We start from the raw sequence: 1,153,433 nt of genomic DNA, 5'->3' as shown, positions 1-1,153,433 counted from the left end.
TTAAGTATTTAAAATGGATTGCATACACTGATGGCCAAAAGTTTGGAATAATGTACAGATTTTGCTCTTATGGAAAGAATTTGGTACTTTTATTCACCAAAGTGGCATTCAGCTGATCACAATGTATAATCAGGACATTAATAACATGAAAAATTACTATTACTATTAGAAAAAAATTAAACTATTAAAAAGAGTTCTCATCAAAAAATCCTCCATGTGCAGCAATGACAGCTTTGCAGATCCTTGGCATTCTAGCAATCAGTTTGTCCAGATACTCAGGTGACATTTCACCCCACACTGCCTGTAGCACTTGCCATAGATGTGGCTCTCTTTTTGGGCACTTCTCACTCACCTTACAATCTATCTGATCCCACAAAAGCTCAATGGGGTTAAAATCCATAACACTTTTCCAATTATCTGTTGTCCAGTGTCTGTGTTTCTTTGCCCACTCTAACCTTTTCTTTTTGTTTTTCTGTTTCAAAAGTGTCTTTTTCTTTGCAATTCTTCCCATAAGGCCTGCACCTCTGAGTCTTCTCTTTACTGTTGTACATGAAACTGGTGTTAAGCGGGTAGAATTCAATGAAGCTGTCAGCTGAGGACATGTGAGGTGTCTATTTCTCAAACTAGAGATTCTGATGTGCTTATCCTCTTGTTTAGTTGTACATCAGGCCTTCCACATCTCTTTCTGTCCTTGTTAGAGCCAGTTGTCCTTTGTCTTTAAAGACTGTAGTGTACACCTTTGTATGAAATCTTCAGTTTTTTGGCAATTTCAAGCATTGTATATCCTTCTTTCCTCAAAACAATAATTGACTGATGAGTTTCTAGAGAAAGCTGTTTCTTTTTTGCCATTTTTTGCCTAATATTGACATGCCAGTCTATTGCATACTGTGGCAACTCAAAAACAAACACAAAGACAATGTTAAGCTTCATTTAACGAACCAAATAGCTTTCAGCTGTGTTTCATATAATGGCAAGTGATTTTCTAGTACCAGATTAGCAATTTAGCATGATTACTCAAGGATAAGGTGTTGGAGTGATGGCTGCTGGAAATGGGGCCTGTCTTGATTTGATCAAAAATGACTTTTTTCAAATAGTGATGGTGCTGTTTTTTACATCAGTAATGTCCTGACTATACTTTGTGATCAGTTGAATGCCACTTTGGTGAATTAAAGTACCAATTTCCTTCCGAAACAGCAAATCTGTACATTATTCCAAACTTTTGTTTTTCTGAAGGTTTCCTACTTTTAGAATAGTCGACTGCAAAATTTCCACTTAAACATCAGTGAAATTTGTTGTTGCGCACATCCATAGTTTGGAATGACAAAAGGGTAAATACATTATGACAAATTTTATATTTTGGTGAACTATTCCTTTAAATTGAATCAGTAGATCTCTATGGTCCAAAACCCATTACTAGATATGATGAAATATATCAAATGTTAGAAATTTTTTTGTCCCTGTCATTTTAAATCTCTGGGGCATTTTTGTCACATTCAGTGTCATTGTTGCCTAGAGCCCTGGCTAATTTTCAAATAAACTATACGATCCACAAAAAGTTACATCTCAGTCCAATTATTTGTCGACATAATCCAGCTCTAGTGCACAGAACCCTTAAAAGGAATAGGTCTGCTCTCCAAATAGGGCTGTAGCTACTGAGAGTCAGTTAGAAGGCCCCCTGCCGTAGATGACACGGGGTCACATACATCAGGCTCCAGGGAGCAGTTTCCCTCTGTGCTCCCTGTTGCTTCAATGTTGCCAGCAGACAGGCTTAGTCCTCTACAAATCACAGCTCATACCTCATCCTGCTCGAACATGTTTCTGCAAGAGCCTGTTTCCTCTTAACCCCTCACAACACCACTTAACTTCAATTGCATTTCAACTTAACACGATATTAATACCACATTGAAAAAAAAAAAACATGTTGGTTTTTCCGTCACTATGCTGTTACATTTACAAATGCTATTTAGAGCAGAAAAGCACACGGCAGAAGAAGGTGTTGAGATGGTAGAGATTTTGGTCTCTGCGTTTGGTTAGCACTTTTTTGGGTTTGTGGGTCATTAGTGTCATGTTCTCATGGCCAGTTCTCTGAATGCTTGTGTGCATGTCGTCTGCAGCAGCTTTTATGTAGCGTTTTTTTATCATTGATAAATAGTGTCTGTCTAACAACCTCATAGCAGCAGAGCAGTTACTATTGGTCAGATGGCCCATTTATTCTATAGAAACTATGTACATTTTGTCAGCACAATCCCAAAAAAGAAAAGCAGGTTTCAATTTTAGTGATGAGTAGACACAAACTTTCATGAATTTGCTTCTTTTATTCATACTTAGTTTTGGTTTTCTTCATAGGCACATTTCAATTACTTGAAATGTTAAAAAGATACATTATGTGTCATATTTATTTTACAAATTAAACTTTTTTATTTTATTTGTAAAGCATGTATAACTTGGAGTGCTCACACTCGCTTTGCCGTTTGAAGTCCTACAAATATAAATTCACTCATCATAACTAGTGCTCAGCGTTGCCTAATTTCTGACCACAGTGTGAAAGATGAGCCTAACTCACTAAGCAGTAACCACAGCATGCATTACAGCCTCTTTACACTTGCTTGTGTCAGGCCCAAGGTTTTAAAGGGTTTCAAGTGACCCTGTTTAAAATGCCTGACTTCCTTTCACAATCTGCATTCTCGTAAAGAGCTTTAGTAACCTAAAGCTTGCTCAGATCACCCCGTAAGCTATGCCTCTGGATGGGTTAGATCCCCACCCACGACCTTTTTTGACAGAAATTGAGGAAAAACATTTAATTGGAATAGGTCAAGTCTATCACTGATAACACTGCATGTGCTGTTTGTATGGTCTTATATAAGTTCAAGGAAATAAGGTGGCTATGCATACATGCAGGTCAATAATACAGTTTAATAATCATTCTTGTGCAATGAGCCTTTGTTTTCTATAAATTACTGATGGATATTCCATTGGTCTGAATTTATTCTTCAGTTTGATTAGCCTATGTTATGACAGGCTGAATATACACACGGAAAGCCCTTATTTCTAAATAACTGGCATGACACTTGAATGTGTGTTGTGCCATAAAGATTTCTCAAAATTTACATTGAAATGCAGAACATTAATTGTAATCACATTTCTTTAGATTAGAAAAAAGAACTAAATTCTGTATCCAATAGGTAGAACTGCTTACCCACAGTGCTTCGGCTCTGAGACACCCCTCAAATCCAGAAGCTTGGCATTTGACCGGCCAATAGGAAAGTCTCTAGAGACCTCACTGCTCTCCATTCTCTGAGAAGTTGCATCACAGTGGGTCGATGCAATATCCTCCAAGTCTTAAAAGACAACCTGTCTCCAGCTGCCTGTGAGGAAACTCAGTTAAATGATTTGACTGACAAGCAGGGAGCCCCTAAATTGAGGCAGATAATACAACTTGTTTGACCTTTGTTTGCTTACACTGTTGGTATACGTTTCTGGGAGGAAATGAAGCAATTAGCCATAACTCGCATCTTGATTAACATTAGCCATATTACTTAATGATTAGGGTAGATGTAAACAAGTTGGCAAGATAAGATCCTAAATTACTGAGCAAACCAAGGAGATCTTCTGTGCACTCGACATGTTGCTACCGATGTTCCGGCAGCCTGACATGACCCCATTCTGCCGAATTACTGACAAATGTCATCTCCCATCAGACATCTTTGTATCCATTCATATGTGCTTACTATTTCCTGTGCCACTACACTACTACAGCAGCCTCAGAGACTCAGGTTCTGGGCCCATGGAAACCAGGAAGTAATTGTGTTCACATAATCAATGATGAATGTGATTCTGAAGTTGCATTTTCCCTCTTAGATAATATTTTACTCCACTGACGGTTAGGTTTAGCATTGAAGTTTGGGTTAGGGTGTATAGTTAATAATATATGCATTCCTGTTGACTATTATTATTATTATTATTATTCTTTATTGGTCTCCATAGAGAAATTTGCCATGGGCATCAAGGTTGCTATTATATATAAACACAGTAAAAATACTCAAAACATATTCACGTCTTCCTGTTACATATGTACACGCACACACACACACACACACACACACACAAAACACATATACCTCCAGTACCTTTACATCACAACACAGTGTACTAAACATTAATCAACATATACATTCAGTGCCTTATCCCTTCAGTATCTACTTCTACCTTTCTTTATTCATCAGCTTTGTCGATAATGGCACCATAGAGAACTTGTACCTGTTTTTCTTATAATGTGGTAGACAATACCTTCTACCTAGAAGCATTAGGTCATACTCTTTATGCAAGACATGATCTAAATCAGACAATTTTCTTACCCTGTCGAATAACCTCTTCCTCAAACATTTCCTACAAAGAAGTAGGGAGTGAGGTGCCTATAACCTTCCCTACTCTTTTAATTAATCATAGAATGTGGGACTTTAATTTTACTGATAAATTTCCATACCACATCGACATCCCAACATTTGCTCAATAGAATATCAACATGATACTAGTAGGGTTGCAGCGGTATACCGGTTTCACAGTATACCACGGTATGAAAATAGATGGTTATCATACTATGTACATTTGCTTATCTACGGTATTGAGAAAAAAAATGCAACCGGACGGAGAATCTCACCTGTGCGTGCTCATCTCCTTTCACACACACACACACACACACACACACATGCAGTGGAGAAAATGTCAGAGAGAAGCGAGTCTGACATAAGTTAGTGTGTGTGTAAGTTAAAGCAGTGTTTCTCAACTGGTGGGTCGCAGGTCTATTCGGACTTGTTCGTGGACAGCAGGGAAAGAACAATGCCATGGTTCTCCCATTGAAGATATTTCGGCGGCCGCCCAAGTGATAGTCTATTTAGGACTACCGAGGCAGATTTAATGATAATCTCACTATCTCTGTGGAGTGCCGACTTCAAAACTTATGTGACCAATTTCAATTCTAGTGAGACTTTTCTAGTTTAAAGCATTACGGAGGAAGTCAAGTCAAACCCATCAAACAGTAGGTAGACCTGACATGCCAAACAGCACTGAGGAGAAGAGCAACACTGTGCTATACATCATCACCTTTAAAAAATTGTTTCACGATTTTACATGAGTAAAAGTAACTGTTATATTTTGACAAAATGTTATAGTTTAATATGAAATGATATAAAGGTAGAATCTATTAGACCTCATTTTATATCAACAGTGGCAGTTGTAGTTAAAGTTTCAAGATGTGTTTCAGCTAGTTTATTTTTTTCATAAGTACTATCATTTTTTATTATTATTACTATTATTAAGACTAGCTACACTGACCTAACCATGGTAATGAGGAGCCTTTCCTCCTGTGTAATATGTATGTTCTGTTTGAATGATATTTGAAATTAGGAAACAAACGGGATAATAATGGGCTCACATAAGTAAATATGCTCTTCAGTTTTTAAAAGGGGGAGAGAAAACTTCCTGTCACTTTTGTTGACGACGTCAACAACAAAAATAATGTCACTTGATGCATGTCTTTGTACTGAAAACCATGAACAAAACTATGCAACATAAAAGGAAATGCGACCCAGGATACATTAAATACAGGTTACGTTGTTACTATGGTGGGTCGCCACTTGATTTCCACTGAGTTAAAGGTATAGACAGGTGCAGTCTGGCTGCACTGTCGTCCACCTACAGTATATGTTAATTTCAATGTTCATAATCATAGGACATTACTTTAAAAGCTCACAGCTGATGTTATTTTTTTATTTAGTTGTTCATTTAACATGCTATGCTAAAATGTAAACTAACATGCTTTAGTTATATAACATGTTATAGTTACATGCTATTTTTTTATCATGTTTATAATTTGGTTTATTATAATTCTGTTAGCTTTCTTATTTTCAAAAGGGAGACTTTTTTTACACATACTTCAATTTAAAAAAATGGTTTCAAGTTTAAATTATAATAAAGCATTGTTCAACCCAAAAAAAAAAAAAAAATCGTTTCACTCCTTTAAGGGTCATTGTAACTGATAATAATAATTGTGTAATACCGTATACCATGATACCATGAAACTGTGATATTTTCTGAGACGGTTATCGTACCATGAAAATCTTGTACCGTTGCAGCCCTAGATACTAGTACAGTGAACATATATGTTCAACCTGACTGGTCCATTTCATGCTAGTCCTAAATATTTATACAGTGTTACCTGTTCTATGTCTCTTCCATCAATTACAACTGGTTTATGATCACCAATAGATTTTGGGTCCCATATCATTTCTTTAGTCTTATCTATATTCAGTTATATTCATTACATCATTTGGGTCAATGACGTGGTGAAAATTATTTGTCCACATTTATTACATTTTTAAAAATACATTACCAATGCAATTTACACAAAACAATTACTTGAATACACCTCTGCTATGATATACATGTTTTCAATTACTGTGTTCAAAGTCATTTTGATATTTTTTGGGGGGCTTAAAGTAAAACATGTCATGTGGTGTAACTGCCGGAGAGTCTCATAAAAAGTTGAAATTCCTGGAATAAGAAATGTTGGCATGAGTAGCGCTGAATAATATTATATTTTTATTTCTTAAAATATATATTTTAAAATATGATTAATATTTGAAAAACTTTTGTCTACCAAATGAAAGTAATTTTTTTTTGTCGTAAAAAAAAAAAAAAAAAAAGTAAAATAGAGAGGACCCTTTAGACCCTCAAGACTGTTTGTGAAGTTGTTGTATAATGAAATATGAATTTTTAGACATTTTTATGAAAAGGGACATTTTGTTAAGGTCATTTAGTAAACCTTGAGAAAGCTTCTTGATATTCTTGACTCAAAAATTCATGATATTTATAAAAAATATATTTTTTTCAACTTGGGGGGAAAAAAAGGTTTGAAAACTTTTTTGAAATTAATGATTAAGTATTCAAGGTACAAGAAAATATTTTATTACCTTTTACTTCTTGGTTACACCACATTAAAGTTTTAATGTCATTAAAAAAAATTGTTTTTTGAAGAAATGTAGAAAAGTTCGATAAATGTTTTTCAAACATTTGTGAAACCAACATCTCAAGGATTAGTCTACTTTTCTGTGAACTTGACATATGTTTTTTAAACTAGATTTTTAAAAGATATTATTTCTAATTTTTACCATCTCAGAAAACCTTAATGACCTATTTACAACTAAAAACAACTTGATATACATCTCAGTTTTGGCACCACTCTGTGGACATTTCACCTGGAAACTGGAGCTCACATTTGCCAATATGTTTAACAACACTTCCAACTTCAGCCACTATGGGCAATGGTTTGAATTTCTATAAGCACTGACCTATTTCAGCTAAAGAACCTTTGACCTACTGGTGCCAAATTTCCTGTGAGATCATTGTGGCATTTTAGAAGATACGACAATTTCCGTGCAGTTCAATTTTGTGTTTAGATTTGTTTATACTGTTTTAAAGCTGAAGTATGTAATTTCTGCGACACTATCGCCACAGAATGGAATTGCAAAAATTACACAATGTTCTCCAAACAGCTTTCTAAATACGCCCATCGTCTGCCATTGTTCAAACAGTCAGATCATCCAAAGTCTAAATGGGTTTCTCAAAACAAACACACACATTTTTAATGCGCCACAGTGTTTACAGTTTCGAGAAAATGAACCTGTGAATGGTTTACGTATAGTTGTCTCTGCATATTAAGCTGGGATAGAAGAAATAATTTTAAGACTGAAAAAGTTACATACTTTAACTTTAATGTGCTGTAAGCAATACTACGTGACTACATCACTGAAATCGGTGTCTTTAGAAAATCACACCTGTCCCTGTGACAGCCCTAGGCTTCGTAAACTTAAAAAAAAGAGTAGAGGAAACAGCCTGCCTTTTTAGTTAATTCTAAAACTTAGCCAATCAGAGATAAAAAAAAAAATGTAAAGCCTAAATTTAATATATAATTTGAATATATAAACATTGATATATTTTATATTTTTTATAAATAATTGTACAACTTTTTATTATTGCTGGTAAATGTTTTGCTTTTTATCTGTTACTGTTGAGAATGTTATCTCTGATCTCCCATTGTGCTTCATGCCTATTTGATTATAATTAGCCTGGTCCATGCGCCCCTCATCTTCCTCAAACAAACAAATATATCACAGTAATTAAAGCCTTCTGCAGCCCTCTTGAGTTTAGTTAGCAGTATTGTTTATTTATTTTTTAATTGATGGAAAGAACGTATGAGTCACCAGATCTCTTTGTTGGAATGAAAACTAACATTGGTGTCCACAGCCATTTTAATTTCCCACTTCTCGCAGTGCAGCAGTAATTTCCGTTATTTCGGTTTTATTACAGAATGCTTTAGTGTTGTTTTCACAGGAGAAAATTGTGCAAAGCAGGAATTGATGTCTGTTCAATGTAGCACATTGTTTCAGTTCCTGAGCTGAGCAAAGCAATGCATTGTGTCTCCGAGATATCGGCCACTGATGAACACATCACTCACACTGACTTTTCTGTACCCAGCACATCTCAGCACCCAGTGCCTGTGTGTTTGTGTGCATTGGTTGGTTTTAAGTCACATGCATAATTATGATTATTGCTAACGCTGTGAACTATTTATTTCTGACTGGTAGTAAGTGGAGTTTTTTGGGCTTTGGGGTCGTTGTATTGTAATCAGCCAGGCCATTTAATTGGCTGATATTTGGCCATTTTGAGATTATCGGCATTGGCCGATAACCATGGCCACTTGTCAATGGATAATGCACATTATTTGTTTTTAAAAATGTATGTGTGTGTGTGTGTGTGTGTGTGTGTGTGTGCATGTGTGTTTGTAATATACTGTGGGGTCCAAATGTCTGATGCCACACTGAAAACTTGCGATTCAAAATCTAATTTAAACCTGGAAATAAATAAGGTTTTAGGATTTTTAAAATTTTGAGACAAAGAAACGTTATGATGCAAAAAGAAATAGGCTGTTTAAGATTCTGCTCTATTCCAGGTCCAACCTAGTTTTATTGAATGAACATTACTATGAAAAGCCTACACTTGTGCAAACTGACTTTCTACATTTAATCGCAATTTCCTGGTGAAATTAACACTAGAGGTGCTACAACTGTGCGTTTTATTCATGTTCACATAAATCATGACTGCACCGGCTGATTATCACTTTATTAACACTTATTTTTCACACTACTACTCACACTGCCATGTTATGATATCAAAACACTTTTACTATAACGCATTATTCGAAAAAACACTACATTTTAATGCTTGTGTTCAGGGCTGGGTGATATGGCTAATTAAATTATATCTCAATATTTTTCAGCCTATTGATGATATTCTATATTCTAGACACATCACTGTTACACCTGGTCATCTCTTTTGTCCACTTGTGTTCTGATTTTGAGGGGAAATTCTTTGATTTCAAGTGAACGAATCTCAAAACATTTTGGACCACGTTACAACTGTCTTTAGCGTCGTCCTGTTTCAAACAGATTGCCCAAAACACATCTTAAAATAACAATAAAGAAATTCATTCACAGATTCACACAGTTTATTTGTGATAACGTCAACAAACATGAAAGAACAGCTTTTGATTATTTTTGCGCTTATTTGCAAAGGAAAAAAATAAGAAAAACGGCTGAAAATAGGCTAATAAAGACAGTGGGTAGGGATATGTGAGTTAAGTTTTATTTTATTTTATTCTTTTTTGTTTTCTTTTTTTGTCTCCTGCTTCCCAATTCCTTGCTCTCCTCTTGCGCTCTCTTTATATTTCTTTATATGGCTGTGGCCTATTGTCAGTCTCTCACTCATCGGGACAATGAACACACCTGACAACAAGACGTCTAGATATCAAGGTGGTTTGAAATCTGTCGTACATCTGCGACCTGTTCGGGCTTGTCGCAGGAGTGTGCACACTACAAGATCATTTGTCGTGAGATCTGAGACTTCGCCGACTCAAAACATCAAAGGAGACGAGCTTGAGTTGTGTAGTGTACACTGTGCTTTAGGTTTAGGCATTGGTTTTGGGTAAGGATGTCTGTTTTGTGTCTACCTCCCATTTAATTTTAGATCACTATGGGTTAGGTTTAGGTTAAAGTTTTAGGTTAGGGAGGTAAGTTTTACTCATTAAAACCTCCATCTAATATTCATCTTAAAAATTTTGTCTGATTACGATACCATTTTACTTGCCTTTGGCGCCTCCCACTGGACATTTCATTGGAAAACTGCAGCCAAACATGTAATAAAGCACGTAATTTAGTTTACAAAAATGTTGCCATGGTCACGTAATGTTCATGAGACCAGACTGTCTAGGTCACTAATCAAACATTGACCATGTAAAGCTCCCAGATTTTCTTGCATCCATTGTCCATTGAAGATGCTCTTTGGAACATTTGCAAATCATGCTGGGATAACATAGACCATCAGGTTTTGCACAAACTTGTGGAGTTTGTGTCAGTTTTTAAAGTTTGCATTAAAATAGAAGAATTTTCAAACTTTTGCCTCAAACTTTTGGACTCCACTGTAAATCTGCATTATATTGGCAATCATAAACCCTACTATTTAGATAATACCCTCCCCATTTGACTGATTTTCAAAAACCTAAACCCTGAACAAGTTGCCTATAGCTAAATCTCTCTCTCTCCCTCTCCCTCTCCCTCTCTCCCTCTCTCTATAGATAAACGAGTTGAGCCATGTTCAGATTCCCATCATGCTTATGCCAGATGACTTCAAGGCCTACTCTAAGATCAAGGTGGACAACCACCTTTTCAACAAGTGAGTTCCTCTGACACTCCTCGCCTCTTTCTCAGCCTCACTGTTTTGACAATGCCTTATTGTCTTTCACCATCATCTTTGTAATCCAACAGATTTTAATCTTTTAATCTTGTTATTACAAAAGCCTACAGATGTTGCTTATGTGAACTGACTTTAATCCCTTGGTTGCTTTGCTTTTCAGAGAGAATATGCCAAGCCATTTTAAGTTCAAGGAGTATTGCCCTCTTGTTTTCCGTAATTTGAGAGAGAGGTTCAGCATTGATGACCAGGACTTCCAGGTAGGCTCTGTGAAGAGAGAAATGATCAGAGTTATTATGTTCAGTCAGATCACTGAAGTTCTGAAAACCACAGAACCATACTGCAGATAAACCACATAAAACACCAGTATACTCACTCCTAAACAATGCAGAATAGATTCAAGTCTGGGTGAGGAAAACCCATGATTAACAAGAGGTAGTTTAGTCATTAACCACTCAATTTGCTGTCATAATAAAGACCATTATTCCCCTTAATAACACTGTAATGTCATAGCTGTCCTTTGGTTCCTCAGGCTCCCACGTACAAACATTCTTAATTGGCCTCATATTGCTTTCCTTATATCCCTTTCATGGAAGAAAATGCCTTTTTTTAGGAAGTATAGTTGCAATCAATGTGCATTAGGCAAAAAGGCTTTTCTCAACATTTCTCATTTCAGCTAAAGAGGAAGATATGCTTTCACTGTTCTCTGTAATCAGTCATAGTCTTGGTTAGAGCTCCCTGCCTGCTTGTGTGGGTTTAAAAGGCCTTATATTAACATAGCTGTAACCCTGACACATACACAAAAAACAGCAGTTTCCCAGAATGCACATCTTATTTTAAAGTCCTTTTTAGTCCTGATGTTCTTTTCCAGTCTAAGTGGGTGGTTCTTTTCCAGAATAAGCTGCAATGTGGACCAGACTTTACACAAGTCAAAAGTCTGTCTCTTTGAGATATCTGCCTAATAACAGTGCTGTTTTATAAAACAGATCTAATGTAATCTCACTATGACTCAGTTTTAATGTTCAGCATTGTGGTTTTTCAGTCTACCCTGTGTTCCCTGACAGCTGCCTGCCTCATCATCACTATTTTCAGCCCATCCGTGTACACACTTCCCTGCGGAATGACCAGTCAGCTGAACACCTACGTGCCCTCACTCGCATGACATAGTCTGGGAAGACCTTTAGCTTTCAAAATCTCATATCCTGCTTTTTTGTGTTTGATGAGTGTACTGTGATGATTTGAGGATGTGTGTGTCTGAGTTTCCGCTAAGAACATTTGGTGCTAGTCAATGTGTTTGGGAATGATAAAGTTTGCCGGACAAATGGGAAACAATCTGGTCATCTTTATTCAGTTTATTAAGCGCTGTCAAATAAATGACAAGTGTTTATTCATTATAATTGCTTTTCCACACCATAAAAAAAAGTCATGACATGTGATAAGTAAAGTACAGTATCTTTTCATTTTTAAAGAACTATAACAATAGCTAAAATTATTTTAATAGTTTAAGCTAGGTCCTATATTATTATTAAATTCATTATTTTTAAAAAATAGATTTTTTCATGGCATATGGCCGATATGAAGTCAAATTTGTCCAGTGTCTCAACAACTTGAAAAGCGCATAAGCTCAAAGATGTTTTCCTCCTGAAGGGGCTACACAAGGCTGTTTTTAACACAATTCTATACAGAAGTCAGAAGCAACTCTCTGCAGGCACACTAGAGATGGGAGTGACGCAAGCTACTTTTGCAGGTGGAGCCCACTCGGGATATAACTCACTGTAGTCGTGGATTAGGACTTTGCACTTCATCACTGGGATGGGACTGGCTTTGTGTGTTTTTTGTTTTTTTTACCACACATTGTGTCCGACGTTGTTTGAAGTTGTCAGAAATGTGGACGTTTTAACAGTCTAAAAACAGTATTTACTGATTAATGGAAACCCTAATGTGTGTAAGTTGTGGTTGGAGGAAGCAGACCTTGGGAATGTACAGTTGTGCTCAAAAGTTTGCACACCCTGGCAGAAATTGTGAAATTTTGGCATTGATTTTGAAAATATGACTGACCATGCAAAAAAAAAAAAAAAAAGGATTTTATTTTTTTATTTAAGGATAGTGATCATATGAAGCCATTTATTATCACATAGTTGTTTGGTTCCTTTTTAAATCATAATGATAACAGAAATCACCCAAATGGCCCTGATCAAATGTTTACATGCCCTTGAATGTTTGGCCTTGTTACAGACACACAAGGTTAATTTCCCACACCTGTGGCTTTTTTAATTGCAATTAGTGTCTGTATAAATAGTCAATGAGTTTGTTAGCTCTCACGTGGATGCACTGAGCAGGCTAGATACTGAGCCATGGGGAGCAGAAAAGAACTGTCAAAAGACCTGCGTAACAAGGAAATGGAACTTTATAAAGATGGAAAAGGATATAAAAAGATATCCAAAGCCTTGAAAATCCCAGTCAGTACTGTTCAGTCACTTATTAAGAAGTGTAAAATTCGGGGATCTCTTGATACCAAGCCAAGGTCAGGTAGACCTAGAAAGATTTCAGCCACAACTGCCAGAAGAATTGTTTAGGATACAAAGAAAAACCCACAGGTAACCTCAGGAGAAATACAGGCTGCTCTGGAAAAAGATGGTGTGGTTGTTTCAAGGAGCACAAAAGACAATACTTGAACAAAAATGAGCTGCGTGGTCGAGTTGCCAGAAAGAAGCCTTTACTGCGCCAATGCCACAAAAAAGCCTGGTTACAATATGCCTGACAACACCTTGACACGCCTCACAGCTTCTGGCACACTGTAATTTGGAGTGACAAGACCAAAATAGAGCTTTATGGTCACAACCATAAGCGCTATGTTTGGAGAGGGGTCAACATGGCCTATAGTGAAAAGAATACCATCCCCACTGTGAAGCATGGTGGTGGCTCACTGATGTTGTGTGAGCCCTAAAGGCATGGGGAATCTTGTGAAAATTGATGGCAAGATGAATGCAGCATGTTATCAGAAAATACTGGCAGACAATTTGCATTCTTCTGCACGAAAGCAGCGCATGGGATGCTCTTGGACTTTCCAGCACGACAATGACCCTAAGCACAAGGCCAAGTTGACCCTCCAGTGGTTACAGCAGAAAAAGTTGAAGGTTCTGGAGTGGCCATCACAGTCTCCTGACCTTAATATCATCGAGCCACTCTGGAAAGATCTCAAACGTGCGGTTCATGCAAGACGACCAAAGACTTTGCATGACCTGGAGGCATTTTCCAAGACGAATGGACAGCTATACCACCTGCAAGAATTTGGGGCCTCATAGACAACTATTATAAAAGACTGCATGCTGTCATTGATGCTAAAGGGGGCAATACACAGTATTAAGAACTAAGGGTATGCAGACTTTTGAACAGGGATCATCTAATTTTTTCTTTGTTGCCATGTTTTGTTTTATGATTGTGCCATTCTGTTATAACCTACAGTTGAGTATGAATCCCATAAGAAATAAAAGAAATGTGTTTTGCCTGCTCACTCATGTTTTCTTTAAAAATGGTACATATATTACCAAATCTCCAAGGGTATGCAAACTTTTGCGGACAACTGTACATAGAGTGGTCTGAGCTACTGGCTGTATGCAGCTGTAACTGTCAATCACCTTTACTAAGCAGAGACAGCAACCCTCCAGTCTTTTCAAGTGTATTACGTGTCCATTGCTAGCTTTTTTCTGAAAGTGGGACAGACGCAAGGGCAGACCACTTCATTGCTGTATAGAAAACTGTCAGAAATTCTTCTGTGCCTGCTTCTAAGTGGTCAAGTGTCTATGGGGAGGGCAGTTACATTGAGGCTGTTTTCACACTTGGTTCAAAACCAAATTAGATTCCACCTCCCTCCCCCTGCTCCCCGTGGGTCTCTTTTCACAATGTATTATTTAGTTCTAAATCGTGATGAATGTGAGTGCCATTTCCGCAAGTTAATCTAGATTGCTTACCAATTGCGAACTGTACTGGAGTCTACGTGATCCATACCCCAGACCACAGTTTCAATAGTATGGATCAGTGTGGTTCTAGTAGTATAAATACCATTCATTTTTTCCATAGGGAAACTTATAAACCTGTAAGACAGACCTACCATGAACTCTGAGGTTGATAATCAATGGTACATGCTTTCGTTGTAGCCATCAGTCCGCTTCATTTCATCTTTATTTAAAAAAGTAGTGTTATATACTGGAATTCATGGTAAAGAACTATACTACCCATGATCCTGAAGGGAAACTATCGACCAATCAGAGAATCTCAGCATACACTGCCGCAAAGGAGCTCTGCAGCAGCTGTTCACTTCCATGACACACTGCGAATGACACAACTGAGTCGGTTTCCCTACACAACTCAAACTACTTGTATTTATTTGCAAATATCTCAGTGTTTTGCAATAAAAACTAAATATATCGTTTGTTTTATACTTATAATCTGCAACTTCATATTTTTAAATTTTCCATAATTTTTAATTTGATTACATCATTCGCAGTGCTTGTAGTTCATGCCCTTGTGAAAGACTTTTAAGTAAACATACTTATACCTTTGTCTTGTCCAATTTTCAAATACTTTTTACCTCAAATCAAAGTTTATAATAGTGCAATTCGACTTGGAGCTTGATTGGTTTGGTTCATGGCTTAGGACTCTTTGGTGAAGGATTTTATGAAATCACTTTGGAAAAAATTAATTGGAAATATACTTCAGGAACCAAGATGACTAAAAAAGTGGTTGCACTGTTGCGCTCTATTTGAATTGTGTGTGGTGGCTGGTTCGCAAGTTTGGAAAATTGTCCAAAAACCATCAAAGTGAACTGAACTGTGCACTAAAAGTGTTAAAGTGGCCTCAGTGTTTTGGTATCACACTAAATTTTGGTATCAGCGGCCATATTACTTAGTCTTAGTCTTAAGTTTAGATCTGACAAGTTCAAGCTTCCTAAATGAAATGTTATTCCTAAATTAAACAGATAAGATAGAATTTGATGGAAAGCGTTAGGATGTTTCTGTAATGAGCGTTTCAGACGAGTTTCATGGCACTAATCAATTGCTTTTAAACGTTGGTGGTGTATTAAATTGAACTACAAGAAAAAAGGCAGCTGTTTCTTTTAACTGTATTGCTTTAAATGACCATTTACTTCAAATTCAGTGTGATTAAGATGTAGAGAAATCGCCTCTATGTTATTAACCCTTTCTGCCTGTATAGGAAGGTGTCAATAATTTGTTCCTATGTATGTCTGAGAATGTGAAGGTTCTTTGTGTGTGTGTATTATATGTATTAAGACATCTTCCTCTTTCTCATGTGTGTTGGCAGAACTCTTTGACCCGCAGTGCGCCCCTCGTCAGTGAAGCTCAGGGCCGCAGTGGTGCTCGCTTTCACACCTCCTACGACAAGAGGTATGTCATCAAGACCATCAGCAGTGAGGACGTGGCCGAGATGCACAACATCCTCAAAAAGTATCACCAGGTGTGTACACATGCACGCACATTTTTTTCCATCTACACAAACTGCCACACCTTGATAATAAAAAAGTGGTATACACCTCAAATAATTTAACAATTTATTATCAATTTGTACATAAGGGGTTTGACAGTTATAGGTGTTATATCCACTACAATCATATGCCTTAAATGAAAATGTTGCCACAAATCTTAATTTGTATAAGACAATATTAAATATTGGTAAAAAATAAAACAAATATGTGTAATAACATTTACATTGAGGTTTCAACAGCCACATGGTTATAAGGTCTTTTTCTCACCACAGTATATCGTGGAATGTCATGGTACCACACTGCTTCCACAGTTCCTTGGCATGTACCGCCTCACTGTAGATGGAGACGAGACATATATGATAGTCACGCGCAACGTGTTCAGTCACCGGTTGTCTGTGTATAAGAAATATGACCTGAAGGTAAGGATTAGTGCCCGACCGATGTATCGGCCGGCCGATATTAGACTTTCACCGATATATCGGTATCGGCGTATATGTTTACGCCGATACCATTATATGTTTTTTCAGAACATATAATGCAGAAAACAATGCTTTAGAATTGGTGTCATAGCGTAGTTTGTCCAGCAGAGCGTGCTCCGACTCCATTGTTTACAGAGCTGAACTGACGGTGGCTCTGCAGACAGGGGGGAGTTGAGCTGTGTCTCTTCATGGTAAGTTGTTAACTAGTTTGTGAAATACATACTGGAAAGTTAATAAACTGTGACCCCATCATTTTCCCTTTTCAGTATTACTAATATAACTTTAACCCTGTCCCTGACAACCATGTCACTCATGTTTATCTTTGCTATAGTTTGTCAGTGCAGTCAGTAATGTAGCAGATTGAAAGGTAAACATCAGAGCATATTTTTGCAGCTCAGCATACAATGGTGCGGTGGTGGATTGTGTCTGTTGAGTGTTGATTTCATGCTGTATTATAATACTGTACTGTGTGTATAACATAATACTGATGTTTATTTAGCTATTTGTTTTATTTTTATTTATTCTTTATTTTTAATGGTCAGCATTTGACTGATATTAAACAGTACTGATGTTTATTTAGCTAGTTATTTTATTTTTATTTATTCTTTATTTTAATGGTCAGCATTTGACTGATACTAAACAGTACTGATGTTTATTTAGCTATTTATTTTATTTTTATTTATTCTTTATTTTAATGGTCAGCATTTGACTGATACTAAACAGTACTGATGTTTATTTAGCTATTTATTTTATTGTTATTTATTCTTTATTTTAATGGTCAGCATTTGACTGATACTAAACAGTACTGATGTTTATTTAGCTGTTTGTTTTATTTTTATTTATTCTTTATTTTAATGGTCAGCATTTGACTGATACTAAACAGTACTGATGTTTATTTAGCTATTTATTTTATTTTTATTTATTCTTTACTTAAATGGTCAGCATTTGACTGATACTAAACAGTACTGATGTTTATTTAGCTGTTTGTTTTATTTTATTTATTCTTTATTTTAATGGTCAGCATTTGACTGATACTAAACAGTACTGATGTTTATTAAGCTATTTATTGTATTTTTATTTATTCTTTATTTTCTCAGTGTTCATTTCTAGAATTTGTTGTCAATGTATAATAATAATGTCAAATATTCTTTGATAAAAATATTTGTTTAAGAAAGCAGCCTTCTGAGTACCTTTGCATAGTCATATCGGTGAAAAATCCACATAGAAAAGGTCTGTTTTCATTCCAGCTCAAAAATTAACTGTATTGGCCACCAATCGGGGAATTTTCCCTCTCTAAAATCGGTATCGGTCTCAAAAATCCGATATCGGTCGGGCTCTAGTAAGGATTATGAAAAATGGCTGCCAAAGTCACACAGATTCAAATATGTGAATACCAGATGATGATTATGATATGGTTTGACATGTTTTATTTTTTTCTCTATAGGGATCTACCGTTGCCAGAGAGGCAAGTGACAAAGAAAAGGTCAGTTTCACCCTCAAGCACAATCTCTCGAGCAAAATTCCAATGGGAGTTTGCAGAAAAAGCAATAGGTTTCATACTTTCACTAATATTGCTTTTCTTATGACATCTCGTTTTTTAATCAGTCATGAGCACCGAGTAGTTTTCTGTGTTCAGAATTTTTCACGTCAACTCACCATGCTTCTGTGTTTGCTAAAGATGGTTCATTTTGCAGTAGCTAATCATTTGTCACTTCGAGCACCTTAATTTACTCAGAAGAAGAGTGTAAGTATGAGAGTGTGGCATGCTGATTTTAGACCGTCTGTGTGATTATCGGGTGCACAGATGTAGATCTATCCTATACTTAGTGTGTCAAGGTGAAGCTGAGAGTCCATGGTAATTTTTTAAGCTGTGGAGGTTAAACAAAAAGGCTGTAAGCCTCAGTAGGATCAACACTGGGGCTGTAAATAAAAAGGCTGATTTATTGACAATGATTAGGCAGTATTTCTATCATTTTATATTATATAATTTATATATTTGTCTGGTATGCACTCTACATGCATAGTAAGTTTTTGTTGATATGTCCTTACCCATACAAATGGGAAACATGGGACGTTTCCTATGATTTTGATCACATGGTTTGCAATCATATGCAAAGATTGAAAGAAAAAAGATATTCTTCTCATTTATGTAAGCTTTCTGTATGTAAATAAAAACATGGCATTTTTTTGTGTGTATATATATATATATATATATATATATATATATATATATATATATATATATATATATATATTCTATTGCAAAGGAGTAGTGGCATTAGATCTTCATTTATTTTCCCAGGCCAAGTTACAAGTTCTCTATGTAAGTCCAGGCCCAGAGGCCTGTGGATTGAACAACAGATGGTCCACTGGTGGTCAGAGATGGCATGAGGTTACATGACTACTATTTTAATCCTTTTATTCTGTCACAGGGCCATTGCCGTTTTGGAGGGAGATTAAAGGAGACAAGCATCCCCACTTATTTTCCTTCATTCACAGTTGCACACAGGTTAACACGTATCAGTCTCAGTGTTAAGTGCAGTCCTTTTCACTGATACTTTCTGTCCAGTACCAGCTAGTCACAGAAGATTTTACTCTGTTTTTATGATTTATTCTTGACTCCCCTATGTCGAAGTTTTATTACAGGGCAAAGGCAGCTTTACACTTGCCTGCTGATAAAACTGTGCCAGTTTAAGGTAACTGCTTAACAGGGATACTGACAGTCACCATCAGCCTGTGTCCCACATATCTAGGATAAGGATTCATCCCCTTGAAAAGGCAAATGCTTGTTGCCTGTACAGGTCATAATGAAGATTAGAAAGGGGTCTTTATCTGAGTAGCCTTTTTGTTTAAAATTTGTACTTGTACATGTCTGTGCAAATGTGGACTTTGAAGCTTCTTTCTCAGAAATATGCTATACAAATGGTTGTGCTCTTTTTTGCTTTGTGTTTTTATGATTCATACATTGACTCGCATCATGGAGATACTTCTTAGAAGTTTATAGGCCATAAAAATTTTTTATTTTTTTTTTATACTTGAAAGACTCTTGTGAAACAGACTAGGACTGTTTCTCCCTAATCACACCTCAGATTATCCTCTCTCTTGGGTTTAGAGTTTTCATCTCAAGCCATGATGTGCTGGCATGAACCGTGTGAATCAATCCTCCAGCTGATTCAAATTGTCTCCTTTACCTTTCTGCCTGCCTGCATTTAACCTCTGCCATGATCAAATATAATTCTGGCCTTATTACAATGTATAGATTATCCTGTTCTTGGCGGCTTACACTCTTTTGCTTCACTATGATCAAGGACTGAATCCATCAATAGATTAAAGACTCCTCCCAATATTATATCATGAGGGGTGCCAGTGGCTTGCAACATCCCTTCAAGATCTATATAAAAGCCCTGATCATCAGCGTTAGGTGCGTAAATATTAGCCAAAATCAACCTTTGCCCCTGAATTTCTGCTAAAACAATTATGACTCTTCCTAATTTATCTTTAATCTGTTTAAGACGTTTGAAATGTAGATGTTTACTTATCAATGTAACAACTCCCCTGCTCTTACTTGAGCCAGCACTAAAGAAAACATGTCCACCCCATATCTTCCCAAATTTTTCAGCTTCCTGCGGGGAAAGATGCGTTTCTTGAAGAAACACTATGTCATATTTCCTTAGTTTAAGAAAAGAAATAACCTTCCTTCTTTTTATGGGGTGCCCCAACCCATTCACATTCCACGTGGAGAGAGACAATCCACTCATATTAACATTTGGCATTTTGACATATGAGTAAAAATAGATTGTGTGTCAAAAATAAAATTATAAAGACCACATTCCACATTGGTGCAACAATCAACCCCCGAACTTTCCCCAGAACAAAACAAACAGAAAAAAGAAAAACGTGCGCATTAACCCCACGCACGACAGCACCAACCGGCATCTGTCCCTCATAACTCAAACAGTCCATGTATGCCTACAAGAGCCCCCGTGACAACTTTGCCGTTAAATTGCTCAAGTCTGGTGTTTCTATACAAAAATTTGTAAAACAGAATTACACAACAGAAGATGATATATAAAACAAACTCCAGCCAATAGGCGGAATAAACATACACAAAAAACATGTAGATTCATCCACTTAACTGTCTCGAAGGTGTGTGCCTCCACAAAACAAGCTCCAGCCGCTAGCGGCCAGCAGCGAGCCCCTCCTCCCCTCGTAGACGCCGGCCGTTCCTCCGCATCCAGGCGGTAGGCAGCAACTCCTCCGTCCCCCGGCGGATGGCCGTGGCTACTCCTTTGGGTGGATGGCAGTGGTGAGGACTCCACGACAGTGCATCCCTCCTCCTTCCCGGGCTTCGGCACCAATGTAGGTTCAGTGGAAAGTAGGGGGCGGGAACCGGATGTAAATAATGTTTAACAAAAAGACACAAACATAAACACACAAACACACACACGGCAGCTGCGTATGGCTCTCTCTCTCCTGAACTTATCCCGCTCCTTGGCTGATTAGCCTGATTGGTGGCCGGGTGTGCGTAGTCCACCCTCCTCCTCGTCACAGCGTTCCAAATCTCCCTTGGTCTCTAGCGGGTTAGCAGCTAATTCTTCCTCTCCGATGACTCCAGATAATCGATCCGTTTCTCGATGTCCGACAATCTTGTAACCAACTCAGAGAATTTTGTCTCCATGGAGCAAGAGCCTCCAAGTCTGCAACGACCTTCGTCACCATTACTGACACATTCATCATTTCACGCCGGATTTCTTTCAGTTCACCGTCCGAATTGAGTCCGGGACTTTCGGCCTGCCGCTGCGGGGAATCAGCTTGAGCACGCAAGTGTCTTTTAATGTCTCCAGAGCCCAAGGATTTAGAATTTTTTGACATATCATCTTCCTAGAACAGTTAAGAATCAGGGTGTATCGAATCTCACCGGTTTATGACATAAATAGTATTAAAACTAGCAAAGTGCGCAGAGCTCGCCGTTCACATGTCCGCTCCTCGCATGGCATCACGTTCATCACAAGATTCAGTCCACAGGCACAGTTTGATCTGCACAATCACCTTTTCTGCACTTTTAAGATCTTTATAGGGGTTTTGTCATGAGAAATCAAATTTTCCTTGGTCTTTTTAAAAAAAAAAGTTTGATGTTCTATGAAAATGGACTAAAAAAATGGAAACTCCAAATGGAGCATTTACTGAAACTAAGCTGCACAAACGGCTTGTTCTGAAAATCTTTTTCCTAACTTCAGAAAGCCTGAAAACATATGGCCACCCATATTTACACGTCAATGAACTATTTGGTGTTCAGGAACTTGCAACCTGGTTTCATAGAATCACTGTACCAAACCTAATTTTTTCGTAAAATGATTTTTACGTGACTTGTTGTACATATCACAGCAGTATTCTGCTGAAATGAACACAAGAAGTGCTACAACAATGACTTTTTTTCAATGAATCAGTTCATAAACACTTTCACCCTGTTCCTCACACAATGCTATCTGACATCAAAACACTTTTATTATAGCGCATGACTTGTAAGGCGATACACTGTAACGTTTGCATTACATAATTAAAGGTGCTGTAAGTGATTTTGTTCATGGAAAGTTATGCAAAAATGTTCCTACTCCCTGAGATATATTATTGAAATAAGTGTTGTAAGATATCACACCAGTCTCTGTGACAGCTCTAGACTCTGTAAACAGCAAACAAAAATGTATGATGCTTTCAACCTGTCAATAATTTTGCACGTTCTCATAGTGTTGTAGTTGCAGCGAATTATTGAGACTTACTGCTATTTTTAAGCCATGTTGTTCATAACAGTTGTCAGTTGAGGGCGCTTTTTTGCTGTTGTTGTTTTTAACAACCATTTCTGCATGAATTCTGTCTCAATCAAACTCATTTGGAGTATCTTTGGAGTGCGGTATTTTGGAAAGAGGGGGCGTGGCTAATCCAATGGCTCAGTCTCATGGAAGTAGAACAGCTAAAATCGCTTACAGAACTTTTAAATACATTTACAGGCTAGTTCGAGCTAAATTAAATTAGGCAGTAGCTGAACTGAGAGAGCGTTGCATTTGTGATGGAAAGGGCCGGGGCATGAGTCCTGCAGAGCCATGCAAGTTGACACCTGAGCCAAAAGTGTCCTAGAAGTACCACAAAATGACGTGGTTGCTCCAGTAATTGCATTTTTCGTGTCCCATTTGCTTTTTATGACACTGTCGGTTTCTAAATGACTGCAGTTCAGCCATGTAACTATTATGTGGCGCAAGCTGATAGGTTCTTTGAGTTTGTTATCTGTTAGCCAGATGGCTCGCTTGCATGTAAGCATCAGTATGATGCCAACTGACTGACCACTGTGAAACTTGCTGACTTCCTGTTCCGGTTGCTGCTGGCATGCTGCACGAGTCTGTGTTTGTAGCTTGCTAGCGTGCTTAGCATTGCTTATTCTTGCTTATTCACGTTCATCGTTTTATCCTTTGCCATTTTACCACGTGCTTCGGGTTTTTCCACTTTTCTACTGTTTCAACTGCGTGTATTTTACCATGCCCCACCCGTTTCTCTCAGTTTTTTTTTTGTTTTTTTTCTGCTTGTCTACATCTCGTGTCTCGATTGCATTCGTTTTCTCCACTGTGTTTTACAAGGATTATTGCATCAATCTAAAACATCTGCTGATTAGGAACCACATCGAACCACCTCGATCTCAAACCCTCGCCACTCAAGGACAACCATAACAACAACAACAAACAATTGCAGTAAGTCATGGCATCCGCTCATGTTATTTCTTCCTGCATTGCATGCAACATGTTTATGATAGCTTCTTCCATCAGCAGTGAGGGATTTACATGTGATAAATGTAAGGAGTTAGTCAGACTGACGGAAAAGGTTAATGAGTTAGTGACTTGCATCCAAACGCTAGTGGAGGTCAGTGAGAAAAAGAAGACGGTAAATACTGTTTGGGATGCGGATAGTACAGCGAGCAACACACACACACTATGGTTCCGGCTGTAGAGCCCCCACAGCAGGACGTTTGGGTGACATCTCGGCTGCATACTCACTCAGCAAATCGACACCACTTTCCCGTTCCTGTTAGGGTTTTAAATCGATTCTCCCCACTCAGTGATGCACCCACTGAGAAAGAGCCTGAAAGATGTTGAAAGAGCCTTAATATTTGGTGATTCTGTTGTAAGGAACGTGGAAATAGAGACTCCAGCCACTATTGTTAAATGCATTTCGGGGGCTCGGGTGTCTGACATCAAATCAAATTTACAAGTGCTGGCTAATGCTAAATGTAGATTTTCTAAAATTGTTATTCATGTCGGCACTAATGATGTCTGGCTTTGCCAGTCGGAGATCACTAAAGATAATGTTAAAGAGGTGTGTGAACTTGCCAAAACGACACTGTAATATGCTCTGGCCCCCTCCCTGCTCGTCATGGTGACGAGGTTTATAGTAGATTAGTGTCACTGAATGGCTGGATGTCTGAGTGGTGTCCGGAGAATAGCATAGGATTTATAGACAATTGGAAGAGTTTTTGTGTTAGACTTGACCTGCTAAAGAGAGACGGACTCCATCCTTCCAGGGAAGGTGCCGCTCTCCTCTCTAGTAATTTGGCTCGTAGTCTTAATAGTGACAGTATTTGACTAACTGGGGCCCAGGTCAGGAAGCAGACAAACTGGTTAATCTGAACGGCTGCTTGCTGCCTTGAGACGTCACACAGGTCACATAAACAACAACACATAGAGAACCTAGGTATTTTGTAACTTTAACACCTAGATATCAAATAGAGACTGGTGACTGTTCCCCGAACTAGCAAACACAAACTCCTCACTAAATAATTTAGAAAAAATGTGATTAAGGTCAAACTTGAAAAAGAAAATCAAAAAAAAAAAAAAAACATTCAAAAAAAAAATCAAATTGAAGGTAAATATCATATAAAGTTAGGGCTACTAAACATTAGATCTCTTTCTACCAAAGCACTAATTGTAAATGAAATTATTACAGATCATAGTTTGGATGCACTCTGTTTGACTGAAACCTGGCTTAAACCGGATGAATATATTAGTTTAAATGAATCTACTCCCCCAGGTTATTGTTATAAACATGAGCCTCATCTGAAGGGTCGAAGATTAATGCTTAAAGTGACACCGTCATATATAAATAAAAAAATCTCTGTTGTCTTTGAGTGGTCTAGCTCCATAGAATTTAAGTGACCTTCTGACATGCTATATTCCATCACGTTCATTATGATCACAAAATTCTGGCATGTTAATAATTCCAATAATATATAAATCCACAAAAAAAGAGGTAAATCCTTTTCATATTTGGCTCCTAAACTATGGAATAGTCTCCCTAACACTGTTCAGGATGCAGACACACTCACTCAGTTTAAGTCTAGACTAAAGACTCATCTATTTAGACAGGCATACACATAATTATCCATCAACTCACAGTTAGACTGCTTTAGTTAAGTCTGCTGGAACCAGAAACATCTATCATGATCTAAAACTCTGCATAAAATTGAATGGCATCTGCACTAATATTATTCTATTTGTTTCTCTGGATTCATATCCCGAGGTTACCAGAGCTGGCCAGATCCAGCTGCTACGTGCCACTGAGTGATGACAACAAACTACAGCCAGTGCTAGCCAGACATCACTTCAGTCTTTTGACTTCAGAGGATGAACCGATGCCAACTCCAACTGTAAGACATCGGATACTTCATATGCCACTGTCTGGACCTTGGATTTAGGATGAACCCCACCGAACCTCACCGAAATGACCTGCCAGTTGAACTGTGATGCACCTCATTGATCTCTGCCTGCATCACCTTTGTCTATTGATGGACTTCACTCTTGAAATGGAATACTCAGACTATCATTTAATTGCCAACAAAAGCCTTCATCAGCCAACTAACAAAGGACAATGCATCTATGTGAACTTCTGCAGTTAATCCAGGATGAACTTCAAAGACATTAGTCATTAATCTTTAAGTTCATAAAAAATCTTTTTTTATTTAAACACTGGACTTTAACGCTTCATTTACAAATTTTAAACCATGACTTGCACTGCACACAAATAACTAATATTGCCATTATATTCATGTTGTTTAGCCAGAGGGGAACTGGCCCCCACAGTGAGCCTGGTTTCTCCCAAGGTTATTTATCTCCATTAACCAACATCTTATGGAGTTTTGTGTTCCTTGCCACAGTCGCCTTAGCTTGCTCACAGGGGTTCTAAATACAATTATTATTTAATTATTTAATTTTTATACACAATTTACAATCATATTTAATCAAACTACACAATGATCATCCTAAGACTTTATAGATATTACAGTTTCATTTTTTATTTTTTTGTTTTGTTTTTTAAATGCTTGATTTCCTGTAAAGCTGCTTTGAAACGATGTGTGTTGTGAAAAGTACTATGCAAATAAAAATGACTTGACTTGTGACATGTTAAGCCAATCAGCTCGCATGGAGTATGCTGATTGGTCCTTTGACATGTAATCAGGAAGCCAATCAACTTGTGTCTCTCTTTTTGTCTAACATTTAAATAGCTCAGTTTTACAGATAAGCCAGTTTCACTGCCGAGTACAGTGAGTGTTTTTCTCCAAAAATGCTTAGGTGGTTGCAGGGGCTTTTCTTCTATCAGCTTGCACGGTAATGTCTGCTTTGGCCATGACTCATAGAAGTGCATCTTAAGCAAGTTAAGCCTTAGCCAAATTTGGTCTATCACACATTGCTATCTTAGCAATGGTCATTAGTTTAAATAAATCCACACATCTAGGCTAAGTCACTAGTTAAATAAGCTCTGGGCCTTCCAGGTGCAGGTACACACTATGAGTCAGGTCACAACCTGGCACACATAAAAATTTAGTTCATTAGCATTACGCCATTTGGCACACCTAGCTACATACACTTGGTGCACATGGCTCTTCGGAGCAGCAGCAGTACACAAGTCTTGCCGATAGATCTGCTTGGTTGTGCAGCTTCCCTGCGTTGTTGGGGGATTGTATGTATGTCTAATTGTGCAGCAGCATGTCCATATGCTTAACTCAGTTTGTCCGTGTATGTTCTTGCAGTAGCAAGTCTCCGTACTTGCTCTGCTGCAGCAGCGTAGCAGATCTAGTCTGCCAGGACCAATATCCTATCAATATGTCATACCCACATTAACTTGCTCAATCTTTCAGAGAGTTTACATGACTGAACTAAGTTAAGGTTTAGAGTAGGGATGTAGGTTTTGTTGATTAAAAACCTGATTGAGCATTAACCTTAAAAACCTATTTTGCTATGGAGAACATTTTAATTGATTTAAGCGCCACTCAGTGGACATTTCAACCTAGAAATGCAGCAGCATCTGTAAGAAACCTTGTAAAAATAATTTTGCAAAAATGTCACCACAGTCACGTAATTTTCTTTCCTCTGTCAGACCCTTTCCTGATGGAGTCCAGCTCCTCTGCCCATCAGCAGGGTATACCTCAGCTATCAATGACCTAGATTTCATAATAATCTGATAGGTGTATATTTGCTTTTGAATGTTGGGAAATCTGTGAATGCTAAAGACTGTAAAAGTCAATTTATAAGGTTTTTACTGGAGTCTTATCTAGAGGCTACCCAAATTAACTAATTTAAAAAAAAAAAGTCTATTGTGCCCTCATTTTGGTGGTTTAAATGACCCTGGAGAAAATGTTGATGCCTGCTTTCATTTTCTTCAGTTTGAACAAACTATAAGTTATTACTTTGTTATTAAGAAATAGTAAGTGGGTAATATCTTGCAGCTGAGAGCATTTCTATGTAGAGTCACATTGGATTGTAGCTGATTTTTGTGTCGGCTTGTCTAGGTCAGTGGTTCCCAACCTTTTTACCTTGAAGCCCCTCCTTTTTACAAATAAGAATAGATAGATAGATAGTTTCAGTTGTATTGGATTCTGAATCCCACACACTCATCTCCCTTAACAAATCTAGATCAGCTAAATCAGCCACACTTTTAGTCTGTTGCCTTGTTTGTTCATGTAAGTGCTGCTTGACACAGCAGGCACTGAACTCAGAGCACAACCTCTTTCTTATGAGTCTAGGGCACCCCCTGGTGTGATATACATAATATTTCATGATGGGTGTTTAGCGTGTCAGGACCAGTGTTGGGTGTAATCAGATTTCAGAGTAATTAGTTATTGTAATCTAATTACTTTTTTGGCACAAAACAAAGTGCAATGCATTACATTTTACATTCTTGTAATGAAATTACAGTAACTGATTTTCAATTTATTTAATTACTTTTAAGCACATTACTAGGGTTACATGTATGTCTAAAATAAGATTATTTATGTATTATATATTGAAAACATGAATTATGTCCCTATAATGAGTAATGATCCTCATTCATGAAACCTTTGTAAATATACGAGTAAATTGGGAGTAATTTACACATAAAATGGACCTTCCCGAAAACGTTCCTCCGGATTCACAAATGCTGCGTACACAAATTTGTTTGTTAAATGTATGTTAGTGAATTCCAAACATTCGTAAATAGCACGTTCATTCACAATTATCATAATCCGCGCCTATGAAAACGCAATATAAGGAAGGCACCTGACTCACTAATAAATGATTTTCACATCTAAGTGGAACAGTAATTAAATCAATTTTATGAATGAAGTGCATTCACATCGTAAAATTTTGATTCAGCAAACACAAGAGTGTCTCAAAGAAAGAGAGGAACTTACTGTCATCACATGTTTTTGCTGTCATTGGAGGCTCTTTTGTGCATCAAACAGTCCAAGAGATCAATTAAAATGGTTTGACATGAAGCTTTAGTGTAAATAATGTTCAGTTCCTGCCGGCCAGAGGATGTCCACCACCATTAACATTCTCCAGTTCAGTTGAGCACACTGCCAACATCATTGGTGAAACTTCTCGTGTAAATCGTGATGTAACAGTGGTATACTTCCCTTGCAACTGGAAAAATCTTTAGAGAAATTAAAAGAATTAGAAGACAAAATGTAGTCAAGGTAGTTTGCCTGAAAGAACACAGAACGTTCAGATGTCTTGGACACGATTTACACATGGTCGGGAGCAAGTGTAAATTTTGATCGTACCAACTAACATTTTGAAAATACGTAAACCTCAGAGAATTTACGTCAGAACACCTTTACGAATGATTTATACAAAATAATTCTGCTTGTGTTTCATGAATGAGGCCCAGTGTGAGGAAGAAGTATGAGGTGATGTTTCACTTGTGTGAACAAGGAGGAAATATAGAAATTATTTTGAATTCGTTGAGCGGAAAATATTTTATATAGTAACTAAACAGTACAGTAATTAGTAATGTGATTACATTTCCAATGAAGTAGTTAGTAAAGCAATCAGATTACAATTCTGATTAAAATGAGTGGAATACGATTTTTTAAGAAACTCACCCAACACTGGTCAAGACCTACATTTAATGTTACTGATGAACTTGTACCTGTCGTAAAGTCCAAGTACAAGTGTATGTGAGCATTCTTCATGATTCCTATGCACATTAAATCCTATGTACCTCTCTTGCTCTTTTCCACTAGGCTAAAGAACTCCCCACGTACAAAGACAATGACTTCATCAATGATGGCCAGAAAATATACATCGATGAGGAGAGTAAGAAAACCTTCCTTGATAAGCTTCGAAAGGATGTGGAGGTAAAAGATTTGAATGAATTTTTGCTTTTTCATGCTGCATGCCCGATAAAAAAGAAGAAAAAAAATGCTCATTTTTCTTTGTCTCTTTCTCTGTCCCTGTTCTATCCATCTGTTGTTTTTTCGTTGTCTCTTAATCTCCCTTATTTCTCTGTAGTTCCTTGCCTTGCTTAAGTTGATGGACTACAGTCTTCTGGTTGGGATCCATGATGTGGAGAGGGCAGAACAAGAGGAGGTAGAGAGTGAGGATAATGAGGGAGATGAGGAAGGAGAGAGTGATGGAGGGATTGTTGGCACTCCTCCTGACAGTCCCAGTAACACTCTGGACAGCACTAAACCCCTCTCACCAGGAGACTTCGACCCCAGTATTGACGTCTATGCCATCAAAAGCCATGACAGTGAGTGGAGTAGGAAGTACCAACTTATGTGCTGTGCAAATTTTCCACTATCTCTGATTTGCCCCTGGAGATGTTTCTTTATGATGTGATGATTTTACTGATGAATTCTAGGACCTTAAGGTCTGTGAATCTTTTCTCCCAGATTCCCCCAGAAAGGAGGTCTATTTTATGGCTGTTATTGACATCCTGCAGCATTATGATGCCAAGAAAAAAGCAGCTCATGCAGCCAAGACGGTCAAGCATGGGGTGAGTGCTTTCAACAGAACATAAACATCCTTATTTTAAAAATCTATTTAATAGATCTACCTATTTAATATTCTGTTTTCTCAATTTTACTTTACAGTAAACTTGGCAACACTGTGTATGGTTTGTTTACAGTGCTCTGCGCATGCATCAAGTGCATGGAAGTGTGTGTTGAACATACTGTAGATGTCAAGATTTATAGTGAATAAGGACATACATTTTGGTCTGTTTCTCACTCAAAGTGATCGTATCACTTCAGAAGACAAGAATCATATAAATTACTTTTATGCTGCCTTTTATTTCCTTTTTGGAGCTTGAAAGTTTGAGGTGAACTGTCCCTTTAAAAGTTACATTTTAGTGTTCACAAGCATTAAAAATTAGTGGCTTAAAAGTTTTGGATAATTGTTGAGCTAAAGTACAATGCAAAGGATATTTCTCCTGATGTTCTCTTGTATCATTTATGCTCTAATGTTTATGCATGAAAGCTTTTAAAGAGACATCAGACATGCTGGTTTTCTGTTCTGTCTTAGGCTGGAGCGGAGATTTCCACCGTGAACCCAGAGCAGTACTCAAAAAGATTCTATGACTTCATCACTACCATTCTGCCTTAGACACAGGCAGTTGAGCTGAGTCCACGGGGATAAAGAGGGACGCCAGCAGAGCGGTGTAGAACACTCACTCACCTGCTCTGCCACAGGGGGGCACCCTTACAGCAGCTACAACCACCATTCGTTTACATTTTTATTTTCATTTGTTAGTTCTTTGTTTTTGTGGGACCATGCGAGTGATGAAAAAAGGACGACCTTTTTGCAGGGGAATAGGGCTTTTTACTGCTTTCTAATGCATGTCCCTTATTCTTGTTTGTTCCATTTGTTATTTTTCCTGCCTTTTAAAGTAGAGGAGGAGATGGAGAGATAAAGAGCGCTCATTTCATGCTCAGTTAGTGGAATTAGGTCTCTTGAAAAAGGAGGCCACATAAGTATAGGCAGGGAACAGACAGCTTGATGAGAACTGTAATGCGGTCTTTCACAGAATCATTTATCACTCGCCTGGTCATCAAATCCCTGCCCAAACACACATCACCTACTCTGCTTTTTGTCCACCAACATCAACAGCTTCCTTTAATCACAGCAGAGACTGGGAGACACCTGAAGCACTTGACACCACAGCAACCTGCTTGCTATAACTCTCCTTACTCACACAGTCCTCTTCCTGCTCTGGACAGAGACTAACCAGAAATGCTCTCTGAGCCATTTACAAAAGGAGGACCCATTTCCCCCACTTGCATTGTGTGGACAAACAGCCTAATCTGACTGTTTTGCATGTTCCTTCAGTGTTCTGAGGCAAATGCGTGGAGTTACTTGGAGGCAAAGGTTTTTGTAGTTTATTTCTTACAATTTACAGCGACTTGACAGAAGGGAGAATGAAGACACTGAAGCAGCAGGATCAGCGGTTCCTCTTCAGTCATCAGTGAATTCTGTTACATTAGTGATTCAGTTGCCATCAGCACCTTAAACTGTTGCACTTTTTATTAGGATCACTCAGTCTGTTACAAGCTGCAACGATAGCACTATGAGGCACTGTTTAATGCAGCCTTGTCATTTTATGTGTTCTCACGCATATGCTTGTTCTCAGCAGACAAAACATAGTTTACCTCTTGCATCGTACCAGGACACACCCTTTTGTGTTGTGTTTCAGTGTTCCGTGGAGGTTTGGGGAAGGGGTGCTTTATGTATTTTTTGGTTTCTTCTTTTAAAAACATTGATTTTCTTTGAAATAGTGTATATGCCTCATAAGTTTTGTTCTAAAATTCTGAACGTTCAAATTGGCAGCAAAGTAGATAAAATGTTGTATATTTTGCACATGATTAATGGAACCAAAATGTTGTTCACATAATCCTGTTGGTTCAGCAGTGGTATTTACAAGGGAAACAAAATACCTGTAAAAGATAATACTTTTGTACATGTCATTGGATTAGAAACAGGTAATATGATTTAGAGATTAACATTGTTTCTAGATTTTTCTATTTCAAAGGACAAGGCCTCCTCATATTTGTTGTTTTAGACTTCTTGATCACTTGCACATATTTTTACATTGCATTTTAATCCAGACATTTAAATGTCAGACTTTTAAAGCACCACTCCCTGATTCGGTGAATGTGTTCTGATAAATGAAGAATGTTACTGTTTTAAATTGTACAACACATAAGTACTGTCTAAAAAAGAAAGGAAAAAAAAAAAAGAAAAAGATGCATGTTGCATTATTATTATTATTATTATTATTGTTTATTTTTTTTTTTTTTTGTGTTCAGTCTGGTTTACTCCAGAGTGTATATTCCTTGCTTGGTCATATATATATATATATATTAATCTTTTCCCTGCCCTTTATTTTTAAGATGGCCCATACGTGCTTTATACTGTGTTTTCAATGTATACACTGTGCAAGAGTCGTGCCTTTTACTCCAAATTATTTAATTCTGTATTTTTTAATCGTTTTTTTTTTCTTTTTTTCTTAAACAGAAGTGAAATGTTATTTTCTAATATTAGGGTGGTTGTTGGAAAAAATATTCATTCATTTTTCAGTGGTTTTTGTTTTGTGTGTGTGTGTGTGTGTGTGTGTGTGTGTGGATGTTTCAAAATGTTCTATTGCTTTAAAACGGATACAGTATATTACATTTTGTTCACAACAACACAATGAAAAGGTCACCATTTCTCCTTGACCCGCTAATTCTATGTGCAAGCCTTTTGATCAAGAGTGTGCATTGTGAATTTGTTGATATGAGTAGGTGTGGCTCTTGTTATAGTGTTAATTGTAAATTGTGTTCCGGCTTTCTCAAAGCATTTTTATCTGGAGGTATTACCCGGCATCTATATTACAGCGTCCTTGGTTAGTGTTTCATTTTCTAAATAAACTGAGCGCTGCTTGTGCACTTGGGAAACCACTGAGCAATGGGAAAAGAAGCATTTTGATTGTGCCGTTGAGGGGGAAGGGGACCCCTGGTCTTCTTGGATGTAATATTCACGGAAAACAACGTGGGCATGAAGAAAGAGGCTGGGTTTTAACTGCAGACTTGATTGTGTCAACCGAGCATCGCTTCAAATATACTGTAGTCGATGTGAATTTCACTAAATGTGAAAAGTGCTAAGATACAGCTTCACTCCAAGCCTTCTTAAGCTCTCCACCATGTTCTGCATTTTGCCAAAAGCATTATTGCTCAATGTGCTCATTTATGGATAATTCACCACAACAGCTTTGAAAAAATTGTAATGTACCTTTTAGCGATTGGAGTTTTATTTTCAAAACATTTTTGAATGCCGCAAACAGATGCGTTTAATTTGAATATGCAGGTTTACAAAGTTTTTGAAATAAAGAGAACCCCGTCGTTTGTGACTGTTTATGTCGTTTTCTAATCTAGATAGTGAAGGAAATAACAATGATGGGGATTCGCTCGTATCTGCACCACACAAAGATACGAGTCCAAACGCTATTTTTGAGAGTAACCAAAGGGGGAGACATGTCATGTGTTACGATGTAAACCAATATAATACACTCCATTCCATAAGCATTGCTCAAACAATAAAGCACTTTGTCTGCAATTTACGGTGCAACGTCTCATCCTGTATTGTGCTCATTTTGGTTGCTTTTAAGGAACGGTGGGGAATCGTTTCTTGAATCATAGAGAATGGGGGAAAGTTGATTACTCTTAAAGAACTCTATGAGAAAACATGCCAATTTAAAGTTTATTTAATAATCCATTCATAAACATGTATTGCCTACTGTGTAATTAAGTTCAAATGATTTGCACTGTAAGCTAATACTATTCTCAGTAGGGCCTACTTTTCGGCGTATATCGCTCAATAGCCGTTTTATCTAAAACGCACTAATCAAAAAGATGAGTTCTGAAAATAGATTGTCTAATAAAGAATGACCAGCATACTACTTTAATGTAGAAATCTGGACCGGTAATATCTACCTCAGCGAATACGAGAAGCAGGCAGACAGCAGATTATATTCTCTACAACGGGTCTGCTGAAACATTAAAAATTGCATCCATAAACACCCTACTGGTCACAAACGAGTGGCGTGTATGAACGCAAGAGCATGTGCGTAGTCTCAGTCTGGATAACAGAATTTGTTCGTGTTTTTGCAACAAATTCAGCACCTGATCAACAACTGTCAACATCTCAGAAATGTAGACGGGAAAATTGCTACACCAATTTGAATACAGTTTTGAAACGTTAAATAAGTCAGTAATACTACCTCTGATAGCACACGTACACTATCCAGACGTCTATTTGATGTATGTGTTTACATCTGGAAGACGTATTTCTTTTTACGTTGTTTGCTCATTTGCAATACGTTTATAAAATAATAATTATGTTTGGGGTGTCAGTAAGACATTCATTAGATGTCTTTGTGACGTTTATTAGAATGTTTGTTAATCTGATTTTAAGACGTTTATCAGATGTTAATACGATTGTGATGCTTTCCAGATGAAAAGATCTAAAATAGACATCTCGAAGATCTATGTAGGCCTATGCTATCTGGGACAGCATATAGGCTGTTTTAAGGTTATTAAGGCCCTGGATTAAAAGTCTCACAATTTTACTCGTTTCTTTTACGATTTAATATATTCTGCTCACTATTCCACTATGTTTGTTCAGGACCTTTGCCTGAAAAATAGCAGGTGCCCTTTACCTTTGTGGCCTGTTTCCCATTATCCCCGTTATCTGCTTGGGAAAGTTAAACATTTAATAAATTAAGACTGGTACAACTGTAACTTGACACTCTGATGTATTTTCCCTCTACTCAATTCAGTACAAAAATGCATACATAATACATTTATAAATCGATATATATATATATATATATATATATATATATATATATATATATATATATATATATATATATATATATATATATATATATATACTAGTACACATATATGAAATTAACATTTAGCCTAAAAGGTTTGATACATGTTGAGATGAAGGCCACATTTAATGCATGTTGCCGATGCAAAGTGATTAGCCAACAGATTCAACCTTACTTTAAAAAATACTCATTGAACTAACTGATAGTTGATTGCTGAAGGGATCACTGGAAATACATGTTACACACTTTCTGATTGCCCAGTTCTAGTATACGCCTAAATGTTTTTGCGCAGTCATATACTTGGCTTTGTAGAATGAATGTTGGGCTACGCCAAACAAATGTAAATCATTTGCTTTATATGTATGAGTGACAGTATTTTAAAAAAAGAACGTAAGCATAATAGTCTTAATTTGAGCCTGGCCGAATACAGTAATGCTTACTGTAGCCACTCAAATCAAATACCCTCTGACATGGGCAAATAGTGCTACATGAAGTGTGATTGATGGCTACAGAAATGATGCACGTCGACATTTACTTAATAATGTTTTCTATTGTTTTTATATGTGTGTGTGTGTGTGTGTGTGTGTGTGTGTGTGTGTGTGTGTGTGTTTATTGTGGACCAAATGTACCCACAAGGATAGTAAAACCTTACCTGAGATCACCTACCTTGTGGGGCCCAACCAGTGGTCCCCACGAAGGAAATGGCTTATTAAACATAGTAAACGATGTTTTTTTGAAAATGTAAAAATGCAAAAATGTTTCTGTGAGGGTTAGGTTTAGGGGATAGAAATTCCCCTAATAGAAAATCCATCAAATGCATGGAAGTCTATGGAGATCCCCACAATGATATAAAAACAAGTGTGTGTTTGTGTGTGTGTGTATGTGTGTGTGTGTGATACTGTTTCAATCAGTATTTTGGTTCTCTTCTTGATCAGGTAAAAGGTTAGAGAGACTTTTGAACAGGCTTGTTAAAAAATACTTCAGTTTCTGTTAGCTCATGCAGTTCCTTGTAGGAGTTGTTGTAGCATTTCCTTCCTCTTCGTTATTTACAGCTAGAGTGAGAGACACCAGGCATCATTATACACAGAAAAAAGAAACCTCAGTTTACACATGCAAAACACTTTTCATTATTCCCCCCCAAGAGAAAATAACTATTTCCTCATTTTCTTTGTATGCATACCCTGTCCTTTACAGTCTGACATTTACAGTGAACTAGAGATACATCATCATAACATTTTTTTAATCATATTTTATCTGGTTATATTTTATAGTGATTAAATTAACTTGACAAAGAAAATACCCTGCCTTAACGATTATCTCAAGAGCATGATGGGCAACGTTTTTGAAGAACTGGGCCCTGCTCCCTTTTATAATCCCAACATTCATCATCATTAAAATGAAACTAATCTGTCTCTGGAGAAACAAGCAATTTTATAGTTATTATTTAAATAATGACTGTTCATCGGGGGGGTAAGATCGCTTGGTATAATTTACTCATTCCACCTTAAATCTCCCCGTCCTCCCCTTTAAGAGAAAAATCCCCAAACGGATCCGTCCGAGCGGGGGCGCCAATAGCACGTGTAATGACGATCCGTTTGAGCTGTCACTTCTGCTTCTGTTCTTTCTCAAACGGATCAAGATATTGCCAGTGTTCTGTCATTTAGGTCCACGCATCTTTTGTTACACACGCTGTGTAGTTGCTAAATGTTTTAGTTTGATAAGTTTTATCTTTATTTGCACATTTCTACCTCCACCTAGACTCACCATTTCGTCATTGTCTCAGTATCGGCTTTTTCCTCAACTGGCCGCATGCTTACCTGTTTACTCAATAACTGCAGCCTACTTTAGTCGACCTTTATATTGACAAAGGTAACCACAGCTAAGATTATCTTGAAGAATATTAAAAGTCCGTTTATGTTTAGCCTAACACACCGTCTACTGCCACAAATTCCTCCGCGAGAGAGAAAAAAAAAAATACAAGCCTTCGAATTTTTCGTTCTTTAATACTCTCGCGTAATTCAAAGACACGATGTAAATGTTTTTTTAAAATAGCTAGCAGTTTAAGAAATCGCCTTTAAAAGAATAATAATGATAAAAATAGCTAAATGAGTATCGTAGCCTATAAAAATAATAACGCGCATCGCCATGTTTACCGCAAAGTCGAAAGCCCTTACAACAGGAAGAATCAGAAGTCTGCAAGAACAGGTTTATCACACTTTGAATATTAGCCCATTGATAGCCTACATCTAGTCCAAAAGAAAAGATAGGAATATAATATTCAGCTGTATAACCTACTCTGCGGGAAACGATTTGCCCTTGCCAATTAATGCAGACTTTAAGTAGTTAATTACGGCTTGTAGCCTACTACTTGTTTTATTGACAAGCAAGTTCTGACAATACAAATACACCTGCACCGAACGTTATAAAGAGCCAGCTTAAATGCGATGGTTTCATTCTGCATTGCATACAGTGGACATGGGGCTTGAAATGAGAACTGTAACCTAATTGTTTGCTGTCGTTGCATGTTTTCTATAAGTTCATCTTTATTTTAAATAACTGTAGACCCCGGAACAGGCTAAATCCCCTTAGCACTCTACTGTGATTGGTTAAATAAAGCACAACATCTCAGTCAAAATGATTGTTTTAACAGATCTGGCAGGTTTCCGTAAATTCATATGGGAGATTACTGCTGTTTATGTAAATGTACATTGTATGTATGTTGGTATACGAGGTTAAACTGCTTCTAAATTGTGGCCTGCTTAGAATGGCATTGATTGTTTGCCAGGCAGCAGAATATATAGGTTATTACTGACTTCTCAAATGTTCATCTTTATGACATACGTAGGCTGTCATCTTATCCTTTAATTTGAGCTTGTTGTTTAGGATCCGGGACTAATTTGGTAATTATTTCAGTAATATCACGAATTATTTCGACACGTGAATTAATAGGACAATTTAGACTACATAGTTAGAATTTCCTTTGTCCAATGTAGCAAAGTTGCAGAGCTTTAAAGGCAAGAAATAAACCAAACAAACAACAGTTTAGCAACCAGGATTTTGTTTAGGTTTGTTTGTTACATGTCAATTGATTTATCGATTTGATTTACGTTCTTACGACCTTTTCTGAATGAACGTCATGACAAACATTTGCAGTGAATTTGTATTTATGTGACCTAATAGATTATTTTGAAGGACATGTTAGGTATCTGAAAAAAGACTATCACTTTGGTCTTGATGAAAAAAATTGTAGCCTACCTTGTGAAGACTGAACCTGAAGATGCCATCATCGATATAGCTATCATTTCATTTGCAACTTGAAATTTGGCGGCAAACTATAACCTATTACTGATTAACAAAAACGAATAAAAAATCAGGGTTCAAAACAAGCCTACTTTAAAACAAACTTTACTTTCACTCACACGTGCTGTTCTCCGTTTCTATTTGGTAATTTGCGTGAGGGTTGAAGTTTCTTTATTTCGAGTTGTTTGGTTCCCTTCTGTGTATGAACCCTTCAAGTACTTTTTTTGCACAAATAAGGAAAATGGAGGATCTAGAAAAAATAAAAATTCCAAAGGCTCCGAATGAAAGAAATATTTGACTAATGGTCTGGGGGATACACAGCACAGGTCAGAAGGTCAATGTGCATTGGGTAGAAAATGAATGGAAGAATCTCTTTAGATTTTTATTTATTTAATTTGTATCAGTTGCATTCAATAGATGCTGGCAAAATTCATGACACGGTTAAAAACAAAAAGAAACGTGACCAAAATAGAAAAGACAGCCCATGTTGCGTCAGTACTGTCTGTAACCATGATGTGTGACATCTCTGAATTTGGAGAGTAATGATTAAGCCAAGCAAAGTGTAGAACGAAGCCCTAATTGCGTAATCAAATATGCTGTCTTACAAGGTATGTTTTGTTATTGTCCGAGGTAGAGACACCCTACCTTCCTCTTTTGGATTGTGTGGGGGGGTGTGTCCTTCCAGCCAGGATACGCGGTCAGTTAATGCAGATAACCGAAGAATGCTTTGCCACGAGGTCGAGAATGACATTCAGAATAAACTGATACAGATATGTCATTGTTTGGATGACTCCCTCTCCCCTGTCCTCCTTATACTTACGCTGATAGCTGGTTTAGTGCTACACTATTCGCGCTATTAATCCTAGAGATCTCAGACATAATTTTAGACAAATCTGAGCTCTTACGTAAATGTTATTGCATCATGCTGGTATCAACCTGAGAACCCAATAAACGGTCTAGTTTGTCTGATTTGTGTTCTCACAAAAATCTAGCAATCAACATCTCCTTCAAGTTTCTGAATTAACTAATAATTACAATTTAAACCTATTATTTCACTGGCTATGAGAATTACTTAAGAATACAGACAGGCCTAATAACACATGATTTTTCTTTAGGCCTACTTACATTTGAGAGAAAAACACAATATGAATTGAGATTTTTCAGACAGTTCTAAATTTGATAGGTCCTTTTGCTATGTCAAAAGTATTCAATTATTTTTAATAGGCTTAATTATTACTTTTAACTATTGAATTTCATACAAATCATCAAATAATAATAATAATGATAATAATTATTATTGTATTATGATGAAACTCGTAAAGGCCTACATCATATTCTGGTTTTCATGTTTTAATGATGCTCTCAACAGTAACTTAAGCGGAGTAAAACTAATTTGAAAAATCGACAGGTGATGGTGTTGTTTTGTAGGTTTAACATCACAGTAATGAGTTTTTGCCGGTCACCTAACAGCATTATTTTCCTCCCCCGTCCTGATCCCATTACAAAAGAATCTTTCAAAAGGCCACTTATCCTGTTGGTTGGACCACGTGTCTAAATATGAGGCCAACGGTTCTTATCAGTCAGTAAATGGGGAGGTTTCAGTGCTAACTGAATATAACTCATTAAGTTTATGTGCTAAACTTTTGGATAAGGAGGATTGCTTAAGCAATCCGGTGAGGTTTTACTGTCTGAGTTAAGGCTAAACTTTCTGTTGTCAAATTAATTCAGCATTAGCCGTTGTTCAAGATTCAATATTTCTATATTTATAAAACCGCTTAGCGCAACCCAGTCATGAAAATACGTACATATTTTATGAGTTGGCTATTTCCTATGATTTCGTAGGAGTTCGTTTATATAAATTTGTAGGACTTCTTCACATGCAAATGTTTGATGCGGAAGTAAGTGCGAGTTTCCGGCACCAGGCCTTAAGGACATACTTATTAATATTATGCCCTTACCCAAACCCCTTACCTAAATATAACCAATAAGTAGAGTGTGTAAACATTATAGGAAGCTGTTGTGTGTGGCAGAAGCAAGTAACTGTCGTCTATTAGATGGAAACCATGTCCAGCGACATCATTGGCTGTAGTCGTAGGATATCATACGAATTAGCCAAATTAAGAAAAATGGTTTGAATCCTTCCGATTTCGCCGTGAGAGTGCTTAGCGGCTTATTTCTCCACAAGTTAGTCCTTTGCTAGAGAATAGATCAAGGACATGTTGGGTTTTTTTCTTCCATACAAAACATCCAAAAGGTGGTGAGTTGTGTGAATGAAGTAAGTCAGAACTCGAAATTAAGCAGCCAGTATGTTCTGATGTGAAAGACTCTCCCTGTTCGTTGTGCTATAATTTGTCAATTACTATTTCCAGTCCCTAGGATTTACCTTAAACCCTTTCTTAAAATGCCCATCGTGTTACGACTGGTTGTGTTCGTATAATGCATTCGTCTTGGTAGGCAGAACATGAAACCCCTAGCTGTGCTTTGTTACCTGTAGATACTCTCCCAAAACATATTTTTGATTTGGACCATCCCAAGTCACGTCTGTCCGTGGCCTTGTGTTTTAATATGGCCATGTAATGTAATGTTTTCCCAAAATGATTTTATCAATATTATTACTGTTGTGTCTCACGAACATTTTATACATATATCTCAAAACTACTAAAAGCTTCAGTCTTGTTGTACCGCTACTGTATATTTGCATGCTGTGGCAGATTTATTGCTTTTAAGTGTTTACAGTGGGGGCTGATGTATTTTTGCTTGTAGACGAAATAGCGTATCAGAATCAGAATGATTCTGAGCAAACAATACCAGTCATTATACTTAATGAAATATATAACCTATTTTTAAATTTGTAATATGCCTATTCAATATTTTAATTATATATATATATACACACACATACATATACATATATACATACATACATACATATACATATATATATATATATGTATGTATGTATATATGTGTATATATATATATATATATATATATATATATATATATAAAATATTGTATTGTTACTATAATTGCTACATTTTCTATTTTATTTTTGAGATGTCAAAATTGGTCTTTTTAGCCCAAAATCCTCAAGACTCATGCAGTCGTTTTTGAACAATGATGATTCTACACACAACCGTTTTTAATAGATCTGATGTAGACGCGGGGACGATATAAATGGCTATGGTTATGCACTTAATCAGTTATGCTTACAAGAGTTAAATCAGGTGAATTTATTAGTAGGCTTACAAAGCCTATCAATAGAAAATTATTTGTAATTTAGAAGAACCCCGACCCTTTCCAAACCCCCTCTCGCCATTTTGACCAAACTCTGCAGGCAACAACGGCACTTGATTTGGTATGCACAAAAAACAAAGTTAACTTTTTAATTCGTCCCCTTTTGTCTGTATTGTTTATGAGTAACTCTAGAGCTACGATGCTTTTTATGATCTGGCCAACTGCACGGCGATTATGGTAGTCGCATATATATATATATATATATATATATATATATATATATATATATATATATATTGTCCTTCTCTTTCCTCCTCTTAATTGTATCTTCCTCTTCTTGAAGCAAGGAAGAATAGCTGCCTGCATACAAACTATATGAGACATTATGCTGCTTCGTCTCTCTCTCTCTCACTCTTTTGCTCTCTCTTACACACTTACTGATTAGACCATGGTAAAAGCTAAAACATATGAAAACACGGAAGTGTAACCAGATCGTGTCTTTACAACTCCACACTTGGAAATGTGCTGTGTTTCTAGTAATGTAGACGTACTCGCTTTTCCCTAATTAGAGTATAGCCCAAGCTAGCTCATGTGTATAGGCTTATAAATGGGGTGCTCGAGTGCTTGTATTGTATAGCAGGGAACAAGGCCATCAGTTTCCAAACTCCTCCCCCACATCAACGCTTTTTTCTTTTTTTTCTTCAAATAAACAACTTATACTGGGGTTTTATCTCACACTTGCTGGAACCCCATATTACTTTAAGGCTATTCGTAGTGGCCTTTTCAGGAATGGACCAAAAATGGTCGAATATAATAATAACAATACATATTAAGGAGTTAAAAGCTAAAAATGAACGATCACCTCATATCACACACTCAGATGTATTTAATGAACAGTTTAACCAGAAAAGAAAAAGAAAGTGCTTCAAATCCACCATTCAAGTTTTCATTTCGAGTGCATTTATCCTACACAACAATGGTATAAAAAACAGGAAAATCACAAAATAAATATGCATTTTTATAAACAACCAGTGACTTCAGATTAAAAAGTTCATGTCATAAAATCTGACCTCAAGTATTGTAGCAAAAGCAGAAGAATAAAAAACCGAGTCCACATTGACCAGATATATAAGCTACCATGTTTACAGTGCGTCACCGCCCATTTTCCATTTTCTGTTCATCGTGGAGATCGTGAAATTCTTTAACTTAATGGAAGTTGTGTTGTGTGAGCTACATTCAGTTTTATTTGGCTAGTTTTGAATTCTTCTGATGTTAGGACGACTTAGCTATTCTGTCAGTCCGCAGTGCACTTTGAACCCGCAGAACAAAAAGTTCATTTTACAGGCTCGAGAGAGCGGACTTTAAATAATGGCATTACAAAAATATAGGACTACTTTAATCATTCACCTGTCTGAATTTCACACTCTATCAGATTTTGGAACATTCACAAATCGATTTATTTTCACTTCATAGGCTACATAGTGTATATCCCCACTTACACATTTAATACACAATACACGCAATGGGCCAATGTATTAATACGACACCGTTAAAGTCTATTACGTGTTTTCTCAGAATGATGTGAACTCCGTAGCCTCGCTTTAGCCAAATCTGCATAGTCTTTTGTGCAGGAAATTAAGATGCAGTTGAGTCTGATTCACAAAAACAGTCGGCTATCTGCTTTTCGGTCCTTGGCAAAATAATCCGAAAATTCTTAATTTCTTGACTTTACTCATTGGGGGATCCAATCACAGAAACAATTCACTTTAAATGCCTGTTTTAGAGACAGTCTGCTTTTGCTTAATTAAACAAATATGGTACGTCACCGTACATGCATCACAAGGCATTGGCAGGGTGCTGGAGTGGAACACCAATTGTTTTTTTTTAATATATTTTAGGAAACGCTTTTAGTGCCAAGGCATTCCATGTGCTCATTAGGCTTAGTGAAGGAAAATATAACCAAGACACCATACGAAAATGACAAAGCTCTTGAGTCAATGAGAAATAAACAGTAAGTACAGTTAGTAAATATACCCTGGCCAGAATGTGTATATATTCTGCGAAGCACCTTGATGTTGTCACGTATGCAATTACATATGTGTTTAAATCTCAAACATTTCAAAATAAGAACGACTAACAAACCTTCCTCTCAAAGGAAAACGGACAGTAAAAGGAAATAGCACCAAGTTTACAGATTTAAAAAGTTTTTTTTTTTTTTTTTTTTTTTTGGGATAACTTGCGATGGCTCTTTTTCTTGAGAAAATCTAAAATAGAAAGAAACAACCAATTCACCTTAATGGGCATTAGCAAAGTGCAATGCATGGCAAATTTGTGCTTGAGCTGGTCTATACCATAAGTTATGAGTGTGCAAGAAGGACTTCGATTTGGCGTTTTTCCTTCGATTGCTTCGTGCAAATCAAACAGCTCTTGATTGTCAGTTGAATCTAAAGGGCCATTGTTGGGCCTACTGTGAGAGTTATGGTGTGCTGCGTATGAGTGAACACAGCCAAGCTACAACAATTGGGAAACACCCTTAAAATGAATAAATAAGAATGGTGTAGCCCATAGGCTTACAGTAATTCTGAAAGACAGTATAGTGGGGTTGTCAATAGATCAAATAAAAAGGGAAAATACAAAAGATTGGCCCAAAATATGCCAATATCAGGTGTCTTAATGACAAAATCTACCATTTATTTGACACAAACCTGACAATCACTGTAATGCCATCATATGAGATAGTTAACCCTGCCTGCAAAATGAGCCAACATTTTCTAAATGAGAGTCTAGTCCAGCCGGTCAACTTTGACAATGTAAATAATGACATTTTGAAAACGACTTTTTCTTGCTAGATCAGCTTATTATAAATACCTCTGTATATTCCAGAGTCGTAAACATCGATGGATATATCAGCCTGTGCTTTACGACGATGATATCTGCACCGTAACAACAGGCCGACGTATTCGTTCAAAACAACACTGGAAACATCATCAAACAACTAACGGTTATCAGTGCTTGTCACAGTTTTAAGTAATTTCCCTCGAGCTCAAAAGAACAATTCAAGGGATAACAGAGGCTTTCCTGAATTTGTGGCTTGGAGGGGGAGGAACAACGGAATGACCGAGCTGCCATCCCCACACTGGGTTGGAACGATGAGGCAGCTGGTTACTTCTAAAAGAGTTCAAAGAGTAAGCGGGACTCAAATCGCCATCGCTGCCAATAATAAGTGACGGTGGAGAGGGAAAATTCGCCATGAAGCTGAAGGGCTTTTTCAGAGATGCTACATTGGTGCTCGCTCGTTTGCGCTTGCTCGCCCCAGCACAGTCTTCGTTTGACCCCTCACTGCTCGCACATTTTCCTGCAGAACGGGGGCTCTTGTCAACTTTTGCATTTGATTTAGCTGATGTCTTGACACTTTCGGGTTTTTTACCCAGAAGCATTGCCCTGTAGTTTTTTCGGACCCTTGTAGCATTTTTGCATTCTCCTTCCTCGGAACAAGGAGTGTTTAAAGTGCTTCTTGGTTCTTGTTTTTGAACAGAGCTCACTGAGGCTTTAATGGTTTCTTTGCAGTGGTCAGTTTCCTTAAAAGGATTACTGATGGCCAAGTCATCGGCATCGTTATCCTTACATTGATATTCCAGGGGCGGATTTGCATATTCATATTCGTCAAAGCTATCCTCGACTTTAATTTTCACATTATTTAGAAAAAACGGTGGCGTTTTCACAGCCCCGATGCCCTCGTCGTTGAAGCCTGAAGTAGAGATGGGCTCCTCGGCCTCTGTTTTGATAGGTTTCAGAGGTGATGGCAGTTTGAGAGAAGTTTTTGCTTCCCTCTTGAAATTTGCTGCTAATGAAAGACTGCTGTCAGAGGACTTACAAAGCGTTATCTCTTTGTCTGGAACACAGTGTGTGATCAAGCCTTGTGAGCATTTGCATGTAGATCCTGGTATTCTTTGTTGAGGAAACGCCTTGGTTCCATTTGCAATAGGTGTAAGGCCAATTTCTGTAATGTATGTTGTCTTTGGATCATTTGAAAATTCAAGGCGTGACACTGATTCAGAGCCCTCATTTTCTCTTACATCTGGAAAACAGCCCCCCACCGTGCAGAAGTTTAGCACGTTTGCGGCATCACCATCCTTGCGTCCATCCCTGCACTGTGTAAAGTCCGATTTCTGTGTTTTGACCGTTCTTTCACAGTTCAAAGTAGTCGTTCCTCCTTGGTTAGTGTGTATGTTTAGCAGATTAGGCCTGTAGTGAAAAGTAGGCTGTAAGACCAAAGGTGCTTTTGTGTTGAGACTTGAGAAGCGTGCACGCCTGAATCGAATACTCTGCACTGAGACTTGACTGGACACAGAGCTGGAGTCAGACTGAGAGGAGCTTTCTTCATCGGTGCTGACATCTGAAGAATCCGAGAGGGAGTCATCCTCCTCCTCATCTGAAGTTGCGGAGTTGCTGGTGGTTGAGAAACTCGATACAAAATCCGAATCGTTGTTCACCCGTTCTGAGATGGAACTAGATTCCGTGTCGCTGCTGCAGCTTTCCTGAAAATGCCCAGTGTGCCGTGGGTCGACATACAATCCATGCTCGAGGTTATGAAACTGACTTAAAGATCCGTTGGGTTTACAGCACTTCGGGACGACCAGAACCGGATGGCCGCGTCTGCTCCTTGACCAAAACTGCCTCGCGCTGCTCTCGCGCTTCCTCTTCCTTTTGTAAAGTAGGTCTGCGTTGCCTTGGTGCTTTGGCTGCGCTGCAATGGCGGACTGATAGAGGAGCGGCTGTCGGTTCACAACGCTCCGAATAAATGCATGTTTCTGATTAAAAGCCACACAGTTGTGAGGAATTTGAGCTGTTTCATAGTTTTTAAAGGGTGTAGATGCCGACTTCGTGACCGGTTGAAAGTCACGGGCAAAGGATTTACTGTAAATTTGAGGTAGATTTGAGTGAGTGCGAGGGGCTGTGTCCTGTCGAACAGCTTTAGTTTTGAATGAGAAAGTCTGTGGAACGCTATGCAAACTTAACCAAACTTTCTCTCTCCAAATGTCACTTCTGGCAGCTGTGCGATTTTTGTCTTCGCATACTTTTTCAGTTGAGTTTCTTGTCTTTTCCCTTTTTTTGTTTGATTTCAATACGCGTTCAGTTTTACATGAGAAATACAGAGCCTCAACGTCCTCTCTTGAAATCAGGGTACATTTAGCTGCGTGGAAAGCTATAGAATTTATTGCTTTGAGCTTTCGTAATTCCTCCAAATCACAGTGATGCTTCTTCACGTTTAAATGGTCCATGCGTTTGTGCACAGTAGTCCGCGGGATATTTTTCAAGAGGTCGGTGAAGACTTGAGAAAGGGCAAACATTTGTTTGCCTTTGATAACCAAATAGCCAAGCCTTACACCCTGCATTTCTTCAAAACCGGATTCCAAGTCCCCCATTTTCTTCATTGCATTAATTCCAACATTTAGCGCCACGGATGTCCTTAAAGTAGCTTCTTTATTTCAAGACATGAGGCTGATCAGTCCAGCATGGACTATGCAATGTCCACACTGCGGCATGAACAACAACAACAAAAAAGTTTTAAATAGAAAAATAAAATGGTCTGTTTGAATTAAAATAATCAATCCATTGACCTGAGCACTGCATGATCGATGGAATGTTTGTGATGTTGCCGACAGGCTGGCTGCTGCCTGTCTGAGCTCCTGTATACCTGCGCTCCCTCAACTCCCTTCCCATTTGGCCATGAGGAAAAGAGGAAGGTGAACAGCACTGCCAGTGAGAAGGATAAAAGAGAGTAGGGAAGGGAGAAAGAGAGAGAGAGAGTGAGCGACAGAGAGAGAGAGAGAGAGAGAGAGAGAGAGAGAAATTACAGACCAAAATGCAGCTGCTATTCCCGCTCCTGGTTTAGTCACAAATAAATGACAGTGGGACGTGAGCAAGGCCGGAGACACCTTCATCAATTAATGCCCTCAAAGTCGACGCTGATTGGACGTTACTGACAGGTGATGCAATAAAAATGGATATTCCACCCATGGCCACCCCCAACCCCATAGTTAATTACCATACTGTTGTAATCCCACCTCTCTTGAATAGAGCAAATAATTCGCTGGTGACAAGTTCATGATTAGATATTAATATTCAACACATAGGAATTCGCCAAATCGTAAAATATGTACGAATTTTCGTGAGATCGGGTTGAAGACATTTTGCATGAGTTTTTTGTAACAACTTTGTGCTTTGGTTGTTGTTTTAAAAAAATATTGACGCTGACAGATGGGCATGTTTGACTGCATTTGATGTTGAGCAGCCTAAAATTAAACCATGCATTTAACAAATTTAACATGATCGTGTTATCACATCATCAGGTCTTATTTAAATTTTTCGTGTATATGGAATTTTTTTATACCTTGCAAAATTGAATGCATTTATTATTTTGTGATTTACCTCATTTCCGCGATTTACTGCTACTCAAACAAAGATTAAACCTGACATTTGAAGAAAACATTAAAGAGTTACGTTGTAAGTTTAAAGCAAATGGAAAATATATATAATTGCATTTGACTAATCTTAAAGCTCTTTTGAATTGAATTATTATTATTATTTCTTTGATTTTATTCTACATGTGTCATCACAATATACATTATCTTAGATTTTTGTTGTTATTTTTTGTGCCTTTTTTGCCATTTTGAGTAAATGTGTAGCCTATGCATGTCTATGAGTTTGTGTATGCACGCCATGATACCAGTGTGTGTGTGTAGATGTACACACATAGCTCATTATACAGATATACCGGTGTGTAGAATAACTTGAATAACATAAGAAATCTTCAGAGCTATTTATTCTATCTTTTTACAGTTGCAAATCGATGCATATCTTGATGTTTGGAAATCAGAACTGATGAATAAAGATATAATAATGTGAAGGGAATAAAACACGTGTGTACAAAAATTAAACAACAAAACAAACATACGTACAAGTGAAACGGCATGTTTAAGGTTTAGTGTAATCTTGCCAGTTGTGGTTTGGTCGTCAATGGAGATTTGAAGTGATGGTTAAAATGTATGTTTTAATTATATCGATCTGGAAAGGAACAAGGAGAATTGTATTTGTTTGATTCTGCCCTAGATCTGTACTTCAAAGTGTGTGAGTGTGTGTAAGTTAGAGTGCTAGTAGCTTATTCATACTTTTTGCAGCTGAACATGCGGTCCATTTTTCACTTCCTACCAACGTAAAAGAGAAAATAACGTGTCTTCACGAGCAAAGACTTCCCCCTCCCCCTGTGTCAATGTACAGACATATGCCGTTTTTTTTGCAATGGCGAGGAAAGAGAATGAACCAAAAATGAAAAGTGATATCAAGGCAATAAATACAATTCAGCTTTTATCATGTGTTTACATTGTTAGTCAGGCACTTGACGACAACCGTGTGACAATCTTAAATAGGCATACACATTTGCCATTCTTTCAAAAAACTTACTGACAGATGGGTGTAAAACACTACACACTTTTGATACAGCATTCAAATATGCATGGTGTACGCTTTTAAAAAACAAAAGTGCTCTTGTGGCTGCTTCTTATCCCATGCAGTGAAATAACCGGCGGGCGCACGTGAGGCCTTGCTTTTCAGTCGGTTTATTAAGACCAAAAAAGAAAGCGATCGATACTTTGCAGAGTTTATGGCCGTTCAGTACAATGAAAGTAAATTGTTCATTCATTTACGCATGCAATGTCAACCAATCCGAACAACTGAATGCAGATGACCAGACCTGCCCCTGCCATATCCTATATATCTTCTGCCACCTTATATAAAAGGGAAAGCTAACGATTCAGGTTGAGCAGTCCAGTGCTGTGTCGTGATTTGAACCACGGTGTTCTCCATTTTTATTGGCTTTTCAGTTTTATTTGATATTTGTCATTATTTTACTATATAATACGAGTCACAATGGGGGAATAGGCCTATTGGATACACAATAACATGATATGAGAATTAAGAGAATGTAAACCATTAAGCTGTATGTTGTCTTGACATTATTGTTATTTATATTGATTGAAAGACCTTTAATGGCGCTCACCTACAAGGTTTAAGATCAGTTAAACCCACTGCGCCGCCATTGCAAGTTGCTGATATTTATAATGAATTTTTAAATGCGATTGCATCACGGTGGGTGTTTATCAGATGATGGTGTTCACAGAAACCTAAATATACGTGGTGGAACTGGTTCGTGTTAATCACCACAGCCAACTGGGATTTCTTTGAATGTACGTGTTCCCATCTCACTCGACACGCAGGGTATGGCAACATTAATATACTAGCCCTAATTCATAAAGATTTGGACTCGGTCTTGTGTTAATCCTTCAGCGTCGATTCCTATAGTGCAACTCCTTATTACCGTGAATCATGCTACTTCGAATGTTTATGACTGCAAATATTGAAAAAACACCCCCCTTCTGCATGTTTTAAAAGCCTAAATAGTTTATAACTGATCAATCACATACGTGTTTTAAATGTATAAATGACAATAGAATTGCTAACCGATCCATAACAGAATTGTATTTATGCCATCTGTAGCATTAGCCTATTCTCTATTTCGGACGTTGACATTTGATATTTATTTTATCCCAAAGCGTAAATAGCAGCAGTATTCATGTAGTTGTTCTACCATACAGCAACCAAATGTCTATATTGATTTCCATCACATTGTTTTTATTACCTGTGTTAATTAACAACATGTATCAACATTGTCCCCTCCCCATATACACTCGTATTTAAATGTTCTACTTTGCAGAATACTGTTAGTCAATTTTAATCCAACCTTTGTTGTAGTCTAAAACTTTTATCCAAGGGGCACATATAATTTGAAAGACAATATGCAGGTCCTGGTCCTTTGATTCTGAAACCTCACAGCTTGAACAGCCCTCAATTGTGACATGAGTGATAATGATTGATCTTCTACCCAGTATGCGTCGTCATGGGTGAAGAGTTGAGGGTTTTGCCTCCAGAAATTGTTGTCGTCCTGCTTGAAGACGTTTTCAGAGTTGAGCACTTTTGGAACATCAAGTTGAAAACTAAGAAATGCATTTGCCTATTGATTAAGGCACGTGCACAATGTTGGGTTTTTATTACTTCAGAAGCATTTTATTATTATTATTATTATTAATAAACCGTGTTTACTGCGCACTGGAGGTATATGTATTCTTCTTTTGTGGTCTCGACTCGCAACTATATTTCTTCTTTTCTTATATAGGCTGATGTTGGCAAGTATTTTTATATAGGGCATGGACCTAAATGCAATAAAATACTCCTTATAACTTTCATACAGTTACTGAGTTTATTGTCTGACAATACACACAATACTTTGATCTCGACGACTAGATAAATGCCAGTGCCAATGTCATTTAATATTTATATAAGGCTCTTACTCTGCACGGTTGTAAAATTGTAGGCTTATCCTTTCATTTTTGAACGAACTGACAGGTATCAACCCATGTGTTCTGTTAACACGTGTGATTTCTTTCTCTAATTACGAAGATCATTTAAACGTTCATGACATGATCGTTTCTATCTTATTGGGACCGTTTTGAGTTGGAGTCATTTCTTGTCGGCTAGTAAAAGCAGGATGGCCCCTGCACCATCAGACGTGACGGACTCACCAAGCAGGGGTCAGCGTGGGCTACCTCACAACAACGTGCGGGCAGTCTCAAACAGCATGGGAAACACGCCCGGTGACAAATGAAAAAGCGCAATGCACTCAATTTATCATTAAATTAGGAAGATTGTTAAATGTGGGCATACCTTTGACAAAGGATCGCCAGCTCTAACTTTGACGAAGATTCTCACATTAGAAAGCGTGTGAGGTAAGAGGACGTTTGTTCGTCGCGCTTTACAAAACAATAGAACAATGCATACGTTTATTTGAGATTGACGTTGTCCACAAATGTAAAGAGGGCAGTGTAAGTTTTTCTCAGCTTGTGATTTTGAGGTTTTTCCATTATCTTAACTGATAGATGTACCAACTGATTTTGGAAAATGTTTTCTTTGTATTCACGATAAATAGGTTCCATACGGTCACGTAGTAGAGCTATACATCTCGTTAAAGCACAATCAAAACGTGCGTGACTGCTCCACTAAGTTGTCGAAAAGTTATTTCAAGATGATGCAGGCAAATAAATGTTAAGCGACGTTACTTAACACCACAAGAGAAAATCTCGTGGGACGAATACATTCTAAACCTACGGTATATGCCAAGGCAATGTAGGTTTCAATATCTTTGTCTTTGACACACAAGAGAACACCCCCCCCCCCCCCCCCCCCCCCCCCCCATATGACTGTAATCACAATGGCTCTGGTTTGCCCATTCATATCATGATGCACACTCAAAACGCAACTTGTTCCCTTGTTCAGCATGTTCAAAAAGACTCAATTACAAAAGCTTCGGAAGCTAATATGTTATTTACGCCAACAATTTGAAAAGTCGGTTCCTTCCTTAAAAAAAAAAAAAAAAAAATGTATTTAAGACACCACGGGTTCAGGTTGCATTGGTACATGCAACGTGCATTTACGGAGTACACGGGTTAGGGGTGGGCTGAAATAACCTTTCACCCTGCCATGTCATATCTGTCTGTGTGTGTGTGTGTGTGTGTGTGTGTGCCCCTGGTTTACCCACAAGTCTTTGCGCAGAAGAGAACCTCTGCTAAAGCAAACACTTTCCATTGCTTATTGGTCCGAATCCCTGGTTCTAAATCTGGAGCATCTTAGCACCTGACAGTAAAAAACACATCGTACATATCACCCTCTTCTTTTAAGACTAATAACCCATGATTAACACCCTTAAAAAAGAAAATTTTATCTTAAAACATGTGTGGCCCTATTTCATATGAAAACATGTCACCATCACCGTTACTTAAATATAGGCCTATTTAAAATGTGCAATTTGAATATAGTCTCATATTAAATTAAATGATTTTATTAGGTTTGAAAAGTTATAGGTTATATTGACTTCCTAGGTAAAGTCATTAGACACACTGGTCACCAGAAAGTTTTCAAATAAACAATACGTATGAAAAGGCAAGAACTTTATTAGTCGAAACAAGTTGTTGGATGTGTGGCCTTATGTGAATTCCAAGCAATAGGCTACGTATAACTAGACCTTGAGGAACATACTTTATATTGGAAACATAAAAATTTCTTGCAGCTGTGCATCTAGCCTATTTTCTAGAAATCTATGGCAAATGTAGGATATGCGATAATGTATTAAAACAAAAAAAAATTACAAAAAATTAACGTCGCCACATAGGCTATGTTTAGCCTATAGGAACGTTAATAAAGACCTCATGAAAAAATAATTACAATTTCATAATTCAATATGATTTAAGCATTTTGCTCAGTATTAACTAATCAAGCTTCGTTATTTATTCTAAGGAAATTTTTACTGGCTCATGATGGGTTTGAATGCTCAGAATATCATAACAGTATGCGCGATGATGTTACATTAATAATGCAAAAAAAAAAAAAAAAAAAAAAAAGCACTTTTCGGGCATAGCTGTCAGCATCTGGTGACCGATTTATTCGCTGAACTATCGTGGGGTTGTAAAATGGCCCCAAATCAACATTGCCCCCACCAAAAGAAATTGCTCCGACAGCGAGTCAGTCTCTGATCACGCAAACATTTGAAAGTGAAAAAGGGCTGAGGCAGGGAAAAAAGTGATGTCCATACTGTGCCAAACACCATGGGACCACAGTGAACATATTCTATGAGTGAAGGTTATAAATTCTATTTAACAACCTAAAATGTCCTGAAAATAAATTTAGGACAAAAAGTTAATAATCTAGTCTATGCGTTTTAGAACATTTAATAGCTTACAAAAAAACATTTGTACGTGTATTTTTCTAAGCATTGAACTGCTTCACGTTCTAGCTATGTGTAAAATCAAGCCCAACACCTTCAGGCACACAAATTAATAAATGTTTTCAAACATTTTAGGTATAACCGTGACATGCTGGCAGGCCAGTTTATGTTGTTTATTTATGACAGGTAGTCCTTTATTCACCAATCAGAAAAATACTGATCTTTGCAGGTCAAAATGTATTGTACCCCATTCAAGCCGTCTGCCACCTAAAAGTTAAAATAAAGAAACAGTTCAAATGTATCTACTGTACATGATCAGGGCTCCAGACTTAAAAAATGACAGGCCTAAACTGAAACATTAAGGACCCAAATGTCTGTTTTTAGTTGCCTAGCTGATAACCCATTATTCAGAGGTTTAATAAACAGTATATATAGTTGAGAAGTTTGCATTCACTTTTGTCTCATACATTTTCATACCCTTTATGAGAGTTAAATTAAAACTATGAGAGATAAAATATTTTTATATTAAGTACTGCCCTTCAGAATCTACATTACAGATAATTACATATAGTACACATATAGTAGTGTGTTGTCTTCTTGAGGGTCAATGAATGTTTGCATAGTTGTGTACAAGTCCCTCAACTGTCCTAAGTGTCAAAAGCTTGATCTCATCTCTCTCTCTCTCTCTCTCTCTCTCTCTCTCTATGTAAATTGTTTAAAAATATTGCTTTAGTCTTTCTTTACTGTTACCGGATGGCCCAGACACAGAGACTACAAGAGTGCAAATTGAATAAAATTCCAGATTCAGTTTGTGCTACTCCAATCCCAATCAATAATTACCAGATGAAAAAAGCTGGTACACAATATGGGACTTTTAATTATAAAGCCCGAAATACACTTGGGACTCTTATTTTGAAATGTCTGCACTCCCAGTTGTGAGCTCACTTGGCTGATAAGCTAAGAAAGTGAATCTGATTCAATCTGCTAGCCTTAGCTCCTGAGTTCAAACCCTGGCTGTGTCTGCTTTGGAAGGATGCGCCCTACGTCATCGAGGCTGTCTCGTTTCAGAAAAGCGAGTAGGACACTTCGAATGCAGCCTTCGAATGCGACCTTCTTTCATGGGAATTCGGAGGATGCATGAGGTGTATCCTCCGTGGGCACTCACAACCCACAATTCTTTGCTTCAACGGAAATGTCTAAAAAAAAAATAACGGCAATTTGCCCGTAAATATGATGTTCAAACGCAAGTAATGTTAATTCCCAAGTTGAAGTACCTCAGTTGATGGGTGCAGATAATATGTATAATTATATTAATATATAATTAAAATAAAGTATTAGACTAAAAGTACACCTGTAAAATCTATTTTCTCTTCTCTTTACATCTTTATAACTCTCCTAAAATTTACCTCTTACATTCGCTTCCAGAGGGACTTTGTTCCCTTCTCACTCAAAGTGCTTGCGCTTGTTAAAGAGTGGCATGCTGTCATAGCAACCATGTTACGTTCCGTTTGTCCTATGAAGGCCGTCTCGTTTAAACGAGATCTGTTTAAAGCAGGACACTCAGTATACTGCAGCCTTCAAAGGACGCATCCTACCTAGCACGCAGCCTTCGAAACGAGACACAGCCCCACAGTTCTTTACGGGTGATTCATGAAAAAGATCCTGTTCAAAAGAGTCATTTCTTCCCGACTCTCTCGCACTGAGTTTGTTGTTGCGTGCGGTGCAGCAAGCGAACTCGTCAAAAACAGAACAGGTGAAAAGCATCGCGAGACACACTGGTGCGTGCTAAAGATGTATTCAATAATTCACAAGATGATATCTAACGAAACCGCATATGAACGCACACAACCAGACTGTCGCCAATGGCGACTAGATTTTAAATTATTGTCGCAATCAATTATTTTTGGTCGCATTTGCGATCATTTAGTCGCAGTCTGGAGCCCTGCATGATTCAACACATAAGCTAATATAAATATTACATATTATAATGATCATCATAATTGAAGAGTGTTGGCTAAAATAAGTGTCTTTACGCACAGTGAGTCCATATTTGCAGAAGACGCAACGCGACGCCACACGACCTATAAAAAAAATTATGAAACTAAACTTTTTCTCATCTTAAAGGAATGTTCCGGGTTCAATACAAGTTAAGCTTAATCGACAAAATTTGCGACATAATATTGATTACCACTCGTCCCTCCCTAGTGAGGCACTTGCAATGAAAGTGAATGGGGCCAATTTTTTAACATTAAAATACTCACTATTTCAAAAGTATAGCAACAAGACATAAAGGATATGCATGTAAAAGTGATTTTAGTGTGATAAAATCACTTACAAACCTTTTCTGTGTAAAGTTATAGCCAATTTTACAACTTCGTTACCATGACGATGTAATGTCAACAAACCCTAAACAGAGACTATTTAGCAGAGACCGGCCACTTCTTTTTAAATGAATGGGAGAAATTGGAACGCCCAAACAAGATGCTCTGGCATCCAACGGTCACACTCTTTTGCCTTACAGGTAAAAGAGACAATCATCTTTTAGATACAGACATCGCCTGTCAATCAACTCGCTAATGCACATGCGCATTAGCTATACAAGCCGGGAAAATTGTGTTTTAGTGTAATATGAGGTAAAGAAGCACAGTTTATGATTCCAATATTATCAAATGTTATTGCTGATTTGAAATATGTTCTTTGATTGTAATCTTGACCAACCGTTTTTGAGATTTTGGTGTTCCCCTATTCAAGTAGATTGGAGCTGCATTGGCATGACTGGAAATAGCCTCCTGAGAGTGTTCCAAAGATGGCCTACAGTGAACTGACTTGCTAGAAAGACTTTGCCCTAAATCCCTAAAACAACTGTAAAAATGTCAACTTAACACAGCTCAAATAATGCACAAGTTTTAACAAAATAATTAATACAAGTGCTTTTATAAAATTATAAGGTTCACATTTCTGTGTTTAATCCCTCAAAAAATAGGCAACATTCACTTTCATTGACCCCATTCACTTCCACTGTAAGTGCCTCACTGAAACCCCAATTTTTGCTTTTTTTTTTTTTAAAGGAGTCGAAATTAATTTTTATGGTAAGCAACATTATGCCACAAATGCTGTCAATGAAGCTTAACTTGTATTGAACCCAGAACATTCCTTTAATGCAAGCATGTGAAGCATTGCAACTGCGGAATTTACTTACTGCAAAACATTTGATGGTGCACAAAACATATAGTCTATTGTAATATATATATATATATATATATATACACACACACACACACTGATCAGCCACAACATTAAAACCACATGCCTAATATTCTGTAGGTTCCCCTCGTGCCGCCAAAACAGTGCCAACCCACATCTCAGAATAGCATTCTGAGATGTTATTCTTCTCACCACAATTGTACAGAGCAGTTATCTGAGTTACCATAGACTTTGTGAGTTCGAACCAGTCTTGCCATTCTCCGTTGACCTCTCTCATCAACAAGGCATTTCCATCCACATAACTGCCCCTCACTTTTTTATTTCTGGCACCATTTGGAATAAATTCTAGAGACTGTTGTGTGTGAATATACCAGGAGCATCAACAATCATGCCACGGTCCAAATCACTGAGATCAAATTTTTTCCACATTCTGATAGCTGATGTGAACATTAACTGAAGCTCCTGACCCGTATCTGAATGATTTTATACACTGCATTGCTGCCACACGATTGGCTGATTAGATAATCGCATGGATGATTGTTGGTGCCAGACTGATATCCTGGGACTTTCACACACAACAGTCTCTAGAATTTACTCGGAATGGTGCCAAAAACAAAAAACATCCAGTGAGCAGCAGTTCTGTGGATGGAAATGCCTTGTTGATAAGTGACCAGACTGGTTCGAACTGACAAAGTCTACGGTAACTCAGATAACCGCTCTGTACAATTGTGGTGAGAAGAATATCATCTCAGAATGCTATTCTGAGATGTGGGTTTGTGCTGTTTTGGAGGCACGAGTGGGACCTACACAATATTAGGCAGGTGGTTTTAATGTTGTGGCTTATCGGTGATATATATATATATATATATATATATCAGTCAAATCATGGTCAACTCAAACTGACCAGTTCCAAACCGCAAGGGTTTATTCGTGTCTCTATCAGATGGGATCTTATGGCAAAATATTTTCATAACTAATATTTATTTTGTTAAGTGGCCAGACAAAACATCTGATGCATAAGAGAGGGAGACAATTAAATCTGACAATAAATTTCAGCCTTAATGTAGAAACAAAAACATGTGGGCTTATTTATTAAAATGAGCGAGTCTAGCTTTCACAACATTAAAAGCGAGTGATTTGAACTGTTGTATTACAGTTCTGTGGCATGGCGCTATGGGAATTGGTTGGGTCAAAGTCTGTTTCAAGATTTGTTTTAAAGGTTTTTATGTGAGTTTATTTGCACGTTTGCGAACTTAGTTTAAAAAAAGCGTCAGACCATTTTTTTTTTGTATTTTTCATGGCCCCACAGGTGATGTCATGCATGTGCCCTATCAAGTAACCTCTAGGCCTATATTTAGTGCTATAAAAATATATGAACAGTTTATCTTGGGTAAAGTTGACATCAGCCTCTAAACCTTTCTAGAAGTGACTCTTGCATTTACAGTGAATATCATTGCTCTCTTTGGGGCACTGGTATGGACTTTATCTTCAGTGGTGGTTAAACTGATAACACTGTGTAAAAATTGTTTTTGTTTTTTTTGGTTCCTGGGTAGTAAGTGTTATTTCCTAATTGCTTATGCTTCAAAAGTATAGAAAATGGCTATTATTCCCCACAAACTTTGCTTTTGTGACCAGGACAGTGATATTTTGAAATGTACCTATTTTCCAGAACATTCCAGATAGATTCAGTGCTGAGTAAACTTGGAGTAACTTCTAGAACTTTCCACTTTCTAGGGCCTTAAGCCCACAAGTTCAGTTTAGTTCCAGCTGGATACATATCTGCATTTTTCTGAGATGGCTTCAAGAGGCTGCAAGCATCCAGCAGACGCATTTTGCTATGTCTGCGGCCAATTTATCTAGACAAGAGTGAAAAAGTACTCCATGGAAGCATCTGCTAAGATGTGTGAGGCTAACAAGGCTATTTCGGCATTCCTGTTGGGGATCAAGACAAACCCTGGGCACCTCATTTCACCTGCGAGCACTGCAAAAAAACTCTGGAAGGTAAGATGGACAATTGTTGCTTGGAATTTTATGTTATAAAAATTTTTTATTTTTAAAATTGTAAATGTTTTTAATTTTAAAATGTTTTACAATTTTCAATGTTATTGAAAAAATATATCATATATGAAAATTTTTGCTGGAATCTCTTACACATTAGTCATGGTTGAAATAAATGTATTTTTGTAGGATGGTACAGAGGGGAAAAGACAGCCATGAAGTTTGCTATCCCAAGAATTTGGCGGGAACCCAATGACCACTCAAGCAACTACTACTTCTGCATGGTGGACCCTTCCAAACATCGGACTGGCAAGAATGCACCTGCTATCACGTATCCGGATGTTCCTTCATCCATCGCCCCGGTGCCACACTGCCATGAGCTCCCCGTACCCACTCCCCCGGAGAGAGAGCAGCCGTCTTTAGAAGAGAGTAGCAAGTCAGAGAGCGAGGAAGACGTTGTAGATCCAGATGACAATTTCAGAGGTGGAGCTGAGGAGAGAAACCCATACTACCCCAACCAAAAAGACCTCAATGACTTGATTAGAGATCTTGGTCTCACCGAGTGCAATGCCGAACTTTTGATGTCTGGGCTCAAACAGTGGAACTTGTTGGATAAAAGTGTGCAAGTTGCAGATCAGAGGAAGCGTCACCAACCTTTTTCCAGCTTCACCTGTCAAGATAGGCTCTGCTTCTGCCACAATGTGACCAGTCTGTTCGAGACAATTGGAATCGCCTGTAATTCATTGACAGCTCATCCAGGAGCCTCAAAGCCATGCTGCTCCATAATGGTAACAAGTACCCGTCTCTTCCCCTGGCTCACACGGTGCACCACAAAGAGGATTACAACAGCATCAAAACCTTGCTGGATGCCTTGAATTATGATGAGTACATTGGGGGCTGATTTGTGAAAGTGATTCACAGTATAATTGTAAATCTCAAAAAACTACTCACTTCTAAATCTTTTGTAGTCATTTTTGTATTAGTTTAGTACAAATACATGTTAATTTGGATTCATATTTTGTTGTTTTTTCTGACTTCATGTGAACGAAAAGACACAAATTCTCCCATTTTCTCATTGGAAATAGGTAAATTTCAAAATATCACTGTCCTGGTCACAAAAGCAAAGTTTGTGGGGAATAATAGCCATTTTCTATACTTTTGAGGCATAAGCAATTAGGAAATAACACGTACTACCCAGGAATAAAAACTGTGATACATAGTGTAATGAATTTGGAAACAGTTTTTTTGCACGTGTAATCGGAATCTGATTAATACACTGCTGTGTAACTTACGTTCAACATCATACGTTGGCATTGCAGTGCACAACAAAAAACCCAAATCGTGCCTAGCGCAAGACGTTCAGTGCACCGTAGCCCGTCCACCGCTAGCGGAAAATTCAATGGCGCTTGGCGCTTGCATCAAACAGCCCCGCGAGACCTCTTTCAGTCCAACGACTCCCCCGTTCTACCTTTTCCGCGCATGCGCACACGCGCCTCCACATCCCGAGAGTCTTCAGTTCGGGGTTTGTGTGTTGAGCGCAAAAAAAAAAAAAAAAAAAAAAAAATTTTTTTTTAATATATATATATATATATATATATATATATATATATACCCCTTTAAACACCAACGTAACTGAAATATGGCTGTTCATCGAAATGGGACATGAAATACGGCTTACAGGGGAGATAGGGATTCGTAAGACAAACGCCCGACCGCATTTTTGTTGGTCATTGTGTGGTGGTGGTGGTGGTAGATGGTATCCAGCGAGCTGTATCTGGCAGAGGAAGACGACGACTTGGCGAGTAATATGAAGGAGATGATCGGAGGCTGCTGTGTTTGCTCGGATGAGAGAGGCTGGGCCGAAAACCCTCTAGTCTACTGCGACGGTCACGGCTGTAACGTTGCCGTCCACCAAGGTAAACAAAAATGCAGCCTTAATAACCCTAGTGTTGATAAGTGAGTAGTTTTCCTTGCGGGGAGGGTATTTGATGCGGATGTTTTGAAATGTCCCCTGCTGTTGAGGCGAGAGGATTAGCTTAGCATAGCTTTGCCAACCATTATAAATACTTTAACGTGTCGCCCAACCACTGGTGCTTATTTCTGTTATTGCGATGTTCTGAAGACATTTTTGTTATTTAAATGGTTAGTTCGCGGTATTTTGTATGTGTACCAATACTTGTGTACCAACGGTTTCACTAAGGCCCGTCTGTGTGCTGGTGTTATGTGTTTAGCACGAGCGCTACACGGCTAACAGCATGTCGCTCGTGGCTGTTCATTATCTACACAGTCTTAGGACCAACAACGTGCCAGTCATAGCAGTGGAAACAGAGATGAGTCAGACAAGCTCTCTAGGTCATTACAGTTAACATTTTAATTACATTTATGACCAGTCAGCAAAGCTGTCAACCACTGGTATTTAGCTGACTCTTGTCAGGGTCATGATTATTTTTCCCACGTGCAGCCAACTGGCTTTCATGTTGTCTGATTTTATGTCATTTAGTTTGTATAATGCGTCAGATGACATAGTTAAGTAAATATCTTGATTTCAGAAAATCGCCCTTTTGGTCCTTCATTGATACAGTCATGTGTGGAAGAGCAAAAGTAAGTAAGTAAGTGTATGTTCACACATACAGCATTTTTTCAGAGAATTACCTACAATTTCCTGTTTAGAGGTCATGTGTGACCACGACCCTTTTGAAAATACTGGTAAATTTTGCTCTGGCAATTTTCCTTATTGCAAAGTTTTATCATTACCTATCAATTTAATTATTGATGATATGTGTGAACAGTACATTTGGTACATTTACCAGTATAGGCAACCCAACAGTTTTCCTGTAATTTACCTGGTTGCACGTGTGAATGGGGCTGACAGACATTTAAGCCTAAAGCATTAATTCCTAAAAAGTTTTTGTTCTTATACAGTGGATAATTGGACATCACTTTACTATTTACTTGTGGAACAGGTTTGATAATTAGGTTCTCACCGACAGACTGAAATATTTTTTTTGTTCTAACAAATCTTAGCTTTGTGTTTAGAGCTGTGCTTTCTTCCACATTTGTTTTGTAGGTCCTGTTCAAATGGTTAAAATAGTTAATCTAGACCCATAGTCAGCTGCTAATGTTACTGTTTGGGTTATAACTTCTTTTGTTTTGGTTAGGTTTGAATATACAGTTATATGTTCTAGTTTTATTATATGATTGTGTTCTTATAGCTATAGATTGACTATATCATGGCTATTCCAGTTGTATTAATGTTTGATGTTTGGAAGTAGCAAACTGTGCTCTTCTTGCCTTGGATTGCAAATTTTCTTGCCTTCCAGTTTAGGATTACAAAATCATATTGTTGCCCTAACCTTCTCCCCAACACATTACTTGAAAACAACACTTGCATGGTACTCTTCAGTACTGACAGGTCAAGTTGTCAGATACAGTATATGGAAGCAAGTCTCTTCAACTCGTGTGTCCTTCATTCCTGTTGTTTCAGCCTGCTATGGAATTGTCCAGGTCCCCACAGGCCCCTGGTTCTGCAGGAAATGTGAATCACAGGAACGAGCTGCCAGGGTGGTGAGTTTCCTCATCTTCATACAAATCTTTCAGACTGTCTTGTTTTGCTGAAATTCAGACCTCCTTCCTCTTTTTGTATATTGTGGGTTTGTTTGCAGTTTCCATTTAACAGATAATATTTAATATTTATATGTTAAACTGGTAATTAACCTGTCTTGCAGTTTTCAAGTCACTAATGCAGCCTAAAACGTTTAGTAGCTGGAGTGAGGGACATAATAAACATAATTTATGGCCAGGCATAGGGTGTTTAGCTGTTGAGTCTAATCCTCTGTGATCAGACAGTTTTATATATTAAAAAAAAAAAAACTGCTTTATTATTTTCCTCGAGGTTCACTTATAATGTTAGTAAAGGTCATAAAATTGTATTAAAGGTGCATTCAGTAATTTTTAGATGTTGTCTTGGACTTACACTGACACCAAGGGTCATGGATGCAGCATCGTCCAAACGCAATAGTTTTCAGTTGCAGGTGACATTGTAGAAATTCACTTTTATCAGTGAGCCGTAATTAATGTAATTCATGAGTGAAAGTGTTCAATAACAAGGCGGTTACTTCCTTGGAAGTCCATGGACTCTCTTCCATGTAGATTTAAACAGCTTTTGTAAGGTTACTGATATGACTGGGTTCTTCATCTCATGTGAGAGCTCATGATTTTATACATACATTTCAAAATTACAGTTAATTTCTTAAGGAGTACAACTTTTTTTAAAGGGGAAAGAATTATTGAGTGAACCTTTAAATGACCCTTTTCCACCCTGTTTTTGGCCCTCTGTCTGAAACACTGTTTTTTCCAAGAATAAAAGAATGAAAACGATTTACAAAATCCCCTGAAAGCGCTTGTATTATTAGGCGTACAAGATATGGTGATAGAATAATGCTATATAAAGCTGAGAACTGTGAAAATATTCATTCACCTAACACAAGCTGTGAATGTGAAGGGTTAATAAATCTGTATCCAGCTTTAATGGATGGTCGGCCCGGGTGTTCACCTCTGTAGTCTGGCCTCTTCAATTCACATTATGTCTTATGGGAAATATTAGATGTTCACCAGTCGACTGGGTTGGGGGGATTGCCCTTGACTTTTTCGCTGCTTAAATATGGGATAATGGGCGTCCTGATGCATTCATTTCGGCCAAAATACGTGACTTCATGGCTAATACAAGACAGATGAGACTGCAGCCACTAGCTTGTAGTACACCGATGTCTTTTGTTGAACTCTGCGCTACATGTTTTTCTTACATAATAAAATTATTTAATCTCACATCAATATTTCATGAACAATCATGTAATTCTTTGATAAGTAACTGTGTAATAATCACAACCGCTCAGTGTTGGTTTATTTTGCGATTTTTAAAATACCGTCTGACCGTACACTCTCTGAGCACTTTATCAGGAACACAATGGTCCTAATAAAGAGCCAAATGTGGTCTTCTGCTGTTGTAGCCCATCTGCCTCAAGATTCGACGTGTTGTGCATTCTACATTATGACGATATATATCATGGAGATGATATAAAGTGTCAGTCGATAGAGGTTTTGCTATATCGTGTATATCACGATATCCATGTTCGCAGCGTGGTCTTATCTATCAGTGGGCAGGGCTTCACGTGAGACTGCGAATTTAAGAAACATAGACATGGTTTTCATGGCATTAAAATATTTTCAGCAGGCGCCCAAGCAAATTCAATGACGTTCATCTTATGTTAGGCGCTTTTGACACACAAATGTGTTTCATGTGTGTGTCGTGCCCACTATCTCTGGAGCACGAAAAGCACGTGAATTCAGCAGGCTTCCCGGTATTTACGTGAGAGCGCATAGTGGAATTACTGGAGCTAATAAATCATTTTTGACCCAGTAAAAACCATGATAAACATCTCCACAGAACGGGACAACTCCCAAACAAGTCAAGAAAGTGAAGAGGAGCTTGCTATTAAAACAGGCGCGACATCTGTGGTATATGTTCACAAAAGCCAACACAGAACAGAAAAATGTAATCTGTAAACTGTGTCGCATGAGACCTCCTAATACAAGCTATTTGTTTTACCTCAAGTGAAGCATGCAAAATAATATTAGTAAAGCCAAAAGACTGCATTAATTCGGTCATATTTGTTTTTTCCATTTTTTTTTGTTTTTGTTTTTTTGTGTGTGTGTGTTTATTTTTACTGAATATTTATTCTGCAAGAAGTGTTTACATAATTTTGGATATTTTATGCCAGAAATTTATGTTTTCATTTTCATTTATTTTTTTTTATTTTTTTTACTTATGTGTTATTTTCTTTGTTGCTTTGCTTTGGGAAGATCTTGGGTTTCTTGAGGAAAGTTTATAATAATAATAATATTAGTCAACAACATATCAGACTGAATTTGAAATGTAGCATGATGGTTTGAATGATTTCAATTTGTTATTTTTATTTTTTTTTTCTCCCCAATTTGGAATTCCCAACGCGCTCTAAGTCCTCGTGGTGGCGTAGTGACTCACCTCAATCCGGGTGGCGGAGGACGAATCTCAGTTGCCTCCGCGTCTGAGACAGTCAGTCCGCACATCTTATCACATGGCTTGTTGAGTGCGTTACCGCGGAGGCTTCACGCTATTCTCTGCAGCATCCAGCACAACTCGCCACGTGCCCCACCGAGAGCGAGAACCACACATTATAGCGACCATGAGGAGGTTACCCCATGTGACTCTACCCTCCCTAGCAACCGGGCCAATTTGGTTGCTTGGGAGACCTGGCTGGAGTCACTCAGCACGCCCTGGATTCGAACTCGTGACTCCAGGGGTGGTAGTCAGCATCTTTACTCGCTGAGCTACCCAGGCCCCAGTGTTTTTTTGTTTTGTTTGTTTTTTTTTACTTGGACATGTCAAGTTTCAAATAAAGAGAAAATTATATGAGAGGAAGTATTTAATTAACTGATTGAATTATACAAAAATAGGCAGTACAATGTAGTTATTTAATAAATGAACAAATTTTTATTGATTTATAAAAAATGCATTATACTATATCGTGATATATCGTTATTGTGATATAAAATTACTCGTATCATGATATAAGATTTTGGTCATGATATTCTGATGCTGTTCTGCTCACTACAATTGTACAGATTGATTATCTGAGTTACTGTAGCCTTTCTGTCCACTCAAACCAGTCTGGCCAATCTCCGTTGACCTCTCTCATCAACAAGGTGTTTCTCTCTGCAGAACTGCCGTTCACTGGATGTTTTTTGTTTTTGTAAACTCTAGAGACTGTTGTGTGTGTAAAAATCCCAGCAGATCAGCAGTTACAGAAATACTCAAACCAGCCTGTCTGGCACCAACAATCATGCCACGGTGGAAATCACTGAGATCAAATTTTTTACCCATTCTGATGGTTGATGTGAACATTAACTGACGCTCCTGACCTGTATCTGGCTGATTTTATGCATTGCACTACTGCCACATGATTGGCTGATTAGATATTCGCATGAATAAGTAGGTGTACAGGTGTTTCTAATAAAGTAATCTGTGAGTATATAATTCCGTACATATCAAACAAAGACAGACAGAAACGGTAGTATTAAATTTGTTACTCACCGGCAATACTGTCCTGTCCAATATAGTTGGCATGGCTCCATCTATTAATATCAGTTTCTTTACAAAGTCTGAGTCATAATAGTTCTCAAAAGTATCCTTAGAGAAATGTCCCAGACAAAACATATAGTCCCAAATTGACGTGTTCTGGAACTTTGTTTAAATAAGCCACTTATTCCTAATGTTGGTATCCTTTAGAAGGTTATGCAGAGATGCAGTTTTTCCACAACCAGGAATACAACAACGTCTAGGGAGTACAGTATGGGCAGTAATTTACTAGCTTGTAGTTTTAACACCTTGTTCAACATGAGATCTTCTGTTTAATGTAATTTTAAATATTTTCTTTTAAAATTTATATCTAAGCAGTCGCAACAGTAATTTTTTGTATTTTTTTGAGTCCAAATCGGTCAGTCCTGTAATATATATATAAAAAATCACATATGACAGAATAATCCTGACATAATCGGGATTACAGTGTTGAGCAAAATAAGCATGATTATCATTTTAAACATTATCGTGCAGCACTGGTTTGTCCCAAACAATTGCAGATGACAGAAGGAATGTTTTGGAAACAATGGCTTAGTCTAAATTTGTGCACTGTCAGTTTGTACTGCCTTTGAAGAACATACTTCTTGACCATTAATGAAGTATGTTCTTTAGGTATGCTGGGGAGTAGTATGAATGCATTCTCGGACATACGTAACACAGGAATATTGGCATTGTCCCATGACCTGACTATAAGATGTTGTAACAGCAACCGCAAAATTAATGTACTTATATATAAGAAGTGCAGTTAAACCATTAGGAACAACTTTCTTAGTATAGCACGAAAATGGCCACCATTTATTTCTCCCAGGTATTTCTTGCCTACTGTTTTATGAATACTGAGGATTCGGACATACTACTCATTTGACATGCTGTTTTTGGCATACTATGTAGTAGCGAAGTATGCATATTTAGAGGCAGGGTGTCTTTTTCCATATGGTGCATCTAATTGCAGAAATTACACACCTCATTGAACAAATATAAAAATGATTAGTGTTATCAAATGTACCAGTATTTCGGTACCAAGTCGATACTAAAATAAAAAAAGATGTAACAATACCAGTGTTTCTGCAGTACTGGTAGTACCGAGCACCGACTCAATCCGGTACCAGCACGCAGTATGACTGACACACGACTGTTTAAAATGCTCATTTTGAGCACGTGCTCTGTTACTCCTTACACTGAAATGGACAATAAATCAAATTAAAATTGTGACATGTCCTTGTGTGATTTATTAAACCACTAAAGGCTGCAGTCTTAGTGTGGAAGAGATGCGTACTTTGAATGTATAAATCCGACCGTTCATACACTGGAAACTCCACACCATCATTCACGACATGTTGTGTCAGATGACAGAGCAGAGCACTAATCTACTGTAAACCACACAACACATGTAAACTATATATTTATATAATTAAATTACAGCATTCACACTTTAATCTCAACTCAACTTTATTTATATAGCATTTAAAACAACAGAGTTGTCCAAAGTGCTTCACAGTAATACAATTTAAAACATAACATTTAAGAATTACCACATACACAAACATCAGTAAACTAAAGCACAAAATACAAACATTCCAAAACTGTGTCCTAAATTTCATTTGTCAGACTCAAAGGCCAGTGTAAAGAGATGAGATTTCAGATGTGACTTAAAAGTCTCTGTATCGCAAACTGTTTATATGGAAAATGAAGATTCAGGCAAAAAAATACACGTCATAATAAAAGCATGTTTCAAAATATAAGCTAGAGCCCTGAAATTGAAGAAATTGTGACAGAAATATATAACAACTGTATAGTAAAATGTAATATTGACTGTAATTATAATAATAATATTAATAATTAAGGAATATATCACAAGCAAGACTGCTGTTGAATAAAAGTTTGGCAAAAAATGCAATGACATGTTGAAAAGTTATATTTTAAGAATTGATTAGACACTATTTTGATGATGAAATTAAATGAAACTCTAAAACATGGAGTTCTGGAAAATAATAACAAAAAGGAAAACATGATTTGGTAAAGAATAAAACAGATTTCAGCAGGGCGCTACTTAAAACACTTAAGCAATGCATCCTTGATTGAGAAACACTAAGGAAACATGCATTTTTTAAAATTTATTATTGACATTGAAATGTAACTTTTTATATAGGCTAAATGGGTATGTTTAACAGCATATTGTCATATTAGCATTTATGCTGTGGTACCGAAATTGGTATCGAGAACCGTGAAATTTCATTGGTATCGGTACCGACTACTGAAATTTTGGTACTGTGACAACACTAAAAATTATAATTTTTAGCTCTTATTATTATAACTCTATTTACTCTATTATACTCTAGTTATTAACTATAGATTTTTTTTTTTTATTATTATTTTTTTTTTTTAAGTTTATGAAACAATTAGCTGATTAGTACGGAGCCCCGTAAATGACATAAATAATAATATATTGTGGCCACGAATTAAGAATTTGTTCACACGACTTAATACATGAGCACATTTTATTAATTAGTTCCCTCATTTTAGTTAAATAGTGGCCACGTTTTACTGATTCGTTCCCTCGTTTTAGTTAAATGTGACCAGTTCGTTCATTGATTTATTACTCTTGCTTCCCCCTTGTAAAACAGGCGACTTCACTGTTACAGCCAACTCCCCTTGAAGCCATTGCCATATGCTCTTGACTGGTAAATTAATTAAGCTCTATCAGTTTGCTAAACAGATTTAGTGCTGAATGAAACTTGATTGAATTCATAACAGCAGCCATAGATGTCTCTTCACTACTCACAGTAAAATGGTTGATGGTTTCATCAAATTGTGGGCACGAATTGGTAAAACGGCCACGATTTAACTAAAACGTGGGAACGAATTGGTTAAACGTGGCCATGATTTAACTAAAACGTGGGAGCGAATTGGTAAAACGTAGCCACGATTTAACTGAAATGTAGGAACTAATTCTTAATTCGTGGCCACAATATCTTATTTTTTCCCCGCATGTCATGAGCATGACTCCGTAGATTAGTTTTGTATGTTTTAAACTGTATATTTTCTATTGACAGATGGTTTGCTTTTTATATTATTCTTGTTTATTTTGCGGCTTTCACTTTGTTGATTGGACACATTTGAGCTTAATCTCTTGTGTTGGAGATCTCATTGACATCACCAGTTTAGTTTTTCATGTAAACATTTGTTACTGAATCAAAAAAGATACAATGAAATGTTTCCTGGCATATTTTTCTTTGTTTTGCATACAGTATATTTTTGTGCATTAATGACAGTGTCCTGAATAAAGACTTCTCAAAACCTGTTTAAAATAAATACCATTCAGGTATCTCTAAACATGGTGGTTGAGTTAAAGGAAACATGAATGGTTTGGGTTGGCACAGTTTTGTTGGCAGTTAAGTTGTTTCCTTTGAGAGCTCAGTGGCCATCAGACCAGAGCTGTATATGTGACTTGTATGAGCTGTCAGGTAGGCATAGTAAGTAAGCCTGTTACGCAACCAATTATGTGGGCATTTGTGTTGAAAGATCTGGATTTATGCCAAAACATGGTGTCTCACATCACTCCTTTTATAGATTAGAGATGGGATTCAATGCCACCTGCACTGGTTCTATAAAGAAACAGGTTTTTCTCCCCTACTTTTTATTCACAGGAGTGTCTCACTAATATTTTTGTTGCCTTTTTAGCTTGCACTACCAGAAAGGTCTCTTACTGGAGCATTTTTCTATATATTTCTATATATAGTTTTTGAAACTTATTAAGGCTGGAGGCTGTTTTTGTTATTGCCAAAGCAATCATTAATATGAAACCTAATTTCTGCACTTGTCCAGATTCCTCCACTTACTAAAAATAAGCCAATTCTTCCCACTTGTGCCCTGCTTTGCCACTTTATTCCCCAAGATTAAAGGGTGGAGGGGGAGAAAGCCGAGCTGGCAGACCCCTGAAGGAGGAGGACTGTCCACCACCTGTAACAAAGAGGAGGAGGACAGCAGACTGAGCAGAAGTTTAAAAACATTGAACGTAGTGGTATGTGGCACATAATGGCATGGTTCGAAGCATAATGTTTTGCCCCAATATCTAACCCTGTTCAAGGATTTTTTAGGTACTTACTATTGGGTATTTATTTACCAGAATAGATTAGTAAAATGTCATTATGTTTATGCATGATATGCTGTGTTATACAGTAGGCCATGTGTCAGTGCCCATTTCTTTACGACTCTTGACAATTTCTTTTGTTTTTGTTGTTTTGCCTTCAGCAGGGGTAGTAGCTGACTTTATTCAATTATTCTGGAAGATCATTCAACAACTTATTTAAATGGTTTCATCTTCTTGTCCCGTTATTTGTCTCAGAAAATGTTAGCAGAGCAGGTCTAATTTTTTTTGTTTGTTTGTTTGTTTTGTTTTTTTTTACATATTTTGTAGAAGGAGCTCTTCTGGGTTGCTGCAGTGGTTGTTTTCCAGCTCCAGTCAACTATCAAAGGCTCTTGTCTACCATTTTATTGATCACTTTTTCCGGGATGCTCTGTTCTCTAGTTTCCAGGAAGAAAATTATGTCTTACCCTCAAACTTTGCTTTAGTTTGATGGCCATGTCAGAGGTAGAGATCCTGAAAGCCTTCAGAGCTGTGTCTAGCCTGCAGATGGTTAAATGGAGTGTGGATTCATGTTATGTCTCTTCTACTTTCAGAGATGTGAGCTGTGTCCCCACAAAGATGGAGCCCTGAAGCGAACAGACAATGGAGGTAACACCTCTTACTTCACTAGCTTTTACAAATTCTGATTGTTTTTTTGTTTTATACTATGCACTTAATGATGAAAAAACATCACCAGCATAACTTGAATGGTTGGTGTCAAATAGACTGCAGTAGCTTGGTAGCTAAATATAGGCCAATAGCACAGAGGATGCCTGAAATAGGAGCCTTTGGTAATGTATTTATGGAACTGTGCAAATTTTTTTTTACTGCTCTATATTTTGTAAAGTGTTTTTGATTGTAGAGTGGATCTAACAGACAAACCTTTGCAGAAATAAGGCAATTGTTGGGTTAGGCTAACAATTAAGATGGATTATATATATTTGTCATTTAAAATTTGGAGAATATTTGTTGTTTGTTGTTTTATATATGCAAAGAGTCAGCACTGTTTAAAGGGGTCATCGTATGCCCTTTTACGAAGTGTATATTTTTTGGGGTGGGTCTACTACAATAGGTATTCATGCTTTTTTTTTTCTTCAAAAAACAAATTTTTCACATATTATACATTTCTGTATTACCTCTCTTCCCAGTCTGTCTGAAATGCTTCTGTTTAGTTATGGTTTCTATGAAACCCCTCCTTCCGAAAAGAGCAATGTGCTCTGATTGGTCGGGTGGACCAGTGTGTTGTGATTGGTCGACCACTTTGAGGGTGTTTCCGATATGTCACGGCCCTTACCATAACCGCGAGATTCAGCTTCTCAGATGTAAACATTAACAATGATGTCAATTTTGCCTTACCAATTCGAGCCCGAATTGTAAAAGCACAAGCAAATCGACCAGAACCACATTTACAAGCAAGACTTGAACAGGACGTTTCACAATGGTATGTTTTTATTTTGTAATTCTCTTATACATCTCAGATGCAATGTTATAAATTTTTCAAAAGTAACTGCAGTTTCTGTATACACAATATCCATGTATTACACAATAGCTTTCAAAGAGGACAATAAGCCGGGCGCATTTCTTCGGGCGAAGGTGGCTCACGGGCCGAGGAGTCTAACGCGCGCGAGTCAGAGGGTGTTCTCAAGGCCCCACGGCGCTAAAGAATGTAATGCACATTTAATTATCTTTTCATAGAACGGGTGTAGCCGAATCTTTGTCGCAAAACACAAAAGTGAAAAAAGTGGGACCGCAGCTAAAAAATATATCAACACAATTTAGGTGGCAGAGCCAAACAGCTTTGCACTTAGTCTACATCGTAGCTACAACACAATACTTTGAATTAGAACTGTCAGTAAGAGAAACATTAACAAATAATAAAACATACATACAGGTTGTGGTCCGGAAACGCAGCATTGTCCCGACAAAGTAGGAACTGCTTCATCTTTCAGGCTTTTGAGAGAAGCCGGCATTGTATTCCCCGAAGTTATGGAAGCTGTCCTCCGTAAAATGTGCAGCACACAGATACATTTTCGGGTTGTAATGTTCAGGAACAGTGTTAAAAATAAATTTTAACCACTGTTCTCTACATTCTTTGTCCTTAGGAAGGCCAAAATAAGGGGGTTTGGAACCGGGGTTGAAAAAACAGCGTCTCTTCGACATGTTGACAACACACTGGCGCTTTTCCACTGCACGGTACAGCTCGGCACGGCTCGTTTTTTTTTTTTACTACAGCAATTCAACCAGGCCTCACCCCCTTTATTTTTTGAACATGCCTTGGGCGGGAATTATTTAAATTAGTGATGTTGATGGATGCTGTGACGTAGATGGATCCCGGAAAAAAACTGGATTCCGGAGTTCAGAAACAGTGTTAAACAAATATAGACAATAACTCGCTTTGGAGTGGACTTTGTGCTTTGTAACTTTACAGAAATTTTTTATGCTCAAACAACAACATTACACACTAAAAGAAGTTGAAAATGTAAAAAAGCATACAATGACCCCTTTAAGAGGTGTTAAACTGTGAAACCTGTGCTGAAAATAACACGGTTTAATTTTTACACCTCTAATCAAAAACATGCATTGATTTAATTTTCTGTACTATGGAGTTTTTCTGCTACCTGCTATTGATGTTTAATACAGTATCAAACAGAATGTTGCATAAGGTATCATTAATAATCTGTTGATCAGTCAAAAATACACTCACCGAGCTCTTTATTAGGAACACTATGGTCCAAATAAAATGCCCGAGGTGGTCTACTGCTGTTGTAGTCCATCCATCTCAAAGTTCTATGTGTTGTGCATTCTGAGATGCTATTCTGTTCACTACAGTTGTACAGAGGGGTTATCTGAGTTACTGTAGCCTTCCTGTCAGCTCGAACCAATCTGGCCATTTTCCGTTGACCTCTCTCATCAACAAGGTGTTTCTGTCTGCAGAACTGGACTGGATTGGATGTTTTTTGTTTTTGGCACCATTCTGAGTAAACTCTAGAGACTGTTATGCGTGAAAATCCCAGGAGATCAGCAGTTACAGAAATACTCAAACCAGCCTGTCTGGCACCAACAATCATGCCACGGTTGAAATCACTGAGATCACATTTTTTCCCATTCTGATGTTTGATGTGAACATTAACTGAAGCTCCTGACCTGTATCTGCATGATTTTATGCATTGCACTGCTGCCACATGATTGGCTGATTAGATAATCACATGAATAAGTAGGTGTACAGGTGTTCCTAATGAAGTGCTCTGTGAGTGTATCTTTATGTCTTTCCTCAGCATAATTTAATTTGCATTTCAGGGAGATATAACGGTGAATAAATGCTTTCAAAATCTGGTATTTTTAGGCCACTTCCTCCACTTAAAATATAATCTAAAATGCTTTTGAATCAATCAGGTGTTTTTGACCTGATCTTGTATTTTTCATCATAAGCTTTGCTGATTTCATCTGCATACATTTCTATATAATTGAGAAAGGGGGTTTGGAAGTGTGTGTATATCTCTCTCACCTTGTTTTTATGAGTGGGTGGTCTCAGTAGGGTCATTGTGATGCTGAGAGGGGACTCCTCTTCTTCATGCTCTGGGTTCACGGTGAGGGCAGCTCACAGACTGTAAACATGGCATGGGACACAGCTGCAGGACCATGCCCCATCTTTAGGGGTGGTGAGCTGTTTAACGGCCATGAGGGAAACATCATCGCCCCAGGCTTATGGTTTAGCTAGTTCAGACCATGTAATGTTTTTTTAGCTCATTTGTAAAGCCTTTTAAAAATTATTTGAGAAAAATATTCCACATTTTGACGTTTATTTACGAGTGGGAATAGTAATGATTGACGTAAATCATTAATTTATTAATGATCAATTGAAAGGGCTTGTTTGAGCTAGTAATGTCCACACAAGTGACATTTTCTGAAGATGGCGGTATGCACAGTTTAAGGTTTTTTTTTTTTCTTTTCAATTCGACGACTGAAGAATGAAACTCTGTTACTGTACCAGACCAGAAGTGACCCATGTCCTCCCAGGTCAGTACATGGGTAGGTTTTTACAGGTTTTGCTGCTGTTAAATTATGCAAACAAGAATAATCCCAAATGAAAACTCTGGAATAATAACCTGGCCTAATAACGTGCTGAAACATGCAAGGAAAAGGAAGACTGAATAAAGACAGCAATGTTCATAGACCAGTTGGCATGCTGCTAGACCCTTTCTGTTTTTGTTGTTGCATAAGTCACAAAGATTTTTGGAGTATTTGTATATTTTGCTAAATGATTTGGCAAATCATTCTTTTCAAGAGTTCCACCATTCTGAAGAGGGGGTTGGAAGTTCTTTAGGGTGTGCTTGTTTTTTTTATTGCCTGGTTTTATAGGCATCTGCTGGATTCTTGGAGGGACTTCAAAACAACGAAACCCACCTCCTTGTCCCTTTAGGCTGGGGTCAAAGACAGTTCATAGGTTCGCCTTTAAGTTTAGGGCTGTTAATTTGCCCTTTCACTTGATAAACAGATAGCTAGTCATTTGCTCATTTCTTGATTAATTTCAACTTCAGTTCAGTTGCACCCACTCTCCTCCCACTCACACAGACATTGCAGAATGAAGTCCTTAAATCTTAATCATCTCAGTCTAGTGGTTTTGTGGTTAAAAGACAGCTGATATGGGGAAAAGTTGTGATGGTGGTAGCCTGTAATTAGAATATAATATATATAGTGTGCTTGTGGTTGACACCCTATGGTTCCACACTTGGTCTAGACGGTAGGCAGAAGAGAATATGCCTTCTGCCGCTTCCAGTGCTGGTTGTTCCATCTTTATGTTGTCACACTCAGCCCACATGATTTAATAAGTGTTATTCACACTGTAGAGGAAGCCAGGCGTGCCCCATAGGCGTGACTATAAGCAAACAAATGACCATGGTCTCTAATAAATTGACTTATTTTTGGAAGATGGAAAGAAAGGAAAGGTTCATGTTACAATCAGCAGACACGCATATTCAATGAAAGTGCTTCCTCTATGACATCATACATATGGCTCTCTTTTGAACCATTAATTTTATTAAAATAATTTCTAAACTGTTTCCAATGGTAATATTGATTTGAAAAATTTAACCTTATATGGTTTAGGTTATCATCTCACTGTGTTGTTAGTACTATATTGGTAATTTTAAATGGCCCCCAAGTTTACTGTATCAGTACGTTTACATGCAATTTTAGAAGTTTAATTTCCAACGGATTAAAACAATAATTCATATTTTTAAAATGTCATGTAAACGTTTTATTTGGACTGAAATCGTACCAGTCCAATATTTGTGAATTCAAGCTAAAATACCTAGATAAGGTGATTGTTGCTCAGCTTTGTCCAGCATGTATACATGTAAATCAGACCACAATTGGCCTCGGAGTTGTGCTTGTTTCCCTTCACTCTCTTTTCCCATTTTAGTTTTGTAAAAACATTCATATCTAGGCACAGTTTAAATTTGTCTACAAAACTAATGTCAAGCATTTAAGCCTAAAGGCCAAATATACTTCAGTTGTCCGCATTGCTGATCGTTCCACGCACAGTGGAACCCGGATTTTCTTGACCCGTGGACTGTCCTTGTCTGTGCACATCGTTGGCTGCTTTTCTTTATTATTTGGTCCAAGTCATCAATTTCAAAAACTTTTTTTTTATTTAAATTTTAGTTTATAATGAAATAAATTAATATGGTGGCACAATTATATTTTTGTCTACAAAACTAATTTCAAACTTTTAAGCATATGCCTTGAGATCAAAATATTTTTAAGATCATGAGAAACATTTCAGTCAAGTGTTTCAAAAAGTTTTGACCGGTAGTGTGTATATATATATATACACTGCCGTTCAAAAGTTTGGGGTCACTTGACTGAAATGTTTCTCATGATCTTAAAAACCTTTTGATTTAAAGGCGTATGCTTAAATGTTTGAGTACATTTCTGCAAATTCTGTGCAAAGGGTGGCTACTGTGAAGACAACTGTTGTGCATGAAAATCCCAGGAGATCAGTAGGTTCAGAAATACTCAAACCAGCCTGTCTGGCACCAACAATCATGCCACGGTCAATCGCTGAGATCACATTTTTTTCCCCCATTCTTATGGTTGATGTGAACATTAACTGAAGCCCCTGACCTCTATCTGGATGATTTTATGCAATGCACTGCTGCCACACAATTGGCTGATTAGAAAATCATGTGAATGAGTAGGTGTACATGTGTTCCTAATAAAGTGCTCAGTGAGTGTATATATTTATTTCTCTGTTGTTAAATCCAGTTCCATCTTCACAGCAACATCTATAAATACACAGGGAATTTTTTCTACATATCTATGAGACATTCATTGAAAAGCTGATCATATATTGTGTTTCTTGTTAAGGTTGGGCCCATGTGGTTTGTGCACTTTACATCCCAGAGGTGGAGTTCGCCAATGTATCCACCATGGAGCCCATTGTGCTTCAGTCTGTCCCCCATGAACGTTATAACAAGGTAAGTTCTGTAATATCAGAATGACCACTTTACAAGACGGGAACCATTGCGGTACATGTGTTGCTATTGCATTGAGTTATTGATGACCTGGGTATCAATTGGAAAGCGATGACTCAACATAAGTCAGCGCAACAATGTAAACACAATGTGAGTAAGGAGTTTAGGTCTTTGCTGTGAGCATGTTTTTTTTTTTTTTTTTTTTGTAAGGGACCAAGTGCTGCATTAATCAATTTTGCATAAACAGAATGTTGCCATTTATTCTACTCCAAGACTCAATGGATTGAAACTGCGATCTATGTTACTTCGAATATGCACACATGGTCTTATACTTCTGATTGAATCTTTTTGTTACTGTAGTGTTATGATAACTGCACAAATGTATAATTGTATGTATGCTGATAATCTCTGTCCTGAGTCCGGGATCTTTGCAGATGTATGTTTTAATTACTGCAGATTAGGGTTGAGCGGTATACCGGTACTAACGAAATATCGCAATACCAAAACATTTAAAATGGTACGACATCATCTTGTTATTAATTTCGGTACCATATTAAAGTATGCTGCCATTAGTAAAATGTAATGTAATTTGAGAGTTTTGAGATGAAATCAAGACCATTTGAAAATAATAATAAAAAGCCTCTATATGGCCAAGTGTGATCATTAAGCAACAGAAGGATGTCATTTAATGAATTAATATAGTCACATACGTTGCGCCCCACAGTATGAATAAAAGGCGCCTCTCTGCCCTGTCATCTTTTTCAGGCACGCACACGAACACACAGTCACACACTAACACAAACGAAACATGCACTACTAATGCTTAACATTTCCAAAAAATGTTGTTAAGCCTTTTGGCAGTTAGCCAATTAGCATCTGATAGGCTAATTGGAGTCAATTGGAGGTGTACGTGTGGTTGTGTTTAAAGGCCTACCTTCAAACTCTGTGCCTCTTTGCTTGACATAATGGGGAAATCAAAAGAAATCAGCCAAGACCTCCACATGTCTGGTTCATCCTTGGGAGCAATTTCCAAACACTTGAAGGTACTACGTTCATCTGTACAAACAATATTACGCAAGTATAAACACCATGTGACCAAGCAGCCATCATACCATTCAGGAAGGAGATGCATTCTGTCTCCTAGAGATGAACGTAGTTTGGTGTGAAATGTGCAAATCAATCCCAGAACAGCAGCAAAGGACCTTGTGAAGACGCTGGAGGAAACAGGTAGACAAGTATCTATATCCACAATAAAACGAGTCCTATATCGACATAACCTGAAAGGCTGCTCAGCAAGGAAGAAGCCAATACACAGAAGCCGCCATAAAAAAGCCAGAATATAGTTTGCAAGTGCACATGGGGACAATGATCTTACTTTTTGGAGAAATGTCCTCTGGTCTGATGAAACAAAATGGCCATAATGACCATCGTTATGTTTGGAGGAAAAAAGGAGAGGCTTGCATGCTGAAGAGCACCATCCCAACCATGAAGAATGGGGGTGGCAGCATCATGTTGTGGGGGTGCTTTGCTGCAGGAGGGAATGGTGCACTTCACAAAATAGATGGCATCATGAGCAAGGAAAGTTATGTGGATATATTGAAGCAACATCTCAAGACATCAGCCAGGAAGTTAAAGCTCGGTCGCAAATGGGTCTTCCAAATGTACAATGACCCCAAGCATACTTCCAAAGTTGTGGCAAAATGGCTTAAGGAATGGCTTGACCAAAGTCAAGGTATTGGAGTGACCATCACAAAGCCCTGACCTCAATCCGATAGAAAATTTGTGGGCAGAACTGAAAAAGCATGTGCAAGCAAGGAGGCCTACAAACCTGACTCAGTTACACCAGTTCTGTCTGGAGGAATGGGCCAAATTTCCAGCAACTTATTGTGAGAAGCTTGTGGAAGGCTACCCAAAATATTTGACCCAAGTCAAACAATTTAAAAGCAATGCTACTAAATACTAACAAAGTGTATGTAAACTTCTGACCCACTGGGAATGTGATGAAAGAAATAAAAGCTGAAATAAATAATTCTCTCTACTATTGTTCTGACATTTCACATTCTTGAAATAAAGTAGTGATCTAACTGACCTAAGACAGGGAAAGATTTCTACTATTAAATGTCAGGAATTATGAAAAACTGAGTTTAAATGTATTTGGTTAAGGTTTATGCAAACTTCTGACTTCAACTGTATATATATTGTTAAAGTATTATTTTTCATTTGATTAAAGCTGTACATTATTGGATTAAATGCAGTTTGATCATAACATTTAATTAAACATTTAACATGGAATCCAGAAAAATTTAAATTAAACAATAATTTGTGCCTATAAGACTTTATGCAGTTCTTTTAGACAAGTAATTTTCTGTGTAATTTCATCAAAAATCTGAGGCTTTTTAATTTGTTGCCTTAGTATCGAGTTAGTATTGACACTGTGGTACCAGGGCTGGTATCGTACCGAAGCCAAAAGTTTGGTATCGGAGCAACCCTACTGCTGATTAAAAAGTGACATTAGTGATGTCACTGCAACTTGAGAAGAATTCGAAAAGTCCAAATGTTTAGACATTGGCTTAACTGTTTTACTCAACCATGAGGATAAGTAAAACAATGTTAGCTTGAGAACTAATCAGATATGCTATTAAGACACTACTTTCATATTTAATTGGAAAACATAATTACGTTATGTTTTCTGTAGATGCACTTCAATGCAGTAGAAAACTAAAATACAATAAGTGTTATATGGTTTGGATTCAATACTGTGTCTTATGATGTGCAGGACTAAGGAGCTCAGTTTAATCTCATGCTTGAAATAGTAGATTTAATGTCTGGGATAAAATAGATTCAGCTCTGTTGGTAATTGAGTCTTCACTGTGAGCCAATTTAAAATGGCATGGTTATCACTTGTCTAATAATCGAGGTGCTGGGAAGAGCGGTTTCTGAGAGACTTGTTAAATCGGTAGAGCCTTCATGCTAAACAAGCTGTGGGTCATGCAGCAGTGCATTATATACCATAATAACGGCTTTCAAGAGCTGGAGATTTCTGTGTGTGAGGAATCACTTTGGTGCCTTTTTTTCCTTGTAGACGTGCTACATCTGTGAGGAACAAGGCCGAGAGAGTAAAGCTGCGAGTGGAGCCTGCATGACATGCAACAAACATGGCTGCCGACAGGCATTTCATGTCACATGGTGAGTCAAAGAATCCTGATCTTATCATTTTGCTAAACATCCTCTTAGGGGCTGATCACACCGAATGCATTGACTGCTTGAAGAGTATCACAGAGCTGTTAGGGAACCACGAGCCCATACGGAACGCATCTGTATGGGCTTGTGGTCAAAAAGCCTTTTAGTTAGTTAAGGTGCACGACTGTGCGCGAGATGGAATGACACAAGGAAAAAGCAAAGTATACACTAACTTTTAGGCATGCTTATTTCCTTAATTATTCCAAATGTGAAAATATTTGGAATGACAATGTTATATCCCACAATTTATGCCCCGTAATCAAATGAAATCTCTTTAACTGGGTAAAAAATATATAATAAATATTTTCGCATAACTATCACTTTATGTTATTGCCATTGTGTACAGTTTTGTTAAAACTGCTCTTTTTTTTTTTTCTGAATATAGCGCTCAGCTTGCTGGGTTGCTGTGTGAAGAACAGGGTTCAGATGCTGATAATGTGAAATACTGTGGATACTGCAAGTACCATTACAGCAAACTGGTAAGATCCATTTTTTATCTACTATAACATATCCTGGCATAAGACACAGCTGCTGGTGCTCCCACCGAATTTATGCTGTTCATCACAAAAATTGTCATTTAAATGTAAAGAGATTGGATTGTGAGTTTGGGCTCATTCTTGTCCAGGCTGAGGAGGAAAACCAGCAGTGAACCTGAAATGGACATAACGCCTGTGTTTTTCAAAAACATTAGGCTGTACAGATGCAAGTAGATATGATTTTGCCCATAAATTACATGTGTTTTACTAGTTAATTTGTATTTGTGATGGTCATGTTTTGCGTTTCTTTCAGCAGTGCTACATATAGGTTTACATAATGGATCTCATTCATTTTAGAGCACTCAAGCTACCATCTGTTTTCCTGAGTTTTATGTTTCGGCTATACGCAAATCATGTTGAGCACATAGTGACTATGTCATCATCATTTAAGTTGTTATTGCCCATCCAGAATAGCATGTGAATGCACCATGCTTTTGAAAGACACTCCCTCATCTGGAATAGCTCTCATTTCTTGAATGTCTACCACTCCTGGTCCAATTACAGCTGCTGAAAGCTGAGCTGTGGTGTAATCCCCACCCCCCCTCCACCCCCACCTCGATCTCCCTCAAACCCTTTAACCCCTTAATCTCGCTGACAATCAACAGCAACTCACTGGACCTTTGTCTGTGGCTCTCCTTCCCATCACCCCCCCTTTCCTGCATTTCCTCCTCCACTCTGTTTTAATACCCCTCTCAGAAAAAGAGGGCTAGGGTTTCAGATAGAAACGGGGACAGCCCAGTGGCAGCTCTCAGTGACAGCATAACGGCCTGTGGTTTTCCGTCCAGCTTTGCGCGGTCCTTCGTGTGCGCGTGGGCTCGGGTGTTTATGTGCGTGCGTGTGTGTGGTGAGGGGGTTTACTCACTAAAACCCTAGAGCTACACTGAGCTTTGGAGCCGATGCCCCCTGCTGCTTCTCAGATTTGTACTGTGTGTGTGTGTGTGTGTCTCCAACCCAACAAAGGCTTCTCACAAACCGCTAGTCCTCTACAGGTCTACTGAGTGATGGGCTAGAGGCGGAGCCAGTGCTTTGTGATGTTCTTGTAGGGGATTGTAATGAGTGAGGATGGAGAGATAGTGATTTTATTATGTGTGCATCATTTTATTTTATTTAAGCACTAATAACCTTTTTGATTTGCTGGCAGATAGTCCAAAGTCTGAGTATTCCAAATGTTTTTTAATTGCTTTTTGGCTTCCTTTTTAGATTTTTATGTATTCATATTTTAGACAAGTTTCTTGGTTTTGGTTAAGAAATTTAGTCATTTTTGTCAGATTAAAGTGACAATCTGTTGTCTGATTTGTTTGTTGTCATCCATTGTGTTTTTATCACTATTGTATAAAAAGGCTAGATATTTCTGTTGGATGTACCATGTCTCCATGTTGCCATGTTAATGGATTAACAGCAGCAGCACAGTCTTTTAAACTGATAGTTCAATAGCTGGCTACTAACCTCTGACTTTTCCATGTAGGCCTTTGTTTTAGTGGGCTGCTGGTAAACAAAGACCATTTAGTGTGGCCTTTTTTTTTTTATTATTTTTTTTTTTAAGTGGCAGTTGTTAACAACAGCAGCTTTTGAGACCATTGACTTAAAAAAAAAAAATAATATATATATATATATATATATATATATATATATATATATATATATATATATATATTATTATTTTTTTTTTTTGTAAATAAATGCTCTAAAATTGGAGAAAATTACCATTTTAAATTGTGGGTTGCGAGAAATAACCATTGAATGTCAAGTTCATGTATCATGTAGGGTTGGGCGATGTTTAGAATATTCACTATATAATCATGATTTTGCTGACGATATACTGTCAATTTAAGCAATATCGTGAATATCGCAATGATTTTAGTGTGCTTTTTATTTGGCCAATAAGTTTAATAAAGAGTGCATCAGCAGACTTATTTCACGTTCCTTCAGGGCTGCACAGTCAAAATAATCTCAATGTTGATATGGTCATATTTGATTATTAAACTGCAAAAGTCTGCGATTAAATACAAATAAACATGGTCTGTGTGCATGCTTTAGAATAGTCGGCTGACACGCTGATCTGTGTATTCAGTATTGTATTATAATACAAAAGTTGATTTGATTCCTACAGTGACAATTAGTATTATGCAATATACAGCTGGGTTCCGAAAAAAAAAAAGGGAAGTGATTTTTGCACAGAAGGTAAAGAATGCTTTTTATTAAGCTACTGTGTATTATTGTGTATAAAATATTAATATAAAAGTGCATATCATTGAAAATTATTACATTTTCATTCTCCCTTGTGATCATTTAGTGGAAAAACTGTAGGAAACATGCAAATGTTTAAATGGATTTTCATTCAGTGCCTTTTAAAAATATTAAATCTACATGGCTACAATGGCTGTTTGGATGAAATAAAGATCCCTCTGATTTAAAAAAAAAAACAAACCAAAAACTTTTGAGCCATTTCAGTGCATAAACATAATTATAAAGAAATATACCGAATATCATCAATAGAATGAAACTATCGAGATATTATTTTTGTAGCCACATTGCCCAGCCCTAGCATCAAGGTAAATTTTTCAGTAAATAGGCCTGTAAAATTAGCAGTTGCTGTCAGTACAAAGAGAATCTTGTTGATATGCAGTGGTTTCATTGAGAAAAACAAATAAATATAGCTAGCAAATTAAGGGTAAACTTTTGCCTTTTCAGAGATACTTTCCCTTAAGTTGACTTGTTCAATTCATGCAAGTTGCATTTGATAGTGTAGTATCTCAAAATATAAAAAAATCATGATTGGTTGTCATGACAATATGTCTCTTCTTTTTTCCGTAATTGTCTTCTATTTGTTTCCTTTGTCTCAGTAAGGGCTATTTTCTTTGTTACAAAAAGAGAGAGAAGTGAGTAGTTGGGGAAAAAAGGTAATTGGACAGACTTTAAATGGTAACTCGAAGTTCCTCTTTCACCTTTTAGAGAAGGAGCAAAGGCCGTGGTAGTAGGGCTCAAAGCTTAAGTGATTCTTCCACTCACTCTTTGGATAAGCACCATGACAAGGAAAAGAAGGTAAGGCAGCCTCTAGATCTACCTCACTTCCTGCCATGTGCGATTGATGCCCCCTCCTCACAGCTTCAGACTATGAGGTAAACGCATAAAATCCAAACTCTTGTTTGTCAGAAATATGCACCGCTGTGATTAGTTTTGTTTAAATTACATGAGCCTCTGTCACCTTGAGCTGCCGCCCCCCACAAGCACACTTTTCACATCCCACAAAGCTTTTAGAGCAACGGGAGGGAGAAGAGTGCCTTTTATCACTCAAAGTAATTAGTATTTTGGTGCTGCCACAAATTATCAACATAAAGAGTGCTGTATTCATAGAAAAGCATTCGTCATGGCCATTAGTTCCACTGAGTATGTTAAATCAGTATTGATAGGTAGTGTAGTCATTTGTTCCACTAATTTTCTATGAGATTTGCAATACGCAGCCATACAAAATGAAACCTGTAGCATTATTAGCCCTGCTTACTTTCCCATCTAATTCAATTAAGCTTAGGCTATGTAACATAGCCTCGTATCAATAAATGCGTACGCAACAGCAGTAGATGATCCGCAGTGCATGTAAAAATCGAATCAAAACTTTACTTTGAATGTGTCTCTGTCTGTATCTTTCTCTACTAACTTACTGTAATGATGGTGGTAGATAAAATACTAATCCAGCACTAGTGCCAGACCTCATGGTGTGAAATGTGTTGAGGAGCGCATCACATCTATCCATCGTCATTGATAATTTTCTGCCTGTCCCTAGCAGCTCCCACAAGACCACATATTTTAAGCAGCCATCTTAATCAGTGATCATTGCCTGATTTGTCCTGTTCACATCGATCATTAAAATGGCTTTCAGTGTTGATTTGTTTTTTATTAAAATGTTTCCTTTTTATTATTTTTTTTATTTAGTTTGTAGAAAGGACATTTAGTATTTGTTTTGTCCTTTTTTTATAGTCTGTATTTAAAAAAAAAAAAAGTCTTAAATACTTGGTTAAAAATTTGTTTTTCTAACTTTGATCATATTTAAATAAATCTAATATTTTTTTCTAGGCATCTCGTTAAAGTTTATCCCTAGAAATTTTGTCACAATCCTATATTACTTTAAATGCTGCTGAGAATGTGAGAATTTTGCAGATTTATTTATATATTTTTTTGCCTTTTTGAGAGTGACTGCATATTTTAGTCACAATTTAATTATAAAATGTAAAAGAGTGCAATTTTTCTACTCATTTTTTAATTGCTTTGGTATTACATCAATCATCATTCAATCTTGAAACATTTCCATTCATTGTTTCGATCATTCTATATAATTTGACGAATAATGTGAAGAAAGTACTTGGTTTACAATTAAGGAGTTGTATTCCACTAATGCATTTGATGGAACATGCATTGAAAGTTACAAATATGGATGCTGACAATCATCAGATCAGCACTTACAGCAGGGAGTGGAGGTCAGACATTGAGGCTGTTGGTTATTTGACACAAATTCACTAATTATTTGTATTTGTTTGAATGAGTTTGCATTGATTATGCATACCAAAATGGACTGGATGGTGCTCTGTTTAGCCACTCAAATACAGGCTGTGCAACCTGTGTAATCTAGGTCAACAAAAGATTACATTTGAGATGCCATTTAAAGCAGTTTCTGCCAGAATTATTCTGAAATTTAACTTTAACTTATTCTTCATTGAGAGGGGTTGACATGAACAATAATTCAGGTTGGAGCCATATTCTTGAAGATCTTGTTGTGAAGTGCTCTGTGCTCCGCCATGGCTGCAACGCCTCATTTTCATTAGCAAAGGGGGCCCATCCCCCCTACTCCACATTCCCAGGTCAAAGGTTGGGGGCTCAGATGTATACCTAGCTAATTCCAAACCCCAGTGCCAAACAACAATAGAGGCTAAAAGCCTCTCAATTTGCAGCTAGTTTAGATGTGCTCTGAGACGTCCATCGAGAGTGGCATGTGGGACTACAATGTTTTCAATATCTCTTCCTCCTGCCTCACATCTTAAAATAAATTTGGGCATTTTGCTTTGTTTTCTGGGCAATTTGTCTTGTTTTTTCCTCTTGTATTTGTAACTTTTTTTAAATTTTTTTTTTTTAGTTACTATATTTGGTCTATTTCGTAGTTGAATTTTAATATTTAACCTGAAGCCTTTGTTTCGTCCTGAAAGAGAAATGCTACATTCACTGAGCTGCTGAAGGCATTGATGAATTATGATAAATGCTTTGGCTTTTTTCGCTCTTTCTTTTGCAGTCAGTTCTGCCTTAGCTATTCATCTTTGGATAATTAAGCTAGCTTTCATCTTATATCAAACTCTTGCAAGGTGTTCATGTCAGAATATTCATTAAACAAATAAATATAATTGTTTAAGATAATACCTGCTTTTTTGCCATAAAGTGTTTAAATATCCAGACTGTAATTTCAATAAATTGCTGGAATTAAGATGAATTACAGAGCCTACTTTTTCATTTGTTAATTCATGTGTGTTTTTAAATGAGAAACAAAGCCAAGTAATGACATGATTTTTCTCACAACATCGCTTGCCTTGTCAACACCTTTAGGCACAACATTAATTAAGACTGAGATTTTTCACTTTGCTTCCTTTTAAAATTGTCAGTTTCCTTGGGGATCAAAGGTGTATCTGGCTTTGCAATCTTTGGAAATGTTGTAAATACTGTTATATTTTATGTTAGATCTTGTAGCTTTAGATAAAAAATTGTGTGACGTTTTGCTGGATTTAAATGTGATTTATTTTATGATCTGTATGATGTAAACATTTTTAAATGTAATAGGAAAAAGTCACTTTGTCTAGATGTGTAGGATGCAGATGAAAACCAATACATTAAGTATTCAATACAAATACAGTCCTGTCCATGCTTTTATGTACAAAATTCCCAGGGTGCTTATTCAAAACCTTCATTTCAAGTACATATGAATTTCCTATTCAAAGAAAATGGCATTTAAAATTGTATGTGCAGTGAAAATGGTAAATGGAAGAGAGGAAGTAGTAGCTTATTTTAATTTTCATTGAAAAACTTGGGCCTGAGTTGAGCCAGAGGGCTTCTGGAATTGTCACTGCTTCTTGCACAGGAAAGTAGCGTAAACCGTTATCATGTTTAAATAATTGTCAATTCTAACAGAGACAAAGACTAGAAGATGACAGAAAGGGGGGGAGAGACTGGGTCAGGATTAGTGCATATTTTTACAGCCCCGTCCTTAAGAACAGAAACGTAGAGGTTGGAGGTGTTCGATTGGCGTACGAGGTGTAAATTTGTTCACGCTTCCGTTTCTCGGGCGCAGATAGAGCTGTGTGGAGTGCCGCACTACATCAGGGTGTAAATTAAGCTGCGGTAAGCTATGGTCTGGCCTGCAATGTGAAGCCTTTCACATGCAGAGGAAAACACTTTCTTTTGAGTCTTTATTGGAAGATGTTCATATGGAGCACAAGTGGCCATCCTTCGTCGGGCTTGAATGCATGAAAAGGCTTGACGTGTTCCAGAAATGGCAGCGTAGGCTAAGTCCTTCTCAAGCTGTACTGGCGCAGTCAAGACCTTTTACTATACCCTCTTTTTTTAACTCTTTATTTTTTATTGTTTCATCACAGAAACATAAAGAGAGAGATCGGCATAAACCAAAGCACAAAAAGCCTTTGGAAATCTCACCCTCACTGGTACCAGCACTGATGGTGACCTCCGAGAAGGTGAGTCCTCATTAAACTTTGTTAGACCCTCTAGAGATTAATTCAATATCATTAACGCTTGTTTTGGCTTCATGTCATTTATAAAGCATGTTTGAGTCATTAATGATACAGGAAATAGTTTTATCGCTCAATGTAAGCCTGCAAGGACAGGGAGGGAGGGAAGATGTCAGTCACACTTGAAAATTCTTTGGAAGTTCTCCAAGATTTCTCAGCAGCCTCTTATGAATGTTACACTGTAGTAAATTATAACTCAAGTGCACTCCAAGCCTTTTAATCCCAAGTTTGCATTTTCCACCGTTCCACAGAGCTACAACAGCAGCAGTGGAGGAAGTGTCTCCTCCTCTCAGAAGCGGCTGGATGACAGCGGAGGCCGCTTCACCAATGCTAACTTCCAGGAAGTTCCGTCTCACTCCAGTTCCAGTTCCAAGGATGGCGGCTCCTCGGATGGCAAGAGCTCTGAGGGCAAGATCAAGAAGTCCAGCAGTCACAGCACCAGCTCAAGCTCTGGGTCAAGGGGCCGCAAGTCCACAATGGGCAAACCCCATGGCCCTGTGGTTACCACGGCGACTTCATCCACGGCCCCCTCCTCATCCAGTCCGTTTCAGCAAGGTAGGGCTCTTAAATACGGCAACTTCACTTTGCACTATATCGTCAATGAACTGAATTGGTAAACACACTCTGTACTCTTCATGTTTCTAAGTTGAAACAAACGGCGAGATAGGAGTCTCATGTCGACTTCCTGTGTGTGACATAAGAGTGAGTGTGTTGTGACAGGGCTGGATGGAAGCCAGAAGCAGTAAGCATGGTGTGTGTGTGATAAGGCTGTCGTCTGGCTGGCTGCCGCTGATGCTGTAATGTGGAGCGGCGAGTCTTTCTGAGCTGGCTGTGCTGTGAGTGGCATCTCCTGTGCATGTGTGTGAGAGTATTTGTGTGTGGTTGTGTGAGGGAGGCTTGGGAGTCAGAGCAGAAGCATGTTCCCTACCCTTCTGCTATCAAGCTGTGATGGAGGGATTGAAGCAGAGGTCACGTCTGGAAAATTCAGACTAATCATTAATGTGTCAAAGTGCGGTGGGGGTTTCTATGCTGGAGTTACATGAAAACTTTGAGGAACCCCCCCAAAGAAGAAACAAAGCAGTGTTTACTTAGCGGAGTGAAAAGAGATCAAAAGATGTTGGACATTAACTGTGGGCTGTAATCTGCAGGCTCGAAGTATGTCATATCACCAGACCTGTTTTGACAACACTTAACTCTGACCCAGTCATGAGAAGCAAATGAGAAATGTTTTATTAAATTGAACGTTTTGTGTTTGACCATAAGAGCTGTGATAATATTTAATATTATGTATATGTGAGGTCACGTGACGCCATGCGAGGAGCAGACGTGTGAGCGACGAGCTCTGTGCACTTTGCTAATTTTTAAATTATTTTCATGTTAGAATCCAGTGAGATTCGATACACCTAGTTCAGAAGAAGTCAAAATCCTCGGGCTCTGGAGACATTAAAAGACACTTACGTGCTCAAGCTGAAACCTCTGACAGGCCTGCAGACCGGGGACTCGATTTGGATGGCGCGGCGGGAGAAGAAATCCAGCATCAACTGTCCAACATGTTTGTGATGCTGACGAAGGTTGTTGCTGTCTTGGAAGATCTCGCTGTAATATGTCGATCGATTACGGTGATGGAAACAAAATTCTCTGAGTTGGTTACAAGAGTGGCAGATGTTGAGAAATGGATCAATTATCTGGAGTCATCAGAAAGGGAATTATATGCTAATCTGCTTGTGACCAAAATAGAAGTGGGAAACATTTAGGAAAAATTGGAAAATCTCGAAAATAGAAGCTGAAGGTATAATGTACAGATTGGTGGAATTCCTGAGCATGAAGAAGGCAGAGATATGATGAAATTCCTAGACGAGCTCTTCCCGAGTCTGCTGGACATAACAGGCCATAAGCTGTAAATCGAGCTAGCTCGCAGATCGGCTGAGGGAAACAGGCCCCGATCAATTCTGGCCACATTTTTTAGATAATCCGAAAAAGATCTCATGTTACGTGAGGAGAGGAGCAAAGGAAAGCTTTCTTGGAAGAATCACAATATTTTCTTGTTCCTTGATTTTGCGAATTTGACGAGAGAAACGCGATCGATTCAAGGAGTATAAAAACTCTTGCATCAACGGAAGATCGCTTTTGCACTGATGTTTCCGGCCAAACTGAGAATAGATACGAAGGATGGCCGCAAAGTATTTACGTGTCTCAAACAAGCACTGTCCTTCATAAATACATTGGAATGAGTAAGCCATTTGGTGTTTCTTATGTGAGTGGATTGACTCGCTGAACATGCACTCAATTGTCTGAGGAAGCTGGGTGCCATTTTTATTTCTGTTTATGTTGGTACCGCCTAGCGGCTGAAGTTTGTTTTGTGGAATAACACTTCTCCTTCAAGAAACTTTTGCATTGACGGAGGATTGCTTTTGCACGGGGCTCCCAGCCAGATTGAGAGTGGATGCTGGGGATGGCCGCAAAATATCTACATGCCCACACAAAGGATGTGTTTTATAGAGTTGACGGACTGAGTAAGTCATGGTGTTTTTTTTTCATGCGGCCTCTGAGTGAATTTGACTCTTGACCATCCGAGGAACCGGGACGCCTGATTTGTTTCATTTTGTGCTGGTTCCGCCTAGCGGCTGGAGTTTGTTTTGTGGAATAACACTGCTTCGGGACAGTTGTGGATGAATCTGTTCGTTACTTATGCCTCCTGTTGGCTGGAGTTTGTTTTGTGGAGTATTCTTGCATGACATTGGAATGATTATGTCATCTGCTGCTCAAACAGCCGGCTCACTGAACACTTGTTTGTCTGTCCGAGGAAACCGAACAGCTTTATATCGGCTATAATTTGTTTTGTGGAGAAACACACCTTTGAGACAGTTCTGTGAATGAATCTATACGTTCTTTGTGTTTATTCTGCCTGCTGGCTGGGGTTTGTTTTACAAAGTATTTTCTGTTATGTAATTTTGCCTCACAAAATTTGCAATCCGATTGCAAAGTTGTTGCGGAGGCTTTCGTAGGTGTACATGGACCTTTTGAGTTTAGAGGGATTGACACCGGTTGGCACTGTCGTGCACGAGGTTAATGTGCACATTTTTCTTTGTTTGTTTGGTTGGGGGGGGGGGTTTCAGGGTTTGATTGTTGCACTAATGTGGTCTGTATAATCTTGTTTTTGACAATTTATTTTTTCTATTATATCAAAATGTCAAATGTTAATATGAGTGAATTGTCTCTCTCCACATGGAATGTGAATGGGTTGGGGCACCCCATAAAAAGAAGGAAGGTTATTTCTTTTCTTAAACGTAAGAAATATGATATAGTGTTTCTTCAAGAAACTCATCTTTCCCCGCAATAAGCTGAAAAAGTAGGTAAGATATGGGGTGGACATGTTTTCTTTAGTGCTGGCTCAAGTAAGAGCAGGGGAGTCATTCCGTTGATAAATAAACATCTACAATTCAAATTTCTCAAACAGATTAATGATAAATTAGGAAGAGTCATTATTGTTTTAGCTGAAATTCAGGGGCAAAGGTTGGTTTTGGCTAATATTTACGCACCTAATGCTGATGATCAGGGCTTTTTTATAGATCTTTAAGGGATTTTGCAAGCTGTTGGCACCCCTCTTGATATAATATTGGGAGGAGACTTTAATCTATTGATGGACTCAGTCCTTGATCATAGTGAAGCAAAAGTGTGTAAGACCCCTAGAGCAACATTGACACTTCACAGGATGTGTAAAAATCTTGGTCTTACAGATATTTGGAGACATTTGAACCCATCTGGTAGGGACTATACATTCTTTTCATCAGTCCATAAGATTTATTCTAGAATAGATTTTTTTTAAATTATATATACAGTGTATATATATAGATATATATAAGTCCCTCATTTCATCTGTTGTGGATTTCTCAATTGGAAACATCTTAGTCTCAGATCACGCCCTGGTGAGTTTAGAGGTGTTGTCATATATGGAGAAAAAGAAATCATATAGTTGCCGCTTTAATGTATCCCTTTTGCAAAATCCTGATTTCCAACAAATGTTAAAGACTGAAATCAGTGTCTATATGGAGACCAACTGGTCCTCAGTATCCTCTGTGGGTGTGGCTTGGGAGGCACTTAAGGTGGTTCTTAGGGGTCGGATCATACAGTATGCCTCATTCCTCAAAAAATCCAAAGCACGAGAACTCGTGGAGTTGGAAGGAAATATTAATAGTGCCAAGGCAGAGCTGAAGCGAGGAATGTCATCTGATGGCCTCAGAGAATTGACCCGATTGAAATACAGATATAATACTATTTTCATACAGGAAGGTGGAGTTTTGGTTATTCAGGGCAAGACAGTCATACTTTGAGTTGGCAGACAAAGCAGGAAAACTTTTGGCTAGATATATAAGACAGAGAGAGTCTTTTTCTACTATTCCCTCAGTGAAATCTGATGGTGAAGTATTTACCTCGGCCAGTGATATTAATAATGCTTTTAAAGAATTCTATCTTGATCTTTATAGTTCCACGTCTTCGTCTACTGATGAAGATATTAGAAACTTTGTAGAACCATTAGAACTCCCTAAATTGATGACTGAGCAAAAAAATTATCTTGATTCTGAGATGAGCTTGGAGGAGCTTGACGAGGTAATTAAGGCCCTGCCTACTGGCAAGGCTCTGGGGCCAGATGGCTTTGCCGCAGAATTTTTTTAGATCTTATGCTACAGAACTGGCTCCACTTTTGTTAGAAGTTTATACAGAATCATTAAAGAATGGAAAGCTTCCCCCAGCCATGACACAAGCCCGGATCAGTCTGGTTCTTAAAAAGGACAAAGATCCAAGCGAGTGTAAAAGTTACCATCCAATCTCCCTGATCCAGCTAGATGTAAAAATGTTGTCAGACATTTTGGCTAACCAATTATGACATCTCTTATACATATAGATCAGGTGGGGTTTATTCAGGGCCTTATCTCTTCTGATAACATTAGACTTTTCATCAATATCATGTGGTCAGTAGCGAATGATCAGTCTCCGGTTGCTGCCATCTCACTTGACGCCGAAAAAGCATTTGATATGGTAGAATGGGATTATCTTTTTAAGATTTTGGAAATACTTTTTAAGGTTTGGGAATACTTTCATTGGGTGGATTAAGTTACTTTATAGACACCCTGTAGCAGCGATACAAACAAATGTATTAATTTCAGATTATTTTACTCTGGATAGGGGCACTCGGCAGGGTTGCCCTCTTTCCCCATTGTTGTTTTGTCTTGCCCTGGAACCATTAGCAGCCGCGATAAGAAAGGAGGATGATTTTTCAGGGGTGGTGGCGGGAGGTGTGGCGCATAAGCTTCTGCTTTACACACATTATATTTTATTGTTCGTCTCTGACCCTACTAGATCTTTGCCTTGCCTCCACAGAATTATTAATTCCTTTTCCAAGTTCTCAGGATACAAATTCAATTGGTCTAAATCCGAAGCTTTGACTCTGACAGCGTACCGTCCAGTAACGCCCTTCCAGCCGGGCGCCTACCAGTGGCCCAAACAGGGCATTAAGTATTTGGGTATTTTATTCCCAGCAAATTTGTCTGATTTACTTAGTTAATTTTGACCCTTTAATAAAAAGGTTTTCGAGCGATGTGGACAGGTTCATTACATTTATCAATGATTGGGAAGGTTAATGTTATTAAAATGAACTGTATTCCAAAATTCAACTACCTGCTACAGTCACTCCCTATGGATGTCCTCTTATTTCAAGCAATTTGATAGCATGGTAAATGTCCCAGACTACATTTCAACAAATTACATAGGCCGATTGACAAAGGTGGGCTAGGCCTACCCAAGATTGTGTTCGGTCTCAGGCTTTTGGCTCATTGGTCTCTTCCACCTGAAAGAGCCCCTCCTTGGTTTTCTATTGAACAAGAAGCCCCTATTTCACCATTGCAAAGCCTTTCTATCAAACTAACCGGAGAAGTTAAGTCACACCCCGTTATTTCACATTTGCACATGATTTGGACAAGAGTGGCCAAAGTGTTTAATTCGGACATTTATTTAAAAATTGCCTCAGGCATATGGCTGAACCCCAAATTATGTGTCAACAAGTCCCCTTTTTGTTGGTCAGAGTGGATTGTTACTACACTCGGCATCCTGTATGAGAGTGGAGTGTTGAGATCTTTTGAGAATTTGGGTCATCATTTTGGGATTCTCAGTTTTATAGGTATTTACAAATGCGCCACATGATCTGTACTGTTTTTGGGAGTAGCACACACCCCCCTAAAGCGGCAGTTGCTTTGGGAGAGGTGAGTAGTGGGTGTTAAAAGTTGATTTTGTGTATTTATGTTTTGTTTTTCTGTGTTTTAATAATAAAAAAAAAAAAAAGTTAATCATACATTTTTTTTTTTTCAATTATGTATATGTGAGTTGTCTTGTTGTTAATGTAACAAAGGTGGATAAAAAGTAGGAATCTTTGAAGTTGGACCTTCTGCACATTATACATTGGACATACTTTTCAAGTCACTTGCTTAAACTAAGCTCTCTTTCCAGTTAGGGTTTTGGCTTGTTTTTAGGGAGACATGGCAGTAAACGGATAGCAGTACCCTAGTATCGGCTCTTGAGCCATTTTAAACTTGTGACTTATTGATATGATATAGCAGAAACTTCCTGGAAGTGTGTTGGAAACAACAAAAAACCCAACTAGTTCATTTTTAGCCAGGGCACCCATTTTTGCTACATTGTTTTATCTTTGAGACATGTACAGGAATTAGTTCTCCCAAAAATGAAAATTCTGTCATTTACTCACCTTCATGTCATTCCAAACTCCGAATTTTCTTTCTTCTATAGAAAAACGTTAGAAAATATTTTGCAGCTTTTTTGAGTGTGGAAACAACCAGATTTTAAGGGGGCTTTCACACTGGGCACGTTTGCTGCGGTCCGATTCCGAGTGCAATTGTTCCCGGTGCCCCCCGCAGCGTTGGTCTGGTTTCGCACTCACTTGATTCAATTTGCATTCATCTTACGTCATCACAAACACACATGGAGAACACAACGCGACTCATTATACTTTTTGTTTTTTTGTTATTTTGGTGCCATTATGCACAGTAAAGTGAATGACAACTGCGTATATGTGCGTCTCATGGCGTAACTCATCAGATGTCCAGGGGAAGGCGGCTTGCTGCTGCTCGCAAACAGCGTTTTTTGAGGAGACAGCTGATTGCAAGGAATTAATTTGCATCTTTGTTTACACTGCATGCTTACGCTCGTGTCCAAGGTGAAGTTATAGCCACTGTCATCTATTATACCCTATATTTATAACCTATAATAGTATTTATATATAGTATTTATAAGGTGGATAGATAGATAGATAGATGTTGTCATCAGCTAAAATGCATGCACAGGTTACTTTACATCCTGAACGAGTGCGCACCCGAGTCCGAGTTGCTTTCACATTCACGCGAATCGCGCTACAGTTCCATTGCAACCGAACTCAGACCACCTCCTACAGGTAGTCTCGGGTTCAGTACCATGGTGCGCTCCCTGATCCGCATGACAGCTTTTTCATTACCAATTTTTCATGCGAACCGTGCTCTGTTTCGAACTAAACTGCCAGTGTGAAAGCACCTATTTTAAGTAATTATTACCGATACCTCTCATGTCTCATTTGAATTTTAAACGTAGTGTGTCGGTGCAAGGTTCAAGACATAAACGCACAATAAAATTGGAAAGCAAATCCTCAGCCACTTTGCCATGGCTATAAAAACATGCATGTAGGAGCTGTTACTCTGGTTAAAGGACGAGTCCTTGCTTGAGGGGAGGGCCTGCATGAACACCTAGATCTGGGTCACCCTTCTTGCCTGCCTACATAGCTGATTTTTTTGGCTGCCTGCAAATCCGACAGGCCCAGCTAGAAGTGTGAGATGGAAGAGATGCATTGCATTGCCTGATATCAGGTCAAGTAAAATAAAAAAAAATAAAAATAACTTAACCCCCACGTTCAGAGGTCTTCATTGGCCTGTTTCTTTTTCCAGAGTTTCATTCTTACATATTCCAAAATTAAGAGAGGATTTTTGGTTTACATTTTGACTAAATCATAAATTTGTACACTCGAAGAGGTACCCAACCGCTATGGATATACTTGAAATTGGTGTACATACAATATGGCAAAAGTTGCTGAACAAACCTTTACAGACTTGATCATTTGTTTGCATTAAATGACTGCATGTCTGGCTCTTTAGGTTCAATAAAAATGATACATAGCTGTTGAATCTTAGCTATTGTCCAATTCGGTGCTCCAGCTGTGTAAGTGTGCCTTGAAAACAGTCTTTAGGTTTTATGACCACTTACCACCTCCCTATTGTGCTATCTGTCTCTCTTAACATTATTGTGATACTACTGGGCACACTTCATCTTTATCTCTCTCTCTCTCTCGTTTCAGGTCTTTTATTAGGTAGCAGCAGCAGTAAATCTGCCACTAGTGGATCTGTAGTCCAGCCCACCTCCGATTTCCTCAGCTTCTCTGAGTCCAGTCTGAGGGCTGGTGACTCGTACACACCTCCTTCCTTTGGCCGCTGCCACATGAAGGGTGGTGCAGAGGGTGGAGCCTCTGAGGGCATGGTGGCTCTCAACACCTTCAGCATGATGTCTCTCCCACAAAGCTCCAGCTCCATTAAGCATTACGAAAACTGTCACTCGTCCGGAAAGCTTTGCAGCCTGGCCTCGGCCAGCTACAAACGCCCCCAGCCCTCCTCATCCTCTTCCTCCGCAACATCATCTTCCTCTACTGGTGAAGATGGAGTAAAGAAAAAAAAGCGAGGAAACTGGAGGAATCGGTATGGACCGTGCTTCAGCTCCCAGGACAGTAAGACCACAGAGGCGGGAGACAACGGAGCCACACTGCCCTCCTCCACCTCCCCCTCACCATCCTCCATGAGCACTATAGCCTGCCGTGCGAGCACCGTCAGCAGTACTGGAGGTGTCGGAGCTATTAGCACCAGTCTGGGGATTCAAAAGTCCCCATCTCTCCTCAGGAATGGAAGCTTACAGAATATGACTGTCAGCTCCCCACCTGCTGGACCAGGTGAGCAGAGAGAGATATGCTCTACAATCAACAATAGACCTTAGTCAGAGTGGAAGCCATATTTAATTGGTCAGGAATGAGAGAGGCTGTGAGGGATATAGTGTCCAAATATAGTTTACTGTCTTTAAGTCAACATGACATGAAATGTATAGATGTATTGTGAACAATTTATTGATGCACCTTATTCTATAGGAAACAAATGGTGGTGTGTTTTTTTTTTTTTTTTTTGGATTTTTCCCCTTTTTCACCCAATTTGGAGGGCCAAATTCCCAGTAAGCTTTCCCAAAGTCCTCGTGGTTGCATAGTGATTCGCCTCAATCCGGGTGGCGGAGGACGAATCCCAGCTGCCTCTGCGTCTGAGACCGCCAACCCGCGCATCTTATCACGTGGCTTGAGCGCGTTGCCACGGAGACATAGCGCGTGTGGAGGCTTCACGCCATCCACCGCGGCATCCACGCTCAACTCACCACGCGCCCCACCGAGAACAAACCACATTATAGCAACCACGAGGAGGTTATCCCATGTGACTCTACCCTCCCTAGCAACCGGGCCAATTTAGTTGCTTAGGAGACCTGGCTGGAGTCACTCAGCACGACCTGGGATTCGAACTAGCGAACTCCAGGGGTGATAGCCAGCCTCTTTTACCACTGAGCTACCCAGGCCCCTGGAAACAAATGTTTCTAAACATTCATCGAAATATATCATCTTGCTGTCTCTGAAATGACTTCCCTTTTTGCCAGATGTCACCAAGTCGACTTATTTTTCAGCCCCTCCCCTCCAACCTTCAACCACTTGTCATACAGAGACCACTTTTTATAATCCAATCAATTTCCAATGGATAAAATCAAGCCCCAACCTACTTTCTGCAATTTATTAGTTGACTGTTAAAAAAAAAAAATGCATTATCCATTATTTTGTATTTTTTATTTTCACACTTTAAAAAAGTCCACTGGAAAACGCTAGAAGATTTTGCAAACTTTTAATTACAGCATGTCCACTGATTTTATGGCACGTAAACTTGTATCAGAGATTTATACCTGTAAAAATGTGTCTAACTATAGTTAATTCAGCTGGAATTTTGGCCCATTCCTCCAGACAGAACTGGTGTAACTGAGTCAGGTCTGTAGGCCTCCTTGCTCTCACACATTTTTTCAGTTCTGCCCACAAATTTTCTAACAGATTGAGGTCAGGGCTTTGTGATGGCCACTCCGATACCTTGACTTTGTTGTCTTTAAGCCATTTTGCCACAACTTTGGAGGTATGCTTGGGGTCATTTGGAAGACCCATTTGTGACTGAGCTTTCTTCATGGCTGATGTCTTGATGTTGCTTCAATATATCCACATAATTTTCCTTCCGCATAATGCCATCTATTTTGTGAAGAGCACCAATCCCTCCTACAGCAAAGCACCCCCACAACATGATGCTGCCACCCCCATGCTTCACGGTTGGGATGGTGTTCTTCGGCTTGCAAGCCTCTCCCTTTTTCCCCCAAACATAACGATGGTCATTATGACCAAAAAGTTCCATTTTTATTTAATCAGACCAGAGGGCATTTCTCCAAAAGTAAAATCTTTGTCCCCATGTGCACTTGCAAACTGTAGCCTGGCTTTTTTATGGTGGTTTCTGAGTTTTGGCTTCTTCCTTGCTGAGCAGCCTTTCAGGTTATGTCGATTAAAGGACTCGTTTACTGTGGATATAGATACTTGTCTACCTGTTTCCTCCAGCATCTTCACAAGGTCCTTTGCTGTTGCTCTGGGATTCATTTGCACTTTTCACACCAAACTACATTCATCTCTAGGAGACAGAATGCGTCTCTTTCCTGAGAGGTATGATGGCTGCATGATCACATGGTGTTTATACTTGCGTACTATTGTTTGTACAGATGAAGGTGGTACCTTCGGGCATTTGGAAATTGCTCCCAAGGATGAACCAGACTTGTGGAGGTCCACAGTTACTTTTTTCTGGGGTCTTGGCTGATTTCTTTTGTTTTTCCCATGATGTCAAGCAAAGAGGCACTGAGTTTGAAGGTAGGCCTTAAAATACATCCACAGGTACACCTCCTATCAGAAGCTAATTGGCTAATTATCTGAAGGCTTGACATTATTTTATGGAATGCATTTATCAAGCTGCTTAAAGGCAGAGTTAACTTAGTGTATGTAAACTTCTGACCCAATGGAATTGTGATATAGTCAATTAAAAGTGAAACAATCTGTCTGTAAACAATTGTTGGAAAAATTACTCGTGTCATGCACAAAGTAGATGTCATAAACGACTTGCCAAAACTGGAGTGGTTAAAAAACGAGTTTTAATGACTTCAACCTAAGTGTATGTAAACATCTGAATTCAACTGTATATACACACACATACACTCACTTTATAAGGAACACTATGCACTTTATTTGGAACACTGTGGTCTTAATAAAGTGCCCGACATGGTCTAAAGCTGTTGTTGCCCATCCACCTCAAGGTTCGCCATGTTGTGCATTCTGAGATGCTATTCTGCTCTTGTACAGAGGGGTTATCTGAGTTACCGTAGCCTTTCTGTCAGCTGGAACCAGTCTGGCTATTCTCCGTTAACCTTTCTAATCAACAAGGCGTTTCTGTCCGCAGAACTGCCATTCACAGAATGTGGCACTATTCTTAGTTTACTCTAGGGACTGATTTGCATGAAAATCCCAGGATATCAGCAGTCACAGAAATACTCAAACCAGCCTGTCTGGCACCAACAATTATGCCACAGTTGAAATCACTGAGATCACATTTTAACCTGAGCTCCTGACCCGTATCTGCGTGATTTTATGCATTTCACTGCTGCCACACGATTGGCTGATTAGAGAATCAAGTGAAAAAGTAGGTGTACATGTGTTCCTTATAAAGTGTTCAGTGAGTGTATTGATATTTGTCAGGATATTTGAGAGAATAATTTATTTATTTATTTATTTTTTGGGTCAGATATCCTGTTTCACTCTGAAGTATGTCACATTATGAAAGAAATTAAATGCTTTTAATATTGGTCTTGTCTAATTCCCCAGCCCATGCTTACTGGAAATTTGTACTGAAGAACTTCTCCCTCAGCCTCATTATTGTTTGTATCAAATTCAATTTGGTGTTCACCTTGACTAAGGTCTGTAAAATTTACTCTGTATTTCTTACCATTTCACTCTCTTATAAGCACTGGTATGCTCCCAATCTTTGCTCGCTCTTTCTACAGTATCTCACTTTTTTCTAATTCACACACACACATTCTTTATAATTGACACTCGCACATAAATACAAAACACACAAAACAAAAATGTCTAGTATGTTTTGGTAGATCTGAGATTTTATTTTTCCTCTAACAATCAGTGGAAACACTCAAGATTAGCCAAATGTCCCAATTCGTAAATCAGAAAGAAACAGAAATTACTGATGGAGGGTTTTTTCAGTATCCCATTTCTATTTATTATAAAAAAAAGAATAAATTCTCAGCGTGATGTTGTTTTGGTCTTTTATGAAGCTTATTAGGCTGAAAGTGTATGGAGGTGCTCTCTAAAGTGCTTCCTCATTCCTACCTGATTGAGAGCTCAGAGTGGCCCGCTGAATTTCCATAGAGATGCACATTAACCTTTTGAGCCCAAGGTAGCTGGAGGAGGGAAGAAGGCCATAACAGGCAGTTAGTTAAAATTGTATTTGTTTCTCCCTGTCACTCTGGATTTGGAGTGAGCTAACTTCACTAGCACCTTAAGATAGTGTGTAGAAATGCCCTGACCTCTACTGGTGTTCCCGGTCACTGAGCTGGAGCCAGGGCAACTAAACCTGTGCGCTCATTGCTGATTATGTCTCTTGCACACAAACTCGTGTGTAGGTCACTTCGTTCTTTCTCACTCATTTGCAGGCACTCTCTTACCTTATAAAACTCTCCATTGACATAAGTGCTCCACATACGCAGGCTAGCTTTAAGGGCCTGATCCGTGGCACTGCCCTGTTGCTTGGCAACCATTTGACTGTTTTGGAGTTTCCTTTTTGATTAGAACTAAGAAACGCCAGTGTGTGTGTTTGCTCTCTGTCACTCCCTAGTGTGTTTTCTCTTTCACACTATCTCTCTGTCCCCTCTCTCAAGGCCATCTGGCCTTTTTGTGCTTGTTTGGGGCTTGGTGTCCCACCACTCCCTGCCCTCACCTGGTCCTGGCCTTTGGCTGGACTGTAAATATTTAGCCACAGCTAATGCAGGGCTAGAACGGAGTGCTCTGCCTCATCTATCTGTCTCACCCTCCCTGAATGGCTCCCAGCCCTTTTTTTTTTTTTTTTTTGATGGATGATGGGTTTATCAGGGGGAGCAGTGAGGGCTATTATTAAATGCAAACATCTATTTCGGCCCCAGCCTGGTTTAGAACTTTATGGGGTGCCATTTGGAGAGGGTGGGGAAAGATTCTGGTTAGTAAAACAGCATTTGTCTGAAATGAGAAGAGGGAAAAAGCTGGGCAAGACAGACAAGCACAGTGTACATTATACAGTTACAATATACACTTGCACAATCCCAAGGCTGGATTTATTACACAGTGATGAAACTATGCAGCCATCCTGTCCATTAATTTAAACACTCGTAAGCAATGCATGCATTTGCTGCATTAACTACAGCCATGCACTGTAACTTATCCTCGCTTTCAGTCAGCACGCATTTGAAACATCAAGCTGACTCTGCCAAAGCATGTTTGCATGTGATAGAACAGTTAGCATATCTTAAAGCTAGCAGCCCAACTCAAAACACTTCAAGACATTGATCACTGCTCACGATACCACATTTAAATTAAAAACATCTGCCACGTCAAAGGCCTAAATCTGTTCTACAGGCCTGCAACAATACTATGAATCAGTCCCTCCTTTCTTTTCGTCTAGAGCAGTCTGTAGGGAAAGTGCAGAGGATCCTTATCAGGTCCTGAGCCTTGTCATTAACCTCCTTCTGAACTCGCATGGATTTTCTGCTGAGAGAAGAGACCGGGGTTTGACTTGAAATGCTGGCTAATCTAATTTGAAATTTCCCCTCTCTCCCCTGAGTTGATAAGGGGGGTTTCAGGAGGAGAGATGTTAAATCCTGATCGATTGGCCTGTTCGATTATTACCAGATAACAGGATCTTTGTCCTTGCTTTCTTTGGCTGCTTATGTCTTGTAGCCTGTAATCAAATGCTCTGTTGGTTCACCTTTTTTTAAATGTTAATTATTAACCAGATTAACATGATTATTTAAAGATTAATTTAATCATTAATGTGTTGAGTAAGCAATTGGTATTCAGGAATCTCCCAAAGGTAAGATGTCAAATTAAAATAGAAAACCATGACACAGACCTTGGACATACTGAGGTCTAATATTTAATAATCTGGTTTGCTTTCTCTGTTGGATGCGTCCTATGTGGAGTTTGGAGCTTGGTACTGTACACAGTTCACGTGGTACCTCTCCGCCTAACAATGTTTCTTTGTTTCACCACTGAATGTGGACTGCTGCAAGCCATTCATTCCTTTGTGTGCCAAGGGGGCCTCTTTCATTCTTGCAAGGGTCAGCTTTGGCCATTAGCTGGGTTTATTTGAGATGGTAGCTGGGGATGGAGAGAGAAGAGGGAAAAAAATCAATAAAACAACAGCAGCAGCAAACAGCAAGCATGTCATGAACCGGCACATAAATATGAATGGGATGTACTCCTCCAGAGCATCCCAGCCCTGCCTTAAAGCCCTAATTTTTACTGAAGATATAGTGAGTCATCAGATTCTGAGAACTGTTTTCTGGGTCACCGGGAGGCTGGTGCAGAGTGCATGTTGAGAGGACTCAGAAATGCTTTGTGCTCTTTCTCGATGTCTGCTGTGATGAAGGCCTGGTCAGACAGACCATTCAAAGTCCACAAAGTTCATCTTAGGGGCAGAGACTAAGACAGAGACAAGTGAGATAGATGGATAACCAGTGAAGGTATATTGGAGGACAGAGGTTGCCCTTTACAACTATTAATATTTTGCTTTTACCACTAGATCACAGGTTATACCCTGCATTGATTTGTTTCAGATTCCCTGGTTGCTGTGCCAGATCTACTACTGGTAAACAAGACAATGAGTGTGCTAATATTATTTATGACATACTGTAACTCGCTGGAAATCAGAAGATATCCTTGGGCTTGAGAGAGGATTTTTCGGAGAGCCATTGAAAATTTACTGTGTAACGTAAATTATTTACTGTAACTCCTTTATTTTTCCTCTCCTGTCCATGCAGTCTCGTACCCCAGCAGTAGCGATGTAGCCTGCCCGTTGCCCAGTGTGGTTCTTGGAGGGTCTCTGTCTGGATCCAACTCTGAGTTCCCCGCTCATCAGTCAGTGGTCACTTCCATGCCCAACCTCACCTCACTGCCCCCAACGGCCCCTTTCACCAGCACCTCATCCACACATGTGAGTATTTGAACCTGGTGTGTACACATTTTTTGCTTGATTTTAGTTCTAAAATATGGGTGGAATAAATATAAGAAAGAAAGGTGTAGAGGAGCATAAAAATGTGACTTGGCATCACCAGACTAAATTAAAGCTTTTTAAGGTGTTTTTGTTTTGTTTAAAACATAACTGTTTTCATTAAGAGTTTGGTGCTATTGTTTGTCAGGTTGTAATTAGTCTTACACTGTTGATTTGGAAATGGGAAACTATGAATCTTTTTTTAAGTAGTGAAACTAATACTGATTTAGGAACTGAAAAAATCCACGAATGGATGTTATTCAAAAAAAGACTATAAGCCACAAACAAAAAGAGGGTGTCTGCGAAGCAAAGTAATGCTGCTAATTGCACTCACACATATCCTTAAAGCACAAAATTAACCAACTAAATCGAATTATACTCATTTTCTTTGTACCGTGTGATAATTTGATTCATTTTTATCAAGATGATGCTGTTCGAGCACGTTTATGGCACAAGTAAAAGGCACGGATGTAAACGTTAGGTTCAGCTATTTATGTATTAAATAACTCAAATTTTTCTTGGTGATATGAATAACATTTTTTCTGCAGAATAAGTTAATTTGGTTAACAAATGTTTTGGTTTGTGCTATGCAATATTTATGTAATAGAAGCTGTATATTAACAGTATGAGGGAAGCTGGCTTAGGTGTTCTTTACTACATAACATGTCAGTGTGAGAACTACAGTTTGTGTCATTTCAGACCTCATGTTTCAGTTAATGGAGACAGTGTTTTGAGTCATTTAGGGTATTTATGACTAGGCTGCTTATGTATATGGTCTTAGCGGATGAACGTCCTTGTATATGTGACTGTTTGCATTAGGTAGTCAAAGCCATACAGCATATGGATGTGTGGTCAGATAAACAGAATGACATTCGTGAGAAAATGGCTATAGTTGTCTCTATTGAGAGAATGAAGAATTAACTGATTTCTAGTCTATTGTCAGAGATTAACAGTAAAAAAAAAAAACAACTGGTCCCATCCCATCAAAAAAATTAATAAAATAAAATTTAAGAAAAGGAGGGAAAAAATAATAATAATAATAATATATATATATATATATATATATATATATATATATATATATATATATATATATATATATATATATATATATATTTTTTTTTTTTTTTTTTAAACCGAGCATTATTTATATTTTTCATTAAAAGCGTTTTCTTTACAAAAAAAATACTACGTTTTAATTTGCACTAATAGCTGGAAATTGTACAGCTATAATCTAACTCCAAGACACCTAATTCATAAATGTGCTTTTGTTCTGATTGGTTTATTTTCAACCCATTCTTACTTATACTTACAGGACTATGTCATGTCATTCACAATTTCAACAAAACCTTATCTGTGTTAGCCACCTACATCATTTTAGCTTAATAACAAGTTTAAATTAGCACAATTCACACCAATGTTCAATACATTACAGAAATTTGTTTTTTTTTTAATTTGCATTAAAAGCATAAAAAACATTTATACAATTTATAATTTAAAAAATGTATTGTAATGTAGTGACAACAGCACTGACTTAATAGGGCAAGTGAGCTTTGTCAACTGGCCTGAAATTCTTTCATCCTTATTGTTAAGCCTAGAATGTATAGATCAGATTTTAGTTTTTGACTTCATGAATCCATGACATTAGGATTACTTTCACCCAAGGTTTGACTACACCATATGTTTAGATCACAATAAGAAAGAAGAGACACTCTTTTGGGACCCTAGCAATGTTCCAAATGGGCCCTTTGAAAGGCTGTAGAGGCTGAGCACTGTCTCTGTTGCTCTCCTGAGCATCTTGTCTTGACTTGTGCTGCTGTAGCAACCAGTCATCTCCAGGCAACAGGGCTTTGTTTGTGCAGAGCTGCCCTTTCTACAGGCAGGGTGGCCTTACATGAGGAGATGAAGTAGACCCACTGATGGCCTTAATGCTGCAGAGCTCTCTGCGGTCCGGGTCCTCCTAACACTTTCTTGCAAATATCCCCCATTAGTCCTAAGCTTTATTTCCAGGTGGGTTTCCTGTTAAGTAAACAGGTGATGTTTTTGAAGCTATTTTCTAGGGTAATGGATATAATTCCAGGGTTTGTGTGGGTCCTTAAAGTCTTACATTTTCTAAAAATGCAGTTTTCTAAAATTTAAGGTCATAAAAAGCCTTAAATATCTGAATTGGTATAACAAAAGTCTTCATTTTCATTTAAAGAGGTCTTAACATTTTGGGACAGAAAGGCAGGAATTGCGATATGACCTAAGGTGATTATTAAACTTCAAAAGGTTGCGATCCAATTTAATCAATACATAGTCTGCGTGTTCTTCATGCTTCAAAGTGAGAACGCGGCACTGTTGCACATTCACGTGAGCGACAAATGATTCAGTGTTTCCAGTGGTTTCACAGTGGGTCGCAGTCAATGAGTACCGTACATTTGCCACTTGATTAATAACTGCTCATATTTGGTATATGACTATGTTTACTTTATATTATAAAACACTGTAGGTGACTAAGAGTGCATATTTTATTTCTTTTATCTGTTTGAGTGAGCATCTGGGAGCACAGACATTTCAAAATAAGAGTCCCCGATGTATTTCAGGCTTGTTTATAGTTAAAAGTCTGGCGTTATGCACCAAATCTTTTTTTCTTTTATTTTTTGGTTGTTATAGGTGTTTTGGTTGTACAATGAACTTCATCTGGGATTTCATTCAATTTGGACTCTTGTAGCCTCTGTCTGGGTTGCCCAATCACATTTTTTAACACATTCAATATATTGATTTAAACTATAGGCAGATTAATCGGTTATCGCCTTTCAACATGTTATCGTATCAGCAAAATCCTATATCGGTCAACTTCTAATTCATATGTATTGATATATTGGTACTTAAACAAATTTTAATGTGATATGTAATTAAATATCATTTTTTAATAAACTCAGTTAGTGAAAGTTGTAAGTGAAAGAGTCTTGAGTATTCAAACTTGCAGATATCCTGTTTTATGAGATCTGCAGCCTCGCAGCACCAGCAGTTTCAGGACAGACACTCCGGGGCAGCAGTCTCTGGGTGGAAATGAGGGCGGAGCTATTACATGTTATTTTCACTAATTTATTTGTTTACTATATAAAACACATTTTACTAAGCTTTGTGCTTTATCATCAACTCTTTTGTACATCATGTAACATGATTATTTAGTGTTTAATCCACCACATACTAATGTTAAAAAGCTGTCTTCGGGCAGGTTGTACCCATAAAAATTGCCTAAATTTAAGAGGTGAGACGCATGATCCATGTACTATGGCTGCCGTCGCATCATCCAGGTGGAGGTGGTGGTTGAGGAGAGTCCCCTGTTCAGTGTGTAAAGCGCTTTAAGTGTAGTGTCAGAAAAGTGCTGTATAAATGTAACGTTCATTCATTCATGATATGGCTGATGAGTTTAATGGAAGAACTTTAAATATTTTTATGACATTTTTCAGCCTCATCTAACCATTTAAGTAAATATTGGTAAAATAGCAGGCTACAATAAAATTGTAAAGTAAAAACACAAAGAATGAGAATTCAGTAATGATGAGGATGCAATATACTTAAACACAAAATAATATGCAGTGATAATTACAATAATCCAAGTCATTTCTCCTTAAGTGTAGTTTGGAATTGAAGACATAATGGAAAAAATGCCAACAGCTCTGACTACATTTAAAAAAACAGGCTAAACAGGTAAATCTATATATTAGTGAAATACTGTGCTGCAAATATAAATCAGTACTGACAAACAGCTTGAAATGAGCTGTCCTTAAGCAAGGCACTTAACTCCAGGTTGCTCCAGGGGGATTGTCCCTGTAATAAGGGCACTGTAAGTCGCTTTGGATAAAAGCGTCTGCCAAATGCATAAATGTAAATGTAAATATTTCCAGTATCATATAAACACACTATCTGAGCAAAAATATGGCAATTGCTGTGACTGGGTTAATGAATGGTAATTCTGAATCGTTATATATAGGGTATTTTAAAAGAAATACTCATGAGTAATTGTAAACTTGTGATACGTTTACTGCCAAACCTCTTTATTAAACTCTTTACCAATCGAAAATCATAAACACAACATAACCAAGGAATGTTCGATTAAAGCATGACAAATAGAACCATCTACAAGACTGACAGAAAACATCCAAGTAAACAACTTTACCAAAGAAGCAGATAACTTCTGCCATGTAAACATTTGTCCTCGAATACTGCTGGTCAGAAACTTACTGCACTGATGAAATACTTAAGCTCCGCCCCAGCTGGATACTTTTGTGTTTTGCTGATAAGCAGCCTTGTTTAATGTGTGCCCCAGCTTAAGTAAAAGAATTTGTGATATATGATTTATTTTGAGATTGTGTAGATCTGTACATCACATTAATTTAATTTGTTCAGGTCTGAAAAAAAGGTCTTAAAGTGTTTTTTAAAAAAAACACCTCTGCAGCAACCCTGAATTCATTCAAGTCAGTATTTACATGTAATCATTTAGTACCCAAAGAGACTTATAAATTCGGAACATCACATGCAATTTGTCATACAAGAGCCAATAATATATCCAGCATTGCACTGCCAAGTTTCTAGAGTGAGTTAAAATAGGATAGAAGCTGTAATATAGAGAATAGTATAGAAGCCATATATTCTGTGCAAACAATCATCCTTTTTTCCATAAGCATGACTGTCTTGGAGATATTTGCAATTTTGTTTTTCTCTCTCCTTCCTCTCTATTCCTATCCCCTTTGTGGATTGAAGAATGAGGGGAGAAAAAGAAATTCAGTGGTTGCAAGCAGGAAATTGGTGACCTTTGACCCCAGTACACACCCCCTAGGCCCATCTCTGTCCCACTCTTCGTTAACCTCCACAATAGTGCTCAGAGCCCTAAGCCTCAAACAATCCGGCTGTCCCTCTTTTCCCTGTGCGTGCGCATTGAGCTCCGATCGCTGATGGGATGGGAGCTGACAGGTTGGACAGAGAGCTGTGTAGAGGGATGAGGGCTTTTCTTCATACTGGTCATGCTCCCACCTCTCTCCACACGGCCTGAAAGAGGAGTCTGAGGAGTGGGGGGCCATGAGGGGCCTGTAGAATGCAGCATAATACTTTGTTTTTTATATACCTATTAAAAAAAGAGAGAGAGAGGAAAGACTTCAGACAGAATTGTGAGAGCCATGATTGCCAGTAATATAAAATGTTTTTTATATATATATATATATATATATATATATTTACTGAATATGATTTGTACAGTTGTTTTTCAAATGTTTCATTTCTTATTTAAATTAATATTTAAGAAGTTATTTTTTTTTATAAAACATTTTTTTTTATTATTTTTTTTTACATTTTTTAAATATGCAAATGCTTTGAAAGGTATAAATGCTTTGAATGTGTGAGGCAGGTTTATTGCCATTCACATTTCATAGCAATGGAGAGCACATACAATATACAAAGAATATAGAGCACAATAAATTTAAAACAATAATGCCATAAGAATTGAGTAAATTTAGTGAACTGAGGAAAACAAACCACCATATATATATTGTCATTTTAGTACTTGGATAAAGGCCTTTGCAGTGTAGCTGACTTAGCTCCATGTGTTAGGACTGTAAAGGCCATTTTTTAACTATATCCTGCAGTTGTTAGTAGAAGATCCATAATAGAAACCTATGTTCAAGATTTGTTAAAACCGTGGCATATTCATTTTGTAGATATGTTTTGATGAAAAATACATTATTCTACAATACAGCAAGGAATCCAACACATTGTAATTTTGGCTAGCTTTATTTCCTGTCTGCTTAAAGTATCTAATAAGTATATAATGGGACGTCAGGAAAAGGAAATATTGATTGTATGAAAATAAGTGCTGAGAACAAGGACAGAATAAATGGGATGCTTAGTCAGAGAAGATCACAGACATTTTACAAAGTGCTTCATTTTAATAATTGTGCCTTTTTTTCCAAAGTAAATAGGCTAGTCTTTGTCTGGAAATTGTAATAAATTTGAGTTATTATAAAACTGTTTTGTTTGACATTACAATGCATTGTTGTATAACAAAAATATTATACTAAATACAAAATAATTATTTAAAGATGTCTGTGGTTTCCACAATGCTGTTGAAGTTGTTCTGGTGCACATATGCTACTACCTCAGAAGCGGCATGGCAACCAATCCCAACACTTATTAGGGAAATGGCTTAATTGGATTAAATAATTTGCTGCAGAAGCACATGATCTGTGTGGTGGATATGCTGTTGTGTGCTCAGACAATTCTCCTGGCTCATAGGAAATACAGCTGACATGGTGTTTGTCATCCAGCTCTTTGGCCAACATTTACACACACAAACACACTGCATACTTGCAGGGACATGCACCCACAATACTAGGAGCTTGATGGTTTTTACATCTTAAGTCTGAATAGCTTTCTTATGTATGTTTCATTCTTAGTCAAACTCACTACCGGGAAACTTTAACCTGGCACCATCCCATATGTTTGGAAACCGGCTGAACCCAAATTCGGCCATGGCTGCCCTGATCGCCCAGTCTGAGAGCTGCCCAGCAGGTGAGAGACACACACACAGATGCTTTGCAACAGAGGGGGAAGCACACTGATCTTTAGCCGGTACCTCCCACCAGCACAGGATTCCCTTCGCAAATCCCTTCTTCCTGCGCTCTGCTCGGCCGTTTCTCCTCATGCTTCCCATTTTTCCCTGCTCCCCTATGCTTGTGGAATGTGTGGTGAGCTGTATCCCTCCTTTTGCCTCTTCAGGTCGCAGAGAGACAGAGACATGCAGAACAAAACTCCCCAGGACAGAGAGTTGAAAGTGTGCATACCTGTTAAATGAAGCATGCCTCCACTCAAGCGTTTCATTAATCTGCACAAAGACTGCAGTGATGACTCTGAGGGGATTGCCCAGGGTTTAGGAGGCAGGCATACCTTACACTCAGCCTCTCCCTCTCTTCCTCTATCCCGGTCCACTAAACACTTTCCCTGGACCCTGCCCAAACCCTGGGGGTCCAGGTACTGAGCGAATTGGCTTGCAGGACCCAGTCATGGGGTAGAGGGGGGAGTTGGGACTGGTTGAAAGAGAGAGAGGGAAAGAAGAGGGCAGGAAAGGAAAAAGAGGAACACAGCCTTTGAGAAATAATGGATCAGTCATGCCCTCCTCCTCAAACAGAGGTCAGGGGGTCACTCGACTAACAATGGGACAAAGAACACCCTTCCTTAAAGAGACCACCGCTCGAGACTGGAACGCTTGTGTGCTCTTAGCACATGCCCAGCACTTGCCTGGTGCTTATTCTCTATGCAGCATGTCTAAAGCTTTAGCGTCGTATCTGTGAGGCTGTGACAAAAGACTTGTTTACCATGGCAAGGTGCTTGTGCTTTCCTCTCAGTGCTGATCACCTGTTGATTGCAGGTTTCCACCAAGTTCCATTGCCTTTTCTTTCTTTTGTTCTTTTCTTTGTTTGATCTCTTTTTTTTTCTTTCCTTGCCTGTGTCTTATTTTCTTCTTTTTCGCATTTTAAAAATTGGAAAGTGATACCCAGTTATTTTGGATCCAATCTGCACTGCAGCCCTGGGGCTGATCCAGGGTCAGGCAAAGGGTCAGTGCCATAATAAGTCAGACCAGACCTTGGGCGGGTCATGCTGATGGGTCCGCACCCCCACTGGAGTCAGGCTGCCGCAGCTTGTGCTCAAGGTGGTAGTGGGCTGGAAAGTGTTAAGAAGAAGAGGGGAAAACGGAAAGTACGGAGGGGAAGGAAGCAGGGAGGAAGAGATAAATGGGATTGGCTGACTGTAACTGGAGGGGGGGTGGCGAAAATAGAAAGAGAGAGAGAGCAGGGAGGAGGGGGTTGTGCCTGGTGAGGCGCATATGTGATTCATTACTTTCACTGCAGAAAATGAAAAGCAGTGTCTGGCATGGGGCCTGCAGGTAGGGTGATGGGAGCCTCCACAGGGAAGAAAGAGCTGTGGTGAGGGGAAGAAAGGACCATTAACGAAAGAGGGAGGGGGAAAGAGAGAGTGTGTGTATGAGAGAGATAGAAAGCGATGTGACTCGGTGACAAACTCAGTGGTGTCAGTGTGCAAGCTGAGCAGCAAGAGAGACAACTCTTCAGCCCATAGATGGATTTCTGTGAGGGAGATCTGACAGCTGCCAGGCTCCGTGTGGATGGACATCTGCACACTGGCTCCTTATCGACTGCTTTCTATTTACCTTTCAGATCAGGAGCTGGGAGACGGAGCTCTCGGTTTCTCCAGAAGAGGAAACTCACCAAAGGCAAACCTCTCCCCTCGGTAAGTCCTATTTACATTCCTGAGCTAGAGTTCCCCTCCTCCAGGCTCAGATATTTCACTCTTCCTTCCTCCCCCCACCCCCTTTGCCAGCCCACACTAATTCACTCAGTCCGTTCCTTCCTTGCACACTCACCTTCTGAAAAATTTTAACACTCAGCTGTTGCCCATATTGCAGTTACAAACCAGTTTCATAGTTTTACATTGAAGGAATCCCTCCAAAAAAAAAGCATTGTGTTCATTGTCTGTAACTTGAAAATTTTATTTTTGGCTTGCTAGCCCCATGACTGAAGATATAAAATGGATTTATAATAATGCAAATGCTCCGTGTGATTTGCATACTCTTTGTCAAAATGCCTCCGGGATGTAGTAATTTATATTTAAGAGGTATGTTGTTGTTCTCCACTATACTTTTTATTACATTAGTTTCTTAAGAATAGTTTGATATTTTTCTGTCATTGCTGCTACAGCATATTTAATAGATTGGATGGTTATTTAGCTCTATCACTTTTAATTCATAGCTTGTCAGTTTGTGTGTTGGTTGATTTGCGCTGTGGCATTTACGGTGCCTGGACAGAAATTGCAAAAGTGTCTGCGTGCGCATGTCCACAAATCTCGTTCAGGTTATGTGGGAATGACAGGAATTTAGCAGTGTTTTGCAGCATGTTCAGATGAACCATGAAAATCTTTGTGTTATTTCTGTGATCCACACCAGAACTGCCATGCAGGGTGTTATGGCTTCTTAGTGCTATAATGGTGGTTGCGGAGATTTATTGCCTTGTGGCGCCGATCTCAGCCCAGCCATGATTACCACAAAGATAGATTCACGTTCGCAAGGGAGCCCCTGATGTAGAGCCCAGAGCTGGATGCATTCATAATAACACAGATCGCTGTCTGTCCAAACAAGAGCACCCTGAGATTTATGGTGTCAGAGACCCGCACAGGCCTATTTCGCAAGAGCTGTGAACTCTGTTTGGCTTTATTGAGCAGCAGCCTCTGAGGGCATAATGCCAGAGCAGGAGTTAAAAAAACTGTGTTGTTAGAACCGCAGTCTAGCGAGTGTTTGTAGGTGAGTACGGACTATTTACAACTTTTAAAAAACTGTTTGTGATGCTCAGCTGAACATTGAAATGCTTTGTCTTTTAAAGGTGTCGTTTCTGCAGCAGTAGCGTCATCAAACGGAATTGCGAAAATAATTATATTTTATGTATACATTTTTGTATATATTTTGTGTGTGTGTGTGTGTGTATATATATTTGTAAGGCAAACTTTGTTGATTTGACAAAGCCTTGTTTGAAAGTTTAAACAGTTTTAAAAGTTTGATGGTTATACAGACATTACGGACAGACGGATAGATAGACGGACGGATGGATAGAATTAAAAGTTTTGCTTTGTTTACATAAAAAAAAATTGACAGTTTTAATTTACGATTATTCCGTTGGGTCCATTTAAATATTCCCTCAATATAAACCTATGGGATTTTTCTGCAATTTGTTCTTCTGCTGCAGGGCTCCAGACTGCGACTAAAATTGTCGCAAATGTGACCAAAAGTAATTGATTGCGACAAAAATGTAAAATCTAGTCGCCATTGGCGACAGTCGGGTTGTGTGCGTTCATATACGGTTTCGTTAGATGATATCTTGAGTTATTGAATACATCTTTAGTACGCACCAGTGTGTCTCGCAATGCTTTTCACCCTTTCTGTTTCTGATGAGCTCGCTGCACCGCATGTAACAACAAACCCAGCGCGAGAGAGTCGTGAACCACCCGAAAAGAACTGAGGGTTTGAACTCAGCAGCTCAGGTTAGCAGTTTGAATCGGATTCACTTTCTAAGTGAATCAGCTGTCAGTGTCCTCACATCTGGGTGTGCAGACATTTCAAAATAAGAGTCACAAGTGTATTTCTGGCTTCTTTATAATTAAAAGTCCCATATTGTGTACCACTTTTTTTCTTCTGTTAATTATTGATTGGGATAGCGCAAACTGCATCTGGAATTTCTTTCAATTTGCACTCTTGTAGTCTCTGTGGCTGGACCATCTGATTTCTTTAATCTGTAAAGAAAGACTTAGGCAATATTTATTTTTATTTTTTAAATTATATATATTTATATTATATAATTTAAATAAAATATATATATATATATATATATATATATATATATATATATATGAGATCAAGCTTTTGACACTTAGGGCAATTGAGGGACTTGTACATAACTATTACACAAGGTGCAAACATTCATTGATACTCAAGAAGACAACACACTACTATATGCATACTATACTTGATGTAATTATCTAATGTAGATTCTGAAGGGCAGTACAAAATAAAAAAATAAAAAACTAGATAAAATCTTTCTCTTATATTTGTATAAATTATGAATGGGGTGTGAACATTTGAGACAAAAGGGAATGCAAAGTTATCTTCTCAACAATATATTCTGTTTGTTAAACCTCTGATTAATGGGGGGCCTGGGTAGCTCAGCGAGTAAAGACACTGACTACCACACCTGGAGTTGCGAGTTCGAATCCAGGGCATGCTGAGTGACTCCAGCCAGGTTTCGTAAGCAACCAAATTGGCCCAGTTGCTAGGGAGGGTAGAGTCACATGGGGTAACCTCCTCATGGTCACTATAAAGTGGTTCTTGCTCTCAGTGGGGCATGTGGTGAGTTGTGTGTGGATGCCGCAGAGAATAGCGTGAAGCCTCCACATGCACTATGTCTCAGCGGTAACGCGGTTAAGCCACAGATGCGGAGGCAACTGTGATTCATCCTCCGCCACCCGGATTGAGGCGAGTCACTATGCCACCACGAGGACTTAGAGTGCATTGGGAATTGGGCACTCCAAATTGGGAAAAAAAAAAAAAACGAATTAATGGGTTATCAGCTGTCTTCCTTTTCTTCAGCTTTCTATTATGTTTCTGAACAGCAATCTAATTCGAGCAATTCTGTGATTTGGCAACTAAAAACAGCCATTTGGCCCCTTAATGTTTCAGTTTATGAGCCAATGGCTCCTACATAATTTTTTGAGTCTGGAGCCCTGCACTGTGCAGAAAGTGTCATTCCAATCAGTTGAAAAAGTCATAGCAACCTGAATCAGAACAGTCTATAGGTCTGTGTGGAGTTTGGTGGATGTAGCTTGGAAGGTCTAGGAGGAGTTGTAATTGATCATTTTGGTCTTGGTTTTTGGGAAGACACTAAACCAAGGCCCTGTCCCAGTACCCCCACTTGCGGTTTTGGACTTGCCTATTTACCCACTTGTCTCATGTATTTCCGGTGTTTGGCCACATTGTGCAAGTAGACTTGAGGACCGAGACGTTTGATTGCACATTGGGACACTCATAGACTTAATTATGTTGGTCCCATTTGTGACTGCTGTAGTTGCCCTCAGGAGACTGATTGTTGTTGGTAGTGGTGATTTTATAGCCTACTTACAGTGGTGGTAGTTAATAAAATTTCAAAACAATGTTTACTTAATCGTATACTGTATGCCACACTGGCTGATAAATTACCAAAATCACCAGTAGTATTAGACGAGAACAAACAAAAGGTGTTTATTGGGCAAGAAGGATAACAAAGAGAAGAATAAATACAGAATACATGATGCTGCTATGAAGTCATCCCAACTAGTTGTGAACATTATATTGTGCTTTATGTTGGATATAGAAGAAGAATAACATATGCTTCACTTACATTTTACTAACCAATTATAATAAGTAACTTATATTGAAAAGCTTTCCTTGATGTCATCAAAATATGATGATTGCACAAGTAGGCATGGTGTGGACTCCTGAACTGATGAACACTGGGATACACTTAGCCTGAAAGACTGCTCCAAAGCAGTATTCGGCTAGTGTGGATTTAGTGTAGGGGTTAAGTGCACTGAGTTTTGGCATGTTTCAAACATGGGACAATCTTGCCACGTGCACGCACACTTCAGTATCAAGACTGTAAGTGTGGGTATTGGGACAGGGAGCAAGTCTGTAGAATAACAGTATGTCAAGCCAACATACTGACTGTTTTCAAATAGGTTTCCCAAAATAATTCCCCTGTATGCCATTGTATGTAAAAACAGATAGTCCCACTCCAAAGCTGTTGGGCTGCTTGGGGTTGTTCAAATACACAGAGCTTATTTTGCTTATTATTTGCATATTAAGTTAGGATAGGAGAAAGTATTTGAACATCCCAAAAAAATTACCCACATCTTTTTCTTCTGTGTCTTAATAACAAGTTATATCATTTCCTCAATGCAAATCTTGTCCAGTCTCACTTGTTGTCTGTTAATGACCTTAGGTCCCCATTAAGTGGGCTGCACATCCAATATGACTCGTCAGGACCGTTGGTTCCGGGGCTGGGCTCTGGTACGGATACGCTGCCCCCTGTGGCCACCAGCATCGACCAGCTGCTAGAAAGACAATGGAACGAAGGACAGCAGTTCCTCCTCCAACAGGGTTCACAGGGAGATGGTGAGAAGTGTTTCTCTTTTGCAAACATAATCATGCATATTGCTTATACACCGATCAGCCACAACATTAAAACCACCAGCCTGACACCAAAACCATGCAACCCGCATCTCAGACAATTGTACAGAGCGGTTATCTGAGTTACCGTAGACTTTGTCAGTTTGAACCAGTCTGGCCATTCTCTGTTGACCTCTCGCATCAACAAGGCATTTCCGTCCATAGAACTGCTGCTCACTGGATGTTTTTTGTTTTTGGCACCATTCAGAGTAAATTCTATTGACTGTTGTGGGTGAAAATCCCAGGAGATCAGCAGTTACAGAAATAATCAAACCAGCCCATCTGGCACCAATAATCATGCCACAGTCCAAATCACTATCGCATCACATTTTTTCCCCATTCTGATGGTTGATGTGAACAGTAACTGAAGCATCTGACCCATATCTGCATGATTTTATGTACTGCACTGCTGCCACATGATTGGCTGATTAGATAAGCGCATGGATGATTGTTGGTACCAGATGGGCTGGTTTGAGTATTTCTGTAACTGCTGATTTCCTGGTCTCTAGAATTTACTCCGAATGGTGCCAAAAACAAAAAACATCCAGTGAGCGACAGTTCTGTGGACAGAAACGCCTTGTTGTTGATAAAGTGCACTGCACTTTATTACCCTTACTCTTATATCTCACACCGGACTGTCATAAATTATATTATTATTATTATATTATGTTCTCTCTTAACAACTGACTATCAACCGACAGCCTGAATGTCAGTACAGTACAATACTGTACATTCTATATATATATATATATACTTTTTTATATATTTTTATTTTTATTGAATAATGTGTATCTATATAGTGCGTATTGTATACTGTACAGTGTATGTTATTATTTGTATACTGTTGAGTGTAATTATGTGTATAACAGATGTTTAAATTGTGTTGCGTTAATTTGATGTTATTGTAAATTGGTACTGTCTCATCACTGTCACGACTGCTATGTTGATCGGAACTGCACCCAAGAATTTCACACACCATTGCACTTGTGTATATGGCTGTGTGACAATAAAGTGATGTGATTTGATTTGATTTGATTTGAGATGTCAACAGAGAATGGCCAGACTGGGTCGGACTGACAAAGTCTACGGTAACTCAGATAACCGCTCTGTACAATTGTGGTGAGAAGAAAAGCATCTCAGAATGCTATTCTGAGATGCAGGTTTGCGCTGTTTTGGCGGACCTACACAATATTAGGCAGGTGGTTGTAATGTTGTGGCTGAACGGTGTATATGCAATATTAATCCTCAACACTCAAACACGGAGGAGATTAGCCCTCTCTGGTTGTCGTGTCTATCTTGCTGTGGTTGCAGCCATCAGGTCAGTGCTCTTCAACACTAAGAGAGCAGCTTAAATTTTTAATAATGGCTAAAGCTACTACTGTGTTTCTGATCAAAAGCTTGCACAGGATTGTTGTGTCATTGGGATAAAATGCCTTTATCACCATATAATAGTTGTAGTGGTTGTGTTATTAATTGTGCTTGCTAACACCCTAGACAGAACACCCTTGCAAAGTGGTGGCAAGTTTTGCATGGCCAAGCAGCCTTTTCTTTTTGTTTAAATAAGGACAACTCTGGTTCTTGTATTAATAATTGTATTGTGTGTCTGACCATGTTAATCCACTGGGTTAAATGCTAAAAAAGTGAAATGGAAAAAGCTTTGATCCAGTATGGTCATTTTATTGAATGTTGGCTCATCTCTTGTAAATGGTTGCAGTTTATTCAGTATATTTGATCTCCTCACAGGGGACACGAGGACAACCTTGGATCTATTGCTGTCTCTCTAAATATTTTATCGAAAGAAATAATAATTACAACATATAAAATTACACTATTAAACTGCATGAAATAAAATGTATTTAAATTGAGATTAAATTATATACAGAAAGCGAGCAAAACGTGCTCCATTTATAATCACTGAAACTTTCAATCACTTCAGTTAAACACAAGCTCACTGAGTTCTGCACTCTCCCCAAAACTCTCATTATAATCAATAAAGCTGTTGTAATTGCACAATAAATTTCTTATTTACATCATTTTTACTCCTTGCTTGAGAGGGTGGCAGTAAGCACGTACAGAACTCAGTCTGTGAGCAAATGTGAGCCAGTGACTTAAATGCCTCTGATTGGTCATTGCATATTTATGCGCTCAGCTGACATGTCTGTAAAAAATAAACAGTATTATTTTGTTAGAATAATAATGCATATGAAACACATTTCTCAATTAACCATGCTTTTGGGAAGTCAGACTAATTTCAATTAATCAGTTCTTTCAAAATGTGATTTTCAATTATTGTGAATATTTCACATCAGCATTTTTTCTTGCTTTGTTTCTTCACTGTTATTTTCAGTGCATAACTTTATGCATAATTCATTCAAACAATAGTTTAATAGTATACATAATTATTAATAGTGTACATGCAGTGAAAATCAGACTAATGCTATGCAGACTTAAATTGTTGTGCACTAGCCAATTCAAGTCACTTCACTTCAGTATTATTTTATATATATTTGGATTATGAAGGCATCTCGTAAAACTGGACTGTTTTCTCTATATAGCAATCTGGAAAATGTCAGAGCCTGCAGTGGTAAAATTTGCATTAGAAAATTTTGAAGAAGATTCTGAAAATAAGAATGGAAAGCAACCTGCAAAATATGTCACACATTAATAAGTGAAGCACGTGGTATAACATCATTCAATAGGTAAGTTAGTCACATTGTCTTTGACATGTTTTATATATATATATATATATATATATATATATATATATATATATATATATATATATATATATTTCCCATTTGCTAGACTGCTAACTTTCTTAAAATGAGAATTTTAACATATAACAATATTAGAGCCCAACCGATATGGGATTTTTGAGACCGATACTGATTTTAGAGAGGGAAAATTCACCGATTACCGATATGGTGGCCAATATATTTAATTTTTGAGCTGGAATGAAAACAGACCTTTTCTATGTGGATTTTTCACCGATTTTGCACTGATATGACTATGCAAATGTACTCAGAAGGCTGCTTTCTTAAATATTTTTATCAATGAATATTTTACATTATTACTATAAATTGTCAACAAATTCTAGAAATGAACACTGAGAAAATAAAAATACAATAAATAGCTTAATAAACATCAGTACTGTTTATTATCAGTCAAATGCTGACCATTAAAATAAAGAATAAATAAAATAAAATATATAGCTAAATAAACATCAGTACTGTATGTTTAGTATCAGTCAAATGCTGACCATTAAAATAAAGAATAAATAAAAATACAATAAATAACTAAATAACCATCAGTACTGTATGGTTAGTATTAGTCAATTGCTGACCATTAAAATAAATAAAAATACAGTAAATAGCTAAATAAACATCAGTACTGTATGGTTAGTATCAGTAAAATGCTGACCATTAAAATAAAAAATAAAATAAATAGTTAAATAAACACCAGTATTACTGTTTAGTATCAGTCAAATGCCGACTATATTCATACTGCCGAGTCAAGATAAACAGCGGCAGCTGTGTTGCACTGTATTCTGCTTTACAAGTTCAGGGGAAACTTTCAACGGTGGAAAACCAGACTTTTAAATATTACATTTTATAAATGACACGACTGGAATTGTTCAGTTGAAGGGGTGTACCAAACTGTGAATCCTAAACAAAACAGTTTGAATACATGTTTACTCATTAGCTTCCAATCAGCTGACAACAATGAAAGTAGCTACGTGATTAGCTAGTTAGCTATAAGCTCGTTGTCACGGAGAGTAAAAGACGGACATTGTTTATTTTACTTTTCAGCATTGTGTCTCAACAACTAGGTAATAACATAGCGTGAAATCAACACTCAACAGACACAATCCACCACCGCACCGTTGTCCGCTGAGCTGCAAAAAGATGCTTTGATGTTTACCTTTCAATCTGCTACATTACTGATGACACTGACAAACTATAGCTGGCTAACAGCAAACAGACATGAGTGACATGGTTGTCAGGGACAAGGTTAACGTTATATTAGTTATATTGAAAAGGGAAAATGATGGGGTCACTGTTTATTACATTTCCAGTATGTATTTAACAAACTAGTTAACAGCTTACCATGATGACACCACTGAACTCCGCCCTGTCTGCAGAACCACCATCAGTTCAGCTCTGTAAACAATGGAGTTGGAGCACGCTCTGCTGGACAAACTACACTATGACACCAATTCTAACGCATTGTTTACTGCATTATATGTTCTGAAAAAAGTTTTCATATCAGCGCTTATCGGTAAAATATATGCCAATACCGATATATCGGTGAAAGGCTAATATCGGCTGACCGATATATCGGTTGGGCACTAAACAATATTAAAATACATAACCATGCCTACCAATCTGCAAACTCTTTAAAATGAAAATTATTAAGATATTTGATTTCATACTAGTGATGACTATCATTGCAAGACAATTTAGGCCAGCCATGTTTTCAATGAAAATGACAATTCTTATCATATTACAATATTTTGATTTGTTAATGAACGGGTATTTTCCAGAGGTGGGGTCATGATCTTGTGGTCTTGGTCTCAAGACGTCTCAAGACCATATAAACGTGGTCTTGGAGGGTCTAGTCTTGGTCTTGTCTTGGTCTCAAGGGGTCTGGGTCTTGGAGGGTCTGGTCTTGACTACACCTCTGCAGGATTGTGTGAATGAGATGCAGCTGTTTCTGTTATGATAGAAGCTCTTGTAGCAGCAGGAGGAAGTCTGACCAACACATGGAGAGGTCTGAACAGGAAGTGGTCAGGCGGTTGTTTTCTACTGGTGTGGAAAGAGGTTTCTGTTTACCACTGATAGGAGACCAGTTTTGCGGTTTTGCTGACATTGCATCTGGTTTGCATTTTGACAGGGGTTGCTGGCCCCCAATCAGTGTTTAAAGAGGTCTACTAAATTGACATGGCTCTGTGATCCTCAGAGAGGACCAAATTCTGTAGATGTATTTCCTTCTGGAGGTCTTAATCTGACTGTGTGCAGACCTGCAGATGTAGATGTAGTTTTTGCTCTTGTGGTATTGGGTTCACTGTGGCTAAAAGACCATAAAGAGCATTGAAACTGCATGTAAGTTCATTTTAACCAGTTTTATGTAGATACTAAATCTTATAAATATGTGAGAATTTTACATTTGAGAAATCCAGGCATCAAAAAGTAATGGAAATTAGTAAAATCCTAAAGTCATGGAAATTTCTACCATTACAATACTTTTGTTTTCTAGTTCTGCTCTGCTCTTAAATATTTCATTGGCGAGTAGGGATGTGCACGAGTAGTCAAATACTCGAGTATTCGTTCTGAAATAATTATTCGAAAAGTAAAAATACTATTCGAATTTTGCAAAGTTTTGCTTTGCTGGCCATATATACAGTGAGATGCATGTTAAATCCTGAACACACAAACTAAAACTGGCAGTTATAACAGAATGCACTGGGTGGCCTGTTGAGTCTGGACACAAGTTAATCACATTTGATGAGCAAATCGTTCTCTCAGTACCTTTAGATGGATACCAAAAAAGCGGGTTATTGTGAGAATGTGGCTTACTGTGGGAAAGCTGGGTTCCTGTTTAAATGTACTGTGTAAGCGGTGTACACTTTACTCCCGTATATGTGCAGCTCGTCAGAAAGCAGCGTCCCCGTAGCAACGTAATCCCCACGACACTTCTGTAAACAACAAACATGGCATCCGAGAAAGACTTTGCTAGCGGAGGTAAGGGACATTCCATCATTTAAACTGGTGTCTAATAAAAGAGTTTTGTTTACTGAGCGTGTGGATATGCTTGTTTTTCTCAACAAAAACATGAGATACAATATAAACATAACTATTATATGTCAAGTGTTTATATTCGTCCTGTACGTTAACTGCGTCAGTCTACTTCATTAGCAGTTTCTTTTTCTTCGCTTTGTGTGATCTTAAATGCTTTCATTCTATACTTTTTGGTTTTCACGCATTGCTTGTTTAAATATTTTCAACAAATAAACACAGGACATATTATAAGCTTGTTTTGGATATAATTAGAAGCTTGTTTTTTTTAATGGTGATGCAACCTTTATGACTAAAAAAATATTTTACAACGTCTCTTTCTCATTAATTACCTTCATTTAAATAATAGAATATTCGAATATTTGTTTTTTATTAGCTTAAATATTAAAATACCAAATTATTGATGAATGCCCATCCCTATTGGCGAGTGCTTGTGTAGAGTACAACTTGCTCACAGGCCAGCATGATAATCAGTCTGTTATAAATGTCCATTGAGTGTCTAATTAGAGATAAGTATAAAGAATTGAAATCTTTTATTGCAAAAGATTGCTATCTTTCATAAAAATAGAAATCTGCCCAGCAATCTCTGTAATAGGGTGAATCTCTCGAAACCTGTCAAAATATCCTGGCCATATTTAACCCTAAATCAATACAAAACAAATATAAAAGTTTTCTACATAAATAGAATTAAGCCTTCATTTATGTAGTTATTTTTAATTTTTTGTACAGTGATTTCTTTTTAATTAAAATTAGTGAAAATGAAAAGACAGTACCGAGGCATTCCTACTATAATGTATGAATACTTTAAAATTGAAATAATATCTAATTCTTTTACATTGTAGTAATTAGGGCTGAGTATTGATACAGATTTCCCAATTCGATTCTGATTCAAATGGGTACATTTCTGTTACAATGTTAATTTTGCTTACATATAAAATAAATTCTCTCTCAGCTAATGCTCCTAATTATAAAGGAACCTTCTATGCAACCCTTCTCGGTACAATTAGAAAATATTAATTTTACAAATTATATTTTAGCATTAGTTTCTCATCAAATTGGTCACATTTTAGCTTTTGAAAAATGTTCAAATTCAGTCTATTCCATCAATTAATGACATGAAATGGCAAATTATGTTGCATATATATTTTTGGTACATCTTTGCATGATTTGTCCTTTTTACAAGTATTTACATTGCCATGTAGAACATGTGCTTAATCTCTTCAAGACTAGCTGCATCAACCAGTAAGCGCATCCATGTGTGATTAGTATTAAATGTTTCTTTTTTTCTTTCTTTTTTAATCAACAACTGACTGTAAAAAAAACAAAGCGTATTAAGAGCTATTATTCAATGACATGGATCCGTGGATCTCTTCTTTGGACACACAGAACGAGATAAACCAAACTTTTACTCTCAACATGCAGTGAAAGTACCTCTATGCTAATAATTTCTTCTCCACTATACTGCTCAATCACTGTAGAGTGAAATGTGAACATTTACTAGCCAGTGGCTAATCATAGACATTTTTAGTCAAATAGCACGAAATTTGTTTGCACATGCGAGTGATTTACTTGCATTATAGACTAGGGGGTTGCCAAATAAATTGAAAAATCAATCTTGGGATTTAAGAATCTGTATTGAATTTGTTCAAACGGAGATCGTGATGCATCGTAAATTTTTTAGTAAATCCTTCCTATAATCATGAAAGACTAAAAAGGCAATGGAAAAGTTATGGAAATTAATTGGCCAAAGTGTTGGAACCCTGACATATGTTTGTATGCTGTCTGTTTTTGTGTTCAGTGCTGGGAATGCTGAAATCCCTGCATCAGCTCCAGGTGGAGAACCGGCGTCTTGAAGAGCATATCCGAACTCTCACCATGAAAAAGGAACGCCTGCAGCTCTTGAGCGCTCAGCTCTCTGTGCCTTTCACCCCCACAAGCACCCCCGCCACCACTGCCTCTTCTCCTATGTACCCCAGCAACACTCACACAGGTTAGACACATACTTGTCTCTGCTAGCTTCTGTCTTTTTGTCTACCCATACAGTTTTGACACCCACAAAGCTCAGTAATGCACACACGTGCTCACCATCTCCATCTGGAACGTCACTGTCTAATCCCAACTCTAAACACCCCCGATCTACTTATTGACACATACCCATTAGCCCACCTCTCACCTTACACACACACACACACACACACACACACACACCCGTCCAACCCCCTCCTTCCCTCTATTCTGCTCACAGAGCCTCCTCTCCCAGCTCAACTCTAGCTAATCTGGTCTCCACATTCATGTCAAGTTGCAAAATCTCTCTCTCCTCCAGACATGCTGCACAGCAAGAGCAATCAGCTAGGCAGCAGTGTTTTAACAGAGTCCTCTCAACCCTTGCCCACTCAGGTAACTTCCTCTACCCCTGCTCTGCAGATGCCATCTGCTGGGACTGAGAACCTCTTTAGTTGAGTCAAGTGTTATATTATGTATATCTGTTCATAGTTGTGTGTTCAGTGAATGTGTATTAGTGATGTGTTATCGTGTAGTGCATAGTTGTAGTGTTATAATGACATAGTTAATGTTGTGTAATGTTAAGTGATTTGCTGCCTCCTGTAATGGACTCATTTAAAAATTGTACTTGTGTGATGTAATATTTACTTTGGTTGGACAGGTAAAGGAGTCCTCTTCCTCACGTGATCTTTTTTCCTCTCTCTCTCCCTTTCTTTTGTTCCTTTGTTCTTTCTTTCTCTGTCTCTCTCTCATGCTCTTGTGCTTTCTCTCTCTTTCTCTCTCTTTCTTGCAGGATCCCCTGTCTGGTGGCCATAGTAGTGGAAGTAGCACCTCCTCTCTCTCCACCCCTCCTTCTGCAGCTCACAGTCCCCCTCAGCAGCAGGTAAATGGAGTCGGCATGGCCGGGGTGCCCATCCAACCTGGCAATGCCAACTCGTGCCTGCCTGGCTTCGCTGGGGTGACAGGTCTGATGGGTGCTCTGCACGGGAACCACCTGGCCATGAGTGGTATTGTGGGTACCCTGAATGGAGTGATCCAGACCTCCCCCAGCCTGGCCCAGAACAGCAGCCCTCTGCCCCATCCCTCTGCAGTTACCAGCAGTTCTCTGCCCATGTCCAACAGCCTCAATAGCAGGTATAACTACAAATACATCTTAGACTTTGCACTAAAAGTTTTCAGTCCTTTTTTCTATATTTGAGGATCAAAATTCCATAGTCTGGATTTTTGGTGAACAAGCAGTTAATGGTGATGCAGATGTGGATTTGTATTAAATGTCACAAAACCTGTTAAGAGCATGCCCAGGCCATATTTCACCCTATAAATCAATAGAAAAAACAAGGTTTCCATGCATCCTGGAAAAACTGGAAAGTGTATGACTCATTTTCCATTACTGGAAAACACCTGGAAAATTAAAGAAAATGTAAAATATCCTGGAAATCTTGTGTTGTCCTGGAAATTATTTTTTTCCCCTCTTTGCCGAGAACGAACACCACCAGCCCCCAAAATCATGTCTTTGACTTGTGATCTATTATAATGTGGAAATGCAGTGGAAGCCCCACTGCAATTGAACGCACCTCAGGTTATGTTTCTCGGTGGTGCATGCAGCAGCTAGATCATTTTATGCTCGAATATTTGCAGGGATTGTTAACTGGTAAACAGCAAGCTAGCCTTGTTAATTTGTAATTAATTTGGTAACACGTTTGCTAGGTATAAACACTTTTGGATCAGTTTCTGGTCATGTTGAAACATAGTTATTAGGGGTATAAAATGCATTGCAATGCGTCAATCTGACAATTACATTTTGATGCATCAATTATGGAATTTAACTATCAATTTTTCCTTTACAAATACCCAACGTCATACAGAGACCTTCTCAGATTACATGAGCACTCTCTCAACAGATGCGGAGCACGGGAGATTGAGGGGGGGAAAGTGCATTTTAAACAAAGTTCATGTTGCTGAGTTCAGCTTTCATTATTGTCTTTATTCACAACTCTGTGCATCTATGTGAGCAAAGCAAGGTAATTACATTTACATTTTACATTTCATGCATTTGGCAGACTTTTATCCAAAGCGACTTACAGTGCATTAAAGGTATACATTGTTTCAGTTTGTGTGTTTCCTGGGAATTAGCTTCAGTAACCTGCATTTGTATCTCGAAATCGCTGCTGCTGCATCTCTCTTCACTAAATTCATTGATGCGTTGTTATAAAGAAACAGTTTGGTCTGCTGGCCAAAAGTTATCAAAAGCTTTTTGATAGTGCAAAAATGTATCATTTACTGTAATTGAAACAAAATGGTGTACTATTTAAATTGTACTTAAAACATACATTATGATAGAATTGGTTGTCCTGCTTTTAATTTATGCTAGCTTAAATAATTTTGTATTTCTAATATTAGTATCACAGTAATAAGAATCTAATGAGAATGAATATATATATTCTCATTAGATTCTCTTTACTGTAATACTAGTATTAGAAATACATATTTTATTGTACTTGTACAATAGTATGCAGCAGCGCGACCACTGCAAAAACCAGGTGATGATTTGTCCTTTGTCCTTGTATGTTTATACGTCAGTCTCTGAAACAACTTGTTTTGTAGTCTTAATTGAGTGGATGAAATTTTCCATATGAGTTCCTGTTGCAAGTTGGTCATGAAACTAGCGTTTGACCGATATCAATTAGTAAAGGTGGTGGAAAAATCTGATAACTAAATGATAATCAGCAGATGGATTTATAGAATGTTAAAAACATTTCTTAGTCTTTTCTTACTATGACGGGCACAGACATAGAGTCCAAAATGAATAAAATCCCTGATGCAGTTTATTGTGCAACCAAAGTCCCAATACTAAAAAGAAAAAAGTTACATTTGGTGCATAACAAACTTTTAACTATAAACAAGCCCGAAATACACTGTGGACAGAGACTTGGCTCTGTTACAATGCGTTTATGCAAGTATTTACCAAATTAAGCTTTTTTTAATACCCTATATATTCACCGGATGAATGGGTTTGAAAAAAAATATATATATATTAAGTTGGAGACAATGTGTATGTGCTGACGGAGCAGATTTCCATATACGTTTCGCATTTTTCTTTGCATGCCTTCAATTTAGAGCACTTGATTATCTGTCTATCAAAATAACAAAATATGCATTGAAGTAAGGATAAAAATATGGGTAAATATTGTCAATGATGAAAGATTTATATTTAGCGAATTCCCATGAGGTTTCAGTGATTGTTTTTATTTCACCTTTAGAGGCAACTTTTTAAAAAGTAGAACCAAGATGTTCTTTCTGACTTTAGAATCCTCCAGCGCCGTCAGAGAGGAATACGGAGGAATTATAAGTAACAAAAAGCTATTGGCATAGATATTTTTCTGATAACCGATTGTTCCAAAAAGCAACTATCAGCACCCATTAATCGGTAAAACCAATATATCGGTCTACCTCTACATAAAAAACCTCAATTAGGAGGATGACCATGATTCTGTAGTTTTCATTAAGGTATCCCTACTTCAGTATAACCTTTTATTATTATTATTATTATTATTATTTGAACTGGACAGTTTGTTTTTTTGTTGTTGTTTTTTTAACACCAGTCAAAAGGAAAATAAAAGGACAATTTTTCCATAAGTAATGATGTGAGCAATTTGTTGAACATGTTTGGCTCATTTTGTGTGCGAGCAAATTTTTTATTTCATTTTTATTTATTTTTTTACTTATTTTTTACCTTTTTTTAATGCAATTTTGTGTACCGGTGCTACTTAATGTATTTGTTCCATGGGAAATGGGTCATCAGTGCAAGACGTTTTTGAAATGATGTTGTAAATGTAGTTTGCTTATGAGGGCTTATGTGTATGTGTTTGCAGTGCAGCAAGGCTTCTCACTGAACAACACAGACAGATCCTCCTCCATCAGCATCAACTACAGCAGCTTTTCAACTCCCAGCATCCCACATTGGTAAGAGGAGCACCTACCACACTCTCCATCACACATCCCGAGACTCAAGGCAGTATGAGCATTCACATTGTGTCATGTTTTTACTTAGTCTTGCAGAAAGTTCATTATAACTGTTTTCAGTCCTTGATATGTTTGACATCTCATAGTCTTGTATAACCACACTATAAACAAAGTCTTGTCGATACTGCAGCTTATTCTGACCAGTTATCTGCCTTGTTTGGAAGAGACCATCTCACCGAAATATAATGTGACCAACCATAATGGTTTTTTTTTTGTTTGTTTGTTTTTTTCATGACTTTTAGGAGCGGTTAAATCTGAAATCAAAGAAAAATAAACAGGTGTGTTCAAGGATACCTCATTTACTTGCTACTTAATGTATCAAATAAAACCATTGAATAGCTTTCGAAGATATAATGCCATTAACCTTGCAAACTTTACAACTAGTTCTTCCTCAGAACATTTTAGGAGCTTGGGAGATTGTAAACACGATTTTGTTTACCAGCAGATGATGTGTTGAAACAGCCAAGCAATCTTCAGTTTGGAGCTTGCGATTTTGCGAAATCTCTTGCCATCTTTGTGTGCAATATTCATTAGACATTCCGTGGACAGTCTGTGGGCATGCCGTCTGAGTCTAGGCATCTCATCACACTGTGTGTTTGTCTGTCTGTGTGCAGGAACAGCAGCAAGTTCTGCTCTATCAGTTAATGCAGCAGCAACAACAACAACAGAATGACATACAACTGCAACAGCTGCCCATCAACAGCCTCTTGCCCAGCAACCAACCAGCCATCTCCACCAACCCCTTCCTCGCCATGCACAATGACAATAGTGCTCCCAAAACTGGAGTTAGTACTGTACATATTACACTAACTCATAGAGCCCTGTTGCAAAGCTTTTTAGTATTGATAAAGAGCTAGTTCACCCAAAAATGAAAATAAAAATTGTCATAATTTACTGGCTGTCATGTTGTTCCAAACCCATTTACCTTACCTTTCTTCCGTGGTACACAAAAGCACCTGTTAGGCAGAATGTTAGCCTCAATCACTATTCACTTTCATTGCATCTTTTTACCATACATTGAAAGTGAATGGGGATTGTGGCTATCAGTACCTAACGTTCTTTTTAACGTCTTTGTATTCCACAAAAGAAAGAAAATGATACAGGTTTGGATCAACATGAGGGTGAGTAAAAGATGACCGAATTTTCATTTTTGACACTACTATTGCTTCAACACTTAATATATTGATACTCTATTGTTATCCAGGATATGTTTTAATGAAAGTGTGTATCTGTGATTATTCAGAGGCTGGGGGAGAAGGCTGTGTCTGTCACAGGACATGAGAAGACTTGATGCAGAAAACAAGAATTTGGAGGAGTTCTGCCTTATGGAGTCTCTCATATTTACCCACCCCTAGAGGCTGACTGTCTGCGCATCAAAACCAGAATATTCCCCCACTGTACGAAACCCTCACCAGCACCAGCCTTGATATGTAAACACACACACTTGCCAGTTTGATGCCCATCTGGCAAAAAAACATGTTGCACTGATTTTGAGTAAATCGCTTGCTGTAAACTTCAGGGTCCCATGGGGGCCAAAAGACAGGCTTACACAGACACACGTATATGCGCGCACACAGTTTCTTTCACCCTGCCAGTGCTGAAAATGACACACTGGTGCAAGTCGCTATGAGAGGATGGTGTAGACTGAGGTCTTGGATGGGGACTGAAACTTCTCATGCTCGTCACTGTTACCTCTCTGTACCCCTTTAACAGAAACGTGTAACAATAATCTCAATAAAACCCTGTCGTATTTGTTTGTGTATATAAAGGCATCAAATGTTTCAAAGCTGAAGTGATCAGATATTTGTGCACCATGAAGGCCTTCTCTGCATCCTGATCTTGAGCTTCCCCAGTGAGGAGGCGTTCCAAAGGTCCACGGACTATCTCGCTGACCCTGCTGCACTCTTCGAAGAACAACTACCTCTCAAGCCAAGACAAATAGACCAGGCCCTGAACCCAAGTGCCTGGCTCCATTCTCCAAGCTCTCAGCGGGGGCAGTGCTGGAGATGCTGCCTGTCTCTCCCTTTTGTCTTTTTTTTTTTTTCCTCCAATTGATCCGTTTTGTCAAATGAATTCGTAATACCAATCAGCGTCGCTCAGGCAATACCTAGTTCAGAGTTACATGGAGCTCTGCCTGTACAGTGACTACACTGAAAACTGATTTCTGATATTGAATGTTTGTGCTGCATTGATGATTTTTGAAGCCAACTTTATACTCTTTTATTTTTTATTTTTTTATTTATTTGCATTCATTGCATGTTGGGTGCAAGGTAATATATTTTAACACCCAACTCATGAAATGTTTTTATACTACTGTACAAAATTCTCAGCTCTTAAGTCTTGTAAACATTTTAATGAACATGTCTGGTTTTTGAAGTTATAAAAAAGAAAAAAGCCTACTTCACCATGAAGTTTCATGGTCCTGTAAATATGCCTGTTTTTTCCTTTGTCGTTATGTAAAGCAGATGCATATTGGATTAAGAATAAGCTGTCAGAATAAATAAGATTTAGTTAGCACAGTTTTACCTCTTTTTGTTGTTGTTGTAAATAAATATTTGTGATTCACTTAGTGGTGTGAAGGACTGTTTTAAAGCACTGTCATTGTGTTCAGATCTTTTCCAAAAGGCTTTCCACAAGACTGGTGACTGGATAAAGTGTATTAATTTATTTTTGTATGTGCAGGGACTTTTTTTTATTTTTATTTTTTTCATTTTATTAATGTGGTTTTATACTCCATTATAGATGTGGTACGTCCACGTTCTCATGTATCTGTACAGTCAGAAATTATGCAAAATATCTAAAGTTTGTATTTAAAACAAAAGTGAAACCACACAAATCCTGCTTCTGAACACTGAGATTGTAGTGTTGCGCTTTTTTCAGTGATAAATTAAAATTGGTTTATAACAAAGATTACAGTGTCTGTAATTTTTCTTATGTTGTTTGTATCAAAACTTTTCAGCAATTTAGGTTAATTTTAGCATACTTTTAATTCTTTGCAAATAATTTATTTCCCTCTTTACCTTAGAACCTCCATATTTCTGCACTCTGTCCTCATGTTTGCTGTTTGGTGAGTGGAGCACATTTCTCAGCATGACCCCTGGGGACCTGCCCAGCTCAGAGTGCTGCTGCTGTGGGAACAGCAGGCCCCTCTCTCCCCTCAGCTTCAACAAGCTGTCCACACTAGTGACCACCCACTGAACCCTGACCCAACCCCCCAGCCTGATAGACTCAGAGCGGCACACACACAATGGGGCCAGTGTGACAGCATTCACACATTGAAAAATCTTTGCTTTATTTTAATCAGATGAAAGCACTGCTAAATTTGTAAATGTCACATTCTGTGGGACACCACTTTGCTTTTCCCATGATTAAATAAGGAATTTTTTTTTTTTTTTAATAAAGTTAACACTGAGCTCTTTGATAAACCTCTGAGTTCGAATATTTTTACACTATGGTGATAAATCAAATATTTATTTATTTTAGGTCCCTCTCCAACGTGATGCCTTTGTGTTAATGTCCTCTCAGTGTTGTGCACAGAGAGCAGATGTGGTAATAGGAGGCCGGGGACAGAGAGCTGCTAAAGCCCCTGTGTCCCTCTCCACCAGGTGCACTGGTGGGGGTTGATCCAGAAAAAAAAAAAACCCTGAAGACCCTTAGGGACGATTCATTTTCACCCCTGCTGCCTGTAAGGAATGGATTCATCTTACAGGTAGGTAACAAAAGCTGCTAACTGACAGAGCTGGAGGGGAGGTGACTGATTTATGGTCCCTCTCTTTCTCATTCTCACTGGAACTGTAAAGCCGTATGGTCATATCAAACTGAAATTTAGGAATATTATTAGACCACAATGAAAATGTGAGTTTTGATGTTAAACCATTGAAGCTGCAGCCTGCAACTGTGTTGAGCCACTGAAAGTGCCATGTCTTTGGTATGTAGGGAAAGCAGAGACAGACTTCTTACTGATGGCTGTGAGATTAATTCACTGATAATTGCTCGGGGGTGTTACCTCCGAACAGAAATCTTCCTTCTTTTTTTTCCTAGTCATCCTATTCCTGTAGGTTACAATGAGGCCAAAGGCCCTCTGGGGTAAAAGGCACTTTTAATTTTATTTTCAACCAAAACACTAGGCAACAAAAACTATCCTTAACACCTGTTTGTCACTATACACAGGCAAAAATACTTATTTGTCATTTTCAGTTATGTTCAAGGTCAGGGGCGGACTGGCCATGGGGAGCACCGAGCATTTTCCTAGTGGACCGCTGGGTATTTTGGTATTTTTGCTGGAATGGGTGTAGCCAAACTTTTGTCGCCAGAGCTATGAATGGAGAACAGAGGCTTAATCCCGGTTGGACATTACCGGGGGGTATTGGAGTGAGCAAGTTAACCATGGACTACCATGGATAGCGACCATAACATTACAGCTTGTAATTGTATAATTATATAAGACTCTTGAGATCGATCATTTTGTTACACAGTTTTAGGTAAAAGCCAGCCCACAGCTGAACAGTAAACCCTTACCAAAACAATAACGTTACATAGCAAGTTAGCCGAGCGCTACTGTGGATTGCAGATGTAAAATTACCATTTGTAAAAATAAATCAATCCCCACACTTGATCACTATTCATGATAGTAAGAATGACAAACATTTAATTGTAGATTAAAGTGGGCCCGCAGCTGATTAGCAAATCTATTTCAACACAATAACATTTGCTAGCAGGTTAGCAGAGGCCTACAGCTGTGCACTAGGTGTACACCATAACTACAACACAAAACTCCATATTCGAACTCTCAGTAGCAGATAAATCCACAAATAATCAAACATACATACAGGTTGTGATTCTGAAGCGCCAGATTGTCCCAACAAAGTGGAAACTGCACCATCTTTCAGGAGTAGCCATCTTGAAAATCTGGCATTGGTTGTGGTTGTACTGCTGAGGAATAGTGTTAAAAATAAATTTTAACCACTGATTCTTCAATATGTCTGCCTTTGGAAGTCCAAACAAAGAGGTTTTGCTTTCGCAGTGAAGAAAACAGTGTCTTCTTGACATGGCGACATCACTAACCCAACTTATCCTGGCCTCAGCTATAACTACCTTGTATGAGGGTGGGCCAAAGTAGCCCTTAGGCGGGCATTATGCAAATGTGTTACATAGTGACGTAGATACTTTACGGAAGAAATGGCTGGACTACAAACCAGGCATTTCGTGGAGTTCAGGAGCAGTGTTGTCTGTGGGAGAGAATAACTCCCTTTTGCGTGGACTTTGTGCTTTATAACTTTGCAGACCTTTTACATGCACAAACAGATATATTACACATTAAAGGAAAAGTAAAATCCCAAAAAGCATAATAGGTTCTCTTTAATAAACTCTGCAAGACAAGCCAATACAATGGCTTATATTTTGAAATAATGTAATAGCTGGCTTTTATTTTGAAATTACTTACACATCAGAGCGAATATCCATATATATGCATCAATGCCATACCTCCTGTGGACGTCATTATTTGACATACAAATCACAATAATGGTGACAAAAACAACATATTAAGTATAAGATGAGCTCTGAATAATCACTAAATGACAAATAACTGCAAGTTATAACAAATACAATAACAGCAGCGTATATCAAATCTGCAAACACTAAAGCTAAGCATTTCTGGGAGCTGAAGTGCGGCTTGCTGAATAATGTTCATCCCTATAAATGTAGAAAATAAGCCATGAAAAATATTACTTTGTGGCTATTTGAGTCTTTGAGGCTTACTTTGTTTAAAGGATAGTAAAAAACAGCGCTTGTCAAAGCATAGAGCTTTTCACTTTTTCTCAAGAATAATCTGGGGAAGGAATTAAAACACTGCAGGTATAAAGACACAAACTCGCATAGAGGGAAAAATATGAGCAATTAATCTGCAAAATATCTACACTTTTAAGAGATATGTTTGTTTTGTTTTTTTTTTACATATATTTATATTTGTATATTTATGTACATATTCTGGCCAAATTTGTTTTCACTGATATTTTAAAATAAACATTTACACATATTTATGTGTGTATTTAACGTGAATTTTTAAGCACTGTCATCAGTGTCCTTTAACTATTTTAAATCACATTTCATGATCTTGTATAGGTATAAATACATATATTATTATTGTACTTGTTTCCACAACCTCATATTAACTAAGACAATAGTTTATTTGCACTTCTAGAAAAAAGTTGAAAGGTGATTTAGATCTTTAAAAACTTTGAAGAAATGCTGACTTGTCACAGCACCTAAAATACACACTTTCCTTTGTAATTCATGTACATTTTAACCTAATCAGTATGTTGGGATTTTTTTTATTTATTTATTTTTATTTTTTTACATGTTATTTGTTTGATCTATAAAGTACATCTTTTTAGTGCTTTCTCTAAAAAATCTGTGGTTTTATGTTTAAAAAATTATGACAATTTTTGCACTGGTGGGGCCCGTTGTCAGCAGTCAACAGAAATGTCTTCTTTTTTTTTTTTTTTTTTCCAACACAAATTTGAAACTGAGCCAGAGAATTAAATCAATCAGCTGGTGTGTTATGGTGTGGTGTGTTGCGGGCCGCTCTGGGTCAGAAAGTCCAGGGCCACTTTTTAGTCCCATGTCCGCCCCTGTTTAAGGTGATTAAAGGGTCTCCTCATGGGGGCTGCCATGATAGAATCACATGACCAGCCAAATACTAATGGCTTAATCCCAGTAACCGCCTTGATATTGGACACTTTCACTCTTGGATTAAATTAATCATGGCTTACTGTGTATAGTGAATTTCTACAATGGCATCTGTAACTAAAAACTATTTATTTTGAATGATGCTGCATCCAAGCCGCTAGGTGTCAGTGTATATCACAAACGCAAAGGTTTCTGAGTGCACTGTTAAATGAGGTGAATAGATTTGTTCTGAAAAATGTTCAAAGTGGGCTCAATTTGACTGATCCAATCAAAATAGAGATTAATTTGTTTATAGAATACTTGAGATAAAATGTGATTGAAATTAACTGGAAATAGTGCACCTTTTTTTTTGAAGTAGTTATTTTGAGTAAGCATTATCTTAATTTGTTACTCAAAAAAGCATCTTGCTGTCTCAGAAGTATTTGCCTAAGATGACAAATTTTTGCCCTATAAATATCGATTACATGATATCACTTTAACCCCAACTTAATTTTAATCAAAACAACCTTCTGTTATTATTTCTTCTCACAAAAAGTATGTTGCTCCATCAGTATTCAATAAAAAGTCATGCATTTTTCAACCTTGATACACATTGTGACCAGAAAAAAAGCACATTTTCCTTTAGGTGTGTCTTTAGACCCGTTGTACCCTACTCAACTGTCAACTCTACTATACAAGCTCATCCTCTTTTCCTCTCATCTACATTCCTGCTTTTGATCCTCTGTCAAAATAGTTCTCGCTTAAAGAGGGGTTTAAAGCACAATTAAATATCTTCAATCTTCCAGAGTGGTCTGAACCACTGAAGACAGTGAGAATCTGGTCTTTCTTTCTTTCTTTCTTTCTCCCCGCCCATCTTCATTTCTCCTCCCTTTTTCGCTCATGCTGATGATTTCCAGCTGCTCAGGCACCATTCTGTTACATCTGCTTCTGCTTTAGTAATTAATAGCTCACTTTCCTCTCCCAGTCAGACTGAGAGACTGATCCCCCCCCCCATTCACCCTCTCACCCTCTCACATATACTGCTCTCTCCTGCCTTATCAGACCTGTCAATCATGCCCTGGCTATTTAAACATGCCACTGTCACCCCCCTCTTGCTTGCTTTCTCACTTGCTCTCTATTTTTCTCCACTGCTTGCTTTCTAACTCTCGCTCTCTCTTTTGTTTCTCTGTCTTTCTCTCTTGCTTGTTCTATCCTCTGTCTTTTTCCAATTCTCAGCTGCACCCCTCCTCCTCTGGATTTATTCATTCACATATTGGGAGTTTGGACACACCCCCTCTTCAGTCCCATCCCCCTTGTTTCCAGCCGAACTCCTGTCCAACATCAACGGTTTCAATCAGTCTGCAGAGGCCTACGGGGACATCAGCCCTGGCAATCCTGGGTAGCCAATAAAGGAACACTTCTGTCCGTTTGCATGCCTGGACAATTTTTTTTTTTTTTTTTAATTATTATTATTTCATTACCTTTTTATATAGTAGCTAGTGACTGATGTAAGGAGTATATATATATATAAAACTTGACAAACGTGTTAAATGTTCGTTAGACTTCACTGAATGTTTCGTTGGATGGTCCAATAAACATGCATCAGAAATTATTTTGTTGGATTAATAGTATATTAGTTCGTTTGCTTAGCATATTTATTTATTTATTTTATTAATTTGTTGTTTATTATCGAGTAGACATCATCGCTCTACATGCTGTCTTGAAACAGTGTGATTCACTAAATCATATTTAAAAACAATATTGATCAAATGCATGATTTGTAAATTATTTAAAAATAATGTAGCATTATTTCCCGCTGGTAATTTCCAGTAAATCGCCTTTTTGACCTTATTCGGAGTAGCGCTAGCTATATTTAGGCTATTGTTTGGCATGAAAGAAAACAAGGCTGTGAGGGGTAGACTTAGTCTCTTAATGGGTTATAGGCTACTGTTGTTTAAATAGGTATTCATTGTTTAGCTGATGAAACATTGTAAATACAACTTGACAAAAAATAAATAAAATAAGCAGATAAAGACTCCAGAAAACATGATAGGCTACGTGACAATTAGCCTAGACCTTTTGGGTACAAATGGGCTAAACCCCCTTTGCTTTTCTCCCAAACAAAGATATAGCCCTAAATAGCAAGGACAACTACCACAGCACTTTCCTAAACACTTGTTTGTCACGTTGCACTGCAAATGTTCCTGATCCACGTGTTCATCGCATTATATGTCTAAAGGTTGATTTTGAGTTAATTTGATCCAACGTTTAATAACTTTAAAAATGTTGCACATTTTTGTAGCTAATGAGAATCCCTGAAATTGCCGCATTTATTTTGAGACAAAATAATTCTGTCCTTTTTTGTGAGTGGTGATTAAATCAAAAGTGTTTCAACTGTCCAATAATTTACAGGATAGTATGCTATATGGGGTAAAACCCCACTCGCCCCTTTTTTTTCTTTTTCTTTTTTTTTTTTTTTTGGATGAATTTTAATCAAAACAATCTTCCGTTATCGTTTCTTTTCATACAAATAATGCGACCAGAACTAAAGCACGTTTTCTTTGTGTGGTGCCTTAAGCCCCGTTGTACCCTACACCGTAACCTATGTCTATCCCTCGTTATAGTATGGCGCTACTCTGAATAAGTTCTATAATTGCCCAGGGCCCTGCTTCATGAATTCCTCCTGTACAGTCGTGTTTCGCCGTGATCCTGTGAGTTTAGAGCTGTTCTGCTGGCCCGAGGGGCCCCATCTTACACTCTCCACCTCCTCTCTGTCTTTACTGTATATGTCCTTCCCCGCTATTGAAGGAGATTAGCGGGGCTGGGGTACAGGGACTACAGTCCTGATCCTCCCCCAAACTCATCACTGCCTCCCTCCTACAGCTCCGGCGATGGACCCCCACAGGTTTCACTCCTGTTGGATAAAGGTCCCAGTGTGGCTTTGGGACTCAGACACATCATTCTTCATATGTAGACAAGCGTATTCTTCTACTAAATTAACGCCACCCCTACTCCTAAACCCCGAAAAGCTTACGGGACCATGAAATGTACATACGCTATCAAGTTTAGCGCAATGTTTGCTGAGAATCAATCAATGCTTACTTTTATCGGCGGTGATAAGGCCTTGATGTGACAAGAGAAAGAAAAAACAGTGGTTGAGGGGACACTTACTGGTGTGTTATATATAGGCTATGTGTCTAAATTAGTATTTAAAGCATTTACATCAAACCAATGTTTCAAATGTACAGCAGTAGGCTCGTTATTGGCAATAACATTATATGTCTGCAAGCTTAGTGACACTAATATAATATAATAAAAGGCTATAATAATCACAAAATTAACATCTAAAGTTAAAAATAGCCAAATGTTACAGGGGAGATCAGAGATGGATCATTTTATCCATGCTGTAAAATTGCACATGGGACCATTTGAAGCTCCCCAGTGGTTTAGTTCCAGGCGGTTGGAGGCACAGTGAGAGCGGATGGAACTGACCTCTGCATGGGAGAGAGAGGGGGAGCCTCTGCGTGACGTTAATCTATCCTGTCTCTCTGTCTCTGGGCTCCCAATCGCTCGCCAGCAAAGAAGCATACGGCACAGGAAGCATGTCCTCACTGGAAGTAAATCGCTCTAATCAATACTGTCAAATACATGCTTTTACATTTACAAAAAAAATAAAAAAATAAAAAAAGCTAACATAAACATGTGCTTCATGTGGTAACAACTAAATTAACGTGGTTTTATTCAAGTCAGAAATATTATTTAACATCACTGAATCAACTTGAATATATTAGGTTACACCAACAACACAAATTTTAGGTTAGATCAGATAGAAACATCTCCTTAAAGGAATATTCCTAGTTCAAGACAAGTTAAGCTCAATCGACAGCATTTGTGGCATAATGTAGATTGCCACAAAAAATTATTTCGACACGTCCCTCTTTTTCTTTATAAAAAAAAAGAAAAAAAGAAGAAGAAGCCAAAATCAAGGTTACAGTGAGGCACTTACAATGGAAGTGAATGGGGCCAATTTTTTGAAGGTTTAAAGACAGAAAAGCGCTTATGTGAATTCTTCTGTTAAAACTCATGTATAATTTGAGCAGTAATATTGTTTATATCTTTGTTTTTATGGTCGTTTTAGAGTTAGCTATGTCGTCATGGCAACGAAGTTGTAAAATTAGACATAACTTTACACAGATATGGTTAGTAAGCAATTATAACACAATAAAATCATGTTAACATGCATATTGTTTACGTCTTGTGGCTATACGTTTGAAATAGTGAGTATTTTAATGTTTACGGATTGGCCCCATTCACTTCCATTGTAAGTGCCTCACTGTAACCCAGATGTGTACCTATTTTTTAAAAAGAAAACAAAGGACGTGTCAAAATTAATTTGTGTGGCAATGAGCATTATGGCACAAATGCTGTCGATTGCGCTTAACTTGCATTAAAACCGGAATATTCCTTTAAGGTAACACTTTTCCAGTCTTTCTCGGTACCTAAACAAAAACAGGGCCAACTCTCGCGCAAATCACCGCGCGCTCAAATTTTCTCTAAAATCCTCTAAATGGCACCGGTTTACACAGTTACATCGTGGAATACACACCCTCTCTATTCGTACACACACACACACAGAAACACACACACACACACACACACACACAGAAACACACACACACACACACACACACTCACACACACACACACAGAAACACACACACACACACACTCACATGTTGGTGCAGCTATCATTATGAGGACTCTCCATAGACATAATGATTTTTATACTGTATGAACTATGGATTCTCCCCACTAACCCTACCCCTAAACCTAACCCTCACAAAAAACTTTCTGCATTTTACATTTTGAAAAAAATAATAAAAATAAATAAATAAATCGTTTAGTATGTTTTTTAAGTGATTTGAATTATGGGGACACTAGAAATGTCCTCATAAACCACATTTATAGCATAATACCCTTGTAACTACCAGTTTGTAACCTAAAAATAATTTCTCGTAAACCGTCCACACACACACACGCACACACACACACACGCACACACTTTTTCTCTCTGCTCCGTCCCTGCTTTACAATAACAGTGGGCCTCTCAGCGGTGTGAGCTGATTTTCCCTGCCGTCGCCTGAACAGAGTTGAACAGCAGCGAGGAACAGGAGCTCAGCAACAGCGCTGCAAACCCTCCAACCGCATACTGACAGTGACAATTATCAATAAATGTGGAAAATAATTACAAGCTATACGCCAAGATGGTGAGATATGTTAATTAATATATACGTGCACTTTTTGTAAATAGTAAATGCGATTTAAATCATTAGGCTATCATGACTGTATTTACCATATATATATATATATATATATATATATATATATATATATATATATATAAATTGTCGCAGTACAGAATTAAACAAATTCCACTGTTGTATCTCTAATACAATATTGTAACTATTTTCTCATATTAAAAAATAAGCTACATTTATTTAAAATAAATATAGGCCTATTTTAGTTATGCATGTAGCCCATTGTGTATTTTGTAAAATTCAAAATTGAAATGGTGTAGTTAACTCAAGGGACCATCCTCCTCAGCACAGAGACATTATAATTTCATGAAACATGATAAATGTGGCAGGATATAGTGTTGAAACATTATATGTAATAATCGGGTAAAAATAGAAATCAGTTCATTATCTGAGCAGTCTCCATAATAATTAATAAAATAGTCAGGCGGGTTTACTTTAAATTATTCTTATTCTCTATAATGTCCCAGAGAAGGAGTAAATTCCATAGAATTTCTTGATACAAGAAGAGCTATTCATTTTGTTCTGGGTCAGGAGAGACATGCAGTGATAGGCTCACCTGCCGCAAGCTTGTTAATTATGGAAATGTGAGTTAGAATCAGCTGTCACCATTATGCAGTGGTGCCACTATCATGAGGGAGGGGTGTGTGTGTGGGTGTGTGTGTGTGTGTGTGTGTACGTACGCAGGTCCTTTCATTTTAAGCAGTGAACATGCATGTCATGGACAGGGGCTGCTTTGGACCACTGCACATCTCAGGAGACATTCATTATTCAACCCTTTAACTCCCAGAGAGACATACCCGCTCGCTATGTGGCCGGTAACCCCCGCTGAAGACCATGACAGGGTACCCGAGTATGCAGCATGGAGATGGTGCGTTGCTATGAAACCAGCGCCACGAAGATTCGAAGCATTTTTTAATAACAACAATATTGACAGGATGGGCGCGAATTTAGGGGGAACGCTGAGAGAAGTAGTTATATTTGGATATGTGGAAGGGTGCAGATCAGCTGGGTGTTAGGCCTATAAGGGGCGAATGAGGAACGAGGATGGTATTTTGATGAATCGGCTCTAAACGAAGGGGTTTAAGTATAAAGTGGCATAAGCAGTGACAAGACAGCTGACTGCACAGAAAGTTAAAACGCGCCAATATAGTTTTTACCATTTTGAAGGACAGATGCGAACCAACGATAGGCCAAATGAAAATAAGGTCAAAATATATTTAAAGTAAATTTGTTAGCTAAATTAAACGGTTCACGTTGTACTATTTAGAAATTAGTGGCCTAAAATCACTAAAACAGACCCTGCAAAACTAGTAGCATAGGTAAGTGACCTGGTGTTGAGCTGTAGCCTATAGAGTCTGCCCTCACCACCGTGTGTGTGTGTGTGTGTGTGTGTGTGTGTGTGTTAAGAATGGGGCCGAACAAACGCCTTCAATGTGAATTTCTAATGCCTTTAAACAATAGCCAACCGTGTATTTTGAGAATGTAATTTTACTGACACTTTTACCAGAAACATGTGTGATAAATATGCTTTAGCATATACTATTAACACACAAAGTCTGGGGAACTTAACTCTCTAATATTTACATTTTACATTTACATTTTATGCATGTGGCAGACACTTTTATCCAAAGCGACTTACAGTGCATTCAAGGCATACATTTTAACAGTTTGTGTGTTCCCTGGAAATCGAACCAATGATCTTAGCGTTGCAAGTGTGCCATTCTCTACCAGTTAAGCTTCAGGAGCTCTCATAATATTGCATTGGCCTACTATTTTAATCTTTGCACCTGAATTACAGACAAAATGAATATAAACAAGAGAAACCTGTTTGAAGTATTCGAGTCAAATTGCAGATATATTTACCTTGCTGTCATTTTAGGAGTGGGATCAGTGAGTGGTGCCACAAACTTTCCACATCAAATATACAGTGTTGGGTAGATTACTTCTGAAATGTAATCTGGTACTGATAACAAATTACATGACTCAGATGGTTACCAGTAATGCAATATTTTTTGTACACTTTAGGTAATCTAATCTGATTACTTTTTTGATTACGTTTGGATTACTTACAGCATGTTTTAATAAAATGTTCTCATAATTAATTAAAACAATTATGAAGTACCATTAACATTCCTTTCATTAAACATTAGAGAACATAAAATCACACAGCAGTTTGCTATATTCATCATTCACTGAGTAAAAGAGAAATGCTGAAAGGGTCATGGAAAAACTAACACTACGGTGCCCAAGTTCACCAAAAAAGGCAATGATAACATTCATGTTTTTTTCATTTGAAGATAATTTTTCTAAAGCAAAGATTGCATTGTTCAGGTATTTTTCACAGTGTATCTTTGAATGTAAAATCATTTCTGGATGTGGTTGTAATCATGCAATCGTGCAATCCATAAAAGTAACTGTAATATGATTACACATGTACACACAAATTAAAAATGTGATGTAATCTAATGACAAGTACTTGATTTGTGTAATCCGATTACATAATCCAGATGACATATAATCTGTTACTTCCCAACATGCAAATATAGCAATTTGAGAAAGGGCACTATTTACAGTGTAGAGAAAAATAATGGGGTACTAAGTCTCAGTACTCATATATATCTGAAAAGGGAATGTACTTGTATGAAAACTGTTATCCCTGTAAATTCCACAGCATTTTCCATTTTAAACTTGGTCAACCTAAGGATGAGGTCATCGAATGCCAGGTGTGCATTTATCAATGTAATCTATGAGTGCAGAGACCTCCCACAAACTCTAACAGCACAGCCACTTTAAAGAAGCACAGAAATCTAGATCATACCAGACTAAGCAGAGCACGACTACAGTACAACATAAATAAAAATAAAAACATGTCAGAGAATCAGAGACAAATCCCTTGGACCTCTAGAGACCAATTTGTCTTTTCTCAGTCACTGCCTTATCTATGATAAAAAGGGAGTCTGGTGAATTGTGTTTCCTTTTAGTTCTTTGGCAATAGACTTATGACGAGTCACATGCCAGTATTTTTTCAAAGTGGAAGACACTTGTTTTGAAGGATTAGCTGACTAAGAAGTTATCTGTGTCTTCCCTGACTCACCATGTTTCACTGATATTGGTTTTGGGCATGAAAAGAAGTTTGTAACTACAGGTGTTTGACACATGACAGACATGAAGCAAATCAATTCCATGTTGCCCAAGAAAACAACATGTGATTTTGTGTGTGTATGTTTACCTTCTTCAGAGTATCAAATGTTTTATTGCCGAGGTCTGCTTGGAGAGAAACTGTGCTCTTCCCAGGTTAAGGGAGAGGGGCTGTACGAACACTGGCAGCTACACAACACCCACAATTAGTGGTGTTTGCTGTGCTTTGTCTACACCAAGCTGCAGCACAGGACACATAATGGCCACTGTCAGGCTGGGGAGAGGGATCGAGAGAAAGAAATGCTGCTTTTCAGATCAGAAACAATGAGGCCCAGACTGAATTTGGCTTTCCCCACCAAATGTGAAAGACCTATCTTGGATGTTATTGCATAACTTGTTATATATAGAAAATGACTTGAAGAAATACACAGGCCAAATTCTTGTCTTTAATGAACTAGGTTCAGTGAGTTGGTTTTGAAACTACTGCAATTAACTGGTTACTGTCATGTTAGGACAATTATTTATTTATTTGTAATTTTACATGGATTAGACTGCACTGAAGTTAATTTTAAATAACTGCTTTACAATGACTCATCTTGGAGATGGTAATGGCTGTTTTGATTAGATCATTTCCAAAGCTCTGCATCTCAAACAAAATAACCAGTGTATCACTCATTCTATTAGACAATTTCTCAACATTTGATTTTCTTCAAAAATGCAACAAGCAATATCCAAAAAGAAAATGTAGCATGCAGCCAGTAAAAGACAATAATAGTTTGGGCGATGTTGCTGACGATGGTATAGTCAAACAACTTTTGTCAGTTTTCTATTTAAATGTTAAGCTGATCTGTATTCAACTTATATATAGTGGATGTGAATGGGGCCAATCCATCAACATTAAAATACTTTCTGTTTCAAAAGTATAGCCACGAGACATAAACAATATGCATGATAACATGATTTTTAGTGTGATAAAATCGCTAACTAGCCATTTCAGTGTAAAGTTATAGCCAACTTCTTCGCCATGATGACGTAATGTCAACAAACCCTAAAACCCTATATAACTGTAAAAATGATACAGCTCAAATAATACATGAGTTTTAACAGAAGAATTAATGTAAGTGCTTTTATAAAATCATAAGCTTCATATTTCTGCCTCTAAACCCTCCAAAAATTAGCCCCAATTCACTTCCATTGTAAGTGCCTCACTGTAATCTCGATTTTTGCTTTTAATCATTATGCCACAAATGCTGTTGATTGAGCTTAGCTTGTATTGAACCTGGAATATTCCTTTAAGCCAATCATAAGACAGAACACACTAAGAGGTACCTTTAAATACCAGACAGGTAAAAGCTCAAATATATTCTTCTTTGTGACTGAACTGATTGCCAATAATGTGCAGTCATTTTTTTAAATTATTATTATTATTTTCTCCAAATTAACTATTTGTGGTGCATTTGTAGTAAGGGGTTAGTGCAGAATCAAAACTCTCCCTAGATTCTGGATGTCTTTGTGGTCACTGAAGAGGGAGGGCCCTCTTTGTTCTGTCAAGGACTTTTCACAATCAGAATGTACAGTGTGTCAGGCACACACAGGCATATATCAACTTCAATCTCTTTTTAATGAGAAATTCTGCCCTCTTTAATATGTGCAAATTAACCTTCCCCCCTCCTCTTCTGAAAACCTCTGTATATGCACACCTTCTCTCTATCTGTCTCCCTCTTTTTCTTTCTCTCTTTTACCCTCTCCATCTCCCTCCCTGCTTTCCCCCTAGGGGCAGAACCCTACGATGGACGGGCTGAACAGAGCAAGAGAAGCTTTGACTATGAAGCCAACACTATTCAAACCCATACCAGTTGCCTGCCTGACCCTCATATTATTACTATCATTATTCTTACTGTTATCCATTTCATATTCTAGCCATGTTGATTATAATTTTTGAATTACAGCTAATAAGACATTTTTAAAAACAGAGAGTGGCTCCAAGCCTGGCACTGTGGTGTGCCATAATTGAATAGATTTCCTGGTAAGGAATCCATTTCCCTACAGTGTCCCAGTGTGAGGTCCAGGAAGCTGCCAGCATCCTACTATTTTTTTTCCCTTGTAACTCTTTTAACTAAATAGAAGGGTAATGTTGTTTCACTGTTTTTGTAAAATAGCAAAATCTCCCAAAAAAAAAAAAAAAAAAAAGAAAAGTTGTGGCTCTTGTTATGTTAATATCAACAATTGAGCGAAAGCTAGGTTATTTTGTTGTTGTTGATCTTTTCAGTGTGAAAGTGGTTCGTAATGGAATCTAAGGTGATAAATGTTTTTTATTTTTTTTATTTTTTATTTATTTATTTATTTATTTATATTGAACAGCTTTCAAGAAGACTTTAGTGAATATTTTTCTTCTATGTAACGATTTGGTAGCACTTTAAAGTAAGACTGTATTTTTTTTTAACATTAACATGAACAATGAACAATACTTTTTCAGCACTTATAAATCTTAATTAATGTTAATTTAAATACTGTGTATACTATTACATTTTTAAAAGTAAAAGTTGTATATGTAAACATTAGTTAATGCGTCATGAACTAACAATAAACAATAATATCTTTATGCTAAAATTAATAGATTAATAAATGTTGTAAAAAGATATTGTTCATTGTTAATTCAAACCTAATGTATTTCCTAATGTAAACAAATAGATCCTTATTTTACAGTGTCACCAGTGATTGAATCCAGTTTTAATAAATAACAATAACAATGTTTGGTCAGTCCCTTTGAAATCTGTTCTGAGCATCTACAAATAAAATCTTACCCTGGTTTCATAAAACATGGACAAGAGTATGTTTTTACAAAATCTGCTTTTTTCCCTTTCTTGTCCTTTCTGTAATTCCCAATTCTGTCCATTCTTAGTATGGACAAAAACCTTTTCTCACATCAAAGAATCTCTATATTTATTTTATGCTTGTGGAAAATGTACATGCAAATTGAAACCATCAACAGCCAGTGACAAAGTGAGAGTACATATCGCAAACAGTGTGTGCCGTTGCTATGGTACCCATTTTCACTTCAGAAGTGGGGAGGGAGAGAGTATGCAGCCGAGAGGCTGTCCATGCGTCGCCATAGCGATCAAGATGCCATGCAATCCTGCTATTCTCCACAGCAACTTCTGTGTTCCCAAATGCACGGACAAAGAAACTTTCATGCATGAATATATATATATATATATATATATATATATATATATATATATATATATATATATATATATATATATATATATATATATACAGTTGTGCTCAAAAGTTTGCATACCCTTGGAGAATTGGTAATATATGTATCATTTTTAAAGAAAACATGAGTGAGCAGGCAAAACACATTTCTTTTATTTCTTATGGGATTCATATTCAACTGTAGGTTATAACAGATGGCACAATCATTAAACAAAACATGGCAACAAAGAAAAAAATGAAATGACCCCTGTTCAAAAGTCTGCATACCCTTAGTTTTTAATACTGTGTATTGCCCCCTTTAGCATCAATGACAGCATGCAGTCTTTTGTAATAGTTGTCTATGAGGCCCCAAATTCTTGCAGGTGGTATAGCTGCCCATTTGTCTTGGCAAAATGCCTCAAGGTCATGCAAAGTCTTTGGTCATCTTGCATGAACCGCACGTTTGAGATCTCCCCAGAGTGGCTCGATGATATTAAGGTCAGGAGACTGTGATGGCCACTCCAGAACCTTCACCTTTTTCTGCTGTAACCACTGGAGGGTCAACTTGTCCTTGTGCTTAGGGTCATTGTCGTGCTGGAATGTCCAAGAGCATCCCATGCACAGCTTTCGTGCAGAAGAATGCAAACTGTCTGCCAATATTTTCTGATAACATGCTGCATTCATCTTGCCATCAATTTTCACAAGATTCCCCATGCCTTTAGAGCTCACACACCCCCAAAACATCAGTGAGCCACCACCATGCTTCACAGTGGGGATGGTATTCTTTTCACTTTAGGCCTTGTTGACCCCTCTCCAAACATAGCGCTTATGGTTGTGACCATAAAGCTCTTTTTTGGTCTCGTCACTCCAAATTACAGTGTGCCAGAAGCTGTCAGGCATATCAAGGTGTTGTCAGGCATATTGTAACCGGGCTTTTTCGTGGCACTGGCACATTAAAGGCTTCTTTCTGGCAGCTTGACCATGCAGCTCATTTTTGTTCAAGTATTGTGCTCCTTGAAACAACCACACTGTCTTTTTCCAGAGCAGCCTGTACTTCTCTGTGGGTTTTTCTTTGTATCCTGAACAATTTTTCTGGCAGTTGTGGCTGAAATCTTTCTTGGTCTACCTGACCTTGGCTTGGTATCAAGAGATCCCCGAATTTTCCACTCTTAATAAGTGATGACTGGCATTTTCAAGGCTTTGGATATCTTTTTATGTCCTTTTCCATCTTTATAAAGTTCCATTACCTTGTTACGCAGGTCTTTTGACAGTAATTTTCTGCTCCCCATGGCTCAGTACCTAGCCTGCTCAGTGCATCCACGTGAGAGCTAACAAACTCATTGACTATTTATACACAGACACTAATTGCAATTTAAAAAGCCACAGGTGTGGGAAATTAACCTTTAATTGCCATTTAAACCTGTGTGTGTCACCTTGTGTGTCTGTAACAAGGCCAAACATTCAAGGGTATGTAAACTTTTGATCAGGGCCATTTGGGTGATTTCTGTTATCATTATAATTTAAAAAAGGAGCCAGACAACTATGTGATGATAAATGGCTTCATATGATCACTATCTTTAAATAAAAGACAGTTTTTTTTTTTGCATGATCAGTCATATTTTCAAAATCAATGCCAAAATTTCACAATTTCTGCCAGGGTATGCAAACTTTTGAGCACAACTGTATATATATATATATATATACATTCTGAGATGCTATTCTTCTCACCACAATTGTACAGAGCTTTTATCTGAGTTACCGTAGACTTTGTCAGTTCGAACCAGTCTGGCCATTCTCTGTTGACCTCTCTCACCAACAAGGCGTTTCCATCCATAGAACTGCTGCTCACTGGATGTTTTTTGGTTTTGGCAGCTAGAACGCCAAGGATCTACAAAGCTGTCATTGCTACACCTGGAGGATTTTTTGATGAGAACTCTTTGATGTAGTTTAAGAAGTTCTGAATTGTTTTTTTAATTGTAATAGTAATTTTTCATGTTATTAATATCCTGACTATACATTGTGAGCAGCTGAATGCCACTTTGGTGAATAAAAGTACCTATTTCTTTCCATAAGAGCAAAATCTGTACATTATTCCAAACTTTTGGCTGCCAGTGTATATATTTTAAATGTGAAAACATATGGAACTCTTATGTAAAAGTGACAAAATGCCCCCCAAAAATAAATAAATGTATAACTGTTTAGTAATTAAATGATATAATTGTAAAAAATAATAATATTATTGAAATATGAACTAAAGTCAGCTTTCAATTTTCAAGTCATGGATTGTGCTTTGTTAAGTTGTGTAAGAAATAGTCAATAAATACAAATTGTTATGCAATAAATTTTTCTACAAAACCCAATTTTGTTATAACACAGAACTGAATTAAAGATTATATTCCACCAATTAAGTGAAATGGTCTGTTGACCCAGTAGTGTAAGGACTGACCTGAACGTTCAGGGAACAGGCAATTAGGAGAAAAATTTAAACATCTCCAGATCATCATTAGGTGATTCAGCCTCAGTGGAAATGTATTTTTTCCTTTTGAGAATTCCTCCTTTCAAACTCCATTTAAAGCCTTTCTTCATTCCAATCTATAGGGCCTCTGAACACTGCCACCAGGACAGAATTTTCTGGGACAGACAGAAACCAATAGCCATCTGAACAAGTCTCTTTATCTCTCTTGTTCCTTCTTAGTCCCTCTCTTTCTTATGCTAGTTTTCCTTTATTTTCGCTTGCACACTATTCACTTATTGCTGTATTCCTGATAACTCTCATGTCCCCTATTCTTTTTTTTAAATTCCCTCTTTCTTTCACTTCCATTTCTCTTTCTCTCACTCTCTCTCTCTCTCTCTCTCTCTCTCTCTCTGCACACTGGACTGATGATCAATGCTACATTGATTTTCCTATCAATGGACATTATCATAGATCAGGCATCTGCTAGCACTGGCCTCAATCCACGTGCCGCCTGTTGCCACGGGGACAGAGAGATTTCATCAGTCCTCATTCTCTGACAGACAGACAGAGGGGGAGACAGACAGTGAGAGATGGCTGAAAAGCAAGGGATGGCAGGGAAATGCATGCACACACGCAGGGTAGAGGATCAATACCTGAAGTGCAGAGGATATAGAGTCAGGGGGGCAGTTGGATGTGACTTCAAGAAAAAAAAAAGTGTGGCTTTTGTTTCTGAGCAAGGGAGCAGAGAGCAGGCTTCTACCAAGACACTAAATAATCCTACTAAATACACTAACACCCTCTTAGAGTTGTTGCACATACAATACACATAGCCCCCCTTACACAAAAATATTGAATACCAGCATTGACTATCTGAGAGTCCAGAAGATTGAAGCTGTAGATCGGTCCTCTGAGACGAATACTGATAGTAAACAGAGACTCAAGGAAAATAATGATCAAATACAAGTGATTCAGTCTGTATTGGCAAAACATGGAACGCTTTTCTGCAAACCAGTTTGAAATCAACGTTGGTTAGAGAAGTTAATTGCCTCATATGTGTATATGTGAATGTTTGAATTCTTCTGTCCCCAGTGGAAGCTGTGAAGCATGAGGCCTAATTACCACTTCAGAGCTCTCCCTCGCTTAAACATGACATCCACTTTCCTCTGTCTCACTCCCTCTGGATCTTAGATTTGTGCAATGTGACACATAGAAGTACAAGTGACACCTTATTGATTGTGTGGACTGAGATCAAGCAAACAGAGAGAGCTGGACACCTGAGGCAGGTAGCCCCATGGAGGGAATGGCAGGTATTAGTCCAAGCACAGGCAGAAAGGGTAGGGAACAGAGAAATGTTCCCCCCACAATTTATACACAAATTAATACACACACAATTCATCTAATGCATGGTTAAGAGTTTGCTTCATATACCTGCACAAACACAAACACTTTTTTAGGAACACTTGTACACCTACTTATTCATGCAATTATCTAATCAGCCAATCGTGTGGAAGCAGTGCAATGCATAAAATCACGCAGATACGGTCAGGAGCTTCACTTTTTGTTCACATCAGCCATCAGAATGGGGAAAATGTGATCTCAGTGATTTGGACCGTGGCATGATTGTTGGTGCCAGATGGGCTGGTTTGAGTATTTCTATAACTGCTGATCTCCTGGGATTTTCATGCACAACAGTCTCTAGAGTTACTCAGAATGGGGCCAAAGATAAAACATTTGTTCAAGTCTCCCTCCTTTCCTGGAGAACTGTTCATATGTATAATATTTAGAAGATTGTAAGTAAATAAAAGGTACCATGTTTATGAATAATTATTTATACCACTGGTACTTTTGATACTTAAATACATGTTATATTAGTTACTTAAATACTATTTTTCTCATGAGCTACTTTAACTTTACTTGAGTCAATTTCCATAAAGTTATCTTTACTTTTACGTACCCATAACTACTAGGTACTTTATATAACACTGTACTGGTGTGTGTTATGTTAAAGTAAATAACCCAAGTTCAAAACAAGTTAAACTCAGTTGACAGCATTTGTGGCATAAAGTTGATTACCTCAAAACATTATTTCAACTCATTCCTCCTTTTCTTGAAAAAAGCAAAAATAGAAGTTCATGGCACTTACAATGGAAGTGAATGGGGCCAATTTTTGGAGGGTTTAAAGGCAGAAATGTGTAGCTTATAATTTTATAAAAGCACTTAAATTAATTCTTCTGTTGAAACTCATGCTTGAGCTGTAAAGTTGTTTAAATCATCATGTTTATAGTCATTTTAGGGTTTGTTGACATTACAGAGGAAGTTGTAAAATTGGCTATAACTTTACACAGAAAAGGTAAGTGATTTTATAACACTAAAATCATGTAAACACACATATTGTTTATGTACTTTTGAAACAGTGAGTATTTTAACATTTACAGATTGGCCCCATTTACTTCCATTGTAAGTGCCTCACTGGAACCCAGATTTTTGCTTTTTTTAGAGAAAAGGAGTTGAAATTATTTTTTGTGGTAATCAACATTATGCCACAAATGCTGTCAATTGAGCTTAGCTTGTATTAAACCCAGAATACTATACTAAACATGATTCTATAACTGGACATTTCTAAATACTCTTCTTTTTACTAGACATGTTCAAAACATTTTTATCATATCAGGACAAAATAGCACACATACAACCTCACAAATTAAATATAAAATTAAACTTAAAACAATAATTTAATTATTTAAAGCTTTTTTATATCTGAGATAACCATAAAAAACAAAAGAGAAACGAAAGCTGGGGTATAATGTGTTATGGATAGCTTGTTCATTCTTGTTTTGTTTAACAGGAGTTTGTCAGGTCAGGGGCATGCTTGCAGTGGCCCATCTGTCTGTTTGCAACAGAGTACTTCTAAAGGTGTGGAGAAACACAAAGCATGGCCTGTCAATCAGAGCACCCCAGTCCCCTGCTGTAGCACCAGAGAGGCCTACTGAGAGAAGGGGAAAGAGGGCAGCAGCACCACTTTCTCTCCGGTAAAATGGGGTTTCAATGATATCTGCATTGTAGAGAGAAATCATAGCCAACATATAGATAGTGGCTATGATTTCTCTCTATAATGTACATACATTTCTATTTGTGCATGTTAATTGTGTAACACAATGGTCACAGATTCTACATATGAAAGTCAACTGTTTCCAATATATACAGCAACAACAACAAACAATTATACAGTGTAAATGTAATATTTTAGGCTTGTATATAAAAATACATTTTATATATTTTTAAATATGGCCTACACACGCACACGTGTGCATATTTGTGCATATGTATGTTTGTGTTATATGTACACACACACGCGCGCGTACGCACGTGCATAGGCTACGTAGTATGAATAGGGGCTTATGACTGTGTATGTCTATAAACACACCAAACATTTTACGGTTTTCCAGAGGTTCACGCACAGATATTTGTTTCAAGCTGAACGGCAAAGGAGTAAAAAGGTCGAGAAAGGAGTAGAGAAGAGGGGAACAAAGAGAACGCTTTGCGTTAAAGCGCGTATATGAAATCTGATCCCTCTCAGGCAGAAAAGTTCGGACCTCCTGCATTAGGAATTTGAGAGCTCGTGGTCCGCGTGAGCTTGATTGTAAAATGCTTTCATTTGTGCCGCATTAGCAGGCAAGAGGAGAATAACACTGCAACCGCCATCAGAGTATCAACAGAAAATGAGACTGCTATTTTCTGAAAAACAGACAACCAATTTTTTGTGTTGAATTTGTTGAGTAAATGCACGCGCTCATTTACAGCATCCGACCATTCAAGTGAACGGTAGGCCTATAAACCCTGTATTTTGCAAAGGCCGTTCAAAACAACCCAAAGGCACGAGAAAGAAATTCATAATTTAATAATCTAGTTAAGTGTAATAACTATCATGATACTACAACGATAGGTGTAGCACAATTATTTCCAATACGAATGAGTTTTGCAGGCCTGCCCTGTTTTAGTGTAACACAGACTACGTCAAAGATGCCAGGATTTAAAATGAGTGTCCTAAATTTAATCCCACTCTCCTTTCTTTAAAAGGAAGAAAAGATTACGTAATTATTAACTTATTTAAAACTTTTCCTCCTACACTGGGGGAGCCGTTACAATAGCATATATGTTAGCCCTGACCTCTTCACTGAAGCATTGAAAAACGGGACACACTACTGGTTCTCCAAAGTTTTAAGGAGGCCGAGGTGTCTCCTCAGTTCTATAGGCCTAGTAGTCTGACATTTATTAAGCAAACCATGTTGTGTCACGTTTGGAAGGCTGCGTGCTAGGTAGGACGCGTCCTTTGAAGGCTGCAGTATACCGAGTGTCCTGCTTTAAACAAGTCTCGTTTAAACGAGAAGGCCTTAGTCGGACAAACGGAAACGGAACGTAACATGGTTGCTATGACAGCACGCCAATCTTTAACAAGCGCAAGCGCTTTGAGTGAGAAGGGAACAAATTCTCTTTAGAAGGGAATTTATGAGGTACATTTTAGGAGAGTTATAATGATGTAAAGAGAAGAGAAAATAGATTTTACAGGTGTACTTTTAGTCTAATGCTTTATTTTAATTATATATTAATATAATTATACATATGATATATACTCTGCACCCATCTACTGAGGTACTTCAACTTGGGAATTAACATTACTTGCGTTTGAACATCATATTTACGGGCAAATTGGCGTCATTTTTTTTTATAGACATTTCCGTTGAAGCAAAGAATTGTGGGTTGTGAGTGCCCACGAAGGATACACCTCATACATCCTCCGAATTCCTATGAAAGAAGGTCGCATTCGAAGTGTCCTACTCACTTTTCTGAAACGAGACAGCCTCGATGACGTATGCGGCCGACAAATGCGACCTCCGGAGGACGCATCCTTCCAAACGAGACACAGCCTGTGTCTGTGAAATAACGTTGTTTTGCAGAGATTTATGACCATTTGCGTAGCCTATAATATGTTTGTTTGCATATGGGCTAATAACATAATTTGTTACAGGTTTAGACAAGTCCTACTGATGTCAGCTAAATTGATTCATTAGCGATGTGTGGTCATATTAGTTTGTATTTTTGTGAAATTCTTTACATGTTATGCTTATTAGCCTATAAGCTTTTCGTGCCGATGTAATTCAATTCAACTGACCTCAACAAAATGGCTTCTGCAGACGAAACGCATTACGTCTGCTAGGCGTCTAAAGACATGATTCATACTAAATCAGAAAATAAATAAACAGACTTTAATGCACTGTAGCCTACTACATGTACATGGTGCTACAGCAATTGCAACGGCTTGCCGCTCAAGATTTACTATAGGGAACACTGCACGAGAGAATAACACAGGCCGTAAAATAAGCAAACTTAAATGAACGTTGAACATGTTAAAATGTCAGTTTCTGGTTGAATGAAATGATGAAAGAACAGGAACAAATTTAAACGAGTCAAAATGGGAATAAATGGCGCCCGAAGCTCGTAGCTACTCGAACGGCTGCTTTTCCCTCTTGCACTCCCAGGAAAATCGCTGTAGCGACCTTGTGAAAACGGGCTTGGAAGATACGCAACAGGATCAGATTGGGAAGATTTTATTGTAGCTGTGAAAGGCTGTACATAGGCTATTTGAAATATGCGACAGAATTAGGCGTATGGATCTGGCTCGTGTCTTTTTATATCGTTAAGTTTAGGCTGCACAAAAAGAATAGGCCTACACAATAGCCTACAGTGCAGGATTTATTGTAGGCTACATTCTTATATTCATACTGACTTGATAAGTATATATATATATATATATATATATATATATATATATATATATATATATATATATATATATATATATATATACACGCCAAAATTACAAATATTTATACACGTTTTAAACAATTAGAATATTTATATTATGCATTATGCGTCTTCTTATTTCATTCAAAGTTGTAGGCTTTTATATGAGCATACTCAAAAACTTGATATATTTAATACATAATTTAATAACTCTTCTTTTCAACTAGCCTACGTTTGCTTTATGTAACATATAAGTGAATTGATTAATCAACCGGCATAGCATGCTACAAAGTATTATTAATTAAGCAGTTTAACTACAGGCAAGCTGTAAATGCAGCGTATAAAACGATTTTAGAATGCAGTTAAATTGTGCAGTAGTGCTGTTTGCGAATTTTAGGCATATGCGCTGCCCAAATAACAGCTTCAAACTCCAATCTTTGTTCCTCACTACTTACTGACTTGGTATGGCCATTCCGGTAAAAATCCCGAGGTGTTTTCTGACTCAACGCTCTCACTCATACCCCACCACTGCCATCCAGCGGCCACCGGTGCGCCCCAGCCTATTCTCTCATGTAGTCTACGTTTGTGCCTATTGTATGTGTGGCCTACGTGTGTCAATGTATCCATGAAAAAGTGGATTTTTTTTTTTTTTTTCGGCTTGCTTTGTTCTTATTGTAACAAGTTATGCAACCCTTAAACAGGCTGTATTTAAAGATGATGGTGATTCTGTAAAAAAGGTCTGAATAGCTTACATTTCCTTATAATAGGCCTTTATATTTAATAAGGTATGTGCCATTTGTTAATGTGATGTTAGAGCTTTTCAGTGGGATATTTTGAAAAATGTTTGAAGCTGTCTGCGATGTTGGCAAATATTTCACTCATTTTTTTGTATATTATTGAGTGACAATTCTCAAATAAATTGTAATTCAAAGACATTCAAGACATTTAATTGTATTAATGAACTAAGTCAATGTCATTGTTTCCACGTAGCGTCATTTTTGCTCATCCGCTGCCACTGTAAATTCTGAAACATTGGTTTAATTTTAATGTAACATTTTTTGCGCATCTTTGCCATAGCATATATGGTTCAATTAAAGAGGCTATGAAAAAGTTCGATTGCCCTAGTAAAATGCAACCTTAGTTCATAATTATGAACAAATCTGTGGAAACAGATATAAAAACGTGTAACTAAATGAGAGCCTCGGATCACTCGTAATGGATCACTCGTCTATTACGTTCAACTTAGATCTCCGCTTGATTCCACAATTACTCGCAGATATAAATAAATAAACGCGATTAATGCATTATGATTATTGAAAAGATACAACATATTCTGAGAGTATGTTCAATTGCAAAAATCGCCTTTACAACGATCGTCTATTCATATCACGTGATAGGCCTAAAAGATGAGCCTACACGACAGACATAGGGTATAACTTTATGTAGACCTATTTCGATAAGCATAACTGAGTGCAAAAGAGGGATATAATAATGATAATTTTACAAGAAATATAACCCTGCAGCCGTTTTACAAATAAATAAATGTTAAAACATGAGACTTGAATGACCATGTTTCACTTCAAATTAAGTGTCGTAACTGCAGAACCCCTTATAATAATCCACATCGTGTGTAATTACAAGCCATTTTATCTTGCATGGGCTGTCATTCATTGATCCACGTGTAGTGGGGCATTAGCATTTCTAAAACTCTAGTTGTGTTTCCAAAAGCACTAAGTAGAATGTTAGTAGCACGTAAGTAGTAAATCTCTAAGTAGGCTACCGTGAGTTTCCCAAGAGCATCTTTATCTGTAGCACGTAAAATAACGAGAACCTCGGACCACTCCTAAATCCATTACGTGCAATTTAAACGAATCTTTTTCGCATATTTCACAGTTTATAAGAGACAAATTGATATATACGTATAATGTATTTTGGTAATTGGAAAGACATTGTACTTTATTTCCGAGGATAAATATGTGCTGGAAAAAAATAAATAAAAAAATCGCATTTGAAACAATAGGCAGTCTCCAAGTCCGTAGTGTTCACATGCAACGTGATGGGCCTAAATTTACATCACTAATAATACGATATATGTATGTTGGCCTTCATTGATAAACATAACTTAAATGGCATTAGAGAGATGATTTGTTCTCATTAATCATATATATTTTACAGTAATTAATGTGTGATCCCGCAGTTTAAAACTGAAATAAATATGTCTAAATAAATAAGAAAATAAAATAGTTAACAGAGGAGATTAGAGTGAGATTAATACATTATGTAATGAGCGATTCTATCTCTCTCTCTTCCTCCTACTCATCTTCCTCTTCTTTCTTCTTTCAATGGCTGGTTTAAATCTGCTCCAGGACCCTGTTTACATGCAGCCACAAACTGCATGTTGCATTATAGCAGTAAGTTCACAAGTGCACAGTGCAGACCTCGACCAAGTGTCTCTCTTTCTGTACATGAGTAGTTCAATACTGATGCTATTCTACTGGTGTTGATGTCATTTTAATCTGTTCTGTGTGCATCTGTTAACTTTCCATCCAAAGGAACAAATCTATTGGCTAAGTGAAAGCCCCTTATAGCCTAATAATCGCGTGCAATCACATTATATGCATTTTTAATGGTCACTTTTATTAATCTGTTAAATCTCTATGAAGTTACTCATTATTATACTCACATTAAGATATAATTATCTTAAATGACCATGTACTTATTGATCAGTAGCCCATCAATCATACAGTCTTTAACTCCCGCCACATTGGTGAAAGTTGTAGCTGCCTGTCTTGAATTTGGCGCAAAACATAAAGAAGGAGCCTGAGCCTACAAGGGGCACAGTCACTCTGTAACCACATCCAGATACACAGAAACACCCACAGAGAGTGAAGCTGTTTCAACCATGTCGTAGGCCTAGCACTTTTTTCGACATCCTGAGTATTGCTTCATGGCCTCTCAAGCAATCAAAAGGCAGCTTCTTGGGATTAAAGTACATTTCAGAAATCACAAGATGCCAACCTTATTATAAAGAGGTTTTGAAAAGCAACACTGACTTGTACAATTTCGGTGACTAATCAAAATGTGACATCACTGGCTAAATACTGAGCTATAAAGCAACAAGTCTCCCCCAGCTCTTGATATGTTTACTCGTTAACAAATAATCTACAGGACTAGAGTAGAGAGGGTGGAGACTCAAAGCACTAACTTTTGGCACTGTCCCCTCCCTGAATGAGATCGAGCAAGAGGTTGGCACGATAAACCATTAGGGTTTCCCAAACCTTACTAATAAATTGCCCACAGTTCACAGGATGAAGCAACACAGCGGCTTGTAAAATGGAGGGGGCAAGTCATTTTACTATCGGTGGAAGTGAGCAAACGTGTATTTGATTATACATCCAGTCACTTTGCAAGCAATGGACGAATAGTCCTAACGAGCCACGAGCAAAGTTGAACTCTTTTCCAAAAGCAAGCAGGATTATTGTGGGTTGAGGCAAAAGACAATTAGCCTACAGTATTGCGGTAAAACACTAACAAAATATTTTAGCCTATTTTTTTTAATTTGTATTAATTTTTTATTTTTTTTAAACATTTACGCATTTTAATTTATATTTTGTTATGAGTTTGAAATGCGTAAAGCTTAAAAATAGGCTAAAATGTTTTTTAAGTGCATGTCTTTGCAGATTTAATGTTGTAAAACTTCGGAGCTGATCATGGAATGTTATTACAGTTCTGTTTTTCGACTATAACACGACAAGTTAACAAAATGACACATTTAAATAAGCAATCTGTGAAGCACAAATTAAATCAACGTTCGCCCGCTACGAAATACCACTATTTATATAATCTTTACAAATGTACAAAAAAGAAAACGTTTAAAGCAGTTTTAAACACATGTTAAAAGTCTCGAATATAAAACGTTATACTGATCGACGTACAAGGCAGGTGGTTTATGATAATGACAAAAAAATTCAATTTTCTGTGTACTTCATTTAGGCCGATGCCTATCATGATGTTATGTTTAATGATTATGGTCACACATAACTAACATGATTACCTTAATAAAATTAAAAAAAATAAAAATAAAATAAAAAAATCGATACCTTCAAGACCAAAACAAAAAAACGACACTTCCATCTGGTAGCCTATGACTTAAAGACATACACTGAAAAAAATGTTAACCTAAAAATGCGATTAACCTAAAAATGCCACCTTCTTTCTGTTGATGATGAGCAATCCTCTTTGCTTTTAGGCTGCTCAAGTTGATCGACTCTTTTGGTATCACCAGAGATGTCCTAATTTAACATAATTAAAAACAATAGATTTAAGATGAAATTAAACAACATACCAAACAAATGCGTCTTGTCCTAAAAATGCAGATTAATTTATGTGAATTAATTGGGTGGAAAAATTAATTTATGTTCTGGGTTTCATCAAACACACATTTATTAGAATATCTTTTCTCCTGTCTGACGTCTAATCCAAAGATTAATTGTGCCTTCAATTCCGCCTTTCTCTTCCTAGTTCTCTTTTTGCTTAGGTATTCTTTTTTCTTAGTCATCTTTTTCTTATTTCATCCTTTTCTTCCGACTCCTTTCACTTCATATACTTCATTAGTTCAAGTTATGTATTTTATTATTATTATTATTAAAATAAAAATACATCGTGTTTAATTTGTTAGGTTTAATTTATTCACAATAACAAATCATTAATAAAATGTACGTGTTAATATCAAATGATATTCAAACAGAACTATAGGTGGCACCACACTCTGTTCACTGTTTGATTTATTTGTCATGTGTCCCTATTAATGAATTATCTTAATATATTGTAATATATGATTAAATCTGTGCCGGTAGCTATACGTTTTTTAATGTAAGCTTTGATACTATTAGTGTTACTGAAGTTAATTACATAATGTCACAAGCCTTCCTCTGAATGAACCTGTAATCTTAAAAATATAATAAAATAAAAAATATATTTGGGTAATTATTAAATATAGTTGGCTGGATGGACGGTAATGTTACCTTGAACGATTTAATTAATTGAATGAATTTAAACTCAAATTTGAATATTTGGTGTACTGAGATTTGTTCAGATTGCAGCTGATGGGACACTTTATTGCACATAGCTTATGAGATTCTAAAATATGAAACAATGAAAAAACGCAGGACTGTATGCTACTTCAAACAAAGAAGACAAGTGGCTTATTTGTTTGCTTAAAAAAAGAAAGAAAGAAAGAAAGGAGACTAGCAAATTCTCGTATATTTTATTATTCATTTTTACATTGAGAATGTCATCACTATAGTCCCAATTTTATCTTAATTACTTTAAATCTTAGGCAACTGTTTTGTCCCCAGAGCTGCTGCTGTAAAGATAATTACGTAATTAGTTACGTAATTAGTAATTACGTTGTTGTTTAACTAAATAGCACCATGACAATATGCCAGTGGCTTTTAAAAATCTCCTCCCCCTAATAAAAAGCTCAAGTGGCGCAATTTCAACCTATTTTCTATTAGCACGCACTTTTTGTTTAACATTTGCTGCTGGATCATGTAAATCATAGTTAACAGCTGGTTGTTTGGTCTCGGAAAGTTTTCAGTGAAACAACTGATGATGAGTAAGTACATGTCACATCCATTTTGTTGTACATCCTCTTGTCTGGGGCATTACTCAAGATGGCCGCTGTTTGAGGGTCCATCAAAATATGCACTCAAATGCCTATCATGATGTTGATTGGTGTTATTGAAATTATTCTAACAACACTTCTTCAGGTCTTTTGTGGTCATCACACTCTTCTCTTAAAAACGACTGTATAAGCATTTTATTGTAATGTAGTTGTGAGTAGCCTACACTTTCTTAGAAATGACAAGGTCAACAGTGATGTTCTAATGACAGCAGTTGAAGTTTAAGACATTATGAGTATAAGTTTGTTCTAATCTTTTACACCAGGTTCTTGAAAACTCCTACGATAGGCTATGCCAGAGTAAGGACGTTAATAAAAAGTTTTCTTTCTCATCTGCACATTTGGTGTGGTTCTTACCAAAACAAACTAGTAAACATGGGTGACCATGAATATTCTATAGCCTATGCAACATACCATTTGACTTAGGGGTGATAACACAAATAACCAAATGACTAACTCGTGTGCGTATATATCATAAAATTGATGGGAATGCTTTCCATCTTTTATTTTTTTATTTTTATTGGTTAATAAAGTACCTTGCAAAGGAACTGGAAGGCTTTCCAATTAACAATGTTTTAACTAATTACATGTGAATACCTGCATGTAGCATTTGTATAAAAGCTACACTAATGTATCAAAGTGTTCAAAGTCCACTCCACATTTATTAAAATTTAGAAAATCACTCTGGACTCCACTCACCCTGCCCACTACCTTTCTGAACTGTTGCCTTCTGGCCGACGCTTCAGAGCTCTGAGCACCAGAACAGTCAGACACAGGAACAGTTTTTTCCCTAAGGCTATCCATCTCATGAACAGTTAAAACTGCCCCATTGAGCAATAACTATGTGCAATACACAATTTAGTCTTTTTTATATTTATCCAACACATCCAACCTCTTCTGCCATTTCATTCCTCTGAAAAAAAAAAAAAAAAAAAAAAAAAAACATTTGCAATGTAAATAACAGATTTGTATTAGATTTCCACTACCCATGTGTATGTGTGTATGTATGTATATGTGTGTCTGTACGTATGTGTATAATTAGTTTTATTTTTTATTTTTTATTATTATCTATTTCTTGCTGCTGTTTTTGTATTGTTTTTGTATTGTACACTGGAAGCTTCTGTCACCAAGACAAATTCCTTGTATGTGTAAGCATACTTGGCAATAAAGCTGATTCTGATTCTGATTTAAAATAAATAAATAAAAATGTTACGCTCAGGAAAAATAGAAACAATCATTTTTTAAAGAGATTGCTGAGTCGATTTGTTTTTTTATTATTTGTTTTAATGTTACCCATAATACTGCTATTAATTGCCATAACCTATTAACATCGCGTGCTAAGTCTGGGGAAATGACTGAACAAGCATACAATAACAATTAAAACAGCATGCGATTTTTTTCTTTCTTCTCTTCTCTTTTCTTTCTTTCTTTCTTTTATTTATTTTTTATTTTTTGATGTGTGTGTTTGTGTGTGTGTAGGCTAACATTAATAATTCGGTGATATTGTGAATAGATGTAGCACTTTGTTAAACAACACTAAACGTGAACCATAGCCTAAATATTGGCCAGGGACGTAAATATAGGCTAAATAGATAGCCTAATAACAGTAAGAATTAAATTAATGAATTAATCAACGAATAAATAAATAAATGCATTCGAATACAAATATTTAAATATTTTTGCAGTAGCCTATCTTCTGAGGAGCTCACAAACTTCGTTGTTACTATGCAATAAATAAATAAACAGACTAAGTTGACTTATTAATTAATTAAACAATTTATTTCAGTGACCATTGCAATGACCTCCTGAGGCTGAAAGGTGAGGTACAGCCAGGGTAATGAGCCCTGAACCTGAGTGCAGGGGCACACAGAAAGGCTTCATTGATATTCCATTATATTATCATTATATATATATATATATATATATATATATATATATATATATATATATATATATATATATATATATATATATATACACACACACACACACACACACACACACACACAGTATATATACAGTAAATATATAGTAATAACATACTATTGGTTGGAATAAAATATTGCAAGACTCTGAGCACACGTCATGATGTCATTTGCTAATAAAATAAAAAGGAAATATTCACCAGGTAGTTGGTAACATTATTACTACATCATTATATGATTTTCATTAAACAGTGAACAACAATCAGATGCTTAATAAAGTGACGTGCACAATTCAAATCAAACTGTCAACATCAGCCTCATTAATATACTGTATAAACATATTTTACTTCAGTGCAAAATTCACCATCAGATGTTTATTTATGATGCCTAAATGTTATTTTTATTTTCAAAACTCCATGAGATATATGTGAAAATTTCCTCAACTAAGCCACCAAAATATGACGAATATATGACGAACAAAATCACCTGTTGTTGCGCTGAGATTCCATTATATATTTAAAGAGACAGTACCGATTTAGCATGTGTTCTGAGTATCAATGTAAATCATTGTAAATAGAACAATTTATGCATGTAAATTATAAACATGCAACAAATATATATGCAAAATAGTAAATTATATTTTAAAGACATTTATTGATGGAATATAATGAATTTTACAATTATTCAAAAGCTAAAATGCAACAAATATGATGAAAAACTGACAAAAGTATAATTTGTAAAATTAATATTTTCATATTGTATCTAGAAGGGTTGCCTAGAAGTTTAGAATGTCCCTTCATAATTATCAGCATGAGCTAAGAAATATTTTATTTTATAGTTAAGTTAAATGGACATTGTAACCAAAATATTCCTGTTATATCAGTTAGCAAGTTAAGACTTTCTAAAACTACCTGAGAGCTGAACAACCTGGCACTCTTCTCATTTCAGAAATGTTATGGTGACTTTGCCTACAAGAAAACTCATAAATGTATAATTTATTTTGTTATAGGCTTAGTATATTTTTTAATAATGTATTGCTTAATCCAAATAATATTTGCATTTGAACATTAAAAAATTATGAATTAGCATTGTTAAATATCCATCTAAAATGTTTATACTGGATATTATCCCCACCACAAACCCAAATTGGTCAGGGGGCCCTAAAATAGTTCTTTGCCTGGGGCCCAAAATGTGGTGCTATGCCCCAGGACAACAGTCTGACAATCCAACATCATCAGCATATAAATTATAGGCTACCACTGAAAACCAACACAGTGGAACAAAGATAATCATCAAACTCCTCAAATCATGTGTAAAGCCACAGAAGTGCGAATTTTAAGATACGTTTTACTGAAATCACATTCAGTACACTAATCTGTTAAAATTATATAAATTACATTAGCCTACTATTCTTTACATTCACAGATTAGCCTACTTTCTGCAGAACATTTATGTAGATTTTAGTCTAAACTGAAGAGCTTTATAATTAGGAGGGATTGGTTTCGAAAACAATCCATTTTTGTCCTCAATGCATTCAGAGCGCAAGGCTGCTTTTATTCTTGATGTATTAAATGACCATTGCTTGACAGTATTTGTCCACCACGATGATCCATTTTTTATTTTTATTTTTTTATTTTTTATTATTATTTAATGCACTGGGTGACTCTTCTCTTGTATCATTAACACCCTAAGTAGACAGTGGCTGTGTCTCGTTTCAAAGGCAGCGTCCTCCGGAGGTCGCATATGTCGGCCACATACGTCAGAGACTGTCTCGTTTCAGAAAAGCGAGTAGGACACTTCGAATGCGACCTTCTTTCATAGGAATTCGGAGGATGCATGAGGTGTATCCTTCGTGGGCACTCACAACCCACAATTCTTTGCTTCAATGGAAATGTCTAAAAAAAATAGCAACGCCAATTTGCCCGTAAATATGATGTTCAAACGCAAGTAATGTTAATTCCCAAGTTGAAGTACCTCAGTAGATGGGTGCAGAGTATATCATATGTATAATTATATTAATATATAATTAAAATAAAGTATTACACTAAAAGTACACCTGTAAAATCTATTTTCTCTTCTCTTTACATCATTATAACTCTCCTAAAATGTACCTCATAAATTCCCTTCTAAAGAGAATTTGTTCCCTTCTCACTCAAAGCGCTCGCGCTTGTTAAAGATTGGCGTGCTGTCATAGCAACCATGTTACGTTTCGTTTCCGTTTGTCCTACGAAGGCCGTCTCGTTTAAACGAGACTTGTTTAAAGCAGGACACTCGGTATACTGCAGCCTTCAAAGGACGCGTCCTACCTAGCACGCAGCCTTCGAAACGAGACACAGCTTATAAATTAAATTTAGTAGCTGAAGGACCTGTTTATGTAAATAGAATAAAGTGTTAAATCTATTTTAAATGGGTTTGATGAAGGCTTTGCCTGGTCAGTAATAATCCCTATAAGGAAAAATCACACCTTGGTAATAAACCAATCTGTAAAAACCTAGCTACGTACAGTATATAGCTACTAGCAGGCCTATATGATTTGCCGACCAATGTATTTTTAAAAGGATTTGCAATCTTAAATCTTAAAGTCCACACCTGACAAAATGTTGATTTAAAGGGTCAGATTTTGCGCGAGGGCGTTTTGCATGACACACATTTTTACAGCTACTGAAAGTGTAAACTATTTTGAAGCATGTTGTCTTTTGGAAATTATAGATGACATAGATTTTTCATATTTACCTTGATGATTAAAAACAAGAGGTGTAAAACGTAGCAGACTAATAAAAGAGATGTTGATGTTCATGATTTAAAGCAAGGTTTAGTTTCCAGTTGTAGGCTAGCTAATTTCGCTGTGACTTTGCCGTGCCCGTGACTCATCAAAAAGACAAATTTATCAATTTGACAATTCAGACGTTAATATGACATTAAACAAATAATAAGGCCGTGTAACAGGTTATAATGTAAAGCCCACATTTCAGTTGTTGAATAGGAAGAATTCGTGGTAAGTAGGCTAGTGACTTGGGCGTCAAGCTTATTGGGATGATTCTACTAAAGTAACATTGTTAGCTTTTTAACTGAACTTATGACAGGTTATATGCATCAGTGGTTATTCGGTGCATGTGTCGTCAGTTATGAGTTGTTGAGTAAACATTTTAATCTGGGTATTAAACACACACACACACACACACACACACACACACACACACACACACACACACACACACACACACACACACACACATATAATAAGCGGTGGATCAGTATACCGTGTCGGTGTATATACTGACAAGCCTTGAGATCAGCTGACGCGCTCATGTGACTGAGGCTAAAGCGTCTGCTCAAAATGGAGTTGTCGGAGACTGTGATGAAAGGGCTTCAAACCCTTGCTGATCCAAATCTGTTCGACCTGAAATCATTTACGGTATTCACCGAGGTCGCATTCGACAGTCTCGCCTCCTCTCGAGGCGAAACAGTTCTAGGTAAGATGGTAGTTTTTTCTTTGTGCTGCATTACTTCCGGTGCTTTCTATAAAAAAAGGAAGTCGCACAGGCTAAGCGGTGGCCGTTGCTGCTGTAATTTTTTTTATCTAAAACTCGGCAGATTATGTCGTCTAGCCTTAAAATAATGCACGGGCTGACTAAAAGTGTCGTCTTTGTTTTGTGATGTGCCGAATGACATATACGAAAACATATAAGGGCATATCAATGAACCTTCTGTTTAGCCATTCTGGCTAAGCTAGGCTGCTATAACATAGACCAACACTGCAGCCTTTCCCCTAAGATCTGAATGAATTACAATGAACTACTCTGAGTATTTATCTGACTTGTCAACAGTATTGCAGTTAATGCATTTTTATTCATCTAGGTAGATAAGCAATGAAGTTCGCTTTTTAGAAAGCTCACCTGCTAGTTATCCGCTAAGCACCATCATCATTCTCTCTCTCTCTCTCTCTCTCTCTCTCCCTAACACACACACACACACACACACACACACACACACACACGCACACGCGCGCGCGCGCGCGCGCACGCACGAGAGTTGTGTCTCTTGAGAGCAATGTTTTCATCTATTGCAGGTCACCCAGTATTGAAGCACATCGATCAGACTGTCCTGAAACACTGTCATACCGCGGCAACGACCTTCATTCTGGAAGGAATTAAGCAAAATGCAGATAAATCAACAATTAGGTAACATGTTCAAAGATGATCTTATCCAGAAGATGGCTCTTGACCTTAATCCTAAATCTATTACTGTTCATCACTTTGCTTGTCCATTCTTAAAATCTCGTGTGCCCTTGTAGCTCGTGTCTTGAGGACGTCAAGTTCCCTAGTGAAAGAGTGGACATATTTTATATCTCTTACCAGGTGATGTCTTATGCCCAGTGCTCATTAACCTCTGAATGCAATTAAAGTTCAAAAACTAAAGTAGTTTTTAAAATCTCTCTCTCTCTCTCTCTCTCTCTCTCTCTCTCTCTTTAGAAAAACAAAAGAAATTTGGAATCTTTGTTGTCAAGGTGAGACATTTTATTATGTATTTCAATTTAATATCAAATCCGTGCATACAGTCCGTTTATCCCTTACCATTTATTTAACGAATACTAATTTGTTTAGCACATGAATTAGTACAATTTTCATTAAATAAATGACACGTTATGTCTTCCTAATAAATATTCTATTCATATTATATGATTGGAGCAAAGAACTATAGGTGGTGTTAATTTAATTATTTTCTTAAATATCTGTGTTGTCTCTCAGCATTGACACATGTCCTCCTCATATAACTGATGCTTCATGGCGCCTTGAGTATTGCATAAAGGTACTCAATTGTCTTATTTTAATGTTAGTCAGCGTTACTAATGCTTTATTAATATGGTCTCAGTGGTCTCAACTATTGTTTCTCTCGCCAGAATAGCCATGTACATAAAGTCAATCAACCATCTTACCTGATTTCCTTGAACACTGAGGTATGCCATGTGTCCAAAGTATATGCAACAGTTGTTCTCTTATTTTTTCCCACTTTGACTAAACACTGTTTACTTTTGCAGAGGGATGGCGCTTCTTCGGAAATAAATTTTAGTTGCACCATGGAGCAACTTCAGGTATTTATTTTGAACTATATGTGGGAACCCTGCTTTATCCACAGTTAAGTGATCAATTGTAAAAGGCATGTTACAGGATTAGCTAAAAGATGCAGGAAATGCGTTTACTTCAGCATATATCCGTTGATTAAAATGTTTTGGAAAATTCTGCATAAAATGTGCGCTTTTGTTTGCTTACGCGAGCTATGCATGTTATTTGTATAATCTCATAAGCAATATGAAGATAGCCTTTGAATCTCGCTTAGAAGTTACTCGCCTGCAATGTTACATTTAGGCCTTCCTATTTTTATTTATTTTTTAAATAAAAAAATGTCTAAACAAATCTCGATCTCCACAAACACTGTAAGCACAATTGGGATGCGCAGAACTAAATGTTAAATTCCTCCTATACATTCCTCAGTTAATTGATATAGCCTACCTGAATCTTTCTACATAATAATTGTTGGGTTTCTGTTTTTGGAAAAGCCTACTCCGCTATTTTATTATCTTAGTCATTACACAGATGCCTGTGTTTGTCGTAGGGGTGAAACAAAGGTGAATTGTCCGAAAGATCAAGTCATAAAATTCACGTGCACTCAATCATCGTCACATCACATCCCTTTAAAAAATATCCTTATAGCTTGAATTGACCCACAAGTTTAGCATAATGAAATCAAAAAAGCTTGGCAAAGTAAAAAATTAAGAGTAAAGATTAAATTATAATATTAATAAAACAAATGCATCTGCATTATAGCAGGTTTTTTTTTTTTTTTTTTAAGGGACCCACACTAATTTCAGACACAATTTAGCGACGGAGAACTTTAGCAGTGTTATTGGATGGGTTTGGCAAATAAATAAAATAAAAAGAGAGAGAAAAAAGTTCTGTCGTATCACCAACCCATTAATTTTTAATCTGTGACCACGGTAAATTAATTAACTGATTTGTATGCTGTGAAAGATCGGCTTCAACATTTTGTTTTCCAGGCAAACGTTTGATGTCATGTGTTTAAGGGTCAGAACTAGTCTGTTTTTTGTTTGAGAAAAATCCACACGTCCACCCCTATTTTAATGCATTAATCGTCTATTTTTAAGTTGATTTATAAGGTTTATCTTCAGCGCACCAAGATATTGTTAGGTTTAGCCAGGTGAAATAGTTAAATGAAAAACTGTTTTGGCACCTTTAAATGACAGCATCATACTTTGGATATGACTTTTTAAACCGTGTTGCAGTACACATATGTTTAGCCCAGATAAAGTTTGGAACTAACATGTCTTCTTTGATGGTGGATATATACTGGGTTGTTTGTACTCTGTTTAGGATTTGGTTGGGAAAATGAAGGACGCAGCAAAAAGTCTCGAGAGGGCAACTCAGTCTTGATTCCTGCATCTGAGGTTTAACGTGGAAACGTGCAATTTCTCCAGCCCACCAGAAACAATGCACCACCAATTTCTTTGTTTTGTATTATTAGTGTTCTTTTTACATGTTGACTAATGTGCTGTCACTTTACCCCTTTAAGATTCACAATAAAAATCCAATTTGATTAAAAAAAAAAAAACTTGCCTTTTTTGTAATTATGACGTTTCAGTGTTAGATTTCTTTGTAGCAAATTCATTGTTTTATGCTTACTAGATATCAGAATATATAGATACAGATATAGAATTTGTACTATCAGTAGGCTAATGTCTGACCTCTGGGTCGTGTTACTCGATACAAACAACGCATTGTATACAGACTATTTTACAAAGGTTAACAAAAACGTTAAGGCCAGCCCAGGAATAGTAATACAAGTTCATTATTATAATGAGGAATGATGCTGGACGGTATTATAACTGAGTCTGTTTGTAGAAGGAAACGGCACTGCTTATTAGAGGGGACACACATGAGTGGAACGTGCGCAGACTTCATATTATGTTGTGCTGCCTCTCGGCATTACATTCTCCACCCTGTATGAATAAATTCAGAAACGTATCTGGCATACCATGTCTGAGCATGTGATTGGTTGACACTTGAATTTCTTCCTAAATGTATACGCGCTATTTAGTTTAATATAACCCCTGGCTATGGAAAGAAGATTCACGGTTCAAAGCTGACCGATAGGAAATTAGCCTGTTGTGAAAACCGTAGGAACTGGACCACGGTCAAAGGGATTTTGGAACGTAATTCTTTGTTATTTGCAGTCAGTGAGCAGAGTTGAATACACCGACACATATTCCCAGGCCACCCTTAAGGAATTAGATCACGTGATGAACGGGGCGGTCTAACTACAAGCCATTTTGGGGACGGTGTCAGTTTCCACTGAACCATCAGCGCAGCATTTTTCAAAGACCCGACTGAAGGAGCTAGCCTAGAGAACACGCTCATCAGCCTGGTCGTTTTACTAGCGCGAGGTAAAAAGACAAGACCTCTCACAAATCTGCAACTGAGCAAGGCACGCACATCGAGAACCGGACGTTTTTCTTTTTTCTTATTGAAATGCGCTCTGCTCCGCCGTTCTCTTGTTGCAATTGACAGCGTCTGCAGCCCTTTTCAAGATGGCCGCTTGGCTCGTATTCATTTTCTGCTGATCGACTTACAACTTTCATCGTCTAACCACCTCTAGACTCGACTATTCACCCCAGCTCTGTAAGGTATGTGTTCTTCGATATCGTGGCTTACCAAACTCTAATTTCAAACCCAGTACTGTTTATGTATTTGTGAGCTTAAAATGGAGACGCGTTCGAATGGATGCGGGAACTGACAGGCTCGCGCACGTAACATTGTCTTCGTCTCCACGGCGTGCTTACAGATTTCAGTTATTTTATCTAAGAATATTTCGTAGTGCTGCGCGAATGCTTCGTGTTTAGTTTTAGGATATTCGATTATTGACATCATCATGTTTGCTTGTTGGTACAGGTTTAATAAAACGGTTTAGTTATTAATGAATCCTGATGTGCACGCAAAATCGCAGACGAGATGGGTCAACTGTTCATGTGAGGTTGTTTCCAAAGGATTTTCTGTTTGTTCTATCATTGAGCAGTTATCTAATTTTATAGATATGCGCTCCGTACGATGTTTACGATCCGATAAAGTCACTGTTGAACTGAATGGATCCTATTTGTATGTTTTCTTAACTTAAATTTACATGGTAACTCAGCATTGTCCTGTTGTCGGATGTACACGGCTAAGCGTTCAGTGGTTGACAGCAGACATTCAATATACGGACGATGTGTGCTTGATAAAACAACACAAGTTTTTAAACTCGGGTAGGCTACTTATTTAAACTTATTTAAAATATTTTTTTGTGATTTCTGCGATTCATCCAACTGACCTGAAAAATCCTGATATAGCCTAGAAATAACTGGCATAAGGTTTTTTGTGAACATTATGGCAGTTTGGACTTCGACAAACATAGGCTACGCATTGCTTCATGTTCTCGACCTTTTAAGTTAAATAATATTTTAAACTCCAGAATTAGGCTATTATCACATATTTAGATATGTCTTGTTCTGACACATGGCTGTGCTTTGTGTTGGTAGCCTACATGACGAGTAGAAAAATATATTTTAATATTTGACTTTTACTGTGGGTTGTTTTCTTAATTGTTATATAATTAAAATGATTGGCTCAGGTCTCAATTGCTTGATTTAGAAAGAGCAGCCTTTCCTCATAGGGTCCGGTGAATAATTTTGCCTGTTTTGGTATCATTTTCCTGACACATTGAAGTATGTCAAGGCGAAATCTGTAGCCTAGTGACGTGTTATGGAATAGTGACGACTTTGATTCTGTCTTTCATCATTTCTGAGATATGTTTAGCCTGTTGGAAGTTCAGCATGACACCAGATTTAATCAAAATACGCCGCATAAAGAAGATAGTGCTGTGGCTTTGTTATTGCTTTTTAGTTGTTCAATTTCTCGGACTCTTTCCCCCTTTTTACATAGGCCTATTTATATTGCATGTGTATATTATGCATGTGTATTTATTTGATTTAACAAGAATGCCATTTGTCTTGACAGTTCAAAAAGTGATTTGGTTTTATAACTGAAAAGAAACGCAGGTTGCAATAGTAGGAACAAACAATGCAGTATTACATTTTGTCAGTGTTATGCTGTCCACACAGTTAGACAACATGTTCATAGTGGGCAAAATGATACGTCATGACTTACTATATGATTGTTGGAATACAGGTAAAGTGGGACACTAAAGCTTAATAATCTATTAATGTGTATATTCATCAATAACAAAAAAAAAAAAAAAAAATTGCTTTAAGAAATTCCGATACTGGTATGACATTGATGTAGCCATATTAATCATATTTCAAAAACTACGCCAGTGACAAATGATCAGAAAGTGTCCCATTTTCACCTTAATCACCCTAATAACGCGTAGAAATCTTATATAGCCGCCTGCACGTCATTTAGTCTATATTTAGCTGATAAGGGTGCACAAGCTGACGGGTTTTTTTCCCTCCAAGATTGATGTTGGTTTGAAAGGTGCCCCACTGACGTGCCTATTCTTGACGTTATACGTGTGGGTGGATCTGTTGTGCGTGTGGATGGATCTTGATACTCAACACGGTGCCAGGCTCTTAAAATTTTCTCACCCGTTCTTAAAAATCGGTTGTGTGCTGTCAGATGGCTTCATTTCTAACTGCAATGCCTTATTGCAGCACCTTTAAATGCATAATTTTCTGAAACAGCAAGCAACAAAGTTACTTTAAAAAAAACCATTTTAGAACTTTTACAACTTCAGTTTATACTGTGTGCAAGGCATTAAAAGGTTTTGCGTTTTTTCCGCAGTTAGGTCTATCAGCACTTCATAGCACTTACTTTCCCGACAAAAGGTTGTTTTAGAAAATGGATTTGTGAACAAAGGAAATATGTCAAACGGGTATCGTTTTAATGCAAGGAGCGTTCATGGGAAATGAACTATTGCAACACTAACGGTCCAGGAAGGAGAGACTGTTAGAACAAAGCAGACATCACATCACCGACATGGTCTTTCGCCGTCTGTACTTTTGAATTTATTGAAAGATTTATGTTTTATATCAAAATTTGTGCGTTCAGTGCTTGGCTCTGCCATGTTATGCGGCTTGAGTTGCTATAGAAACCGTAAAACGTGTTCGCCAAGTACAGTGTACTCTCCTTATCACGGAATTATGCATTTGATTGTGTTATGGGATTTTGTGCCATGTTGGCGAATCTATTGCATATATGATCGCTCGATAAAGCAATTGTGCGATTGCACAACACCTAACCTGCGTTGAAGAGGTGACCTAAAATTCTTATTGTCGTTGTCTGTTTATTAAATTGGACGAAATACCGTTATTATTCTCATCCCCCACAATAACTTGACTTGATTCTTCTGTTGTTGAAGGCTCAAAAAAGGTTGAGCCAAAAAGTCATTATTGTTTTCCTTCTGGCAGTTGCTATTATTGGCAAGTAGCCTACATTTGTTCACCTTTTCTTGATACTCCTGCAGGGTCTTTTCTATCCCATGACGATGCATCGTACAACAAGGATCAAGATTACAGAGCTCAATCCCCACTTGATGTGTGTCTTATGTGGTGGATATTTCATAGATGCAACGACAATCATAGAGTGCTTGCACTCATGTGAGTATACAGAGGTTGGCTGCACACTTTTCTGTTATTATGGCTAAAATTTGTATATCATGTAACATCAAGATAACGTGTCTTTTATTTTGTGACATTTTTCTGATCCTCAGTTTGTAAAATGTGCATTGTCCGCTACCTGGAAACCAGTAAATACTGTCCCGTATGTGATGTGCAGGTCCACAAAACAAAGCCACTTCTCAATATTCGGTATACAATCACTGTCTGTTCCATATTTTCATTGTTTACAAATAGATATGCAGTGACTGATTTGCAAGCATACATCTGCCATTTTGTAATTTAAGAAAAATTTAAGTTGTTTACAACAGGATAGTCAAAATTGCATAGTTATTGCAAAAATTGTTTACCTGACAATCATCCAAAAATTGACCCCCCAGGTCTGACAAAACTCTACAGGACATTGTATACAAATTGGTTCCTGGCCTTTTCAAAAGTAAGTTAATCACTGAAATGGAAATCCATGTTATTGTGTTAGTAATTAATTGTGCATATTGGAGTGTGCCCTGATGTAAACATTTATTTTTCTGTGCAGATGAGATGAAGCGTAGGAGAGATTTTTATGCTGAACATCCTTCAGTGGATGGTAAGTCTTTTTCAACAATATTTGTTACATTGTTAGGGTAATTATTTGAACAAACTGTTGCGCAACTGTTTGGTCTGATATGTTTTATCGAAGCCTAATTCATTATGTATTTTGTATGATTTTTTTTTTTTCAAAGTTGCAAATGGATCCAATGAAGATCGAGGGGAAGTCGCTGATGAAGACAAGAGAATCATCACAGATGATGAGATTATCAGTTTGTCAATTGAGTTTTTTGATCACAGGTATATGCTTGCAAATGTTTTTGTAAGTGACTTGACACTGTTGTCAAGTGTATTCTTCTGTGCAGTTTAACTTTTGCAACCCCTTATAACAAAAATATTCTGGAAAAATGTCAATTTAAAGTGACAGATTCTGTTGTGTGTAGTGTAGTATTAATGATACAGATATTGTATTTAAAAACCTAAATTGTTATGATTTAATTATGCTTATTTTACAAACTTATTGTTCAGGGCCCAACTGCAAGGCAGCACAGATGAGAGGCAAAAAGACGAGGTAATTGAGATCTGGAATCTGGATTTGTTTACTGTTGCTAAGTGTATTTTGTCTTTGTGATTATGGGGAATAATGTGAAAATTTGAGTGACGTATTTGTGTGTGCAAACCATTGTGCAGCCTAGTTTCATCATTTAAGTTGCAGCATTGCTAGTGTCTTTGCTGTGCTGTCTTTAAAAAACTAAAAAACTAAAAAGTTGTTTTGCCTGCACAGGTTAATAATAAAAGATACTTGCAGTGCCCTGCTGCCATGACTGTGATGCACTTGAGGAAATTTCTGAGAAGTAAAATGGATATACCTCCTACATTCCAGGTAATGTGTATGTAGTGTAAATGCAGATGACATATATTCTTTTTTTTTTTTTCAAGTTATTTCAGTAATACAGTTTAGTAGTTCAGTGTTTCATCAAATAGATTTTTTCAGGAATTTTTATTTATTTTTGACTGATCTTGCAAAACAGTGTGACATTGATTGGGTGCTTGTTTTAATATTATTGTTAATTGTTCTAATAGATTGAAGTTATGTATGAGGATGAGCCTTTGAAGGATTACTACACATTAATGGACATTGCCTACATCTACACATGGAGAAGAGTAAGCGCTCAAATTAAGCCATTACTTGAAGTTTTATGGTGTTAAATGCAGTATTAAATGTAACTTTACAAACTGAATAATAATAAAAAAAAATGTTAAAGAATTTTTTTTATCCAAGCAGGTAGACTATACTTTTCTTGCTTTGGAATTTCAAAGCATCATTTTTTATAGGGGCTGATAATTCGTTTTTTATTTGGATTTAGAATTTTGGTATCAGAGTTAAAAGATAACGTACCCTTTGTTATTTTCTCACATTACATAGAATGGACCACTGCCTCTGAAATACCGAGTGCGGCCCAGCTGCAAAAAAATTAAGATTACTCACCCGCAAGTTGGCGTGAACACAAACCGCTCTGAAAGCGACTCAGCCAGCGATAAAGCCAGCAGTCCCGCTGGAGTTCCATCCACCTCCACACCACTACCGAGTCCAAGCACACCGGTTCAGCCTTCACAACCTCATTTCACCCATATTTCCAATCCTATTAATGGCATCACAATGACAAGTCCAAATCGACAGTTCAGCTTTGGAAACAGAGTGCGAAAGACAACGCTGAATGGATCTTCCACATCGTCGGGATGAAAAGGGACAACATGTTAAAGCCAACGCCAGATATAATCCAGCTATTTACATGCCAACGTAGTGTCATTTAGATCCCCTTCTTTTTGTTGTTATTAACAATATATTACATGCAACTTTAACGTAGTTACGCATTTCATTCGTTGTATTGCTGGAATTGTTAAGTTTGTGTGAGAACGACATATTTGGCATTAAGGACATTTAACGACATTAAGTGGAGCACAGAGCATTTTGAACGGTTGTGGCATTTTCCGAACAGCCACGGAACAGTTTGCAGAACTGACTGAATTATAATCTTTTTATATATATATTTTTACTTTCAGAAACACATTCAGACATTATGTGTTGCTTGTATTTTACGTGTGTATTATAATGTTCTTCAAAAGCATGATAAAAAACATTTACTTTGATTTTAGTTTGTCTTTCTGGGGTAGTTCCTTAACATTCCTGGTATATTCAGCTAACTTTTGAGAATGTATCAAAGAAAAAATATATATAGTTCAAATTTAAAGGACAAAAACGCATATTAGGCCTGTGTGTTCAAAGGAAGAAAGAAAGCTAATTTTACGCTCTTGCCAACGTACGGATTTTTATTATTCGTATTTCTTCAAGTTTGTGCAGTTATTTTGCGATTTACTCCACTGTGTCGCTTCGGGTAGATTTACCCGTTTACAACGAAACAGATGCTCTGGAGGTCATGCTCCAGGCCTGTAGCATGCACATACGTTTAAGATGGCTTTTTTAGGCTAATACATACAAGAATTTGTACGAAGAAGTCAAACAGTAATTGTTAATACGATCCACTGCTCATTCTAGACAACAGTTTGATGTCTTCAGTGTTCATTTGTCTTATTGATCGATTGTAGACTTTTGACAGCTATTGTATTGTGACTGTTGCACAGAATAAAACATTTTACACTTTCACATCGTCTTTTACGTTTTAACACTGCATAAAACCTGAAAAAGGAGTATTTGAAACATCTACATAGGTTAAAAGTTTCCCTAAATAACCGAATGTATTTATATGGAAGGCTATTTTTTAATTTATTATTATTATTATTATTATTATTATTATTATTATTATTTATTGGCTCATACGGTTAAAGTTTACATTTTGGTACAAATAATTTAGTGGGACTATTTTTATTTTTAGTAATAGCTCCGAACAGGCAATAAAGAAATGATCATAAAATTGCTTACAATGACAACGTTATAATGGTTGTGATGGAGTTTTTATTTAGAGATTGATGGCAGCACGCACCACAGCCGTTTTTGAAGACAATGCCACAAAAGATGGAGATGTCACTCAACTTTAAGTTAACTATTCGATTAACCTGTGGGAATGTCAAATTGACCTCATGTCAAAACTGGATATCGTCGGTTGGTTGGAAGGTATTTTTTGACGCATCTGCCACAAATATACGAATTGTGACTGGTTTATCATCTTTATTTACCACATCATTGTCTTTCTGCATTATTCTGAGTACAAGTTACCTGTCACTGGAGTTCTGAATACTTTGGTTGAGTCCGCTAATCGGTGTAGAGGGCGAATATTGAATGAATAATAATAATAATAATAATAAATGCTTATATAGCCTGCGCAATGTATCTCGTTGTTCTTTAGGAACGGGAACATTTCTCCATGAATATCTGTGAATGTGTAAAGCACAAATAATCAGTCCCCGCATTTGACTCCGCAAAAAGTTGCATTTCGCATTGATTGCGACATATATGGTTACACTGAGGTAATGACAGCAACCAACTAGGTAAGTAATAAACCTGTTTTGGACATGTAGTTTAATTGACAGTCTCCTCATTAATTGGATGTTGTCGATTTGGTTTTAAAATACTTTCAACAGACAAATTTTTCATCTGAATTTTTAATAAATAAGTAGACACACTGGCTTCTTTAATAAACCTCAGTCGGCAACGTCACTGCGGCTAGTCTAAATAGTCTTTTATTCAAGGTGGTTGGACGTTTTACTCTGTCTTCATTTGGATCAGTGCAAGTGGCCGTGTTACAGAGGCAATAGTAGCCTATAAATTCACTTTGACCTAACAAAACTGTTTGACAGTTAGGGTAACCTATCATTTAAACAGATCTTAGGGGAATTTAGAGGTGAAAATGAGAAAAAGCTAACACACTGGTCAGGCTAGTTACATTAATTTTGGGAAATTCCGAATAATCTGCCATGGCTAAAGAACAATTTGGGGATTTTTATTGTATTTTTTTTTTTTTTTTTTTCTCATTTGTGATCATTCAGTGGAACGAGATCTTGTAAGGGCTGGTGTCATGATGAACCTGACGAATAAACATCTTTGTTCTAAATCTATAAACAGCATTTACACACGAATTTGTTGAACTGCTTGCTTGTTTTTTTATTTGTTAGCTTGATCATAAACTCCTCAGACAAGCTGGAGTTTGAAGGCCCGTTAAAGGAATATCCCGGGTTCAATATAAATTCAGCTCCATCAGCCGCATTTGTAGCATTATATTTACTACCACAAAAAATAAGTTTGACTCGTCCCTCCTTTTCTTTACAAAAAGCAAAAGTCGAGGTTAGTGAGGCACTTATAATGGAAGTGAATGGGGCCAATCTTTGGAGGGTTTAAAGGAAAAATGGGAGCTTATTATTTTATAAAAACATATACATTAATTAATAATTAAAACGTGTGTATTATTTGAGCTGTAAAGTTGTTTAAATCGTAATTTTACAGTCGTTTTAGGGTTTGTTGAATTTACATCTTCATGGCAATGAAGTTGTAAAATTGGCCATAACTTTATGCAGAAAAGGTTAGTAAGTGATTTTATCACACTAAAATCATGTAAACACACATATTGTTTATGTCTTGTGGCTATACTTTTGAAATAGTGAGTATTTTAATTTGTATGGATTGGCCCCATTCACTTCCATTGTAAGTGCCTCACTGAAACCACAAGTTTTGCTTTTTTTTTTTTTTTTTTTTAAGAAAAGGAGCAAGTCAAAATAATTTTTTGCGGTAATCAATATCATGCCACAAATGCTGTTGATTGAGTTGAAATTGTATTAAACCCGGAATATTCCTTTAAATAAATAAATAATAATAATAATAAAAAATAAATAAAAAAAAGAATACTCCAATAATGGACCAGATTAAATAAAGAACTTGAACCATAGATTTGACTGTTTTAGACCTATGCGCAACATAGTTACACAATAGTAAAAACTAGCACAGTACACAAAGTGTTTTCAGTGCTTGGCCAGAAGTGTTGGCTATTTTTAGAGGGTTAATATTAGTGTCGCCAACAAGGACAGAGAATGTGTGAGCTGCAACAAATATGCCTATAAATACGACCAGCAAATATGCAAGGCATTAGGCATTATGCATTGATAATCCTCTTGGCACCAGCTTAAAATATCGAATAATTAATGTTGGAAAAATAATTCAAAAATAGTAGATCAGAGCTTTTTTAAGTGAGCAAGAATGTAGGTTACTGAAAGTCTTCTGCTCATTGTAAGATGAAATGCTGATAATTACCTACACACTAGCAAGTATTGTTTCTTTTCTGTTCTCAAACTTCTTTAACGACAATTAATTACTAAATCCTACTGATGCTCTGCCTGCATTTGTCTCTGCTGTAACCCTGTAGGACCCCTTGTAGAGGCAGCTGTTCGACCTCGCCGCTGCTTTTACCAAAAATCCTACGTTCAATCGACAGTTGTTGCATCCCGTTAAATATCACAAGCTAATGTAGGATTATTTCGCCTTTGTTCGGCGTTGATACCGCTTTGAACAGAAGTACATGATAGCCAGCTCACTGAACGAACGCGGTGCCTATCACTTCCGGTTTGTTGCCAAGACAACCGTTGCACGCCTCCGCCAAACTCAAAGTCACAACAAACGCTGTTTCCTAACGGGAGTTTAAACGTGTGCGTGTTTTTGTCGCACTTATACTGCTTTTTGTCTTTTTTGTTCCTATTGGGTATACTGATAACTATGAGTCAGCGACAGGTTTTGCAAGGTGAGAAAGTTAGGGGATGTTATGACATTATTAAAAACATTAGAAATACGTAATGACAAATTCGTACTAGTGGTTGTTTACTGTTGCAGTCAGTTGAATAGTTGGTAAGAACATAATTGTTAGCATAGATTTGTTTCATTTGTATAGCTATCCTGGGCTAGGTTTTAACTTAAGCAATGCACGAAAAGTATGCACTATCAGACAATCCTAAATCTGTAAAATGCGAATATCATTCCTTTGCAGTGTTTGAGACGTACCAAAAAGCAAGAACGCAATTTGTGCAAACTGTAGCAGAGCTTGCAACAAGACCACAAAACATTGAAACACTTCAAAATGCTGGTAAGTATGTATTGTGAGGAAAATTAAGTGAGTAGAAGTAGGCTACTTCATGAAGTATGCACTGAAAATAAAGGACTAGTAAGAGATACTGCAAGTTTTTGCACACAGTTTTTCTAAATAAATTTGAATGGTGTAAAATTGAGTTAAATCTACTTAACTTCATAATATTGATTAAAGTGAGTACATTTAACTTAAACATTTCAGTTAACACAGTAACATTTACTTACACATATAATGTACATGGTAATTAGATAAACTTAGTCAAAATTACATGATCATTTTATTAGAACATTTCACATTTTCAACTTTCCTTGTAAATACATGTTTAATCATGTACCACATTAAATACGGAAGCCTTCCACAGGGAAGCTCAGTGCATGCCATGTAATCTATAGACAGTGTTGGGGAGTAACAGAATACATGTAATGGGATTACGTATTTAAAATACAAAATATAAGTAACTGTATTCCACTACAGTTACAGTTTAAATCATTGGTAATTAGAATACAGTTACATTCAAAAAGTATTTTGATTACTGAAGAGATTACTTTGCATTTTATTGTCATTTGTTTCATTTAATATTTAGTCCTTTCAGATGGAAAACATTTATACATATAAATGATGTGATCCAAAGTGCATTTGAACAGCGGTAAAACACTTTCTTATGATGTGTTACATTCATACGAGCAGACAGATAAGTAAGTCTGAAGTAAATCTGGAGCAGAAGAAATAGAAATAAACCTTGTGTAAATGGTCAGTTTTACACTAAGCTAAAATGCTATTTCTAGCCATTTTACATGCACATGTTACCAGGCACGGTCATATTTTTTTTTATCAAGAAAATTCACGTTGGATCATAATTTCTTTTATTCTAGTAAGAACTTTGATATTAGGGCAAAAATCTTATTCTTGATAATAATTTTTGTATTGTTTTCCTGTAAAAATATCTAAAAATCCTTAAAACAACATCAGTTTGATTTATCTTGTTTTAGAAACAACACTGCATAAGATATTTAGGTTTTTCAGAGAATGTATTTTTAACATGTGTATTTTGTCTTACTGTACTGGCAGAGTTTTTATAGTCAAAACAAGTGAAAAAATCTACCAGTGCTGAAGAAGTAATCCAAAGTATTTAGAATATGTTACTGACCTTGAGTAATCTAACGAAATACGTTACAAATTACATTTTCCAGCATGTATTCTGTAATCTGTAGTGGAATACATTTCAAAAGTAACCCTCCCAACCCTGTCTATAGACAGCATCACCTGATAGGAGCAAGGTACAGAGCTGAGCATGCAGACCTCAACACTTGGTGATGACAGTAACAATGAACAGATAATTTTTTTTATCATGAACGGGTAGTTTTGAGTAGAAAATGAACTTCAGACTTCATAAAAAAGTTAGCAAACATGACAATAAAATAACAATAAAAACAGTGTAAATCAACTTGCAAACAGTGAAACCATGCAAGCTCATTAATTATTCAAGCCCGCTGCATGCTGGGAACACCAGCTCAAAAAAGTTCAGTAATATGTACTTATTTTTTTTAACCTGTGAAATGTACTCAAATTAGCAAATAAATATAACAAGGTTTTCTACTTTAGGAATGATACATGATGACACGTAAAGATAATAAACACACACATAATATTTACTTATAATCTAGAGCATTCATTTTTACATGTTTGAATCTAGAACAAATGTAGAATTTACTTAATATTTTAAAGTTCGTGCTTTAACTTATTCATTGTGGGAAGTAATTTTTTTCTGCTGTATTTTTCGGTGTAGCAACAATTTTAGAATGTTTTCTCACAGAACAGGAAAAGGAAGTGTCCATTTGTTGTGGATAATGTAATAACAAATAAGCATTGTATTCCAGTGCATGTCTAATGGACAGTCCATTGCAATTTAAGGTACAGATTTAAGGTGATTGAAGGTGAAAACAACTTTGCTTAGTTTAGTCTGTTTTGAATTCTATCATATGATTTGAAAGATTTGAATCAAGTATATCCTCTTCTCATCTGCTCAAGTGTATTTCCACTCCTGTTTTTTTTTTACCTGCACAATTGTGCTCACTCTCTTTGGCTAGGTGTAATGTCCCTTTTGAGGCCTCTCCTTTTGGATGCGGTCCCAACTATTCAGCAGACAGCAGCTCTGGCTCTCGGAAGGCTTGCCAACTATAACGATGACCTGGCTGAGGCTGTAGTAAAGGGAGACATTCTTCCTCAGCTTGTGTATTCCCTGGCTGAGCAAAACGTAAGAGTCTCTTCAGCTTAACCTTTTAGCTTTAATTTGAATAAAATGGGTTTGGCTAAAGGTGTCAAATTATCATAAGCTACATTTTTTAAAACACAGTTAGCTCAACAAACTTTGCGACTTTATTATTTGTAAATAATAATTAAAGATTTTTTTTTTTAAAGAGGTCTGTTTGTCTACATATATTTAACATTTAGATGTTAAATGTGTAATATTGAAATCTTTTGGCTAATGTAGCCTATGTCTTTTGGATACATACATTTGATTTTGAAGCACGGCTTTAAATATGTTATGTATCACTGTTTAACTCCTGGCAACATAACTGAGCACTGTCCTGAATACATTTAACCCAGCAAAAAAAATTCAGCTGTTATTCATTTAGCAGAGGCTTTGCCTTAAAAACTCATTGTTAGATTTGTGTTACACTGTCAGAGAGGTCTCATCAGAAATGTTGAACACTTTCCAATGAAGATATTTTGTTGTAATTGAATTATACTAAATGTGGTAATAGGGCTCATGTTCATTAAAGGGATTTTTGCTCCGTTTCTTTTTATTTCTTTTGTTTGGCAACTGAGAAACACAGCGATTCTATAAGAAAGCTGCTGCGTTTGTTCTTCGAGCTGTTGCTAAACACTCCCCTGAGCTGGCCCAGGCTGTGGTGGACTGTGGTGCACTGGATGCTCTTGTTATCTCCCTGGAGGAGTTTGACCCTGGGGTCAAAGAGGCAGCTGCTTGGGCACTGGGGAACATTGCCAGACATAATGGACGTAAGTAATCAAAAAGGTTTCTCATTGTTTAAACTTGTTTTTTTCCAGTTTTTACAATAAATTATTTCTTTTTTAATCCTTGTGCTTATTCTTCATCGCCCCACCTGATGTACAGAACTGTCCCAAGCAGTTGTAGATGCAGGAGTTGTGCCTCTACTCGTATTATGTATCCAGGAGCCTGAGATAGCCCTGAAGAGGGTTGCTGCTTCTACTCTGAGTGACATAGCCAAGCACTCCCCAGAGCTAGCGCAAACAGTAGTGGACACCGGAGCCATCGCCCACCTAGCACAGATGATCCTAAACCCGGACGCCAAATTGAAGGTTGGTAACACACAGATATTGTAATTTATTTTGACCATACACAATAAATTGTACATCCCCAAAACTTGACTCTGCACTTTACAGAGGCAGGTTTTTTCAGCTCTCAGCCAAATCGCAAAGCATTCCGTGGATGTAGCAGAGATGGTGGTGGAGGCTGAGATATTCCCTGCCGCACTAGCTTGTCTAAAGGACCCAGATGAATATGTTCGGAAAAATGTCACTACTCTTATTCGGGAAATCACAAAACATACCCCTGAGGTACCTACCACATACACAACATACCCACTAAATGATTTCAAGATGCTTGGGTTACACTGGAATCTCCACTTTGTCAGCTCTTTGACACCCTCTGTTTAAATAACATGGTGTGAGGCAGCTAGTCTGTAAACCATGGAGAATGCGGGTCTGTTATTTATCACGAGTGCAGCACAGGAAACAGACAACTGGAAACCACATAGTCATTGCATCACTCTTTTTTTTTACTTGCTTCTCTGGTCTGCCTTCCTAAACTCTCTGCCTTATTATATGACATTATGTCACACTAGTGTGTGTCTTTGCTTGTGTGCATGTTTGTTTCCTACTCAGCTGTCCCAGATAATAGTGAATGTTGGGGGTGTTGCAGCTGTGGTTGACTACCTCGGGGACTCCAAGGGGAATGCACGCCTGCCGGGGATCATGATGCTGGGCTACGTGGCTGCACACTCCGAAAACCTTGCCATGGCTGTGATTGTGTCTAAAGTCAGTTAACACATATCTTTATAAGCTCATATTTAAAACTTGAATTTGACGACATATTTATAGTTTCAGTCTAGAATATTGACAGTAGATCTTCTTTCCTTCCCTGTCATCTCCGCCACTCTCCTCAACTGTTCATACTTGATTCTCCACTCCTGCAGGGAGTGCCACAGTTGGCTATTTGCTTAGAGGAAGAGCAAGAAGATCATATCAAGGCAGCTACAGCTTGGGCATTTGGGCAGATTGGGCGACACACGCCTGAGCATGCACGAGCTGTTGCTGTGGCCAATGTGCTCCCCAAACTTCTCAATATCTATTTGGACTCTGAAAGCTTAGAGGACCTGCAGGTCAAGGTGAGCAGCTTCACTATGAGTGAAGTGACAATTGATAAACGTATTGTTTTCAGTTGTTGTTGTTTTTGTTTTTTTTCTGGTGTAATTTAGTTAATTTTGTAACTCCTCTTTGCTTTGTTGACTTACTTAAAACAGGCAAAAAAGGCCTTGAAAAGCATCCTTCAGAAGTGCACATATCTACCAGCATTAGAGCCTCTTCTCTATGAAGCTCCCAGTAACATTGTTAAACATGTCGTCTGCCAGTTCAGTAAGGTAGAGGGTCTTGCTTTTATCAACACATTTTAAGAAAGCTGCGCTTATTAAGCTCAATGAAAATTGTGGCTCAGCTTATCTGTTTTCTCCCCATCTTTCACGACTAAAGGTTCTTCCTCATGATAGTAAGGCACGGCGCTTGTTTGTTACCAGTGGGGGTCTGAAGAAAGTACAGGAAATCAAAGCAGAACCTGGTTCTGCCATTCAGGAATACATTAATGCAATCAACAGCTGCTACCCTGAAGAGATTGTCAGGTTCATGCACATGTTTATGCACTGAGCAATAAACAGCACCATACAAAAATATAATTAAAGGAATATTCCGGGTTCAAAACAAGTTAAGCTGAATCAACAGCATTTGTTACATAGTGCTGATTGCCAAAAAAATAATTTTGACTCGCCCCTTGCTTATGAATAAAAATCGGTTACAGTAAGACACTTACAATGCAAATGAATGGGGCCAGTCTATAAACGCTAAAATACACATTGTTTCAAAAGTATAGCCACAAGATGTAAACATTATATATGCTAACATGATTTTAGTGTGAAAAAAATTACTTGCCTTATTTGTGTAAAGTTATGTCCAAAACCAGGATAACAAGGTTTCATTGACAACAAAGATGTAATATTGGATATGACTTTACACGGATAAGGTTATTTAGTGATTTTTTTGAAACAGTGTATATTTGAACGTTTATGGATTGGCCCCATTCATTTCCATTAAGTGCCTCTTATTTCTATAAATAAAGGAGGGAGGAGTCCAATGTATTTTTGGTGGAAATCAACATTATGCCACAAATGCTGTTCATTGAGCTTAACTTCTATTGAACCCGGAATATTCCTTTAAAGACAAACAGAAACTTTTATAATGCTTAGATTTAGATTTTAAATTAATAGTTTATGTTTTTGTTGTTAAACAGTTCCACTGATCGGTTCTTCTTTAACAGGTACTATTCCCCTGGTTACTCTGATGCCTTGCTGGAAAGGATTGAAAACTATCAGCCAGTTTGATCCAGTGCAACACTGCCTTTTCTGAAACACTATGGAACTTATCCCTTTTCTTAATGAGAACTCTGATGAAAGCAATTATCAAATCTGAAATAGCTGATTTTGCTAAATCTATTCCATTAAAAATGCTTGTGTATCATAGAGGTCTTGTACAGTTTAGTGGTGGTAAAGCATCATTATCAATTCTGATTTCTGCTGTTTTAGCTCAGACATGAGTCAGCTGAGCCGTCATATATTTTGAAAGACCTGCTCTTTAATACACTTTTTTGCTGCATAAAAAAACCTTTGTGTATCCGGTTTACTGTTTTTCAGCTGTGGTAAGAATATACACTTACATTGAAATAATTGCTACAAATATTTATTTAAAATGACTTTGCTGCCTCCATTATGCATTTCTATTGGTTTATTATAAATTTAAGCTTACCCAGTTAAATTTCTCAGACTATTAAGACAGTTAGGCCTAATGTAAAATAAATAAAAATAGGTTTGATTTAATTCACTCTTTATCGCCCCCTGCAGTCTGATGTTTGCATGAACGTACAGAACATACGAACAGCTGTTAAACATATGGCTGCCCGTTCTTTGTTTATTTGTTTTCTCTTCTGGTGTCAATCAAATTACTTTTTCAATTGAAACTGTTTTGTTAAGCATTATCTCCCCCCACAGCTTTGTCCAAATGGCATCCTTGACGATCAACCCAGAAGGCCGGAATACTTCGAAATTATAAAAAGAAAGAATTTTATATATATATATATATATATATATATATATATATATATATATATATATATATATATATATATATATATATATATATATTTTTTTATTTTTTTTTCCTGAAGAACTTTTAAATATCATAGAGGAGATTAATATATTCGTATATTATATAAGGTGACGGATGGTTTGTCACAGTTATTTTCTCATGGTTATGCATCATGTCAGACTCGCCTGCATGACCGCGAGGTTTGAACAAAGGTTTATCCGTTGTGGCATCGCGCTTTCAACTATTGCCATGCACAAGAAACGGAAGAAGCCTTGAAATAATTAAGCCATATGCTTGAGGCTAGTAAATGAGAAGGCTGCTCACAAAGTTTGTGGGTAAGCCACACTGTAAGCTTTCTTCACAGATTCAATGACTCAAGTTATAGCGACAACTTTAATTTGTCTTTATGGACGTTTTTTTTTTTTTTTAGAACAATCTGGCTATGATATAGATGCCGTCAGATTAATTTCTACTTTCTTTTTTATACTGTTCATCAATAAATATCTCGAAATGCAGAATATTAACTCTTTGTAACTTTTCAGCATATTACCTCTTCTATTAGGCCTTCTTGGGCCGCATAAGAAACGTTGATTAAACGACCGTAGCGAACATTTACATCCGAAAAACAGTGGATTTTTGTCAAAGGAATAGTGTGTCAGATGGTGATCTGTAACATCCAGACGCTATAATGTCAACTAATTCAATTGTTCAATTTAAAGAAATATTTTAATGTTTACATGCTTCAACACCAGCTCGCTCGCTCGCTCGCTCGCTCTCTCTCTCTCTCTCTCTCTCTCTCTCTCTCTCTCTCTCTCTCTCTCTCTCTCTCTCTCTCTCTCTCTCTCATAATGTTTTGTGTGTGTGTGTGTGTGTGTGTGTGTGTGTGTGTGTGTGTGTTTATACTATATTGTATTATACTACAAATAAATGTAAAACCTGAGATCACCTACATTGTGGGGCCAGCCAGTGGTCCCCACGAGGGAAATGGCTTATGAAACATACTAAACGATGTTTTTTTGAAAATGTAAAAATGCAAAAAGGTTTCTGTGAGGATTAGGTTTAGGGGTAGGGTTAGGGGATAGAGATTATCGTTAGATCTGTATAAAATCCATAAAATGCATGGAAGTCTATATATGAAGAGTCCCACAATGATATAAAAACAAGTTTGTGAGTGTGTATGTGTGTGTGTAGTTATCACATGGATAATTAGAAATCATCTCTATGATCTATTAGCCTACCATGCATCAAACAAATGTTTAGTTTGGATTTTGGAATTGGGGTTGTTAGGCTACTGACCTCAAAAAACAAAACAATGACGTTAACAAGAAATGTGCTTGACATTGGCGATTTGTTCGTTTGCTGTGCAAAATTTCGGTAACTAAGCAAACACGAGAGGTCGCAGTCCCGTAGACCACATCGTGGACGCGCATTTTCTGGCACCCCACAAGTCTAAGAAGAAACCCCAAAATTACATTCCATTTTCCATCAGTTAGCATGCTATCTAAGAAGTGAGCAGGATTTTGCTCTTCATCTAATGAACTCTCTCAGTAGAGAGCTATTTGCACTTCCGTTTTCCCATTTTGTTTTTCATTTTGCCCTTGGGCGTCTATGACCCTGGCCGTCAATTGTCCACTTCAGCTCTCATTCATCACTGTTGAACATGGAATCCGCCCCCATACACACACCACCAGCTCTACACACAGCGCGGATGTTTGAAGTTGCTGGTTCTGCTTTCTCAAGGGAATGTAGTCATTGGATGGGTCAGCACTTGTCATCTTGGTGTGGGTCACCAACAATGTGTTCATGCCTCACCTATAAATGTCTACATCTCACTAATCTTGACATGGTCCACATCTGACAAGCCTTTGAAGCCAGCAGAGGATCCTGATACAAAAACAGCACTTGCATGTGATCACTCAGACTTTGTCAGCTGGCTTTACACATGGACTTCCATGCTTAGCCGAAACATTCTCACTTCCTCTGTCTTAAATAGAACAAAAACTCTTTTTAATCCGAAACAGACATCAACAATAGCTTTTTTGCCAATTTGTTTCGCATTATGCAGATTTGAGCAAAAACGGTTTCCAAATATTTTAGCAATTACTATGTTGGAATGATAAGAGCAGGTTGCACTGTCATGTAGAATTTAATATAGAGCATGGATTTGTTTTTGTCACTTACTTCTGGCTTTCCATTTTTTTCCATTTTTGTCTTGACAGATGTTTTCCTGTGTTAAATTGAAAATTTTAATTTGTATCAAATTGTTTTAAGAGAAGCATAACATTTTAGGCTATCTATGAAGAGATGAGTGTCTTTTGGTTAAATTGCTATGAAAAAACCCCATTGCTGACTATAGGATTAACATGAACGTTTTGGAGTGTTTTAAATTATTTAGAGAGGGGCATTTTTCTCATTCTGTTTAGGTTCCTGTATTGAATATTCAGAGCGTATGCCATATAAGTGTTATTTATCCTGTGTGAAATCTGGAGCCATTGTTCTTTAGAACTTGTTAAAGAACCTGATTTGCAATCTGAAGGTGCAAAGTGGCTGCGATAAACCTTTCACCTGTCTTCTAGAGCTTATAGAGAAGCAAAAGCATAAACAAATAAACCTATGGTCAGCTGCCACAAGCTCAGGATTTCTTTTTTGAATATTTGTTAATTTTTTTTTTTTTTTATGAAGATGTGGTTCCAGCTATCATAAAGTTTTTTATTTTGATTTTTTTTTAAAAATTTTTATTGCATTTTCAGCTTTATAGATAAACGTCTAATTCTCCCTTATTAAGTGCTGATTAGAATATGAGCTTGGCCTATATGTTAGAAATTCAGAACAGCGATATTGTAATAAATATAGGCTATACATAGATAAATGCAAGAGCAAACGCAAAGTGCTATACTCATAATGTGATTACAAATAAATAAAATCGCGTTTGTTATTATAATGATCCCGTGACTTAACACACAATAATTCAATCGCCTCCATCCCTAAATGCAATTGTCATTCAACACATATCACGCCCCTTTTTCACCTGTTCACAGCGAAATAAAAAGAACGCAAAGTAAAAGTTCGCAATAACGACGAGAGAGGTCAAAATTGATACAATGTTGCTGTTGACCCGACAGTTTAAATTGTGTTTCATTTTGCCAATCATTTTTGGTCTCAAGCTTGTCGGGGTAAACCTGGGATATGGTATGTACGAACTCTGATAGTATATTAGGTTAGGTTAAATTAAATAATTTAAGGTTAAATTCTTCTTAAGGAATGCTTTCAATGCTGTTTACAGCAACTCAGTGGTACCTTGGATTCAGCAACTATAGCTCATTGGATTCATCTCAGTGTCAAGAAACTGACCCTCCACTATGTTCCAAGCTGTGTTTGAATGAAGGGTAGGAACACTATATATTTGTTTTAATTTTATTTAGGCTATTTTATGTTTAATACAATTATTATTATTATTATTATTTATGCAGTATATACCTGTACTTTTATTTTAATTTAGGCAATATAAATGCTGAACAAGTGAAGTTGAAGGTTACTTAATTTTAAATGTGGATAACTGAAGCATGGACAAGTGTAGATTTTATGGATGGCATAAGTGAGCACTGAATGTTGTGGTCAATCTCTCTCTCTCTCTCTCTATATATAGATAGATAGATAGATTATCATTTTGTTAACATTGTTTTGTCATATGTATGTATGTATATGTGTATATATATATATATATATATATATATATATATATATATATATATATATATATATATATATATATACTAACTCTAACTAAAACATCTACAATGTTAATGTGCTTTAAAATGCAAAAACATTATCAGATTAATTTTGAATATAAAAATGTAATGTTTTAATGGATATTAAATTTGGCCAGCCTCAGTTTCAGCCCCAATGTTACAGAATAATTGCACTGTGATCAAGTAAACTGGAATGTCCACCAGCTTATGTTGCACTATAAACTCTAATTAGCTGAAATTTCTTAGATTTTTTTAGAAGGCAATCAGTTTGCATGCTTTTTTTATTTTTTTTAAATAAACATGCTTATTTGGTTCAAGTGAACTGAGTTATAGCACATCTTTGACATGCTATAAATTGAGTTATAGAAATTATGACTGGAATCTCAGTTAGCCATATGGCACCTTGGATTCTCCTCAGTACTTCTTAGTACACGAAAAAGCTGCACTTTTGTAAAATACTATTGAGTATAGTAGAATGGCTTAAATTTAACAGGCTCCAAGTTTACAAGAGGTAACACTAATCACCCTAATGCTGACTTCACACAAATCGCAACTAACAACCAGCTACAACAAAACAACGACAATAGTCATACGAATAAAAACTATATACATTTTTAAATAATAATAATTAGTTTTCTACACAAGTTCCCTTGTTTTAAAGAATGTATATGAGCTATGATTCCAAAATGTGACATTTTAAATACTGTTTAATTAGGACCACTTAATGTTTTTACTGATGACAAGGTGATGGTAATTTAATTAAAACTACTAAGAATAGTAAAAAAAAAAATAAGCTTAAGTGGAGTAAACAATGATTATAATGTTTTTTGTGTGTGTGTGTGTGTGTGTGTGTGTGTGTGTGTGTGTGTTTTTTGTTTTTGCAATTTGAGAAAACTATTAGTATTTACAGTGTGTAGTCTTTTAAGATGCTTCTTGCTAAATTATTTAAGTAGCTGTGGAGATAAGAATACAGCATTTCTGGGCGAAGAACTTTCAAACAACAATGAAACAACGTGCAGAGAATCAGAAACTATAAAAAGACAAAACTATACTTAGAAGTGATCAATCTTTGTAATGCTTTATTGTTTCACTGTGTATTCTACTATTTACTGTATAATGCATTCAGAAAGTATTCAGACCCCTTAATTTTTTTCCACATTTTATTATGTTGCAGCCTTATGCTAAAATACTTTAAAAAAAAAAAAAAAAATCACATCAATCTACACTCCATACCCCATAATGACAAAAACCAGATTTATTAAAATGCAAATTTATTAAAAAGAAAAAACTGAAATATCACATTGATATAAGTATTCAGACCCTTAACTCAGTACTTAATTGAAGCACCTTTGACAGCGATTACAGCCTCAAGTCTATCTGGGTGTGATGCGACAAGCTTTGCACACCTGGATTTGGGAATTTTCTGCCATTCTTCTCTGCAGATCCTCTCAAGCTCTATCAGGTTGGATGGAGATCATTGGTGGACAGCCATTTTCAGGTCTCTAAAGAGATGTTCGATTGGGTTCAAGTCTGGGCCACTCAAGGACATTCACAAAGTTGTCTTTAAGCCACTCTTACGTTGTCTTGGCTGTGTGCTTAGGGTCATTGTCCTGTTGGGAGGTGAACCTTCAGCCCAGCCTGAGGTCCTGAGCACTCTGGACCAGGTTTTCATTAAGAATATCTCTGTATTTTGCTGCATTCAGCTTTCCTTCAACCCTGACCAGTCCCCCAGTCCCTGCCACTGAAAAGCACCCCCACAGCATTATGCTACCACCACCATGATTCACCGTTGGGATGGTATTGCGCAGGTGATGAGCGGTGCCTGGTTTCTTCCAGACATGATGCTTGGAATTGAGGCCAAACAGTTAAATCTTCATTTCATCTGAGAATCTTGTTTCTCACAGTGTGAGAGTCCTTTAGGTGCTTTTTTATGTGTCTTGCACTGAGGAGAGGCTTCTGTCTGGCCACTCTGAGTGTTGCAGTGATGGCCGTCCTCCTGCAAGTTTCTATAATCTCCACACATGATCTCTGGAGCTCAACCAGAGTGACCATCGGGTTCTTGGTAACCTCTCTTACCAAGGCTCTTCTCCCCCAATTGCTCAGTTTGGCTGGGCGGCCAGCTCTAGGAAGAGTCTTGGTTGTTCCAAACTTCTTCCATTTATAAATTATGGAGGCTACTGTGCTCTTGGGAACCTTCAGTGCAGCCAGTATTTTTTTGTAGCTTCCCCAGATCTGTGCCTCGACACAATCCTGTCTCTGAGCTCTGCAGGCAGTTCCTTTGACCTCATGGATTGGTTTTTGCTCTGATATGCATTTTCAGGTGTGAGACCTTATATAGACTGGAGTGTACCTTTCCAGATCATGTCCAATCAATTGAATTTGCCACAAGTGGACTCCAGTCAAAGTGCAGAAACATCTCAAAGATGATCCAGAGAAATGGGATGCACCTGAGCTAAATTTCAAGTGTCATAGCAAAGGGTCTGAATACTTATGTCAATGTGATATTTCAGTTTTTTTCTTTGTAATACATTTTCAAAGTTATCAAAAATCTTCTTTTTTTTTTTTTTGCTTTGTCATTATGGGGTATGGAGTGTAGATTGATGTAATTTTTTTTTAAAGCATTTTAGCATAAGGCTGCAATATCACAAAATGTGAAAAAATGAAGGGGTATGAATACTTTCTAAATGCATTGTATACCACTAGATTCTTGAAAAAAATATCACAGATAATTTTAACTTTCACAGTTTCTTATCTGGTCCAGACCATCCAAGGAAAATGTATCCTGTGAATTATATATTCTGCAGTGCACATCAGCATCTGTGCATAAACAGATTTTAAAGGTTTAAAGGATTGTTTCACTGCTCATTAATTATTACAATAGTTGCAGATAGGTATATGTTGTTGGGCTTAGTATTTTGTATTGAGAAGAAGTCTGGTTTTTATATGCCTACAGATGCTCTTGTTCTGTGTATGTCCCTTATGGGAATGAGATGGGTTGGCTGGCAGTGTACAACAGAAGAGGGCCTTCTGTTTATGAAAGCACAGTAGCTGATCTGACTGACAGGTTAAAGATTGGAATGCCCCTCCTCCTGGAAGTCTCAGGTTATTCAGCTGCCTTGCCATTGCAATCAACTAGATGGTTGATTTTACTTGCTTTTAATTAAATTGCACTTTTAATTTAATTTGATTTCTTTGATTGCAGTTTTAATAAAGATAACACATATCCGGTATTCTTATTATTAAAGCACTGCAATGTAATATATATTTTATTATTCCAGGCATGTGGAATCAGAGCAAAGAAAACTTTTCTATAGTTTTCATCAAATTTAGTGGGAACTCTGGCCCTCAGTGTCTGCATAATATGTCTGTTATGGCCATTGGATACTTAACCTTCTTAATGGAGGCAGTATTACCTGCTGCTGGATTGTATCGTTTAGGTACGTTCACTACTGTACCAGTTACAATATATATATATACACACACACACACACAAAATCAATGTATGGGCAGAACAAAACATTACCTCTTGTGACTACTAATGTCTTTGTATTTTTAGATGTGAATGTGATCAACAGTATTTACACTCAATCTACCATCTGGTGGATCAGAGCATGTCCCTCTGGGGCTGAGTACTTGAATCTCATGTTGTCCAAGAGAGATCAGGATATCCCTTCCTGTGCCCCTCTGTCCACAGAAATAGAGGATAGGCAGCAGGAAAAAGCTTCCACCAAATTCATCCACAATCACAAGCGAGGTGTGAAATCCCATCCACTCATAAAGCAAAGCAACACAGTTAAACAAACCTTTTACTGCTATTTATATTTTCTGTTCTGAATGTGTGATTCGCTATTCAGGTGTTTGGATCTATTCTGACAAACAGGCCTATGCAACGGAGGCAGACGTTACATTTGTGGCAGTAACAGAATTGCCAGATCCACTATATTTTCACTGGCGGTTTGGGGATGGACCAGAAATACAAACAACATCAAGAACCTTCACAAAGAGATATCATGTCCCAGACAAGTGATTTTTGTTTAATTGTTTCTTTTATTGCTTATCTAATTTCATTTTCATTATTTCAATATTTTTGTTACAAAAATATATTTCATAAAGAAAAAAATAAATACAAATTTACTGAATCAATACTTTACATTTATGTACTCCATTTGTAATATTTGTATTTTTGCAGGTACAATGTCACTGTCCATGTGTCTGTTGGTCTTACTTCTGTCAGCTCAGATATTTATCCTGTCATGATTCAGAGAGCAGTGCTGCCCAACAGACTTCTGTTCAGTCCCTCAGTGTTATTAAACAGCTCTGTGAGCTTCACGTGCAGGATCAGCTCAGGAACTGACGTCTTCTATCTCTGGAAGTTTGGAGATGGCACAGAGCGAGATGGATCAAACACTGAGCATCATGTTTTTAACAGGTAAAAATGAATGTCATGTGTTGTTTCATTTTACACAGGAGACCAAATATGTAGATATCCAACTCACACTAAAATCATTATCCTGTGATTGGAAAAGCTGTAATGTGAATAATTTTTTTTTTATTCCATTTGTAACCATTACTACTAACAAAAACTTATCCACAGTTGTTATTGTTGGCCAGTTATGCCACTGTTTGTTTTTTTTTTTCTTTTTTTTTTTTTTCTATAGAACTGGAGAGTACATAGTAGAGGTAATTATGTTCAACCTGGTGAGCTCAGCCTCTATGACAGGGCAAATCTTTGTTGTTGAAGAATCATGCCAGCCTCCTCCCGTGAAAAATATGGGCCCAAACAAAATACAGGTAAAAGTTTTTTATGCCAATGTACATAATTACTAGTCAAGCAGAGCATAAAAACTGCATATGTGAATTAAAACTCATTTTCACTGCACGTGTCATGTATCAAGCATGTTCTTGTAGTTATAGGGGACATTAACATGAAAAAGTGTACCCTGTAAATAACATTGTATGTCAATTTGCTAATATTTCTGTTTATCAAAGTAACGTGGTATTACCATCTAATACTACAAATGTACACTAGTGCCACAGTACATTTTTATTAAGCATATATCCTAGATAATTTTTCACTTCAATACTTATCAGGTGTGGCGTTATCAGAGTGTGCGTCTTGCGGTGACCTTTGAGACACAAATTCAGTGCAATGTCTCCAGGAGTCTCTTGTATAAATGGACTGTATATGACTCAAGTGGACAGCAATTGCTTCTTCCACACACAGAAACAGAAAGGCAATATATTGAACTGCCAAAGTATATCCTTCATTATGGAACATATAAAGCTATAGCAAAGGTAATGTCCTTTTGTTCACTTTTCTTTTTGTTTGGGACTCATATACTTTAGTGTATATACATCGATCAGCCACAACATTAAAACCACCTGTCTAATATTGTGTAGGTCCCCCTCGTACCACCAAAACAGTGCCAACATGCATCTCAGAATAGCATTCTGAGATGCTTTTCTTCTCACCACAACTGTACAGAGAGGTTATCCGAGTTACCATAGACTTTGTCAGTTTGACCCAGTCTGGTCATTCGCCATTGACCTCTCGCATCAACAAGGCATTTCCATCCACAGAACTGTCGCTCACTGGATGTTTTTTGTTTTTGGCACCATTCGGAGTAAATTGTAGAGACTGTTGTGCGTGAAAATCCCAGGAGATCAGCAGTTAGAGAAATACTCAAACCAGCCCGTCTGGCACCAACAATCAGCTAATCATGTGGCAGCAGTGCAGTGCAGTGCATAAAATCATGGTCACATCAACCATCAGAATGGAGAAAAAATGTGATGTGATAGTGATTTGGACCGTGGCATGATTGTTGGTGCCAGACGGGCTGGTTTGAGTATTTCTCTAACTGCTGATCTCCTGGGATTTCCACGCACAACATTAGGCAGGTAGTTTTAATGTTGTGACTGATCGGTGTATGTATATATACACATGGGAAATACTAACAACATTTGTTGTCACTTCAAAGGTCCAGGTGGCTGGTAATGTGGTGTACAGTAACTACAGTGTTTTAATTGAGGTGATCCTCAGCCATCCTGTCAGTGTCATCAGCGAAGCCACAAATATTTTCATCAATCGTCAGAATGACACCATCGTTACTCTGGATGGACGAAAATCACATGACCCAGATTACCCTAATAATACAATAAGGTACTTAAGAATCTAAATGTAATTACACGAATAGATTAATATAATTAATGCTTTGCCAGACAGTGTTTGTTTATTAATTGCATTTTCTGTCACTGATAGTGTGATTTTATAATGAATTATACACACCATGCAATATCTGACTTTAAAAATTAAACAAAAATCTCAATTGTGCTTAGTTACAGTTGGTCATGCAGGCCAGTAAACACAGAAGAGAGCAGCTGCTTCAACAGGAACATACTGACCACTTCAGCAGTACTTACATTTCCTGCTCATGTCTTAAAGCCTGGCTTTGACCTGTTTAAAGTTACTCTCACTGTGTACAGTGGGCATCGATCCTCCTCATCTGAGATGTTCATCAGTATAACATCAAAAGTATCCCGGTAAACTGTAAACCATTTCAACCCACTTTAATTGAAAACTTAAGTGCTGCCTAAAAATTATCGGTAAAATCAAATTGGTTAAGTTAGGACGTTTTTAACCACTATGAATTTGCTTACAGTACTGATTTAGAAAACCAAGAGAATTAATAAATAAGCTAATTAAATTAAAAAGGAATGGCAGATATTATTGTGACAAGTTAAATGGATGAAAGCAATTATATTACTTTAACATAAAACATGAAAAAATACAGTACATGGTATCTCTGGATAAATACATAATTGTAAAAAAATGTGATTAGCAATAATAATTAAGTACTTTTTATTAGTACTGTAGGACATTATTATAGTACTATAGTGTATTATTAAGTACTATATATTAATCATACTTATTTAAAGAATCTTGGTTGTTCTTGTCACTTTGTCCTCTCCAGCAACATTCATCTGTCTTGTAAACCGTGTCAAGAAAATGCATTCAACTGGAATGAGCAGTTTTCTGTCTCTGCTCTCTGTGAAAATTGTGGTTATGATTCAAAAAATGTCACCCATTACTGGAAACTGTACCTGGTTAATGCCTCAAGCAAAGTTGTTACAGAAGGTAAGAAATGCAGTCATTTAATATCTGCCAAGACAATTGTTCTGTTGGTGCTTTGTGATAAATATCCAGTTGATCACTCTTTCTGTCTCTTCTATCTCTCCCAGTCCCATTCTGCAGCATTATGGATCTAGATTTTCCCTCTAAAATGGAGGATATCTTTCATCCATCCCAAAACCCTGTTGTGACACCTTACACTCCAGCCCATCTTTCTGAGCTCTCTGTTCCAGTGTCTCTGGCTCCCTCTCTTTTATCTAATGCCATTGACCCCACTGCTTCAGTTACACAAGATGCACTGACTCCAGTGATACATACAAAACCTAATGTACACTTTCTAACTGCAAGTCCCACAACAAACACATTCAAGCACGCAGCACTTTTGACCACCACACCGTCGCACCCTCTGTCCTTCCTTACAGATGCAGAGTCTTCCGGGTTTCAGTGGGAGTACCAGGGGTCTCTACCACCCGCATATGGAGTGTCATCAACTGATGTGATCTCTGGTATGGTATTACCACAAAAACTGTGGTGCGAGTGACAGTGAAAGTAAACCATGTCTTGAAGCCAGAGTTATGTAAAAAGCAGAATAATGATTTAAGAGAATACTGAGGGTTTTTGTTGTTGTTGTTGTTGTTGTTTTTTTTTTTAAATGTCGAAAACTTTTGCTGTTAAACCATGGCATTTTATACAGTAATGATATATTGTTTTTATTGAGATGAGAATAGACGCCCCCTGGTGGTAGATTTCTAAGAACCTGGTTCCTTTTGCTAGAATCAGTTAACCATAATCCATAATACCATTTACAGCAATCCAACTACTGACTAAGTGAACTTCAGACACTAAAAATGAGATGTTTTTCATTTTCGGTTCGTTCTGAGCAGAAACAGTATTTTTTTTCCCGTTCCGGATCCAGCGTTCGCAGTCTCTTTTCCAGAACTAAATAAAAGAATGGTTAATAACATTCTTTTCAAAATGACAATACTCTGTGCTAAAGGTGGGTGATATACCAGTTGCAGTGTTGCCAGATCTTGCAAGACAAACAAGCGACCTAGTCTGGAAAAACTAGCTTAAAATAAGGGACTTGCCTCACCCAAAATAAGGAAATATTTAAGCAGTAAATATTTTTCCCACGTGGTGGAATTATCAGCATAAAAATAATAACAAACAATGTATACAGTAGCCTATATAAAATAACGTCTTTTCAATAAATGTATTCTTTATATTAAATATATTTAAATATTTCAAACATCTGGCCTTCTAAAATTAATGAATGGACCATTTTTACGGACCTGTTATGACGCGTTTCCGCATTCTTTAACAACGTAAATGTAGCAAACTTCTCAATTTAAAAAATATTTATTGTAAATTTATAACATTGTACTTTGTATTATATTACCCTGGAATAAGTTAAAAAAAAAATCAGTTACCATAGCTACGATGAGGCTTGTTTCTCTCTTCTTACTGCCGTTATCCATCGCTGCTTATTTTTATCTTCTTTTGTAAAGCTGTGAAAGCATAATCGTTTATTTATTTTTTTCTTTTGCTGTTGGAGCAAACGGGTAAGCAAAAATTTAATTGGCTGTGGTCCCCCATTCAAAGCCATTCAAGTTTAGCCAACTATGACGACTTCCGCTTCGCGGCACGCGGACGTGTGAAAAGGGTCCATAGACTAAACTGTATGCGAAAACGTAGACAGCTGCCTAATCAGTTAATGGCTTAACTGACAGCTGTTTTGAATTAATGGCAATCTTAAGGAAACTGGTCTCTGAACAGTTTGAAAAGCTCCGTATTTTCAACCTACCTCCGAAGGCAGCATTTTCCTGGTTTCAGACGCAGCCTGAATCTCTCTCTCTCTCTCTCTCTCTCTCTCTCTCTCTCCTGAATATGCATACACTGCGTGGGCACGTTTGGACTAAACGTCATCTTTAATTATTTAATAATTGTTTAATTATTTTATTTTATTTTAATTATTTGTTTTAATTACAGATCTGCTTCTCAGTCAAAACCCGGCAGTATCAAATCTGTTAATGCATCATATCTAATAAAAATTAAGTGAAGACTTGGGAAATGTACTTTAAAAAAAAAAATAAATAAAATAAAAAAAAAAAAAAAAAAAAAAATATATATATATATATATATATATATATATATATATATATATATATATATATATATATATATATATATTTTACCTTGATACTTTTCTATATTTTTCTTGCATCTGGATTAATCGTGCATGTATATGTAGTAGTTATTTTTAGTTGTCAAAAAGGTCTTCAGCATGTCATGGAAGGCTACATTTTCAACGTGAAGTTAGGCAGAGAAATGTGTGATGCAGCGGTTTCCTTCAGGATCAAAGCAACTGCTTATTATGTTCTACTAAACAGTGAAGCCCCATTTTTTGGGCAACAGGAGGTGGTGTAGTTACGAAAATTTACTGTGGAAAAACCCTTTAGTCTTTGGTTTCATTACAAAATTATCCGGTATTAACCGTTTACCAGCATTTAAAAATAAAGTTTCACACCCGAACAACTGAAAGGGACTTTGATCTTGTTTTCGGTTACGTTCTGGAAAAAAATTAGTTCGGTTTTCATTTCATTTCTTGAACCATTTTTATGTCCTGGCGAATTTTATGGCAGATTTTCCTACAGAGGAAAATACAGTAGTTAAAGGAATATTCTGGGTTCAATACAAGTTCAGCTCAATCGACAGCATTTGTGGCATAATGTTGATTACCACAAAAAATTATTTCGACTCATCCCTCCTTTTCTGAAAAAAAAAAAAGAAAAAAGCAAAAGTAGAGGTTACAGTGAGGCACTTAAAATGGAAGTGAATGGGGCCAATTTTTTGAGGGTTTAAAGACAGAAATGTGAAGCTTTTAATTTTATAAAAGCACACATTAAATCTTCTGTTAAAACTCATGTATTATTTGAGCTGTAAAGTTGTTTAAATCGTTGTTTTTACAGTCATTTAAGGGTTTGTAGTCATTACATTGTCATGGCAACAAAGTCGTGAAATTGGCAGTAATTTTACACAGAAAAGGTTAGTAAGTGATTTTATCACACTAAAATCATGTTAACAATTATTGTTTATGTCTTGTGACTAATCTTTTGAAATCTTGAGTATTTTAAATACTCCGATTGGCCCCATTCACTTCCAAGTACCTCACTGAAACCCAGATTTTTGTTTTTAAAGAAAAGGAGATGCAAGTCAAAAGTAATTTTTGTGGTAATCATCATTATGCCACAAATGCTGTCGATTGAGCTTAACTTGTTTTGAACCCAGATTGTTCCTTTAAATCTCAAGTAAGCACACCTCTGTACTTTACATGGTGAAATAATAGATTTTATCTAAATTAATAGTCCTTAATTAACATGGTTAGAATGATGCTCACATAAGATATGCTGTTTTCTAGAATATGATTACTATAATTATGGAATTGAAGAGGCTGATCCTGGTGTCCCAATCGGCAGACCAACAGGTACACATTGTTTCTCTTCTGACTAATACATAGTAGCCTAATTATAATCTGATTGCTAGTATTTAAATGCCATAGAAACTCCATAAAGTGTTTGAATTTGTATGTCAGAAGTTGATTCAGTGGGTTTTAGTTGGAATGAAGATTCATTCCCTCACTCTCATGACCATGAGGGTGATAACCTGGTGGACCCCAGCCTGCTTGACCATGCAGTATATGAGAAAACCCTGTTGGATCTGCACAGACAGCCAATCCATCCAGCTGTGTTTGAGTCTTACACTCTCACAGGTATGTAGACTTACTCAAATGGACTTTTGCTATTCACTTGCCTTTTTTGAAAATGTTTTGATGTTTTATTCTTCTTTACATAGATGTAAACAGATACTTAATTGGGTTGCCTTTCCCTTATTACTTCTAGGATTATCCTCCTGGGTTGTCACATTTAAACCTTTCATGCTGAAACCAAAGAGTCTCTATATGCTTGAGGTGTTTGCAAGTGAGTGTTAAGTTTGAGGGCATATTGCATATGTTTGAATTAGTTTTTGGTTTTATTTTGGCCAAATGCTATTTGCATTTTTTCTTGTTAGGTTCTGGGGAGTGGCTGTGGGGGAAAAGTCAGCTGTTCTTCCACACACAAGCTGTTCCTGAGGGAATGAGCTGCCAAGTGCAGCCCAGCACTGGCTTTGAAATCCACACTCATTTCAGTATCTTCTGCTCCTCTGGAAAAGAGGTCTACATTTTCTCTTACATTCCTTTGCATTTCAACACTTTCTTGTGTTTCATTTGATTGATACTTTTTTAATTTACCAGAAAGGTGTAACATTTACACAAGCTTTTCCCCTGATTTTTTCTGATCTTGATGTAGCTGTGTTTCTGTAATCAGGATCTCCTGTATGAGTACAGTTTCAGTGTGGGAAACAGTCAGAGGAGAGTTCTTTACGAAGGTCGAGATTTCCAACACTACTTTAGACTACCTAGTGGAGATCCTAAAGATGATCACAAAGGTAAATATATATATATATATATATATATATATATATATATATATATATATATATATATATATATATATATTTGTGGTGAATAAGTGCTCATATTGCCTTTAAGGTATTCATGCATATTTAAGGTAAATATGTATATTTTTTTCATTCCCAAATATCTTCTATTTTACAGTTACAATCTATATAAAAATAAAGAATAGATTTGGAGCACCTACCAAACCATGCCCTGTGACAGTTACTGTCCTGCCAAGCTTTCAGAGAAACTCATCCTCTCAGCTCAACCCTGATCAAGAACTGTAAAAAAAAAAAAAAATCAAATTCAAAAGAATTCTATAATTTGTATTCAATGTATTAGGACTTTAATGACTTTTAAACATTTATTCTTTCTCCCAGGTATATATATGGAATTGGTAACTTAACTAGTCTAAGTATCATCAGGAGCAACAGAGACATCCTCAGCTTCATTTCTCTTCTGAGCACAGTGCTGAACCGCCTGAGTTTGGACCAAGAGTCCTCTGTTGAGCTTCTGACGCTCACACGCACCGCCCTCATTTCAGCTGTCTGTGAGCTGACCATCACTGACCAGGTTATTATTTTTACTGGACATTGTGCTCTTTCCTTTACAACCATGTGGAAGAGTCACATTCTTGTTGTTTATACCATGAGTGTGGATGTGTTATGACCACATAATTTTGTTTCAGTTCCCTAACTGAGATTTTCAAACAAATCAATATATCATGTGACCTGTAATTATATATTCTTCTTTTCTTAGGGAGTTTTATTTGAAATAATTTCCAGGCTAACTGATTTGATACAAATATCTAGTCAAGTAAGTATCCCCCGATCTTAAATAATTTTATGGAGAACTTCGGTATTTAATAACAAGTTTGTTTATGTCTGATTTAGGTGACTTTGGACAGTGCAAAACAAGTAACCCAGCATGTTCAAGGCATCTTATCCCTATTTCATGAGTCTAAACTTCCAGCAGGCAATATAGTGGACATTGGGATGGTAAATGCTCTGGTAACTCTCCTGTCTGGTGTCTTGGAAGCTTCAGTGCTTTCTTCCAGACCAGGACCCCAACTGATCCACAATGCTCTGAACACCATCTCTGATTTAGTGCTGGTAAGAAAAGCACTGGTAATTCAAACTGTGCTGTGACGGTGTACAATATGACACATAAACTATGAAATTATGAAATGTTGTGTTTAGATATGGTGCAAGTACTAGTCTTTTCTGACTGAACAGATATACAGATAGCAGTTAAAACATCTAGATCATAATTTATCTGGTTTATCTTTCATGGGATCAGTCCCTTAATGATTGTTACAGCTCTATGTGTTTGAAACTGCACTGTCTTATTGCTTAATGTGACCTTACCCCAAACAGACTCTAATATAAAGCGGCAGAATGTGGAATGAAAAGATGCCGCTGTAGTCTGTGTAATATTAACCTATGTGTTCTTTGGATTACAGAGAAATATGCTGTCTAGCAACGTCACACAGTACAGTGTGAGCACCAGTTTTATGGAATTGTTAGCCTGGAAGGACGACCAATCTTATGCTATGGTGAAAACATTTGGCCTCACCACGTTCCACCTCACTGATTTTCTGGAGATGCAATTTCACCAATGGAGCAGAAATGACCAACACAAACCTTGTGTTATTACTTGGCTCACAGTGTACAAGCAGAGCCCATACCGCTGGACTAGAGCCTCCATGCAGGTATGCTCTAAGTGCATGGCTGAACTTGAGAATACATGTACTTTGCCCTGTGAAACAGATTCATTCTAAAGTTATGTGATGTCATAGCTCAGTGGGGAAACAGCAGATATTCGGCTCTACAACTGCACCTCTCGGAAGGAAATCAAAGTGCGACACCTGTCCACACCAGTCACCATTGAATTTGAGAGGAAAGAGGAGATAAAAGTAGATATTTTCCACTGCTTGATCACAATTTAGGGCAAATAATTTTCTTCTCCTATATGGTTACTCTGATTTGTGTTTATCTTTTCCCCAGCAGAGTAGACATACAGAGTTCACTCTTCTGCATAGTCAGGTGAACACTCATCAGTTCAACGTCACACCACAGATCCTCCAGAGGGCCCTTCAGATCACTGTGCGATTCAACAGGCCAGCTGAACGTCCTTTCCCCATCCTGCTACTTCTCAGGTTGGAGGACATCTGGATTTCAATCATATATTTATTCACAGGGTTCCCATGGTCATGGAAAACATGGGAATATCAGGGAATTTTAAAATGTTGTTTTCTAGGCCTGGATAAGTCAGTTAAATTAATGAAATCCTTAAAGTGCTGGAAACATCTACAATGTATATACACTTTTGTAATTATATGACTAGATATTGCTGTTGAGCACACTGAATTCTTATTTTATTTTAATGAGCTAGTTCTACTTGATCCAGCCCATAAAAATGTCATTATCATGTTGATCAAGTCAGATTAAATAACATTTTTTAAATTAATTAATAGATATTACCACACGAAGCAAAGTTTTAGGTTGAAAATCATTTTATTTTTTGTATGGTTCTTTCCAGTGAATTGGCTGAACTGGTTCACAAATTGGTCTAAACTAAAAATACTTTTAAGTATCGTTTTCTATGATCACAAATTACTGGAAATTTTATGGAAAAGTCATGGAAATTCATTGGTCAAAAAGTGTGGGTACCCTATATTCAGTCTTGGTTTGTAGTAAACATGAAGTTTGTTCACAGGTTGTATGATCAGCCAACACCTAATCTGTACAACAAACAGAAAGTATATTCCTGGAAAGGACAGACTGCACACATCTTCCTCCATTCATCTTCTTTGCATGGTTTGATTAAACATTATTTTATTGATCACACTTTCTTTGACACAAAACAGACTAGCAACTTTTAAAGATTGAAATGTGTATTTAATAGAAAATAAATGTATTATTATAAAAGCTAAACATGATTTTTTTATTGGCAGCTGCTGGCTCCGTCTACCTGATGCTGCTCAGTGCAGATTATAACAAAAGCCCAAGTAACAAATACATTGCCAATGCAGTGAACTACACACTAGACATTGAGTCTGTGGAGTGTTTGTCCTGGGACAGTGTGAGAGAGTGGAAACCAAGTGGATGTTTTCCTCATGGTGGGGTTTCCCCAAAGAGGATCCTCTGCAGGTAAAAAACATAACTGAAGTCAATAACTGCTCTACCTAGTGGTAAGCAAAAAAAGAAAAAAAAAAGCTATCTCAAATTTCAATTATATCTTCAAATGTCTTACAAATAAGTCTAAATATTAATTCTTAATATAGTAGTCCTGAACCTTTATTGTTGGCAATGTAAACCAATGTTGTCTGGGAACCTGCACTCATAACCCTAATTAAAGGGATAATTCAACCAATAATTAAACTTCTCTCATAATTTACTTACTCTTATGCCATCCCAGATGTGTGTGACTTTATTTCTTCTGAAGAACACAAATTAAGATTTTAAGGAGAATATTTCAGCTCTGTAGGTCCATACAATTCAAGTGAATGGTGGCCAGAACTTTGAAGATCCAAAAAGCATATAAAGGCAGCATAAAATAAATCAACATCTTCAGAAGAAATATGATAGGTGTGAGTTTGAAACAGATCAATATTAAAGTCCTTTTTTATTTTAAATTGTCCTCCTTGCTCAGAAGGTGGCGATATGCACAAACAAATGTGAATCACCAAAAACAAAAGAAGAATGTGAATGTGGGGATTGATCGTAAAAAAGGAATTAAATATTTATTTGTTTCTCACTCACACATATCATATCTGAAGACATGGATTAAACCTCTGGAGTCTGATGGATTACTTTTATGCTGCCTTTATGTGCTTTTTGGACTTTCAAAGATCTGACCACCATTCACTTGCATTGTATGGACCTACAGAGCTGAGATATTCTTCTAAAAATCTTAATTTGTGTTCAGCAGAAGAAAGAAAGTCATACACATCTGGGATGGCATGAAGGTGAGTAAATTATGAGAGAATTTTCATTTTTGGGTGAAATATACCTTTAACTGCAAAAGTATTGTGACAGACTGTAACTTTCTTTTTTTTCAGCTGCAACCACCTGGCATCACTTGCTGTATCACATCAGAGAATAATTAACAGCTACAAGTCTGCAGATGTTTCACAGTTCATCCAGTAAGCCTGCAACTTCCCTTTCTTAATTTAACATATTTGATATATTATGGTTGTTTTTTGTAACAACCCCGTACTTACAGTTATTTACATCCTGTTTTACAGCTCCAATACCAACTACACACTGATAATTGTGTCAGTAATATTCCTGGTTCTCTATATGGTGATGCTGGTTATCTGTAGAAAAGCTGATGCTTCTAAACAGAACCCTACTGGCTCATTCCTGCTACCAGAAAACAATCCATCTGACCAGTTCCTCTATGCTGTCACCATAGATACAGGGTTTAGATCCAGGATCAGGATGACAGCAAAGGTATTAATCAGTCTTCCAAGTAATGTGAGAATGAATTTGAAATTTAATCAGATAAAATCAGCATATGTTGCATAAATGTATTTATATTTTCAAACTGGACAATGCTGTCAGGTTCACATTGTTCTATATGGAGAAGAAAGTGTCTCTCAAACAAGGGAGCTCAGCAGCCCTGACTTAAAAGTTTTTACCTGCAACTCCAGGAGCACTTTTATTTTCAGGTACCCACCTCATACATTTTCATAGAAAATACTGTGCTCTTACCATTGGCTAAAACTCAGCTTTGCCAGATGGGGGATTATTTGATATCCATATTTTTTCAATCATACTCTTCTAATTTAATGGACTCCTTGATCATAACTATGATCTCTGACATCCCGTTACATTTATTCACGATTTCTAATGCACCATGGATCAGCACTCCGGAGAGTCTGGGTCGAGTTTGGAAGGTGCACCTTTGGCATGATAATGGAGGTTCTTCTCCCAACTGGTACTTGAGTCATGTGGTTGTAAGAGACCTGGTCAAGGGTTCCTGCTGGTTCTTCCTGGGCCAGTGTTGGCTGGCAGTGGATGAGGGAGATGGAAAAGTTGAGAGAAGTCTCACTGGATCTGAATGCGGCCTGACATTTAAACAGGTGAGCCCTAGTGTGGTTAGTGATACCTGTATGGTTAAATATGGATGTTTATTACATTTCTTGTGTTTGTATACACTCTAGGTCTATATGCACAAAATATTTCTGGCAGAAGTAGGATTTTAATTATTATTATTTTTTTTTTAAATTAGTATGATTTAAATGTGCTTAACTTTGCTAAGTATAAAAAACTCAGAAATTTAAATGTACAGTAGTTACTTTGCCATTTACCAAACTGTATTGTTCAAAATGTAGAAGAATTTTAAAAGTTCATACTCCTCATTTATTTTAATTAAATACTTCATGTTTATTCTGTGTTCATAATATGTACACCATTTACAATTTGTACTCAATTTGATATGATGGTAATTTATCAACACAATTTGAGTGAGAAGGCCTATTTGTTTGTTAAGAGTTTAAAATGTTTTAAGAGTAGGATATGCTGGTAAAAATGTTTAATTGGACATAGTACTTTTTTAAATGTATTGCATTCCAAACATAATACAAACCCCAAAAAAATGAATGAATGATGCAATGTCTTTCATCTAATTAAAATGCTTATGTTGGTATTTTTTTAAAATGTGTTTGTGATATATATTCTAATACATTAATCTTGTGTCTTTTCACTTACATATTTCTATTTATTTGGAGAAGTTTCTATATTTGAAACTCACAGAGTACCTGGAGGACTTTCATCCATGGCTTTCTGTCTACAGTCGCCCGTCTTACAGCACGTATACACACGCTCAGCGTTCAAGTGTGTGTATGCTGCTTCTGCAGGGCTACATGTTTGTCAGCGCGGTGCTCGTATATCTTTGGGAGGAACAGGTGTTTAGCTCAGAAATTCAATACAATCCTTCTATGTCAAGATGTGCGTGTTTGCGCTCATATTATTTTCATTATTCCAAATTGAGACATGTCTTTTATGTTTTCTACTGTGCACAAATTGGAAGCACTTCTTAGAGATGGGCCTTATTGATGTTTCGCCAGTCTCCATGGTAACAGGCCTGTGCAGTAGTCTCGCTGTGATGCCGGTAGGGTGTCTGGTGTCCCTGGTGTTCCGTGTCAGCAAGGTCAGAATTCCCAGGCTGCCTGAAATTATCCCTCAGTTTCTTCTTGCCACACAGTCACACATTTTATATTTGATCTATTGAATGCATGCACATGTTAAATTCAGGGTATTCAGCTTCTTCATGCTATTGATCTATTTTGTAGACAAGCAGATCCAAAGGTGTGTCTGAAGAGCAATATAAAATCAAAGTGCCTCAAATCTACTCTGTAGAAGGTACGTTTTTACGTACTTTTATGTATAATTTTTCAGTCTTCTCATTATTCAAGTTAGTTTTATGCAAAAAACTCTGTATTTGCTTGTCTGTTTCATAGATCACCATGATGCACTGATGAATGATTGTGCATTTGAGTCTTATATGTCCAGGAATACAGTCTCCCATGGGACTCAGGGCTCATGGACAAAGGAAAATAAGGTATAATGTAGCTCTCATGAGCTATACGTTAATTTGCTGGTGTTAAAGGGATAGTTCACTCAAAAATGAAAATTCTCTCATCATTTACTCACCTTCATGCCATCCCAGATGGGTATGACTTTTTTTCATCTGCAGAACACAAACAAAGAACATCTCAGATCTGTAGGTCCATACAATGCAAGTGATTGGGGACCAGAATTTTGAAGCTCCAAAAGCAAATAAAGGCACCATAAAAGTAATCCATAAGGCTCCAATGGTTAAAAAGTGTGGATGAATATTTAAGTCCTTTTTTTCTATCAGTCTCCACTTTCACTTTCTTCTTCTTTTGTTTTTTGGCAATTTGCATTCTTCATGCATTTCACCACCTACTGGGCAGGGAAGAGAATTTATAGTAAAAAGGACTTACATATTGATCTGTTTCTCACCTACACCTATCATATAGTTTCTGTAGACATGGATTAAACCACTGGAGTTGTATGGATTACATTTATGCTGCCTTTATGTGCTTTTGGAGTGTGAGGAGCTACATAGCTGAGATATTCTTCCAAAAATGTTGTTTGTTTTCAGCAGAAGAAACAAAAAGTCATACACATCAGGGATGGCATGAGGGTGAGTAAATGATGAGAGAATTTTAATTTCTGAGTGAACTATCCTTTTAAACTTTATATGCTTCAAATTATTTTAGTGTAGTAACATTAATAAAGATAATAGAAATGGTATGTCCTGTAGTATGGTACTCCGAATCGGAAAACATCTGATTCAGTGTCTGCATCAAAACTGCAAGGGGACTCTGACTCCATCTTTGAGATTGTAGAAGATTCATTGCCTGATGTCAACAACAGATCACATGACAAAAGCAAATGGAATCAGTCTGATCTCAGACCATGCACCTCTGCAGGTTTTTACACTCATACAATAAATCAGAAATGATTTTCAATGATATTATTATAAAATGATGATAATAATTTATCATAATTCTCTTCTCTTTTATTCTTCTATTATATTCTACTTACATTCATGCTTTTTTTTTTGTACAGAAAATCAGCAGGTTTGTGGTGGCCAAATTAGAAGTCTTCGATCCTGGTGTTATTATGTGGGCTGGACCCTCTGCCTGTCCATCTCTCTTGCATGTATCATCCTCACTGGAACTCTTGGAAAAAAGTGTGTGAACTCATGTTTGTGCTAAATTATGTGTAATACTACTTTAAAAAGTGTGTTTGTGCACAAAATTTGTTTCCCAAACATATGAAAATTAGGATGTAAATTTGTTACCCTACAGGTTCAGCAAGACAAAGAGTCTTATGTGGGTTCATTCTGTGTTCTTTTCTTTTGTCTGCTGTGGCTTTGTATTGCATCCAGCAATGGTAAATCATCTTGTTCCCCCATATGTTGTGCAGAGTAACTGTAATGTATATGGTACCAATTTAATACTTGGCCCAGGTTTTAACAGTTCTGTTCACTGGAGCTTAAATAAAAGTAAAAGTGAATCTATACAAATTAAAACCTAAAATAAGCCATTTTTATTTCCTGATACAGATACTTATAATAGCAATCATAGTGTCTCTGATGCATCGGAAAAAAACAGATTGGTTCCAGAGTCTGAGTGTTAGAGAAACTGTCACTGAGTTATTATGGCACAAGGGCCAAAAAATGGACAATGTCTCATTCAGCCAATACCAACATTGCCACGGGAGGATAACACATTTTGAAAAGGTAAAATCAGCCAGAAGTTGAACTATCCACAAACATGTTCCTTCTTAATGAGAAATGACAAGATTGAATAACGACGCCTGGTTATTAATTTAAATAAAATATGCAACTACACTGCATTATGTTGATGGGCAGGTACTTGCAGCCCGTCAGAGAGCCAGGTACTTGCGTCTAGTGAGGCCCCCAAATTCAAGAGAGCTAAAGTGTGTCAGAGACCGGATCAAGAGAAGGACTCTTCTTCGCAAAACTGCAAGGTCTTAATTTTGATTCTCTTCCATTTTTCCTGTTTGACCTTTGACCTCTCAAAATTACTGTTTTTCTCACACAGGGATTTGATGTTACACCTCATTATGCTGTCACTGATTCTCTTTGTGACATATGGAAAGTGTGACCGTGACTACAAATACCACCTAAATCGGGCTATCAAAACTCACTTCACAAAGTACATGCCATGTTTCAAGATATATATCTTAAAGGGATAGTTCACAAAAAAATGAAAATTCTCTCACCATTTACTCACCCTCATACCATACCAGATGTGTATGACTTTCTTTATTCTGCTGAACACAAATGAAGATTTTTACAAGAATATTTCAGCTCTGTAGGTCCATACAATGCAAGTGAATGGTGACCAAACCTTTGAAGGTCCAAAAATCATATAAAAGCAGCATAAAAGTTTTCCATAAGACTCCAGTGGTTAAATCCATATCTTCAGAAACAAAATAAGTGTGGGTGAGAAACAGATTAATATTTAAGTCCTTTTTTTTTTACTATCAATCTTCACTTTCACATTCTTCTTCTTTTGTTTTTGGTGATTGGCATTCTTCATGCTTATCGCCACCTACTGGGCAAGGAGGAGAATTTAAAGTAAACAATCACTTAAATATTGATCTTTTTCTCACTCACACCTATCATATTGCTTCTGAAGACATGGATTTAACCACTGGAGTCTTATGGATTACTTTTATGCTGTCTTTATGTGCTTTTTGGAACTTCAAAGATTTGGTCACCATTCACTTGCATTGTATGGACCTACAGAGCTGAAATATTCTTATCAAAATCTTAATTTGTGTTCTGCAGAAGAAAAAAGTCATAAACATCTGGTATGCATGAGGGTGAGTAAATGATGAGGGAAGTTTTATTTTTGGGTGAACTATCCCTTTTATAATATTAATATATTACTAGTCATATAAAGTGATAACGATAAACAATAATGTCATATTAATAGGAGTCCGCAAAATTCATTTCATTCTATCCAAAATCACAAAGACTGGTGGAACTGGACAACAACCACATTCCTGGAGAGACTGTGCCACAAAGGCAATTGCACTAAAGGGGTAGATAATAATGTACTTTTTATGATTATTAGTTTTTGTATTTGATATGTTTTCACAAAGTTCAACTGTGATTTAAATGTTTTTAAAGATATATTGAATACGTTCTGTTGTTTTAATGCTTACAGACAGGAGCTCTCAGTGGCGCTTACTCTCTAATTGGAAGTCCAGTCATTAGAAAGATTGAGAGCTCATATAACTCATCATGCCAGGTAAACCACCAATGCTTACTAAGGACTAATGCTGAGAAAATTGAAGTACTGATGACTAATGAGCACAGTAAAAAAAGACTCTCGTAAAGACACCTCTCTCTTGTATAAAGAAACAAAAAAGTTGTGAAAAAAAAAAGCTGTGATGCAAAAGTTAGTGTATTTGCTCATGATATGCCAGAGCTGGGACACTCTATATCATTCATTCTATACTGTCCTGTCTAACATTAGATTTAACAGGTTACTCTTTCTTTACCCTATACACAGATTTTAAACTTGATGGACAAGAACAACAATAGATGCTCTATAGTACACTCTGTGGGTGCAGATTTGAACTCCAGCTCTCACAACCAATCTGTCTCAAATGCGCACTTCCTTTGTGGAAAATTTAGGTGTTACGACAAGGGAAAAATAGTGAGCATCAACTTGGAAAAGACAAGGTCAGAGACACTATTGATTAATTAATAATCCTATCACTTATTAGTTCTTTTTCTTGGTGTAAGTAAATTTAAATAATCTGTCATTGTGTTTGTAAATCTTGCACTGTTAAAATAGGTCCAAAATGGTGAAGTTGATTAAAAACCTTCAGGCAACTGGCTGGATGACTCCATTCACCCATATTGTAATGATCCAGTTAATCTTATACAATGCACCCAGTAACCTCTTCACATCAACCACCATTCTATTAGAGCAAACCCCAATAGGAGCCCTAATACCTTCAGTCAGCGTACAGTCCACCAGACTGTACCATTTCCCTGCTGTACTTGACTACTGTGTTATGACCTGTGAGGTGAGTAACTTATCACAGTCAAGTCACTTGATGTATGATAGCGCAGTAGCTAAATTTTGGAGCTTAAATTAGATATCACTTTTGATTGTGAGCATACTGTAATGACACAATCCTAGACAACTGATATCATGATAACCTCAAGCAATGTTAAACTTTATAATCTGAATCACAGATAAGGAATAATTCCTATTGGAATAAACAGTGTGCTGGACCGCAACAGTAAAGTTTATGATTTAATCTCTGTCTTGTTACCTCTAGCTTCTCTTCCTGTTATTCATTCTGCTTAATATGTATTGGCAAATATATGTTATGACTCAAAGAGGATGGCTTTACTGGCAAAAACTTCGGAGCTGGCTAGAGGTGACATTTTATTTTCTTTAAAATTTTTGGAGTGACTACTATAGTGACTTTACTGTGCTTTACTGTATTTTACAATCACTAAATTATTATTATTATTATTATTTTATTTTTTTACACAGGTGACAGTGATCATCTGCAGTCTTTTTCATTATATCTGCTCTGTGTACCTTTTTGTGCTAAAAACAGAGATGATACATTTTCTGCAGAGAGGAGATTTTAAATCATATGTTGATTTAAGTCCCATCTTCTTGTGTGAGCAGGTAGGATAATGTAATTTTATCTAACCCTCCTGTTATGTTTGGGTCATTTTTGACCTGTTTAAGAGTTAAAAACAGTGAAAATTTAATCTTAATCTTACATTTGGTCAAAATGCCTTTTGGTTATCCTCAACATTGACTAAATGAATATGTTTAAAAATATTTTTTTATAATATTTGTTTATATTTATGGGATGTCAATTTTTGTCTCCACCTTTTATGTTCGGGACACACACACACACACAGAGTTATTTGTAGTTGTTCAACTGCACAATGTTGACTTGGCAATGTATTTGTTGTACAATAATATATAGTCTCTTCTGCAATATTCCTATGGTGGTAATGTTGCAGGATATAAACCACAATTCTGTTTTTCTTTCAAACAAATACAATTTCTAAGTAATCTAAGTATCAGCTTATTATAAGGATCTACTGTACTTTAAATGATTTACTGTATATCTACTGTGCACCAGGAGAACCACAACTGACATACAGGTGGCGCTCTTTCCATTTAAAATGCTACTATATACTACCAACCCTGGAGTCCTGAGTTTGAATCCAGGGTGTGCTAAGTGACTCCAGCCAGGTCTCCTAAGCAACCAAATTGGCCCGATTGCTAGGGAGGGTAGAGTTACATGGGGTAACCTCCTCGTGGTCGCTATAATGTGGTTCTCGCTCATGGTGGGGTGCGTGGTGAGATGTGCGTGGATGCTGCAGAGAATAGCGTGAAGCCTCCACATGCACTATGTCTCCGCGGTAACGCGCTCAACAAGCCACATAATAAGATGCGTGGATTGACGGTCTCAGACGCGGAGGCAACTGAGATTCGTCCTCCGCCACCCGGACTGAGGTGAGTCACTACACCACCACGAGGACTTATGGCACTTTTCCACTGCACTTTACGGTTCGACTCGAATTGACTCTGCTCGCTTTTTTGAACTTGTTTTTCCACTGCAGTTTAGTGCCACCTCAATGTGGGTGGGATTATAGGCTGATCGTCATAGTTGCGCCGCCTCTGCTGCTGTGACATCATCTTAAACGCGACACAAACATTACTGACCATAAACAATAACACGACCTCTAGCTGTTAGCTACTAGCTCATTGTGCTGCATAAAGCAGTTGTTGCATGGTGATTTTGCCTTGTTGTTTTAGAAGCAAGCTTTCCAGTAGCTGGTCAACTAAATAAAGTGAAACATTCAAGCAGAATATAGTTAAAGTAACAAAACGTACCATCCTCCATCGTGGACTCCAACAACGCAGAGTCCAGGGCACTCTCCCTCCCATTGCTCACCGGTCTATTGCCATAGATAGCGTCCATTTGGTCGAACCACTTCCACTTTCTTCTGTTTGAACCACTCCAGCTGTTGTGGTCCTTGATGGTTCTGTAGTCACTTTTACATTTTTTTTTTACTTTTCCCTACACTGTTGGTAGGTCCGGTGGTAGACGTGTGCGGCCAACAGCTGAGACACTTCCTGAAAGACTTTTTCGTTTCGCGTCATTTCATTCGTCGCTAAGGAGAGGAAAGTCTGCACCTCGTTTATTGACCACGGCGTGGTTTTGCGCACAGCCATTTCTTTTTATAATTCGAAAGTCGCATGAACAAATGATATTGCTGTCAATGTTGCTAACTTTAAAACTAGCGGGATGATGTCCCATGTCGCAAATCCAGTGACGCTGGTAGTGACGATTCTCTCTGACCAATCAGTGATCTGCAGGATTTTGATGTCACATTTAGTATCGGCTCGGCTCGCTTGGAACCTCGACCGAGGTGGTACTAAAAAAAGGTACCAGGTACTATCTACACAGTGGAAAACCCCCAAAAAGCGAGCAGAGTTGAGTCGAGTCTAGCTGTACCATGCAGTGGAAAAGCCCCATTAGAGCACACTGGGAATCTGGCATTCCAAATTGGGGAGAAAATAAATGCTACTATATAAGCCTGTGTTCATTGTGACAACATTTAGGCAAGCCTATGGCAATTTTCATGTTCATAATTAATAGATAAGAGTGTTGTAAATGTACTGAAAATCTATTGAACTCTATATGGGTCATTTTTGACCCAAGCATCACAGTTGTCATTATTTTTAAACATAACAGAAGGGTTGATTAGATTGATCTTGTATTATACAATGAGAAGATACCGTGATGTGTGCGGATTACAGATTGCAGTTTTGGGCAGTGAAAAATTCATTTTTTTCCCTACCTCCTGTCATGCTGCTCTGTTTATTTGCAACCAGTATTTTGTGATTAGGAACATGTTTTTACAGTAATAGGCATAGAATTTGTTCTGAATATTAACACACACCATATGTCTTTATAATTCACAGCTTTCTCAATCACTCCTTGGTATTGTTGTGGGCTTTCTACTCCTGAAATGTGTGCTCTTTCTACGGCTAAACAAAGCAGTGGCAGCAGCTGTGTCTACTTTGAAGCAGATCTTCTCCAACCTGCTTTGTTTACTGGTATTTAATGATTTACATAACACAAGTTAAAATCAGTTCACCCCATTAACCTAGCCAAAGGCTGCTTCAATTAAATTACTTTTCTTTATTTCTGTTTAGGTATCTGGTGTTATAGTTGCAGTGGCCTTCTCCTGTTTGTGGACCCTGATCTTTCATTCATTCCCATCTACTCTCAGCAGCTTCATGAGATCTGTTTATTTAGTCTACACTCGCTCCTTTAGCATGAGCCGCTTCAGTGAAATTGATCACCAAACAAAAGTTCCTCTGACACTTTACTTTGGAGTTTTATTTTGCACGATGATTCCACTGAAAGCCATGGTATGTAGAGGAGTTTCATAACACAACTGATGATGCGCTGTGTGTTTGAGTCATATTGTTTCAATAATTCCTCCAATGGTTGATATGATTTTGTTTTTATGTTGCCCTTCAATTTATCAGGTAATTAGCACCCTTACCATTTTTGCGAAACAAACAAAGAGGACTAAAATGATAAAGCATCTAACCACTATCTATGAGTTGATCTCTTATGTCAAAGATATGGCTTTACTTCTCATTGGCAAAGGAAATCACAAGACTGCAGACCATCCTGTCCACACAACGGTAAGCACTCCATCTTCTCATTATAACAATTTCATGTTGTTTTTGGTGATACTTTTTCTTAAACTCCTCATTGTAACTATTGTTAAAAATATGGGCTTAAAAGTTTAATGAATGGACTGAACCTGCCTTCATTTTCACAGAGCTTATATTTGGCAGAGTTTGAGGATCTCATGGATGAACTGTTGTTTCATCTCAGTGCCATGTCAGACAGTCTCCACAACACCCTCCCAGTCAAAGAAAATTTGTTTGAAACCCAGAGCAATTTCTCTTTCCTAATTTCTCAGCATGGCCATAGCTCAGACTATGAGGTGATTATGTTAGTTCAAGAAGGCACTCAGCTCACTCATGCTGTACTTGAGTAAATACAGTAAGTAGTATTATATTAAATGGCATTAATTGTATTTTTTTTATAGAGTGCAGATTTTGATGTGAACTGTTTGAGCAGCCAGAAGATGAAACACAGACGACACATGGACATGAGTTGTGTCTCATAATTATCATATGAGGAAAACACATTAAGGTAGTATTGTTGTTCATTAAAGGAATAGTTCACCCAAAAATTAAAATTCTCTCATCATTTACTTACGCTCATGCCATACCAGATATGTATGACTTTCTTTCTTCAGCAGAACACAAATGAAGATTTTTACAAGAATATTTCAGCTCTGTAGGTACATACAATGCAAGTGAATTTTGGCCAGAACTTTGAAGGTCTAAAAAGCATATATAGGCAGCATAAAAGTAATCCATATGACTCCAGAGGTTAAATCCATATCTTCAGAAGCGGTATGATATGTGTTTGCAGAGGAACAGATCAATATAAATGTTTTTTAATTTTTAATTTTTAATTTTTTTAACTAAAATCTCAACCTTCACTTTCACATTCTTCGTCCTTTGTTTTTGACGATTTGCATTCTTTGCATTCGCCACCTACTGGGCACGAAGGAGAAATTATAGTAAAAAAGGACTTAAATATTAATCTGTTTCTCACCCACACCTATCATATCGCTTCTAAAGATATGGATTTAACCACTGGAGTCTTATGGATTGCTTTTATGCTATCTTTATTTACTTTTCGGACCTTCAAAGTTATGGTCACCATTCACTTGCATTGTATGGACCAACAGAGCTCAAACATTCTTCTAAAAATCTGTGTTCAGCAGAAGAAAGAAAGTCATACACATCTGGGATGGCATGAAGTTGAGTAAATGATGAGAGTATTTTCTTTTTTGGCGAACTATCCCTTTAACCAAAATGCAGAGGAGATACAATGTGCATAAATGTCAAAGTAAACACAAACATTGTTAATTTTCTCATTTCAAGGTCATCACTTGATTGCAGAATGCCACAAATCCAAGGAAAAACGCAGGTGTGGAGCCTTTCAAGAGGGACAACAGATTTCAAAAACCACGTCAAAGAACCTCTCAGAGAGTCTGAAAAATCCATCGCTTCTTCAAGCAAGAAGACCCATTGTGCCTCAGATGAGTGGAAGGGCATTGTGTGTTCTAAAAAGATACCTGACCCAGTCAGGATGGGAGATACCATGGCAATGTTCCCAGAGGTCAAGGCCCCACACAAATTAAAAGGCACACTGTTCTAAACACTCAGCCTTCCAAAGTGATTATGGGTCAGGCAGCCCAAGGCAATGCAACGGGACAGTCATATGTGTTTAATGTATTGCCCATTGAGGGAATGGACAATTATACTATGGAAGAACAAACAATTATTCCAGGGTACATTGAACACTGTATGTAATGCAATATAAGAAAATGTCATTATTATTATTTACAAATTAAATTTTTTTTTTTTTTTTTTTTTTTTGCCAACTTTCAAAAGAAAAAAAATTAGTAAATAAAATCTTAACCTATTTTTGTCTAATTTACTTATTTCACCTGGCTGGTGTAGTTCAGGCACATGTGAATTTTAGGAAATGCATGACTTCTTTGCAGTTTTTTAAGTACTGAATAGTACTACATCGCTCCAGTCAATACAATAAAAGTGCATACTTACTGCAAGCCATGGTAACAGTTCCTATATATCGTCCCGCCCTTTTCAATAACCATCCCACTGCAGAACACCCAATTGCGGTTCTGAACGTGCATGAGCTACGGGCTTGAGTGGCGATTAATGATTGGCTAAGTCCTTTCTCCGCCATCCAATCAGAACATGGCAAGTCAGACAAGTTCAAGTATAGGAGCGAGGAAGCCAAGTCAGAAAAATGCGTTTAGATAGAAAGCAGAATCTGTAATCACCTGAGCCAAATCAATTAATGAAAACGTTATCATAAATATCACTGTATTTAAATAGCTTTGACAGCAGGTAGCAGTGCATGCATCTGGTTTAATTCACTAATCTAACGAAAAGAGGCGTGAAAATAATGAAGAAGGTAACGCTTCTTTTGATTGTGCTGCTCGGAGTGACACACTTCATATTGCCCAGCCGATGCGAAGAGGATTCCAAGGGTGGTAAGATTTCCCTTTGCATGTTGCTGACATTTTATGAGTGTTTTGGGACATTCAGATCCGTTCAATAAAGTCTCGCACGGTGGTATGCTGTTGCTAACTATCTTGATGAATTGTTTGCACTGATGCATGCTAGAATGTGTTGTATTGTTTCATAGCCACTAAAATATTAATATAAAACAAGAAATCGGTGTACATAATTGTGTGTATAATAATTTAAAATGCGTCTACTAATTATGAAATATTTATAATAATTGTACAAACAGTATTGATCTAGCTAGATGCATTTCCCTTTTGTGATCTTTAATTGTGAAACCCAACATTTCAGATTCCACAGAAGATCTTGGTGAAGAAGATGAAGACGACGATGATGATGATGATGATGATGCAGATGACACTGAAGTAAAAGAGGAGAATGGGGTGCTCATACTGACCGATACAAATTTTGACACCTTCATGCAGGACAAAGACACTGTGCTGGTGGAGTTCTATGCACCATGGTAAATTTACACCCTTCCACGTCAATAGGAGACACTTCACAGCCAACTGTCAAAGAGCTTGATCATGCAAACTTTACACTTTTTCAGGTGCGGGCACTGCAAGCAGTTTGCTCCTGAGTATGAGAAAATCGCTCAGACGCTCAAAGAGAATGACCCACCAATTCCAGTGGCAAAGGTTGATGCCACGAAGGCTACTGCTGTTGGCAGTAGATTTGAAGTGTCTGGATATCCCACCATCAAAATTTTCAAAAAAGGAGAGCCAGTGGACTATGATGGGGACCGAAGTGAGCGTGGTGAGTGCACTGAAGCCAATATGTTCTATTTATTGGAATTATTGTTTTCATGAAGTGTTTGAGGTTGCTGTGAGTTGTAATAAATTGCTCATTATTTTCAATTGACGCTTTGATGGTCAGTGTGGTTATGACTTTTGTTTTGCAGCCATTGTGGAACGAGTTAAAGAAGTTGCCCAACCAGACTGGAAACCTCCCCCAGAGGCTACCCTAGTCCTGACTAAGGATAACTTTGATGACGTGGTGAACAATGCAGACATCATCTTGGTTGAGTTCTACGCACCCTGGTTTGTATCCTTTTTTTTTTTTTTAGGGTGATGTGCTTGTATATGTTTGTGCAAATACACTCACTTTGCACTTTATTAGGAACACTATGGTGCTAATTAAGTGCCCTACATGGTCTTCTGTTGTTGTGACCCTTCTGCTTCTAGTTTTGATGTGTTGTGCATTCTGAGATGCTATTCAGCTCACTACAATTGTGTTAGTGGTTATGAGTTACCGTAGCCTTTCTGTCAGCTGGAGCCAGTCTGGCCATTCTCCGTTGACCTCCTCAACAAGGTGTTTCCGTCCACAGAACTGTCGCTCACTGGATGTTTTTTGTTTTTGGCACCATTGTGAGTAAACTCTCTAAAGACTGTTGTGTGAAAATCCCAGGAGATCACCAGTTACAGAAATACTCAAAGCCAGCTCATCTGGCACCAACAATCATGCCACGGTCTAAATAACTGAGATCAATTTTATTTTATTTTTTTCTCCATTCTTATGATTGATGTGAACATTAACTGAAGCTCCTGACCCGTATATGCATGATTTTATGCACTGCTGCCACATGATTGGCTGATTAGATATTGCATGAATAAATAGGTGTACAGGTGTTCCTAAAATAAAGTTCTATGTGAGTAGTTTGTCATGTATTCTCTTTACACAAAGCTCTCTTCCATTTGAGCAGTGAGTCTGTAGCACTGAGAATACAGTGTGCTTTAAATTCAAACAGGTGTGGCCACTGTAAAAAACTTGCACCCGAGTATGAGAAGGCTGCTAAGGAGCTCAGCAATCACACCCCTCCTATTCCACTGGCTAAAGTTGATGCCACTGCAGAGGCTGAATTAGCTTCTAGGTTTGATGTTACTGGCTATCCAACACTTAAAATCTTCAGAAAGGGCAAGGCATTTGACTACAATGGACCCCGGGAGAAGTTTGGTAAGTAGTTAGAAGCTTTGAAAATGTAAGGCATAAAATATATAAGATTTCCAGACCATAGGTATTTGGTGCTGTTGGAAACCAGACAACTACAATCTCTTCATCCTTTTGGTGTAGGTATTGTTGATTACATGACAGACCAGGCAGGTTCTCCATCAAAGCAAGTGCAGACACTGAAACAAGTTCAGGAGCTCCTAAGAGATGGAGATGATGCTGTGATTGTTGGAGTTTTCTCCAGTGAAGAAGATTCTGCATATGAGCTTTATCAAGAAGCATGTGAGTAGTATAATCATGTCTTATAATGTCCTTTTCTTCAAATGCATGAGCATGAAATGTTATCTGTAAATTCTAGAATTGTGGCTATCTAAAGCTTTGTTCACAATGCATACATTAATGATGCACAATTGTTTTCCAAATCTGGCCTTTAGGACTGATTATCCACACTGTCATTTAGCAAGTGGTTAAATCAGATCTTTTTTACCAGGGGTTGGCAACAGCGAGAGATTAGTAGGCTATTTTATTTATTTGAAGTCCCTTGCACCTGCATGCCAGTTTACCTCTTGATGTAGGGAGTTTTTTTTTTTTTTTTTCTTTCTACAATTAAGAGTAGCAGTTGGTGTGGAAAGGGAGGACTTGAAACTTGAACTTTTTTGCCTCCACTAGTGTTCATGATATCTAAGTTCTGAGATGATATATGCGACAATGGTATTGCTGTATTTTACACACACACATTATATATATATATATGTGTGTGTGTGTGTGTGTATATATGTGTGTGTGTGTATAATATATATATATATATGTATATATATATATGTATATATAATATATGTATATATATGTGTATGTATGTATGTAGTTTCAGACACTACTCATTTGTTTACTATTTACTATGTATAATTCACCATATGGGGTAAGAGTCAGCGACAGTTACTACAGTCAAACAATGCTGTAGACGCTACTGTGCATTGTGTAGGATGTTTCATACACATTTCATCCCAGACGACAAAACATTAACTTAATCTTCAAGTTAGTTAAAGCTGAAGTATGTAATTTCTGTGACACTAGTGCCACTGAACGGAATTGTAAAAAATAAACAAGGTTTTCAAAACCACTTTCTGAATATGCCCCTCATCTGCAGTTGTTTAAACAGTCAGATCATCCTGCACCCACCCCCAAGTTGTTGGGGTATAAGCGGTTCGCTCAAAACAAACAGTTTTAAATTTATTTATTTTATTTTTTAGAAACTTAATCAATGAATAGCTTAAAGTTGTCTCTGCATATTAAACTGAGATGGAATAAAGCATTTTAACACTGAAAGAGACACAGACTTTGGCTTTGAGCTTTTAACAAGTTACAATCTTTTTGCCAACTAAGTTGCCAACAATCTTTTCTCTCTTTCTGTAGGTAACTCCCTGCGAGAAGACTACAAATTTATGCATACGTTCAATAATGAAGTTGCAAAGTTCCTCAAGGCTTCCCCTGGACAAATTGTCATGTTCCAGCCTGAGAAGTTTAGGTCTAAATATGAACCAGCATCTCATTCACTAACGATAAAGGTATGTTTTATGCAAGATCCTTGGAGACCAAGAAGCACACCATTGTTTGTAAGTTTGCTGAAGGATTTTTTTTCTTTCTAAAAGGATTCCACACTTGCTTCAGAAGTGCAAGATTTCTTGAAGAAATACATTCTTCCTTTGGTTGGACACAGAAAACAGAGCAATGATGCAAAGAGATACACCAAACGACCTCTTGTGGTTGTGTATTATGGAGTAGACTTCAGTTTTGACTACAGAGTTGGTATGCATTATATCGTTGTCTTTGACTGTACCTTACTCTGTGAAAAGAATCAAGAAAATAGGTGTACCTCACTATGCAAACTATTTTATTCTTATTTGTGCACTATTTACTCCATTTTGTTACCTTTTCTGAACAGCCACACAGTTTTGGAGGAGCAAAGTGCTTGAAGTAGCAAAGGACTTCCCCGAGTACACCTTTGCCATTGCGGATGAGGAAGACTATGCTGATGAACTCAAGAGCCTTGGACTGAGCGAAAGTGGCGAGGAGGTGAATGTGGGCATCCTTGGTGAGGGAGGAAAGAAATATGCCATGGAGCCTGAGGAGTTTGACTCTGATGTGCTCCGGAGCTTTATCGTGGCCTTCAAAAAAGGTACTTTTATTGGTTTTGTTACCTATTCTGTATGAAAATGAAATGTATCATATTTCCATAAATTAACTTTATTAAATTCTGATATATCAAATTCAGAATATGCACAAGTAGTAGTTATGGTTGCACATCTTACAGCCTCAGATTGTTTTGCTTTCTTAAAGATTTAATAAAATTCCATTGCGCAGTAGATTATTTTAAGCCTGTATGGTGTATCAAGTAGCTTTGGTTAGAAAAATTGTGCCAAGAATGTAAATTTAGTATAGAAGTACCAGCCTTGCATTGGCATGGGGAGTGCATTGGTTTTTGTCACTACAAAGTTAAGATCAATGACTACACTTTTTTTTTTTTTTTTTTATTCTGACAGGCAAGCTGAAACCTGTTATAAAGTCTCAGCCTATTCCCAAGAGCAACAAAGGACCAGTGAAGGTTGTGGTGGGCAAAACTTTTGATGACATTGTCATGGATCCAAAGAAAGATGTACTTATTGAGTTCTATGCACCATGGTGTGGCCACTGCAAAAAGCTGGAGCCCGATTACACTGCCCTCGGAAAGAAATACAAGAATGAGAAGAATATTGTCATTGCCAAAATGGATGCCACTGCTAATGATGTGCCTCATGATGGCTACAAAGCAGAGGGTTTCCCCACAATCTACTTTGCTCCCAGCAACAACAAGCAGAGTCCAGTCAAATTTGTTGGTGGTAAAAGAGATGTCGAGGAACTGAGCAAATTTGTGGAACAACACGCCACAAAATTATCACACAAAAAAGATGAGCTCTAAGAGATTAAGAGAAACAATGAACTATATACAAATGCAGTTCCCTAAGAATGGAAGGTTGCTGGAGGGGTCGGTGACCTTTTAGAAGGAAAAGGATAGTTTTTGATTATTTTTTTTTGTGCTATCTTTTGTTTCTGGGATCAAAACATTCAATATTTTCATTCCAAATCAAGCACTGTTTGAGGTTTCTTCCCCAATTCTTTTAAATAAAATAATGTAAAAATGTTAATTGAGTGAGTGTCATTAATAAGCGTTACTCATGCTTGAAGACCAGTTTGCTTTATCTCATTGACTTGAAATCACACTGTTTGCTCTGTATGGAAGCCCATTTCTGCCACATACAAAAACATAATCGTGCTTTGATAAATCAATTATGAGATGCAACGTTATAATTTTATGAAACATAATTGAGATTAAAAGCTCAAAAATGAGAAGTCATAATTATGAGAGAGTCATCATTTTGAGAAGTTATGTCATAATTATGATATACTAAATCATAATTAGATGACTATCTCAATTTTGACTTAAGCATAACGTTTTTTCTTCTGTGTGGCAGATATGGGTTTCCATAGGTTCTGAATGTTGAGAGAATAAACATCGTATCTTGCCAATGCAATTGTTTGTTTTTATTATTATATGGAGATGTTGTTTTTCAGTTTATTTTTATTATATTTAATTGGGAAATCTACAAACATTATAAATATACATTTCAATAGCATTCCACAGAAATCTACAACTGAGACACCTACAGTGATTAGCTTCTGCTCTAATTTCAGATATGAAACATTCATGTTAAATAATCACATATTCACGGGCCATTGAGTGTGTTTAATTATGTCTAATATTTCTAGTTTTAGGATACGTAAACATTATGCTTGGATTCTCTTGGAGTGGGCGGTATTTACGAACCGGTTGACCCAAGTCCAAACAGTCCACAGGAAGTGGCACAGTTCAATGCTAAAATACAATTTGTTTACTGTATCGACTTACTAGCCATATAGTACTGTTTACTCCCAATAGTTGCTACAACGCTGAGCCCGCTTTTCTTCTAATGTATTAGAAGAAACAGAAACCTAATTAATCGCATTATACTGTACTTAAATAATGGCTAAACCCGTAACAATTGGCTGACACGATTCGTGGCCGTTATAAAAATCCGAGAATTTATTGTCATATCGCGCGCCGGTTTTTCAGATTTACAAAATGAATTCGTTCAAAAGCAAGAACAAAGAGAACTTCCTCACATGGCCCCCACTCCTGGGCCCCCACTGCAGTCACGCATCCGATTAGCCGAGTCCCCGAAAGGACCTGACCAATCGGATACCGTAACATTGAGCAACTCGAACATGGCTCGTTATGATTGGATCATCTGTTTGGCGCTCGTTGATTCTGCAGTGCGCGAGGTGGGCGGCGAATTCTGATTATAAACGACAGACTGAGCGGGTTTGAACACTTGAAGAAACGGAAATATTCAGTATTTATATACATTTCGAATTTAATTCAAATTCGGTTGCAGTCTGCCGCCGACAAGAGAGAAAGACGCCTGACAAAACTAATTATTAAAGATACAGAGGCGAAAGAAGCGCTTGTCTTTTGTTTATCGAGACTCGCCGGTATTGGGAACGCGGACGTGCGGAGGGGAAAGGACCCTCTCCCGCGAGCTAGCTGAGTTAGCCAGCCGAGTTAACCGATCATCTTTACCTGGTGACGGCGCTCACAAACTGACGAAAAAAGACACTTGATTGAATGTGGACTGGTCTCCTCTTGCAGGTAGGAAGACAGTGATGAGACTGTTGTCTCAGTGATATGTTCTGAAACTACAAGTCTCTTGTTGAGACAACCCAGCTAACCAGTTACCGTAACTTCAAATTGAAACATTGGCAAGACGCCAATCATGTGAAGTCAGATTATAGACCGTTTAGAAGTAATGTGATAAATGTAGTTTTTGGCTGAGAGATCATGAGGAAGTTAATATAGTGTGACGAAGTCACGATAAGTGCTTTATCTAGTTATTTTACTCGGATACCATGCACATAACGAGCACTTCTTTATAGTTTGATTGTCCTTAAGTGGGTTAGTAAAGTAACCCAACTGCAGTAGCTGTAAAAATGACTAATATGATTAGTAAACATTCCAATTTAGAACGTTAATCGGTTACATTTCAGTGTTGCAGCAAAGCGAATTGACACGTGGGTATATTGCGCATTTGCTGTTTCTTTTAAAGTTTGTAGTAGCCTTTCATTTTGAATGTTACCGAAACTGAGATACGCATATAAATTCACGCAATAAAGTGACACTAATATATGCATATAGGTTCTCTATACGTTTATTATTCCTGTTATTTTTTATTTAATTAGTTCACCAGTGTTGTCTTTTTTTTTTCCAGCAAATTGTTCGCAAATATATTGTCATTATTGCTTGACTTACTACTTTAGTTCGGTTAGTGTGAATAAACTGTTCAAACATGTTTTGTTTCAAGTTGAAGTCGCTGCAGTGTGTTGCACTACACCAGTAGGGGCGCCAATGAGTTCATACACCTGTCATATCAACACCAGTGATAACACCAGCTATAATAAAATAAATAAATAAATAAATGTAATTGCAAAACTTTTAATTTGGATTACAGGAAATGTATTCAAGGATAAAGAAAGACATTCGGTTGCACTAATTTGAAAATCAGAATTTGTTACTATATGTAGAGTAACTAGATGATTTGGAAGTGATGGTGAGCAGACATTGGGGAAAATTGCTGTGGGAGGGGAAACCTGTGAACTTACAAGTCACTTTATCACTGTCTAGCATGCCACCTCCTGACTCAGCTGCTCAGTTACATATTCAGCCCACATATCCACAGAATGTTAGATAATCGTGACAACAACAGTTGCCTTTTACATTCTATAGAATCATTCATTCGATTGGTTGTTCTATTAAATGTCTACAAATCATATGGTGAGTGAATGAATCTCCCACATACACTGGCGGCCAAAAGTTTGGAATAATTTACAGATTTGCTCTTATGGAAAGAAATTGGTTCTTTTATTCACCAAAGTGTCATTCAACTGATCACAGTGTATAGTCACAACATGAAAATTACTATTTTAATAATAATAAAAAAAAAATGTTCAGAACTTCTTAAACTACTTCAAATAGTTTTCATCAAAAAATCCTCCACATGCAGCAATGACAGCTTTGCAGATCCTTGGCATTCTAGCTGTCAGTTTGTCCAGATACTCAGGTGACATTTCACCCCACGCTTCCTGTAGTACTTGCCATAGATGTGGCTCTCTTTTTGGGCACTTCTCACGCACCTTACAATCTAGCTGATCCCACAAAATCTCAATGGGGTTAAAATCCATAACACTTTTCCAATTATCTGTTGTCCAACGTCTGTGTTTCTTTGCCCACTCTAACATTTTCTAAGTGGCTTTTTCTTTGCAATTCTTTCCATAAGGCCTGCACCTCTGAGTCTTCTCTTTACTGTTGTACATGAAACTGGTGTTGAGCGGGTAGAATTCAATGAAGCTGTCAGCTGAGGACATGTGAGGTGTCTATTTCTTATACTAGATACTCTGTGTTAAGTTGTACATCTGGCCTTCCACATCTCTTTCTGTCCTTGTTAGAGCCAGTTGTCCTTTGTCTTTGAAGACTGTAGTGTACACCTTTGTATGAAATCTTCAGTTTTTTGGCAATTTCAAGCACTGTGCATTCATTCATCAAAACAATAATTGACTGAGTTTCTAGAGAAAGCTGTTTCTTTTTTTGCCATATTTGACCTAATATAGACCTTAAAACATGCCAGTCTATTGCATACTGTGGCAACTCAAAAACAAACACAAAGACAATGTTAAACTTCATTTAACGAACCAAATAGCTTTCAGCTGTGTTTCATATAATGGCAAGTGATTTTCTAGTACCAGATTAGCAATTTAGCATGATTACTCAAGGATAAGGTGTTGGAGTGATGGCTGCTGGAAATGGGGCCTGTCTAGATTTGATCAAAAATGACTTTTTTCAAATAGCGATGGTGCTGTTTTTTACATCAGTAATGTCCTGACTATACTTTGTGATCAGTTGAATGCCACTTTGGTGAATTAAAGTACCAATTTCCTTCCGAAGCAGCAAAATCTGTACATTATTCCAAACTTTTGGCCACCAGTGTATGTAAACCATGTCAGCTCCCTTTTATATGTCTGTCTGTGTGATTTAAATGTATGCATTTACTGTACTTTATTACTATATTAGGACAAGAGTGTAAACACTGTCTGCACCTCCATGTGTAACAAAGTTGAATGTTTCTATATGTGTCTAGAATGAAATATAACACTGTACTGTATATGTCTATAGGGAAACCATGGGATTGACTGGGAGGAAATCAGAGAAGGGTCCGGTTTGCTGGAGGAGGCGAGTGAAGTCTGAGTACATGCGACTGCGGCAGCTCAAACGTTTTAGGAGGGCAGATGAGGTCAAGGTGATCCATGGGCTAACACAGCAGAGATAAAGCTGCCCATACCAAGTTGTTATAATTTGACTTTGTTTTAATGCATATCACTCAGTGGAGGATATTAAGTGCCTTTGATAACTTTGGAAACAACCCTGTTGCCTACCTGTCTCGAAGATGTTTTCAGATTAAAATTTATTTTCTTGTTCTACAGAGTATGTTCAGCTCCAACAGAGAGAAAATCTTAGAACGCACTGATATATTGAACCAAGAATGGAAACTAAGACGGATACAACCTGTTCACATTATGACACCTGTAAGCTCCCTGCGAGGTACCAGAGAGGTTAGAACGCATCTTCTAATTCAGATTCTCCCAGAATGCATTAGTGTATTTGTTTAATGACATCAGTCTTTTGTCATTCTTTAAAGTAATCTTTTTTCTCATTAAAAAAGTTTAACTTCTAAAGACATGAGTTGTAATTTTGCAATATAAGTAGGTAATCATGACCACTCACATTAAAATGAAGTAACCTTATAAAAGCTGTTTTATTCTACACAGAGAGGGTCTGCACATGGGGGCTGCCATTTTATAATCACATGACCAGCTGAATACTACTCGCTTAATCTCAGTAAAATTCCTGTTATTTGACACTTTCACTCATTGATGAAATCATGGCTGACTGTGAATACTACATTTCTAAAATGGCATCTGAAACTGAAAATTATTGATTTTAAATGAAGCATCCAAGCCGCTAGGTATCAGTATAAGTCAAAGATGACACAGACAATGAGTTACTGAGTGCACCTTTAATATTATTTTCCCCCTTTTTTTTTAATTTTTAATGAGAATCTCTATTTGTGTTCATAAAATCCTATTTGTTTCCTTGTGCCCAGATTTATGGGCTATATTTGTGGGTCATTATCCTTCATGATATGTTTTCTTGAATTAGTAATGTAACCTCTCCAAAAAAAATTGGTACATCATGTGCCTTTTTTTTTTTTCTATTATGGGATGCCAACTCTTGAAATCTAACACAACTCGATCATTTTGCAGTGCACCGTTGACAGTGGCTTCTCTGAGTTCTCCAGACAAGTCATTCCTCTCAAAACACTGAATGCTGTGGCCTCTGTGCCTGTCATGTATTCATGGTCTCCACTCCAGCAAAACTTTATGGTAAAACAAAATTCTGTTTATGTATTGTTGGGGAAATCCAAGTTCTAAAAGCAAAGCATTTTTAAATCTTTGATTCTTTTTTAGGTTGAAGATGAGACGGTATTGCACAACATCCCTTACATGGGTGATGAAATCCTTGATCAAGACGGCACCTTCATTGAAGAGCTTATCAAAAACTATGATGGAAAAGTCCATGGAGATAGAGGTCAGGGATTAGAATTTAATTAGATTCTTCCTTCATAGACTCTAAAAGCAAATTAAAAACTTTAAGCAATTGTCCCTATAAGCAGATCTAACATTTGTTCAATTACTTTATTGATTGGGTGTTTTCTTGAAATGGGACATTGATTTCCTATTTTCTATTCTGTGGGCAGAGTGTGGCTTTATAAATGATGAGATCTTTGTGGAGCTTGTGAGTGCGCTCGATCAGTACAGTGACAACGAGGAAGATGACGAAGAGGTTGATCAGTACGATTGCAAATTGGAGAAGATGGAACTCAGTGATGGAAAAGATGACACTAAAGATGCTCACAAGGACCAGCTTAATTCTGAGAGTAAGAGAGATTTAAATTGAGCCTGAGCAAAGTCTTGGTGTGAATGTACTAATTATAAAAAAAAATTGAGATGTATTTTGTTTGAAATAAATGTGCATTCCTTGTTTTGATACAGATAATACTGTATCAAATAAAAAATGTATTAAAGGAATATTCCGGGTTCAATATAAGTTAAGCTCAGTTGACAACATTTGTGGCATAATGCTGATTACCACAAAAAAACAATTTCCCTCCTTTTTAAAAAAAAAAGTAACCCAAAAATCTGGGTTCCAGTGTGGCACTTATAATGGAAGTGAATGGGGCCAATCCGTAAACGTTAAAATACTCACCATTTTAAAGGGTTAGCTACAAGATTAGGGTTGCAACAACTAATCAATAAAATCGATTATTATCGATAATGGAAATCATTGACAACGAATTTCATTGTTGATTAGTTGTGTATATATGCCGCGAGCACGGAGAAGCTCCGTCAGTGACGTCACTTTACAGCCCAGTGAAAATGTTTAATTATGAAACTCATTTGAAAACGGAGACAAGCTGAAGTGGAAAAAAACACGGCCAATCAAGGGCACTTTATAAACACTTCAAAGAAGATCATAATAAGCATACAGTTTAATGTGGAGCGGTTGCTGCATCAGGTGCATTGAAAGAATGATTGTGTCGTTTGATGCGCTTAAGAGTTGTTTTCTCTCCAGCACATCACTTACATTTCACAGCTATTTTCTGTTTTGTAATGTATACATGTTATGAATTCGAAATCATGCACGTATTTCCGCGTATTTTGCAAAACTGCTTGTTTTTACCACATGCGAGTCTCTGTTAAACTTCACTGAGCAAGCTAGCATGCGCATCCACATCAATTAAACCGATTGCAATGGAGAAAGGGAGCGCAGTGACTTTGATTAAACTCATGCAACGTCATACCACGCTTTCGGTTTCAATGTAATCAATTGTGCAGCTTTCATTGATGTCACGCTGATGTCTCCGAGGTCAAAGTGTGTGGTTTAAAGTGTTTTAGATCGTTTCTCATAATACAGTGAGCACCGGGATAAGACTTTTCAGCGCGAGAGAGAATCTGCACTGCGTTTACAGATGATTGTACTATATTAAACTGTATATAATGCTGAATTTGATATACAGTAATGTTAAGGGTCCTGATATTTGATAGTCCTGATAATGCCAAATGTAATGTCTGATTTCACCAGTAAATTTATACCATGGCAAACATTATTTTACTGGATAAACATACACATTTTTTTAAAAGTTTAGTTTAGAAAAATTTAATCAGTGACAATACCATTTTAAAACCTACAATATTAATTTAAAATACTTAAAGTATGTAATCAGTGACCATGTACAAGCACATGTATCTAACATATAGTAATTATGAATTTTTCAGCAGGGCAGAATTATTAATACTTCTATTCTGTCACCATTGCCCTCTGCTGGACTGATTTTGTCCCACTCCATCCATGATGGATCATTTTACTCTAATGAACAGTAAAACCTTGTAGAACAAAAAGTACAAGTAATGAAAAGAACTGTTTTGCATATGTACAGAAAGTAATAATAAGAATAAATTCAAATATTTCATGATTCAGGCTTTGTTCAAATTTTTGTTAGAGTATAGAATCATGAATTCAGTAATGTAAATAGAACCAAATCCTTACACCCTTTTATAATTTGTTTATAAAAAAATCATATTTTAATAAAATACAGGAAATAAAATGTCTTTTTTTTTTTAATCAATTGAAGAAATAATCAGATAAAATAATCATTAGTTGCAGCCCTACACAAGATGTAAACAATGTGTTAACATGATTTTAGTGTGAAAATCGCTTACTAACATTTTCTGTGTAAAGTTGTAAAATTGGCTATAACTTTGTTGCCATGATGACATAATTCAGCATACCTTAAAATGACTAAAAGTGATGATTTAGACAACTTTACAGCTCAAATAATACATGAGTTTCAACAGAAGAATAAATGTAAGTGCTTTTACAAAATTACAAGCTTCACATTTCTGCCTTTAAACCCTCCAAAAATTGGCCACATTCACATCCATTTTAAGTGCCTCACTGTAACCTTTACTTTTTTTGCTTTTTTTTTTTTTTTAAGAAAAGAAGAGACGTCAATTATTTTTTGATAATCAACATTTATGTCACAAATGCTGTCGATTGAGCTTAACTTGTAGGGAACCCGGAATATTACTTTAAGATCACAGAATAAACACGTTTTTTTTTTTAAAGCTCTGAAAGATTTCCAGTGGCTTCCTCAACATTATGGAATATTTTAGGAAGTAGCCGTTCAAACAAATCTGACACGTTATTTAATGCTGACTACAAACAGGCATTTTATTACATACAACAGCATATATGCAATGTCTTGTTTTATTGTATAAACTGTCCTTTGATTTAAAAAAAAAAAAAAAAAGATTGTTTTTCTGTCCAACAGGTCATAACAGTGACGGATCTAAAAAATTCCCCTCTGAAAAAATCTTTGAAGCCATTTCTTCCATGTTTCCTGATAAAGGTTCACCTGAAGAACTCAAAGAAAAGTATGTCAGATGTGTCTGTAAAACACTTCCATGAGCAGATATTTCCCATGAATACAATAAAATGATTTGTGATTGTGTTGTGGTCATCTCGACACTCCCTCGTTCTTCAGGTACAAAGAGCTCACTGAGCAGCAGCTTCCAGGTGCTCTTCCACCTGAATGCACCCCCAACATCGATGGACCAAATGCTAAATCAGTGCAGAGAGAGCAGAGTCTGCACTCCTTCCACACACTCTTCTGCAGGCGTTGCTTCAAATATGACTGTTTCCTCCACCGTAAGCAATGGTTGCACAAAATCCTTTAAACTTAATCACTTTCACTTCATCTTTCACTTTTTTTATTTTTTATAAATTCCTTTTTTATTTGCAGCTTTCCATGCAACTCCAAACACATACAAGCGTAAGAACATGGAGAATTTGGTGGACAGCAAACCATGTGGCATTTATTGCTACATGTATATGATTCAGGCAAGTGCATTTCTTCACCAATCAGAATTGAAAGATATTATCAACCCTAAAGAAAATTATCAAACTTGATAAAGCAATTACACTTTACAATAAGGTTGTATACATTAACATTAACACTTTAGTTAACATGAACCAAGTAAAGTAAATGAACAATAAGTAAACAGGGTTTATTAATCTTACTTGATGTTAATTTCAACATATAAAAAAGCTTTTATTTTTTTTATTTTTTTTAAACAATAGTATATTTGTAAATGATCCAAGATTTTCCAAGGACAAGGATTATTCAAAGGCATTGTCTGTTTTAATTAGCAAATCTGTTTCAAGTGTTGCATATATCTAGTTCTGGTCTTGTTTACTTTATACTGAGTCAGAGCATCTGTCTCTCCGCAGGATGGCATGGTTAGGGAGTACCCAGCAGGTGTGGTTGCAGAGCGTGTCAAGACCCCGTCTAAGCGCACAGTGGGCAGACGCAGAGGGAGACTCCCGAACAGCAATAGCAGACCCAGCACCCCAACAGTCAACAATGAGACTAAAGACACAGACAGTGACCGAGAAGGAGGGGCAGATGGGAATGACTGTAATGATAAAGACGATGATGACAAAAAGGATGAGACCACCAGCTCCTCGGGTAAAGATTGAGGGGCTGTAAAATATAACACTGGGTGCTTTTAACAATGCATCTCTGAAGATTTATATTAGTAACATTTAAGATGTTCAGTCAATACTGAATGTACAGATGTTAATCCAACTCTGGACACTAAAATAAATAGAAATCATTTATGTAATGCTTTGCAGATTAGTAGTTCATGTCTGTTTAATACATATGGATGTGAAAGAATGCGAATATATTTCTAACTTGATCTGTTAAGCAATGTATCATGTAAAGATGTTTGTCAATGTTAATATTGAAAGTTATGAAGTCTTGGCTAAAATTGTTTGTTGGTAGTTGTGTAAGATGTAGTAACTTTGTTGTACAGAGGCAAACTCTCGGTGTCAGACTCCAGTGAAGTTGAAGTTGAGCTCAGAGCCTCCTGAGAACGTGGACTGGAGTGGAGCTGAGGCATCTCTATTCCGAGTGCTCATTGGCACTTACTATGACAACTTTTGTGCAATCGCCAGACTAATCGGCACAAAGACCTGCAGACAGGTAAACGCGTCTTAAAGATGGTTTATGATCAAAGATAATTTTATATTATCGTTTGTGTTACTTTAGAGAATGTGTTAACGACATGCCTTAATGGAATTTGTTTAAACACAGGCACTGTAAAATTAAGTGTCACTGTTTATGCTAATACTTGAAATGAAATTCTTAAATGACATGCAGGAAAAAGAACTGATCCCTAGTTGATATCAGTGAATTCATGTTTTAAGAGCGTTTTTTTTTTTTTTTTTTTTGTTTTGGGATCTATTAGGTTTATGAATTCAGGGTAAAAGAATCCAGCATCATTGCACGTGCACCTGCAGTGGATGAAAACACTCCTCAAAGGAAGAAGAAGAGGAAACACAGGTATATCAATAAAGAGTGATGTGTTAGAGTCTGATACTCTTTGTTTCACTTTCAACACGTGCAGTTTAAATGGAGTGTGTTAGTCATGACTTACCTGTTGTGCCACCTTGGGTTCTTGTTCTAGGTTGTGGGCCACTCATTGTCGAAAAATTCAACTAAAGAAAGGTTTGTATCTTATGAAATTATAAAAGTTGGCGGAATGATCGCAAACCTTAAGCACCAACTATAAACTTGATTTAAAATAAAATACGCTTTTTTATGGGCTGGGTAAAAATATCGATTTTCCTATGCATCACGATCTTCATTTGAACGATCTCAATATCAGTTCTTAAATCCCAAGAACGATCTTTCACTTCATGTGGCAACCCTCTATTATGCAAGTAAATCACTCACATGTGCAACCAAATCTCACGCTATATGACAAAATGTCTATGATTAGCCACTGGCTAGTAAATGTTCACATTTCACTCTACAGTGGTTGAGCAGTATAGTGGAGAATAAGTTATTAGCACAGAGGTCCTTTCACTGCGTGTTGAGAGTAAAAGTTTGGTTAAACTCGTTCTGTGTGTCCAAAGACGAGATCCACGGATCCATATAATACTCTTTCTGTTTTTTATGTCAGTTGTTGATTTTAAAAACGACAAAAAAGAAATATTTAATTCTAATCACATATGGATGCGCTAAAGAAACCATTCACATCTTCTCTTATGTGCTTACTGGCCGATGCCGCTAGTCTTAAAGAGACTGTACCGATTAAGCATGTGCCCTGCATATCAATGTAAACACCAGTAAATAGTGCAAATTACACAAGTTAACAATAAAAATGTAACAAATATTTCTGTAACGTATGCAATTTCATGTCATTAATTGATGGAATAAACTGAATCTGAACAGTTCTGTGACCAATTTGATGAAAAACTAAATGATAAAATTCAATTTTCAAATTGTACCTAGAAGGGTTGCATAGGCTCCTTTTTATAATTAAGAGCATTAGCTGAGAGAGAATTTAGTTAATATTTAAGAAAATTGAACACTGTAACAGAAATGTACCTATTTGAATTGATATCGAATCGAGAAATCTGTATCAATACCCAGCCCTGCTCTTAATTTTGAAGGTCAAGTAAGAATGCAAAAGTGTGCAGTACTCACATTAACTTTCTGCTCACAGATGGCTCCTCCAATCATGTGTACAACTATCAACCATGTGACCACCCACGCCAGCCATGTGACAGTTCTTGCCCCTGTGTGACTGCCCAAAACTTCTGTGAGAAATTCTGCCAGTGCAGTTCGGAATGTGAGTACACAGACCCCACACCAGTCAGGCAGCTCAAGCATGCAACCTTAGTGACATCCAGCTTGCAGAAAATCACTGGAAATAATTTAGTTTTATGTAGAATTTAGGTTGCTTAAAGCTGATTTATGCTTCATGTAGTGACCAACACCATGGTTTGCATTTATTATTGCTACGTTGTGTTGCTTTGTTCTGTGATTACACAGCTGAAATGCTAATGTATTGAGAGAAAATGTGTTCATTTCTGAAATGATTAAAAAAAGCCATCTCATTGCTGGATTCAAAAGTTTCTTAAATTATTGTAGCATTAAAAACGAGTTTATCAAAGTATGTTGGATTAAGTTACATAAACATGTTTCCTGCTATGCAGATCGAAAATAAATCAGTCATATACTTTATGCTTGCTCTTGAGTCACTTGAATAATAAATAAATCAATATTTTGGCATTCTTTGATGCTCTATATTCCCATCAAATGAAGAAATAACTACTCGCTTGATGGGTGTCATTTTAAAGTTTATAAGCTGGATTTACAATGCATATAAGCAACTCTTAACAGGTGCTTTTATTTACTGTCAAATTAGAAGCGAACCGTTTTCATAACTCATGAGATATAATTATTTGACTGTCAAACATACAGTCAAAACCTCACAGATTGAATGATCTTGAGTAGAATACAACAAATATGTATAGCGTAAAAGCCCAGGGAAAAATGCTCAGAGTTTAACAGATGTCTTTTTGTTGCATTTCTGCTTGTAACTTTGACACACAAACAGAATATAAAAAACAGCAGATGCACCCAAAAAATTAAATGAGTCCATATACAAGGTGACACTATCACTAATCAGTTGATTTGATCAATAGATCTTAAAATAATCCTGGAGAAAATTTGCAGCTACTTCATCTTTTTTTCACCCTGGCAGACGGTCTCTGGTTCTCCGCTGTTGAGGTCTGTGTTAACACAATGTGTTGTTAAATTTTTGGAAAGGTGCATATCAGGCTACGACATAGGCTAGGTTTGATGCAGAAGTATAACCAGCCTTACTCTAACATGGAGTGTTTAGAAGATATATTGCCCACAATGCTCCTGGATTTGGATGATTCGTACCTGGTTTAGTGTGTGATAGACTTCTGTGACCTACAATGAAAATTCAAACATTAAAATGTAAACATCATGAATGTAGCAAAGTTAATAAATGACCTTTTATAATTTAGCTGAAGTATTAGCCTTAAAGGAAAGACTTCATGCATAACAGCAGCGTTTCATTTGAAATGGTCATCATGTCTGGAAACAGGAGTTTTAACTGGATTGTTCTGCATGTTCAGGTCAGAACCGGTTTCCAGGTTGCCGCTGTAAGGCTCAGTGTAACACCAAGCAGTGCCCCTGTTACCTGGCCGTACGGGAATGTGATCCTGACCTGTGCCTCACCTGTGGGGCGGCTGAGCACTGGGACAGTAAAAATGTCTCCTGCAAGAACTGCAGCATCCAGAGAGGAGCGAAGAAGGTAAATTTATTCTGTCATGTCTCCTCATTAAGATGCTTTTGTCCGTTTTGTGAACATTAGCCACAGAAAAAAAAATATATATTTCCCATGACATCAGCTTTTTCTATAGTGAATAGATTTGAGTTTTTCTCATCTTTGAAATACTTCATCGGCCTAAATATTGCTCTTGTTGAGAGTAAAACCTGCTGGCAAACCATGGTGATTTAATGACTTATGAGTTAATTTTTCAGTCAAACTGGATCACAAATTGGTCTGAATGATTCATTAGCAGATCAATGTCATTTCAAAAATGCTTTTAAAAATCCCTTTTCCAGTAATCACAAAGGAAAGTCATGGAAATTCAAGGAACCATGTTGGAACCCAGATGATTAATATGTATTAATATTTGAATTGTGATTTTCCCCCTCCTTTCTTGGATATTTATGCCATTTTCCTCTTTCTGTTTTTGTAGCACTTGCTACTGGCTCCATCTGATGTGGCTGGGTGGGGCATCTTCATCAAAGAGCCTGTTCAGAAAAATGAGTTTATCTCCGAGTACTGTGGGGAGGTGAGAAGACGACTTTGTGTATTTTAACACGTCAGAGTTCATCATGAGTGATGTTTTTCTTCTAATGAGACTAATTTCTATTTTTACCTGATAGATCATCTCCCAGGATGAGGCAGATCGCAGAGGCAAGGTCTATGACAAATACATGTGCAGCTTCCTGTTCAACCTAAATAATGGTAACTTGCCTCTTTCTCACAAACTCTTGTTTTACTGCACAGAACAAATGCTCTCACTGGCTGACAATCTCTCAACTTTCACCCACAGACTTTGTTGTTGATGCAACTAGGAAAGGAAACAAGATCAGGTTTGCCAACCACTCTGTGAACCCCAACTGCTATGCAAAAGGTAAATCATTTAGAAAGGTGTAGTTTACCCAAAAATGAAAGTTTTGACTTACTCCCTCACACTCATGTTCCAAACCTGTATGACTTTATTTTTTGGAACACAAAAGGAGATGTTCGGCAGAATTTTAACTTCAGTCACCATTCTCTTTCATTGGATAAGGATTTATTTTTGGATAAGAGAGTGTATAAAATTTAAACTTATGATCTGGTCTTCTCTGCCCCCACAGTCATGATGGTTAATGGGGATCACAGAATTGGCATATTTGCCAAAAGAGCCATACAGACGGGAGAGGAACTCTTCTTTGACTACAGGTAGAAAATGCTATATTTTCTTTTATGTTCTACAAATTACTTAAATCAGAATTGTGGCATATAAAATGGATTTAACTCATTTATTTGTCCGTAAAAGGCTGTTTTGCTTTAGTTATTAGGTGATATTTTCTGAGTTGCTTATAAACTTAACTATATTTTCATATCCCTTTCAGATACAGTCAAGCCGATGCTCTAAAATATGTGGGCATTGAACGTGAAATGGAAATTCCATAAAGCCATCTACCTCCTTGAACAATTGCCTTACACACTTCAGGAATTCTCTTTCCTCATGCATCTCCAAAACAGTTTAGATACCAGGTTTTATAGGACAAGGGAATCTATTTGAAAACTTTTTTTTTTTTTTTTTACAGTGATATTTTGAATTTCTTTTTCTGTTTTTTTTTTTTTTACTCGACCAACAGGCTTACTCTGGGATTCACTTTTTGATAGTAACTTGAACATTCTGTCATGTTTACAGCTGAAGCAATCCATTTAAAAATGGCCCATTGTTTTGACAATTTAATCTTTACACCTATGGACCAAATTTTTACTGGCTGTATGTTTAACGCATGTTATCACACACAACCCCAGTTTCTTTTCAAAATTTTGTTCTTTGTGTAAACCAAAGCCACTTTCACTGCTTTGCATGTAATCTCTCAAGAAACTTGGTGCAGAGGTATTTAATGCATTTTCTTGAGTGCCAATGCACAGTTGCTGTAAACACACAATGGTGAATTATGAGAGGGTGTGGACTCAGTATCATACTATTGTGGTGCCTTGAAATGTTAAAAGAACACTGAATAGTTTCTTGAAATAGATTTCCTATAATGTTGTTGATCAGTGTACTCAAATTGTATGCATGAACAAAGGATTTAAATGGAATTGGAATCAGGTCCAATGTTCATTCCTCAACATTATTCTGTATTGTTTCAAAGTCTATAGAGACAGTTGCAGCTGTGAGCTAAACATCACTAAATGTAGGGAGATTGGATTAAGGTGCTCCTGTTCCATGTCAAGTGAAAAAAAAAAGTCATTCTTTTTCTGAACATGGGATGTTATAAGAATCAAAGCAATAATACCATGCTTGACTCGAGAACAGCTTATGGTCCCTATTTATTTGATCAGTGTAAACCTGTTTTATTAATATAATTTATTGATGCTATCCTTTGCTGTGATTTGTCTAGGGAATATTAAGGTTAGTAAAGTTACATTTTAGGAGCTAGTTCATTCATTGTTTTGCTCCATTTAATTCACATTTTTCCATTGAACCTGTTGATCATTCTTGTTTATACAAATTTTCCTTTCTCTCTGGGTTTTTGACCACTCCATCTTTCTGATTACAAGGTGCTGTTGAATTGTTTACAGGGACTTGAGGGGAAAAAATAAACATTGAAAATACCACAAAATTTAGCTCAGTTATGTAAACAAAGAGAAAAACTAATCACGGAGAAAGCTTAAAGAAAAATTAAGTTTATTCATTACATTTATAAAATAAATGGCACTATAGAAATGTCATTTTCGTGGCAGGTAACAATGCAAGTAATGACTCTAAACAGCAAATCAGCCACAATTATACTCCAAGTGTGGTTGAAAAGTATCCTCTTATTTTATGTCAGGTATTTTCATCTGCAAACGAAAGCCTTTTTGAAAACCTCTGTTTTCCAAAAGTCACTTTAATTTATATAATTTAATCAGTATTTTGTCTTTTCATAATAGGTAACAGCATGCAACCCTGACTCCAGGTCCCACTATGAGTATAGTTCAATGTCCAGTATTTACACATTAAAAAGTAAATGGCAATCCTGAGCAGCTGAAGGGCTTAAAGACTGGCCACTTTTGCAGTCTGGGTTTAAAGGGAAAAGTCCAGTGTCACATCCAACTTGTCAGCAATGACTTGAGATCTTCAGAAAGTCTGCGTCACTGTGTAGATATTCCTTGAAACATTGGCAAAATGTCTAAGGAGTAACGTTTAGAAGCCGAACTTTAGAGAACATTGCTAAGCCAAGTAGCTGTAGGTGTCTTTTTCCCCATCCACACGTTCCAGATATTCCTTCTCTATTAAAATGTCGATGCATTTCTGAAAGAAATAAACATTCAAAATCTTAAATGCCTTTTCTGAACCGATTTAAAAGTTAGAATTGCCTGGTGCTGCTGTTCTTTTACCTTGATGACAGGGACACGAGGTTTGAAACGTGATGAAAGTTGGTTAAGCACTTCTGCCAAAAGCTGTTGGTGCTTTAAGACTTTCCTCATCTTCATGATTCTCACAATAGCAGCCTGCACACAAAAAATAAACATACAATCGAATGTCTGTACTTGCATATAAACTTTTGGGTTTAACAAAGGGATAGTTCAGCAAATCATTTGACTCGGTTGAGCAAAAAAGATGCAAGGCAGAATGTTAGCCTGAATCTCATTTAGCTTTCAATGCATCTTTTTCTATACAAAAAGTAAATAGTGACAATTTAATATTGTCTAACATCTCCCTTTGTGTTCCATAGACAAGTGTCATATGGGGAAGAAAATGACAATGTTTATTTGAGTGAACTTTTGTGATCACTGTAAGGAACTGGGACCGGATTCACGAAATGTTCTTAAAAAGAAATTTCTTCTTAACTACCACTTTCTTCTTAATTTGTATCTTAAGAAAAAGTTAATATTTTGTATTTCGGACAGCTACCGGCTGTCTATAAAATAACTTGATCCATCCAATAAAAGTATTTCCAAACCCATATATTTCCAAAATCTTAAAAAGATAATCCCATTCTTCCATATCAAATGCCTTTTCGGTGTCAAGTGAGATGGCAGCGACTGGAGTCTGATCATTCGCTACTGACCACATGATATTGATGAAAAGTCTAATGTTATCAGAAGAGCTGCGGCCCCGAATAAACCCCACCTGATCTATATGTATAAGAGATATCATAACTTAAATCGGTTAGCCAGAATTTTTGACAACATTTTTAATCTAGCTGGATCAGGGAAATTGGACGATAACTTTTACACTCGCTTGGATCTTTGTCCTTTTTAAGAATCAGACCTATCCGGGCTTGTGTCATGGTTGGCAGACGCTTTCCATTCTTTAATGATTCCGTATAAACTTCTAACAAAAGTGGAGCCAATTCCGTAGCATAAGATCTAAAAAATTCAGCGGCAAAGCCATATGGCTCTGGAGCCTTGCCAGTAGGCAGGGCCTTTATTACCTCGTCAAGCTCCTCCAAGGTTATCTCAGAATCAAGATAATTTTTTTGCTCAGTCTTCAGTTTAGGAAGATCTAATGGTTCCACAAAGTTTCTAATATCTTCATCAGGAGACGAAGACGTGAAACTATAAAGATCAAGATAGAATTCTTTAAAAGCATTATTAATATCATTGGCCAAGGTAAATATTTCACCACCAGGAGATTTCACTGAGGGAATGGTAGAAAAAGACTCTCTGCTTTATATATCTAGCCAAAAGTTTTCCTGCTTTGTCACCCGACTCAAAATATGACCGACTTGCCCTGAATAACCAAAACTCCACCTTCCGTGACAAAATAGTATTATATCTGTATTTCAATTGGGTCAATTCTCTGAGGCCATCAGACGACATTCGGTGCTTCAGCTCTGCCTCGGCACTTTTAATATTACCTTCCAACTCCACGAGTTCTCTTGCTTTGGATTTTTTTGGTGAATGCGGCATACTGTACGATCCGACCCCTAAGAACCGCCTTAAGTGCCTCCCAAGCCACGCCCACAGAGGCTACTGAGGACCAGTTGGTCTCCATATTGACACTGATTTCAGTCTTTAACATTTGTTGGAAATCAGGATTTTGCAAAAGGGATACATTAAAGCACCAACTATATGATTTCTTTTTCTCCATATGTGGCAACATCTCTAAACTCACCAGGGCATGATCTGAGACTAAAATGTTTCCAATTGAGCAATCCACAACAGATGAAACGAGGGATTTAGATATTTAAAAAAAAAAATCTATTCTAGAATAAATCTTTGATGAAAAAAATTGTAGTCTCTACCAGATGAGTTTAAAAGTCTCCAAATATCTGTAAGACCAAGATTTTTACACATCCTGTGAAGCGTCAAATGTTGCTCTAGGGGGCTTACATACTTTTGCTTCACTATGATCAAGGACTGAGTCCATCAAAAGATTAAAGTCTCCTCCCAATATTATATCATGAGGGGTGCCTGCGGCTTGCAACATCCCTTCAAGATCTATTAAGAAGCCCTGATTATCAGTGTTAGGTGTGTAAATATTAGCCAAAATCAACCTTTGCCCCTGTATTTCAGCTAAAACAATAATGACTCTTCCTAAATTATCATTAATCGGTTTATTTGAAGGAATTTGAATTGTAGATGTTTACTTATCAATATAATGACTCCTCTGCTTTTACTTGAGCCAGCACTAAATAAAACATGTCCACCCCATATCTTCCCAAATTTTTCACCTTCCTGTGGGGAAAGATGAGTTTCTTGAAGAAACACTATATCATATTTCTTACGTTTAAGAAAAGAAATAACCTTCCTTCTTTTTATGGGGTGCCCCAACCCATTCACATTCCATGTGGAGAGAGACAATTCACTCATATTAACATTTGACATTCCGACATAATAGAAAAAATAAATTGTGTCAAAAACAAGATTATAAAGACCACGTTTCAGCATTAGTGCAACAATTAAACCCCGAACTTACCCCCAAAAAAACAAACAAAAAAAAGAAAAACGTGCGCATTAACCCCGCACACGACAGCGCCAACCTGCGTCAATCCCTCTAAACTCAAAAAGTCCATGTACAGTTGTGCTCAAAAGTTTGCATACCCTTGGAGAATTGGTAATATATGTACCATTTTTAAAGAAAACATGAGTGAGCAGGCAAAACACATTTCTTTTATTTCTTATGGGATTCATATTCAACTGTAGGTTAAAACAGAATGGCACAATCATAAAACAAAACATGGCAACAAAGAAAAAAATGAAATGACCCCTGTTTAAAAGTCTGCATATCCTTAGTTCTTAATACTGTGTATTGCCCCCTTTAGCATCAATGACAGCATGCAGTCTTTTGTAATAGTTGTCTATGAGGCCCCAAATTCTTGCAGGTGGTATAGCTGCCCATTCGTCTTGGCAAAATGCCTCGAGGTCATGCAAAGTCTTTGGTCGTCTTGCATGAACCGCACGTTTGAGATCTCCCCAGAGTGGCTCGATGATATTAAGGTCAGAAAACTGTGATGGCCACTCCAGAACCTTCACCTTTTTCTGCTGTAACCACTGGAGGGTCAACTTGGCCTTGTGCTTAGGGTCATTGTCGTGCTGGAAAGTCCAAGAACGTCCCATGCGCAGCTTTCGTGCAGAAGAATGCAAACTGTCTGCCAGTATTTTCTGATAACATGCTGCATTCATCTTGCCATACATTTTCACAAGATTCCCCGTGCCTTTAGAGCTCACACACTCCCAAAACATCAGTGAGCCACCACCATGCTTCACAGTGGGGATGGTATTCTTTTCACTATAGGCCTTGTTGACCCCTCTCCAACTATAGCGCTTATGGTTGTGACCATAAAGCTCCATTTTGGTCTCGTCACTCCAAATTACAGTGTGCCAGAAGCTGTGAGGTGTGTCAAGGTGTTGTCGGGCATATTGTAACTGGGCGTTTTTGTGGCATTGGCGCAGTAAAGGCTTCTTTCTGGCAACTCGACCATGCAGCTCATTTCTGTTCAAGTATCATCACATTGTGCTCCTTGAAACAACCACACCGTCTTTTTCCAGAGCAGCCTGTATTTCTTCTGAGGTTACCTTTTGTATCCCAAACAATTCTTCTGGCAGTTGTGGCTGAAATCTTTCTTGGTCTACCTGACCTTGGCTTGGTATCAAGAGATCCCCGAATTTTCCACTTCTTAATAAGTGATTGAAGGGTACTGACTGGCATTTTCAAGGCTTTGGATATCTTTTTATATCCTTTTCCATCTTTATAAAGTTCCATTACCTTGATACGCAGGTCTTTTGACAGTTATTTTCTGCTCCCCGTGGCTCAGTATCTAGCCTGCTCAGTGCATCCACATGAGAGCTAACAAAGTCACTGACTATTTATACACAGACACTAATTGCAATTTAAAAAGCAACATTTTGAACACAACTGTATGCCTACGAGAGCCCCCGCGACAACTTTGCCATCAGATTGCTGAAGTCCGGTGCATTTATAAAAATTTTGTGAGGCAAAATTACATAGCAGAAAATACTTTGTAAAACAAACTCCAGGCAATAGAAGGCATAAGCACAAAGAACAAGCAGATTCATCCACAGCTGTCTCGAAGGTGACTGTCTGAACAAACTCCAGCCGCTAGGTGGAACCAGCACAAAAAGAAACAAAACAGGCGTCCTGGTTTCTCGGACGGTCAAGTGTATATTTAACGAGTCGAGTTGACTCAGATGCCACATAAGAAACACACCATGATTTCCTCAGTCCATCAACTCTATAAAAGACATCACTTGTAGGCATGAAGATATTTTGCGGTCATCCATATCACCGGCCGGGAACTTCAGTGTAAAAGCGATCTTCTGTCAATGCAAAAGTTTCTTGAAGGAGTGTCACGCCACAAAACAAACTCCAGCCGCTAGGCGGAACCAACACAAAAAGAAACAAAAATGGTGCCCAGTTTCCTCAGACAGCCAGAGTAAGAACAGCGAGTCAAACCACTCACATGAGAACCATCAAATGACGTACTCCAATGTTTTTATAAAGGACAGTGCTTGCTTGGGGCATAAAAATACTTTGCAGCCATCCTTCGTTTCTATTCTCAGTTTGGCTGGGAACATAAGTGCAAAAGCGATCTTCTGTTGATGTAAGAGTTTCTTGCATTCCTTAAATTGATCACATTTCTCTCGTTGAATTCACCAAGTCTGGGAACAAGAAAATGTTGTGATTCTTCCAAGAAAGCTTTCCTTTGCTCCTCGCCTCGTGTAACACAAGGTCTTTATCGGATGATCTCAGAAATTTGGCCAGAATTGATCTGGGCCTGTCTCCCCCAACCGATCTGCGAGCCGGGACTCTGTGAGCTCGCTCGATTTCCAGTTTATGGCCTGTTATGTCGAGCAGACTCGGGAAGAGCTCGTCTAGGAATTTCACCATACCTCTGCCCTCCTCATGCTCAGGAATTCCAACAATTCGGATGTTATTCCTGCGGCTCCTATTCTCAAGATTTTCAAGTTTTTCAAGAATGTGTTCACCAGCGGATTATCAGATAATTCCCTCTCTGATGACTCCAGATAATCCATTTCTCAACATCTGCCACTCTTGTAACCAACTCAGAGAATTTTGTTTCCATCGCCGTAATCGATCGACGTATTACAACGAGATCTTCTAGGTCAGCAACAACTTTCGTCAGCATCACAAACATGTTGAACAGTTGACTCTGAATTTCTCCCGCTGCACCCCGGTCTGCAGGACCAGAGGTTTCAGCTTAAGCATGTAAGTGTCTTTTAATATCTCCAGAGCCCGATGATTTTGAATTTGACATATTGACTTCAAAAAGCAAATATGTAGCAGGGTGTATCAAATCTCACCGGATTATAACACAAAAATAACTAAAAACTAGCAAAGTGTGCAGAGCTCATCGCTCACACGTCTGCTTCTAGCATGGCGTCACGTGGGACTCGACCAAAAAACATTTTTGACTGTTTTGTGTTTAATTATATTTTTAATTTCAGCTTGTAATCCATGTAAATGTTATCACCAAATTCAAACAATAAATGTTGTTTTGAAGCTTTTTAAATGTGACCAATCATGCTAATTCAAACGGATGCGCTACATATAGCGATCTCTCTCCGCGATCTTTAGAGATCATAGAAACATTATAATTATAACATTAGAAAGCTGAGACTTTCTTTATCACCCTCATCCACATCCCTATCGGAGTTGGGCACAACGGAGACAGCCTCCACCACCTTTTCCCATTTAACCGCCTCTTACTTTTCAACGTGATATTATTATCAAGCTTCTCAAAGAGAACTTTTTCCTTGCATTAATTTCCACAACAAGAACATCCAGCTCGTCTACTTTAGTTTTTGTTTCCTTTCTTTTCCTCCATGTCAAATTAAAAGTTATCAAATGGTTAGCAGCAAGTAAATTCTCCTTTGACGGTTAATGTCGTTAAACTAACATATCTCATGCACTTTACATTCAAAAAAATTATCGCGAGGTGCTTGTTACTTAAAAAAAAAAGGTTAGTAGATAAATTTATTGTTACAATTTACCAGTGTTGAAGTACTGAATTTGTTGTAGGCTATTAGACAAGGCATCTCAATTAACAGGCTGATCAGACAATGTCAAAGCCTGTCTTTTTATTCTTAAGAAAAATTAAAGATGTTCTTAAAATATATGAGAACTTCAAAAATTTTTAAGAATTGCACTAAGGAACATTATTACAAACTTACAATTTATCCTAAGAACATTTTTGTGAATTCGGCCTCAGATACTGTTGATTTGTTTTTTTAAATACCTGGATGAGGAGTTTTCTGTCTTCCTCAATGTTCTTATGTGTTGTTTCTTGCTCTTGTTTTTGCTCTGTCTTCATTGGCACATTGATATTGACCCGCAACTTCTTACTGCAAGAATAAACACAACAGCGCAGAGATCCGAATGCCAAAGATGCTACATAACATGCACGTATTTTACACAGTTTTAAAATACTAGGCAAAGTGAATTAACATTAGTTTATAATGCGCAGGTCAAATATTAATCTGTAGTGAAGCAATTACTTCTTATAGCCCAAGAAAAGTCTGATTAATGTATCAGGCCTGAAATCCATTTCATCTATGTTTGCATTCTCATCCTCCAACACCTGCAAAGAAGAAAAAAAGAAATGGAGTATGTATTTGTACGTTAAATTAATCTTGGCTAATTTAAACACATAAGGTGTATATAAAAACCATAAAAACTATTCATACTTCTCTATGGGAAACATACCACAGATAAAAAAGTGACATAAGATGATTACAGAATCCTATATGCAACCAGTCCTTGACACTTACCAGCAACTTTGATTTCAATAGGATTTGCAAAACCTGAACCAAAATATCCTGTGAAATGAATGGAGAGAGAAAAAAAAAAAATGAAGACGACAAAAATGTAATAAAAAAGAAAGTGAAAGCCAAACTGATTTATAATTTGCTTAGGATTTAAAAGCCCACTTTCAGGAATATTCCAGGTTCAACACAAGTTAAGCTCAATTGACAGCATTTGTGGCATTAATGTTGATTGCCACAGAAATTATTTCGACATGTCCCTCCTTAAAAAAAAGGAACAAAAGATGTTACAGTGAGGCACTTAAATTGGAAGTTAATGGGGTAAATTTTTGGAGGGTTTAAAAGGCAGAAATGTGAAGCTTATACATTTTATAAATTAATTTACATTAATTTAATAAATTCTTCTTTTCAAACTTGTGTTTTAGAGCTGTCAAGCTGGTTTAGGGTTTACAGCGTTATGTCTTCATGGCAACTTTGTAAGCGATTTCATCACACTAAAATCATCTTAACACACATATTGTTTATGTCTTGTGACTATACGGTTTTGCCCTATTCACTTCCATTGTAAGTTCCTCTCAGATTTGTGCTTTTTTTTTTTTTTTTTTTTTAAGAAAAGGAGTGATAAGTATAAACACATTTTTGTGGTAATCCACATTATGCCACAAATAATGTCAACTGAGATCAACTTGTATTAAACCGGGAATATATCTTTAACATTTCAAAAGTAATTTTAAACTGATGTAATTTACAAATATCATGTAAGTCAGTTTATTATTAACATCTCTGAACCTCCCATGATAAGAATTCACAAAAATCTACAATCATTGTCATATTATTATTTTTAAACTACTGCATTTTCATAGGCAGTATACATGTGAATTTAATGTGTGATAGAGTTCACAGTTTATTTAATATTATTATGTTTTGTCAAGTCAGAAAGCATATGAGAGACAGCTTTGTTTTACTATGGGGATTTCAACCAATGACACTTGCACTCACTGTTTTGATCTGTGTGCTGTCAGCCAGTTGCTGGACAGTGTAGTTGTTCTCTGTGTTGAACTGGAGCAGAATGGCCATCTGGAAGGTGGAGGCCTGCGGGAAGATAACCACATAAACACATTCTGACAATTGCACCAGCTGAGTCCTACAACATTTTCAGTGAGTCCTGCAGGTCCCATTGTAAAATACTGTTGCATAACACGAATCTATATACATTAACACAAACCTGCAGGGTATATCTGTTTTTGAAGCAGTTGGTGACCAGCTCCCCTTTGGATAGGTGGTAAAGCCATGTCAACTTGCGTCCACTGTGCCTACTTCCATAAAAAGCTGTAAATCTTTGGTAACTCCGCTCCAACTGTGAAAACAAAACCATTCAAAAACTACTATCAACTCCAACTATGAAGATGTGTAATCGCACATTATTCTCAGCTCTTCCGAAGGTGTGAAAGGCTTTTAAATTACAGGGTTAAGTATCCGAGCGACTCACCTCAGATGGTAAAGCAAATGTGCAAGACTGCTGGAACGGCCATGAGCCAGAGCTCAGAACCTGGATACTGAAATCCACTGTGTGACAGATGGAGCCGGTGTGAGACCCAAACAAAAAAAACAAAAATATTTTTTCCCTTCTTTTTCTAAAGGCTTAGTTTAGAATATAATGAAAATTCTGTCACCATTTACACTCCCTCATGTCATTTCAAACCCATATGATTTTTGTTCTTCCATGGTAAACAAAAAAGGAAGTTCAGCAGAATGACAACCACAGTCACCATTCACTTTCACTGTATGGTGAATGGTGATTGAGGCTAACATTCTTCCGGTAACTGGGGCTAACATTTTGCCCCACATCTTTTTTGTTCCATGAAAGAAGAAAGTCATACATGAGTTTGAGTAAATAATCAGTAATGACCACATCATGTATATTATAATAAACAGAAACAAACAGGAATCAATGTAAAGTTTTGCAAACGTACAGTCCAATGGCTCAGAGTTGGAAAGGTGCTTTTTGAATTGCTCATTCAAGTCTTTGCTGACACCAATGTCCTGGAACATGCGCTGTAGTTTTGAGGTGTATTCAAACCCACACGCTTGCTGATGGTGGACAGAACACAACAAAACAGCATTAAAAATCCATTAGAAATAAAGAGGGGACAGCACTGATTGAATAAGCAATCCTCACTAAAAGAGCACATACCTTCAGTTTGGAGATCATACTGGCCTCGGCGTCATCACTGGCACTGTTCTGATGCACCAGTCTTTTGGCCAGCATCTTGGCATAGAATTTCTGAAACACATCTTTGTCTTCAATATACTTGAAAACCACCATCTGAAAAAAGGATGTTTGAGAATTGTGTCACTCACACATTAACAGGACAAAGATTTGCTTTCAATAATTTGTACATTGGCAAAGTTCGGAATGGCATACTACCATACTGCATGCTATTCTCTTACAGTATGCAGTATATACACTACACACTGTGCAGAGCATGTAAATTCATTGTGCTTCACGTAACCTTCCATTTCCAGTGTGGTGAATGAAACAATATCAACCATGATTTTTAAAGACATAGAAAATTTTATTTATCTTTGAAGACTAGCATATGAATACTAGCATATGCTAGTTTATTCCTTAAAGTTGACTAAATTAAGTTTGAGCAGACATTCACATTTTAAACATATTTCTCTTCCAGAAAAATGACCAAAATATTCATGACTTATCTTGCACTATACACTTTGTCCAATCAAATGCTCTCAAAAATGAGAAGAACTCTGAGCATTAAGGATCCAGATTAGAGACCCCTCATGCATTACAGTTATGGTTATTAGATCTTTTAATAGATTGAAACAATATGCATATACAATCTACTGTATATACAATATAAATGTGAATGACACTTTAATTTTAACAGCTTTAATAATTTTGAAAAATCCATTCATGTGGGACTCACCACTTGGTTGAGAGTATCTTCCAGCTCAGCCTCCTCAGGATTCTTTGAACTAAATAAAAGACACACCCAGTTAAAAGATCAGTGGTATGTACACACCTGCGAGTTCTGAATCCTGGTTTGTTGTTGCCTGTGTTCCTGGACTGTTTAATCTCAAAATGACATACTGACAGGCAATATAGCTCTTAATTGTGTATCAGAATTCAAAAACTTTCACTAAAGTCTACAAAACAATGGCAGCAAAACAGAGCTGCACTGGATTTTATTGTGAATATATGAATTGCTTGTCAGAAATAACCCAAATTCCAGGAAGCAAATTATATTACCAGAAGGGATCAGAAATTACCATCACTTTTTACCAGATCTATACACATGACAAATACATGACTACACAAGTATCAGCTTCATGCATTCACATCTAATCTGATATGCTCTAGTCTGTGTTCAATGCCTGTGAGTGAGGATGGGACTTTGGATGAGAAATTAACCTCTTCTTCAGTAAGGAGTCACAGTATCTGGCCAAAAGCTCAGGGGATTTGCTGGAGGACTGCGCCATCCTTGTTACTGCATTATTGTTAATGAATCTTCCACAGGCCTGAAGAGAAGCACAGATCATAGAGTGAAAGTTACACCACAGCTATAAATAAACAAGCACTATAGCTCAAAATTGGTCTTTAATATAGACCACAAACCTTATCGAGAGCTGCCACGAAACCAGCATCATTATTGAACGCAGTCATGACGAGAGCGTTGTATTTCTTGTGCACATCCAAGATTGTTTGCACATACATTTTGGGGTCCTGGAAAACAAGTGGTGCTTGTTCAAATAGTGTAATTAAGATTAAATTATTACTGGAAGTGATATAAGTGAAAGGAAAAAGTTACCAGGAAAACACACACACAAACACAATTTACAATTTGCCCAACAGAAGACCACTCTTTGGAACAATGCAAAAATTTAAAAACAAGTGAAAAATGAAGCATATCTATATGGTTAAGAGTCTATAGTTTACCAAAGCAATAAGTAAGAACTTTTGAGAGGCAGGCTTTTATAATTAAAAGCAGGCACAGCTCCATTCCATTCAATCATTTCCGAAATGGAAAGCAAAACAAAGTATACTTCAGCAGGGCTTGAATGTTTGTCAAATTAAACAATGTCAGTTCAACAACATGTTCAATTCACAGAAAGCTAAAATATTAGACAAATCAGACTGTAAAACAAATATTGATTAAAATGTACAACACTGTAAATACCTATTGATTCAATATTACTGCTAAAAAAAATAAAACAATGTTAATCAAATTATCGAATTATTATATTTTACACTCACAACACAAATACACACTAGACTGTGATTTTGCCTGTAACGTCAGTCATATTTTCTAATTACGCTGCTGTGTGAAATTACCTTGTGAGCAAATAATACTGCCTTAATTTTTCCATAATAATTTAATGGTAAACTGAGCAAAAACATGTCTGATTCTGAGGATCTGCCACAGCATGATGAACAAAAACTAAACACAACAATCCCAGGACAGAATAAATGTCCCTCAAGGAACCATGTGTCAGCAGCTTGTTCTTCTGTAGTGAAGGTTACACACAAGCATAAATTTAGATTTAGAGAGGTGAACCTGTGATTTCTCTGCGGTTTGTGATCAAGCAAATATATTATGTGATCTAGATCAGGTGTTGACCAAGTAACAAAATCATAAGCAACAATGCTGAACAAATGAATGCAGTCTGACTTGACTAGTGATCAACACAATGACACATCCCCACGTCAAAGAGCTTGAGCATAGATTAAGTCATGTCTCTGAAATACAAATACATCTATATTATTAAATGAAAGAGAATTTGGTCAAAGGCCCAGTTAGATAAATAACTATATTGTTGAGGTCATATATTTAAGAAAAATAGAATAGACCAGTTATGCATTAATATAATGGAGTGAGGTCACAAGTTCAGGAAATTCTGGTTCAGCTATGGTAACAGTAGTGAATCTTCTGTCTAACCTGATTCATCCAATGGGTTCGGCACAATTTCAAACACTGTCAAATCAATTAAATTCTGAATTGTTCTTTTATAGGTATAGGTAAAGACCTTAAGTACTGTGTACACAGTCACTATGGCTTTGTGCTTCAAGATCAGGACTTACATTGAGTGCTGAATCTCCACATTTTTCAATGGCAGCCAGCCCTTGATTATGAATGTGAGTCTCTAAGAGTTTCTTGAGCTCTCCCAATCCGTCTGTGATCCGGGAAACAAGGTTGTACATCCGACCAAGATCTGCCATGACAAAGGATGTGTAAAATTCACTATTTTACCCTGATTTTTGATAAAGAATATAAAATTTTGTGTTGCTCAAGTGTTGCTTCTGAATTAACATGGCATTGCTGCACCTTCATTCTTATCGGCGTCTAGAAGATTCTGGAACTCCGTGTGGAAGATCTCCAGGTGTTTCTCAATGAGGACCTGCTCACACTTGCGAGCCAGCTCGTCTTGTGTGCTCTCATGGAGATACACCTGCACTCGGCGCTGTTCCTCCAGTAACCGAGCCTCTGCCTGAACACACAAACAAATAAAATGCTTATCAATAACACTCAAATACCTCCTCATCAACACCAAACAAAAAATGTGTTCCTTTTAACTCGTACTATACTATATATATATATATATATATATATATATATATATATATATATATATATATATATATATATATTAGAATGATCATTCTTATTATTAAAAAATATTGTGGGTGAAAAACAAACTCACATATACTCTGCTATGAGCATCATTAACCAAAAATGTATAAAACTTTGCAATTTGCATACACATTTTATTTCTTAAAAAAGAAACTAAAGAAATCATAAGATTAATCTCAACTAGTTATTTAATCTATTTAAAGGCATTATATTTTTAAGTCTTAATTTCTGTTATATACAGTTGAAGTCAGAAGTTTACATACACCTTAGCCAAATACATTTAAACTCCTGAACTGGGGCAGGGTGGAGAACTAAATTAATTCCTGACATTTAATCATAAAAAAACATTCCCTGTCATAGGTCAGTTAGGATCACTACTTTATTTTAAGAATGTGAAATGTCAGAATAACAGTAGAGAGAATTATTTCAGCTTTTATTTCTTTCATCACATTCCCAGTGTGTCAGAACTTTACATACACTTGGTTAGTATTTGGTAGCATTGCCTTTATATTGTTTAACTTGGGTCAAACATTTTGGGTAGCTTTCCATAAGCTTCTCACAGTAAGTTGCTGGAATTCTGGCCCATTCCTCCAGACAGAACTGGTGTAACTGAGGTCAGATTTGTAGGCCTCCTTGCTCGCACACGCTTTTTCAGTTCTGCCCAAAAATTTTCTATCGGATTGAGGTCAGGGCTTTGTGATGGCCACTCCAATACCTTGACTTTGTTGTCCTTAAGCCATTTTGCTACAACTTTGGAGGTATGCTTGCGGTCATTGTCCATTTGGAAGATCCATTTGCGACCGAGCTTTAACTTCCTGGCTGATGTCTTAAAATTTTTCTTCAATATATCCACATAATTTTCCTTCTTCATGATGCCATCTATTTTGTGAAGTGCACCAGTCCCTCCTGCAGCAAAGCACCCCCACAACGTGATGCTGCCACCCCCATACTTCACGGTTGGGATGGTGTTCTTCGGGTTGCAAACCTCACCCTTTTTCCTCCAAACATAACGATGGTCATTATGGCCAAACAGTTCCATTTTTGTTTCATCAGACCAGAGGACATTTCTCCAAAAAGTAAGCTCTTTGTCCCCATGTGCACTTGCAAACTGTAGTCTGGCTTTTTTTATGGGGGGTTTTGGAGCAGTAGCTTCTTCCCTGCTGAGCGGCCTTTCAGGTTATGTCAATATAGGACTCGTTTTACTGTGGATATAGATACTTGTCTACCTGTTTCCTCCAGCATCTTCACAAGGTCCTTTGCTGTTGTTCTAGGATTTATTTGCACTTTTTGCACCTTCCTGAGCGGTATGATGGCCGTGTGGTCCCATAGTGTTTATACTTGCATACTATTGTTTGTACAGATGAACACGGTACCTTGAGGCGTTTGGAAATTGCTCCCATGGATGAACCAGAATCCTGGACATCCGCAATTTTTTTCTGAGGTCTTGGCTGATTTCTTTTGATTTTCCCATGATGTCAAGCAAAGAGGCACTGAGTTTGAAGGTAGGCCTTAAAACACATCCACAGGTACACCCTCTAATTGACTCCAATTAACTTATCAGAAGCTAATTGCCTAAAGGCTTGACATCATTTTCTGGAATTTTCCAAGCTGCTTAAAGGCACATTTAACTTAGTGTATGTAAATTTCTGACCCACTGGAATTGTGATATAGTCAATTAAAAGTTAAACAATCTGTCTGTAATCAATTGTTGGAATAATTACTCACGTCATTTACAAAGTAAAAAGTTTAATCTTTATCAATTTCCCCTGAAAGGTGCTTAAAGGAATAGTTTCTTTCTTCATCAACACAGAATTTAAGACTTTTAGGATTTCATTTCCTAAAAACAATGCAAGTGAATGTACTCCATTTTTTTTTATGGTCCAAAATGCATATTTAGTGTGCATCAAAATAATCCACACGACTCCAGTCGACAAATAAAGTTCTTCTGAACCCAAACGATTGATTATTTTTAGAAACTTAAAGTCTTAAATTCTGTTTTGATGTAGAAAGAAACTCAGATACATCTTGGATGGCCTGAGGGTGAGTAAATTATCAGGAAATTTTCATTTTTGGGTGAACTATTCCTTTAAGTTGGGAATCACTTACATAGTTTAGAGCTATAATAACTATCTGTTTTATAATGTCTGATTTATTTTTAAAAGTTTAACAGAAAAAATGTAATGGTTCTTAAATCTGGATTCAGTCACATGAGTACAGCTTACCTTTTTCATGTATTCAGTAACAGGGTTTTGCTGGAGGAACTCTGTGCTTTCCCTTGTATAGAAGCGCTCAGTGTCTGCCAAAAACTGTGCCTCAAAGTACTCCTTGTATACTGATAGTGTTGGCCCCTTCACAAACGCATCATCCTCATTCAAACCCAACTCAACTGGAAAAGACAAACCAAAGCACAACACAACGAGCACTGTGTTTATTCCACCAAGCATTAAGATAAAAAAAAAAAAAAAAAAAACACCTGGCTCATATGGCACTAAGAAAATTTTTAGTAAGAGAAACAAGAAAGATTGATGTCATGCAGCCATACTCACCATAGGACTGAACCACTCCGCTGATGAGTCTAGTGTTAATAGTCTCCCCATTTCTCTCCTTCTCAATGAGTTTTAACACAGCATTTGTCACCTATTCAAAGGAAACAAATAGCATTTAAAAGAAAGTCTAAATTCTGGGTTAAAACTTCTGGGAATATTTAAGAAAAGTACATTTCAGGTGAGGCACGTGATGCCATGTGAGGATCAGATGTATGAACGGCAAGCTCTGCGCACTTTGCTAGTTTTAATACTTTTAATGACATAAACCGGTGAGATTCGATAAACTCTATTGATATTAATAATGCTTTTAAAGAATTCTATCTTGATCTTTGTAGTTCCACATCTTCGTCTACTGAAGAGGATTTTAAAAACTTTGTGGAACCATTAGAACTTCCTAAACTGTCAGCTGAGCAAACAAATTCTCTTGATTCTGAGATAACCTTGGAGGAGCTTAGAGAGGTAATTAAGGCCTTGCCTACAGGCAAGGCTCCGGGGCCAGACGGCTTTGCCGCTGAATTTTTTAGATCTTATGCTACAGAACTGGCTCCACTTTTGCTAGAAGTTTATACAAAATCATTAAAGAATTGGAAGCTTCCGGCAACCACGACACAAGCCCGGATAAGTCTGATTCTTAAAAAGGACAAAGATCCAAGCAAGTTTAAGAGTTACCGTCCAATTTCCCTGATCCAGCTAGATGTTAAAATACTGTCAAAAATTCTGGCTAAACGATTAAGTTATGACATCTCTTATACATATAGATCAGGTGGGGTTTATTCGGGGCCATAACTCTTCTGATAACATTAGGCGTTACATTAATGTCATGTGGGCAGTGGCGAACGATCAGATTCCGGTCGCTGCCATCTCACTTGACGCCAAAAAAGCGTTCGATATGGTAGATCAGGATTATCTTTTTAAGATTTTGGAAATGTACGGGTTCAGGCATACTTTTATTGGGTGGATTAAGTTACTTTACAGACACCCGGTAGTGGCGGTTCAAACGAATGGATACATTTCAGATTATTTTACTCCGAATGGGGCACCTGGCAGGGTTGCCCTCTTTCCCCCTAATTGTTCTGTCTTGCCCTGGAACCATTAGCGGCCGCAATAAGAAAGGAGGATGATTTTCCAGGGGTGGTGGAGGAAGGTGTAGTGCATAAGCTTTTGCTTTACGCAGATGATATTTTATTATTTGTCTCCGACCCTACTAGATCTATGCCTTGCCTCCACAAAATTATTCATTCCTTTTCTAAATTCTCAGGATACAGAGTGTATTGGTCTAAATCCGAAGCTTTGGTTCCGACAGCGTACTGCCCAGTAACGGCTTTTCAGCCGGGCACCTTCCAGTGGCCCAAACAGGGCATTAAGTAAGTGGGTATTCTATTCCCAGCAAATTTGTGTGATTTAGTCACAGTTAATTTTGACCCTTTAATAAAGAAGTTTGAGCGATGTGGGCAGGTGGGCTTCATTACATTTTTCTATGACTGGGAAGGTTAATGTTATTAAAATGATTTGTATTCCAAAATTCAACTACCTGCTACAATCTCTCCCTATAGATGTCCCCATCTCTTATTTCAAGCAATTTGATAGCACAGCAAAGTCCTTCATTTGGAATGGTAAACGTCCCAGATTACACTTCAGTAAATTACATAGGCTGATTGACATAGGTGGGCTAGGCCTACCCTAGATTTAGTTTTACTATTATGCATTCAGTCTCAGACATTTGGCTCATTGGTCTCTTCCATCTGAGAGCCCCTCCCAGGTTTTGTATTGAACAGGAAGTTCTTGCCCTTATTTCGCCATTGCAAAGCCTTTCTATCAAACTAACCAAAGTTAAGTTACACCCCGTTCTCTCGCATTTGCATGCGGTATGGACAAAAGTGTCCAAAATGTTTAATTCAGACATTTATTTAAATGTTGTTTTGAGCATACGGCTGAAGCCAAATTTTTTTTATTAATAAGTCCCGTTTCTACTGGACAGAGTGGATTGTGAGGGAGATTAATACGCTCGGTGACCTATATGAGAGTGGAGTGTTGAGATCCTTTGAAAATATGGTTCAACATTTTGGGATTCCCTGGTCACAATTCTTTAGGTATTTACAACTGCGCCACCTGCTCTGTACTATTTTTGGAAGTAGCATACACCGCCCTAAAGGGGCAGATACTCTGGAAGTGGTGATTACTGCTTTTGGAAAAAGTCTTGAGGTATCAGTGTATTACTCCTGCTGATTCAGAGTCTGGGGGACGGAGCTTCAACTTCTCTCAAGAGATTATGGGAGAAAGATTAAAACTTGGTACTGGAGGAGGGAGTGTGGGCTAGGATTCTAAAAAAGTCAAGTCTGCATCTAGAGATGCAAGGGTGTGCCTTATGCAATTTAAGATTTTACATCGATTCTATTGGACCCCCTCTAGACTGTATAGGCTTGGTCTTAAAGACACACCCACCTGCCAATCAGAAGATGGGATCACAACTCATGTTATTTGGTGGTGTGTTAATATCCAAGAATTTTGGTTGAGGGTTCAGAGTTTTATGTGTGACGTATTGGGCACTCAAATTTCATTTTGCCCCAGACTCTGTATTTTAGGCGATGGGGCGGTCATTAATATAGGGGATAAATACATATGAAATTGAGTCCTAGCCAGTGTTATGATCGGTAGACAGATCATTCTGAGGGGATGGAAGTCGGCTGGTGCGCCCTCATTTCGGGAATGGTGCACGGAGATGAGCAGGGTGGTGGCATTTGAGCAGATGTCAGATAGAAGGCTAGACAACCTGGAGGTGTTTAATAAGAAATGGGGCAGCTATTTAACCTTTCTGGAAGGCTCTCGGGGAGGGGCAGTGGAGAGAGATTTATAAACGTATACATTTATAAATGTGTGCGATTATAATAATTTATATATTTTTTGTTTTTTGTTTTTGTTTTTTTTTGTGTGTAATTTGGCTTTGACCACAGGCATGTTTGCTGGGGGTCAGGGTGGGGTTGGGAATAATGGGGGTTAAAAGTTGCTTCATATATGTTTTGCTTTTCTGTTTAATTTGTTGGAATCAATAAAAAGTGTTAATTGGAAAAAGAAATGTACATTTCATTATTATTAATTGCCAATAAATTATGGAAAAAATATATAAACAGATGACTGACCTGCTTGTTTAGTGGTCTGAATAAACACTCTCTCCAGGTGACCAAAGCAAGCTGTGAAGGAAACACTTTATTAGATTACTGTTCCCCACAGATAATATAGTTCATTATAGTTTAATGTTTTGTAGCAACTTTTAGCATTAACATATAACTCAACCGATGTCCAGTTACAGGTGTGCATATATCATCTATTTTACAACAGCTTTCAATGTGGCTAATCCAATTCAATTTTTTTTTTTTTAAATAAACATCAAATATAGCTAAACTAAACAAAAAAAGAATAGTCAATTATCAGAGTCTTATGAACATAACATGGGGAAATGCAGAACAGGGACCCTTGACTCGGGTGAGTGCGGTCTCTCTTACGGAGTATATTTCATAAATTCCTTTTCGTCCTTCATCACACTCTCGGCGCACCCAATGTCTGTTGAGATAAGCACAGATCCCGTTTAACACTTTACTGGAGAAGCGATAGTCCTCCCACTGCTGCGTGTAGAACTTCAAAACGCTCTCATCCATCAGGTCCTCTCCATCCTGCCAGACACAGACAGGTGGAAGAGAGAAAGAGGAGAAGAGAACTCACACTGCTGATCATTATAGTGTGGCAAGAACAACTCCAAATCAAGCCACCTCACACACAACTACGAACAACTCAAATCTGTAATTATTTTTATATTATAAATATATACCACCTGCTCAAATCTATACCATTTGTCTGTCGTTTAAAAAAAAAGGACAATCTAGAATTGTACATGCTTAAAGTGAAATTAGGCATCAAAACCTTAGTGTTTTTAAAGATATTTAATTGAAAATCAAGCACTTTTCCAGCACAGTATGGCCATAAATATACTGCGCATTCTTTTTTCTTTTTCTTTTCTTTTTTTGGATTTTTCCCCTTTTTCTCCCAATTTGGAATGCCCAATTCCCAATGTACTTTTTTTTTTTTTTTTAAGTCCTCGTGGTCACGTAGTGATTCACCTCAGTCTGGGTGGCGGAGGATGAATCTCAGTTGCCTCCGCATCTGAGATAGTCAACCCACGCATCTTATCACGTGGCTTGTTGAGCGCGTTGCCACGGAGACATAGCGCATGTGGAGGCTTCACGCCATCCACCGCTGCAACCACGCTCAACTCACCACGCGCCCCACTGAGAACGAACCACATTATAGCGATCACGAGGAGGTTACCCCATGTGACTCCACCCTCCCTTGCAACCGAGCCAATTTGGTTGCTTAGGAGACCTAGCTGGAGTCATTCAGCACGCCCTGGGATTCGAACTAGTGAACTCCAGGAGAGGTAGCCAGCGTCTTTACCACTGAGCTACCCAGGCCCCCTATATTGTGCATTCTTAAAGCACCCTAACTGTAGGCCATTACCTTGAGAAGGTTCGTCAGGTAGTTCCTCAGAAATTCCTTCAGTCTTTTGTAAAGTTCTAGTCCAACAAACTGAGCCCCCCCAGCTGTGGCAGTTTTTTTGGAGGGTTTGGAAGGGGGGATGCCAGCACCCCTGGCCTGGTTAGACTGGTGTACACTTGTACAGTAGTTATACACATGTCTGAACGGTAGGTTAAAGTTGTAAAATAGTAAATAAGTAAATAATAAAAGACATTTCACAAAAGAGATAGTTACAACAATTTCCATCTTATGAAGTGTTCCATAATGATGATGTTTAGAATTTCAGATGCTAAACTGCTTTATCTTTGATTCTGTATCTAAATACACACCTGAATAAACAGAGCTCAAAAAGAGCTCCATTGGAAAAATCTAGTTTTTGACCAGTGAAAAAAACATGGTTCTGATGGTTTACATGGTGGAAAAAAAAAAAAAAAAAAAAAAAAGTAAAAAAAACACTTCTAAACAAACGTGTAGCATATCCAATTAGACCTAAAACAGCCAATTCCAGAGCAAATAGTCAACTTTGCTTGCAATATTAAACTAGACCCATTCACGAGACAGTACCTTCAAGCTTTATGAGCAGTCAAAACATGTTTCTCAGTGCACAAGCATATTAGAAAACGTCTCAGTTACGTACGTAACTTCAGTTCCCTGAGATGAAGGAAATGAGACATTGCGTTTATTAACGCATATGGGGATTGCCTTCCACACGACCTAGTTGAAACCTCTCCACAATAATGCCAATATTCTAATATTGAGAGCACGATTTGGCACGAAGATGTCTGCTATAAAAACAGGTGTACAAACACCATTTCCTCAGAATTTCTGACTGAGAACAAGGAGCGCATCGCTCGTACCTCAAGTCTTGTAGCGCAGCTAGCGTTCGCAATGTCTCGTTACCTTTGTCTCAGGGAATCAAGGTTACGTACGTAACAGAGACATTCCCTTACGACTCTTGTACACTTGACATTGCGCTTATTTATGCATATGGGGAACAGAATCCCATCACGGCGCACTACACAACATAACCTCCCAGATAGGAAGCATGATGCTGCAGTCTCGTGGGAGCACTCAGGACGAATATATGAACTACAGTCATATAGTATGAATTAACTCCTTCACGAACCCAGTCTGGAAGGGAGTTTATTTATAATTTAAGTGCTTGTGACTTATGGTAAATTACATCGGCCTAATGCTGGCGGTTGTGTAAAAGATGGGGAGCTTATCCTAAAAGGGAGGAGCAATGGATAGCAAGAGCTCTAAACAGAGAGAGACGTTATGTCTAGGTTGTAAAACCTTGCGAATGTGTTTTGAGAGGACCATCCTGCTGCAAAACATATGTCTTGTAAGGACACACCATTCATCCATGCCCATGATGAGGCCATGTCACTAGTTGAGTGTGCTTTAACACCGATTGGGCAAGTCTTACCCTGTGACTCATAAGCCAGGGCAATTGCATCGACAATCCAGTGAGAGTCTTTGTTTGGCGACGGACATTTCTTTTGTGCATCCTCCATAGCACACAAAGTGTTGATCAGACAGTCTGAACTGGCGTGTATGCTCAATGTATGCATGTATTGCCCGCACAGGGCATAACAAATGCAATGATTGTTCCTCATCCAAATTAAATGGAGGAGGGAAAAGGTCCTGAAGGTGAACCACCTGCGCTCTGAAGGACGTGGTTAGGACCTTAGGCACATATCCTTTTCTGGGTTTGACAGTGGCTCCTGAAAGACTGGGGCCAAACTCCAGAAATGAACTGTTGATTGATAGTGCATGTAAGCCACGACCCGTTTTATTGAGGCCAGAGCCAGCAGTAGTGCGGCCTTAACGGAGAGCATGCACAAATCAACGGAGTCCAAAGGTTTGAAGGAAGGCCCTGCGAGAGCTTTTAGGACTAAAGTTAAGTCCCAAGTCGGGACTGCAGCCGGCTGAAGTGGGTTTAATCGTCTTGCACTTTAAGGAATTTATGATTAAATCATGCCTGCCTATAGAGGTGCCAGCTTCATGTGCGTGATATGCAGATATAGTTGCCACATACACTTTGAGTGTTGATGGAGTGAGTCCTGCGTCTAATCGCTCGAAGAAATATGAGAATTTCATGTATGGGGCAGTTTACTGGGTCTTTGCCATGGGAGAGACACCAATCAGTGAACACCTTCCATTTTAGCATGTTTGTGTACCAGAGGGGACAGTGGTTATTCCCCACTGAGGCAAACTCGATTTCTGCTTTGCCAAATATTTCCCAAATCTTAAAACAGTTTGAGGATGAAGTCTCCATTCGCCCGGTATCACCCCTTGGCGTGATGGTAGGTCCGTGCCGTAATTCAGGTGGCCTGGGACGTATGTCGCTCTCAGGGAGATGAGATGATGCTCGCTCCATAGGAGGCGCCGTCGCGTCAGTCTCAACAGCGGTGGTGAATGAATTCCACCTTGGCAGTTTATATATGCCACAACTGTCATGTTGTCTGAGCGAACCAGGACATGACTGTTTACTATTTCAGACTGAAAAGCCTTTAAGGCTAGAAATACAGCCGATAGCTCTAGGCAGTTGATGTGCCACGCTTTCTTCGCCCCTATCCAGGTGCCGAAAGTCGGGCATCCATCGCATACCGCCCCCCAACCTGTGTTGGAAGCATCCGTAGTCACCACTTTCCCCCTGACAACCTGCCCCAGTGCGACACCTTGCTGGTAAAATGCAAGAGCTGTCTATGGTGCTAAAGCAGCTATACAGGAGCGGGATATAGTGATGCGCATGCACCCTTGGCGCAAAGCATGTCGTGGCACACGGCGCTTCAGCCAGCACTGAAGAGGTCTAATGTGTAAGAGACCTAATGGAATGACGGCTGATGCCGTAGCCATAAATCCCAATGCTTTCTGAAACAGCTTCAGTGGAAGTGTTTGAGACAGCTTCAGTGGAAGTGTTGAACTGAGACAGACACTGTAGAATGGCCTGAACGCACTCGTTCGTGAGGTGCGCGCCCACTCGTGGAGTCGAGGTGGACCCCCAAAAAGGAGATTTGTTGACTAGGGGAGAGCGTCCTCTTCGCCCAGTTCACATTGAGGCCAAAGCTGTTTAGATGCTGAAACAGTAAGTCTCTGTGATGGCATAACAGAGCCTATGATTGTGCCAGTAACAGCCAATCGTTCAAGATGCGCATGCCGCTCAGTCTCAGATGCATTTTGTGAATGTACGAGGAGCCAGAGACAGTCCAAAGGGCAGGACTTTGAATTGATACTCTGTTCCCTCGAACGCGAATCTCAAAAACATCCTGTGATGTCATACAATTTGGATATGAATGTACGCATCCTTCAGATATATCGACACAAAGCAATTGTGTGGACATACATGCGATAAGATCCGTTTCGGAGTAATTATTTTGAACGGGTGATTCGTGAGTGTGAGATTTAAATGTCCCAGATCCAGGATCGGCCGAAGACCACTGTCTTTCTTTGGGACAAGAAAATAACTGCTGTAAAACCCTTTTTGGGCTTTACAATTTGGCACAATCTCTATCGCACTTTTCATGAGGAGACTGTGTATTTCGGCTTGTAATACTGGCGTGTCTTCGGACGAAACCATGGTAGACAGAATGCCGTTGAAACGGGGTGGCTGGCGTGCAAATTGGATCGTATAACCATTTATTTAGGATAATTTTTCGCACCCATTCTGAAATACCCGTTAGGGCTTGCCACGCCTCGGCGTAATGGGACAGAGGGCAATTTGGTTTGTTTACAGTATGATATAATGCATTGCTCACTACAGGGATGAGCATAATGTGTGTGCTTTAAAGAGGAAAAGGGCTCTTTGAGAATGTGTGAGCATCTCGTACATTTGCAACAAATGCTGTATCTTTTTTGCCCTCATTGCATTTTTTATTGCATATATTTGAGTGCAAGACATAGAAACAACATTTTGAACAATACTGTGAACAACAATATTCCTTTCCCGACAAACAGTAGTGGGGAGATGGGGAACAGTGTTTTGTGTCTCCAATCAAGCCTTTTTTGGAGCAGACACGGAGGGAACCGCAGGCTCTGCTTTCCGCTTCAAAGGGTTGTGCCCATCAGGAGCACTTTTGCTGCGAGTGCTGATATGCAGGTGCCGGTGAGGCAGCAGGTATGGGGCTTTTCATCGGGTGCTGGCTCGAAACAGAGCGAGGGCGAACCGGTTGTGATGTACTCCGTTAGGGCATAGAGGCCTTGTTCAGACTGCCACTAAAAATCAGATATTTTGCATATCCAGATTGTATCCAGATGAGTTTTTGATAGTCTGGACAGCAAAAATCACATGAAATCTGATTTTTCTGAATCTGATTCAAACCACATCGGGAGGTGGTTTCAAATGCGATTGAAATCTGATTTTTTCAGATGCGTCTCAGTCCGGACGCTCTGGCTGCTCAAATCGGATTTCAAATGGTCTTTTGCATCACTCTTAACACGACACACAATGACGACGTCAAAAATCGGTGACTGCAGCACGGAACATCACAATCGCTGTGTCTCGTTCGGAAGGATGCATCCTCCGGAGGTCGCATATGTCGGCCACATACGTCATCGAGGCTGTCTCGTTTCAGAAAAGCGAGTAGGACACTTTGAATACAGCCTTCGAATACGACCTTCTTTCACGGGAATTCGGAGGATGCATGAGGTGTATCCTTCGTGGGCACTCATAACCCACAATTCTTTGCTTCAATGGAAATGTCTAAAAAAATAACGCCAATTTGCCCGTAAATATGATGTTCAAATGCAAGGAATTATGTTCCTTGTTAATTCCCAAGTTGAAGTACCTCAGTAGATAGGTGCAGAGTATATAATATGTATAATTATATTAATATATAATTAAAATAAAGTATTACACTAAAAGTACACCTGTAAAATCCATTTTCTTTTCTCTTTACATCAATATAACGCTCCTAAAATGTACCTCATACATTCCCTTCCAGAGGGACTTTGTTCCCTTCTCACTCAAAGCGCTGCGCTTGTTAAAAAAGTGGCGTGCTGTCATAGCATACATGTTACGTTCTGTTTCTGTTTGTCCTACGAAGGCCATCTCGTTTAAATGAGGCCTGTTTAAAGGAGGACACTCGGTATACTGCAGCCTTCAAAGGACGCGTCCTACCTAGCATGCAGCCTTCCAAACGAGAGACAGCCTATATTTACCAGTTCTGCACCGTGACTGGACAGGGCACTTATTTGGAGAGCGAGATGATGCACCTCCATTTTTCCCGCATCTGTTTTGAAAGCATCGTCACGTGGGTATGCCTACGTCGTCACCAAAGCAACCCATGCAGATAGGTTGGTTATGTCTGAACGCGCAAATCTGATTTGATCACTTGCAATTAATAGTGTGGACAGTTTTGGACAGATCTGATTTGAGAAAAAATCCGATTTGCCTGCAGTCTGAACATAGCCAAAGTGTCTCATAGCCTGTGACTGCTGCCGAGTCCTGGCGTAACATTCAGCAAACTTATTCACACCAAAGAGGCTGGCTGGAGACACTGGAGCATCCAACAGAGTGGCTTTTTCCTTATCACTCATTTCTGTGAGGATCAGCCATATATATCGATCCAGAACTGCCAGGTTGCCCATGGACTTGCCGATGGCCTGCGCAGTGACTTTTGTGGCAAGCAGCGCTAAGTCTGTAGCGGTGCGGAGTTCTTTGAATGTCTCTGGATTGAAGCCATGCTCGTCCATTTGCTTGAGGAGCTTGGCTTGAAATACCTGAAGCACCACCATTGCGTGGAGTGCTGATCCAGCTTGTCCTGCAGCTGCGTAAGTTTTTCCCACCAGTGCGGATGTTTGTTGACATGGTTTGGAAGGATGTATGGGGTGTGATTTCCACGGCCTGTTAGTTGCTGGGCAGTGGTGTGCCGCTACCGCCACCTCCACAGCGGGTAGTTGGGCATAACTATTTTCTTCCCCGTGATCCACATTAGAGAGGATGGCATCACTGTGCGAGCGTGCCGAGAAGGATGCATGCCAGGACTAAAGACAGTTCGTTATGAACTTCGGGGAAGAATGGGTCAGATTTGTGGGACGATGCCGTATGACGGCGTCCAGACTGCAGGAACCATTCATCGAGGCGAGACTGTTCACGTTCCTCTGGGGGAGACCACTCAAGGTGAAGCTCTTCGACCACCCTTGTAAGGATGAGGAGCATCTCCGTCAGTGGCGCGTGCACCTCCCTCGCTTGGGGGAGGGGCGGCAGCATCATCCACTGAGCACTCGCCTAACACAGCGAGACATGACATCGTCATTATTATCCCCAGCGTCAGAACCGCTGAACAAGACAAGGCCGCCCGCTCTTTCAGAAGGCCGGAGCTCGTCTCGTACATAGCGTATCGGAAAACATGTGCTTCGTAGAGATTGAGGGGCTCGCGGGGCGTGCTGCCATGAGGACCACCTCAAAGTCATCCTGCTCGACCTCGCGGCCCCGCCGTGACTCCTCGTACGAATCCTCGGGTATCACAGAAGAGGCGGGTGGGAGGGTACATGAGGCTGAATCGTCCCTCAGAACAAGGGCGATTCACGAGGGAAGCGTCTTCAGACTCATGCCCTCACAGTGAGGACAGTCTGTCTCCATGAGAGCCGTCTCTGTGTGGGTGTGGTCCAGACAATAAATGCAGCTCATGCTGATCTGACGGCGGGATGCGCCTCTCGCACAAGAAACACTTACGGAATGACATCTATAAAAAGACGTGAACACGTAAGTGACTCTTTTAGATATATAAATATATAAATAAATTTATATCACACAATATACATACAATTGCTTTGTAAGGATACACAAACCCTGCCGAAGCACTGCGGGGAATCAGGATGCTGAGGCCCGTTCACCAGCGAAGTGTCAAGCGGTGAGGCGGTGTGATGTTCGCCGGAGCACTGCAGGGGAGCAGAAAGTCTTCCCGTGAAGATTTCGCTCGCTGACTCGTGTATATCGACGGCAAAGGTAGAGGGTTTCTAGACAAAAAATTATCGCTGTCTTGGAAGGAAGAAATTGAGGAAATTGTGTTTGTGCACCTGCTTTTACAGCAGACAGCTTCGGGCCAAAATGGGCGGGGCTCAAACACCATAGCCACTATTAGAATACTGCCGTTATTGTAGAGAGGTTTCAACTAGGTCGTGTAGAAGGCACTCCCCATATGTGTTAATAAACGCAATGTCAAATGTACTGAGTCGTTAGGGTACTACGGTTTGTCAGATTAAACTACACCGAAATGTAAGAAGCCAAGATACATAACTTAAAGAGCACAAGATAGTGAATTTACTGTGTGATCGGTTTGAAATCAGTGATCTTACAATGCCAAAAGTCCTCTAGATAGGTGTGAATTTTGCGTTACTTTTCAGTGCAGGTCAGGAGCCTAAAGACCAATCATGTCATCAGTGATTACCAGACTATATCTATTAGTGGATTTTTTCGGAGCGCCAGGTATCCCACCAACTACCATTATAACACTACTGTGGGCTCAACTTTGTGCAATGGCAACACTCTGGCACTACAATCTACATGCTGAGACTTTCAGTTATCTAACCTGCAGAAACAGTAAGTTCTATGGGTGTATACAGAGCCATGCAAAGACAAATAAAACCCATTACTGGGGATGTAGAGCAGAATGACTGTGGGCAGCAGATGAAACTCAGAACAATTTGGGCACTCAATCTAATGTGGTACTAGTAAGTAAAATGCAAAACTGCAATTTTTAGGACAAAGGCCTTTGTAAGTTTTCATTTTCTAAACACAAAATGAAGAGCTTTATTGTGGAATAATCATAAAATGGGATACTCCTGGCCTTACACCAGGGCCAAATAAAATTACAATAACAGAGTGCACTTTGATTTTGTGATTCCATTTAGAGCACAGTTTTCTTGAAAAACATGACTTCATAAACCAATATCTAAACTGAATGTAATGGATTTAATGGTGATTTAAATTTTTTTTTTAATTAGAATTACTGTATATAGCCAGCTAATACACTCACTGAGAACTTTTTTTAGGAACACTATGGTCCTAATAAAGTGCCAGACGTGGTCTTTTGCTGTTGTAGCCCATCTGCCTCAATGTTTGACGTTGCGCATTCTGAGATGCTATTCTGCTCACTACAATTGTACAGAGTGGTTATATGATTTACTGAAGCCTTTCCTTCAGCTCGAACCAGTCTGGCCATTCTCCGTTGACCTCTCTCATCAACAAGGCGTTTCCACCCGCAGAACTGCTGCTTACTGAATGTTTTTTGCTTTTGGCACCATTCTAGAGACTGCTGAATGTGAAAATCACAGGAGATCAGCAGTTACGGAAATACTCAAACCAGCTCGTCTGCCACCAACAATCAATGCCACAGTCGAAATCACTGAGATCAAATTTTTTTTCCCCATTCTGATTGTTGATGTGAACCTTAACTGAAGTTCCTGACCAGTATCTGCATGATTTTAAGCACTGCACTACTGCCACACGATTGGTTGATTAGATAATCGCAGGTATAAGTAGGTGAACAGGTCTTCCTTATAAAGTGCTCAGTGAGCGTATATTCTACAATCTAAAAACTATTCAAAATAGCTACAAAGCTAATATGAAATGGTGTATGCTATACTTAATGACCTCATGTTCACTAATGTCAAGATTAATTAGCATAAAGATGACCAATTAAATCCTTTAGCCCACTGACCTATCATCTGGTAGGGTAAACTCTAAAAGCCTGAGAAAAATCTCAGCTTTAGAACTTACCCAATGGGTGAGAAAAGTTTGTGTTCTTTTACACTGCAATTTACTACCACTGATTCAGAGCAATTTGTTAAAAAAAAGCACTACAAGAATTAGGTCTCCAGCAGCAACCACATTTCAATAGGTTTGTCTGATAAGCTTAGGTCTTGTTCGTGAAGGTAGAAAAAGCTCAGACAAATGGTGCCACACCTAACAATACAAACTTTCACAGTGCTGCCCACAGCTGCCACCCCCCTTAATCCCCATTCATCCTGCTGTGCTTGTTAAGATACGTGTAGAGTTCCATGTAGCGTGACTTGGCCATGCTCTGGCGTGTATAGACCTGCTGTATTCCTGCTCTCAGGTCATCCCAGATTTGGTCCAGCCCAATCTGTTTGAGCCCATGGGTGTTCTGGCCCCTGTTGGATGACATGTCTCTATGCTGGTCTGCTTGTGTCAGATAAATCCTCTCTTCTCCCTGTTCGGCTCCAGAACACTGCTGTTTCACATGTAGTCAACCATGCTGGAGGGCTTTCAGAGAGGATCAGTTTAGGAATTAGTACCGCTCCACTTCACAGATGGTGCTGCAGGCGGATCTAGGGTTACTGCAGCGTCAAACCCCGTCAGCAAGGTATCTGTGAGAGAGCAAACAGACCCATATTTAAATGGAACACCATAAAACGTCCAGAAATGGCAAATAATGAAACAGGGAATATTGTTTTAATTGCGATGGGTAAAAATACAACAAGCTATTCTTGGCCGAGTGATGTGCCATGACATACAGTATTAAAAACAGAATTTACAGGTGGGAAATAATAGGTCAGAACTATTCATTAGCCTGTAGGGTCAAACAGGGCAAGAGCCAGGAACAGATTAATCCAGTTCTTCTAAATAATAAGAGTAGGGCTTTAGTAATAGGACTTTCAAGTATTTTTGAGCGAGTCACATGTGAAGTGACAAGCACTGAGTCAGGGTAACATTTAGTGCAGCGTGTTGTGGTGCAGAGGATATGATTTTACGGTCACTGATTACATGTTGTGACGTTCGAGAATCCACATGTCAGACGCAAGAGTGACCGAGGTCTGGGGCATTGGGGCATGTGACCAACGGGATTAGGTTTAGCTGGACTATTAATAGCATTTCCCACATTTGTCTTTCTAGGGCTTCTTGTTTACAGAGAGCAGGCTCTAAAAGCAATAAAGGGAATAACCAACTCTGGTGAATAAATGGCATTTGTAAATTATACAGATCCTTCACAGGACCAGACTAGTGGTTGACCAATAGCGTTGGAGCAGATAAATTGGATGATATTTTGAATTTTAAAACTGTCGGCATCGGCCGAGAAACTTTCCCGTTTGGCCAATTAGTTTAGCAAGCCACATTGGCACAGAGAATTACCTGTTTGCATGTGAAATCACAGTTTGTTTTGTTGTTATGTGCTAGCGTTATTACTACAATAATAGACCGCCATGCAACACCATTTTAGGAGACACGCACAAGCTTGTGATGTTAAGTGCTCATGCTTTCATTCTCCCTGTCTCCTAAACAGGTCACTATAACTGCCTTAACTGTCTTGTCCAATGATAAAAGGCAAATAGTCCTAAAACTTATATCATATAGCCTACTGTCTGCAAATATGCTGATTAAATATCTTTTAAAGGCTTAACTCATGAACCTTACACAACTTAAACAAATCCAGCGATTTCTTCATGTGAAGTGCATAATCCTGTGGAGCACTCATAAATCTTCCTCTGAAACTCATTAAATCATCCAGGATCAAAATTGTTCAGGACTCACGAATTCTGCACAATGGTCAGTCTCTGACAAAAGCAGATGGTGATCTGGGCCGTGTAAACTGTATGCCGTAAAGGCCCGGGTATATTTATTTTTTTTGCGTTCCGGATCGGAACGCGCCCGGTCGACCGCGTTGCCTTTCAAAGTATACACTTTTGACCACGAGCAAATACGAATGCGTTCGACACATGCACACTACAACTGCTTTGTGATACTCTTAAGTACAATCAACAGCTGGCGTATGTGCCGACGATGTCGACAGACGAGGACACTGATGAGAAAATCTTGAGTTGAGAAAATCTGGGCAATGTGGAAATCAACAATGTGGAGAACTGAGACTTTGGAATTCAGTTGCTTTCGTTGGACCCGCAAGAGAGCAATTATCAAACTGAAGGGCTGCGATTTAATTAAATGAATGGTCTGTACGTGCTGCTGACTGCTCTTACAGTGTATGTGTGCAGCTCTGATCTTTGTAGTGCATTACACATACTCTGATAATGCAGTTCTGTGCTTAAAAACATACAAATTCCCTCTTGTGGTAAATTAACAGATGTGCTCAAGTTCAGTTTGGTATGCCAACATGCATCCAACGCATTATAAAATCAGTGCTCTGGATTTCACTAATTGGACATTTGCGTAGTTCCAAATATGCTTGGCTGCTAAAAGTTAGGCTACAATCCAAATCTAAAGTAACCCCACAACACCAGGTTTTTGTAGATAGAAGAATGAATGAGAGCATTTCACTGCATTAAAGAGGCCCTATTATGCTTTTTGGGATTTTACCTTTCCTTTAATGTGTAATATATCTGTTTGTGCATGTAAAATGTCTGCAAAGTTACAAAGTCCACGCAAAAGGGAGTTATTCTCTCCCACAGACAACACTGCTCCTGAACTCCACGAAATGCCTGGTTTGTAGTCCAGCCATTTCTTCCGTAAAGTATCTACGTCACTATGTAACACATTTGCATAATGCCCGCCTAAGGGCTACTTTGGCTCACCCTCATACAAGGTAGTTATAGCTGAGGCCAGGATGAGTTGGGTTAGTGATGTCGCCATGTCAAGAAGACACTGTTTTCTTCACTGCGAAAGTAAAACCTCTTTGTTTGGACTTCCAAAGGCAGACGTATTGAAGAATCAGTGGTTAAAATTTATTTTTAACACTATTCCTCAGCAGTACATCCACAACCAATACCGGATTTTCAAGACAGTTACTCCTGAAATATGGTGCAGTTCCCACATTGTTGGGACAATCTGGCGCTTCAGGATCACAACCTGTAAGTATGTTTGTTTATTTGTTGATTATTATTTTATTTATCTGCTACCGAGAGTTCAAAAGCGGAGTTTTGTGTTGTAGCTACGGTGTACACCCAGTGAACTGCTGTAGGCCTCTGCTAACCTGCTAGCTAATGTTATTGTGTTGAAATAGATTTGCTAATCAGCTGCGGGCCCACTTTAATCTACAATTAAATGTTTGTCATTCTTAATATCATGAATAGTGATCAAGTGCGGGGACAGATTTATTTTTACAAATGGTAATTTTACATCTGCAATCCACAGTAGCGCTCGGCTAACTTGCTATGTAACGTTATTGTTTTGGTAAGGGTTTACTGTTCAGCTGTGGGCTGGCTTTTGCCTAAAACTGCATAACAAAATGGTCGATCTCAAGAGTCTTATATAATTATACAATTACAAGCTGTAATGTTACGGTCGCTATCCACGGTAGTCCACGGCTAACTTGCTCACTAACTCTCTAATACCCCTGGTAATGTCCAACCGGGATTAAGCCTCTGTTCTCCATTCATAACTTGGGCGAAAAAAGTTCGGCTATGCCCATTCCAGCAAAAGATGACTAAATTAGATGCACTACATGTCTTAAAGCTTTGTTAGGGTCACAAAAATCAAAAGTGTATTTGTAAGAAAGCTACAAAATTAAAACTTACCACTGTGAAACGTCCTGCTCAAGTCGTGTTTGCAAAGGTGGTTCAGGCCGATCAGTTTGTTCTTCCAAACTTTCATTATCGGACTCGGGCTCGAACTGGTATGGCAAAAACCAACGCCACTGTTACCGTAGTTACAATAGTGTTTACAGCTGCTCAGGAAGCCTGAAACTCGGCTGTGGTAAGGGTGTTACATTTCCGACACACGCTCTAAGCGGTTGGCCAATCACAACTGACTGAATCAGAGCAGCCTGAGCTTTTCGGAAAGGGGGCCTTTAAAGAGACAGGAGCTACAACAGAGCATTTCAGCTAGAGGGTGAAAAGAGGGGCTGAAGCAATGTACAGTATGAGAAAAACATGTTTTTTGAACATTAAAGCATGTAAACCTATTCTAGTAGACCCCCAAAATAAAATTATGAACCTGTAAATTAGCATAATATGGGCTCTTTAAAACACCTTTGTCAACAAAGCTACAAACAGAAACTCAAAATAGGCCTACTTCCTTCAGTTTTCTGCCAAAATAAAAGCTTGAGGGTTTAACTGGACTGCATTAAAATGCCACATGCAAGTTAAGAAATTATTACAGAAATATGGAACTATTGTGTAATAATAATAATAATAATCATTATTATTATTAGCTATTATCATTTATCATTATTGTATTATGTCTTTTTGTGAGAAAATGCTATTGGTAATGCACACAGTCTGGTTACTGGATTACATGCACTGTTGTTATTTACTTCTTCCTTTTATTATTACGTTTTAAAAATGTCTTTATGTATGACTAAACAGAAACCAGGAGAATCTGCTATTTGAAACAAAAAAAAATCTTTTTTTTTTTTTTTTTTTTACAGATAACAGATACAGAGGTTTTTTGTGAAACTGAGTAAATATTAGGCCTATGCTAAATAAAAGTTGATTTTTAGCAATTTCATGTTCATGTCACTATGTGTGATATATATACACTCACTGAGCACTTTATTAGGAACACTATGGTCTTTTGCTGTTGTAGCCCATCCGCCTCAAGGTTTGACGTGTTGTGCATTTTGAGATGCTATTCTGCTATTCACTACAATTGTACAGAGAGGTTATCTGAGTTACCATAGCCTTTCTGTCAGCTCAAACCAGTTTGGCCATTCTCCGTTTACCTCTCTCATCAACAAGGCGTTTCCTTCCGCAGAACTGCTGCTCACTGAATTTTTTTTTTTGGCACCATTCTGAGTAAACTAGAGACTGTTGAGTGTGAAAATTCCAGGAGATCAGCAGTTCCAGAAATACTCAAACCAGCCCATCTGGCACCAACAATCATGCCACGGGCTAAATCACGGAGATCACATTTTTCACCATTCTGATGGTGGATGTGAACATTAAGTGAAGCTTCTGACCCGTATCTGCATGATTTTATGCATTGCAGCCACATGATTGGCTGATTACATAATCACATAAATAAGTAGGTGTACAGGTGTTCCTAATAAAGTGCTCAATAAGTGTATATCTGCATAATATCTGCCTATCAGCCAACATGCTTTCTAGAAATTGGCATCTGCAATTAAAAAAATCCATATCGGTCTATTACTAGACACCTCTGATTGGAGAAAATTTACATTTAGTTTAACTGAGTTGACAGGCACATCATAAAGCACATTATAAAGTCAAGATCTGAAGTATCTACTACATCAAAAGTTGAGATAAAAAAAAAAAAAAAAAAGTCTGTGTAACTCCTGCATATCAAGCCATGCAGGAAAAATCAAAGTCCGGCTAAATCACTAAGAGCTCAGAGCACAAGACGTTTTACAGCAGTGGAAATAAACAAGATGGAGTGGAGTCAAACCATCAGGATCTGTCCAGCTCACAGTGACGCATATAAAAAATGCTGTTTGCTGAAGAGAACGCTGACTTGCAATGCTTACGCGTTTAACCCTATACACACATACACAAACAAACACAGCAGTGATCTATGTCACTCTATATCCTGAAGTAAAGGAACAGCCTGAACTCTTTAATTGGGACAGCTCTTAATAGCAATAATGGTCATGCATTACCCTTAATCTCTCAGTAGTTTTAAAGTATTTTAAAGTACATTAAATGTACAGTAAGTGCCTTGTTTGATCATTGTGGGAAAACCAATTGTAAAAGTCAAACTGCTTGAGCCTAGCTGGTCACATTTAATCTTTTTAGCTCAGCAAAAGCAGGGCTAGACTCTCTGGCCCACTAGCCCACTTTCATTAGCATATTTCCATTAAATGAACCTTGTGGATGTGTGGTCAAAATTCCCAAACAATTAGTATCAGTTTACAGCCACTGTCTTGTCGCAATGTCACTACTTCTTTTCAAAGATTTTAAATGGCATTTCTATGATGTTTGGCTTGGTATGCTCCAATATCTTGAGTCTGTCACCTCATTTTGCTGTTTGCAAAGATATTCCTATCAAAGCATCAGGCAAACCTCATTATGTTTCAAACATAGCCAAGACAAGGAAAGAGGTCACTTAAAAAAAGGGCTGGTAAAAGCACTCTTGACCCCATTCACCCAGAACACTTCCTCTTCAAACTGTTTCCCTCTGGCCGGCGCTACAGAGCACTGAGCACCAGAACAGCCAGGCACAGGAACAGTTTTTTCCCTCAGGCCATCCACCTCATGAACATTTAAAACTGCCCCCAAATACTTTCCTTTGGTCAATACAACCATGTGCAATTTTCAATCCATCCATTCCTACTTATATCCATATTTCATTTATATTCTTTAACATATCCTACCTCTTCTTCAATACATCACCTGCAAATAACTGTATATCTGTATATAAAATATTCTAACAACATTATTGTGCTATTATATATTTCTCTTTTTTTTAATCTGTTATATATTATTTTTTTATGTCACTATATGTTTGTATGTATGTATATTTGTTGCATTCTCTTGCACTGGAAGCTTTTGTCACCATGACAAATTCCTTGTGTGTGTAAACATACTTGGCAATAAAGCTCATTCTGATTCTGATATGATAAAGGTGAATAAGATTTCTCTACTTTTGCATTCAATGGGATATAACTGTAGGCTGGATCAAACAATTCAATGACATATTCAAAACAAATGCTAGTGAACCCATTTGTCTCAAAAAGATGTCAAGCGATCCTTGAAATGCACAATTAACATTCTTTTACCAGTCTGATGGATACATTTAAACCTTATTTTACAGCACAAGCTATATATGTGACAAACAAAAACAGTTAATTGTTTGTGGAGCAGTTTAGGCAAATGTAGCGATTCAGCATCAGTTTTAATAAGGTAATTCAACAAGGCAAAGTGACTGCAAAAGCAACAACCCTCAAAACTATAATGCCATGTTAACCAGCACTTTTTACGAATTATAAAACATATATATATATATAAAACATGCAGATGATAGCATGATTCATAGACCGTCCTCTAGGACATCCTTTTGTAGGTTTTGATTTCAGAATTAAACTTACCACATGGTTATAATGAAGGGAAACTGGCATGTGAGGGTTTAGTAAACTTCTAAATAAAACCAAATCTGAGTCACTTTTCGCTGTGGCTCCAAAACTAACGGGCTGCCTACATAGACAGTATTTTTAGGCATACTAGATGTCTAGGTAGGTTGCTCACTAGGTTTTGAGACACCGCTGAATTCATGTTTATGTATATGTCTGTAAATGAAATATAAGGGCCACTTCATCCTGACTGTTCACTCTTCAATCTGCCTCAACATTTATCTACAGTTTTGCTTCTATTTTAAGTCTCTATACCACGAATGGCATGTTATCACATTTAAAAAGTACATACTATCTAGTGCGTGTTAATTTGAGGCCAATTATGAGATAATATAACCGAATCAAAACATTAGCAATGCCAGTTAGCAACTGGCTAGCTTCAGGTGCCATGGTAAATATAGAGGATACATATTATTGGAAAAATAAACAACTGAAAAGGAAAGGTCTACAAAAGATTAAGGCCAATAACATACTATTCACTCACTCATTTGGTGTGGCGAGGCTTTTGAGGTATTCATGTAAAATGGCCACCTTTTCATTAAGTCGTTTGTAATAGCACAAAAACGTCTGTCTTCCCTAAATGAACAAATATCTCTCTCTAGTTAAATGCCCTACCAAACTGGAGTGACTGACATATATATAAATGTGTTTATTCTTACCTGTGTCGGTTTTTGACGTCGAGCAGTAAGATGTTGTGGCCCTATGCTGTGTCGGTAGCTGACTGGACTGGAGAGGAAATTGGGAATTCCGTATTACAGCGACTGAAGCGTCATACGTCACAACTCTGAGACAAACAGCGACCTCTGGTGTTCACAAAACACACTGTATCAATCAAGACTAGTACACACTAGAATATACAGGTGCATCTCAATAAATTAGAATGTCGTGGAAAAGTTCATTTATTTCAGTAATTCAACTCAAATTGTGAAACTCGTGTATTAAATAAATTCAATGCACACAGACTGAAGTAGTTTAAGTCTTTGGTTCTTTTAATTGTGATGATTTTGGCTCACATTTAACAAAAACCCACCAATTCACTGTCTCAAAAAATTAGAATATGGTGACATGCCAATCAGCTAATCAACTCAAAACACCTGCAAAGGTTTCCTGAGCCTTCAAAATGGTCTCTCAGTTTGGTTCACTAGGCTACACAATCATGGGGAGGACTGCTGATCTGACAGTTGTCCAGAAGACAATCACTGACACCCTTCACAAGGAGGGTAAGCCACAAACATTCACTGCCAAAGAAGCTGGCTGTTCATAGAGTGCTGTATCCAAGCATGTTAACAGAAAGTTGAGTGGAAGGAAAAAGTGTGGAAGAAAAAGATGCACAACCAACCGAGAGAACCGCAGCCTTATGATTGTCAAGCAAAATCGATTCAAGAATTTGGGTGAACTTCACAAGGAATGGACTGAGGCTGGGGTCAAGGCATCAAGAGCCACCACACACAGACATGTCAAGGAATTTGGCTACAGTTGTCGTACTCCTCCTGTTAAGCCACTTCTGAACCACAGACAACGTCAGAGGCGTCTTACCTGGGCTAAGAAGAAGAACTGGACTGTTGCCCAGTGGTCCAAAGTCCTCTTTTCAGATGAGAGCAAGTTTTGTATTTCATTTGGAAACCAAGGTCCTAGAGTCTGGAGGAAGGGTGGAGAAGCTCATAGCCCAAGTTGCTTGAAGTCCAGTGTTAAGTTTCCACAGTCTGTGATGATTTGGGGTGCAATGTCATCTGCTGGTGTTGGTCCATTGTGTTTTTTGAAAACCAAAGTCACTGCACCCGTTTACCAAGACATTTTGGAGCACTTCATGCTTCCTTCTGCTGACCAGCTTTTTAAAGATGCTGATTTCATTTTCCAGCAGGATTTGGCACCTGCCCACACTGCCAAAAGCACCAAAAGTTGGTTAAATGACCATGGTGTTGGTGTGCTTGACTGGCCAGCAAACTCCCCAGACCTGAACCCCATAGAGAATCTATGGGGTATTGTCAAGAGGAAAATGAGAAACAAGAGACCAAAAAATGCAGATGAGCTGAAGGCCACTGTCAAAGAAACCTGGGCTTCTATACCACCTCAGCAGTGCCACAAACTGATCACCTCCATGCCATGCCGAATTGAGGCAGTAATTAAAGCAAAAGGAGCCCCTACCAAGTACTGAGTACATATACAGTAAATGAACATACTTTCCAGAAGGCCAACAATTCACTAAAAATGTTTTTTTTTTAATTGGTCTTCTGATGTATTCTAATTTGTTGAGATAGTGAATTGGTGGGTTTTTGTTAAATGTGAGACAAAATCATCACAATTAAAAGAACCAAAGACTTAAACTACTTCAGTCTGTGTGCATTGAATTTATTTAATACACGAGTTTCACAATTTGAGTTGAATTACTGAAATAAATGAACTTTTCCACGACATTCTAATTTATTGAGATGCACCTGTATGTGCATATAACACCGCAATGCTGAGATTGATTCCTTCAAAATGTCTTTTCATATAGATATTCAATATTGCCACTCTGTGGTAAATAGTTGCAACAACATGCAAGAAGCCCACTGTTTCTAATATTTATTTTTCGTTGTATTAATCTGAGAATTACACAATGTATCATGCAATTATAAACAACACCATGCTCTGTCCTTTCTGTGTCACAATATTTCCTAAAGTAATGGAGGAAGAGTATATAGAGTTTGTAGAGAGGTTGTATTTGTTAGACTTTAAAAATAAGCATTTGAAGTATGAAGAGAATAAAAAACTATTTAAAAAATTGATAAAAGGTAAAAAGTAATAAACTCGAAAAGAGAAAATAGTAGTTTTTGCTGGTCGTAAACAGCCTGTACTTTACATTATACCTCATGAAAATCCATCTAAAATCCAGCCAATGAGTCAGAGTGCAGGAACCTGGTGGAGTATTTTGTCTTGTGCAGGAAAGAAAAAAAAGAAAAAGAAAAAAACCTACAGTTGAACACCAGCAATACAGAGGAGATGGTGGTAAATCTTACAGTGGCAAGAAAAAGTAAGTGAACCCTTTGGAATTAGCTAGTTTTCTGCATTAATTGGTCATAAAATGTGATTTCATCTTCATCGAAGTCACAAGTATAGACAAACACAAAGTTCTTAAGCTTACAACACACAAACAATTATAATCTTTCATGTCTTTATTGAACACATCCTATTAAACATTCACAGTGTTGTGAAAAAAGTAAGTGAACCTTTGGATTTAATAACTGGTCGATCCTCCTTGGGCAGCAATAACCAATGTTCAGAAGGATTTTTGGACCATTCTTCCTTTCAGAACTGCTTCAGCTTAGCCATATTCTTAGGATGTCTGGTGTGAATGGCTCTCTTGAAGACATTCCACAGCATCTCTATTGGGTTAAGGTCTGGGCCACTCCAAAATGTGGATTTTCTTTTTTTGAAGCCATTCTGTAGTGGATTTACTTTGATGTTTAGGATCACCCAACTTCTACTGAGCTTCAGTTGGTGCACAGCCACCCAGACATTATCCTGTAAGATATCTTTATAAACTTAAGAGTACATTTTTCCTTCAATGATGGCAAGCGGTCCAGGCCCCGAAACAACAAAGCAGCCCCAAATCATGATGCTCCCTCCACCGTACTTCACCGTTGGGATGATGTTTTCATGTTGGTATATGGTGACCTTTTTACACCATACATAGTACTGTATGTTCTTCCCAAACAATTCAGCTTTAGTTTCATCAGTCCACAAAACATTTTCCTGCCATGGACACCATGCTTGTTTAATGTTTTTTTGAAAAGTAGACTCATGAACAGAGGTGTTATCCCACTCCAATGTTTCCTTCAAGTCTTTAGCTGTCACTAAGGTTCTTTTTTTTTTTTTTACCTCATTGAGCATTCTGCTATGTGCCCTTTGAGTCATCTTGGCTGGACGGCCACTTCTAGGGAGAGAAGCCACAGTACTAAATTGTCTCCATTTATAGACAATTTGTGTAACTGTGGACAGATGAATATCTAAGCGCTTTAACATTTGCAAGGCATGGTCCACGTCAGCAGGTGCTTCTTGTGAATTGCAAACTCAAAATGTTTGAGTGCTTTTTATAAGTCAAAGTAGCTCTAACCCACACCTCCAATTTAGTTTTATTAATTGGATGCCAGGTTTGCCAACCCCTTCAGGCTGATTTATACTTTTGTGTTGAAGCTACGGCGACTACGGCTTAGCCTACCCAGACATGCACCACTTACTTTTTTTTTAATGCAGGCTGCCTGGACAGAGACGCAACAGCTGTGATTGGTGCACTTTTTAACCAGAGACCGCCCCCAGGATGATAACAACGATATTTGAGGTAGTCACATTTTGCTTAGATTATTTTAATATCTATGCATCATATGACATAGTGTTTGGACATGGGACCATTAAGCAATCGGGAGCATCTGCTGTATTTTTATTCTGTTTGTGTTTCATGAAGTTACAACCGAAATGCGACAAAAGATATTTGTTTACAGCTTATAAACTCAAAGCTTTTTTTTTTTTTTTTTCCTCAGGGCTTTTACTTGAAATTAATTTGATATGTGAGGGAAATAATATGTGTTGTATTCTACTCACAAACTTTCCGATCTGCACACTGATTTGACTATGTTTGACATTATTGAGCACAGTAAATAATCATTTAATAAGTTATGGAATTGGAACTAATTTGTCAGCAAGTTAAAAAGCACCTGATAAAAGTTAATGCATATAGGTAATATAACTAAGTCTTTAAAAAATAAGTATTTATTATTAAGCGACTCAAGAGCAAGCATACAGTATTATTCTCATTTATTTCCTCCCTGCAATACAAGCAACATTTATAATAAATAATATGTACCTACATTTCAACGTTCACATATTTTGAACTCGTTTTTAATGCTACAACAATTTAATAAATACTTTGAATCCACGAATTACAATGCTTTTGTTTATTTAAGAATTAATAATTAGCATTGACACCAACGCGTTAGCCACTACGCGGAACCTACGCAGTTGGTTTAACGTAGAAGCATAAATCAGCCTTTACTCTAATTAGCTTTTGTTGACATCATTAGCCTAGGGGTTCACCTACTAAACTACACTATGAATGTTTGAATGATGTGTTAAATATGACAACATAATTTGTGTTATTAGTTCAAACTTATGGTTTGTTCATTATTGTAACTTAGATGTAGATCAAACCAGATTAAGACAAATTTATGTATAAATGCAAGTAATTCCAAAGGGTTCACACACTTTTTCTTTCCACTCTATATCTACCATCTTATTTAATTAGCAGCAGATCTAGCTAATCTATGCCTTTATGTAAATTATATTTGCAATCTACTATGTAATGTTTCCACTGGACACTACAACTTGTAGATGGCCTCATTGAAAATACTGAAACAACAAAAAGCACATTTATGCAACTTCTCTTTTTACACTTTTCCCCCAGATGAGCCAATATTTCAGGTCCTGAAATAAACTACACAACAAACATTTGATACACAGATTTTATTTTGCACTCAGGCCTCACCAAATAAGATCAATGAAAAGATAACTGTGAATATTTATTTACATTTAGTATTGTACTATTCATGCCTGACACAGCATAAGGTTATATATATATATATATATATATACACATACATACATATGCAGCCAGAAGTAAATAAGAGTATGAAATACTGAAGACGTATGTGTGTGTGTGTGTGTGTGTGTGTGTGTGTGTATATATATATATATATTTATGCCATTCAAGAGTTAGGCATCAGATGTCTGAGTCTTGGCAAGGCATTTTCAGTGTGATATTTTTTACACTTGCTTAATGGGACAGGTGTCTTCAAAGAGTTCCACTTTTGACTCTTCTGTCTTTATCACATCATCCTGATGGGAATCATCCTGTAGCTTCTTCTCAAACAAGAGACAAGCATTTATTTTCTTCTTTTTCTGTAGTGGTTTTCGCCTCTGTGCTTTCCCACGATGCTTAATTTTGCTCAGCCTCTTTCTGATTGTGGATTCATGAACATAGACCTCAGCTGAGGAAAGAGAAGCCTGAATTTCTTTAGACGTTATTCCAGGTTTCTTTGCGACTTCTTGGATAATTTTCCGTTCCACTCGTGGGGATATTTTGGATGGTCGACCACTCCTTGGAAGTGTCATCACTGTTCCAAGTGTTTTCCATTTGGAGATTAAAGATCTGACTGTGGATCGGTGAAGTCCCAATATCTTTGAAATGGCTTTGTAACCTCTACCAGCCTGATGGTAATAAACAACTCTTTCTTTGATATCTTCAGGAATTTCATATGACCGTGGCATTATGCCTTTTCTAAATCGTTTTGCTGTCAACTTTGTGTTGATTTGTGTTAAATGCGCTTGCTGTCTTCACATATGGTGCTGCAGGCTTATTTGCAGTGTCCAGCAATATTCACAAGGTCTCTGTGAGAAAGAAAACAAATCAGGTTTTAAAAATATCCCCATTTTTGAAGGTATACAATAAAATGGCTAGGAAACGGCTTATAAAGGAAACAGGGAATATAGTTTCCATTATGATGGGTACAGTAGCAACAGGATATGTATGGACTGATTGACATGCCATGACATACAGTATTCAAAATAGTACAGTGCTGTGAAAATATTTGTAATCCTGTAGTATCCTGATTTCTTCTATTTTTGTGTATTTTTCATACTAAATTGTTTTAGATCTTTAAACGAGATATAACATAAAACAAATGCAACCTGAGTAAACACAAAATAGTTTTCAAATATATATATATTTTTTATTGAAGTAAAAAAGTTATCCAACACCTATATCACCCATTTGAAAAACTTAACTGCCCCTTTAAACTTAATCACTGGTTGTGCCACATTTAGCAGCAACAACTGCAACACTTCCGATAACTGGAGATCAGTCTTTCACAATGTTGTGGTGGAATTTTCACTCTTCTTTGCAGAACTGCTTTAGTTAAGCCACATTGGAGGGTTTTCGAGCATTAACTTCCCATTTAAGGTCCTGCCACAGCATCTCAATCGAGTTAAAGGTCAGGACTTTGACCAGGCCACTCCAAAACTTGAATTTAGCTTCTTTTGGGCCATTCAGAGGTGGACATACTCCTATGTTTTGGATCACTGTCTTGCTGCATAATCTAGTCGCATTTGAGCTTCAACTCATGGACTGATGACCGTACGCTCTCCTTTAGGATTTTCTGGTAGAGAGCAGAATTCATGTTTCCCTCAATTATTGCAAGTCGCTCTGGCCCTGAAGCAGCAAAGCATCCCCACACCATCACACTACCACCACCATGCTTGGCCGTAGGCAGAGTTGGGAGGGTTATTTTTTAAACGTATTCCACTACAGATTACGGAATGCATGCTGTAAAATGTCATTTGTAACGTATTACGTTAGATTTCTCAAGGTCAGTAACGTATTCTAAATACTTTGGATTACTTCAGCACTGGTAGATTTTTTTTCACTTGTTTTGACTATAAAAACTCTGCCAGTACAGTGAGACAAAATACACATGTTAAAAATACATTCTCTGAAAAACCTAAATATCTTATGCAGTGTTGTTTCTAAAACAAGATAAATCAAACTGATGTTGTTTTAAGGATTTTTAGATATTTTTACAGGAAAACAATACAAACATTATTAAGAATACGAATTTTGCCCTAATTTCAAAGGTCTTACTAGAAAAAAAGAAATTATGATCCAACGTGAATTTTCTTGATAAAAAAAATATGATTGTGCCTGGTAATGTGCATGTAAAATGGCTAGAAATAGCATTTTAGCTTAGCATAAATCTGACAATTTACACAAGGTTTATTTCTATTTCTTCGCTCCAAACTTACTTCTCTGTCTGCTGAATGTAACACATCATAAGAAAGTGTTTCACCACTGTTCAAATGCACTTTGAATCACATCATTTATATGTATAAATGTTTTCCATCTGAAAGGACTAAATATTAAATGAAACAAATGACAATAAAATGCAAAGTAATCTCTTCAGTAATCAAAATACTTTTAGAATGTAACTGTATTCTAATTACCAATGATTTAAATTGGAACTGTAGTGGAATAGTTACTTATATTTTGTATTTTAAATATGTATTCCGTTACTCCCCAACACTGACCATAGGTATGATGGTCTTTTTGCGGAATTCTGTGTTTGATTTACGCCAGATGAAACAGGACCCCAAATCTTCCAAACAGTTCCACTTTCGACTCGTCAGCCCACAGAACACTCCCCTAAAAGGTTTAAGGATTATCAATCCTTCTGGGTTAGCAGTGGTTTTCGTCTCGCCACTCTTCCATGGATGGCATTTTTGGCCAGTGTCTTTCTGATAGTGGATTCATGAACAGTGACCTTTATTGATGCGAGAGAGGCCTGCAGTTCCTTGGATGTTGTCCTTGGTTTAGTTGTGACTTCCTGGATGAGTCGTCGTTGTGCTCTTGGAGGAATTTTCGAAGGTTGGCCACTTCTGGGAAGGTTCACTACTGTTCCAAGTTTTCTCCATTTGGAGATAATGGCTCTCACTGTGGTTCTTTGGAGTTACAGAGCCTTTGAAATAGCTTTGTAACCCTTCCCAGACTGATGTATTTCAATCACCTTTTTCCTCATTTCTGGAATTTCTTTTGACCTTGGCATAATGTGCTACTGGGTGAGACCTTTTAGCCAACTTCATGCTGCTGAAAAAGTTCTATTTAGGTGTTGATTTTATTGAACACGGCTGGCAGTAATCAGGCCTAGGTGTGTCTAGTCCAGCTGAACCCCATTATGAATGCAATTTCATAGATTTGGGGATTTAGTAACTAAGGGGGCAAATACTTTTTCCACACAGGCCCAGTTGGTATTGCATAACTTTTTTGTGCTCAATAAATAACATTATCATTTATATCATGTGTTTATTTAGATTGCCTTTGTTTTATGTTAGATTTTGTTTTAATTTTTGAAACAATTTAGTACGAGATATACACAAAAACAGAAGAAATCAGGCAAAAACTTTTTCACAGCACTGTATGTGGTGAAATAATAGACAAAAACTAGTAATTAGCCTTTAGGAACAATCATGGGAAGAGCCAACAACCCATTAATCCAGGTCTAAATAATAAGGTCTTTCAAGTATTTTTGAATGAGTCACATTTATGAGAAAATGTGAGCCCAAGACAGGGTATCTGTAGATTGAAAGGAATTACATTAAGACTTAAGACTTTTTAAACGTGCTTACTAACAATAACGAGGACAAAATCATCTTTTAAAAATACCTCTAAATGACATTCATTGAATTAAAGGGAAAAAAAATAATTTTTATTAAGTTTAATTCAGTAAAGAAATTCACTCCAAAAAATCCTATTGTTATCAAATGTTTTTGTCTTGTTTTCCATTTAAAATGGTCTAAAAATAAACAAGATACATTTACTTGAGAAGCAACATAAGATATTTAGACTTGCTTTAAGAGAATGTATCTTAAATATAAGTGTATTTTGTATACAATTTTTTTCACTTGGTTATACTTCTGCGAGTGCAGTAAAGACAAAATATACTTATATTCAAGATCTGTTCCCTAAAATCAAGTCTAAATATCTTATATGCTGCTTCTCAGGTGAATGCATCTTTTTTTTTTTTATGATATGTAGATATTTTAAAATATTTGTACTTTTATATTATATTCAACATTCTCATATAACAAATTTTTCTTTTGCAGTATAGCTGCTAAAGAAAATGTACGTTGTTTTTAAGGAGTTTTAGATATTTATATCGGAAAACAAGCCAAAACAAATCAAAAACGTATTTTGTTGCAGTGTATAATGGGGTGAAGACTACCCTCTCTCACCTTTCTGTTCACTTCAATCCATCTTTAACTCTCTCGTATTAATAAAGCTGCGTATTGCCAATTTTCTTCACGATAAGAAACACACAGTGACACGTATATTATGATTCAATAAGTCACAAGCCATCACGTTATAATCTAGCTGCAGCAAGCGCACGTTCGGGGAATGAGCGTCCCTGCGACAGAGTGTGCATCTGCCAGGTGCAGTTTCAGTCTCTCCCCCTTAGATCGGGACACTTCGTGCAACTCATAGAAGATGTGCTGAATGCACAGAGAAATGCCAGTTTCAGAGTTTGTAGTTATTTACATGATCTGCTTCTGTATCATTCGAACTTTAATAAAGCTATAACGCATTAAATATAACTGCATTTAAGATGTAACGCCGGGGGGTTTCCTTTAAAGAGCTCCAGCTCCGCTTATTCCATAACGAGAGTGCTTCTACATTTACTTATTTGGTATTTTTGTATAATTCCCTCATACTTTGTGATCTTCATCACCTGAAACTGTGAAAGTTTAGAGTGCATCTGGACTGTGAGCTGTGTAATTCTTCCTCTCCTCAGTCAGGCGCGAGCTGCAGTGCTGCTCTCACGCTTTCATCATTAAAGTTTAATGTGATCTCATGTTACGTTAAATGAGATCAAATGACTATTCGACAAAGAACATTTTTGCAGACTATTTTTTATTGTCGATGTTGTCGATAATGTTGACTAATTGCTATAGCCCTACTGTTTCAAATAAGCCCATTGAGCAAATTAACCCATTGAACCTCATATTAAAAAATTGGTAACTGAATTCATTGTCAACTCTTCATACTGAATTTATTTTCATTGCAGGGAGAAATGAATAGGCAGATAAAATATCTGAATAGTCAAAATTTGATTAAAGCTTGCTGGATTCATGTTGGAGGTCTAAATCTAAAAAATGAAACAAAATGTAGGTTTATTTAGTAAAATGTGAAGCATAGTGGGCTTATTAAGAACACATGTTCCTTATCAGCCAACTCCAGCCATAACACAAGTATTTAGATGAGAGATTCATCTTTGATTTAATACTCACTCTATTGGAAGGCAGTTAACATTTCTATTAGAAAACATGTCAAATTTACATTTGGGTGGGCTTAACTGGGTCACTTCACCGAAGTGCCTTGATTGATCATTGTGGGAAAACCGATTATGAATGTTAAACTGCATGAGCCTGCTCACATTTAATCTTATTAACTCAGCTAAAGCAGGGCTAGACTCTCTGGGCCACTAGATCACTTTCATTAGCGTGATGTTTCCATTAAATGAACCATGTGGAGGATGTGTTGTCAACATTCCATAACAATTAATCAGAATACAGCCATTTGTGTCATTACTGGATAACCTAAAAGAGGGGGAACACAATAACAGAGCGTACAGTTGCCAACTCTTCAATGCAATTGCACAGCAATGTAAAGGAAATATAATTTTGTCTCTACTTCAAAAAGCAGCATATATTTTAACTATCATTAGCAGGTTTTGTGAAGCAATATAGGCAAATGCTGTAGTGATAAGACATCTGTTTTAACAGGACATTGACAGCAAAAGTAACAAACAATTATTATTATAATTTTTTTTATATTTGATTCACTTGCCGAAAATAGCATAGCTAATACAAAGGAACTTACCACATGGTTATAATGAAGGGAAACTGGCATGTGAGGGTTTAGTAAACTTCTAAATAAAACCAAACCTGAGTCACTTTTCGCTGTGGCTCCAAAACTAACGGGCTGCCTACATAGACAGTATTTTTAGGCATACTAGATGTCTAGGTAGGTTGCTCACTAGGTTTTGAGACACCGCTGAATTCATGTTTATGTATATGTCTGTAAATGAAATATAAGGGCCACTTCATCCTGACTGTTCACTCTTCAATCTGCCTCAACATTTATCTACAGTTTTGCTTCTACTTTAAGTCTCTATACCACGAATGGCATGTTATCACATTTAAAAAGTACATACTATCTAGTGCGTGTTAATTTGAGGCCAATTATGAGATAATATAACCGAATCAAAACATTAGCAATGCCAGTTAGCAACTGGCTAGCTTCAGGTGCCTTGGTAAACTGACGCTGAGGATAAATATGAAGACAAATTATTGCAAAATAAACTACTGACATGGAAAGGTAAACAAAAGATTAAGGCAAATAACATACTATTCACTCACTCATTTGGTGTGGCGAGGCTTTTGAGGTATTCATGTAAAATGGCCACCTTTTCATTAAATCGTTTGTAATAGCACAAAAACGTCTGTCTTCCCTAAATGGACAAATATCTCTCTCTAGTTAAATGTCCTACCAAACTGGAGTGACTGACATGCTTATAAATGAGTTGTTTATTACCTGTTTTGGTTTTTGATGTCGATCTGTAAGCGGTTGTGGTCCTATATCGTCTCGTTAGCTGACTGGACTGAGCAAGCATAGGTTTCTGCGGAACATTAATGGGTGTTTTCAAATCTATGGGTGTTTTCAAAACGGGATGGGCGTTTCTAAACTATCCAATGACAGCGACTGAAGCGTCAGAGAAACAGCGTCATCTAGTGTTCACACAACACACTGTATCAACCAAGACTAGTTATAGCTCAAACACCTTGGTGTATACGCTATAATATATATGCTTATTACTAAGTATTATCTCTTTACGAGATACATTTTGAAATAGTTATTCTCTTCATACTTAAAATGCTTATTTTTAAAGTCTAACCCATGCAACCTCTTTACAAACTCTACATAAGCTTCATTACTTTAGAAAATCTTGTGACAGAAAAGACAGAGCAAAATGCTTTTTATAATTGCATGACACATTATGTAATTCTTAGATGAATATAACGAAAATATGTAATAATTCTCAGAAACCGTGGGCTTCTTGCATGTTGTTGCAACTATTTATCAATTACATTTTGAAGGAATCAATCTCAACCTTGCACTGAATTTGCTGGCAGTAAACGGCCTGTACTTTACATTATACTTCAACTTGTGCATGAATTAAAACCTGCAGTCGAACACAAGCAAGACAGAAGAGATGGTGGTGGATCTTATATCTATCCTCTCATTTAATTACATTAACATTTTGATACACAGGTTTTATTTTGCAGTCAGGCCTTACCAAATAGAAAAGGTAACTATGTGAATATTTATTTATATTTAGTATTGTACTATTCATGACTGCAGCCAGAAGCAAATAAAAGTATGAAATACAGAAGGCACACACACACACACACACACACACACACACACACACACACACACACACACACACACACACACACACACACACATATATATATATATATATATATATATATATATATGCCACTCAAAAGTTCAAGAGGATCACAAGTTTGAATCTTGGTAAGGCATTTTCAGTGTGAAATGTCTTTTATATTATTTAATTTTTTGCACTTGCTTAATGGGACAGGTGTCATTCAAAGAGTTCCACTTTTAACTCTTCTGTCTTTATCAAATCATCCTGATGGGAATCATCCTGTAGCATCTCCTCAAACAAGGGACAAGCATTTATTTTCTTCTTTTTCTGTAGTGGATTTCATCTCTATGCTTTCCCACAATGCTTAATTTTGCCCAGCCTCTTTCTGATTGTGGATTCATGAACATAGACCTCAGCTGAGGAAAGAGAAGCCTGAATTTCTTTAGACATTATTCCAGGTTTCTTTGCCACTTCCTGGATGATTTTACGTTCCGCACGTGGGGAGATTTTGGATGGTCGACCACTCCTTGGAAGTATCATCACTGTTCCAAGTGTTTTCCATTTGGAAATTAAGGATCTGATCTACATGTACCCATTTTTGATGGTAGGGCCTTGAATAGGAGAGTTTCAAGATACTAAAACAGAGCTATGAAACACGCAGTGCAGCCCGTGTTGTGATCTTCTCATCAAAAAATATTTAACAGTAGCCTATGAAAAGTATATGAATTGTGAGGTGTGCATTTTCAAGAGTATTTATGGTAGTTCTCTGTATTGCTGAATCACAGTAGTTAGAGAAGAGAATAAACTGCAAAAGGATGCAACAAATAAAAACTGTCATTCGAACATGTGCACTCTCACTTGAGAGTCAATCATCAGCACAAATCTGTGTCAAACCCATCTGAATAGCTCAATGGAGATAATAATTAATAATAATTTTCTTTATTTATCACACATTATACATTTGCACATATACAGTGAAATTCTTCTCTTTCACATATCCCAGCTAGGCTGGGGTCAGAGTGCAGGGTCAGCCATGCAGTGCCCCTGGAGCAGACAGGGTCAAGGGCCTTGCTCAGGGGCCCAACGGTGGTATCTTGGTGGTGCTGGGGCTTGAACCCCTGACCTTCTGATCAGTAACCCAGAGCCTTAACTGCTGAGCTACCACTGCCCCCCCAATGGCTCATTGAGATAAATGCTCATTGTAATGATAACAGTCATAACAGGAAAAATAAGAGTTCATCCCGCAATAACAGTGTTGAGACGCCTTCACGTAAATGCTTTAGTGAACTGCGTCACTTCACTGAAAACTCTAAAGAGGGTGAATAAATGTTCATGCCTTCTTACAGGAGCAGGTTTGGAGTTAATATTGGATAGTATTTAGGTTTATTATTAGCGAGTGTGATGTACATTCATGGTGTTTATTAGCTGACATTGTCTTTGACAGTGACAACAGAACTGAACATATCTGTTTGATATATTGCAATAAATGTGGCAGAAAATGGCTCTTTGAAAAAATGTAAACCAAACCATGAGAAAATGTAACTGTTACACCCCTAATTTATAGGCTCTATGCAATGTATAAAATAATTATTATAAAATAATAATTCTTACTATAAAAGTTTTACTACAAGGGTACAATGAGTCTAAAGGCACACCTTAAGGAAAATGTGCTTTTTGTCTGGTCACAAAGTGTATCAAGATTGAAAAAATACATTTATTTTTATTGAATATTGATGGAGCAACATAATTTGAAAAGAAATAACAGAAGGTTGTTTTGATTAAAATTCATTTTATTTAAAAAAAATAAAAATAAAAAATAAAAAAAAATAAAAAAATGTAGTGAGGGAGCCTTTTACTCCATATTTGGGGTGAAAGGCTCCTATTGGGTAAAAGGCCCAATTTTTCAACTAAGGCAAATACTTTTGGGACAGCAAGATGCTTTTTTGCGTAACGAATCAAGATAATGACTACTCAAAATAACCACTTCAGAAAAGGGTCAACTCTATACTGTAATTTGAATCACATTTGGCATTTTATAACATCTCAAGTATTCTATTAACATATTAATCTCTATTGTAATTGGATCAATCAATGTGAGCCCACTTTGAACATTTTTCATAACAAATCTATTCGCCCCACTTATGAAATACAATGTGTTTATGGGGGCCTTTAGCCCCTGCAACGGGGGCTTTTTACCCCAAATAATACACTTTCACTTATTGGACAGCAGTGGCGATTTTAGGGGGTGGCCTGTGGTGGCCTGGACCACCCCTGAAATCTCATTGGCCACCCTGTGGCCACCCCAGAACTGATTGGTAGTTCATCATGTTCATCAACACAAGAACGAAGAACCAATAGAAACGCCTGTCAATCAAAGATGACATCTCAGATCATTTGTTGATTTAGAGCCACACTGACCCAGGGTCAGTTTTATATTTCTGACCATTATAGTAGTGGTGGAACTGAAGCTGTGTGAGCTGATCTTTGATCAGTGGGGGGAGGGGCAGGCCGCGGGTGGCCAGGCAGGTGCCGCAGGTCGCGGGCGCAGCGGGCACCAGGTCTGGAGTATAATGGTCGTTCAGAAGCACGAAGCTGACACGAGCTAGCATCTACCTCCAACTTCCAATGAGTTGACGACGTCGATTTGTGGTCAAAAAGAAAGCTGTTATTTGAGAGGTATGTTCATCTAATCTAACGTTTAATTTATTCCGAATTTCCATGTGAAAACATTTTTTCATTGTTACAGTAGCTAGGTTAAGGAGTAAGCTAGACCCTACACCACATTCAGCATTTTATCTTTATATTGACATGAAATATGAAATGCCATGTTTTCTGATTTAATGATGGAGGTGTGTAAAGCGTTTTACAGATGTATATGTTCAATAGCTAAAGTTATATATGGCTAACCTGTGTGTGAAATGGAAGGGTTTGTGCTGTGACTGTACTTTAAATCTTTACATGAGTTATTTATGAGCTCTTTATGTGTATTATTGGTCAGTCAGACCAATAAAATCTTCAACGTTTTTATTATTTGACATTTTAAATATGCAGAGGCAGGGCAAATTGCACTTAAATGCCGCAAATGATTTGACTAACTATTTTATTTGGTAATATTCAAAGTAATTGACGCTATCAGAACATGTGGAAAATAAACCTGAGTAGACACCGTAAATAGAGTTTTGTTTTTTACTGTATTCAGAGCTCAATCAGCAATTTTGGGTTTCCAGACAGACACCTATAAGCCCTCGTAGCCAATTTCACACACTGATTTGTACCCAATTTAACAATATTTCTGCTGGACAGTGCAGTTATAGCTAATAAACGAATGAATAATTGATTGAATGATTGACTGAATTGCACCTCAATCAGTTATCACCTGTACTTGTATCTTTTTATGATTATACATTATATCTGATGTTATACGCAGATTAATTCTCTACAATGAGAATAGCTCTTAAAAATGTGTAACTGACTTTTCCTAAACAATTACTGATTTAAAAATGGATGTTATGTTAAAATAACCAGAGATTCCCAGAAACTGTAATAGGTTGAAATAGAACAGGAATAGAAAACTGTCAAATGTCAAAACAACAGTCTGATATTGAATACAAACAATTCAGTGAATGCTAACATGAGTTCAAGAATACATTTATTCTACATGTGTAGATGTTGAAGCAAAGCAATGTGATATTTACACATTTTCATCATGTGCCATTCATAAAGGTTCTCCCGGTATCGCCACCCCACACTAGGTCTGTGCCCCATCTTGGCCACCCCAGTAAAAATGTCCTGGATACACCACTGTTGGACAGTTATTAAAAAATGTTTTATTTAATTATTAAACAAAACTGAAAATTATAATTACGTATGTTTTCTAAAAATAAATGTGATAATTTCAGGGATTCTCATTAGCAACATTCATTAGCAACATTTAAAACAATTATATAAAATTACATTAAAATCAAACTTTAGACACTGCACACAATGATCTCATGGTTCAGCAATATTTTGCAGTGTATAGTGTCAAACAGGTGTTAAGGAAAGTACAAGTACTATGGTAGTTTTTGTTGCTTTTTAGTGTTTTGGGATATAATAAAATCAAATGTGTCTTTTACCCCAGGGGCCTTTAGCCCCATTGTACCCTAATAATTAATAAATATACACAGATCAGTCACAACATTAAAACCACCTGCTTAATACTGTGTAGGTCCCTCTCATGCCACCAAAACAGCGCCAACCTGCATTTCAGAATAGCATTCTGAGATGATATTCTTCTCACTACAATTGTACAGAGCGGTTACCTGAGTTACCGTAGACTTTGTCAGTTCGAACCAGTCTGTCCATTCTCCGTTGACCTCTTTCATCAACAAGGCATTTCCGTCCACAGAACAGCCGCTCACTGGACGTTTTTTGTTTTTGGCACCATTCTGAGTAAATTCTAGAGACTCTTGTGAAATGAAAATGAAAATCCTAGTACATCAGCAGTTACAGAAATACTCAAACCAGCCCATCTGGCACCAACAATCATCCATGCGATTATCTAATCAGCCAATCGTGTGGCAGCAGTGCCTAAAAGTGTATCTACAATCATGCAGATACAGGTCAGGAGCTTCAGTTAATGTTCACATCAACCATCAGAATGGGGAAAAAATGTGATCTCAGTGATTTTGACCATGGCATGATTGTTGGTGCCAGATGGGCTGGTTTGAGTGTATAAGAAATACTATAAAATTAAGAGTGCAGCCTTCAAGGCTACTGGGATCCAGCTTTGTGGCCCCTGAACTTTCCGAAAACATAATACATAAATGCAATACCCTTGTTCAAATTGGTGTATTCTTGTTGGCAGTTTTTTAATTAGCATATTATTTAAATAATTGTAAACACACACACACACACACACACACACACATACATACATTAAACATACGTTTAAACAAGGCAAACAAAATGAATATTTGTTTTGTCAGCATTTGTCTCTTGCTGAGCTAATACATTCACTGACATTTACTATATAGGGAATAATGAATAAGTGAATCAATGAACGAGTGAGCGATGCAGCATAGGTTTCGAACGACATGAGCATAAGTAAATTATGACAGAATTTTCTTTTTGTGGTGAACTATTTCTTTAATTCAGTCAAGCAGTGACCATCTTTGTATACACATACATTGCTGCAGGCATACACTGTGACTGTGTAGTACCTGTATTTCATTTTTGTAAACAATGTAATCAACTGATGTTTGTTTTATAAATACACGGAGAGTGTTCATTATTTTCCATAAAATTGAGTGTCCCTTAGCCTACTTTCCTCTGCTGAAGATGGCAACATTAGCAGCTGGCTAGCTTCAGGTTCGCTTGTATACTAACATACTGGAGGGAAATATTAAGACATATTATTGCAAACTAAACGACTTGCACTGAAAAATAAACACATCGTTCACCTACTCCAGTTTGACGAAGCTTTTGAGTTTTTCATGTAAAATGGCCACCTAATAATTTAGTCGTCTGTAATAGCACACAAACAGTTGCCTTCCTTTCTAAATGCACATATATCTCCGTCTCATTATATGTCCTCCCAAACCGAAGTGACTGACAGGTATCTTACCAGCGGTTGTCTTTTTCTGAAGTCGTGTTGTTAGAAGTCCTGTGCTTTCTCGGTTATAGAGAGTGAAGCGCCACATACCCCTTTCTAGAGGTACTGCGGCCTCTAGTGTTCACGAACGGACTAAGCAGTGTTTATTAACTACTGTATAAGCATATAGGCTACCTGGCCAAAAAAAAAATTAAAATAAAATAATTAATTTTAAATAAGCAGATACTTATGAGCCTATGACTGGATCATTATTGCAGTGATTAGTATGTTTCAGCTGGCAACAATTATTTTAACCCTAACTGATGCAGTGTGTAGCTTCAGAAGACGTATCCCGTGGTTGTGGAAAAGATGTTACTGTGTTTCAGAAGGGGCAAATTATTGGCCTGTATCAAGCAAAGAAAACAACTAAGTATAATTATTAATTGTTTATCTTACCATACTTCAATGCAGTAGTAATTTAGTATTCAATTTAACACACTACATCAGGAGTCTGGTTGAATAGTAAAATAAAATATTTGGAAATTATACATTCTAAAGGCTTATTTTAATGTTGGACGCAAAGTGGACACATTTGTTTTATTCTCAGAACATTACCAACCTGTTTACACGCTCATGGGTCATGAAGTGAGTCTCGTCAATGGTTTGTTTGGCATCCCATTCAGCACACAGCTGAATAAAACAGACTGCATGACACTGATAAATGATTACTGCCAGAGTAACATTCATATACAGGTGTGAGGGACTTATTTGCACAAAGAAGTGACAATTAACCATGACACAATAATTTGACACATTCAATAATGATTAAATTTTGTATTGTATCATAACTGTTGTTTAATTATTAAATTTGTGCTATTACAGTTTGCTAAAATAAGATATTTTTTTCTTCAGAAGAATATAGTGCTTTACTCATGTCATGTGTAAGGTCATGCTTTGACGATGGGGAAATAATAATATGCAAAAATCAGTATTGTTTTATGTTGGCTGTTCTCAGTGATGTTTGGTCGCTCTGCAGATGGCGCTAAAGCTTCAGCTGATCAACAGACTGATCTGTTGGCGTTTGAGCTCTCTTTTAACATCAATCGGTTGTATGGTTGTATTCCTCACTTGTAAATGTGCTGCACTTATTGATTTCACTGAATCATTTTGCTTTTGTCTTTCTTTCATTTTAATTATTCTATTTTATTCTTTTTATTTTATTTTTATATAACTTTTTCTCAATGTGTTCATTACTTTTTATTCTTATTTCATGTTCTTAATTGTTTAAAAAATAAAATAAAATTATGTATCTTGTATTTTCTTTAAAATTTATATGAAAAGCACTTTGAATTGCCATTGTGTATGAAATGTGCTATATAAATAAACTTGCCTTGCCTTGCCTATTTAAATGTGACAAAGTGTCATACAACAGGACACAGTAATACTGAAACCATCCAACTTAAAGCCAAAGGTTTTGAAATCTATTTGCTATTCCTAGAACGTTATTCTTTAATATTATACACTAAAACATTAAGTTTATTACAGTTAATAATATATATAATAAAATGAGTTGTGACTGATATTTAATCAAAATATGACCGCAAGAGTTCGCTACTACCACAGTTTCCTATCAGAGAACACTATACCGGAAGTTCAGATAGCCGCTGAGATTTTACCGGAAATACGTAGGCTATTCACCGTGCATAGAGTCAAGTGCTAGTACTAGTATTGCTAAATTGTTTGTTATTTTGGTTGCTAGGAGATATCTCTGTTAACAATCGAACTGAGCAAACAAGAGAATTGCAGTTTCCTTACAACTCAGTACACTCGACATCCGTAGTAATGCATATGGGGAGTGCCTTACACGACCTAGTTGAAACCTCTCTACAATAACGCCAATATTCTAATATTGGCTATGGTGTTTGAGCCCAGCCTGTTTTGGTGCGAAACTGTCCGCTATAAATACAGGTGCACAAACACCATTTCCTCAGAATTTCTGACTGAGAACAAGGAGCGCATCACTCATGCCTCAAGAACTCTGAGTCTTGTAGTGCGGCTAGCATTCGCAATGTCTCGTTCCCTTCATCTCAGGGAACCAAGGTAACGTATGTAACCGAGATGTTCCTTTACGACTCAGTAGACTCGACATTGCGTAGTAACGCATATGGGGAACAGAATCCCATCACGTCGCATACGTGACATACTTCCCAGAGAGGAAACATAGCGCCACAGTCTTGTGGGACGGCGACCGACATGAATATGCCGCAGTGAGTGACCCACGTGTTGGCCAGGAGGGGAGCACTCATAACCAATATATGAACTATAGTCATATAGTATGAATTAACGCCTAATGAACCCAGTCGGGAAGGGAATTTATTTATAATGAAAGTGCTTGTGACTTTATAGTAGATTATAACAGCCTGAATGCAAGTGGTTGTGTAAATGATGGGGAGCCCGTACTTAAAGGGAAGGGCATAAGTATATTTATTTGGCTAATGAATAGCAAGTGCTCTAAACATAGAGGACTTGTGAAGAAAGAGACTTTACATCTAGGTTGTAAAACCTTGCAAATGTGTTTTGAGAGGACCATCCTGCTGCAAAACATATGTCATGTAAGGACATGCCATTTGTCTATGCCCATGAGGAGGACTTGCCTCTATTTGAGTGTGCTTTAACACCAATTGGGCAAGTCTTAATTCAAATCAATTGTCGCAATTGCATTGACAATCCAGTGAGAGAGCCTTTGCTTGGAGACAGACATTCCTTTTGTGCGTTCTCCATAGCATATAAAGAGCTGATCAGACAGTCTGAACTGGCAAGTATGCTCAACGTATGCATGTAGTGCCCACATAGGGCATAACAAATGCAATGAGTGTCCCTCATCTGAATTAAATGGAGGAGGGAAGAAGGCCTGAAGGTGAACCACCTGCGTTTAGAAGGGCGTGGTTAGGACCTTGGGTACATAGCCTTTCCTGGGTTTGACAGTGGCTCTTGAAAGACCGGGGCCAAACTCCAGAAATGAATTGTCGACTGATAGTGTATGCAGATCACCTACCCGTATTACTGAGGCCAGAGCCAGCAGTAATGCAATCTTAATGGAGAGCATGCACAAATCAAAAGAGTCCAAAGGCTCCAATGGCTTGAAGGGGGGCCCTTTGAGAGCTTTTAGGACTAAAGTTAAGTCACAAGTCAGGACTGTATCCGGCCGAGGTGGGTTTAACTGCCTTGCTCCCTTAAGGAACTTATGATTAAATCATGCTTTCCTGGCCTGGGTAGCTCAGTGAGTAAAGACGCTGACTACCACCCCTGGAGTTCACGTGTTCGAATCCCAGGGCGTGCTGAGTGCCTCCAGCCAGTTCTCCTAAGCAACCAAATTGGCCTGGTTACTAGGGAGGGTAGAGTCACATAGGGTAACCTACTCGTGGTTGCTATAATGTGGTTCGCTCTCGGTGGGCCGCATGGTGAGTTGTGCGTGGAAGCGCGGTGGATGGTGTGAAGCCATGTCTCCGCAGTAACGCTCAACAAGCCACGTGATAAGATGCGTGAATTGATCGTCTCAGACGCGGAGGCAACTGAGATTCGTCCTCCGCCACCCGGATTGAGGCGAGTTACTACGCCACCACGAGGACTTAGAGCGCATTGGGAATTGGGCATTCCAAATTAAGGAGAAAAAGGGGAGAAAAAAAAATTTCCTGCCCTTCGGACTATCTCTGGATTCTCGCACATTCATGAAGTGCATCGATGCGGTTCTCGCCCCTCTGAGACTGAATGGTGTACGCATCTTGAACTACCTCGATGATTGGCTTTTACTGGCACAATCAGAGGCTCTGTTATGCCAGCACAGAGACTTACTGCTTCAGCATCTAAACAGCTTGGGCCTCAATATAAACTGGGTGAAGAGCACGCTCTCCCCCAGCCAACAAATCTCCTTTTTGGGAGTTTGCCTCGACTCCATGAGCGGGCACGTGTACCTCACGAGCGTGCATGTTCAGGCCATTCTACAGTGTCTGTCTCAGTTCAAACTGGGGAGAACACTTCCGCTGAAGCTGTTTCAGAAAGCATTGAGATTTATGGTGGCGGCATCCTCCGTCATCCCATTAGGACTCTTACACATGAGACCTCTTCAGTGCTGGCTAAAATGCTGCATGCCACAACATGCTTGGAGCCAAGGGTGCATATGCATTACTATATCCCGCCACTGTATAGCTGCTTTAGTATCATGGACAGCTCCTGCATTTTACCAGTGAGGTGTCACGCTGGGGCAAGTTGTCAGGTGGAATGTGGTGACCACGGATGCTTCCAACACAGGTTGGGGGGTGATGTGCGATGGACGCCCGACTTTCGACACCTGAACAGGTGCGATGAGGGCGTGGCACATCAACTGCCTAGAGCTATCAGCTGTATTTCTAGCCTTAAAGGCTTTTCAGTCAGAAATAGCGAGCTGTCATGTCCTGGTTCACTCAGACAACATGACAGTTGTGGCATATATAAACCACCAAGGTGGAATTCATTCACCACCACTGTTGTGACTGATGTGTCGCCTCCTATGGAGCGAGCATCATCTCCTCTCCCTGAGAGCGACATATGTCCTAGGCTGCCTGAATTAAGGTGCGGACCTACTGTCAGACCAAGGGGTGATGCTGGGCAAATGGAGACTTCATTCTCAAACTGTATTGAGGATTTGGGAAATATTCAGCAAAGCAGAAATCAATCTGTTTGCCTGAGTGGAGAATGCCCACTGTCCCCTCTGGTACTCGAAATCCCAAGCCCCGCTGGGAATGGACGCAATGGCACACGAATGGCCAGCGAAACACAAATATGCATTTCCCCCAGTATGCCTTATTCACTCTGTCATATGCAAAGTCCGAGAGGACAAGGAAATGGTTCTATTAGTTGCGCCCAACCAACCGTGGTTTCCGGTAATGACGGCGATGCTGTACAGCTCGCCATGGGTAATACCACTGAGGAGGGATCTCCTCTCTCAGGTGCAAGGCACAATCTGGCATCCCCAGCCCCAGCTGTGGGACCTGCATGTGTGGCCCCAGAACGGGGCACACTACACGTGCCAGAACTGATGCGTTCAGTCATGAACACCATTTTACAGGCCAGAGCGCCACCAAGATACGCCTCTATGTGCTAAAATGGAAGGTGTTCACTGATTGGTGTCTCTTACATGGCAAGGACCTAGTAAACTGCCCCATACATGAAATTCTAATATTTCTTCAAGAGCGATTAGATGCAGGACTCACCCCGTTGATGCTCAAAATGTAGGTGGCAACTATATCTGCGTATCACGCATATGAAGCCAGCACCTCTATAGGCAAGCATGATTTAATCACAAGTTCCTTAATTGAGCAAGGCGATTAAACCCACCTTGGCTGGCTACAGTCCCAACTTGGGAATTAACTTTAGTCCTAAAAGCTCTCACAGGGCCCCCCTTCGAGCCTTTGGACTCTTTTGATTTGCGCATGCTCTCCATTAAGACCGCATTACTGCTGGCTCTGGCCTCAGTAATATGGGTAGGTGATCTGCATGCACTATCAGTCGATAATTAATGTCTGGAGTTTAGCCCCAGTCTTTCAAGAGCCACTGTCAAACCCAGGAAAGGCTATGTACCCAAGGTCCTAACCATGCCCTTCAAAGCGCAGGTGGTTCACCTTCAGGCCTTCTTCCCTCCTCCATTTAATTCAGATGAGGAACAATAATTTCATTTGTTATTGGACTTGCCAGTTCAGACTGTCTGATCAGATATGCTATGGAGAATGCACAAAAGGAATGTCCGTCTCCAAGCAAAGGCTCTCTCACTGGATTGTCAATGCATTTGCCCTGGCTTATGAGTTGCAGGTTAAGACTTGCCCAACTGGTGTTAAAGCACACTCAAATAGAGGCATGTCCTCCTCATGGGCATGGACAAATGGCGTGTCCTTACAAGACATATGTTTTACAGCAGGATGGTCCTCTCAAAACACATTTGCAAGGTTTTACAACCTAGACATAACATCTCTTTCTTCACAAGTCCTCTATGTTTAGAGCACTTGCTATTCATTGGCGAAATATATATACTTATGCCCTTCCCTTTAAGTACGGGCTCCCCATCATTTACACAACCGCCTGCATTCAGGCCGTTATAATTTACCATAAAGTCACAAGCACTTTCATTATAAATAAACTCCCTTCCTGACTGGGTTCATAAGGAGTTAATTCATACTATATGACTATAGTTCATATATTGGTTATGAGTGCTCCCCTCCTGGCCAACATGAGGGTCACTCACTGCTGCATACTCATGTCGGTCGCCATCCCACAAGACTGTGGCGCCATGTTTCCTCTCTGGGAAGTTATGTTGTGTAGTGCGGCATGATGGGATTCTGTTCCCCATATGCATTACCGAGAGTACTGAGTCATAAGGGAATGTCTCAGTTACGTACGTAACCCCGGTTCCCTCACTCCCCATATGCGTTACTACGCAATGTACGTTCCCTTCGTCTCAGGGAACCGAGGTTACGTACGTAACTGAGATATTTTGTTTGTAATACGAATTTTTTTTAATTCATACATTATACAGAAATATATTTAAAGAAAGGCAGTTTTAAATTTAAAAACATTTTAGTAACACAAACTGCTTGCCTTCCAGCACGGTGTGTGGAAGGCCTTAGAAACATCAGCTAGCTCCAGTAAGAAGGTATGTATAATAATTCCTGTTTGTTTGGGTAATGACGTGTTATTTTAGATTGTTAAACATATTGACAGCCATGTGATGATAATAATTGGTTATTTCATTAATTGTAATTGGAGGCAGCATCATATTAGTTTTTGAATAGGCCTATAAATGTAGTGAGCAAGCTTGGAGCAGGTGCTAGAACAACCTAGCTCATTTGTGAAGTTCACAAGTTATTTGTGTAACTGACAAACTTGATTTTTTATTTTTCTCCCCTTTTCTCCCCAATTTGGAATGCCCAATTCCCAATGCACACTAAGTTCTCGTGGTGGTGTAGTAACTCGCGTAGTGACTCGGCGGAGGACGAATCTCAGTTGCCTCCGCGTCTGACCGACTGGTCTGAATATTTGATATTGAATATTAGGAGATTTTATAGTGTCAGCGCAAAAATGTTCACCTGCAAAATGTGCTCACAAAATTGTTCTACAATCCAGGCATATGTAAGGCACATGCGAATACAAGGACATGTCTCTAATGCATCTTTTAAGTGCGTGTTACCTAATTTTAACAAAATTTTGTAAAGTTTGAAACTTTCAAAGCTCACACTTATCGACACAAAGATGGCAAATCAGATGTGAGGCAAGTGTTGTTTGCCACATTTGATTTCACATTCCATATTAATTTGTGCAGTGTCAAATGTGAGATTTTGAAGAACTTAATCTGTTATCCCAAAACACACATCAGAGAGGGGAAATTCGTTCCTTGTCCATTTCGACAATGTGATAAATCCTTTACAGTTTTGTCCACATTCACATCTCAAATATCTAGGAAACACAGAGATTCTTCTGAGGGAAATCTGGTTCTGTCCATTGTAAATCCTGCCTGTTATTCTGGGTATACAGAACTGCAGTTTGATACACAGCTGTTAGCTCAAAGCAACACTGAAAGTACTGAGGAATATATTTTACCAGAAATTGTTGATGAAGCCTAGTTTTGAGAAGTGTTGCCCTGTTTTAATTGAAATTGCAAAGCAAATTGCTGCTTCCGTCATCTGTCATGCAAACAATTTTAGAATATTTTCAAGAGCTTCATGAGATAAGCCAGTCACAATTACTTTTCAAGATGAAAGAAAAATTGATTACACTTAGAGTTCAGGAAGAAGACATAAATGCAGTCATTGATGTCTTGAAAAGTGAAGATCTTTTTTATGCTTGCAATTCTCATATGCTTAAAACTGACCAAAGAAGGAAAACAGTTTTCAAGAGTATGTTTAATTACATTGATCCAGTACCAATTTGTCTAGGGCAGAATGATGCTGGTAAAGAGTGCTTTGTGCAGTATGTGCCAATTAAACAAACAATCAAATCTCTTTTTCATATGAGGTCTGTTGTGGAACAGCACAAAGAAGTTCAAATGTTCTTTGAGATGTGTGGGATAGCAAGATGGCTGAAAATGTGTTTTTCAAAGAACAGATCTCACCATTTGGCTTGATCTTGTATCAGGATGCTTTAGAAGTAGCAAACCCTTTGGGTTCTGGGAAGAAGCACAAGATACTTTCTGTATATGCCATGCTTGCAGATATTGCACCACACAATAGATCAATCACTGACCAAATGCAACTTTGCTAATGCTTTGCAGAGAGCAGGATTTAAAGTATTTTGGACAAAATTCAGTGCTGGGTCCCTTGGTCCAAGACCTTAAAGATCTTGAGGTAAGTGGTGTGACTTTGTCAGATGGACAGGTGTGCAAGGGAACATTATGTGCCATTGCCGGAGAGAACCTGGGATCTCATAATACTGGAGACTTTGTTGAACATTTTAGTAAGAGTATGCACTTCTGCAGATATTGTGAGATTGAGCGGGCAACATTTCAAGTAGATCCTCTTGCCAAAGGCTGTATTAGAACAGTGCAATCATACAGTGATTTTGCACAGGCTCAGAGTTGTGGTCGATCATCATATGGCCATGTAGGTGTCAAATTTAACTCCATATTTAATGAGCTCACATATTTTCATGTGTGTCAGCCTGGGTTACCTCCATGTGTTGGCCATGATCTTTCAATTTCATCATCTCCTGAGGTGGATTGTATAGGCCCAATAACTCTATCTTCTTTCACTGTGTCTAAATCATGGCCCGAGACATTTCAGTTCCCTTTGGAAAAAATCCATTCAGCAGTTTCTGCTGGGAAGAGGCCTTAGCCTCCAGAGAGGCACCACATGGTAAGAATCCTAGTGGATGCGATGCGCAAATATGACCATAACCCTTCATGATCACAATGTGTAATAATCTGCAAAAACATCATCAGGCAGTACACCAACAGCTTTGCTGATATATTCCCTGATGGCACCTTAATGGCTGGAGGTTATTGTTCTCTCTTCAATCAGGTGAAAACTCGGCTTGAGAATGTAAACCATGAAAGCACATTCACCCACCATAGGGTTTCATCACATTCTGCACACAAGTGACATATGGATGTGTAAGATTTCAGCCTCAGATCCCACCTGAAGAAACTGAACAGACATTGGAAAATAAGCAACTGAGACTAGAGGACATTTACAAAAAGGAGGGCATGGGTGGAGTGGAGAGAGCAGAGGTGATGAATACAATGGAGACTACAAACTGCTGTCAATGACAGTACATTAATGCATCACCATCCCCCTCCACTGAAGAAGTCAGGAGCCACTGGCCTTATCAAGTTCATCTTTATTCATTTTCAATTCCTAACTGACAGAAATGTTCTGCGTTCCCTGGAGCTTTCCATGGATCAAAGTGGAAGATCAATCATTGAATACTTTAACAAATCAAATGATAAAAATGTCAAAGCTGTGTTCTCACAGTCTCATGCTGAGGATTTTGAGGTGGGACTCCGTGTTGTGAAGTTACTGATTGCACACTTTAAACACAGAATGACTACTATTTTTTGCTGATGTAAGTAATCTGTTCTTTTCTGTACAACTCCAAATGTTCTTTTTAAATTGAATGTTTATTGGTTTTCAAAGGTATTATACATACAAATTGACACAAGTTAAGAGTAATGGAGAAATTGTAACACCTCCAGTTGTTATTCTAACATGTATTTTATTACATACAGGTATCTGCCAGTGGAGTAGACATTGAGAGGACCCTTAGTTTACCTCGTCTCATACTGCATGGTATGTGCACTTCTATTAAGTAATTAGGGAAGTAAAAACAGAGTGACTGAACCAGACTGACCACATGATTTATTCCTGCACAATGTGTTGCCTATTCAACGGTATTCAGAAGGGTAATTCACTTAGGTTACCACAAAATTATGTTTTTTAAGATATATTGTTAAAAGTTTCAGGTAGACCAGATCAGTTCTGCATTGAGAGTTGGATGATCAGCTTTGAGGGGCAGGTAATTTGTGAGAGCATCCAACCTACATTTTTGACAGGCCTTGCTGCTGTGTTTTCAGTGTACTACATTTTCAATGTACAGTAACAGGAAGAGGCATGCTGTACACTGGAATTCATTCAGAGGTAAGAAATTTCCTATTCACCTCCACTTCAACTTTCATTTGGCACTCAAGCACATATCATTCAAAAATGAATTAAAGCTGAAGTTTATAATATCTGCAACACTAGTGTTACCAAACAAAATTGCAAAAATTATGTATTTTAACATCCAAAAATGACACACATCAGCTTTAACCATTATTTTGCTTAAACTCTAATCTAACAATAATGTTTTTACAATACAGGCATTTTGGTATTGGTATAAACCCAGAAAGGGGGTCTAAAACCAGCTGGGCCAAAGTGGTCTGAAAGAGGACTGGGAAAATGGTCCTAAAGAAGACTGTCACAGTCAATCCCCATGTCTCCACCCTACTGAAGAAACTCATAGACTTTGAATGGATTTTCATTTAGAGAGTCAGCAATAGGTTCACAGTATCTCTCTCACTCACACACACACACACACACACACACACACATGCACACACACACACACACTTACATTGTCACCTATCCACCTTTTTCACAGGCAGTGAAATTACCCATTATGCTAAGTGTGTTCTTCCAATGCGGATGCTACAGACTTCCGCTTTGCAGCTTATTCCCATTACCAAGCACTGAAATATCATTAACAACAGTCAAAAACGAGTGAACACTCTGTGTTACTTAACGTAAATCCCCTTCTCACTAAAGGCCGCGTGTGGATATTCAGTTTCTTTGGCAATCCCTGAATAGATAAGTACACAATCACACACATTTACATGGTAAAGTTACTGGGCTCTAGCACTCTCTGCACACATCCTGTATGTGTGTGTGTGTGAATGAGAGAGAGAGACAGACATACAGCAAGCAGAGAGAGAGATAATTCACGTATATGATGCGCTAGATTTAATTACGTTTTTTGTTGAGCAGTTCAATATGAAAACAGCCAAATCGCGGACATTTAGGGAATCTAGAAATCCCTACTGGTCGCTTTTTAAGGTTCGAAAAAATAGGAAACCTCCGTGAAAAGATGAAGTATGGTCATAATAAAATCGTCAGATTTGAGGCACATACCTTTGCATTATTTCTGCATTAACAAGTACTGCCTTCTCATGCACTCTGCCGAGAACAACTTGTTCTCTCTTTCGCATACACTCAGCGCGACATGAGATATGAACCTTGTAAAGATGATTAATAAAACAAAGGCTTGGTTTAAATGTTTTTCATCTTTGTTATCTTCCAAAATGATGGACAGTTTTTGGAATTATCTGTCAGTGTTTTTTTTAAAAAAGGCAAGTGACGGAGAATTAGTTTAATGCAACCTCTGATTATTACATCTGGTTCAACTCGGAATGTTTCAGCACTGGCAGCTTTTGGGGGGCTTATCGTTGTGACATTCATTTTCCAGTAGTCTTTAAGCCAACTGTAGTTGTTATAACACCCTATAACTGCACATAATTATCCAGACCCTTATCTGCTCGCCATCACCAGTAACGTTAGTCTAGCTGATAACAATAACTAAGCGGAAGTGTGGAGCATCTGAGAGGAAGTCTCTCGCCACAATGGAGAAGTCAGGAAAAAGATGGATAGTCAAACATGTAGTTGAATGTAATATGGCAAAACTCTGTTTAGACTATTGAAGACTATTTGTTGACAACCAAGTTTTCTCAAATATGTGAAATAAATAAAAGAATGTTTTAAATAAAAATGTATTCAAGTCAATTCAAACTGTGTCATGTCATGTTAATAGTAATTTTTAATCTGGGGTGTGTTTTTTTTGTTGTTGTAAAATCTGTGAAAATTATAGTATTTTACTGTATTTTAAAATCACAGTAAGAATACGTAAACAAAAAACAGTATTGATACTTCATAAAACCAGTAAACAGCTCTATACTGTATTTTTAACATTTACAGTTGTTCAAGGGTCCTTGAATAGGGACTTTTATTCTGAAACCGTAGCCATGGTAACAGTCCTACTGTGAGCAGTGTAGTTAGTTGAGCTGCTGCTATCGGCTGTGTCTGTGTGAGCTGCGCGAGCTGTTAGCTGAAAAGATTGTTTAACGAGTGATGATTCATTCTTTGTTAAGATGCAGCTCAGTGTTACAAGTTATTAATGATGTCTTGATGATATGATGTTAAGCTGTTATCACACAAACGAGTGATTAGCGTCATGTTTGTTTGAATGCTTTTCATATTAGCCACGATGCTATCCTTATATGGGCATTGTATGTTATGAACGGCCAGTGATCGCTTATGGCTTATGTTATCGTGTAAAATACCTTGTTTCTGTTTATTGAACTGTATGTTTAGTACAGAAATGTCACTGATGTGAATTAGGAATATTTCGGTTTTCTTATGTAACAATGAATGCCTGTTATTGTGTATATATATTCCGTTTATTCATTACCTTTATTGTATTTCTTATTTTTCAGACTACAAAACTCTATCTCTATCTCACTCTCTCTATATATACATATATCTGTACATCACTGGATCTACATCTGTGGTCCATTCATCTACCATCAATACACAGTGATTAAGTTGAATATCTGTCTCCTCATCATTTGTGCTCTGACAGGCACCCAGTGGGGTTTACTCATCCATTAGTTAATCAGAACCTAACAGTTCAAAAGCCTCTACAACAAAATTGGTCCTTTGAGCCAGATTGAGCATTCCCTTCTGACATTATAGACTCTGATGAGGAGATTAGTGGAAGAGCTCATGCTAAGCGACGTACTCGTCCTCCTTACCTACAGCAGTATGAGGTACAATACACACGAGGCAGACCTGTCACTTAGCCTGATGTTCCATGAATCTGGGAGGCACCTGTCCACCGAACTCCTCCCACATCCTTTCAGCCTTACTTCACCCCCCTGGTGGTGTCCTGGTATGTTCCGATGGCTCACAGACTATGTCCCCGAGTTATAAGCCTCCACAGCATGCTGCATTCCCACAGCCATCCTTCTCTTTGCCTCAAGCGACTGAATATATTACCTCTGAGCACAACAGTGAGCTACTGCATCTGTGCCATGAGCATGCACAACTAAGGCAGACCTATCAAGCTTTCAAGGCAGACTTGAGAGAGCTGAGGGAAGTTCGTGCAGAAGTCAGAGAATTAGTTCAAGTTGCTCAGTCCCTTAGAGCCAACCTCAGTCAACCTATAGGTCAGAACCTCTCACCAGCACAGCCGTCAGCGTCGCAGTTATCCAGTACCCCTGTGAGGCCGTAAAAGTCCACAACCCTGGAGGAGGAAGTTAACCTCACTGAGCTTCCCTTACCTCCATGGCCTGAGCCTAACTATAACCAGAGTACACAGGTGGGTGCCCTTGCCCTGTCTGATACGGGTTCCACTATTTACCAACCTGTAATGCCAGAGACTAGAAAAGATCCCTTTGTTTCCGTAGCGGCTCAGTCATGCCCTCCTCAGCCTTATGCTTCTGATGCTTATGGACTTCCTCCCCCTCCTACCCCTAAAGAGCTTTAGGAGTTACTAATACCTAAGGTCATGCCCTTACCTGTCAACAGTATGATAGTGCCTATTCCCTCACGATTCAGTTCAGTGCCTGCTTATTTGAGTCCTCCAGCCTTAGCACCAAAGTCAGATCCCAACCTACGACCTGTAGCACCTTATTCTGGGTCTGAACATGTGTATAGAGGACCTACCCCTATGATCCTTAAGTTCAGTCGGCCTGATCCAGGAGAGTTTGCTCAACTCAGGATAGCTTTGGGGAAACTGCTTCCCCCAGATGGGACTGAACTTTTTAAATACCAGATCTTAGTGGATCATCTTAAGCTTGAGGAGGCTAGAATGATAGCAGATGCTTATCTGAACTCACCTACCCCATTCACTGATACAGTGGCTGCGCTCCATGAGAAAATCGGCCAACCGCTTCAACTAGCCTTAACTTAAGGAGAATCGCTATTGTCCTTGAGAGTCCTGACATAAAGCGAGGTGATATCTCTGCCTTCCAGAGGTTTACTCTCCAGGTACAGTCTCTAGTGGGCCTACTGAGAACTCTGGGATGTGACAGTGAACTGGAGTTGAGTTGTGGGTCCCATGAAGCATCTGCTGAGTAAGCTCCCCCCTGAGCAGCGTGCTGAGTTTCGCCGTCATATGTTCCGCCAACATGGTACTACCCCTAATCTGGTTGACCTTTCGAACTGGCTCCATTATGAAACCTGGTGCCACAGCTACGATGCCGAGCCGATGTCTAAGGGCTTGCTCGCTAAGTCAGACTCTGGGAAGAGAGCTGTGACCATCCTGCATGGTGTTGGAGAATCCCAGGGTGAGACTCCTGTCCATCAGAAAGGTTACGTTTCACAAACCAAGCCTGCTAAAGTGAGACGTTGTTGTCCTTTCTGTGATAAGACTGATCATTACCTGAGCCAGTGTGCATCCTTTGCTAAGCTTACCTCCGACCAGGTCAGGACATGGATTCGTAGCAACAACCGTTGTTGGCGTTGCACCAGAGCACAGCATGCCGCTCAATGTGACCTTAAAAAGCCCTGCAACCTCTGCCAAGGCACCCATCTCTGCCCTCTCCATGAGGTTAATGATAGTCCATCCCAGAAGGTGGATTCAGCTAATGTGGAGAAGAGCTGCCTGACAAATTCCTCTCCAGATGGGTTCTTTCTGGATAAACCTTCTGTCGGAGGTCGAGTTATGCTCAAAGTAGTTCCTGTAAATCTGCATTATGAAGGTCGCTCCTTGGACACCTTCGCTCTTCTTGATGACGGCTCAGAGCAGACTATTCTACTCTCCACTGCAGTTAAAGCCTTGTGCATCCAAGGCGTCCCTGAAGATCTTCCATTGCGGACAGTGAGAGATGATATTCAAGTTCTTCATGGTTCCTCCATATCCTTTCAGATCTCTTCCCTCTGTAAACCCCAAACCAGATATGAGATCAATCATGCCTTTACTTCAGATCGTCTTAACCTGTCAGGCCAGTCTTACCCTGTAGAACAGCTACAGTGGAAGTACAGACAACTAAGGGGTCTTCCTATCAGTACATTCACTGAAGTCCAGCCCCATCTCATAACTCCAACCGTGCCTGTTCAATTAGGCGGCCCAAGTGTGCCAGCTGCAGTCCATACACACCTGGGATGGACACTCCAGGGCCCCATACCTTCAATGGGGTGGCCTCATGTTGCACGACAATGTCTGCTAACCTCCTTGGCTCCAATCCAGGATGAACTCCTACAGAATGTCCAATGACTATGGCAGTTGGATACGATTCCGCATTGGGAGGGCAAAGAGGTAACCCGGTCTAAACAGGATCAGGAGGCTCTCCAGCTGCTTGAAATGAAGACTCTCACCATGGAATTGGAGGGAATCAATTGGTTGGCTACGCCCTTACTGCGGCGAAAGGACATGCCTTTGTTGAATGCACCTAATGAGTCAGTCCTGCCTACCCTTCACATTGTAGAAAGGTTTCTGCTGAAGGACCCTGTAAAAGCTGAGGTCTATAAAGAGGAAATGAGGAAACTTATTGAGACTGGAGCTGTTCGGGAAGTGACTGATCCTGTATCTGATTCGGCTGAATGCTGGTACATCCCTCACCACATTGTTAGCCACAATGGAAAGTTCTGCATCATCTTTAACTGCTTCTATCAGTACCAAGGACAAAGTCTTAATCAGTATCTGTTGCCAGGGCCTACCCTCGGGGCCTCTCTGTTAGGCGTCCTTATCTGCTTCAGAGAACATCCTGTGGCAGTGAGTGGGGATATCAGGGCGATGTTCCACCAGGTCTGTCTTCTACCTGAGGACCGTCCTCTACTCTTTTTCCTCTGGCGAGACCTGAAGATGGATGAGGCACCCAAGACTCTCGAGTGGCAGGTATTGCCCTTCGGTACGACCTCCAGTCCATGCTGTGCTACCTGCACACTACAACGCCATGTACGGCAACACCCCCAGACGGATGAGGCAATTCGCTTTTCGGTAGAGAGATGTTTCTATGTTGATAAATGCCTGCAGAGCCTGCCTACTGCTGATGCAGCTCGAAGCTTTATAGATCAACTGCGAAATATCCTTTCTGGAGCTGGATTTGACATTCGTCAGTGGGCCTGCAATGATCATAGTGTGCTGAGTCACCTACCGACCAATGCCCGAGCTGCGAGTGTGGAACCGTGGTTGATGCAGGAGAAGTCAGATATCCCTGAGTCGACGCTGGGTCTGAGCTGGAATTGGCAGACAGACACCTTGTCCTACAAACACCGACTTGTGGTATATAAGACTCCTAACTTGAGGAACATTTATAAGGTCCTAGCTACCCAGTACAACCCTCTAGGATGGATTCTACCTTACACAACTCGAGCGCAGATCATCATTAAACAATTGTGGAACAAACAGAGAGAGTGGGACGACCCTAACCTGCCACCTGAGCTCCTCCAGTCCTGGAATGCGTGGGAGGAGGAACTCCGATACCTTCCTTGTATCACCTTTCCCCGACCTTATATCCCTCCTGAAGTTGGGATGGCTGGAGCTACCCATGAGGTACATATCTTCTTGGAGGCCTCTGAGCAGGCTTTTGGAGTGGTGGCTTACCTCTGAACTACCGACCAGGAAGGTCAGACCTACCTGTCCTCCATTATGTCACGCTCCCGTGTCACTCCTAAAATAGCTCACTCCATTCCAAGACTAGAACTCTGTGGAAGTCTAGTCGCAGCATAGTTGGCTAAGTTACTTGAGAACGAGTTGACCCTAAGTATTAAGTCTATTTCCCTGTGGACAGACTCTACCACTGTCCTCCAGTGGTTGAATTTGGAGTCCTGTCGCTACCGAGTCTTTGTGAGGAACAGAATCGCTGAGATCCAGGAGCTGATGGATAAGTGTTTTTGGCATTATGTAAGCTCTGCAGCCAACCCCGCAGACGACCTCATGAAAGGGAAGCCTCTCCTATACCTTGTTGCTCTGAACCGATGGTCTCAAGGACCCTCTTTCCTCCTCCAGGATCCCAAGGAATGGCCAGTAATATCTAAAACTGAGACCATGGAGGGCAAAGTTGAACTGCAGAAATCTGCCTTCTGTGGAATCAATACCTTACCTTCATCTGCTGACACCACTGATGGATGGAACTACAACACCTGGCAGGAACTATTGGATGTTACTGCCTAAGAACTTCGAGGAGGTAGTTTGAGGAGAGTTGCAGGCATAGAAGATGCCGTGTTACATCCTGTGATCTTGGATCCTAATCACCAAGTTACACCATTCTGGATCGGAACGGACATTACTGGATCCTACGTGGCCGCGAAGCGGTTCGACGGTTCCAACATAATTGCCCAGAAGGTCAAAGGTGGAGAGCCTAGCTGACAACCCCTAAGATGGTGGATCTGCCATCTGCACACCTTCGGCTTTACAAACCTGCCTTCCAATCATGTGGAGTGGACTGCTTTGGACCCCTGGTGGTCAAATCGGAAGACGCACAGAGAAGCGTTGGGGTATTCTCTTTAAATGTCTGACCACGAGAGCAGTCCATCTAGACTTACTCCCTAGCATGAGTACAGACTCATTCCTCATGGCTCTTAGAAGGTTTGTCTCGAAGAGAATGACACCAGCAGAGTTATGGTCGGATCGAGGTACTAACTTCCGCGGAGGTGAAAGGGAGTTACGGGAAGCTTATGCCGCATTAGTTCCTGACATACAGCGTCAGCTTGCCCGCCAAAGGATAAACTTCTACTTTAATCCCCTATCGGCACCTCACTTTGGTGAAGTTTGGGAGAGGGAGGTGAGATCTGTTAAATTGGCCTTGTACACAGTCTTGGGTGCACAGTCAGTTCCCGAGGAAGTCTTAATGACAGTCTTGCTGTAAGTGGAGGCCATCCTGAATTAAAAATCCTGGGGTATGTGTCGTCAGACGTGGCAGATGCTGACCCGGTGACGCCAAGTAGTCTCCTCATGGGGCGGCCAGATGGATCTCTGCCTCAAGTCATTTACCCGGAGTCAGAGATGTTAAGTCGCAGACACTGGAGACATTCCCAGGTCCTAGCAGACCGATTTTGGTCCAGGTTCATCTTCCTGGCCTCCAAACTCGGCAGAAATGGCAAGACTTTCCTCCCAACTTGAAGGAGAAAACCTTTGTTGTCATAATAGACCCTCAATTACCTCGGAGCTTATGGCCTGTAGGACAAGTAATTAAGACCCACCTAAGCCCGGATGGTCATATCCGGTCAGCCGATGTAGAAATAAAGGGCCAAGTTTATACCAGACCAGTAGCCCGTCTGGTCATTCTGCCGGCCTTACCAAAGGATGGACTTAATGCCCCTAACCCTGACTAGTTGAGTCGCCTTTCATGGAAGCAAAGATGCTACACATCTTTGGGGGTGGCTGTTCTAAAGGCTCCTTGAATAGGGACTTTTATTCTGAAACCGTAGCCATGGTAACAGTCCTGCAGTGAGCAGTATAGTTAGTTGAGCTGCTGCTATCGGCTGTGTCTGTGTGAGCTGCGTGAGCTGTTAGTTGAAAAGATGTTTATTCCTGTTTGTTCATGATGATTGATGCAGATGTAACATCCAGATGTTAGTCATTGACCTCAAAGTAAGCCTATTTGATTATATTTGTGTTAACAGTGATCTGAATATTGTTATATGATTTCGCGTCATATGTACATGCCCGGACATGCCCTGAAGCGATCATTCTGTGTTAGTCAGATCGCTAATATTGTTTAACGAGTGATGATTCATTCTTTGTTAAGATGCAGATCAGTGTTACAAGTTATTAATGATGTCTTGATGATACGATGTTAAGCTGTTATCACACCAAACGAGAGATTAGCATCATGTTTATTGATGCTATCCTTATATGGGCATTGTATGTTATTAACGGCCAATGATCGCTTATGGCTTATGTTAGCCTGTAAAATACTTTGTTTCTGTTTATTGAACTGTATGTTTAGTACAGAAATGTCACTGATGTGAATTAGGAATATTTTGGTTTTCTTATGTAACAATGAATGCATGTTATTGTATATATACTCAGTTTATTCATTACCTTTATTGTATTTCTTATTTTTCAGACTACAAAACTCTCTCTCTCTATATATATATATATACTGTACATATATCTGTACATCACTGAATCTACATCTGTGGTCCATTCATCTACCATCAATACACAGTGATTAAGTTGAATATCTGTCTCCTCATCATTTGTGCCAGAGGTCCATCATCTTAAGGAGACAGTGGTATGAAAAGTGCCATATTACAAAGTTCACTAGCATCAGAATAGTATTCAAAACAGATTAATGTGCAACAAGAATTGTTTTTTAATGACTGGTTAAGTGCTCATGGAAAAGATGTGTTTTTAGTAGTTTTTTGAAGACAGAGAGTGAGTCAGCTTCATGGATGGAGTTGGGAAGGTCATTCCACCAACGTGGTACGATGAAGCTGAAAGTCCGGGAAAGTGTTTTGGTGCCTCTTTGTGTTGGTACAACAAGACGATGTTCCTTAGCCGACCGCAGGCTTCTAGTGGGCGCGTAGCTCTGCATAAATGATTTTAGGTATGCTGGAGCAGACCCAGTGACTGTTCTGTATGCCAGCATCAGAGCCTTGAATTTGATACGTGCATCAACCGGCAGCCAGTGGAGAGAGATGAGGAGTGGTGTAACATGCAATCTCGTTGGTTCATTAAAGACCAGACGTTATGTTAGTTGTCCCGGGCCTTCTTTTGTTTTCTCAGGGAGATGTGCCCCCTGGGTCCAGACTTTTGGGCACGGTTGCCTTACACCTTTAACAGCCAATAAATTGACTGTAGTTCATGGCCAAATTATAATATAAAGTACTTGTCGATTAAGTACTCTCCTCTTTTGAAAGCTGTCACAGAACAGTTGCATGGAGCAAAATGACACATCCAGTAAGAGCTGAAACGTTTTACATTTAACATATCAAAGTTTATAACTTGAGAGATGGGGTTTGTTCAAGTCACAATTGTAAAACCAGCAGCAATGCAAACTGAGAAAGCATGGATAAGATATACTTCATTGTCCCTTTAGCGAAATTCTCCATGGACTCATTTAACATAGCTGCAGTAACATACACGGCACACTATAACAGCTAAAAAATAAAATTTCTTCTAGTTTGCATGGCCCAAGCTGAAAGGTTCTTTGACATGTAATCGGTTAAACGAAATGGTTTCAAATCAAATCAAATCAAATCACTTTATTGTCACACAGCCATATACACAAGTGCAATGGTGTGTGAAATTCTTGGGTGCAGTTCCAATCAACATAGCAGTCGTGACAGTGATGAGACATATACCAATTTACAATAACATCAAATTAACACAACACAATTTAAACATCTAATATACACATAATTACACACAACAATATACAAATAATAACATACACTGTACAGTATACAATACGCTGTTTTTGTTTTTTGTTTTTTTTGTTTTTTACTATATAGATACACATTATTCAATAAAAATTAAAAATTAAAATATATAAAAAAAAGTATATATATATATATATAGAATGTACAGTATTGTACTGTATTGACATTCAGGCTGTCGGTTGATAGTCAGTTGTTAAGAGAGACATAATATAATAATAATAATATAATTTATGACAGTCCGGTGTGAGATATAAGAGTAAGAGTAATAAAGTGCAGTGCTGATGTATATTGATCATGAGAGATCAAGAGTTCAGAAGTCTGATTGCTTGGGGGAAGAAGCTATCATGGAGTCGGCTGGTGCGGGTCCTGATGCTGCGATACCGCCTACCTGATGGTAGCAGTGAGAACAGCCCATGGCTCGGGTGGCTGGAGTCTCTGATGATCCTCCGAGCTTTTTTCACACACCGCCTTGTATATATTTCCTGGAGGGAGGGAAGCTCACCTCCGATGATGTGTTTGGCAGTTCGCACCACCCTTTGCAGTGCTTTGCGGTTGTGGGCGGTACTATTGCCGTACCAGGCGGAGATACAGCCAGTCAGGATGCTCTCTACAATGCAGGTGTAGAACCGTGTGAGGATGTGGCGGTTCATTCCAAACTTCCTCAGCCGTCTCAGGAAGAAGAGGCGCTGATGAGCCTTCTTCACAACGACTTCAGTGTGGATGGACCATGTGAGTTCCTCAGTGATGTGGACACCCAGGAACTTGAAGCTGCTGACTCTCTCCACTGGTGCTCCATTGATGGTGATGGGACTGTGTTCTCTGTCTTTTCTTCTGAAGTCCACCACAAGCTCCTTTGTCTTACTGACATTGAGGGAGAGGTTGTGCTCCTGACACCAGTGTGTCAGAGTGTGCACCTCCTCTCTGTAGGCTGTTTCATCATTGTCAGTGATCAGACCTACCACCGTCGTGTCATCAGCAAACTTAATGATGGCATTGGAGCTATGTGTTGCCACACAGTCATGTGTGTACAAGGAATACAGTAGTGGGCTGAGAACACAGCCCTGTGGGGCTCCAGTGTTGAGGATCAGTGATGAGGAGATGTTGCTGCCTATTCTAACCACCTGGCGTCTGCTTGACAGGAAGTCCAGGATCCAGCTGCACAGCGAGCTGTTTAAGCCCAGAGCCCGGAGTTTAGCTTGGAGGGCACTATGGTGTTGAATGCTGAGCTGTAGTCTACAAACAGCATTCTCACATAAGTGTTCTTTTTTTCCAGGTGGGAGAGAGCAGTGTGTATTGTAGATGCAATGGCATCATCAGTGGAGCGGTTGATGCGGTAAGCAAACTGCAGCGGGTCAAGATTGAGTGGCAAGACAGAGCAGATGTAATCTCTGATTAGTCTCTCAAAACATTTGCTGATGATGGGGGTCAGAGCAACAGGACGCCAGTCATTTAAACAAGTTATTTTTGATTGTTTTGGAACAGGCACAATGGTGGATGTTTTAAAGCATGTGGGGACCACAGACAAAGAGAGGGAAAGGTTGAAAATGTCCGTAAAAACACCAGCCAGCTGGTTCGCGCACGCTCTGATGACGCGGCCCGGAATGCCGTCTGGACCCGCGGCTTTGCGGATATTCACCCGTCGGAAGGATCGGGTTACATCCGCTACAGAGACGGAGAGTGAACTAACCTCTGTAGCTTCAGCCGCGAGAGCTCTCTCCGCGAGGGCGGTGTTATTTCCCTCGAAACGAGCATAAAAAGTATTTAGCTCATCCGGTAGAGAGGCAGCGGTGTTCATGGTGGAGTTTTTATTCCCTTTAAAGTCCGTGATGATGTTAATTCCCTGCCACATGCTTCTAGAGTTGGTGGTGTTAAACTGTCCTTCAATCTTGCTCCTGTACTGGCGTTTTGCTGTTTTGCTGTTTTTCGGAGGGCATAACTGGCTTGTTTATGCTCCTCCGCGTTCCCGGAATTAAAAGCAGAGGTCCGCACATTAAGTGCCGCGCGAACATCGCTATTGATCCACGGCTTCTGATTCGGATAGATTCGCACAGTTCTGGTCGGAATGACTTCCTCTACGCACGTTCTGATGAAACACATTACGCTATCAGCGTAAAGCTCGATGTCGTCATCAGAGGCGGACCGGAACATCTCCCAGTCCGTGTGATCAAAACAGTCCTGTAGCGTAGAGTCTGATTGGTCTGACCAGCACTGGATCGTTCTGAGGGTGGGTGCTTCCTGTTTCAATTTCTGCCTGTAAGCGGGCAGAAGCAGAATGGAAGAGTGGTCCGATTTGCCAAATGGTGGGCGGGGGAGGGATTTGTAGCCATCTCGGAACGGAGAGTAGCAATGATCCAAAACCCGGTCCCCTCGTGTGTTGAAACTAATGTGCTGGTGATATTTTGGTGCGACTGATTTTAAACTGGCTTTATTAAAGTCCCCGGTCACAATGAACGCGGCCTCAGGGTGCGCGGTTTCCTGCTCCCTTATACTCCCATACAGTTCCTTGAGTGCCCGGTCTGTGTCGGCTTGTGGCGGGATGTACACAGCAGTGATAATGATCGCTGTGAATTCCCTCGGTAGCCAGAATGGTCGACACAGAAGCATAAGAAATTCCAGATCAGGAGAACAGAAAGACTTGATGGAATGTACGTTCCTCTGATCACACCAGGATTTGTTGATCATAAAACATACACCACCTCCTCTAGTTTTACCTGAGAGGTCTTTCGCTCTGTCCGCTCGGTGCATGGAGAACCCCACGGGTTCAATGGCTGAGGCTGGAATCTCCGCAGACATCCAAGTTTCTGTTAGGCAGATAATGCAGCAGTCCCTCGTCTCTCGTTGGAAAGAGATCCGCGCTTTCAGCTCGCAGAGCTTGTTATCCAGAGACTGAACATTTGCCAGTAGAATAGTGGGTAGCGGGGGTCGATTTGCGCGGCGTCTTACTCTGATGAGAACGCCGGCTCTGTTTTCCCTTTTTCTCTTGCGTTTCCGCGGCCGTGCTGCCCAGACAAAGGGCTCCGCTTGCGTGTTTGTAAACAGCGGGTCGGCATTGAGGAATGTGAAGTCCGGTTTTCGGTGTGAGATCGCTGAACCAATGTCCAAAAGTGTTTGTCTGTTGTAGACAATGAGGCAGACAACATCCAAGACAAAAAACATAAGAATTGTAAACAAAACAAACAAAACATTGCTATGTTGTGTCGGAGCTCGCAACGCAGCAGCCATACTCGGCGCCATCTTGAGTACCACAAGAGGTGCGTGCATACTCCATGGCCAAATATGATAAGTCCTTTTACATGTAATCTGTTAATCATCAACTTGATGACTCGCTCTTTATCTAACATTTAAATGGCTCATTTGTTTGCAAAGAAGCTAGTTTCTTTACAGCTTGCTACAATAGTTTTCTTTGAAACTTTGCTCCTCCCTAGCACCTATCCCTACCTGTATAGATCTGTTTTAAGGGGATTGTGTGTCTAATTGTGCAGCATCAGCATGTCTTACAAGCTCAAAACATCATGTCTATGTATGTTCTAGCAGTAGCAGGTCTTTGTATTTGCTCTAGCAGTTTAGCAGATCTGGTCTGTCAAAGAACAAACCTACTTACATTTCATGTCCATTAAAACACCTTAAATTTATTCAGAGAGTTATCATGTCTAAACTGAATACAAAGACAACTTTCCCAGCTTATCAGGTGCTGAGGGCAGGGACTTTGAAGAGACCCACACATTCAGAAGTGATCATCCATGTTACCTATTCACTTTGAAGACACCTACACCCTCCACCAAGAGCTTCAGAGGGCTAGATAGTTGTTGGGCTAAAAAAAAAAAGGTTATCGGGCACTCACTATGTAATTTTTATTGGAAATTTTGTTTGGCAAGAACCAACAGTGACCCCTTGATTGTTCTACCTTTTAGTGCCCTGTGAATGGATCATTTATGCTGTTTAGAATGCAGGCATAGTTTTTATTTTGTTGACGATGACAGGTCTTTGCTATAGGTACATCACAATTTTGTGCCCCTGACACTGACTTGGCAGCAACAGTGATTGTAATACACTGAAGTCGACGCAAATGTTGATATAGGAAATCCTCAAAGTATCCACAAATCGCGCAATGATGTGCACTGAATGACTTATAACTTAAGGTTATCTTTTGTTTTCCTTCAGAAAGAGTGAGTTTACAAAACAAAAAGTTAACAAAACTTTGTCTTGAGGAGAGAAACCAAGGAAATAGACTGACAAATGTTCTTTGGAATTAATTGCAACCTCTTGGCTAGGTGCACCAGCTTTCTGCCACTACTTGTTATTGGTCTATACTCGAGTAATCATATCTTTTATCGAGTGTAATTTTATCGCATCGTGTTGACTGGTTGGATGTTAAGGAGTTGAGGGAGAAAAACATTTTGGGGGAAACAGATTCAGCTAAGGGAGCCAGACCTCCTTTAATATTAAAATAAATGTATATAGTATATGCTAACATATTAATAAGTTGAATATTTTGTTCAGTAAGTTAATAAGGCAATGCTTAAACAGTAAGAATAAAGAGTTAACTATGGTGATAATGACTATATGTTTGAAGCTTATTGAAGATTGACCGGAGAAACGCAGGCAGTGGTCTGTGAAAAATCGTTTGCATTAATGTTTCATATAAAAGCAGCAGATGTTTCATTTGCATCCACTTCATCCAAAACTATATTTTGACCCCTCCCAAAAATACTCTTGTCTACTTTTAAGGCGAGGCACTTGACATCTCAAATGAGTGTAGAGAGACTACTTTGAGAGAGGAGAAAGAATACTTTGACCTGTTTTTCTAACTGAGGTAAGTGTCTGATCTCTTCATCTAGAATTAGGTCTGGATATCCTCATTTAGATTTTGTTCCTTCAACAATTTGCTATCTATCAAAATCTAAAAGTTGTAACATTAAATGTGGTACTTTGACAAAATGTTTACAATTTCATCTTAAATAATCAGTAACACTTTACATTAACATTCCCTTTGTAAAGGGTTTATAAAGGGGTTCATGAATGATTAATAACTCATCTACAAATGCATTATAAATTATTTATGTGCAGTTATAACAACATGAATAAAAAGGGTGACTTTCATGCAATACTTGCCAAATAGTGAGCCAATTGTACCTCATGTTATAAATGCTTAATTAAGGTACTTGTTCATATTTGAATCAAAAACATGAAATGTCATAATTCATCATTTATGTTATGATCCAGCAAAAATAGACTAGTACAGAGATTAAAAGGTGTTGTGTCTATATTCGTTATTGTAATGTCTATGACTATGACAGTTTCCTTGTAATGTTAATGTAAAAAGAATGATGTTACTCCGAGTTGTGTCTTACACAGTCCACTGCAGGTCTTCATGCTCACACACAGCATTGTTTGACAATTCTAATTAATTTATTGTTTATAAAAGGATTGTTCATGAATCTTTAATTTTATTGGCTATTTATGAACTAACTTTAATCATACCTAATAAAGCTTTAAGATGAATATATCAAACTTGTAACCTCAGAAAGGGTACAGTACCTTAATGTAGAATGGACACCTATGTTGTTTATTCATGAGTTAATCATGAACTATTTATTACCAACATTATTAACTTATGAAAATCTACTTTATATGTTAATAAGGTACCAACATTAGTAAGCTGAAAGTAGTGTTGTCTAAAAGTAGCGGTACTTCGGTACCAAGTCAATACTAAAATAAAAAAAAGACGTAAGGGTACCAGTGTTTCTGCAGTACTGGTAGTACCGAGCACCGACTCAATCCGGTACCAGCGCGCAGTATAACTGACACATGACTGCTTTAAAATGCTCATTTTGAGCACGTGCTCTGTTACTCCTTACACTGAAATGGACAATAAATCAAATTAAAATTGTGACATGTCCTAGTGTGATTTATTAAACCACTAAAGGCTGCAATCTTAGTGTGGAAGAGATGCATACTTCGAATGAACGTATAAATCCGACCGTTCATACACTGGAAACTCCACACCATCATTCACGACATGTTGTGTCAGATGACAGAGCAGAGCACTAATCTACTGTAAACCACACAACACATGTAAACTATATATTTATATAATTAAATTACAGCATTCACACTTTAATCTCAACTCAACTTTATTTATATAGCATTTAAAACAACAGAGTTGTCCAAAGTGCTTCACAGTAATACAATTTAAAACATAACATTTAAGAATTACCACATGCACAAACATCAGTAAACTAAAGCACAAAATACAAACATTCCAAAACTGTGTCCTAAATTTCATTTGTCAGACTCAAAGGCCAGTGTAAAGAGATGAGATTTCAGATGTGACTTAAAAGTCTGTGGCAAACTATTTATCTGGAAAAGTGAAGCATCCTGCAAAAAAACACGTCATAATAAAAGCACCATTCAGAATAAAATCTAGATGCCTGAAATTGAAGAAATTGAATAAAAATATATTACAACTGTATAGTAAAATTTCATTTTCACTGTAATAATAATAATAATAATAATGAATAAAAATATCACAAGCAAAACAAGCAGTAAAATTTGGGCAAAAAAAAAAAAGATTTTCTTTAAAAGTTAAAGGTTTTAAGAATTAATTGATTAGACACCATTTTGATGAACTTAAATTAAAGTTATTTTTGAACTTAAATTAAACTTAAATTATTAAACTATAATTAGTAAAATAATTAGTAAATAATTAAAAATAACTAAACTGGTTTGTTCAATAGCACATTATCATATTAGCGTATTTTTGCTGTGGTATCGAAATTGGTATCGAGAACCGCAAAATTTCACTGGTATTGGTACCAACTACTGAAATTTTGGCACCATGACAACACTAGCTGAAAGTGTACCTTAATGTAAGTTGAACACCTGTGAACCATTTATTAATGAGTTACAAACATTAGTAAATGAAAATATGTACCATAATGTAAAGTGAACACCTGTGAACCATTTATTAATGAGTTACAAATGTTAATAAATTAAAATGTGTACCATAATGTAAAGTGACCACCTGTGAGCCATTTATTAATGAGTTACAAACATTAGTAAATGAAAATGTGTAGTTTAATGTTAAGTGGACACCTGTGAGCCATTATTAATGAGTTACAAACGTTAGTATATGAAAATGTGTACCATAATGTAAATTGAACACCTGTGAGCCATTATTAATGAGTTACAAATGTTAGTATATGAAAATGTGTACCATAATATAAAGTGACCACCTGTGAGCCATTTATTAATGAGTTACAAACATTAGTAAATGAAAATGTGTAGTTTAATGTTAAGTGGACACCTGTGAGCCATTTATTAATGAGTTACAAATGTTAGTATATGAAAATGTGTACCATAATGTAAAGTAAACACCTGTAAACCATTTATTAATGAGTTACAAACGTTTGTAAATGAAAATGTGTACCATAATATAAAGTGACCACCTGTGAGCCATTTATTAATGAGTTACAAACATTAGTAAATGAAAATGTGTAGTTTAATGTTAAGTGGACACCTGTGAGCCATTTATTAATGAGTTACAAATGTTAGTATATGAAAATGTGTACCATAATGTAAAGTGAACACCTGTAAAATATTTATTAATGAGTTACAAACGTTAGTAAATGAAAATGTGTACCATAATGAAAGTGACCATCTGTGAGCCATTTATTAATAAGTTACAAATGTTAGTAAATGAAAATGTGTACTTGAATGTAAAATGAACACCTGTAAACCATTTATTAATGAGTTACAAACATTAGTAAAAGAAAATGTGTAGTTTAATGTAAAGTGAACACCTGTGAGCCATTTTTAATGACTTTCCAACATTAGTAAACTCTGAGAGTATATCTTATTGTAAAGTGCACAATAAAGAAACCTTTATTAGTTTCTAACTCATGCACTCCATTTATAAATGAGCAACCTTTAATGCTTCAAAATTACATAATTTATCATACATATTATTCCATTTATAAATGAACAAACATCATGCATTATAGTATTATGAATATTATGCCATTCTGAACTTTACATAAAGCAAATAAACAGACATTTATTAACATTAACACTCAACATAGAAAAATAGACAAACTGTCATTAGAAAAAAATAAACACATGCAGACATTAGCCTAGCTTATATGTACTATAAATAGTACACTATTATAAGCACAAAAAATAAATAAATAAATAAATACATTTATGAATAAAGTTCGGAACACATTTCATTCAGGTCATTGTTTATCTAGAACATAATTAACAAACACAGTTTGGCAACTTTTACAGAATGCATTAAGTTTAATTAAATAAATATACATTCCATGTTGTTTCCAATTACCTGCACTCCTCCATAAGAGAGACAAGTTGCCTTTCTTTACTGTAGCATAAGCATTGATCTTTCCAGCAGAGCAGTTACCTTTGCACACATTATTGCATTTTTAGTCTCTTTCACAATCTAACCACTTCCATATTAAAATAAACAGTCCGCAAAGTATTATATTTCACTTAGATCATTCATGCATACCATATGTCTTTTCACAATTTTTCACAATTAGAGGTTTAGTTTGATTTTAAAAAGCATCTTAAAGTAAAACATTCTGTGTCGAATTCAAAAGGTTCCAAATGCTTAGATGATGATAAAATGCAATCAAGAAATTATGTTATATAGAAAATTAATTGCAATTATGTAATAAACCAACTTCGAGCATGTGAAGACCATATACCTGTATGTCAGCAACCACCAAAGCCAATTTTTGACCCAGGAAAAACCCATCATTATAAGACGCTATTTTAGTTGCTTACTGTCACCTGGTTGGAATCAGAAGTAACGATGCTCGATTCGCAAATTAATCGCTCTTTTGAGTCGGTAATTTTCAATAAATTGCTCAAATGGGTTGGCAAAACGGTCTGAATTGGCTTGTAAAACAACAACGTGATACTTTAGAACACAAAGAAGAAGATCTTCAGTATGTTTAACATCTGCTTGTAAAACTTGCGAATGGCGCTGTATTTTAGGTGAAGACATTTTCAAACCAAAAGAGTTTCAAAACACAATGCATGAAGTACCAAAAAGTACCATCATTGGCTATTTTTTTTTATTTTTTTTGGTTATGTACCTTAAAGCAGGGGTTTTCAAACTGGGGTCTGTCATTTAAAATCTTGGGATCTAATAAATGATGTTATACACCACCATCTCACTCTCTTATTTCAGAATCATGAGTTTCAATTATCTGTTCAAGGGCAGTGAGCTCAGAAAGGGCTACTCTCCATCTACTCTTATCTACTCTCCAACAACAAAGAGTTCAAAGCGATATTTCAGGTGAGACAATATTGTCCCTCTCACTCTTTCTCTCTCAAGCTCCACCCTCCTCTGAACTGCAATACCATTCAATCTATCTGTTGTTTTTTCTCTGTAGGAGGATGGGAACTTTGTAATCTATGGCTGGAAGCCCACTTGGGCTTCAGATACAGCTGGGATACAGGATGTCATTGCGTCTATGCATGCAGGATGACTGTAACCTGGTCATATATAAGCGTGTTGAGAAACCAGTATGGCACACAGACACACACACAAACAGCACTCATGCATGCCGTCTCCAACTGCGCAATGATGGAAACCTGGTGATTGAGAGAGACGGAAATGAGGTCTGGTCCTGAAGTTGACAACTTAAGAGAAGCTGTTACAACTTACACGATCAATGAAAACTAAGGGTTCATGAAGCTTTTACACATTTGGAGAAAATGGTTGTGTTAAAACTGTGTTTTTCCCATTTTATTCATGACCACATCACTGGGAAGGATTCTACAGAAATGCCATGCTCTTCAAACAAGTCATTTGTCATACGGGTTGCGTTAGAAAACGATCTTTATCACTCTGACGGACAGAGTTTTAAAATTTCCATTATGGTCTATTTTTATTCATCATACTTGCATTTGTTTGAGTTCTAGGGCTTCATTTAGGGGGGTAAAGCAACTGTTATAATTGTATATGCACACGATAGATAGATGTGTGATAGATTTTTGTAACTCCCCAAGCGTGTGTCTTCTAGGTTGAAAGTTCTACCTGTCAATCAACCGCAGCACTAAAACAAGATTTTTCAACTTTGCAGTGTGCGGCTTTAAAGTGCATTTACATGGACAAGACCTCACGGATCTTCTTCAGAATGTCTGCTATAAACATGCAGTGACACAGATGAGAAGGACGTAGCCTATAAAGCTGAATAATACAGAAAGCCTATACTCCACTAAAATAACTCTGAATTCTGCACTAAACGTCATGTTTGCACTTAAATTAAATCTTAAGTATAACCGACAGAAACAGTGCATACATTTTCTGCACTTTCTTTTTAATCTTGTACATTTTGTACACTTTATTATCATGCAGTACCTGGCAGCAGCAACACACTGACGTCATGATTGATGTATGCAGTCATAAAATCACACAAACTCACTTCGAAATCTGAATCTGTCAAATGCTGGATAGCATTTGTAATAATTATCCATATTTATTATTTCTTTATTTTTTAAATCTGCAGATTAATTTCCAGTTAATGCAGCCCCTGGCCATGCCAGTGTCCTTTTTTATTTCTAAATCGCAAGCTACAAAGAAGCAATGTCCTCCTCTGGCTTTCTGTCTTATAATTATAAATTGTGCGAAAATTCATGCGATTGCTCTGGAATTTGCCAGGTCGTAAAGTTGTGTCGTGTACGATTGCACCTGTATGATTATCAGATAAACTGACTCCTAACGTGTGCAGGGGCTCACGACCTCCCGAGTGTCAGAACTCGCACACTGTACACCCCGCTTAATGTTTGTATTGTACTACATATCTCCCAAGAAGTGAAACTCGTGATATGGCTGATATGAATTCAATTGAAGACACTTTATTTTCATATTACAATCAGTGTTGGATGTAATTGGGTTACAAAGTAATTATTTACTGTAATCTGATGACTTTAAGGCACAAAAAGTAGTGTAACAAATTACATTTTTGTAATCAGATTACAGTTACTGACTTTCAATAAAAGTAATTACTTTTAAGTACATTACTAGGGTTACAATTTTTTTTTAATATATATTATTGTGTAATACAATTAAAATATGAAAATGTACATCAGTTTGCGTTTTTGTGACAGCTAAAGGCTGTGCAACGATAAACAAGGAGAAAATAGACATTATTTAGAATTTGTTGAGCAATCTGATTATAATTTTAGAGAAGTTAGTAATTTGTAGTGGATTTGTAATTTACCCAAAACTGATTACAATGTACAGCCTTAGTGGATCAATGCAAGTAAACCGAAATACTACAATAGTTCAGGTAGAGCATACTACAATAGGGTTCAGTTAATGATGAGGATGAAATATAATTTATTAAATGTAAATAATATGCAGAAATATGCAATAAAACATTAACAATAATAACTAATTCCTTTATCATTCCTTTGGCAGTAAAGTCATATTAGAGAGATGGTTACACACTAAACCAATTAATAAGTACATTACTGTGCTATGAAATCAATACATTGTAAATAACTTAAGATTAGTATAATAATACTAATAATGGTGTTTAAACTAACTATCTGCTGAAAGGGCAATGGAAAAAGACATCAGCTTGTGCACTTTTGCGAATGGGGTAAAAGAAACAAGAAAACAAAAGCGTGCACACACACTTCGGGACACACACACTTAGTGAACCTCAAAACTGCAGCAATGTTATAAAATACACAGATGTAATGAATATTAGTATACATGTTACAGTAACTTTACCGGAAATTATAGCTTATTTAAGGGATAGTTCACCCAAAAATGAAAATTCTCTCATCATTTATTCACCCTCATGCCATCCCAGATGTGTATGATTTTCTTTCTTCTGCTGAAGACAAACAAAGATTTTTAGCAAGTGAGTGGTGGCCAGAACTTTGAAGGTATAAAAAGCATAAAAAGGCAGCATAAAAGTAATCCATATGACTCATAGATCCATATGACAAAGAATGTGAATCGCCAAAAACAAAAGAAGAAGAATGTGAAAAAAGGACTTAAATATTGATCTGTTTCTCACCCACACCTATCATATTGCTCAATACTAAATACTTGCTAAATAATAAAAAATCCAAATCTTATGTAGCACAGCTCTAAGAAATAATTAAAAACACATAGAATAGGATATGTAAAATATGCTTAAAAATATAAATAAGTTAGGGATAGTGTCAGCCCAGGGATGGCCTGTGGCATAGGCGACATAGGCAGTTATCCAGGGCTCAAAATGACAGGGGGCACCGTATGAGAGGATCTCTTTTTTTGTCAGAAGTCTACCCTCTCATAATGACTGTGCACCCCTCTAACCCTGTGTTGAGCAAAATGTGCCACATCCTTTCAGTACTGATAAATGATTACAATAACGTCATCAACGAAAAAGCCTTTCAATGACAATAAACATGCTGTGCACCCTTACCATACAGTAACAAGTTCACAACATGTTGGAATAAACACTGCCTGCTATCATGAAGAGACACATTGTTTGTTTATGCCACTACATTACACACTATCCTCATATGTAGAGTCACTGCAAGCCTATAAGTTCCACCATCATGAGTAAAAAAATAAAAAAAATTATCAGGTGTGCAAGGCAAGGAGCGGCACAAAGAGGAAAAAACCAATAGAGGTAAGTATCACGACATCACTGGTTTCTTTACTATTTGAGGAGTTATTTTTAACCACTCAACTGGCACTTTTTTTGTTTTTTATTGTATTTTTCATTTACTGGACTATATCACCTTCTAAGTTCTAAGTTTCTAGTTTCAATATATGATCACTGTTTTGACCACCATGTTAGAGATACGGCGTAAGAAAACTGATTTCAGATCAGGTTTCAAAACACATAGTCACCCTACACCAATCTAAAATCTTGCCTTGGGCGCCAACAGAGTCTGGGCAGGCCCTGTGTCAGCAAGTCATTTGCAAAATAAACAGAGTTGACAGAGTGATCAGGACCTGGAAGCAAATCGGAAGGATCTTGTATTGTATCAACCTGAAAGAGTTTATGTTGTAATAATGACTGGCTGACTGTAAAACGAAAAATGTGAAAAAAGTAAATGTCTCACAGGCTCAATTATATTATGATGTATTATAAAGTATATTCTGAATTATGAACCGAAGCAATCAGTTCATGCATTATTAATGCTTTCTACTGTCGCTATTTCACAGCTATTTAAAGTCCTGCATGGATTCTTAGTTCAGCATATTCTGTGGCTTACAGTATGTAGCCTACAATAACAAAATAATTTAGATCATTAGTTTTTTAAACTGAAAAAGTAAATTGCACCTTATATCAGTGTTTAGAAGCACATTTAGGCTTATTTCAGTTCAGAGCTTGTTCTCTATTATCCTTAAGAAAAATGCACCGCACTTGTGAAATGCAGAGTTGCTGTGCACGCGTGCTTTATAACACGTATCACTGTATGCTCGCGCTGCAGTAATCAAGCAAGCGATAAGCAGTGCAAAAGGCATTTACACATAATGCGGATGTATACATGGTTTTATATGCACCAATGTATTGCAGCACTGATATAAGAAAATGTATACCTGAAAACTAAGGTCAGTAGAGACTGTAGTTACAGGTCACCCTGAAACTGACCATTACCATAACAAAAAGCCTGCGTTTTCATTATTAGCACAACCCTTTGGCACGAATAATGACTTCAAAACAAATTCTAATTAATAGAAAAATGATTAGTTAGTCCGATTATCCATCAACAAGCACAAGGATAAAACGATATTTTAAATAAGCATTAATACAATTACAACACAATGGTAAGTCTATAAAGCCAATATGACTAAAGTGTAAACTTTAAGAATGAAAATGCACATGGTGTGATTCCAAGTTCAAATCAAAAGGCAAAGATCACATCTAAGTTTGATGTCATGACGGTATTGCGGTTGATTTCAAATAATCTACATAACAAACTTTTGATAGGTACTTTTATTTATTCCCTTCCCATAAGAATAGCCACATTGATGAGGAATTCTCTTGTTTGCAATCAGGCCTCACACAATAATGAGTTACAAATATCTTACGTTAAACAGCTAGTCAAGAACTGAGTTGCTCTAAATATAATAGGTATTGTCCTGTTCATTCCTGACTTGTCGACATCATAACAAAAGGTAAAAAATATGTCTCCAGGAGTAAATACAATTGTGATATTGCACAATAGTTTAAAGTACAGTATGTACAATTTCACATATATTGGTCATGCTGCCATTGAAACAATAAGTTTAATACACAACCAGAATGCAATTATGAGATACTGATGAGTAAACATGTTATATTGTTTACAATTTCACTCTTATATTTACTCAAATAATAAAAATGTCAAAACTTTCTTGAATTGTTGTGGTCAAAAAAATCTTCTGTATTTCCATTTAATAAAAGGCCTATACATGTGACATATGAGAGAGAGGCAGCAGAACTGATCTCTGTAAAAAAAAAAAAAAAAAGAAAAACATTTAAAAACACCTCTTGTCATGAAAAGAAAACAAAGAAATACATCACTACCTCCACAAAACAAAATATTTCAAAATACCGAAAAAGGTTTGGAAAGGGGTAATAGTATGACAGTTTCTCTCTCCACTTCAAGACACACTTAAGTACAACTTGCTTTCTTTACACATCCTTAAAACATTTGAAAAATATTCAGGCCTCCCCTAATACACAGATGATACATCATGAAAGGCTAGGTCATCTACAAAATATCATCATAAAAATATATCCATAGATTTTATTTATTGTGAATGTTAACTGACCAATCTTACAATTATACAAAACAATGTTTAAACTGATGTAAATGAGGGGTGAAGAATTTGTTATTAGAATCTAAAAAGAGTCTAAGGTCCAACCATTGAAACTTCAACATTCTCATGAATCTGCAATTACTCATTATCCCCTCTCCAAAAATAGTCTGTGATGTGATTGCTAACACAAGAGACCCTTCCCCTTCCTCCAAGCTTATAACATTATACTTAAAACTTTAGTTACAAAGAATAACAATGCAATATTCATCTGGACTAAGAAGATGCATATCCACGTTGCAAACAAATTTAGGTCTGATAAACTCATTCAAAACCACATAAGTAAAATTACAATTCTTAAACTTGCTTGACATCTCTATGAGAGAATTATAATGAACTGTTCTGTGTCAGAGACAGAAGCACTCAGAATTACCCCAATACATGGCAGATGTGTCATGACAGAGAAAGTTGAGATATTGAACGTATATATTTTTCACATTAAATGTATCACATATAAATCTGATGGTGAGCATTAAGAGTTTGCTAAAATCGATCTGAAAACCAGTATCTGAGAGAATGAATAATTAATTTTATTTGACATTTTATTTTTAAAAGTGAATAATATTATACAAAAAGACAATGAAAAATATTTTGACAACATGTCAACAATAATTTGACAAAATGCACGCCTTTAACGTGAAAACAAATGAACACTTGCAATAAATGATTGAAATATTGTAACATGTTCCAGTAAGGACATTTGAATAACACTGCTGCTCCAAAAACTTCTAAACTCATGAGTCTAATTATTGTATACCAAATAAACAGGCCATTTAGTTTGTTGGGATTTCTCCTTTTACTTGTATAACTGGATAAAGTAACTACACAAACAGAAAGCCAACTGTCTGAATCCCAAAGGCAACTTGAATTAAGTCATTAATTTAGTGTCAGTAGTCCAACCCTCTTCATCTGCAGTGATAGTCATTGATGACATTTGTTTGGGTATTAATCTGCCAGATATCACAATGCCAATGCTTTGACCACAGCCTGCTTAAATTAATCAGTCAGATAAAAAATAATAATAATAATAATAATAATAAAATAATCATCTTTATGCCATGATACAAGCCTTCAGCAAAACAAATGCTTAAGACCAAGAGGTGTTTGGTAAAGTACAATAAACTTAAATAAAAAGGCTTTCACAAGAAATAAATCAGCATCATTGATTTGACAGAATTCCTGGTGCATGCCTCAATTTTCTCCCTTCACTGAAATACAGATGATATACATTCTAATGTCATTTTTAAATTAAATCTCTGTCAATTGTGCAATGAGTTAAATGAAAATATTCAAATAGAGCATTTAGCATTTACAGTCATTCTAAAACATTTTACACAATAATTGCATGTAAGAGTAAACAAAAGAACACACAAAAGATAATATTATGTTACTTTAAACTTTCCATAAATGAAAGGATTTTGACCAACAATTTTATTTTTATTTTTATTTTTTACAAAAGAATGCAGGGTGAAATGATGTATTAACATGTGACAACCAGATATATTAAACTTAAAAGATTTTTTAAGAACACAATAGAAAGAGTGAAGCCAGTTACTATGTACAGAACAGTTTCTAAAACTGGAGATGAGCTTGATCCCAAAATGTTAGTTCTGATACTTAAAAAAAAAAAAAAAAGATTCTGAAACAGTTTATACACCCCCAGCCCTCAGCTCTGGTCAGAGCTGCTGCATTAGATGAACCATTCCTTCTTGCTTTCATCGATGGTCTCTGTGAAATTGGTGTCAGTGCTGATAATGGCCGCATCAGCTGATCCAGAGGATTCACCCCCCTTGGCCTCGTTGGTATGGTAGGTGCCTTTATGGCGGAACATGTACCGGATTAGAAACACCAGAGTGCACAGAATAGTGAAGATCACCACTGCGATGATGCCTGCGAGATAAGGAGCATACATTCACCATGTTTAATACACATGCTAATATTGTTTTGACTAAATCCACTGGCCATAAGAGAAAAAATGGAAATAATGAAAAATGGATATGAATATATACAGTATACATTCTTTTTGTAAGAAAAGTAAATGCTCAAAGCATCTTACCTCCTATTATAGCTGAGTTCCTATTAACCCCATCTGGTATTACTCTTTCCTCATTGAAGGGGAAATCAACACCTACATGAGATATTTTTTATCAGGTAATTCCATAAAACTTGAAAATTCACAAGGTAAATAAACTGCAACTTTCATAAATAAATTATTGCAGGTTTGCAGAACATGCACTGCAAAGATTCTCCATATTCAATCATGGATTGGTTCAAACAAATGTCACATTGTCCGAGTACATAATTGTCAATAAGTTAAAAAGATGAATAAGCTTAACCCTTCCGTGGTATTGCGAGTTATTTTGACATGTTTTTAAAATGGTTCTAAATGGGTCTGAAAGATCAGCCAGATTAAGGAAGTTAATAAATACAGAACAGACTGATTTATGCAATTCTGGGTGGCGATTGAAATACAAATTTGAGTTTTGTGGTTTTAGTCTATCCCTGTTAGCTCTAAAGCAATCTATTTATGCTGTTAAACTTCTAAAACCAAATTTTTAGCAGATACATTTTAAATTGAAAGTTTCTCTCTTATGAGAAAACAGACCAATGACTCATCTTTTACAGATAAACATATACAAATTTGTTTCCAATAATTTTACAGCTAAGTGAAGCATATCAGCCTTTACAGAAGCCATTTTTGTTGACAACTGGCCATTGACTATTTTATAGAATGGAAGGGTCACAATAATGTGCACTCTGTACCACATGAAGGAAAAGATTTGTATTAGATTTGCGCTATGTATGTGTATGTGTGTATGTATGTATGTGTGTGTGTGTCCGTGTGTGTATGTGTATAATTATTTATTATTTTTTCTTGCTGCTGTTTTTGTATTGTTTTTGTATTGTTGTACACTGGAAGCTCCTGTCACCAAGACAAATTCCTTGTATGCGTAAGCATACTTGGCAATAAAGATCATTCTGATTCTGATTCTCTGATTCTGAAAAGGGGAGATCAGTTTACAGTCATGTTTGTGGTGACTGCTCTAAGTGTAATACACCAGTAGAACGTAAAAAAGTGCTGTACTACACTTTCGCTGAGTATTTGTGTCGCATGTTTCAGTCAGACTGAACGCAATCCAATAACTATGGCAGTTAAGAGGCACATTTTTGGGTTTTTCTATAAAGAGATTTACAGGGGACAGATCTCTTTAGTCAGGTCAATGCTTTACTGTAGAGTTTAAAAAAGGTGCCATGATCAGTAAGCTATTATTGAAAATGAATGCAGTTTTACTGCTCTACAGAGAAATACTGCAGTGCTGAGATGCTTCTGTATAGGGCTCTGAGAAATACATCTGCAATAGCAACAATACATAGAGTTCCAATGTGCTCAATACAGCACAGAAACACACTTGATAGGGTGATGCAGGGTACTCAAACAAATATTTTCATTAATTCCCTTAAGTTACCTCTACAATAGATTGATCTTAAAGGGGTAGTTCACCCACAAATGATAATTCTATCATTATTTACCCTAATGTCGTTCTAAACCCATATGACTCCCTTTCTTCCATTGGAAAAAAAGGTGAATTTTTGAAGAACATCCTCTTCTTTTTATCTCTTTTCCATATAATGAAAGTGAATGACAACGGGGGCTGTGAAGCTCCAAAGTGGCAAAAAAGCACCATAAAAGTTTCTTGAAGCCAAGCAACAGCCTTAGGTGAGGAACAGGCCAAATAGCCTTTTTTTTCAATCACTTTCATTATATGGACAAGAGTGGCCAGAATAATCTTCAAAATGAAACTTTTGTGCTATACAGAAAAAAAAGAAAGTCATATGGGTTTGGAGCAACACAAAGGTGAGTAAATGATGATAAATTTTTCGGTGAACTACTCCTTTAACTGACCTAAGTCTATTAAGATTCCTTGTTTATTATGGTGGATTAAACATGCTCACCTGCATCTAGGTGCCATGGGTCAGTTGCAGCAGACATGGGTGGGATTGTGAGGGGTGACGCTCCGCAGTTCGATTCCACCAGTTTACCCTGGTGTGAAACGGGCCAGACAGAACCACGGGACCTGAGTGCGGCCTTCAGGGGAGCGATGTTGTTGAAATGCACTCTGGACAGACAGCCCACAAACCCGGGGGTATTGTATTTTTCTATAAGTACTGGGTCGATGTGGCCAGTTTCTGCAGGAAGAAGAGAGACCGATAGGCACTGAAGATTAGATTCAGTGTACAAGATGAATCTGTATCTCAATGCTTGAAATGCAATATAGCCCAAAAAAGAAAAAACTAATCCAAGCCTTGTTTCAGGAAATGTATTCAATTTCATTGCATTAAGAGGACAAAATCAATTCATGCTCATGTATAATGTAAATACAAAAGAGATCTGCATTACAATGGTGTTGTAAAGAAAACCTTGAGGGGATAAAAGTGTCTAAGCAAAGTATGTAAAATTGCATTACAAACATGCTGATAATCAAGTCTTCTCTTAATGTAAGTAATGCTCTGGATATTTTACAAATTCACCACTGGATTTTAAATGCAAATATTATTATTATTTTTTTTTTTACAGATAGCTTTACTGAATAAAAAAATCGTTGATTGGTGCTCAGCAGTCCACACTGATCCTAATGCCTAATGTTGGGGGCTGCCATGTTAGAGTCACATAACCAGCTGAATATTTCTCACTTAATCTCAGTAACTGTCCTGTTATTTGACACTTTCACTCATTGATTTGAAAACTATTGATTTTAAATGATGCTGCATCCAAGCCGCTAGGTGTCAGTGTAAGTCAAAGATGACACAAAGACAAAAGTTACTGATAAAAACCCTGTCTTCAGGCATTTTCATAAAATACTCTTAATTTCAGCTCTTCTCCTTTTTCTCTCCAGGCACAGTGAGATATTGTGATACCTTCAAAGTGCAGCAGAGGTTTGCCTGCTGTACGCTTTTTGCTGAACACAGACAAAAGAGTGAGTCTGACTGCTGCTCAGCCTCTTCAAACCTGTGTTATATATACAGCCTCTTCAAAGCAGCTGCGGTGTGCTCTGTGCATGCAGCTAACTGAAGCATTCTATCACCACAGCTTGGGGTAAAGTACACACTTTTGTCTCTACAGTAAAACACTTAAGATAAGTCTTAAGTCTTAAGATACTACACATGGAAAACAAACTGAGAACAGCAGATAAATAAGCAAGCTGACTGTGGTGTACATCAAGTACGTCTCATAGGAATGTTGATTTTTTGAGTTCTCCGATCTAAAATCTTTTGCTACAGAAAACAGTTTTTAGAGCATTGAGAATGATATCTCTGCGTAATGCAAAATCCTGGCAAATCTCACATATCAACAGTCCCTTTTCTCCAAACGTAGAATGTGCATGAAGTGACACAATTGCACTCAATAGAATTGATTCTGATAAACTGATGATTAGAGCTGATTTAAGCAATAAGGCATGAGAAGAGAGGCCATGCTATATTGTGAATATAGTCACAGCTGAAGGGTGTTGTTAGGCACAAAGTGGAACTTCCGTGAAGAGGTCAGAGCTGTGCTTTATCATGAAGAAAGCATGGCTGTTGACCAATCAGCATCCAGGACCAGAACTATTCGTTTAATAAATATTGAATAATCAAGACATACACTCACTGAGCACTTTATTAGGAAAACTATGGTCCTAATAAAGGTCACGACATGGGCTTCTGCTGTTGTAGCCCAAACACCTCAAGGTTCGATGAGTTGTGCATTCTGAGATGCTATTCTGCTCACTACAATTGTAGAGAGCAGTTATCTCGGTTACCGTAGCCTTTCTGTCAGCTCGAACCAGTCTGGCCATTCTCCGTTGACCTCTCTCATTAACAAGGCGTGTTCCTCTGCAGAACTGCCTCTCACTAGATGTTTTCTGGCACCATTCTGAGTAAACTCTGGAGACTGTTGTGCATGAAAATCCCAGGAGATCAGCAGTTACAGAAATACTCAAACCAGCCTGTCTGGCACCAACAACCATGCCACGATCGAAATCACTCTGATAACATTTTTTTCCCCATTCTGATAGTTGATGTGAACATTAACTGAAGCTCCTGACCCGTATCTGCTTTATTTTATGCATTGCACTGCTGCTATATGATTGGCTGATTAGATAATAGCATGAATAAGTAGGTGTACAGGTGTTATTAATAAAGTGCTCAGTGAGTGTATTTGTGATAATTTGCTGCCAATATTGGAAAATTAGCAACATTGTGAATATTACTGTAAATTACTGTACTTTTTTATTTAGCCTTACTTTTCCTAAAGACATTATATTTAGGGTCTGTTTAGACCAAATGTGTTCTTGTGCAAAAAATGTGCAAAGAATAGAACAGAATGCAGGCATCTTGAGATGTTTGTTTAATTGTTCTTTAAACTTGACTTGGTATCTAAAAACTGTTGCTCGCACTCCTGTGCGAAAAAAACAGTGACACAAAAATAATTTAAAAACAGCACAAAGGGAGGCAAAATGTGTTTAGTGTGAACATTTAAATGTTTTAGTGAACATTTGTAAGTCAATATTTCTGTTTATTACCATGTATTGTTATATTGGTGAATATAAATGAAAATTATTAAACATAATTCATCAATTTAGTGCGGAAAACATGATATATTATTTTTAACTAGATTTTTACTGCGTAACAAAAGGCTACAGATTATCGAGATAATTCTATAGCTACATCATCCAGCCCTATTCAAGATACATCAGTGCTTGTTTGGGTGATCCATTGTTGCCTTCATCGGGCTAGACTGCTGACAAGCCAGTGGTTTGTGCTGTCATTGAGTTAATAATATCAAACATGAGATGGACACAGTCCGTGACCTGGTAGCAAACTGTTTAATACAGTACCAAGCTCAATCTCAAGAAATGCATTGCAGCTCAAACCACAATGTTATTTTTCCCTTGGGCTACTATCGTGTTGAGAGGCATATTTAGTCTCTGCAGTTAACAAACAGTCACTAAATCCAGAAAAAAAAAAATCAGTAATGGGTCACAAACACAACTGTTCCACATGCTGATCCCTGACAGTCCCAAAATGGTATTTTTCACCCTTTGCAGCCAAAAAAAAAAAAAAAGAAAAAAAGAAAGGTCTTAACACACAACTACAGTACATGTCGCTGCTTAGTGGAAAGCAAGGAAATGTGATAACATCCTCATGAATACTAATCTACATCTCAGGTGTCGCAGACACGCCGCCAGACAGAACACTTGTTCATTCTTTGGAAGACGCCTATACCAATACATAAAATATTATCTGCCTTGAGGGTTTCAGCGACCTGTTTTTCATTGTGAAGCAACTGGGGAAATACGGAGCAACAGAGCTACATCTCTGAAGTTAATTATCTCACTAAATTATTCTGGTAGTGCCTTTCTTTTGAATTACTAGAAAATGAAATTAGAGATTCATTGGAGTGCCTCAGTTTTGTGATCAGTTGTCTGAAAAAATAACATAGAGCCGAGGCAAATTAAATGATTTTCATTCTTGGCACATTTACATCTAAAAAAAAATTTCCATAGTGGAATTATTTTTGATGACTGGAAAAAAACAGTTACTGCAGAGCACCCGATTGGCAAAGCACAAGCCTTTGATAATTCAAGTGTTTTGTATGAAATACTGTATAACACATTCTGCAGTTCAACACAGCCAAGAAACGTAGCTGGAATATTTATGAGAATTGACTGATTGTTGCTGCTGCAAATTCAGGTGGAAAGCTCTTGAGATTCCCCTCCTCGGTCTCTTCATGATGCGCTGATTACCTGCTTTAAGATTAACACTACATAACCCCTTGTTTCGAGCAAACAGCACTCTCCTTACAAGGTTTAGCCCCCTTACACCTAACAAGGATTTACCCCTCTACCTCCTCTTCTTCAATACATTACATCACCTGCACATAACTGTATATCTATATATAAAATATTCGAACAACATTATTGCTCTATTGTATCTTATTTTTTATTTTTATGTCACTATATATATATATATGTTTATATGTTTGTATGTATGTATGTATATATGCTTGTATTCTCTTTGTACTGGAAGCTTCTGTCACCATGATAAATTCCTTTTGTGTGTAAGCATTCTTGGCAATAAAGCTCATTCTGATTCTGATTCTTGATGATAATTTTATATCAAAGGCAGATGGATCAAATCAGCCAATCATGCAGTTCTAGAGCCGCCCATGCAGGCGACATTAGTGGGGAGGAGGGAGCACTGCAGATTTCTTTGTTTCTCATCACTGCATACTGATGACTTTACCCTGAGTCTTACTTACAAGAATAAACAAACATTGATTTTTCCAATTTGGACTGACAGTTCATCATAGCCTGCTTGCTTTTTGTCTTCTTGTGACTGTTTAGATCAGCAAGAAAGCTAAGAAAGCATCTAAATCACTGCTTTGTATAGAGTCTTATGGTAGCATTGATCAATGCAAAAGATAATATCTGTCTGTCTATGTCCTGTTGATCTCAGAGGGTACATGGTTCTTTAGTATGGTGCAGGGCACTAAGATTCAGCGTAATATGATTCAAGGTCAAGATCTGCCTGATATGAAGAAAGGATGGGGTGGACTGACCTACTGGTGGTGGACCATATGTCTCCCCCTACCTAGCTCTTTACTCAAGCACCACCAGACTACATTTAGTTTGTGTGTGTGCGTGTGTGTGAAAGATAAGACAAGCCTGTAAAGAAAACAAAGGCATCCACACCCCACAACAAAGCAGTATAGACAAGGTGCAAGTTTACAGCTTTACATATAAAATAATTGCAAAGGTATAATTTACTTTTTTATATATATAATTTTGAACTCTGGAATTGAAAGGTTGATGTCATTTGAGCCTGCAAAGTTTTCTATCTCAATTAGCATATAGTATGTAAAAAGTTGTATAGTATAGGCTACTAGTACACTGCAAATATAATTTTCTTAATTAGTATATTTGTCTTGTTTTTCAGTAAAAATGTCTAGATATTCTTAAAACAATATATATTTAATTGACAAGCATAATGGCATAAGATATTAAGTCTTGTTTTCATAGAAATCTGACAAAATCTAGTCAACTTTATGCTTAAAACAAGAAGAAGAAGAAAAAAAAATTCTGGGGTCCTGGGTAGCTCAGCTGGAATATGCTAAAATACGCTGCCTACCACCCCTGAAGATCGCTAGTTTGCTAGTTTGAATCCCAGGGCATGCTGAGTGACTCCAGCCAGGTCTCCTAAGCAACCAAATTGGCCTCGTTGCTAGGGAGGGTAGAGTCACATGGGGTAACCTCCTCGTGGTCTATATAATGTGGTTTGTTCTCGGTGGGGTGCATGGTGGGTGGTGTGAAGCCTCCACACGCGCTATGTCATTCAACAAGCCACGTGATAAGATGCGTGGGTTGACAATCTCAGACACAGAGGCAACTGGGATTCGTCCTCCATCACCCAGACTGAGGCGAATCACTACATGACCACGAGGACTTAAAAGCACACTGGGAATTGGAAATTCCAAATTGGGAGAAAAAGGGGAAAAATAAAAATAAAAATAAATAAATACAATTCTGCCAATGGGGTAAGAAAAATTAACTTATTTTCCCTTTGAATTAAGTTTATTTTTTCTTACCGTAGTTTTCTTTCTTCTTTTAAGCATGAACCTCACTAAATTTAGTTTAGTTTAACTGTCTTATGCCATTTTGCTTGTCAAGTAAATTTATCTTGTTTTAAGAATGTTTAGATATTTTTTTACTAGAAAACAAGACAAAAATACTAATTAAGAAAAACAATATATATATATATATATATATATATATATATATATATATATATATATATATATTTTTTTTTTTTTTTTTTGTAGTGTATATATTGTATCAAACTTTGTTTTTTGACTCCCTTAAACTGATTCTCTTTTAACAAGACCAGCATGATGCTGCAATGCTCCGACACCTGTAGCCACCCGCTGTAAGTGCTTGCTCCTAATTTATAACCTGGTTAGGTGCAGAAAACCAGGCAATGGGCTTTATTCAAGAAACACGAGCAATACACATTTCTGTGAAAACTGTTCAAAAAGTAATGAATTTGTGGCACTAAATCGAATGCAACGATTTATGCAAGGCTGGTTTTACTTATGATTTACACAGAAATTTGTTCTACTCATGTTTTTATTAATAAGGCTTAAAGAATTTTAGCTTCAAATGTGGACAAAGTTGGTCACATACTGAACCATACTGTAAAGCTAAACAGAAATAATTCTTTACTATATGCCTGTATTCACATGGCAGGTTCCTTTATTAATTATCAGCAACATGGAAAAAAGTAAAACAACATTTTATAGTGTAACTTACGTGATCTGTAGAATTGTGCAGCACAAGTAAAAACGTGATGAAAAACGTGATGCATTATTCATAATCATTAAGGTAAACACTGCTATCCTCATAGAGGCCATTACTGTGGGGGAGAGATTTAGAGGAGACAGGGAAAGAGGGGGCAATTGAGGGATTGAAGACTTTAGATGGACGCTTTGGGAGATGGATTGAAGGGCTGGGATGGAAAGGGTTTCCATGGTAACAAATGGAAGCTGATGTAGCAGGAGTGTGAGAGAGAGGGAGGTGGGAGATACTGGACAAGAAGAGAAAGTGATAATGTGAATTACAGTGAAACACCAGCTACCACAAACACCTAGAAGAGGATGGCTGCAGTAGCAAACCTCTCTTTCTCCATGTTCCCTCTGTCTTTCCCTCTTGAGACAATCTGAGAGGCCTTTTGTATAATCTATTCTTTATTCACCTATGGTTCTATCGCTTTCTCTCTTAAGGTTGTATTTGCCTTATTGCTGTGGTATGTTGCAGAACGGGTGAGATAAACAGGAGGGGCCAATCTTTAGATCTCTGCTGAATGATGCCCCATGTGCTAACAGATTTAGACAGAGCAACACCTGTCGGCCTGCACATGACAACAGGATCTAAGAGCAACCTCTGAAACGCCTGCATCAAAGGCACATGGTCCAACCACACCTCAGGAAACAGCCAGAAAGAAAAAGAGACATGGATAGAAAAAAAGGGCAAAGGTAAAGTTGAGAGAGTATACAGTAGAACTATTCAGTTTTTACCCTATAAAGTGAAAATGCAGTTACTGCACCAACACTAAAACTGGCTTCAGAGTTTTGGGGTTTTAGTGTGGATTTTGTAGTCACTGTAATATTCACATTCTGCTGTCTCCGAATCTGAGCATAGTTTGCACTCTTCTGTAATTCTTCTGTAACAGGACAGATCATAGTCTATGACACCCAATTTCAGTCATAACTAAATTTGGTAACACTTTATTTTGATGGTCCCAAATAGATATTTAATTAACTATAAGTGACTTCAACTGGCTTGCTATATCTAGTAAACAGTGTTTCAACAAACATTCAGTAGACTTTCAGTAGCCTGTATATAGATCTTTATTAATGACCTTTTAATGAACTGATGTTCTCAACAATAATGTAAGTAGGTCATTAATAGAGATCTATATACAGGCTACTGAAAGTCTACTGAATGTTTGTTGAAACACTGTTTACTAGCTATAGCACATCAGCTGATAAATGTAAGTAGATCATTAATAAAGATCTATATACAGGCTACTGAAAGTCTACTGAATGTTTGTTGAAACACTGTTTACTAGCTATAGCAAGCCAGTTGAGAAGCCACTTATAGTCAGTTAAATATCTATTTGGGACCATCAAAATAAAGTGTTACCCTACATTTTGACAAAACGTGTAGTAACTGCGTTTTGCTTTGGTATAGCAGTGTACATTTTCCCTCTCTCTGTGTTTCTAATTGTTTTTCCATTAAGCACCCTCAGTAGGGGCAAACACTACCTTCACTACCTGCAAAACACACACAGTTCCGGCAATGCAGAGAATCTGCCCAGCAATTATAGGCGAACCAATCAACACCCCATGATTACACTAATATTTACACAATGCATCAAGGACTACTGTGTGTGATGGAGGTGATTATCAGAAAATATAAACACATTTAACACACAAACACATGTATAGCGTCCTTCATCCTGGAAACAGAAATGTCATTCAACCTCATTCATTGCCCTCAAAGCAACAGTACGCAAAAAAAAAAAAAAAAAAAAAAAAAATTATTACCTGCACTGTCTGCTCTCAGGTATATCTCACTCCCTTCAAAATGCTTGCCCTCTTCTCTCACAATTTATGCTCCTCGTCCACGCCGCAGATGCTCCTGCGTTCTGATTGCGTGAGTGTGTGTGTGTGTATACGTCTGCAAATGCACTGGGTGTTCGCAGACTGCATCCCCTCTCCTGTTCTGCACTCATTCATATGCTTACCGAACACCTGGAAACTGGATTTCACAGTGGTCTGGATCTGGACTGCTGTGCTGGCGATGATACTGGTGATGTCAGTTTACCACAATGCAGCCACACTGGATGATGACTGTGCTCAGAGCTTTGTCATGTTCACAGAATAGCCAATGACATCATCCATCTGTCAAACAAGGCTTCGATGGAGACCAGGCGGACTACATCAACATGTCATACAGAGCAGCTAAGCAAGTCTGTCTGCAATTACCATTACTTAGTACCATTAGCTCATGCCATGTCAAACATTGTCCAGATGACTATTCTGCTTTACATTCAGGTGGGCTTTGTATGAATGGAAACATTTGGTTCTTATTTTACAATATTTCATGCAAATTCTAATCATTTTATACCAGTGATTCTTAAATGGTGGGTCACATCTACCAAAAAACATTTGGGTCCAGGACAGCAGGTGAAGAAACAATGGTAAATGCAAATAATAAAATGCAACTAACCATATAATTGTGCAAGATAAAAAAAAGGCTTTTTAACTTTTAATAGGGAGGAGAAAACACTTCCCATATCTTTTATTCTTTAAGTCAAAGGTTGTGCTCCCTTTTAAGCTCTATAGTATTTTGGACAATTTTCTTGTCACTCTGTAATATTGCTATTACTAAAATAGTATTTAGCCCAGTGTTTGTTCCTTGTGTAAGGCTGGTAAAACACACTTCTACTGTTGTTTATGTGTACTAAATATTCATTCTTTTCTATTCAGCCTATATAATGTTAATAGTTTTGCATATTGTTGGAACTATGCAATTTATGGTAATTTTAATTAATTTTTATGTTTTATTTTAAAATACATTTTTGTTTACTTTTGTACGATAACAGAATTTGGTACTGTGTTGTGTCGCTTGAGTCCTGAAGCAAACTGCTATTTTATGCAGCCTACCATTAACCCTGGTGTTGTGTTCATTTGTGCTAACACCTTTTGTGTTGCAGGTCAAAAATTACTGGCCCACAAAGATTGTTAATAAACCTCTCATATTGCACATATTATCCCAAGATATTGCATTAGATTTATTTTATTTTTTTTTACTTCTTTTATGAAAGGTTTTGTACTTCTTTTTTGAACACATTTAATATATATATATATATATATATATATATATATATATATATATATATATTATTGATAGAAGGATTCATTGAACTGAGCATATACAGAGCTAGTGGGGCACTCTTTGCAGAAAAAAATACCCTAAAAATAGGTGTCTTTTTAAAAGCTTAAATCCTACCAATTTTTAAATAATGCTTTTTAAATTGCTGGCAAATTAGAACTGTTTGGTTCTCATAATTTGCCAATTTGTTATTACAACAGTATATTCAGACAAGATAGACATGTGTTATATATAGTTGGAAAGGTCTGAATTAGTGAAATGCAATGGGCTAATTTGTTTCACTCAGAGGTCAAACTGCAGTATGTATTAGTGTATGAAATTCCCACTGACACACATAAATATAATAAACAGGAAGGTCTTTTTGTCATGTTTTTCCTTAGTACTTCCTGAAACAAACATATAACATAGACAATGACATATCTTAACTACAGCAGACTATCCTGATTCAAACAAGCCCAGACACAACATAATATGATAAGTAGATCTTTAAATATTCCTCAAAGATATATGGAAAGACGATGCACAAAAGCGTGCCCAACACACGTTGTGTGTGTGTTTGTGTGTGCGCACATGTCCGAGGAATTTGTGTGTGCAAACACACATCCACATCTGTGCTCATCTAAAGGATTGAGATGCTCCTGAACACTTAATATTTCTGTAATTTGTAGTCTAATCCAATCATTTCCAATGACCGGTCACTTTAGACCAGGAACACCACAGGTGTAACAAAGTAAAATAAAACCAATACAATTTTATGAAAATTGTGTGAACAAAGGCATGGAATTTTATTCCAACTGGATGAAATAAACTAGTTTTCAAAAAAAAAACAAAAAAACAATAATAATAATAATAATAATAAAATAATAATAATAATAATAATTACAATATAAGGGTTAAGTGAAAACCTTTACTCTTGACTCAGACTGTACATTTCCTTTACAGTTTTAACGTGTAAACCAGAATGTAAATCTAATATAATTCTATAATGAACAAATGATTCCCTTGAGTCTGTTTTGACACAACATCATTAAGATCCAATTATGAGAAGCCTCTTTAAACAGTAAAGATTAAAAGCGGAGATAATATACAGATTTATAGCCAACTATGCCCTCGAGGGACTGATTTACATAAGAAAGGCACACTAATGAATTCACTCCGATGAGTGATAGTCTCATAATCTTCCCCGGAGATTAAACACAATTCAGTCAATCTCTTCCATGTGTTTACTGTGTTTTTACCACACCACAGTGTTTATTCATGTACTGCCTGCAACGCTTCCATTGTAAATTTAATTGCTGTAAACACATTTACTTACTTAGACAAAAAGCTACATTGAAAATAACCCAGAAAATTCCTTTTAACAGTTATGCAGAATTCAAACAACGACAGTTACATGCATAACAAACGGTTTCTGATCAGAGGTTTTTAATGCATGGAGAGGGGGCTTTTGAATAGAAACAGAGAATGATAACAGGCACACTTGGTCATCCCTTACTGAAGGACATGTCTACAGACCAAAGATGAATAATCTGCTCATATGAATCATGACAGGTGTTCTGTTAATGGCAGATTGGACCCTGTGTTTCTGATCAGGGACAGAGAGCTGTCAAATTTAGACCCTGCCGTAAGGGTGGCATAAATCTGCATACGGACTTGGACTCGTGAATAGGATATCTATTGCAGTAGTTTAATTTGGAATTAAATTTCCTCACTGAGTCTGTTTCAGGGGTGCTTCAGGAAAGAATGCTGCAGAGGTGAGAGGTGACAATCTGCTTTAATGATTTTAAACTACTGAACAGACAGAAAAAGATGAGAGAAGCAGGAAAAATTGCTGAAAACTAGAAAAATTACCTGTGTAAATGTTGTTGCATATTGCATGGATAATAACCATCTAATCAAATAATGTTTTAAAATGATAAATAATCTGCTAGAGATCCGATTAAATGTTTGGAAAGTATTTATATCTGCCGATTTGCAGAATACAAAAAGCACTGGAAAACTGCCACAAGAAAAATAACAGAAATTGATTCTGTCGTATTCGGGAGACAGCTAAGGATGAAAGCATGTAGCCTTCAGATGCTGGTTGACAAAAGGATTTCAGACATATCTGGTTTCTTTGAGAAAGATAAGGGGAGTCTAAAGGCCCCACTATACTTCTATAGAAGTTCTCATTTGTTCTTCTTTCGGGGGTAAAAGAAGTTCTAATCAGCCGAGCAACGGCATACTGTTTGCAAACATTCAGACACCTGCCACATTGCTGTGGGAGGCATTTAGAGGAGCATTTAAATATGAGGACACTACATGTAAAATCTAAACTAATATGACATTAAAATGTGTTATGAATGAATTTATGCCTCATTCTATGAGTACAATTCACATGAGATCAGTAAAAGAAGTTGTTTTAACCACTCAGTGATGATTTAAAGTAATATATATGCAGTAGAAAAGTTTTAATTTGTCTCGTTTACATTATTCATTCATGATGCTAATGCGTTAACATGCTATACGCGGCCATAATATGCGCCGATTACACTGTTATTATAATTTATAATGACACTGATACTACTGCAAAGATGAGTGTATAAAAGTGTTAATGTGCAGAATGATTCCTTTTGTAGACTAATTAAACAAAACAAAAAATTTAAATTTCTCTATATGAGTACAGATCGTACAGATGTACTGTAAGTAAATTTGCACCAGCTTGCTAATATCTGCACGCCGGTGTGTTCTTGTTAACTAATTTTTACTGACTGAAAAATAAAGAAAATGAGCTGTTGGTGTCAAGGTAATTGGAGCTTCAGGTCACACCTACCAATGACATGGACCAATGGCAGTAAGAAGGTGTTAAGCAGTCAGTTAGAAGTTCGCCCAGGTGAGCGGTTACGAACCACTGAAACAAACACAAAAACGCCATATTTTTGGCCAGATTTTGTTCTAAATGACGTCACACCCGTTCGATCTTCGATTTTGTATGGAGTACATTTGGGCCTTAACTCCCACCTGCAATATTAATTTTGAAAACAACCAGCACAAACCTTTAACACCTGCTGAATCATTGCAAACTTACTGAATGTAAATAATTCAGATACTATTTGGTTTCAGTGATGTTATTTATTTTTATTTGTTTTTCTCCCCAATTTGGAATGTCCAATTCCCAATGCACTCTAAGTCCTCGTGCTGGTGTAGTGCCTCAATCCGGGTGACGGAGGACGAATCTCAGTTGCCTCCGCATCTAAGACCGTCAATCCACGCATCTTATCACGTGGCTTGTTGAGCGCATTACTGCAGAGACCTAGCATGTGTGGAGGCTTCACGCCATTCTCCACGGCATCCACACACAACTCACCACGCGCCCTGAACTTGCAACTCCAGGTGTAGTAGTCAGCATCTTTACTTGCTGAGCTACCCAGGCTCCCGGTTTCAGTGATTATTTAAAGATTTTGTCCAATACAATATCATGGTTAATCTATGAGCAAAACCATGGAGTGTCAAACCAAATTCTGGGTAATTTATATTATTACTGGGGTGCGAGACAGGGTGCAGATGAGTTGTGTGAGGTGCATGATGAAAACTTGCCAGATGCAATTTATTATATTTGGAGCTTTCTTCTCCTCCTTAAACTCATTGTGCTTCATTATCCTGCAGTGGGATCCTGTCAGAACTGTGGAATAAACTTCAAAGGCGTCCTACATTCCCTCTAAAAATGGTGTTCTTTGTTTTCCTCTGAATCTTTCTTTTTTGAATCAAAATTTATTGAACCATTTTGATCTAACTTTGGTCCTATTTAGTATAACAGTACTGGGTTGCTACACTGCTTGTATGACTCTGCTTGCCTGTATCCGCAGCATTCCAGACAAGCTGTCAGTCATGCGTTGCTCTGTGACACAACACACAACACACACAAACACACATATACACTATATTGCCAAAAGTATTCACTCATCTGCCTTTAGACGCATATGAATTTAAGTGACATCCCATTCTTAATCCATAGGGTTTAATATGACGTCGGCCCACCCTTTGCAGCTATAACAGCTTCAACTCTTCTGGGAAGGCTTTCCACAAGGTTTAGGAGTGTGTTTATGGGAATTTTTGACCATTCTTCCAGAAGCGCATTTGTGAGGTCAGACACTGATGTTGGACGAGAAGGCCTGACTCGCAGTCTTCGCTCTAATTCATCCCAAAGGTGCTCTATCGGGTTGAGGTCAGGACTCTGTGCAGGCCAGTCAAGTTCTTCCACACCAAACTCACTCATCCATGTCTTTATGGACCTTGCTTTGTGCACTGGTGTGCAGTCATGTTGGAACAGGAAGGGGCCATCCCCAAACTGTTCCCACAAAGTTGGGAGCATGGAATTGTCCAAAATCTCTTGGTATGCTGAAGCATTCAGAGTTCCTTTCACTGGAACTAAGGGGCCAAGCCCAGCTCCTGAAAAACAACCCCACACCATAATCCCCCCTCCACCAAATTTCACAGTTGGCACAATGCAGTCAGACAAGTACCGTTCTCCTGGCAACAGCCAAACCCAGACTCGTCCATCAGATTGCCAGATGGAGAAGCGTGATTCGTCACTCCAGAGAACGTGTCTCCACTGCTCTAGAGTCCAGTGGTGGCATGCTTTACACCACTGCATCCGACACTTTGCATTGCACTTGGTGATGTATGGCTTGGATGCAGCTGCTCGGCCACGGAAACCCATTCCATGAAGCTCTCTACGCACTGTTCTTGAGCTAATCTGAAGGCCACATGAACTTTGGAGGTCTGTAGTGATTGATTCTGCAGAAAGTTGGTGACCTCTGCGCACTATGCGCCTCAGCATCCGCTGACCCCGCTCTGTCATTTTACGTGGCCTACCACTTCGTGGCTGAGTTGCTGTCATTCCCAATCACTTCCACTTTGTTATAATACCACTGACAGTTGACTGTGGAATATTTAGTAGCGAGGAAATTTCACAACTGGACTTGTTGCACAGGTGGCATCCTATCACAGTACCACGCTGGAATTCACTCAGCTCCTGAGAGCGGCACATTCTTTCACAAATGTTTGTAGAAGCAGTCTGCATGCCTAGGTGCTTCATTTTATACACCTGTGGCCATGGAATTGATTGGAACACCTGAATTCAATTATTTGGTTGGGTGAGCGAATACTTTTGGCAATATAGTGTATGTTGGTGTGGCTATCCTTATGAGGACTCTCCATAGACATAATGGGGGTAGCGGCCACTGCTTGGGTGCCCAACACCCTGTTGCCAGTTTGTGGTTTGTCCCTCCTGGTACCACTGTTGGTAGGTACTCACCACTGCTGACCAGGAGCACCCCACAAGCCTTGCTGTTTCAGAGATGCTCTAACTCTGTCATCTGGACATAACAATTAGGCCCTTGTCGAGGTCTTATATACACTACTGGTCAAAAGTTTTGAAACACTTACTCATTCTTTATTATAATTTTTTTTTTTCACATTTTAGAATAATAGTAAAGTCATCAAAACTATGGAATAACATTAATGGAACTATGGAAATTATGTTGTGACTAAACAAAATCCTAAATAAATCAAAACTGTTATATTTTAGCATCTTCATAGTAGTTACCCTTTGCCTAGAATTTGCAGACATGTACTTTTGACATTTTCTCAACCAACTTCTTGAGGTATCACACTGGGATGCTTTTTAAACAATATTGAAGGAGTTCCCATCTACGTTGGGCACTTATTGGCTGCTTTTCTTTATTATTTGGTCCAAGTCATCAATTTCAAAAACTTTTTTTTTTTAATTAAATTTTAATAATTTCAATCAAGTGTTTCAAAACTTTTGACCGGTAGTGTATATACAGTATATACATATATATATATATATATATATATATATATATATATATATATATATATATATATATATATTGCATATAACAGATTTATAAACAGCCCCTTGCTATCCGATCTTCTTTGTGTTCTTCCAAACTCAGGGCTTCTGAAAGACAATGGCGCAAATCTAAATACTCAGCTGTTTAGACAATTTATATTTGGGCCTCAGGAGACCAGTATGAAGCGTTATATAGAAAAGACCACCTTGTAAGCATGACCTTGTGGTGTTGTTTGTATGAACTTCCATGAACTCTGCTTGGACAGCTATTTTTACACAAAGAAAATAGGTATTTGACCAAAATTCCATTATCTTCAGCAAGCTGACCAACACTACACTACAGATGAGGACTAGAGTTAAACAGATATACTGTAGCTTTACTGTTCATCTCTGCTTGGAAGTCATGACAGATGCAGGTCACAAGCTCTCTCTCTCTCGTTCAAACACACACATACATCCTTGTTTCTCCAGTATTTTGTTTAAAATAGCCCAAGTGTTTAAAATAGCCAAAATAGTGAATTAGTAATGGAGGCTTGGGCGCATCTTTTGAACTAGAAATGGCAGATCTTGATCCATGGCGAAAGAAAGTAGTGCCATGCACAAGTGCGTTTTTTTGTGTGACAGTACTTAGTTTTTCATCATTACTTTTATTTACTTGTTAGCTGAACTGCTGTATAGAAGCAATATCACACTTACAATCGTGCTGTATGGTCATAAATCAGATCAGCTGATACAGGGCCATACAGCACTCTTGCTCATGTGATATTTATTAATCTTCATTAATGTTTAAGGTATAGTTCACCCAAAAATGAAAATTCGGTTTCAATTTATTTACATTTGTTTACTAACAATGACAAATTTTAATTTATAAATTTACATTAACTGAGATTAAAGGAATATTCCGGGTTCAGTTTAAGTTAAGCTCAATCGACAGCATTTGTGTAGTAATGCTGATTACTTTTTGTAGTAATGCTGTAGAAAATTTTTCTTTAAATAAAAGCAAAAATCAATCTTTAGAGTGAGGCTCTTGGAAGTAAATGTGACAATTTTGTGGGGTATTAAGGCAGAAATATATATAATTGTAAGTGCCTCACTGTAACCCAAAGAGGGACAAATTAAAATAAATTTCTTTGGTAATTAACATTATGCCACAAATGTTGTCGATTGAGCTTAAAGGAATAGTTCACCCAAAAATGAAAATTATCTCATTATTCACTTACCCTGATGCCATCCCAGATGTGTATGACTGTCTTTATTCTGCAGAACACAAATGAAGATTTTTAGAAGAAGATAGAACTCTGTCAGGTCCTTATAATAGAAGTACACGGGTGCCAGCACTTTGATGGTCCAAAAGTCACATTTAGGCAGCATAAAAGTAATCCATGTGACTCCACTCGATCAATGAATGTCTTCTGAAGTGAATCGATACATTTATGTAAGAAACAAGTCAATAATTAAAACGTTTTTAACTTTAAATCTGCACTTTTTTCAGTGTACTGTAAACAGCTCTGTGGAGTCTGTGGTGGTATGTAGAATACCAATCTGCAAGTCTGATGCAGTCCCCGGGGACCATAAAGCATATGGCCATTTAATTAGCTTTATCTCCTCACCAATTACTGCAAATTCATAGTTTAGTGTGTGTTGAACAATGAGTGACTGCCGCTGCCCATGGTACTTTTGGTTTTTTAATGTGCTTATTGAGGCTTAGTCAATGTCTATAATGATGTGATTGCTGTCACTCGCAGTGTGTGCGATGTTCACAAGCTCAAATACAAAATGATCCAGAAAATATGAATAGGATGCAATTTATTGTTCTATGGATCCTGGACCTAGGTAACAGGCAACTTTAAAAAGTTCTGGGTGGTTACTAGGGCATTGCTAGGTGAATGTTAGGGTGTTCTGGATGTTTGCTTACTGGTCCAAGTCAAAAGAGCCCAGCCCCGAGTCTCTATGATATTCTGGTCTCTAGATATGGCTTGGGTCCCTTATTCAGTTCAACAGTTAATTAATTAATTAATTTATTTATTTATTTTATCAGACCAGGGGACATTTCTTCAAAAAGTAAAATCTTTGTCCCCATGTGCACTTGCAAACTGTAGTCTGGCTTTTGTATGGCAGTTTTGGAGCAGTGGCTCCTTCCTTGCTGAGCAGCTTTCAGGTTATGTCGATATAGGACTCGTTTTACTGTGGATATAGATACTTGTCTACCTGTTTCCTCCAGCATCTTCACAAGGTCCTTTGCTGTTGTTCTGGGATTGATTTGCTCTTTTCACACAAAACTATGTTCATCTCTAGGAGACAGAATGTGTCTACTTACTGAGTGGTATGATGGCTGCATGGTCTCATGGGGCTTATACTTGCATACTATTGTTTGTACAGATGCACGTGGTACCTTCAGGTTCTTGGAAATTGCTCCCAAGGATGAAACAGACTTGTGGAGGTACACACTGAAATCAGCCAGGTCTTGGCTGATTTCATTTGATTTTCCCATGATGTCAAACAAAGAGAAACAAAGAGTGTGAATGTAGGCCTATACATACAATATACATACATCACAGGTACACCTCCAATTCAGTACACCTTCTATCAGAAGCTAATTGGCTAATTGTCTAAAGGCTTGAAATCATTTTCTGGAATTTTCCAAGCAGCATAAAGGCACAGTTAACTTAGTGTATGTAAACTTCTGACCCACTGGAATTATGAAATAGTCAATTAAAAGTGAAACAATCTGTCTTTAAACAATTGTTGGAAAAATTACTCATGTCATGCACAAAGTAGATGTCCTAAACGACTTGCCAAAACTATAATTTGCTAAAGTTAAATCAATGGAGTGGTTAAAACATTTGTTTTAATGACTTCAACCTAAGTGCAAGTAAACTTCTGACTTCAACTGTATATATATATATATATATATATATATATATATATATATATATATATATATATATATATATATATATATATATATATATATATATATATATATATATATATATATATATATATAGAATTCTTTACCTGCTCAGAATGATTTGGTTCTCTTGCAGATAACCTTGATTTAGAAAGCATAAGCTTTAGCATTGATCAGGGCAGCGTTTCCTAAAAGAATTGTATGCCTAAGTAGATCGTAGAGACCGTTGGCGCCAATGGTCTCTACGATCAACTTAAGCTTGCAATGCTTTTGGGAAACTCAGCCCAGATCAGTCAAGAAAACTTCCATTGATAAGACAGACTCTTGGATCCAGAAAAAAGGAGGGATGGAGAGACAGAGACTGCATGTGATTTCTCGACTGCTCATACTGCAGAATCATCAGTTTTTCTGCCAACAGCCAATATCAAATGACCACAGTACTGCATACTGCCCACTTTCTTTGACACACTGCCTGACTTGACTGCATTTGCATTATTATCACACGAGAAAGGGAGCTGCTGTAGGTAACTTATTTCAGTCACAGACACAATTGCGAATTGGATATTGCTTTTATACAACAGTTCCATAAAAAAGAAGCTAATAGTTAAAATATGGTCAGTTATTTTGTTTATTTTTCCTCTACTAAAGAAAATAGTTCCAAATGAGGATGTTAAAAATGTACAGTAGGTGTATGTTAGGGTGTTAAGGATGTTTGCTTACTGGTCCCAGTCAAAAGAGCCAAGTCTCCATAGAGACACAAGTCTCTATGATGTTACATATCAGCATTTTTGAAAATGGTACTTGTCCAAACAGATTAGAGGCTTAGAAATAACTGTTGAATAATACAGGTATGCTCTCAGGTACTATCCACCTGACAGAAATGCTTTGTTCACTTTTAACTACTTTTCTTTTAAATGAGAGACAATTGTTCCCATTTTCCACTCCACAGAAGTGTAATATCACAGAATGAGCATATGCTAAAATATGAGCGCTCCGAGGCAGCACAGTCTTAATGTTGCTCTAAAATGCAATTACGGCCCTCAGACACAGAGAGCAGACTTGGCTCAATGTCCAATTAGCCTGATTTCTGAATACTGCACATGCTCTGAAAGAAACTTAAATTTGGATGTCAAACGAGCCTCTGTGTCACTAACAAATCCCTGCAGTGGTATCCTGCTTCAGTCAACAGAGGAAACAATCACCTGAACAACTGAGGATGTCAGCAGCCAATGTTTCCTGTCACAGCGTTCATAGAGTTCATACACAAACTTTCATTTTTCCCCAGGTCTCCTTGTCATTTAAGAGCTCTTATTTTGTATAATAGGCTGCCTTGATTCATTTTACGTGTGTAGGCATGACATATTGAGGTTGCCAGAAACACCCACATGCCCTACATAGGACAAACATTTAATTTATAGTGTTTTGAATAATCTAAATTCATCTTGTGACTGATGTGCAATGATGGAAAATTCAGTTTCAGATCTCCAAGAAAAGCACCTGTACAATGTCTGATGGACTGTCAGGGAAAGAAAGAGAGACAGGGAGAGATGACAGCGTAGGCACATCAGACTGAAGTGTGATCAGAACATCTGCTGTAAGGCTTATTTGAAACCACACGATAACAGAAAGACTGACAGGTGATAAGAGGGAATTAATATACTGTTAATATATTGAAGTATATATGTAAGCATTATTACATGAGTAATTACCAAATAAATAATTAAATGGATATGAAATATAGACTTGAGTTGAAATTATGTTATTACATAAGAAGACAAAGAATGTGGAGTCCACAACAGCTGAATTCTACGTCCGGATTGCATCTGTTCGTGTTTATATTGCAAAAATGACTTTTTGACTGCTCATTATCCCACTTTGGCTATTATAAGACTACTTGCCAAATAAATAAATAAATGGACATGAAATATTGATAAGATGAAATTATTTTATTAGCTTACTTGTAAAGATTGCAAAGTGATCCGAGAAGTACAGTAAAGAATATTCGCATTACCTGGATGACCGATATCACTTATCATCGGATGGGTGGTCATTATTCAGAAATATCTGACTGCTGGCATGATTGAACAAACAGAATTGAGTATTCCAGAGAGGAGGTGATGAAATATTATGCATTTATTTTGATATTGCCCTTCTTCTTTTTTTTTTTTTTTTTGGCTTTTTTTAGGTCCAGTATATTGAATTGGCTTGCCACATTTGATATTAAATTACCATTTAATCCATATATGATAATTTGGGGTGATGACACAATATTTTTTATTAAATTGTAGTATTATTTTGTATAGAAAAGTATATCTTTTCAAAACCATTGATAGTAAAGGTTTCAGTCTCCCTGCATTTGTTTTTGTCATTCCTGCAAGTGTTTTTGAAGTACTTTAAAGCGTTAGATCAAACGACAAGAGTTCAAACTGGTAGAGAAGACATGTTTTTGAGAAAATGGGCAAAATTATTGAGCTTTTATGAAGATGAATTGAAATTAAGGTTTTTCATTCCACTGTAATATATTCAAATGACTTTTTACATATATACTGCAGTTTAAGTTGTAAGCGTCAGTGCGAAAATGTAAATGTTGTGACTTTATGCTACAGCTTAAAGTGTATTGTATTTATTTGTTTATTTTTATTAAAAAAAAATTTGTAGAGAATGTATGGATAGTAGTCAAATAATGATACAGAATAAGTATCATTTTTTACTATTGTTGTTGTTTATTTGTATGTTATTGTAATTGTTCTTATTTTTTTCTTTTCATATTATAATTTTTTGTAATATTGTTTGTGATTTATTTCTTTTTTGTTGTATATGCAATGTGATCTAATAATAAATAAAAAAAGAAGTAAAAATGTACAGTCCATCCTCTTTGTTCCAAACAAACTGTAAAAAATGAGAGTTGATTTTAAAATTAGAAATCTTTTAATTACTTTCAACTGAGTTGACTAGGTGGCTAGCTTGCTAAAGTAATTGTTAAAAGACGATGAGAAGAAATTTTCAAATTATTAATAAATTGTAAAACGTAATTTAGATACCACATGACAACACTTTATGTATAGTTAAAGAACTAATAAAGGGTTTAATTGCTGCATTGAATTCATTTTAACCAATGTCATGACCATTTGTTAGGATGCAGTTTGTGTGTGACTTGGTTGTCATGGAAACATGACAAGTTTGTGTACAATGTTGAGATCGACCATTGAGTTTCAATATGCACTTTCATTCACATACAAATTTGCCTGATAAACAAGAGTGTTTGCAGCCCTGTAGTGCAGCCCTGACTACAAAACCTGGACTAACATGATCCCATCATTGACAAATGCCTTTTTATTATTTTCCGACACTGCCACACAGACTTAGACTTCATAACTTGCTTCATGTAACTGGCATGATTGGAACATGGTCATACCTCCCGCATGCAATATGGTAAATATTCAATGACAAATAGCTAATGCGTGCAGCAGGTCAACTGTGTCAGCAGTGCCTTGCCAATGAGCACATGCTGAAAGAGTCTGCGATATTCATGTGTCAGTAGTCTCCAACCATAAATCATTGATGTGGCAGGTAGGGCAGTGAGCAGACACAGCTCACTTTTTCAGCATTCAATGTGTTCTTTTGGGCATGACTGGTTCTGGAGATTATGGGTCTGCACTGCAGATAGAAAGAAGTTCTGAAGTTCTCTGATGGACCAGTCCACTAAATTCAGCTCTCAGGAGGTATTCACTAACAATGAACTGTGCCCACTAATAGTGCTGTTTTTTGCATGTAAAGTCTGACCTGATTCACTAAAGGAATAAGATAATGGTGCAAAAACACCCCAAAAAATCATCTTGCAGTAGGTCAGTTTTGAGTGCTAGGTTGTGGAGGATAAAGCAGACTTTATCATAAACACAATATGCCATATTTAACTGGGACTGTAGAGCATCACTACACAACTGTGATCCAGAAAGAGGTGTAAAACATACACAGAAATAATACTTAAGTGAAAGTATGGATACTGACTGAAAATTTTACACAATTAAAAGTCCAAGTATCTAGCCAAAAACATACTTAAGAGAAAGTAAAAAATATTCACATTAAATTGTACCTAAGTATTAAAAAATTAAAAAGTAACTTTTTTCCAAGCTATAATGAAATCAAGAGAGGAGACTGTATGAGACAGGATGTTGTTAAATTTTATTATTTTAAGTTGCCTTTTTACTGTCTCTGATGACTCTGATGTCATATTTCTCCCCCAGTGGCATTTGCAACCTGGTCATAGAATCATCTTACAATAACAACATTTTTACAAAATGATTTTTATGTGGCCTGTTGTACGTAACATGGCAATTTCCTTATGAAATGAACACTAGAGGCTCTAAAACAACAATGACTTTTATTCCCTTTTTTCTCAATTCATGAGTAAAACAGCAGATTATCAATATACTATACAGTATATTGTTTATTTTTTATTACGAATATGAAATAATCAAAACAAGCAAGTACAACTCCCCCAATATTTATACCATGATCATTGGAAACATGTAAATGATTCACGCTGCAACCCCCCAATGTTCCAGCCAAATCTACGCCCTTGAGCACCACTAAATGAGGATATTGTGTTCCCTATCTGTCACTCACTCGACGTTGTGTCAATGTAGTGACACTAGGGGTCACTCTTGAGAGCCCCAAACCTCTCTGATGTTTTAAGAGAAGGCCAATGAAAATGCCACTTCCCCGGACATACGGGTATAAAAGGAGCTGGTGTGCAACCACTCATTCAGATTTTTTCTTCGGAGCCGAGCGGTGTTGATGTATTCCACTGCCAATCCATTCACCTCTACAAGAGAAAGCAAAGAGCGATCTCCGCGGCTGCTGGATTTTACGGCGCATCACAGCGGTTTCTCCCCCTCTCGCACAGATAAGTGCGGAGAACGCCCCGGGCGCTTCAGCAGCGTGTGGAGCACTAATAGAGTATATTTCTCCTTAAAAAGAGTATATATTCCCTAAAAGAGTGGGCACTGATGGAAAGCGTCTTTTTAAAGATTCCTTTCCTGTTATGTGCACTTCCTGGTTGCGGTCGTTATCTCTCCGCATCTGACGGTCACGATCGCTGCCTTACAGCGTTCGTGGATGGTTCATGCCCGCACTGTGAGAGCATGACCACGGCCATGTTGCGATCTTAGCTTTCCTTCCTTAGAGGGAAAGCCACTCCAGCCACTCCCTGCCCCGGTTCTTCTGCCAGAGGGCAAAAGACCGCGATGGTTAGTGCTGGGGGCGATTTGGGGACTTCAATGGAAGTAACTCCGCTGGGTGAATCCCCACAGACCTCCCATTCCCCAGCACGCTCCTGCCACAACACTGTTGACAACACTGGCTTCAGACTTGAGTCCTGAGATGGGCATGACACCGCGGCACGTTTCGCGTGGCTATCACGCCGATCTGCCGCCGCTTGTTCAGCCCTTGGATGGACCTGGCATTTCTATGGGCAGGGGTTCTCCTAGAGTAGGTCTCCAGGCGAGTCGTCATCGTCACGACAGACACCTTCAAGTCGGGCTGGGGCACCATTTGCAATGGTCACGCAGCCGCAGGTTCCTGGACAGGCCCTCATCTGCGTTGGCACATCAACTGCCTTGAGTTGCTCGCGTTACTACTTGCCCTGCAGAGGCTTCGACCATTGATCCAGGGCAAGCATGTGTTGGTCCGGATGGATAACACGGCGACGTTAGCGTATATAAACCGGCAAGGCGGTTTGCGCTCGCCCCGCATGTCGCAACTTGCCCGACCATACTTGTGTCCCTCCTGCCACAACACTAAACTACCCGCTGTAATGGCCGGGACTCTCTTTTGGCTCCTCAGCACAAACCTGAATGAGTGGTTGCACACCAGCTCCTTTTATACCCATATTTCCGGGGGAGTGGCATGCAAATTTCACTCGCCAATTTTCATTGGCCTTTTCTTAAAACATCAGAGGTGTTTGGGGCTCCCAAGAGTGACAACATCTCATTCCCTCCATCAGGGAACAGGGGTTACGACAGTAACCTAACGTTTTTCATCTCACTTTTGCTTTTTATGACACTATTGGTAAGGTTTAGGTTTAAGGTTTAGGGTAGAAAAGTCAGTTTTGTTGATTTAAAATATTTTAGCACCACAGAATAGACATTTCACTTCTGAACTGCCCTGAGACATGTAATGAACAACATAATTTTATACTGCGAAAACATTGCCACAGTCATGCAATGTTCGTTGCATGGGAGAAGGCACTCATGGATTATGATATCAGAGCATCCAGCCCCTTGAGACATTGAGAAAGTTTAAAAAAAATCAAAATAAGCTTTGAAGAAAGCTAGTAATGTTGTTGGTTTTATGAACTGTTTTCTGAGGTTTGCTACCAAACCTTGCTGTTGAGCAAATGGATGAACTTAATAAAATTAATAATTAATACTTACTCAGATTCCATTATTTTTATTATCATTATTATCATCATTATCATTGCTGGTTTTTAGGGGTGTGCGATGCCATTAACTGTATTTGTAAAGTCTGGCCGCTTAACGGTTAAGGCTCTGGGTTACTGACAAGAATGACGGGGGTTCAAGCCCCAGCACCACAAAGATGCCACTCTTGGGCCCTTGAGCAAGGCCCTTGACCCTATCTGCTCCAGGGGCGCTGTATCATGGCTGTTCCGAATTAGGATTTGAATTGCTGGATCAGTATGAACTGACCGCCACAGTGTTCCTATTAGAAGACTCTGAGTCACTGATAGATGATATATTCCTTTAATGATCGCTCTAATGTTGACATATGAAGATGTACATGCAACACTATGGCGCTACGCTCATTCACTGACTACTCAATTTCCATATCATCGCGAGTAGCGTATATCTTAGCTCTGCCTAGCGCTTATTCTGTGCGCCTCTCCATTATAAGAACAAACATAGAGAATTCTGTACAGCCGTCCCCACATTTGAGTAACAAATGTGTAGATTAATAGAATTCTTATGGTAGTGAATTCTCGGTATTATCTGGGAGTCCTGGAAGTGGGATAAGGCAGGCTACAGGCCGGGTGTAGACTTTATCCTTCACTTGAACCTCAGCAGCTCATATGCACTTATCTCTACTTGGCATGAGCTTCACCACTCGACCTACAGGCTATTGGGTTCATGGTAGGTTAGGATCAAGTATCATTACTACTGTATCCAGCGTAAGGGACCCTGCCGGTTGCTGCCATTTGCAGCAGGACTGAAGTGTTGGCAGGTAATCTCATAGGTAACGAATCCAGAACTGATCTATCAAGTACTGACAATGTTGCCATCGATGACATCCTATAGTCTCAGGAGCATAAATGGATTGAGGCAAGGAAGTCTCCCGCCGCCCCATGAGAAGCATATTAGGAGTGATAGGGTCAGGATTAGCTATGTCAGCTGAAACATATCCTAGTGGCTTGGAACTGAAAATACCTTCCATCTCAACTAGGATGGTGAGAAGTACGTCCTCTGATAACGATCGAGTTCCCGCTGCAACTTGGAGGGCATTCTGAAACTAACAAATCTCCCGCTCCCATGCTCCTCCGAAATGCGGCGCATTAGGGGGATTGAATTTGAACTCAATTTGATAGCTTGCCAGTTGCTGTTGAAGCTGCGGTTCCCTTTGCTCAAAAGCTGTTCGGAGCTCTCTGTCAGCACATCTGAAGTTTGTACCTCGATCTGAAATGATCTCTGCTGGTTTGCCTCGCCGAGAAATGAATCTGCGAAGGGCTAGTAAGAAGGCTGCACGTGTCGTTAAGCACTTAAAAATCATCCCCCTCCCAACGTTTCTCATTACGCCTGCCAATCTTAACAACGAATGGCCCAAAACAGTCAACGCCTATTGAGAAGAAAGGTGGGCAGAAGATACGGAGGCGAGCTGATGGCAAATCTGCCATTTGAGGAATTTTTGGCTGTGCTCTCCATCTTTGACACTCTGGGCAGTGAAATTGGTACTTTTTAATGGGCTGACGACCCCTCAAGATCCAATACTGTCTCCTGATTTCTGCAAATAGACTCTCAGAGCCAGGATGTAACAGACGTTCGTCATAGTCTTTGATTAGAAAGTACTGTAGCAGGGTGACAAGAGTCGGGTACAATGGGGTGAATCTCAAAGCTATTAATCTGCTGCAACTGCCGTAGCCTTCCACCTACTCTAGCTCTGGAGCTAGATCCCTAATTATACTACTGACATGAACTGACTGACCTGCCCTAAGAGAAGCGAGCTCTTCTGGGAAGCTCTGTGCTTGGCAAGCTCTACAGAGAGTAGCTTCGGCTTCACAGCAACTGTTAGTCAACTGAGTCCGATTTGGCTCTGCCACCCCGTGACGATGCTGACGTACAGCTTCGACTAGCTCTTTCCATGAAGCAAACTGATTTGCATCTGGAATATCATTCTGTGGCGACACAGATGCTAAACTACAGAATGTCAGACTTTTAAGCTCATTGGATTTAGGTGGCTGAGCAGTGTGTGGTCTCTTAGGCCACTTATCTGAACCTTGTGAAAGGAAGGATGGACCTTTACTACATCTGCTGGGTCTAGTAAGCTCTAGAAGCTTCTTACCAAATGTCAAATCATCAGCCGGGTTTGTTTAGTGAGTCGACATGTCACCATGATCGCAGATCTGTTAGCTCCTGTATTTCTGATACACGAGTGCCGACAAATACCTTAACCCTCTGGGGTCTGAGGGTGTTTTGGGCCCTGGAGAAGTTTTGACATGCCTTGACATTTGTGCATTTTTCAGTTGCTTAAAAACATATTAATGGCTAAAGTCTGATAACACTGTATTCAGCACAAACTGGGCTACAATAATATGTGAGCAACATGTATGTACATGTTTGTATTTTTGAGAAAATAACGTTTATGCATGGTTTTTGAAAAAAACAAAATTTTTAAGTCACTGAAATAAGGCCATATAACACATACTAAACATTTGTTCACAAGACTTTTGAGAACTGGATCTTATAGCCTAGAGTTTTTGCAACAAAATGATGTGAAAACCATCCTGATCACTCATTCATACAAAACAATGTAGTCATTTAACTTTTGTAAGACACTTTTATTTTTAGAAAGGCCGTATGTAAGGAGGCGTGGATGATCATGAATATTGATGTGATTCACACCTGAGGAGACAAAGACCCCTCTCCTGGGCCTATCAATGAGGAATGTGACTGAGAGAGAATTAATGTGAGGAGACTTAATGATTGAATGTATTGTTTGTAGCTTATGCACAAAATCAAAATTTAAGTTAAAAGAAGTAATCTGACTATACATTTTCTTTACATAAAGATTTACTTAAAAACTTTAGACCTACACTACTGTTTAAAAGTTTATTTGATCCAAAATACAGCAAAAACAGTGATATTGTGAAATATTTTTACAATTTAAAATAACTGTTTTCTATTTGAATATATTGTAAAATACAATTTATAGTCCAACTAGTAAAATATGTACATGTTTATATAAAATAGCATGTCAAATAATGTAAGTAAAGACTTATGGTGCGTTCAGACCAGAGGCATCGAGAGCGTCAAATCGACCAGAAGTCATTCATTTTCTATGGCAGCCAGCGTCTCTCGGCAGCGAGAAGCAGCACGTCCGGCACATCTTGGGCATTGTGGGCATCAGAGGAAAGTTCAAGTGTGGGCAACATTATGGTAATGAGCTTTGACGTGGTTCGGAGGCAACCTATTGGAATATAGAAGTGCTCCGCTCTAGCGAAGTCTAGAGAACACAACAGTGTAAACTTTGGTTCCCACCAAACAATAGTTCCAAAGACAAAATTGAGGAGAAACTAATTATTGCCGTGGCGGGTTTTCCCGTAATATATGATCTGTCCCTGTTTGCTTACAGGGATATACATTTTAAAAAATGATGCGTGGACAAAGGTGTCTGAAATTGTTGGTGTGCCAGGTGAGTTGATGAAATGGATATTATGGTTTATATAATATTATATATAATATATTGCATGCTAATTTTGGCACCATAGCATGCAAAACCGTGCTGCCTGATCAATCGGTAACACATTTATACCATCAGTGTTTGTCTTTTTATATTTAATTACTTTCTGCCATCGATCGATTTCTTACTTTCAAATTTAAAAGATTTCATGAGGATATACGTTACTTGTGATAGGTCGGCAAAAAGATACCGGTCGACATGTCTGGATGTTTTGCGGCCCCTTTAAATATAGTTCACAAAACCAAGCACTCCGAACGAACGTTGCCGCCTATTTCAACTATGTCAGAGCGTCCACGAATCTTTGATAGCGTTGTTGGCAGGGCAGCCAGAGCGAATTTTGACACCCTTGCCTCCTCTGGTCTGAACGCAAGGTTACTCATCCGAAATTGTATCCTCGGCTGGATCAAGTCGCTCTTCAAAATGCAAATGTTCATCGTCGGAGTCCCGCTCTTCTTCTGTGGAAAATGTGAACTCTTCGTCACTATCCAGGACCATCTGCAAAGCTTCCTCACCTGTGTAGCATGCCATCTTCCAAATGCGCAGGAAAGTGAATGAACTTGATGCTTTTTAAGGCACTGTTGGGGGCGTTTACCATTTGCATTGATCGCCTCAGCACATTACTGCATGAATAGTGCCCTCTGCGCGTGGGTGGGATCACATTAGCGATAATTAGCTGAGCCAAGAGAAACTGTATATCTCTTTAGTTTCATACAGATTGCATTGCAGGAGAATATTTGTTTTAATGTTTGTCTGATAAGTATTCGCTGAGTTTCAGTTCATTTTTGTGACGTGTTTCAGAAAGATGCTCATGTAGACAGAGAAGGCTGAAAGCGCACCCTGTTTATTTTCTTTATTTTACAAAAGCGCAAGGTTTTGTTGTTATTGTGAGTGTACACAAATAAAAGTAGACCCTTTATAGTCTCTAATGATGTCTTACACTTATCTGTATGCCCAAAAATGACGGAGTATTTTAAGTTGTTTCCACTGTTATGAGGAAAAAATCCAGCAGGATGCGCCGGGGGACCCCTGAGGGTTAAACCGGCATGACTCCGACTGTAACCATCCTACAACAGTTGTAGAATCTGTCCATAGTGTGGTCTGTTGTAAGAAAGATGACAATTCTGTCTGGATCAATCTCGCCAGCTGTGCTCCAGCTAGCGCTGCACTCAACTCCAAGCGTGGCATGGTCTGTTGACATTTAGGGGCCAGTTTCGATCTGGCCATGATGAATGAAACATTAGCGACACTCCCGTGAGTTGTAGAGAGGTATGCTACTGCTCCATACGCCCTCTCTGACGCATCACAGAAAACATGAAGGTGATGTTCAATCCCTGATTTATCCATCACTTCAGGGACATTGCAACGTGGGATCTATACGCACTGAGGTGAGGTAATTCACTTTCCCATTTGTTCCAAGACTCACGCAGATCTGCAATGAGATCTGAATCGTCCCAGTCTCTTCTCTTAGACCATAACTGCTGTATGAGAATCTTGGCCCTAGTCGTGTAAGGCATGATAAAAACCAAAGGGTCATACTGACTCGCAAGTACTCTATAAACTGCACGCATTGTCAGTGTTGAATGCTTGATAGGTCGATATCTGTAACCTAGAGTATCTGTCCCACAATTCCAACAAAGTCCTAGTGTGGGTTCTCGAGGGTCACCCCAATTGTCTTCTAACCATAGTTCCATGTCCTGGGATCTAGCATCAGGTGGTAAGTGAGCCACTACTGATGAGCGATTGCTAGTCTATTGTCTAATTTCAAATCCATTGTCCGCCAGAAGTGCACGCAAGTCATCCATTTTAGTCTTAGCCGCTGCAGCTGTAGGGAGACTCTCTAGACAATTATCAACATAGAAATTGGATTCGACTGCCTGGATGAGATCAGGAGTACTGCGTGGATGCTCTTTGATGTGCTTCTGTAATGCATAAATGGCACAGCAAGGGCTACTGGTTGTTCTGAATAGCAGCACCTGCCATTTGTATATTTTCGGTGGGATCTCTCATTGCAAATCCTGCCAAAGAAATCTCAATAAAGTTATGTCTTCAGGTAACAGGCGAACCTAATGAAACATACCTCTGATGTCTCCACTGACTGCAACTTGGTGCCTTCGAAATCGCAAAAGGACCCCAAGGAGGGACGGTCCAAGGTTTGGTCCTGACAAGAGCTGCTCATTGAGGGAAGTACCCTTGTATACGAAGGAACAATTGAACACTATACTTGCCTTCTCGTTATGGTAGATGAGATGATGCGGTAGATACCAAGATTCATCTGATTCATTAGCAGCTTCAGCTGAGATCTCTCTCACATTTCCTGCTTGAATGAGTTTAACTATCTCCCCTTGATAGGTGGCTGCCCTCTGTGGCTGATCTATGAGTCTCTTTTCCATACTATGGAGATTAGCTACCACTGACTCCTGAGGAGCTCTCAGTTTGGGGGAATCTGTAGAATGTAAGAGGGGTGGCATAAAGATGAACTCCATCAACTAACACCCTATAGGTTTTGCTCTCTAGGATCTTAATAGACTCTTGGTCCTGTCTAGAATGAGTCAACAGCTTTTCACTGTGGTAAGGTAGGAAATCTAGCTGCCACAATCGCTCCACATCTCAATAGAGAGTATCATACGCTGCTGATGCAGTAATGAAATAACTATGATGAGTGGAGGTTGTTCAATTTGGAAGACCTTCAGGACCTTGAAGAGCCCATCCCAGTTTTGTACAAACTGCGACTGGTCCTACATGATTACCTACTTGGACTTTTTCCACCGCAGTGATCAGCAGGCTATTATCTGAGCCAAGCAGTAACAGGGGCAGAACATTCTTGAATGACTGCAACGGAATACCCCTTAAGTGGGCATATCTGCGTAGAAGAGCTTGGACTGAGTAGCTCTGTTCTGCTAGATTTAAACCATCAGCAGTGAAGGCATTCTGGATTCTGTATCTGACTCTTGGAATGATCTTAGAGGACACCTCGAAAGTAACAACTGAGCCAGCAAGGAACGTGACATCAGGACGGATAGTACGTAAGGCTAGAGTTTCTTCTTTATCTTTTAGCTGAAGCTGTCGAGCAGCAGCAGGTAACAGCATGGTACGCTCTGCGCCATCATCCAATATTGCAAAGGTCTCCATTTTTATGTCTTTATTGTGCAGAAGCACAGGTACAACTTTCAATAACACTCGACTTGAGGGAACTGAAGGTGTAAGATAAATCCGAGTATTCAATGCATTGGTTGGTTTCACTTTTTCTCACTGTTCAGTGACTCCATGGAGGACTTGAAGATGTATCTCTCCACAGATTCCACATAGTTTCTTTAGAGTACAGTCCTCTGGACAGTGGGAACAGCCGCATTTCCAGCATCATTCTCCCTCTGCTATCCATTGCATGAGGCAATCATCCAATATTGCAAAGGTCTCCATTGTTATGTCTTTATTGTGCAGGAGCACAGGTACAGCTTTCAATAACACTCGACTTGAGGGAACTGAAGGTGTAAGATAGATCCGACTATTCAATGCATTGGTTGGTTTCACTTTGTCTCACTGTTCAGTGACTCCATGGAGGACTTGAAGATGTATCTCTCCACAGATTCCACATAGTTTCTTTAGAGTACAGTCCTCTGGACAGTGGGAACAGCCGCATTTCCAGCATCGTTCTCCCTCTGCTATCCATTGCATGAGGCTGTCTGTAGATTGATATTTCATTTCTTTGCACTGTGTTATGTAATGCTCTTTGCTGCGGCAGAACAAACAATGCACTTTGGATTTTCTCCATTGAGAAGACTGAGGTCTTTGTTTGGGCACTTTAGCATTCTGGGGTTCTACGCCATGATAGACTGAAGTACTTTGTCCTTTAGGTCAAGTTGGAGCCTTCCCATAAATGGGGTAGGAAGATCTCTCCTTCTGATAACGTTCAACTAGTCTATGGAATAGATGCTGTTGTTGCGCTTTACCTTGCAGCCAACCAGAAAAGTCTTGAAGGTTATACGGGTTGAGGCTGGAGACATCCAACTTGCCTTGCAGCTGTAAGAACTCAATGAAGTTATCTCTGAGATACTTCAGGAGTTTGCTAAGTAGCCTGTCTATGTGTGAACAACAATTGAGCAGCATGTGGTGCTTGTATTTCTCTGACAGCTCAGAATGAGGTTCAAGTAGATTATCCAAAGCTAGTTTCAGATTGGCAAAATCTCTTTCACTGTCTACAGCGAAGTCTGATATAGAGGGTTTCGGGTCCCCCCACAAGCTAATGGGCGGTGCATGAGCTGACTGATAATTGACATACTGTGGCCAGGTTACTTGTGGTGCTGAGTACTGATGGCCATGTGCATCAGGATAACTATGCTCTGCTGAGTAGGCAGTCCACCAAGATAACTGGGCTGACAGTCGATATAAACTGGAGCTACCGAGTGTTGCATCGTACATGCTGCAGTTGGATGATTGGTGACCCATTGTTGCAGGGTCGAATGAGCAGCATTCTCTGGTCCTAAGGACCTTCTAAGCTTAGGAGGTGAATTATGTTCATATAGTATTCGTGGGAGTAGCCCTCCCTGTGGCGCAGCATCAGGTGCTGTATAGGGAATGCACAGTATGATGGAGGAATTGAGTGGACTGAACTCATATTGTGCGGCGAAATAATTCGCTGTGCTGCTTGAGATTTCATAGCACTATGGGCTACGTTCAGTAGGAATGCATTAATGCGCTTTAACATATCCGGACGACGCTGCCGCCTGTTCTCATAAAGAGACAGTCTGCTCGTAAACTGTGCAATCTCAGTGGATGATTCCTCCTCAGCTGCAAAGATATTCTCCATCAATTTTCTCAGGGACATTATATCCTTTTACTGGACTGGCTCTGCTTCATGTGCTGAAGGAGACATACTAGTTGGAGAAGATACTGTGCTGTCTACAGCTCTGTTCACTACAGAAGTCACTGACTGTGTATTTAGTGAGCATGATGGGAGACTAGTTGATTTTGTAATATTACTATCCATAACATAGACCTCCAAATGCTTAGGAAGCTTACTTTGTCTCACTGGCCTCCCAAATGGAAGATATGAACAGGAGGGATTATCATCATGCAATGACATATCTGTGGTAGTCCGCATCTGGCTCGAAGGACCATGTTCCGAATTAGGATTTGAATTGCTGGATCGGTATGCACTGACCACCACAGTGTTCCTATTAGAAGACTCTGAGTCACTGATAGATGATATATTCCTTTAATGATTGCTCTGATGTTGACATATGAAGATGTACATGTAAGGAGGACATGTGTAAGGAGGACATATGTAAGGTTTCTAGAACAATAGAGAATAGACAAGTAGCAAAGTATTACTGAAGTGTCATCAGTTACACACATTGAATGTAAATAACATCACTCAGTGTTCTAGAGCATTATATTCTCATGTACAATCTACAATGATCGCTATATTACGTTAATAACTCCTCAGAGAATCAACATTGTGTATTACATCACATAACTCAAGCGCGATAAACAGATCACGCTGATATAAATGAACTGAACATACAAACAGTATCTCTAGTGTATACTCAGACAATATTTAACATAACAAAGTAAATAACAGTGATCTTACTTCTTCTGTTACTCATACAATGTCCCTAAAACACAAGCAATCCAGAGAATCTTCCAGTCAGAATGGCTGATGCAACACTATGGACCTACGCTCATTCACTGACTACTCAATTTCCGTATCAATGTGAGTAGCATATATCTTAGCTTTGCCAAGCGCTATTATAAGAACAAACATAGAGAATTCTGTACAATGGCTGACCATGCGCTCTGAACCCAGCTTAGCAGGGATATGCGAAAAAAAATAATTTCACTGTATATGTGCAAATGTATAATGTGTGACAAAAATAAAGGCTTCTTCTTCTTGTATCTGTATCTGTTGATATGACAAAATTATCTGTATCTGTCTCTGTATTTGGATAGAATGGGGTGTGGGTGGGGCTTAAACCGGAAGTGCATCAAAACTAAATGAAACGCCCATTTTTAAGTGTTACTCTTACATTTATAGTTTCTGTTAATAAAATGCCGTGTATATGCATTTTCATAATAATAGCCTAATAATAATAATAATAATAATAATAGTATTACTAATACAATATACAATTATTATTTAAAAAAAATATTATTTTATTCTTTCTTTCCTTCTTACCACATGAATTTGTATGCTACATTAACTGTGGAATATGTTGTTAACTGTGATTTCTCCTGGTATTTCTGATATTAATATCTACATGAAACAGAATTTTTATTTGTCTGTGCATGTATAACAACATTATTCTGGAGGCAGGAGGTGCCAAGCAAAATGTGAAATGTCAAGCACACATTTTGCAGTCAATAATAATGTAAGGCTTTACTGGTTGTTTAGATCAGTGTTACTATCAGAAATAATTAATAATTATTTCTTTAGTTATTAATTAATATTTAAAATAATTAATTGAATCTAACTCATTAAAACCTCATATGGGGCTCCAGTAAATGTAGTGTGCTACATTTAGGAGCGGGTTTGGTTATCAGCAATAATTAATAATTATCAAAGATAATTATTAATTATTAAAATCAATAGAACATTGATGAGAATCAATGTTAGCTTTTCCTAATCCTTTAAATCAACAATTGTCAAAGATAATCATTAATTGTTAACATCGATGAAACATGAATTAAAATTAACAGTAGCTTATTGATCATTCAAATTCAACAATCATCAAAGATAATTATCAATTATCAAAAATCAATAGAATATTAATAAGGATTAACATTGACGGGGCACCACCCTGGAATCAGGGACTAATAACCAGATAGTATAACAGTCTCAATATTAGATTGTTTTCTTAGGAAAATCGACATCCGAAGAATATCGATTTTCAGGAAAAAAACAATGAACCAAGGCTTGAATCCGAGCACTGACATCCCGTCAGCATGATACAGGTGTATGCAAAACAAACCAAAACACTTCTCTTTGTAATATAACAAAGTTTATTTATGCAGTAATATCAATTAATAATTAATACAATGCAGTCAATAAACTACCGACTTACAACTACAAACTAAACAGTGATGAGATTAGATATAGAAATCAAAATAATCCTATAACACATGAGGGTGTGTGTGTGTGTGAGAGCGAGTGTGTGTGTGTGTAAGGAGGGACGTGCACAAAAATGGTGGACGTGACTCTAGTGGAGAGTATGTCACGCGAGACTTCCGGCCAGAGAATGTGGCCGCAAATGTGTGCGGAGAGAAACCAGTCAATGGCGTCTACCAGTTACCGCGTGTATCCGCTTGTACGATAGCTTAGAGACAAAGCTGAGCTTTATCACAAAGCTATCTACTAGCCAAAAATGTGTCCGAGAATGTTTGTGAGGGATCGCACATGTGTGTGTGGTTAGTACGAGAGAGAGAGAGAGAGAATGAAGTGACGACCCCAAAGCCGGTTTCGTGATCGTGGGAGAGGAAGCAGCTGTTAGTTTATCACTCAGAGATGCGGTGGATGGCTCGTAAACTGTACCGGTCTTTGATTCTTTAATGGATAAACTCAGTTTGCCGGTCTCACCCGCGATGGCTGAAATGCACAACAGTCCAATGTGGTTGGACCACAATACAGCAAATCAAATTTGTGATAATTAATACCCTGAGTATTAATAATGAGCGGACATGGCGGTCCGTAAACTGTACAAGCTATAACCTTGGTACACAAGAATAACACACTATAATATTCTATCTCTGCCCAGACGTAAACCTCTTACTTGAATCGCATGAGGATGCAGAATGTGTGTTCATCCGTCCTTTAACTCAGACTCGGTTCCTCGAGGCTCGGGTGATGACGGGAGGCCGTTTCCTCGCTCTGTCGGCAGGCGGAACGGCTGCTGATTCTCGGCGGGCCGGCGGAGAAATCAGCGACGTTGACTTGATTGAAGAGGGAAGAGAAATCTTTTCTCTTCACTTCTGCAGGCAAACGGATGAAGATGCGGATTGCTCGGCGGTCTCCTTCGGATCCGTTAGAGTGTTCGGTGGAACACAGAGTAATCTCAACTCATCCAGCGAGATGGAGATTGTATGGCCACAGTTTCAAGTCGGACGTTACTTCCTTGTGCCACGAGGCTGCACCTGAGAGCAGCGATGAGCTGCATCTACACACGGCGAGCAAAGTTGCTGGAAGCAAATCCCGGAAGCATTTCAGAGGTATTTCTACTCCTGATGATGTCATGGTTGAGGTGCGTTCTGTCGTGTGCCTCATCCAATAGGAGTTGAGAGTTCGATCCTTTAGTGAGCAAGGCTTCATGGGATTTGTAGTCTGTTTTGGACCCCCTTTGTTTGATTTTACATTTTACATAAGGAGGAATATTCCTAATAGATGAATACTCTATGGAGCATTTAAACCTTTATGGAGCATTTTAACTTTTTTTTTTGTTGTTAATTACCTTAATCGCTGATGTAAATATAAATGCGGTCCACTTTAAGAGATGGAAAGACGAATCACTTAAATCACTTCAGGTCAGGAATTTAACATTGTGCTCAGGCTTAGGCTATAAATAAATACATGGGAATCATGTGTGAATTGTGTGATACATTAACATAGACATTTCAAGAAGTGGAAAGTGTATATGATGTCATATCTTAATGTTACACTTGACAAGCTCCAGATGCACACAATTAACAGAGGCCGCAAACGAAGTCGAGACCGTGGCCATCCGATCTGAAATCACAGTGTGTGCATTTTCATTCATAAGGTTTACACTTTAGAAATATTGGCTGCACAGATTCATAAATTCATTGTAATTTTGGATATGTTTATTTAAAATGTCACTTTTTGGATAATCAGTCATACAAATATTTGTATATATTATTTGGATAAATCCGTTATTCATTTTGAAGTCATTATTCGTGCCTTTCTGAATAAGGTATTCGGCTTCGGGCACATCCCAACTGGTTATATAGTTATTATTATAATGAATAGTTGCCTAACAACAACAACAACAACAACAACAACAACAACAACAACAACAACAACAACAATACAATTTCAGCAAAAAGGGAGTAGAAATTAATAGATATGATTTAAATATGAAGGCAAGAGTAGAAATGAATGGCATGAACACATTTAATTACAAAAGCCTTTTGTTCTTATAAATATACAGTATATTTGCAATGTGAATGATAATTTTTTACTTGATAACTGTCTAATCTGTAGCAGTAGCAGGCGTTTAGAATAGTTTAGGACAAAACCTGCCAGTGTTTCTCACTTCGTGCTTATAGTTTATAATTAATACATCACATTCAGTCAGGCAGTCACATACGGTCTAGTGGCACAAATATTTCAACGTATCCGAAGCTCAAATCAGATCCAAAATTCTACCTCTGCAGATGGTCAGAACTCCACACAACTGCCGTGCGGCACTCCATTTGAAATAACTGACCTCTGGTCTGTCATCTGTCTTTTGTCAGATGCAGTGAAAAGGCGGCTTCAGTCCAGTAAGACAAAAGAAAATGATCTGCAAAAATGTAGTGAGTACTTTTCAAGTTTAAATAAAATTGTAAGGAGTAAAAAGTACTATTTTTTCTTTGGAAATGTAATTAAGTAAAAGTACAATTATTCTGTTTAAATTGCATTCGAAAGTACAAATCCCAAAAAATAATACTTAAGTATAATTCTTACGTATTTTTACTTAATTACTTTACACCCCTGGATCCAAGTACCTAAATCTACTCTTTAAAATGCAGAAAGTGTGCTCGTCTGCATCATGCGTCTGAATATATAGGTGGTTAAAACCCTCTTTTCTATAATTTGATCAGCATAAACTACTGCAGTCATGATCAATTTAAAATGTACACAAACAACTCTATTTAAAAAAACAAAATCTAAATATTAATGCTTCATAACATGTACATTGCAATTCATAAAACAGAGAAGTACAGTTTCTTTTTCTTTGCCCTGGTATCATACTCTCCACTGCTCAAAGTGTGACTTAAAGGCTTCTATTATTTTCAACAAAAAGGCTGAATACATTTCCCCCATTTCATTAGCATGCAGGATATGCAGTGAACTGGGTGGACAGTCCTGCCAGGCTTTGGGAATAAAGTGAATGAATGCAGGTGCTTGTTTGACAGGTGTAATTACCAGACTGAGCTGTCTGCTGCTATTGGAAACATCAGAGGGTCACATTGTTGTTTTTGGCATGTCAGCATGTCATGCCTCTGGGTAAGAGACTCTCAAGTGTCTCAAAGCCACTGACATCTTTTAAGGACATTCAAGGACTCTTAGACACTTTGAGAGCAAATGTGGACTGCTAAAAGACAATTATAGGCCTGCATTTCCATGTCCTTTGGGTGACTACATCCTACCTATGACTGTAAACCTGCACTCAATTTTGTTTTGGAATAAGATGGAAATAAATAATACTTTTCATAATTCTCTGAAATCACCTATTGGTGGAATAACAGTTTGAATATTTATGTGCATTTTCTAACTATGCAGCTTATAATAAAATGTAATGCATTTCTTCCACCAGTATAAAATAATTAAATGTGACATCAAAAAACTGCACCATTAGCACCACCCAGTGGCTGCTTCAAGGCAATACAGAAACTCTTTATTAATTTCAGCCAGCCTGCACCTACTTTTCACAATAGCAAATTTCCTTGAAACTGAACTTGGTTTTTTTAAGGGTTTGATTTTATGAAATGTTATTAAAACTTAAAATTAACAGACAACAATAGATAGGTAGGTAGAAAATATTCTATGGAATATTTTAAAAACTAAAACCTATAAAGAATACCTAACTCGCAAACACGCTCATACAAGCTGAATCTCCAAGAAGAATGTTACTTGTTCAAATATTATTTATAAATTCAAACAAAAAAGCTTTGTTGCCAGTAAAACTTCCAGCTCATCCAGAATTTGAGGTTCAGGGTTAATCCAAGCCTGGGGAAAAGTTTGCAAAGGAGCAGAAAGCACTTACCAAACACTTTACCCAGAAAGAGTGACTTCACCAGATTGAACTGTGTGTCTGAGGCTTCAGGCAGGGTGTAGCTGACTGGAGGATAATGATCTAGCTGCAAGAAAGACACAATTATTAAAAACAGTAAAAGACTTCTATATGCAAATGTTTCTCTCTGGTGGTCATGGTGGAAATGTACATGAACTTGATATTTTCTTATTACTGGCTGTAGTGCCATCTACTTACCAAATATACAATAAACACAACTGAACATACAGTTACCGAAACACCACACCTGTAGCTGACTTACAGTTCACTATATTATATTTTACAACAGTTAGTTCTGGTCCTCGAATCTGATTGGACGAGAGGCGTTCAAAGAGAGCTGATAGCTCAGACCATCAGCACTGGGAAGCTTTACTGTATGTATCACTCCGCTTGTGTTTGTTGTGTTCCAAACTAAAGTGCAAGAGCAGTGCAGATATGTAAGAGAAACTAGGTGTTTGAATTTTCATTCATCCTTGTGACATTAAAGAGCCAGCAGGTGACAACAAAAGACCGTCTTATGTGTGCTATGAGTGAGCTGAGCTGACGTTGACAAACTGTGTTGTCAGTAAGTGTGCAAGTTTCTTTGAAGTCAGCCTGAATTGTGCCTCACTTAATGATCGCTCGGATTACTACACTATAGCTGAGAAATATAGTTAATAGCTTCAACATTACTGCCGATAACAGCTGAGAGTTCAAACATGCTCCAGGGCGCCTATCTGATACAAGTTATGAGTTGAGAAAAGACGTAAACTATCAACATGATGGAGGAGAGAACGCTTTCTATGTCTGTGTCAAAATAAGAATTCTCCAAGAAATATACAAGAATGAAACTGGCATCCTCCATTTTTTCTCTGCGACAACAAAACACCTGGACGTAAGTGAAATACTTGTATGACAATTCTGATACCATGTATGTCAGCATCAATCGAATCGGAGTGGATTGCTACCACGCTACAACTGATGAATAGAGTTAAACTAACAGCTAAACCATGTTCATCATTGCAACAGATGCAGGTAATCGCACACTCAATCTCTCGCTCTCTCTCTCTCTCGCTCATATACCCACACACTTCCTTGTTTTTCCAATAACTTGTTAGAAACAGCCCAAGCTGTCGCTACTAGTTCTTAAGTTTGTTTTTTAAATTAGTAACAGAGGCTTGTGTGCATCTTTCGAATTAGGAACGGCCAATTCTGAATCCATGATGTAAGAAAGTAGTTCCACACACAGTCCTTAGTTTTTCCATACTTATTTATTTACTTGTTTGTTGAACTGTTGTATAAAAGCAATATCACACTCACAATTGTGCTGTATAATACATTTATAAGAATGGGTGTGATTACCTGTGGCCTTGTGCCTATGGCCAAATCACAGCCGTGCAGTTAGATGGACATACATCACTCTTGCGCAAGTGATATTGCTTTAATAATTGTTACCTCTTATAATAAAATAGTTTTGGAAGCAAATATTGATAATATATATGAATAACAGTACTATTAACTATATTACATGTACATTATATTGCAACACTTTACAATAAGGTTCAATTTGTTAACATTAGCAAATGCATTAGATATCATGAACTAACAACGAACTATATATTTTTACAGCATTTATTAATCTTGGTTAATGTTAATTTATAAAAATATGTTGTAATTAACATTAATTAACATTAAAAGTCATGAAAAAATTTTGTTCATTGTTAGTTCTGGTTAACTAATTTGGTTAACTTACCTTAAATAGATGTATTTTAAAAAAAATCATATAATATAATATAGACTAGAGTATATAAGTAATATTATTTTTATACGTATATATTATCCACATACACTGGCGGCCAAAAGTTTGGAATAATGTACAGATTTTGCTCTTATGGAAAGAAATTGGTACTTTTACTCACCAAAGTGGCATTTAACTGATCACAAAGTATAGTCAGGACTTTAATAATGTGAAAAATTACTATTACAATTAAAAAAAAAAAAAAAAAAAAAAAAATTTCAGAACTTCTTAAACTACTTCAAAGAGTTCTCATCAAAAAATCCTCCATGTGCAGCAATGACAGCTTTGCAGATCCTTGGCATTCTAGCTGTCAGTTTGTCCAGATACTCAGGTAACATTTCACCCCACGCTTCCTGTAGCACTTGCCATAGATGTGGCTGTCTTGTTGGGCACTTCTCACGCACCTTACAATCTAGCTGATCCCACAAAATCTCAATGGGGTTAAGATCCATAACACTTTTCCAATTATCTGTTGTCCAGTGTCTGTGTTTCTTTGCCAAATCTAACCTTTCTTTTTGTTTTTCTGTTTCAAAAGTGACTTTTTCTTTGCAATTCTTTCCATAAGGCCTGCACCCCTGAGTCTTCTCTTTACTGTTGTACATGAAACGTGTTGAGCAGGTAGAATTCAATGAAGCTGTCAGCTGAGGTCATGTGAGTTGTCTATTTCTCAAACTAGAGATTCTGATGTACTTATCCTCTTGTTTAGTTGTACATCTGTCCTTCCACATCTCTTTCTGTCCTTGTTAGAGCCAGTTGTCCTTTGTCTTTGAAGACTGTAGTTTACACCTTTGTATGAAATCTTCAGTTTTTTGGCAATTTCAAGCATTGTATAGCCTTCATTCTCAAAACAATTATTGACTGACGAGTTTCTAGAGAAAGCTGTTTCTTTTTTTGCCATTTTTGACCTAATATTGACCTTAAGACATGCCAGTCTATTGCATACTGTGGCAACTCAAAAACAAACACACAGACAATGTTAAGCTTCATTTAACAAACCAAATAGCTTTCAACTGTGTTTGATATAATGGCAAGTGATTTTCTACTACCAGATTAGCAATTTAGCATGATTACTCAAAGATAAGGTGTTGGAGTGATGGCTGCTGGAAATGGGGCCTGTCTAGATTTGATCAAAAATGACTTTTTTCAAATAGCGATGGTGCTGTTTTTTACATCAGTAATGTCCTGACTATACTTTGTGATCAGTTGAATGCCAGTTTGGTGAATTAAAGTACCAATTTCCTTCCAAAACAGCAAAATCTGTACATTATTCCAAACTTTTGGCCGCCAGTGTATGCTTTCATATACCACGGGGCTGATGTTTAACTGCTAACCAAACTGATAACTACAATTGATGTCCGATCAGTACGAAGTGTGGTAATAAGTTTCTGTCTGAGGACAGAGGATGGAGCCGTATAAAAAACAACTACAGAAGGATCAGGGATTGTGCAAACCAAATCAATAGTTTTCTGTCCAGCCATAACTATAAGTTGTAATTATGTATATTTATATTTTGGATTGGTTGCCTATTTTATACAAGCAGCCACTTTCATAAAATGCATTTGTAAAATACTGTGAACTGCAAATATATTTTAAACAATGATGCTTGATTTGATTTTAAAAACAAAAACAATGCTGAAATGCATTAAGGCTGCAACTGTTTACGTGAATGTAATCACACACACACACGCACGCACGCACACACGCACACACACACACAATGACAGCTTTAATTGCCCTGTTACTGCTGATTTACTGGCACTCCTAATTAGTATGAGGCATCTCAGTCTTGGTATTATAAAACGCATTATTTCTGCTAAATTACTTTTTTTTTTTTTTTTGTGCTTTGGCTACCCTCTCAGTGGCCTTTGTATTGTGAAAGAGGCTCCCTTATCACCACACAGAGCTGTGAATATAATTAGGCCAACAGAAAGAAATGGCGAATCCAACACAATACTGTTTGTCCAACATATTTCAGCTCTAATTTGTTCCAATGATGTGACGGACTGATAAATGAAGGCATGTTTATTCAAATGCCTCCCAGGTGCACTTGGGCTGGGTAAATAGTTTAGAGTAACCCCTCTAGACCTTATCCAATTGCATTTCAGAATCTCACAAGACCTGGTGTGCTTGTGTTTTTGCTGCTACTTACGGAGGAGGGTGTGTTGCCGTTTGTCGATGGGATAATGTGACCAAATTAAATTGCTTTCAGCCTGTTTACCTTTATCTTGGGAAACTAATGGGCAGCTGGGATGGAGGGATGACTCTGAAAGAGAGAGAGGTTGTCCGCTGTGGGGCTGTGCCCCCATTCTGATGCGGCTAGCACTAATGAGCCATGCTGTAAGCCTGTAATTAATCTTCATCTAACACGCTACCTATCTGACAGACCAACCTCCAGCACCGCGGCCACACAGAGAGGGACACTTTTCCTGGGAGGCAATAGCCAGAGCCCTCCTGGGGCGTCCACTGCTGTGACAGCCCAACCTAAGTTATAGCCTCAACCCCACTGAGAGAATTATTCAAAGAGAAGTTGAGGTAACAAATACAGAAGATAAAAGAGGGAGACGATGAGAGAGGAATTAAGGCAAGACAGCGATATTGTGGGTGTGTGAGTGTACAGGGGTTTCAATTAGATACCCTCAAATTACACAAAAGCTCTGTTTGTTCAGCCTCTGCAATACAGGTTGAGGTGATGAACTATAAGACCTTCCAGATCCATCATAACTCAATCTCCACTTTCACTTTCACATTCTTCTTTTTGTGTTTTTGGCGTTTCACATTCTTTGTGCATATCGCCACCTACTGGGCAGGAAGGAGAATAAATAGTAATAAGTACTTAAATATTGATCTGTTTCTCACCCACACCTATCATATTGCTTATGAAGATATGGATTAAACCACTAGAGTTGTAGAGTTGAGATTACCTTTATGCTGCCTTTATGTGCTTTTTGGAGCTTCAAAATGTTGGTACCCATTCATTTACAGAGGACCTCCAGAGCAGAAATATTATTCTAAAAATATTTATTTGTGTTCAGCAGAAGAAAGAAATTCATACACATCTGGGATGGCATGAGGGTGAGAAAATGATGAGAGAATATAAATGTTTTGGGGAACTATCCCTTTAGGATCATAAAAACAACATTTATACTTTGAATTACATGATAACGTTGACATAATTTGTTTTAGCAAAAACATTTGACTCAAAAAAAAGTTTTAGACCAAAATGCATGTTTTTTCAATAACAGCCCGTTGTGACATATGACTCATTTTTATGGAGTGCATGCATGTGTGTTCACGCCCCGCTTTCAAATTCTCCATGCCCCCCAGTTTGACAGATGCTGCATTAAATGAATAATGCATCCTTAAACTAAGGAGTGCTCTGTCGTTTGCCTTAGTGTTTAAAAAAATTTCTTCAAAAAATTTTGAAATATTAAAGGCTCTATTTTTGTGAGTTTGCAAAGAGTAGCGCTACACACTACAACCGTGTGCCATGTCTTATCCAGTCTCTTATCTTATCTAATTCTAATTGCAATTTTCATGCCAGTGCAAAAGTGCAAGTGGGAGTGTTTGCGCTATCTGTGTGTGTAAGCTTGCAAACTGTGGGAGTACTGTATGTTAATGAAGTGGCGCAAAGCGCAATTTGCTTCTTTCCAGAGAAATAGGTCATTGCGCTAAGACGTTTCAAAAGCACATCTGTTTTCAGCACCAAGTCTAAACTCAGTTCCTGCATTTGCAGTTTGGAGATTCCACCAGCAGGTGGTAATAAAGTCGATGTCCAAATGCTGAAAATACAGTGGAACATCAAATTATGTCCACGACGATCACTGCTGTAGTTGTTTTATGAAACAAATATTTATTTGTGTTAAACTATCTTTAGATCATGGATTATTTTTCAATTATTTTTATTATGTTTATATTTACAGTATTTATGATTTAATTTGCATTGGTATTTTTTCACCTGTTGTACTAGAGTGATTTTTAAGTCACTTAGGCCGGTGGAAGAAGTTGGAGAGAGTAAAATGTTTGGATTTGCAACGATTATATTTTCGCTTCATTTGAAGTGTAATTTGAATTTAGAAATACTTTTGGTTTAATTTTTTCGTGTTTCAACAAATGAATTTATTTTTTCAAAATTAAAATCGACCAGTAGAAGTGAAGTGCATTCCGATACAATCACTGTTAATACTAGCCATGATTTGTGTGTCAGTAGATGAAAATGATTAATAATACTTACATTCTCTATAATTTAACTGAGCGTAAATCCAAATCCTGACGAGAACCACATCTTCCATGCGTATAAGGGAACATGTCACTGTCATAAAAATATGCCTGACATTCAATTATTGCACAAAAGAATGTAAGTCCATCTTTCTATTCTTCTTGTTAATTGCATACAGTCAATTTACACTACAAACTTCTTATGGATGTACTGTCTTTGTTTATATCACAGGTGCTTGGCAGGGAATGGACTATATAATTGGATGCAGACAGTGCAGGAGAAGAACCTCTGAATTAAATTACACTTGACCCAGCCATTTAGTGCTTTGCGTGTGCAATTTCGGCAAACCCACTTGTGCCTAGACTTAGCGCATGCTTGCACGAAAATAACAAAACATATTGGCCATGCCCATCGACTTTGTGTGTATTACTTAAGGCATATAGCTCTCTTAAAATAGGGCCCAAAGTACAACTCTGATAGCTTTGCCCGCATAGTTGTTCTCTTAGTTAAGTTTTGACCTTTCAATGTCTTCAAAGAGGGTATGATATTTCATTCAAAAGAAATATCACTGGCGTGGGTGTTGGTAAAGGCCAACTGTACTGTTGTTACTCTCTCGCCAATTCCTTTTGAAGCAACCTCTATTTTATCTTGGAAAATTCTTACAACCTTAGTAAGCGTTACAAATTAGAAATTTAAAATGCATATGATCCGAATCTGATACGTCAAGATATAGTATTTGTATATCATATACATTGGTCTATATGTGAAAAAGTATTTGACATGAAATGTAAATTTTGAATGAACATGGAATGTACTGTAAATGTCCTATAATAATCTCATAATAATTCCATTATTCCAGAATGAAAAAAAAAAAAAAAAAAAAAAGCAAGCAAAGCAAAACAGTAACTGCTTTATAAATTTATTATCCAATGTCAACAAAAGTTATTTTAGATTTACCTGACTTTTGGGATAAATTTTGTCCTCAAACTATGGCTACAGGGCAAGTAGACACAAACACACACACACACACACACACACACACACACACACACACACACACACACACACACACACACACACACACGAAAATCCCCCTACATACATATGTCTGAGCAGGAAAGATGGCTTTAGGTTTCAATTTGCTGCTATGGTTCCCAGGGTCCATAAAGAAAGGGCAAAAGGGCTATAGTCCTCTTTTTCTCCTTTTTTAATTTTCCCCATGCCAGACTTCTGGTGCTGGTCTGCAGGATCTCAGACCTTGCAGAGCTGTGTTACGAGAAGTGAAATAAGGCTGAATAAAATAGAGCTACAGCCCTTCTTTAAGCTTTATGCCCATAGGCTTATCTCTTATCCTGCTCAACCTCATCCATCCAAATGGCAGGAATTTGATTAATTGATTTAAGAGCACAGAGGAGGGGCCACACAATAGCATTGAAAGTCCAGAGGGAGATATAGAGAGAAAGGAAAACAAAGCCTTCACTTGCTGACAAGGTCACAAGTATTTGAACCTGTCATTCTGGATTGTTCTCTTGCCACATGTCAGGATGAACGTATGAGGAGGGCAGAGGCATTGACATGGCAGTCTTGTGTTGTCAGACCTTTGACTAAATGGCAAAAGGTCTGGTCTACATTACAGTTTATTCTGGCCAAAATCCTCCCACAAAGACAGGAAGAGACCATCTGACCAACATTTAAAGCAACCAACCAAAGTTTGTTTCATTTTTACGTGCTGTTTAGGGGTGGGTTTCGCTGATATAGATTCTATCCGCATCAAAGCCCAGTGTGGAAAAAAAAAACATTTCAATAATAGTGCACCAGTCTCCGTGAATGGTTGGACAGAAAACTATTGATTTGGTTTGCACAATTCCTGATCCTTCTGTAGTTGGTTTTTATACAGCTCCATCCTCTGTCCTCAGACACAACTACTTATTACAACACTTCCTACTGATCAGACATCAAGTCTTGACATGGAGGAGTGGTGGAGCTCATGCTTCCTGTGATCTTGATTACTTCTTTATCATTCCATCTCATGGACTGCCCTGCTTATCGATCACACAGGCTGCTGCATGTCCTGCCAATTAGGAAATAATAAAAATCTAAAGTGCACACTGACTCTCAGTTCAGGGATCAATTAGGGCTTTCAATTGTCCTTCTTCTGTACAGCATTTGGGCCTGTGAGACCAGTGTAGTGTACTACACACCTACTCACATAGCTGCATGTCATAAACATATGTATAGAAACTCTTTTCTATTATTGTGAATAAACTGAAAGAATAGTTTCCTTTGGCACAAGCCCTGTCCAGCAGTTCAGCACTGAGATTCTCGCTCGAATCATCAGATCTTGCCGGAAGACGATGATGGCAGGGGAGAGAAGCTTACCCCTTAAGGCGCGGACACACATATCCTTTGCATGACAAAATTCTGTGGGCGAAGATGGCATGGGCAGATGCTGAGCACGTGTTAAATCACCAAAAAAATAACTGCCAAGTAGCCTCTTTTTAATGCTGCACTTCATATTCTGGCACAGTGAAGTTGAAAAGAAGCTCGCTGCTTAAATGATATCCTTGTCAATTGTTAATATTTTGTGTAGCTGTTTACGAAGAACTGCTCACTCAGAGGTCAATGCCAAACCAAGCAACTTCCTATTAGTCAATGCAGCAAAAGTTCGCCGTAAAGTTCACCAAACTTGAACTCCATGCAAAATCCATGAGGGGAAATTCTTCGCCACTAGAAGCCCATTGCGCCAAATTCACGATCACGCGGATTCCCATTGAGATGACTGTATTTTGCCCCAGGAAATTTTGCCATGCAAAGGTATGTGTGACCGTGCCTTTAGAGAAGGACGGGAAATAAACTGGTGGTGGGGGGTGAAAACAAACGGCAGCATAATGAAGTGATAATGGACAGTTGTGCGGATCTAATAAAGCATAGGCTGGATTATGATTGGATTTGATGCCTGAATTGAATGAACGATGTAATGCTTACTATGCGTCTTCCTGATAGAACTATCGCTTAGGCTTCCATTTTCAAAATCTACTTTAGTAAGCTGGCTTATTGTCTTCTACCTACATATGCAATTGCCTTCAAAGGCAGCATTACAAGCATCATAGAACCTAAGTAACTGATTTGGAATGCCCTACATAGGCAAAAATGCTGTGCCTCACTTACATAGCACTTTGTATAGCAATGCACTTTAATGTATTTCAATGGTACTGATGTATACCATTGTGAATGTCTCTCACCTGTATCTCTATGTCTCTTTCCACTCGGGAGATGTTGACGGTGTGAGGCTGCCCATTTACCAGGTTCCTCTGGTCAATATCAATGGTGAAGGGTTCTCTGAGACCACCCAAGCTGTACCGCAGCTGCAGGGTACCTGAGTGGGACAGAGAGTATGAGAAAGAGTGGGAGAGAGGGAGGATCAGATGTTTATCCATAACTCGATATGACCTGCAGTCTTCTGAATAAAGATGGATGTAGAATGCTTGAGTGAGAGAGAGCATTAAAAATCAGTGTTCTGCATCAGTAATTCTGCCTACACCATGTCATCTCTCAGCCCTACTGTACACACTAGGGCCCTACAGGCTGCAGAAAAGAACTTAACCTCATTTAGGTTAGAGCACAGACCAGCAAGATAAATTTGCTCACAGGCAACATATAAATTAAATGTGGGTTTAGGCAGCTTAAACCACAGAATAAAGTATCACCAGTCTTGTGTGTCCACTTCGGTTTTTATGGACTGGTATATATTGAAAACATTACTCTACGAATAAAAATATTTGAGTAATGTGAAATTGTGTTCCTGAAGAGAATAAAGGTCTTTCCTTTAAAAACCAAAAGCATTTAACTTTCAAACCCCCAAAAATGGATCACAGTGTTGTGCCTTTGTCAACTAATACAGATGTATTTGCCTGCACTCTGTCATTTGTCTTATTGTCTTGTGGTACAATCACACGAGTGCACACACATACACTTGTTAATGAACTTTGATATGAACAGATTACATAACAGGTTGTGTTTCCATATCTTACCATTGTGACGGAGCACCACGGCCATGTAGTCTTGGGTCTTCGAGCTAATGTAGACCAGTATACTAGGAGAAGTGGATGTACTGAAACTGAAGGTTAGATCTTCTCGTGTCAGGTTGGTCTCTATCGGAAGGCTCGGGATTTTGCTCTTCTCATCCAGGCTGGAGGCCTCAGCCACCACTTCTGGTATGAGGTTATACCTGACCAGTGTGCCTGCCTCAAAAAACCCTCCAACATCTGAAAAAAGAGAGAGCTTACTGTGATTTTACTAATTAGAACAGGTTTCTGGATCAACATCCTTATTGGTCCTCCTGAGACAACATTCCTATCAACCAATCAGATTTTAGGGTTAGGTTTAGGTTGATGCCAAGCAATACAAGCTCTTCTGTACAAATTAGATTTTTCCCCCATGGGAAATTTGATTTTTCGGTGGTGTTGCACTAGGTAGCCCCACCCAACAAAAAATCTGATTGGCTGTTATCGCGTTACGTTGCACAGCAGCTTCACATTCAGTGTGTACAGATAAATATGCTTCTAAACTGAAACTTGTTGCATCACACCTGGTTAGGACACATGCTCTGTGTGCGACACTACATACTGTCACAGTATGTGCTGTATTTGATGAAGGACAAACTTTTAGGCTGGTAAAACAGTACGTTCTTTTAGGTATGCTTGCGAGCAGTATGAATAGATTTTGGATATACTTCATAGGTGGGCTTTGTCTGGGGGCCCCAAAATATGACATTAGAACAACAACTGCGAAAATAATTGACCCTGGATTTGTTACACAAGCACAATTTAAGCACAATGAACAACTTCGTATATATACAGGGTGGCCCAAAAAACAGGGCCACTATGTTTGATGGCTCATATCTTAAAAATGCATAAAGGCATTTGCACGATTTTTGGCATACTTCTTCAACTTCAACACAAAACAAAAAACAGGGCCACATGACAAAAGAGAAGCACCTAAGTTTGCTGCCATTTATTTATTTATTTGTAGCATGTTGTTGCTCACGATGACGCACACAGTGCTGTCATTTTGTTTACAAAAAGTCGTAGAAGTATGCCAAAAATCATGCAAACGCCTTTATGCATTTTTAAGATATGAGCAATCAAACATAGTGGCCCCGATTGTTTGGGTCACCCTGTACAGTATATCGCTTACAGTTTAAAACAGCCATCCGACTTGCAGTTCTCCATCATTCTTGTAAATTCAGCATTTTGAATGTGATGTTGCCTCAGCTCCCAAGGCATTATGCGATAGTTAAGAGTTCAGTTGGTCTGCACTTCAGAATCTCCCTGAAAATAGTAAGCAATCCGAGTATTTCTGGCTTACTGTTTTATGAATACTATTCCATTGGCACACTGTTTTTGGCATACTATATAGTAGGGATATTTGGAAGCAGCGAGGGTTTAGCCAAAAATATGATTCAGTTGTCTGTTTGTCACTACGCCTTGCACACAGTGCGCGTGATGTAAATTTTGTCATGATCAGGGTCCACGTGAACTACGTGCATACAGACCGATTTTTGTAATCTCACGCAACTGTGCGTGATGTCCGAACATATGCCTGAAGTTAACAGCACAACCCTACGCTTTAGGCTTGAGGTTTGGGATAGTGTTAAGACTAGGTTTCTTTGACCAGAAGGTTGTTCTGAGACCAACATAGATGTTAAACCAGGAACATGTCATAACTGCCAAAATTACAGTCACCATTCAATAAATAGTGCGCAGGAAATGTAAAAGTGATTTCTGGCTTAGTCATCAGCAGTAGAAGGGCAAGAGAACTGACATGTTTTATATTCATGAGCGGCTTCTCCAAAAGCTTTAAAACAGAGAGGACACTTTCTTATTACCTTTTTTACTTGAGGGCAGAACAAAGGTCTTTACACGGATCGTTTAACATGACTGCTAGGATGTGTGTGTGTGTATTTGTCTTACAGGAGAAGTATAAACACAAGATTTGTTGCATATGAGGTGGAACAGGGAGAACCATGGGAAATCAAGATGGGTAATGAAGTAAACACACACCAGGGAAAAAAGGGAAAAAAAAGTGAATGAACATGACACCATGAAACCGCATTGAATATTTCAGTACACAGAGAGAGTTTGGGTTTATCTGCTATTCATGGCATTCTCTTATTCAGCCATGTTACCCATGGGATGAGCAAGTACAAATGAGCTTTGTACAAATGCTGCATCGGGATAAAAAAGGAAATCAGTGCAGAGACTATAGATTGGATTAATTATTTGCAGCAAGGCCCTTGAGGAGTATTTACTTTTTTACGAGGTTGCACTGTGGGGTTCGTGGGCAATAGAGACAGAGCTACCATGTACCAGTACCATTACTGCAACTGTCCCTTGTCACAGTGAGAGCATGAAATGTAAGGATAGTACAGCTAATGAGCAAAGGCCTTGTTCACACTGCAAACAAATCTGATTTGGATTATAAATCCAATCTTTTGAACAGACTATCTGCACTGTAATTTTGCAAGTGATGAATATACAGTGTATCTACATAGGTTGCTAAAACATATGTATTGTCACAATGCCAAGAAACTGGAAATTTTGTCTCTGTTCATGTCTATTATGATATCTTAACGACGTGCTGAACTCAAAAGGTACATGAGACAAAAATCAGACTGAGACTGAAAAAAAAGGGTTTTGAACAGATTTCAAACCCCATATGGATGTGGTTTAAAACGGGTTGTAAACATCAGATTTCTACAACAAATCTATACAGATTTAAATCTGTTTTTTTGCTCCCTGTTTGAACAAAGTCAACTTTTGCGATGTGTTTCTTCCAATAACTTGCCGGATTCTGGAGTAAATCATTTATCTATTGTTGCACCACTACTAATTTAAGATTTCAAGCTATCCAACACACACTTTTACTGTCTAGAGTAGACTGATAGTGTATAGTTGTGTTTCTTTTATACTGTGCATTCACTTCTGACTTACACAGGATTGGAGTTTGACCCCAGAGTTGCCACTTCTCCTAATCCTCCACATTTAGACAAACATAATGGTTTTGCAATACTCATGAAGATATGAATAGAATCTAAACACTTCAATTCTAAATCATTAAAGTGTGAACACAAGATAACCAAAGTATGACTAAACTAGTGGAAACTTTTTCTCACACCAAACCTTATGGAATTGCTGAGCAAAAAGAATTTAAATGGAAAGCAATTGCTGACAAAATGGAGATGTGTGCAATATAGTATATTTTTAGTATGCTTGACTAGTACCATTTTATTACAACAGCTGTACTCTGTATTGTCAGATAAGTTGTATTTTGCATTGAAGTGATGGAAATTTATGTTAACAGATGGGTTGTATTTTGAATTAAAGCACAAAGAATGACCTTTTTTGTTTCACTGTTGGTGTGACTAGATCTTTCATCTGCCATTCGTCTTGCTTTTTTTTTTTTTTTTTTTTGGTGTGAACAGGCCTTCAGTCTTAATTTTACTGGTCCCAACCAGATGCGACACATGATAAAAGCTAGATCGTTCAATTAAGTTTTTGTCCAACTGTGACCATGACAAGCAACAAGCGACAGGACATTGATTTCTATTTCTACAGTGTCATGCTGGGTATCCCCACCCATTGTGAAATCTATATGGTCCAAAATCCCGCTCCACATAATTAAACATCAAATATCTTTTGATTGGCCATTTGTGTCTTGTCACGCAGCAGTTTTGCATTTAGTGCAGCTACACAAATTGCTTGTTGCTGGAAAACAGGTTAGGACTTGTGCTAAGACTGTCCCAAATCTGGAAAATAAGTGATATAAGTAGTGGAAAATTTTAGTACATAGAAAATAAGAAGTAATTAAGTTTTGTCAACACAAAACCGTTATATTGCAAATATCTTATATCCCGATGACTCCACATTTATTGAAAATGAAAAATTTACTAAATAACATATAGATATGAGCAGCAGTAAATCACATCCATGACTGCGGCACCAAAAAGAGGCAGCACTGAGAAGAGATTCTCACTTCTGAAATGAAGGTGATGTGTACTATTGAGTCACTGATGTAAGGTGGCCCATGGGAGCAATTGCACTGACCCAGAGGCACAGAATCAGAGAGAATTCATTACTGACTGCAAAACCCAAGACGGCACAAGTAAATATGTGTAAAATGGAAATGTGAGCTAAAACCTCGCAATTACGAGGCTGTTCATGCATATTTCAAGTGCAAGGAGTAGGTGAAAGCTGAGGGCAAATGATGGAGACTCTAGCTCGTACGAAATCGCCATCTTTAAACTTGATAGAGGTCTTGACAGAGAGCTTGAGATACACAAGAGATCTTTTCATGTCATTGCTGTTATTACCATATTCAAATGAGGGGGTCGGGAAAGACTGGCTGTCAGAAATCCGTACCACATCTAGCACACACACATTTTCATTATGACTCTGTAATTTACCAGTCTAAAGATTAGGGAAGTATTGGTACTGGCACCGAAATACACTTCAGCTTTAGGCAAAAACTACTACTTTGCATGATGCTGGATTCATGCCACTAGATGTCAGTATCAGTACAAGATGACTGCCATATTGGCTAGTGCAACATAAAATGAGTAAAAAAGTTTACTGAATGCACCTTTAAAAGTGTTACTAAATTGCATTCTGTACATGGCTTTTAAAGGTATGCTGTAGTTCAGTGAACTGCATCAATTAATAAGGCTTGAGGCACTGGTTGGATACTGACCTTTAGAACAGAAAGGTCCGTCATAAGCTGTGGTAGTGCAGTCACAAGAATAGCCATTGTATTTTTCCACACACTTGCCCCCATTGCGGCAATACATCCCAAAACTGGTGCAGTGACCCGAACAACCGGGCTTTACGCCAGGAGTGACTTTTGCCCTCTCTTCCAAATCAAGGGTCACCCCATTCATCTTCAAAGATCGGATGCATCCGAGAAACCCTCTCTGACCTCCAGCTGCACCTAGATGAGATATTGAGACAGTGAGGTCAATATTTTGCTCTGCAATGGTCATAATAAAAACATAATTACAAAGTTCTCTGTGTATGAGACACAACAAAATTACTTGATCATTAATTTTTTGTACAGGTCTGTGGCAGGGAGGAGGGCGGGGCCGGGTCGTGATGCTGCACACCTGGCCCCTAATCAGGCTAATCAAGCCCTCGAGAGGGATAAAGGTGACCGGAGGGGGCAGTTCGAGAGAGAGAGAGAGTTACGGGCAGCTGCCCTGCATGTGTTTATGTTTGTGTATTTTTGTTTTATTAAAAGATTATTTATATTGTCATGCCGGTTCTCACCTCCTCCTTTCCAGGTTTCGGCACCAGTGTAACAAAGTTCAATGGAAAGGAGGAGGCGAGAACCGGCTTGACAATATAAATAATCTTTTAATAAAACAAAAAGACACAAGCATAAACACATGCAGGGCAGCTGCCCATAACTCTCTCTTGAACTGCTGCCTCTGGTCGCCTTTATCCCTCTTTGGGGCTGGATTAGCCTGATTAGGGGCCAGGTGTGCAGCATCACGACCCGGCCCCGCCCTCCTCCCTGCCACAAGGTCCAACAAGAAGGTTAAATGAGAACAATTAGTCCCAGCCTATAGCAGAACACCTGCTGGTGTGTCTCATTCATAATGGTGTGTAACATTCAATAAAATAGACCATAGAGAAATTAAATGGACAAAGCACCATTAGAGTTTTACTTCAGTGAGAAAATAATCATTACACAACGATTCAATGACATATTTTCATTACAGGAATCTGTCCACTTAAAAATAAAATGTACAATCATTTGCCAGACTACAACTAGATTATTAGTGAATGTCCTCGCAGGATGCATTAATCCTTTCCTAATGGTAAATAATAAAACTCACAAAGAGAAACCTACAACAATTTATCAAGCTGTCAAATGAGGAAAGTTCCTTCAATTGCTTCAGAGAAATGATATGGAATAGAATATATATAGTTTACATGGCAGTCTGACACTGCAGAACAAGGAAAGTGAATTTGGGGAACATGTAAAGCTCTCAAAGTTTTCTTAACTCAATTAACAGTGGAATTTTAAAATGAGCTGGTGATCTGAATGGGTATTAAAAGCTAATACATTAACTCAGTGAATCCTTTGCTAATAAAGCTGAGCTCTTTTCATCAGCTTTAAATAAACTATTAAGGTATAACACTTACACATACAGTAAAGTCTAATTAATATAATGTCTATTTATTCCTCATCGCATAACTGTTCCAATTTGATTCATATCACTTTGCAGTTGCTATCTTCTGACCTTGTTTGTTACCGAAGAACTGCTGTTTGCAACTTTTTCCTCCAGGACTGTTTTCACAAACACAAGATGTGTATGAAACTTTTGAAAGTAGTGCAGGGTGAATAAACTAAGGCTGCTAAAACCCACCTAAAGTTCACTGTCTCCATCTCTGATGTGCCCAGAATTGGAAATTATTTTCTAATGAAACAGCACATTACATGTATTATACCATCCTGCCCAGTGGAGTAATTTATCCTGCTTTAACCCCTGCAGTGCACAGGCTGATTTAAGCTTTACATTGCAGCAATAAATTACCTGCACAAAAAATTCCTGCAGTCCAGTCAAAAAGACAGTGATATAACAAACTATATAACTAGCTAAAAAGACAAAAATAGATAGATGGATTGATGGATGGATGGGTGGATGGATGGATGGATGGATGGATGGATAGATAGATAGATAGATAGATAGATAGATAGATAGATAGATAGATAGATATTCTCAGTCACATAGAGACTGATTGTGCTGGGGTATATTTTACAAAAGTTACCTACTGTCCTGACAGGCCCATGATGCTGGCTTCCCTGTGGAGAACCAATAGCGCCCAGACATGCAAGCAAGACAGCAATGACACAAAGAAAATCAACACAAACAAGAAAATAAATAAATAAATAAATAAATAAATAACAGAATAAGAAAGAACACATGCAGTGATCAGAATATGTAATAGTGCATAACAAAGAGCAAGCTCCAAATAGAAGAAAGCAAAACTTAATGATGGACAGTGGAAAACATAAAAATAATGCAAACAGAGAATATAGTCATATGCAAACCTGCTGTTGTGGGGATAGTTGCTCTTACATCAAAAGGTCATCTTATTATTTGATATGAAGAGAAATGAGCAAGCATTTAATCTTTCATCAAATAAAGAGTGACCGCTATAAATACAAAGCAAATAGACACAAGCATCATTGGGTGAAAAAAATCAAAGGCAATCTGGATTATCAATAAATGATAGCATGGAACTAAATGGTGCTGACAAAAACTGAGTGCTCCATGCAGTAATTCACATGTAGAGGACAGGAAAAAGGGCTCAGACTTAACAGGCCTGAACATCTCCACCCCTGCCTGCTCAGCTGATACAAACCAATCAGCCTCCCCACTGAGGATCAGAGACTTAGAGATTTGCTCTCCACGGAATGTCACGGCAAGATTTCTTCTGAAAGAACTGACAGGGATTACACCACCTTTAACATTAGATTGGACTGCAAAACTAGCCAATTTTTAGACCATTTAAAAACCAAAGTGTGCTTAATAATTAAATTGATATGCAAGTCCGACACTCTCCAGATCTAAGCCAAGAATAAGAATGACATTTTTAGCAGTTCCACAGACAACATGCAAATGAGACTTAGACCTAAACACCTAATCAAAGCTGCAGGATGTTCTCTGACGGACCCTAACCCCATTCACATTCCTAAGTTGGTGAACATTGCTTTTGAGGATTGGTTCTTAACTGGTGGGTCACGACCCAAAAATGAGTCACAGATCTGTTCTGATAAGAGTCGTGGACAGCAGGGAAAACATGGATAAATGCTAAATAATTAATTCAAGTTTTAAAAGTAAGGAGAAGACGATTCCCATGTTTTGTTGTTGATGCCAAAGGCTGTATATTAATTCAATTGATAGTAACTATGTAGAAGCAAAACAAAATAGGCAGATGGCAACATTCATGAAAGGTTGTGTAACAAAACCATTGACAAAGTCAAAGAAAATACAACTCTGAAAATACTACACTGTCCTACAAAGCGAAATGCAGAAAGATTCAACTTTAACAATTTTCCAACTTTGTTAATGATGATGTAATGTCAACAAACCCTAAATGACTGTAAAAGTTATGATTTTACAACTTTACAGCTCAAACAATACATGAGTTTTAACAGACGAATTGATGTAAGTGCTTTAATAAAACAACAAGCTTCACTTTTCTGCCTTTAAATCCCCCATTCACACCTTTATAAGTGCCTCACTGTAACGTTGATTTTTGCTTTTTGAAAGAAAAGGATTTATTTTTTGTGGTAATCAACATTATGCCACAAATGCTGTCGATTGAGCTTAACTTGTATTGAACCCGGAATATTCCTTTAATGTGGATTTTAAAATAGTCTCTGAATCTGAGCATAGTTGAGCCAATCCCATCTGTCATAGGACAGATCATACAGTCTAAGGAACCCGATCCGGGTTTAACAATTTTTTTTAAAAAAAGTGAAATTACTGCATTTTGCCTTTGTTGTGATGTACATTTGATACATGTGTTACGGGTCTGGTGCTGTGTTGGGTTGCCATTTGAAGTCCAACGTAAAATCTGGGTAAAACCCTGTTGAGAACAATGTTGTTATCAATGGAAAAATGGTCTTAAAATGCTCATTCCTTGAAATCGATTTTCTTGAAATCTAGTTTTAGCACAAGCTAGACTTCCTAAAAGCTCTCATGATAAGAGAGTCGTGGTAGAGCAGAATCTCCCAATTTTGTAATGAGTGTCAAAGTCATTTGTTGAAAAGAATAAGTTAAAGCAGCACAAAAGAGCACTAAGGAAGTCCAAAGCCATTCTGTTCCAGAGATAATTGCCTCATGAGTGACACAACTTCCACACTTCCAAAAGCATTAAAATACTCCTGGCTAATGTTAGCATAGCACACATGACATCATTATTTAGTCACATTCCCTGATAATTTGCTGATCATTTTTTCAACCATATTCAGTCAAAACCATTTCCCATTTCGTTTTCTGTGTGTTTTTCACACTTTTAGGTGAATGGTGAGATCCCCAGGGTTCCATGCCATTATGTAGAGGTTTTAATAGCTACACCTGCATTTAGGCTGCAAACTATAAATACACTTTTACACTCAAAAACATAGATCACTGTGCTCAAGAACTCTGAGAAACTGCAGCAGGAGATACAAAAAGAGTGAGAAAGCACAAGCGAAAGAGTAATCATAAATACAGTAGACTCAAAAGAACAGATAGAGAAGGGAAAGGATGAAAGGAATGTGAAAGGACTTTTTTTTATGATAATGAGGACAGATCCTCCATCGTCCTTGAGGTTCTACTATATAAAATACATGAAGATCTGTCTCATTAAGTTCCTGAAAATATGTGTGCATGCATTTGCATGTCTGGTTAGATGAGTGTAAACATATGTAGCTACATGCTGACACATGTTAAACAACTATAGTGCTGGCTGGAAGTTGTGTCAATGTGTGTTTTATGTGTGTGTACTGACATGTGTGTCTATATGTGCAATTATATGTAATTGAAAGCTTCAGTCGGAATGTAATTACATCAGATAACAATTTATCAAAACAAGTGGAATTTATTTAAAAGAAAGATAGCACAAGGACACTATTCGAGCTATTATAATTAATGAAAAAGGAGTTTGGTGTTTTTTGAATATTAAAAATATATGCTGTTCAAAATAAAGACAAAAGGCATTTGGACACTTGGCTGTCAAACATTAGTGGATCATGTCCATAGTTAATGTGATGAACTACACCTGTGGTTACTCTCCTAGTGCACCTGTATGAACTTGAGAGGGATTGACTTCATACATCCTTTAAAAATCACCTTTAGAACAGCTGGTTAAAAGTAATTGCAAAATGGCTAAAAGTCTACATCATTTGCTTGCAGATGACACTTGGTTATTTAATCTGCTGCAACGTGATCTCATGAGAACCCGTATGTACTCTTATGTAAAGTTTGGTTCTAGCAAATGTACATTCTCTTACGTTTGCATAGACAATGAAACGTACAATATTGGCGTATTGACAGCATGTAAATGTCATCATTTTACATATTAACACCTATAGAAACGTACAAATGTTTACATGTATTGTTTGAATTGATTAATATTGAATAATTCATAGAATTAATCAGTTAATTACATTTAATTTATAATCAGTGAGATTAGTTAAATGCCATCTCATTTATTTAATGCAGTTGACATTATAATATGACATTTAAATGGTTTCATTCAGTTCTGTGTGATTTCTGCTGCCCTATAAAACATTTTAAAGGATTACATCACTTTAACCAAGACTACATTTTAAAATGTTAAAATGAATAAAAACTCTGTAATCATTTAATCATTTATTAAACATTTAATTTAATTTTTGTTTGTCATGGGACACAAAAGGAGTTTTCAGAATATGCCAAAAAAACTAAATATACCACAAAAAGCACCATAAAACAACAATAAAATTAATCCATACATTTATGGCTATAATCCAAATCTTCAGACTGCTTTCTGTGAAGAACAGACTCAAATTCAAGCCTTTTATTCAACGATCTTTGTCTCCATCCACCGCAGCACCGTCACGCCCGCTGTAATTGTTAACCTGTGTTGGTTTCGTTTTCAAAATTAAAAAACCACCTCAAGCATTACAACCAGCGATTGTATGGCAATGATGAGGAATGCTCATTGGCTCTCAAGTGTCTCGTGACCGTTTGCGACTGCTATGTTCTGCTATGTATAGTTGAATGTGATATGACAGTGCTGTTCTGGAGTGCATCAGGAGAAGGTTTACAGCGATTAATAATTTTAATTCTACTCTCCACCTCACACAATGCTTTTGATTGCCGTCAGGGAGCACATCAGATGCAGCGCATTGCCCTTTGGACTACTTTTTAACTGAATTTTGCCATTTTTCTGAATAAATTATTGTGATTAAATATATCTGCCTGTTACGTGTTTTATATGCTTAATAAATGGTTATGGTTAGGCTTAAGAGTAGGTGTGGGATTAGCAGCTGTAATATATATATATATATATATATATGAATATATTTTAACAAAAATGATTGCTACTGTACATTAATCTACTTGTTACATGTTTTTATATTGTTGTTTAGAAGTTGGGGTAGGGTTAAGGGATCTAAAATATCCATAAAACAGTAAAAATGTACAAATGTATTTATAATCGATTTGCGTATTCAAATATAGTTGTAATGGATTTGTCAATATTTTACGTTTCTAAAGTTGTAAATACGTAAAAATGTTTATGTTTTAGATGCTTTCAAACATCCATATTGTGCGTTTTAATGTCTATTCAAACGTAAAAACGTACATTTAATGTTACAAATATTAACGTACAAATGGCTACGTATATTAATGAGATCAGGCTGTCTAATGCAATGATATTCATACATTTTTAAGCATGGCTTAAGCATCCATAAACTACTGTATATGCGTTAGTATATGGGAAACTTGTGTGTTTACTGTATGGTCCTTACCCACATATAGCTGGCTGTAGAGCTCCAGGCGTGTGTGTCCCTGTGTAGGTGCAGGTCTGACTTCCTTGTATTTCTGGTCCAGTTGCAGAATGGCCTCTTTCGTGTTCCTCTCCGCACTGACCCGGTGCCACTGGTCATCGTTCAGCGGGGTAGGAGAGTGCACGTTCAGTTCCACAGGCCCATTTCCCACATCAAACGAGAATGACACCACTGTGGGGGCTATGGAGAGAGTCAAACACAACCAGATAACTGAAATGACCACTATAGACAAAAAGAAAAAAAAAAATTTTCACTTTGATTTATGAGTGGATGGTATTGCTATAGTTTCCTGAATAATTACACTTGCTACTTGGGCAGGTGTCCAGGTAGTTCTGCAAGCTTTTGCCAGTTTAATTGAATGGCTTGTTTTATGTTTAGATTTCATTGTTTTACTCGTAATGTTTTCGCCAACAATTACTCAATGTTCTGACTTAAAATGCATAATAATCAAGGCTGTTTAAGCGTCAGACTGCTTGGCTCAGGTACATCATTAAAATTCCTGTTAACAACCCTAAACAGAGTTTGTTCACCATGCTGAATTCATTCCAGGCCACAACAGCTTTAATGAGTCAGTGTTTAATATTCTCCTACAGTGAAGATTGACAGCTGTACTCCTGGAGGAGGTGACGGTATTTATGGAAGGAGAAGGGAAAAGAGAGTTGTGTTTGAGCCATGACTGCATGTGGATGTCATTTTCTGGCCCCGGTAAGCCAGGTCTCTTGGGGTTTAACCCTGATTTGAAATCACCCACCTGACATCGAAGACACATCACTGCAACAGTGTCATCCACTTACAATGCAGCACTCCAATCTGACACAAACGTTAGAGAACTATTTAAAGAAATAGTTTAAACCCCAAAATGAAAATTCTTCATGTTGTCCTAAACCATGACTTTCTATCTTTTGGGACCAAAAATTTGAACTTTTGAGGAATATCCAATCACCTTTTCCCCCCATAAAATGTAAGTGAATGATGACTGGGGCTGTCAAGCTCCAAAATAAAAAATAATAATAATAATAAAAAAAGCATCATAAAAATACAAAAATGGTCTAGATGACTATATTCCAAGTATTCTGAAGCTTTGTGTGAGGAAAAGACCAAAATGTAATTTGTTATTCACTGAAAATCTTAAAATCTGCCCAGCTCCCCCTGGTGCATTTGCGATTAAGGTAGCAATGTCCGAATCAGGAATGAATCGTTCATTTGAATCAAATTTTTCAATGAATCGGTTGATTGAGTTCACAAAACCAGTCAACCAAATTATTTGTTTTATGAATCGCCCACTGGAGGCGAAGATTATAAGTGAATAACAACTTAAATTTCAGTCTGTTCCTCACACAAAGCTATCATATGACATCAAAAGACTTGGAATATAGTGCACAAGTCATATAGACCACTTATACAACACGTTTATGGTACTTTTTTTGTCATTTTGGAGCTTGAAAGCCTCAGTCCTCATTCACTTTCATTATAAGAGTGGACAGGATATTCTTCAAAAATTCACTGTTTGAGCTCTAGGACATAATGACAGAAAATACTAACAGGTATTTAAAGGTATTTAATAACTATTGCTTTATGGTTTCTATGTGCTTTTATAGCACCAGGGGATACACATCCTTTTACAGTTAACAAAATGACACATATGCTGTAATATACTGTATGCATTACATTAAAGCCAAGAAAAACAAAAGCCTGCCATTGCACAGTGAAGAGAAATTACTTAAAATGACAAACCTGGCTTCTAGTCAAGTTATCTCCAAATTCATTGGGCTGATTTGCTCCATTTGAAGAGGTATACTATGGCTGCACAGATGCTGATGACGTGAACTAAATTGAACTTTCTTTGTGTTGGCAGCAGAGTAAGCCTGCTGTGATAGCCCACCACTGATATTGTCACCATTTTAGGAAGCTAAGAACAGTGCTGTGATATGATAGCAAGTGTATATGGCAACCACAGGAGACACACATACAACCTTATCAGTTTGAACCATCTGTGACAAAGTGGACTGCCCAAAGAGAGAGAGAGAAAAAAAAAAAACTAAGCGTGTCTCTTACTAGCATTCTTATTTTTTGCTTACTGCAAATATCCGTGCCCTTTACAAACTGAACGGCTGGCCACCCAGATACACACTCTCACACACAAAATGACCTGAAATACTGTAGTACACCTGCTGCTAGGTAGCCAGCGCTATTTCACTGCTAGAAGTTGTTACATTAACCAGATATATGTCAAACATATTGTGTGGTCAAAAGTCTGAGACCATGTTGAAAATCTGGAAATAAAAATCTAACTTAAAATGAAAGTAAACTGAAAATAATATATATATATATATTTTTTTTTTTTTTTTTTTACTACAAAAAAATTACAACGTTATGACATAGAAGGAACACGAAATTTTTAGTAATTTACTAAATAAGTCACTAATCAAATAAGCTAATTTGTGACATTATCCATGTTAACTCCTTTATGCAAAAGGTCAGATTTCCTTGCTTTCATTAAAACACAAAATATGCTAATTGTAACTAAAATTTCCCATTTAAAAACCCTACAGTCAGAATTCATGTTTTTGTTTTTCTAAATGGAGCCTGTGTCCCCCTGCCCTTCTGGTTACTTATTGGCTGAATCACAGGTGTGTTCCTGCTACTCTCAGTAGGGGGTGCTGTTTTACTGTTCATCAGATGCAGACGGGAGAAATTGGGGATGCCATGATTGACTGCCAATCACAGAGCCACCTGTTCAGCTCAGATTCTGAACTGGATGAGGGTAACAATGGCACGGCCTGCCAGCACCTCTGACCTCTGTCTGTGAGCAGTGGCGCATTGCAATGTGCAGTCAGAGCTCATTTTAATACAGTTGTGGCCATTTTTAGCTCATTTACACGCACACATGAAAACACAAATACACGTATGGTATTTATGTGTGCCCACAGTTACATAATTATGTAATTTTACATAATAATATACTATTTTCTTTAAATATCACAAAAACACTATCATCGAGTGTGAAATAATCAGCAAAATAATTTTTTCACGCTTACTATTTAAAACATAAAATTCGTATTGGTCGAAGTCGCAGACTGCACATGTCATGGTGCATTCACGTCAGATCAGAAATTCTGTAATTTTAAGAATCCGACTTGCAAAAAGCATTCATGTCTTTGGCAAATTCATAATTACAAGTTGTAACCACAGAATTCTATGGAATCTCTGACTTCACTGCAAAAAAAAAAAAAAAAGAAAAAAACCCTTCTTTTTATAGTGTTCACCATAGTGATATCTGGTAAAAAGAAACAGAATGTCAGCAGCCTCAAGAGAAATTTACATTTAAAGGCGATTTACACATATTTCTGTTTGATATACCATTTTATTGTAGCCAGTGTTACATGGAGCGCTTTCTTAATTAATTAATATATTTTTCTCTCATCAACAACAAAGTCACATATGGATTCTTTTTTGCCGTTGAGTGTTGCCATAGAAACGAATAATTTCTTAAACCAAGGATATGAACAGCCTAGAGTAGAATCTCAGAGTTGTCATCTTGTTTTTACAGTAATTCCGAACAATTTGAATGTGACAATAACCACCAAAACTATGTTGCTTTGCAACCACACACAGCCCAGGATTCCCACTCTTTTCAAGGCACAATTTCCCAGGACATTTTATGAAATCTTTAAGCAAAAACACATTTGTCCATTTCAAGAGCTTTTATTTTGGTGTTTCTGTTTGTTTTTGACAGTAGTTTCTCACCTCCAGAAAAGCAGTTTGCTCCATGGCCCAGTGTGATTATTAACCCCATAAAGCTGTGATTCAATTTGAAAACATACATAGTCTGTATGTGCTGTGCACTTTAGAGTGCTCTCTGTCTCTGTCATCTCACACACACAAGAGTGCATGTGATGATCATGATGAAGTGTTTTCAGTGTATGAGTGGCCGGCTCTACACATTCATCTTGAAGCACACATCACTTGCAGATTATTTATTTATTCAATTAAATCAGAGACTTTTTTTTAGATTAATTATCACACTAGGACATATCACAATTTTTATTTGATTAATTGTACATTCAAACATTTATTTTCGTCCAAATATGTCATATTCCACGGCATTCTGCGTTTTATTGCTAATGCCATTTTTACGATTAGATTCTGTGTTTTCCACATACTACATGTGGTAACCACAGTATAAGCTGACTCCGATCGTTGAATTACTGAAAATTAATTCACATCCCTAGGTATTACGGCCATGCAACCAACCCAGTGTGAATTAACTTTTAAAAAAAATCAGTGGTCCGACTGTCATCATTGTCTAAAGTTTATAACTTACAGGGATGCAAACTCATGAGGGGCGAAAATGGTGAGACAATCACTGATCCACAAACATGTTTTCCGGCGCCAAAAAAGCACCTTAAGCTATTTTAATGATTCAAGTATAGCAAATTATCAGCACAATTGTGCAGAATTAGCTGCAAAAATAAAGGGTACTTTGTTGTGGCTTCTGTTTCACAAATTTGTTCAATTTAAATAATTGACTAGTTTAGTGACTACTTCTGGAGATGCCACTAGGTGGAGACAAATGAGCGTCTTATGCACTATGAGTGAGTCATTTACTCATTTTGAGATGTTCACGACCAAAATCTGCCAAGAGACATAATAGTATTTAACTCTCATGTAGCTTTGGAGTCAAAAATGAACCCTTTTGAACTTTGCTTCCCTAAAAAACATGGTTTGCTTCATCTCAGTGGCATGAGATTTGGTGACTTTTCCTACATTTGCTATCTACACACACACACACACACACACACACACACACACACACACACACACACACACACACACACACACAAAATTGGGCTGGATTGAGGTTGTGTGGTGGTGTGACAAAAAAATGTACACTCGTGATGTTCGGTGTCAAATTGGATCCCACATAGGAAATGAATGGATGAGAGGATAAAACAAGCATTTTTTATTACAATTTGTCAAATAAAATCAATAAATCAGCCACAATGCAGAACACACACAAACACACACACACACACACACACACACACACACACACACACACACACACACACACACACATAAATGAAGGGGTGATACTATAACATATCCACAATGTGTAACGCACATGCTCACTCACACACAGGAATGAAAAGGTGAAATTATAAAAGAGAGAATTTCTTATAGAATTTGTCAAATAAAATCAGCCACAATGCATAACACACACAGAAATTAAGGGGTGAGACCATAACACATCCAGAACCGAGAACACACACACACACACACACAAATGAAAGGGTGAGGCAATAATACTTAGCACAAGCCAAGCATGCTTACACACATGCACGCACACCAACACACAGACACACGCACAAACATAAAGGAAAGTGTGAGGCAATAATACTTAGCACACACCAGGCATGCTTACACACATGCACGCACACCAACACGCACACACAGACACACACGCAGACGCACACACAGACACACACACAGAGATCACAGGCTTTTAGTTTTAGACAGTTTATTTTTTTTACACTGCGAGAAATTTTACTCTTAGGAGTGGGAGCAAAATGTTTATTCTAAGTAGGGCTGGGTGAAATGGCTTCAGAATTTCTATCTCTCTATATTTTTCAGCAAATTGACGATATTCGATAAATATCTCGATAATTATGTTTTTGCTCTGAAATAGCAACGGTGAGATAGCTCTGAATTTTTTTTTATATCAGAGAAAACGTCAGTTCATCTAAACAGCCACTGAAGCCATGTAGAATTAATATTTCAAAGGCATTCAATAAAAATCTATTTAAAAATGATGAAGGCATGTTTCCCACAGTTTTTCACTAAATTAACACAAGGGAGAGTAAAATGTAATAATTTTCATTGATTTGCACATTTACACATATATATAACATAAAATCATATATGGAAGCTTAATAAAAATCTTATTTACCTTTATATATTTTTACTAAAACATTTTTCTTTAATCATCAGGTCACATGACTAGGAAGTTATATAGATTTGAAAATTGCCAAAAATCATAAAAAATACACAAAATCATATTTTCAAAATTCAGGTCGTGTAAGATGTGTGTCAGGTGTTTGTAAATACATAGCAGGTGGTCTGACATCATCAGGTCACATGACCAGGAAGTTATATGGATTTGAAAATGTCAAAAATTAATAACAAATACACAAAATCATATTTCCAAAATCCAAGTCATGCTTGATGTGTTATAGGTGTTTGTAAATATATAACAGGTGATGTGACATCATCGGGTCACATGACCAGGAAGTTATATGGATTTGAAAATGTCAAAAATTAATAAAAAATACACAAAATCATATTTCCAAAATCCACGTCATGCATGATGTGTTATAGGTGTTTGTAAATATATAACAGGTGATGTGACATCATCAAGTCATATGACCAGGAAAATAAAAATGAAAAATCATAAAAAAATGATTGAAGTTACGATTAAAAAATAAAAGTCATGTAAGGTGGAAAGGTGTTGTGTATACATGTGCTATAGGAGATATGACCTGCATTTATTACTGTTAGCTATAAGTTAAATGAAATTTCAGTTAAATTACATTGTTATAACATCATTACATATCCTAAGGAATAACCCATTTATGGTTTTAAATGTTTGTATTTTGTACCATATATTTCTACTTAACTTGATTGACAATATTAAGTTACATCTGGATAAAGCTACACGTTTATATAGCCAAGGAGTAATCTGTTTTTCACCGGCCTTTGTCCATTTCACACTTTAGAGACACTCCCTAAATTTGTCTGCCAAATGTCTATCGAATGTCCAATATAAAAACAACTTTACCGCAGTGATGTAAAATTGGAGCCGAGGTTGCGCTGATGCGTCACTTCATAGACTTCAGTGTATTTGGCAGCGCTGACACGAGTATAAACATCAGTCACTTTTATGCATTAATAGCTCTTCCGCCCTTTTCTCTCCATGATGAACAAGGTAGACTCACATGCCGATGATGAAGTAAATGAACAACATGCCCCTCTCATTCAGTCGGTCAGTTCCTGTACCAGGTCATTTCGTTTGTTTGTGAATGAGAAGTTTCACGAGTGCCGCTTCTCACTGTGCACGCGATTGGCTGTAGCTGTAACCAGTCAAACAATCTGCTTCGGTTGGACCGCAATTGCCAAGCACATGATTGGCCGCTGTTGTAACCAATCATGAGGATGTAAGCGTCCTTAACTTTTGATGTTGTTTTACAATGCACAGCCACCGAGAGTGACAATACGATACAAATTTGTGTATTTGACTCCTATTCCGAGTCCCGATCATTACCATGTTTTTGTACATGTAATGAAAACCTAGCAATACAGTCAAACCGTTTTATTATACTAAAGTATTTTCCAGGACAAATCATTATTTTCCAGGACATTTAAGTATTTTTCTAATTTTCCATGACTTTTCCATGACTGGAAAACTGCATTCCAAAATTCCAGGTTTTCCAGGACGTGTGGGAACCCTGACAGCCAATACTTAGCATAACAAACTATAACTGGGTTGAATAATTTTTATTCAGATATTTATCGATAATAAACTCCACCTGAGCTGCTGATTCTCTTGCCACTTTCAAGAAAAATCTACAGGTGAATCTCTTCCCATGAGCACTTGACTCTCTTTATACAATCGTCTCTCTTTATGGACTTTATAGATGCTTTGCTGGACATTTTAGTCAGAGGTGCAGCTTTGCTGTTCAAGAGACGCAGGCGAGGGAGACAAGCAGGCACGCTGGTCAAGCTTTCGAACAGCGCTGCTGAGCATTCATCTACCAAATCTCCACTCTCTTCCTAACAAAACGGATGAACTACATCTCCTCACCCGTACAAACAAGGACTTTTCTCTCTGCTGGCTTGTGCTTCACAGAAACCTGGCTGAGTGAAGCCATTCCGGACAGTGCATTACATCTGCTGGGCTTTCAGTTGCTCAGAGCGGATCGCATTGCGGATTTAACGGAGAAAATGAGAGGCAGTGGAACATGCATTTACATCAATGAAAGTTGGTGTACAAATGTAACAATGTTAAAGAAGATTTGCTGTCCTAATTTGGAAGCACTCTTTATTAACTGTAAGCCCTTTTACGCACCATGGGAGTTTTCCTAGTTTATTCTGGTGAGTGTGTATATCACGCCACACGCATGCGTGTGTGCCGTGCTGCAACAGCTGGCTGATCAGATCACAGTCACGGAACAACAATATCCAGACTCAGTTATTATTATTCTTGGGTATTTTAACAAAGCAAATCTCACATGTGAACTGCCCAAATACAAACAGCACATTACATGCTACACAACAATAAAGGATGCATATCGCTCTGTCCCTAGAGCAGCTTTGGGACTCTCTGATCACTGTCTGGTTCATCTTCTTCCAACCTACAGACAGAAATTAAAATCAGCCAAGCCTGTAGTAAGGACTGTAAAGAGATGGAACTACAAGGCTGCTTTGACTGCACTGATTGGAGTGTTTTTGAGGCTGCAGCCACCAACCTGGACGAGCTCACAGATACTGTTACATCATATATCAGTTTCTGTGAGGATATATGCATTCCTACTAGGACTTATTTAACATTCAACAACGACAAACCATGGTTTACAGCAGAGCTCAGGCAGCTTCCTCAGGCCAAAGAGGATGCTTACAGGGATGGGGATAAAGTCTTGTACAATCAGGCCAGTATCACACTGAATAAGGAAATCAGAGTGGCTAAAAGAAGATACTCTGAGAAGCTGAAAAACAAGTTTTCAGCTAATGACCCTGCATCAGTGTGGAGTGGCATGAAACAACTTATGAATTACAGGACTCCTACCCCCAACCCTGTGGTGGACCAACAACTGGCTGACGACCTGAATGTGTTCTACTGTAGATTTGAAAGGCCCAATCTCACACCCCACACCCGCTCTGACCTTCACTTCACACAAACACCAACACCTCCTGCAACTCCCCTCCTCCCCACTCCTGATACTCAACCTGCACTTAAGATCTGTGAAGAAGAGGTGTGCCACGTCTTTCGGAAACAAAAGACTAGGAAATCTTCAGGCCCAGATGGTGTTTCACCTGCGTGTCTTAGATCCTGTGCTAACCAGCTGGCCCCCATCTTCACACAGATCTTCAATAGATCACTGGAGCAGTGTGAAGTCCCATGCTGCTTCAAATGCTCAATCATCATTCCTGTCCCAAAGAAACCAAAAATCACAGGACTTAATGACTACAGACCTGTCGCCCTGACGTCTGTGGTCATGAAATCATTTGAGAGACTGGTGTTGGCCCACCTGAAGGACATCACTGGACCCTTTCTAGATCCCCTTCAATTTGCTTATCGAGAAAACAGGTTTGTGGAGGATGCAGTCAACATCAGATTGCATCATATCCTGCAACATCTGGACAGACTAGGGACATATGCAAGGATCCTTCTTGTGGACTTCAGTTCGGCTTTCAACACCATCATCCCAGCTATACTCCAGACTAAACTACACCAGCTCTCTGTTCCCACGTCTATCTGTTAGTGCATTACCAGCTTTCTGATGGACAGGCAGCAGCTTGTGAGACAGGGAAAATTCACTTCCAGCACCTGTACAAACAGCACTGGTGCCCCCCAGGTATGTGTGCTCTCCCCACTACTCTTCTCCCTCTACACCAATGACTGCATCACCAAGGATCCCTCTGTCAAGCTCCTGAAGTTTGCAGACGACACTACTGTCATCGGCCTCATCCGAGATGACAATGAGTCTGCATACAGAAGGGAGGTTAAACAGCTGGCTGTCTGGTGCAGTCAAAACAACCTTGAGCTGAACATGCTCAAAATGGTGGAGATGATTGTGGACTTTAGAAGGAACACCCCAACACTGACCCCCCTCACCATTCTAAAAAGCACTGTGGCAGCAGTAGAGTCATTCAGGTTCCTGGGCACTACCATCTCACAGGACCTGAAGTGGGAGACCCACATTGACTCCATTGTGAAAAAGGCCCAGCAGAGGTTGTACTTCCTTCACCAGTTGAGGAAGTTCAACCTGCCACAGACGCTCCTGATACAGTTCTACTCAGCAGTCATTGAGTCTGTCCCCTGCACTTCAATAACTGTCTAGTTTGGTTCAGCTTCGAAATCAGACATCAGAAGACCACAAAGAACAGTTCGGACTGCTGAGAGGATTATTGGTTGACCCCTGCCCTCCCTTCAAGAACTATACACTTCCAGAGTGAGGAAAAAGTCTGGAAAAATCACTCTGGACACCACTCACCCAGCCCACTACCTTTTTGAACTGTTGCCTTCTGGCCGACGCTTCAGAGCTCTGAGCACCAGAACCGTCATATACAGTATATATATATATATATATTGTCTTATTGTGTATTCTATATATACTTTTTTCTATTCAATTTTTATTTATTTATTATTATTATTATTATAATTTTTTTGTATTTTATTATTTTTATTGTATTTTTGTATTTTGTAATTACATTTATTTATTTTTTTATTATTATCTATGTCTTGTTGCTGTTTTTGTATTGTTGTGCTTTGGAAGCTTCTGTCACCAAGACAAATTCCTTGTATGTGTAAGCATACTTGGCAATAAAGCTGATTCTGATTCTGATAAAAATAATAATAAAAAAATAAAAAGAATTTGCCACTGTCTCTCACTTTTCTCTCTGCTTGTACTTCTCTGAGTGAAACTGAAACTTTGTATTGCAACACTTTTCAATTTATTGGATGATTCTCTTTTGCTGTATTGCTCATTCACGAGTTCGCTTGTACATACTGTATAGGGTATTTAGTTAAACATATATGGCGTGCTGTTCAAAGTAGGTGCTCGAGCACGGGACTCAGCCTTCTGATCCCTGTAATTAGATTTGCTGCACTTAGCAAGCCAAGACCAAGCATCAAGAGTGTGCCACTGTTCTTGGGGAGTGTACATTTATGTTTGTGTGTTTGAGCTTGTTTTTGTATGTGGACCGCTCCTCTGTCCACAACCGAGGGCATTTAGCTGACTGCTGCCTTTGCACTAACCAGGAAAACTAAACAAAATCAATAAGCCAAACAGTGAGGCAGTGAAAAAGTTGGTTTGTGTTTATGGGTTTATATGATAGTGCGCCAAGCTAGCTGAGAGTAAAAGAACCGTTACAGCCCAGTGCATTTCATGATACCATATAAATGGCTTTTTTGAGCACATGGCAAATGCTACTTTGTAATGGTATACAGTTTTTTGGGCGACTGTAAATGCAAAGTATTCTTTTGTAAAAACAGGGGCTTAAATAACAATCTGAACCTAAATGTAGCCATACATCTACTGTTTTTTGCTCCAAAGCCTAGTAGACTATGTATAAGCCTGGGTGCCCTCTAAAACTTTCCAAGCCCACTAAATTAAATTATTTCTTGTGTAGTCAAGTAAACAGCGACAATACACAGGAAACCTGGGTGGAACAAAATCAGTTATGCTAAATCTGAAAACAATAACAGGCCATTCTTCATGTGTACAATGGTCCACCATGGAGTAAAATGATAAGCAAGAATAAACAGTGATAAAGAGAAAGACAGACTTAATTCAGCAGATCTGTGAGTCAGTCTTTCAATACATGTCTTTCTCTTGCTCATTTTTCAATGTAAAACAAAAGGATATTTCAGGGGTCTGAACCCCATCAAAGGCTGCTGATTTTCTCATCTATTTGTCAATGTCTTTTTTAGAGCTCTTTACTCTCATGCAAACGGTCAGGTGCTCTGCAGAGTCACGTTGACATTTCTCCCTCAGGCACCCATACAGAATCCACTTCATTAAAGATGCATCAAAGAGAGACCGAAGATCTTCCCTCCATCTGAGCCCACGGAGGACCCAAGCCATATTCACATTCAGCTAGCAACCCAGAGAAAGAGCTTTGCTCTGAAAAAACGATCCTGTTGGGAAGATCTGATAAGCCCAACAGCTATTTCCATGTCCAGAAAGTGTGATATCAAAAAATGTAGTGAATGTTGCCACGACTCATAATATGCCCTGGCGTATAAGAACCAGCCTCAGAAAAAGCTGCCCTTGCTGTGCATTTTGTATGCATTAAAAATAAACAAATAACTTTGGGTTGGCCTGATTGAGATTTTACAGTTTTAATGTGTTAAAAGTATAGTTTTTAGAAGAATAGCTCAGTTCTGTAGATCCATACAATGCAAGAAAATGGTGATCAGAACTCCAAAAATGTGATAAAGTCAGCATTAAAGTTATCCTTAAGATTCTAGTGTTTTAGTCAATGTCTTCTGAAGCGATCCAGTTGGTTTTGGCTGAGAACAGACTCCTTATTCATTGTTCATCTTGTCATTGCAGTCTCTAGGTATGATCATGATTTCAAGCTCGATTACACTTCCTAGCACTTGAGGCATGCGCAGAGAGCTAGATGACAGGAAGTGTAATCGAGCTTGATATCATGATTGCCAATGAGACTGCTTGATGTACCATAATCACTGGAGTTTGATGGATTACTTATATACTGACTTTATCTGCTTTTAGGAGCTTTTGGAGTTCTAGTCACCATTTACAGGTGCATCTCAATAAATTAGAATGTCGTGGAAAAGTTCATTTATTTCAGTAATTCAACTCAAATTGTGAAACTCGTGTATTAAATAAATTCAATGCACACAGACTGAAGTAGTTTAAGTCTTTGGTTCTTTTAATTGTGATGATTTTGGCTCACATTTAACAAAAACCCACCAATTCACTGTCTCAAAAAATTAGAATATGGTGACATGCCAATCAGCTAATCAACTCAAAACACCTGCAAAGGTTTCCTGAGCCTTCAAAATGGTCTCTCAGTTTGGTTCACTAGGCTACACAATCATGGGGAAGACTGCTGATCTGACAGTTGTCCAGAAGACAATCATTGACACCCTTCACAAGGAGGGTAAGCCACAAACATTCATTGCCAAAGAAGCTGGCTGTTCACAGAGAGCTGTATCCAAGCATGTTAACAGAAAGTTGAGTGGAAGGAAAAAGTGTGGAAGAAAAAGATGGACAACCAACTGAGAGAACCGCAGCCTTATGATTGGCAAGCAAAATCGATTCAAGAATTTGGGTGAACTTCACAAGGAATGGACTGAGGCTGGGGTCAAGGCATCAAGAGCCACCACACACAGACGTGTCAAGGAATTTGGCTACAGTTGTCGTATTCCTCTTGTCAAGCCACTCCTGAACCACAGACAACGTCAGAGGCGTCTTACCTGGGCTAAGGAGAAGAAGAACTGGACTGTTGCCCAGTGGTCCAAAGTCCTCTTTTCAGATGAGAGCAAGTTTTGTATTTCATTTGGAATCCAAGGTCCTAGAGTCTGGAGGAAGGGTGGAGAAGCTCATAGCCCAAGTTGCTTGAAGTCCAGTGTTAAGTTTCCACAGTCTGTGATGATTTGGGGTGCAATGTCATCTGCTGGTGTTGGTCCATTGTGTTTTTTGAAAACCAAAGTCACTGCACCCATTTACCAAGAAATTTTGGAGCACTTCATGCTTCCTTCTGCTGACCAGCTTTTTAAAGATGCTGATTTCATTTTCCAGCAGGGTTTGGCACCTGCCCACACTGCCAAAAGCACCAAAAGTTGGTTAAATGACCATGGTGTTGGTGTGCTTGACTGGCCAGCAAACTCACCAGACCTGAGGTATTGTCAAGAGGAAAATGAGAAACAAGAGACCAAACAATGCAGATGAGCTGAAGGCCACTGTCAAAGAAACCTGGGCTTCCATACCACCTCAGCAGTGCCACAAACTGATCACCTCCATGCCACGCCGAATTGAGGCAGTAATTAAAGCAAAAAGGAGCCCCTACCAAGTATTGAGTACATATACAGTAAATGAACATACTTTTCAGAAGGCCAACAATTCACTAAAAATGTTTTTTTTATTGGTTTTATGATGTATTCTAATTTTGAGATAGTGAATTGGTGGGTTTTTGTTAAATGTGAGCCAAAATCATCACAATTAAAAGAACCAAAGACTTAAACTACTTCAGTCTGTGTGCACTGAATTTATTTAATACACGAATTTCACAATTTGAGTTGAATTACTGAAATAAATGAACTTTTCCACGACATTCTAATTTATTGAGATGCACCTGTATTTGCATTGTATGGACCTACAGAGTTGAGATATTTTTCAAAAAATCTTTGTTTGTGTTCAGCAGAAGAAAGAAAATCATACACATCTAGGATGAATTGAGAGTGAGCAAATGATGAGGGAATGTAAATTTTAGGGTGAAAGATCCCTTTAATCAGAACATATAAGGCCTTTAAAGGAATAGTACACCTAGCTAGAGCAAGATTTTCAGTGAATAATGACTTAAATTTTGACATGTTCCTCACACAATCACTACGGCTTCGGAAGACTTGGAATGTAGATTACGAACTGTATAGACCAGCGTTTCTCAAACTGGGGTCCGCGGACCCCCAAGGGTCCTTTTCGAATAGCCAGGGGGTCTGTGGGAAATCCTTGAACATTGTGTTGCGATGTTGTAAGCAAATAGGTAATAAAAATCAATACAAATAATGACTCGATATAAAGCTATTGACTAATATAAAAATATGACATAGAAGTTTTGAACAATATATTCAAACAGCCTACATAAAAAAGTTGTAGATTCTGGACCGCAAATTTAAGTGTAGGAAAACTTATTCTCATGGTAACAGCGACTTCTCTGATTGGGGAATGAATCTCGCTTCAAGATGAAATGACTATTTACAGGAGTTTTTGTGGATGACATTGGACAATATCCATAAAACATTGAGACACAGAGCTGTTACTTCATCCAGTAAAAAAGAGAAGGGGTTTAACAACGTGCATTTCAAGTTATATCGACCACAATGAGTGTGAATATTCACAAGCCACAACTGACCAGTACTGGATTAGCAAGGCCCCTGTTTCTGAATTCATATACTTATAATTAGTTTGCTTAATCTTGCTAGATAAAGTATGCTACTGTCATATAAATTATAATATGACAATTGCCGATCCAGCTTCACATCAAACGCGATCATATATTTCCTCACACAGTGTCCCCTTTTTTAACCCTACCATCTGTCTAACAGTGGTGGTCAATATTAGTTCATTTCATTGTATTATGCATTATATATAATTTTCCACTTCAGTATAACTGCCATTTATGTGATTATAAATCGCATCCCATTCGCTGCTGAATGAAAGAGAGATGTAGGAATACTTATGAAAATGTTTTATTCTCCAATACTTCCTTATTTGCAGAAAAGCAAAAAATGACAGTTAACAATGATAAAATAATTTGAAACATTAAATTAATGATTAAATTATGTTATTGTATCATTACTGTTGTTTAATTATCAACAATAATGTGATATTATAGTAACAAATAAAAACGAATTAATCAATCCACAACTGTTTATTTTTCTTCAGAAGAATATGGTGCTTTACTCATGTGTAAACTCATGCTTTGAATATAGGGGGAAATCATAATAATGTATAATAAAAAAAAGAAAAAACAGTACTGTTTGAGCTTTGTAGTGTTCTCGGTGAAGTTTCCTCCTGCAGATGGCGCTAAAACAGACTGTCTCCCTAACTTCATTTTATGGTGTTTGGCGGGATGGTGGTGGTGGGGCGGGGGTCCATGAAGAATTTGAAGTTATGAAAGGGGTCCTTGGTTCAAAAAAGTTTGAGAAACCCTGGTATTAACCACTTGTATGTTAATCTATAGTGCCTTTTTTTTTTTTTTTTTTTTCATTTTGGAGCATTATATAAAAAAGAATGTTCACCTTTTGAGGTTTGGAACAACATGAGGGTGAGTAAATAATGCAAGCAATTTCATTGTTGGTTGAACTATTCCTTTAAAGACAGAAGCAGCTCAATGAATTTGAATTTGATCATGAAAACAGTGGAATCTTCTGTTATTAAACACCAGTCTGTTATGGAAACACTCCAGACATAAAGGGGGAGCAGTTAGGGGTCGTTCAGACCGAATGTGTTCTTCTGCTAAATAAAAGACGCAGCTTATCAAACAGTACAGAATGCAGGTGCCTACAGATGCGTATTTAAAACTTAAAGTTCTTTGAACCTGACAGTGTCCAAAAAATGAGGCGTGGTACAACGGTCAAAGACGCCCATCTAGTGCATGTTTACATAGAAAAACAATAATAATAATAATAATAAAAAAACTGCATATGCATGCAAAAACGAGTATGGAGTAAATTGCCCGTTAGACTGCATACATTAAAATGAATCCATCTGAAGCTTCAGAGCTTCCTCTTCATGGAAGTAAAAAAAAACATGAATTGGTGAACCTTTATAAATATTTTTGAGAGAGAGAGAGAGAGAGAGAGAGAGAGAGAGAGAGAGAGAGAGAGTGAGACACACAGAGAGAGAGAGATAGAGAAATTAAAGCTCAGTTAAATAGCTTGAATTCAGGCATGAATATTAAATTATGGTTGATATCATGTGAGATAAAAAATTCCCTCAGCACAGAGATGAGAGGGAGTGGCAGAGAATGTCTGAGATAAAACAGACCCGAGAAAGCAGACAGTGGGCATCCAGCTATCAATCAATCATCCACAGAGACGCTCTCTTTCACCCACAGGCTGATGCCAGTGTTACAGTAGAGAAATCATGCCTGATCATGCCAACAGAGGGCACCAGTAGAAAGATAGTGAGAGAGAAACATATTGAAGATTACACATGCATTGTTTTTTTATGGGACCAACGGGGGAGACCAATCGTGAATCTAAAGATTGTGGCTTGTGCTCAGACCTCATTGGCAGTCGGCACAACAGAGGTGACATTTTGATATGCTTTTTGTGGGTGCACCAGACACAAAGGCTACAGAATATTCTTCTTTTAGAAGTGAGAGTGTGAAGGTTAAAATTGAGTTTAGCAAACATTATGAGATACAAGCATGGTGGAAAGACTTTTAGACTTTGATCTTGATTACAATAATCACTTAATGGATTTTGTTAATCAGTACATGATAGAAAAATGATTCTGAATGTATAGTTTAGTAATAATCAAATGCAGATGGATCGCCTGGTTCAAAACATTTGCAGTCTTTGCAAGGCGCATTATAATTTATAATAGTTCATAGTTCAGTCTGAAAAATCACCTTTGAGGGAAACACACCATTGATCATACTAATGATGTAATCATTTAAAAGGGCTTCAAATGGATTTTGATTGCAACTTCAAAAGGCACGCTAAACAAAAGTTGTACTAAAACACCATCTCATCTTAAATGTTCATAATGAACAAGTACATTTGTGTAATTTAATTCGGTCACATCTTACCCCGCCCTCAAAAAAAAAAAAAATTAAATTAAAAAAAATAAATAAAAAAAATATATATTTTATTCAAAGCTCTTAATTATACATAAACCATTCAAAAATATTAAAACAAAAAATTAGATTTTTAGTTTCAGAGAGTGGAAACAAGCCAGAACATCCAGGGCAGCTACAGCAGATTTATTCCTGGAATCAAACTCCCACTCATAACTCTTCTCAACACTAACTCAACGTGGTGCCCTCCACTCATTTCATGCCCTGAGTGGATTTCAATGGGCCTCAGTTTTGAGCCGTAACTGAAGAAAATCAGGCTGGCCAAAATAAGGAAGTAGGATTAGGAGTCAGGGCATAAATCGATGAGACATAATGGAAGGCTAGAAAAAAGGCAGAGAGCTTCAATTTCACAATCTGCCCCTCTGCCTACACGCACGCACACACGCGCGCACACACACACACACACACACACACACACACACACACACACACACACACACAGGCATGAATACACTCTTAATCTCGCACACAGGCCTGCAGCCAGGACTGATTACTCTTCTTTTCAGGAAGGATTCATGCAGAGGGTGAATATCCAGCTTTAGAGAAAAGCTCTGGAGTTTTTACGCTGGGTGCTGCTGAAGATGACCTAGCAGTGCGGTCGACAAGCTTAGACACAAAGGCTTTGACTCAGACATGATACACACACAACAGCACTCTTGAACTTTGTTTTTGCCTGTCTTTACTCTCTTTTTCACTCTCTCAGATGTATTCATGTGAATCACAATTGTAGTCTGTTCTTAGTCTGCTCAATAGTTTGCTCTTTAATCGATCAGAAGACTTAAAAAGAGTCCTTAGTTGTGTTTCATTTAAAGGTACAGTTGGAAATTTCTGCACCACTAGTGGCATCAAATGGGATTGCTATTTGGGATTTGCAAATGACAAAGCAATTTTGACCAATGCAAATGTGAGTGTTTGGAAACTACTTTGGAAAATGTCATAATTTTTCCAATTCCATTTGGTGCCACTAGAGGAGCAGAAATTACACACTGCACCTTTAAGTACAAACATTGTCTCAAATGTTTGTCCTAAAATTCCTTAGAAGAAATAAAAATACCCACAAATGAGACTATAGTTGACTTGTTGATAGTAAAAGTACAACAGTATAACATTAATATAGATAGTATAGCCCGGATCATTTACTTCAGTTTGGGTTCATTCATTTAAATTAGGACTATCAATTGATTTAAATGTTTAATTGAATTAATTACATGATATGCAGATTAATTGATCACCATTTAACACATATCAATATTATCTAAAAAAAAGGCCCCCCAAAATCTAGATAATTCTATATATATACAGTATATACAGAATATATATATATATATTAATTTAACCAACCTTAATTTAAATATCTAACTTTTGATTTTTTGTATCTTGGCAAATTCAAGCACAGTTTGTGAAATTTTTAAGCTCTCCTGTGAAACCCTCTTGAAGACACGCAAAATTACTGCTTTTGTTTTTCACAGGAGAAAAATCTGAAAAGCAAGAGACTTCACCAAAAGCCTTCATTTGCTCTCTATTTAATCTAATTGCTATCTATGGAAAACCACTGACAAAAAAGATGCATTGTCCTCTTGCTTATAAGCAGAGACTGTAGCTGGGCAGAACCCTTGAGTGAATGCTGAATATGAAACGATGGCACATCTGTCATGTTGAGACCCTTCCTGTCTTTCTCTGATGCCAATAACCTTTGCTCTCTGGAGGACTTTGGCACTTCTGGGCAAAGTGAGCAGCAATAAGCACTAATGCTTTTCTTTTCCCCTCACATTCTGTTCGTGCCAGGCTCATTCAGGGCCACTTTGTATGCATCCATGCCCTGCTAGCAGCAAAAACACTCACAACTGGAAGTGCTGTCATCTTCATGCAGAATTTTACATGTGCTGTATGCGTAATGCCCAGTTTGCCGTCCTTCCCTGCACCCCTCCAACAAATGATTGATGCTTTGCTGTCACCAGCCTCTGAGAATGCACTAAGCGAGTCGCTGTTCTCTCTGCTCAGGCTACCTGAATATTTTTTTCCATTTTTATTTAAAATAGGAGAGAAAAGAACAAGATTTGCTTCTCCTCTCAGCCCAAAAGAAGGGTAAAGCAGTAGGATGTAAAAATAATGGGTTTTGTGTGGATTCAGTGATTTATCACACAAGGTAATACTGATACTCAGTACAACAAAATGATTGTGAGTGTAATATTGCTTATATAGAGCAGTTCTATTAACATTAAGTAAATATTGACTAACTTACATTTTAGAAACAATATGGCCATTTATTATGTCTGTTTTTGCTTTGTTAATGAAAATAGTTCCAAATGAAGCCAAAACAGGATCAATCGTTGTGTGTTGCCGAGCAGAGCACAGACTGGCAGCCTGTCTGGAATACAAACAGTGAAGTGTCCCAGTGCAGTTATATTAAATATCAGCACTCTTGGAACATCGCTTGTTTAATCAGGTTAGAGGACCAGAACTAAGTGTTGCATAATTGTAAAAGAGATAGCATGGGATATAACATCCCCACAACCCTGGCATTCTGTGCCTTCATGCCCCTGAGCTGAGGACAGGGAGGCTGCAGGAGGTTCTGTTTTGACAAATGGAGCCACTAAGCTGCTTTCCTTCCCTCAGTGTGCTTCTTCAGAGCCTTCTAGAGATATACACCACTGCCTGGGGAGATACAGCTGGCTAGAGAATGCACTCCTGGCTCAGTAGTGTGTGTATTCATATGCTTGTGAGCAAAGGTGAGGGTGTAAGAGCTAAGGGGGAAAAATCCTGCAGCATAGATAATTTTCATGGGAGAAAATGCATGAAACATGGGAAAATTTTAACCTGAAGAATAGTTCACACAAATATGAAAATATGTTTTCATGTAGTCATCCTCATGTGGTTCCATACCCATATGGCTTTCTTTCTTCAGTGGAATGTGAACCCTTTTCCAGGGTGCTCTTAACCATACAATAAAAAGGAACAGATATAAACACTTTCGAATGGCATAAGTGACAAATACACAACAAAAGTTTAAGACATTAGTCACAGAAAATCTAAATGATAAATGATAGCATTTTCACTTTGAGTGAATTAACCCTTTGAGATTAATTTGAGAAGCACAGATGCAGTGAAAAATCTCTTTCCTTTTAAGAACAAGTTTTTTTTCCTTTTGAAGTTTTTACCATTTTGAGTCCTTAGTTTCATTTATTTAGTTTCATGCGGTAGAGGAATTAGACGTGTATGAATAAAATCTTTGCCAGTACCTATTGGTTATGTCTGAATATGTCCTTTTCTCCTTTAGACTTGTTGGCCTTCAATCCGAAAAAAAAAGAAAAAGAAAAGGAGCCACTGAGCCACTTCAAGAAACGTAAAACACTGGATGAAACATGGGATTTATCCACAGTGTTGTATTTCTGCATTATGGATTGCCTATTGTTTAGTAAACAGTGTAAAGGAAAAGCTGGTTTGGTTTGAAAACGTGATCTGTGTGAAAGAGATTTCTTTCTAGTTTCCATGTTCTTCTTTTTTGTTTTGTTTTGTGTAGGTCTGTGCAGGGGCTTTTTAAAAAACCCATCTAACTATTCAGTTATGCTGCTTCATCCATAATCTGGCCATTTTTGAGAAACAAGCATGCGATATTTCAGTGATTCGAAATTTATAAGCAATTACTGAATCTGTTTAAAGTCTGCTGTGTCTTTCTCCTCCTAGAACCACCATTTATATTCAACACAGAACAATCAGCAGAAGATTTCAGGCAAATGCATTATAATCAGTGCTACAAATAGAGACTTAATCACAATAGCTGGGCACAGGAGTCTACCAGGAAGAAATGATAAGGAAAGAGCCTTTCTGATGTGATCCTGGCAGCATAGGAAGTGTCTGCTCAGCACTTCCTCTTTTCAAACTTATCAGTCTACTGCAGTAAGTGTATAACCATGGGATTCTGAACAAAAGTAGGAGAGAAGGCTCAAGGAAAGAAAGTGAAATGGATAGACAGAGAGAGGGAGAAACAAAGTGAGAAGGAAACAGGCTCTTACATTTCAGCTCTAAACGGATGAAATCTGTGTTCCCAAGGTTTTCTAGGAAGACGCCGTAGGGAGCAGAGGTCTTGAAGTAAAAGGAGATGTCAGCACTTGTTTCTCCTTGAAAAGTGGAGAAGTGCAGATATGAAGAGGGTGTATTGAAGGATGCTGCATTCCAGTAGCTACCTGCAAACAGACCAGAGACCAGGCGAAGTTAAGTTTAATTTCTGTTACAAAAGTCTTCAGTCAAGGTCCCCTTAACCACATTAAATCTTCATGAACTTCACAGAAGCAAAGCCCTATCTAACACAAAATCACTTATTATCTGTCATCCCTGCTTAAAAGACCAGCTTAGACCAAAATGAATTCCCATGCAAGTCCAGGCTGGTTTATGCTGGTTTGGTGCTGGTTAAGTTGGTGGACCAGCAATGCCTTGTCGGTGAAGCAGTTTGACTAACATGGCTTTTCTGGTTAAGCTGGTTGACCAAAGAAATCTAGCTGGTTAAGGTAATTTAAAGGGATAGTTCAACCAAAAATGAAAAGTCTCTCATCATTTACTCACCCTCATGCCATCCCAGTTGTGTAAGACTTTCTATATTCTGCAGAACACAAACAATGATTTTTAGAAGAATACTGTATTTCAGCTCTGTAGGCCCATTCAATGCAAGTGAATAATGACCAGACCTTTGAAACTCCAAAAATCACATAAAGACCACATAAAGGTAATCTATAAGACTCCAGTGTTTAAGTCCATATCTTCAGCAGTGATATGATAGGTGTGGGTGAGAAACAGATCAATATTTAAGTCATTTTTACTATCAATTTCCACTTTCACATTCTTGTTTTGTTTTCACATTCTTTGTGCATATCGCCACCTACTGGGCAGGGAGGAGAATTTTAAGTAAAAAAAAAAAAGGACTTAAATATTGATCTGTTTCTCACCCACACCTATCATATCGCTTCTAAAGATATGGAATAACCACTGGAATCTTACGGATTACTTTTATATGGCCTTTTTGTAGCTTCAAAGGTCTGGTCACCATTCACTTGCATTTTATGGACCTACAGAGATGAGATATTCTTCTAAAAATCTTAATTTGTGTTCTGCAGAAGAAATAAAGTCAAACAAATCTGGGATAGCATGAGTGTGAGTAAATGAATTTTCATTTAGAATATTCTGTCATTATTTATTCACCCTCATGCTGGTCCAAACCAAAACACTTTCTTTTTTTTGTGGAACATAAGAAAAGATGTTAGGCACAATGTCAACTTTCACTTTCATAAGAAAGAGCAGTGTCAACGTTCTTCAAAATTTCTCCTCCTGTTCTATGGAAGAAATAAAGTCATACATGTTTGGAACGACATGAGGGTGGGTGAACTATCCCTTTAAGATAGCACACCAGCATCCTTTACTAGGGACCAGCATCCAAAACACAACATATTCTGGTAACCAGCAATGCTAGTCTTTTTAGAAGGGTTATTCTGCATTCTACACACTAGTCTGCACTTCAGAGGCTGTGCATACTCAAAAAAACCATTGGTGAAATGACCTGCATCATCAGAAATCACATGAAAGTCACAAACAAGAGGAAAACAACAATTCAATCAAAGAAGTCAACCCTTCTCTAAAATCTAAGTGGAAATGTACCATTATCAGCATTAGCTAGTTCTGATAGTACCATTACTGTAAAATAAGTGTTGTGTGTGTACTGTATGTATATGTGGAATGGAGGGGAATGGAGGTCTTTTAGAGCATGCGGTTCCCCCGAGTCATTTCAAAGCCAGCTTGCCATCATCTCTTTCCAATAGCACTCAGGGATTGACCCCCACCCACCTTGTAATAGAGGTGCACTGAGTGGAAGAAACACAAATAAAGTGTCATGTCTCTCTGACATGATGAGTGGTACAGTTTTCTGGTTAGGGGGTTATTTTGGGTGATCGTTGAGCCGAGGGATCAAATGAGAGATCACTCAAAATCAAATGTAAGTTTGGGGTAAACTTAAGTTTAGCTCAGACTATCTCCAGGTATTTTCTGTGGTCAGTTATTGGACATCCTGTGGCTGGTGTTAGTGTGTAGGTGTGTGTGTGTGTGTGTGTGTGTGTGTGTGTGTGTGCGTGTGTGTGTGTGTGGGAGACAGAAAATAAAAGCAACATGTGGCCCATCTCTTGTTTGGCATTCTGTTGAAATATCTCCTCATACAATTTGAAAAATAAAATTTGTTTCAGTCACACTTCTTTTCCATATGCAGCATGGAATGAAATTATATGCTACCAAAATGACATACTACTTCTGTTCCCTGCTGAAAAGATGGTTATCTTGTTTCCCAGCATGGCCAGGCATGTTAGGTTGCTCTATTTTTTGTGGTTTTAGAGAGGTTTTGGGCACTTTTGAACTGTTCAGGCTGGAAGACTTGATGGCCAATCACCTAAAAACAGCTTGTCCAGGCTGGGAGACCAGCTAGACCAGCCTAAACCAGCACCAATCAGAATAAAACAGCCTGAACATGAAGATTCATGCTGGCTTATGCTGATCTTTTCAGTATGGGGTTGAGTCATATATTCAGCTAAATGCTAAAGCATTCGCATATCAACACAAACACTGAATGATAGATATACTTTGCAAATGCACTCATACACTCATAGATACAGATAGAAATCCACTAATAATCAGTCATGCGGCAGAGAGAGATCAGATTTATTTCTAGACTTCTGAGACTCTTATGCTTTAAATCACAGGGCTAAATAATGCTGATTCTTTCTCTGCTATAATGTTGTGCATAAAACAGAACTGCATAGAGGAAGAGAGGGGATTAAATAGCTCAGGAGGAAGAGATATTAGAGGATGGAGTCATCTCAGGACAAAAAAAAAATAAAAAAAATAAACTATTTTATGTAACATTTGAATGTATGAATTTGTAATTTTTTTGTAAATAAAAACTCTTTTGTGAATGTTTATCTTCAAAGGAGCAATTTTCTTGAATACCATGCAGATAACATGCCCCTACTCTCTGACAATCAGATATCACTAAAATAGGTGTCCTTAAAAATCTTGCCCAATGCCCCAAGACGATGTTTAATAACTGGAGAGAGCTATTTATTAGAATTCCCATTCATTTTTATGCCAGTTGCTCAGCTGGTGCAGGACAACTCCGGCCCCCCACCTACTACCATCCTACCCTTTATATTTCTGGTGTTTATATACAGAAGAGAGTCAGGGGGTCAGGCTGTGCTTTTTCACACAATCAGAAAACGAGCTAATCAGAAAAGCTCCGTCTATGCATAATTTTTTGTGTTCAGGTTGGTTGACGTCTTTGAAGTGTGAGGTTTTGGAGAGGGCAAGTGGTCAAAGTTGGCAAAACAGCTGAAAACGCTTACAGCAGCTTTAACTTTGTGTTATGAAATAGCAACCTGATCACACAGGAAACTGATATGTTGCTTCCAAAAGTTCATGTATCCTAAAATCATCACCTTTGAATCGAATAACTGACAAGCGGCGTCATTTATTGCACATCAATCAGACATTTTTGCATCGATCTAAGCTTGAACACATTTCCCTATAATGCGAGCAACGCCCGAGACATGGATTCTGGTCCCATAAGGAACAGGGAGTAAACGCTATTACATACACAACGCTATTACAGTTGCTTTTTTACTCTAAAATGACATTTTTATGCTGGCCGAAAATTACCTGTTGTCCGATTCACAAACAAATGACCCTTATGAACCTGTTCTTTTAATTCATCTGTCAGAAAGACTTCTGCTGCTGAAATCAGTCTGTGCTTACTGAAAATTTAATCACCCCCCCCCCCCCCACCCCCCAGTACCCCCAGTATGTTGAACGTATGGGCACGTGTGAGCTTCAATTTACAGGGCACTGAACAATTTACTTAAGTAGAGCGGATGTGTTCAAATAATCCTCTTAGGAGCTGAGCAGCAGCCCTGCGTGTGGGATTATGCGACAGACAGTGGTAAGAGCATCCAAAAGTTGAGAAATGCTCCATTATTTTGAGAGGTGAAAAATGGTGGTCAGCAGCCAATCAGGTATGGGCAGTAGCACCTGGCATAAACATAAAAAAAGGGTTTCTGGTGGATTCAGTGCTTAAGTTGAAGTGTGTAATTCCTGCGCAACTAGCGCCATCGAACAGAATTGCAAAACTAAATGTTTTCAAACAGTTTTCTGAATATGCCCCCTTGTCTGTAATCGATCAAACAAACAGATAGTCCTGCCCCCCAGCTCACGCCACTGGTTGAGTCAATATTATTGTTTTGGTATGGACAGGTCACTCAATGCGATTTTCTATAGACACAGAGACACAATGTTAACAGTTTTCGAGAAAATTTACCTTACAGTTGGGATAAGAGAAAGTATTTTAATAAATAAAAGCTACACACTTCAGCTTTAAAGGAATAGTTTGCCTGTTCATGCGAGAACCTGCGTTGTTTTTAGCGGTAAACAACGCAAGTTCTCATATGAACACACAAGCCACTGTGAAAAAAGCGCTCATGGACGTCAAGATTATCATGTACATTCAGAAGACTTGGAATATGATGGACAAGTCACATTGACTACACTGAAAAAAGTGATTTTGTGGTGAAGTAAATAAAGCAGAAAAGATAAAGTACTTTCTACACTGAATAAGTTTGTGTAAGTGTGGACTTGAAAATCTTTAGTAAATTCTAAATTTGTACTTAATTCAAAAACGTAAAAATTAATGCTCTGGATAAGCATTAAATATTAATTATTATTGTTTGTTATCTTTACAATGTCTCATCATGTATCAATCCCAAAGAAGAAAACGTATGTATTTATTTGCTAATTTGAGTAAATTTCACAGGTAAATGAAATAAGTACATTTTACTAAACTTTTTGAAGCTGGTGTTCCCACCATGCACTGGGCTTGAATAATTAATGAGCTTGCATGGTTTTACTATTTGCAAGTTGTTCACACCATTTTTATTGTTGATTTTGTTGTTACACTTGGTAACTTCTTGTGTTGTGAAGACTGAAGTTCAGTTTTTACTCAAGATTACCTGTTCATGATCAAAAAAAAAATTCTGTTGATTGTTACCGTCATCGTGTTTTGTGCACCAAGTGTTCAGGTCTATTGTACAGCTCCAGAACTTGCTTTTATCACCAGGTGATGGAGATGTTGTCTAATAGATTATATCTCAAGCATTAAGCTTCATGGTAGAAAGTCTTTATCTGTCATGTGGTACATGACTACACATGTTAAAAAAAGCTTTGAAACACTAGTAATTACACTTTTAAAAGCATAGCTCAATTCTGTGTTAGATTGCTTGAGTAAAATGTACAAAGACATTGTCAAGTAAACTTTACTTGAGAATTTCTAATTAAAGCCACCAAGAATTGTGTGTGCCTTTACTTAAAAAAATGGTCTGTTAAATGTACAACCAATTTCTGCATGGAAATTGTTTCCTAGGGTTTTCTAAGTAAACCAATTTTTTAAGTGCACTTTAATGATAGTTTTGGGTCCTTTTTTAAGCTTTTAAATACACAAAAAAGACAGATAGGGATATTCATAAATATGTTCCATTTGTCTTCTACATATATTTAACTCATATTTCAAATGCAGTCTGCACACTTTCAGCTGTGGCAGGGTTGCAAAAGTGTACAAACTTTGCACTGTGTGTGATGTATTAAACATTTGCATTTTGTATTTTGGAAAATTGACGATGCCGTTACAAAAGTGTGTACCCGACAAATGTTAGGTGCTGTTGGGTCAAGCTGAGCACACAACTGCACGAGTCTGTTTGTTTGTAGCTTGCTAGCCTGCTTAGCATTGCTTATTCCTCTATGTTCATCGTTTTATCCTTTGCCATTTTACCGTGTGCTTCATTTTTTTTACAGCTTTTCTACAGTTTCAGCTGCGTGTATATTATCCCACGCGCCCGTTTTCTTTTCTTTTTTCTTTTCTTTTTTCCACTTGTCCACATCTCGCATTTCGACTGTGTGCATTCGTTTTCTTCTCTGTGTTTTACAAGGATTATTGCATCAATCTCAGGAACCTCCACAACAACAGCAAACAATTGCGTTAGGGATTCACATTGATCTCAAACCCTCGCCGCTCAAGAACAACCATAACCATAACAACAACAACAACAACAACAAACAATTGCAGTAAGTCATGGCATCTGCTCATGTTATTGCTTCCTGCATTACATGGCACATGTTTACTATAGCATCTTCCGTCAGCAGTGAGGGATTTACATATGATAAATGTAAGGAATTAGTCAGGCTGACGGAGAAGTTTAATGAGTTAGAGACACGCATCCGAATGCTAGTGGAGGTCAGTGAGAAAGAGAAGCCGTTTTGGATGTGGGTAGAACACTCAGCAAAGCGACACCACTCTCCCGATCCTTTTAGGGTTTCCAATCGATTCTTCCCACTCAGTGATGTACCCACTGAGAATCATGTTGAAAGCGCCACTGTTATAGGAGATTCTATTATAAGGAATGTGGAAATAGAGACTCCACCCACTATTGTTAAATGCATTTGTGGGGCTCAGGCATCTGACATCAGATGAAATTGTGCTAGCTAATGCCAAACGTAGATTTTCTAAAATTGGTATTCATATCGGCACTAACGATGTTTGGCATTGCCAGTCGAAGATCACTAGAGATAATTTTAAAGAGGTGTGTGAACTTGCAAAAACGATGTCAGACACTGTAATATGCTCTGGACACCTCCCTGCTCATCGTGGTGACAAGGTTTATAGTAGATTAGTGTCACTGAATGGCTGGATGTCTGAGTGGTGTCTGGAGAATAGCACAGGATTTATAGACATCTGGAAGAGTTTTTGGGGTAGACCTGACCTGCTAAAGAGAGACGGACCCCATCCCTTTATAGTGATAGTATTTGACTAACTGGGGCCCAGGTCAGGAAGCAGACAAACTGGCTTATCCAAACGTCTACAAGCTGCCTTGAGACGTCACACATGTCACATAAACTACAACACATAGAGACTGAATCGCCTAGATATCACATAGAGACTGCGTCTGTTCCCAGAACTACCAAACACAAACCCCTCACTAAATTATTTAGAAAAAAATGTATTAAGGTAAAACTTGAAAATAACAAAAAAACTGAAGATAAACATCATATAAAGGTAGGGCTATTAAACATTAGATCACTTTCATCCAAAGCACTAATTGTAAATTAAATTATTACAGATCATTGTATGGATGCACTCTGTTTGACTGAAACCTGGCTTAAACCAGATGAATATATTAGTTTAAATGAATCTACTCCCCCAGGTTATTGTTATAAACATGGGCCTCATCTGAAGAGTGGAGGAGGAGGTGTAGCTTCAATTTACAGTGAAGTTTTTGGTGTTACTCAGAGGACAGGATATAAGTTTAAGTCTTTTGAACAAATAATGCTTAATGTAACACCGTCAGATACAAATAAAAATCTCTGTTGTCTTTTATCCCCTGATACAGTATATATTGTAGATCACCTGGGCCATATTCTGATTTTTTCTTAGTAAATTTGCTAATTATCTATCATGTCTAGTAGTCACTGTGGATAGAGCTTTAATTGTTGGTGACTTCTTCAACATTCACATAGATAATGAAAATGACACATTGGGATTAGCATTTATCAATATTCTCAACTCTCTTAGAGTCAGACAAAATGTGACAGGACCAACTCATCGCCATAATCATAAACTAGAATTAATTCTGTCATGTGGAGCTGATGTTGATACTATAGAAATTCTGCTGCAGAGCAATGACATCTTAGATCATTACCTCATCTCTTGTGTGCTGCAATCAGCTAATGTTACTCAATCTACACCATGCTATCATTCAGGTAGAACTATTCTTTCGACCACTAAAGATAGCTTCACTGATAATCTTCCAGATTTATCTCATATACTCAGTAAGCCAAAAAGTCTAGAAGAACTTGATGAAATAACAGAAAATATAAATACAGTCTTTAGCACTCTTGATAGTGTCGCCCCCTTCGATTAAAGAAAATTAAAGAAAGAAGCCTGCAGCATGGTACAATGATCACACTCTCAAGAGAGCAGCTTGGAAAATGGAGCACACGTGGAAGAATAGAAAATTAGAGGTATTTCGCTATGCATGGAAGGATAGCGTCTGTAGCTACAGACAGGCACTAAAAGCTGCCAGGTCAGCATATTTTAGCAACTCATAGAACATAACCACAACAATCGTAGGTATTTATTCAGTACTGTGGCTAAATTGGTTAGGAATAAAGCCTCGACTGAACCAGATATTCCGTCGCAGCACAACAGTAATGACTTCATGAATTTCTTTACTGATAAAATTGAAATCATCAGGAATAAAATTGGAATTATGCAATCATCTGTCACAGTACCCCAAAAAACAGTGCCTCATAATTTTCCTCACAAGCAACTTCAATCCTTCTCTGTCATAGGTCATGAAGACAAAAATTATCGAAACATCAAAAGCAACAACATGAATGTTTGATCCAATACCAACTAAGCTGTTAAAAGAGGTATTCCCTGTAATCTCAGAACCTCTTCTTAATATTATAAATTCCTCGCTTTCCTTAGGAGATGTCCCAAGAAACTTTAAAATGGCAGTTATCAATCTGCTTATTAAGAAGCCACAGCTTGATCCTGGAGAATTGGCTAATTATACACTGATTTCAAATCTCCAGTTTATGTCGAAAATACTAGAAACAGTAGTGTCGTCCCAACTATGTTCATTTCTACAGAGAAATAGTATATATGAACAATTTCAGTCAGGATTTAGGCCCCATCACAGTACAAAGACTGCACTTATCAGAGTTACAAATGACTTGCTCTTATCATTTGATTGAGGCTGCATTTATCTTCTAGTGCTTTTAGATCTTAGTGCTGCCTTCGACACCATAGATCATGACATTCTCTTGAATAGGCTTGAGAATTGTGTTGGCATTTGTGGACTTGCATTAGCATGGTTTAGGTCCTATTTAGCAGACCGCTATCACTTTGTCTGTGTAAATGAGGAATTGTCAAATCAAACAAAAGTTAAGTATGGAGTGCCACAGGGATCAGTTTTAAGGCCTCTGCTTTTCTCCTTACAAATGCTTGGGAGATATTATCAGGAATCGTGGAATAAGTTTCCACTGTTATGCCGATGATACCCAACTTTATATTTCTTCAAAACCCAACGAAATTTCACAATTCTCTAAATTAGCAGAGTGTATCAATGAAATCAAAGATTGGATGGCCAGAAATTTCCTTCTACTCAATTCTGACAAAAAAGAGGTACTAAATATTGGACCAAAAACCTCTCAAAATAAGCCGCTAAAATATAATTTGACACCCCATGGATGTACTGTTACACCGTCTTCTACAGAAAAGAACTTAGGTGTTATATTTGATACCAGTCTACCCTTTGAAAATCAAATTGCCAATGTTTGTAGAACAGAATTCTTCCACCAAATATTGCTAAGTTATGACACATGCTCTCTGTTTCTGATGCCGAAAAACTAATTCATGCGTTCATGACCTCAAGACTAGATTATTGTAATGCATTACTGGGAGGATGTCCAGCAAGTTCAATAAATAAACTTCAATTGGTTCAAAATACAGCAGCCAGAGTGCTGACTAGAACCAAGAAATATGATCATATTAGCTCCAATTTATCATTGTTACATTGGCTACCTGTTAAATTTCATATTAAGTTAAAATTTTTACTTAAGTGGCCTTCTACCACGCTATATTCCATCATATTTCATTACGATTGCAAACTTTTGGCCTGTTAATAGTTCCTAGAATATAAAAATCCACAAAAGGAGGTAGATCATTTTCCTATTTGGCTCCTAAACTTTGTAATAGTCTCCCTAACACTGTTTGGGATGCAGACACACTCACTCAGTTTAAGTCTAGACTAAAGGTTCATCTATTTAGCCAGGCATACACCTAATTTATCCATCAACTCACAATTAGGATGCTTTAGTTAGGTCTGCCAGAACCAGAAACATTTATCATGATCTATAACTCTGCAAAAAATGTAATGGCATCTACACTAATATTATTCAATTTGTTTCCCTGTCTCAGCATTGTGATTCATATCCTGAGGTTACCAGAGCCGGCCAGATCCAGCTCCATTCCTGCTTGGTGTCGGACTCCACTGCTATGTGTCTCTGAGTGATGATGACTAAATGCAGCTGGCACCAGCCAGACATCACTTCAGTCTATTATGATGGACTTCAAGGGATGAACTAATCCCAACTCCAACCATAAGACATGGGATAATTCATATGCCACTGCCTGAACCTTGGACTTAGGATAGACCTCACCGAAATGTACTGCCGGCTGAACTGTGATGCACCTCACTGATCTCTGCCTGCATCACCTTGGTCTAATGAAAGACTACACTCTTAAAATGGAATACACAGACTATCAACTAATTGTCAACAAAATCCTTCATCAGCCAACTAACAAAGGACAATGCATCTATGTGAATTTCTGCAGTTAATCCAGGATGAACTTCAAAGACATTAGTTATTAATCTTACAGTTCATACAAAATCTTTGTTTAAACACTGGCCCTTAACACGTACTTAGTTTACTAATTTTAAACCATGACTTGCACTGCACTTAAATAACTAATATTGGCATTACACCGATCAGCCACAACATTAAAACCACCTGCCTAATATTGTGTAGGTCCCCCTCGTGCCACCAAAACAGCGCCAACTTACATCTCAGAATAGCATTCTGAGATGCTATTCTTCTCTTCACAATTGTACAGAGCGGTTATCTGAGTTACCGTAGACTTTGTCAGTTTTGAACCAGTCTGGCCATTCTCTGTTGACCTCTCTCATCAACAAGTTATTTCTGTACACAGAACTGCCGGTAAATTCTAAGTACTGTTGTGTGTGAAAATCCCAGGAGATCAGCAGTTACAGAACGACTCAAACCAGCCCGTCTGGCACCAACAATCATGCCACGGTCCAAATCACTGAGATTACATTTTCCCTATTCTGATGGTTGATGTGAACTTTAACTGAAGTTCCTGACCTGTATCTGCATGATTTTATGCACTGCACTGCTGCCACACAATTGGCTTATTAGATAATCACATGGATGATTGTTGGTGCCAGACGAGCTTGTTTGAGTATTTCTGTAACTGCCGATCTCCTGGGATTTTCACGCACAACAGTCTCTAGAATTTACTCAGAATGGTGCCAAAAACAAAAAACATCCAGTGAGTGGCAGTTCTGTGGACGGAAATGCCTTGTTGATGAGAGAGGTCAATAGAGAATGGCCAGACTGGTTCAAACTGACAAAGTCTATGGTAACACAGATACAATTGTGGTGAGAAGAATAGCATCTCAGAATGCTATTCTGAGATGCGGGTTGGCGTTGTTTTGGTGGCATGAAGGGGACCTACACAATATTAGGCAGGTGGTTTTAATGTTGTAGCTGATTGGTGTATATTCATGCTGTTTAGCCAGAGGGGAACTGGCCAGCACAGTGAGACTGATTTCTCCTAAGGTTATATTTCTCCATTAACCAACATCTTATGGAGTTTTTTGTTCCTTGCCAGTCACCTTCGGCTTGCTCACTGGGGTTCTAAATACAATTATTATTTATTTTAATACACAATTTACAATCATATTTAATCAAACTATATATATATATATACACACACACTGTATATATATATATATATATATATATATATATATATATATATATATATATATATATATAGAAAGAAAGCCTTTATTATTGTCACACATTATACATATATACAGTGAAATACTTTTTTTCACATATCCCAGCTAAGCTGGGGTTGGAGTGCAGGGTCAGCCATGATATGGTGCCCCTGGAGCAGATAGGGTCAAGGGCCTTGCTCAAGGGCCCAACAGTGGCATATTGGCAGTGGCTTGAACCCCTGACCTTCTGGTCAGTAACCTAGAGCCTTAACCGCTGAGCCACCACTGCCCCAATGATAGATAGATAGAAAGAAAGATACCTGTATTAGCATATATTATGACTTTATTGATTGCATTCAAAGCTAATCAAAGACAATACTGAAGAGAAGCGCAGTGGCTGTTCATATTACAGACAAACCGCTTAAAGCAGTAGACCTATGGATGTTTTGGTAGGGTGGCCAGACGTCCTGTTATTCCCAGGACAGTCCAGTATTTAAGCACTTTTTCTAGTGTCCTGACCTATTCTGAAAAAATCGTGTTTTTTCCTGTATTTCCCCTCTCCTAAAATTTCTCTATCACCTAAGCAGTTTTCTCAGTCACATGAGTATTGTAATCAAAGGTAGCCAAGGGGCTTGTAAAACCAATAAAATCACACCGTGTTATTTGAAATACATTATTGGATTAAACTATCCAATCACAATCCCCTATCAATAGACGCCCAATTAGTGAAATTACTGAAAAGTCCGTTTGAAAGAGCACACAGATGAAATTGCGGCAGGAAAAATGTCAAGGAAGCGTGCATGTATATTTAATGAGGATCTTCAAAAAGAGTTTAAATTTCTAAAAAAGTAGTCACAGACAGAGCCTAGTAAAGTGAGGTGTGAGATTTGAGGAGCTCGCGTTTCCATTGCCCATGGAGGCTGCACCGACATCGCGCAACATGTTCATACAAAAAAGCATGTCGATGCTGCTAAAAGTAAGTGTGCCACACCAAGTGTTTTCGATTTTTTTGTGAAGCAAAGTTCAGAGTCTGACATGGTACATGCAAGTAAAGGACTTTTTGCTTTTCATTCTGTTGTGCATGGCCATAGTTTTCGGTCGGCTGACTTCACTGTGAAATTGATCAAGAAATTGTATGATCCGAAAAAATATTCTACCTGCACCAAATATGAAGCTGTTATATGCAACATACTCTCTTTTATACAGCTGGACTATCAGAAATTACTGCAGCATGGCAACACACGTTTCCTCTCTCTTGGTCCAGCTCTTGAAAGAATACTGCACATTTTCAATGGTCTGCGTGCATACTTTCTTTCTCAAGAAAAATGCCCAAAGTTTCTAAGAGACATTTTCAGCGATCCTTGCACTAAACTTTGGATTAGCTTTGCACTCAAGCAAACAGCCACTTTTAACCGTGCAATGGAGATAGTAGAGCAAAACAATATATCAGCCACAGAAGTGGCTTTGCACATTCATGACCTGAGAAAAGGCTTGCAGGCCAGGCTGGAGGAATCATTCATACCCTCTGACATTAAAAAGCAGTTGGATGTCCTGGTTGAAGCTGGTGACATGCAAGCAGATGATTTCTTATGTGGGGTGAGAAACTTTTATTAAGCATCGGTGGATTACCAAAATTGGAGCCGCTCATTGGAAAACGCAGAAAAACTTGAGCGGGCCCTACTGAGAGACATCCCAGAGTGGAAAGACATTCAGAGCAGCCTCGAACACTTCTACTCCAGAATCCCCGCTTTCAGTTTGATTGACAAAACCACACTCTTTGATGAGTGGGCTTGTGCGAAAAACATTGTCACTTGCCGCATCACTGAGTGGAACATGAACAAGACGGCTGTGTCTGAGAGATGGACAGATGTTTTTCGTGAGCTGGAGAGCAAGGCCATCAACTTTGGAGTCTTAACCAAGGTCGTGGAGTTTATTTTATGCCTGCCTGGGACATCTGTATCTGTGGAGTGTGTGTTCTCATTAATGAACACAGCATAAATCTTGACTCAGTGTAACAGTCATAAAGGCAATGCTTTTCATACGTCTTAATTTTGGACTGGACTGCTCTGCATTTTATGATAAACTCTTGAAAGACAAGCGCACACTGAGAAAAATTGCTGCTAGCGAAAAATACAAGGTGACAATGGTTACTGATGTGGATGCACCCTCTATTTCGCATCGATCTGCACCTAGGTAAGGATATGTCAATTTCATTTTTGCTGGGAGGGGTCTGTCCCGTTTTCCATGAGCAGAAATCTGGTCACCCTATGTTTTGGCCAGTATGGAGCAGTTTTTTTCCATGTCAGTGAACACAGTGGTCAGTTTAGTATGTAGTGCTGACCCTGTAGATCTACTTTCCTTGTCTTCAGTCAAGGATTACAATCTTGTGTTTGAAATGGAATGTTTCACTGATTTTTTCAAAGCATCATAATTTCATGCATGTCACTTCTGGTTATGATTTTTTAGGAGCTTTGAGCGATGTCCAGATGTGATTTATGCTGATTCAATAAGATTTTTGAGTGTTCTTCAGCTGTGACAATAGTGAATACATTTTATAGAGTGAAGGACAGCAAGAGCAGTGTTCTGCTGTGAAGATCATGTAATCTGGAGCACTTCAAAAAGAAACATTACAGCAATGCATAATGTTAAATCAAGTATTAGATTCATGGAAAGCTTAGATTCTGCAACAACTTTGGCAACCTTAAAGGAATACGAAAAACTGTCACACAAAGTTATCACTGGCTTTAGAAGATTTGGAATTCACAGTAGCATTCAGGTCATATGGAGTTTTTACATTCTTTTACAGTACTTTATTGGTACTTTTTCATAATTGTTGGAGCACAATAGCTCCAGTACCCATTTACTTTCATTGTTTGGAAAGAGCATCCGGGTCAATCTTCTAAACCTCCCCTTTTTGTGTTTCACGAAAGAAAGAAACTCATAGGGGTTTGCAATGACTATAGGGTGCATAAATCATTACATATGTTTCCTTTTTGGGTGAACTATTCCTTTTTTTAAAAAAGATAGAAGAGTCTATGATGATGTATGCTCAGTACATTACAGAAGACAAAAAATGACAAAGAGCCTGTTGATGTCTTCATTATTTATATGCTTACTGAGCATTCCTTTTTGCCAAATGTTTCATTCAGCTAACATATTCCCTACGCCAAAGAAGTAAACTTGAAAACTTTGTAAATCTTGCGACAGCAGTTCTTTTAGACAACACGTCGAGGAAGACTGCTCCTTGAAGGAACCGGCATGAGTCATCACTTTAGAGAGGGTTTAAATGGGGATGTATTGGCAGATGTAAATACAAGCCTGGAGGCAAATCCAGGGCCAGTGCCAGATCCACAGATGCTGCTGGTAGACTGCAAACACACAGGTTTGGGCAGAATATTTTGAGAAACAGATGACATTTTTTATTTTTTTTTTAAAGTATTCTGGGCTGAATACCAAATACTCTCTCTTAAATATATTCAGTAATGTATTCTGATACATCACATAAAAAAGTAGCATATTTAAAATTCTTTTAGAACACATATTTATAAAGGCAATGCACAACTGGAAGAATTGTGTTTTATTATCTTGGAATTATTATCTTATCTGAACTGCTACACCTCCACTTTTAACATCTAATTGAATCAGAATAGCTAGTTTCTTTAAATTAGATGTGGAGTTGTACACTATTTTTTTCTTTATGGAAGGCATAAAGGCAAAGAGAAGGCAGTTTGTGGTCAACTACAAGATTTTAATATTTTAACATGTTAATCTTCTTGAGACATTATTTGATTGGACTTACAAAGAATAATACACTTTGAAACAAAATTTGATAAGAAATGCAAATAAACAATATTTATTTTCAGAATGATAACTGGATGCCACTTGCAGAAATTAAACAAAACAGTGAGGTCCTGTGACAACAATGCAGACAGAATATTAATGATTTTAACAAGGCTTGCTTCCATATTAGGCCATATTATTTATTATTTATTTTTTATTTTTTATTTTGTTTTGTGTGAATCACTTTGTATGTGAATTGTTTTATTTATTTTTTATTTAGATAAGTATTATGATGTCTGGATGTTAGTATATGGGCCAAACTGAACTTGCCGCCCTTCCGTCTATAAGCCTGTAACAATGTTCACAGTTACGGAAAAGGAGTAAGCGGGAGATGGCGAATCCAACTTAAACGGTCTGTTTATTTTTACACTCACAATTCATGCTTTTCAGTGGACACACTTCAAAACATGCTTCTCAGTGGACACAAATGAACACAGTCTCTTTCAGCTTGTGTCTCGTAACTCTCTCTCCCCCTCACTGGTTCCCGGCTCTCTCTTAAAGTCCATCTCCACTCTCACTGCAATGACAAACAGCTGTTAGAGGCAATCATTGCCAGGTGCTGATCCTTACCGTTCTCATCTCCTGATCTCGCTCTCCATTCACAAACTGCCGCTCAACTACACCCCCACCACCACAAAGCCATACATTTTACATTAGCTATTTACATAAGGTTTTTCTGTTGTTGTTTTGGAACACCTCTGATCTACTTCAAGTCCTTCTCAGTCTTTGCAGTACTTTCTTCCATATTTTACCTATTAATATTACTGTTATTTATAACCGTTATTTCTCAACAGATTCTTCAAGTTTCCGGTTTGGACGTGATTCATCATATACTTATCGAGAGCCATCCATCTTTACACTGCAAAGATCGGCATAGAGGACGCATCTGCAGCTGCAGAAATTTATTTACACAGCAATTACAATCGCGGGAAACAATGTATCATGAGCTCGAATGTTATATTCGTGAAAAAAAAAACATTGCTGTACTGATACTGGTGCACAGCGGACATGACACTGATTGTTAAGACAATGGTATGCCGGTGCAGTTGCCAGATATTCAATCCCAGAATCATTATACTGTACATGAAAAAAGACACTGTATCCCAAAAACCGCAACCTGCGATCCTATAATTTTAACCAACAATTGTGTTTTCAAATTAGCCACATTTGTTGTGAAAGAGCGACCCTGGCAACACTGCACAAGCACTGCAGCTGCTCTGGGGAAGAGAGAACGAGAGGGCATGCAGCTTCTCACTTGACTGACAAGATTTTTTTCTTTTATTTCTGCCTTATTTTGTGGTCATTATAAGAGAAGTATTCTAAAAGTATTCTAACAACATTTTTAAAGTCAAAAATGTAAATAAGTTTTATAAAGTATTCTGAATAAAGGTGCTTGAAAATGTAACGAGGGCTGACAACAGTTACTTCATGTTTGTATTCTGAACACACACATTTGTTTTTCTATCATGGTGGGAACTTTTCCTTTAATTTCCATTGTTTTCTACTAAGCAAATGCTATTTTCTATTCCCTATAGATAAACCTAAATTTCTATGTATATTTTTATTTATATAAATAACATTACTGATATAACATATTAGTATGCTTATAAAGGCAAAACACTGGCTTGTCCCCACAATATAGGTGTTGTCAGGTTTTACAATTCTTGTGGGGATATTTTTCAAATACTAATATTACAATGGCATTACAACTTGAAGTATAGCCTTTCACATTACAGATCATGCATCAAACTAATCAGCTCCCATTTGTGATGAATTATAGTGATTTCACAAAACAAGTTGTCTGTTTCTAGTGGATTCTACTGCTTGGAAGTGTTTTTCAAAGGACACAATCTTCTATAAATTTCAAAAGCTTTCAAGACCATCAAACAAAATAAAAAAGAAAATTAATTTGTGTATATTATTGTTTAAGAGAAATAACAATTTAAAACAAATGGTTCCTTCCATTGTCTTAAAGGGTAAATTTTGAAACGAATGAGAAGAACCAGTTGTGACCTTTCACCTTTGTACTTTCTGGATGTTATTCAGCTTTAAATAGGTTTTTGTACATCTATGAATCAAATTGGACCTTCAAATATTTTAAATTTACTTAAATTTAGACTTTAGCCCCCTATGGATGGTCCCTACCTGCTCCACTAAGTACTGCATCTTTCCCACAAATTGCATACACTCACTGAGAACTTTATTAGGAACACAATTACATCTACTTATTCATGCACTGCTAAAGATTTTCTCGTCAAAAAACAGTAAAGAACTGGCAGCAGGGTTGCCAGCATGTTACTGTAAAATTAACGGTTCTTACTGTTGCTGAAATTTACTGTTTGCTACTGTTTTTGTAAATAAAGCATAAAGCTGTAGTTGCCAGCATCATACTGTAAAAATACAGTGTTTTACTGTTTACTGCTGTCAAATTACATACTATCATCCTCGTTACTTTCGTAACCTCCATTCCCTGATGGAGGGAACAAGACGTTGTGTCGATGTAGTGACACTAAACACCCTTGCTTTTTGAAAAAAGGCCAATGGGAATTGGCGAGTGGAATTTGCATGCCACTCCCCCGGACATACGGGTATAAAAGGAGTTGGTATGCAACCACTCATTCAGGTTTTGTGCTGAGGAGCCGAGACAAGGTCCCGGCCATTTCAGCGGGTAGTTCAGTGTTGTGGCAAGAGGGACACAATGTCTCATTCCCTCCATCAGGGAACAGAGGTTATGAAAGTAACCAGGACGTTCCCTATCTGTCACTCACTCGATGTTGTGTCGATGTAGTGACACTAGGGGTCCCTATACAAAATGCCACAACTAGCTGAACTGTGTTACGTGGACTGGCGGTGCGAGACGGGCAGACCGTTGTGTACCTCGTAGCCAGCTCACCAGGCCGTCATGTAACCTCCCCCAACGCTCTTATGAGTGTCAAACGGTCCTTCGGGAACAAGTCGACTGCCCAACAAATAAGGACAGGCTAGCCCAGTCGTGGCCTCTTTTGCTCTTTTTTCTCCCCAAAAAGAGTGGAATTTGTTAACCGACTGGGGGCCATAAATGTCTACGTTGGGGGGGTGTCACTCCCAAGGGGAAGACACTGCGGAGACCACACCCCACCCAGAGAAGGGGGGGTATTTTGAGTGGAAATACGTCACATGGTCTTACCGAATCTTGTCAGAAGTATGTCATGTGGAGAAGTCACATGGTAGGTCCTACCCGAGGGGGGAGGAGTTTCTACAGGCATGGTGACCGGGGGCAGAGGGGCCTCTGCCCAAGGAAGATGCAGTTTACCGACAGGGAAATGATTTAGCGGAAGATATATCACATGGGATCACTTATGGGGAACCAGCACATATGGAGCACCTACCCCAGTACAGGGCTTAGTTAGCACATGTACTGGGCCGGCAGCGAGTTTCTCCGCAAACTCACCTGCTACAGGGCTAAGGAGGAAAGTCATCCAGGGGTCACAGCTTGTGAACACGACTGGGAGTCAAAGGCGCACGTCTCCACCTCATGGGAGGGGAAAGGTGCTATACACAAGCGGTACACCCGGCCAGCTGTCCCGGAACTTATCTGTTCGGACCTGAAAACACACGGGACAAACCGGCTCCACCCGGAGATTATAGAATCTTGCACAGACTCCCGTTCAAGATGCTGATGCAAAAACGCATTTTAGCTGATCCTAGCTCACTCTCGAGAGTTACTGTGCGCACACAGGGACCTGGTGCTCAGGCACCTCAGCCGTCTAGAACATGCTGAGTCCAGGGACATCGAAGAACTTACCTCCCTCCTGATACCCACCATAAGATTGGTTGAGGAGGGGGGAGGAGGAACATCATCCCAGCAGTCTGTCGGAGCCAACCCAGTGTGGGCGTGTTTGTTTCATAGCTGGGTGTGCAGGGGCGGGGTGTCCACCGCTGAAGCGGCAAACCTCCCGAAATGGGATGGTGGATGGCAGTCGTGACGACGGCCGTGCGCATCTGACATGTGACTCAGAGAACAAGGAAATGACTATTTTGTTGAAGTTTTGGGTACCGCAGCCTCTTGGGCATGCGGCAAAAAATGAATCAAAAGATTCTCCTCCCAACCCTCCACCGGGGGATGGAGTGGTCTCTCTACCAGCTCCATAGAAGTGGATCTCCTTGTCCCTGGGTCGCCGTTCTCAGGGGCGCTTCGAAGCCTTCCTAGGGTTCTTGGCGGCCGGCCGTGAGATGGGTGGCATCTGCTTCCTGCGGTGGGCTGCACGCCGGGGCCGGGCTGCAGGCGGGCTACGACGGAGATGGGGTGCGGGGTCTTGAGCCACGCTGGGGCAGGATGTGCTGTATAGCCTCCGTCTGCTTCTTCACTGCCGAGAACTGCTGGGCAAAGTCCTCGACGGTGTCGCCGAACAGGCTGACCTGGGAAATGGGGGTGTCAAGGAACCATGCCTTGTCAGCATCTCTCATCTCGACCAGGTTGAGCCATAGGTGGTGCTCCTGGACCACCAGGGTGGACATCGCCTGCCTGAGAGACTGCACCATGACCTTCCTCACCCGGAGAGCGAGGTCGGTCACCGAGCGCAGCTCCTGCATCAATCCCGGGTCAGAACTACCCTCATGCAGTTCTCTTAGCGCCTTGGCTTGTTGCACTTGCAGGAGAGCCATGGCGTGCAGGGCTGAGGCGGCCTGTCCAGCGGCACCGCAGGCCTTAGTCGCCAGAGACGACATAACCTTACAGGCGCTGGACGGGGGTCTCAGGCGTTCCCACCAGGTGGTGGTGTTTTGCGGGCACAGGTGCACCGCAACCGCCTTATCCACCTGGGGGATCGCCGAGTACCCTCTGGCAGCCCCACCATCGAGGGTAGTGAGAGCGGAGGAGCTCAGAGACCGGGTCCAGGCAGTGAAAGGTGCCCGCCACGTCCTCGTGAGCTCCTCATGCACCTCTGGGAAGAAAGGGACCGGGGCAGGGTGCGGCCGTGAGTGGCGCTCCGGGCCCAGGAACCAATCGTCAGGCTGCGAGGGTTTGGGGGGGTGGAGGGTTCCACTCCAGCCCGACACGCAAGCATGGCTGCCAGCTGTGCGTCAGGCTGCGACTGGGCGACCACATCCGAAGGTGGGAGCCCAGTAGAGTCCTTAACTTCAGACTGGGCAGCCCGCTCTCCGATGCTGCAATCGAGAGCTCATTCATTTCGCGAGCACCGAAACGAGATCGCGAACTCACCCTGAGATGAGCCGGCGGTCTCATCCCAGCGGGGCAAACGAGTGTACTGGGGAATGGGAGGTCCATGGGAAGTGGCTCCCACTGGGGTCCCCAAATCGCCCCCAGTGCTAACTGACATGGCCTCAAACCCGTAGGTAGAAGGACCGAGGCGGAGAGCCGCTGGGGTGGTCTTTCCTTCTAACGAAGGAAAAACCATGACCACAGCATTGCCATGGTCACGCTCTCGCAGTGAGAACATGACCCATCCACGAACGCTGTCTCCGCGTGGGCAGCGCCCAAGCACATAAGACCGCGATCGTAGCCATCGGAAGCGGAGAGGTAACGACCGCAACCAGGAAATAGACAAACAGAGAGGCATCTTTTAAAAAGACGCTCTCCGTTAATGCCACTCTTTTAAGAAGGGAAAATATACTCTTTTAGTAGGAAGAATATACTCTTTTAGCTGCTGAAGCACCCAGGGGCGTTCTCTGCACTTCACCAGTGCAAGAGGGGGAAAAGCCGCTATAATGCACCGTAAATCCAACAGCTTTTCGAGGTGAATAGATCGGCAGAGTAATTCAGCTCGCTGAACACAACCGCTCGGCTCTGAAGAGAAAATCTGAATGAGTGGTTGCATAACAGCTCCTTTTATACCCGTATGTCTGGGGGAGTGGCATGCAAATTCCACTCGCCAATTCCTATTGGCCTTTTTTCAAAAAGCAGAGGTGTTTGGGGCTCCCAAGAGTGACCCCTAGTGTCACTACATTGACACAACGTCAAGTGAGTGCCAGATAGGGAACTACTGTTGTTGAAATTAACAGCTAAGTTCCCAGCATGCACTGTGACATGAAGAAATGTATTAAGTTTATTTTAAAGTTGTTTTTGTTGCAGTCTAAGTTACTTGTATTTTAATGTTCAGCATTGACTTTTTAACGTAAAAGTATGTTTGTTTGTCACCATTGTTGCATTGATTTCTGTGTGTGTCTTGTTAACAACTCATGTTATACTGTAAGCTCATCAAATCTCAATTTGCTGATATCATTTTGCTGAAATATCCTTTACTGTTTTTGCTTTTATGTTTTATGTGTAATGCATCACTGTTGTCACATACAGTGCCATTTGCAAGGTAGGATCAGATATTCAGTCTGACCTTAGGTTTTGTCTTCCAAGTAGCACAGTGCAACATCTTATGTTCTACATACACATTAATTGACTGGCTGGAAGAACATAATATAATAATAAAGAAGGTCCAATGTGCCAGCTCAAGAGAACAGCGAAGGGGTGGATTTTCGAAATCATTTTATTTTTACAAGTTATACCTTATCTTTTATCGTCCTCATTTATTTTTATTATATGAATCAATTTTCTATTTTTTTTTTATTTTACTATAAGGTGCAAATAACATGTATGTGATCTGAGGGGTGACTGAGGGTCTGGTTTATGCCAGGAGTGCAGTAACAGTGATTACTCATTTAGCCCGGCTTCTTGGTAATATGCATTTATCTTGTATTTATTCACAAACATATGCATCTGTTATAATTATTATATAATTAATCAACTGTTCTATAACCATTTGATTCTATTTTATTCAATCAGTATTCACTGTACGAGAGAGAGAGAGAGAGAGAGAGAGAGAGAGAGAGAGAGAGAGAGAGAGAGAGAGATTTTAGTTTTTTTAATATGATATTATACTATGTTTCTTTTAGCCATGTGTATCTTTTCTGTGTTCTCTCTGTGCTCTGTCCTAATGTTCCACAGATGATGAGGCCCGACATTCCAGCAAGTCTTAGGAGAAGAAGATAGCACCGATACATTGAATGTCTAGATACCGTAACTTATGTCTCTAAATTATTTATAGTTATTGCGCCCTCTCAAATGTGACTTTGCCATAGTCGAAAATAACTTCCAAGGATTTTAGCTGCTCTCCTTGGTACCCCTTTGACATAAAGGAAAAAGGAGTAGCCATACCTGATGGCTAACCTCTGATATCTGATATCATAAGTTTGTTTCAAACAAGGATGGGACCTCGATTCATGTTATGGCTAACAATTATTGTTTGCACGAATATGGAAACAGTCCATATTTGCAATATGTTAAAATGTTTGTAGTTGACCTACCAGAATGCTAGAAATTGTGGTACGATGACACCCTTAATGTAATTTGCATATGACTATAATTGCTTTGGAAAATTTGTAAAACTGTTGTATCTCATCAACTAGTGATGCTTATTGAACCTGCAAAGAATAATCAGAGTAAACTCTTTCATTTGATTATTGCAAAACCTGACTCTGAGTTTTATTCCTCAGTATACATATTGAGGACCTAGCTGTTACCCCCTACAACACTAATCACCATAATGGTGACACAACTATTGATAACCAAACAACAACAATAAATAAAACTAAGGCTTCTATTAAGTCTGAATAAAAACTTTTGTACATGTTTTTATTCTTTTTTTTTTTTTTTTTTGTAGCTCCAATGCATTGCCAAAGCATACATACTTATTCAAGTGCAAAGGCTTATGGGTATTTCACCATTTTAACCCACAATACAGTGCTATACTGTTATTTTACTGTGCACAGGTTTTTTTTGTTTTGTTTTTTCATAAAAAATATACTGTTCAATCCTGGCAACATTTTACATTTAATATGTACATTGCTTCAAAGGTTGATTTATACTTTTTTTAATTTGACTTCTCATTAGACAGACAAGTGAAGGCTGATGTGAGATGATAAAGAACAGAGGAGTTGGTCAGAAACATCATGAACATTAACCATGTGCCACAAACTTGCATTTTTATGGGGAGCTTTAAAATACACGTTTCAAAATGTCACTAGCTTTCACCAAGATGATATCCTGATTTTGAATGTTCATTTTCCCCTAATGCATTGCAAACAACAGCTATTTACCGTAAAACTAGTCACTTTACAGTGAGCCTGCTCTTGATCTCCCAGAATGCAACATCTTTTTTTTTTTTTTACAGCAAATTATTGTATTTAAGAATCACAGTAGATTGCTGTAGGAATTTGGCCATAAATTTACAGCATTTTTTTACAGTGTGTGATTATCTAATCAGCCAATAGATTGGCATCAGTGCAATACGGATCAGGAGCTTCAGTTAATGTTCACATCAACCATCATAAAGGGGAATAATATGATCTCAGTGATTTAGACTGTGGCATGATTGTTGGTGCCAGATGGGCTGGTTTGAGTATTTCTGTAAATGCTGATCTTCTGGGATTTTCAAGCACAACAGTCTCTAGGGTTTACTCAGAATGGTGCCAAAAAAACAAAAAAAACCAAACAAACATCCAGTGAGTGGCAGTTCTGCGGACAGAAACGTCTTGTTCATGAGAAAGGTCAATGGAGAATGGCCAGACTGATTCGAGCTGACAGAAAGGCTACAGTAACTCAGATAACCACCCTTACAAAAAAATCTAGAGTTATGGCAAACAAGTGTGCCGCAAAGCTAATTTTGCAGGCAAGTTTGCTGCAAATTTGTAATTAACTCTCGATTTTGGTAAGGGCACTCTGTACAATTGTAGTGAGCAGAATAGCATCTCAGAAAGCACAACACGTCGAACCTTGAGGCATATGGGCTACAACAGCAGAAGACCATGTCTGGTACTTTATCAGGACCATAGTGTTCCTAATAAAGTGCTAGTGAGTGTATTTTCCTCTCAAACAGGGTTTGTGCACACATGCACATGTCCACACGCAAGTACAAACACACACACGTGCACACAAAATTTTTATTATTTTTTTTTACAGTTTTGAACAGGTAATATGTTAGTGAATATGCTTAATAACATTATTTTATATGACAGGGTACAATGGGACAAAATGCCCCAAATGGCAAAAAGACCTACTGGATGTTATTTTCTCCTAAAACAATAGATGGCAGAAAGAACTATTGTGGCACCTTCCTAAACCCTGTAACACTGCAACCAATTGTTTGATATTAGAAGCAATGGATGTGTTGTAATGGATGTGCAAAGTGGGCCAATTTTGACAGCTGGAAAAGGCATTAGAGATTCATTTGTGAAATAGGCAGGGTTGGGGAGTAACAGAATACATGTAACAGGTACATATACGTATGAACGTATTTAAAATACAAAATATAAGTAACTATATTCCACTACAGTTACAATTTAAATCTTTGGTAATCAGAATACAGTTACATTCAAAAAGTATTTTGATTTCTGAAGAGATTACTTTGCATTTTATTGCCATTTTTTTCATTTAATATTTAGTCTCTTCAGTTGGAAAACATTTATCCATATATTGATGCGATCCAAGGAGCGTTTGAGCAGTGGTGAAACACTTTCTTAAGATGTGTTACATTCATACAAGCAGAAAGAGAAGTAAGTCTGAACTAAGTTTGGAGTTGAAATAGAAATAAACCTTGTTGAAACTGTCATGTGAACATTTAGCTTTATGCTAAGCTAAAATGCTATTTCTCGTTAAATCTTTTTTTATTTGTTTATCTAGTAAGACCTTTGAAATTAGAGCAAAAATCTTATTCTTGATGAGAATTTTTATATTGTTTTTCTGTAAAAATATCAAAAAATCCTTAAAACAAGACCAGTTTGATTTATCTTGTTTTAGAAACAACACTGCATAAGATATTTATGCTTTATTCAGAGAATGTATTTTTAACATGTGTATTTTGTCTCACTGTACTGGCAGAGTTTTTATAGTCAAAACAAGTGAGAAAATCTACCAGTGCTGAAGTAATCCAAAGTATTTAGAATACGTTACTGACCTTAAGAAATCTAATGGAATACGTTACAAATGTCATTTTACAGCATGTATTCTGTAATCTGTAGTGGAATACATTTCAAAAGTAACCCTCCCAACCCTGGAAATAGGCATGTTCTAAAATTTACACTGTTGATTTTCTACAAGCAGAATAAATCAGACTAAAAAAGATATTATAAAATGTCAAAACTGATTGAAATAAACGTAAATTGAGACATCTTTGGCCAGTGTTTTTCAAGTTTTAAAATGTTTTTTTTTTTTTTTTTGCTATTTTAAAATAATGTTACTCCATTAATATTTGATATATTTCATTTTTCCCCCTATCATTATACACATTGGGACCTCAGGCATAATTTATGGGTGGTACTGGTAGGACATGACCCTACCACTTTTTGCCAAATTTATCACCAACACTTTTTGAAACAGCTTTTGTCAGGTAAGTGTCTAATGCGGAAGAAAAATATTCGAGTGTGTTATAATAAGTGGCATTTCAGCTGTCGGGTTTGTTATTTTTTATGTTTTAATGAGTGCTCGTTGCAGCCGTTATCAGTGTCGCTGAGTGATAGCGGGCAGCAACGTTCTCTCGTGCATCCAAACGAGCACTCTACTTGTTCCGCAGCTCATGCTCCTTTCCAGTTAATTCTCAAAGCAAATTTCAAACATATTTGTCCCTGCTTATGATATTCATCCACTGACATAAAGATGCAATCTTCATTTATTAAATTTAAAAAAAAATATATATATATAGTAGGGTGGATTAAAAACTCAAAACTCCCTGTACTGGAGGTAAAGACTTTACCACAAGACAATTCAGTCAACCACCCAACCCCCACTCTCAAATCAAATAATTAATAAAGCGCTGAATTCAAATATGACGTCTACGTCAAACCTAACATCAAACATTGGTTCTTGGGACATGACATCATGATATTTGGTCAAGAGATGCGATGAGAATGTACAACGTACAGTATATGGGCAACCAGTTGAGTCTTAGTAAGTGGCTTAGTGGTTAAGTCGTCAGTATGTTAGGAGAAAATACATATTGGGAAATGTTACTCCCACAAAAAGTATTTACTCAATAAATACATATTTTTTATGCTTTGGGGCTTTTCACAAGGAGAGAAGCTAGCAAGCGGTCACTGATTCCCACAACACTGTTTTAGTGAGTTGATAAAAGTAAACATGCGACTGAAAACTCATTTATCAGCAGCACAGATGCTGTTTACTTTACACAGATCCCAGGAGTGTGATGGGTCTGAAATGTGTAAACAGGTGCCAAATGAGGTGGTCCAGATTTGTGCATTAAGATTCTCTGAAATGTTCATGAGGGGGTCAGAGGAGTCTCTAATGATCAAAGACTACATCTACAGAAATATGGGATTTACAGAGGGATGACTGAATTAATAGATTGCTTGGTGTTTTCAAAGAAAAACCACAAAAGAAAACCGGCTGTTGGATTTATTGATAAAAGCTTAATGGGTACAAAATACTACCTGGCTTATCTGAAGGCTCTACAGAATTCTATTTATGTGATAAATACATTAGTTGCATTTTAAAGGAATATTCTGGGTTCAATACAATTTATGATCAATCGACAGCATTTGTGGCATTATGTTAATTAGCACAAAAATACATTTCAACTTGTCAATCATTAAAAAAAATAAAAAATAAAAAAAAAGATCTGGGTTACATTAGTCATATTCACACATACTGTACATCCTTTTCCAGAAAATAACCTACAATTTCCAGTTTAGAGGTCATGTGTGAACACGACCCTTTTGAAAATAAAGGAAAAATTTCCTCTGACAATTTTCCTTAGTGCAAAGTTTTATCATTACCTATACATTTTCATATTGATGCTATGTGTGAACAGAGCCATATGATTAGCTGTTTCAGCTGATGTAAGAACATTCTGACAAAGATGATGCAATTACTCTGCGCCGTTAAACACTGATGACTCGGAAGAAAAATGTCAACAAACTGGTCAGATAGTGAAACTAGAGAGCTTCTCTTTATCCGAGCAGATGAATAAATTTGCCGACAGCTAATAGGAACAGTTAGCTATTTCCCATGTATTCTCTTATGAACCCATGTTCTTCGCGCAGACCTCTGTGTAGCGAAATACGATTATATTACTGTGCTTTTCAGCCGAAGATAGCGTCTCCACATTTGCTGTCGTGCTAGTGACAGCATTTGGTTCTCTGTAGTTCAACAGTCTCATTTTAAGTCATCGCATAAGGTGTCGTTGATTCTTGAGCAAGTGCATAAATGAAAACCTTCACCAAAAAACTGAAAAAAAAACCAAAACATTACTAACTGTATACATTCAGCTACAAAATCAAACCCCGCCATGTTTTCAAACGAAAAGCCCACATTTCTCAAGCAGCTATGTTGAGGCAAACAACGTCACATAGTTTGATGGCATTTGGTGCTGATGTGTGAATGGTAGAAAAATGGAAAAAGACAAAATGTTGTTTCATGTGTGAACAGCACATGTGAAAGTCGCTTACTAACCTTTTCTGTGTAAAGTTATAGCCAATTTTACAACTTTGGTAACACTGCGTACCCTAAAACCACTGTAAAACGATTATTTAAACAGCATTACAGCTCAAATAATAATAAAAAGTTTTAACAGAAGAATAAATGTAAGTGCTTTTATAAAATTATAGGCTTCACATTTCTTCACATTTCACATTTCACATAGCTGTTGTCTGCAATGCATTAAGGGAAAATGAACATTCAAAATCAGGATATCATCTTGGTGAAAGCTAGTGATATTTTGAAACGTGTATTTTAAAGCCTCCCATAAAAATGCAAGTTTGTGGCACATTAATTTTTTGAAACAAATGACCAAATTTGTATATATGTGTGCGTACATGCTTATGCAACACCTCATCGGTGGCATTCATACAACTGAAACACAATCACATTCCCGTCTTATCTGCAGCTGTGATGATGCATTCACTTGACTCAATGTTTCCATTTTCATATTTTGTGTCTGAGCTTGAGCAGTCATGGCAGTAAAGCCAAACGCTTAGCATGGGGCAAAGCAAAACACACACTAGTGACTGATTACTTGGCCCTCTTTCATAAGTGCAGTGGTGTTGATGCCAGTGCGGAGTGAGTGCACATTACACCACTCCTGTGCTGGTTGGATGATCACAAGCTCTTTCAGGCCTCTATTAATCAGTGGGCTCCATTGAGACCATGCACAAAGGCCAACCTTCATCACACATGCTTTATATTTGATATTTAATATCATTAAAATGGGAATCATTACACTCCTACATTCACTGTATGAGCTAATCTTATAAACACAACAGAGAGAAAAAGACAGATCCACTAAAGAACACAACTATGGCATCTGTGCTACACACCTGAAATAATCTAAGCAACATTGCATTTACTGGAATTGAGCAATATTATATTCATAAAAGGACAAGCTCTGGATTCCCATGAAGAACAAATGAAGGCATTTTGTGCTGAGTCCTTACAGATCTCAGGTCATATTCTGGTGGTCAGAAGGCATTAGAGTCAGTTGTACTGGATTACATGGTGCTGGTACTCTGACATCTGACTGACAGATCAGTAAGCAGGCCTGTTTTAGTGTTGTTACCCGCTGTCAGTCTCTATGATATTCCTGTATGTGGACCTTTAAAAAAGGTTTCTTTTCTAGTTTGTTCACAATGTCAAACACTTGTGACAAGACGTGGATTTTAGCTCAACAAGTGTCTGAGCTTTACTGGTGAGAACTGATTTCACATAAGCAACAGATTATGATACACATACTACACTGTTTTATATGATATACAATTTAACAGCTAGGAGAACACAGAAGACAAGATGCATCACCTTGCTGAAAACACAAGCACATGCTGTGTTTTAGATGCTGGTTGTTCCCACCAGGCTTCTTAACTATCTTAACCAGTACTGTAACTATCCATTTAATTAAATGTTGTTCCAAACCTGTATGACTTTCCTTCCCTTGTGGAACACAAAAGGGACTTTCACTTTCACATTCTTCTTTATTTTTGGCGATTTACATTCTTTGTGCATATTGCCACCTACTGGGCAGGGAGGAGAATTTATGGAAATGTTTCTCACCCACACATATCATATAGCTTCTGAAGATATGGATTTAAACATTGGAGTCACATGGAGTCAAAATTCATTACTTTTATGCTGCCTTTATATGCCTTTTGGAGCTTCAAAGTTCTGCCCACAATTCACTTGCATTTTATGGAACTACAGAGCTAAAATATTCTTCTAAAAATCTTTGATTGTGTTCAGCAGAAAAAAGTCATACACATCGGGGATGGCATGAGGGTGAGTAAATGGTGAAATAATTTTCATTTTTTGGGTGAACAATCCCTTTCAGAGCCCAGTCACCATTCACTTTCATTGTATATGGAAAAAAAGGCAATGAAAGTAAATGTTGACTAAGGCAGTCAGTCCATCTAGACCAGGACCAAACCAGCACTAACTAGCATAAAGCAGCCTAATTCCAACACTGAAATTCATGCGGATCTAAGCTGGTTATTCAGTAAACTGAAATCACAATGAAGTAGTGAGCCAAAAAAAAAAAAAAAACACAACCAAAGGCTATATTGTATCTGGTTTTTAACACCACCACAAGACTGCAAGGCAGTGGCGCAAAGTTATGGTTTCTCAGCTACAGCTGTTGTACTTTAAATGCAACAAAACCTGAGTGAATTTCACATTAAATCAAGCTCTCCATAGTGATCCAAAATGACTGTGTCACTCTGCTCACCCTGAGGGCTGACCCTGCAGTGAAGCGAGAGGAAGAGGAAGTTTGTTTTGCAGGTATGAATGGCTCCATGTGTGTGGTTGTACGTGTGCTTGTGTGTGCATGTGTGTGTGTGTGCGTGTGTACGGGTGTGTGCGCGTGTGCGTGGAGGGGTTTTCAACAGCACCCAGTGATGCTCAATGCTTTGAGTGCTTTTGACAGCAGCCTGCTGCTTTTTGTGGAGGGATGTGATGTGTGAGGTCATTTTGGTAATACAAACAATTTGTACACCTTAATTTCCAAACCTGTTGGGGAGATAGTCTATAAAGGCTACTCAAAAAGAAATCCTTCTGTTGATCTCTACATCTGCTGAAATGTTAAGCATATTATTTGTGATCCATATGCTCTTTAGGATTGGATGGAGATAGGCTGATTGAGGATTTGCAATAGGGGTTTGGTTATCTAAAGAGACACTTAAAGGAATACTAGTTCACCCAAATATGAACATTCTGTCATAATTTTCCCATGTTTATTTTGTTCCAAACTTGTATGACATTCTTTCTTCCATGTAATACAATATGAGAATGTTAGCCTTAAAGTTTTTGCTGCTCTTTTCCATAAAGTGAAAACATATAGTAACCAGTGGCTGTCAAGCTTCAGCAATGGCAAAAGAGCACCATGCACCATAAAAAAGCAGCATGGACTACCATAAATATCACTGAAAATCCTGATATTTTCTATAGATATACAGAATAGCTTCTGTATATTCTCTTTTGCCACATTACAATGTGTAACATCACACTAGAAAACCAATGGCATTTGTCATCAGTGACATCGAACTTGTTGTACATTGATGTATATTTAATTATACACTCACTGATAACTTTATTAGGAACACTATGGTGCCTAATGTGGTCTTCTGCTGTTGCAGTCCATCCACCTCAAGGTTCAACGTGTTGTGCATTCTGAGATGCTATTTTGTCCACTACAATTGTACAGAGAAGTTATCTGAGTTACCGTAGCCTTTCTGTCAGCTCGAACCAGCCTGGCCATTCTCCGTTGACCTCTCTCATCAACAAGATGTTTCTGTCTGCAGAACTGCCACTCACTGGATGTTTTTTGGGCACCATTCTGAGTAGATTCTAGAGACTGTTGTTTGTGAAAATCCCAGGAGATCAGCAGTTACAGAAATACTCAAACCAGCCCGTCTGGCACCAACAATCATGCCATGGTCGAAATCAGACAGATTAAATTTTTTGAAGCTCCAAAATTCACATATGTCCGCATAAAAGTAATCTGAATGATTCCAGTGGTTAAATCAATGTCTTCAGAAGTGATATGATAGGTGTGGGTGAGAAACACATCAATGTTTTAGTAAAATTTTTACTATAAATTCGCCTCCCTGCTCAGTCGATCTCTACTTTAACGTTCACTATCACATTCTTCTTCTTGTGTTTTTGGTGATTCACATTCTTCATGTATATGCCCCCTGCTGGGCAGGGAGAAGAATTTCTAACAAAAATTTAAAAAAATATTGATCTGTTTCTCAACCACATCTATCATATTACTTCTGAAGACATTGATTTAACTACTGAAGTCTTATGGATTACTTTTATGCTGCCTTTATGTGCTTTTTTGAGCACCAACATTTTGGCACCCATTAACTTGCATTGTATAAACCTACAGAGTTGATATATTCTTCTAAATATCTTTGTGTTCTGCAGATGAAAGAAAGTAATACACATCTGGGATGGCATGAGGGTGAGTAAATGATGAGAGACTTTGAATTTTTGGGTGAACTATTCCTTTAATGCTTCAAAAGATTTGTAATACAACTCACAAATCTTATGGCCTACTTTTATGGTGCTTTAATTTCCAGTTTTGGAGCTTGACATCCCCTGGTCTATTGACGCTTTCTTTGTATGGAAAAGAGGAGTGTGAACATTATTCAAAATTTAAAAATATTGTGTTCCACAAAAGAAATAAAGAAACAACATGAGCGTGAGTAAATGAAGACATAATCTTCATTTTTGGGCTAACTATAACTTTAAGAATACCTAAAAGAGTAAGCTATAGTAAAAGTTAGAAAAACATGTGTCTCCCATTTGTTCATACAAACTGCCCAAAAACCTACTGAGGTCTGTAGAGTTTGCAAATCAATTTTTTTATAAATGAGCTGCCTGCTATTCAAGATGACTTAAGCTTTGTTAAAAATTCATATTAATCACAAAATACTTTAAAGACCTTAAGTCCCACTGAGGCACCATGACTGCTCAATCCCTATAAGCACTTACAGCCTTCAAATCCAGCTAAAACTTGTTTACAAGACAGGACTCATTTTGCTGTGTAAATGTATTTATTTGACTAGATCTGTCGTAATGCAAGTCCACCAGATGGCACCTTTACAAAAGGCTGCAAGATCAGAGGTCATTAAAAAGTGTTTACATGTGGCATAGTGATGAATTGACCAGAGTAAAGTCAGATTCTTACACTCATCTCATTAACTGTGATAGTTAACCTTGGTCTGGGTCTAGTGCAGACAGACAGCAACCAGTTGCCTAAATTACTCCATGAGCTCATTAATGCGAACAAAATCTGCACACAACCACAAAAAAACTAGAGCTGATATGTACAGTACTATGCGTCTTGGTAAACATTGTCAGTGCTTGAGTCCCTGCTGCTTACACTCAATGAATTAAGATGATTTTTTCCTCATAAATAACAAAGCTGTTGTTTGTTATTACAAAAGTTGATGTCAATTTTCATCAGAAGCTTACAAGCAGTCGTGCTTCTGTGTTGTTTGCAAGCACCCAATGGAACCTATGTGTAATGAGCACTAAATTAGTTTATTTTAACTAGCAGGGAATTTTTTGCCATTTATCCCTATTATAAAGGAGGGATGCGCTGTAGTAGAGTCCTCGCCACTACCATCAACCCCAACGGAGCAGCCGCGGCCATCCGCCGGGGGACAGAGGAGCCCGGCCGCCTGAGAGCGGAGGAACGGCCGCTGACCGCAAGGGGAGGAGGGGCTCCTAACCGACCGCCTGGAGCGGTCAGGGCTGCTGCAAGGGGAGGGGGAGACCCCTACCAGCCGCTGAAACACGGCAGGGTTTGAGATCGCCGACTGCGAGCGGGGAGTGGCTCCTGGCCGACCGCCTGGAGCGGGAGGACCGCTGCCAGGGGCAGGGGAGACCCCTACCATCCACCGAAAATGTGGCGGGGCATCCATCCACCAGGGGCCGGAGGACTGCCTCCGATCCGCCCGGGGAGGCGTGGCTGTCTTCCACTAGAGGGTGGAGGAGTGGCCGAGGACCATGCTACGGCGTATCGGAGAACCGGCGAGTACGTTTTTTTTTTCTCCCTCCTTTCTCTCTCCTGCTGCCGCTCTGCATTGGCCTTTCCCTCTCTTTTTATATATTAGTGTTAATTTGGTACCATCGCCGTTACGGCGTGCAAGTACTGCTTTTTTTGTTTGTTTCCCTCCCCTTGTCCTCTCCTAGATCCAGGAAGGTGGGGATGACCTGCCGGCAGACGGGTGGATGTACGTCATGCCGGGGGCTCCCCGGCCTGAAAGAACGAGGGAGGAATGTGGCAGGGCGGAGGGCGGGACCGGGTCGTGATTCCACACACCCGGCCCCTAATTAGGCTGATTAAGCCTGAGAGGGATAAGGCCGACTGGAGATGGCAGCGTGACACAGAGAGAGTTACGGACAGCTGTCCGACACCTGTTTATGTTTGTGTCTTTTTGGTTAAGTTTATTATTAAACTGTTATTTATGTTATCAAGCCGGTTCTCACCTCCTCCTTTCCATTGAATGTGTTACAGTCATCAGTATGGTCTCTTTTCCCCAGTGTTGGGTAAGTTACTTAAAAATAGTAATCCACTACAAATAACTAATTATTTATCTAAAAACTGTAATCAGATTACTTATTACTTAATTGAAAAAGTAATCACATTAATTAATACTTTATTTTTAAGTTACTTTCTAAAACACTTTTCTGCTCAACAAATTCAAAATAATGTCTATATTTCTTTCTTGTTCACTGTTACTCACAAGTCACACATTTAGCACCTCACATTTCTCCTTCAAAGTGACTCATTACAGGGCTATAATTCATGTATTCTACATAAATAATGTATAAGAAATAAGCATAACCTTAAAATGTTCTTTAAAGTCAGCAACAGTAATCTGATAACAATAATTTAAAATGTCATGCATTGGATGACACCCAACACTGCTTTTCCAAGAGGAAAAAATACTACATCTGAAATGAGTGTATCAGCTTTAAGTGAATTTTGTAAAAGTTAAAGAGCACACTAGCATATAAATGGCCTCAAAGCTAACACACATGGACTAAAAGCTACAAAACTCTAATTTTATGCGATCTTTAAAAACCATTGTATCACCAGTCAAGAAAAGGACTGTTGATATCAGTCACGACCAGCCTAATGGTAACATAAATATATAATTATATACCAAAAATGGGCATAATAATCATAGTCATTTTGAAGTCTGATAAAATATGAAATACATAAAGCTTAAAAAAAAATTAAAAAAACCCATTAAATTGATTTAATGACACTGCTGATGATTTATTATATTTATAGATACAAGTTTTTAAACCAATACAACAAAAAGTTTTTTCAGTTTTTTCACTGATTAAAAAACCAATAACCAGCACGCATTTTCTCGAGACTACATCAATGAGCTAAAATTACTGTGATGATCTACCTTTAAAATTGTTGTGCGCGATCAATTTCATTAGCACAATATGAAGAGGCATCAGCCGTTTCCGGACAACTTCAAGAGTAAGCAGACAATAGACATTAATCCCACAAGTTCAAAGCTCATTTTTGGAGGATGCCAGCACATCAGAGGCCCACCTGGTTTCTCTCCCTCATGTGCTCCCCTCCATCCCCACTTTCTTTACATCCAGCACAGCCACTGTTCAAGCGAATGCTGCAGGAATCTTACAAGCGAATCAACCAATAATAAATGTAATGTTGTTGTCTTTAATGAAATTGAGGAAAACTGAGGTCTCCTCATCAGTCCAAGAGCTCCTCTCTGCTATGCTGTTTGTTGTGAGGACAGATGTGATGTAAATTCTGTCATGTGACACAAATTTTTTTTTTAATGACTTTTATTCTCTACAAAAAAGTGTTTCCAAACCATTTTTTGACAAAATTTTAAGTATCAACAAGCATTATTATCATTCAGATGGCACACGTGAGTCTTAGTTTTTTTTCTTATGGTTTTGTTTTCTTAGTATACATAATGTGTGATATGTCTATCTCTGTATGTGAAATGTAGCCTAATGGTCCGGAAGGTTAAAATTATCACCCCCCTCACCCTTGTTTTGATGTGTTTCGTGATCCATGGGCTGTTGTATCATAATAAGAGACATGCTTGCCTGATAATCAGCAGATTTTATCTGAGAAGTTGTATTTCCTGATAATGACATCATAAACTACAGGCGGCCTTTGCAGTTGGAGACAAAGGGACCTTTTATTATAATTCACTTTAAGTAGCTAATAGTCCTGAGGCTCAGAGTGATATTAATAGATTTCACAGGCATTGTAAAAGTGACATCTCCACAGAGGAGATTGAATGACTAGCTTAATGCTTCTTCCTGACTTAAATAGATCTAATAATTTGTGGTCAAGATACTTTCTGGGAATTTTGGGCATGTGACACCCATCATAGCCTGAATTAGTTCCTCATTAGTCTCCAGGTGCATGCCAATCACGAATGCATGAAAAATTGCACAGAAAGCATTACCTTGGTTCCCTGACTTAGTAACCAAGCAACATTGAACATCCTCATCAAAAATTATAATTTACTGGCCGATCAAGTTGGAATCAGTGCACTTGCAACTATTTCTGATGAATCTTGAAAAAAAAAAAAAAAAAAAAAAAATCCTCTTCTGCCCACATCTCCGCAGTTTGCATAATCTCTGTTTAAATACTAAGCAAGCAAAGTGATAGTTTGTGATTTCAGCTCATTTCATGGTATTTTGGGCACAGGGAGCTGGGAATAGAGGGGGTGTAATAGTTCAAATTATTTTTTTCCCCCCGGACTTCTGCAAGCATTTCTATCCTATAACTGAGCTGTAGGTCCTATAATAGATGTAGAACTGCACCCTTACAAAAAATGCAGCATATGTCAGGGACTTTCGCAGATGCTTCCAGGAAAGTCTGGGGTATATAAGAATGATAAACTCAAGCTATTCAGAATATCATTTCATACATTTAAAATCATCCTTTCATTTAACGAGTTAATCATTAAAACCCCACATAGTCTATGCTGCAACTGTGCCCCCAGTTGCATAGTTCTGAACTCAAATTTAAAACTGTAGCCATGCTACCACTTTCTTAGCAGTTGGAGGATGACAGAATGATAGGCCTGCAGTCTGACCTCAAATTTAGGTTTTAATACAACTAATACATCATTTATGCAATGAAGATGGGACTTGCTACCAGCGATGTAACTCATTTAGCCATGAAATGTCTTGATATAAACCAATTGCGTTTTAGTTATTCGTAAGCCACATAACTCTATTCCAAGCATAGGTCTTATCAATCATAATGGAAAACTGAGATGTGTAATGTCTGAGAGACCGTAATAAGACTTATGCAATATTATTCATATTTCACGGAATGGACACCACATTGCACACAGCACACTAATTTATCATTTCTACCCACTGCTTAGTTAATAATGCAAGACAGGGGGTATCATATTCCTTTATTACTGACAGGTTATCTATCTCAATTAATTTGCAAACCAGCCAGAGTTCTAAAATTGTCAGACTGTATCTAAAGCCCAGCACATTACAGCCAGGCAAGTTGCATCATTAAATCATCATTTTGTTTGTTATCTTTATTCCTTCTTTCTGTTATTAATGAGTATTAATTACGCTACCTGCCTGAACATGATAGCGAAAGACCCACACTATGGCATACTGTAGCATTAAAAGTTCATTTATGTGTGTAAATGAGAAACCCAATTCATCTTTATAGTTTTGAGGTGACAATTTTAAGAGCTAAACTAAAAGCTGGATGCAGTTGTTTTGTCACTTAGAGCAAGGGTTTTCAAACTGGGGTCCACAGAAAATTTAAGAGAAAAAAAAAGTGTAAAAAAAATGTATACAAATAAACATTTAAGAAAATTGAAATCATTGCCATTTTCATTCTGTTTTCTAAGGACTAAAAAATAGATTTCAATAGAATTGAAATTTGTTTTCTTCAAGTTTATAGTCTACACCTAACAGTATTCTTATAGTGGGTAGAAACAAATACAGTGGTCAACATTTTGGCTTTAGTACAATGACAATCTAAATCCAATTATTCAACTATTTTATTCTGCAAACAACAAAATATGTCTTTCAGTGTTGTAGTCAAGACCACCTAAACCAAAATCAAGTCATGGCCAAGACCAGAGTGTATTGAGACCGAGACAAGAATAAGACTTTGAGGGGTTGAGACCAAGTCAAGACCAAGATCAAGGCAGGGTGAGACAGAGTCAAGACCAGGACCACACTGCATGACACACTTACGATAAAATGTGGAACATGCAAACCATAGGCACTCCTCAAACTGATCTGAAAGATCAACATTCCCATAAAAACACCCACAGAAAACAAATGAAGATTCCTCTTCATTCACTTCTTTTATTGCAAATAAAATGCAAATTGTCTGCCAGTATTTTCTGATAACATGCTGCATTCATCTTGCCATCAATTTTCACAAGATTCCCCGTGCTTTTAGGGCTCACACACCCCCAAAACATCAGTGAGCCACCACCATGCTTCATAGTGGGGATGGTATTCTTTTCACTATAGGCCTTGTTGACCCCTCTCCAAACATAGCGCTTATGGTTGTGACCATAAAGCTCTATTTTGGTCTCGTCACTCCAAATTACAGTGTGCCAGAAGCTGTGAGGCGTGTCAAGGTGTTGTCGGGCATATTGTAACCGGGCTTTTTTGTGGCATTGAAGCAGTAAAGGCTTCTTTCTGGCAACTCAACCATGCAGCTCATTTTTGTTCAAGTATCGTCATATTGTGCTCCTTGAAACAACCACACCCTCTTTTTCCAGAGCAGCCTGTATTTCTCCTGAGGTTACCTTTTGTATCCCAAACAATTCTTCTGGCAGTTGTGGCTGAAATCTTTCTTGGTCTACCTGACCTTGGCTTGGTATCAAGAGATCCCCGAATTTTCCACTTCTTAATAAGTGATTGAAAAGTAATGACTGGCATTTTCAAGGCTTTGGATATCTTTTTATATCCTTTTCCATCTTTATAAAGTTCCATTACCTTGTTACGCAGGTCTTCTGACAGTTCTTTTCTGCTCCCCATGGCTCAGTATCTAGCCTGCTCAGTGCATCCACATGAGAGCTAACAAACTCATTGACTATTTATACACAGACACTAATTGCAATTTAAAAATCCACAGGTGTGGGAAATTAACCTTTAATTGCCATTTAAACTTGTGTGTGTCACCTTGTGTGTCTGTAACAAGGCCAAACATTCAAGGGTATGTCAACTTTTGATCAGGGCCATTTGGGTGATTTCTGTTATCATTATGATTTAAAAAGGAGCCAAACAACTATCTGATAATAAATGGCTTCATATGATCACTATCCTTAAATAAAAGACAGTTTTTTTTTTGCATGATCAGTCATATTTTCAAAATCAATGCCAAAATTTCACAATTTCTGCCAGGGTATGCAAACTTTTGAGCACAACTGTATATACAGTATATGTGTGTGTGTATGTGTATGTATATGTGTACCATGAGAAATGTCTTGATAAAATAATCAAAAGGCATTGCAGAGGTGAATTGTATGTGTGGGAATTTTCCTTTGTTTTCCATGTGCAAACAAATACAAACAAACACTAAGGAGCTGAAATCAACGTAACCATCTTTATTCAACACTCCTTTTCTATGTTTTACCATCCACCTAACACAATAACATTTTTGCGAAAGCACCAGGTTTTCTGGGTGACTCTTGTCTTCCCCTAGAAACCATCATTAAGTACAGAATGTACCAAACAATTATTCAATACTTAAGTCTTCACTTTTCTCTGCCTTTTCTTAAACAATATAGTACGTTTTTGTTGTTTTTGAACCAACAAGCCTTGTATAAATGTGTGCAATTTGCTAACCTGCAGAAAAGCTGTAAATAACCGAGATATATTGAAGCTTGTGGACTCTTACACAAGGATATGATTAATATGGTATGATATGGCCAAACCAGTTAATTTTCTTACAATAACACTGAAATAACAATCATCTTTAAGGTGATTATACTTCCATGGAAAAATGTGTAATGATGTGTATTTTTCTTTTAAGTATCTAACATCCAGTGTGGGAAAGATTGAGTGATTGAGCGAGCCAGAGAGAGAAGAGCTCACAACACTCAAAACACACAAGCACTAGGGTTTGACTAGGTAAAAAGTTATATATTTGATCTGCAACTGTGTATTCAAACTCAAAATTAGCACTCTTATAGTAAAGTGTACTTATGGCCAGGCAAAGCAGCCTATTTAATATGCAAATTCTTTATAGAAATGGAGGCGCATTACTCGGTCTCCATTCTCTGCTGTCACATCTATAGCTCCTCACCCAAGTGAGGGAGCAGTACTGCAGTGTGTAGCGTTTATGTCGGAGCTGACATTAGCTAATGTTGATGTAACACAACTTTATATACATTAGCTACATAGCTTTATGTGGCCTGTCTCATCATTTTTTATTACAAGCAAAAACGTAACTTAGGAACAACAGTCACCACAAGCCCTGTCCCCTTAATCTCTCACAAAGTTAACACTGCATTAGCTACATCCCTCAATATATGTTAACTAAATTAGGAAGCTTGTGCACCTAGCTAGGTGGCAAATAGCTGGCAAGCAACTGAAACTAGTGCCCTGAAACACAGTATATTAATGTGACCAGATTTCTGAAATGAAAAACGGGGACATTTCTAGTTTAGTGGCAAATATGTAACTGAAATTTCACATGTTACTTATCAATGATTTAAAAAAGGGGGACAATTCAGATGTTATGTATTTTGACCATGGTGAATGTAGTAATGTGATGAACTATGGTATATCATACTCTGTTGAATATGTCTCAATGAAATTTCGATACGGAGGTAAAGTTGATCGTTTCTGTTACATATGAGTTCATTCTTTTCTAAACTGTATACAGTAGATGACATTGTGGCATAAAAGTGAACTAAACAAATATTTATAAACAATGGCTGAATATAGGAACTGTTGCAGCTGACTCCACAGCACAGGGACACCTGCCCTTGGACACACTCTTTGTATCACTCTTCTTACTCTCTTCTAAAATTCCTTCTCTTCTCCTCTTTTCCTTCACCTTTACCTGGCACTTTCCTAAAAGTAAGTCAGTAGGCTGCTAACTTGCTTGCTGGCAAACTTGCAGAGGAATTTCAAAAGAAAGGAGCTCACTTGACCACCATTTCCCTCAGCATTACAACTGAAATCATATGAAACACTTACACTATGGACAATATAAGGGCCTGAAATTCATTTCTCAAGGGGGATTGCACGAATGACACAAAGAGATTCAATACTGTATAATAATTATAATAATAAAAATAATAATGATTATTATTATTACACTATTTCACCTAACGGTTTCTATCAGTTATCTCATATGGACCTGTTCTTCTTGATTATACCTTTTATTTTTATAAACTCTTATGCATTATGATGCTTCATTTCAGTCACTAGTTTCCCAGCAAATTGCAATGTACTCTATGCCTTAATGTGATTACTTAAATTTATTGTTGTTCTTTGCAGATACTTTATTATATATTTAATTAATTTTTCCATGTTATTAATTTTGTATTCTTGTTTTAAATGCATTCATTTTATATAATACATAACATATAAGCTGTTAACGATGACGATGATTCTTTTCAATAGACCTTTTTCACAGACTGTGATGACGCATTTCCGCCATATTTATCAGCGTGAATCTCTCAATTTTTTTTTTATATTATCAGCATCAGATCAGAATCAGAATGAGCTTTATTGGCAAGTATGCTTACACATACAAGGAATTTGTCTTGGTGACAGGTACTTCCAGTACGCAACAATACAAAACAGCAACAAGACTTAAAAAAATTATAAAACATTTAATAAAAAAATAAATAAAAAAATAAAAAAATAATAAAAAAATAAAAAAAATATTGAAAAGAAAATAAAGTATATATAGAATACACAATAGACTATATATATATATATATACATACATACGTAGTGCAAATCTAAATACAAATCGGTTATATACAGTGCAACAAAATGTAATGGCAGAAGAGGTTGGATGTGTTGTATAATATAAAAGACTAAGCTCTATTGCACATTAATTACTGCTCAATGGGGCAGTTTAAACTGTTCATGAGATGGATAGCCTGAGGGAAAAAACTGTTCCTGTGCCTGATGGTTCTGGTGCTCAGAGCTCTGAAGCGTCGGCCAGAAGGCAACAGTTCAAAAAGGATATTATACATTTTTTTTAATATTGAGTGTAAATTTATAACATTAGGTTTTGTGTTATAATACCCTGGAATTTGTAAAAAAAATAAAATAAAAAAATAAACAAAAAAATGAATTACCATAACTGCGAGGGGGTTTCTATTACAGCTGCTGAGAAAGTGACAGTAAATTTAGCATCTTCTCCCATCTGACTGTCTTAATCCACCGCTCTCTATTTTTTTACTCTTCTGGAAAGTAATTCAAGAGTGGATTTTTTCTTTTGGTCTTGGAGCAAATGGGTAAATGAAAATAATATGTGCTGTGATCTCCCATTCACTCTCATTCACCACTGCCGAAGTTTACCCTGCAGACGTTTATTCCTGGTCCTGTTCTTAATGGCAAAACTGGCACGAACAAGTAATCAGTAAAGGAAGATGAAGGACTTAAAACATCTATAGCGAGCAGCCCCCTTTGTTAGTCAAAATAAACACGATTAACCTTGTTGCCAGTAAGCTTCAATAGGGGCTTTCGTGCCATATATTTTCACTTAGCGGACTGTTTTGAATGCGCAGTAAAAACGGGGACATTTCCGGGGACAGCTCCAGTCGGGGACAGACCGTCAAAAACCGACTGTCCCCAGGAAACAGGGATGTCTGGCCACCCTATATTATATACACAGGTAGATAATATGTATAGCTAATATTTGCTAAATCTCTTTGGGTGAGGTGTGAAAATGAGTTTTGGTACAGAGGCAGATTGCTAATGTTAGCTAGCTAGCTTTGCTAGCATCACTTACACTTAGCTTACCTTTCTTTAGGCTTCTTTTCAAAGTGCCGATAAAAGTTTTGCGTGGTCCCAGCCATCTCAGTAAGCATTGCATTGCACAATTTACATAATGCTGTGTGTTTTCTTTTGGACGCTGTTTTGCAGATGAACTCTTTGTGGTTTAGGTAGCCAAATTGTATTACAGAAGATTTGTCTGGCATCTCCTCCCAGACAGCCACAGCTTCTTCTCCTTTGTCCCACATTCACTTAGTTGGAGTGCATGCAAAGGGGGGTGGGGAGGGGTGACAGTCGTTAACAGTAACAAAAATTTCAAATTAGAAATGAGTCAAGTTATTGGTTGCATTTGAAGCAGGAAGTTTTACATCCAATCACAGTAATGATGTTAACAAATAAATCAGAAAATGCACAGGAAATTTAGTGATATACCTGCAGTTGTGGTCTTGACTGGTCTTGAAATAAAATCCCGAGTCCTCTTTGTCTGAGACCGAGACAAGACCGAGTACAAATGCGGCCGATTCCGAGATGAGACGAGACCTTCAGAAAGTAGTCTCAAGACTGGTCTCGAGACCAAGACCGATCTCGAGTACTACAACACTGATGTCTTTATAATATCATACTTTTTTCACACAGTATAAATGAGTCTTTACACATGAAAATATATGACTACCTTTGTATTTTTGAGAGGAGGGTCCCTTGCAAGGGAATCATCATATTCATGGGTCCTAAAAGTTAAAAAGTTTGAAAACCCCTGGCTTAGAGAAAGCAACTGCATCCAGGGGTTTTTGAATAGAAGTTGTTGCAAAAAAAAAAAAGAACACAAGTGACTCAACAATTTTCTTCAAAATCACTAAAGTAACAGATGTCATTTTAGATGACATTTTCAAGATTCCATCCAGGTGGATTGAATTAAGATTATTATTCATACATATGCCAAAGGAATAGTATATTACTTTGTTTTAGTGATCTGACATGCCAACTCTGGCTCAGCCAATGGAGTGAGTTTGGGGCAGGACTACCTTTTTGTCCAAATAATGAAAAATGGTGGGTAGCAGGTGTTTGGAAAACCTGTAAAGAAAATTCTTCTTTTTTTTTTTTTTTTTCAAATGTGTTTGATGTGACTAGTTATGCAGAAATTATAAACATTGCCTTAGACTTTAGCAGATATGCACACTTAAAATTTAGAGTGATTCTCTTAGGGAAAAATGGACCAAAATATTGATGACTCATCTTGTATTTATGGAAGTTTTTTATTTATTTTTTTTGTTGCCCATAACAAAGTTTACAAGAATGAAAATGTCCCCTTCACCCAATATCACCTGCCTCTGACAAACAATAGAAGGATTACATCATGGTTCATGGTAGTCATATAAACTTATGGCTATTGGCTATATAAAAAAGGGCTAGTCCCTTCAGTATGTCCTGCCCCAACTTCCTGTTTCAATCGTAAATATTATTACACAGAAAATAAAACAGCTTGTTAAGACATTTAATGGGTTTTTGAAATGCTAATGACAAATATTAGATTAGTGGATCTAGGGCTCCTTTAAGAGCAAACAAATATTTTCTATAGAAAAGTATCTGCAAACAACAAGCATAATTTGATTTTTTTTTTTTTAAGGGGACTGGACCTTGAGAGGGAAAGCAACATTCTTTTCATTATGAAGCTTTGAAATTACAATAAAAAGATGCACTGGTTTGCCTTATTATTTTCAAATTAAGGCTTTAAGAACCACGTTGCCATTTAGTAGAGCAGTTTTCCTCCAATTAACAAATTTTGAGACTTTCCGGTAAATAAAAAAAATTCCAAAAATAAACCAGTCTTCAGGGGATTGCCGGACTCATGCTTGGAGGCATTTGCCTATTTGAACAGCTCAGAGACTACCATTATGGTGTGCTCCATACTGCATACCCATAACTTTCTGCTTGTGCGGATACGGACAGTTAAGAGCAACATTTATATGCTGTATTACCATAGTTAGGCTGGTTTGCTGCATTCATGTGCTGCTGCTTTGCTCCCTTCCTACCACAGCTCCATGAATAAATGAGGAAATGAATAAATAATAGCAGTTTCAGCCATGTGTGGTGGGAACTAGCCAGGATTCGGCAGACCCCCTGATGAGCATTGATTATGCTTCCAGAGTAGAAAGTGCAGCACTTTAATAAAAGTGGCTCCATGCAGCTTATAGATGCTGATTGGCACAGACAACTGTGCATTTGATAAAGAGAGATGGGAAAATGGTTACTTAGCAGACAATTTTATCACAAATTAATTGCAATACCCTTATTACGGGGATTGTTCCCTTGGTGTCATTTGGGCATAAATGTCTTGGTTGGCCACAAAAGGCGATCTCAATTAGCAGGGTTCCCACACTTTTTGACCAATGAAATTTCCATGACTTTTCCACGAACTTTCCAGTCTTTTGTGATTATAAATATTTGTATTTGTAATATATTTATATTATTATACTTTTAAGTGTACAAATGTCTCTCCAATAAGGCAAAAAGTATTGAGATTTTTTTTTTTGTTCCACAGGAAACAACTATTGGCTAGTAACATATGCTGTCCAATGAGTCACACAGACACTTAGGGCTCTATTTTCGTGAGTGTGCAAAGTGCAGTGCTAGTCACTAAGACTTTTTTCCCACCTGTTGTCGTAGGGTCACCGTGATTTTGCTGTAGAGTGATTTTTAAGTCACTGCAAAAGGGGCCGGTGGAAGAAGTTGGAGAGAGTAAAAGGTTTGGATCTGGTATGATTTTTTGACCACTTTGTTATTTTGATTTGATTTGATTTTTGTTTGAAGTGTAATTTGAAATTTTTTCGTTTCAATAAATTAATAAAAATGTTCGAAATCAAAATCGACCGGTATAAGTGAAGTGCGTTCCGATACAATTACTGTTAATACTAGCCATGATTTGTGTGTCAGTAGATGAAAATTATTTATAATACTTACATTCTCTATAATTTAATGGAGCCAAAAATCCTGACGAGAACCACATTTTCCATGCGTATAAAAGGAGCGTGTCACTTTCAAAGAAAAATGCCTGACATTCAACAAGATGCAGTTACCAACAAAGAGGTAAATCCATATTTCTATTCTTCTAATTCACTGCATACAGTACATTTACACTACCGACTTCTTATGAATGTGCTGTCTTAGTTTATATCGCTGGTGCTTGAGGGAATGGACTGTATAATGTGGCACAGACAGTGGAATAACCGGAGAAGAACCTCAGAATGAAACTGCACTTGACCCAGCCCATTAGCGCTTTGCACGTATAATTTTACCAAACCCACTTGCGCTTAGACTTAGTGTATGGTTGCATGAAAATATCAAAACTTCATAGCCATGCCCACTGACATTGCATTTAGGATTAAAGCATGGCGCTGTGCTTAGCGCTAGAGCTCTTAAGATAGGGCCTTACTCTCAATGCTCACTTGCTTGTGAGCAAGTTTTACACATCACAAGCCATTAAAAAGAGCAATATTTAGCTAATTAAATATTTTATAACAGAAAATAACTATAATAGAATTCTAGAAATGTTCATGACATTTCCATGGCTTTTAATGTTTTTATTATTTTCAATCCATGAAAAACACAATTTTAAAATGCCCTGATATTTCAAGGTTTTCTTTGACTGTGGGAACCCTGAATGGACTACTTCCACAACTTCTTCTGCATTCTACTTAGTGCTGCTCAGGTGCTTCCGGTAACACTTTTCAGCAAACCTCAGTGTAGTTCAGCGCATCTCAATGCAGAAATGTATTCATTATTCAGATGAAGTAGCACTTACTACTGCACTTAATAAAAAAAATAAAAAAATCCTTGTCTGTCTCTTTCTTCTGGGCTAGCATCTTTACTGCTCCAGCCACTGTGAGAACTTGGAAGTCCTACACTGCAGATGTTGTTAAACTTTGAATGACAAATTTCTTGCTATGTGTCTCATTTGTAAGTCGCTTTGGATAAAAGCATCTGCTAAATGACTAAATGTAAATGTATTTGTTTTTAGGGCTGTCAGTTGATTAAATCAATAAATTATGTTTTGGTGTTAACGTGACTGATCTTGATTGCCTCTAAATATAATTTTTCTTTCCAAATGTTCACTCAGCTCCTGAATAATAAACCAAATATATTTAACTGTCTCATTAAAGGCTTGTTTCATAAATTGAAGATATTTCAAACCTGTTGAGCTTCAACGATAATTAAATTCCACAGTACAACGATTGCAAATGACTTTACTTTGGTTAAATGTCCCATATTTATTTGATTTATTAATAAATTAGCCTTTCTCTTACTCTGACCAGCCTTTAAAAATCACTCAGAACAGAATGAAGCAGTTACAATGTCGAATAAATACGTTAACTGTGCCAAAAATATTTTACTGCATTAATCAAATTTACTTTTAATCTTTATTACTCATTATCTTTGGCAGCTCTACTACTTTTGACATATACAGTTGTGCTCAAAAGTTTGCATACCCTGGCAGAAATTGTGAAATTTTGGCATTGATTTTGAAAATATGACTGATCATGCAAAATTTAAAAATAAAATCAGTCTTTAATTTAAGGATAGTGATCATATGAAGCCATTGATTATCACATAGTTGTTTGGCTCCTTTTTAAATCATAATGATAACAGAAATCACCCAAATGGCCCTGATCAAAAGTTTACATACCCTTGAATGTTTGGCCTTGTTACAGACACACAAGTTGACACACACAAGTTTAAATGGCAATTAAAGCTTAATTTCCCACACCTGTGGCTTTTTAAATTGCCATTAGTGTCTGTGTATAAATAGTCAATGAGTTTGTTAGCTCTCACGTGGATGCACTGAGCAGGCTAGATATTGAGCCATGGGGAGCAGAAAAAACTGTCAAAAGACCTGCGTAACAAGGTAATGTAACTTTATAAAGATGGAAAAGGATATAAAAAGATATCCAAGGCCTTGAAAATGCCAGTCAGTACTGTTCAATCACATATTAAGAAGTGGAAAATTCAGGGATCTCTTGATACCAAGCCAAGGTTAGGTAGACCAAGAAAAATTTCAGCCTCAACCAGAAGAATTGTTCGGGATACAAAGAAAAACCCACAGGTAACCTCAGGAGAAATACAGGCTGCTCTGGAAAATGACGGTGTGGTTGATTCAAGGAGCACAATACGACGATACTTGAACAAAAATGAGCTGCATGGTTGAGTTGCCAGAAAGAAGCCTTTACTGCTTCAATGCCACAAAAAAGCCCGGTTACAATATGCCCGACAACACCTTGACATGCCTCACAGCTTCTGGCACACTGTAATTTGGAGTGACGAGACCAAAATAGAGCTTTATGGTCACAACCATAAGCGCTATGTTTGGAGAGGGGCCAACAAGGCCTATAGTGAAAAGAATACCATCCCCATGAATGCAGCATGTTATCAGAAAATACTGGCAGACAATTTGCATTCTTCTGCACCAAAGCTGCGCATGGGATGCTCTTGGACTTTCCAGCATGACAATGACCCTAAGCACAAGGCCAAGTTGACCCTCCAGTTGTTACAGCAGAAAAAGGTGAAGGTTCTGGAGTGACCATCACAGTCTCCTGACCTTAATATCATCAAGCCACTCTGGGGAGATCTCAAACGTGTGTTTCATGCAAGATGACCAAAGACTTTGCATGACCTGGAGGCATTTTGCCAAGACGAATGGGCAGCTATACCACCAGCAAGAATTTGGGGCCTCATAGACAACTATTACAAAAGACTGCATGCTGTCATTGATGCTAAAGGGGGCAATACCCAGTATTAAGAACTAAGGGTATGCAGACTTTTGAACAGGGGTCATTTCATTTTTTTCTTTGTTGCCATGTTTTGTTTTATGATTGTGCCAGTCTGTTATAACCTACAGTTGAATATGAATCCCATAAGAAATAAAAGAAATGTGTTTTGCCTGCTCACTCATGTTTTCTTTAAAAATGGTACATATATTACCAATTCTCCAAGGGTATGCAAACTTTTGAGCACAACTGTAGCTATATGCAAAAAATATGCATTTACATTTCAACATATAGGCTAGCGATATACTTATCAATGAAACCATGTCACAAAATAGAGATATAAACACATGTAATACAAACCAAGGAGTAATGCATGTATTTGTCAGGACTCTCTCTCACACACGGAGCATTGCAGTGCTGGAAGCGTGTGGTTGTTTAATTCAAAGAGCGCTGGTGCTGACACCCTTTACTAGTCGCCTTTATCCTTCTGTGAAGTGCGGTTCAAGCTGATCTGTGGTAAATGTCTGCTACAGATGTCCATGTGAGCTGAAGCAGTGAAATGTGCTGAGTGTTTACCAGCCATCACTGCTGGGGCTGAATTAATGCTTTGAAAACATTTATTCCACTGAATTTTAAAGATGCTGTACACAGTAATGTTCCAAATATTTCTTCTTTGGGAAACAGGCAACTACTGCACATTGTAAACACTTATAACCAGAAACTGGTGAGCCGGATTATTTCAAAGCTGAAAGTACGCCATGAAGCTCAGTGCAAGTAGCCAGTTAGTTTCCAGTTTAATTCGACCAGGGTAACATTTAGTTTACTACACATTTGCCATGGTATACGTGTATGTCCAGCATTTGGAAGAACCTGATAAACACAGATTATTAACTCTAAAATGCAAGCCAATTGAGTTATAGGACAAATAGCATTCCTAACCACAGGTGCGATGACAATAGGAAGGAATAAGTAAAAAACAGAAGATGACGTTCTTGTCAAACAGGTGAGCATAATCAAATGCACCTGATCTAAAAAAATAAGCCAGATGCAATTAACAAGAATAATGAAGCATAAAAATGCATTATTTCACATGGTGATGATAGTGGGGGATGGCTACATGCTTTGCCCTTGGGTTCTCTGATTTGGTCTGGTGGAAGTTGGGTATACACAACTGCACCTGGCTCACAGAATAATGAAGCCGTTAATAATGTACTGTATTGTTTGTGCCTTCAGCTCATCTCACCATTTTTTATTTTTTTTTATCATAATATGGCATGCTGGCTGTTGAATCTGATTAAAAGAATTAGTGGCAGGGGGCCTCCATGGGATGTAACATTGATTGAAAAGCTTTGATTGGGGATCAAAGCTCCAGTTAAAGCTGGAGACATTGGTGGCATCTTTTTCAGAGTAATAAATGGACCAATCTTACAAAGTGCTAAAAATTTAAAGAAGATGCCATTAAATAGAACCCTTTGCCATTCTAAATATTGCAACATATTTAAAAAGGGGAGGGTTTTTAATTGCAGGCAAGCTGCGTAAAACACCAAAGTTTTATGGGTTTGAACACAGTAACTGCCAGCAGACACATGAAGGAGAAAATTGCTTCCGCATATTGCAAAGAAAAAAAAAAGCATGGATGTGCTTGTTTAGAATAGTGAACTAACAACTTTTAATTGTTTTCACAATTTAATCAAGCAATAAAACTACACATTTAGACATCTATGCTCAGTTATTTCTGTACTGATTCACATGAGATGTTTTCTTCTGTGCCTAAGCTGATGAGTTTTTAAAGAGAAAGAAACAGACTCACGATCTCCATGGCAACGTAGTGGTCCCAATGTCAGCTTGGCCTCCGAGCCGGGTCGATTTGTGTCCCCGACAGCCACTTGGCTGACCGGTAAGTGGTCTTTATACACTAGAAGCCCAGAATCGTCTCTCCTACCAAACAAGATAATTCTTGATCAATACATACAATATGAGTCCCCTATATATATTTTTGTAATACAAATGTATTGTACTGTTCCATAAAGACATTTTCAATAAAAATATATCCCTTGCTGACCAGCCTAGGCTGGTTTTCTGATCGTAGTTGGTTTAAGCTGGTCTCACTACCTAGTAAGTCTGATGCTTAGCTGGTTAAACCACTCTAATACCAGCTAATAGACAAGCCTGACAAGGTTTGGGAGACTAGCTAAACCAGCTTACCATTTTAGGTTGGTTTAAGCTTTATCTTATTCCAGCAGGGCATAACAACACCATGGGTTTATAATTTTTTTTTTTTTTTCTGCTTACAATAGTACACTAACATATCATCAAACTAAAACTTAGGAATATTAACTCAGAGATGTGTTTCCCAGTTGACGATTTTATTTTTTTTTATATAATCATTAAAGGTTGAATAAACTCAAAGATTGAATTTACTAAGAGCAGTGTTTTTTTTCTCATAAGCAAGTCTCTTGACACTAATGACTAGCTCTTTAATGACAGCATTTCAATTTGTTTAATGACTGGAAACACTTATTTCATGAATTTTTGCTAAATTAATAAACATAAGCGTAAAGTAAAACTCCAGGCTCTGGGCTTAAACTGCTCAATGTGCAGCTGGACCCTGGACTTCCTGTCAAGCAGATGCCAGGAGGTTAGAATGGGCAGCAACATCTCCTCATCACTGACCCTAAACACTGGAGCCCCACAGGGCTTTGTTCTCAGCCCACTCCTGTATTCCCTGTACACACATGACTGTGTGGCAACACATAGCTCCAATGCCATCATTAAGTTTGCTGATGATACGACGGTGGTAGGTCTGATCACTGACAATGATGAAACAGCCTACAGAGAGGAGGTGCACACTCTGACACACTGGTGTCAGGAACACAACCTCTCCCTCAACGTCAGCAAGACCAAGGAGCCTGTGGTGGACTTCAGGAGAAAAGACAGAGAACACAGCCCCATCAGCAGCTTCAAGTTCTTCGGTGTCCACATCACTGAGGAACTCACATGGTCTGTCCACACTGAGGCTGTTGTGAAGAAGGCTCACCAGTGCCTCTTCTTCCTGAGACGGCTGAGGAAGTTTGGAATAAACCACCACATCCTCACACGATTCTACATCAGCACTGTAGAGAACATCCTGACTGGCTGCATCACTGCCTGGTATGGCAATAGCACCGCCCTCAACCACAAAGCCCTGCGAAGTGTGCTGCGAACTGCCAGACACATCATCGGAGGTGAACTTCCATCCCTCCAGGACATATATACCAGGTAGTGTGTGAAAAAAGCTCGGAGGATCATCAGGGACTCCAGCCACCCGAGCCATGGGCTGCTCTCTGCTACCATCAGGCAGGCGTTATCGCAGCATCAGGACCTGCACCAGCCGACTTCATGACAGCTTTTTCATGATACATATATCAGCACTGCACTTTATTAGCCTCAGACTGGACTCACATTTTATACTTCTCTTAATAACACACTGGCAACTGACTATCATCTGGCAGCTGAATGTCAGCACAACACTTCATATTTATTTCCACTGTTTACATGGAGGGAGGGTGGAGGGGTACAGTGTATTTTTATTGTATACAGTCTTCTTATTTTGTGTATACTGTATATTGTATATTTTTTTTATTGTATACAGTCTTCTTATTTTGTGTATACGGTATATTGTATATTATTAGGTGTACATTGTGTTGTGTAACAAGATGTGTAAACTGTGTTATGTGTAAATCAGATGTTTATTGTAATTGTCATACTGCTATGTTGCTTGGAACTGCACACAAGACTTTCACCCACTGTTGCACTTGTGTATATGGTTGAGTGACAATAAAGGGATTTGATTTGATTGAAGTGTATTAATAAAAAATAGTAAACAACACAGAAAGAAACCCCAAGGGTTCATGCTGCAGGACACTATGGGTGCTTTATTTTAATACAATCAACTACCACAGTGCAAATACAACTGCAAAAGTCATTTAAAAAACAATTATGTATTGCAAATCTGAATGGAACAAAACAACATCAACAATGTGGTTGGGAATGACACTTGCTGCTTTAAAATCGAGTATCCTAATTTGTATCCATTATTCAGGGTTGTTAAGTTTGCTTGGGGTTTATGACAAGTGGTGAGAGCATTACAATAACTCACTGTCCATCTGTGCATGGGCCATTAACACACATTGCTGTTTGTTCAACTAAATCGGTAACTGGAGAGACAAATCCAGCTTTCTTGTTTCTTACTGACCGATGCTATAAGAATACAATTTTATAAACATCCCTTACATCCCTAATTTGGATATTACCCATGGTGTGGTTATAACACTCTACCCATCCATTCCATATTACTGTATAAATGAACCAAATCACATTTATTTTCATATTTAACATCACAACAGTCATTTATCACACAAATTAACAAAAATAATTAATACAAAAAATAAAATAAACAAAACCACGACTTCTTTAACAGTTGAGTGGTATTAACAGGTGGCAAATGCATATAGAGGCATCTCAAAGCAACACATGCATCACAGACAATTTCATGAGGAGGACATTTTACAAATGACCTTGTACCCAACCGCTGTAATATCGTCCACAGCTTCTTTTAGTAATAAAGCTACTAGACACTCCAGCCACAGCTTTTGTTGATGGAAATATCAGGGTTTGGCTCTATACAAACTTTTTCATCAGCACAATATGTTTGCCATTTGCCCAAGCGCTAGGGTCGAGACAACTGCGTCACACAGCAGACACTGCTATTTAACGAATACAGAGACAATAAAGCAGATGGGAATATGGCATGATTGCTTCTCATGAGTTTGATTGGTGGGCTAAAAAGGTCAGTAACTCGCAAATAGCATCTTATTCGAAAGCCCATAATTAGTTGCAGGCTTTGGAAATCACCATGGGAACTGCATGCTGCTGCTTACACCAGCCGATAATACGGCGACTTACCACTGCTTCTGGTCGGCATCACAGTTGCAGTAGTATTTGGAGTCGGTGCAGTTGCGTTCAATGCCGCATGCGCATTTCTGAATGCCGGGCCCAGAGCCGCCCCAGTAAAAGTGCTTCTCGCTACCGCGGCCAACCCACCACGTGTAAGGCGTTCCGTCTGCAAACACAAAGGAAATGGTTAAGTGCACAGCAGGAGAACACAATATGAATGGAACACAAAGACATAATTCAAAGGAAGACAATTTGAATTGGATACTGTATTCTACCACCATTATATACCAGACAATCGATAGGTGTCATTAAGTTCAGGAAGCCTTCTTGAAGGATACTACAGTGATTTGCACACTTATAAACAGGCAAACAAAACAGAAAGTGATGTAATAAATCATATAATTATCATGAATGACAAGAACTCTCAGTTGTCCATGGACGACTAGTGCCTCAAACTATGTTCTGCCCACAGACCGTTCATCACATATCGCACAAAAAACTGACAAGCACTATTCAAAAACTGAAAGTTCCAATCTAAAAGATATAGAGTTTTGTTTGAGGCACTTAGTGCTCAGGCGTAGGTGGGCTAAAGCACATAAGTAGTGGCGTAGTGGGCTAAAGCACATAAGTGGTAATCACAAAAAGGTTGCTGGTTCGATCCCCACAGCCACCACCAATGTGTCCTTGAGCAAGGCACTTAACCCCAGGTTGCTCCAGGGGGATTGTCCCTGTAATAAGTGCACTGTAAGTTGCTTTGGATAAAAGCGTCTGCTAAATGCATAAATGTAAAAAATATGTCTGTGAAGTAATCTGTACTTATTACTTTTGAACAGAAATTCTTATTACAAATGTTTATGCACTTACCCTCCTGTGAAATTATTTGAATGAGTTTTTACATACCAGTCTACTGTGGTTTTAACTATTTCAGAGAAACCCACCTCTCAAAGGCATGTAAAAACAAAATCAAATCTTAGAACAATTAAAGAATGTTCAGGGTTAATACAAATTAAGCTCAATAAACAGCATTTGCTGGCGTGATATTGATTACCAGTAATAATAATAATAATAATAATAATTGTCTTGTCCATTTGGAAAAAAATAAGCAAAAATTGTGTTAAAATTATATAAGGATGAGGTTAGTAAGCAATTTGATCTCATTCAAATCATGTTAACAAATATACAGTAATGTTTATGTCTTGTGGCTATAATTTTGAAATTCTGTGTATTTATCTTTTATGAACTGACCCTTTACCTCCATGGCAAGTGCTTACTGTAAACATGATTTTTTTGCTGTTTTTTAAACTAAAGATGGATAAGTTCAAGTTATATTTTGTGGTAAAACATAAAAAAATTAAAAAAAGGCTTTTAAGTCAAGGAAACAAATCTATTTTTTTGTTAATAGACTGCCATGCAGAAATGTTTTTGCACACATTGAGAATGTATCAGTCCTTGTTCCGTATCAATCAGGAGTAAATCTCAGAACAGCTGTTTGACAGCTGCTTATAACATGCAGACAACTGTAATTACAGTGCATGGGATTTGAGGAGTACTTTACACACAGATGGAACTAGTACTTGTATCTGTAGGCTAGACTGTAAAGACAGAAAACGCTCAATAGGATTAACACTTGGCACTTTGGGAGTGCACACGGTGCTCCAGGGGCTGCTGGACTGCCATTTACAAGCACTAATGTGCATACAAATACCCACATCTGCATGCACAGAAGGAAGCAAAGGCGATTCAAACACTGAAGTGCTGCAAAGTGTGCTGAAGGCATACCAACACATATGCACACACAAATAAGCATCTAACTTCAGCATACACTCATACACTTGTATTTATGCATGAACACTAGGGGTTGCACCAAACAGTCGTGTTGGGTCTGTGTTGACTTGTTGTGGATCACATGACTTCAGTTGTACTTGTTCTATTGAGTGTGATGCACACACACTCATGTAAGCAGAAACACAACCACAGAAGCAAACTTTCACACAGTAACAGTAAGCACACACTTTCTTGCATGCAAAACCAATATTTTTCTAATTTAGTTCAAGATAACATCTGCAAATTAAAACTGTTTGAAAATCACTGGAACTGGAGTTATAACACTTTATTAAAGAAGATGACACACTCCTGCATTCTGTCGTCATGTCTGCAAGAACATAATTACATAAAAGAAGTTTTATTCTGCATCAAGGCTTCAGGGGAAATATGTGCAAAGTGTGTTGTGTGAACTCCATGTTTAGCTTTCTGCTCTGCTGATCTATTCAAATGGATAAGTGCTCCGTTTCAAAATCTACAAAGGCAGCATTTTGAGGCATCCTTAGCGCACTCCCGACTGCAGGCTGTTCCAATTAGGCAATTGGAAAAAGACACCTAGTTTTGTCCAAATTCTAAGACAGCATTGCATGTATCCTTTACAAAGAAGGCAATCCCGGAATGCATCCCTAAAAGCTCTTTGACAAAATACATCCAAGATGGCAGAAATGTTGACTGAAATTTTGATTCATTCAATACTGAAAATTATTAATACAAATGTGATAAATGCTTAAAAAAACATTTTACCCCAAATTTGTGCCATGTATATTTACGCGTCATAGAGTATTCTTGGAGTATTATTTCTAGAGTTCTCACATGTGCTTCATGTGAGGAGTACTATCTGTATGACGCACAGAGTTCCTTTCTATGTAGATCGTTGCGAATTAGCCAGTTATGAGAGATGGGAATTGTAAGGAATTTACTATTTTGGTTCCTAAACTGTTTCATTATTAATTCTTTTAGTTCTTTTGGGGAAGAAATATTTGGAAATGATAAATGCAATTAATATTGGATTTACTGCCCATAGCAGCCTGTTAAAAAACGTGATTATTTTAGATTCAAACAGAGCAGACTCTTTCTTGCAAAAGGTTTACACAGCCTAATTAATATATTTTATACATTCTTGTGTTATAAAATACCACTAGTTATAACGAAACACATAATGTGCATTTTTAACAACAAAATGTAATATCAGCAACTATCCAGTAATTACTCATAATACAGTAATAATTCTTGCTTCATGTTTTGACAAAACAAATGACTTCAATAAGTCATTCACTAAAAAGATGTGTCTGATAAGAGTCATTCTTCGGGAGGTAGTGTTGTATAGTTTGCTCTGCAGGTTAAAAAAAATCCTGCTCATAAGAGTCATTCGTTCAGGAATCATACTGCACAGGTCGCATTGTGTTTCGTAGTGAAGATTCTAAAGAACAGTTCAAAGATTAATTTGTTCAGGAATCGGATTACATTGACCGCACTGTATTTTTCACGCTGCTGATAGTAGCAGTGTTGCAGTGCCACTGAATGGTAAAGCAGGAAACAATAACTACGTTTCCATCCAAGGATTTTTTGCGAAAAAATTTTAGCGCATCAAAATAAAGCTGAAGGAAACGCAAATTATCGCTAAAATTTCACAAGTGTCGACATAATATTTTTCCGTTTAACTCTAGTGCATAAACTCTATGTCGATACATCAAATGTCACGAAAAACTGGTTTGGAAACACTTTTTGTTGAGAAAATTGGCATTAACGCAAAAATGTAGTGTCACATGACAGAATTTACCTTAATCGTTAGCCTGTGTTAATCAGCAGTGGTGGTGGCGTAGTGGACTAAAGCACTGAACTGGTAAGCAAATACAATACAAACAACATATCATTTCTGATCACAAAGAAGTTTTAAATTAAAAATAAATACACAATACTAGGAGAAAAGCTTCAGTGTGCTTTTTTGGAACACTAACAGCCCAATCTATAAAATTATTGTTTAGCTTACTTAAAAAAAAAAAAATAATAATAATAATGCCGGCAAAATTCCCTGTATTAAATTAAATAAATTACCAAATGAAAAACGCATTAAATTTAAAAAACATAAATTACCAAACGAAAAAAAGTATATTTTTAGACCTAAATATGCCTTTTCTTTACACAAACTTAAATTAGCCTTACCCTGTTCTGCAGACTAATAAAGTCGGCTGAATGACATTTTCTACACTTCAAGACTATAAACTATCAGAACTATTTGTCCAATGCGGAGTTCACTTTCAGAAAATGAGATTTTGAACCTTTTAAAACTTTTAAATGTTTAAAATCTAACCCTCTTTACCTCAGATTGCATTTGCTGAGCTTCTTCAGAAAATATAAATTGCATTATGACGCTAAAATTAATTTGAGATGATAATTGAGTTCAGTTGGTCGTTAAAAGTTGTGGGACAAATATACGGGACATAATGCAGTTGTGATGGCAATGCTTTAGATTAGATGATTGTTCAAAATAGCCTATTGAATATCAGGAATGTATCATATATAAACCCTGAAATTACACAGCATCAGTTTTTCTTTAATAGCTGTGCACACATATACACATCGATGGATGGTCCTTATACTAAGACTGAAAATTTCCCCAATACTTGGTGCAGGTTGCCAGCTTGAACAGGGCCATGACGATTCGCTTTCGGGTCGGAACTGGTGGCAACCTGCGATAGGTGCAACATCAGGACCAATATTACAGTCCTATCAGAAGGGCAACTGCTCCCTTTTGATTACAATTCCTCGTCTTCTGATTGCATTTATTTGTGAAATTAAAATGACAGTTAGCTGGTTAATTTCAATGAATTGTCTCAATACTCTCCCCATTTTACCAAAACTTCGGAGGAAAAAAAAATAGGGACATCTGGGAGGCGAATTAGCGATAAACACACATTTCTGTATGGAAACGGCTTAAGGGCAGATTTCTTTTGCGATAAACCAAAACTTATGCGACAAAGTGTTTTTTTAGGCATGACGTCATCACGCACACCGTTTTTATCGATAAAAGGCCATTTGAATGGAAACAGGCAGAAGACGGCAAATTTCGCAAAAAACTAATTCAGCATTTTCACTTTGTCAATAACAAAATAGCGCGAAAAGTGGATGGAAACTAGGCTAATGTCAGAGTGTTTTAGTGCAATATTTCACTTATCCAGAACTTGTTCTCGGTTCCTAACCCTAATTAGAATGCTGTCTTAAAAGGCAGCTTCCTATGTAAGCAGTAGTAAGCGAGGCAGCTCACTTGTTTTTGGAACTAAATTTTGTACCTCAATATGGGGTAACTTTATGTGCTTTTTTTGCCCCTGGTATTAACAGTTTTTTGGAAATTATTCCAAAATTAACAAACAACAAAATGTAGCCACAACTCAAGCAGATATTAGGACTTTCACCTCCACCACACTTAATTAGTAGCGAAGACTCTTGCTGTTCCACAGTGGAGCCTGGAAATAAGACCTGCACATTTCAGACAGAACCGACAGAACTGACAGACACAGGAGGGACCTGCACACAGTGGCTGTGGGCAGGAAACAGGCAGACAGGCTGGGTGCCAGCCAACCCCCCTGAGTGACTGAAGAGAAACCAAGCCAGAAACAGCAGTCAGACAGAAGGTATGGGCATAGATGGCAAGGAAAATGAACAAACAACAGAAAATATCACTGTGGTGATGGACAGACATTATAACAGATGGTGAGTGGTCTCTGACATGTGCAATACTTTTGCTAGTGGACACTGGGGGCAATTAGAACATTGTTTTCATTTTTTATTTTTTATTTTTCATTTTAACATTTTCCTTCATGACTCACAAGCTAATACAAATCTAACTGTCATAATTTGGTATGAAAAACACTCACCCACCACTTTATTAGGTACACCTGTACATCTGCTTATTAATGTGATTATCTAATCAGACAACCGTGTTGCAGCAGTGTATTGTATAAAATCATGCAGATGCAGGTCAGGAACTTCAGTTAATGTTAACATCAACCATCAGAATGGGAAAAAAATGTAATCCCAGTGATTCAGACCATGGAATGATTGTTGATGCCAGACGGGTTGGTTTGAGTATTTCTGTAACTGCTGATCTCCTGGGATTGGCTGATTAGATAATTGCATGAATAAGTAGATGTGCAGGTGTACATAATAAAGTGGCCGGTGAGTGTATATGTGTGTCAGTAGTAATAGTACTGTTAAAATGTTTACATTAAAGAAACTAGATCATAATCTCTAATAATAAATAAGAATTTAATACAAGTCAGTGCTACATTTGCCTCTGTTACAACTGTAACACCTAAAAAACATTAAATAAGAGCACACTTCAAAGCAATGATATCTTTGCTTTAATGTAATACTTCAATCCCCAACTTGTGAAGTCCTGTGAAACTGAAAATCCTGTGATATACTGTATGCAGATGCATAACAATAAAACATGGCCAAAAGACACATAAACACACACGTGTGCACACATGTTCATGCCTTGCCTGACCTTCTGTTGTAGCCAGAAAAGTGGAAACAGCGGGGGTCTGGTGATTTGCGGTATGAAGTCCATGCCTCATTAAACTCCAGGGCCAATAGAGTTTGCTCCAGCAATGTTATCTGCATGGGCAGCTTCCTATTTCCCCCACTTCAGTTCACACCAGGCTCAATCAATCAATCCATTCACTCTTGGCTGTAAACACAGCCACTGGGCCAGGCTAATTTAACAGCAAGATGAAGCTCTTTTGGAACTCCTGCTGAGTTCTGGAACACTAAATTGATCATCCCTTTGTCACTGAAACCCAATGTTCAGTAAACAGGTGTAAACAGGAACAGCAACTCTGGATTCTCAAGAATCAACTAGGTATGTCTGTATATAGGGGAGAACAGGGCTAGTTATTAAACAGGGAAATTGTCACATGGGCTACATCTCAGTAACGATAAGATTTGGAGTGAAAAATCCAACTGCGCAAATGTGTTTTTTCTATCAGAAGTTTCATATGTTTGTTTTAAACACCTACATAAAAACTCTCTTAAATCAGAATATATATATATATATATATATATATATATATATATATATATATATATATAGTACTGTGCAAAAGTTTTAGTCACTTGTGAAAAATGTTGCATAGTGTGGATGTCTTCAAAACTAATGACATAAATAGTTTTCATTTATCACTTAATGTCATACAAAGTTCAGTAAACACAAAGAAGCTAAATCAATATTCGATGTGACCATCTTTGCCTTTAAAACAGCACCAATTCTCCTAGGTACACCTGGACACAGCTTTCTTAGTTGTTGGCAGATAAGATGTTCCAAGCTTCTTGGAGAATTCACTACAGTTCTTCTATCTATTTAGGCTGTCTCAATTGCTTCTGTCTCTTTATGTAATCCCAGACTGGCACGATGTTCAGTGGGGGGCTTTGTGGGGGCCATGACATCTGTTGTAGGGCTCCCTGTTCTTCTGTTCTAATCTTTTCTATTTGCAAAAGTAATGTTTGGAAGTCTAACATTTATATTTACTGTTGACACACTAAAGCTGAAGATATAAATAACCATCTTAAGACAAATGCTTTTGTGAACATCTTATCTGGCTAAGACTTTTGCACAGTACTGTATATATACACTACCAGTCAAAAGTTTTGAAACACTTGACTGAAATGTTTCTCATGATCGTAAAAATCTTTTGATCTGAAGGTGTATGCTTAAATGTTTGAAATTAGTCTTGTAGACAAAAATATGATTGTGCCACCATATAAATTTATTTCATTATAAAACAAAAATTTAATAAAAGAAAATAAAAAAAGTGTTTTTGAAATTGATGACTTGGACCAAATAAAAAGAAAAGCAGCCAATATGTGCCCAACATAGATGGGAACTCCTTCAATACTGTTTAAAAAGCATCCCAGTGTGATACCTCAAGAAATTGGTTGAGAAAATGTCTAGAGTACATGTCTGCAAATTCTAGGCAAAGGGTGACTACTTTGAAGATGTTAAAATAGAACACAGTTTTGATTTATTTAGGAATTTTTTAGTCACAACATAATTCCCATATTTCCATTTATGTTATTCCATAGTTTTTATGACTTTACTATTATTCTAAAATGTGAAAAAAAAAAAAAAAATATATATATATATATATATATATATATATATATATATATATATATATATATATATATATATATAATAAAGAATGAGTATGTGTTTCAAAACTTTTGACCGGTAGTGTGTGTGTGTGTGTGTGTGTATATATATATATATATAATTTTATTTTTTTTACCTTCCCAAGTACATTTTCACTATTATAATATTTTTGCAATAGCTCTTGGTTAAAAAAGCAAACACAATCAAATCACACTGGCATACATTAAGACAAGGATCAACTATATATGAAGGCTGATTTTTACCGATTTTAATTTTGTCACATTTTTATCGAGGCAGGTTGTGTATACACTTTATCAACTACTTATAATTAATTAACTTTTGAAGGCCAAAACCATGTTTTGATATTTGTGTATATTACCTTTTCCATTTTTCTTGTTTCATGAATTGTTTTGTGCCTCATAATTATTTTATTATTTTATTTTCAATATACATGAAAAAAAAAAAAAAAAAAAAAAAACGCCACTGGTTTTATGGCAGGTTCCATTGTGACTTATCCCATATACAGGGTTGGAGAGTAACTAAATATATGTAACGGGATTACGTATTTAAAATATAAAATATTAGTAACTGTATTTCACTACATTTACAATTTAAATCATTGATAATTAGCATACAGTTACATACAAAAAGTATTTTGATTACTGAAGAGATTACTTTGCATTGTATTGCCATTTGTTTAATTTAATGTTTAGACTATTCATTTGGAAAACATTTATCCATATATTGATGAGACACCATATAGTGATAACAGCGGTGAGACACTTTCTTATGATGTGTTACATTCATAAAAGTGCTTCCACACTGTTGTGAGTGAAAAGGTGGATACGACGTCATTGAGGAACTTTTCCTTGGGACCTTATGGAGCTACATACTGTTTCTACAGCTTAACAGAAAACAGTTAGAAACATTTTGACAGATGAAACATACTTTCAATAAATACACAATTACATGCCTTGTCACTTTTTTTATGCGGTAAGGGTATTTTTACAAGAAAATCTAGCCAATGAATCCTTTAACATTGTATAGAAAGTTACAAATAATATATTTTCCGTCTCATTCCATGAACAGAATCCACATACGATCAGAAAAAGATGTTAATGTGTACACTGAGGTTTTGAAGTTTGGAGCAGCAAAAATAGTAACCTTTTGTAAATTGTCATGTGAACATTTAGCTTTATGCTAAGCTAAAATGATATTTCTTGCCTTTACATGCATATTTTACCAGGCACGATTATATTTTATAATAAATTCTATTAAGAAAATTCACATTGGAGCATAACTTTTTTTCTCTTGTAAGACCTTTGATATTAGGGCAAAGTTGTCCTGCAATATTTTATTATTAATGAGAACTTAAATATTTTTTTTTCCTGTAAAAATATTTAAAAATGTTTAAAACAAGAAAAATTTACTTCAGGAACAAAACTGGCATTTTTTTGGCATTTTTTTTTTTTTTTTTTTTTTTTTTTTCAGAGAAGGGTATTTTCTTACTTTATTTACTTTTTCATAAAAATTGTCATAAAAAGTGAAAAAAAATCTACCAGTGCTGAAGAAGTAATACAAAGTATTTATATTACATTACTGACATTAAGTAAGCTAAATGAATACATTACAAATTTCATTTTACAGCATGTATTCTGTAATTTGTAGTGAAATACATTTTAAAAGTAACCTTCCCAACCCTGCCCATATAGAGTGACAACATGCCCCTATTGAACTTTATCTTTTTTCCTGTGCAATAACGGTGAAAATGTTCAATAGCTTTTTTTGTAACCACGACTTCAAGGTATCTGGCCAAAAATAAACCTACTCTAAGAAGTATTTACTGGAGCAAATAGTGTGACAACTAGCCCCAGGCTCTCTTCAGGGTATCTGGCCAAAAATAAACCTACTCTAAGAAGTATTTACTGGAGCAAATAGTGTGACAACTAGCCCCAGGCTCTCGTATACGTGTATGTGCGGGTGTATGGTTTATATTTGAAATTCACATACATAAAACCTCAAAAAGCTGATATCATAACCGCTGTAATGATAAGTTAGAGGTTATTTTATTTATTTATTTTTGTGACAAACAAAACAATTAAGCAATAAAAAAAATGAAAAAGAAATATACCAACAATAACAGCTAGGGAAAGCATTAGAATAATTGGTCTCATTTGCTGGACTCATGCTGTATTTGCATGAGTATTGTTCCCCTATGAGCACAAAATGCCTTGAGAGCCATTTTATAAATTAAACTTCAAATTCCATTTAAGTGCCAACATTTCCTGCTCTTTCTCTCTTTTTTTCCCCATACCGAACCCCCAAACAACAGAATCCTGAGGCAAATATTTCAATCCCTCACAGTAAAATCGATCGGCAAGACACAAAACTAATTTCCATAATATCAAGTCCTTTCTTTCCTGGGAACCACACTATGCTGTTCCTTATGCCGTCACTTCAAAGGACACGTCCTTCCATCTTTATCAGTCCTGTCTCCTCTAAGGTTCCCTCGTGCATCATCCCATTACAACAAACTGATGTAAAAGAAAGTGACATCTTTCTTCCACTCTTTCCTGTGAGAAGGAAAGCCCTGCCACCACATGTAAATGCTAGGACCTTGGCTCTACGCATTAGATGCTTGAATGACAGCTTCATTTTCCTGTCAGGGGGATCACAGTGGCGAGAGTCAGCTCTTCTGAGCCAGAATAGCTCTCCGAATGCTGTCCATCGTGAAATGCTTGTCTGCCTTTGCCTCCCTCTTCTGCATCCCTCCAGGGAAAAGTCTAACATGATAGCCAGAAAGAGGAGCTCGTCAGGCAAGCCCAAACAGGGAGCAAAGCGGAGCTGAGCTTTCCTCTTGGAAAAAAATGGCATGGGCTGCGTTTCCCAATAACGATCGATCTTAGCGTTTTCTAAGCAATTTTATTAATGTTCATTATTTTTTACATGCATTTCCCAAAAATACACTTAACATGAACATGTGAGGATGCACTTAAAGTGCTCCTTAAGAGTGTTGTCCATGTGACAGTGCTGAAATGTGACCGTATACATAGTTGGTTCTATGTAAGATGGCGGCACATGCAGACGCGGCGGCTAGGTGCTCCCAGATTAGCAATGTTTTTATTATTTTTATTATTATTTTGTGTGTGTTAAGCTTGTTAAATTTGTTAGTACAAGCAGTCGGTGCACGTAAATTTTATGATCAAATTAAACTGCTTATTATCAGAGATCAATGTCAATATAAACCTTCCGAAAACTTGGACTTAATTCCACCGGAAATCCGACATGCTGAGGGGACCACTGGAGTTGCCACCATCCCGATTGGAAGGTGACATAGTAATCGGGAATAGGGCACAGGGAAAGGAAACAAAAGCGGGGCAAAAGAGCCGACCTTTGAGCCAAAGCTAAAGGCTAACCCATACAAACCAGCTCTGCCGAGGCTCTTCCTCACAAACTCCCGTTCACTCATCAACAAGATGGATGAAATCAGGCTAAGGATTACTTCGCACAACATCACTGTTCCCAACACGGCTATCGAGCTAGCGGGCCGCTCTGTATACCGAGCAGACAGGACAATAGACTCCGGTAAGAACAGAGGGGGAGAGTATATATGTATGTAAACAATGACTGGTGCACAGCTATGGATATCATTGAGACACATTGCTCTCCAGACCTTGAAAATTTGATGGTGAAGTGCAGACCATTTTTCATACCTAGAGAGTTTACTGTCATTATAATCACGGCTGTGTACATACCCCCACAGGCTAATGCTAAGTTAGCACTGGAGAATCTACACGATGCTATTAGCAACCAGCTTACTGTACACCCAGAGGGGGCTCCTCAGCCTAGCCCTATTCACCCTTTTCACTCATGACTGCACCCCAATTCACCATTCCAACACTATAACAAAGTTTGCTGATGACACCACCATTGTGAGCCTCATATCATGAAATGAGGAAACAGTCTACAGGGAGGAGGTCCAACATCTTGTTGAGTGGTGTACAGACAACAACCTGGCCCTGAACACCACAAAAACCAAAGAGATCATTGTAAACTTCAGAAAATCCAGGAAGACCACCCATCCCCCTCTGCACATAAATGGAGAGGAGGTGGAGAGTGTCAATGACATCAAGTTCCTTGGAGTCTACTTAACAAAAGATCTCTCATGGTCCGTCAACACCTCTCACCTGGTGAAGAAAGCACAACAAAGGCTATTCTTCCTGAGAAAACTCAAGCAGGCCAGACTACCCACACAGCTCTTGGTGAGCTTTTACCAGAGCACCATAGAGAGAATCCTCACCCACTGTACCTAGTGTGGTACGCCAGCTGCACTGGGGAAAACCGCAAAGACCTGTTCCGCATAGTTAAAATAGCACAGCAGATCATAGGCTCTGAGCTCCCAAACCTGGAAACTGTGTATGCTAGTTGACTACACAAAAAGGCTAGCAACATCATTAAGGATCCCACCCACCCGAGACACAAGATGTTTGTCCCTCTGCCATCGAGGAAGAGGTACAGAGCCATCAAGTCCATACAAACAGACTATAGCACAACTTCTTCCCCAGAGCTATATATATATATATATATATATATATATATATATATATATATATATATATATATATATATATATATATATATATATATATATATATATATAGAGAGAGAGAGAGAGAGAGAGAGAGAGAGAGAGAGAGAGAGATAGATTTAAATATATAGATACTGTATGTGTGTATATGTGTGTATGTATATATATGTATATATATATATATATATATATATATATGCTCTTAGCACTGTACGATTACTCCAGAGCACTCTTTAATCTACGAGCATTTTCAAGTACTGCCTAAATTACAATGCATTTGGGAAACGGGCTGCAAAACTAAGATGAATCGTAAGTTGGATTCTACAATCTACTAAAGTTTATGGTGCTTTGGGGAAATGAGACCCTGGTCTGAAGCCCGTACGATGAAACCTGGCACTGATCGAAAATTCATCTCATCATAAATATGGCTGAGGAGCTATTCTCTGGAGGTCACGGACAGCTCTTTTCACGAGTTGTGGAGATTACTGTTGCATAATGATTTGCTGACAGTAGAACCCACTGTGTGGAAAGAACCCCAATGGGAGCCTTGTATTGATCGACACTCTCTCTTTCCTTAAATAGAGTACGGCTTGATAAATGGGCCTTATCGAGCTTATCTGTTACGGTAGGTGTGGAGAGACATGCTGATTGAAGCTTTTAAATGAAATATAGAGGAATTAGAAAAGCACAGACTGTAACGCTTTTCAAAAATGTCTCTGGTGACTTTATGTGCACAAAACAGCATCATAACAACCCGTGCAGGCCACTTGACACAGATATCAACAAAAGCCATTTCAAGCTGGGTCAAAACATAGGTTAGAGCTGTGGTTTAGTGGTTCCCTGTTGAAAAGACCAGCATTGTTGGTTTTGAACATGATTATACTGGTCCACAAGCTAGACATGCACCAAACCAGCACTCACCAGGCTGAACCAGCTTAGAAATTCATGCTGGACTAATCTGGTCTTTTCAGCAGTGTTAGCTCAGGTGCTCATGTGGGAAATGTAGGTTTGAATCTGGCCTGTGTCATGTCCTGGTCCAATTCCTCACTATTCTATCTATTGCTTCCTGTTTCTGATGTCAATAAAATGGCAAATAGCCTCCAAAATAATTGAAGTGAGCAGATAAACTCCAACAAAACATCCATCAGGTAGAACAAATAACAATAACCATCAATTCCGAAAGTAATAATAGTACTCATTACTATGTGATTTGGTGTTGTTTGTGAGACCTTTGCCAAAGTGCTATGTTGTGCCAGATATTCTGCAGTCTGCTCTGCTGTTTGTTGCCAGCCAGCCCTTAGATACTTCTCTCCTTTCTCACTTTTATCGCAGGAGTGAGATGCTGATCTGTCAGACGAGACTCCCTTAACAATATCTCTATTGATCCAGCAGGCAATCTGATGCTGTTTCTGTTTGACTTTGTCCAGATATAATGCAAAACTGGAGAGTGATTTACACTCTAGCAGTTTACACTGTCTGAGTCCCCCAAACATCTGACTCGAAAGGAGTTAATTCTACATCCAAAAAACAGGTAATGCAGAAGATATGGCATCATTAGCCTCCTTGTTTCCCTCCAGGTAATAGATAATATATTGCTATCTCTAACAGTCATTAAAAAATCCTCTGGGCTGATATCACAGGAAAGAGATAACAGCCCAGGATATGTTTCATACCTGCTGAGGAGAAGAAAGAAGAAATGTGAGGTCACTGATCCAAATTGTAGAATGAGGTACTTTGTAAATTGAGCAAATTTTAGAGAAGTGAAGATGTGCTGGTCAAAATCATTATTGACTCACACCGGAAAGAATATTCTGGAGATCAGCTGATACGTATAGTGGCCAAAGGGGGGCAAAAAACAAAACGACCAAAGCAAACAAAACGATGGAATTATTCCAAAAACATTGAAGCCATAGCACAAATAAATTACTGTTTGTTTGTTTGTTTGTTTGTGAGCTACTAGCAAAACCAAATGGAATTGCAAAAATAATAATGGTTTCCATACAGGTTTCTCGAACACACCCCCTGTCTGCCATTGGTCATATAAAACAGACGGTCCCACCCCAAACCCATGCCAATGGTTTTGGCATTTTCTCAAAGATAACATTTTTAAAAATTTAAGATTTTTTTCTTGGAATTATAAAACATTTAGCCGATTTAAGGTGAAAGCTTCTTTGCAGGCAGTTTTTCTTCACCAGTGATATAAATACCTTCACTTTGCAATGAATGGTTTTAGAATTCCATTAGTGGTTCACATCCTTCACCAAGGGAAAAAGTTTCTCTCCAAGCCTGACTCTCTACAACTAGACAACTGTCCTCTCAATGCATGCCATTACAGATGAAAAGTGTAATAAGCTTGAATTATAAAGCTCCAAAGAGAGGTTTTATTGAATGTATTTTCTCAACAATCTCCAAATGCCACATTTAAATAAAAGTCTATGGTCTTCATTGTCTGTGCCAACAAAACTTTGAATAAGGACAGGCATTTACGACCTGACACTCCACCCATTGTTCTTTCTTTGAATGTCAAAGTCAAAGTCACTATTTATATTAAACACAACAATAGTTGACCAATGTGCTATACAATAGTAATAAACATTAAACATAATTAAAATCAAATAAAACAATTAAAACAATCAGCAACAACAGTCCTCCATTAATTAATTATTTACAAAGCCATTAAAAAAATGTAGGTTTTTAGCCTAATTTTAAAAATAAACAGTGTTGAAGCTGCTCTAACATGCGGGGTAAACCATTCCAAAGCTTAGGTGCAGCTACCACAAAAGCACGGTCACCCCTAAGCATCAGTCTAGACCTGGGTATGGTTAAGAGCAGCTGATAAAAGGACCTAGTGGGGGTATGTTATTCTAACAGGTCTGCGAGATATGCAGGCGCCAGACCTTGTAGCAATTTAAAAACAAACAAAAGCTTAAAATCAATTCTGTAATGCACCGGGAGCCAATGAAGAGAGGCTAATATAGGGGTAATATGGTCTCGCTTAAGTGTACCTGTCAAAAGTCTTGCCGCCGCATTTTGTACCACTTGTAATCGAGACATGGATGATTGACTGACTCCTATATATAACAAGTTGCAGTAATAAAGCCTGGATGAAATGAAGGCATGAATGACCTTCTCAAAATCATTCAAACAAAGAAAAGGCTTGACTTTGGCCAAAAGTCTTAAATGGAAAAAGCTGGATTTGACAACAGAGTTTATTTGCTTATCAGATTTAAGAGCATTTTCAAATAATACACCCAGGTTCTTCACGACCGCTTTACTATGGGGAGCCAAAGGGCCAAAGCTACAATTAAGAGAGGCAAGATTGTCATTTGGCTCGAAAATAATGATCTCAGATTTGCTTTCATTGAGATTTAAAAAGTTTAGTGACATCCAGCACTTTATATCATCTAGACAGGCCAATAGAGGTTTAAGGGCATTCTTATTTTTTTGTTTTAGTGGCAGATAGATTTGTGTGTCTTCTGCATAACAGTGAAAAGAACCACCATGTTTCTTAAAAAAGAGCCTATGAGGAGCAAATACAAGGAAAACAAAAGAGGGCCAAGAATGAACCCACAAGTGAGAGGGGCTGAGGAAATAGTTTTTTTGCCTAAATTGATGGCAAAACTTCAGTCAGATAAGTAAGACTTGAACCACTGTAGAGCTACTCCTCGAAAGCTGACACATCGCTCAAGATGGGAGACAAGAATATCATGGTCTACAGTATCAAATGCTGCACTAAGATCTAACAGTACTAGAATTACAGGATCCCCAGCATCTACAGTTAATAAAATATAATTAGAAACCTTTAAATTTGCTCATTCTGTGCTATGTTGGGCATTAAAACCAGATTGAAATATTTCTAGCATAGCATTTGTCATGTGTATTTTGTTGATTCATGTCTTTTATTTTGAAAAGTTTAGTTCCTGTTCCCTTGTCATGTGATTTCATGTTTTCCCTCCATGTTCATGTGTCATGTTTTCATTGGTTTATTGTTTAATTATCTTTTTAGAATTCTGTTTGTTCATTGGTTTATGTTCTCCCACGTCTTGTATTTAAGCCATTCAAGATGTGTTTTGTGCTATGAAGTCAGGTCAGGTCAGGTCAGGTCAGGTCAGGTCAGGTCAGTCATCACGTCTGGATTGCTGCACTTGTAAATAAACTGCACTTGGGTTCTCTACACTTTGTCTTCGTCTTCATCATTGCCAGTGCCAGCAACGTTACAGAATACTTGACCAGTCATGAACCCAGCAGTTTTACTTCAGCGCCTACATCAGGGGAATCGTCCCTTGGAGGACTATGTAGAGGATTTTTGCGCTCTGGCCAGCCAGGTGGATTTTAATGTGGACATTTTCAGGGTGGAGTTAAGTGAGCCGATCTCCTCCTTGATGCCTGTCGTCGCCGTTCCCTCAGTCTGGCTCAAAATATTGACCTTGCCCTAGAGATCATTGGTTCCACGTTCACTGTGGGGGAGGTGGATGCCGAGCCAGAGTTCCACGACATGGCCACCACCGAGCCAGAGCCTCTCATGGCTCCACCCCCCACAGACTCTGCCCTGGTCACGCCCAACGCCTCAAGACACAACTCCCCCCCCAGCTCCCTACAGATCTTTTAATTTATGTAATGTTTTTTTGTTTGTTCTTGTGTTGGGGCATCGGGAGCCGCCCCTTAGTGGGGGGGATATGTCATGTGTATTTTGATAAATTTCATGTCTTTTATTTTGAGAAGTTTAGTTCCTGTTCCCTTGTCATGTGATTTCATGTTCCCTATCTGTCACTCACTCGACGTTGGTGTCGATGTAGTGACACTAGGGGTCACTCTTGGGAGCCCAAGACACCTCTGGTCTTTGATAAAAGGCCAATGAAAATTGGCGAGTGGTATTTGCGTGCCACTCCCCCGAACATTCGGGTATAAAAGGAGCTGGTATGCAACCACTCATTCAGATTTTCTCTTCGGAGCCGAACGGTCATGCTCGCTGAGCTGAGTACTACTGTTCATTCACCTGCTGGATCTGACGGCGCATTTCAGCGGCTTCTCCCTCCTCTGCACTGGTGCACTGCAGAGAATGCCCCTGGGCGCTTCAGCAGAAAAACTAGAGAGTATATTTTCTGAAAGAGCATTTTTCCCCTCTAAAAGAGTATATATTTCTCTAAAAGAGCGCACACACGGAACGTCTTTTTAAAGACGCGTCTTTTTAAAGATGCTTTTCCGATTGTGTGTTATTCCTGGTTGTGCTCGTTATCTCTCGCCTTCTAACGGTCACGATCACTGTCTTTTGTGTCTGGGCACTGCTCACGCGGAGACAGCGTTCGTGGATGGTCACGTTCTCATTGCGAGAATATGTCCATGGCAACGTTGCGGTCGCGGCTTGCCTTCGTAAGAAAGCGAGCCACCCCAGAGGCTTCCGCCTCGGTCCTTTTACTCACGGGTTTGAGGCAAGCGCGGCTAGCACTGGGGGCGATTTGGGGACCCCAATGGGACTGCCTCCGCCGGGTATCCCCCCGCGGACCTCCCATTCCCCAGCACGCTCGTCTGCCCCGATCGGGCTTCCGGGTGAGTCCGCCGGCTCGTCTCACGGTGAATTCGACCTCTTATTCGGAGCCCGCGAAAGTGATGAGCTCTCGAGCGCAGCATCGGAGAGTGGGCTCGTCCAGTCGGAAGCCTCAGCTGGGCTCCTCCCTTCGAGGTCGATCGCCCAGTCACAGGCTGACGCGGAGATGACGACATGCTTTCCCAGACAGCCGCAAGCGTCAGTTAGAGTGGATTTCACCGCTCTTCCCTGAACCCTCGCGGCTCGGTGATTGGTTCCTGGGCTCGCGGCGCCGCTCAAAGCCACGCCCCACCCCGTTCCTTTCTTCCCGGAAGTGCATGAAGAGCTGACAAGGTCACGGGAGGCACTTTTTACTGCCCGGTCCCGATCTTTTCAGCTTCCCTGCTCTCACTACCCTCGATGGTGGGGCGGCCAAGGGTTATTCGGCAATCCCCTGGTGGATAAAGGCGCTCGCGGTGCACCTATGCCCGCAGAGCGCCGCCACCTGGCGCGGGTGCCCAAAGCCCCCGTCCAAGGCCTGTAGGTTTACGTCGTCTCTGACGGCCAAGGCCTACGGTGCCGCTGGACAAGCCGCCTCCGCCCTGCACGCCATGGCTCTCCTGCAAGTCCGCCAAGGCGCTAAAGGAACTGCACGAGGGTAGTTCCACCCTGGGATTGATGCAGGAACTGCGCTCGGCGACCGACCTCGCTCTCCAAGCGACGGAGGTCACGGCGCGGTCTCTCGGGCGGACGATGGCCACACTAGTGGTCCAGGAGCGCCACCTTTGGCTCAACCTGGTCGAGATGGGTGAGGCCGACAGGACTGCCCCCATTTCCCAGGCGGGCCTATTCGGCGACACCGTCGAGGACTTTGCCCAGCAGTTCTCGATGGTAGAGCAGTAGATGGATGCTAGCCGGCTTATCCTGCCCCGGCACGGCTCAAGATCCTGCACCCCATCTACTGACTGCACCGGCTTTGCCGCAGCCCACCCCTTCGGCCTGGCCCTGGCGTGGAGCCCACCGCAGGAAGCAGACGCCACCCGTCTCGCGGCCGCCCAGAACCCGTGAAAGGCTTCAAAGCGTCCTTGAGACGGGCGACCCAGGGACAACGAAACCCGCTGCTCTGGAGCTGGAAAGCAGATCTTCATCTCTTTGTTACCTTTTGCATTTAATTGCGCTGCATGCCCAAGTGGCTGCAGTACTCAAGAGCTCAGCAAGAGTGGTTTCCTTGTTCCCTGGGTCACATATCCAGTGTGTACGGCTGGCATCACGACCACCGTCCACCACTCCAGGGCAGGTTGGCGCTCCAGCGGCGGCCTCCCGCCCTGAGCGCCCAGCTGTGGCACAAATCCGCCCCCGATGTGACAGTCTCCACGGGTCACGAGAACAGGCCTCTTCCTCCCCCGTCCCAGGCTGTTCTGGGGGTGGTCACAAGGAGCCAGGTAAGTGCTTCGATGTCCTCGGACTCAGCACGGCCACGATGTGGTGTGGCACCTCGAGCTCCGCCCCACCGCGAGGCCCCACCTACCGGTACATCCGATGACGTTGTCCCTTTGGTCCCCCTTGCGCGGAACTTGGACGCATGGCTTGCGCTTTCCAGTCCGTCACGAGGGCTGGTCCGGACCGTCCGACTCGGCTGCGCGATTCACTTCGCCGGGCATCCGCCCAGGTCCAGCGGTGTCCACTTCACCTTGGTGAAAGACGGAAACGCTGCTACCTTGCATGGAGATCACTACCCTCCTACGGAAGGACGCGATAGAACCTGTCCCTACAGCCGAGATGAAGAAAGGGTTTTACAGCCCCTACTTCATTGTACCGAAAAAAGGTGGTGGGTTGCGGCCAATCTTGGACCTGCAAGTACTGAACCGGGCTTTACACAGACTCCTGTTCAAGATGCTGACGCAAAGACGTATTCTAGCGAGCGTCCGGCATCAAGATTGGTTCGCGGCGGTAGACCCGAAGGATGCGTACTTTCACGTCTCGATCCTTCCTCGACACAGACCCTTCCTGCGGTTCGCGTTCGAGGGTCAGGCGTATCGGTACAAAGTCCTCCCTTTCGGCCTGTCCCTGTCTCCTCGCGTCTTTACGAAGATCGCAGAGGCTGCCCTTGCCCCGTTAAGGGAGGTGGGCATTCGCATTCTCAACTATCTCGACGACTGGCTAATCTTAGCTCACTCTCGAGACGTGTTATGTGCACACAGGGACCTGGTGCTCTCACACCTCAGCCGACTAGGGCTTCGGGTCAACTGGGAAAAGAGCAAGCTCCTCCCGGTTCAGAGCATCTCTTTTCTCGGTTTGGAGTTGGACTCAGTCTCCTTGACGGCGCACCTTACAAACAAGCGCGCCCAGTCGGTGCTGGCCTGTTTGAAGGCGTTCAAACAGAAAACAGCAGTTCCACTGAAACGTTTTCAGAGGCTTCTGGGGCATATGGCATCCTCGGCGGTGGCCACCCCGCTCGGGTTGATGCATATGAGGCCGCTTCAGCACTGGCTCCAGACTTGAGTCCCAAGACGGGCATGGCACCATGGGACACACCGCGTGGCCATTACGTCGGTCTGTCACTGTCTTTTCAGCCCTTGGACCGACCTCTCGTTTCTATGAGCAGGTGTTCCCCTAGAACTGGTCTCCAGGCACATCGTGGCCACGACAGACGCCTCCAAAATGGGCTGGGGCGCTGTTGGCAATGGGCACGCAGCCGCCGGCCTCTGGACGGGTCCGCGACTGCATTGGCACATCAACTGCCTCGAGTTACTGGCAATTCTGCTCGCCCTGCGGAGGTTCCGGCCATTGATCCAGGGCAAGCACATGCTAGTTCGGACAGACAGCACGGCAGTGGTAGCATATGTCAACCGCCAAGGCGGTCTGCGCTCCCGCTGTATGTCATAACTCGCCCGCCGTCTCCTCCAACGGAGTCAGCAGCACCAAGTCGCTGCAAGACACTCACATCCTGGGCAACCTCAACACTTCGGCGGACACACTGTCACAGCAGGTTACCCTCAAGGGAGAGTGGAGACTCCACCTTCATGTGGTCCAGCTGATTTGGAGTCGATTCGGTCAGGCACAGGTGCACCTGTTCGCCTCCCAAGAATCCTCCCCACTGCCCGCTCTGGTACGCCCTGACCGAGGCCTTCCTCGGCATAGACGTGCTGGCACACAGCTGGTCCCCTGGCATTCGCAAATATGCGTTTTCCCCCAGTGAGCCGGCTCGCACAGCCCCTGTGCAAGGTCAGGGAGGATGAGGAGAAGGTTGTCCTGGTAAGCACCCTACTGGCCCGCCCAGACGTGGTGCTCGGACCTCACGCTCCTCGTGACAGCTCCCCCCGGGCAAATTCCCCTTAGGAAGGACCTTCTTTCTCAGGGAAGGGGCACCATCCGGCACCCGCGCCCAGACCTCTGGAATCTCCATGTCTGGCCCCTGGATGGGACGCGGAAGACCTAAGCTGTCTCACACCTGCGGTGGTAGACACGTTCACTCAGGCTAGGGCTCCCTCTACGAGGCGCCTGTATGCCTTTAAGTGGCGTCTGTTCGCTAAGTGGTGTTCTTCCCATCAGGAAGACCCCCAGAGGTGCGCAGTCAGATCAGTGCTTTCCTTCCTGCAAGAGAGGTTGGAAGGGAGGCTGTCCCCTTCCACCTTGAAGGTGTACATTGCTGCCATAGCAGCACACCACGACGCAGTCAACGGTAAGTCCTTAGGGAAGCATGATCTGATCATCAGGTTCCTAAGAGGTGCCAGGAGGCTGAATCCCTCCAAGCCGCGCCTCGTTCCCTCATCGGACCTCTGTAGTTTTTCAGGGTCTACAGAGAGCCCCCTTTGAGCTTTGCAGTCAGCCGGGCTTAAGGCACTCTCCTTGAAGACTGCCCTCCTGACTGCGCTCACTTCCATCAAGAGGGTAGGTGACCTGCAAGCGTTCTCTGTCAGCGAAACGTGCCTGGAGTTCGGTCCGGGCTATTCTCACGTGATCCTAAGACCCCGACCGGGCTATGTGCCCAAGGTTCCCACCACTCCTTTTAGGGACCAGGTGGTGAACCTGCAAGCGCTGCCCCAGGAGGAGGCAGACCCAGCCCTGTCGTTGCTGTCCGGTCCGCGCTTTACGCATCTATTTGGATCGCACGCAGAGCTTTAGAATCTCTGAGCAGCTCTTTGTCTGCTTTGGTGCACAGCGGAAAGGAAGCGCTGTCTCCAAGCAGAGGATCGCCCACTGGCTCATTGACGCCATAACTATGGCATATGTCGCCCAAAACATGCCGCCCCCGGTAGGGCTACGAGCCCATTCTACCCGTGGTGTAGCGGCTTCTTGGGCCCTGGCCAGAGGTGCCTCTCTAACAGACATTTGCAGAGCAGCGGGCTGGGCAACACCCAACACCTTTGCAAGGTTCTACAACCTCCGGGTGGAACCGGTTTCGTCCCAACACAAGCTGATAAGCCCGGGATAGCCGGCCGGGTGTATCGCTTGCACATAGCGCCTTCCACCTCCCTTTGGGAGGGACACCCCCCGACTAGACCTGGCGGCCCAGTCAGATAATCCCCCTTCTTTTTTAGGGAGTGGAAAAAGAGAAGGGGAAAGAGGCCACGACTGGGTTAAGCCTGTCTCTATCTCTGGGTAGTCGACTTGTCCCCAAAAAGGGCCGTTCGACACTCATAACTGTGTTGGGGGAGGTTACGTGTCGACCTGGTGTGCTGGCTATGAGGCACACAGCAAGTCTGCCCACCACACACCGCCAGTTCACGTAACACAGTTCAGCCTTGTGGCATTTTGTATAGGGACCCCTAGTGTCACTACATCGACACCAACGTCGAGTGAGTGACAGATAGGGAACGTCATGGTTACTGGTGTAACCTCCATTCCCTGATGGAGGGAATGAGATGTTGGTCCCTCCTGCCACAACGCTGAACTACCCGCTGAAATGGCCGGGACCTTGTCTCGGCTCCTCAGCGCAAAACCTGAATGAGTTGTTGCATACCAGTTCCTTTTATACCTGTATGTCTGGGGGAGTGGCATGCAAATTCCACTCGCCAATTTCCACTGGCCTTTTATCAAAGACCAGAGGTGTCTCGGGTTCTCAAGAGTGACCCCTAGTGTCACTACATCGACACCAACGTCTCGTTCCCTCCATCAGGGAACGGAGGTTACACCAGTAACCATGACGTTTTCCCTCCATGTTCATGTGTCATGTTTTCATTGGTTTATTGTTTAATTATCTTGTTAGAGTTCTGTTTGCTCATTGGTTTATGTTCTCCCATGTCTTGTATTTAAGCCCTCATGTTTGCCATTGTTGATTGTCAAGTATTGAATGTATGTAGATGTGTTTTGTGCTACGTAGTAAAGTTTAGTCTAGTCAAGCCATGTCAAGTCGTTTGTTTGTTTAGTCCTTACGTTTGGATTACTGCACTTGGGTTCTTTACTCTTCGTCTTCATTATTGCCAGTGCCAGTAATGTTATAGCATTCTTGTCCAGAAATATCTGCAACTGAAGAAGAACAACTTTCTCCAGAACTTTTGAGAGAAAAGGCAATTTTGAGATTGGTCTAAAATTTGATAAAACTGAGGGATCCAAATTACAAACAGCATGTTTGAATAACTTCTTCCTTTCACTACTTCTAGGAGTTCATTTCTCTCCTAAATAAACTTCCATAGGAATTCATCCAGTTGTTTTCTTTAGTCTGTTGGCCTTGAGACAGGCATGCCACTACGATTTATATTCCCTTATAGGTATTCAAAGTCCACGACTCCAGCATCCACTGATGCAGTTCTTTTTCAGCTCAGTAGCTGAGCCCTCATGCATATCTGAATAATTACATTGCCCCTTCAATACATGGGGAAAATATAATGTTGAGACCGTAATGTTCGTGTAAATGAAAACTATGAACATTTATAAAATGAGAATTAATTATGCCTTGGTAATTGCCTTTTTCACCTGAAAAGGACACAACTAATTTTCTCTCAGGCTTCACTGTAATTTGCAGCCATGCGTCTGGGTATGGTATGACAGAACCATCATTCTTCAGACAGGCTGCCTTTCCTGACACTAAGTGAATCAAAATCAGTGATTGGACGGATTGCCACTGCAGGTCATCTCAGTCTCCTAGGCTCTGCTGAATGCAAATGACTGGGTAATATGTAGGCCAGATGTCCTGTTCATGTGGCCCCTAGTTAGAATGTATGTATCAGTCAATAATTAATCTTTAAAGGGACAGTTCACCCAAAAATAAAAATGTTGTCATTTACTCACCCTCAGATTGTTCCAAACTTCTATGACTTTCTCTCTTAACACAAAAGGAGTTATTTTGCAGAATGTTTATGCTGCACTTTTCCATGCAATGATATAGGCATGGATACTGTCAAGCTCCAAAAATGACAGAAAAGCACAATAAAAGTACCACAAAAGCAGTACATACGACTTGTGTACATTTAATTGTAGCACATGAAGACATGTCAGGCCAGGTTTGACATCAAATAAACCATGCCATTGGCCCTCATGTGTCTTGTTAGCAGCTGAGATGCAGTTAGTTTGAATATGTAAGTGTGAATGAGATTTGAGAGTTAGAGAGTTTTCAGTGAATAATAACTTAAATTTCAGCCTTTTCCTCACAAAAAGCTAGTGTATGACTTAAGAAGACTTAGAATATAATGCATGAGTTATATGGACTACTTTAATGATACTTTCATGCTGCTTTTTGTCATTTTTGGAGCTTGACAGCCTCCGTTCACTTACATTTTTTAATTGTATGGAAAAGAGTAGCATGTACTGTATGTACATTCTTCAAAATTTCTCATTTTGAGTTCCATGGGAGAAAGTCAACCCGTTTTGAAATGCCACAGGTTTACTACAAAACCTTGCTTATAAACAATATCAGGCTTAGATCATTTTTTCTTTTCAACCAGAGGTTCGTTTTATACATGAATGTTTGAATGAATGACTATTTTGGATGCTTTAAAGCTGTAAGACATTGTCCAGTGTCTTAGATGTCTGTAGGATGCAGAACTGTTGGGAATCAGATTGGATGCAGCATCTATGATCGCTCTCCGACTGTCAAATACTCCCGTAAGATGACAAGTGTGCAAGAAAAACTTGAAGAAACCCAGTTATTTATGAGCCATCATATATGAATAAAGCCTCTCTAGAGTGCCTTCTGTACAGGAGAGCTTGGGGCAGACCCAAACATGCAAGTAAACCAGTCAACACAATCCAGTTTCCTTGAGGGTAAATGTTGAAGAAAAACCTGTTAGCACTTTTTCTCCCCAGGCCAAGACTTTTCCCCCTCCTGGACTCTTGAAATGTAGTTTGCCCTTGGTCCAAAAGAGCCCTGCCTAAGGAAGAGGGCAACTGTGGTATAGTCTATGATTTGGGAAAGGCTGCACTGAATTGTAGAAACTTTCTCTACAAATCAATAATTTACAACAAATCTTTCAGAAAGAGGGATTGGAGAAAATACAGCTCCTTTCCCTTTCATATACAGATGGACGGACAGGTAAGAAAGTTAGATAATGTCTTCCTATGAAAACATCACTTGAACAGATCTTTATGTCATTGCTTTGCAAAGTAATGTATGTCACAATCCCTCTATATAGGTCTTAACAAAGAAGACATCCCTGCTATCCATGCCCTGTACATTGCCACATAAGGGAACATAGCAGATCTGAGAGATGGCTCTTTGGGTTTAACTTTATATCCAGATGAGTAACATAACTGAGTACAGTAAAAGTGAAAAATTCAGTTTATACTGTTATTTTTATTTGGTACTTTCAGTCACTCTCAATCAGTGTTGTTTACAGACAAATAAATACAGCCAGATTTCGTGCATAATTCAGCAGATGTGTAGCATATAAATTAGCAAAGACAACTTTGCAGGGAATTAACATACCATCACTTTTCAGTTAAAAGGTAGCAGTCACAATTACTATATATAAAGCCACATCATAAAAACCTGTAAAATAAGTTGAAGATGCTAAAATTAACCATGTTCTACTTCTAGATCATTTTCAAAAGAGGTTAGTGTTGCTACTAATAAAGCAAAATGATATAGTTATTTTTGGAATCTGATAATTTAACAATCCTTTTCAATTTGTATTCATTTGGAAAACAATTTAAACACCGTTCTTGATGTACAGGTTCCAAGTGAAGTTGAAATTCATTTTTTGGCTTGTCATCGACTTTAATTTACTATATGAAACACATGAAATACTTAGTAAAAGATCTAATGCAATATTCATATACTTTATTGTGTAAATTAGACATTCCCTCTGTGAACTGTCAGTTATTATCAGAACAGTGGGAAGACATATTCAGAAAATAGCAGAGACTTCCTTTCCCAGAGCACAAATGAATCCTTTAATGACTTAACAATCTGTTCCTTTGCAAAAGAAATGTAAAAAAGCTGCTTTCTTTCCAGGATAAGTCACGCATTACTATCATGATCATTGATTTTGATAATTGCTAGAACATAAGAAGCCGTTATCATTAATTTTCTGTTCCTGTTTCCTGTTGCTTGTATGTACCATAATTCATATTTAATATAAAAAATGATCATGCTTTATATTAATTAGGGTTGGAAAATTTAATGTGTTAATTTCTGCGATTAATAATTGACTGTTTAACGTGTTAAAAAATAACGCAATAAATGCAGTATCCTTTTTTTTTTTTTTACTTCCTGAAACTTAAAATTATAGTTTTGAGATTTTAAACTTCAGCAAATTAAACTTTGATGCAGAATTAAATTTGGTTTGTATCTATCTGTATGTCTATGTCTAATAGTGCATTGGCAATGTACACTTGAGTTTATCTTGACAATAAAGTCTGATATGAATTAAATATGCCCATTTGATCCTATTATTAAAAAAAGTCTATTGGAAAACAGCAGAGGATTTTGCCAAACTTTTAATGATTGTTTGACAAAAAAAGTTTTTTTTATTTTTTTTTATTTTTTATATTTTTTTTATAACTTAGGCACCACAGGTAAAGTGGTTCTGGTAAAGTGTAATCTGGTATTTATTACCCTGAGCATTTCGAGTGCTACTTTTAGTGGAGCCACATTCACCCAGAGCAATGACCTACAGTCATTCTTGACTGGCAATAAACCCTTCAATGATTCATGCAAAAGCTTCTTCTTGACACTGTCTCACATGGGCGCTGGAATAACTACTTATAAAGCCTTTGCAGTCATTTCAACTTACTGTACCCTCTTAGACAGAGTGAAATGGGGTTCTCAAGGAAGAACTAAAAGATCAAAGGACAACTTTAGAGAAAATAAATTTTCTTGCCAACCAGAATAACTGAATTTGTTGAAGGGATTTTTAATTAATTAAACTACATTAAAATGTATTATTCTCATCACTTATTAACCATATTATGTAAATTAAAAAAATACGACTGTCAATCAATTAAAAAATTAGTCAAATAAATCACAAATTTGCTGAGAAAAGCCCCCAAATAAAGAGAACATTTGTGACAGATGCTTGTAACCTTGAATAGACATTACAAAATGTGGCCTTAAAAGCCAATAGGGCCTTTATTGTTTGTTTTATTTTTATATTATTGACATACATTACTGGTCTATAGTCCACAACAATGCAATTTTCCAATTAAGTTTGTCAATTTGTCTGAAGTAGCCTATTTCAGACAGAACACATTTTTGTGTTCCATTTGCGCTATTATTTTAATAGTTAGTTAATTTACACATGCATCAGACAGACATCTATGACTGTTGCATCACCTTTTTTTTTCTTCTGTGACTTGTGTCATAAACACTGCATTTTTAGGATGCCATGTGAAGTTAAACCACTTTTAAGTTCTCGAGATCCCTGGATTCCATTTCATTTTGTTAATCTCTGTCTCACTCTTTTCTAACACAAATCACATCCTTTGTGAACAGCTCCTTGCTCATTCTGTGGTACTGTGGTGAACAATCGGACCAGATGACATTCCAGGAGCCAGTTTATGGCAGAGCCCCTCCCTAACTGTCAAGGCAAAGAAGAGCGGCTCCATTTTGATTGGATCATGGCAGGAACAAACACAAACAAATACCAAGCACAGCCATCAGATAAGCAGCTCAGACAACTGTCAGACACCCCTCACAAGGCAGGAAAGATCTTCCAATACATTGGAAAAGACTTCTCATTGGCCCATGAGTGGTTTCTTAGCAACCTCTCAAACTTCCCATCCTAAGGTTTGCCCCAAGACCAGAGTTGAGATGAAGACCACTGTTGAGAGGAGGAGGGCATGGCCAGACTGTAATGGAGCATGGCTGGCGCTGAATCAGCTGATTAGCGGGAGAGCGCGATAAGGGGCAGCCGGAGATGCCGGTTTGAGGGAGAGAGAGATGCATGTAGCCGCATTGCATGTGTGTCAGTGTTCGTTTATGTTGTTTTAAGTTAACCCTCAGGGGTCGACGGACGCGCCGGTGCGTCCTGCTGGATTTTTTCCTCATAACAGCAGAAACAACTTAAAATACTCTGTCATTTTTGGGCATACAAATAAGTGTAAGACATCATAAGAGACTATAAAGGGTCTACTTTTATTTGTGTACACTCACAATAACAACAAAACCTTGTGCTTTTGTAAAATAAAGAAAATAAACAGGGTGCACTTTCAGCCATCTCTGTCCGTGAGCATCTTTCTGAAACACGTCACAAAAATGAATTGACAAAAAATGTACTTATCAGACAAACACGAAACATATGTTTAAAGAAAGCTTAAAATGTCTACTTTTAAATAAAACAATTCAAATTTAAAACAAATATTCTCCTGCAATGTAATCTGTATGAAACTAAAGAGATGTACAGTTTCTCCTGGCTCAGCTAATTATAGCTAGCGTGATCACACCCACGCGCAGAGGGTGCTATTCATACAGTAATGTAATGAGATGATCTATGCAAATGGTAAACGCCCCCAACAGTGCTTTAAAAAGCATCAAGTTCATTAACTTTCCTGCACGCTTGGAAGATGGCACGCTGCACAGGTGAGGAAGCTCCTGGATAGTGACGAAGTGTTCACATTTTCCTCAGAAGAAGAGCAGGAGTCCGATGAGGAACGTTTGCATTTTGAAGAGCAACTTGATCCAGCCGAGGATACAATTTCAGATGAGTAAGTCTTTGCTTACATTAGTTTACATGCTATTTTATATATACATGTACATATTTTACTAGTTGGACTATTTCCAGGCTTGCCAGCCAGGATTCAGAGTATTGAAATTTGAAATATGTCCTAATAGGCAAGTTTTAGTTACATTTAAATGTTGTTTCGGCTAAAGCAGGTATTTAAATTGTATGCTGTATGATATAAATATGATATGTTATATGATATAAAAATAATATGAATGTTTAGATTATATTTTAACTAGTGTTAATGCTGCCTCATTATCATCAACAAAGCTTGTGCTTGCAAATATCTGTTCAGGTGTAAAATTTTTGTTTTTTAAAAAACCATGCATAAACTTTATTTTCTCAAAACGGCATTTTTCTCAAAAATACAAACATGTACATGTTGCTTACATATTATTGTAGCCCAGTTTGTGCTGAATACAATGTTATCAGACTTCAGCCATTAATATGTTTTTAAGCAACTGAAAAAAGCACAAATGTCAAGGCATGTCAAAACCTCTCCAGGGCCCAAAACACCCTCAGAACCCAGAGGGTTAATTTATATCATTAATGTTTATGTTTACTATTCAACTGGTTCCCGCCTCCTCCTTTCCCATATATATACTGTTACAGTGGTGCCGAAACCCGGGAAGGAGGAGGGATGCACAGTCGCGGAGTCCTCACTGCTTCCGTCCGCCAAAGGAGCAGCCGTGGCCGTCTGCTGAAGAAAGTGAGGAGCGGTTCCGTCCACCAGGGGCCAGAGGACAATCTGCTATCCACCGGGGGAGGAGTGAGCTGGCTTCCGCCAGAGGGCAGAGGAGTGGATGAGGACTGGGCGACAGTGCATCCGGGAGCCGGCGAACAAGTTCTTCTCTCTTTCTCCTCTCTCTGTGTCTCTGCTCACCCTTTCCCTCTCCCCCACACCTTCCCTCGTCTCTCCTCCAGGTTCGCAGGAGGTGGGGTGGACCTCCGGCTGACAGAACGGCTGGAAGGGCAGCGTCTCCCCTCCAAAGATGGGAGGTGGAGTTAGTCAGACCGGTGGCGCCCTGGCCTGAATCAGGTGGGGGAGGAGTGTGATGAGGAAGAGGGCATGTGAGATAAGGGGCAGCCGGAGACGCCGGTGCGAGAGCAAGAGAGACGGACGTGGCCGCGTTGCATGTGTGTCTGTGTTTATGTTTTATGTTGTTTTAAGTTAATTTATGTCATTAAAATGTATGTTTACTGTTGAGCCGGTTGCTGCCTCCTCCTTACCCGTCCTTATACTGTTACAACCATAAATATTCTTGAAGACCTCTCGAAGCAGCATTAACTTACCATGTGGCAAAAGTTGAAACAAAGAAGCCATAAAGACAAATCTTTACACACAAACTTTTACTCCTAACATGGACACCAACTGCAACACATCCACTCTGTAAATAACAGTTGTTCAATTAGCACAATAGTTCACACAAACTGAACTATGGTGGTATAAATTAATGCATGCGTAATATGTATTCTTTCAATATCATGTTTGGTCTCTATATCATCAGAAAAATGCCAAAAGTATTTTTGAAGTGGTTTGGAAAAGGAACAATGCATAGATGAAAAGACATTGTTTTAACTATGTTCTTTTAAATATGCAAATGCCACACTGTGTTGGCCCCCTCCGATGTCAGCAGCCAATCATGACCCTGAAACAAGAAGCACCAAACTGAAATCTCCTCGTCATCAGGAAGGTATAAAACAATCCTTCGGATGACCACACCTTTGTCCTGAGTCCCTGTCTAGAAGGCGTCAACAGGATACACTTCTATAACACTTCTCGTTTCTGAGTTCCTTGCTGTTCGAGTTCGGGACAAATAAAAAGCACACTGAAATCACTGCAATATTCACGATATTGCTTAATTTTATATCGTCAGCAAAATCATCACGATTTGATCGTGAATATTCGAAATATCGCCTATACCTACTCTGAATGTCAATCTTCTAAAAGTAAAATACCAAAGAACAAAAACACAGGAAACTGTATCTAACTAGTATTCAAGAGAGAAAAACCTGTCATCTTTACGCTTTGACCCAATTTCCCAAGCTTTTCCTCTGAGAAACCAATTTCCGCCTCAGTATCAATCAAATTACTTTTGCCATTTTTCTGTTAGTGCATCCAAATGTGTCATTATCAGCTCCTTGTAAAGTCAGTCAGCATTCCTCGGATTTTACCATGTAATGAGGGCAAAACACCTAACAGGGTTTGTGTATTAAAGGTGCACTCAGTCATTTTTTGCTCGTGTCATCTTGCACTTATAGTGACACCAAGTGGTGTGGATGCAGCAACATTCAAAATCGATAGTTTTCAAAACAGATGCCATTATAGAAATTCACTATTCACAATCAGCCATGATTAATTTAATCCAAGAGTGAAAGTGTTCAATAACAGTACGGTTACTGAGATTAAGCGAGTAGTATTTAGCTGCTCATGTGATTCTAAAATGGCAGCAACCGTGAGGGTGCCCCTCCCCCATGTAGAATAAAACAGTTTTTATAAGGTTAATGATATGACTAGAGTCCTCATCTCATTTGAGTGCTCATGATTTTATACATATGTTTCAAAATGACAATTAATTTCTTTAGGATAATTTTTTTTTTTTTTTTTTTTTTTTTTTTTAATGGGGAAAAAATTACTGAGTGCACCTTTTAAAAAGCAGGGTTAACACATTCACAGTGAAGAGTGACAGCTTCAAGGTGATAAAGGAAATGGAGCAGACTCTTAATATTATCCAGAAATGGCATCTACAGCACAATTTCTCTGTGATTAAGGTGTTGTCCTTACAAGTCACACGCTCTTATTGCAAGGCCACAGAATTTTCATAGTGCAAAACATTACACTTGAATTACATTCCACTGTCCCCAAATGTTTCAAAGCTACCCTTTGTAAATCGTTACCAGGAATAACCTTGTCATAAGAGTATTGAGTGACTTTGCAGGCGTATATTCATTCTGAATGGTAGAGAAAGGGCTGTTCCGCTCAAGGTCATGCATAAACATGAGCAATATATCTGTTTAATAAGGAACAGGCTTTGAACTGATGGATTTTTTTATCCCTAAGGGATATATCCCCAAGGGAATACATTGTCCTTCATGTCCAGTCAGTAAATAGATATCTCCTTGAGTGGCCTTAAAAGGTGACATTGGAGAAAAGAGAGAAAATTTGAGGATTATGGTCTCTCTGTGACATAAGCAAAAGAAAAACTATAACAGAGTCAGAGGTGAAAGAAAAGCCTATGGCTTTCAAAAAGGAAAATGGTCATAAGCCAAAAGGAATGGAGCTGTAAGTTTTGAGATGGTTACACTGTAGGGGTTCTAGCCTGACTGGGAGATTCAGGAAATGGCCTTGGATAAAACTGAGTACTGACTAAGCAATGTGCAAAGCACTACTGAATAGGGTTGTCACGATACTATAATCATATCTTACGATACTATACCAGCTAAAGTATCACAATACCACAAGGTAGATCATTCTTAAAACAGTTTGTCATAGCAAAGGTGGTTCTTAGAAACTAGCCATTCCACTTGTTGCTCCGGAAGTGGTGAAAATAACTGATGGATGAATTGGGAGAAGGCTCAAATGGACTAACTTGTTACCTAATAATTCTTAGTTTGACGTAAAAAAAAATAAAAAATAATAATATTTGCCGCATCAAAACAGCCAGTTCAAATGGCAATGGCTTAAAACTTTTATTCCATTATTTCTGTGATTATTTGATTGTTGGTAACATAAAAAATAAAGATACTGTAATGTTCAAAAGACAGGTTTAAGCAGCTGTTTCATTACAGACCTTTTTCACAGACTGTCATGACACGTTTCCGCCTTATTTAGCAATGTAAATCTAGCAAACTTTTTTATATGATAATTTTTTTTAAATATTGAGTGTATGTTTATGACATTATTCTTTGTGTTATATTACCCTGAAATTAGTTTTAAAAAATGAATTACCATAGCTGCGATGTTGATTCTATTACAGCTGCTGAGACAGTGACAGTACATTTGGCATCTTCTTCCATTTGACTGTCTTAATCCACAACTCTCTATTTTTTTTTTCATCTGGAAAGTCATTCAAATGCAATAGTGGACTTTTTCTTTTGCTCTTGGAGCAAATGGGTAAGTGAAAATAATATTTGTTGTGGTCTCCCATTCACTCCCATTCACCGCTGTCAAAGTTTACCCTGCAATTATTTACTTCCGTGTTCCAAAATGCGGGCTGCTTTCCACTTCACTTTTAACATCCGCTCGCTAACTCCCCTAAGCACTTCCCCTCAGGGGAATCCCTGTCACCATTTTGGAAGTCCGTTCCACTACGTTCAGTGAGCGAGGGAAGTTTCTGTAGACAGACCCTCAACCCCTCGATTTTGACCGAGGGAGCGAGTCTACTCTGATGTACGCTTCAGGCAGCTCCATATCCTACAATGCAACTCAACTGTGACGTGACTGCACTTCGTAAATCTTGAATAATCCTTTCTAACAATTCATTGTAATGAAAAAATATAATTAAACATACGATTAATAATTAAACTTATTTATACATAAGCCTCTGAAATCAATCTCTGAAAACATGGTGCAAAAATCACTAAATTCCACAAATTGACATCAGCCTTCAACGTGCTTCAAGTGATCAAGGGTTAAGGGTGTTCCAGTTAAACCCATTGCATGTCTTCCACCAGTAGTGGACACTCACGCAACGTAAACAATTACGTACATCCGAGTCCATGAGACGGAGTGATGTTTGTGAGGGGAGGGGATACAAATTTGAAATGGAATGCAGCCCCGGAGTGTGATAAAGGTCTATTACAACCATTTCAGCCCCTCTCTCCTGGTAAACAGCAACGTGAGTGCAGATCACACACACACACACACACACACACACACACACACACACCGGTTTGGTTGCACGGCTCAGGGATGTGATCTAATCATAAGTGTGAACTTACTGCCACCGTTGTGCAATCGAAGTGCAGCGTTCGATTTTTCAGATAAATCATAAATCTGTAAATGTTGAGATAAAGCATTAAGGTTAAATTAAGTGGCACTAACCCATGTGTATTCTGCAGAGGCAGTGGGATGTGTCCTAAGGTGTTTAATAAAGTTGCTGGTGTTTCCCCCTTTGGCTTGAAATCTCTGTCGACATTCACAGCAGATGGGTTTTCCCGGTCTCATCAGGCAAAACCCAAAAGAATTCCTAATCTTCCTACGTGAACTGTGTTGTGTAAAAAGCATCTCATTCTCCAAAGTTTTACTTAAATCCATATTATCCATTAGGAGACACGACCGCCAAATAAACATGCTGGGATTCAGATGTGTGTTTGAAGCATGAAAAAAACCACTCATTGAAAAATAAACAAAACCATATATGGGGCAAATTCTGAACAGCATTTTGCGCTCTTAGAGGGCACTGCGTGAAGGGGATGCCACTTGAAAATACTATATTTTTAATGTTATTGCAGACATAGGTCTGATTCAAATGAAGGTTTTAGTGAAAAAATATTTACTACCACACATACAAAATAACTTACGGTACTACCATATTGAGGGTACTACTGTTTAAAAAATACTGTGGTACCGCCAGTATTTTGAAGCTTTAGTATCCCGATACTACTGTAAGACTGGTCTACCATGCAACCCTGCTACTGACAACACGAAACATGCCCCTTTCACCTGACTGACATCATATCATATTAGCTATTTCCCTCTGCTCCTCAAAAGAAACAAATAAAGAGGCCAGGCTAATTGTGTTGAAGTATAGTGCTGTGTGGGTGACAGCATTGGGAAGATTGTCTTTGCCAGCTTACCGCCAGCAAATGCATTTGATATGACCTCTTGACTGAAACTGGACTTTGAATATCATTCCATCCCTCAACAGAAGTTGGATATCTTTCTTCTTTTTTTCACATTACTTAGAACTGTCTCCCACAAATGGATTTTCTTCTTGAGGACATTAGAAGAATGACTGAAGATCACTAAATCTCATAATATCGTTTATATGTTCTATGTCTGTACGATAAATTCACTATTAATTCACTGGCTCCATTGAATTCCTCGGTTCATACAGAGTTCATATTCGTGTTCTGAGTTTTTGTCTTAATGCAAGAAATTCAGTCTTTCTTTTAAATGACAGGGTTTATGATTAAATAAGTTTTGGGTGAATAAAACAACAGTGGCTTTAATATGAAGATCACAGTGATAAAGGAAAAGACAATTCTTAGGAAAAGATTGTCAATGTGCCACTTAATTGAAAATGGCAAACAAACAAAAAACATAACCTTCTGAAAAACAATTTGAGCCAGCCGTAACTGGTTTACTAGTTTTAGCTGATCTCCCAGCCTGGTCAGGCAGGTCTTAGATGTGTTGTGGGCACTTATTAGTTGGTCAGGCAGGAAGACCAGCTATACTGTACATCAGCAATGGCAAGCGGCACATTATATCATGTATGAACATACAAAGATTGCAAAAAGAGTACAGCGCTTGCAAGAGACGCTCACACTTTTTCAATAAGAGCTTTCCCTCTCCAAAGCCCACACATTTTGCACAACCGCTTCCCAATGGTGAGCAGCGCATCATATCTTTGAATGAATTACAAAGATTACAACGTTTGCTGCACATGCACGAGACACTCACACTTTTTCAATAAATGGCCTTCCCACTTCAAAGCCTCACATTACGTGCAACCACTTCCAATGGTGAGCGGCACATTATATCATGTTATGAACATACCAAATTGCCCTCTGTTCCATTAAGCAGACGCATGGCGAGCTCTTACTGGCGTGTGCTAAAAAACGATCAGACATTGTTATACGATCCAATTTGCACATCGGCCGCCTCGTTTCAACAGTGTTCTGTCTTCCACGGTTCCATCAGCAACTGGTTATTACTATCCAATCAGAGACACTACTGAGCAAACACAGAGACTTGCTGCTTTGCCATATGGAAAATCTAGTCTAAAGTCAACTGACGAAAAGTACACTTTTCCCCAGCCAGTAAATCTCCTTTTTAGAAGTTTATGCATGCGCACCTCAAAACGAGCACATACAGACCATTCTTCGGTGTCTGTTTCAGTTCAAACTGAAAAAAACATTAGCAATGAATTCATTTCATTTTCATGAGCTTCGCTGCTGTAGCACCATGGACAGCGCCAGACTTCTACCAACAGGGTGTTATACTGGGTCAAGTTTTCAGAAAGAAAGTGCTGACCACAAATGCATCCAACACAGGTTGGGGTGCGGTGTGTAATGGATGCCCGATTTTCGACACCTGGAAACAGGTGCGAAATGGCCATGACATGTCAACCGCCTAGAGCTACTGGCTGTTTTTCTAGCTTTGAGAGCTTTTAATTCCAATATTATGAATCACCACATTCTGATTCGTTCGGACAACACAACAGTATTGGTGTATATGTCGCCATGACATGCTGGCCCACATATGGCTGGCGAAACACAAGCATGCCCTTCCCCCGGTGTGCTTCATTCTGTCATCAGCAAAATCCGAGTGGACATGGAAACAGTTCTGTTAATTGCGCCAAACTGGCCCAATCAGCCATTGTTTCCGGAAATGATAGAGATGTTATACAGCTCGCCATGGGTAATACCGCTGAGGAGGGATCTCCTAACTTAGGTGCAAGGCACAATCTGGCATCCCCAGCCCAAGCTGTGGAACTTGCATGTATGAACGGAGCATGCTAAACGCGCCAGAACTGATGCATTCAGTAATGAACACCATTTTACAGGCCAGAGCGCCGTCCACGAGACACCTCTACACACTAAAATGGAATGTGTTCCCTGATTGGTGTCTTTCACATAGCAAAGACCCAGTAAACTGCCCCATACATGAAATTATCATATTTCTTCAAGAGCGATTAGACACAGGACACACTCCGTCAATGCTCAAAGTTTATGTGGCAACTATATCTGCGTATCATGCACCTGAAGCTGGTGCCACTATAGGCAAACATGATTTAATCATAAAGCTCCTTAGAGGAGCAAGACGATTAAATCCACCTCGGCTGGCTACAGTCCCAACTTGGGACCTAACTTTGGTCCTAAAAGCGCTCGCAGGGCCCCCCTAAAAGCGCTCGCAAGGCTGTTGATTTGCGCATGCTCTCCATTAAGACCGCACTACTGCTGGCTTTGGCCTGAGTAATACGGGTCAGTGACTTACATACATTATCAATTGACAATTCATGTCTGGAGTTTAGCCCCGGTCTTTCAAAAGCCACTGTCAAACCCAGAAAAGGCTATGTGCCTAAGGTCCTAACAACGGCCTTCAGAGCGCAGGTGGTTCACCTTCAAGCTTTCTTCCCTCCTCCAATTAATTCGGATGAGGAACAATCCTTGCATTTATTATGCCTTGTGCGGGCGCTACACGCATACATTGAGCGCACCCGCCAGTTCAGACTGTCTGATTAGCTCTATGTGTGCTATGGAGAACGCATGAAAGGAATGTCCATCTCCAAGCAAAGACTTTCTCACTGGATTGTTGATGCGATTGCCCTGGCTTACGAGTCGCAGGTTAAGATCTGACCAATTGGTGTAAAGGCACACTCAGTTAGAGGCATGGCCTCTTCATGGGCATGGACGAACGGTGTGTCTTTACAAGACATATGTTTAGCAGAAGGATGGTCTTCTCAAAACACATTCGCAAGGTTTTACAACCTAGATGTAACGTCTCTCTCTTCACAAGTCCTCTCTGTTTAGAGCGCTTGCTATTTCGTTGGCCAAACATATACTTATGCCCCTCCCCTTAACCCTCTGGTGTCAACGCGCCAGTGCGTCCTGCTGGATTTCTTCCGCATAACAGCGGAAACAACTTACAACATACTCCGTCATTTTTGGGCATACAGATAAGCGTAAGACATCATTAGAAACTATAAAGGGTCTACTATTATTTGTGTACACTCACAATAACAACAAAATCTTGAGCTTTTGTAAAATAAAGAAAATAAACAGGGTGCACTTTCAGCCGTCTCTGTCTGCACGAGCATCTTTCTGAAACATGTCACAAAAATGAAATGAAACTCAGCGAATACTTATCAGACAAACATGAAACATATGTCTAAAGAAAGCTTAAAATGTCTATTCAAATGTAAAACAAATATTCTCCGGCAATGTAATCTGTATGAAACAAAGCGATGTACAGTTTCTCCTGGCTCAGCTCATTATCGCTAATGAGATCACACCCACCAGCAGAACGTGCTAATCATACAGTAATGTGCTGAGGCGATCAATGCAAATGGTAAACGCCCCCAACAATGCCTTAAAAAACATCAAGTTCATCATCAGATTAATTCACTTTTCTGCGCGTTTGGAAGATGGCATGCTACACAGGTGAGGAAGCTCAACAGATGGTCCTGGATAGTGACGAAGAGTTCACATTTTCCTCAGAAGAAGAGCAGGACTCCGACGAGGAACGTTTACATTTTGAAGAGCGACTTGATCCAGCGAGGATACAATTTCGGATGAGTAAGTCTTTACTTAAGTTGACATGCTATTTTATATAAACATGTACATATTTTACTAGATGGACTATTTCCAGACTTGCCAGCCAGGATTCAGAAATTTGCATGAATGAAACAATTGAAATTTGAAATATGTCCTAATAGGCAAGTTTTAGTTACATTTAAATGTTGTTTCGGCTAAATCAGGTATTGAAATTGTATGTTGTATGATATAAATATGATATGTAATATGATATAAAAATAATATGAATGTTTAGATTATATTTTAACTAGTGTTTATGCTGCCTCATTATCATCAACGAAGCTTGTGCTTGCAAATATCTGTTTGGGTGTAAATGTGTAAAATGTGCTGTAAATATGCCCATATTAGAAAATCAGCATATTAGAATGATTTCTGAAGGATCATGTGACACTGAAGACTGCAGTAATGATGCTGAAAATTCAGCTTTGATCACAGGAATAAATTGCATTTTACAATATATTCAAATAGAAAAGTTATTTTAAATTGTAAAAATATTTCACAATATCACTGTTTTTGCTGTATTTTGGATCAAATAAATGCAGCCTTGGTGAGCAGAAGAGACTTCTTTTAAAAACATTAAAAAATCTTACAGATCTAAAACTTTTAAATGGTAGTGTAGGTCTAAAGTTTTTAAGTAAAGTCTTTATGTAAAGAAAATGTATAGTCAGATTACTTCTTTTAACATAAACTTGATTTTGTGAATAAGCTACAAACAATACATTCAATCATTAAGTCTCCTCACATTCATTCTCTCTCTGGGAAGGGGTCTTTGTCTCCTCAAATGTGAATCACATCAATATTCATGATCATCCACAACTCCTCACATACGGCCTTTCTAACACTAAAAGTGTCTTACAAAAGTTAAATGACTATATTGTTTTGTATGAATGAGTGATCAGGATGGTTTTCACATCATTTTTGTAGCAAGAATTCTAGGCTACAAGATCCAATTCTCAAAAGTATTGTGAACAAATGTTTAGTATGTGTTATATGGCCTTATTTCAGTGAACATTTTTTGTTTTTTCAAAAACCACGCATAAACATTATTTTCTCAAAAATACAAACATGTACATACATGTTGTTCACATATTATTGTAGCCCAGTTTGTGCTGAATACAGTGTTAACAGACTTTAGCCATTAATGTGTTTTTAAGCAACTGAAAAAAGCACAAATGTCAAGGCATGTCAAAACTTCTCCAGGGCCCAAAACACCCTCAGACCCCAGAGGGTTAACTAATGTTGACATATACAACTTTTGATTTTAAAAATGTATTACCATATGTTAAAATTAACATTAACCAAGATTAATAAATGCTGTATTGGTCACTGTTAGTTCATGTTAACTAATGTTGTTAACTAATGTTAACAAATGGAACATTATTGTAAAGTGTTGCCAATTACTTTTACTGTGCTTTTATGTGTTTTTTTGTTTTGTTTTTTTGTTTTTTTTTTGGAGCTCGACAACCTGAAGTCACCTTCAATATATGCCCGAAAAAAAAAAAAAATAATAATAATATATATATATATATATATATATATATATATATATATATATATATATATATAATTTTGCATTCCATGGAAGAAAGAAAAAAAAGTTAAACAGGTTTGGAGTGACATTATTATTATTATGATTATTTTTTTTTTAACCATTCCTTTAAGTAACAAGCATGAAAAAAAGAGGTTGATTAAAGTACTTAGCTCAAAAACTCTAAATAAAATGGAGCAGTTCAGATATGTAGAGGCAGTTCAGAAAATGTGGTCATTATTTCAAAGTAGACTATGCTTTTTGGAAAAAGTATTAGAGGCACTTTTGCACTTGCATTTGTTTCCCTGATGTGGAGCTGAGACAATGGGCTGTGAACAATAATGTGTACACTCACCAAAGACAGACCTACAGAAGAGAACAAAGCAATGCCATTCATTTTCAAATACAGATCAGCGCACCCCATCTAGGGAACACGAAATAACCTTGTGATGGGTCATTGATCATTGGAGGCAAAAAAGAAAGAGAGGCATTTCAAATCTACAGTTTTTCTTATGCAGGAATTATGTTTTGAATGAACGAAATCAACAGCATAACTGCAACCATCAATCAAATGGGGACCGCAATTAGCTTTGAATGACAACCTTTTTGTGTAATTAGGAGACAGAGAGCTCTTGAGAAAAGGTTTTCCTTTTTTGCTGTGCACAGACACACACACACACACACACACACACTCACACTTTACATCCCAGGGTGCTCATACCACTGTGACTTTCCAAGTGCATCTGTATGAATGTATGAGGTTTAAAATCACACCCCAAATGCCTCTAACATCTGTGTGAGCAATATATTCATAAAACACATTTCACTGGCATTATCAAATTCTCCCACGACTGAGCCAAGGGACATAACAATACAAATTTACTTGAATGAAGGTTTAGGCACTCGGAAATGCTCGGAGTCTGATGGAACAAGTGATTCTTTTGAAACAGCCTGGGGATACATAGATTCACTGCTTTATTGTTGGCAAATTTCAATTGGAATACTGCACAGTATCTGAAGATACAATTATTACTGGTGCCAACAGACACAGAAATCAAAAGTCCAGGACATTGTCTGACTTTTTGCTAAGGTGCACTCAGTATGTTTTTGTTAATGTCGTCTTAGACTTACACTGACACCTAGTAGCCTGGATGCAGCATCATTCAAACGCAATAGTTTTCAGTTACAGATGCCAATATAAAAATTCACAATTCACAGTCAGCCATTATTAATTTAATCCATGAGTAAAAGTGTACAAGAGTTTAAGTGAGTAGTATTCCATGAGGGGACCCTCTCCATGTTGAATAAAACAGCTTTTATAAGGTTACATATGAATTGAGTCTTCATCTCATGTGAGTGGTCATGATTTATACATACTGTATGTTTCAAAATCACAATTCATTTCATGAGGAGTAGAGATTTTTTAAATGAGGAAAAAATTACTGAGTGCACTTTTAAAACGTTACTGACCAGTCCTACCTTAGCAATTGTTGGCATCTGCCATATTAACAGACAAGCTTTTGCTCTATTCTGATGTAAGTCTACGGAAGTTAGGGCTGCACAATTATGAAAAAATAATAATAGTCAATAATTTCCTTTGATATTGTAATGTTGTTTTTGGGCAACTGCATCCCACATTCTTTTTATAGGCTACACATCCTAAACAAGCTGAGAAATTAATAAATTACTTTATTGCTGTTTTATACATAAATTATACACAAATCATGACTATGCCTAAATGCTTTATATTGACCATCTTAGCAGCATGAAAAACTAATTTAAATAAATTCTACTCAGAAAGTGATAAATGGACAAGTCTGTGATTAGTTAAAATGCTCAACTGCTGGAAGAAAAAACAAACAAACAAACAAACAAAACAAAAATAAATGTAAATAAAATATTCTGACACAACAGGAGTAGACCTAAACTGAATGCTATAATTGATACTTTTCACGATTAATTCATTGTGACAGCTGTAACTGTAATCTCGCTTATTTACTAGATTAATTGTGGAGCCCTAATGGATGTCCAGTGTGTTCTGAGAATTTTTAATGAATTTTACAGAAATTATTCAAAAATATGTTCATGCCAGGGCACTTGACACAAGTTGTGACACAAAGTACATAGAAAGGATGTATCCACAGTTTCTAAACACGTTACTGAGTAATATAACAATCTCTTTAAAGAAAACAAATGGTTGAAAACATGTTTTGCAATATTACACAGCCCATGTAAGAAATATATATATATATATATATATATATATATATATATATATATATATATATATATACAAAGATAACACAAGTAAACACAAAATGCAATTTTTAAATGAAGGTTGTTATTATTAAGGGAAAACAAAATCCAAACCTACATGGCCCTGTGTGAAAAAGTGATTGCCCCCTAAACCTAATAACTGGTTGGGCCACCCTTAGCAGCAACAACTGCAATCAAGCGTTTGCGATAACTTGCAAAGAGTCTTTTACAGCGCTGTGGAGGAATTTTGGCCCACTCATCTTTGCAGAATTGTTGTAATTCAGCCACATTGGAGGGTTTTCGAGCATGAACTGCCTTTTTAAGGTCATGCCACAACATCTCAATAGGATTCAGGTCAGCACTTTGACTAGGCCACTCCAAAGTCTTCATTTTGTTTTTCTTCAGCCATTCAGAGGTGGACTTGCTGGTGTGTTTTGGATCATTGTCCTGCTGCAGAACCCAAGTTCGCTTCAGCTTGAGGTCACGAACAGATGGCCGGACATTCTCCTTCAGGATTGTAGACAGCAGAATTCATGGTTCCATTTATCACAGCAAGTCTTCCAGGTCCTGAAGCAGCAAAACAGCCCCAGACCATCACACTACCACCACCATATTTTACTGTTGGTATGATGTTCTTTTTCTGAAATGCGGTGTTACTTTTATGCCAGATGTAATGGGACACACACCGTCCAAAAAGTTCAACTTTTGTCTCGTGAGTCCACAGAGTATTTTCCCAAAAGTCTTGGGGATCATCAAGATGTTTTCTGGCAAAAATGAGACGAGCCTTAATGTTCTTTTTGCTCAGCAGTGGTTTTCGTCTTGGAACTCTGCCATGCAGGCCATTTTTGCCCAGTCTCTTTCTTATGGTGGAGTCATGAACACTGACCTTAACTGAGGCAAGTGAGGCCTGCAGTTCTTTGGATGTTGTTGTGGGGTCTTTTGTGACCTCTTGGATGAGTCGTCGCTGCGCTCTTGGGGTAATTTTGGTCGGCCAGCCACTCCTGGGAAGGTTCACCACTGTTCCATGTTTTCGCCATTTGTGAATAATGGCTCTCACTGTGGTTCTCTGGAGTCCCAAAGCTTTAGAAATGGCTTTATAACCTTTTCCAGACTGATAGATCTCAATTACTTTCTTTCTTATTTGTTCCTGAATTTCTTTGGATCTCGGCATGATGTCTAGCTTTTGAAGATCTTTTGGTCTACTTCACTTTGTCAGACAGGTCCTATTTAAGTGATTTCTTCATTGAGAACAGGTGTGGCAGTAATCAGGCCTGGGTGTGGCTAGAGAAATTGAACTCAGGTGTGATAAACCACAGTTAAGTTATGTTTTAACAGGTGGGGCAAACACTTTTTCACACAGGGCCATGTAGGTTTGGATTTTGTTTTCCCTTAATAATAACAACCTTCATTTAAAAACTGCATTTTGTGTTTACTTGTGTTATCTTTGACTAATATTTAAACTTGTTTGATGATCTGAAACATTTAAGTGTGACAAACATGCAAAAAAATAAGAAATCAGGAAGGGGCAAACACTTTTTCACACCACTGTATATATATATATATATATATATATATATATATATATATATATATATATATATATATATATATATATATATATATACAGTGGTGTGAAAAAGTGTTTGCCCCCTTCCTGATTTCTTATATATATATATATATATATATATATATATATATATATATTTTTTTTTTTTTTTTCAACTTTATGAGCACATTTTACAGTACTAAAACACATTGTTCACAGACAATATCAATTAACCATATGGGACCTTCTGTAAAGCTTGTCTGAGCAATTGCGACAGGAAATAAGGAAGTGGTCTGAAACTGTAATCTAGCCTTTAGCTTACATGCACAGACACATTGAGCACATGACGTGCGACGTGACATGAAATGCGAGTCCAAATCATATTTCACGGTCCTGTTTCCTCTTGTCCCCATTATATCCAGTCCACATTTTGAAAAATAAAATAATAAAATAATGATAATAATGCCAAAAATTAAAAATATTAAAGGAAAATAATTATAAAGAATTATTCTAGATAAAATATTGTTCCCATGATAAAATGTCCTTGTGTTATCAAACAGCCCTAAACCTAATAGTGTTAAAGGCTTTAATCAATTGTCCACTTTATGATGGCTTGTAAGTCTAGTGGGGTCTATCTATAAAATGGCAGCAAGCCATTATGACAGGCTGAACAGGTCAGTAAGCCAAAGTGTCTACTCAGTGACACAGGGAGACCTGAGCTGCTCTCCAAACGACATCGACCAGCAGCCACCATCTGCCGCTCAACGCATCGCCCAGTCACTATCACAACTCAAATGAATGACCCGCTCATGCAGCGCACCTCTCTCTGGGGAGAGATATAAACTATCTGATGCTTTCCACCTCACAGGACCCGTTGACCTGTGATTGCAATGTCACACTAGCTGCTGCCGTGGTTACATCAGAGCAGAATTGTACTGGATATATCGCCCCAGGACAATGAGAGGTTAGGCCCAATGTATATACAGTGCATCAGTGGATTGAGTGAAGATCTGTCAAGTAAAAGAGTAGGGTAAATGGCTGCAGTACATCGGTGACTGTCCTCTCCAACTGCCATCCAGCAGTTTCTTGCTTTCAGTATGCCAGTAGACATTTACAGTACACTAGAGGGGCAGTCTCATGGAGCAAACTTAGGTTAAATGCTTTGCTCAATGGTACAATGGTGATCACTCATAGATCATCTGTTGTGAGGTCAAACCTACAACCTTACAGTTACCAACTCAGATATTTAAAGGAATGTTCCAGGTTCAATACAATTTAAGCTCTATTGACAGCATCTGTAACCTCCGTCTGTTTGTTAAAACAAACAAAAATTGTGTTTATAGTAATGCACTTACAATGGAAGAATATAGAGTTTAAAACATTACACATGTTAATATGAGACTAGGTTAAAATAACTTACTATCCTTGTCTGTGAAAAGTTATATCCAGGGTTTCCACACCTTTTGACCAATGAATTTCCATGACTATTCCAGTAGTTCATTCTTACTGGATAAGGATTGCACTCACATCTCTACAGAATAGCAATTTCCAGCCAATTAAACATTTTAAAAACCGGTAAGCTTTGTAACTTTCAAATGACATGCTCAAAAGAACCAACCCACATGCATTTACAATCAACCCACATGCATTTTGTCAGTAATGCATAATAAGAAGTCCATCCACCTAAATAAGTTGTCTCAATGCCAAAGGTAAAATTTTGACAAATTTACAGTTCAAATAGCATATTTATTTGTATGGAAAAATGAATATGAGTGCTTTGAGAAAAATACAAGCTGCATAATTCTGCTTTTATAGATGATCACATTTGCAAATTGATTAGCAAATTGTCTACATACTGTAGACACTTGATGATTGGCAGGCATACAATATCACAGACAAACTGAAAGAATAGCAAGCCATCATCATGAATCTATTTAACAGATCATATTGGTCAAATGACATGTCTGTCTATTCTGTTTTCTCAGTTCACCAGCTCTTGGATAGCAACTCAGCCATGGTTGTATTGTAGGCTTTCGAATTAGATTTTTTCCTCCCCTGTCTTTTATTTCGTTGCCACTGTGGGTGCCAGCTGAGAGCTGTTTGGCAAGAACACTTTTGCTTTCCAATTGCACAATGTGCATTACAGGTGGCAGATGGATATGACAAATGAGCTTCCTGGCAGGAGAGTGTGTTTGTGGGTGCATCTGCATGCAAGACTGAGTGTGTAAGTGTGTGTGTGTGTGTTCAAGTGAAATAAAAGCAGGCCATTGCTGTATACATTTGTTGTATGAGAAAGACAAAGAAAGATCTTACCATGTACAGAGGTTTGCACGTGCGCATACACACACACACACACACACACACACACACACATCAATAAAAAAATAATTTATAGCAAGCAGCTCACATAGTATACCATCAGAACTCCATTCCTCTCATTTGCCAAAATGGATGTAGTGAATATAGAGTAGATATACATGTGGGGATGGGGGCATGGTTGTGTGTCTGTCTGCAGGAGAGGGAGAGCAGTAAGGCTCGTCAACTGGGCTGTCATTATCATTAACACCTGTCTCTCGTTATTGTGATGGTGGAGAGAGACCTGAAAAGGCCACAAGTGCATCAGTCGGCAGGAGAGACCAGAGAGAGAGGATAGCGTGTTTTCTAAGATTGAAGTGAACTCTCATTGACTTACGTGTGTGTATATTTGGCCACAAAGAGCCCTTTTTGTTTATGTTTGCCGATGCTAAAGGAGTTTCCACTGCCTCCTCCATTTGCCCTGAAATATGAATGCTGTTACAATACACCATGCCCTTTAGCAAATACTTTTAGATCACTTCAACACACAACCCTCAATGAAAGCAGGTCTGCGAAGATAGTTCTTCTTTCTTGTCAAACAAACAGTGTTGGGGAGTAACTAATTAATAGCAGTGATGCTACTAACTTAACTTTTTCAGTAGGGTGACAGTAGCTGTTTTCAAAATAGTGTAGATTTTCCAGTAACAAGCTACTTTTTTCAACAAGTGGTATAGTGTGACAAAATGCTATCTGGCTGTTTTTATGTCACATACTGCGCATGCAACTTTACAGTCAAGTGAACTAAGGCAATAATCAAACACACTCTCCTAGTTGGGAAGTCCATTTCATTTGGGTGATTCAATTAAGGCCCCGTTTCCAACTGGTATTGCGATGCATTTCGGGTGATCCAATCACATGAGGTCAGGTGAGACACATTGCTGTTTATACCTGGTCACTTAAATGCGTCTCCTGTGGCCACTTGTGTTCGGATTTGGAGGGGAGGGTCTCTGTTTCATAACGACATACATCAATCACTATATCAGTGTGTTACTGCATGATAATAAAGTGCTACAACGTCAGAAAAGACAAAGAAAGTGCGGAAAAAAATGGCGTGCTCTTTCTCCCAGATGCGGATGAAATTGAATCTAAACACAAACGAAACATGTCAAGCAGAATTATGCTTTATTTTAGTAGATTACCTGTATTAAAGGAGCTTCAGGTGTTCGTGCTTCTCCTCTGTTTTGATATCAGACACACTAAAGCAGATCCATGAAGTTCTCGTGATTGTATCTGCTTTTTTAAATTTTACAATTGGATGGTTATTTCCTTTTAAAGCAGCTCAAAACCGGCAAAGTTTAAACTCTTGTTTTAGCACAGCGGTTGATTGACAGGTGAGGAGTGGCGCTTCACTGCTGCTGGGATGCACACATGATGGATTAGCATTTACACTTCAAATGTGATGCGGTCACATGCACAAGCAACTCAAAACCGGCAAAGTTTAAACTCTTGTTTTAGCACAGCGGTTGATTGACAGGTGAGGAGTGGCGCTTCACTGCTGCCGGGATGCATACAGGATAGATTAGCGTTTACACTTCAAATGTAATGCGGTCACATGCATTATTGACCACATTGACACCCCCGCCCCACAAAAAAAAGACATGAACACACCCAGAATCAAAAGGTCATATATTTACATTAATATAAAATATGTAAGAAAATTATATTTTTCACTACATAAATAATAATAACAATTTATAGTGCATTGTAATCATATTCTCATTTGAACTTACAAAATGTATGTCAGGGTAAAACAGTTTCTTGCTGGCATGGTATACAGTAGACTAATAAAACTTGATATTAAATATCTATTTAAATTAATAGGTTTGATTAACTGTTCTTTTAATTAACTGTAGAATGGGTAACACTATACTTACTCTAATTAATAAACTAATACATACATTATCTCATCATAATAAACTGTTAAGCATTGTATAGGTAATGACTAATGTTCACATTAACACGTTATCTTATATTATGATATACAGTACATAAGAATGAATGATTAGGTTATTTGTTTTATTTGTGTAAAAAAAAAATTCTGTGTATAGTGAAATAGCTTTTCTATTAAGAAATTTAAAATTATGATGATTTGATATCATGAGGAAAAAAAGGCACCTCTGACAGCAGTAAAAGACAGAAAAATCTGATACAATTACGGGACAACTTGTCATCTGCGAAGAGCATAAAAAAACAAGCACAGGTGCAATGACATTCAGTATTTTCCCAAAGTTTAATAGCATACATTTTTATTTAAATGCATTAATATTTTCACTTTTAGCAATGAAGTAAACATACAACGAAAATTGTGGTGACTCCATCGCTGCAGTTGTATCAGCATTTCATTGAAGATGCAAAAAATGTCCCGCCCCTTATTGAAACTGAAAATATGATTGGTTAGAAAATATCCAATCACATCTAAAGCTAAAGTTCTGATTGGTTGCTCAGCTGAGTTGAACTATCAACTCTGCCCCTGCCTTCAGTTTAGCTCTCCTGCCTCCCGCTGCTCCGTGTGCAGTTTGACAGAATATCTGTATTCTGGCATCACCTCAGTATAATTAAAAGTTATGGATCAAAAGCCTCCTCGCTTTTCTGGCAGCCATAAGTATCATAACTCATTTTAGGTGGGCATACACAAAATCCTTTGAAAGATAGGTGTATGCCTGTGTATGCCCTAGAATACAATACTGGTTTGAACTATGTTTATAGAAATAAGAATGTTTTCTTTTTGTATTTAGTGTCAAGTTTAATGCTGTCACACTAACTGTGAATCTTTATTGTTTTTGTGCCAGATAAATACTGCTCTGATTGCAAAAATAAATTACATAACTTGATAGTTTTGAATAGCTAGCTAGCTACTTTTTGTTAGTAGCTTTTAGTGTAGCTAACTACTTTTTAAAAAGGGCATCTTTTCTGCAGTTGAGTTCCTTTAAATTTAGTATTTAGGAAGCTTTGGAAACAGTTTTAAAGCAGCTTCCACAACACTGTAAACAAAACATTCCTCTTCTTTCAGTAATGATTATGCTGGTGTTAGTGTGTGAGCATATGGAGCTGTCTGGAAGGAAGAGAGAGCTAACTAGTCATTCGGTAGGCGCAGAGATAATGTGTGGTCAGAGACCAGAGCTGTTTTGCACATTCGTAGCACGTTCTGAATTGTCACAGGATATTAAAGTGTTAGTTCATCAGTAATGAATGCATCAGGCACACAGGTCTGTGCTCATGGCTGCTGTTATCACTTCATCATTAATACCTCAATTTTTCACAGATAAGCATCATCAGTAATGGCAGTGCTATGAGAGGGTATTTTTATTTTTTTTTATTTTTTATTTTTTTGTTGGTTTTTGGTTTCTGTTCCAGTGTTCTTAGTTTTCTAAATAATGTTATGTTTTAGGGGAATGCTCTGACTAATAAAATTATGATGTGCATGCAAATCACTCACTCATGTGTGTAGTGGACAGCAAGACAAAGGCATTCCCTTTCATCCACTACAGAGAATGAATCTTCACATTGATGTGATCAGGTTCCTGATGTGATCAAGCCTTATGCAAGCAAATGCCTTTTGCCATCAGATAAGACTGAAAAAAACAATTTCCAGGCACATTTTTGGAAGACAAAGGGTCCTGCAGAGCAGTTGACCCCAATCACTGGATACCCTTTTTGTTTACTTCCTGACTCTCTGAGTTTTACTCCTAAAATACACACAAAACTGCATCACAACAACTCTATATCTGTTCAGAGAATGGTATAAGCTTAACCACTATTTGTGATTCAAAAGATCACACACATGTAGCTGTTAATGTATTAATGAATGCCTATAACACATTAGTTAACAAAAAATAAAATAAAAAATGAACAATACTTTTACAGCACACATAATCTTGAGTAATTTAATGTTAATTTTAACATGCTAAAACATTTTTACCATTAAAAGTTGTACACGTTAATGGTAGTTAATGCAATAGTTAATGCATTTGTAACTATTTATTAACTTATCTAAATGAACTAACAATGAAAAATAGTAAATTTATAAATCAACATTAACCAAGATTAATATTAATATCTTAATATCCAATGAGAAAACGGGCAAATTTGTGTCTTTTCGTTCACATAAAGTCCAAAAAAACAACCTATGAATCCAAAATCCTTCTTTATCTGTGGTCCGACAAAGACACTTTGACCTTTGCCTCAGACAGCTTAGGGAAGAAGTCTTGAAGGTACTTGAAGGCTGCCGACTCCTTATCTAGAGCTCTGACAAATTATTTCATAAGGCCCAATTCGATGTGCAGTGGTGGCATCAGCACCTTCCGGGGGTCCACCAGTGGGTCCGTTGTTCCTCCCCACAGAGAACTCGGTCCGCTGTGGCCAGTCCGGCCTGTGGTAGTGCACCTTGGTGTCCCTGCTGTCCCAAAGGCAAAGATAGCAGGGAAACTTGGTAAAAACGCCTTGGAGACCCATCAGGAATGCCACCATTTTGAAGTCTCCTATGACCTCCCAGCCGTACTCATCATAATTCAAGACATCCAGCAAGGTCTTGATGCTGTTGAAAACCTCTTTGAGGTGCACCGAGTGAGCCAGGGGAAGAGACGGGTACTTGTTACCATTATGGACCGACACGGCTTTGAATATTACTTTAGTATAATACATGTTAATTTGGATTCATATGTTGTTTTTTTTCTGAATTTATATGAACGAAAAGACACAAATTCACCCGTTTTCTCATTGGAAATAGGTAAATTTCAAAATATTACTGTCCTGGTCACAAAAGCAAAGTTTGTGGGGAATAATAGACATTTTCTATACTTTTGAGGCATAAGCAATTAGGAAATAACACGTACTACCCAGAAAATAAATAAATAAATAAATAAAATAAATTGGTTACACATGTCACTTTACACAGTGAATCATTGGCTGTACTTTGGTCAAAATGGAAATTATTTAATTTTTGAGTGCCGCATTACAACGCTTACTTGCGTGCATCACAGCACCGGGGGTAACGCTGTAACTTGACAATTTACTCTATAGACTTCATATTTAAAAGGATCTTAACAGATCTAAAATTTTAACAATAAATAAATAAGAAACTAAAGAAAACATCATAACAGATCATATTTTATCAAATGATCCAGGCACTGCAAGTTGTGGTATTAGGTAAAGCATCATCTTAGTCTTGTATATCTAAAATCCCTGTGCATGTCTTAGTCCATTAAATTAAGTGTTTTTTCTCAATGGGAAGTTTTTAACCTCTTTTTACTGCACAGCACAAAGTAGATCTTTTACCTTATCAAATAGCCTCCACTGTGTAGTGTTAGGGTTATCGTTTATCCTTTCTCCCTTTCTCTACAATCTGGCACTCTTCACAGACAGACAGCATTACTGTCAGAGAGATTAATCATGAATACACAAGACAGTCTGTTCTTCTATTAACCCTGTGCAAAGAGATCTAACTCAGCTATGATATTGCCTTTAGTCAGATTGAAAGAGATGTGCAATACATAAATGGGAAGATTTTTCAAAGCTGAAAATGCATTACATTGAGTCAAGAGCTAAGTGTTTACCAAATATATTAAACTAACAGGTCATATCGCCTGTGATTTTCCTTGGTTGTTCATACCATCTTTCGGTGTTCTGTCAAACTTTATCAAGTTCTGATGATTGAATATCTTCAAGGTCACAAGTAGAAAGAGACGATAAACCCCTACCAGACAGTTCATTAGGAAACATTACGTTCTCTTTTTCCCAGTTGTAATGTTTTCATCCTATTAAATTCCCTCATTATATATTTTAACATTCATCTTATCAAATCCAATACTCTTGAGCAAAGTAATAAGACCCTTTTAAGCAATGCAGAACAATCTATTGCAACATCCTAATGTTAATTATGAAATAGAAAGAGAGAAATGATACAATATGCAATATGCCTTAAATTTCTTGACATTTCAAATAGCTTCAAATATCTTTTCTAAGAATAAAGCAAAAAAAAAAAAAAAAAAATTTAACATACTGTTCAAGGCTAAAATATAATTGCAAGGACCTGCAGATGTTACACCTAAAAACAGAACAGGCTTTCTCTGATCACACAATTGTACTGCAGTTTGGTTCTCTCAGGAACTCAGAATCCCAATGTGATGACAGCAGGTTTGTGAAGAGAATCTACAGATGCACAAATATGCAAAAATGCCAACCAACATTTTTCCAAGACTGTGCAAAAACACTGAGAAACACTTCTGGTTTATCTCCCTGAATGCCAAGAGTAGCTAAAGTGTCTGGGAAGAATGACAGGAGAAACTGTAGGGGCATCTTAAACACCCCTATCAGAATATGAATAAGAATATTATGACAGTTAGGTGCCACTATGTAAGGAAGGAAGGTTTTCCTACCCCAGCCAAATAAGACTCAAGTAATGCATCAAAGTACTAAGAATAACATAACTAGTGATAGGTTGATTTATCAGTCATTTTGCGATTATTGGCACTGGCTAAATCACAAAAGCGTCAGATCTCCCTTGTTTCAGCACCAACTGCTTGCATTGTATTCTATCATTTTTATTATATAAGCCATAAGCCAACCTGCACTCTAGGTACAGGGAACAGCCAGTTAAAAATGTATATTGGTCGACCTGTGGAAAAGGGACTAAGATTGCTATGCAATGTATCACCATGAGGATGGATCATGCTTTATAGATCAACTACAATAGACACTAATATTCTATGCATTAACCCAAACTTGACAAACCTGAATTTGGTCTATATCAACATGCAAATAAATGATACAACAGAGACAGAAATGTGAAAGGCAAAGGGCAGGCAATATTTCTTGAATGCACTCCTAATTTAAACCATAAGCAACCCATGAAGCCCTTATGCCAGCAGGCAAAAACACGGCTGACCATGTTGATAATGAAGCAGCTTGTGTTGTCCTGTACCATCTGGAGCACATGAGGCACACTGTGGCATGGCTGCCCAGTGCAATTAACTGCGCCTTCCTCTTGGACACTGTTTTCCTGCTATTGCTGCCATGGGAGACAGAGTGCATCCTGGGTAAAGTCCATCCCATTGTCATGACTAAATTTAAATTTCTGCTCACAGACTTAACGCCGCAGACACCTGTCACATAACCGTGGGCGTGCTCTACTCACATGAGCTTTTCACGCTGTAACTATATATATATATATACATACAGTTGAAGTCAGAAGTTTACATACACTTAGGTTGAACTCATTAAAACTTTTTAACCACTCTACAGATTCCATATTGGCAAATTATAGTTTCTACTTTGTGCATGACACAAGTAATTTTTCTAACAGTTGTTTACAGACAGATTGTTTCACTTTTAATTGACTATATCACAAGTCCAGTGGGTCAGACATTTACATACACTAAGACAATTGTGCCTTTAAGCAGCTTGGAAAATTCCAGAAAATGATGTCAAGCCTTTAGGCAATTAGCCAATTAGCTTCTGATAGGCTAATTGGAGTCAACTGGAGGTGTACCTGTGGATGTATTTTAAGGCCTATCTTCAAACCCAGTGCCTCTTTGCTTGACATCATGTGAAATTCAATAGAAATCAGCCAAGACCTCAGAAATGTTTTTTTTGGACTCCCACAAGTCTGGTTCATCCTTGGGAGCAATTTCCAAATGCCTGAAGGTACCATGTTCATCAGTATAAACAATATATCCATCATACCGCTCAGGAAGGAGTTGCATTCTGTCTCCTAGAGATGAACGTAGTTTGGTGCAAAAAGTGCAAATCAATCCCAAAACAAGAGCAAAGGACCTTGATGCTGGAGGAAACAGGTATCTATATCCACAGTAAAAGGATTTCTACATCAACATAACCTGAAAGGCTGCTCAGCAAGGAATAAGCCACTGCTCCAAAACTGCCATAACAAAGCCAGACTACAGTTTGCAAGTGCACATGGGGACAAAGATCTTACTTTTTAGAGAAATGTCCTCTGGTCTGATGAAACAATTGAACTGTTTGGCCATAATGACCATTGTTATGTTTGGAGGAAAAAGGGTAAGGCTTGCAAGCTGAAGAACACCATCCCAACCGTGGGGGTGCTTTGCTGCAGGAGGGTGGAAAATTATGTGGATATATTGAAGCAACATCTCAAGACATCAGCCAGGAAGTTAAAGCTTTGTCACAAATGGGTCTTTCAAATGGACAATGATCACAAGCATACCTCCAAAGTTGTGGCAAAATGGCTTATGGACAACAAAGTCAAGGTATTGGAGTGGCCATCACAAAGTCCTGACCTCAAACTGATTGAAAATTTGTGAGCAGAACTGAAAAAAACATGTGCAAGCAAGGAGGCCTAAAAACCTGACTCAGTTACACCAGTTCTGTCTGGAGGAATGGGCCAAAATTCCAGCAACTTATTGTGAGAAGCTTGTGGAAGGCTACCCAAAATGTTTGACCCAAGTTAAACAATATAAAGGCAATGCTACCAAATACTAAGTGTATGTAAACTTCTGACCCACTGGGAATGTGATGAAAGAAATAAAAGCTGAAATAAATCATTATCTCTACTATTATTCTGACATTTCACATTCTTAAAATAAAGTAGTGATCCTAACTGACCAAAGAAAGAGAATGTTTTCTACTATTAAATGTCAGGAATTGTGAAAACTGAGTTTAAAAGTATTTGGCTAAGGTGTATGTAAACTTCTGACTTCAACTGTATATATATATATATATATATATACACTATATTGCCAAAAGTATTCGCTCATCTGCCTTTAGACGCATATGAACTTAAGTGACATCCCATTCTTAATCCACAGGGTTTAATATGACGTCGGCCCACCCTTTGCAGCTATAACAGCTTCAACTCTTCTGGGAAGGCTTTCCACAAGGTTTAGGAGTGTGTTTATGGGAATTTTTGACCATTCTTCCAGAAGTGCATTTGTGAGGTCAGACACTGATGTTGGACGAGAAGGCCTGGCTCGCAGTCTTCGCTCTAATTCATCCCAAAGGTGCTCTATCGGGTTGAGGTCAGGACTCTGTGCAGGCCAGTCAAGTTCTTCCACACCAAACTCGCTCATCCATGTCTTTATGGACCTTGCTTTGTGCACTGGTGCGCAGTCATGTTGGAACAGGAAGGGGCCATTCCCAAACTGTTCCCACAAAGTTGGGAGCATGGAATTGTCCAAAATCTCTTGGTATGCTGAAGCATTCAGAGTTCCTTTCACTGGAACTAAGGGGCCAAGCCCAGCTCCTGAAAAACAACCCCACACCATAATCCCCCCTACACCAAACATCACAGTTGGCACAATGCAGTCAGACAAGTACCGTTCTCCTGGCAACCGCCAAACCCAGACTCGTCCATCAGATTGCCAGATGGAGAAGCGTGATTCGTCACTCCAGAGAACGCGTCTCCACTGCTCTAGGGTCCAGTGGCCGCGTGCTTTACACCACTGCATCCGACGCTTTGCATTGCACTTGGTGATGTATGGCTTGGATGCAGCTGCTCGGTCATGGAAACCCATTCCATGAAGCTCTCTACACACTGTTCTTGAGCTAATCTGAAGGCCACATGAACTTTGGAGGTCTGTAGCGATTGACTCTGCAGAAAGTTGCCGACCTCTGCGCACTATGCGCCTCAGCATCCGCTGACCCTGCTCTGTCATTTTATGTGGCCTACCACTTCGTGGCTGAGTTGCTGTCATTCCCAATCGCTTTCACTTTGTTATAATACCACTGACAGTTGACTGTGGAATATTTAGTAGCGAGGAAATTTCATGACTGGACTTGTTGCACAGGTGGCATCCTATCACAGTACCACGCTGGAATTCACTGAGCTCCTGAGAGCGGCCCATTCTTTCACAAATGTTTGTAGAAGCAGTCTGCATGCCTAGGTGCTTCATTTTATACACCTGTGGCCATGGAAGTGATTGGAACACCTGAATTCAATTATTTGGATGGGTGAGCGAATAATTTTGGCAATATAGTGTATATATATATATATATATATATATATATATATATATATATATATATATATATATATATATATATATATATATATATATATATATTGCCTGTTTGTATCACTCCGCTTGTGTTCGTGCCATTCTAAACTAAAGTGTAAGAGCAGTGCATATGTGTTAAGGGCTATATGTGTCTCTTTATATAAACTTTTTTGACATTACATATTTTAGCCAGCAGGTGGCAGCAAAAGACCATTTTTGTGTGTAATCTAAGCCAGTTAGGTGAAGTCAGCATCAGTGTTTTTATTCATCAGCACTACGTAATCGCTCGTATTATTACTACACTACTAAAGCTTTAAATGGCTTTAAACTAACAATTTCAGCATTAAGGCTCATCACAACTGAGAGACACAACAGACTGATTACTTACACAATCTCAAGGCGCTTACCTCTTACCGGAGTTTCCACATTGGAGAGGATATACTGTTAAAACACACACACACACACACACACACACACACACACACACACACACACACACACACACACACACACATCCTTGTTTCTCCAATAACTTGTTAGAAACAGCCCAAGCCAAGTAGTTCTAAAGTGACATTTTTTAATTACTAACGAAGGCTTGGATGCATCATTTGGTTTGAACTAGTAACGGCAGATTCTGATCCATCGCGTAAGAAAGTAGTTCCATGCACAAATGCATTTTTTATGACCATACTCAGTTTTTCCTAATTTTTTTTAAATTTACTTGTTCATTGAACTGTTGTATATAAGCAATATCACACTCGCAATCATGCTATATGGCCCTAAATCAGCACTGCTGTGATTACCTACGGCACTCGGCCTGTGGCTGAATCACAGCAGTGCTTATGTAGGGCCATATCGCACTCTTGCTCATGTGATATTGCTTAAATATATATCTGTGTATTTGTAAGATTTACACATTTCAACAAGAGGTCAACCGGTATGGGTTTTTTAATGGCTGATGCCAATATCTAGCGTGGATGTTGTATTTTGGCTACACTATAAGCAATGCGTAATTTAAATGAATAAAAACTGACCGAATACTGTTCACAAGACTCTAGACTGTCACTTAAGGGTTAAACTGCTGGAGCACCAAGTCACGTGACACAAAAGCATGCCGTCGATTTCCGTGAAGTGCCCCTGCAGTCGTAGCGCCAACAAAAGTGCCTCTTTAAGAAATCTCTACATTTTTTTTCACTGAAATCTGTTTGTTTGTAAAGAGCAGAGTCTCTAGTTTTGTTTGATATGGCGGTTTAAAAAATCAGTAAATTTTTCAAGCGTCAACACGCTGATAAACATGATGCCCACATGTCGAAATTGGCACCACATTTCCTCAAAAGTAGAAAAAACATGTTAGTTATTTTAAATAACTTTCAACTGTAACACATCTGTGGGTCATTTCTCTTCATTTTAATATACATTTTGTCATATTTTATTTTTGTTATCACTGCACAATACAATTTACATTAGTAAATGCATTCCTATATATTTACTGTGCATTTTTGCATTGAGAAAAAATGGGTTCATCTAAAAGCTGAAAAATGTTGCTTTCAGAGGCTTTATATGGAGTTAGGATGAAAATAAGTTGCATTTTGAACTGTTCTGAGACCTGTTCTGAAAATCTGACATTATATAGCTTGGTGTTATTTAAAATTTCACAACATAGTCTCACTGTCCTCATATGTGGACATACATTTTTAGGAAAACTATTTGCTCTAGAAAAAAAAAAAGCTTTTTTATTAGGTGCTACTAGTTACAAATCAAAAGCAGTCAAGGAGGATCACGAGGCTAGAGTGCAGAGTGGCTGATTGGACGATATAGCACACAACAATGACATACATAAAAAAAAAGCAAAACTTTTATTTAGCATTATATTCATATCTGTAACTGTAACAAAATGTAAACATTATGAATTAAGCATAAAAGTAAAGTATTTAAATAAACATAAACACTTAACATTTATGTTTAATTTATAATAACGTTTATTTAAAAATAAGGTAACACTTTACAATAAGGTTACATTTGTTAACATTAGTAAACAATATATTTGTTACAGCATTTATTAATCTTTGTTAATATTAGTTAATAAAAATAAAATTGTTCAGTGTTAGTTCATGTTAGTTCATAGTGCATTAACTAATGTTAACTAATACACCTTTTGATTATAAAAAAAAGTATTAGTATATGTTGAAATTAATATTAACTAAGGTTAATAAATGCTTAATAAGTATTGTTCATTGTTAGTTCATGTTAACTAATTCTGTTAACTAATGTTAACAAACAGTGTCAATTTCTCAGGGCCAGCAAAGCCTCCTCTGCTGGCGTAACCTGCCTAATAAATAAATATTTTTTTTTTCCTTTCATTCTCATTTACCTTTTTGCCTATGTATTTTCAATCGCTTTCAACTCCTAATTCATTTACAAACGAATTGCAAAAAACAAAGTTTATCCAATCAGAATCTATTCCTCGATGCTTACAAGCAAAGTGTGAGAACTGTTTCACAAATTGCATGCCCGAAGCCTGAAGCCCGAAGCCGAAGCAGCGCATGAATTTGAGCTCCACCCCGTCAGGCCTTCAGAATTTCCACAGAATCCCTCAACAGTGCAAGTGAATATGCATCTAAAGTCAAATTGTCAGATTCATCAGCCAATCAGAATGATTTATTTGTTCTTGGTGGGTGTGGTCTTTAGGATATGTCCCAGTCCAGGCCTTCTAGCTAGCCTTGAGTGACGCAATCACGCTTTTAGTGATGTACGTAATTTGAAAGCGAAGAGTGCGAGATCTTGCTGAGTGTCGGCTGTCATTCCTGCCTCATCACCATTAAGAAAGAGATCCTTATGGATTTAAAAACCCAAGATGTTCTGCATGATCATGCGATTGATTAATTAAACAGACTGATTTTCACTCCAAGCAAATTGATAAGTTATTTTTGCACTGTTATAGCAACATCAGGAGTTTTCTAAGTGTAAATTAGACTGCTGGAGCATTCAGTGTCAGATCAAGTTTTAAAAAGTAACCGTGTACTCTGACGAAACAAAATTTATTGGAAGCTAAATTTAAATCACAAATATTATTAGAAAGCTTTTTCTTGGTATTAGATCTTCTTGCTCTGGCTTTCGTGCGTGGATGTGTTTTTAAAATGTCAATTGGTATTATTAGTTGACTGCCACGTAATGTATGATAGGCATACGGTGTCTTATTCATTGTGAAACTGTGTTTTCTTAATGGCATGAATCGCACTGAAAGCTTAGACTTAAAATGCACAGGCCGCAGCTGTTAACAAATGGAACCTTATTGTAAAGTGTAACCAAAAATTACTCGCCTCTGAGACAGCCAATTCAAATATCTGACAGCTGAAGGTCACTACAGTGTCTACAGAGGCACGAAACCCATCACTAGATAGGCCTAATAGAATATTTACCTAATATTAGAAATGATTAATATAAAAATAAAAAAAATGAGACTGTTTTGCCACATAATTTAAGCATCTAGGAGATTTTTTTATCACTTTCTGTGGCATTTTTTTCCTGAGCCCTGTTTTTTTTTTTTTTTTCTTGGTCTGATCTTTGTCCCTACACTAATTTTCCAATAACTTCAATCTGAAAAACAAAAATAAAAAAACAAACAACCAGTGACGAAATACCAGTTATGCACCAAAGCAGCCTCAGAAATGATATATGATGGTGTCACTGAAACATATGTCTACATTATTGTATTAAATGATGCATTAATATATGCAAATGGTAACAGGCATATTTCACCATGTAAATTATTGGATGTGCAAGATGTGGACTTGGTTTGTTGCCTGATCATCAACTCTTAGCAAGACACACAGATCTCCATTTAGAGACCACATAATCCTCCAGGCTTCTAATGAGTTTATATCAGCCAGAAATGTAATCAATATCTATTTTATTTGATATATACAACATGCATGCTAATAAGGCATCAAACACAATGTATTTGTATGATCCTGAGTTAGACAATGTATAACTCGATTATAACATCAATGCAGCTCATATGAAGTTCACGGACATGGTTTAACATTCAAACAAGCCTATACTAGTGCTTTATTCATGCATTACATTTAAAAAGAAGTGCAATTAATTAAAGTTCCTAAAATTCAGCTATATTTGGGACTGTACAAATAGGAAACAGGGTTTGAATATAGGGGTAATTATTTGCATTATTCTTCTTGAAGGGCAATTGTTTTTATTGTTATTTTATTCAATTCTTCATTAGTGATCTGAATTTGATGTTCTGTCGGAAAGTTTAAAACCTGCCAAACACAATTTAGTGAAGTATTTAGAATGGGACTCACAATGCAGATCTTCATCTTCAAAACACACTTGTTACTATATTACCCGTGTTTACCTTTGGGCTGAAAAGTTCATAACATACAAGTAGGTATTTTTTGTATACCATAATTAAACTTCAGATACTGTCATCAGGTCCCATGTGGGAAAAGGGGACTATAGAAATGCTAAATGTATTTACATGGCACTGAAGTAAAGGCACAACCAATAGAAAATTTCCTGGCGACTCATCTCTAAATAAGATTGCTGCACAACAAAACAAACTTAGATCTAGATCTAGTTAACATTTGCTAAAGGTTGCACCTGTACAGTAAGACCTGGAGAGCAATATGAGGATTTGGGGAAATGAAGTTTAATCAGACTTATTCTTTCATAGTAAATTCAAATATCAGATTATTGGTGACATATGCAAATTTAGAGGTTCGGATTTAGAAATTCTGTTGTTTGGAATTGTAAAAAACAAGTTAAAAAAAAATAGTGAAATAGTAATAAATATGTCATGCCATACTGGAACTCATAACCCTCTCTTTTCTATACTGATCCACTGCCATGCAAAGGCAAAATGCAATAACTATTTTGTCAAAATTGACATCACTGAAATCATGTCTCTTTGACTATGATTTGTTCTGTGACAATATGGTTGGCTCAACTATGCTCAGATTCAGGAAAAAAATTGAGTGTTAAAATTATAGTTACAACAAAATCCACATTAAAGCGAAATAACTTTGTTGCCATTTCTCTTAATTTCAGTGCTGGTGTAGTTACTGATGTAGTTATACACACAAACTTCAACACAAACAGAAACTTCAATGTTCTTAACTTAAAGTATAAAGAAAATTCAGCAAATATTAAAAGAAAATATCTAATGAGTGAGTGTTTATTGAGAACATTAATTCTAACATCCAAAAACATTAATCTACCTAAAAATTCCATGCACCACATTCTAAGAATTCCATTCAAACTGTGAGACAAATTGATTTCTTCAGGGATCCCAGAAAACTCATCCTCAGACGATCCTGAAGCTCTGATCAAAAACGTTATGATATCAAAGCTTTAAACTTAAAAAGAAACAGCTGACAAGATATCCTTCCATTGCATGCACAGGCTTGGAAAACTTACCGGCAGACGTCCCCGAACTATAGTTGCCAAACTGGAGCACTACAAACAAAAAGAGCTGATTAAAAGCAAATGAAAGGAACTTAAAGGAACAAATTTGGTATCAACAATCAGTTTCCTAGAGATATTAATGAACGTCGGAAGATCCTGTACCTAATTATGAAGCAGCAGAGACTGAATAATAAACGCGCCTACATGATCGTTGACAAATTGTTCATAGACGGTCAGCTTTATTGCAATTCATCTACTACTCCATGGCTATTCTAAGGTAACCTATTAGACTTACACAAATAGCTGATCAACACCTCTGCCTGGCAAAAGTTACACCCCTTCTGCTCTCCTACATGACTGAATCTGGACATTGATTGTGCATAAGTATATTTGCACATTCAATTTTGAACTCGGCTACTCAAATTTATACAAGCATACACATCTATTTTCTCAATCTCTACCCACTCCCAACCCTTGAATTGAAATATGTTATTGTGTTTTACTGTTATTAATTTTCTTTGTTGTCTATTTTATTCTCTTTTTTCTTCCACGCCTAACCCTAACCCTAACCTAACCCTATTATTGTAGTATTACTAAAGAGTTGCCATTCTGCTCAATACGCTACCACACACACTATATTGACATGAATACTAAGAAAAAAGATTTTGCATCTGAAGATCATTTAGAGTTGTGCAATGTGAGCATTATTGTTTCAGAAAATATCACTATATTAATCAGTTAATAAAATTAAAAGCAGATATCTGTCCATTACAAGAAACCCACCTTTCAAAATCAGATGAACAATCCCATATATCTCCACATTTCACTAAAGCCATCTCTTCTACCTTTAATACAAGGCAAAGAGGAGTATCTATTTTATTCCATGAGAGACTTTTTTTTTCACTCTTAATAACACAATAACAGACTCTGAAGGAAGGTACATCATAAGCCTTTTAACCATTCACAACAAACCATTTACAGTGGTTAATTTATATGGTCCTAACAATGATGATCCCTCATTCTTCCACTTACATTTCTCACAAATATCTAATTTATCCACCATCTCAACAGTAATAGTCAGAGGAGATTTTAATATAGTCTTGGATCTGATTTTAGACCTATCTAGAAAATTAGGAAATTTAAGACACTCTCAATCATCAACAATAATAAAATAATATATGGAAGATTTAGGTTTTGAAGACAGCTGGAGAGTTAAGAATATGACAGCTAGAGAATACACTTTGTTCTCACCTCTGCATCAATCATTTTCACAAATTGACTTTTTCTTGTCTAGTAAATCTAGGATGTACAAAATACATCCTATAATAATTAGTGATCACGCACCAATATCACTACATTTTCAGATTGACTCTCTTTCCTTTAAATCCTCCTCCACATGGCGTTTCAACACTTCACTGCTAGAAGATCAGAATTTTGACAAACTCTTCAGGGAAGAATGGGCATACTTTCTTGAAGAATGCCTAATATTTCAGCAACCCTACTTTGGGAGACATGGAAGGCAGTAATTAGAAGGAAAATTATTTCTTATTCCTCCATTAAGAAAAAAGAAGAACGTAATTAACAGGCATGTATGCAAATAACCCAGAGCAGAACACATGGAATTTCTTACAAACATTAAAATTTCAGCTTGACAACATCAACTTCAAAATCTACTTCAGCACAGGAAAGAAAAATCAATTATAATGACCATCAGAGTTTCAGCAGGGAATTTCACACAATCACCAGATGAAATAAACCTGATTTTTCTCACCTTTTACAGCAGTTTAAACTCCTCCAAAAATAATCCGAATCCAACAGATGTTAAATATTTTTTTTGGATAATTTAACTTTACCTAATTTAACAAAAGAACAAGCAGACCTTTTAGACTCACCTTTAACAATCTCTGAATTACAAAGTGCATTAAACCAGATGCCTAATAATAAAGTACCAGGACCGGATGGATTCCCTGCGGAATTCCTGAAACATTTTTGGCATATGTTTGAGCCATTATTGTTCACAATGGTTACAGAAATAAATGCCAAAGGCCAGATACCAGCTCAAATGAATACGGCATCAATAAAACTATTTTTGAAACCAGATAAAGATCCAACTCTTCCCTCTAGTTACCGTCCCTTATCACTAATAAATTACGATATAAAAGTAATATCCAAAGCTCTCTCATCTCGCTTAGAGATAGTAATGCCATCAATTATCCATAATGACCAAACCGGTTTTATCAAGAGCTGACACTCTTCCAGTAAATGCATTTGACAAAGTCAACTGGAAGTTTCTTTTCAAAACTCTAGAGAAATTTGGCTTTGGAAAATCATTTATTCATTGGATACAGATGATATATAATGCAACGAAGGCTTCTGTCATCACTAACGGGATCACATCACAAAGATTTATACTACACAGGGGAACCAGGCAGGGATGCCCTCTCTCCCCTTTACTTTTCGCAATCTTTATTGAGCCATTAGCTGCTGCTATTTGTCAAAATCACAAAGTAAAAGGTATACTATCTACAAATTCGGAACACAAAATCAACTTGTATGCGGATGATGTCTTACTCTACCTCCAAGACCTGTTAAAATATTTGACAGAAGCATTTAATCTCATAAGAGTTTTTTTTTTCACAACTCTCCGATTATACTATAAACTAGACAAAATCAACAATACTTCCTATTACAAGCAGCTCATGGAATCCTTCAACCCAACACCCTCATTTCTCACTCCCGATTGGAAATATCAAATATTTGGGTATTCATGTTTCCCCCAGGCTGTCAGAACTCTGTCATTTAAATGTCATTCCACTATTAACTAAAATTAGCAATGAACTAAAATGCTGGAATAATTAACCACTCGCCATAATGGGATGGATTGCAACTGTCAAAATGAAAATCTTTCCTCAAATTAACTACTTATTCTCAATGGTTCCTGTTAAACCCACAACAAAATGGTTCCAATCACTAAACTCAGCTATATCCCACTTTTATTGGAAAAATAAAAAGGCAAGAATCAGCCTATCCACTCTTCAGAAAAATAAACTTCAGGGAGAACTGGACGCACCTGATTTTTTTTTATGTACTATTTGGCAAACCAATTACAATACCTTATTAAATGAATACATCCTAACCCTTCTCAGAATCATGGCTTGAACCAGAACACGATGAATGCAATAATATCAAACTAGATGATCTACCCTTCATTGGCACAAATATCAAACATCACAAGTGTTTTAAAAATGTATTAATCTCCTAAACTCTGACGACCTGGTGGAAAATTCTAGAAATTACACACTCAAAGATGCAACCTTGCATGTATACACCACTCTGGCACAGTCCTGACTTTGAGTCTAATAAATTAAATTTTTATTTTAGCAAGTGGAATAACACACCTCCACCATCTCTTTCATGATAACAAATTTCTTTCTTTCGAAGATAAATCATCCAAATTTCGAATCCCAAACAGAAATTTTATTCAATATTTACAAATAAAAAACATCATCAAAAACAAAATAAATATTGCCCTCAACACACTTCAACCATCTTTATTTGTAAAACAGATTAAGAATTTTTCATCCTCTAAACAAATATTATCCAAATTATATAGACTGATTCTCAGTAAAGATTATTCAGTCTATATATATCTCCCATTCGTAATGGTAGTCAGATTTGTCTTTTTCTCCTGACCCAAACTTCTGGAGTGAGATTTGTAAAAATAAATTTTCAGTGATTAAAAAAACTAATTTACAACATATTCAATATAAAACCATTCCTAGAACACATATTACACAATACTTGAAACACAAAATGGGTTTATCTAATTTAAAAACTTGTACTCAGTGTAATCTTAAAATCCCTGATACATACTCACACACCTTAAGGTACATCACACGGTACATAATTTTTGGGCAGAGGTAACCGATAAACTCTCTTCTATCATAAAGTCCAAGATCCCTCTCTCCCCCTTCCTTGGAGATTTATCAGAGCTTGATCCCACATCGCTTTATACTAAGCCTATATATACAGCTCTAACAATTGCAAAGAAAGCGTCCACGACTGCCTTGAACAAAATCACTAGGAAAACAGTTATGATTATTTCGTGTTATATATACAGTATACAGTATATATATATATATATATATATATATATATATATATATATATATATATATATATATATATATATATATATATATATACACACACACTGGTGGCCAAAGGTTTGAAATAATGTACAAATTTTGCTCTTATGGAAAGAAATTGGTACTTTTATTCACCAAAGTGGCATTTAACTGGTCACAATGTATAGTCAGGACATAAATAACATGAAATATTAATATTACTATTTGAAATTTTTTTTTTTTTTTTTTTCTGAACTTCTTAAACTTATTCAAAGAGTTCTCATAAAGAAATTCTCCATTTGCAGCAATGACAGCTTTGCAGATCCTCTGCATTCTAGCAGTCAGTTTGTCCAGATACTCAGGTGACATTTCACCCCACGCTACCTGTAGCACTTGCCATAGATGTGGCTGTCTTGTCGGGCACTTCTCACGCACCTTACAGTCTAGCTGATCCCACAAAAGCTCAATGGGGTTAAGATCCATAACACTCTTTTCCAATGATCTGTTGTCCAATGTCTGTGTGTTTCTTTGCCCACTCTAACCTTTTCTTTTTGTTTTTCTGTTTCAAAAGTGGCTTTTTCTTTGCAATTGTTCCCATAAGGCCTGCACCCCTGAGCCTTCTCTTTACTGTTGTACATGAAACTGGTGTTAAGCGGGTAGAATTCAATGAAGCTGTCAGCTGAGGACATGTGAGGTGTCTATTTCTCAAACTAGAGACTCTGATGCACTTATACTCTTGTTTAGTTGTACATCTGGCCTTCCACATCTCCTTCTGTCCTTGTTAGAGCCAGTTGTCCTTTGTCTTTGAAGACTTTAGTGTATACCTTTGTATGAAATCTTCAGTTTTTTGGCAATTTCAAGCATTGTATAGCCCTCAATCCTCAAAACAATGATTGACTGATGAGTTTCTAGAGAAAGCTATTTCTTTTTTGCCATTTTTGACCTAACATTGACCTTTAGACATGCCAGTCTATTACATACTGTGGCAACTCAAAAACAAACACAAAGACAATGTTAAGCTTTATTTAACAGACCAAAAAAACTTTCAACTGTGTTTGATATAATGGCAAGTGATTTTCTAGTATTAAATGAGCAATTTAGAATGATTATTCAAGGATAAAGTGTTGGAGTTATGGCTGCTGGAAATATACTGTATATTTTTAACATATTGTGTGCGTGTCATACTAAGATATGTTTCTCTAATTATTTTTTATAAAATGTGAAAATGATTGTTTCTCCCCCATGCTTACTAAGGTGCACTTGGGTACATTGATCTGCAAACCCTTTCTGTCAGATCAGATTTCACGCCCATGCAGTATTATTCAATATATATTAGTGATATGGACAGTCTACATATGATGATATGTGTCTGTGTATATGTATTTGTATGTATATATATACAGTATAAATATATACCCCAATTCCCAAAAAGTTGGGACAGTATGAAAAATTTGAATTAAAACAAAAAGGAGTGCTATACTGAAAGCACAACAACTACAAATTATATGATGTTTTACCTTGTGAATTTCATAATTTTTTGTTTTTTTAAAATGTACAGTAATTTCAAATCAGATGATTGCAACATGCTATAAAAAAGTTGAGACGGGGCAATTTAAGACTAATAACAATTTGACAAGTTGAAATAACAAGGCAATGTGAAACAGGAGATGTTAAACAGATGAGGCAATTGTGTCATAGTACTGTATACTGTATAAGGAGCCTCCAAAAACAGCCTAGTCCTTCAAGAGCAAGGATCGTTCAAGACTTGTTAATTTGCCAAGAGATGCTTCAACAAATAATCCAGCACTTTGAGGACAATGTTCCCCAAAGACAAATTGGAAGGATTTAGGGCATTTCACCCTCTACAGTGCACAATAAAGTTAAAAGATTCAAGGAATCTGATCAAATCTTGGTGCATAAAGGGCAAGACGAAAGCCATTTCTGAATGTGCATGATCTCTGGTCCCTTAGACGTCACTGTCTTAAAAATGGCATTCATCTGTAATGGATATCATGAACATGGGCTTGGGATAACTTTAGTAAACCTTTGTTAGTCAAAACCACTCGCCGCTGCATCCACAGATGCAAGTTAAGACTTTACTATGCAAAGCAGAAGCCCTACATCAACACTGTCCAGAAGCGCTGCCGACTTCTCTGGGCTCTGTCTCATCTTAGATGGAAAGTAGAACAGTGCAACTGTGTTTTTTGGTCCAAAGAGTCCACATTTCAAAATGTTTTTGAAAAACACAGCCATCATGTTATCTGGGCCAAAGAGGAAAAGGACCATCCAAGCTGTTATTAGCATCAGGTCCAAAAGCCAGTGTCTGTCAATGCCCATGGCATGGGTAACTCGCACATCTGTGAGAACACTATGAATGCAGACATATATGTACAAATTTTGGAGCAACATATACTGCCATCCAGCATCGTCTTTTCCAGGGACGTCCCTGCATTTTCCAGCAGGACAAACTTCAAACCACATACTGCCCGGATTTCAAGTGCATGGCTGTGTAAGCAGAGAGTGTGGGTGCTAGATTGGCCTGCCTGCAGTCCTGACCTGTCTCCAATTGAGAATGTGTGGCGCATTATGAAGCACAACATACGGCAACGAAGACCCCATACAATTGTGCAAATTCCACTTTCTAAACTTAACAAACTTGTGTCTTCAGTGCCCAAATGCTTAATAAGTGTTATTAGAAGAAATGCTTAATTACAAATCACTCATTTTTGTTTTTGTTAGCATTTTTCATACTGCCCCAACTTTTTCGGAATTGGGGTTGTATGCATATATATATATATATATATATATATATATATATATATATATATATATATATATATATATATATATACACACACACTGTATATTCTGTATATGGGTGTATGTGTATGTGTATGTATGTATGTTTGTATGTATGTATGTTCATGTGTTTGAGTGTGAGGTTTATGTATGTATGTGTATATGCATATACTGTATGTATATGCATTAAAAGAATATCTATGTGATGCCTTGTATTTGTTTATAGTATTTTTATGTATTTATTTTGCATTTATACAGTTTTGTTTATTGTAATTTATGTGGATATGATTATTTAAAATGCTGTGAATTGTAAAAAAAGAAAAAAGAAAGAAAGAAAACCAGGGGGCATTATTATTTCATATACACATTGAATAAAAAATATCCACATGCCCTGGTCAAAATGAAAAATAATAAAAAATAAAATAAATAAACCAATAAAATAAGCCACTTGAGCACTTCTAATAATTTCAGAACCATGTAAGGCTATCTGCATTTTAATATAGCTTTATTTCTCTTTAAACTGTGCAGTGTGGACATGCTCTGATTACTCTGATAGAACATTTATGCAACATAATTTATCTTCATATCCTCCATACAAAGACCAGCACACATTAGAACACAATATTTTAGAGTTAAAGCTTTCCCCAATACACAAACCAGTGTGTAAACCTTTAAAGTTAACAGCAAAATAATCATGATGAATTAACTAATAATAGAAGGCATTAGTTTTAATAGCAGTACAAAGGCAATTATTAATGATTGATGTAGTGATGTGTTTAACTGTAAGAAATAATGTAGTTTTAAATGGCAAGATAAAGATTTTTCTTAGTTATCAGATAGCTTTTTTTTATCAGAACGTCAAAGCAAGCACCACAGGCAGCATGTTACGTCCTTATTACAGATAATTTCATTAACTGCTATTTTCATAAATTAATGATGCGTTGGCTTGTTTTTCTGAAATCCCAAAAACAGTTTGACTGAGCCATAAATCTAGATGTGACTGTGCTTGCTTGCACAGGAAAAAGTGCAACATATTTTACACTTGGGTTTTCTGGGAGATTTGTAGATGGGAAGATTGCAAATTTGTGAATTTTACACCAAGATTTTAAATAAACAAGACTAAAGTAACAAATATTAGCATATCTTATCCATTTCACTAATTTCAAGGTTTAAAACTAGCATGCATTATTCATTTCTGTGCCTTAGATTGAACAACATCTTTCCTTTTCTTTATTATACTGTAGCTCACCCCAGCATTCAACTGCAGAACAGGATAAACAAATGTATTCTCTGGAAATACCATGGTGTGCCCAATTTCATCTCTAACTGAGACCTGCTCATGTTTTCACTGGAATAGGTGCTGCACGGTAGAGGATTGTGTTTACACTAATGCTATAAAAATAAGTAGGACTAATATGGCATAGATAGATAGATATGTATGCATTGCAATGGTTCTATTTGCATATTTAGTATGATGTTTATATGATAGTAAATCCATGGCATTGAGCAGAGTTCAACTTTGTGAAAATGAGCAGCGATGCAATCTGGCGATTAATTAGGAGTTCAGGCCAACAAGGTCTCATGACAACTCATAATAATTAGTACAAGATGGCAAGTACAAAAAGTTACAAATTTAATGCCCATAAAGACCAACCAATCAACAAACAGAATTTAAAAGCCTAACATTTTAGCTAGCCTCCTATCAAACAGTTTATTTTAAGAAAGGAAACGTTGATTATTTTCATTCCACATTTATATATGCAATAGAAATGAATGATTTATGCAACAACAAGTAGTATGTGCTTCCCTTGTGTCGTTCCAAACCTTGATGTATTCTTTCTTACTTGGTACACATAAGGTTTGGGTAAGGGGTTAGACTTAATGGTTACGTTTAGTTTTGAATTTGGGGTTATACTTAGGAAAAAATCTTATTTACATAATGAGTTGGTTCTTTGTATTTCTCTTTGGGAGTAGAAATCATACGTTTTTGATTTTGCCATCTTGTACAGTGAAGATGGATGCAGCAGTTTAGTGGGAATGCCTACTAGCAACCAACTGCAGAGAAACTCGGTGACCTGCAGCGATTTCATAAATTTAAAGTGTGAATGCACTTTTATGCATTACAGTAGTTAACAAAAAAACATACAGACATGTTTTAGCACAGAGTACCAAATGGAAACATAAATTACATTTTATCTGTTGAGAAAATAATGTTTTGCTTGAGGAAAGTATTTTCAGATATACTGTAGAAAATGTACACAATGTACAATGTAATAAGATCACAGAATAGACATGGTACAGAATGCCAGAGACTGAATGAATAATGCCTGCATTTGAATTTTTTAACTCAGCTCAAGTCTTTTCAATTTTCCCAGTGATCAAAACGAGGAATGCTTTTAATTGTGTAGACATTCATGCACACAGACAAAAACAGATACAGACCACAATGACAGTTCACGGCTCAATGTCTGCTCTTATTTATCTGCTCTAATTATACAATCAGCCACAGTTTCCCTCTGGCAATGTGCTGTATGTTTATTATGATTGGACAAAAAAAGGAGACAAAAAGGAAAACACTTTTCTCAACTCATCATCATCACACACAATTTTCTTTGTGTGACAGCAGAGGCCTAATCACAGTGGAAAGTGGTTAATTTAGCTGTTAGGAGGACAATTTAAATACAAATGGACCCCTGGTCCCTCTGAAGGGGACAAGGAATAAACAAAACGTCACTGTTGATCGTGCTGTAATAGGAAGAGTTGACATACGGACATGTACAGCAGACATCTCTCAACTCTGCACTCCGTACTGAGCTAATAGAGGTCAAAAGGCGCGAGAACACTTGGGATAGCAGAGACTATGAGAGACACGAGAGACAGGAACATAACAACCTGACAGCTCATCCATGTGAGGCTTGAAGGTATCAAGAAATTAGGACAATTACAGTTTAACTTCCCAATTACCCAACATAATGCACACTGGGTGCAATTCTGATTTAATGCTTCATTTGGTTGCAGAATGTCAGCCCTCCTCATAATTTGATGAAATCTGACAGTCAATTTAGGAAGCATATTTTTGGAAATAGTTTTGTTCTGCTGTCTCTTAATATGTGGCTGAATTCTAGACTTAGACCTCATCAGTTTTCTAAAGGGATTATTCAGATTGTGTGACATGGACATACACTAACTGAAAAGCAGATTAATTGCACTAGTTGTGATACACTACTGCCCATCTATTGAGCATATGCTCAATCAAACAAAAGTAAATGTGGTAACTGGCTGAAAACTTCCCTTTAATTGCTAGAAGGCAGTTTGCAACTAACAACCACACCAATCCCCCAAAGTGTGACATTGTCTGGCCATTAAAAAGAAATAAATTTACATGAAGACATCAAAACAAGTCAATCACACAGTTAAATCATGCAAAACAAGAAAATATGCTTTCGTGCATGAATAAACCCGGGGGCACACAAACACTGAGGAGGGCACTGTACATTCTGCAAACGAACTCTCCGGTTTGACAACACAGCGCATAACTCTACTGAACTTATTGTCATTCGGTAAGATTTAATGAAGAGCAGAGAGCAGAACTGTGGATGGACTAAATAATGGTCCACTGCACATCACCAGCTATCATCCGCTATACATAGTTCCTGCATATGACTTATTAATAATTACCACTGTGGGAGGAAAGTCGATTAAAAAAATATATAAAAAATAAATCACACAGTCAACTTTAACTCAACCATTTCTCCATGATCAGTTCAAATTATTACTTGGCAATGGCATTCTTACAGACTTGCCAATAGGGAAATTTAAATGAAAATAAGACAAATAGGTGTACTCCACATAAACAGCATTAGTAAAAATGATTTACATATAATAATAATAATAATTATTGTTATTATTATTATTATTAATATTATTATTTTATTTAAAATGAATGCTCTTTAGACCATAATTTTACATGAAAAGTACTGATTAATTATTACTTTTTATGTATTTTTGTGTAATAAAATCCGATGTTCAAGTTTAGATGTTAATTTTCTTGTTGCAGTGAATTACTGCTAGTCTCTGCACATTCAATAAGGCTGGTGGAAATCAGTACACTGCATGCATCTCCTCTGTCCTTGCCTGCACTGACACATATGGTTAGACTGGTCTATGTGCTATATTCTGTTAATTCCTAATGGAACAGATATGGTAACCTACACACTGCACTCAAAAAAGTATTTTTTCTGCTTGTTCAGTTTACTTAATTAAAATAAATTAAATCAATACAATTCTAGAACATTTTATCACAACTTGATTTCACTGCGTTCTATCCATTTACATTTGTAAAATGGAAGTTTACTTAATCCATTTGAGTTGGGACTACATGAATACTTTTTGTGGTGTTAATGTAGCATTGATAAAACTGGGTGGGGGATTTCCATTTCCCAGCATGCTTTGAATGGGACTCGATATGGAGGGTAAATGTTAAAATGTATTTTATGTGTTTTTGTGCAAGATGAACATAAATGGACATACTTCTTAGTGTTTAATGTTTTGCTATGTTGAGATTTAGAAGAGTTTCTGTTATTTTGAAATTTTTTGGGGGGGGGGGTCACCATTCTGGTGAAGAGTGGAGCTTGAACTAACGATGAGGACAGGTAGATGTCACATATGAAATTGATTGCTCGCTTCATTGAGCAATTGCTGTGCTAGCCATAGCATAGTTACTTAACTAAACTCTGTGGTACTTCCAACCAGCATGTATTTAATGTATTTATTTAATAAAGAAATAAAAGTGATTTATTTGAGTTACATTGACATTTGTCAATTTTGTTGAGTTTAACCAATTTAACTAGGTTCATTCTACACAAAGTGTTTGTGTTGAGATTACATAGCAATTTTAAGTGAAGATAACCACTGTCCATGATTAAATCAAGTTCAGCCAAAAAGCTATTTTTTTATGAGTGTGCAGCAAATACGGACATAACTTGTGTTCTGTACTCTCACAGTGGTATAATTTGGTTATATAAAATAACAATCACATTTTACATCCAAATTTAGTCCCAAAAAGTGTATTTACATTAAATTTGTGTGTAGTGTGTAGAGAGCTGAATTGAGCAACTAGCTGTTAATAAAGAGCATCTGAGATGTGTCTCTCTTCTCCTGGTGCAATGTGAGCAAATCACTGAGACTGAGGTGTCCTGACTCATTTGCAAATTTTGACACCTGTCTGCACAAAGACCAAATGGTTAAAGGTGCAATATGTAAAAAAAAAAAATTTTTTGCCACTGTGTGAACGGCTTGTAACGCAACTTAATAAATGAGCCCTTCCCGGATTTCCTTGGTTGCCTATTAAAGCCTGTAGATTAATTTTCATGGGAAGGGAGTGGGTCGGTTTTGACGGGAAAATCCAAAGGATGTGACATTTATGCGCGCTCCCAGCACAACACCGACTCCTACACAAACTCAGAGTAAGCCAAATAAATAAATAAATACAAATTATCTACTGAATCCCATCTGGCTAAGTGGGAACGTGATTGTGGTCGAGTGAAAACTAGAGTGAACATTGGCAGGGCATTTGATTCCTGGAGGGACCTTTGTTTAGTTTTGGGGATCAAAACCGACCCTGAATTGCCGTTCTTCTTATTGGACAGGTAAGCTTACATAACTGCAAAGCATGTGAAATATAGTGCCATAAGGATTGATCTGTGTAATTTTAGCTAACTTGATCTTGCCTTGTCATAAACAATGTTAATCTGTAATTATTCAGCAAGGTAAACTACAATAAAACATGAAATGAATGCTAGACAATGTTCAAGATAATGCAAAAAGCTCCATTCATTAGTGTAAAGTAACTTGGTTATACAGAAAATATATACAATCTATTATTATAAAACAATAGCGCATCGATATATCAAAATGACAGTTGTGATGGAATCACATCAATACTGGATTGTGTCAACATATTTATAATGTACAGTCTATTTTATAAACAGCTACTGTCATCATCCACCAAATTTAGCTAACAGCTACTGATAAAGCTGGCTAGCTAGCTAACGCCGACATAGGCTATCATATAAATGCAGTCAATGTATCATGCAAAGAAAAGTGATTACTTCAAACTACAGTCTCACATAATCAGACCTATATCCACACTTTGTTTTAGCCCTGTTCCAGCACTGGATAGTCAAATATAATATATAGTCTCAAAGTTTGTAGTAAAACAATCATAACTGTGTAATTTTAATTATGCTACCTCATCTGTCAGCATGATGCCGGTGAATTACACTGTCTCTTTGTACGTTACGTCATTGTTTTGGCCAATGCTCACGTCCCTATGGAGTGTGTGCACGAGCGTGAGCACGTGCAACAGGTAGCTGGCTGCAGTTCACTTAATGGCCACAGGTGTCATTAATAACAAGGGTTACCATTTTTTTTTCTCAGCCGAACACCTAGAGTATGATCTAAATTCTAATCTAATCTAATCTAATCTACAATTTACTATGATCTAAATTGACTGGTTTTTGATAGTTTTTCTATATTTCTTCATACACTATAATTTAATTTAAAAAAAATAAAAAAAAGTTCTAATTTTTTTTTTTTGTTTGTTTTTTTGTTTTTTTGTTTTTTGGGCATTGGCATTTCTATATGCCCCTAGGGGTTCACATTTTGCCCAGTTTATTCGGTTGATTCAATGGATTTACTCCCACATTTAAATGTGGTGGTCACTTCAAAAACCTTGCAGCGTGTATGTGGCCTCTATGAACTATATAAGGCAAGCAAAGCGAGAAGGAATGAAGTTAAAAGGAAACTAAGAGAGAACCCCAGAGGAAAGACACCACAGTAAGGGCAGAGGCACTTTACAAAGTCAGATTAGTAGAACATGCATGGCGGCCCTCACTGTGCTGCATGCTCATTAATAGATTAGCATCAGCACCCAGCAACACAGCCACGCTGCAAATTGTTATTGCGACCTGTAATCAGAAAATGGGTCGTCAGAGTGCCAGGGGATAGCACAAAGACTGGTAGAGAAGAGCAAATAAGAGTGAAGGTGAATGATCATGGGCAGCAGGGTAAAAGAAAGCAAGGGATGAAGAAGCTTAAAGAACAAGAAATGGAGAGAGTTTGAAAGACGTCAATCTGAATTAACATGTTAAATTGACAGCCCTATTTTTTCAGATACATGTATATAATTTGACAATTTAAAACTTAAAGAGTTTAACTTGAGGTAAAATTGGAAAAGGCATCCTATTTGCATTACATTCTATTGTATAATTACTGTTCATGTTAACCTTTTGCCAATTTTCCACAGCCAGAACAGCTTGGGAATTTAACTTGTGTAAATAGCTAATTAGAACTTAGAGTGCACACAGAACTATTAGCAAGTACAACTTTTGATGCCCAACCTGTTAAAAAATGTTTGTAAATGTGTTAACTTGCTTCTCAAACACTGTTGTTCTGCTAGATATGATAACAAAACTTCTGCATCTTAATCATTACATTCAACCGTAATCAGTTATTACATCCAGATGCTAGCCAACACATATCTACAGAGAGCGTAAATACAGTAAACCTCAATCTTGAAATCAAGCCATTATAGTATACCAAGGCATATTCTGGAGGTGGTCTGGATGGATACTGCAGTCTTAGAACTGGGCAAATAGCCAAAAACGTGGGTTTCAAACATAAAACAGGGAGAGAGGGAGTGTTTCAGCGTTTAGAGGGCTATTAAGGTTGCAATCCTAGTCCACCATCAGTTTACCCGGATACCAAGACACTTGACCCGTATTTTGTTGTGGTAGGAACTATCAGTAGAGTAGGATAAAATCACTTTTTATTTTAGTTTCAGATAACCTTCTAACACCCTGCACTGACACTGCAAGCATCCGTATTCTGCAATGCCATCACACTCAAAAACACACTCAGCCTGACTCTCTTTACCTGGTGTGTTGAGTAGGCGTGACATTCGGCAGACATAGGAAATGTGCTGTTCGCAGTGTTCAGCACTATTGGTTATGGCTGTGACCTGCTCCATAGAGGCACTATAGTTCAGCTGCAGTACTGTCCGTTTGTCCCGGCTAGAGCCTGTCACTGCTGTCTGTGCTGGCAGGTTATTCACCACAGTTGTCCACACCTTGTCCTCTGAAACGTGAATATGATAATGGTCATAAAAAGTTGAAGCCACTGCAATAAAAGCTTCAAAGATTTGTTTTAAATATTCATAAGTATGAACCTTTATGAGCATGTATTGTTAATGTATCTATTTTTGTTACAATGTAATTACTATTAGTAATAACTGTAATAAAAATGTAACAAATTCACAATCTATATGTCCAGTACTAAGTAATGGATACCATACAGCCAGTCATTTTTCATAAAATACACCCCAGACCGTGTGATCATGTCTTGAATCATCATCGGTGGGGTTATTTATAGTCATGGCTGAAGGGGTTCAGGCACTCCACTTCACATCTTGCCTGACAACACCGTTCAGCCATGATGATATACACAATATAGCAAGGCCTGTCATGCCTTACTGTTTTTATAAAACGGTCACCACATAATAAAAACATTAACGAGACAAATGTTCATTAAAATGTTATATTTTGTAAATAATAAATAATAAATGCCATCCTTCCACCAGAAATATACTGTAGTCCCTGGCAGTTAACGGTAAACATAATGTTGCTAGGCAACAAGACCATAGCTGGGTGCTGCAGAGTAATACAAATAGAAGTTCCGTGACGAGGTCAGAGCTGTGCTTTATCATTAATAAAGCATCAAGACCAATCAGCATCCAGGACTAGAACTATCAGTTTTAGAATGGGGGGGGGGGGGGGGGGGTAGATAGTTCCCCTCTGGGTAATTTTAACTGCACATATAGTTAAATAAAGTACATATCTGTACATAAAGTTCAATTCATTGCAATATTTCCTACCTCTTCCTACCAGTATATGACATTTTGGAACTACCACACATCTTTTTTTTTTCTTCTTCTAAAAACGTTGCATAAAGAGCTGAATATGGTTTTGCATATTTTTCAAATCCACCTTATCCTCTGGACATAATTTTGCCTTCCCACCAAAGATTTACCCTTCAAAAAGCTGTTAAATGAACATTTCTTTTTTTTTTTTTTTTTTTCAAATTTGACACTTTCTTTTCAGAGGGAATTTTGCTCTACACCATGTCAGTTCAGGGATTTCCTATGCTCTGAAATGACAAGAGTCCCTGTCCTCAAATGATAACATTTTATTTTCTGATGTTCCAACATACAGTTTATGTAAGAAAGCTTTTTTTTTTTTTTTTTTTTTTTTTGTGGATCAGTGGGAACTTTGGTGGTACAGCCAGTTTGGCAGTGATGGGATGTTGCTTGGTTGTCTTGGAAACAAATGTTTTGAGATGTTAAAGTAAATTATTATCTGGCAAAGCAATAGTGTTTTTAGGAGCCTTACTCCAAGGCTTGGAAATATGCAGTTTTCTAAAGCATGTAACAGTAAAGGGATTGTTTTATTAATCAGGTGTGAGAGACTGTTCTCAGAGGGCTTTCTGGGTTGGAAGTACTATGGTATAAAACAAATTAAAAAAATAATAATACACATTTTACCTGTCATGTTGCAGATGACTTTGAATGGACCTAATGGTCCACTTCCATCTGGGTCAATCCAATAGGCATCAGAAGATCTTCCCAAGTGCTTGTAGGCTTCACAGGACTGCTCATAAACAGCTTTAAGAAAGAAGGAAATTTATACAAAATGGTAATTTTTGCAGATGCACCTTTCATCATCTTAATTAAAACCCTAAAATTAATGAAGAAGACAATATTTTCCTTTCATTTGGATCTTCCCCAGAACTGGAGTATGTGATGGTGGAAAACTAATTAGATTGGATAGTGAAATTAAATCACCAAATGCTGTGCACACTATGTTTATTTACTGAGATTGTAATTTGAAAATGTCACCATTGTGCTCCCGAGCAAGATGCTTCGGCACTAGTCTCCAGAGCAAACATAAGGGAGCTATCCCCGCAATTCGCATATTGTAAGTTGCTTTGGATGTAAAGCATCCTAAACTAAATTTTCATTCTGTTTTTCATAACCATTTTCCCATGCGCTCTCTGAGTCATACAGTATAATTAAACTGTATGATTTTTTGGTGCTGTGCTTTAAGTAACTCTGCCTTTGCACATGAAATTTGCTGTCTGGTCAATAGTTGTAAACTGCCCCAGCCATCGTTAACAGCCTCTTCAGTCTGTATTACATAGCGGAACACAAAACAATCCATGCTGAAATGTGCTGCAGGAATGGTTAAGAATGGATTGAAATGATTCTGGACCTTGTTAAAAAATAATAATAATAATCTGCTACTGCTGTCTAGGATTAATCGTGTCTATCCTATTTATATTACTTCAATAATTTGCTGAACATTGAAAAGCCATTGTTGACGTGCAGATGTGGGCTGTCATATGTTAATGCCTAAAACCTTAAAGCCATTTTTGTAGCTTCCTTTTAAAAAAATGTGTTTTTTTTTTTTGTTGTTTTTTTTTTGGACTGGGGAGGAGTTCTGAAAGTGTTTATAAAGTGCAATGAACTCGTTTAGCTAAAAAAAAAATAAAGGAAATGTTAATTTCTCATAATATGACCCCTTGACGAATCACCATCTATTTAACATTCTTAGTGCAAAAATAAGTAGAGTATTTTGCACTGTTTCTAGTTTCTTTTTGCTTTATTATTGACTAGAACAACCTTGCTTTTGTCCTTGGAGAGTTGAAAGAGAAGTATAACTCAATAGAGTTAAACAACTTTTCTATTGACATGTGTAACTGAAGCCACTGTGTTACTCCCAAACACTTTTTCTCCTTATCTGTTGTAACTCCAGGGGTACAAAACAGATTTACTCTGTAGTGGTGCTGAACCACAGCTCTCAGAAGTCATTCCACAGAAACTTCACAGAGAATACAACAGCTCATTTTCCTATGAATCAATATGTATAAACAAACAGACAGAGAAAAGAAGACAGAGACCAGTGCAGATCTAAATTTGTAAGCTACTGACTGTTTGACAATGTTGGTCAGAATGATCTTTAGAACAATGTCTAAACATTTTTGTCTTTTATTGAGATAAAGGTATGGCAGATTTATTTTAATGCATGCCATATCTTCAAAAATCGAAATCATCTGTTTGAAATCAAGTCAAAAAGATAATTTATTATGACTGTATCGACATGGCTACTTGGTTTTTCCAATGTCTAAATTATCTGTTTAAAATCAAGTCAAAAATATTATTTATTATGACTGTATCAACCTGGCTATTCGGTTTTTCAAACAAAAATCATTTTTAAGGGTTAGGTGAAAATAGATCTTCAGTTAACAATTGCACTGTACCTTTTACAGTGCACCAATATATTTAAATAATCAACACTAAATTATTTTCTGAAAAGTGTACAGTGAAAAAATTGTTTGTCCCACAATTAGGCATCTCAGAACATGCACTCAGAGGTAGCTGCTATGCTACTGTACATGTGTGTACAAGAAGCCTTTAACATCACCAGTACCTTAATCACAGGTTAAGCACATAGAAAAAGCAAATACTCTTAGGCAGAGCCATGACATTTCTCATAAAGGTCGTCTTTTCTTCATATTTCCCTTTATTAAACAGAAAATGCAATGCATTTGTTAGTTCTAGGTTGTTTCTGTAGCAATGCACAAGGTGAGGTTGATACACAATACTCTCTCATTTTTAAACAAGCATAATATGTATCAGAACAAAAAATGAGCGATTACACACATACACATATGCACAGATTGCACGCACATATTCTGTATCCCTTTAAATAAACAGAAAAAAGACACAAACACATGCAAACTCACATACTTACATGTATGACAGGTAGCTCCAGTATACCCCGTCCCATCACATGTGCATGTAAACCTTTCCCAGGTCTGACTGCATCTGCCTCCATGTTCACAGTGGTTTGGCATACATCTGAAAAAGGAGGACAGTGTAGAATAACACATTTAAAATACAAAGTTGTATTGTACATGCAGGCTGATCCTTTTCTTTAATAGAACAGTAATTTTACAATTATCCTTTAGTGCAGTTTATTTATTTATTCTGAAGCACTGACAACAGTTTTATAATACTCTTAATATGGGCACTCATTAAAACACTGCTCCTAGTAAGTAATTTACTTTATAAAGATCTTACTGTTACAATGGTAAAAGACACACACACACACACACACACACACACACACACACACACACACGCATGCACGCACGCACACACACAAGATTTGTCATACAGAGCCATACAGATTTGCCAGCATCTTTTATCTTAGTCTCAGTCAAAATACTAATTAAAGCTCCAAAGTTAAAACAATTAATGGCTTCACTGACTTTCCCCTTAACTTAATTAAGAAACAGTCATCTTCAAAGGTGCATTCAATTGGCCATGGATCAAATCTGGAGTCTGGGGATGAGGTGCTTGTTCTGTGGTAAGATTGTGTTGAATGTGAATTGTCCATTTTCAGAGCTCCTCATACAGTCCTGCCAACTGTATGTCAAATCCATTAACACGGCTGAACGCGATATGAAAAGACATTAAGGAACAATCCCATTGGAGTTAATACACGTAAGGCCAGTACCTCAGGGGAGGAGCTGTGCTGTGATAATGCCAAATACGATAAACCATACCAGATTAACAAGTTCTTCTGCACTGCTCTTGCTGTAAGTTTCTGGAGCAGTGCAGTAGTTTTCATATAGGATGACATGTCTAGATTAATTGGGTTACCTCATTGGCCATCTGTGCCTGGAGGGTAAAGGTACAGTGAGAAAGTTTATGCTGTTCATTAATCAAACTCCTATAACAGAGCAGTCCCTGAACATCTATGTGGGCACTAATGATGACCCAATAATAAAAGTCAACATTCTCAACAGCAACATGTCACTGTGAAATGGCCAAAAGCATGCAGACACCTGAACCCCACACCGATATGTGCTTGTTGAATATTTCATTTTAAAACCATATACATCCCTCCCTTTGCTGTAACAACTTCCACTCTTCAGGGAAGGCTTTCCACTAGATTTTGAAATATGGCTGCAGGGATTTGCTCTATTTCAGACACAAGAGCATCAGTGAGGTCAGGTCTGGGTTTTGCACAGGCTACCTGAGTCAGTAAACAATTCCTTTATGAACCTCATTTGCACAGGGACATTGTCATGCCGAAACAGAAAAGGACCCTCCCCAGACTGCTATCACAAAGTTGAAAATACAATTTTTTCTAGAATATCATTGAATGCCATATCATTATGAACAGTATTTTTGTAAGAATTACTGGAATAGAAGGGTAATCTAATTAAATCACTAGGGCTGGGGAAATTAATATGTTCATTTGAAAGTGTTCAAATAAATTATGCAATTGTTGTGGCTTCCATTTTCTCCCACTTCCTATAGCTTCTATGGTTATATGTGCATGCAAATTATGCCCGTGAAATACTTTACTATGTCTCATATTCTGGTACATGAGTGCTTAAGATTAAACGCTTTTGGAGCACTTGATGTGTGCACACACTGTCTGCAGTGGTTAGTACCAAATTTACATGAAAATAAACACGGATTAACATGCATGCTTAAAAGAAAGCACTCTGGTTGCACTTTAATGTAATACTTGCAAGATGGAAAATATTCTTTGTTCTTACAGGATCATACAAAGTTAATGACATGTAGTGACACAGATGAGGAGATGAGTCACTTACTGTATTTCTATTGTACTGGACTGCCTTATTTGTGAAAGTGAAATTAGGAACAAATTCTAATACTTTAATAGTTGGCTGGGTTGCAAACACAGAAGTCTGGATGTAACTAAATCAAAGACAAAAGCTGACCAAAAAGATAAATATTTTAAATATTTGTAGCCTAGGTATTTTGATTCTTATATTATTATGTCATTCTGTCATTCTACACTTATTCAATATTTTCAAAGTTTTCAAAGCCTTAAAATGATAAATAAATGGCCTCATCATTAGGATTATATGTATTAGACTTAAAGCGGTCGCACACCGTACAAGAAACGCCAGGCCGCATCACGGGTAGGAAACGGCACAGGTGGCAAACAGTACACACAAAAGTTACCAAGGTTTTTCCATTCTTCAAGAATTATCAAAGTGACATTGATGAGTTTTCAGGTTAGTGAATGAAACTGGTGTAACTGTGCAAGCTAAATGATTATAAATGGCTATGTAAATTTTGCAAGTTTTCTATCTATAGCACTGTATGGGCTTCATAAGCTGTCAAACCACAAAAGACTTGTAACTGAAAACACATTTTGTTGGCTATATGAAAGAAACATATACAGAATATATAATCCAGTGATGGTTAGAGTAAATAAATGTCCTTAGATAATAATTTTGGACCAATATAATATAAAACTATGCGAGTTGCGCTCTGTGGCAATGCAGAAATTTGATCACCATCTGGAGTCGTAGCTGGGTGCCACCGACTGACGCCGAACGGCAGAGGCGGTGTGCATAAATTCACAGAATTTTAGAACGCACCATGTCGTCCACCAGACGTATCTGGTGTGCGACCCCCTTTACATGGTAAGTGATAGTTATATTGTTAAACACAGTTTTTTGTATGACAATGAATCGTCTAACATGGTTAATCAGCGATTAATGGAAAAAAATTATGCATGATCAAGCTCGATTAAAGGCTATTTAATCCTTACTGGGAGAACAGGCTTCTTTTGGTTCACTTAAAAAATTTAACGAAATGCACTGATGTTTTTGTTCTGCTTAGTTGTTGTTTTTTTTATTTATTTTTTAAATTTTTTTTTATATATAGTTCTCATGTTTGTCCTGCACACATGCCTGAAATTCTTGAACTGGGAGAGCTCGGCTCATCGAAGAGCATTAGTGATTGGTTGTAACTAATCACACTCAACTAAATAGTTTTAAAATAATGCTGCACATTGGTATACACACAAGCTTCATCTGCCTATGGTGCTTAAGTACATTCATTAGAAAAAAGTTTGGTTTCTTCCATTGTATAAATTAGGCTTGAATTGGGAATAGCCAGAACTCTTAATTACAAGGTGTTCACATACTTTAGGCCATGTATCTTGGTAATAGCTCACCTCTTGCACACTGGCAAAGATTTTAACATTGTTCTTGGCCAAGCAGGGAACTGGAGATTGCAGAGCAGTGAGCCTGAACAAGCATTTCCTGTGCATGGTCACTTAGCATCCCAGAGATTTCCATCACGATTTCCCAGAAGAAAGATAAAGGGTGCAAAAGTAAATGTGTGCGTGTTTGCGTTTGTGTTAAGGAAATGTCTTATTGAAGGCTGGAGACCAGAGCATCGCATTTTTTCCCGCTCTGGCTGTTTACACCCCTAGCTGTGCTTTTGTGATGGAAAGTGACAGTTTTCTAATGCAACCATTATGAACAGTAAGATTACGTGGCTTAAAATGGCTCTGTGAGATTAGACTTGTTGGGGTGAGACACCAATCTGCATCTCCTCAGAGATGGGTACAGATTAGCTCATAGCGCCTCTCTTTCTTTCACACCCCCCATGCCATTACGTCAAACGTTTCACATGGTTATTTAAAATGAGTCACATTCTAAGAAAGCCCCTGGTACTTCGGCAGAGCAGCTTATGCATGAAATAGTTTGATGTGAAGGAAATTGATGTCTGTGAAATACTGTATGGCTGAGAAAAAACATCTTCCGGATATGACTAACTAAGAGCAAGGTTGTGTTTTTTAGTGTCTTCCTGGTGGGAGGACAAACATGGAATATTCTTTTACATGTCAAACACAGGGACACGTTTGGTAAAGGAGATTGATAGACCATCACCTGCCCTGATGAAAGTGAACATAAAATCAATGGTGTGGCGAGTGAGTGGCCCCCCTCCCCTCCGATTGCACATAATCACTGCGCTGGCACTGTGGAGCTTTGCCAGGGAAGCATCATTACATTGACGGAAAAACACACAGAGAGTGTTCAACATTCTCCTGCCTCCTCTATTATTACAGTTCATTCCATTCTGAGTGAAGGAAGGAAGAGGGAGTCTGTATCTAGACTGATCTAATAAAGGAAAGGATTTTCCTCCCAGCACCTAGAACTAACTGTACTGCAGTATAAAACAAAAAACATTAATAAACAGAGTGACACTGATGAGAAAAAAACTGAAACTAGCTTAAGTTGGTTTGCAGGTCCTAGCTGGTTTAAGCCAGTTTAGCTGGTCTACAAGCCTGGCCAAGCTGGTCTTCATCTGATCTAGCTGGTCTCCCAGCCTGATCAGTTGACAATTGCCCCAAACCCCTCTAAAACCAGCAAAACAGGCCAGCCTAACCAGCTTGGCCATGGTGGGAGGCCAGTGAACCATCTTAGATTGGTATAAGCTGCTTATATAAGCAGGAGACACTGCAATAAAGAAAGAGCATTTTATCTGAAAAATCATCTAAACTTTGACTGTCAGGTAGAAGGATGTAAATTTAAACACGGCTGTTAGCAAAAAGCAGAGATTCATTGGTGACGGTATAGAATGCTTGTCTTTAAATCATGTTGAGAATGTATTCAGCCCTGAGCTATAAGGCTAATGAGAAACATTAAAGCATAATGTATCATCACAGACAATTAAAGTGGAGTTTAAGCTTCTAACTGAGCTGCAAGGAATCTAATGGAATATAAACAATGGCTAAATGTGTCATTCTAGAGAAAAAATAAATGAGCTACATATTTATAAATGAGCAAATGAATAAAAGAGAACAAATAGCTTTTCTTATTAAATGGCTATTCTTTACATGATTAGCCTCCCATGTGAATGTCAATGTTCCAGTATAGCTGGAGATATTTGTGTTATGATATGTAATAACACTTTGGAGAGAATTCACTAAATATTAATTTTGCCTACTGAGTGCAGTTTCTGTGCATGCTCTTTCTGTGTTGTTTTAGTGCCTAATTCACTAAAGGAACTACACAAATCAGCTAATGGCGTAAAATTTTTGTATTCACGGCCCAAGAATAGAGGCATTTTTGCACTAAAAAAATTACAACAACTTTAAATAGTATACTCATGGCCCAGCACTGCTTCAGTGCACATAGTAACCAGTGGTGTAGTCAGGGCCATACGCACGTTTACGCAGTATGCTTACTTGTTTCCCAGGGCTGTCTGCGTATAACGATTTCTAAGGATCAATATTTGCATATACCCTCTGTACACCCACTTGTTTTGCTGCTTCAGAAGTCCGTAATCTACTGTCGTTAGTTTCCCTTTAACTGAATTGGATGCTGTTTTGTGAAACTGGAGATTCTTTGTTGTAATTGGTGCATTATCAATTGAATTCTGCCATTCCCCGCCCCTGACAACCATTGACGCAGCCATCATCGACTGAGGAAATTTATGACAGTGAGTGGAGAGAGAGAGATTCACCTTTTTACCTCATTTTATCTGGTAAAATGAATTAACAAAATATGTCAAACATCCTGTAAAATAAGAAATCGTCCCATAATTAAGGGAAAAAATTTAGTTCCATATGAAATCCAAATGTGATGCCATTTGTCCCGTATTTTAGCATCACACACCCAAACTGCTAAGAATGTTTCACAAATCGAGAAAAATGGACCTGAAACACACACACATTCAAGTGAGCTGTGTGAGATATTGGCTGTTGCTTTACAAGGATTCTACACTTGACAGAAACGGCTGGGGGAAAGATCAATGACAATCAGCGCATTTTCTGTCAGAAGCAAGATAATTTGTCGAAATCATATAGCATTTGAGTGCATGTTAATTGTTTCCCACGATTGGGATTTTAAAACACCAGTAAACGCACCTATTCCTGATATGCCATTGCATTTTATTGCATTTGTCAGAACTTGTTCAGGAAGAGAGGTAAGAATTACGTCATGGTTACTTTCGTAACCTCCGTTCCCTGATGGAGGGAACGAGACATTGTGTTGATGTAGTGACACTAGGGGTCACTCTTGGGAGCCCGAAACACCTCTGATCTTTTGAAAAAAAGGCCAATGAGAATTGGTGAGTGGAATTTACATGCCACTCCCCCGGACATATGAGCATAAAAGGAGCTGGTATGCAACCACTCATTCAGGTTTTGTGCCGAGGAGCCGAGACAAGGTCTCAACCATTTCAGCGGGTAGTTCAGCGTTGTGGCAAGAGGGACACATCAGGGAACAGAGGTTACAAAAGTAACCATGACGTTCCCTATCTGTCACTCACTCGATGTTGTGTGGATGTAGTGACACTAGGGGTCCCTATACAAAAAGCCACAACTAGCAGAACTGTGTTACGTGGACTAGCGGTGTGAGACGGGAAGACCTTTGTGTGCCTCGTAGCCAGCGCATCAGGCTGTCACGTAACCTCCCCCAACGCTGCTATGAGCGTCGAACGGTCCTTCAGGAACAAGTCGACTGCCCAACAAATAGGGACAGGCTAGCCCAGCCGAGGCCTCTTTTCCCTCTTTTTTCTGCCCAAAAAGAGTGGAATTTTGTCAACGTACTGGGATCCACGAGTGTCCACATTGGAGGGGTGTCACTACCAAGGGGAAGACACTGCGGAGACCACACCCCGCCCAGAGAAGGGGGGTATTTTGAGTGTAAATATGTCACATGGTCTTTACCAAGCCTTGTCGGAAATATGTCATGTGGAGAGGTCCCATGGTAGGTCCTACCCAAAGGGGGAGGAGTTTCTACAAAGCATGGTGACCGGGGGCAGAGGGGCCCCTGCCCAAGGAAGACACAGTTTACTGACAGGGAAACTATTTTGCGGAAAATATCACATGGGGTTTCCTTCGGGGGAACCAGCATATGCGGAGCATCTACCTCAGTACAGGGCCTCATTAGCACACTTACTGAGCTGGCAGTGAGTTTCTCCGCAAACTCAACTGCCACAGGGCTAAGGAGGAAAGTCATCCAGGGATCACAGTCTGTGAACACTACTGGGAGTCAAGAGCACACGTCTTCCCCTCAAGGGAGGGGAAAGATGCTATGTCCAAGCGGTTCACCCAGCCAGTTGTCCCAGAACTTACCTGCTCGTGCCTGCCACTACTCGGGATGAGACCGGCTCAACCCGGAGATTGTAGAACCTCACAAAGGTGTTGGGTGTTGCCCAGCCCGCTGCTCTGCAGATGTCTGCCAAAGAGGTGCCACTGGCTAAGGCCCAGGAGGCCGCCACACTCCTGGTAGAGTGGGCTCGTAACCCCGCAGGGGGTGGCATGTCCTGAGCTTGATATGCCATAGTGATGGCGTCAATGACCCAGTGGGCAATCCTCTGTTTGGAGACAGCGCTTCCTTTCCGCTGACCCCCAAAGCAGACAAAGAGCTGCTTGGAGCTTCTAAAGCTCTGCGTGCGATCCAAATAGATGTGTAAAGCTCACACCGGACACAGCAACGCGAAGGCTGGGTCTGCCTCCTCCTGGGGCAGTGCTTGCAGGTTCACCACCTGATCCCTAAAAGAAGTCATGGGAACATTGGGCACATAGCCAGGTCGGGGTCTCAGGATCACGTGAGAGTAACCCAGACCGAACTCCAGGCACGATTTGCTGACAGAGAATGCTTGCAGGTCCCCTACCCTCTCGATGGAAGTGAGCGCAGTCAGGAAGGCAGTCTTCAAAGAGAGTGCCTTGAGCTCAGCTGACTCCAAGGGCTCAAAGGGAGCTCCCCGTAGGCCCTGAAGGACTACAGAGAGGTCCCACAGGGGAATGAGGCACGGTCTAGAGGGGTTCAACCTCCTAGCGCCTCTGTAAAAGGTGCCTCCCACGATCTTGTCAGCTCCTCATGCACTTCCGGGAAGAAAGGAACCGAGGCACGGCTGTGGGCGGCGCCCTGAGCCCAGGAACCAATCGTCGAGCCACGAGGGTTCAGGGGAGAGCGGAGGGTTCCACTCTAGCCCTACGCCCTGCAGCTGCCCGGGAAAGCATGTCCGTCATTTCCGTGTCGGCCTGAGACTGGGCGACCGTTCCCGATGGAGGAAGCCCAGTCGAAGCCTCAGCGTCAGACCGGACAAGCCCGCTCTCCGATGTTGCGCTCGATAACTCATCATCTTCCGGGGCGCCAGACGAGATGTCAAACCCACCCTGAGACGAGCCGGCGATCTCGCCCGAGAGCCCGATCGGGGCAAGCGAGCGTGCTGGGGAATGGGAGGTCCATGGGGGGATACCCGGCGGAGGTAGTCCCATTGAGGTCCCCAAATCGCCCCCAGTGCTAATGTTGCCATGGTCATGTTCTCGCAATGAGGACATGATCCATCCACGAACGATGTCTCCAGTTGAGCAGCGCCGAGACACATAATACAGCGATCGTGGTCATCAGAAGCAGAGAGATAGCGACCACAACCAGGAATAACACACAAACGGAAAGGCATCTTTAAAAAGATGTTCCGTGTGTGCCGCTCTTTTATGAATGTAAAATATACTCTTTTCAGAATATACTCTTTTTTTTGCTCTGACGAAGCGCCCAGGGGTGTTCTCTGCACTGCACAGGCACAGGGGGGGAGAAGCCGCTGAAATGTGCCATCAAATCCAGCAGTCTTTAGCGAGGTGAGTTCTTTTAAGAGGAATTGTATTCAGTGCACTGAATGCAACAGCTCGGCTCCGAAGAGAAAAATCTGAATGAGTGGTTGCATACCAGCTCCTTTTATACCCGTATGTCCAGGGGAGTGGCATGAAATTCAATTTTTTCAAAAGTTCGGAGTTGTTTCGGGCTCCCAAGAGTGACCACTAATTTCACTACATCGACACAACATCGAGTGAGTGACAGATAGGGAACTGCATTACTGCATTAATTCAAAATAAAAGTTCAGTAGTACAGGTTTAGTTACATTTTAGTTACATACATCTTACATTTCCCTTATGATAAGCACTATTTACTGCCAAAACAATGACACTAATACAAGGAGAAATACACTGTTACCTTTCTCTCTTCTTCCTGGTCATTGTATAAAAGCATTTTTCATTTAACGTTTTGTAGGGGATGTTCGCACTAAACACGTTTTTGCATCCGTCTGTGCAGTTTTTCAATGTAAAGCAGCGTCTCGCACAGGAACACCTGTATATATGGGTCATTCCTACAATTCTGTGACATTTAAGTCCACATTACAAATGTGTGTGGTATTTATATTGTTTAATTTCACCAGATTACAATTTTGATAGGCTTGTTAAAAAGAATAAAGAATTTTTATAATGTTACACTTCTGTGGGCTTAAAAGTTACATTTTAAATAATTGAAATCCTTTTCTATTGCAATGTGTCATTTCCTCATGTCCCAAAAACTGCATGTCAAACATATTTTTCCCCCACATACAGTTAAGAGTTTAGTGTTACATTCTCTCACTAACCTGTATTCAATTGTGGTAAATGTGTAATTTTAACACTGATAGTGGCGGGTTTTTTTGTGTGTCCCTTGACTTATTGCGCAAACTGTTATGTCATGATACCATGACCTTTCATTGAAGATATTTGTTAGGAAATAACATCAGCCATTCTGCAAAATTACTTTGAGTTATTTTAAGTTTATTACTCTATTGTTTTATTTATGTTTTCCTTTATTTTGTGGTGTTAGTCATATGTGATAGATATATGGGAAGATATATGGGAAATTAATATAATTTAAAATGTCAATATACAGTATTTATTTTAACAGAAATAAAATCATACATATTTGTTTACAAGATATCAATCACAGACCATGTAGTGGCTAATTTATCCACTGAATGTCCTCCCTGTTATTGTCCACCCTGATGCTGCCCATTTAACTGGATGGACATCTGAATTTTTGGTAATGCTTTAGAATAATGTTTCATACATAATAGGTAACTATGCAGGAATTAATGCAGGACAAATGACTCATTTTAAATGAGTTGTGCTACATTAACACTTCAGTCACTACTATTAACTAATACAGAAACACAGTTAACTAATCAGTAAGTAATAGCGATCTGATGACTGTGGTAGTTCACTGTTAGCTAATCATTATTTACTGAATTTGATTTGCCTCACTGAGAACTACTAACTAACTATGAGTAAATAATAATAGCTACTAATTAATTACTTATCACAACATTAACTCCTTAAAATCCAGTGTCTAAAAAGTGAACAATTTATTGTCAACATGAAATTGCATCATCAGCGTTCTTTAACCAGCAAACAGTTATGAACCTAACACCACTCTAAATCACTGGTTGACAGTCTCTGGTAGATTATCATGACTAGTCAGCTTACCTTAAATAAAGGGAATAAACTCTGTATTATTTGTGGTATATTTTGTAATCATTAATGAATAACGTGTGCATGTTACATAGTACATAATAAGTTCTTCTCAATAATTATCTTGGTTAACCCTTAGTAATGAGTCAAGTGTTACCACATCCATATGAATGAATTACTAATAATATGGAACAGTATTCTAAAGTGAAAATCATGGTAACTCACTATTAATTAATGAGATCTTATTGTGTTCTTTCTTATGAGTTAATGGTTATCTTGAACAGTATTATAAAGTGAAAACACATTATAAACCATTAAGGTGTTACTGGTCAGTTAATAGTGAATACTCAAGTATTTGGTTCAACATTTATTTATTTATTTATTATTCATTTATTTTCTCCCCTTTTCTCCCCAATTTGGAATGCCCAATTCTCAATGTGCTCTAAGTCCTAGTGGTGGTGTAGTGACTCGCCTCAATCTAGGTGGCAGAGGACGAATCTCAGTTGCCTCCGCGTCTAAGACCATCAATCTGCGCATCTTATCACGTGGCTTGTTGAGCACGTTACCGCGGAGACATAGTGTGTGTGGAGGCTTCACGCATTCTCCGTGGCATCCACACACAACTCACCACGTGCCCCACCGAGAGGGAGAATCACATTATAGCGACCACAAGGAGGTTACCCCATATGATTCTACCCTCCCTAGCAACCGGGCCAATTTGGTTGCTTAGGAGACCTGGCTGGAGTCACTCAGCTTTCCCTGGATTTGAACTCACGACTCCAGGGGTGGTAGTCAGCGTCTTTACTCACTGAGCTACCCAGGCCCCGGTTCAAAATTGTATTAATATATTCAGATACACACATACAAATAAGTTACATAAACATTCACACAGATTCAAAACATATTCTTGTGACATTATATTAATTGACCATATACTGCATAAAGGCTTGTGCTCACAGCTGCAGTCGTGAACAAGTGCCGGTGGCCTACATAAGTTTAATACACAGCGTTTAGCATAAATTACAATTTAATATAAATATATAAGTATAAATTTAGTATAAATTAATATAATTTCAACAATCAACTTATATAAAACAACCAATTAAGAAAAATAAAGTGCTGGCAAACAAGTGCACTGATCCCCAAAAGACTTAACCGGAAAATTGCGCTGCTCTGAGGCTGATTCCACCTGTCTGTGTACTTCCGCCCTGAACTGTTACTCCACTCAGTAGTGTTTCAGAAATAATTTAGAGTACTCTAAATTGTGTATTAAATGCTTACATGTGTTTATTTGCTCATCGAGACGCTCAGGAGCGACATGAGCAGAACCGCGCTCCTCATTTTCGTCAGGTTTTAGCCCCACCCACCTCATCAACTCCAGCATCGAATATCATGAAGCCTGATTGGATTAGAAGCTTGATGGACGTGTAGTTTTACAGTTTAGATTTTTTTGTTTGATTACATTAAGTTATTGAAATATAGAAAAAAAAGAATTGTTTTTTTATTTTCATATGAAAATGACTTAAATACAGCTCTCATGTGATAAACATATTTATGTTTCAAAAATTCTCTCTCTCTCTTTATAAGTGTATATATATATATATATATATATATATATATATATATATATATATATATATATATATATATATATTATAACTACCTTGAAAAATATGTTTGAAACCTTTTTTGAGAATTATTCAGTGTACACTTTTCATAGTGCAGGGAAAGTATTTTAGTATATACCATTTAGTAATTATATACAATTCATTTTTGAATCATAAATAAGTTTTTATAACATCCCTTTATTTAAGGTAAGCTGACTAGTCATGATTCTCTACCAGACACTGTTGACCAGTGATTTAGAGTGGTGTTAGGTTCTTAACTAATTTCTGGTTAAAGAACGCTGATGATGCAATTTCATGTTGACAATAAATTGTTCACATTTTTGACACTGGATTTTGAGGAGTTATTGTTGTGTTAAGTAATTAATTAGTAGTTATTATTTATTCATAGTTAGTTAGTAGTTCTCAGTGAGGCAAATCAAATTCAGTAAATATTGATTAGCTAACAGTGAACTACCACAGTCATCAGATCGCTATTACTTACTGATTAGTTAATTGTGCTTCTATATTAGTTAATAGTAGTGACTGAAGTGTTAATGTAGTACTACTCTTTTGTCCTGCATTAATTCCTGCATAGTTACATAATAAGTATGAAACAGTATTCTAAAGCATTACCGATACTTTTTTAGTAATTTAGCTTGACTAGTTTAACTAATACAATCATTAATATGTCCCTGTAATGATGAAACATGAAGAAACATGTAAAAGTATATTCTTACAATGTTACCTAATTGTAAGAATGACCCATTTACGATATGTACAGAGTTGCAGTTCCGCCTCTCTCTATACGCAGATTACACAGTCTACAGTAACAGTAAAGTACAAATGAAAAGGTTGCAGGTTTTTGCACTGAAATACCACTCACAAAAGTGGTACGACTGTTTAATGAATTAGCCACATTACATATTAATGGAATTTGTGATGTGAGTCTCAGGCACAAATACTTTCTAAGGAGTTCTCCATTTGTGCTTTCTTCATCTACACAGAATTCAATTATCATCACACATGATATCAGTACAATGAAAAGATGATTACAATGAACCATTTAAATAGTCAGGTGGATATTAACATACTTTAAAGCTAATCTGATTAGATTAAAAACAAGATGCTTGGCCCCTTAATTTTTTGTAAATTGGAGGCAGATTAATGTTTTCTTCTACAATGAATGAATACATTATCCATCACATCTGCTTGGAAATCCTCCAGCCTCGGCAATGAGCATTATTTCACAAAAACATTAAAGCTATAAATTGAACTGTCTACATATTCAGCAAACTGACACAAACAAACATCAAAGCCAAATTACTTATTTACTTATTAATTATTACAAATAATTAACATGCAAAAATTATTCAATATCATAATTCTGTAAATAAATATATAGATTATTTTGAATAATGTTCTGAGGTCTACTGACATGTGTTAAGCATGAATACACACTACAAGACTCAAGCACGTCAAGCTGTCTTCTTTGATGTTTTGAATCAGTGACTGGTCTGCAACAATAAGTCTCAGATCTCATGATAAATGGTCGTGTATTGTGCGCATTACTGCAACATTCCGGGACAAGTCGTAGAAGCTATGACAGATTTCAAACCAGCTTGATATCTAGATGTCTTGTTGTCAGGTGTGCGCACTGTCCCGACGAGCAAGAGACCGACAATGAGCCAAAGCCAATGAAATATAGAGAGAGCGCAAGAGAAGAGCAAGGTATTGGGAAGCAGGAGACAAAAAATAATTAGGAAATAAAACATCACCCACATCTCCCTACCCGCTCTATTCTTTATTTTCAGCAGTTTTTTTTCTTTGTAAATAAGCACAAAACACAAAAACGGACGCAAGCTGTTCTTTCATGTTTTTTGCAAGAGGAGCAAGGTACTGGGTAGCAGGAGACTAAATAAAACATTACCCACATCTCCCTACCCACTGTCTTTATTATTTTCAGCTTTTTTCCCCTTTGCAAATAAGTGCAAAAACAGGTGCGAGCCATCTTTCATGTTTGTTTACTTATTATCACGAACTGCCTTTAAACCCTCCAAAAATTGGTCCCATTCACTTCCATGGTTAGTGCTTCATGCTAACCCAGATTTGTGCTTTTTTTTTTTTAAAAAGTCCAAATTAATTTTTGTGGTAATAAACATTATGCCACAAATGCTGTCAATTGAGCTTAACTTGTATTGAACACAGACTATTCCTTTAAAACTGGGTCCAAACTGTTTTCAGATTTGTCCACTTCAAATACATTCAGACATTGGGCTCAGGGTACCACTGCAGCGGAGCGCCGCATAATTAAAACGAGAGTTTAAACTTTGCTGGCTACGTACGGATTTAAAAGGAAATAACCACAAGATTGGAAAATTTTAAAAAGCAAATGCATGTACAAATACAATAACTTTACAAAATTCTTCAATGTGTCTGATATCAACATGCAGGGACACAGATATGAAAAGCACGCACACCAGAAGCTCAGTTACAGGTACTACACTAAAATAACCAAATTCTACTCTAAATGTCATGTTTGCATATAATTAAGAGAAACTGTGCACCAGTTTTCAGTGCTATCTTTCTCTTCTTTTACTTTTTGGGGGTTGTACTAGCTTGTATATTGATTATTGTCTCCAACCGGGAGACACAGACCCGATCAACACCGATTTCACAGCTGATTGCTATTAACAAGTTAATTTACAAGTTGTGAAAGCAAAACTTTGTGTCTTACCTAATGTTACGTTAGTAGCCTTCTCCCCTGTGCCTGGCCGTGACGCATATAATCCATCCTCCTTGCCAAGAAAGTTGGTAAAATACATCCAGGTTTTCTGTGATTCCTCTCTTGCTGATTGAAACAGCATAGCTAATCCACTCATTATTTCAGCTTCAAAAGTCCACTTGCTGTCACGGTGATGGATGACAAACGCGACTTGTTTAGAATCAGCTTTGCAGCTTTTTTTTGTATCTCGCATAAGATAACTTCAACTGTTTGCCCTTTTGAACTATAATAACGATTGCTCGTTCATTGCCACGGCTGCTAACGTAAGCATTGCTAATTTGCTATCGTGTGCCTTAACTCCACTCTGCCTCCGATGTCACTCAGCTCGTTGTGGCTCCGCTCCATTTTTCACCTTATTTCCCGCCCACACTTTATCATCCTAATTTTACAATGTTGTAAGTCACAACACACACACACACACACAGCACCATCATCATCAGCGCCGTCTGATCTTGGCTGGGTCTTCTCAGATCGACTCGGGTATTACATATAATGTTAAACAGACACAGGACCCGCAGCACAAGATTGGGACCTGACCCAGACCCGGCTGACCATATAAAATGTGGAATGCGTATGGGTCCCGGGTCGGGTCTCGGGTCCTCGGGTTAGAGTGGACCCGTGAAGACCTCCAGTACACAGGTCCTCAGTCAGGGATGAATGGTTGTGTAGTTGATACACCCAGTCTGCGATCAGTTGTGTAGTGTGCACACCAGCACGAAGAAAAAATTCTGTGGGCGGTTGTGGCTCAGGTGGTAGAGCGGGTTGTCCACTAATCGCAGGGTTAGCGGTTTGATTCCCAGCCCACATGACTCAACATGCCAAAGTGTCCTTGGGCAAGACACTGAACCCCAAGTTGCTCCCAATGGCAGGCTAGTGCCTTGCATGGCAGCTCTGCTGTCATTGGTGTGAATGGGTGAATAAGATACAGTGTAAACTGCTTTGTAGAACTGTTAAGGTTAAAAAAAAGGTGCTATATAAAGTGCAGATAATTTACCAAAACGAAACTGCAAGTCATGTTGTATGCACTTGCCTTAAGGCCACATTCGCACAAATATGTTTTCATTTTAAAACGCATTAATTTTGCTACGTTTGCCCCTCTCATCCACACTAGAATGGTGTTTTTCTCCACCGAACACTGATACTTTTGAAAACGCTCTCCATAGCCACAGACTTTGGAAAATTATGAGGTTAGGAAACTAAAAACAGGGTTTAAAACTTGGATGTGACCTAAATTCAATAACAACTCAAATTCAATAACAATTTCAATGGTAGATTTGGCCAAACATCTGCTCTCTGATTATACTCCTTATTTGCTGTTGAGCTCAAGGAATAAGGAATGCAGAGTAAGGTCAGCTCCAGAGAGCACAGGCAGACTGTGACTGGTCCTGCCCCCAGGGAAGATACTGTCTGTAGGGATAAGCCACTGTCTCAGTCTACTGCACCCGGTGATCACCATACTGTCTCAGCCAGTGTTTGTTTAACAACAGGGCAGGGAAAGAAGGGTTGGAGCGCTAACCTGTCAATGATGGCACACATGTCCAGGCTGACATTCTCGAAGGCTCCCATCCTCCCCTGCTCCACTGCAGTCAGGTCGGCCAGCTGATCGTCCACCTGAATGAGCTGCATGCAACCCTGGAATGAGCGCTGGGATGGAGATGCTCTGGTTCTTAAAAAATAACCTAAACAAACAAATGAAACATAGTTATTTACCTGTAAGGAAATACTACAAATGCTACATGCCAAAAAAGAATCAAGGCACTTTATGATAATCAGGATTAAAGCTGATGTCATTTCTGCACCACTTGTGTAACCAAACGGAATTTCAAAAAAATATATATTTGTTTTCAAACAGGTTTCCTTAACAGTTCTCTTTTCCATCACTGGTTAAAAAACAGATAGCCCCCAAAACTCATGCCATTGGTTGAGCCACTGTTGATATGTCGGGCTGGTCAGGGTGCTCAAACAAAAAAAACAATGTTTTGATAGCGATTAATTTTTGGGGAAATTAATCTACAATTGGCTTACTTCTCTCTAAATATTAAGATGGGGTATGAGAAAGTATTTTAACATTCAGCTCCAGCTTTTAGCAAAATGTTTAAAAAAAGATTTGCAAAAAATATCTTAATCATAATTAATACATTCAGAAAGCCATTTTTTTTTGTAGTCAGAATTCTAATCCTCATAATAGGGGATGTGTTTGCCAAGACTCTTGGCTGTTAATGCAGAGATCAAAGGTCCAGTCTTAGTTATCGGCAACCCTGAGCTTACTGAAAGAACCCTATTTCCATTATGCCCTCAAGGCACTTAACATCAGACTCAATAATGGGGTCTGTGTACGGTGCATTGGTTTGCAAAAGGTCACATAAATGTAACGTAAAATCAAAGTCACTGTGTGATCTAATGTTGTAGGTGTGAAAGCTGGACATGTGGATACTGGGGTAAAACCTATCAACCTAACCTCATTAACTTTGATAACTCTGACAACAAAAAAGGTCATGTATATCCCAACCAATCAGCTAAATTCAACTCAAACTACTAACGTTACAAATGAGACAAAAATACCCTGAAACACTGAACAAAGCTGCGTCTATCATTAGAGGAATTTTCCCACACGGACTACTAAAACAAGAACCCTGTATTCCAGGGAAAATATGACAACCCTAAACCTGAGAGATCTGGCAAATCCACAGGGTTGTTCAGGGTAAACAAAGCCTTCCCCTATGATGATCACAGGAAGGCCTATTGAGATTCACCTTGCAGCCCCCAGACATTAATCTACAAATTAGAGCATCTGGAAGAATCAGCCTTTGCTTGGAGCTTTTTTGATAAAATAGAACTGAGGAGACAAACAAAGTTCCTCAAGTTTGCGAGGCCATCTGTCTTGTCTGCTTCCTGCACCTGTCCAAGAGTCTATATGCCTGAGCAATCAACAGAGGAGGATGAGGAAGGGGGTTTGGTATGGGGTGTGGTGGAGGGGAGCTATTGAATGAAACGCTGTGGGAAATGTGTCGCACTATAGAGGGAAAACAGAGGAAAAAAACAAGCATCTGCTGACAAATTAAAGCAGGGCTTCAGTGGCATCTCAATGATTGCCAGGATTTGTAGGTATCTGGGAAGCTGCCAATAGCAATGGTTGATCGACAAGGGAGGCAGGAAAAGGCAGCTTTTTGTCAGCCACAACTGGATGTGACTTATTGGTGACTGCATTCGTCCCATTCCAGTTTTGTAATTAATTGAGGATAGTTACTTTTCTGACAGGATGGCACTCTAAATTACGACAGAGGCACACAACTCAGTCCGATGCACACTCCTGTGTGTGTTTGTAGAGAATGCATGAGTGTGTATACTGTATGCTGTTGATTTTACAGGCATTGGAAAATAACTACTTTAAGATTAATGACTGTCTATGTGCTCCATGTATTATTCATATTGGCATATGGAATATGGAAGAATCCTTCGAGATCTCCCTGTTATAAACTTTTATACTCACCAATAAGCCTAGTGCAGATGTTAACCACTTGTTAACTACTGGTTTACTCTGCTTTGGAAGTTCATAATGATGTTATGGACTATCTAATATGTTTCAAAGGAACATTTAAAAGCACCTTTTCTTAATTTCGCTCTATTATACAAAACCTGGTCTTATTACATTACATTAATTACAGTACATTTTTGCAAAATCAATTTTATGTGACTTGTATCAATTTTACGTATCACGGCATTTTCTTGGTGAAATAAACACTAGAGGCACCACAACAACAATGATTTTTATTCACTTTCACACAAATTATGAGTAAAAGGTAGATTATCAGTTCATAAACACATTCTCTTTGCTTAACATTTAATGTTATCTTATGACATCAAAAGTGCATGACTTGTAAGACATAAAGTTTGCATTACATAACCAACTACATTTATAAATGTATCCATGCATGAAAAAGTCGTGTGGTAGCTCAATTGATAAAGCATTGTACTTGCAATGCGGAATAACGGGGTGTGAGTCCAGCAGAGCACGCAGGTCAACACATAAGTCAAAAGAGTCATAGAAGCACCACAAAATGACAAGGTTGCTTCAGCAATTGTGGTTTTCACCTCACATTTGCTTTTATGACACTATCACTTAGGTTTAAGGTTTATGGTAGGGGTGTCGTTTTTGTTTAATTAAAACTTGACTGAGCATTAATTTAAAAAATGTAGGGCTCTATTTTCGTGAGTGCGCAAAGCGCAGTTCTATGCGCTACGACAGTGCGCAACATCTCATCCAATTTTCATGAAAGCACTAATTCTAAGTGCAATTTTAAAGCCAGAACAAAGCACAAGTGGGCGTGGGTGGGAATGTTTGCGCTACTGTGCGTGTTGGCGTGCAAACTGTGGGTGTATTGTATGTAAAGATGTTACAATACCACATCTTATCTCAGCGCAAAGTCCAAATTCAGTTCCTGCATTTGAAGATTGCAGATTCCACCAGCAGGTGGTAATAAAGTTAATGTCCAAACTCTTAAAATATAGTGGAACATTAAATTAAGTCGTAGCCGTTTTGAGAAAAATATTGTGTTAAATATTGTGTTAAACTAGCCTATCTAAAGTTCATGGCTTATCATTGTGTTTATATTTACAATTGTATTTATGATCTAATTTATATTGGTATTTGTAACAGTTCGTAATAAGGAGAAAGCAGGAGTGAACAGTCGACGTATCGTTTATTTTACACTCAAACAAAAAGCAGCCTTCCAGCAGCAACTTAAATCTGGCTTTCCGCCACACACACTAACGTGTCTTTGGGCACTCCAATACACACACACACGCATGCACGCACAATAGACAGGCGTGCCAGTCTCTTTCTCTGTTTTCTCCGGTGTCTGGCTTCCTTTTAAACTCACCCGCACCCTCACCAGAACAAGTGTTAGACTTATTATAAACAGGTGACAATCCTTACTGTTCTCAACACTCGACCACAACCCCCGCCACAGTATTTTTTTTTTTTTCTGTTGTCGTAGAGTGATTTTTAAGTCACTGCAAAAGGGCCTGTGGAAGAAGCTGGACAGAGTAAAATGTTTGGATTTGGTATTATTTTTTGACCACTTCTTTTTTATAAATGATATTTTAGTTTAGTTTAAAGTGTAATTTGAATTTCAATAAATTTTTTCAAAATCAAAATCGACCAGTAGAAGTCCATGCAGATACAGTCACTGTTAATACTAGCCATGATTTGTGTGTTATTAACAATACTTAATTTAAAGCAGCATACATCCAAATTCTGACAAGAATCACATTTTCTATGCGTTTAAAAGAAGCGTGTCACTGTCATAGAAATATGCCTGGAATTCATCTATGTTAATGCACAAAGAATGTAAGTCCATAATTCTATTCTTTTAATTCATTCATTACAGTCCATTTACATTACCAAATTCTTATGAATGTACTGTCTTTGTTTAAATCATTGGCGCTTGAGGGAATGGACTATATAATAGGACACAGACTCTGGAATAACCAGAGAAGAACCTCAGAATTGAATTGCATTTGGTCAATCCCTTTTGTGTGTTGCACACATGATTTCGCCAAACCCACTTGCTCCTAGACTTAGTGCATGCTTGCATGAAAATACCAAAACATTTTGGCCATGCCCATTAACTTTGTGCTTATGGCTTAAGGCATTGCTTGCGCTTAATGCTTGCACTCTTAAAACAGGGTCCTTAATCTGTTTTTAATTTCACATTTGCTATTTATGACAATATTGCTTTGGTTTAGTTTTAAGGTTTAGGTTAGGGAAACAAGGTTTGTGGATTAAAAACTGGATTGAACATTAACCTTAAAAACCTAATCTCTTTGGAAGAAAGTTTAACTTGCTTTTAGCACCCCACAGTGGACATTTCACCTCAAAACTGCCACAATAGATGTAATGAACCATGTAATTTCATTTAGCAAAAAAGTTGCCACAGTCATGTAATTTTCATGAGATCAGGATGAAAAGAATAAATTAATCAGAAACTATGCCAACACTGAAACAAAAAAAAAAAACAAACAAACAAACAAACAAAAAAAAAAATACTTCAAAGTTTTGATTGTCCAGCCAAATAGTGGTTATAAAATAGCCTCACTCTGTTTCCAAAGCGTCTGTCACAGCACAAATCATAGTCTAATAGATCCAACTCCGGTAACTTAATTTTGACAAAATGTGCAGTTACTGCATTTTGCCTTTGCAGGGCAGTATAGGTTGATGTGCATTGTTTTCTTTATTACAAAATCCAATCTACTGCAGTCCTCCATCAGACCATCATTGATTTGGTGAGGTCTGCCACAAATGTCCAGAACAATCCTCTGTTAAATGAAGTCTTGGTTTTCTTGGAGAGATAAAGAACTATCCTCCCTATGTTTTTTGCAACCAGCTAAATACATGCAAGACATCAGACATCAGGGACTGTTTGGAGGTTTTCTGCTTACTAGAAAATTCCATTAGGTCTTAAATGATCGAGCATGTGTTATAGCTAATGATGTTTTGTTCGTGAGAGACACAAGATACATGAGAAATGAAATCTTAAGCTCATTTTCAAATGAGGAAGAGATGAAAAGCTCAAGATCTGTTCAAGATCACAGCACTCTAAGTCTGAATTGGATACACTGTGGCATTCATTGCCCATCAAGGTCCCATTGGAGACGTTTGGAAAATAGTAAATGATGCATTTTTTTCTAAAGTCTCATTTTCAGTCAGTGCTGTGTTATTCTATAAATACAGGAAAAAAATGATGTTGGTATTGTGTTTAGTCCTTACAGTGTTTCAAGCACACAAACTGTATCAAAGCTCTACCTATTCTTGTAAAAACACTTCAGGTGCCTGCATCAGGCCAGCTAGCCCTGTAATGAGGATCTGAATTAGGTGTATAACTGAGAAGTTACCAGAAGCTAATCTTGCACAAATACACATTACTGTCTTTGCTCTTTAGAGTCATAATCTCAAGGCCAATAAGAGTAATAACCAACCCAAAAAGGCACAGAGGGTTCACTTTCCAATCATTGCAAAATGCAAACGTTATCTTTTATTTATCCTTTTTTCTAGGATTCTGCAAGAGCAAGCTCGGACAAAACTGTACCCACACAGGATGATAAAAAATTTAGGAACTAGAAAAACATACAATAGCATAAATATTCTCACCAGACGCATGAGTGATTTCCTGCCACCCTGTTTGTACCATTTAAACATTGAGGGATTTTTCTGCAGAAAAATTATGTTCAGAATTATGCTTAATCTGTCTCTGAGAAACCAGCCCTCGGTCACACAATCGACCAGATAAACAAGCACCGCTCCAAGCATAGGAATGACAGAAATAAGGGAGAAGGTTGTGTTCTCTCAATCTGTCAGCATGAGAACGTGAGTCCACAAAGTGCTACAGCTGCCTGATTGAGAAGAATGGAAACATAAGAGCTGCCACAAGAAAACACTTTTCATTACCCGTCTCAGGAAACTCAATCTGGCCTGGCATGTTTCGCTGCTGACCTTGCTATCGCTAGAGCTGACTGATCAGAGTCCTGCCTTTGATGATTATGCCACATTAAATTTAATGTGCACTGGCCCATGCTTTACAATTAGTTTCCTAAAATAAACAGCCTCAATTACACAGAACCTGTGTTCATGCTGGTGGTTTCATACGGTAAACAAAAAATCTGGTGCGGTACTGTGATTAGTACTTAAAAATCTGAGTTTATCTAAAATTGCAGGCTCAAACCCCAGAAAGGTCAATTCTTGAGCTAACACCATTGTGTACTTGATCAAGGCAACTAAGGTTGTTCCAGGACAACTGTCCGTATAGTAAAATTGTTTTGTATGTTGCTTATACAAAAGTCTGCTAAATAAACAATAACCTTTCTTTTTAATACATATAAGTTCTTTTTAACTTATTTTTATAAAAACCATAGATGACTGGCCATAGCGAGTACCAGGAGTTTTCCCAGCGAGTCAATTGACAAAGCTGTTGTAACCCAATTTATATATAAAAAAATTGTTTAAGCCCATCTGAGGTACAGGAAGCTTAGTTTAAAGGTGCTGTGAGCGATTTTAGATGTTCTGGAACTTCCACCAGACATAGCCACAGCCCCTTTCAAAAACCCCGCACTCCAAAGACATGAGCACATACTTGGAGATTGTTGTATTGGACCAGATGAAGGGGGGGAGTGTCCATTTCCCAGGACCAGGACACTGTACAGCAGTGGCGGACTGGGAAGAGAAATCGTCCCTGGATTTTACATAGACACCGGGCCAAATGTTGTTGGGGGGTTAGGGGTCGCTGTCCTTTTCTGAATATCTTTTTGGCCAGATTTTGTTCAAAATGACGTCACACCCATTTGATCTACAATTTCGTATGAAGTATATCGGGGCCTTAAAAACATATGAGTTGCCCTGTGAATGCACACAATGATTGACAAGCAGAAACAAAGGATCTGGCAGGCCCATGGACATTTTGTCCCCCGCTGTTTACCCAGCCTAGGGCTATTGAAGAGACAGGTGTGATATTTCATGGTACTTATTTCAGTGATATCTGTAAAAAAAAAAAAAAATCACTTACAGCACCTTTAACAGTTAAATATTTAGTTTAATATTAGCACAGGCCAGTTACATTTGTGGCTATTGGACAGCCCAGAGTGTGTTTGTTTACCTGTGTGACCCACTGAATAGTGCTCTGCAGACCAGTTTTAAAGCACAAAACTAGATTTCATTTTGTGCTATCTAGGACTGTTCTCCAGACTAGGACTACTTTGCCATGCAAAGTCAAAGAGGAACAATATTTAGTAAAAAAGAGGACCAAATACAGGTCTTTCAGACTACATCTCTCCTGTGAAAGGCAGGTTTGGCTCATCTATGCTCAGAAAATGTACTTTAGTGTAGAAATTGCAATAGCTATAAAATCCACACTAAAAGTAAAGCAAACCACAGTATTTGAAAGCCATTTCTCTCAGTTTCAGTGCTGGCGTAGCTACTGCATTTTGCCTTTTGAATCAATGTCTTGTTTGAGTATTTTTGCAGCATTTCTGCCACCAAGATGGAAACATTTTTAGCATATATGGCATATACTGTAGATCGTCTTCTATGCTGAAAAAAGATCCAATGACAGTAAACAAATCAGACAGCGCAGACATATCTCTTCTCTAGCAAATAATAGTGATGGATGGAAAAGCATGATTGATACTAATAGTTAGTGAACAGTTGAACCATCGGGAAAGCAGTGAGGAGAAGTCAAGCTTTTTGATCTCATTTAAGAGGCTGCCAAGTGTAAATGTGCTGTCAGGCCTAGCTAGACCTAGAGCAGAGGGACTACATTTCTTACCTAATTTAGCTCTTTTTGAAGATATGCAAGTCTGATAAAGCTATCAGAACTGCTATCCCTCAGCCTAAACAGGCAGTCAGCTTGATAGTGTCAGACACTGCTGTCTATCTGAACTATTGGTCTTCCTTTATATAGAAGTCTCTCTGAGCTACTGAACTGCTGCCCACTTTCTTATCTTTGACTTCCTGCTAATGGCATGATTGGACAGATGGCTGGCTGAAGAGGGCACAGGGGTGGGTATGTTTTTATGTTTCAATAGTGTGTGTGTGTGTTTGTTTGTGTGTGTGTGTGTGTGTGTGTGTGTGTGTGTGTGTTGACATATGCAACTTTGGATCTAAAACTTCAAAAAAGGCACACAGAAAAAAAGAGGTCAGAGTGCTCCCACTCCTTTAATATGAGAAGATGTCCACTCCAAGTTATATTTGCCCCTTTTTGAAATTGTGATAGAGGCAGTCATATAAAAGTCAAAAATGACCCTGACTCGTTGTGCCACTTTTTAACACCCCAAATCCAAACAAATCAAGCTGACATCTTTGTAGTGAGGGAAATAGAGACAACCGAGAACTTTAAACAACTTCCTGATATCCATGAAAGTTGTTGAATTTATGACTACCTATTGACTACCAACTAAAGACGTCAGCGATTAGACAAGCAAACTTCAAAGCTGGTTTTTGATGGCTTTGCCTTGAGAGTGAGCTGTTGACTGGTTTACATGGTCTGACTTTGTCTCACATTTGCCTTTTATCTCAGTCGCATTGTGTGGCCCAATGTTTTCAAAGACGGAGTTACTGCTTTAAGTGAAATTTTAAATAAGTAATATGTATGATAAATGTCTTATTCATTTGTGCATCAAAACTAAACTGACATTCCCCCTTGACATTCCAGCCCCTAATGAGAGTTAAAAGACAATTGAAGAACCTCAAAAGAAAAATATGCCTTTGTTCATTTAGTTAGTTTTCCAATTTAAAGAAAAATATATATAATACCATATCAGCATTTAATTAATTGAATTAATGCCCATCATGCTTTCTTTAAAGGATCATCTTTATACATGCATAAAATAACAAGTTCTCCAATTCTTTCTAGAGCTGGTCTCTCCAGCACCATAAGGCTCAAAGCATAAGTGAATTCAAAGGCCTTTGTAAATCAACATCAGCTTCCAATGCACTGGGGAAAGTAAGGAGATCTAAGAATATATTCTCATGGTACATTGACGTCGAGTCTGGCAATGATTCTCAAAGACAGTCTTGGTAACTGAGCTAGCAAAGGCAAATACATTTTTGCACTTGCCTCCAAAGTGGTATGTGCTTCCTGTTGTGATCATGATAGGTGAGTTGGTTCTAACAGCCGATGCTTCATTACCATCAATGGTCAGCATGGCAAAGTCCTCTTTGGCCAGGAAACGAACATCATGCCATTCTCCATCATTCAGGCCAGAACCTATAACAAAAAGAAGGAAATAGAAAGTACATTAAAAACATCCAAAATAACAAAAGTCCACCAGTGTTCTGCATACTTTATTAATCTTGCAACCTATTTTTTTGCAGCCAGTCAAAACCTATAGTTTCACCACTAGATTTTACACTGTAAAAAGGGGTTACTGTCAGAGTGGGTGAGAGACAGGACCCAAACGCAGAGGAAGACAGTCAATGAGCTTATTAGTAACAATACAAAAGTTATTTTCAAACAAAGTCAAGCCCAGGCGACGGTTTCCCCTGACACGTGGGCAGAAACAAGGAATCCTCCTCCAAGGGAACTGGGCGGCAGAGCAATGATCTCCCCCAACACGCAGGCAGAGAAGACAGTTGAAGGCAAGCTAGAAGGTAACCACACTTCTAGAAACAGGCAACCAACAGACACATGAGAGATCTCCAACTTCAAAACAAGAGAGCACAATTAACATTTGACAGAAAACAATACATTCACACTGACAATCACAATAACAATAATCCGACGTCAGACATGACACACGAGGGGAATTCAATAAGCAGGGAAACAAACAAGGGGCAGGTGCCACTCGCAGCTGAAGGTTGTAATGATCAGCGTTCCCATGGAAACAATCAGGGTTCCCATGGAAATGCTGATTCAGCATGCCAGCAGCACCTGAAACACATAAGGGCAAAATGTAAACGCGCTTTGACAAAAACAGACATGGAACGATGATGCCACGGCCCTGTCAGACAAAACACAATTTGACAGGTTGACAGGACCATGACTCACCGGAGAGCGCACGGCAGTAACACGTGCATGGTGATCCCAAACAACCAGACCTGTGCGCTCACACAAATGGGGGTACACGAAACACAGAGGCAGGCCGATACTGCCATGGTCCCGTGACAGTAACCCCCTCAAAGGGATGCCTCCTGGCATCCCAAAGGGAACATCAAACAAAATAAAAAATAAATAGTCAAACAACAAGAACACTTAAAGAACAAGTAACACCATAGGAATGGAGGGAAGGGAGGGAAACCAGGGAGGGAGTTTAAGGAAAGGGGAGGGATCTGGCGGTCTGAGAGGGGGCCTCAGGGCAAAGACAGGGTCTAGCGGCCTGAGAAGAGGCCTCAGGGAAAAGGCAGGGTCTGGCGGCCTGAGAGGTGGCCTCAGTGCGGAGGTGACAGAACTGGGTGGTGGACGCTGGGCAGGTGGCAGAGAACTGGGCAACTGCTGGACAGGGTTCAGGGGGGAGCAGCTCAGGGGGCGGAGGTGTGGACAACTCAGACGTGGACGCTGATAGCGGCAGGAGAGTGGCCTTCGTGGCCATGAGCACTGGCAGCTGCAACTGGGGAATGGCCTCCGTGGCTGTGAGCACTGGCAGTGACAGGGGAACAGCTTTCTTGTTTGTGAGAGCAGGCAATGACTGTGGAAAAGGCTCCGTGGCTGTGAGCATGGGCAGGGACTGGGCAACGACCTGCGTGGTTGTGGGCACTGGCAGCAGCCTTCGTGGGTGTGAACACAGGCAGGGACAGGGGAATGACCTCCGTGGTCATGGGCACTGGCAGTGGCAGGGGAACAGCCTTCGTGGCTGTGAACACAGGCAGGGACAGGAGAACAATCTCCGTGGTCGTGGGCACTGGTAGGAGACCAGCCCCATGTCTGTGAACACAGGCAGGGACAGGGGAATGACCTCTGTGGTCGTGGGCACTGGCAGTGGCAGGGGAACAGCCTTCACTGCTGTGTACACAGGTAGATACAGGGGAATGACCTCCGTGGTCATGAGCACTGGTGGAGGTGTGGGAACAGCCTTCATGGCTGTGAACATAGGCAGAGACAGGGGAACGACCTCTGTGGTCATGGGCACTGGCAGTGGCAGGGGAACAGACTTTGTGGCTGTGAACACAGGCAAGGACACGGGAATGATCTCCATGGTCGTGAGCACTGGCGGTGGTGTGGGAATAGCCTTCGTGGCTGTGAGCACAGGTAGAGACAGGGGAACGACCTTTGTGGCCACTGGCAGCGACTGGAGAATGGCCTCTGTGGCCGGGATCGCTGGCTGTGACTGGGGAATGGCCTCCATGGCCAGGAGTGCTGGCAGCAACTGGGGAACGGCCTCCGAGGCTGGGAGTGCTGGCAGTGACTGGGGAACGGCCTCTGTGTCCGGTAGCGCTGTCAGCGACTGGGGAATGGCCTCCGGGGGCGCTTGGGGAACAGGAGCCCTTCTCCTCCTCCTTCTCTGGGTGGCCGGGAGCACTGCTGTGGGAGCGGCCTTCATGATCAAGGACACTGGCACTGGGACGGCCGAGGCTTCAGGCACTGGCTCTGGGATGGACGAGGCTTCAGGAACAGGCTTGTTGACTGTGGAAGACATGGGCACTGGCTCGTTGACCGTGGCAGGCGTGGGCACTGGCTGCAACTGTTGAACTGCCGTGGTGAGTTCCGCAAGCTGCGATGCCATCCTCTCCAATACGCGGATCGAAGCGTAAAACTGTTCCTGGTACCACCTCAGCAGGGCCTCTTGCTGTGAGAGGGCAGAGTGAAGAAATTATTCCTCCACTTGGTTCTGTGTGTGGTTGGATCATTCTGTCAGAGTGGACAAGAGACCCAAATGCAGAGGAAAACAGTCAACAAGTTTATTAGTAACAACACAAAAGTTATTTTCAAACAAAGTCAAGCCCAGGCGATGGTTCCCCCAACACGCGGGCAGAAACTAGGAATCCTTCTCCAAGGGAATTGTGCGCCGGGGCAATGATCTCCCCCAACATGCGGGCAGAGAAGACAGTTGAAGGCGAGCTAGAAGGTAACCACACTTCTAGAAACCGGCAACCAACAGACACACGAGAGATCTCCAACTTGAAAACATGAGAGCACGATTAACATTTGACAGAAAACAATACATTCACATTGACAATCACAATAACAATGATCCGATGTCTGACATAACACACAAGGGGATATAAATAAGCAGGGAAACAAACAAGGAGCAGGTGCTGCTCGCAGCTGAAGGTAGTAATGATCAGCATACCCATGGAAACAATCAGGATTCCCATGGAAATGCGATTCAGCATGCCAGCAGCACCTGAAACACATAAGGGCAAAACGTTAACGCGCTTTGACAAAAACAGACAGGGAACAATGATGCCACGGCCTTCGTCAGACAAAACACAACCTGACAGGTTGACATCACTGGACCCGTGAGCTCACACAAAAGGGAGAACACAAAACACCAAGGCAGGCCGATACTGCCACGGTCCCGTCAGGCAGAACCCCACCCTGACAAGGTGACAGTTACATGCAGTTAAGGTGCAATTTCACTTACAAAATTATTTAATTGGTATAACCTAAGGCAGTCAGATTGATTAAGTCATTTAAAATAAAATTTTTGACTTGAATAAAACCAGTTAATTTAACATAAATTTAACATGAAGCAAGTTTTAGTTTTACCTATTACCTGGCAATTTTTTATTTATTTATTTAACTTGTGAATCCTTTGATATAGAAAAATGATTTTTGAAAGAACCTGGGATTTTCAACTTCCACCATCTTGATCGTTCAAAATCGTAAAAATAATTTTTAACAATTTGGACACCACATTTGTTTCGTGATGATCTTCAGACCAAGCCTCATAAAAATTATCCAAAGGATTTTTGGATTTTCACAACCTTCTGTAATGACATTTGAAGAAGTCGATGGAAAACAGAAGTCAGGCTGTCACATTGTCCTTTATAAGAGAAACTATGTGTCATTGCAACCATGATCTGAGCATACCAGCGAAGTTTGGTGACAGCACCACCTAGCAGTCAGAAAATCATAAAATGTGATATGTTAACTAACTTTCCAACAATTTTAGTCTGGTCTCTTTAGATATGTCTAGTTATATTTCTTTCTTTAGATTCATTAGGTCATATATTTTCCTTTTTTCACACTCATTATCATTCATCACAGACATTGTTCATTCCATACATAGACAGTCAAGTTGTGTGTGGATCGCGGAGGGTAGCATGAGCCTCCACATGCTGTGAGTCTCCGCAGTGTCATGCACAATGAGCCACATGATAAGGTGCGTGGACTGATGGTCTCAGAAGCAGAGGCAACTGAGACTTGTCCTCTGCCACTCAGATTGAGGTGTGTGACCGCGCCACCACGAGGACCTACTAAGTAGTGGGAATTGGGCATTCCAAATTGGGGAGAAAAGGGGATAAAAAAATTGGAGGTCAAGGTTACCAAACCCACTGCAGCTGCTGATTTGTCAGCTCTGATTGATAATTCAGGGAGGTGTTATTTACTCTAACGCCATTGTGAAGGGTAAAAGTCATCAGAACATAATAACCAGGTTGATGCTTGCTTTGAGGAATGAATTCTTGTCTACCATTAATCATGAACTTGTGAAAAGACTTAGCACATTGAAGGTCCCTGGTGACCAGTTTACCTCTATCTGTCACACACCACAAAACATTGAACAACTGCTCTCTCCTTCCCACCTGCTCTCACTCGCTCTTTCTCTTTCCCTCTCAGGCACAGTCCAGTTGGCACGGACAAGGCCAAAGTACCTTACACACCATTACCTCTGATAAATTTGTCTCTCAGATGTTGGTATTGATACAAAACCAGAATGCTTTCTGCCATGTATTTACAATATATGCCATCCATCAGTTTCTTTCAAACTCTGTACATTTTGTACTTTTGCAGGTGTATGAAATGGTGTTTGCAAGGACAGTGTAGCCAACAACTGGACATGCCTGTCATAGGCAGTTCTGTGGGACAGCTGTAAAAACATACGGCTTTTGTGTATAAAACAAATTATGTTAAATAACATAATGTGAAAACACCATATCAACTGAATGCTAGTACCTTGTCTAAGAGTTGGGAGTATGATATTAATGTGAGAAATGTAAGTGCAGCGTAGTTCTAGAGGGAAGTCTAGCAGCTGTACATGATCACACTATTAGCTAAGTAACTCCTAGCCAATCACATGTAAGCCATTGCTTTATAAGTCTGCTTACAATCTATCACATTGCTGTTTCAGTGTGCTAATACGGCAACCTCCACCACCCCACCGCCACCAGTTGAGTCCCGTCCTGCACGGGAGTAGTCTCCTCGCCCCTGCCTCCTATCTCTGGCAGGAACTGATGGTTCAGAGTACAACTTCTTCGGACCGCCAGATGGGGCTTACGCCAAAGAGAGACATTACATTCCTGTTTTATATTAATCAAATAAATGTAATCTAAACCTTTACTCAAGTCTGCGAATTTTCCTGATAGAAATGCCTCTGAAACTTGCTGCTGAAAAAAAGACTAGCTAAGCTCAATGTAAAAAGTGGAAATGTGCAGGTGTTACTTTTAGGATATTTTCTACCTGACTTAACCCTTAAAAAATTATTTTGTTGGTGTGACCTAATATAGTCAGGTTGATTTGGTTAATTTAAATAGTTCAATTAGATGTTACCACATGAAGCAAATTTTAGAATGCCAGAAAACAAAGAAAAAAAATAAAAAATAAATAACAAAATAGTGTGTGGTTCGACCTGTAACTAGATTAAATTACCAGTAAAAACCAGCTTATTTCTTGTTACCCGTATAAGGTTTAGATTTGAGCAATTTCATGTTGGTCAAGCTGGTCAATCAATATGGCTACACTGGTACTTCTATTAATAACAAGCTTGTGCCAGTAACAGACCAGCATTGCCCAGCTAAAACCATCTTGAAATTTAAGATGGTCAAAACTAGTCTGAGCTATTTTTTCAGTAGAGCGATACAGGTACAATATTTGCTAACAGCATTAGCTGATGCTAACCACCAGTAAACAGTAACAAAAACACTGTTGCATAAAAATAACTGAACAAATACCTTCAGTGTACCCATTATACCCTCAAAGGGGGTTGTAACTAGGTCAGAAAGGTGGATTGTGTGGGTGCAGTCAAAAATGTGCATTCCTCCACCACCCTTTTTCAGCACCAAAGCATCCACCCAGCCATACGTAATTACTCTAGATCAGAATGAAAGGGCACTGTCTCTTCATGTCCCCGTGAGAGACCCCGCGGTCAACCACTGTCATGGATTAATTAAGAGAAGATGAAACCCTATGTTAACACAATGTGGGTCCCTTAAACTCCCTCCCTGGTTGACGAATCAACCTACAGTCATTATTTATCTACCTGCTTAATCAACTAAACTTTCTTATGGTGACCTTCAGTTCCTCAGGATGGCACACACACATACATTAGCTTTGTTCCAAAACATATAGTGAGCTGTCTACAGAGGCAGCATTTTAAGACATCATAGACACACTCTTGACATTAAGACTGCTCTAATAGGTAGGCAGCACAATTATCCAACATGAAAGATAAAACAAGAGAAATGTTGATTGGAACTGATGATATATATATAGTGCTTTCTTTTTATTGATAAAAATAGTCCAGTCTAATTAATAATGGAATATTTTACCCAATATTCATGCTTTCTATGTATTTTTATGCTTATTAGGGCATTCCAGAAAGGTGTAATAAAGACACTTCCGTTTAAATCTCAGTGCTCTTAAAGGCACCTCTGCTTAAAAGGGCACCTATACATTTGTGAATGGCACCTTTAGATTTGTGAACAAAAGGGGAAGGGGCTTATGCTCCTGTAGCCCCTGTTCTGTGCACGTCAGTGCATCTTAGATACTGTCAGTGCAGATTCGATGTAGGCAGCAGACAGCATGGCAACTCACTGGGTCTGAAACTAACCCATTCTCTCTTTCTTACAACATGAATGGACTGCACTGCAAGCTGGGTGCAAGAGATGCTCATAGACAGAAACTAAGAGATTTAGTTAAAGATTAAAAATAGCAAATTTACCAAGTTGTGTCATAACCAACCAAACAGTCTTTGCCTGGTGGATTTCAGGTGGATTCAAGACTATTAAAGTCTGAATGACATTTGAAGGACTTGGTGCCCTTTAAAAAGCAGGTGCATCCTCATATGAGGTTCAAATGTAGTGATGCAATTACAGGCATACATGTACACAGCCCCCAGCACTATTTGTCATCATGGTAAGTCTGATATTTGAGTATGTGGGCCCGAATAAAGCTGGAAAGGCCTCTCTACAACTCAGACAAGAGACCCCAGATGCAATAACGTCATCAAAAAGGATTACTGGTATAGTTTCCTTACCAACACCAGGCCATAATTAATGTTAGGCTTTGCCCGCAAAGAGTGCTCCTGGGAGACCAGGAATTTCAAGCTTCTGCTTATTCATGAATGCATTTTCGATTGAAGAGTGTCTGAAATTGTCTAAGAAGCCTCACTTTTAAACATGAAGAGGGAAGCCTTAAAATATGTATCAGGCATACTTTAGAATATTAATGAATTTTCCATTGGAGGTCTTGGTTATGTGATCAATTCTAATTATTTATGAATGTAATGGAAAAAAACTGTGTATCTAGTTTTTTGTGTGAGTAACTTTAGTTATTTTTTTATATATACTGTATATATCACACAACAGGTGGTTAACATCTGTACCTGCTACTTAATGACAATGTCAAAATGCTTTATGACCTTACTAGGAATAAGTTTCCTAATTGGATTGTTATTCAAAAAATGCATTGTTTTCTGACACAATGAAAGTAGGCATACAAACTGTCAGTTTTTTATTTTATTTTATTTTTTTACAATGAATTCACTATTTTGAGAGAAAATTCACTGATATTTGTCTAAGCACAATTTAATGACCACTTTCAAAATTTGTAAATGTCCCTGTTCTAAATGACTAAGGAAAAGACATAAAAGAGTAATAAAGAAACCCGTTTATGTCAAAGGCTGTGTGGAGCTGTGTTGAGAACATTGGATATTTCAGCAGAAGCCTGAAGGATAAACCTGATATTCTCTGCTCCCAGTCACCTCCAGATATCACACTGATTTTTCAAGCTATCACCACCCCGAAGGGGACAGGAAAACAAGAGAGGAATCTGCTTATTTCTGACTGATATAATTTGACCAAGCCACTATCCCTGAAATAGACTAACCTCCTGGCTTTCCTCTGGAAAAAGGACAGGGTTAAACGAGGGTCATGGGGTCAAAGCTTTGAGCATTTCAAAGCTGTTTTCAACTAGATTTGTTTTATTATTAAGTTTTTTAATCTTCGCAAAATAGTAGCCAGGACTGGGTAACTAGACACACAGCCATACAACAGAGCAAAAGAGTGCTGTCACTTATCAGACTCTATCAGTGTGAGAATTAAAAGATATATCACATGAGAAACAGTGCTGTTGTACTTAAATTCAGCATGACTGTGATTCCACCATATAGGCACAAGGCCACAGATAATTACAGCTTGCTGATATTCAATACAAGACTGTGATTGCAAGTGTGATATTGCTTTTATACAACAAGTTCTATAAATAATATCAGCACTCTTGAAACTCTGCTTGCCCAATCAAAGTAGAGGAACGGAAATAACTGTTATTTAATGGCTGGCATAATATGCATAATAATTTCCAAAACTCGCACAGAAAATAGTGAAAATATATAAAGGACATAGTCATGGAAACAAGACATCCCGTAACTGATCTTACTATAAATTGTGGATGAGCTTTAGACAATGTCTGTTCAAAAAGGCTGTCTGAGACATCTGTTCGTTTTGGCTCAACAGGAAGGAAAGCAAACAGGAAACATGAGTTTTCCATGAAAGCAAAGAAGCTGTATGGGAAAGATTCAGTGCTTCCTTTAAGGACCATAGTGAACAAACAACACTGAAAGATCAATGGATTATTGCACAACATCCATCATGATCATTCACTAACTTGGAATTCAGAGCATGGGCATTTTTCTCCTAGTATACAGAAAATTAACATCACCTCTCCTGAACAATGTAAGGAATGGTTGTGTCGCATCCATTCCTAGTCTATGCACGAACACTTCCATCACTTGGAGACAATGTCTTCACAATATACAAGCCTCTGAAACCAATCTGCAATAAACCAGGTATTAAGAGTTTCCAAGAAAAATAACATATTCTTTACTACACTGTGAGTGTAACAGGGAAGATACACTTTTCTTCTGATAAACATCATCAACAATTCTATACTCACAAAGCGGGAAAAAAAAGACAAAGTTGATATTTTGTCCTTTCTTCCTTTATTTCTGTCCACTCATTATTACTTTTATGCCTCTGCTATGAAGAAACTAACAATTGTTCACTTCATGGAAGCTCATTGCCACACTGAAGAGCAAAACCTTCCATGACACTGAGACATGTAGTTCTCTGAACAAAATATGAGACTAAGAATGAAAGATGTGAGCTTGCTTACAAAACGTTATGAACATCCATGTCTGAAAAAATACAGCAATATTCATTTCTCAGAAAAGGCAGCATATTAGAAGAACACAAAGTTTACACTTAAAGTCGACATGAAATGAAAATATCTATTTTCTAAATGCATGTTATTGATCCTATTGTGAACGATTCATCCATGCATATATATATTTTTTTTTTTTTTTTAAACATATGCATTTTAAAATACCTCGTAATCTTTAATCAAAATGTCATAACTCGATCTTCCGATGAAACGACAGACTTCTCTCTGATGACGTATTCCGGACTGCTCCAATCATTTAGTCCACTTAAACCCTGCCCCTTTCTTACAAATACCACAACCTTGCATAGAGTTGAACGAAGCATCAACCGCTTGTTGGTTAAGATGGTAAAGAGGTGTGTTTTCGGTTGTTTTCCTAACAAAACCGGTTCAGTATCCAAGACTATCTTGGTTACAGGCCCGGTGGCTTGAATTTTTGCATTTGAAGAGGAATGATTAATGGTTAATTCGCGGCTGTGTTCGAGGCATTTCACGCCCGAGTGCTTCCAGAATTTTACACATCATGAAATGGGGATTGCAAAAGTCTTGTACCTGACAGATACGGCTGTTCTGTCAGTGTACATGGTTGGTACATCACAAAGTATGAAGGTAAGTGTATCTAGATACCTTGCTTATCATAATAATGCATATCACAAATGTTTTCCTAGCCTGAACTGATCAAACATTTGTCACATCTGTCTGACAGTCCTCCACAATCGACTGCATGCTCGCATTCAGATCTGCCTCCATTTCTGAGTGCAATGCCCACATCTCAAAATCCAATCAACAATAGATAGAACCAAGTCCCCACCCTACATGTTTTTTTATTTAATAATCCGTTTGACTCGGATGTACGTCACAATATGGAAGAAAATATCTGCTGCTTCTTCCGTTTCATCATGACTTTAATATCCTTGCTCTCAAGGTTGGTAAACACTCAAAAGACATCTGTTTTCCAACTGTTAAGTTAAAATACTTACAATGTCAGCAACTGACATTTTAGGTTTTCTCTGACATTGACTTATGAATCCCATAGGCTTAATTAATATTCACTATAGCTGAATACTTGTTCAATGATTTAGACTAGAGACAATAAACAAGTGTAAAGGTTAAATAATAATATTAACTGTCAACACTGTACGTTATTTCACAAGGGAAATAAATAGCAAGTAATATATCCAAATGTCCATTCACCTTAAATTTTCTAAGAAGCTGAGGGTTCAAAATTGAATGGGAATGCACTGCAATAATGGAGTTCCCCCAGGGAATGAAATGGAAAACACTATACCTTACTATGTTATATTGTCCCAGTACATGAAGTTGGTAAATTGCCTTCAATCTGGATTTAAGAGGCTTTCAAATGACCTTGAAGGGCCAAATGCTTAAGACTAAAGCACATATACAACTCAAATTCATAAGTGCTTCATAACAAGGGTTTCATAAATTTAAAAGAAAACAGATTCACTTAAACAAGCAGGATCAATACAGGATAGAATACTAGGGAGAGGAAAGGAGAGAGGCAATTGGCAGTTCTCTCAGTCTTTGGAGTGTTCCGAGTTCACATGCCTTCAAGGTATCAGACCTTGGTAAAGTTGAGAGACAAGGCACAGCTGATATAAAGAGGCAAAACTAAAGCCACCAAGCATGGAAATTTGAAGGTTTCTCCAAATAATCCCATTAACACAATGGAACAGGTCTGTGATGGGTGCGATTCATCAAAATGTCAGCATCATGACTTGTCAGTGTTGTTCTACAGGCTTATATTTCATGAGTGGAAAATCACTGGCAATTTTCAGTCACCCTGTCAATTTTGGTTGTAATTGAACATGCAGCAATGCTCTGAATATCCATTAGTTTTGTTGAGAGTATAAAAGCACTGACGATCAAAGGGAAAACAAATAATCAAAATAGAAACCCTAGATTAAATCAGGCCACCAGCACACTGGGGTATCAGTGTCCTAAATATTTGGCCACCAGCACACTGGGGCATCAGTGTCCTAAAGATTTAAACCAATTTACTGACAGTATCTGTATGACGATTAACAATTTTACTGTAAACAACAGCATTTGACTACAATAACTCTCCATTAGTAAAAAGGCAGAAAAACAAACAAAAGTAAACAAAAGAGGTAGTACAGCGTTGTGGCAAGAGGGACACAACGTCTCGTTTCCTCCATCAGGGAACGGAGGTTACGAAAGTAACCAGGACGTTCCCTATCTGTCATTCACTCAATGTTGTGTCGATGTAGTGACACTAGGGGTCCCTATACAAAATGCCACAACTATCTGAACTGTGTTACGTGTTATGGCGGTGTGTGACGGGCAGACCACTGTGTACCTCGTAGCCAGCACACCAGGCCATCATGTAACCTCCCCCAGTGCTCTTATGAGCGTCAAATGGTCCATCAGGAAAAAGTAAACTGCCCAATTATAGGGACAGGCTAGCCCTGCTGAGGCCTCTTTTCCCTCTCTTTTCTCCCCAAAAAAGAGTGGAATTTGTTAACAGACTGGGAGCCTTAAGTGTCTGCGTCGGGGGTGTCCCTCCCAAGGGGAAGACACCGCGGAGACCACACCCCACCCAAAAAGGGGGGGGGGGGTATTTTGAGTGGAATACGTCACATGGTCTTACCGAGTATTGTTGAAAATATGTCATGTGGAGAGTTCCCATGGTAGGTCCTACTCGAAGAGGGAGGAGTTTCTACAGAGCATGGTGACCGGGGTATCACATGGGGTCACCTTCGGGGAACCAGCACATGTGGAGCACCTACCTCAATACAGGGCCTCATTAGCGCACATACTGGGCTGGCAGCGAGTTTCTACGCAAACTCAGCTGCCAGAGGGCTAAAGAGGAAAGTCATCCAGGGATCACAGTCTGTGAACACGACTGGGAGTCAAGAGTGCACGTCTTCACCTCAAGGGAGGGGAAAGGCGCTAAGAGAAAGTGGTACACCCGGCCAGCTGTCCCGGAACTTACCTACTCGTGCCTGCCAATACACGGGATGAGACCGGCTCAACCTGGAGATTGAAGAACCTCGCAAAGGTGTTGGGTGTTGCCCAGCCCACTGCTCTGCAGATGTCTGCCAAAGAGGCGCCACTGGCCAGGGCCCAAGAGGCCGCCACACTCCTGGTAGAGTAGGCTTGTAACCCCGCAGGGGGTGGCATGTCCTGAGCCTGATATGCCATCGCGATGGCGTCAATGACCCAGTGGGCGATCCTCTGTCTGGAGACAGCGCTTCCTTTCCGCTGCCCACCAAAGCAGACAAAGAGCTGCTCGGAGCTTCTAAATCTCTGCGTGCAATCCAAATAGATGCGTAAAGCTCGCACCGGACACAGCAACGCCAAGGCTGGGTCTGCCTCCTCCTGGGGCAGCGCTTGCAGGTTCACCACCTGATCCCTAAAAGGGGTCATGGGAACCATGGGCACATAGCCTCCAAGTGCTCAAAGTGAGCTCCCCGTAGACCACGAAGGACTACTGAGAGGTCCCACGAGGGGACGAGGCGCAGTATGCTGGGATTCAACCTCCAAGCGCCTGTCAGGAACCTGAGCCTCTCCTGCAGGAAGGAAAGCACCGATCTGACTGCGTATCTCTGGGGGTCTTCATGTCGGGAAGAACACCACTTAGTGAACAGATGCCACCTCAAGGCATACAGGCGCCTCGTAGAGGGATTCCTCGAGGATTCCTGGGAAGCAAACAGGTCTACCTGTGCTCGACCGAATCGACTCCAAATCAGCTGGACCACCTGGGGGTGAAGTCTCCACTCTCCCCTGAGGGTAACCTGTTGTGACAGCGTATCCGCTGCTGTGTTGAGGTCACCCAGGATGTGAGTGGCTCGTAGCAACTTGAGGTGCTGCTGACTCCAGAGGAGGAGATGGCAGGCGAGTTGTGACATACAACGGGAGTGTAGACCGCCTTGATGGTTAATGTACACTACCGTCGCTGTGTTGTCCATCTGGACCAACACGTTCTTGCCCTGGATCAACAGCCGTAAGCTCCGCAGGGTGAGAAGTACTGCCAACAACTCTAGGCAGTTGATGTGCCAACGCAGCCGCGGGCCAGTCCAGGAGCCGGCGGCTTTGTGCCCGTTGCATACGGTGCCCCAGCCCGTCTTGGAGGCATCTGTTGTAACCACGACATGCCTGGAGACCTGCTCTAGGGGAACCCCTGCCCATAGAAATGCAAGGTCGGTCCAAGGACTGAAGAGGCGGTGACAGATCGACATGATGGCCACGCGATGTGTCCTGCGGCGCCATGAACATCTCCAAACAGAGGAAAGAGATGCTCTGAACTGCGGAGAGCCTTCACTTTTCCCAGTTGACCCGAAGCCCCAGTCGGCTGAGGTGCCAGAGCACGAGGTCCCTGTGTGCACACAGCAACTCTCAAGAGTGAGGTAGGATTAGCCAGTCATCGAGATAGTTGAGGATGCAGATTCCCACTTCCCTTAGCAGGGCAAGGGCTGCCTCTACGACCTTCGTGAAGACGTGAGGGAACAAGGACTGGCCGAAAGGTAGGACCTTGTACTGGTATGCCATGGCAAACCGCAGGAAGGATCTGTGTCGAGGCAAGATCAAGATGTGGAAGTACGCGTCCTTCAGGACTACCGCCACGAACCAATCTTGATGCTGGACGCTCGCTAGAATGCGTTTTTGCATCAGCATCATGAATGGGAGTCTGTGCAAAGCCCGGTTCAGTACTCGCAGGTCCAGGATTGGTCGCAACCCACCGCCTTTCTTCGGTATGATGAAGTAAGGGCTGTAAAACCCTTTCTTCATCTCGGCTGGAGGTACAGGCTCTATCACGCCCTTGCGCAGAAGGGTTGCGATCTCCGCACGCAAGGTAGTGGCGTTCTCGCCCTTCACCGAATTGAAGCGGACGCCGCTGAACCTGGGCGGGCACCTGGTGAACTGAATCGCGTAGCCGGGTCAGCCATCGCGATGGGTTGGAAAGCGCAAGCCACGTGCCCAAACTCCGGGCGAGGGGGAACAAGGGAATGATCATATCCGATGTACCGGCGGGTGGGGCCTCGCGGCGGGGTGGAGCTCAAGGTGCCACGTCGAGGGGACTCGAGCCCCATGGCCATGCTGAGTCCAAGGACATCGAAGCACTTACCTGGCTCCTGCTGCCCACCATAAGATTGGCCGATGAGGGGGGAGGAGGAATCTCATACCCGTAGTCCACTGGAACCGGCGTGTTTGTGCCACAGCTGGGCGCACAGGGGTGGGGGGTCCGCCACTGGAGCACCATACCTGCAAAAATGGGACGGTGGACGGTGGTCATGACAATGGCCGTGCGCACCGGACATGTGACATAAGAAATGAGAAAACCACTATTTTGTTGAACTTTTGGGTACTACAGCCTCATGGGCATGCAGCAAAAAATGAAACAAATGATTCTCCTCCTGGCCCTCCACCAGGGGATGGAGTGGTCTGCTCACCAGCTCCAGAGAAGCAGGTCTCCTCGCCCCTGGGTCGCCTGTCTCAGGGGCGCTTCGAAGCCTTCCTCGGGTTCTTAGCGGCCGGCCGTTAGACGGGTGGTGTCTGCTTCCTGCGATGGGCTCCATGCCGGGGCCAGGCCATGGGGGCGGACTGCGGTGGAGCCGGTGTTGTTGCTGAAGGAGGACACCCTTGGCAATGAGCAGATGGGGTGCGGGGTCTTGAGCCGTGCCGGAGCAGGATGTGTTGTATGGCCTCCGTCTGCTTCTTCACCACCGAAAACTGCTGGGCAAAGTCCTCAACGGTGTCACTGAACAGGCCAACCTGGGAGATGGGAACCATGCCTTGTCAGCCTCTTGCATCTCAATCAAGTTGAGCCAAAGGTGGTGCTGCTGGACCACCAGGGTGGACATCGCCTGCCCAAGAGACCGCGCCATGACCTTTGTCGCCCGGAGAGCGAGGTCAGTTGCCGAGCACAGTTCCTGCATCAATCCTGGGTCAGAACTACCCTCGTGCAGCTCTTTTAGTGCCTTGGCTTGGTGTACTTGCAGGAGAGCCATGGCATGCAGGGCGGAGGTGGCTTGTCCAGCGGCACTGTAGGCCCTAGTCATCAGGGATGATGTAAACCTACAGGCCCTTGATGTGAGCTGCGGGCACCCGGCCAGGTGGCGGAGCTCTGCGGACACAAGTGCACGAGCGCCTTATCCACCTGGGGTATCACCGAATACTCCCTGGCCGCTCCACCATTGAGGGTAGTGAGAGCGGGGGAGCTGAAAGACCGGGACCGGGCAGTAAATGGTGCCTCCCACGATCTTGTCAGCTCCTTATGCACTTCCGGAAAGAAAGGAACCAGGGCGGGGCATGGCCATGGGCGGCACCCGAGCCCAGGAACCAATCATCGAGCTGCGAGGGTTCAGGGGAGAGTGGAGGGTTCCATTCAAGCCTGACGCTCGCAGCCGCCCAGGAAAGCATGTCCGTCATTTCCGCATCAGCCTGAGACTGGGTGACCATTCCCGAAGGAGCAAGCACAGCTGAAACCACTGCATCCGACTGAATGAGCCTGCTCTCCGATGCTGCGCTCGATAACTCATCATCTTCCCGGGCTCCGAACAAGAGGTCGAACTCACCCTGAGACGAGCCGGTGGTCTCATCCGAGTGCCCGACTGGGGCAAGCGAGTGTGCTGGGGAATGGGAGGTCCGTGGGGGGATACCTGGTGGAGGTGGTCCTGTTGATGTCCCCAAATCGCCCCCAGTGATAACCGACGCGGCCTCAAACCCGTAGGTAGAAGGACCGGTGCGGGGAGCAAGCCGCGACCGCAGTGTTGCCATGGTCATGTTCTTGCAATGAGGACATGATCCATCCACAAATGATGTCTCCGCATGGGCAGCGCCCAGACACGTAAGACAGTGATCGTGGCCATCAGAAGCGGAGAGATAACGACCGCAACCAGGAATAACACACAAACGGAAAGTCATCTTTAAAAAGACGTTCCGTGTGTGCTGTTCTTTTTGTGAATGAAAATAAACTCTTTTAGAATATACTCTCTTTTTTCACTCTGCCGCAGTGCCCAGGGGTGTTCTCTGCACTCCATGGATGCAGAGGGGGAGAAGCTGCTGAAATGCGCCGTAAATCCAGCATTTTTGAGGTGCATCTTTGGAGGGAAATTGAATTCAGTGCACTGAATACAACCGCTCGGCTCAGAAGAGAAAATCTGAATGAGTGGTTGCATACCAGCTCCTTTTATACCCGATTGTCCAGGGGAGTGGCATGCAAATTCCACTCGCCAATTCCCATTGGCCTTTTTTAAAAAAAGCAGAGGTGTTTGGGGCTTCCAAGAGTGACCCCTAGTGTCACTACATTGACACAACGTCGAGTGAGTGACAGATAGGGAACAATACTTATTGCTGCGATTCTGACTGGAGACACTAGTGGAACATAAATGACACTTTAACAGAGAATCTCAGGGGGGGATATTACTGTTCCCTAACATGGTACCATTTCCACCCATACCAAATGTATCCTCCACACTGTGTCATTCATTAAATGTCAATTTCCTTAACATGTCTGCCATTATTCTTCTGTGATTAAAGGATAAAATAATAATAATAAAAAAACTTGTTTTAATGAGATTAAATCAGTAGACAGAAAATGCATTGCACTGGTGAAAAAATAAGTTAAAGCAAGATGTGGCAATTAAACAAGTGTCCCCTCAGGAATTTGACTTAACTGCAGCCTATTAGCAAGACTACGCTCATTTAAGGCACTATCAAGCTCCTCTTCCACATTCCCAAAGCCAATTTGCAGCTCAAGACAAGCAGAATGGACCTTTAACCCAGATGAGAACAGGAAAGAGCCGGCAGGCAAATGGGCTGAGCTGCAAAGATAAAATAATTCACATACCACAGATGAAAGTTTACTATATGATCACCTTATTTGCCTGTATGATGTTTGAACATTCTCATATCCTGCCTATTTTTAAAGAGAAGAGTATTTGATTTTCAGCAGCACTAAGAGCAGCTCTATGTTCAAGGTTTCAAATCAAGTTCAATAAGAAGGCATTTCTTAATGAATCTGTCAGTTATTGTGTCTAAATCTTTAGCGGCTGCTTGGTGTAACACACATTGTTCAGCGAGCAATAGACAGAAAATTGATTAGGTGTTTTAGAATGTGGTGCTAGTATGAAGAATTAGTAAATCATTTCTTTTTATCTTATCAGCTACATGGTAGATTGATCAAGAATGCTCTCAATTCATAGTCTATTTATGCTCCAGCAATACTTTACCTCATACTCTAGTCTTCAAGAGGCATGACTAAGGCAATCATTTATTTATTTGTCAAGGTAATACTTCTTCAGCTTATGATCTTCTGCAGATAGAAATAAAAAATACAAAACAGAGCCCTGAAAAAGGAGACCTAATTTGCATCCCAATACCAGGGTTGAGTGAAATTCACACTTTAAGAATTGGCTCCCTTAGAGACTTTGAATTTAATTGGCCTAATCGCACAAGATGTTGAACTGGAATGACAGTAAGAGGAATTTCCTTAATTTCAATTCAAAGAAATTCAACACAGTCACACAATAGAATATTTTTTTTTTTTTAATTTTCAATACAGCAGCACAAAATGTACACCACATTGTTTTCAGAATAAAAACTACACAGCAGTTATATTATTTTCTTTGAATATCATTAAATTTTAATTCTACTTTTTTTAAATTCAAATTACAATTGTGGATCCTGTTTGCTACAGTACCTCAATTTAAATAAAATTCAAATTCAGTACTTTAACTGGAATTTAAAAAGCATTCTCAGTTCAAATCTGACTGGTGCACAACCTTGCCTAACAATATATATATTGGCCTTAATTTAGTTTATATATGGTAATATTGCTAGTTTCTACCAAAATGACAAAAATAATGAAAAACTAGTGATAAAATAAAATGAGTAAAATTAATATTTCCCAATTTTAGCAAGTTAGAAGTTCCCTGCCCTGTATCAGAGACCAAGAGAGTCCAGTAAAACTCTGTGGAACGGAAGGAAATGTGGAAGGCCCATATCAATTCTTTCTCTTATATTCTACAATAGATTCATTAAATCAATTAACATGCTGAACTCTAAATAGGAATTTTTGGATTGAGACCTATAAGCCTGTGCCAGACCACAGCATTAATTCTGTAACTTTGACCGAGTACTTACTATGCATGGAACTCCATCAAGTTATAACCTGCCTCCACCACGCTGGAGTTCAATGTGGAGTCAATTTGCTTTTCTTAAAAAAGATAAAGGATTCCAAACAGCTGGTGCCCAATTAGCCTTGAGGTTAACAATGTAAGAGAAACTACCCTTTCTCATAATGCCCTATTAGCACAAGAGTTTATTGAGTGTGCCCAGAATGTCAAAAGGTGTCTTTGGACTAAAGCTCTGCTTCAGATTGACCAAGATACTTCTTAAATCAACAAAAGAGAAAATATAAATTTTGTTCAGAATAAGATGTATGGACTTCCCCACAGGAAATAAAAACGTCTTGATGGAGGGAACGAGACGTTGTATCGATGTAGTGACACTAGGAGTCACTCTTGGGAGCCCCAAACACCTCTGATCTTTGAGAAAAGGCCAATAAGAATTGGCATGTGGAATTTGCATGCCACTCCCCCGGACATACGGGTATAAAAGGAGCTGGCTCGCAACCACTCATTCAGGTTTTGTGCTGAGGAACCGAGACAAGGTCCCGGCCATTTCAGCGGGTAGTTCAGTGTTGTGGCAGGAGGGACACAACGTCTCGTTCCCTCCATCAGGGAACGGAGGTTACGAAAGTAACCAAGACATTCCCTATCTGTCACTCACTCGATGTTGTGTCAATGTAGTGACACTAGGTGTCCCTATACAAAACGCCACAAATAGTTGAACTGTGTTACATGGACTCGCGGTGCAAGACGGGCAGACCGCTGTGTGCCTCGTAGCCAGCGCACCAGGCCGTCATGTAACCTCCCCCAACGCTCCTACGAGAATTGCACGGTCCCCAGCACTTTGGGGACAGGACGACTGCCCAAAAATGGAGACAGGCTACCCCAGCCGTGGCTCCTTCTCTTCTTTTTCTCCCCAAAAAAAGATTTATTTTTTGATCGACTGGGGGCCATAAGTGTCCGCATCGGGGGGTGTCCCTCCCAAGGGGAAGACACCGTGGAGACCACACCCTGCCCGAGGTTACTGACAGGTAACCAGCACATGTGGAGCACCTACCCCAGTGCAGGTCCTACTAGCACAAGTACTGGGCCGGCAACGAGTTTCTCCACAAACTCGCCTGCCACAGGGCTAAGGAGGAAGTACATCCAGGGTACACGACTTCGTGAACACGACTGGGGGTGAAAAGCGCACATATGCAAGTGGTACACCCAGCCAGCTGTCCTGCAACTTACCTGCTCATACCTGACAACACACAGGATGAGAACGGCTCAACCCGGTGATTGTAAAACCTCATGAAGGTGTTGGGTGTTGTCCAGCCCGCTGCTCTGCAGATGTCTGCTAAAGAGACGCCATTGGTGAGAACACAGGAGGCCACCACACTCCTAGTAGAATGTATTAGTAGCCCCAAGGGGGGCAGCACGTCCTGGGCATGATATGCCAAAGCGATGGTGTCAATGACCCAGTGGGCGATCCTCTGTTTGGAGACAGCACTCCCTTTCTGCTGACCTCCAAAGCAGACAAAGAGCTGCTCAGAGCATCTAAAGCTCTGTGTGAGATCCAAATAGATGTGTAAAGCATGCACCGGGCACAGCAACAACAAGGCTGGCTTCCTGGGGCAGTGCTTGCAGGTTTACCAACTGATTCCTAAACGGGCTCGTGGGAACCTTGGGCATATAGCCCTGCCGGGGTCTCAGGATCACGTGAGAGAATTCCGGACCGAACTTAAGGCACGTGTCACTGACAGAGACAGTCTGACAGTTGCCTGCAGGTCCCCTACCCTCTTGATGGAGTGCAGTCTTCAAGGAGAGTGCCTTTAGCTCAACTGACTCCAGGGGCTAAAATGGGGCTCCATGCAGGACCCGCAAGACCACGGAGAGATCCCACGAGGGGATGAGGCACGGTCTGGGAGGGTTCAACCTCCTCGTGCCTCTAAGGAACCTGATGATCAGGTCGTGCTTCCTGAGAGACTTACCGTTCACTGCATCATGTTGCGCTGCTATAGCGGCCACATACACTTTCAAGGTGGAGGGGAACAGCCGCCCCTCCAGCCTCTCCTTCAGGAAGGAAAGAACCAACCCGACTGCACATCTCTGGGGGTCTTTGCGTCGGGAAGAACACCACTTAGTGAACAGACGCCACTTCAAGGCATATAGGTGCCTCGTAGAGGGGGCCCTAGCCTGAGTGATCGTGTCTACCACCACGGGTGGTAGGCCAATTTGGTCTTCCGCATCCCGTTCAGGGGCCAGACATGGAGATTCAAGAGGTCTGGTCGCGGGTGCCAGATGGTACCCTGTCCCTGAGAGAGAAGGTCCTTCCTCAGGGGAATTCGCCGGGGGGCTGTCGCGAGGAGAGTGTGGTCCGAGAACCAAGTCTGGGTGGTCCTAGTAGGCTCACTGGGGGGAACGCATATACCGAGGGGAGCCTCAGTCAGGGCGTATCAAAGTGGGCAGTGGGCAGAGCCTCTGAAATGGTTTCAGTGGGACAGGTTCTCTGCCTGAATGATTTCAGGCAGTTCAGCACTGACTGCGTGCACTCGCTTGTAAGGCGTGCCATCATAGAGACTGAGTCTAACTCCAATCCGAGAAAAGAGATGCTCTGAACCGGGGAGAGCTTGCTCTTTTCCCAGTTGACCTAAAGCTCCAGCCGGCTGAGGTGCCTGAGCACCAGGTCCCTGTGCGCACATAACAGATCCCGAGAGTGAACTAGGATTAACCAGTCGTCGAGATAGTTGAGGATGCAGATGCCCACTTCCCTTAGTGGGGCAAGGGCTGCCTCTGCGACTTTCGTGAAGACGGAGGACCTTGTACTGGTACACCCGGCCCCTCGAAAGCAAACCGCAGGAAGGGCCTGTGTCAAGCTAAAACTGAGACCTGGAAGTACGCATACTTCAGGTCTACCGCCACAAACCAATCTTGATGCCGGACGCTCGCTAAAATGCGTTTTTGCATCAGCATCTTGAACGGGAGTCTGTGCAAGGCCCGATTCAGTACTCGCAGGTCCAAGATTGGCTGCAACCCACCGCCTTTTTTCGGTACGATGAAGTAGGGGCTGTAGAATCCCTTCTTCATCTCGGCTGGAGGGACAGGCTCTATCGCATCCTTCCACAGAAGGGTCGCGAACTCCGCACGCAGGGCAGCAGCGTTCTCGCCCTTCACTGAGGTGAAGCGGATGCCGTTGAACCTGGGCGGGCGCCTGGCAAACTGAATCGCATAGCCGAGTCGGACGGTCCGGGTCAGCCATTGTGATGGGTTGGAGAGCGCAAACGATGCCTCCAAACTCCGGGCGAAGGGATCCAAGGGGACAATCACGTCGGACGTACCGGCGGGTGGGGCCTTGCAGCGGGGCAGAGACTGAGGCGCCATGTTGAGGAGGCTCGAGCCCCGAACCCATGGCTGTGCTGAGTCTGGGGACATCAAAGCACTTACCTGGCTCTGGATATCCAAAATAGGACCGGTTAGGGACAGGGGAGGAAGGAAATCATCCCCGCAGTTCATCAGAACCAGCCTGGCATGGTGTGTTTGTGCCACAGCTGGGCGCACAGAGGCGGGGAGGCACCCCTGGAGCGCCATACCTGCCATAAAGGAACAGTGGCTGGCAGTCGTGATAATGACGGCTGTGAGCACCAGATACGGAATAAGGAAAATGCTCTTTTGTTGAAAGTTTGGGTACCGCAGCCCCTTGGGCATGCAGCGAAATCAAATAAAAATGGGAAAAAAAGATTCTCCTCCCGGCCCTCCACTGGGGGATGGAGTGGTCTGTTCACCACCTCCACTGCAGCGGGTCTCCACGTCCCTGGGTCACCCGTCTCGAAGTCACTTCGAAGCCTTTCTCTGGTTCATGGCAGTGGGTCGTGAGACGGGAGGTGTCTGCTTCCTGCGGGTGGCTCCATGCCGGGGCCGGGCCGTGGGGGCAGGCTGCGGTGGAGCCGGTGTTGTTGCCGCTGGGGGATGCCCTTGTCGACAAGCAGACAGTGTGCGGGGTCTTGATCCGCACCGGGGCAGGATGTGCTGAATAGCCTCCGTCTGCTGTTTCACCGCCGAGAACTGCTGGGCAAAGTCCTCGACGGTGTCGCCGAATAGGCCAGTCTGGGAGATTGGAGTGTCAAGGAATCGTACCTTGTCAGCCTCTCTCATCTCGACCAGGTTGAGCCAAAGGTGGCATTCCTGGACCACGAGGGTGGACATCGCCAGCCTGAGAGACCATGCTGTGACCTTCGTCACCCGGAGAGCGAGGTCGGTCGCCGAACGCAGCTCCTGCATCAATCCCGGGTCAGAACTACCCTCGTGCAGATCTTTTAGCGCCTTGGCTTGGTGTACTTGCAGGAGAGACATGGTGTGCAGGGCGGAGGCGGCCTGTTCAGTGGCACCGTAGGCCTTAGCCGCGAGAGATGACGTAAGCCTACAGGCCCTAGATGGGAGTCTCGGGCGGTTCGCCAGGTGGCGGCGCTCTGCAGGCACAGGTTCACTGTAACCACCTTATCCACCTGGGGGATCGACGAGTACCCCCTGGCAGCCCCACCATCGAGGGTAGTGAGAGCAGGGGAGCTGAAAGATTGGGTCCGGGCAGTGAAAGGTGCCTGCCACTACCTCGTCAGCTCGTCATGCACCTCCAGGAAGAAAGGGAATGGGGTGGGGCATGGCCGTGAGCGGCGCTCTGGGCCCAGGAACCAATCATCGAGCTGTAAGGGTTCAGGGAAGAGTGGAGGATTACACTCCAGCCCGACGCTCGCAGCCATCCGGGCAAGCATGGCCGTCAGCTGACCATACCCGAAGGTGGGAGCCCAGCCGAGTCCTCAGCATCAGACTGGACGAGCCCGCTCTCCGATGCTGTGATCGACAGCTCATCCTCTTCATGAGCCCCAAATGAGAACGTGAACTCGCTGGGGCAAACTAGCGTGCTGGGGAATGGGAGGTCCGTGGGGGGTTTCCCAGCGGAGCTGCTCCCATTGAGGTCACCAAATCGCCCCCAGCGCTAACCGATGTGGCTTCATACCCGTAGGTAGAAGGACAGAGGCGGTGAGCCGCTGGGGTGGCTTTCCCTCTTACGAAAAAACCACAACATTGCCATAGTCATGCTCTCACAGTGAGGACATGACCCGTCCACGAACGCTGTATCTGCGTGGGCAGTGCCCAAACACGTAAGGCAGCAACTGTGGCCATCGAAAGCGGAGAGGTAACGATCGCAACTAGGAAATATACACAAACGGAAAATGCCACTCTTTTAGAGGAAAATATTCTCTTTCAGAGGAAGAATATACTCTTTTAGTCTGCCGAAGCGCCCAGGGGCATTCTCTGCACTCCACAGGTGCAGAGGGGGAGAAGCCGCTGAAATGCAGCAGTTTGTAGGTGAATGGATCGGCGGAGGAATTCAGCTCAGTGAAATACAACCGCTCGGCTCCGAAGAGAAAATCTGAATGAGTGGTTGCGAGCCAGCATCTTTTATACCCGTATGTCCGGGGGAGTGGCATGCAAATTCCACTCGCCAATTCCCATTGGTCTTTTCTCAAAGATCAGAGGTGTTTGGGGCTCCCAAGTGTGACCCCTAGTGTCACTACATCGACACAACTTCGAGTGAGTGACAGATAGGGAACAAAAAATGAGATCTGTTATATACCATATCTTAGTTAATTTTCTGTTTCTCCTAGACAGCAATGAGATTAAATGGAGAGTAAATGAAGACATTCCTGCTTCTCAGATTTTTCCTCCTGAGAAATCTAGAGTTTCAGAGGAGACCTCAAAAATGCCACAAACCAAAGTGTGCTCAGATTTACCAAGACGCCAAAGGTCTGTAGTCAAAAGCCAGAAATTTCACCAAGAATTCAAATATTTTTTCATGAAATTCTTCCAAGACCAAATGATCTTTTTATGATGTTTACATAATTTTTTTTTTATAGCAATTTGCGACAACAATTGTCTAAATTTGTCCAAAATCTCCTAAGGAATTTTATGATAAACATTGATACAAAGTTGATACATGAACGAAACATAGTTGAAAACTCTGTTCAGCTTTGAAAGAGAAGCCTCTGAGCAAATAAAACTCAACCCTGGGACTTGATGTAACTTCAATGATTGCAGTATGCTATTTATCATACACTGTAAAAAAAATCCTGTTGTTTTTACAACAACAACAACAACAACAAAAACTGGCAGCTGTGGTTGCCAGAATAATTATGTAAAAAAATACAGTAAAAATGTAAACAACTTTACAGAACAACCTGTACATTTTACAGTTTAAAACTGTTGTAATTTACACGACCACGATGGCACTGTAAAAAAAGAAAAAAATAAGAAATAAATTCTGTGAAATTTAAAGTGAAAAAAAGTCATAAACTTAATATTAGCCTTCTGAAACTGTAAAAATCAGCTTTTTACTTTATAAAAAAATAAAGTAAATTTGTTAATCACTGTAGTAACTACAGAAGAGCACATGATGACATGAACTTCATCAATAGTGGCTCTTCCATGAGCAATGACCAATAAATAAGTAGAGACAGTGCTCAGTGTCACTCACACAAACACTAAACACCATCAGGGAAACACATGTGAAATTAAAATCATGCAGTAAACATTAACTAAACTACATCAAATACAAAACAGAACACCCCAAAGTACATACAGTAACTGATATTAAAAATAAGAAGAAACATAAGTATTCACATATAATATAATGAAATATGATGGGTCACGCAGGGAATTGTGGGAATGCCTGATTACTGTTTTTTACTGTAATTTTAACAATAATTTACTGTAAGAAGTACATGTACTCTCTTGTTAAACATAATGTAAATTTTTTACCATTAATTATACAGGAAAACCATCCTTTTTCAATCTGAAAAATGTAATTTTTACAACATTTTATTGTAAAAACTACTGTATTGTCTTTTAAAATATATAAAAAAAGTTACTGTATATTTTACAGTTAATATTCATTAATCAATTAACGTTGTATTTCTGTAGCATTTTTACAGTCTTTTACTGTTAAAATTACAGACATTTTTACAGTGTATTGCATAAATGGGTGTTGACTGATAATACTGTTGGAAGAGTTGCCAACATGAGTATTTAAAATGATATAAAACATTTTAAAACTAACTAATTTATCAACTAGATGCTACTGTTCTAGACAGACCACACAACTCACAAAAATAGACTGATGAAACCTAATGAGATCTCCATGTAACAGCCCATGAATCTGTGTGTGGGTGCAGGGTTTCGGCTCACCTGATGCAATGTCTATACGCATGTTTTTTTGCTGGGTGACGTTGATGTGCACTATGACTTTTCCATCATTTAGAGACAGTTCCAGCATTCCATCTGCCAGGGAGCTGAACAGGAGCAGACCACTTGGATTCCAAGAACGGAACTGGAAACCCACAGACACCATATTGTGGTCCCTCCTGCCTGGAAGCTGCAGGAAGCTGGTGCCATTGAAAAAGACAGGGAATGTGTGCGAGTCCACACAGGAGAACGTCAGGTTCCGCTGAAATTGAGGCAGAATAGAGATGTTTCAGTGCATTTAAAAGCAATTTATGTCAAAGTGTTGGAGACCAAGGCCTTGTTTCCCAAAAGCATTGTTAGCCTAAGTGCATCGTAGAAATGATCGTACAAATCATCTTAAAATCCCAAAAGTAAATGAACTTAAGTAGTAGCCTACTTAAAAATCATCGTAGATCTATGCGTGCTCTGAAGTAATCTTATGTGCACTTCAAGTGGAGTCGGAAATATCATAATTATGAGTTCCGAGTACATGAATGACTCAGCAAAGTCGTATTTATCAGGTGGGAAGTTCGGAATTCTAGATGATACCCAAGTTGACGAGTTGTAATGTTGGAAGGGGGTAGTCAACATGAAAGATGATAAAATTAAATGATTTTGCAAAGTTATTTCAATTTTAGTGTTTTATTTAAATAATATGTGTTTGTTTAATATGACAGTCTTCTAATTAATTACCCTTTGCGGTTTGTTTTTAAGCAAATTAATAATAATTTGTTAGATACCATGCATTAATAAATAATATAGGTTGTGTGAAAGTGATGCAGGTGTATACAGTTTGTGTATACACACTGCTACAACAAAAAATAGCTTTAGGCAGCAGTAGAGCAATGCAAACATCTGATTTAAACTTGAGATCATACCGTGCCCACTGAAATTGATAAAGTTTCTACTTTAGTCGTATTAACTTCACAGACTCACCTTTACATTGTCATTTTAGATATTTTTATTTAAAATATCGTTCTATCCTATTTTTTCTATTATTCGGTAGAATTTGTTATTCATTTTGAAGTCATTATTCGTACCTTTTCCAATAAGGTATTCGGCTTCGGGCACATCCATAATGGAGATGTTATATTTAAGTGGAAAATTATGTATCTTGGCTTGTCTTTCCACCTTCCTACACTTCTATAACCTCCTCATCTTCCTTTCTGACACCCAAAGGTGCTGCATTGATGTCACCTGTATCATTTTGGGAATACATCTTGGCTTGATAAATGTATGTACATGTACCCTACGTTGATGCTTTCATCGTCCTACTGTGCACATTCAATAGGCCTACTGCCAACATGGTAAACCTCCATTATATATACAGCACATATACTGTATGTATATATATATATATATATATATATATATATATTTTTTTTTTTTTTTTTTTTTTTTTCACATTTTAGAATAATAGTAATGACATCAAAACTATGGAATAATATAAATGGAACTATGGGAATTATGTTGTGACTAAACAAAATCCAAAATAATTCAAAACTGTGTTATATTTTAGCATCTTCAAATTAGTCACCCTTTGCCTAGAATTTGCAGACATGTACTCTTGACATTTTCTCAACCAATTTCTTGAGGTATCACCCTGGGATGCTTTTTAAACAGTATTGAAAGAGTTCCCATCTATATGCTGGGCACTTATTGGCTGCTTTTCTTTGGTGGCACAATTATATTTTTGTCTACAAAACTAATTTCAAACATTTAAGCATACGCCTTCAGATCAAAAGATTTTTAAGATCATGAGAAACATTTCAGTCAAGTGTGTCAAAAGTTTTGACCGGTAGTGTGTGTGTGTATATATATATATATATATATATTTAAACAGTCTTCAATGACCCTGCAGCTTGCACATCGATCCACAGTTGAATTTGTGTAAACGAAACACTGCAAACACACATATGATGAACAAAGCAGTGATTGTGTGAAAATAATAGATCATACTGCACAAAATAATTACAAAACTAAACATTTAATTATGTTGTTAATTAGTTTGAATGCTTAAGAGAATAGCTTTAAACATTTTCCAGTGAGGTAAATTACATATATTTACAAAGCTTTAATGAAATTACAATGACGAGCGACACTATACGGTCACATTTCAGAACTTTACTAAGAGCGGCTCTTAAGAAACATTTAAGGTACGTTGTTGCACGTTCGTGTTGAGTGCAGTTTTTGAAAAAAAAAAAAAAAAAAAAAACCTTACCTTCGCACATAAAGAACACTCTTAAGAGCTAAGATCCATCGTTATCAGGAAATGCAGCCCCCAGCTGTTCACCATGTAAACTTTCTAAGATGGTTAAATAATTTTGCTATTTATCAAACATGATTTCCCTGCTGAAAAAAAAGCTGGCCAAGCTGGTTAGGCTGGACTGTTTTGTAGGCAAATATAATTCCTTGATGACAAATGATGAAAACCTGCTTGTTTTCAAACTTTTTATTTTACAGAAACTGAGAGTCAATAAATTAAAATAATTAATTGTGATTAATTTTGTGATTTCAGAAGTTTAATTGATAAAAACAACAGCTGCTGAAGGGAGTTGTTGAATTAAAATAAGAAATAAGAAGTCCATTTTCAAACTTATAAAAATCTTTATTTTAATAATTTTGATTATTACAATATAATCAATCATCTTGTGACCCTTGGAAGAGGGTCCCTGGTTTTCGGCACTTTTCAGCTGGTCAATCTCAGAGACCAGTTGTCGACCCGCTAAATACCAGCTAAACCAACTTAAACCAGCTTACACCAGCAAACCACCTCAGAATGGTTTAAGCTGTTTTTCTTTCAGCAGGGTTTCCACTACACAAAACAGTGTAGACAAAAACATGTCTCTGTAGAGAAGCAAATTTAATGCAACACACTGTACAGTAAGTTAATACACTTAAAAATTTATTTAATACAAAGCTGTAATACAAAGTGTCTAGAAACTAAATCAGTGTTTCAAATGGCTGGAGGCCTTTCATGTGGAACATGGGCTTAAAAAAAGATCTCCCAAAGTGCTGCTACAGCATGTTCAAGCCACGGCATAGATTTCTGAACCTTAAGGAAAAGGGGAGCATAGAACCAAGGAAGAGTGCTTTTATTCATAACTCTCCAGCTCTACGCCCTTCTAAATGGTAATTTTGAGGCACCAAATGCACTTCAGCCTCAGTTCAAATATAGAGAACTTAATCAGTCTCATCACGATGAAATAGAAATGTGCACTCAACCTTTCTCAGCACTTCATAACAGAACCTCCCCCCGTATGATGTGTTTTACCAACCTTGAATATAATCCTTCAGACATTAATAATAATTCAAAGCCTGTCTATGGTGGACACATGTCAAATTTGTAGAGGAGATGGAGAGAGCTGTGTTATTTTCTTGTTATTGAGAAAGGCAACTGGGAACACCCAACTATTTTCCATCACTGATCACGTTCAATAGAAAGTTTTAAAAGCTTTATTTGCTTCTCCTTTCTGAAAACAGAACAAGCATGAAGCTTGATTTGAGGCATGATTTGTCTAAATCGAAAGCTCTAGTCAAGGGGAACAAAAATATTTTTTAACCCTTTCGCACGTGCAATCAAACCAGTGTGATTACACTAGGCTGGGCTCAGACGCATACGATCAAACCGAAGTTATCTACATTCGTGCTGCTGTTTACCAGCAAAAGAGGGACCGAAGCAGTTGTCATAATGAACCAGCAACTCAACTAGTTTTTTCAGCATCACACTATATTTATTTTTATGTTACAAACATTCAACCAATCACTAAATAAAAGTTTAAAGCCATTATCATTGGAGCACACTGTTTTGATGCAGCGCTGCGGCCGTGTCAAACAAAGTATATACAAACTAGTCCGTTACTCATTCTAATCACTTCCTGTGCTGGGAAAGTGGAAGGGCTAGGTTTTCAGAACCTTCTATGCTTCTATCACGAACTCAGAATTCCTTACTGCATTGCATGTAAACAATACGGCAGCACACATAGACAGCAAGCGCACTCGCAATCGCATCTTCTTTATAATAATCAATCATTACAAACATCTAAAAACCACATTATATGTTTGATAATATATAATCTGACCTTCAGTGTATCTGCTGTGACATAATCTGTCCTCCAGTACATCTGCTGTGGTGTAAGGTCAGATTTTGTTTTTAATTACAGCGTGCATTATTGAACTCACACTGGGGGATCCGTCAGTACAGGAGAAACTCATGAGCGAAAAGGTTAATTCAAGTTTCGCATATAAATATAAAATTTCTAATCATGGTAGACTGATATATCGTCAAAAATCTATACGAATAGTTTATTTTATTCCTCCGTGTTCCTTTGATAATTATGTTTTAAATGGAAGTGAGGGCATGCAAAGAGAAATATATATAAAGGAATAATATAGTTATATGGAAACGTCCCTCGTCAGCACATACATCATGTTTCAAACTTCTGATATTGTGAATAATAATTATAATATATTAAAAAAGCTCAATTTGGTAAATATAAAAAAATAGAGCTCTGTAACGAAGCCAAAGCTCCATCATTTCAAAATAGTAGTCCCCAGTGTATTCCCATGTTATGCACCCAGTCTTCTTTTTTCTGATTACTGTCTAGGATTTTATTCATTTTGTACTCTGGTGTCTATGTCTGTGCCAGCTAAGAAAATGTTGTAACATTCTATGAATCGATTTTAAAAACTATAGGCCGATTAATAAGTTATCGGCCTTTTCCACCACCTTAGTTATCGGTATCGGCAAAATTCACTATCAGTCGACCTCTAATTTCTAAAGCTTTCTTGATGTTCTTTGACCTAATGAAATGTAATAGAATGGCAGAGATAAGACTGTATTTCACGTTTCATCACAAAAAAAAAAAAAAAAAAAAAATTATTGTCACTCTTTATGTTTATGGTACACTTAATAATTGCTTGGAACACTGATATGCTTATCAGATATAATGTGCAATTATTGCAGTCTTTGTAATATCATTATCAGTGCAACAGTCATCAGATCTGTGCAGAAGATTAACATTCTCATCATCATGTTGGAATAAATTAATCAGATCCATATGAAGTTTAAAAAGCGAGCTTCATCAATGTCATATCTGAACCATGGTAGATGAAATGCACTCTTCATTTTAAGTCACATTTCTCAACCTTGCACAGCTTGAGCGATATGTCAGCCCTTCATGGTCATACACCTCCACAAAACCCTCAAGGCAAAAACAACTAGTAAAATATATTAAATATGCACAGAACTGTCATGAACACAAATCTTATGCACTAAAAATCAAACTCTGATTAGTTCCCTTAGATATGGTTGTAGAGTTTATGGACTCACAAAGCTTGAAGTGTCTAGTTTCTTTCTTCTGGCCAGATCGGTGATGTTCTCTCCATTGTAGTTTATGCTCTCCATGCAGCCTTTGAAGTTCCTTCTGCCTCCTGAGATTGGCTTGCCAGAATAAGGCATTCCTCCAAAAGTCAGCTATAAGTAGAAATCACAGCATCTCAGACACAAACCAGAAAAACGAATTCAAAGCATTACTCAGCAGCACCAAGCAAGTCTAAGAATACAATATTTATGGTAAAATGGTGATACTATGTATATATTATATACAATCCAATTCCGAAAAGTTGGGACAGTATGAAAAATGCGAATAAAAACAAAAAGGAGTGATTTGTAAATTATATTCACCCTTTGCTATATTGAAAGCACTACAACTACACATTATATGATGTTTTACTTTGTGAATTTCATAGTTTTTTAAAAAAAAATGTACAGTAATTTCAAATCAGATGACTGCAACACGCTCCAAAAAAGTTTTGACAGGGCAATTTGACAAGTTGAAATAACAAGGTGATATGAAACGGGAGATGTTAAACAGGTGAGGCAATCGTGTCATAGTACTGTATACTGTATACGGAGCCTCCAAAAACAGCCTAATCCTTCAAGAGCAAGGATCGTTCAAGACTTGTCATGTGCCAACAGATGCTTAAGCAAATAATCCAGCACTTTGAGAACAATGTTCCCCAAAGACAAATTGGAAGGATTTTGGGCATTTAACCCTCTACAGTGCACAATATGGTTAAAAGATTCAAGGAATCTGGTCAAATCTTGGTGTGTAAAGGGCAAGACGAAAACCATTTCTGAATGCGCGTGATCTCTGGTCCCTCAGACGTCACTGTCTTAAAAAACGCATTCATCTGTAATGGATATCATGAACATGGGCTTGGGATAACTTTAGTAAACCTTTGTTGGTCGACACCACTCTCCGCTGCATCCACAGATGCAAGTTAAGACTTTACTATGCAAAGCAGAAGCCCTACATCAACACTGTCCAGAAGCGCTGCCGAATTCTCTAGGTTCTGTCTCATCTTAGATGGAAAGTAGAACAGTGGAACTGTGTTGTTTTGGTCTGAAGAGTCCACATTTCAAATTGTATTTTTATTTTTTTAAACAAAGCTGTCATGTTATCCGGGCCAAAGAGGAAAAGGGCCATCCAAGCTGTTATTAGCGTCAGGTCCTTAAAGCCAGTGTCTGTATGGGCCAGGGGTGTGTCAGTACCCATGGTATGGGTAATACGCACATCTGTGAGAACACCATGAATGCAGATAGATATGTACAAATTTTGGAGCAACATATACTGCCATCCAGTACCGTCTTTTCCAGGGATGTCCCTGCATTTTCCAGCAGGACAACTTCAAACCACATACTGCCTGGATTATAAGTGCATGGCTGTGTAAGCAGAGAGTGTGGGTGGTAGATTGGCCTGCCTGCAGTCCTGACCTGTCTCCAATTGAGAATGTGTGGTGCATTATGAAGCACACCATACGGCAATGAAGACCCCGTACAATTGTGCAGCTAAAAACCTACATAATGGATGAATGTGGGAAAATTCCACTTTCTAAACTTAACAAACTTGTGTCTTCAGTGCCCAAATGCTTAATAAGTGTTATTAGAAGAAATGGTGATGTTTCACAGTGGTAAACACTTGACTGTCCCAACTTTTTTGGAGCGTGTTGCAATCATCTGATTTGAAATTACTGTACATTTAAAAAAAAAAAAAAAAAAAAAAAAACAACAACAACAGTGAAATTCACAAGGAAAAATGTCCTGGTTACTTTCTTAACCTCCGTTCCCTGATGGAGGGAACGAGATGTTGTGTCGATGTAGTGACACTAGGGGTCACTCTTGGGAGCCCCGAACACCTCTGCTTTTTGAAAAAAGGCCAATGGGAATTGGCGAGTGGAATTTGCGTGTCACTGCCCCAGACATACGGGTATAAAAGGAGCTGGTATGCAACCACTCATTCAGATTTTCTCTTCGGAGCTGAGCGGTTGCATTCAGTGCACTGAATTCAATTCAAACTCAGTTCTCTATACCATTCACCTAAAACTGCTGGATTTACGGTGCATTTCAGCGGCTTCTCCCCCTCTGCACCTGTGGAGTGCAGAGAACACCCTTAGGCGCTTCGGCAGAGCAAAAGAGTATATTCTTAAAGAGTATATTTTCTTTCTAAAAGAGCGGCACACACAGAAACGTCTTTTTAAAGATGCATTTCCATTTGTGTGTTATTCCTGGCTGCGGTGGTTATCTCTTTGCTTCTGACAGCCACAATCGCTGTCTTACGTGTCTGGGTGCTGCCCACGCAGAGACATCGTTCGTGGATGGGTCATGTCCTCATTGCGAGAACATGACCATGGCAATGTTGCGGTCGCGGCTTGCATTTGTAAGAAAGCAAGCCACCCCAGCGGCTCCCCGCCTCGGTCCTTCTACCTATGGGTATGAGGCCATGCTGGTTAGCACTGGGGGCGATTTGGGGACCTCACTGGGAGCACCTCTGCCGGGTAAACCCCCACGGACCTCCCATTCCCCAGCACGCTCGCTTGCCCCGGTCAGGCTCTTGGATGAGACAGCCGGCTCGTCTCACGGCGAGTTCGACCTCTTATTCAGAGCCTGGGAAGACAACGAGTTATCGAGCGCAGCATCGGAGAGCGGGCTCGTCCACTCTGATGTGGACGCCTCGGCTGGGCTCCCTCCTTCAGGTGTGGTCTCATTCTCGGGCCAACGCAGAGATGACGGACATGCTTTCCCGGGCAGCCGCGAGTGTCGGGCTAGAGTGGAACCCTCCACTCTCCCCTGAACCCTTGCGGCTCGATGATTGGTTCCTGGGCCCAGAGCGCTGCTCACGGCCACTCCCGCCCCGGTCCATTGCTTCCCGGAAGTGCATTAGGAGCTGACAAGATCGTGGGGGGCACCTTTTACTGCCCAATCCCGATATTTCGATGGTGGGGCGGCCAAGGGGTATTCGGTGATTTCCCAGGTGGATAAGGCGCTAGCGGTGCACTTGTGCCCGCAGAGCCTGCCACCTCCCGTCCATGGCCTCTAGGTTTACGTCGTCCCTGACAGCTAAGGCCTACGATGCCGCTGGACAAGCTGCCTCTGCCCTGCACGCCATGGCTCTCCTGCAAGTTCACCAAGCCAAGGCGCTAAAAGAGCTGCACGAGGGTAGTATAGTGCCTTTCCTCTCCATGAGGTGAAGATGTGCGCCTTTGACTCCCAGTCATGTTCACAAGTTGTGGTCCCTGGATGACTTTCCTCCTTAGCCCTGTGGCAGACGAGTTTGCGGAGAAACTTGCTGCCGGCCCAGTACATGCGCTAACTAAGCCCTGTACTGGGGTAGGTGCTCCACATGCGCTGGTTCCCCATAGGTGACCTCATGTGATATATTTTCCACTAAATCGTTTCCCTGTCAGTAAACTGTGTCTTCCTTGGGCAGAGGCCGCTCTGCCCCCTGTCACCATGCTTGTAGAAATTCCTCCACCCTCGAGTAGGACCTACTATGCGACTTCTCCACATGACATACTTCCGACAAGACTCGGTAAGACCATGTGACGTATTTCCACTCGAAATACCCCCCCTTCTCTGGGCAGGGTGTGGTCTCCACGGTATCTTTCCCTTGGGAGTAACACCCCCGTGACGTAGACATTTATGGCCCCCAAATTTAACCCCCCAAGGTTAACAAATTCCACTCTTTTTGGGGAGAAAACATTTTTGGAAAAGAGGCCACGGCTGGGCTAGCCTGTCCCTATTTGTTGGGCAGTCAACTTGTTCCCGAAGGACTGTTTGACGCTCATTAGAGCATTTGGGGAGGTTATGTGACGGCCTGGTGCGCTGGCTATGAGGCACACAGTGGTCTGCCCATCTCGCACCGCCAGTCCACTTAACACAGTTCAGCTAGTTGTGGTGTTTTGTATAGGGACCCCTAGTGTCACTACATCGACACAACGTCGAGTGAGTGACAGATAGGGAATGTCCTGGTTACTTTCGTAACTTCCGTTCCATGATGGAGGGAATGAGACGCTGTGTCCCTCTTGCCACAATGCTGAACTACCCGCTGAAATGGCCGGGACCTTGTCTCAGCTCCTCAGCACAAAACCTGAATGAGTGGTTGCATACCAGTTCCTTTTATACCTGTATGTCTGAGGGAGTGGCATGCAAATTCCACTCGCCAATTCCCACTGGCCTTTTTTCAAAAAGCAGAGGTGTTCGGGGCTCCCAAGAGTGACCCCTAGTGTCACTACATCAACACAACATCGAGTGAGTGACAGATAGGGAACATCATATAATGTGTAGTTGTAGTGCTTTCAATATAGCAAAGGTGAATGTAATTTACAAATCACTCATTTTTGTTTTTATTTGCATTTTTAAACTTTTTCGGAATTGGGGTTGTACAATATGTTATCATATATATATATATATATATATATATATATATATATATATATATATATATATATATATATTATAAACTATATATGCTTTATATTATAATATTACATTTAAGACAATCTAATCAGATTAAAAAAAGGAATTTTTAAAGATTTTCTTGGTCTTAATGAGAACTTCATTAATGTAATCTCAAAAAGAGTCCCAGCAAGAAGCATTGGTACTTAAACACAATAGTCGATGAGTGCAGTTGTTTGTAAATTCAGTCCATGCTCCAGCAGAAAACGACTCACCGGTTTGGATATCTCCTCAGCTCAATTAATCAGACAATTTCCTTTAGATTGGGGTCAATTTGTCCCAGACCAACTGAGCTAAAACCAGCCCTGTAGCATCCGACTACGACAGGAGTGTCTGAGCTCAACTGAATAGATAAGCGTTTGCTCTCACAGCATATTTTTTACATCACTGAAAATCAATTTCATATACATTTCACTGAAGAAAGTGTTAATATGCATTATTTCTGTTTGATAACACTAACATCCTGCTACACATTATTAGTTTGGATTAATACTGTTCAGAGAGACGAATGTAATTTCCAATGTTCCGTGACCAGGAATAAAACCTTCCTGGGAAAAAAGTGTCTTAGTGTGACATCATGGCTTTTTAACAAGCCAGAGCTTGTGCTCTTGGTATTGTGTGATGGCTCCAGTGTGACAGAAATGCAACTGAAATCCTTGAAGGATTTTGAGATAATTACAGATCTTCTATTTGAATCTGTTAGCACCCTGTGTGGGAACGAGAGGAGATCAAACTAACACAGGATAAAAATATATGGACACATTCTCACAAATTAGCGTGCTTGTGTTTGCATTATCCATGCTGTGTTATTCTTGTGAGATGAAACTTTATTTGAGGAAATTAAATGAATAGTTCACACAAAATGAATATGTTATCATCCTTTACTCACCTTCATGCTGTTCCAAACCCATATAACCTTCTTTCCTTTGTAGAACACAAAAGATGTTGCAAAAAATGCAAAATGTTAGGCTTAATCCATACTATGAAAGTAAATGGTGACTGAGGCCAACATTCATATAGGCTAATATTTGACATCATGACCCTGGAGACACTCAAGGACCAATGCTGTTTGACATGTTATTAGCGTCCAACTTGCACCATAGGCGTCATATATGATTTGAGAGCTGCAGCGGAGTTAAAGATTATCAGTGAATGATGACTGACATTTGAGTATTTTACTCACACAAAGCTATTGTATGACTTTAGAAGACTTGGAATAAAGTGCACAACTCATATGTACAACTAGTTTTATAGTGATTTTGTGTGTGTGCGTGCGTGCGTGCATGTGTGTGTGTGTGTATGTGTGTGTGTGTGTGTGTGTGTGTGTGTGTGTCCTTTTTGGAGCTTGACAGCTTGTGGTCACTTAGAACTGTCATTATCATTTACATATGTCAAGAAAAAAATATTTTTGTATGTGTTTCAGGGAATAAAAACAACAGCATACATATCTGGAATGACATGAGTGTGAATAAATAATGCCAGAAATTTCATTTTTGGGTGAACTATTCCTTTAACTCTATCTGAGAATGCTGTAAAAAATACTAATTAAGGGAGTAACAGTGTCAGCATCCCATAATGTAGCTCTTTGTTAAATTAAGTTAAATACAATAAATCATTCACTCTCTTGGCATTACCTCATAATCCAGGTCAAGGTGGTCAAACTCCCCATTGGTGCGGAAGTGCTGAGTATGCTGATCAAGGGTGAAATTGACATTTCTCCTGTAGCGCTCAATTACTACAGAATGCCAATGATGATCATCTAGCAGACTGCCGCTGGTCACAGATGTATGGCCCAGGATGGAGCCATACTGATTACTGCCTACAGTTTGTAAATCATAGGAGACCACTATTAAAACCAATCACATGAATACTTCTCCTTCACTGTAGAACAATGAGGATGCTTATTGATGGGAGCAACTCCTGAAACATGCATTTATCTTGAACCAGTTCCGATGGGACGTTTTTGGGACAATACAAATGATAACACTGTTTAGCCATTTATTTATTTATTTATTTATTTGTTCCTGGGTAGTAAATGTTATTTCCTAATTGCTTATTCCTCAAAAGTATAGAAAATGGCTATTATTCCCCACAAACTTTGCTTTTGTGACCAGGACAGTGATATTTTGAAATTTACCTATTTCCAATGAGAAAACGGGAAAATTTGTGTCTTTTTGTTCACATAAAGTCAGAAAAAAACAACATAAGAATCCAAATTAACATGTATTTATACTAAAGTAATATTCAAAGCCGTGCTGGTCCATAATGGTAACAAGTACCCGTCTCTTCTCCTGGCTCATTGGTGCACCTCAAAGAGGATTACAACAGCATCAAGACCTTGCAGGACACCTTGAAGTATGATGAGTATGGCTGAGAGGTCATAGGAGACTTCAAAATGGTGGCATTCCTGATGGGTCTCCAAGGCGGTTTTACCAAGTTTCCCTGCTATCTTTGCCTTTGGGACAGCAGGGACACCAAGGTGCACTACCACAGGCGGGACTGGCCGCAGCGGACCGAGTTCTCTGTGGGGAGGAACAATGTCGAGTGGGAGCCACTGGTGGACCCCCGGAAGGTGCTGATGCCACCACTGCACATCGAATTGGGCCTTATGAAACAATTTGTCAGAGCTCTAGATAAGGAGTCAGCAGCCTTCAAGTACCTTCAAGACTTCTTCCCTAAGCTGTCTGAGGCAAAGGTCAAAGCTGGTGTCTTCGTCGGACCACAGATAAAGAAGGATTTTGGATTCATATGTTGTTTTTTTCTGACTTTATGTGAACAAAAAGACATAAATTCGCTTAAAATCATTTAAAATCAATAGTTTTCAGTTTCAGATAACATTGTAGAAATGTTGTATTCACAGTCAGCCATGATTACTTTAATCAATGAGTTAAAGTGTAAAATAACAGGACGCTTACTGAGATTAAGGGAGTAGTATTCGGCTGGTCATTGACAGACAGATTCTAAAATGGCAGCCCCCATGTGCGGACCCTCTCCATGTATAACCTCAATTCCGAAAAAGTTGAAAAATGCTGATAAAAAAAAAAAAAAAAGAGTGATTTGTAAATTATATTCTCCCTTTGCTATATTGAAAGCACTACAACTACACATTATATTATGTTTTACCTTGTGAATTTCACTGTTTTTTTTTTTTTTTTTTTTTAAATGTACAGTAATTTCAAATCAGATGATTGCAACACGCTCCAAAAAAAGTTGAGACAGTCAAGTGTTTACCACTGTGAAACATCACCATTTCTTCTAATAACACTTATTAAGCATTTGGGCACTGAAGACAAAAGTTTGTTAAGTTTAGAAAGTGGAATTTTACCCCACTCATCCATTATGTAGGTTTTTAGCTGCACAATTGTACGGGGTCTTCATTGCCGTATGGTGTGCTTCATAATGCGCCACAAATTCTCAATTGGAGACAGGTCAGGATTGCAGGCAGGCCAATCTAGCACCCAAACTCTCTGCTTACACAGCCATGCACTTGAAGTCTGGGCAGTATGTGGTTTGATGTTGTCCTGCTGGAAAATGCAGGGATGTTCCTGGAAAAGATGGTGCTGGATGGCAGTATATGTTGCTCACAAATTTGTACACATCTGTCTGCATTCATGGTGTTCTCACAGATGTGCGAGTTACCCATGCCATGGGCACTGACACACCCCTGGCCCATACAGACACTGGCTTTTGGACCTGATGCTAATAACAGCTTGGATGGCCCTTTTCCTCTTTGGTCCGGATAACACGACAGCTTTGTTTTAAAAAAAAAAATTTAAATGTGGTCTCTTCAGACCAAAAAACACAGATCCACTGTTCTACTTTCAATCTAAGATGAGACCAAACCCAGAGATGTTGGCAGCGCTTCTGGACAGTGTTGATGTAGGGCTTCTGCTTTGCATAGTAAAGTCTTAACTTGCATCTATGGTTGCAGCGGTAAGTGGTGTTGACTAACAAAGGTTTACTAAAGTTATCCCAAGCCCATGTTCATGATATCCATTACATATGAATGCCGTTTTTTAAGACAGTGACGTCTGAGGGACCAGAGATCACGCGCATTCAGAAATGGTTTTCGTCTTGCCCTTTACACACCAAGATTTGATCAGATTCCTTGAATCTTTTAACTTTATTGTGCACTGTAGAGGGTGAAATCCTTCCAATTTGAGTTTGGGGAACATTGTTGTGGATTATTTGCTTAAGCATCTGTTGGCAAATTGACAAGTCTTGAACGATCCTTGCTCTTGAAGGACTAGGCTGTTTTTGGAGGCTCCTTATACAGTATACAGTATTATGTATTATGACACGATTGCCTCACCTGTTTAACATCTGATTTGAAATTACTGTACATTCAAAAAAAAAAAAAAAACTATGAAATTCACAAGGTAAAACATCATATAATGTGTAGTTGTAGTTCTTTCAATATAGCAAAGGGTGAATATAATTTACAAATCACTCCTTTTTGTCTTTATTCCCTTTTTCATACTGTCCCAACTTTTTCGGAATTGGGGTTGTAGAATAAAACAGCTTTTATAAGGTTACTGATATGACTGGAGTCTTCATTTTAATGTGAGTGGTCATGATTACCTACATATATTGCAAAATTAAAATTCATGCCTTTAGGAGTTAAACTTTTTAAGGAGGAAAATATTACTGAGTGCACCTTTAAATTGGTGCAAATGCTTGTGTTCATTAAAGGGGTCATGACATGAAGAATAAAATTTTCTTTCATCTTTTGACATATAAGAAGTCATTGTACTATAAAATCATACTGTAAATTTCAGAACTCAAAACTTCCTCCTCACTGCAAAAAGAGTATTTGTTGAAACCAATCTGTCAAAACAACTCATTCTCTACTTCCTCCACATTGTGATGTCACACTGTGGTAGACATTTGCATCTGACCACCTCCACAACAACATATCAAAGCCTAATTTACCTTATCACCTCTGTGACCCACCCAGTAGTGGTGAGCAGTGAGATGGCAAGCAGAGAAAGTAGGTCAGTCAAGAGCAGAAAGCCAATCATAGCAGTGGGTGTATAGTGTCAAGTCTTAAAGGAGAGGCAGCACCAAAACCGAGCATTTCTGACAGAGGGTCTGAATGAGGGTGGGAAATGATCATGTTTTACAATTATATGACTGTTTTTATGAAAAAACTTTAATGGTCTTTAAATTTTAGTTATTGCATTAAAACTTTTTGAATCAACTTTATAACAATGGCTGTTTGGCTGAAATGAAGCTTCCTCAATATGAAAAATAAATAATAATAATAAAAAAAACAACAACACCCTTTTAAGTCATTTCAGAGCAAATGCATAAATAAAGAGATATATTGTATATCTTCAAAAGGGAAAAAATAGAGATATAATTTTTTAAGCTATATCATTCAGCCCGAAGTGGATGGATATTTTATCTCCCATCTGGATAGGCCTGCAATTTAAAGTCCATGAGATATTAAATGTCATTTTCTTTCTTTATGGGGATCAAGAAATCAATGAAATAATATGAGACAGCATGCAAGAATTCAATACATAAGGTGAGAACAAAGCGATGTACGTACAGTAGTACATACATTGTATAATTCACATCAAGGTAAACACAAAATGACTAATACACACACAAATTCCTGAGTGCACAAGCACACTATGAACATAAACATACTTCACAACACATCTCCCACACAGCAGAGGTCTAATAGGTCTCAATATCAGTTTTACCGAGGTTTATCTGCAGCAGAAGTCTGCCTCTTCTCAACTCCAGGGTGATGTAATCGCCCTGTTGACCCTCGCCGTGCAGAATCACCCCGTCACTATCTGATGTTTTAAACTTCAGCGCAATCACGTCCTTCAAAATCTTCATCTTCTTCATTTTAAAGCGGTAAGAGATCACCCCCTGCCCATCAAAATTAATCACATCTGCCCCTGTTGGTGAGAGAGAGAGAGAGTGAGAGAGAGAGAGAGAGACAGAGAGAGAGAGAGAGAGAGAGAGAATGGAAGAGAGAAGAGAAAAGATTAGCACCTCAGAGTTGACTGTCATGCCTATTTTTTTTTAAAAATTATGGGTTGAGTGACTGTTCTCTAGATTACTTAGATGGAAAAAACATGGTGAAGTTCACAGATAAACTGCAGCTGGGATCAGATGATAAACTACAGTGAGGAGGTAGAAAATTGCAGCTGGATGTTACTTGCTGACAAAGCCTTTCTGCTTATTGCGGAGCGGCACTGAATGATACATACAGGAAGTTATGAATGTAAATCGGTCTCTCGGCAGGGTTATTAAAGTTTGAATAATTTATGTTGTTTTTATTTCTGTTTTACTTTGAATATGAATATATATATATATATATATATATATATATATATATATATATATATATATATATACCAATTATGTTAGCTTTATTTTATTTTTTTATTTCATTTTACATACAAACAAAAACAAACATATTTTCACTTAGTTTTTAATTTAGTTTTCATAAATAATAATAACACTGTCTCTTGATTACATTTTTCCTATTGACACTGCATAATTATGCATGTATATATTTTGCAAACTCACAGTTCTTGGTGGCACTTGATTGCTTCTCAGACTATTTACATCATTCTCTGAAGTCACATATAATCAGCATTAGCAGGTAATGTAGTTGGGAACTACAGGAAAATACAGATGTCATAATGTCCCTTTCCACCAATAAGATTGATGTGCCATGTTTATTCTCTTGGTTTATAGACCAAATTATTGATTAGGTTTTGATATGTGCTAAATTAAAATATTAATGATGGTGTTGATTTAGCAGTAGGAGTAATCACAAATGCACCACTTTTGATAACAGATTGAGAACACATTCTCAGTGTGCAAATGATATGTCTTCATGAGATGTGCAATAAACGATGAGATACAGTGACCACAATAAAGTATGGATACTAAAAGCCACACTCAAAATGTATGACTATCATTACAACAGTGGCATCTGCAAACAAAATGATAGACATTTTCTCAGAACTAACTTTTCAGAGCCATTTTTGCAATCACTCTGATTTTTAGTGGATGTACTGTATGCGTTCATTTCTCACAGGTATCCTAGCAGAGTAACCAAAGATGTATTTCATGACACTAACTATGGACATGTCCCTCTATAGTTTGACAACCAGAAAGTGTCCAAATACTTTCTGTCTTTATTTTGAACAGCATATCGTCCTGGTTACTTTCGTAACCTCCGTTCCCTGATGGAGGGAACGAGACGTTGTGTCGATGTAGTGACACTAGGGGTCACTCTTGGGAGCCCCAAACACCTCTGCTTTTTTGAAAAAAGGCCAATGAGAATTGGCAAGTGGATTTTGCATGCCACTCCCCCGGACATACGGGTATAAAAGGAGCTGGTATGCAACCACTCATTCAGGTTTTGTGCTGAGGAGCCGAGACCAGGTCCCGGCCATTTCAGCGGGTAGTTCAGCGATGTGGCAAGAGGGACACAATGTCTCGTTCCCTCCATCAGGGAACGGAGGTTACGAAAGTAAGACCGGAACCAGGAACGTTCCCTATCTGTCACTCACTCGACGTTGTGTCAATGTAGTGACACTAGGGGTCCCTATACAGAACGCCACAACTAGCTGAACTGTGTTAAGTGAACTGGCGGTGTGTGATGGGCAGACTGCTGTGTGCCTCGTAGCCAGCGCACCAGGCCATCACATAACCTCCCCCAACGCTCTTATGGGTGTCGAACGGTCCATCAGGAACAAGTCGACTGCCCAACTACAGGGACAGGCTAGCCCAGTCGAGGCCTCTTTTCCCTCTCTTTTCTCCCCAAAAAGAGTGGAATTTGTTAACTGACTGGGAGCCATAAGTGTCATCGTCAGAGGGTGTCCCTCCCAAGGGGAAGACACCACGGAGACCACACCCCGTCCAAAAAGAGGGGGGTATTTTGAGTGGAATACGTCACATGGTCTTACCGAGTCTTGTTGGAAGTATGTCATGTGGAGAGGTCCCATGGTAGGTCCTACCCGAAGGGGGAGGAGTTACTAAAGAGCATGGCGACCGGGGGCAGAGGGGCCTCTGTCCAAGGAAGACACAGTTTGCCGTCAGGGAAATTTTGCGGAAAATATCACATGGGGTCGCCTTCGGGGAATCAGCACATGTGGAGCACCTACCACAGTACAGGGGCTCATTAGCGCACGTACTGGGCCAGTCAGCGAGTTTCTCCGCAAACTCAACTGCCAGAGGGCTAAGGAGGAAATTCATCAAAGGATCACAGTCTTTGAACACGACTGGGAGTCAAGAGTTGGGTGTTGCCCAACCCGCTGCTCTGCAGATGTCTGCCAAAGAGGCACCACTGGCCAGGGCCCAGGAGACCGCCACACTCCTGGTGAAGTGGGCTCGTAACCCCGCAGGGGGTGGCACGTCCTGAGCCTGATATGCCATCGTGATGACGTTGATGACCCAGTGGGCGATCCTCTATTTGGAGACAGAGCCTCCTTTCTGCTGTCCACCAAAGCAAACAAAGAGCTGCTCGGAGCTTCTAAGGCTCTGCGTGCGATCCAAATAGATGTGTAAAGCTCCCACCGGACACAACAACGCCAATGCTGGGTCTGCCTCCTCCTCGGGGAGCGCTTGCAGGTCCACCACCTGATCCCTAAAAGGAGTTGTGGGAACCTTGGGCACATAGCCCGGTCGGGGTCTCAGGATCACGTGGGAGTAACCCGGACCGAACTCCAGGCACGATTCGCTGACAGAGAACACCTGCAGGTCCCCTACACTTTATATGGAAGTGAGCGCAGTCAGGAGGGCAGTCTTCAAAGAGAGTGCCCTAAGCTCAGCTGACTCCAAGGGCTCAAAGGGAGCTCACTGTGGACCCAGAAGGACTACGAAGAGGTCACACGAGGGGACAAGGCATGGTCTGGAGGGATTCAACCACCTAGCACCTCTCAGGAACCTGATGATCAAGTCATGCTTCCCCAAATACTTACAATCTACTGCATCATGATGAGCCGAAATAACGGCTACATACACCTTCAGGGTGGAAGGGGACAGCCGACCCTCCAGCCTCTTCTGCAGGAAGGAAAGCACTGATCCGACTGCGCATCTCTGGGGGTCTTCACGCCGGGAAGAACACCACTTAGCGAACAGACGCCACTTCAAGGCATACAGGTGCCTCATATAGGGAGCCCTAGTCTGAGTGATCGTGTCTACCACCGCGGGCGGTAGGCCACTTAGGTCTTACGCGTCCCGTCCAGGGGCCAGACGTGGAGATTCCAGAGGTCTGGTCACGGGTGCTAGATGGTACCCCATCCCTGAGAAAGAAGGTCTTCCTCAGGGGAATTCGCCAGGTGGGGAGGCTGTCACAAGGAGCGTGAGATCCGAGAACCACGTCTGGGTGGGCCAGTAGGGTGGTACTAGGATGATCTGCTCCTCGTCCTCCCTGACCTTGCACAGGGTCTGTACAAGTAGGCTCACTGGGGGAAATGCGTATTTGCATAGTCCAGGGGGCCAGCTGTGTGCCAGCGCATCTATACCGAGGGGTGCCTCAGTCAGGGCGTACCAAAGCGGGCAGTGGGAGGATTCCCGGGAAGCAAACAGGTCTACCTGTGCTCGACCGAATCGACTCCAAATCAGCTGGACCACCTGAGGGTGGAATCTCCACTCTCCCCTGAGGGTAACCTGACGTGACAGTGCATCTGCAGCGGTGCTGAGGTCGCCCGGGATGTGAGTGGCTCGTTGCGACTTGAGGCGCTGCTGACTCCAGAGGAGGAGATGGCGGGCGAGTTGTGACATGCAACTCGGGAGCGTAGACCACCTTGGCATTTGATATACGCTTCCGATGCTGTGTTGTCCGTCCAGACCAACACATGCTTGCCCTGGATCAATGGCCGAAACCTCCACAGGGCGAGCAGTACTGCCAACAACTCTAGGCAGTTGATGTGCCAACGCAGCCGCGGGCCAGTCCAGGAGCCGGCGGCTGTGTGCCCATTGCAAATGGTGCCCCAGCCCATCTTGGAGGCGTCTGTTGTAACCACGATGCACCTGGAGACCTGCTCTAGGGGAACCCCTGCCCGTAGAAATGCAAGGTCGGTCCAAGGGCTGAAGAGGTGGCGACAGATTGGCGTGATGGCAACGCGATGTGTCCCGCGGCGCCATGCCCATCTCGGGATTCAAGTCTGAAGTCAGTGCTGAAGCGGTCTCATATGCATCAACCCGAGCGGTGTGGCCGCCGCTGAGGATGCCATATGCCCAAGGAGCTTCTGAAAAAGTTTCAGTGGAACCACTGTTCTCCATCTGAACACCTTCAGACAGTTCAGCACTGACTGTGCGCACTCATTCGTGAGGCGTGTTGTCATCGAGACTGAGTCCAACTCCAAGCCAAGAAAAGAGATGCCCTGAACCGGGGAGAGCTTGCTCTTTTCACAGTTGATCCGAAGCCCCAGTCGGCTGAGGTGCCGGAGCACGAGGTCCCTGTGTGCGCACTGCAGCTCTCGAGCATGAGCTAGGATTAGCCAGTCGTCAAGATAGTTGAGGATGCGGATGCCCACTTCCCTTAGCGGGGCAAGGGCAGCCTCTGCGACCTTCGTGAAGATGCGGGGGGCAGGGACAGGCTGAAGGGGAGGACCTTGTACTGGTACGCCTGACCTTCGAAGGCAAACTGCAGGATGGGTCTGTGTCGAGGTAAGACCAAGACGTGAATGTACGCATCCTTCAGGTCTACCTCCGTGAAACAATCTTGATGCCGGACGCTCGCTAGTATGCGTTTTTGCGTCAGCATCTTGAACGGGAGTCTGTGCAAAGCCCGGTTCAGTACTTGCAGATCCAGGATTGGTCGCAACCCACCGCCTTTCTTCGGTATGATAAATTAAGTGCTGTAGAACCCTTTCTTCATCTCGGCTGGAGGGACAGGCTCTATCGCGCCCTTGCGCAGAAGGGTAGTGGTCTCCACACACAAGGTAGCAGCGCCTGGTGAATTGAATCGCATAGACGAGTCGGACGGTCCTGGTCAGCCATCGTGACAGTTTAGAAAGCGCGAGCCATGTGCCCAAACTCCGGGCAAGGGGGACCAGGGGAAAGATCACGTCGGACGTACCAGCGGGTGGGGCCTCGAGGTGCCACGTCGAGGGGACTCAAGCCCCGTGGCCATGCTGAGTCCAGGGACATCGAAGCACTTACCTGGCTCCTGCCGCCCACCATAAGATTGGACGAGGAGGGGGGAGGAGGAATCTCGTCCCCGTAGTCCACTGGAACCAACCCCGTGTGGGCATGTCTGTGCCACAGGTGGGCGCACAGGGGTGGGGGGTCCGTCGCTGGAGCGCCATACCTGCCAAAATGGGACGGTGGACGGTGGTCGTGACGACAGCCGTGCACACCGGATATGTGACCCAGGAGATGAGGGAACCATTCTTCTGTCAGGATTTTGGGTGCCGCAGCCTCCTGGGCATGCGGCGACAAAAGATTCTCCTCCCGGCCCTCCACTGGGGGATGGAGTGGTCTGTCGACCAGCCCCAGAGAAGTGGGTCTCCTCGCCCCTGGGTCACCCATCTCGGGGGCGCTTCGAAGCCTTCCTCGGGTTCTTAGCGTCTGGCCACGAGACGGGTAGTGTCTGCTTCCTGTGGAGGGCTCCACGCCAGAGCTGAGCCACAGGGCGGGCTGCGGCTGAGCCGGTATTGTTGCTGCAGGAGGACGCCCTTGGCGACAAGCAGACAGTGTGCACTGTCTTAAGCCGTGCCGGGGCAGGATATGTTGTAAACCTCCGTCTCTTCTTCACCACAGAGAACTGCTGAGTCCTCTACGGTGTCGCCAAACAGGCCAACCTGGGAAATGGGGGCATCGAGAAACCGTGCCTTGTCCGCCTCTCCCATCTCGACCAAGTTGAGCCAAAGGTGGCGCTCCTGGACCACTAGGGTGGACATCGCCTGCCTGAGAGATCACGCCGTGACCTTCTTTGCCCAGAGAGCGAGGTCAGTCGCCGAGCGCAGTTCCTGCATCAATCCCGGGTCAGAACTACCCTTGTGCAGTTCTTTTAGCGCCTTGGCTTGGTGTACTTGCAGGAGAGCCATGGCGTGCAGGGCGGAGGCGGCTTGTCCAGCGGCACTGCAGGCCACAGTCATCAGGGATGACGTAAACCTACAGGCCCTGGACGGGAGCTTCTGGTGGACACAAGTGCACAGCGAGCACCTTATCCACCTGGGGGATCACCGAATACCCCCTAGCCGCTCCACCATCGAGGGTAGTGAGCGCAGGGGAGCTGAAAGACCGGGACCGGGCAGTAAAAGGTGTCTCCCACGATCTTGTCAGCTCCTCATGCACTTTCGGGAAGAAAGGAACGGGGGCGGGGCATGGCCGTGGGCACGCCCCGTGTCCAGGAACCAATCATTGAGCCGCAAGGGTTCAGGGGAGAGTGGAGGGTTCCACTCTAGCCCGACGCTCGCAGCTGCCCAGGAAAGCATGTCCATCATTTCTGCATTGGTGTGAGACTGGGCGACCGTTCCTGAAGGAGGAAGCCCAGCCAAAGCCTCTGTGTCAGACTGGATGAGCCCGCTCTCCGATGCTGCGCTCGATAACTCATTGTCTTCCGGAGCTCCGAACGAGAAGTTGAACTCGTGCTGAGACGAGCCGGCGGTCTTGTGCAAGAGCCCGATCAGGGCAAGCGAGCGTGCTGGTCCGTGGGGGGATACCCGGCAGAGATGGTCCCATTGATGTCCCCAAATCGCCCCCAGTGCTAACCGACGCAGCCTCAAACCCGTACAGTAGGTAGAAGGACTGGTGCGGGGAGCCGCTTGGGTGGCGACCGCAACGTTGCCATGGTCATGTTCTAGCAATGAGGACATGACTCATCCACGAACGATGTCTCCGCGTGGTCAGTGCCCAGACACGTAAGACAGTGATCGTGTGGGGGGCCTGGGTAGCTCAGTGGTAAAGTACGCTGGCTACCACCCCTGGAGTTCGCTAGTTCACTAGTTCGAATCCCAGGGCATGCTGAGTGACTCCAGCCAGGTCTCCTAAGCAACCAAACTGGCCCGGTTGCTAGGGAGGGTAGAGTCACATGGGGTAATCTCCTAGTGGTCTCTATAATGTGGTTTGTTCTCGGTGGGGCGCATGGTGAATTGAGCATGGTTGCCACGGTGGATGGCGTGAAGCCTCCACACGCGCTATTTCTCCGTGGCAACGCGCTCAACAAGCCACATGATAACATGATATGACTGTCTCAGACATGGAGGCAACTGGGTTCGTCCTCCACCACCCGGACTGAGGCGAATCACTATGCGACCACGAGGACTTAGATCGCATTGGGAATTGGGCATTCCAAATTGGGAGAAAAAGAAAAAAAAAAAAGACAGTGATCGTGGCCATCAGAGGCAGAGAGATATCGACAGCAACCAGGAATAACACACAAACAGAAAGGCATCTTTAAAAAGACGTTCCGTGTGTGCCGTTCTTTTAGAAAGAAAGTATACTCTTTTTTGAATATACTCTTTTAGTTGTTTCTGCCGAAGTGCCCAGGGGCGTTCTCTGCACTCCATGGGTGCAGAGGGGGAGAAGCTGCTGAAATGCGCCGTAGAATCTAGCAGATGAGGCGAATGAACTTCGCGGATGAATTCAGCTTCAATGAATAGAACCGCTTGGCTCCGAAGAGAAAATCTGAATTAGTGGCTGCATACCAGCTCTTTTATACCCGTATGTCCAGGGGAGTGGCATGAAAATCCACTCGCCAATTCTCATTGGCCTTTTTTAAAAAAAGCAGAGGTGTTTGGGGCTCCCAAGAGTGACCCCTAGTGTCACTACATCGACACAACGTCGAGTGAGTGACAGATAGGGAACTAGTTTTATCATTTAAAGCATAGTATATATATATATATACACACAACAGTTAGTTCCGGTCCTCGAATCTGATTGGAAAAGAGACGTTCCATGAACACTGATGGTCTCACACCATCAGCACTTGGACACTTCACTGTGTGTATCACTCCGCTTGTGTTCGTGCCGTTCTAAACTAAAGTGTAAGAGCAGTGCATATGTGTTAAGAGCTACTGTACCCCCGCTTGGATGGCTATTTTTCCATTGAGAAAGCTGATCTTCAGAAAGCTGACAGCATCACTGCTTGGGACTGGCAACAGGTGATCGCACATGCTCCATCTCTCTCTCTTTCTCTCCCTCTCTCTCTCTCTCTCTCTCTCACACACACACACACACACACACACACACACACATACACACATCCATCCTTGTTTATCCAATAACTTGTTAGAAACAGCACAAGCCATGATACTATTTCTGAAGTGACATTTTTAAATTACAAAGAAGGCTTGGACGTGTCATTTGGTTTGAACCAGCAACGGCAGATTCTGATCTGTCGCGTAAGCAAGTAGTTCCATGCACAAATTCCTTTTTTTGACCGTACTCACTTTTTCCTAATTTTTTTAAATGTACTTGTATATAAGCAATATCACACTCACAATCATGCTATATGGCCCTAAATCAGCACTGCTGTGATTACCTACGGCCAAATCACAGCAGTGCTGATGTAGGGCCATATCACACTCTTGCTCATGTGATATTGCTTAAATATATATATATATATATATATATATATATATATATACACACACACACACACACACACACACACACACACAGTATAATGCTTTGCTTGAAAAGTGTGTTTGTTCTGTCTGACTATAAAAGAAATGCAACCTGGTTGCCATTGCATCATCCAGGTGGATGCTGCACACTGGTGGTGGTTGAGGAGAGTCCCCTGTTCACTGTGTAAAGCGCTTTGAGTGTAGTGCCAGAAAAACGCTATATAAATGTAACGTTCATTCATTCATTGTCACCTTACGTACCCCAGTTTGGGAAAAAATGCTCTAATGGATATTAAACAATTGCAAATACAACACAAGTTTTATCAAAAAACAAATATTTTTGTCAAATATATGTGTGGCACAATTATTGGCACCATTTTATTCAATACTTTGTGCAATCTACCTTTGCCAAGATTGCAAGCTCTGAGTCTACTCCTATAATGCCTAATGAAGTTGGAGAACACATGGCAAGGGATCTGAGACCATTCCTCCATACAGAATCTCTACATATCCTTCAAATTCTGATGTCCACACTGGTGGACTCACAGGTTTTCTATGGAGTTCAGGTCAGGGGACTGGGATGGCCATGGCAGAACCTTGAATTTGTGGTCAGTGAACCATTTTTGTGTTGATTTTGATGTGCGTTTTGGATCATTGTCCTACTGAAAGATCCAACCAGGGCCCATTTTAAGCTGTCTGGCAGAGGCAGTCAGGTTTTGATTTTTCATCTGTTGGTATTTGATAGAGTCCATGGTGCCATGCAAAAAGATGGTGCCGCAGATGGCTGCTTCGGTGTGGAGCTCTCTAGCATTTTTGTTACTTTTGTTTGTTTGTCATGTTTTTTGTCACTCTTTCCCAATCAGTTTCACCAGGGATGAACTGCTGAATATTCAGCAGAGCATACCTGATAATTTTTTGCTGGTGTTTGATTATACAGTTGTTTTATTAGACATCTTAGTTGGAGGCTCAGCAGTGCTCTACAAGCGATCCAAAAGACGCACGTGAGGGAAGCGAGCCGGCGCACTTGTGGCCATGGCAGAACTTTGATTTTGTGGTCAGTGAACCATTTTTGTGTTGATTTTGATGTGCGTTTTGGATCATTGTCCTACTGAAAGATCCAACCAGGGCCCATTTTAAGCTGTCTGGCAGAGGCAGTCAGGTTTTGATTTTTTTATCTGTTGGTATTTGATAGAGTCCATGGTGCCATGCAAAAAGATGGTGCCGCAGATGGCTGCTTCGGTGTGGAGCTCTCTAGCATTTTTGTTACTTTTGTTTGTTTGTCATGTTTTTTGTCACTCTTTCCCAATCAGTTTCACCAGGGATGAACTGCTGAATATTCAGCAGAGCATACCTGATAATTTTTTTGCTGGTGTTTGATTATACAGTTGTTTTATTAGACATCTTAGTTGGAAGCTCAGCGGTGTTCTACAAGCGATCCAAAAGACGCACGTGAGGGAAGCGAGCCTGCGCACTTGTGAAGCTTCGTCAACACAGCTTTAGGACTCCACTGCCGAGTATTCATCTGGCGAATGTCCGCTCCCTCGCCAACAAAATGGATGAACTGCTTCTGCTCACTCAACAAATAAGTACTTTTCTAACTCAGCTGCTCTGTGTTTCACGGAAACCTGGCTGAATGAAGCCATCCCAGACAGCATGTTACATCTGCCGGGCTTTCAGCTGTTCAGAGTTATCGGGGAAAACGAGAGGCGGTGGAACATGCTTTTAAATCAACGAAAGTTGGTATACGGATGTAACAGCATTGAAGAATATGTGCTGCCCTAATTTAGAGATGCTCTTCAACAACTGTAAGCTTTTCTACTCATCACGGGAGTTTTCCTTGTTTATTCTGGTAAGTGTTTGTCTCCCACCACAAGCATGCGTGAATGCAGCATTGCAACAGCTGGCTGATCTCATCACAGACACGGAGCAACAACACCTGGACTCTCTTATCATTATTTTGGGAGATTTTAATAAAGCTAACCTCACCCATGAACTGCCAAAATACAAACAACACATCACATGTCTCACAAGAGAAATAAATATGTTGGACCAATGCTACACCACTATAAAGGATGCACATCGCTCTGTCCCACGTGCAGCTTTAGGACTCTCTGATCACTGTCTCCTTCATCTTCTCCAGACCTACAAGCAGAAACTTAAATCAGCTAAGCTTGTAGTAAGGACTGTAAAGAGATGGACCAAAGAAGCAGAGCTGGAACTACAAGCCTGTTTTGACAGCACTGATTGGAGTGTTTTTGAAGCTGCAGCCACAGACCTGGATGAGCTCACAGATACTGTGACATCATATATCAGTTTCTGTGAGGATATTTGCATCCCTACTAGGACATTTTTATTATTCAATAATGATAAACCATGGTTTACAGGAAAACTCAGACAGCTTTGTCATGCCAAAGAGGATGCTTACAGAACTGGGGATAAAACCTTGTACAACCAGGCCAGGAACACACTTACTAAGGAAATCAGAGTGGCTAAAAGAAGCTACTCTGAAAAGCTGATGCCGGCGCATCCTGCTGGATTTATTTTCTCATAACAGCAGAAACAACTTAAAATACTCCGTCATATTTGGGCATACAGATAAGTGTAAGACATCATTAGAGACTATAAAGGGTCTACTTTTATTTGTGTACACTCACAATAACAACAAAACCTTGTGCTTTTGTAAAATAAAGAAAATAAACAGGGTGCGCTTTCAGCCATCTCTGTCTCCATGAGCATCTTTCTGAAACACGTCACAAAAATTAACTGAAACTCCGCAAATATTTATCACACAAACATGAAACATCATAATCAAATCAAATCAAATCACTTTTATTGTCACACAACCATATACACAAGTGCATTGGTGTGTGAAATTCTTGGGTGCAGTTCCGAGCAACATAGCAGTCGTGACAGTGATAAGACATATACCAATTTACAATAAACATCAGATTAACACAACACAATTTAAAGTCTAATATACACATAATTACACACAACATAATATACAAATAATAACATACACTGTACAGTATATAATACACACAATATAGACACACATTATTCAATAAAAAAGTATAAATAGTATATATAGAAAGTACAGTAGGTTGTATTGTACTGTATTGACATTCAGGCTGTCGGTTGATAGTAAGTTGTTAAGAGAGAATATAATATAATAATAATATAATTTATGACAGTCTGGTGTGAGATATTAGAGTAAGAGTAATAAAGTGCAGTGCTGATGTATTTTGATCGTGGGAGATCAAGAGTTCAAAAGTCTGATTGCTTGGGGGAAGAAGCTATCATGAAGTCGGCTGGTGCGGGTCCTGATGCTGTGATACTGCCTGCCTGATGGTAGCAGTGAGAACAGCCCATGGCTCGGGTGGCTGGAGTCTCTGATGATCCTCCGAGCTTTTTTCACACACCACCTGGTATATATGTCCTGGAGGGAGGGAAGCTCACCTCCGATGATGTGTCTGGCAGTTCGCACCACCCTTTACAGTGCTTTGCAGTTGTGGGTGGTGCTATTGCTGTACCAGGCGGAGATGCAGCCAGTCACGATGCTCTCTACAGTGCAGGTGTAGAACCGTGTGAGGATGTGGCGGTTCATTCCAAACTTCCTCAGCCATCTCAGGAAGAAGAGGTGCTGATGAGCCTTCTTCACAATGACTTCAGTGTGGATGGACCATGTGAGTTCCTCAGTGATGTGGACACCCAGGAACTTGAAGCTGCTGACTCTCTCCACTGGTGCTCCATTGATGGTGATGGGACTGTGTTCTCTGTCTTTTCTTCTGAAGTCCACCATAAGCTCCTTTGTCTTACTGATGTTGAGGGAGAGGTTGTGCTCCTGACACCAGTGTGTCAGAGTGTGCACCTCCTCTCTGTAGGCTGTTTCATCATTGTCAGTGATAAGACCTACCACCATCGTGTCATCAGCAAACTTAATGATGGCATTGGAGCTATGTGTTGCCACACAGTCGTGTGTACAAGGAATACAAGAGTGGGCTGAGAACACAGCCCTGTGGGGCTCCAGTGTTGAGGGTCAGTGATGAGGAGATGTTGCTGCCTATTCTAACCACCTGGCGTCTGCTTGACAGGAAGTCTAGGATCCAGCTGCACAGTGAGCTGTTTAAGCCCAGAGCCCGGAGTTTCTCATCAAGCTTGGAGGGCACTACGGTGTTGAATGCTGAGCTGTAGTCTACAAACAGCATTCTCACATAAGTGTTCTTTTTTCCAGGTGGGAGAGAGCAGTGTGTATTGTAGATGCAATGGCATCATCAGTGGAGCGGTTGTTGCGGTAAGCAAACTGCAATGGGTTAAGAGAGAGAGGCAGCACAGAGCAGATGTAATCTCTGAATAGTCTCTCAAAGCATTTGCTGATGATGGGGGTCAGAGCAACAGGACGCCAGTCATTTAAGCAAGTGATTTTTGATTGCTTTGGAACAGGCACAATGGTGGATGTTTTGAAGCATGTGGGGACTACAGACAAAGAGAGGGAAAGGTTGAAAATGTCCATAAAAACACCAGCCAGTTGGTTTGCGCACGCTCTGATGACGCAGCCCGGAATGCCGTCTGGACCCGTGGCTTTGCGGATAGTCACCCGTCGGAAGGATCGGGTTAAATCCGCTACAGAGATGGAGAGTGAACTAATCTCTGTAGCTTCGGCTGATAGAGCTCTCTCCGCGAGGGCGGTGTTATTTCCCTCAAAACGAGCATAAAAAGTATTTAGCTCATCCGGGAGAGATGCAGCGGTGTTCATGGTGGAGTTTTTATTCCCTTTAAAGTCCGTGATGATGTTAATTCCCTGCCACATGCTTCTAGAGTTGGTGGTGTTAAACTGTCCTTCAATCTTGTTCCTGTACTGACGTTTTGCTGTTCTGATGCAACTGGCTTGCTTATGCTCCTCCGCGTTCCCGGAATTAAAAGCAGAGGTCCGCACATTAAGTGCCGCGTGAACATCGCTATTAATCCATGGCTTCTGGTTCAGATAGATCCGTATTGTTCTGGTCGGAACGACGTCCTCTACGCACTTTCTGATGAAACACATTACGCTATCAGCGTAAAGCTCGATGTCTTCTTCAAAGGCGGACCGGAACATCTCCCAGTCTGTGTGATCTAAACAGTCTTGTAGCGTAGAGTCTGATTGGTCTGACCAGCACTGGATCGTTCTGAAGGTGGGTGCTTCCTGTTTCAGTTTCTGCCTGTAAGCGGGCAGAAGCAGAATGGAAGAGTGGTCCGATTTGCCAAATGGTGGGCAGGGGAGGGATTTGTAGCCATCCCGGAAGGGAGAGTAGCAATGGCCCAAAACCTGGTCCCCTCGTGTGTTGAAACTTATGTTTTGGTGGTATTTTGGTGCGACTGATTTGAAACTGGCTTTATTAAAGTCCCCGGTCACAAAGAATGCGGCCTCAGTGTGTGCGGTTTCCTGCTTGATTATAATCCCATACAGTTCCTTGAGTGCCCGGTCTGTGGCGGCTTGTGGCGGGATGTACACAGCAGTGATAATGATCGCTGTGAATTGCCTCGGTAGCCAGAATAGTCGACACAGAAGCATGAGAAATTCCAGATCAGGAGAGCAGAAAGACTTGATAGAATGTACGTTCCTCTGATCACACCAGGATTTGTTGATCATAAAACATACACCACCACTTCTACTTTTACCTGAGAGGTCTTTCGCTCTGTCCGCTTGGTGCACGGAGAACCCTGCGGGTTCTGCGAGTCTAGAACCTCCGCAGACATCCAAGTTTCCGTAAGGCAGATAATGCAGCAGTCCTTCGTCTCTCGTTGGAAAGAGATCCGCGCTTTCAGCTCGCAGAGCTTGTTATCCAGAGACTGAACATTTGCCAGTAGAATACTGGGTAGCGGGGGTCGATTTGTGCGGCGTCTTACTCTGATGAGAACGCCGGCTTTGTTTCCCCTTTTCCTCCTGCGTTTCCGCGGCTGGGCAGCCCAGACAAAGGGCTCCGCTTGCGTGTTTGTAAACAGCAGGTCGGCATTGAGGAATTTGAAGTCTGGTTTACGGTGTGTAATTGCTGAACCAATGTCCAAAAGTGTTTGTCTGTCATAGCCAATAAGGCAGACAACATCCAAGACAAAAAACATAAGAATTGTAAACAAAATAAACAAAACACTACTATGTTGTGTCGGAGCTTGCAACGCAGCAGCCATACTCGGCGCCATCTTGAGTCCCGGCGTGAAACATATGTCTAAAGAAAGCTTAAAACGTCTACTTTTAAATAAAACAATTCAAATTTAAAACAAATATTCTCCTGCAATGTAATCTGTATGAAACAAAGCGATGTACAGTTTCTCCTGGCTCAGCTAATTATCCCTAATGAGATCACACCCACCAGCAGAGCACACTATTCATGTGGTAATGTGCTGAGGCGATCGATGCAAATGGTAAACGCCCCCAATAGTGCCTTAAAAAGCATCAAGTTCATTCGCTTTTCTGCGCGTTTTGAAGATGGCATGCTACACAGGTGAGGAAGTTCTTCATATGGCCTTATTTCAGTGACTTAAAATTTTAGTTTTTTCAAAAACCATGCATAAACTTTATTTTCAAAAAAATACAAACATGTATGTACATGTTGTTCACATATTATTGTAGCCCAGTTTGTGCTGAATACAGGGTTATCAGACTTTAGCCATTAATATGTTTTTAAGCAACTGAAAAAAGCACAAATGTCAAGGCATGTCAAAACTTCTCCAGGGCCCAAAACACCCTCAGACCCCAGAGGGATAATGACTACATACCTGTCGCTCTCAAGTCTATGGTCATGAAGTCATTTGAGAGACTGGTTTTGGCCTACCTGAAGGACATCACTGGACCCTTGGTGGATCCCCTTTAGTTTGCTTACTAAGCCAACAGGTCTGTGGATGATGCTGTCAGTATGGGACTGCATTATATCTTGCAACACCTCGACAGACCTGGGACTTATGCAAGGATCCTATTTGTGGACTTCAGTTCAGCCTTCAATACCATCATGCCTGATATTCTCTTAACAAAACTGACCCAGCTCTCCATGCCATCACCAATCTTTCGATGGATCACCAGCTTTCTGACAGATAGGCAGCAGCTAGTAAGACAGGGGAAACTCATATTCGGGACCCTCACTATTAGCACTGGTGCTCCTCAGGGATGTGTTCTCACTCCACTGCTCTTCTCCCTGTACTTGAATGACTGCACTGCAGAAGACCCCACTGTCAAGCTCCTGAAGTTTTCAGATGACACCACGGTCATCGGCCTCTTCCATGATGGTGACAAGTCTGCATACAGACAGGAGGTTGATCAGCTGGCTGTCTGGTGCGGTCACAACAACCTTGAGCTGAACACACTCAAAACAGTGGAGATGTTAGTGGACTTCAGGAGAAATCCCCCTCCCGCCCTCACCATCCTAAACAGCACTGTGGCAGCAGTAGAGTCATTCAGGTTCCTGGGCTCTACCATCACTCAGGACCTGAAGTGGGACACCCACATTTACTCCACTGTGAAGAAGGCTCAGCAGAGGTTGTACTTCTTCACCAGTTGAGGAAGTTCAACCTGTCACAGGAGCTGCTGGCATAGTTCTACTCGGCCATCATTGAGTCTGTCCTGTGTACATCTATAACTGTCTGGTTTGGTTCAGCCAAAAAATCAGACAGAAGGAAACTACAACGGACAGTCAGGACTGCTGAGAGGATTATTGGTGCCCCTCTGCCCACCCTTCAAGATCTGTACATCTCCAGAGTGAAGAAACGTGCAGGTAGAATCACCCTGGACCCCACACAGCCTGCCTACTCTCTGTTTGAACTGTTGCCCTCTGGCAGGGGCTACAGAGCACTGAGCACCAGGATATCCAGGCACAAGAACAGTTTTTATCCTCAGGCCATTTTCCTCATGAACAATTAAACTACCTCAGGACTCCCAAATAGTGCAATACTGTAAATACATATCTCATGTACATATGTAAATTCACATCTAATTCAATAACTGTACATACATTACCACTTGCACATGTATATATACCATTCTATGTCCTATTATTTGTATGTCTATTTATAATGTATACAGTGTCTCACTGTAATGTTCTGTGTGCATTTGTTTCTCCTATCACCAAAACAAAACAAAAAAATTAAATAAAATCCTTGTGTATGTGAGAACACTTGGCAATAAAGCTTATTCTGATTCTGATTCTGAAAAAGATGTCCAGGACTTCTGGCATAAAAACAGCCCCACAACGTTAAAGATCCACCACCATAGTTAACCGTGGGCATTGAGGTGCTTTTCCATATGGCTACCTCTCTGTGTGCGCCAAACCCATCTCTGGTGTTTGCTGCCAAAAAAGCTCTATTTTTGTTTTATCTGACCATAGAACCTGGTCCCATTTGAAGTTCCAGTAGTGTCTGGAAAACTGAAGATGCTTGAGTTTGTTGTTGGATGAGAGCAGAGTCTTTTTCTTGAAACCCTCCCAAACAACTGGTTGTGATGTAGGTGACATCTAATTGTAGTTTTGGAGACTTTCTGACCCCAAGACCCAACTAATTTCTGCAATTCTCCAGCTGTGTTCCTTGGAGAATTTTTGGCCACTTGAACCATCCTCCTCACCATGCGTGAAGACAATGTAGACACTCGTCCTTTTCCAGGCCGATTCTTAACCAGTTGATTGAAATTCATAATTATTGCCCTGATGATGGAAATGGGTATTTTCAATGCTTTAGCTATTTTCTTATTGCCACTTCCCATTTTGTGAAGCTCAACAAACTTTTGCCAAACATCATAACTTTATTATTTGGTCTTAGGAATTTTGGCTTGTGTGTTACATAATATTTATATCATGATATAGTTAGTCATGGTTGAACAATTTCATGTTCCTAGTCACCCAGATGTACTAAAAAAATAAAAATATGAATGGGAATATACGTCAGATATATTTTACTCATAAGAATTTCTAGGGGTGCCAATAATTGTGGCAAACGTGTTTTGGAGAAAAATATGTATTTAATTATGTTTTTTTTTTTTTTTTTTTTTTTATTCAATTAAAGGTTAGATTTTTGTGAATATTTTGAATGAAAGATCAAAAGGATAAACAATAAAGACATTTTTTTTTCACAGCCTTCTTTGCTCATAAATATCAAGGGTGCCAATATTTTTGGCCACAACTGTACTTGTAGGTGATCCGGGAAAAACATGATTGTTTGTGAAATATATCCTTTGAGCTCTAGTGTTCAAGTGTTACCAGCAAGCAAGTAAGCTTTAGTGTCTGAGATGTTTCTTTTCATTATTTAAATGGATCTTTTCTGTATTTTATGCATTCCTGTGGCATGTACAATCAATTTGCATTTATCAGCTTCCATTAGCAGTGTGAATTATGAAATGGTGCTAGTACTATAATTGCGCGGACAAAAAGGGCAAGAGTTTACGATTAGTGTAATCTGTCATGTACACAACATCACCAGAGGACGCCTGTAGTATGTAGTGTTTACCATAATTATGTCTCTGTGTTTGTGCGTGTGTGTGTGTGTGTGTGTGTGTGTCTGGAGTACTGTCTGCATATGGAATTAATTTGATTCTCCCTATGCACCCTGCTGGGGACTGATTACTACACTAATGCACGAGTATGAGTGCCGTGTCTGGCCAGTCTCTCTCTCTCTCTCTCTCTCTCTCTCTCTCTCTCTCTCTCTCTCTCTCCATTGCCAATCCCCTTCACCTCCATCACGAATGCATTCATCCGTTCTCGCCCGATCAACAAGGTCAGAGCACTGCATCCATTCTCATTCTGTGCTTCATCTCCACTGCAGGCTTGCTTATCTACCTTCTATTCTTTTCCTCTGTGCTGCCTAAGAAGGACTATCTCTATTCCTTTAGTCCACATCTTATTTATTTTCACTCAACAGTCAGTGCATTTCCTTGTCTGAAGAGTGGTAACAAGAAAAAAAAAAGAAGTATTTTGTACTTTTTAATATCTGGGTAGTTGACACAACATATCCATGCACTTTTTGTATTAAAACTGTAACACTTTAATATAAAGTAGTATGGTAACATGAGTTAATTTAATATTAAACATGAACTAACAATGAAAAGTAGTATATTTATAAATTAATATTAACCAAGATTGATAAATGCTGTAAAAAATATCTGTAAAAAGTGGTAATCTGTGATTGTTTCCTTAAGGAGCTATTTCAACCTAGGGCTGGGCGATATAGCAAAAAAAATTAAATCTCAATTTTTGTCAAACCTTTGGATGATTCACGATTCACAATTTGATTTTTTCAACTTTTAAATGTACTCCAACATGATTCAAATTGTATGTTCTTTATTAGAATACAAGGCAACCTGATCAGAGAAATCCAAGTTCTTTTCATTACAGGAAACAAAGGTGTGCAAGAAAAATTTACAAATGCAGCAAATGCACCACAGGGGAAAGTTGTCAACAGAGTGTAAATGTAAAATACTGTAAATTAAAATCTAATAAACCCAGATCTTCAGAAATAATAGAATAAGACAACTGCAAAATAATTATTAGCCAGAGTAGGTATTAATTTTATCTAAACCAAGTCTATCTAGAAATTTATCTAGAAATAAATATCTATAAATTATCAAGTTTATCTAGAAAGTACTCATTGTATATTAAACAATTTGTCTGTATATTCTAGCAGTTCACACTGAGCAGTGCAGCAATATGAAATAATTTATCATAACAATTCAACTACCAAATGTTGGCTATAGATGCAGTAAACTTGAAACACATCACAGAACAAAGCAATAATTAGCTATCTGTCTGAATCATCATGGCAAAATGAGTGACGGATGTTTGATTCTCCCATATATACAGTAGTCTATCCATGATTTGAAATGAAGCACCCATAACTGTCAAATAACTAATGCTTTTTTTATGGGTAAAAAGAAAAGAAAGGTGACCGTTCATCAACATGCGCACGCCGAGGCAAGTTATGGTCTTAAGCCGGTGTATACCTGCATGATGGACGAAGCTGAGCTACAATCACATTGTGTACAATCGTATTGGGATTATTTCCGGTATCTTTCTCATCAGTCTCCGTGTTGTTAACCTGTCATGTTCATTTGGAGTGTGCCACACATGTGCAGTTGATCAGATCGGGAGCGGCACTAAAGGTGCACTAAGTAATTTTTTCCTCATTATAAAGCTGTAATCCTTAACAAATAAATTGTAATTTTGAAACATATGTCGGAAAACATGACCACTCACATTAAAATGAAGACTTCAATCATATCAGTAACCTTATAAAAGCTGTTTTATTCTATCTACATAGGGGTTGCCATATTAGATTCACATGACCAGCCGAATACTACTCAGTAACCATCCTGTTATTTGACACTTACACTAACTGATTAAAGTAAGCAAGGCTGACTGTGAATTGTGAATCTTTACACTGGCATCAGTAACTGAAAACTATTACGTTTGAATGATGCTGCATCCAGGCCACTAGTTGTCAGTGTAAGTCTAAGACGACATGAACAAGAACTTAGTGCGACTTTAAGACAAGCGCTATGAATTCTTTTTCTCTTCCTTATTAAGCCTTTGGTGGATTTACAATGTAACTATTGCATTTGCAATATTTTTTGCTAAATCTCGATTAAAAACGCAAATTCGAATTAATCAAAAAAGAAAATAAAAAAAAATAAAAAAAAGCCCAGCCCTATTTTAACTTAATTTAACCCTTAAAATTTGCTTTGTTTGTGGAACCTAATGTCCTCAGGTTGATTTAGTGATGTTAAATAAAATGTATAACTTGAATAAAACCAATTAATTAAGATGTTACCACATGAAGCAAATTTTGGTCTACTATTTCCGATAGATTTTCAAAGTGTGTATCCGAGCACGCTTTTTCGACTAATATTGTCCACAATCCCTTGCTTGAAGGAGGGTTCACTTCAAAACTACAATTTTGAAACATGGAAAACGTCCTGGTTACTTGCGTAACCTCCGTTCCCTGATGGAGGGAATGAGACGTTGTGTCGATGTAGTGACACTAGGGGTCACTCTTGGGAGCCCGAGACACCTCTGGTCTTTGATAAAAGGCCAATGAAAATTGGCGAGTGGTATTTGCATACCACTCCCCAGGACATACGGGTATAAAAGGAGCTGGTATGCAACCACTCATTCAGGTTTTGTGCTGACAAGCCGAGACAAGGTCCCAGCCATTTCAGCGGGTAGTTCAGCATTGTGGCAGGAGGGACACAACATCTCATTCCCTCCATCAGGGAACGGCAGTTACGCAAGTAACCAGGACGTTCCCTATCTGTCACTCACTCAACGTTGTGTCGATGTAGTGACACTAGGGGTCCCTATACGATACGCCGCAACTGGCTGAACAGAGTTACGTGAACTGGAGATGTGTGATGGGCAGACCACTGTGTGCCTCATAGAGAGTGAAGATATACGTTGCATGGGGTTATCTATGGGTAACCACCACATGTGGAGCACCTACCCCAGTACAGGGATTAGTTAGCACGTGTACTGAGCCAGCAGCGAGTTTCTCCGCAAGAGCACCAGGTCCCTGTGTGCACACAACACATCCCGAGAGTGAGCTAGGATTAGCCAATCATCGAGATAGTTGAGGATGCGAATGCCCACTTCCCTTAGCGGGACAAGGGCTGCCTCTGTGACCTTCGTGAAGATGTGAGGGGACAAGGACAGGCCGAAAGGGAGGACCTTGTACTGATACGCCTGACCCTCGAATGCAAACTGCAGGAAGGGTCTGTGTCGAGGTAGAATAGAGATGTGGAAGTACATGTCCTTCAGGTCTACCACCGTGAACCAATCTTGATGCCGGACGCTCGCTAGAATGCGTTTTTGCATCAGCATCTTGAACGGGAGTCTGTGTAAAGCCCGGTTCAGTACTCGCAGGTCCAAGATTGGCCGCAACCCACCGCCTTTTTTTTCTCGGTACAATGAAGTAGGGGCTGTAAAACCCCTTCTTCATCTCAGCCGGAGGGACAGTCTCTATCGCATCCTTCCGTAGGAGGGAAGCGATCTCCGCGCGCAATGTAGCAGCGTTCTCACCCTTCACCGAGGTGAAGTGGATACCGCTGAACCTGGGCGGATGCCTGGCAAACTGAATCACGTAGCCAAGTCAGACGGTCCGGATCAGCCATTGCAACGGATTGGAAAGTGCAAGCCACACGTCCAAGTTCCGGGCGAGGGGGACCAAGGAGACAATCTCGTCGGACGTACCGGTGGGTGGGGCCTCGCGGCGGGGAGGAGCCTGAGATGCCACGCCATGTTGTGGCCATGCTGAGTTCAGGGACATCAAAGCACTTAACTGGCTCCTTGTCACCACCCCCGGAACAGCCTGGGATGGGGGAGGAAGAGGCCTGTCCTCGTGACCCATGGAGACTGTCACATCGAGGGCAGATTTGTGCCACAGCTAGGCGCGCAGGGGCGGGGAGACCACCGCTGGAGCGGAATGAGGAATGGAATGGTGGACGGTGGTTATGATGACAGCTGTGCACACCAGGTATGTGAACCAGGGAACAAGGAAACCACTCTTTTGCTGAACCGTTGTGTACCGCAGCCACTTGGGCATGCGGCGAAATTAAATGAAAATGCAACAAAAGATTTTCCTCTACCAGGGATGGAGTGGTCTTCTTACCAGCTCCAAGGCAGTGTGTTTCATCGTCCCTGGGTCACCCATCTCAGGGGCGCTTCGAAGCCTTTTGCAGGTTCTTGGTGGCCGGCCGTGAGACGGGTGGCGTCTGCTTCCTGCGGTGGGCTCCATGCCGGGGCTGGGCCGAAGGGGCGGGCTGCGGCGGAGCCAGTGCAGTCACCGCAGGGGGACACCCTTGGTGATGAGCAGGCGGGGTGCGGGATCTTGAGCCGCGCCGGGGCAGGATATGCCGGATAGCCTCCGTCTGCTGCTTCACCGTCGAGAACTGCTGGGCAAAGTCCTCGACGGTGTCTCTGAATAGGCCAACCTAGGAAATGAGGGCAGCAAGGAACCGTGCCTTGTCGGCCTCTCCCATCTCGACCAGGTTGAGCCAAAGGTGGTACTCCTGGACCACCAGGGTGGACATCGCCCGCACCGTGACCTTTATTGCCCGGAGAGCGAGGTCGGTTGCCGAGCACAGCTCCTGCATCAAATCTGGGGCAGAACTACCCTCGCGCAGTTCCTTTAGCACATTGGCTTGGTGGACTTGCAGAAGAGCCATGGCATGCAGGGCGGAGGTGGCTTGTCCAGCGGCACTGTAGGCTTTAGCTGTCAGGAACGATGTAAACCTACAGGCCTTGGATGGGAGCTTTGGGTGCCTGCGCCAGGTGGTGGTGCTCTGCGGGCATAGGTCTTACGAAAACAAGCCACGACCGTAACGTTGCCATGGTCATGTTCTTGCAATAAGTGCATGATCCATCCACGAACGCTGTCTTCGCGTGGGTCGTGCCCAGACACAAAAGACAGCGACTGTGACTGTCAGAAGTTGAGAGATAACAACTGCAACCAGGAATAACACACAAACGGAAAGGCATCTTTAAAAAGACACGTCTTTAAAAAGACGTTCCGTGTGTGCCGCTCTTTTAGAGAAATATACTCTTTTAGAAAAATATTCTCTCTTATTTCTGCCGAAGCACCCAGGGGCGTTCTCTGCAGTGCACCAGTGCAGAGGAGGGAGAAGCCGCTGAAATGCGCCGTCAGATCCAGCAGAGGTGAATGAACAGTCAGCTCAGTAAACATCGACCGTTCGGCTCCAAAGACAAAATCTGAATGAGTGATTGCATACCAGCTCTTTTTATACCTGTATGTCCAGGGGAGTGGTATGCAAATACCACTCGCCAATTTTCATTGGCCTTTTATCAAAGACCAGAGGTGTCTCGGGCTCCCAAGAGTGACCCCTAGTGTCACTACATCGACACAACGTCAAGTGAGTGACAGATAGGGAACTACAACCATGGCAGTGAGACCGATGGTGCTTTATCAGTTCTTAAATGTTTTGTCATGCAAGTTTATTAATTAAATTCTGTGAAAAGAAACTACTTCGTGCTCACAGTAGGACGAACACACAGATCGGCTAATTAAGTTGCAAATGATCAGCTGCTCCATTTACAGAGTGAACAGAAAAGGGTTTAAGATGATCATTATCATCTTACCTGCATGCTTTTATGCCCATCTACTGTAATTGTATTGCTTATTGTGGATCCTCATGTGTGTTTTAAAAGATTTATTTCTTGAAAATAATCTATAAGGAAAAGTGTCAGCACCATTTGGATTAAAATTCTAAATAGAAACGTCAGTCAAATTAACCATATTATATGCTGTATACACTCTCAAAAAAGGTTACAAACTGTACCTTTTTTGTAGCTGGGGTGGTACCCTATAGGGAACTATTTTGTTCATTTAGTTAGTTTTTAACTGGTTGGGTGCATACTGTAATTGTACCTATAAGGAACTATTGTGTACCTTAAAGGTACTATTGTGTATTTTTAAGGTACATTTGTATATTGTGTTCCTCTGGAAACAAAACTGTGCCTTAAAGATACACAACTGTTCCTTATAGGTACAATTATATACTCAAAACGAGTTGAATAATCTAATTAGAGGTACAAAAATGTCCCCTTATTGAGGGTATATAATTATAATAATTATTATATTTATTTATCACACATTATACATAAACAGTGAAATTCTTTTTTTTCACATATCCCAGCTAAGCTGGGGTCAGAGTGCAGGGTCAGCCATGATATGGCACCCCTGGAGCAGATAGGGTCAAGGGCCTTGCTCAAGGGCCCAACAGTGGCATCTTGGTGGTGCTGGGGCTTGAACCACCAGCCTTCTGATCAGTAACCTAGAGCCTAAACCGCTGAGCCACCACCACCCCAGAGACAGAAAACCGCTGAGTCACCACCACCCCAGAGACAGAAAAGGTACAGTTTGGAACCTTTTTTTCTGAGAGTGAATATAGTAGAACAGATACAGATGTCAAAAATAAAATGAGAACAGATATATATATATCTGTTCTCATTTTATTTTTGACATTTAAATCATTGAAATATAGCGGAGGTCAAATATTTTCCAAAGGACTGTTGTAATGATGTAATCGTAATTTGACGCTGCCAAAGACAAGAACAATAAATATAGCAATCCAGTAAAGTGTGATGCAAATGTTATGTGTTTCTGATGTGGAATAACATTCAAGATGTGGTAGTTTTTACTTGATAAATCATAAGATAGCATAAGACAACAACAAGATAACAAGTGTAGCGTTAACTTGATCAAAAAGATGTATTTACTGTTGTAAGTGTTATATTTCATCTGCACATTGTGAAATTCACACATACAATGAAGATACCGATAGTGAATTATATCAGCTTGGCTTGCATGAAATACACATTACTACAGGCATCATATGTAAAACATCTGTTCAATGCGGTAGGAAGCATTGTAGGACAGTGTAAATTAATGGAATGAGGAATAATGAATGAATGATAGTAAAAAAAATAAAATAAAATTAGGAACGTGGATGTGTTGATAACTGTAACAGGATAAATGACAGGTCAGTGACAGGTCAGGATGCACCAAACTATGCGACCAAGGGGTCTGTGTATTCAAGATGCAATTTTATTATGTAATAGTGTGTATCAATACTTGCACACTCTTGTGTGCAAATGGTCCTGTGGAGTAACACGTTAAATTTAAACTACAAATATTCCATTAAGTTAATTAATACAACTCCATTAACCTTGTGTGACCCCGCATCCACATGCGTGGACTTTGTGTTTTGGCTTCGCTATATGCAACACATAGTTTAAATGAATAAAAACAGACTGAAAACTGTTCACAAGACTCTAGATTGTCATTTAAAAGGTTAACTTCTGCCACACCGTCACGAGACACAACAGCATGCTGTTGGTTTCCTTGAAGCATTCCTACAGACGCAGCGCCAACAAAAGTGCCTCTGGTAAGAAATATCTTTACGTTTTTTTAATTGAAACCTATTTGGTTGTAAAGAGCAGTGTCTCTAGTTTAGTCTGATATGGCACTTTAAAAAATAATTTTTCACACGTCAGCACGCTGATAAACATGATGTCTACATATGTGGACACTGGCACTGCATTTCCTCAAAAGTAGATAAAACATGTTAGTTATTTTGAATAAATTTCAACACTAACACATCTGTGGGTCATTTAGCTTATACATTTTGTTATGTTTCATTTTGTTATCTCTGTGCAATACGATTCTATTCATTAATATTAGTAAAAGCATTCCTATATATTTCCTGTGCATTTTCACATTGAGAATAACTGGGTTCATCCAAAAGCTGAAAAAATGTTGCTTTCAGAGGCTTTATATGGTGTTAGGATGAAAATAAGGTGCACTTTGAACTGTTCTGAGACCAGTGCAGGCAGACAGCACACTGGAGGTTAAGACATTCACTAAATAGTGAGCAAGGAAGCATCCTATAGCTTTCTATGCGGCTAAGGGCATTCAATCCTAAAATCCAACCAAAAGTTTCGTTTCAGGCTGCAGATGATGTTTGGACCAAACAACGTGTTTGGCAGACATGGGACAATGGTAATCGGTACATAGATTCAGAATTGTATAATGCTAGATTTTATTTTAACATGGTTGGCAGTGATTGGATGATGCTGGACATCACTTTGAATAAGAATGATTTATTCAGCTTTACAGAAAATCAGCTGTTATGTCTGTAACGTCTCAAAAACATGAATACAACTCTCCTGGAAACATAATTTTATAGACATTCTATAGCTTAGTGTTATTTAAAAATGTATCTTTGCAACGGATTGGAAAGCGCAAGCCACACGTCCAAGTTCCGGGTGAGGGGGACCTAAAGCATTTTAGGAAAACTATTTACTCTAGAAATTATAATTATTATAATTATTATAATTATTATTTTGCTGTTTATTAGGTGCTACTAGTTACAAACCAAAAAGGGAAATGGAAAATGCACACAGTAGTCATGCTTTTGGGTTTGTTTATTCCTTCCTAAGCTCTTGTAATCATCAGTTTGGAGGCAGCGGTACATCTGTATCAGTGTAAGTGATCACCTGCACTAGATGACAAAAGAATATGAAAGGTTTCACCAGCGCACAGAAAACATGGATGAGACACTTTCTGATAGGAGAATCATTGCAGCCAAACCCCCTTAGGCTCTTTATGAGGAGGAAAACAGTTTGAGGAATGATACGTATCAGAAGCTACCAGGCTTCATTCATACATGTCAAAAACAAAAACATTGTGTAGAGCTAGGCTTCATGTTTATGTACACTATCATTATTTCAAGAGCAGTATAGAAGTAAAAAAATGTCTACCATGTCTGGAGTTTTATCCATCTCAAAAGTAGATCTTTACTCCAAAATAAAATAAATAAATAAATACAAATGGGAAAGAGCGAGAACTTGGTGAATAGTGTTATAGAAAAAATATATAAGTCAGTCCTTCTGGTCTGGGATTAATTGACAGATGATTCCATGACTGTTAAAGGGGCAGTAGTTCTCTAGCTAGTGTTAGCATAGCTCTTTTTCGTGTACTTTAAGTACCGATGTTACAGTGGTGTTAGACGCTATACTGTCATCTTTCGACGTGGATCAGCATGATCATCTCTGCTGCCCCTGTTAGCTTTGGAATATCCTTTGCATCTGGAAAATGTCGGAGTTTGAGGTAATTTCTAAAGTTATTTATTACTCCTATAATATAATTGCTTTGCCTAAAAACAAATGTCAGAAATCAAGTGAAAATTCTTCTACTGTTAAGGATAGATTATTATTGTCCCATGTATCAATAATCTTTGGAGACTGTTTTTTTCTAAAGACAGTTATTACCTTTATTAGAAAACTGCTTAGCGTAAAATAAACCTCAATTATCTAGCAATACATTCTGTAAGATTAAAATAGTTTTTGATGATCAAATTTAGCATGTCCATGAATAAGGTATTTGAAGAACTAATTTTATTTCTAAGCAACCAACGTCATGGTTAACACAAAATCCACTACAATCACTGTGCCAAGCTACTTTGCACTAAACGAATGAAGACATAGATGCCTTACCATTATCGATGTTTACTGTAGTTTTTTGCCTTTGCCGGACTTTCTGTCTTCTTGCTTAAATCAAGTTGCTTTTTTTGCTTTTTCGGCAGTACAGCTACTGGATCTCCCATTGTCTCCACTGCTAAACCATGATAAATAAGTATGTTCCATTGTGTTCTGTCACCATGACAAATTCCTTGTGTGTGTAAGCGTACTTGGCAATAAAGCTCATTCTGATTCTTTTTGCTCTTCGCGTCACCAAACAGCAATGTTCTAAGCATAGCCAAGTGTATCTACACAGGCGGCAGCCAATGAGCGCGAAGGTTCTCTTCTTCGACGTTTAGTGAAACACAGCGGGTCACGTGATTTCAGCATGGTGAAAGACACTGAAGGGGGTGACCCACACCATGTAGAATTAAACACTTTTTTTATAGAAAACTATTATGAATACAGTCTTCATCTCATGTGAGTGTACACCATTCTGATCAAACATCACAAAAACACAATTCATTCGTTAATGTGTAAAACTTTTTAAATTGGCTCCAAACAACTGAATGCACCTTTAAGATATTCATTGCATGTGAAACTTCTCAAATTAATTTATGGAGATTTTAAATGAATTTATTTTTTTGCAACACTTAATATAATGAAAGAAATTACTTTGTCAAGGGTACATTCAATTTCACAAAGCAGACCATGTTGATAGTTCAACGTATTTGTTTTTTTTTTTTTTGGTCTCCTTTCATTGCCGGTGAAATTACAATATATTAAGTACAAGGCTAGATTGAAATAAAAATGAAAAATTAATACCAATAAACCAAAGTAAGTGGAATGGCAAATTTTAATAAAATAATATTAAGAAATGATATTCAGGATGTTTTTATAAATCACTGGAGACAACTACACTACATCTAAAAATCCTTATCTTTTAAATCTATGGTTTAAAATGGCAATTTAAAATCAGCAATTACTGAAACCTGACAAACAATTGACAATCAACCAAAGCTGTCAATACAAAATAATTAAATAAAAGGCCTTATCCTGCAACCAAAGCATCCTAAGAAAAGTTAACATGTATATGCAACAACCATAGCTTTTGCATCAGTATGGATGATATTTGCCATAAATGCCATTGTACTAAACAATTTAATAATTTGTTTTCTGCTTGGTTTTACAATTCATGTACAATATCGACTCTATGGCATGCTCTAGTACAATGGTTCCCAAACTTTTTACAGAGGCGTACCCCTCCAAACACTTAACATAATTTTGCGTACCCCCTCTCTAACGTATTATAACATTCACACAAGGTAATTTGAAAGGATGTACAGGTGCATCTCAATAAATTAGAATGTCGTGGAAAAGTTCATTTATTTCAGTAATTCAACTCAAATTGTGAAACTCGTGTATTAAATAAATTCAATGCACACAGACTGAAGTAGTTTAAGTCTTTGGTTCTTTTAATTGTGATGATTTTGGCTCACATTTAACAAAAACCCACCAATTCACTATCTCAAAAAATTAGAATACATCATAAGACCAATAAAAAAAAAAACATTTTTAGTGAATTGTTGGCCTTCTGGAAAGTATGTTAATTTACTGTATATGTACTCAGTACTTGGTAGGGGCTCCTTTTGCTTTAATTACTGCCTCAATTCGGCGTGGCATGGAGGTGATCAGTTTGTGGCACTGCTGAGGTGGTATGGAAGCCCAGGTTACTTTGACAGTGGCCTTCAGCTCATCTGCATTTTTTGGTCTCTTGTTTCTCATTTTCCTCTTGACAATACCCCATAGATTCTCTATGGGGTTCAGGTCTGGTGAGTTTGCTGGCCAGTCAAGCACACCAACACCATGGTCATTTAACCAACTTTTGGTGCTTTTGGCAGTGTGGGCAGGTGCCAAATCCTGCTGGAAAATGAAATCAGCATCTTTAAAAAGCTGGTCAGCAGAAGGAAGCATGAAGTGCTCCAAAATTTCTTGGTAAACGGGTGCAGTGACTTTGGTTTTCAAAAAACACAATGAACCAACACCAGCAGATGACATTGCACCCCAAATCATCACAGACTGTGGAAACTTAACACTGGACTTCAAGCAACTTGGGCTATGAGCTTCTCCACCCTTCCTCCAGACTCTAGGACCTTGGTTTCCAAATGAAATACAAAACTTGCTCTCATCTGAAAAGAGGACTTTGGAACACTGGGCAACAGTCCAGTTCTTCTTCTCCTTAGCCCAGGTAAGACGCCTCTGACGTTGTCTGTGCTCTGACGTTGTCTGTGGTTCAGGAGTGGCTTAACAAGAGGAATACGACAACTGTAGCCAAATTCCTTGACACGTCTGTGTGTGGTGGCTCTTGATGCCTTGACCCCAGCCTCAGTCCATTCCTTGTGAAGTTCACCCAAATTCTTAAATCAATTTTTCTTGACAATCCTCATAAGGCTGCGGTTCTCTCGGTTGGTTGTGCATCTTTTTCTTCCACACTTTTTCCTTCCACTCAACTTTCTGTTAACATGCTTGGATACAGCACTCTGTGAACAGCCAGCTTCTTTGGCAATGAATGTTTGTGGCTTACCCTCCTTGTGAAGGGTGTCAATGATTGTCTTCTGGACAACTGTCAGATCAGCAGTCTTCCCCATGATTGTGTAGCCTAGTGAACCAAACTGAGAGACCATTTTGAAGGCTCAGGAAACCTTTGCAGGTGTTTTGAGTTGATTAGCTGATTGGCATGTCACCATATTCTAATTTTTTGAGAGAGTGAATTGGTGGGTTTTTGTTAAATGTGAGCCAAAATCATCACAATTAAAAGAACCAAAGACTTAAACTACTTCAGTCTGTGTGCATTGAATTTATTTAATACACGAGTTTCACAATTTGAGTTGAATTACTGAAATAAATGAACTTTTCCACGACATTCTAATTTATTGAGATGCACCTGTATATGCGCTGTGAGCTCATTCCTTTTTTATGTCACATTTTAAACTATAAGCAAGGTTAAGCTCATTTGCTGTAAAAGAAATCATGCAAGAAAATAAAATAAAACAAAAACGCGAGTAAAATTACAGCATGTGAATGTGGAAAATTATTTGGCCGCACCAGTGACATCTGACACCTGTCATCAAAACTTATGAACTTATACCAGCAGAATCAAAGTCCCTATGCATCTAATCTTAAGTATAAATTACGTTTCAAACTGCGATTGATACAAATAAATAAACAAAATAATATTGTTGATGACTAACATGTGCGACTCTGTTAAAACAGTGAAGTATACATTTTACTAGCTATCACTTAGCAATATCACCTTGCAGTGTACCAGGCGAAGAAAGATACTTGCATCCCATATGTTGCGCACCTATACACAACGCATGAGTAGATGCATTTTTAACCATAAAAGATGCATGCTATTTATCTGACAATTATGACATGACCATTTAGGTGTTTCTACTTGAAGGTGCACAAAATTATTATTTACCAGTGAGAAATACATGAACTCTGTTCGAATGTTATTTTAGACTGGGTTGAAATTAAAACAATGGTAAATCTCAGATTTTTTTGTGCACCCCATTGTCACCTCAAGTAACCCCAGGGGTACACGTACTCCAGTTTGGGAAAAAATGCTTTAGTATATCTGTGCAAAGCGGGGAAACTTGGTTTGCCCTGAGTATGAGATGGATAGCTGACCTTGTCTTTCAAAATAACTGGTGTCAGCCAATTTCCCTTAATTGTACAGGGATCCTCCTGAATATATATTGCCATCTTGCACTGCATATTAATCACTACTGATGCTGTGTAGAAAAAGCTTAGAATGGCTTTTTCTTAGTACGACAAGGTGCTTTGAAAAGATATAAATGGCATTTTTTGTACTGAGCTTAGCGAATGTTCGAGCTGTAATAAAGTTCAGCTTACATAAGTTAAAATGCAGGGTATTGAATATGCAAATCTTATCAGCTGCCAGGATCATATTAACAGTTGCCTCTAAAAAGCAAATGATGCTGTCATTGCTCACAAAATAACTATTATTTCCTCAATGTGGCTGTTGGATTGTATCTGTATGGAATGTGACAGTGCAGGGTGAACTTACAATAAGGGCACCCATAGATCTCGAACCTGAGGCCGATCCGTCCCTCTTCACTCCAGTCTAAAGGAATGATGCGCATGTAACGAGCCACAACTTGGTTTTGCAGGTCATGCCGAACCACACTCTCTGTATTGGAGTTACCTGCGAATGCCTAGAAAACAAGAGCAACAAATCTTACTAGACTGTTTTGACTTAAAGGAATAGTTCAATCTAAAATGGGAATTCTGTCATTGTTCACTAATCCTCATCGAAATTTGTGTACTGATAACCTTCTCCTCTGCCAAAGCTTGTATATAACCCACATATGCGTCCAGAATTCGAAAATGGTATGTCACAATTGATGCCATTTTGGTGTTTTTTTGTTTTGTTTTTCCTTTTAGGAGCTTGTCATACATGGTTACTATGAACTGTTGTTGTATGGAACAAGCTGCAAAAAAATCTTCACAAATATTTTCATTTGTGTTCTACTGAAGAAAAAAAAAAAACATCTTAAGAATGACATAAGAGTGAGTATAAAACTAATTTGAATTCAGTTGAACTATTCCTTTAATAACTTCTTGTCTTGTCAGCGAGCAAAAAGTCCTCCCCATACTGCATACAGTATCCTGTAATCTTATATAGATTCTGTCACAGTTTGTAGACTTTGTCTTGTATCTGGTCGAGAATGGTATGAGAGATCTTCATGAAACTCTCCAATGCCCTGTCTCAGAATCTGTGGGGCACAATCATAAAAAAAAAATAAATAAAAAAAAATGAAGGCAACATGTAGGTGGAATCAAGTCGCACGACTCTGTGATTCACATTGACCCAGCACAGCTTCTGGTGTCACAAAGAGCAAGAAATTGATGTAGTTTCCCATTCAGTGGTGGGGAACTTCAGTTGCAAGACAGACCATTTGGGATTGGAGATAAATAGCTCATGCCACCAAGCTGAAATGATGCAGATTATAGAACTCGCCCCCGAAAGAAACCGTCATTAGATGGACTTTATTGTACAACCAGAGATTTCTGACAGTAACATGCTGAACATGTCAATATTGGAGGCTCCATATAGTGGTCCGACCTTAATGTTTGAAGTGCTGATTACTGTTCTCTGTAGTGGGTGACTTGGGAGTGTTCAGTTTAGCTTTCATTGTGGAGAGAGAACACTATAAGATGAGGTTTTATATAGGTCTATTCTATCTTGTTGCTTATTCTGGCCAAGAACAACCCCGTTTTACCTGAAGAGCCATATGACTGACTTGTAAAAAGATAAATCAAAAGATTGTATTGTTCCTACAGTTTGTGCTGTTTAGGGGTGGGGTTAAACCACAACAATAGACCTTGGAAAAAAATATAATTTAAATAATGGTGGAATAGTCTCTGAGAAAGATTGCACAGAAAACACAGAAAATAGTAGAACATTTGTAGAGTATAAGCACAATACAGTTCAGAAGATAAGTGCAGACTATTTTACAGACATTACTAAGAAAACAAACACAAATATACAGTTCTGCTTGTGGATATGTAGTTTATTTGCAACTAATGCTGCCTTCATGTGCTATCGTACATATCGTAGATATGAGTTTCCCACTCGGAAGTTGCACATGAACAATCCCTCAAGTCATAATTATGACTGGGAAACTCAGAGGTAATTCTGATACCTGAATTTCTGAGAGAGGAGGAGTCATAAACTTTCAACATGGCAGAGAAGAGTTCAATTTCTGTAGTCAATGACAGGTTTTATAATTTCTAAATACAGCTAATTGTTAGTGCTTGCAGTTTTGGTTATTTTAATTTATGTATATCAGCAACCATTTGATACATGAAAAAAGCTTGTATTTGACCAAAATTCCATTATCGTCAGCAAGCTAACTGAGAAATATGTATTTCAGTGTCAAAATAAAATTTCCTCAAAAATATGTCTGAATCAACCTGCCGTCATCCAACAAAGCACTCGAATGTGACATACTCATAATTACTACTTCAGAAGTGGGAAGTAGGATAATTATGATAGCACATAAAAGCAACATAAGTCCCTCAAACAAAACTCAAAATATCTTTAAAAGATTTTATGTCACTAACCTAACAAACTGCCAATCCATTGATTATTTCATCCTCAAAAGCAATTTTTCTAACAACCCGATACCTTGTAAAGACAACTTTGTTTCCAGACGAACTGATATATATATATATATAAAAAAAATAAAAAATAACAATCTACTGTAGGTGTCATTACTGTCAAAAGTTGCATAAAGTGACAGATCAGATTTTTCCTCACTCAGTTTTTCAGTTTTGTGTGTAATATGCATTCTAAGTTCAAGTCATCACATATCAGCAACAGTTTCTCAGAAACACGCTGAGTTGGGCATAACTGTTTTTGTTTTTTGTACCATTTACATTAGGCAAACATTGTCCCACTGTCTGACTAGTCGACTACTTTTCTGGATAACTGGTTGACTAGTAAAAAGTAGTAAAAACTACTGTGTATAAACTGTAGTTTTTTTTTTATCACAAAATGTATTTGGCCTTGTAGACAAGACCCAGTTTTACTTACATTGTGTTTAGCCAAGCTGACTAATCCGCATAATTCTGCATTACTTCACCTATCCACTTCCAGGCTAAAAGTTCTGCATTTATGACTAAATTCTGTTGCAGTTAATTCCAGCTCCAGATCTTAAACAGTCAGCAAGTGTGTAATTAGTTGGCCAAATGTGAAGTAACTCTGAGAGCTTTGCTGCCTGGCATGTTGTTTAACCAAGCACCTTCACAATTTAAAGCACAAAGGCCTGACAGATATAGAGGCTTTCTTTCATTAGTGGAAGAGTCTGGGTTTAGGCAAGAAGCCAGCTGTAACTATCATAAGCAGCACAATCATTGGTTTCCCATGGTATAATTAAAGTTGCTTTTACTTATTTTGTGAGAAAGCTCAAGAGACTTCTTGGTCTCTTCTCCCTTTAATGGCTTAGAACAGCCAATCGCTCTTTGCTAATTTTGTACTCTGAGAGAGCGGTAGAGACTGCTATGTACCAGAACTTCTCTGTCCAGAACTTCTCTGCCAGTTTTAATTTCCATGCTGGGCTAGCTGGTTTATGCAGGCTAGGGCTGGTTTGGTGCTGATTTTGTGCTGGTCTATGTAGTGGACTATCGTAGCCTTGTTGTTTATAGGCAGAAAAATGCTGGTCAACCAACATGGTCTTCTGATGAAGCTGATTGACCAAGGGAAGCTTGCTGGTTAAACTTGTTAAGAAGCCTGGTAGGGACACCTCATAACAGTAACTAAAATACAAAATATTCTGGGTTGGGTTGCACCAGCTGTGTGTAAGGTCTCATGAAAGTTGGGACGTAAAGTTCACACTAAAGGCTTAGTAACTACTAGTTAGTTTGTAACTAAATCAGTGCTTAATTTGGTTGCACCACCTGTTCTTAAGGCAAGACTTTGCTAGTAGGTCGTAAGCTCTCCGTAAAGTAATGCGTAGTCACATAGTATGATGTTTACCTGTATTGATCCAATACACAGCCTTAAAATTTGTACACATAACTGTTAAAAAGCTTTGAATTTCAATTTAAGGTTGATGTTCAAACATTGTTTTCTCAACTGTCAGCTGTAATAAATTAAATCCCCATTAAAATATGATACGTAATAAAAGTAGATTTGATAAATAGTATATTTGCCCTGTATAAATAACAATATATAGGAACTGTATCTAAAATAAGGGGTGATAATAAATACTAATACAACACGCTGGAAAAATAGACATTTATTCATTTTAATATCCTAAATATATTTTGAATGTGTTGAAACTTGACACTGGGCGACGCACCCTGAAAGCTGCACCGTTAGAACGGGTTCATAAAATATTTAACGGTTTAAATATTTTGTTTGTACGTAAGGTTATGTTCTACTTAAGTTTAATGGTGCAACGCTCACATATTTAGTAGTGCAAATTGTGAATTAGTTCCCATTTACACCACAACTAGGCTATGTTGTAACTTACGTATAGCTGGTGCAACCAGCCCCGGTGACCAACTATGTTGGTCTTTTCAACAAGGGCAGCAGAAATAATAGTTACCGGTCTAAAAAAAAAAAAAAAAAAAAAAAAAAAACAGCTAGGAATTATTAAGTCAACAAATTAAAGGAATAGTTTACCAAAAATGAAAATCACTCACCCTCATTCTTCCAAATACATTTTACTTTCTTTATTTTGCTAAACACAAAAGGAGATGGTTTCATGTGCTAATGCGAGAACTTTGTTTTGTTTAGTGTAAAAAAGAAAAAAGAAAAAACAAAGAAAGTTCTTAAGTGAACATGTGTGCCACTGTGAACAATTGCTTTGTGTTCACAAACACAACGGACATAAAGATTTTCAATGACAAATTACTTTTGAGTTTGTTTTGCACCAAAACATGTCATATGTCTTCAGAAGACTTGGATTACATGGAAAAACATAACACATAAAGGCCACATAAAAGTAATCCATAAGACTCCAGTGGGTTAGTATATGTCTTCTGAATTGATATGATAAGTGTGGGTGAGAAACAGATCAACATTTAAGCCTCGTTCAAAACTGCTTGTCTGCACTAGAACTTCCAAATCTATGTTGCTGTCCTTCACTTGAGAGGCAATTGCGTGTGTGTATCAATACTTTAAACCAAAACACTGTTAAATTGTTAGATGCATGCAGCAAGTTTGGATAGGAGTCCTTATGAAGGGACCAGTATATCAAAAGTTGAAAAAAAAAAAATAACCAGACAAGCCCTCTATTCTGTCTCAGATGCTTTTATTCTTATCCCCAGTTTAACAGCCCTATTCCAAGGCAGTTTAAGACAAGGTTATTACTGTGGAATATGGGGAGATATGTGGATTGCTGCCAAATAAAAAAAATTAATAAAAAATAAGGCCTTGTAGCTGTTGTCATTGTTGTTTTATGTTGACATTCTTTTGTTATATCAAGAATGTATGTTATATCTCTTGATTTTGATATAGGTTGAACCTGGAAATCACTCTGGTAACCTTTAGTACTGTCTGAAATGAAAATTTTCAGAACAATTTATTAAAGCAAAGTACACGACCAAAGCAATCTAAGAAGGTCCTAAATCATAATTATAGTGAATCATGAAGCTGTCACAATTTGTGATCCAACTCATTAATCCGTTTGATGTTCATATCATGTTTTGAATGGCTAATTATTATGAAAAGACAGGTGCAGAATTTGTTGTGGCCTTAACTGACAAATTAACTTTTCTTAAAGTGTGTAACTTTTTTCCTGTGCAGAAATCCTGTCTATTATCCCAGCTTAATATGCAGAGACTGTAACTGTAAGTAAGCCACTTTTAGGTGGTGCTATAAAAAAATCCTCTGTTTGTTTTAAGCGACCCTTCCATACCGACACAATAACATTGACCAAACCAATGGCGTGAGTTGGGGCGGGCTAATCTGTTTGTTCAATCAACAGCTGATTGAAAAAAATAAATAAATAAATAAATAAAATATATATATATAATATATATATATATATATTGCAATTCCATTTGGTGGCGCTAGTGTCCCAAAAATAACACACTTCAGCTAAAAATTTCAAGTAGGTATGGATCTCCAAATGGGGGAAGAATATCTAAAAGAGGGCGGGGCCACCCCAGAAGGGGGTGGGGTTACTCCAAAAAGGGGTTGCGTCAAATTCAAAAGGGTGTGTCACTTCAACACAAAGTTAGGGCAGAGAAAGGGTTAGGTTAAAGGCTCCCTATATCTTTGCTGGCAGAATGGAGCTACTATGGCTGTCAACTGGGCAGAGAAACTAAATTCGAATTTTTACCTTAAAAAGTGTCTAATTTTTAATTAAATTCGAATTTTAAAGTGATTTTAAATTGACGATATGTCCTTAGTTCACAAGAGGGCGCATTTAATACATATAAGCATACAGCACTGTGTTATATTATTGCAAAGAACATTCCTGTTTAAAAAACATTCTATTTTAAACTAAAGTGCATAAACAAAAATTGTTTTTACGTTTTAGTCTGTTCATATTCTCAAATTTTAAGTCAAAAGTCAAACGAGGGGGGAGACGCTTCAATAGGCAGTTCTGTGTTAACATGGTGTTACACTTGCACTGGTGCCACAACATATACTACCACAGACTCAAAACTTCATAATAACAGTGATATACCACAGTGTTTTTCATTAATAACAGCTGTATGTAGGGTAGAATTATTCCCAGATAGCAGTGGTATTCGGCTGAACTCGGTGGTAAAGCAGTTCATGATCCCTGGTCAGGGGCTGTTCAAACAGAAAGGAACAGAATGCGAGGATTCAGCATCTCGTGCAGAACACTGTTTTTTTAGATGCCGTGTCAAGTAAAAAAAAAAATTTTAAATGCATCACGAGACCCCTGGTTTCTGTTAAACTGTATTTTGTTGCACATCATCTAGCCTTTTTTAGCGTAAGAATGCGATCAGTCTGAAGTCATCGCCAGTGCTTGGCACACATCCAAAATTCACGTAATGTGCGTATTTTTCTTAAATTCAAAGAATATTCAAATTTTTATTTGACAGCCCTAGGAGCTGCCACTCCTTTTTGGAGCTCTGCCTGCAGCTATATCCTTCTCTAAAATTGCACTAATATATCTGCTACTTTTAACAGTTTGCTTGTTGTAAATTCTTTTAAATTATTATGTAGAACTTGCAAGATGTGCCAGTATGACTGGTTAAAAACCACCTTTTTACTCCAATGTAGAGGCAACTTCAGTGATGAGGATCTGAAAACGAATGTTCTGGATTTATTGCAAAAACAGAAAAATTTAGAACCAACTATGTAATTGCAGCCTCGCATAAATGATTTATAGACTTGAATGCTTTTATGTTGAATCACAACCATATTTCACTGTTTCTCTCTTATGCGTAATCAACTGGAGACAGAGAGATGTATCTTGCTGCCAGCAGAGTGAAAGCAAAATGTGGTCCAGTATTTAAGAAACCATTATCCTCCAACAGAGAGCTTTTCCTGCCACTTGGGGCTATCTTTGACAAATGAGGTGAAGACAGCTTCCCTCTCTGTGACCGAGAGCAGAGCTGAATCAATCAAAATGGCAGCCGTATGCATATGTGTGAAGGGCTGACAGGGACAGTCAATTCAATGACACTCTGAGTCTTCGTACTTTTGTAGCATCGAGAGACTCGCTCAGGAGTATAGTTAAAGGACAAACCTGACATGGAAATAAGCCTCCCTTATTTTACTGTGTAAGCAGAGTAAAGCCTACCTGAAGAGTAAGTTTACAGTGGACAGGGTAGAAAATTGAGACTGAAAGCCTAACATGGTTGGTCAATATGTGCAAACATCTACTAAAACTAGACTGGGCTATAAAAGACATTAATGGCATGAATAAAAAGGTCAAGACAGGAAAGGTTTGGCTTCATTTACAACATATGCATATAACTTTAAAATACTGATGTATCACTGTAAAAAATGGAAGGATACTTTTGAGATTCCACAGGTTGCCATACAGGCGGAATCATCTGGAGAACCTCTAGAGACCCCTTAAGGCATGGTCACATCTACCTTCACGCGGCGAAACTCTGCAGGCGAAATACAGTCATCTCAATAGGAATACAAGCAATCTTGAATTTCGTGCTATGGACTTCCGGTGGCGAAGAGTTTGCCTTCGCGGATTTCATGTGGAGTTCAAGTTTGGTGAACTTTGATAGATGATTCCACCGCGTTGACGAATAGGAAGTTGCTTGGTTTTGACAGTGACCTTTGTGTGGGCGGTGCTTTGTACACAGCTAAACTGAATTTTCACAATAAACATGGATATAATTTTAGCAGTGAGTTTCTTTTTTAACTTTGCTCTCCCAGAGTATAAAGTGCAGCATTAAAAAGAGGCTGCTTGGCAATTCGTTTTTGCTGGTTTCATACACGCTCAACATCCGTCCATGGTATCTTCCCGCAGAATTTTGCAGTGCAAAGGTAAATGTGACCGAGCCTTTAGAAAGGACCTCAAAAATTGCTATTGTGTGCTCCATGAACTTCAGTATTTATATTTCAAGTGCCTCAAAGCTTTTCCTTTATGATGAGTTTATGGTAGGGCCATTGACTGTATCGAGTTCTAGGAACTTATGGGTTCCATCTTGTTGTTCCTCAGAGAGCTGTCGTTTTGAAAGGATGTTTAGAGGTTCTCCAAATGATCTCGCCAGTGTGGCAATCTGAGCAACCCCAGATGGTCCTTCAAGTATCTTTTCATTTATACAATGAATATGGCTAAACATAAGTAGACACCTCCATTTGTTTATCATATTTGGCTATTTTAGCTATACCCATTACAAGTACAGTAGATGCATAAAATCAAGCACACAGCCAGGCAATTAGAAAAATATTTTTTAGAGTTGTCGTACTCAAGTTCGGACTCGAGTCACAAGTCCAATTTTAATGGACTTGGACTTGTCACGGACTCTGATGTATTTTTACTCGGACTTGACTCGGACTCGAGCCTTTGGGACTCCAGCCGAGTCCATGGCATTTGATTTGTGATGCAATTAACAAAATAAATAAATAAAAATAACAAAACAGAAATAAATGGACACTCTGTCTGCAAGTAGTTGTAGCACCCCCTGATGTCGTAGACGTAGCCAGAGTTTGTTTCACCATGTTGAGCAAACACACCTGTAGAGCGGCATACTAAGTCAACCAATATGCTTGAACGTTACTACGGAGACTGCTGTATAACATTGATTACTGAGGTGGCTGGCATGAAGAACACATAAAGACAGGTATGCAGCCAATGTACTAGAAACTACAAGGCAGTTTCACATGGCACGGGACCTGACAACTGGTAAAAATCACACGCGGCATTTGTAAAGTCAAGGCGGTTCTCACATCGCGGTTTCATCATGGTTAAGAACTTAATTAAGTCAAGTCACCCACATCATGTCTCTCACAGTTCACTAAAACAACATATAAAAATAAAAATTCAGAAAAATATTATTAATATTGGGCTATTATGTCTTTTTTGGCATAATGTATCCACACATGTAGGCATCTGTAGTCTCTTGTGGTCCACGCAGTGTTGTCAACTTAAACTGGTCCTTGATGAATTAACTGTAACTTTTTAAATAGTCTGGAATTTTTATTTTTTATTTTTTTTATATAGCTAAAGCAGACTGCAACTCTGATAAACAGCACCTATTCATTGTTTTTCTATTTTAAAAGCATTGACAAGCTGCTTAAAATGCACAGTGAAATATGAAGTTATTTTGGGCAGCGAAATATTTTGTTTATAATTTAATTAAAGATTGGGTGACCAGCTGTCCCAGTTTATTACACAGGACAGTCCCGGTTTTTGGTAGGGTCACTGATTTTTTCTTCTTAAATTAAATCTCCTCATTGTCCTTCTCGCTATTGTCTCTGGTATCCTTTGCAGAGAAGAAAATCAGTTTTGCTGTGTCGCACGTTGATTTGACAATACATCTATTATAGTCTTCAGCAAATCAGCTGAAATGTTTCTGGTTACCATGGCAATGACGTCATGCACTTAGCGCTTGTGCTCTGTGTCGTTCTGTTAGTCAGCACAAATGCCCAAAATAATGTAAAAATCAACGAGAACACGTGAAAATGTAAGTGGGATGTTTTCTGAATGTTCATTTTCCCCACGAGCACGGATGTAAATCAGTTGTCACATTCAGACAGCTAAACTGCACTTTTAACATAGTACAAGCACTTAAAGGAATATTCCGGGTTCAATGCAAGTTAAGCTCAATCGACAGCATTTGAGGCATAATATTGATTATCACAAAAACTTATTTTGACTTGTCCCTCCTTTTCTTTAAAAAAAGCAAAAATCTGTGTTCCAGTGAGGCACTTACAATGGAAGTCAATGGGGTCAATCTGTAAATGTTAAAATACTGTTTCAAAAGTATAGACACAAGACATAAAGGATATGTGTGTTAACATGATTTTAGTGTTATAAAATCACTTACTAACCGCATCTGTGTAAAGTTATAGACAATTTTACAACTTCTTTGCCATGACGATGTAATGTCAACAAAACCCTAAAATGACTGTAAAAATGACTATTTCAACAACTTTACAGCTCATATAATACATGAGTTTTAACAGAAGAATTACTGTAAGTGCTTTTATAAAATTGTAAGCTTCACATTTCTGCCTTTAAACCCTCCAAAAATGTACCCATTGTCTTCCATTGTAAGTGCCTCACTGTAAGACTGTAATGAAAATATAATTATCAATTATTAATATTACGTCACAAATGCTGTTGATTGAGCTTAACTTGTATTGCACCCGGAATATTCCTTTAAATGTTGAGATGTGGGGATTGGATTTTGAATTTTAGGTTCCACTGTTGTGAATTTTGTGTTAAAATGTGTACCTGGCATGACAAGTCTACTCATAATTACACAGTGAAATATGAAATTATATGGATAGAATAGGTTATGTGGAATTTGTCAATTAAAAAAGGCTAAAATGAGGTTAAATACTGAAAAACAGAAAATAAAATAAAATATAACTTTCACAAACTATATATTGCAGAAGTTTGCATACCCCTTTTGTTTTAGGCCTATACATTTTCAAATGCTTTCAGAATGTTGCAAATATAAGAGATAAAAGATTATATATTTTATGTAGTACTGCCCTTCAAAAGCTACATTACACTAAATGTACTGTAATTTACACAAATAATCCTGTTCAAAAGTTTGCATCCCCTTGGTTCTTGGTTCTTGTGTTGCCTTCTTGAACATCTATGAATGTTTGCACCTTTTGTAATAGTTGTGTATGTGTCCATCAATTGTTCTAAGAGTCAAAAGCTGGATGTCTGTATCATTTAGCCGCTGTTGGGAAGAACTCAAATCTGCAGAAGATGCTGGGAAACCAAAGAAAGGAAAGAAAAGTGGGCAGCTTCACAGCTCTGGACAAAGCAGGGACTCATGAACAATTATTACACAAACAGTCATTAATCATAGAGAAAGCAACACACCACATTAAAGGGTTTGCTCTCATGCCAGTAACTCTAAAGCTCATGTGCAGTCTGTCTCATGAACACGCACAGGAGATCAGTGGTCGGTGAAGAGTTTCACTTAATAATACAACAGATTTTGGTTTGTTTCTCACCAAACCTTACCGTATTCCTTCAGAACAAGACAAGAGTCGCATCCAATAATGTATTAGACTTCTGAATCATAATTTTGTGTTCTTTTGAAGCTTGAAGAGGTGATCACCATATGACAACACCTAGCACATTTTTTTTTTTTTTTTTTTTCACAATTTCTCCTTTTGTGTTAAGAAAAAGAAAGAAAATCATATGGAGTTATAACAACAAAGGGGTGAGTAAACAATGACTGAATTTTCATTTTGGGTGAACTAATCCTTTTAGAACCAAGGGAATGTAATCAAACAGCTTCTTCAAGGGAGTACTAAATAAATGTTTATGTTTCCTCTTTTTTTTTTTAAACAATAACACACAGATGCATCATCATAAATTAACAATCATGTCCATGTTAAATGGCCATAATATTAGCAGTGGGCTTTACCAGTGTTTTCGGATGTAGCATTTGCAGTCAAGTCGTGAGATGTAACTTCTCAGCGAGTGCTAATTACTACTGTGTTGACTCATTATTTTCCCAAACCAGTCGGCAGATATAGAGACAAAAAAAGAAATCTCAGCATATATTATTTCTTTAGATAGGGATCATTTTAGATAAAACTAAATTAAATTGAAAGGACAAATTGAAAATGAAGTAGAAATAAAAACAAAATTAAAATACGAAACAATAATAACTCTGGTTTTAATGACTAACGCAGTTTTCACTTTCTTTAGTCTATGTTTGAGTGGAGGGGTAAAAGTGACAAATAACTGAAATGTCAAAAGAACGCAATAAGAAGTGTGTTGAAGGACAGTTTTGTCTTCATACACCTAAAGCATATGCTTTCATTCTGAAACCACTTTGAAGTTTGTTCAGCAGGAAACTAATCATAAAATATTTAGGTGTTTTTGTTACATTTATATTAACAATTGTGTTTTCTTCGTTGTAAAAGTTCAAATAAGCTTAAAATATTGATGTTGAGTTTACAAATTGATGTTTGATTTCAGATTCATGAACGGATTCATTCGGACTTGGACTCGACTTGGACTCGGCCTGTCATGGACTTGGTCTTGAGTCCGACTCGGCCCCTTTCGGACTCGGACTTGACTCTGACTCGATTGTTTAAAGACTCTGACTTGATCCAGACTCGACTAAGGTGGACTCGAATCCAACGCTAATATTTTTATTACAATAGGGTTGTTTTTTGTTCCAGCATGACCCTGTGCAAAAAGTGAGGTCCATACAAATGGTTTACTGAGTCTGGTGTGGACAAACTTGACTGGCCTGCACAAAGCTCAGACCTGAACCCTATTGAAAACCTGTGATAAATTGGAATGCTGCTCTGAGCCAGACCACGTTGCCCTGCAGCTATGTTCCAACATCTAGTGGTACGTCTTACCAGAAAAGTGGAAGCTGTTTGGGAGGACCAACAGGTTTTGAATACTGATATTTTAAAACAATATAATGATGAACTGAGCTGCACAGTTTTCTTGGAAAGCCCTTGAAGTCGAAATGCAAGAAAATGAATTGAGGGGAATATGGCTCTTATCTGAAATTGAATGAATTTACTATAATGTACTTCACAACTGTACTTTCTGAACTTGAAAAGTATTGAAGCATTGCAAAGAATCTTTGGAGAAAATGTTAAAATCTCTCACAAATTCACACAGAGAGAGAGAGAGAGAGAGAGAGAGAGAGAGAGAGAGAGAGAGAGAGAGACACACACACAAATCGGCTTTATTTTGTTCTGGACAAGTTCAAAAATTAGACTGTGGTAGAAACTTTAAGGGGCATTTACTGCAGTGCAATGAAATGGAACATAATGCAGGTATCTTTGAGATGTGTTTAAAAAATAAATAAATAAATAAAATACTTTAAGCACAGCTTGGTAAAAAAAAAAAAAAAAAAAAAGAAGAAAAAAGCATGTATATATGTATATATAGTGCCATTTTGTTTATATATAGTTCATATTTACATAGGAAAACAATTTTAAACCAGCTGAGATAGACACAGGAACATGTGTGAATGGCCCCTTAAACATAATGGTGGGTAGAAAAGACATGGAAAGGACGATATGGCAGAGTTCTGTACAACATACAGAGTAGGAAAAAAAAAAAAAAAAAAAAAAAAACAACAACATCATTCACAAATGTGAAAGTGAACGGTGACTGAGGTTCATTCCCTAACTTTCAGCCTAACATCTCATTTTAAGTTTTACGGAAGAGAAAAAGTGATACAGTGCAGGTGTGGAATGAAATGATGGCAAGTACATTAAATACTGACAAAATAATTAATTATGGGTAACTTGGATATTACCTTATTGGATCATACCATAAACAGTGTTTGTGTATTATAATACAAATAGTGAAAAATCTTTTCATGTATCCTAAAACACTACCCACTTTTTGGAAGAAAGCATGAATACAGAGTAAAAGACCTTCATCAAAATATAAAATGCCCAGTCAAAACAAAATATCTGTAATGGGCAAAGTCTTACAGAGACTTTTAAACCAAAACAACTTTAGGACTTTTCACACCCAAGCATGGGGTACGCTGCACTGTAGAGGCTTTATAGTGCATGTTTCAGCACATTAATTGATAGAGAGTTTTCTCCACCATTATGCCACACAGAGAACTGTGGCAACTACAGAGCCGTGAGGGTAAAAAAAATTACAAATTCTGCCTGTGTTCATTCAATACAAGAGACAGCTGTTTGGAGCCCATTCAGCATTGACTGCAGGGGTTGAGAAAGGGTATCAGTAATGTATGAGCCTCCAAAAGGATCCATCAAAATTCAATTCTCAGAAAGGTACTTGTGAAAGAAAAAAAAAAAAAAAACACTGAGCAGGTTGCACTCAGAATGGGCAGCCAGGAAATGGTTAGAAGATAGAAAGGTTAGAGAAAGAAGAAAAGAAAATCTTCTGAGACGTGACATGTTGTGAGCTGAGCATGTGATGTGCTCTCTTTTACCTCTAGCATGGGTCTTTATTTTGTGTCCTCAACACAAAGGCATACACGAACCATACCACTATAACAAATCAAAACATAACTGCATTATCAGTTCACGCTGGTAAACAGGGGTTGACAAACTCCACAAAAGGACAAAAAAAAAAAAAAAAGAAAAAGAAAATCACCATAAAAGCATAATAAAAGTAGTCCTATGCCCTATATTCCAAGTCTGATGCCATATAAAAGCTTTGTATGAGGAACTCACTGAAAATTTCATTGTTAGCAAAAGATAGAAATTTAAGTTGTTATTCTCTGTAAATCTTGCATTGAATATCTTACTTGACAGCCATGGTCAGCATTCACTTTCATTGCATGGAAAAGAGCAGCTTCGACATTTTGTTATAAATTATTCCTTTTGTGTTTAACAGAAAAGAGTCAAACGAGTTTCTCACAAGAGGGTGAGTAAATGACATAAGTTTCATTTTGCATCTGCAAAACTACACTATTTCAAGTAGTTCAGAATGTGAAATTGGTTGTGTGTCAGTGATGACTACTGAGACAGATGTAAGTGCAGGTTAGGTGACTTTAATGAAGAATAACAAACAATCCACAGAAACGTAGTGCAAGAATCAAAACAGGAACAGGCAAGGGTCAGTTGATCAGCGAACAGAATATCAGAGGCAAAGACACAAAGTCTCAAAAACCAGGAACAAATTCAAAGTAAAAAAAAAAAAAAAAAAAAAAAAAACTAGATTGGTCAATGATAAAACATCTGCTATAATATAATGAATAATTTATGTTTGGCAAAAATTCCATTTGGCAGAAGTTTTACACAGAACTTTTGAATGGCTGTCAATGGAGAAACTTAGAGGCCTTTTGAATGGTGTAGTTATGACATCTATAGATGAAATTACTCTGACGTCAGACTGCAGGAAACCACGCTTCCGGGTTCTTTCGAGCAGCAGATTTAAATGGTGGAAATAGGCCGCGCTGCAGTTTTAATAATCTTTTAAGCTTTATAGAGTGTAATAATGTCTGTTAATGTTAATAAAATTTCTTAGAAAAGGAATGTCTATAGTTTACAGTGAGGAAACTATGTGGGTCCTTTTCTGAAATATCGGCAAAACAAGTTTAAACTTGGTTCAATGAGCCTGTGTGATTTTCAAAGCTTTGGATATCATTTTATATCCTTTTCCATCTTTATAAAGTTCCATTACCTTGTTACGCAGGTCTTTTGACAGTTCTTTTCTGCTCCCCATGGCTCAGTATCTAGCCTGCTCAGTGCATCCACGTGAGAGCTAACAAATCCATTGACTGTTTATACACAGACACTAATTGCAATTTAAAAAGACACAGGTGTGGGAAATTAAACTTTAATTGCCATTTAAACCTGTGTGTGTCACCTTGTGTGTCTGTAACAAGGCCATACATTCAAGGGTATGTAAACTTTTGATCAGGGCCATTTGGGTGATTTCTGTTATCATTATGATTTAAAAAGGAGCCAAAGAACTATGTGATAATAAATGGCTTCATATGATCACTATCCTTAAAAGACAGTTTTTTTGCATGATCAGTCATATTTTCAAAATCAATGCCAAAATTTCACAATTTCTGCCAGGGTATGCAAACTTTTGAGCACAACTGTATATCAAAGCATCAAAGATTTGTAATACACATTATTAAATGCTGTGCCCAAAACATCGCAGAAATGTTATTGATGTAAATTGTTGCCTTAGAACCTGTCAGTGGAAACAATGGTCAGTGGTGAACTTCATAACCTAATAGTTTTAAATTCAGGACAGTAATATTGCTCGTATCACACAAATGAAGATTGTTATATATTGAGCCAAGCATGTTTATGTCCATTAAATCATACAATGAACCATGGTACCAGAAGAGCTTGTTTTGACATACAACAAAAAGAAAAAGAAAAGATTGCCAGTTACTAGTTTCAACATCATAGGCCTCACACGTCACTTTTCCCACAGGTCAGAACCACTGGAATGGACAGCGGCAACAGTGTGCTTTCTCACTAGCACTTTTTGTGTGCACCCGGGGTCAAATTACATCGAAGTTTGCAGTTTTCCAAACTCGGGTGTGGGGGTCCGCTTGAAAGGGTGGTCTGGGTTATGGTTCATGTGAACTCTGCTATGGTTCGATGCTGATATGAACGCAATCGTACCAAATTGCAGAAGTGAACCGCTTGTGATCACGTCTTTGCAGGATCACGATCGCATTTATTGTGGTATAATCCATTTCTCATACCTGCTTGTGTCCAAATACACCGCCTTCATAGAGCAGATCACATTCTTCACAACTCTTGCAATGCATTTGCGGGCTCACGGCAGACAGACGCTAATATTCATCACATCATTGCACATTCAATGCATTCGTGGAAGACAAACACAAGTGTTGTTCTGTGCATGGCAAGTTTTCGTGCTAAATTCAAAGAGACAAACTGTAATACTTAACTCAGTGACGTCTTCTCAAGTTGTTATCTAGTTACAGAGTCTTATTTAGATGGGATCACTCTCTCGTCAGTCTCGCGAGATTCTTACATGACGTTAATTTGAAGTTGCACAGCAATGAGGAGTGCTCGTAAAAGATTCTTTTAAATTGTCTATTTTGATGAACAGTTAGTTTTGATGATCAATTCAAGCTCTAAAATAAATATTTCACATAATAAATTTGATAACTTTAATTCTACGTCTGCTACTTTCAGTCATGAGATGTTGGTCAGTGGAGAAGTACATCAATCAGCGCAGCTTTTGTGAGTCTAACTGAGTGGTCAAGAGGTAACATTTTGCCCCTTGAATAAGAATTTTAAAGGTTTTAATCCACTCAGTTGCAACTATATTTTAATAAACAAAGATTGCATCCACACTTCAGTGGACATATATCTAGAGTGGGGACACATTTGTTTGCATTTTTATTTGTGATTCGACTGGCAAGGACACATTTGTTTGCATTTTTCTTTGCGATTCGACTGGAAAGGAGCACGAGCTGCAAAACACAAACAAAATCTCAACAAGATTTGTTTTACATTTTCCAGTTCTAAAAGAGATAAACGTCTTTAAACAGAAGCTAGTTTTTTTTTCAACACAAACACTTTTTAATTCATGAATTACTATTAATGTAAATTAAGTCACAATAACAGAATCTAAGATTTAAAGTAATATGTGCCTTAATATTAACATGAACTTATGTCACAATGTTACTGTATCCAAGAAACATGGGATGCTATACGAGACAATAGGATTTCTTAATAATAATAATAATAATAATAATAATAAATATAGCTGCAAGCAGCGATACCATGGTCAAGCCAATTATTGTTTGCTCACTCATGACATAATTGGTATCATTGTTCTGGGTATGGACCATGGAATCTATCAAGACCAGTCTCATGACAGTACGCTAAAGGAGTCAATAGTTATTAGCATTTTTAGAAATAGCATTATAATTTTTGACCACAAGGTGGCGCTGTCCTGAAACTTTTTGAGTCTCTTCAGAGCATGGTGCCAAAGACACATACCGAGTTTCGTAACGATATGCCAAGTTGTTCATAAAATACAGCATTTTATGTCTAAATTCAAAATGGCCGACATCCAAAATGGCCGACATAGGAAAATGTGGTATCGCTTGACTCAATATGCAGCACTTGCTCTAAAGAGACAATTTTCATTATTTTTTGGCAAAAGTGTTCAAATGTTATAAGCCAAAAAAAATCTGTTTTTGCTATCTCCTGACCAGTAGGGGTCAGAGTGCCAAAATGCTGCAGGTACCCGTAGGGCCTAATGGTGATGACACTTACCAAGTTTTGTCCCAATCCCTCAAAGAGTTGCAGAGATACAGCCTCAAGTTCAATTTTGCATGTTCTTCTGTGAATTTGTTGAAGCACCATTCGAAAACGGTATGGTTTATCAAAATTCTGTGAATAACTTTTTGTTGTGAGTGCCTCTAGATGATGCAGGCCAATTTTCGTGCAAATCGGACAAACAGTCTAAGAGGAGTTTGAAAAAGTAGGTTTTCAAAACATTTAAAAATGGTGGACAGGAAGTTTGCTCGATCATGACATATCATTGTTCTCGGAATGAACCACGGAATTTATCAAGACCAGTCTCATGACAGTAGGCAAAAGGAGTCAATAGCTATTCGCATTTTTAGAAATAGCATTATAAATTTTTACCACAAGGTGGCGCTGCCCGAAACTTTTTGAGTCCATTCAGAGCATGGTGCCAAAGACACATACCGAGTTTCGTAATGATACGGCAAGTAGTTAGTAAAATACAGCATTTTATGACTAAATTCAAAATATCCGATGTCCAAAATGGCCGAAATAGGAATTTTCCATATCATTGGACTCGCTGTACCCCACTGAATCTAATGAGACCAATTTGATGATTTTATGACAAACTGTTCAGAAGTTATAAGCAAAAATGTCCTTTTTTCACATCTCGTGACCACTAGGTGGCACTGTTCCAAAGCAGAGCAGGCACCCTCGAGTCATGGTGCCTATGAAAAATAATAAGTTTGATATGAATATGCTAAAGCGTTATGGAGATATACCCTCACGTCCATTTTGGCATGCTCTTCATCAAATTTGTTGAAGTGCCATTCGAAAACAGCATGGTTTATCAAAATTCTGTGAATAACTTGTTGTTGTAATTGCCTCTAGATGATGCAGGCCAATTTTCATGCAAATCGGACAAACGGCCTAGGACTAGTTAAAAAAATTGGTTTTTCAGAAAATTCAAAATGGCCGACATCCATAATGGCCGACATAAGAATTTTTTATATTGTTGGACTCGCTATACCCCACTGAATCTAATGAGACTAATTTGATGATTTTATGACAAACTTTTCAGAAGTTATAGAAGCAAAAATGTGCTTTTTTAATATCTTGTGACCAGTAGGGGGCAGTGCACCAAAACACTGCAGGTAACCTCAGGGCCTAATGGTGATGACACAAACCAAGTTTCATCCCAGTCCCTCAAAGCGTTGCGGAGATACAGGCTCAAGTTCAATTTTGCGCGTTCTTCGTCGAATTCGTTGAAGCGCCATTCGAAAACGGTATGGTTTATCAAAATTCTTTGAATAACTTTTTGTCGGAGAGCCTCTAGATGATGCAGGCCTATTTTCGTGCAAATCGGACAAACGGCATAGGATGAGTTCGAAAAAGTAGGTTTTTGAAAATTTGTCATGAAAGAAAATGACGTCAAAGTGTGCACTCGAATCGTCTTGAGCCAAGGAATATATGATATACTGCCATGAGCTCTTCGGTTAATGTCACGGTCCTGTCACTCTGTCAGTCTGGGTTTTTGTATGACAGGACCGTGGGATTATCGTCCCATGTGTGTCTTGTGTTTCGTGTGCTGTTTTTGTGTAAGCACACAGGTCCGGTTGTGAGTTACCGCCATGCACTCTTCGGTCAGTCTTGTTTCATGTCCGGAGCATGGTGTCTGGAATCTGACTTCCTGTCTGGTTCAGTTTCGGTCTGTGTCTGGATCTGGACACTCATGCTCCATGTGCTGTTTTGTTTTTGTACTGTCACGGTCTCGGTGAGTCTGCCGGTTTGTTCTTATTGTGTTGATGTTCTCTCCTTCATGTGTTTCAGGTGCCACCGGCATGCGTAATCAGCGTTTCCATGGGAACTTTCAGCTGGCTGATAGCACCTGTTCCTTGTTTGTTTCCTGCTTATTTTAACCCCACTCTGTTTAGTGTTCTTTGCTGGATTGTTGAGTGTTGTTGTGTGTTGATGTTTGTTGAGTTTCAAGTAACTAACCTCGCTCTCTCTGCCTTAGTTGGTCCTGTCTTGTGTATCTATTTTGGTTGCTCATCTCTGCCCACGTGTCGGGACTGTGGTGCACTTGTTCTCTGCGCACACGGCACTTCAGCTGAGGATTCCTCGTGGATTTGCTCCTCACCACAACTGCATGTGCACTCGCCTACAGGTGCACGCGTCACGGAGGATTCCTCATGGCTCTGCTGAAGTTATAATTTATTGTAAATAAATTATTTGAACTGTTCCTCTGCTCTTAGGTTTCTTTGTCTCCATGTGACAAAACAATACAGCCACGATGGACCCATTGGAGGAATCCATTCGTTCCGCCCTGTCTCAGCTGGTAGCTTTACTGAAATGTCAGCAGGATCAGATCTTTGCTTTCAACCGGCCTCTTGAGATGATGGCATCGCAGCTCGCTGAGCTCGCCTCTGTCATCCAACAACTCCGCCAGCCTTCCGATACCGGTCTCACCCAGAAAGCGCCCTCACCGGCTCCGGCGGTTCCCCATGTTTCTGGACGCTCCGAGCTCTGCCTCAATCCTCCAGCCCCGTTCTCAGGTGAGGCAGGCTCTTGTGGCACCTTTCTTTCACAATGCTCCTTGTACTTCTCGTCACAGCCCTCTGTTTTTCAATCGGAGTCACAGTCATCACGTTCCTCACCGGAAGGTCCAGTGAATGGCGAACTGCCATGTGGGACAACAGACCTGTTGTGCTTCATTCCAAGCATTCGCCACGCAGATCCGCAGGGTGTTTGATCCGGCCTGGTTGCCGTATGGATCAGCAAGTTTGGCATTTTCTTGTGTTACACTATTTATAAGAGAAAAAATTGAGGAATACTAAAGAGGTGTGGGCACAACTCCAAAAAATGGATGAGGTACAGGGGGTGAAATAAGGTCCCAGTTATGGGTTTAAGGGTTAACTAAATTACATGTTATCAAACTTTGGATGATACACTGCTAACATAATCTTAGATACAACACATAGTCAGTGAAAACACAAAGTCAATAAAACAATGGATGTTCACAAAGAAATATTTTCCTATTTAAGAAGTGTGAGAGAGTGTATAGACTATCAGTGACACAGAAGTATCACTGTGGGGTTCCTGCTAGAGAAATGTCAGGCCTCTGAGGAGTTTAGCTTTTAGTTTTTACCAAGAATACTGTATGTGACATCTGTCATGTGTCACCTGAGTGTTCCAGCTCACAATCGGGAATCGGGTGAATGAGGAGATTGTATTCACTGCTTTCTCATCATGGTTAATCAACGAGGAATAAATCAGAGTGTTTGAGTGAGACTCAGTATGCTGAGCACCCTCCACAAGGAACATGGGGGCATGTCACCTCTTCAAGTAAACTGTTCTAAAAGAAAGCACTGTTTTTAGACAGAAAGTAGGGGAATTCGTAAGAATGTTTTGCGCTCACTGGATATGTATATAACAAATGATACCCCTACAGCATCATTAAATAAAATTGCATGTTCACTCTAGTGTTTCATGGCCTTTACAGATATAAAGTTTGACTCATTAGAGAACTCAAGACTAAAGTGTATTCTCTACCATGAAGAAAGTTGATACTTTACATATAAATGCACATATCATGTTACTTGTTAATAGTAGGCAAGACACCATCAGCCAGAACAACAGATTCCAGATGGGTGGCATTGCAGAAGCACAGCACAGCATATGCAATGCATTGTTCCCTTGGCTATAGAGTAAAAAAAAAAAAAAAAACAAGGACAAAAAAACCCACTCATAATGCATCATATAACACAAAGAAGAGATGGAGAGGTAATGTGAGAACTGGTGTAAAGGTTTGAAGTTTACATTTTAATGTTAGCTCACATACAATCATGCAGTAATTGTAGTTATTTTAAAAATAAAATCAAGATGTGGCGGCCTTGAATCAGGGACTAAAAACAAATATTTTTAATTTCGGTTTATTATGAAGAAAAACTGTATTTTTTCGCTCCAGTTCAGAAGATCCTCAGCCTCCTTTCCAAAAGGTTACTGGTTAGAACATAATAAAAGAACGGTTAATAATGTTCTTTTAAAAATGACAGTACTCTGTGCTAAGAGGTGGGTGAAACACCAATTGCAATGTTGCAGATCTCGCAAGAGAAACAAGCAACATGATCTGGAAAAACAAGCCCAAAACAAGCCACTTCCTTCACCAAATAAGCGATAATAAGCAATTAATTTTTTTCTTGTGTGGTGGATTTATCGGCATAGAAATCGTAACAAGCAGTTAATTAACAGTTAAGTATATTTTTATGTACAGATCTGCTTCTCAGTCAAAACCCGGCAGCATCAAATCTTTATTAATGCATCATATCTAACAATAATTCAGTGAAGACTTAGAAGCAACTGAGAAATGTACTTTATACCTCTAATAATGTTTTCTTTGTAACTGGATTAGCCGTGCATGTATATGTGGTAATTATACTGTACATAGTTTTAAAAAGGTCTTCATTCACAGATTGTGACATCCACAACAGGCAATTAGGCAAAGAAATGTGTGATGCAGCAGTTTCCTTCAGGATGAAAGCACGTTTCATTTTTTCGGGTAACATGAAGTGGTGTAGTTCCAACATTTTACTGTGAGAAACGCTTTGGACTTTGGTTTCATGAAAAAATTATCGGATCAAAATTAACCGGTTATAACCGTGTAACAGTTAAAGGTTGGGCAAGGAAGAGGCGGGAACCGGCTGAACAATCAACATAAACTTTTAATGCATAAATTAACTTAAACAATGAACTTAAACAAACATAAACAGACACACATGCAACGAGGCAGCGTGCATCTCTCTCTCTCGAACTGGCGCTTCCAGCTCATCTTTATCCCCCTCCCGGCTGATTAGCCCGATTCATCCTGAAGGAAACTGCCGGCTGTGTGTCTTCACAGCCGAGTCCTGCCCTCCTCCTCGTCACATTCCTCTATCACCCGACTCAGGCTGGGGAAACCCCCGGCATGAAACACTCCCCTCCTCTCTCTTCCTGGAAGGGGGGCGTTGCTCTTTCGGCCGTGCCTGCTGGCAGGTCTTCCCCGCCTTTCTGGAGCCCTGGGAGAGATGAGGGGAGGGAAAGGGGAGAGGGAAAGAGCGAGGCAGAGCGACAGAGAGAGAGGAGAGAGAGAAAAACTTGCTCGACGGTTCCCGGACATGCTGTCGCCCGGTTCTCAACCGCTCCTCCGCCCTCTGGTGGACGACAGTTCGCTCCTCCCCCAGCGGATGGCAGCGAGTCCTCCGGCTCCTGGCAGACGGAACCGCTCCTCCCCTTCATCGGTGGACAGCAGCGATTCCTCTGGCTCTTGGCGGCTGGCAGCAACCCCTCCTTCCCCAGGCGGACAGCCACGGCCGCTCCCCTGGTGGATGGCAGCGGCAAGGTCTCTGCGACAGCGCATCCCTCCTGCCACCCAGGTTTCGGCACCGCTGTAACAGTTAAAGGTCGGGCAAGGAGGAGGCGGAAACCGGCTAAAAAATCAACATAAACTTTGAATGCATAAATTAACTTAAACAATGAACTTAAACAAACATAAACAGACACACATGCAACAAGGCTACGTTTGTCTCTCTCTCTCGAACTGGCGCTTCCGGCTCATCTTTATCCCCTTTACGGCTGATTAGCTGTGTGTCTTAACAGCACGGCCCTGCCCTCCTCCTCGTCACAAACCGGTTACCAGCACTTAAAAATAATGTTTTCACTCCAGAAAAATTTAAAATCACTTTGTTCTGGTTTTCGGTTACGTTCTTCTAAAAAATTTGTTCGTGTTCGTTCCTTGAACCATTTTCAGTCCCTGCATTGAATATATATGTCTAATTGTCTTCAGTTAAGTGGATGTAAGATCAGTTATTTCATGTAGATATTAAATCACAGATGTAATACCTATAATTGTACGGGTAGTAAAGCTTTCAGGTTTATACTCTGAAACCAGATCGTATTCTTTCAAATTATTAAAGTGATAAAGATGCAACAAACATCACAAAAAGTAATACTTTACAGGTTTGTAACACATTAAGGTTCTACAGTAGGGGTCTATGTTTACATTAGCTAACGCATTAGGTATCATGAACAAACAATGAACAATATTTCTTAGAGCATTTATCCATGCAGGTTCATGTTAATTTATAAATATACTACAGGACATTGTTAGTTCATGTTAGTTTACAATGCATGAACTCTTGTAAGCATTTCTTACAGTGGCGGGCCATGCATTTACAGTCTAGGACTTCAGTGTGATTCATGCCATTAAGAAAACACAGTTTCACAATGAATAAGACACCCTATGCCTTTGGGCATCATACATTATGTCGCAGCTAACTAATAATACCAATTGACATTTTAAAAATATGTCCACGCACGAAACCCAGAACTTGAAACGACACTTAATGCTCAAGCAAGCCTAATTTTAACTGCAGCATGACTGTTTTGTGAAATGAACGCCTCCCGAACAGACATTCAGAAATCATAATTTTTCATATGAATCTACCAAGGAGGTCTATAATTCCTGGAAAAATCTATCTAAAAATATTTGCGATTTAAATGTTGCTTGCAATACATTTCGTTTCTTCAGTGTACATGGTTATGCTGCATTCCATTCAAGTTGGATGTGAGATATTCCTACTTTATATCTCCGACCATAAATGCATTCCATTTGGAATATATTTGGAAGATGATGTTTAAGGAAACAAATCTGCAATGCTCCCGTTAGCTTAGCAGGGGTTTGACTCTCATTAGTGATGTCTCCTAGCAACCCAACTGATAAACAATGCTGCAGCGCTAGCATTTGTGCTTCAGGTGTACAATTATCAAAAGAGATTTGTTTTATACATTTTGTTTTAAACTAATTTATCGATATTGCTTAATAAATTGAATGTTTATCACTTACTTTGTATATCTCCCTGAGTGTTGATCATGCACCTGCATCTCGGTGAAATTGGAGTTGATAATTTCTTCACGAGCCTACAAGTTGTAATTCTGACTTCAAGATGCATTCCATTGCACTTTTCCTAGTAGGAAGTTGTAAAATCTTTTTGAATGGAATGCAGCACTACTTTTCAAAACTTGATCTGACACTGAATGCTCAAGCAGCTTAATTTACATTTAGAAAACTCCTGATGTTGCTATAACAATGCAAAAAGCACTTACCAATTTACTTGAAGTGAAAATCAGTCCTCCTTTCCTGTTTATTATATTAAGCAATCACATGGTCATGCAGAACATCTTGTGTTTTTAAATCCATAAGTATCTCTTTCTCAACAGCAATACCAGCAGTGATGACAGCCGACTCATCATACAGCTTGATCTTATGCTTTTCGCTCTTGAATTACGTACATCCCTTAAAGCGTGATTGAGTCACTCAAGGCCAGCTAGAGGGCCTCGACCGGGACATATCCTAAAGATCACATCCACCAAGAACCAATAAATCAATCTGATTGGCTGATGAATCTGACAATCTGACTTTAGTTGCCCATTCATTTGTACTGACGGGGTGGAGCACAGACTCACACACTGCTTCGGATTCGGACATGAGATTTGTGAAACAGCTGTCACACATTGCTTGTAAGCATCAAGGAATAAATTCTGACTGGATAAACTTTTAGTTTTTCTCTATTTGTTTGCAGATTAATTAAGAGTGGAAAGCAATTAAAAATACATAGGCAAAAAGGTGATTGAGTATGAAAGGATGAAAAATATTTATTTGGCATGTTAGGCCAGCAGAGAAGGCTTTGCTGGCCCTGAGAATTCACCACTGATTTCTTACCTTATATAGAATATACAAATTTGTTCATGTTAAAAATGCATAATGCAGTATATGCATAACGACATTAACCAAGATGAATAAATGCTGTAAAAGTATTGTTCATTGTTAGTTCATGCTATTAACGCACACAAACTTATTTTAAAGTGTTACTCACAAAAGCTACAGCTGGGATTATATTGCTTTCTTTTAGTAAATCAGCTATGAAATGAAATATTTCAGAGGCATTTGGATAAAAGGAAGGACTTCAGAAGCATTTATTTTTATGTGTTTGCAGAGTGGCTGTAATGAACTGGCCATGGAGATGGTGTTAGGATCCATGTGCAGGAAGTTTATTAAAGAACACAAGCAAACAATCCAAATCGGCAGGCAGATAGATGTAGTCGTTAAGCAGGTGGTTAATTCCAGTATACCAAACAGACAGTCCAACAAGGCAAATAAAACAAAGGGTTATCCAAAAAGCAGTAATTCCAGAAAAACAGGCAATGGTCATAACATGAAAACGATCAGCAATAGCAATGGAAAAACACTTGATAAGACAGGGTAAACTGGCAATACTTTGCAATGAACAATGGAGATGAATGGCTATTTATACATGAGGTAAACAGGAAATGAGCAGAGAAGAAATGGGTGATGATCAGTATTCGGGAGAGGGCTCCCTCTGGTGGTTGGTAGGATGGGTAACAGCCTCAGATGTTACAGTGGCATTAAGTTTAAACATTTGGCACAAATGTCTTTGTATGCATCATAAAACAACCAACAAAAGAAAAGCCTCTGAAACCGAATCTGTTTCCCTCTTCGGTAATCTTTGAAGCAAAGTGTTCTTAAAGTTTTCCTTTAAAATGTGTCTCAGATGCAGTAAGTATCAAGATTATTCTTAAGAGAGTAATTGACAGACTTGGAGACAATTGGTGTGGGGGTGTTAACAAATCTAATCACCTGGAATTCAGGCCAGGAACATCTCCATGGAAACTTAAAAAGTTGTATATACAGTAACTACCATATAACATAGCTGACATACCAAGTAAAATTAAATATGCATTTGCACATTAAAAAAAAACAAACAAACAAAAAAAAAACAACTAATACTGTATATCTATGGAATGCCATCTTAATGTATGACATGTACACTGATGAGCCATTATCACCATGAAGTAAAAAATGGATGTTAGTGGTGCTTGCTAAGGCATTTTTTCTCAAAACCACTAACCACATGCTTTTCATCTTCCCACAGTGCATCCTGGTGGCGTCACTTCCATTTTACATTTACATTTATGCATTTGGCAGACACTTTTATCCAAAGCGACTTACAGTGCCCTTATTACAGGGACAATTCCCCTGGAGCAACCTGGAGTTAAGTGCCTTGCTCAAGGACACAATGGTGGTGGCTGTGGGGATTGAACCAGCAACCTTTTGATTACCAGTTATGTGCTTTAGTCCCACTACGCCACCACCACTCACTTCCCCAGGTAAACGGCGCACACGTACACAGCCATCCACGTGATGTAAAAGAAAACGGGACTCAGCAGACCAGGCGACCTTCTTCTACTGCTCCAAGGTCCTGTTCTGACACTCACGTGCCTATTGTAGGCACTTTCAGTGGTGGGCAGGGGTCATCATGGGCACTCTGACCTGTCTGCGGCTACGCAGCCCCAAACGCAGCAAGGTGCGATGCACTGTGTGTTGTGACACATTCCTACCATAACCATAATTTACATTTTCTGTGACTTGTGCCACAGTATACCTTCTGTCCGTTCGGACCAGACGGGATAGCCTTCATTGCCTTGCACTTCGATGTGCCTTGGGTGCCCAACACCCTGTCGCTGGTTTGTGATTTGTCCCTCCTCGGACCACTGTCGGTAGGTACTCACCACTGCTGAACGGGAGCACCCCAAAAGCCTTGCCATTTCAGAGATGCTCTGACACAGTTGTCTGGCCATAACACTTTGGCCCTTGTCAAAGTTGTTCAGGTCTTTACTCCTGCCCATTTCTCCTGCATTCAACACATTGACTACGAGAACTGATTGTTTGCTTACCATCTAATCTTCCCAGATCTTGACATGTGGCCTTGTTATGAGATGATCAGCGTTATTCGCTTCACCTCTGAATGGTCATAATGTTTTGGCTCATCTGTGTATATCGACTACTATAACACCTACAATAAAATATTTCATAGTACATATAATATCAGGCAAACATTACGCAAACATCTGATTTTGTTTGGTTGCCAGCGCATTGCTAAATGGTTGCTAGGTGGTTGGTATGGTGTTCTGGGTTGTTTCTATGTGGCTACTTACTGGCCCCAAGTCCCTAGATATGGCTAAGGTTTCTCATTCATTGTAAGTTCATGGGATTCTTTCACCCATTCTATCATCTGCCATGTGGAAATTGTAACTTTGATCGCTTAAAAACATAATGGCACAATTCTCCTCAACAAGCCACATGATTTGAGGTACAGTATCATTCATTTCTATACCATAAATGAGATGAGATTTGCCTCAAAGTTTATTACTTTGGATTAGTGCTTTTGACAAAAATGTCTTAGCAAGCACCACTAATTACCATTTTTTACTTCATGGTTTTACATACAATAAATAATACATTCACTCATCTATTGTGAAAATTGAGGTACAAATTGTTATGCCCTAACTCAGTCTGACCTGCATAAAAAGCTATGTCAGGAATGTCTTCTCCTTTCCTGATTCACACAGCAACATGGCAGCACAATAAATTACATGGACACAAAGCAAACATTTTACTCTCAGCAATGCTGTGAATCAGGAGAAGACCATGCCTAACATGTCATAAATCCTAAATGGCAACATTCCCAATGTCACATTTAACAATCGAAGGTAACGTCATGGTTACTGGTGTAACCTCCGTTCCCTGATGGAGGGAACGAGATGTTGGTGTCGATGTAGTGACACTAGGGGTCACTCTTGGGAGCCCGAGACACCTCTGGTCTTTGATAAAAGGCCAATGAAAATTGGCGAGTGGTATTTGCATGCCACTCCCCCGAACATACGGGTATAAAAGGAGCTGGTATGCAACCACTCATTCAGGTTTTATGCTGAGGAGCCGATATAAGGTCCGGCCATTTCAGCGGGTAGTTCAGCGTTGTGGCAGGAGGGACCCAAGTCTAGTTCCCTCCATCAGGGAACGGAGGTTACACCAGTAACCATGACGTTCCCTATCTGTCACTCACTCGACGTTGGTGTCGATGTAGTGACACTAGGGGTCCCTATACAAAACGCCACAAGGCTGAACTGTGTTACGTGAACTGGCGGTGTGTGGTGGGCAGACTTGCTGTGTGCCTCATAGCCAGCACACCAGGTCGACACGTAACCTCCCCCAACACAGTTATGAGTGTCGAACGGCCCCTTTTGGGGACAAGTCGACTACCCAAAGATAGAGACGGGCTTAACCCAGTCGTGGCCTCTTTTTCCCTTCTCTTTTTCCACTCCCTAAAAAAAGAATGGGGATTATCTGACTGGGCCACAAGGTCTAGTCGGGTGGTGTCCCTCCCAAGGGGAGGACACCACAGAGACCACACCTCATCCCAGAGAGGGGGGGATATTTAAGTGGAAAAATACGTCACATGGTCTTTCCAACCATGTGGAGAGCCTTCAAGGTAGATCCTGCCCAATGGGGGAGGAGGTACTACAACATGGAGACTGGGGCAGAGGGGCTCTGCCCAAGGAAGACGCAGTTTGCCAGTAGGGAAACGAATTAGTGGAAGATATAGATCACATGGGGTTAGCCTTACAGGGAACCGCCACATGCATAGCACCTAGCCCAGAACCGGGCTCTTAGTTAGCGCGTGTACTGGGCCGGCAGTGAGTCTCTCCGAAAACTCGACTGCCACAGGGCTCGGAGGAAGTCAACCAGGGAACAACTTTTGTGAACACTACTGGAAATTAACAGCGCACGTCCTCAGCTCAAAAGGAGGTGGAAGGCGCTATGTGCAAGCGATACACCCGGCCGGCTATCCCGGGCTTATCCGCTTAGGTTGCGTGCCACTACCTGGGACGAAACCGGTTCCACCCGGAGGTTGTAGAACCTTGCAAAGGTGTTGGGTGTTGCCCAGCCCGCTGCTCTACAAATGTCTGTTAGAGAGGCACCTCTGGCCAGGGCCCAAGAAGCCGCTACACCACGGGTAGAATGGGCTCGTAGCCCTACCAGGGGCGGCATGTCTTGGGCGAGATATGCCATAGATATGGCATCAACAAGCCAGTGGGCGATCCTCTGCTTGGAGACAGCGCTTCCTTTCCGCTGTGCACCAAAGCAGACAAAGAGCTGCACAGAGAGTCTAAAGCTCTGCGTGCGATCCAAATAGATCCGCAAAACACGCACCGGACACAGCAACACCAGGGCTGGGTCTGCCTCCTCCTGGGGCAGCGCTTGCAGGTTCACCACCTGGCCCCTAAAAGGAGTGGTGGGAACCTTGGGCACATAGCCCGGTCGGGGTCTCAGGATCACATGAGAATAGCCCGGACCGAACTCCAGGCACGTTTCGCTGACAGAGAACGCTTGCAGATCACCTACCCTCTTGATGGAAGTGAGCGCAGTCAGGAGGGCAGTCTTCAAGGAGAGTGCCTTAAACTCGACTGACTGCAAAGGCTCAAAGGGGGCTCTCTGTAGGCCCTGAAGAACTACGGAGAGATCCCATGAGGGAACGAGGGGCAGTCTGGAGGGATTCAGCCTCCTAGCGCCTCTTAGGAACCTGATGATCAGGTCGTGCTTCCCTAAGGACTTACCGTCAACTGCGTCGTGGTGTGCTGCTATGGCAGCAACGTACACCTTCAAGGTGGAAGGGGACAGCCTCCCTTCCAACCTCTCCTGCAGGAAGGAAAGCACTGATCCGACTGCGCATCTCTGGGGGTCTTCGTGTCGAGAAGAACACCAATTAGCGAACAGACGCCACTTCAAGGCATACAGGCGCCTTGTAGAGGGGGCCCTAGCCTGAGTGATCGTGTCTACCACCACGGGTGGTAGGCCACCTAGGTCTTCCACGTCCCAACCAGGGACCAGACATGGAGATTCCAGAGTTCTGGGCGCGGGTGCCAGAGGGTGCCCCGTCCCTGAGAAAGAAGGTCCTTCCTCAGGGGAATTTGCCGGGGGGGAGCTGTCGCGAGGAGCGTGAGGTCCGAGAACCATGTCTGGGTGGGCCAGTAGGGTGCTACCAGGATGACCTGCTCCTCGTCCTCGAGACGTGAAAGTACAGGTGGTGGCGCTCTGCGGGCGTAGGTGCACCGCGAGCACCTTTATCCACCGGGGGATTGCCGAATAACCCTTGGCTGCCCTACCATCGAGGGTAGTGAGAGCGGGGAAGCTGAAAAGATCGGGACCGGGCAGTAAAAAGTGCCTCTGACCTTGTCAGCTCTTCATGCACTTCCGAGAAGAAAGGAATGGGGCGGGGCATGGCTTTGAGCGGTGCCGCGAGCCCAGGAACCAATCACCGAGCCGCGAGGGTTCAGGGAAGAGCGGTGAAATCCACTCTAACCGACGCTCGCGGCTGCCCGGGAAAGCATGTCGTCATCTCCACGTCAGCCTGTGACTGGCGATCGACCCTGAAGGGAGGAGCCCTCGTCAGTGCTAGCCGCGCTGGCCTCAAACCCGTGGGTAAAAGGACCGAGGCGGGAGCCTCTGGGGTGGCTCGCTTTCTTACGAAGGCGAGCCGCGACCGCAACGTTGTCATGGACATATTCTCGCAATGAGAACATGACCATCCACGAACGCTGTCTCTGCGTGAGCACTGCCCAGACACGAAAGACAATGATTGTGACCGTTAGAAGGAGAGAGATAACGAGCACAACCAGGAATAACACACAATTGGAAAAGCATCTCTAAAAAGACGCGTCTTTAAAAAGGACGTTCCGTGTGTGCGCTCTTTTAGAGAAATATATACACTTTTAGAGGGGAAAAATGCTCTTTCCGAAAATATACTCTCTAGTTTTTCTGCCGAAGCGCCCAGGGGCGTTCTCTGCAGTGCACCAGTGCAGAGGAGAGAGAAGCCGCTGAAATGCGCCATCAGATCCAGCAGAAGTGAATGAACAGTGCTATTCAGCTCAATGAGCATGACCGTTCGGCTCCGAAGAGAAAATCTGAATGAGTGGTTGCATACCAGCTCCTTTTACACCCGTATGTTCGGGGGAGTGGCATGCAAATACCACTCGCCAATTTTCATTGGCCTTTTATCAAAGACCAGAGGTGTCTCGGGCTCCCAAGAGTGACCCCTAGTGTCACTACATCGACACCAACGTCGAGTGAGTGACAGATAGGGAAACATGTATCATTGTAGCCTCATTATCTTATATCAGGGATGAAGGTGTAAAACCTGCAGCAATGTCAGATATATGGCTGGGTCAAGGAATAGTTCCACTGATGATGTGAACTTGGTGTCAAAGTCTAAGGATACCATATGTCACCACAATTCATGACAGTTTGTAATTTTGTGATAAATGACAGATGATATTTAGTGAGTGAGTATAGTAACTTTTCTATTCAGCACTGTCAAACCCTCAAGCCAGATTGCCATTTAACCTTGTAAAGAAAGGTACAATTATTTGAAAATAAGAGAATAAGGATAGTGATGTTAGTTTATTCAATTGAGTGACAGTTTGATTGAAAATGTGGCTCAATATAACATAAAGAATACCAAGTTCATGTAAATTTCCCAAACAACAAGTCAAATGAGAATGTTGCAATTGTTGCAAATAAAAACACAACAACTAGCCATTATCCCTTACCAACACAAAAAGCTTAATTAATATTCAAGCATACTGTATAATAATGTCTAAAAAAAATAAATAAGGCAGGGCCCAAAATGTACTGAAAATTATTCTGGAGTATAAATTTATTCTGTCCAAAACTGAACTGCATACAAATCACCTGGTCTCTGGATGTTTTGAAAGTCTAAATCGTTTGATTGCTCCTTTAATATTGAAACCTTGATTGGTAGACTGGTTATTCTTGAGTGGTGAATTTCTTTAAGAGGGGGTATGCAATCAGATTATTTCAAATGGAATATAAAAGCATATGCCCCTCAATCAAGCTAATTTGGTAGAGCTCTAATGAAGAGTTTGTACGCATTTGCTTTGCATAAGTTTTGTCAGTCTTGTAGGCGATAGCTCATTGTTACAGCACTGAATGGCAGATATACACTGCTATAGCAACTGAAACAAACCATAATTCTCATCTCTTCTTTATGTTTGAAGAGTATTAATTTATCCTGCATTAATTAGTAATGCATAGTGACCTGTAAATGTTATTGAGATGAACAGGAAACCAAGGGCACTTCTGTTTACAGAGCGAGAAGAAAAAGACTTTTCCAACTGTTCACCTAATCCAGTCCAATAAGAGCAGAATACTGGTTAGGCTGGTGTTTACATTTTAGAGGGGATCTGGGCACTTGTCCGTTGGTCAGGCTGAGAGACCATTTTAAACCAGCTCAGAAAAATCAAACCACCTTGGGCTGGTCTAATCTGGTCTTTTCAGCAGGAATGAAACTCTTTGTATCAAATAATGCTGTTGATTACACACAACTGCCACATCTGTGATATCCTTCTGATCTGTCATGCTTTATTATTGTAACATTGGTAACACCTTTTACACTAATTGTGACTTCACATCACCAGCAGCAGTGGTAACAATGGCTGTGTCCTGATTCCTGTCGACTAATAATTCCTCTACCCTGTGTATTGGCGCAGTACTGTGCGCAGCAGAAAATCAGTCTGCTAAGCCTGAAATCAGGCTGTGACACTGTCTTTCTCTTGATCTAAGTGCTTTCTTGATTGCTTATTGTTGATTAAAGCACCCAGGAAGAAATCAAGGCTCATCCTCGTGAGTCACTGTTCCCTATCTGTCACTCACTCGATGTTGTGTCAATGTAGCGACACTAGGGGTCACTCTTGGGAGCCCCAAACACCTCTGTTTTTTGAAAAAAGGCCAATGAGAATTGGCGAGTGGAATTTGCATGCCACTCCCCTGGACACAAGGGTATAAAAGGAGCTGGTATGCAACCACTCATTCAGATTTTCTCCTCGGAGACCTGAGCGGTTCTATTCACTGAAGCTGAATTAATCCGCGAAGTTAATTCACCTAATCTGCTGGACTCTACGGGGCATTTCAGCGGCTTCTCCCCCTCTGCACCCGTGGAGTGCAGAAACAACTAAAAGAGTATATTCTAAAAAAAGTATATTTTCTTGCTAAAAGAGCGGCACACATGGAACGTCTTTTTAAAGATGCCTTTCCGTTTGTGTGTTATTCTTGGTTGCGGTCGATATCTCTCCGCTTCTGACGGCCACGATCGCTGTCTTACGTGTCTGGGCATTGCCCACGCGGAGACATCATTCATGAATGAGTCATGTCCTCATTGCGAGAACATGACCATGGCAATGTTGCGGTTGCGGCTTGCTCTGTAAGAAAGCAAGCCACACCAGCAGCTCCCCGCACCGGTCCTTCTACCTACGGGTTTGAGGCTGTGTCGGTTAGCACTGGGGGCGATTTGGGGAAATCAATGGGACCACCTCCGTCGGGTATCCCCCCATGGACCTCCCATTCCCCAGCACGCTCGCTTGCCCTGATCGGGCTCTCGCACGAGACCGCCGGCTCATCTCAGTGCGAGTTCGACTTCTCGTTCGGAGCTCCGAAGACGATGAGTTATCGAGCGCAGCATCGGAGAGCGGGCTCATCCAGTCTGACACAGAGGCTTCGGCTGGGCTTCCTTCTTCAGGAACGGTCACCCAGTCTCACGGTGACGCAGAAATGACGGACATACTTTCCCGGGCGGCCACAAGTGTCGAGCTAGAGTGGAACCCTCCACTCTCCCCTGAACCCTCGTGGCTTGACGATCGGTTCCTGGGCATGGGACGCCGGCCACGGCCATGTCCTGCCCGTTCCCTTCTTCCAGGAAGTACATGAGGAGTTGACAAGATCGTGGGAGGCACCTTATACTACCCGGTCCTGGTCTTTCAGCTCCTCCGCTCTCACTACCCTCGATGGTGGAGTGGCCAGGGGGTATTCGGTGATCCCCCAGGTGGAAAAGGTGCTCATGGTGCACTTGTGTCCGCAGATGGCTGACCCAGACTGTCCAACTCGGCTATGCAATTCAGTTTGCCAGGCACCCGCAAAGGTTCAGCAGTGTCCGCTTCACCTCGGTGAAGGGCGAGAATGCCGCTACCTTGCATGCGGAGATCGCTACCCTTCTGCGCAAGGGCGCAATAGAGCCTGTCCCTCCAGCCGAGATGAAGAAAGGGTTCTACAGCCCTTACTTCATTGAACTGAAGAAAGGCGGTGGGTTACGACCAATCCTGGACCTGCGAGTACTGAACCGGGCTTTGCTCAGACTCCCGTTCAAGATGCTGACGCAAAAACGCATTCTAGCGTGTGTCCGGCATCAAGATTGGTTCGCGACAGTAGACCTGAAGGACGCATACTTTCAGGTCTCGGTCTTACCTTGACACAGACCCTTCCTGCGGTTTGACTTCGAAGGCCAAGTGTACCATTGCAAGGTCCTCCCCTTCGGCCTGTCCCTGTCCCCTCGCATCTTCATGAAGGTCGCAGAGGCTGCCCTTGCCCTGCTAAGGGAAGTGGGTGTCCGCATCCTCAACTATCTCGATGACTGGCTAATCCTACCTCACTCTCGAGAGTTGCTGTGCGCACACAGGGACCTCGTGCTCCGGCACCTCAGCCGACTGGGGCTTTGGGTCAACTGGGAAAAGAGCAAGCTCTCCCCAGTTCAGAGCATCTCTTTTCTCAGTTTGGAGTTGGACTCAGTCTCAATGACAGCGCGCCTCACGAACGAGTGCGCACAGACGGTGCTGAACTGTCTGACGGTGTTCAGACGGAGAACAGCGGTTCCTCTGAAACTTTTTCAGAGGCTCCTTGGGCATATGGCATCCTCAGCGGCAGCCACACCGCTCGGATTGATGCATATGAGACCGCTTCAGCACTGGCTTCAGACTCGAGTCCCGAGATGGGCATGGCACCATGGGACACATCACGTGGCCATCACGCTGATCTGTCGCCGCCTCTTCAGCCTTTGGACCGACTTTGCATTTCTACGGGCAGGGGTTCCCCTAGAGAAGGTCTTCAGGCACGTGGTGGTTACAACAGATGCCTCCAAGACAGGCTGGATCGCCGTATGCAATGGGCACACAGCCGCCAGCTGTGTTGGCACATCAACTGCCTAGAGTTGTTGGCAGTACTGCTCGCCCTGTGGAGGTTTTGGCCATTGATCCAGGGCAAGCACGTGTTGGTCCGGATGGACAACACAGCATCAGTAGCATACATCAACCACCAAGGCGATCTACGCTCCCATTGCATGTCACAACTCGCCTGCCATTTCTTCCTCTGGAGTCGGCAGCACCTCAAGTCGCAACGAGCCACTCACATCCCGGGCGACCTCAACACCGCAGTGGATGCACTGTCACATCAGGTTACCCTCTGGGGAGAGTGGAGACTCCATCCTCAGGTGGTCCTGCTGATTTGGAATCGATTGGGTCGAGCACATTTGGACCTGTTTGCTTCTCGGGAATCCTCCCACTGCCCGCTTCAGTACGCCCTGACAGAGGCACCCCTCGGTATAGATGCGCTGGCACACAGCTGGCCCCCCCTGGACTATGCAAATACGCATTTCCCCCAGTGAGCCTACTTGCACAGACCCTGTGCAAGGTCAGGGAGGACGAGGAGCAGATCATCCTAGTACCACCTTACTGGCCCACCCAGACATGGTTCTCGGATCTCATGCTCCTCGTGACAGCCCCCCCCACCCCCTGCTGAATTCCCTTGAGGAAGGACCTTCTTTCTCAGGGACAGGGCACCATCTGGCACCCACGACCAGACCTCTGGAATCTCCACGTCTGGCCCCTGGACGGGATGTGGAAGACCTAAGTGGCCTACCACCCGCAGTGGTAAACATGATCACTCAGGCTGGGGCTCCCTCTACAAGGCGCCTGTATGCCTTGAAGTTCGCTAAGTGGTGTTCTTCCCAAAGTGAAGTCCCCCAGAGATGTGCAGTCGGATCAGTGCTTTCCTTCCTGCAGGAGAGGCTGGAGGGGTGGCTGTCCCCCTCCACCCTGAAGGTGTATGTAGCTGCTATTTCGGCTCATCACGATGCAGTAGATGGTAAGTATTTGGGGAAGCACGACTTGATCATCAGGTTCCTGAGAGGCGCTAGGAGGTTGAATCCCTCCAGACCGTGCCTCGTCCACTCATGGGACCTCTCCGGCGTCCTTTGGGGTCTACAGGGCTCCCTTTGAGCCCTTGGAGTCAGCTGAGCTTAAGGCACTCTCTTTGAAGACTGCCCTCTTGACTGCGCTCACTTCCATTAAAAGGGTAGGGGACCTGCAGGCGTTCTCTGTCAGTGAATCATGCCTGGAGTTCAGTCCGGGTTACTCTCATGTGATCCTGAGACCCCGACTGGGCTATGTGCCCAAGGTTCCCATGACTCCTTTTAGGGATCAGGTGGTGAACCTGCAAGCACTGCCCCAGGAGGAGGAAGACTCAGCCTTGGCTTTTCGCATCTATCTGGATCGCACCGCAGAGCCTTAGAAGTTCCGAGCAGCTCTTTGTTTGCTTAGGTGGTCAGCGGAAAGGAAGCACTGTCTCCAAACAGAGGATCGCCCACTGGGTCATCGACGCCATCACGATGGCATATCGGGCTCAGGACATGCCAACCCCTGTGGGGTTACGAGCCCACTCCACCAGGAGTGTGGCGGCCTCCTGGGCCCTGGGCAGTGGCGCCTCTTTGGCAGACTGGGCAACACCCAACACCTTTGCGAGGTTCAACAATCTCCGGGTTGAGCCGGTCTCGTCCCGTGTATTGGCAGGCACGAGCAGGTAAGTTCCGGGACAACTGGCCGGGTGTACCGCTTGTGCATAGCACCTTTCCCTTGAGGTGAAGACATGCGCTCTTGACTCCCAGTCATGTTCACAGACTGTAATCCCTGGATGAATTTCCTCCTTAGCCATCTGGCAGCTGAGTTTGTGGAGAAACTTACATTTTCGCCAATTCTCATTGGCCTTTTTTCAAAAAAACAGAGGCGTTCAGGGCTCCCAAGTGTGACCCCTAGTGTCACTACATCGACACAACGTCTCGTTCCCTCCATCAGGGAATGGAGGTTATGAAAGTAACCAGGACGATCTCCAGTTGTCCTTAGTCAGCTCAGTATGTGGAAGAGGTGTGCAATCCTGCTACAACAACCACCATGACTTACAGTATTACTGAGTCTAGATTCATTAGCACAAACAAAGTGTCGAATCTAGGTTTAATTTAGTAAATTATGACATATTTAAATTTATCAATAAAAACAAATGATTTAAAGCAATAGTTCACCTAAAAATAAAAATGTGGTCATTATTTATTCATCAACATTTTGTTTGAAACCTGTGTGCTGTTCTTTTCATGTGGAACACAAAAGTAGAACTTTTCAAGAATTTTTCCGTAGCTGTCTGTCTATCTCCAGGAAAAAACACCATAAAGGTGAGTAATAATGACAGAATATTATTTTTATTTTATTTTTTTTATTTTTTTTTATTTATTTTTTTTTGGTGAAATATTCCTTTAAGAACAGTTAAAATGTTTATTTCCCGCACATACATTATAGCCAAAGACAGACTTCTATAAATCTTTAGATAAGCATTGGAATCACTGGTACTCACCCAGATGTTTCCATCTTGATGGTATGGTTTCCAGTTCCTGCCCGTGTCACTGTAGAGGAGCCGGTAGCATGTTGTCCAATCAGAACTGCTATATCGACCCTGTGTTGCGATGGCTGTGACCTGTTTCCTGCTTCCCAGGTCGACCTGCAGCCACTGGTAATGATCACTGTCAAGCGGAGACCATCCCCCAGCACCTATAGAAAGTACATAATACTTGATTTCTTGTTGTATTGATCTAACATCTGTTTGGTCTTGTTTTGCACTGGGACTAGAGAAAAACCGAACAGGAACAAATCTTGTAGGTTTTTTTTTTTTTTTTTGTAAATGATATATGTTCTCTTTTAAGAGATTTTAAAGACCCAATGAAATACAAATTTGAGTTGTGTGGCTTTTAATCTATTAGTGGCTTTTTAGTCCATGTCCCTCCCCCAATAGCACCTGCAACCGACTACCAGTAGAAAATCATGGTTCATAGGAAATATGTCAACACAGATAAAAACATTGAGCTAATCATGTGATTTCATTGGGTCTTTAAGGGAACAAATCGAGGGGGGCATAAACAACAGGATAACTACAAAAGCCTTGTAACTTAAAAAAGATGATTAATGTTTATGGTGTTAATTTCACTGTGTTTGGTTTATTTTAATTTGATCTGACTTTGTATAGGACATCTAGGCTCAACATAGGTGTCTGTATTGTTCAGTTCTCTCTTCTCTTAGAAGTCTTAAGAACAGATTGTCTTACTGATGCTCTATTTGTCTCCAGCTTGAGGCTTTTGGACATTTGTTAAAGGGATATTCAAAGGAACATTAAATGCCAACTATTAACATAAATCCTACCATTAATATTCAAGAAACAATAAGATATTTAATCCGCAGATCGCCTGAAGACTCTAATGACAGCCATGATTATAAAGGAACAAAAATATAGTGGTTTGAATTGAAAATGCTTGAAAATAATATAAAAAGAACTAACAACAAGAAAAATAAATTTTGTCCTCGACTATGATGTTTAATGTCCATTGACTTAAACATAAGCTTAAAAAAGCCTTTAAAGTTTGAAGGTTATATAGGCTGTAATTACACTGCAAGTCTTAACATATAGATCCAATCTTTTGACCATATACGATTTTTGTCCTGCCTGGTTACATCACTTAAGTCATAACCGACATGTGTTTACATTACTTACCTGCCAAAGAGCACTAGGCTGTTAGTCAGCACTATTTAGCATTGTTAGAACAAAATTTATAAACAACAACAAACATGTCGTTATTTTACTTGCAATTATTCTTGGAAATATCAATAATCATTACAAGAATACAATTAATTCTTCAAAGACAACTCCCTCCACGATTCACATGTAAGTATTCCCATGAGTGCATTAATTAACCTCACCTGAGTGATTTCATAACAGAGTCCATCTGTCACATAACTTTGACAAAATGTATACGCATAACACGGATTAAGGGATAGTTCACCCAAAAATGAGCAGTCATGATTTACTCACCCTCATACCATCCCAGATGTGTATGACTTTTCTTTATTCTGCAGAACACAAATGAAGATTTTTAGAAGAATATCTCAGCTCTGTAGGTCCATACAATGCAAGTGAATGGTGACCAGACCCTTGAAGCTCCAAAAAAAGGTAATCCATAAGCAGGGGTGGACTAGGACTAAAAAGTGTCCCTGGACTTTCTGGCCCAGAGCGGCCCACCAATCCCAGCCCGCAACACACCACACCATAACCCACCGACTCATTGATTTCATTTTCTGGCTCAATTTCAAATTTCTGTGTTGAAAAAAAAAAAAAAAAACATTTCTATTGACTGTTGGTCTTGACAACAGGCACCACCAGTGCAAAATTTTCTCATTTAAAACATATAAAACCACTGTAAATGTGATGAGTGGATTTTTTAGCGAAAGCACTAAAAATAAGCACTTTATAGCTCAGACAAATAACATGTCCGAAAATTTTTATTTTTTTTTTCTCCAACATAGGGCTAGGTTAACAATAGGTTAAAATGTACATGAAAGTACAAGGGAAAGTGTGTATTTTAGGTGCTGTGACAAGTCAGCATTTCTTCAAAGTTCAGCTTTTTTCTAGAAGTGCAAATAAACTATTGTCTTAGTTAATATGAGGTTGTGGAAATACGTATATGACAATAATATATTATATATGTATATATAGCTATACAAGATCATAAAATGTTGTTTAAAATAGTTAGATGAAGAAAGTGTCACACAGCAGGACACTGATGACAGTGCTTAAAATTTCATGTTAATTACCCACATAACGTCATGGTTACTGGTGTAACCTCCGTTCCCTGATGGAGGGAACGAGACGTTGGTGTCGATGTAGTGACACTAGGGGTCACTCTTGGGAGCCCGAGACACCTCTGGTCTTTGATAAAAGGTCAATGAAAATTGGCGAGTGGTATTTGCATGCCACTCCCCCGAACATACGGGTATAAAAGGAGCTGGTATGCAACCACTCATTCAGGTTTTACGCTGAGGAGCCGATATAAGGTCCGGCCATTTCAGCGGGTAGTTCAGCGTTGTGGCAGGAGGGACCAACGTCTCGTTCCCTCCATCAGGGAACGGAGGTTACACCAGTAACCATGACGTTCCCTATCTGTCACTCACTCGACGTTGGTGTCGATGTAGTGACACTAGGGGTCCCTATACAAAACGCCACAAGGCTGAACTGTGTTACGTGAACTGGCGGTGTGTGGTGGGCAGACTTGCTGTGTGCCTCATAGCCAGCACACCAGGTCGACACGTAACCTCCCCCAACACAGTTATGAGTGTCGAACGGCCCCTTTTGGGGACAAGTCGACTACCCAAAGATAGAGACGGGCTTAACCCAGTCGTGGCCTCTTTTCCCTCTTTTTCCACTCCCTAAAAAAGAAGGGGGATTATCCGACTGGGCCGCCAGGTCTAGTCGGGGGGTGTCCCTCCCAAGGGGAGGACACCGCGGAGACCACACCTCGCCCCAAGAGAGGGGGGGATATTTAAGTGGAAGAATACATCACATGGTCTTTCCAACCATGTGGAGAGCCTTCAAGGTAGATCCTACCCAATGGGGGAGGAGTTACTACAACATGGAGACTGAGGGGCTCTGCCCAAGGAAGACGCAGTTTGCCAGTAGGGAAACGAACTAGCGGAAGATATAGATCGCATGGGGTTAGCCTTACAGGGAACCGCCACATGCGGAGCACCTACCCCAGAACCGGGCTCTTAGTTAGCACGTGTACTGGGCCGGCAGCGAGTCTCTCCGAAAACTCGACTGCCACAGGGCTCGGAGGAAGTCAACCAGGGAACAACTTTTGTGAACACTACTGGGAATTAACAGCGCATGTCTTCAGCTCAAAAGGAGGTGGAAGGCGCTATGTGCAAGCGATACACCCAGCCGGGTATCCCGGGCTTATCCGCTTGTGTTGCGTGCCACTACCTGGGACCAAACCGGTTCCACCCGGAGGTTGTAGAACCTTGCAAAGGTGTTGGGTGTTGCCCAGCCCGCTGCTCTGCAATGTCTGTTAGAGAGGCACCTCTGGCCAGGGCCCAAGAAGCCGCTACACCACGGGTAGAATGGGCTCGTAGCCCTACCGGGGGCGGCATGTTTTGGGCGGGACATGCCATAGTTATGGCGTCAATGAGCCAGTGGGCGATCCTCTGCTTGAAGACAGCGCTTCCTTTCCGCTGTGCACCAAAGCAGACAAAGAGCTGCTCAGAGATTCTAAAGCTCTGCGTGCGATCCAAATAGATGCGTAAAGCGCGCACCGGACACAGCAACGACAGGGCTAGGTCTGCCTCCTCCTGGGGCAGCACTTGCAGGTTCACCACCTGGTCTCTAAAAGGAGTGGTGGGAACCTTGGGCACATAGCCCGGTCGGGGGTCTCAGGATCACATGAGAATAGCCCGGACCGAACTCCAGGCACGTTTCGCTGACAGAGAACGCTTGCAGGTCACCTACCCTCTTGATGGAAGTGAGCGCAGTCAGGAGGGCAGTCTTCAAGGAGAGTGCCTTAAGCCCGGCTGACTGCAAAACTCAAAGGGGGCTCTCTGTAGACCCTGAAAAACTACAGAGGTCCGATGAGGGAACAAGGCGTGGCCTGGAGGGATTCAGCCTCCTGGCGCCTCTTAGGAACCTGATGATCAGATCATGCTTCCCTAAGGACTTACCGTCGACTGCGTCATGGTGTGCTGCTATGGCAGCAACGTACACCTTCAAGGTGGAAGGGGACAGCCTCCCTTCCAACCTCTCTTGCAGGAAGGAAAGCACTGATCTGACTGCGCACCTCTGGGGGTCTTCCTGATGGGAAGAACACCACTTAGCGAACAGACACCACTTAAAGGCATACAGGCGCCTCGTAGAGGGAGCCCTAGCCTGAGTGAACGTGTCTACCACCGCAGGTGGGAGACAGCTTAGGTCTTCCGCGTCCCGCCCAGGGGCCAGACATGGAGATTCCAGAGGTCTGGGCGCGGGTGCCGGATGGTGCCCCTTCCCTGAGAAAGAAGGGCCTTTCTCAGGGGAATTTGCCCAGGGGGAGCTGTCACGAGGAGCGTGAGGTCCGAGCACCACGTCTGGGTGGGCCAGTAGGGTGCTTACCAGGACGACCTTCTCCTCGTCCTCCCTGACCTTGCACAGGGTCTGTGCAAGCAGGCTCACTGGGGAAAACGCATATTTGCGAATGCCAGGGGACCAGCTGTGTGCCAGCGCGTCTATGCCGAGGAAGGCCTCGGTGAGGGCGTACCAGAGCGGGCAGTGGGAGGATTCTTGGGAGGCGAACAGGTGCACCTGTGCCTGACTGAATCGACTCCAAATCAGCTGGACCACCTGAAGGTGGAGTCTCCACTCTCCCTTGAGGGTAACCTGTTGTTACGGCGCATCCGCCGAAGTGTTGAGGTTGCCCGGGATGTGAGTGGCTTGCAGCGACTTGGTGCTGCTAACTCCGTTGGAGGAGACGGCGGGGAGTTATGACATACAGCGGGAGCACAGACCGCCTTGGCGGTTGACATATGCTACCGCTGCGTGCTGTCTGTCCGAACTAGCACGTGCTTGCCCTGGATCAACAGCTGGAACCTCCGCAGGGCGAGCAGAATTGCCAGTAACTCGAGGCAGTTGATGTGCCAACGCAGCCGCGGACCCGTCTAGAGGCCGGCGGCTGCGTGCCCGTTGCCAACAGCGCCCCAGCCCATTTTGGAGGCGTCTGTCGTGACCACGACGCGCCTGGAGACCAGTTCTAGCGGAACACCTGCTCGTGGAAACGAGAGGTCGTCCAAGGGCTGAAAAGACGGTGACAGACAGACGTAATGGCCATGCGGTGTGTCCCGTGGCGCCATGCCCGTCTCGGGACTCGAGTCTGGAGCCAGTGCTGAAGCGGCCTCATATGCATCAACCCGAGCGGGGTGGCCACCGCCGAGGATGCCATATGCCCCAGGAGCCTCTGAAAATGTTTCAGTGGAACCGCTGTTTTCTGTTTGAACGCCTTCAAACAGGCCAGCACCGACTGGGCGCTCGTTCGTAAGGTGCGCCGTCAAGGAGACTGAGTCCAACTCCAAACCGAGAAAAGAGATGCTCTGAACCGGGAGGAGCTTGCTCTTTTCCCAGCTGACCCGAAGCCCTAGTCGGCTGAGGTGTGAGAGCACCAGGTCCCTGTGTGCGCATAACCCGTCTCGAGAGTGAGCTAGGATTAGCCAGTCGTCGAGATAGTTGGGAATGCGAATGCCCACCTCCCTTAACGGGGCAAGGGCAGCCTCTGCGATCTTCGTAAAGATGCGAGGAGACAGGGACAGGCCGAAAGGGAGGACTTGTACCGATACGCCTGACCCTCGAACGCAAACCGCAGGAAGGGTCTGTGTCGAGGAAGGATCGAGACGTGAAAGTACGCATCCTTCGTGTCTACCGCCGCGAACCAATCTTGATGCTGGACGCTCGCTAGAATGCGTCTTTGCGTCAGCATCTTGAACGGGAGTCTGTGTAAGGCCCGGTTCAGTACTCGCAGGTCCAAGATTGGCCGCAACCCACCGCCTTTTTTCGGTACAGTGAAGTAGGGGCTGTAAAACCCCTTCTTCATCTCGGCTGGAGGGACAGGTTCTATCGCGTCCTTCCTTAGGAGGGTAGCGATCTCCGCGCAAGGTAGCAGCGTTTCCATCTTTCACCAAGGTGAAGTGGACACCGCTGGACCTGGGCGGATGCCCAGCGAAGTGAATCGTGCAGCCGAGTCGGACGGTCCGGACCAGCCCTCACGACGGACTGGAAAGCACAAGCCATGCATCCGAGTTCCGCGCAAGGGGGACCAAAGGGACAACGTCATCGGATGTACCGGCGGGTGGGGCCTCGCGGCGGGGCGGAGCTTGAGGTGCCACACCACATCGTGGCCGTGCTGAGTCCGAGGACATCGAAGCACTTACCTGGCTCCTTGTGACCACCCCCGGGACAGCCTGGGACGGGGGAGGAAGAGGCCTATCCTCATGACCCGTGGAGACTGTCACATCGGGGGCGGATTTGTGCCACAGCTGGGCGCTCAGGGCGGGAGACCGCCGCTGGAGCGCCAACCTGCCAAATGGAGTGGTGGACGGTGGTCGTGATGCCAGCCGTACACACCGAATATGTGACCCAGGGAACAAGGAAACCACTCTTGCGGAGCTGTTGAGTACTGCAGCCACTTGGGCATGCAGCGCAATTAAATGCAAAAGGTAACAAAAAGAAGATCTGCTTACCAGCTCCAGAGCAGCGGGTTTCATTGTCCCTGGGTCGCCCGTCTCAGGGGCGCTTCGAAGACCTCCGTGGGTTCTTCGGTGCCGGCTGTGAGACGGGTGGCGTCGGCTTCCTGCGGTGGGCTCCACGCCGGGGCCGGGCCGGAGGGGCGGGGACGCCCTCGGAGATGAGTAGATGGGGGGATCTTGAGCCACGGCGGGGCAGGACAAGCCGGCTAGCATCCATCTACTGCTCTACCTTAGAGAACTGCTGGGCAAAGTCCTCGACAGTGTCGCCGAATAGGCCCGCCTGGAAAATGGGGGCAGCAAGGAATCGTGTCCTGTCGGCCTCACCCATCTCGACCAGGTTGAGCCAAAGGTGGCGCTCCTGGACCACTAGTGTGGCCATCGTCCGCCCGGGAGACCGCGCCGTGACCTCCGTCGCTCGGAGAGCGAGGTCGGTCGCTGAGCGCAGTTCCTGCATCAATCCCGGGGCGGAACTACCCTCGTGCAGTTCCTTTAGCGCCTTGGCGGACTTGCAGGAGAGCCATGGCGTGCAGGGCGGAGGCAGCTTGTCCAGCAGCGCCGTAGGCTTTGACCGTCAGAGACGACGTAAACCTACAGGCCTTGGACGGGGGCTTTGGGCACCCACGCCAGGTGGCGGCGGTCTGCGGGCATAGGTGCACCGCGAGCGCCTTTATCCACCGGGGGATTGCCGAATAACCCTTGGCCGCCCCACCATCGAGGGTAGTGAGAGCGGGGAAGCTGAAAAGATCGGGACCGGGCAGTAAAAGGTGCCTCCCGCGACCTTGTCAGCCGGCGGACTCACCCGGAGGCCCGATCGGGGCAGACGAGCGTGCTGGGGAATGGGAGGTCCGCGGGGGGATACCCGGCGGAGGCGGTCCCATTGGGGTCCCCAAATCGCCCCCAGTGCTAGCCGCGCTGGCCTCAAACCCGTGGGTAAAAGGACCGAGGCGGGAGCCTCTGGGGTGGCTCGCTTCCTTACGAAGGCGAGCCGCGACCGCAACGTTGCCATGGACACATTCTCGCAATGAGAATGTGACCATCCACGAACGCTGTCTCCGCGTGAGCAGTGCCCAGACACGAAAGACAGTGATCGTGACCGTTAGAAGGCGAGAGATAACGAGCACAACCAGGAATAACACACAATCGGAAAAGCATCTTTAAAAAGACGCGTCTTTAAAAAGACGTTCCGTGTGTGCCCTCTTTTAGAGAAATATATACTCTTTTAGAGGGGAAAAATGCTCTTTCAGAAAATATACTCTCTAGTTTTTCTGCCGAAGCGCCCAGGGGCATTCTCTGCAGTGCACCAGTGCAGAAGAGGAAGAAGCCGCTGAAATGCGCCGTCAGATCCAGCAGGTGAATGAACAGTAGTATTCAGCTCAATGAGCATGACCGTTCGGCTCCGAAGAGAAAATCTGAATGAGTGGTTGCATACCAGCTCCTTTTATACCCGTATGTTCGGGGGAGTGGCATGCAAATACCACTCGCCAATTTTCATTGGCCTTTTATCAAAGACCAGAGGTGTCTCGGGCTCCCAAGAGTGACCCCTAGTGTCACTACATCGACACCAACGTCGAGTGAGTGACATATAGGGAACTATGTGTAAATGTTTATAAAAAATGAAAACAAAGTTGGCCAGAATATGTACATATATAAATATAAACAAATATAAATATTTGTAAAAAAAATTAAAACAAATAAATAAATAAAAAGTACAAAAGTACAAAAACATACCTCTTAAAGTATAGATCTATAGATATTTTGCAGATTAATTGCATATATTTTCACTCTTTGTGAGTTTGTTGCATCTTTATACACTATATTGCCAAAAGTATTCACTCACCCATCCAAATAATTGAATTCAGGTGTTCCAATCACTTCCATGGCCACAGGTGTATAAAATGAAGCACCTAGGCATGCAGACTGCTTCTACAAACATTTGTGAAAGAATGGGCCGCTCTCAAGAGCTCAGTGAATTCCAGCGTGGTACTTTGATAGGATGCCACCTGTGCAACAAGTCCAGTCGTGAAATTTCCTCGCTACTAAATATTCCATAGTCAACTGTCAGTGGTATTATAACAAAGTGGAAGCGATTGGGAATGACAGCAACTCAGCCACGAAGTGGTAGGCCACGTAAAATGACAGAGCGGGGTCAGCGGATGCTGAGGCGCATGGTGCGCAGAGGTCGCCAACTTTCTGCAGAGTCAATCGCTACAGACCTCCAAAGTTCATGTGGCCTTCAGATTAGCTCAAGAACAGTGCGTAGAGAGCTTCATGGAATGGGTTTCCATGGCCGAGCAGCTGCATCCAAGCCATACATCACCAAGTGCAATGCAAAGCGTCGGATGCAGTGGTGTAAAGCACGCCGCCACTGGACTCTAGAGCAGTGGAGACGCGTTCTCTGGAGTGACGAATCACGCTTCTCTATCTGGCAATCTGATGGATGAGTCTGGGTTTGGCAGTTGCCAGGAGAACGGTACTTGTCTGACTGCATTGTGCCAACTGTGAAGTTTGGTGGAGGGGGGATTATGGTGTGGGGTTGTTTTTCAGGAGCTGGGCTTGGCCCCTTAGTTCCAGTGAAAGGAACTCTGAATGCTTCAGCATACCAAGAGATTTTGGACAATTCCATGCTCCCAACTTTGTGGGAACAGTTTGGGGATGGCCCCTTCCTGTTCCAACATGACTGCGCACCAGTGCACAAAGCAAGGTCCATAAAGACATGGATGAGCGAGTTTTGTGTGGAAGAACTTGACTGGCCTGCACAGAGTTCTGACCTCAACCTGATAGAGCACCTTTGGGATGAATTAGAGCGAAGACTGCGAGCCAGGCCTTCTCATCCAACATCAGTGTCTGACCTCACAAATGCGCTTCTGGAAGAATGGTCAAAAATTCCCATAAACACACTCCTAAACCTTGTGGAAAGCCTTCCCAGAAGAGTTGAAGCTGTTATAGCTGCAAAGGGTGGGCCGACGTCATATTAAACCCTGTGGATTAAGAATGGGATGTCACTTAAGTTCATATGCGTCTAAAGGCAGATGAGCGAATACTTTTGGCAATATAGTGTATCTGCAGTGTTTTAATTCCTTCCCCAGATTATTTTTGAGAAAAAGTGAAAAGCCCTATGCTTTGACAAGCGCTGTTTTTACTATCCTTTAAACAAAGTAATACTCAAAGACTCAAATAGTCACAAAGTAATATTTCTCATGACTTATTTTCTGGATTTTTATCAGGCGTGAGCATTATTCAGCAAGCAGCACTTGAGCTCCCAGTAATGCTTTATGGTATGAAAAAAAATTATGCAAATGACTATGTACTGCTCATAGCTTTACTGTTTGCTGATTTTATTTATGCTGCTGTTATTGTATTTGTTGTAACTTGCAGTTATTTGTCATTTTGTGATTATTCAGAGCTCATCATATACTTAATGTTGTTTTTGGTTGTCACCATTATTGTGATTTGTATGTCAAATAATGTGGTCCACGCAAGGTATCATAGTTAATGCACACATAGGGATATGCGTTCCAATGTGTAAGTAATTTCAAAATAAAAGACATTACATTATTCAAAATAAAAATAGACGAAAACATTTTATTGCTTTTGTCTTACAACGTTTATTGAATATTCACTCTGTAATGGGGTCTGTGTGGGCATATTGGAGCCCAGGTCGTGCCGGTACTTGCGCAGCAGCAGGTCGGCCCAAATTATCCAGCGGCCCACCGGGAAAACGCTGATGCTCCCAATGGCCAGTCCGCCCCTGTCTGTAAGACTCCCATGGTTTAATCAATGCCTTCTGAAGTGACCAAGTTGGTTTTGGGTGAGAACAGAACAAAATGTAACTCCTTTTTCATTGTACATCTTGCCATTGCAGTCTCTAGGCATGATCACGATTTCAAGCTTGATTACATTTCCTAATGCTTGATGCATGCGCAGAGCACTAGATGGCACTAAAGGAAGTGTAATCGAGCTTGAAATCATGATCGCTAAGGAGACTGCTGTCAAGATGAACAGTGAAAAAGGAGTTACATTTTAGTCTGTTCTCACCTAAAACCAACTGGACCGATTCAGAAGACATTGATTAAACCACTGGAGTCTGATGGATTATGTTTATGCTGACTTTATATGCTTTTTAGAGCTTCAAAGTCCTGATCATCATTCAGTTGCATTGTATGGACCAACAGAGCTGAGATATTCTTCTTAAAATCTTTGTTTGTGTTCTGCAGAAGAAAGTAAGTCATACACATCTTAGATGGCATGAGGGTAAGTAAATGATGAGAGAATTTTCATTTTTGGGAGAACTAACACTTTAAGGTAGTTATTCTGGTTAAGCTTTTATTCCAAGAGTGTACATCTATTCAGACTGTTCCTGTAAATGTTACAGATCAACTAAACACACTGAAACCAGCCAAAGACAATGCAGAATCTGAGGGTCAGCAGATTAGGTTGTCCAGGGATCAGTATAAGAAGGAAGTTTAAGTGTGTGTGAGGGAGTCCGGGGACATCCATTCCACTCCAGTGCCACCTGCAACCTGCCACCCAGGCAGATGTACAGAGGAGATAAAGACACCAGAGGAAGGTCACTGGAAAGACACCAGCAGGCAAGACAGAAAAATGAAACAAGTTGTAGAAAACACCATGGCACAGGGAGTTTTTGCGTTTGTTCCAGACCACAAAAACAATCCCTGATCACTCTGACAAAACAAGAGGCGAAAAGAACGGGTTGAAGAGATTGAAGTAAATTGCATTATGTTGGTCTAAAGCCTACTTGATGTGCAGCCAGATATACAACTTCAGAAAGTACTTTGTGATAATAATGCACCTTAGTAATGATAAATTATATGGTATATTTTGTGTACATCTGCTAACAAATTTGTCACTACAAAGAGATAGACCCAAAATAGGTTTTTATGGCACTTATTAGGGCTGAACGATTTGGACAAAAAATCTAATTGCAATTATTTTGAAAAAAAAAAAAAAAAAAAATGATATGATATGATAAACATAAAACAAAAAAAACAAACATGTGTGATTCCTTTGAACCAAAATTAAACCATGTTTTGCCCATGCTTTACTGCCACCGGAAATACTGTTCTAGAAAGGGTGTTCACAATTAAGTCCTCTAAAAAAAAAAAAAAAGAAAAAAAAAAGTGAAACTTTTCATTATTATTTTTTGAAACCCAGTCAACTTGAGTTTTATATTATTGCTATAATAATAATAAGTTAAGAAATTGTTATTATGTTGAAATATATTATTGTATAATAATAATTAGCATTATTACTATAATAATTTATTATTATTATTATGTAATAGTAATTTATTTCTTTAATAATTTCTTAACTTAATATGCAGGCCCGGTAAACCCTCAAGCCTTTATTTCGGTGGAAGCTTTTATTTTGAAAACTGAAGAGATGGAAGTTTATGTTGTTTGAAGTTGAGTTGACAACAGCCTTTTAATGCAGTGAAATGCTCTAATTTGTCAAAATGCTGTCAACAAAAACCAGCTCTCATGGGGTTATTTTAAATGTTTATAGTAAACTGTAGTGGCCAAACATAGAGGTATGTGAAATTACGCAAATGTGCAATTAAAGTAGAGCTGCACATAAGGCTGCATTATCTGCCTTACAGAAACCTGGGTGTCTGCTGAGATTCCAGATTCAGCCATCGAACCCGCAGGGTTCTCCGTGCACTGAGCGGACAGAGCAAAAGACCTCTCAGGCAAAAGCAGAGGTGGTGGTGTATGTTTTATGACCAACAAATCCTGGTGTGATCAGAGGAACGTACATTCTATCAAGTCTTTCTGCTCTCCTGATCTGGAATTTCTTATGCTTCTGTGTCGACCATTCTGGCTACCGAGGGAATTCACAGTCATTATCACTGCTGTGTACATCCCGCCACAAGCCGACACAGACCAGGCACTCAAGGAACTGTATGGGAGTATAAGCAAGCAGGAAACCGCGCACCATGAGGCCGCGTTCATTGTGACCAGGGACTTTAATAAAGCCAATTTCAAATCAATCGCACCAAAATACCACCAACACATCAGTTTCAACACACGAGGAGACCAGGTTTTGGACCATTGCTACTCTCCCTTCCGGGATGGCTACAAATCCCTCCCCCACCCACCATTTGGCAAATCGGACCACTCTTCCATTCTACTTCTGCCCGCTTACAGGCAGAAACTGAAACAGGAAGCACCCACCCTCAGAATGATCCAGTGCTGGTCGGACCAATCAGATTCTACGCTACAAGACTGTTTTGATCACGTGGACTGGGAGATGTTCCGGTCCGCCTCTGATGACAATATCGAGGTTTACACTGATAGCGTAACATGTTTTATCAGAAAGTGCGTATAGGATGTTGTTCCGACCAAAACAATACAGATTTACCCCAACAAGAAGCCATGGATAAATAGCGATGTTCGCGCGGCACTTGATGCGCGGACCTCCGCTTTTAATTCCGGGAACGCAGAGGAGCATAAACAAGCCAGTTATGCACTCCGCAAAACTATCAGAGCAGCCAAACGCCAGTACAGGGACAAGATTGAAGGACAGTTTAACACCACCAACTCTAGAAGCATGTGGCAGGGAATTAATATCATCACGGACTTTAAAGGGAATAAAAACTCCGTTGCCTCTCTCCTGGATGAGCTAAATACTTTTTATGCTCGTTTCGAGGGAAATAACACCGCCCTCGCGGAGAGAGCTCTCGCGGCCAAAGCTACAGAGGTTAGTTCACTCACCGTCTCTATAGCGGATGTAACCCGATCCTTCCGACGGGTGAATATCCGTAAAGCCGCGGGTCCAGACGGCATTCCAGGCCGCATCATTAGAGCGTGCGTGAACCAACTGGCTGGTGTTTTTACGGACATTTTCAACCTTTCCCTCTTCTTGTCTATGGTCCCCACATGCTTCAAAATGTCCACCATTGTGCAGCAACATCTCCTCATCACTGACCCTCAACACTGGAGGCCCGCAGGGCTGTGTTCTCAGCCCACTCCTGTATTCCCTGGACACACATGACTGTGTGGCATCACATAGCTCGAATGCCATCATTAAGTTTGCTGATGATATGATGGTGGTATGTCTGATCACTGACAATGATGAAACAGTCTACAGAGAGGAGGTGCACACTCTGACATGCTGGTGTCAGGAGCACAACCTCTCCCTCAACGTCAGCAAGACAAAGGAGCTTGTGGTGGACTTCAGGAGAAAAGACAGAGAACACAGTCCCATCACCATCAATGGAGCACCGGGGGAGAGAGTCAGCAGCTTCAAGTTCCTCGGTGTCCACATCACTGAGGAATTCACATGGTCCGTCCAAACTGAGGCCGTTGTGAAGAAAGCTCATAAGCGCCTCTTCTTCCTGAGAAGGCTGAGGAAGTTTAGAATGAACTGCCACATCCTCACACGGTTCTACACCAGCACTGTAGAGAGCATCCTGACTGGCTGCGTCACAACCTGGTATGGCAACAGCACCGCCCTCAACCGCAAAGCTCTGCAAAGGGTGGTGCGAACTGCCAGACACATCATCGGAGGTGAGCTTCCCTCTCTCCAGGACATATATACCAGGTGGTGTGTGAAAAAAGCTCGGAGGATCATCAGAGACTCCAGCCACTCGAGCCATGTGCTGCTCTCACTGCTACCATCAGGCAGGCGGTATCGCAGCATCAGGACCCACACCAGCCAAATTCATGACAGCTTCTTCCCCCAAGCAATCAGACGTTTGAACTCTTGATCTCTCACGATCAATATACATCAGCACTGCACTTTATTAATCTTATTATCTCACACTGGACTGTCATAAATTATATTGTCTCTTAACAACACACTGGCAGACTGAATGTCAATACAGTACAATACAACCTACTGTATATTTTATATATATTATATATACTATTTTTATTGTATAATGTGTATTCTATATTGTGTATTGTAAACTGTACATTGTATATTATTATTTGTATATTGTGTTGTGTGTAATTATGTGTATATTAGATATGTAAATTGTGTTGTGTAAATCTGATGTTTATTGTAAATTGGTATATGTCTCATCACTGTCATGACTGCTATGTTGCTTGGAACTGCATCCAAGACTTTCACCCACTATTGCACTTGTGTATATGGTTGTGTGACAATAAAAGTAATTTGATTTGATTTGAAAGTAAAGCTGGGGCGCTTTAAATAATGCACTCAGTGCATGTTAGCAAACCTAACTGAACTCACAGTACATCTGTCACACAGAGCATCAGATAGATATAGTTTGTGTGTCTGGAGCACAGAACCACTCTGAAACCACTTGTGTATTACAATGATCCCATTTACATGTATTTAAGAAAGCACTACACACTACAGACAAAACAGCCTTTCACATAGGCGCAGCACAGCGGGCAGCGTGTTGATTTCTATTTTATTTTGGTTAATCATTCAGCCCTACCACTTATAGTAGATAACCTACAGGATATGGGTTGTTTTGGCACTTTTTTGTGATTTGTTGTGGTCATACATTGCCTTAAACACACAACAGAACAGCTATGACGTGAAACAACTGTTCACTGTAAGGTGGTGCCATGTTGTCTGGATTCAGTGAGTACTGCTGACTGAGACAGCAGTTCCCTTTCAGCTAAGAATCACCTCAAACTCACCTAAGATCTGTATGTAACAAAATATCATTACTGCTGTATACAAATAATGTAACTAGGCATGTTTAGTATCATTTAAAAGGTCTCAGCGACTGGTACTATGGTCTCATCCCAACAGCAGTAGAATATCTGGTAACACAGTTTTAAGAATGTAGAGAAATTACGGCCACTGCTTGGGGGTGCACCTCCCTCCTTGGTCTTTCTTCTAAATTACATCCTGTATGCAGATAAAGTATGACCCCAGGACTTCCAAACCGAACCACTCCCAAATTCCTTTTGTTTATGTTTTCACTGGTTTGGGTATTTAAGGAAATGTAACACATTGTTCATTGGAATTTTCTGTAGCCAAAATCCATGTAGTTTCAAACTACGTACTTTGCTGAAGTCAGGTACGCATCTGTTACTCTTAAGATTAATCTTTGAGCATTAGATGTTTTGTAATGATTATTTCTGAGTTGATTAATTATGTAATTGGCTTTATACATATTTACCTGACAAATAAATTGTTAAACTTTGATTTATTCAGAATTCCGTTTGGATTCATTATGATTAGAAATTTTTGCGCATACAATATTAACACGAGCGCACTTGACCAGGATATGATTATAACTGTGGGCCAAGAATGCAAGCAAATCCTCTGGAACCATCAGCCACTGACTTATCGCTCATCTAAATTAAGTTGTAGGTACATGACTAAGCAAACCAATCATTTGATTCAGTGAGGAAACCTAATCTAATGATATTAATAAACCCTTACAACCTCTGGATTTAGAATGAACTGGCAACCTCGTGTCCGTAAGATTCAATTATTATTTTGGCCGGCATGAACTTTATTCACACATAGTCAGCATAAAAGTAATCCATAAAACTCCAGTGGTTAAATCCATATCTTCAGAAGCGATATGATAGGTGTGGATGAGAAACAGATCACTTTCACATTCTTCTTGTTGTGTTTTTGGTGATTCACATTCTTCTCGGCATATCGCCCCCTGCTGGGATGGGAGAAGATCTTCTAGCAAAAAAATGACTTAATATTTATCTGTTTCTCACCCACACCTATCATATCTCTTATGAAGACATGGATTTAACCACTGGAGTCGTATGGATTACTTTTATGGTGCCTGTATTTGCTTTTTGGAGCATAACAATTTTGGCACCCATTTACTTGCATTGTACTGACCTACAAAGCTGAAATATTCTTCTAAAAATCTTAATTTGTGTTCTGCAGAAGAAAAGAAGTCGTACATATCTGGGATGGCATAAGGGTGAGTAAATAATGAGAGAATTTACATTTTTGGGTGAACTACCCCTTTAAAGTGATAGCTCAGCCATAATTTAATATTCCAAGTCAAGTCAAGTGGCTTTTATTGTCATTTCAACCATATGCAGCTAGTACAGTACACAGTGAAACAAAACAACATTCCTCCAGGACCATGGTGCTACATAAAACAACATAAAAACAACATAAAACAAATTCAGAACTACGTGAGACTACACAGAACTAAATAAGACCGACACATTACTACATAAAGTGCATATGTGCAAACAGTACAAGATGGTACAATAATTGCTAAAAGCAGGACAATAGGCACAATAAAAGACAGTGCAGCACCGACCAGTACACAGATACACAGAGCAAAAAAACTGGGTAGATAATACAGAAATGTGCAAAAATTTAAAAGGGAGTTGGATGGTGTTCAGTTGTGTGTGTGTGTGTCTGTGTGTGTGTCAGTCCAGTCTCTGAGTATTGAGGAGTCTGATGGCTTGGGGGAAGAAACTGTTACACAGTCTGTCCATGAGGGCCCGAATGCTTCGGTATGTTTTGCCAGATGGCAGGAGGGTGAAGAGTTTGTGTGAGGGGTGCGTGGAGTCATCCACAATGCTGGTGGCTTTGTGGATGCAGCGTGTGGTGTAAATGTCCATGATGGAGGGAAGAGAGACCCCGATGATCTTCTCAACTGTCCACACTATACTCTGCAGTGTCTTGCGATCCGAAATGGTGCAATTTCTAAACCAGGCAGTGATGCGGCTGATCAGGATGCTCTCGATAGTCCCTCTGTAGAATGTGGTGAGGATGGGCAGTGGCAGATGGGCTTTTCTCAGACTTCGCAGAAAGTAGAGACGCTGCTGGGCTTTCCTGGTAATGGAGCTGGTGTTGAGGGACCAGGTGAGGTTCTCCACCAGGTGAACACCAAGGAATTTGGTGCTCTTGACAATCTCCACGGAGGAGCCGTCAATGTTCAGCAGAGAGTGGTCGCTCTGTGTTCTTCTGAAGTCAACAACCATCTCTTTTGTTTTGTCCACGTTCAGAGACAGGTTGTTGGCTATGCACCAGTCCATTAGCCGCTGCACCTCCTCTCTGTATGCTGATTCGTCATTCTTGCTGATGAGCCCCACTACAGTCGTGTCATCGGCGAACTTGATGATGTGATTCGAGCTGTGCATTGCTGCACAGTCATGAGTCAGCAGAGTGAACAGCAGTGGACTGAGCACATAGCCTGGGGAGCCCCAGTGCTCAGTGTGGTGGTGGTGGAGATGCTGCTCCCGATCCGGACTGACTGAGGACTCCCAGTCAGGAAGTCTAGGATCCAGTTGCAGAGGGAGGTGTTCAGGCCCAGCAGGTTCAGCTTTCCAATCAGGTGCTATGGGAACAATTGTGTCAAATGCTGAACTGAAGTCTATGAACAGCATTCGAACATATGTTTCCTTTTTGTCCAGGTGGGTGAGGGCCAGATGGAGGGTGGTGGCGACAATGTCGCCTGTTGAGTGGTTGGGACGATACGCAAACTGCAGGGGGTCCAGTGAGGGGGGCAGCTGGGTCTTGATGTACCCCATGACAAGCCTCTCGAAGCACTTCATGATGATAGGTGTGAGTCAGAGCATATGAGCGAAGTGGAGCGGTGTGACACTCCGCTCAATAACCCGCTCCATGCGTGCCGCTCACGGCCCAAGTGGATGCTCCGCTCAAGTACCGCTCACGCTCACCGTTAAAAAAGCATTCACTCAAATCCCGCTCCGACATTAAACTTCTCTGTAGTATACTTGGTTCCATACATGTACACAGGGGGTAGCTACAGTGGCCCAAGCAACTTCCCCTTTGCCCACATGGGCTGAGGTGCCCCTCTGAGTGAAATATAGACTATAGGCCGACATTTATTAAATTATCAAATTATGTGATTGTATTGTTGTGTTTTTGTATATAAAATCTCACTGTTTATTTTGGACTGGTTTACAACTGCTGTTAGATAATTGGGTCTACCAGAACTTCGTTATCATTTGTAATCAGTCAAATATTTCTCTGTTAGCACATATGTCATTGACCATCTTCAAATAATGCCTTAAAAAATTCCAGTTCTAAATTACCATTATTTACTTTAAACAAGTCATCAAACACGCCTCTACAAATGATTAAACATATGTGCGTTGGCACGGAAACTCGCATACACCAAATTTGCGCTTTTCAGTTTAAACTGGACCTGAGTGATACAACCGACCCAGAAAAACACAATCTTTTCAACTTTAAAGTTTGTTCGAGTCGTTTATGGCAATTATGAAAACATGGACTGGTACCAGGAAAAATGTTATAGGTAAAAGTGAAATTCATAATTGTTTTTCAGTTGTCTCCACGGAATAATTATACTGTAGATTTGATACATTAATAGGTTACTGATTTAATGCTATCAGATTTTGGGTCTGTAAATTAAAATGAGCAATTTCTCATCCTAATTTTGTGTTCAGTTTTAAAGGGTGTATTAAGTTATCCAGAAAAGAGCAGTGAATGTTTTTCTCTTTTTCAGTGTTGTTGCTTTATTAATATTCCGTACAATTGTATATGTACAAATCAAATGCAATCTATAGGACTGTGGTTATTTATATAATAATTATTATATTAGTAGATACCATGTGCCCCCTTGTTTTTCCTTGATATTTTTAAAGCATTATAAAGTGAATCTGGGCTTTATATGCATCAAACGATTATGTCTTGTGCATGCACACTTTATATGTACAGCAAGGGTTAATCATGGATTTAACAAATAAAACATATTTTCCTTGCATAAAGTGAGATTTTTTTCCAATATATATATTTGATGAAATCATGTTTAATGATCCTAAAACAAATAAAAATTATTTAATTCACAAATTACACTGCCTTCGTTTAAGAAAAGTGTTTTGTTTTTTCTAATGTACAATCATTTATAGCTTTTTTCTCTGCGCATGAATGCAGCAAGCGATGTCGAAGATGTCATCTGCAACCACTAATCTACAGTTTTTTACATTTCACTTATCGTTAAGGTGTTGATTTGGCTTTGGGAAACTGACCAACATTTATGTGCTACTTTATCCAGAAGCAGAAATCAAAAGCAACAGGCGGTTGATGAAGTGAGATTATTCCGTTATGAAATTCTCTATGCGAGAGCAGAAATCTTTACCAATCAAATGCTCAATTGTACAATGGAGGCATGAAAGCAGAATGCTCTGCCTGCAAATTAGGACACACTGATCTGCAAGATCATACGTGTTTATTGGTTTTGATGCAGGGATTTTTTGTGTGTGTTTGCCGGGATTCAAAGAAAAATGCTTTGCCAATATACAGTATTATTAAGCTTATATATTCAACTGAGGGTGCTCTAACGTTCGCAAACCTGCAGAACCGGGCTCGCATCTAGCTGGCAGCTGCACTGACATGATGGCAAAACAACAAGATACATTAATTATCTATTAATTTATTATCGAATTGTAGTATAGTCTACTAGCTCACATTTTGCTGCACTACCATCGTGTAGCACATCCTTGTGCTTTCTGGCAATGTGACACGTACGATTCCAAAAGGAATATTTGCTCATTCTCATGGTCTCTCCACAGTCCCTTTCGATTTCCTCATTCTTAGCTTTGATTTATACTTTGCATTTATTTAGGTTATAAGGTTTGCAACTTCACTAAAACAATGTTAGAGCTCCATAACCTCAGGCCTATTGCTTATTTCGCAGATTCCCAAACCAGCATATCACGAAGGGCATTCTGGGTTGAGCGAGCGGCACTGAGTGGCCTGAGAGAGCGAAGTGGAATCTTCAAAAAGGCGCTCTCCGCTCAGGTGAAATTAGCACCGCTCCGCTCTGCACACATGCTCTGGTGTGAGTGCAACGGGACGGTAGACGTTGAGGCAGACACTGAAGACTTCTTCGGCACAGGGATGATGGTGGTGGCCTTGAAGCATGTTGGAACGACGCCGCTGCTCAGGGATATGTTGAAGATGTCAGTAAGAACATCCGCCAGCTGGTCTGCACATCCTCTGAGCACTCTGCCAGGAATGTTGTCTGGCCCAGCAGCCTTCCATGGGTTAACCCTGCCTAGAGTTTTCCTCACATCACCCGTGGTAAGACATAGCGCCTGTCTGCTGGGAGGAGGGGTGGTCTTCCTTGCTGCCACATCATTCTGTGCCTCAAACCGAGCGTAGAAGTCGTTCAGTGCATCTGGAAGGAAGGCATCACTGTCACAGGCAGGTGATGTTGTCCTGTAATTGGTGATGGCCTGGATGCCCTGCCACATGCGCCGCATGTCGCCGCTGTCCTGGAAGTGGCTGTGGATTCTCTGGGCATGTGTGTGCTTTTCATCTCTGATGGCCCGGGACAGTTTGGCCCTCGCTGTTCTTAGGGCCGCCTTGTCGCCTGCTCTGAAGGTGGAGTCTCGGGTCCTCAGCAGCACACGCAGCTCCGCAGTCATCTACGGCTTCAGGTTGGAGCGTGTGGTGATGGTCTTGGAGAAAGTGACGTCATCGATGCACTTGCTGATGTAGCTGGTCACTGATGCCATGTATTGGCCTCCAACTTGGTGGAGTAGCCATCAGTGGCAGCCTCCCTAAATATGTGTCAGTCAGTGTGCTCAAAACAGTCATGAAGAGCAGAGATGGCTCCTGCTGGTCAGGTTTTCACCTGTTTCAGAACTGGTTTGGAGCATCTGACGAGCGGTCTGTATGCTGAGATTACCATAACAGAGATGTGGTCTGAGTAGCCGAGGTGGGGGTGGGGCTCCGCCCAGTACGCACCGGGGATGTTTGTGTATACAAGATCCAGCGTATTCACCCCTCTCGTTGCAAAGTCCACAAGCTGATGGAATTTAGGGAGCACTGACTTGAGATTTGCATGGTTGTAATCTCCAGTGACAATAAATAGTCCGTCAGGGTGAGCGTTCTGCAGTTCGCTAATAGCCCCATACAGTTAATCATTTCCCAACACTCATGTTGTTCTAAACCCATGTGACCTTCTGTATTCTGTGGAACCCAAAATATTTTAGACAGAATTTTAGAGACTGACAGTCTCAGTCACCATTCAATATATATATATATATATATATATATATATATATTGAATGGTGATATATATATATATTGAATGGTGATATATATATATAAAACACATTCACTGAAAGTAAACAGTAACCAAGGCTAACATTCTGTCTAAAATCTCCTTATTGTGTTGCATGGAAGAAAGAAATTCAAAAGGGTTTGGAACAACATGATGGTGAATGATGACAGAATTTCCATTAATAATAATATTAATTCTGTAATACATGTTAAATATGTATTATGTAATGGAATGTAGGGAGTTAGCATCCATTATGTCATATGTGAAAGTAACGAGTTACTCACTACTTTAGTTTACTTTTAATTGGATACTTTCTTACTCTTACTCAAGTAAGTATTAATGTTAGCACATTTACTTCTACTTGAGTAATAATTTTTTTTTAAAGTTATTGTACTTTTACTTGAGTACAGTTTTTGGCTCCTCTGCCCACCTCTGTTTGTGGCATAATGTTGATTATTACAAAAATCAATTTTTACTTGCCCCTCCTCTTCTTTAAAAAAGCAAAAATCTGTGTAACAGTGTGGCACTTCCAATTGGAGTGAATGGGGCCAATCCGTAAAGGTTCAAATAATCACTGTTTCAACACTATAGCCACAAGACGTAAATAATATGCGTTAACATGATTTTATTGTGATATAAAGTTATAGCCAAATTCACAACTTTGTTGCCATGATAACAACGGAGTAAACCCTAAAACTCTAAGAAGACTGTAAAAACTATGTTTTAAACAACTTTACAGATCAAATAATAAGTGCTTTTATAAAATTATACGCTTCACATTTCTGCCGTAAACCCTACAAAAATTGGCCTCATTCACTTCCATTGTAAGTGCCTCACTGTAACCTCGATTTTTGCCTCTTTTTTTTTTTTTTTGCCTCTTTTTTCTTTTTTTTTTTTTTGAGTCTTAATTATTTTCTGTGGCATTATGCCACAAATGCTGTCCATTGATCTTAACTTGTATTAAACCTGTATTATTCCTTTAATCTATTTTATAATTTTTAATTTTTAGGTTTATATGTTCAGATGCTGAAAATAACAATGTTTTTGTTTTAACAGCACAATCTGCAGTGCTTTTTAATATAAGAGGAAGGAGATACAGACCACTGCAGGCAAAGAGGTGTGTATATCGATTGGAGTATATAGCAAATCAATCAAAAAGTAATAGGTCTGACCTCATGGTTAAAGTGCCGTCATTACTGCTTTATAACTTTGTTGCTTATAGTTTTTTCTCAGGTAGACATTTTATGTTAGGGGAGAAACATACTGTACATTATCAAACTTCAGAAACCAATCAGAGATTACAACTTTTTACAACTTTTTGGTAAGGTGTCATACCCATCTAAAATATCATCTAAATTCTATTTAATCTACTACTACAGAGTAGAAAAAGTTTTCAGCCTGAGCTTAAAATGAACATACAAAACTTCAATTGATTATGAAGAAAATAAAAAAATACTCAAGAAAAGTCAAACTCAACAGACAGGAAAAGACATTGAATAAATAATTTAATTCAAGATTCTGCATTGCTAGGTTGCTAATCAAATAATATTTGTGACAAATTACCTATTAATTATGCTATATGGAACATTAACAAATTATGATTAGACAAATAATTCACTCTTCACTTAATTCTCTTTTGAAATGGATGTCCACTTTAGAAAAGTTATAAAGGGAGAAAGCGATAGAAAGAGAAATAGAAATAAATGGCATGGATCACTGCTCACATGCCTTATATTAGCACCTCAGTCTCATGCATGGGTCCATTAGTATTCAGCTGAGCTTGGGGTACATGACTGAACACTGGGGGACTGAACCTTCCTTCCCCTTTGTCATTCACCTCCATTTCCCCACCTCTCCCTCTCATTAGTTTCCAACAGGCCATTTTGATTCCCACATACCAGCCAGGACAACCGTCTGTCCCGCCCCTCCTCTCCAGTTGTGAGGGCCAAACAGTTTTCTGCTCAGCTGAGATTTGACCTTTCCCTCTGATTCATCTCTCAGCTGAAATGCTGCTAAATAGATGTCTCTTCCTCCAAATGAGAACAGAGAACGCCAAAGCAAGTTTAAAATCTGATGTCTGAATTTGAGGTAATACCGAGGGCAAACTGCAAAAATGGCTGTGTGGAACTTACAGATCACAGCGCTTCTCTGTGGCCAATCGGCATGATTACTGCTGACCTTCAAATGGGCTATTTGCTCTTGTACATCCATACAAAAATAAATACATAAATAAATGAAAAAATATGAAAAGATGGATGTGTTTTATATAGTGCCAAGCAAGGTTGTGCACCATTCAGAATTAAATTGAGAATGCCATTCAAATAATCATTTTATTTCTGAATTTAAATTACATTTGAATTGAAGTAACAATAAAACACACACACACACATATATATATATATATATATATATATATATATATATATATATATATATATATATATATATATATATACTCACTTAGAACTTTATTAGGAATACTATGGTCCTAATAAAGTTACCGAAGTGGTCTTCTGCTGTTGTAGCCCATCAAGGTTTGTCATGTTGTGCATTTTGAGATGCTATTCTGCTCACTACAATTGTACAGAGTGGTTATCAGAGTTACCGCAGCCTTTCTGTCAGCTCGACCCAGTCTGGCCATTCTCCATTGACCTCTTTAATCAACAAGGCATTTGAGTCCTCAGGACAGCTGCTCACTAGATGTTTTTTGTTTTTGGCACCATTCTGAGTAAACTCTAGAGACTGTTGTGTGTGAAAATCCCAGGAGATCAGCAGATACAGAAATACTCAAACCAGCCCGTCTGGCACCAACAATCATGTCATGATCGAAATCACTGAGATACATTTTTTTTTTTTCCCCATTCTGATGGTTGATGTGAACATTAACTGAAGCTCCTGACCCATTTCTGCATGATTTTATGCGCTGCACTGCTGCCATACAATTGGCTTATTAAATAATCCCATGAATAAATAGGTGTACATGTGTTCCTAATAAAGTGCTCAGTGAATGTATATATAATATATATCATTATATTTTATAATTTTTCTTGTCCATGTTGCAAGAACACTTCATTTCCCAAAATGATCTAATTTACCCTGCTATATCATTATAACTATGTATCCAAACAACATGAGGCAGGCTTACATGATGGAAACTCCAAAGACATAAGAAAGGGATCTGTTCTAATGAAATACCTTTGTTGTGTCTATGCTGTATTTCTTTAAATTGCAATTAACTAAATTGCTGCTGATTTTTGCCTAACCCTGTGCCAAGGTCTTTTGGAGAGTGAAGATGTTGTGTCAGCAGTGTCATAAATACACAATTAAAACATCCACTTTGAATTCTTTTAAAAAGACCTAATGAAAGCATTTTTTAACTCAGAGGAAAATATTTGCATAAATGTATGGATTTATTTTTAGCCGTTTGGCTTGTGATCAGAGAATATATGATTACATTACACTGAGAGGCAGAGATCAGGTAAAATTCACCCTGACAGGGGACTCTTAATAACATTTGGAGTGATGCAGAGCCTCTGATCTGTGGGTGCTTTAACTGGCACACTACATTAGGGGCACTTTATGATTTGGTCTCTATCACTTTCCCTCAGACTTCTTACAAAATAGAAAACCCTGTCATTCATCTGCTATGTTTTTCTGGTACCTTTATAAAAGTTTGAATACATTACATAACCAATAGTTAACATGAACTTGCAATGTTTTCAATATTGTTCGATATTTTTTTAATCTTAGTCGATATCATTCTTTCTTTCTTTCTTTCTTTCTTTCTTTCATCCTATCTATCTATCTATCTATCTATCTATCTATCTATCTATCTATCTATCTATCTATCTATCTATCTATCTATCTATCCTTCTTGGTAATGCATTACAAGTATTGTTTATTGTTAGTTCATGACACGTTATGCATAGTGTTATGTAACTAATGTTAATGTATACAACCTTATTGTAAAGTGCTATATTTTTTTGATCTCTTTTCCATGTACCTTTTCCAAATTTAGAGTAATATGATTCAAGTAATATAATCTGTACAAGAAATATAATTATCAAAACAAATAACATTTTATATAAGTCATCCCAAAAAATAACACTTAATGGAGTTTCACTTGTTACTGTACATTGCATACGAGCATCCATTAAGCATTCAGGAAGTTATCACTACCAGCTGTCAACAATCAAAGAAGATAAAAACAAATCCTGCTTTACTCTGATTTTGTGCTCTCGCTGTTCTATTTTCAGCCTGGAAATCTTTAAGATGCATTAGTTAGGCTAAATAATGCATCATTGGCTGGCATATGGGCAGCTGGATTCGCTCATTAGCTGCAACAGTCCTGTATGATGCTGCTCAACTAACTATAACTAATGAGCCATTTTCTGTGACATCATCATTGCTTTGGCCACCATAGTGCCGTGGCAAAACCCAGGAGATGATAAACCCTGGCAGAGCCAGACAATTTTGCATCTAAAAGAGACACGTTTCACAACAGATACTAACATGCTGTCAAAACTAACAATACTTTGCACTGTAGCTCAGTGAAATTGGAAACTGATTTTTTGCAGTGACTGTCTTGAAGCAAATCATCTTTTTAAAAAAACTGACAATGTGATTTCAGTGGAACATGTGCTGTATGGATGTGGATTTCATTAGAGGGTCCCTGATGTCATTGCTATTCATAATATTCAGAAAAATTACTTCAGCACATATAAAAATGACATAATTCATAGACAGCATGAACTCCAGACTGTGCCCTATTATTCACTGTCTTAATGATTAAATAAAAAATGTGCAGATCGATGACAACTGTATGTCTGCACAGAATTATTCACATCTGGTCCAGAATGACATAATGGACAGGAATGACATCTCTTCAACTCCACTAAGGCATCATTAACATGCATCATGGCCTATGACTTCACTGCATAATGAGAATCCAATCCATAATGATAGCCAGAAAAATAAATGAAACCAAGACAACCAAAAAAAAAAAAAAAAAGAATTCAACTGAAATCTGAGTGTCTCTTCAAACATTTCTCACCTTTCTTATGTGTCTCAAAAGTACACCGATAGGTGGATAAAAAGAAGTTCCATCACGCAAAAAGCTGTCATGTCATTGTTATGAAGCGGCCCCATGTGCGAAAGCTGGCAGGGTGGAGTACATGTTCTACTACTGTGGTCCCCCTAGGCCAAGTGTGGCTTCAGAGTGACACAGAACCCTGTGTTGCTATGGTGACTGCTGATGCAGGTAGGGCCAGAGGGCAAATCCCATTGCTTATTCTCACAAGCCCTACTGGCCTTCTGTGAGAAAGGGTTTGAATAAAAATGCTGGCCTTACATATACCTGGAAGTTGCTTTCAGCCTAGCTACCTGCCAATCTTGTGTACCTTTGTGCTGTCAGAATCTTTACTCCTGACTTTAAAGTAAGTGAAACGAGAAAGGATCTGCTTGCGTTTCAGTTTCATCTTAAACCTAGCAAACTAAAACTATTTTTAAAAATAGAAACAGGTAGTTCCGGTCCTCTAATAAGAAAGTCAAGAACCTTGTAAGAAAGTCATACAGGTTTGGAACAACATAAGGGTGGGTAAACAATGACAGGTGAACTATGCCTTCAATTATGCCTTAGCTTCGTTTAAAATTATTTTAATTAGCAAAGCAAAAATACGATTTAACTGGCCATATTGTGTCAAAAATGTAAGTTACCCCATATCAAATTCTTGTTTATACAATTGTTGGATAAAAGCACGTTTGCAATTATACACTTCTAATTCCTATTTTCCTAAAGACTTTCTATAGTGATTCTTTCAGGTAAACTGGAATATACAGTATGTGGACCCAGGCTCTGCAGATATTTCTACAGCACTGATTTATTCATGCATAGGCTAGGCAGTGCTATATGTTTACAGATGTTCTCCTCAAGGATAGCAGATTTATATGGAGTTCATACTGAGTCTAGTTGCTTTAAGCAGCATGTGTAATTTGAGGTATATTTACAGTAGCAATTAATATTACATTATTTTGTGTTCGTAATGGAGCCCAGTGACTCACTGAGCTTGGAAATACCATGTAATTTAGATGTTTTATAATCCCTCCCACAGCTTCCATAGACACCCACAGAGACATTTGTATATAAAACATCCATTTGGAGTTGAACTATTCCAACCTGAGAGCCTCACACGGCAAATATTAATAATGCTTCTGACTCACGATTAGCAGTACATTATAACTTGGGTTTAATTCTTTTTGTTTTCTCCTTTTCACTTACTCCTAAAAATAATTAAATTGCAAATTGCAGAAGTCATGAGGAATGAAATCAAAATAACAAATATGTAAATTGCAAATATCTCATAGACATAAATTACTGTGTTGTCACATCTGTTGTAAATTTTTGCTCAATTAGACTAAAGAACATAGTTTTTCTAAAAGCACAAGTTTGGGATAATGGGATGAGCCATTGTAATCTGGTATTTCAAACAACATCTCCCAGCTGGAGTTCTTGAAGTAATTACTCAACAGTGCAATATAGTGTATGGATGTGTATATTCGACTGACAAGAAACAAGATTAAGTCTGTGCACCTGTGAAGTTTATATTATATTGTTTGCAATAAAATATCCCAAAAGCCTAAGAGTGTTTATTGAGGTATTGTAATGAGACAGAAGTGTTTGTTCCTTCTACTAGTCAAAATATCACATTTGTGGGCGTGCAATTTGAAGAAATACCTAGCTATAGAAAGTCAGATTTCTTTCATCAAATAGTTTATTATGTGTCCAGGAGTGTTGGTTATTCATGTTTTTGAGACATTATAGACAATACAGCTGATTTTCTAGAAAGATGAATACATAATTTTGATTAAAAGTAAAGGCCAGCATCATCAAATCACTGCCAATCATGTTAAAATAAAGATTTTTCTAAATCTATGAACTGATCATCATTGTCCCATGTCTGCCAAACATGTTGAGTGGTCCAAACGTCATCTGCAGCCTGAAACTGAACTTTTGGTCGGATATTAGGAGTAAATGCACTTAGCTGCATAGGAAAGCTATCGGATGCACCCTTGCTCCCTTGCTCCCTATTTAGTGAATGACTTAACCTCCAGTGTGCTGTCTGTCTGCACTGGTCTCCAAACAGTTTGAAATGCACTTTATTTCTATCCTAACTCCATATGTAATTTTTCAGCTTTTGGATGAATACATTTATTCTCAATGTGAAAATGCAGAGTAAATACTATATAGGAATGCATTTACTCATGTTAAAGAATAGCACCTTATTGTACAGTGTTAACAAACAAAAATCGAACAAAATTTAGATAAAAATTAAGCGATATGACCCACAGATTTGTTACTATGTAAAGTTATTCGAAATAACGAACATGTTTTTGGAACATCTGTCAGAAAACCGCTCCACAGCACTCATCTGAGTACTTCATGTATATCAGCGCACCAAAGTGTGAAAAATAAATGAAACACTTAAAGCAGAATATCAAACAAAACTAGAGACACTACTCTTTACAGCCAAACATGTTTCAGTGAAAACATTTCAAGAGGTTTCTCTCCAGAGGCACTTTTGTTGGCGCTGCGCCCATAGAAGCAGTTCATAGAAATCGACGCCATGGTGCTTGGTTACGTGACTTCATGCATCAGAAGTTTAACCCTTAAATGACTCCTTAGAGTGTCCAGAACAGTATGCAATGAGTTTAAATTAATTTAAATTATGCGTTGTGTATAGCGAATCCAAAACAGCAAGTCCTTGCATGAGGCCGCAGGGTTGCACAAAGCTAGAGTTTACTCAGAATGGTGCCAAAAATAAAAAAACATCTGGTGAGTGTAAATGTTTTTATATGTGTTTACATACTTACAGTTTCTATAGTTTGGGGACAAAACTGGCCCCAAATTTGAGCTAAATCTGACAAAATCTCCTACTATGGACATTTGGCAAAGTACTTAATTGGAAAATTAATAAAGCAAAAATATATAAAGCAAATACTGTTAAAGTTAAAATTCTAAAAATGCAAAAAGTTTTCTTTTAGGGGTAGAGTTAGGGTCTGGTTTAGGGTTAGTCTATGATATTGAAATGTATATAAAAATAATAGATATTTATGGAATGTCCCAATTTAGATTGCAGAGTAAACGTGTGAATGGGTGAGTAAGATTAGGGGCTCCTGGCAAGGTTTTTACCTCCTCTCTTGTTTAGCTTGGCGTAACCAGGTGCATAACCACTGGTGAACACAGAGGAGCTGGTGAAGGCATTATGGGGGAGTGGCGTGACCAGCGCTTCATCACATTTTTCTGTAGGGGAAGAAAAATAAAGAGAAAAATGCTAACATTATAATCACACAAAATAACACAACAAACAACATTAAAGCAGCACAGATCTCAACTTAAGAACTATTTAAGGAAAAAAAAAATTCCCTTGCCACAAGCTAACCGCAGGCTGAATAAGAAATGAGTCAACCACATGTTTAATGAGCTGAGATGCACATCATGACAGAGATTTTGTGACTGCAGTCTCTATTAACACAACAACATATTAAACAGTGGAAGAATTTGGAAAATGGTGCCAGTGATCCCACTGGTCATTACTCAGGTATGAGGGCTTCACCGTTAAAAGGCTAAAATTCTAAGCCTTTTAAATAGAAATGGGTATTTATTAGTCAATCATATTATTTAGTCATTCAGTGTACACACAATTCAAGATATTATTATTTGTAGGTGTTCATACATAAAGTATGGTTCTTTCATACAAATTTGATACAGAAACATACTATAAAATATTGATGTACTGACAGCATTTAAAACGTAAAGGATTTTTATGTTTAAACCAGTGCTTTCAGTCAATATTTGTATTTTTTTTATTTTATTTTTTTTATTGTGATTAATCACATCATTTTTGTAGTTAATCACAATTAATTGCAGATTTTGAAAGTGCTGAAATGTGATATTTTATATAAACTTCTCCTGTCAAAATATATTTATTTTCATCTTAGGAAAGAAAACAAAACAAAATGTAACAATATAATGCTTTATTAACATTTTCCAAACAAAGCTTTCCACAATATAAAGACTGAAATGTACTAAAATAGCACCAATTCAAGTAACATTAAACATTTCTCAAAGTCTAATTGTGAGTTTCACTAACTGAAAGAACTAGTCCCCACATAGGTTGCATTTTCATTGCAATGGGCATTCAATCTCTTCAACTCTCATCCTCCACGATATTAATCTGCCAGTAGACTGTGGCTATTCGCTTTTCTACAGGAATCGTAAAGCTGCATTCATGATTCATGTCATGCCATCAACGCCAGCATCAGGTGCCACTTTGAACTCCACATGAAGACAAAAACATCTCATTCTGCGTTTTGGTGATAGTTAGACTTGGTGTGCTTCTGTGGTAATTAAAATGTGCCTTACATAGGCTGAACAATACTTGATTTCTATCACAAATCCCATCTGGGCTTGTTTTGTACATCAAATAGCATTAAGAGGTCCTTTCTCCATCATTTTATCATGGAAGCGCTGTTGTGTGTGTGTGTGTGCAGAGATTATTTTATTTATTTAGATAGCAGCCTCCACGACTCTATCATTGCAGAGAGTGTAACGGCCAACTAGCATGTTACAACAGTACCGCTAATAGAATGTCTATGGGACTGCCGCGTTATGCTATTTTATGCTAAGCTTGTAGGCTCCCCTTGGTAGAAGATTCAAAGTTCTGGACACCATTCACTTGCACTGTATGGACCTACAGGGCTGAGATATTCTTCTAAAAATCTCTGTTTGTATTTTGCAGAAGAAAGAAAGTCATACACACCTGGTATGGCATGAGGGTGAGTAAATGATGAGAGAATTTTCATTTTTGGGTGAACTATCCTTTTAACAGTTTAAATATGGAGAATATGTAGATATTGTACATTTTACTATCTATCCAAATGTACAACAGTGTAGGTGTAAACATTACATACCCATATCTACGAATACTAATGAGATCAACCTGGCCAAATATATGGACTTAAAAAATACAGACATTTCTAGAACACAGATTTATCCATGCATAGGCAGTACTGTATGTTTGCAGAGGCTCTACTCAAGGACATAAGATTTGTAAGGAAGTGATTCATTTTCAAAGAGTAGGTGATTTGAGGCAATATAAGTTATAGAACTTAAGTGGCTGCACTAGCTGTTAATCATGTCAAAAATAGGAACGGTGTGTCTGACAACTGAAGACGCATTGCACGCTGCATTGGGAACTTACAGTAAAGAAAGCTTTGTCAATTCTAATGGGAGTGATCTTGTTTAACATTACACAACAATCGGGTTAAGTGTAAAATTTGTACTCATTTTATCCAATTCAAGACATCTTGCAAGTGCTACATGAACCCAAATCAGACATCAACAGGGTGCGCCAAACCACATGAATATTCTGATGATGATCGCCAAGGCAAACAATATTATACAACACTTAAATACAGCTCCCAGATACAAAACTGTCCCAGAGGAGACACAGCGAAAGTGACTGAAAACGGCAGTTTGGTGTATTCAACATGAAAGCACAAACAGAACATCCACTATATGTGCTTGCAGCTTTAGACGCAGTGCACTCAATCACTATCCCCAGAAGGTGATGTGAGGAGGGTAGAGACGTAGATGTCTGAAGCCTGATGCTAGTTCTAATGATTATCTGTGACGTTCAAGCGTTATTTAGTTATTTGTCTCCAAATCCCAAGTCAAATCACTCTTTTGACCAGAAGTATCAAACAAAAATGCATCTTACACAGATGGCTGTCCTTACCAAGAGCTATGTCTTTTTATCATTCTCACCAGACAATCCACATTGCCCAGAGGACAAGTGAAAATAGTACACTCTGTCATATGTGCCTTCTCAACCTTTTGCTGGATAGTTACCAGAAGTGCCCAATTAAAGTTAACATTTTAGTGTCAAGAGAGAGTAATTACAGTAATCTGCATTGCATTATTATGACAGATGGAGACAGAAAACAAAGAAATAATTATTTAACAACATAAGGCATAAGAGCAGAGATAACAGTAGTGCTCAAAGCATGTAGACTTGCTTCAGTGAGTGACGACATGCATTAGATATCCATCAATTTAGCTTTAGCCAAAAAAGAGTCACAAACTATTTGAAGTCACTAGCTAAGAACTGTCAAGAGTATTATAACCTATTTATGTACACTGTAAAAAAAAATGGCAAAAGACTGTAAAAATTTGACAGTACATTTTTTTTAATTGGTTAATGAGTAGTTACTGTAAAATAAATGTTAAATTTTTTTTCTATATATTTAAAAAGACAATACATGTAGTTTTATGGTAAAATGTAGATGTAAAAAGTAAGATTTTCCTGTATAATTAACGGTTCAAATTTATATTATGTTTAACAAGAGAGTACATGTACTTTTTACGGTAAATTATTGTTAAAATTACGGTAAAAAACAGTAATCGGGCGTTCCCAGAATTCACTGCATGACCATTACGTTTCATTATACTTTATGGGAATAGTTATGTTCCCTATCTGTCACTCACTCGACGTTATGTCGATGTAGACATACTAGGGGTCGCTCTTGGGAGCCCCAAACACCTCTGATCTTTGAGAAAGGGCCAATGGGAATTGGCGAGTGGAATTTGCATGCCCCTCCCTCGGACATACGGGTATAAAAGGAGCTGGCTCGCAACCACTCATTCAGATATTTTCTTTGGAGCCGAGCGGTGTTGAGCAGCAAGTTCCACTGCCGTTCCATTCACCTCACACACGAGAAGCGTTTGCTGTTGGATATATGGTACATTTCAGCGGCTACTCCCCCTGGGCACTTCGACAGCTGAAAGAGTATATATTCTTCTAAAAGAGTGCGCACTGACGGAGAGTGTCTTTTTAAAGATGCCTTTCCGTCTGTGTGTAGTTCCTGGATGCGGTCGCTATCTCTCTGCCTCTGACGGCCATGATCGCTGTCTCAATTGTCTGGGCCATAGTCATGTTGAGGCAGCGTTCATGGATGGTTCATGTTCTCACTGCGAGAACATGACCATGGCAACATTGCGGTCACGGCTTTCCTTCTTCTGGGGGAAAGCCCCTCCAGCCGCTTCCCGCCCCGATCCTTCTACCTACGGGTACGAGGCCGGGTCGGTTGGCGCTGGGGGCAATTTGGGGACCCCAATGGGAGTGGTTCCGCCGAGTAATCCACCACGGACCTCCCATTCCCCAGTACGCTTGTTTGCCCCGGTCGAGTTCTGGGCTGAGCTCGTCTCAGGGTGAGTTTAATGTCTCGTTCGGGGCTTGATAGCAGGATAAGCTCTCGATCGCAGTATCGGAAAGCGGATTGGCGCAGTCAGATGCTGAGGACTTGACTGGGTTCCCACCTTCGGTGTGGTTGCCCAGTCTGAGGCTGACGTGGAGCTGACTGCCACACTTGCCTGGGCTGCCGCGAATGTCAGGCTGGAGTGGAACCCTCCACCCTGCCCTGAGCCCTCACGGTTTGATGATTGGATCCTGGGTTCGGAGCGCCGCTCACGGCCGCACCCTGCCCTGGTTCCATTCTTCTCGGAGGTGCACGAGGAACTCACAAAGTCGTGGCAGGCACTTTTTACTGCCCAGACCCGACTTCTGGGTTCCCCTGCTCTCTCACTACCCTCGACGGTGGGGCGGCCAGGGGGTATACAGAGATTCCTCAGGTGGATAAGGCAGTTGCGGTGCACTTGTGCCCGCAAAACGCCGCCACCTGGTGGAATTGCCTGAGACTCCCGTCCAGGGCCTGTAAGTCTACGTCATCCCTGGCGGCCAAGGTTAACAGTGTCGCTGGATGGGCCGCCTCCACATGCATGGCCCTCCTGCAAGTACACCAGGCCAAGGCATTGAAAGAGCTGCACGTGGGTAGTGCTGACCCCGAAGTGATGCAGGAGCTGCGCTCGGCGACTGTTCTCGCCCTCTGGATGATGAAGGTCACGGCGTGGGCACTAGGGCAGGCGATGTCCACCTTGGTAGTCCAGGAGCGGCACCTTTGGCTTAATCTGGTTGAGATGAAGGATGCCGACAAGGTCTGCTTCCTCGATGCTCCCATCTCCCAGATCAGCCTATTCAGCGACACCGCTGAGGACTTTGCCCAGCAGTTCTCAGCGGTGAAGAAGCAGACAGAGGCCATCCAACACATCCTGCCCCAGCATGGTTCAAGGTCCCGCACCCCGTCTGCTCGCTGCCGAGTGCGTCCCCCTGTGGCTGCAACTCAGGCGGCTCTGCCGCAGCCTGGGCCAACCGCTCGACCCCAGCGTAGAGCCCTCCGCAGGAAGCTGATGCCCCCCCGTCTCACGATCCGGCACTAAGAGCCCCAGGAAGGCCTCCAAGTGCCCCTGACATGGACAACCCAGGGAGGTAGAGGTCCGCTGGAACCCCAGTGCTGGTATACAGACCGCTCCATCCCCCGGTGGAGGGCCGGGAGGAGAATCCTTTGTTCCCTTTTGTTTTGATTTCGCCCACATTTTCAAAAAAAGAGCAGTTTCCTCACTCCCTGGGTCATACACCCGGTGTTTACGGCCGTTGTTGTCATGATGGCCATACACTGAACACTCGCGGCCGGGGTGCTACGAACACGGGCCCCCCGCCTACGCGCACCCGGCCACGGCACACACACACCCACGGCCAGGCAGTTGTGATGAGCCGCGAGGGTGCTCAGCCTCCTCCCCCTTGCTGACCGGTCCTATGGTGGGTATGTGGAGCAAGGTAAGTGCTTTGATGTTTCCCTCAGCACAGCCACAAGCTCGGGATGTGAGGCTTCTCGATGTGGCGGTTCCTGTTCCTCCCCACCACGAGGCCCCACTCACAGGTACGTCAAATGCAATCATCCCCTTGGTGCCCTCGCTCGGAGTTTGGAGGTGTGGCTTGCGCTCTCCAACTCATCGCGATGGTTGGCCAGGACATTCCGACTCGGCTATGCGATTCAGTTTGCCCGACACCCGCCCACGTTCAGCACCATCCTTTTCACCTCAGTGAGGGGCTAGAACACCGCTCTCCTACGTGCGGAGATCACGACCCTTCTGCAAAAGAAAGGCGGTGGGTTGCGGCCAATCTTGGACCTGCGAGTGCTGAACCGAGCCCTGCACAGACTCCCTTTCAAGATGCTGACTCAGAAGCACATTATGTCATGCGTTCGGCATCAAGTTTGGTTCGCGACGGTAGACCCGAAGGACGCGTACTTCCATGTCTCCGTTTTACCTCGGCACAGACCCTTTCTGCGGTTCGCTTTTGAGGGCCGGACGTATCAGTACAAGGTCCTCCCCTTCGATCTGTCCATGTCACCTCGCGTCTTTACGAAGTCGCAGAGGCAGCCCTTGCCATGCTAAGGGAAGTGGGCGTTCAATTATTTCGATGACTGGCTGATTCTAGCTCACAGTTGAGACCTGTTGTGTGTGCACAGGGACCTGGTGCTCAGGCACCTCAGCCAGTTGGGGCTTTGGGTCAACTGGGAAAAGAGCAAGCTCTCCCCGGTTCAGAGCATCTCTTTTCTCGGGATGGAGTTAGACTCGGTCTCTATGATAGTGTGCCTCTCAGACGAGTACACGCAGTCGGTGCTGAACTGCCTGAAGTCATTCAGGTGGAGAACAGCGGTCCCACTGAAACAGTTTCAGAGGCTCCTCGGGCATATGCCGTCCTCGGCGGTGGTCACGCCACTCGGGTTGATGCATAAGAGACCGCTCCAGCACACGCTTCAGATTTGAGTCCTGAGATGGGCATGGCACCACAGCACACATCATGTGGCCATCATGCCGATCTGCTGCCGCATGTTCAGCCCTTGGTCAGACCTTGTATACAGGGGTCCCCTTACAGCAAGTGTCCAGGCATGTCACTGTTACGACAGATGCCTCCAAGTTATGCTGGGGCGCTGTGTGCAATCAGCATACAGCCACAGACTCCTGGACAGGGCCACGACTGCGTTGGCATATCAACTGCCTTGAGTTGCTGGCGGTATTGCTGGCCCATCGGAGGCTTTGGCCGTTGATCCAGGGCAAGCATGTGTTGGTCCGGACAAGACAACATAGCGACAGTAGCATATATTAACCTCCAAGGTGGTTTACGCTTGCATTGCATGTCGCAACACGCCCGCCGTCTCCTCCTCTGGAATCAGCAGTGACTGAAGTCATTGCGGGCCACTCACATCCCGGGCGACATAAACCGTACAGCGGACGCGCTGTCACGGCAGGTGATGCTCAGGGGAGAGTGGAGACTCCACCCTCAGGTGGTCCAGCTGATTTGGAGTCGATTCGGCAAAGCACAGGTAGATCTGTTTGCTTCCCGGGAATCCTCCCACTGTCCACTCTGGTACTCTCTGACTGAGACTCCCCTCGGCACAGATGCGCTGGCACACAGCTGGCCCCAGGGGCTGCGCAAGTATGCGTTCCCTCAGTGAGCCTGCTTGCACAGACCTTGTGCAAGGTCAGGGGGGACGAGGAACAGGTCATCCTGGTGGTACCGTACTGGCCCACTCAGACTCGGTTCTCGGAACTCATGCTCTTTGTGACAGCCCCTCCCTGGTGAGTTCCCCTGAGGGAGGATCTCCTCTCTCAGGGACGGGGCACCATCCGGCACCCGTGACCAGACCTTTGGAATCTCCATGTCTGGCCCCTGGATGGGACATGGAAGACCTAAGTCGCCTACCACCGGCAGTGGTAGACACGATCACTCAGGTTCCTCTATGAGGTGCCTGTATGCCTTGAAGTGGCATTTTTTTGCAAATTGGTGTTCTTCCCAAGGCGAAGACCCCCAGAGATGTGCAGTCGGGTCGGTGCTTTCCTTCCTGCAGGAGAGGCTGGAGGGGCGGCTGTCCCCCTCCACCTTGAAGGTGTATGTGGCTGCTATAGCGGCGCACCATGACGCGGTGGACGGTAAGTCCCTGGGGGAGCACGACCTGATCATCAGGTTCCATAGAGGCAATAGGAGGTTGAAACTTCCTAGGCCACACCTCATTCCCTTGTGGGATCTCTCCATGGTCCTGCTGGTCTTGTGAAGAGCCCCATTTGAGCCCCTAGAGTCAGTTGAGCTAAAGGCTCTCTCATTGAAGACTGCTCTCCTGACTGTGCTCACGTACATCAAGAGGGTTGGGGACCTGCAGGCGTTTTCTGTCAGCGACACCTGCCTGGAGTTCGGTCTGGAGTACTCTCACATGGTCTTGAGACCCCGACCGGGCTATGTGCCCAAGGTTCCCATGACCCCTTTTATGGATCAGGTGGTGAGCCTGCAAGCGCTGCCCCGGGAGGAGGCAGACCCAGCCTTGTCATTGCTGTGTCTGGTGCGTGCTTTGCGCATCTACTTGGACCGCACGCAGAACTTTAGATGCTCTGAGCAGCTCTTTGTCTGCTTTGGTGGACAGCGGAAAGGAAACGCTGTCTCCAAACAGAGGCTTGCCCACTGGATTGTGGATGCCATCGCTTTGGCATACCAGGCCCAGGGCGTGCCCTCCCCAGGTACAAGCGGGTAAGTGTTCGTGCAGCTGGCTGAGTGTACCACCTGCGCATAGCGCCTTTCCCCTCCCTAAGGGGAAGACGTGTGCTTTTTTCCCCCATGCGAGTTCACGAGACGGTGAACCCTGGATGTTCTTCCTTCATAGAACGGGCCCAGTACATGTGCTAGTATGCCCTGTACTGGGGTAAGTGCTTCACTTGTGCTGTTTACCTGTGGTAACCATGGTAAACACGTATTTTCCACGGTACAGTTTCCCTGAGAGCAAATCCATGTCTCCCTTTGGCAGGGTCGTCCCCTGCCTCCAGTTGCCGTGCTGTAGAGTTCCTCCCCTCCAGGTAGGACCTACCACGGGGCTTCTTCCACATGAGGCTGGTAGCCTATGTGACGTATTCACCACATGTTAACCTCCCCTATGGGCAGGATGTGGTCTCTGCTGTGTCTTTTCCTCCTGGGGAAAGAACATCTTCCCCAACGCAAGTACATATGGCCCCATCTGAAATAATTTCACTCTGTGGGAAGAATAAAAAAGTGAAAAGGCCTCGGCTGGCGCGGCCTGTTCCCATTGTAGATACGTCTTATTTTTTATATCAGTTATGTACTTTGGGGTGTTCTGTGTTATATTTTATGTAGTTTAGTTAATGTTTATTGCATAATTTTAATTTCACATGTGTTACCCTGATGGTGTTTAGTGCTTGTGTGAGTTAACTGAGCACTGTCTCTACACGTTTTTCAGTCATTGCTCCTAGAAGGGCCACTGTTGAAGAACTTTAAGTCATCTTGTGCCCTTTGGTAATTACTACGGTGATTAACAATACATTATAAAGTGAAAAGCAGATTTTTACAGTTTTGGTAGGTTAATATATTAAGTTTATCATTTAATAATATAAACTACGGTACTGCACTGTAAAATGCACCATAAAAACTAAAGTTTTAAACTGTAATTTTTTTACATAATTATTCTGGCAACCACAGCTGCCATTTTTTTTTTTTTTGGTAAAAACAACAGGATTTTTTTTACAGTGTACAACAAAGGCCCCAGGCTGTATGCCTTGAATACAGTTCAGCAAGACAAAGAGAAAGAGAAATGTGAAAAAGAAAGAGGTTAAAGGAGAGGGATGGAGATGGTGTAGCTTAGTGATTAAAGGTAACCACTGGCTGGTAACCAGAAGGTGGCAGGTCCAAATCCCTTCAAGGGGGAATCCATGAGCTATCATCATTGTGACCTTGCACAAAGCAATTAACCCTTAAACGTAAAGATGCCAGGTGGATTGACCCTGTGCTAGTCCTGCTGACAAGACCAGCATGTGTTGTGTTTTGGATGCTGGTCCCCAACATGTTGCTGTACTAATGTCTCCACCAGGCTTTTTAACTAACTTAACCAGCAAATTTAGTTGGTGAACAGCTTAGCTATGCTTGACCACCAGCTAGACCAGCCCCAAACCAGCACTAATTGGCATTCCACCAGAATGGAAATTCATGTTGGTCTCACATGGTCCTTTAAGGACGGAAATGTACTGTAAGTTGCTTTGAATAAAAGTTGCAGCTTTTATCAAAATGGAATAAGGCAAGGCGATATGCTACAGACTCAAAAATAAATTCTTGTGGCCTGGATTTCATCAACAAAATAAAGTCAATAGGACATGGTAAGCACACCCTGACTGTAAATTTGTAGAGGAAAACAAATTTTAATGTAATTAAAGAAAATGATAAAGTCAGAGAATTACTCTCAGAGTAGAAAATGACTCCTTGGTGTGTTATCAATTATATATTCTGCATTTCAGGGAAAGTCATTCTGGAATAAGCCACACAAGTAAAACTTTCCGAAATGCTTTTCAGATCATTTACAATTATTGTATGGCTTTATGAGCGAATGTTTCTAACAATAGGAAAGACTTCATTTTTGCACCCTCTGTAGAAGACTGTATTGGAAAGCTTACTGTAGATTTGCAGATAGCACATATCAAGGACTGTTTGACCTCAAAGGAGCATCTACAACTTCAGGGGAGAGTGTAGGATCCGTGATCAGTCCAGTTCAGATGAAAGAAAATGCACCTTAATTTTCAGAGGTAAATTTGGGGAGTGTAAGTAGTGGAAATCAGATGCACCATATGCCAGGCTTGTGGCAAGACCCTTTGCTGAGAGACCTGCAAATCGTTGTTCAATCCTAGAACAAATTTCACTGTATTCCAGAGAGGAAGACAAAGGAGAATCATGTCACAAAAATAGATTTACTTGTCCATGTGACATTTTCCTCTGCGCAAATACTTCTGCCATGAGCAAATAGCACGCTTTCTCTCTAACACTAACCAGCGGAGTGACCAAAATAATGAGCTGACCATACTGTTATTTATGCTCAAGTTTCTGGTATTACAAACTCAACAAAGAGGAAACTATGAGGCAAATTCACTAAATTTGAAGACACTTTGGGCACAATACTTCAGTGCAAAAACATGCCTTATTTACAAACCACCCACAATACAGTTTAACCAGGCCCTAAACATGCAGAAATAGCACTGCACCATGAGTATTTAAATCGTTGTCATTGTTTTCAGCACAAACATGCCTCTTTTCTTTGTAAAGTAAGCTCATTATACAATGCATTGTGCCTTATTCACAAAACTGCTCTTTGCCAGGCACAATTAGCATTGCTCTATTGCCGCCCACAAAAAGCAGCCGGTAAACAGATTTTTTTTTAAAATCATGACAAAATTCATCAAATTATGAAAAAATTATGGAGAACAGCACTATAACCATGCATATATCCAGACACAAGGTATAGACAAGCGCACTTTTGGCATTTTCAAGAGCTGATTCAGGTCCCTGGATCGTACACATCCTCCACAACGTAGCACTTAGAAAGTACCTCGAGGCCCATGAGCTAACCATTTCTGTGGGGGCCCCTGCCAGTCATCAACAGGTGGGGGGCGGAAGTATTTTTCTATGAACATGCGATACACAGACGGCTTTCATGGTTGCGCACCGTCTCAGTGTTTACATCAGTGTCTCCCGCTGAGTGCATTCAAATGTGTTCCTCCCCCGAATAATTGGGAATAATGGGGTGGTGGACACCGCAAAAGGGCTCCTGGGCTTCAGCCCGTGTAAGCCTGTGTGTTAATGCACAGACCCTGCAAGAATGGTAATTGAGCCATGCAAATTGCATAAAGCACAGTGTGTTTGTGCCATTAGCTGATATGCATTATTTCTTTAGTGAATCGGTGACCTAAAATAACACAGACAGCACATGCAAATAAACAATGCTATCATCAGGTGCAATTCATAGTAATCTTTTAAAATTCATTTTCATTCTCAAGCAATATCTAAAAAATGTTTTTTCAAAAATGTAATATTTCAGTGCCATTATAACATTGGAAAAACATGAAATAAAGAACAGAATAAAAACAGCAAATAGTCAAATTATGTATATGTAGTCAATGAAGCTAAATTGATAGTGAACACTGACATGCTGAAAGCAGCATGGGAGAAATTAAATGTGGTAACTTTACTCAATGAACTCCAGATCACTGTACACTGCACACGCTACTCTTTTCTTTGTTTATTTTACATAGCATCGGTCAGTGTGTAAGTGTTAAAGAAATATTATTTCTGAAACATTCTCCCTAGCTGTTCTTCAATCCTATATCTACACCAGGTGTCAGCAACTTACGGCATGCTCTAATGCTGGCACGTGGATGGGTAATCACTGGCACGTAAGCAACAGCAAGAGAGGAGTAGGCTATTTTATTTATGTGAAATCCCTTTGCACCTGCATGGCAGTTTTCATCTTGATCATTTCATGTCAAAAGGCTGAACCCTGATTTACACAAACATGTAACTATTTATATGGATATTACTGTGAGAACAGACTACCTTCTATCTCGTTGTGGGGATTGTTATTTGAAGGTTCTGATTCACCTTGCTCGAGGAAGACACTTTAATAGGCAGCATGGTCATTATCTCACAGTTCTCTTTTTCAGTTGCTCTTTTGGCTTCTGCCAAGTCTGTCTTTTTTTATTTTTATTTCAAAAGCAATAAATACAATTTATGTCCAAATTTATTTTATTGCTGTATGTGTGACATGATAACAGTGAAAGGCATAGGGCAAGTTTGTAGTGATTAGATTCAGCCCAGAAAATTCTAGAATATACAGAGGAATCTTTACGCAGCAGCTCCCTAATCTTTTAATTTTCCAGTTGAAGAGAATTAAACATTCAATATCAGCATCTAAAAGCAACCTAAACAGACACTCAGTTTTTGCAAGTCATGAAATAGATTTAGAAGAGAAAGTGGTGTGTGAAGGATTGTATGTGTCCCAGTGTGAAAACGTCTTGGTTACTGATGAAGGTCCTGCCTCAGGGGAATGCACCAGGGAGGCGCTACTGCCAGGAGCATCAGATCCGAGAACCAAGTCTGGTTGGGCCAGTAGAGGCGCAACAAACAGGACTTGCTGCTCATCCTCCCTGACTTTACACAGAGTCTGTGCAATGAGGCTCACCGAAGGAGACCCATACCCCCCGAGGCCAGCTGTGTGCCAAGGCATCCATGCCGAGGGGGGCCTCGGACAGGGAGTACCAAAAGGGGCAGTGAGAGGACTCTCAGGAGGCGAACAGGTCTACCTGCACCTCCCCGAATCTCTCCAAAACCAGCATTACCTGGCATGAAAGCGTGTCCGCTGCATGGTTGAGGACGCCCGGAAGGTGAGTGGCTTGCAGAGACTTCAACGTATGCTGACTCCAAAAGAGGAGGCGGCAGGCAAGTTGCGATATGCGACGTGAGCTAACACCGCCTTGGTGGTTTATGTACGCTACGGTCGCTGTGTTGTCAGTCTGGACCAACACATGCTTGCCCTGAATCAACGGCCAAAGCCTCCTCAGGACCATCATCACCACCAGCAAGGGGACGCAGGAGAACGGCTCTGGCGAGAAGCAGACAGGGCGCGGGACTTCTGAGGCCTGGAAGCGGCTGAGTTGTGCCGCTGCAAGATGTGGTCTGCTTTCTCACCATCGAGATGGGCGAAAACCTTGACGGTGTTGCCAAAAAGCCCCCCTTGGGAGATGGACGCATCGAGAAAGCGGACTTCCTCGGCATCACGTATCTCCGCAAGGTTGAGCCACAAGTGCCGTTCTTGGACCACAAGAGTGGACATTGTCCAGCCCAGGGCGTGCGCATGACTTTTAAGGTGAGGTCAGTCGCAGTACGCAGTTCCTGCATCAGCCCTGGGTCGGTCCTACCCTCGTGCAGGTCTTTTAGCACCTTGGCCTGGTGGACTTGCAGGATGGCCATGCCGTGCAGGGCAGAAGCGGCTTGACCTGCGGCCTTGTAAGCCTTCGTCATTAATGAGGAAGAGAACTTACAGGCCTTGGAAAGGAGCCTTTGTCAGTCGCGGCAGGTGGCTGCGCCCTGTGGGCATAAATGCACCGCTACAGCGTGCTCTACCTGGGGGAGCTCGACATATCCTTTAACCGTTCTGTTGTCAAGGGTAGTCAGGGTGGACGAGCCCACGAAGCGTGTACGGACAGAAAAATATGCCTTCCATGACTTCGTTAGCTCCTTGTGCACTTCTGGGAAGAAAGCCACCTGGGCGGGGTACGGCTGTGAGTCACACTCCAAGCCCAGAAGCCAATTATCCATCAGCGAATGCTCAGGGCAGGGTGGAGGGTTCCACTTAGCCCGATGTGGCATCTCAGTGTCTGCCTCATCCTGTGCTCTACCGCCCGTGGGCGGGAGCTCAGAAGGTTCATCCACTTCCGATACCAGAAGCCCACCTTCCGATTCTGCAACCATAAGCTCATCCTCGTTGCGCGCCGCGAACAATACATTAAATCCGCCCTGAGGCAGACCGCCTGTATCGCTCGACAGCTCTTCCAGATAGAACGAGCGTGCTGGGAGATGGGAGGTCCGTGGGGCTGAGCCGGTGGAAACGCTCCCATGAAACATCCAGATTGCCTGCGGTGCTTGCCGACCCGGCCGGCTGAGCATCAGCCCAGGGCGGACCAGGTTGGGAGCAGCCGCAGTGGCTCCTTGCTTCATAAAGAAGTGAGCCGTGACCGCAACGTTCTGATATTGAACGTTCCCACAATGAGAACATGTCCCTTCCATGAAAGCTGCCTCAGTGTGCTGGGGCCCAAGCACTCGAGGCAGATTTCATGGCTGTCCAGAGGGGAGAGATAACGGCCACATCCAGTAGCACAAACGCAGAAGGACATCTTTAAAAAGACGCCAAGCGTTTGCGCAAGCTCTTTTAGAAGGAAATATACTCTTTTGAATATACTCTTTTAGCACCCGCGGACTCAGCTGCCGAAGCGCCCAGGGGAACACAACACTCGACCGTGCGAGGGTGTCCACTAATATGCACCGTAAAATCCAGCAGCATAAGTAAAAGGTGAAAGGACGTACACAAGCATGCATTCTGTTCCGAAGAAATACATGAATGAGTGGTGCATGCCATCTCCTTTTATACCCGTATGTCCGGGGCGGAGAGTGGCATGCAAATTCCACTTGCCAGTTCTCATTGGCCTTTTCTATTTTAAGCAAAGGTGATTGGGGCTCTCAAGATCGAACCCCTAGTGTCAGTACATCGACACAACGTCGAGTGAGTGACAGACAGGGAACATTTCTTTTAGAACTGTAGAGCTGAGGCTGCCTAATGCGTGAAGATTAGTTAAGTTATTAGTTATTTTCACTGTTGCTTCAAGCTTTTCCTCTACTTTAATTAAATGTCTCTCACTGAGTCATTGCGTCTGTAGCTCTCTTCTTACATTAATGCAGAAGAGAGTCAACTATGGAGTGGTGAGGTGGGTTCAGGGCTACAGCAAAAAATGCTGGTGTCATGCGATATTCAGTTCCCCACATTTAAATACAGTCAATCACTTACCATGTAGTCTGTAATTGAACATGTTGCTATATTTACGTGAAGGTCGCAGAAAATGTTAGCTTCGTAGGATAATTGATTAGCATGCCAACCATACAGAATGCATGATGGAAAAATTAGCAGGCTAATCGGTTAGCATGGTAACTAAAAAAAAAACACAAAAATAAACGTCTACTTTGACCATTTGTTGCTTTGGTTATATCATGTGTTATGTCAAGCATAGCTGATGTATTTTCATGAGTAAGACTACATAAATCTTCAAGCAACTTTGTAGGATTTCCAATTGGGCACCGAAAATAGAATTCCCAAACCAACCTTTGGGGTCCAAGGGGGACAGGATTCCATGGGGGAACACTGATTGCCCCAAAAACACAGGGGCTGTCTTCACCCCTGTGTGGACTGAATGATTATTTAACACATACAAAGATGAGTTGTAGAGTAAGTAACTAACATATACAGCAGAATTTTTTTTAGAATTCAAAGTATCCACTGTGGATGAGATGCATACTGTATCAGAGAGCTATCAGTACGAAGTAGCTGTTTTATAATGTGTGTACAGCAATAAAGTATGGCATTTAATGTGTTATTAAAATCATTTAAAAGGGTGACCTGCTCATTTAAAGCTATTGAGGGAGGGTCTGCTACAAGCCCCAGTGCGGCTGCCCTGCTGCCACTGAGAAGAGGCTGACATTATCAAAATTCTGTTTGATGCAGGTCTGGTAAAGCTGCTCTGAGGGGAGGACAGGCCAGCCAAATAATGTAAATCCTGTTTCATCTTCAAGTGTTTCTTGAATTAAGTCAACCCTTGCTGTGCTTTGAGTCAGTATTTTTGCTCCAGGTGCTGATGTTTCTCTGTAGCTCTCTTATTGTGGAAAGTCCAATTCATTCTAGTGAACTGCTTTGTTTGGACGGTTCATGAACAGATTCAAATCACTGTGCCAGAAAAATATGGCTTGAAATAAATTACATCACTGGATATTTATATAGTTAAAAGGTATTTCCCCCTTACATAGCTTCAATGTACAGTAATTAGCTACTACTTGTTACTAGCTTTTAGTATAACAAGATATTTTTCAAAAAAAGTAGCTTGACTGTAGAATGTAGCTTGGGAAGCTACAGTTTCAAAGTAGCTTCCCCAATAGTGTGCTAAAAATCCCTTTGGCCTGACTACCTATAGAAACACCTCAACGAAATAAACTGTTTTTTTTACATTTACTATGTTCATATTTTGTGTTACTGTATAAACATACAATTATTGATTTAAAGTAATCAAAGAAAGCTATGAAAAATCTGTTTGGAGATTGACTTCTCCAGGTCTGTTAGGCTAGCTCCCTGTCAGCAGCCAAAAAATAACCATGTTGCATCAAAACATATCAACAGAAAATCCAAATAGACATAACTCATTTGTCTTCTCTCTTAATGTGCACCTGTTCTTGATGAGCCCATCTTGTCCTATTGGCTACTAGCTATCACCTGGGTGCTCCCTGAAAGCTGATGGGGGCATTTTAATCATAGTCAGGTCTCAACTGACTGCTCTGTTGAAGCAAATCTGAGTGATCAGCCTCTATGCAAGATCAAATTCTGTTTTTCCCTGTCCAATTCAGTGAGCATCTGACAAGTCTGATTTGCCACAGCTCCCAGGTACGTTTGATTTTGTGTGTATGTGTGTGTGTCTCAGGTGAAGGTGATGAATACACTCTCAGAGGATTGAAAGCATTTTGAAAAATGTCACAGGAAGTCACACTGTTTGGTAGAATCAGTATTATAAAAGTAATTACAGAAATTTTCACTTTAACTAAAGGACTCTTTTGGGTTCAACAATGGATTATCGTCTTATCAGTTCATCATTCATCTCAGTCCAGAAACTTGCATTCATCTGCTGAGGGTTTAAAAACTAAAAGTGCAGCAAGATGATATAAAGTGAGTAACTTCCTAAAACTGCATTCATAGTGACATCCATATACTTTTGAAATTGCTGCGGAAATGTATTGAAATTGTATCATTACCATCAAACAATAGATTGTCTCATATTAAATTCATGTCATATTATATACATTAAATTAAGAAATCACAGATGTATGTTTAGTTAAGCTCTGGAGGTGTTTTTACAGATTTTCTGTTTCAGTGGCAAACCCAAAGTCTGTGAGTAAAACAAATAGGATGGTTGTATCCACTTTCTGAGAGCTTTCCAATAACATATGACACATGGCTATTTGATGAGTTTGATGTTTTTACTGTTTGCGATAATATGAACATTGCATATTTTTCTTTAGATCTCCTAGCTTTCAGTGATACCTATTTTGTGTTGGTCAAGACTGTAGTTATTAATATTTTGACCATTTCTTTTTTTTCTCCCGAACACGCCAGCAGGCCCATCCGAGCATAAAGGGCTATACTATTAAATACTTTTGGGCATTGTCTGCAGTATGGCATGCTATACTCAATCTAAAACAAATTTTAAAAAGCATTTTACTAATTATTTTATAATTAGTATCCATGCAGTTTTTATGACCATAATAATTGAGAGACTACATGGAATATTTGTGCTAATTTATTTGTCATACAGCAGGACCATTAAAATGAAGTCAAAAAGGTGATTAAAATGATGAAAAACTCAAGGGAGATAAGCAGTCATAGCATATACACTTTCCCTTATAAATTCATCATAAAGAAAATGTTTATGGACATGTTATATACATTGTTATATACATTGAATTTAAAATATTTTATATTTTGTTGCACCAAACATATATGTCAGGTTCTGACTATAACACACTTCCTCTCCGGGGATTGTCACCGTGTCGTGGTGGAGAGGCTTGTGTGGTCCTGAGATCCCGAGAGCAATGCCGCCTGGAGCTATGCTCCTGGTAGGGCCACCCATGGCGGTAAGGTTGAGGGGGAGGTCCCTGACAAAGAGCAATCTAACCAAGACCTCAATGGTGGAACAGGCGGAGGATGATGGCTGGCTTTAGGGGAGCATCACAATGGCTGGGAAGGCAGATGAAGGCTGCAGCAGAAAAGGGCCCCCAGTCGTCTTGGACTCCATGCCACTGGAACCCGACCTGGATCTGTCAAGGACCGTGTGGTGGCTGTCCATGCACCAGTCTCCCCATGTTAAACAAAATCACACACAGGTGTCCTCTTTAAAGGGAATCCACCCTAACATCCCGGTTTAAGTCCTATGGTGACCAGCAAGTGGCGACGGGGGCAGGATTGTGAGATCCGGAAGCCCCTAGTCATGAAATGGCACATTAGGTGGTGGGTGCTAGATTCAGTTGCTGGGCTCTTGGAACGAGGCTGAAAGAGCCCTTCAGCAGCTGCACCCACGACTGAGCAGCCCTCTTTAGGATCCACTCTGCTCACCCCACCTGGGGAAGGGGCTAGAAAATGTGCCCTAAAAATAGCCTGCCTCAAACCTCCCGACTGGATTACCGCAATGTAACCTGCAAGGCCAAAAGGGTGGCTCACTCCAGAGCCAAGGCGGATGTCCAGAGACGGGTGAGGGAGCTAAAGAACTCTTGGTGGACAGAAAAGGCTCTGGAAATCCAGACACTGGCAGACTCGGGTGACACCAGAGACTTTTTCAGTGCTACCAAGGCCATCTATGGTCCAAGCTACCGTGGCCTAAATTCCCTGTGCTCAAAGGACAGGCAGGAGCTGCTGAAGGACAATGAGTCCATTGATGCCTGATGGAAGGAGCACTTCCAAGAACTCAACCATAACAGCACAACTGAAACTGACAGAGCCACATCAGAGAAGACATGGGTGAACCTCCAACTGTAACAGAGGTTCAAGATGCCATCAGGAGCCTAAAGAACAACAAGGCTGCTGGTCCAGATGGGATCCCAGCTGAGATCTTAAAAGAAGGTGGAGCTCCTGTACCACATCTATGCCCTACTCCTCAAGGCCTGGGAAAAAGAAGAACTTCCCTCAGAGCTCAGGGATGCTCTAATAGTGACCATATTCAAGAAGGGGGACAAGGCTGAATGTGGAAATTACACGGGCATCTCGCTTCTGTCAACAACAGGCAAAGTCCTAGCTCGTGTCCTCGCAAACTGACTGCTACCACTGTCTGAGGAAGTACTCCCAGAATCATAGAGTGGCTTCTGCCCATACTGAGGTACAGCAGACATGATAGTCACAGCATGCCAACTACAGGAAAAATGCAGTGAACAAATGCAGCCTTTGTACATGGCCTTCATAGACCTGACAAAGTCCTTTGACACGGTAGACCGCCAGGGTCTGTGAAGCATACTATCAAGCTACAGCTGCCATGACAAGTACATCAGAATACTGAGGCTTCTACATGACGGCATGTCAGTCACAGTGCTCAGCAACAGCGGCTCTGAGTCCGAGCCTTTCACTGTGGAAACAGGGGTCAAACAGGGATGCATCATCACACCCACCCTGTTTGCCATCTTCATTGCTGCCATACTCCACCTCATTGGCAAAGAGCTGCCACAGGGGATCCCAATCCTGTACAGAACTGATGGCAGACTCTTCAACCTTAACAGGTTTAAGGCCAAGAACAAAGTCAGCAACACCACCATCACGGAGCTTCAGTACGCAGATGGCAACGTCATCGCAGTGCACACCGCAGAAGACCTCCAGGGCATCCTGAATGCCTTTGCCGAGGCATACAGAGCCCTGGGCCTAGCCTGAAACATTAAGAAGACCCAGGTCCTACATCAACCTTCACCCAACAGCCATCTACCCAGCCCACCATAAAAGTGGACAACACCACTCTTGAAAATGTGGACCACTTCCCCTACCTCGGCAGCCTTCTTTCCTCAAAAGCTGACATCAACTCTGATGTCAATCATCGCCTGAGTTGTGCCAGTGGAGCCTATGCCAGACTCAGGAAAAGAGTCTTCGAAGACTGAAACCTAAAGGCCCAAACAAAACTCCTGGTCTACAGAGCTGCTGTCCTTCCCACCCTTCTGTATGGAGCCGAGTCATGGACCAACAACAGCAGGCACCTGAGAGCCCTGGAACAACACCACCAAAGATCCTTATGAAAGATTCTGAGGATCAGCTGGGAGGACAGACGCACCAACATCAGCATTTTGGAGGAAGCCAACATGACCAGCATCACCACCACAATAATGCAGTACCAACTCTGATGGACAGGCCATGTAATCCACATGTCCAACACACGTCTCCCCAAACAGATCAGAGCCACTGGCAGGCAAAAGAAACGTTACAAGGACAATATCAAAACCATTCTGAAGAAATTCTACATCACATCGAGCAACTGGGAACACATTGCACTGAACAGGCACTCCTGGAAGAAATCCGTGCAGAAAGGAGCTGCACATCATGAAATAGAACTCCACCGTGCCTCAGAGACAAAGCGACAGCTTCGCAAGGAGAAAGAAAAAATGGTTCAACTACCACCAACCACTACCACTCTCCCCTGCCCACACTGCACCAAAGTATGTGGGTCACAGATCGGCCTCTACAGCCTTCTGAAGACCCACAAGTACACGATCCAATGGAGAGGACAGTCATACCTCGAGTGACCACCGATGATGATAACACACTATATTGACAAACTCGTTCTATTGTGCCAAAACTGTGCAATAAAGAAAAAATTATTATTTCAAAAAAAGATGGAAAGAGTGTGAGAAAAAACAAGCTGTCAGGTAGATCCATTTGTTAACAGCTCAATTTCAGTGGCTTAGATAAATAAATTTGGGTGCACCCTAGTGTTTAAAATGTCACTCGAAATAAGCATTTGATATTTCTGAAATCCCAATCTCCCCTAAATCTCCCAATGAATATTGAATTGTATCCTATTTTTTCATCCCAAATTCTGCATTCTAATCTTGCAAACATACAACATCTATGCACTGTTTGGCATGAGATCCCATGTGTGAAATTATTCTGTGGTCACTGAATATGATCTGCAGAAATGGAATTAAAAACATCAGAGATGCAGCGGATGGGCGGAGGGAAGAATATACAGCAGTACGGCGAAGTTTTCTCACTCATTTGGTTTCTAAAGGGATCAATGCCATCTCTTATTAGCAGCTCTATGCAATCAAGAGATAGTAAAAGAAGCTTATCAACAAATGACAGCAACACATACGAGCTGCAACCAGAGTCACAGTTTTGCAGAAGCCATACTCAAGATGACAAGCATGGAAGATGATCTCTTTGGCAGTCTAGAACTGGTGGGCAGTGGTGATGCTTTCTTTATGCTCTGGATTTTTACAAGGACACAATATGACAAATCTCTTTTACTTCATTATCAGTGGTTAAAATAAGAAACCTTGACTTAGTTATATTAGAACTGTTAGATAAACAAAATCTTTTCAGAGGCTCACTGTTGTGGCCTAACCAAATAAAAATGGAAATTAATTAATAGATCTGTGGGGAACAGAAGCTGGCTGGATCCTACAGTGCTCATCTAAGTTAACAAACTATTGACATTCTGATATTTAAAGCCTTTGTTTATGAAAAGTGTTACTTAGGTAAAAATGTAAGGGGAAAAAAATTAGACAGGGATGAAGAGAGTATTACATTATTTAAATGAGGTCATGCACAGCATAACTATCCAAAACAACATTAGCTGAATAATAGACTTTAATTCCACAGAGTTCATTTTATCCCCAGTGAAATGCGTGCTCAACTCTAATTTGAGATTCAACGAGAGCAATAAACAGGTGGTCGGACAATTGCATTTCACCCTTCGAACAAGCTGAGCCATTTCACCACAACATATTAAAATCCTGCATCCATTCAGTCACTGCTCAGGTTGAAGGTAATTAAAGGCAAACTCCATTTTCTCACAACCCCCCTCATTCTGACCCAAGCTCGAGCTGACATATTATAGGATAGCGCTCCCAAGGAGTAGGGTTCACACAGGTTAATGGGAACCTGAGGCTGGTGAAGCTAACACACTAACACATAGAGCACTAAAGGGTTCGTAGCTTTGTTCGCGTGTCAGCCACCAGTCTCTAATTACAGCAATAACCTTAAACAAACGCCACCATAAAAGTTCAGCCTCATAATCCGCCCATGCACGAGCTAGCATGAGATCATACATAAACACCTAATGTTTCATCAGGGCAGGAACAGAAATCCATTGGCCAGGGTGTTGCTAATGGGTTTGCAGTGTATTAGGTCTTTCTTACTCGTTCTGAAGGCTATTAGCAATGGATTAATTGGACTGGAGACCCATTTTCCTCTTCAAAAATCACATTTTCAAAATTTCATGAAAATTATTACTGTGTACATAATGGCCTTAATTACACTTCAAAGGGAGAAAAAATGTGAAATATGATGTGTAGCCGATTAATAATAAGACCCAATTCTAATTAAAATCCTTGACATTGCTCGAGTATCAAGCAACAAAGTAACAACTGATTTCAGCATAAAAGTAATGTACTCAAAAAAGGGAAAGCTTCCCCTCGGATATGGATTTTTGGTCTTTTGTATCACATCCTAAGACCGTAACTACACATAACCTGATCTAGCTTGCAACCACAGAATTAAATAGGTCTGAATCAAACTCATCTGTTCTGTTCACACCTTTTAAAAACAGTCAAGGAGAGTGAAATATGAGATATAACTGCACTGTTTTACATTAGTTGTTGTTCTCTTGAACTCTCAAGACCAAGAAATTAATGGAGTTCCCTATCTGTCACTCACTCGTTGTGTCGATGTAGTGACACTAGGGGTCACTCTTGGGAGCCCGAGACACCTCTGGTCTTTGATAAAAGGCCAATGAAAATTGGCGAGTGGTATTTGCATGCCACTCCCCCGGACATACGGGTATAAAAGGAGCTTGTATGCAACCACTCATTCAGATTTTCTCTTCGGAACCGAATGATTATGCTCACTGAGCTGAATTCCCAGGACTGTTCATTCACCTCTGCTGGATCTGACGACGCATTTAAGCAGCTTCTCCCTCCTCTGCACTGGTGCACTGCAGTGAATGCCCCTGGGCGCTTCGGCAGAAATAAAAAGAGTATATTTTTCTAAAAGAGTATATTTCTCTAAAAGAGCAGCACACACGGAATGTCTTTTTAAAGTCACGTCTTTTTAAAGATGCCTTTCCTTTGTGTGTTATTCCTGGTTGCGCTCGTTATCTCTCGCCTTCTGACAGTCACGATCACTGTCTTTCGTATCTGGGCACTGCTCACGCTGAGAGAGCGTTCGTGGATGGGTCATGTCATCATTGCGAGAACATGTCCATGGCAACGATGCGGTCGCGGCTTACCTTCGTAAGAAAGCAAGCCACCCCAGAGGCTCACCGCCTCGGTTCTTCTACCCACGGGTATGAGGCCAGCGCGGCTAGCACTTGGGGCAATTTGGGGACCCCAATGGGACCGCCTCCACCGGGTATCCCCCCGCGGACCTCTCGTTCCCCAGCATGCTTGTCTGCCCTGATCGGGCTTCCAGATGAGTCCACCGGCTCGTCTCATGGCGAGTTCGACCTCTTATTTAGAGCCCGCGAAAGTGATGAGCTCTCGAGCGCAGCATCGGAGAGCGGGCTTGTCCAGTTGGACGTGGAAGCCTCAGCTGGGCTCCTCCCTTCGGGTGCGGTCGCCCAGTCACAGGCTGATGCGGAGATGACGACATGCATTCCCGGGAATCTGCAAGCGTTGGGCTAGAGTGGAACCCTCCGCTCTACCCTGAACCCTCGCGGCTCGATGATTGGTTCCTGGGCTCATGGCGCCACTCAAAGCCAAGCCCCGCTCCTGTTCTTTTCTGCATGAAGAGCTGACAAGGTCATGGGAGGCACTTTTTACTGCCCGGTTCCGATCTTACAGCTTCCCTGCCCTCACTCTCGATGGTGGGGCGGCCAAGGGCTATTCGGCAATCCCCCCGGTGGATAAAGGTGCTCGCGGTGCACCTATGCCCGCAGAGCGCCACCACCTGGCGCGGGTGCCCAAAGCTCCCGTCCAAGGCCTGTAGGTTTACTTAGTCTCTGACGGCCAAGGCCTATGGTGCCGCTGGACAAGCCACCTCCGCCCTGCACGCCATGGCTCTCCTGCAAGTCTGCCAAGGTACTAAAGGAACTGCACGGGGGTAGTTCTGCCCCGGGATTGATGCAGGAGCTACGCTCTGCGACCGACCTCGCTCTCCGGGCGACGAAGGTCACGGCGGGGTCTCTTGGGTAGGTGATGTCCACCTTGGTGGTCCAGGAGCACCACCTTTGGCTCAAACTGGTCGATATGGGAGAGGCCAACAAGGCACGGTTCCTTGTTGCCCCCATTTCCCAAGTTGGCCAGTCCGGTGACACCGAGGACTTTGCCCAGCAGTTCTCAACGGTGAAGCAGCAGATGGAGGTTATCCAGCACATCCTGCCCCGGTGCAGCTCAAGATCCCGCACCCCGTCTGCTCGTCGCCAAGGGCGTCCCCCTGTGGTGATTGCACCGGCTCCGCCGCAGCCCGCCCCTGCGGCCCGGCCCTGGTGTGGAGCCCACCGCAGGAAGCAGACGCCACCTGTCTTGCGGCCACCAAGAACCCGCGAAAGGCTTCGAAGTGCCCCTGAGATGGGCAATGACAAAACCCACTGCTCTTGAGCTGGTAAGCAGACCACTCCATCCCCCTGTTGAGGGCCGGGAGGAGAATCTTTTGTTACCTTTGCATTTAATTGCGCTGCATGCCCAAGTGGCTGCAGTACCCAAGAGTTCAGCAAGAGCAGTTTCCTTGTTCCCTGGGTCACGTATCCGGTGTGCACGGCCATCATCACGACCACCGTCCACCACTCTATTTGGCAGTTTGGACAGACAACATGGCAACGGTAGCATATGTCAACCGCCAAGGCGGTCTGTGATATCATTGTATGTCACAACTCACCTGCCGTCTCCTCCTCTGGAGTTAGCAGCACCTCAAGTCACTGCGAGCCACTCACATTGCAGCGGACACGATGTCATGGCAGGTTACCCTCAGGGGAGAGTGGAGACTCCACTCTCAGGTGGTCCAGCTGATCTGGAGTCAATTCGGACGGGCACAGGTAGACCTGTTCACCTCCTAGGAATCCTCCCACTGCCCGCTCTGGTACGCCCTGACTGAGGCACCTCTCGGCATAGACGTGCAGGCACACAGCTGGCCCCCTGGCCTGCGCAAATGCATTTCCCCCAGTGAGCCTACTTGCACAGACTCTGTGCAAGGTCAGGGAGGACGAGGAGCGGGTCGTCCTGGTAACACCCTACTGGCTCACCCAGACGTGGTTCTCGGACCTCATGCTCCTCGTGGCAGCCCCCCTCCCCCCGGCGAAATCCCCTGAGGAAGGACCTTCTTTCTCAGGGACGGGACACCATCTGGCACCTGCGACCAGACCTCTGGAATCTCCATGTCTGGCCCTTGGACAGGGCGTGGAAGACCTAAGCGGTCTACCACCCACAGTGGTAGACACGATCACTCAGGCTAGGGCCCCCTCTACGAGGCGCCTGTATACCTTTAAGTGGCGTCTGTTCGCTAAGTGGTGTTCTTCCCGATGGGAAGACCCCAGAGATGCGCAGTCGGATTGGTGCTTTCCTTCCTGCAGGAGAGGTTGGAAGGGTGGCTGTCCCCTTCCACCTTGAAGGTGTACATTGCTGCTATAGCAGCACACCATGACATAGTGGACGGTAAGTCCTTAGGAAAGCACAACCTGATCATCAGGTTCCTGAGAGGCGCCAGGAGGCTGAACCCCCCAGCCTTGTCATTGCTGTGTCCGGTGCGCGCTTTACGCATCTATTTGGATCGTACGCAGAGCTTTATGATCTCTGAGCAGCTCTTTGTCTGCTTTGGTGCACAGCGGAAAGGAAGCGCTGTCTCCAAGCAGAGGATCGCCCACTGGCTCATTGACGCCATAGCTATGGCATATCACGCCCAGGACGTGCCACCCCCGGTAGGGCTACGAGCCATTCTACCAGGGGTGTAGCGGCCTCCTGGGCCCTGACCAGGGGTGCCTCTCTAACAGACATTTGCAGAGCAGTGGGCTGGGCAACACCCAACACCTTGCAAGGTTCTACAACCTCTGGATGGAACCGGTTTCGTCCCAGGTAGTGGCACGCAATACAAGCGGATAAGCCCGGGATAGTCGGCCGGGTGTATCGCTTGCACATAGTGCCTTTCACCTCCTCTGAGCTGAAGACATGCGCCATTAATTCCCAGTAGTGTTCACAAACTATGTTCCCTGGTTGACTTCCTCCAAGCCCTGTGGCAGTCGAGTTTTCGGAGAGACTCGCTGCCGGCCCAGTACACGTGCTAACTAAGAGCCCTGTTCTGGGGTAGGTGCTCCGCATGTGGCGGTTCCCTGTAAGGTAACCCCATGCGATGTATATCTTCCGCTAATTCATTTCCCTGTTGGCAAACTGCATCTTCCTTGGGCAGACCCCCCTCTGCCACAGTCTCCATGTTTGTAGTAACTCCTCCCCCGTTGGGTAGGATCTACCATGAGAATTCTCCACATGATCGGCAAGACCATGTGACGTATTTTCCACTTAAATATTCCCCCCTCTCTCTGGGCGAGGTGTGGTCTCCGCGGTGTCCTCCCCTTGGGAGGGACACCCCCCGACTAGACCGTATACTGTAATTTCTATTTTGGCTTTCAGTTCATGCAAACGAACATCAATCAATTTGCCAGATTTCTTTTTTAATTCTAACAGGTGTGGCAAATCTTCAGATGTTTGGAATCATTCTTTTACCAATGGGCCCTTCAATCAAAATTAGCTTAGTGTTCTAGAAGACTCTGGTATCAGTTATTAGCTGTGGTTTGTTACTTTTGCTTAATCTTTCTCTTCCGTGGAGAAGCAAAAAATCCCGGGAGACATTGCAGCATTTAAATTAGGTATACATACTTGAAAATAATTAATTCCCCATTGTTATGTGCACTCAAGGTTCTTTTGGCTATGTGTTTTAAAGATGGGAAGGAATTCACTGAAATGAGAACATCTGGGGTAAGATGTGAATAATTATACTGTATACTTACAATGTATACACTTTCTACTATTCTACTATTGTAGTATCAGTAAACTAGATCTGGTGTGTGTCTATTTCACTGCATGTCATATAAGAGGGACAATGAAGCAGTTTTCTTGGAAATCTGAGCTCCCCAGAGGTTTCAATTGGAGTCACCCCAGCAACGTTCTGCTCTCATTGGCTGCCCTTTTCTCTCCCTCTGCAGCTGTCCAGTGACTGATAGGGCTGCAGACCAACAATGCAGTAGTCCATCCACCAAAAACTGGACAACATACTGCTGAGCTTAAAGCAGTGGAGAGGTTTGAATACAAAGAGTGTGTATGTATTAATACTCAGGGCTACAAAAAAAGTGCCCATCTGTACTTCTACTACCCGTGATTCACTGAAAATTGGTTCAGAAAAATGTGATACACGCTTTTGAAAGGAAAAAGGTTTAAACCAGCCTAAGCTAGTTGGCTAATCTGAGCTGGTTTAAGCTCATCTTGATGGTATCCCAGCCTTGCCAAACTGGTGTTCTTATGGTTTGGTTTAGTTCATAGTTTCTCAACCACTGGGTCATGACCTAAAAGTGGGTCGCGGATCATTGTCTGCTGGGTCGCGAGATCTTTTCTGTCATTAATTTTAAAAAACAATTACCAATTAGAAGGATAGAACCATTTTCATCTTCAAGTCTCAGCTTAAAACTAGTCTTTTCTCAGAGTACTCTCTATCCATTGCTGATTGCTGATTTTTTCCCCCCCTAACTGTGATTGTAACATCTGTTAAAATGTATCTTGACTGTAAAGTGGCTTTGAGCTTTTGGAAAGGTGCTATATAAATAAAACATTATTATTATTATTATTATTATTATTATTAACTGAACATTTGCAATGTTTGGGGCAACAGTGACCTCTATTGTCGAATCGTGTTAATATCTTCAGATTTGCGTAAACGACCATAAGTCAGAGGCTGCATTTCTCTGATGTTAATTATTAGATGCATGTGGCCCTCGAGCCATCTTTTGCGCCCCGCGCAATGATTTCATCATAAAAAATATTTTTATCAATAGCCTATCAAATGTGCATGAATTAAATTGATGTGTTCCTTTATCAGAGGGTTTACGGTAGCTCTCTGAATGGCTGAAGCACAGCACAGTTAGAGAGGGAAATAAACTGCAAAAGCATGTAACGAATGAAATAAACAACAAAGAATATCTGAGCACAGCTGACGTTTAATGAGAAGCGGTGGTCCGTCAGCGGGCGCGCATTCATAGAAACAGTATGTGCACACATGCGCGGTCTGTCAATCAATAATCAATCTCACCTGAGAGTCACTCATCAGCGTGAATTTGTCTAACCCGTTTGAATAGCTTAACGGAGATATTTGCTTATCATGAAAATAGTAATAACAGGAAAAAATAATAGTTTATTAGTTAACGCCTGCAATAATGGCGTTGAGACGCCTTCACGCAAATGCTAATTAGTGATATGCGTTACTTCACCGCAAAACATTAAAGAGAGTGAACAAATCTTTATGATTTCCTCACTGGAGCAGTCTTTTGTTTTGAAACGTAGTATCTCAGGTCAGTGTGATGTTGAACACTCATGGAGTTATAAGTTGACAGTGTCTATGACAGTGACAATAGAACTGATCATATCTGTTTTATTTATTGTAATGAATGTGGGAGAAAGTGGCTCTTTGAAAAATTAAAACCAAACCATGAGAAAATTTAACTGTTACATCCCTAATTTATAGTCTTTTATATAGGCTTGTATGATATTATATTATGTTATTAAATTAAGAATACTTAATATAAAAAAAAATTCACTAGAAAAATAATATATGTATTATTGAGCATGCATTTCATAGAGGATAAAATGAACTCTATATTATAAAATTATAATATATATATATATATATATTTATACACACACTACCGGTCAAAAGTTTTGAAACACTTGACTGAAATGTTTCTCATGATCTTACAAATCTTTTGATCTGAAGGCATATGCTTAAATATTTGAAATTAGTTTTGTAGACAAAAATATAATTGTGCCACCATATTAATTTATTTCATTATAAAACTAAAATTTAATAAAAAAAATAAAAAATAAAAAGTTTTTGAAATTGATGACTTGGAACAAATAATAAAGAAAAGCAGCCAATAAGTGCCCAACATAGATGGGAACTCCTTCAATACTGTTTAAAAAGCATCCCAGGGTGATACCTCAAGAAGTTAGTTGAGAAAATGTCAAGAGTACATGTCTGCAAATTCTAGGCAAAGGGTGACTACTTTGAAGATGCTAAAATATAACACAGTTTTGATTTATTTTGGATTTTGTTTAGTCACAACATAATTCCCATAATTCCATTGATGTTATTCCATAGTTTTGATATAAATATATTTTTTTTCATTTTCTTTTCATAGTGTGTTTGATGTTTGAAAATGTTGTGTATTTATTAAATTACTCTGGCTACAAATATTGGGCTATATATATCAGTCCACTATATTATAAGCATATAAACAACAACATTAACACACATCTTAAACCAGGCCTGCTATTTTGTTTGGTTTAAGCTAGTAAGGGTCTTTAACCTAAAACTCATAAAATGGACAATATGTTTAACATAATAATCTGCTGTACAATCAGCGTTGCAGTCACAAAGCATTAAGAACTGTAGTTTGTGGGACTGAACCAAGTCAGAGACATTTTCAAGGGCAGAATAGCTGTAAATAAAAATATGTATATATATTTGAAGCTGATTGATTTCATTCCAATTTAGAGCTTTTAGGTTGATACTTAAAATAAATGCTTGCAGTTTAAAATACTCCACAACCAACACGGCACTGATAATGTCAGAGGTTTTTATTAATGCATTTCTTATTTATGCCTTAAATTAGGTGCTTCATCAAATCTAACTAAATTGCCCAGTTCACACAACTCTCTCCAACTTAGATTACCCTATTCCAAGGAAGAGGGAGAAAAGAAGAGATATATATTTTTTTTTACTTTAACCCTTTCATACGTAACGTCACACACAGGGGCAGACTGGGAAGAGAAATCGGCCCTGTTCAGCCCTGTTTCGTGGCCAGCCCACCGGGAAAAGTCCTGGTTTTCCCTATGGCCAGTCCGCCCCTGGTCACACATATGTGACGGTTAATAACTGGGCCCCACAGAGTAGCGCCACACATATGTGTTTCTGCAACAGCCAGTTACGTTACATGCTGCCAGTTTCAAATCACCTTTCACACCGACACAGGCTGCGCTGGTCAAGCGTCTGTGATTTATATTTACTCTTGCAGTCTTTTAAACCACAGAGTAAGTTTATTTTATTTACATACATCCATCTTGTCACCAAAGTACCGTGATAAAAAGTTTACAGCTCTTATACGCACAGTCAATACATCAAACGCAGTCTTCCTCCGATGCGTGCTGTCATTTGTTTACATTAGTAGCGGTTGTCATTCGTCAAACAAACAGCTATGCAAAGAGTCTTTTCAAGCACATAATATGAATATTTTATGTAACAAACAGTCAAATTGTCACCAAAGTACCACGATAACAGTTCACAGCTTGTATATGCACAGCTATCATATCTAAACGCAATCTTCCCATTCACCAAGGCAAGTCAGCTGATTAGGTGCAGAGTCACACAAACAGCAACTCAAACAGTCTTTTCAGGCATATAATATGTTTGTTTTCTGAAACAGACAGCCAAATGATGTATAACACGATAACAGTTTAAAACTCGTATGCTCACAGTGAAAACATGCTGATCAAGCACGATTATCTGATGCACGCAGCCAAGTCTGTTTACATTAGCGCTTGTCACACACACACACACACACACACACACACACACACACACACACACACACACACACACACACACACACACAATGTCTGAGATGTCAAACAGTGCATAGGCAAACCGGACTACTGATATTATTTGTTCATTTTTTTTTTCCAGCTATATAAACAAAATAAAAAAATACAAATAAAAAAAGTACAGAAGACATAACCCATTTGTTCACATTTACTATATTATATAGAGTATTTTTTATTTTTTTTATGACAAGAAATCAAAAATTATTATTATTATTATTATTATTATTAAATACTCGTCTACACTCTGCTCCCCTCTACCGGCTGTGCAGTGTCATGTGCAAAAATAACTCACTCCAGGAGGCACTGCAGGGGAATTTAGACTCTACTCATGAAAAGGTTAAAGAAGCCCTTTCATACATTCAAATCAAATGCTATAATAATGATTAAATCACACATTTCCAATGGCCCAGTCAAAAGCTAGAGAGAATGACAAAGAGATTGACATGTTAATGCTTTTTAGAAAAGGAACTAAGCCTGTGATAACTGTTAAACATTACAGTAGTCTTGTAGTGTAGGTCACACATTAAATTAAATTTCTATTGACTCAGCCATTTAAGTAAACAAGCTCAAATAAACCTTTGATCTAAAGACATCCATTTGCTGAAAGCGGTGCAATGCAATGTTTGCTGTATGTGACTGAGATTAAATGCAATTGATTAAAAATTTATTAAGTTGCATTTACGTAACATAGGAGCACTGGCAGTAGCCTTTTATTTGCACAATTAGAGAAAATACAACAAGTGTAAAAATGGGAGGAACTGAAAAAACAGAACTGTGCATGTAACTGGCATATGTTTTTTAATTTCTTTTATTTTATTTTATTTTTATTTTTTTTATTTTTTATTATGATTATTTTATTCAAGACATGATTTTGTGACAGTGAGAAGAAATTCAGCTATGGAAGATATCTCTCTTGAAATAGAATTGCATTCATCCATAATTCACACACACACACACACACACACACACACACACACACACACACACACACACAATGTTTTTATAACATTGCGGGGACTTTCCATAGACTTCCATGCATTTGATGGATTTTATACAGATCTAACGATAATTACAAATTTAATTTTTACATTTTCAAAAAAACATCGTTAAGTATGTTTAATAAGCCATTTCCCTCGTGGGGACCACTGGTTGGGCCAAATGTCCACACAAGGATAGTAAAACCTGAGATCACCTACCTTGTGGGGACATTTGGTCCATGTACATACACACACACACACACACACACACACACTGTATAAAAATCCAAGCATAGGGGGCCTGGGTAGCTCAGCGAGTATTGATGCTGACTACCACCCCTGGAGTCGTGAGTTCGAATCCAGGGTGTACTGAGTGACTCCAGCCAGGTCTCCTAAGCAACCAAATTGGCCTGGTTGCTAGGGAGGGTAGAGTCACATGGGATAACCTCCTCGTGGTCACGATTAGTGGTTCTCGCTCTCAATAGGGCATGTGGTAAGTTGTGCGGAGAGTAGCATGAAGCCTCCACATGCTGGGAGTCTCCGTGGTGTCATGCACAATGAGCCACGTGATAAGATGCACGGATTGACGGTCTCAGAAGCGGAGGCAACTGAAACTTGTCCTCCGCCACCCGGATTGAGGTGAGTAACTACACCACCATGAGGACCTACTAAGTAGTGGGAATTGGGCATTCCAAATTGGGAGAAAAGGGGATAAAAATAAAAAATTAAAAAAGCATATACAGTACATGAAACACACTTCTATTCTGACACAAATGCAGGCAGGGTCCAAAATGAACACTTGCCAAATGGCAAATGCAATTAAGAAATGAGCTTGACAAGTAACGAAAATCTGGCAAGAAACTTTAAAGGAATTGCAACATTCAGTAATATATGGTCTAAGTCGAATTCTAAAACCAATATTTGATCCTTGCTGATTGAATTGCGATTCAAATTGAACACATTCAAACTGTCTGCTAAAGAAAGGATGTTGTGACATATGCATCTTCTAACAGCATTTGACACAGTGGAAAATGTATCATAATATTTATTTGTTTTGTCCACGTGGCGACAACTAATATTCCTTAAATTATAAAACACAAAAATGAAATTATGAGGAACAAAATTATGATGTAACTTCAGTTTTTTTGTGACAGGTTTAGTTTCAGTAAAGCTTGCATATGATGTTGTAGATAACACAATGACCTGCGCTGTCTGTCATTAATATACAAGGTACAAAACAGCTAAATAATCATTGTCATAGGGACAAAAATATATTTATGTAGTATAAATAATACACAATACAGTTCATGACTGGTAAGAAATATTTATGCCCAGAAAATTTTCACAATTCACCTGCTACTGGCAGGCAGATGTAGTAAAAAGTTAATTTTGGACCCTGCATGTACGCACACACATGGACATGCACCCAGGCTGTCATACAGCCATCCGTCTCCAGTATTTAACTGGACAGGGGCCTTAGATCACTATCCGGTGCATGAAATGTGGCTCGGAGCTCAAGTCGTGTCTGGACTGGAGGAGGGTGACTCTGAGAGATCACGCATATCATTCACTCCCTGGGCATTCATAATTATGTATAATAATCAGCTGGGGTGACTGCTGGTGCCTGACAGGAGAACTTTGTAAGCCTTTGAAATGGGCTGAATTCAGCTTCAGGTCTAACAGATGTGCTGCATTTATTAAAGGAAAGAGGTCAACTCAGTCACAAGTTCTTTTTTTTTCTTTTTTTTTTTCTTTTTTTTTGGACACGAACACACACACCAGTGGCCTTCCCATAATTCACACCTCTTTACAGTCTCCAAAGTAGGCATGGGCCGATCACTCTTGAAGTCTCTGTGTTGATTGAATTGAGAGGATCAATCCTTATAACAATAAAGTTTTTTATTTTTATTTTTATTTTTATTTTTTTACTTAAATGTAATTATTTATTTAAAACAAAAATGTATGTGTACAGTATCACTGTTGGGAAAAAATAAAAGAGAGAACAGAGAGAACGGTGTGTGTGACATTTCTGTGTTAAGTGCTGTTCTGTAATTATTGTTAATAGACGATGAACTTAAGTTTAGGCCTATTAAATTATGGCTTTCAAATATAATGTTAAATGGTTATAATTACACATTCATCCTCAAAAATCACAAACAGTTTCCATCTTCTAAGGTATCAGTATATAACAACAATATTGGCCTCGATAATGCTTGCTATATGATCAAAAAGAAAATACAGTGTGGCAACCCATCCCTACTCAAAAGAAAGTGGTCACTATTTGTTTCACTGAAAATAAGACAGGTTGACTGGTTGTTCATTTAATGTGAGAAGAAAAACAAATGACCCAATGTGGGAAAGTAGACAAGATTTTTTATATACATAGGCTGAAGAGGAGGAGGAAATTATTCATATAAACATCATACACAGGGAGAAAAAGAAATTAAAACGGGGGAGATTAAAACAGAAGCACACAAGGGAAAGTAGTTGAAAACTGCATAAATTATGACAAAGTCAAAAGCCCATCAGATTTCTCATGATCCATTAGAATCCATTGAACACTTTTCTGCATCAATCAATAGATTTAATCAAGAACACCCTAGAACAAGCTGTTCCAAGTACAACAAGACAGATAATGGGCTCTGTTTTCATACCTGCTTTAGGCGCAGCTCTTTGTGCTTCAACCGTGCAATACGTTTTATTTAATTTACGAAAGAGCACTAAATCCAAATACAATTTTAGTGCCAGGGTAACACACAACCGGCCATGGGTGGGCGTACTCGCGTTATTTGTGGGTGTATATGCGCGAATGGTCACTGTACATCTGGGAGGTCTATGCAATGAATGCAGCACAAATTCTAATTTGCTATTTTTGTGAGTAATTAGTTACTGCACTTTAGACGTCTGAGAACCACATATTTACTTAATGCAAAGTCTAAACTCAGTCCTTGAATTTTCAATTTGGGGATTCCACCAGCAAATGCAACCCAATCTCATGAGACGTCTAAATGGCTAAATCGAATGAAATCATACAAGTTCATACAAACTCTAGACGTGCAAATACCTGGATGTATTATGCGGAAGTAAGCGAAAGTTCCACATCAGATTTTGTGTTCTTAACCCTAACCCAAACCCCATATCTAAACCTAATCAAAAAGTACAGTCTGAAAGTATAATTTAAAGCATAAAGTGTATGTTTTGAAGGAAGAAAGTAATTGTCACATTTTAGAAGGAGATGAGGGAGAGTCACCTGATTGGCCATTGCAAAATCGTACAAATTCGTATGACCCAACTCATATGATGTCATACGATTTATCCAACTTTTAGCAAACTCCGTGAGAATGTGTTGGCAGATGCTGTCAATGTCCCTGACAATCACTGAGAATGCTAGCCATGATTTGAGTTTCAGTAGATCAATATGATTGATTCTATTTACATTCTCTATAATTTAAGCCTACATCTAATTAGTCTTGACAAGCACATTTCCCATTTGTAAATAAGGAGCATGTCACTGTTATAGAGATATGTCTGACATTCAACAAAAACGCAGTTAATGCATGAAAGAACGTAAGACACAAAAGGTCTATATTTCTATTCTTCTATAATGCATTGCATACATCCTATTTACAGTACCAAATTCTTATAAATGGATTGTCTTTATTTATATTGACGTTGCTTGACAGGAAATGGAATATATTATAGGCAGACAGAGCAATAACTGGAGAATAACCTCCTAATCAAATTGGACTTAACTAAACGATTCAAGTTTTGCGCACTCTATTTCGCCAACCCACTAACACCGACTAATTAGCGCATGGTTGCACGAAAATTCCAGTATTTCATGGCCTTGCCCACTGACTTTCCCTGTATGACGTATCTTATAGCACTGCACTTAAGACATAGCTGTCTTAAAAACCAGCCCAATGTGTCCTCTTTCTAATAGCAGATACTTTAGTGTACAGTAGGTGCTAATGCAGGTATAGATATTGAACATTAACTTTCAGTTGGCCATAATCTTATCAGAATTTAATCCAGTTAAATATCATTTGTCTGATGAAGTGGAGAAAGGACGCTGCTTAAAGTTTTATTTTATTTTATTTATTTTCTCACTCAATATATACAGTATACTGTATAAAAAACTCTGAATCCACTTTTTCCATATGTTTCTTTAATTGCATATTTTAAGTATAAAAATTGGATTGAAAAGTTTCATTAAAAAAAAATTCTATGAATTTCAGAATTTCTTACTATGTAATTGTACATATGTCTAATCCATTTTATGTCATAACATTTCTTTGTTAATTTCTTTTTCAAAATCCTAAAACTTTTGAACCCCACTGTACTGTACTTGCATACTGTTGTTGATAAAGTTAAGGACAACTAGGTATGATAATGGTTTCTGTATTAACTCTAGTGTTGTAAGAATGTGGCAACATCACCTCAGATGTCCACATTAGAATAGATTTATGCCTGAAGATCCTATACAGTGATGATAACATCACATTATGAAATATGTTATTTGTTAAGCTGCAATGATCAGCTCATTATTAATTCACCTGGTCATTACAAGTTAATTAAACTTAAGTGGACTACCGTGCGTAAATAGATTAAATATAATCATGTTAAAATGTTGAGTGGCATGTCACATTTAATATTTTCAAGAGACAGCATCAACACGTTATGTTTTAGTAGAAAGGCAAACAAAATAAATCAGTGACCGTGGCCAATTATTGCATCAACACAATTCAGAAATACTACTGTACACATAGCATTATTACAGTAAGGTTCCATTTGTGAACATTAGTAATGAATAGCATGAATAAACAATTAACAATATATTTGTTACATCATTTATTAATCTTTGTTAATGTTAGTTAATAAAAATACAGTTGTTCATTTTTAGTTCATGTAAGTTCATAGTGCATTAACTAATGTTAAATCATACAACCTTTGATTTTAAATATGTATTAGTATATGTTGAAAGTAACATTAACTAAGATTAATAAATGCTTAATAAGTATTGTTTATTGTTAGTTCATATTAACTAATGTTGTTAACTAATGTTAACAAATGGAACCTAATTGTAAAGTGTTACCATAGTATCAAAATGGACATTTCACTTTTAAAGAAAAACAATCGATACTTAGGGTGTAAAAACCAAGATGACTACCATATCGGCCAGTGCACCGTAAACAATTACTAAGATATTCCCTTTAAGTACACCAATCAAAAGTAAAGAACTGCTATGTCTCTGAGATAATGTCATTGTTTATAGGAAAAAATAAAGTACTATATGTATTTGTGTCTTAATAAATGCCTCCACACTATTATCTGTCCTACACAAGCTCCAGACCAACACATAGCAATGTTTCACTTGCCTAAAGGTTATACCATTTAAAATGCTTTAAATGGTTTCCTTCGCAAAACCTAGATTGATTGACTGTCTTCCTTTTTCAAGCTTTAAGCTATTTCCAGAAGAAACACTAATCTGAGAGATAATAATTTTTACCAGTTTTGCATTGTTTCTCCAGTTGAAAATGAAGAGATATATATATATATATATATATATATATATATATATATATATATATATATATATATATATATATATGTTTTCCCTGCCTTTTTTTCACACTCTCTGCAAAGTTATTTACCATTCTGAATAATTACAGCTCTTTCCACAGATGGTGACAGAAAGATAATCCAAGTCCCAGATCATCCATGATCATTTCCCATAAAACAGAGCTCTGCCTTGGTGGCTTCTGCATTTAGATTGGCCCAAATGTGAAAAGGGTGAGTTTTGAAATGGGTCACCTCTGGGAAATTGTTCTGAAAACACATTGAAAGCAAATGCCAAAATTAAATGTCCCTTTTACATTGCCATTCTGTAACACCCCAAGAGTGACATCAGAATGGGCTTGTTGCATATGATAAATGCATACAGTAAATGCAAAATAAAGGGAAAACCGCAGGGGTAAAACTTTCATATATGAAACCAGCAGTTCAGTGTTCATAAATCGTCTCTGAAGGTGTGTTCATTTCAGTACTCCCCTGTTATCCACAAAACATTTGTCTCAGAATTCTTAGAAAACTTAGAAAAGCTGATACCTTGAGATCTTTGCAACAAAGAAACCACAGCTGTTTTTTTTTTTTGTTTTTTTTTTTCTGAAAGGTTTGGATATAACACCTTGGCAGGCTACATTTTCAACATTGGTATTCTAATGTTTCTTAGATTCTCTGCTGGGATGACACCTTGCATCTGTCTGATAAACAACAGCTATTGCTGGAGCACACCTGAGCATATTTCTCTGGGATCTCCAGACAGTAGGCATGCACTAGGTTAATTGTCAGAGTAATAGATCAGCATCTTTTAATTGTCTTCTCAGTTTAAAACTGCACTGCGATGTTGCACACCTGGGAATCTCGAAAGCCTTTGCACAAAAAGATTTGACTTAATATTTAAGTTATGTTTATTTGAACAAACTGAGTAACACTCATCTCCAGATCAGACTGAAATCATTTGATTGTACATTTGTAAACAGTCATTCATTGTGATTCAACTAAACGTATAATTGAGCTACTCAAGTTATGTGGCAAAATGACAAAACAGACGATTTGCTACTAATTATGTCTGAATAAGCAAAAGGGCAGCAAATGCATCAAAACTTAAAACTGCCCATGTGTTTAACAAACAATTACTCCTTGTAGAAAACAGATGAATTACACTCTGTTAAAGTGAGTTTGATTTACAGTTTCTATTAACTGCAGCAAAGAATATGCCACACATCAGAGCAGAGGCTTGGGGGACACAAGCTTATAGTTTGACAGCAGAAAATATGCTTAATATTGCCACAGCGTTTTAGACTTCATACAAAACAGTTCAATAGTTTGACAAGACAAGAACAGGAACTATCAAGCCCAAGGGAAAAGTTTTAGGGAAGAGTTGAAGGATGATTTCGGGAGAGGAATTTCTGATGTGATGCCTCTAAGATGCTAAAATAGAGCCACTGAAGCCACTGACTCAACTGAACAGAATAATAAAAAAAAATTTAAAAAAGGAATCCCCCCTCTATCCTTTGCTAGTTTACATAAAACCTGAGAAAAAAGTTATTGAAAAAATATAATACACATTTTCCTTCTACTTCAGATCAGTGTAAATTAATTTCAGTAATTACACAAAGAATTTCACATATTATACTGTAAGTAGAAGATCCTTCAGAAGGTTCCTGGAAATTAAAACCAGACAATGTTTGGATTATAAAGAGTGACGGATAATCAATGCACTAGGGTCTATAAAAGCATCCTCTCAAATGTGGAAAGGCATTAAAGCTCCAAAGAGCAGAGCCTATGCATTTTGTGTAAAAAAACAACAACAAAAAAACAATCACAATCAGTAGACATTTCTGCCTATATAAATCTCTTCCAGCACAAGGGCTGCATCATCTGGCTGCCGTGTAACCATCCATGAGAGCTGATGATATATCAGTGCCAGAAGACACATTTCTGTGCCACTGGATAGTGCAGACCACTCAGCACGAAGAGCTTAGGCTGTCACTTTGCATGTGTGCCGACGCCGCTGTTGCTGGCTGGCGACATTTCTGCTGGTCCCATAGTCTCACAAAAACAGATGTTGCATGTTTGTCTCAAAGCTATGCCAAGAGGAATGGCCCAAATAACGGCTGCATTACGGCAGATGTTTTATTGCTTCTGATATATGCATTCTATATGCATAAAACACTAATTCACTTGCATATCAGGCTTTTATGTACCATTTATTACTGAGTTCAAATTTCTGTTCCACCAAGATCTGGCTAATTACATTTTGGAAGGCTAAGACAAGAATACAACAGCTTCTTTCATGAGATCCATTACATGTTTTAGCTTGATATAACCTTGTAGTCCTGATAACAAAAAGACTTAAGCTCTGTTCCAAAACCTAGTGAGCTACCTTGCTGCACACTCTCTACATTAGCTGCCTTCTAAGGCCACATCCTAACTGTCATGGAACCTCATAAGCGATTTAGAACATTGTACATAGGCGGCAACTCTCTGCGCCGCACAAATCTAGAGACTCTACTCGCAACTGATTTCAATAGTGTTTGCCGTTAACATGTTGCTAATGCCGCAATCTTCTAATAAGCATAGAAATACATACCACACACATATATTGGGTAAAATAATCAGTTTTCAATTACTATTTTACTGATAGTTTTCAGTATTGATTGAAATATGTTTATTTAAAATCGACATGCCTTCACCATGAAGGATACATGTAATGCTGCCTTAGTATTTGGTCAAAATTAGGTATCTTAGGAGGCAGCATAATTATGTTTCCTATATTTTGGAATAGGGAGCATGCCCCGTAGGTAGCTCACTAGATTTGGAAATAGAGCAGTTGATAATGCAATCAGCAGTTCAATATAACCACAAAATCCAGTTCACTGATTTTCATAGAGATCGGTCTCAAATCATTATATTGTGTTAAACACAGCCACAGCTATGCGAGTTGGTTTCACTAAGAAAGGGTACCATGGAAATTAGAATTTACTCAATATATTGATATTTCCATTACCGACCGAGAAAATCATTTTCAGCAATTACCGAGGTTGAATTTTTCTCATCTGCTGAAGAGGTCAGCCATAACTGTTGAATTTCACAGACTGTATTTATCTATTAACTGTGAGGCCTTGATAATACGAGCATTAAATCAAACAAATAGATAAAAAAATTAAATAAAAATTGATACCCACACAAAATATAATATATACAGTACTTGCAAAAATGCATCAAAATATTTGAAAAATTGTTTCATAGGAAGCAGCCCTTTAAATTGTGTCTATTTATGATTTCAGAGCATGTAATGACTTCTGGGTTCTTTCAGTGACCATTTACAACTTTACAATCTACCAGCAAATATGGTTGAACTTCACAGATCTACTGAGAAGAACTCAGAGAAATACTTTAGAAAGTTGTGTTACAATCCTCCTTGTAAGGGTAGCAATGATTTTTTATCTTTATTTTTATTTATGTACTTATTTATTTTTTGGGGAAAACAATTAACATTGTGTGGATTGTTTTGTATCAAATTTAACAACAGAACCTGCTTTATCAAAAGGGTAGTCATCATATACTCACCCAAATGTTGTTTTAAATCCATATACCAAGTCTTCTGAAGACATACGATAGGTTTTGGTGAGAAACAACCCACAATTTAAGTCACTTTTCAGTTAAAATCATTACGTCTGATGCTCGTTCATGAGTGCTATGAGTAAAGTTTATTCACAGTAGCTATGTTAACAATCATGAACATGCAATGAACATCAATACTGTAAGTTTTTTATGATACTTTGGGCCCTTTTTAAAGCTTTAAAGGAATAGTTCACCCAAAATAGTTCACCTCTCATCATTTACTCACCCTTTTGCAATCCCAAATGTGTATGAGTTTCTTCTGCTGAACACAAACAAAGATTTTAAGAAGAATACCTCAGCTCTGTAGGTCCATACAATGCAAGTGAATGGTGGCCAGAACTTTGAAGGTCCAAAAATTACATAAAGGCAGCATAAAATTAATCCATAAGTCTCCAGTGGTTAAATCCATGTCTTCAGAAGCGATATGATAGGTGTGGGTGAGAAACAGATCAATATTTAAGTCCTTTTTTTTTACTATAAATCTCCACTTTCACTTTCTCATTCTTCTTCTTTTGTTTTGGCAATTCACATTTTTCATGCATATCGCCACCTACTGGGCAGGGAGAATTTATAGCAAAAATGACTTGCATTGTATGAACTCTTCCTTTAACATGATCACAAATCAAATTAAAAACCAGTATGTTGATTTGTCTATATGTCAGAATACACATCTGTGTGTGTGTGTGTGTGTGTGTGTGTGTGTGTGTGTGTGTGTGTGTGTTTCTTTTTTCTTGATTTTTCTGACCACACTGGCTCATCTGATAGTTGTACACTAGTGTGAAGCTTCATTTTTTTCTCCCATCTTGTTTTGTTTCCAACAAACTTCTAGAGGGAAATTGCTCTCATCACCCAGTGTGCCCAGGGCCTGAACGCAGTGTGTCAATTGTTTTCTCTCAGCAGCAAGAAGTGTAGCATCTCTCTCGCTATGTCATTCTGACAGCCCAAAGGGAGCATATTACAAAAAAAAAAAAAAAAGAAAGAAAAAAAATTGGTGAAACCAGACAACTGAGGCCATCAAAGAAAAAAAAAGGCAGAGAGGAGGATGCTACACCCAGAATTCTCTCTCTCCAATGTAACTTTGAAAAAATACAATAAAATTAAGTAGAAGTTGAAAAAGTAATGTTTTTTCAATCGTAGAGCTCCATGAATGGAGAGAGAGAGAGTGAACGTTTCGGCATTTGAGTGACAGGTCACAAAAGAATAAGAAGTGAACGGAACTGTCCAAGAATACCTGCCTGTGGGAAAACTTTGCATTTAGAGCAACCTGTTCATGCTGAGGTTCTGCTATAAAACCTTTCATTACCACCTGTAGACACTGAATCTACGGAATAAACCCATACTGTACCTCACTGAAGACAATGCTCAGTCTAACTGTAGAATCCTGTCTTTTTAAATGTATATACTTATTTAAATAAATTAAACACACCATGCATAATATATTCCATGTTTCAAAGCATGTTGATCAGCAGACATAATGCACAACTGACTGAAAGTGAATCTGATTGATAGTGAGTTTGACATTAACACTTTTATTGTCCAACTATAATACTCAATACCAGGCCATTTCCCCAGATCAAATAAATGCATATGCACAAATGTTGATTGTCAGCCAGACTGCTCTGCATGCGCTAGAGGGCATGTGTAGAAGACAACATACCGAGAAAGCTTTGTCTGTTCAGATTCATGTTGACTTAGGCTTGTATTTTTCATCTCTGTCTGGAGTCTGTTCTGGTACTCCATAAGTTATAGACCTATTTCTGCAAATACGCATGGTATATTCACTGTTTATGTGTAAAATCAAAGAAAGTATATATAGAAAGTCATGGTCATCATATGAGTTCACCCGCAAAATGATTGTAGGTGTAAAGAGGGAACAGGAAGCATTAAAAACTGGAAGGATTTTATATAGACTAATAAACACAGAGTAAGAGGGTGATAGATAGATAGAAAGAGATGGTCATCTTGGGCCAAAAGTCAGTGTGAGATGTGACACCTGTCAGTGAGGAGGTACTGTAGGTCACCCTCTCTCTGATGTTTTATTTTTATTTTTTCTCTCTGGTGACTAGCATCTGCCCTGGGCTGTCTTATGATGACAAGGACAAAGAGAAGAGATTTCAGCATCTCTATTGCTCAAACAAAATATGTGTTTTACTGAGACAATTAATACCACAATATCTATTGAACCATGAAGCCCTGATTTCTCTACAGTACTGTGTAAAAAGATGTTTAATTATGTATATTAATTTATACTTTATTGTATATTGTATATTGTATAGTATATACATTATATACTATATAATGTACTGTACTTTGCATTACATACATTTTACTGTGTGGTGTTTACACTACATTGTAACATATTTGATTGTATTCTTACTGTTTATTGTTATTGTGCTGATGTGGTTTCTGTTTTTTTTTTTATTTTATTATTTATTTATTTTTAAATACAGTGAAAGATCAATATGCATTGGAATTTCATTGTATTATTACATTTGTCAATTTGAAGATAGTACAGCTAAGTTGAGTTGAGCGATATTCAACTTAAAGGAATGTTACAGGTTCAGTACAAGTTAATCTTAATTGACAGCAGTTGTGGCACAATGTTGATTACCACAAAAATGTATTTTGACTCGTCCCTCCTTTTCTTTAAAAAAAAAAAATTAAATAAAAATAAAAAAATTGAGGTTTCAGTGAGGTACTTACAATAGAATTGAATGGGGGCAATGAAAGTCAATGTGGCCAATTTTTGGAGGATATATATTTTATATATGAAACCTATAATTTTACAAAAGCACTTTCATTAATTCTTCTGTTAAAACTTGTGGATTATTGAGCTGTAAATTTGTTTAAATCATCATTTTAGGGTTATAGGGTTTGTTGACATTACATAGTCATGGTAACGAAGTTATAAAATTGGCTATAACTTTACTCAGAAAAGGTTAGTAAGTGATTTTATCACACTAAAATCACATTTGCATGCATATTGTTTATGTCTTGTGGCTATACTTTTGAAAAAGTGAGTATTTTAATGTTAAAAAAAATCGGCCCCCAATCTCTTCTATTGTAAGTGCCTCACTGGAATATCTATTTATTTATTTATTTATTTATTTTTTAAAGAAAAGAAGGGACAAGTCAAAATAAATTTTTGTGGTACTCAACAATATGCCACAAATGCTGTCGATTGAGCTTAACGTCATGGTTACTGGTGTAACCTCCGTTCCCTGATGGAGGGAACGAGACGTTGGTGTCGATGTAGTGACACTAGGGGTCACTCTTGGGAGCCCGAGACACCTCTGGTCTTTGATAAAAGGCCAATGAAAATTGGCGAGTGGTATTTGCATGCCACTCCCCCGAACATACGGGTATAAAAGGAGCTGGTATGCAACAACTCATTCAGGTTTTATGCTGAGGAGCCGATATAAGGTCCGGCCATTTCAGCGGGTAGTTCAGCGTTGTGGCAGGAGGGACCAACGTCTCGTTCCCTTCATCAGGGAACGGAGGTTACACCAGTAACCATGACGTTCCCTATCTGTCACTCACTCGACGTTGGTGTCGATGTAGTGACACTAGGGGTCCCTATACAAAACACCACAAGGCTGAACTGTGTTACGTGAACTGGCGGTGTGTGGTGGGCAGACTTGCTGTGTGCCTCATAGCCAGCACACCAGGTCGACACGTAACCTCCCCCAATACAGTTATGAGTGTCGAACGGCCCCTTTTGGGGACAAGTCGACTACCCAAAGATAGAGATGGGCTTAACCCAGTCGTGGCCTCTTTTCCCCTTCTCTTTTTCCACTCCCTAAAAAAGAAGGGGGATTATCCGACTGGGCCGCCATGTCTAGTCGGGGGTGTCCCTCCCAAGGGGAGGACACCGCGGAGACCACACCTCGCCCCAGAGAGGGGGGGATATTTAAGTGGAAATATATGTCACATGGTCTTTCCAACCATGTGGAGAGCCTTCAAGGTAGATCCTGCCCAATGGGGGAGGAGTTACTACAACATGGAGACTGGGGCAGAGGGGCTCTGCCCAAGGAAGATGCAGTTTGCCAGCAGGGAAACGAATTATCGGAAGATATAGATCGCATGGGGTTAGCCTTACAGGAAACCGCCACATGCGGAGCACCTACCCCAGAACCGGGCTCTTAGTCAGCGCGTGTACTGGGCCGGCAGTGAGTCTCTCCGAAAACTCGACTGCCACAGGGCTCGGAGGAAGTCAACCAGGAACAACTTTTGTGAACACTACTGGGAATTAACAGCGCACGTCTTCAGCTCAAAAGGAGGTGGAAGGCGCTATGTGCAAGCGATACACACGGCCGGCTATCCCGGGCTTATCCGCTTAAGTTACGTGCCACTACCTGGGACGAAACCGGTTCCACCCGGAGGTTGTAGAACCTTGCAAAGGTGTTGGGTGTTGCCCAGCCCGCTGCTCTACAAATGTCTGTTAGAGAGGCACCTCTGGCCAGGGCCCAAGAAGCCGCTACACCATGGGTAGAATGGGCTCGTAGCCCTACCGGAGGCGGCATGTCTTGGGTGAGATATGCCATAGATATGGCATCAACAAGCCAGTGGGCAATCCTCTGCTTGAAGACAGCGCTTCCTTTCCGCTGTGCACCAAAGCAGACAAAGAGCTACACAGAGAGTCTAAAGCTCTGCGTGCGATCCAAATAGATGCGCAAAGCGCGCACCGGACACAGCAACGCCAGGGCTGGGTCTGCCTCCTCCTGGGGCAGCGCTTGCAGGTTCACCACCTGGTCCCTAAAAGGGGTGGTGGGAACCTTGGGCACATAGCCCGGTCAGGGTCTCAGGATCACGTGAGAATAGCCCGGACCGAACTCCAGGCATGATTCGCTGACAGAGAACGCTTGCAGGTCACCTACCCTCTTGATGGAAGTAAGCGCAGTCAGGAGGGCAGTCTTCAGGGAGAGTGCCTTAAGCTCGACTGACTGAAAAGGCTCAAAGGGGGCTCTCTGTAGGCCCTGAAGAACTACGGAGAGATCCCATGAGGGAACGAGGGGCGGTCTGGAGGGATTCAGCCTCCTGGTGCCTCTTAGGAACCTGATGATCAGGTCGTGCTTTCCTAAGGACTTACCGTCAACTGTGTCGTGGTGTGCTGCTATGGCAGCAATGTACACCTTCAAGGTGGAAGGGGACAGCATCCCTTCCAACCTCTCCTGCAGGAAGGAAAGCACTGATCCGACTGCGCATCTCTGGGGGTCTTCGTGTCGAGAAGAACACCACTTAGCGAATAGACGCCACTTAAAGGCATACAGGCGCCTCGTAGAGGGGGCCCTAGCCTGAGTGATCGTGTCTACCACCGCGGGTGGTAGACCACTTAGGTCTTCCACGCCCTGTCCAAGGGCCAGACATGGAGATTCCAGAGGTCTGGGCGCGGGTGCCAGAGGGTGCCCCGTCCCTGAGAAAGAAGGTCCTTCCTCAGGGGAATTTGCCAGGGGGGAGCTGTCGTGAGGAGTGTGAGGTCCGAGAACCACGTCTGGGTGGGCCAGTAGGGTCCTCCCTGACCTTGCACAGAGTCTGTCCAAGTAGGCTCACTGGGGGAAATGCGTATTTGCGAATGCCAGGGGGCCAGCTGTGTGCCAGCGCGTCTATGCCGAGGGGAGCCTCGGTGAGGGCGTACCAGAGCGGGCAGTGGGAGGATTCTTGGGAGGCGAACAGGTCCACCTGTGCCTGACCGAATCGACTCCAAATCAGCTGGACCACCTGAGGGTGGAGTCTCCACTCTCCCCTGCAGGAAACCTGCCGTGACAGCGCGTCTGCTGTAGCGTTGAGGTTGCCCGGGATATGAGTGGCTCGCAGCAACTTGAGGTGCTGCTGACTCCGGAGGAGGAGACTGGCGGGCGAGTTGTGACATACAGCAGGAGCACAGACCGCCTTGGCGGTTGACATATGCTACCGCTGCCGTGCTGTCTGTCCGAACTAGCACGTGCTTGCCCTGGATTAATGGCTGGAACCTCCACAGGGCGAGCAGAATTGCCAGTAACTCGAGGCAGTTGATGTGCCAACGCAGCCGCGGACCCGTCCAGAGCCAGTGGCTGCATGCCCGTTGCAAACAGCGCCCCAGCCCATTTTGGAGGCATCTGTCGTGACCACGACACGCCTGGAGACCAGTTCTAGGGGAACACCTGCTCGTAGAAACGAGAGGTCGGTCCAAGGGCTGAAAAGACGGTGACAGACCGACGTAATGGCCACACGGTGTGTCCCGTGGTGCCATGCCCGTCTCAGGACTCGAGTCTGGAGCCAGTGCTGAAGCGGCCTCATATGCATCAACCCGAGCGGGGTGGCCACCGCCGAGGATGCCATATGCCCCAGGAGCCTCTGAAAAAGTTTCAGTGGAACCGCTGTTTTCTGTTTGAATGCCTTCAAACAGGCCAGCACTGTCTGGGCGCGTTCGTTCATAAGGCGCGCCATCAGGGAGACTGAGTCCAACTCCAAACCGAGAAAAGAGATGCTCTGAACCGGGAGGAGCTTGCTCTTTTCCCAGTTGACCCGAAGCCCTAGTCGGCTGAGGTGCGAGAGCACCAGGTCCCTGTGTGCGCATAACACGTCTCGAGAGTGAGCTAAGATTAGCCAGTCGTCGAGATAGTTGAGAATGCGAATGCCCACCTCCCTTAACGGGGCAAGGGCAGCCTCTGCGATCTTCGTAAAGACGTGAGGAGACAGGGACAGGCCAAAAGGGAGGACTTTGTACTGATACGCCTGACCCTCGAACGCGAACCGCAGGAAGGGTCTGTGTCGAGGAAGGATCAAGACGTGAAAGTACGTGTCCTTCAGGTCTACTGCCGCGAACTAATCTTGTTGCCGGACGCTCACTAAATTGCGTCTTTGCGTCAGCATCTTGAACGGGAGTCTGTGTAAAGCCCGGTTCAGTACTCGCAGGTCCAAGATTGGCCGCAACCCACCGCCTTTCTTTGGTACGATGAAGTAAGGGCTGTAAAACCCTTTCTTCATCTTAGCTGGAGGGACAGGTTCTATCGCACCCTTCAGTAGAAGGGTAGCGATTTCCGCGCGCAGGGTAACAGAGTTTTCGCCCTTGACGAAGGTGAAGTGAATACCGCTGAACCTGGGCGGGCACCTGGCGAACTGAATCGCGTAGCCGAGTCAGACGGTCCGGATCAACCACTGCGATGGATTGGGAAGCGCAAGCCATGCGTCCAAATTCCATGCAAGGGGGACCAAGGGGACAACGTCGTCGGACGTACCGGCAGGTGGGGCCTCGCGGCGGGGTGGAGCGTGAGGTGCCACAGCACGTCGTGGCCATGTTCAGTCTAAGGACATCAAAGCACTTACCTGGCTCCTTGTGACCACCCCGGAACAGCCTGGGACGGGGAGGAAGAGGCCTGTCCTCGCGACCCGTGGAGGCTGTCACATCGGGGGTGGATTTGTGCCACAGCTGGGCGCTCAGGGGCGGAAAGGCCAATCCTGCAAGATAAAGCCCGTGGTTGGTAGTCGTGGTGACGAGCGTACACACCGGGTATGTGACCCAGTCACCGCAGGGGGACGCCCTTGGCAACGAGCAGATGGGGTGCGGGGTCTTGAGCCGCGCCGGGGTAGGATGTGCCGGATTGCTTCCGTCTGCTGCTTTACCGTAGAGAACTGCTGGGCAAAGTCCTGAACGGTGTCGCCGAATAGGCCCGCCTGGGAAATGGGGGCAGCAAGGAACTGTGTCTTGTCGGCCTCGCCCATCTCGACCAGGTTGAGCCACAGGTGGTGCTCCTGGACCACTAGTGTGGCCATCGTCCGCCCGAGAGACCGCGCCGTGACCTTCGTTGCCCGGAGGGCGAGGTCGGTCGCCGAGCGCAGTTCCTGCATCAAATCTGGGGCGGAACTACCCTCGTGCAGTTCTTTCAGTGCCTTGGCTTGGTGGACCTGCAGGAGAGCCATGGCGTGCAGGGCAGAGGCGGCTTGTCCAGCAGCGCTGTAGGCCTTGGCCGTCAGGGATGACATGAGCCTACAGGGCTTGGACGGGAGCTTAGGGCGTCCACGCCAGGTGGCGGCGCTCTGCGGGCATAAGTGCACCGCGAGCGCCTTATCCACCGGGGGAATCGCCGTATAGCCCCTGGCCGCCCCGCCATCGAGGGTAGTGAGAGCGGGGGAACTGCGGAGTCGGGGTCGGGCAGTAAAAGGTGCCTCCCACGACTTCGTCAGCTCCTCATGCACCTCCGGGAAGAATGGCACTGGAGCGGGGTGCGGCTGGTTTGAGCGGCGCCGCGAGCCCAGAAACCAATCATCAAGCCGCGAGGGTTCAGGGGAGCTCGCGGCCGCCCGGGAAAGCATGTTCGTCATTTCGGCATCGGCCTGTAACTGGGCGACCGTCCCCGAAGGGGGAAGCCCAGCTGAGGCTTCTGTGTCCGACTGGACAAGCCCGCTCATCATCTTCGCGGGCCACGAACAAGAAGCCAGACTCGCCATGCGACGATCCGGCAAACTCATCCGGAAGCCCGACTGGGGCAGATGAGCGTGCTGGGGAATGGGAGGTCCGCGGGGGGATACCCGGCGGAGGCGATCCCATTGAGGTCCCCAAATCGCCCCCAGCGCTAGCCGCGCTGACCTCATACCCGTAGGTAGGAGGACCAAGGCGGGGTGGCTTGCTACCTTACGAAAGCAAGCCACGACCGCAACGTTGCCATGGTCATGTTCTCGCAGTGAGAACATGAACCATTCATAAACGCTGCCTCCATGTGGGTCGCGCCCAGACACGAAAGACAGCGATCATGACCATCCGAAGTTGAGAGAAAACGACCGCAACCAGGAATAACACACGAACGGAAAGGCATCTTTAGAAAGACGCGTCTTTAAAAAGACGTTCCGTGTGTGCGCTCTTTTAGAGAAATATACTCTTTTAGAGGGGAAAAACGCTCTTTTAGAAAATATACTCTCTAGTTTTTCTGCCGAAGCGCCCAGGGGCATTCTCTGCAGTGCACCAGTGCAGAGGAGGGAGAAGCCGCTGAAATGCGCTGTCAGATCCAGCAGAGGTGAATGAACAGTGCTATTCAGCTCAATGAGCATGACCGTTCGGCTCCGAAGAGAAAATCTGAATGAGTGGTTGCATACCAGCTCCTTTTATACCCGTATGTCCGGGGGAGTGGCATGCAAATACCACTCGCCAATTTTCATTGGCCTTTTATCAAAGACCAGAGGTGTCTCGGGCTCCCAAGAGTGACCCCTAGTGTCACTACATCGACACCAACGTCGAGTGAGTGACAGATAGGGAACTTGAACCCGTAACCAGTGGCGATTTTAGGGGGTGGCCTGTGGTGGCCTGGGCCACCCCTGAAATCTCATTGGCCACCCTGTGGCCACCCCAGAACTGATTGGTAGTTCATCATGTTCATCAACACAAGAACGAAGAACCAATAGAAACACCTGTCAATCAAAGATGACATCTCAGGTCATTTGTTGATTTAGAGCCACACTGACCCAGGGTCAGTTTTATATTTCTGACCATTATAGTAGTGGTGGGACTGAAGCTGTGTGAGCTGCTCTTTGATCAGTGGGGGGAGGGGCAGGCCGCGGGTGGCCAGGCAGGTGCCGCAGGTCGCGGGCAGCGGGCGCCAGGTCTGGAGTATAATAGTCAGTCAGAAGCACGAAGCTGACATGAGCTAGCGTCTACCTCCAACTTCCAATGAGTTGACGACGTCGATTTGTGGTCAAAAAGAAAGCTGTTATTTGAGAGGTATGTTCATCTAATCTATCGTTTAATTTATCCCGAATTTCCATGTGAATGTGAAAACATTTTTTCATTGTTACAGTAGCTAGGTTAAAGAGTAAGCTAGACCCTACACCACATTCAGCAGGTTATCTTTATATTGACATGAAATATGAAATGCCATGTTTTCTGATTTAATGACGGAGGTGTGTAAAGCGTTTTACAGATGTATATGTTCAATAGGTAAAGTTTTATATATGGCTAACCTGTGTGTGAAATGGAAGGGTTTGTGCTGAGACTGTACTTTAAATCTTTACATGAGTTATTTATGAGCTCTTTATGTGTATTATTGGTCAGTCAGACCAATAAAATCTTAAAAGTTTTTATACCTTATTTGACATTTTAAATATGCAGAGGCAGGGCAAATTGCACTTAAATGCTGCAAATGATTTGACTAACTATTTTATTTGGTAATATTCAAAGTAATTGAAGCTATCAGAACATGTGGAAAATAAACCTGAGTAGACACTGTAAATAGAGTTTTGTTTTTTACTGTATTCAGAGCTCAGTCTGCAATTTTGGGGTTTCCAGACAGACACCTATAAGCCCTCGTAGCCAGTTTCACACAATGATTTGTACCCAATTTAACAATATTTCTTCTGGACAGTGCAGTTATAGCTAATAAATGAATGAATAATTGATTGAATGATTGATTGAATTGCACCTCAATCAGTTATCACCTGTACTTGTATCTTTTTATGATTATACACTATATCTGATGTTATACGCAGATTAATTCTCTACAATGAGAATAGCTCTTAAAAATGTGTAACTGACTTTTCCTAAACAATTACTGATTTAAAAATGGATGTTATGTTAAAATAACCAGAGATTCCCAGAAACTGTAATAGGTTGAAATAGAACAGGAATTAGAAAACTGTCAAATGTCAAAACAACAGTCTGATATTGAATACAAACAATTCAGTGAATGCTAACATGAGTTTAAGAATTCATTTATTCTACATGTGTATATTAGACTTTAAATTGTGTTGTGTTAATTTGATGTTATTGTAAATTGGTATATGTCTCATCACTGTCACGACTGCTATGTTGATCGGAACTGCACCCAAGAATTTCACACACCATTGCACTTGTGTATATGGCTGTGTGACAATAAAGTGATTTGATTTGATTTTGATTTTGTGTAGATGTTGAAGCAAAGCAATGCGATATTTACACCTTTTGATCATGTGCCATTCATAAAGGTTCTCCCGGTATCGCCACCCCACACTAGGTCTGTGCCACATCTTGGCCACCCCAGTAAAAATGTCCTGGATACGCCACTGCCCGTAACATTCCTTAAGCAATTAAAATCCATAATCTCTTATTAGCTGATCATGCATCTAAGATGATAATATTAAATAAATGCTGGCATCTGTATATAACTGTACATAAAAATGCAATGAACCTAAATAAATAGGTACAGTGCAGTCTGTCCTGTGAAGTGAAAACATAAATGTCATTGTCCCAGTGCAAATCCAACTGCAAAAATGAAAAACCTAGTCTGTCATTCATTATTTCTATTATTTCATTATTCACATACTTTGCAGCGTAAGCTTAAGCAAAAATCCTCTGTCACACAAAATAGAGGTACTGATACAATTACATGCTCCCCGAAATGAATTAATTAAATTTTCTCTATTTATAACGTATTGTATATGCATATCTCCTGGCATTTCAGAAGAACAGCAGTTATCCGTCTCTTTGAAACAGTACTGACCCTAATTTAATTACTGTGTCACTTTAATACATTTTGGTGGCCTGAGTTAATGTAATAATGGGGTTGAAATGTCAGCACATGTATACAGTACCAACCTGAAAAGTATTTAATGCTTGTGTTGATTGACTGAACTACAATGTGCAACAAAAAAAATCATACCAACCACAGAAAACCCCATTATTATTATTCTTTGATAGTATTAAAATGATTCAACACAATTGTGTTGCACATACAGTATGTACATGTGTGTGTGTGTGTGTGTGTGTGTGTGTGTGTGTGTGTGTGTGTGTGTGTATGTGTGTGTGTGTGTGTGTGAATAATCAGTTTTGCTGTCAAAACCAATGGATAACACATGAAGGACATTATGAAGTTCAGGCAAAGTCATATAAATTAAATGAGTTTTAATCTGAGTATAAACCAGCATGCTAATTGCACACTGCTCTGAGTGCCAAGCTATAGAATACAGACTTCCTAATTGTAACCACAGGGATAAGCCATAGTCTGGCGATTCTCTACTGATTGTGACAGGGATGTGTCATGAGGGGAATGTAATTTATAGATTGTGGACTTGTTTAAAGCTTCCAGTAAGGTAGTGCTGTGTGTGTTTAACTTAAAGGCAATTTCTAGACCGTCAGTTGTACTTTAAGTTTTAAGATAAATTAAAGTACTCTAAATAGTAAGCATACATCTAATATCCTTTAAATGTTACGTATATACATAATACATCAGGTTATACAGAGATTATCCCTTCATTTTTACTTTATGGTTAGTATTAAATTGCTATAGTTTGTCCAGTTTCGGTGCTAGTGCAGAATACTCATCAGTGCTGTGGTTGTGACCAGCTCATATAAGTACTAGTCCAGGACGGGACCAGAGAGGGTTAAGTCTGAGTCAAGACCAAGACCGGAGAAGGCTGAGTCTTAGTTCAAGTCGAGACCAAGACCAGAAGAGGCTCTGTCTGAGACAAGACTCATACAGACATAGTGAAGTCTCCTACTATAAATGAGATGTTAAATGTAAACAACTAATTGACTCTAAGCTCATCATACACTCTCTGAGCACTTTATTAGGAACACTATGGTGCTAATAAATTGCCAGACGTGGTCTTGTGCCATTGTAGCTTATCCACCTCAAGGTTCGAGGTGTTGTGCATTCTGAGATGCAATGCTGCTTACTACAATTGTACAGAGTGTTTATCTGAGTTACCGTAGCCATTCTGTAAGCTCAAACCAGTCTGGCTATTCTTCGTTGACCTCTCTCATCAACAAAGTTTCCATACGCAGAAATGAAAGCGTAAGCTTTTGCGGTTCTCGTGGAGGACTCGTGGTAGCATTACATCATTCATTCAGTTCCAGCTTCTCATCCTATCACGATCTAGCCTATGTCTCAAAAGGCCCACAGCTGTTTTCCTTTGCTCGTACGACGGGTGGCTTTCACTCAAGCGCATGTGAGAGGAACACACAACCTGGCCACATGCTACTATGCCTCACTTTCAAAGCAAAGGTCGCATCACATTGGATTATGCATCGTGATTTACTCACTGTAGGTTCCTGCTCTTCAAAGCAGCAGATCTCCATCAGGAAATAAGCTAGGTGCTCCTTCTATTCTTCTTTGGGGGAACAATCATCAAAGCAACCAACTGGTGGTCATTGGGGTCTAGGTGTTCCTCTATCATGTTTTCAATGCCCCGTTCATCTATCCTTACATTCCATCATATTGCTTTTCAAGCGGCAATGTTAGTTTACTATGTGCTTGGTGCTCTGTATCACAATGGTGGATAGCGTGTCCACCGGCGTGCAGCGCATCACGCGGCTGAGTTCACATGGCTCAACTAATTGGAACAGCGTTTGCATACCTGACCAACTCTTGCACAGGGGATCAGGTTTCATATGCATATAAGTCATTTATGCATAAGTATTTCAGTGTGTGGGTCTGATTTTTCTTTTCTTTAGTTGTATGTCGCTTCTCATGTATTGTTGGCAGTGGCGGGCCATGCATTTAAAGTCTAGGCCTTCAGTGTGATTCATAGCATTAAGAAAACACAGTTTCACAATGAATAAGACACCCTATGCATCATACATTATGTCGCACCTAACTAATAATACCAATTGACATTTTAAAAACACGTCCACGCACGAAAGCCAAAACTTGAAAAGACACTTAATGCTCAAGCAAGCCTAATTTTAACTGCAGCATGACTGTTTGTGAAATGAACGTCTCCCGAACAGACATTCAAAAATCATAATTTTTCATATGAATCTACCAAGGAGGTATATAATACCTGGAAAAACCTATCTAATAATATTTGCGATTTAAACATTGCTTGCAATAAATTTTGTTTCTTCAGGGTACACGGTTATGCTGCGTTCCATTCAAGTTGATTGAGGGATATTCATACTTGATATCTCCAACCATAAATGCATTCCATTCCCCGATATTCGGAAGATGACGTTTAAGGAAACAAAACTGCAATGCTCCCGTTAGCTTAGCAGGGGTTTGACTCTCATTAGAGATGTCTCCTAGCAACCCAACTGATAAACAATGCTGCAGCGTTATCATTTGTGCTTCAGGTGTACGATTATCAAAAGAAATTATAATGTTTATACACCTGTTTATGCAGCAGGCGTTTGTTAAACAAGCTTTAATACCATGTAATGTGGAAACAAACTCATTTATCGATATAATTGAATAAAGTGAATGTTTATCACTTACTTTGTATATCTCCCTGAGTGTCAACATGTTTGTGTGACATCATGCACCTGCATCTCGCGAAATCGGAGTTGAGAATTTCTGTACGAGCCTACAAGTTGTAATTCTGACTTCAAGATGCATTCCATTGCACTTTTCCTAGTAGGAAGTTGTAAAATCCGACTTTTCGAGTTGAATGGAACATAGCACTACTTTTCAAAACTTGATCCGACACTGAATTCTCAAGCAGCCTAATTTACACTTAGAAAACTCCTGATGTTGCTATAACAATGCAAAAAGCACTTACCAATTTACTTGAAGTGAAAATCAGTCCTCCTTTCCTGGTTAATTAATCAATTGCATGATCATGCAGAGCATCTCAGGTTTTACAATCTATAAGGATCTCTTTCTCAATGGCAATACCAGCAGTGATGACAGCCGACTCGTCACACAGCTTGATCTTTTGCTTTTCGCTCTTGAATTACATACATCACTTAAAGCGTGATTGCGTCACTCAAGGCCAGCTAGAAGGCCTCGACCAGGACATATCCTAAAGATCACACCCACCAAGAACAAATAAATCAATCTGATTGGCTGATGAAAGACAATCTGACTTTAGTTGCTCATTCATTTGCAATGTTGAGGGATTCTGAAGAAATTCTGAAAGCCTGATGGGGTGGAGCTCAGTATCACATGCTGATTCGGCTAAGGTGCATGGCTTCGGGCACGCGATTTGTGAAACAGTTGTCACACTTTGCTTGTAAGCATCAAGGAATAAATTCTGACTGGATAAACTTTTTGTTTTTTCTATTTGTTTGTAGATTAATTAAGAGTGGAAAGCAATTAAAAATACATAGGCAAAAGGGTGATTGAGAATGAAAGGATTAAAAATATTTATTTATTTGGCATGTTAGGCCAGCAGAGAAGGCTTTGCTGGCCCTGAGAATTCGCCACTGACTGTTGGTCACTCCTATTGCACGTCAATCACTTTTTCACGTCACGTGCTCTCTCTCTTAAAGGAGAAGTACTGTGTCATGCAATGGTGGGTGTTGATCATTACATTTCTATGACAGCTCAAATGCATTTTGCTGCCCAAATTCAAGTAATAATCAAATTAATCATTTTTTAATATCACTGTATTTTTTATCACTGTAATTTACATGTTTTGTTCAATTGAGGTATACTTGCATAATTATGGCATAGAGATTTTTATCTTATGGGTTAGCACCAATAGTCCTTCATTTATGATAGGACTTCAAAGCCTTCTTAACTACGAAGGGCTTTATCTCAATCAAATCTATTCTCAATTCATAATTTTATACATAAGTAAATTCTGTTTCTGCTAGTCAAAACATAAGCTCCCTTCTTTACTATACCAAGCTTGCTTCTTGCTTAAGTTTCAATGCAATTTGGTAATTTTGCTCTTTTCATTAATAATGTGTGTGCTCGTGGTCAGGGCAGTTACATTTAGTAGCTACAGTGGGTATCCATTCAGAATAGGCTTTCTACCGCAGCAATCACTGCGTGAATGAATCAATACCAGCTCATTAGCAGCTCTAAACAGCTAAGGGGCGCTATAACCATAGAATTTCAACAGGCCAGAGCTGAACGCCTCAGAGCTCTTTCTCCCAATGTAACGATCATTAAGTTGGAGGCAGTAAGGGCAAGTAAAGCTGGTTTTGCCAACCACCATAAAAAATATAAAAAAGAGGAGAAAGAAGAACAACAAAAACATTTCTTTCTTTTTTTTTTTTGTTTTTGTAGGCAAACGTTGTAATGGAGACGCATGATAAAGACTTTACTGCAGCATTCAGCATTCACGAGGACATCTACGCATTGGAGAGTTATTTGTTTGCATTTATTCATTCACATTTCATTAGAAAGAATTAACATTTGTGAGTATTTTATACATATGCATGAGCGAGCATCATTAGACCTAATATTCAAACAACTGTGACTTCCAAAAACTGTTAAGACTCTAAACCTGTGCTTTCTTTTAATGTGCCGATAAGCTAGCCCATATTTTCTATTTTTAAACTGGATAATCAAATGTGAATTAATTAATTTATATGTATATTATTGTGCCACATTATGTTATATTCTCCTGGCAATAAAAATAAAAGAAAAGGTGAACAGAATCATTATTTATGGGAGCAGAATACTTATCATATAAAATATTTGAAAATATTTGAAAAAGAATCACAATTTTCCATTACATGAATTAAGGTGGAAATGTAAGTGCAGCATAGTTCTAGCGGGAAGACTCGCAGCTGTACATCATCGCACCATTAACTAGGTAACTTCTAGCCAATCATGCATCAGCCATCGCTTCACGAGGACATCTACGCATTGGAGAGTTATTTATTTGCATTTATTCATTCACATTTCATTAGAAAGAATTAACATTTATGAGTATTTTATACATATGCACAGACGTTATGAGCGAGCATAATTAGAACTAATACTCAAACAATTGTGACTTCCAAAAACTGTTAAGACTAAACCTGTGCTTTCTTTTAATGTGCCGATAAGCTAGCCCATATTTTCTATTTTTAAACTGGATAATCAAATGTGAATTAATTCATTTATATGTATATTATTGTGCCACATTATGTTATATTCTCCTGGCAATAAAAATAAAATAAAAGGTGAACAGAATCATTATTTATGGGAGCAGAATACTTATCAAATAAAATATTTGAAAATATTTGAAAAAGAATCACAATTTTCCATTACATGAATTAAGGTGAAAATGTAAGTGCAGCGTAGTTCTAGTGGGAAGACTCGCAGCTGTACATCATCACACCATTAACTAGGTAACTTCTAGCCAATCATGCATCAGCCATCGCTTCATAACTTTGTTCACAATCTATCACATTGCTGTTTTAATGTGACAACATGGCAACCTCCACCACCCCACTGCCACCAGTTGAGTCCTGCCTGCACTGGGGTAGGCTCCTTGCCCCTGCCTCCTCAGGATCTCCAGCAGGATCTGACGGTTCCAAGTACAACTTCTTCGGACAGCCAGACGGGGCTTACGCCAAAGAAAGACATTACATTCCTGTTTCATATTCATCAGATAAATGTCATCTTAAATTTTACTCAAGTCTCGCAGACAATGTCTTCCTGATAGAAGTATTGTGACCACATTATTTGTAAAATATTTGTCTCAATACATGCGTTAAAGAGTTTTACATAATAACCAGAAAAGCTGTGCTGTTCAAACCTGTAGGTTACGAGCTTTGTTATTCATTATCTGTCGTAGTATTTTATTAGTAGATGATATTTGCTATTAACAAATGTTGCCATAAAGCTTGATAACACTGATTATTTTTCGGAGTGATTATTTTTCAGAGTGACTATTTACATTCCGATGTAACCCCAGTAGTCTATTTGGCAACATAGAAATGCACAACAAAGTGCATTGAGCGTGTCGCTCCAATGGCGTGGAGCGTAATGTCGGTGTGCCTGTTTCTGTATAACCAGGGTTCGGTTCTGCATTTGGCATGTTATTTTTCCCATTCTGTTTCTTGACTCCACTTGTAATATTTTCTTTATTACTATTTATAATAAATAAAAAATAATATAAAGGTAGTTTTACTGTAGTAATATTGTAGTAACCATGTTTTTTGGTAGAAAACATAGATTTGATGACATCAACAATGGTATTACTACAGTAATATGGTGTTAATATAGTAACCATTGGGGGGACCATCATATTATGAACGTGAAGCACAATTTAACATGGCATTAACATTGTTTGATAATGTGCACCATTTCACACTGAATAAAGAAACCTCATTTGAACATAAAGATGGTCACTACTGTTTTTGCTGCCTAATAGTTCAAACTGATAATGCTGTGTGAAGTTTCGCTGATCATATTGTTTTTGAACCAGATCAAATCTCCTGCCTCTGTAAGTTTTTTATTTATTTATTTATTTATTTATTTTTACATCATTCTGCCATTCTTATTATACCACTTAATTTCATCTGTACACGGATGCCAACATTATGTCGTAAGTTTATTCAGAACTCAGCCCCAGTTAAACCGTAACACTGGAGAATGATGTAGAATGACCCATACAATAATGTCCCTCACTATTGTGAACTACACTCATGCAATTATAGGCTACTGTATAATGCAATTAAGTTGAATAATAAACTTTATCATGTAATAATGAATGTTGCCACCCTATGTGACTGTATCGCCAATGATTTTACCTTTAAAACACAATTGTGGAAACAAATATAAGTGAAATACCATGTAAAAAAAAATATATATATAGTATAATATGAACAAATGATCAACAATGATCTTACAGGAGACAGTGTCAGTAGCAGCAACAGCGCAAAATTATTTTTTGTGAATCTGCAGGATGCCGTTTACTTTCTACATGTATCCAAACAGACAATAAGATAAGTAAAGCTGGTCTCGAACCCATGATTTACAAGAAAGACAGTATCAGTTGATGCAAGCGCACAGCGCCTGAGCTATCGGTCCATATATGACTTACAAAGAACTTCAGTTTTTAAATACTCCACACCAACCGCTGTGTCTTTAAAGAATATTATTTAAAAAAATAAAAAATAAGCACACGTGCACACGCACACACACACCACACTTATGAGCGGGTCTAACACTTTTAGTCTAACACTGCTAACTAGCCGGGTCAATTATAACGCGGTTTAACACCATTAATTAAATTCATTGTTGTTGTTTTTTCATTAGGGCTAACAAATGCACCTCCTGGCAGTGATTTTGCAAACATGTCTTATGTGTGACAATTTAAAGTTTTCACGTGGCGGTACTCCCCACGGTAGTAAGGCTCAATCTGGTTGCTTACCCACTGTAATTAAGGTATTTGCAGGTAAGTTAGCAGGCTGTTAAAAAAAAAAAAAAAAAACTGATTATAAGTGAAAAATAATATCTAGATATGCCCAAGTTTGGGAGGCTCGTGGCATCGCATCTTAATAAAAGAGTTTTGCAAAAACTAATGTCCTGGCTAGTGTCTTAAAACTTGTAAATTTCTCAGGTATATCTGTATATTACTCTTTGTTTCTGTGGGTAGACCAAGTCAACACAGTTTTCAATATCTCACCAAGACAGGCATTTTGACCATTCTCACACACAGACGCAGTAGCGAGTCACAAGCACTCTTCTTGCATGCATGCTGGAAAGCAGCCACCAGACAGCCCATGATAATAACCAGGCCTTTTTTTTTTTTCCTTTTTTTTTTTGTAAGGGACTCGACTGATCTCGGGAAAAAGTCCAATTCCACATTAGTTAGAGTCTACTACAACTCTGGTACCCATGTGATTAGCTAACAATGGTTATGCAAGTATAAGAAACAGAACCTCTGGCCTAAGCAAACATGTATTAAGTGAACCATTGCTTTTCATGTTCTGTTAAAAAAAAAAATAAAAAAAAAAATATCTGTTAGCTTTTGAATCACCAAATAAAATCATTCAAGTGTCACTGTAAGTCCCACTAGTTTAATTAATACTCTAGTGTAATTCTCCCCTGAGATACAAATGGTATACTTTAACTGCTAAGATCAGAGCTATGCAGAATACAGTGCTGAAAGTCACACATGGCTGCAATGGATAGTTTCCCCAAATATGGAAAGTATGTCATAATTTACTTACCCTCATGTTGTTCCAAACCCATATGACATTCTTTCTCCCATGAAACACAAAAGGAGATGCTAGGCAGAATGATGACCTCAGTCACAATTCACTTTTATTGCATCTTTTCTCCATAAAATGAAAGTTAATTGTGACTGAGACTAACATACTACCTAACATAATTTTTGTGTTACACAGAAAAAAGTAAGTCATGCAGCTTTAGAACAACATCATGGTGAGTAAATGATGACAACATTATAATTTTTGGGTGAACAATCCCTTTTAATATAGAGCTTATCGTGTTTCTCAAACCAGCATTTGCATTTGGGATGCTTATATTGCATTGTTTACTTGTATTGCATCACTTTTCTCATCAGTTAAACTAAGCTTTAAGAGGAAGATCGATACATTACATACAGTATGATGTACTTATGAGTGGTCTAAGGCTCTTTAATCAACAACAGTAAAAAGGTTGCAAAGATCAAGTACTTTATACACTACTTCAGGACAGTACTAGACTGTTTTTACTGGGGCATGAGCTGTGCCCCAGTAAAATGTAGGTGATAAATCCTTGCCTGACAAGGGAGACTAAAATATACAGACCTGAGGAACTGGCTATCGTATTCAGTATATCCTGTATAGCACTATGGCACTTGGTTTTATACAGTCATCAGTGACATGCTTTGAGAAATAAGGGACGTGTTCCCAGCCATTAAAGTGAGAACTGGGTGAGTAATGGCAAATAATGAGTGAATCCATCCAGTTTCCTTACAGCAGCTTGGCAGAGTAATGCCAAAAACAACAATGGCAGAACTTGTTATTGATTTAGCAGTATTGTCTATCCTTGCCTCCCTCAGAATCACCCTATTCCTTTCTCTCTCTCTACCTTGCAAGCATTAAAGAGAGATTAGTACCCTGCAGATAAAAGTGCATAAGAGTCTGTAAGATTTTTCTTTTCATCAGATGTCATTATGAATGTGATAATACTGTAAAAATCTTTTACACCAGATTTTATTTTTGGTTAAAAGAGTGATCAGCTTTGAAAAACAACACCTGCTGACAAGAAAATCCCAAGAAGCTTTTTATGGGTTCAAAAAACATGTTGAAATAAAACTGTGGATCTGCACACTGTTTAATTATTCCCTTTTATTAATTATAATAATTAATAACACAGCAATGTTTCGATCAGAATGATCTTAAAAAAAAACATGTACCAGATGATAAAACCTGGGAATGGTTTCCTGATACATTTATATTTTAATGATGTGCTTCACATGTTTCCCAAAGCAGCATATGCATTGCTATTTTTTTCTCTCATTAGGTAAACTAAGCTTTATGGAGAAGATCCATGTATGCTACATACATTATGGTTTTATGAAGTCTTTAACCAACACTAGGAAAAAGTTGCAAAGAAAAGTACTGGCCTACTACTTACATTCAGAATATCGTGATGTGAAACAAGTCCCTGATTGTTATTATGGCAGAAAAAAGCCATTTGCCACTTTTATTGACAGGTATAATAGATAGAGGAAGAAAAAGATGGGGGGAAATGATTGAGACAAATGGACCCCATTTGAGTGCCATAGCTCAGTGTGTCAGAGCACAATCTGCTATCCGCTATTCTACAGTTCCAAATCCAACATTAGATTTCTACAAACTTTCCTGATCAACCTCTACACTGGGATTTAATTGCAGCTTATTTCTTCAGTTGTTTGGGTAGTTGGCATTAAAAAGTAGAGTTAAAAGCTAAATGTTCATTAAGCACCACTGTGTTAAATTACTGATAAATTTTAATTGCTCCAGGGACCAAAATTCCAATTTAAAATTGTGAACAAATAATGCAAGTCTCTGTATTTTCCTTAACTGATTTTTCTTTCATAAAGACATAATTGAAGACCTACACTCACTGAGCACTTTATTAGGAACACCTATACACCAATTTATTCATGAGATTATCTAATCAGCCAATCGTGTGGCAGCAGTCTAATGCATAAAATCAGGCAGATACGGGTCAGGAGCTTCAGTTAATGTTCAGATCAACAATCAGAATGGGGAAAAATGTGATCTCAGTGATTTCGACCGTGGCAAGATTGTTGGTGCCAGACAGGCCGGTTTGAGTATTTCTGTAACTGCAGATCTCCTGGGATTTTCATGCACAACAGTCTCTAGAGTTTTCTCAGAATGGTGCCAAAAAAAAAAAAAACATCCAGTGAGCAGCAGTTCTGTGGTCAGAAAGGCATTGTTGATAAGAGAGGTCAACGGAGATTGCCAAACTGGTTTGAGCTGACAGAAAGGATACAGTAACTCAGATAACAACTCTGTACAGTTGTAGTGAGCAGAATAGCATCTCAGAGTGCACAACACGTCGAACCTTGAGGTGGATGGGCTACAACAGCAGAAGACCACATCGGGCAATTTATTAGGACCATACAGTGCATCCGGAAAGTATTCACAGCGCTTCACTTTTTCCACATTTTGTTATGTTACAGCCTTATTCCAAAATGGATTAAATTCATTATTTTCCTCAAAATTCTACAAACAATACCCCATAATGACAACGTGAAAGAAGTTTGTTTGAAATCTTTGCAAATTTATTAAAAATAAAAAACGAAAAAATAATCACATTTATATAAGTATTCACAGCCTTTGCTCAATACTTTGTTGAAGCACCTTTGGCACCAATTACAGCCTCAAGTCTTTTTGAGTATGATGCTACAAGCTTGGCACACCTATTTTTGGCCAGTTTCTCCCATTCTTCTTTGCAGGACCTCTCAAGCTCCATCAGGTTGGATGGGGAGCATCGGTGCACAGCCATTTTCAGATCTCTCCAGAGATGTTCAATCGGGTTCAAGTCTGGGCTCTGGCTGGGCCACTCAAGGACATTCACAGAGTTGTCCCGTAGCCACTCCTTTGTTATCTTGGCTGTGTGCTTAGGGTCGTTGTCCTGTTGGAAGATGAACCTTCGCCCCAGTCTGAGGTCCAGAGCGCTCTGGAGCAGGTTTTCATCAAGGATGTCTCTGTACATTGCTGCATTCATCTTTCCCTCTATCCTGACTAGTCTCCTAGTTCCTGCCACTGAAAAACATCTCCACAGCATGATGCTGCCACCACCATGCTTCACTGTAGGGATGGTATTGGCCAGGTGATGAGCGGTGCCTGGTTTCCTCCAGACATGATGCTTGCCATTCAGGCCAAAGAGTTCAATCTTTGTTTCATCAGACCAGAGAATTTTGTTTCTCATGGTCTGAGAGTCCTCCAGGCGGGCTGTCATGTGCCTTTTATTGAGGAGTGGCATCCGTCTGGCCACTCTACCATACAGGCCTGATTGGTGGAGTGCTGCAGAGATGGTTGTTCTTCTGGAAGGTTCTCCTCTCTCCACAGAGAAATGCTGGAGCTCTGTCAGAGTGACCATCGGGTTCTTGGTCACCTCCCTGACTAAGGCCCTTCTCCCCCGATCGCTCAGTTTGGCCGGGCGGCCAGCCCTAGGAAGAGTCCTGGTGGTTCCAATCTTCTTCCATTTACGGATGATGGAGGCCACTGTGCTCATTGGGACCTTCAATGCTGCAGACTTTTTTCTGTACCCTTCCCCAAATCTGTGCCTCGATACAATCCTGTCTCGGAGGTCTACAGACAATTCCTAGGATTTCATGGCTTGGTTTGTGCTCTAACATGCATTGTTAACTGTGGGACCTTATATAGACAGGTGTGTGCCTTTCCAAATCATGTCCAATCAACTGAATTTATCACAGGTGGACTCCAATCAAGTTGTAGAAACATCTTAAAGATGATCAGTGGAAACAGGATGCACCTGAGCTCAATTTTGAGTGTCATGGCAAAGGCTGTGAATACTTATGTACATGTGATTTTTTTTGTTTTTTATTTTTAATAGATTTGCAAAAATTTCAAACAAACTTCTTTCACTTTGTCATTATGGGGTATTGTTTGTAGAATTTTGAGGAAAATAATGAATTTAATCCATTTTGGAATAAGGCTGTAACATAACAAAATGTGGAAAAAGTGAAGCGCTGTGAATACTTTCCGGATGCACTGTATTGTTCCTAATAAAGTGCTTAGTGAGTGTATTTTATTTTATTTGGTCCACAAGGTCTAGAAAGTGCCAGTCTGTAAACAAGTCCATGGTACATGCTACTCAGGTAGATAAAATATAATTATTTCAACAAAACTTCAACTTCAGCTCTCTTTGAATCACATTTTTGACACTTTTATAAAAGCAAAACCAAGCAAAGAAAAGCTTTCATGTTACTTTTCTTAAACTTTTCTCTGGGAGCGAAAACACTCCCTGGAATCCCTACCCACGATTATGTATGTAATTTGCTCATTTGCTAATGATTACAGGCTGCTGTCAGCTCATATTGTTTTCAGAGTGTCATGGCTAATGAGTTTGCATCTGTGATGAGAATAGGATGCTGCTGAAGCGTGGAAAAGTCACACCACCTTAACCTCCCACACAAACCCTGCAATGTACCAGTTGGAAAAGGTCACAGCAGAGGGAAAGTATGCTAGCAAACATGCCAGACAGGCACAAGTGTGTGCATGTGTATTTCCGAGCCAAGCTGGTTGGGAACTGCCAATGGGCAGAGGGGTGATGGCTACCTGTATATGTCCTCATTCCACAGATGTCAATCTAACTATGGCTTCCAGATTCGCAACTGCAAATTTGTATCATTATTTATACAACAGTTACTTATGGTCTTCTAATCCGATTGGATAAAAAGCGATCCAAGTGTGCTGATTTTTAATATGGCAACACTGGGAAAAAATATACAAACTTACAGGCCAAATTTTGACTGAAACATAAGTCCGATACTCAATATAGACTTTTACATTCCACTTTTTATTAGTTATCTTTAACTACTATGTACTAACATTAAAATACATACAATACAATGTATTTATTGTGTAACTATATATTGTTCTGCAAAATTCTAACAAGATTCATATTTACTGCTACTAAGGTTGAGGTATGGGTAGGATAAGAAGTAGGGGTTCGGTTAGGGGTAGGGGTTAGGGTTAGTGTTTAGGGTAAGGGTTGGGGTTGTGATAGGGTTAGATTTAGGTTTAGGGGTAAGTTTAACTGTATAACTACCAATGTAATTAAATGCAGGTACTTTAAATGTAAGCACAATGCAATAACACGTATGTACATAATATGTACATTGTCTCAAATGCTTAAGTAAATAAAAAGTAGTTAAATAGACCTAATATAAAGTAAGTCCAATGTTTTGTTTATTGAACTGCTGCATGAAAGTAATATCACACTTGCAATTGTGCTATTGTACTGTATATCAGCATGGTTCCTGACAAAATAACACCACTCTTGTTTGTGTGAATTGACTTGCGCAATCACTGCCGCTCTGGTGAACAGGGCATCACTAAACTTTTCCTCAATATAACAAGCTCTGTCCCCTTCCACTGTCAGCATTGTCTTAGCTTATTGTACTTACATTTGTACATACATTTGTAACGAAATCTCCATGTGCCTTCATGACTTGTTTTCTCAAGCTTTTCTGAATGCCACTGAGAACAATGAGAGTCTCTGATTGCTAGTCCTACCACATACTTCTCAGGTAGTCAAACCTGAAGTCACTAGTCCTGATCTCTCTGCAAGCTATGATCCACTTGCTCTGATATTTAAAGCAATAACATAATCAAAATTCTTTATTCCATTTTGCAATGACCTCATGAGACTGGATCTGCACACAACATTCCACGTCTCAGCATTAACACTGTGTTTCTTGACAGTTGTGGGAACCCTCAGGGGACGCATATGTTACACACAGCAGTGCATCTGTTTTGCTGATGCTACACATTGATACCTGCTCAGTTTTCATATCTCCCTAGCCAAGAGAATCAAATGGAAAATCGAATAATATGAAAATTGATTTGCCTCATTTGTGAGCTGAACGGAGTATTATAGCAGAGGTTTGCTCTGACTGAGAATTTCAGATTTCATACGGTGACTTCACGTTGTGAAGCATAGAGTTTTTGTGTTTAATGAATCCTATTGCAGAAAGTTGAGAAGGGAAAGAAGATTATATTTTTTTTTTCAGTGCCCAGTTTAAAAGCCCAGTTTTTGGTCACCAGCATGTTGTGTTTTGGAAGCTGGTGTGTTGGTGTCCCCACTAGAAAACTGACTTAACCAACCTGATCTCATGCATGATATGTCATAATAATAGCGTGTGATGGTGGAATCATAAGAAATTGTATGAGCTGTCTTGTACAAAAATGTATGACATTTAATCCTATAGAGAAAAAACTAAACAAAACAATGAATGATGTTTTTGTGATTTTTCCTAAGTTTAAGCCCAAACCTAAACCTTAGCCAATAATTTTAACCGGAAAAAAGAGCAACATCGAGTTTTTGAACAAGCGTTCTTACGATTTTTCCTATGCCAAACCCCTTACACAAAATATAAACCTATAAACCATGATTTTAAAAGGAAAATACATTTTGTGTACTATGGAAGAAAGAAAACATGAGGGTTTGTTTCTTAGACAATGGGAGCATTTTACAGGTTATTGACATGAATCAGTCATTTGTATTGCATAAATTAATTTGGAATGAGTAAAAAGTCCTATTTCAAAGTCCTATTCGGATGGGATTAGTTTTCCGAACACATGTCCGTGAAGTATTATTACCGGGGACATCTATAATGTTTACAGTCGATTCACATAGGATAAGTGATGTCAATAATAAATCGCAGAGATGGGTGTGTTTACTGCATTTACACACTGCTTTCAAGCATAACTGACCCATTCAAAAATGTATACTGTGATGATTAATAATGCAGGAAATATTGAACATGAGAATATACTGTACCTGTGATTATTATAAGAAACTGATTGAAATATCTGGCTAAATACAACAGATTTGGTGACATTTAAAAGCATGTAACCTTATATTACACTCTTTAATTAAAAATCTGGACAATCCCTTCACATTTTTTTTTTTTTTTTTTTTTTGTCCCTCTGGAATATATGTTCTGAAACACGAGGCTCAACACAATTGCCACACTTATGCCTGTTTTACATCGTACACCAAAGCAGTTCGTGAGCCGAACCGAAGCAGTGTGTCATGACAATTTCGCAGCAAACAACGCGTGTGTGCTTTTACACCAGCAGCATTTCTGCTGCAGAAACTACTGCGCTCTATACAGAAAATAAAGTTATAATGGTTATCAGGAGTGTGCTATTGATAAGTATTACAAAATTGATCGTCATGAAATCTTATTTACATGATGCTGGTGTTATCTAATGCAGTCTTGTTAAATTATTTAATGTAGTGACAGCCAACACAATAAGCTCTGCTCATTTTTAAACATCATTATTTAGTGGAGGGGAGGATAATGAGCCTAAATGTTGTTTTGCATAACAGAGGATGGTTTGATCACTTGATTTGGCTCGATCACACTTATAGTAAGAAAAAAGTAATTATGCACAACCATTGAATAGCAATATCTCTTTGTTCAAACACCAGCCAAAACGTTTAAGTGTTAAGTACTTTCCTCACAAAAATGATGCACTTCCAGTAGGTTAACTCACCATCTTCACCAACAGCCAGGTACAACAGCTTCCCACGTTTTTTCCTTTGTTAATTAATCCTTATTAAAAGTTGAGGGCAATAGAGCACTTTAATACAGTGTTTTTCAATAGAAGACTGAGTTCATTTCTGAATTTACCCAACAAACATGTTGTCGTGTGCATTTGTTTACATTTGGTAGCACACTCGGCTGTATATGAGTATTGCTGTTAACCCTGCTTTCAGTGAAATGGTATATAAAAGGGCAGTTTTATTTTGTTCGTTTATGGCTGTGACTTGTAGTAAACTGTAGTTTTAAATGATAAAATCTGATGTCTGCTTAAGCTAAATAATTAAAATAATTACATTTTGTTTTTGTGTCATTTAATTTTTTTCCCACGAACTGTAATTAAAACAAAAACACACTAGACTACAAATATATACTTAATTTGTCTTAATCTATTTTTTCGTGTCAACTCCTCTCCATAATGTCCATCAACAGTGCACTTTAACTTTAATTCAGTAACAGCAGAAAAAATAGACTTAACGCCGAAACTCCCACTGCACTGCTGCTCACGTGCTGCCTCTGCCATGCTCTGGCGCTCTGCTTCTGCTTCCGATGTAAATAGAAAATAGCATTTGTTAGCATGAATGCTGAAAAAAATACGCACTGGTTCTGTCCTGCTTCGGCGTGCGGTGTAAAACAGGCGTTCCCTATCTGTCACTCACTCGATGTTGTGTCGATATAGTGACACTAGGGGTCACCTGTCACGAGGACAGGCCTCTTCCTCCCCCATCCCAGGCTGTTCCGGGGGTGGTCACAAGGAGCCAGGTAAGTGCTTCGATGTCCCTAGGCTCAGCATGGCCACGACATGGTGTGGCACCTCGAGCTCCGCCCCGCCGCGAGGCCCCACCTGCCGGTACGTCCGACAACGTTGTCCCATTGGTCCCCCTTGCGCGGAACTTGGATACGTGGATTGCGCTTTCCAATCCGTCACGATGGCTTGTCCGGACCATCCGACTCGGCTACGCGATTCAGTTTGCCAGGCGTCCGCCCAGGTTCAGCGGTATCCACTTCACCTTGGTGAAGGACAAAAACCCTTCTACCTTGCGCGCGGAGATCGCTACCCTCCTGCGGAAGGGCACGATAGAACCTGTCCCTCCGGCCGAGATGAAGAAGGGGTTTTACAACTTCATCGTACTGAAAAAAGGCGGTGGGTTGCGGCCAATCTTGGACCTGCGAGCATTGAACCGGGCTTTACACAGGCTCCGTTCAAGATGCTGACGCAAAAACGCATTCTGGCGAGCGTCCAGCATCAAGAATGGTTAGCAGCGGTAGACCTGAAGGACGCGTATTTCCATGTCTCGATCCTTCCTCGACACTGGCCCTTCCTGCGGTTTGCATTCGAGGGTCAGGCATATCAGTACAAGGTCCTCCCTTTCGGCCTGTCCCTATGTCCTCGCATCTTCACAAAGTTCGCAGAGGCAGCCCTTGCCCCGCTAAGGGAGGTGGGCATTCGCATGCTCAACTATCTCGATGACTGGCCAATCTTAGCTCACTCTCGGGACATGTTGTACGCACACAGGGACTTGGTGCTCTCACACCTCAGCAGACTAGGGCTTCGGGTCAACTGGGAAAAGAGCAAGCTCCTCCCGGTTCAGAGCATCTCTTTTTTCGGTTTGGAGTTGAACTCAGTCTCTTTGACAGCGCGCCTCATGAACGAGCGCTCCCAGTCGGTGTTGGCCTGTTTGAAGGCATTCAAACAGAAAACAGCAGTTCCACTAAAACCTTTTCAGAGGCTCCTGTGGCATACGGCATCCTCAGCAGTGGCCACCCTGCTCGGGTTGATGCATATGAGACCACTTCAGCACCTCTGGAATCTCCATGTCTGGCCCCTGGACGGGACACGGAAGACCTAAGCAGTCTACCACCTGTGGTGGTAGACACGATCACTCAGGCTAGGGCCCCCTCTACGAAGCGCCTGTATGCCTTTAAGTGGTGTCTGTTCGCTAAGTGGTGTTCTTCCCAATGGAAAGGCCCCCAGAGATGCGCAGTCGGATCAGTGCTTTCCTTCCTGCAGGAGAAGTTGGAAGGGAGGCTGTCCCCTTCCACCTTGAAGGTGTACATTGCTGCCATAGCAGCACACCACGACGCAGTCGACGGTAAGTCCTTAGGGAAGCACGACCTGATCATCAGGTTCCTAAGAGGCACCAGGAGGCTGAATCCCTCCAGACCGTGCCTCGTTCCCTCATGGGTCCTCTCTGTAGTTCTTCAGGGTCTACAGAGAGCCCCCTTTGAGCCTTTGCAGTCAGTCGAGCTTAAGGCACTCTCCTTGAAGACTGCCCTCCTGACTGCGCTCACTTCCATCAAGAGGGTAGGAGACCTGTAAGCGTTCTCTGTCAGTGAAATGTGCCTGGAGTTCGGTCCAGGCTACTCTCATGTGATCCTGAGACCCCGACCAGGTTCCCACGACCCCTTTTAGGGACCAGGTGGTGAACCTGCAAGCGCTGCCACAGGAGGAGGCAGACCCAGCCCTGTTGTTGCTGTGTCCGGTGCGCACTTTGCGCATCTATTTGGATCGCACGCAGAGCTTTATAATCTCTGAGCAACTCTTTGTCTGCTTTGGTGCACAGCGGAACAGGAAGCGCTGTCTCCAAGCAGAGGACCTCCCACTGGCTCACTGACGCCATAACTATGGCATATCATGCCCAGGACACGCCGCCCCCAGTAGGGCTATGAGCCCAATCTACCAGGGGTGTAGCGGCCTCCTGGGCCCTGGCCAGCGGTGCCTCTCTAACAGGCATTTGCAGAGCAGCAGGCTGGGCAACACCCAACACCTTTGCAAGGTTCTACAATCTCCAGGTGGAACCGGTTTCATTCCAGGGAGTGGCACGCAATACAAGTGGATAAGCCCGAGATAGCTGGCCGGGTGTATCGCTTGCACATAGCGCCTTCCACCTCCTTTTGAACTGAAGACATGCGGCATTATTTCCCAGTAGTGTTCACAAACTTTGTTCCCTGATTGACTTCCTCCGAGCCCTGTGGCAGTCGAGTTTTCAGAGAGACTCGCTGCCGGCCCAGTACACGTGCTAACTAAGAGTCCTGTTCTGGGGTAGGTGCTCCACATGTGGCGGTTCCCTGTAAGGCTAACCCCATGCGATATATATCTTCCGCTAATTCATTTCCCTGTTGGCAAACTGTGTCTTCCTTGGGCAGAGCCCCTCTGCCCCAGTCTCCATGTTTGTAGTAACTCCTCCCCCATTGGGTAGGATCTACCTTGAAGACTCTCCACATGGTCAGAAAGACCTGGCGACCCAGTCGGATAATTCCAATCCCCCTTCTTTTTTAGGGAGTGGAAAAAGAGAAGGGGAAAAGAGACCCCAACTGGGTTAGCTTGTCTCTATCTTTTGGGTAGTCGACTTGTCTCCAAAGGGCTGTTCGACACTCATAACTATGTTGGGGGAAGTTACGTGTCGACCTGGTGTGCTGGCTATGAGGCACACAGTGGTCTGCCCACCACACACCGCCAGTTCACATAACACAGTTCAGCCAGTTGTGGCATTTCGTATAGGGACCCCTAGTGTCACTACATCAACACAACGTCGAGTGAGTGACAGATAGGGAATGTCATGGTTACTTGTGTAACCTCCATTCCCTGATGGAGGGAACAAGACATTTTGTCCCTCCTGCCACAATGCTGAACTACCCGCTGAAATGGCCGGACCTTGTCTCGGCTCCTCAGCATTAAACCTGAGTGAGTGGTTGCATACCAGCTCCTTTTATACCCGTATGTCTGGGGGAGTGGCATGCAAATACCACTCGCCAATTTTCATTGGCCTTTTATCAAAGACCAGAGGTGTCTCAGGCTCCCAAGAGTGACCCCTAGTGTCACAACATCGACACAACGTCTCGTTCCCTCCATCAGGGAACGGAGGTTACACAAGTAACCATGACGTTACTCTGCTCAAATCATAAAAAATTACGTGCTTATGTTCCTTCTAATTTTCCTAATCAAAAGGAAACACACTCATTTCTTTCTCTTTTACATGGGTAAATTAACAATCGACAGCATACAAAGCTTGAGAAAAACATGCATCAGTTCATCTGCAAAAGCCAGCATTATCTGAAATTGTGAAGCACATCTAACATTTCCTGGTGTCTTCTCTTGACCAACATCCACTTCAAACACAAAAAGAACTTAAGAAACAGTGACATTTAAAGGGCTCAAGGGCTGGAAAGAGCAGATTTACAGGCTTTTTACCAACATGTCAATTCACGATGGATTAATATTACCAGTGGCTATTTTTAAAGGGTGTTTTATAGTAGGTAAAACACGCAGTAATTTTTACCACTGTAATTTTGAAATCACTGAGAAGCTCTGGTAGTTATTACATTATGCCACGTCCGCATATAAAACTAATGCTATCCAAATATGGTTTATGTTGAGCTTAACCACCAAAATTTCCTTGGTCAAACAGCTTTACTGAAAAGACCATACTTTTTGCTGCAGCTTCACTGGAAAGACCATGAAGATTTTTTGCTGGTGAACATCATGGTTATGATGGTCCACCAGCTAGACCATCACCAAACCAGCACTAACCAGCATTAAACCAGCCTGGACCACCATGGAAATTCCCGCTAATCTGAGTTTGTCTTGTCAGTAGAGATAATTTAAGTTTGAAAACTTGAAAAGAAACAATAATGTGAAGCAAATTAAGTATATTACATGTGACACAAATCAGTGAGAAACAGGAGTACACATGCCAGCAACAACATGTACCAACAAGCAATTAACTATTATGCTGTAGGTGTTAAAAATCCTTAAGTTAATGTAACCTTCAAGCACATCGGAGCAGATGATTATAGAATATGGAGCTTTAAAAGCTGTGTCCTTGGATTTATGTGAGAATGACAAGAATGCTGGGCTAGTTATGGACCTATAGTTTCAGAGAGAAAACTGCACTCATTAAACTTTCCTTTGCTATCGTGCATGTTGGTGAAAACCTAAACCACTGTTTAAGAAAAGCTTTAAGAAGTTCCATGCAACCCCTCAGAAAGGGTGCTGAATTTGCAAATATTTGATAATTATTTTAGAATTACTCTGATCACAGTTGGATACTCGAATATATAAGTAATGTAAATGAAAAAGTAAGGGAAAAGAAGTAGAGAGGAAGAGAGATGAAGAGATGTAAGAGAGCTTAATAAAACATGTTATGTAATAACCGTTAGGTAAACAGACAAATTATTCATTTTGCCCTCAAGATAAGACAGAGAAAAGCACAAGAACAAAGAGACAAATACACAATGCACAGGTACCGCTCACACATAAAAAAGGCAGACTGGATGGCTGATATATCACAATTATATCAAGAACTGCAGGCTGCAAAATTTGCATCCACTTAATAAGGCAGTAAAAAAGAGCTTACCTGTTCATTTTGAAAATAGACACAGCAAGCAAGCAAAAAAGGAAAAGAAAGTAAAAAAAAAACGGTATTAATATATTGTAACATTTCAATAAAAACAGAAATTAGAGTCTGAAATGATCTGGAAAAGGGAAAACTTAGAGATATACAATAGCAAAACATATCATTATACAATTAAAGCTAAACTGTGTACTTACTGTAACAGAAAAATCGAACTGCAAAAATAATGACTTTTAAACTGGTTTCCTGAACACTCCTCCATCTGGCATTGTACCTAATAGTAGTCTCTACAATATTAAGCATGCATATTTTTTTAACATTGAAAAAAATGACACAGTTCAACTTTAAATAATAAAACCAGAAATGTTTCTTTGCAATGTGCTGAAAAAAACAGCTCTTTTAACAGGTGTCTGCTTGATGTGTACCTGCATGAAAAATATAAATAATGACTCTACTTTAAGCAGGTGCTGTGACATTCAGACAGAGGCAATGAGATAGCACAGCCTCAGAGAGCACACCTCAAAGAGGTCAAATCTGTCAAAGAGATAGATTAAAGTGAGTTTGCATCCAGTTAATCTGTTACCACATCCTGCTTCCCCCAAAGCATGCTTTATCACAAAGTTGGTTAATGAAAGACTTCTGGGTGGACATTTTTATGAAAGAGAGACAAAATGGCCTTGTGTCATCACGCAAAATCTCTCAAGTCTATTTATGAAAAGTTTTGCCTTGCATATCAGTTTTTCGTTCTTCATATTTCTTCATTATTAAAGATATAAAATATGTTTTAACTCATGATAATCTCATCGTCGAGGGCTGCTTCAAGAGTCTGACTCTAATCAATGCATGTCCCGGTATCAGAGAAACCGGCAGAGGCTAAATAATGCATTTGCGAACATTCTTCTCATTAATACCTGTTCTGCTTCATTAGACACTGGACTGCTGCCAATGAGATCGTCCATCATGCACACTCACACACACACGCACGCACGCACGCACGCACACACACACACACACACACACACACACACATTCTTGAAGAATCCTAAAGAAACTTCACACATACAATACAGATGATTCACGTAATTCCACACATCATTTGCGACAAACATATTACTTAATTTTGAGAACCGAATTATGTACCTATCTTTTCATCCATCCATTCATCCATCCACATTTTTAAAATTGATTTCTATAGAGCACGTACATCGGACAATCAATTACAAAACTTTGCCGTTGGAAGGCTTAATTACTTCTCATGTTCCCACAGCCATATGTTAGGTCCTCAGGCACCTTCTCTCATCTGGCATAAACTGATTGATACCCAGTGTGACGGAAATCCCTCTTGCCATCTTTCTGTTTTAAAAGTCTTAGAGGGGCCACACTAACTCAGAAACATCCATTGTTTATTTGTTTATGACTGCACAGGACTTTGAAGGTGTTACAAAGTGTTAGACGGTTCAAATTAAGATTAAAGAAGTGCAGTTGTGGCGCTGAGGTCTAACTCAGGAGGCCAGTGGTGACAGACCTCGGTTACAATTAGTTGTGAGTTTACAAGACTTTTCTAAATGACATGAAAAAAATTGGAAATGAACAAATTTTCGGATTTTAAAAACATTAAAAGAAAGAAAGGTTATGATGTAAAATGGAGAATAAATATTTAAGATTCCGTTTCACTATTTCTAGGTCACTAATCAAATGTAATCAAATTTTTGACATTGACCATGTTAACTCCTCATATCATGCTGGGATACCATGGATCATCAGGTTTTGCACAAACTTTTGGAGTCAATGTCAACTCGAGTGCACACTGTCATTAAAGCAAAAAACAAACAAACATTTGTCTTGAGATGTTTATATATATATATATATATATATATATATATATATATATATATATATATATATATATATATATATATATATCTTCTGCTTTAGTGTGTCAATAGGAAATATGCATTTCACTCAATTTCAAAACATTCCTTTTGCAAATATAATAGGATAAAAGTAGAACAAGGAGCCCTGCAGCAGATGATATGGCCCCCCACAAAGCCAGGATCTCAACAGTCTGGGATAACATGAAGAGACAGAAGCAATTGAGCCTAAATACAGTATATAGAACTGTGGCAAGTTCTCCAAGATGCTTGGAACAACCTATCTGCTAACAACCAAGAAAAACTGTGTGCAAGTGTATCTAGGAGAATTAGTGGTGTTAGGGTATAAGGTGGTCACAACAAATATTGATTTAGTTTTTATTTAAGTTTACTGCACTTTGTATGAATTCAGTTGATAAATAAAAAAGATTCATGGCATTATTTATTTATTTTTTAAACAAACTTTTGCATAGTACTGTACATTGTTCTGTTAAACTTTTCAAATTGTTATGCTGATAATATAGTATGCAATGAAAATATATTTTTACAACTGGTCTCAGAATTTTGGACCACACTGTATTTATAGTACAGTCAGCTACTGAGGGACAAAACAATGCTGGATGTTTAGGGCACCCGAGAATGTGCCAATAAACATGATTCAGTTTTCTACAGATTTTCTTAAGCAGTTGCCTAACCAGCCTGCTGCAAACCCATGAGTCTTTGTCTTTGTCATTTTTGAGCTGATGCAGAGAACAATCGAGTGAGTGTGTAAGAGAGAGACTGCAGACCTCCTCAGTCAGACGTAGCTGTGTCAGCAGCCTGTGCATCAGACTGCAGACAGATGAGATGCTTTAAACCACCCAGAGGTCAAGTAGATCAGCTGTCACTGTCACAGAACTCTACTGCTACCTCTCTGGCTGCAGTAAGACCAAGTCTATGATTCAAAGGCGGTTATTTACACTTGGTCACTTGGACCTATCTTTTAGGAATGTAAATCCCAGTTAAAAGGGTATATCATCTTTTTGATAGATACATCACCTGTTTTTTTACTCAAGAACATGCATGTGCATTAGCTAGATCTTCCTGAAAAATAGTGTTATTGTTGTTGTTTTTTTTTTCATTTCATAATTTGAACTAAAGAAGCACAATTTATGATGCAGACTTTATTGCTGATTTGAAATATGTAAAATGAATGTAATCTTGACCTAAGTTTTGGAAATGTAGGTATTTCTCCATTTAAAGGGGTCATGTCATGAGGAATAAAATTTTCCTTGATATTTTGGCATATAAGAGGCCATTCTATTATTAAATTTCAGAGCTCAAAACTAAATCCCCAATGCAATAAAAGCATTTCTCTACATCCGCAACTTTCCTACATCATTTGGGGGCTCATTAATTCATGACCGCCTCTACAGCAAAAATGCCTACTTTACATCATCGCATCCTTGGCCCCGCCTACTGGTGCTTCAGTTCATAAACTGAGAGAGAGCAAGACAGACAGGCCTAGTGTGGCCTCACTATTCCTAAACACCAAAGAGGACCCATCTGGACTATTTTTTATTATTTTGTATATAAACATGCACCACGCAGACATCTTTGACCATTGTCATGTATCTGGGTCTGCTTTTAAAAGATGTGGTGTCAAGTTACAACACTGAAGAGGAGATGCCCTTCTCTTTCATTTAGCTGCCATCCCTCTTGCTTTTTTGAGCACAAACGCGTCAAGGAGGCATTCTTTCTGCATCTATTCACCGTGCTTTTGGCTGTGTAAGTGTGTGTTGTTTTGGCTCATTGCAGCGTGAACTGTATGTTTTTTTTTTTTCCAAATCAAATCAGCGTGGATTGCTTGTGAACCAGTCATAATACTATTCAAGATTTGCAAAGGAACTGTTATTGTTGGGGCAGTTAAAAACGCTTGGACCCAATCAAAAACATAAGTAAACCATTTAATTCATGAATATTTCAAATGTCATGACTGTTTGATAGTTTATGGTGCTGAGTATTAACAGTTGTGCTTGAGATGAACAGTGTAATATATTCAGATGCAATGTGTTGGATGCGCGTTATGTGTAAACCCTGAAATTTTGTTTTATATTGTTGTGGAGCTTGCTCTTTCTCTTCCGACTGAGTTTCAAATATGGTTGTATTTTAGGGGCTGCACAATGTTAGCCAATCATAACAGTGGGCATTTACATTGATGTTTTAAGGAGATGCTCAGGAAAAAATCGAGCATTTCAGACAGAGGGCCAGAGACAGGGTGGAAAATGATCATATATTACTAAATTAAGTGAACTTCAATGTATTTGCTCGGAATAGCAGATCGGATTTACATCAGTTTAGTGGAGACAAGTGTAAACGGAAAACGCATACCCAATCGGGTACCAATCCGACTGATCAAGATGCATGAAATGACATGAATGACAATAGGCCAAAAGTGGACCAACATCTACACAACAGGTAGATAACAGGCCAAAGATTATTTGAGCTTCTTTGCTTGTTCAAGCCTTGTAGCACAACTAGACCTTTTACTAGTTTTGTCCGTTGACGATAATCCAGTGACCTTCATGAACAGCAGAGCTCCTTATGTTAAACATCGTCTCAAAAGAAATGCCATCTATTCTGGAGCAAAATGCTGGTTGTTGTTAGGAAAGGTAACACAAGAAGAAAAAAGAAAGATTTCTCTCTTGCCCTGTAAATACATTAATGACAATAAACACGGCTTTGACTTTGACTAAAAAAAAGTCTGGTGAAGGCATCAGCATCCAAAACACAACATACTGTACTGGTGACCAGCAACTCTGGTCTTTTCACCGGGGATTAACAGACCACTTCTCACATAATGAAAGATGCTGTGACTTTCTCTCATAAAGGAAATCATTTTGACATCCCTTATGTTATTGCAAAAAGTTCAAAGCTATGCTCTAGCTAAGCTCTGACTCTTTCTTTCACAGAGGGTTCATGTCACGCTTCATTGTAGGCCTCTCATGTGGATGGTATCATTGTGTTCTACATTGAAAAGCCAGCATGCATGCAACAACGTTCTCATCCATGGATACCCATGGACAGTCATACTCTCCCCCATGCAGCTCTGCTCCTCTCTTTATCTTATCAAATCTTTAATATGGATCGAGCAACTCCCTGGAGATGAATTACATTACGTATTTCACTTGTGCATTCTGTCTGACATTTACACAGCAGGAATTCAGGTGGAAGATTTGGTCTGAATCAGTAGCATGGCAATTCGGGGGAGTACAGTGGAGGAAGAAAGAGAATGAGAAAAACAAAGGGAGAGAGAGAGGCCAGAACTATGCACCCTCTAGGGGTGGACTAAAAATTTCAGGACACCACAATCGCCACAGATTTATATTGATTTTTAAACTAGATACAGTTCAGAATTTACAGGGAAGATTTTCTAGATTTGCTTTGTAGCACCAACCACTTTATATCTTCACCCTGTGGTGAATTTACTGCTTGTAAATAAAAATTACCATACGAAGTTTTTGTGAAATATTAATTGTAATCATTTGAAACATCACAGAAATCTTGTCTAAAATGTGTCTTAGCTTTGCCCAATTCCACGAAGCTACATCTTAAAATATATTTAGTGCACGCAATTATTTTTTTGTCAAACATATCTTTCACACAGCCATTATCATTTTTAACACTATTTATAGCTTTCTATGCACTAAACTGGGATGAGGAAGGTTTATTTATTTATTTATTTACATATAACAAATTGCACACTTTAGCTTTAAGCTATATGCATATCATATAAAAACCTTACAAATTATGAACGTTCTTGAATGTCTATCCGGCAATTGCATATATAGACTTTAAAACACAGTATTTATCAAACATTTATAAAGCAGTAGCTTGCTCTGCACAAATATGATGCACCAACATTCCAAATATTATTGTAAGGAGCAAATATAGGGAGGTAAACAAACTGACAAACACTAACGAACATAGGCTGACAATGATATTTTAAACTATTGTGTATTTTACCACCATAGCCTCATTAATGAGCCTACAATGAATTGAAGTTAAATTGTTTGTGCAGCCTTTTCATAATAAATGCTTCCATCCTGGCTAGTTTATTTATTTATTTATTTGTTTTTTGTAGGCACTGATGCCCCATAGAAATATGTTTAAAACAAAAAAACAAAACAACAATGACAACAACAACAACAACAACATAAAATCCACACCCTCATTACATGGAAGTACAAGCATTTAGAGTTTTGGATTAATCATTTAGTGAAGCATATGTTTACAGAATACCATGCTAATAGAAATTAATTAGCAACCCAGCAATGGAAAACACATGCACCTATTGGGCTGGAAAGATACCTTTGTTCAGTGAACATATTAAAAAAACAACACCACAAATTCCAAGGTAAAATGGGAACTCTGAACAGAATGTTAAATCAGTACAACCTTGGGGTTTGAGGAAAATTAAAATGAATTTTGTTGTTTGCCCCTTGCTAAATTAGTTTACTGTATCTGCTCCAGATTCAACACTGGCTTTTTTTCCCAAGCTTATTCTTATCTGCCTCCATTACTGACTGTTGAGACAGGACCTCTTTTCAAACCAATCACCATTTCCCAGTCCAATTAAGCCTGAAAAATTAACAATTTCAAAATGATAAACACTTTCTAATAACATTCACTGACTAACTCTTACATCCATAATTGGCTACCTATTAATAATAACAAAATAATAATATATTAGTAATAATAAGAATAATAATAATGAAAATGGCATTCTTTTGTCATAAAATTGCATAAGAGTTTCTTTAAAAGGGAAATTTCGAATTATGTCAGTTTGCTATTTATTATTAGTTCATCATTATTTCATAAAGGTTGCCTACATTTAAAATGCCTTTATAAAACTGATAGTTTCAGCTGTAAATTATCACATAAGCCTGCAGTTAGACTAATGAACATGGCGGATAAATTATTTCAGAAGAATTATTTATTTTGTATTATTATTATTAATTAATAAATGTAACTGTTTATTGAATATTTATCATATTGCTGTTGCCGACGTTTTATGAAAGCAATAAGACACTCAAAGTTTTGCTGTGATTTTACTACAGTCGTGAAAAATAAAATCAATTACTCATGGTAAAATCACAGTAATACACAGCCTGCTTATTGTGGCTTATTGCTTTATGACAGTAACCTCCCATTCTTTATGTAACTCCATGGTGGTACTGTAGGAATCGAATCATTAAGTAACACCTCAACAGTGTAATAGACAAACTACATTTTCAGTGATCCAGGGGAATCATGTTTGCTGTAAACCAACTCTGAAAACAATATAATGAATTTTTTATGAGAAATACTCCTGTGTCCACTGCCTTAACAACAAAATAAATGATACAGGTCTGAATGGTGCTAATGACGCACTGTTTTCATTTTCCTTTTTTTAGACTATGAACACAAATCTAATCAGGATTTTAGACAAATGAGAGTCTTGTAAAAAACAGTGTCATGGGCACACGCTTTAAAGCAAATGTGCTAGGAATCAGGTGTTATTATATTATGTATTGGCTCATTTTTCTAGTCTTCTGATTCATTGAAATATATGACAATAGTGCTAAATCTAGGTCATAATATTCTATGGGCTGTCTCTTACATACAGTAGTTCAGCACTGTCAATAACTAAAAGTGGATGTGGAATATTTTCTCTATAAATAAGAAAAAGAAAAAAAAAATCTTCTTTTAGATTTTAGAATGTTGACATCCTTTATGTCAGTGAAATGTGTGGTGTTTTGGATGCCAGTCCCCAGTATGGGATACTGGTGTGCTGTTGTCCTCACCAGGCCTCTTCACTAGCTTAACCATTAAGACTTCCTTGGTCAACCAACTTCACAAAAAAAAGACCATGCTGGTTTAACATCATGGCTATGCTGGTCCACCATCTAAACCAACAGCAAAACAAGCCAGCCTGGACCACCACGAAAAAGTATTCTAATCTAAGCTGATCTTTTCAACAGGGATTGTACAAATATTGACATTATACAAGCTCTCCTAGCAGTTTTGCACAATCTTTAAGCACTGTCTTTGTGTTCTTTTTCACAAAATTCTCCTCTCTTAAACTTGCTAATTCCCATTTGCACAGTGAGCTGTAGGGAAGGCTTTACTCACTCAGCATTCTTCCCCCTCACTGCTCCTGATATTGGCCCAATAGTAACTGCATTAGCATTATGGGAATATAATATTCTGGCAGTCAGGTGTTTCCGCGGAGATTACTAAATGAGCTTATTTGTTAGAGTGCCTGGGACCACCAAACGCAGTGTGCACTTTCCACATTGAGCCTGATGAAAGGCTTCCTCACTGCGCTCAGAATGAGGATGTTGAAACAAAATGCTACCAATTTTCAGCACGCATAAGGCCAGGGGTTGATGGTAATCACAGACTCACCAGTAGACTGTGAGCAGTTCTGGTCAGGGCATATGTAACTGTGACAAGCGGTAATCAGCATGGGCTTGGGAAATGTCACAATTACCAGGCCTTCAAAGGGCCTGGGGCTCTTTATCTCTTTCTGTTCCCTGTTGTTGCATGGATGTTAGAGGACAACCAGGGTCTTCGCTAGGCCTGGGCTAAAGGGGCTGTAGCTCTGAATCTTTTCTGGATAGCCCTAAATGTTTTAAAGGAACATTAATGCATTTAGACTATTTTATCCAAAGTGACTTAAGGCTAAAGCATACTTCGTTTGCACCAGTAAGACTCGTACGTGTGATGCAATTTTCATCATTCAACACAGTATACATGGATTGTTCGTGTGCAGCCTAGTTTTTCTAGTCATGCATACTTACAGTATATTGGCCATTGCTTATTTTTAATATGAAAATAATATTTTTAATGTCTATATATTCTCAGACCACTGTTGGGAAAGTTACATAAAAATAGTAATCCACTACAAATGACGAATTATTTATCTAAATTGTAATACGATTACTTTACAAATAACTTCACTGAAAAAGTTATCATATTACTAATTACTTTACTATTTAGTGACTTTCTAAAACACATTACCAAGTTCAAGTTCAACTAATTACTTTGTAATTGGATTACACCCAACACTGAATAAGACATTCAATATTTAACATAACAACAGAATTCAACAGCAAGGAGCATTTGTTTATTTAGAATTTCCCATTGAAACTCCACCCCCACTTGTCTCGCTTATGGCGTTGAAGCGCACCATTTGAATCATCAGCAGTGTTTATAAGAGGAGCGCTATGAACTTGACATTGACAAAACCAGCTCCTTGGACAAAACACCCAAGTAAGCATTTATACAACATATTTCACCAAATGTTTCCCTTGTAAAAGGTCAGGGCTGTACAGTGCATCAGTTTTGCTCGCATTTGTGATTTAAAATACTAACGTGCGAATAAAAATTGTAAACCATTTGCACGTACAACAATTTTCATTTCTAGCGCTTGGAAAATCCACAAATGACTCATCATTGCAACAAAGAACATAATAAGTCTGATTTCTACTTTGCTGTCGTGAAATTGTAAACGTTCGAATTTTAGCACATGACCATGGACACGTTTTCAGGGTTGATGTAAATGGTAAATTTCCCTCTGTGTTGCACGTCCAGCTGCCTTAAAGATCTGCGAACCACAATTTTATGTGTTGCACACAAAAATAAGAGCAGAAGAAACAGAGGCGATCAGTTAAAACGTGAGATATTATTCTGTTTGTCTTCAAGTCTGTGAGTATGTAGAAGCTTGAGAACGAGCTTAAAACACCATGTGATGCATTCCTCTAATACCCTGTATGCTTTTCATATTAGTGGTCGACAGATAAGCGTTTTTCAGGTTTTTTTTGTTGGAGTTTTAAAAATGGCTATGATTTATTTTAACATGAATACTAGGCTATTAGTTTAAAAATATGTCATAATACCAAAATGTGTTATAGATATGGGTTTAATAAAAAGGTGATGCCCATGCCCATGAAATACCATGAATTGCCCACAGTGCACTAAAGTGAAACCGGCTTGTTATTTATATATATATATATATATATATATATATATATATATATATATATATATATATATATATATATATATATATATAACAAGGTTGGGGAGTAACGGAATACATGTAACGGGATTATGTATATAAAATACAAAATATTAGTAACTGTATTCCACTACAGTTACAATTTAAATCATTGGTAATTAGAATACAGTTACATGGAGAAAGTATTTTGATTACTAAAGAAATTACTTTTCTTTATTGTCATTTGTTTCATTGAATATTTAGTCCTTTCAGATGGAAAACATTTATACATATAAATGATTCGATCCAAAGTGCATTTGAACAGCGGTGAAACACTTTCTTATGATGTGTTACATTCATACGAGCAGACAGAGAAGTAAGTTTGAAGTAAGTTTGGAGCAGTAGAAATATAAATAAACCTTGTGTAAATTGTCAGCTTTATGCTAAGTTAAAATGCTGTTTCTAGCCATTTTACATGCACATGTAACCAGGCACGATCATATTTTTTTTATCAAGAAAATTCACGTTGGATCATAATTTCTTTTTTTCTAGTAAGACCTTTGATATTAGGGCAAAAATCTTATTCTTGATAATATTTTTTTTTTATTGTTTTCCTGTAAAAACATCTAAAAATCCTTAAAACAACATCAGTTTGATTTATTTTGTTTTAGAAACAACACTGCATAAGATATTTAGGTTTTTCAGAGAATGTATTTTTAACGTGTATTTTGTCTTACAGTACTGGCAGAGCTTTTATAGTCAAAACAAGTGAATAAATCTACCAGTGCTGAAAAAGTAATCCAAAGTATTTAGAATACGTTACTGACCTTGAGTAATCTAACGGAATATGTTACAAATTACATTTTACAGCATGTATTCTGTAATCTGTAGTGGAATACATTTTAAAAGTAACACTCCCAATCCTGTATATATATATATATATATATATATATATATATATATATATATATATTACATTAAATATTTTAATGGGTGGATAGCCCATTAAAATATTTATGGCAGTGCCACTGGCTCCCTATGCTATACTTTGCCACCCCTCTCAATTCGGCTGCTTTAAGTCTCTTCACATGCTTGAAGCCAAGTTAATGCTATACAGTTCAGGTTAAAGCTAATCAACTCACTGACAGCCTGGTTTCTAATATATATCCAATGAGATAAATATTGTAGTATAATATAGTAAGTTTAACTTACACTCGTACTGTAGGCTATGTAGCTTTGCATAAAGATATGGCCCTAGTATGCCCAGGATGTCATTTATGTCTAGTGACAACACTGGGCCTTAAAACAGCCAAACCAGTAGCAGACAGAAAAACAGAGCAGGGGAGATATTTACTCTCATAACCTTTGTCAATCCTTTGACATTTTAGATATGCCCTCGCTCACCTTTGTCAAGATGCCTGTCATGCTCTGCACTAAATAAAAGCAGGCGGGGGGTTAGCAGGGAGAAAGCGGCTGGACGATAACCTCAGGTGCAGATACGGAGTGTCAGAGAGAGGGAGTTCTGAGATGGCAACCAATCTGGTGTGACAAAGTGTTTGTCTGGTTTTTATCCTGGCAAGAAGAAAATGTCACGCCTGGCTTATATATACCAGATGATACCTGTTTCAGATGAATTTAAAGAGTAGAAGTTTGGGGAAGTTCTGAACATCTGATGCAGCCAAAAAGGATAGCTACATGCCCTTAAAATATTTCTATCAGTAACATTTACTATGTTTGATATTTAAAGATTGTCATGTTTCAATACTCAAACTCTTTTGGATAGATACACTTTCACAAATTCAGTTAATTTCAGAATTCAGTGTGTGAGATACTGGGAAAAATTAATATTAAATGGGTGAACAATCTACCAATAAAAATGGTGGACTCAAAGTTTGAAATTAAAATTCATATTAATGTATAGCAGAAAGTCTCCTGTAACTGGACACCAGTTTTTCACAATTTTTATAACTTTTGTCTTCATTTTAGTTAATTTTAAAGGGCCCTGTTGTGTGACAAATTAATTTTTAAAAGTACAAATATTCCATGTAATTTTGCAGTTAATATGAGCTCATAAAATGCATGCATAATAATCTTAAAACAATGTATAATTAAAAAAGAAAATATTTAAAATAGTTTTAGATGAAGTATAGCATGTTAACTTCCCAAAAGTATTTATGTCAACTACCCAAATAAATACAACCTGGTCTTTAGAGTTCAATGACACTGTGAATGTTATGTAGCCATCAAATTCCATCAAAGACACCATACAAGCCACAATGACAACTGGCTTCCCTAGTACTAAAATTATTTCCTCTGCCATGTAAATTTGTTTCAGAAAGAATAATTGATCAGAAGGCAGAATGCAACAGCCCTAAAATTAAGGTGTTGCACTGCACAAAGTAAATAAATTCCATAAGGGACATTGGGGAGCAAGACCAGAACCATATCAAAATAATATGATCAAAGACAGTCTTTTAAATAAGTTCAAATGAGCCTGATTTTCTAAACTGTATTAAATGTAGAATCTAAAAGCAGGGGGCTTCATTGTATCTCATATCGCTTACAGAGAAAACAAGAGATCAATTAGGGCTGCACGTTTTCTCGCAGTGAGGGGAGTTCTGAGATGACATGTCTGCTCTCCTTGGGAGAGAATAAAAGTGCTGAAGCGATCTGCATGGACAAACCAATTATACTAAATTATGTAAAGTTCCTCTCACGCACAGGACAATTCATTCAAGCCACTTACTCACTGTAGTATTAGAATGTCAGAATGAATAGTTCACAGCCTCAAGGAATCTTTTGAAGCCTAGAATACAACTTTATAATTAGCACAAAAGAAAGTTTGATCCTATATATCTCTGGCAAACATTATAAAAGATCCAACATCTAATATACTTTCGAAATTATAGAAATCACTTTGATCCATTTACCTCTTAAATTAACTTAAATTAAGATTTTTTAATATTTTATTTTTTTTTTTATGAAATACATCTAAGACTAACAAGTAAAAAGACAACTTTGAACTGGAAACCACTGAAATCAAAGCCATGTTTCATGCATAGATATGGGTAATAATGGCTATGTGCAATAAGTGCAAATAGTGATAGATTCTATTTACACTAAGTGTAAATCGCAACAAAAATCATATTCTTTGCACTAAGTGCAAACAGTGTTAGAGGCTATGTGAACCCATGTGCAAATAGTGGCATATACTATTTACGCCCATAATTAAACGATACACTAACATAAAGTATAGTGGCATCACTGCAGCATGTTTATTGTGTTTATTTAGAGTTCCACAGACACACTACACCATCCCCTACCCCTAAACCTAACCCTAACCTAACCTAACCCTAACCCTAACCCTAACCCTAACCTTACAAAAATGAATCATGGTTTAACTAAAGTAACCATAGTATCACCATGATATTTTGTAGTTAATCATAGTAACCACAAAATTAAACATGGCTATTACATTAACATCATATTACTGTAGTAATACTATAGTTAATTGCATTAAAACTATAGCTTCCACCACAAATCATGGTTACTACAATATTACTAGAGTAAAACCATGGTTCATTTTTAACTCCCTGAGGTTCACTGTGACAAAATACTGCAAGGAAATCAACTTTTATTTTAATTTAATTTATTATTATAAGTATGATTAAAGGAAATATTAAGAGTGGTGACTGGAGACAGGATGGAAAAAAGTGGGATAAAGGGGGGAATCGAACACACTTGATAAAAGCACATCCACACCGTCTTCACACACTACACCACTGCAGTGACTCTTGGGAGTGCAGTTTGTCTTTAATTTCTTTGTTTCCACTAGACTATTGGATTGCATGTAGCCTGTTTACATAAATATTTAGCCTATTTATGGCAGGTGCTATTCACACCTAGTGCAAATAGTCACTCTGTATATTTAAAGCCGAAGTCTGTCATTTGTGTGCCACAAGCGTCATCAAACAGAATTGCAAAAATTATGATCGCTTTCAGACAGGTTTCACAAACACTATGTCTTCCTTTCTATTGGTTAAGTCAGTGTTGCCTAGTCTGGCTGATCTGGATGCTCAAACAAACAAAGCAATGATTTGAAAGCATCACAGAGCCATAGTGTTTACACTTTTCTGGGAAACCAATCTACAATTTGCATTTATGCAGTAGGTGTCTCTATAAGTTGAGATAAGAGAAAGTATTTAAACATCAATAAAATAACACACATACTGTACAATGTGTCAGTGCTTACAACTCGAACACTCACCGCGCGTGTGTATCCCTTGACCGGGACAAGTGCACATGGCTTCAGTTCCAGCACCTGTCATTAGGGTTAGGGTTTGTGTTAGCACCATGACAATACAATTCGATCCTTTGCTTCACTTGCACTTGGGGGACCATGGGGATAATGGGAAATGTGCATTTCATAGACAACAGAGTAAAACCCCTGATACAGAAGCTTCATACTCGCAAAGCTATTGTGTAAACATTGTTCATGGCCAATTAGTTCTGACAGAGAGTTATCAAAACACAGCACAATTAAGGGTGTCATGCTCTTAGGTTCAGGCAGACAGAGCCTTCATCTGGGGCTGGAGAGAAAATCAGATGTGAACGCATCATCCTCTGGGTCCCTCCTTTTCTCTGTGTAGTCTGAATCGTAATGTATAATAAATGAAGCAAACACGTTCCAGGCTTTGATCTCATAATAAGCCTGACTAAACGTGTATTTTGGATGATGCCTTACAGATATTTCCTACCAAAAGCAGCCAGATTGGACCTATCTTTTGGAATATTTTTTTCTTTTATGCTGAAAGAGAGTTGTTCACAATTTTACATAACACAAATGGCAGATATTATAACTAATAAGAAGGAATGAATGCAAAATGTTAAGGACAAGTGAAGTCACACTGTGATATGAGTCATGCAACACTTAAATATTGTTAAAGACGTGCACCTCAACACAAATCAGAAACTACGGCAAAATAAATTACCCAAACGGAAAAGGCTTCAAAGAAAGAGTGAATGCAAATTCCAAACCCTGAACAATATCAAAACCTCTGAAGCAGTGATTTCCCCTGCAGGTCATTATTGGCACAGTTCTACCATATGCTTTACTAGAGGATGCGCTATATCATAGAACAACAAAATAATAATGCAAACAGTTGATTAGTGGCAAATATGCATTGTACTTGAAATTCTTCCAAGACGGTGAATAAAATATATGCAGGTTTGAAATGGAATTCAGCACATTGAAGTTGAGCAGAGCATTGGAGGGCCGCTCTGGCAGAAACTGACATTGGGCTAATGTTTTCACTTGCATAGATGGGGGGCGTCTGTGAGGACATGACCATTAAACTGCCACACTCGAAACTATGCTATTAAATGTAGTGGGTTTTATTACTGTTGTGTCTTCTATGAAGTTTTGCTGACTTCAGTAGTAATCAATCAAAACCTTCTGCAGGTTAACATGTTAAAAGCTCTCTCACACAGTGATGGAGTTTCACATATTTGCTTCGTAAGAAATTGTGCATGGATTTATGATTATTTATTAGGTTTTTTTTTTTTGTTTTGTTTTGTTTGTTGTTGTTGTTGTTTTTTTTTTTTTCAAGAAAGAGCTGGTTTTAAACTTAATTTTATTCAAATCCTATTTTTGTGTACTTCCATGCTGAAAATACCAGCATCTCTAGTTACTAGCGTATGTTGTGGATTCACCTAAAAATGAAAATGCTGTCATTATTTGCTCACCCTCATGTTGTTTCAAACCTGTATGATTTTTTATATATATGTTGAACATAATGTAAGGCAGAATGGTAGCCTAAGTCACCATACATTTTCAATGTATAGAAAAAAGATGCAATGGAAGAAAATTATGACTGAGACTAACATTCTGCCTTACATCTCCTTTATGTGTTCAACACAACAATGAAAGCCATACGGATTTAGAACATCATGAGGGAAAGTGAAAGATGACAGAATTTTTTATTTTGAGTGAACAATCCCTTTAACTAGCTCAACCAGCAAGACTCAGCTTAAGTTTTACAGTAGCAAGAACTACTGTCATTTAGTGTCAATCAGTTCTGTCAATAAATTAATCAATTCATTTCCATGTTTAAAGGTGCTTTATGTAATATTTGTACTGTACTAAATCATAAAATGACCATAATATGTCTTTAGAGAATTAGGAAACATGCTAAGTTCAAATACTGGCTTCTCTGATAACAATGCTACAGCCAGTATATTCTACTTTGAAGTTTCCATTCCAGGCCGAAATTTCTGTTTATGTTTTGGCCTGTGTGATCCCACCCACTGCCCACTCACCAATATTATTTCGACACCATCGGGTTGCCAGATTTGAACAAGTTTGCAGGCAAACAACACTGCATGCTGCAGCCATGGAAGCCAGCAAACGAACTGGATCAGAGATAACAGATTCAACCCAACCTAAAAAGCCTCGCCATCTGTCTAAATACTCCATGACCAGAGGTATAGTAAAACAAGGATAAATATTGGAGATGCCTTTGGAAGATGGAGACAGCTTAAAGCCCAGAAATCCTTTAAAAACGAATGCTGAGTTGGCTAATTTGCATGTCAACATTCTGGAAACCTGCATGAGCTTCGAGTCTGTGGCGGGGCAGACAACGCTCCAATATTTTGAATTTGGACTGCAGTACCCATTTCAAACGCTTGTTGTCAATCTTACATATAGTACCTTTAAAGATAGATCATAGTACAACCTAGGAAAAATTTGTCAGTGCTAGATATGCATCCGGTCTCATAGTGAAAACGTGACTCTATATACATTTTGCATAAACTTGTTATACGTGTCTCCAGGTACAATTCCCTGCAGTTTTCAGGTGAAATGAACTCTAGAGGTGCTACAACAACTGTGTGTTTTATTTACTTTCACTCAACTCATGACTTCAATGGCTGATTATGACTTTATAAACATTTATTTTTCTCTCTATTACTCAGACCCTGCTATGTTATCAACACACTTTACTAAAAAAATTATACATTCTATAAAAAAATTATACATTTTAACACTTGTATTAGAGACCCACCAACATATATACATTTATTCCAATATGATTAGCTTGCACGGTAGCACACCTCATAGCGTGTTGGACTCGGAGGACCGCGGTTCAAAACCAGACAAGAACTCAAGCTGACAAGTGACACAACAGAGACATAGAATTGACGTGGTTGCTTCTTAAAATGTGCTTTTCATTTTGCTTCTGCATTTTTAAACACTATCGGTTAAGGTTAGGTGTTGGTTAAGGGTAAGGATGTCTGTTTAGTTAAACTCTCATTTCGCTATTCGGACACTATTTGTTAAGTTTAGGGTAAAGTTTTAGGCTAGGGAGGTTCTTTTTATTTAAACCTCCATCTAAAATTCACCTTAAAAACCTTGTGTGATTACAAACTCATTTCGCTCGGTTTTGGCGTCCCCTGCTGACATTCACTTGAAAAGTGCAGCCAAACGTGTTACGAAGCACGTAATTTTGACCCATTGAAGTGCCACAAGCATTTGACAGATGGATTCAAGAATTGCAAAAATAGCACCTTGCTGCTTTTAAGAATGTGACAAATATCCAGTACAGTAAACCCATATAGTAATTCAACTGTCTCTAACTGGCATTCCACTTCGTAGCTTAAAGCATCTTTTTTTTTACACTGCTGACACTTCTTTTTTCTTCATAGCTCTTGTTTCTCTCTCTCTCTCCCTCCTCTCTTCTTCTTTGTTATTAGGTTTCTTCCCAACCCTTTCTCTGTGTGTGCTTTTATGCTCTGTGAATCAAAGTGGCATCACAGTCCTCTGGATGTTGGATCACTTTCAATCAAACCTTTGCTTGGGATAAATATGGAAACTGTCAGAATAATCATGTTTAGGTGAGGGGGGATGATCCTTAAAGGTAGGTTTCTGTGCTTGTGGACCCTATAGTCTTCATTAGGAATTAAGCATATAGGTTAACACTTTAAAAAATATATAGGAATACTCTTAAAGTATAGTTCACTGGGACTGACAGCCTCAGTTGCCCACCACTTTCAATGTATAAACAAATACAATGAAAGTTAAAGGTAAAGCTGTTTAATTAAAAATATATACCCTGTAGTCATGTCCCTATTCCACATATTTTTTATGTGTTTTATTATTTATGTTTATTATTTATACTTGTAATTTTTCTTGTTTTATTTTCTTACTAAAACCAATTTTTACTTGCATTTGGTGCTTGGTGATTGTTAATTTTTTAACCCTGGTTTTAAATATTTGATTTTCTTAAATGCATTTCATAGTCTGACTAAAGGAAAAAATATTCTCATGCATTTTGTGTGCATGCATATGCATGTGGCTGCATGTGTGTGTGATTGTGTATAAATGAAAAAGATAAAGCAACAGAGCATTTGAAATCTAAGCCAAAGTCAAATAATGGTCCTGCTTTCATGTTACGCCTGAAAGCATTTTTTCTGTGTGCGACAAAATAAACATTTTCCCATATTTATGGTGAACAAACATTTGGTAACCTATTAAGACATGACAGTAGCCTGAAAGTAGGATGCTCTTAACATATAAGATGTAGAAATTATATCTTCTCTTGTTCAGAAAATGTCATCTCTTGAATGAGTCCCTGATGCTGCAATCCCTCATAAAAATTCCCACATATGATGAATTACCCCTCATTTACATATTTATTGTAGGCAATATTGTAAAATGATCACAGAGGCTGCCTCACACTAATAGAACTGTGCTGCTGTAAACAGTGTCTGTTATATAGCTTCAAAACCAGTTCCTCTGATTCATGATCTTGCATTATGAATGAATGAATAGGGTTGACTTTACCATTAAATATTCATAAAATTACATGCCAAAAATATGTTCTTCTAAGGTCCAAAAAAGAAAAAGAGGTAAAAAACTATTTCCATCTTCTGCTCATGAGCAGTACAGTGAGCCAGTCAAAAGAGGACCATCAAAACACCTTGAAAGAAATGAGCATACCTCTGAACTTCCTGCCAAACGATAGCAGATACAAGTGGGTGCATAGACTTCAATAAAATCCTCAGGCTTTTGCCCTCAACTCATCAACAACTCAGCCTCTGGAGGCCGCATGATATTCTGTCCTGATCAAGAACCGGAATGGCAAGAGCCTAGAGAGCAGATGCTTGAAAGACACACACCACTATTGCCAGCCTATTCTCACTCCCAAGACATCAAATACTGCTACTTAAGCAACAGCCCTGCACATCACTATGTAGACACCAAAGGTGCCCCTAAGAAACTTCATTTAATAAACCAATTGCTTTCAAAAAGAAACTTTTGGCCTCAATACACTGAAACAAAGGACATCTTAATGTTTATTATCATGAAATGAATTATGCATTATGACAAAAGTTTGGCGGGCATCTGTGTAACACCAAAGGTTTCTCCATAAAAGCAATGGGGTCACCATCCATACAATACTGTATGTAGATGCTAGACTGATCCCACTGTGAATTCGGCAACAGTAGATCATAGGGCTGGGAAATTACACAGATTTCCCGGTTCGATTTGATTCCAATTCACAAGCTCTATATTCATTTCCGATTTCGATTCGATGTTGATTCATATACAGTAGGTATATTTCAGCTATAATGTCCCTTTTGCTTACATATGAAATAAATGATCTCTCAGCTAATGGTGTTAATTATACAGGTACAATATGAAAATATTTATTTTATTAATTATATATTATTAGTTTTTCATAATTTTGGTCACATTTTAGCTTTTTAAAAATAAACAAATCAATGTATTTATATATATATATATATATATATATATATATATATATATATATATATATATATATATATATATATACAGGTGCATCTCAATAAATTAGAATGTCGTGGAAAAGTTCATTTATTTCAGTAATTCAACTCAAATTGTGAAGCTCGTGTATTAAATAAATTCAATGCACACAGACTGAAGTAGTTTAAGTCTTTGGTTCTTTTAATTGTGATGATTTTGGCTCACATTTAACAAAAACCCACCAATTCACTATCTCAAAAAATTAGAATATGGTGACATGCCAATCAGCTAATCAACTCAAAACACCTGCAAAGGTTTCCTGAGCCTTCAAAATGGTCTCTCAGTTTGGTTCACTAGGCTACACAATCATGGGGAAGACTGCTGATCTGACAGTTATCCAGAAGACAATAATTGACACCCTTCACAAGGAGGGTAAGCCACAAACATTCATTGCCAAAGAAGCTGGCTGTTCACAGAGTGCTGTATCCAAGCATGTTAACAGAAAGTTGAGTGGAAGGAAAAAGTGAGGAAGAAAAAGATGCACAACCAACCGAGAGAACCGCAGCCTTATGAGGATTGTCAAGCAAAATCGATTCAAGAATTTGGGTGAACTTCACAAGGAATGGACTGAGGCTGGGGTCAAGGCATCAAGAGCCACCACACACAGATGTGTCAAGGAATTTGGCTACAGTTGTCGTATTCCTCTTGTTAAGCCACTCCTGAACCACAGACAACGTCAGAGGCGTCTTACCTGGGCTAAGGAGAAGAAGAACTGGACTGTTGCCCAGTGGTCCAAAGTCCTCTTTTCAGATGAGAGCAAGTTTTGTATTTCATTTGGAAACCAAAGTCCTAGAGTCTGGAGGAAGGGTGGAGAAGCTCATAGCCCAAGTTGCTTGAAGTCCAGTGTTAAGTTTCCACAGTCTGTGATGATTTGAGGTGCAATGTCATCTGCTGGTGTTGGTCCATTGTGTTTTTTGAAAACCAAAGTCACTGCACCCATTTACCAAGAAATTTTGGAGCACTTCATGCTTCCTTCTGCTGACCAGCTTTTTAAAGATGCTGATTTCATTTTCCAGCAGGATTTGGCACCTGCCCACACTGCCAAAAGCACCAAAAGTTGGTTAAATGACCATGGTGTTGGTGTGCTTGACTGGCCAGCAAACTCACCAGACCTGAACCCCATAGAGAATCTATGGGGTATTGTCAAGAGGAAAATGAGAAACAAGAGACCAAAAAATGCAGATGAGCTGAAGGCCACTGTCAAAGAAACCTGGGCTTCCATACCACCTCAGCAGTGCCACAAACTGATCACCTCCATGCCACGCCAAATTGAGGCAGTAATTAAAGCAAAAAGGAGCCCCTACCAAGTATTGAGTACATATACAGTAAATGAACATACTTTCCAGAAGGCCAACAATTCACTAAAAATGTTTTTTTTTATTGGTCTTATGATGTATTCTAATTTTTTGAGATAGTGAATTGGTGGGTTTTTGTTAAATGTGAGCCAAAATCATCACAATTAAAAGAACCAAAGACTTAAACTACTTCAGTCTGTGTGCACTGAATTTATTTAATACACGAGTTTCACAATTTGAGTTGAATTACTGAAATAAATGAACTTTTCCACGACATTCTAATTTATTGAGATGCACCTGTATATATTGCATATATAATATTTTGTTAAATGTTTATTTTTTAATTGTTCAATTAATTTGTACTATTTAGAGGTATTTACATTGATTTGTTGAACACGTGCTAAAAAATGGTACTGTCTCTTTAAGTAAACCCGGCATTTCTGTAAACTGTGTCTTTAAATTGGCACGTTAACGACAGAGACACACAAATGGCTTTAACTCATCTGTGTTACGCCTGATTAGAATTAAAAGGAAGGGGAAGGTGTTCTTTTCCTATCCTATTCTTTCAGGGAGAAAAGACCCCGCGGAGTCCACATCCTGCCCGGAGGGGAGGTAACATATGTGCAAGCACATCATGTGGGCTCAGAGCCACAAGTGGAAGAGGCATGGTGGTAGGTCCTGCCTGAAAGGGGATGAGCTCTACAAACACGGCGACCGGGACAGAGAGGGCTCTGTCGAAGGTAGACGCAGGTCTGCTGACAGGGAGACCGTACTGCGGAAAATACATCAAAGGGGATTACCAGAGTAACTGGCACCTGTGGAGCACCTGCCTCAGTAAGGGAATATTAGCACACGTACATGTTCCGGCTGTGAATTCCTCCGCTGAATTCGCGAGCCTCAGGGCTAGGGAGGAAGGACATCCAGGGTTCAAGGGTTCGTGAACTTGCATGGGAAAAGAAGCGCACATCTTCACCTCTTTGGAGGGGAAAGGGGCTATACGCAAGCGATACACCCGAACTTACCTGTTCGTACCTGACAGAACACGGGACGAAACCGGCTCAACCTGGAGATTGTAAAATCTTGCGAAGGTATTGGGTGTTGCCCAGCCCGCTGCCCTGCAGATGTCTGCTAGAGAGGTGCCAAGGGCCAGTTCCCACGAGGATGCCAGACTCCTTGTGGAGTGTGCTCGTATTCCCGAAGGGGCGGGCACGGCCTGGGCCATAGCGATGGCATCCACGATACTGTGGGCAAGCCTCTGTTTGGAGACAGTGTTCCCTTTCCGCTGTCCACCAAAGCAGACAAAGAGCTGCTCAGAGCGTCTAAAGCTCTGTGTGCGATCCAAGTAGATGCGTAAAGTATGCACCGGACACAGCAAAAACAGGACTGGGTCAGCCTCCTCCTGGGGCAGTGCTTGCAGGTTCACCACCTGATCCCTGAAGGGGGTTGTGGGAACCATGGGCACATAGCCCGGCCGGGGTCTCAGGATTACGTGAGAGTCACCCGGACTGAACTCCAGGCAGGTATTGCTGACAGAGAACGCATGCAGGTCCCCGACCCTCTTGATGGAGGTGAGCGCAATCAGGAGGGCCATCTTCAAGGAGAGAGCTTTCAACTCGACTGACTCTAGCGACTCAAAGGGGGCTCTGCGAAGGCCCAGGAGGACCATGGAGAGATCCCATGAGGGGAACAGGTGTGGCCTAGGAGGATTCAGCCTCCGGGTGCCTTTCAGGAACCTGATGATCAGGTCGTGCTTCCCTAAGGACTTACCGTCCACTGTATCGTGGTGTGCCGCTATGGCGGCCACATACACCTTCAAGGTAGAGAGGGACAGCCATTCCTCCAGCCTCTACTGCAGGAAGGAAAGCACTGACCCGACTGCGCATCTCTGAGGGTCTTCAGCTTGGGAAGAACACCAATTCACGAACCGATGTCACTTCAGGGTATAAAGCTGCCTCGTGGATGGAGCTCTGGCCTGAGTGATCGTGTCTACCACTGCTGGTGGTAGGCCACTTAGGTCTTCCGCGTCCCACCCAAGGCCATACGTGGAGGTTCCAGAGGTCTGGGCACAGGTGCCAGATGGTGCCCCGTCCCTGAGAAAGAAGGTCCTTCCTCAGGGGAATTCACCAGGGAGGGGCTGTCACGAGGAGTGTGAGGTCTGAGAACCAAGTCTGGGTGGGCCAATACAGGGCCACGAAGGTGACCTGCTCCTCATCCTCCCTGACCTTGTACAGGGTCTGTGCAAGTACGCTTACTGGGTGGAACGCATACTTGTGCAGCCCCCAGGGCCAGCTGTGTGCCAGCATGTCTGGACAGAGGGGGGCCCCTGTCGGAGAATACCAGAGCGGGCAGTGGGAGGTTGCCGAGCGCAGCCCCTGCATCACATCGGGATCAGGACTACACACGTTCAGTTGCTTTAGTGCCTTGGCCTGGTGTACTTGCAGGAGGGCCATGGCATGCAGGGCAGAGGCGGCCTGACCAGCGGTGCTGTAGGCTTTGGCCATCAGAAACGACGTCGTCCTACAGGCCTTGGAAGAGAGTGCCAGGTGATCCTGCCAGGTGGCTGTGCATTGCGGGCACAGGTGCACCGCAACCACCTTATCCACCTGAGGGACCTCCATATACCCGTGGGCCGCCCTGCCATCGAGGGTAGTGAGAGCAGACAAGCTGGGAGGTTGGTTTCGGGCAGAAAAAGGTGCCATCCACGACCTCGTTAGCTCGTCGTGCACTTCCAGGAAGAAGGGGGGGGATGTTCGTGGCTGTGAGCGGTGTCCCGAACCCAGGAACCAATCATCTAGCCGCGAGGGCTCAGGGGAGGGTGGAGGGCGGAACTCCAACCCGACAAACGCGGCGGCCCGGGCAAGCATGGTGGTCATCTCGCCGTCAGCCTCAGACTGGGCGGGCCTACCTGAAGGTTGCAGCCCAGTCGAGTGCTCGGCGTCTGACATCGCCAGTATGCTCTCTGATGCAGCGATCGAGCACTCATCCGGCTCCGGAGCTCCGAAAGGGACACCAAGCTGGCCCTGGGGCGAGCTGGTCTCCTCTCCGAACTCGCCGGGGGCAAACGAGCGTGCTGGGGAATGGGAGGTCCGCGGGGATTTACCCGGCGGAGCCGCACCCATTGAAGCCCCCAAATCGCCTCCAGCGCCAGCCGGGCCGGCCTCATACCCGGAGGTAAAAGGCGAGGCACCGGGGTGGCTAGAGTGGCTTTCCCCCAGAAGAAGGAAAACCGCGACCGCAACGTTGCCATGGTCATATTCTCGCAATGAGAACATGAACCATCCACAAACGCTGCCTCAGTGTGATTGCTGCCCAGACACGTGAGGCAGCGCCCGTGACCGTCAGAAGCGGAGAGATAGCATCCGCATCCAGGAATCACACAAAGACGGAAAGGCATCTTTATAAAGAAGCGTCTTTAAAAAGACGTTCCATGTAAATGTGTGTGCTCTAATAGAGAAAATATACTCTTTATCAGGAATATACTCTCTTTTAGCGCTGTCGAAGCACCCATGGGCGAAATCTGCACTCATCGTGCAGAAGGAGAGAAAGCCACTGGAAATGCACCATATATCCAACAGCATACGCTTCTTAAGAGGTGAATGGAACAGCAGTAGTATTCAGCTCGCTGATAGTACAACCGCTCGGCTCCGAAGAAAAAATCTGAATGAGTGGTTGCGAGCCAGCTCCTTTTAAACCCGTATGTCCAGGGGAGTGGCATGCAAATTCCACTCGCCAATTACATCGACACAACGTTGAGTGTGTGACAGAAGGGGAACTAAACATTTACCAGCCAGTTGGCAAATATACCATTTTTAGTCGCATAGCGTGAAATTTGGTTGCAAATGCGAGTGATTTCCTCTCATTGTAGTGGAGGGTTGTCCATAAAGTAAAAGATCAATCTTGGGATTTAAGAATTGTTATCGAGATTGTCCAAATGAAGATCGCATTGCATTGGGAAATCGAAATGTTTACCCACCCCTAGTAGTTTGAAAGTTCTACTGCTGAAATCGTATGTGCTTATGAAATTTGAATGACTGCCCCCAGTGGCTGAAGCTGGAAGTGTTGCTAAACGTATGGACATGTGTGAGCTCCAGTTTCTGGGTTAAATGTCTACAGAGTGACAGCAAAAGCGAGTTTTATTTATATTTACATTTATTCATTTGGCAGGCGCTTTCATCCAAAGCGACTTACAAAAGAGGAAAACATAAGCGAAACATCTTAAGGAGACTGTGGTACGAAAAGTGCCATATTACAAAGTTTCACTAGCATCAGAATAGTATTCAAAACAGATTAAGTGCAAGAAGAATTTTTTTAGTGCTCATGGAAAAGATGTGTTTTTAGTCATTTTTTGAAGACAGAGAGTGGGTCAGCTTCACGGATGGAGTTGGGACAGTCATTCCAACAATGTGGTATGATGAAGCCGAAAGTCCGGGAAAGTGTTTTGGTGCCTCTTTGTGTTGGTACAACAAGGCGGCATTCCTTTGCCGACTGCAGGCTTCTAGTGGGCGCGTAGCTCTGTAGAAATGATTTTAGGTATGCTGGAGCAGACCCAGTGACTGTTCTGTATGCCAGCATCAGAGCCTTGAATTTGATACGTGCATCAACTGGCAGCCAGTGGAGAGAGACAAGGAGTGGTGTAGCATGAGCTCTCTTTCGTTCATTATAGACCAGACGTGCTGCTGCATTCTGGATACTTTGCAGGGGTCTAATTGCACATGCAGGGAGGCCTGCAATGAGAGCGTTACAGTAGTCCAGTCTAGTTATGACAAGTGACTGAACAAGCAGTTCCTGATATCTTCCTGATATTGCAGAGTGTAAATCTACATGATCTTGTGGTCTTTGAGATGTGGTCTGTGAAATTTATTTTGTAAAAAGTGCAATTTGTAATTTATTTTTAGTTGTAAATTATGTGAACTGTCAACAGGGATGCCTTTTTTTCCTCCACCCCCAAACCCCAAATTTAAACCTAACCATCAGTGGAGTAAAATTTTTTATTTTACAGCAAAAATGCAATCTACAAATTACGCTCACCATTATTTATGTGAACAAGATTACATTCTGGTTCCCACTGGAACAGAGCCTTTGTCTCGGGGGTCAGTAGCAATAGAGGAAAAGGTGATCTCATTTTAATTTATCAAAAATTTCTGATGGGGGGATGACACTTGCCAGTTATTCATCAGAAAGGGACGATTTCCAATGTGATCATGTTGAAAGATGCTGTGGTGCACTTTTGGCATCTCAATAGTGACGCAGATGGTTCTTGCCCAAGCATCAGTATCTGACAACTAGGAGTGAGAATCTGTTGCTATTGCATGGTACTAATTGCACATCTGACAGCTTCATTTGAATATGGCTTTACTGGGATTATTTAGTGCGCAGGGTGTGTTCATGTTTAGATACGAAATGGATACTTCTTGGTAAATAAATATTTGCTTTACTATACCACAGCAAACAGTGTTCAGTGTTCAAAAGGAGGAAAAGCATGGTGAATCAGGACAGGAGGCCATCAAACAACTCTCAAAGCTTATTACATTAAAATTAAGTTTTTACTGTCTGCTTGACTGACAATAATGACTTAAAGGGAAACTACATGGATTGAGTTATAATAATGCCACCTGAAAAATTGTGAAGCAATGTTAAATATTAGAAATATTCAGCAATCTTTACAACAAGCATTATAAGCCAAAGTCTATTCATTACCTTTCTTGTTTGAGAGCAATTAACACATCTAAAACTAAAGAATTCAAGAAAGTTGAGCCAGAGAAAGCATCAAGTCTTTCATTTCAACTTTTAATCTTTAAAGCGAGGGTTTGTGCTCTGTCAATGAGGCAAGAGACTTTAGCAAGACATAATGAGGATCCTCAGTAATTTCCGTTGCTCGTTCTAATCTATACACATATTAAACCCCACCGTGTGAGATTAGGCTTCCCCACTGGCTAAACTCCATGTTATCCTCACTTTAGCTGTCACTTCATGAATGCAATGATCCTTATTGCTTATTACAGTACAATGTATGTCTTTTCCACTGTCACCAGAGATTCATAGTATATTAATCTAAGATATCATGCAGAGGTTTTAAGAAGTTTGTCTTTCATCAGTGCACAAATAACTGTCATAAAAGTTAGCACAAAAATTGAAGAACCAAGAGAGAATGATTCATAAGCACTGTTAAAGCTGCAGTAAGTATTTTCTGTGACATTAGCTTCACCACACGGAATTGCAAAAATAAAAATGTTTTCAAACCGATTTCCGAAGACACCCACCATCTTGCCATTGGTCGAACAAACAGACAGTCCCACCCCAAATTTACATCATTGGTTGAGCCAGTATTGTTCTGTCGGGCTGGCCGGCCCGCTCAATCAAACAAATTGCGTACTAAATAATCTCACTAAAGCCATATTCAAATGAAGCAATCAGCACCATGCAACAGCAATAAATTCTCCAAATTCTGATGCTTGGGCAAGAACCCTCTGCATCACTATAGAGATGCCAAAAGTGCACAAAAGCATCTTTCAACATGATCGCATACACAATAAATGTATTTATCAACACAGTCTTTTACAATAATGGCTTTTATGACTCTACATAAAATTTTGTAATGAACTACTCACCTATTGACAAAAAAAGACGTCTTGATGCAAGTTAACTACAGTCACACAACATTTTCCTCAGGTAAATTAGATTTCTTGCTGTTTAAGTTTATAATAGATTTCAAATACCCACTCTCGATAAACATCTTATTTTTATGTCTGTTATCCCAGGAAAAATTCAATGTAGTAATCCTGAAATCATTTTATTTTTAGTATAATTACACAGAACAGATACAATAAATACTCAAAGTGCACCTCCCATTGAAGTCACGCAGCAGCGCTGGTCACCCCTCACACACACATAATGTGTGAAACAGGCAATACTCTTTGGATAATTTGTTGATTTTATTATATTTCTGTTAAGTGAATTGGAAAATTAGCTCAATCCTCTGAGTAGCAGGCTAACAGCTACAAGTTTTAATCATAGCAGTGGCCGATTCATCTGGCTTCTCAATCTCTTTATGCATCATACATGTTTGACCAATCATGCAGCACCTCCAACAGTCTATAGGCCCTTTCCCACCTACAGACCTGGTACTTTTCCTTTAGTAACTTTCTAGATGAAACTCTTACGAGGAACGGAACACCCCTTTTCCCCTGTTGCATTAACATTCCTAAAAGTTACCTTAGTGACGTCATCTAGTATCGACCATTTTTCTTCTGACGTGGTTGGCACACGCGATTCAATAACAACAACAATTAAATCAACATCACCGACGGAGGACACCTGGATTTGAGTTACACTTTTGTTAGGGCTATTTTACATGAGCTTTGGCTGCATATGAAAATGTAGGCAGCTGCCTAATCAGTTAATGTTTTAAACGACAGCGTTTTTGAATGAATGGAACTGTCAAGGAAACTGGTCACTGAACAGTTAAAAATGCACTTATACTTATTTCATCCTACCTCCTTATACTTCCCCAAAGGCAGCATTTTCCCGTTTTCAGATGCAGTCTGTGTCTTGACGTTACAGTTTAAACTGGGTGCGACAGCTGTGCGAGCAAAGCTCTGTGCTGCTGCGGCTGGAGTGAGAGATGAGATGAGCAGTCAGACTACCATGAAGCACACGCTGAACTCAGCGGACAACCTGTTGAAAATGCACTATAAGGGGGCCTGGGTAGCTCAGTATTGACGCTGACTACCACCCCTTGAGTCGCAAGTTTGAATCCAGGGCATGCTGAGTGACTCCAGCCAGGTCTCCTAAGCAACCAAATTGGCCCAGATGCTATGGAGGGTAGAGTCACATGGGGCAACCTCCTCATGGTCGCTATAATGTGTGATTCTCGCTCTTGGTAGGGCACGTGGTGAGTTGTGCGTGGATGCCACGGAGAATAGCGTGGGCCTCCACACGCGCATCTTATCACGTGGCTTGTTGAGCACATTACCGTGGAGATACATACAAACATTCAGCCACAACATTAAAACTATCTGCCTAATATTGTGCAGGTCCCCCTCAAGCTGCCAAAACTGCGCCAACCTGCTTCTCAGAATAGCATTCTGAGATGAAATTCTTCTCACCACAGTTGTACAGAGCGGTTATCTGAGTTACCGTAGACTTTGTCAGTTCGAACCAGTCTGTCCATTCTCCATTGACCTCTTTCATCAACAAGGCATTTCCGTCCACAGAACTGCCACTCACTGGATGTTTTTTGTTTTTGGCAACATTCTGAGTAAATTCTAGAGACTGTTGTGCATGAAAATTCCAGGAGATCTGCAGTTACATAAATACTCAAACCAGCCCATCTGGCACCAACGATCATCCCACACTCCATATCACTGAGATCAAATTTTTTCCCCCATTCTGATGGTTGATGTGAACATTAACTAAAGCTCCTGACCTGTATCTGAATTATTTTGTGCACTGCACTGCTGCCACACGATTGGCTGATTAGATAATCGCATGGATGGTTGTTGGTGACAGACGGGCTGGTTTGAGTAATACTGTAACTGCTGATCTCCTGGGATTTTCACACACAACAGTCTCAAGGATTTACTCCGAATGGGGCCAAAACCAAATATCATCGAGTGAGGGGCAGTTATGCGGTCAGAAACGCCTTGTTGAAGAGAGAGGTCAACAGATAAGACTGCTAGACTGCTAGACAGCTAGACTGATTCGAACTGACAAAGTCTATGGTAACTCAGATAACCACTCTGTAAATTTGTGGTGAGAAGAATAGTGGGTTGGTGCTGTTTTGGCAGCATGAGAGAGACCTTCACAATACTATGCAGGTGGTTTTAATGTTGTGGCTGATCAGTGTATTTATCAACATGCTCTTTTACAATAAAGGCTTTTATGATTCAACATAAATTACTGTATTGAAATACTCATCATTGGCTTAAAAAATACGTTTTGATGCAAGTTAACCACGCAGTAACTGGTACACAATACTTCCCTCGTGTAAACTAGATTTCATGATGGTTTAGAGTATAAGAGTTCAATTACCCACTCTTGATAAACATCTGATTCCTCTCCAGCTTCCCAGGAAAAAATCGATGTAGTAATCCAGAAGTCACTTTATTTTGTGTATAGTCACACAGTACAAACAGTACAGATGCGATGAAAACTCAGAGTGTGTCTCCCGATGAAGTTACACACACACACACACACACACACACACACACACACACACACACACACACGCACACATGTGAAATGGTTGATCTTCTTTGGACACTATGTTGGTTTTATTTAATTTATGTTAAGGGTATTGTACAATTAGTGTAATCCATGAGTAGCAGACTAGCGGCTAGTTGTTTACAAATGCCGGTTGTGGACTCCTCTCCTTTCTCAGAGCTATTTGTGTGTCATACGTGTTTGACCAATCACAGGCTGCAGCACCTCTCACAGTCTCCCACTGTCCCTATATGCCACAAAAGTGCCTACTCCAGAGTAGGAGCTAATAATTCCCCTAAAACGGCTCTGAGGAACTATAGTTCCTTGTGTGCGAAAGTGACAAAAAGTACCTAAAACGGGCTTTAGTACCTGCAGTGGGAAAACGCCTTATCTTCTCCCAAAAATGACTTACTTTTTTTTAGAATAGGAGCTTAAAAATCCCTCTAAACGGCTAAGAGGAACTAAAGATGTGCGAAACCAATTAAAATAATGTGACCTCTGTTATGTTGTTGTGGTGCTATTGACCAATCAGCAAAGCCAAGTTTTTGCTCCGAGTAAAAGTATGTAAAATGGGCTTTAGTTCCTGCAGTGGGAAAGGGCCTATTATTATGAACATTTCCTCATAATGCTTTTTCACTTCTATCCCTCTCAACATGAAGAAGTTAGTCCATTCTCTTTGAGGTGGATGTTCAAAGCACTTCATTGAGACCCTGAGACGCTTTTGTCAAAAGCATTTCACTATTCATGTATTCTTGGCTGCGGGAAAGAAACTGGTGAAGAGGCTGTTAATAAATGGAACTTGCATAATGGAGAATCCATTTGTTGACTTCTCTGGCTGGGTCAGTGCAACAAGGTCAGAGAATGTATTATGCTGAGAGGGCAAGGGTGTAGATACAGACCTTGTGATGGATTGTAAAAACCTGATAGCAAATGCCAACAAAATACCACAGCTTGAGCTGCCAGCCATGGTGCAAACAACAAAGGATTTATTTTGATGCACATGTTTGCCTGGAGAGAAGAATGGGATAAAACAATGAAATAAAGGCCTGTCACCAGATTCCTGTATTTTTGTTTGAGGTGAACAATAGCCTTATCCTCTTCTTTTTTTTTTTTTTTTTTTTTTAAGCTTTACTTGCACACACACTGCAGTTTTGCGTATCAAACAATTCCACTGTGAAGCAAACAAGTTTGGAAGTTGAAATCCTTTCAAAGTCTGTCAAACTTTAGTTTGGGACTTGCTTAAGTTAATTGCAGAGCAGTTATGAAGCGTCACTTATAGTCAAAAGAACCTTGAATGGGGTTCTATACTAATCTATACCGCACAAAAGTTGAGAGTCTGTAAACCCTTACAAAAAATCTATACCAGCCGCAAACTTGCCTCAAATTTGCCACTCGTTATTTTCATACGCAAATTACCTTTTGATTCACCGCTAATGTTTTCCAGAAGTTTATAGCTCTTCGCCAGTAGTGGTGAACCTCCACTAAACCTTTGGCAACAATGGACAATTTGCCGCAAAGCTCATTTGCATGTGAAAATTATCAGTGGCGAATTTGCAGCAAGTTTGCAGCAAATTTGCCATGATCTCTTGATTTTCGTAAGGGATAGTCATTTAAATTGGTCATGAAGTGTTTTTTTTATTTTTATTATCTTCCCTAAGGTCCAATGATAATGTTATTAAACTTTTTTGGAACCAAAACAGTCACAATTTAGTAATATATGATTCAAAATAAACGCCCACGGTTCTGATTGGCTAACATCATGCAATCCCTCAAATTAAGCAAACTCAATTGGAAGAGAATGAACCTTGACATCATAAAACAAAATTGCAGGGTTTACACATAACACACATCCAACACATTGCATCTGAATATATTAAATTGTTCATCTTAAGCACAACTGTTAACACAGGGCACCATAAACTATCAAACAGTCATGATATTTGAAATATTCATGAATGAAATGGTTTACTTACATTTTTGAAGTGTTTTTAACTGCCCCATCCTTCAATAACAGTTGCTTTGCAAAGCTTGAATCTATTTTGACTATTCACAAGCAGTCCACACTTACATGAGCCCAAAAAAACAAACACATCATAGTCCAAAGAACAGTGAAATTATGCACACACATACTGAAGACACACTGAGGTGCACATCACCGGAAACACACCGAAACGGTCAAAGACGTCCATCGTCAAAGATGTCCATCGTCAAAGATGTCCTATGTTTACATACTATACTATAAATGCTCTCTTTAAAATGGAGAGGAATTTTTCAATTCTGAAATTTACAGTACGTTTTTGTAGTACAGTTACCTATTATATGTCTAAATATCAATGACATTTTTATTCTCCATTTCATGACCCCTTAAAAACTCCATTCCTCTTGTTTAACTTCTTCTACTGTGCTCTATATAAACTCACTGAGCAATTACAATTGTACAGAATAGTTATCTGAGATATCGTAGCCTTTCTGTCAGTTCAAACCAGTCTGGCCAGTCTTCTCCGTTGACCTCTCTCATCAACAAGGCATTTTCATCCGCAGAACTGCCGCTCACTGGATGTGTTTTTTTGTTGTTGTTTGTTTTTTTTTTTGTTTTTTTTGGCATCATTCTGAGTAAACTCTAGAAAGTGTTGTGAGTGAAAATCCCAGGAAATCAGCAGAGACAGAAATACTCAAACCAGCCGTCTGGCAACAACATTCATGCCACGGTCTAAATCACATTTTTTTCCCATTCTGATGGTTGATGTGAACATTAAATGAAGCTCCTGACCCATATCTGAATGAGTTTATGCATTGCACTGCTGCCACACGATTGACTCATTAGATAATCGCATGAACAAGTAGGTGTACAAGTCTTCCTAATAAAGTGCTCAGTGAGTGTAGTGTGGACTTAACATTTTGCAGATAGCATTTCCGATGTACACAAACCACAATGCAGTATCCCAACACAATGTACCACAGAAAACTCACAAATCCAACTTTTGATACATAATTCCCTCAGATATATAACTGAAATATCTCTGTGCCAAAAAGCCAAAAGGAATGACCCTATGGCTGGTGCTCTCTGATTCACTTGCATCAGAAATCTCTCTTTGCCTGGCATTAGCAGGGCATTAATGACATTCACAGTACTAGAAGGATTGGCAAGCACAGCACAAGAGGATCTTTTCTGCTTAGACCATCAAGCAAGTGCTTTTCACTGACATGGGGGAAATGTTAAAGGTGTTAAAATACCCACCAATGTACCTAATACAGCATACAGTCCTAATTTCATGAGTGGCATTTACACAGAAAAGCATATATGACATTTTGGATACATATTTGAAAAATAAAGCGTATAAACACAACCACATACATTGACATTGAAGGTTTTTAGGAGAGGAAACAAAATAGTCATTACAAGTAGCTGAGAGAAATTGGAGTTTCAAAGCACAAAGGCACACGCATACAGAAACAAACAAGCAAGGGGTCTACTGGCTCCGTTAATAAGGCTGGACCTTTGGGAGATTGCTGAAGTAGTCCTCAGTTTCAAGGCAGACTGTGTTTGAGTGTGTGTTGGGGGTATTGAGAGAAAGAAGGACTCAGCTGCTATTCTTTAATCATCTGCAAATTTTAGTGGTGTGATTCAGCACTGGCCATTCGCCATGGATGAGAAAGCCTTTTTAAGAGATTGGCCACAATCCCATAGAATGTGAGCTGGCACCCCCTGTGTACTTTTACCCATTGCCTTGAAGCCTCCTTGACCATCACATTCTTAGAGCTAAATCGCAACATAAGAATGCCACATATACAAGTCATCAGCAGAGCACTACAGAGGGCTATAAACTTTATACGTACAGAGTCATGTGACAAAACAACATGGCGCAGATCACAGCGGAGTTTGTCTTTGTGAGAAACACCAACAAAACTACAACTGGTAAGAAACCTAATTACGTTTTGACATTGAAACCCATTTGAGTCAAAATATTAGTCTCTAGTTTCATCCGATATGACATTTTTTTTAAATTTGAGAGATTTATCACAAAACGCCATGCTGCTAAACACAATGTACACTATTGTGTACAGAAGCACAATATTTTCATTACAAATCCTATATTTACTGTGCAGTATCACATTGAGAAAAATGAATTACTTTCAGAGGCTTTATTTGGAATTAAAATGGAAAAACGGTGCATTTCAAACTGACACAAATGCTGAATAGGAGCATCCAATAGTGCGTTCAACATGGTTGGCAGACATGGGACAATCATAATCAATACTTAGATTCAGAATTTATTATGTATAATTTTATTTTAACATGGGATGGCAATGATTGGACGATACTTGTCTCAGAATTTATTATGCTAATTTATGATTGGTAAAATGCTTCAGCACTGGCTATCACTTGTTTGTTTGACAGTGAAAAGAGAGAACATTGAGATTTTATTGCCAAAGTTCAAAAAAGTCAAATCATGACAAATAATTTCTGCTTTTACCAGTACACATTGTTCCATAGCAGCTTTACAGAAAATCAGTTGTAATGTCTGTAACGTCTCAAAAACATGAATAACCAACACTCCTGGAAACATAATAAACAATTTGATTTAATAAATCTGACTTTCTATAGCTCGGTATTATTTAAAATATCACAGCTTAGTCCCACTGTCCTCATATGTGGATATACATTTTTAGGAAAACTATTTGCTCTATAATTTTTTTGTTGTTGTTGTTATTGCAAGTTTATTAATGAATATGCTACCATTCTTTACTCAGCCTCATGCTGTTACAAAGCTGTATGATTTTTTTCTTTCTATCATTGAACACAAAAATAAATATTTTGATCTATCTAATTCATGCTTTTATTCATTAAAACATGGCCAATTTTGAAGTCAGTGACATCAAACATCATTGGTTTGTGTGTGTTGTGACCAACTGACGCATTTGAATGTTTTGTTTTTTTTTCTCCCAATTTGGAATGGCCAGTTCCCAATGTGCTTTTAAGTCCTCGTGCTCACGTAGTGATTTGCCTCAGTCCGGGTGGTGGAGGACGAATCCCAGTTGCCTGAGATCTTCAACCCGCGCATCTTATCACGTGGCTTGTTGAGCGCGTGAGACATGTGGAGGCTTCATGCCACCCACCACGGCATCCACACTCAACTCACCACATGCCCCACCGAGAACGAACCACATTATAGCGATCATGAGGAGGTTACCCCATGTGACTCTACCCTCCCTAGAAACCGGGCCAATTTGGTTGCTTAGGAGACCTGGCTGGAGTCCCTGGGATTCGAACTAGCGAACTCCAGGGGTGGTAGCCAGCGTCTTTACCACTGAGCTACCCAGGCCCAATTTCAATTTAATGCATGTCAATGAGATTTGAGCACCACAAGAGAGGGCAAGGGAAAGACTTGCAGAAAATAATAACTCCAATTTCAGTCTTTAGCCTCACACAAATCTACTGTACTGTATGCCTTCAGAAAACTTGGAATATAGAGTCATGTGGACTACTTTTATAGCGCTTATTTGACCTTTTTGGAGCTTGGCAGTAAATTCACCATCCACTTTCATTGTATGGAACACAAAAGGGTTCTTCTTTTGTGTTCCACGGAAAAAAGAAAGTCATACGGTTTTGATAAGACATTATTATTATAAGATACAATTTTCATTCTTGGGTAAACTGTCTTTTTCAGTGCCACCATTCTGGCAAATTAACACTGTTACATCACTGAATGAATCAGACACAGAAATTCAACATTTGTTATGTGTTTACTAACAGAAGAGAGTCATTTGTCTCCATGTGTCTGGCCAGTTTTTTTATGACAGTACATTGAAGGGTCACCACAGACTATGCTGTGCTGGTATTGTTCACTGTTACAAACTATAACCACCATCCGTGATCATTTATCACCTCCCTTATGCATCTATCATCACCATCCATCAGCACAGCCGGGGTAGAGCATGACTAGGGCATCTCGTCACACATCACTCTCATACTCTGTTCCTCTGACAGGGACACAGCATCCTGTCTCAATACATTAAATATCCCCCTGCTGGGTTGCAAACTGAACATCAGCATGGGCACGAATGTGCCCAAATGCACGTGTGGGTGTGTCCATATGTGTAAGTGTTCAAGTGTATTACCTATCTTCCAAGGAATTAAATACCTAGAAAAATCTATTGGCTAGTGTTCCCATTCATCTTAACGGTGGTTGCTCGGTGGGTGCAAGACCCCCAGGAAGTGTGTGACTGAAATCTGCCATCTTTGCTCGTGAGCACGTTTTTGACCCAATAACATAAGTCGTAAATGCCACATGACTAATCACTCTGGAGCCGCAGTAAAAATACATTATAGCATTGCTGATTGGTCAATAGCACCACGACAACATAACAGAGGTCACATGATTTTACATTTTGCAGATACCAATATCTAAGTTGGAAAATAGTTTTTATAACTGATTTATTGAAGAGACAACAAGATTCCAAAATGAAATCCCAGATACAGTTTATTGTGACATCAAAATCCCAATAATAACCAGAAAAAATATATATGTTTTCAGTATAAATAAGGACTTTTAACTAACAAGCCTGAAATACACTGGGTACCCTTATTTTGAAATGTCTGTGCTCCCAGCTCACACAAAGAGTTAAGGGTTACAAAACATGTACTCATCTACAATGTATTACAATATAATCTTCTACAATGTATTACAGTATAAACACTTTAAAGTAAATTTCACCAGATGAGGTTTTTATTCACAGATGAATAAAGAAGTCTATGATGTGATGTATGTGCTTACAGGGCACGTTTCTATATAATGTAGTAAAATAATAATAATAACAATAATAATAATTTTATGCCCTCGAAATTTAAAACATTGTCAATGTTTAATCAAAATAACAAAATATGCATTGAAGTGAAGATAAAATAAGGAAGAATATTATGAATGATGACAGATTTAGACACAGCAAACCCAAGTAAGGTGTCAGTGATTGTTTATATTTAATCTCCAAAGGCTGTGGCCATACTCTTGGACCCTCGGCAACCTATCAACGTGGATTTTTACAGATAACCGATAGTTCCAGAAGCAGCCAAGTCATTTTTTATTTGTATAGCACTTTTCACAATACACATTGTTTTAAAGCAGCTTTACAGAAAATTAACTATCAATAAAGCAGCCATCGGTGACAATTAATTGGCAAAACCGATTAATCTGTCGACCTCCACAATACACACAGTTCTAAGCCCTTCACTAGTGACTATTTTGAGCTGTGACATAAAAGCAAGCAGACAAATAAAAAATAAAAATAAAAAAAAATGTCAGTTATTTAGTCAGAATATTGCTTGAAATTATTTATTCAGAATAAACGGCTAGCTTTGAATGGCCAGCAATAAAGAAACATGCTTATTCTGCTTATCTGTATTTGTGTAGTTTTAGCATCTACAAGCAGGGGCTAACTGGGTCATGCCAACCAAGCAAACCCTGAGACCTTCTACCATCTTGTTTAAGACATCTAGGTGGCTCTGTATTATCCATTCTGAGCGGAGAGGGCTAGAACTATGCCTGCGAACACACACTGAATAGCAAGGTTCCTCTGATCTTCTCTTAAGATACTCAGGTATTAATCTTACAGCCATTGATGTCATCGTGAATAGCTGAATCAGAAAGGTCAACTCATGCATTATCATGATATTGACCTCAGAGGGGCAGGTTCAATATTTCAATAGTGTTTTGCTGAAAGGTAGAGTTTCTCCTGAGAGAGTGAAGTGAGAAAAGCTTGAGAGAGAGAGTCCAAATTAAGGGCTGTGGAATTAAAATGAGACAAGAGAGAACAGTGTCATCTCAGAGCGATGAGAGGAGACAGATGAGCCATAGGACAAGTGATGGCATTGCCCTGTATCCCCTCAGCATCTATTCCGATCTCTCTCTCTCTCTCTCTCTCTCTCTCTCTCTCTCTCTCTCTCTGTCTTTCTCACCTTTGTTCACTGCCTCCCTAAAGGCCTGGATAGAACTCTACTCCAGCAGATGGAGTGTCATTTCCACTGGACTGTGATGCTTAAGTGCAGATGCTGTGGGGACAGCAGAGTCACAAGTCTGTTAACCCACCAAATCAGTGGAAGTAATCAATTTCAGAGGAGATATAATGTTGACTGAGCATCTTGAGTGACAGATATGGAGACAAAATTTGTTGATGCAGGAGAATGATCAATGGATCAAGACTACAAAGAGACACAGTTTGCTCTATGAAGATCCTTTATGGTGTGTGTCTTCCCCCCCCCCCCACCAGCCATTGAGGAAATACTCATACCTCAATTTCCAGAATTGCCGTACCCCTGTCTCTCTTGGGGGCTGAGAATAAAAGCTGTTAATGGTCATTATATCTTAATTTTAGCCCATCCATCAGCTTGCTGCTTTGAAGGCAACTCCCAACAGTATATCTCGAGCAGGCATAAACATTGGGGCTTATCAATCATGATGCTAGCCTACTATGCTAGCCAAAAGAACCATCAAGGACAATGCACTAAAAATACTACCTTATCAGGTTAGGTTTACCACCTTCAATCAAGCTTCAATCAAACACAAAGCATGCACAATTTGGACCAAAATTACCAAAAAATTAGGAACAGCCAACATAGTCTCAGTTAACCTGTAATAATTAGTACGAGATGACAAAATTTTAAGATATTGTACTACTTAGCTCATACAAAAAGGTGCAACTTTTATTGTCATGAAGACCAACCAATCAAGAAACAGAATTTCAAACCAATACAATACAGATATAACATTTTAGCTTCCTATCCAACACTTTATTTAATAAAGGAAATGTCTGTGAACAAATTTGTATACTCATTCCATATTTATTTATGAAATACAAATAACTGATCCATATCAATAACTTGTAATACGCTTCCCTCTTCTTGTTACAAACCCAGATGTTTCTTCCATTGAACACAACAGTAATTTTCCTACTAAAATCATGGTTAGGTTTAGGGTTTGGTTAAGGGATTAGACTTTGTTGTTAGGTTAAGGGTTATGGTTTAAATATGGTAAAAATCATAACAACATCTTTCGATGTTTTTTTTTTTTTTCTCAATGTGAGTACAAGTTGTGCTTTTTTTTGTACAAGCCAACTTATATGATTTCTTACGATTTTTCCATCTCGTACTATTATTACGACTTGTCACGAGAACAGGTTGGACCATCAGAACTTTACAAGACCTAGACTTTGAATGCAACAATTCAATAAAATTGGCCATCAATGAATAATCAAAAGTACAGTATAATGCAATCAGGTCTCATGCAGGCTTAAAAATTTGACTATCACATCTCAGATATAATGTGCTTTAGTTGAAGAATTCTAATTCAGTTCAGACAAGTCCCTCAGCACTGAAAACCCATTTTACTGTCCTGGAGAAGCACAGGGGTGATATCTAAAATGAAAATTGTGTGCCCAGCTCAAAATTTCCTATATTTCAATACAGCATTCCATAAGGCTTTATACCCTTATCATGTCCTGACAATCCAATGGAAGGGGTTTCATTGTGCAATTATAAAGGACTAAAATGGATTGATTAGGATGTACAGTACTTGACGACAAGTCAAGGTAAAGAATTTCATACCTGTACTTAACCGGTGCTTATTGTAGTGGAAATAAGCAGAAAATTACAGCATTCTTCAAAGACTTCAAAGACCTGTTCCTGCATCGTGCTGTGCAGAGTATCAAGCTTACATTCTCTTTGACGTTTCCCTTTTGTCCTTAACATCCACTCAGTCTCATTATACATTTGAGCTCTTTATTTTTCACATTTCTCTTTTTATTTTGCAACTTCTCAAGACACTTTTCCATTACCTTTGGTTTCAGACTTAAAGAAAAGTTGGGTCCTAAGCAGGGTCTTTGAAAGTCAATGACCACTTTTTAACTCATTAAAAAAAATTTGATTCAGAAAGTCTGCAAATTCAAAGCTGTCAAAAGAGATTTTGAAAATGGCCCTTCCAGGGGGAGCAAATATAATTTGCAAGCAGTTAAAAACTGATCCATAATTCTACCATCTAGGCAATATTTATTTAGCCAATATAATGCTGGGCAACAACCAGTTTCTGCTTAAACTAAGATTTGTTCTGGCCTTTGGGCAATCATGTGCTACTTCTGAGCGATACAAATGATGCAATATCTGAGCAAAAATTTGTGTGTATGGCCTGATCCAACCCTATAAACCTCTACTTCCAGTCAGCAAGCTTGCTAATAAAGCACAATGCTCTTTAAAGACAGTTTGCATGATTAAGCCTTCCCAGCAGTGAGTTCTGTTCTCGATTTCCCTGTGAATCTTCTGATGTACATGTTGGGCCTCATGTATTCAGATAGAAGACAAAGGCAGGCCTAACACAGTCGTAAAAACCTAACTCAAGCCCCCACATTCCAAGTCGTAAATTACACTGATAAAAAATCATGCCAAAATCAAACAAAGGGAGTCCAAAACAGACTACAAATCCCATGAAGCCTTGCTCACTAAAGGATCGAACTCTCAACTCCTATTGGATGAGGCACACAACAGAACGTCCCTCAAACATGACATCATCAGGAGTTGAAATACCTCTGAAATGCTTCCGGGATTTGCTTCCAGCAACTTTGTTCACCGGGTATAGACGCAGCTCATCGCTGCTCTCAGGTGCAACCTCGTGGCACAAGGAAGTAATGTCCGACTTGAAACTGTGGCCATACAATCTCCATCTCGCTGGACGAGTTGAGATTACTCTGTGTTCAACCGAACACTCTAACGGATCCGAAGGATACCGCCGAGCAATCCGCAACTTTATCCGTTTGCCTGCAGAAGTGAAGAGATTAAAGATTTCTCTTCCATCTTCAATCAAGTCGACATTTCTGAGTTCTCTGCCAGCCCGCTGAGAATCAACAGCCAGCCAGCCCGCCGAAAGAGCGAGGAAACGGCCTCCCGTCATCACCCGAGCCTCGAGGAACCGGGACGGAATTAAAGGACGGATGAACACACATTCTGTCCTCATGCGATTCAAGTAAGAGGTTTACGTCTGGGCAGAGATAGAATATTATAGTGTGTTATTCTTGTGTTTCAAGGTTTTTGCTTGTACAGTTTACGGACCGCCATGTCCGCTCATTATTAATACTCAGGGTATTAATTATCACAAATTTGTTTTTGCTGTATTGTGGTCCAACCAAATTGGACTGTTGTGCAATTTCGCCATCGCGGGTGAGACAGATAAACTAACAGCTGCTTTCTCTCCCTCGATCGCGAAATCGGCTTTAGGGCCATCACTTCTCTCTCTCTCTCGTACTAACCACACACACACACGCACGCGACCCCTCACAAACATTCTAGCACACATTTTTGGCTCATAGATAGCTTAATGCTAAAGCCCAGCTTTGTCCCTAAGCTATCGTACAAGCGGATACACGCAGTAACTGGTAGACACCATTGACTGGTTTCTCTCCGCCCCCATTTGCGGTCATATTCCCTCCACGAGAGTCACGTCCGCCATTTTGTGCGCGTCCCTCCTTACACACACACACACACACACACACACACACACAGTCACACACACACACCTTATGTGTTATAGGATTATTTTTATTTCCATATCTAATCATATCACTGTTTTGTTTGTAGTTGTAAGTCGGAAGTTTATTGACTGCATTGTATTAATTATTAATTGATATTACTGCATAAATAAACTTTGTTTATATTACAAAGAGAAGTGATTTGGTTTGTTTTGCATACGCCTGTGTCATGCTGACGGGATGTCAGTGCTCAGATTCAAACCTTCATTCATTGTTTTTTTTTTTCCCGAAAATCGATATTCTTCGGATGTCGATTTTCCTAAGAAAACAGTCTAATATTGAGACTGTTTTACTATCTGGTTATTAGTCCCCGATTCCAGGGTGGTGCCCCGTTAATGTTAATCCTTATTAATATTCTATTGATTTTTGATAATTGATAATTATCTTTGATGATTGTTGAATTTGAATGATCAATAAGCTAGTGTTAATTTTAATTAATGTTTCATCGATGTTAACAATTAACGATTATCTTTGATAATTGTTGATTTAAAGGATTAAAAAAGCTAACATTGATTCTCATCAATGTTCTATTGATTTTAATAATTAATAATTATCTTTGATAATTATTAATTATTGCTAATAACCAAACTTGCTCCTAAACTTAGCACACTACATTTACTGGAGCCCCATATGAGGTTTTAATGAGTTAGATTAAATTAATTAATTTAAATATTAATTAATAACGAAAGAAATAATTATTAATTATTTCTGATAGTAACATTTGATCTAAACAACCAGTAAAGCCCTACATACATGCACTGAATGAGGATGTGAAAAAAAAATAAATAAAAATATTGCTGACAATATTGGTTTACATGTTAGTCAAAGACTTTTTGGGTTCCAGGTGGAAATACTATACTGTATGCTCATTATTATATGAGCATATAAGCACCTGAATGTGTCTGCATACTTGACTTTGCAGGCTGACGTGCCCTGCCAAGCTCCTGCCAGAATCTGTTTTCAGCTGTATACTAGTCTCTTCTTCACCTGCTTGGCCAAGTTGCCACAACTGCCAAGTTGAATCAGAGTCACGTCACCAGGCTCTTGAAACAACATTGAATGGCCAACCCGCCAACCAGGTGACTTGGTCTACTCATGCACTGCTCAATAAACACAATCCCCAAGCACTCAACAGCCCGAGGCATAAAGAGCTCAGGGAACTGGCCTCTGTCTGTCTCCCCTCAGAAATAATGTACAAAAGGACGTGAACTCTCTATGCCTGCCTCTCCAGTGGCGCTGAACACGACCTACATGAAAAAAAGTGGCGTGGAACAACTCTGGAGAAGGTTTTTGCATCCATTTATATATCTAAATGTTTAAAGAGTGGAGATAAGACTGTTAGGTATTCATAAGGCATAGCTTCAAAGTCAGGCCTGAATTCCATCCGATTTACTCAATTACAAGAACAGTGCCCTTGCAAAGAAACGATTAAACTCCATCAAAAATCTATCTTCACTTTAATTACCTTCAGAAATTAAACATTAATCAAAATAAACACAGTTTGCATGAATTTTCCTGGATGTATTTGGCCTGAGTACTGCAGGAGGGTGACTGAGCTTCTTTCATGTCAAGCATAATTTTCTGCAATGTTCTTTAACATGAAAAGTGTAGGGAAAACGTAGCTAAAGCCAACGGTGTATTTCCTGAGAAAAATACAACACACCGCTCAAAGTAGAACATGATGAAAGTGCTCAAGAAAACTAATCTGTGCTAAAATGTTTTTTTTTTCTTTTTTTTTTTTTTTTTTTCAAATATGCTGGATCCTGCAACATTGGATGTATCCCAAAGAGCAGAGAAAGAGGAAAATAAAGAAAGAACTTCCTTCAGGAAGGACAGCAGAACATTATAGTAAACATTGCAACATAGGTCTAGGGCTGCAGATAATGGTTATCAAGTCAGCTGTCTAGTCTGCCTTGGTTTATTAAAAATGCACAATCCTATACTATTTTGCATTGCATTGGTCACCTTCACTTTTGTATTATTTGTTGTACTTGTCTATATTTCTATAAATTTTGTATATTTATTTTCTATATATTCTGCTTGCCTGCCTGCCTGTATATAACTTGACTGCTTGTTGCAACAGTAAAACATATTAGGGGACCTGTCCATGGTGCTGGAACAAGACCTTTTCAGTGTAAACAGTATAGTGCAAAGCGTAGTAAATCTTTCACTAATAAAGAACTCTGGATTTAATGAGCTGAGCAACAGATGAGCTAAGAGTGTTGTACACTCATATATATATATATATATATATATATTATTATTATTTTTTTTAATTTATTTATTCATTTAGGTGGTGAAAATTGAGGAGTCCTATAGGAATAATTCCTTTTGAGTTTAAACGGGGGCAGTCAACCAAAAAATTAAATCTGCACTCTTCACTATGAGCTGTCTATCATGACGGATGGATTTATGAAACCTCTGCAGTTCAGTTCATAAACACATTCTTAACAGTCAGTGGCGGGCCGTGCATTTTAAGTCCAGGCCTTCAGTGTGATTCATGCCATTAAGAAAACACAGTTTCACAATGAATAAGACACCCAATGCCTTTGGGCATGATACATTATGTCGCAGCTAACTAACCAATTGACATTTTAAAAACACGTCCACGCACGAAAGCCAGAACTTGAAACGACATTTAATGCTCAAGCAAGCCTAATTTTAACTGCAGCATGACTGTTTTGTGAAATGAACGTCTCCTGAACAGACATTCAAAAATAATAATTTTTCATATGAATCTAACAAGGAGGTCTATAATTCCTGGAAAAATCTATCTAATAATATTTGCGATTTAAATGTTGCTTGCAATAAATTTCATTTCGTCAGGGTACACGGTTATGCTGCGTTCAAGTTGGATGTGGGATATTCCTACTTGATATCTCCGACCATAAATGCATTCCATTCCCCGATATTCGGAACTGCAACACTCCCGTCAGCTTAGCATGGTTTGACTCTCATTAGAGATGTCTCCTAGCAACCCAACTGATAAACAATGCTGCAGCGCTAGCATATGTGCTTCAGGTGTACGATAATCAAAAGAGATCATAATGTTTTATACACCTGTTTCTGCAGGCGTTTGTTAAACAAGCTTTAATATTACGTAATGTGGAAACAAACTCATTTATCAATATTACTTAATAAAGTGAATGTTCATCACTTACTTTGTATATCTCCCTGAGTGTCCACATGTTTGTGTGACATCATGCACCTGCATCTCAGCAAAATCGGAGTTTAGAATTTCTTCATGAGCCTACAAGTTGTAATTCTGACTTCAAGATGCATTCCATTGCACTTTTCCTAGTAGGAAGTTGTAAAATCCGACTTTCCGAGTTGAATGGAATGCAGCACTCTTTTCAAAACTTTATCCAACTCTGAATGCTCCAGCAGCCTAATTTACACTTAGAAAACTCCTGACACTGCTCGCTTTTTTGCTAAGGATGTGCTTATACCTACAGGGAGTGGGAAAATAATGGAAACGCCTAAAAATATATTAAAATGAAGTATCTAATGAGAAGTAGGACCACCCTTTGACATCACCTGTCTTTTCATATATGGTTCAATTATGTTTAAATCTAGTGAGCATGGAAGGCAAATTCTTTGACTTTATCTAGGAGCTTATCTAGCCATGCTTTAATTTGTTTAGCATTGTGTAGGTGGGCATTAACTTCCAGACTAATGAGGGAACATTGGATGACAGCAATTACAGCTCTTTACTGCTGCAATTTGTCAATGTTCAGGTTAAAAACATGAATTGTCACATGCAGATTGGTAGAATGGATGTGCAATATTTTCTACCAGTCTCCTCCATGTATATATTTATATATACAGTGTTGGGGAGTAACAGAATACATGTAACAGGATTACGTATTTAAAATACAAAATATAAGTATAAGTGAAATGTATTCCACTACAGTTACAATTTAAATCATTGGTAATTAGAATACAGTTACATTCAAAAAGTATTTTGATAACTGAAGAGATTACTTTGCATTTTATTGTCATTTGTTCATTGTTTATTTAGTGCTTTCAAATAGAAAACATTTATACATACAAATGATGTGATCCAAAGTGCATTTGAACAGCGGTGAAACACTTTCTTATGATGTGTTATATTCATACGAGCAGACAGAGAAGTACGTTTGAAGTAAGTTTGGAGCAGAAGAAATAGAAATAAACCTTGTGTAAATTGTCAGCTTTACGATAAGCTAAAATGCTATTTCTAGCCATTTTACATGCACATGATGCCAGGCACGATCATATTTTTTTATCAAGAAAATTCACGTTGGATTATAATTTCTTATTTCTAATAAGACCTTTGATGTTAGGGCAAAAATCTTATTCTTGATAATAATTTTTGTATTGTTTTTTTGTAAAAATATCTAAAAATCCTTAAAACAAGATCAGTTTGATTTATCTTGTTTTAGAAACAACACTGCATAAGATAATTAGGTTTTTCAGAGAATGTATTTTTAACGTGTATTTCATCTTACTGTACTGGCAGAGTTTTTATAGTCAAAACAAGAGAAAAAAATCTACCAGTGCTGAAGAAGTAATCCAAAGTATTTAGAATACGTTACTGACCTTGAGTAATCTAATGGAATACATTACAAATTACATTTTACAGCATGTATTCTGTAATCTGTAGTGGAATACATTTCAAAAGTAACCCTCCCAACCCTGTAAATATATAAACTCAGCAAAAAAAGAAACGTCCCTTTTTCAGGACACTGTATTTTAAAGATAATTTTGTAAAAATCCAAATAACTTTACAGATCTTTATTGTAAAGGGTTTAAACAATGTTTTCCATGCTTGTTCAATGAACCATAAACAATTAATGAACATGCACCTGTGGAACGGTCATTAAGACACTAACAGCTTACAAACGGTAGGCAATTAAGGTCACAGTTATAAAAACTTAGGACACTAAAGAGACCTTTCTACTGACTCTGAAAAACACCAAAAGAAAGATGCCCAGGGTCCCTGCTCATCTGCGTGAACGTGCCTTAGGCATGCTGCATGGAGGCATGAGGACTGCAGATGTGGCCAGGGCAATAAATTGCAATGTCCGTACTGTGAGACACATAAGACAGCACTACAGGGAGACAGGAAGGACAGCTGATCATCCTTGCAGTGGAAGACCACGTGTAACAACACCTGCACAGGATCAGTACATCCAAATATCACACCTGCGGGACAGGTACAGGATGGCAACAACAACTGCCTGAGTTACACCAGGAATGCATAATCCCTCAATCAGTGCTCAGACTGTCCGCAATAGGCTGAGAGAGGCTGGACTGAGGGTTGTAGGCCTGTTGTAAGGCAGGTCCTTAACAAACATCACCAGCAACAATGTCGCCTATGGGCACAAACCCACCTTTGCTGGACCAGACAGGATTGGCAAAAAGTGCTCTTCACTGATGAGTCACAGTTTTGTCTCACCAGGGGTGATGGTCGAACTCGCGTTTATCGTCGAAGGAATGAGTGTTACACCGAGACCTGTACTCTGGAGCGGGATCGATTTGGAGGTGGAGGGTCCATCATGGTCTGGGGCGGTGTGTCACAGCATCATCGAACTGAGCTTGTTATCATTGCAGGCAATCTCAATGCTGTGCGTTACAGGGAAGACATCCTCCTCCCTCATGTGGTACTCTTCCTGCAGGCTCATCCTGACATGATCCTCTAGCATGACAATGCCACCAGCCATACTGCACATTCTGTGCGTGATTTCCTGCAAGACAGGAATGTCAGTGTTCTGCCATGGCCAGCGAAGAGCCCAGATATCAATCCCAATGAGCACATCTGGGACCTGTTGGATCGGAGGGTGAGGGCAAGGGCCATTCCCCCCAGAAATGTCTGGGAACTTGCAAGTGCCTTGGTGGAAGAGTGGGGTAACACCGCACAGCAAGTACTGGCAAATCTGGTGCAGTCCATGAGGAGGAGATGCACTGCAGATATTGACTGTTACTTTTGATTTTGACTGTTGCTTTTGATATATATTTATATATAGTATTGTGCAAAAGTTGTAGGCACTTGTGAAAAATGTTGCATAGTGAGAATGTCTTCAAAACTAATTACATGAATAGTTTTCATTTATCAATTAACCTCATACAAAGTCCAGTAAACATAAAAAAGCTAAATCAATATTTGGTGTGGCCTCCTTTGCCTTTAAACAGCCCCGATTCTCCTAGGTAAACCTGGACACCGTTTTTCTTGGTTGTTGGCAGATAGGATGTACCAAGTTTCTTGGAGAATTCACCACAGTTCTTTTACCTTTTTAGGATTTCTCAATTGCTTCTGTTTCTTCATGTAATCCCAGACTGACTCGATGTTCAGTGGGGGGCTTTGTGGGGGCAATGCCATCTCTTGCAGAGCACCCTGTTCTTCTATTCTAATATTTTCTATTTGCAAATGTAATGTTTGGGAGTCTAAATTTTTTTTTTCCTATAGACACACTAAAGCTGAAGATATAGATAACCATGCTGTGTAATTAACATCGCTTCAAATCGCCAAGTTAACTACACTTCTTAGTAGAAGGGTGGTAGTGTCGCCATTCTTATATGTAGCTTTTAAGTTGCTAAACTGCTTTATTAAGTCTCTGGTCTGCGTTGACATCAAGACTCTGTGTGTTGCCAGCTAGTGTCTATGTGTGTGCATATGTGTGTGTGGAGGACGGGTGAGAGCGGAAGAGAGAAAGAGCTTCATACCAGAATGGGGATTCTACCACCCTGCTACTGAGAAGTGTTGTTAAATTTACAGCTTGCAGATTTGAAGCAATGTTACTGACGAGCTGAAGAGAGCCACAGCAGACGCAGGTAATCTAACACACGCCGGGGGATTCTAGAACGCGTTGCGGCTGACGACCATGGATGCAGGGCCGCCATTCCTCTCACACAACAGGGAAGCAGAGCCACCAAGAAAGCCACCGGAAATAATGAGGGGAGCGCGTGCGATCGCCGGACCATGGACCATCCCTTAGGCACTCCCCGACCAACACAACGCTCCCATCTCACCGCAAGGATGGCAGACTCCACTTTTGTTTGGACACTAACCCCCTTAGACACATTGTTTTCCCATTTTCTTTTATTATTATTTTAAATAAACACCTCTCCGAGTCCTGACGCCAACACCCACTGTGTCTCTTGCTCACCCCACCAAAATACATAAAATAAATGTGTAATTTTGTGATTGATGCATCTACATTTTAATAACCAACTATATGTCTTTTGGAACTAAACAGAATATTGAATGATAAAGCAGGCATGTTTAGCATACTTCCTTTGCACATACATCTAACAAATGGTGCATAACCTCTCCATCTGTATAAAGAAACCTGCTGCCATTTCATGACTTATTTGTCTGTGTTATAGTTTGCGTGGAATATCAAGTCCAAGGCACTTCAGGTTTGCCAAACCTACGCAAATCATTTAAACAACACATACTTCAGTGGCGTTAGTGACCGCGTGGTTGCTTCCTTAAAGTGTGAAAGAAAGAAAAAAGAGAGAGGACAGATTGAAAGAGAGGAAGAGTTCCTTTAATTAAGTGTTGACTCAGCCAATTAGCTGCACAACACAATGAAACAACTTGGACAACGATGAATTTTGCTTTGTGTATGGGTGAGGTGAATTAAATTTGCCCGCCAAAAGGCAGACTATGTGATGCACACTTGCCTGAGTGAACCTACTTTCCTCCCATACCTGCACTTTCTTTGAGGTGATTGCAAAAGGAAGATAAATCAGTCGCATTCGACAGTTTAAACATGCAATCAGTTTCCCTTTTCCCAGGCCTTGAAGGTAAGTTGAGTGTCTGATGTGGGTAGGCACACTAATCGAACCTGCCCAGTAGTGTTAAAAATAGAAATGGTCTTTGAGATGTAATGGTAGTTTTGGTAGAGTGAAATATTAGGGTTTTGATGTGTAATGCGTATACCATCGCACTCTTTTTGCAGTTAAAACCAATAAATCACACAGTCACAGCCAAATAAATGGGAGAATTCTTTAGGGAAATGGTTTTCAACTGGTCACAAATCCAAAAATGGGTCACAGGTTTGTTCTGATAGGGTTACGAACAGCCGCTTCATTAATAAAATAAAATAAAATAAAAACACATTAAGCAAAGTAAAGCCACATGTGATAAATTTATTTCATCCTATTCAGCCTATGTCATGTTAATAAGTTTGTATATTGTTTGGCCTGTGCAGTTAAATTACATTTTTGTTTACTTTCATGTGCTAAACTATTTTGGTACTATGCTGGGCGAGCGCTTGATGTAAAATCTGGGTCCTGAAGCAAAACCAGTTGAGAAGAGAACCACTGCTTTTAATGTTTATTGGTTTATATTGGATGGACACACATATGTACAGACATGCACATGTGAGTGATGCCTTTCCTGCAGTGACTGAACAAGTCAAATTGGGTCAGGGTGAGAGATTGTTGTAGAGGAGGGGAGGAGCGGCAGAGAGCTGATCAGAGAGAGGGTGGTGTGGTTAGAGATGGTGTACTGATAACACTCCGACAGCCCGTAGCCACTGATTTATAGCTCATTAGCCCGGAGGAATTAAACTAACTTTCTTTTGGCAACTCGCATAAATTACAGTCCCTTTCCAAAACAATGCCCGCTCTGCCTAATTTGAGCTCTAATGACAATAGGTGCTGTTGTGCTGCTGTTATTAAAGACATAAAACTTAGGAACCAGACACACAGTGTGGGCCTCAGGCCTGCATAGTTAACAATGTATGAACAGGGGTCATTAGGAGGTTGTTTGGTATACCTTCTCAGTTCTCCATAACCTTAAAGGGGAAAGTTTAACTTTTCTGACTTTTCAGACTTCTAATTGATTTTATTATGATTAAGAGCCAACATGTGAAACCACACCCTTTGTTTGTCAGAAGTGTACTGGCCTAACCATGGCCTAGTGGTTTGCACACATGACCTGCCACATGGAGCTGGTGTGGGCAATGTGAGTTTGAATATTGGTTGTGATATTTCCTGTATCAACATCCGGTTTGCAATTGAATCATTCTTTTTAGTTGGATATTTTTTGCTATGTTGATCAGGTTCACAAAACTGGTCTGAACAAATTGTTCATGAATCAGTTTCAGCAGTTCTCGTGTTAACAACTTGCTGACTCACTGAACCAAGAACTTTCTTTTTGAACATATCAGACCTGAAATGAACAGAATTAAAGGAATGTTCCAGGTTCAATACAAGTTAAGCTCAATCGAAAGCATTTGTGGCATGATGTAGATTACCACAAAAATAGATTTTGACTCGTTCCTCCTTTTCTTAAAAAAAAAAAAAAAAAGCAAAAAATTGAGGTTCCTGGAAGTGAGAGCTGATTTGTGAGAGCTGATTTGGTTATACTTTTTAAACCGTGAGTATTTTAATGTATAAATATGGGCCCCCAGAAGGTAAATAGGGGCCCATTTTTATACATTAAAATACTCACTGTTTAAAAAGTATAACAACAAGACAAAAGGGATATGTGTGTAAATATGATTTTAGTGTGATAAAATCACTTACTAACCTTTTCTGTGTAAAGTTATAGCCAATTGTACAACTTCGTTACCATGATGATATAATGTCAACAAACCCTAAAACCCTAAAACAACTGTAAAAACTGACGATTTAAACAACTTTACAGCTCACATAATACACAAGTTTTAACAGAAGAAAGAATGAAAGTGCTTTTATAAAATTAAAACGTGTTTCTGTGTTTAAACCTTTTAAACTTTGGCCACGTTCACTTTCATTGACCCCATTCACTTCCATTGTAAGGGCCTCACTGTAACCTTGATTTTTTGCTCTTTTTTTTTTTTTTTAATGTAAAGGAGAAACGAGTCTAAATACATTTTTGTGTTAATCAACATAATGCCACAAATGCTGTTAGTTTAGCTTAAAGCTACACTATGTAACTTTTTTTTTTGTTGTTGTTAAAAAATAACAAAATGTTATTAATGAGAGAGTGCAACAAAAATCCATCTTCCAAACCATGTATTTACTTTACCCAAATACATTTTGATAAACCTATAATAACGATATTATATTATAAATAATTTAGAGCTGTCGGGACGGACGTCATATCCGTACATAGCTGTGTTGACGTCATATCCGTACACAGAGAAAATAGCTCCGGCTACTATAGCGTGTGTATGGGAGTAGCTAAAGCTGAAAGTTTGTTGTCACAACGAATGAGAAAAATTTACCATGGATCATTCAAAACGGCAAACCTCCAGGGAATCACTTCATAAAAACAAAGAAACCCCGAACAGAGCAGAGTCTTCAAGCAAAAAGGGAAAGTGACAGACTTCGTAATAAAACCTGAAGCAACATCGGCTTGGCTTTTCAGAGGTGGTGACAACTCTGAAATCTGAAAGGATTTAAAAGCGAACCAGAGATGGCTTTTTTCTTACTAACAGGTAAGATATTTTATTGATATGGTTTATGTATAATTATGTAATCACACACACACACACACATCTGTGTGTGTGTAGTGAAATACAATAATTATACTGTAATCGGTGCACAAGTTTTCACTTGCTAGCACACATGTGTATTTTTCTTTATCACGGCAATCATTTATATAAATAAATCCTTTAGTCTTAGGCTTGCCAAGGACATGTGAGTCTTGAAATGATGTTGACCACTGGCAGTCTATAAATTAGTTACTACCATGGTCTATTTGGCCAGAATATCCTGCAGTTATAAAGATTTTACAACTTTTGACCTTATCAGACAATCATTGTGTCTAATGTTGATGAATGTTGCTACGGAATTTTGTGACGTAATTTATTTCAAAACACCAATGTTTCCAATAAGTCAAAACAACTGCATAAGATATGGCACTTGCCTGCTCAGATGACATGTTTTCAGATTTCCGTCTTTTCCTTTCTTTCGTTATTTATTTGTCCATTCGCTCTGATAAGATGTCCTTTATCCATGTGTACATTGGTGCCTCGAACCACATTAATCCACACAGAGGAGCAAAGCTGAAGCACAACCAAAATAATGTCCTTCTGCAAGACGCATGCAGAGGGCCAAAAGTTATATAGTATAGATTTAACTTGTATTGAACCTGGAACATTCCTTTAACTACTCACTCACTATCTGGATCAAGATCTTTCTAATATGTCTGACTCAAAATGAGGTGAGTTAGCAACTAATTTGCTGATTTAACAATGAGAAGAGGTTACTTGTGGTTTATTCTACCCAAAAGGCTGTTTGTTTTATTACAGAGACATGCTGGAAAAAGTTGCTGGACACAGTTGTCTTGAGAGTCAGACAGAATAATGGACAGAACAGTCTCTGAATCCTTCTTCTGCTCTATTTAAGTACTAAGGTTCAGATGGTAGGATTACTTGTGCTGCATGCACTGATGAGATTGTGCATGATATTACATGACTGAACTTCTCCTGAACTCCGAACGGTGCCTTCAAATCGGTGTTCTTGTATCATCTCATGCAGTTAATCGCTAAACCACTTTGTAAATTAAGAAAGGCAGAGGCAATATAATGCAGCTATTTACATAATGTGCCAATTTCTCTTTGTAAATAGTGAGAGCTGATTTGCAAGCTCCCATGAGCATCTGTCATAGCTCCTGTATCTCCGGTCAAGAACTCAACCGGGAGGCCAAGAGAAAATTATCTGTCTTTTTTTGTTTTTTTTAAACACTTTTTTTTTTGGTTTATTCGCTGTTCTGTCATCCACTGTCCACATAGATTTAGTTTTGTTCACGATATTGATTTTGTGTGTTGTTATGCACACACACACTCACACACACACACACACACACACACACACCCCCAAAGAGTTCTATGTATTGTCACTGCTGCACAATACTGTTACCAATAATGTGTGTCAGACAGGCCATACAAGATTAATTTATGTGCCCATAGAAAGGCCATTTGGAACTTTTATTGTGCCATTAATAATAAGTGAGAGAGATAGAAAATTCAAGCCAGGAAAATTTGTACTGCAACAGCTCACGGGTAATAAAACAGAAATTCCCAGTATTAAAGGGTCAAACAATAGCAACCTTATCAGCTCTTGTGGTATAAAACACAGAACTATGAGAATTAATCACAGATGTATTTTACAAGTGCCTCCACCAGACCACACACCATCTTTCAGCTCAACTGTCTGTCTGAAAAAAACACAACATCATATAAAGTGTTAAGAGTCATTAAACAGCACAAACGCAGAGAGGGTACAGGGAAGGGTGAAAGGACAGCCAAAACCATTAAGATGGAAAATCCTGTATGAGGCAATGACAGCTCGGGGTGTTTTATGACAATTAAAAAGTGTGCATCATTACAACAGAAGACTTCCCTCATTTAAAAGTCACAGGTGCTCAACAGATGTTCTCATGTTTTACTTGGCAATCTAACCCAAATCGAATGTGTTATTGCTTTTTGGGCTGTGTGTGAAATACTTTGTATGTTTTATGTACCTTTTGTGATATACTTTGTGGTGTTTTGGGACTGTAGTTGGGCCATATCCCCACAAAATCCTCTTCTTTCCTTTGAAGATTCTTTGATATTAGTGTGGCTGCTTATTACTGCTTGTGATTTGGCTTTCAGCCCTGGAAAGCTTAGATTTCATAGCTCACTCTGTTGTCCAGGAAACAACAACTGACATGCAGTCAGTGCACAGCTATTCAAGAGACAACTCATGATGAATGAATTAGATGTCACTGCCAGATACAGTTCAATATATGAGCAGCATTACAGTTAATGCATAACTATAGTTGGAAAATAGCAGATCTGATCGTCAAAACAAGGTTTTGCTTATCTAGCATGTCAAATACACATTGTACATATTAAATAATGTGAATGTTTATGATGACAAAGGTTACACATGGTTAAACCTTTGGCACAGGGATGTTTCAGAAAGATTAACTGCTACCCAGCGGCAGATGTACTGCTGTGTTCTGCATATTAAAAATGAAAAAAATCACACACATGCATGCAAAAGGCAAATCATGAAAATCACTTTTTAAAAAAGAAAAACAATGTGCTAATCCCATATGTGGGCTCAATGGGGTTGATTTAAACTAGAAGTGTGTCATTTTTTCGATGTGAAAGTACTGTTTTCTATCCCAGCTTAAAGGGATCGTTTATTCAAACATTAAAACTTTTATTCATTTATTCCCCCTCTTGTTGTCCCAATCCTGTAAGGCTTAGAATGTTAGAGCCTGACAGTCTCAGTCCCCATTCACTTTCATTATATGGAAAAGAGCAGTGTCAACATTCATCAAAATTGAAAAAAAAATTAAAAAGAAAATATATATATATATTTTTTTTACTCATGGGTTTGGAACGACATAAGGGACGTCAGTACTTGATGACTGAATTAAAAATTTTGGATGAACTATCCATTTAATACTAAACATGAAGACACTGTGGTGCCTTCAAAATATTGCTCTGTTTGTTTGCCAATCCCAACCATTCTGGCTCAACCAATGGCATGAGTTTGGAAAACCTGTTTGAAAACAACCATTGTTTTTTTCAATTTGGTGACCCTAGTTTTGCAGAAATTACAGACTTCAGCTTTAAATTGTGTTTGTCTCCTCTCTGGCTGGGTGGATTACACTGGGGTTGTACCTTGGGCAAAACTAGCCAGAGTGGGCAGTGCGCCAGGTGACCACACACAGACACACACACACACAAAAAAAAGAGTTTATTACACCCTGCCCAGCCTTATTTCGATTCTCTTCGACCATCTGTGAGAGCTAGACTGGAGCTGGAGCCTAGGAGGCCCACATGCCCCCCTTTTCCAAAACTCATTTACCCTAATGCTCCTAATCCGGCATGGATATGCCCGCCGGTCCCTGCGCATACACCGCGTGTCATTCAGCGCTGTGCCACAGCAGGAAGTAAATTCAATATCAGAGGAGGAGACGGGGGAAGGCCCTTTCAACTTATTGATTAGCCTTTTCATCTGATTCCATTATGAATAATTAGTCTACCCACATCAGATTCAATACCCGGCCCCTGGTTCATTCAAAGCGACGTTTAGTCATATGTCAGGAAATTTTTTTAAGGCTGTTTATAGGTAATGTTTTGTGGTTTAAATTGTGCACCCTCTGGAAAGATTTAATCTAATTATATGTGTTATTTTCGTTTACATGTAAGAATGCACCGTGTCTGTGTGATTGAAAGTATAGGAATGGGTTTTCCACTCCGTTTTGCTATTCATTTGTATTTAAACCATACTGAAAGAAATGACTCAGCCTGAGAGGAGGCTTTTGGCATCTCCTGAAATTTCATTAGGGCCATTTGTTGTGCGGTTAGAAATCATTTGTGAATGTGTTTAGGTGTGTATGATAATATTACAGCTCTATAGTGGCAGCACTGTTGGGCTGACTGAGACAAATTATACAGGAAATAAAAGCTCTCTGTGACAAAGAAGTGCAACGTTGACATACAGTATGTGCCCTGAGAAAACAGCTACACTTGCAACACAACTCATAACTTATGCTGTAAGTCTTTGTGTTGCCTACAACAAACAAGGCTGTTGACACACTTTCTATAATAAACTCAGCAGAAAATGAAACGTCCTCTCACTTTCAACTGCTTTTATTTCCAGCAAAATTAATATGTGTAAATATTTGTATGAACATAAACAGATTCAACAACTAAGACATAAACTGAACAAGTTTCACAGACATGTGACTAACAGAAATGGAATAATGTGTCACTGAACAAAGAGGGGGTCAAAATCAAAAGTAACAGTCAGTATATGGTGTGGTCACCAGCTGAATTAAGTACTGCAGTGCATCTCCGCCTCATGGACTGCACCAGATTTGCCAGTTCTTGCTGTGAGATGTTACCCCACTCTTCCACCAAGGCACTTGCAAGTTCCCAGGCATTTCTGGGGGGAATGGCCCTAGCCCTCACCCTCCGATCCAACAGGTCCCAGACGTGCTCAATGGGATTGAGATCTGGGCTCTTCGCTGGCCATGGCAGAACACTAACATTCCTGTCTTGCAGGAAATCATGCACAGAATGAGCAGTATGGCTGGTGGCATTGTCATGCTGGAGGGATGTCAGGACGAGCCTGCAGGAAGGGTACCACATGAGGGAGGAGGATGTCTTCCCTGTAATGCACAGCATTGAGATGATGCTGTGACACACCGCCCCAGACCATGATGGACCCTCCACCTCCAAATTGATCCCGTTCCAGAGTACAGGCCTCGGTGTAACACTCATTCCTTCAACGATAAACGCGAGTTTGACCATCACCCCTGGTGAGACAAAACTGTGACTCATCAGTGAAGAGCACTTTTTGCCAGTCCTGTCTGATCCAGCAAAGGTGGGTTTGTGCCCATAGGCGATGTTGTTGCCGGGGATGTCTGGTAAGGACCTGCCTTACAACAGGCCTACAAGCCCTCAGTCCAGCCTCTCTCAGCCTATTGTGGACAGTCTGAGCACTGATGGAGGGATTGTGCATTCCTGGTGAAACTCAGGCAGTTGTTGTTGCCATCCTGTACCTGTCTCGCAGGTGTGATATTCGGATGTACCGATCCTGTGCAGGTGTTGTTACACGTGGTCTGCCACTGCGAGGATTATCAGCTGTCCTTCCTTTCTCCCTGTAGCACTGTCTTATGTGTCTCACAGTACGGACATTGCAATTTATTGCCCTGACCACATCTGCAGTCCTCATGCCTCCATGCAGCATGCCTAAGGCACGTTCGCGCAGATGAGCAGGGACACTGGGCATCTTTCTTTTGGTGTTTTTCAGAGTCAGTAGAAAGGTCTCTTTAGTGTCCTAAGTTTTTATAACTGTGACCTTAATTGCCTACCGTCTAGTGTCTTAACAACCGTTCCACAGGTGCATGTTCATTATTTGTTTATGGTTCATTGAACAAGCATGGAAAACATTGTTTAAACCCTTTACAATAAAGATCTGTAAAGTTATTTGGATTTTTACAAAATTATCTTTAAAATACAGTGTCCTGAAAAAGGGACATTTCTTTTTTGCTGAGTTTATTTGTGTGAATGGGTGAAAACTTAAAAAAAAAAAAAATACATATCTTTTATATCTTATTTTATAGGTCACACTTTATATTAGGTGGCCTTAAGTACTATGTACTAACATTAAATACATACAAGACTATGTATTTACTGTGTAACAACATGTTGTTCTGCAAAATGCCCACATTTTCTGCTAATGAGGTTGAGGTACCAGTAGGTTTTGGGGTAAGGGTTGGGTTATGGTTAGGTGTAAAGTTAACAGTGTAATTACAAATGTAATTAAATGCTTTTAAGTACTATAAATGTAGTTACAATGCAACAACATGTATGTACATAATAAGTACATTGTATCAAATGGTTAAGTACATAGTAGTTAAGACCACCTAATGTAGAGTGGGTCCATTTTATATGTCTAATACACCAGAAAGGCAAATAATCATCCATAATGGAACAGATGCAAGCCTGCAGGTAACATTTGTCCATGTGTGGCACAATGATAAGTTTTCCTGTTGTTGTAGTCTATCTCTTACATATTTATGCATGGATGCACATGTTCAGCTCAGATTTATGTTCAATGATGCCTGAAGCCTTGAGACATCTCTCTTGTATACACACAGAAACTTGCATCACAGGCAAACTTGCTCTGTGTGCTGTGCACTAAAAATACAGAAACATCCCTATGAAATGTTTAAAGTGACAATACTTTTATGGAGGGGTATATCACTGCCATCTGCAATCATGTTCATCCATGCACATTCTTATTGGTAGATGTATATAAAATATATGATATTGTGCTAACTAATGCATATTGTATACATAAAGGCACGAGTTTTCCCGAAATCCACAAACTCTAATCTGATTGGCTGGCTTCTACATCATTTACTGTCAGGATGCACAGGCTTTTATCAGTTCACTATGAAGCACCGGTAGTTGTTTTTAAAAGGTACCAGGTTACAAGAAAGAGCACTTGTGAGGAAGAACCTGTCACTGGATTTTCTTGCAAAGTTTGTGGCATTAAATCTTTAAAAGTAATTTTAGAGTTTTGTTTGAGGTAGTTAATAGAAGGTAAACAAGATACCCTCAAGGAAGCCTGTAAACTTGTAGTTTGTTTATAGAGTTACATACCTGAAACAATCAGTAGTTATTACTTTCGGATGGATGGAAATTCTGAGCACAAGTACAACCATTTTCCAGTAATTTCTTTAATGTTAACTGTATAACCATTTGCAGAGACTGCTGCACCATTATTGAATGAGCTAGCACTTTAGGGCATGTCAGCCTATTAATGCGTGCCATCAATATTAAATGTACCTGTCCTAGATGGCCCCTTCCTAACTAAGTGTGCCAATTTCAGCCAAAATATGCTGTGTGACACCAACCAGACTTTTAAGTTGATAGTCTAACTACACAAAACTAATTGACCTCTAGTACTGATGTGCGACTGGTTTCTAAGGGTCCGTTTACATGACAAAGTTTTCAACTAAAACGGAAAACTTTTTATGTGTTTTGGCTGTTCGTTTACATGACAACGGCGTTTTGGAGCCTGAAAACGCAAACTTTTGAAAACGGGTTTCAAAGTGCACGTTTTTGAAAATGATGCCGTTCTATCAAGAAGACTTGCAGACTTGAGTGAAATTCAAGATTACATTTATTTGATGAATATAAAACAGAAAATTTAATGTCTCTCTTTGGCGTAATCCCCGTCTGGTGGTCCGAAGAAGTTGTACTTGGAAACGTCATATCCTGCCGGAGATAGGAGGCAGGGGCAAGGAGCCTACCCCTGTGCAGGACGGGACTCGACTGGTGGTAGTGGGGTGGTGGAGGTTGCCGTGTTAGCACTACTGAAACAGCAATGTGATAGAATGTGAGCAGACTTATAAAGCAATGGCTTACATGTGATTGGCTAGGAGTTACCTAGCTAATGGTACGATGATGTACAGCTACTAGTCTTCCCACTAGAACTATGCTGAGCTTACATTTATTGTCTCCGTGTAAACATACAAAAACACGAATTTGTGAAAACGATGACGTCATGCGCACGCGTATTACGTGTTCAGTCTATAGGCATGCACGCAAGTACTTCAAAACAATGCACAAGACATTCAAAACTACAATGGCGGACTACAGGACTGTGTTTGTGCTGTTCAAGATTTTGAGTTTATTGACGCTTCTCCAGCAAAGTGTAGATTTACTGCATCACTACTACGGCCAGCGGAGATGCATTTGTTACATACGCCAAATTATTAACCCACATCTATGCCGACAAAGGGTATTCAAAAGGTGCGTTTGGTTAAGACCTGGGAGGACAAGCAGTTTGTTTGTATTCACTGCTCTGTGGAAGAATGCTTATGTGCACAGGCGCGTAGTGTTTCTTTACAAAGTGACATCGCCAACTACTGGCCTGGCATGCATAATACAGAGTTTTTATTCGTTTTTGTGGATCTGTGTGAAAGGGGATCGTTTTGACAACGTTGTCGTCTGTACGCGAAACTTTTCAAAAACGCAAAAGAAAAACTTTTCCGTTTTTTAGTACATCGTTGTTGTGTAAACTTACCCTAATTTTCTCCTCTATTGATCCCATTATTTATTTATTTGCTAAGTATTAATATCAGTACTTTATACTAAATGATAATTTGAGGATAGATTTACAACTATTTAAAACAAGCAAACATCCATTATTGACTTTGTGGAATAAATGTTCATGCTGATCAGTATTATTAATCATTATTAGTATTCTTAATCATTTTATAGCACTATAAAATCATTTGTACTATATTATTACATTTATACTTTTAAATGATTGTGACTTTGTATTGGCACATTTACTTTTATATGTTTGCTATAAGCTTACATAAGTTACATACACATCTGCTTTGTATTATCTAGACCTAAACGAGAGCATTCCAGAGAACATGTGTGGAACACATGATGCTATTCCTGTTTAAACCATGGTGAGGAAGTCCATTTAAAGTTTTTTAAACTTGTAGCTTTGTTTATAGAGATACATACATGAAACAATCAGTAGTTATTATTTTCGGATGGATGGAAAAGCTGAGCACAAGTACACCCATTTTCCAGTAATTTCTTTAATGTTAACTGTATAACCATTTGCGGAGACTGCTGCACCATTATTTGAATGAGCTAGCACTTTAGGGCATGTCAGCCTATTAATGCATGCCATCAATATTAAATGTACCTGTCCTAGATGGCCCCTTCCTAACTAAGTGGGCCATTTTTGGACAAAATATGCTGTGTGACACAAACCAGACTTCTAAGTTGATAGTCTGACTACACAAAACTAATTGACCTCTAGTACTGATGTGCGACTGGTTTCTCATTTTCTCCTCTATTGATCCCTGTATGAGAACAAAACAACAAGTACAGTGCAAGCACAGTGATAGTGAGAGAGAGGTCTTCATTTGTGATCAATTATCCACCACTCCTATTGAGCAGTCAAACAATGATAACATGTTTACCTTTTGCATACAATGACATGTATTGTTAATGTACCAGAGAAATCTAATGATTTAGACATTTTGAGAGGTTTGCATAGAGAAATTTTATGCAGGACAATTGGGGTGTAGGCTGATTTTATCTTTTTGTTGAGTTGGAGTTTTTTTATTTTTATTGCTATGTATTAATACCCATACTTTATACTAAATTATAATTTGAGGATAGATTTATAACTATTTAAAACAAGTAAACATACATTATTGACTTTGTGGTCTAACTGTTTGTGCTGATAAGTATTATTAATCATTATTAGTATCCTTAATCATTTTATAGCCCTATATATTTATAGCCCATTTGTACTATAAAATAACATTTATACTTTTATATTATTTTGTCTTTGTATTGGCATATTTACTTTTATATTTTGCTATAAGCATATATAAGTTACATACACATCTGCTTTTTCTTTTTTTTCTAGACCTAAACTTGCTCAGTGAGAACATTCTAGAGAACATGTGTGGAACACTTGATGCTATTCCTGTTTGCTATCACATTTGATTATATCAAATATAGATTGACAGACAGGAAGGACATCCTATCATTACATTCTGACCGAATGCAATGATTGGTCGATCATTTTTTAGTCCTGTCCCTTCCACAGAAGATATATATATATATTATATATATATATATACACTATATTGCCAAAAGTATTCGCTCACCCATCCAAATAATTGGATTCAGGTGTTCCAATCACTTCCATGGCCACAGGTGTATAAAATGAAGCACCTAGGCATGCAGACTGCTTCTACAAACATTTGTGAAAGAATGGGCCGCTCTCAGGAGCTCAGTGAATTCCAGCGTGGTACTGTGATAGGATGCCACCTGTGCAACAAGTCAAGTCGTGAAATTTCCTCGCTATTAAATATTCCACAGTCAACTGTCAGTGGTATTATAACAAAGTGGAAGCGATTGGGAATGACAGCAACTCAGCCACGAAGTGGTAGACCACGTAAAATGACAGAGCGGGGTCAGCGGATGCTGAGGCGCATAGTGCGCAGAGGTCGCCAACTTTCTGCCGAGTCAATCGCTACAGACCTCCAAAGTTCATGTGGCCTTCAGATTAGCTCAAGAACAGTGCGTAGAGAGCTTCATGGAATGGGTTTCCATGGCCGAGCAGCTGCATCCAAGCCATACATCACCAAGTGCAATGCAAAGCGTCGGATGCAGTGGTGTAAAGCACGCCGCCACTGGACTCTAGAGCAGTGGAGATGCGTTCTCTGGAGTGACGAATCACGCTTCTCCATCTGGCAATCTGATGGACGAGTCTAGGTTTGGCGGTTGCCAGGAGAACGGTACTTGTCTGACTGCATTGTGCCAACTGTGAAGTTTGGTGGAGGGGGAATTATGGTGTGGGGTTGTTTTTCAGGAGCTGGGCTTGGCCCCTTAGTTCCAGTGAAAGGAACCAAGAGATTTTGGACAATTCCATGCTCCCAACTTTGTGGGAACAGTTTGGGGATGGCCCCTTCCTGTTCCAACATGACTGCGCACCAGTGCACAAAGCAAGGTCCATAAAGACATGGATGAGCGAGTTTTGTGTGGAAGAACTTGACTGGCCTGCACAGAGTCCTGACCTCAACCCGATAGAGCACCTTTGGGATGAATTAGAGCGAAGACTGCGAGCCAGGCCTTCTCGTCCAACATCAGTGTCTGACCTCACAAATGCACTTCTGGAAGAATGGTCAAAAATTCCCATAAACACACTCCTAAACCTTGTGGAAAGCCTTCCCAGAAGAGCTGAAGCTGTTATAGCTGCAAAGGGTGGGCCGACATCATATTAAACCCTATGGATTAAGAATGGGATGTCACTTAAGTTCATATGCGTCTAAAGGCAGGTGAGCGAATACTTTTGGCAATATAGTGTATATATATATATATATATATATATATATATATATATATATATATATATATATATATATATATATATATATATATATATATTTTTTTTTTTTTTTTTTTACATTTAGACCACTTAAATTATTGATTGCTATCAGGATGTGAAGAGACTTTCAACCAGTATAACAAAAAAATTTACTGGAAAAGGTTGCACACCCTAGCTTTAAAGTACAGTATCTACAAGGAAAATAGGTATTATAAGAAATAATTTGTATTTTTCACAAAAAATATTTAAAGCCATTATATGACAATGTGCGATCATCAGCTTTTACAACAATAATATGCCTTGTGTAATTTGTGTTAACAAATTATCAACCAGAAAATTGATAAGTAAGCTCGGCGCTGCCTTGCTGGATAAATAATTACTGTAAAATTACTGTGCTTTAAGTTTTGATTGTCCTTTGTTTCTTTGCTAAAAATTCTTATAAAATGTTACATACAATATTCATGAGCATGTCAGGCTCCAAGACACTTCCTTTCTCCCAAAATGAAAAAAGAAAAAGAAAGTGAGGCTTACCAATGTCATGCTAAATTACTTTAAGATTGAGAGACCATACTGCTGTATTCACATGAAAGTGAAAATGTTCACTGTTCTTTTTTTAATGGATTGTGCATCTGTTTCTCTTGAAGTCAGGGAGAGAAGTAAACCGATTACCAAATCACTGAAATCCATTTACACAAATAAGAGACAATGATAGTGTTATCTGAATGTCTTCCAGTGGAACAATTACAACACATAATGGAAAGTAGAATGCATGTCTAATAAATGATTATGGTAGCAATGACAAGATGCAAATAGATTTGAGTTTGTCTTTTGTAACACAGCACACTTAAAGGAATTTTTCAAAAAAAAAAAAAAAAAATTCTGTCATAATTTTATCACCCTTATGTTGTTCCCAAACTATATGATGTACTTTCTTCCATGGAACACAAATGGAGATGTTAGGCAGAATGCTAGTCTTGTTCACCATTCACTTTCAGTGTATGGACAAAAAGATGCAATGAAAGTGAAAAGTGACTGAGGCTGTGATTCTGTCTAACATGTAACATTTGTGTTCCACAGAAGAAAGAATGCTATATGTGTTTGGAGTGAGATGAGGGTGAATATGTAATGACAACATTTTCATTTAGGGGTGAACTAACCCTTCAACCCTGTCACAAATAATTGATTTTATTTATTTATTTAATCTGAAACATTATGTCCTAAAAGGTGGCTCAGACCATTAAAATAAAATCCTACTTACATTTTCTGATGAAGTATCTGGAAGTTAAAAGGAAAAGTAATAGACATAGAATTCTTAGAAATATCACAAAAGAGACATCTAAAGTGATTCTTGAGAACTCACATTTAAAAAAATGCCACATAAAAAAATAAATAAATAATAATAATAATGTAGGGGCGCAATTTGTAAAAAAGCCAAACGTTATCTTGAACATGAACAAGAGAGCTCATTACAAAAGCTAATGCAATCTATGACATAATTTGGCTCATCAAATTGTCAAAGCAGTAGCTTTCTCTCCAAAAAATAAATAACTAAATAAATAAATAATAGCATCCTAACTAGAGCAAAGCTTCAGGCAATGTTATGATTTAGCAGTTCTATCAGGAGAATAATGAAAGAGGTGAAATACTCATAACTAAACTAATTTTGTGATGTAGACCATCCATTCAAATAATTTGAGTGGCTCTAATTCAATGACTAGAAGCAACAAAAAGAACAAACTTCTAGAACTAGATGTTTAGTCACCTTGAGAATAAAATCTTTCAAATCTTAGGAGATTTCATTTGAAGAAGATGGTCAAGAGGGTGAGCATATGATGTATTTTGTGATGTACTTTCATTTTTAGGTGAAGTATCCCTTTAATACAAGGGTAAGGGTCTCGTCCATGCTTCAAGCGCAAGAAAGTGTAATCGAGCTTTAAATCATGATCATGCCAAGGACTCTGCAGATGACAAGATTTATAGTGAAAAAGGAGTAACATTTTGGTCTGTTCTCACCCAAAACCAGTCGTATCGCTTTAGACGACATGGAATAAACCACTTGAGTTATGTGGATTATCGTTATGCTGCCTTTAAGTCCTTTTTGGAGCTCGGAAGTGTTGGACCCCATTGACTTGCACTGTACGGATACTGTAAATTTACACAATATCTACATTAAAATTTCTACGTTTGTGTTACACAGAAGAAAGAAAGTCATACGAGATGGCTTGAGGGTAATTAAATGATGAGAGAATTATAATTTTTGGGTGAACTACTTCTTTAATAAAGCTGCTTTGGATGGTGTAATGTGTGTCAAATTGCAATATATGGTCAAAGTTTGCAAATGAATTTAATATTTTTACCGCATTCACACGTTTGAATTGTGTATTGGTTAGACAACCAATATTTGCCACATTCCTCTGAAGTACAATGGACATATTCCATCATGAGCAATGTTGAATCTCTCCCCTATAATTCCTATAATTCCTCTAAAGTTAAATGTCTGGAGGTTGTTTGGTGTCACACCAGGAGAAAGTGCATGGTTTCACTTTTAACCTGAATACTTAATTAAAAACATTAAAGTGAACACTCAATTTGCCTATCTGTCAGTGAGCCCAAGCCCAGAGATGAAAGACAGAGCTGATCTGTCATGTCCTAAAGGATGAGTTTGACAGTATCAGACAGCCTGAACCCATGCCGATATACTGTAAAGTCCTTTGTTAAGCAGACCCGAATAAAGATAGAAAATTGTCTTTTTGGCATCTTTTAGATATATTTTTTGCAACACAAGTAAAACTCATTCACCCTACTACAGTCTGCAGTCTATCATTAGATGCTGTTAACTTAAAAATTAAAAGACTCTGGCTTGCAGGCCACAGGTGTTTTGACTGCTGACAATTAAGTGAAAACATATTCCAGAGGCATGTGTTGCAAATCTCGTTCTGAATTAATGAATTTGGTTGTACTTGTTGGGAGTGTTCACCTAATCTAATACTACAAGTGGCTCAACATCAGTCATGCATGGTTTGATGACTAGAATTACAGAATTACGCCCAAGGTAACAGAAAACAGCGGGAGCCTGTTATGAAAGTATGTTAGATAGTATACCATGTTGTTGTGCCCAAACAACATTTGTTAAATTGTTTTTACATAAAAAGATGGCTAAGGAAGTTATGCATCTATTCACAAACTAATTCTTCACATCATAAGCTCTGATGGTATATCAGCCTGCTGATGCATATTTAAATGTGTTGGAAATGAGCCAATAAACATCTTGGAGCCACCGTTATGCTCTTACAGTCAAAATCACATAAACATTGGATTTAAAAGTCCATCTTGCAAATGAATAAATAACATAGAAAGTCAAACTTACTTCCTGTACAACTCGTTCTCAACTGTCCAAGGCATCAGATACTGCTGCTTGTGCAAGAGCCTCATGCAACAACATGTGGACGCCAAAAGCACCCTCTAACGTCCGTTTCCGGAGCTTCCAGCAAACGTATTGCTTTCAATGAGAAACCTTTGGCACAGGGCCAAATCAAGAGGTGGGCTAGGGTGGGCTTTGCATGGGTGTAGATGGGTGTCTTTCTAACAGCTAACAGTAAATAAAGCATGTGACTCATGGCAAACAATTAGGGCACCATAAAAGCATAGCCTTTGCTCACATAGACAATGTGGGCTCTTTCTTTCTGTCCATTTTGTTACAAAAAAATCGTAGAAAAAGTCCATTTGTGCCATTTATATACACATTTAGCATAAAGCAAAGGAAAAATAAATGAAACACGGAAGCTTTTCGACCTTTTGGATACAAGGATAAAACTGCAGTCAAGTTTCTGTCTAATTTGTTTGTGTGCTATGATTGTTGGGTTTTGTTTCAAGAGCCCAGATGGACATCCAATAATATCCATTCATTAAATGTAAGAGTTTGGCAGTCAAACACAGTCAGACTGTTGTCATTTAAATTTACCTCTTGAAACCCATCTTAGCATGCTCCACAGACTTAGAAAATTGTCTTAAAGGAATAGTTCACCCAAAAATTGAAAAATTATGGCATCATTTACTCCCTTATGTCATTCCAACCCCGTAAGATTTTATTTCTTCTGTGAAACACAAAATTATTTTTTGAATAATTTAAATGTGAAGTGATGAGATGAGAACCAGTGAGGTTTAATGTTATTGATGTCACCACCATATTGAAGTCAGCGCTGTTTATATACTGTAGGCTACTTTATTAATGATCTGATCTGATTTGATTTGAGAGTAAAAAACAAATTATGATCTGTTCACCATATAAAGGTATCGTTTGCCTACAGAAAAGTGAGTCAATGTTTACTGCCATTGTACTGAATTCAGCCAATAGGACTTTACATTATCACTAAATTATCTCCTTTTATTTTCTGAAGAAAAAAGAAATTCTTAGGGGTTTGGAACAACATGAGTAAATGATTACAACATTTTATTTTGGGGGTGAACTTTTGCTTAACATCCTCTTTAAATATCAAATAAAAACAAATACATTTTGGTCAGTGTGCCCAAATTCAATTTTATGAAAATACCACAGGTTTAGAGTTAGAGAAGGTCAAATATTTTTTCTACTGTAAGTAGGATTTAACTCTGTGCTTCTGCAGCCCAAATCCTGACCTTTAACTTGATTGGAGCAAAAGCTGAGCCAGGTGTTCATGCACAGGAAGTTTCTGAGAAGAGACTGAATGAAAATTAACAGATGGCAATAGCATATCTGGTTCACTCAAGTCACAATGAACCATTATCGTAAGTATGAACCAAGATAGGTTAGTGCTGTTAACCACAGCCTGTGACCAGGCCTTTTTTTTTTTTTTTTTTCTGAGGCACAACAATTAAATAGCCATTTAGCAGACAATAATCCAAGGGGATTTACAGTACCAAACCAGGGTTAAGTGCCTTTGTTAAGGACATGTTAGAGGTATCTCATGACTCTCCCAGTCTGATGAGGTTGGTCTGTTTGCTGGTTTTAGAGGGGTTTGAACCACTTGCCCGCTGGTCAGGTTGGGAGACCACCTAAACCATCTGAGACCAGCTAGATCACTTTAAATCCACAAAGAGTGGTTTAAGCAGTTTTTTTTTTTTTTTTTTTTTCAACAGGGACACCACTCCAATGACAACTAAGATAAGAAAGACAACTGCACAAGCATACAGGTTCCCAACACCATCAGGCATTGAAGGATCACTTGACAGAACAACATGATCAGCAAAAGTTCCATAGATACAAACAGAGAAAGCCAGAGTGTAAGAAAGTCAATGTGACCAGTAGTCAGTCCTGACAACACCAATAGTTTTTCAACATAAGATGAATGGACCACATATTACAGAGAGCAGTGGGATTGTGAGGGCAAAAACTTGCAGCATAGCAGGAATATGAGGAGAGTGAAGTCTGCCAGTGAGGCAGTGGAGGAGTCAGCAGGAGCCCCGCATGAGGCTAAAGACTAGCAGTGCTAAGCTCTGTTTATAGCTCATTATGTAATCCACACATGCAAAATGACAGACAAGAACAGTGAGTTTTGCTAAGCATTCAGCCAGGTGGTCCTGAAGAAAATGAAATCGATGGCAGGAAGATGTTTAAATTTGGACAAGCTTCTTAAGAGTAATGATTGAACTATTATAGTGAAAGAATATACACTGGATGAGTCAGTGTAGGTAGGATGGAATATTTTAAAGGAATAGTAATTAACAGACATATACAATAGTTAACAGAAAATAGTAGAGATATGTGGCAGCGGGGGCGTGGTCAAGCATCTCTCCGGAGAGAGAGAAAGTGGTAAGGGCGCTTACACCTGAGCTAAATTATGTCTAACACCTGTCTCTAATTTCAGTGAGCACAGGGAGAGCGGCATAAATAGAGCGACACAGCACTTAGTCGGGGAGAGAGACTGGACGTGACAGAGCCGTGCCAGAGCAAGGATTTTTTAGTAGTGAAAGTTTATTTGTGAAAGCAGTGTGTGTTAGTGTTTAGTTTAGTGCTTAAAGGTAAACTGTAAAGTGGTGTGGCGAAGAGGGAAAAATAAAGCCTCACCTTAAGAAGGAAAACTGCTTCTCGCTTCATCTTTTATACTGGTGCCTAAACCCGGGATTGAAGTTTGGGTCGAAGATGGATGGAGGTCGTCCCGTAGAGTCCTCCCAGTTGACGGAGATCCTCCAAGCCCTCGCCAGCCTACATCAGAGCCACCAACAGACGCTGCTTGTGCTCCGACAAGATCAAGACCGCCGGTTTGTCGAGCTCCTGCATGCTCAAGCCGAGGACCGGCAGGCGATCCGGAGCCTCCTCAGCCAGGAGGCGTCCACAGCCGCGACCCCGGACACTCCCACGCCGTTACCCCCGCCAGCATTACAGAAAATGGGGGCGGTGGATGACCCTGAGGCCTTCCTGGATTTGTTTGAGCGGACCGCCGAGATCTGGGGCTGGTCGCTCGGCCAATGGGCAGCCCGACTGATCCCACTATTGTCCAGGGAAGCCCAGCTTGCGGCTCAACAACTGCCAGCGTCAAGCCTCCTGGCCTACGGAGATTTAAAAAGAGCCATCCTGCAACGGGTTGGTCGCACTCCGGAGGAAAGTCGTCAACTCTTCCGGAGCTTGAAGTTGGAGAGCTCTGACCGCCCGTTTGCCTTTGCCCAGCGGCTCCATGACGCCTGCCGAAGATGGCTGCTAGCGAGGGATCGCGATGTCCAGGGAATTATCGACCAGGTGGTACTGGAACAGTTCACAGATCGATTGCCAAAAGGGATGGCAGAGTGGGTCCAGTGCCACCAGCCGGCGTCGTTGGAGGAAGCTATCCGACTTGCGGAGGACCACATGGCGGCGATCCCGAGGGCGGAAGAACCCTCCTACATTTTCTCTCCTCCCTCTGTTTCTTCCCCTCCCCTCTCTCCTCTCGTTCTGCTCTCTCTCCAGGTCCCGTTCCTGCCCCACGCAGACGAGGAGGACCTCAGCCCCTGAGACCAGTTCCCCGGGTGTGGGAGGTGACACCTTCCCCTACTCCATTGCCCCGCCGCTCTCCCCCTCAAGGGGGGGCGCCCGCCGACGCAAGTGCAGGCGTAGCGCCTGGGCCGGCCTGCTGGAGGTGCAGAGACCTGAGCCACTTCCGATATCAGTGCCCTCTGATGGAGCTGGGGACGGTGGTGCGGGTCTCTGACATCCCACAGGCTGCGCCCGACCGGGCCGGAGCATACCGGATACCGGTAAGTGTCAATGGGGGTACTCACCAGGCGTTGGTGGATACCGGTTGTAATCAAACCACTATCCACCAATGCCTGGTTCAACCCGAGGCATTGCGCACAACTAAAACGGTGAAGGTGAAATGTGTACACGGGGATATCACAAGTATCCGGTGGTGACCCTGACAATTAAATTTCAGGGGAAAAAGCATAGAGTGGAGGCCGCGGTTAGTTCCCGCCTCACCCATCCGCTGATTTTGGGGACTGATTGGCCTGATTTTAGAATTTTATTAAAGGGAATTTGCGCAGATGGGTCCTGTATGAAAATAGGGAGATGTGTGATGTGCGATGCTCTGGCAGGGGAGGCAGAGCCGGGGCCGTCCTCGACAGCTCCACGTCATGATGACGAGAGAGGGGGAGAGGCTGCGGCCCCTCCCCTTCTCAGGGAATTCCCTGACGGGGATTTCCCTTTGGAGCAGTCATGAGACGAAACCCTCAAACACGCCTTTGACCAAGTGAGAGTCATCGATGGTCAACGACTCCAGCCTGACATCGCCCTTTCATACCCCTAGTTTGCAATTATAAATGAGCGGTTGTATTGAGTGACACAGGACACTCGGACCAAAGAGGACACAACCCAACTTTTGATTCCAAGGAGCCATCGGGAAATGGTATTCCAGGCGGCTCATTATAATCCCATGGCGGGTCACCTAGGAGAAAGAAAAACACTGAACCGTCTAATAGCCCATTTCTATTGGCCGGGCATTGGCGGCGATGTCCGCAGGTGGTGTGCGGCATGCCGCGAATGCCAGCTGGTTAACCCACCGGCCACCCCAAAAGCGCCATTGCACCCTCTCCCTCTGATCGAGGTCCCCTTTGAGAGAATTGGAATGGACCTCGTCGGGCCATTAGAACGGTCAGCACGCGGACATCGCTTTGTATTGGTCCTAGTGGATATTCAACAAGATATCCGGAAGCAGTGCCTCTTCGCAACATCTCAGCACGCAGTGTTGCGGAGGCACTCTTCAAAATAATCTCCCAGGTGGGGATTCCAAAAGAAATCCTCACCGATCAGGGCACAACATTTATGTCACGGACACTACGCAAACTGTACGAGTTGTTAAATATTAAATCGATTCACACCAGTGTATACCATCCTCAAACAGATGGCCTGGTGGAACGATTTAATAAAACCCTCAAAAACATGATTCGTAAGTTCGTGCACGATGATTCTAGAAATTGGGATAAATGGCTCGACCCCCTGTTATTTGCAGTACGAGAGGTCCCGCAAGCCTCCACTGGCTTCTCCCCATTCGAGCTGCTGTATGGGCGACGCCCACGTGGCGTGCTTGATGTATTGCGAGAGGCCTGGGAGGAGGGACCTTCAAACAGTAAAAATTAAATTCAGTACATTCTTGATCTTAGAGCAAAACTCCACACTTTGGGACAGCTAACACAGGAGAATTTGCTCCAAGCTCAAGAACGACAGCGCCGACTGTATGACAGGGGAACTCAGCTAAGGGAATTCGCACTGGGAGATAAAGTACTTGTATTGCTTCCCACATCGAGCTCTAAATTACTCGCCAAGTGGCAAGGACCCTTTGAGGTCACACGACGAGTGGGAGATCTTGATTATGAGGTTAAACGAACCAATAGAGGGGACGCTCGTCAAATATACCACCTCAATCTCCTGAAATTGTGGAGGGAGGCGGTTCCCGTGACGTTGGCTACGGTAGTTCCCGAGAAGGTGGAGCTCAGACCGGAGGTGAGTTCAAAACATAAACAGTTCATCCTAGTCATTTGCGGAGACCACCTCTCACCGAGCCAACTCGCGGAGGTTGCTAGGTTGCAACAGGAGTTTGCAGATGTGTTCTCCCCTCTACTGGGACGCACAAACCTCATCCATCACCACATCGAGACCGAGCCGGGGGTGGTGGTACGTAGCCACCCCTATCGATTACCCAAACACAAAAAGAAAATTGTTCGGGAAGAATTGGATGCAATGCTCAATATGGGGGTAATAGAAGAATCCCACAGTGTTCTAGTGCCTAAGAGCGACGGGTCTGTACGGTTCTGTGTGGATTATAGGAAAGTCAACGCGGTGTCTAAATTTGATGCATATCCAATGCCTCGTGTTGATGAGTTGCTCGATCGGTTGGGCACTGCTCGTTTTTATTCGACATTGGATTTGACGAAGGGTTATTGGCAGATCCCCTTGACACCAATTTCCCGTGAGAAAACCGCCTTCTCCACACCGTTTGGATTACACCAGTTTGTGACACTTCCGTTCGGTTTGTTTGGAGCCCCGGCTACGTTTCAGCATCTCATGGACCGAATCCTCAGACCGCATTCAACCTACGCCGCTGCCTATTTAGATGACATCATCATTTATAGCAATGATTGGCAGCGGCATATGCAACATCTGAGGGCGGTTCTGAGATCGCTGCGCCGAGCGGGACTCACAGCGAATCCGAAGAAGTGCGCGATTGGACGGGTGGAGGTACGGTATCTGGGGTTCCACTTGGGCCACGGTCAGGTGCGTCCCCAAATTGACAAGACAGCGGCGATTGCGACCTGCCCGAGACCCAAGACCAAAAAGGGGGTGAGACAGTTCCTGGGGCTGGCTGGCTATTATAGAAGGTCCGTACCTAATTATTCGGACGTCACCAGCCCGCTGACTGATCTCACTAAAAAGGGAGCTCCAGACCTGGTCCAGTGGATGGAGCAGTGTCAACGGGCGTTCACACAAGTTAAAGCTGCACTTTGTGGGGGGCCGCTTTTACATTCACCTGCCTTCTCTCTCCCTTTTATTTTACAGACAGATGCTTCAGACAGGGGGCTGGGGGCCGTACTCTCGCAGGTGGTGGAGGGGGAGGAGCGCCCGGTGCTGTATATTAGCCGTAAGCTCTCGTTAAGGGAAACTAAGTACAGCACTGTGGAAAAGGAGTGTCTCGCCATCAAGTGGGCGGTCCTCACTCTCCGATACTACCTGCTGGGGCGGGCCTTCACCCTCTGCTCGGATCACGCCCCACTCCAGTGGCTCCACCGCATGAAAGATACTAACGCCCGGATCACCCGTTGGTATCTGGCTCTTCAGCCGTTTAAGTTCAAGGTGGTCCACAGACCGGGGGCGCAGATGGCTGTCGCTGACTTCCTTTCCAGGAATGGGGGGGGGAGTGGTAGGCAGGCCGGATGCCGCCCCGGCCTGAGTCGGGCGGTGGGGATATGTGGCAGCGGGGGCGTGGTCAAGCATCTCTCCGGAGAGAGAGAAAGCAGTAAGGGCACTTACACCTGAGCTAAATTATGTCCAACACCTGTCTCTAATTTCAGTGAGCAAGGGGAGAGCGGCATAAATAGAGCGACACAGCACTTAGTCGGGGAGAGAGACTGGACACGACAGAGCCGAGCCAGAGCAAGGATTTTTTAGTAGTGAAAGTTTATTTGTGAAAGCAGTGTGTGTTAGTGTTTAGTTTAGTGCTTAAAGGTAAACTGTAAAGTGGTGTGGCGAAGAGGGAAAAATAAAGCCTCACCTTAAGAAGGAAAACTGCTTCTCGCTTCATCTTTTACAAGATAATTTAAAAATGTTTCAAACCGACTTTCTTTCTTTTGTGAAACACAAAAGGTGTTTTTTAAAGATAATTCCATTCTGTCTTTTCAATACAATGGCAGTTGAAAGGGACTCAATTTAAGCTTAAAAAGGACCCAAAAATATCCTACAGTAAAAGTAGTCTATGGGACTCGTGCATCATATTCCAGTTATTTTAAAGGTATATGATAGGTTTTGGTGAAAAACAACTGAGAACTTGCATTGTTTTTAGCGCTAAACGCAATGCCCGCATGAACACATATCACTGTGAACGAGCCTCTTTCATAGCGCTTATGAACATGTAACAGACGTCAACATTTTCAATAAAAAATTACTTTTCTTGTTGTTTCCCACCTAAACCTATTGTATGCCTTATAGAAAACATGCAAAATCATGCAAAAGCTGCATGGACGACTTTTATGATACTTTTGGATCCTTTATTAAGCTTTAAAGTGAGTCTCTATCAACTGCCATTGTACCACAATATTTCTTTAAAATTCTCCTTTTGAGTTCCACTGAAGAAAGAATGTCATATGGGTTTAGAATGACATGCGTATATGACAGAAGACAGAATTTAATTTTTTGGTGAACTATTCCTTTACCCTTCATCAAACTTACCAGTAAAAAATAAATGAATCATAAAAAGAAGCCCTGCATGCGACTATCATTCCGCCACAGTCTGCAAATGCCTTTCACAACAGGCCATAACCCTCAACATTAAAATCAATTTGTAATTATAGTCTCACTTGATTTAACTAGCATCTCTATCAGCCTTCATTAGAGTCTTAGAAAGTGTGCTTGTTCCACTTTAATCAGACATATTGCCAAGTCTAAAAACCTTGCACCAAACATCAGTAGCATTCATAAACGATTCTGGGAGTTTTTAATGCTTAAGGAAAATGAGTGATGTCTAAAGTTCATAGTTTTAAGAGTGTGGTACCGTTGTACATACTTAATGTGCATTCTTGCATTGCTGAGGCAGTAACACATCTCGGTATTCATTCAAATGTCTAAGCCATTAAACAAAATATCAACAATTTAACAAGATTATCTTCAAACTGTTGCTCCGCCATAACAGCAGTTGACCTGAATAAGACAACTGATCTCAGAAGAAGTTTACACTAATGCCCGCTATAGCGCCCCTTGCCACAATGCTGAGAGTAGCCTTGCTCCAAAACAAGCAACAAGAGTTCAAGTCCCGACTCAAGGTCTTTTCTGTCTAATAAAGGTGGAAAATGACAAAAACTATATAAAAATGAACACATTTCGGAACTCAACAACACAACTAGAAGTGTATGCGTTCACGTACTTGCGTTGATTATGTTGCGGGCCTTAGTTTGTAACATTCAATGATCTTTGCATTGCTATAAAAATCTGTTGCCTGTAATTTCCAAAATAAACCTGTTATTACATTCAAGCTCAAGTAAGGAAGTGACACCACAAGAGATATACTTTGGGTGAAGTAGATGCGAACCTCCAGGCATCTTTGCAGGAGAAATAAATCTCTGAGGACCTAGAAGTGAGGTCAGAGGCACTATGACACCCACCAACATGCTGAACCGGGTGACCTCAGAGAACAGCAGAAGGGCTCACTCATCTCCATACTCATGAATCATTCATATACCAACACTGCCCTCCAGACTCTCTATCACTCATGTACATTTCTGTCTTTGTCTCTCTATCTCTTGCATTCTCTCTCTCTCTCTCTCTCTCTCATTATCTTTCTCTCTGCAGAGCTTGCATAATCCCAAACTTTCTAACTTTTGTATCTCATCTAGGATGGCATTTTAAGTGGATTAAAATGCACATAGAGAGGAACCTTGAATCTGTCATAAAAAGGAGAGATATTAAAATGATACAAACACTCTTCAGGATTCAGTACAGCATTGGTCTAACAAGTTGCACAGTGTCTTGTCTGCATATGTATTTGGAAGATTGACAGAATGCAAAACACACATAGACAGACACAACACACAAAGACCCACACCATCAAACATTTTCCACTAATGTTCTATCAACAGGGTTTCATGAGTTCATAAGCAGATGAAACAAAAACAAATGGATAAGAAGTGTATTACTTCTAGAAAATATCCATAGACATACAGCAAAGATTAAAAGATATGAACTACCTCAAAGGTTTGCTGTTTTCCAGAGACCGAAAGAGGAATTATTAATGATGATATACTGCCCAGTCATATTAAACCTTGTCTTGTGAAGCCAGACTGACTATCAGTTTAAAGTCTGGTCCACTTTGCAGACTCATGAAGCTGGGCCTGATTGGCATGTAAAGTGACAAACCACAGCTATCAGCTACCTGAAACCAGTAAATAATTGCACAGCAGTGTTGGTTCGCAAACAGCTCCAAATAAAATAAAATAAAAATTAGCATAAAATGTGTGTATACTTTGCGATCAGAATTTCTGTACATCCAAAAGTAATTAGTACAGATTATTTCACAAACATAATTTAGAAAACAAAGAAGAATTTACAATTCTGCTTGTGGATATCTAGTTTACTTACTACTTAGTTTATCAAACCAAGCTCTGAGTATCTTTAACCTCCTGAGACCTGCGCGTGACTGCAATGTGCATTTTCCGTTCCCCTTTTTGATTTGTAATTAGTAGCCCCTAAGAAACATGGACATAGTTTTCCTAAAAGTGTATGTCCACATATGTGGACAGTGGGACTGAGCTGTAAAATTTTAAATAATACCAAGCTATAAAATGTCAGATTTTTTTTTTATTTATTTTTTTTTTATATTGTTTATTTTGTTTTCAGGTGTGTTGGTTATTGATGTTTTTGAGACATTACAGACATTACATCAGAAATTAGCATAAACCTGATTAAAAGTAATGCCCAGCATCATCCAATCACTGCCAACCATGTTAAAATAAAATTGTACATTACAAATTCTGAATCTATGTACTGATTACCATTGTCCTATGTCTGCCAAACATGTTGAGTGGTCCAAACATCTGCAGCCTGCAGCTCAACTTTATTGGTTGTTAGGAGTGAATGCACTTGGCAGAATAGGAAAACTATAGTATGCTCTCTTGCTCCCTAATTAGGCAATGACTTAACCTCCAGTGTGCTGTCTGTCTGCACTGGTCTCAGAACAGTTTAAATCACACATTATTTTCATCTTTTGGATGCATCCATTGATTCTCAGTGTGATAATGCACAGTGAATATAGGATATTTTAAGGAAAATTAGCCTATAGTCCACGTATGTGGTCAAATTGATGATATTTTTTTAAATGGCATATCGGATGAAACTAGAAACTCTAATCTTTTGACTCAAACTGGTTTTAATGCAAAAACTTAATGAGGTTTTCTATCAGATATAGTTTTGTTGCCATTTATCCCAAACACAAACTCAGCTGAGATCGGCATCATGTTGTTTTGTCACATGACCCGGTGCGTCAAAAGATTAACCCTTTAATGACAGCCTAGAGCCTCCTGAACTGTGATCAGTCAGTTTAAATGAAATTAAATTATGAATAGCCTATAGCTAAGCCAAAATGTAATATCCATGCATGTGGCTCGGGGTCTCAGGAGGTAAAATGTTTTTATCCATACACAAACCTCAAAAAGTTATGGCTTTGTTTCCAGATAGACTGGTGTACCCCAACTTCTATAAGTTGCATAGCAGTCAGCCAGTTAGATTTTGGTTTGGTTTTCTGCTAGAATGTTGTGTGCAGTATGCATCAGATGGTCAGTGAATGGACTGTGGGCTGATACTATATTAACCAAAACCCTACAGCACCCAACCTACACATAGAGTGATAAAGTGATTACAATTAGGGCACTCAGAAAAATATCTTCAGGGTTTGTAGTAAGTTACAGCTCTGGTAGTAATGATTCATGAACTGCCTGGATCTGCACCAGGAAATCATCAATGATTAATGGATTTCCTCTCTCCTCTTCGCACCAGTCAAAGCCAGCACTTGCAAAAATATTTATTGCATTATCATTGCGACAGTACGTTCAGATTGCTTTAATTACCCAGCGCTTGGCCCCAGCACTCCCTGTTATAAAGCAAAGAGGGGTATCCCTCTGAGCCCATCATTCACATCAACTCTTACGGTCACACTTTAGATGTTGCAACAGCTGGCCACTGCACTTAAGTGCAACCTCTGCATATCCATTTCCCCTGCAAGGAATAGGTTTACATGTATAGATACCAAGGTCAGTTTATTGAGCTAGATGTAAATGCAGCGGTTTACCCAGCAACACAGCCAGAGGGTTTTATCATCAGGTTTGTACTGGAAAAGCCAGATTCGATAAGTGGGCTGGATGTTAACCTGGTTACCGAATAGGCTGGGAAGAGAGACTCTGGATGGAGTCTGGTCAAGGACCTGGATGCTATCAGCATAAAATACCTTATAATAATAAGGCTTAAAGGCTGATTAACCAAGACAGTAAAGCAAGAAGGACTAGATGTGTTTCTTCATTTACCGTACATAGCAGCCACCCACACTGGATCTCAGTGAAGGCCATAGCTTTTATCCCTGCAGACAAGAAATATTCCTGATACTAAGAATAAAAGCTTTCAAACTAAACCACCCCTGAAAAAAACACAGCTTGAACCAAGCTAATCTGGTTTGCAGGTCTTAGCTGGTTTAAAATGGTCTCCCAGCCTAGCCAAGCTGGTGTTTGGCTTTCTCCAGTTGGAGAAGGCTGCTCAGACATCTGGTCTCCCAGCCAGATAAAAATTGCCCAAAACAACTCTAAAACCAGCCAACAGGCAAGATTGACCAGGCTGAGAGACTGGCTAAGATCAGCAAACAAGCTTAGGCTTGTTCAGCAGAGACTGTCAATACAAGTTAGTATTTAAAGTTCCCTATCTGTCACTCACTCGACATTGTGTCGATGTAGTGACACTGGGGTCACTCTTGGGAGCCCGAGACACCTCTGGTCTTTGATAAAAGGCCAATGAAAATTGGCAAGTGGTATTTACATGCCACTCCCCCAGACATACAGGAATAAAAGGAGCTGGTATGCAACCACTCATTCAGATTTTCTCTTCGGAGCCGAACGGTCATGCTCTTTGAGCTGAATTTCTACTGTTCATTCCCCTCTGCTGGATCTGACGGTGCATTTCAGTGGATTTTCCCTCCTCTGCACTGGTGCACTGCAGAGAACGCCCCTGGGCGCTTCGGCAGAAAAAAGAGAGTATATTTTCTGAAAGAGTATATTTCTCTAAAAGAGTATATTTCTCTAAAAGAGAGGCACACACGGAACGTCTTTTTAAAGACGCGTCTTTTTAAAGATGCCTTTCTGATTGTGTGTTATTCCTGGTTGCGGTCGTTATCTCTCAACTTCGGATGGTCATGATCACTGTCTTTCGTGTCTGGGCGCAATCCACACGGAGGCAGCGTTCGTGGATGGTTCATGTTCTCACTGCGAGAACATGACCATGGCAACAATGCGGTCACGGCTTGCTCCCTGCCTCGGTCCTTCTACCTATAGGTATGAGGCCAGCGCAGCTAGCACTGGGGGCGATTTGGGAACCCAATGGGATCGCCTCCGCCAGGTATCCCCCCGCGGACCTCCCATTCCCCAGCACGCTCGTCTGCCCCAGTCGGGCTTCCGGATGAGTCCGCCGGCTCGTCTCATGGCAAGTCTGGCCTCTTGTTCGGAGCCCGTGAAGATGATGAGATCTCGAGCGCAGCATCAGAGAGCGGGCTTATCCAGTCGGACACAGAAGCCTCAGCTGGGCTCCCCCCCTCAGGGACGATTGCCCAGTCACAGGCTGATGCAGAGATGATGGACATGCTTTCCCGGGCGGCCACTCAAAGCAGCCACGCCCCGCTCCAGTGCCTTTCTTCCCGGAAGTGCATGAGGAGCTGACGAAATAGTGGGGGGCACATTTTACTGCCCGGTCATGATTCCTCAGTTCCCCTGCCCTCACTACCCTCGATGGCGGGGCGGCCAGGGGCTATACGGCGATTCCCCCAGTGGATAAGGCACTCGCTGTGCACCTATGCCCGCAGAGCGGCAGCACCTGGCGTGGACGCTCACAGCTCCCGTCCAAGCCCTGTAGGTTCACGTCGTCCCTGACGGCTAAAGCCTACAGCGCTGCTGGACAAGCCGCCTCTGCCCTGCACGCCATGGCTCTCCTGCAGGTCCACCAAGCCAAGGTGCTGAAAGAACTGCACAAGGGTAGTTCTGCCCCAGATCTGATGCAGGAACTGCACTCGGTGACCGACCTAGCTCTCCGAGTGACGAAGGTCACTGCGCAGTCTCTCGGGCGGACAATGTCCACATTAGTGGTCCAGGAGCGCCACCTTTGGCTCAACCTGGTCTAGATGGGTGAGGTCGACAAGACACGGTTCCTTGCTGCCCCCATTTCCCAGGCTGGCCTATTCGGCGACACCGTTGAGGACTTTGCCCAGCAGTTCTCAACGGTGAAGCAGCAGACGGAGGCTATCCAGCATATCCTGCCCCGGCGTGGCTCAAGATCCCACACACCATCTGCTCGTCGCCAAGGGCATCCCCCTGTGGTGACTGCACTGGCTCCGCCGCAGCCCGCCCCTTCAGCCCGGCCCCGGTGTGGAGCCCACCGCAGGAAGCAGACACCACCCGTCTCACAATTGGCCACTAAGAACCCACGGAGGTCGTCAAAGCACCTCTGAGACGGGCGACCCAGGGTCGAAGAAACCCACTCACCTGGAGCTGGTAAGAAGTCCACTCCATTCCCCCAGTGGAGGGCCAGGTGGAGAATCTTTTGTTGCCTTATTGTTTGATTTCGCCGCATGCCCAAGTGGCTGCGGTACCCAACAGTTCAGCAAAAGAGTGGTTTCCTTCTTCCCTGGGTCACATACCCAGTGTGCATGGTCGTCATCACGACTACCGTCCACAGGTTTTTCCTTGCAGGATTGGCGCTCCAGCTGTGGCACACATCTGCCCCCAATGTGACAGTCTCCACGGGTTATGAGGACAGGCCTCTTCCTCTCCCGTCCCAGGCTGTTCCGGGGGTGGCCACAAGGAGCCAGGTAAGTGCTTCGATGTCCCTAGACTCAGCACGGCCACGACATGGTGTGGCACCTTGAGCTCCACCCCGCCGCGAGGCCCCACCTGCCGGTACGTCTGATGACGTTGTCCCCTTGGTCCCCCTTGCGTGGAACTTGGATGCGTGGCTTGCGCTTTCCAATCCATCACGATGGCTGGTCCGGACTGTCTGACTTGGCTACGAGATTCAGTTCGCCAGGAGCCAGCCCAGGTTCAGCGGTATCCACTTCACCTTGGTGAAGGACGAAAACACTGCTACCTTGCGTGGAGATCGCTACCCTCCTACGGAAGGGTGCGATAGAACCTGTCCCTCCGGCCGAGATGAAGAAGGGGTTTTACAGCCCCTACATCATCGTACCAAAAAAAGGCGGTGGGTTGCGGCCAATCTTGGACCTGCGAGTACTGAACCGGGCTTTACACAGACTCCCGTTCAAGATGCTGACGCAAAAACACATTCTGGTGAGCGTCCGGCATCAAGATTGGCTCACGACAGTAGAGCTGAAGGACGCGTACTTCCATGTCTCGATCCTACCTTGACACAGACCCTTCCTGCGGTTTGCATTCGAGAGTCAGGCATATCAGTACAAGGTCCTCCCTTTCAGCCTGTCCCTGTCTCCTCGCATCTTCACGAAGGTCACAGAGGCAGCCCTTGCCCCGTTAAGGGAAGTGGGCATTCGCATTCTCAACTATCTCGACGAGTGGCTAATCCTTGCTCACTCTCAGGATATGTTGTGCGCACACAGGGACTTGGTGCTCTCACACCTCAGCCAACTAGGGCTTCAGGTCAACTGGGAAAAGAGAAAGCTCCTCCCAGTTCAGAGCATTTCTTTCCTCGGTTTGGAGTTGGACTCAGTCTCTTTGACAGCGCGCCTCATGAACGAGCATGCCCAGTCGGTGCTGGCCTGTTTGAAGGCATTCAAACAGAAGACAACGGTTCCACTGAAACTTTTTCAGAGGCTCCTGGGGCATATGGCATCTTCAGCGGTAGCCACCCCGCTCAGGTTGATGCATATGAGACTGCTTCAGCACTGGCTTCAGACTCGAGTCCCGAGATGGTCATGGCGCCATGGAACACATCGCGTGGTCATCATGCCGGTCTGTCACCATCTTTTCAGCCCTGGTACCGACCTCTCATTTCTACGGGCAGGTGTTCCCCTAGAACTGGTCTCCAGGTGCGTCGTGGTCATGACAGACGTCTCCAAAACGGGCTGGGGCACTGTTTGCAACGGGCAAGCAGCCGCCGGCTTGTGGATGGGCCCGCGACTGCATTGGCACATCAACTTCCTCGAGTCGCCTGTATGCCTTTAAGTGGCGTCTGTTCGCTAAGTGGTGTTCTTCCCGACGGGAAGACCCCCAGAGATACGCAGTCGGATCAGTGCTTTCCTTCCTGCAGGAGAGGTTGGAAGGGGGGCTGTGCCCTTCCACCTTGAAGGTGTACGTTGCCGCCATAGCAGCACACCACAACGCAGTCGACGGTAAGTCCTTAGGGAAGCACGACCTGATCATCAGGTTCCTGAGAGGTGACAGGAGGCTGAATCCCTCCAGACCACGCCTCGTTCCCTCAAGGGACCTCTCTGTAGTTCTTCAGGGTCTACAGAGAGCCCCCTTTGAGCCTTTGCAGTCAGCTGAGCTTAAGGCACTCTCCTTGTAGACTGCCCTCCTGACTGCGCTCACTTCCATCAAGAGGGTAGGAGACCTGCAAGCGTTCTCTGTTAGCGAAACATGCCTGGAGTTCGGTCCGGGCTACTCTCACATGATCCTGAGACCCCGACCGGGCTATGTGCCCAAGGTTCCCACGACCCCTTTTAGGGATCAGGTGGTGAACCTGCGAGCGCTGCCCCAGGAGGAGGCAGACCCAGCCCTGTCGTTGCTGTGTCCGATGCACGCTTTACACATCTATTTGGATCGCACGCAGAGCTTTAGGATCTCTGAGCAGCTCTTTGTCTGCTTTGGTACACAGCAGAAAGGAAGCGCTGTCTCCAAGCAGAGGATTGCCCACTGGCTCATTGACGCCATAGCTATGGCATATCACGCCCAGGACATGCCGCCCCCGGTAGGGCTATGAGCCCATTCTACCAGTGGTGTAGCGGCCTCCTGGGTCCCGGCCAGGAGTGCCTCTCTAAAAGACATTTCCAGAGCAGCAGGCTGGGCAACACCCAACACCTTTGCAAGGTTCTACAACCTCCGGGTGGAACCGGTTTCGTCCCAGGTAGTGGCACGCAATACAAGCGGATAAGCCCGAGATAGCTGGCCGGGTGTATCACTTACACATAGCGCCTTCCACCTCTTTTTGAGCTGAAGAGGTGCGCCATTAATTCCCAGTAGTGTTCACAAACTATGTTCCCTGGTTGACTTCCTCCAAGCCCTGTGGCAGTCGAGTTTTCAGAGAGACTCACTGCCGGCCCAGTACACATGCTAAGAGCCCTGTTCTGGGGTAGGTACTCCGCATGTGGTGGTTCCCTGTAAGGTAACCCCATGCGATGTATATCTTCCGCTAATTTGTTTCCCTGTTGGCAAACTGCATCATCCTTGGGCAGAGCCCCTCTGCCCCAGTCTCCATGTTTGTAGTAACTCCTCCCCCACTGGGTTTTTCCCACTTAAATACCCCCCCCCCTTGGGCGAGGTGTGGTCTCCGCGGTGTCCTCCCCTTGGGAGGGACACCCCCCGACTAGACCTGGCGGCCCAGTCGGATAATCCCCTTTCTTTTTTAGTGAGTGGAAAAAAAAGGGGAAAAGAGGCCACGACTGGGTTAGCCTGTCTCTATCTCTTGGGTAGTCAGCTTGTCCCCAAAGGGCCATTCGACACTCATAACTATGTTGGGGGAGGTTACGTGTCGGCCTGGTGCACTGGCTACGAGGCACACAGTGGTCTGCCCATCACATACCGCCAGTTCACGTAACACAGTTCAGCCAGTTGTGGCATTTCGTATAGGGACCCCTAGTGGGAAGATCCCCCCAGATAGGGAATGTCCTGGTTACTTGCGTAACCTCTCTTCCCTGATGGAGGGAACGAGACGTTGTGTCCCTCCTGCCACTTCTCTGAACTACCAGCTGAAATGGCCGGACCTTGTCTCGGCTCCTCAGCATAAAACCTGAATGAGTGGTTGCATACTAGCTCCTTTTATACCCGTATGTCCGGGGGAGTGGCATGCAAATACCACTCGCCAATTTTCATTGGCCTTTTATCAAAGACCAGTGGTGTCTCAGGCTCCCAAGAGTGACCCCTAGTGTCACTACATCGACACAACGTCTCGTTCCCTCCATCAGGGAACAGAGGTTACACAAGTAATCAAGATGATAGTCTTGGTTCTCAGAAGACATAAAGTAGAGACTCCATTTCATGTTACCAGCAAAAGCACAAATAAAATGCCTTTTGCTTATCAGATGCATATAAATGGTTAAAAAACATCATAGAAATGAAACCAAAATCAGTGGCCTTTAAAGTCTGTCAAAATCATAACAAAGTGTCTGATCCCCTAATATGTTTTGAGGGGGCAAAATTGGTGACATTTTGTATAAAACTACATCCCACTCTGATGCTCTCTCTGTATAACAACAGCAAATTTATGTCCTGCACTCCAGGAACCTGGATCAATTTTGGCTCTATGTTTTTGGCAGCACACATAAACAAATGCTGCTCAGGAGGTTCAAAAGACAGGTTTGTAATCACTTTCACCATGTCACTTCCTCTCCTCTTTGTGCAATTTTGTAACTGCAGCGTTTTCACTTTGGGGGTAGATGAAATATCTGCACAACTAGAGGCATGAACAGAGAGGCATCATACTGACTATTCTAGAAAAGTTTGGGTTAAGACCTCAGGGCAGACCTTGGGGCACCCAGCAATCCAATTAAACTTTCTGCACATGAAGTGATTCCTTCTTGTGGTTTGCTAAAGTGAGTCAAAATGAGTTACGGTGTGCCATCTTAGTGTTAATGACTAGCATTAAGTCAAGCCATTTTTATTTGCATAGCGCATTTCACAACACACATCGTTTCAAAGCAGCTTTACAGAAAATCATGTTTAACAGAAAATGAAAGTGTAATATCTATAAAGTCTTAGAGTCATCATTGTGTAGTTTGATTAAATATGATTGTAAATTGTGTATAAAAATAAATAATTTAATAGTTAAATAATAATTGTGTTTAGAACCCCAATGAGCAAGCCGAAGGCGACTGTGACAAGGAACACAAAACTCCATAAGATGTTGGTTAATGGAGGAAAAATAACCTTGGGAGAAACCAGGCTCACTGTGGGGGTCAGTTTCCCTCTTGCTAAACATGATGAATATAATGCCAATATTAGTTATTTGTGTGCAACGCAAGTCATGGTTTAAAAGTTTGTAAACTAAATAAGTGTTAAGGGCCAGTGTTTAAAAGATTTTGTATGAACTGTAAGATTAATGACTGATGTCTTTGAAGTCCATCCTGGATTAACTGCAGAAGTTCACATAGATGAATTGTCCATTGTTATTTGGCTGATGAAGGCTTTGGTTGGCAATTAATTGATAGTCTATGTATTCCATTTCAAGAGTGTAGTCCATCAATAAACAAAGGTGATGCAGACAGAGATTAATGAGGTGCATCGCAGTTCAACCGGCAGGTCATTTCGGTGAGGTTCGGTGGGGTCCATTCTAAGTACAAGGTTCAGGCAGTGGCATATGAAGTATCCAATATCTTACAGTTGGAGTTAGCATCTCCTACGAAGTGCTGTGTAAATTACTGAAGTGATGTTTGGCTAGCACCAGTTGTAGTTTCAAGGACATCAGCAGTGGATTTGGCCAGCACTGGTAACCTCAAGATATGAATCCCGAGGTTGAGATGGAAACAAATAGAATAATATTAGTGTAGATGCCATTCAATTTATTGCAGAGTTATAGATTATGAGAAATGTTTCTGAGAAATGTTTCTGAGAAATGTTTCTGGTTCCGGCAGACCAAACTAAAGCAGCCTAATTGAGAGTTCATGGATAAATTAGGTGTATGCCTAGCTAAATAGATGAGTCTTTAGTCTAGACTTAAACTGAGTGAGTGTTTCTGCATTCCAAACAGTGTTAGGGAGACTATTCTATAGTTTTGGAGCCAAATAGGAAAAGGATCTACCTCCTCTTGTGGATTATGATATTCTAGGAACTATTAACAGGCCAGAATTTTGTGACCATTATGAACGTGATGGAATTTAGCATGATAGAAGGTCACTTCAGTACTTTGGTGTTAGACCATTCAAAGCTTTGTATGTAGTTAACAGAATTTTAAAATTAATATGAAATTTAACAGGTAGCCAATGTAACGATGATAAAATTGGGCTAATATGGTCATATTTCTTGGTTCTAGTCTGCATTTTGAACCAACTGAAGTTTATTTATTGAACTTGCATTACATCCTCCCAGTAATGCAATACAATAATCTAGTCTTGAGGTCATGAACACATGAATCAGTTTTTCAGCATCAGCAACAGAGAGCATGTGCCGTAACAATATTTCTGAGGTGGAAGAATGCTGCTGTACAAACACTGGCAATTTGATTTTCAAAGGACAGATTGGTATCAAATATAACACCTAAGTTCTTTGCTGTAGAAGACAAAGTAACAGTACATCCATTGAGAGTCAAATTATATTTGACTCTCAATGGAGAGTCAAATATAATTTGCCCAAACCTACAGGCCTTGGACTGGAGGTTTGGGCGCCTGCACCAGGTGGCGGTGCTCTGCGGGCATAGGTGCACCGCGAGTACCTTATCCACCAGGGGGATCGCCGAATAGCCCTTGGCCGCCCCACCATCGAGCTGCGAGGGTTCAGGGGAGAGCGGAGGGTTCCACTCTAGCCCGACGCTCGCGGCCACCCGGGAAAGCATGTCCATCATCTCCGCATCAGCCTGTGACTGGGCGACCGCACCCGAGGGGGGGAGCCCAGCTGAGGCTTCCGCGTCCGACTGGATGAGCCCGCTCTCTGATGCTGTGCTCGAGAGCTCATCACCTTCGTGGGCTCCGAATTAGAGGTCGAACTCGCTGTGAGGCGGCAGACTCATCCGGAAGCCCGATTGGGGCAAACGAGCGTGCTGGGAAAGGGAGGTCCGAGGGGGGATACCCGGCGGAGGTGGTCCCATTGAGGTCCCCAAATCTCCCCAGTGCTAGCCGCGCTGGAAAGAAGGACCAGGGCGGGGAGCCGCTGGGGTGGCTTGCTTTCTTACAAAGGCAAGCCGCGACCGCATCGTTGCCATGGACGTGTTCTCGCAATGAGTACATGACCCATTCACGAAAGCTGTCTCCGTGTGGGCAGCGCCAAGACATGAAAGACAGCAATCGTGACCGTCAGAAGGCGAGAGATAACGAGCGCAACCAGGAATAACACACAAACGGAAAGGCATCTTTAAAAAGACGCGCCTTTAAAAAACGTTCCGTGTGTGCCACTCTTTTAGAGAAATATACTCTGTTTTAGAATATACTCTTTTATTTCTGCCGAAGTGCCCAGGGGTGTTCTCTGCAGTGCACCAGTGCAGAGGGGGGAGAAGCCGCTGAAATGCGCCGTCAGCAGAGGTGAATGAACAGCCGTGGGAATTCAGCTCAGTGAGCATCGACCGTTCGGCTCCGAAGAGAAAATCTGAATGAGTGGTTGCATACCAGCTCCTTTTATACTTGTATGTTCGCGGGAGTGGTATGCAAATACCACTCGCCAATTTTCATTGGCCTTTTTTCAAAGACCAGATGTGTTTCGGGCCCCCAAGAGTGACCCCTAGTGTCACTACATTGACACAACGTCGAGTGAGTGACAGATAGGGAACTGGCAGACACCCCTCACAAGGCAGGAAAGACCTTCCAACACGTTGGAAAAGACTTATCATTGTTCCATGAATGGTTTTTTAGCAACCTCTCAAACCCCCCTTCCTAAGGACAGAGGTGAGAAGGACCATGAAATTCTTCAAGACCTCTTGAAGCAGCATTAACTAACCATGTGGCAAAAGTTGAAACAAAGAAGCCACAAAGACAAATCTTTACACATAAACTTTTATTCCTAACATGGACACCAACTGCAACACATCCACTCCATGTTTGTTCACAGAACTGTTTATGTAAATTGCAGTTGTTCAATTAGCACAATGGTTCACACAATCTGAGCTGTGGTGGTATAAATCAATGCTTGCCTAATATTTAATCTTTCAACATATTTTTGGTCTTTATATTTTCAGAAAAATGACAAAGCAGAGATGAGATTATAAGACATTGTTATAACTATGTACAGTACTTTAAAATATGCAAATGTTCCACACAGAGAAGGGAGGGTGAGCCACACTGTGTGGGCCCCCTCCGATCTCAACAAGTCAAGTCATTTTTATTTGTATAGCGCCTTTCACAACACACATCGTTTCAAAGCAGCTTTAAAGAAGATCAACAGCCAATCATGACCCTGAAACAGGAAGGCATCCTTACAATAGTCACACTTTTGTTCTAGTCTCATTCTACAAGAGAGAAGCAATAACAGAATAACAATGAACATTCTGAATCTCTGGCCTGAGTGGTAGGAGATGTAACAGAATACAAACCATCCAACATGCTAAGTCTCACTCCGTGAGAGAGAGGATAACAGATCATCCAACTTTCTTAGTCACCATCCGAGAGACAGTAGAAGATTGACCAAGTACCAAGTCTCACTACAAGAGACTATTGCAACGCTAAGTTCGAAATCCTGATACCAGGGAGATAACTACAGCGACAAGGTTTAGCTCTGGTGAGCAAACCTTCTCTTCAAGTTTCGTGCATATGCGTGTTCCAGATGAAGAAACCTGCACCAACCTAAGGGCTGTATATCTGTGTGCTCCAGATTGCAAAAACCCCCTCGGTGCTTCCAGGAAATCAGCATTCCTCAGGTCCTTCGTAACAAAGCCAGTTGAAATGGAATCCAGCTCCTTCCCCACTGTAGACATCGCTATCACCAAACTCATCAATAGATCAAGGAGAACATAAATATCGCTATATAAATTAAACTTATTATTATTATTATTATTATTATTATTATTATCACTACTAAACCTCTTTCCAGAGACCTTGGCATTAGTGTATACTATCAGTTTATGATTTTCTAATGTTCTTTAGGTTACATAACCTGTGTATCAAATGTCTATCAAATAAACTGAGTTATTTGTTTAAATAGAAATAAGGTTTTCACCTTATTAATTAACAGACAAACAGCAATTTATCTTTCCATAAGAAGTTTCCATTGCTACATCCAATTCAACCACTTGCATCTTTCCATCCTATGCACTTTTATTTACAGATTCATTTATATTATTCTTTAACATAATAGTACTATTTTGTAGTTTTTGTTAGTTATTCTTGTTTATATTTTTGTAAATAAAACTCATTTTATTACAACTGTGTGTTCCTTGTGTTGATGATACAGAAAGCTCTTAGGGTTAGGCTGCTCTCCAATCCTTCAGATTATTCAGATGACCAACTCCTTCCAGTTTACATAATTTTAATTTATTGAATAGTCCATTTGGATCATTATTTTACTGTTAAGGTGAAACTCCTTAGCTGGTGCACCGAGGATGGAGGGAGGGGCTGTCTGATACTAATAATCACACACACATACACCTTAAGTAAAATGTGATCAAAAATCACCACATACTTTAGTGTCTTGTGTGAGGCCCAGTTCATTTCAATTGGTGCCAGGGTGATTCTCACTACATCATTGTACCATGGTGTGGGGCTTTTTTCTTTAATTTTCTTTAATCTAAGAGGGGCGACGCTATCAAGAGTGCTAGAAAAGACTGTATTTATATTTTCTGTTATTACATCAAGTTCTTCTAGAATTTTTGGCTTACTGAGTATGTGAGACAATTCTGGAAGATTATTAGTGAAGCTATATTTAGTGGTCTAAAGAATAGTTCTACCTGAATGATAGCGCGGATAGTGTGGATTAAGTGACATTAGCTGATCGCAGCAAACAAGAGATGAGGTAATGATCTGAGATGTCATCAATCTGCGGTAGAATTTCTATAGTAGCAACATCAACTCCACATGACAGAATTACATCTAGCGTAAGATTATAGTGACGAGTTGGTCCTGTCATATTTTGTCTGACTCCAAGAGCGTTGAGAATATCGATAAATGCAAATCCCAATGAGTCATTTTCATTATCTATGTGAATGTTGAAATCACCAACAATTAAAGTTATATCTACAGTAACTAATAGATCTGCTAGAAAATTTGCAAATTCACCAAGAAAATCAGAATATGGCCCGGGTGATCTATATACTGTAGCAAGGGCAAAAGACAACAGATATTTTTTATTTATATCTGACGATGTCACATTAATCATTATTAGTTCAAAAGACTTATACTTATCGACTTATATCCTGTCCTCTGAGTAACACCAAACACTTCACTGTAAATTGTAGCAACACCTCCTCCTCGACCCTTCAGACTAGGCTCATGTTTATAACAATAACCTGGGGGAGTAGATTATTTAAACTAATATATTCATCCGGTTTAAGCAAGGTTTCAGTCAAACAGAGAGCATCCAAACTATGATCTGTAATAATTTCATTTACAATTAGTGCTTTGGTTGAAAGAGATCTAATGTTTAGTAGCCCTGCCTTTATATGATATTTATCTTAAATTAAAGTTTGACCTAAATAATAATTAATAAAAAAAAAAACAATTTCTAAATGATTTAGTGAGGGGTTTGTGTTTGGTAGTTCAGCGAACAGACACAGTCTCTATATGATATCTAGATGATACAGTCTCTATGTGTTGTAGTTTATGTAACCTGTGTGACGTCTCAAAGCAGCTAGCACACGTTCAGATTAACCAGTTTGTCTGCTTCCTGACCTGGGCCCTGGTTAGTCAAACACTATCACTATTAGTCACATGGGGCAACTTCCTCGTGGTCGCGATTAGTGGTTCTCGCTCTCAGTGGGGTGCGTGGTAAGTTGTGCGTTTTGCCTATGAGCCAAATTACTAGAGAGGAGAGCGGCACCTTCCCTGGAGGGATGGAGTCTGTCTCTCTTTAGCAGGTCAGGTCTACCCCAAAAACTCTTCAAATTGTCTATAAATGTTTTTTTTTTTCTTTTTTTAAATTTTTATCCCCTTTTCTCCCAATTTGGAATGCCCAATTTCCACTACTTAGTAGGTCCTCGTGGTGGCGCAGTTACTCACCTCAGTCCGGGTGGCGGAGGACATGTCTCAGTTGCCTCCACTTCTGAGACCGTCAATCCGTGCATCTTATCACGTGGCTCATTGTGCATGACACCACGGAGACTCTGCATGTGGAGGCTCATGCTACACTCCGCGATCCACGCACAACTTACCACGTGCCCCATTGAGAGCGAGAACCACTAATCGCAACCACGAGGATGTTACCCCATGTGACTCTACCCTCCCTAGCAACCAGGCTAATTTGTTTGCTTAGGAGACCTGGCTGGAGTCACTCAGCACACCCTGGATTCAAACTCGTGACACCAGTTCGGGTGGTAGTCAGCGTCAATGCTCGCTGAGCTACCCAGGCCTTATAAATCCTATGCTATTCTCCAGACACCACTCAGATATCCAGCCATTCAGTGACACTCATCTACTATAAACCTCGTAACCACGAAGAGCAGGAAGGGGGCCAGAGCATATTACAGTGTCTGACATCATTTTTGCAAGTTCACACACCTCTTTAACATTATCTTTAGTGATCTCTGACTGGTGATATCATTAGTGCCGTCATGAATAACAATTTTAGAAAATCTACGTTTAGCATTAGCCAGCACTTGTAAATTTGATCTGATGTCAGACACCAAGCCCCGAAATGCATTTAACAATAGTAGCTGGAGTCTCTACTTCCACGTTCCTTACAATAGAATCACCTATTACTAAGGCTCTTTCAAAATGATTCTCAGTGGGTGCATCACTGAGTGGGTTGAATCGATTGGAAACCCTAACAGGAACGGGAGAGCGGTGTCGCTTTGCTGAGCGAGTATGAAAAAGAAAAAAACTTGTAGACAAAAACATCTCATTCTGTGTTTGGTGATAGTTAAGACTTGGCATGCCTCTGTGGAAATTAAAGTGCTTACTTAGGCTGAAAAATACTTGATTTCTGTCACAAGTTCTCCAAAGCAACCAAATTTGCCCAGTTGCTAGGGAGGGTTGAGCCACATGGGGTAACCTCCTCGTGGTCACTATAATGTGGTTCGCTCTCAGTGGGGCACGTGGCGAGTTGTGCGTGGATGCCACGGAGAATAGCGTGAAGCCTCCACACACGCTATGTCTCCGCGGTAATGCGCTCAACAAGCCATGTGATAAGATGAACAGACTGACCGTCTCAGATGCGGAGGTAACTGAGATTCATCCTCCGCCACCCGGATTGAGGCGAGTCACTACACCTTTTAAAAAGGCTAATAATGAATTGACGTACGATAGTATATGAAATGAAGCATGCGGTAAAATGGCAAAGGATAAAAACGATGAACATATAAGAATAAGCAATGCTAAGCAGGCTAGCAAGCTATAAACACAGACTCATGCATCTCTGAGAGAGATGAGAGGAAAACATGATGCAATTGTGCTTTGATAAGGCAAAATAGCAGGGGTCCCGAGTTAGCAATAGAAAATTCTCTTTGTGTTTTTTTTACGTTCTGCAGACAAAAGAAGTAGAAGGAAATGTTTGTTAAGGAATGCAAAAAAACCACTGCCTAACAGAAAAATCTCAGATAACACAGACTATTGCACTGTGTAGAAGATGAAACAAATGCCCTGACAGGTTTTTAATATAAACATAGGTTTGCCAGAAGGTGTAGAAACATGATTTTGTTTTTTCTCTGCCAAACATATCTCTTAAAGTAAAGAAAAAGAAAAAATTGTACTGCTTCTTAGGTAGTCTAATACTTGTAGTTGCTGTCTCTCTGACATGCCCGGGCACAGTACCAATCTCTGTTATATTGAACTGCATTGTGACCACTTCATTTGCATTCCCAGGCACACAGACAAGACAAAGGGAGAAAGGAAGAGCAAGGAAGAAAGACATCTGATTTAGATAACGTCTCTTACAAAGACCATAATTAAAGGCTAAACGCTTCCTAGTTTTTTAAAAGGACAAGAGACAGCCTTGCAAACCAATACTTAACATCAACAATGAAAAGAAAGGAAGTCAGAGCTTAAATACAGGCCAAAAGTTAAGGCCGATTTATACTTCTGCGTCGAACCTACAATGTAGGCTCCAGGCTAACGCGTTGGTTTGCATTTATAGTTCCGCATTGGTGTGTTTGCGTCATTTTGTGAGTACACAGAAAAAATCCTATTGTACTGAGAGAAAATGACTTAATTTCTTAAAATTTTTACATTTCAAAAATTGACAAAGGCAACGCAGTTTGTGGATTCAAAAGTATTTATTAAATTATTGAAGCATTAAAACAAATTCATGAAAGGATGTAGTATTTAGATACATATTATTTATTGTTAATGCTGCCAGTCGAATAATTTTTTTTATCGCAATTAATCGGATACTTTTTTAATAGTTTAAGCTACACTATGTAACTTTTGGCCCTCTAGCGGTTAAAAAATAAAACTGCATGCATCTTAAGGAAGGACATTGTTTTGGTTGTGCTTCAGCTCTGCTCCTCTGCACAGATTAATGTGGTTCGAGGCACCGGTGTTCACATGGATACAGGACATCTTATCAGAGCGAATGGACAAATAAATAATGAAAGAAAAGAAAAGACGGATATCCGAAAACATGTCATCTGAGCAGGTAAGTGCCATATCTTATGCTTTTGTCCACATCTTATGCTGTTGTTTTGACTTATTGGAAACATTGATGTTTTGAAATAAATTACATTACAAAAGTTAGGTAAAGTTCATTAACATTAGACATAACGATTGCTAGTCTGATAAGGTCAAATGTTGTAAAGTTTTTATAAATGCAGGATATTCTGGTGAAATAAACCACGATAGTAACTAATTTATAGATTGTCATAGTTACCAACTAGTGGTCAACATCATTTCAAGACTCTCATGTCCTTGGCAAGCCTAGGACTAAAGGATTTATTTATATAAAGGTGTGTGTGTGTGTGTGTGTGTGTGTGTGTGTGTGTGTGTGTGTGTGTGTGTGTGAGTGTGTGTGTGTGTGTGTGTGTGTGTGTGTGTGTGATTACACAACTATACATAAACCATATCAATAAAATATCTTACCTGTTGAGTAAGAAAAAAAGCCAGCACTGGGTTGCTATTAAATCCTTTCAGATTTCGGAGTTGTCGCCACCTCTGAAAAGCCAAGCCGATGTTGATTCTGGTTTTATTACGGACTGTGTCACTATCCCTTTTTGCTTGTAGACTCTGCTCTGTTCGGGGTTTCTTTGTTTTTACAACCGGTGATTCCCCAGAGGTTTGCCGTTTTGAATGATCCATGGTCAATTTTTCTCATTCGCTGTGACAAACTTTCAGCTTCACGCTACTCCCACACCATTTACGTGCTACAGTAGCCAGAGTTTATTTTCTCAGTGTACCGACAGCTCTAAAATATAAATCATTATTATAGATTTATCAAAGTGTGTTTGGATAAAGACATGGTTTAGAAGACGGATTTAGTTGCACTCTTTCATTAATAACATTTTGTTATTTTTTTTAACAAAAAAAAGTTACATAGTGTAGCTTTAATTGCAATTAATCGCAGATTTTGAAAGTGCCTAAATATTATTTTTCTGTCAAAATGCATTTATTTCCTTCTTAGGAAAGAAAACAAAAAAATATGTAACAATATAATGCTTTTTAACATTTTCCGAACAAAGCCTTCCACAGTATAAAGATAGAAATGCACAAAAATAGCACCAATTCAAGTAACATTAAACATTTCTTAAATAATTGAAATAACTAGTCCACACATAGGTTGCATATTAATTGCAATGGACATTAAATCTCTTAAACTCTCAAAACAATATTAATCAGGTGGCAGACTGTGGCTATCGCTTTGTTACAGTGAAGCCACGTTCATGATTCGCTTTAGTGCCAGTATCAAGCGACATTTTGAACTCCACATGAAAAAACTTGTAGACAAAAACATCTCATTCAGTGTTTGGTGATAGTTAAGACTTGGCGTGCCTCTGTGGAAATTAAAGTGCTTACTTAGGCTGAAAAATACTTGATTTTTGTCACAAGTTCCATCTAGGCTTGTTTTGTACAACAAGTAGCCTTAAGTGGGGGCCTGGGCAGCTCAGCAAGTAAGGACGCTGACTACCACCCCTGGAGTCGCGAGTTCGAATCCAGGGCATGCTGAGTGACTCCAGCCAACTCCAGGGAAGGTCTCCTAAGCAACCAAATTTGCCCAGTTGCTAGGGAGGGTTGAGCCACATGGGGTAACCTCCTCGTGGTCACTATAATGTGGTTCGCTCTCAGTGGGGCACGTGGTGAGTTGTGCGTGGATGCCACGGAGAATAGCGTGAAGCCTCCACACGCACTATGTCTCCACAGTAATGCGCTCAACAAGTTATGTGATAAGACGCACGGACTGACCGTCTCAGACGCAGAGGCAACTGAGATTCATCCTCCGCCACCCGGATTGAGGCGAGTCACTACACCTGTTAAAAAGGCTAATAATGAATTGACTTATACTGACAAGAGACTTGTACTGGCAATCAGCCAATGTTTGAGCACGCTGTTAGAGCTGTAGCGTAAAAGACGCTCGGCTCCGCCCAACTCCAGCAGGTGGCATTAATTAGTGTTTGCAGAGTATGGCTCAGTATGGAGTGAGTGCAAACCAAATGGACTATTAGTTCTTTATTCACTTTATGGTGTTTGTGTGCGTGCATATAAACCAAGTAAGTGGATTTATACACTTAAAGCTTATTTTAGCTGCTGGTTAAAAAATGATGTATACCAGTATAGACATTCTATGCATGTTTCTTTGTTGATGTTGTTGTTCAACATATTGATGATCAACTGATGTATGGGCATTCTGAATATATATCATGCTTGACATGTTATATTAGTTTGTTAAAGGATACTTTATAGAAGGAAATTTGTTGTGCATTTGGATAGTGTTTGTGCATTTATCTGTGAATGCTGATTATTGTTTATGGAAGTGCTCATGCTATATGCACCATGTGTATCAATTTAGTTTATTCTAATCTTGTGTTACTTCAATATTGTGTAGGGCTTTACTGGTTGTTTAGATCAGTGTTACTATCAGAAATAATTGGTAATTATTTCTTTAGTTATTAATTAATATTTAAATTAATTAATTGAATCTAACTCTTTAAAACCTCATATGGGGCTCCAGTAAATGTAGTGTGCTACGTTTAGTAGCAGGTTTGGTTATTAGCAATAATTCATAATTATCAAAGATAATTATGAATTATTAAAATCAATAGAACATTGATGAGAATTAGTGTTAGCTTTTTTAATCATTTAAATCAACAATTATCAAAGATAATCGTTAATTGTTAACATCGATGAAACATTAATTAAAATTAACACTAGCTTATTGATCATTCAAATTCAACAATCATCAAAGATAATTATCAATTATCAAAAATCAACAGAATATTAATAAAGATTAACATAGACGGGGCACCACCCTGGAATCAGGGACTAATAACCAGATAGTATAACAGTCTCAATATTAGATCGTTTTCTTAGGAAAATCGACATCCGAAGAATTTCGATTTTCGGGAAAAAAAACAATGAATGAAGGCTTGAATCCGAGCACTGACATCCCGTCAGCATGACACAGGAGTATGCAAAACAAACCAAAACACTTCTCTTTGTAATATAACAAAGTTTATTTATACAGTAATATCAATTAATAATTAATAAAATGCAGTCAATAAACTTCCGACTTACAACTACAAACTAAACAGTGATATGATTAGATATGGAAACTAAAATAATCCTATAACACATGAGGGTGTGTGTGTGTGTGTGTGTGTGAGAGCGAGTGTGTGTGTGTGGTTAGTACGAGAGAAAGAGAGAGAGAACAAAGTGACGGCACCAAAGCCGGTTTTGCGATCGTGGGAGAGGAAGCAGCTGTTAGTTTATCACTCAGAGACGCAGTGGACGGCTCGTGAACCGTTCTGGTCTTTGATTCTTTAATGGATAAACTCAGTTTGCCGGTCTCACCTGCGATGGCGAAAATGCACGACAGTCCAATGTGGTTGGACCACAATACAGCAAATCAAATTCATGATAATTAATACCCTGAGTATTAATAATGAGCGGACATGGTGGTCTGTAAACTGTACAAGCAAAAACCTTGAAACACAAGAATAACACACTATAATATTCTATCTCTGCCCAGACGTAAACCTCTTACTTGAATCGCATGAGGATGCAGAATGTGTGTTCATCCATCCTTTAACTCAGACTCGGTCCCTCGAGGCTCGGGTGATGACGGGAGGCTGTTTCCTCGCTCTGTCGGCGGGCGGTACAGCTGCTGATTCTCGGCGGGCTGGCGGAGAAATCAGAAATGTCGACTTGATTGAAATTGGAAGAGAAATCTTTAATCTCTTCACTTCTGCAGGCAAACGGATGAAGATGCGAATTGCTCGGCGGTCTCCTTCGGATCCGTTAGAATGTTCAGTTGAACACAGAGTAATCTCAACTCGTCCAGCGAGATGGAGATTGTATGGCCACAGTTTCAAGTCGGACGTTACTTCCTTGTGCCACGAGACTGCACCTGAGAGCAGCGATGAGCTGCGTCTATACAGGGCAAGCAAAGTTGCTGGAAGCAAATCCCGGAAGCATTTCAGAGGTATTTCTACTCCTGATGATGTCATGGTTGAGGTGCGTTCTGTTGTGTGCCTCATCCAATAGGAGTTGAGAGTTCGATCCTTTAGTGAGCAAGGCTTCATGGGATTTGTAGTCTGTTTTGGACTCCCTTTGTTTGATTTTGGCGCGATTTTTATCAGTAAGATTTACGACTTGGTATGTCGGGGGCTGAGTTAGGTTTTGTGACTGTGTTAGGCCTGCCTTTGTCTTCTATCTGAATACATGAGGCCCAACAATTGTTAATTATTTTATTTATATGCCCCTTTTCAGACCACAAACAAATATACACCTATGTGCACAAAGCCCTAGTGAAACACTGTGGAATTTATGGTGGTGAAAATAAAGGGTCAAAGGAATTTCAAGCTGTTTCTTCATGTCTCTGATCGGACATCTGTAGTGAACTAGTTCCCAATCAGCATCCCCTATTGGTTGAAGTTTAACCACTTTTACAACGCCACCATGAGGACTTAGAGCGCACAGGGAATTGGGCAATCCAAATTGGGGAGAAAAATGGGAGACATTTTTTTTTTCAACAAATAGCCTTAAGAGCTCATTTCCCCATTACTTTATCACTGACACTGAATCACTGCTGTGTTTGTCTGTGATGACTCCGGGCAGACAGATTACAAATGTTCCGCCCTTCTAACCAGTGTTTATGCTGGTTTACGCTGTAAATACTTACTCGCGATTAAGAAAATCTAACATGTTATACTTTTTTAATCGCATGAGTTAAAGCGTAAATTTTACAACTCTATTTATAATAAATGTTGTCTGCCATGAAGAGAGAATCAGGCCTAGACTGTATGCTTGCTTTTGAGTCGCTTAAATAACAAAAAATACATATTGTGGCATACTTTGATGCTCCGTGCTGAAAAAAAAATAATCAACTTATTAAATAATTGCTTGCTTGACCAACACACTGTGTGTGTCGTTTTAAAGCTTAGAATCTTAACAATGCATTTATGCAAAATAACCAACTCTTAACAGGTGCTTTTTTAATCTTCTGACAAATAAGAAGATTAAAAACAAGCATAACCTACAACGTAGGTTTGACACAGAAGTAGAAATTGGCCTTAAGTACAGTCGTACAGTTACTCGCCCCCCAAAAAAGGGTAAAGAGCTACGAAATGATCTGAAGTTGTTCAATCAGAGAGTAGATGACAAACCCACCTACACAGATTCCAGCAGCTCAACAGCACCTCATATGATAGGACTGCTAATGTGGTACCTGGGACCCCAGTGATCCCACCCCACCCAGGGCTATTTTAATTGGTGGTCAGGTGAAGGGAAGACATCTGCAAACTGAGACTTCTCCAACTCGACCTGTCGTGCATTTGCCATGATCTTCGAATACATCAGGCTTGATCTGTTGTACATTTTTCATGGAGCAAATTCATCCTTTGTTTTAAGACCAGAAGTCAAAAACCCATTTATACATGGCTTCCGAGGTGGATTTAAAAAAATAAATAATAATAATAATAATTGCAACTTACACAAAAACACCAAAGAGGAAATAATGTAATTTGCGACATTCGCCTAAAGCCCTGTACACATGCAGCGACTTCCAACAACAAAGTGACTAGATCTCATTCATTTCTAATGAGAGATGGCGACTTCCGGTGACACATGTGACAGTGACCTCTGGGGGCAAGATGTGGACGTGGCGAGTGACACGACAAAGTTGAGAAAAGTTTAACTTTATGCAAGTGAGGAGCGACTTTTTGCAGTGACAACCAATAGGAGAGAAGACATGTTTGTGGAGCTCACGTCATCCGTCTCCTTGCAGGCAACACAGAGGAGAAGATAATGTTTCTGTGAGCGTTTACAATATTCTATATGATTTGTCTGTAATCATAAACATGGATATAATAAAAAAATGATGCGTGGAAAAGAAACTGTCAGCAGTCTGAGTGAGTTTACTTCATACATTGACAGATCGTTCATCTAGTTAATGATATGATACAATGAGCACTGCTGCAGTACATATTAAAACACTCTCCCCTGGGGGGCCTGGGTAGCTCAGTGAGTAAAAATGCTGACTACCACCCTTGGAGTCATGAGTTTGAATCCAGGGCATGTTGAGTGACTCCAGCCAGGTCTCCTAACCAACCAAATTGGCCCAGTTGCTAGGGAGGGTAGAGTAACATGGAGTAACCTCCTTGTGGTCGCTATAATGTGGTTTGCTCTCGGTGGGGCGTGGTGAGTTGTGCGTGGATGCTGCGGAAAATAGCGTGAAGCCTCCACACGCGCTATGTCTCCGCGGTAAGGTGCTCAACAAGCCACGTGATAAGATGCATGGATTGACCAACTCAGACGAGGATGCATCTGAGATTCATCCTCCGACACCCGGATTGAGGTCACTATGCCACCACAAGGACTTAGAGCGCATTAGGAAGTGGGCATTCCAAATTGGGGAGAAAAAAGGGGAGAGAGAAAAAAAGAAAAAAAAAACTCTCCCCTGTAGAATGTTAATTTTTAGGGATAAGAAAATGTTTTAGAAATTGTTGGCAGTATGAGTGTGTTTAATTAGTAGATTTCGGACATTAATAGATTGTTCATCGTCACTGATTTACTGAGCACTGCTGTAGTTTATATAACAACACTCATTTTCAATGTTAATTTTTAGCGACAAAAAAAACTAATTCCTTGTCACATGAGAATGATATCTTAGTTTTACTAACAATATATTTAATCTGTGATCATATTTTCAAAAGATATGGCCAGATGTGAAGTCCACCTATAACGTTAGAATGACAGCAGTAGGAATGCCCACTGGCAACTTCATAGTACAGAGACTAGCGACATAGTCATTGCATGTGTGTATGGGGCAGCTGGCAGAATTGAACGCATAACATCCTTTTTTTTTTTTTTCTGACTTCCGCAAACCCTTGCGTTTTCCCTCAACATCTTTGTGATGCACCATGACCATTGATATCAATGGATTTGCAGCGTTCTTTGACGAAGCATACACTGTAGTGAGTTAATGGTTACATTGCTCAGAAAGAGCCTTTCAAAGCACTTGACAAAAAAAGAGCAGATATGAGTCAAATGACTGCAGTCCTTTGAAACAGTGACAGATGTGCATTTTCACAGATGTGAGAGGCTGCTGAGTCAGCTCCTCATCCTGTGCTGAGAGGGATAATGTCCCCACAGTCACGGGGTCAATACCATATCCATAAATGCCTTGTTGTGCACTTTGCACACACCCAAATCGTGAAAGCAATAGACAAGAACCAGTCTTCTCATGTTCCACACTGTTCCTCATTCCAACGCTAATTACTTCATTGTCTTATGCAATAAAGTTTGTTAATGAAAGATTTAATTTTAACAGCTACGATGATTAATGACTAAGCATGAACAACCAACTAAGAAGTATTCTTAATGCCTATTTTAAAGCTAGTTGGTGTACTGTTTAAACTTTATGAAATAAATTTCACAGTAGAAGAAATGTTAAAGTGAGTAACAGCTGCTGGTGTGACAATTCTACACATTGCTTAATTGTAACATAATATCATCCATCAGACAGCCCACACGGAATCTGAACTCCAAACAAAGCTTTGCAAATGTCCACAGATTTGGAGCACCTGTCATTCACTACACATTCACTCATATGTGTAGAACTACACTACAAGTTCTACACATTCCCCGCATGTTGTGTGATTGATTAGTAGATATTTTGTCTGATTAGATAATGCTTTCATCTACCAGTCAGAACTGTCATCTCTAATTAACTACAATTAATAACACTTTCTACCATGTTTAAATCCATTCTGTAGATTTTACCCCAAAATCGATGCAGAAAATGCAAAAAAAATAAAATAAAAAATAAAATAAATAATTACAGATGTTGTCTGGGCATCCCCATCAGTAGTCCACACCTCAAAAAATATTTTTCTTAATCAGAATTTTTGTTTTGTTTTCCAGTAAAAATATCTTTACATCCCTAAAACAAGATACATTTAGATATTAAGTCTTGTTTTCACAGAAATTTAACAAAATTTACTGTGGTTTATGCTTAAAAAAAAAAAAAAAAAAAAAAAGTAGGTTAGAAACATGTACTTAATTCTAAGGGGAATCACTTTAGAAAAAAAAATAACAAATAAAATAAATAAATAAATAAATAAAATAAACTTGGGGAAACTTACCCCATGGGCAAATACTTTTTTCCTTATTTTTAGCATAAACCTCACAAATTGTTTTTTTTTTTTTTTTATATATATTTTTTTTAATTCTCATAAAACAATTCTTAATATCTTATGTCATTTTGCTTCTCAAATAAAACATTTTCTTCTTCTTTTAGGGATGTTCAGAGAAAAAAAATACTGATTAAGAAATGTATTCATGCATGTGAGAACAGATAACTTCTCATCTAAACTGACTGGCCAGCTGGGAATATATCAGTTGTCATTCCACAGCAACTTTCCTATGCAAAGCAGCTTGCGTTCTTACTCACTGTAGGAACAGTCCCCATGGAGAAACCTGGGGTTAAGTGCCTGGTTCAAGGGTACATGAGTTCATGAATCATCCATTCTAAAGCTTGAACTTTCAACCATTAGGTCACTAGCCCAGTTCTATAACCACTCAGCTCCCCCTATTCCAACCATCAACAAGATGATGCATTGTGTAGGGATGATTTATGGGGCTGAGTTCAGTGGATGACAGCTGAACTGCCCTACAGTTCAAAAGAGGAGAGACTGAGCTGCTGAAGCATTAGGAAACTGGATATACAAAACTGTACTACAACTACTGGGTTGCCATGTGTCCTCACGGGTCAAGGGTACTGCCCCTGTGGGATCTTTAATATTAGAAAAGTATCTGGCCTTCACAATGGCCTCTGCATTTCCTTTCCAACTTCTGCCACCAATTTTCCAGTTTTAACTGATCAACACATCAAACTACACAGATACTGGGAGCAGAAAGATTTTTCATGCTAAAAAAATGCCTCTTCACTTCCTCTCTGCACTTACCTTTAAGGATAGACTTCTTTTCGTTTCCTAGGGGAGCCATACAAAGTGAAGCTACACTTTTACTGGGTTTGTGTGTTTCTGTGTCAGAGATTTCTAAGCTGCAATGAAAAGAAGAGAGGGAGAGAGAGAGAGAGAGAGAGAGAGAGAGAGAGAGAGAGAGAGAAAGAGAGAGAGAGAGAGAGAGAGAAAGAGAGAGAGAATATAAGAGAGAGATGATTCTGACTCTTTTATGTGACCCAGTAAGTAAAGGGATTACAGTTCTCTCGATTAGACCAAGCTTAATCTGTCACTGTGCGTATACCATTCATCAGCTAAAACAGAGTAAAACCAAAAAGCACAGCAGGGGGTATGGGGGACATAATGTCAAGGCCTGACAGCTGGCTGTAGTAAAAGAAAAGAAAAAAAATATCAAAAGGGAACATACATTGTACGTGAGGGTGTGCATGCAGGGGATATGAAAGATCAGTTGTAATGTAGACAAGTTTGGTGGAGCTTGTGCTATAGGGGCCAAGCATGAGCTTAAATATGCGACTGTATTCTGGAAATGGAAGACCAAAAAATTGCAATCTAAGAATGTATAATTGACTTTACTGAAAAGAAAGCCCCAAATTGCTTATAATAAGCAGAAAAGGCAGTTATTTCAAGCATCTCCTCGTAAAATATTGAGAGATTTAATTGTTGCACTACCAGTCAAAAGTCTGGACAAACTTCTCTGAATTTATGTTTCTTCATGATCTTGAAATCCTTTCAATCTAAAGGTGCTGTGCTTAAATGCTTGAAATACGTTTTGTAGATACATTTCAACTGTGTCTTGTATGTACTATACTTATTTAAAAAAACAAACATTTAAAATAAAAAACAATTAAATGGATGGGTTGAACCGGATAGTGAAGGAAAAGCTGCCAACAAGTTCCCAGCATACATGTGAATGTCTTCAATACTTTATAAAAAGTATCCCAGGTTGAGCCCTCATGAAGTTGGCTGACAGCATGTCCAGAGCTGTTTGATAAGGCAAAGAGCAGATACTTTAAAGATGCTAAAATATAAGATTTGTTTAACACCTTTTGGTTTAAACATAATTCCCATATTTGCATTTTGTTATTTCATAGTTTTGATGACTTTACTATTATTCTAAATTGTGAAAAAAAGTAATAATAATGTAAATATGTGTAGGTGAGTCCAAACTTTTCACTGGTAGCAGAGGCATCATGCCCATTCAGACTAAGGAGGCACATGCCCCCTTATATTTTTGAGCCAAGAGGATTTTTAATATGTGTGCCTTCCATAATTAAATTAAATAATTATTGCATTTAAAAAAGAATGTCTGTGGCAGAAATCTTTAATAACAGGTCTAAATTTTGTCAGTCAATTGGGACAGATGTTGCACTTTAGGCTGTGTCCCGTAGATGCTTCAGAGATCACACTCACAGGGAAGGTGATCTCCAGCACCAAAGGAAAATGTGGTGTTATGCTAATAAAAACTAATTAATTGCATCAACTTAAGTGCATTTAACGTTTGCCAACTACATCTGATCTCTGGGGAACAGTCAATCAGTTTTCTGTTTTTGGCTGACAGAAGTGGAACCCAACATGGTCTTCTACTGCTGTTGGTCATCCGCCTGAAAGTTCGACGTGTTTTACATTCTTAGACGCTATTCTGCTCACCACAATTGTACAGAGTGTTTATCTGAGTTACTGTAGGCTTTCTGTCAGGTTGAACCAGTCTGGCCATTCTCTGTTGATCTCTCTCATCAACAAGGCATTTCCATCTGCAGAATTGCCACTCGCTGGATGTTTATTTTTTTATTTTTTTTATTTGGTTGTTTGTTTGTTTTTGGCACCATTCTGAGAAAACTCTAGATACTGTTGTGTGTGAAAATCACAGGAGATCAGCAGTTACAGAAATACTCAAACCTGGCACCAACAATCCTGCCACAGTCAACAATCATTTTCCCCATTCTGATGGTTGATGTGAACACTAACCGAAGGTCCTGACATGTATCTGCATGATTTTATGCACTGCACTGCTGCCACACAATTGGCTGATTAGATAATCGCAAGAATATGTAGGTGTACAGGTTTTCCTAAAAAAGTGTTTAGTGAGTGCAGATTGTCTATGTTTTTGTTTGATCGGTCACTGTTCATTTCCTTTGGTGCTGAAATTTTCTTTTATTCATGTTTAAAGAAAGCAGCAGCTTAATTAACGAAATGTATTTTTTCTTGTGTTGTATATGGAAAATGCCTGTACAAAAGAGGTGGCAAGATCAAAAAAGTGACATAAAACCACCTGAAGACCTAAAAAAAAAAAAAATGGAACCAAATGCAACTATTACTGATACACATACATTAGCAAACATCTGAAAATGTAATTGTTTTATTAATAAAGTGAATGTGATATTGTTGCTGACCTTACTGCCCCCTCAAAAAAAATACAAAAAATAAATAAATAAATAAATAAAAATAGGTGCATGACGCCCTTGACTGGTAGTGTAAGTTATTTAGTAAGCTGGGCATTGTTACTCATGGAGTCGACTTATCATAATTTTTCTATTGCTTGTCACAATGACACTCAGTCTTACTTTGGAAAAAGACAACTAAAAATCAACATCACTTTTTACTGAAATCAGTGGTAATGAAAAAAGGAATAAAAAAGTGCTGCTGACATTCTAAATCAAAGAAAAAGAGATGTGGAATGCAGGGCCATGTGTCTGCTGTGACCTGTGTGTCTCCTTGGACATCAGGAATAAAGGGAAGGAGGAATGTAATCAAACCTGTTGGGTTCCTGCTCTCTGAACGTTGAGCTGGGTTAGCAAGGGGGAGAAAGTCAGTGGGGTACCTGAGGGTGGACTTGCGGGAAAGGCCAATAGCAGAGCTGCAGCACTCAACACAGCTGTTTAGGTGAGGCCTGACACAGTGAAGTGATTATCCATCTGTTGGTGGCAGTACATGATTATCTCTTTTTTGTCATTCTGCTAGGGTGAAAGCAGGATTAATAGGGCAGATTGCTTTCTCTAGCCCCCCTCTCATCTCTGCTGGTACTTTATAGCAGCCCATGGAACAGATTCTTCTTCGTCTAAGCCTCTCACTTACAGTACCTCCAACACCTGGGGCACCACCTCCACATTCCTTTTTTCATGTAGAAGCTAATGCCTACAAATCTGAACAGATAAAATCTAGACTCTGCTTAACTCATCTCTTGAGCTTTGTGCATGATTGAGAATACTACAGTTCCAGTAGAGTTCAGTTTCCAAAGCTCCCTGCAGCCTGCCAAGACCATTCATGCCCTTTTTATCACCTCTGAGATAGAGATGGGGTGATACCCGTGGCCTCAGCATGATCTTGTCCCAAAGAGTAAACACACTGAGCTAAATGTGTTTACAACAGGAGTCCATTTAGCTACACGTGTATCTATGGCAGACCAACAATAGGAATGCTGATGCCCCATCCCCAGTGAATCTCTTCAGAATGGGGGTTTTGGCCATTCGTGTCTAACATTTTCCTGCAGCCCATGCATACAAAGCTGTGAAAGCTCCAGACTATTAAGGAAACCTTTTAAGTAATGCATTTGTACACTCTGGGATCAGGAGGTGAATGTGTATATTTAGGGCACTGATACACCACACATTGATTCCTCTCATAAGGAGGACCACCAAAAGGTCTCTCTGTGGCCCTTTTATCCTTATTTTGGTGTTTTGTTTATACAGTAGCTTCAGATCTCGTTAGACTTCATTTTGGAGAATTCAGTATAGGCTGTTTGGAGGGGTTGAAAAATAAAAGGGCTTGGTGTGCAAGTTTTGCCAGATTGCACAAGTGCATCTCAGAGATGTCTGTTTTAGATCTCTTCATTTGGAAAGCATCACAATCTAATTAACATCTGATAAACATCTTAAAAAGATCAGATTAACAAACATTGTGAATCCTAAATGTCTCAAAGACATCTGCTGAATGTCTTATTAACATCCAAGACATACTTATTGACATACGTCTTTTAGACGTATTGCAGATGAGCAAAAACGTTAAAAATACATCTTCCAGATGTAAACACACACAACAAATAGAAGTCTGGGTGTGCTATATGTGCCATTCTGATGAAAGATTACAAAGACAAATTTTTCTTTGGAAAAGCATACACTCAGGAATTGTGCACAGTAAAATCAGAAACATGTATCGAGAAAGTAAATAGGTATATTTTCATTTTATGTTGACTTTAAAAACCACAGACATACGAATTGGTGGTTCTAAACATCGATAAACATCGCGACACTTCCTTTGACAGACTGGGCTATAGTTTAGGGCCAGGCCAACATCATATCTTAGGAATCTCAAAGTAATTGTGTTTGATATGAGAGAACTTCAGTAACGATGTTGCTTATCATCATCCTATAAATAATTAAACCATATCTTGTTAAAATAGACTGGTACACAATTAAGGTTTCATGGTTGTTTATCAAAAATAATTTAAGTCAGAATTTAATCTAGTAACCAATAATTAATATTGTTGTAACGCATGACCTCAGAAAACCTTACAGTAATTTATCTCAAATTAACAGAGTAACACAAAGCTAATCACCAAGGCCGTAGATTTGGCTTGAACACTGGGGGGGTTGCAAACAAACCACTCAGTAATAATCTATTGGGCTGTAATGTTCCACTTTGTTTAAATACCCCCCCTCCACATTACCCAGCTGAAACTGGAAAATGATCCTTAAATACAGCACAGAGTCGCAAGAAATAAGATGTTTACCAAATCCAAACGAGTACGAAATTACAAAGCAATCCATCAAACAGCCTTCGCAAAGCTGCTCAGTGATATTTCAGTGAATTAGATGAAGCATTGAAAATAATGCCACTTGCCACCACAGTGGCAGTCTTAACAAGCCTCATTAACATAAAATACCTCTGGAGCTCTACAGTTCCGCCTAACGATAGATGGGTTTATTATTTTGAGCGTACGGAAAAGGAAGTGTGTAGTAAATGACTTTTGAATATAGCACAAATGGTTGCTAAGCAACAAATGGGGCGGGGTACATTTATGTTATCCATCAAAGTAAGCCAGCCAAATCCCAGCTTCACCTGACTGGGGTACCTTGCAGTGATCTAGTTTGAAATTATTTTCCCTAATAGGAGCTTGACACTTTCTTTTTGTCAAGAACACACGTGTGAAGTTGCTAACGCCCTAGCTCCCATTATCTCACACGTTCTCACATTATATTACTTTATATTTATAAGTTATATTACTTGTGCTGGTTAATTTAGATGGTTGATTTCTGCATCTATTAAAGGTGATATTTGTTATGTTTTCAATGTTAAAATACTTTCTCCTATCCCAGTTTAATATGTAGAGACAACTGAGCCATTCATAGGTTGATTCCCACTAAAAGTTTCTGTTTGTTTGAGCATCACGACCAGTGCGACATAGCAACATTGGTTCAGCCAACGGTGTGAGTTTGGGGGGAGACTATCTGTTTGATCGACCAATGGAAAACGGTTTGATTTGCTCTTCCTAACCCTGTTAGAGTGTTTTTACTGGCAATGCATCTGTTTACTCTGACGGAGAGGTGAGGGGTTGGTTTTTAATGACTTGCTTCATATCTTCAATATATCACACCTGAAAATATTTGTGCTCAGGTTTTGTGTGGACCACTGCCATAGAAACTGTTCACAAAGGTCCACCACATGATTGTCAGTGATGCACCCGAGCACATAAGAGTGGGCTGTGTGCCTTTGAAGGGAGAGGGCAAGTCAGGACACCACAAGCACTTCAGAGATTCAGAGGAAATACACACCTCTCGTATTTACAAGGAGCCCCTGGGTTATTCACTGTGTGGTAATTCTCAGAAATGAAGCTGAGTCATTTACTGTGGTAATGGTATAATAACAACATGATTTCTTATTATGGGGATGCATGTAGCCTACAAACTTGTAATCTCTCCAGTGGTTATATGGCCTTATTGTAACATGCTCATTTTAAAAAGGAATATTCCGGGTTCAGTATAAGTTAAGCTCAATCAACAGCATTTGTGACATAATATTAATTACCACAAAAAAAATATTTTGACTAGGGTGACCATATGTCATCTTTTTCCTGGACATGTCCTCTTTTTTGGACCTGAAAAAGTGGATAAAATAGATAAAAATTGTACAACCCCTTCCTCTGATATTTGTAGTGCAACCTCTGTACTTGACCTGTAAAGCTGGTACTTTAATGCTAAAAAAAAGTCAGAAATACAAAACAAAACACAGATCAGGCCATGTGAGGGGTGAAACCAGCGTCTACACAATGTTTTTTTTTTATTTTTTTTTTAGTTTTACACATTTCAAATGTATAAAAATATTACACTTTTTTAAATATATACATGTTACAATAAATTTAATTTATTAAATATAGTCAATACAATGCATTAAATACCCCCATACCCCCCAATAAATCAAGATTATTGTGAGGCACTTACAATGGAATTAAATGTGGGCCAATCTTACTATTACAAACAATGGCCAAAATATCACCTTAAATACACTTTGAATTGCAAAATCTACAGTTAAAACCTCACCAGACACACACACAGAGACAGAATTAATACAAGAACTGCAATGCAGGACTGGCACACACCTCAAGAGGGATTTTTTTTTTTTTTTTTTTTTTTTTTTTTTGAAGAAATACCCTCATCTGTAAATATTCACAGTTTATGTTTGCTCAGAGCAAGTGAAAGGCAATCATAGGCTGACCTAGTTGAATCTAAAATTCTATAACTTGCTGATATGTTGGAGGTGCAAAACACAAGGGTACCGCTATGTATAAAAAGAAAAACAAAGAAATGCTTATGAAAAATGTTAGTCTTTTGGGAATGTGTTGGTTCACACACACGCTACCACAATGCAGTCACATTTCATAACATACAGCATACCCAAATGGGAAATCAAAATTTTCTAGACCCATTACATGGGAAATTATGTAGTAGTAATCTACTTTACATGTAATTATACTACATTCAGACTTAAATATTGCAAAATTAATTATAACAGTAAGGTATGAATGTATATTTCGTTTTACACTGATAATGACTACCCTAGCTACTTATGGCTGCATATTCTCTTGAATGAGAGACAGAGGCAGTCTTACATGCTAATGTCATTGGATGTCAAAGTCTCACAGTTTCATATGCCAGTCTGACTCCATCAAATTTAAAGCAGCATCTATTGAGACCTACCGATGAATAATGGATAGGGCTGAACAGAGGCTTTAGGGCTGATCCACACGTGGTGGGGGGTTACTGCAGGCCAAGGGAACAGGCTCACACACTTTCCACTCTCCCTACATGAACTGCCACTGACAGCCATACCAGGGATCACGCAATGAAGAACTGGTAGAAGTCATTTTAATGGGAGAATTCTCTTGGCAACTTTGCAAAACTGTACAAAAGCCATAATTATCCCATGCACATTTCTCAAAGAAATTTTTTTGAGTAAACCGACCAGCCCCACACAGAAACATTTACCAGTTGTGTGAGTTTGGGCCTGGACTCTGGATCTGTTTGACGCAGAGAGTGTTTAGGAAACCTGTTTGAACGACAGTCATATTTTTCATGTTCTGTTTGATGATGCTAGTCATGTAGAAATTACACAGTTTAATTTAAAAAATATCTGAGACCTTGACAGGTCTTGCTAATCTAAAATTCTCTGTTCCAAAGCACAAACGTTTGTGCATTCTGAGCAGGGCAGACAGCACTGTGAACACAGCAATGCCGTGAATTAGGCAAAAGCTAAAGCAAAACATTCATGTGTCTAAAATTAAAAAGTAAAGTGGCACATTTCAGGATCTAAATTTAATTAACATATCACCATCAAGATGTTTTACTCTCTTCCAAAATAATTTCCATCTCCTCCTCAGAAATAATTGCATGCAGTCCCTTAATCACAATGGGATTCTAGATTGTACAGTTGAGACAGGGAAATGGTCCGTACAACAGAGGGAAGGTTAGTGGACACATTTAATGGTGTATAGAGCCATGGAATTATTTGTTAGGCTAAATCTGCCTTTGTAATCCAGAGGTCTATTAAACGAATATCCCGTGTTCAATTCAAGTTTAGCTCAATGAACAGCATATGTGGCATAATGTTGATTACCACAAAAAATTATTTTGATCCATCCTTTTCTTTAAAAAAAATAAGAAGAAAAAAAATCTAAGTTATAGTAAGGCAACAAAGTTGTAAAATTGGCTATAACATTACACAGAAAAGGTAAGTGATTTTATCACACTAAAATCATGTTAATGTGCATACTTTTGAAACAGTGAGTATTTTAACGTTTACAGATTGGCCCCATTCACTTCCATTGTAAGTGTCTCACTGGAACCCAGATTTTTGCTTTTTTAAAGAAAAGGAGGGACAAGTCAAAATTAATTTGTTTGGTAATCAATATTATTCCACAAATGCTGTAGACTGAGCTTAACTTGTATTGAACCTAGAATATTTCTTTAAAGAGTATTAACTAATGAATTCAAAAATTTTTGTGGACATCTTCATAGTCCTTGAGTATAAGATAAAAACTTTCAATTACAATATGTATAACTATATATTCTCTGTGTGTATATATATATATATATATATATATATATATATATATATATATATATATATATATATATATATATATATATATATATATTGTATATAGTTGCAATTTTGGTGTAACGAAGCTGGCAGGCAATGACAGGCAGACGAAGACGATGGTGATGTGAAGAACCCAAGTGCAGTTTATTCATAAACGTGAAATCCAAAAACCGTGAACAGGAACATGACATGACTTGACTTGACTTGACTTGACTTGACTTGACTTGACTTGACTTGACTTTCAAACAACGTTACATAAACAATACCTGACAATGGACAATGGCAAACATGAGGCTTAAATACATGGATAAGGGATATACATGACAATGATAACCAATGACAAGACAGAACTGATAATAAGGTAACAAGACATTAAACCAATGAAAGTAAGACACATGAACATGGAGGGAAACATGAAATCACATGACCAGGGAACCACATGACATGAAACAGGAACAGGAACTAAACATAAACAAACACACACAACCCTGACATTTGGCAGCTCAAATTAATTTTTATAAGATTTACCCATAGGTAATATAACCAAATATAATTAAGGGGGCAGCCCAAGGCATAAAATAGATTGAAATGACATAGCTTAAAATATAATTGGATAAGGGGCTTGATTAATTTTCATCTGAAAGAAATGTTCATTATTAGTTACCAAATACATATTTCAGAGGGGTGAATTTTAATTGTATTTCCTTCCATTACAAGTTATAGATTAATTACAGAGTTGACCTCACTATTTAAACTAAACCTTCTGCCTTATCCGTTCAGTGCACGCACTTTCTCACTGGACATGAGCTGAAACTAACACTAGTAAATGTACTTTGGTGGAACCCTTGCAAATTCAATCACAGTGGATTAAGACTCTTTAAACTATTAAGGACTAAACAACACACAGTGTCACCTTGAGTTGACAAACGATCCATCTTCATGTTGTGCTGGGGTTCTGTCACTTCTGTCTTAGATGTCAGTTTTACTTGTGGCCGAACTCTCGCACAGGTGTTTTGTCTCGTTTTGTCACCTGTTGCGTGCATTGCATGGTGTTTGCCTATTTTAGTCTCTATTTTAGTCCCCTCATGTGCAATGTCCTGTGCCAGTTCATCTTGTTCTCTTGTCCTGTCGGATCTGTGTTTTTTGCTCCTTTTGTGATCCAGCCTGGCCCATCTGTGTGATCACCGCACTTGACCTTGTTTTTGCCCTGTGGGGTAGTTTGTGATTTTGTCTTTGTTTTTTGGTGGTAATGAACTATTTTGTTTCACTCTGAGTTTGGGTCCTGCCTCTGCTAATCGTGACAAAAATGTATAAATGTATAAAAATCTCATATACACTACGGACTAGAAAAAGTGTACAGCTTGACTAACATAAATCAAATACATAAATTACATATTCAGTGGATGCTTGTTGCTCTACTATGAAAAGGAGCAGCAAAACATAAAATCTAACAAGCCGCACGTGAGACAGATCCACACAGGGGGTCCACATATGTAAGTGTGTTAATTTATTACTGTTTGCTAGAGAAGGGGCAGAGATTTCCCTGAGGTTCCTGCTGGAGTTAGTAGTGATGTATCTGAATAATAATGCAGAACTCCTTGAACTCGGTCCCGTGTCTGGGTAAACGTGCAATGGCTAAAAAACCCTAAAAACTTGGAGGAGGGTTGAGGAGAACTTTGACCAGAGTGCATGCAAAACAAATGCTGAAAAGCCCAGAATAAACTTTAAGTAGCTTTAATAACCAACATTGGAGTAAAAACAAAAGGGAGCACATGGCTTTTGGATTACATAAACATGCAAAATTGGTAATTGGGGAATATTAATTAAACAGCAATATTGACAATACATCAAATAACTTTAGCTATCACAAGCAATCTAAAATCGAACATTAGCACAAAGTTAGGCCTAAAAAAAAGAAGCTGATTAATTTAAATTGCAGCCCTGCATCTCAGTCCAACTCTGACAGCTTTGAATACATTTTTAACGTTGGGCCAATCTAAAAATGATTCAGTGTAAACTTGAAAACATTTGAGAAGCTGACTGAGACGAGGAGGAGGGCGTGGCCGGGCCGTGATGGAGCACAGCCAGTGCTGAATCAGCTGATTAGCGGGAGAGCAAGATAAATGGCGGCCAGGGACGCCAGTTGTAGAAGAGAGATGCGCACGGCCGTGTTGCATGTGTGTCTGTGTCATTATGTTTTATGTTGTTTTAAGTTCATTTATATCATTAAAGTTTATGTTTACTGTTCAGCCGGTTCCAGCCTCCTCCTTGTCCGTCCTTTCTCCGGCCGCCCCTTATCTCGCTCTCCTGCTGATCAGCTGATTCAGAGCTGGCCGTGCTCCATCATGGCCTGGCCACGCCCTCCTCCTTGTCACACTGACTTATTTACAGTATTACACCTAATATTTCTCGTTGTACCTTTCGGTGTTACCATGATATTTGATGAACACTTTCCTGATGAAATTAACTCTAAAGGCACTACAATTAAGACTTTTATACACACAAATCATGAGTTAAATGCCAGATTATCAGTTCAACACTTAGTTTTCACCCTGTTTCTCACACAATGCTATCGTATAACATCTAAATACTTTAACTGTAGTGCATGACTTGTAAGGTGATACATTTTAACATTTGTATTACATAACTAACTACATTTACAAGCTTATTCAAGTATGCTCAAATTTTGCAGTAGCTCAACTGATAGAGCATTGCACTTGCAATGCAAAGGACCGGGATATGAGTCCTGATAAGCATGCGATTCGACATGTGAGCCAAAAGTGTCATAGAAGCACCTAAAATTACGTGGTGGTTTCAGCAATTGTGTTTTTTATGTCACATTAGCTTTTTATGACACTATCGGTTAGATTTCGGTTTAGGGTAGTGAGGTAGGTTTTGTTAATTTATAACTCAATAGAGCATTAACCTTCAATACCTCATCTTTTTTTTCATCTCACATTTGCTTTTCATGACACTATCGGTTGTGTTTAGGTTTAAGTTTTACGGTAGGGTTTTGTTGATTTAAAACTCAATAGAGCATTAATCTTAAATAACCTCAACTGTTTGGGATAAAATTTAACTTGCTTTTAGCACCACACATTGGACATTTCATCTCCGAACTGCAGTGCAATGCATTAAATCATTCAGATAGGGGTCAGGAGCTTCAGTTAATGTTCACATCAACCATAAGAATGGGGAAAAAATGTGATCTCAGTGATTTCGACCGTGTCATGATTGTTGGTGCCAGATGGGCTGGTTTGAGTATTTCTGTAACTGCTGATCTCCTGGGATTTTCACACACAACAGTCTCTAGAATTTACTCAGAATGGTGCCAAAAAAAAAAAAACATCCAGTGAGTGGCTGTTCTGCGGACGGAAACGCCTTGTTGATGAGAGAGGTCAACGGAGAATGGACAAACTGGTTCGAGATGACAGAAAGGCTACAGTAACTCAGATAACCCCTCTGTACAATTGTAGTGAGCAGAACAGCATCTCAGGATGCACAACATGTTGAACCTTGAGGCGAATGGGCTAAAACAGCAGAAGACCATATCGGGTACTTAATTAGGACCACATTGTTCCTAATAAAGTTCTCAGTGAGTGTAATTTTCATGACAATTTTTTGACCCATTTATTACATACATGGTATTTGGCACTCATTTTTAAGCTTTTTTATTATTATTATTATTTTATTTATTTTTTTTGTCAAATCATCCTGTGGGCTGGACTGGGCTCCACCATATGCTGTATTCAGTTTGTGGACTAAGTATTTGATTGCCCGACCTAGCTGGAAGAATTTACTGTACAGATGTGGAACACCTCAACACTAGACCTTCCAAAATGTCTCTTTTCTAAACAGGAAGTTAAAAAATATCATTCTGCACTACTCCACAAAACCAATTCATGAGGCCAACACATTGCAACAATATGCTTATAATCTTCAAAATACTCAATGGAACAGCTTGCTGAATGCAAATTACACAAATGTATTATAATCTTGAGTGGTGGTGTTAATTATCAGGGTCTGACGAGGCATGGGATGGGATGCTGCTTGCACTTGTAAACAAACTCCATGCTTGCGTGCGTTCAATGACTGCTTGTTAAATGCCGGTGGTAATCTAGGCAGGTTTGCACGATCCAATCTACGCCAACAGAGCTACAATATTGTGCCATGCAATTCTGGTCCCAAAGGTGAGAACACCCCCCACACATACACTCTCTGTCAGACAACATGTAACACATGGCCCTTTAGTTGTCCACTAAGTGCCTCTCCATCTCCCATTACGACTTGCACATGTCATTTGCTAACTCACACTTCTCTTAAAAATACCCTACACTGACCAAACAGGCCACTCGCTGAGGATAGATCAACAAGCATAAACAAGTCAAGGAGCTCTTTTAGAATTGTGTCCCCTGTGAGAGAGACAAGCAAGGGAGTGCTGTTTACTTAGCAAATTAGTAAGCTAATGCTAATGTCCAGCTACCCCACTAGCCACCTCAGTAAAAGATACAAAGCCATAAGGGGCTCTCAGACAATCTTTCAACTGAGAGATAGTAGTGGAATGTAAAAATTCACTACACATCCATCTGTTTATTAACTAAAGCCATGATAAATGTATTAGCCTACTACAGTAGCCTATATAATGACTGAGAGAGTTAATGAAAGGGGGTCTAAATAGCATGATTGGTGGAGTGGTTTGAGTACCTAACTAACGTTTGTTCAGCAAAGCCCACACCATTATTAATTTTCCACCCACAATCCCACATGCAGTCGTAGGATGATGCTTAAGGCTAATGCATTAGGTTCTCAATTGGCTTTTATTCAGGACCTACAGTACATTTTATATTGGATATCAAGTTGCGATCCAACACATTACTAAAGTTGTTTATCATACAAAATTAACAAAAATGTCCTAAACATAAAGCATGTAATTTGTAATTATTTCCATGAACTGCATAGGCCCAAAAACATGGGAAATTCTTAAGATAGGCTGAATGGGAAAATTTGTAAATTCTGTAAATGGATAAAAAAATAAAAAAATACAGAAGAGATGTGTTTACCAGCTTAACACGTGGATTGTCAAGCATACTGTGCCAAATATTATATCAGCATTAGCCATATTAAAAAGTGACATGAATTTGCACCAAAACACTGAAGAGCCTAAATGGACACACAACAAAAGATATGGGAAGCATTTTTTCCTCTTTTTTAAAAGTTGATAAGCCTATTTATTTATCCTTACTATTCAATAAATTATATAGTTAGTTGCATTTTATTATTTGCATTTAGCATTGATTTTTTTTCTCTGCTATTTGCAACCTTATCAGAACAGACCTCTGATTCATTTTTTGTGTTGCAACCTGCCAGTTGACAAACATTGCTCTAGAAATGCTGTGAGCGATACATTGTTACACAAAAAAGCACATGCGAAATACTCCCCCAAACAAACTTAGCATAAAAATCTAAGCAACATTTTAATGAACAGAAATTCTCCTTCGAGTCTTGGCACCATGTAACCTGTTGCTTCTTTCCAGAAAGGGCCATTTGCAGCTGACATCTATAGAAGGATAATAATTCCCTGCTATAGCTGAGAGGCAGCTATGGCAAAGGCCCATTGACATTCAGCATGCAGGAGGAGAGAGTGCAGAGACTGACATTAGAGGCAAAGAAAAAAAATAGAAAAGAGGCATACTCTTAAGCAAGAACCAGTGCCTCTGCATAGACATGCAATCTGGAGAAGTGTAGGGGTGATTTATAGAAGAATTTTGTTGCATTATATATAAGATATAGAAGCCTCAGCAAAGTGAAATGATGTCCACACAGCAAACTAACAAGGAACTATGCTTCTAACCACAGGTAAAGGGCTATAGTTCCAACCACACAGCTTTGCAATGCTGTTTGCAAATGTTCGTTGGAACTACGGTTTCGGGAAACACCAAATCATTGAACTATGTTGGTAACGATGGAACTTGCGACTATAGTTGGCTAACGATGCATTTGGGAAATGCATCCCAATTAGCTGATGAGTTGAAAACAAAGCTTCTCTCTGTGGTGCAACCATACGAAGAAGTTAAAAAGCCTGTGATGGACCCAAAACACAACTATATGGTGGGCTATTTTAATGCGATTACTCGTACTGTGAAGGAGTGCTCCTCGCTCCGGGAGGTCACATTAAATGTTTTACTGTGACATTGCATTCAATTAAACGAGGTGTCAGGAGCACACCAAAAACATTATTATTGAAAGCAATTAATTATTTTGTCATTTAAAAAAAGGGGGTTCCTAAGTTTCACAATTTTCATGATGTCCCCCCAAACTGTCCCCACCACTTTTTACAACAAAGAGACGCCCCTGCAATCACAGGAAGTGACAGTGCAACCTTGAAACACACAGACAGCACTTTTCTTTCTCTGTGTGCTGTTCGCTTTCATTTGTGGATGGTGAATACTTGGAAGTGCTATTCTATCCCGTCACTGGCATTAAAACAAAGAATTGCAAGGGTCACAGAGCTACATAGCATAGTGCATTAGTAATTAGTCCATAGATTAATTCATGAGTTTGAGGATAGATCACAAAGTAGTGACAAGAAAGAAAAACTTGTGTGCCATTTGTCAGATGTTTGACATGTATTATTGAGTGAGATGAAGAACAGATGCAGACCATGAAAGGGCAAGATCACAGAGCAAGAGCAGAGTGACTCAAATTTACAGGATATGAGCTTCTGTAGGGGAATCAATACAAATTAATTCATTCCAATCAAATATTTAGAGGAGCAGAGTTATCTACCGTTAAATGTATCCTGTCATTGGTCTGGGTACTTGATACATCCAGACATTTTTAAAAAGCTGCAAATTGATTCATTCTGCAAAGAATGAACATTTGCCTTTGACTTCAAGTACAAATAAGCTGTGATAAGAGGAAATTAGATTTTCATTTTTGATCCAATCAGATCTCATGTCTTGCTCTCTAAGAGCTTATGAGCATTCTGTAAAACTTCAAATTGGTTAAATCAAAAAAGTTAAAAAATGTGTCACCCACACTTGACCGTGTGAGATATGAATTTAAAATGTGATCTTTACAGATACTTAGGAAACTACCATGCATTGCATCCAAGGTTTTCCAAAATTCTCCTCTTTATGAGAGTTATTCAGTGAAATCACAAAGATTAACAGACCAATTTTTTTATGTATTTCAAAGTGCCCAATGTGAAAGCTTAGAAAAGGCATTTTTCAAGCAGTGATTTGATGTGCCCTATGAATATGCAGCTAAAAATTTGGATAAAGTCAGTCTATGTTCAAAATATAAAGTTTAAATATTCTTAAAATTGTAATCATTTATTCTTCAATTTCAGGTATGTTTTCCTATGTTTTTGTATGGTGAACAACCATGGGGATAATCATAAAAGATTGGAAATGCAAATAATGGCTAATCATATGCACACACAGGGAATAACATGAGAAAGATGGTTTATTTCAAGCTTTAGGTGTCTGAAGCTTGACGTGATTTTAAATGTTGCAGATTTAATACAATACAGAGCTTGGCACGATGCTCCGACACAATGATATGGATAATCTCCTGCTGAACACTCAGATTATGATTGTGAAAATGAGGCTGCATATTTCCCAGAGGTATAGGACTGTGTTTCGCATACGAACACAGCCACAGCATGACAAATTCCTCACTGTGGACTCTATTATTCAAAACACAATCTCTCCTCTTGCTTTCTGTTTCCTAAACACACTCACACACATTCACTCATCCTTCTCGCTCCCTGAGATTTTACCAATTCCCATCATCAACATTTCAAACCACAGTAATCCAAAGTCATTATAAGAGAGCGGACCATTAAACCCTGGTGGAAATTTTGTAGTAGATGTTAATGGTGAATACAGAATGAAACAGGCTCATCACTCTGTGCTGGATTTGACCTGCATTCCTGTGGTGGAATAAATCCTGCAGAAATAATAGCCAGACAGCACAAGAGCCCAATGCAGCATGGCCCTGCTCTATTGCCCTGCCTTGCCCTGCCCTGTCCATGGGTTTGAATTATTCCAATCTATGTTTAGTAAAGAAACACCTGTCTTTTTAGATAGTTCTGGCAACTATAGAGTCTTGCAAAGGGCCTGTCGAAAGTTGCATAATTTAATTCTTCATTCACAACTGGGATTGTGAATTGGTCACAATGTACCGAATGTATCTTATTCCATTCTGCTATTGTCAAGTCAAGAGGTCAGTTTTATTTGTATAGTGTTTTTGTTTCATAGCAGCTTTACAGAAAATCATTCCTTAATGTCATAAAGCCCTCAGTGAGCAAGCCAAAGCTCACTGTGGCAAAGAAACGAAACTCCATAAGATTTTTAAGTAGTGGATTGAGAGTGTACTGTTTGGTTGAGCCAGCAGTTAACATTTTGAACTCAATGTGACAGGGTTTGGCTGGTTCGCTTTGGCCGTTAGCCCCTACTGGTAGATGCCATAACTACACCACTATGCGGGCAAAAAGCATGTTTCTCTATTGACAGCCATTCAAAAGTAGCTATGTATCCTGACAAAATGTAATGTTTTGCAAACAATATATAAATCACAACAATATCATGATATTATGAAGGATGCTTCACCAGTGACTATTTTGCAGGGGTTCTCAACGGGGCAGTACTGCACCCCAGGGGGCGTTCAAAGGATGCCAAGAGGCGCTGAGAGCAAATTAGTTGAGAGGGGGTTGTTAGGTCACAAATGGGGGCATTTATAAATCATATTAATCAAATCTATCATCAAGTTCCTCATTGCTTGAACATTTATTTAGACTTGGAATATACAAGTTCTCCATTATACGGGTTGGTACGCATTTGTACCGTGGTCATCTGAAGTATCTGGATTGATGGCGTCAAATAGACAGGTGGAGTCACAACCTCTGCTAATGCACCTGTACGAATCTTCAATGGCTTCATGGACAGAGCAGCACAAGCCCAGAACAGGTGCGTTTTTATTTGCAGACCGGTCTCGATCTTTCAAACGCGCACCTCTGATTGTTACAGCACTGCGAGAATCACGGTGTGAGATGCGGAAACCATTTGCATTCGGCACATAATTATATGATGGAAACCTCTATGACAGTGGTTCTCAACCTTTTTTGGATGAATGCCCCCCTACATCATTTGTGTTACTTGCTTAATTTGCTTGATGCTACTTCGATGCATTACATAATTTTACAGTTTTGTTTTTTTAATAATATTTTTAAGCAGGCTTACGCATCATGAATGTGAGAACAAACCTTGCATTTCTTGAATGCAAGAAGATGGAGGGATATATTTGGGGCCTGTCAAATTAAAAATTTGAGGACAAACTAATAATGAAAGTGACATTATTTGTATTATATTTCAAAAATAAGTGAAATGGCAAATAATATTGCATACTTTGTCCCAATGAAACGCTCATTCTTCAGTACGGCATTGATTTTGAGTAAGATGCAGATGTCCATTTTTCTGATATTAAAAACAGTAAGGTTATCTATGACACCTATGAAATGTTAACACCTAATTTATGTGGCTAATTTATTCTGACAGTTGTAACTCTCCTTTCATCAGGTTTTTTTTTATTCAAATTCAGTCATTTTTTTTGGAATGTCTGAAGGTAAACAAAACCAGTTATAATTTCTTTTATTAAAAAATATTTTAGCCTATTTTTTTTAGGATTTTGGCATTTCTATTTCATCTTTTCTATAATTTTTTAAATGAGTGCATTTTGCCCTAATGAAAATGTATCCTTTTTTTTTTTATTTTATTTTTATTTAGTTTTTTAGTTTTTTTAGTTTTTAGTTGTTATAGTTTTAACAGTGGTATTTGTAATAAGACCATGGTAAGCACATGGAAGCATGGATGTTCACTACCATGGTTAGATGTAACATGATTTCTATAAAACAAACTATGGCATTTTCGTAATTATAAACAGTAGGTCTACCCTAAACACATTTAAAAAAAAAAAAAAAAACATTAAAACAAAATATAAACATTTATAAGTAGTAAAAAAAATTATTATATTCCCTCACCCTCATAATGTTGCCAAAATCAATAGAGCTGAAGTGATAAGATCAGATCTGTTTCTGCCTAAAGTTAATTTAGAGTTACTGTAGTAAATTCCAGGTTGGTGATGTGTGAAAAGACTTGTCATTTGTGCACATCACAGTGTTTTTTCTTGTTCATCTTGTCAGTGCTATTTAGAATGTCGGGCAGTTTAATGTGGTTTTAAACTAGTTTACTCACCGATTATGTGCCACAGTGTTGACATTCTTCGGGAAGTCAACCTGATTGACTTACTTGTGGTCATCTCTGCACATTAAATTGGGATAGGAGAAAGTAACACAAAACATTTTTTTTTTTTTTTTTTGGGTCTAAATACTTTTGGACTGTAGAAATGTAACATCAGATCATAAATAAATCATGCAGACCATGATCTAATCACATTTTTTGAAACATCCAGTGCTGAGGTTCTAAAAACATTTTTGAGTGAGACTCAATTAGTTATATATTACACTTGCAAAATGAATTAAATCAGTAACTGGTTGTGTTTAAAAAAAAAAGACCGAAAATCTAGGAGAAATTAGTCTAGGTCTAGGTAAAAGTCATAGCACTTAAATAAAATAGCCAAAATAATATAAGTGCAAACATTGATACTGAATTAATAATGCATTTGGTTCAAATAAATGCTGACTACATTGGGACTGTTTTTTAATTTTGGCGGGGAATGTACTGTATATACAGTGGTATGTCCATGCCAGTGGAGAGTGCTTTCCCTTTATTACTGGTCTGCTTTAAGAGACAAGTGCAAGAGCCCTCAGAGTACAGCAGCTACTGTGCTATTAGATAAAAAGCTCACTACTGTGTCTAGAGCCTACAATCATAACATCGTCCCCCTGCCTGGAGAAAATGGAGAGGAACTCTATGTGTGTGTATGTGCTTGAACACTTGTATACTGTATGTGTGGGTATAGAAGTGTGTGGGTGTGTGTGTGAGAGAGAGAGAGAGAGAGAGGGAGAGAGAGAGAGAGAGAGAGACAGAGAGAGAGAGAAAATAGTATATGTGTGTACATAAGAGACAGTGTCAGACAGACAGCAAGTTTGTGTGTTTGTGTGTGTCATTCACTGCGTCTTAGGCTGGGAAGAAGTACCGTAGGTTCTGTCTTTGCTCTTAGTCGATCAGACAGCTCAGGTCTGGCAAAGGAAATATTTTTCACCTGTTAAATGCTCAAAAAATGTCAGTGGAACTCCTTACAGATTTTAAACCTACAGTGATTAGTTAACTGTGAGCTGGATGCTTTTAGGAAACACTGGCTGTCAAAATACAATGCATGAATCACCCAACAAAACCTCTAAAAACATCATTCATCCATCTCAAGGGAAAACAAAATGTTTTGGCAATGTAACAATAAACTATAAACAACGGCATTTGTCAGATATTGAACACGAAGATATACTACAATGCAAAGACAAAATGAATGTCCCCTTCTGATTCAGCTGATAGCTGCATGTTACTGACAAGTGAGAGCAACAGGAGATAAAGAGAGGAAGTTAGGTGGTACAGTATATATGATAATCGATGGCAAGATACCATTGCATTTCAGTGGGGGATATTAATAAGGGAGATCTAATTCATGCCTTGCATTGACCGGTCAGTAAACTGGCTCCATCTCATCTCAATTCATCTCATTAATATGCACATCTTTTTTGATCATTCTCTTGTAACAGCAGTTGTTATAAACTGGCTAATATCCAAACGTCTTGATAATCACAAAGATTGAATTGGTTAATTTCAAGAGGACAGCATAAACCAAGAAATTACTTGGAGAGAATATAAAAAGGTCAGTTTGACCTTATGGCCTAGTGAAAACTTAACTTGATTAATATAAGAAAAATAGCTTGGCTATAAAGCTTTTTGCCTTTGATATCAAACCAATTTCAAATCAATTATATAATGCAACAAAATACCTCATTAGGAGCATTTTAGAATCTCTGCACCTCTGCAAAGACAAATGCTGTCGGATCCTGTCATTGCTTAATAGCCAATTTACTCAATGAAATTAAAGGGATAGTTCACCCAAAAATATAAATTCTCATCATTTACTCACACTCATGCCATCCCAGATGTGTATGACTTTCTTTCTTCTAAAGATTTTTAGAAAAATATTTCAGCTCTGTAGGACCATACAATGTGTGAATTGCGACCATAACTTAAAGGCAAAAAGCATGTAAAGGCAACAAAAAAGTAATCCATATGACTCCAGTGGTTAAATACATATCTTCAGAAGCGATTCAATAGGTGTGGGTGAGAAACAGATCAATATTTAAGTCCTTTTTTACTATAAATCTCCACTTTCACTTTCACAATCTTCTTTTATTTTTGACGATTCGCATTCTTTGAGCATATCGCCACCTACTGGGCAGGGAGGAGAATTTATAGTAAAAAAGGACTTAAATATTGATCTGTTTCTCACCCACACTTATCATATAATTTCTTAATATATGCATATAAACCACAACCTGAGAGTAAATTCTGAGAGAATTTTTGGGTGAACAATCCCTCAGAAACAACCCACAGACTTCAGCTATAATTTGCTTTTACATGGAAAAGTCGTGGCATAGGAACGGCACACCAAAACAAAAATGAAGATGCCTGTTATCATTAAATGTATCATTTTATATGTTTTGGGGATTACAAACTTTAAATTTACACAGTAAATTTGCTTTAACATGGAGCCTTGCACACAAACAGACTTGTTCCTTCTCTGTGTTTTGTAAGGACAAGCAAATTGCCTTGAACTCAGGTGTCCAAGCATTACTTCTTGAGGCAGCAGTCTTGTTTTCCCATAGGTTGTGCAACTAAGGCACTGAACCAGACGAGTGGGTTTAATTTCAATGTTTTGAAAGCATTGTATTGCACAGTAATGATCAGTCATAATTGCTGTGCTTTTGCGAGCCCTCAAATAAAAGAGTTGTTTTGTTGATTATGGGTAACAAAGAAAACTATCTTCAGTTCTAAGTAATTGCTGCTTAATGATAGAACAGCAGTGTTAAGGTAAAATACAGTGGGATGACACCATCTATAAATATTATTTTAAAAATGCCCCCAGAAATATAACCAAAGGAAATCTCCATTAATAAAACTGTGAAAAGACTGCATTCCTGAAATAGATATTCCTTGTCTAAAACAATTTAGATTTCCTGCCTCAATTTTTTACACTGTAAAAAATGATGTTGTTCGGTAGGTTAAAAGATGTGCTTAATGTGGCAACATCTAAATTAACTTGTCAAAAATCATATGACTAAATTTACCTGACTACATCAGGTTACTAAATTAGATAGAATAGCTCCTTAAGGTAACAACTGCACATTTTAACTTTCAACAGTGTATGTTCTAAACCTTTGGCACTGGAGAACTTCCACAATGGCATCCTCACATTCGACTAAAATAACTTTGTTCTGATCAGGTCAGTGAGCTGTCACTTTGCCTCTCTATGCCTGCTACAGAGAGTGCCAGATATGACGGCGAGCAGCGCTGGTCGTGTGTGGGATAAGATTAATGAAATTACCATAGTCTTATCCATTATCCAGACTAATTAAGATACAAATGATTGTTCTTTTTAACCTTGTGACCATTGTGCTGAAATTATATTTTCAGATAGCTATACTAAGTGAAAATTAGATGAACAATAAAGGAGCTCTATCTAACTCTGTGTCTCAGTAGCCGCTGTATAACCCAAATCAATCTAGTTACTTTTCTTTTTCAGACTCCTGGGAAGTCAGAGGGAGACAGATGTTTATATCCCCACATATAGCCACAAAACAGGAAAGACATTTCTTTAAAATACCCTTAAAGTAAATGATCTGATGATGAATCACTGCTTGGCACTTTTGGCCACATTTTGCCTTAAGTTTAATTAAAGTAAATCTTGGCTGCTTATAATTTTGTCCATTAAATGATGAAATATTCTCAGGTCTTAATCCGATTATTCCTGGCTACCTGCTCATTTACTTGCACATTTGAAGAATCATTTATGAAGTGTGTTTTTTAATCAATATTGATGATATTAGACATTCATAATTTCTCACGGCTGAAAAATTGTTGACTATGTGGTGCTTTAGCAAAAACATGGATTTTATATTATAAGACCTACCATCCAATTATTTCTAGAACCAATTTATCCTTTACTCTATTGATTTTCCCAGTGCTAACTCTTAAGGCAATTAACCAAGTAATTAAATAATGTAGTGACATTAAACTGGTGAGCGCTTCAGGCTATAAGAAAGCTTTGCCTAATCCCACATCATACAGTTTCCAAGAACATAAAACTAAATAAAATTAGTCTTAAACAAAAAGTAAATAAATAAATAAAATAAAATAAAATAAAAATTCTAAAATATATATGTTTTCTAATTCAAAAAGGAATACAGTGTATTTATTATTCTGCAACTTACTCACCAATAAACAGCCTTATTGAAGTGAATAAACTTATTAAAGTTAACATTTTATTTCTAAAGTCTCAAAGTTTCATTAAATCTGGATGTCCTTTAACTAATGATCAAAAGGTGTTTAGCATTAGGCTATATGACCTAATCATGTTTGTTAATGTTATTAATGAATGCCACTATGAAATGTTGTCATGGTTTTTAAACATAGTAGGTGTTATGTCAAGACCTAAAGTTTACGGCACTTTCATGAGGCGATACACCACAGAGAGAGTAAATTCTTTGACCTTAGCGTCACGCTGTTTGTTCAGCGTCTCACTCTGCGTCAAGTTAAAAAGAACTTCAACTGTTAAAAGCGCGTCTCGAGACACCTGCGTTCTTCTCTTTTCGTAGCGCTGCGTCTAGCTTTTTTTTAGCGCAAGACCGCGTTCGGTGTGAACGGCCACAAACATCCTGATACTGCATCCTAAAAACATGTATACTTCAACGAGTCCGGGAGCGACTTGTGGAGGATGAGGATATCGAAATTCCTTCCCTTCATAGCCTATAGCTCTTCCACCGGACTGATGAGGGTAAACTGTCGTTGAAATGTTGATACTTATTTATTACTTATTTAAAATGCTTAGAATGGTTTTAAGTCTTAGTTTGGATTAAAATGTCATGCACGCCACCGAGATATCTGTCATCACTTGTCAAGGGTTAAAAATTATTGTTGATCCTTGCACGGCCAGTCTGAAATGGAATGCAATCGTCATGCATTCAACGCAAAACCTGTATCGTGAAAAGAATGCAAGGTGTTTAAAAGTATTTACAACTACAACGGTTACAGCTCTGGAATAAATGCAGCCCGACTTATTCACTCGTGTACACCAGCGTGTGAGCTCTGGTGCCATGTCTACCAAATGCCCTAACACTGCAAAAGAGGCACGTAGCACGAGGCACTGTATAAGATTCAACTTACGGGATGATGGAGAAGCTGCCTGAGAGATGCTGAGGTGACTAAAAATCCACAGCAAGAGCTTCAACCCGGTCCTGGTGGGTCGCTGCATCTTCGCGTACTGCGCTGCTGAGATATGAGCTGAGATGCGCGCGCCTTCACAGTTACTTTTCCTCCTAGTGCCACAACCTGCGCTGCACTGCACTGTCCGGATGAGCAGTTCCACAGAATGAAGCCTAGATGAGGAGACGCCGCACTAACCAACGTTTCTCGGCAGTGCCACTCAGTGATAATATATTTAAAAGCAACGATTAGACATTTAAACAACAAAAGACTTAAGAGGAGCACTTTATCGCAGAATTTCAAGCCATGTCTTTGCGTAGAGCGATGTGAGTCGCGCTGTGTTCAGCACCATCTGACTGATGCTTGTTTCGCGGAGGTCGCTGTCCAGGTGCTGAAGTTTCTACACACAGCGCTTGCTTGTCCCGGAGCCTTGTCCATATAAATAGAGAACCCCCTCTCCTTTGCGTTGGTACATTCCGCCAAACAGTGGAGCAACCCTCGCGGGACAGGGGCCATAGCTTTGAGCGCCTTCTCATGGGCAGCAGAGAATAGATAAGAGTTTAAATGAGATTTCCTATATGTTTTAAAACACTTTGGATATGGAGTACACTCAAATTACAGTGGTGCTGATGAAGTAATCTTGTAGATTATAAATACCATTGCACAGATAACAAAATAGCAAACCCTGTGGTATCAGCGAACAAATCATGTTTTCTCAGAAGTTACTTCACCCATACAGAAATCTGAAAAATGGCAATAGATGCAAAGCACATATTGAAATTTTCATATATACATACATACATATATACATATATACATATATATATATATATATATATATATATATATATATATATATATATATATATATGGTAGAACAGGGCTAAAGGTGCCGTGGTATTAAAGGCTCCTTTGATTTGATTTTCTCCCAAAACACTAGATAGCAACAAAAACTAACACAGTACTTTCCTTAATACCTGTTTGTCACTATGCACTTCAAAATTTTCATAATTCATGAGATCTTTTTGTGTGGTGTCTAAAGTTTGATTTTGAGGAAAGTTTATCACATTTTTAATCGTTTTTAAAATGTTGCAAATTTGAAAATCCCTGAAATTAAAAAAAATATTTTGAGACAAAATACTTATCACCTTCAGAAAGAGGGACAGAAATGACATTCATGTGACCCCACAGAAGACATCTCATTTCTGACACCTTTGGGGTGTGGCCAATCTCAACAGTACAAAGCCTCCCCACCAAGGAAGCTCCATTCTCTCATCTCTTACCTCTTCCTTAATCATAATTCCCTTATTAAAGCTAATTCCTTACAATAGAAATTGTGAGTGGATACAATGAGTCGTTGTATTACGATTTTAATGGTGGAGAATTTTATTCAGACAACTAATCGGATTATTTGTCTTTTATCTTTTTTATATTGGTGGTCGAAAGCGGCTATTTCTATTATAAAAATCCTTACATATGGTGAAGGTACACGAACACTTTAATCCATACCGTGTGCATTTATACTAACAAAATTCCTACACCATGAACATGCATCATGATAAATTTCCAATTTATTTCTATAGGTTTTTGTTGTTTGGATCTTTATTGCACAGTATAAGGATAATTCATAACCTCCAGAATGCCTGCTGAGAATACTGTACCTTAGACATTGTCATTGAACAAAAGTTAAAAAGCTAGTGTATTGGCCTGCAGTGCTCACCTGTGTGTGCTTGGTGTTTTTTGTGATATTTACCCACCTGTTTAATAAGCAAACTCTCAGCAGAGTGTGAGAGAGACGCCATCTGTGCAGAGTTTGAGGGGAACTGCATCTACTTCCACTTTTCTCCTGGTTGCCTCCTATCAAAATCAAAATTCTCTCATCAAAATCAGTTGAGGTGAAAAACAACACGTCTCATCCTGTGATTTCTGTTTTGTTGCAGGTGTTTTGTGTCAATAACTTCAGGATGGAGATTCATATTTGCTTTTCACAGCATCAACATGCACAGTGCTTAAAGCAGCAAACCTATGCAGAAATTATACAACATGTTTTGAAGTAAATCTTTTTTATTATCTACATTTTTACTACATATGCAAAGACAATTAATATGATTAAGCAATATCACACTTGCAGTGGTGCTGTTATACTGAATATTAGCCATATAACTTGTCATACTTTACTAATTCATGCATTGATCCATTGACTAACAAAAATCCCAGGCCCGACAGTGGCAAATGTTGGGAAAAGTTATCAAATTGAAGATGATAAATGTTCATTTGTCTATTTGAATTAGAAAGCAAGAATGAAAATGTATTTTATATATATATATATATATATATTTAATTGTTGGCAAATGCTATTGTTTACATTTCGGGTTTGACTTGAAAATGAGCAAACACACTCCTACAGACCTGATCTCTAGATCAATATATCACACCAGTAATTTATTTATCAAAATAATAAAACATTATTTGAAATATTTGTGCATAGCCTAATTAATATTCATATTAATGAGCCTCATCATTTCGTCATGTATGTCTGTGATATTGCTGCATCTGCTCGTGTGATAATGCTAAATTAGAAGTACAGGTATATGTCTCTGCTGAGCAAAAATGGGGGTTTCCCAATCATTGGGCAAAGGGCCGTAGCTAATGAGGTTAAAGGTGGTAACGATTCTAGGGGCCCATAGGTACATGGGGCCCCATAACAAATATTTTAAACTGTATTTTTTTATTTGAAAGAAATATTTTATTTGCTTTGCTTAATCTGAGTGGTTACTTATACCTTTCTGACCTTAACGACATCTGTGCTCATAGAGGTTCCCTAAAACTAATATCTAGTAACTTACATTTTTGACACAATATGGCCAGTTATTTTGTATATTTTGGCTCCACTGATGAAACTTTTTCCAAACAAAGCCAAAACAGAATCAACCATTTTTTGTCACTGAACAACTTACTGACTTGCATCTGAATTATGTGGAACACAGCTGACACCTATGCAGAGTGATACAAAAAGTGAGTGCATTTACGTACATAACAATATGCTGATAACTATCAAAATTCAGCTCATTAAAATAAACAACAACACAATAAAAGTTTGTTTATATGATTTGAAATCATCTGTCTTTTCTCTGGTGTTGACGGCAGAACATAAGCAGGCATGCACACTTGAGCACCTTGGAGCCACCAGAACGCCGGTAAAAGTGTTTACAAGTAACGCAAAATCAAGGGAATGGGCAAAAATCTACGCGTGCCAGTCTATAATTGTTGTATAGGCCTAATGCTAGATTAGAGATGTAATAAAAATGTTAATGAAACATAACATTCTAGACCATTCCATATAGCAAAGCAAGTATTTCCAATACAGAATTCCCTGAATTCCCTCGGCTACCAAGGGAATTCACAGTGGTCATTATCACTGCTGTGTACATCCCGCCACAAGATATGACGATATGACATGATACGACATGATACGACATGATACGACATGATACGACGGTGGTCAGTCTGATCACTGACAATGATGAAACAGCCTACAGAGAGGAGGTGCACACTCTGACACACTGGTGTCAGGAGCACAACCTCTCCCTCAACGTCAGTAAGACAAAGGAGCTTGTGGTGGACTTCAGGAGAAGAGAAAGAGAACACAGCCCCATCACCATCACCATCAACGGAGCACCAGTAGAGAGAGTCAGCAGCTTCAAGTTCCTGGGTGTCCACATCACTGAGGAACTCACATGGTCGGTCCACACTGAGGCCCTTGTGAAGAAGGCTCATCAGTGCCTCTTCTTCCTGAGATGGCTGAGGAAGTTTGGAATGAACCGCCACATCCTCCATCCATCCCACAACCGCAAAGCCCTGCAAAGGGTGGTGCGAACTGCCAGACACATCATCGGAAGTGAGCTTCCCTCCCTCCAGGACATATATAACAGGCGGTGTGTGAAAAAAGCTTGGAGGATCATCAGATTTGAGAAGTGCTTTTAGTTACATGCCAGAGATTAATTCTGCATTACTAAACTTAATGCACCCAACATGCAGATAAATAATACATTAAAGTTTTGTTTATGGAAATCAATAATGCATCTATTGGGTACACTTAAATAGATCAGAAAGCATGAAATATTGTCAGTTAGTACTTGTTAATCAGAGATTACAGTATAAGCTATTTAAAAATTTAAAATTTATACCATATTGATAGTAGCTAATTTTTCAGGCTTAAAAAAATTCTCCATTGTATAAGTTTCACCTTTAGAGGTCTGTGTACCTTCTGGTCATTCAATTTTCATATCAGAAAGAGAAACTAATAAATGTTAAATGTTTTTATTTATTTATTTATTATCTTTCAGTATTCTGAAAGAAAAAAAAAGAAAAAAAAGTGAATTTTCCATGAATGACCAAAAGGTAAAGGGACCTTGGTTGTAAAATGCAACTGGCCAGCCTGCGCTGTCATCTTTACTGCCTCTATCACATCCATCAGAATAGAAGTTAAACACGATGCAGCTGCTGATGGATTAGTCACATTTTTAATTAAGAACATTAACATTTCTTCCAAACATTTGGCAGTTGCATATTTATAGGCCTACTATGCTATCGTGCACAAAGCAACCACCAGACCATGGATTTATCTGACAGCCCACCAACTGAACGCAGCAATAACTCGCTATAATGATGCTTTAGCTCTGGTTTAAAAAGTCAGAATATAAATGAACACAACTGACCTGCTATACCAGTATTCTAACACCTTTTTTGAAGGGTCTTGTGCTTATTTGAGACTGCTATGTTAAACAGTATGAACCAGTATTAACTCAATAACTTAATCTAATTATTTAGAGTGATAGACATAACACAAAATCATTTTATGATTCAGCACATGAATATATAGGTTTTGATCTTGGTGGCACATGAATTTGGTATTTATTAGGACTGTTATAAAATATTGATATATCGATTATTGATCAGTACGTTATTTTCTCAATATGCTTTTGAGGCATAAGCCAGCATTTAAATTAAAAGCACAATTTCTGTTCTTTCCAATTCACTGTGAGTTGGCCTTCTATTTAATGTAGTCTGGCGTAATAGCTTTGGGAGACCACAAAGGGATGATAACATTTACTGAAGCCGGTCACGGGTAGGACAAGGCACAGGTTTCACTGTCAGACAGGATGTGTCGATGTGGCAGGTGGCAGTCGAAACTAAGTTGTGGAGTCACCAGGCACACGACTGTTACAAAGGTTTTTGTACTTTTCAAGAATGAACAGTGACGTTGATGAGTTTGCAGGTTAGTGTATGAAACTGGTGTAACTGTGCAAACTGAACAATTAAAAATGGCAACATTTATTATGCAGTTTCTCTGTATGTAGCCTTTTCAAGCTGTCAAACCACAAAATAGACTATATGAAATATACATATACACAATATATCATCCATGATGGCTAGAGTAAATAATCTACACAGTATGTCTCTTAACAGGGGCAGTGGTGGCTCAGCAGTTAAGGCTCTGGGTTACTGACTAGAAGGTCAGGGGTTCAAGCCCCAGCACTGCCAAGATGCCACTGTTGGGCCCTTGAGCAAGGCCCTTGACCCTATCTGCTCCAGGGGTGCCATTTCATGGCTGACCCTGCACTCTGACCCCAGCTTGGTTGGGATATGTGAAAACAAATAAATTTCACTGTATATATGCAAAAAATGTATGTATAATTTGTGATCAAAATAAAGGCTTCTCTCTAATTACTTGGGTAGATTAATGGAAAACTATGTGGGTTGCACTCTATGGTGCTGCAGAATTTTAAGCAGGCTCTAGAGTTGTAGTTGGGAGTCATAGGTATGACGTGTGCGTACCTTTGTAGAAAATAGTTGTTTCATTTTAGAATGTGTCATGTCATCTGCCAGACACATCCGGTATGTGACCCCCTTTCAGTTAGCCTGCCACTCACACTTTACCAAGAAATGTGTTGAGAAATATGTATGAAGAGACAAATATTATTGTGCAATGCACAGCCCTATTTATATCTGAAGAAATGCAGATATCAAAAATCACCGGGAAAATGTTCTGATTATTGATGCATGAAAAAGGCATCAATCCCAAGACTAGTATTTATACTTACGTTTTGTGGGTTTGCTGATGGGTCCAACATAGTCAACACTAGGGGTGTAGCAGTTCGAATTTGTATCACGGTTTTAGGGTCACGGTTTCAGTACGGTTCGGTATTTGATTTGTTCAGAATTATTTTTTTTACTGCCAAATCCAAAGAATAATCTATTTGGTAAACATTTCAACAGGTTTGCCCTTAACTAACAATCATTGTTTTACAACAGTAACCATAGTTTAACCATGGTATTTGTAGTAAAATCATAGTAACCACAATATAATGGTCATGAGAGATCAATATATCTCTGAGCAGCACTTTGTCTGCTTTGGTGGACAGCAGAAAGGAAGCGCTGTCTCCAAGCAGAGGATCGCCCACTGGCTCATTGACACCATAGCTATGACATATCATGCTCAGGACGTGTCACCCCCGATAGGGCTACGAGCCCATTCTACCAGGAGTATAGTGGCCTCCTGAGCCCTGGCCAGGGGTGCCTCTCTAACAGACATTTTCAGAGCAGCAGGCTGGGCAACACCCAACACCTTTGCAAGGTTCTACAACCTCCGGGTGGAACCGGTTTCATCCCAGGTAGTGGCACGCAATACAAGCGGATAAGCCTGGGATAGCCGGCCGGGTGTATCGCTTGCACATAGCACCTTCCACCTCTTTTGAGCTGAAGATATGCGCCATTAATTCCCAGTAGTGTTCACAATCTATGTTCCCTGGTTGACTTCCTCCGAGCCCTGTGGCAGTCGAGTTTTCGGAGAGACTCGCTGCCGGCCCAGTACACATGCTAACTGAGAGCCCTGTTCTGGGGTAGGTGCTCCGCATGTGGCGGTTCCCTGTAAGGTAAACCCCATGCGATGTATATCTTCCGCTAATTAGTTTGTCTGTTGGCAAACTGCATCTTCCTCGGGCAGAGCCCCTCTGCCCCAGTCTCCATGTTTGTAGTAACTCCTCCCCCGTTGGGTAGGATCTACCTTGAGACTCTCCACTTGGTCGTCAAGACCATGTGACGTATTTTTCCACTTAAATATCCCCCTCCCCCCCTTTGGGCGAGGTGTGGTCTCCGCGGTGTCCTCCCCTTGGGTGGGACACCCCCCGACTAGACCTGGCAGCCCAGTCGGATAACCCCCTTCTTTTTTAGGGAGTGGAAAAAAAGAAGGGGAAAAGAGGCCACGACTGGGTTAGACTGTCTCTATCTTTTGGGTAGTCGACTTGTCCCCAAAGGGCCATTCGACACTCATAACTATGATGGGGGAGGTTACGTGTCAACCTGGTGTGCTGGCTATGAAGCACACAGTGGTCTGCCCGTCACACACCGCCAGTTCACGTAACACAGTTCAGCCAGTTGTGGCGTTTCGTATAGGGACCCCTAGTGTCACTACATCGACACAATGTCGAGTGAGTGACAGATAGGGAACGTCCTGGTTACTTGTGTAACCTCCGTTCCCTGATGGAGGGAATGAGACGTAGTGTCCCTCCTGCCACAACACTGAACTACCCGCTGAAATGGCCAGACCTTGTCTCGGCTCCTCAGCATAAAACCTGAATGAGTGGTTGCATACCAGCTCCTTTTATACCTGTATGTCCGGGGGAGTGGCATGCAAATACCACTCACCAAAATTTCATTGGCCTTTTATCAAAGACCAGAGGTGTCTCGGGCTCCCAAGAGTGACCACTAGTGTCACTACATTGGCACAACGTCTCGTTCCCTCCATCAGGGAACGGAGGTTATGCAAGTAACCAGGACGTTTTACTATAGTTATATTGTAGTAACCATCCATGTAAGTTGGAATCATGACTATAATATTATCCATATTGGTGTCTTTACTACAGTAATGTTGTAGTAACCATTTCAGTAATAATCATTTTTGGTGGTAATGTCAATACAATAACCATGATTTTACTACAGTAAAGGTTTAGTATCCATATATTAACCATAGTTATAGTAATATTGGTGTAACCATGTGTTTTGGTGGGAACCATGTTTATATATATATATATATATATATATATATATATATATATATATATATATATATATATATATATATATATATATATATAAATTAACCATGGATTTACTACAGTAATACCATAATATCCATCTTAAAACATGGCTTTACTATAGTAATATTGTAGTAACCATGACTGAAGTAACAATAGTAAATTTTGTATCATAGTGAACTGGGAATGTTTGTGATTTTTTTAAAACGTACTACATACTAATATATTTACAGAAATGGGCAAGAGAAAGGGAAAGAAGTTGAGAGCCATTAGAGACTTTTTCAAAGGGTAAGACAATTCATTTCAAAAGCATGTAAGGAAGACACTTAAGAACATTAGATGAGTATATTAATTTCTTGTAGAGTCCAGCCTAAGAGGAGTCACAGCAGTGAAACACAAAATCAGCCCACTTTAACATCAGTGCAGCACTCACAAGTAGACCCCAAGCAACAAGAAATACAGACAGACCAGCCCAACCCAAGGAAAACACTAGTCAGTGCAAGCACAACTAACAGGAAACCTCCAGCCCAGACCATCAGCACAGCTTTGTCCCAACCCTCTAGTACAGATGAGAGAAGGTTCTTCAGCAAGCAGCAGCTTGAGGCATGGAGGCAGCAGTGCTCCCCTTGGTTATACATAAATGAAAATAAGTTAGGATGCACATTCTGCAAAGATGCCAAGCACCTGTTTAGAACACAAAAGGGAATACAGGTATCAGTGGAGTGGGCTTCTGGAGAGGTCTCAGCAAAGGATGTCAGGGCCATGAGAAAGAAAATCTACAAACATAAAAACAGCATAGCTCACCAGAAGACAACACAAATAAATCAACAGAGAGAGAAAGAGGTGTTTCCCACCTTAACAGACATGTTAAATGCTAAAGTTCTTTCTGAGACTGTGCATTCATTTAGAACAGCACATTTTGTTGCAAAGGAAAGGTTAGCATTCTTAAAAATGAATGGCTTGGTTGAGTTACAAGAAATGAATGGAGTAAAAACTGGCTCCAGTCACAGATCTGACCACTCCTACATTAATATAACACATATTGCCAATAAAATGAGAAGAACATTTGTCTCAACAATTAAAACTGTTGGCTCATGGATTGCTCTTACAGTGGATGAAAGCACAGTGTTTGGGAGAAGCTACCTCATCCTGTACCTCAGGAGAAATGTGACAGGGGAAGGTGAAATTGAAAATATATTTCTGGATTTGATTGAGCTGGAGGAAGGGAACAACTGCTGATGCCATATACAAAGCTCTTAAAAAGAGTCTTCTAGAAGCTGACCTAGATGATGACTGTCTTAAGTCTCACCTGATTTGCATAACAACTGATGGAGCATCTGTAATGACCGGAAGAGAGAGTGATCTAATAACAAGGCTAAAGAAAGACTTCCCTCTCTTGGAGAGTATCCACTGCCTTGCACACAGGCTTGAGTTGTCTGTAAATGATGCACTCAAGTCAGTCACAGGTTGCAACCACTTTGAGATATTTATTTCAATGTTGTACACACTGTACCATCAGTCACCAAAAAATGCCAGACAGCTTACAGACATGGCCTCTCATGTTATCATCAGCCTGCTTAAGATTGGTCAAGTGTTTACCATCTGTTTGGAGAGATTTTCCTGCTTTGGCTGAGCAAATGAGAAAATCTACTGAAGATGGATCACGTTCAGATGCAGAATGAAAAAAATTCAAAGGGCTGCTGAAGCGCCTCACATGCAGTGGTTTTGTCAAGGACTTGGCAACCATAAAAGATGTGCTGCGTGAACTTCAGTGTCTATCCCTGAAACTTCAGGTAGGCAACAGTGGTTTTCTTTTAATTTAGCCTAAACAAGAAAATGGCATTGAGCATGATTTGTGAAACTGTTCCTTACAGTTCAAGGTTGTCTCCTTATTTTTCAGAGCAGAATCACTTCTCTGATGGATGCCACATGAGAAATAAGTATGACGATTGAGGTGCTGAAGGCTATGAAGACCTCACCAGGGAAGTCAAAGGAGAAAGTGGAGGAAGGTCTTAACAAAGCAGAATTCAAAGGAGTGCCCTTGCATTTCAGCAAGGAAAATATAAATAGGTTACAGTTCCTCCAAGCCATCATTGACAGTCTAACTTCACAAATGCCTGACCCCGAACTCACAAAGATTCTAACACCACTGTATCCCCTCAACTGGCCAAAAATAGGGAGTCCCTTGTTTTCTTTGGGGGAAAAGAGATCCATGACCTGGCAAAGTAGCTTGGAGTACCAAGTAGAGAGGCAGTTGAGGACTTCAGGTATTGGAAACTCAACAATAACCAGAATGGGAAGATCCTAAAAAGCTATTGACTGCAAGCAAGACATACCTGGTAAGTTCAGCTGAATGTGAAAGAGGTTTCTCTGCTCTAAATTTCACTGCCACAGCTGCAAGGAATCGCCTTCGAACCAGAAGCCTCTCTCCAGTGCTGTTTATTTACATAAATGGCCCTCCTCTCAAGATGTTTGACCCTTACCTCTAGATTCAGTCCTGGCTGAGGGGGAAACATTGTCTGTCAACTGCTAGCAAAACAGGGAGAGGCAAATCTGCTGACAAAAATAGGCCACTATGGGTCGTTAGAAACAGCAGTGCATAGAGATGCACCGTCTCAGGAAAATTTCTCTTCACCACTGCTTTATGTTCTGTTTACATTGTTTACATTGCACTGAGATAAAGAGTGAAAAGACCATGTAAAATTTCTTTATTTTGGACAGCATCCTTTTCTGTGTTTTTGTTTAATAAAGTAAAGTCAGAAGAAGAACAACCCCATTACAGAATCAGGTCTCTGCGTAATCTTTATATTTTATCATGCAGAATGTAATAATTGATGGAGTTGTAACTTGGAAATATGTGTGTGTGTGTACATATATAAATATAATGTGGTATGATGGTGGGGGTGGGGGGTTGAAGTTTGGTTAGGAGGGGACCCCCCAAGAGCTCTGGCACAATTCAAACACTGACGAGAAGGGATGTTGTGATAATGCTGCTCGAGTATTTTAATAATACGTGGAAATCCCACATGAACATCCCTCCCAAGCACTTTAGTTATTGTTTCATGTCTGTCCGAATTAGCACTGAATGCCTCCTTCAAAATGGAAGGGAGTGTGTGCAGTTTCAGCTCACCTGCAGCTCTTTCCCTGGGTGATATTGGAGTAAATTATTAATCATGTATCAATGTATTACTGTAACGGCATTTTAATGCCATTAAAGTGTATTATTGACGCTAGCGATAGATTACAGCCGTGCGGGGAAACAAGAAGAACTTGCATGCGTGTTTTAAACCCTCACACGCATAATTGAGATATATGACCAGTATGCGGCAACTAGCGCCGGGCGATGTCTGCAAACAGTGCCTGTTTTGTAAATGTTTTTGACCATCGCTGTTGTAATTGACTGCAAAAAAAAAAATTCCCAGAAAGGACAAACGCAGGGGGGTTCTCTATCAGCAGCTCGTTTTCTCCACTTGCCATTTTCAGTTACACACAATGCATGAAGAACAGTGACGTCATCAAGTTAACATCAGTGAAACACAGGCGGAGCGTATCCATCTACAGATCCATTCAGGTGCATTAGCGGAGGTTGCAACTGTGTCTGTTTGACACTTTGTTTTCTTCACCAAACCTTGTGCTCCAGATTCATCATTAAACTTGAGGTGAACCGACCGCAGTGCCAGTGCTTACTGAGCCGTGGGTGGTGAACCGTATGGTTCGGTTTTTTACCAAGAACTGTTACAGTCCTAGTTAACACGGCCCCATCTTTCAATAACAGATTTTATTTAAAAACCTAATTTCTCAAGGGGGTGATATTTACCTTCAAATGTCTGTACCAATAATCGGATGTGCAGATATAATGGTTTCTAAGACTCTACTCTATTCAAGTAGAGTCAGTAATACCACTAAAACCAGTAATTGAGTGAAATGCTAATAAAAAAAAAAATAGTGAATTTTAAGTATTTTAATATTAATATTGTTAAAAGTTTGGAAAATAATCAAAATAAAAAAAGAGACCAATGACTGGCCTCTTTATGGGGCTGCACACTATTGATCCTAAGGCGTTTCTGAGCCTGGGTCCCCACGATGATGACTGTTGACTTGAGTCCTCATCCACCTGCTGAGGATCTTCTTCCACAGGTGACTGGTCACTTCCGCTATCACAGATGTCCAGGGTTTGAGTTGCCCGGTGCAGTGAGGCCAACTTCTGGATAACCTTAGTATATAATGGCTGGATGGTTCTTCTCCCTGTCTTATAGTGGACAGAGGTTTTTGTAGCTGTTGAAATGGTCTTCTCTTATGCAGCTGGCATGGGCTCCACTATCTCCTCGACAAGGACAGATTAAGACCTGAGAGGCCCATGGGCCAGTACACTGTGGAGGCCCCCCATGACGTGACTACGTTCACCTTTATGCGTTACAGGACGCTTGGCAGATTTGGTTGGATTTTTCAAATAGATGGAAGAAAAGTTTGTAGCAATGTCTGACATGCCAATTATGTGTACTTTTTAATTATGAACTGATTCAAAATCATGCATTATTAATAGAGATGTGCATGGTATTCAGATATCAAAATCACTATTCAGTTTTCTGCACGTGTATAGAGTTCTTCAACCCGATCTGAGTCTGACAGTACCCGACAAACCTACAGGTTTTGGGCCAGGTTTGGGTCAGTTTTTCAAAGTAGGCTATAGGGCGAGTTACGGACTGTTCACAGTTGTTTTTTTAAATAGTTTTTTTATGTAAACACGCACTGGACGGACGTCTTTGATCATTGCGCTGTGCCACAACTCAGGACCATTGCATTTTTTAGACACTGCATTAAGTTTAAAAGAACTTTAATATTTTATAAACACATCTTGAGACACCTGTGTTCTGTTTCAGCATTTGTTGCGTTGCATCAAGCTTTTTCAGTGCTGGTGTCACAAATCAACATTCTGAAGAAGTTCAGGTTGCAAAGAAGATTTAATGTGACTGTTACACATGATTCCAGATTGTTTTTCACCTGGCAAAGTATCAGCATTGTTAAACAGTGAGCTACTGTTTTTCCCCCCTTTTGCTCTGGTGTGCAGACAATAATTACACAAGTTAAATGCTGAATCACTTGAAAAAACAAAGCATCCTGAATAAGTCCTATAAACTACAGTGTTCGTTACCTCATGGAAAGTGAACCTGCCTGGGCAAAATTAGGCATTTTCCATTTATTAAGAATAAGCCTACTATGTTGCTGGCAGTGATAGAGATTATTTTTGTTCGATTTTATGGGAGTTTATCATTTGACGATCTATGTATTGTGTTATTTCGGCTCATAGCTCACTGTGCACTTTATTCCCTGCTAATCTGAGATTGTGTTTGAAGCATCCATGGCAATAAATGTTCTTTATTCCCGAGTCCGACTCCTGACAAATAACACAATAACCGTTTGTGAACTCTTGCGGTTAATCAAATATTACAAAAGTTTACTGTGCACATATTTAGGGTATTAAGGCATCGTTTGCTTTTATGGAGTGGTGGTGGTGTAGTGGACTAAAGCACTAACCTGATAAGCAGAAGGTTGTTGGTTCAATCCCTGCAGCCACCACCACCATTGTGTCCTTGAGCAAGGCTTGTTGCTCCAGGGGGATTGTCCCTGTAATCAGGGCACTGTAAGTTGCTTTGGATAAAAGCATCTGCCAAATGCATAAATGTAAATTTTTAAACATTAAATGCGTGCACGACTTTAACATTTTAAAGTCCTCCATACTTTTGCACAAATTCTGTCACTTATATGAATTTAAACCATCAGATCTGTGCACAGCCAGGGTAAACTGCACCTTATCTTTGTGTCTAGAAGCGTTTTGTAAATCAGACCCTGTTCTCTGTAGTCCATCAAATAAACATGCAGCAACTGTGAGATGCAGATTCCCTGAACGCGCACTCGAGTGCCTGTGCTCACCCTGCTGTTGTCCAGCACACATTCGGCCAAACAAATGGTATTTCACATAAGGCTGACATTTACTTGGATTTATAACAGATATCTCAAAATAAATAAATAAATAAATAATTGATTGATTTAGAGCTCGGGGCCCTTTGGGTTTAGAGGCCCCTGGGCAATGGCCCAATCGGCCCGGTGGTTAATCCGTCCTTGCTCCTCGATAACTGTGAGGAGATGCTGGCATTGGAGAACAATAGCCTGAGTTGATTTGATCTGAATGAGCTGTATCATGTTGTTGCTGATGACGTGATAGGACTCTAGCAAAGTCCTAAACAGGAGACAGCAGCATCCAGGAATCTCCATCTTCAAAGTGTCTAACAGGATGGAAAAGATGAAGACCATGACCTTGTCAAAAGACACTCACTGCATCCCGTTAGAGTGCTGTGTTGAAGCCGAGCAAGTTGGTTAATCCCGAAGATACTTATGCGGCTGTCAACCTGTAGATCCGAGTCTGTAAAAGTCCCAGGTTGTAGCTCAGGCTTCTTCAAAATGTGAAAGTGAAAGTGGAGATTTATGGTGGGGAAAAAAATGATATCTCTTCTGAAGATTAAACCATGGAGTTATATGTATTACTTTTATGTGGCCTGTGTGATTTTTGGAGCTTCAAAGGTCTGGTCACCATTCACTTGCATTGTAAGGACCAACAGAGCTGAGATATTCTTCTAAAAATCTTTTTTGTGTTCAGCAGAAGAAAGAACATCATACACATCTGGAATGTCATGAGGGTGAGTAAATGATGTGAGAATTTTCATTTTTGGGTGAACTATCCCTTTAATGTTGGTGGTCAAAACAGCTTTTTTAGCTTTAGCGCCACCAGTTGCTCTAGTTTTGGTAACTGCAGCAGCTCCTGACATGTGATCCAAAGCTCATATGTTATTGGTCAGGGCATTTCTTCGCTGGGTGAAGAAATATATAGCTATATAGCTAATATATAGCCATCTCTACATTTTTAATTGATTGGTCACTGTTCATTTTTTTTGGTGCTGAAATGCATGCATTTGACAGATTTTGCAGTGTCAATACACTCTCTTCTCTTCAGGTTTAAAGAAAGCATCAGCTTATCTTATCTCATTTTTCCAGTTGTTTCAGTATGAATCCTTTCCTTATCAGTTAAACAAGTCCTTTGCATGAAGTAATGAAAGGTGCTTTTACCCCGTATGTGCTGTGAGTTCCTAGTTCATTTTCAATGGGAGCGACACCAGCCCTGTGTATCAACTTAACTTTCGTTGTACTACGCATAATACATAAAACAAATTTTAAATCGTTTTGTTTGTTTCACCATTACAAAATATATTTAATATTAGGCGTAGTTTGATCTCCCATTTATAATACTTCTGTTGTATTTCACTACATGGAGAAATTAACCAAATCTGTCATCCTTACACAAATTATTCTAATTATTAAGTTCCAGCATTATTTCTCTTTTTATTCATAATAGAATACTTCATCGTTAGAAGTCTACTCTTCATTATATTCTAATAAGGGGCCTCTTGTACAAATCAGTAGAGCTGAGAATGAAGTCAGATATCAAGGGTAGAAAACGCTAATGTCATGGAATTATAAATCCTGAATAGACTGACACTTTATGACCTATGAGCTGTACAGATGTCTCCGAAAAATTGAATTTCCGGAATTGCTGTGGTGAGCATATTCACTTTGCAGTTTGAGAGAATAATTGGTTTCTGAAATATTGCATAGCCATAATTATCCTAGGAGTCCAGGGGAAAGAAGACCTATATATATATATATACATATATATATATATATATATATATATATATATATATATATATATATTAGCTGCTGGCATCATAATACCTCATCTTAGAGCTCAGTAGTCTTTCAGTGAATGAAATGCATATTCCAGACCATAAGAACTGCAGAACAGGCTTTGTGCTGCAAAATCAACATTGTTCTGTGTTAATGGTGTACAGCGATCCTAATACACAAATTTTGTTACTGTATTTTGTGGGGAAAAGACATGACGGTAAATTGAACTTACCTTGCAGGTTCCATTGTACTTGAGATGCACATGGAAACAACACTGAGGGGAATGTATGTTCTTCCTACAGGTCTTGTGAGGTTATGGACATTCCTCTCTTTGATATCAAGTCAAGATTTCACCTCTGCTGTTCATCTTGTCTCAGATACATGTGAAGGCCAACAGGGCTAACATGAAAGATTTTCTTTCTCAGGTTTTGACTCCTTAAAAAAATGTTCTGTCCTTCAGAGAGATCACACTTTAGTGAAGTCAAAGTTAAACTTTTGAGACTTCTCTCTGCTGCTCAGTTGTTTTTCTCACGTGAAAAACTTTTGATGATATGTTATTCTTGCTAAATGACACAATTGGTTCGTCTAAGTGTTCAGGTTGAGTTAGAGTTGTTCGAAAAACACTGACAATATCCCATATACAGTAAAAGTTAGGCAAGTCATAATCCTTTATCTTTGCATCCCAAAGTTACTGAGATATTTGTTGAGTTTGACTATTGAAGCTGCTTTACCATCTTGTTCGAAAATATCCTAAATCCCCCATCAGCTGGAATAGAAAATGTACCTCTTAAGACTGTACCTTAATAAGAACCTCTAAAAATTTGATTATGCTTAATGTAATTGTAAATCTAGATTATTTCCTGTTGTTTTTCAAATGTCTAGTATAGCCAAAAGCAAAATTATTTGAATTATGTGCTGTGCTTTATTTGCTGTTTATTTGTCTCCCAGACACTGACATTTAGCATCAATTGGATTCTCAAACTACATGTTTTGTAGTTCAGTTTGAATAATCTTTACTTAGAGTGCAACATATTTTTCTCTTAATTATGCATGGCAAATTAAATGTGTGTCATTACAGAAAAGCAAACAGACATGTGCAAGACAATTTAGGGTATGTCACTGGCTGAATTGTTTATTTATTCAATATTAAAATCAGACGAAGCCAAATTAACATGAATACCTTTCTCTTATAATACTATTAAGGGTCTTTTGTGATTGCCATGTGATAAGGTGTCATGATCTCCCCTCTGCGGCTATCTCTCCCAGAGTAGCCATGTGTGAGAAAAGCTGACCTCTCAAGTTGACCTTTCAGTAAATATATTTAAGCAAGTTGACATTTAACGGCTAGTACTCAGTTCCTATTTTCATAGTGTGTGTGTGTGTGTGTGTCAGTAATGGAAATCATGTGGAAAGGGTTCCCTATTTCACTCCTCTGAGTGTCTCAGGTCAAAAGTTGAACATCACTCTTCTATTCTAGAAAATTTTGTTTCATTTTCATATTAATGCAGAATCTGTATGTATGTCTTTTTCAAATAAGGTAATGACTGATCTCATTGGATAATGTAGTTAGTGTACTGCTTTTCCTGTTCCTACAAAGGTATATAATGCTGTGCTGCACAATAAAGTATGAGAAATCTCTGATGAGGCTGGAGGCACAGCAGCAGCGATCCTCGCCCAGTCCCATGGTGGAACATATAGACCGGTGGTGTACTTGTCGAAGACATTAGATGCCGTCGCCAAAGGCCTCCCTGCGTGTCTGCGGGCAGTTGCAGCTGCGGCATTGATGGTACAAGATGCAGAACGCATTGTTTTCACACCCTATGACTGTGCACACCTCGCATCAGGTAGGAGCAATTATGCATAATATTACTACACAACACATGACAGCACAACGTCGATCGGGGTATGAGGCTATTTTGTTGGCTACTGCTAATCTGACTATTAAACCAACCTCCGTTGTGCATGGTCCAACTTTGTCATTCACATGATTGTTTGGATCGTCTGCATGCATCCACCTCTTGCAGGCCGGACGTTTTCTCGTCTGCCCTAGTGGAGGGAGATCACTGGTATATAGATGAGTCATGTTCAAAATCGAATGATGCTGTTACTGGTGTGGTTATGCTGTAACTGAACTACCAAACTGTATTATCGAAGCATATTCACTTCCATAAAAATCCACACAAGCAGCTGAGCTGTTTGCATTGATTAGAGCATGCCAATTGGCTAAAGACAAATCAATCAATATATACACAGACTCAAAATACGCATATGGGTAGTGCACGATTTTGCCCATATGTGGGAAGAAAGAGATTTTAAGACAGCCGAGGGCAAACCGATATCCCATCATAATCTAGTAGCAGAGCTCCTGAGAGTAGCACAGTTGCCTGCTAAACTGGCTGTAATAAAAGTAGCAGGACACATGAGAGGAGATTCTGAGAAGGCAAGGGGAAACAGATTAGCTGATGAGGTTGCGAAATGGGCAGCTAAGGAAGTTGTGGTAAGCCCTGATCTAAATCAAGCTGATGAAACTGTTTCGATGATGCAATGTACTTTAGTCAGAGATATTGACATCAAATTGTTGCAGGCTAATCCATCTGAATCTGATCTCTAACATTTTGCCTCTAATGAAGTAAAACCAGATCAAAATGATTTGTTATGAGACAAACAAGAGCATCTAGCTTTACCAAAAACAGCCATAGTAATACTTTGCCGACATTATCATGGTATTTCTCATGTCAAAAGGAAAGGTAATCCAGTCAATTAATCAAACTTATTGCATAAACGGGGTAGGGAACACAGTAAATTTAATCCTGGATTCGTGTTTAATGTGCGCACAAAATAACAGACATTAAAACACGACTCATTACCGCATCTGGAACTACCATTCCAACATCTGCAAATTGATTTTACACACATGCCGCCGTGTCGAAACAATAAACTATTATTATTCATTGTGGACCGCTTCTGTAAGTAGATGGAAGCCTTCCAGTGTGCGAGGAAAAATGCTAAGACCGTGGTTAAAATTTTAGCTAAAGAAATAATACCGATGTTTGGTATCCCGTCGGTAATACTAATGGGTAGGCCTTTCCCGACCCCATGGGTCAAAGGCCATGCTGGCTTTCTCTCTCCACAGGTGACACTGAGGTGGTGATCGCAGAATATGCGGATTCCCTCATTAAGACATTAAGTGGCATCAAAGGTAATGTCTCTCTCTCTCCCTCTGCCTACAGATAGCCCTACTCACCCATTTGTCAACAGGTCCCGATCAGGTGTCTAAACCTACTAAGTTGTGGGAGCCAAAGTGTCTGGGCCCACCTACTGTCCTGGCGGTGACCAGAACCGGAGTGCTAACAGATCTTAAACCACAGTGGATACACGCAAGCCGCGTGAAACCTGCACCTGAGGAGAGTCCGATTAATTCGAAAGTGAACGGTGAAAGTACTGGAGGAGCTGAACATGCAGCGCCAGTGCCTAAATGGGAACTTGAGAATTAGGAGGGCCAGAGGAGGGATGAAAACTACATAATATTGCTATGCTTCATTATGTACACTTACACACTGTTGAAGTCAACTGAGATTCTGAGTGATCCTTCCAAGATCAAAGCAGGCATTGTGAGAAAAGTTGACCTCTCAAGTTGACCTTTCAGTAAATATATTTAAGCAAGCTGACATTTAATGGCTAGTACTCAGTTCCTATTTTTATAGTGTGTGTGTGTGTGTGTGTGTCAGTAACAGAAATCATGTGGAAAGGGTTCCCTGTTTCACTCCTCTGAGTTTCTCAGGTCAAAAGTTGAACATCACTCTTCTATTCTAGAAAATTTTGTTTCATTTTCATATTAATGCAGAATCTGTATGTATGTCTTTTTCAAAAAATGTAATGACTGATCTCATTGGATAATGTAGTTAGTGTACTGCTTTTCCTGTTCCTACAAAGGTATATAATGCTGTGCTGCACAATAAAGTATGCGAAATCTCTGATGCATACTTAAATGTCTGTGTCATTCATTTCTCCCCTCATGAGGATCCGGATCGAAACAGCGACTGCAGACCTGACTTGATACTTAGGGGCCAATCCTGAAAATTCCTAACACCATGTTTTATCTGCTGAACTGCTCTTTCAGTTGTTTACATCTTATTACATTGGGTTCAGATGAGAGGGCAAGCATATTTGTCTTTGAAATGAGAGGTTTCAAAAGGCATTTGAGTGGAACGGCATTTCCCAAAAAAGTAACAGACTGATTGGTGCATTGTGCGTGCCAGGCTTCATCCCTGGCCTTTAAATACCATGCTGGTGAGTGCCACGCTTGTTATTTCTCGCCTCTGATCTCGCATTTTCAGGCTTTTCAAGGTTGTTCTAGTGGTTCCTTGAAAGAAAAACACACATCTAGATTCAGCTCATTAGACCACCCTCAAACATGCTTTGTTTGGAAGCTTCTTTGGAGTCTTGGTGCGAAAAGTCTCTGTCCAATCTCTACCCATTCATTTGTTTATCAATTTTGCCCCACCTAAATATCACTTGAATTGTTTGTCACCTTGCATCAGTAAAAATGAAAATTATGTCATCCTGTCATCAATTATTCAACCTTGTGTCATTCCAAACAATGACACAAGTGGAACACCAAAGGAAAAGTTTAATAAAGAGTGTCTGACCTGCTCTGCTCCAAACAGTGAGAGTGGATAGGTGCCAAGGGTGTTTCCAAATAATAATAAAAAAAGGGGATGGGGGGCAAAAAAGCACCATAAAAGCATAATAAAAATTGTCCTTATGATGTGCTAAGAAAGACACGAGGGTGAGAACGTGATGAGAGAATTAAGTAAACATTAGCTTTTTGAAAATGCCCAGGGTACTGGAAATGCACTTTCATGTAACTTCGGGTAGTCCAATATATCTTAGTGAATCGATTTGTTTGGTGGGTTCATGTAAATCAACCATTTCAAATAAATGATTTACCGATTCACTTGAGCCCATGCGTAAGTCTCCTTTTTTTGCAGCAAAATATGTAGGTAATTGCAGCTTTTTAACCATGTTTTTGACTCTGTTAATATGTAAGTTTTTTTAGTTGTTATTAAGAATAAGTTAATGTTTTCACTAATTAATTGCCACCCTATTTTTTAATGTCACCATAACTGAGATCGTCATTGTTTTAGTGCCAGATCAATTTTGCTAAAAGTATAGTAGACTTCTAAATTAATTTATAGGTTTATCATTTGAAAGCTATATTTAAAAAAACAACAACAACAAAAAATCTTCCTTTAGATTGAATGTAGTTATCTACTTTTTTGTTAGTTGTGATTTTTTTGTGGAGTGCGGCGGATCATGTTGGATTGTGCCTATAGGCACCATGCATGTGAGTCAGGACCGCCACTGTTTACCTCCATCCTTTAAATGTGTAACAAACTGGCCATTGAGATGGTGTTAGGATCCATGTGCATGAAGTTTATTAAAAGAGACACAAGCAAACAATCCAAAACAGTAGGCAGAGAGACATAGTTGAAAAGCAGGCAGATAAATCCAATAAACCAAAAAGACAGTCCAACCAGGCAAACAAAACAAAGCGTTATCCAAAAAGCAGTAAATCCAGAAAAACAGGCAATGGTCATAGCATGAATCAATAAACAGTGGCAATGGAAAAACGCCCAGTAAGGCGGGGTAAACTGGCAATACTTCGCAATGAACAATGGAACTGCATGGCTATATATACGCATGTGGTAAACTGGAAATGAGCAGTGAAGAAATGGGTGATGATCAGTATTTGGGAGAGGGCTCCCTCTGGTGGTTGGTAGGATGGGTAACAACCTCAGATGTTACAGAACTCTACTAACAACTCCTGGTGTTCTTCTGCTGGGACATCCCCTTGGTCATGGTGCTGGATGATTAGGATGAGCTTGGTGGAACTCTTGGATCAGGGACGGGTCCAGTATGTCCTTGGCGGCTACCCACGATCTCTCCTCCGATCCGTAGCCTTCCCAGTCCATAAAGTATTGCATCTGGCTCCCTCGTCTCCTTGAGTCCATGATCTCTCTGACCATATATGCAGGTGCTCCATTGTTGCATATTCAGATAGAAGACAAAGGCAGGCCTAACACAGTCGTAAAACCTAACTGAGGCCCACACAGAGTCATAAATCTTACCGATAAAAACAGCGCCAAAATCAAACAAAGGGAGTCCAAAACAGACTACAAATCCCATGAAGCCTTGCTCACTAAAGGATCGAACTCTCAACTCCTATTGGACGAGGCACACGACAGAACGCCCCTCAACAATAACGTCATCAGGAGTAGAAATACCTCTGAGATCCTTCCAGGAATTGCTTCCAGCAACTTTGCTCACCATGTGTAGACGCAGCTCATCGGTGCTCTCAGGTGTAGCCTCGTGGCACAAGGAAGTAACATACGACTTGAAACTGTGGCCATACAATCTCCATCTCGCTGGACGAGTTGAGATTACTCTGTGTTCCACCGAACACTCTAACGGATCCGAAGGAGACTGCCGAGAAATCCGCATCTTCATCCGTTTGCCTGCAGAAGTGAAGAGAAAAAGATTTCTCTTCCCTCTTCAATCAAGTCGACGTCGCTGATTTCTCTGCCAGCCCGCCGAGAATCAGCAGCCGTACCGCCCGCCAACAGAGTGAGGAAACGGCCTCCCGTCATCACCCGAGCTTCGAGGGACCGAGTCGGAGTTAAAGGACAGATGAACACACATTCTACCTGCATCCTCATACAATTCAAGTAAGAGGTTTACATCTGGGCAGAGATAGAATATTATAGTGTGTTATTCTTGTGTATCAAGGTTTTTGCTTGGACAGTTTACGGACCGCCGAGTCCGCTCATTGCTGCTAATAATACTCAAGGTATTACTGTAATGTACTGTTATCACGACTGAGATCTGCTGTGTTGTAGTCCAACCACATTGGAGTGTTGAGTATTTCCGCCATAGCGGGTGAGACCGGCACACTGAGTTTATCCATTAAAGAACCAAAGACCGCGGGAAGGTTTACAAGCCGTCCACCGCATCTATGAGTGATAAACTAACAGCTGCTTTCTCTCCCACGATCGCGAAACCGGCTTTGGTGCCGCCACTTTATTCTCTCTCTCTCTCTCGTACTAACCACACACACGTGACCCCTCACAAACATTCTCGCACACACTTTTGGCTAGCAGATAACTTCGTGATAAAGCTTAGCTTTGTCCCTAAGCTATTGTACAAGCAGAGACATGCGGTAAATGGGCAGACGCCATTAACCAGCTTCTCTCCGCCCACATTAACGGCCATAAAAATCTCACGTGACATACTCTCCAGGAGAGTCACATCCGCCATTTTGTGCGCGTCACACCTTACACACACACACACACACACACACACACACACACACACATTCACACACACACTACACCTACCTTCCTCTCTTGTGTTATAGGCTTATTTTGGTTACCATATCTAATCATGTCACTGTTTAGTTTGTAGTTGTAAGTCAGAAGTTTATTGACTGCATTGTATTGGTTATTAATTGATATTACTGCACAAATAAACTTTGTTATATTTCAAAGAGAAGTGTTTTGTTTTGTTTTGCATACACCTGTGTCAAAATGCTGGCAGGGGATGTCAGTGCTCGGATTCAAGCCTTCATTGTTTCCTTTTGAATGTCGATTTTCTTAAGAGAACAATCTAATATTGAGACTGTTATAATGTCTGGTTATTAGTCCCTGATTCCAGGGTGGTGCCCTGACGATATTAATCCTTATTAATATTCTATTGATTTTGATAATTGATAATTATCTTTGATGATTTTTGAATATGAAGGATCAATAAGCTAGTGTTAATTCTAATCAGTATTCCATTGATTATAATAATTAATGATTATCTTTGATAATAATTAATATTCTATTGAATTTGATGGTTATCTTTGATAGTTGATGTGAAGGATTAAAAGAGCTAACATTGATTCAAATCAATGTTCTATTGATTTTAATAATTTATAATTATCTTTGATAATGCAGTAGTTAGCTGGAAGCTCTAATCGGTAAGTAACTGGGTTTATTTGACGGATAATTCTGAATGGACCCACATACCTTGGACTGAGCTTCCTGCAAGGTAGCCGCAGCTTGAGATCCCTTGTGGATAACCAGACCCTCTGTCCAGGCTGATAGTTGGGGTGAGGGTGCCTCCGCTGGTCAGTCTGAAAGCGTTGCACTCGAACCGCTCCCTGTAGCCAGACATGTGCACTGTCCCACACCCTCTCGCTCCGCCTAATCCAATCATCCACCGTTGGCACTGTAGAAGGTTCTCCTGACCAAGGGAACATTGGGGTTGGTAGCCCAGCACGCATTGGAAGGGGGTTAGTCCCATAGAGGTACGTATGAGTGAGGGAATTCTGTGCGTATTCGGCCCAGGGCAAGAAGTCGCTCCATTTTTCCTGTTCATGGCTACAGTAGCTCCAAAGATATCTGCCAATCTCCTGGTTTAAATGTTCCACTTGTCCGTTGGCTTGGGAGTGATAGCCTTAGGTGAGACTCACATTGATGTCCAGTTGCTTACAGAATGCCTGCCAAACTTGGGACATGAACTGTGAACCTCGATCAGACACGATGTCTTCTGGTAATCCATAGACTCTGAATACTTGGTGAAATAGCACGTTAGTAGTTTCCATAGCCGTGGGAAAACCCTTGAGAGGGACAAATCTACATGATTTTGAGAATCAGTCGATAATTATCAGTATGGTGGTGTATCCGTTGGAGTTTAGCATGTCGGTGACGAAATCGATGGACAGCTGGGACCATGGTCTTTGGGGTATTGGCAGTGGTTGGAGTAATTCCGTGGGTAGTTCCCTGGGGGTCTTAGATTGTGCACACACTTGACAAGACTTCAAATATTTAGTAACATCACGAATTACAGATGGCCACCAGAAGGAATTATGTACCAGTGTGATTGTTCTTTGGATGCCAGGGTGTCCTGTGCTCAAAGAAGTGTGGACCCATTGGATAGTTCTCAGATGTAGAGCTTGTGGTACAAAGTGCTTGGTTGGGGGCAGTCAGGTGGTGACGGTTCGTGCTGTTGTGCTCATTGTATTTCTTCCATGATATCCCAACTAATCAGTGCAATGATGACAGATGGTGGTAGGATTGATCCAGGATGAGGTTGGATGTGGGGTGGATCATGCCTGCGTGAAAGTGCATCTGCTATTCTTGCTGCCAGGGCAGTAAGTAACGGTGAAATTTAATCTGGTGAAGAACAATGACCATCTGGCTTGATGTGGATTCAGTCTCTTGGCTGCCTTGATATATTCAAGGTTCTTGTGATCCGTGATAACTTGGAACGGGTGGACTGCCCCCTCTAACCAGTGAAGCCACTCTTCGAGTGCTGCTTTCATGGAAAGTAATTCCTTGTTCCCCACATCATAGTTTCGTTCAGCAGAATTGAACTTTCTGGAGAAAAATGAACAAGGGTAAAATTTGCCTGGGGTACCGTGACGTTGTGACAGGACCGCTCCAATCCCACAATCAGAAGCACCTACTCAATGATGAAAGGAAGACTGGGGTCGAGGTGTTTCAGTATAGGAGTGGTCATGAAGCTTGACTTGAGGGAGTTGAAGTCTTGGTATTCGGCATCGTTCCATTTACATTTACATTTATGCGTTTGGCAGACACTTTTATCCAAAGTGACTTACAGTGCACTTATTACAGGGACAATCCCCCTGGAGCAACCTGGAGTTAAGTGCCTTGCTCAAGGACACAATGGTGAAGGCTGTGGGGTTTGAACCAGCAACCTTCTGATTACCAGTTATGTGCTTTAGCCCACTACATCTCCACCGTTCCATGGTAACTTGTTGGGTTTTCCCTTGAGCAATGACGTGAGTTGTGCTGCAATGATATTGTAGTTTTAGATGAAGTGGCAGTAGAAATTGGCAAAGCCCAGAAATCGCTGTAATTCTTTGATTGTGGAAGGTCGAGGCCATTCGGTAACTGCTATGATTTTAGAGACATCCATTAGAGACATTAGAGACATTCTTAGATTGAGCTTAGTATAAATCTTAGCCTCATGGAGTTGTTTAAGGGCTGAGGGGATGAGTGGCAGTGGGTAACGGTATTATAAGGTGACAGAGTTCAGGCCTTGATAGTAGAGGCATGGACGTAGACCTCCATCCTTTTTCTCCACAAAGAAAAAACCTGCAGTTGCTGGAGAGGTGGAGGGACAGATGTAACCGGATGCAAGGGCTTCCTCAATGTATGTTTCCATAGCTAGGGTCTCAGGATGTAACAATGGATAAGCCTTGCTTCTCGGTGGAGCTGTATTAGGCAGAAGTTCAATGGCGCAGTCCCATGGATGGTGAGGAGGAAGTTGAGTAGCTTTGACCTTATTAAAAACTTCACTGATTTCTGCATATTCCTCGGGAATCATGGTTACTGTTTGGAATTCAGGGCTTTCAATGCTGGTGGTAAGACAAGGCATGGAGACAGCAACATGGAGACAATGTTCATGACAGAAACTTGACCATTTCATGAGCTCACCCTGGTTCCAGGAGATGGAAGGATTGTGGATGGCCAGCCAAGGATGACCCAGGATAAGAGCGTGATTGGGTGAATTTATGACATATAGTGAAATGTTCTCCACATGAAATAGTCCAATCTTGATGGTTATGGGAACAGTTTGTTGGGTTATACCAGTACCAATGGGAGCATTGTCAACAGTGGTGATATTAATCGTTGGAATGCATTGAATGGTGGGTATATTGAGTTCTTGTACAATCTCTTGATTTGAGATTGAGGGGAACTTGATTTCTAGTGTGGGCATGCAGCATTGAGATGACCTGATTCACCACAGTAATTGCAAAGTTTTTCATTACGTTGACGTTGGCATTCCTCCATAGAAACACGGGCGTAAACAACTTGCATAGGTTCGGGTGATTCAGTGGATGCCTGTGCCTGTACTGAAACTGTAGACTTAGAAGTGGAGTGAAACTGGGGCTGTGGAGTATTACGAACTAGGTTATCTATCTTGATAGCCTTGGTAATGAATTCAGACAGAGTAGAACCCTCACCCTTGCATGTCAGTTCAGCCTTGAGTTCTTAGTGAAGCCCCTCGCAGAAAACCGTTTTCAGAGTGACATCGTTCCACCCACTTTGTTGCCGCTAGCGTCCTGAACAGAATTGCGTAGTCTGTTGCAGATCGATGGCCCTGGCTTAAATGAAGCAGCTGAACAGAGATATCTTGACCACCCACTGGATACTTGAAGACTTTATGGATCTGTTGAACGAAGTAGTAAAAAAGAGCTGGATTTGAGGACCTTTGTCCCAAACAGCGGCGGCCCAATAGAGTGCTTTTCCAGTAAGCAGAGCCATCATAAAATGTAAATTTCTTGGCGTCTTGATTAAATGATTCAGGTTGATTAGAGAAATAAACTTTACACTGTCATAAAAAAACCTGGCATTTCTCAGCAGAACCATCAAACTTGTCAGGAAGAGCAAGGCTTACTGGTTTAGCATAGGGAGCTGGCAGTGAGTGAATGTTGTGAGTCAAACATTCGTTGGCGGCTCGTAGGTTGTTCAGCTGGACTTGATAACCCTTTAAAACCTCGCACTGGTGTGCAAATGCAGCCTGGAGCTGTGAGACTTCCACTGGATCCATGGTTGGTGAAGTATTTTGTAATGAACTGGCCATGGAGATGGTGTAAGGATCCATGTGCAGGAAGTTTATTAAAAGAGACACAAGCAAACAATCCAAAACAGCAGGCAGGCAGAGAGACTGCTAAATTTTATGTTCATGATCATGATCAATTTTATCACTGCATACATTCCATCAGGATTATAATATCATACTTCCATGAGTTAGGATTATAATCAGTGCCGTAGCTAGTGTGGTGAAAGGTGAGAATGTTTCTAGGGGCCCAAAGGTCCACATATTCAGAACTGGATTATTTTAATTGTTTAGGGGACTAGAGCAATATATACAGTAGTCAGGGGGCCCAGAATTACTTGCTTCGGCTCTGATTATAAAATTAGACTATTACTTTTCATTTGACAGCATATAACTCTCCTTTCATTTTTAGTTAATCTTTGAGTATTCAACTATTTAAATGTCCAAGTAAACACATTTCTATCTTAATAGCTTCTAGTTTTTAAGATAACCTGTTTTCAGCGTCTATAGCTGCCCAAAGCAACAGTGTTAAAGTGATATGAGAGGGAACTGTATTTAGACCAAATGAGTGTTGGACCAAATGCCCAACAGTGTTCTCTATAGAGTAAAGTTAACTGTTGCCTATTGTAGTCCTCCAAGCATTGTGTTTTTTGCTGTCAGAGCACTTTTGCTCTTTTCTGAGAGCTTTTGTCATTAATCTGGATTAGACTGAAAATGTGCTCACTTTCAGTAATTCTTGTGCTCTTGGCATAGTGTGTTTGTTTGTGTGTGTTTGAGGGTGTTTAATATCTGTGTGTAAGCTGTGGTATTTTCTATAATTTACCTCTCATTTGTGGCTTGCAATTAATTTTGAGCCAAAAGGAATGACTTTTGGTCTGTGTTCAATCATTTAAATAAAAAAAAAACCATCTTTGAGGCAACATTGCACAGTTTATATACTGTACAGAGATTAAATATGTTCAGTCAGTTCTATTGATTAAACAAGCAAACAAAAAAGGAATACATATATCTAGCTAAATATGCATACCTCAGTTCATAACTCCCACAGGAAAAATAGAGAGAAGCGACCATCCCTCAACTATGTTGTGAAGTGACACAATTACAAAAGATCCACACATTCAGGGGTGCATCTTTGCTGCCCATCACTGTCAGCTAAACAGCTAGAGACCCACAAATATACTGTGAACATCCTTCTTGAAATTAAAGTAACAGGTTTGATTTACCATTCATTCCAAACTGATAAAAGGCAAAGTGTGAATGTTGGGGTGAGTTTTTGTGCTCATTTGGAGTCAAATATTGATTTGTAGGTAAATTGTTCTGGAAAAGGGAGATAAATTGGTGATATATCATAGCTCACATAGCTTCAATATTGATCGTAAATCACATATTGCATCGTTCAACCATAAATTTCATTCTTGTCTGGTCTAGCACTTAAAACATAATTTTGGCAGTTTCAGTCGAATGAGAACCATAATGTACTGTGTCTCTCAACACAAGTGTTATTTGTTTCCAGTGACAAAATCTCAAATTGATGTTGAGTTTTGTGGCACTTCACTATAAACCAAAATAGAAGAATGTAATGGGAGATGTATATTGGAAAATAAAAGTCAAGTTTGAATCACATGAGTGAAGAAAGAAATATGTAATGATCTCCTGACTGCAACAGTGATTTTTTTTAAATGATTCCATGACTTGTATTTGAGAATTTTTGAGCATCGTAGTTTGTTTTCGCTCAAGATGAGAGAAACATAAATAGGTTTCTGTTTGAGCTCATTTGTAAAAATGAACCCATCTGGTGATAAGTGTTCCCTATCTGTCATTCACTCGACGTTGTGTCAATGTAGTGATACTAGGGGTCACTCTTGGGAGCCCGAGACACCTCTGGTCTTTGATAAAAGGCCAATGAAAATTGGCGAGTGGTATTTGCATGCCACTCCCCCAGACATACCGGTATAAAAGGAGCTGGTATGCAACCACTCATTCAGATTTTCTCTTCGGAGCCGAATGATCATGCTCATTGAGCTGAATCCTACTGTTCATTCACCTCTGCTGGATTTGACAGCGCATTTCAGCGGCTTCTCCCTCCTCTGCATTGGTGCATTGTAGAGAATGCCCCTGGGCGCTTCGGCAGAAAAACAAGAGAGTATATTTTCTGAAAGAGCTTTTTTTCCTCTAAAAGAGCATATATTTCTCTAAAAGAGCAGCACACATGGAACGTCTTTTTAAAGATGCGTCTTTTAAAGATGCCTTTCCAATTGTGTGTTATTCCTGGTTGCGGTCGTTATCTCTCAACTTCGGATGGTCATGATCGCTGTCTTTCGTGTCTGGGCGCGACCCACATGGAGGCAGCATTTGTGGATGGTTCATGTTCTCATTGCGAGAACATGACCATGGCAACGTTGCGGTTTCGTAAAAAAACAAGCCACCCCAGCGGCTCCCCGCCTCGGTCCTTCTACCTATGGGTATGAGGCCAGCGCAGCTAGCACTGGGGGCGATTTGGGGACCCCAATGGGATCATCTCCACCGGGTATCCCCCCGCGGACCTCCCATTCCCCAGCATGCTCGTCTGCCCCAATCGGGCTTCCGGATGAGTCTGGCTTCTTGTTTGGAGCCCACTAAGATGATCAGCTCTCGAGCGCAGCATCGGAGAGCGGGCTTGTCCAGTCAGGCACAGAAACCTTAGCTAGGCTTCCCCCTTCAGGGACAATTGCCCAGTCACAGGCCGATGACGAAATGATGGACATGCTTTCCCGGGCAGCCGCGAGCGTCGGGTTAGAGTGGAACTCTCCGCTCTCCTCTGAACCCTTGCGGCTTGGTGATTGGTTTCTGGGCTCACGGCGCCTTTCAAAGCAGTCATGCCCCGCTCCAGTGCCATTCTTCCCGGAAGTGCACGAGGAGCTGATGAAATCATGGGAGGAACCTTTTACTGCCCGGCCCCGATTCCACAGTTCCCCCGCTCTCACTACCCTCGATGGCGGGGCGGCCAGGGGCTATACGGCAATTCCCCCGGTGGATAAGGCGCTCGCGGTGCACCTATGCCCGCAGAGCGCCGCCACCTGGCACGGATCCCCTAAGCTCCCATCCAAGCCCTGTAGGCTCACGTCATCCCTGACGGCTAAAGCCTACAGCGCTGCTGGACAAGCCGCCTCTGCCCTGCACGCTATGGATCTCCTGCAGGTCCACCAAGCCAAGGCATTGAAAGAACTGCACGAGGGTAGTTCCACCCCAGATTTGATGCAGAAACTGCGCTCAGTGACCGACCTAGCTCTCTGAGCAATGAAAGTCACGGTGCGGTCTCTCGGGCGGACGATGGCCACACTAGTGGTCCAGGAGCGCCACCTTTGGCAGTAGACCTGAAGGATGCATACTTCCACGTCTCGATCCTTCCTCGACACAGACCCTTCCTGCGGTTTGCATTCGAGGGTCAGGCGTATCAGTACAAAGTCCTCCCTTTCGGCCTGTTCCTGTCTCCTCGCGTCTTCACGCAGGTAGCAGAGGCTGCCCTTGCCCCGTTAAGGGGGGTGGGCATTCGCATTCTCAACTATCTCGATGACTGGCTAATCCTAGCTCACTCTCGAGACATGTTGTGCGCACACAGGGACCTGGTGCTCTCACACCTCAGCCGACTAGGGCTTCGGGTCAATTGGGAAAAGAGCAAGCTCCTCCCGGTTCAGAGCATCTCTTTTCTCGGTTTAGAGTCTTACGAACGAGTGCGCCCTGTCGGTGCTGGCCTGTTTGAAAGCGTTCAAACAGAAAACAGTGGTTCCACTGAAACTTTTTCAGAGGCTCCTGGGGCATGTGGCATCCTCGGCGGTGGCCACCCTGCTCGGGTTGATGCATATGAGGCCGCTTCAGCACTGGCTCCAGACTCGAGTCCCGAGATGGGTATGGCACCACGGGACACATCGCGTGGTCATCACGCCGGTCTGTCACTGTCTTTTCTGCCCTTGGACCGATCTTTCGTTTCTACGGGCAGGTGTTCCTTTAGAACTGGTCTCCAGGCACGTCGTGGTCACAACAGATGCCTCCAAAACGGGCTTGGGCGCTGTTTGCAATGGACACGCAGCCGCCAGCCTCTGGAAGGGTCCGCGACTGCATTGACACATCAACTGCCTTGAGTTGTTGGCAATTCTGCTCACCTTGCGGAGGTTCCGGCTGTTGATCCAGGGCAAGCACATGTTAGTTCGGACAGACAACATGGCAACGGTAGCATATGTCAACCGCCAAGGTGGTCTGCGCTCTCGTTGTGTGTCACAACTCACCCACCGTCTCCTCCTCTGGAGTCAGCAGCACTTCAAGTCGCTGCGAGCCACTCACATCCAGGGCAGCCTCAACACTACAGCAGATGCGCTGTCATGGCAGGTTACCCTCAGGGGAGAGTGGAGACTCCACCCTCAGGTGGTCCAGCTGATTTGGTGTCAATTCAGACAGGCACAGGTGGACCTGTTTGCCTCCCAAGAATCCTCCCAATGCCCGCTCTGGTACACCCTCATCGAGGCTCCCCTCGGCATAGACATGCTGGCACACTGCTGGCCCCTGGCCTACGCAAATATGCGTTTCCCCCAGTGAGCTTGCTTGCACAGACCCTGTGCAAGGTCAGGGAGGACGAGGAGCAGGTAATCCTGGTAGCACCCTATAGGCCCACCCAGACATGGTTCTCAGACCTCATGCTCCTCGCGACAGCTCCCCCCTGGCGAATTCCCCTGAGGAAGGACCTTCTTTCTCAGGGACGGGGCACCCTATGGCACCCGCGGCCAGACCTCTGGAATCTCCATGTCTGGCCCCTGGATGGGACAAGGAAGACCTAAGCGGTGGTAGACACGATCACTCAGGCTAGGGCCCCCTCTATGAGGCGCCTGTATGCCTTTAAGTGGTGTCTGTTTGCTAAGTGGTGTTCTTCTCGACACGAAGACCCCCAGAGATGCACAGTCGGATCAGTGCTTTCCTTCCTGCAGGAGAGGTTGGAAGGGAGGCTGTCCCCTTCCACCTTGAAGGTGTACGTTGCCGCCATAGCAGCACACCATGACGCAGTCAATGGTAAGTCCTTAGGGGAGCACAACCTGATCATCAGGTTCCTGAGAGGTGCCAGGAGGCTGAATCCCTCCAGACCGCGCCTCGTTCCCTCATGGGACCTCTCTGTAGTTCTTCAGGGTCTACAGAGAGCCCCCTTTGAGCCCTTGCAGTCAGACAAGCTTAAGGCGCTCTCCTTGAAGACTGCCCTCCTGACTGCGCTCACTTCCATCAAGAGGGTAGGAGACCTGCAAGCGTTCTCTGTCAGCGAAACATGCCTGGAGTTTGGTCCAGGTTACTCTCACGTGATCCTGAGTCCCCGACCGGGCTATGTGCCCAAGGTTCCCACCACCCCTTTTAGGGACCAGGTGGTGAACCTGCAAGCGCTGCCCCAGGAGGAGGCAGACCCAGCCCTGTCATTGCTGTGTCCGGTGCACGCTTTACTCATCTATTTGGATCGCACGCAGAGCTTTTGAATCTCTGAGCAGCTCTTTGTCTGCTTTGCTGCACAGCGGAAAGGAAGCACTGTCTCCAAGCAGAGGATCACCCACTGGCTCATTGATGCCATTGCTATGGCATATCTCGCCCAGGACATGCCGCCCCCGGTAGGGCTATGAGCCCATTCTACCAGGGGTGTAGCGGCTTCCTGGGCCCTGGCCAGAGATGCCTCTCTAACAGACATTTGCTGAGCAGTGGGCTGGGCAACACTCAACACCTTTGCAAGGTTCTACAACCTCCGGGTGGAACCGGTTTCATCCCAGGTATTGGCATGCAACACAAGCGGATAAGCCCGGGATAGCCGGCCGGGTGTATCGCTTGCACATAGCGCCTTCCACCTCCTTTTGAGCTGAAGACGTGCGCCATTAATTCCCATTAGTGTTCACAAGTTTGTTCCCTGGTTGACTTCCTCCGAGCCCTGTGGCAGTCGAGTTTTTGGAGAGATTCATTGCCGGCCTAGTACACGTGCTACTCCTGTTCTGGGGTAGGTGCTCCACATGTGGTGGTTCCCTGTAAGGCTAACCCCATGCGATATATATTTTACACTAATTTGTTTCCCTGTTGGCAAACTGCATCTTCCTTGGGCAGAGCCCCTCTGCCCCAGTCTCCATTTTTGTAGTAACTGGTTGGAAAGTCCATGTGATGTATCCTTCCACTTAAATATCCCCCCTCTCTTTGGGCGAGGTGTGGTCTCCGCTGTGTCTTCCCCTTGGGAGGGACACCCCCCAACTAGACCTGGCGGCCTAGTTGGATAATCCCCCTTCTTTTTTAGGGAGTGGAAAAAAGAGAAGGGGAAAGAGGCCATGACTGGGTTAAGCCTGTCTCTATCTCTTGGGTAGTCGACTTGTCCCCAAAAAAGTGCCGTCCGACACTCATCACTATGTTGGGGGAGGTTACGTGTCGACCTGTTGTGCTGGCTATGAGGCACACAGTAGTCTGCCCACCACACACCGCCAGTACACATAACACAGTTCAGCCAATTGTGGCGTTTCGTATAAGGACCCCTAGTGTCACTACATCGACACAATGTCGAGTGAGTGACAGATAGGGAACGTCATGGTTACTTGTGTAACCTCCATTCCCTGATGGAGGGAATGAGACGTTGTGTCCCTCCTGCCACAACGCTGAACTACCCGCTTAAATGGCCGGACCTTATATCGGCTCCTCAGCATAAAACCTGAATGAGTGGTTGCATACCAGCTCCTTTTATACCCGTATGTCCGGGGGAGTGGCATGCAAATACCACTCGCCAATTTTCATTGGCCATTTATCAAAGACCAGAGGTGTCTCGGGCTCCCAAGAGTGACCCCTGGTGTCACTACATCGACACAATGTCTCGTTCCCTCCATCAGGGAACGGAGGTTACACAAGTAACCATGACGTTTCTCCACATCTCTAAACATAAATAAATTCCCAATGAGCCTGTTCTGAGCCTGTTTGCTACATATGTTATAGCTTGGTTCTAAACATAGTGAGCTGCCTTGCTACCTAAGGCATCTACCTTCTAAGACAGCATCCTAACCATTATTGAATCTCTTAAGTGACTGATTTGGAACATTCTTGGTAGCCACACAAATAGCTCTCTGCAAGATATTCAACTCACAATTGATTTCAATAAAGTTTGATGCAAGCAAAACAGAAATGGCACTATATTCTAATAAACATGAATATACACAGCACAACAATATTGAGTAAATTAGTAATTTTTCAGTTATACTGAACTATTTTGGTAGATAATTTTGAGTATTGAATGAAATATACGATTATTTATAATCAACATTTCTCTAACCTAGTCCGCCATCTTGGATGGATTTTATTTTCTGAACTCTCTCAATTCATAATGGATATTGCATTTTCCTTGAAGGATAAATTGCCTACATTTTAGAACAGCCTTCATGTCGGGCATGGCCATTATGCCTTAAAATGCTGTCTATGTAGGCCAGTGGTGGAAAAAATACTCAATTTCCATACTTAAGTAAAAGTACAGATGTACAAATGTATTACTTAAGAAAAAGTCATCCATAAAAATATTACTTAAGTGAAATTAAAAGGTACCTGGTTTTAAAAAATACTTTTTTACCCAACATTTAAATTCTCTGATAATTTACTAACCCTCATGTCATCTGAGATGCATATGACTTTCTTTCTTCTGCAAAACACTTTTGAAGATTTGTAGAATAAGATCCAGGCTCAGCTAGTCCTTAGAATGTGAGAGGATGGTGATTAGAAATGTCCAAAAAGCATAGATAGTCAGCATAAGAGTAATCCTTCCTAGCACATTACATTATCATTGCTACACAACAATAAAGGATGTATATCGCTCAGTCCCTAGAGCAGCTTTGGGACTCTCTGATCACTCTCTGGTTCATCTTCTTCCAACCTACAGGCAGAAATTATAATCAACCAAGCCAGTAGTAAGGACTGTAAAGAGATGGACCAATGAAGCAGAGCGGGAACTACAAGCCTGCTTCGATTGCACGGATTGGAGTGTTTTTGAGGCTGCAGCCACAGACCTGGACGAGCTCACAGATACTGTTACATCATATATCAGTTTCTGTGAGGATATGTGCATTCCTTCTAGGACTTATTTAAAGTTCAACAACGACAAACCGTGGTTTACAGCAGAGCTCAGGCAGCTTCATCAGGCCAATGAGGATGCTTACAGGGGTGGGGTTAAAGTCTTGTACATTCAGGCCAGGAACACACTGAACAAGGAAATCAGAGTGGCTAAAAGAAGATACTCTAAGAAGCTGAAAAACAAGTTTTCAACTAACGACCCTGCATCAGTGTGGAGTGGCATGAAACAACTCACAAATTACAGGACTCCTACCCCCAACCCTGTGGTGGACCAACAACTGGCTGACGATCTGAATGTGTTCTACTGCAGATTTGAAAGGCCCAATCTCACACCCCACACCCACTCTGACCTTCACTTCACACAAACACCAACACCTCCTGCAACCCCCCTCCTCCCCTCTCCTGCTACTCAACCTGCTCTTAAGATCTGTGAAGATGATGTGAGCTGCGTCTTTTGGAAACAAAAGACGAAGAAAGCTTCAGGACCAGATGGCGTCTCACTAGCGTGTCTTCGATCCTGTGTTAACCAGCTGGCCCCCATCTTCACACAGATTTTCAATAGATCACTGGAGCAGTATGAAGTCCCATGCTGCTTCAAATGCTCAATGATTATTTCTGTAACAAAGAAACCAAAAATCACAGGACTTAATGACTACAGACCTGTCACCCTGATGTCTGTGGTCATGAAATAATATGAGAGACTGGTGTTGGCCCACCTGAAGAACATCACTGGACCCTTTCTAGATCCCCTTTAATTTGCTTATCGAGCAAACAGGTCTGTGGATGATGCAGTCAACATGGGATTGCATCATATCCTGCAACATCTGGACAGACCAGAGACATATGCAAGGATCCTTTTTGTAGACATTAGTTCGGCTTTCAAAACCATCATCCCAGCTATACTCCAGAATAAATTACACCAACTATCTGTTCCCATGTCTATCTGTCAGTGGATTACCAGCTTTCTGATGGACAGGCAGCAGCTTGTGAGATGGGGAAACTCACTTCCAGCACCTGTACAATCAGCACTGGTGCCCCCCAGGGATGTGTGCTCTCCCCACTACTCTTCTCCCTCTACACCAATGACTGCATTGCCAAGGACCCCTCTGTCAAGCTCCTGAAGTTTGCAGATGACACCACTGTCATCGGTCTGCATACAGAAGGGAGGTTAAACAGCTGTCTGTCTGGTGCAGTCAAAACAACCTTGAGCTGAACACGCTCAAAATGGTGGAGATGATTGTGGACTTTAGGAGGAACACCCCAACACTGACCCCCATCACCATTCTTAACAGCACTGTGGCAGCAGTGGAGTCATTCAGGTTCCTGGGCACTACCATCTCACAGGACCTGAAGTGGGAGACACACTGTAAAGAGGAGGCGAGAAGCAGCTTTTCCTGGTTCAGGTAAGCATTTATTTTCCTCACTGCAGCAAATACAGTCTTTCAAGGCTTTACGCAGTTCAATAACTCAGTCTAAAATCCACAAGCTACTTCACAAAATAAACTCTCAACTTTGCAACAATAAAGTCTTGGCTTCACAATCAGTGCCCAGGCTCTCTCTCTCTTCTACTTGCGGTCTGGCTCTATTTATTCCGCTCTCCCCGTGCTCACTGAAATTAGAGACAGGTGTTAGACATAATTTAGCTCAGGTGTAAGCGCCCTTTACTGCTTTCTCTCGCCGGAGAGATGCTTGACCATGCCCCCGCTGCCACATATCCCCACCGCCCGACTCAGGCCGGGGAGGCATCTGGCCTGCCTACCACTCCTCCCCCATTCCTGGAAAGGAAGTCGGCGACAACCATCTGCGCCCCCGGTCTGTGGACCACCTTGAACTTAAATGGCTGAAGAGCCAGATACCAGTGGGTGATCCGGGCGTTAGTATCTTTCATGCGGTGGAGCCACTGGAGTGGGGCGTGATCCGAGCAGAGGGTGAAGGCCCACCCCGGCAGGTAGTATCGGAGAGTGAGGACCGCCCACTTGATGCCAAGACACTCCTTTTCCACGGTGCTGTACTTAGTTTCCCTTAACGAGAGCTTACGGCTAATGTACAGCACCGGGCGCTCCTCCCCCTCCACCACCTGCGAGAGTACGGCCCCCAGCCCCCTGTCTGAAGCATCTGTCTGTAAAACAAAAGGGAGAGAGAAGTCAGGTGAATGTAAAAGCGGCCCCCCGCAAAGTGCGGCTTTAACTTGCGTGAACGCCCATTGACACTGCTCCATCCACTGGACCGGATCTGGAGCTCCCTTTTTAGTGAGATCAGTCAGCGGGCTGGTGACATCCGAATAATTAGGCACGAACCTTCTATAATAGCCAGCCAGCCCCAGGAACTGTCTCACCCCCTTTTTGGTCTTGGGTCTCGGGCAGGTCGCAATCGCCGTTGTCTTGTCAATTTGGGGACGCACCTGCCCGTGGCCCAAGTGGAACCCCAGATACCGTACCTCCACCCGTCCAATCGCGCACTTCTTCGGATTCGCTGTGAGTCCCGCTCGGCACAGCGATCTCAGAACCGCCCTCAGATGTTGCATGTGCCGCTGCCAATCATTGCTATAAATGATGATGTCATCTAAATAGGCAGTGGCGTAAGCTGAATGCAGTCTGAGGATTCGGTCCATGAGACGCTGAAACGTAGCCGGGGCTCCAAACAAACCGAACGGAAGTGTCACAAATTGGTGTAATCCAAACGGTGTGGAGAAAGAGGTTTTCCCTCGGGAAATTGGTGTCAAGGGGATCTGCCAATAACCCTTCATCAAATCCAATGTCGAATAAAAACGAGCAGTGCCCAACCGATCGAGCAACTCATCAACGCGAGGCATTGGACATGCATCAAATTTAGACACCTCGTTGACTTTCCTATAATCCACACAGAATCGCACAGACCCGTCGCTCTTAGGTACTAGAACAACTGGACTGGACCAACCGCTGTGGGATTCTTCTATTACCCCCATATCGAGCATTGCATCCAATTCTTCCCGAACAATTTTCTTTTTGTGTTCGGGTAGTCGGTAGGGGCGGCTACGTACCACCACCCCCGGCTCGGTCTCGATGTGGTGATGGATGAGGTTTGTACGTCCCGGTAGAGGGGAGAACACATCTGCAAACTCCTGTTGCAACCTAGCAACCTCCGCGAGTTGGCTCGGTGAGAGGTGGTCTCCGCAAGTGACCGGGGTGAACTGTTTATGTTTTGAACTCACCTTCAGTCTGAGCTCCGCCTTCTCGGGAACTACCGTAGCCAACGTCACGGGAACCGCCTCCCTCCACAATTTTAGGAGATTGAGGTGGTATATTTGACGTGCGTCCCCTCTATTAGTTCGTTTAACCTCATAATCGAGATCTCCCACTCGTCGTGTGACCTCAAAGGGTCCTTGCCACTTGGCGAGTAATTTAGAGCTCGATGTGGGAAGCAATACAAGCACTTTATCTCCCGGTGCAAATTCCCTTAGCTGAGTTCCCCTGTCATACAGTCGGCGCTGTCATTCTTGAGCTTGGAGCAATTTTCCTGTGTTAGTTGCCCCAAGGTGTGGAGTTTTGCTCTAAGATCAAGAACGTACTGAATTTCATTTTTACTGTTTGAAGGTCCTTCCTCCCAGGCCTCTCGCATTACATCAAGCACGCTGCGTGGGCGTCGCCCATACAGCAGCTCGAATGGGGAGAAGCCAGTGGAGGCTTGCGGGACCTCTCGTACTGCAAATAACAGGGGGTCGAGCCATTTATCCCAATTTCTAGAATCATCGTGCACGAACTTACGAATCATGTTTTTGAGGGTTTTATTAAATCGTTCCACCAGGCCATCCGTTTGAGGATGGTATACACTGGTGTGAATCGATTTAATATTTAATAACTCGTACAGTTCGCGTAGTGTTCGTGACATAAATGTTGTGCCTTGATCGGTGAGGATTTCTTTCGGAATCCCCACCCGGGAGATTATTTTGAAGAGTGCCTCCGCAACACTGCGTGCTGAGATGTTGCGAAGAGGCACTGCTTCCTGATATCACGTTGCATAGTCCACTAGGACCAATACAAAGCGATGTCCGTGTGCTGACCATTCTAATGGCCCGACGAGGTCCGTTCCAATTCTCTCAAAGGGGACCTCGATCAGAGGGAGAGGGCGCAATGGCGCTTTTGGGGTGGCCAGTGGGTTAACCAGCTGGCATTCGCGGCATGCCGCACACCACCTGCGGACATCGCCGCCAATGCCCGGCCAATAGAAACGGGCTATTAGATGGTTCAGTGTTTTCCTTTCTCCTAGGTGACCCGCCATGGGATTATAATGAGCCGCCTGGAATACCATTTCCCGACAGCTCCTTGGAATCAACAGTTGGGTTGTATCCTCTTTGGTCCGAGTGTCCTGTGTCACTCGATACAACCGCTCATTTATAATTGCAAAATAGGGGTATGAAAGTGCGGTGTCAGGCTGGAGTCGTTGACCATCGATGACTCTCACTTGGTCAAAGGCGTGTTTGAGGGTTTGTCTCACGATTGCTCCAAAGGGAAATCCCCATCAGGGAATTCCCTGAGAAGGGGAGGGGCTGCAGCCTCTCCCCCTCTCTCGTCATCATGACGTGGAGCTGTCGAGGACGGCCCCGGCTCCGCCTCCCCTGCCAGAGCATCGCACAACACACATCTCCCTATTTTCACACAGGATCCATCCGTGCAAATTCCCTTTAATAAAACTCTAAAATCAGGCCAATCAGTCCCCAAAATCAGTGGATGGGTGAGGCGGGAACTAACCGCAGCCTCCACTCTATGCTTTTTCCCCCGAAATTTAATTGTCAGGGTCACCACCGGATACTTGTGAATATCCCCGTGTACACATTTCACCTTAACCGTTTTAGTTGTGACCAATGCCTCGGGTTGAAACAAGCGTTGGTGGATAGTGGTTTGATTACACCCGATGTCCACCAACGCTTGGTGAGTACCCCCCTTGACACTTACTGGTATCCGGTATGCTCCGGCCCGGTCGGGGGCAGCCTGTAGGAGGTCAGAGACCTGCACCACTGTCCCCAGCTCCATCAGAGGGCACTGATCTCGGAAGTGGCCCGGGTCTCCGCACCTCCGGCAGGCCGGCCCAGGCGCTACGCCCCCACTTGCGTCAGTGGGCGCCCCCCCCCCCCCCCCCCGAGGGGGAGAGCGGCGGGGCATTGGTATAGGGGAAGGTAACTGTAAAAGATGACGCAAGAAGCAGTTTTCCTTCTTCAGGTGAGGCTTTATTTCCCCTCTTCCTCGACACCACTTTACAGTTTACCTTTAGATGCTTTCTAAACCCTAACACACACTGTTTCTACAAATAAACTCTCACTATTAGGGAATCGTTGCTCTGGCTCGGCTCTGTCATATCCAGTCTCTCTCTTGACTGAGCGTTGTGTCGCTCTCTTTATGCCACTCTCCCCGTGCTCACTGAAATTAGAGACAGGTGTTAGACATAATTTAGCTCAGGTGTAAGCGCCCTTACCGCTTTCTCTCTCCAGAGAGATGCTTGACCACGCCCCCGCTGCCACAGTGACGCCTCCCACACCTGGGGAACTGGTCTCCGTGGCTGAAGTCCTCCTCGTCTGCTTGGGGCAGGAACGGGACCTGGAGAGAGAGCAGAATGAGAGGAGATAGGGGAGGGGAATGAGACAGGGGGAAGAGAGAGAGAGAGGGAGGGCTCTTCCGCCCTCGGGATCGCCGCCATGTGGTCCTCCACAAGCCGGATATCTTCCTCAGCGACGCCGGGCAGTGGCACTGGACCCACTCCGCCGTCCCTTTTGGCAGTTGTCGTATTAATTGCTCCAGTACCACCTGGTCGATGATCGCATTGACGCCGCGGTCCCCCGCTAGCAACCATCTTCGGCAGGCGTCGCGGAGCCGCTGGGCAAAGGTAAACGGGCGGTGGGAGTTCTCCAACTTCAGGATCTGGAAGAGCTGACGACTTTCTTCCAGACTCCGACCAATCCATTGCAGGATGGCTTTTTTTAAGTCTCCGTAGGCCAGGAGGCTCATCGCTGGTAGTTGTTGAGCCGCAAGCTGGGCTTCCCTGGACAGTAGCGGAATGAGTCGGGCCGCCCACTGGTCGAGCGGCCAGCCCCAGATCTCGGTAGTGCGTTCAAAGAGATCCAGGAATACCTCTGGGTCATCCGCCGCCCCCATCTTTTGTAACGCAGGCGGGGGTAACGGCGTGTGGGTGTCCGGGGTCGCGGCTGGGGTTGCCTCCTGGCTGAGAAGGCTCCGGATCACCTGTCGGTCCTCTGCTTGAGCGCGCATGAGCTCCACAACCCGGTGGTCTTGATCTTGCTGAAGCTCAAGCAGGGATTGCTGGTGGCTCCGATGTAGGCCAGCGAGGGCCTGGAGGATCTCCTCCAACTGGGAGGACTCTATGGGGTGACTTCCATCCATTTTCAACCAAACTTCAGTCCCGGGTTTTGGCACCAGTGTAAAGAGGAGGCGAGAAGCAGCTTTTCCTGGTTCAGGTAAGCGTTTATTTTCCTCACTGCAGCAAATACAGTCTTTCAAGGCTTTACGCTGTTCAATAACTCAGTCTAAAATCCACAAGCTACTTCACAAAATAAACTCTCAACTTTGCAACAATAAAGTCTTGGCTTCACAATCAGTGCCCAGGCTCTCTCTCTCTTCTACTTGTGGTCTGGCTCTATTTATGCCGCTCTCCCCGTGCTCACTGAAATTAGAGACAGGTGTTAGACATAATTTAGCTCAGGTGTAAGTGCCCTTACCGCTTTCTCTCTCCGGAGAGATGCTTGACCATGCCCCCGCTGCCACACACACATTGACTCCATTGTGAAAAAGGCCCAGCAGAGGCCCTGCCACAGGCACTGCTGATACAGTTCTACTCAGCGGTCATTGAGTCTGTCCTCTGCACTTCAGTAACTGTCTGGTTTGGTTCAGCTACGAAATCAGACATCAGAAGACTACAAAGGACAATTCGGACTGCTGAGAGGATTATTGGTTGCCCCCTGCCCCCCTTCAAGAACTATACACTTCCAGAGTGAAGAAAAAGGCTGTAAAAATCTGGACCCCACTCACCCTGCCCACTACCTTTTTGAACTGTTGCCTTCTGGCCGACGCTTCAGAGCTCTGAGCACCAGAACTGTCAGTCACAGGAACAGTTTTTTCCCTCAGGCTATCCATCTCATGAACAGTTAAATTGCCCCATTGAGCAATAACTAAGTGCAATACACAGTTTACTCTTTTTTTATATTTATCCAACACATCCAACCTCTTCTGCCATTTCATTCGTCTAAAAAAAAACAAAAAAAACAAACATTTGCACTGTACATAACAGATTTGTATTTGCACTGTACATAACAGATAACAGATTTGTATTAGATTGCACTACGTAAGTGTATGTGTTTATATATGTATGTTTGTGTCTGTGTGTGTATGTACGTATGTGTATAACTATTTTTTATTTTTTATTATTATCTATGTCTTGCTGCTGTTTTTGTATTGTTTTTGTATTGTTGTACACTGGAAGCTCCTGTCACCAAGACAAATTCCTTGTATGTGTAAGCATACTTGGCAATAAAGCTGGTTCTGATTCTGATTCTGATCTCCAGTGGTGACATTAATGTCTTCTAAAGCGAATCAATCATTTTGTGTGTGAAAAATAACGATATTTAAGCACTTTTTAACTATAAAAGATAGTTTCCAATCAGGCGTTGAAAAATGGCTGAATTTACCCAAGTGCTCCTGTGAACCAAGCGTATTGGCACGTTCCTACGACTCATTGGTTGCGTGTCTCTCACGTGTCAGTTCACGTGCCATCACAATTACATCACAGGAGCACTCTGGTAAATTCAGCAATTCGTCAACACCTGACTGGAAGCGATCTTTTAAAAAGTGCTTAAATTTTGCACTGTGCTTATTATAAGTGCTTATGCTGACTATCAGTGCTTTTTGGACCTACAGATTTCTAATCACCATCTTCTCACATTCTAAGGACCTGCTGAGCCTGGATCTTTTTCTACACATCTTTAAAAGTGTTTTGCAGAAGAAAGAAAGACATACATATCTCAGATGGCATGAGGTTGAGTAAATTATCAGAGAACTTTGATTTCCGAACGACTGGATCTTGGCCCGTCAGGGGAGTCAGCAGAGAGGTGCCATCGGGGATTTGGTCGACTCGCTTTTTTGCGGACTTAGGTTTTGAATGACTTTGGGCACAAACCTCCACATTTACCCTCACAGCTTAGTCAGAGAAGCCCAGATCGGCAGCAAACTCAGGACGATGGTAGTCCTGCTCGTCCCCTCTGGGATGATGGTGGTACATTCGGGTGGGGGCCCTCGGTCACGCCCCCCAGCAAGTGAATGGCCCAACACAGACTGATTTTACCTCATAACTCGGCCAAGGACAAAGAAAAGAGAACTCTTCCCTGCCACTCTGGGTTCAGGGATCTGAACCCGACTCCCTTTTGACCGGCCAGGGGTGATGGAGGCCATCACCCCACCTTTCCCTTAGGTCCGACTGACCCATGTTCAACTGCTGTTCACATGAAACCCTTCTCCACTTCGGCCTTCAAAGCTCCCGTTTGAATATTTGCTACTACCACCAAGATCTGCACCTGCGGCTGCTCCACCCGGGCCCGCAACCTAGGCTTCCGTGCCACTCCTACTCGTCATGGCTTAGCTCTGTTAGACTCTGTTTCTGCCAGCGATGGCCGGGTATGGGACCACCACAGAGTAAGTGCACCCAGCGGTGGCTTAGCCCGAACCAGACAGCGGTCCCCCGAGGGCGATCCGCATGCCCAACCGGCCCGACCATGCCCACTGAGTTTGATCCTCTGGGCGGACCATGCGGAACCCACCATTTTACCTCTTAATGGTTTCACGCCTTCTTAATCTCTCTTCAAAGTTCTTTTCAACTTTCCCTTACGGCCCTTGTCGACTATCGGTCTCGTGCCGATATTTAGCCTTAGATGGAGTTTACCACATGCTTTGGGCTGCATTCACAAACAACCCAACTCTGAGAAAACTGTGCCCCGGCGGGGCGGTGGTTGTTACCGACCTCATACCGTCCTTGGGCTAAGCCTCCATCAGAAGGACCATCCCGCGCTGGGAGAAAGCGGTCTTCCATATGCCACATTTCCCATGCCCCGGGCGGGGATTTGGCTCAGGGCTCTTCCCTCATCACTTGCTGCTACTGAAGGAATTCTGCTTAGTTTCTTTTCCTCTGCTTAGTAATATGCTTAAATTCAGCAGGTCGTCTCATCTGATCTGAACTGAGTGAGTGGCCACCCCGCAGATAGGGACTGGTCTGAAGTGAGTTTGGCACACCTGCCAGCCACCCGAACTCAATCGGAGGTGCCGTGGAGAGGTGACGGACCGGACAGGAGTGTCGTCTGTGTTTTGGAGGACGAAGGTGCACCAGCATCTGCCTGCGAGCCTCCAGCCATGGTCGAGAAGACCGATCAATGGGAAAGTGACCCTCAGACAGGTGTAGCTCCGGGAGGAACCTGGGGCCTCAATGTGCGTTCGAAGTATCGATGATCAATGTGACCTGCAATTCTCATTAGTTCTCGCAGCTAGCTGCGTTCTGCATCGATGCACAAGCCAAGTGATCCTCCACTAAGTGTTGTAATCTTTGTATGGCATTGGGGTTGATGCCATGGAACTGAGTCAGACACGAATGGAATGAAGGTGAAGGACCCCGGGCAGGCACCCTGGTCTCTTTTCCCCGTGGGGAATCTGACTCGGGGTCTTTGAACCTACGGAGGAGGTCAGCCTAGCGGGCACCCATTGGGGGCGGAGCGCACGTTGATCCACCCATTGTGGTGCACATGCAGCCCCAGACATCTAAGGGCACAACAGACCTGTTATTGTTCCATCTTGCGTGGCTGAATGCCACTTGTCACTCTAAGAAGTTGGATATTCAGCAACAAATAAGAAAAAGTGAAATAATGCATAGGGTATTCTGCATGAAACTCAAATTAATCGTCCTTTAATACGGTTCATATACATGAATCCTACGAACAAACTGATTCACTAAAATGAATCGAACTTCCCAATGCTTCATATGAGAGGATGGTTTAGTAGAACTTTAGTAGAATATACATGAATCGTCCAAATTAACCGATTCAAAAAGGAATCTGACTTTCTGAAGATTAATATGAAAGAACGGTTTACGAGAGCACGTTTATCAGTCTTCTTGAATAGTTTGTACACAAATAAGTACTCGAATGGGTGAATGCATCAGGAACATTTTCAAATTCCTGGAGATTTTGCGAATATAATTTATTTTTCCAGGACAGATGGCCAAAAACTTGGTCTTGGTTACATATGTAAACTCAGTTCCCTGAGATGAAGGAAACGAGACATTGCATCAGGAAGCTGATGTCCTTCTACACAACCTAGTTGAAACCTTTCTACAATAATGCCAGGATTGGCTATGGTGTTTACGCCCTGCCCTTTCAGGCATGATGCTGTCCGGTATAAAAGCGGGCACGCAAACACCATTCCTCTGAATTTTCTGTCTGAGGGACAAAGAGCGCATCATTTGCACCTCAAAAAACCCTGAGTCCGCAGTGCGGCCAGCTTATGCAATGTCTCGTTCCCTTCATCTCAGGGAACCAAGGTTACATAGATAGCCGAGACGTTCCCTTATGATTCAGTACACTTGACATTGTGTCAGGAAGCGGGTAACAGATTCCCATCACGCTGCACTATACAACATTATCTTTCCAGAGAGGAAACATGATGCCACAGTTTCTCGGCAGGGTGACCGACATGAGTATGCCGCAAGTGAATGACCCTCATAGTCAGCCAGGAGGGGAACACTCAGAATACTGTATATATTTGAACTATGGTCATATAGTATGGATTAACCCCTTCACGAACCCTGTCAGAAAGGACGTTTTATTTATAATGAAGTGCTTGTAAATTTGGGAACACAACGGTCCAAATGCAGGCGGTTGTGTAAAGTGACAGCCCGTACTTAAAAACAGGGACATAAATATAGATTTGGCCAATAAATAAGCAAGCACTCTAAACATAGAGAGCTTGTTTTGAGAGAGATGTTACATTTAGGTTGAAAAACCTTGCGAATGTGTCTTGAGAAGACCATCCTGCTGCAAAACATATGTCTTGTAAAGACACACTGTTCGTCCATGCCCATGAAGAGGCCACGCCTCTAGTTGAGTGTACTTTAATACCAATTGGGCAATTTGCACCCTGCGACTCGTAAGTCAGGGTCAATGATCCAGTGATAATATCTTTGCTTGGAGATGGACATTCCTTTCGTGCATCCTCCATAGCACACAAAGAGCTGGGCAGACAGTCTGTATTAGCGTGTGCGCTCAACGTATGTGTGTAGCACTCGCAAAGGGCATAACAATTGTCTTGAAGGTGAACCACCTGCGCTCTGAAGGGTGTGGTTATAACGTCCTGGTTACTTGAGTAACCTCCATTCCCTGATGGAGGGAACGAGATGTTGTGTCGATGTAGTGACACTAGGGGTCAAACTTGGGAGCCCGAGACACCTCTGGTCTTTGATAAAAGGCCAATGAAAATTGGCGAGTGGTATTTGCATACCACTCCCCCGACCATACAGGTATAAAAGGAGCTGGTATGCAACCACTCATTCAGGTTTTGTGCTGAGGAGCCGAGACAAGGTCCCGGTCATTTCAGTGGGTAGTTCAGCATTGTGGCAGGAGGGACACAACATCTCGTTCCCTCCATCAGGGAACGGAGGTTATGCAAGTAACCAGGACATTCCCTATCTGTCACTCACTCAACTTTGTGTCGATGTAGTGACACTAGGGGTTCCTATACGAAACACCGCAACTGGCTGAACTGTTATGTGAACTGGCAGTGTGTGATGGGCAGACCACTGTGTGCCTCGTAGCCAGCGCACCAAGCCGACACGTAACCTCCCCCAACGCTGTTATGAGTGTCGAACGGCCCTTTGGGGACAAGTCAACTGCCCAAAAGATAGAGACAGGCTAGCTGAGTCATGGGCTCTTATCCTCTTTTTTTTCCTCTCCCCCAAAAAAAGGAATTAACTGACTGGGGCCACCAGGTCTATGTTGGGGGGGTGTCCCTCCCAAAGGGAAGACACCATGGAGACCACACCCTGCCCAGAAAGGGGGGGGGGTATTTTGAGTGGAAAAACGTTACATGGTCTTGCCGAACTTTGTCGGAAGTATGTCATGTGGAGAAGTCCCATGGTAGGTCCTACCCTACGGGGGAGGAGTTTCTACAAACATGGTGACTGGAGCAGAGGGGCCTCTGCCCAAGGAATACGCAGTTTACCAACAGGGAAACAAATTAGTGGAAGATATATGTCGCATGGGTTTACCTATGGGGAACCACCACATGCGGAGCACATACCCCAGTTCAGGGCTTAGTTAGCACATGTACTGAGCCGGCAGTGAGTTTCTCCACGAACTCATCTGCCACAGGGTTCAGAGGAAATCATCCTGGGAACACAGTTTGTGAACACTACTGGGAGTCAACAATGCACTTACCTGCTTGTGCGTGCCACTACACGGGACGAAACCAGTTCCACCTGGAGATTGTAGAACCTCGCAAAGGTGTTGGGTGTTGCAGAGCAGTCCCACTGCTCTGCAAATGTCTGTTAGAGAGGCGCCACTGGTCAAGGCCCAGGAGGCCACTACACCCCTGGTAGAGTGGGCTCGTAGCCCTGCTGGGGCTGGCACGTCCTGGGCGTGATATGCCATTGTTATGGCATCAATGAGCCAGTGGGTAATCCTCTGCTTGGAGACAGCGCTTCCTTTCCGCTGTCCACCAAAGCAGACAAAGAGCTGCTCAGAGACTCTAAAGCTCTGCGTGCGATCCAAATAGATGCGCAAAGCACGCACCGGACACAGCAATGTCAGGGCTGGGTCTGCCTCCTCCTGGGGCAGCGCTTGCAGGTTCACCACCTGGTCCCTAAAAGGGGTCGTGGGAACCTTGGGCACATAGCCCGGTCAGGGTCTCAGGATCACGTGAGAGTAGCCCGGACTGAACTCCAGGCACATTTCGCTGACAGAGAACGCCTGCAGGTCTCCTACCCTCTTGATGGAAGTGAGCGCAGTCAGGAGGGAAGTCTTCAAAGAGAGTGCCTTAAGCTCGGCTGACTGCAAGGGCTCAAAGGGGACTCTCCGTAGACCCTGAAGAACTACAGAGAGGTCCCATGAGGGAATGAGGCACGGTCTGAAGGGATTCCACCTCCTGGCGCCTTTCAGGAACCTGATGATCAGGTCATGCTTCCCTAAGGACTTACCGTCCACTGTGTCGTGGTGTGCCACTATAGCGGCTACATACACCTTCAAGGTGGAGGGGGACAGCCACCCTTCCAACCTCTCCTGCAGGAAGGAAAGCACCGATCCGACTGTGCATCTCTTGGGGTCTTCGCGTCGGGAAGAACACCACTTAGCGATCAGATGCCACTTAAAGGCATACAGGCGCCTCGTAGAGGGGGCCCTAGCCTGAGTGATCGTGTCTACCACCGTGGGTGGTAGGCCTCTTAAGTCTTCCATGTCCCATCCAGGGGCCAGACATGGAGATTCCAGAGGTCTGGTCGCGGGTGCCAGATGGTGCCCCGTCCCTGAGAAAGAAGGTCCTTCCTCAGGGGAATTCACCGGGGGGGGCTGTCGCAAGGAGCCTGAGGTCCGAGAACCACATCTGGGTGGGCCAGTAGGGTGCTACCAGGATGACCTGCTCCTCATCCTCCCTGACCTTGCACAGGGTCTGTGCAAGTAGGCTCACTGGGGGAAATGCATATTTGCGAAGTCCAGGGGGCCAGCTGTGTGCCAGCGCGTCTATACCAAAAGGTGCCTCGGTCAGGGCGTACCAGAGCGGGCAGTGGGAGGATTCTTGGGAGGTGAACAGGTCTACCTGTGCCTGCCCGAATTGACTCCAAATCTGCTGGACCACCTGAGGATGGAGTCTCCACTCTCCCCTGAGGGTAACCTGCCGTGACAGCACGTCCACTGCAGTGTTGAGGTCGCCCGTGATGTGAGTGGCTTGCAGCGACTTGAGGTGCTGCTGACTCCAGAGGAGGAGACGGTGGGCGAGTTGTGACATACAACGGGAGCACAGACCACCTTGACGGTTGACATATGCTACCGTTGCCGTGTTGTCTGTCCGAACTAACACATGCTTGCCCTGGATCAACGGCCGAAACCTCCGCAGGGCAAGCAGAATTGCCAGCAACTCGAGGCAGTTGATGTGCCAACGCAACAGCAGGCCCATCCATGAGCCGGCTGCTGCGTACCCATTGCATACAGCGCCCCAGCCCGTTTTGGAGGCGTCTGTCATAACCACAACGCACCAGGAGACCTGCTCTAGGGGAATGCCTGCCCATAGAAACGTGAGGTCGGTCCAAGGGCTGAAGAGGCGGTGACAGATCGGCGTGATGGCCACGCGATGTGTCCCGCAGCACCATACCCATCTTGGGACTCGAGTCTGAAGCCAGTGCTGAAGCAGTCTCATATGTATCAACCCGAGCGGAGTGGCCACCGTTGAGGATGCCATATGCCCCAGGAGCCTCTGAAACAGTTTCAGTGGAACCACTGTCTTCTGTCTGAATGCCTCCAAACAGGTCAGCACTGACTGTGCACGCTCGTTCGTGAGGCGCGCCGTCGACGAGACTGAGTCCAACTCCAAGCCGAGAAAAGAGATGCTCTGAACCGGGAGGAGCTTGCTCTTTTCCCAGTTGACCCGAAGCCCTAGTCCTCCCGAGAGACCGCGCCATGACCTTCGTCGCCTGGAGAGTGAGGTCGGTTGCCGGGCTCAGCTCCTGCATCAGTCCCGGGGCAGAACTACCCTCGTGCAGTTCTTTTAGCGCCTTGGCTTGGTGGACTTGCAGGAGAGCCATAGCATGCAGGGTGGAGGCGGCTTGTCCAGCGGCACTGTAGGCTTTGACCGTCAGGGACGACGTAAACCTACAGGCCTTGGACGGGAGCTTTGGGCACCCACGCCAGGTGGCAGCGCTCTGTGGGCATAGGTGCACCGCGAGCGCCTTATCCACTGGGGGAATTGCCGAATAGCCCCTTGACGCCTGTGACTGGGCAACCGTACCTGAGGGGGGTAGCCGAGCTGAGGCTTCTGCATCCGACTGGACGAGCCCGCTCTCCAATGCTGCGCTCGAGAGCTCATCAGCTTCGCGGGCTCCGAACAAGAGGTTTCTTACGAAAGCAAGCTGCGACCGCAACGTTGCCATGGTCATGTTCTCGCAATGAGTACATGAGTACATGATCCATCCACGAACGCTGTCTCCGCATGGGTCGCGCCCAGACAGGAAAGACAGCGATCGTGACCATCAGAAGTTGAGAGATAACGACCGCAACCAGGAATAACACACAAACGAAAAGGCATCTTTAAAAAGATGCGTCTTTAAAAAGACATTCTGTGTGTGCCGCTCTTTTAGAGAAATATACTCTTTTAGAGAAATATACTCTCTTATTTCTGCCATGCACCAGTGCAGAGGAGGGAGAAGCGCGCCATCAGCGCGCCGTCAGATCCAGCAGAGGTGAATGAACAGTCAGCTCAGTAAACATCGACCGTTCGGCTCCGAAGAGAAAATCTGAATGAGTGGTTGTATACCAGCTCCTTTTATACCAGTATGTCTGGGGGAGTGGTATGCAAATACCACTCGCCAATTTTCATTGGCCTTTTATCAAAGACCAGAGGTGTCTCGGGCTCCCAAGAGTGACCCCTAGTGTCACTACATCGACACAACGTTGAGTGAGTGACAGATAGGGAACCTTAGGCATAAGCTTTTCTGGGTTTGACAGTGGTTTTGAAAGACCCGGACCAAACTCCAGACATGAATTGTTAACTGAGAGTGCTTACAAATCTCCGACCCATATTATTGAGGCCAATGCCAGCAGTAATGTGGTCTTAAGAGAAAGCACACGCAATTCAACATAGTCCAGAGGCTCGAAGGGAGGCACTACGAGCACTTTTAGGACCAAGTTAGCTCCCAAGTCGGGACTGTAGCTGGGCGAGGGGGATTTAGCTGCCCTGCCCCCCTAGGAATTATGATTAAATCATGTTTTCCTATAGAGATGCCGGTTTCAGGTGCGTGATACGCAGATAAAGTCGCCACATAAACTTTGAGCATAGACGGAGTGAGCCCTGCATCCGATTGCTCTTAAGAAATGTAAGAATTTCAGGTATGGGGCAGTTCACTGGGTCTTTGCCGTGTGAAAAGCACCAATTAGTGAACACATTCCATTTCAGTGCGTAAAGGCATCTCGTGGACGGTGCTCTAGCCTGTAATCAGGGTTGGGGAGTAACAGAATACATGTAACAGGATTATGTATTTAAAATACAAAATATAAGTAACTGTATTCCACTACAGTTACAATTTAAATCATTGGTAATTAGAATACAGTTACATTCAAAAAGTATTTTGATTACTGAAGAGATTACTTTGCATTTTATTGTCATTTGTTTCATATAATATTTAGTCCTTTCAGATGGAAAACATTTATACATATAAATGATGCGATCCAAAGTGCATTTGAACAGTGGTGAAACACTTTCTTATGATGTGTTACATTCATACAAGCAGACAGAGAAGTAAGTTTGAAGTAAGTTTGGAGCAGAAGAAATAGAAATAAACCTTGTGTAAATTGTCAGCTTTACGTTAATGCTATTTCTAGCCATTTTACATGCACGTTACCAGGCACGATCATATTTTTTTATCAAGAAAATTCACATTGGATCATAATTTCTTATTTTCTAGTAAGACCTTTGAATTAGAGCAAAAAATTTATTCTTGATAATTATTTTTTTATTGTTTTCCTGTTAAAATATCTAAAAATATGTAAAACAAGATCAATTTGATTTATCTTGTTTTAGAAACAACACTGCATAAGATATTTAGGTTTTTCAGATAATGTATTTTTAACATGTGTATTTTGTCTTATTGTACTGGCAGAATTTTTATAGTCAAAACAAGTGAAAAAATCTACCAGTGCTGAAGAAGTAATCCAAAGTATTTAGAATATGTTACTGGCCTTGAGTAATCTAACAGAATATGTTACAAATTACATTTTACAGCATGTATTCTGTAATCTGTAGTAGAATACTTTTCAAAAGTAACCCTCCCAACCCTGCCTGTAATATGTTGTACATAACCATTTCTGGCCAATTCTGGCTCATCCTCTGTGCTCCGTTCAAAGGCCACACATGTAGGCTTCGCAGCTCTGGCTAGGGATGCCAAACCGTGCCTTGTGTTTGAGAGAGAAGATCTTTCTTCAGCAGTATTTCCCATGGAGGCCCGTCCAATATTTCTAACATTTCCAGAAACCAGGACTGATTAACAGAACTGTTTCCATGTCCACTCAGATTTTTCTGATGAAAGAATCAAGGAGGCGCACCAGGTGAAACACATACTTGTGTCACATACGTGGGCCAGCGCGTCCTGGTGACTTATATATGCCATTACTGTTGTGTTGTCCAAACGAATCAGAATGTGGTGATTCACAATATCAGAATGAAAAGCTCTCAAAGCTAGAAAGACAGCCAGTAGCTCTAGGCAGTTAACTTGTCACACCCGTTTCGCACAGGGTTGGGTGTAATGCATTACAAAGTAATGTATTACTGTAATTAAATTATTTTTTCATTGAAAAGTAAAGTAAGGGATTACTCTTAATTTTTCAGTAATTTAATTACAGTTACTTCTGATGTAATTGTGTTAAATACTGTATAGACTATAGAACAATTCTATATAAAACAATAGTGAATTTAAACTTGAAATTTAATGTCTAATGTTAAAATGTATGTTTTGTGCAGCCCTCTTAAATTCTTTGGCCAGTTCATGATTCATTTATTTGATTTTATATTATTTATTTGAAAGTATTAAAAGAACAATTTCATGTCTATCCTTAGATTTTTCATCTGGTCGAGGTTTATAAGTGTTTTAGAAAGTAATTAGTAATAAGTAGTGCACTTACTTTTCAGAAAGAGTAATTAGTACAGTAATTTACCCAACACTGGTTCCGCACCTGTCCAGGTGTTGAAAGTCGGGCGTCCATCACACACCCCAGGCTGTGTTGGATGCATTTGTGGTCAGCGCTTTCCTTCTGAAAATTTGTTTTCAACCCTGTTGGTTGAAGTCTGGCGCTGTCCATGGTGCAAGAGCAGCCAGACAGCGGTAAGTCACCGAGATGCGCATGAAATGACGTTTTTTTTTTTTTTTTAGTTTGAACTGAAACAGACACCGAAGAATGGTCTGTAAGATCTGTTCTGAGTTAACATTCTGAATGGGTGCGTCGCGAGCGATTCAAGCGTCTCAGAACTAGAATGGGCTGAAGCCCAGTAATCCTTCTCCAGAATGAGGAAATAACGGCTGTAAATCCCTTCATCATCCCCAGCATCAGAACCGCCGAATATGACGAGCCCGTGCGCTCCTGCAGAGGGCCTATGCTCGTCATGCACACACTGTATTGGCATAGACACAGTATATGGAGATTGAGGAGCTCGCGGGGCATGTGCTGGCACGAGGTCCACCTCAAATTCATCCTGCTTGATCTTGCGGCCCCGCCGTGCCTCCTCGTGTGATCCCTCAGGAGTCACAGAAGAGGCAGGTGGGAGGATGCGTGAGGCTGAATCGTCCCTGAGAACAAGAGCGATTCGTGAACGATGCGTCTTGAGACTCATGCCCTCACAATGAGGGCAGTCTGTCTCAATGAGAGCTGTCTCTGCATGGGCGTGGCCCAAACAGCAAATGCAGTTCTCATTCTGAATTGACGGCGGGATGTGCCCCTCGCATCAGAAAACACTTATGGAATGACATCTTTAAAAAGACGCAAACACGTAAGCAGCTGTTTTAGTTATATATATACATACATATACTCAATAACACAATTGCTTATAAGGATACAAAACTCCCGCCGAAGTGCTGCAGGGAATCAGGAAGCTGAAGCGGCCCATTCACCAGCGAAGCGTCAAGGCGGAGTAAATGTTCGCCACCATGAATATCCCGGCCGCTGACTCATGTATGTGGCTTATAGACAGTGATTAATACACAGACTGTCAGGTTTGTACACAGCTAGAGTAAATTACATCTTATCTGTGCGTGTGTAAGTGTGTTAAGTTCAGCATGCCTCGCTGGTCTGACACAGACTCCATACGCGCATGCGTTGAGTGTCTGTGTGCTTGCACTGGCTGCTGTCAACCAAACACACTGCTCTCTGCTCTCTTTTCGCAAATAATAAAAACTAAATTTTTTAATCTGGGTTATGAGTAATGATAGTGTCTTTATCAGAGTAAAAAGGATTTGTTTAGCTAAAAAATATAGTGAAGTAAAAGTAAAAGATGCAACAAATTTAAACAGGCCTATTCAAGAAAGTACACATTTTGAAAAAAGCTTGGGACATTAACGAAGTATTTGTACTTAGTTACTTTACACCACTGATGTAGGCATGCAGCTCACTAGCTTTTGCCATCTTTTTTCTTGTCTGAACAGTGGACAGATGGACCAGCAACAGATGTTTAGTTTTATTGCATCAATAAATTTCCTTGACAGCTGAGACAATAAAAATATGAAATTGGAAAGGAGAGTCATGGCCATATTGCCACAGTTTCTCCAAGACTTTAACTCCTCAGTACACAGCAGAAATATGATAATGGCAACACTGAGCAATAGCAATGGTGGCTTGTACAGCTCTGCAAGGTACCGCACTTTATCTATGTTGATGGGCCATGTATAATTTTCCAGTAGAACAGACAACCAATTTCAATTTCAGCACATCAGTCTAAGCATACTGTGTTTAGAGGGTCAGATCTAGCAAGGGTTGTGTTTCTTTTTTCTTTTTTTTTTTATGTATACTGATAGATTGATAAATGGCTTAGCCCTGAAAGCTTGATGGATAACAGAAGAAAATATTAACTTATATCTGCATGTGATAAGTTGATGTCTACTCAATGTTTTGGAAATATTCTGTGCTTACTGGAATGAACCACTAAGGGATTAAATATCTCTAGTTGTATGGGGCAGTAATCAAACTTTGCATAATGACCATATTGGTCTATAATCAATAAAAAAAAAAAAACATATTCTTGAGGGATTTACTGTCTGATCCCTCTGATTATGCATAATGTACATAATTTGACCCTGTTTAATCTTGTTCATCTTGATCAAACACATTAAGATGCATTGTTACAGGCGTGGATGATACAGGATCTTGGGATATTAATAATAATTGTGCATGACAGCTTGGTGTGTGAATATTCCCTCCAGTTGAAATCTGTTTTGAGCTGGGATCTTTCAACAGGAAATCCAAAACCCAGTGGAGATCTGACATAGAGTTGGCAAAGACTACACAGTTCTGTGAAGTAATACCTCCTAGTTTTGTAAATTGCACAAACACACACACACACACACACATATACACTACCGGTCAAACGTTTTGAAACACTTGACTGAAATGTTTCTCATGATCTTAAAAATCTTTTGATGTGAAGGCGTATGCTTAAATGTTTGAAATTAGTTTTGTAGACAAAAATATAATTGTGCCACCATATTCATTTGTTTCATTATAAAACGAAAATGTAATAAAAAAAATGTTTTTGAAACTGAAGACTTGGACCAAATAATAAAGAAAAGCTGCCAGTAAGTGCCCAACATAGATGGGAACTCCTTCAATACTGTTTAAAAAGCATCCCAGGGTGATACCTCAAGAAGTTGGTTGAGAAAATGTCTAGAGTACATGTCTGCAAAATCTAGGCAAAGGGTGACTACTTTGAAGATGCTAAAATATAACACAGTTTTGAATTATTTTGGATTTTGTTTAGTCACAACATAATTCCCATAGTTCCATTTATGTTATTCCATAGTTTTGATGACTTTACTATATTCTAAAATGTGAAAAATAATTATAATAAAGAATGAGTAAGTGTTTCAAAACTTTTGACCGGTAGTATATATATAAATATATTATATATTTACATTATACAAATATAATTGACCCCATAAAGTGCTGCAATTGACCAATAAGAACAGACTTGTCTGTCTATATATGAACTTAGATTAGTTTGTCATATCTACCAGCCCAAAATCCACCTCATCCCAAAGGGGTCTTTTCGGCAAAAGAGAGATGTATTTTGGACTTCCACAGATTCATAAATTAATGTCATTGTCAAGTTCTTTGATATTTAAAAGTGGAAAAGATTGTTCTGTTGTGCTCAATATCAAATGCTTCAATGAGAATCTGAATAGTTCTTCATATTTTTCTTGATAACCTTTTAGAAAGCATACCTTTAGTTTCAGGAAAAACCAGTTGTTTTCAATAAATAACTAGAAAAGAGGGAGAAATGTGTAAAAAATAAAATGGAAGTGTATTTTTCGCTTGTTATTTTGCAGAAACAGGTTAAAAGATTAAAAGCCGATTAAAAGTCACTTTGGCATGTGCCAGCTCCTGTGACAACTCTGTGAGCTTAATCACAGAGCATATCTTTCTCTTCAATCTTGTGGCAGTGCAGTTGTGTGACTTGGAAGAATCGATATAAAGAATGCAAGTGTTGAAACTGAAATGCAAAACAGAGGGTAATCATATCATGTTCCGGCTAATTTTCTAATAATATTACGGAGTCTAGGTTTGAACTGAGTTTTTGGCACATTCTCTATTAAAATCCATCTGTGTTTTGTACACAAAGCGTCACATGACACTCTAAAAATATAAGCTTGTAGTCTTGGGATTTGGTCTCATCACCCAATAACTATTTGAATAAAACAAAGAACTTTTGAGACACCATACATCTTGCATTTCTTTTTAATACGAAAGTTACTCTTATGTAAATCAAGATATATGAATGTATTTAAATTAGAATTCTATAGTGGCCTGATTTAGTGAACATTTGCAGTGATAATGAGGGCCATTTGAAATCTTGACTGAACAATTGTATCACCATTAAGGATCTGACCCAAACACTGATAAATATAACAAACCAATCATCACTCAAGCACTTAAAAGTTAACTGAGTTTGTGAGAGCAATTAAGTCCTATTAAATATACTTCAATGAGTATTGAGCCCAGCATGCTCCAATCATCCTTTACCACAAGTGAGATTTATTTAGAGCAACCAAGACTGCACTGCTGGCCCATGTGACTCAATGTGTGTTACCAGCATTATTGCTGAATTGCCATAGATAGATAGATAGATAGATAGATAGATAGATAGATAGATAGATAGATAGATATATGGATAGATAGATAGATAGATAGATAGATAGATAGATAGATAGATAGATAGATAGATAGATAGATTGATTGATTGATTATTAGCAGCTGATATCTGATTTCTGTATTGACTAGAGGGACCATTTGGCAAGGTTTAGCCTTAGAGCATATTACAGTTTCACCAAAGTGGAATAATATTTGAATATCACAAATGCCTTTCACCTTAACAACATAGACAGATTTTATATTAGTTGATTTAACTGCCTAACCTTATATGAAAGATATACAGGAAGAGAGAAGGAGGCTGTGAGGCAGGTAAATGGACTGGAGGAAGACCACATTTCTAATCACTCCACAGTAACAAGGCGAGCTGGCCATCACCCAGAGGTCCTCATTATAAGCATCAGTGAGCTAGGTATTTAATAACTGTCTACTCAGACAGAGCTTCACAATCACATGGAAGGGGAGGTAAATGGAAATAGGCAGCCTATGGTAAGACTGTTTAGCATATCTGTCAAGAGAAGCTTCTCTGGAGGTTCAGTTTGTGATTGTTGTTTTTTTATCCCTGTCTCAAAGCAATCATCAAGAATGTCCTAATTAGAGAACTACGCAATTGCACAGGCTTTGGTTTGAGAGCACTGTATATTTGGAATGATTTTTGTATTGAAGATAGAGAGCATATGGGGTTTAGGGATTCAGTTTTTTGCCCAATTACTGCGACACAATGATTGTTGTGGTTAGGGCTTCGGTGGCCAATCTGACACTGTACTTAACGATTGCTCTTTTAAAGAAATTGTTAAATCCATAAATGAAAATTCTGTCATTATTTACTCTCACACATGTAGTTCAGACCAGTATGCTGTTATGTTTTTCTGTGGGACACAAAAGGAGAATTTCTGAAGAATTTTAATCAGCTCTTTTCCATACAACAACAATTTATAGTTCCAAAAAAAAAAAAAAAAAAAAAAAAAGCTCTAACAAAGCACCATAAAATAGTCCATATTAATCATGCACTATATTCCAAGTCTTTCTGATATAATAGCTCTGTGTGAGGAACAGGTCAAAATTTAAGATGAAACTCTTCCCTTCCCCTCACAATACATTAATGGCATCAAATGTAATTTGTTCTCATGTCCCGTGATCAAATGCCATTATCTTCAAACCTGATGTCTAGTGCACATTTATATACTGTATACTGTTCTGATACTTATATGGAGTTTCTGTCCTTTTAGGAGCTTTACAAAATTGGTCACCAGGTTCAGAAATCAACAGGGGCTTAGGGCAAAATGCCATATGAAATATCAAAAATGCCCCCGAAATTAACTGTGGTGGCTTAAAAATGCACTTGTAATTATTCCTCTGTTTTTTTTTTTTTCCTCTGATATATTTTGTCATATATTCTATTCTAGGCCTATCTAGTTATATTTATATTAGTATACATATGTAACATTTATGTAATTTGTTTTCGATGTTAATAATTTTTTTCAGATTGAGAATTTATTTTAATAAAATTATCAAATTGCAGTCTTTGAAATAAATGGAAAACCAACTCTGCGCATTATGTTGTTAAAAAGAAAAATGCCCACATAAAAGTGGAAAATGCCCCTGAAAAATAAAATGTAGAGGGCAAATTTTACCCCTTAAATAAGAAGTTAATTTCTGATATTGGTGGTCACTATGAATTGTCGTGTATGGAAAAGAGCTGCATGAAGATTCTTCAAAGATTCTGCTTTTCTGTTTCACAAATGACACAAGGGTGAGTATATGATGACAGAACTTTTATTTTTGGGTGAAATATTCCTTTAAAGGGGTCACGAAATGAGGAATCAAATTGTCCTTGATCTTTTGACATATAATAGGTCACTATTACACTGTATTATACTTACTGTACTATAAAAACATACTGTAAGTTTCAGAACTGAAAACGTCCTCCTTAATAGAAAAAGAGCATTTATTTAAACCAAGCTACAAAAACGGCTTGTTTGGAATTTGTGGAACTTGTGACGTCACATGGGCCAAATACATCCACATATGCTACGCCTATTTTTCCATCATTGCACCCTTGGCCCCGTCCACTGGTGCTCAGTCAGTCACACATGTGAAGAGGAGAGAGATGGGCCTGTCATGGGAGATTCATCCAAAGTGGACTTACACAGGACACCTTCATGTGCCTATCTGGATTTAAATGTTTTTCTACATAAACATTCACAGACAGACGTCTTTGACCACTTGTTACATATCTCGGGCTGCTTTTAAAAGACGCGAGGTCAAGTTACAACTCTGAAGAGGAGAAGCATTCTGTCATTCAGCTGCTGCCTCACGTTCATTCACCTATTTTGCTATTTTTAGCTGTTGGTGTATGTAAACATGATGGAATGATACTGGAAACTGGAAGTGGATGTGTCTTTAGCGTATTTTAGAGTCGATTATATTTGGCTCATATCATACTAGTCATTATATGATTAAATCTTTGCAAAGGAAATGTTATTGAAGGATGGGGCAGTTAAAAATATTTGGACGCAATCGCAAAAAAACGTGAGTAAACCATTTCATTCATGAAGATTTCATATGTCATGGCTGTGTTTACAACGGGCGCATCCGTTGATGCAACGTGATGCAGCGGCTTGAGGCTGTCTACACCGGGTGCATCAGCACGAACCTTCTAAACCGTTTATTTGTGTTGTTGGCAGTAGTAGTAGTGCCACCACGTGCAGTGCAAAATGGAACAGGACATCTGTTTACTGTCAGCGCAACACGACGCGCCGCAACTAGGGATGCACTGATACCACTTTTTTCTCTTCCGATCTGATTTTGATATCTGAAATCTCAGTATCGGCTGATACCGATCCGATACCAGAGTTGTTGTTTTTTTGCATAATCAGTTTAGAATATCTTTACATTATTGTGTGGAACTAATTGGGGGTACTCTGTAATATGTAAAGAAACACAAACCTCTACATATTTTTTCAATATAAATGTATAGCTTATTAACAAAAATTAACTTATTAACTTGTTAACTAGTCTAATGGATAGTGTAGCAGCAAAATTAACAGTAATTCCAGTCTAAGTGTTCAGTAGAAAACGTTTTGTTTGTTTTGTTTTTTTGCAAATAAAATTCTATTTTGTATCTGGATTTTAAAGGATTCAGATCTATTTTTGTTCAATTTAGTTGTAAGATATCAGTTCACTTTTCATTCACAGTTATTTTTTGGAACCCATTCAACTTTGTAAACATAATAATAATAATAATAATAATAATAATAAATTATTATTTTTATTACTATTATTATTGTTTTTTAGAATTTTAGAATTACAACAGTAATATTTCTCAATCGTGCACCTTTAACTTTTAAACCCTCTGGCTTTTATTTTGACATTCTGAACTCTCCAGGAAGTCCTGTATGTGTCTGTTTATAGGCAAGTTCACAGTAGTTTAATTCGCTTTTTATTAAAATTCTGGTAAAATGCATATTATTAGTGAACTGAACTACTGAGCATCTACATCTGAGATTATGTTCACGAGTAGCACTCAAATATTGCGCAACACGTGAAGGCTAAAAATAGCCATGCTGTTATTACTCTAATTAATAAACTAATACTTACATAATACGCAATAAACTTTTAAGCATTGTAGCTAATATTAGTGTAGTAATGTTCACATTAACATGTTATCTTGTATTACCATATAGCCTACATAAGAATGAATGGTTATTTGTTTTATTCATGTACTATAATCAGGGTTGGGGAGTAACAGAATACATGTAATGGGATTACGTATTTAAAATACAAAATATAAGTAACTGTATTCCACTACAGTTACTATTTAAATCATTGGTAATTAGAATACAGTTACATTCAAAAAGTATTTTGATTACTGAAGAGATTACTTTGCATTTTATTGTCATTTGTTTCATTGAATATTTAGTCCTTTCAGATGGAAAACATTTATACATATAAATGATGCGATCCAAAGTGCATTTGAACAGTGGTGAAATACTTTCTTATGATGTGTTACATTCATTCAGACAGAGAAGTTTGAAGTAAGTTTAGAGCAGTAGAAATAGAAATAAACCTTGTGTAAATAGTCAGATTTACGCTAAGTTAAAATGCTGTTTCTAGCCATTTTACATGCACATTACCAGACACGATCATATTTTTTTATAAAGAAAATTCACGTTAGATTATAACTTCTTTTTTACTAGTAAGACCTTTGATATTAGGGCAAAAATCATATTCTTGATAGTTTTTGTATTGTTTTCCTGTAAAAATATAAAAAAATCCTTAAAACAAGATCGGTTTGATTAATTGTTTTAGAAACAACACTGCATAAGATATTTAGGTTTTTCAGAGAATGTATTTTTAATGTGTATTTTGTCTTATGTACTGGCAGAGTTTTTATAGTCAAAACAAGTGAAAAAAATCTACCAGTGCTGAAGAAGTAATCCAAAGTATTTAGAATACGTTACTGACCTTGAGTAATCTAACGGAATACGTTACAAATTACATATTACAGCATGTATTCTGTAATGGAATACATTTCAAAAATAACCCTCCCAACCGTGACTATAATGTTTATTTCTGTGTATAGTTAAATTGTTTTCCTACTTGGAAATATAAATTGAAATTATTTGATATCACGAGAAAAAGGCACCATCGACAACAGTAAAAGGCACCCACAGAAAAGACATTTGATATAATTATGGGACACAGTTGTCCAGCATCTGCAAAGAGCATCAAAAACTAGCTCGAGTGCAATAACATCCAGCAGTTAGAGAGAATCTCTGTACACTTTTTAAAATAATTACACTATATAACACAATTTTTGTTCCTGGATAGTAAGTGTTATTTCCTAATTGCTAATGCCTCAAAAGTATAGAAAATGGCTATTATTCCCCACAGACTTTGCTTTTGTAACCAGGACAGTGATACTTTGAAATGTATCTATTTCCATTGAGAAAATTGGTGATTTTGTGTCTTTTTGTTCACATAAAGTCAGAAAAAAACAACATATGAATCCAAAATCCTTCTTTATCTGTGGTCCGACAAATACTTTTTTGACCTTTGCCACAGACAGCTTAGGGAAGAAGTCTTGAAGGTACTTGAAGGCTGCTGACTCCTTATCTAGAGCTCTGACAAATTGTTTCATAAGGCCCAATTTGATGTGCAGTGGTGGCATCAGCACCTTCCGGGAGTCCACCAGTGGGTCCGTTGTTCCTCCCCACAGAGAACTCGTTCTGCTGTGGCCAGTCCTGCCTGTGGTAGTGCGCCTTGGTGTCCCTGCTGTCCCAAAGGCAAAGATAGCAGGGAAACTTGGTAAAAACGCCTTGGAGACCCATTAGGAATGCCACCATTTTTAAGTTTCCTATGACCTCCCAGCCGTACTCATCATACTTCAAGGCGTCCAGCAAGGTCTTGATGCTGTTGTAAACCTCTTTGAGGTGCACTGAGTGAGCCAGGGGAAGAGACGGATACTTGTTACCATTATGGACCAGCATGGCTTTGAATATTACTTTAAAATAAATACATGATAATTTGGATTCATATGTTGTTTTTTCTGACTTTATGTGAACGAAAAGACACAAATTCACCCATTTTCTCATTGGAAATAGGTAAATTTCAAAATATCACTGTCCTTATCGAAAAAAGCTAAGTTTGTGGGGAATAATAGCAATTTTCTATACTTTTGAGGCATAAGCAATTAGGAAATAACACTTACTATCCAGGAACAAATAAAATTAAATAATTAATGTTACACAGTTTTATAATTAAAAAGAAAACACAATTCACTCAACAGAGCTGCGGCATCGTGTTATTAGATTGAAAATGTTCCGGGTCAAAAGCCTACTCTTTGTACTGGCGGCCATACGTATCATCACTTATTTTAGATGGGCATATGCAAAATCCTTAGAAAGATAGTTGGACATACAGTGTATGCCTGCGTATGCCCTAGACTACACTACTGATTCCATGGTAGACAGCATTATTGATTATAATGGGTTCTATTGCTTTTGACGCGACGCAACTTTCACGTCCAGCGTAGACAAGGTGTGAGTGTTAACAGTTGTGCTTGAGATGAACAGTTTAATATATTCGGATGCAATCTGACATTTAGTTTTATAATGTTGCTGAGTTGGTTCATTTTCTTCCGACTGAGTTTGAAAAATTTCTCTACTCGAAGGGCTGCACGATGTTAGCCAATCATAACAGTGGCCATTTATGTTGAAGTTTTAAGGAGGCACTTAGGCCAAAACCGAGTGTTTCAGACAGAGGGCCAAAAACAGGGTGCAAAATTATCATATATTACTAAATTATGACTGTTTTAATGCAAAAAAAAAAAAAAAAAGAAAGAAAGAAAGAAAAAAAAAAGAACCTTACTAGCATTAACAGTGGACCTCAGGGAAGATAATAAAACAATTTTTTTTAAAAAGAGCATATCATGACCCCTTTAAAGAGTTCAGAGAAGAGTGGAGGGAGATCAATGTTGCAGAAACTCGGACACTGAGAAATTACAATAGTATGATATGAACCTTATGCTATAGAATCCAAAAGGGCACAACCATCACAAGTCCGATAACAGCAGCCGTAACAGAGGCACTTTTTCACCTGTGGCTGATAGGCTATAGCTCTATGGGGATGGGTAGACAGTTGAATTTGCTGAACTAACACAGTTCCTGCAGCATCCTCACACTGTCCTTGTTCTCGTAGAAAAGCATCTGGCGAGGGAACAGGACAGTCACATTACTCTGGCACTTTTCCAGTTTTTATGGAAAAGAGGGCAGGTTGGATGTGCCTGCAGAATAAAGTTGGTTATAAAAAATGTAAAGCAGAACACAGCAAGTGACAGGAATAATGGCGAGGACATTTCATCCATGCTGTAAGCCAACTGAGATCTTCATGAAATCAATAAAAACACTCCATTAAGATATCAGCAAGCAAAATATTCTGTGGAAAACATTGCATTAAACATACAATTGTGCCAAAATAAAAAAAGTTCAGTCTGACTGATAAGAGCTGCACACAAGGCATAAACTTTAAAAAGTTTTATGAGGGAAGAAAAGCATTTTGTAAGCTTTTTGCTTAAACACAATAGCCCTAAAATTGGGAGCATTTGTCTGAACCCAAAGAACAGCGGTATTTCGTCACACTGTCTGGTTAACTTGTGGATTTGCATAACCTTCGTAAGCCTGCTTTATTTATTTTTTTATTTTATGCTATTTTAACGATTTCTTACCCTTCAGCTCCCAGACTATGGCTCAGAAGGAAATAGTTTTTTGATGTGGTGAAACATTCCAAAGCTTTATTAACCCCTTCACCCTTATCCCACTGTATTTTTACCCATTTATGCCCTGTATAAAATGTCTTTCTACAAAAATACCTCTTTATGATCAAAATTCAGAATAGAAGTGCACCTAACAACATGCCTATAAAGTACTATTGATATAATGTTAGCTTAGCATCAAGCTAAATGCACACATAACAATTAACAAGATTGTCTTTTGCTCAAAACTAACTTCAGACGGGGGTTGGGGGGGGGGGGGGGTGTTAAAATAACTTGTGCTTGTGATCTTATGTTATTCTGTTCATAAAATAAGGTATATACAGTACCTGTAGTATGCTACAACATATATCATAAAATATCTATATGCTATGCAATGCAACACGCTTCATCTGCTAAGCATTTCTCATATAAATATACTTCATTCTTGTAAATGCCAGAGACCACTTCAAGTCTATGAAATGTGAAGCAAACATATGAGAATCCATCAAAATTTCTTTAAAAGTGCACACTTTCGGACTTGAAGTTCTAATGACAAGTGGGCTGAAGCCTATAGGAGCTTATAGAATTGTGATTGAACAAGCATGTGCTAGAGTCTTACACCTTTCTAATGATAAAAATAATGTCAAAATTAAAGCCAAAGTGTAATTTCTGTGCTACTAGTGTCACCAAAAGGACTTGCAAATATAATCAGTTTTTTCAAACATACAGTATTCCAGAAAACTTCCTCCGTCCTCCATTAGTTGTACAAACAGATCCCGCCTCCAGTCTCACACCACTGGGAGCTAATATTGCTGTGTTAGGCTGGATGGGCTGCTCAAACAAACAGATTTTTTTTTAAAGCACCAGAGCCATAGTGTTACATAGTGTTATAGGTGAAATCAACCTAAGGTTTACTTCTAGTTTACTCCGCATATTAAGCTATGATATGAAAAAAAATTACATCGAAAACATTACATCAGCTTTAAATTAGATTTTTAACTGTCAGAGTGTTTAGTGATTGTAATGATCAACAATTGCGTGGTCGTGAGCGGTCTTCATAACAAAACAGTTTAATTAAATAACTTAAAAAGAAAGAGTAAAAATAGGAAAACAGAATATTTATCTCTCTCCACTAACCATAAATAGTGTGATGAATGGATTAAATGTTTTTATAAAATACCAAAAAGAGGTAGCTAAAGCAAACTCTAATATTCAGACTATGATAAATATGTAGGCATAGCTTTTTCATCAGAGTATGGCTGGCCTTTGAGCCAGTTTAATTTAAACATGAGTGCTATCCTGCTGCAGGATGCTGCACACCGCTGAAGCGATAAGTTGAGCCGGATCAAAGAGATGACTCTGTTTATGCAGAGGGGATGAGAAATGTCTCTGCCTTAAGCGCTGGCTGACAGAACACCACTCCTGAGCTGAGCTGAGTACTGTACCTGAAAATGATAAACATAAGGAGGACCCATTACAGAGAAACACAGAAGGGATGGTAGTTCTGATAGGGTGATATGTAAAAGAAAGCTTAGTTTCTTTCTTTTTTTCTTTCACTCACACTCTCTGTGGCACTCTGTGGAGCTTTCAAAACATTGCTCTGTTTGTTTGAGCATCATGACAAGCCTAACACAGCAACATTGGCTTAACCAATGGTGTGAGTTTGGGGTGGGGCTACCTGTTTGATCAAGCAATGGCAGATGGGGGAGTGTTTGGGGAAACCTGTTCGAAAACAATCATTAATGACGTTTGCTTAAAAATTTTCTTTAGAAGAGGCAGAAATCTTGTTATTTTTATTTTTATTTTTTTGTGATGCTAGTCTCTAGGCTTTAAAGCAATTTTGGATAACACAATCCAAATGAATGTGAATGGTGACTAAGACTAACATACTGCCTAACATCTCCTTTTGTGTTCCACAGAAGAAATAAAATCATATGGGTTGGAACAACATGAGGGTGAGAAAATTTGATGATTTCATTTTTGGGTGGACTATCCTTTTAAGTGATCTTAGATGAATTAAAAAAGAAAAGCCCTGTCTTGTACCCCAAGCTCCCTGAGGATGTACATATTGCTAATGGCTCATAATGAAAAGCATAGTGGGTGAATGTTTGTTCTCCACTGCCAAACACTTAGTGTCCTTGAGTATGGGCCAACTAACAGCGCTAATATGATCAATTATAAACTGTGCACAGTGTTTTTTTATGAGAAAGATATCAGAGATCTACCTATAGTATATTGCAAGTTTATAGCTTGCATCCTATATGCCAGTGTATAAAATATTAGTAGACATGAGCACTTTGGTCAACTTTATTAAATGTGCTATATACGTTGTAAATGAGTTGAGTCAAGTTGAGTTGAGTTGGCGTCTTTAACTGAAAACTATAGTATTTGAATTATGCTGCATCCATTCTCCTAGAGTAGGTGTCAGTGTAAGTCCAAGACAACATAAACAAACAAAAAATGCACCTTTAAGGGATGCTTTGTGTTCTATTTCCAAACACACAAATATAAAACTTCTATAGCTATAAACAATATACTGCAATGGCCATATTAATTATTAAAATCTGGGTATCAGATCAGAACTTCACAACAGCCATTGCGGAAACTGTTTATTTGTGGCAAATTTGATGCATTGTTTCCCAGAAAACTATATTTTAACAGTAAAATGGAGTATTATGTCTCTCTGCATATCTAAAGCCCCGTTCACACGTTATCATCATTGTCGCTGGATGTCACTAGTCTGTTTTTTGTAAAATCGCTAGTGGGTGTTCCTACTTTTTTCACTCTAACGTTATTGGTTGACGGCACAACAGGCCATAGCTTTAGAAAATCTGATTACAGATGAGATTTACTGCCAGTAAAACTATGAATTCATTCTAATTTGACAAGTAATTTGTTTTCTTGCCTCTAAAACTTAGATTTCTGCAAGGGAGAGTGTTTTATATAACCTGCAGCAGTGCTCTTTGCATCATATTATTAACAAGATGAACAATCTATCAAAATATTAACTCACTCAGAATGCTGACAGAATCTGACCAGATTTTCCATGCATTTTTATTTTATTATATCCATACATGTGGTTTCAGGCAAATGTTACTGAACAGATAAATCCCTCACAACATTAAAACTTTTCCTCTATATTGCCTGCACTCAACACCATCAGTATCTCCCCCATTGGTAGTCTTTCCCGAATGTCGCTCATCATTAGCATAAAGTTAAACTTTTCTCAACTTTGTTGTGTCGCTTGCCACGCCCATATCTTGTCACCAACAGTCACTGTCACTCATGTCGTCGGAAGTCTCAGAAGTGTTGCTGCCGGTGTGAACGGGGCTTATGAAGAACTCTATGATTATTAAAGACTTAAATAGTAGATTTAATTCTGTCTTATGGAATTGATTTTGATAATATAGTGATTCAGCCATCTCAGATCATTACCTTGTCTCTTGCATGTTGCGCTTTGCTAAGGTCACTCAATCTAAAGTACAACACGTTATCGATCTGGTTGAACTATTCTTTCAACCACTAAAGACAGTGTAACAATATAAAATGGGCAAGGAGGAGGCGGGAACTGGACGAACCATCGAAATAATGTTTAATGAAAACTTAAAAAGACACAAACACACGGCAGCTGCGTGTGGCTCTTTCTCTGTCGAACTGCCGGCTTTATCCCTCTCCTCGGACTGATTAGTCCGATTGGGGGCCGGCCGTGTGCACTTACAGCCCGGCCCCACCCTCCTCCTCATCCTCCCTCCTTTGCCTCAGGCCGGGGAACCCCCGGCATGATGTACACCTCCCCCCTCCTTTCCGAAGGGGGGGCGTTGCCCTTCCGGCCTGAGAGGGAAACAGCGAGGTAGAGCAACAGTTAGAGAGAGAGAGGAGAGAGAGAAAAATAAATAAATTGCTCGCTGGTTCCCAGACACTCCGTCGCCTGGTCCTCGACCACTCCTCCACCCTCTGGCGGATGACAGCCGCTCTTCTCCAGGCAGACAGCAGCGAGTCCTCTGACCCCTGGTGGATGGAACACCCCTCCGCGTTCTGGCGGCCAGTAGCGAGCAACTGTACTGTACATACCCCTACCTTGCACATACATTACCACTTGCACATGTACATATGCCATTCTTTGGTATATGTTCTATTATTTGTATGTCTATTTATACTCTTACCTTGTTTTATATTCTGTGTCACACTGTAATGTTCTGTGTGCACTTTTTTCTCCTATCACCAAAAGAAATTCCTTGTGTGCATGAGAACACTTGGCATTAAAGCTCATTCTCATTCTGATTCTGATATCCTTTAGTTTTAAACATTGCCCACAAACATCTGCTTAGTTTACTCAAATTAGACGACTTGAATTATTATAGGCAGCACACTGTAACTACCGAATACTTATATTGTTAGTCATACAAGATTTGGTGATACAATAATGCCATATAAAGTTGAGAACAGTGAAATTTGTCCAGATTAACCCAAGCTGCAAATGTGAACGGTTAATAAATCTGTATCAAGCTGTAATTGATGGTCAGCCCGGATGTTCACCTCTGTTTAATGGCCACTTGTATATGCATCCAGTGTAATGGGAAATATGGGATGGTCCCCGGTCGACCAGGGGAGGGGTTTGTCCTCAACTGTTTTGCTGCTCAAATACGGGATAATGGGCATCCTGATGCATTCATTTTGGCCAAAATATGGGACGTCTTGGCTAGTACAATACAGATGAGACAGCAGCCATAGATTGTAGTACACATAGTGGCTACGTGTTTTTCTTAAACAATAAAATAATTTTATCTCACATCAATAGTTCATGAGCAATTATGTATTTCTTTGATATGTAACCGTGTAATAAGTGTGATTTGCTCCATGTTGGAGTTCTGATCATGGTTTGTTTTGTGATAAAAATGGATAACTATATAATTACTTGCATTTCAAACAAACACAGACAGAAACAGTACTATTAAATTCATTACTTACCAGCATTACTGTTGTGTCCAATATAGCTGGCACTCCTGCATCTTTTAATATAAGTTTCTTTGCAAATTCTGAATCATAATAGTTCTTAAAAGAATCCTAAGAGAAATGTATAATACCACATTGACATATTCAGGAAATTCCTAATGTTAGTATCTTTCAGAAGGATATGCAGAGATGCAGTTTTTTCACAACCAGGAACACAACAATGTCTGTGAACATTATTTGACAATGTAATCTTTTCGTTGGTTAAAAGCAAACTACAGTAACAATAGTACCACATTCAGAGATGAAGTACCTCAGATGCTTTATCAATTCACCGTAACGATGCCGTATGTTGTGGAGGTTGGGCTATTCAAATGACACTGCATTGTGACGTCACAATGTAGGCAATTTCAAAAGGAGTCGTTTTTGCAGAGTAGAAACAATAAATGTTTTTTTCAGACTGGAGAGGAAGTTTTGAGTTATGAAGTGCCCAATATGTTTTCATAGTACAATGACCTCTTATATGTAAAAGAAAAATAAAAGAAAATTTGACTCCTCATGACATGACCCTTTAAAATGCTCAGTGAGGATTTTAAGACATTACAGACATTATACAGACATTTCTGTTACAGCATAATTACAGCATAAAGCTGCTTAAAAAATATGTGTGTTGTGAAAAGTGCTAAAAAAAAAAAAAAAAAAAAAAAGACGACTTGACAATTTGCATGAAATGAAAAGCATTATTCTTTAGTCAATATCTAATTTTCTTGTTTCACCAGGTAGAACAGACGAGATCTCCCCGGCTCCCTGCGTTCCATTTTTATTGAGGGTTGCTGGCACCATTTGTCCTATGCAAATGTGTGATTTATTTTTGAGCCTTAATAGTGTATTGGTGTGACAGTAACGCACTCTGCATTCTGGATTAAAATTGACAGCAGTTCATTAATTTTGATGCTCCTCTTCATGTGTGGGCGCTTCCCTCTGTTACTGCATTAGTCATAGAGTACTGTACACAAAAATCTGAAATGTAAGCATGTCACAAGAACAGCAAACAGAGGAGCCTAAGGCAAATATGAGAGAACATCTGTTTCAGAAAGAATGTAATTAATATCACTGACCTTCACATTAGTTTTACTTACATAAATAAATAAATATGATGGATTATCAGCTGCAGAGGAACTGTAACTAAATAATCATAGCCTACTAAACTCATGCTTAGTGGCAAAAAGTTCAGCAAAAAAAGTATAAAAAAATAATTTACTATATTATTATTATTATTATTTATTTATTTATTTTCTGTTACAGACCCAATTAAATCGCTTGATGAGTGCAGTTCTCTTTCCTGTTTTGACATATTTCCTATTGAAACAGAAGGTTTAGGCAGGAGTTGCGGGACAATGTGTAGGGCTTCTCCCTTGTTTAAAATAGCCAATATAGTTACATTAAAGCAATTAATTGCTACTTGCTATAGTTGGTTGCAAGTATTAGAAGAAGTGGCATTCTCAATCTAGAGAGCATTTGATTGGACACAAATCTGTGTAGTATAGGATGAGTCATCAATATTTTGGTCTATTTACTCTGAAGAAAAAAACTAAATTATAAATGTATATATCTGATAAAAAAAATAAGATTTTTTGCCATATAGATGGCCTCAAAGCTATTAGATATGAGCTAAAAGTGACCAAACTCTAATTTTGATTTCACAGGAGAAGGGTTAACATGCCTTACCTCTGCACTTTTAAAAATAATCTTATTATCTACAAGTAACAACACAAGCACTAAACATTCCATGAACACATCCACTTTAATTCTGGACTTGTAGAAAATAAAATAAAAAATCTATGGGAAACTGGAAATTATGGGAGAATATTAAAGAATTAGCAAAAAAACAAAAAAGAAAAAACAAAAACAAAAAAAAACAGTATGTCTGAGCTATGATTCCATGAAGACTTTCTCTCTTGTGCAATAGAGGGATCCAGAAATGTATGGCAACTCCATTCATAACAACAGAATGGCTGTTTGAAACCAGACAGGAATTTGACAACCATCCACCAACCACCTCTTCAGCAGCTCTGCTCCCCCTGAGGTGGAAAGCGAAGGCATACCAAAAAAAGTAGTGGAGCTTTTAGAGGGAAAAATGTAGGCTTCCTCTGTAGCCTGCTCAATACATGCTATAAATTATTGAGAAAGAAAAATATGTGTTGGGGTGGAAGGAATGGGAGATGTGTAGCATTAGTAGCTTTGCCCTATTTTCCCTCTAGCTTGTTAAAAGCAATTGTCCAAACAATTTGTCATTCTGCCCAAAACGTCTCCTCCAGCGAATGCTGACGAGAAATAGAGAGAGGCAGTGTGAAGATGAATGCCCTCCCCAACTACCTGCCCAAACCTCACATTTCATTTAACAAATGATAAACAAAGCAAAACAAACTTGACTCTATATTGAGCTCCTGTCCATGTGCCCAAATCCCCTGCAATAAACAAAAGGGAGATCAGAACTTAAATCTATTCTGACATTCGCACCTTAGATGACACCTATTGAAATTCATAACAGGCTTCTGTTAACATCTGTTGTGCACTGTTAAAAAGTCATGATTTACATAAACAGCAATGAACGACAATGTGAGTGTGAATTATACCCACAACGAGCAAATCTATTTATTCAGCTGTAGCTTGTTAGGGAGTCATCTTGGAAACTTGTCATCGCAACTCTTATCAGCAGATTCAGTCGACAGGAAGGCTGTGTTGGGTCTCATGTATTCAGAAGACAAAGGCAGGCCTTACACAGTCGTAAAACCTAACTCAGCCCCCACACACCAAGTCGTAAATCTTACTGATAAAAATTGTGCCAAAATCAAACAAAGGGAGTCCAAAACAGACTACAAATCCCATGAAGCCTTGCTTACTAAAGGATCGAACTCTCAACTCCTATTGGATGAGGCACACAACAGAACGTCCCTCAAACCATGACATCATCAGGAGTAGAAATACCTCTGAAATGCTTCCGGGATTTGCTTCCAGCAACTTTGTTCGCCCTGTATATACGTAGCTCATTGCTGCTCTCAGGTGCAACCTCGTGGCACAAAGAAGTATTGTCCGACTTGAAACTGTGGCCATACAATCTCCATCTCGCTGGACAAGTTGAGATTACTCTGTGTTCAACCGAACACTCTAACGGATCCAAAGGAGACCGCCGAGCAATCCGCATCTTCATCCGTTTGCCTGCAGAAGTGAAGAGATTAAAGATTTCTCTTCCATCTTCAGTCAAGTCGGCATTTCTGAGTTCTCCGCCAGCCCGCCGAGAATCAGCAGCCGTGCCCGCCAACAGAGCGAGGAAACGGCCTCCCGTCATCACCCAAGCCTCAAGGAACCAGGTCGGAGCATAAGGACAGATGAACACACATTCTACTCATGCGATTCAAGTAAGAGGTTTACGTCTGGGCAGAGATACAATATTATAGTGTGTTATTCTTGTGTTTCAAGGTTTTTGCTTGTACAGTTATGGACCGCCATGTCCGCTCATTATTAATACTCAGGGTATTAATTATCATGAATTTGTTTTGCTGTATTGTGGTCCAACCAAACTGGACTGTTGTGCAATTTCGCCATCGCGGGTGAGACCGGTAAACTGAGTTTATCCATTAAAGAGTCAAAGAACACGGGACTGTTTTACGAGCCGTCCACTGCGTCTCTGAGCGATAAACTAACAGCTGTCACTTTATTCTATCTCTCTTTCTCGTACTAACCACACACACACTCGCTATCACACACACACACACCCTCATGTGTTATAGGATTATTTTGATTTCCATATCTAATCATATCACTGTTTAGTTTGTAGTTGTAAGTCGGAAGTTTATTGACTGCATTGTATTAATTATTAATTGATATTACTGCATAAATAAACTTTGTTATATTACAAAGAGAGGTGTTTTGGTTTGTTTTGCATAAGCCTGTGTCATGCTGACGGGATGTCAGTGCTCGGATTCAAGCCTTCATTCATTGTTTTTTTCTTCCCGAAAATCGATATTCTTCGGATGTCGATTTTCATAAGAAAACAATCTAATATTGAGACTGTTATACTATCTGGTTATTATTATTATTAGTAAGTATTATTAGTCCCTGATTCCAGGGTGGTGCCCTGTCAATGTTAATCCTTATTAATATTCTATTGATTTTTGATAATTGATAATTATCTTTGATGATTGTTGAATTTGAATGATCAATAAGCTAGTGTTAATTTTAATTAATGTTTCATCGATGTTAACAATTAATGATTATCTTTGATAATTGTTGATTTAAAGGATTAAAAAAGCTAACATTGATTCTCATCAATGTTCTATTGATTCTAATAATTAATAATTATCTTTGATAATTAATTATTGCTAATAACCAAACCCGCTCCTAAACGTAGCGCACTACATTTAATGGAGCCCCATATGAGGTTTTAATGAGTTAGATTCAATTAATTAATTTAAATATTAATTAATAACTAAAGAAATAATTATTAATTATTTCTGATAGTAACACTGATCTAAACAACCAGTAAAGCCCTACAGCTGTGTACAGTATATTCTACAACACATGCACACATGTTGAAATGCCAAAACACAGAGTTTGGGGTGAAATAATCATATATCTTGTGATCAGATGATAAGGGTTTGCCTAGATACAATTTTATGCTTACGGGACAGTTCACTTAACAGTTACGACATTTTTGCATGCAGTATTTTGGTCTACTTTCTATGTAAATAGGCTTATTATAGAGTGCACCTAATTCACAAAAGTAAGTGCTTTTTGCCTGGTGCTAAAACTATATTTGATTTAAAAGAGGCATCTGTGTACATTTTCTATTAATCGTGGCAGCGGTAATTCATGAAATGAGTATTAAATTATATAGCCAGGCATCCAAATACACAGTGCAGTCAAGTGCACTTTCTGCATTTGAAATATGATTCTTATCATTCCTTTACTAAACAACAGTATATAAAAAGAGTTGGTTTTCAGTTGGGTTAATTTACTCATCAACAGTTTTGTTAAATGTAAGTTTAGTTAATTAAGCTACATCATTTTGATTGGTCTGGCAAAAGAAGCAAGGCTGTGCAGCTTTCCTTGTTATTCCACTGCAGATGCCCAGTGTCCATTTGAAAGAGGGATATCTGAAGAAAGGGCTTCATAATGATATTTTTTGTGTAGCTTCAGGCCATGAGCTTTTGGCTGATCAGTGGCAATCAGCAAAAGCTGATGCATTACTGTTATTTCCTTTGAATTGCAGAGAATTTGATCATACAAGCACTATAAATCTCTGGGAAGCAGAAGAGGAGCAGCCTGGGTTGTAATCATGCCTTTTAAAAAGACCTTCAATTGTACAGGGAGCCAGAAGAAAAATGGAGATTAATGACCACAGTCTGCTATTTATATACAGTATATGACTGTTATTTACAAAGTTCTGGTGGGGGAGGGCTTCTCCAATAATGCAAGGAAAGTTTAACTTAACGTTTTGCTGATGAAATTACGCTGTAACATCACAGCAATATTATATAAGGAAAGGAATTATGAGTGGATTTCACGTAAAAAAAAAAAAAAAGAAAGAAACCTGGGCAATTCAACAAAGTACATCAAGTCTCTTGCTTTAAAGGATATTATCAAAGAAATTAGATCTAATTAGGTGATTCAAGCTAATAATAGATGTGATCAAATTAATCCCAGACATGAGAAACATTAAAGAGCTAATTAAGGCTTAATTTAAAATATTAATAAAAACAAATAGCATTTAACAACTTAAGGCAGGTTAAGTTGTCCTTCTTGAAATGTTAACTTCAAAACACATGCAAAACACTTTAAGATTGCATTTACTGTCACTAATTTCTCTCAAGGAAAAAAACCTATCTGATAAGGATACAGATTATGACTGTATCTCAGTGTTACTGTGATTTAATCAAATGTTGCTGCTCTCAATAACATCCTGTATACCATCCATTTCTTATGAGCTTTCACAGAGAGTAGACATACAGTGATGCTTACAGGTTTTAGGCCAAATGTAATTTCACCGTGAAACAGTTTGCTTGGAAGCCTACTTATTAAATCAAAAGGAAGAGACATTTAATTTGTAGGAGCTAGCAGTAATCTGAGTTCTAATGGCATTCAGAGTGCATTGTTTATCATAAGCAGTTAATAGATCACAAGCAAATGTGACTCGTGAATTTAAGTGAGATCTATAATAATGCAATGAAACAGTTACTCCACACTGTAAAAATGTTTTATTATTGTTATAACAACATTTGTTTCCCATCTATTTAACTTGGCACAACAATTTTGTAATTTCTACTTAATTTTATGAGTTTCAACACAGATGAAGTTTTCTTCATCTGTAATTCAATTCAAAGTTGCTGAAAAAGTGCAATATTCTTATCACTGCAGATTGTAACTTTGACATCACTGTGATTTTACTTAAAAATGTAAGGCAAAAATGAAAGGGATAGTGTAAAAGAGGAGGCGAGAAGCAGCTTTCCTTGTTAAGGTAAGGATTTATTTTTCCCACTTCGCAGCACAAATTTACAGTTTCACTTTAAGCACTAAGTTAAAGAACGATCACACACTGCTTCACAAATAAACTCTCATTACTAAAAATCTTTGCTCTGGCTCGGCTCTGTCGTGTCCAGTCTCTCTCCCCGACTAAGTGATGTGTGGCTCTATTTATGCCGCGCCCCCCGTGCTCACTGAAATTAGAGACAGGTGTTAGACATAATTTAGCTCAGGTGTAGCGCCCTTACCGCTTTCTCTCTCTCCGGAGAGATGCTTGACAACGCCTCCGCTGCCACATATCCCCACCGCCCGACTCAGGCCGGGGCGGCATCCGGCCTGCCTACCACTCCCCCCCCATTCCTGGAAAGGAAGTCGGCGACAGCCATCTGCGCCCCCGGTCTGTGGACCACCTTGAACTTAAACGGCTGAAGAGCCAGATACCAACGGGTGATCCGGGCGTTAGTATCTTTCATGCGGTGGAGCCACTGGAGTGGGGCGTAATCCGAGCAGAGGGTGAAGGCCCGCCCCAGCAGGTAGTATCGGAGAGTGAGGACCGCCCACTTGATGGCAAGACACTCCTTTTCTACGGTGCTGTACTTAGTTTCCCTTAACGAGAGCTTACAGCTAATGTACAGCACCGGGCGCTCCTCCCCCTCCACCACCTGCGAGAGCACAGCCCCCAGGCCCCTATCTGAAGCATCAGTCTGTAAAACAAAAGGGAGAGAGAAGTCAGGTGAATGCAAAGGCGGCCCCCCGCAATTTGCAGCTTTAACTTGCGTGAACGCCCGCTGACACTGCTCCGTCCACTGGACCGGATCTGGAGCTCCCTTTTTAGTGAGATCAGTCAGCGGGCTGGTGATGTCCAAATAATTAGGTACGAACCTTCTATAATAGCCAGCCAGCCAGCCCCAGGAACTGTCTCACCCCCCTTTTGGTCTTGGGTCTCGGGCAGGTCGCAATCGCCACTGTCTTGTCAATTTGGGGATGCACCTGCCCGTGGCCCAAGTGGAACCCCAGATACCGTACCTCCACCCATCCAATCGCGCACTTTTTCGGATTTGCCGTGAGTCCCACTCGGCGCAGCGATCTCAGAACCGCCCTCAGATGTTGCATATGCCGCTGCCAATCATTGCTATAAATGATGATGTCATCTAAATAGGCAGCGGCGTAAGCTGAATGTGGTCTGAGGATTCGGTCCATGAGACGCTGAAACATAGCCGGGGCTCCAAACAAACCGAACGGAAGTGTCACAAATTGGTGTAATCCAAACGGTGTGGAGAAGGCGGTTTTCTCATGGGAAATTGGTGTCAAGGGGATCTGCCAATAACCCTTCGTCAAATCCAATGTCAAATAAAAACAATTAGTGCCCAACCGATCGAGCAACTCATCAATGCGAGGCATTGGATATGCATCAAATTTAGACACCGCATTGACTTTTCTATAATCCACACAGAATCGCACAGACCCGTTGCTCTTAGGCACTAGAACAACTGGGCTGGACCAATCACTGTGGGATTCTTCTATTACCCCCATATCAAGCATCGCATCCAATTCTTCCCGAACAATTTTCTTCTTGTGTTCGGGTAGTCGATAGGGGTGGCTACGTACCACGACCCCCGGCTCGGTCTCGATGTGGTGATGGATGAGGTTTGTACGTCCCGGTAGAGGGGAGAACACATCTGCAAACTCCTGTTGCAACCTAGCAACCTCCGCGAGTTGGCTCGGTGAGAGGTTGTCTCCGCAAATGACCAGGGTGAACTGTTTATGTTTTGAACTCACCTCCGGTCCGAGCTCCGCCTTCTCGGGAACTACCATAGCCAACGTCACGGGAACCGCCTCCCTCCACAATTTCAGGAGATTGAGGTGGTATATTTGACGAGCATCCCCTCTATCGGTTCGTTTAACCTCATAATCGAGATCCCCCACTTGTCGTGTGACCTCAAAGGGTCCTTGCCACTTGGCGAGTAATTTAGAGCTCGATGTGGGAAGCAATACAAGCACTTTATCTCCCGGTGCAAATTCCCTTAGCTGAGTTCCCCTGTCATACAGTCAGCGCTGTCGTTCTTGAGCTTGGAGCAAATTCTCCTGTGTTAGTTGCCCCAAAGTGTGGAGTTTTGCTCGAAGATCAAGAACGTACTGAATTTCATTTTTACTGTTTGAAGGTCCCTCCTCCCAGGCCTCTCGCAATACATCAAGCACGCCGCGTGGGCGTCGCCCATTCAGCAGCTCGAATGGGGAGAAGCCAGTGGAGGCTTGCGGGACCTCTCGTACTGCAAATAACAGGGGGTCAAGCCATTTATCCCAATTTCTAGAATCATCGTGCACGAACTTACGAATCATGTTTTTGAGGGTTTCATTAAATCGTTCCACCAGGCCATTCGTTTGAGGGTGGTATACACTGGTGCGAATCGATTTAATATTTAACAACTCGTACAGTTCGCGTAGTGTCCGTGACATAAATGTTGTGTCCTGATCGGTGAGGATTTCTTTCGGAATCCCCACCCGGGAGATTATTTTGAAGAGTGCCTCCGCAACACTGCATGCTGAGATGTTGCGAAGAGGCACGGCTTCCGGATATCGCGTTGCATAGTCCACTAGGACCAATACAAAGCGATGTCCGCGTGCTGACCGTTCTAATAGCCCGACGAGGTCCATTCCAATTCTCTCAAAGGGAACCTCGATCAGAGGGAGAGGGCGCAATGGTGCTTTTGGGGTGGCCGGTGGGTTAACCAGCTGGCATTCGCGGTATGCCGCACACCACCTGCGGACATCGCCGCCAATACTCGGCCAATAGAAACGGGCTATTAGACGGTTCAGTGTTTTCCTTTCTCCTAGGTGACCCGCCATGGGATTATAATGAGCCGCCTGGAATACCATTTCCCTACGGCTCCTTGGAATCAAAAGTTGGGTTGTATCCTCTTTGGTCCGAGTGTCCTGTGTCACTCGATACAACCGCTCATTTATAATTGCAAAATAGGGGTATGAAAGGGCGATGTCAGGCTGGAGTCGTTGACCATCGATGACTCTCACTTGGTCAAAGGCGTGTTTGAGGGTTTCGTCTCGCGACTGCTCCAAAGGGAAATCCCCGTCAGGGAATTCCCTGAGAAGGGGAGGGGCTGCAGCCTCTCCCCCTCTCTCGTCATTATGACGTGGAGCTGTCGAGGACGGCCCTGGCTCCGCCTCCCCTGCCAGAGCATCGCACATCACACATCTCCCTATTTTCGTACAGGACCCATCCGCGAAAATTCCCTTTAATAAAACTCTAAAATCAGGCCAATCAGTCCCCAAAATCAGCGGATGGGTGAGGTGGGAACTAACCGCGGCCTCCACTCTATGCTTTTTCCCCCGAAATTTAATTGTCAGGGTCACCACCGGATACTTGTGAATATCCCCGTGTACACATTTCACCGTTTTAGTTGTGACCAATGCCTCGGGTTGAACCAGGCATTGGTGGATAGTGGTTTGATTACAACCGGTGTCCACCAACGCTTGGTGAGTACCCCCCTTGACACTTACCGGTATCCGGTACGCTCCGGCCCGGTCGGGGCAGCCTGTGGGAGGTCAGAGACCCGCACCACTGTCCCCAGCTCCATCAGAGGGCACTGATCTCGGAAGTGGCTCGGGTCTCCGCACCTCCAGCAGGCCGGCCCAGGCGCTACGCCCGCACTTGCGTCGGCGGGTGCCCCCCCCCCAGAGGGGGAGAGCGGCGGGGCATTGGAGTAGGGGAAGGTGTCACTTCCCACACCCGGGGAACTGGTCTCAGGGGCTGAGGTCCTCCTCGTCTGTGTGGGGCAGGAGCGGGACCTGGAGAGAGAGCAGAACAGGAGGAGAGAGGGGAGGGGGAAGAAACAAACGGAGGAGAGAAAATGTAGGAGGGCTCTTCCGCCCTCGGGATCGCCGCCATGTGGTCCTCCGCAAGTCGGATAGCTTCCTCCAACGACGCCGGGCGGTGGCACTGGACCCACTCCGCCGTCCCTTTTGGCAGTCAATCTGTGAACTGTTCCAGTACCACCTGGTCGATAATTCCCTGGACGTCGCGATCCCCCGCTAGCAGCCATCTTCGGCAGGCGTCACGGAGCCACTGGGTAAAGGCAAACGGGCGGTCGGAGCTCTCCAACTTCAAGCTCCGGAAGAGTTGACGACTTTCCTCCGGAGTGCGACCAACCCATTGCAAGATGGCTCTTTTTAAATCTCCATAGGCCAGGAGGCTCGTCGCTGGCAGTTGTTGAGCCATGAGCTGGGCTTCCCAGGACAATAGTGGGATCAGTCGGGCTGCCCATTGGCAGAGCGGCCAGCCCCAGATCTCGGCGGTCCACTCAAACAAATCCAGGAAGGCCTCAGGGTCATCCGCCGCCCCCATTTTCTGTAATGCTGGCGGCGGTAACGGCGTGGAAGTGTCCGGGGTCGCGGCTGAGGACGCCTCCTGGCTGAGGAGGCTCCGGATCGCCTGCCGGTCCTCGGCTTGAGCATACAGGAGCTCGACAAACTGGCGATCTTGATCTTGTCGGAGCTCAAGCAGCGTCTGTTGATGGCTCTGATGTAGGCTGGCGAGGGCTTGGAGGATCTCCGCCAACTGGGAGGATTCTACGGGATGACCTCCATCCATCTTCGACCCAAACTTCAATCCCAGGTTTTGGCACCAGTGTAAAAGAGGAGGCGAGAAGCAGCTTTCCTTGTTAAGGTAAGGATTTATTTTTCCCTCTTCGCAGCACAAATTTACAGTTTCACTTTAAGCACTAAGTTAAAGAACTATCACACACTGCTTCACAAATAAACTCTCATTACTAAAAATCTTTGCTCTGGCTCGGCTCTGTCGTGTCCAGTCTCTCTCCCTGACTAAGTGCTGTGTGGCTCTATTTATGCCACTCTCCCCGTGCTCACTGAAATTAGAGACAGGTGTTAGACATAATTTAGCTCAGGTGTAGCGCCCTTACCGCTTTCTCTCTCTCTGGAGAGATGCTTGACCACGCCCCCGCTGCCACAGATAGTTTACCCAAAAATGAAAATTCTGTCATCATTTAATCACCTTCTTGTTGTTCCAGACCCATATGATTTTCTTTGTTCTGTGGAACACAACAGTAGAAATTTTGAATTGTACTGTTTTTTTGTTTGTTTGTTTTTTCATGATTACAATGAATGTTGACTGTGGCTTTCAACCTTCAAAATTTACACAAAAGTGCAATAAAATTACTGTAAAATTAGTCCATGACTCATGCGCAATATTCAAAGTAAAAAAAAATAAAGAAAAAAAAAAGATCATTTTGTGTCCTACGGAAGAAATAAAGTATGGGTTTGGAACAAAATGAGGGTGCGTAATTTAAATTTTTTTTGGTGAATCTATCAGTTTTCAGTTTTAGTGAGGTTTTTTTTTGTGTTTTTTTTTTTTTTTTTTTGGTGAATGAGAAAGTGATTAACCATTAAGTGAGATTAAGTTAAACATGCAATACATGTTGTTTTAGGTAACAGCTCACCGCAGGAATACTATGGGCAGCCCAGCGTCGTATAGCACTTTCTGTGGGTAATTATCAGGTAGCTTAGTCTGCGTTGTGACAGCCCCATAATGATTTCAGACAACTCTTAGTGGAACTGCAGGCAGGCTGATTGCCTGTTCCCTCTACATCAGAAACCAGTTAGGAATAGACCTGCCAAATAGCCAATCACAGTTGGCTTGAAAAGGACTTTGAACCAGGGTGTAATCTTTATCTAAGGTTTAGCACACACAATATTAAAAATACAATTATTCAGCATAAAAATTCATTTTGTGGAAGATATTTAAATTTAGATTTTAGAGGAAGATTGTTATAGAGATAGATGTATGTGTACGTCATTTTATCATCTATTTGAGGAGTTTGATTAGGATCACCAAAGGGCCCAGACAAGCATTTTTGAGATGAAAGAAATGTCAAAATATACAGTAGATGAGGGATGTAAAGAATTTACTGTGCATTTTCAAAAACTGAGCTAAGTGTAAATTAAACATTCAGTTGCATTCATGCCTAATCATCGCTTTAAATGAGAAAAAATGAATCCTGTTGTGGTTTTGAAGTTTAAAGTGATAATTCATCACATTCTGCAAAATATAATATGAAAAATGCAATGTGCTCCACATTGTGAGCCACTGTACCTCTGAACATGAAAAGGTAATTTCAGTTTACACATAACCTGCCTGTTATAAAACATAATTTGTTTACAAATGCATATTGCTCTAGTGCAATACACAAATATTTACAACAAAATAAAGGAATCTTAGAACTGTTTTAAACAATTTTGGTACAGTTACATTTCAATGAAAGAAAAAGATTGAAAGAAATTAGGAGATGATAGATAGATAGATAGATAGAAAGAAAGAAAAAATATTAATTGGCTCAACAACTTAACATAAGATCTTCTACTCAGAAACATACATATTTAGAACATTTTTAACTTTAATTAATTTGTATACAACTTAATTAATGTTGTACATAAAGTAATGTGTACAACACAAAATATTAATAATAAGGTGAACATAGAGTGATACAAAAAGTTCAATAATAATTGTATGTTCCTTAATTAAATTATGATTTTAAATTCTACTAACTCAAATTATCAAATACAGAACTGAACTTGTGGGGAATACCCATAGCCCTTGTGCTTGAATAATTGAAGCACTTTTTTTGGTCAAAATAAACGTATTGGGGCACCTAATTAGTTGTTATTACGAATTTATATAGATTTTAGCTCTTTTAGTGTTATTGATGTTTTTTTACTGTAATTTGTTGTTTTGTGTAGAGTCACCATTAGGGTGATTAGTGTTCCCTTTGGTAAAGTTAGATCCTGTTCAATCTATGTGGTTTTTCATAGATAGATAGATAGATAGATAGATAGATAGATTAGGGATGGGCGATACCACTTATTCCCTATCTGTCACTCACTCGACGTAGTGTCGATGTAGTGACACTAGGGGTCGCCCTTGGGAGCCCCGAACACCTCTGATCTTTGAAAAAGGCCAATGGGAAATGGCAAGTGGAATTTGCATGCAACTCCCCCGGACATACGGGTATAAAAGGAGCTGGCTTGCAACCACTCATTCAGATTTTCTCTTCGGAGCCGAGCATTTGTGTTCAGCAAGCTGAATTACTCTGCTGATCCATTCACCTCGAAAAGCTGTTGGATTTACGGCGCATTATGGCTTCTCCCCCTTTTGCACTGGTGAAGTGCAGAGAACGCCCCTGGGCGCTTCAGCAGCTAAAAGAGTATATACTTCCTACTGAAAGAGTATATTTCCCTTCTAAAAGAGTGGCATTAACGGAGAGCATCTTTTTAAAGATGTCTCTCCGTTTGTGTGCATTTCCTGGTTGCAGTCATTACCTCTCTGCTTCCAATGGCCACGATCGCGGTCTTACATGCTTGGGCTCTACCCAAGCGGAGACAGCGTTCGTGGATGGGTCATGTTCTCACTGCGAGAGCGTGACCATGGCAATGTTGCGGTCGTGGTTTTCCTTCGTTAGAGGGAAAGACCACCCCAGCGGCTCCCCGCCTCGGCCGTTCTACCTATGGGTTTGAGGCCGCATAGGTTAGCACTGGGGGCGATTTGGGGACCCTAATGGGAGCCACTCCACCGGGTAACTCCCCATGGACCTCCAATTCCCCAGTACGCTCGTTTGCCCCGCTGGGATGAGACCGCCGGCTCATCTCAGGGTGAGTTCACGATCTCGATTCGGCGCTCGCGAAGTGGATGAGCTCTCGATTGCAGCATCGGAGAGTGGGCTGTCCAGTCTGATGCTGAGGACTCGACCGGGCTCCCACCTTTGGGTGCAGTCGCCTCAGATGGAGGCAGACCCAGCCTTGGCATTGCTGTGTCCGGTGCGTGCTTTGTGCATCTATTTGGATCGCAAGCAGAGCTTTAGATGCTCTGAGCAGCTCTTTGTATGCTTTGGCAGTCAGCGGAAAGGGAGCGCTGTCTCCAAACAGAGGATCGCCCCCTGGGTCATTGATGCCATTGCGGGTGGGGTGTGGTCTCCGCGGTGTCTTCCCCTTGGGAGTGACACCCCCCCGACGCGGACACTTATGGCCCCCAGTCGGTAAATGATTTCCACTCTTTCTGGAGAGAAAAAGAGGAGAAGAGGCCACGGCTGGGCTAGCCTGTCCCCATTTTTTGGGCAGTCGACTTATCCCCGAAGTACAGGGGACCGTTCGACGCTCGTAGGAGCGTTGGGGGAGGTTATGTGATGGCCTGGTTTGCTGGCTACGAGGCACACAGTGGTCTGCCCGTCTCACACTGCCAGTCCACGTGACACAGTTCAGTCGTTGTGGCGTTTTGTATAGGGACCCCTAGTGTCACTACATCGACACAGCGGTGAGTGAGTGACAGATAGGGAACGTCCTGGTTACTTTCGTAACCTCCCTTCCCTGATTGAGGGAACAAGACATTGTGTCCCTCTTTCCACAACACTGAACTACCTGCTGAAATGGCCAGGACCTTGTCTCGGCTCCTCAGCACAAAACCTGAATGAGTGGTTGCGAGCCAGCTCCTTTTATACCTGTATGTCCGGGGGAGTGGCATGCAAATTCCACTCGCCAATTCCCATTGGCCTTTTTCAAAGATCAGAGGTGTTCGGGGCTCCCAAGGGTGACCCCTAGTGTCACTACATCGACACAACATCTCGTTCCCTCCATTTCATGGAGGTTAAGAAAGTAACTAGGACGTTTTCTTTTACCAAGTACTTTTAGGCCAATATTGCCGATATCGATACCAATATCGATACCTCTATTAAACTGAAATTTTTACGAATTCTTTGGATAAAATTAGAAACTTTATTATTACTTAATTTCTATATATATATATATATGTATATATATATATATTTGGACCTAAACAGAAAATTATTAGGCGGCTTTGTTTACCCTTCAAAAATTAGTTAGTATAAGCCACCTATAAAACCTTAAAATTAACCATAGATATTATTATATGGTTACTATTACTAAAACCAAGTAACCATATGGATACTACAGTAATGCTGTAGTAAAACCATGGTTAATTGTATCAAAACCTTGGTTACTGCCAAAAAGAAATTAAAAAAGCATGGTTACTACAGTCGTGGTTACTAGTCATGGTTAATAAAATTTTACTACAGCAAATCCATGGTAAGTTTTCATAAGGGTATCATTTATTAACGAGGATTACAGATAAGTATCAATGTTTTAACAACTCTGAATTTAAATAAACCTGTAAAAATTGTCAAACAAGCCAACTATAATACATGTCAAGTCTAGGTTTGTCATTACTTCGTGTGAATAACTCCAGATGCTGTTTTTCTGTCATTACCTCAGGAAAGCACTGCTCCCTCTTTGAATGAGCACTATGACTGAAAGGGTGAGCATTGTCTGACTGCTAGTATATTTTAGCATTTTTAGATGAGCAGAAGAAAAAATAGTTCCGGTGCCATGCAACAATTCGCTCATATAATAATGTTTCCACTTTGAAGCTTATGAGATGCATTAATATTCATGTAATCTAAATAATAAGATCACTTGTTTAAAAAAAAAACTTCAGAATAAATATTTTTATGTGAGGATCGATATTCTTGATACCACATCAGTATCGGAAGTATCGATACTTTAGTATCGATCCACCCATCCCTAAGGTAGATAGATAGATAGATAGATAGATAGATAGATAGATAGATGATGGATGGGTGGACGGACGGACTCAGTTTTTCACAATTCCTGACATTTAATTGTAGAAAACGTTCCCTGTCATAGGTCAGTTAGGATCACTACTTTATTTTAAGAATGTGAAATGTCAGAATAATAGTAGAGAGAATTATATATTTCAGCTTTTATTTCTTTCACCACATTCCCAGTGTGTCAGAACTTTATATACACTTTGTTAGTATTTAGTAGCATTGCTTTTAAATTGTTTAACTTGGGTCAAACATTTTGGGTAGCCTTCGACAAGCTTCTCACAATAAGTTGCTGGAATTTTGGCCCATTCCTCCAGACAGAACTGGTGTAACTGAGTCAGGTTTGTAGGCCTACTTACTTACCTACATGCTTTTTCAGTTCTGCCCACACATTTCACAGGTCAGGGCTTTGTGATGGCCACTCCAATACCTAGACTATGTTGTCCTTTGTTGCCATTTTGCCACAACTTTGGAGGTATGCTTGGGGTCATTGTCCATTTGGAAGACCCCTTTGCGACCAAGCTTTAAATTCCTGGCTGATGTCTTGAGATGTTGCTTCAATACATCCACATAATTTTCCTACCTCATGATGCCATCTATTTTGTGAAGTGCACCAGTCCCTCCTGCAGCAAAGCACCCCCACAACATGATGCTGCCACCCCTATGCTTCGTGGTTGGGATGGTGTTCTTCGGCTTGCAAACCCTTTTTCCTTCAAACATAACGATGGTTAATATGGCCAAACAGTTTCGTCAGACCAGAGGACATTTCTCCAAAAGTAAGATCTTTGTCCCCATGTGCACTTGCTAACTGTAGTCTAGCTTTTTATTTGCAGTTTTGGAGCAGTGGCTTCTTCCTTGTTGAGCAGCCTTTCAGGCTATGTCGATATAGGACTTGTTTTACTGTGGATATATTTACTTGTCTACCTGTTTCCTCCAGCATGTTCACAAGTTCCTCACAAGGACAGAATGTGTCTCCTTCCTGAGTGGTATGATGGCTGCATGGTACCATGGTGTTTATACTTGCATACTGTTGTTTGTACAGATGAACGTGGTACCTTCAGGCATTTGGAAAGGATGAAGCAGACTTGTGTAGGTCCACAATATTTTTTCTGAGGTCTTGGCTGATTTCTTTTGATTTTCCCATGATGTCAAGCAAAGAGGCACTGAGTTTGAAGGTAGGCCTTAAAATACATCCACAGGTACACCTCCAATTGAGTCCAATTAGCCAGTTAGCCTAACTGGATAATTGCCTAAAGGCTTGACATAATTTTCTGGAATTTTCCAAGCTGCTTAAAGGCACAGTTAACTTAGTGTATGTAAACTTCTGATGCACTGGAATTGTGATTTAGTCAATTAAAAGTGAAACAATCTGTCTGTAAACAATTGTTGGAAAAATTACTTGTGTCATGCACAAAGTAGATGTCCTAAACGACTTGCCAAAACTATAGTTTGCTAATTTGAAATCTGTGGAGTGGTTAAAAAATGAGTTTTACAGTTTTTCTCAATTAATTTGGCTCAATTCTCGAATGATGCATGGATGTCATTTTGTGGCAATTTTCTGTTCACTATATATGACATAACGTAAGAAATGTGTAAAAATGGACATGCAAATGTGAATTTTCTGTTAACATGTAACACATTGCTACATAAATAAATGTACTGTATACATACAAATGTGCATATAATTTTTCTGTGTACTACAGTATTGAACAGTATTGACTTTTCCCAGTAAACTTTTACCTACTGTTGAAATCGGTATCTAAAAAGCTCAGTGTGATACACAATAGCATTCAGCTATAAATTAAAGGTTTTGGGTGAGTTACTACATTTTGCAGACATGCAATAGAGTTGTGATGTCCCATAAAACAGTTGTGACAATTGCATTTACAGTTTAGAGAACATTAAGACTGTTTCAAAAAATGAGCCAAAGTGATTGAGAAAAACTGTAATGACTGCAACCTAAGTGTTTGTAAACTTCTGACTTCAACTGTAGGTAGATAGATAGATAGATAGATAGATAGATATTGTGTAAGGTACCCTCTGCCCCTTGGGTATGGCTCAAGTAGGCTACCTCTTCATCAACACAGTTCAAACCCTTAATTACCAATATTACCAAACTGCTGATATGTTCTAGCCATAAAGGTTTCAAATCTGATGGTATCTAAAAAATAATATTAATACTATCATAGATAGAAAGAGGTTTCTTTGTTGTCCTGTCATACTCAATAACTGAGAAAGAATGTTGAGGAATTGAATGTGAAGTATAGCCCTTATAAGATTTCAATATATTTTAAGTTCATGTCTTTGTTAATGCTATCAGTTGTATTATCCTTATAAATCCTGCATAAGCTTGCCATTATTTGACTGCAGACTGAACGAACTTCTCATCATCTGAGCTAACAATCATTCAGTGACCCTCCATTGTTCGTCGTCAAAATGAAAATATTTTTCTAGAAAGTAACGGAGCTTCATGTTTTATGTATAAAAAAATTCCCTTCCATTCCTTTTTCTCAATATGTACTTATTAATCTTTGCAAATGGCACAGCTCATGAATGGACTTTTTCTGAAAGTACAGGGTGACATGCAGTATGGCCTCATTCCGGTAATTGTTCGACACCTGAATGCTAATTTTACATCTTTAATGCACAAAGAAGCCTGGGAACTGAACAAATTTAAGTGACTTCCAGCAAGCCTGATATCATTTAAAAATAACATGAAATTGTTGTAGCCGCACGGCCACCTGCGATTTTGAAGAAGCAGAAAGGTCATATTTTAAAGACTCACTGAAGCCATGGCTGAAGAGAAAAACCAAAGTGTGAGGCTAAAACAAAGTGTGGATATAGGTCTGACTATGCGAGACTTAGTTTGAAGTAATAACTTTTCTTTGCATGATACATTGACTGCATTTATACAATAGCCTATGTCGGCGTTAGCTAGCTAGCCAGCTTTATCAGTAGCTGTTAGCTAAATTTGGTGGATGATGACAGTAGCTGTTTATAAAATAGACTGTACATTATAAATATGTTGACACAATTCAGTATTGATGTGATTCCATCACAACTGTCATTTTGATATATCGATGCGCTATTGTTTTATAATAATATTATGTATATATTTTCTGTATAACCAAGTTACATTACACTAATGAATGGGTCTTTTTGCACTTGAACATTGTCTAGCATTCATTTAATGTGTTATTGTAGTTTACCTTGCTGAATAATTACAGATTAACATTATGTCAGTTACTGTGAATCAGCATACCTGACTTTTAGCATAAAGAGAAGATAATTGAAATTATTTGAAAGTTATGAAGCAAGGTAGCTTGCAATTCATCAGCTTTAGCAGGCAAGATCAAGTTAGCTAAAATTACACAGATCAATCCTTATGGCACTATATTTCACATGCTTTGCAGTTATGTAAGCTTACCTGTCCAATAAGAAGAATGCCAATTCAGGGTCGGTTTTGATCCGCAAAACCGAACGAAGGTCCCTCCAGGAACCAAATGCCCTGCCGATGTTCACTCTAGTTTTCACTCGACCATGATCACATTTACGCTTAGCCAGACTGGATTCAGTAGATACAATTTTTTTTTTTTTTTTTTTTTTTGGCTTACTCTGAGTTTGTGTAGGAGTCAGTGTTGTGCTGGGAGCCGGACGTTTGCTGGATTCCATCTCTAAGATAACGTTACCTAGTGTTGCAGACTGTCTGTTGATGTGGAAAAGAAGCTACTGTCTGATGCAAGGCTCTTAGGAGCGCACATAAACTTCACATCCTTTGGATTTTCCCGACAAAAGCGACCCGCTCCTTTCGCATGAAAATCAGTCTACAGGCTTTAATAGGCAACCTAGGAAGTCCAGGAAGGGCTCATTTTTTAAGTTGCGTTACAAGCCGTTCACACATTGGCAAATTTTTTTTGAATATTACATGAAAATTGTTACATATTGCACCTTTAATAAACAAACTATGCCATATGGTATTTATTCCAAAAACATACTTTTATATGTTTCTTAACATTAAATATACTACATTCCTCCCCTGAAAATACAATATCCCTCAATTCAACAACCAAAATTACACCATTTTTTATTTTTTATTTTTTTTTAACAACACACAACAGAAAACCCAAATACCCATACAACAACAGAAATAATCAGGCACACCTTTTTTTTCAGGCTGCAGGTGTTTTTACAGATTTAACCTCTGTGGAACTCTTTTTACCCAACAAGGTCGAGTATGAACAGACTCTTTTGATACTTCTGGTTCAACCATTGAATTTCCTCCAACATCATTCATGAAGTGTCACACAAGTTTTCTGCTGAAAGTGCTTCCTCATCCTGTTTAGTAGTCCTTAATTTTGTTGCTCTTAACTGATTGTGGCAGCAGAGGCGTGGTCAAGCGTCCATCCGGAGAGAGAGAAAGTGGTAAGGGCGCTTGCACCTGAGCTAGATTATGTTTAACACCTGTTTCTAATTCCAGTGAGCATGGGGAGAGCGGCATATAAGCAGCCACACCACCAGCAGTGGAGAGAGAGAGAGTCTGGCACAAGGGTGCCTACAGTGCTCGTGGAAGCTGATTTATATTTGTGAAGCTTTTGTTTTATGTTCGTGAAGCTAATGAGTTTGAGTGCCTACGTGCCTCTGAGACTGCTGAGATTTGTGAAGCTGTAAAGCATTGAAGTGGCTGATTAAAAGCCTTACCTGAGTCTGGGAAACCTGCCTCCCTGTGTCCTCCTTCCCTTCTGTTTGTGGAAACCCTCACACTGGTGCCGAAACCCGGGATTGAAGTTGGAGGAATTACGCCCCATGGAGCCCTCGCAGTTGGCAGAGATCCTCCAGTCCCTCGCTGGCCTACACCAGTCCCACCAACAATCTCTGCTTGAGCTTCATCAAGACCAAGATCGCCGGTTCTTTGAGATCCTATGAGCTCAAGCAGAGGACCGGCATGCGATCCGGAGCCTCAGCCAGAAGAGAGCCCCGGCTGTGACCCCAGACAACCACAGCCCCCTGCCCCCACCCACGCTCTTGAAGATGGGGGCAGAAGACAACCCAGAAGCCTTCCTCAATCTTTTTGAGCAAACCGCAGAGATCTGGGGCTGGCCGCATGACCAGTGGGCGGCCAGGCTCCTCCCATTGCTGTCCGGGGAAGCCCAGCTTGCTGCTCAACAACTGCTGGCAGCTATCCTCCTGGCTTATGAGGACCTGAAGAAGTCCATCCTGTAGCGGGTTGGCTGCAGTCCAGAGCAGTACCGCCAGCTCTTTCGATCAATGAAACTGGAGAGGACCAGCCGCCCATTTGCTTTCTCCCAACGGCTCCGAGATGCATGCCGGAAATGGCTGCTGGCGGGGGATCGCGGCGTTGTGGGAGTGATCGAACAGGTGGTGCTGGAGCAGCTAATCCATCAACTGCCAAAAGGAACAGCGGAGTGGATCCAGTGCCACCGCCCAGCATCGCTGGAGGAGGCTGTCCATCTGGCGGAGGACCATATGGCGGCATACCCAAGGGTGGAAGAGCCCTCCTACTCTCTCTCCCCTCCCCCTGTATCTTCCCCGGTTTCTTCCCCCTCCCCTCTTCCTTCTCACTCTTCTCTCTCTTCAAAGCCCGTTCCTGCCCCGTGGAGGTGAGGAGCCCCACTACCGAGGCCAGTTCCCCACACGTGGGGGTTTGCACCGCCCCCAGAGTCTACAGTGCCCACCACTCTCACCCTCAGGTGGAAGTGTCCGCCAATGCAGGTGCGGGTGTGGCGCCTGGGCCGGCCTGCTGGAGTTGCAGAGATCCAAGGGGGGTACTCACCAAGCATTGGTGGACACGGGTTGTAACCAAACCAACAGCTAAAAGGGTAAGGGTGAAGTGTGTGCATGGGGATATTCACAACTACCCTGTAGTGACCCTTGTGATTAAATTCCGGGGAACAAAACATAGAGTGGAGGCCGCGGTTAGTTCCCACCTCACCCATCTGCTGATTTTGGGGACTAATTGGCCTGAATTTAGAAATATAATGAGAACTCGGCACCGGGAGACAAAGTGCTCGTACTACTCCCCACATCGAGCTTCAAATTACTCGCCAAGTGGCAAGGACCCTTTGAGGTCACACGACGAGTGGGGGATCTCGATTATGAGGTAAAGCAAACCAATAGAGGGGGCACACATCAAATATATCACCTCAACCTCCTTAAATTGTGGAGGGAGGCAGTCCCTGTGACATTGGCTATGGTAGTTCCGGAGAGGGCGGAGCTCGAGCCGGAGGTGAATACAAAACACAGTCATTTCACCCTGGTCACTTGCGGAGACCACCTCTCACCGTATCAACTCGCAGAGGTTGCCAAGTTGCAACAGGAGTTTGCAGACGTGTTTTCCCCTCTACCGGGTCGTACAAACCTCATCCAGCACCACATCAAGACTGAGCTGGGGGTGGTGATACGTCCCTACTGATTGCCCAAGCACAAAAAGTAAATTGTCCGGGATATGCTCGATATGGGGGTAATAGAGGAATTCCACAGTGATTGATCCAGCCCGGTTGTTCTAGTTCCTGTTGGGCCTCATGTATTCAGATAGAAGACAAAGGCAGGCCTAACAGTCGTAAAAACCTAACTCAAGCCCCCACCTTCCAAGTCGTAAATCTTACTGATAAAAATCGTGCCAAAATCAAACAAAGGGAGTCCAAAACAGACTACAAATCCATGAAGCCTTGCTCACTAAAGGATCGAACTCTCAACTCCTATTGGATGAGGCACACAACAGAACGTCCCTCAAACATGACATCATCAGGAGTTGAAATACCTCTGAAATGTTTCGTGAGTTGCTTCCAGCAACTTTGTTCACCGAAAATAGACATAGCTCTTTGCTGCTCTCAGGTGCAACCTCGTGGCACAAGGAAGTAACGTCCGACTTGAAACTGTGGCCATACAATCTCCAGCTCGCTGGACGAGTTGAGATTACTCTGTGTTCAACCGAACACTCTAACGGATCTGAAGGAGACCGCCGAGCAATTCGCATCTTCATCCGTTTGCCTACAGAAGTGAAGAGATTAAAGATTTCTCTTCCATCTTCAATCAAGTCGACATTTCTGAGTTCTCCGCCAGCCATCACACGAGCCTCAAGGAACCGGGTCAGAGCTAAAGGACAGAGGAAAACACATTCTACCTGTGTCCTCGTGCGATTCAAGTAAGAGGTTTACTTCTGGGCAGAGATAGAATATTATAGTGTGTTATTCTTGTGTTTCAAGGTTTTTGCTTGTACAGTTTACGGACCGCCATGTCTGCTCATTATTAATACTCAGGGTATTAATTATCACAAATTTGTTTTGCTGTATTGTGGTCCAACCAAATTGGATTGTTGTGCAATTTCACCATCGTGGGTGAAACAGCAACTGAGTTCATCCTTTAAAGAGTCAAATAACGCGGGACTTTTACGAGCCCCGCTCGTAAAACCGCGTCTCTGAGTGATAAACTGAGAGCTGCTTTCTCTCCCACTATCGCGAAATCGGCTTTAGGGCTGTCACTTCTCTCTCTCTCTCTCTCTCACTAACCACACTGACACACACACACACTGTCACACACACACCTTATGTGTTATAGGATTATTTTATTTCCATATCTAATCATATCAGTGTTTAGTTTGTAGTTGTAAGTCGGAAGTTTATTGACTGCATTGTATTAATTATTAATTGATATTACTGCATAAATAAACTTTTGTTTTTATTACAAAGAGAGAAGTGTTTTGGTTTGTTTTGCATACGCCTGTGTCATGCTGACGGGATGTCAGTGCTCGGATTCAAACCTTCATTCATTGTTTTTTTCCCGAAAATCGATATTCTTTGGATGTCGATTTTCCTAAGAAAACAATCTAATATTGAGACTGTTTTACTATTTGGTTATTAGTCCCTGATTTCAGGGTGGTGCCCGTCAATGTTAATCCTTATTAATATTCTATTGATTTTTGATAATTGATCATTATCTTTGATGGTTGTTGAACTTGAATGATCAATAAGCTAGTGTTAATTTTAATTAATGTTTCATCAATGTTAACAATTAACGATTATCTTTGATAATTGTTGATTTTAAAGGATTAAAAAAAGCTAACATTGATTCTCATCAATGTTCTATTGATTTTAATAATTAATAATTATCTTTGATAATTATTAATTATTGCTAATAACCAAACTTGCTCCTAAACGTAGCACACTACATTTACTGGAGCCCCATATGAGGTTTTAATGAGTTAGATTCAATTGATTAATTTAAATATTAATTAATAACTACAGAAATAATTATTAATTATTTCTGATAGTAACACTGATCTAAACAACCAGTAAAGCCCTACATTCCTAAGAGCGACGGGTCTGTACGTTTCTGTGTGGATTATAGGAAAGTCAACGCAGTGTCTAAATATGACACATACCCAATGCCTTGTGTTGATGAGTCACTCGATCGATTGGGCACTGCTTGAATTTATTCGACACTGGATTTGACAAAGGGTTATTGGCAGATCCCCTCAACACCAGTTTCCTGTGAAAAACAGCCTTCTCCACGCCGTTCGGAGTACACCAATTTGTGACACTTCCGTTCAGTTTGTTTGGGGCCCCGGCTACGTTTCAGTGTCTCATGGACCGAATCCTCAGACTGCATTCGGCATATGTCGCAGATCACCCATTGGTATCTAGCTCTTCAGCCTTTTAAGTTCAAGGTGGTCCACAGACCGGGAGCGCAGATGGCTGTCGCCAACTTCCTTTCCAGGAATGGGGGGGAGTGGTAGACAGGCCGGATGTCTCCCCGGCCTGAGTTGGGTGGTGGGGATATGTTGAAGCGGGGGCATGGTCAAGCGTCCATCCGAAGAGAGAGAAAGCAGTAAGGGTGCTTGCACCTGAGCTAGATTATGTTTAACACCTGTTTCTAATTCCAGTGAGCATGGGGAGAGTGGCATATAAGCAGCCATGCCACCAGTAGAGGAGAGAGAGAGAATCTGGCACAAGGGTGCCTACAGTGCTCGTGGAAGCTGATTTATATTTGTGAAGCTAATGTGTTTTATGTTCGTGAAGCTAATGAGTTTGAGTGCCTACGTGCCTCTGAGACTGTTCAGTTTTGTGAAGCTGTAAAGCATTGAAGTGGTCAATTAAAAGCCTTACCTGAGTCTGGGAAAACCGCCTCCCTGTGTCCTCCTTCCCTTCTGTTTGTGGAAACCCTCACACTGATCTACATGCTTTTTGTGGGACTTACCCTCCACACAGACCAGGTAAGTAACTGGACCTAACAGTCTTTCAATTTCTCCTAACTTCCACTTCTCTTCCCCTCCCCTGAACTGTTTCATAAGTACCTTTTGCTCTGGATAAAATAATCTCACACGAGCTACCCTTGATTTTTGTACTTGCTGTTTTTCTTGCATTTGAGAAGAGAACTGAGGTTGTATCTGAGACAACCTCATTCTAATTTTTCTTTTCAGAAACAATTCAAATGGAGGTTTTCCTGTCACAGTCAAGGGAGAATTTCTGTAACTGAATAAAAATCTGTCAATGCAATGTTGAACCGTGATGTCCCACTCTTTTTGTTTTTCCAATGAGTGTTTAAAGGTTTGCCCCAGTCTCTCTACTAAACCATTTGAGGCAGGATGGTACACTGCCGATTTGACATGTTTTACCCCATTTATTTCCAAAAAGGTCTCAAACTCCCTGGACACAAATTGAGGTTCATTATCTCAAACAATTACCTTAGGTAATCCATAGTTGGCAAACAGACTATGCATAACCTCCACTGTTTCTTTGGCAGCAGTATTAGTCATCAACTTGATTTCTGGCCAACGTGAATAAGCATCAGTGGCTAATAGAACATTCTCTCTTATCCCATCCTCGCTGCTAATTTGTTGTAGCCACCTGGGATTTCGAAGAAGCAGAAGGGTCATATTTTAAAGATTCACTGAAGCCATGGTTGAAGAGAAAAACCAAAGTTTATTAACCGACTTCATGGGCATGCCCCCAACAATCAACAATTTCTCCAGTCCTGCCCACCTCAGACAGGAGGAGACAAGAGGTGCTCTACTTTTTATACACATGCGTAACCGATTGTCACAAATACAATCTTCCATAATAAACAAACTATGCCATATGGCATTTATTCCCTCATTATTCTAAAAACATACTTTTATATGTTTCTTAACATTAAATACACTACAGAAATCAAAATGTATCTTATTTGCTTTCTTAATACTACTGTTGTTATTGTGCTTTTTTCATGATTCATCAGTGCACATTACTCTATGGATAATTTTTTTTTCTTTGAATAATTTTTTTATCAAAATGTGACTTTCTCAGCTTCTGAAACTACTTTTCTGCTGATATAACAAAGGCCATGTGGACAGGGGAAAATAATATTATCCCATAAAATCATAGCAAAAACATTTCACCCTTCACAATCCAATCAAATCCTGATAGCTAAAAACAAGTCCCGCCTTATATTATTTGAAGCTGAATTCTGTTTTTCCTTAGACATACTGTATGTGACCGTTTAATGTGCTGTGAGTGCCATATGATACTGTCTTTAAAAGTGAATTAATTTTCAGTGTTAAAATACTTTCTCCTATCACAGGTTAATTTTAAGGGTCTATAAGTAAATTGGGTAACGTCCTGGTTACTTTCGTGACCTCCTTTCCCTGATGGAGGGATAGAGACGTTGTGTCGATGTAGTGACACAAGGGGTCGCCCTTGGGAGCCCTGAACACCTCTGATCTTTGAAAAAAGGCCAATGGGAATTGGCGAGTGGAATTTGCATGCCACTCCCCCGGACATATGGGTATAAAAGGAGCTGGCTCGCAACCATTCATTCAACAGTCCCGGCCATTTCAGCGGGTGTTCAGTGTTGTGGCAAGAGGGACACAACGTCTCATTCCCTCCATCAGGGAACGGAGGTTACAAAAGTAACCAGGATGTTCCCTATCTGTCACTCACTCGACGTTGTGTCGATGTAGTGACACTAGGGGTCCCTATACAAAACGCCACAACGACTGAACTGTTACGTGGACTGGCAGTGCGAGACGGGCAGACCGCTGTGTGCCTCATAGCCAGCGCACCAGGCTGTCATGTAACCTCCCCTGATGCTCCTACGAGTATCGAACGGTCCCCTGTACTTCGGGGATAAGTCGACTGCCTAAAAAATGGGGACAGGCTAGCCCAGCCATGGCCTCTTCTCCTCTTTTTTCTCCCCAAAAAGAGTGGAAATTGTTTACCGACTGGGGGCCATAAGTATCCACATCGGGGGGGTGTCACTCCCAAGGGGAAGACACCATGGAGACCACACCCCGCCCGGAGGGGGGGGGGGTATTTGAGTGGAAATAAGTCACATGGTCTTACCGAGTTTTGTCGGAAGTATGTCATGTGGAGAAGTCACGTGGTAGGTCCTACCTGAGGGGGAGGAGCTCTACAGACACGATGACCAGGGGCAGAGGAACCTCTGCCCAAGGAAGACGCAGTTTACCAACAGGGAAACCATTTTGCGGAAGATACATCACACAGGGTTTCCTACGGGGAACCAGCGCATGTGGAGCACTTACCCCAGTACAGGGCCTAGTTAGCACATGTACTGGGTCAGCAGCGAGTTTCTCCGCAAACCCGCCTGCCACAGGGCTAAGGAGGAAAGTCATCCAGGGTCCACAACTTTGTGGACGTGACTGGGAGTCAAAATGCACGTCTTCACCTGGGGGAGGGGAAAGGCGCTATGCGCAAGCGGTACACCCGGCCAGCTGTCCCGGAACTTACCTGTTCGTACCTGAAAACACACAGGGCGAAACCGGCTCAACCCGGAGATTATAGAATCTCGCAAAGGTGTTGGGTGTTGCCCAGCCCGCCGCTCTGCAGATGTCTGCTAAAGAGGCACCATTGGTCAGAGCCCAGGAGGCCGCCACACTCCTAGTAAAGTGGACTCGTAGCCCCAAGGGGGGCGGAATGTCCTGGACGTGATATGCCATAGCGATGGCGTCAATGACTGCTGTATGCCAAAGCAGACAAAGAGCTGCTCAGAGCATCTAGAGCTCTGCGTGTGATCCCAATAAATGCGCAAAGCACGCATCGGACACAGCAATGATAAGGCTGGGTCTGCCTCCTCCCGGGGCAGCTTTGCTTGCAGGTTCACCACCTGATCCCTAAACGGGGTCTTGGGAACCTTGGGCACATAGCCTGGTTGGGGTCTGTGCAACCCGGACCGAACTCCTGGCACGTTTTGCTGACAGAGAACGCCTGAAGGTCCCCTACCCTCTTGATGGAGGTGAGTGCCGTCAGGAGGGCAGTCTTCAAAGAGAATGCCTTTAGCTCAGCTGACTCCAGAGGCTCAAATGGAGCTCCCCGTAGGCCTCAAAGGACCACGGAGAGGTCCCACAAGGAGATGAGATGCGATCTGGGGGGGGGTTAACCTCCTAGCGCCTCTCAGGAACCTGACGATCAATTCGTGCTTCCCCAAATACTTACCGTCTACTGCATCGTGATGTGCCGATATAGCGGCTACATACACCTTCAAGGTTGACGGGACAGCCGCCCCTCCAGCCCCTCCCGCAAGAAGGAAAGCACTGATCCAACTGCGTATCTCTGGGGGTGTTCTCGTCGGGAAGAACACCACTTAGCGAACAGACATCACTTCAAGGCATATAGGCACCTTGTAGAGGGAGCCTTGGCCTGAGTGATCATGTCTACCACCGCCAGTGGTAGGGCACATAGGCCATCCACGTCCCGTCCAAGGGCCAGACTTGGAGATTCCAAAGGTCTGGTCACGGGTGCCAGATAGTGCCCCGTCCCTGAGAAAGAAGGTCCTTCCTCAGGGGAATTCGCCAGGGGGGCTGTCACGAGGAGCGTGAGGTCTGAGAACCAGGTCTGGGTAGGCCAGCAGGGCACTATTAGGATGACCTGCTCCTTGTCCTCCCTGACCTTGCACAATGTCTGTGCAAGTAGGCTCACTAGGGGGAATGCATACTTGCGTAGCCCCAAGGGCCAGCTGCATGCCAGCACATCTGTGCCGAGGGGAGCCTCGGTCAGGAAATACCAGAGCGGACAGTGGGAGGATTCCCAGGAAGAAAACAGGTCCACTTGCGCTTGACCGAATTGACTCCAGATCAGCTGGACCACCTGAGGGTGGAGTCTCCACTCTCCCCCAAGCATGATCCGCACGTCCGCTGTGCTATTGAGGTTGCCCGGGATGTGAGTGGCTCGCAACGACTTGAGTCACTGGTGACTCCAGAGGAGAAGACAGTGGGTGAGTTGCAACATGCGACGAGTGAGCACACCGCCTTGGTGGTTGATGAACGCTACCATTGCCATGTTGTCCATCCGGACCAACACATGCTTGCCCTGGATCAACGGCACAAGCCTTCGCAGGGCAAGCAATACTACTAGCAACTCGAGGCAGTTGATGTGCCAATGCAGGGGACTGGCTCCAAGGACTGGCGACTGCTCGCCCATTTTACACGGCACCCAAGCCATGCTTTGAGGCATCCATCGTAACCAGGATGCATCTGGAGACCTGCTCTAGGGGAACCCCTGCCCGTAGAAACGTCAGGTCGGTCCAAGGGCTGAACAGACGGCAGCAAACCAGCGTGATGAGCATGCGGTGTGCACCGTGGCACAATGCCTATCTCGGGACTCAAGTCTGAAGCCAATGCTGAAGCGGTCTCATATGCATCAAACCGAGCAGCGTGACCGCCGCTGAGGATGCCATATGCCCCAGGAGCCTCTGAAATAATTTCAGTGGGACCGATGTTTTCCGCCTGAAAGCTCTCAGACAGTTAAGCACCATCTGCACACGCTCGCTTGTGAGGCACGCCATCATTGAGACTGAGTCTAACTCCATGCCGAGAAAAGAGATGCTCTGAACCGGGGAGAGCATGCTCTTTTCCCAGCTGACCCGAAGCCCCAACCGGCTGAGGTGCCTGAGCACCAGGTCCATGTGCGCACACAACAAGTCCCGCGAGTGAGCTATAATCAGCCAGTCATCGAGATAGTTGAGGATGCGAATGCCCACTTCCCTTAACGGGGCAAGGGCTGCCTCTGTGTCCGTCGTGAAGGTGCGAGGTGACAGGAACAGACCGAAGGGGAGGACTGGGCCCTCGAAAGCAAACCGCAGGAAGAGTCTGTGTCTAGGTAGAACCGATACATGGTAGTACGAGTCTTTCAGGTCTACCGCCGCAAACCAATCTTGATGCCGGATGCTCACCAAAATGCGCTTTTGCATCAGCATCTTGAACGGGAGTCTGTGCAAAGCCTGGTTCAGAACTCGCAGGTCCAAGATTGGCCGCAACCCACCGCCTTTTATGGGTATGGTGAAGTAGGGGCTGTAAAACCCCTTCTTTATCTTGGCTGGAGGAACAGGCGCACGAGGCAGCAGCGTTCTCGCCTTTCACCGAAGTGAAACGGATGCCGTTGAACCTGGGCAGGTGCCTGGTGAACTGAATCGCGTATCCGAGTCGGACGGTCCTGATCAACCACTGCGACGGGTTGGGGAGCACGAGCCACACCCCCAAGCTCCAAGCGAGGGGGACCAAGGGGACAATCATGTCGGACGTACCTGCGGGTGGGGCCTCGCAATGGGGTGGAGCCTGAGGCACGACGTCGAGGGGGCTGGAGCCCCAACTTCATGGCCGTACTGAGTCAGGGAACATCGAAGCACTTACCTGGCTCCGGATACCCACCATAGGGCCGGTCAGGGAGGGGGGAGGGGGAGGAGGAAAGTCGTCCCCGCAGTCCATCAGAACCAGCCTGGCTTGGGCATGTTTGTGCCACAGATGGGCGCACAGGGGCGGGGGGGCCGCCCCTGGAGCACCATACCTGCCATAAAGGAACGGTGGCCGGTGGTCGTGATAACGACGGCCTGAGCACTGGATATGTGACCCAGGGAATGAGGAAACCACTCCTTTTCTGAATGTGTAGGTGCCGCAGCCCTTCAAGCATGCGGCAAATCAAAGAAAAGGCAAAGGATTCTCCTCCTGGCCCTCCACCAGGGGATGGAGTAGCCTGCTTACCTTATCTCTAGGCCTGCAGCAGGTCTCCACGTGCCAGGGTCGCCCATCTCAGGGGCGCTTCAAAGCCTTCCTCGGGTTCTTGGTGGCCGGCCGTGAGACGGGTGGCGTTTGCTTCCTGCGGGTGGCTCCACGACAGGGGCGGGCTGTGGCGGAGCCGGTGTTGTTGTGGCAGGAGGACGCCCTTGGCGACGAGCAGTCAAGGTGTGAGGTCTTGAACCGCGCCGATGCAGGATGTGCTGAATAGCCTCCTTCTGCTGTTTCACCGCCGAGAACTGCTGGGCGAAGTCCTCGACGGTGTCGCCGAATAGGCTGACCTGGGAGAAGGGGGTGTCAAGGAACAGTACCTTGTCAGCATCCCACATCTCAACCAAGTTGAGCCATAGGTGGCACTCCTGGACCACCAGGGTGGATATCACCTGCCCGAGAGTCCGCTCCGTGACCTTCGTTGCCCGGAGAGTGTGCAGGGCTGAGGTGGCCTGTCCAGCGGCACCACAGGCATCAGTCGCCAGAGACGACGTAACCCTACAGGCACTGGACAAGGGTCTCAGGCGGCCCCGCCAGGTGGCGGTGTTTTGCAGGCACAGTTGCACCGCAACCGCCTTATCTATCTGGGGAATCGCTGAGTACCCCCTGGCAGCCCCATCATCGAGGGTAGTGAGAACAGAGGAGCTCAGAGACCAGGTCCAGGCAGTGAAAGGTGCCCGCCACGACCTCATGAGCTCCTCATGCACCTCCGGGAAGAAAGGGACCGGGACAGGGCGCGGCCATGAGCGGCGCTCCGGGCCCAGGAACCAATCATCAGGCTGCGAGGGTTCAGTGGGAGTGGAGGGTCCCTGTGCATCAGGCTGCGACTGGGCGACCGCACCCAAAGGTGGGAGCCCAGTCGAGTCCTCAGCGTCAGACTGGATGGCCCGCTCTCCGATGCTGCAATCGAGAGCTCATCCACGTTGCGAGCACCGAAATGAGATCGTGAACTCACCCTGAGATGAGCTGGCGGCCTCATCCCAGTGGGGCAAACGAGGGTACTGGGGAATGGGAGGTCTGTGGGGAGTTACCCAGTGGAGTGGCTCCCATTGGGGTCCCCAAATCACCCCCAGTGCTAACCGACACGGCCTCAAACCCGTAGGTAGAAGGATCGAGGCGGGGAGCCGCTGGGGTGGTCTTTCCCTCTAACGAAGGAAAAACCAGGACCGCAACGTTGCCATGGTCACGCTCTCGCTGTGAGAACATGACCCGTCCAGGAACGCTGTCTCCATGTGGGCAGCGCCCAAGCACATAAGACCGTGATCGTGGCCATCGTAAGTGGAGAGGTAACGACCGCAACCAGGAAATGCACACAAACGGAGAGACATCTTTAAAAAGACGCTCTCCATTAATGCCACTCTTTTAGAAGGGAAAATATACTCTTTCAGTAGGAAGAATATACTCTTTTAGCTGCTGAAGCGCCCAGGGCGTTCTCTGCACTTCACCAGAGCAAGAGGGGGAGAAGCCGCTGTAATGCAGCATAAATCCAACAGCTTTTTGAGGTGAATGAATCGGCAGAGTAATTCAGATCGCTGAACACAACCGCTCGGCTCCGAAGAGAAAATCTGAATGAGTGGTTGCGAGCCAGCTCTTTTTATACCCGTATGTCCGGTGGAGTGGCATGCAAATTCCACTCGCCAATTTCCATTGGCCTTTTTTCAAAGATCAGAGGTGTTCGGGGCTCCCAAGGGCGACCCCTAGTGTCACTACATCGACACAACGTCGAGTGAGTGACAGATAGGGAACCCTTTATAATAACAGTACATGAATAATCATGAATTAATACCTGAATTAATAGTTACTTCTGCATAAATGAATGATGAGTTAAGGAATGGACTAATCAGGAACTATTGAAGAGCTAACATTAACACTACAACAAGAGTCAAGTTAATTCATGCTTTAATAATAGCCACCTTAATTACATGTTAGTACATATTTGATAGTTAATGCTTTAATTAACATTAGGGAATAAACTAAATCAAACAGCCTTTATAAGAAAGAATGTGAAGTACTTCAACCTTGAATTAAACAATTATATTTAATATTGTCATAATTAAAATATTTTATGCTTTTAGCTGTCTGTATTTATGCCACAAACATAATTGGATGACGCAGTATAACTCTGCCATTTTTTAAATGGACATATAAAAAACTTAGAAAAACACAAAAATAATAATGATCACTATTAATTTGATCTCAACCCATTTTACATTATTCTTCATCCCTTTCATTTTATACTCACCCTACCACTCAATTCACTTGTCATCCGGACCACTGAAATAGGAAAGGTTGTCTTTATGTTGCTGGATCAATATTTGTTTTTATTATATATATTTCTCAATATTTTTCATTGGTACTCAAAATCAAAATGATGATAATGTCTGGATCATCGTCATCATCTTCATCATCAACAACATCATTGTTAATAACACTAATTTGTTTTGTTGTTTTTTCTGTGGACATTTCTACATGTAAACATTCAATCATTTATTATGTGAACTTCATCCATTTCAAGTACAGATAGTTTGCTACATTTCCGTGTGGAGAGTTTGTTTCTGATGGGGCATTTATAAGCGGCGCTCTCTAGGTGTTGGCTGGCTGTTTGCCACTCCTGTGGTAATGCTGACATGAGTAATCTAAAGTTATTGGTTGTTTTGTTGGACTTAATTAAGGATTGAAGTCAGAGTGTTCATAATATACATTTTGACAACGTTATGTGCAGTATTTGAATTAATTTTGTTATTTGAATTGAGCGTATTAAGTGCTAGCATTAGCATTTTTGGCATTTCCGATTTTACATCAGGAGATAAAGAGAGAGATGAAACACCTTATAAACAGAGGTGGGTAGAGTAGCCAAAAAATGTACTCAAGTAAAAGTACAATTACTTAAAAATAATTAATCAAGTAGAAGTAAAAGTGCTAACATAAATAATTACTTAAGTGTTAGAAAGTATCCTATTAAAAGAGTACTCAAGTAGTGAGTAACTCGTTACTTTCACAAATGACATAATGGATGTTAACTCCCTACATTCCATTACATAATGCATATTTAACATGTATTACATTATTATTATTATTATTATTAATATTATTATTATAATTATTAATCATTCACCATCATGTTGTTCCAAACCCGTATGACTTTCTTTCTTCCATGCAACACAACACAAGGAGATTTTAGACAGAATGTTAGCCTTGGTCACCATTTACTTTCAGTGAATGTGTTTTTTTCTCTTTATTTTGAAAGTGAATGGTGATTGAGACTGTCAGTCCCTAACATTCTGTCTAACATCTTTTGGGTTCCACAGAATACAGAAGGTCACACAGGTTTGGAACAACATGAGGGTAGGGAAATTATGACAGAATATTCAATTATGCCTGAGCTATCACTTAAAAGGGGTAGTTCACCCAAAATGAAAATTCTCTCATCATTTACTCACCCTCATGCCATCCCAGATGTGTATGACTTCCTTTCTTCTGCAGAACACAAATTCATATTTTGATTAATATTTCAGCTCTGTAGGTCAGTACAATGCAAGTGAATGGGTGCCAAAATTTTTAAAAGTAATCCGCATGACTCCAGTGGTTAAATCCATATCTTCAGAAGTTATATGATAGGTGTGGGTGAGAAACACATCAATATTTAAGTACATTTTTGCTAGAAGTTCTTCTCCCAGCCCAGCAGGGGGCGATATGCAGAGAAGAATGTAATCACCAAAAACACAAGAAGAATATGAATGTGATCTGTTTCTCATCCACACCTATCATATCGCTTCTGAATATATGGATTTAACCACTGGAGTCTTATGGATTACATTTATGCTGATTTATGTGATTTTTTTAGCTTTAAAATGTTGGCACTCATTCACTTGCATTGTATGGACCAAAAGAGCTGATATTTTTTTCTAAAAATCTTCATTTGTGTTCTGCAGATGAAACAAAGACATACACATCTGGAATGGCATGAGGGTAAGTAAATGATAGGAGAACTATTCCTTTAATGTGTTCAACATTTGATAAGGATGATCCATGTAAATTATGCAGAATAATCCTGTGTCATCCAGTGATGTTTGTGGTGAACCTGGACATCAAAAGTTATAAAAAATTGAAATTATGACCATATTAAATTATGCACATTTAATTCAAGGTTGAAGTACTTCACATTCTTTCTTATAAAGCCTGTTTGATTTAGTTTATTTCCTAATGTTAATTAATGCATTAACTATCAAACATGTACTAACATGTAATTAAGGTGACCATTATTAATGCATGAATTCATATGACTCATGTTGTAGTTAATGTAAGCTCTTCATTAGTTCCTGATTAGTCCATTCCTTAACTCATCATTAATTTATGCAGAAATAACTATTAATTCAGGTAATAATTTATGATTATTCATGTACTGTTATTATAAAGTGTTACTGTAACTTGTAGGTTGTTTCACTCGAAAGTTTAAACACTGGCTCTGTGGTGCTTTCAAAAAATTGCTCTGTTTGTTTGATTATCCTGGCCAGCCTGCACTGCAACACTGGCTCAACCAATGGCGTAAATTTGGCCAACCAATGGAACACAGGGGGAGTGTTCAGGAAACCTGTTTGAATTCCCTCCACTTTGGTCATTATTGTTTGTTTGGTGACGCAGGTGGTGAAGAAATTGTATACTTTCAAAGGCAGGCAATACTACTTCTAATGATGATTTTAATGATGAGGATTACTATTTAGACTTTTGTGATTTTTCTCATTTTTTTATTGTTCCTGTTTTCTTGAAAACACACAGTGTACAGCACATTAAGGAAGCGTTTAAAAATCTTCAGAGAAGCTGTTTGAAGCATTGCTATAACAATATGAGACAGACTCTGCTGCTACATAAAATAAGCTTTGCTGCAGAAATAAAGAGAATTGAAATTTCTGTGAAGATTATCACAAATTTACCATAAAAATAAAATTTTCAAACAATTTCAGCTCTAGTCATTGCAGCAGTGAACAATCTGAGAGTTCAGTGTTTCATCTACATTTACTTACAATCTCTGCCAGTACTTCAATCTGTGTGTGCTATGATTCAGTAATATCAGTTACTCGCAGGCAGGATCCATTAAAATATGACGCAGAATCACTCCGGCAGTTCAAGACGCACCAATAATCTTTATTGACCTGCCGAGAGCTTTCGGTTGTGAAAGTTACAGTGCATTGTGCTCAAACTTTCTCAGAGTTCAAAGTTACATTCATGTTTATGGGTTTATATTTGTATTTTGAAACATTTTCTAAATATGGAAATAATATTGTTGAATTGTTGTTCTATTAATTTCTTTTAATAAGCCGAATGCAGTCTGAGGATTCGGTCCATGAGACGCTGGAACGTAGCCGGGGCCCCAGACAAACCGAATGGAAGTGTCACAAATTGGTGTAATCCAAACGGTGTGGAGATACTGGTGTCAAGGGGATCTGCCAATAACCCTTTGTCAAATCCAGTGTTGAATAAAATCGAGCAGTGCCTAACCGATCGAGCAACTCATCAACATGAGGCATTGGGTAGGCATCAAATTTAGACACCGCATTGACTTTTCTATAATCCACACAGAACCGGACAGACCCATCGCTCTTAGGAACCAGAACAACCGGGCTGGGCCAATCGCTGTGGGATTCCTCTATTACCCCCATATCGAGCATTGCATCCAATTCTTCCTGAACTATTTTTTTGTGTGTGTGTGTGTTCGGGCAATTGGTAGGGACGGCTGCTTACCACAACCCCCGGCTCGGTCTCGATGTGGAGCTGGATGAGGTTTGTACGACCCGGCAGTGGGGAAAACACGTCTGCAAATTCCTGTTGCAACTTGGCAACCTCCGCGAGTTGATACGGTGAGAGGTGGTCTCCGCAAGTGACCGGGATGATATAATTGTGTTTTGTATTCACCTCCGTCCCGAGCTCCACCCTCTCTGGAACTACCGTAGCCAACATCACAGGGACCTCCTCCCTCCATAATTTCAGGAGGTTGAGGTGATATATTTGACGTGCGCCCCCTCTATCAGTTCGCTTTACCTCATAATCGAGATCCCCCACTCAAAGGGTCCTTGCCACTTGGCAAGTAATTTGGAGCTCGATGTGGGGAGTAATACGTGTACCTTATCTCCCGGTGCAAATTCCCACTGCCGAGTTCCCCTGTTATACAGTCGGCTCTGTCGTTCTTGAGCTTGGAGCAAATTCTCCTGTGTTAGTTGTCCCAAGGTGTGGAGTTTTGCTCTAAGATCAAGAACGTATTGAATTTTATTCTTGCTGGTTGAAGGTCCCTCCTCCCAAGCTCCGCGCATGACATCATGCACGCCACGCGGGCACCGCACATACAGCAGCTCGAATGGGGAAAACCCAGTGGAGGCTTGCGGGACCTCCCGTACTGCAAATAACAGGGGATTGAGCCATTTGTCCCAATTTCTAGCATCCACATGCACGAAATTACGAATCATGATGTGGCAGCGGGGGCGTGGTCAAGCATCTCTCCGGAGAGAGAAAGCGGTAAGGGCGCTTACACCTGAGCTAAATTATGTCTAACACCTGTCTCTAATTTCAGTGAGCACGGGGCGAGCGGCATAAAGAGAGCGACACAACGCTCAGTTGAGAGAGAGACTGGATATGACAGAGCCGAGCCACAGCAACGATTCCCTAATAGTGAGAGTTTATTTGTAGAAACAGTGTGTGTTAGGGTTTAGACAGCGTCTAAAGGTAAACTGTAAAGTGGTGTCGAGGAAGAGGGGAAATAAAGCCTCACCTGAAGAAGGAAAACTGCTTCTTGCGTCATCTTTCACACTGGTGCCAAAACCCGGGATTGAAGATTGGGTCGAAGATGGATGGAGGTCGTCCCGTAGAGTCCTCCCAGTTGGCGGAGATCCTCCAAGCCCTCGCCAGCCTACATCGGAACCACCAACAAACGCTGCTTGAGCTCCGACAAGATCAAGACCGCCGGTTTGTCGAGCTCATGCATGCTCAAGCCGAGGACCGGCAGGCGATCCGGAGCCTCCTCAGCCAGGGGGCATCCTCAGCCGCGACCCCGGACACACCCACGCCGTTACCCCCGCCAGCATTACAGAAAATGGGGGCGGCAGACGACCCCGAGGCTTTCCTGGATTTGTTTGAGCAGACCGCCGAGATCTGGGACTGGCCGCTCGGCCAATGGGCAGCCCGATTGATCCCACTATTGTCCGGGGAAGCCCAGCTCGCGGCTCAACAACTGCCAGCGTCGAGCCTCCTGGCTTACGGAGATCTAAAAAAAGCCATCTTGCAACGGGTTGGTCGCACTCCGGAGGAAAGTCGTCAACTCTTCCAGGGCTTGAAGTTGGAAAGCTCTGACCGCCCGTTTGCCTTTACCCAGCGGCTCCGTGAAGCCTGCTGAAGATGGCTGCTAGCGGGGGATTGCGACGTCCAGGGAATTATCGACCAGGTGGTACTGGAACAGTTCATAGTTCGACTGCCAAAAGGGACGGCGGAGTGGGTCCAGTGCCACCGCCCGGCATCGTTGGAGGAAGCTATCTGACTTGCGGAGGACCACATGGCAGCGATCCCGAGGGCGGAAGATCCCTCCTACGTTTTCTCTCCTCCCTCTGTTTCTTCCCCCTCCCCTCTCTCTCTCTCGTCTGCTCTCTCTCCAGGTCCTGTTCCTGCCCCACGCAGACGAGGAGGAACTCAGCCCCTGAGACCAGTTCCCCGGGTGTGGGAGGCGACACCTTCCTCTACTCCAATGCCCCGCCGCTCTCCCCCTCAGGGGGGGGGACGCCCGCAGATGCAAGTGCGGGCGTAGCGCCTGGGCCGGCCTGCTGGAGGTGCGGAGACCCGAGCCAATTCCGAGATCAGTGCCCTCTGATGGAGCTGGGGACGGTGGTGCGAGTCTCTGACCTCCCACAGGCTGTCCCCGACCGGGCCGGAGCGTACCGGATAACGGTAAGTGTCAAGGAGGGTACTCACCAAGCGTTGGTGGATACCGGGTGTAATCAAACCACTATCCATCAACGCCTGGTTCAACCCGAGGCATTGGTCACATCCAAAACGGTGAAGGTGAAGTGTGTACACGGGGATATTCAGAAGTATCCGGTGGTGACCCTGACAATTAAATTTCGGGGGAAAAAGCATAGAGTGGAGGCCGCGGTTAGTTCCCGCCTCACCCATCCGCTGATTTTGGGGACCAATTAGCCCGATTTTAGAGTTTTAATAAAGGGAATTTGCGCAGATGGGTCCTGTGTGAAAATTGGGAGATGTGTGATGTGCGATGCTCTGGCAGGGGAGGCGGAGCCGGGGCCATCCTCGACAGCTCCACATCATGATGACGAGAGAGGGGAGAGGCTGCAGCCCCTCCCCTTCCCAGGGAATTCCCTGAGGGGGATTTCCCTTTGGAGCAGTCGTGAGACAAAACACTCAAACACGCCTTTGACCAAGTGAGAGTCATCGATGGTCAACGACTCCAGCCTGACATCGCCCTTTCATACCCCTATTTTGCAATTATAAATGAGCGGTTGTATCGAGTGACACAGGACACTCGGACCAAAGAGGATACAACCCAACTTTTGATTCCAAGGAGCCGTCGGGAAATGGTATTCCAGGTGGCTCATTATAATCCCATGGCAGGTCATCTAGGAGAAAGGAAAACACTGAACCATCTAATAGCCCGTTTCTATTGGCCGGGCATTGGCGGCGATGTCCGCAGGTGGTGTGCGGCATGCTGCGAATGCCAGCTGGTTAACCCACCGGCCACCCCAAAAGCGCCATTGCGCCCTCTCCCTCTGATCGAGGTCCCCTTTGAGAGAATTGGAATGGACCTCGTCGGGCCATTAGAACGGTCAGCACACGGACATCGCTTTGTATTGGTCCTAGTGGACTATGCAACGCGATATCCGGAAGCCGTGCCTCTTCGCAACATCTCAGCACGCAATGTTGCGGAGGCACTCTTCAAAATAATCTCCCGGGTGGGGATTCCGAAAGAAATCCTCACCGATCAGGGCACAACATTTATGTCACGAACACTACGCGAACTGTATGAACTATTAAATATTAAATCGATTCTCACCAGTGTATGCCATCCTCAAACGGATGGCCTGGTGGAACGATTTAATAAAACCCTCAAAAACATGATTCGTAAGTTCGTGCACGATGATTCTAGAAATTGGGATAAATGGCTCGACCCCCTGTTATTTGCAGTACGAGAGGTCCCGCAAGCCTCCACTGGCTTGTCCCCATTCGAGCTGCTGTATGGGCGACGCCCACGCGGCGTGCTTGATGTAATGCGAGAGGCCTGGGAGGAAGGACCTTCAAACAGTAAAAATGAAATTCAGTACGTTCTTGATCTTAGAGCAAAACTCCACACCTTGGAGCAACTAACACAGGAGAATTTGCTCCAAGCTCAAGAACGACAGCGCCGACTGTATGACAGGGGAACTCAGCTAAGGGAATTTGCACCGGGAGATAAAGTGCTTGTATTGCTTCCCACATCGAGCTCTAAATTACTCGCCAAGTGGCAAGGACCCTTTGAGGTCACACGACGAGTGGGAGATCTCGATTATGAGGTTAAACGAACCGATAGAGGGGACGCACGTCAAATATACCACCTCAATCTCCTAAAATTGTGGAGGGAGGCGGTTCCCGTGACGTTGGCTACGGTGGTTCCCGAGAAGGCGGAGCTCGGACCGGAGGTGAGTTCAAAACATAAACAGTTCACCCTGGTCACTTGCGGAGACCACCTCTCACCGAGCCAACTCGTGGAGGTTGCCAAGTTGCAACAGGAGTTTGCAGATGTGTTCTCCCCTCTACCGGGACATACAAACCTCATCCATCACCACATCGAGATCGAGCCGGGGGTGGTGGTACGTAGACGCCCCTATCGACTACCCGAACACAAAAAGAAAATTGTTCGGGAAGAATTGGATGCGATGCTTGATATGGGGGTAATAGAAGAATCCCACAGTGATTGGTCCAGCCCAGTTGTTCTAGTGCCTAAGAGCGACGGGTCTGTGCGATTCTGTGTGGATTACAGGAAAGTCAACGCGGTGTCTAAATTTGATGCGTATCCAATGCCTCGCGTTGATAAGTTGCTCGATCGGTTGGGCACTGCTCGGTTTTATTCGACATTGGATTTGACGAAGGGTTATTGGCAGATCCCCTTGACACCAATTTCCTGTGAGAAAACCGCCTTCTCCACACCGTTCGGATTACACCAATTTGTGACACTTCCGTTCGGTTTGTTTGGAGCCCCGGCTACGTTTCAGCGTCTCATGGACCGAATCCTCAGGCCGCATTCGGCTTACGCCGCTGCCTATTTAGATGACATCATCATTTATAGCAATGATTGGCAGCGGCATATGCAACATCTGAGGGCGGTTCTGAGATCGCTGCGCTGAGCGGGACTCACAGCGAACCCGAAGAAGTGCGCGATTGGACGGGTGGAGGTACGGTATCTGGGGTTCCACTTGGGCCATGGGCAGGTGCGTCCCCAAATTGACAAGACAGCGGCGATTGCGACCTGCCCGAGACCCAAGACCAAAAAGGGGGTGAGACAGTTCCTGGGTCTGGCTGGCTATTATAGAAGGTTTGTGCCTAATTATTCGGACGTCACCAGCCCGCTGACTGATCTCACTAAAAAGGGAGCTCCAGATCCGGTCCAGTGGACGGAGCAGTGTCAACGGGCGTTCACGCAAGTTAAAGCCGCACTTTGCGGGGGGCCGCTGTTACATTCACCTGACTTCTCTCTCCCTTTTGTTTTACAGACAGATGCTTCAGACAGGGGGCTGGGGGCCGTACTCTCGCAGGTGGTGGAGGGGGAGGAGCGCCCGGTGCTGTACATTAGCCGTAAGCTCTCGTTAAGGGAAACTAAGTACAGCACCGTGGAAAAGGAGTGTCTCGGCATCAAGTGGGCGGTCCTCACTCTCCGATACTACCTGCTGGGGCGGGCCTTCACCCTCTGCTCGGATCACGCCCCACTCCAGTGGCTCCACCGCATGAAAGATACTAACGCCCAGATCACCCATTGGTATCTGGCTCTTCAGCCGTTTAAGTTCAAGTTGGTCCACAGACCGGGGGCGCAGATGGCTGTCGCCGACTTCCTTTCCAGGAATGGGGGGGGAGTGGTAGGCAGGCCGGATGTCGCCCCGGCCTGAGTCGGGCGGTGGGGATATGTGGCAGCGGGGGCGTGGTCAAGCATCTCTCCGGAGAGAGAAAGCGGTAAGGGCACTTACACCTGAGCTAAATTATGTCTAGCACCTGTCTCTAATTTCAGTGAGCACGGGGAGAGCGGCATAAAGAGAGCGACACAACGCTCAGTCGAGAGAGAGACTGGATATGACAGAGCCGAGCCAGAGCAACGATTCCCTAATAGTGAGAGTTTATTTGTAGAAACAGTGTGTGTTAGGGTTTAGACAGCATCTAAAGGTAAACTGTAAAGTGGTGTCGAGGAAGAGGGGAAATAAAGCCTCACCTGAAGAAGGAAAACTGCTTCTTGAATCATCTTTTACACATGATTTTAAGGGTTTTATTAAATCGCTCCACCAGGCCATCTGTTTGTGGATGGTAAACGCTGGTGCGAATTGACTTAATGCCCAATAATTCATACAGTTCACATAGTGTCCATGACATAAAGGTTGTGCCCTGATCGGTGAGGATTTCTTTCGGAATCCCCACCCGGGAGATTATTTTGAAGAGTTCCTCCACAACACTTTGTGCAAAGATGCTGCGCAGAGGCACTGCTTCTGGATATCACGTTGCATAGTCCACTAGGACTAATACAAAGCGATGTCCAAGTGTTGACCACTCTAATGGCCCGACAAAGTCCATTCCAATTCTCCCGAAGGGGACCTCGATCAGCAGAAGGGGGCGCAATGGCGCTTTTGGGGTGGCCTTGCGGGTTCACCAGCTGACATTCATGGCAAGCCGCACACCACCTGCAGACATCGCCGCCAATGCCCGGCCAAAAAAAAAATGGGCTATTAGACAGTTCAGTGTTTTTCTTTCCCCTAGATGACCCACCATGGGATTATAATGAGCCGCCTGGAACACCATTTCCCAACGGCTCCACGGTATTAAGAGCTGGGTTGTAACTTCCTTTGTCTGAGTGTCCTGCGTCACTCTATACAACTGCTCTCACTCTCACTTGGTCGAAGGTGTTCTTTAGGGTTTCATCTCATGACTGCTCCAAAGGGAAATCCCCTTCGGGAAACCCCTTGAGGATGGGAGGGGCTGCAGCCTCTCTCTCCCCCCCCCACCGTCATCCTGACGTGGAGCTGACGAAGATGGCCCTGGATCCGCCTCCCCTGCCAGAGCATCGCACATTTCATATCTCATTGCTTTTATGCAGGATCCATCCGTTCAAATTCCCTTTAACACATTTCTGAATTCAGGCCAATTAGTTCCCAAAATCAGCGGATGGGTGAGGCGGGAACTAACCGCGGCCTCCACTCTATGTTTTGTTCCCTGAAATTTGATCACAAGGGTCACCACAGGGTAATTGTGAATATCTCCATGCACACACTTCACCCTCACCCTTTTGGTTGTGCCCAAAGCCTCACGTTGGACCAAGCGTTGGTGGATAGTGGATTGATTACAACCCGTGTCCACCAATGCTTGGTGAGTACCCCCCTTGACTCTTACCAGTATCCGGTACGCTCCAGCCTGATCGGGGGGCAGCCTGCAGAATGTCAGGGATCCGGACCACCGTCCCCAGCTTCATCACAGGGCACTGATCCCAGAAGTTTCCCGGATCCCCGCAACTCCAGCAAACCGCCCCAGGCACCATGCCCGCACCTGCGTTGGCGGACAATTCCACCTGAGGGGGAGAGCGACGGGGCACTGTAGATGCTGGGGCGATGCAAACCCTCACGCGCGGGGAACTGGCTTCAGCGGTGGGACTCCTCACCTCCACGGGGCAGGAATGGGCTCTGGGGAGAGAGCAGAGTGAGAGAGAAGAGGGGAGAGGAGGGGGAAGAGAATGGGGAAAACATAGGGGAAGGGGAGAGAGAGTGGGAGGGCTCTTCCGCCCTTGGGTACACCGCCATATGGTCCTTCGCCAATCGGACAGCCTCCTCCAGCGACACCAGGTGGTGGCACTGGACCCATTCCGCCATTCCTTGTGGTAGCCGATGAACGAGCTGCTCCAGTACCACCTGATCGATCACTCCCTCGACATCACGATCCCCCACCAGCAGCTATCTCTGGCAGGTGTCTCAGAGCCGTTGGGTGAAGGCAAACGGGCAGCCGGTTGTCTCCAACTTCATCAGACAATGCGAGCAACAGCAGAAGTGTAGATTCCCGGCACGTGGGCATAGACCAGAATTCCTTCATGGATTACCAGGCTCAACTCAGCAAAGACTGGAAGGCAAACCATGACCCGAACAATGCAGGCAACCATCAGAGTGACAAGACAGGACCAGCTAAACAAGGAGAGCAAGATTAGTACTCAACTTAGTATAACAATCTTTAATTTTATTTTGCCTCAATGTTCTTCATCTTAACTGCATTTGATTTTTGCTCATGAATATTCTCTCTCATTTTGCATCGCTGTAAAAGTTTAGTATCGTTTGTCTGGCATAACTTAAATCTCAAAACATATTCAAAAAGGCAGAGGTTAACCTCGGCTAAGATAGCCTGAAGCATTGCTATGAATACATTAATCAAACAAAAGAGAAGTTGCATCAGATGGTTTTAGTTTGTTCTCTGGTCATTAAATATGTGACTGATGTGCACTGCCGTTCATCATTAATTGTAGAATAATTTACAACTATTAGATTTTTATATATAATAAACTTAGAAGAATATTCATCTCATCCCAGTATCTTCTTCACAGAACTCTGAAAGGCAACATTTTAAAGATCTTATAATATATTAAACAGTAAACACTGAGATTATATACTGTTTATATATATATATATATATATATATATATATATATATATATATATATATATATATATATATATATATATATATATATATATATATATATATATATATATATATATATATATATATATATATATACACACAATTCTGGGCACAGAATTTTAATAAATAAATAAATAATATATATACAGGGTTGAGGAGTAACGGAATACATGTAATGGGATTACGTATTTAAAATACAAAATATAAGTAACTGTATTCCACTACAGTTACAATTTAAATAATTGGTAATTAGAATACAGTTACATTCTAAAAGTATTTTGATTACTGAAGAGATTACTTTGCATTTTATTGTCATTTGTTTCATTTAATACTTAGATGGAAAACATTTATACATTTAAATGATTCGATCCAAAGTGCATTTGAACAGCGGTGAAACACTTTCTTATGATGTGTTGCATTCATACGAGCAGACAGAGAAGTAAGTTTGAAGTACGTTTGGAGCAGAAGAAATAGAAATAAACCTTGTGTAAATTGTCAGCTTTACGCTAAGCTAAAATGCTATTTCTAGCCATTTTACATGCACATGTTACCAGGCACGATCATATTTTTTATCAAAAAAATTCATGTTGGATCATAATTTATTTTTTTCTAGTAAGACCTTTGATATTAGGGCAAAAATCGTATTCTTGATAATACTTTTTTTATTGTTTTTCTTTAAAAATATAAAAAAAATCCCAAGATCAGTTTGATTAATCTTGTTTTAGAAACAACACTGCATAAGATATTTAGGTTTTTCAGAGAATGTATTTTAACGTGTATTTTGTCTAACTGTATCTATAAATCTATCAATAGAGTTTTTACAGTCAAAACAAGTTAAAAAATCTACCAGTGCTGAAGAAGTAATCCAAAGTATTTAGAATACGTTACTGACCTTGAGTAATCTAACGGAATATGTTACAAATGACATTTTACAGCATTTATTCCGTAATCTGTAGTGGAATACATTTCAAAAGAAACCCTCCCAACCCTGTATATATATAATTTATTTATTTATTGCAATTCTGTGCCCAGTCTGCATGAAATCAGCCTGTGCATAGCTGTATGGTTGAAGCTTTTAACCATCCGTGAGGTAAAATCAGTGGCCTTGTCCTTGCTGTCTGTGCTTTGTTCACACACCATTTGCTTTAGGTCACTTCAATGACAAGCTCAATTGACTTTTTGAACTCTCTGTCTCTATCATACATTTGCATAACTCTTTTTTTTCCTTTTTTTTAGACCAATCAAAGGCCAATGCAAAATGTCCAATGACTTTGTTTCCATCTGTCAGCAGAGAGTTTTTAGAGGCAAAAGAATAATAAGTGTGCAAAGTCATACTTTCATCTTCAATGTAATTATTTTTATCTTGAAGGTATTACCCCAAAGGAACAAATTGAGGTTATGTGTTGAAGATAAAGGACTTGATGTTATCATCTATCAAAACACAATTAAAACATGTGCTACATAAATGATGACACTGAAGATAGCCATCATCCTATTCCTGGCTGTGTCTAAAAGCTGAAAAAAAGCAGTATACTCAGGCAGTATTCGGGGGGCACCTCCAAATCCAATGTTTTCGTAACATCCTATCTACTAAGAAGACTTCATGTCTCAGTTTTTGGAGGCAGCATAGATTTATCCTTTGCTGCCTATGATATCCTGCAGTACAATCTGTGTGGTTCGGCAGTTGATGGAAAAAATAAAAATGGCTGCTGATGGGGTGGTTAAAAGTATTAAATTAATTAATAAATGTACTCTCTTTTTTCATCTTATGATTAAATTTTTACAGATAAAGAAGCTTTGTAGTCATTAAATATTTGCTTGTAATGTCTGAGGCTAAAGCAGTGCATCAGATTAGTTGGATGTTTGAATATGTTTGAATTTTGCTCCATTTTAAAAAAGCAGTCTGGGCCAAAGCAAAACTACATGTAACAGGCCTTGTCAGGCAGCACAATATTCTTTGAAGACAGTGCGGTCAACATGCAAACAGAAGTTGACTTTCAAAGAGAGATAAAGGAAAAAATATCTGAGCAATGCAATTTTGCCTGTTCATTGAAAAAGACCCTAAGAAGGACTTGGAGTTTCTCTATATACATTCTTTAAACTTGTATGATACATTAAATTACAATCAGTATATAATAAAATATAAAATATTCCAACAAGTCGATTGTAGTATATCTGAGAATGTATACTACACATATACATACCTAAAGAACGTACTTCATCAATGGTCGAGAAGCAGATTTTTCATCAAATTGAGTACATGCATACTTAGAGATGCATACTTATTTTTATCCTACCAAAAAGTTTCCAAAGGTCACTTTAGCTAAAAACAAATGTCAGAGCATCATGTTATAAGTTGTTTAACACCTTTGTAATTGTTCTGAGAGAAAGCAATCATCGCACGTTGGTTTCTCAATCAAATAACAGAGACATTGTTACATAATAAATGAAAATGTGTTCTGCAACTCCAATAAACAGATTATGTTTATCTAATTCATTCCAGACAGGATGTATCAATGTACTATATATAAGACAGCAGGAAACTCAGTGGACACATGTGCTTTTCCTACCAGCCTGTCTCAAGAAATCAGCCTTATCAGTTTTGCCCAAGATGTTATACAGCAGAATAATTTTACAGCTGGCTGAGAAAGCCTTGGCAACCCTGAATCGTGTGCTGTGCAGGCAAAATTTAACCTTGCTGTCCCTTATCAAATTAGAGCTCCCTTTTGTTTACCAGCAGTTGACAGAAAGCCATATTTGTGACGGGCCTTTTTCTCTGGGTGAGGCCAAGTGGCAGCAGTCACTGATGGATAATTTATGATTTATGTATATGTAGCCAAAACACAGCTATTTGTACAAAGCCGACATGAAACCACTCTCTAGAGGCCATGAGCATGTTTTCGATGCTATATTAAAGGTATTAGCTTTATGTGGCTGTTATGACACAGATTTCCTGTTTAAATATATAGCTAACTACAATGCTGATTATTTTTCAGATGACTGACAGATCTCTAGATCCATCTGTGATTGTGATAATATAATGATGTAAAGCTTAAAGCAGAAATATATTGATTAAACCTGCTAGTAACCTTGTGTAATATCTATTCTACAATAAAAAACAATTGCAAGCTGTAAGTTATAGCCCTACACATGATTCTATTTGTACATTCTGTGTAATGAACATTTCTAAGTTTCAGCAAACAACCACAAATGATAAGAAACAGTGTAGTACCTAAATATTTATGATGATTCTTTGAGACATTTCATTTTCAACCTTTTTTTAGTAGGACTTTAGCACTTTACTATTTGTATTTGCATGAGTATAATGTTAAAAGCCAAAGGCATGAAGAGAGCAAATGCATAATACAGTCAAACAGAGAAAATAGATAAATAATCAATCAAACTAACTAACTAATTAAATCAACAACACACACACACACACACACACACACACACACACACAGTGAATTCAGAAAGTATTCAGACCCCTTCATTGTTTTCACATTTTGTTAGGTTGCAGCCTTATGCTAAAATGCTTTAAATTATATATATATATATATATATATATATATATATATATATATATTTTTTTTTTTTTTTTTTTTTCACATCAGTCTACACTCCATACCCCATAATGACAAAGCAAAAACCTTTTTTTTAATCTTTGCAAATTTATTAAAAAGAAAAAACTGAAATATCACATTGACATAAGTATTCAGACCCTATGATATGACACTTGAAATCTGGCTGAGGTTCATCCCATTTCTCTGGATCATCTTTGAGATGTTTCTACACTTTGATTGGAAGCTAAAAATGCAGAGCAAAAACCAAGCCATGAGGTCTAAGGAACTGCCTGCAGTGTTGAGGCACAGATCTGGGGAAGACTACAAAAAATGTGGCTGCATTGAAGGTTCCCAAGGGCACAGTGGCCTCCATAATTCTTAAATTATTTTGTGGAAGAAGTCTGGAACAACCAGGACTCTTCCTAGAGCTGGCCACCTGGCCAAACTGAGCTATCGGGGGAGAAGGGCCTTGGTAAGAGAGGTGACCAAGAACCCGATGGTCACTCTGGCTGAGCTCCAGAGATCATGTGTGGAGATGGGAGAAACTTGCAGAAGAACAACCATCACTGCAACACTGCACCGATCTGGGCTTTATGACAGAGTGGCCAGACGGAAGCCTCTCCTCAGTGCAAGAAAGCAAAAAAGCACATAAAGGACTCTCAGACTGTGAGAAACAAGATTCTCTGGTCAGATGAAATGAAGATTGAACTGTTTGACCTCAATTCCAAGTGTCATGTCTGGAGGAAACCAGGCACCGCTCATCACCTGCGCAATACCATCCCAATGTTGAAGCATGGTGGTGGTAGAATAATGCTGTGGGGGTACTTTTCAGTGGCAGGGACTAGGGGACTGGTCAGGGTTGAAGGAAAGCTGAATGCAGTAAAATACAGAGATACTGTTAATGAAAACCTGGTCCTGAGCGCTCAGGACTTCAGACTGAGCTGAAGGTTCACCTTCCAACAGAAAAATGACCCTAAGCACACAGCCAAGACAACACAAGAGTGGCTTAGAGACAACTCCGTGAATGTCCTTAAGTGGCCAAGCCAGAGCCCGGAGTTGAATCCAATCAAACATCTCTGAACTCATTATTGGGTATGGAGTGTAGATTGATGTGGAAAAAAAAATGTAAGCATTTTAGCATAAGGCTGCAACATAACAAAATGTGAAAAATGAAGGGGTCTGAATACTTTCTGAATGCACTGTACAGATAGATAGATAGACAGACAGACAGACAGACAGACAGACAGACAGACAGACAGATAGATAGATAGATAGATAGATAGATAGATAGATAGATAGATAGATAGATAGATCGATCGATCGATCTCTTCTTTGCGAAGGACGCATGAATCAAGTTTGTCCTGGAAGAAAACTTACTTCCTTCTGCTCTGACAGTGTTCCCCAACTCTGAGGATTGGGTTTTCCAGCAGGACAATGCTCCATGCCACACAGACAGGTCAATCAAGGTGTGGATGTAGGACCAAACAAAGCTGAGCTGCTTGAAGTTTTTGAGCCAGGAGTGGCATAAAATCACCCAACAGCAATGTGAAAAACTGGTAAAGAGCATGCCAAGACGCATGAAAGCTGTGATTGAAAATCAGGATTATTCCACCAAATATTGATTTCTGAACTCTTCCTAAGTTAAAACATAAATATTGTGTTGTTTAAAAATGAATATAATCTTTTTTGGTATTTTGACCAGTTGTCATTTTCTGCAAATATATGCTCTAAAGGACAATATTTTTATTTGGAATTTGGGAGGAATGTTGTCAGTACTTTATAGAATTAAAATAAAAAATGTAAATTTACTCAACACATACCTATAAATATTAAATACAGAGAAACTGATCATTTTGCAGTGGTCTCTTAATTTTTTTCAGAGCTGTATATATAGGCTTATATCTTCATATTATTTATTTATTTATTTATTTAACCTTTTTTTTTTTTTTTTTTTTTTTTTTGTATGCATATACATACATACATACATACATGCATGTATATTTACTGTTCTCATTTTATGAATAACGTAATTGGAAATAGTGGAGATGTTCAGTCCACCTCTGGATGTCGCTGTTATAAACGTCACACAGTTTGTTCTGGAGCTCGAGCGCTTGTCTTGAGGCACTCGTTGGTTGTACAAAAGTCTGTACTGGACACATGCTGATCGGATACCGGTACAGATACGTGAGTACTCACAACACACATTTGCTGTGGCTCAAAACCTAGTGAGCTGGCTACCTAGACAAAATTTTTTAGCGTCATATTCGCTAGATTTGAACGTTCGAACGCGCATATGATGTCCAAAAATGCTGTCTATATAGCCATCTCAGTAGGTTTTGCAACACAGCCAGTCACACATAAGGAACAAATATATAGTGTAAACATGTTTGTCTTTTGTGTTCAATAGTGCTATTATTCGTTTTAACTGTTAATTTGTCCCTCATTAGGATGCTTTTACTGTATCATCTCTGCCATTTAGCTTGGTTTAACTTAGCATTAGTAGTACTAGGAGTAGTATTTCTCAAACTGCACCTGTTTAGTCTGCGTGCTGTCATTTTCAGTCATCAGTGTGAGACACCGTTTAAATCGAGACCTGCAGCCTCAGTGTGTTAGAGTTAGTAAGCCTTTCTGCAGATAATATTGATGTTTGACTTTCATTTAAAATACATTCTCTCTCTTAAGAAGCACTTGCTGTGTGATTTACTTTTGCACACAATCAGGATGTTAGTAAAAGTTTGTGAACTGTAATTTGGGCTCTCAACCTGAGAATGAACTCTGGCTCTTCTTTAAAGGAAAACAAGAGCTGATGTCAAGCTGGGAATTTCCTCAAAGTCAGAGCCTTGAAATTTTAGTCAATAGGACTCATTACAAAAACACCCAGAGGGAAAGAGCAACACAACAAGGGTCAAATTAATAAAAGACATAGTGCAGGAAAGAAAGAACTTCTACTTCAGCCATTGACAAGCCTGATAGCTGCTCTCTTTTAAAGTTCTATAGTCTCCCCCACTCCAACCCAGTGAGTTATTATGCATAAAGGTCATTTTAAGGAGACGCTTAACTTTAGAATCACCTTTTTACACATGGTCACCCTGTATATAATTTCACATCTGAAAAAAAGATTTTTCCATATGTCTGCCAATGCATGAATTGTTTGCAATGACCTTGCACTTTAGGCATTTGTTGTGGCTCTTAAATCACTCTTAAAGGGATAGTTCATCCCATAATGAAAATTTTCTTATCATTTACTCACCCTCATGCCATCCCAGATGTGTATGACTTTGTTCTGCAGAACACAAACAAAGGTTGTTAGAAGAAAATCTTAGCTCTATAAGTCATTTCAATGCAAGTGACTGGTGATCAGGCATTTGAAGCTGCTAAAAGGAGATAAAGTCAGCATATAAAGTAATCCATAAGACTCCAGTGGTTTAGTCAATGTCTTCTGATGTGATCCACTTGGTTTTGGATGAGAGCAGAGCAAAATGTAACTCCTTATTCACTGTATATCTTGCCATTGCAGTCTCTAGGCGTGCTCATGATTTCAAGCTCGATTACACTTTCCTAGTGCTTGATGCATGCTCAGAGCGCTATAGGAAGTGTAATCGAGCTTGAAATCGTGATCGCCAAGGAGACTGCTGTCAAGATTTATAGTGAAAAATTAGTTTTATTTTGGTCTGTTCTCACCCAAAACCAATTAGTCACTTGAAATGGCATTGGTTGAACCACTGGAGTATGATGGATTATGTTTATGCTGACTTTATATTCTTTTTGGAGATTCAAAGTTCTGGCCACCATTCACTTGCCTTGAACGGACCTACGTACAGAGCTGAGAAATTCTTCTAAAAAATCTTCGTTTGTGTTCAGCAGCAGAAAGTCATATACACCTGGGATGGAATGAGGGTGAATAGATGATGAGAGAATTTTTAAGAATAACCCTTTAAGATTTACCCCAGTTTAAAGCTGAATGTATCGAGGAATTAATTATAGCTATTAAAGAATCTAAAGAGTGTATTTCATGCAATAAATACAACTTTGTACACAATTGCACATTCCTAAATGAAACATGCACACACATCTTCAAGGGTTTCGTAAGTGTAAAATCTAAAGTGGCAAATTTGGTTTGTTTGTAAGAATGTGATTTGTGTTGCAATGGCTAGGATGTGCATGTTTCTTTGGTCAGATCAACACAAGATTAGGACAGCTGTGTGATGCAGCATTTAGACTAGTACTACTGATGTTTGACAAATTTGTAGTGTCCTCATATGTTAGACATGGATTTGTTTCCAAGACCATGCCAAACTTCATTTTGTCAGTGTTAACGCCTCCTAAAAGAAAGAGATTAAGGTCCATGTCATTGAGTAACAGTTCCTTCTTTCATATTGAGGAGGTGCGATCACTTTTTGACAGCACTCATCAATAGTGTTGCGGGTGGCAGGTTGGATTAACATCTTTTAGATGCTATGTTGACCCAAATGACAGAGTGTTAGAGATACACCTCAGTACTGGCATTGATCTTTTACTCTCAGCCGGATTGATCCAAGTAATGACATTTGTATATTTATCTTGCATACAGCTCAGAGAGATGTCCTCTCAACTGAACCGATGCTGTCACAAATAGCCAGGGTGAGATATGTGCATTAGAGTGAGATGCGACAATCAATGAAATGTCTAAAGAAGCTTGAAACCTCTCAGTTTATCATTTGACAATTTTGGAAGTTTTTAAAAATACTTAAAATAGACTAACAAGTATTATTGTACGACTCTCTGGAATACTTAATTTGATTGGTCAATGGCTGCATTATGCAGGCAGATATTTTGTATAATAGACTGTTGTCCGGGGAAACCAATTTCCCACATAGATGTGCTAGTCTCACATATTACTTTGTCGTCACATTCTTCTTAGAATATTATTATTTTTTTTTTTTTTTAACTCAAATCAATATTTCATATCCAGTTAATTATTTATTTTTATAAGCAGATGTGTAATAAGTCAGGGTTTATTTTCTGATAATGTCCATCTGACTGGACATTATCTCTTACATATGTTCTCACATACTGTAGTTTCTGTTTTTGCAAACCTTGGAACGTGCGCAAGGCTCGGAGCATAAGCTGCATTAATGATTAAACAGAATGTAATTACTCACATTTCTGCATAATCATGCCATGAGCTATAAAGCTCAGTGGTATTTTACAAATTAATGTTTGATGCTATCATCTCAAATGTTAGTTGTAAAGGCAATTGGCAAATTTACCTAAACTCAAACCTGGATGTCCACTAGGAAAAAGTGATAAGAAAAACCATCCTGATATCTTAGTTTTAAATTTTTTCACACACAGGCCAGAGAGGTCAAAACACTAGGAGTGTGCTAGTATTTTTCTGTTGGTGTTAAATTCAGATCAATGAACAGATCAATAGCTATGCAACATATTGGGCATCCTAATTTTGAGTTTAATCTCCCGGATCAGTTTATCAGACCCTTTTAACCTTAACCGCTTTGTGAGGAGCTGCTAAACAGATCCCAGATCAACTTAAATTAACACATGCTATATCTTAGAGGCCCTGTGGTAAACTAGTAACATATTACAGGAGCAGGGTATGGGCAGGTCAGATACTAAGATGTTAGTAGACAATGCTGGGAAGAAAGTTTATATAGACTAGACAGTGAATGAAAGGTTTATGTAGACCATTCAACATTTTTTCCATTTTTATGGTTTCTATGTTTACCTAATGAAATTATATCTTTTAGACATTTTAAAATGGTCTATTGTGATTCACTTTTCAGTTCTGTTGTCTTTACCTGTCACAACAGAAAGCCATTGTTTTGCATGACATCTAATTTGTCAGATCTTCACTGTATAGGAACTGCAGTATTGTGTTTCTGTATTTTAATATTTGAAATGTAAATTATTTTTTTTTAAATTTATTTTGTACTGTTGTTTCTTGCTTAGTTGATGAATCCAGCTTATTACAACCACAGACATGGATGAAGATTTTGCTCCATTAGATTGCCTTTTGCCTTCAGGTATTTACTCATTTAAAACTCATTTTAAAGTCTGAATATATTTAGTGTGGTGTTTCTTCTCCATGCATGCATGCTTTTACTTGTGGTTCCAAAGAACATAAAATTGTTAATAAATGTATCACAGATGGTCCATATAGTTACATTGGTAGGCTTTAATATGGGTTGTACGTTTGTACATAGATTATTTTTTTATGTGTTATATATTTATTTATTATAATCTGTTACGTCCGACACATCCTAGCTGAATTTGAATTAAAATCTTGGTTTTATTTCAGTAGTTTTAATCCACTATGGCTATTCAGTTTTTAATCCACAGGCACTATTCAGCCTGCAGAAATGTATTCATGTGTGGCAGTCATGAAATAGTTTTAAAAAGAGCTTCAAAGAGATGAAATGGTTCTTTTAATGAAATTTTTCTGCTTTTCTAAGCATCTCGACAGGTTGAGACTACACCAGTATTATCAGAATAGATGCATAAAGATTATGACAAATGTCTATTTAGCATCTTTTATCTAATCTTTAAACATGTGGGTTGATATTTGCATTCATTTTATTGTCATTGAGCAGAGTACAAGTATAGAGCCAATGAAATGCAGTGTTACATATATCAGTAGTACGCACATGCAGTATAATATTAGTTTTATTCCTACCGTAGTGGTTCAAGTAATCCATGTGGATTGTGTTATTTCATAGGCTTACATTTATTGTAAACTTGTACATTCTAATTCATTTAGAGTTAAACTGATAAAATAAGATGCAGTATATCTTTTTCACCAACACTGTTTGTCTGCTTGGGAGAGATTCACTCAGACCAAAAAAGAAGTATTAAAACTAGCCAAATTAACACTGCCTCCCTGGAACTTTTTACTTCAAAGGTCAAGCAAGACAGGCTGTGGCTTGTTTTTTAAAGGATGTAGAGCTGTAAGCAATTTGGCATGAGCTAATGAGCCTGGTCAAGTTGCCTTACTGCAGAGATGGATAACAGATAGATAACAACAAAAAATTGGGGTAAAAAAGAGAATTTGTGGGCAATCTGCAGCAAAATAAAAGTAATGCGCCATAGAAACATTACAAAACGGCAAGTAATCAAGCTCTAATGATTGGCTATGAATTGCAACCACGTTTCCAATGTGTCTGAGACTGCTTGTGCTCATTGCGGAATGAATGAATTCTCAATGACTAACATATCTAGTTTTGTGATATCATTATCTTCCCTGCAAAATTTCAGCAGCAAGTTGTTGAAAAGGGTTTAGTTCTTTGCTCCAAGGGTGTTTCAGATTGCTTTTGCAGCTTTTGATTTATAAGACCATCCAGTAAATGAATGATACCTTTCCTTCGAAGAGCCTGGCATCATTAAAGTCTTTTTCCCTCTTATGAAGAAATGGTGTTACAGTTGATCTTGCTGTGCTTAATTTTCAGGCTGTTCTACCTTAACTTCAACGTTCTCAAGGGTTTCCAAAACAAAAATACTCTGACATATATGAACTCATTTGGCCTTAAACTTCCCCAATATTTTTTATATACCTACAGTAAAATGAAAACTAAAGACATGGCCTAGAATATTTGGCCTAGTCTAAAAATATGCCATTCTCAATTCATGTCTCAGCGTGTGCTTACAATTTTTTGATTCATACATATTCAATAAATGTATGTTTAACGGAGCACTGTTTAGAATAAGAAATTGCATTTCATGTCCCATTCATTCCAATTTGTATACTAATCAAACCAAGCTTGTTCATGTCTTGAATTGCAAATTTGTTGTGTCATAATGAACAGCAAGCTTTCAACTAATTTAGTATATGGTAATTTCTGTGTATTTCAACTGATAATTCCCAAGTCATGATAGAGAAAATATTCAAATGTGGAAAGTGTCCTTGCTGCTTTACTTACTGTACAGAGAGAAAGCAGCCATCAAGTATAAACATCCGGAAACAGCCATAACACATTAGACACATGCTTTGCCAAAAATTTAATTAGGATTCAGTAGTTCTGTGTCTACAATGCAAAAAAAACAAAAAAAAAACAGATGTTGTAAAACTGGTGCAAAATACAGATGTTGTTTGTTATTTTTTTTTTTTTTTGCCCGGAGTCATCTACTTTTTCCAAAGCAAAGGGTGATATTCATTTATACACTGTGTTCACACCTCAGGACCTCGATATTTCCCCAGTCTGTTTCACAAGATGTGTTTCATTCACGCCTGCTTCTGGATATGATTTATTCTGAGAGAGTTTTGACACATACACACTTTACTCCATGCGTCCCATTTACTTATCCTGTGATTTGGTTATTTCACATATAGAAACATTTTTAACATTGCACACTAATAAACAATGTTTTAGTGCTTCTTTGGGCAGTCTGCCAACATTTATGGCATGGAGAGACTTTGGGGATGTTTTCTGATTAAACATCATTCTGAAAGGTTGATTAGTTTTGTGTTAAATTTGTGCACAACTTGGCTCTAAAATGAATTGCAGTTAAATGTGTGAATCCTAGTAGGGACTGATTTTGTTGGGAGTGCTGGGATGCTTTAGAGAATATTTTCTTGAAAAATTAAAAACAAAGTTATAGAGCAACCAAATTCTGTTTGGATATGGATTTCAGGTGAGACTGGCTATGTGTCCTGGTCTCATTCCCACCTCCTCTTCCTATCTTTTCCTGTTCTCCCTCTACACTGAAAACAATGGCTAATAAGATTTACTTAATTTTTATTTAAGTAAAGTTTTTTATTTAAAGTTTTTGCACACAGTTTTTCCAAGTAAATCTTAATAGTATAAAATGAAGTAAAATCTACTTAACTTTATGACATAATATTGATTAAAATGAGTGAGTATTGAACTTTAACTTAATAACTTTAGTAAATTCAGTAACTTTTACTTACAAATATGATATACGCTGCTTAAACGTTGTAAAATTTAAATAAACATCTTATTAGAATATGTGATGTTTTGAATTTTCCTTACATGTTTAATCATGTACCACATGACATACAGAAGCCTCCCACAGGGAAGCTTAATGCATGCTATGTAGTAATTTTTTCCTCATTAAAGTTTAACATGAATTTAAATTTTGTAATATATGTAGGAAATCATGACCACTCACATTAAAATGAAGACTCCAGTCATATCAGTAACCTTATAAAAGCTGTTTTATTCTACGCAGAGAGGGTGTACACATGGGGGCTGCCATGTTAAAATCACATGACCAGCCGAATATTACTCGCTTAATCTCAGTAACTGTCCTGATATTTGACACTTTCACTCAATGATTAAAGTAATCATGGCTGATTGTGAATACTAAATTTCTACAATTTTCTACAATGTCATCTGCAACTGAAAACTATTGATTTTAAATGATGCTGCATCCAAGCCGCTAGGTAAGTCCAAGAAGCATAAAAGTCACCGAGTGCACCTTTAAGTAAAATTAATTTATTTTATCAGAGAAATTTATTCAAATTAGCAAATAAATATGAAAAGGTTTTCTACTTTAGGATTAATACATGATGATACATTGAAAAAATAGCAAACAATCATAAATAATATTACTTATAAGCTTGGGTATTCATTTTTACTTGTTTGAATGTAGAATTCACTTAATATTTTCAAGTTCACACATTAACTTATTTAATGTAGAAAGTACTGAATCTTTTCTGCTATATTTACTACACCACAAAATCATATTTTTCAGTGTGCTGTTGAGAAAAGGGGAACACCCTTTAATATTTTATTTATATTTAAATATAATAATTTTATAGGATGAATCTCAAAATAATTAAGAACATGTCCATATATCACTCTATTATCAAATAAATGAAAAATGTCTGTACAGTATGTGTTGCTAAATGTAAATAAAACCTATTTTAGAACCACTAACTTTTGTTGCATCTTGACGTTATTTTCATAACAATTAAGCAAACCTCCTTCACACAGTTTGCATTAATACAATGCAGAAAAAAGCACTCTGATTACTGTAATGTAAACAAATGTGCAATAATAATTAATTACATTGTAGATACATTTTAATTTAAAAAAAATACAGTATTACAGTAATTATAATCCAATCATTGAACAAACCATCTACACATTATATTAAATTACAAGAATCTGGTGGGAAATGTGCTTCATTTTCATGGGGAAAAAAAAATGTCAGAATGTTTAAAAAATAATAAATGGTCCAAAAATAGACGTCTTTTTTGTTTTTGCTAAATATAATTGTTCATTTTTGTGAGTGTGGGTGAAATATGACCTGCACATGTTTTCCTTAGATTCACCTTATTATGTAAGTGATTTATTGCAGTATCATCATTGCAGTACCAAGTTATGAACTTTTGCATTTAAATAGTTAAATAAAATGAGTAAATGTAATATTACACAGTTTTCTTTGTATTGCCGCACGTATTGCATATCTAGCAACTGAGGAAATAACTGCAGAGAATTTGTGTTTAGGTAATTACCAAAACCATTAACTTCTATTATCACAGTTATTACTCTTGCTGTTTTCATTACTTGCTACTATTTAGACCTGTGTCTCACCAGATGAAACCCAATATAAAACAAAAAAAATGTCTCGATTGCACACCGTAAATGAACAGAGTTTAATCTTAGACCTCACCATAAGCACAGAGTGCTTTTGAAATATATCTTCCCATTAATGTACAAATTCACTGTATGTTTTATTTTTCTTCTTCTTCTTTTTCACCAGGAAAACAGAGGATTTGCTTGGTTATCCTAAATCAGCCATTGGATGAACAGTACTTCCATGCAGTTTGGAATAAAGGTATTGATTTTGTGATGAATATGAGACATTAGCCTTTGATTTGATGCTTGTCTTTGCTTGCCTGGCTTGCTTGTCCAGCATTCACTGGTGACAAAACCTGGCATAAAATTCTCCGGAAAAGGTCAGCCAGGCCTAATTGGTGATATATAGGGGCACTATAAGCCACGATGCATTAGTCATCTGTTTCAGCCCCCTACTGGATGAGCTATGATCACTTAACTCTTCTATTTTCTGTCTGTCTTAAGAGTGCAAGATGATTTCAGGACCCTTTCTTTGTTGATTGCACTCAACATACATTTTCTATTGCAGTCTGAACTGTAGCTTAGATCATGACTACAGTTGAGATGTTCCTTTACTTACAATAGTTTTCACATGTCAGATAATTTGAGAAGGATCAACCTTTCAGCGCTGTGAAATAAGTCAAGAAAATGCCTTTTGTATTTGTTCTGTAGAACAAGCCTGTTTTAATTAAGACTCTCTTGTCTTCCATTCAGATGGTTCATGCTTGAATCAACCTTTGTTTTCAGGGGAGGGGAACACAGTTATAATGTGGGCAGGAGTTTGTCAACTATATTGTACGAGCTGTTGTTTGTTTCAAAAGTTTATCGCATTTAAAAACTGCAAAACTTGATCTTGTAATTCATCTCCCCTTGCATCAAAGATGCTGTGCATTTTTCATGCGGCTTTGCTCTGGAGGAAAAGCAGGTGGAACTCAAATGTGTTGCTGTGAGCAGAGCAAACACATCCAGATGGTTTACCTGGAGGGACCAGAGCAGGGTGCTCCACCCCTTGTCTGGTGAGCCTCAGAAGTTAAGGCCTGTGGGGCCATGGCACCATTGCCTGCTCTCTAGAACTGGATGATTAAGTCCAGCTCATTTTTGTTGGACTGATTTCAAAATTGCCTTTAAAAGTTAACTTTTCTTAGGTCAGAGTTGATGAGTCCAGTTGTGTCATTAGCAGATGACATAAAGCCTAAATGTTTCAGCAAATGCTTTGTGACTAGAGTAGTAGAATAGTACAGTAGATAGATGTCATAGACCTTGGTCAGAGAAGGTGCCAGATTTAATTTGACATTAACAGAATCAAAGCTGTGAAGAATGGAAATACCAACATGTTCTGAAATGTTTTTGGTTTTTTTTCAACCAAATTCGGACCAATGTGCCGAATTTCTAGACAAGCTTCGCCATGCGCTGAATGCTCAGAAAATTTCCTGTGCTGTGCCACATACCCCTTGATCTCCAGCTAGCGAGAGATTGCATTTAAAAATAAGTGAAAAAATGTGTTTTTGGTCTTAATACTGTTTCGTTATGGTTCACTTTGTGTTTATATTGCAAAATATTGTAAATGGTTGTAAGAGTAATATTTTTTGCCTTATCTGCAGCTGGGAGTACAGTCATTTCAGTCCCTGGTGTATTTCGGACTTGTTTTTAATTAAACGTCCCTATATTATACACCAAATATTTTTCTGGATATTATCGCAATTTTGGTTGCATCATAAACTGAATCTGGGATTTCATTAAATTTGGACTCTTTTAGCCTCTGTGTCTGGGACAGTAAGGGAAAAATAAGAACATTTTTAACACATTATATAAATTGATTTTAAAAACCAATCGGCTGATTAACCGATTATCAGCTTTCTTTTCTTTCTATCTTGCTTCTGAATAACAATCTGAATTGAGCAATAAAGTAATTTTGAAATTAAAACAGGCATTTGGCTCCTAAATTTTTTTTTGTTTTTTGTTTAGTGCCCTGCAGTAGGTCAGTACCAAATTTTGTTGTGTACCTGGATGTCCATCGTTCAGGCGACGGAACATTGAAAATGCATCATTGTTGTCCACTGGAAATTTGTGAAAGGCATAATTTCATTGTTTCTTGGGCTGAACTGTGGGCAACAGTTTGACATATTGTACGTCCTTCACTTACACAAGGTTTCCATGATCATGGAAAACCTGGAAATATCATGGGAATTTTAAAATAATATTTTCCAAGCCTGGAAAAATCATGGAAAATCTTTGTCAAAGAGAATTCTAAAGTGAATATGCAGTATTCTAGTTATGCTCTGCTCAAATATTTCATTGAATAGACATTGCTGTTGTGTGTAGAGTAAAACTTGTGATGTTCGATTTTTGTAAGTGAATTATTCTTTTGAGTCGGTTCTTATCAATGAATCAGTCAAACCAGTTCATAAATTGATCTGAATGATTAGTTAGCTAAACAATCTGAATCAAATGATTTTTAGAAATCCTTATCTGATAGTCACAAATGACTGGATGGGTCATGAAAAAATCATGGAAATTCCAACCCCATTTCACGAGAAGTCAAACGAATTTGTACGAGTTTGCTAAATCATAGGAGTTCGTTTGCATGAATTTGTACGAAATCTAGATTTGCAAAAGCCCGAATGTGTAATGTGCAAGTAAGCGAAAGTTCTGCATGTCAGACATGATTATTCATTTTGTGCCTTAGCCCAAACCCCATATCTAAACCTAATCATAAAGTAGAGTCTATAAGGATGATCTGAAGCATAAAAAGCATTTTTTTGTATGACGGAAGAAAGTAATTGTCGAGTTTTAGAAGGAGGCGAGGGAGAGACACCTTGGCTGTTGCAAAAGTCATACAAATTCATACGACCCAAGTAAGATCAATTGGATAAGTAAAGCCAAGTTTCTCACAGAAAATGGATGTGAAACAAATGGAAAACAATACAAAACACCAGAAAATGCAGGTCAGCATGTGATAGTCTTAGACCAGCTATCTCCAGCTATAGCTAAGTCACCTCATATAAGCCGCTCCTCTCCACCATCCTGTAAAATTGCTTTAATAAAAGCTTGGAGTGCAGAAGAATTGGTAGCATGACAGAAATCAGATACTCTAATAAGCCATTTCTCTCTCCTGTCCAGAAACCTTTTTTGTTGTGTGTGAAATCATATTTATTTTACATTTTTTTTTTTTTTTTTTTTTTTTCTACAATACAGCAAATATGGTTTTGGCAGGGCTTGTTTTTTATTATTTTCAAAAAGTTTCCATTCATTGAAGTTTTGATCAATGATAATTGACTCCTTCGTTTTATTTATGAGTGGCACTTCTAGTCTTTCAAATGGGTCACTTGACCGGCTGCATGCTGTGGTTAAAGACTGAAACCAAAGGTTAGGTACTTATTCAGAGGTTTGTCTGTTAAACTGTAGACCTGGGTTAAATATTCTGCATCCATCCTACCCTCTCAACTCTACTCAGGATGAAGAAACCAACTTGAAAGGAGAATTAACCTTGCATTTTCCTCTTTAACCGCTCTGCCCTCTTTGATTTACAGAGGCCAAAGGCTTCACTTCACTTCCACTGCCAAAAGACCTTAAATCAGTGGCAGCAAAGTCTGCCTCATCAATATTTGTCCTTCATAAAACAGCAACTAAGTAGCAAAAGTTCATGACAGGAAAAGGAAGCACCAAAGGTGGATTATGAAGTGTTTATTTACAAGGTTATCTGTACCGCACAGGGCTTTGGTGAAAGAGCTTTCACAAATGATTTACCCCCTCTAGCATCTCCACCCATCGTAATGCTGCCTCACCAAAAAGTGAAAATGTCTTGTTATTTGCTGTTGCAGGCCTCACCTCAACAGTTAAAGGAATAGCTCACCCCAAAAAATTAAAGTCCTGTCATAATTTACTCACCCTCATGTCGTTCCATACCCGTATTTCTTTCTTCTGTGAAACACAAAAGGAGCAATTGTATAATGAGCTTATTTCATTACAGTGGCAGAGGATAGTGGCTAATTTTAAAGCTTAAAGGGCCCAAAAGGGTATAAAATGTAGTCCATGCAACTTGTGCATCATATTCCAAGTCTTTTGAAGGCATATGATAGGTTTGGTGAGAAACAAGTCGAAATATTACCATGAAAATCTTTACTTCCACCATGGCTCTTCTTTGCACGTTCATGAGTGCATTATAGAAGAACTTCTGTTGTTTCAACTGTCAGCATGAGCCATTGTGACGTGCTTCTCTCTTGCACTCATAAATGCGACAAAGGCTTCCGTAGTCCTCATTCTTTCTCTTTTATTACATGAAATTCAGACTGCAGACTCACAGCTCAGCTAAAACATGTCTTATTACCATTGCATAGCTGTAGATTCAGCAGCAGCACTGGAAAAACTGAGATTTAGAAGTAGATGATTGGTACTGACATACAAAGTATATTTTTGGGATGTGATATGACACTATGTGTTGATTTAAAGTGGTTTCTTTGTTTAGCACTAGTTTAAAAATGTTTTGATGCAGGGATTCTTGTTCAGAGTTTACCCATCTATCTAGTCTAGCATCTGAAAAAGCCCAAATCTTTAGCACGTTGACAAGGGAAAGCAAATGTTTCTCATGGAAGATCACATAAACTGCAACTGTGATTGAACCAACAGGTTATATATTTAGAGCACGGTTAGAAAAGCAATCTTAAATACCATCTATTTTCAAGATCCACAGCCATAGAATATTATCCCTCTGCATGTGGTTAAGTCTTCATACTGAAGTCTTCATATTAATATATTTGCCTGGTGTCCAAATAATGAGTCATTTGCATTCAGCCCAGCACTTTCAAGTCTTGTTCCTGGTTTGTGTTCATTGTTACACTGAATTATGCCCTGTTTTCTGGTTAAAGATGTAGTACACATCTTTGATAGGATCTTTACAGGAGAGATTTTTATTCAGCTCTCAAGACTGCATTGAAAGCTCCAGGATAATGGCACTATGAACAAATGATGATTTCTTTGCCAGACCAATTTAGCTGTCTGGCAACTAATGAATGACTGGCATGGGCGAACCATCATGATGTTTTATTTCAGAACTGAAGAGCAGATGTTTTTGCAATGTCTTAGTAAATATATTTTATCAAGGTCATTAAAGAGAGAGAGAAACTCATGAACCTTGCACCATTATAAAGTTCTGATGAAAGGTGTTCAACAGACTCACCCTATTGATTTCATTAGACACTCAGTAGCTGTAGTCAATCATTCATTGACCGTAGAACAGCCTTTAGACTGCACATAAATACTAATAACAAAAAAATACAGAGGGTGACTTTCAGTTAAGGCTTGACAGAAATGTTTACAAGTCTCTGACATAGAGTCCAAGTCGAGTCTAAAGGGTTTTGTCACGTGTCTAAGTCAGGTTTCAAGTCTTTCAAGGCCAAGTCTAAGGAAAGTCTCATGTGTTAATCTTTTGTCACAAGTCCAAGTCTCAAGTCTCTTTTGTTAACAATTATATGCTATGTATCCACTATTTGCATGTTAGTTGTATAAACAATTTAGCAGGACAATGAATTTAATATATATTTTTTAAATATATTATTGCAAGATATTTCCTAAAAAGTGAGCAAATTATGTTTTCACAGAAAGAAGCATCATAAAGTTCACAAAGAGTCCCTTGTATATAAAGAGTGTTGCAATATTCTGATTTTTCATGTAGACATAAACACACAAGTCAAATCTCTAGTCAGTTTTTTGTGACTTTCTAATCTCAAGTCTATACATTTCCATGTCTATCTTTGACCAAAATCAGGTCCCTTAGATTATGATCTGCCTGGTGACCGATGGGTTTTGCTCAACTATGCTCAGATTCAGAGAAAACAGAGTGCCAAATTTCAACATAATCACACGGGAACTCGGCATGTTGCTTCCGAATGTTCCAGTACCCTGACATCTGCCCCATTATGCCAAGTTACTGACAAGTGCCATCTCCATTCAGGCATTTTTGCATTGGATCGAGTGTGTTTACAATCTTCTATGATGCGATTGACAGTAGCATGGGAGACCCAGGTTCTCGTCCAGCATTGTAAGCAGAAAGTTAACACATTGCCTAAAAAAACCTGACAAACCCAAATTTGGGGTTCCATTTTCCCTCTAAGATTACATTTTTACTCCACTGACAGTTAAGTTTATGGTTGGGGTTTGGATTTGGGTGTAGAGTAAATAAAATATGCATTCCTCTTCACTATCAAATCATTTACAACTTAAAGGAGACCTATTATTGCCCTTTTTACAAGATGTAATATAAGTCTCAGGTGTCCCCAGAATGTGTCTGTGAAGTTTCAGCTCAAAATACCCCACAGATCATTTATTATACCATGTTGTAAATGCCTCTTTTTGGGTGGAATCAAAAACACGCTGTTTTTGTGTGTGTCTCTTTAAATGCAAATGAGCTGCTGCTCCACGCCCCCTTTCCAGAAGAGGGCTGTGCCTTTACAGCTCGTGCTTCGGATACTACAGCAACAACAAATCAGAACCAATATGACTGACACTGTAAATACCGGAGTTCAGCCATATATGTATGAGGTGCAGTTATGAATTATACAGACAGTAAGCGTAAAAAAAACGACATAGCTCTGTTCTCCGTGAATGCAATCAGAGACAATGGTAACTTTAGCTCCATTAACCGTGGAATCAGCTAACAAGCACATTTGGAAAGGCGATTTGCAAACATTCACAAAATATAAAGTGCGATACTTACATCTTCAGGATATAAAGCTGGAACACGAACAGTTGGTACTGATCCATGCTTGAGAATCAAATTTTTGGAAAATCCTGCTTTATATTGACCCTCATTCACAAAGCAGTCCGGTATAAAATGATTTGCACAAACATACACAAATTTTGGTATGTTTTGGGGCACATTTGCTTTAAAAACAAAACTTGTCCACTGCATCTTCAGTGGCTCTGATGCCGGGAGTACATGAAGACTCTTATGTTCACTTTTACTGCCAACAACAGAACACTTATGACGCTTACGAAGCTGAGACAATATTCTTCTCACCGTAGCTGCTCAAGCGTGTAAAAAAAATGCTAGACTGTGTGTAGATCACTCAGGGGAGGATCTATGATAATAGGGTGGAGTCCGTCACCTGTCGTGGGCGAGGCCTGCTCTAACATGACGTCACGTTAGAGCAGAAATGAAAGCCAGTCACTTTGAGACACTGTTTTAGATTAATAGAAATAGAAGAAAGAGGAGTGGGTGGACTTTTAACATTGTAGGGTGGTTGTGTACACACACTGCCGACTCACATTTATATTCAAACATAGTGAATTTTGCATAATAGGTCCCCTTTAAAACAACTCACTTTTTGTGCATTTCAGCCAGACATGCCCTTACATTAAAAAAAACATCTCACTTCGGCCACTGGAGGCAGTGCTTTGAATTTCAGTAAGCACAGCTCGGATTTAGCTCAAGAAGAGTCAGCCTGGGGGCCTGGGTAGCTCAGTGAGTATTGATGCTGACTACCACCCCTTGCAGTCGCGAGTTCGTATCCAGGGCATTCTGAGTGACTCCAGCCAGGTCTCCTAAGCAAATAAATTGGCCCGGTTGCTTGGAAGGATAGAGTCACATGGGGTGACCTCCTCGTGGTCGCGATTAGTGGTTCTTGCTCTCAATGGGGTGTGTGGTAAGTTGTGCTTGGATCGCGGAGAGTAGCATCAGCCTCCCATGCCGTGAGTCTCCGCGGTGTCATGCACAGCAAGCCACGTGATAGGATGCACGGATTGACTGACTCAGAAGACACTTGTCCTCCGCCACCCGGATTGAGGTGAGTAACCACGCCACCATGAGGACCTACTAAGAAGTGGGTATTGGGCATTCCAAATTGGGAGAACAGGGGATAAAATAAACATTTTTTATAAAAACAATAAATAAAAAAAAGATTCAACCTACTGTCTCCGAATTCACTGTGAGATAAGTCTGGAAAACTGCAGTAACTACAAAATCCACAATAAAACCAAGCCATTCAATGCTGTTGGCATAGTTACTGCATGTTGTCTTTGCAGGGAAGCACACTGTGACGCAGTTTGTGGACAGAGGAACTTTCCTCCCATTATCACAATGTATAGAACAAGCACAACTGAAGTCATGTGATCTACAACTAGTCGACTCAAGAACCAATGCATTGACTAACAATTTGAGTTAGAAGTCTTACCAAGTGTATAATCTTACCTAAGGATTTGTTTAAAAGTCTAGACAAGTGGGAGAGGAGATAGCAAAGGTGGAAGTTATGTCTTCGTAAGTGTCTTCCAGAGCAAAACAACCCTTGCAAGCAGGAATGAAATGTAATATAACATGTTTTCAAGAGTAAAGAATCTTATTGAGTCATTGAAAGTGAGTCATGGGAAGTAAATTTCATTTGTGCTGTTCAAATACCTCCACCCCCTCCTTCCTGTCACCAAGTGTGCAAAGCTGTAGCAATTAACCTGTACTGTTCTTTTAAAATTTCACACTTTAAAATGTTTCCATGGCTCCTTGTTCTTGGCACCTAAAACAAGAGGTTGTTTTTAACAATATACACAAGGCCTACATGTGTCCATTAGGATTTCAACCGTGTCGTGCAAGCACATTCCATTATTCATAAGGCATATGATGCAGTTCTTTTTCTCTTGTTGTTTGGCAATAAACCAACTGTGCTGACAAGATTATGTTTGTCTTGGCATGATCTTTGTGACAATTTCTTACTCTCACAGGCATAACACCTGAATTATTGTCCCAGAAAATCATCTTTGTTTCATGCAGCCATGAAAATGTTGCCTCCCTTTTCCTCTGAACACATAAAAAAAAAAATAAAAAAAAAAAAATGCATAAGACATAAGTCACCTCTGTTTGTTTATGAATGCGGTCCCATTGTGTGATTTTTAAAGAATAGAACTGTAGGCTTATAACCTACCTACTTGTGATAAATGGAAGAAGAAAAATCTTCAAAGGAAAGCAGTCACTCTCAAAGCACCTGGTTTAAAATAACTAATGTATTCAGCAAAAATGAACAATGTTTTAAATTCATGTTTGTTACCTTTTGCTATTGTCAAGAGAGTGAATCCCACATCTGTCTGCTTTAATTCATAAGCTACAAAAAAAGTCAGAGCACTTCCTCTGAACTTCTGATCATGTCAGACTTCAAAGTCTGCAGGATTATCATTTTAATGTAACTTTTAGATTTCTTTTTTCTTTTTTTTATACACATTCCCACCTGAACATATGGTGTGACATATTTCCCAGATTTGTCAGCCTGCACTGAATTAGCAAACTAGTTTATGGATAACACTTGAAGCGTCTGTATAAAATGCATCATAAAGATACTCATAATGACTTAAACATATTGTCATGCATTATATATTTTCATTATTGTAACTACAGTTATAAATCTTAACTATTCATGGTATAGCTTTGAACAGTATTATATATTAAAAAAAGATTATAAATGATATATGCATTATACTTCTTAAAGGTATAGTAATGAATAGGCAAGAATTTTGATTAATTGTAATACAATCAGATGGTCATTAATAAATAAACCATGACAGAGTGATCAGGACGATGGAAACCGAAGGGGTCTTGTTTCACCTTATGGTGGTGTATTTTGAGATAATAACCTGCTGAGTGTACATTATTCCACATATTACATGCAGGTAGTACATACATGAAATATTGATTTGAGTTCAAATTACGTTATAATGTGAGAAGTGACGGACCTTTTTAAAGTGATCTAAAAGAAGCATAACACAAGAAGTCATTCAAGAAGTAAAAAAAAAAAAAAGAACTAGCTCAAAACTATGTGCTGAAAATCAGTTACCTGGGACTACAGTCAGTTGAGCAGTGATTATACAAACATGTTTGACTGCAGCATGCCATGATTGACTAAATCTAATAAATTTTCTGGAAAACTATGTTATAATACATTTTAAGTGTGGTTACAATTATACACAAGAACATACAAGTGATTGTAAGGTGTCTTTAAGGCATTAAGATACCATTATAATGCATTATATATATATTCAGGTTTGAATTGTTACCAAATTTTGTTACTGAATGAATATCAGATTTTGTCCAGTTGATAATGTTGGAGTTTAAAATGTTTTATAAAAATATCTCTATTTTTAGTGTTAATAACTGAGATGTCATTATATAATATAGTAGATATCATGCACAGTGCAAATCAAGTGTCATTATGTAGATTTGGCTGTCATCTCTTGAAAACCAGTGGCCTGTTTACTGGATTTTGCTTTCCAAATGGCTTTACCTTGAAAGTGACAAGACTCGCCATACTTATCAGAATCGATGATGATCCTGACAGGACAGGCTGACCTTGATCCTGAAATGATTAGTGCTTTCATGAAAGGCACAAGGGAGCCATTACTGTCAGCCTGGCCATGATCTAAAATAACGTATTTGTTTTCATTTCAGCATGTCAGCAGTTACAGAGATGGGCTCATAAATGGCTTCAAACTTACAGCCTTATAATGTGATTCCAATGATATTTCTCTTCAGTCATGTTTGCTTCAAGAACCATGTTGGAAGGAAACCAATCAAGGGTGGTTCTTTTAAACACCTGAATATTAAAAGTGGAGGAACACGCTGTTTGTTTTAATAAACTGAAATGGACCCTCAGAGATCTGTCATTTTCTGTGTTGTTTCAGCCAAGATCCGGGCATGTGCAGACGGTGGGGCCAATCATCTGTACCGGCTCACGGAGGGTCATCGTGAGAGGTGAGAACCAGTAAGGTGGACTTCTTAAATTATGCAGAGTCCCTCTCTCTGGATTTGGGTTTTTTAATCTAATGTAAATTCATGTTACATTTCCATGTGATGTTTACATAGTTTCTGGGTTAAATGCACATGGAACATCATTTACCTTATGCTATGAACAAGAAATCAATTATATAATGTTTTTAAATGTTTATATTAACATGCTATTTATTAAATAGTAAACAGTCCAGGTGAAATGATGGACATGAGACCAAGCTGAGTGCTCGGTAAAACCAGGTTCACTGATTGAAGTCATTTCAAGTTCATTTGATTCTGACTTGAGCAGAAGTGGAGATGTCGGATGGGTGTGTTGTTTGTTATATAATTTGTCCATCCATTTCCACCAATTTGACCCATTCAGCCTGATTTGCGGACCAATTTGAAACATGATAGGTATATTGCACTGACAGAACGACAGGGTAATCAAACAGTCACAGCAATGTGATGGCATTGCCTCCTCTCATGTGACTCTGCACCTGTATTTCGCAATTACACCCTCACATTCAAGCTACGCTTTAGGAACTCAGAGAGAATGCAGTGAGTTTGAGGGAGGCAAATAATGTTTTTTTTGTGTGTGTGTGTGTGTGTGTTTTTTGTTTGTTTGTGTGGTTTGGTTTGGTTTGTTTTCAGTGGATTATTTTCTCATCCAAATTTTTTGAAGAGGCACTGTCTCCCTTTCCTTATCTGAGAAAATGCCCCTGGTGAGAACCCCCTCTCATTATTGATTTCGCTGGCAAAGATGGATCTGGCAAAGTCAAGGTTCTGTTGTCATTCCACCTCTTTGTTCACTCTCAGAACTCCAGGACCTGTAGCAGAGCCCACAAGTATCCCTCTCGCCAGAGTGCTTTCAGGCGACTTAACTCCTAATCCATCACCTTTTGTCACTCCCTGACAGGCCAGATTCATCTCCAGGCCTTTAAATTGGGCACTTCTATCCCCTTCAGAACTGTTTTCAATTGTTTTCTTTTGTTTGGGTCCCCCTCGGCTTTCTGAACCATCTAAAAATAAAGCTCAGACTCGGCAAGCACTGAAATCACAACAGTGATGGGTTGTAACACATGCTTGTTTTAGTTTGGTCAATTTATTTGTTTATCTTTCAGTCACATATACATATGTTGAGACATTTCAAAATACAATCACTGTATCCATCAGTCATCATAACCATAAAACATAATTTCTAGACAGGTTTCACTTCACTTCTAGACAACACAAAAATGCTTATACTGTATCTTTTAAGCTCAAAACATGCAACACACTTCCTCTGTGACAACTGATCTCCTCTGCAGCACAGTTTAAAGAAAACTGAATTAAGGCCGAATGGGTGGTAATACATTAAAACATTTTAAAGTAAATCAAGACAAATTATAAATACAAAGTAAAAACAGCATTTTAGATATTTGCCCAGTTAACTGAGTTAATAAGAGTCTGATGCCAGTGGCAAGAGTTCCTATTTAAATGCGCAAAACAATTGCTTTTCTGTTTAAAATTTTGAAACAAGAAGCATGATAATAATATTTAAAAATCATAAGCCATTAAAAATAGGATTGAATAGGCTTTGAAAATAGGATTGAAAGTGCTGCCCATAAGATGATAAAACTGACATATTTTGAGCCTCGTACAATACGAAGAACTCCTTTTCCAGAACAGCTGGTTTATTGTAATAGCAGGGATATTTAAACGAGTGAGAAAGCCTTCATAAGGAGCTAATGATCCGCTCAGCATACTGCCAGTAAAGTTTGTGTCGACTGAAATTTTAAGTAGTTTGTTGTTTTAAGCTTATCAGCTGGCAGCAGCACTGCTAGAGACACCTCAAAGGATGTTTAAAAAAATAAACAATATCTTTTGAATGCACATATACAACAGGCTCTGTTCCATGTCACATCCATCAATTCTCTTGTACCTGTCATTGCTATACTTCTTATGCTTATGTTGTCATCTGTAGATTCTACTCAAAGCTGCCAGAACAGAGTAAAGAAGCCTTATGCAGACACTTAGCCATATGTGTTGTCATTAGGGAATATCTACTCTTGGAAATTAATTGGGTCTGAGCAGCAAGCAAAATATTGCATGTTTGGAGATAAATATTAACAGAAACAGCTTTTTCTGACTTCACCTTACATAAAATGGCCCTTTTTTAAAGGTTATTTTACCCAAAAAATGAAAATTGTATCATCATTTACTCACCCGGAACACAAAAGGAGAATTTTTAATGAACATCCCGCTCCATCTTTTCAATGGCAGTTGATAGTGACTCACTTTAAAACTTAAAAAAAAGGACCCAAAAGTCAAAAAAGTAGTCCATTCAACTTGGACGTCATATTCTGTCTCTGGAGGCATGCAATAGGTATTGGTTAGAAACAACCCTCATGTTGTTCCGACGTTACTTTCAGTGATATGTGGAGCACAAGATTTGAATTTTTTTATTAATATCCAGATGGTAGTGACTCACTTTTAGTTTTTTTTCTATGAAAACCTTGACGTTCATTGCTCAATAATGAGTGCTATGAGAGAAGCTCATTCACAATGGCTTGCCTGAACTGAACAGTGCAAGTTCTCACGTGAACACGATCTATTCATAGCAAGATTTTCACTGAAAATAACTTACATTTCTAAATCATAGTGCTTCAGAAGACTTGGAATATGACGCATAGTACACATGGACTACTTTTCTGATACTTTTGGCTCCTTTTTTAAGCTTTAAAGTGAGTCACTAGAAGAGTGAGAGCGATCCCAATTTCATTGGAGTGAGGAGCGTGTTTCAGGAGTCTGCGCTCAGCCCTGCTCCAGCCGCTCACGAGGTGCTCACTTTCCGCTCCTCCCAGAATGCGCTACATTTCTTGTGTGGCCACATTAATATGCCAGTGCTTCTACATTGAAAAACATCTGGTGTTGGCTGCTGTATTAGTTCCAAGATTTTAAACAGAGTGGATTATCAGAGATGAGCCAGCGTTTAAACTCGGTGTGATTCGCGAGCTGATGGTGACAGGTGCCGATTTCAACAACAGAGTATAGTGAGGTGAGAGTGCAGAAGCAGTTAAAAACACAGATTAGTTTCCTAGATTTACGTAAAGTAAAATAATTGTACTACGTCTGTATGTTTTAACGTCGATTCACACAGGATAAAGACTGATTTATTTATTATAGGTTCGACACAGAATTATAAATCAGCCTTAAGCGATGTCTGTATAAATCATAGAGATGAGAGTGTTGACTGCATATACACACTGCTGTCATGTGAAATAGACCAATCAGAAAATGTATGCTATTTAGCTCTGCTGATTAATTATGAAGTAAGTATTAAACATGTGTATATGCTGTATATGGGATTATTAGAAGAAATTGACTGGAATATCTGACAAAATACAACAGAACTGGTTACATTAGCAAAACAGTAATCCTACAGTACACTCTTGAATTAAAAATATAGACAATCGGGGCCTGGGTAGCTCAGCGAGTATTGACGCTGACTACCACCCCTGGAGTCGCGAGTTCAAATCCAGGGCGTGCTGAGTGACTTCAGCCAGGTCTCCTAAGCAACCAAATTGGCCCAGTTGCTAGGGAGGGTAGAGTCTATGAATAGCATGAAGCCTCCACATGCGCTACGTCTCCGCGGTAACGTGCTCAACAAGCCATGTGATAAGATGCACGGATTGACAGTCTCAGATGCGGAGGCAACTGAGATTCGTCCTCCGCCACCCAGATTGAGGCGAGTCACTACGCCACCACGAGGACCTAGAGCACATTGGAAATTGGGGAGAAAAAAATAAATAAGTATATATATATATAGACAATCTTTTCACATTATGTAATTTTATCTGTCCCTTGCGAAACGTGGGGCTCAACACGATTTACTCAAATCACAATTACTTCTTGTGTCGTTTTCTAATTTTCCTAATCAAAGAAATCATGCTCGTTTGTTTCACATGCATCAGTCCAAATGCAACAGCCAGCGTTAGATTAAGATTTGATGCACATCTTACATTTTCTGGTGTCTTCTCAATGACCAGCATCCACTTCAGACACTTGGTGAACTTTTGAAACAATTAGTTAAAGGGTTCAAAGGCTGGACAGAGCAGATTCACTGGCTTTTTACCAACATGTCAATTTGCATGGGATAAGAATAACGGGGGTTATGTGTACTGTGCGTTTGATAGGTAAAAGATGCTATTATCACATCCCCATATAAAATAACCACATCCAAATAGGGCAGAGAGAAAAATAATTTTGTATGTAGCCTACAGCAAGGCATTGTTTGTGAAGTTGTTTATTTGCACTATGAAATATTATGTTGTATGACAATATGATGAGGGATATATTATTTATTTTTTTGTACCTAGTGCAAAAAATAAACAAGAATGTTGACAAAGAAATTATGTCTAATTTCTTTCTTATTTCATGCCGCTCCAGCATCGCTCTCACTCATGAGCAAGGAGCTTAGCGATGACTTTTGAACTTTAGTGTTGGAGTTGAGCGATCGCACATGAGCGAATATTTGAGCGGAGTGACAACTTGCTCCACTCCGCTCAATCAATATCAACTGCCATGGTATTGACAAGATTGAGTGGGATTGTAGCAAAACTTCACACAGGGCGGGAAGGAGGACACAGGGAACCGGGTTTCTTCACCAGGCTTTTTAATTGTCAACTTTCTGAGCTTACAGCTTCACAATAACTCATTAGCTTCACAATAACTCATTAGCTTCACATTAACACATCAACTACCCACCGGGACTCAAGATCTCTGGCTCTCTCTTTCGATCTGGTGCTGGCATGGTTCTTTTATGCCGCTCTCCCCAGTCTTACTACAGTTAGAGACAGGTGTTAGTCATAATTTGGCTCAGGTGTATGCACCCTTACCGCTCTCTTTTGCGCTTTTGGTGTGGCCGGTGGATTCACCAACTGACATTCGTGGCATGCCGCTGTAGGGCTTTACTGGTTGTTTAGATCAGTATTACTATCAGAAATAATTGATAATTATTTCTATAGTTATTAATCAATATTTAAATTAATTAATTGAATCTAACTCATTAAAACCTCATATGAGACTCCAGTAAATGTAGTGTGCTACGTTTAGGAGCAAGTTTGGTTATTAGCAATAATCAATAATTATCAAAGATCAATAGAACATTGATGAGAATCAGTGTTAGCTTTTTTTAATCCTTTAAAATCAACAATTATCAAAGATAATCGTTAATTGTTAACATCGATGAAACATTAATTACAATTAACACTAGCTTATTGATCATTCAAATTCAATCAAAGATAATTATCAATTATCAAAAATCAATAGAATATTAATAAGGATTAACATTGACGGGGCACCACCCTGAAATCAGGGACTAATAACCGAATATTAAAACAGTCTCAATATTAGATTGTTTTCTTAGGAAAATCGACATCCGAAGAATATCGATTTTCGGGAAAAAAAACAATGAATGAAGGTTTGAATCCGAGCACTGACATCCCGTCAGCATGACACAGGTGTATGCAAAACAAACCAAAACACTTCTCTTTGTAATATAAACAAAGTTTATTTATGCAGTAATATCAATTAATAATTAATACAATGCAGTCAATAAACTTCCGACTTACAACTACAAACTAAACAGTGATATGATTAGATATGGAAATAAAAAGAATCCTATAACACATAAGGTGTGTGTGTATCAGTGTGTGTGTGTGTGTCAGTGTGGTTAGTGAGAGAGAGAGAGAGAGATTATTAAGTGACAGCCCGAAAGCTGATTTCGCGATAGCTGGAGATAAAGCAGCCATGTTCATCACTCAGAGATGCGGTTTTACGAGCGGGGCTCGTAAAAGTCCTGTGTTATTTGACTCTAATGGATGAACTCAGTTGCTGTCTCACCCGCGATGGCAAAAATGCACAACAATCCAATTTGGTTGGACCACAATACAGCAAAACAAATTTGTGATAATTAATACCCTGGGTATTAATAATTAGCGGACATGGCGGTCCGTAAACTGTACAAGCAAAAAACCTTGAAACACAAGAATAACACGCTATAATATTCTATCTCTGCCCAGACGTAAACCTCTTACTTGAATCACATGAGGACACAGGTAGAATGTGTTTTCCTCCGTCCTTTAACTTTGACCCGGTTCCTTGAGGCTCGGGTGATGACGGGGGCCATTTCCTCGCGCTGTCGGCGGGCGGTACGGCTGTTGATTCTCGGTTGGCTGGCGGAGAACTCAGAAATGTCGACTTGATTGAAGATGGAAGAGAAATCTTTAATCTCTTCACTTCTGTAGGCCAACGGATGAAGATGCGAATTGCTCGGCGGTCTCCTTCGGATCCGTTAGAGTGTTTGGTTGAACACAGAGGAATCTCAACTCGTCCAGCGAGATGGAGGTTGTATGGCCACAGTTTCAAGTCGGACATTACTTCCTTAAGCCACGAGGTTGCACCGGAGAGCAGCAAAAAGCTACGTCCATATTCGGTGAACGAAGTCGCTGGAAGCCACTTTGGAAGCATTTCAGAATTATTTGAAGTCCTGATGATGTCATGTTTGAGGGACGTTCTGTTGTGTGCCTCATCCAATAGGAGTTGAGTGTTCGATCCTTTAGTGGGCAAGGCTTCATGGATCTGTAGTCTGTTTTGGACTCCCTTTGTTTGATTTTGGCGCGATTTTTGTCAGTAAAATTTACGACTTAGAAGGAGGGGGCTTGAGGAATGTTTTTGACTGTTAGGCCTGCCTTTGTCTTCTATCTGAATACATGAGGCCCAACACCGCACACCACCTGCGAACATTGCTGCCAATGCCCAGCCAATAAAAACGGGCTGTTAGTTGGTTCAGTGTTTTTCTTTCCCCTAAGTTACCCACCATCGGATTATAATGAGCTGCCTGGAACACCATTTCCCGGCGGCTCAGCGGTATTAAGAGCTGGGTTGTATCTTCCTTTGTTAGAGCATCCTGCGTCACTCTATACAACCACTCGTTTATAATTGCAAAATAGGGATATGAAAGTACAACATTCAGCCAGAGTTGTTGACCATCGATCACTCTTACTTGGTCGATGGCGTGCTTGAAGGTTTCGTCTCGCGACTGCTCCAAAGGGAAATCCCTTTCAGGAAATCCCCTGAGGATGGGAGGGGCCACAGCCTCTCCCCCCTCATGTCATCCTGACGTGGAGCTGACTAAGACGGCCCCGGCTCCGCCTCTTCTGCCAGAGCATCGCACATTTCACATCTCGTCGCTTTTGTGCAGGACCCATCTGCGCATATTCCCTTTAATACATTTCTGAATTCAGGCCAATTAGTCCCCAAAATCAGCAGATGGGTGAGGCGGGAACTAACCGTGGCCTCCACTCTGTTTTGTTCCCTGAAATTTAATCACAAGGGTCACCATGGGGTAATTGTGTATATCCCCATGCACACACTTCACCCTCACCCTTTTGGTTGTACCCAAAGCATCGGGTTGAACCAAGCATTGGTGGATAGTGGTCTGGTTATCACCCGTGTCAACTAAGGCTTGGTGTGCACTCCCCTTGACACTTACCGGTATCCTGTACCCTGCAGCCCGATCGGGGGCAGCCTGTGGAGCACTGGGGATCCAGACTACAGTTCCCAGCTCCATTACAGGACACTGATCCCGAAAGTGTTCCTGATCCTCGCAACGCCAGCAGGCCGGCCCAGGCGCTACGCCCGCACTTGAGGGGGTGGGTGCATCCACTTGAGGGGGAGAGCGGGAAGGCACTGAAGTCGCCGGGAAAGGAATAAACTGGCGCAAGCGAGGAACCGGCTACGGCGGTGGGTTTCCATGCCCTCGGGGTGCAGGAACAGGACCTGGAGAGAGGACAGAGTGAGAGGGGAGGGGGGAGTGGGAAGAGATGGGAGGAAGCTCAGGGGGAGGCGAGAGAGAGAAAGAGGGCTCTTCCGCCCTTGGGCACGCTGACATATGGTCCTCCGCCAGCTGGACTGCTTTCTCCAGCGACGCCGGGCGATGGCACTGGACCCATAAGGGCCGGTGGATCAGCTGTTCCAGCACCACTTGGTCGATAATTCCCTCGATGTCGTGGTCCCCTGCTAGTAGCCATTTCCGGCAGGCGTCACAGAGACGTTGAGAGAAGGCAAACGGGCGGCCGGTTTTCTCCAACTTCATCGACCAGAAGAGCTGGCGGTGTTGTTCTGGGCTCCGGCCAACCCACTGTAGGATGGTTTTCTTCAAGACGTAGTAGGCCAGGAGACTAGCCGCCGGCAGTTGTTGAGCTGCGAGCTGGGCCTCCCCGGACAACAAAGGGATAAGCCGGGCCGCCCACTGAGCCCAACAGCAGATCTCGGCGGTCTGCTCGAACAGGTTGAGGAAGGCTTTGGGGTCATCTTCCATGCCCATCTTCACGAGTGAGGGTGCAAGGGACTAGTGTTGTCTGGGGTCAGAGCCGGGGCTTTCTCCTGGCTGAGGAGGCTGGGGATCGCCTGCCGGTCCTCTGCTTGAGCCCTGAGGATCTCATAGAAGCGGCGATCCTGGTTCTGACGGAGCTCAAGCAGGACCTGTTGGTGGGAGTGGTGTAGGCCGGTGAGGGACTTGAGGACTTTAGCCAGTGGCGAGGACTCCATGGGGCGTACTTCCTTCGGTTCCATGTTCCCGGGTTTCGGCACCAGTGTAGCAAAATTTCACACAGAGAGGGAAGGAGGACACAGGGAACCGGGTTTCTTCAGTCTCAGGTAAGGCTTTTTAATTGTCTAATTTTCTGAGCTTACAGCTTCACAATAATTCAATAGTTTCACAATAACTCATTAGCTTCACATTAACTCATCAACTACCCAGCGGGACTCTAGATCTCTGGCTTTCTCTCTCGATCTGGCGCTGGCATGTTCTTTTTATGCTGCTCTCCCCAATTTCACTACAGTTAGAGACAGGTGTTAGTCATGATTTGGCTCAGGTGTATGCACCCTTACCGCTCTCTCTCTCTCGACAGACGCTTGACCACTCCCCCGCTGCCAGAGGGATATGAATAAAAAAAAAAATCACCTTTTGTATTCCACATAAAATTGAAAGTCACAAATGTTTGGAACAACATAAAGGAGTGAGTTATTCTTTTAAGGGAATTATTTGAAAATTGTTGACATCTAGTGACTTCCACAAAACTACAGTGTGTGACTAATGTTACTGTAAATGAAGCTTCTCACTGTGGCATCTTGCCATTGTTTTGTGCTCATTTGTGAGCAGAAGCTGATTTGCTTTGACCATTGATTGTGCATTCCCTCAAGTGCTGTTGGTGGAGAGACGGAACGTATTTCATATGTTTGGCAGACCTCTGGCCTTGCGTAATTACATACATCCACAGTGATTGCTCATTTTTTAATCTCCCTGTGCAAACAGGAGCTGACAGGGAGGAACATTTTCAGAAAAGCAGGTCCACAGATCAAGACATATCCTGTTATTATCTCGCAGTGCCTTAAATATAATTACTGCATTGACTTTTACTCTTTGATTAATTTAGAAAGCTCCGTTTTATTTGAACTGAAGCAGTGAATGTAGCATTGCTTGGAGCTCATGAAACATGCTGTGCAATATTCTGCCTGTTGCAGATGCTGGCAGCCATTATAATGGAACAGGTTTCTAGACCCAGACTGCCTGGATTATCAGCAGCAGTTGTTCTGCAGTAATCTTGAATTTTAAATTTTTTATTAATTGTTAGATTGGTATATATATATATCTTCCTTTTTAAACCCCTGCTGTGTTTCTGTGTTTGGTCCACAAACAGACAATTGAGGGCTGCTGTCTGAAACATCCTTTTACATCAGGAGAGGTTGAAAGATGTAATTGAATTTTAAAATATCAATTCATACAACCTTAGAATATTAAACTTCTAAAATTGCACCGAAGTCTAATAAAAGTTGTCTCAATCCTTATAGACAAATATTGTCTTATTTCACACCATGCCTTAAAGCTGCCATTTCCTGCTTAAATATCATAAATCCTCATAAATATTCAGCATTTTATTTTTTATCAATTAATAATGTTAGTAAAGGTTTTTAGGTCCTTTTTTTACATGATCTTTTTCTCTCTAACCCTTAGAATTAAACAGACTGTTGTACCTTCAAGACTTGTAAATGACCTGCTATTGGCTAACCTCTTTGCATGTGAAATGAGTACAATTCAAAATATTCCACACTGAAATTTGTCGCACAATCTGTTAAGGGCGAATAAAAATCAACTTTGGCTATCGTTTCTAACGCTTGGATCCTTCAAAAGACACAGGTGCCTCAACAATGCAATGTATGGTTGACTTCCCTGGTAGCACTTTACAAAAAGGTTGTATGCGTTAACATTAGTTTTCTACGTCAGTTAACATGACCTAACAATGAACAACACTTTTATGGAACTTATTAATCTTGGTTAATGTTAATTCTAACATATACATTTTTAACATTAATATGTTGTATATGTTAACATAAATGAGTGCATTATGAAATAACATGAACTAACAATGAGCAATTGTAAATATATAAATTGCCATTAAATTAACTTTATCTTGAGGGCATACTTTTTTACCTAATAAAATGTAGGTAATGTACTTCACTTGAATCAATTAATTGAAATACATTATTAGTCTGAACAATTATGATGGTTATTAACGTAACTAAATCAAGATCACTGTGGCAGCGGGGGCGTGGTCAAGCATCTCTCCGGAGAGAGAGAAAGCGGTAAGGGCGCTTACACCTGAGCTAAATTATGTCTAACACCTGTCTCTAATTTCAGTGAGCACGGGGAGAGCGGCATAAAGAGGGCCATGCAGCACTCAGACGAGAGAGAGAACCTGGGCACTAGAGACCTGATTGTGAAGCCAAGAGCTTATTATTGTACAGCTGAGTGTTTATTTTTCTGAAGTAGTTGTTTATGTTTAGACTGAATTATTGAACACGGTGAGAGCCCTGAAAGAGTGCATTTGCTGCAGTGGGGAGAATAAAACGCTTACCTGAACCAGAAAATCTGCTTCTCGCCTCCTCCTTTAACTGAGAAGTGTTACACTGGTGCCGAAACCCGGGAGATTATTTTGAAGAGTGCCTCCGCAACACTGCGTGCTGAGATGTTGCGAAGAGGCACTGCTTCCGGATATCGCGTTGCATAGTCCACTAGGACCAATACAAAGCGATGTCCGCATGCTGACCGTTCTAATGGCCCGACGAGGTCCATTCCAATTCTCTCAAAGGGGACCTCGATCAGAGGGAGAGGGCGCAATGGCGCTTTTGGGGTGGCCGGTGGGTTAACCAGCTGGCATTCGCGGCATGCCGCACACCACCTGCGGACAATGCCCGACCAATAGAAACGGGCTATTAGACGGTTCAGTGTTTTCCTTTCTCCTAGGTGACCCGCCATGGGATTATAATGAGCCGCCTGGAATACCATTTCCCGACAGCTCCTTGGAATCAACAGTTGGGTTGTATCCTCTTTGGTCCGAGTGTCCTGTGTCACTCGATACAACAGCTCATTTATAATTGCAAAAAAGGGGTATGAAAGTGCGATGTCAGGCTGGAGTCGTTGACCATCAATGACTCTCACTTGGTCGAAGGCGTGTTTGAGGGTTTCGTCTCGCGATTGCTCCAAAGGGAAATCCCCGTCAGGGAATTCCCTGAGAAGGGGAGGGGCTGCAGCCTCTCCCCCTCTCTCGTCATCATGACGTGGAGCTGTCAAGGACATCTCCCTATTTTCATACAGGACCCATCCGCGCAAATTCCCTTTAATAAAACTCTAAAATCAGGCCAATCAGTCCCCAAAATCAGCGGATGGGTGAGGCGGGAACTAACCGCGGCCTCCACTCTATGCTTTTTCCCCCGAAATTTAATTGTCAGGGTCACCACCGGATACTTGTGAATATCCCCGTGTACACATTTCACCTTCACCGTTTTGGTTGTGACCAATGCCTCGGGTTGAACCAGGCGTTGGTGGATAGTGGTTTGATTACAACCGGTATCCACCAACGCTTGGTGAGTACCCCCCTTGACACTTACCGGTATCCGGTACGCTCCGGCCCGGTCGGGCGCAGCCTGTGGGAGGTCAGAGACCCGCACCACCGTCCCCAGCTCCATCAGAGGGCACTGATCTCGGAATTGGCTTGGGTCTCCGCACCTCCAGCAGGCCGGCCCAGGCGCTACGCCCGCACTTGCGTCGGCGGGCGCCCCCCCCCGAGGGGGAGAGCGGCGGGGCATTGGAGTAGGGGAAGGTGTCGCCTCCCACACCCGGGGAACTGGTCTCAGGGGCTGAGGTCCTCCTCATCTGCTTGGGGCAGGAATGGGACCTGGAGAGAGAGCAGACGAGAGAGAGAGAGGGGAGGGGGAAGAAACAGAGGGAGGAGAGAAAACGTAGGAGGGCTCTTCCGCCCTCAGGATCGCCGCCATGTGGTCCTCCGCAAGTCGGATAGCTTCCTCCAACGACGCCGGGCGGTGGCACTGGACCCACTCCGCCGTCCCTTTTGGCAGTCGAACTATGAACTGTTCCAGTACCACCTGGTCGATAATTCCCTGGATGTCGTGATCCTCCGCTAGCAGCCATCTTCGGCAGGCGTCACGGAGCCGCTGGGCAAAGGCAAACGGGCGGTCGGAGCTCTCCAACTTCAAGCTCCGGAAGAGTTGACGACTTTCCTCCGGAGTGCAACCAACCCGTTGCAAGATGGCTCTTTTTAAATCTCCGTAGGCCAGGAGGCTCGACGCTGGCAGTTGTTGAGCCGCGAGCTGGGCTTCCCCGGACAATAGTGGGATCAATCGGGCTGCCCATTGGCCAGATCTCGGCGGTCCGCTCAAACAAATCCAGGAAGGCCTCGGGGTCGTCCGCCGCCCCCATTTTCTGTAATGCTGGCGGGGGTAACGGCATGGGAGTGTCCGGGGTCGCGGCTGAGGATGCCCCCTGGCTGAGGAGGCTCAGGATCGCCTGCCGGTCCTCGGCTTGAGCATGCATGAGCTCGACAAACTGGCGGTCTTGATCTTGTCGGAGCTCAAGCAGCGTCTGTTGGTGGTTCTGATGTAGGCTGGCGAGGGCTTGGAGGATCTCCGCCAACTGGGAGGACTCTACGGGGCAACTTCCATCCATCTTCAAACCTTTCCCGGGTTTCGGCACCAGTGTAACACTTCTCAGTTAAAGGAGGAGGCGAGAAGCAGATTTTCTGGTTCAGGTAAGCGTTTTATTCTCCCCACTGCAGCAAATGCACTCTTTCAGGGCTCTCACCATGTTCAATAATTCAGTCTAAACATAAACAACTACTTCAGAAAAATAAACTCTCAGCTGTACAATAATAAGCTCTTGGCTTCACAATCAGGTCTCTAGTGCCCAGGTTCTCTCTCTCGTCTGAGTGCTGCGTGGCCCTCTTTATGCCGCTCTCCCCGTGCTCACTGAAATTAGAGACAGGTGTTAGACATAATTTAGCTCAGGTGTAAGCGCCCTTACCGTTTTCTCTCTCTCCGGAGAGATGCTTGACCACGCCCCCACTGCCACAATCACATATAAGAGTAGCTGTATGTATAAAATATAAGATTAGGCCTAAGCCTAGAATAGAACATTATGAAATATAAAATGTTGTATGTTAAACGTAAAAACAATACAAAAATAGAAGAATTCATAATTTTTGTCACTTTCGGCAGCATTTTTGCACAGAGCTCTTTAATTTCTGACCTGGGACTATGTGCTCAAAGTTTCTGAATACTTAATCGGCACTGATATGGAAATGTGGCCGGTTATATGTTATATATGTTATGTCATCAATAACATGATCATTTTTGAATGACTTGTTTTTACACTCTGACCAAGAGAAATCCTGTTTCCCATTACATTTTTCCAAACTGCTCCACCTCTTATGTATCTTATTGTATAGACTTACAAATCAGACTGATTTTAAAATTAGATGTGACCCATGGATGCAAAAGCACATTAATGCACTGTTGTTTTGCCTTGTGGAAGTTGTGAGGATGTGCTTGTTTTGAAGCACTTGTGTGACCTTTGCTGATTATGAAGGAGTCGAAAATGAACTCTGAGGCATAATCAAAAGCTGATCGTCTGCTCAGATGATCCACTCAGGAGGGGCGGCTTCATGATTTCACCAGACTGTCTGTAATGAAGCAACAGCTGAAGAGGTCTCTTGATATTCAGATGGGTGTGTGAAACTGCCAGGCATAAAGCAGAAGATCTGTTATTTAAGTCCTGAGTGGGCTTATTAACGTAAAAAATAAAAATAGAGTGAAAATTCACACTATACTAAAGCTTTCCTTTTGATGAACAGTCATATCATTTATTAGCAAAGAGCAGCTGCATCAAAATAGAAGAAATTCGAGGATTTGCATCTCGTTTTGTTCTCGTTTGAATGTCACTTGGGAGACCAATTTTCACCTACCTACTTTGACATACTTGAAGATGTAATTTTAGAGTGCCTAACAAGGAAAAAACAAGAAAACCGAAACCAGTTACTTTGATCTTGTCTGTCTGTCCTGTCTCTTTGTGCTGTGACAAAATGAATCAACCATCCAATGCGACAGGTGTGCAGTCTGTGGTCTCCCATTGGCGGCAATCTTGACCTTCTGGAATTACTCCAATTCTTAATTCTAATTTTCCCCGTGCAGACCAAAATCGAGTTCTTTTCCAACAAGGAATAGTCTCTGCATTACGATTAACTTTAAGTGACACTTTAATTTGAATGTAAAAGAGGTGTATTTTGGCTCCAATTTGTGCTTTGCGGTTGGAAGAAGTGTTTTGCTGATAAAATGTCAAAAGGAAAGGTTTCATTTAGCTTCACCTTAATGTGGCCACAGAACTGTCACTGCTGAGGGTTATTTATGGTTTCTTGTTTAACTCAGGGTCCGTTGGAGTACATAGAACACAGAGGGGAAACTTTGGAAATCGTTGTTGTGAATTGCTTTTTCTCACACAGTGAATACTGGATTAAAGCCAGTGAGGGTTTCCAAGATGTGCACCATTTCACTGGTACTATTATGATTTCTGTCATGTGATTTGAGTATGGTATATAGAATGGAACATTTATAACATTTCCCTGAAGCCTCATACTAATATGCCATATATGCTCTTGGTTGTATGCAGAAATAGGCCAAATTATAAAACCACATTGAACATATTATCAATATGAGATGGTGGATTACTCCAGATTGGTGAATTGTGAAAATTATTATAATAAATAGATTTTTGCATATTATGAAGAAAATTTGGGTGGTCCTTAACCATACAAAAGACAGTGTCATGATGATAGGGGTGTGTGGGTGGTTGCTAGGGTATGTTGCTAAGTTGTCCTGAGACTTTTATTGCATTGCTTAGCAGTTGTTAAGGTGTTCTGTGTGGTTGCTAGGGCATTGCTAAATGGTTGTTGGGATGTTCTGGGTGGATGCTAGACCATCCATCCATCCCACCCAATCCATCCATCCAGCCATCCATTCAAAATTAGTTTTATGTGCTTTGTTCTATGTATCACAGCAGTTCCCTCATGAAATAAATAATAGAGGCACTACAACAACAAATAATTTTATTCACTTTCACACAAATCATGAGTAAAACAGCTGATTATGAATTCATAAACACTTTTTTTTATTTTATTATTATTTTTTTATACTCTGTTTCAAACACAGTGCTACCTTATGACATTAAAACTCCTTTACTATAGCACATGATCTGAAAGGTTATACATTTTCATGTTTGCATTACATAACCAATTACATTTACAAGCTTATTCCAATGTTATTAGGTTACTTGTTGTACTTGCAATGTGAAAGACCCGGGTATGAGTCCGGCAAAGCATGCTCGTCGAGCAGAAGGTGTCATAGATGCACCACGAAATGACGTGGTTGCTTCAACAATTGCGTTTTTCACCTCACATGTGCTTTTATGACACTATTGATTAGGTTTAGGTATGGGGTTTAGTGTAGGGATGTCGGTTTTGATTATTTAAAACTCAATAGAGCATTAACCTTAAAAACTTTATCTATTTTTCATCTCTCATATGTTTTTTATGATACAATTGGGCAGGTTTAGGGAGAGATGTAGGTTTTGTTCATTTAAAACTCAATGGCATTAACCTTAAAACCCTCATCTATTTGGGAGAACATTAAACTAGCTTTTAGTGCCACACGGTGGACATGTCACCTCGAAATGTCCACCGATACGTGTACTGAACCACATAATTTAATTTTTCAAAAATGTTGCAACAGTCAAGTAATTTTCGTGAGAACAGCCTGCTTCTAACACAGTTACAGTAATACCTTGCTTTTCTGGAGCTCACAACATACCAGTATTCTCTTTGTTGGGCCACAAATGCGGCAATGAGATGTAGACTGAGCTCCCGCTGTAATCCGTTACAGTGTTGGTGTTAATCCAACACGCCAGCATGGCTCTGCTCATTCACCGGCTACCTGCTCCGCCCAGCAGAGCGTGAAATCGTAATGTTGACTCTTTATGCTTTAATGCCTACTGATACCGGCACTGCTTTTCTTCTCTCAGGGAATGAAACGAAAGAAGCCTGAACATGAAACGCCTTTCTCAAAAGAAATATTCTGTCCATCTAAGAGAGGAAGACCATGTCATTGCTTTCATATGTATTGCAAATCTAGGTAGCGTTACGTTTGCTAGAATGTCACAAGTTTAGAGTGAGTGGGCATTAATTCTCTCAGCCCCTCATGTCACAGAGGCTGTCTGTGTCACTTTTGTCATGTCAGGGGACAGATCGCACTGTGACTGACAGGCACTGAATGACTTTGCTGGAGTTCTGTCACTGAAGCTTTCCATGGCCCGTGTCAGAGACGCACCTTCATTTCACTTGAATAAAGCATCTGATGGCTGCACAAATTGAACTTTTTTACCCATCAAATCTCCACCTCAACCCTACTGTCTCTCATTACTTTCTCTCTCTCTCTCTCTCTCTCTCTCTCTCTCTCTCTCTCTCTCTCTCTCTCTCTCTCTCTCTCTCTCTCTCTCTCTCTTTCATGCCATTTAAGTTTTCTCCCAGACTACATAAGTGGAGATTTTGATTCTATCCAGCCAGAGGTCAAGGCTTTCTACACAGAAAAGGTAAGCTTACTCTCTCTGGTACCCTCTCTCGTTTTCTTGTCTTTTGATCTCTCTCTTTCCTTATGTTTGCACAATCTTCCTCTTTCTTTTCTTTAATTCTCTTTCTCAGTCTATCTCTTAGTTGTTTTCAGTTGTGTTTCCCTATCAAAATGATTACAGCTATAAATAAAGATATTTGGCTGCTAGCCTCACTTCAAATAAAGCAGTGGTTGTCATTTGGTCTGTCTGATAGCATCATGTAGAACATGGAAAAACAATGTTAAATGCAAAAAATAAACTAAAATAAGCTAACCTAATAATATAATGGTACATAGTCAGGATCAGGGACTAAAAACTAAATGTTTTTCATTTCGGTTCGTTCTGAGGAAAAACTAAATTTTTTCGTTCCGGTTCAAAAGTTCCACAGCCTCCTTTCCAAAAGGTTACCGGTTATAACAAAATAAAAGAACAGTTAATAACATTCTTTTTAAAATGACAGTACTCTGCTCTAAGGGGTGGGTGAAATACCAATTGCAGTGTTGCCAGATCTTGCAAGAGAAACAAGCAACCTGGTCTGGAAAAACAAGCCCAAAATAAGCCAATAAGCAAAAATTAGCATTTAAATTATTTCCTGTGTGGTGGATTTATCAGCATAGAAGTCATAACCTGGCAGCATCAAATCTGTATTAATGCATCATATCTAACAATAATTCAGTGAAGACTTGGGAAAATACTGAGAAAAGTACTTTTTTACCTCTAATAATGTTTTCCTTGTATCTGGATTAGCCATGCATGTATATGTAGTATGTATGCATAGTTATTAAAAAGGTCTTCATTCACAGAATGCTTCATCCACAGTGGGCAATTAGGCAAAGAAATGTGTGATGCTGCAGTTTCCTTCAGGATCAAAGCACATTTAATTTTTTCAGGCAACATGAAGTGGTGTAGTTCCAAAGATTTACTGTGATAAACCAATTGGTCTTTAGTTTCATGAAAAAAATTATCGGAACTAAATTAACCGGTTATAACCGGTTACCAGCATTTAAAAAGAAAATGTTCAATCCAGAACAATTGAAAATAACCTAATTCCGGTTTTCCGTTACGTTCTGCTAAACATTTTAGTTCATTTTCGTTCCTTGAACCGTTTTTAGTTCCTGGTTAGGATAGAAAAATAAATAGGCTTATCAAATAATAAAAAAAGAGGAGAAAATGCTTCCTGTTGTGTTGTTACATCAAAGGCCTTGCTTCAAATCCAATGCAAATTTATTTGACACTTAGAAGCTTGCCGTTTTTGGTAGATGCCAACATGGACAGGTTGTGTGACATGCCCTCATCCTTGAAAACCATTAAAGCTGCACTACGGAAAAGTGATTTGTATTTTGATCTGTCGGGTTCGATTTGGCACGCAGTCGCTGGTTTATGACGTTCATCCTTGCGTCATTGCGTCATGTCCGCATACACAGGAAAGAAGTGCCGGCTGTCTCGTGTTCCAGCTGGAGAAACTAACTACACTGTTCAACTCAGTTCAGTAATGCTCACACAGTTCAGGACAGCATCATTGCAGTCTAGATAGATGTTTATCTGTTATCCATTTGGCGAAGTTGTTTACCTGCTATAATGCTTGGACATGTTTTCTGGTAGGGTTGTGGAAGCTTATATTGCATGTCATGCTTTTATGAATCAAACATACTCGTCTGTTAACTGATTGCGATGTATCTATGTTGTCCGGTTAAGTTACTGTGACATGTTTAATATGTATGACTTCTGAAATTGACTTCATGTAATTGTTATATTGCATATTTAAGCATTATTTTTTTCATTTAATAAAGTATATTTTATCCCCATAATTATTGAATCCTCGTTTTATGTTTTTAGTTTACGTGTTATTGTGTGCATTGCATAGACATGCTATTGTAATAACTGAGGCTGGACAATATACAGTAGTATAAAAATAATAAAGTCTTTTATTGAACTCATATCAGCCATATCACAAGATTATTCTCTTAAATTGAAAATTGTAGTACACCTCAAACATAAATAGCAGATAAAATGGGGGGCCTGGGTAGGTCAGCGAGTATTGACACTGACTACCACCATGGAGTCGCGAGTTTGAATCCAGGGTGTGCTGAGTGATCCCAGCCAGGTCTCCTAAGTGACCAAATTGGCCCGGTTGCTAGGGAGGGTAGAGTCACATGGGGTAACCTCCTCATAGTCACAGTTAGTGGTTCTCGCTCTCAATGGGTCGCATGGTAAATTGTGCGTGGATCGCGGAGAGAAGCATGAGCCTCCACATGCGGAGTCTCCGTGGTGTCATGCACAACGAGCCATGTGATAAGATGCGTGGATTGGTGGTCTCAGAAGCGGAACTAAGCAACTGAGACTTGTCCTTTGCCACCCGGATTGAGGTGAGTAACCGCACCACCACGAGGACCTACTAAGTAGTGGGAATTGGGCATTCCAAATTGGGAGAAAAGGGGATAAAAAAATAAAATAAAAATAGTAGATAAAACACTTGAATAATCATATTAAGATATTCTGGTGGTGGCTAAGAAGAGTCCCCTGTTCTCTTTTTAAAAGTGCTTTGAGTGTAGTGTCAGAAAAGTGATTTAAGTGTAAAATATGTAAATAAGAGTGTTGTTTATCTTCATCAAAGCACATAATATTTCCATTTCAAATGTATAATCGTATAACATAATATCAACATGAAATTAGCACGTTATGACTCCGGCTCCTGTCAGATGTTGCTAGATAGCACAAAGTTACATAATGCTTGATTTATTTATTTATTTTCTCCCTAATTTGGAATGCCCAATTCCCAATGCACAATAGGTCCTCGTGGTGGTGTAGTGACTCGACTCAATCTGGGTGGCGGAGGACAAATCTCAGTTGCCTCCACGTCTGAGACCGTCAATCCGCGCATCTTATCAAGTGGCTTGTTGAGCGCGTTACCGCAGAGAAGTAGCGCGTGTGGAAGCTTCACGCTATTCTACACGACATTTACGCACAACTCACCACACACCCCATCAAGAGCGAGAACCACATTATGGCGACCACGAGGAGGTTACCCCATTTGACTCTACCCTCCCTAGCAACCGGGCCAATTTGGTTGCTTAGGAGTCATAGCTGGAGTCACTCAGCACGCCCTGATTTGAACTCGCGACTCCAGGGGTGGTAGTCAGCGTCTTTACTTGCTGAGCTACCCAGGCTCTCTAATGCTTGATTTTAACAAATTTTTGTTTACTTTGATATGACCAGAGGTGGGTAGTAATGTGCTACATTTAAAAAAACACATTCACTGAAAGTGAATGGTGACCAAGGCTAACATTCTGTCTAAAATCTCCTTATTGTGTTGCATGGAAGAAAGAAAGTCATACGGGTTTGGAACAACATGATGATGAATGATGACAGAATTTCCATTATTAATAATAATAATAATAATAATAATAATTCAGTATATATGTTAAATGTGTATTATGTAATGGAATATAGGGGAGTTAATGTACATTGTCATTTGTGAAAGTAACGAGTTACTCACTACTTGTACTCTTTTAAGTGGATACTTTCTTACTCTTACTCAAGTAATTATTTATGTTAGCACTTTTACTTCTACTTGAGTAATTATTTTTTTAAAGTAATTGTACTTTTACAGATTTTGGCTACTCTACCCACCTCTGGATACGACAAACAATTTTGGTACTGTGGTTGTAGTCTAGTGGCAAAAGCTCTGAGCTGGCAAACCTTTGAAGTGGAGTGTTACAAAGAAAGCCATAGCACCACTGTGCCCTTGAGCAAAGCACTTACCTGCAGCTTTCTCCCGACGGGGCCTGTCTTAGAAATTAGTGTACTGTAAGTCAGTTTGAATGAAAACCATCTGCTAAGTAATGAATACCAGAGGTTATTTGCATTGTTATAATTCTTGAGATGCAAATAGACACATTTTATTTTGTTCCAAAGCTTGTAAATGTGGCTTTTGGAGACCCGAAGTTTGATAGACCATGACGTCTGAATTTAAATGGATTTGAAAAAGGAATGAAAACAGGAGTGATGCTCTGTGGAGGATAAAGGAGAGATCAAGCAACCACAGGAAAAAGCTCCTCAGCTTTTGTGGTACCTGCTGCGATTGAGAAGACACCTGCAATGATCCGTGTAGGGGCAGTCATTCAGCAGAACTGAAGCCCGAAGTCAAGCAACATTGCTATGTCCTTCCTGACACTAATAAATTCTCCCAGCAAGAAATACCATTTACAAAGCAGAAAGTACGATTGCACAAAAAAAGGCACTAGTTTTAAGAAGGCACAGTCTGCATGTCTTTTAACATTCTAAACTTTCTTCTTCAATCAAAGAGGCTGTTATTTTCCCTTTAAACCCATTTTCCCCCTTTATATTCCATGTAAAACTATTTTAAACTGTATAATATCTTCTTATTTAATTAATTAGTTATGCATGCAGTTTTTATGATGTCATGTAAATTGAGGGACAGCATATACAATTTGCACTTTTAAAGATTCATGTGTAACACAGAAGGACTGTTGTAGTTAACTGCAAAAGGCATTTAGAAATGGTATAACATTGTCCACTGTTGTCAAATTACACAACAGCATCTAAAATATATGCTTTCCCTTATACATTTATACGACTGAGCATTTTATTAGGAACACCTGTATACCTACTTACTTATCTAATCAGCCAATCATGTTGCTGCAGTGCAGTGCATAAAATCTTGCAGATACTGGTCAGGAGCTTCAGTTAATGTCCACATCAACCATCAGAATGGGGGGAAAATTTGATCTCCTGGGATTTTCAAGAGCAACAGTCTCTAGAGTTTACTCAGAATGGTGCCAAAAACAAAAAACATCCAGTGAGCGGCAGTTCTGCAGATGGAAATGGCTTGTTGATGAGAGAGGTCAACAGAGAATGGCCAGACTGGTTCGAGCTGACAGAAAGGCTGCGATAACTCAGATAACCACTCTGTACAATTGTAGTGAGAAGAATAGCATCTAAGAATGCACAACATGTCAAGGTGGATAGGCTACAACAGCAGAAGACCCTGTCGGGCACTTTATTAGGACCACAGTGTTCCCAATAAAATGCTCAGTGAGTGTACATTTTGACTTAAATCTTAATATTGACAACAAAAAAAAAGTTCATGTCCATGTTATTTGTCAGCTACCCTAATTTTTTCTTCCAATGTGACTTATTTTTTTATAGAAATGTAAGCTGATCGAGACATCAGACCAGGACCTGACAGACTTCACTAAGTGCTTGGCCATTATGGTGGAGAAGATCAAACAGCAAAAATTGCAGGTTGAACTCCAGCTGCATCTTTCTCTGTCTGTCTGTCTGTCTGTCTGTCTGTCCATCTGTCTCACTGTATCACACACCCCCATTCTGTCCCAGCTTTTTTGTGACTACATTTACTGTAAGTGATGTTTTATATCTACTAAGCTACACTGTACTCTATACTCTGTCTCACTGTCTTGTATGATTGTGATACAGGCAGCAAAATGAGTTTAAAATAATCAACAATTTAGATGACCATAAATGGATAGTTCAAAAAAGAACATTTTGTAATTATTTACTCACCTTCATGTTGTTTCAAACCCATATGCTGTTATTATTTTTCCCCCATTGACCAGACGAGTATACAGTTTTCGGGGATTGTTACAAAGCTGTTGCCTTGCAATGCCAGTTTGTTGTGGCTAAGGGCTGTCAAGCTCCAAAAATAACAAAAACACTGTTAAAGCATGATAAAAGAAGTCCATACAGCTACTTTTGACAGTCACTTTGGAACCTAAAACAGAAAATCTAGGTTTTGAGAAGTACAATACTGGTAATAACAGGTAGAAAATCAAAAATAAGAAAAAAACTGACATGTAACGATTGTGGTTTGAGGTTTTTTTTTTTTTTTTTGCCTGTTATATATAAAAGGTGAGCTCACACCTCAGTTTCAGTGTGATTTCACATCCTCCAAGAGCTGTCAGAGAGGTTTTGTATGGATAGTGAGTGTGAGTGTGTGTGTGTGTGTGTGTGTGCGTGTGTGTGTGTGTGTGTGTGTGCGTGTGCGTGTGTGTGTGTGTGTGTTTCTTCATCTCCAAGCCCTCAATCTGAGCTCCAGGCCTGTCAGACTGTCTGTTGGCACTCACTGAGCTGCCCATCACCTTAACAGTCACTCCAGAGTTTTACCAATATACAAGATTCTGACTCAATCTATATGCACTCTATTGCTTCCCTGGATCTCCCTGTTGTGTTAATATTCACATCTCTATAGCAGCACCACTTTTGTGGCTGCAGACTCTCACAAAAGTAGACACACACTTATAGAAGTGAATGAGCTTAGAGCTGATGGTCACTAAGGTAACAAGAGAGGTAATTTGCTTCTCTTTCTGTCTTTTAGTGTATAAAACATGACTAAAAACTGAGTGTTAACTCCAATCTGATTGTATCAGCCTACAGAGCACTCACGGACCACATTCACAGGCTGCCTGATTCATATTTTATACAAAAATGGCAAAAGATTTCTCAATGGCAAGCTTCAGTCTAATTGGTTGGTTTTATACAAATTCCAGGAGTCAGGGTATGCAGGTTTTTATTGGTCTGCTGGGGGAAAAACTCGTTTTTCAAGGTACCAAGCTGCTTCAAAGAGCACTTCCAAGGTAGAACTAGTTGCTAGATTTTGCTGGAAGGATTATAGCAAAGTCTTCTTCACCGAAAGTTATTCACAGTTTCGTTTGAAGCATTTAGTATTAAGTAGACAAGTAGCAAAACTGTGTATTTTTTGTATTTAGAGTTACAGTATTTTCGTTAAATAATCGGTACCACTTCTGGATGGATGAAAATTCTGACCACAAAATCTAAACACATTTTCCTATAATTTCTTTGGTATTATCTGTACAACTGTTTGTGCAGACTGCTGCACCTTTATTTCAGTTTTATTGCATGCAGGTCTGTTATTGTGGTATCATCGATTTCAGATTTACCCACCTCTTAAATATCACATAAATAAAAACTGTGGTTGGTTGTTTTACAAGTTGGTCAAATGGCCCCTTGCTGGCTAATTGTGAGGTTCTTTGCTAGAATAAGCAACAAAGTGGATCTCATTTATACATATAATTAAACGTTTGGCTCTGAAAGACTATCAGTCTGGTTCTCCAAGTCTTGTTTAGACCCCAGAATTGTCCTGCCATCATGAGAAAAGTGTGACCTATTGGTCACAGATATCATTTGCAGGGAGACTTTGTTAATGTGAAGATCACCTCCAAATCAATTTATTATACAAGCAAATAATAATTTCTGCTTTACTCTTTAAAAAAGTTTTGCAATCAGGCCACATAATTACAGAGGCAATGCAAAATGAACAATTTATGTGTCAGATGTCTCATAAAGTCGCTATTTAAACAAGTGAGTGGGGGCCGGCTGTGAAGTGTTGATTACCCTCTGTGCATTTTAAAGAGGTTTTTTGTCACGTAGAGTTGTTGGATCACACAGGGTGATGGGTACATTGCAGCAGTCAGACAAATAGTCCCAGGAGCAAATATTAAAGACATTCTGCCAAGTCAACGTTTTCCTGTCCGCACTGTTCCCTCTGAATACTTTCCATAATGTATGGCTCTGTTGTTTGGTGAGGACAGACATATTTCTGAGGCTGCAGTGGGTATGGAAGAGATACGGTGTAATTTTACAACAGTACTTCTAGAACATTTATCCTAGTGTCACATAAAGAGATCATCCATTGCTCCCACAATCAAATCCTTTGTCCATTTCTTAATTCATTCATTTGTTTGTTTTTTGTTTGTTTCTTTGTTCATTACAACACTTGTTTATTCATCTGATAGTTTGTTTAATAGTTTGCTTGATTGTTTGTTCAATGTAGTAATTAATTCATTTGTTCATTCATTTGTTTGTTCTGTTATTTGTTTGTTAGTTCTATCGATTGTTTGTTCATTTGTTTGTTTGTCCATTTGTTAATTCGTTAAAAAAAAAAAAAAAATTCATCACTTGTTTGTTCATGTTAGTTTATTTGTTTGCTTAAGCCATCTGTCCATCTGTTTGTTCATTTTATTGATTCATTCCTTTATTCATTCATTTGTTTGTTGTATTATTTGTTTGTTAGTTCTATCGATTGTTTGTTCGTTTGTTTGTCCATTTGTTCAGTCATTCATTTTCCTTTCTTTTTTCATTCCATCATTTGTTTATTCATCTGTTAGTTTGTTTATTTGTTTGCTTGGTTGTTTTTAGCCATTGGTCCATCTGTTTGTTCAATTTATTAATTCATTCTTTTGTTCATTAATTATCACTTGTTTATTCATCTGTATGTTTGCTTGTTTGTTTTTGGGCGTCCGTCCTCCTGTTCATCTATTTATCAATTTATTCCTTTACTTATTAATTTGCTTGTTTTTTTTTCTGTTATTACTTGTTTTTGCATTCTGTTGTTTGTTTTTCATTTGTCCAATTGTTCACACGTTCATTAGTTTTTTGTTTGTTTTTTTTGTTTGTTTTTTTGTTTATTCTATCACTTGTTCATTATTCTGTTTGTTTGTTTGCTTGCTTGTTTGTTTTTGGCCAGCTGTCCATTTATAATTTTTTTTAATTCATCCTTTTGTTCATTAATTTGTTTGTTCTATGATTTGTTTGTTCATTTGTCCATTTGTTCATTCATCAGTTTATAGTTTTTTGTTTGTTTACTTGTTCGTTCACTTGCTTGTTTGTTTTTGGCTGTCTGTCTGTCTGTGTGTTTGTTCATCACTATATTAATTCATTTCTTTTGTTGATTAATTTGTTTGTTCTGTTATTAGATTGTTTGTCTGTTGATTTGCTTGTTTGTCCATTCGTTCATTAATTAATTTGTTTGTTTATGCTTTAGATTGTTTGTTCATCTGTTTATTTGTATGTTTGCTTGTTTTGTTTTTTCTTTCCTTTTTCCATTCATTTCTTCATTCATTCACGCACCTCTGATCTTTTTGTAGGTGAACACCATAGTCACACTGGGTGGACTTGCAGGCCGCTTTGACCAGATCATGGCCACAGTGGAGACCCTGTTTCATGCCCAGAAGATGACCGATCTCCCTGTGGTAGTTCTGCAAGGCTGTTCTTTGGCCTACCTCCTTCGAGATGTAAACATTTCTCTCTCATTAGTATGTGCTAATCGGTGTTTATACTTGTGTGCTGTTGATACCCTGATCGCAGCCCTTAATGCTCAATCGTGATATTAAGCAATTGTCAACTGCAGATGCACTTCTCTGCCTTCATTGTGTTTTTGCGCTTTTAAAAGGTCAGAGCTCTGAATTATAGGCAACTTTGAACTCTGCAAATATATCTTTTGGAATTAATCTTAAAATTGCTAGATGTTTATATTTGAGCAAGTACAACATCATGATTGTGAGTGTGAAATTGCTCTATACAAAAGTACTATAAATGATGAATAAATTAATATTTAGTGACTTACATTTTAGACACAGCATGGCCAGTTATTTTGTCTGTTTTTACGCAGCAAACGGAAAAAGTTCCAAACAAAGCCAAAGCAGGATCAACCGTTGTGTGTCGCCAAACAGCACACACCTTTTCAGCCTGACTGGAATTCCAAGAACACAGAGTGATACAAATACAATGTAGCATCACAGAGTCTGTATTTTTTGTTTTTTACAGTCTGACTGTGCATTGGGCCAGTGCTATTCAGTTTGAATAAAGAGTGGCAAGGCATTCTAATTGTGTACAACTAAATAGACTCAGCCTTAAAGAATTACTTTTGCTGCATTACCTTGTTGTCTGTATAAGAACATTTGATGAACCTCTGAAGCTCAAAGAAAATCTAAGACATTGAGATGACTCTGAAAAACTTAATCTATTGTTGAGGTGGGCCATAAATTATAATGAGTGAATCTCAATCTATATAAAGATGGCCTTGACTGGTTTAGTCCTCATAAAGCAGACTTATAACACATTAATTCAGTCCTCTCTCTTTGCGGTAGTTAACCGTGCATTTATGACTTCTCAGAGGCAGATCAGATATTTTTTGGAACTGGCGAACTTCTAAGTTTGCCACAACTTAGATTTAGATTAAAATAAAAATGTCAGCAGTTGTATTAAGTGTCTAACTTTGTGCTGATTGTGGTAAATGATAATTAGATCTTGCAGAATAGTTCTGGGCAGTTTTTGAGAGCAAATTTGGAAGCCTCATCATCTACCATCTTGCTTTTAAAACAGTGTGTGCGTGTGCGTGTGCGTGTGTGTGTGTGTGTGTGTGTGTGTGTGTGTGTGTGTGTGTGTCTGTACGTAGGCAATAAACATACCACTTTAGAAAAGTGCTAATTGAAATTTCACAATATTGGGCCTGCCTGTTTCTTGTGAAAGAGAGCTGAGAACCGTATTGCAAATGGTAGGATTCCAAATGCCAATGTCTCTACAGATGGGAAAGTTTTAAAATTTCAGACTTTCTGACAGGTAATTCCTCTAGATCTGCAGTATGGGGCCATTCCTGTGTATTTGGGGTCTCTTACTGCATTACTGTGTTTGTTTATCAGAAACTACCAGTTTCCATTCTGGTCCAGACAGGTTTAAGATGGTGTGTGCTGATTTGGTGCTGAGGAGATGTATTTTTAAGTTATCAGCTTGGCTCATAAATATTAATTAGATTATGTCAGTTGACTGATTTCAGGTACTGTAAGTGGGTGCTAGCCATAGTCTTTTGCAGAGACTTCTGCTTTGTCTTAAAGTCATTGTTTTAAATGGCCAGCTACTTTTCATCTTCTTCTTCATGGCCAAGCAAAAGAAAACTCAAATATAATGATTTAATTCCCAAAAAGTGATTGGGGTAGACATTGTTTTTTTTCTTAAAAATGTCTTTAAAAGCTGGACGACCAGTGTAGTGTTGCTGTTGAAACTATTTTAGAAGCCTGGTTGAGGATACCAGCATACCAACATCCAAAACACATGTGCCAGTGACCAGCCATTATGGTCCTTTCATCAATTATGGTCCTAGATATCAATATGGAATGGTCTTCATAGGCCACACCTCTTAAAATGCAGTCTAGGTGGTAGCTCACTAGTTTTTGGATCAGAGTTCCTATGACTCTCTCACACTCATTCTCCTGTTCTCTCTCTCTCTCACACACACACACTCACAGGGCAGACAGCACCGGCTGAACGTGAACACTGGCTTAGAGGGTAAATGGTGTAGTCTCATTCCTGTGGGCAGCGCTTGTCTTACCACCACTTCTGGGCTCAAATGGAACTTGGGTGAGTTGCATGCCCGTAGGCCACAGGTCTGTCCACCCACACACAAACACACACACAAAGACATACACTGAGCTCCCCGAGGACCATCTTCCAGCCAGTACCATCTCTGTGCCCCATTTGCATGGCCCTGTCCTAGATAGGAGACATATATTACCCCTGACAGCTCAAATCTCTGGAAAACTCTGGCCGATGTTTCAGCTGATTCAGTTTGTCAAGCCTAGATTTAGAAAGAGCTCACATTTACATCATTTTATTTTAGCTTCTCTACAGCATTTGCGCTTGAATTGTTGATTTTGTTGTATAAACCCAATATTTTCACCAGGGATGGTCCATTGAGAGTGAGTTTTTACAGATTAAACAAAAGACAAGCAACAAATAAGAAAAACAGTTTGGGGACATTGGTGTTGAATGGTGCAATAGACATACTGCACGGTGCAATTCATCTTTACTTTAAACTTTAGACAGTTTTTCCCCCTTGTTGAATTATATAATGGAACGTGGAAACTTATATGCTTTTCAGAGATTAAAGGTGAAGTGTGTAATTTCTGCACCACTAGCGTCACCAAACGGAATTGCAAAAATGTTTTCGAACAGGTTTCCTGAACACTTCCCTCTGGTCTGCCAATGATTGCCATTAAAATTGAATGAAGCGTTGGTTATCTAAATGTTTGTCTTTACTGTATTGGTTCCTTACTCTCCTCTGGTACACTTTGGAAGGTTGGAGCCCTGCGTGGGTGAAAGTGGGCCACCTCCTACATGCATTAAATGTTAAAGGTGTGCCAAAGTGATTACTCTGACTGAAGACATTAGAAGGAATAGTAATGTATGTTTCCCAACTGTTTGCCTTTGTTCTGCTAATGCGTGCTGTCACCGAGAATAATCTCCGGCAAGCTTTTGCGGAGGCTGAGGCTCGCTGTGAAAAATACATGGCTTGATCACATCCAGGAGGCAAAGGCAACCTACCCCGCCCCTTATTAAATCCTGCAGAGGGCACAGGTGCTGTTGTTGTAGTGGGACTGAAGTGACAGAGACATGACTGAGAAGCTTAGCCTTATTGTATCTACTGCTTGTGGTCTCTGCTGAAGGTGAAAAGCTTAACCTGATCTTGAGGGCTTAGGAATGTGCCCTTTGACCTGCATTTCTGAATAAACTTATATTGAATAGACTACATTTTGGAATCTGATTGAGCCTGTGTTGCTGCATCAGGCTGGTCAGGATTCTCAAACAAATTGAGTAATCTTCTGATAGCACCACAGAGCCACTGTGTTTACACTTTTTGGGGAATTGAACCCACAGTACAAATTGTTTACTTGTGTCTGTGCATATTAAAATGGGATAGGCGAAGGTATATAAAAAAGTTACTTTTAATAAAGAATTAGCCAAATGCTGGCTTTACAATTCAGTTATTCAATATTTTACTACAGTACTGAATTAATAGACTTTAATTAAAGGGATAGTTAACCAAAAAAGAAAATTCTCTCATTATTTACTCACTTTCAGACCATCCCAGATCTGAATGACTTTCTTTCTACTGCTGAACACAAACGAAGATCTTTAGAAGAATATTTCAGCTCTGTAGGTCCATACAAAGCAAGTGAATGGTGATCAGACATTTCAAGCTCCAAACATCACATGAAGGCAACATAAAAGTAATATATAAAACTCCAGTGGTTTAATAAATGTCTTCTGAAGCGATGCAATCCCTTTGGGTGAGAAACAGATCAATATTTCAAACCTTTTTTTACTATAAATCTCCACTTTCACTTTCAGAATATGAAAGTGGAGATTTGTAGTAAAAAAGGACTTAAATATTGATCTGTTTCTCACCCAAAGGGATTGCATCGCTTCAGAAGACATTTATTAAACCACTGGAGTCAAATGGATTATTTTTATGTTGCCTTCATGTGATGTTTGGAGCTTGAAAGCTCTGGTCACCATTCACTTGCATTGTATGGGCCTACAGAGCTGAAATATTCTTCTAAAAATCTTTGTGATCTGCAGAAGAAAGAAATTTATACACCTCTGGGATGCATGAAGGTGAGTAAATGATGAGAGAATTTTCCTTTTTGGGTGAACTATCACTTTAAGCATGTATTTTAGTGACTCACATTTAGATAACATTCATGCATTATGTACTTATGATGGCCACTAGCTAGCAGATGGTATTCTCCCGACTATACATCAGCTGCAAAAATCCTTTTTTCCATTGTGTTAGAGGTAAATTGATTGTATTTAAAACTTAAAGTGTATTAAATATATACAATTTGAATATAAATAAATTGCCATTCATCAAAGTGAGATAGCTTTATAAAAGCTGCATGACAACTGAGATGGCACTAAGCCTCATATGCACTTAGAAAAACAACAAGTAATAAACATAAAAATTATATAGTGCGTATTCATCACATCTCTTGATTCTGTGTTTATTAGTCTTGTTGTGTCTCATTACACAGCTTTTGCCCAGACTCCCTTGAGCGTAATAATGAGAGAGGGTTAGACAAAAACATATTCTGAGAGAAACAATATAATAATCAGTTTTCTAATTTAATGTATGAGTTTAAATAATTCTTCCTTTCGTGTTTTGAAAAATATCTTCTAGGCTGGTCAGTTTGGCCGGTTTTGGGGGTTTTGTTCATGTTTAAGCTGGCCATGCTGGGAGACCAGCTAAACCAAGACACATATCAGAAATGAGTCGCCTTTATTTTCATTTAAACAGATTATACGTTTTTTTTAATTTTCAAATTTGAAATCCCATTTTAGTTGTTCACTCTGGATAACTCATAATGAATGAGCTTTCTTAAACATTAATGTCTATCTGTTTATCCTTTGAACAAAGTTGGAGGATGATGTTTAGAAACATTGCAGAGTTCAACTTGTGAATAAATGATCTAAGCAAATCCTGAATGTTACACAAGGTTGTTCATTCAGAGACAGGCTGCTGTTTCCATTGTTAGAATGTAAGCGTGAAAACTGCATTCAACTCTGGAACTGGCATTAGCTATAATAAGTGCACATTCACAGTACAAATAAAATCTGGAAACTGACATCACTGCTGGCAACTTATTTGCATTCCTTCAGAAACGCACAGAAAAATTGTTAATTTTCTTGCACCATTTAAGCTGTGTAGAGCCAAGCTTAATTATCCCCAATATTACATGGATTATTCATGACCACAGATTTATTTACTTAAACGCTTGTGAATGTTTCCAGATAACATTTGCTGGAGTATATGAGTTTTGCGCATCAGCGCTCACAGTAGCCTGAGTCTGATGTACATTTATACTCAGCGTGAAAAGATTTCCACATGGTCTCACTGGAGTTATTCCATCCACTATTTCCTCTTGGAAAACAGACCTGTCAGATTCTTAACCTGAAGTTATTTAGCACCAGTAGCTAGATCACACTATAACCGTAATAAACAGCGCTTATACACACACGTAAGACATAGCAGATGTATGTAAGATAAGAAGAGGTCCAGAGTACCTGCGAAATCAAACCTTTGGGAATACAATAATGTTTGTAGAATGGAAAAGATGCCAGACTGGGGGTAGGCATGTCTGTAGTTCGAAACCGTGCATTAGAGTTATTTGAGATAACAAGCCCACCAAATATTCAGCTACAGTAAGGGAATAACTGCTGTTTTCCCAGGAACTGTTGGCCTATTCCAAATCATTTTAGTCCATTTTATTTCAATAAGTCCATAGCTACTAAATCACACACAGGATCCACATATACAGTTGTGCTCAAAAGTTTGCATACCCTGTTAGAAATTGTGAAATTTTGGCATTGATTTTGAAAATATGACTGATCATGCAAAAAAACTGTCTTTTATTTAAGGATAGTGATCATATGAAGCCATTGATTATCACATAGTTGTTTGGCTCCTTTTTAAATCATAATGATAACAGAAACCACCCAAATGGCTCTGATCAAAAGTTTACATACCCTTGAATGTTTGGCCTTGTTACAGACACACAAGGTGACACACATAGGTTTAAATGGCAATTAAAGGTTAACTTCCCACACCTGTGGCTTTTTAAATTGCAATTAGTGTCTGTGTATAAATAGTCAATAGTTTGTTAGCTCTCATGTGGATGCACTGAGTATGCTAGATACTGAGCCATGGGGAGCAAAAAATAACTGTCAAAAGACCTGCGTAACAAGGTAATGGAACTTTATAAAGATGGAAAAGGATATAAAAAGATATCCAAAGCCTTGAAAATGCCAGTCAGTACTGTTCAATCACTTATTAAGAAGTGGAAAATTCTGGGATCTCTTGATACCAAGCCAAGGTCAGGAAGACCAAGAAAGATTTCAGCCACAACTGCCAGAAGAATTGTTCGGGATACAAAGAAAAACCCACAGGTAACCTCAGGAGAAATACAGGCTGCTCTGGAAAAAGACAGTGTTGACATGCCTCACAGCTTCTGGCACACTGTAATTTGGAGTGACGAGACCAAAATAGAGCTTTATGGTCACAACCATAAGCGCTATGTTTGGAGAGGGGTCAACAAGGCCTATAGTGAAAAGAATATCATCCCCAATGTGAAGCATGGTGGTGGCTCACTGATGTTTTGGGGGGGGGGGGCGGGGAGCTCTAAAGGCACGGGGAATCTTGTGAAAATTGATGACAAGATGAATGCAGCATGTTATCAGAAAATACTGGCAGGCAATTTGCATTCTTCTGCATGAAAGCTGTGCATGGGACACTCTTGGACTGTCCTGAACGGCAATGACCCTAAGCACAAGGCCAAGTTGACCCTCCAGTGGTTACAGCAGAAAAAGGTGAAGGTTCTGGAGTGGCCATCACAGTCTCCTGACCTTAATATCATCGAGCCACTCTGGGGAGATCTCAAACGTGCGGTTCATGCAAAACAACCAAAGACTTTGCATGACCTGGAGTCATTTTGCCAAGACGAATGGGCAGCTATACCACCAGCAAGAATTTGGGGCCTCATAGACAACTATTACAAAAGACTGCATGCTGTCATTGATGCTAAAGGGGGCAATACACAGTATTAAGGACTAAGGGTATGCAGACTTTTGAACAGGGGTCATTTCATTTTTTTATTTGTTGCCATGTTTTGTTTTATGATTGTGCCATTCTGTTATAACCTACAGTTGAATATGAATCCCATAAGAAATAAAAGAAATGTGTTTTGCCTGCTCACTCATGTTTTCTTTAAAAATGGTACATATATTACCAGTTTTCCAAGGGTATGTAAACTTTTGACCACAACTATATGCTGTAAATCTAATTATTAATTAAATTACAAATATAATTGTTGCTTTAAAAAAAAATTGGTTGATGACAATATTGTAATTTCAAAATTTTATGGAAAGTGATTCATATTCTACCGTTGGAATTAATAAAAAAAATAAATAAATACAATGTCAAATGTATACATTAATAGTAAAAAGTGTTTGACTTCAAACATTGTGCAAAGTTTTAATATAACATTTGATATTTTTTATTATTCGAACAGTAATGTAAATTGCAATGAAACAAATAAACACTCCTAAAAATAAATAAAAAACTATTTCTTGTTGTTGTTTTGTTTTGTTTTTCAAATACAACCAAATAGTTTAGCTTTTTGTAACACACCTTTATTTTATCTGAATGAAAAAGTGATCCTCAAAAATGCACTACTGGTTAACAAAATTTCTGCTGAATATTGACCACCCCTATATGCAGTGAACCATATGAAATTATTTGAAAGCAATTCTTAAAGAGATTTAGTTTTACAAATAGATTTTTCTTGAGAGAATGGAAACAGATCTGTTGTAAATGAACCATTGATTTTAGAGCTTTTAGCTGTAGTGTTGTTTCCTAGTCGACATCAGGGTTATAACCTCATTGTGGCACTCCAACCATTTGATTGAGCTTCTGTGAGGGATCAGAAGAACATTTATAGCCACACTGGGATATTGCCTTACTCTTCATCTGCACATCTGCTGATGATGGCACTTGCAGCAGAAGCCCTGCTAACTTCAAATTAAGGCACATTCAGTGCAAAGCAATACAGTAGAGACCCTTCAGCTCTAATAGTCATGGTTCCTGGTAATACAAATGCAGTCATTGGTGCTTATTGGATACGAGTTTTGTGTCAGTTGAAAAGCTGGTTTTGTGCAAGAGATGACATTGAAAGCAGTGGCTTCCCAAAGGTTATGGTTAATTCATTAAAGGCTGTTTAATGGACACCTGCTGTGGCCCCAAGTGATTTAGCACCTCAAACTCTCATTCTTGGTAATAGTGGCAGAATGGGATGACTTTACGGCCCATTACTATTCTGTTCCCTTGATACTGAGCTGTAGGGTAGACATCAAGGCTAAATATTAAAGTTAGTCATCAGACCTGGGAAAGAGCTGCATTCCGAGAGGGTAATCACGTCATAATTTAGATTTCTGACAAGAACTCCATAGAGCACTTAATGCGAGTTCTGTTAGTACCTGGAGAGGCCATATAAAAATGTATATCAGCTTGGTCATCTAATGTTACATGTCCTGTCCTGTTCTATAAGTTCACTTTGATGAGCCTTTGTAATGGATGAAGTTGATGCACCTACAGATAAATAAAACGAAAGTATGTTCATGCAGTAGTCGCTATGCATTTTTAGTTTTGAAAGTCACATGGCAGGTAGACTCGCATAGCCAAACCTTTAAATTAATAGCATACAGGGTGGTCAACATTGAAGCTTATTCTTGCCGAAAACCAGAATTCAGACGGAATGCGTTCTAGCTCAAAAAAAGCTAGATGCAGCGCAACACATATGACAGAATGCAGGTGTCTAAAACCTTGACGTTCTTAAAAGTTGACATTCTTTTTTTTTTTTTTTTTAACCTGACACAGTGTTTAAAGAAGTGTAGCACTCCTGTGAAAGACGTTGAAAAACAGCTGAAAGCAGTGCAACAGTCTAAGACACCCATCTAGTGCATTTTTACAGAGAAAAACAATGGAAAAAGACCACAAAACGCATTCGATGTCAACGGTTTGTTAGACAGGAAGAGACCATCTGACCAACATAAAGCAACCAACTACAGTTTTTGTTTTGTTTTTATGTGGTGTTTAGGGGATTATTTATCTGAAATAGAAATGGACCGGAGTAAAAAAAAAAAAAAGAAAAAAAAAAGAAAAGAGATAATCAGTGGCATGGCAGAAAATACAGGGAAAAAAGTGGTAGTTGTGTTTAGACTAACTTTATATAGACTTTCACTGAAATAATTCCAAATATACAGTTCTGCTCATGGATTTCTAGTTAATTCACATCTAAGTGCCTCAAACAAAACAGAGTATCTTTCAAACATTTGATGCAACTAACCTGACAAACTTTGACAAATCCATTGATTAGATCTTCCTAACAAACAGGGAATATCATTAAACATTACTTTGTTTCCAGGTGAACTGAAAAAACCTAAATGCCCTTACTTCTGGAAGCTGCACAAAGTCAGCCAATCAGGAAGTACTTTCCAGTTTTGTGAGCAATATGCATCAGACAGTCAGCGAATGGACTCTTGACAGTTCATAAGCGACTCTACATGGCAGGCTATGAGTTTGACTGTTGTTTTGTCACGGTTTCTTTATTCAGTGTCCTTTTCAAACTGTCTGGCACATTGTAACTTATGCTAATCACACAGTTAGCCCATGCTGCTAACTCTCCGTTGACATTGTTAGGTTGTTTTTTTGTGTTTGTATGTTTGTTGAGGGAGGGTCATATCTATGGGTATTGGAAGTAGAAAACTGAGGTATGCTGACAGTCTTCCTTCTGTTCATGTGAATCTTTAAAGGACATCATGCTGTTCTTCTCAGAATGCCTCAGCGTGAGTTTGTGTAACTGATAGTTTTTAGAGAATGGGCAAAGCTTGACATTTTGATAATTTGAAAGCTAATGCCACTTAATACAGGGCTGGTGAGTGGATGGTCGACCATCCATCCAGAGATGTACATTTCAGATAAAAGCTTTTGCCAGTCATGTATCGTCATAGGACTGAGATTCGGATTAAAGACATTTGTCAATTTTTAGTGTCTAATTTTAATATAACAATGCTTTCCAGGCTCTTTGGTGAGAATAGTGTTACTTTCTTACTTTCCCATCCTTCATTCTGCTTCCTTTGCACCAATTGTTTTATTTGTAAATTAAAGGCCTTCTTAGACTAACTGCCCTTCCGAAAATGTACTATGGTGGTACCATGGTATCATTGGTGTGATAAAATCTGGAACCCTCTATATAAATAAACCATTCATTATCAGAAGTAACCCAGATGTAAGCAATTAGCTTTCATTATAAATTCAGTGCATCATCAAGCCCACTTGCGGTGAACACAACAGGTGGAAAGAGACAAATAAATAAATGAATAAGAGAGAGGCTTTCAAATTTAGCTAAAATATTGGAGTCTGCATTATTGAAGGATCTCAAAACAAGTGAATGACTGAACGACAAGGCCAAGTATAAATTTACCATAATGATATAGCAGAGGTTGGAGTTCCTCTACACACAAGTGAACAGATATTAGATGGAATGGGGGTTTTCATTAGTTTACATGAATTTAATGTCATTTGGTGATATTGGCCATAGTCTGCAGATAGCACTGCATAATTTGTGCCATTTGTTTCCTATATTGACAAATGTGGGGTTGGTGATTGGAAAGATTATGACACCTCACTAATTCTCAAGACTATTTTAAGATAATAGGGTATTTCAACAAGATACATGATAAATATGATGATGATAAATCTTCATATATCCTTTATTGTCCTACTGTAATAAAACAGGTTTGATCAAAATTAATTTATACATCCTTCTCCTTGGAAAATTCCTGTTTTGGGTACAGTGAGGGTATCAGACGGTAATAACATGATACTTAATATATAGGCTACTGTGGTACTGCATTATTACTATATACACATAACATTTATTTATGTGGTAATTCAAAGAAAACTATTGTATTATCATGGTGTTATCATGTCCAAAAAACATGGAATTACCATGGTTTTTGCTAGTGTGGTTATACATACAGATGCTAGACTACTAAGTAAAGTCGTAGTCTATAAGTACTACTAGTCTTAGTAAAGTAGTAGCTAAATCAATGCACTGTATTAACAAATAGCATTTGGAAACTTAATAAAGAGCTTTATCATGCTGTCTTTTTTAATATAATATATGTTGTTTCTTGATTGTCCCATTAGGACATAGGAATATGTGAAATAGGAGAAAGAGACATTCTTTGTTCTATAACCTTTAAAATTCTTGTTTATCCCATGCTGTCCTCTACACAAATGCAAACAGTAGTGGTTTTCTCTTTGTTAGTAATGTAAGGCCTTGAAGGTGGGTGGGCCAGATTGTTATTCATAGTTTTATAACATACCTCCAGATTCCATTTTGATTTGGGTTTGCTGTATGAAATATCTGGTATGTCCTCCAGACTGAAGTAGTCTTACTATCCATTAAGATGTATTACCATAACCCACTCAGCGGGATGACAGAAATAGCTGTTGGTGGTGTGTTTTTACAGAATATTGGCCAGTCTGAATATTTATTGTGATTACTATGGTTAAAGTGCGGCATTTATAGCTTTGCTGTCAGATTTCAGTTATTGCCTAAAGATCTCTGAAGGACAGATGCTTTTTAATGTGCTTTTTCTTTGCAGACGAAAGGACAGCATTTCTATCTTTTGTGTTTATTCACTCTTTCTCTCTTCTTTGACTTGCTCTTTTTAGCTCCCTCTCCTCCTACTCTCTCTCTCTCTCTCTCTCTCTCTCTCTCTCTCTCTCTCTCTTTGTTTTGTTTCCTTATCTAATCCCATAGACACACAGTCATTGGGATTGACAACCATATTTACTAACAAGTGTGACTCTCGAATCGTCCTGTTCATACATCTTACAGTAGCAGCTTGAATACTGTCTGTATAAACAAATAACTGAATAGCCATGAATGCCTGTAACCATATTGGCAGTGGCCAAAGTACATATCAAAGACACCAATTTCCATAACATCAGAAAATCTTATCACAGTTGACCCAATGTTATGTAACAAATGATTCCAATCATGCTGCAAGTTCATTAATAAATCTTAATTAACCAACAAAAGGTTCTAATAGTTTTGCACCATTTACACTCAGTTATTACCGTATTCTTTTGCTGTATGAACATAGCCTCTTTTTCCATCACTCTCTCTTTTGGTTTTATTTCCTTAGTTTCCATCAGCTTCAAAGGAGAGAATAAAAAATGTCTGAGGGGGAGGTTCTTTAATGAATAATAAAGTGAATTTAAACTCAAGTCCTCTCACAGCATTTACAGCATTTCTATGACTAGAGCCCCATTCTCTCATTGCTTGAGCTGCTGTATGCAGCAGTTAATCTCTGACCCCTTGCAGAGCAGAAAACATGTAGATTGTAGGTTGGAAGTCATGAAGCTCATTGGTGTAGAATAATGGCTCTCAGATACCTCTACACCCGCTCAGGCAGCCAGACCACCATCAGAGACGGACTGCAGAGAGGGAAACATTAGCCATTCCTGTGTAGACAGGGGGTGCATAGCTCCAAACATTAGTATAGATGTAAGAGGGAAATTGAGACACATTGGAGCCAACTCTGTATGTGTGCATCCATGCTTGAAATGAGAGAGTGGTGGGAAATCCAAGCGAAGACCGTTTCCGAAAGAGGAATGATATTCCCTGCACAGATGGATACCAGAGCAGTCATACCCACAGCATGCAGCGGTGATATTTTATCAAGACTTAAAATCCCTGTTTTTTACTTGGTTTGGAGATTTGCAATATCTCCATGGTGAGGGAGAGAACCGTGTTTCCCTCTGAAAAAACAAATACTGATGAAAGGATGCATTATGGGGAGAGCTGTAGCCTTTGGATTATCAGGGTATAAGCATAGTCATTTGTTTTGTTTGCTAAATCATGATGGTTGCAACTTTTAGAATTGGTCAGAAAACTTAACATAGAAACAGACAATTCACACTAATGTCCACTTTAGCGCCCCTTGTGGCAACGTTGAGAATGCAACGCATACTTGCGTTGAGCAATTTCGGTCTGATACATTTCAGAACGCAACAAACAAGGTTTGACAAAGTTTTCAAAAAGCACAAACTCAACTGTCTGAAACTACAAACATGCACTACAATAGAACAAGTACACCTGTGTATCGTTACGCTCTCTGGCTTTCATTCTCTAATGTGTCCTCTAAAAATAGTTCTTTTTGTCAATACAGACCGAAACAACCCAATTTCATTGATTTTAGTGTTTTGTCTGGTGAGCAGAACTGGGGGAGGAGATAACAGAAAGGTTGGCCTTTGATACTTTATAGTGAGATCTGACCAACAGGTCCCATTGAGACCGAATGAGCGTGTGCAGACCATGGAGTGTTTTTAAAAGGGTCATTTGAAGGTTTTCTTTTAGTGTTGTGCTTTTAATAGACATCTCTGACTTGTTACAGGCCCAACTGTGTGCTTTAACTCCTTTTTCTATAGTCTACACAGTATATTCCCCAAAACACAATCCATGCTTTTTGGGGATGAGAAGCGGATTAAAAATGTTTTTATGGATCAAATCTTGTTTTGGGGTTTATGGGGATTTTGATGGTAAAGCAGGTTTGGCATAATCATCCTGCAGGAGGTCAACTTTCCATGTCATTATTTAAATCCATTAATAGTAACAGTGAAATTCAATATATTTCAAATTAATTAACAGGCTCATACTTCAATCCTTATGGGAGATGCTAAAAAAACACTGTCGCAATATAGATAAAAAGATCAAAGTTGAACTCTGTGTAAGGTATTGTTTTTGTAATTAGCCTTTCTCTTAATTTTAATTAAAAACAGCTCAAAGCCATTTGAAATCAGACATTTGCATAATTAATTTGAAAATAGATCCTCACTCATATACAAATTTTTTCATGCTAATACACTGCCTGGCCAAAAGAAAAGTTGCCATTTGGATTTAAATAAACAGATACTTAAGAGCCTATGATTGGATCATTATTGCAGTGATTAATATGTTTCAGCTGGCAACAATTCTTTTAACCCTATTTGATGCAGTGTGTAGCTTCTCATTTCTTAAACAACCATGTCAGAAGACATATCCCGTGGTCATGGAAAAGATGTTATTGTGTTTCAGAAGGGGCAAATTATTGGCCTGTATCAAGCAAAGAAAACAACTAAAGAGATTGCTGAAATCACTGGAATTGGGTTAAGAACTGTCCAACGCATTATTAAAACCTGGAAGGATAGTGGTGAACCATCAGCTTTGCGGAAGAAATGTGGTCAGAAAAAAATCTTGAATGATTGTGATCAGAGATCACTAAAATGCTTGAAGTCACATCGTAAAAAAATCGACAGTAGAACTCACAGCTATGTTTAATAGTGAAAGTGAGAGCATTTCCACACTCACAATGTGACGAGAATTTACTGGATTGGGACTAAACAGCTGTGTGGCTACAATAAAGCCACTTGTTAGTGAGGTTAATCGGAAAAAAGACTTCAATTTGTTTGGGAGTATAAAGATTGGACTGTAGAGCAATGGAAAAAGGTAATGTGGTCTGATGAGTCCAGATTTACCCTATTCCAAAGCGATGGGCGCGTCAGGGTAAGAAGGGAAGCACATGAAGCGATGCACCCAACATGCATAGTGCCAACTGTACAAGCCTCTGGAGGCAGTGTTATGATCTGGGGTTGCTTCAGTTGGTCAGGTCAGCAATGTTATGCGGCAATAAAATGAAGTCAGCTGACTTCCTGAATGTTCTGAATGACCATGTTATCCCATCATTGTATTTTATTCTTCCCTGATGGCATGGGGATATTCCAGAATGACAATGCCAAGATTCATCGGGCTCAAATTGTGAGAGTGGTTCAGGGAGCATGAGGAATCATTTTCAGACATGAATTGGCCACCACAGAGTCCTGACCTTAACGCCATTGAAAGTCTTTGGGATTTGCTGGAGAAAACTTTACAGAGTGGTTCGACTCTTCCCATTATCAATACAAGATCTCAGCCAAAAATTCTTGCAACCCTGGATGGAAATAAATGTTGTGATGTTGCGTAAGTTTGTCGAAACAATGCCAGGATGAATGCATGCTCTAATCAAAGCTAAAGGCGTTCCAACGAAATATTAGAATATGCTATTTTTTATTTATTTATTTTTATTTTTTTGGCCAGGCAGTGTATCTTGTTTGTATATTGAATAAGAAAGGAAATGGCAACAATATAAAGGTACCTGTCTAGTCAGGGCAAAAAAACTGTTTAAAGGGGCCATGGCATGAGGAATAATATTTTCCTTGATCTTTTGACATATAATAGGTAATTGTACTATAAAAACATACTGTAAGTTTCAGAACTGAAACCTGTTGCTCATTGACCCCACCCATGGGTTTGACTTTACTTTGCTTAAATTAGTTCACATTTACTATATAGAGTGCTGTTCAAAATTGTTCATAATGTTGACAAATTATACATCTGTATAATTTGTCAACATTATTAACTCTTTTTTGACTAGACTATATAGTAAATGTGAACTAATTTAAGCAAAGTGACATCAGTTCTGACTTCACATCACTTCACATCAACAGGTTAAAGGTGCTTTTTTTTTTTTAATTTATTTTTATTTTATATATATATATATATATATATATATATATATATATATATATATATATATATATATATATATATATATATATGTAAAGGTATGCAAAAACATTTTCTACTCCCTGAAAGATATTAATGAAATAAGTGACCTGAGATATCTCTGTGACAGCTCTATACTCTGTAAACAGCCAACAAAAATGTGTCCGTGGACAGTGACGCTTTCTGCCTCTCAGTCATTTTGCATGTTCTCAGAGTATTGAAGTTGCAGCGAATTATTAAGGCATAATTAGATTTTATGCCATGTTGTTCATAACAGTTGTCAGCTGAGGGTGCTATTTTACTACTGTTGGTTTTAACAACCATTTCTGCTCTCAGTAAAGCTAATTTTGGTATCTTTGGAGTTCTGGGTTTTGGAAAGAGGAGGCGTGGCTAATCCAGCGGCTCAATCTCATGGAAGTAGAACGGCTGAAATCGCACAGCACCTTTAATAGGAAAAGAGCATTTATTTAAACCAAGCTGCGAAAATGGCTCATTTGGAATTCGTGGAACTTGTGACGTCACTAGGACCAAATACATCTGCATATGCAATGCCTATTTTTCCATCATTGCACCCTTGGCCCCACCCACTGGTGCTCAGTCAGTCACACAGGTGAAGAGGAGAGAGATGGGCCTGTCATGGGAGATTCATCCAAAGTGGACTTACAAAGGACATCTTCATTTGCCTGTCTGGATTTAAATGTTTTTCTATATAAACATGCTGTGACGAGGAGGAGGGCTTGGCCGGGCCGTGAGGATGCATGCCCGGTGCTGAATTGTCCTAATCAGCCGGGAGGGGGATAAAGACGAGCCGGAGGCATCAATTCGAGGGAGAGAGAGACACACGTGGCACACCCGCTTCTCTGGAGCCCTGGGAGAGACGAGGGGAGAGACGCCCTCTTCATCGTCACACATGCACAGATAAACGTCTTTGACCGCTTGATACATTTCTCGTGCCGCTTTTAAAAGACGCGGTGTCAAGTTACAACTCTGAAGAGAAGCTTCTCTCTGTCATTCAGCTGCTGCCTCCTGCTATTTTGAGCACAAACGCATCATGGACACGTTCTTTTGCACATCTGCGCTGTTTTTAGTTGTTGGTGTATGAAAACATGATGGAACAATACTGGAAACTGAATGTGGATGTGTCTTCAGTGTATTTTAGAGTGGATTGTATGTTTGGCTCATGTCATACCAGTCATAATGTTATTTAACCTTTGTAAAGGAACTGTTATTGAAGGATGAGGCTGTTAAAAAATGTGATCACAAAAACCGTGAGTAAACCGTTTCATTCATGAAAATGTCATATGTCATGACTGTGATAGTATATGGTGGTGTCCGGTGTAGACAGAGTGTAAGTGTTAACAGTTGTGCTTGAGATAAACAGTTTAATATATTCAGATGCAATGTGTTGGATGTGCATTATGTGTAGGCCCTGACATTTAGTTTTATAATGTTTTGGTGCTTATTGATTTTCTTCCAGTTGAGTTTCAAAAATGGCTTTTGACTGTTTTAATGCAAAAAAAATAAAAAATAAAAAAACTTTACTAACATTATAAGTCGACCTCAGGGAAGATAATCATATTTTTTTTTTTTTTTTTTAAAAAGAGAACATTATCTAAATTTATAATGTCTTTTCCCACAGTGATAATAAAAACAAATGAGCTGTCCACTCTGGTTGCGAGGTCACATGGGAGAACGATCAAGACCAGGCACACTTTTGATGGTGAATCAATACACTATCGCTTTGGATAAATAATGGTTGGTCAGGCCAAACACAGTAGATCAGATATTTTGATTAAAAGAATACTGTTCACCCAAAAATTAAAATAAAATGACTTTTTGGGTTCCACACCCAACTTTTTTGCTTTCGTGGAACACAAAAGTAGTTATTTATAGTAGAATCTCCAAACTGCTTTTTTACATACAGTGAAAGTTAAAGGTGACCATGGCTTCGAGGCAAGATTTTCAGTGAAAAGCAACTTAAATTTCCGTCAATTCCTCATTCAAACTATCGGATGGCATTAGAAGACTTGGAATATAGTGCACAAGTCATATAGAGTAATTATGGTGTGTTTTTGTCCTTTTTGAAGCTTGACAGCCCCTGGTCACCATCCACTTTCATTATATGGAAGAGAGCAGCTCGGGCATTCTTCTAAACCTCTTTCTTTGGTGTTTCACACAAAATAGAAAGTCATACAGGTTTGAAACGAAATGAGGTTGAGTAAATGATGCCAAAATACAAATTTTGGGGTGAACTATGCCTTAAATATCAGTAGCCTGCATAGTCGTAGGTCAAAACAAGACAGCAATATAAACTGACCAAAATTGCATGTCATTATTTTGAGGCACATCAATTTGGGGAAAGGTGTCTGATATGCAATTACATCCACGCAAAAGCTTCTCTTAATGGAACAATGGCTGACAAAGCTTGCTGCTCTGCATTCTCATTTGCATATCAAAATGACTGTGACTGGAGAAAGAGCCTTCAATTCCATCAGAAATTGGCTGACAGGTTTTGTTTCGATCAGGAAAAAGCATTCTCTCTCTCTCTTTCTCTCTCTCTCTGTCTCTCTCTCCCTCACAGCACGATGACAGTAATTCAAACTGGGCTAAATGCAATCCAGCATTATGCCCACTGTTAAGCTAAAGTGAGCATGACTCAGCAGGTTTTTAAGCGCACCATAACTCTGATTGTCAGAGCGTCTGGGAAGCAGGCAGAGCTTTTTAATATTAAGCTGTCAAACGGATAGCGGGCGAATCCCAAGCAGAATGACTTCGGAAGGACTCATGTTTGTAGGAGTCCCAGAAGTGTCTTTTCCCATTTCGCTAATGTGCTCCTTAGCCCTGCGAGACAACTTCTTTGCTCTGAATTTTAATGATGCTTTTAGGGGTTGAAAGATGTGTTAAGAGAAATTGCGGCATCCGTGATGCTGTGAGACTAGATCAAAAGGACAATGGGTGTCAAAAGTCAGTGGAGAAATCTGAGCCCACGGCTCAAGAATATCCTTTCAGATTACAAAAACAGGCCAGTTTGTGCTTCTGTGTGCGCAAGCTTTAGAGCTGTTAGCTGTTGTGTGAGTTTAAAAACACAAAACATGGCTCTTTTATCCGGTTCAAGACATTTAAAACAAACATTGGAGTCCTGCTTTTATAAAGGCACTGTAAACTACATTTGCGGCATTTTCCAGAGTAAAGAATCAATTCTTAAAGCTGCATTGCTTTGTTACCACTAGGTAACCGCTTCAAAGCACTTCATTTTTATTTATTTTTTTTTAATTATGTCATTTCATTATGATGTCATGACATGGAAGTATTGATTTGGAAGAACTGATTTGGTTTTGGTTTTAAAGTTCATCATTACTTGTTGTTACTTAGATAACTAGTGGGACTTGCTAAGGGAAACATCTCTATTACTATTGTTCATACTAAAGGGGTGGTCACACCAAAATTTGCACTCCATTCACTCCCATTCAAATGCAACCTCATGAAACAAATTCCATTCTATGCTGTGCATTGAAAGTTCAAGGTTGGTAAACTCTGACCTGCAAATCTGTATGACAAGAAGACACTTTACTAGCAGAAAATTGAAACGTCACACGCTGACTATTTATCTCAGTTCAAAGAATACGTGTTTTTAAAAGCTGCGTGTTTTATTGTTGCAGGAAAATGAGTAGACAATATATTTTACTATAATATTTTTTGTTATTTGTAATGTATTATATACTTACACCAAAAGTCTTCCCATGTGACATCATATCCTGGTCTGTGCACCCCTTAAAGGGATAGTTCACCCAAAAATGAAGATTCTCTCATTATTAACTCTCATGCCATCCCAGATGTGTATGACGTTTTTTCTTCTGATCACAAACGCAGATTTTTAGAATTTTTAGGTCATCATAATGCAAGTGAATGGGTACCAAAGTTCTGAAGCTCCAAAAGCACATAAAGGCAGCATGAAAAGTAATCCACATGACTCCAGTGGTTAAATCCATATCTTCAGAAGCGATATGATAGGTGAGGGTGAGAAATAGATCAATATTTATGTTTTTTTTTTTTTTTAAACAATCTCCACTTTTATTTTCACATTCTTCTTCTTTTGTTTTTGGCAATTCACATCCTCTATGAATATCACGTATACTGGGCAGGGAGGATTTTGTATAGTAAAAAAAAAGACTCACCCACACCTATCATACCAATTCTGAAGACATGGATTGAACCACTAGAGTTGGATGTATTACTTTTTATGCTGCCTTTTATGTGATTTTTTTTTTTTTTTTTTTTTGGAGCTTCAAAGTTTTGGTACCAAATCTCTCTAAGTATTAAACTTCGGAGAGGTGTTCTATTACTTTTCTAAGTGATTTGATTTCAGATTTTTGCCTGGTGGACGATAAAACGGACAAAACAAAATCCCATAGAATTGCAATAAAAAAGGGACCTGAGCCATATGCTGGGACCAGCACAGAGACTTGGGCCAGTAAGAAACTGTACCTAGCAACCATATAGCAACACGCTTAAAAGATGCATAGCAACGCATCACTTATTCAGAAAATGTAAAGTATGTTAGTAATCATTGCTAAAGTACATTACAAAATGTCTTTCACTTTGGTGTAATTTACTTTACAGATTCCCTCACCCCAAATAACCAGTTTCATTTTTCATCTCTGGACTTTCATTCGTTCTGTCTTGTCTGCAAAGTTCAATGAGGCTATTTACTTTGAAATGCACTGAATGTATAACCTTGGCTGTCATGCAGCCTACACTCTTCAGTTGGCAGTTTGCATCAAAGCAAATGTTGAAACACTCTATTTCTCTGAAGCAGACGGTCTATGTTGCGGTCTCAGACGGTCTCAAAAAAGCAACATAAAAGTGTCAAAAAAGTAGTCTATGCACTATATTCCTATAGTCTTCTGAAGCCATGTGTTATCATTGTTTGACAAACAGACTGATATTTAAATCGTTATTCAGTGAAAAACAATTAAATGTCAGTGACATCATGAAGTTTATGTCACATGACCATGTGACCAAGTGGCAGGTTTGCATATGCAAAGTGCGAATTTCAATCTGTTCATCACACAATGCTGTTGTATGGCATCCGAAAACTTGGAATATTGGCCATGAGTCATATGGACTAGTTTTATGAAACTTTTATGTTGCCTTTTTTTTGTCATTTTTGAGCTAAACAGCCCTCAGTCCCCATTTACTTTCATTATATGTAAAAGAGTGGCCATTACATTCTTCAACATATCTCAGAAAATTCATGTTTGCGTGAACTTTCTATATAAATTTGCATCTTTTATGGCTGCTGTTGCTGAGATGACTCAGCCCACACACACATAAAGTATGTTTTCTCCTGTAAAACCAGACAGTCTTATTCCTGTAGAAGAGGCATGAAACTTGGGTGGGGAGCCTCTCTTATCTGAAGGTCAAATTGAGTTCTCACCTCAGCCTTGTAACCTCCCTCCAATAAAGCCATAAACATTTACTAGAACCGCTATCAATGCACACCAGATGGCTAGTACAGCCGCACAGCTCACCTCACACGATAAGCACCAGACAAGTCGAGGTTTTGGGCATGAAAGCACAGTTTTTGCTTAAAAAAATTATTGACGGTGACTCAGCCACATGGCTATACCATGTTTCCCATGCCGTTCCTCTCTGGGGCTGCGTGTAATTTCATCTGTAAATATTGGGTATTTAAGTGTAGTACATCAGTCCTGGAAATGCAATTACTGCATGCAAACATCTTCATTGTTATCAATAACAGCTGCGCATTAATTTCTGCTCCTGCCATAGCATCAGATATCGATCGCAGTTGGGCTGAGGAGATTGCTAATGAAGTTTCCTGGATACCCTGAGAAAAAGCTTTGTGCTGAAGCCAGCTGTATTATACATGCATAAGACCAACTGGTTGGAGGTTGTTTTAAGTTCACCTTTCATTCTCATCTGGAACAAGTTTTACCTTTCTTTTGTGTTACAATGCAAATTACAGCAATAGTTCACCAAAAAATAAAAATTCTGTCAACATTTACTCATGTTGTTCCAAACCTGTATGACTTGCTTTCTTCCATAGGACACAATAGGAGAAATTTGTAAGAATATCCTGGAAGTTCTTTTCCATATAATTAAAGTGAATGAGGACTGGGGCTGTCTATCTCCAAAATGACAAAAAAGCAACATAGAAGTATTATATAATTTAATATGTAGTCCATAGGACTCCAAGTACAACTTCATGTCCAATTCCATAAGTCTTCTGAAGCCGTACAATAGCTTTGTTTGAGTAACAACAATTAAAGTTGTTATTCACTGAAAATCTTACGCTTCACTGTAGCTCTCATATCAAATATGGCACTATTTTACACGTCACATCAGGTTTGATGTCCATGACACCAAATGTCATTGGTTCTCGCGTGTCTTTTCAAACCTGATGTGATGTCAAATATATAGTGCACAAATCGCGTGGATGATGTTTATGATACTTTTATGGTGTTTTGTTTTTGTTTTGTAATTAGGCAGCTTGACAGACCCATTCCTGTTTTACTTTCATTAAAAGGGAAAGATCGGTCTTTATATTCTTCAAAAATTCAAATTTTGAATGGGGATCTGGGCTGTCGAGCTTTAAAATTACAAAAAATATAAAAAAGTAGACTATACAACTTGTGCACTATATTCCAAGTCTTCTGAAATTTAAGTTGTTATTCACTAAAAAACAATGAAACATCAATGACATAATGATGTTAATGCCACGTGACCAATTGTTATCGATTACTGCATGTCCAGTGACCAAGTGGCTAGTTTGAATATGCAGATGTGTGAATGAGATATGAGAGTTACAGTGGAAGATTATAAGTAAATAATAACTTTAACAAAAATTCAGTCTGTTCATCACACAATGCTATCATATGACTTCATAAGTTTTTTTTTTTTTGGTTTGGTTTTGTCATTTGGTATCTTGATAGCCTCAGTCCTCGTTCACTTTCATTAAACAGAAAAGAGCGGCAAGGATATTCCTAAAAAATTCACCTTTTTTGTTCCACAGAAGAAAAAAGTCATGGAGTTTGAGTTTTGAACAACATGAGGGTGAGTAAATGATAACAGAATTCTCATTTTTAGGTGAACTATTCCTTTAGTATCACTCATTCTACCACAAAGGCAGAAAGGTACAACTTGTTCCAAATTAGATTGAAAGGTGAACTTAAACCAACCTCAAACCAACAGCTGTCCTCCTACTCAAACAGGACACCTGGTGTTTGTGTGTGTGTTTACGTGGTGGGGTTTACATGAAACCGCTTTAAAGTGACTTGGCTCCAACTGCTTCACTCTAGCATCCCTACTCGTTTCTGTATGCACTGCCTCAGGGCCATCTGTCCTCCTCTCATCTGCTCAGAAACATCTGCTGCTACACATACCTCTATCTGAGGTATACCACTGTCCATCAGAGTGTTGACCAACCATCAGAGTCTACCACTGAGATACACATCAGCTACATACTGTGATTTGTCAGCATACTTTAGTAGTCATTTAGCTGAACGACTTAGTGTACAATTATTAGAGACAGTCTACTTGGAGCAATCTGGGCTTAAGTGCATTGCTCAAGGGCACAATTGTGATACAGTGGAGTGCGTTCAAAAGAGTCCACACTGAGAATCTGGGATTCAAAATCTAATTTAAAGGGATAGTTCACCCAAAAATGAAAATTCTCTCATCATTTACCCACCCTCATGCCATCCCAGTTGTGTATGACTTTATTTCTTCTGCTGAACAAAGATTTTTAGAAGAATATATCAGCTCTTTAGGTCCGTACAATGCAAGTGAATGGTGACCAGGCCCTTGAAGCTCCGAAATGGAGATAAAGTCAGCATATAAAGTAATCCATATGACTCCAGTAGTTTAATCAATGTCTTAAGTGATCCATTTGGTTTTGGGTGAGAACAGACCAAAATATAACTACTTTTTCACTGTACATCTTGCCATTGCAGTCTGTAGGCGCGATCATGATTTCAAGCTCGATTATACTTCCTAGTGCTTGATGCATGTACAGAGCGCTAGATGGCACTATAGGAAGTGTAATTGAGCTTGAAATAATGATCACTAAGGAGACTGCTGTCAAGATGTATGGTGAAAAAGGAGTTACATTTTGGTCTATTCCTCACCTCAAACCAACTGGACCGCTTCAGAAGACATTGATTAAACCAAGGGAGTCTGAAGGATTATGTTTATGCTGACTTTATCTGATTTTTGGAGCTTCAAAGGCCTGATCGCTGTTTACTTATGGAACTACAGAGCTGAAATATTCTTCTAAAAATCTTTGTTTGTGTTCTGCAGATGAAAGAAAGTCTGGGATGGCATGAGGAGATGATTTTCATTTTTGGGTGAACTATCTCTTTAAACCTGAAAATAAATAACATGTTTTAAGAGTTTGAAACAATAATAAAACATAGAAACTTTATTATTTTAAGTGAAGCAGAAATGTTTTAGACTCTGCACTCTGTGACACTGACCATGTGTAGTGTTGCTATATTATAAGAAACATTAAAGAGAATGACATACCTGTTAAAAAGCCTAATATTACGACTGGAATTGATGTTGAAGATTAAACTGGCTGAAAGTGAATGCTGTTTAACATAAAGATCCGTCTGTAAGAGACCGTTTCTCTATACAGTCGGAGGATATACAGGTGCATCTCAATAAATTAGAATGTCGTGGAAAAGTTCATTTATTTCAGTAATTCAACTCAAATTGTGAAACTCGTGTATTAAATAAATTCAATGCACACAGACTGAAGTAGTTTAAGTCTTTGGTTCTTTTAATTGTGATGATTTTGGCTCACATTTAACAAAAACCCACCAATTCACTGTCTCAAAAAATTAGAATATGGTGACATGCCAATCAGCTAATCAACTCAAAACACCTGCAAAGGTTTCCTGAGCCTTCAAAATGGTCTCTCAGTTTGGTTCACTAGGCTACACAATCATGGGGAAGACTGCTGATCTGACAGTTGTCCAGAAGACAATCATTGACACCCTTCACAAGGAGGGTAAGCCACAAACATTCATTGCCAAAGAAGCTGGCTGTTCACAGAGTGCTGTATCCAAGCATGTTAACAGAAAGTTGAGTGGAAGGAAAAAGTGTGGAAGAAAAAGATACACAACCAACCGAGAGAACCGCAGCCTTATGAGGATTGTCAAGCAAAAGTCGATTCAAGAATTTGGGTGAACTTCACAAGGAATGGACTGAGGCTGGGGTCAAGGCCTCAAGAGCCACCACACACAGACATGTCAAGGAATTTGGCTACAGTTGTCGTATTCCTCTTGTTAAGCCACTCCTGAACCACAGACAACGTCAGAGGCGTCTTACCTGGGCTAAGGAGGAGAAGAACTGGACTGTTGCCCAGTGTTCCAAAGTCCTCTTTTCAGATGAGAGCAAGTTTTGTATTTCATTTGGAAACTAAGGTCCTAGAGTCTGGAGGAAGGGTGGAGAAGCTCATAGCCCAAGTTGCTTGAAGTCCAGTGTTAAGTTTCCACAGTCTGTGATGATTTGGGGTGCAATGTCATCTGCTGGTGTTGGTCCATTGTGTTTTTTGAAAACCAAAGTCACTGCACCCGTTTACCAAGAAATTTTGGAGCACTTCATGCTTCCTTCTGCTGACCAGCTTTTTAAAGATGCTGATTTCATTTTCCAGCAGGATTTGGCACCTGCCCACACTGCCAAAAGCATCAAAAGTTGGTTAAATGACCATGGTGTTGGTGTGCTTGACTGGCCAGCAAACTCACCAGACCTGAGGTATTGTCAAGAGGAAAATGAGAAACAAGAGACCAAAAAATGCAGATGAGCTGAAGGCCACTGTCAAAGAAACCTGGGCTTCCATACCACCTCAGCAGTGCCACAAACTGATCACCTCCATGCCACGCCAAATTGAGGCAGTAATTAAAGCAAAAAGGAGCCCCTACCAAGTATTGAGTACATATACAGTAGATGAACATACTTTCCAGAAGGCCAACAATTCACTAAAAACATTTTTTTTATTGGTCTTATGATGTATTCTAATTTTTTGAGACAGTGAATTGGTGGGTTTTTGTTAAATGTGAGCCAAACTCATCACAATTAAAAGAACCAAAGACTTAAACTACTTCAGTCTGTGTGCACTGAATTTATTTAATACACAAGTTTCACAATTTGAGTTGAATTACTGAAATAAATGAACTTTTCCACGACATTCTAATTTATTGAGATGCACCTGTAAGTAGCAGCCTATGCAACGCTTATAATGTCAAAGGGCTTTGTCGCCATCACTTGTCAAATTGTGAATTGCAGGTGATTACAGCTGTGAGGCTTTACCGTTTGATTTCTCTCTCTCTCTTTTACTCACTAAAAATGACTGCTTAACAGAGGCAAAATCCAGTCAAGTATATCAATACTTAACATCTCTTGTTTGGTTGAAGTTGTCCTCATTCTTATCATCGTGGCACGCTTGAGTAGTTCAACACAAGTGACAAACTAAAGCCAGTACAGTGAGTGCATCTCTCTTTCTATCACTCACTGAAATTTGTGTATAAATATTTATATATATATATATATATTATTATTATTATTATTATTTCATTGTTATACAGATATTCCATATAATGTTGATTTTATGAGTTGATGTTGATTTTATTAGTAATTCTAATGGTTAGACTGAGAATTAATATTAATGGTTTGATTAAATTAAATTGTTTGACGAAAATGATGGCACTCTGCGTTTTATATGGTTAAAAAGAAATAGCTAAAAATGTTAATATTGCCCCTTAATAATAAAAAAATAAACAATTCAAAAGGGATAAAAAAAATTTAAAAAATGTCAGTCATTCTTAGCTAAGGTGTAGCTTATACCAAATTTTAAAGCATATATATTTCATTTCAATAGTCAAAAGCACATACAGTTTTGTGGTATATTCAAATATGTTGAAAATCTTGAGGGTGTTGCAATACACAGTTTCGTCGCTGGGGGTCACTACGAGCTCACCATAGACCCAATTGTGGCAAGGAAAGGGTTAATTAAAAAGTAGCTGGATCAAATGAGTTTTTGTGTAGTTTAGAAGCTAATGTTGTAAAATGATGTAATGCAAGGTAATATGATTTTTTTTTCTTACTAAAGATTTGAAAAACACCAGTTCAAATATTAAGGTCTTTCTTCTTGGAATGATTTCTCATATGAAAACTTCAGTTGGTGCAGAAGAGAGCAAAATCAGTGTTCACAGGCCTTGCTGTTGCCCAAATAATCTTATGTGCTCTCCTAGACTTCCGTGGCCTCAAATAAATGACTACTCAAGTGTGTCTGACTTTTAAATGGACCACCAACAAAAATCCTTATTATTTGGTCACGTATCAGCCAACAGGTTTAAGTCGTTGATTTTGAGTGGCTTCCTATTATCCAAAAGAAATGGCATGCTCAGTGATCAAAAGAAATGAATGCTTTTGTCTCTGGATGCCTGAGGCCATTGAAGTGAGAGGCATTAAACTCTGTCTGGCACACAGATTACAGCACTGTTGCTGTTCGGGGTTTCCAGTGAGCAGTCAAAATGAATGGGAGACCCAGAGATGGAGGGAAACTTTGTCGTTCCCACCAGGTTATGTGAGGGCACGTTCTATCCCGGTTCACTCATTAGAACGCCTCCACAAGTGCCCCTGGCAGGTTTAGTGAGACGCCTCGGGTGGCCAATTTAATTAAAACCACTGCACTTCTTTAATGGATTCAGTGTGCTCCTACTTCACAAAAAGCTTTTGGTAGACAAAAGCTTTTTTTTTTTTTCATCCTCACACCTTAAACTTGTGAAAAGCCTCAGATACTTACTTTCTTCAGGTGAACTCAAAGGAAGATGTTAGGATGAATGTTAGCAAAGGGAATGGCTAACATTCTGCATATCACCTTTTGTGTTCCACTGAAGAAAGAAATTCATATGGTTTTGGAACAACAAGAGGGTGAATGATTGATTACAGAATTCTCATTTTTGGATGCACTCTTCCTTAAGATGACCTAAGACTTTAAGAACATAAACTCTACTTTAGCTTTTTTTTCTCTCTCATTTTCAGACAATCAAGTATTGGCTTTTGGGCAGCTAGTGAGCACATCCAACACGTATGAGGATCACGACCCCAAAGAAGGCAGAAAACTTGTGACCATCACCACCGACAAGCCTCTTTTATGGAGTATGGGAATTAAAAGACTTTGAACAATGCATCTAACAAACAAAGCCTTTAAAAGTGCCTTTTAATCATCAATAACCTTTTAATAATGAAGACAATGAGTGGTGTAACCTTTGTTTTATTAACACAGCCAAATATAAATGTTAAACGCACAAAAAAAACATGATTTTTACAAATGTCCGCAGTCAGTCCATCATCAAACACTGTTTCAGGCAGCTGAGGGTCTGTATGGCTTCATCATGTAGCTGATTCAACCACCACTGTAAACAAAAGACCTGATTTAATCACAGAGCAAAGACTGAATGCCACAATGTATTCTTACATCTGTACAAAAGACTATTAGGATCAAAGCGTCAATCACCACATGATGTACAAGCTTTAATGTACTCTAGAAGTATTAGACAGAGTTTTATGATTTTTTTTTAAGCATTTACTGCAATTAAATGTTGAAATATATAAAACTGAGTTGATATAAATAACTTACACAATTATGTTGTTGATGGGGATGTGGATGAGTTTGACGAAGAATCCAATGAAGCCCATGATGGCAAATCCTATCGCTGTTGCCATGGCAATCTTTTGGAATTCTAGCAAGCAGGGAAAGAAATCTTAAATGCATTTCAGCATAATTTCTTCTCAGTACATGTAATATTAAATATTTTGAGGCAAGTAAAAAAAAAACTGTATGTTGTCTTAAGATGGAGTGGAGTTACAAAGGCATTTTAGTATTCCTGGTTGAAAAATCCTGTGGTAAATGTGGTACCTGAAGCAGTCTATTGACTACAATTATGACCAAAGCTTTAGAAACAGACTGCACTTTTTAGATATGCATTTACTTTGCATTACGTGCAGTATATACACATACTAGAATTAGTTTGCTTATGTGACTTTATCAGATTTGTATCCATTTATCTACACTTAGTTTGTTTTTTTCTCTTTTATTGCAAACGAAAATCACAACATTTAGGAATATATCTTGATATAGACTATCAGAATGAAAAGGTAGACAATCATAAGGAAGGCCGTTTATTGATGCACGCTTCCAACCCTTCTGAATTAGACAGATTTAAAGGGAAAGAGCTCGACGTACCTTTTCTGTCTGGTTTGGTGCATCTTTTGACTAGTCTGATGGAGTCCTTGACGAACTGCCTGCTAGGCTCCACGAACTGCATGACCTGATCCATGTTGAGCTGAGGCTGAAAACAACAGAATCAAATAAAGGATTTTCGTTGGTTGACAAGTTTAATTGAAGCTCCTGAAAGGCAATAATCATTAATAAAATCAAACTAGGGTAGTAATTGTAGCTGTTACTACTACTGTTTACACTAAAATTCAGATCAGCCACGTCCTCGGTAGGCCAACAAATTTATGCTCTTCCTTTAAACAGACTCTAACCACATTCATCACTTAGAACCAAATACAGACCACTAAAAAGTTAAAGTTGAAGGAAAAGACACTCACCTGTGTTGACAAATCAAAGACTGGAGCAGTGTGGTTCAGCAAGATGTGATAAACTGACTCCGCTGTATGTAAAGCCACGTAGATTTAACTGCGGATAGACTTACGCATGCGCACTCGCTCACAGCTGCTCCTCACTGTGACGTGATCACTGCTATCTAGCGCTTGGAGTTTAGAACACAATGATTTGTCTACGTCATCCTTGATGGTCACACACTGTCGATCAGATAAAAACGGATACTACGAAATGTTAATTCTTTGCCTCTACATAAAAACACATGTTAGACCAACAATATTCCCCCAAATGTTGTCCCAACTAGCCTAACAGAGTTGTCTGAACGAACATGTTGAACAAAGTTGCTGATATGCTAGTTCTCAGCATGAATTGCAACATGAGTAAATTATGCAGTTAATTTTATATGCTTATTTTGCTCTTTGCTGACATTATTTATGCTGTTGTTGTTGTTTTTGTTGGCACTGTTAGTTAATAGTTGTCTGCCGATGTTAGGACTAGGAGCTCATCTTTTAACATAACAAGGTTGGTTGACTGTCACCATTATTAAGGTTTGTGTGTTAAGGGTTGAGGTCTGTTGTGTGTCTATATCAGTTGAGAGAGTCTATTACAATTGTACTGCCTTGCAGGAAGGCAGAGGCGACTACTGCATCAGAGGCAAAGATTACAGTTAACTTCATATAAAAGTAATTGAAATAGTGACTAAATGTTCTGGTGTCATGACTTGATAATTGGCTAAACAAGATATTATTAGTTGTCTCAAGAATTTTTGCATTTAGTGAACAAACAAATTCACAGACACAAAACAAAGCAATGTTACTGAGGATAATTATTAAGACAGTTGTTGAGACATGTTGCATTGAATTTTTAAAGGGATAGTTCATCCCAAAATATATTTTGTGTGTGTGTGTGTGTGTGTGTGTGATTAACATTTTTTATTGATTCATACAGTAAACAAAAAAAAGCAAAACATATATACATAGAATCAACATTTAACCCCCAATATTACACCTCCCAATTCCAACCCCACCCTGACCCACAACAAACATTTCTGTGGTCACATATGAGTATATACACACACAAAAAAAAAAAAAAATATATATATATATATATATATATATATATATATATATATATATATATATATATATATATATTATAATAATCACACACATTTATAACTATACCTCTCTCTCCACTGCCCCTCCCCGAGAGCCCTCCAAGAACAATTTCCCAACAAATGAATCCAAGTTCCCCAGTCTTCTTTCAGTGGTTCCCAACCCTGTTCCTGGAGGCCCCCCAACACTACACATTTTGGATATCTCCCTAATCAAACACACCTGATTCAACTCATTAGCTCATTTGTGGAGATTCTACGACCTGAACTGGGCGTGTCAGATAAGGGAGATATACAAAATGTGCAGTGTTGTGGGGCCTCCAGGAACAGGGTTGGGAACCACTGACACTTCCTCGAAAGCCACCACCCTCCCCATCTCAGTGCACCACTCCTGAAATGGGGGTGCTCCAGCCGACTTCCATCCCCTTAAAACAATTTGTCTGGCGATCATAACACTTGTAAGGACCCAATTTTTTATGTGTTTATTCCCTATATTGATTACCGCCCCATCGCCTAAAATACATAGTCTAGGGCAAAATGAAATTTGAGTGCTCAATACGTGACACATAAAACTCTGAACCTTCAACCAAAATTCTTGGATCTTAACACACCACCAAAAAACATGGATTGTGTCTCCATCTTCTGATTGGCATCGCCAGCAGGTGGGTGTGTCTTTAAGACCAAGGTGATACAATCTAGAGGGGGTCCAATAGAATCGATGTAAAATCTTGAATTGCATCAGACGGACCCTTGCATCTTTAGATGCAGACTTGACGTTTTTTAGAATCCTAGCCCACACTCCCTCCTCCAATACCAAGTTTAAATCTTTCTCCCATAATCTCTTGATAGAAGTTAAAGCTCCGTCCCCCAGACTCTGAATTAGCAGGGAGTAATACACTGATGCCTCATGACATTTTCCAAAAGCAGTAATCACCTCTCCCAGAGTGTCTGCCGCTTTAGGGGGGTGTATACTACTCCCAGAAATAGTACAGAGCAGATGGCGCAGCTGTAAGTTCACCCAAAAGTTAAAATTCTCTCATAATATACTCACCCTCATGCCATCCCAGATGTGTATGACTTTCTTTCTTCTGCAGAACACAAACAAAGATTTTTTGAAGAATATCTCAGCTCTGTAGGTCCATATATACAATGCAAGTGAATGGTGACCAGAACTTTGAATCAACAATAAATCACATAAAAGCAGCATAAAAGTAATCCATATGACTCCAGTGGTTTAATCTGTCTTCAGAAGCGATATGAAAGGTGTGGGTCAGAAACAGATCAATATTTAAGTCCTTTTTTTTTTTCTTTTTTTTTTTTCATAAATCTCCACTTTCACATTCCTCTTCTTTTGTTTTTCCACGTTGAATTCTTTGTGCATATCCCCACCTACTGGTTAGGGCTGCTCAAAGGTGGAGATTTATATAAAAAAAGGACTTAAATATTTATTTATTTTTCACCCACACCTATAATATTGCTTCAGAAGACATGGATTTAACCACTGTGGTCGTATGGATTACATTTATGCTGCTTTTAAGTGATTTCTGAAGATTCAAAGTTCTAGCCACAATTCACTTGCATTGAATGGACCTGCAGAGCTGAAATATTCTTCTAAAAATCTTCGTTTGTGTTCTGCCGAAAAAAGAAATTCATACATGTCTGGGATGGCATGAGTGTGTGTAAATGATGAGAGAATTTTAATTTTTGGATGAACTATCCCTTTAAGTTTGCTCAGCAATTCCTTTTTTACAGTTTGGGTAGTTCCGAACAAATAACATTTGGGGCTTTGCCCTAGCGATACCCCTGGTGGATATGACGTCAGCTCTTGGGTCGAAATAACCTGAATGCAAATGCACGAGAAAAGGATTTGCCAGACCAGAATACATTTTAATTCATCACATTTCAATATTTCTATTCAAACAATTACAGCATACACCAATGCAGCCATGGGGGGAAGGGGGGGGACATGAAAAAGTATGTAATATACAATATAAAACATCGTGCTTGTATGAATCCAGTTTACATTCTCTAGTCTATGACATTAGTACAAAAGCTTTCATTCCACTCTTCTCATAACTATGACTGATGAGAGACGTTTTCTATACGTGTTTCAGTCCCATGTGATGCCAAGCATCTGACAGCTGAGTTCCCAGAGTTTCTGAGCCATTTCATCATCTGAAGCTTCTCTCGAACACCTCGCTGGGGCACAGTCACTGTAAACAAGGTAAATCCTCAATATTAAAATGACACATTATTAATACTGTCAGATTCTACTCTACAAACTCCCAATGTAAAGTAAAATTGTTGTATAGTGTATATTGTGCAGGGAAAGCAAATATGCAATGGTAGATCAAGTTTTATTTCCCATTATACTCTGTACCTATAATATCCTCCGCTTTCCATGTCCAGCTCTGACTCCACAGCACAGTAGATGGTGGTCTGGGCCCCCTGCACGGTGGTCTTGGTGAAGGGGCGGAAGACCTTGACTGCTATCTGCACAGGCTTGCTGAGGTTCCTAAACAGCTCTGACTGCACCACGCCAGGATGGAGGGAGTACACAGTCACACCTGTGCCTGCAACATGAAATACTGTATGATTCCTTATTAGCTGTATAGAGCGAATCACACAAACACACTAATGTCTGTTGTACATTATGTAATGTTTCTGTTAGATTCTGTTTAGCGTAAGTACAATTCTCTTTTTTTTTTTAAAGTTCAATGGTATCAGATATATGGTAAAACCATATTCATCTATGGTATATGCTTCAAAAATATTATGTTACTGCCATTGTACATGTCCAAAAAGATATGGTATTGCCATTGTAGCATGTCCAAAAAACACAGTAGTACCATGGTACTTTTTGGTACTGTTTGTTAGCATATGATTGTCCTTTCCATCTCTGTCTGAGTTAACTTAATAGTTTAACAAAACATCCTTGGGGCCTGGGTAGCTCAGTGAGTATTGATGCTGACTACCACCCCTGGAGTCGCGAGTTCGAATCCAGGGCGTGCTGAGTGACTCCAGCCAGGTCTCCTAAGCAACCAAATTGGCCCGGTTGCTAGGGAGGGTAGAGTCACATGGGGTAACCTCCTCATGGTCGCTATAATGTGGTTCTCACTCTCAGTGGGGCACATGGTGAGTTGTGCGTGGATGCCACAGAGAATAGCGTGAAGCCTCCACACGCACTACGTCTCCGCGGTAACACGCTCAACAAGCCACGTGATAAGATGCATGGATTGATGGTCTCAGACATGGAGGCAACTGAAATTCATCCTCCACCACCCGGATTGAGGTGAGTCACTACGCCACCATGAGGACTTGAGAGTGCATTGGGAATTGGACATTCCAAATTGAAAATATTTTCCTTCAGAATATTTATAAATCTCCAACTTTGTAAGCACTAACAGCTATAGTGGGAGTTTCTTTTGGTCTTGCAAACTAAGACTATGTGTAACTTGTTTAAGGGGCATCTGAACAGATTACAAGTGTCCACTATTATTAGATTTTGGGTTCAAATTGAAGACTGTGTTGTCTGCATGCAGCACATCGAAGGCATAACAATCACTTTAAAATCACAGAAAACAGGACATTCTCCACATGCTTTCAACAGTCCTGCATTCTTAAGGAAATACTCAGAGATAAACCCAGAGGTAATTATGACCAAGTGCCTTCCTCTATCTCTGTTTGTGCCTGGTTTTGGTATAGTTTACATAGCTGCCACAAAACAAGGGAAAACATCTGGAGTAGTTAATGTCACATTTTCCTCACACGTATACCAAATAAAGCAGAGTTAGGGAGCAAAAGATAGCAAATGGGACAATAGTTTGTCTTCTTAATAATCATGTTTAGTCTGACATGGACAGCCTTACTATGAAGGTCACATACCCTGCAGTCTTTTGGCCAACGAATGTGTGCAGAGTATGTTCGCTAGTTTGCTCTGCCCGTAAGCCCTCCGGGGAGAGTAGCTTTTCTCGCTGTTTATGTCATCCAAACAGATGCTGCCCCACGTATGGGCAACAGAAGCCACATTGATGATCCTAGCAGGGGCAGATTTCTTTAGGAGGTCCAGTAGTAGGTAGGTGAGAAGAAAATGTCCTATTGGAGGTTTAGGGAGGACAAAAATAGTCAGGAGGTTGCTTGACCTAACATGACCTTTCATTGTCTTGCAGGTCCTGTTGATGCCTCTGCACCTTTTTGTATACGATTCAATACATGGATGGAAAAGGATGTATATAGAAAGGAAGTATATTATGTGAGTGTTTGGATCCTGGCAAGAGCAGTGCAGTCAAAACAACTGGAAACCAACTTGGGTTGGAAAACGATTAAGGCGCATGCATGTACATTTTAGGGTTATGTCCTCTGTTTGAGAAATTATTTAACATTACAAGACTTCTGAAACTTGTCAAGCAAAACAAGGTTGCTTTATAAAAGGAAATAGTCTGTAACCACGCACAATTAGTGCTTAATTTGAAAGAGGTCGTTTTTTTATTGACCATATTACTTGGTTTACTGGTTTAAAGTAGCAGTATTGATTAGATACTAATTAGGACATTTTATTTTACTGGTAGTCTGACTTCCTTAGACTACCCCTCATGTGGTAAGTGGTTAAGATGTGGATCAGTTGAAATGTGTATGCACAAAAACATACAAACAAACACAAGTTTTTTACCTAAATGGTTGACACCAAATTGCATCTCAAAGCCATCTGCGGTTTTTGAGTATGGACACATCATGATGCCAGCATTATTGATTAGGATGTTGACTTGCTCTTCTTCTAAAACACAAAAAAATGAATGAAGACTAATTAACAAATGACATGACGAGTCATAGATCACTGGTCATGACTCAGATATGGGTCACATGTCTGTTCTCAAGGGTCACAGACAACAGGAGAAGAAAATGCTCAATGCAAGTATCAAAATCCAACTAACCATATATCATGTATAGGTAATCATTTTAATCAATTTTGATCAATGTCTGATTTTGAGGGATTGGATTTTTTTGTTCACTTTTGTATGATGAACACTTTTGGGATTGTTTCGGGTCACCATATTAAAGTGCATTGCATTTAAAGTAATGAAAAGTCTTAACACACCTTTGTTAATGAGTTCTGCAAATGCCCTTATTGATTTGGTATCTGATAAATCAAGTTTATTGATCACAATGTTTTGGTTTCCAGAATCCTCCATTAGTTCTTTTCTGGCTTCCTCTGCCTTTTTCAAGTCTCGACAGGCCATGATGACTCGAGCTCCTGAGGATGCCACATAGAGAAGCTGATATTAATGTGCTTTCCATAGCTCAAACAGTTGCATTTTAAAAAAAAGAGAGAGAGAGAGAGAGTAGATATCCTTCATGGATCTTGAATAATTCTGTTAACATATTCCAGCACATTTCCTTGCATAACTAATTAATTTGGTGCTAAACAGGGATGTTAGGCTGGTGAACTAACACAATAGCTGTTAGCCTGGTAATTACTGTGCAGAAAGTCTATTATACTATTCAGAGCAATTTGGTTGGCAAGCATCAGAGTCTCTTTGTTGGAATCCAGTGGGTCCATGTGGGAAAGTGTACAGTTTTACCTCTCTCTGGCAGATAGTATTGTATTCCTGTCATTTATTTATCAGCATGCATTCAGAGCTTTCGAGAGCCTGTCAGTTTTTAAGATGAAATATATGCTGTTTAGGTTCACATTTGCTGCATCACATGTGACATCGAAACACTGGCTAAAATTTAACTTTTCGTCACAGAATCAAGTAACTTGAAGGCTGCGGAATAGTTAAACCAAACGTTTTGTCATTATGTACTCACCCTCATGCTGTTCCAAACCCGTATTACTTTCTTTCTGCCATGTAACACAAATGGGGACATTTTGAAGAATTATACTGGTTGTTTTTTTTTTCCCAAGCATTCCACACATAAAACTATTGTTTGGCTTCAGAAGACTTGGAATATAATGCATGAGTCATATAGACAAATTTATGGTGCTTTTGCATTATTTTTGAAGCTTGAAAGCCCCAGTCCCTATTTATTATATGCAAAAATAACCAGTTAAAAGTCTTCAAAGTTGGGGGCCTCACTTTACCAAATTTTCAACAATATTACTGGGCCTGTAATATCAATAAGCTTTTGTATTGTACCAGCTCCTCAAGAGTTCCTGAACATTCTGTTTGGGCCCGAATGGAATTGTCATCCTCAAAATTCTCCCTTCATTCGGTGATTTGCTCTCAGCTTCCTATAAATAGTAAAAATGTCTCAGACAGTTTAGTAGTGGCCAATACTCTTAAAATATGGGTTCAATTTAGGAAGCATTTTGGGTTAATCAGACTGTCAGCTCTGGCTCCTAGAGTTTAAAACCATTTATCTTTTCTACCATCATGTTCTGATCCAGTTTTTCGTGACTGGTCTTCTAGGGGTCTCAGTACCATCAAGGACCTTTATGATAAAGGAATATTTTTATCCTTTTCAGAATTGTCAGAAAAGTTTGAGCTTCCTAAAACGCATCTTTTTCGCTTCTTTCAGATCAGACATTTTGTACAAAGTCAGTTTCCCCAGTTTCCTAATCTCCCTTCTGATTCTAAAATGGACACCCTTCTCTCTCTTAGCTCAGACAGAAAAGGGTTAATCTCTGTTATTTGTGAATTAATAGATTCATTAAATCCTGACCCCTCTATTTCACTCAAAAATACCTGGGAACAAAAATACCTGGGAACAGCTGGGGGTCACTATACATGAAATAGAGTGGGATTATATAATTGATATAGTACATTCTTCCTCTATACAGTATGTGCCCGGCACAGTTTGATACAATGCAATATTCTTCATAGAGTACACTACACCAATGCCAGACTAGCCAAAATATACCCAGACAGAAGTGACATTTGCAATAGGTGCAGACAATCTCCAGCCAATCACACTCACATGTTCTGTTCCTGTCCAGTACTGACAGAGTTTTGGTCTAAATTATTTGAGTCTTTTGAAAAAACCTTTAATATATCAGCCACTCCAACCCCTTTTACAGCTCTGTTTGGAATTCCTTTTAAGCCTAATTTGCCTTCAAAAATACAAGAGGTTGTTGCTTTCACCACACTATTGGCCAGGAGGCTCATTCTTTAAGTGGAAACATGAATCCCCTCCTTCATATGATAGATGGGTAAAAGAAATTCTCTTGTGTTTAAAGCTGGAAAAAATCAGTTTTCTTTAAAAGGGTCTTTAAAAACCTTTCATAAAATATGGAAACCTTTGTTAAATTATACTGATACCTTTGATCTGTCACTTGAAAATGCAGATGAGGATTAACTATATATTTATTTTGTTTATTATTATTATTATTTTATTTTGTATTGTATTGAATTGTATTGTACATTTATTGTATCATTTAACTATTACACTTATAGTATTGTTATTGTTATTTGTACTTGTATGTGTTGTGTGGTTGTCCTTGGGCATTAGGGACAGAGGAGATTGGGGGGGGGGGAGGGAGCAGAGCTGTGGTTTATTTCATTTTTATATATACAAGATGTTGTATCTGCACAAAATGCCAATAAATATATTTTGGGAAAAAAGCCTTCAAAGTTTCCCTTTTTGTGTTTCACAGAAGCAAGAAAGTCATACGGGTATGGAATGATATGAGGGTGAGTAAGTAATGACAGAAGTTTCATTTTTGGGTGAACTAATGTTTTAGACATGTACTAAATAAACTAGATTGAAAATGAATATGTCTGCGGCAGAGAACATGAGTACAAATAGAACAATTTGCCCCGTAATTCTAATTAGATTACATTTTTCTTTGTGTTCTCTGACAAGTTGCAACATAGACGGTTTTGTCCTTTAACAGGTTGACATCCACATCCACAAAGAGCTTTACATGTGCAATGAATGGATCAAATAAGATCATACAGAGCGTTTTCGTAATAAAGGTCAAGTCTGAGTTAAGAGGAAGTGTATCCTGAAAAATTGTTGTGTAACAAAGTCATTTATAGGTAAATATTCAATAATATTTCATCTACATCAGGTATTGGTATAGTGAACATATCATGCTGAAATTCTTTATATTCTTACCTCTTTTTGCAAGATCCCTAGCAGTCTCTTTGCCTATGCCTGTATTCGCTCCTGTTATTATGACTGTTCTATCATCAAGTCTTACAGAAGAACTCCACTGACCACAGAAGAAATTTCTGGAGTTGATAAAAGACAGATAGAATGCACGTGTTTGCAGATGGACAGCTTTCATTTTAAAATAAACAAATGGTTAAATACATTTTGGATAAGACAAAACTGACAAAACTCAGATCATTCTTAAGGTGAATTTTGAAGTAAAGGAAATAATCTGTCTACTAACTAAACATTGTCAACTAGTATAATCAAAAATGTAATAGCTTATGGTAAATAAATCAATAATTGGTATTTGTGGGTAACTTTTTCGTCATGTTTCAAAATATCGCAAGCGCCAAAGAACATCTATAAATGTCACAATAATTATAGATGCTTCTGAAAGTAACTTCATTTTCCATAGAGGCTGAATGAAAGAAAAGAAATCCATGAAAACAAAGAATTGCCTACCTTATTGAGTGCATTGTTCCACTATTGGCAAGTTTCCCCCAGAAAACTGTGGTGCTCTACTCTAGCGTTCTGTCATTTTATGAATGACATATTACTATGCAGTCCGGATCCAAGCCCCTCCCCTCCAGAGCACTGTCTTCTGGCCAATGAAACACGTCTGAGGTCAATGTAAAGAATGTGATGCTGTCGTGCACCCGCAGCTTGCATGACTTGGCGGACATAATGTACACCCACACTATTTTTCTCTTGAACTTCAATTAAGTTATTAACAGTTTATTTTGCAATGCAGGACATTCCGCTAGACGTCAACACACCACACAATCCAATTACGTCAGCCATTTAAAACCGAATCCAAAATGTGCAAATTAAAGACACCTACGTCCACTAGATGTCCTCGTTGCGCCAGTCGGATGTTTCTCTACAAACTATTGACAACACAATGGATGGATGGATGGATGGATATATAGATAGATAGATAGATAGATAACAGATTCACTATTTTTTCAGTGTTATTTTAGGTATGATACTTTATTCAATGAAGGGAAATAGGTCAATAAACATGCACATATCTCTTTAATCGTTTTGTGTAGAAGTGTTTAACCCTTGTGCGACCTTAGGGACATTTTTGTCTTTTTCATTTTTGTTTTTTCGATAATTTTGGCTGTATTAATGCCAACTGTATACATTTTGTTAAAGGTGTATATTTTGGGGGGAACTTTGATATTTCGACCTCAGTTCCTATAATACATCTATTATACACTCTGGACACAAAATAGTTACACTCAGGACCTTAAGGACAAAAATGTCCCCATTGAAACCCATTAAAATGGCTATATTTAATCCCAGTGCCATTAAAGCATAAAATCATGAATTCAATGATATTATGCTTTCATTCCGGAGCCCTGGTTTCAAAATGTAAATTTTTTATATTTTCCACCAGATGGTGCCATTTTTCTTATGTTTAGCCTATGGAGCAAATACATGCTTTTTTCCTATTTTCTGTTTGTTGTATTATAGTGCACTGCAGGCCAATTGAATAAATGATGCAGTTAAAATTGTGTGGGTGTGTTGGTATGGATGTCAGAGTGTGTTTTGTACATGTGTATTGAGAAATTTGTGTGTATGTGTGTGTGTAAAAACAACAGTGGCATTATGTAAACAAACTGGCATTTAAAGGGTTAAAATCCTGAAAATGAATGAATATTTGGTAGTTATGATCAGGACTGATGTTGGTTAAAAAAAATCTAAATCAGTGAAAGTGGAAAATAATATTAATATATAATATTTTTATGGCAGTTTTTTGACATGGACATTTTTGTCCTCTAAGGTCCTGAGTGAGTTTTTTTTTTTTTTAATCTGACACTGCACAAAAAATAATAATGCATCAAAATCAATGTTGTTGCTAATCATTGACATATTCCAGAGTGTGATAATCAAAATAATAATAATAATAATTCCCCATATCATTATGGAAAATAATTTAATTTTTTTTTTTTTTTCATAAAAACAATTACAATAATATATAAAATAATATTAATATATAATATTATTATGGCAGTTTTTTGACACGGACATTTTTGACCTCTGAGGACCACTAACTTTTTTTTTTATTGACGCACAAGGGTTAAATGTATTAGATGTGTATAATATCAAAGTTATGATTATTTCACTGTTTTTATGTATCATTTATTTATCATGTAACCTTTTTTAGTAGTCTGCTATGTTCTGTTTCTTGTTGAATATTTTCTTAATACAGACAAAAAATACTATTTTGCTCAACTCTAGTCTTTTACACTCTTTACAGTTTCATCATCAGATGACCAAAGTCAGGAACAGTCTGAACCCATAACCAATAACCGATAAAATACTGGTATTATATATGTGCAGAGGCATTGAAAGAAGACTCAGTTGGGCTAATATAGACAAACCGGGGTATAAGGAAACTCAATAAGGGAAATAGTGTGAAATAAGGCTGTGGAGGAAGTCATTTCATCTCCAACGAATCCCCAGCAGGTGGCAGCTGGCAGCCCACAGTCTGCTCGCAGTGTTGTCATCATTAGCTGCTCTTGAGCATGAAGCCAGAGCACAGTTACTGTGAGAGATTTTTAGAGAAATAATTACTTTATTACACATTAATGTGTGGAAATTTCATTTCTCTTGGTTGCTGCCAAATTAAGTAGGCCTACATAAAAAAGATAGCCAGTAAAACTTGTAATATCTTTTTGTGGCTTTCATGGAGTTTACGAGTGCAACAGGCTAGCACCACTTGAAGTAGCTCTAACAAACCTGTAGTAGGCGCCAGTGGGCAGGTCTGGGGTAAGAGCACAATACAGGATGGTGTATGCGCCCTCTGCGGGAGTTTTTATCAGAAACCCAAATGTCTTCACAAAGAACTGCAGAGACTTCTTCATATGTCTGATGAGGTCTGTCTTCACTAAGCCTGGGTCCACAGCATACACACTCACCCCCGTCTCTGCAAAGAAAGAGGACCGCATGATAATCAGCATTTAATAAGTCTAGTAAGTGAAATGAGAAGCTGGCTTCCATTTTATGTGATAGCCTAAGACCATGAATGTTATTAATGGACAAAAGCAGTCAGAATATGCAGTGTGCAAGAATGCTGTTGTTGCCTTAATACCAGATTTCTTGTGGGTAAGACATGGGACACTCATGTTGGGATACCATACTAATGCATTAGCAATGCAATTATTTGGAAGCCCAGCCTTGCCAGCAGCTGTATCAGTCTAAACAATGCTGCTTATGTTTCACTGTTCCCTTGAACACATATTTGGATTTTCATTGTACAACTGCTTAAACTACAACACTTTAGTCCTTTTCCATGTACACTTTCATAATTTTTAAAGGTGTTATATTAAAAAGATCCCAGAATTGGGATTCCAGACCTTTGGACCCCACTATATACAGCATATGTGTGTATGTGTGTGTGTGTGTGTGTGTGTGTGTGTGTGTGTGTGTGTGTGTGTGTGTCTCATCAAATTATGCTCTTACCCTCCACTCTTGTGGCAAGCTCTCGTGTGAAGAGTACATTGGCCAGCTTGCTCTGCACGTAGGCCTTCACAGGATGATAGCTTTTCTTGCTGTTCAGGTCCACAAAGTGGATATTTCCCATGGAGTGAGCCAATGAGGAGACATTAATCACTTTAGAAGGAGCTGAATGCTTCAACAGATCCATAAGGAGAAATGTGAGAAAGAAATGTCCTGAAGAAGAAAAGGAGTCATTCATCTTCATCTCTGAATGCATTTCAAGTGTGAACAACAATCTCTATAGCTATACAACAAATAAGGAATATATGATATAAGAAATACAGATAAATAGCTTACAGAGAATAGCTTTGATGTTTTCTTACACTCTATATCACAATGCAGATTCAATAAGGATGAAAAGTGTAATTTATAATACCTAAATGATTGACTCCAAACTGTGTCTCAAAACCGTCTGCTGTTGTGGAGTATGGACAGATTGCCACTCCAGCATTATTAATCAGCAAATGTAAAGATTTTTCAGCTGAAACAAAAAGTAATATTTTATTTATTTTAAAAGATCTGGTCAGAATTAAACCAGAGCATGTATGAAGTCATTTTGAAGGGGCACCAACACATTATATGCATTGCACATACAGAGCCCCCCAAAAGGACTTGGACACTTAAGGTTTAAAAATGTCTCAATATGATTAACAAAATATCAAACAAATAATACAAGATCTTTTCTCAGAACTAACTTCACTTTTCTGAGCCATTTTTGCAATAATTTACATTAATGCATTTGGCAGATGCTTTTATCCAAAGCAGCTTACAGTGCCCTGATTACAGGGACAATTCCCCTGGAGCAACCTGGAGTTAAGTGCTTTGCTCAAGGACACAATGGTGGTGGCTGTGGGGATTGAACCAACAACCTTCTGCTTATCAGTTCAGTGCTTTAGTTCACTACACCACCACCACTCAGTAGTTTTATTTATTTAACCAACTGGTCCCAATGTGATTTCTCACACTCAAGTTCACACAGGCATCTTATCAAAGTGGAGTTCATCACATTAACTATGGACATGTTCAGTTTACACCTTGCATTAACATGCGTTACATATCCGGATAGTATCTGGATATTCTTAGCTGGATTGTATTTACACCTCGCAGTCAAATGCGCTCCACTGTGATCAGATAGAAATCCTGTCAAAGTTACCCGAGGTTCACTTATAATAGTAAAAATAGTAAGTAAGGGGGAAAAAATAGTAAACAATCATATATTTGTAAAAAAAAAAAAAAAAAAAATGTCAGAAACGCTCGGTTTTGGTGCTGCTTCTCCTTTAAGACTTGACAGTACACACCCATTGTTAAGATTGGCTCTCTGCTCTTAACTGACCTGCTCTCTCTCCTTCCCATCTCACTGTTTTCCGCTACTGGACGGGCTACTGAAGTGATTAAAGCTAATGTAGGCATTGATGTGTTGTGGAGGTGGTCAGATGCAAATGTCTACCACAGTGTGACATCACAATTGGGAGGAAGTAGAGAACGAGTCGTTTTGGCAGCTTGGATTCAACAAATGCTCTTTTAGCAGTAAGGAGGAAATTTGAGTTCTGAAACTTACAGTAGGTTTTTATAGTACAATGACCTCTAATATGTCAAAAAATGAAGGAAAATTTGACTACTCATGTCATGACCCCTTTAAGTGCTCTGGCCAATTACTGATTGGGTTTATACCAGATCTCAATGTACATTATTTCATCAACATTTGCTCGAATCCACACCGGGCAATAATGCGAAAATGAAGTCACTGTACCTGCAGCTATTCTTGCGTACCGGCAACTCTTACAAGGTGTCCCGCTCCCGAGAAAATGGTCTGTATTTAGGTCGTATAAATGCTCAGTTCCTCGGTCAGTGCTCTCTTGTGATGTGTTGACCAGGGAACTCTTGTAGTGACTTGCAGTGGGACTAGCAGCTCCCTGCATCTTCCGAGCAGCCTCATGATCACCCATGTATTGAGTCAGACTGGAACGCGGCTTAAAATATAGTGCTTAAAAATATTTATTTTCTATCAATTTTGATGTGGCTTATTCCCTTTGTGTTTTCAGCTTTTATTTGTTCACTGTTGTACACTTCTTGGCCACCATTCAAAACAGAAAAAGGCAAGAACCCACAGCAAAGCACTTTAACAATGGATGACTGTAATGTAACCTTATCACTAAGTAATAACTTACATAGTTGTAACCGGATAGTGAAAACGCATTTTCATTTACACCTTCGTTGAATGAGGTCCCTGACCACATGTGGTTTCAGTGATCCGATCACAGTGGGTCTTGGGTGCATTTGCACCTATCATTTAATGAGGTCAAGTGCTATCCCATAGCGATCCAATCACCAAAAACGCATGTAAAAGGTGTAAATGGGGCCATAGTGTCCAAATATTTTTATTGTCTTCTTTTTTTAACAGTATATCTATTGTTTTAACAAGTGTTTTATGAAATGTTTTGCTCAAAAAGCATACTTGTGCTATCTTTTAAATAAAGGACACTTACGTTGATATTTCGTTCTATGATGCAATGACATTCAGATATTTTAAATGTAGCTTAAGTGTCTTAAACTGCTTGGGGCCACAGTACACATCTAATAAAGTGTATCATACAAAAAATAGTCAGTCATAACGTACTGTTGTAAATCAACTCAGCAAAGTCACAGATGGATTTGGTGTCGGCCAGATCCAGTTGACGAGCCATGACTGTAGCATTTTCCACTTCTCTGCTGATGTCACTGGCGGCTTGTTCAGCTTTCACCATGTCTCTGCAGGCCAGGATCACCCGTGCCCCTACACAGTTACATAAAGATCAGCTAAATAAAGCCAACTCGCTTTCAATACAGCAAACGTAGGAGGGAAAGCTGTTTACACAGAACACAAAGTTGACTTAAATCAATATAACTTAGTAATTTAAGTAAATATGACATTCTTGGTTCAATCAACTTCATTCTAATTCAATTCAAACTGAATATAAAAGTTAAATTACTTATAATTTAATATTGATTATCATAAAAGCAGTTAGGGCTATCCCATTGTCAGAGGTAAAATAATATGCCATTTAATGGTAAATCAGAGACCAACATTTGATCCCTCTATCATATTCAGACTTAAGCTTGTCAAGGAGACACACTTTCATCAAACACAATCATCAAAAACATCACTGAGTGAAAAGATGAGCTTTAAATTATTGCTACATGAAAAATAACTGAAAGTGACAACAAACACAACAACCAACAGCGTAAAAACAAGCAGCAACAGTAAAAGACAGTAACACTGTTATTTGCATAATTTATTCATAATGTAGTGTGTGTTAGAAATCCGAATACGTCATGATGATGTGCCTTGTTCTCTTGACTTATATTTTTGATTTCAGCTAAATAGTTTTTCTAAGTTTAATAACTTATCACAAGTTCAGCCAACAAAAACTTGGATAGTTGGGTTATCTGAGCAAGATCAATCCAGGGCAGTTATTCTAACTCTACATTTTAAGTTATAATAACTAAAAGGTAAAATCATTTTTTACAGTGAAATATTTTTTTTTTAGATTCAATCACTGTTCACTAATATGGAAAAAAGATGCACTGAAAGTAAATGGTGACTGAGGCTCACATTGCTGTGTAATATCTCCTACTGTGTTACACAGAAAAGTCATATGAGTTTGGAACAAAATGAGGGTGAGTAAATGATGACATAATTGTAATTTATGGGAGAACTATTGCTTTAAAGCATATTGAAGAAATTAAATGTATAAAACAACCAGATTTTCAATGGAAAAATAAGTTTGAAGGGTCTGATGACAAGTTTTGTTAAATTTCACTGAAGAATGACTATTCTTTGAACAACTGACCAAAGCTATTAATTTGTTTTCAGCAAATAGCTGAAAAACAAATCCTGGCTATTTTCGACCAAAAGGTTGTGCACAGTCACATCTAATATATTTCATTATATCCTCTAAGAAAAGAAAGCTCAGTGTGTTATTTCCATAGTGAATGTTGATTTGGCTTCAGTACCCACCCCGCTTTGCCAGGTCTCTCGCTGTTTCTTTCCCAATACCAGTGTTTGCTCCAGTCACTATAGCAGTTTTCCCATCAAGCTGAACATCAGATGACCAGCTGTTGATGAAAAGCCCCCTGAAAGTGTTTCAATTTTTAAATGTGTTTCAACTTATATTTCAATTCATAACCATAGAATAAGTGTTTTCAGTTTTTAAACTTAAAATTTACATTTTTAAAAAGAATAATAGCAATATACAAAGCTCTTGAAAGACAAAAAGACATCAAATTATAACCATTTACAGTATATGTATTAAAAGGAAACTTTTAATGCATGCTCTTAATAATTTAATTTATTAAACATAACATTAGTTTTGATTAAGTTTTACAAAAAGTACAAAAGCATCCTTACCTGAAGACATTCATTTTCCCACTAGTTTTATAAAATATTTACCAGCAAGAATGATCTCTTTCAAAGCAACTCATGAGTGTTAAGAGAAATGCTCGGGCGTCATTTGTACTTGAATAAGGAGGACAGACACAAAATCCCCTTTCTTCTTTGGAGGTCAGAACGAATTGATCTTGTTTGGCATGCAAAATAAATCACTCTTTATATTCCACATGAAGAAATTCTGGGAAAGTCACTGGCAAAATGTTTCACTTGATTTTACAGGACTTTTCTTCCTAAACCATTAAAGCAAAAGCTGTATTTTGACAAAGGAACTCCTTTTTAATTTCGCATAAATAGCTTCAAGCAACCACAGTTGAATCAAGTGAACCTTATAACAGCCAAAATCTACACACTGATTCCAATGAGTAGTGTTGCAAAAACTGTTAGATCTTGAATTATGGGAAAGTCTGTTCAATCTTTCATCATGAAAAAATCAGGTAGTTTCCAGCCAAGCTAGTGGAGCACCTGTGTCCAAACCTGGGCTTCTCCCGTCACCTGATAGCATATGATCTGTTTGGACATGACTATAATGCATTAAGATCATTGCAGCTTTAACAGTGACCAGTATGGAATGATCCATTGCTCTTTTTTCAGTGGTGTTCCCAAAGTTTCCCAATTGGCTACCAAGGCCAGATCATGATTCCGCAAGGCCCGTGGCACACATCTTTGGAGGCCCCCCTCAACTTGATTTTGGGTTTAGATTTTTGCATTAACAGCAATTTAAGTACAACAAACAAAATCAGTTGATCTAATGACTTTAATTATAATAGTAGTCCACTAGATGGCAGGACAATTACACATCTATTGTTAGTCAAGAGCAACCAAATGTGCCTGAAGGCTCCTTGAGTGGAACAAGTCATATCTTCCTGTTTTGGCAGGCAAAACTCAACCCTTCTCCATGTTTGTCCAATCAAACTCCAAACATCCAGCACTCTTTGGTGAAATTCTCACCTCAAGTGGCTAAACACAATACTTATGTTTGTATTAAGTTTGTGACATCTGGTAGCAACTGACTGCTATTTTTAAAGGTATTGTGTCAACATCGGATTTGCTGAAAGACTGGGGTTTTACCACATACAGTATGTTATGCACAAGCAATAAACACATCTTATCACTAAACCAAATAGCTCTCTCACTCCATCACATTCATTTAAGGGAAAAAAATTGCTTCATACAAATAAGCTTTATTTACAGTAATGGTTGTAAAATCACTACTGGTGTATCAGAACATTGGAATTCAATCACTATATACATTTAATGCTTGTAAATAATGTCATTTTCTTTTTCTGCTCCAGTCACACCGACCTGTCAGGTTAGCGGCACAAAATGGCACGATAAATAACACAAAAAATAATTTTAACATGTACAAATGATGGTTTTAATTCATAAAAATATATATAGACACTGCAAATCAACATACTGAAACTATTGATAATTTCCTTGCTAACTTGTTTGAGATCTAACAATCACCATATAATGGTTCCCACCATGAGATATTGCCCGATCACTCAATCCCCCCCAAAGAAAAGGAGTCCAAAAGAGGAGCACAAGCTGAGAAAGTGAAAAACACCATGCGTTTGTTCTGGTGGCCACATTTGTGCTTTCTCTGGCTTTGTTAGTATTGTGTTTGGCCCAGGTTTGGTTTCTTGTCACACCAAGCCACTATTTATTTGGCTCTTCAACATAGGGTTTGTTGGAAATTGAGAGATTCTAGGGTCAATGTTCTTGACCTTTACTGTCATCAAATTATTAGCACTTGCCATGCTAATATCCTCTCAATGCTGACTGCAAAACAACATGAAGTACCTAATTTATATGGTATAAATACATAGATCAACAAATGCATAGCATTTTTCATAAAATAGCACTCTAGTTCAGTGGTTCTCAAATAGCTTTGCTTCAGGACCCAGATATTACATGGACATCAAGTGGCGCCACAAACCGTACTGAAATTGTTAATCATACAAAAGTAAACAAACACAATTTATTAGGCTATTATTAACATTAACTGCATAGGCCCGACAATATAGGCTGAATGCAACTGCATTAACAACAGCAGATGTGCGATTTAAGGGGCTTTCACCTGATTCTCACGTCATCGTTGTAGAATAAAAGGAGCTCTAACAACCGTAAGAGCATGGATTGTGGGTGGTCCGTGGACATGCCATCTGAGGCTGAAACTGGCGTTGCCCCTGATGCCACGTTGTGCTTCTGTATAGCGTTGTAACCAGTGTTGGATAAGTTACTCAAAAAAAGTAATTCACTACAAAAATACTACTGTAAAATTGTAATCAGATTACAGATAACCAATCTAAAAAGTAACTGCATTACTAACTACTTTTATAAAAAAAAATACCTTACAGAACATATTAAAAATAATGTCTATATTTCCTCTTTGTTCAGTGTCTCATTAGGGGACAGATGCCTTTCAGCTGTCACAGAAACGCAAACATATGTACATATTTATACAATGTTATAAATGTACTCTACATATTGTATGTACTATTATTTTAGAAAAGTCATTTAAATTAACTCAATAGTAAAAGTCAGTAATTGTAATCTGAACACAACGTTTTGTACTAAAAAGTAATTTTATTGCAGTAATTAATTACTTTGTAATAAGATTGCACCCAACACTGGTTGTAACACTGCATTTAAAGTAAGAAAAAAAATCATCTTTAAAACCTTTGCTGCTGTCTTTTATTGCCGCTGATTAATTTACATTAAAACACTGTAGACTTTGATTGGAAGCACAAACTTTGATGTCAACGACAAAGATACAGGAAGCATGGCCGGGTCTAAGTGTGTGTGTGTGTGTGTGGGGGGGGGGGATCGGGGTTTTCCTTGTGTCCCGTCCAGTCGGACAGCGAAATGAGGCCCCCCCTCCCCCTCCCCCCTCCCCCCCGCATTAGGCCCTGTCGGGAAGCATTTTATAAGCATGTTTATTTCATAACCCAGACCACAAAAGACCTGCGACCTCTCACCAGTTTAGAACCACTGCTCTAGTTGCTGTCAATACACCAATCATTAATCAATAATAATCATAAAAATAGAAACAAGACAAAAAAATCAATTCCAGTCCAGTTGAAAATATTCTGGTAGTTCCTTGCATCTTTATTTCTGACAGGACCAGTCATTGGTTACTTCCTGTACAGGCAGGTGTCTCTCAGAGTGGACGGCTCTGTTCTTACCCTGCGGTGCTGTGCCAATGTTAGATTTGGGCTCACTTTGGAAGCTGTCCTCATTAGATTCCTCCTGAACTGGACAACTAAAGGGCTCTTCTGTTCCCCCTCCACTGCCCAGTGATGTCTGACTGACGTATACCACGATGACCTCACCACTGAAGTTCATTACCTGCCCACTGGAGATAAAAGTAGTGTTGTTGTTTCCTGTCACCTGACCTGCCAAAAATAGGCAAAACATCAGTGCTGTTGTTTAGTGGAAGACAGCAAAAATAGTAAGAGCAATATTTCCATGAAAATTATGTACACTCCTTTCCTGGAGCCAAACCAGCCTGGCTAGTCACATTTGTTGAGAAGTTTTCAAGGCAAAACACTGTGAAGGCTAGACATACAGTGCATCCGGAAAGTATTCACAGCGCTTCACTTTTTCCACATTTTGTTATGTTACAGCCTTATTCCAAAATGGATTAAATTCATTATTTTCCTCAAAATTCTACAAACAATACCCCATAATGACAACGTGAAAGAAGTTTGTTTGAAATTTTTGCAAATTTATTAAAAATAAAAAACTAAAAAATCACATGTACATAAGTATTCACAGCCTTTGCCATGACACTCAGAATTGAGCTCAGGTGCATCCTGTTTCCACTGGTCATCCTTGAGATGTTTCTACAACTTGATTGGAGTCCACCTGTGGTAAATTCAGTTGATTAGACATGATTTGGAAAGGCACACACCTGTCTATATAAGGTCCCACAGTTAACAGTGCATGTCAGAGCACAAACCAAGCCATGGAGTCCAAGGAATTGTCTGTAGACCTCTGAGACAGGATTGTATTGAGGCACAGATCTGGGGAAGGGTACAGAAAACTTTCTGCAGCACTGAAGGTCCCAATGAGCACAGTGGCCTCCATCATCCGTAAATGGAAGAAGTTTGGAACCACCAGGACTCTTCCTAAAGCTGGCTGCCTGGCCAAACTGAGCGATCAGGGGAGAAGGGCCTTAGTCAGGGAGGTGACCAAGAACCCGATGGTCACTCTGACAGAGCTCCAGCATTTCTCTGTGGAGAGAGGAGAACGTTCCAGAAGAACAACCATCTCTGCAGCACTCCACCAATCAGGCCTGTATGGTAGAGTGGTCAGACAGAAGCCACTCCTCAGTAAAAGGCACATGACAGCCCACCTGGAGTTTGCCAAAAGGCACCTGAAGGACTCTCAGACCATGACAAACAAAGATTGAACTCTTTGGCCTGAATGGCAAGCATCATGTCTGGAGGAAACCAGGCACCGCTCATCACCTGGCCAATACCATCCCTACAGTGAAGCATGGTGGTGGCAGCATCATGCTGTGGGGATGTTTTTCAGCGGCAGGAACTGGGAGACTAGTCAGGATCGAGGGAAAGATGAATGCAGCAATGTACAGAGACATCCTTGATGAAAACCTGCTCCAGAGCGCTCTGGACCTCAGACTGAGGCGAAGGTTCATCTTCCAACAGGACAACGACCCTAAGCACACAGCCAAGATATCAAAGGAGTGGCTCCGGGACAACTCTGTGTATGTCCTTGAGTGGCCCAGCCAGAGCCCAGACTTGAACCCGATTGAACATCTCTAGAGAGATCTGAAAATGGCTGTGCACCGACGCTCCCCATCCAACCTGATGGAGCTTGAGAGGTCCTGCAAAGAAGAATGGGAGAAACTGCCCAAAAATAGGTGTACCTAGCTTGTAGCATCATACTCAAAAAGACTTGAGTCTGTAATTGGTGCCAAAGGTGCTTCAACAAAGTATTGAGCAAAGGCTGTGAATACTTATGTACGTGTTTTTTTTTATTTATTTTTTTATAAATTTGCAAAGATTTCAAACAAACTTCTTTCACGTTGTCATTATGGGGTATTGTTTGTAGAATTAAGGGAAATAATGAATTTAATCCATTTTGGAATAAGGCTGTAACATGACAAAATGTGGAAAAAGTGAAGCGCTGTGAATACTTTCCGGATGCACTGTATTTGCATATTATCTGTATTATTCAGCCATACTAGTAAAATAAGAGAAAACTGCTTTGTATTCTTACTGAAACAGTGACAATACTATGCCATTTACTGACCTAGGTCCTTTAGTTATCTAAAAACAGTCGTTCCAAAAAGTATTTGGACACTGCTTAGAAAATATCAAACCAAGTGGCATTTTTTTGTAGATTTATAAACTCATTTCCCCTAAAGTTCAAACAGGTGTCCTAGCAGAGTAACTACAGGTGTAGTTTAGCACTCTAACTACAGACAATTTCCACTAACGTTTGTCAACAAGAAGTTGTCTATATACTTTTTGTCTTAATTCATTAACTTAAACCTATTTTATGAAATGTTTTGCTTGACAAGTGTGTCTGTGTTATATTTCTTTAAAATAAATACTACCTGGTTTGATATACACTACTGGTCAAAAGTTTTGAAACACTTATTCTTTATTATAATTTTTTTTCCACATTTTAGAATAATAGTAAAGTCATCAAAACTATGGAATAACATAAATGGAATTATGGGAATTATGTTGTGACTAAACAAAATCCAAAATAAATCAAAACTGTGTTATATTTTAGCATCTTCAAAGTAGTCACCCTTTGCCTAGAATTTGCAGACATGTACGCTTGACATTTTCTCAACTAACTTCTTGAGGTATCACCCTGGGATGCTTTTTAAACAGTATTGAAGGAGTTCCCATCTATGTTGGGCACTTATTGGCTGCTTTTCTTTATTATTTGGTCCAAGTCATCAATTTCAAAAAGTTTTTTTTTTATTATTAAATTTTAGTTTTATAATGAAATAACTTAATATGGCACAATCATATTTTTGTCAACAAAACTAATTTCAAACATTTAAGCATACACCTTCAGATCAAAAGATTTTTAAGATCATGAGAAACATTTCAGTTAAGTGTTTCAAAACTTTTGACCAGTAGTGTATGTATTGTTATCAGACATTTTTAAGTGTGCATTAATTGTCCAATTATATTTTGGGGCCACTGTATGTAGTCTACATTACAAATCAGAGACCAATAATGCCACGTCAGCCCTGACTTGGCAAAGAACCTGTTATTTTTGTCTATCCATTTTAAAAGACAAAGCGCTTAACTGTTTCCTTCCATTAAGAATTTCAACATAGCCAGATTGAATAGTTCCTATTTTTTTTCTCAGAATATACATGCTCTAGACACACAGTGACTCACATTTCACACATCTTTTAGTCATTAACCACTGGGTCATAATAGACCTTACTCCCACTCTTTGCAATGGCTACCTGCCATATTTTCATAAACACTGCTTACTGGAATGCACATTACCTGAATGTGCTTGTTCTTATTACTAATTAAAGAAACAATGGTCAGATTTTATTTAATAGTGTTCATGTTCCTGTGTACGCACATATATACCTGTAGTTACTAAGATTAATGAGCTACATGAACTTACTTTGTACTGCTTGTTCTTACATGTTGTTTTTGGTTTTTGCAATAGTAATTAAAGCTGAAGTGTGTATTTTTTACAATGTTAAAATACCTCCTCTTATCCCAGCTTTTCCCCAAAAAGAGTGTCTCTGTTGCACTATCAAAATATTTCTCTGTTTGAGCATCCCAACTATCCTGACACAGCAACATTGGCTCAACCAATGGTGTGAGTTTGGGGACTGGACTATCTTTCCGACCAATAGAAGACAGGGAGAGTGTTTGGGAAGCCTGTTTGTTCACAATCATCATATTTGCAATTCCTTTTGGTGACGCCAGTAGCGCAGAAATTACACAATTCAGTTTTAATAATATCCAAATGTAATATGAGTATATTGAGTATATATATATATATATATATATATATATATATATATATATATATATATAATTACAAAAAATCATTAGTAAAGAAACAAACGCATATCATAAAATTTGTCTTCTTGTACTGTAGAAAGGTTATAGTAAAAGGGTGCTATCTAGTTTGTTAACTTGGCCATCTGTTACATGATCAAACCATTGAGATTGGATTATTGCCACAGTGCATTTTTGTGAGCATTACTGAAAGACCTTTCATCTTTTCCAATCTTTCATAATATTTTTCCAACTGGAAAACAGTCATATCACAATGCTAGTAAATCTGGGATAAACACATGTGCTCTGGCATCTTGTGCATTACACTATGAAGCAATACTTTGTAATACCTCAAATGCATTCACGTTGTTTTTGAATGTGTTTTCTTACCGGTTGTGGGAGCAGCCTCTGAGCACTGGTTCTGATAGTCTGTGTCTGCATCCGGGTTGGACAGTTTGAGGTCCTCACTGTCGATCAGCGAAAGGCCCTGCTTATTATCACTGACTGACGGCAAGAGGGGAACGGTGGTGGATTCTATGCTGCAGCAACAAGGTTCATTCTGTCTATATGGTATCTCTGACATGGCTTCCTTACCAGCAGGGCTGCTGTAGTCCAGATAGAGTTCTTGGGAACGTTGTAGATCCACATAATCACAGTCAGCACTTCCAGCACAAGCAGGCAGGCCCTCTGAGGAGCAGTTCTCACATAGCAGAGGCTCTTTCAGGTTGATGACCTGTACATTTTCTCCTTTGGTGTCAAAAGCATCTCCCGTCCTGCAGGAGTGGCATGTAGCCAGACCGGTGGCCACCAGTTGACTGCAGTCTTCGTTTTCTCCGACCTCAATGGGTTCCTTCATGGAAAACGCACAGCTGCAGGAGCTGCCTGACAGTGGGGACGCAGGACCATCTCGAGAGTCCTCAATGGAGCTGCCTGATGATGAGTCAGCTTGTTCCTGGTCTGTGCAAGTTGAGGTTTCATCAGTGATGGTTAATGCAGTGCTGGGACACATGATAAGGGACTCTGGAGGGCTTTTCTCCTGGCAAATCAGAGGAAAGGTCTGTGGACCGTTGCTACAGTGGTATGAAGGTATCACAGTTTCCTAAGAGAAAGAAAGATAATTATTTAGCTCTCTTTGAATTGAGGCAGATGAGGTCTGCTACTATATTACATACAGAGAGGTGCAAAAGTCTTAGAACACTAGTGAAAATGCTATTTAATACAAACATTCATAACAAAAAGCATAGCAATATGACATTTGTACATGAACAATGTACATGAATTTCAAAACTTGTTAGGAGTTGGTATGCCGCACTTTTGCTTTAAAGGGATAGTTCACCCAAAAATTATCTCATCATTTACTCACTCTCATGCCATCTCAGATGTGTATGGCTTTCAATCTTCTGCTGAAGAAAAATGAAGATTTTTAGAAGAATATCTCAGCTATGTAGGTCTATATAAATCAAGTGAATGGGTACCAAAATTGTCAAGCTCCAAAATGCACATAAAGGCAGCATAAAAGTAAGCCTTTTTACAATAAATTCTTCTCCATGCCCAGTAGGTGGTGATATGCACAAAGAATGCGAATCGCCAAAACTTAAAGAAGAAGAATGTGAAAGTGGAGAATTATAGTAAAAAAGGACTTAAACATTGGTCTGTTTCTTACCCACACCTATCATATCACTTATGAAGATATGGATTTAACCACTGGAGTCATATGGATTACTTTTTTATGCATACAGAGCTGAGATATTCTTCTTCTTTTTTTTTTTTTTATTGAAAATGTTTTATTGATTCCAACACAGACAAAACTAAATTTAACAACAGAATTATGCATTCGGAATCAACTTATAACCCTTAATAACCCTTTATAATCCCCCCCCCCCCCCCATCTCCTCAAAAGCTGCCACTTTACCCAACTCGGTGCACCACTCACGAAATGAGGGTGCATCAGTTGACTTCCATCCTCTAAGGATTAGCTGTCTGCCAATCATCACACTGGTTAGGACCCAGCTTTTTATGTATTTATCTCCTATATTCAGGACCCCTCCATCACCCAAAATGCACAGTCTGGGGCAAAATGAAAACAGAGTGTCCAGTATGTCTCACACACAAAGCGCTGGACCCTCAACCAAAATTCCTGAATCTTAACACAACCCCAAAAAACATGGGTTGTGTCCCCTTCTTCTGACTGGCATCGCCAGCAGGTGGGTGAGTCTTTAAGACCAAGCCTATACAACTGCTTCTATACAAATTTTGTAAGGCAAATTTTGTGAGGCAAAATTACATAACAGAAAATACTTTGTAAAACAAACCCAGCCAATAGGCAGAATAAACACAAAGAACATGTAGATTCATTCACAGAACTGTTTCGAAGGTGTGTTCCTCCACAAAACAAATTCCAATCGATATAAAGCCATTCAGTTTCCTCGGACAGACAAACAAGTGTTCAGTGAGCCGGCTGTTTATGAGTGCAGCAGATGACGTAATCATTCCAATTTTCCGCAAAAATACTCCACAAAACTCCAGCTGCTAGGCAGAACCAGCACAAAAAGAAACAAAACAGGTGTCCCGGTTCCTCGAAAGCCGTATAAAAAATACACCATGACTTACACAGTCCATCAACTTTATAAAAGTCATCCTTTGTGTGGGCATGTAGATATTTTGCAGCCATCCCCAGTATCCACTCTCAATCTGGCCGGGAACCCCAGTGTAAAAGCGATCCTCCATCAATGCAAAACTTTCTTGAAGGAGAAGTGTCATTCCACAAAACAAACTCCAGCTGCTAGGCAGAACCAACACAAACAAAAACAGAAACGGCGCCCAGCTTCCTCAGACAGTCGAGTGTATGTTCAGTGAGTTAATCCACTCACATGAGAAACACCAAATGGCTTACTCACGCCAATGTATTTATGAAGGACAGTGTTTGCTTGGGACACGTAAATACTTTGCGGCCATGCTTTGTATCTATTCTCAGTTTGGCCGGAAACATCAGTGCAAAAGCGATATTCCGTTGATGCAAGAGAATCGATCGCGTTTCTCTCGTCAAATTTGCAAAGTCCGGGAACAAGAAAATATTGGGATTCTTCCAAGAAAGCTTTCCTTTGCTCCTCGCCTCGCGCAACACGAGATCTTTATCGGTTGATCTCAAAAATTTGGCCAGAATTGATCAGGGCCTGTTTCCCTCAACAGATCTGCGAGCTGGGACTCTGTGAGCTCGCTCGATTTCCAGCTTATGGCCTGCTATGTCGAGCAGACTCGGAAAGAGCTCGTCTACGAATTTCACCATTTCTGCATGCTCAGGAATTCCAACAATCCATACATTATTTCTTCGGCTCCTATTTTCGAGATCTTCCAGTTTTTCCAAAAGTTTTTCCAGTTTTTAAGTGTTTTCCACATCTATTTTGGTCGCGAGCGGATTAGCGGATAATATCCTTTCCGATGACTCCAGATAATCGATCCGTTTCTCAACATCTGCCACTCTTGTAACCAACTTTCCATCACTTTCAATCAATCGACATATTACAGCGAGACCCTCCAAGTCAGCAACAACCTTCGTCAGCATCACAGACATTTTGGACAGTTGACGCTGGATTTCTTCTCCCGCCGTGCCATCCAAATCGAGGCCCATCAGAGGTTTCAGCTTGAGCACGTAAGTGTCTTTTAATGTCTCCAGAGCCCGAGTATTTTTACTTCTTTGCCATGTTTACCTCAAAGAACAAATATGTAACTGGGTGTATCGAATCTCACTGGATTATAACATGAAAATAATTAAAAAACTAGCAAAGTGCACAGAGGTCTTCGCTTGCTCGTCTGCTCCTCGCATGGCGTCACGTGACCTCCTGAGGTATTCTTCTAAAAACCTTTGTTTGTGTTCAGCAGAAGAAAAAAAGTCATACACATCTGAGATGGCATGAGGGTGAGTAAATGATGAGAGAATTTTCATTTCTGGGTAAACTATCCTTTTAATGACAGCATTTACTCAAGCTGGCATTCACTTCACAAGTTTGTGAAAAACTGATGATGATCCATGTTATCCCTAACCCATGATTTGAGAATGTTCCAAAGAGCATCTTGTGTGCTTCGGTGGAAGCAAGGATTTCTTTTGTACATGTTCAATGTCACAAATTTGCTTTCATTTGATAAGTGACCTAGAAATAGTGTAGAATCTTAAAAGATTTTTTCTTCATTTAAAATCATAACTTTTCTTTGCTTTAAATTTGTCTGTTTCTATTCAGGGTTAAATCAAATAATTCACAGATTTTCAATATGGACTTTTGCAATTTGACATTCTTACTCACCTGTTGATTCCTGCTTCCTTTCAGGTTTTGGACACAAGTGCGTAAATTTACTGCGGTGTCAGAGAATAAGCTTTAATCAACAACATAGACAAGAATCTGCTATTATGTGTAACAAACAAACAAAAAACACTGGAAAAAAAATGTACCTGAGAGGAAGTTCAGCTTATCCTTACAGCAGAACAGGAAGAGAATGACCAGCGATACCATGATAATGACCAAAAGAATGGCCACCACCACCCAGGGTGTCATAGGACCTGGGACAGTATGAAAATGAGGAGGTTTAAATACTGTATGGTCAAAAGTATGAGAACACATATATGTGTGTTTGTTGAGCATTTACTTTTAAAACTAATTGCATTAATAGGGTGTCCTCTCTAACAGCTTGCACTCTTCTGGGTGGTTCAGTTGGTTAAAAGTAAATAAAGAAATTGCAAAGAAAATTGAAGTTAGTTCTTAGAAAAGGTCTAGCATCATTAGGTTACAGATGCCACTTTGATATTTGGAATCTAATGCAATGAATTGCATACATTTTTGAGTGTGATTAACTTTACTGTAAATATCCAAAAATGTCTTTTTAGGGCCACTGTTCCATATTATACAGACATTTAAGGTTTCATTGACTTCTAAGTTAGTGAAATGTTCTCACAAAACTATCAGAGACTGGTTTGTTCTTTAAAAATTTCCTTACAAACCATACAGTTCCAAAGGCCGAACGTAAACATTTTACATAACTTACCAGGAGAATGGAGTCCACACACCATATCTGTCTTACTGCTTCCTGGCTGTTTCACTGTCTTGCCGATTGCTTTGCAGCTGGAAAACAGTAAGACATATTTTATCAATACGGGACGGCTTAAGAGCATGGTCACTTCTGGTTTGATGAATCCCAATTTTCTCCACTAGAGTAACCACAAATACAGAGAGCACAAGGAAAATTGGATCTTTCAAAGGGAAGTGGTGGAGAAATGAATCATAATACCACAGTGCGGTAAGACTGCGGGGGCTTTTAAAAATAATTGAGCGCGCCTGTGACCTTCCCCAGACAAACAGCGCCCGTGAGAATGAGAGCTTTGACTTTGTAAATGAGTCCTGTTAAAGTGCAAATCTGCATGTGTGACTCAAAGAATAAGCATTTTTGTGGCCTACACTCCCAGCTGTTACTAAACCTATGGTGTTGTTATTGAATTGTATTTAATTAGGTCTACATAGATAAGTATACTTACTCTGTCCATTTCTTGCAGGCTTCTATTGATTGGGATTCGGAGAAAAATCCATTCTGACATGGAACACAGGAAGCTCTGCCTGTCTCTTAAATGAAGAGAGATAAAGGATTTTAATACTGACCGACAGACAGACAGATAGATGGATAGATGGATGGATGGATGGATGGATGGATGTAAACAACAGTGTGTCCAGATCCATTTCTGTCAACTGTATTTTAATGTTGCATAGGAACTATTCAAATAGAAGAAGAAAAACTAATGCTTCTTAAAGTTTAATGAGCCTTGCAAAAAACCTCTGGACAAACTTATGAAGGAAAGCTTTACAAACCACCAAAAACTACCAAAACCTAAAAACAATTATCCCAGATTTCTCAGTTTGAATACTTTTTTTTTTTTTACAATGAAAAAAACAAATGTTGGCCTAAAAAAAAATTGATTCATGTGGTAATATCTACATGAACTGTTTTGATTCAAGTAAAATACAGTGCATCCGGAAAGTATTCACAGCGCTTCACTTTTTCCACATTTTGTTATGTTACAGCCTTATTCCAAAATGGATTAAATTCATTATTTTCCTCAAAATTCTACAAACAATACCCCATAATGACAACGTGAAAGAAGTTTGTTTGAAATCTTTGCAAATTTATTAAAAATAAAAACCGAACAAAAATCACATGTACATAATTATTCACAGCCTTTGCCATGACACTCAAAATTGAGGTCAGGTGCATCCTCTTTCCACTGATCATCCTTGAGATGTTTCTACAACTTGATTGGAGACCACCTGTGGTAAATTCAGTCGATTGGACATGATTTGGAAAGGCACACACCTGTCTATATAAGGTCCCACAGTTAACAGTGCATGTCAGAGCACAAACCAAGCCATGAAGTCCAAGGAATTGTCTGTAGACCTCAGAGACAGGATTGTATTGAGGCACAGATCTGGGGAAGGGTACAGAAAAATTTCTGCAGCATTGAAGGTCCCAATGAGCACAGTGGCCTCCATCATCCGTAAATGGAAGAAGGTTGGAACCACCAGGACTCTTCCTAGAGCTGGCCGCCTGGCCAAACTGAGCGATCGGGGGAGAAGGGCCTTAGTCAGGGAGGTGACCAAGAACCTGATGGTCACTCTGACAGAGCTCCAGCATTTCTCTGTGGAGAGAGGAGAACCTTCCAGAAGAACAACCATCTCTGCAGCACTCCACCAATCAGGCCTGTATGGTAGAGTGGCCAGACGGAAGCCACTCCTCGGTAAAAGGCACATGACAGCCCGCCTGGAGTTTGCCAAAAGGCACCTGAAGGACTCTCAGACCATGAGAAACAAAGATTGAACTCTTTGGCCTGAATGGCAAGCGTCATGTCTGGAGGAAACCAGGCACCGCTCATCACCTGGCCAATACCATCCCTACAGTGAAGCATGGTGGTGGCAGCATCATGCTGTTGGGATGTTTTTCAGCGGCAGGAACTGGGAGACTAGTCAGGATCGAGGGAAAGATGAATGCAGCAATGTACAGAGACATCCTTGATGAAAACCTGCTCCAGAGCGCACTGGACCTCAGACTGGGGCGAAGGTTCATCTTCCAACAGGACAATGACCCTAAGCACACAGCCAAGATAACAAAGGAGTGGCTCCGGGACAACTCTGTGAATGTGCTAAAGTGGCCCAGCCAGAGCCCAGACTTGAACCCGATTGAACATCTCTGGAGAGATCTGAAAATGGCTGTGCACCGACGCTCCCCATCCAACCTGATGGAGCTTGAGAGGTCCTGCAAAGAAGAATGGGAGAAACTGCCCAAAAATAGGTGTACCTAGCTTGTAGCATCATACTCAAAAAGACTTGAGGCAGTAATTGGTGCCAAAGGTGCTTCAACATAGTATTGAGCAAAGGCTGTGAATACTTATGTACATATGATTTATTTTTCGTTTTTATTTTTAATAAATTTGCAAAGATTTCAAACAAACTTCTTTCATGTTGTCATTATGGGGTATTGTTTGTAGAATTTTGAGGAAAATAATGAATTTAATCCATTTTGGAATAAGGCTGTAACATAACAAAATGTGGAAAAAGTGAAGCGCTGTGAATACTTTCCGGATGCGCTGTATATTATTTAACATCACTGAATCAACCTGAATACATCAGCAAAACTAATTCCACCTTAAGACTTAGGCAAAGACTAAGACATTAAGGCATGACTTTCTATAAACCATAACATGACAGTATTATTTTCTGTAAAGCTGCTTTGAAACTATGTGTATTGTGAACACTATAAAGTGGGACCCAGTGTGCTGAATTTTGGACAACCGGCAAGAGACGAATGTCTAAGCCCTGAAAATCGCCTGCGACGTGCCTTTATGTCACTTCCCTTTTGATCTTCGACTAGCGAGATATTAAATTTGCACAGACGTAATTGAAGGAATGCTGTTTTGGCCTTAGGGTTAGGGTAAGAAGAAAAGTACTGTGCAAAAAAACATTTGTCTTAAGATGGTTATTTATGTCTTCAGCTTTATTTGTTAATGGGAAATACACATTTTAGACTCACAAACATTCCTTTTGCAAATAGAATAGAATAGAATAGAATAGAAAAACAGGGAGCCTTGCAACAGATGGCATGACCCGCACAAAGTCCCCCACTGAACATCTAGTCAGTCTGGGATTATATTAAGAGACAGAAGCAATTGAGACAGCCTAAATAGATAAAAGAACTGTGGTGAATTCTCCAAGAAGCTTGGAACATCCTATCTGCCAACAACCAAGACAAACTGTGTCCAGGTGTACCTAGGAGAATTGGTGCTGTTTTGAAGGCAAATGTGGTCACACCAAATATTGTTTGAGCTTTTTTTATGTTTACTGGACTTTGTATGACGTTAATTGATAAATGAAAACTATTTATAAATATATTTATTTTTGAAGAAATTCTCACTATGCAGCATTTTTCACAAGTGCCTAAAACTTTTGCACAGTACTGCATCTTAATGTAATTACTACTCAAGTGTTTCCGAAAATCGGACAAGCTGTACCTTTCTTGTCTCATACATTTTAAAAAGTAGGTAAACACAGTTTTGCTTTCAGGATTGTTGCAAATACAGGATTGTTGACTGTAGTTCCAGCTTTGGCCACTGGGGGCAGTTCGGACATTTGGAAAGCATAGACCAATTTTAGCAGACAAAACACTTGACCTCCTGTATCAGTCTGGAATTAAATGGAATTGTCTGTGTAGAGACACAACAGGGTCTTACCGCCCATCACAACCCCTTCTCCAGCAGGGCATTTTTTGATCGCCTCACAGTACTCGCAGTTGATCAGAGAACAGTGGAAACCTTGTTTGCACCGACAGGGTTCAGCTGCTATGGCGTTGTGTGGACGGGTGCGGTTAAATCCTTTACCTGCAGTGGAAGATAAGTGGCGGGTGTACAAAAACGATGCAAAAAACATAAATCAACACTAAAGATAAAGAAACTTTTTTCTTTCCATACACACACATTATATGATGATCGATGACTGACCTTCATCACAGAACTTCTGAGCAATACATTTCATCTCTCTGTTCCAGTCTGGCTGATACTCATCACGGCCACAATCAAGACACATTGTGTGCAAGCTGCCAGTGCAATGTGCAAAAACATATTTTCCTGTGTTCAAAACAAATTCATGAAATTAATCATGCAATTAAAGACTTGCACGAGAACTGATCTAATTTACTAATATGTTTCCCTTCCTGTAAAAACGTTTATAATGGGCTTTCTGTTCTGATAATTGGAAAACAGATTTGCCAGATTTGAAATACTGAATGCACATTAGAGAAGATTAAGATAAATCTTCTGTAGAAGTGTGTTATGGTATTTTTAGGGAATATTTTATGTGGTAGTGGAAGACCTCTTCCTCTTATCCTTCTGCTTTTCAATTTGGAAATCTGTGCAGTAGCAGTTTTAACTCTTTTAGGCATTAGCTACACTCACACAACTATCTTTGCTGTCAAATAGATGGATAGTGTCTAAAGCTTGTTCCAGTAGTCATTTGACATTAAGCCGGTACTATAATGTCTTATCCAGTGTAGAATTAACTAGTTTACTGTATATGTTTTACTGCTCACCTGGTTCACATTTACTGCAGCAGTTCCCGTTGTATTCATACTCGTATTGGAGGCAGCTTATGGCCAATCCTGACTAAAATAAACAGTTAAACAAATTTGATTTAGCAAACAAAAATGTAGTTAATTGTGTAGCCTCCCAAGTCACTCATGGGAAGATTTAGTTACATATGTTTACCATGGGAGAGAGGCAGAGGTCTGAATCAAAATATCAGATGTCAAAAGATCACATAGGTCAGCTCTTGATACAAAATATCAAACCATCTGCAAACAAATAGTGTTAGGCCTTTTTCTCAGAACTAACATTTTCTAATTACATTAAACTAATAACCAGTCTCAAGGTGATTTTTAGTGGATGTATGTGGATGCAAGTAAAATATGACACTTGTCATAATGACAATCATAAAGACAATAATTTGAATGGCTAAGGAATCACGGAAAGAAAGGGGTGGGGGGGGGGGGGAGTGTGTGTGGTTGTGATTGTGTGTGTATATTGGTGTGAACATGACAGGGGTATTGCCCAACTCATAGCACTCTGTAGGATGAAAAAAAAAACTAAAGGCAGCAACAAAAAAAAACACCCACACCCCTCCAGATCCCACAAAGGCATTCCACGGTTTAAAATGCAATCCTTTAATTCAGTGCAACTCTGAGAAAATTCAGCCGTCACTCATATATTAGACAATAAAAAAGGAAAATAGTGCCAAGCTCAGCATACTGCTCTCTCAGTGAAGGTGAGCGGGATCATGGAAAGGACTTGGCTGAAGTAGTAGCTGTTGCTTAGTAGACCGTTAAAATTGTTTGAAATTAATACTAAAATTCAACCTTTTTGCAGAGAGCAGTAAAAAATAGAATGCTTTCAAATCACCATCACTGGCCAATGCCTACGCTACACAAAAAATATTTTGAAATTAGAGAAAAGGCAGAGAACTAATGATTACTAAGGACAAGAGAATATGATTTATGAAATATCTCTCTAAAACAAGGCTCCTATATGACAAAATAAGCAAACATTTCCTATATGACCCTATTCTGTCTAATTCCAATTCCTGGAATCGATCATGCATAGATCAGGCAGATTTATCCATCAGCTCAGTAGAAAAAATCCATTTGTGTCATGGAAATTTATGAGGAAAAAAATTTTCCTCATAAAATTTGTTGACGATGACATAACCTTTGGCTAAACAAATGCCCTTTCCAGCTCAGGAAAAAAAATATATTCATGAGGAAAAAAACAACTTTATTCAAATTATGAAACCCATTGTGTCCTGTTCCTTGGCATATTGTCCTTAATGACAACTCAATGTTCAACCAATAATATATTATTCTTTATTTACAGTATATCAGCCAAAAATGATGAAATTAATATCTTCTTTCAATGATTATATACAGTACCATTTGAAACATGTACAGGGAATTTAGTAATTGAAAATAATATTTTCCCACTTTTCTCTTGATTATTTTAAGGACATTGTAGTGAAGGACATGATGTTGAGGGTTTTTCTTCCCCTACTGACAGACCTAAAAGCCTTTTGATGGATGTATGAGGGAAAAAAACACAGGAAACCCAATGGAATGGGTTCATTTGTAATCCCTCTCCATATGAATGTAAGGGTATACTCAAGGGACACAACATATTTTCTTTGACTAAATATATAAGATCATGGTCAGTGACGCCCTGAAAAATTATATGTTAGAAAATATGCACCGGACATGGTGAGTTCTTTTCTCACAGAACCTTGCCATGTTTAGCTGCATTTAGCACAAGACATTTAGATGCAATTCACTTCAATTATAGCAATTTTATAAGTTCAATCAAGTTCATTGCTTTGCATCTACTGTATACTATGTTTGTGAACACAAAGGTAGAAATATACAGCAAAATGGGTAGAAATGGAACTGTCCCTGAAATTAATTTCTAATTGATTTAATGAATTCAACTTAAGCTTTTTAAGACCTTTTCCGATCTGTTACATAAAATGTGGTTTTCATCTGTGGTAAACAAGCACTAAAAACTTGTCAAGTCTATTCCAGTCCAAAATGCACTAAAAATATTTACTCAGTATGGAAGTTGAAAGATGGACAGTGTTTGCAGTGTTTTCTAGATTTACTGGCATTTTCTTTCATGAATCTACAAACTGGCAAACACAAGTTCAGACCTGCCTGTGATGCAATAGAAAACAAGCTAAAACTTTTGACCTGATAGGACATCAGATACAGTAACTGAGAAAGACAACTAGAAGACTAAATTACTGGCTGACAGAATTAATTAATTAATTAACTCAACAAACCAGAATGTATGAGATATACAGTAGACTATAAGCTATTGAATTAACACTGTTGAAAAATTCCAATATTAGATGATTTGAACTGTTGACATGGAACAAAACCCAATGATTACACTTTGTATCCTATACAAATCTATCAAAAAGGTTATATGTAAATGGTCAATGAAAGGCTACAGATGTTGGACTTTTTGAGGAACCACACATCCCTGCCTGTTTTACACAATTCATGACAATGTAATGATAATTTACATTTCATGAAGATCACATTTACATTTGGGGGAAACTTTCAATGATTCTCCAGAAAGTATAGCCCATGCACAGTGCACTTATGGTTAAAGGAATATTTTGGGTTCAATACAAGTTAAGCTCAATCGACAGCATTTGTGGCACGATGTTGATTACCACTAAAAATTATTTTGACTCGTCCCTCATGGTTATAGAGAGGTACTTACATTTGAAGTGAATGGGGCCAATTTTTGGAGGGCTTAAAGGCAGAAATGTGAAGCTTATAATTTTATAAAAGCACTTACATGAATTATTCTGTTAAAACTTGTGTATTATTTAAACTGTCATTTTAGGGTTTACGCCATTATGTCATCATGGCAACGAAGTTGTAAAATTAGATAACTTTACACAGAAATGGTTAGTAAACGATTTTATCATAGTAAAATCATGTTAACATTCATATTGTTTATGTCTTATGGCTAAACTTTTGAAACAGTGAGTATTTTAACACTGGCGGATTGGCCCCAACATGTTTTTCTGTTTTTTAAGAAAAAGAGGGACAAGTCAAAATACATTTTTGTGGTAATCAACATTGTACTGGACCAGGAATGTTCCTTTAAGACCATTCAAAACAGCATTAACAAAGCACAATCGCAGAGGCATCCACTCTGAGTTCCCCTTATGCTGTGCAAAAATGCAAACAACACACAAATCTGACTGCTTGAAAACTACTCGTGTCAAGGGATAAAAGAGAGAGTATCTGTGTCTAAAAAAAGCTAATAAGCTGCCTACCTAGACAGCATCTTTGGGCATCATATTCAGCTCAATCAGAAAGAGCCGACTGGTAGGCAGCCCCATTAAGGGGCCGTTCATTCCGAATGTTTTTCTATGTGAACATGCGCTAAACGGACGTCTTTGACCGTTGCGTTTCGCAATTTTTATTGTAGCACCACGTTTTTAGACATAGTGTCAAGTTAAAAAGTAGCCTACTTCGGCGCCGTTCACACCGAACGTGTTTCTGCGTCTGTCTCCGCTGTTTTTAAATCGATTTTTCAGCATTGCGTGAAGGAGACGCTGTGTGAGGGTAGAAAATTGCAAAGAAACAAAAAATATTTTTTTAAGCGCAAGGACGCGTTCCGTGTGAACGGCCCCTGCTGCCAGCAGTGTACACAAGCCGTTCCCGCAAACCAAACGCTGAAAGGAACAGAGGGGTAACAGAGTTTGTCATTGTGGTGGAAAGGAGGGGTACATGTTTCCAGTCAACACAGTGCAAACTAATATCTCCCAAAAGTAACCTACACTTCCCCGTCAAAAGTCTAATTGAGCGAAACATTATTATTAACAAACCATAACACAGCAGCAGTACCCATGTAAAACCCGTTTTATAATAATCAAATTCCTATTTAAAGACAAGAGTGTGATTATGAGAGCAATAACAGCTGCAACTGGAAATATTTATTTTCAAAAACAATATAGTAAGCAAACCTACCTGCAAGCACAGAGCAAGGATGAAGTGTGTGATCCATCCTTGAAATATCCAACTAGTAGAAAAAATCACTCTCATTATTCTAAACTTCAAAACACACCCCGATAAAACCGGATCCAGTTATTTCAGTTTTACTTTGCAGTTTCAGTATTGTTGTATGGTCCACTAAGGAAAAGCAGCAGAACCCTGTTCGCTTTCAATGTCACTGGAATGGGAAGATGAACGGATGTCAGCGCTCCAGACTGCTTCATTGACAGAGAGCATGTCTCATGATGTTCACTCACCTACGCCTCGACTGCTCTCTCTGTGTTTCCACAGAACTAGTCATGTGGAAGCTGCTAAGTTTCCTACACACTCCTCCCATTTCTTGTAATAAAAGTATTCCACATATGAACGATATTCATTCTATCAACCAGATAATCATCCCAAACGTTTAATGTTGCAACAATTGCACCAAAAGGCCAATTAACACTGGCCCAACACAGTGTGTTTACCATGTGTGTGTTTGTTGGGGCAGTTTGACAATGATAGTTATGCTTCTCAACATTCTAAATCCAACCATCTTTAGAATGTTGGTGTTTGTTAGAGTTTGCTGGGGCAGTGTGACTTGGCCTAAAAAAAAAAAAAAAAACAAGAAAGAAAAATCTGTTTAAGATTTACGCATCTCAATTTCATAAAAAATGACGTTTTATAATTTAAAAAAAAAATAATAATTACACAATTTAATAGAATTAAATTGAAATGCATTAATCTTAAAAATAGTCTAAAATATATTTTTTCTTTTTGTGTAACTACACTTATTTATATAGGAAAAATATAGCCTGTAGTATAGACTACACAGGCTGTAGAGTAGGCTATATTATCTATACAAAAAGAGGCTATGCGTAATATTTTACTGTGGGTACGTGTTTGTGGAACTGTAACGCATGGCCTAATGTGGTTTATTTCTTGTTATAAAATCTTGCCTCCAGTGAGGCAGGCAGCACAAAGCAGATGTAATCTCTGATTAGTCTCTCAAAGCATTTGCTGATGATGGGGGTCAGAGCAACAGGACGCCAGTCGTTTAAGCAAGTGATTTTGGATTGCTTTGGTACAGGCACAATGGTGGATGTTTTAAAGCATATGGGGACCACGGACAAGGAGAGGGAAAGGTTGAAAATGTCCGTAAAAACACCAGCCAGTTGGTTCGCGCACGCTCTGATGACGCGGCCCGGAATGCCGTCCGGACCCACGGCTTTACGGATATTCACCCGTCGGAAGGATCGGGTTACATCCGCTACAGAAATGGAGAGTGAACTAACTTCTGTAGCTTCGGCTGCAAGAGCTCTCTCCATGAGGGCGGTGTTATTTCCCTCGAAACGAGTATAAAAATTATTTTGCTCATCCGGGAGACAGGCAGCGGTGTTCATGGCAGAGTTTTTATTCCCTTTGAAGTCCTTGATGATATTAATTCCCTGCCACATGCTTCTAGAGTCGGTGGTGTTGAACTGTCCTTCAATCTTGTCCCTGTACTGGCGTTTGGCTGCTCTAATTGGCTTGTTTATGCTCTTCCGCATTCCCGAAAAATTAAAAGCGGAGGTCCGCGCATTAAGTGCGGCATGAACATCGCTATTAATCCATGGCTTCTGGTTAGGGTAGATCCGTATAGTTTTGGTTGGCACTATGTCATCTATGCACTTCCTGATGAAACATGTTACACTGTTACGAAATAGCCAACTCGTAAATTATGTACGACTTTTCATGAGATCCGGTTGGTATTCCAAAAGATTCGCCATGACGCAAGGAATCACAGGGAAAAATAATTTTGTTCCTAGGCCTTATGGCCCAAAATGTTAATTTGTTTTATTCACTGTAGCACCCTCCGTTTCAAGTCTCTAGGCCTTACGGTTTGGTCTGCACAATCAGTTTTAGGGCAGAATAATAATAATAATCCTTACAAATACAATAGGGTTTCAGGCCTTCGTGCTTGAACCCCAAACAACTGTACAACCCCTTGAAGAGACTGTATGTCTCTCACAGCCTCGTTGTCATTCCCCTTAAAAATGGTGCTGCTGTGAATGTAGTACATAGCCAACTGTTAATAGAGTAGCTGCACGTAAATTGGCAATTTAAATGATTTGAACACAGCTCCTCCGAATTTAAAGTCTGATATGCAGCTTTTAAAAGTAGGCTAGTTGTTTTGGGTAAATCTTTAATAGTGTCTCGTTCAGACCAAATGCAGGACAGGACGCCACTTTTCAAGCTGACGTAACTTGCCACGGCGGCAGCGCCCGAAAGCTGGTAAATGCTGCATTCGGAGGCTGTATATGGAGGTAGGATGAAAATAAGGTGCCTTTCAAACTGTTCTAAGACCAGTTTCCATTCAGATGTGTCTAAAAAACGCGGTACTCCTGCGCAAGACGCTGAGAAACGTCGCGAAATGCGGCGCAATGAAAACGTCCATCAGGCAAATGTTTAAATAGAAAAACAGTTGAGAGGAGCGCTGACCTAAATCTCACACCTGCAAATAGCTAGCCAAAATCATATCTTTTTACAGCCCTGTAGGACTTGAGAGATGTTCGATAAGAGTGGTCCTGGTCCAGATATGTGGAACATTCCCAAAGGAATAATATTAAAATCATTCATTTTTCCTCACGGTTTTATATGGATTCAATAGTGGCCACATAATGTGCTAAATTGTGAGTTGTTTGCCCGAAATCCTTATCTCCCTTAAGCGTCACTTCATAATCATTCACTTGGCATTTGCCTCGATGGGTAACTGCGGCAGATAGCGCTAAACTCTTTGAATACGTGCTTTCGGGACACAGGTGGGGGCTTTGAAACAATGCCAAAAGTTTCACTCACTCACTTTCCTCTCGCTTTTAAGCCTAAGGCTGCCGTGTCTGCTCCTTTAAGCCATTACTGCCTGCTTTGAATAACGGTCGTAAGTAAAGTTTAAGGGCATGTTTTGGCATCTATGACTTCAACTCCATGCAGTTACCGCAGAACTCTGCATGCAAATCAAGCGCGCATGTTGCCCTCAATTCCTGGAGGGCTTCCAAAAAAGCTGCGTTGTCAGGCAGATTAGAGATGTCATAATGGACAAATTGTTCCAGGAAAAATAACAATCAACCTGATGTTAGCAGGTTATGATAGAAATAAATACCAAAAAATATTAGTGCACAGAATCAGTGCATATCTGACTGCAGATATGCACTCTCAGCTGTCTGTGACGTCATATGCACTCTCTACATTTGCCTTCTAGAAGAGATTTACTACTTACTGCAACCATAGGTGTAGAAAATAAGAAAACAAATGTATGATTTTTGGTAGCACTTTACAATAAGGTTCTGTTTATTAACATTAATCAATGCATTAGGTATTATGAACTAACAATTTATTTCTACAGCATTTATTAATCTTGGTTAGTCTTAATTTATGAAAATAATTTAGTTCATTATTAGTTCATGTTAATTCATAATGAATCCATTAATCTTAAAATTTAGGCTACAACTTTTAATAAAAAAATAAAAATAAAAAAAATTAGTTTATGTTGAAATTAACATTAACCAAGATTAATTTGCTAAAACGTATTATTATTTCCTAGCTTATGGTAATTGAATTCAAACTTATTGTGAAGAGAGAGAGGAACCAGGCTGGCCCTGGCACTCCCTATAACACATTGCTTCATAACTTGCCATCAAAGTGGTTGCATATTGGCGGGAACACTAAACTTTTCAGTTCCTGTTTGATGTCTTATTTACACTCAGTCAACAATGCAACTGAAATAAAAACATGGAGATGCAGAATGTTCCCGTGGTTTTAGGTAGCCTCTCTCGATCTCTCTCTCTGGGTTTGGAAATGTTCCTGACTTCTGACTCACAGTCCTCTTCAACTCTTGCCCTTCACTTGTGAGTAACTAATCTCTGCTAATGAAATTTCCACACATACTACTCTAGATCAACTCCAAATCATGCACACAATCTCAGGAGTACAGACACCTAATCAAACCTGGGTGCTCCCATGACAAAATATATGCAAACAGTTCCGTTACAGCACTTTTGTTACTTTTCATACATTGTGTAAAAACATACAATGTTACATTGGCAAAAAGTGTAAACAGCAAAGTTAAAGATTAAAATTAATATGCAAATTTTGTTCTGCTCGAGACAAATGACTCATACACAAAGGCTTCTCTAGTATCATGCCAGCAGTATTTCCTCACACCAACTGCTGACCATGCGATCAAAGCACTATTTATCATCTTCTGAACTTTGAAACCTTTTCCTCAAATTTAGGGGGAAAACAAGAGCATGTCTTTGAAGTTGTCAATACAAGTTTTTGAAGGCCATACATTTACTGTAGTAACACCTGCTGATAGATTACCATACGAGCTAGATAGTACAAGGAACTGGGACAAACAATGTGCTACTGTCATTTGCTCTATCTAAAGAACTTAAGTGCAGATTTATTATGTTGGCTTGACAAAGCCAACATACTGTTATTCTACAAAGTTGGTTTAGGGTTTTTAAAAATCTCTAAACTGAGACCAGAATTTCCAACACTTTCTCCTCTGAACACAGTACAGACCTTCTGTTCTGACTAAAGGCACTTTTCCACGATCGGGCTTAACGGTTTTTGTTGCGAAACCGTGCTGATCCCGCTTACAGTTTCTTTTTCCACTGTGGTGCTTGAATGCACGCATATGTCATTTGGCGATGGTGTGAGAGGTAAAAATTAGAGCAAGTGAGCTATGGAGGATGACCACATATTCCAGTTTTTAGGACTGCTTTTGCCCCCTCTAAAGCACAGGAAAGACATGTTGCAAAAAGGAAAGCAAAGAGAAAAAGGCGAGAGGTTTACCATCATTTGCTGAGGGGTTGTGAATTTCACCAGACATGAA

General features: G+C 39.7%; 14 protein-coding genes, 1 long non-coding RNA gene, 1 other non-coding gene and 2 pseudogenes across 39 annotated transcripts in view; 9 read left to right on the top strand and 9 right to left on the bottom strand.

Annotated features, from left to right (window-relative positions):
- LOC127432109 (phosphatidylinositol 5-phosphate 4-kinase type-2 alpha) overlaps nt 1-33,468 on the top strand; it is a 48,558-nt gene extending 15,090 nt beyond the window's left edge. The window contains exons 2-10 of the mRNA XM_051682923.1: nt 10,688-10,785; nt 10,967-11,063; nt 16,126-16,278; nt 16,579-16,725; nt 18,230-18,268; nt 29,327-29,440; nt 29,595-29,835; nt 29,978-30,081; nt 30,609-33,468. Of these exons, the coding sequence (XP_051538883.1) occupies nt 10,688-10,785; nt 10,967-11,063; nt 16,126-16,278; nt 16,579-16,725; nt 18,230-18,268; nt 29,327-29,440; nt 29,595-29,835; nt 29,978-30,081; nt 30,609-30,689 (1,074 nt within the window). The 3' untranslated portion in view covers nt 30,690-33,468. The remainder of the gene's footprint in view (nt 1-10,687; nt 10,786-10,966; nt 11,064-16,125; nt 16,279-16,578; nt 16,726-18,229; nt 18,269-29,326; nt 29,441-29,594; nt 29,836-29,977; nt 30,082-30,608) is intronic.
- LOC127432114 (uncharacterized) lies at nt 18,992-29,320 on the bottom strand. The gene is made up of 2 exons (XR_007895696.1): nt 23,896-29,320; nt 18,992-23,551 (listed from the first exon to the last, which is right to left on the bottom strand). It is a non-coding gene; the product is annotated as an uncharacterized LOC127432114 (long non-coding RNA).
- An 8,893-nt stretch (nt 33,469-42,361) lies between the features above and the next one.
- Nucleotides 42,362-49,271, bottom strand: LOC127432071 (SKI/DACH domain-containing protein 1-like). Its single transcript, XM_051682863.1, has one exon. The coding sequence runs from the start codon at nt 46,926-46,928 to the stop codon at nt 44,550-44,552; it is 2,379 nt and encodes a 792-aa protein (XP_051538823.1). The 5' UTR covers nt 46,929-49,271; the 3' UTR covers nt 42,362-44,549.
- Nucleotides 49,272-60,006: 10,735 nt separating this feature from the next.
- LOC127431711 (protein AF-10-like) lies at nt 60,007-129,884 on the top strand. 15 transcript variants are annotated; one of them, XM_051682233.1, is made up of 23 exons: nt 60,524-60,880; nt 61,078-61,133; nt 62,013-62,092; nt 69,598-69,723; nt 70,383-70,437; nt 76,198-76,307; nt 79,387-79,490; nt 79,930-80,023; nt 83,033-83,122; nt 86,710-86,805; nt 87,111-87,414; nt 95,249-95,890; nt 102,124-102,296; nt 108,791-108,905; nt 110,567-110,639; nt 114,929-115,101; nt 122,749-122,940; nt 123,274-123,347; nt 123,745-124,085; nt 126,824-126,914; nt 127,217-127,252; nt 127,589-127,759; nt 128,218-129,884. In XM_051682233.1, exons 2-23 carry the CDS (start codon nt 61,112-61,114, stop codon nt 128,263-128,265), a joined length of 3,210 nt encoding a protein of 1,069 aa, XP_051538193.1. In that variant the 5' UTR covers nt 60,524-60,880; nt 61,078-61,111; the 3' UTR covers nt 128,266-129,884. The 15 variants fall into 15 exon arrangements, with proteins under 15 accessions (XP_051538189.1, XP_051538188.1, XP_051538192.1 ...); XM_051682228.1 differs by lacking the exons at nt 60,524-60,880; nt 61,078-61,133 and adding an exon at nt 60,014-60,444; XM_051682230.1 differs by lacking the exon at nt 61,078-61,133 and having other exon boundaries at nt 60,523-60,880.
- A 34,522-nt stretch (nt 129,885-164,406) lies between these two features.
- On the top strand, nt 164,407-175,039 carry LOC127431999 (polycomb complex protein BMI-1-A-like; annotated as a pseudogene).
- Nucleotides 175,040-178,001: 2,962 nt separating this feature from the next.
- On the top strand, nt 178,002-184,605 carry LOC127431952 (sperm-associated antigen 6). Of its 2 annotated transcripts, XM_051682623.1 has the most exons (11): nt 178,002-178,118; nt 178,362-178,457; nt 180,548-180,714; nt 181,298-181,481; nt 181,597-181,802; nt 181,887-182,060; nt 182,388-182,540; nt 182,699-182,890; nt 183,026-183,142; nt 183,252-183,397; nt 184,090-184,605. In XM_051682623.1, exons 1-11 carry the CDS (start codon nt 178,094-178,096, stop codon nt 184,151-184,153), a joined length of 1,524 nt encoding a protein of 507 aa, XP_051538583.1. In that variant the 5' UTR covers nt 178,002-178,093; the 3' UTR covers nt 184,154-184,605. The 2 variants fall into 2 exon arrangements, with proteins under 2 accessions (XP_051538583.1, XP_051538584.1); XM_051682624.1 differs by lacking the exon at nt 183,252-183,397.
- Nucleotides 184,606-192,023: 7,418 nt separating this feature from the next.
- LOC127431707 (polycystic kidney disease 1 like 1) lies at nt 192,024-216,303 on the top strand. The gene is made up of 46 exons (XM_051682225.1): nt 192,024-192,099; nt 192,219-192,416; nt 192,517-192,685; nt 192,852-193,091; nt 193,321-193,453; nt 193,754-193,957; nt 194,641-194,822; nt 194,999-195,202; nt 195,634-195,797; nt 195,902-196,297; nt 199,210-199,275; nt 199,384-199,560; nt 199,691-199,768; nt 199,860-200,002; nt 200,156-200,276; nt 200,446-200,569; nt 200,667-200,859; nt 201,046-201,102; nt 201,180-201,398; nt 201,749-201,997; nt 202,085-202,201; nt 202,296-202,444; nt 203,005-203,105; nt 203,243-203,438; nt 204,350-204,433; nt 204,536-204,743; nt 204,855-204,961; nt 205,159-205,375; nt 206,027-206,200; nt 206,326-206,445; nt 206,588-206,657; nt 206,756-206,856; nt 207,586-207,754; nt 207,894-208,017; nt 208,136-208,220; nt 208,393-208,461; nt 210,029-210,112; nt 210,377-210,549; nt 210,665-210,899; nt 211,379-211,519; nt 213,842-213,976; nt 214,076-214,294; nt 214,415-214,576; nt 214,717-214,884; nt 214,990-215,096; nt 215,900-216,303. Exons 1-45 carry the CDS (start codon nt 192,024-192,026, stop codon nt 215,068-215,070), a joined length of 6,882 nt encoding a protein of 2,293 aa, XP_051538185.1. The 3' UTR covers nt 215,071-215,096; nt 215,900-216,303.
- Nucleotides 216,304-216,754: 451 nt separating this feature from the next.
- On the top strand, nt 216,755-222,204 carry pdia4 (protein disulfide isomerase family A, member 4). The gene is made up of 10 exons (XM_051682813.1): nt 216,755-217,041; nt 217,367-217,538; nt 217,626-217,831; nt 217,977-218,115; nt 218,823-219,028; nt 219,146-219,304; nt 220,436-220,587; nt 220,672-220,828; nt 220,965-221,198; nt 221,563-222,204. Exons 1-10 carry the CDS (start codon nt 216,954-216,956, stop codon nt 221,976-221,978), a joined length of 1,929 nt encoding a protein of 642 aa, XP_051538773.1. The 5' UTR covers nt 216,755-216,953; the 3' UTR covers nt 221,979-222,204.
- Nucleotides 222,205-223,385: 1,181 nt separating this feature from the next.
- Nucleotides 223,386-237,709, top strand: LOC127431759 (histone-lysine N-methyltransferase EZH2-like). Its single transcript, XM_051682287.1, has 20 exons — nt 223,386-223,745; nt 226,320-226,443; nt 226,628-226,756; nt 227,468-227,587; nt 227,672-227,792; nt 227,962-228,141; nt 230,596-230,698; nt 230,809-230,972; nt 231,067-231,164; nt 231,555-231,792; nt 232,142-232,311; nt 232,577-232,671; nt 232,796-232,836; nt 233,840-233,965; nt 235,287-235,465; nt 235,917-236,012; nt 236,107-236,188; nt 236,277-236,357; nt 236,584-236,668; nt 236,842-237,709. Exons 2-20 carry the CDS (start codon nt 226,327-226,329, stop codon nt 236,900-236,902), a joined length of 2,286 nt encoding a protein of 761 aa, XP_051538247.1. The 5' UTR covers nt 223,386-223,745; nt 226,320-226,326; the 3' UTR covers nt 236,903-237,709.
- Nucleotides 237,710-238,117: 408 nt separating this feature from the next.
- LOC127431758 (cullin-1-like) lies at nt 238,118-275,150 on the bottom strand. 4 transcript variants are annotated; one of them, XM_051682285.1, is made up of 22 exons: nt 275,014-275,150; nt 267,405-267,746; nt 258,393-258,570; nt 257,384-257,551; nt 257,021-257,071; nt 253,884-253,974; nt 253,560-253,723; nt 251,032-251,194; nt 250,788-250,918; nt 249,324-249,431; nt 249,120-249,226; nt 248,635-248,683; nt 247,881-248,012; nt 247,660-247,777; nt 247,176-247,252; nt 246,912-247,043; nt 246,686-246,778; nt 245,693-245,740; nt 245,420-245,502; nt 245,161-245,266; nt 238,832-238,945; nt 238,118-238,745 (listed from the first exon to the last, which is right to left on the bottom strand). In XM_051682285.1, the coding sequence occupies exons 2-22, from the start codon at nt 267,542-267,544 to the stop codon at nt 238,665-238,667; spliced, it is 2,334 nt and encodes a 777-aa protein (XP_051538245.1). In that variant the 5' UTR covers nt 267,545-267,746; nt 275,014-275,150; the 3' UTR covers nt 238,118-238,664. The 4 variants fall into 4 exon arrangements, 2 of the variants coding, with proteins under 2 accessions (XP_051538245.1, XP_051538246.1); XM_051682286.1 differs by lacking the exon at nt 275,014-275,150 and adding an exon at nt 265,200-265,395 and having other exon boundaries at nt 267,405-267,551; XR_007895646.1 differs by lacking the exon at nt 238,118-238,745 and having other exon boundaries at nt 238,903-238,945; nt 245,161-245,502; nt 245,628-245,740.
- A 47,469-nt stretch (nt 275,151-322,619) lies between these two features.
- On the top strand, nt 322,620-324,415 carry LOC127431529 (uncharacterized; annotated as a pseudogene).
- A 2,967-nt stretch (nt 324,416-327,382) lies between these two features.
- LOC127431520 (contactin-associated protein-like 2) lies at nt 327,383-915,783 on the bottom strand. 2 transcript variants are annotated; one of them, XM_051681959.1, is made up of 24 exons: nt 915,348-915,783; nt 714,844-714,954; nt 684,936-685,129; nt 646,721-646,868; nt 614,804-615,007; nt 610,727-610,911; nt 604,626-604,769; nt 599,258-599,516; nt 573,450-573,599; nt 564,359-564,521; nt 548,107-548,213; nt 545,838-545,957; nt 544,175-544,375; nt 467,586-467,742; nt 464,452-464,579; nt 414,429-414,599; nt 393,043-393,261; nt 386,224-386,460; nt 381,507-381,740; nt 380,718-380,851; nt 371,456-371,549; nt 332,204-332,437; nt 330,306-330,377; nt 327,383-330,139 (listed from the first exon to the last, which is right to left on the bottom strand). In XM_051681959.1, exons 1-24 carry the CDS (start codon nt 915,433-915,435, stop codon nt 329,940-329,942), a joined length of 3,954 nt encoding a protein of 1,317 aa, XP_051537919.1. In that variant the 5' UTR covers nt 915,436-915,783; the 3' UTR covers nt 327,383-329,939. The 2 variants fall into 2 exon arrangements, with proteins under 2 accessions (XP_051537919.1, XP_051537920.1); XM_051681960.1 differs by lacking the exons at nt 646,721-646,868; nt 684,936-685,129; nt 714,844-714,954; nt 915,348-915,783 and adding an exon at nt 642,664-642,709.
- A 44,567-nt stretch (nt 915,784-960,350) lies between these two features.
- LOC127432212 (5.8S ribosomal RNA) lies at nt 960,351-960,504 on the bottom strand. The gene has a single exon (XR_007895721.1). It is a non-coding gene; the product is annotated as a 5.8S ribosomal RNA (ribosomal RNA).
- A 75,551-nt stretch (nt 960,505-1,036,055) lies between these two features.
- Nucleotides 1,036,056-1,109,334, top strand: tpk1 (thiamin pyrophosphokinase 1). Of its 2 annotated transcripts, none has more exons than XM_051681976.1 (9): nt 1,036,056-1,036,115; nt 1,039,878-1,039,951; nt 1,044,651-1,044,725; nt 1,055,159-1,055,228; nt 1,072,209-1,072,281; nt 1,077,469-1,077,564; nt 1,081,224-1,081,370; nt 1,083,381-1,083,492; nt 1,109,187-1,109,334. In XM_051681976.1, exons 2-9 carry the CDS (start codon nt 1,039,909-1,039,911, stop codon nt 1,109,324-1,109,326), a joined length of 756 nt encoding a protein of 251 aa, XP_051537936.1. In that variant the 5' UTR covers nt 1,036,056-1,036,115; nt 1,039,878-1,039,908; the 3' UTR covers nt 1,109,327-1,109,334. The 2 variants fall into 2 exon arrangements, with proteins under 2 accessions (XP_051537936.1, XP_051537935.1); XM_051681975.1 differs by lacking the exon at nt 1,036,056-1,036,115 and adding an exon at nt 1,038,502-1,038,551.
- Nucleotides 1,109,335-1,109,402: 68 nt separating this feature from the next.
- LOC127431530 (protein transport protein Sec61 subunit gamma) lies at nt 1,109,403-1,110,922 on the bottom strand. Its single transcript, XM_051681977.1, has 4 exons — nt 1,110,762-1,110,922; nt 1,110,391-1,110,496; nt 1,109,785-1,109,887; nt 1,109,403-1,109,560 (listed from the first exon to the last, which is right to left on the bottom strand). Exons 2-4 carry the CDS (start codon nt 1,110,482-1,110,484, stop codon nt 1,109,551-1,109,553), a joined length of 207 nt encoding a protein of 68 aa, XP_051537937.1. The 5' UTR covers nt 1,110,485-1,110,496; nt 1,110,762-1,110,922; the 3' UTR covers nt 1,109,403-1,109,550.
- Nucleotides 1,110,923-1,113,569: 2,647 nt separating this feature from the next.
- Nucleotides 1,113,570-1,120,560, bottom strand: LOC127431525 (retinol dehydrogenase 12-like). Of its 2 annotated transcripts, XM_051681972.1 has the most exons (7): nt 1,120,448-1,120,560; nt 1,119,947-1,120,062; nt 1,116,984-1,117,139; nt 1,116,558-1,116,662; nt 1,115,774-1,115,983; nt 1,114,269-1,114,461; nt 1,113,570-1,114,101 (listed from the first exon to the last, which is right to left on the bottom strand). In XM_051681972.1, the coding sequence occupies exons 1-7, from the start codon at nt 1,120,459-1,120,461 to the stop codon at nt 1,113,999-1,114,001; spliced, it is 897 nt and encodes a 298-aa protein (XP_051537932.1). In that variant the 5' UTR covers nt 1,120,462-1,120,560; the 3' UTR covers nt 1,113,570-1,113,998. The 2 variants fall into 2 exon arrangements, with proteins under 2 accessions (XP_051537932.1, XP_051537931.1); XM_051681971.1 differs by lacking the exon at nt 1,120,448-1,120,560 and having other exon boundaries at nt 1,119,947-1,120,137.
- Nucleotides 1,120,561-1,122,401: 1,841 nt separating this feature from the next.
- LOC127431526 (retinol dehydrogenase 12-like) lies at nt 1,122,402-1,127,982 on the bottom strand. 2 transcript variants are annotated; one of them, XM_051681973.1, is made up of 7 exons: nt 1,127,880-1,127,982; nt 1,127,490-1,127,605; nt 1,126,110-1,126,265; nt 1,123,869-1,123,973; nt 1,123,457-1,123,666; nt 1,122,734-1,122,920; nt 1,122,402-1,122,539 (listed from the first exon to the last, which is right to left on the bottom strand). In XM_051681973.1, the coding sequence occupies exons 1-7, from the start codon at nt 1,127,891-1,127,893 to the stop codon at nt 1,122,437-1,122,439; spliced, it is 891 nt and encodes a 296-aa protein (XP_051537933.1). In that variant the 5' UTR covers nt 1,127,894-1,127,982; the 3' UTR covers nt 1,122,402-1,122,436. The 2 variants fall into 2 exon arrangements, with proteins under 2 accessions (XP_051537933.1, XP_051537934.1); XM_051681974.1 differs by having other exon boundaries at nt 1,127,490-1,127,587; nt 1,127,880-1,127,981.
- Nucleotides 1,127,983-1,128,618: 636 nt separating this feature from the next.
- On the bottom strand, nt 1,128,619-1,148,839 carry LOC127431523 (tumor necrosis factor receptor superfamily member 11A-like). 2 transcript variants are annotated; one of them, XM_051681969.1, is made up of 10 exons: nt 1,148,555-1,148,839; nt 1,144,556-1,144,628; nt 1,143,969-1,144,094; nt 1,143,702-1,143,848; nt 1,140,465-1,140,549; nt 1,139,978-1,140,054; nt 1,139,388-1,139,495; nt 1,139,242-1,139,291; nt 1,135,334-1,136,042; nt 1,128,619-1,131,319 (listed from the first exon to the last, which is right to left on the bottom strand). In XM_051681969.1, exons 1-10 carry the CDS (start codon nt 1,148,627-1,148,629, stop codon nt 1,131,033-1,131,035), a joined length of 1,737 nt encoding a protein of 578 aa, XP_051537929.1. In that variant the 5' UTR covers nt 1,148,630-1,148,839; the 3' UTR covers nt 1,128,619-1,131,032. The 2 variants fall into 2 exon arrangements, with proteins under 2 accessions (XP_051537929.1, XP_051537930.1); XM_051681970.1 differs by having other exon boundaries at nt 1,144,556-1,144,624.
- Nucleotides 1,148,840-1,153,433: the final 4,594 nt, after the last annotated feature.

This window comes from Myxocyprinus asiaticus, chromosome 41, assembly GCF_019703515.2.
Source record: "Myxocyprinus asiaticus isolate MX2 ecotype Aquarium Trade chromosome 41, UBuf_Myxa_2, whole genome shotgun sequence".
Taxonomy (NCBI): domain Eukaryota; kingdom Metazoa; phylum Chordata; class Actinopteri; order Cypriniformes; family Catostomidae; genus Myxocyprinus; species Myxocyprinus asiaticus.
Note: the sequence above shows the minus strand (reverse complement) of the source record. Positions and strands in the feature narration are given on the sequence as shown.

Excerpts from the sequence above, each read along its gene's own strand:
- LOC127431952 (XM_051682623.1), top strand. The coding sequence starts at position 178,094 with ATGAGTCAGCGACAGGTTTTGCAAG. Across the intron at positions 178,119-178,361 it reads TCAGCGACAGGTTTTGCAAG|TGTTTGAGACGTACCAAAAA; the intron begins GTGAGAAAGTTA and ends ATTCCTTTGCAG. Across the intron at positions 178,458-180,547 it reads TGAAACACTTCAAAATGCTG|GTGTAATGTCCCTTTTGAGG; the intron begins GTAAGTATGTAT and ends CTCTTTGGCTAG.
- LOC127431526 (XM_051681973.1), bottom strand. Across the intron at positions 1,123,974-1,126,109 it reads TGCTGAGTTGATTTACAACA|CTGAAAAATCTTTACATTTG; the intron begins GTACGTTATGAC and ends TTTTTGTTTCAG. Across the intron at positions 1,122,921-1,123,456 it reads GCTTGCCACAAGAGTGGAGG|AGACGGGGGTGAGTGTGTAT; the intron begins GTAAGAGCATAA and ends CTTTCTTTGCAG.
- LOC127431759 (XM_051682287.1), top strand. The coding sequence starts at position 226,327 with ATGGGATTGACTGGGAGGAAATCAGAGAAGGGTCCGGTTTGCTGGAGG. Across the intron at positions 228,142-230,595 it reads GGACCAGCTTAATTCTGAGA|GTCATAACAGTGACGGATCT; the intron begins GTAAGAGAGATT and ends TCTGTCCAACAG. Across the intron at positions 236,189-236,276 it reads CCTGTTCAACCTAAATAATG|ACTTTGTTGTTGATGCAACT; the intron begins GTAACTTGCCTC and ends TTTCACCCACAG.
- LOC127432071 (XM_051682863.1), bottom strand. The coding sequence starts at position 46,928 with ATGAAGAAAATGGGGGACTTGGAATCCGGTTTTGAAGAAATGCAGGGT.
- LOC127431530 (XM_051681977.1), bottom strand. The coding sequence starts at position 1,110,484 with ATGGATCAGGTCATGCAGTTCGTGGAGCCTAGCAGGCAGTTCGTCAAG. Across the intron at positions 1,109,888-1,110,390 it reads CACCAAACCAGACAGAAAAG|AATTCCAAAAGATTGCCATG; the intron begins GTACGTCGAGCT and ends CCTGCTTGCTAG.
- LOC127431707 (XM_051682225.1), top strand. The coding sequence starts at position 192,024 with ATGTCTGTTATGGCCATTGGATACTTAACCTTCTTAATGGAGGCAGTA. Across the intron at positions 204,962-205,158 it reads AGGAGCACTTTTATTTTCAG|CACTCCGGAGAGTCTGGGTC; the intron begins GTACCCACCTCA and ends ACCATGGATCAG. Across the intron at positions 207,755-207,893 it reads CAGACCATGCACCTCTGCAG|AAAATCAGCAGGTTTGTGGT; the intron begins GTTTTTACACTC and ends TTTTTTGTACAG.
- tpk1 (XM_051681976.1), top strand. The coding sequence starts at position 1,039,909 with ATGGATGAAGATTTTGCTCCATTAGATTGCCTTTTGCCTTCAG. Across the intron at positions 1,044,726-1,055,158 it reads CCATGCAGTTTGGAATAAAG|CCAAGATCCGGGCATGTGCA; the intron begins GTATTGATTTTG and ends GTGTTGTTTCAG. Across the intron at positions 1,081,371-1,083,380 it reads TGGCCTACCTCCTTCGAGAT|GGCAGACAGCACCGGCTGAA; the intron begins GTAAACATTTCT and ends ACACACTCACAG.
- LOC127431758 (XM_051682285.1), bottom strand. The coding sequence starts at position 267,544 with ATGTCATCCAACAGGGGCCAGAACACCCATGGGCTCAAACAGATTGGG. Across the intron at positions 257,552-258,392 it reads ACCTGACGAACCTTCTCAAG|GATGGAGAGGACCTGATGGA; the intron begins GTAATGGCCTAC and ends TGTGTCTGGCAG. Across the intron at positions 248,013-248,634 it reads AAGATACTCTCAACCAAGTG|ATGGTGGTTTTCAAGTATAT; the intron begins GTGAGTCCCACA and ends TCCTTTTTTCAG.
- pdia4 (XM_051682813.1), top strand. The coding sequence starts at position 216,954 with ATGAAGAAGGTAACGCTTCTTTTGATTGTGCTGCTCGGAGTGACACAC. Across the intron at positions 217,042-217,366 it reads CGAAGAGGATTCCAAGGGTG|ATTCCACAGAAGATCTTGGT; the intron begins GTAAGATTTCCC and ends CCAACATTTCAG. Across the intron at positions 217,539-217,625 it reads GTGGAGTTCTATGCACCATG|GTGCGGGCACTGCAAGCAGT; the intron begins GTAAATTTACAC and ends ACACTTTTTCAG.
- LOC127431523 (XM_051681969.1), bottom strand. The coding sequence starts at position 1,148,629 with ATGAGAGTGATTTTTTCTACTAGTTGGATATTTCAAGGATGGATCACA. Across the intron at positions 1,143,849-1,143,968 it reads TCAGAAGTTCTGTGATGAAG|GTAAAGGATTTAACCGCACC; the intron begins GTCAGTCATCGA and ends CTTCCACTGCAG. Across the intron at positions 1,139,292-1,139,387 it reads TAAGCTGAACTTCCTCTCAG|TAAATTTACGCACTTGTGTC; the intron begins GTACATTTTTTT and ends CTGACACCGCAG.
- LOC127431525 (XM_051681971.1), bottom strand. The coding sequence starts at position 1,120,118 with ATGAAAGCTGTCCATCTGCAAACACGTGCATTCTATCTGTCTTTTATC. Across the intron at positions 1,117,140-1,119,946 it reads TAGGGATCTTGCAAAAAGAG|GAGCTCGAGTCATCATGGCC; the intron begins GTAAGAATATAA and ends TGGCATCCTCAG. Across the intron at positions 1,115,984-1,116,557 it reads ATTTGGTGTCAACCATTTAG|GACATTTTCTTCTCACCTAC; the intron begins GTAAAAAACTTG and ends AACCTCCAATAG.
- LOC127431520 (XM_051681959.1), bottom strand. The coding sequence starts at position 915,435 with ATGCAGCGACCCACCAGGACCGGGTTGAAGCTCTTGCTGTGGATTTTT. Across the intron at positions 646,869-684,935 it reads ATCAAGATGGAAACATCTGG|GCATTCGCAGGTAACTCCAA; the intron begins GTGAGTACCAGT and ends CTTGTTTTCTAG. Across the intron at positions 393,262-414,428 it reads CATCCGTTTAGAGCTGAAAT|CCCCCACAGTGGTGTCATTC; the intron begins GTAAGAGCCTGT and ends CTCTCTCCATAG.
- LOC127431711 (XM_051682228.1), top strand. The coding sequence starts at position 60,282 with ATGGTATCCAGCGAGCTGTATCTGGCAGAGGAAGACGACGACTTGGCG. Across the intron at positions 69,724-70,382 it reads TAAAAACATTGAACGTAGTG|AGATGTGAGCTGTGTCCCCA; the intron begins GTATGTGGCACA and ends TTCTACTTTCAG. Across the intron at positions 110,640-114,928 it reads AAGGCAAACCTCTCCCCTCG|GTCCCCATTAAGTGGGCTGC; the intron begins GTAAGTCCTATT and ends TAATGACCTTAG.